The sequence below is a fragment of the Lemur catta genome, chromosome 6 (genome assembly GCF_020740605.2).
Source record: "Lemur catta isolate mLemCat1 chromosome 6, mLemCat1.pri, whole genome shotgun sequence".
Classification (NCBI taxonomy): Eukaryota; Metazoa; Chordata; class Mammalia; order Primates; family Lemuridae; genus Lemur; species Lemur catta.
In genome coordinates this window covers 62,121,513-63,274,945 of record NC_059133.1, presented here as the reverse complement: position 1 = coordinate 63,274,945, position 1,153,433 = coordinate 62,121,513, and the positions used below count along the sequence as shown (strand labels likewise).

General features: G+C 36.2%; 5 protein-coding genes, 1 long non-coding RNA gene and 3 pseudogenes across 21 annotated transcripts; 5 read left to right on the top strand and 4 right to left on the bottom strand.

The window, feature by feature from the left end:
* Positions 1–6,377: 6,377 nt before the first annotated feature.
* Positions 6,378–6,687, bottom strand: LOC123640675 (annotated as a pseudogene).
* Positions 6,688–227,803: 221,116 nt separating this feature from the next.
* LOC123640564 lies at positions 227,804–229,681 on the top strand (annotated as a pseudogene).
* Positions 229,682–279,537: 49,856 nt separating this feature from the next.
* Positions 279,538–434,211, bottom strand: ADAMTS20 (ADAM metallopeptidase with thrombospondin type 1 motif 20). Its single transcript, XM_045555249.1, has 39 exons — positions 434,121–434,211; positions 433,162–433,523; positions 419,672–419,834; positions 399,220–399,479; positions 390,265–390,348; positions 389,577–389,701; positions 387,828–387,868; positions 379,454–379,559; positions 377,535–377,681; positions 375,499–375,640; positions 373,738–373,842; positions 366,573–366,718; positions 365,175–365,356; positions 364,935–365,071; positions 362,140–362,257; positions 358,629–358,724; positions 355,359–355,525; positions 355,078–355,207; positions 349,699–349,825; positions 348,099–348,309; positions 347,822–347,986; positions 347,144–347,308; positions 346,165–346,284; positions 345,472–345,579; positions 344,432–344,596; positions 344,025–344,315; positions 343,139–343,300; positions 341,686–341,862; positions 310,193–310,360; positions 304,597–304,770; positions 304,353–304,523; positions 298,583–298,783; positions 297,748–297,877; positions 297,439–297,533; positions 297,260–297,351; positions 296,257–296,390; positions 290,039–290,130; positions 282,061–282,165; positions 279,538–279,634 (listed from the first exon to the last, which is right to left on the bottom strand). The coding sequence occupies exons 1-39, from the start codon at positions 434,209–434,211 to the stop codon at positions 279,545–279,547; spliced, it is 5,745 nt and encodes a 1,914-aa protein (XP_045411205.1). The 3' UTR covers positions 279,538–279,544.
* Positions 434,212–531,914: 97,703 nt separating this feature from the next.
* PUS7L (pseudouridine synthase 7 like) lies at positions 531,915–570,798 on the bottom strand. Of its 7 annotated transcripts, XR_006735815.1 has the most exons (12): positions 570,733–570,798; positions 566,587–567,512; positions 562,639–562,798; positions 560,583–560,775; positions 560,345–560,443; positions 555,861–555,942; positions 553,999–554,279; positions 549,566–549,619; positions 548,452–548,548; positions 540,544–540,959; positions 533,809–533,942; positions 531,915–531,950 (listed from the first exon to the last, which is right to left on the bottom strand). XR_006735815.1 is itself a non-coding variant. In XM_045553991.1 (10 exons), exons 2-10 carry the CDS (start codon positions 567,494–567,496, stop codon positions 540,937–540,939), a joined length of 1,899 nt encoding a protein of 632 aa, XP_045409947.1. In that variant the 5' UTR covers positions 567,497–567,512; positions 570,733–570,798; the 3' UTR covers positions 540,481–540,936. The 7 variants fall into 7 exon arrangements, 6 of the variants coding, with proteins under 6 accessions (XP_045409947.1, XP_045409948.1, XP_045409949.1 ...); XM_045553991.1 differs by lacking the exons at positions 531,915–531,950; positions 533,809–533,942 and having other exon boundaries at positions 540,481–540,959; XM_045553992.1 differs by lacking the exons at positions 531,915–531,950; positions 533,809–533,942; positions 540,544–540,959 and adding an exon at positions 544,452–546,038.
* LOC123639840 lies at positions 535,794–536,233 on the top strand (annotated as a pseudogene).
* A 127-nt stretch (positions 570,799–570,925) lies between the features above and the next one.
* On the top strand, positions 570,926–607,759 carry IRAK4 (interleukin 1 receptor associated kinase 4). Of its 6 annotated transcripts, none has more exons than XM_045553981.1 (13): positions 570,945–571,082; positions 575,704–575,873; positions 578,363–578,508; positions 579,418–579,600; positions 580,173–580,333; positions 581,277–581,341; positions 584,177–584,291; positions 584,767–584,876; positions 587,966–588,149; positions 590,240–590,302; positions 593,228–593,386; positions 593,510–593,530; positions 606,905–607,759. In XM_045553981.1, the coding sequence occupies exons 2-13, from the start codon at positions 575,713–575,715 to the stop codon at positions 606,935–606,937; spliced, it is 1,401 nt and encodes a 466-aa protein (XP_045409937.1). In that variant the 5' UTR covers positions 570,945–571,082; positions 575,704–575,712; the 3' UTR covers positions 606,938–607,759. The 6 variants fall into 6 exon arrangements, with proteins under 6 accessions (XP_045409942.1, XP_045409937.1, XP_045409940.1 ...); XM_045553982.1 differs by lacking the exon at positions 570,945–571,082 and adding an exon at positions 571,767–571,800; XM_045553984.1 differs by lacking the exon at positions 593,510–593,530 and having other exon boundaries at positions 570,956–571,082.
* On the bottom strand, positions 596,642–608,983 carry TWF1 (twinfilin actin binding protein 1). 2 transcript variants are annotated; one of them, XM_045553987.1, is made up of 9 exons: positions 608,834–608,983; positions 607,098–607,175; positions 604,874–605,052; positions 603,615–603,710; positions 602,561–602,665; positions 600,751–600,876; positions 600,335–600,485; positions 600,048–600,169; positions 596,642–598,776 (listed from the first exon to the last, which is right to left on the bottom strand). In XM_045553987.1, exons 1-9 carry the CDS (start codon positions 608,856–608,858, stop codon positions 598,606–598,608), a joined length of 1,053 nt encoding a protein of 350 aa, XP_045409943.1. In that variant the 5' UTR covers positions 608,859–608,983; the 3' UTR covers positions 596,642–598,605. The 2 variants fall into 2 exon arrangements, with proteins under 2 accessions (XP_045409943.1, XP_045409944.1); XM_045553988.1 differs by lacking the exon at positions 607,098–607,175 and having other exon boundaries at positions 608,834–608,935.
* On the top strand, positions 601,882–603,629 carry LOC123639838. The gene is made up of 2 exons (XR_006735814.1): positions 601,882–602,667; positions 603,514–603,629. It is a non-coding gene; the product is annotated as an uncharacterized LOC123639838 (long non-coding RNA).
* A 4,173-nt stretch (positions 608,984–613,156) lies between the features above and the next one.
* Positions 613,157–1,077,210, top strand: TMEM117 (transmembrane protein 117). Of its 4 annotated transcripts, XM_045553978.1 has the most exons (9): positions 613,157–613,251; positions 613,799–613,852; positions 642,275–642,579; positions 725,731–725,863; positions 874,808–874,907; positions 937,130–937,227; positions 1,004,360–1,004,519; positions 1,062,607–1,062,736; positions 1,075,479–1,077,210. In XM_045553978.1, the coding sequence occupies exons 3-9, from the start codon at positions 642,303–642,305 to the stop codon at positions 1,076,123–1,076,125; spliced, it is 1,545 nt and encodes a 514-aa protein (XP_045409934.1). In that variant the 5' UTR covers positions 613,157–613,251; positions 613,799–613,852; positions 642,275–642,302; the 3' UTR covers positions 1,076,126–1,077,210. The 4 variants fall into 4 exon arrangements, with proteins under 4 accessions (XP_045409934.1, XP_045409933.1, XP_045409935.1 ...); XM_045553977.1 differs by lacking the exons at positions 613,157–613,251; positions 613,799–613,852 and adding an exon at positions 633,974–634,368; XM_045553980.1 differs by lacking the exons at positions 613,157–613,251; positions 613,799–613,852; positions 1,075,479–1,077,210 and adding exons at positions 634,044–634,368; positions 1,070,510–1,070,704.
* Positions 1,077,211–1,153,433: the final 76,223 nt, after the last annotated feature.

Sequence of the window (1,153,433 nt, the reverse complement as noted above, 5' to 3'; positions counted from 1 at the left end):
GCATGCCAGCTGAAAAGGAATGCAGAGGACTCTCTAGCCCATGGGCTAAGCAGCATAGGTACAATAGAGTCTGGACCTGACCTAGAATAACCTAAATCTAATTATCATGTCATTAGCTTAAATCTACATTGTGGTTCACCTCCTCAAATCTGCTTTCAGAGAGGTTCATGGGAGTTCCACATGCTCAGTAAGACTAAGGTCATATAACTCCCAACTGTCCATCAGAGTGGTTCAATGATGACATATGAACCACAAGGAGGGTCCAATCCAGACACTGTAAAACCAGACCCAGACCACAACCAAGGCCTTTTTTGTTATGACGAGAGGCCCATTCACCGTTCTGTGGTGAACATATCTTGCTCTTACTCTGTAAACCTTTCTTGTCCTTCCTCAATAAACTTCATGTCATGCTTGCTTTGCTTTTGGTGTGTCTGGTCATTCTTTGGTGAAGAGCACACCAAGAACCAAGAACAGGCAAGATTACTGACCCCAAACCCTGACAGTTTCTTTTTTCCTATGTAAATCTAATTTAGAAAAAAAAATTTATACCTAAATTGTAGGGTATTGCTCCCCTTGTCCTGCAGAATGTATGCATCTTTTCTGTTTATCATTAAATCATTAGAAGAGTTAGGTTATGCAAATGTCTCATGTTCTCTTGCCATCCATGAGATAGCTAGTGAGATTGAAAAGTCTTCCAACATATTTATGAGCCATTTTTAATTTTATGTGTTGACTTTTCTAAATCTGTTCAGTTTTTTAAAATTTCTATGCTTATTATTCATTATTGATCATCCAGAGCTCTTTATATATATTAAGAGGAAAAAATTAACTTTTCAAAATATTGTCATTAAATGTGACTAAATTCTTTCTAGTGCTTAGAATCCCTGCTAAATTTGCTATTTTGCATTTATATATCTACCATCACCAAGAAAACTGTTTTAAGGACAGACAGCTCATTTGGGATAATGAGGTTTATATTTTGTTCTGGTAATACTAACACTGTATTTTTCTTTTCTTTTTTCTTTTTTTCCTAAAAAAGCCAGAGTATATGCAAATGTAATCATTAGAGCTGAATACTAAAGCCATCAATGTAGTTCTCTTATTACTTGATTCTGCACATTATAATTTATATAAAGGAAAATATCAAGCTCTAAAATGAAATTTTAAACTGTGGAATTCTTACCAATAGCTTTGTTTTTTTAGAATATCAAGGCTTAGAAAATAACATGCAATGAATACTCATAAAAATTGTATTCTAGTTTTTAAACTGCTTCTACTTTTAAAATGATCTCTTGCTGATGGCATACATCCATTTGTTAGAATGATAACCAAGAAAATAATCCCATAAAATGAGCTGGTTAAATCAACATAATGTAGAATAGACTAGACCAGCACCCTTTGTTTTCTACCTCACTCTTTTTTCTTTCTCTCTCTCTCTCACTCTCTTTCATTCTCTACAGTATCTTTTCTTTTAGTGACGTTGAACTTGTGAAATCTCAATGAACAAGATAGAATAACTTACGGGAAGCAGAAAGATCAAGTTAAAAGAATCCAAAGCACAAAGATATATGAAATCTAAGCTTCAGTTGTAAATTTGCTTTAATTGTCCTTTAAAAGGAAACATTAATATGCTCTGTTGCCAATTTCCTATCTGTAGACTTGGTTGCCGCCTTGCAGGTTGGTGCCAGATCAGATGTGTAGACTTCTGGAAAATATTAAAGCCAGCCAAATGTGAACTTTTTAATTATTATTTAAATATTTAATTTATAAGCATACATTTGAAATCTGTACAAAAAATTAAGCACTTTGGGAAAAAGAAATGAGTTGTATAAATTCAAGGCATAGCTATTCCTCAATGATTTCATTTTCCAGGAGGGAATGAGAAGTGAGGTTTTTATGCTGTATGTCAGCCTCAAAGTGCCCCTCTGACTCTTTCTGAAAAGTCTGGGGCAGTGGACCACTTTGAGCTTCTTTAGCAGGTCAGTTTTTCTGCTGTATCCTCCCTTCTTCCCAGCCATGAGAAGAATATATAAGCAATATATAACTGTGTAATTATATTTTAGTTTTCAATTTTTTTTCCCTTCTCCAAAAAGTGTAGGAAAATGACCAGGAAACTTCTGACTCTCCCACAAATTCCTCAGTGGTGAAGCCAAATTCTAGATACATGCAAGAAAGTCCCTGGCTACTTAGTTCAGGCTGGAGTGTTTGGTAGGACCTTGCCATAACTATAAATTAACTTTTGCAATGTCATAGGTGAGAGGATGGACAAAGATAATCTCTCACACTGAGTTAGTCTTTATCATAACTGAAGTCAAAATGTTAGGTCTGGGCCGGGCGTGGTGGCTCACACCTGTAATCCTAGCACTCTGGGAGGCCGAGGCGGGTGGATTGCTCGAGGTCAGGAGTTTGAGACCAGCCTGAGCAAGAGCAAGACCCCATCTCTACTAAAAATAGAAAGAAATTATATGGCCAACTAAAATATATGTATAGAAAAAATTAGCCGGGCATGGTGGCGCATGCCTGTAGTCCCAGCTACTTGGGAGGCTGAGGCAGGAGGATTGCTTAAGCCCAGGAATTTGAGGTTGCTGTGAGCTAGGCTGATGCCACAGCACTCACTCTAGCCTGGGCAACACAGCGACACTCTGTCTCAAAAAAAAAAAAAAAAAAATGTTAGGTCTGAATTTCATCTTGTATGAGATAACTGTTAATGCAGACATAAGGAAAAACAAACATAGCCATCACAGCTTGAGATGCATTTTGCTTAAAAGAAGAAAACCAGATGACATAGGTTGGACATTAGTCCATAGATTTAGATATAGGGCAAATGCCAATAACTCTGATGTTTGTAATAAAGAATGTGATAATCAATAATAAATTGGTATCCTACATTTTCATTTATAAAAGTGACTTTCTCTGTGTTTCAGCCTGGCCTAAAATATTGTAATTATTTTTCTGAAAGCATATACAAAGCAAAAATCTGTTTGAAACAGCAATGAACTTTCCAAGAATGCTTAATTTTTAAATAAAAATTAATTTTTTAACCTATCAAATTAATTAACCTATCAAATTAAAGGATCATTAAGAAATGTTTCCTTAGTTTTTTATTTGTTTGTTTTACAATTTAAGGATAAGTGTGCCAATTTGCCTGAGCAAGAATGAGACCCCATCTCTACAAAAAATAGAAAAATTAGCTGGACATAGTGGCATGAGCCTGTAGCCCCAGCTACTCGGGAGGCTGAGGCAGGAGGATGGCTTGAGCCCAGGAGTTTGAGGTTGCAGTGAGCTATGATGATGCCACTACACTCTACCAGGGGTGACAGAGTGAGACTGTCTCAGAAAAAAAAAAAGAAAAGAAAGAAAATGAAAACAAAGGAAAAGAAAATGCCAATTCAAGAAATAGATCCACTTCAGTGTGAGACATGGCACTAAGCTAGGGAATACGAAGGTGAACATGAAGAATTTATTTACATTGCCTTTGCAGCTTACTGTGCATGTTAATATTTATGATTCATTTTTGATCTTCTCAACCACCCTAGGAAGTATGCCTGACATCATTAGCATCCTTTTTGGACACAGAGGAGGAAACAGATCAGAGAGGATAGTTGCCTTGCCCAAGGTCAAACAGCTAGAGAAGAGTCATGCGTGGCTGCCCAGGCTAGTTTATGTCCGACTAGCCCATGGAGTTTCCATGTCTGGTCCTCAAGAGGTTCACATTAAATCATGAAGGTAAGTGTGTTTGTCAAAACTATGCAACAGGGCAGAGTGTCTTAAAGTGGATTTATAATGTCACGAGGGTTTCTGTGAGGATCTTGACAAAAGAAAGGTCAGCTCTGGCTGAAATGGAGATACTCTAGATGGGCCTTAAAAATGGTTTAAATTGCAAAGATTTAGCATTTTAGACAGTGGAAATGGTGTGAAATAAAAGCATGGGTTTGTGAAAATTAGGGAGCTGGTTGATGGAGGGCCCTGATAGAAATGTTTGGACTGGATTTGTAAGAGAATGGGATGCTACTGAGTATTTTTGTTTTACAAGCCCAACATTTTTATTAGTAAATTTAGCAGACATAAAAGTACTCAGTTAAATTGCTATACAAGTTTGTAAATGCTCTTATTTTTTATTGTGTATATTTAAAGTGTACAACATGATGTTTTGACATACACAGTGAAACAGCTATTGAATGTTTTTAAGACAGCTTCTCATTCAGGCAATGAGACTCAGTGTGCCAGGGAGCAAATCTCAGTTCTACCACTTATAAATTGTTTGTTCTTGGGCTTTACTTCAACCTCAGTTTTCTCAACAGTAAAACGAGTATAATAAGAGCCACTACTTCAAAGAGTTGTGAGGATTTAAATGAGTACAGTGCATATGCCTAGAACATAGCACCCGAAACTAATTCTTTTTGGTAACAGGAATGACATGACCAGAGGTGTACTTTAGGAAGGGTATTATGACATGGGAAAGCGTAAAGGAGGAGAGTCAAGTTGGAGTTCAAACAGCAAGCAGGAGTCCAAGTGAGGTGCCATTAGGGACTAACTTGGGTACCAGCAGTGGGAATGTCAGGTGTCAAATACTTTAAAACCATTTACAGGTGAGAAAAAAAAAGTGTGAACTGTGTGTTTTTTAACTTGTCCCCAAATTAGCGCTTCTCCCTCATTACTGGTTAGCTTTAAAGAGTTTGATGACCAAATTTGTAATGGTTTATTCCAGTCCCAAAATCCTATAAATATACTAACCTTCGCACCTGTTCAAATAGCAACAGAGAGAAAATGAACTGGAGGAAAGACCAACCACTTCCTTTCCTTAATGAGCCTCCACTGATTTTTACAAACAAATGAAAGACAATAAATTGCCCCAAATTTCCCTCCTCTCAAAGCCAGGCTACATTACTGACCAGTGTTCCCAGCAGACTCAAGGTGATAAGGCCCTACAGCTGGACCATAAAATGCCTTTTCAGCTCTGAAGATGCTCCCTAAGTCCCTTTGTTCCCCCAGAGTTTTGGGAATTTGGGAATGTATCCTGTGGGCCCCAAGACTAACGCTTTTTGTTTGTTTGCTTCACAGGTCAATGACCAAAACCTCTAAAAATTCACAAAGAAGCTCATGAGCGGGTCTTTGGTCTCCGGCCCAGGAGCTCAGGACAGACGTACGGCTTAAGTGAGATCTGAGTTGGAGTAACACTTACCTGCAGAGCAGTGAGTTGGCTTCCTTTCAGTGGCTTCTGCTGTGTTTGTTCATCTCTGCCCAGAACCCTGTTATCTAGTGTTACACTGTTCAATGCGGGAGCCACAAAGCAAAAGAGACCGCTGAGGACTTGAAATGTGGCTAACATTGAGATATCCTGTAGATATAAAATACACACCCGATTTCAAAGACTTAGTATGGAAAAAAAAAAAAAAGAAAATATCTCATTAATATTGATTGCATTTTGAAATAATAATATTTTAGATATATTGGGTTAAAATATTGTTATTGAGATTAATTTTACTGGTTTCTTTTTACTATTTTGAATGTGGCTACTAAAAAACTTCAGTCACATATGTGGCTCACATGATATTTCTATTGGAAAGTGCTACCTGAGTGGAAGAATGCTCTTAGTTCACCAGAGTTTCCTAATAAATCCAAAGCATTCAGTAATTCATGAACATTTTGCTAAACATCCTTTGATTAGACATATAACCTCACTGTTCCTAGGACCTGACTGTATTGTCTCTTTTTACATTTGTCCTACAATTTTCAGTTGTCCTACAAATCTAATGGTAGTGCAAGATGACTTCCATTTTGTCTTAATAAAAGCTGAAAGGAATAATTTAGGCATAAAATAGACAAATAAAGGGAGAGGGGGAAAAAAAGGAAGGAAGGAAAAATACACTGTGTTGGGAAATTTCTACTCAAAACTCCTCTGCAGGGTATATGCTATCTTCTCTATTTTCATAGAAGAAGAAACAATGGCTCAGAGAGGTTAAGTAACTTTCCAAAAGTCATATAGTTAATACCTGCTGGAGCATTTGAAAGATCTAGCAAATTCCAAAGTACAAACTCTTTCTCAACATGTCAATGTCTCTCTGCCACTGACAAATTTGAGAAAATTAAACCATAACAATCAATCTTGGAGATAATTCTTTTCTCTTCTTTTTAAGAAAATATATATTTTAATAAGTACAAAGTATATAACAATTAGGTAAACTTGTGAAGAATCTGACAAAGATAAACTAGGAGATATAAGTGCTGTAATCTAAAAAAATCTTAATTTTTTATATTTCATTTTTTATAGAATATTTATTAAAATTGTTTAATGTACAATTTCTTATTTGTCATTTTGGAAGTCCTGTACTATAAAGACAATTCTCTTGTCTTAGGACAAATAGTAGCCACAGTGATTATTCTGGACTTCCACATTGGATAAATTCAGTTTCTTCTTGAGACACAAGTTTTTTTTGTATTTCTGCAGTAGTGTTTTTACTATTTATACAGTGTCTGGTGGACCCTGATGTACCAGTAAATCTGGTGATTTACTATCCTTAGAATCTGTGAAATTGAAAAGGAGTGAGTTGGTAGTCCTGATGATCTCAAAGCTTCTGATACATTGGGTTTAGAATTGTCTCTTCTGTCAGGGGACCTTATTAACGGAGTATGTGACTTAATGATCTGAACCACCTTGCTGGCAGATGCCATTTTGCTGCCCATCATGACCTCTGAGAACCTGGAGACACTTGTTTCTTAATCACAAGTATGCTTATTTAAGGTTTCTGCTTATTTGTTTATATATGTTTATTTGTTACATTACGTCAATATTGCTTAAAATATATAGAAGGAAGTTTATTCATGAGAGCTTTTATTCATGGAGACCATAATAGATTTTATCCTTGAGATATCAATACATATTCCGTGCACCCTATTCTTTCTCTCCCGATTATGTGACCTTATGTAAACACTCATGCGACATGGAGTTAATGGTACTTATAGGGCTGTTAAGCAGCTAAGAGAAGGCTACATGAGAGAAAGTGCTTTGCAAAACATAAACATGTCTACACCTTCCTCCCACACCTAGAATGTGAACAAGATGATGATTTCACCTTGTTCTAGTACATATTTGTATTATATTTCCAGGCATTCATGGCCACATTTACTCTCTGTAAATAAGGTACAATATGAAAAAGTTAGAAATTATAAGTACCTTTTGGGTCACCTAGTTCATCCCTCTCTGAATGAACACAGTCCTGTTGTTTGGGAACCATAAACTGCTTTCATAAAGTTTTCTTTAACAATCCATTCTAGCCCCTTTGATCTTTTTACCTAGGAGGGTTTTTCCTCAGCTAACCTAAATTTCTCTCATTAATAACTATGGGTAAAAATGAGAAAGATATTGAAAGATTTCTGTCACATCATAACTTTCTTTTCTCTAGACGAACTAATCCTATGGCTTTTGCTCTCTTCTGATTCACTGTTCTCCCTGAAACCCATTTACATGAATTTTCACTCAGCTGGTTCTTGGTTATTATGTATGGATAGATTATAATTATAGATAAAGTAATGCATTGCTGCTGTTATTTTAGAAGGATTTCCTCTAAAGTCAGTATTTGTTGCCTTGCTTAGGCTAGACTCTAGAAGAATGATTTAAGGAATCTTGGGATAATAATCAATGTTTATTTTTTCCTTTTTTTTGTTGCTGTTGATTTAGTTTCCCATTTTAATGTTTAAAAGTGGGATAAAGGTTGGTGGAGAAGGAGGGCCAACAGAAGACCGTTTGTTCATTAGGACAGGACGAGGAGCCAATGCAGTGCACAGGTGGTGGGGGGACTAAGCTGAAGCAATCAAAGTGTTACATTGAGTCTCTTAGGCTATGAGGCCCCACCCATACAAATTAACTCCCATTATAGGGGCTGGAGCCATTGCCAAGGTGAAGTGTTAACCAAAGAGGACAAAATGGAAGGAAAAATGAGAAGAACTCCTCTCACTATTTATCTTATTGACCCACTATCAAATCACATTTCCTGTTCTTTCACTTCCATTTAGCTGGAGATTTTAGTTCATAAGGGAGGAATGTTCCCACTGAACTGGAAGTTGAGACTGCCACCTGGTCACTTAGGGCTCCTCATGCCACTGAAACAGTATGCCAAAGAAGTTGTTATGTTTTGGCTGGGGAGTTGATCCAACTTAGCAAGGGGAAAATGAGTTGGTTTGACACACGGCGCCAGGAATGAACATGCTTAGAACTTGGAAGACTCTCTTGATGTGCCTGTCAATTTTCCCATGTCCAGTGGTATAGTGACACAGGCAGAACTGCTAAAGATACAAATCATTCAGGAAGTTCAGGAGTAAATAAGTGGTTTATCATATCAGGCAAAGAGCTAGGACTATCTGAGATATTTGGTGAGGTTAAAGAGAATTTATAATAGCAATGGAAAAATGGATTTTATAAATACCAACTACAGCAATGTGAGTTGTTCTACAGACTGTAAAAGGCATGTATTTCCCCCCTGCTTTGATAAGAATATATTTGTGTACATTAATCATCTTTTTTCTGTTTAATTCCCATATAATATAAGCTAAGGTGTGTGTGTTAATAATCATTAGCCTTGTGTCTCAGTATTCAAATGGGGAGAATGAATTATATAGAAAAGAAATGAGCCTCACCAAGAGAGGCATAAAATGATACAGGCAGGACTTTTTGTTTCGTCTTTTGTGGAGGCCATCAGGTCTTCAACTGAATGAAGGTGAGTTGCCATATATTGGGTGAAAACATGTTATTGTCTCTATTTGAAAATTAAATGTGAGTAAAGGGATAGGATGTTGAGTTAACCCAAATACCTACACTTCTAAGGCTGGTAACTAGGTTTCTGAGTTCTCTTCCTTGTGTAGTGCTGGCACAGAGTTTGCCAATGGGAAAAACTACTAGGAGATTGGAAGTTTGAAATAAAGCAGAAGCCACTATTTGTGGAAGGATGTGGTGGCCAGATGTGGTGGCTCTATACATCTCTCTATGAGCCCAAGACTCAGCTGTGACAGCCAGGCATGGTAACATCACAGATCTGTCCATGAGCTCTTCCTGCACAGTCACAGCAGCCAGATGTGGTGGCTTCTTGACCTTCTCAGGGACTCTGGCTTGGCCACCTCCTTGAATGCTGTGGCTGAAGTCACAAGTAATTGCTTCTCTGATGTTCTGGCTGCAGCCGTTCAGGTGTTGGCTGTCTAGCTCTTTTCAGATTTACAAAATCTCTAATTACTTTACTATTTATACCACTTCATTCTCAACACATTTAATTACTCTGTTTTCCTAACTGAACCTAGACAAAGATGGTCTGTGGTAAAGTGATCATTATTTCCTCATTTTGATTCCTTCTATTTTAATTGCCATAAATCCTGGGGCCTAATATTTTATTATAATCACTATGCTTATGACATATTGATGTCGTATTTATAAATATATAAACACATACAATTTTTGGTTGCTAGAACATTGACCTGAAAATGTTTTGAAACAGACTTGTTAAAATGATGTTAACATTTAACTCCTTATGCCTCTTAATGAGTTATATTTTCCTCCTGTTAAAAAAATGATAATGGGACACATAACAGTATTTTATGCTCCTAGAATTTCTTCCAGGTGAGATGATGTTCAGTAGGTGGCAGTCCTGTTGGTGGTGACACAAACATCTAGATGAATACTGAAGAAACCAGTCATCATCTGAATGTTTGATTACAGCATATTGAACATATTGTGCTTTCAATATTTTAGGAGTTTGACGTTTTGTAGATAAAATGCAAAAATGATTCATTAAACTTTTAACTTTTTATCCAGATATTTGTCATGGTGGTCATAGAATAGAATTAAAAAAACCTAGACTGCCATTTGTTTTAATTCCCACACTAATGTACAAGAGAGCTAATTCGATAGTCTAAATGCTGAGCCCTTGAATTAAATACGAGTCCTATATTTCAGACAATTTCATCAAATGTTCTTGCTGTGTTTCTGGACTCACATCAAAACCATTTGGACTAATGCCAGTTTCATGGATTTTCATGGCAAGAGAATGACTAGTTAAAATGTAATTAAACATAAATTATTTCCCATTGCAATTTTCCAAGCTAAAGCATATTTAGGTGCAAATTGGTAATAAAACATAAACAAATATGTTCTCAAACACAAACCTACCCCAAATCAACGAAGAAAATACTGGCTTTGCTAAATATGCTTACTGCATCAGTTAGGATAGTTTCAATTTCAAGTGACTACATATCTAATTGAAACAATGAAAATAATTTAGTATTTCACAAAATGTGGATTCTGAAATTCCCCTCAACCAAATTATGCTAATTATTTAGACTTGCTTAGAAAACGTATGAGCAAAGCCTCAATGACAAACCTTTTAAACTACCTTGGTTAGGTAAATTGATAATGAATTGATCTATTTGAGGTATCTTGATTTTTTAAAAGTAAATCTTCATAACATTCTGTAGATCACTGTGATTTGTGGAGATACGCTCACATATATTCAATAAAATATACATTTAATAAAAATTGATTTTTACAGAAAAATCTCTCCTGCAATTATTCTGAATATTCTGGTCAAAAATGATTTATCATATCAAAATTATCACAGAATCTTAAGACTGAAGTGGATCTTAATGTTCATCTAATGCATGAATTATGTGTATGTGCAGAAAATCAAAATATAATAAACTATATTTACCATAAATAATACCACACATTATTTAATTTTTGCTATTGACAAGAGAGTAAGAATCTTGCCACAAGTTTTTATTATGATTATCAATTGTTATCATACTCTAAAAATGTAAAAATGTCAGTTACTATAGTGCGTGAATAGTAGAATGCCATAACAACCAACTCCATCCACAAATCTAAAATATCATTATTTCTAAAATGTTTCAAGAAAATTATAATCTTAGACATTTGTACACAATAGCAATTTGCCAAATGCTAAATTGCCAAAGAAATTTGCTGATTTGTAAATTTGGTCCTAATGATGCACTAATATGTATAGTGTTAGGAAAACTTCATTGAAGAGCTAATAAACATCATTAAGAAAAAAGAAAGATCTCAAACAAATAGTCTAACTTTATACCTCAAGCAACTAGAAAAAAAGAACACGCTCCAAAGTTAACAGAAGGAAAGAAATCATAAACATTACAGCAGAATAGAAAAAAATCAATGAAACCAAGAATTGGTTTTTTTAAAACATAAAATTGATAAACCCTTAGGTAAACTAACTGAGAAAAGAAGAGAGAAGCCTCAAATAAATAAAATCAGAAATGGAAGAGGAGACATAACAACTGATAGCACCAAACTAAAAAGGATCATATGAAATTACTAGGAAACAGACTAATAATGAAGAAGAAGATTGAATGAGTAATCAAATATTTCCCAACAAAGAAAATCCCAGGACCAGATGACTTCACTGGTGAATTATACCCAACATTTCAAGAAGAATTTATACCATTTCTTCTCAAACTCTTCCAACAAATTGAAGAAGAGGGAATACTTCTAAGCTTATTTTATGAGGCCAGCATTACCCTGATACCAAAGCTGGACAAAGACACTAATAGGAAGAGAAAACTACAGGCCAATATTCCTAATGAACATAGATTCAAAAATCCTCAACAAAATGCTAACAAACCAAATTCAACAGCACATTAAAAGGATCATATATCATTATCAAGTGGAATTTATTCCTGGGATGCAGAAATGGTTCAACATGTGTAAAACAATAAATGTGATACCTCATATTAATAGAATGAACGATAAAAATGACCTGATCATCTCAATAGATGAAGAAAAGCAAAGCATTTGATAAAGAAAATCACTTCTTTTTTTTTTTTTTTGAGACAGAGTCTCACTTTGTTGCCCGGGCCAGAGGAGTGCCGTGGCGTCAGCCCAGCTCACAGCAACCTCAAACTCCTGGGCTTAAGCGATCCTACTGCCTCAGCCTCCCAAGTAGCTGGGACTACAGGCATGCGCCACCATGCCCGGCTAATTTTTTCTCTATATATATTTTTAGCTGTCCATATAATTTATTTCTATTTTTTTAGTAGAGACGGGGTCTCGCTCAGGCTGGTCTCGAACTCCTGACCTCAAGCGATCCACCCGCCTTGGCCTCCCAGAGGGCTAGGATTACAGGCGTGAGCCACCACTTCTATTCAACATAGAAAATCACTTCTATTCAACATTGTACTGAAAGTCCTAGCCAGAGAAAGTAGGCAAGAAAAAGAAATAAAGGCATTCAGATTGGAATGGAGGAAATAAATTATCAGCTTGCAGATGTTATGATCTTATATGTAAAAAATCCTAAAGATGCCACCAAAAACTGCTAGAACTAATAAATAAATTGAGTAAAGTTGCAGAATACAAAATGAGCTTTCAAAAATGTCAGCTCATTTCATGTACTGGACTAAGGAAATTAAGAAAATAATCCATTTACAATAGCATCAGAAAAAATAAAATACTTAGGAATAAGCTTAACCAAGGAGTTGAAAGACTTGTACATTGAAAACTAGATTGATGAAAAACATGTTCATCTATGGATGAATGGATAAAGTAAATGTGGTATATACAACCCATGGAATATTATTTAGCCTTAAAGAAGAAGGAAATCCTGCCATATGTGATAACATGAACAAACCTGGAGGAGATCATGCTGTATGAAATAAACCAATCATGGAAGGGCAAATACTGCATGATCTCACTTATATGAGTTATCTACAGTAGTCAAACTCATAGAAGCAGAGTACAATGGTGGTTATCAGGGGCTGGGTGGAGGGGGAAACGGGGAGTTGCTGTTCAGCGTAACCGTAGAACAGTTTGTTATATAAGATGAATACATTCTCGAGATCAGCTGGAAAGCATTGTGCCTATAGTTAACAATATTGTATGTGCACTTAAATATTTGTTGGGAACGTAGATCTCATGTTAAGTGTTCAAGAATTCTTAGTACAGTAGGAAAAAAAAAGTGAAGAATGAACTGGATGAGACAATAAAAAGCCTCAGGCAAGTAGACTGGTTAGATTTGAGGGTTGTATAATTGTCTGCTTTAGCCTGTGCTACCCTGAAATGTGGACCAGGTTCTGGTGCTCACCACAAACTGCCTGTTACTAGTCCTCACTGAAATCACTGCAGAAATTGAGAGGAAGCATTTAGATAGTTTTACAGCAATGAGAGTCATTTTTATGTCTGTTGAGGATAATAATAAAAAACTAGGGCATATATTTTGTAAAAAAAAAAAAAAAAAAAAAACCCAAAAAACAAAAAGCATGATCTTTAATTCTCCAATCATTTAAATCAATCATTTGGATGTAGCATAATGAATTTAACCAATTTCATCATATAGCCAGAAAATTAGCTTGTTTACATTTTTGTTACTATAAATAAATTCTTGATGAAAATTTGTGTACATAATTTTTGAGAGTGTAACATTATTTTCTTAGGTTAATATCCCAGATGAGGCATTAAGTCAAATGGTATAAAGCTTTTTTAGACTTTGGGTGTATATTTCTTAATTATCTTTACTCAAATTACTGGAGATTAGCTTCTTTAATCTCTAGTATGATAGGATTTTGTCATGTGTCGCTGTTTCACAGCCTCTTGATCATTTCTGCGAGCTCAGCTTTCAATCTATGTGGGAAAAGTTCTAACAGTACCCTGGATTGATATTCTGGGACTAGCTTCTAGTCATCTGTGAAGCTCTGTTGACTCTGACTATTCATCTCTGCCTCTTCCTCAGTTTGGAGTCCATGCTTTCGAAATCTGTTTCACACCACATTCTTTTCTGGGACTATTGTCTTACTTATGTCTGATGGAAGCTATAACCCAATATGCCCGCTGACCCAAAGAATGGAATCTGGCATTTGGATTCCAAACTAATGGCTAAGGGCCTATTACTGATAACTTCCCAGAAGTAGACAGTCTTAACAGTGATCACTAGGATGATCACAGAATTTATTGCCCAAATAGGAATGTATTTGAGAGTGGAAGGAACATTATTAATAATTATGCCAGGACTACAGGCAAGGTTGGACTGTCCCAGGGAACCCAGGATTCTGGTCACCTCATCGGTCTCCTTATCTTCATGTAATGCCCACCAGTTGGCTCATTTGTTGTTACATCTCTACAGCTGATTGGCTGCCAGCATTTGTGGTTGCACTCAAGATTCCTGCCATAAAATAGAACCTTAAATTCTCTGCTGTATAAACCTTAGTATAATGCTAGTCGAGAAAAATGCTATTTAATAATATTTATGAAGGAATACTCCCAGGGCATGCCACTTTTCCATTCTTCTAAGATATTCTAAATTAGGCCCTCTATCAAACCAGATGTTAGAGTTCTGCATTCTTGGACTCGAGTTAATTGCCATCTGGTATCATTTCCTTCTAGGCTATATTGGGGCACATTTTAGAAACAGGTGTTTGAAATTTGTTGCTTTATCAGTTGTGGACATATTGTAAGCAATGCATTTTTTTCCTCACTGTGTCTTCTTTGTGAGGACAATGAAAAAAAATCCTCTGTGGTCTTGATTCAAGGAGAAGCAGCTATGTCTCCTCTGGGACATGGCTTTGTCTCTATCTTATAGACATCAAACCTTTTGTCATTTTGTGTTTCTCTTTTTGCTTTGGTTGCTAGGCAGCTCAGAGCCAAATTTTAACTCATTTCTAGCAAATATACTAATACAAAGCTTTGTATATATTTATGATGCTTGACTTTACTATTTTTCTGCGCTTATTTCTCTTAGCCCTAATCTCCACATCTAGTTTACAATTTTGTAATATAATTTTAGTTTTTGTTATTGTTTTGTTGTTAGGTTGCTACCTCAAATCCTTTGTGGCAAGAAATATTATTTATTTCTTGAAATAAATTATACAGAAAGTAAATAATTGAACAGAAAGTGATCGTTATACAGAAATATTGTAATACTAGATTTGAGAAAAACTTTTTATTTATTTATAACCAAATCCCCTTCAGGTTATTGCTGGAAGTATTTATTTTTTTAATGTGAGATCGGTGATACTGTACTCTTTCAATGCATTTGTTTCTAACCTCTTCTCTTGCACAGGTTGCCTTCCAAGAGTGGCTAAACAGGCACAAATTTCAGCCTTCTTCCTGGACTAAAATCCTTCCCCTAGTGTTTTAAAACTAAAACTCCAGATCCTCCCCATTCTCTGCCATCTCTTTCTTTCCAGGTTGGAAGACGTGTCTACAGCCGCTGTCTCCTTTATTTTTCTTTCACTTCCCAACCTACTGAACCTGTCCTCCTAAAAGTCAGCCTGATTTCCCTTCATGTTAAATCCAGCAGATGCTTCTCAGTCCTTGACTTCCTTGGCTCTCAACTCCCATTTCTCAGTCTATGTTGTACCTGACAACATACACTGCTGGAATTTTTTCTTACTCTCTTTTTCTGGCCACTCATTCTTAGCTTCTTTTTCAGGTTCCTCTGACTCCACTTAAATGTTAGCATTTCTCAGGTGTTTGTCCCTGCCCTGTCTTTTCATTCTACCCACACATCCCCTGCAGTCTCATTCATCTCCTGAAGTCTTTGTCTAGCCAGACAGCTTTCCTGCTCTCCATTGCCTATTAGATGTGCATGCCTGGATATCTCGCAGGCAGCTCAAACTCAGCAACTTTTCACCCTGGTCCCTTTCCTCTGGACCTGTTCTTTGTTTTGTTTTTCCTAGCTTTGAGAATGGTACCATAGGATGCCTTGTTTTTAACTCCTAAATCTTAGAAGTCCTCTTTGACTTCTCTTTCTCCATGTCCCCATCCAAACAGTCACCACCAAGTCCTGAGGATATATAGCCTAAACATCTCTTAAAGCACCACCATTGTGGCCTGACCCCACCACAGGGACGATATTCTCTTGCTCACGTTAATGTCTCCTGTGCTTTGTGTGGTAATATTTCTTGGATGAATAAATTAATTTTAGAAAATTGGAAAACATTAAGAGATAACAGACGTGAAATATAGATTAGGAAAAAAAAACCCTCGTGTTATTTGGACACAATTTGTTTTAACAAGCCAAATGAGTCCAATATTTTTCACATTGAATTGTTTTATTTTTAATGATTTCCAGGAGGCTGTTTCTCTACACTTTATGTGGGAAAACGCTATACAGCAAGTAATTTAGTCATATATGAGCCTTTGGCTAAGATTTAACATACAAAGATTTAACATAAGAAAACACCAAAATGAAGAAGCAGTATATAAATTGAAGGTTGCTACAATGAGATTTCATGAATTGTTTGTTCTCAGGGCTGCAAGAGCTATGTTTCTGAATATCTTCAAAGCCTACTTATAAAACTCATAGTGAGAGAAGCTCTTTAGTATATTTTAATTATAAAAGTAAGTCCAGCTTTAGTCGAATGATAAAATTCTAATTGTTCAACATACATGTGTTCATAATGAGGTAACAGAGTGTGTATAATTGGATAACTCTTTCGAAAATTGAATCCTGATAATTTCTTTGTCTGGTAATTGGTAACTGGTAACTGGATGCTTTACTTTCCCAAGGCACTACTTTTACAAATTTTACCACAGGCTTCTGAAAAGCAGTATTCACATCTGATATTCAGTCTCGTTGGCCATTGGACACTACTAGCCTTTATTAGGAATGAGGAAAGGGGCCATACGTAGAAGAGTGGAATTGCTTCTTGAATTTGTGTTCACATTACAGTCTGCATAGGTTTTACCTGTTTAGCATGAGAATCTCAGAGGTTCTATTTTGACACTCTCTGTGAGTATTAATATTCTGTTGAGATCCTCAATAATCAGAGGATTGTGGGATGTGTAGGGAGGTGAATCAGAGATTCTTCAGCCTGGACACTGTTTAGAAATTGATTATGCCTGTGTTGATCACACTGGTGGACACCCCCCAGGAGACAGAGCAAAAAGGGAGACATTAGCTAACATCACCACAGTTAATATCTTTAATAAATATGTGATTACTCTTGACCATTAGAATTTTGATGTTGACTTGGTAGCGTGCTGAATGAACTCAGTAACTTTAAACTTAGGGTTGTTTAGACACTGGATGGGCAGGTTTCCAGAACACGACTGGACGTTTGCTTTTTTTTTTTTTTTTTTTTTTTGAGACAGAGTCTCGCTCTGTCACCCTGGCCAGAGTGCCGTGGTGTCAGCCTAGCTCACAGCAACCTCAAACTCCTGGGCTCAAGCAATCCTTCTGCCTCAGCCTCCCGAGTAGCTGGGACTACAGGCATGTGCTACCATGCCTGGCTAATTTTTTTTTCCCTATATATATTTTTAGATGTCCATACAACTTCTTTCTATTTTTAGTAGAGACGGGGTCTCGCACTTGCTCATGCTGGTCTCAAACTCCTGACCTTGAGCAATCCACCCGCCTTGGCTCTCAGAGTGCTAGGATTACAGGCGTGAGCCACCGCGCCCGGCCTGCATTTTTTACTTGCTGGAGATTCCTTTGACCTTGGTGAAAGCCAAAAGAAAGGAAATAGCATTCAAGGAGGCAGAACTTAAAATGAAAAGCACATGAAATAGGAGCTCTCTGTGGAATTAAAGCATGGAACACTGACTAGGAATGTGGTGGTGTTTGCCCTTACACAGTTTGGCCTGATCACTCAGAGGAAAGTCTGACATTGAATTGTCCACATGCAAGAGGCACAGTGAAAAAGAGGTCATGACTTGGGCAGTGAAATCTCTTCTATATTTTTCCAAATTGTAAATATTTTTTGATCACATGTACGTGTCTGAAGTGTTCTGTGAATTTGTTAATGGCTGCTAAGTTCACATATGTCTTTCATTTTGTCCATTTCAAGACATCAAATTAAAAGGCCATTGGTTTCCATGATCCTTCCATATTATATAAGGGCAAGCTTGCATAATAAAAGGCATGTACTTAGAATTTAGATATGGAAGATTTGTTGCAGGTGGCTTTGACTGCCTTGTAGCAGATGCTATTTTGTATTACAATTACTTACATTGTTAGCTAACATTTATTGTCTCATATAATGACAGCATGGCATTTAAAAAGGAAAACAAGTCAATTACCCATAAGAAAATTAATCTGCTGAAATTAGATTTTAAAAATAAATTGAAAGTTGCTACAATGAGGTTTCGTGAATTGTTTGCTCTTGGGGATGCAAGAACCATGTTTCTGAATATGTCCGCAGCCTACTTAATAAAAGCCATGGTGTGAGAGGCTCTTTAATATATTTTAATTATAAAAGTAAGTCTAACTTTAGATTTCTGCCACTCTGCAGGTGGAGTATGAGTTGCAACATACCAAATATATTTTTAAAATTTTATTATGTAACCAGTAAGCTTTTTTCTTTTAGCATAAGCATATTATGACTCTTTCCACTAATATTTTTGCCTTGAGGTTTTTAATCAAGGAATATGATTTTTATAATAAAGTTAATGAGTTATTCATTGCCTCTTATGAAGTGTATATGACTGAACAAATGAACCACTGGGTTCTCATTAAAGGACAAGTCAGTTCTGTCTATTAAAGAAATATGAGTTTTTTTCATCTTTTGCCTCCTCCTCCAGTCAAGAAAGATGAGGATTTTAAAAACTGTCCTTCACATGACCTTACAACCCTGCTTTCAATGTTAATGGTTCATATCCTGTATTCCATGCTTGGTGAAACCCTAACCATCTTCCAAAGGCTGATATAAATGTGATCTTCTTCAGAAAGCCTCCTTATGGAAGAAATCAACCTGCCTTGTCTTGTGTTCCCTTTGCCCTGGGCCATAGGGCCCGGGTAGCCCCCATGACAAAGATACGCTGTCTGCTGTGGTTTTTAATGAAGATGGGCACGGCACTTTACCATGTTTGTGGTCTACTGGGTGGTACAGTATCTGTCACAGAGTAATGTTTATTGACTTAAATAATGAATCTTAAAATACGTTGCTGGTCTTGGATACATATAAAATGAAAATACCGTTATTTTCCTTTTAACTCAAGCAAATAAAAATTTTATTTCAAAGAAATAAACATTTATTATCTACATGTCCTGAGTGATGGGATCCAGGCTTAAAGGCTTATATTTTATTTTATTATTATTATTTGCTGTACTGGCTTTGTGAATAGATAAAAAGATCAAAAGTCTAAATATCAGAAACATTTGTGGAAAAAAATGCCTATTTAATTAGCCTGAAAAGGCTCTGTTGTCTCCAATTTTACTTAAGAATGATCTTCTTATGTGGTTCCAGATACACTACTGTTCAAAGCAAATCTAACAGTCAACACTGAGATATCTGTTACCTGTAACATGATGTAATTTAGCTTTTAAGATCAACTTTACAAAAATTACATGAAAGGCTTTTATTGTACACTTTGTCCTTATTTTTACTTTTGATGCAAAAGATGATGTAAAAACACGAAGAAAATTTTGAAAAAGTAAAAAGTCACTCATAATTATGAATCCTAATATAACTATTAACATTTTCATTTTTATCCATGACTTTCCTTTTTCACATGAATATATATATTTTATATACATGCATCGAAACTACCACTATGCATGTGCTTTTTAACTGAATCTCATATCCTAATATTTCCTCATGTTTCAGTATGGTCTTCATTATAATAACTGTAAGAAGTGTATATTTTTCTATTATACCATTTGACTTTTTTATATGTATATATTGAAATTAAATTTAAAAAAAAATTTTAATTCAGAATATTATGGGGGTGCCCACATTTTGGTTATATAATTTGCTTTTGTACAGTTTTGTCTGATTGCTCTGGCTAGGACTTCCAACACTGTGTTGAATAGAAGTGGTGATGGTGGGCAACCTTGTCTAGTTCCAGTTCTAAATGGTAATGCTTTCAATTTTTCCCTGTTCAGTATGATGCTGGCTGTGGGATTGTTTCATATGGTTTTAATAACTTTGAGGTACATCCCATCTATGTTTATTTTGTTAAGCATTCTTATCATAGAATTTGAATTTTGTCAAATGTTTTTCCTGTGTCTATTGAGAGGATCATATGGTCTTTGTTTTTGTTTCTATTTATTTGGTGGATTACATTTGTAGATTTTTGTATGTTGAAGCATCCTTGCATCTCTAGGATGAAGCCTACTTGATCATGGTGAATTATTTTTTTGATGTGCAGTTCAATTCAGGTTGTTAAGATTTTATTGAGAATTTTTGGATTTATATTTATAAGGGATATTAGTTTGTAGTTTTATTTTGTTGTTATTGTGTACTTTCCTCCACATTTTCAAGTTTAGAAGTATAGAGATTTTTATAGTATTCAGAGATGATGTTTTATATTTCCATAATATTTCCATAATATCAGTTGCGATTTATCCTTTTTCATTTCTGATTGAGCTTATTAGGGCCCTTTCCTTTCTGTTTCTGGTTAATCTAGCAAGAGGCCTGCCAATTTTGTTTATCTTTTTTGTTTCATTAATCTTCTGTATAATTCCTTTATTCTTAATTTCACTAAATTCTGCTCTGATCTTGGTTATTTCTTTTCTTTTGCTAGGTTTGGGATTGGTTTGCTCTTCCTTTTCCAGTTCCTTGAGATTATTCATTCGATTGCTGATTTATGATCTTTCTGTCTTTTAGATTTGGGCATTGAAGGCTATGAGTTTTCCTCTGAGGAATGCTTTTGTTGTCTCCCACAAATTTTGAGAGATTGTCATTTAGTTCAAACACTCTTTTGGTTTCCATCTTTATCTCCTCCTCTACTCAACTATCATTCAGCAAGAGGCTGTTTAGTTTTCATGACTTTGTGTAGAGATGAGTGTTTCTGTTGGAATTGATTTTTAATTTTATTCCATTGTGGTCTGAGAAGATAAATGGTATGATTTTTATTTTTTTTTGATTTGTTAAGACATGTTTTATAGCCTAGGATGTAATCAATCTTAGAGAATGTTCCATGAGCTGATGAAAAGAATGTATATTCAGTAGTTTTGGGGTAAAATATTCTGCAAATGTTTGTTAGGTGCATTTGTTCTAGAGTTCTTAAGTTCATTATTTCTTTGCTTGTTTTCTGTTTGAAGGATCTGTCCAGTTCTGTCAGTGGGGTGTTGACATCCCCAGCTGTTTTGGTGGTGCTATTTATCATTTTGATTAGATAGAGTAGGATTTGCTTTAGGAATCTGGGTGCTCCTGTGTTAGGTGCATAAATATTTAGGATTGTTAAGTCTTGTTGTTGAATTGTTCCCTTCATCATTATATAGTGACCATCTTTGTCTTTCTTTACCTTTGTTGATTTGAAGTCTATATTATCTGATAAGAGAATGGCTATACCAGCTTTCTTTTGGTTTCTGTTTGCATGGAATATTGCTTTCCATCCTTTCACCTTGAGTCTAAATGGGTCCTTGTGGGTTAGATGTGTTTCCTGGAGGCAACAGATACTTGGGATGTATTTTTTTATCCATTCAGCCAGGCTTAATTTTTTTATTATATAAAATCAAATCTATTTATCTGTTCATCTGTCCAAAATCCAAAATAAATCTTTCAGCTCCCTAAATATAACATTCTCTAATTTTCTTCTAAAAATTTTGTTTAATTTTCCCAGAGTTTTGTGGCAAAATTAAAACTTATTTTTTTGTCAGAGAAATGGGCTGTTGGTCTAGTGACATGGAGAATAATAAAAACAAAGATTGGAGCTAAGAATATTTTTTTAGAATGGAAAGAATATTTTATTTCCTTTAAAACATATTTATTGAATACTTACTTGGTTTCAGGTATTGGGATGTTTCTGGGATCACAAAAATGAGCATGATACACATGACCACCAACTACCAGCAGTTATATTCCAGTGGAGGTAAGAAACTAAAAACAGATAAGCAGGCACATAAACAAAATAATTACAAATCATAATATAGCAAGCAAGGAAGTGTTTTAGAAATGGCATCCCAGATAGAAAAAGTGTGATTGGAATGAGAGGTTGGTGAACAACATGTTGACTCTCAGATCAAGTAACAGTCAAGGATTTAAGACATGTGGGGAAACATTTTACCAGCGTGAGATCAAGCTGTGAGATGAGCAAGAGCTTATTTTAAGAGCTGGATGTGGGAATGGGGGAACAGTGTGCCTCAACTTTGCACAGAAGGCAAATGGCATGAATGATAGATAGTCAGGGACCACAGAGTGTCGGGCCTGTTAGCCTGGATTGGTCATGCAGGCTCTATTCTGAGCATAATAGGAAGACATTGAATTGTTAACCAACTTTGTAACACAGTCCAATTTCTAAAATAAGAAATTTTATTTTCACTTAATGTGAGGAATGAACTGTGGGAGCAAGAATGAAAAAGGAGACCATAAAGAAGGCAGTTGCAAGAGTCCAAGTCAGAGAAATTGGCATTGTGGACTAGAATGATAGCAGAAGAAATGGAGAGTAGTGGATGAAACAAGATGTATCTTTCAGATGGGAACAATGGTATGTGGTGATATTCAGATATAAGAGTAAAAGAAAAGAGGAACCAAGGATGACTTAAATATATGACTTATGCAATGAAGTAGCTGGTGGTAATATTTACAGGGATGTGGGAGACAGACAGGTGGGTGGGATGGGTGGCAGCAGTGATGATGAGTAGTTAGTTGAATGCAATGAATCTGAGGCTCAGATTAGACGGCTAGGCAGGAGAGGCTGGTGGACTCCTACAGGGGTAGAGAGGCCCTGTGACTAAGGCCCCCCTGACAGTTCATGTGTCTTCATCTTAACTCTGCCTTTAGATCTAAGGAAATGGATAAAATCATTTAAGGAGTAAAAGTAGAGAAAGATGAAAACTCATCTTAAGACCAAGCTCAGAAACACTGACAGGTAAAAGTTGAATAGAATTGGAGGAGCTGGTAAAGAAGATTTACTAACAGGTGAAACTTTAACTGTATCTGTAATGTATTTCTCTAAAACATATTCAGCAAAACTTACAAAGTATTTCGTGAAAACTGGATGACAGGTACATAGATATCTCTTCCATTATATTCCATAGTTTTAAAATATTAATAAATGTTTAAAATATTTAAACCATTTGAAAATAAATTATAGAAAGCTTTCCAAAAGTCATTCATAACATAACATTAGATAATATAAATCTCACAAACTTACTCATTTATTTCTTCATAAGTCAATAACTCTAATAAACTACCTCTAGAAATTTTGGAATTGATCAGAACACTGAAGTTCTAGCAATGGTAAATGTTATAGATAATAAAACATAATATGCAGTGTCACCTACTAGAGAAGTTTTAAAGTGACTTTAAATGACAAGTCTCTGAAATGAAACTGTCTTCGTGTTTTCTGTGTTATCTGAACTACAGATCCCAAAGCAGGAAGGGATTGTAAAACCATCTGATCCATCACATCATTTTCTGATGAAGAAAATGACTCTCAGAGATGCTGAAGGGCTTTTTCAAGTCTTGGCCAGGTCTTCCAAACTCTAGCCCAAGACTCTTCACGTTTAGGTGACATGTACCAGGGATGACTTTATGCTGTATTAGAAACACACATTTCAGACTACAGGCTTAGATTACATGAGGTTTAGAAAACTTCCCATATACCATTTTTATAATGTAAGCCTTGACGTTAACACATCTCTCTGCTTTTTTATTATTTTTATTAGGCTGTGGGAAACTTTCCTGCTATCCAAATGATAAAGAGCTGTGAGGTATATGTTGATTTAAGTAAGCTGATTATATAAAAATTAAAATGTAAATGATAAAGGTAATTAAACATATTACAAAAAATTTTACTTTGTACAAGTATTCCTTATGCTATTAATATTTCCTTAAATATCAAGATATCCTACTATGGAAATGGCAAATAGATTTCATCGGGTCTGTCATCTGTAACTGATCATCAATGGCTGTCTGGATGGAGTAAGGGTAAAAACCATGCCTGGGCTTACTGGGTGTATTATTCAAAAGTCAGAGTTCTCTAGAACCAGTAGGATATGTATACCCTACACACACACACACACACACACACACACACACACTCACACACACACACTCAGAGAGATTCATTTTAAGGAATCAGCTCATGCAGTCATGAGGATTGGCAAGTCTGAAGTCTGTAGGGCAGTCTGGCTTGCTGGAAATTCAGGTAACAGCTGGTGCTGCAGTCTTGAGTCTGAAATCTGTAGGGCAGGCCAGCAGGTAGAAGACTCAGGCAGGTTTTTTATATTGAAGACTTGAGGCAGAATTGCTTCTTTGTCCGGAAACCTCAATCTTTCTTTGCTGTTAAGGATTTCAACTGATTGGATGATGCCTGCTCACACTATGGAGGGTAACCTGCTTTACTCAAAGTCTACTGATCATAAATGTTAATCACATCTAAATAATATCTTCACAAAGACATCTTAAGTGTTGTTTGACTAAACAACTGGGTATCACAGTTCAGTCAAGTCGATGCATAAAATTAACCATCGCACTGACCAAGAGTACCATTGCCTATTGTGATGACTGCCATCATCTATTGCAATGTTTGCCTGTGGTATATTGACAAGGGACATTATTTCTGACATGTGTTTACCATCCTTGTCCTGGTTGTATTTAAATGCTCATTTAGTGTAAGAAAACCCTTTTATTGGCAAATCTTCAAGAATATTATTGTATAAAACAAAATAAGTTATATTCAGAATTTTTTTAATTTGAAAGGTGGAAAGATAAAGACCTTATATCTGATGAACAGTTTTCAATAAACTTCATTTTATTTGGTTCTTGCATTATTTTCTAAAGAAGGCATTTTAAATCCTTCTCACCCCATTATATAACCCAGTTTCAGCCCACATTCACTATACCTCCCTCACTCACCTATCTATACTGGAGAAACGTTCTCTTTTCCCATACTTTTATATCATTACTTAGAGAAATCAGTGTCTGGATTTTGCAGAAACTAACTGTCATTTATAGTCCCCAAATTAAAATTCAAACTGTCAAAAATATTTAAGAATCATTTGGTGAATCCCCTTCAGACTATCATGTTAGTTTTGATCTTTTAAGTGATGTGGCACATTGTAAACTTCTGTTGACTGCATCAGTGTCTCATCTAATGTGATATGCTGCAACTCAAACAATTGTACGATTGTATCAAAAATTGCCTACAGTTTTAAAAAAATGGAGGTGGAAAGACTCATTTGAGGAGTGGCATCAGCTGTACATTTTAGTTAGAGAAGATTTGAAATAGGACTTACAATAATAACCTTTGCTGTAAAAACATCTTAATATAAAAGCATTCAAAAAATCTCAGAAAAAACAAATCCTTAGAAGCAAAACAATGGTTCCTAAAGGAAGGACACTTGGATAATATTTGAGTAAAACCAAAATCCAACAAGTATTTTCATTAGAGTGTTCCTTTTATTCCCCCAGAAAATGTTTTATATTATTGAATATCACATGTCTCTGTGAATTTCTGTTTTCAGGCACGTTTCCTGCTAGGAACATATGGAAAGGGTAAATGTCTGGAGTAGCACTTGAATGATATTATAAACTATGAGAGAAGATCTTGAAGTATTACTGAAGTTGAAAGACTTAAAACTATGTCTGCAGTTAGATTTAGACAACCATTTTGCTTATGTTATACTCTTTTTATAGAATATGAAAAAGAAAATGTAAAAAGCAGATCTTATAAAATCCTCTTACTTTATATGTTTACATTTTGATGTTGGTATCAATTTACTCTCCTGCAGATGCTTGGTATTATTATGTTTTGAACACAGAGAAATTTCATGTGTGTAAAACTGCAGAGAGTTCTAGTGGTGAACATTTATGAATCAGGAAATGATTTCCATGGAGAACTTTCACTGAGAACCTCAGGACTAATTCCTGAAGTCCCCTAAGCCTGGGGCTTGTGTCTACTGAGCAAACTGAAGCCTTGTGATTCTTAGACGCTAGAGGTAAATTTAAGAGTCATGGCCAAAGTAAGGGTAGATGTGAGCAATTACTTCGGTAAATCAGGCGTAAAATGTGCTGTTAGTATTTGGCTCATTTAGTCTTCAATTCTCTGCTTTGCTGTGACTGTAAAGACATGACCTTTCTTTCCTTTCACAATTGTAAATTTAGACCTCCAGAGAACAAAGTGCACCAATCCATTGCCTTCCTGTGACCACTCTCTTAGAACCAGCGCTGAAGCACAATGAATCAGCCAATACGGGTAGTGTAGCACTCAGGCTAGGGCAGGCTGTCTGCTGGCGTCTGGCTGGTTGACCTAGGGAGATATTGATATCGACTGCACATTTTTATCACATGCCAGACCATAGGATGCACAGACTTCCAGAAAGCCTCCCAACAAGTCTGAAAGTTAGGCTTATTCTTATTTTATAAATAAGACAGCTAGTTTGAATTACTTGCCCAAGACCTCATAACTCCAGACCTAGGATTGGAATCTGGCTTTGTTTCCAAACACTGCTTTATTTTTGTTTTTACTTTGTTGCTATTTTCATCACTGAACCCACTCTTGTACATTTTGAACTTGCTTACACACTTGTTAGTGACTTGCTCCATTAAAAAATGACACATTATATGGATCGGTACTAAGAGACATTTAATATTTTACCAGCTTTCAAAAGCAGGCTATCAAAGCGTTTGAATTTTTGGCATCGGATCAGCTTATAAAGCTGAAATAGATAGGATATACAGATAGTAGAGATGAAAAGTTCTTTGAGTAAGAAACTGGAATGCTCTGAATTGATTTGGTTGTGGTATAGGCTTGAAATTGGTAGTCATTCAAAATTCGGGGCAGATGGTCTTTAGTGCTTTCATGTACTCCTGGGTATTTATCAATTAGAATTCAGCAGCATTTGCCTGTTCTCATTAGGTAATTACATTAAAAATATTCTTTATCACAGGAAAGAAAAACCTAATTACTAGATCTTAATTAAACCCTGTGCTAGAGGCTAACCTCTTGCCCAGTGACATATGACCGTGATAAAAGAAAGGCAACCCAGAAAATTCATTAAGATGGTGGACAGTGACCAGTGAGTACCCAGGAACTGGTCTAAGAAATGTGTTTGCTCTTTCTTTGTTTTACTCCTTCCTAGTATCGACAATTATGAATAATATTAGTAGCATTGAAACAATATGTATTGCTGACAGCTACATCTTTTTCCTACATGTATCTCTTGATTTTGCAATAAATCCAAAGCTCCTCAAAGTATATCCTTGAAGAAAAGCTTTGGTGGCCAACAAATAGGTACCAACACATTTATTTCCTCCTACCTCCATTTCATTGGGAGATAGCATAATATTGCATTGATATATGATTAGAGCATAACTCACATTTCCATTTTTATTGAATCAGTTGTAACAATAAAACCTCTCTGAGACTCTTTTAATCTTTGACACTTTTATATTTTAAAGTCTATTGCCATCACCAGACTAGCTATTTCTCAGTTTTAATAAGTTTATTAGTAGACATTTTAAACTAGTGTGCCACAGTCACACTTACAATAATAACTCAGTAATAACTCTCAGACTTGATGTGGTCAATAGTTTTATGACCTCTACTATTTTTAGAAGGATTTGAGGCCCAGAAAGGCAAAGGGAATTTTCCAGGATTTTAACAAGCCAATGTCTAAAACTATGTCCCTTTTTTGCCTTTTAAAATGTCTACTTTTGGGGTTTGAGTTTGTTAAACCACATCATTTCCCTAATAGTTTCTGTTGTTAGTGCCTATTTAAACAAATTCAGAGACAAGTTGATCACCAGACACTATGATCCCCATACTCCTAAACTGTTCTTCTATAAGAAATTGCAAAGTTTCCCTTCCTGTGCGTCCTTAGGTTCAAAGGTCCTTTGTAGTTTCAGCTCTTCTGAATGTGTGTAGGATTAAGTCTTTCCTCCAGGAGTCTTTTCTTGGCCATCTTATGAAAATTAGCATATCCCCTTCCTGCTATGGCCATTATTTTATTTATTTACTTCGGCTTGTGATCCACCCCACAAGAATGAGCTCAACTAGGACAAGGATCACATCTGTCTTGTTTACTGCTGTTCCTCAGTGATTGTGGTTCAATGCCTGGCACGTCGTGGGTGCTTAAGAAATATCCTAAGATGGAATGAATGCATGAATGAGTAGACGTATAAGTGAAGTAACAACTGAGGAAGAAGTGACCGGCAGTAAATTTCACCTGGGTCACTTGTGATGGGATCACAGCATACAGAATGTGGAAGTCTGTACCCAGAGGTGGCTGCAGGCTGAGTGACAAAAACAAACAGCAACAACAAAATCTGACAGATAGATTTGCAACTGCTACTCTAGCCACTAATATTTATTAAACTTGTACTGTATGCTGGATGCTGTGCTAGATGTTTCACTTTTCGTTTATGTTACGCAGTTCTCTCTATAACATTTGAAAGATCGGGACAGGACACATGAAGGAGGTGATATCTGAACAGGAGAAAAGGCAGAGAAGGAAAAGAAGAGGAGAGGAGCACAGATTTGAGCTGTTATGCAGGGAATTCAGTCATAAATTATATTATTTACATTTGGCAGATTTAGACTTTCATGGTGTTTCTTGGACTGTGGAAAAACAGTCTTCTTTATCGTTTTGCTATTTTGAATTTGGCCGCTCGGAGAATAAAAGGCACAAATTCACTGTTCTATGATGAGTGTCTTTGCACAGAGCTAAACTGGTACCATTGCCCTTGTCGGTGGTATTGGGTGATGACACTCGAGTGCACAGTTTAATCGGCAGAGGGAAGAGGCAGGTCGATGACATCTATGCAAGTCTACCAAGTGGGCCATGCAAATTGCAATTTGTGTCAATCAGCCGGTAGCCCTGCTTGGTGTGTAGTATTAGTCAATGTGATAAGAATCAGAGCTTAGGGCGGCCGTCCAAGAGGGTGAAATGTATACAACTTACAGCCAAAAGCCATTGCAAACAGTCACGTCTCCCTCTCTTCCTCTCAGCAACCACAATGTTTGAGGGCAGGAGAAAATTCAGAGGCACATTGTTTCTGACGAGAAGTGACTGTGCATAGATGGCTTTTGAAATGACAAACAGGATGACTCTATCCCTTTGATGGTATAATGACCTATAAGAACCAACCAAGCCTCAAGTGCAATTCTGACACTTAAAGTACGTTAATACATTTCTTTTTTTCATCAAGCATTTAAAGACCAGAGACATTTCAGTTGTACTTTGCTTTTTGGCTAGTCGCTTTTGTTTGGAAGCAGCAGATTATAGGCACTTTCTATATCCTGAGCTAATTTATTTATAGTTGTCTGTACTTGTTGCTTTGAAGAAAGGCAGTTAATAAAATCAAGGCTAAAGGATATATAACATTTCATCTTGCTGTCAAAACCTATTATTTAAATATTTAAAACTTCTAAAACATTGAAATAAAAGTCATACTCAAGTGAATAGAAAGGATAAAATAATAAGGAGAAAGAGATATAGAAAAGCAACAGGGAAATAAAAGCACAAATATGATAGACAAACAAGACTTGCCTGATTTAGAATTTGTTTGGAATGACCTGATCGATGTCATGGCCTGATGCTCACTTAAGCTCTGGGATTCAGAGAGTAATCATCTGTTATCTTGCACCCTTTAAAATGTTGATTAGCAAATACTTGTTCTTTGTGACCCAGCAAATCCATTTTTGAGAATTTAACTTAAGGCAATTGACTTAGGGATAAAAAAAAAAATGTATGTACAAGACTCTGCAGCCAGACTTCATCAGTAATTTTGAACATTTGAAAATAATCTATTATCATTGGCTTCTCAGCAATTCTGCACATGGTTTCTCATTCCACCCATCTTGAATTGCTCCTTGTTTTCCATACCTTGACCCTCTTTGGTTCTCCATGTCCTATCTAGCTTATTGCCCTTTTTCTGTCTCCTTTGCTCACCAGCAATACCGTATTTGCTCTAAGGCCTCCCCTCTTCTACCCTGTGCTCCCCCTTAGCCCAGCTCCTCAAAACCGTGATGTCAGTTGTCTTATCTGACACCTCTACACACTTTTATAGCCCCAGCTCTGAGTTCCAGACCCACTTATTCAATTGTCTACTTGACATCACATCTTGGAAGTCTCAAAGGCACTTCAAATTTAATACATCCATAGGTAAACTCATGCTCTCCCCAACCCCCAGTGAAATTTTATTCCAGTCTTTCTCCCTCTGTCCCTCTGTTACTGAATGGTACTAACAATATCAAGTTGGGCAAGCCAGAAATCTAGAAGTCACCCTTGATCTCTTCCTCTGCTTCAGCCCCCCATACCTAACCATTCATAAAATTCCCCCCGTTTTACCCACTCTTTATTCATATAGCTATCCACATGCTTCCATCTCCAAGACCTCACACTAGCCTGGACTATTGCAGTAGCCTCCTAACTCAGCCACTGGTATCTGATATAGCCCCATTGTTCTCCAAACCACATCCAGAGAGAGATTTTAAACACAAATCTGATTTTACTTAAAACCCTTCAGTGGCTTCCCATTTAGCATAGGAAACTATCATTCTAAGATTTGTTCTAACCTCAAAGTTAGAAAGTCTCTGCCAACACTTTAGGTTTCAAAAACCTTGATGAAGAAAATGTTGCACTTAATATATTCTTGATTTTAAAGATTTTTTTGTACAGATGCCAATAGCCAATTTTGCTAAAAATTAACATGGTAACCTTAGAATATTCCACATCTATTTGAACTTTCTGAAGGAAATCACAGTAACCCAAAATCAAAATGAATTTCAGCTTGGTGGTTATATTTGAAGCTATAATAAAGCTTGTTATAGCTCATTTTATTTCTCTCACTTTAAAAAAGGAATCAAGTAGAACAATTATATGCAATTGGGGTGGACACTTGGTTCTTCTATTTCTATTCTTTGCATATGGATTATTTTGTTTCAAATGAAAAATTAGATGAAAACTTATAACAGGAATTGATTTATCTTCAATAGGAAAACAAACAAAAACTTTTTGGCTCTTGTTTTTGTTTTCAGCACAAGTTTCACTATGCCTAATGGGATGAGAGTTTCCTTGGATTTTTATCTAATAGGCCAGGGCAGCTTACCACTAGCCCATGGAGCACCTTGGGGAGGAGCAGAGAAGGACATCCCTTCTCCATCAGGTGAAGCTCTTCACAGGTGGATGTGGAACAGCACAAACTAATGAACCAGGTTTGCTATCTTGCTTGCTCTCTGGTCTGGAGTTGAGAGAAGAGTACTCATCATTTGAAATTGATGGCTCTATTCCAGTCAGTTCTTATAACTCTCTATAAAGAAGATCTCACTGTTTGCTGGTGATCTTGTCACCTGCGAACATTGGGATCAATCAGTTACCTCTAGCAGCATAAACACTTTGACATTTCCTGGTCCAGTTGTAAAGAATCAATGTTGTATCACCTTGAATTTGAAGAATTTCTCTCATCTCTCAGAAATCTGACTATTTTAAATGAAATTCATTATGAGTACGCTTCCTCAAACTTGGAGAAAAACTATGTATCAGGGTATTCAGACTGTTTAAGATAGACACATTCAGTGTTTCCTTAAGGGGAAAATAACTTGAACCCTGTCTATAATTTGATTTCTGACACATGAAACATATCTAGTTGGTGGAAGCAGATGATGGGACCATTGAGAGTGAATAATCAAAAGGAGAATAGGCAGATTTGACACCTAGGCTATATGGGGTGAGATAGCAATTCGATTCTGGAAGCTGATAGCACAACCACCTTCGCAGAGTATGGGAAAAAACAAGGTCATATGTGTGAATTGACAATGTTGCTTTACTGAACTCTTCAGAGTTTGGGGCCTAAGCATTCCAACAATGGGACTCCCACTAACTACACATCACATGGAGGAAGTATTCTTGCTTTCTCTCTTTTAGGTGGTATCATAGACAGCTTCTTAGCACTGAGACTATGGAGGTCTCAGTGATGGTGACTGAGACAAATTGGCAAGACTTGGCATGACTTGGCTTGACTTGGAGTAGTGTCTCTGCAAGATGTCAGGCCCAGAATGTTAGCATCCTCAGCTCAGGTAGAAATAATACTGGTGAATCCATAATTCTGTCTCTATGGTAGATGGTGATTTGATACTTAGGAAACCCCTCTTAGGGGGTTGGGATCTGTGTCTAGAGAATCCTGACTTACCTATGACAACAAACTGTGCCCAAGAAAATTTTATGGATTCACATTAAATATTTTGTGGGCCCTCCCCAAAATTGTTATGAGAGACTGGAAAAATCTATGCACAACTCAACAGTAAGAAAATGAACAACCTGATTAAAAAATGAGCCAAAGATCTGAACAGGCACCTTATCCAAGAATATATGCAGATGGTGATTAAGTATATGAAAAGATGTTGAACATTACGTGATATTAAGGAATTGCAAATTAAACCAATCAGATGCCATATATTTCCACTTGTACGATGTATTAAAACTGCCTTGGGAACTGCTTCCTGGACAACAGGAAACATCAGTATCATAATATTATAAAATCCCAACTCTGCCCAAAGGGCACTGATTAATATCAGTTTTTTTCCTTAGCTACTGAATGATTTATCAACTATTTATTGGGTTTTAGAACAAGGTTCATAAAAATGGAAAATAACAATTAAAGCCCCCTGTGGGTTATTAATTGCCAACCATCTCTCTTGGACCCATTATCTTCCATAATGAAAATTATTCCTCCACAGTATGTCTCTCTGTGATCTGTGTGAATGCACACACTTACAAACATAATTATCTTTTCCAAGTAATGGTCTCATGTTATGTTTTTCTTCTGTTATTATTCTCAAAAATAGAGTGGAGAACAGGAAGCTTCCAATTCTGAATCTGTTTTTGCACATAACCATTTATAAGCTTATTTCAGTAGATGTTGTTTGTATTTAATTATTACTAAGTCTTTTATTTCCTGTGGAAAATATCAATAAATATTACAAACATTTCTTCAGGTTAAATTATTTTAATTCCCTTACATTTGGAGTAAGTCTTTGTAAAACATAACCTTTTCAACATAATGTCTGTTGAAATATGCACAATTTCAGGGCAGTGAGATCCATATAAAGTTTTCTTCAAATGTTTCTCCTATGTAATGTTTATCTTTTGGAAAGCCTCTACATTTCTTTCTACTGTCATATTTAAAGCACTTTATTCTCTGTCCTATTTGAAAAATGTTCTGAGAAAGTTTCGCGTTAGTGTAATTCTTTTGTTCAACAGAAATAAAAATGTCTTTATATCTCGTGTTCATGAAATGAGTATAGAAAGCAACATTCTCAATCTTAGAATATTTACTGCTAATGTTTTAGTTGAAATTCCTGTTATTAAAAGAGAAAATACTTAGATATTTGGTTACTTTCAACTACAGTGAGACTACTTATTTAGGCAGAATAATCTATAATAATCTAAATAAATAAGCTATTTAGGAAGATAAATCAAGTCAGTTGCTTTTGTGTTTAGTTTCAAGTTTTTCCCCACTGAGGTTTGGAAAAATAGTTTAAGACAATATTAGTGTCTTAGTGTGATTTAAAGTCATCCTGAATACAAACTACTTGAGGCTCTTGTTAAAAATGCAGATCCTTTCCAGGCATGGTGGCTCACACCTGTAATCTCAGCGTTTTGAGAGGCTGAGGCAGGAGGATCACTTGAGGCCAAGACTTTGAGACCAACCTGAGCAACATAGTAAGACCCTAACCCTACAACAACAACAACAACAAAAAAAAAAAAAAACAAGAAAGAAAGAAAGGAAGGAAGGAAGGAAGGAAGGAAGGAAGGAAGGAAGGAAGGAAAGGAAGGAAAGAAAGAAAGAAAGAAAGAAAGAAAGAAAGAAAGAAAGAAAGAAAGAAAGAAAGAAAGAAAGAAAGAAAGAAAGAAAGAAAGAAAGACAGGAAAAAGAAAGAAAGAAAGAAAGAAAGAAAGAAAGAAAGAAAGAAAGAAAGGAAGGAAGGAAGGAAGGAAGGAAGGAAAGAAAGAAAGAAAGAAAGAAAAGAAAAGAAAAGAAAAGAAAAGAAAAGAAAAGAAAAGAAAAGAAAAGAAAAGAAAAGAAAAGAAAAGAAAAATTAGCCAGGTGTGGTGATGCACACCAGTAGTCCCAGCTACTTGGGAGGCTGAGGCAGGAAGATGGTTTGAGTACAGAAATTTGAGGTTACAGTAAGCTATGATGATGCCACTGCACTCTATCCTGAGCACCAGAGTAAGACTATATATATATATATATATACACACACATATATATATATATATATCTGATAGATCCTGGGATCCAACACTCCACTGAAATAGCTCTCTTCAAGTTCTGCAATGATTCTTGTCTTGTCAAACATAATTATCATTCGACTGCTCACCAGCACTTGCCATAGTTGGCCAATTTGTCCTCTTGACATGCTTTCTTCTTGGGCATTTGTGAAGGGCACTCTCTTCTAAGGGCACAACAGCTTCCTAATTTACTTTTTCCTTTTCTGAGAGTTTGCTTTGTTAACTAGCATCCCACATAATTTCCCCTTATCCAAGATCTGGCACAATAAATCCTCTGATTTCTTTGTTATCTGAATCACTTATTATGAGGACATTTCTCTAGTTGAGTTGATTTATCATCAATACATTTCATTCTTTCATTGAAAATCTATTATGTTCAGACATTCAAAGAAGCATAATATATAGTCACTGATCTTCAAAAGAGAGACTCATATGAAAAGTTAATAAAAGGGATATTGCAAGTAAGAGCTGTAAACTTATAAGAAAAATGGGTCTTTGTAAACTTTGTGGGGAAAGTAGAGATTGAGTTAGGCACTGATAGATGGACTGTTTTAATCAGGGGAGCTATAGATCTAATTTCTATTTTTCAACTAGGGGTCCTAATGTCAAATTAAATTTCAGGTCTTTGATTAAGTCTAGAAGTCAAATGTGTATCATATTTTAATTTATAACTGTTGAGTGAATAGGCAACATTAGACCTAAAGAGTACATTAAACTTAGGAACTTAGATGTGGATGGCTTTTAAGGGGGATTCTTGTTCACAGGTAAAATTTATATGAAGTGATCAATTTAGGAAAGTAAATGAAAAGCCCTAAACAAACCGGGGGAAAAAAAATCATCATGGCAAAAGCAAGTAGCAAACCACTGGGAAAGCTATTAACAATTTAACAAAAGAGAATAGAGATTTCAGCCACCAAAGAGAATAACGTATTATAGATATGATTGATATATTATGCAGCTATCACAGCAAAGAAGGTTGAGTGCCTCCATAGGGTTGTTTCTGAGTTTTTAATATTATTACATTAATCACAAATAATGCTTCTTTATGAAGTAGCTCATGTTGTGTTATATTATAATTATGACAGTTATGTCTATTGTCTAGTAGTAGAGGAAGAAAACTGAGTAAGAATGTGAAAAGAGGAGAAAACTATGGAGGAAGAAGGTTGGTAGGCTTAAAAACCATCACCCATCTTTTCAGGAAAAAAATATTCACATTAGCAAATATACAATCTTGAGATTGGAAGATTTCTTAGAACATTTATACAAAGATATTTCTTGACACCTATTGCACATATAGAAGGTAAGCACTTCAGTATTCCTAATACACTCCCTAGATGCAAACAGACCTAGAGTCCACATCAAAGATCTTAAATCTAGTAGGAGAAATGTTAAGAATATGGTTATTTTGCCACAGTTATGGTTCAGTTAAACATTATGGGAGTTCAGAGGAGAGAAGTTATCTTACTCATAGTTATATACTGGCAGAAAACATGTGTCCTTTTCATTATATACACATGGTTAAGTCTCTTCCATTTCAAAATACAATGATATTTTGCAACAAAAACTTACGGTTTTTTTTTTTTTTTTTGAAAAACATTTGTTTTTGCAACAAAATCAATAATAAACCCCTTCCTTTAACCCTGTGTTCCCTTCTAGGTATTTCTTTTTCAAATTATTTCTCTTCTGCTGATGGAAAGTTCTTGAAAGGAAATGTCTTAGTCTGTTTTGTGCTGCTATTACAGAATACCACAAACTGGGTAATTTATAAAGACAGAGATTTATTTCTTACAGCTCTAGAGGCTGGGAAGTCCAGGATTGATGGACTGGCATCTGCTGGGGACCTTCTTGCTGCATCATCCCATGGTGGGAGGCAGAAAGGTAAGAGAGCATAAGAAAATAAGAGATGGCCAAACTCACTTTTATAGCAAGCCCACTCCCATGATAATGACATTAATCCATTCCTGAGGGCACATCCCTCATGACTTAATCACCTCTTAAAGGTCCCACATCTCAACACTGTTGAATTATGGATTAAGTTTCCCACACATGAACTTTAGGGAACACTTTCAAACCATAGCAGAAAGTCTTTAGGTCCTTTTTCCACATCCTTATCTAAATCTCATCCACTGCACAACCCTCTGCAAACTGGCTACCACATCCGCCATGTTGCTTCATCTTTTATCAATACCAAAGACAACAAAACATTTTGAGTCCCTTTATTACCATGAAACTGTTTCCATCCCTAGCATACTAGATTTTGTATTCTTGCTAATCCATTTCTTCTAAGTCTTCTTTCCATGGTTCTCTTCCTTGGTCAGTTCCTTAAATGTTGGTGTGTTGCAGGGATTCATCCTTGACCCTTTTAATTCTTTCTCTCATCACACTATTTATGGCTCAAATATTTCATTCTTATGGGTTTTTCCCCCAACAAATAACTTATGTCTCCTACAAAATATTTATATTCTCTCTTTCACAATGTAGAAGGATTTCCCAAACAAAGACCATAATTCCAAGTCTCCTGGAACCACCAAGAGGTTCCACAGGACTAATTGATGACAATGGAATAAGAGGAGAAATGACAAGTTACTTCTGCACCAAGGAGCTTTAAAGAAAACTTTTCTGACTTTTCCCATCTGTTGCCCTTGGAGAAAGTGGAACCACATGATGAAGGTAGCCAGGGATCCACAGAAGATTCATGTAGCTTACCACCAACTAGGAACCTTCATAATTGACTCATGTGTGAATCAAAAGTAAATTTCTATTGTATTAAGCTACTGATTTGGGGATTTATTTATTACAGTGCCTAATATTACTCTAATATAGAAATTGGTAACTTGAAGTGAGACACTATAATTTAAAAACTTGAAATTAGTGGAATTGGACTAGTAGTATTATTTGTTGGTTATCACTGACTGAGTTTAATGAGGTATGAGAAGAATGAAATTAATTCAGACTAGAAATAATCATTTCATAAGCAATAAATAAAAGGAGTAGAGAGTTCTGAAATACAAATCCTCTCAAGGTGAGAAAACATTGCTACTTCTAGATCCAAATCAATAAGAAATAACTTAGAAAGGCCTCAAAGACATACAACACAAAAGGCACAATCCATGAAAGTGATAATTAGTAAGTTGAACTTCAAAATTATTTATTTAAAAATTCAGCTTTTTGAAAGATACTCTTAAGAGAGTGAGAAAACAAATCACAGATTAGGAGAAAATATTTGAAAAAGCCATAGCTGAGAAAAGGACTATTATCCAAAATATACAAAGAACTCTCAAAACTCAACAGTACAAAAATAAACAAACTTATTTAAAGATGGGTAAAAGAACATACATCTCACTAAAGAAAATATACAGATGGGAAATAAGCATATGAAAAGATGCTGAACATTATATGATATTAAAGAATTGCAAATGTAATGATATATAGCTATATATAGCTATCAGAATGGAGAAAATACAAAACACTGGCAAGGATGTGGAGCAACAGGAACTCTCATTCAGTGGTGGCAGAAATAAGCACAGACACTTTAGAAGACAATTTGGAAGTTTCTTACAAAACTAAGTATACCCTTACCATATGATCAAGCAATCACACTCCTTGAAATGAGTTGAAAACTTATGTCCATATAAACACCTGCTGCCCATGGATGTTTGTAGCAGCTTTATTCATAAGCCAAAACTTAGAAGCAACCAAGATGTCTGTCTTTCAGTAGGTGAGGGCATAAATAAACTGTGGTGCATCCAGACAATAGGATGTGATTCAGCACTAAGAAGAAATGTGTTATCAAGTCATGAAAAGACATGTAGGAACCTTAAATTCATACTCGTAAGTGGAAGAAGGCAATCTGAGAAGGCTGCATACTGTATGATTCCAACTACATGACATTCTGGAAAAGGCAAAACTATGGAGACAGTGAAAAAAGGATGCTGAGGTTAGGGAGGATGGTGGGATGAATAATTAGGGCATATAGGATTTTTAGGCAGTAAAACTATTCTGTATGGAATGATAATGGTGGATACATGTCATTGTATCTTTGGCAAAACCCATAGAATGTACAACACCAAGAGTAATCCTTCATGTAAACCATGAACTTTGTGTGATAATGATGTGTCAGTGTATGTTTCATCAATTGTAACAAATGTGTACTCTGGTGGCGGCTGTTGTTAGTGGGGGAGGTTGTGCATGTGTAGGGGTAGAGGTATGTGGGAACTCTCTGTACTTTCTTCTCAATGTTGCTGTGGCCCTAAAACTACTCTAAAAATTAAAGGCTATTTTTAAAAAACGATTAAGAGTAAGAAGGTTTAGTCATGATTTTATAAAAAGGCTTTGAGAGATATAATCCCATTAAAACTTCTTAGTAAAATAAAGAAACTCAGCATTGTAGTCATTGCCTTCCCACTGCTTTAGATGACCTCAGAGTACCCGCTTTTAAGTTGAGAGGATTTATTTCTGGGCTCTGTATTCTATTTCATTGATCTATATGGCTGTCATTATGCCACCCACACTGTTTTCATTACTGTACCTTTTAGTATGTTTTGAAATGAGGAAGTGTAAGTCCTCCAGGTTTGTTCTTTTTTTTTCCAAATTTAAGTTGAAGCCAATGCTTATGGACAATTTTAAAAATCCTAGAGCCCTTAAAAATTATGCTGACTCTATTCTGCTTGTGCTCTAGAAATGGAACAACAAAATCTGGACGACAGCAGATCTGTTTACCACATGGTTTAATGAGTATTTTAAGCCCACTGTTGAAACCTACTGCTACTCATAAAAAAGGATTCCTTTCAAAATATTAATATTACTACTCATTGGCAATGCACCTGGTCACCCAAGAGTTCTGATGGAGATGTACAAGGAGGTTAATGTTGCTTTTGTGTCTGCTAATACAGCATCCATTCTGTAGCCCATCAATCAAGGAGTAATTTCCACTTCCAAGTCTTTTTAATAAATACATTTCATAATCCTATAGGTGCCATAGATAGTTTATTCCTCATATGGATCTAGGCAAAGTAATTTGAAAGCCTTCTGGAAAGGATGACCATTCTAGATGCCATGAAGAATATTTGTGATTCATGGGGGGTGGTCAAAATATCGACATTAACAGGAGTTTGGAAGAGTTGAGCCCAACTCTCATGGATGACTTGGAGGAGTTCAACACTTCAATGGAAGAACTAACTACAGATGTGGTAGAAATAGCAAGAGAACTATAACTAGAAGTAGAGCCTAAAGATGTGACCAAATTGCTATAATATCATGACAAAGCTTTAATGGATGAGCAAAGAAAGTGGTTTCTTTAGAGGGAATCTACTCCTGGTGAAGAAGCTATGAACATTGTTGAGATGACATCATAGGATTTAGAAGATTTCATAAATTTAGTTGATAAAACAGTGGCAAGGTTTGAGAAGATTGACTTCAATTTTGAAAGTTGTTCTGTGGGTAAAATGCTATAAAACAGCATCTCATGCTACAGAGAAATCTTTCATGAAAGAATGAGACAATGGTTGCAGAAAACTTTATTACTGTATTATTTTAAGAAATTGCCACAGCCCCCCCAACCTTCAGCTACCACCACCCTGATCAATCAGCAGCCATCAACATCAAGGCAAGACACTCCACCCACAAAATGTTAATGACTTGCTGAAGGCTCAGATGATTTTCAGCATTTTTTAGTATTTTTTAATTGAAGGATGTGCATTTTTTTAGACAAAATGCTATTGCACACATAATGGACTATGGTATAGTGTAAACATTAGCTTGTATATGCCCTGGGAAACCAAAAAAATTTGTGTGACTTGCTCTATTGTGATATTCACTTTATTGCGGTGGTCTGGAACCAAACCTGCAATATCTCTGAGGTATGCCTGTAAAGTGATATAATGTGATAAAAGGCCAAGGAGGGGCTACTTTAGGTTGGGGAAGGCATTTCTGAGGATTGATATTAGAGCTAGGACTAAAGAGTAGGAGAATAGAGCAGGCATGTGAAGAAGTGAGTAACAGTGTTCTAGGCAGAGTGAATGGGCTAGAGCCTCATTAGCAAGAACATTGTTACAAGATGGTTTGAGAGAAGAACCTTTGAACCTTTTTCTACTTGAGGGATTTGAAGTCCCTAATATTGAATTATAAATGACAAATACTCAGTTTAAACTATTAATGATCTTAAGTAAAATTGGAAGAACAAACCATTTTCTCCTCCTTTCTGGTAGGTTATCCCTACCCCTTCAACCTCCCTCCTGACCCCTGCCCCTAACACACACAGGGGACTAGGGAAGGAAGATAGCACTTCTCTGTATCTTTGATCTTTACTAGTGTTAAGGTCAATGGCTGTGTGGTTATTTCTCTAGAGAGGGAGGTAACAGAGTAGACGGGGGAGGGACAGAGTGAAAGAAGACATTGTGGTTGGCTAAGCAGTAGGCTGGAATGGCCAAAGGGATATCTAATGCTCAGTTTTAACTTGATTGCACTTTTGCAATGCAAAGCCCCTCTGATACCCAGATCATCAGTAACTTTCAGTATGCTCTGAAGGAGGCCTCATGGGAGTAAAGGAATGCTACAAGTCATAGAGTAGAAAACAAGAATTCAGTAGAAGCTGGAAGTTACCATGAAACTCCACAGTCCCTGACCAGAATTCACAGAAACCTAGGGAAAAGCTTGTGACAAAATGGGAAAGTTTGGAGTTTGAGCTAATCTTATTTGCATCTTAAGAAACTGAGTGATTCTATCTGATGTCTGAATTACATAAAGCATTTGTATCTTAACATAAAACAAAATGTTAAGAAATAAAGTTCCTTGTCTGAAATTTGAAGCACAACTATTGAGTGGTAGATAATTTGGGGTGCGCCTGAAGGGACTGAGAAAGACAACAAGGAAAAAAGTGAAAGTAAATTCTAGGTTGAGGGTCACTAGAAGGAGGAGAGGAGAGTCAGAAGTCATTTCCATGTGTCTCTCAGGATGCCGTTGGAGACCCTTTCCTTCCTTTGTTCTGTGCTCTCTTTTCTATCTCTCTGTGGCCTTGCCCAGTCTTCTGTGACTCCAGGCCTGGTAGAGACACTATTGTTTACTGGTATCTTGTCCTCTTCTCCTTCCTGGGCATACCACTACATTCCATTTCCCAGTGTCCTTGCATTTGGATCTGCTCTTGGAATTCAGGTTAGTGGAATGTTGGCAGGGTGTTGTAAACCACTTCTAGGCTTGGCCATAAGTTATTTTCTCTCTCTTCTTCCAGCTTCATGGCTAGGAAAGAAGGTTGAGTGGAGAGCTTCTGTCCAGGAGCATCTGTAGACTTCATGATAGGTTTTTCTGCTAAGCCACCTATATTCTGTTTTTGTTTTTACAGTAGGAATCCCTATTCTGAGTCAACATTGACTCTCTCTTTCACTTTCAACCTGTTCCCTCAAGCTCCGTCTCTATTTTTCTTCTGGCAAAAACATCTTTTCTGGTTACTGTATGTCTTCCATTTGGCTCATGTGACATTTGGTGGAGGGGCCTCTTTCTCTCTCCCTTGATAAATTTGGGCTCCATTGCTATATCAATTTCCTTTTAACTATTGGCAAGAAATTGTATTGTCTTCATTTAAAGGATTGAAGAAGATTTGAAAGATTTGATTTTAAACAAATTGAGGACAGGGATTACACATATTTGTAGTTTTATATTTTTTAAATTAAGTAAAAGTTAAAAAAATATAAGATATTACTTGACAGGCTTAATGAAATTAAGGCAAGCACTAGATCTGCCTCCAAGATACTGATTAAAAAAATACTTAAATTGAATCACTGAAGAAAAGCTAATATATTTTTATCCTATTATGAGTACATTATTAAAATGTACTTTTATTTCCCAGGGTCAAAACCGCCCACTTTATGCAAAGGTCTTGATGCCCGCAGTTTCCATCAAGGGCAGATGGGTTGCCTCGAAGAACTTCTCTACTGTCTCTAGTATTAAGCAGTGGGGGCTGCTTATGACATATTTTAGGCTCTGTAGCTACTTTTTAGGGCATCTGTATAGGCAAGATTCATTTTAAATCTTTTAACACATTTTCCTCATACGGATGTTACTGTTACAGTCCCTGGTGAGAACATGTGTTGGTTATGTTAGAATAAGACTTAAAGTAACAAATTGACTTCCTTTCAAATGCTTTAGAAAATTTTAACCCTCAGGAATAAATTCCTAATTAGGTGAATGAAAATTGAGATCTGGTTAAGTCTTGGGGAGTAAGTGAAAATAGACCAGGGGGTTTTCTCACAGAGGTCTCTCTCAGGGGACCCACGGTGAGTGGGGGATGGGGGTTGTTGGGAATGACTACTCTCCCCTCACTGTCTTCCCAGTTACCAGCCACCATGGCTGGCTGCACATGGGTAAGGAGCCTTAGATGGGGAACGAAGGGAAGTGGGCAGTGGGCCAGTAATCCTGGAAGAAGAATAAGAATATGGACACAAATGTATGAGAATTGGCTGTTTGTAGGAAGGAGAGATTTACAGAAGGAGATAAACTCTGCTGCTATTACAAGAAAGGGTAAAGAATTAGCTCATTCAAAATAAATTTCCTTTTTTAGACTCCAAAGAGATCATTAAATCCGCTTCCTCTCTCCTCTTGCTTTTCCCTCTGTTAACTGGATTCTTTTCGACCTACTCCCATCATGCTTCTATAGTCATAATATACTTTATGTGTGTAATTTCTCCTGTATTATCTCATTGTATCCTTACAACAGCCATGTGAAGGAGGTTAAATAGAATTGGTCTCATCAGTTTATGAATCAAGAAGCTAAGGCTTATAGGTATATTTTGAATGTCTTAGAACTAGTAAATCTCAAGTTTGGGTCATTTGTTTCTAAACCTCATCATTGATTCATAAGATACGTTGTTCACTAGCTTGCAAATCCCTTCATGATCTCTCTTCTCTCCTTCTCAAGTCTTGTATCTCATCACTTTCTTATTTTGCAATCTGTGATTCAGTCTCAGTTCCTCAATTTTGCCACAGCCTTTCTCACTTCAGAGTATCTGCTCACACCCTCTGCTTCCGCCTCCAACCTCTCCGCCATGTTGTCTGCTTTGCTTATAGTCAACTTTCACATTCCATCGTGAGCATCATCACTTCCGGGGCACCTTTACTGACCAGTCCCTCACTCCCTTTCCAGGTTACCTGCCATCCGTAGTACCCCCAGAGGGCATTGCTTGCCCTCCGTCTTTGTATTTGTCATGATTAATGTGTTATAATTATATCCCCCACTGGTTTGTAAGCTGTATGAGAACAACAGACCACATCTGTGTTACTCGGAGTAGGTGCTCAATATTTATTCATTTTACTGACTGATTGAAAGGATGAATGAATGAATATTCCTTGTTGAAATGTACCCTTTGTTCCAAACAGCTTCCAAGTCTCTCTTGTTATTTTCTTAAACACTTTAGCAACAGTTAATTTGACTTAAGGGCGTGTCCTATACTTATAAAGCCTCTCTGGTCACTCTGTGGCCTTCTGAGAGCCATGGGAAGACTGGATGTCACTTTCAGTGAGGAGAGAGAATAAATCAAAAATCCCACTTTGCTGCTTCTCTGGTTCTGCTTTTTTCCACCACCTCCTTCTCAGCTTTGGCGTCAGCTCTATTTTTAGCCCATCCATCAAGATTTGCAAAAATTTTCTGTGAACCATTTGTTACCTATAGAAGAGCTAACGCATAGGTCAAAATAACAATAAAAATGCAAATTTATAGGAGCTTCTTATTATGCAGAAAAGTTTATTTGAATTCTTGGTCTGAACATACTGTAATCTTAGACCTTGCTAAAATCAATACCTCCTGAGATTTTTCCATTCATGAATTTAGTAAGGTTTTCTTGCAATTTTTTGTTCAAATTTCTTGGTCCTGACATGCAACTTTGAGAACTTGGGCACACTCTGGTAGGAACTGTTTAATCCAAAGGAAGAAAAGTTTCTTAAAAGTTATCTACCTTGAACTATGTCCAAATTTTCCATGAATGAGCTATATAAAATTTTTCCATATGTTCCTCTTTATATTGGTGCATCTGAATACAGGAAGCTATATATAAAATGATCTAGGTATATTCACTGACTGATGAATTGTTAGTTTTCTGAATATTCGGATAACTCAATATCTGGCATTGTTTAATTTACCTAGACAAGTGAAATGTGGTTAAAACAAACCTATAAGGCCTTATGCCATGGGGCTTTTTTTTTTTTTTTGGTGTGGAAAAGGTCTGGGGAGCAGCTGGCCACCAGCTGGAGCCTCCTGCTGTTTTATTGAAGTGGAATTGGGACTTTAACAAGCTTAATTATAACAAGACTTCACCTGCATCACAGAATTGGTTACAGTCCCCATCCCCCATCCCACCCTCATGCCTACTTTTTTTTTTTTAACACATTGTTGGTTGTTTTAAGGCCTGTTTTAAATATTTCTACCCAGATCATATATGATCTGAAAGCTTTATAGTGATACTCTTGATTTAATTACAATGGCATAAAAGTGTAAATTAAATCTAGCTTCTTTCCTGTAGGTAAGATCAGGAATGGGGTGGAGGAACTTGGAGATAATGGTGAGTAATATATTTAAATTCACAAAAGGTTATCTATAAATTTGATTTAAGTGATAGATCTGGCTAGCTCTTTTGTTTCAATTAGTTGATGAGAGAACCATGTGTTCATATCATTAGTCCTTGTATCCTGAGGTTTTTGCCTTTATTTCACTTTTTGATTCTCTTAAGAATATTATATGACATAAGCCTCACATTTGATTGTAAGCCTGTCTAAGTACTTCTTAACTTAGCTGGTATAGTTCCCAGCATGAAACTGACACTTCAGAAATGTCATTGACAAATTGATTTATTAGAGAAGTCTATATGAATTTGCAGCAAAGATTACTGATCACATAAACATTAAGTTCTAAATCCTTGTATTTTCTTTTAACACGAACTGCTAAATGATGATTAACTGCTGCCATTTCCTTTGTGTTGTGTTTTTGCGTGTGTTTTAGGATGATAGCTTGGGGGAGAGTTTAGACAGAGATTTAAAATCACCTTTGAAATATGAAGAGAAAAAAGTGATGAGATTCTCTGGTTGGTGACAATGGTACTAACACAATGTGAAAACATTGGTAAAAAGTAATAGTCCCTTGTTGATTTTTGTGCTAAAAGATTTCTAGATCCTGGGCAGCTTGGAAAGGTACAAGGCTATATGAATAAATTGAATGTTAGCATGAAATAAGCGGGTTTACTCTTTTGGGCTTATGTTTGCAGTTTTCTTGTCATCAATAAGATAATTACATTTCTATTTGCCTGTAACACTTGGGATTAGAGATATTTATAGGTCTCGGAAAAGGAGTTGGAAACAGTTGGCTCAGTCCAGCAACAATATTGCAGGGTTTTCTAAACTGAAAATAGTGGATGAAAGAATCATTTATGATATTTACTATGCACCCTATTTTAAGAGGTTTAGCTGATGTACAATATTCAATGAGGAACGGGACAATGTCACATTGCTTTGGACAGCCTCATGAGGGAACATGGTCCTGTAATAGAAGAAAAGAAACTTTATTTCTTATTACTATTGTGTGTACTGTATTTCTTTCAGTGTGTTTCAGATATTTTAATGGTTAAATTCAATTTTTCTCAAGCCCTGAGATTCTCTTCTTTGTAGTTTTCTCTGACTTTTCCTCCTACCCACCCCCATCCTCCCACTCCAGCAGGATTACCAACTCCTTCATCTCTACTAATATCTCTGCTAACAGTGCATTCCTCCTCTTTTATAGCACTTCTCAAATTGCATTGTAATTATTTGTTTACATGTCTGTCTCTGTCACCAGACTGTGAGCTCAGACAGCATTTCATTTAATTCACTTGGTATACCCACAGCCTGGCAGTGTCTGGCACGTGATAGGCACACAACAAACACTGAACGGAAAAGAAAAAGAAGAGATTAAAGGAGAAGAGTTTAATGAACAAGTGTAAATTATTATCATCTCTAATTTATTTGGCAGTCATATCACAGCATGCAAAAAAGAAACACCCATCTTATTACTTCTTTAATGTCATGGTATCTTTTCTGGAAAACTTCAGAGTGCTTAGCAGCCTGCTTAACTCATACTGCATAATTCCATAACAGTGATAACAGCACTGTAATTAAAGTGTAAGCACTATCAGCTCATTGTAAATCACAGAGTTGCAATCTTGGAATCTACAGGTGTGGTTTTATATTTCAATTGTAATTCACTCATTTTTTAAAAAGAGAGGATGTCTGGTTGGATATATAAAACTTCATAACTAATGGTTAGAATTTCATAATTTACTTGTGCTTACAAATAGTTTAAATTAGAATTTGTTCTTAAAAACTTATAGAGGGTTTGTTAAGTAGAGTCATTGATGTGATAGGTAAGCTTGTTGCTAAATGGTACACCGCTCAAAAACCAAGATTATCTCTCACTGTTGATGAGTGCATAGGATGGTAGCTGAAAAGCCTGCTGGGTATTAAATTCATCTTTTGAACAAATGTTTTGATTTTATTAAAACTGAAAATGCATTCCACCCAGGATTTCCTGTTATTATGTAAATTTCCATGTATTTAAGAAAAAAATTAATTATTCTATTTCATTCATTTACACTTGTGTCATTAAAGAGATATTTGGTAATAGGTAAGAAGCACCTCTTTGTTGGCTTCAGTTTTTATTATTTTAAACCCCCTAAGACCTTTTTTTGTTCCAATATTCAACAAACTTGACCAATTAGATGGTCTGACAGTAGCATAATTGCCTCCAATACCTATTTTGGCTAAACAAATGGAAAAAATATAATTCACTATGCTTAGTAAATTATGTCCGATAGGTTATATTGTTTTTGTAAACAAACTTATATAAAATTAAACAACACATAAAATTATAGCATGAACACTTAAAGAACTTTAAGAACAAAGACCATAATTACTTATTCATGGTTAGATTATCAGGCCATAGAATGCCTAGAACAAAACAGAAACAGTAAATACTGAATATGAATTGATGAATATATCAACAAATATCATAGGATAATATAAAGTTTTTTGTTTTGTGATTAAATCAGCAGAAAGGAATGCATAGGTCATTTTCATATTTGAGGCATTTAAGGAATTTTAATTATTGTGGACGGTCTGTAGAGCAACATTGATTTATAAGAAATGCATATGTTGTCCCCTGGAGAAAAAATAGGATGATTGGTCTTACTTGGACAGAACAAAGCAGAGATTTAATTAAAATGACAGAGTTTCTCATCAGTTAATATTGGGACTAGAGAAAGTTTGGGATAGGAAGATGAGAAATGTTGATCCTTTTCCTTTTCCCAATATTCCTAAACTAACCAACACAGTTGTGGTGTCTGGGAAGGGACAACAGTTAAACTGTATGGAAATACAGTTTTCATATTCCCTGGGTCAGCATTTATTTTTATTTTGGACTAGAATTTTTAAACTCTCTGGAACTATTGGCTGGGAGGGGATCTGTTCTACTTACCATATTCTCACTCCGAACCAGTTGATTCACCAATTCATCCAGTAGGGCATTAAAAGAAACAATATTGTCATTTATTTTTATTTTTCTCTAAAAAGTTTAGAAAACGAGTGAAGCTTTACTCATTTTTTGATAAATTTAAGTATAACAAACATATAGAAAAGTGTACAAATGAAAGGTGTACAGAAAGGTGTACTGTATACTTATTTTTCTCAAAGTGAACACACATATAACCAACACAGAAACAGGCATTAGCAGCACCACAGACCACCCCTTTTATATCTTCTTTCCCTGACTGCCCCTCAAGGAAAATTACTGTCTTGACTTCTAATACCACACACTTTTTGCTTTTTTATCTTGAATTTTTATACAAATGTCATCTTTAATGTGCATTATTTTATATCTGGCATCTTTCTACTCGTAAGTATATACATAATATTTATTTCTATTGTTGCATGTAGTTGTAGTTCATTCATTTTTAATGTTGTATGTTACTCAATTGTGTGAATGTACCACAATTCATCCATTCTGCTATGATGAACATTTGGATTGTTTTGTTCTCGCCAATTTTTGGCTTTCACAAATAGTGCTGCTAGGAACATTATTGTTTATCAACACTTCTGTTGGATGAATACATAGGAGTGGAATGTGTGGGATTTAGAGTATACATATTTTAGGCTTTAGTAGACAGTGGTAAATAGTTTTCCCAAGTGGTTGTACCAAGTTATATTCCCAAACAGCCATTATATGAAAGTTCTAGTTGTTCCATATCCTTGCAAACATATGATACAGTCAATTTTTTATAACAATTATTTTATGTGTGTAGTGATACTACACTGAAGTTTTAATTTCTACTTCCCTCATGACTAGTGATTATTACCATTTTTTCAAATTTTTAATGGACATTTAGATATTGTTCAAGTCTTTTGCTCATTTTCTTGGCTAGGTTGTTGGTCTCCCTCATGATTGATTTGTACGAATTCTTTATACCAGTCTGCTATAGTTTGGATGTTTGTCTCTTCCAAATCTCATGTTGAAATTGGATCAATAATATCAGAGGTGAGGCCTAATGGGAGGTATTTGGATTATGGAGGTGGATCCCTCATGAATAGAGTAATGCCCTCCTCAGAGGTGAGTGAGTTGTCACTTTTATTAGTTCTCAATACAGCTGGTTGTTACAAAGATCCTGGCACTTTCGACCCCCTGTCTCTCTTTCTCTCTCACCATGTGATCTCTGCACACACTGGCTCCCTTTGCCTTCTGTCATGAGCGGATGCAGCCTGAGGCCCTCATCAGAAGCAGATGTTGGGCCATGTTTCTTGTATAGCCTGCAGAACCACAAGCCAAATAAACCTCCTTTCTTTATCAATTACTGAGTCTCAGGTATTCCTTTATAGCAACACAAAACAGACTAAAGACACAGTCTTTTGCTAATACATGTATTACAGCTATCTTCTCCCTCTCTGTGGCTTGTCTTTTTGCCCTTTTTAGTAAAACACTACTAATTTATTACATGGAATGACATTGACATCCTCACTACATATGTATGTCAGATAGTCACTTACCACATCCAGAAAGTATGTTTGTGCGTGTGGCAGGAGCTGGACGATGTGCTTAATTGTGGTGTACTCATTTGAATTTTTGATTTCAAGATATTACTATGCATTACAGTTACTATGTGCATGACTAAATGGACTGAATGGTTTATTATCAAGTTTTTACTAAACTAATCTTTAGAAAATTGACAAGTGGCTTTAAAATATTTTTGCAAAGCAAACTTCGATTGAAGATAATGTTCATAGGGCAGGTATTTGGGTGCTATAAGAAAATGGTTGACCTGATAGTTCTTCTCTAAATAAAAGCTATTTCTCAGGTAAAGAAAATGGCAACCTAATAATATCTGAGAAGTGAGTAAAATTACTCATTTAACTATTTAAAATTAAGATTTATGTTCACTTTAGTTAACAATGAGTTTTGTCCTAATATATTTCTCCTTGATATATTAGTGAAAGTATGATAAAAGCCACCATGATTATATAAAATATTAAATATGTTTACTTCATTTTTATTTTACTTTAAATTTTCTAGTTTTTGTATATTACACATAATTTATAAATAAATTAATATACATCTATTTGGGTCATAAACAAAATAGTTCAGAGCGCTGCTCCAGAAATTTTAAAACTATTGATGTACTGTTAAGTAGAAGCATTAGCATGCAGACAAACCTCCAGGCAACTTTTGAAATGGAAATTTACAAAGCACCTTTTCCATCTTAGTTTAGACCTGGATATTTGAAAAGCATGGCAGAGAGTCTGCAGCTCATGTGGGAGAGTGGGGGTGCCTGGACCAGAATTCTGACAGGTTTGTAAGAAGCCATTGTTCTGAACTCCCCATTGTTCCGTAAGAACTGTCTGGAATATCCTCATATTCTTAGGTAAGGGCTGATTTCCGAGAATGAAACATACCTATTGAGGATGGCATATTTCACTTTGGAATGTGAGATTTCTTGATGCTTGGGCATTTCTCACTATGTCCTAACTATGGCAGCAAGTCAACTGGTGGAGGCAGGTGCTGTGAGTGGCAGGTGGAGCATCTTGGGGAGAAGCCAGCTTCTCAAAAGCCATCTTAAAGGCTTAATCAAGCTTAGGCAGTCAGATAAGCACTTCTTTTCTGCTGAAGAGCCTAAATAGAAATATAAAAATAAATAATGTAAAAAGAAAAAGATAATGGATACTATTTTTCTTTTATTCATACCCCAGAGATTTTGTAAGATTTGATGGAATTGGACAAATAATTTTGTTTGTGGGTATTCATTACAAATGTCCTCTTTCATCTGATGAATGAAAATAGCCTCAAGAATCACCCAATTCATCCTGTGGATTGTTGGCAGGCTTGAGAGAAGCCACCCCGGGTAGAGGAGTCTTAAGGCTGTCCAGGAGAGAAGTTTCCAGATTGTGTCAACAACCCCTTGCAGTCTTTTTTTGGCTCCACACTTGGTGGACACTTTTCTTTCAGCTGAGCCTCACATCATTTGCTTGGAATGAGACGCCCTCCCCTCACCCACATCACAAATGTTGTGAGCACTTTGGAAGAAAATGGTGTGGAAATGTGAAGCATTATTTTAGGAACAAATTCTCTGTAGTCCTGAAGCTTTTGCAAAGCACTGTCTACAGGGGACATATCTGCCACATCTGTTTTTGTGTGTGGGAGGCACACTATATTTATCATTTGAGATGAGTCACCTCATAAAGGAGCATAATCTACTTCAGCTTTTGTGTTTAAACTGTTCCCTGGTAGAATGAGCTGTAGTATTTAAGCTTTAAGTGGTACATATCTAGGCCTCCTGGTAGCAGCCTGCCAAGAGCAACAATAGCTCCAGAGGAGTAAGATCTCCTTCCTTCTATTTCCTCTCAGTCTGACTTTTTAATGGTGTTACTGGCGAGGCACAGACAGTGAGGATCCTCACGGGTGCTGCCATGAAAGATCAAGCCATCATCCCACACCTGTTCTAGAATTAGAGCAGCTGAATTTGGCAAGGCATGAAGACACAAAAAACAAAGGATAAAAAGAACCAGAAATGTTACAAACAACGCCAGTTAAATATTCTCCCTCACCAACTACCTCATAGTAGTTAATACCAGCGATTCTGAAGTATGGCTCTCAGACAAGATCTCCAGCATGTAACCCTTGGTATGTATTATCTGATCCCCAAAGATTTTTCTTTAGTTTCCCAGAATCTAAACAAAAACAATGACATGAACCTTCTTTCCAATGCTATTTTGGGGGCTGTCAAAAATTATTTTTATTAGAGATGATTCATTGGTACAAATTATTTCGTTTGAATCTAAAATGTTTTTAACATATTTCAGTAGCTATTGATAAATTGCAACCAGGAGGTAAGTGTGTCTTTCAAAGAAAATATATAACCTTGTGTAACTGGCTTTCCCTTCCATAGGGTATGCCTTAGGTTTATTTTCTATATCCGCCTCCTTGGTTAAGAATCCTCACCTATGTCAACATATCTATGTGACAGAAGTCACAAAAAAAAGTCACAGTCCTAGGTCTGTGAGTGGACAGACTCATAACATTGTCAGACATAACTCACTGCTTTACTCCTAGCTCCTACGTTCACATTCTGTTCAGAAAGAGAAAGAGATGTAATCCAAGTGATAATCATGTCTGCTTCCTTGTAGAGAGAGTTGTGTAGTCAGTATATAGCCTCAGGGTTTAGCTGACACCTCCTGCAGGGTTTTTTGTTTTTGTTTTTGTTTTTTTTTTTGGTCATTAAAATTGAGTGTTAGGAGATCTGGGTCATAAGTTCAGTCGCTACCGATGTCCAGCTGTCTTTAACAATGTAGAGATAAATTTTTCCATGGCCTAATTCAAGTTGGCTTTATGATGAGATATACTGCATGCCTCTATCTAGATGGTTTGAGAGGCTTGGGAATGTTCTCTTTCTATTTCTTCCCAAGATACATATAGGCAACATTGTATAATATTTATCCTTGTTCCTGATATTCTCTCTTTATTCTTTCCTTTGGGTTTACATAGTAAATTTCCTCTTAAAATGTAAACAGTTAGGAAATTATCAAATATTAGCACACCATCAACGCTCACATTTGTCTACAGGACTCCCCCCACCCCTTGTCACACAGAAATGCAAGGAAAGGAGACTCTGGAGAGGTAAGTTGTGATAAAGAGGAAAAGGCCACAATCAAAGAAATACAGTACAGTTTCCAAAGAGAGAAACAGTGGTTACCTTATGGGGCCCAGGGAAGCAAGCGGGAATTTGGTCTCTGATGGCAGGAAGGTACTAATAGCGAAAGAAAGGTAGAGCGCAGAAGAGTGCCCAGGATGGAGGGGCCTGCTTCTCAGTTGTGTTCGCCCTGCCTCTTGTCTGCTGTCCTTGCAAAAGGGTGGCACTGCTTGTAAAGGGGACCTGAGAAGAAATGATGGCTAAAAGAAGAATGCCACTGCTAGTGGAAAAGTCCTGCAAGACGTCTTAGCGTAGGTGAAAAAATTCAAGCTAAAAGTGTTCAGAGCAAATCAAAAATATTTTAGATCATAAAACGCACTCAGCCTTTTTCCTAGAGTGTAATAAACACTCGGTCATCATAGGCTCTACTCTTCCTCCTCTTTCTTCCGACCTCCCTTCTACTTTGTCTTCCTCTTCCTTTCCTTCTCCTTTTTCTTCTTATTGGTTTTACTGCTATTGTTCCTTATTCTCATTACTTCTTCCTGTCTTCACTTCTCAATTTGACTGTACAGTTCTTACCCAACCACTAAAGTTATTTCTCTAAAGTTTGCATTCTACCTCCTTCACTAAGCTTCTACCGTCTTCTGACTAATTTTAATCCACATGAAGCTCCCATTTTGGGGATTTATATTTAGTTGCACAGTCTTAAATTGTTCCTTGCTATTTCAATTATTATTTAATCTTGTCAGCTGAATAAAGACAAATACTTTGAACGTTGAAACCATAACCCTATTTGTTTCTCTGTATTCACCATATTTAACTGGAACAATGTTGAGTATATAGTATATCCTAAATAAATGTTTATTGACTAAATTATAGGGATTTAATAAATAATAATTGTTCGTCTTCCCTCTGCATGGTCAGAAAAGCACATATATGTTACTGTACTATAAACAAAAGGGAGAAAAATGATTTGTTGATGTTCACAATTTATTTAGCAAACTCATACTTCTATCTTGCCTTGTTCAAATCTATCCTTTACTCATTGCTCTGGACAAAACAAAGGGAAATAAATGATCAGAACAAAGAAAAGTCCCCAAAAGAAAAACAAATAAGCAAACAACAAAAAAAGAAAACAATGCAAACACTTGTGAAATGAATTAAAGTAAAAACAATACATTTATAAGATCAACACAGATAAGTAGAGTTTAGATTACAGATAAGAAAGAATTACTCAGTTAAAGTTAGCTTTATTTTCCTGGAATTGAAGCAAATATTTGAAATAAATTAATAATGAATAGAGTAGCATCTGATTTTTTTCCACATAATCCATTTTAGATCAAGAGTACTTTGTGGCAAAAACATGAAATCAGTTGAGACCAGCTGACCTTTGCAAAGAACTGTGGCTGGTTAACTTCATAGTTTACATCATATTGTATTTGAAACATGAAAGAAAAATCTTCCAGTCCCCATGTGCTGAATTGTTCCCCTCTTCTTCAAAGTCCTCACAGAAAACCACCTCTGCAACAAAGCCTTGAAATAGAAGATGCATGTTAAAACTATGCTCCATCATATCAGAACAGTGAAATAACCAGTTTAAACTCTTCTGATTAATCCAAACAAACAAGAAGACAATTCAGTTAAATACGATTAAATATACAGCAGGACTCATTTTTTTCATTTTCTTTTTAGAAGATTTTTCCCCGACGACTCTCATAGTTTATCAAATCAACTTGAAATTCAATAAATAATAAGGAATGATTGATTTTTTTGGTCATGTTTAAATTTTCTGGGTTAAGAACGTAACTCCACACAGTGTCCACTGAGATTACAACATGTCCAGTCAGATTTTTTTTTAATCACTCACTTCTCTTTGGCAAAAATGAAAACTTTTTCTAAATGTTTGATAGCAGAATGCTTCCAAGCACTGTTAGAGCCATAACTTTTGTTCAAGTTGAGTGATACAGATCTGCACAAAGCTGAGAAAAGGACTCGTAAGAGAGCCATTTCTTTCTACACCAGATCTTGTTCCTCAGTACTTCCCAGGCAGGCAAAGCTGGACAAATACCAAAACCAGTCTACTCTAAATTCCTGGCTAAATGAGATAGTTTATGGAAACTCCACCACAAGGACATTCCATTGGCCTTGTGAAGTTTGTGCTTGGCATTGTGCAATATGCTTTCGTGTCAACATCTGTGTCTACTTCTTTGCATCTGTGAACTTGGACTATTTTTTCTTTGACAATTCTGCTCCATTGTACCTCTTCCTAGAGGAGGAATACTACCTCCTCTTTATTTAAGACAATATTGTCACCGTTTCTCAAACCCTTTTCTTGTCTTATGTACACACTGCTCTCCCACAAAGAATCTTTGAATGCCCATTATCCTTCCTTACAGATCTCTCACCTCCCTCCGGCCCTGATTAAGTGGGGTTCTAGTGAGAATTGGTTTAATCTTTCTACACTGTTTCTTGATCAGTGAACTAGCTGTGTTAGCAAGTGTGGTGTAAACCAAAGAGAGAGGCATTATTTTATTTTACTTCATTTTATTTTCACATGTTAACAGCTGGGGTAAAGGGACCTTGCCTTCTGAAGCACTCCCACTTTCAGCGCTTGAGGCCATTACCTCCCTCTTTGTGACCTTCCTTAAAACATCGCTGCTATTGTCTACCACACCCTGGAATTTATTTCAGGTTGCATAAAGGACTTGGCAAAGAACCTTCCTTTCCATTGTGTTCCCTGCAATCTTCCTCAATAACTTCAATACTTACACTTTTGACCCTGAAGACTCCTTGATCTGGTTCCTTTTCATTCCTGACCCCACGCACCGGTAACTCATCCCTCCCTGAGCCACACAGCCTGGACTTTGTCGTCATAAGTTAATGTTTTTCTTTCTGAGATCTCTAATTTTGTACTTCCCTGCCTCAATCAAAAGTTTTTACTTGTAGCCTTACCCAATTAACCCAACATTTATTCTCTGTCCTCTTGGGCACTTTCACGTTCTGAAACTATGACTCTTTCTCCTTTCTGATCCTGTCTTCCACAGCCAACTTTTACTGCCCACCTCTCTGATCCTTCTCTCACCAAACTCAACAAATCTCAATCCCAGGTAAACTCCACCAGTGGCCTTCCTTGCCTTTCTTTTTTTGTTTGAAGATCACAGAGTGTTTTTGAAGAAGAAGGAAACAAAATATGAAGACTTACCTGACTATTGAAGACTTGACTTTCACTCTAAATCATCACTAATCTTGAAAATTCAGGCCTTACTTTGGCTTGGAATCCCATGTAGCATTATTATTTCCATTCATCTCCCAACGCCATTGTGATACTCCACTGTTTTAGGGAGAAATGAGCATCAGGTTGGCACACTTTTGCATACCCTTCTCTTTATCTCCCCATGTCCCTTTCTATTCTACTCTTCTCCAGTTTAGACCTTCCTCCTCTCTCAGAACTCCAGACTCCAAACATTAACAGTATTTTCAGAATATTATTACCACAAATAGACATATATATATACTTTTTTCTTTGAAAAACTTCACTCTTTCACAATCTGTAGATACATGCATTCTAAATAAAAATAAAAGCCAAAACCAAAGTTCATGAACTAAACAAATATTTACTGAACACTTATTATGTTTAGGCACTCTCACATGAACTTGGGATGCAAAGAAATAAATCTCAACAAATAGAGATTTTTGTGTACATAACTTTTCTATTTAGTGAATTCTGTACTTTCTTCTTATGTAACACTTTTCAACTGTGATCCTGAATTCACTCTGTCTACTTTCATTCTAACCATGACCTTCAGAAGTCTCTTACAGTCTGGTTTTGCCTTCATTGATAAAATTTTCTGAAGGATTAAGAAAAAAATTGATTTTTTTGGTATTATTAGAAGATCTTTTCTCTGCTCTTATTCTCCTTGTTCACTAGACTTTATCTTATAATCTGTCTTCCATTTTCAGGCTTTCCTCTCATGTCTCAGACTTCTTTATCTCTTCTTGCACCTTAAGTCTCATTGTCCCTTAAATGTTATCATAAAACTGATAGTATTTTCTCATTAGTCACTTTATTAAGGAGCAATTGTGTGTTACAGATTTTTTCACTGTCATCCCTATGTCCAGCCTCCAAAATTATATCTCATCTCTGGCACTGTACTTCTGCTGCAGCTCAAATTTCAAATAGCCTCTCCAGTATTTCTATTTGTATGTCCTTTCATACCTCAAATTGACACAATCATAGCTATGATGTAGTCTGGGACATGCTGAATTGTAGAAGGAAAGGAACTCTTAACTGGGGTGAGAACACATGGGGAATTAAACTCTTCTGTAGAGTCAATTTTAGCAAGATCACGGGAAATGTTCCAGGAGGTGAGTCCAGTGGATATGGCCATTTCGTGCACAGTTCAGGCCAAACCAGTAGGTTTGAAACATTATTAGGCACATGGTGCCACAAGGTTTCAGGGGAAGGTTAGAAATGGTACCGAGATGGAAAAAGCCAATTGTTCCTAAATTTCCTCTGCTATTTCAGTTCCCATCTTGTTGGAAATCTCTTCACCATTGACATTATTGATTAGGCATTAAATCTTTAAAATCTCTACTGTGCTAACATCTAAGGGACTTTTCTGACTCTTCATTTACTTCCCTGAATATTTATTTTTAATTTTCCCTGTGCTCTTTTTTCACTCTCAAATACTGGTTGTTCCCTTGGATTCCGTCTTTGGCCCTCTGCCATCCTCACTTTCCCTGGGCAAAACCATTCACTTGATTTTAACTACCACTAACTATATCCTGCCAATTTGTGTTCCAGGTCTACAGTCTGGTATCTCCTTTGACCTTCAGACTCATATATTTAACTGCCTTCTAGTTAAATCCATTTGGCTGTCTTACTCATCATGTTCAAACACAACATGTTCAAAGTGGATCTGAATTTTCTCTTACTTTCTCCAACCCACTCTTCCTTCCGATGTTTCCTATGTTAATTAATTGTAACATTATTCACTTAGTCACTTGAGCCAAAAATTTGGAGTCATTCTAAACCATTTCCTCTCCCTCATCCTCCACATATGATAAACTAGCCAATGCTACCAATTTTACCTCATGCTTATTTTGCAATCTCTTCTTTTAATCTCCTTGTTCTGTCCATCGTAATTGCACACCTGGAATATTTTACTAACCAAATTTTTGCCTTCCCTGGTTGCCAACTGGCTTCTTTATGTTATATTGCCTGGGTGCTGTATCTGAAATACAAACCTGACCAGGTCACTTTCCTGCTTATAACCTTGCCATAGTTCCTCATTGTCAATCACAGCAACCCAAGTTTCTCAGTACGGCTTAAAGACCCTTCATGATCTGGTCCCTATCTGGGCTTTTAGCATCATCTTCTATCACACTTTACCTTAAATACTTGCCTAAAACTGAACTCATGATTTATTTCTATCAACTTATCACCCAGACTTATATCTCCTCCTATATTCATTACCATTTTATCCAATCTTCTAAACTAGTAAAGAAGTCAATATATACTCCTCTCCCTCCCTTACCATTAACCCTAAACAAATGCTTACCAGATTTGGTACCTTTTATGCCAGAAAACATCTCTCAAATCTTGGCCCTCAACTCTGGTCTCCTTTTAATATTTCTTCCCTGAACTACAAAAGCATCTTGGTATCAAGAGTTTAGCTTTCTCAGCATTGATGACCCTATTCTGTGTCATGGATTTGGGTGCCAGCCTAAAAATATTGCACATTCCTGGAGGAAAAGGACATATCACAGATATATAATATATGTTACCACCAGGTCCAAAGTAGGGACTTGATTAATATGTAATTAGCAGAAGTTCCTCAGACAAATACATAGACAGAAAGATAGATACAGATAGGAATGAAATAGCCAGATAAAGTGATCAGAATCACTCAGCCATTGTTCATGGATAAAGGATGACATTTATTTGCTAGAGGAGGGACTAGTATAAAATAAGGATAAAAAACTTTTTTGCCCTTCCAGCTAAGAACCATGGGGAATTTATCATAAAAAGACATGGCAAAATGTTCATCATCCAAATAACTTCATGTCATCCATACTCACCTTCCTGCCTACACAGTTGTGTGAATATCCAGAAAGCATTTTGAAGTTTTCTAGGCTTTTATGAAAAGTATAAACAGCTGAGTTCACAAAATTTATGAGAAAATGCATTCAAGAGAATCTTTCTTTCTGGAAATTTGGTTGTTCCCTATATTTGACTTGATGAAAAATGCTTTTGAAAAAAAACAACTTTCTGGAAAGTAGTTTCCATAAAAGTCTTCTCACTTTCCTTTTTCTCCTGCCAACTCAACTAAAACAGCTCTAAATTCAAGTCTGAAATTGAGGCTCCATGAAAAGTTACATGCTTATGATAATTCAATAGCTTCACAAACGGTCGCTGTAAGCACGAACCTAAAAGCAGCATATATACTGCTGATGAGAATGAAAGGAAGAGAGTGGAGAAATGAGTCTGTCTAGGAATGGAAGATGGTATAAGGATGCTTTCTGTTTCACAGTTTAAGTATCAGTTACAGAAAGTGACTGCTTAAAATGTCCAGAAGAAAGGTTTCTGCTTTATTTTGTTGAAAGGTACAGATAGTTCATAGTTTTCACCAGTTCACTTTGGGAGTTCTGCTTTTCACCATACTTCTTACTGGACATTTAATAATAAAGACTCATATTTCACTTTTCACCAACCATAGCTACTTATTTGGTGGCTTCCACTCACTTCTGACAGCATGTGCATAATCAGGATGTAATACAAGACCAGCCAGGCTAGGCCTTGCAGTAATCTTCTTTAAGTTGCATATGTATCAAACACACGTTGTATCTAAAAGTGAGAACTGCCTTTAATGTTGGCAAGTTGATGATGGGGAAGAAAAAAATGTCTGAGTTCTCTGAAAGGATAACTTTATCTTGAGTGTAAGTTTGTTTGGAATGTCAGTAGCCAGTCTGAACAAAGAATTCCTTGTATGGTGAAGACCTCTTTTGAATGTATTTTTCCACTGAAGAACTGAATTGAAGAAAATAGTCTCTGGGGAGAAAACAGAGTTTAAAAAATTAACCACACTTTGGATTGCTGGCATTTGCAATTAATAGGATTTTTATTTTTCCCAGAGACCCAAATGGCAGGTATATGCTATTTTGATTCAATTATCTACTTTCAGCATTTTTCTCATACCACCAATTTAGGCAGTCTAGACAGTGTGGTTGCTCTCTAAGAAGTGGGCTTCTTTCTGGGAACTGATTTCTTTTGCATCATGGAGGAAGTCTCAGTAGACCTGGATAACTCTCCCCACATACTGCTTTGTGCCAATATATTTCAATATCTATGATGCCATAATAAATTAATACATCCGAATACATCTGTATCACATTAATACTACATTAGAGCAGTGCAACAGTAACATGATACAACAGAAACATTGCGAACCCTCTAAAACTTTCACATGGCTCTGTTAGATGAAAACCATTACTGTCAATTCCAGCTCACAGACCTATGTCTGTGAAAAGGCAAAATCGACAGTGTGCTGGATGCTTTTGGGTAGTATAAACTGTCTCGTTATCAAACAACGCTGCTGTCCAGAGATAAGGAAAGCAGACAGTCAGACTAGTTACTCTGTGGACTTTGCATTTTTTATAACCCCGAACAGTCTCCTCTTTTGCATTATTGGTTTGTCATCCTCTGGATAATTGTTCATAAATCATTGCTCAGATTGCTCATGACTCTATAATGTTTCTTGCCAAAAAGCATTTTAGCAAATTTTTAATAGATTTTCCAAAATAATTTCTTATAAGATACTTGGATTTTACATTTTCAAAATGATTGGAAAAACACATAAAAAGAAAAAAAATTGAAGTTTTTTCTAAAACCCAAGTTTGCTGGATATGATTTTATTTCCAAAGTGAACAGCACAGATGCATGAATCCTAGCTAGACTCTTTTTTTTCTCACCATATTCTTAAATACCCATCGCCTGTTTCTAATTGGGTCTGGACAGAGTAGATTTCTCTTCTATGGCAATTGACTCATTTCACAAAAGTTTCCAAAGAAAGAAATACCATAATGTGGGGGTTAATTAAGTCTATTATTTTATAAGGACTTTACAAGGACTAACCTAAACTTTTTATGCTGCATTTGAAATTCATTGTCTTATGCTTTTACCATCATAAAAATTAAAAACAGCTGCTTACCTCTGCCTATTTCTTTTCACATCCTTGAAGAATGTTGGTAGATTTGCTCCTTCATATTTCCACACTAAAAAGGCCCAGTTCCCGTGACCTTTTTCTGGAGAGACAAGTTTCCAACTATTTAATCATTTTCATTGCTCTTCCTTGGACTTGTTTCAAATACTCTTTCCTTGGGTGGGCCTCAAGTGGTCACAGTGTTGTGGTGTAGACTCCTAAGCAGTGCTGACTGAATGGGAAGTTACGTCATTGGAGATGCATAGCATGAGCTGCACGTCATTCTTTCCATGGGGCTATACCTCATTTTATGCAACCTCACTATGTGAAAATCCAGATATAACTTAAACATTACCAGAAGATTCACCATAGGCAAACTTCTAGAAAAACTGTCTCATGTATAGAAAATATGGTTTGTCTTCCAAAGTCTGTGTATGTATAGCTTTTCAGAAGCTATCTATCATGTGAGGTGAACTATATAATATTCATCTATTCATTCACTCATTTATTCTTTTATTTATTTAAGAATATTGGTCAGATGCCCAGTATACTGTGATAGGTCCTAAAGATATAAAAACCAAATACCTTATCTTGCTTCCCTTGGTTGTCTCCTTTGAGGAGTGTGAATCACATAGAGACAGTATGTAAACAGTTTGGAATTTGAAATTAATCAGATCCATGTTGAAATTGTGGCCCACCACTTACTGGCTGCAAATAATCCCGCATTCACCTACCTTCTCCAAATCTTAATTTCTTCATCTTTAAAAAGAACATAAGGATAATTTCTATCTCATAGGAGATGATGAAATTTAAATAAGAAATATATGTGAATAGTGCAACAAAGCAACTGTCACACTATTATTATGCGATCTTCCATGTAGCAGAAAATTTTATTTTTTGACTGAATTAGTAAATCAAAGAATGAATAAATAAGTGAAACATACAGGGAAATTGCTTATCACAATATAATATAACAAGTGCTGTAATAAAATTATGAAAAAAAGGCCATAATAAGGAAAGTAATGTCTCCATCATAGGGCTAGGGAAAGACTGAGAGTGTAACACAGAGCCTGGCGCAATGTGCCCATGCATGTCCCCAGAGGTTCTCAATTTATTGAGCTAGGTTGATTTTCTAAAGTAGGGAGTAGTATATGAAAACGTTCTGGTCCAGAAAATAAATAAAAAGTATTTGATAATATAGTTTTGGGCCATGTTCATCTGTATCTTTGTAGTAAAGAAAAGAGTGTTAGATCGAGGAATGAGAAGGACAGGGAAGGATACTGTTATCCCAACAAGCTTTGGATGTATCTGCATTCAAATTCTGACCCTGCCTAATTAATATTTGAGTGACTGCAGGGTTAGTTACTGAGGCTCTCTCAGTTTCAGTTACCTCATCATGCAAGTAGGATAATATGTTAGTCAGTGTTCTCCAGAGAAACAGAACCAATAGGATATGTATATAGATAGAGACTTATTGTGAGGATTGGCTCACACAACTCTGGAGGCTGAGAAGTCCCACAATCTGCTGTCTGCAAGCTGGAGCCCCAGGAAAGCTGGTGGTATAGATCCATTCCCAAAGGCCCAAGACCTAGGAGAGCCGGTGATGTAAGTCCTGGTTTGAGTCTGAAGACCCAGAGAGCCAGGAGTGCTGATGTCTGAGGTCAGAAGGTGGATGGCCCAGCTCAAGCAGAATTGATGGGGATGTGGCGGGAATCACCACCCCTGCATCTTTCAAGTTTTTGACAGAGGCGCTAATCTCTAAAATAACTCCATAGATGTAGTATTGGTTTTCATTTACTATTTTCCTAGGTAGAGGTAGTTCTAATGGCTTTCTTACCAAAATAGCCTTAATCGGGTCAAGAAACCAATGTAGGCATTCTGTCAGCTGCTAAGTATGTCTATTTCAATTATGTATTCTGGAACTGGGAAAATAACCACAGGATGGGTTTGGGGACTCACTGGACCTACTATAAGACAGATTTGAGCTAAAACTCCTGACTTCCATAAGCCCCTATTCTGACGGGAGGGCCACAGTGATGTTTTGATTCTCCTGAAATTAGTGTCAGTTAAGAGCTCTATTCAGTAGCCTCCAAAAGGACTAATTATTTCCTTTTCCCCAGTCACAGTTATCTTGGTAAAAGGCTGTAGGTCTCTTTGGGAAAGGCTGGGAGAAATATTAACAGCATAAATTTTCAATAGTGTACTGGGTTCCTTCCTTGAGGAGACTTGGCCTCCCCTTCATTAAAGCGGCTCTGGATCTGTAAACTGGCTCAAGTCTGGGAATCGATTAAAGGGTCATGACTGTCTGCTTTTATGACTCAAGTTAGAGTTCACTTGACCTTGAACTTTTCTGCTTATACAGATGAAGTAAGAATTTAGTGGGATTCCTATCTATTTCACTTTTGGGTACACTATATCTAGCCAATGCCATAGATGTGCACAAGTCAGACTATTCTGATTGCTGCTTTGCATTCGCTGCCCATAACCATAACTAACTATGTCCACCTTGTTACTGGCAGTTGAGTGCCACCACTTAGCCTCTGCTACCCCAGTGTCCAACTACTCCCATTGCATTTCAGTTTCTCAGTTGAGTAGCTGTAAGTTCCCACTGTAAGTTCTGGCCTATAGAGGGTAGCAATCACTGAGCTCTTTAAGGATGCTAGGGCTCCCCTCACAAACTTATTTCTCAAAGTATTGGTGAAAGGTATGTCTTTTGGACACCCCCTCATCCCCGTGTGGGTGAATAGGTCTTAGATGACCAATTTAGTCTAACACTCCAATCTTTCTAAGCCTTTGAGTCTCTTCTTTTACACTAAACCAATGGAGGTTGGGCATCTCCAATTTGTTCATGGTGGGCCATTTTTTGATCCATGTTTCAGCTAACGAACTAAACAAACAGAATCCTTTCTAACTTCTTAAGCAGCAACACTAAATGTAGAATCTCTGCTTGGTGAGCCCATACCAATAAAGTCAGCCCAATCCAAATTAATGTTCCTTCTGCCATTATCCCACACCTTTAACATCTTTCCCCAAACATGTTCCCTGGAATCGTGCTTGTATAAATTAGAAGGCTCAAGCTGTTCTTTTGGAGTACAGCATCTCTCCTCATGGGTCACACACTGTTCCTCAGCTAAAGGCCCCTACAGAGGTCTGCTAGGACTTGAGTCTAGTTATATGGCTCTATGAGCAAAGGGGCTGGTGGTGGTGGGTCCTGAGGAGAATCAGCTTTGTCTTTCTTGGCAACTGCTTCATGGGAGGCTATATCATTTCCTCTGGCAGTGCAGAGTTAATCCCCTCAGACAGAGGTGGAAAGGCCCATACCACTGTGAGTTGGCAGGCTGCTACCACAGGGGTTGGGGAGGCTACTTTTGCTGGTAGTGAGGAGACTTCTTTCACTGACAAAGAAGACACATCAGAATTTAGGGACTTAATGTCTGCAGCTTCATCAGGATTTTTCTTCATGTTCCCACCCCAATGTACAGGATCCCCTTCTGTAATCGATCACTGCCCTCATTACTTTAATAGTAGACACCTTGTGAGACTGGGAATACAATGTGCATTGTAATTCAGCCAATTGCAGGATGAGACCCTGTGTTTGATTTTCCGCAATTTTATCCTTGTGGTCACAGGGGATAAGACTCTTTGGAGCACACCTAAAAACTCTTGGGTCATTTATGCATGGAATTTAAGTCCCTGAGCTTATCCTTTTCTTTCACTACTTTGTCCAGTGACATTAGGAACAACTGATCAGTGTTATCATATTGTTTAGTTTTCTACAAATGTTCAAAAGTATCACATACAGAGTCACTTAGCCCCTAGCTTCTTATAAGTGGTTGATTAGAAGCATCTAATATAGATATTTTATGTATCTCTGTAAATGGTACACACCTACGACTATCAGTGCTCTCTTTACTGCAGGGTATAAAGTCATTAGCATCTGATTAAATCTAATCAGATCAGAGAGCCAACTCCAGAAATTCTAGAACTAACTCAGAATATTTATTCTTAAAATGTTCCTCTAGAACCACTGTCAGTACCAAAGTCTGTATTAGTTAGGGTTCTCTAGAGGAAGAGAACCAATAGGAGATAGATAGATAGATAGATAGATAGATAGATAGATAGATAGATAGGTTGATAGAGACTTATTACAAGGGTTTGGCTCACACAATTGTGGAGGCTGAGAAGTCCCACAATCTGCCATCTACAAGCTGGAAGCACAGGAAAGCTGGTGGTGTAGTTCCAGTCCAAGTCTGAAGGGCACAGGAGCCAACACTGTAGTTCCTGGTCTGAGTCTACAGGCCCAAGAACTGGAAGCACAGACATCTGAGGGCAGGAGAAGGTAGATGGGCTAGCTGAAGAAAAGAGGGCAAATTCACCCTTCCTCTCACTTTTTATTCTATTTGGGCCCTCAGTGCACTGGATGGTGCATACGCACACTGTTGAAGGCAATCTTTACTCAGTCTACTGATTCAAAGCCCTTCCATAAACACTCTCACAGACATACCCAGAGAAAACATTTTATCAGCTGTCTGGGCATCCTTTAGCCCAGTCAAGTTAGCACATAAAATTAACTATCACAGATAATAATATTGACCTCCTAAATGTGATGACCCTGTAAGGAACCTAGCACTGTAGATAGCAGTAATTATTATTGTTGCTGTTGTTATTTTTATTAATAAGAATCCTTTGGACACTTTACTAAGTTAATCATTTATGCTGCCATCTGGCCTTTTTAATCATGGTTTTCCTGAATTAATAGTGTAATGACAAACAGAGTCAGAGAATTGCAGGGAAATTTGAGCAGTCCATCTCTAATAAAAATATTTTTCAGAAAATTCTTTCTTTTTTTAGAGCAAAGTAACTATTAGGTCAATCCCTGAATGGAACAACTATCTATTTGGATATGCAGACAAAGTCATACATAGACTTCATGTTAGACCTCTAGGTAGAAAAATAATCAACACTTTTCTATTTAGGATTTTATAGGCTTTCTTTGAACAAGTTCATGGCATGTCCTCAGTGATAGAAAATGTTATTTGCTCTTAGTTTAAAAAAAGATACGTTCTTCAATTTTATCTTTGTAATTACTACTCATTCATCTATTCATATTTTAAACTCAGAAAAGGACTATTTATTTTCCAATGTCAGCATTCTGTTCCTTCTTATGAGTGCATTGCTTATTCACAGAAAATGATGGAAAATCCTCTATGTGAAAGGTTTAGTGAAAGTAACAGCATCAACATTCTTTTATCTGTGGTGACAGAAAGATAATCCACATGTGAAAGCACTTGGTGCTTTAGCTTTTTTTGAATGACAGAAGCATAATAGAATCTCCTAAGCATTAACATTCTACAATAACACAGCATTGTCATCCTTTGTCTGATCCTGGCTCATACAGATCTCTCTCAGTGTTTCAAATTCCTAACAAAAACTAGAGAAATACACCTCAAAGCTAGTATGTGGAAATGGATTAGGTACAGCTCTAAATCTTTAAACAAACCCTTAATGATGTAAAAGTCATATTTATATACTTCTTAAGGGATGTTTATGGGCAGATTGAAAATGAAGAATCTAGATCCCACAAGCAATTTGCATGCTTAAATCCTGTATATATTTTGTTTTTCAAAGTATTAGCCTTTTCTGTCTTTTTTCCACATTTGATATTTTGGCTTCTTAATCCTGTTTTGCAAACTGTTTTTAGAATGTTGAGAAGAAAATTCTATATTCACTTGAATTTAGAAGTAAGGACAACTTGTAATGTTCTATTATCTCCTGACTTTTAATTTTAAAAAAACAAAAGCTATTACCTCTTTTGTGATGATTCATGTATGGTGATCCTTCAGAAATTTTTGAAGTAGGATAAATTTTTTGGCCATTTCCTCCTATATTTCTTTCATTATCCATGTTCCAGGAGTTGAAGTCTCCTGTGTTACCCTCTGGTTGTTCTGAGCTGTTTACTGTCTTAGGCACTAAATCTGAACCTTCCTTTCCAAGTAGTGCCCTTGCCACAAAAGTTATCCCTCTTGTTTTGAACCCATCAAACCTCAACTATCTTGGTTCTTATTCTCCTGGCTTTCTACTCCTAACCAGTGCTCAGGGAGGTAGCATGGCAGGCTAGAAAGAGCACAGGAATAGAACTGAAAGACTTGAGTCAAAGGTTTGTTCAATATCTATAGTGTGCTCACCTGTGTCTGGGCATTATTCTAAGTGCCCAGCACGGGATAACTCATTCAGTTCTCAAAAGCAGTCCTATGAAGGCATCATGCAGTTAGATCACTTACCTAAAGTCACAGAGCCAGCAAGAGGAGGAATCAGGCTTCCAGTCCATGTGCTCTGGCTCCAGAGTCTGTATGTTTAGTCACTACATTATAATGCCAATAATTAATACTGTGGCCTTCTCTTGGCCTCAGTTTCTTCTTTTCTCAAATAGGAGAGTTTAGACAACAGTAAAGATGACCTTCCACTTTAAAACTGTATACTTCTAAGAAGATATTCAATTGACTTGCCCAAAATACATATAAGGTTAAACCCACAAGTACTTTTTGACTGGAGATAGAAGGTACCAAATAAAATTTTATTTGCTAACATCAGATACTTGACTGGTGGCAGTCTTCTCTTGGACCATCATTGGAGGGTGTGCAATTAATCGCTGACAGCTAGACAATAAATAATTATCTGTACAGCTATGATCATGCAATGTAATGTAACATGAAGTATCAATTAGAATTTGAGAAAACCCCAATAATAATGGCTTGCATGAAACAGAAACTTATTTCTCCCATGTAAAATAAGTCAAGGGATAGGTATTCCAGAGGCAGTGGTACCTTAATTATCCATGTTCCTTTCATATTTCCACTCTATCATCTTAGCTCATGGCTTCCATCCTCGATGTGGTCAAAGATGGCTGCTTTCCATACAGAAGGAAGGAGAAGGGAGCAAGGACCAAAAACTTTTCTCCCATGTGAGTCAGCTATCTTCAAACAGCCCTCATTGAAGATCCTTCAAGCGCTTCCACTCAATACTTTCACTTATGTATCTTTAGCTAGAACTTGTCAATGTTAACCCCAAAGTAGGCTGGAACATGCTATCTCTTGGATGAATTCTTTAAAGTCCTGAATAAACTCTACTACTAATGCAGAAGGGAAGAGTGGATATTGAGTGACAAAAGGGAGACTTGGTATCCAGTTATGAGATAGCTATAAAAATCCATATAAGAAGTAACACCAGTGATATGGGGAAGTGACATTTGGAAGGTATTTAAGGTACAGTTAATAGGGCTTGGTGATTGATTGGATATGGGCAATGTGGAAGATGGAAGAGTCAAAGTCAATTATTAAATTGAATTGACAAGTTGTATGGTGGTACCATTCTTAGATTAAGAAGAACATGAGGAGAAACTGATTATGTGGAGAAGATAATTCAATAACTTTTACCTTTGTTAAAAATGCAAATATACATAGAGGAACCAAGAGGAAATTATAGGAGGCAATTTATGGATATTCAGGACTGGAGCTCTATAAATTTATGTAGATGTGTGAGCAGCTGGCATTATAGAGAGTAACTGAGATAATTGGAATTGGTAAGTTCATCTGGGAAGAAAGACTAGAACTCTGATGCCAAGAAATAGCTAGACTTAAAGATGAGGAGAAAAAGAAGACTTAATAAAGATACAGAGAGGTAGAAGGAAAGCCAGGAGAGTTTGGGATCATTCAAGGTAAACTAAGAGCTTCACGTAAAGGGAATGGCTAAATGGTGTTAAATGCTACTGAGGGGCCAAGTAGAATAAGGACTGAAAGGTTTAGTTCCCATGAAGTTCTCAGTGGTGTCGAAGAGAGCGGTTTTGTGGACAGTTAGTGAAAAACAAGAAAAGAATGAGATAAGAAACATATAAAAGATGAGGAAATGGAGATAGTATGTGCAGACCACTTCTTCAAAATTTGTTGTCAAAAGGAGAAAGAGCGTATGATAACTGGAGGAAGATATGGAATCAAGGGAGAAGACAGTCAATACAGTGAGATTCTCCAAGGCTGTCTAACAGTTCTGATTGCTTTCCTACAGAAGAAAAGATGACCGATTCATTGCAACAGGAAGGAAGGAGGAAAGGAAGGAAAGATGGAAAGAAAGAAGGAAAGAGGGAAGGAAGCTGTTCTGTTTAATTATAGATGGTAGGAATTTAAGAGAGTTTATTTCCTCCGTGAAGTATCAGTCAAGGTCATCTGCTGAGAGTAAGGGGAGATTTAAGAAGTGTGGAGCAGTTAGCAGTGACTCTGGAGAATGTGTGAGAATAAAGACTCACAGAGCACAAAGGATGCTGAGAACTGTTAAGGGCACAATTGAGATGGCAGACCTCAATCAATCACTGTAATGCTCTCCTTTTCCTCCTTCTGCTTCTTAACACTTATATACTTTCATATTTCTTGGCACCTTATTCCTAGGTATTTTATATTCTAATTTTTTTATTTCAGAATATTATTGGGATATAAACGTTCTGGTTACATAAATTGCCCTTGTGCCATTTGAATCAAAGCCAAAAGTGTGCCCATCCTGCAGATAGCATGCATTGTACCTGCTAGGTGTGAATTTACCCATCCCCTCCTCCCCCTACCACCTGCTTGATTTCCAATGAATGTTATTTCCATATATGCACAAAGTGGTGATCGATGAGTTCCCAATTTAATGGTGAGTACATGTAGTGTTTGTTTGTCCATTCTTGTGATACTTCATTTAGAAGAATGGGCTCCAGTTCCTCTTGTATCCAGGTTAATACAAGAGGTGTTAGTTCACTATTTTTTATGGCTGAGTAGTTCTCCATGGTATACATACACTACATTTTATTAATCCACTCTTGTATTGATGGGTACTTGGATTGTTTCCACATCTTTGAGATTATAAATTGTGCCACTATAAACATTCAAGTGCAGGTGTCTTTTTTATAGAATATCTTTTCTTCCTTCGGGTAGATACCCGGTAGTGGGATTGCTGGATCCAATGGTAGTTCTACTTTTAGTTCTTTGATATATTTCCGTACTACTTTCCATAGAAGTTGTACTAGTTTGCAGTCCCACCAGCAGTGTATGAGTGTTCCTATCTCTCCACATCCACACCAACATTTGTTGTTTTGGGACTTTTTGATAAAAGCCAAACTCAGGAATGAGGAAAGGATGATTTTTGTAACTGTTGTTCATCATTATTTATAATCACTGAATAGAAGATGGAAGGTAATGAGAAATTATGCTTTAGAAAGAAAGGATGAAGTGGTCATTATTAGCAAAGGTATTTTTTATCTGAACAAACAAGATGACAAACTGAAAAATGACTAGAATCAATAATAGATGTCAGCATGGAGCCCAGAAATTAATAGAAAACACTGAAATAGACTCATTTTATATTGACAATAACAAGTTAAAGAATGTTATGAAAAAGAAAACTCCTAATAGAAATAAAAATATAAAATTGGTTATATTTTTATTTCTATTAGGAGTTTTCTTTTTCGTAATAGAAATAAATGGTATTTTATATTTTTGTTTCTATTAGGAGTTTTCTTTTTCATAAAGAAAACTCCTAATAGAAACAAAAATATAAAATTGGTTATATTTTTATTTCTATTAGGAGTTTTCTTTTTCATAATAGAAATAAATGGTATTTTATATTTTTGTTTCTATTAGGAGTTTTCTTTTTCATAATATTGCCAACATAAAATGAATCTGTTTCAATTTTCTCTATTAATTTCTGGACTTCATGCTGAAATCTATTATTGATTCTAGTCATTTTCCAGTTTGTCATCTTGGTTGTTCAGAAAAAAAATACCTTTGCAAATAATGACCATTTTGTCCTTTCTTTCTAAAGCACAATTTCTCATTCTTTCTCTCTTCTATTCAGTGATTATAAATAATGATGAACAACAGTTACAGAAATCATCCTTCCCTTGTTCTTGATTTTAATAAGAAGGCCCTTGGTCTTTCACCATGTATTAGGATATATTAATTACATAAATATTTATTGTGTACCTATCATGTGTAGTTATTGTGTTAGGTACTGGTTATACTGTGATTAAGTAATATGCCACTGTTTCCAACCTCATATAAAGTCTAGTGAAGAGATAAAGATTTTAAAAATTACAAAGATATAACCTCATAATTATAGCTTGTGATAAGAGTTATGAATGGGAAAATAAAAGATGGTATGAGGGGAAAAGATGCAAGCCCTGATTTAGATTAGCAGGACAAATAACTCCTCTCTGAAAAAGCGATATTTAAGTTAACACATAAAGATGAGTCAGAATCAGAAAAATCAGGTAAAACTGTCAGGGTAGGATGAATAAGGGGAGAAAAGGGGTGTTAATCATTGTAAGAACATGAAATGAGATTACAGATTGAGATTACTTTGTACAATGCAAGGCATATAAAATATTTACTAAGTGCTTAATAAATGATAACTCTAAATATAATTTTAGGTAATAATTTATCATCTTTCTTATAAGAAAAGTAAACTTTTATGTTTAGCTTACTAAGACAAGCTTTTATAACTAGTAACAAATCTAGAGTTATATTAAGAAGCCCTACAGTTATGTCTTGAGATGATCATATTTTTTTTCTTTTACCTATGAGTGACAAATTATGTGAACAAATTTTCTAGTATCAAATTATCCTTCCATTCCAATAATGAATATCACTTGGCCATGATATGTGTTTTTAATATAAGTTTTTATTTATTTGGCTATGACTTATTAGGAATTTAATAAATAGGTTTTTAAGAGTTTGGGTTTTTTTAAATTTATTTTTATTTGGAGTAATTGTCAGATATATCGTTACCAAAGTTATGCTAACTTCATAAAATCAACTGGAATTTTTCCATTTTAAAAAAGTTTTGAAATAGCTTCATTGTCATGAAATATTTTCAAATAACATTCCAATGAAACCATTTGAGCTTCGCAAATTTGGCGGCACACATCTTTGACAATTTTAGCACTTATTTCTGGTAATATGTCCATGAAGACTTTGTGCCTATTTTGAGTCAGTTTTGGTAATTCATGTCATCCTCATCTAGGTTACTGTTAGCTTTTAACTGGATTGTTTACAATGGATTTCTAACCCACCCAGTTCCAATTCAGTCTTTTCACTGTATTGTCAGTGTGATCTCTCAGTGCTCTAAAATAATTTATCTCCCACTAAATGTCTGCTGAAAAATTTAACCTTGGCATGCAGGTATCTACTAAGGAACTCTCCTATGCTGGCCAGTTAAAAGGTCTGGTGTGGAAACTTCTTTCAAGCTGGGCTCTTCCTCTCTCCCAGGAATTGGGAGTTAGGATATTGAGTTAGTTTGCTGTGGACTTTGAGTTGGTGCCTGGGCCAATCATAGCCACATTTATGGAAAAGCCAAAAGTAAACAGCTTTTCTAAGAAAACAGGCTAAAAAAACAAGGTAGCCATGCAGAGAGAAGCAGAGATGGGATGTGGCTGCAGAGACAAAGAGGCCAAGTGGCTGTCTCATAACTTTCGGGTCCACTGAAACCCCGGTATACCGCCAGCACTCTTTCCTTGAGATTCCCTAATATCTTTTCAATAAACTAGCTAATTTGCATAGTTTATGTGGGTGTCTATTTCTTGCAACCAAATGAGTCCTGGCTCATTCTTTGTACCATATTGAGAATTTGAAAACAAATAAGTAAACCTTCAAATGGGAAAAATGTGACTCATTGAAGAGACAGAGTGAAGAGCAAGAAAAACATCGCCCCCTCCACCCCCATTCCTGCTTTTGATGTCTTTTTTCTTATAAATTGTAGAGTCCAAGCCCCATACTAGGCAAATATTAAAGTCAAAAGTTTGCCTTGGTTGCTGTCCTTGTCTCCTTTCATGCATTGGCTACCTTGCAGAGGTACCACCTTCTCTTTTTTAGTACCTAGAGACTCATGCTCTCATCTTTCTCCCTCTTATAACCAATTTCAGAAAAAAACATCTGATACTTGTATTTATGCAAAGAGGAAAATGATTTTAAAGCTATCTCTCCCTCTCTCATTATCTATGTATGTATGTCAGAAAATTTTCATTTTAACAGTATTCAAAATGTGAAGACACAAACTGAATCTCAAATTCAGAAATTTCAGCAGGTACAAAGATGCGTATTTTGGGGGCTAGGCCATCGCAGTGTGTTTGAAATCTTGCTGCAGAGATGGTTGTCTCCTCTGTTTCTGTGTCAAGGCTTGCTCTGATGTGAGGTCTGTCTGTGACAGTGTGTGGAATGTGAATATTTAAGAAGAGACCACCCTGCCTGTTTGGATTAGTGTCTGTATCTATTTTAACAAGTACGATGCCTGGGAGTTCAGTTATTATAAGTTCAACTCTAGTTTGGGGTTCTGCATACATTCAAGGGTAAAGGGCAAAGTACTTGTGGTCTTTTCTCTATGCTTCATAAGGCTCTTTGAAATGTAATATTTTCTCTTAAGTGGACATGTCTTCAGTAAAAGCTAGTTGACAGATAACTTGCATATGCTTATGTATAAGTACATCCATAATATACAACTATTCAAAAATGCCAGAATTGTTTTCTCAAAATTCAATTTTGCATAGTTCTGGTAATTAACTCACTGTCAAACTCTGCATAAATTTGAATTGCTTCAGTCTGCAATTTCCAAGCTTCTAAAAAGCTTGAATGGAGATCAAACAAAAACTCTCAACCTCACTAATGCAAATGACAATGTAAGACCAACTCCAAATTTTTTCCATCATGTAATCAATAAAATCCTATGAATTTGTAAATAGTCCTGTCACATCTCTGGGCTTATATATCCCCTGACTGGAGGTAGCCTGCAAGGTCACAGCAAAAGAGTCTAAGGAAGTTTGGTTTTCTGCTAAACTCATCCAGACTCAGCTGAAACCTGGTGTGCTTAGATTCATTTATTTGAGGGTATCATGTCACAATTTCCTGCTACTGAATAATGATGCCAAAAATTTTACTAGCATCTTTATTCAGGAGGAGGGTGCAGAGTAGAGGTGCAGGAACTCAAGAGGGGTAATTAGAGACAGGGACTTTATTTCAAGCCAGATTCTTGACTCATGATAAAATAATCTATTTTATTTCTAAGTTTTCCCATTTGAAAACCAGGATGATACATTATCAGCGTCTAGAATTCTCCAAGGAATGGCAATGCTGGGCTCGGTTGGTGAGTGCAGATTTTAATCCAAAGTCAGGGATCATGTATTTATCCCCAACACTACTATTGAACTGTTCTCTAACATGAGGTTATTAATCCACTCATTTATCCCACTAATCTTTTTTGAGTTTGTATTAGGTGCTAGGCTCTGTGTTGGGAAGAAGAAGTTCCAAAATATATAAGTTTCAGTCTAAAGAGCTTATAGCTGTCATAACTACAGTTATAGGAATATGCAAGGGCATTATGCAAACCCCAAGGAGTAGCACCTCACCCATTTTAGTGGGATGGCCACTGAATGGAAGAGGAGGGGAAGGGAAGATGGATTGAGGAGGTCATGATGCTTGGATTAAGTCTTCAAGGATAACTAAAAGGTAATCAGATGTAGAAGACAGCTTGAGCAAAGGAACCCATAAAAGACATAGCAGGTTGACGCCAAAGAACAACCTTTTGGTGGGCTGTAGTAATGGGTGCGGCAAAAGTGCTGAGGAGTTGGCGAAACTGGAGAGAGAGGCAAGAACCAGATCATGGACAACCACAGGTTCCATCAAGTCCCACAAAATCCCTAATTGCTGTGGTTTGAATATCCCTTCCAAAACCCATGTTGAAACTTAATCCCAATGTGGCAGTATTGTGAGATGAGGTCTTTGCAAGGTGATTGGATCCTGGGAGCTCTGCCTTCATGAGTGAATTAATCCATTTATGGATTACTAGATTAATGGGTTAATGGGTTATCATGGGAGGGGAACTGGTGGCTTTATAAGAAGAGGAAGAGAGACCTGAGATAGCATGTGATGTCCTGTGTTGCCTCAGGACACCAAAAAGAGTCCCCACCAGTAAGAAGGCCCTCACTAGACACATCCCTCAACCTTGTCCTTCCTAGTCTCTGTAACTGTAAGAAGTAGATTTCTTTTATTTATAAATTACCTAGTTTCAGGTATTCTGTTATAAACAGAAAACGAACTAAGACACTAATCTAAATATCTTTTACCAGATTATGGCAAGATCAGCTGTTCTTAATCAACTTTCTAGCACCCAAACACAACACAGACCTGACACTGAGTAAATGTTTAATAAGCATTAACTGTTATGATTCTCCACCTCTGGCTTTTTTATTTTGTTGTTTCTTTTTTAAAGAAGCAATTTTACTTTTTAGATGATATCACAGGTCAATTAATCATATAAAATTGGCCAAAATTTTTGAGTACATAAAATAATGACAAACATAACTGCATCTATTGTTTCATGTCTTATAGAGTAAAAATATTTAGGCAACACAAACTGATTAACAAAAATTAACAACCTGCATTTGACTGAGTGGTATCTAGGTGCTAAGTCCTATGCTGCAGCCACCTCATCAAGTGGATTTTATTATCCTCACTTTGCAGGTGGGAAAGTGTCAGAAATGTGAGATAACTTTTCCATGTTCAATTTTTATGCACGCACAAAGGCAAGGTTTGAACTTCAGTCTGTTGGCTTCAAGCCCCAAGCATTCCATAGCACTTCCAGTGCTAGATATGCAAATAAACAGAAAAGAACCTCTAGTTAGATTAATGCAAAAAGTTTACAGGTAGACTTTCCCCCCCTTCACTTGGTGATATTTGAATTTTGATTACTAGATAGTTTCAGGAAACGTTTGACCAAAAACTTTTGCACTATGTTTTATATTGTTTTAAGACCTTCTGATTTGGGATGGCTGGAAGGAAAAAAAATCTCAGTAAATCACTCCACAATCTCATGGAACTACTTCTTGACTGAAGCTGCTTTAAATTTAGTAGAGAGGGAACCTTGTCTCTCCTCCTGTAGTTCTTGGAAGGCTTCTGCTACCTTTGTGGTTAGACATTTTTTCCTTCTAGGGAGACCATCTGAATAGTAGCATTCAGGTTGTCAGAACTTCCTCCCTGTCTGGGACTATAAAGTGGAAGCTTATACTGCACAGTTTACTATTGGGCTTGAGTGATTATAGCAACACACTCAATGTCCATTCTGAACAGAAATGAATCAAAGAGTAAATGGAAGCTATCTCATCAAGACAGGAAAATAACAGTAGCCAAATGAAATTTTTATTTGAGGAAAAAATATGGAGGGCCATTGTATTCACACCTTGCGTTATTTCTCATTTTCAGATTTTGTTTTTGCTGAAAAGGATAAAAACTACTCTAACCTCTTTGCATGTGGCTCAATATATGGCCAATTTTGAACAATTTGGTTGTTAATGAAAATAAATAAAAGTCTATTTTTAACCTGCCAGTTAAAAATTCTTTTCTCTTCAGTGATATTTGATTTTCCCAATATGTTAGCTAAAGAATGATTTACTCCTACTTGCTTACCCTAAGGTTTTCTATTTTTCCAGAAGTCATTCTTCTCTCTTTGTCTTTGTCACACTTGGACATTCTTGACACTCGTCTGTAGAGAAACAGCCCCAAGGTTCAGAGCCTTGGTAGGAAGCCCACACTCCTCCTGTGACCAATGGCAGGGTAGAGGCCACGTACATCTTTTCAGCCCTCTCAAGAGTATAATTTTTTCACCAATATTCAGTTTTGAGTTTCTAGTGTCCAAACCCAAGACAACACACAGTCTGATAGGCCCCTACCCTCTTGAAGCATTTAGTATTCCTCCTGTCGTCTTCCTCCTTCAAAAGTTCAGACATGACTAGAAAGTAAGGTGACTCTATTTCATGCTCCCTCTTCCTTCACCCTCTCTTTCTCCAATGTGTCCCCACTCTGACAACTCTCTGACAGTTCGGGTTTTTCTTTCCCCATTATCATCATTGATGCATCTCAGCCAGCGATCTCATTTTCTCAAGTTCAAGGAAAGTTCATTTGTAAAATAATTTAAAATACATTATTGATAGCTGATAATCATATAGTCAAATTGCTTACACTTCCTAAAGAAGTTACTGTATGAAATGTTGACACTCTCTCCCAGGTGAAGGAGAAGCACCTTCTGAAAAGAAGTGGCCATTTTGCACCGTAAATGTTCATGGCCTTGCTTCAGGTTATGGCCTTGGACAGACCGTGGTGGGGTTAGTCCTGCTGATCAAACATCTCGGCCTGGAAACGAGTCAGTAAATGCTGTAAAGGGCTGTGCAAATTGACCTCCCTGTCAATAGTTGGCACTTGCAAAAGTTGGCACTTGCAGAATTGCAGTATTATTTTTGGGACCCATGACCAGGTCTAGCCCCTCAGGAGAAGCACTCGAAAGCACCAGGTGGTGGGGTGCCCTGAAACTTCCAGGTGAGTCCTTATTCTCTGTCACAGCAAAGGTGAGTGGGGTAGTGATGGTGGGACTGGGTTGGGTGAGCCTGCCCTCGGCCTCCACAAAAGCAGGTAAGGTAGCTGTTTCAGCAGAGGTCAAAGGTTTGCTCCTAGCTTCTAGGGAAAGCCACCAGGGAAGAACTGAAATGGCCTCACCCAGCCAAAAAGTCTGCCTGTGGAGGCAGGGCTGTCTGAGATTCACAATCTATCTCTCAGGAGCAGGTTTCACTCTTCTCCCCTGTCTCCTGCTCTGTGGTCTCCCTCCCTTGTCTGAAAGCAAGCAGGAACCCAAACTAGCTAAGCTCCCCCATTATGTTGCTGTGGGCTGGGAGCTTCCCTGTCCAGGATCCCACCCTGGACTGAGAGCACTGCCTTCCTGTGGGGGGGAGGAGTGTCTCACGAGTGTGCTGTGACTGGGACCCACACTGCACTCTTTTCCGTTCTGCCCACGCAGGAGCCCTCGCCTCCTGAGATTACTTAACAAATCTCCCCTCTGTGCCTCCATGCGACATGATCTCCTCCTGGGCATACAGGATCTGGCCTGCAGGCCCATCCCAGGGTCTCTGAAGGTCAATCTCTGACCATGCCAGAGAGAAGTGTGCTTGTCCCAAGTTGCCTATGGGATGCTCAAGCAGGTTTGATGTCCCTTTGTTTTGAGGTGTGCCATGCTCTGCTGGAGCAGCCAGGTGAGCAGCACTGGAGAGGGCTGGTGAGCAGGGAGGTCACAGTCCCAGCACCCATTAGTCCTCTGTAGGTCTTTAAGAGGAAAAATTTGAGCCCCTCTCTTTGTGGAAGCCCTATGTGATGTATGCACCAGCAGGGGGCGGGGGGAAGCAGCAGGTCCTGAGATCCCCAGCTCAATTGTCACTCTCAGCAGATATGGGCAGGGGAGGGGAAAGGGAGGAAAAGAGTCTGGATGGAGGAAACCTAGCACTCCAGTCATCTCTGTCCCTTTCTCTGGAAGACAGCTCACCCAGAATGTCCAGGGTCACACAGATTCCCCAGGACCCACCAGCCACCTGTGGCTCTCTCAGTCTGACCTGGAGTTGGGAAATGTTTGTGTGGGAACAAGCAAGACGAAAGCTGACAGGCTGAAGCCCCCTGGGGAGGACAAAGGTGCACGGTGGGTGGAGAAGGAATGTGGTGCCCGCTGTCTTGGCTCAGGTCTGTGATGATGGGAAGCGCCCTAAGGGGGCTCACAGCTTTGTGCTTTGTCCTCAAGAAAACCCTAGTTTACTGGTAGTAGTAGTTTTTGGGCTCATGAAGGGAGAAAGGCTCTCCAGCAGCTCAGGAGTCTGCTGACTGCCAGAGATATGAGGGAGAGAGAAACAAACTGCTCTACCTACCCTTTTTGCTGGACTCCAAGCCTCTCAGGGGTTGTCCTCTGCTGTTATCTTCTTCCGTCTTGTTCTGCCCCACAACTTCTTCCTGTGGAATCTCTTATAGGTTCTATTACAGTAGGGAAGAGAGATTTCAGTATAAAACCAAGTTAAACTCTTAATACAGCAAAAATAGCTGGGATTTATAGCCAATGAACAGAGTGAGGGTGTCAGTGAATAGAAAATTACTAAGAGGACCTTGATTAGACTTCAGGAGCCAGGGGATTCTTTTTTTTTTTCTGAGACAGAGTCTCCCTCTGTGCCCCGCCACCCCACCCGGGGGCATCAGCCTAGCTTACAGCAAACTCAAACTCCTGGGCTCAAGGAATCCTCCTGCCTCAGACTCCTGAGTAGCTGGATCTACAGGGGGCACCACCACATCCAGCTAGTTTTTTCTATTTTTAGTAGAGACAGGGTCTCACTCTTACACAGGCTGGTCTCAAACTCCTGACCTCAAGCCATCCTCCTGCCTCCACCTCCCAGACTGCTAGGATTACAGGCATGAACCACCACACCTGGCCCAGGGGGGATTCTTATAAAGTGGCTCAGCAGGATTCTTGCTAAAAGTAGGCCAAGAACTTAGATATCAAAGGTGGAATGAGGAGCTTGATTAGATATGAAAAGTAGAAAAGCTTCTTGGGAAACTGGCTTATCAGGATTCTTCCTAAAAATGGACTGACACCCAAGGGAAGAGCGCAGGCCAAGCGGGCCCAGGGGAGCCAGACTGAAGTTTGATCAAGGAGAGTCTTTGTCATCATATACTCAAAGAGAAATGAAAACATATATTCACAAAAATCTTATACATAAAAGTTTATAGAAGCAATATTCATAACAGCCACTAGATAAATTCATTCAATTGATGAGTGGATAAATATGGTTCATCTACACAGTAGAATATTATTTTCCAATAAAAAGTAATAAAGTTACAACTTAAGTGAACCTTGAAAACATTATCCTCAGTGAAAAAGCCAGTCACAAAAGACTGCATATTTAATGGTTCCATTTATATAAAATATCCCAAATTTACAAATGTATAAACACAGAAAGTAGATTAATGGTCAGGGGAGGTAGAGTTGGGAGACTGATTGCTGATGGTATAGGAATTTTTATAGGGGAGGCTAATGCAATGTTTGAAATTCATTGTGACAATGGTTGCCCAACTCTGTGTATACACTAAAACCATTGAATTTTATACTTTAAATGAGTGAATTACACAGTATTTGAAGTATATCTCAATTAAGCTGTTTTTAAAATCTTTAGGAAAAGCTGGCTACTAAAGCATATATTACTTTTCAAAAAATTATATAACTTTTTAATCTATTTAATATATATTGATATTTCTTCATCTCATGATTGATAAACTGTAACAGAGTAGAAATGAAAAGAAATGGGGTTCCAAAAACCCCCACATTTATGCATCTTAGCTGGTAGTTCACAATATGATGAATTGTGAAACACTGATAGATTCTTTCTCTCATAGATTATTCAGACATGCTGGAATCCATCTTAAGCAGGGGACCTTACAGATCTGCGCTAGCCCTCCCCCCTTTCTTATAAATATGCAAGGCACAAGGCCTTGCTAGGTGACACGACATACCCAAAGCCCCATGATGTTGGAGCCTGAACTGTAACCCACGTGGGGCTTCTTTATTGGTTCTGATTATTATTATAGTCATGATTCATCACATTCAATTCCTCATTATTTATTTGTTCTTAGATTTATCCAAATTCAAAATATCTGTGCCTAAGAGCCATAACTTCATCCCTAACAACAGGGTTTGGTCCTTTACTTTCTGATCCAAGATTTCGTCTTACTCTGGGCTGAATGTTTGTGTTTCCCAAAAATTCTTATGTTGAAATCCTAACCTCCATTGAGATGGTATTAGAAGGTGGGGCCTTTGAGAACTATTAATAATTAGGTCAGGGGGGTGGAGCCCTCATGAATGGGATTAGTGCCCTTATGAAAAAGACCCCAGGCAGCTCTCTCTCTCACTTTTCACCATGTGAGGATACAACGAGAAGTTGGCAGTCTATATCCTGGAAAGAGGGCCTTCCCTGGAACTTGACAGGCTGGCACCCTGATCTCTGACTCCCAGCCTCTAGAACTGAGAAATGAATTTCCCTTGTTTACAAGCCATTCATTCAGTGATACTTTTTTACAGCAGCCTGAACTGGCTTAGATACCTATATTGTCAATGAAACTACAACGTGCAGTCACACAATCATTTATTTAAAGAGCATTGTTGAGTTCACACTATTTGCCAACTGCAGTGCTCTGCAATTGCTGTTCTCAACATGGGGCCATAAAGATGAATAACACAAGTACTCTACAACCAGGGATGCTAAGGCAGAAACAAAACATCACTCATAACAATCAAAAAACAGATTAATGAGTAAAATGATATGGGAACATAGAATAGAAAGCAACTAATTCTATTTAAAGGCAAGACAGACTGTTCCTAATATAGTTACCAGGTGGAGAAAGCAGAAAAGGTGTTTTAGGGGGAAGGAACAGTATATGCGAAAGGATAGTCGTGTTAGAAAAATAGCCAGAAATGAAGTACAGGGTAAGAGAGTGAGGAAGTACTTGAGGAAGAGCTATCAGTTTTGTTTTAACTTTTTAAAACTGAAACATAACATATAAATAGGAAAAGGCACACATCTAAAGGTAGCTCCTGGTGAATTTTCACAAAGAGAGACAGAATAAGAAACAAAATGGTATTAGCATCCCGGAAATCCTCCTCTGCCACTCCAGATACTATTATACCTGCCTGCAAAATTAACCACAGTTCTATTAAAAGTTTTAAAAAGAGAATGACACAATCAGTGAAAAGGATTGACTGAAATAGAAAGGGATTAATGGAGTAGGAGGAAAAAATTTAAGAAGCTATTGGAATAGTCTAGGTAGCAGATAAGAATTTCAATTATGTAATTCCAGCATGGATGGAGAAGATAAGAGAAATTAGAGAAATATTTAATGGCAATATTTCTCAAAGCTGACTATGCATCAGAATTATCTGGGGAGCTTTAAACAAAATATAGATCCGATATCTGTTCATTTTTCAGGTTTGAGTATCAGGATTAAGCATTTTAAAAGCTTTCCTCCTATGTTTTGTCATGTGCAAACAGGTTTGGAAAGCACTGACTTCAGGGACAGAACACAGGTCATGAAAATGAATTAACTGTAGGCAATGAGGGAAAGGACAGGACAAGGAGACCAGGGAATTTCTGTCTTGGACAGCTGGGAGGATGAAAATAAGCAAGCTATTGAGTTTTGAGTTGACTCTGGAGCATCATAAGTAAATAGACTATAAGCTATTGGAATTATTAGTCTTGAAATAAGAATGGACTATGATGAAGATTTGGGAAAGTTTTAATGTGTGTGGTAGTTGACCTAATTGTATTGAAAATGCTATTTACTTATTTGAACCCTTCCTCAATTTCATTGGTGTGAATGACTCAGAAGTGACTACTACGCTTGTTTAGTTATTTTGAGCTGAGTGTCCACTTCTCTTTTCTACATGGAGTGTTAGGTGACTGAATAGTTTAACAAATGCAGATTTCTGTGTCATCTTTGAATATAATTAATAGCCATTAATCTGAAGTCATTTCCTCCTGCTATAATCTGTCTCTAGTGTTTTGAGATGAAGGGAGAGGTAATTGGAGCAAAATATCAATGTTTTAACATTGTTATACACACAGATACATTTTAACTTGAACTATTGGTGACTTTACATAATTAAGAAGAAGATGATAGACCTGTGCAATGAATGAATATTAACAACTTATTTTACAGGAAAAAGATTTAAAAGAAATTTGCTTTACTCAAAATGGGAAAGACAGGAATTTTTCTCCTTGGATATGTGACCTGGAGGTTTCTTTCAATTTTACAAATATGCTTTGTTTAACTATTTGGAATTAAAGTAACACTGAAATGAATATAATTACAAAGAAAAATATTCCACTTCACTTCCAAACATTTTTGCTTTAAGGATGTGTTAAGACATTTGGATAATATTATAGACCTAGCCCAAGAGATCTGCATTTGTTGGTTTATATTGAAAAGCTAAACACCGGATTGGAGAATTTTTCCATTTCACATTCATTGCTAAGCCAATAAAAAAAGACCCTAGATAAGAAGACCTGCTCTAACAAAGAGCCAGAAATCAGATATAGTAGGTCTGTGGTTTGTCTGGTAAGAGTGGATTCTCCAATTCATAAAGCCTTTAGGTAACAAATGAACATGAAGAACATCTCTCTTTTTACCATCTCTTCCTCCTTCCCCTGATATTTATTGAAATGAATGAGTAATATATGAACTGGGTGGAAACAACAAGGTCCTGACCAAATAGGTATTAATCCAGCTCTCCATTTAGTTAGTGGGTCTATATTTGTCACTAGGAAATGACCTTGATGGAGACCGTGCCTTGCCCATGCCACAGCAGGCACACTCCTAGCCAATGAGACATGCAGGGAGACCTGGCAGGCTTGTGGGAAAGGCTTCTTTGTTCTCAAAAATAAGATGTAGGGAAGAAATGGTGCCTTTCTATTTTTTTAAGTTAAATATTGATGGGGAATATGAAGTCGGGACCTTCAACAGCCATCTTCTGACCATACGGGAATCTAGCCAGAGGCAAAGTTGACACAGAGCTGAAAGATAAAAATAATTTGGGTCATTGGGCCTGCTTACTGTAGCAAACCTGAAAGTGACTTTACCTCTGGATTTCTTATTATGTGAGATAGTAAATTTTCTTTACTGAGTCAGTTAAGTTCTATTATTTTCATCTGCTGGAATTCAAACTGGATGGAATTCAAACTGTCCAAAAAAATTCTTGGAACTCAAACTGAATCAAATTCTTTAACTTTTTAGGGAGTTTTCATCACAATTTAGTGTGGTATAGTATATTACCTGTGGGCAATATATTTTGTACTAAGAATGATCATCTGAAATTACAATACAAACACTGTGAAAGTTATGATCTTATTTTCTTCAAGGTTTATCTTCAAACAAATTTTCAGGTTCATTTTTAATTTACTTCTTGATATAACTTTCCATGTGTGTTAAAGTGGATTTGAAAATGTGTGTTTAGTATTAATTATTTAAGCCTAGCTATATTATACAGATTAGGATAAATGTTATCATTCCTAAACTACATTATCAAAAATAATAACATTCCACTGGGCTCATTAATTTCCTTTGTCTTAATAGTGAAATTTTAAAAGCTCCACATAAAATCCATCTTTTCTCGGTGCTTCTGTTACACTTTGTGCATACGTTCAGCCTAATGTTTATCATCAGGGCCTCTATGCTGCCAAATTTTAAGGGGACATTCACTCTATGGCCTTTTGAATGATGTACATGGTCAGCTTTAATGGGCATCATGCACACAGGCTGCAATGTATCCCTGGAGCTGTGCAACATGGTTACCCTGTATATGTAATAAAATCACAACTATCAATTTAGTTTTCTGCCCACCAGAGAAAGCTACTTGAGGTCAAGAATCACATCACACTCAATTTTGCATACTTGTCACTATCAAACTGCCTGGCATATTAGTAGTGCTGAATACATGTTTATTGCACAAGTGAATAGGCAGATGTGTTTGATTCATGCAATAGTTCTCTGGAAAATAGCTATGTTATAAAATGTAGCATGTGATTCAGAGTTTGTTCCAATTATCTTTCATTGTTACCCCAAAATTTAGCATCTTAAAACAAGAGCCATTTTACTATACCATATGATTTTGGGGGCTAGGAATTCAGGCAGGATTCAGCTGGCTCACTCTTTAGTTTCAGATGGCATCAACTGGGACCACAGGTAGCTGGTCTGGATTGGAAGGTACAAAATGGTTTCATTCACATGCCTGGCCCCTGTGCTGGATTTGGCCAGCATTTCTTCTTCTGTTATAATAATATGGCCTCTCTATACAACTAGCCTCGGTTTCTTCACAGCAGAATGGTATCAGGGTAGTTGGACTTCTTACATGGAAGCTCATGACTTTAGGAACAAGTGTTCCAAAAGGTCAAAGCAGAAGCTGCAAGGCTCACTTCCATTGCATTTTGTTGGTCAAGCAAGTAGCTAGGACTAGCTGAGATTCACAAGGAGTGGAATTAGATTCTACTTCTCAGTGGGAGGAAAGGCAAAGAATTTTCGGCCATCTTTAATCTACCACAGATGTTTGCAAACCACCTCTATTTTTCAAGAAAGAGGTTAAGTAAATGGATAAGTAAATTGATATAAGGAATGTTTACATGTTTCGTGACTTCTACTAAGACCGGCACCTTTTCAGTTAAATATCCCAAATCATCTACATCTGCATCTATAGCTGCATATTTGTAAAATTTAGAGTACAAATAAGGAAAAGAATCTTAGTAATCTTTGAGGTCAATTTCATCACTATAAGTTTTCTGAAAAGTAACCTAAAAGTTTAAAATGTGTATTATGCATTCTGTTAAATAATGTTGGAGACAGGTAGCACATTTCATAAATAGTTTCATTAAAATTCAAGGGGAAATGTCAAAGATAATCTCTCACTGTCTATACATAGGAATTTTAAGATGTACTTTTGAGAATATTTGATTTTTACATATTTCCTGGCTAAAAATATTACAGTAATGTTTTACAGAGTTCAATGTGTACTCTTGTTGGCTCATTTGTTTCTGTTAGAATGGTTCCAATATGACTTTCCGAGGGTATTCTTGCCCTGCCTATGTACTCCTTTAATTTACCTTAAATTAGTCAGGGGGTTTATACTTACTTCTTTTGTCAGTCTTTACGGGAAAATGTTAATCTTACCCACAGCTCAGCTGCTAAAGCCTCAACTCAACTGGCAACGGAGTGCAGCTGTATTCTAGCTACTTGCAAGGAAGTGTAATCCCTCTGCTACTCTGTATCTTTAGAAGATCAGCTGGGAAATAATATTTGTGAAGGACATACTGGAAAACATCCATCCTATCATCTAGAAACTCACAGCTCTCCCCCTTCGTTAGGCCAATCTGGGAATTGTAGGTCTTAGAATGCATCATATTGAACCCTGACAGATCTACCTATCACAAAATAAGGATGCTGATTACCAAAGTTTGCACTATGCATATCAAATGAAGAATTTCTCTTTGGTTTTAATATCAGGGATTAGCTGTGCTCTCTTAAGTGATTGGTTTATTTTTGCATTGTAAACACCCCAAATCACATAACTGGTCAAATTTCTTTCTTCTGCTGGCTTTTGGCAAGTTTCCAGACAGTGGCCCAGCTCTAGCAAGTATAGTATGAGAGACGTCATGGTATTAGATGATCTGCATTGATGTCATTCATGGTCTCACTAAACTTTCTTATCCCTATTTTCATTTTGCTCAATATTTCTTAATTTAAAAAATATAGATTTTCTTGCTGTATTTTAAGTAAATCTGTGACTTGCTTTAAACCATTTTGAGAACAATAATGGGGTACAAATGAATAAAAATTCAAACGAACAGGTGCTGGGGAAAAGGATAAAATTATTGGCCTATTTTTTTACCTATCCTGGGATAAAGTAGCTGCTTCTAGATTTTAACTTAAAACCTCTAGTAGAATAGCTTTATTTTTTTGTGAATAGAAATAGCAATGCCTATGGATGACTCATGGAGAGAGATACCTATTACCCAATTATGCCGCCACAGTGGGTTAGCAAGTTTGGGGAGTAGGGAGGATACTTCATCCCATTCCCAAGTCCCAGACCTTACTGTGCTATTGTTGGGCTTGCAGAGGGAGTGTCTGGTTCTGCTGCCTGGGCCAGAGACAATGAATTCCTGGCACAGGGACTTTAACTCCCAAAGAAACAGTGTTCTAACTTGTGGTCATGTATGGTGAAAATAGTACTACCATATAGTAGTTGTATATATATATATGTGTGTGTGTGTGTGTGTATAATGTTTTATATATATTATGTTATTTTATGTACATATAAACACATATATATTAGACACATATAAAGTAAGTATAGTTTTTGAGCTTATGCAAATATCCAATTATAATTTTTGCAATGCCATTTCTATGAAAAAATATATTCCATGTAGCCTCACTAGTAAACTTCCTGAGCAAAATTTATTCATGAGTTACGGACTTCCTTTGCCTATATTTGCACTTATATTGGATATGGTTTGTGGGATGAGAAAATTAACACAGGCTACATTGTCACTGAACACAATAGAGGAGGGATAATTAACATAAAAAAGGATGCTGTTTGTAGTTACTCAGTTGAGGTATTTTTCTGCTTGATATTTGGCATTTATGTTTTTTTACAAAACTCTAAAATCTAAATCCTTGTTTATAGTTTTCTTTGTACAGCATGCCGAACAAATATATAATAACTGAATTAGAGGAGAATTGAAAAATATTTAAACCATCATTTATTTATCATTTTATTCAAAACTGCTTAATAGTGAAGTTAATACTACATTAAATGATATTTGAAACTACATTTAAACAAATATAAATGAGAAAACAAGAAAGAAATTTTTAAGAATAAAATTTGTGATGAGAATGAAAACTTCCAGAGCAATGACTCTTAGCTATATCTATACTGAGCAGAGAATGGAATCAAGGTAATGCCTCTCCATAAGATAACCCTGTGGGCGTTATGGCAAGTTCTTTGCCACTCAAGGGATGGCTATGTGTGATAAGAAAGGTCCATAATAGCTCCAAAAAAGTAAGGTCCTGGAGAATTGGGGGAGAGAAGGCACAGAAGGGCACTGCTGTGGGTTGTTGGATATATTTGAGGAGGGTGTCTGTGTGTGTTTGTATGGCAGAGGGACACAGGGAAAGAAACAGAGAGACTGAGAGAGAGAGACTAGAACACTCTTAACCCAGGTAAAACCGGAGGCAAAAATTTACATATTAACCCTCTACTAGCAGGACATTATCCCAAGAAATCCAGAGTGAGAGGAAAAAGCAACATGAAATAGAAAAGAAGGAGGGAGAACAGAGACGGGAAGGTCCATTACCAGGCTGACCACCGCTTCACAAGATGCATAGCTGTTTTGTCTGGTGGACCAGCTTCCAGGAGGGAACCCACATACTGCATCTCAGAAGAGTCCATGGTAGGGGGAGAAAAGCAAACCATTTCCACTGATTCCCAGTTTCATGTATCTCTCGGGTCTGCCCATGGCGGAATATTACCCCTGAACCTTTTCCTTGTGTTACTGGGCAGCTCTAGGCAGCCCCTGGTGAAAGCTGTGTGTGAGCAGCTTCTTAGTGGGTGGCAGTGGAGAGAGCGAGGGCTTTCTGACTGCAAGGGGTGATGTGAACCATCTCTAGGGAAGCCATCACTCTGGACGGGAAGTAGGCTGGCCAGAACCAAGCCGACCTAGGATGGTGTATAAACTGAAGTCAGTATCCACATCTCAGATAATCTACTCTTAAATTTTGCATACCCACTACCAACAATATCATTTATTTACTGCTTACTATATTCCAGGTTTCATTCTAAGCATTCTATTACTTACATAATGACTTCTAATGTTCAAGCACACGTAAGAAAAGTGCTAATGTTATTTCTGTTTTATAGATAAGTGAACTGAGGCATAGGAGGTCCAAGGTGGAGTTGGGGGGAGCTGTCTAATAAATCTTGATCACAGAAATTCTAAGCCTTCCTATGCCAAAGTTTTTAGAGCAAATCAAATCCCATGAATGAGGAATACATTTTAGTTGTATTACTTTTCAGTATTGTGCTCAAATTGTTTCAGATTTCATAATAACTTTATGAATAACAATTAATTTAAAAGGACAGCTTCCAGTTGAAGAGCTTTTTAGGTTGTTTTTCAACCAATGTCTTTTAAAATGTCTTCCTTTTGATGACTTCACTGCAATTAAGAGTCTCCAGAAGATAAAAGGATGAGAGAGAAGACATTCAGTAAGCATTCATTCATCATCAGATCCCCAGAATGGCTGAGTGTAAAAAGTGGGTTAAATAAAATTTTTAGGAAATCTAAAATCTTATCCACCGTTATCTTCTATGACTACAAATAATTTATTTTTGAGAGTCCGTGGGTAGGAGCAGCTTAGCAATGCTATACTGAAAATCATTGCATTCTGACCATTTCTTAGCTTTTGAAAGAATGAACCACTGTGGATAACTTTGCAGCCAACTTAAAATCAAATGCCAGGAACAGAGCCAATGATTTTATTGTCATTCAATTGATGAATAAAGTGGGTGGGCTTGGTGTTATGATTACTAATAGGACACTTGGTTATGGATTTTGTGCACAAGGAAAATTGCACATCTTGACCTTGAGAGAAAATAGTCTTATAATTTTGAAGGTAGTCTTAATATAATTATTACCATCTGGATCTTTCATTGGCTCTCCCGCCCCCTTCCCCCATTACTAATACTGTTAGCAGCAACATCCTTGGTTTGGTTTTTGAGGATGCCTTGGAATAATAGTGACCTCACAGGAATGATTAATGACTCTTAATCAGAGAATGGGGGAGAGGCTTCCAAGCACAAAATCTAGCACTGAATTTCATTAGCATATTCACTTTGCAGAAGCCAAATCATCACTTATGATAGCCTGTGCTGTCGTTTCTTGACCGAAACTTGTGAGTAATTATTTCACATCCCTTTATTTATTGCAGTGACCTCTTGACGCTAAGCATGGTTTTAATTTTGGGAGAATATTGCCTGTTGTGTGACTTCTTAGGGTCTGTGCTTTTGATGTTGGATAGTTTGTCCTTAGTAATAGTCTAATTATCCCACTGAAGGAGATGTTTTGCTTTCAAAGGAGATTATTCATGGCCTAAATTGGATACCCCAAAGCTGCCAAGTAATAAAAGAGATGGTTAAAATTCTAAATCATTTAGTATAACTACTAACTAAAAAGCCAGTAGTGTTGGTGTTGTTTTGGTGACCACACTATTGCATTTTTCTTGTAGAACTGCATAATTGAAGGGGTGGGGTCTGGTTTGCATTTCATCTGAAAAGGTTTTTATAGCCCTTAGAAAGCTGGAAATCTGCTTCATGTTTAACATCTCTTTCCACAACAATTTAGGTTCATCTTTTTTTTTTAACTTAAGTCATTGGAAAACTGCAATGTTCAGTTTTCTTCAAACCTCAAAGTCTTGAAGACCCTCAATATCGTTTTATGTTGAAATATATTCCAATACAATCGTCTACTGTTGATCTATTACTTTTACAGTTGATCCTAATGCTCCTAATAATTAAGCAATTTTAACTTTATTTCTTAATAAGGAATAAATAATATTTCACTGGACTTCCAAGCTCTGCTTGGGTGAGTTGGAAATTTCCCACCGTGTGGGAAGCGTTTCTAAGGATTTCTGTTCCCTATTTTGCACTTAGTATGGAAGAAACTTCTTGATGTCAGGCTGTAGTTTCTGTGTCCCTTCCCTCTCCCTCCATTCTCTCCTCCTAGAGGTAAGGCAAGATGGGAACAATAGAGAGAGAATGCATGACGAAGAAGCGCCAGAAGTCTCTAAGCCAAAAATCCAAGGCAGGGAAATCATTGAAATAACAACAGTTATGGAACAATAAAGAATTAAAGAGAAATGGCAAACAGGACTGAGTCCTCCAAACAGGTTGCCATAACACCATGACTGCAAGTCCTGCCAGATTCTCTAATTCTGATCCCTAAGCCATCCCAGGTGGATATCTAACTTCCTCTTGAAGAAGGGAGATTTTCATACTTGCCTTTATTAATGTATTTCTGAGTTTTGCTTATCTCCCTGTCCTCAGCTAACCTCAGAGCCTGCTGCCACCTTTCAAAGTTAGTTATTCTTTTTCTCCTCTAGGCAACAGAAAGAATCATCAATCACATTTGTGTTATAAAAGTTCTTTCAAACCCAGAACAGTGACTAAGTCACCTCTCAAATATTTTCTAATGAGGCTGTTCTTATGGTCAAATGTAATATTCTTCGTCCTTCTGGTCGGGGTCTCTGTACAGCCAACATAGCTGTTATCATGTAGCAAATTATGATATTAATGTGACTTCTAATATTAGTCAAATAGTAAATAAAAGCTCCCCAGGCACTGTGCCATTTTCCCCATTAGCAATGTCTTTTAATATTTTGTTCCTCTATTGTGAAAATGTGGGAAATTCTTTTTCATAGTTGTATTTCAAAATGACCCAAATACTCCTGCCCAAACAAACAACCCTAGGCTTATTTTCATTACAAGTTTCCCTCTCTTTAGTGGCCATTTGCTTCATTTTTAAAACCTTGTTTTGGCTCATTTTTATTACCTTTTCCCTCCTGATAACTGCTTTTAAAATGTGAATTTCTGCCTTTAAATTTTTTATGTTTATTGGGGTCTCAGCTGCCCATCCTTTCTTTCATGTCACTATACAGTGAATACTTCCTGAATTCTATAGTCACTTTCCTCTTTTAAATTGATATTTTATTCAAGTTTTGGAAAATTCTCTTTACCTTCTATGAACAAGCAGGTAATTATCAATTGTTGGCCAAAAAAAAAAAGGCAGGGGGTAAACACAGAGAAAAATTTGCTTACATTTTTTTAAGCAAAACAATGACATTTTTCTTTTAGTTTTCTAAGCTGCAACGAAATCAGCCTTTTCCAATTCAATCAGTTGTTTCATACTGGAAAATGTCACACATCAGGGCTTTTAGGAAGAGACGATTGTCATGGCTTGGCCAAGAGTGAGTATGGCTTTAAGAATTGTTGGCAGAGCCCTGGAGGAACGAACATGGTAGACACCAATGCCTGTCTCCTGGGAGTTAACTCATTTCCGGCTGTCCTATCACCTACCCATAGTGTGACGGCACTTTGTGAGTAATAAAATTTACATATAAATGTAAATTATTCTTCTTTTCCTTTTTGATAATATTTTATCATGATAACAATGAAAATTTCTCTCATTATTGATAACAGTTTGGTATAAATAAGAGACTTAGGTTTGAATTCCAACCCCACTGTTGTATGGCCTTAGACAAATGACTTAACCTCTTTAAGCCTGGTGTTCTTATCTGTAAAGCAGGTGATAAACCTACTTATTGTGAGGATATGATTATATACTTAAAGTATCTATTTTTTTCAGAATTTCACCAGGGTACGTACATTTTGATTACATAATTTGCTTTTGTACAGTTTGAATTGAAGTTATAAGTGTGCCCTTCAGCCAGTCAGTGTGCATTGTACCCATTAGGTGTAGTATCTATTCTACTGCCTGACACATAATATAAGCTCAAAAATACTAGTTTTCCTACTTCAAAATCATTTTTTAAAATTATACCCAGTACCTCAGCTACTTCAAAGATGTTTTAAGATATAAAAGCAGTGAGTTAGCAATATCAAATCAAAGCCTGAGAGCTAGAAGAGCTTTGAGGACCATTTATTTTAAAGGACTTCCTGAGCAACTGGAATTAGCTTTTACATCTTCAGGACCTTGAGCTTCGCAGGAGGACAAGGTGCCCGAGACATTCCTGAAAGCCCAGAAACTGAAGAAGGCAGCTCTCAAGGAAGGCTTTGAGTGCTCTACAGCAGTTATATCAAAATGGTTGAAAAATCCTATTCATCCAACGTCCTTACTTTAGAGATAAGGAATTTGAATCTCAGAGAGTTTATGACTTATCCACTTGGTGGTATTACAAGAACTAAAAACTGGTTTGTTTCCCAGTTGAATGCTCTTTCCATTGTGCCATGGAGAGTTATTTTGAGCCAACCAGAAAAATCTGCAAGAACATCAAAATAATGTTCTTTCTCCCTCTGACCTCAGTAATAATTGGTTAAAGAATTAGAATGCTTTGGAGTAAATCCTCAAAGCAGCTGCAGGTCCTCAGTGTTCCAGAATAGATATTTTAAGATCTCCAAATAAAAAATCCTGATAAAGACCTTCTTTTTGCAGTAACTAAAAAAGCTTTCAGCATTCTTGTCACAAAGTGGCTATTGAGAGTTCAAATAGAAGATGATCTCCTTTGAAGTAGCAGGACAGAAAGGACAGAACTCCAGGATGGATGTCAAAAAACACCTTGATCTTAGTTCTAATTCAAGTTTACCTTTCATATGCCATGAGGTAAGCATTAGATATCTCTGAATTTGAAGTTATTTTTGACTCTTCTTTTTTTCACACATTCTATATCTAGTCCAACAGCAAAACTTGATGCTGCTATCTTCAAAATATATCCAGAATTTGACCACTGCTCACCACTTCCACTGCTACCACCTTCGTCCAAGCCACCATCACCTTTTCTCTGGAAAATTGCAGAAGCTTCCTAGTGGGTTTCTCTACTTCTTTCTGCCTTTTCTTCTCCACACACCAGTAATCCAAGAATTTGTCAGCTGTGCTTCTATAATGGACCTGTCTCTCACTTACCAATCTTAAGTTGTTCCTAAAAACCCTGCCACTAAGTAAAAAGACTTTATATGAAAAAACATTTTCATTAATTTTAATTAAAAAATTAGGATACATTTTGTCTCAACCCAAGATACCCAAATGATTTTTACAGATAGAAAAATATTTTAATTGAATTATAGAAATATTTTTCAGTTGTCATTATATTACATAAGTAATAATTAATATCACATTGAAAATAAAATAGAATTTGTGCACAAACTGTGATGACATGAAGACTTACTTGATTGTGGGTGCTGATTGGTGGAAGAGAGTTGAAGGCAGTTGTTCTTTGTAAGGTATATTCTTCTCTGTGGACAGTTTTCATTATCAATGTTTTTAACCATGTGAACGATCATGGTTGCATTAAAATGCACTTAAAATTAAAAGTCAAAGCAGACAAAGTCAACAAGTCAAAACAATAGCTAAAGATGGAAAGATGTAAAAATTTATTTAGTACACAGAGACTGAAAAGTTACAAAAGAGTTACCTCTTACTAGACATACTTAGGCAAAATAAAATACTTTTAATTTGTCCAAATATCAGTTCAGATTTTTTCTGTCTGATATTTGATAACTAAGAACTATTGACTAAGAACTGTTAAAATAAAAGCAGCATATTTTTCCCAAAACTGCAATGTCAAAATATCATTTCTTATGTTTAGCTGGTTTATGTGTTTTAGGGTATGAAGGTCACTAGATTAAAAAAAAAAAATGTTTGGAAAGTGGAAACTTTCCAAGAGTCTTTATGACAGAGTTGTTAACTAAATAGGCATTGTAGGTGGCAAGTCTGTGTTTACTGGTCTTTTTATAAAGGTTCCTAATTCTTTGTGTGGCAGTGTAGGATATTGCTGACTCGTGTATAAGTCAAGAATCAGAACATAGGGCAGAATGTCCACCTGACATAGTTTATGGTGAGTGAATACAACATGCATTTTTTTAGAAGCAGTTATATACCACATACCCTGATAAAACAGGTAAGTCAAAACAATGTTATTCTCACCTTGAAGGAGTCCTCAGACTAGCTGGGGAGGCAGTAGTGCAGAGGCATGAAATTTATGTGTTATGAGTGCTATAATACCAGCGTTCTGGGGCAGACAGGAGGGAGCCCCTAATTCTGCCTGATGTAGGGTGGAGTTGTCAAGGGGCAACATGGAAGAAAAAGCATCCAAGGTGAACTTTCCTGAAGGTGGAGGCAGGATTGTGGACAGTCTAGGCAGAGGGATAGTATTTATTAATAAAAAGCCATAGAGCCATAAAAAAGAACCTTTTCTTTAAGAAGGAGGACCTCTCCATTTATGAGGTTTCATCGACATTGATTGTGCTTTGTTTCACATTGGGGCAACATCTACTGAGAGGTTTAATAAGGGTAAAAAATATGTATGAGGATGTTGTGAATTTTGTCGCTATTTGGGTTATCTATGGCTGCAAAACAATTCAGCCCAAAGTTGAAGGCATAAAGCAATCACCATTTTATTAATGCTTATGAATTATATGGGTCAGGAATTTTAACAGAGAGCAGCAGGAAGGGCTTCTTTCAGCTTCATGGAATCTGAGTACTCCCTGGGAAGAGTGGAACAGCTGGGGGTGACTTGAACGGATAGAAGTGGCTTGAATAGCTGGGGACTGGAATCATCTGGAGGCGCCCTCACTCGCACTGTGGTATCTAGGCTGAGATGACCTGAGAGCTCTGTTCAATCAGAGTACCTACACATAAATGCTCTAGGTTGTTTGGGCTTCTTCCAGGATAGAGGCTGGGTTCAAATAGGGAGTGCCCTCAGAGGAAACACCCCAAGAACAAGAGTTCCAAGAGAATCAGATGCTGCATAGCCTTTTCTGAAAAAGGAAGAGCCTCAGAAGTCATAGAAAGTTATTTTCCCCATATTCTATTGGCTGGCACCATTCCAGTTGAAGGAGAAGTGTCATTAATTCTCTCTCTCCTTGGCAGGTGTGTTAAAGAATTTGCAGCCATTTACTTAAATTGCTACATTTGCCACATTAGAAAACATTTATTGATTACACCATAGTATTTTCCCTATAGGTTATAATGGGAGAAAATTCTGGTGTAACTGTCAAGCAAAACATTTCTCCATTTGAGAAACTGGTATATTTTTACTTTATAGTCACTTGAATCAGAAAATGAACTATATTTCTCCCTCAAGTTTGGTGAGCTTTGAGTATTTGTATAAGCTACTATTTAAAATATTTTCCAAAGAAGGCAGAGTGTACATAAACAACTAAAATCCCTTTTCAGGTGATTATGGTTTGAATTTCATGTGCAGAGGGAGTAAGGGAGGGAGATGAAGATGCGCAGACCGACAGGGACCAGAAAGGCCATATGTGTCCTGCTAAGGACTGAGGCAGTTTAATTTATATTAACTCAGTCGATCTTTATATACATCCTGTGGCATAAGCATTAGCATTTAAATTTCATAAAGAAAATAATTGAGATAAATTAGTTTTTGCTTTTAAAGTTCAAGAACAGCATGATGGAATTATAACTACATAATTTTTATCTATCTTTCATCATCTTTTTGTCCTTATGTAACATTGTAATCTAAGCACTAGCTTTTACAAAATTGCTTCTTGAAGTAAACTAGGGCAGAACTATCTGTGGTGAAGGATCCATTTTATTTTTTACTTTCAATCTGTCAATGGCTGACATTTTTTGCAAGATATAATAAAAAGGAATTCCAAGAAAAACGAAAGAGAAAAAAGACACACAAACTACAAGCTCAGTTTTTTATTATTAGATTTAATGATTATTAAATTACCTTGTCAAATTGTCGTAAAGTTTCTAAATGCTTCCTATCAATTTCTGTATTTATCTCAGATTGGCAACAAACAATTCATGGACCCACCCATTTACAGACCAGACTTTGGGTAACTCCTCGCTAGAAGATTAAATTTATGCAAAGAAAGTATCATTTTTCATGTTTTGATCCCCCACTCAAAACACAGTTGCTAGTATACCCTAGGCGACCATGTTAGTCACCTTTTTCAGCTTGTTTTTTTATCAAGAGCTGAGCACAACTTTCTCTCAACGATTTATGCAGAAGGATTGAATTGCTCCAAATTGTCTGGGGATTTGTTAGTGCTTTGCCTGTTGTTTCGTCTTAGCTGGTATTCAAGGGCTGGAGCGAGTCTTCCGGTGATTAAGCATTGGCATAGGCACACTATGCTCATAATTTATAGGCAGCCTTGTCCTTCAGCCCTCAGAGTTCCTGCCTGCATTGAAAGATAAAGAGAGAATGGATCCATTTGAATTCTGTATGGGATGGAAAGTAGAAGGTGGCTGTATATTGATGCTATATTCATGTTTGCCAAAAGAAAACTCTAAAAATATCACACGTCTATAGAAAAATGTGTGTAGATTAAGATTTTTTTTTTTTTTTTACATAGAGTGGCTGAATTTTTGCTAGAGTTTTGTGGTAGACTGTATGCTACATGGACACTTCCCAAGCTCCTTTTCCAAGAAAGAGAAAGGAATGCAGTTTCAATTTATATCAGAAGAATGTGCCAATCTTGGATGCCCTGTGAGGTTTGGCAGCATGAGATTAGCATAACATTTTCCAAAGTGCATTTCAAGGGATTAGGGCTTTCTTATCCTGATTCTCATCCTTCAATTGATAGTTTCTCAGAATGAGAAATTGGTGAGAAAACTATGGTACACCAGGCCAGCTAACACACAAATAGATTATCAATTTGATTAATAGGTTAGTTTCTCTAAATGAGATTGTCAGTCCTTATTGTACATTGAAAATGCCTGGAGGAATTTTTTAAAATGTTGATTCCTGGACTTCATCCCTAGATCTGAATTCATTGTTCTGGGGTAGCACCTGGGCATGGATATTTTTTTAAATCTCACCTAAAAATTCTACTATTCATCAAGGTTAAGAATCACTGTCTAAAACTAAAGGATACAATGATGGAAGTGTCAAATTTTTTTCTCATTATGTTACAGGAAAATGTTTCAATAATCAATGAAAGTATTATATCTGCTTAATGCCTTTATTGTTATATGTAAAAATCCAATCAATTTGAGAAAAAATACGACAAATAATTTACTGAGCACTGTTATAGACTAATTACTTCATTCCAGTTTATTTTCACAGTATTAAAGCAGTTAGTTTATTTATTTCAATTTTTAGAATTATAGACACTGAGGTACAAATAGCTTATGAAAATGGCCTATGGTCATTTAAAAAAGGCAGAGCAGGAAGTCATATCTTGGCATTTTTGGTTTGAAATCTGATGCCCTTTTATTTACTGAATACGTAGTATTTTAAGGTCAATATCTTTTTTTCACTAATACTTCTGGCCCAAGTTATGCTCCCATGGTACCACCAGCCACCATCTCCCCCAACACCTATGGGTTCTGAATTAAAATTTAAGATTGGTCCCTTTCCAGCTTTTGAGTTACTCTTAATTTGCTCCTTGTCCACTTTCTAACTTTGAGCGTTTTCTCTCATTGTTTCCCATTTGACCTTGCGGTTATCCTCTGGTTTAGAAACCTGGCTTCAGGCATAAACTTGATTCTTGAACTTAGTTTATGTTTGAACCTGACTGTGCTTTTCACCTTGGGAGAACAAGTCTATAATGCACACACAAGTGTAACACGCTAGTCCCAAGTGAAAACAGATAAGACAGTCAAAATCTTGACACTTAAATGTTCTTACGCTGTCTTCTAAATGAGATTCCGATTTTATACAAGCACAAATTCAAATAAAACAGAATGAGGTAATGATCAAAGACAAAACTGGGGATATAAATTTCCATGTTACGTTTGCTTTACATTTCAAGCCCTGCATACAGCGAATGGAAATAAGAATAAGAGTAATTTTTATCTCCTCCTTCACTTATATGTGGAATCTAAAACAGTCAAACTCTTAGAAGTAGAGAGTAGAATTATGGTTTCCAAAGACAGGGGTGGAATGGGGAAAAGAGAGATGTTGATCAAAGGGTAAAAAATTCCACACTGGCAAGAGGAATTAGGTTTTTTAAAATTAATTAATTTATTTTTTATTTTTAATTATTCTCGGTATGTAATAATTGTGTATATTTAAATATGTATTTATAGGCTAGATGTGATGTTTTGATACAGGCATACCATGCAAATTAATCAAATCAGGACAATTTGGGTAACCATCACCTCAGGCATCTATCATTTCTTTGCGTTGGAATGTTAGGAACATTCCAATTCCACACTTTTAGTTATTTTAAAGTATACCCTAACTTATTCTTGATTATAGTCACTTAGTTGTGCTATCAAATATTGTTCATTCTATCTAACTATCTAACTATATTTTTGCACCCATTAACCAGCCCCACTTTTTCCCTCCTCCCTGCTACCCTTCCCAGCCTCTGGTAACCATCACTCTACTCTCTGTCTCCACGAGACCGATTGTTTTTAATATTTAGCTCCCGCATATGAGTGAGAACATGCAAGATTTGTCTTTATGTGCTTGGCTTATTTCATCTAACATAATGTTCTCCAGTCCCATCCATGTTGTTCCAAAAGGCAAGATTTCGTTCTTTTTCTGTGCTGTATAATATTCTATTGTGTATATGTACTTGAATTTCTTTATCCATTCATCCATTGATGGACACTTAGGTTGGTTGCAAATCTTGGCTATTGCAAATAGTGCTGCAATAAACATGGGAATGCAGATATCTTTTCAATATACTGATTTCCCCACTGTTGGATATATACCCATGAATGGGAATGCCGGGTCATATGATAGTTCTATTTTTAGTTTTTTTGAGGAACTTCCATACTGTTTTCCATAGTGACTGTGCTAATTTACATTCCCACCAACAGGGTACAAGCGTTCCCCTTTCCCCACATCCTTAACAGCATTCATTATTGCCTGGCCTTTTAATACAAGCCATGTTAATTGGGGTGAGATGATATCTCATTATAGTTTTGATTTGTATTTCTCTGATGACTAATGATGTTGAACATTTTTTTAATACAACTATTGGCCATTTGTATGTCTTCTTTTGAGAAATATCTAGTCAGATCCTTTGCCTATTTTTAATCAGATTATTTGATCTTTTTCCTATTGAATTGTTGGAGCTCCTTATATGTTCAAGTTATTAATAGCTTGTGAGATGGGCAGTTTGCAAATGTTTTCTCCCATTCTGTGAGTTGTCTCTTCCATTTGTTGATTTTTTTCTTTGCTGTGCAGAAGGTTTTTAGTTTGATATGATCCCATTTGTTCAATTTTGCTTTGGTTGCCTGTGCTTTGGGGGTATTACTCAAGAAATCATTGCCTAAACCAATGTCTTGAAGGGTTTTGCCAATGTTTTCTTTAGTAGTTTCATACCTTCAGGTCTTAGATTTAAATCTTTAATCCATTTTGATTTGATCTTTATATATGGCAAGAGATAAGGGTCTAGTTTCATTTTTCTGCATATGGATATCCAGTTTTCCCAGCACCATTTATTGAAAAAACTATTCTTTCCCTACTGCATGTTTTTGACACCTTTATTGAAGATAGGTTCACTATAGATGTGTGAATTTATTTCTGGGTTCCCTATTCTTTTCCATTGGTGTATGTGTCTGTTTTTATGTTTGGTACTATGCTGTTATGGTTACTGCAGCTCTGTAGTATAATTTGAAGTTAGATAAGGCTTTTCTTGGTGGGAATACTGCTTTATACTTTAATACTTTAATACTGCTTCTATCCCATTACTTGCTATTGTTTTATTCATGTTTTGGATTTCTTCCTGTTTCTATCTTTGTAGGTTTTATGTGTCTAGGAATTTATACATTTCTTCTAGGTTTTCCAATTTATTGGCATATAATTGCTTATAATAATCTCTAATGATTCTTTGGCTTTCTGCAATATCAGTGGTAATGTGTCCTTTTTCATCTCTGATTTTATTTATTTAGGTCTTCTCTCTTTTTTTCTTAGTGTAGCAAAAGTTGTGTCAATTTTGTTTATCATTTCAAAAAAACCAACATTTTGTTTTATCAATCTTTTATTTTTTATTCAATTTCTTTTATTTCTGCTCTTATCTTTATTATTTCTTTTCTTCTACTAATTTTGGATTTGGTTTGCTCTTGTTTTTCTAGTTCTTTGACATGCATTGTTAGGTTGTTTATTTGAAGCTTTTCTACTTTTTTGATGTAGACACTTATTGTGGTAATCTTTCCTCTTATCACTGCTTTTACTGTACCCCATAGGCTTTGGTATGTTATGTTTTCATTTAATTTGTTTCAAGACTTTTTTTTTTGAGACAGAGTCTCGCTCTGTTGCCCGGGATAGAATGCTGTGGCATCAGCCTAGCTCACAGCAACCTCAAACTCCTGGGCTCAAGGATCCTTCTGCCTCAGCCTCCTGAGTAGCCGGGACTACAGGTGCTCACCACCATGCCCAGCTAATTTTTTCTATTTTTAATAGAGACAGTGTCACACTCTTGCTCAGGCTGGTCTCAAACTCCTGACCTCAAGTGATCCTCTGACCTCGGCCTTCCAGAGTGCTAGGATTACAGGTGTGAGCCACCACACCTGGCCTGTTTCAAGACATTTTTGTTTCCTTCTTAATCTCTTCATTGACTCACTAGTCCTTCAGGAGCATATTTTTTAATTTCCACGTTTGTATAGTTTCCAGTATTCCTCTTGTTATTGATTTCTAGTTTTATTCTATGGTGGTCAGAGAAAATACCTGATACTATTTCAGTATTTTTGAATTTGTTAAGACTTGTTTTGTGGCCTAAGATGTGGTTGTTCTATCTTTGAGAATGATCTATGAGCTGAGGAGAAAAATGTATATTCTTCAGCTGTTGGATGAATAGTTCTGTAAATATTATTAGATCCATTTGGTCTATAGTGCAGATTAAGTCCAATGTTTCTTTGTTGGTTTTCTGTCTGGATGATCTGTCCAATTGTTGTATTGGGGTCTATCTCTCTCTTTAGCTCTGATATTTGCTTTATATATACCTGGGTGCTCTAGTGTTAGGTGCGTATGTATTTAGAATTATTATATCCTCTTGCTGAGTTGACCTTATCATATAATGTCCTTCTTTTCTCTTTTTACAGTTTTTGTCTTGAAATCCATTTTATCTGATAGAAGTATAACTACTCCTGCTTTTGTGTGTGTGTGTGTGTGGTTTCCATTTGCATGGACTACCTTTTTCTATCCCTTTATTTATAGTTGAACTGGGTTTCTTGCAGACAGCACATAGTTGGCTCTTGATTTTTGATCAATTCAGCCACTCTGTCTTTTGATTGCAGAGTTTAGTCCATTCACATTAAATGTTATTATTGATAAGTAAGGGCTTACTCCTGCCATTATATTTGATTTCTGGTTGTTTTGTGGTCTTCCTTCCTTCCTTCCTTCCTTCCTTCCTTCCTTCCTTCCTTCCTTCCTTCCTTCCTTCCTTCCTTCCTTTCTTTCTTTCTTTCTTTCTCCCTTCCTTCCTGTCTTCCTTTGCTGAAAGTTATTTTCTCTGTAGTGTGTTTTAATTTTCTTGCTTTTTATTTTTTGTGTATCTGTCATAGATTGTTTATTTTGAGTTTACAATGAGGTTTGCAAAAAAATATTTTATAACCAATTATTTTAAACATATGACAACTCTGCTTACAAAAAAACAAATAAACAAGCAAAGAGAAATGTAACAGAAATTATAACCTTTAACTCCACCCCCTCTGCTTTTTAGCTTTTTATTGTTTTCATTCATATCTTTTTATACTACCTAACTCTCAAAAAGTTATTATAGTTATTTTTGATAGGTTTGTTTTTTATTCTTTCTACTCAAGATATAAGTGGTTTATAGACTGCAATCACAACAATAGAGTATTCTGTATTTGTATGCTTACTATTACTAGTGAGTTGTATACCTTCAGAAGATTTCTTATTGTTCATTAATATCCTTTTCTTTCAGACTGAAGAATTCCTTTTAGCATTTCTTATAAGGCAGGTCTGGCATTGATGAAATCCCTCAGCTTTTGTTTGTCTGGGAAAGTCTGTATTTCTCCTTCATGTTTATGGGTATAATATTGTAGGGTTAAGGTTTTTTCCCTTCAGCACTTTGATTATGTCTTGCTACTCTATCCTGGCCTGTATGTAAGGTTACCACTGAGAAGTCTGCTGCCAGACATATCAGAGCTCCTTTACATATTATTTTTTTCTTGTTGGTTGCTTCCCTTAGAACTTTTTCTTTATCTGTGACTTTCGGGAGCTTGATTATTAAATGCTGTGAAGTAGTCTTGTTTGGGTTAAATCTGCTTGGTGTTCTATGACCTTCTTGTACCAGAATATTCACCTCTTTATCTAGATTTGGAAAGTTCTCTATTGCTATTTCTTTGAATAAGCTTTCTACCTCAATCTCTCTTTCTATCTCCTCCTTAAGGCCAATAACCCTTAGATTTATCCTTTTGAGGCTATTTTCTAGATCTTCTAGGTGTGCTTCATTCTTATTTATTCTTCTACCTTTTTGTCTCTTCTGTGTATTTTCAAATACCCTGTCTTCAAGCTCACTAATTCATTTTTCTGCTTCATCAATTCTGCTGTTGAGAGGCTCTGATGCATTTCTCAGTTTGTCAATTGAGATCATCAGCTCCAGAATTTCTACTTGATTTTTTAAATTATTTCAATCTCTTTGTTAATGTTCTCTGATAGGCTTCTGAATTCCTTCTCTGTGTTGCCTTGAAGTTCATTGAGCTTCTTCAGGACAGCTGTTTTCAATTCTTTATCTGAAAGGTCACATATCTCTATTGCTCCAGGATGAGTCACTGGAAACTTATTTAGTTTGTTTCATGAGGTCATGTTTTCCTGGATGTTCTTGATGCTTGTGGATGTTTGTCTACGTCCGGGCATTGAAGAGTTAGGTATTTATTTTAATCTTTGCAGTCTAGGCTTGTTTGAACCCATCTTTCTTGAGAAGGCTTTCCAGGTATTCAAAGAGAATTGAGTATTGTGATCTAAGTCTTGGTCATTGCAGCCATGTCAGCACAGAGAGGCGCCCCATGCTCAGTAATGCTATGATTACAGACTCCTTGTGGTAACGCTGTGATGGACTTGGGTAAGATACAAGAGGATTCCCTGGATCACCAGACAAAGTCTCTCACTCTTTTCTCTCACTTTCTGTACTGGGCTGTTAGAATTGGGGGAGGAAAGACGTGGGTACTTCCTCATGGCCACAAGCACCAGGTCACTCCTGAAGCCAGCCCAGTCTTACCTAAAGCTCATAGTGACTGTTGCCTGGCTACACCTGTTTATTCAAAGCCCAGGGCCTCTGTAGTAAGTGGTGAACCCTGCCAGGACTGGGTCCTTCCCTTCAAGGAAGCATGTTTCCTTTTGGCCCAAGGTAGGTCCAGAAATTCCTTCCAGGAACTAAGGCCTGGACTCAGGGGTCTCAGGAGTCTACTTGATGTTTTATTTTACCGTAGCTGAGCTGATAGCCAAGTTGCAACACAACATCCTGTGAACTTTTGCCTTTCTTTCCTCCAAGTGGAAGAAAACTCTTCCTGAGCTGCACCACGTGTAGTGTGTGTTGGGCGGGGCGGGGGTGGTGGTGGTGATACAGGCAATGGCTTGACCACCACTGCTGAAGTCTCACTGGGTCACGTGCACCCCAAGTCCACTGGCTCTGAGCCAACACAGCCACAGGAATTGCCCAAGGACAATTGGAAAAGGAATTGCCTTTGTGGCCTGACTCCCTTATAAATTTAGTCCAGGCCCCAGGCTGCTTTTTATCAGCTAGTGGTGGGGCTAGCCAGAACTCAGGTTTGCCAGAACTCAGGTTTCAGGGTGGAGGATTTCCCTCTGACTGGACTGGTCTAAATGCTCCCTCCATGAGTGTCAGAATTCTGCCCTGTGCTGTGTTCCCCTGTGCCAGGGCAGCCCCGAGTTTCAATGCCAAGTCCCACAATCACTTCACTCTCCCTCCTCCAGGCACACAGATTCTTTCTCCACTCAGTGCTCTAGCACGACACTGCTACAGGATGGGGGAGGGAGTGGCATAGGCAATGTAATATTGTCTTTTCTGCCCTCTTCAATGCCTCCCCTGCTAGAATGTTAAAACCAAGTAGCATGATTGCTTACCTGATTTTTGGTTCTTCTGAAGGTGCTTGCCTTGTGTGGCTAGTTCTTGAATTTGTTGTTCACGTGGAGGGACAATCACTGGATGTTTCTATTTGGCCATCTTGCTCTGCCCCCTCCGGGAATTACTTTCAGTTATCCATTGCACAGCATGGTGACATAGTTAATAATAATGTATTACATATTTCAAAATTGTTAAAAAGGTAGATTTTAAATGTTCTCACCACAAAAAAGCATAAGTATGTGAGGTGATGGATATGTTAATTAGTATATTATTTTTTAATGATACATGTTAATCTGAAGTCTTTATTATATAAAATGTGGATATTTGAAAATATTTTCAGTTATTTGATCAATGCATACAACTAACCTGGAGGAAAGAGATGTCTGTGTAGACTTGAGAACCTCAGAGATCTTCTATACATTCTAAATTCAGAGGATAATTGCAGACTTATGCATTAAATATGCCAGAAATTTGTGGTGGATGTTCAAAACCACTTCTCTAAATCTGTGATACTATGCTTCACCCTTGAACAACACAGGTTTGGGCTGTGTGGGTCTACTTCTATGCAGAAGTTTTTCAACCAAACACAGATCATAAATACGGTATTCACAGGATGTGAAAGATGCCTACATGGAATGTCGACTTTTCCTAGAGGCTGGTTCCACAGGAGTGACTGCAGGACTTGAGTATTCATGAATTTTGAATCCCCCATGTGTACCCAGAGACAACTATATTTAGATAATCAGATCATTACAATGCCAATTGTTACACAAAGAACAACTTCTGTAATCTGTGAAGTTTGAGTAAAAAATATGAAGATTTCATTAAACTCTATTATTACTAATAAAATGAGACCTGAGTCTCAAAGGTAGTTAATACAATGTATTGATCCAGCAAAAGTAGATAGTTCTATGATTGCCAAAATAATTCCTCAATTTGTTAATAAATCAGCTTCATTTATCATTTGGGATATTATAAACAGGAGGGATTGTTTTTCAGTTTTCAATCAGATGTTATTGAGGTGCATCAAACACAGGCAACGAGTGAATCAATTCAGAAAAAAACAAGAAAAACACAGCTAAAAGATATGCCATGATGCTAATGTTCTGTTTAAAGAAAAACTAATTTGATGTTTCTACAGTGTTAAAAGAAATTTTCTGGAAAAAACTTTCTGTCAAATTTTAATTGATTATATGCTGTAATTCCAAAATTATTTCAATAATGTCATTGAAAATATGCATATTTTTCATTTTGCATTTTCCATTTCATATTTCCCATCGTAAAATAATTTTTCTAAAAATTGAATGACTTATGAAAAATTTTTAAAAATATCCTTCACTTTCAGGGTTTGTCCTTTGAATTATCATTCATCATACCAGAAGATATTTAGTTCAAGGAACACATTATTTCCTTATTAATATCCTATAATAAATTTCTTGTACTCATTGTTCTATAAGACGCAGGCAATAATATTTAGTGATTTGTTAAAACAATGAGGTCTAAATACTGCCTTAATTTATCTTCCTACCAGTAGGATTATTCACTTAAAACCAGACGGATTCCAATTTTTTACACACATTCACCAAGAAACTTCATATTTTAGGCTTACCACAAAATAGACAGCAATAATATTTTAAAAGCAGAGATGTACAACTATGAGTCTAGAGGCCTCAAATGTCCCCAGCAGAAGATGCCTGATAGTATGGCAAACTAAGCTAACCAGAAGACCGCAAACCATTAAAAAAAATAAAGGAATAGAAGAAAACATTTAAATTAAAAGATTTTCATTACACAGTTTAGCTCAAAAGAAAAAAATTCAAGTGGAAAATCTAAGCAAGAAAGATGAGTACATTTACATGTGTTAACCACTTCCGGAAGAGTTGGATCCTGCTCTAGGTCGTGGACGCTAGACTTGAAGTATTGCTGAGGATGCAGGAGATGACTTTTCTAGCATGCGAAGGCAGGAGAAGCTGGAACTGAGCCCCTTATGTAAAACCTAGAGCCTTTCAGAACTGCCCTGTCCTTAACAGGAGAATAGGAAAAATGCCACAGAGCAATCTGGGTAAGCAGCAAAGTAGCTGATCTTGGGAAAGAGCTCTTTGTTTATAAAAAGAGAAAATCAGGCTCCTAGGAGAAATCAAAATCCCAGTAAAGATGTGAGCCCAGGGCTGCCTTGTTCCAAAGCTTTTGTTCTTTGCTTTGGTCTATGCTGGCTCTTCTTTCTCTGTCTGAATTGCTTTTATAGTTCTGCAAAGTAAAATAGAGTTTTACTCTTGAATGCAGAACCAAAGCTTAGAATTCTCTCTACACAAGCTATTCTTACCACTTTTGGGGCATTCTTATTAGCCTTCTTATATTCTTTTTGTCATAAGGATATAGCATTTCTTCTATTTTTTTCTGCATTTATTTTCCAGCATAGATCTCAAGGTCAGAAGCCAGTGAACAACAAACTAAGCAGTGAAAACTTTAGACCCTTGCCTCAAAGTTTAATTGTTAGAAATTGAATCCCATTATGCTATGGGATATGCCCCAGAGGAGAATTTCATTGATTTCTCCCCTCAAAATGCACTTGAGCTAAAAGACATCTCTGCAATCATAAAGCATCCCAGCCTGGAGAAAGCTACATTTTGAGAAAGGATGCAGGTGGATAGTCATGTTGGATTTGGGTATTGAAGTCACCTTAAGTACAATCTTGATGTTACAATTGTTTTTTAAAATAAGGGCAATCGGAGATGAACTTGTTGCTTATGAAGCTCTGAATTATTTGCTGTTTGACCAACATTGTACCACACAAGCAGAGTTATCTGTAAAACTATATGTTTAGGCATCAAGCATATATACAAGATAAGGATATTATTTATTCTTTTATTGTGCACATCTAAGCTGCAAAGATGAGAATGTGATGAATGTCATAATGCAGACATCAGATTTGTAGTTATGGAAAGAAAGTTCATTGGAGGTGGACACTGGAAGGCATTCTAGGCCAGGATTTGTAAGCAGATGCAACCCTGTAGAGATCATCTCATTTCATCTCTAGTAAACTGGCAATCCCTTCCCACCAGGGCTAATCGTAAAGTTGTTGATTGAAATGTTTATCCCCAAATGTAACATAAATGCTAAATAAATCCATCCAATAGACTGATTGATGGATAATACCACAGTTTACAGAAATTAATTCTAGAGTAATTTACAAGCTGGGGAAACTTAAATCAGGGTCCTTAATCAGAAAGCAGTATGGAATAGAATAGTGTTTTCTAAATCATGTCATTAGAGTAATACTTTTATGACTTTTCCATATATAAATAATTCCTGAACTATTATTTATTTAATATTTTCTTTTAAATTCACTCACCGTTTTTCTTAGGTACACTTATGTTAAGAAGAAATTTCATACTCCTGCCATATATAAAAGTAGCATCACCTGCTGTTCTATATTTAATGATCCACAAACATCTGAGATACTGTTCACAGCTGCAGCTCTAGGTAAGGATGTCTCAGTACCTGTTAAACCCAGAAGACTGCCAAGGCTGCCCAGTGAAGCCACCCAGCATGCTGCTGGATTGGTTTACATGATGGATAGATAGATAGTGCATTGAATGGTGTCTGGAATGTCAAAGGAGCCAAGATTATTTGCCACCTAAAGACATCTCACATATTATCTCTAGTGTGGGTATCATCAAAAAAAAAGAGACCTCAACTAGGAGGTAAGAGACCTAGGTTGCTGGGTCTGGTCCTAGTTCAATTAATAACTCATAGGCCTTCCGGGAGAAATCACATACCTCTCCGGGTTTTGAAATTTTTCATTTGAAAAATGAGAACAAACTCATTTTTAGGGTTAAATGAGATGCTTTCGCAGAAGCACTTTAGAAGCTCTAAAACACATTCTAAACATACATGAAGCTTATTGTATGTGCTTCTGCAAGCATGAAATGCCTGGTCAATGAGTGGGTATGGGCACACTTGAAAGTAATTTGAAAACCCCATAGAAATGAAGTATTATTACTGTTTTCTGGCAGCATCTCTTTTTGGAGCAAGCACAAAGTTATCCAGCATTCGTGTACTCCGTAGTCTTATATCAGAACAAAGTATATCTGTGTTTTCAAGATTTTAATCTTTGTAGCACAACTCTGTAATAACAAATTAATGGATATTGAACGTCTCTGTCTCACTGCTATGTCTGCCATCTTGCACACGTCCTTGCCATGCTACTCAATCTTCCATCCTGTGTCTTTTTGAAGTTCTCCCTTCTTACCTCTACTTTTCCCAACTCCACTTATCATGATTTCCTTTCATTTGTTCAGATTTTGTTTAGCTATTTCTTTTTTTTTCTTTTATTTTGGTCTGCAATGAGCCCATATTCAATGTTGCACATTCCATCCATTGTTCATCAATATATTTTCCCCCCAAAATTCAGTTGTTTCTAAATACTGTTTACAACTGTCAATATAGGAATATTATATTTAATAAAAATATAATCAATAATTTATAAATACTAAATATATAACTAACAATTATTGAAAAGTTACTATGTGCTAAGCACTTTTCTGATTGCTAAAAGTGCCTTGATCTAGGTGTCATTATTTTACACATTTTATATGTAAGAAATGGAAACCCAGAGTCACTAAATATATTGCCCCAAATTACATAGCTGGAAAGTATTAGAGGCAAGATTCAAACTCTGACATTTTCACTCCTGAATTTATGCTCTTAACATTACAATAGTGTGCACCCACAACATGTGAAAACTGCCCCTATTAAATCTCAGGAACACATGTTTGCATTCTCTCAAAATAAATTCTATGGAGAATTATATTCCATGAAAAATGGCTTCATGTCAGTAACAAGAAAACAAAAAGTACGTAGATGATACTAAGTAGGCAATAAGGCAATGAAATTACAGTAAGAAATATGAATATAATGAATGAAACCCCGTTTTATGTCATTAATGTCTTTTGAATTTAAATGGACGTTTTGAGTTCTTTCAAAAATAAACAATGGCATGGACATTTTCCATTCATCTAAATTAATGAGTTTGGCCATGTTTTTCAATGAATGTTAAAAATAGAAAATATGACACATTGTATATACATTCTTCTTTCCTTAATTACTCATTTGCAAAGGAAAAATGTTTAATAGGTAATTCAAAAATTCAGAGGCTTGAAATTGATCCTAGAAAGTAATTTTGTACAATTATGATTAACTTTTTCAATGGTGCAATGGTGTGGGGGTGTGTATGTGCATGTCTGTGTGTGTGTATCTTCTGCAATCCCTGCGCCAGAGGGATTACCATTTGTCAAGGATGGTCTAAACTCAATGTTGATAAATATTGACAAAAATTATAGTAGTCAAATACAGATAAAATGATTCTATTATATAAGTTCTAATAGTTTTATACACTTCAGCTTGAAATTTGGATAGATGGCTTCCTAGAAGGATATTTTTAAAATGACAAAATCATCTATGCAGACTCTAGAAAAGTGTTAAAAAGCTGAGTTAAGAGAGGGAAAAGGTGAGAACAATTATCTGTCTTTAGAGCATAACAAATAATCATGATGTAAATTAGTTTCTTTAGATAGGAAATAAATTAGCACTCAACTTTACATAATAGCTTAAATGCAAACTACACTCATAACATCAGAAGTAAGACAGGATGAACACATCCCTTTGCTTTGCGGTCTTGAACAGATCTAAGTGTGCAATGATGAGAAAAACTGATAGTGGTTCGATCCTAAGTTTATTTTCCATCTTTTCTCAAATTGCCTTCACTGGAGAGTGACCATATGTATTGATCTTCCTTCACTACTGGGCTTATTTCTTACTACTCTGTTTTGAGATGTCTTAATTATTTGATATGTTATTATAGTCCAATAAAAGAACAACCTAACCAAAGTCTAACGATTCTGCGATATGTGGGAAAGCATGTTTGCTTTAAAGAATTCTTCCTACTCTGCCAGAAAGCCTTTCTCACAAAAGAGAAAGTTGTTTTTACTAGGGTGAGTTTGTGTGTTTTTATCTTATATTTCTAGACAATATGAATTTAAGAAACTTTCCGAGGCTTGAAATTTCCTGAATTATGTGTGATTCAGGCAAATAAACAAGATTTATCTAGTTCAAATGTGAAGGCATGATTAACTTCAGAGAGCCTGGTGACATTTTCAATGTGCACATCAAGGATTAGGAGATATATAAGGTAGGAAGCAAATGTCAAGAAAAGAACAATTGTGGTTTGCTAAACACTGCATAAAACATAGACTTTTATGCTGTTTATGGATCTATAACTGCTAGAATTTGTAGCTCATATAAAATCATAAAATGTCATGAGCTGAATTAATAACAGTTATGCGTGAGTGTAAGGAAGTCATTTGTAAAGTATCATCTTGCAAGAACTTTAGTTTTTATTATAATCAATAACAAAAGAATAGTAACAAAATTGCCTCATTTACCACTAGGTAACCTTTCATTTTAACAAATCTGAAACATTTTCACTTGACATCTACTGCCAGACTAAATGGTGGACATCAATACAGGGAGATTAGACTCAAAGACAGAGACATCTATATTTTCAAGACTGGAACTTAATAGTAGCCTCATTTAAACTGATTTTACAGTATTGAATATATATTACCTGGCAGTGAACACTGCAGTGATTTAATTGTGCCTCTCCATTATAACAGCCTATTACTAGAGAGTTAAATTTCCCACGGAATTCTGTGCAAACACCTTCCTTTAATGTTACTTCTTGTCTTGCCTTAGAGGATTAAAGATATTGTAATACGTAATTTGATTCTGTAAGAATATATGAGCCTGCTCACATTGTTTCAAACTTTGACATAACAGTTTCTTTTTTTAAGCTTTTTTACTATGATTCTCATAATAAAAAAATTCACAGCTGAATTTATATATATAAAAAATTTCCATCGTTATTTGACTATGTTCCTGGTCACTGTTCAAGTTGATACTTCCATAATATTTTTAAAAGGTATAAAAAGGAGAGAACAGAGTAGAAATTAAACCTGAACCCTCCATGTTTGGAACATTTAAGAGTATGTTAGATAGAAATTTAGGTGGTTATAAGTATTTCCATTCTCATTAGGAAATCTCTTTTTCTCATTGCGCATATTACTTATTTTAAGTGGTTCACAGTTAAACTTTCTTCAGAGATGTGGCATGATCTTTAGGATTTCCTACATAATTAGTGGGATGCTTATTAAATGAAATACTAAGTTGAAAAACTTCTTGTGTAGCTTGAACATTTTATAAAAATGCGGATATGAAAGTATGGGCTTTGAGGATAAATGGTATTCTTAGCTATATGGCAATGCTAGAGATATTGCCACCTTGGTTGGAGGATTTACAGCATGTCTTTGGAAGGTGTTTTAGACTATGCCTATTACCTAATTTTACCACCAATTATTTAATTAATCTTGGCTGCTTGTTGTTAGTGGGAGGGAGAGTTAGAAAAAAATGTTGGATGGGAGGAGTGTAGTGGACATAGAAGTTTAGGTAGATTTGGGCCAAAAAAACTGAGAATGCTTAGTACATACATACAACTTCAAATTCAATAATGTATTTTATAAATATGAATAATTATTTGACAGAAGGAGATAAGCTATAGTTAAATCTCTCTCTCTCTCTCTGTTTCTTTCCTTTTTATCTCCATTCCCTACTCTCTGCCTATGATTTTTCCCCATCATAGGCAAAAATTGTAAAATTTGTAATGTCTATCCTTTTGGTTTGGGGCTCTTGTGGTTCTTTTTTTTACACAAAACTATACTTTTTAAAGTATATTAAAGTATAACATACGTACAGAAAAGCACACAAAGTGTTCATCTTGAAGAATTTTAATAAACCAAAAACACCTGTGTTATTAGCACTCAGCTCAAGAAATATAACATTTTCAGCACCCAGCTGCCCCCTCTGGCCCCCTCCCAGTCACTCCCACAAAGGGGACCCAATCATCATGACTTCTGACACTGAAATTAGTTTCAACCCTTATATAGATAAATATGTAATGTATGATATATACTCTCTTGTGACTGCTAAACATTGTCTCTAAGATTCCTTCAGGAGATTAGGTTTAGCAGTATTGTTCCTTAACATTTCTGTGTAGTTTTCTGTAGTGTAAATGCATCATTCTTTATGTATTCATTCTATTCTTGCTGGACAGTGAGATGTTTCCAAGGTGGGCTATTACTAATAATGCTACATGTTCATTTAATTTGGTAAATATATATATATATATATATATATATATATAGATAGATAGATAGATATAGATATTCTCCTGGCTATCTATTGGGTGTATAATTGCTGGTGCATAGTTTATACACATGTTCAGCTTTAGGAGACACTGTCAAAGAATTTTCCAAAGTGGTTTATCCACTTAGGCTGTCATAACTGCATGTGACAATTCCACTTTTGCCAATACCTGGTACTATCTGCTTTTTAATTTTATCCATTTTGATAGCTGTGCAGTAGTATCTCATTGTGAAATTTTTAACAGCTTTATTAAGGTATAACTGACATACAATAAACTGTCTGTATTTAAAATGTACAATTTGATGAATGTTGACAAATGTATACACCTGTGAAACCATTGCCATAATCGAGGTAACAATATACGTATCACCCCTAACAGTTTCCTCATGCCCCTCTGTAATTGCTTCGTCCTCTCCCTCCTTTTCTCCCTTCTCCCTGGGGCAACCACGGATATATCTTTGTTCTCATGTAATTAATTTTTCTTTCTTTCCCTCTAGCTACTTTTAATACTTTTCTAATTGTCACTGACTTTAAGTTATTCTATTATGATGTGTCATGGTGATTTCCTATTTCTTGTATTGGGGTTTGCTGTACTTCTTGGAACTGTAGGCTTATTATTATTATCAAATTGCAACATTTTTGGCCATTATTTCTTTAAATATTTTTTTCTGGCTTCCTTCTTTCTCTTCTTAAGGAACTCCGATTACACATATGTTAAGCTACTTGGAGCTTTCCTACAGCTTGTTGATGCTCTATTGGTTTTCTATATGTTTTCTGTATTTAATTTTGCATAGTTTATCACTATGCCTTCAAGTTTACTAATTTTTTTTCCTGCGACATCTAATCTGGCATTAATGCCATCTGGTTTATTTTTCTTTCTTGAAATTTTACTTTTTATCTCTAGAATTTTAGAATTTCCATATGGGTCGTTTTTATTGTATCTATCATGTCTCTGTTTAATATGTTCACATTTTCTTTACATTCTTAAGATTGTAGAATATAGTTATAATAGCTATTTTAATATTTTCATTTTACTATGATTTATGTAATTTTTGAATATGTCTCTATTGATATTTCTCTTCATTTTGAATCATATTTTTCTGCTTCTTTGCACACAGTAATTTTAATTGAATGATAGTGTGAATTTTAACTTGTCAAGTGCTAAATACTTTGTATTTATGTAATTATTCTTGTGATTTATTCTGCGACTTAGTTATTTACTTGGAAATAAGTTTAGTCTTTTTGAGAATTTCCTGTTAAGCTGTGGTAGGCATGATCAGAGCAGCCTACATTGTAAGTATCTGTTCAAGTTATTTGTCTGTTTGTCTACTGGGATGTCTACATTTTCCTTAATGGTTTTTTTAGGATATGTAGGCATTTATTGAATATATATATGTACATATAAGATATCTTCTCCCATGCTGTGGTATCACTCTTTTTAACTCCCCCTCAATCAAAATGTTGATTCTTGAGAAAGAACATGATACATATTCCCCTCCCAGAACAGAGCTGTCTGCATTGTAACAGGCAGATAAAAGGCTTGTCAAAAGAAAGGGTGAAGGTCTAATGGTGAGATTCCCATAACCAGCTTACCGTGTAGGGAAGTTCACTGGAGCTCTTCTTCGAATCCGTTCAGTCATAGCACAGTCATGCCAGCTACTTTGCTTGCTGCCAGGACTGATTGGTCCTATGTGTAGAAAAGTAGAGACAGACTTTCCCTATCACACATGCTTACCTAGGGTGGGCCCCGTAGGTATCATTAGAAAAACACAACTCTCTGGAGATCATTCGCCAAGAAACATCATACAATAAATGAATCAGTCTTCTTTCTTATTAAAAACATACTTTTGAAGATGAATGTTTATTCAGAGATAAAAATGCCTATAGAAATATTTTCCTAGAAATATGAATCATCCAGTACTTTGGCTTTTCATTTAAAAAAGAAAGTGACTCTTTCTGTATAAATGCATCTGCTATGGCTTGACTGTGTCCTCCAAAATTCATGTGTTGGGAAATTCACCCCCAGGGCAACAGTGTTCAGAGGTAGGGTCTAATGAGAAGTGACTAGGTGATAAACGCTCTGTCTTCAGGAATGGATTAATGTCATCATAGCAGGAGTGGGTTAGTTATTATGAGAGTGGGCTTGTATGAAAGCAAGTTCATCCCCCTCATGCTCGCGAGCTCTTTCATGCTCACTTGCTGACAGAGCAAGAAGGCCCTTACCAGATGCGGGCCCCTCAACCTCAGGCTTTCTAGCCTCCAGAACCATAAGAAATAAATTTCTTCTCTTTATAAGTTACCCAGTTTGTGGTATTTTGTTATAGCAACACAAAGCAGACTAAGAAAACATCAAAATGGGAACACGTTCTATTAACTATCTGTGTTTCAAAGGGAAAAGGATTAATTAAATAGCTTTAATTTAAAAAATTTCTGTTTTATCCTAAATAATTTATAAATATTCATTTGCCCAAATTATAATGATTGGGGAGTTGCTCCCTTACATTTACCTAGCCTGCATCCCAGAGAACATTAATTTATTTATCCATTTGGAAATATTTGCCTACTATGAGCTAGGCATTGAGGCTATATGACATACAAAACTAGATATATCCCTCGCCTAAAGGAGTTTATGGTGCAGAGGAAAGAGACATGAGTAAATGGGCTGTCAGGAAAGTCTTTATACACCAGACACTAATGGTTCGTCTTGTTAAAGACTGATGCCTGGAGGAAGAAATTTTAAATATCATGTCTTAGCATGTAATGCAATCAATGAAGTCTCTCTAAGCCAGGACATGATGACTTTTTCAAGTAAATCAATACTGCAGATATTTAAGTACGAGTGTGTTTAATGTGGATATGAGGGGGAAGAAAGGAAAGAGGTAGGAGGAAAGAAGAAATCTATAGAGAATTAACAAGATTCTTTTGGAAGAAAACTATGTAAAACAGAGGACTACATCACCGATTATCATCATAAAAACTACCATTTATTGAGCCTCAACCCTGTGCTGGGTGACTTACATGCATTGTAACATTGTGTGCATAATGGCTTTAAGATCTTCCTGCTAGTAACTAGCAGAGCAAGGGGAAAATTCAAAATCTTCTGTCCTTAAAGACATGCTCTTTCTACTTCACTGGGGTTTTTTGGAGTTCTAATCCAGTAGGAGGACAGGAAGGGAAACTCTCGCTAGCAGGACTTGCACGGACAGGTCCATGAGAGATATGTGCAAGGCTCAGACGAATGGTATCTTTTCTATTTAGAAACTAAAAAGAGGTACTAAAAATGTTAGAAAATTTAAAGAAGACTAGTGAAGCTATAATGTAGAAACCTCAAGTGACAGGGCCCAGAAGAACAGCCAGAGATTAAAGTGGGGGTGGGAGCTGGTAAATATGCCTGGAGGGTTTGCTTAGTGCTTCACATTCATTAAATAAGCTTATCAGTGTAATGCCATAGTGGCCACATCTTTATTCCCTAAAGTTTGAAGGGGGTCAGGATATAGTACCCTAAAATATGCCTTTTTAGCTTAAGGATTATTTTGAGTTGAAGGCAATTGAGAAACAACAGATTTTAGGAAAATTTCTCTGCCCTCCCCTTATATGCCTAAATTGTCCTTTAAGGAAGGTGCCCCCATCTACCAGAAAGAGGAGACTGACTCTTACCACCAACATGAGCTCGCATAAACAAATCTTATTAAAATAACCTACATCTTCCATTAGTTTTCCCCATATGTTTCCTAGTCATTTTTCCACAATGTATCTTCCTGGAAGCCCAAATCCCCTTTCCTTTGTCTAATCATTTCTCTACAATTTGTCATCCTTTGTTAAAATAGTATGTAAGTTCCAAAGTTTTTATTTCTTTTCTGTGAAGCTCCTGTGCTTAACATCAATAAAAATTGCACCTTTTCTCTTGTTAATCTACCTTTTATAAGTTTAATTCATAGGCTCCAGCCACTGAACCTAAGAGAAAAGAGGAAAAGCTTTTCTCCTTCCCAGTCTTCCCTAGATTTTTCTCACACAGGTGGTAATATAGTGTGGTGGGAAAAACATCTGGCTTAGCCTGGACATTAGCTACTTCTGTGACTGAGTTAAAGGATTCGACAAGTCTTTGGGCTTTAATTTTCTTATCAGCATAATACAGGGATTAAACTAGGATAGGATAGCAAATAGGATTCAATTCATGATTAGAGGGTTTTACCAAAGAAGATTGAGAAACTATGTGTACCATAATCAATTACTACTGTCTACAATAGGCATTGGAGTGGGGTAATTTCAATATATGTGCAGAATATGTGTCACCTCTGGAATAAAAGATGGATAAAATCTCTTCCACTTTTAGCATTCAGTGAATCAGTTTGTACTCTTTAACAAGCTGTTTTGATAAGGAAGATCCTCCGTCTATTACCTGGTGCATAAGCCACCTGAGACCCCACCCCTCGGACCACCCAAACCTAATAAAAGTGGGAAAATCCTGTAGACAGGGCTCAGAATTTGGTGGTGAGACCCCTCTGAGCCTGCGGGTGAATAAACCTTCATTCTCTGACTCTCTGTGTGCCACTCAGTTTGTCCTCGGAACCACCCGCTGTAACACTTGCTGGGAAATTCTGCATGTTCTAAATTCCACCAGAGGAAAAAGTGGGCAAATTCCCGAATCAATGACACAATGTTTAGGGGAGAAATGCAATCCTTTTCGAGTTTTGGGTGTGAAAAGCAGCAGTAATCCAATATCTGCCAAGGGTACAATATTCCATTTAGTCCCATGTTGTTCAAAAATTGTATTTGGGTGCTACAGATGCTTATCCAAATAATATATAGGATATATACACTCCCCTTCCCAATTCTAAAGTTCAGTTTAATTGGTTCTCCTGGAATGAAAATTGACATATTGATGAGGAATCTGTTTGATATTATCAAAGACTTACTTGGTTTCAACAAACTGATAGTGGACATTAAGTTCTTCCAGTGTGAAACAATTTGAATTTATTTAAATATGACCATAACATGTTGCATTCAAAGTTTAGGAAACATGTTTCCACATAATTCGAGTTTACTCCCACTTCTTTCTCCCAGATGCAGAGGTAATTTATGTAGAAGCAGACATTACAATGAGCCACTCAGGGCTGACTTGCTTTCATTTACATAATGTTCTTTGGGGGAAAAGTATTAAATCAATTTTAACCTGTTTGGGCCTGTATCCAAATAATGTACAGGCCTGTTAGAAGAGAATCGGTTTTGAAATTTGTAAAAGAGATCATATGAAATGCATTACTCAATTAAGTAAAGGAACTTATACTTTATTATAGAATACTGTACCATCTGCCGGATGAATATAACTAATTAAATTTGACTTTGTATGTGATTTTAACAAACAGTTGAAAAATGAAAACTCTACAGTGAATTCCTCAGCAGCACCTGAAATGATAGATACCCACTGGGAAAGATTCCATCCAGCCCTGGTCAGGTGGCAAACAGACTTTCCATTGTCTGTCTGCAGTCTGCATAATGTTTGCATTAAAAAACAGATCAGTTTCAGTAACTACTCACAAGCAACACAGAAAACCAAATGCAATGTTTGTCTGCTATTGTCAAAGAGCTAACAAGCTAACATGTTGAAATCAAAATGGTTGCGTAGCTTCGCTGGCCACAGAAAAGAAACTACAACTTTGCTCTGGAGAGCACTGCCAAAACTCCTGTTTTTAAAAAGGCAACTCAACAACTCTGTATATAACACCTATCGTTTGTAATCTTGCAATTAAGTTGGAATGCTACAGTGACAAACCAGGCTAGAGCCTTACTACTCTTTGGTCTTGGATATGAGAAAATCAAACCTAAGCATTTCTACCGGCTTCAGCTGCATCTGTCAAATGGAAATGAGAAACCTTGTCAGGACAGCTGTTAGGGGAACCAAAAAATTTAGAAAGTACTTTAAATACCAAACGCTGTATTAACTTATCTACATGGATGCCAGAATAACAAAATGATTAGTTAAAAGGGAATCATTTCTATCTAAAATGTGACTACAGACGATCCCTGACTTACAATGGTTTGACACAACAATTTTTCGATTTTGTGACGGTGCAAAAGCCATAAATCAGTAGCTCCTTAGTTTGCAATGGGGCTTCGTCCAGATAAACCTATCACTAAGTCAAAATTTCCTAAGTTGAAAATGCCCTTTGGATTTACAGTATTTTCAGTTTACAGTGGGTTTATCTGAAGGTAACCCCCATTGTAAGTTGAGCATTTGTACTCAGTATCAACTACTGAGGCATTATATTTGACTTTTTCAGTTTTCACCCAGGTGTTCTTATTATGTATTGACACAGCCTTGGGTCTTTGTATCCGTGAAACACATGCACCATTCATTGAGAACCATTCATTGAGAACGAGGGTGCTCGCGTTATATCTTTTATGAGAATTAAGTCTTTTGAACATCACTCATTTTTCTAGGGAACTTTGATAAAATTAATACATTTTCATATTTAAATAATGTGCCTTTTTAAAAAATAAAATAACAGTGCATCATTTTTTTTTTTAAAGAAAGGGTATTTTAAAACATTCCCTCATTTGTTCCAATAGTTGAACAGTAGTCCTTAATAAGAGGAAGGCTATGAATAAGTGCAGCTGGCTCTGGAATCCATAAGTATAAAAAAATAGTGTTGAGAAGCTGATCTATATAATTTGGTGATAAAGGCTTCTGAGTAGCATATGCTTCCACTTTGTGCTGATGGTGTTTATGAAGCACTCAGCATCATCACTCTTCAGAAGACAGTTGAATTGAACAAAAAGAAAACAGAAGATTTGTCTGAGAAACAGAAGGAGTTGGTACCATGAGAGCCTATGGGGGGAGAGAAGCTTCTCAAATGTCATTTGTGCAAGAATTAAGAATCCATTAGAAATGAGCATTTTTTTGGAATTAAGTAGCTCATTCCAATACTGAGGTTATTTTTCTATAACCATTTTCCCCCGCATGAAAATCGTGGTTGTCTTGGGGGCCTATACAAGACAGCTGAATTCAAAGTAACCTGTTAACATATGGGAATGATAGGAAAAAATGCCAAATTGAAATAAGCAGAAGGAACACATGAAATAAATTATTGCAAAGCTGAACACATGTAGGTAGAGCTGGCCAAATTAGACTTTGAGAAAACCAAGCAAAAGCAGAATGAGATAAATGCTTGGGGTTGGAGTCAGGGAATACTGTAATTCTCCGGAGGTCAGAAGAAGCTCAACACACACAGATGAGCTATAGGATTTAAAGGTAGTTACAACAAAATTTCATCTAGAAAAGCCATCAAGGCTTATTCTTTAATTGTATATTTATTGAAGACATTTTACAGGCTATCGCTGTTAAGCTGACCTGCCTGTTTACAATATGTGTCTACTTAAGAATGGATTTATAAACATGTATCATTTGCCAAGGTTGAAAATCTTCAACATCTTTTATAAATACATTATTCAAAAACTGGAACTCTTGTCCTAACGAGATGCTTTCTGGCGGGTCTCTGTGGGGTTCCCTGTTCTAGTATCATCTGAGTAGGTGATGGCCAGCCACAAGTCAGTCAGGAGGGAGGGTGATTGCACCTGTACTGGATCGAAAGCATCTTATCAAACTGGGGCACTGGACCTTCCTTTGGGTGGCCTGTCTGAAGTAGGGCCAACCTGAGAAGAATCATGTCTTATTTTTGAAAGTTTCTCCTAAAATTATTTTGAGCCAATCTGTCAACAGGTGTATGCTTTTTCTTCCAGATCGCAGCAATTAAGATATCAACTGCGATTTCCTTGATTGCAGAGGGGGAAAGATGTTCTCAATGAGCGGTTTAGGTTAGAGGCAGCATCTGGGTTTCTGTAAGGAGCTGGTTTTATCCAGTTAGGCAGTTGATTGGATTTAGAAAATGACATCCAGTGACATTTTTCAGGTCACAAAAAGCTAGTGTGGAACACAACCTCAGAAGGGACTGTCACGAAGACCCACTGTCCCCACAGTGACTGGACACAGCCGCGACTCTCTCGACTTAAGAAGAGGTTTATGAATTTAAACAATGGAGACACACTTAAGGTTTTTATTGGATATTTTTAAACTAGTTTCTTGGAGACAGACCATTAGAGTACATGTTTAATTTTAGAGAAATATACTCCTTTTTGGAATTGATATAATTCTTCTTTTCATTTCTTAATTTGATGCGACACCACCATGATTCAGGGAACACTATTAGCTTTCGTACCTCCCTGACTCATACTGCATGGTTCTTTAAAAGCAGGCGCTTAGACAATAATATTATCATTGATAATAATGATTACTATTATTTGTTAAGTGCTTACTAGATGCCTGGCATTGTTCCAAGCACTTTACCCGTATTATCCCATTAATTCCTCACCAAAACTCTCTGAGATAGGTAGTGTTATTTCCCTCGGACAGATCAAGAAACTGAAGCATGGAGAGTCTAACATTAGAGTATGTGTACTCATCTTTCTAACGCCAGATAATCTATTTCCTCGCACAGTCTATCTATGTGGTAGGATTATGTTGTACTCTGCTTCCAGTATCCTGCTTTTCATCCCTGCCTTAAGTCCTTGGGTCCTACCCTACAGATGTCAACCTCTGTTCTTAGTCAATGTGGGCTGCTATAACAAAAATGCCATAGACTGGGTGGCTTAAACAACATAAACTTATTTTTCATAGATCTGGAGACTGGGAAGTCTGAGCTCAGGGTGCCAGCATGGTCAGGTCCTGGTAACAGCCCCTTCCTGGTTTGCAGATGGGTGTCTTCTTGCTGTATCTTCACATGGGAGCGAGAGAGAGAAAGGAAGTGAGCTCTCTGTGTCTCTTCTTCTAAGGGCACTCAACCCATCATGTGGGCCCCATCCTCATGACCTCATCCAAACCTTATCACCTCCCAAAGGCTTCACCTCCAAATGCCATCACATTAGAGATTTAGGCTTCGACATAAGAATTTTCAGAGGGCACTAACATTCAGTCCATAGCATGTTATGAATCAATTAAGAATCAATACTGCCTTTAACCCCTGACAAAATTAACTGCTGTTACTCAAATCTAATAAATGCATATGACATCCATACTGTATTTTTTAACATACACTCCCAAAGTTAATCAAGTATATCTCATTTCAAAAAAAAAAAATCACACTGAATGATTGATTACTTCATTCATTCATTCATTCACTCACCAACTATTCCTTGAGTGGTAGAAACCAAAATGGTGGAGTCAAGACCTCACTTTAAATCAAGGTTCTGCCATTCACCAGTTATATGAACTGAGGCAGGACTCTCCAGCCAAAAGACCCGGGTCTTTGAAATCAAGCAGACCGTAGTTCTTATTAATTGTATAGCCTTGAGTAAATTACTTAACTTCTCTAAGCCTCAATTTTTCCATCGGTAAAAATAGCATTATTATGAGGAGATTCACTATAAACAGACTACCTAGCATTGGGCTGAATGGACAGTGCACACATTAAATTGCACCTGTTCTTAATATATAAATTTTCAGAGAGAAAGTATCTGTTGTGTCAAGGTAAATGTGAGGAGATTCTCTGGGAAAGGCAGGAACAGTGTTATCAGAATTCCATGATCCATACCATATCCCTGTTTGCAGCACACCTCTGTTGCCGGGAGCCACTCCATCTTGAAGGTCCTGAGACAATAGGCATTCCTACATCACTGTATGGCTCGGGTTGGGGTGAGCAAACACTGGGGAAGGATGAATTATAAGGAAATAGCCCTTAACTCCTCCTGGCTGCCTGTCTTCTCATCTCTTTTCAACTTTAAAGAAGATACCACATCTCTTCCCTCTAAGCAGCTTCGTGGGGCATTTATGCATCACGCAATCCGTGCACGGTATACAGTATGCCCTGCAGTCCTCAAAGACCATTCACATGGATTCAACTGATTATGATGATGATTACTCATATGTGCAGATGTCAAAATTATTGATGCTTCCTTCTTGAAAAGAGCCAGGTGTCTGAAAAGCCAGCCACAAATACTCACATGTAGAAAGATAGAATGAAAAGTTTTAAGGGGGAAAAAAAGGAGCTGCTGCTCCTGTTTTCCTTTCTTATTAGTCTCTGCTTTGGAAAACATTTAATTGCTCAAAAAGAAAGTTTAATTTCTCTCCCCCTTTAGAAATATATACTGTATTGTTCTGTATATGTACATTATACAACAACAGGTTCTTCTTAGTATGCAGTATTCCCTGAGAACTCTAGATGCCTTTCATTCAATTGTTTTTTTTTTTTCTGGATCTCAGGTATAGATGCTGGAGGCAACGTATTCCTTGGTTTCTGACTTCCATCATCAGTTGATCATCCACTGTCTCCTTTTCTGACACTAATTTGCCTCCCTCTTCTCATAGGCTCCCATTCTAATATGATTAACATAAATTATTTTATTTAGATGAGTTCTTATAAAACAAGAGGGTGTATTTTTTAATGTAAAGTAATGCAACTTCCTCCATTTTTTACATTATCTTCTATGTTGTGTGATAGAGTTAATGTTACATGATAGAAATTACATGGTAGAGCTTTCTGTATTCTTTATTAGGTTAACTCCTAGGTATTTTATATCATTACATTTTATATCTAGGAATATAGCTTTTGGTTGCTAATGTGGTTAGAGCCTCATTTTTATTATATTTTTAATTTGCTACTGTGGTCTATCTTAATTAGCTATTATGACAATAATGCTAAATAATAATCTCAAGATCAGTGACTCAGTATAATAAACATTTAAGTTTAATTTTTGGTTATATTTCAAATTGCATATCACTGTTTTTATTAGTTACCTGTTGCCACAGTAATGTGGTATACCAAACCAATCCAAAACTCAGTGGCTTACAAAAGTAAGCATGTGTATTTTCTGTCAAGAATCTGCAGGTTGGTTAGGACTCTTGGCTAAGATCAGGTGGGCTTGTCCCTAAATTACAAAGGGATATAGGTTTTCTGTATACATATCTTTATTCTCCTTGGGACACTGGCTGCCCAAGGAATATTCTTCTCTTGATAACTAGCAGGAATGAAGAGAATTAAACCGAACCCTATAAGCAGGTTTAAAGCCTCTGTTCTCACTCAGTCTACTACCACAGTGGTCCCCAGTCTTTTTGGCCCCAGGGGCCAGTTTCATGGAAGACAATTTTTCCACAGACCACAGGGGTCAGCGGGATGGTTTTAGGATGATTTAAGCATATTACATTTATTTTGCACTTTATTTCTATTATTATTACATTGTAATATATAATGAAAAAATTATACAAACCTCTCTGCTAATGATAATCTCTATTTGCAACCCCTCCCCAGTGCTAGCATCACCACCTCCACTCCACCTCAGATCATCAGGCATTAGATTCTCATAAGGAGTGTGCAACCTAGATCCCTCACATGTGCAGTTTACCGCAGGGTTTGTGCTCCTATGAGAATCGAATGCTGCCACTGATCTGACAGAAGCTGGAGCTCAGGTGGTGATGCAAGCTGCCAGCCACTCACCTCCTGCAATGCGGCCCAGTTCCTAACAGGACACGAACCAGTAATGGTCTGAAGCCTGGGGGTTGGGGAGGGCAGCACTAACAAGCCATTGGTCAAAGCAAGTCACATAGCCAAGGCCTATATCACTTTGGAAGAAATTATACTCTGCTCTTAGTAAGCACTGGAGCATAGTATTGTCAACTTATATGATAAAGGGTGTGGCTATATAATCTCTACTGATGTAGATAAATTCTATTGATTTTGTAAATTGAATTTTTTTTTTTTTAATCCTTGCTGAACTCTTACCACTCCAATAGTTGTTGAAACTTTTGGGTTTTCAAGGCAGATGATTATATAGTTCATGTATAATGAAAGTTTAATGCCCTCCCCCTGCAACACTTATTCCTATTATTTCTTTTTTCTTTTCTTATAGCATTGGCCAAGACCTACTGTGTTGAACAATAGCAGTGATAATGGGTGACTGTCTTATTCCAAATCTTGAAGGGAATAAATATGATGTTTCATCAGTAAGCATAATATTTACTATAGGTTTTTTGTATCTTATTAAGGAAGTCCTGTTATATTCTTAGTTTTTAAAGAGTTGTAATCATAAGTAGTTAAATTTTATCAATATTTTCAATGCATTAATTGAGATAATTATATGGTTTTTCTTACTGAGTTGTTAATGTGTTGAGTAATAGTCATGGAATTTCTTATGTTGATACTTAAATTCCTATTGCTTGATTAATTTTTAAATACTGACTGCCTGTCTTCTCATCTCTTTTCAACTTCAATGAAAATATTACATATCTCTTCCTTCTTAGCAGCTCTGTAGGACATTTATGCATCATGCAATCCAATAGTAGGTATAAAGTAGGGCCTGTAATCCTCAAAGACAATTCACATAGATTCAACTGATTATGATGATGATTAATTACATCATCATGTAATCTGTATGGACAGATGTCAAAATTATTGATGCGTAAATTAATTTTTAAGGAATTTTTCATCTATGTTTATTAGTAAAATTAACAATTTTTTGTTATTTTTATTGTTTTCATCTCATTGTAAAAGATTACATTAGTTTGATAAAATGAGGTAGATAGCTTCCACTCTTACTTTTTTTCTGAAATAACTTTTACAAAATAGAGTGACATCTTCTTTAGAAGTTTGGTAGAAATTATCTGCAAAATCATCTGGGACTGAAGCTTTCTAGACATCGAGTTTTTTTTATTGCCATTTCAATGTCTTTAATGTCTTTGGTCTTTTGATATTCACTCTTTCCTCTTCCCCTCTTCTCCTTCTTGTCTTCCTCTTTATCCCTCACTTGCTGTAAAGTCACATTAGCTTTCCTTAGATTGTAAAGAATAGCTCTTCTATTGTTCTAGACACCTAATAAACCTCCTAGAGAAATATCATGCCCCAGGCATGCCTTTGCTAATTTTGATGACCTGTTGGAAAATTTCTTGTGCCAGTTTTGGCACTTTTATATTTTTCTAAAAATTGACTTATTTTATTTAAGCTTTGAAATGTGTCCATTTCATCTGAGTATTCATACCATTAGCATATAGTTATTCATAATACTCTTACTATTTTAAATTTCTATTGTATATATGGTTGTTTCTCCCTTTTCACTTTGTATTTGGTTAATTTATTTTATTTTTTTCTTTATCAGTTTTACCAGAGGTCTGTCTTATTAAACTTTTCAAAGAACCAGAGTTTGGTTGTAGTCATCTTCTCTATTTTTATTTTACTTTTCATTTTATTTTGGCTCATATCTTTATTATTTTCTTTCTTCGTTTATGTTTGTATGGCTACTTTCTTTATAACTTCTTGTTTTGAGTGATTTATTTATTTATAAATAAATAAAGCTCCACGTGTAGGTGGAGCTTTAATTTGAATATAACACATTTAGAAATATGAGTATTTTCACTTAATTTTACACATTTTATAATTTTCCTTATATTTTTCTATTTGAACTGAGGAGTTATTTAGTATTGTTAAATAATTTTATATATTGTATAGTTTTATTTATCCTTTATTCATTTATTTGAGATGTAAGCTTGTTAAGTAGGGAAATGAGGGCACAAGGGGCATACAAGGAAGGTGAAAGGTGGTAGAAAAATGGATTGTAGTTCCCTGTAGGGTTATGAACTATAGGAATTTGGGAATTAGATTGAGCTGGAAAGAGTGAAGCTAATGGTCTTGAAATAGGATGTTTGTCATTGAGATTGTGGAGTTCTTGTAGTTATCAGTAATGACAAGTATCAGGGAAAGTTTCCAGCAGTGAATGTTGAGGAAGGGTGAGAATTTCCTCCCCATTTGAGGAAAAGTGGTCATGGTTCTGAGAGGTAGGTGTCAAAAACAATACTCACATGGATACCGAAATCACCTAAGTCTTATGACATGGGTAGTTCTGAAGGGAATGACAGGAGCCAGGAACTAGATCTTAAAGGAATGACAGGGTTAGATCACTGCAGGAAGAAACAGAGGGTTGACCTGATGACTATGCAAACCTCTATGGACACAAACTAGAAAACCTATAGGAAATAGATAAATTCTTGGAAACACACAACCTCCTAAGCTTGAATCAGAAAGAAAGAGAAATCCTGGACAGACCAATAACAAGTAACAAGATTGAAACAGTAATAAAAAATCTCCCAACAGAAAAAAGCCCTGGCCTAGATGGATTCACAGCCAAATTCCACCATGCCTACAAAGAAAAAATGGCATCTATCGTACTGAAACTGCTCCATAACATCTAGAAGGAGGGAAGCCTCCCTAACGCATTCTACAAAGCCAGGATCATCCTGATATTCAAAACCAGGAAAGGGCACAACAAAAAAGAAAAACTACATACCAATATCCCTTATGAACATAGATGAAAAAAATCCTCAACAAAATACTAGCAAACCAAATTCAACAGCACATAAAAAAGATAATCCACCATGATCAAATGGGTTTCATACAAAGGATGCATGGATGGTTCAGTATAATACCATATGCTCATATCAATAGATGCAGAAATTGCATTCAATAAAATGTAGCACAACTTCATGATAAAAAAAAACCCTCAATAAAGTAGACGTAGAAGGAGCATATCTCAAAGTAATAAAAGCCATATATGACAAACCGACAGCCAACATCATACTGAATGGGGAAAAGTTGAAAGCATTCCCCCTAGTAACTGGACCAAGACAAGAGTGCCTACTGTCACCACTTTTATTCAATATAGTGATGGAATTCCTAGCCAGGGCCCTCAGGCAAGAGAAGGAAATAAAGGCATCCAAATTGGGAAAGAGAAGGTCAAACTCTCCCTGTTTGCCAATAATATAACCTTGTATCTAGAAAACTCTAAAGACTCCAGCAAAAGACACCTAGAATTGATAGATAAATTCAACAAAGTCTTAGGTGATAAAATCAATGTACACAAATCAGTAGCATTTCTATACACAGTAGCAGTCAAGCTGAGAGTCAAATCAAGAATGCAATTCTATTTACAATAGCTGTAAAAAAATTACCTAGGAATATACTTAACCACGGAAGTGAAAGATCTCTACAAGGAGAACTACAAAACACTGAACTGTGAAAGAAATCATAGATGACACAAACAAGTGGGAAAACATCCCAGGCTCATGGATTGGGAAAAAAAATCAACATTGTTAAAATGCCCATATTGCCCAAAGTGATTTACAGATTAATTACAATTCCCATCAAAATATCAACATCATTTTTCACAGATCTAGAATAAATAATGCTAAACTTCATGTAGAACCAAATAAGGGCCTGAATAACCAATGCAATCTTAAGCAAGATAACAAATGTGGAGACATCATATTACTTGATCCCATATTACACTACAAGACTATGGTAACCAAAATAGCATGGTACTGGTATAAAGGTAGAGACATAGACCAATGGAACAGAATAGAGAACCCAGAAATAAAACCATGTAACTACAACCAACTGATTTTTGATAAAGCAGAGAAAAACACACTGGGGAAGGGACACCCTGGGAAAACTGAATACCCACATGCAGAAGAATGAAACAGGATCCCTATTTCTCACCATACACAAAAATTAACTCAAGATGGATTAAAGACTTACATGTAAGACCTGAAACGGCAAAAATTCTATAAGAAAACATAGGAAAAACTCTTCTGGACTTCCTCCTAGGCAAATAATTTATGACTCAGACCCCAAAGGCAGATACAGCAACAACAAAAATAAATAAATGGGACTTAATTAAATTAAAAAGTTTCTGCACAACAAGGGAAATAATCAACAGAGTAAACATACAACATACAGAATGGGAGAAAATATTCACAAAGTGTACATCTGACAAAGGGCTAATATCCAGAATCTACAAAGAAAGCAAACAAATCAACAAGGAAAAAACCAAATAACCCTATTAAAAAGTGGGCAAAAGACATGAACAGATTCTTCTCAAAAGAAGATCTACAAATGGCCAACAAATGAAAAAAAAAAAGCCTAATATCACTAATCATCAGGGAAATGAAAATTCACACCACAATGAGATACTACCTTACCCCATCAGAATGGCCATTATTAAAAAATCAAAAACCAATAGATGTTGGCATGGATGTGGTGAAAAAGGAATACTTATACACAGTTGATAGGACTGTAAATTAGTACAGCCTCTATGGAAAATGGTATGGAGGCTCCTCAAAGAATTAAAACTATACCTACCATTCAATTCAGCAACCTACCACTGGGTATCTACCCAAAGGAAAAGATGTCATTATATCAAAAAGACACCTGAACCCAAATGTTTATCACAGCACAATTCACAATTGCAAAGACACAGAATCAACCTAAGTGCCCATCAATTGATGAGTGGATAAAGAAAATGTGGTATATATTAATACACCATGGAGTACTACTCAGCCATAAAAAGGAATGAAATAATGTCATTTTCAGCAATTTGGATGGAACTGGAGTGCATGATCCTAAGTGAAGTATCTCAGGAATGGGAAAAGAAATACCACATGTTCTCACTAATAAGTGGGAGCTAAACGATGGGTTCACACGGTCATAAAGTGGTGTAAAGGATGTTGGAAACTAAAAAGGGGGGGACAGTGGGATGGAGGTGAGGGATAAAAACTTACCTGTTGGGTACCATGTACACTATTCTGATAATGGGAACATTAAAACATTTGACTTCAGCATTATACAATTCATTCATGTAAAAAAAAAACCACTTGTACTCTCTTAATATTTTGAAATAAAAATTATTTTTAAAGAACCTGGAAATATTTGGGGAAAAGGACAGAGACTAGACTAGAAGCAACAAATTAGTGCCGGGATGACATCTACAGTATATGCAGTTCAGGAGTAAAGGGGCATGAGAGAGAAAAGGGTCACCATTTGAGGAGGCTGTGGGGAACTAGAGTCCTCGGGAGGTCCAGGTTTGAGTTAGAGCCTGCAGGGAGGGATAAGAGGGGTTTGCTGATGGCTGATTGTGACATCTGAAAGGCCCAATGGAAGAATTTCAGGACAGGGAAGGGTGACAGATGGGTTGGAGAAGAGGGTACAAAGAAATGTAAGATATGGGAAATAAAAAGTGATCTAGGAGGCCTAGACTTCTTATAGTGACAAAGATAAACAAAATAAAGGACATATGAGACTAGTCCCTATGTTTTTAAAGTAGAGAGGGTAATACGAATGGTAAGGGAAGACTCCTCCCTCTTAACTACAGCTCAGGGTCACATCGTTAGAGAAACCCTCCCAAACTCCCCAGTCTCAACCTCCTTGGTTTATGCTCTCCAAGAACCTGTTCCTTTCATTCAGAACATTTATCTCAATTTGTAATTACATACTCATTACTATGATTATTTGATTTATGACTGTGTTCCCACAAGCCTGTAAGCTTTATGAGAGTGGAAACGGTGTCTCCTTATATTTATCATAGAATCTCCAGCATTCTGTGCAGTGCCTGACTTGTAGTACTCAATAAATAAATAAACGGATGACTTATTTAAAAGAATAGCAGTTGATGCTGAGGACAGTTTCCGCATAGGACAGTTTCCACTGGGGACAAGCAGTTAATAAGTTTTTGTAAAAGTAGGAAGGTGAACTCGAGTATACCTTATTAGAATTACCACTGTCTATGTCAGGTAGCATTCTAGGACAAAGCACTCATACACTGTTTTCAATTGCCATCTATGTAGTTTTAGTTCTGTATCAAATGTCTAACCTGATACTTGGGGGTAGGAAAGTGCAAACCAATAAAAACTTAAGAGATGTCATATATATATGTACACACACACACACACACATATATAGGCACACACACATATTTTTCTTCATTTTGCAAATTTTCATATGGAAAAATTATGCGGTTTTGTCTCACCAAAAATATTTTGGAAACTGCTGAATTAACTTTATTGGTATGATTGATTGCAGGTGGTGACATGGACAAATGTAAGTCATAGTATTTCAAGGTTAAGTACTACTGTGTTTTAATTAAATTGTGGATCAAGAGAGAACATCCTCTTTTGAATTCTCCAAAGTATCAAGTGTCATCTACCCCAAACAGTTTCCTCTGTGAGACAGCTTTGCTGAAAGAATGCTTGCACAAGCCAAGGTGAATGGTTGATGATTAGATGGCAATAAAAACATGAAATACATTGACTGGTTTGTAATGTTTAATGGCTGATTTTACTAAACTGATTCCTTGGCCGTGTCAGTGGTATAGTTTGCTTGACAGCCCCACTTTGCTCTTACACACACACCCCTACCCCCATCTCCTTCTGCTCTCCTCATCTGCCATTCTGGAATGTCATCTTTATTAGCTTGTTGATAATGTTGCACTGCTAACTAAATGGCACTTTTGCCCATTTCTGTCAGGGTCCCATCAACATGGTTAGGCTGATATTTAGGGATCATAATGATATGTTAGCAGTGAATAATTTTAACATATTAATTGTTTATTCCTCTGGTTGTGAGGCCCTGTAAAAACTGATGACAGTAGACTTTGTTGATTTTACATTTCTTTTAGCTGAGATCATTAGTATCCTGAAGTGTTGAAATGTCACTTCTGACATTTTTCTTTGCAATTAAAGTCAGTGCATCTTACATTTATAATTTTTTTTAAAGAAAATAATTAGAAAGTAAGCACTCCTGTTCATTCAGTTTCCCCATTAGGAAACTTTCATTTTAATGTTAAAAATACTCTTAATTATTGTGGTAGCAGCTTCAGCAAAATTAATTGGGATATTAAATTGATATATATATCATAGTATATATAGTTACATAAATCCTTGATGCTGTTATTCTATCTTAACACTTTCCCTCACAGAGCAATTTTAAATGAAAATCCTAGAGAGTTCAGATTATAGGACATCTAAAATCCTTTCAAAACAGCCTATGGCCTTTGGAAAGAAGTTCAAAGATTTCTTGACATTTTCCAAATCAGTAGTAGATATACACATATATGTGTGTATGTGTGTAGATATACACATATGTAACACATACATACACATATATAATACATACACATATATACACATATATAACACACATATGTACACACATATATAACATATATATGTATACATACATACACATATATATTATACATACTATATAGAGAGAGAGCTAAAATAAAGATTATAGAGTCTTTGGAGATGGAGGATGCAATGCAGGCAAAGCATAAAATCCAAATTAAAAAGTACTAAGTACAATTGAAAACATATAACAAAAAGTGAATACCTGAGGAAAATAATCACCTCAAATGTGATATACAAAGGGTTAATATACTTAATACAAAAATATTTCATATTAATGCATGAGAAAAATACAAGGAAGCTAATCAGCTAATAAAAAATACAGTGGAGGAGGGGACAAAGAACTTGAGCAGACCATGCATAGAAGTGAAGTATAAACGATTGATACACACATGAAAGATAACATTCATCTTCACTAATAATCAAAGAAATGCAAATTACAGTATCGAGAAAACATTTTCTTAGCAAGAATAAAAATACATAATTTTTTTTAAAAGTAAGCTCAGGTCAAAATGGCATACTAGGTTTAAACTTGAAGATACCACCTTTGCTCCAAACACATAGTAGTGTTAGATTAAATCTAAAAGGAGAAAAGCAGAAAGACATATCAGGGTTCAAAAATTAAATAAACTCATGTAACTCTAGAAACAATAAAAAGATTTTAAAGTAGTAACAAACTACTATGAACGTTATGCTAATGTAACTTCAAAGAGATAGATAATTTTCTAATAAAATTAAAGGGTTTAAAATCAATGTAGGAAGAAATAGTAAAAAATCTGGACAGATAATCATTAGACACATTTAGTCATCAATCAAAAGTCTATCTCTGACAAAGGCTCACATATATATGAAAACTTATGACTGAGGGAGGAAATGAACTAGTCAATAAATGGAGTTTGGTAAGTAGTTATCTTTATGGAAAAATAATATCCTTACCTCATATACATAAGTCAGTTCCAGTTAGAATAAAGATCTAAAGAAAGCTTTAATTATCTTTATGAAAAAATATAGAAAAATATATTTATAAACTTGTGATAGAGGATGACTTCTTAAAATCATGAACCAAAAGAAGAAATTATAAAAAATAAAATTTGAATATTAAACTTAAAATGTCCTGTACCAAAATTATTAATGTAAACAAAGCCAAATGACAAGTCACAGATAAAAGTTAAACAAAATACTTATAACCGACCAATATATTACATGTAAAATATGGGAAGTAATTTTCAATTACAGACTTCTATTACTGGCAATATGTAAAACTAGAGACCCTGAAAGCCTCCTGCTCTAAACATATGAAAATACTTGATAACCTGTGAGATAGTAATAAAATGTCCTACTGCCAGAATCAAAACAGTAGCAGAATTTCAGAGAAATAAGGAGGCTCAAATTCTTCTCATATACTGTTCTCCTAGAGCAAAGCATTCTGGGGCAAAGCCTTGGACTTAGCTGTGCCAGGAGCCATAGTGAAAACTTTCCTGCGTTGGTCCAAGAGATATTATATCATTAGCGAAGTGGTGAAGTGGTGAACTAAAACACAAAAACTACAAAGAAAATTGTCCGTCTCATCTTTGGCTCTTGGTAGAGATTAAGAGCATTTTCCTAAGCAATTACAGTGACACTGTCCGGTCTCACATAGGTGTGGTGCCTGAATCAATAAACTTTGCATAATTTTAAATTACACAATTCCAAGAAATACAATTTAAAGCAGATCCAAGTCTATAGTGCCCTTTGGTACATAGTAAAAGAAAATGCAATTTATCTCTGGAGGAAATGTTATTCAATATATGTCTCAAAAATTTCTACAAACAACCAACTTTAGAAACAAATTTTCTAGTATTAAAATTGTCAGTTACAATATATAAAGTTATTATGCTTAACACATTTTTAAAAATAAAGGATAGAAATAAGAATATTAACAAGGACAGATTATAAAAATTAGGAGGAAAATTTGTTAATAAACCTAATAAAATCCTGGAAATAAACAAAAATTAATTAAAATTAGAAACATAGTTGAAAAGTTAAGGATACTGAAGAGAAAATTAGTGAACTATATCATCAAAAAAGTTTGAGACCAGCCTGAGGAAGAGCAAGACCCCATCTCTACTAAAAATAGAAAGAAATGATCTGGACAGCTAAAAATATATATAGAAAAAAATTAGCCGGGCATGGTGGCACATGCCTGTAGTCCCAGCTACTTGGAAGGCTGAGGCAGAAGGATTGCTTAGGCCCAGGAGTTTGAGGTTGCTGTGAGCTAGGCTGACACCACAGCACTCTAGCCAGGGTGACAGAGCGGGACTCTGCCTAAAAAAAAAAAACAAATAAGAGAAGGGAAATGTTAAAGAAAATTTATCATATGGAAGAGCAAGTGACAAGAATTCAAGAAGGAAATAAAAAAGATGAGTGAGAGAAAATATTTAAAAGGAAAATGATGAAAATTTTTTTCAGAATTAATGAAAGACATGAATACTTAGATTCAGGAATCCCTAAGAATTTCAAACAGGGTTTAAAAAGGGTTTATAAATAAAAATTTACATCTGGAAATATCATAGTGAAACTGTAATACATCAGAACCAAATAATATCTATCACTCAAAAGAAGAAAGAAAAGCAATTTCTTAAAAACAATCACCAATTAGATTGGCAGCTGATTTCTCTAGCAAAAATAGAAGCCAGAATGCAATGAAATCATATCTTTAAAGTCTTGAAGTAAAATATAATTGAAAACCCAGAATTCAATGCTTAGAAACTCTATATTTCAATAATGAGTTAAATATATTTTTCAATATACAAAAAAAACCCCATGAAGTATCTTATGAACAAAATATGGACTCAAAAGATTTCTTCTGTCTTGGAAGAAATTTCTGATAAGCAAAGAAAATTTTAAACATATGAATAAATCTAAATAAACAAAAAAAGAATATATAAAGAAATAACAGTACTTCATTGTGGCATTAAAATTAAGCAAAACATATTAGCTAATAATTACATATAAAACAGGAAGAACATGATTGCAATTAAAGTATTCTAAAGACCTTATGTTATTTAGAATAAGGGTAAATAAACTAACTTTAGTCTTTGTGAAATATGCATGTCAATATTTCTACTGTGAGAATTAGGAAAAGTGAAAATAGGGCATACCTTTTAAATGGGTGGAGGCTGGTGGAATGAGAAAAAAACGAAAAAAGTACCCTGAATCTATTTAAATATTATCTAAGAAAATGAGGGAGAGAGAGAGAAGGAAGAGGAGGAGAATAAAAGGAAGGAGTGGGAAGAGGAGGACAAGGACAAATTTAAATACATATCCTCATAGTTAAATACATGCTTGTTCAACACATTTCTCAGTGGTTTATCCATTTTTTATAGCAATCCTAAGAGGCAGTCACCATTATTATTCTCATCTATAATTTACAATTGAGAATCTGAATGATAATATAAATGACACATATCAATTTTTAAAAACTTTGCTAAAGTAAACATAATAGTTTTAAATGCATGGAGTTTTTTGTAGTAAAAAACATAACATAAAATTTATCATATTAACCTTTTAAGGTGTACAGTTCAATATTGTTAAGTATATTTACATTATTGTGAAACATATCTCAAGAACTTTTCACCCTGCAAAACCAAAACTCTAATAACCATTAAACAATAATACTCCTTTTCCCTTGCCTCTTCTCAGTCCCCTGGTAACCACCACTCTACTTTCTATTTCTATGAATTTGACTCCTTTAGATACCTCATATAAGTGAAATCATACAGTACTTGCCTTTTTGTGACTGGCCTATTTCACCAAGCATAATGTCCTGGTTTATTTCACTAAGCATAATATGCTCAAGTTTCATCCATATTGTGAAAGGAATTTCTTATTTTTTTAAGGGTGGATAATATTCTATTAATGTATATATCACATTTTGTTGGTACATTCGTCTGTGGATGGGCATTTGTATTATTTCCATCTCTTGGTTATTGTGAATGTGGGTGTACAACTATCTCTTTGAGGTCCCGCTTTCAATTCTTTTGAGTATGTACTCAGAAGTGAGATTGCTGGATCATGTGATAGTGCTATTTTTAATTTTTTAAAGAAACTTCCATATTGGTTTACACAGAGTTCGCACCATTTTTCAGTTTCCTCAATAGCACACCAAGTTTCCAGTATTTCTCCATATCCTTGCCAACACTTGTTAGTATGTGTTTTTTTAAAAATAGTATCCATTCTAATGGGTATGAAGTAATATCTTATTGTGCTTTTGATTTGCATTACTCTGATGATTAGTGATGTGATGTTGAATATTTTTCCACAGCTTATTAGCATTTGTATATCATTTTTGGAGAAATGTCTACTCGAGTCCCTTGCCTATTTTTTAATCAGGTGATTTAATTTTGTTATTGTTGAGTGGTCACAGTTTTTTGTATATTCTGGATATTAGCCCCTTATCAGATAAAGGGTTTGCGAATATTTCCCCATTCTGTAGCTTGCTTTTTCGTTTTTTTGATGGTGTTTTTTTATAAACAAGTTTTAAGTTTGATGTGGTCCTCTTTGCCTATTTTTGCTTTTGTTGCTTGTGCTTTTGGCATCATATCCAAGAAATAACTGAAGTAGCATGTTTGTTTTTTTCCAAAAGGAAAAGTGTTGGGGAACTAAACATTACAATCAAAAATTAGAAAAAGAAAAACAGAGAAATCCCAGAGGGAATAGGGAAGTAACACAAAGAAATAAAAAAAGATCAGAGAAAAATTAATTAAACAAAACAAAATATACTGCAAATTATTAACAAATACAAAAACTCATTATTTGAAAAGACTAATAAAATTTACTTGCCTCTAACAAGGATAATTAAGAGAAAGAGAGGGAGAAGGATCAGAAATGAACAGTATTAATAGAAAAAGAATATAACAAAAACAACAAAACCTCTATTAGAATGGTTTAAGGAGAAGGGTTTTTCCAATTGTAACTCTTTTTGACATAACTGAGAATCATATCCCCGGGGCACACTTATAGCCCTGATTCAAGCCATGTAACAAAGACATGTATACCCCCTTAATATTTCGAAATAAGAATTAATTACTTAACTAAATTAGTTAACATATTTTACCTGTCCTGCACATAGTACATGCTAAATAAGTATTTTCTGCTACTGCCACCAGAGTAGTAATTCAGAATAATTTTAGAGAAGCAATATTCTTACCACTCTTTCTGCTGTTGCACTTTTCTCAGCTTTTCAATGCTTATTAACATGTTCTGGTAGGTAGAATGAAAGGGAGAGCAGATGAAATAAAAATCGATAGTTGCTTTTCAGCAGTGCCTGTTATAGTTTGGAGGAGAAGGAAGTGAAACTTAATAATTGAAGTATTTTAGAAAATTATACTTCTACATTGCATATCTTATTGAGAGTTAGCTGTACTGAGACCAAATTCTTACAGAACTAAATGTAAGCAATTACTCAGTTTAAATCATTCAGTTTAAGTCAAGTTACAGTTTAAAAACTCACATTAAATCAATAAATCACGTTGAGCTCTTTTGGTGCAACCCAATTTGTATTTTACTTTAATAGCCAGTAGAACAGTTTGTGTTCCTTGCCAGCAAGTATGGTCTTTGAGGGTGTGATTATGTTTTGTTTAATATTACATTGCTATCTTTAGCATAGAGCATGGCACACACTAGTTTATCATAAATATTTGGTCAATAATAAAATAAGTAGCAGCCAATAACAGGTTTCTATGCAACATCTAGCAAGTTCTCAGGAACTTACTTCCTCATACTTACTGGATACACTTATTCTGATCATGTTCTGCTTTGTTTCTAATTTTACTCTGCATCTCTCACTTGCCATTTTATCACAATGGAACTTAGACTGGGAGACAATATATCACAGAGGCTAAAAAGCACTGGATTTGAATTCTGGCTTTTGGCACTTACCTCCTGCATCATTTTGCATAATTCAGTTTACCTTTGAGGTTCTTTTTCTTCCTCCCTATAATTAGTGTGGAACTTTAGGAATAAAGAATAAGATTGAGCTGGATTCCAATCCTGGCTCCAATATCTCCTATCTTGGGTAAAGTCAACCATGTAATCTTGAATTCATGTCCATTTCAAATGTATACTGGAGTTGTCTTTATGTAAGACTTATACAACCCTATGAGACAGATATTATAATTATTCCCATTTTACAGATGAAGAAAAAGCCAAGCGTCTTCATCCTTCTCCCCAGAGATCTCTTGTGCTCTGCCAGATCTTCTTTTTATTTATTTATGTTTATTTTCAATTTTTATAGCTACATAATAGTTGTATATCTTTATAGGGTACATGTGATATTTTGATATAGGCTTACGATGTGGATTAATCAAATCAGTGTAATTGGGGTATCCATCACTTCAAGAGTTTATCATTTCTTTGTGTTAGGAACATTCCAATTCCACTTTTCTAGTTATTTTAAAGCATACCCTAACTTATCATTGATTATAGTCATTTTGCTGTGCTATTAAATATTGTTCCATCCTATCTAACTATATATTTGTACCCATTAACCATTTCCACCATATCTACCCCTCCTCTCTGGTCCCCTTCCCAGCCTCTGGTAACCATCATTCTCCTCTCTGTCTCCTGAGATCAATTGTTTTTAATATTTAGCTTCCACATATGAGTGAGAATATGTAACATTTGTCTTTCTGTGCTTGGTTTATTTCATTTAACATAATGTTCTCCAGTTCCATCCATGTTGTTGCAAATGGCAGGATTTCATCTTTTTGTGTGTGGCTATGTAATATTCCATTGTGCATATGTACCATAATTTCTTTATCCATTCATCTGTTAATGGACACTTAGGTTGATTCCAAATCTTGGCTATTGTGCATTGTGCTGTGATAAATATGGGAGTGCAGATATCTTTTTGACATACTAATTTCCCTTCCTTTGGAAACATACCAAGAAGTGTGGTTAGGATCTAAACTTTTCCCCATAAACCCTTGGCTTGACTCCATGGACACATCTTGCTAGTGCATGGACATATGGATAGCGGTATTTTGGTTCTTATACCTAGAAAATAGGTGGTGGAGAGAAGAGAATTCTGATCCCTATGAATTGGCCCAGTCTTCATGGACATGTCAGCTGCCTGTTTTGAGCGCTAAGTTCTCAGTGAAGTCTTTACTTATAGAATTTCCTAGCTTTCCCATGTAGTTATGAACTTTTATGCAATCAATATGACATGATTAGGGGAGATAATTTGAAATGGTGACATTTTGGGGGGTAGTTCATTTGTTACAGTAGCTGAAACAATATATAGTCTCATGTAAACAACTTGGAAACTTCTCCAGGCAATTGCTTTAGGTTTCCATGTATTTCAAGCCATTTCCATAGATCAGCTGCTAACTTTCAGTTAGGATATGGAAAGTCAGTTAGGATAGGAAAAGGCTTATTCCCACCCTAATAAAAACAAGTCAGATAAGTTATAGTACCATAATTTTGTGAAACTCATCAGAGAGCTGAGAAAGGGATAGGTTCTTTGCAGGAGAGAAGAGATCTCCCAATGGCGTAGCAAGAGGAGGAGAAAACCTGGTACAGCTGGAGGAAAAGAGAAACCAGCAAAATTTTAAACAAACTATTCATAGTCACGTATGTACTGACATGCTGAAGTAGAATCCCAAGAAGCAGTAGTCACAGAGTGAATCTACAACCATCTAGCAAATTTTCCCTATGGTGCCTTCACATGGTGCGCAATGGCAGCATATCAACGGCAAGGGGCAGGGTAAGAGGGCTGAGAAAATACCTCCAAGATGCCTAGGGCCTTTATCAAATGACAGACAGTGGTCTGAAAAAGGCTGAGACCAGAGGAGCAGAGCTTAGAGAAATTCCCCCATATATACAGAGCTTTTACTGATTTCTTGGCAGAAGCCTATCAAAGAATGAGGGCAGAGCAGGAAAGCTAAGACAGGGGAGACCTTCACCAAATGGAACATGGCAAACTGTGGATGGGTGTAGAGAGATCTCCTAAGGTGCAGAAAGAAAGTGGGGCAGGGAAAGGCCGAGGTGCAAAGAAAACTTTCTGGAAACATCAAAGTTGTCTGTTGGATTATAAAGCAGATTATAAGGATCTCTCACAGGTCAGAATGCTGACACGTGGGCTATAAAGTGTAGAGGGGTCTCCGGAATCTTGCTGGTACACAGATCTCAAGAGCTGTGGATCTTATCCTCAAAACTTTTGAACCAAGAGACAAGCTGAATCTAACTAAAGGCATAATAACATCCAGACCAACTTAATGAATGATTAGATTGTCTCAACGCCTGTCATGACAGCCTGATAAAGGAAGGGATGCCATTCTCTGGAAGATAATATTATGTAATTCAGTCTCCAGTGTTCATTTTCACACAAAGTCTGAGATATGATGAAAAACTATGAGACCTGAAGCAGGAAAATGTGACTCAAAAGAAAAAAAGTATTCCATAGAAGCAAACCACAGATGACCCAGATAGATGTTGAAATTAACAGACAGAAGCTTTAGTAAAACTGCAATGAATATGTGAAAAGGTCTAGTGGAAAAGATAGGCAACATGAGGGAATAGACTGGGATGAGAGTGTCAGCAGAGAAATGAAATCTATAAAAAGAAAACCAAATGGAAATTCAGGCACTGAAAAAGTGCAATCCCAAAACTGAGGAATTCATTGGATGTGCTTAAGCAGAGACTGGACAGAGAAAGGAAATAAATTAGTAAACTTAAAAATAGGTCAATGGAACTTATCTAAATTGAATCTAAAAGAGAAAAAAAATAGGGAAAAATAGAAAATTTTACTTAAGTCTTCTGGGGCTATATCAAACAGTCTAATATTGTACAGTTGGAGACCAAGAAGGAAAGGAAAGAAATAAATAGCCCAGAATAAATATTTGAAGAGAAAAAATCTAAGATTTTCTAAAATTGATGAAACATTAACCTAGAGATTCATAAACTTCAGCCCAACTCCAAACAGTATAAATACAAAGACAAGCCTATCTAGACATTCCTCAAACTGCTGATAATGATCTGGAGAAGAAAGGTACATTGCATTTAGGGGAATAACAATAGGAATTGTGGCTAGCTTTTCATTAAAAATAATGAAGGCCAGGGAACAACGAAATGAAATCTTTAAAGTGCTCGACAAAAAGCCGTTAACTTAGAATTCTATATACAGTGAAAATCCTTCAACATAAGACATATTCTGGCATACAAACGCTGAGTCTGTCTCTAGCAGCCCTGCATTAAAAGGCTTTGGGCAGAAGGCAAATTATAGCAGATGGAAGAGTGGATTTGCAGGAAGGAATGAAGAGCCCTGGAAAGTGTAAATATGTGAGTAAATTTAGAAGACCATTTTTAATATCTTTATTATTTGTGAGTATACTCTTAATTATTTTAAAAAATTATTGACTCTTTAAAGAAAAAGTAATATTAGGCTTATAACATGTGTAGATCTAAAATAGATAACAAAATAGAGCAAAGGGCCAGTGGAGGAGGTAAATAGAATTATACCGTTATAAAGTTCTTACATTGTTCAAAAGTAGGATAATTATTAGAGGTACGCTGTGATATATGTATGTATTTAATCTCTAAAATACTGGGAAAAAATACAAAGAGGTAAAACTAGGAAGTCAATAGAGAAGATAAAATGGAATAAATAATATTTAATTGATTAAAAATAAAGCAGAAAATCCGAACTGAAAAATAACAGAAGAGACAAATAGAAAAGAAGTAAATTTGTAGACTTAAACTCAACTGTATCAATGATTGCATTAAACAAAACCACTTCAACCATACATTGAAAAGACAGAGATGGTTAGACTGCATATCAAAAGTCTGACCCAACTGTACTCTGCCTACAGGAAATGCACTTTAATTATGTAGACTCAGACATGATGAAAGTAAAATGGTAGGAAAAGACATACTATGCAAACAGTAAACATTTGAAAGCTGGTTTAGGTATATTAATATCTGACAAAATAAAATTCAAAATGTATTATCAGATTTTATCTTTTATTATTGCTTAAATGGGAACACCTCATGATTATAGAAATTTGATTTAAAAGTATTCTCTAGAATTGTTTTCTAACAATTTTAAATATGTGTACACCTAAAATCAGATTAAATTATTTGATTTTTTAAAAAGTGGCCAAAGTAAAGGAAGACATAGGCAAATTCACATAGTTGGGATTTTCATACTCAGCATGAATAATTGATAGAACAAATGGAATGGACGATGAGTACATCTACAGCATATTTGGACATCATTAACCAACAATTACCTAATTGACTTTTATAGGGCACTACATTCAATAACCACAGAATACACTCTTTTTCAAGTATCCATGAAACATTCACCAAGATAGACCATATGCTAGGCCATTAAACATGTCATAATACATTTCAAAAGATTGAAATCATGCAGAATATGTTTCTCAAAGGAGTTTAACTAGAAACCAAAAAAAAAAAAGATATCTAGAAAATACTCAAATTATGGAAATTAAGCAATACACTTCTAAAGAACCATGGGTTACAAAATAAATTGCAAGGAATTTAGAATGTATTTTGAACTGAATAATATATTAGAATTTATGAATTGCACCTAATCAGTGCTTACAGAAAATTTTTCCCTCTAAGCTTCCATTTTAAGAAACTGTGAGCAATGTAAGACCTTTAAGAAACTAAAAGGGGAAAGCAAGTTAATCTCAAGTATATAGGGGAAAGGAAATAAACATCAGAGTGGAAATCATACAAAATAGAAAACAGACAAAACCAACAAAACTCAAATTCGCTTTTTTTGAAATGTTACAAAATTGAGAACCACTTTAAAGACTGATCAAGGAAAAACAATTGCCAACATCAGGAATGAAAGAGGCGACAGCACTATTGATCCTACAAATATTAAAGATATAATTAGAAGATATTATTAAAAACATTATGGTAATAAACTTAAATGAAATAAACAAATTTCTTGAAAAGTATAATGTAACAAAACAGATATAAAAATAAATAGAAAATCTGAATAGATCTACTTTAAATCACAATAAAAACTTTCCTAAGAAAGTTTCTTAAGAAAACTCTAAGTTCAGAAGCTTCTGGTGAATTCTATCACACTTAAGGAAATATAATATCAATCTTATGCAAACCCTTTTAGAACACATATATCTTCTGTCTTGATTATCATCAAAAGCACCAGGTTAATTCAATAGAGCACAAAAAGTCTTTTCAATAAAAGGTGCTGGAACAACTTGCTATCTTTATGGTGTGGGAGAGAGGAGTGAACATCTATCCATATCTCATTTCATATAAGGAAAGTTGAGAAGGCTCATAGAATTAAAAAATTAAAACCTCAAAGCTTCTAAAAGGAAATAAAAAGTAGAATATCTTTGTTATCTTGGAGTTGGCAAAAATTTATTAGAGAGGCTATATATACATATACAAAGAAAAAATGTAACTATAAAATAATTGACAAGTTGGATTCCATCAGAAGTTAATATTTCTGCTCATGAAAAGACATAGTTAAGAAATAAATTTATAAGCCACAGATTGGGAGAAATATTTGTAAAATATTTAGCAGAAGCTTTTATATAAAATATATAAAGAACTCCTATAAGTCAGTGATAAAAATACAAGACACCTAATTTAAAAAGTGTGCAAAAACCTTGAAAAGATAAAAGAAAAGAAAAGAAGGCCAATAGTCATATTGAAAGGTGCCTAACATCATTAGCTATCAGGTAAATGCAAATGAAATCATAGTGTCACAATGCCACACCTATTATAACTGCTAAAATAAAAAAGATTGATGTATGGACTGAGTGTTTAGGGTTCTTCCTAAATTCATATGTTGGAGCCCTAACTCCCAAGATGAGAGAAATTGGAGGTGGGGGCCATTGGGAGGTAATTAGAGTTAGATGAGTTTATGAGGTTGAGGCCCCCATGATGGGATTTGTTTCCTCACAAAATAATCTCAAGATTAAATAAAAATTTCAATAAAAAATCCCACTAGAATTTTTTGAAGAAATTTAAAAAAAATTTTAAATATTGATATGAAAGTACAAAGGATCTAAATTTACCAAAGTAATCTCAGAAAGAATACATTGGATGATATATACTATTAATTTCAAGACTTGCTATTAATGAAAGTCACTGTAACCAAGTAGCTTTATAAGAAAGAGAAGAGATACCAGAGCTCTCTCTCAGCCATGTGAGAAGGCGGCCATCTGCAAGCCAGGACGAGGGCCCTGATCAAGAATCCCACCATGCTGGAATCCTTACCTTGCACTTCCCAGTCTTCAGAATTATGAGAAATTAAATACTTGTCATTTAAACCACCTAGTCCATTGTATATCATTATAGCCTAAGCTGACTAAGACGAATGACAGTAAGGAATATTGGTGAGGATTTGGAGTACCTGGAACACTCATATTTTGCTGATGGATTATAATCGTACAGTCACTTTGGAATACTCCTCATCATTTTCTTATAAAGTTAAATACTTATCTATCCTATGACCTAGAGATTCTACCATCTAAGTATTTACTCAGTGGGAATCAAGAATGTTTATAGCAGCCTTGTTCACAATAACCCAAAACTAGAAACAACCCAAATGTTGATAAGTAAGAGAATAGAGAAGAAAAATTGTGGTAATAATTAAAAATAAAAGTGAAAACTTCAACTACTTGCCACAACATGAATGAGTCTCAAAACATTAAGAAGCCAGACCAAAAAAGAATATAAACTATGATTCCATTTATGTTATGCCCAAGAACAGGCAAAAGTAATCTATGCTGATAAAAGTCAGAGAATGGTGGTAGTGGTGGCTGTTATGGGGTGAACTGACTGAAAATGAACACACTGGAATTTTCTTGGATGATGTAAAATAGTCTATATTTTTACTGAGTGGTAGTTTTATGGTGCAACATAATTACCAAAACTGATTGACGTATAAATTTAAGATTTGTGCATTTTATATTATATATTACTTATGCTTCAATAATAAATAAATAAATGCACAAATAGATAACTAAAAATTCAGGCTGTTGACTCATCTTGGAACAAGTTCACCTTTAGAGTATAACTCCTAAGCCATATTTCTTCCAATGAGTAATACAGACCACCTGCACAGAAATTACCCAAGGGCTGTGTTAACTATTAGATTCCAGTGTCTTGCCTACAGCTTATCCAGGAAGTAAAATGCACAATGTTAAATATACACAAATGTATAAATACACCCACATAGGTTTATGTATGTATATATAGATCTAAATATTAGAGGAATTTTTAAAAATGTAATAGTAGTTAAATTCTAATAATGATTAGATTTAATTTATATTAAATATTAATCATTGCATTTTGTAATTAAAATGAGAGAAAAACAACCTTATTTGGCTTGGGCATCCAATCTAGTGCTTAGCAACAGCCGGTGAAAGGAATCCAATCAACCTCCTATATTAGGTACAGGAAGAGAATAAATATGGAAAGACAGAATACAATGTAACTGGCCATATTCTTATATGCTCTTTTGTAACTTCGTTTTCATTTTAATATCATGTATATACAAATGTAAATATCAAATGGCTCTTGAAGGCTTAAAAAGAGAAAGAGCAGTCCCCACTCTTTCCCTCTGCCTAGTTTAGCATTTTATTATTATTTAGCAGAGTTTCTCCAGGGACTAAAACAGCTGAATTCAATCTGCCATGCAGATTGAATAAACTAAAAGTCATACTATATTTTCTGGTTTAGGTAGATGGTCACCATTCTTATGCTGCATTATGGGATATAAATTGATAAGAAGAACGTTACCCTGGCATGTTTTTTTTTGCTCATCGTATCATCTAGCATTAGAGGTTTCAGTCCTTCTGTCAGTGCTATATGATTGTCATTCCTGTGTTTGTTTCTTGCTGTAAGCAGTTCTCTAGGCTTTAATACTTTGGTAGAAAGGGTACCTTCTATGTTGAAATCAGTACTCCATTGGTCAGAAATAGCCAATACATGATATTATTAAGTGCCCGATTAGAGTCAGGCTGTCAATGCAGCCCACCAGGACATTTGGGGATGGTGGTTCTACTCTATAATATAAATGACTTCTTCCAGTTTTACTTTATTGCATTCATTGGTTCAATTTAAATCACCAACAAAACTATATTGAACAGGCTTCTCTGTAGATTTGCTAAATCCTTGAGGGCAAGGATTATTTCTTCAATGCCATTGTAATCTCAGGGTCTAATACATGTTAGGTGCTTAGGAAATAATTATTGATTCAATGTGCAAATTAATAGAACTAAAAACTATCCTGTAACATATCCTCATATATTTCCCTCTCCTTACCATTAACCAGCATCTTGGGCAGAGATTTTCCATCAGTTACTAATCTATCCTATATTCTTCACTTATAGCCAATGTCTTTCCATTTTGATTCCAGAATACCGTGAGAGAAGTAAGCCCTTTCCTGCCCTCCAAATCTGTCACACCCTGTGGGAATTGTGCAATCTAAGAACACTAAACTGCTTGTAGTTCATATGCACACACCAGGATGTTTCCCTGCCTTTGGTCACACTCTCCCCACTGGCTGGAATACCCTGTCCCCATCAACATCCATTCTCTGACAACCTCTTACTTTTCTCTAGGCATGCCCTCTACTACAAAGTCTTCCCTGATCTTCTGGCCCCAGAAGTGTAAGCTGTTCCTTTCCTGAGTGCCTGTAGTGCATGTCAATTTTTAACTGTACTTATCATATTAATTCATTTGTGCCATGTTGCACATTATGTAGATGGCTCTTTCATTAGACTATAAACATGAACATGAGCCTATTAAACATGAAGAATGTACAATATTTACCTCTAGATCCCCCCAAACACACAGTAGGTATTTAATTCATGTGATTTGAGGGAATGGATCCTGCCAAATACAGAGTTCACTCACAGAGTACCTACAGCATTTTACATACTGCCAAGCTAGTAATAATAGGAAGCAAATGAGATCGCATCTACTTTTCGGTGGTGACTAACACATTTTTTAATGGTAAATTCTAGAACCATAAGGTGGGGTTAAAATGAAAGTCACCAAACTATTGTTTATAAACCTTTCTATTTCCTTCTTTGGGAAGACACTGGCCTGTTTCTGGTCATCTGGAGTCTCTCCTATTCTCTGTGTGAGGGACTAAGAGCAAGACAACGACTGTCAGAACAGATGGGTTGAAATGGCTATGAACAATACACAAATGAGCAACAGCGTTGCGTATGCGTGAGGACGAAGAAGAGGGAAGAAGGAGTCACAGATGGTTGCAAACTGTTGGGCCTGACATCCTTTCTGGGGAGAAACCTTTCTGAGAAGACTGACCAGCAGTAACCTGCCAATGGCTTTGGCCCATGAAGGCAAAGAGATGTTATTTCAAGCAGAGGCCAGAGCAGCAGCATGAACGTGGAGAGAATGACTTAGCTCTGAAAGAACCAGCCAGAAAACACTGAGACCTGAGAGCTGAGGTTGGTCCCTTCCCTGTCTTTCATGTGCTATGTGGATTCCTCTCTTCTCCTTCTCCAGAGCTTTCATCTAGCTAACTGGTATTCACCCTTCGAGGGTCAACCAAATATTTGTATAGAGCTTCAAAGTTCACAAAGCTGTTTCACATACATTGTCTCATCAGCCCTGTGCAATAGATATGCATTCCTATTTTATGGTCTAAGAACCTGAGAGTACCAAGCAGCAGGATCCGGGATTGAGCATAGGGTATTTCAATTTTGCATTTATCCACTTTCTACTATTCAACCCTGCATCTGGTTCTCTAAGAGTAAGAAGCATGAGACATGGCTTTTTGACCTCAGGGATCTACCATCTTATTGGGAAAATAAACATAAAATACATTCACTGATTAGAGAATAAGAGTGTGCATCAAAAGACTATATGAGTAGGTATATAGCAATATGTTAATACATAAAATTATGTAACAACTTCCACCTTAAATCCCATATTCCATTTGGAGGAGAATCCTTTAAATATTTATTCAGGCTCAGGGGCCAAAGATACAGAACAATACAGAATTGGAGCATTTGTAGAGATTTTATAGGTCCCCTAGACTTCATTTATTTGACTATATAGAATTTGTATCTTGAGAAATTGAATTTTTTCACTTATAAAAATGGAAGTAATATTTTCTTGTCTGGTGCCAAATAGAATAAAGCATACACATAAAAAAGAAAAGAAAAGCTCCATAAAGTCAGCATAGTTGTAAAAAAAAGGGAAAATATGCATTTTTAAAAAATAATATATCTATTTTATGTATTTTAGACTGAAATAGGAAGATGGAGCTCCTGGTGTGCATGGTAGAAATGTAACTTTAATACATGAGTTTCACATTTATTGACTGTTTGTATTAAAAATTCACTCTTTAATAATAGCAGAGGAAAATAAAAATTGCTTGCAAAAGGGAGTAATTTAGTTCTCCAGGAGGAAATCACTTTGACCTTGATTTAAAATAATTTACAGAATATGGGTCCTCTATAAGGATCATGTTTTGCTTTTTAAAGAGCAGTCTTTTTCAAGCAGGAGGTAATCAGAATTTTTAGAGACTAGTGTTTGTGGCCAAAAAGGCAGTTTGGGATTCTCTTCAAATCAGCACTCCACTCCTACCCTGGTACCTCAGTCCTTAACAAGGCTGCATAAAAATAGGTTTCCATCTTCACATTAAAGACATTTTACCAAATTCCATGGTTATTACAAACAAAATAACTTTTTCTCATTCTTCCCTCAATAAAAATGAAAAACAGCTTTGAATTGCTCTTCCTAGGTTATTCATTAAAGATCTTCCTTTAGCTTTTTGCCACCCAGGAGATGAGTTCTCTATTTTAGTTGAATAGCAGACTTTTAATTAGAAGAGCCCCACTACAAACAAGAACAAAGAAGGCAGGGAAGCTTCTATTAAAAAAAAAAAAGTCTTGATTTAGAGAGGGAGCAGACAATTCATCTGATTTTATTTGTTAAATTAGGCTATTCTTTTCTTCTTCCCCAGAGGCTGTACTGTAGAGACTAGGAAATGCACAAATGTCTGGAGGCCTATCTCTAAGAGGAGAGAGGAGTGAGTCATCAAAGACACCCAGTTGCGTGTGGGAGTCATTACTGGGGGTTGAATTATCAGGCCAAAAACAACTGGGCATGGCTCCGTTTCTGGAGCTGTTTCATGTCAGGGTTAACTCCCACTTCAAAGAAACCCAACAGATGGGAAATGAAAGTTCAGGACTTCTTTTGAATCTGTTTTCAAAATGGCTCACACAGTTTGCTATCTGCTATCTTTGAAAGGCATATTTCCAGGTTTATCATTACTATTTGCCTTTTATCGAGAGCTAATAATATGTACTGAAGATATGCATGCACAGATAAATTATTATTCTTTCACTTTTGGTGATGATAACATTGCTATCCTTTGGGGAGATTATGGCTAGAAAACTTGATGAGGGACTCTCACGCAATAAGACGACCATGTCCAAATCAGGCAGTTGCAAAATGATTCCTAAGATAAGAAGACTTTCAAAGAAAGACATAATACCAGAATTTGGATACAAGTTTCATGGAAGGGAGCAAGTAAGAAGGAAAAAAAGGAAAACAAGACTCCCAGCTCCCTTGTTTGGTCAGGTAGAAATAAGTAGATTGATTGTCTTGGTTGAATCATCTGCGGCTTCCTGGTAAACAGATCATTGCACAAAGAAAATTAAGATATCTCTAAGCAGCTTTAGACTCTGATCCGTGGACTTTTTCCTGCTCCATGGTCTGAAGTGAATTAGTTCTCTCCTTTATGCTGTCACAGGTCATGTTAGTACCTGGTAATCCAGATTTAAATAGGCCTTGAGCATGAGAATAGAAACAGGGGCCACCATAGTTGTAAATGAATCAATTTCATCTAGCTCCATCCTAAACTAACTGGTTTAGAAATTACTAGGTGGTATCACAGGGCTTAATAAAACAAAACAAACACATAAAACAGCTCTCCTTGCTATTTCTTGGAGTGGAGACTCTCTCTTCTCGTAGATACCTTGTGTCGCGCCGCACTCGCCTGCAAGGACGACGCAACAAACTGGAGTTCTTCCAACAGCAGTTTAATGAGGCATCTAGTCTAGTTACATGGCGAGAGACCCCGAACAGGAAGGACAGTGGGCTTATATACCATTGCAGGTAGTCGTGGCGGGAAGTGATTGGTAGAGGGCCCTGACAAGGCTCCCAGCAATGATTCTATTGGCTATGTGCTCACCCGTAATCAGAGACCGCTCCCAACAGCTCCCCCTTTTGTTTTGCAACACAAGCTTTGGGGACTCCAACCTCAAGGTCCGGATCCAGGGGGTGGAGTCCCTGAAGCAGGTGCAAAGGCCACCGTCTCCCGTGCAATGAGCAGAGACTCTGGGAGGTGCAACGGCTGGTAAGGGGGTGACACGCCACAATCTGGTGCAATGGGGAAACCCCTCAGAGTGCATGGGCCATGTCACGCTGTGCGAGAGGGGAGGCGGTCTTGACCTTCGGAGCGTAACATTTGTAGCCAGATGCCAGGGGATTGACCACACTCGAGGGCGGCTAGGGCTTGGGTAACCACCACTCGGTCCCTGCGGCGCTGTGCACGAACGCGCAGGAACCCCCAGATCACGAAACCTGCTCCCAGGATCCCCATGAACCCTAGGGACCCCAGGCCAGCCCAGTCCCGAAGTCCTCGGACTATTGACTGAAATGTAGGAAAGAGACCATTGGTCACTGTCAAGTCCAGGCGTGTGGAGTTAATGCGGGTGATCTCCAATTGCAACTGCCGGGTCAAGGCGGTAAATTGACTAGACTAGTGTCCTGTCAACATAGCAGATAATTGACGAGACTTGTTGGCCGCGGCGGAAGCATTATCAAACGGTACCGCGGTAATGCATAGTCCTGTGAAACGCCATTCGCAGCCCAGCTGTGCCAGCTGCCATAAGGCATCTATTTGCTCCTGGACCAAGTCCACACGTTGGTTCAGTATCATGATACCACCCTTCAGGTGCGTGTTGACGGCGGATTGTGTGTCCAGAGCTGTAGCCACAGATGCCGATAGGTTGTTCAGCGTCTGTGCTGTCTGAACAGAGCCTACCGCTGCAGCCGTAGCGGCTGCCAGTGCGGCAGTCACTGCCAATGTGGAAATTACAGCTGCAGTAACGCCAAAATCTCTTCGCTGTCGGAAAAGGGTCAAGAAGCTAGGAGCCTCCACCGGCCAAGGAATACGCCGAGGCATACGGGCAACAATTGCCATGGACTGGCTGGAGGCATTCCAGCAACGGACATAGGAGCAGTTTGCCGTGGAGCAATTGAGAACACCAGGACCAGAGGAAGTAGCAGTGATCCAGATAAAAGGGGGCCAGAGGCAAACAGGTGTGGAGGGGAAAGACAGATTACGCTGCTGAATAGCGTGGACCGACGTCTCAAATGTTGAGGAGGAGTTCCATGTAAGATTGGCAAGGCCCAAAGAGGCATTAGTAGCGAACAGCCGGGGGAAGATCTGGGCATCATGGGTCACCGGCATCGGTCTCGGGAACACCGACAGGATGGCCCAGCGCCGGTCCGTCGTCACCGATGCGGCCAGCAGCAGAAAGGTCAGGAGCAGCAGCATCCCCGGCAGCGGACGCCCCATCATCTGCATCCTCCACATCCGCCAACTGCTGCACTCGCCGCGTTAAGCATGCCGGGACCCACACTGGATCAGGAGTGTCCTGCGGGAAAACACAGACAGCTCCCCTGGACCGGGTCACAACCGGATCCGGGCCTTTCCATTTGTTAAGCAGGACATCCTTCCACAAGACCTGCTCTGATAAAGGGGAACCGGGGTTGGCGTGGCGGTCCGCAGCAGAGCGCCCCTGATCATCCAGCAAAAGAAAATTTAAAGTGAACAAGGTGAGAGAGAGCACAGGCTTAGGGGTACGTAAGCCCAAAGGGCTCGTCCCCGTCTCCCCCTTTTGTTTTTTGAGATAGGCCTTTAAGGTGCCATGGGCACGCTCTATGATACCCTGGGCCTGGGGGTTGTAGGGAAGGCCCGTGCGGTGCTCCACGCCTAGGCGTGTGCAGAATTGATGAAAAGCTTGTGAGGTATAGGCAGGGCCACTGTCAGTTTTGATAACCTGAGGTTTACCCCAGGCAGCCCAAGCCTCTAAGCAGTGGGTGATGACATGACTTACCTTTTCACCTGTCAAGGGAGTGGCATGAATTATGCCAGAGCAGGTATCAACAGAAACATGGACATAAGAAAGAGTGCCAAAGGAGGAGTAATGAGTGACGTCCATTTGCCACAAGTGGAGTGGCCGAAGACCACGAGGATTGACACCTACATGAGGTGCTGGACGAAAAGGTGCACAGGCCGCGCACTGCAGCACAATATCGCGTGCGGCTGCCCGCGAGAGGCCAAATTTGAGACGTAACGTCAGTGAAGGAGTATGGTATAGAGAATGAAACTGGCGAGCTGCCTCCAACGGAGAGCCAACCCAATAAGCGTGAGTGGCATGATCCGCCAGGGCATTGCCGCGCGCCATGGGGCCCGGCAAAAGGGAATGGGCCCGAATGTGCATTATAAAAAATGGGGACCGGCACGAATGGATGGCAGCACGGATAGCACAGAATAAGGAGAACACCGTGCTGCGAGAGTTAAGAGAATGGGCTGTTTCCAAGTGACGGACAGCCTGAACAACATAAGCAGAATCAGAGATTATATTAAGGGGCTCTGGCACGGTTCGGAGAACCAATTAAGCTGATTATTCTGCCAATGACCCTGTCCTAAGAGCATATCGGCATCCCAGGCAGGCTGGCCCTGCTGCGCGTTCTGCCGAGCTTGATTAATACAGGCTTCTTGATATATGGATTTCCAATCTAAATATTGCCCCATGGATAGACAGGCCCGCGCGGTACCAGCCCAATCACTGGGGGTCATGGCATGCGCACTTAGCCGGTCCAGTAGGCCACGGGTGTAAGCGGCATTGCACCCATAAGCCTTGACAGCTTCAACCAAAGCTTTTAGTTGCTTGTAATCTAGGTGTTCGTGAAAGCGATGTTGATTAGCGTCCTCAAAGACGGGGAAAGCAAACTCCCTCTGTATCTTCTTTCTAGCTCGGGGAGGCACAAACGAGGTTCCGCCCTCCATATTTAGAGGGGCGGGTCCCGCAACGGGAAAAGGAGGGGCAGTAGCGTACGGGGGCGGGCGATTACGCTCCGCCTCATATCTAGCCGCCGCCTCCTCCAGCTCCGCCTTCTCCTGCGGAGACAGCCCCTCCTCCGCCTCGCGAGAACGCGAACGGGAAGAAGAGTGAGATGATGAAGAAGAACAGGAAGAAGAAGGACGAGAGGAAGAAGAGGAAGAAGGGGAAGAAGAGGAAGCCGACATGTGGAGGGAGGCCATTTTGAGAGCCACCTCCTCCATGTCCCTTTCAGGCGGTGGGCGTCCCCGCCGCTTACGTTTCCTTTCCGGCCTTTCCCTCGGCCGCCCCGGCCGAGCCGGACCCACTTTGCCTCTCTCAGACATACTATCTTGATAATCACTGAGTACTTGCTGACCTTCCCGGACCGGACCGCTGCAATGGTCGTCCTCTAAACAGGAGCGCACCAGTGCCCACACAGGGAGAACACACTCCCAAAGGGGACCAGACTCTCGGGCACGGCGAAGGTCCTGCTCTAGCTTATCCCAACTCGGAATCGTTAAAGACCCCGAGTGGAGAAACCATGGGGCCACCCGGTCCACGTCCTGCACAAAATGGCGCAGGACACGGTCAGGGATAATTAGGAGAGTTCCCCATGGGGTAGGTCACAAGCACCCGGTGCTGGCGTCAGAAGAGGGCAGGGGTCCAAAATAAAGCCGCCCCTGCTGCTGTGGTTCTGAACTCACCTCCAAAGAGGTCGTCTCCGCCGGTGCGAGAAGTTCCCGGGTTTCGGCACCACTTGTCGCGCCGCACTCGCCTGCAAGGACGACGCAACAAACTGGAGTTCTTCCAACAGCAGTTTAATGAGGCATCTAGTCTAGTTACATGGCGAGAGACCCCGAACAGGAAGGACAGTGGGCTTATATACCATTGCAGGTAGTCGTGGCGGGAAGTGATTGGTAGAGGGCCCTGACAAGGCTCCCAGCAATGATTCTATTGGCTATGTGCTCACCCATAATCAGAGACCGCTCCCAACAACCTTGATCTTGGAATACTTCTTTCTCAACACAGGCTGACCTGACCCCATTCACGCCGCTTCCCAAATGGGGAAACCATGGTCAAGGAGACTGTATACTAACGAAGTCACAGACAAGTATCTTTATAAAACCACTTTGACTCATTCAAAGGGTATTGCTATTATTATTTTGCACGAGTGAGTTAAAATGTTTTTTCCTTATGTTCTCTCCTTTCTATTGCATATTTTATAATGTTAATAAATTTTTCATCTAAGTTTTGAATAGTTAACACATACACATGGTTCAAACATAAAAACATGCTAAAAAGTCTACCGTAAAAATTCTCACTCCTACCCAAGACTCATAGTTCTGCCTAGTTCATACTCTACTACACATCCCCACCATCGCCTCCACCAAAGTAATTACTGTTCTCTGTTCATACAGAGTTTCATTACACAGCAAATATAAATATTTATTACTTTACCCAAAGATAGCATACTTTATGCACTGTCACACTTTGCCTTTTTAAATTTAACAGTATAACAGATAATTTTCATATCAAATTATAGAGAATTCTTCCATTCTTTTTTACAGCTGTATTACACTCTACTACAGTGAATGTGCCATCTTACTTGGCCCATAGATAGGGACACTTAGATGGAGTCTAGTCTTAGCTGTTATAAACATTATTTCAGTAAATAATCCTGAATGTGCATTCTTTTGAAGCTAAGTACATCAATAGTGCAAATTTCCAAAATAGAATTTTGGGGGTAAAGAGTATATGCATTTATAATTTCTAATAATATTGCCAAATGGCCCTTTAAAGGTGTTTATCTAATTTAGAGTATCATCAGAAATGTAAGAGAATGCCTGTTCCCCCACAATCTCACTATCAGAGCATGCCATCAACTTTTGGATTTTTATTATGTGAAAAAAGTTTTTAATTACATTAAAATTTTAATTTTCATGTCTCTTATTTTAATTGAGGTCGTGTCTCTTTTCATAAGTTTAAGAGCCATTCGCTTGCATGTGTGTTTATATTTTTTGCCCTTTTGGGGCAGGAGTTGATATTTTTCCTTGTGGATTTTTAGGAATTCCTTTATGTTATGAAAATCAGCTTTTTTTTCATAATATAGGTTGCAAGTATTATTTCCCAGCTTGTTATTTTCTTCTGGTAATTTTCCTCCATGGATTTTTATTTTTATTTTATTTTTATGTATTTAAATTTGTCAATCTTTTCTCTTCTTTCATCTAGATTTTACTGAGAGGTAGCAAGACCATTTCCATTCCCAGTTTATAATGCAATTCTCAGACATTTCTAATGCTCTTATTATAATTTCATTTGGACTTTTTCCTAGTGTGTAATATGACATATGGGTTCAACTTTATTTTGTTCAATTTATTGACTAGTCCATCATTTCCAAATGCCAAATTCTCTTATGAATGTCAATTTATTTTTGGAGTTTCTATTTTGTCCCATTGTTCTGTCTAGTCATGTTTTGTAACACATTTTAATATCTGGCAGGGCTAACCTCATTCATCACTCTTCTTAAAGGAGTTTTACTATGTGTTTGTTTTTCCAAATGATCTATGGAGTCAGATTTTATCATTCCAAACAAACAAGCAAGTAAAATAATAAATAAATCAATAATTACAGTGATTGCTTAAATTTATATAGTAATATATAGAGAAATAACAGCTATGCTGTATCCAAGGATGTTTTTTCCATTTTTCCAGGTCTTCCATATCCTAAGTATTTTAGTTTTTTTCATATATAGATGCAGTATTTTTCTAAGGTTATCTTTTTAACATTTTCACCACTTTCATAAACAGAATATTAATGTGTCTTTCACTCTATATCTTTAGCTATCTATCTGTCTAGCTACTGATCTACATTTTTATTGTTAAGTATATTCACACTGTTGTGCAACAGACCTCTAGAACTTTTTCATCCTGAAAAACTGGAATGCTGTACCCATTATCTTCCATTACTTTTAAAATGTTTTATTATTTGCATACACGAATAATTACTTTCTGCATTTTATTTTGTTTCACTTTTCTGTTTCACTAGCTTTATAAATTTTCCTCTTATTTTTAATAGTTTTAAAATGTATTGTCTTTCCTTTTCTACATATAACATATCTGCAAATAGTGGGACTTTTATCTCTTCCATTACAATTTGTTTACCTCTGATTTTTTTTTCTCTTGCCTTTGCCTTGGCTATTATCTCCAGTACAATATCAGATAATAGAGGTGATAGCATTCTTCTCTTGTTCCTGATGTTAGTGAAAAGTTCATTAAGTCTAAATATATTTTATCATGTTAACTATATTTAGTTTAGTCTTAGTTTGTTGAGGGCTTTAAATTTTCTAATCAAAACAGATGTTGAAATTTTCAGTCTCACAAGTTATTTCTTCTCAGATCTATTAATAAGATGGATTATATGAATAGATTTCTTAATATTAAACCATCTTTCCTTTCTTAGAATAAAATTCTTATGGTCCCAATGTGTTTATGGATTCTTTATGCAAATAATTTAGTTTGGATATTTTTATCTATAATTCAAAAATAAAACTGACTCATAACTTTCTGTTTTAATCAGTCTTTATCAAACTTGGGAGCATTTTCCTTCTTTTTCTATGTTCTGGTACAGTTAAAATAGCATGGAAATATCTGCTTTTGAAAAGTGTAGTTGAATTACCCTATAAAACCTATGAAGTCACCCAAGCCTGGTAGTTTAGGTGAGTCACTTCATGAAAACGTCTTCTTTATTTCTCCTGTTATAATGAATCTGTTTAGATTTTTCTCTTTCCTGAAGTCAATTTTGATAAATTATTGTCTTAAAAAATTATCCAGTGCACCCATATTTTACTTCCATGTTTCAGATGAAAAAACCAAAGTTAAGTGACATGTCAAGATAGATAACTGATACAGTGAGGACATAGGCCAAATTCTTCCTCCTCCTAGGCATCAGTTATATCATTGATGTTGTTTTTAAAACATACTACACTGTTTCCATTGTAACAGGACATGGGAAGGGTGATGGGATGAGGCTGGTAGAAGGATGGTGGGAAAAGAGGACATTCTTTCTAGGTGAACCATTTAGCATGAGCACACACGATACTGACAGTGAGTGCAAAAGGACACAAAACTAACTTTGGTGCAAATATATTCAATCAATAATAGAAATATGATAGCTGAAAACAGATGCCTGAAGACAAAAAAAAGCATGGGGCAGATTTGAAAATAGTATTACATATTAGGAAAGGAAATATCTAAAATTAATTTTGGTTTAAATATATCTATTAATAATAGGACTATGAACAGCTGGAAACCTTAATGGTCTTTTCCCCCTATATTTTCAATGATTTTTTTCCTCTTCCAAAAAACGCTTGAGAAAATAAAATTCAATTTGTGAGTTTTTTCAGTCATCTTTCTTTCTAATGAAGAGATGTAAAACAAATATGCCCAATAAACAAATGTTTACAGACCTTAGGAAATCTTTACAGGAAAATATCCTTATATCAGATCATATGCTAAGTTATGAACTAGAGATATGTTTTTTAGAGGAAATCTAAAGTTTTGCATAATGTAAACCTCAGAACTGAAGAAAAGTTCTCAAACCCTAAAAAATCACTTAGCAGATACAGGAAGAGACAGAGAGAGTTTCCTTAAAGAAAAAGCTGCTAAACACCAGAATCAAAACAGCCACTAAAGGACAAATGAGCTCCCAGGAGAAACAAGGGATTCTCCAACATAAATCATGAAAAAAATAATAATTCAAAAGAAAGGGAAAAGAGAATCTGTATAAAATCAACATAATTAAAATCTATGAATAAGGCCATCAGAAGGAAGAAATGGTGAGTTATATTTTATATGATTTTGAATTTCTACTCTCACTCTAACATTTTCATACATTTATAAGGAGAGGCCTATTTTCTTTTGCTATTATATCTGCTGCCTCACATTTCTTTCTACAGAACTCATATGATTTTCCTTACCCTATAAGACTTAAGCTGAAAGAGAGCTGGAGAACTCTCTTTTCAGCTATGGTTTAAAATCATTTTAAAGAACAAATTTCTAGAAACACAATGTTTGGAGGAAGCTTCTAGAAAGACACTTAAGCATTGCTCAGCCCATTCAAATATTTAAGCATAAAGAACAATGTCAAATATATAAGAATAATAAGCCAATCTTCTACAAGGGAGGAAATTACAATGTAAAGGATAAAGAATACAACCAAATAAGACAGAAAACCCAAGACAAAGTCAGATTAGAAGTTAATACTTCCTTTTTCTCCATTTGTCATATCAAATCAATTCTGTGTTTGATTCCAGGACGTTAATAAAATTCAGGAGAAATTAGAATAATTTCCTTTGGGAGAAAAAAAATCACCTAGCAAGAACATAGCTAGCAAAGGGCATATTTTCAGTTCCAAGGATTGGCACTTACAGTGTACACAGTCCTAATCACATACATGTTAATATAAGGAAAGGATTCCATCACTCTATTTCTTAATAGTGGCAATATAAGTTATTTATTGATTCCTGGTGCAATAACCTACAATATTTTCCTTTCACCCCATTGGAAAAATTGTAATTACATGGAAATCTGTGATAATGTATTAAAGATCTCATGTCACTACTCTACAAAGTACTTAGAATGGAGTAACATTACTCCATACATAGCAATTAGAGTGCAACTAATTAGTGTCACTTACTGTGAGAAGCAACTGATTAATTATGTTTAGACATTGCTGCTGAGAGAAAACTCAGAGCCTCCAGCTTCTAAATTGCATGCTCTGCCATTCAGCTAATAGAACACCTCTGCTAGCTCCATAGTTACTCAGTATTTAATTCAGCCTCACTCTCTGGCTAATACAGGCACCCCTGAAGTTCTGCACTAATGCTATGTTCATGAAACTACTGTACATCAAAATTACAGTGTACTTTTCCCTCTGTCACATTAGGAGCATAATTAGTGAGACAGCTGTGCAGCTACAAACTTCAGGCTCAAAGCAGTGGGCAATAATGTATTTCATCGTCATAGAAACCATATCCTAGCACCTCCAGCACTTTGGCAACTTTCTTCAATTTGGAAAATGAGAATTGCTCAAGAATTCAAAGGATGAGATGGGAGTACCTTTGTCATCCTCTGCAAGCTATTGTGTCCAGAAGGCATTTTTAAGAGGACCCAGCACCACATACCAAATTTTGCCAAATTCTCATTTACCTTCAGCTCTCCGGTCCTGCTTTCCCAAGTTGAACCTCATGACCGCCCCTCCTCTGTCATCTCCATGTTTATGCCACACCAGGGTGGGAAGTGAGGCCAGATGGTTATTTGAAAGTGCCTCAGCCTGCTTTGCAGCTGTTCTGAAATTTGCTCCTATGGCTGCTAGGGAGAGAAGCCATACTGCATGTCTGCTCCATGCAAGGTCAGCGGAGGGAGGATCCAAGGTGAGCATTTATTCCTTCTTACAAATGCACTGAATTCTGCCTGGGAAGCATGGGGTGAGTCCCAGAGGTGTTCAGAAAAACAACCTATGGTGATGAATAGAGCCTGGCCCACTGGAGTTGGGGTGAGGGCAGGGCCTCCTTGGCCTAAATTTCTAGGGTGACAACTAGTCAATTAGTACATCTTCTGCCCTAATCCTCTCTCTTTTCATTCTTCCTTTTTCTCCCTCTGTCATTGCCCAGTTCCAGGCTTTTATTAGCTTCCATCTGTGCTATCAGTTTTAATAGGGTCAGTCATCTCGTACTTTAATATGTTTGTGAATAACTTGTGAATCTTGTTAAAAGGAAGATTCTGAGTCAGTTTTGCGTTTAGCCAAAGATTTTGTGTTTCTCCTTAGCATCTCCATGCTGCTGTTGGCCAACAACATTTTGAGTAGTAAGCATCTAAGAGATCTCCTTAGATCTGGTTTTTCCTCTTCTAAAACACCCTTTCCTATTGCATTTGGATTAAAGTGGCATTTCATGGAATTTGGCCCTAGAACTTTCTATAACATCAGCTGGAGCCCATATCAGACCTGATTAATCACTACTTCTCAGGATGAGGTCTCCATATCTGAACTTTTAACAATCACCCCTCTGGTTGTCAGGAGAATTATGATTGTAAGGCAAAGTCCAAATCAGGTTGATTTTTTCTTCCTGAAATATTTTTAATCGTCTCTTACTGACTTTTAAGTAAAATTCCAAATGGCTTAGCCTGGCATTGAACGTCCTGCGTTTACTTTTCCTTGTGCCTTCTTCTTGCTGGTTCAGCATACCTAGGAGAGAAAACTGGCATAATAAAAATGGTAATGCTGAGAGCTGTCAGTCCTGAGGACCTATTTGTATCTCACCATTCATGTGTAATAAACGTAACTGGTTTCATTTCACCATCTTTTAACCCTTAGAAGTAAGTGATATTTCTTGCATTTTATAGATGACAAATCTGAACATCAGAGATGGAGCTAGATTTGTAAGTGTGATGGATTCAAAAGCTCATTTTATTTTCAGTCTCCCAGGTTTGCCAAGCTTGGAATGTCACTCAAATTTGCTTTATAAATGTTTCATTTTTAAAAAATTGTTTGAATAGCAAATGATTGTCATGGGGCATCTCTATTTTTCTGTTACCAAAAATAAATGACCATTTTTAGTACCTGAAATGAACACTGGACATACATGCTAGACAAAAGTCACAGTTTTGCTGTGCTGATGAGATAAAAAGTTTTTACTTCCCCCTTTTACTTTTTTAGTTCTATTAAATTGTGCTTATAATAGCCTGTATCTCAAAATAGGTCTCCAGACTAATTGCAACAAATAATTCTAAAAAAAAAAAATATGCAGGCCATATATCCATCGTAAACATTTAAACCCATCTATACATTGTTTGTCTAATATAGAACGCATTTATTTGTACATTTCATGTACATTCTGTTGTCTTAGAATAGCAACTAATCATAAAGAACTGTTGATGAATTTGAAGTAGTATTTAGTGTTGTTTACAAAAGACATTGCTAGAAAAATGGAAAAACTATTTTAAATTGAGACATAAGACTGCATTTGGCCATTTTTTTTACACTAACACCTTGTAAATGGAGTTTATAAATCAATCGTCAAATAACATGTATTAAGGATCCACAGGCATATGGTGTTATCTGAGGCACTGCATAAATAAAGCAGACACATCTCTGTGATCTCCATTCCTAAACTGGAAAGTGTGATATGGCAGAGAGTGCACAAGAATCGTTTTGTATCTCATAATGTAATTTTCCCATTTGTCATATGAAGGATAAGAAAACCACTCATTCCTGTGGGACAGGGGAACTAGGAGATTCAAATATATATTTTTTTCTACTTATGAAATATCTTAGTATTCTTGGAAAATATGAACAACCCAATCTTAAATGGATATCATCTGTATCAAGCTAAAGATTTTGGATGATCTGTGTTCTGTTCTGATTTTCAGAATAAATGAAGCAAAGCAAATCAATCAACAAGAATATCTTAATTGACTTCTTTAACATCATACACGTAAGGCCAAAGCGTGTCTTGTAAGTCAAGAGGACATTATCCTTTCAGATATTACAATGACAAGTCTGATCAAATTAGGCAGAGTCCACATCTAGATGCCTGTACATCAAAAATGATAAGTAAAATGTAACATCATATACCATATGGGGTACAGATGCAAATTAAACGTAACAACAATAGCAAGAAGAATGACAAAAACCAGAGGAGCAGTTATTATACTACTGCTATTTTTCTGGTTTGAATTATTTTCCATCTTCTTGTTAGCCATGTTGCATAGCAAAGGAGTATTGATAGGCAGTATGCTCATTTCTTAAAATATTATGCAGCTCTTTACAGTTCTAATATTCCCTATTTTTCCATAGGATCCTATTTTATAAATCTATCACCTTAGCGGAAAAAAAAGCAAGTGGGTTTATGCTTCTGCTGTAATTGTTGAGATATAGTTCATTATTTTATAACTGCAGAGTAAAGCTTCCAGGTAAAATATTTTTTAGATATTTAACTGATGCCTCAGACTCAGGGTTTTTCTTATTTAGAAATATATGACATAGTTTTGTGTGGCTATTCTCTCTATAATAGAGTTTATTTCCTCTAGAAATTGAGAAATTAATTAGCATCCAAATTTTTAGTTATTAAACTCAGAAGTTCAATAGTACTATTAAATGCACAAGTTGAAATGCACTATTAACAGGTTCAATCATATTAAGATTCTCCATTATCTAAGAATAGGCTATTGGAACAGGTTACTTGAGTACGCATAGTCACCTTCCTTGGAGGATACCCACTCTCTCTCCTTCTGTTCCAAATCTAGCTATTTTTGTAACTCATTCCTGATAATTAGGAATGTGTCTGTCATGTCACTAGCAGAGATGATCCAGCCCTGTCACTCCTTCTTATTCAAAGTGGTTGATTTTCCCTGGACAAAGCTATTAAATTTTATAAGCCAATAAAAATATCTACATATTCAAAACAATATTACTAATTTCTGTTTTTCTAACTGTGTGTACCCTACTGAAGCCAGGTACTCTGTCCCCCAAACCTCCAATTTATAGAAGAACATCCACCAAGTCATCTCTAAATCTTCAATCTTTCTCTTTCCTCCTTCCCCGCCTCATTATCCCTCCCTCCTTCCCTCTCTCCTTCCTTTCTTCCCACCCTGCTTCCTTCCTTCCTTCCTTCCTCCATTGTATCAATTCATATTCCCTTTGGGTTTTAAATACTTTATGACAGCTTTCTGTGGAAACTGTCCACCACTAGTAATTTAATAGCTGGTTGTAATAGTCTCCTTATTGTACATAGACCTTATATCAAAGAGCAGATATTCCTAACAAATTGACTTTTCACCCTGAAGGCAATGGGTCATCAAGATTTATTTTTGGTCTGAGGTATCATTCTTAAGAGGAAGATCATTCAGGGATTTGCCCTTTAAGAAAAAGATAGAATTGGAAAGTCATGTTAACATGTAAAAGGAAACCAGACAACTGTTCACTTTGTAATTCTTTCCACTGAGCAAAAACGTGTGGCCTGCATGACATTAGTCATGAGGTTAATAGTAAACCTGAGACATTGGAACTTGGTGACCAAGTAACAGTGTCTAACTGGAATTACTATGCTATTCACACATTTACTCAGTCCTTGGTCAATGTGGACACTAGTGGAAGTTGGTCTGTCCATACTAAATGAATTGAATATTGTGGCAGCTTGCAAAGCATACAACAGCGGCTGGATGAGAGACAGAGACAACAAAAGCTGCAGGACACAAGGTAGCAAGAGAGGCCATTTCTATTGCATGAGTAACATGCAGAAATCATTTTGTGCTATGAACATCCTTAGGACTGGTATTGAAAAAGTCTGAAAATCTTCACAATTGTAAAAAATAAGAGCCTTGATACAAAGCAGTGACTCCCCTGTCATAGACCAGAGTAGGACACAAATAGATAAGTAATTGGAAAATAGAAGACAAAATAATTTTCACTGGACCAGCATAGAGATTGCAAATTCTTATCAGAACCCTACTGTATATTATTTATAGGTTGTTTCATTCATTTATGCTTCCAATAAAAGCATGGGCTATAGAGTAGGATGGCCTTGATTTAAATCATCCCTTCACCACTTCTAGTTCTGTGACCTTGGGCAAGTTACTTAACTTCTCTGAGCCTCAGTTTCCTGATCTTTAAAATGGAGATAATAATACACAGTAGCCACAAAATTCAGAAGCATAGATGCTATTATCCTATTTTATTTTTTATGTTTTGAACCCCTCTGATTTACTTCTCCTGGGGTCTGCTAAAAACATATGGTTATCTAGTGAAAAAGCAGAAATATAAATCATATGAGGCAGCACATCATAGACACATGTGCAGGGATTGATGGGAAGGCTGAATTAATGCATTACTATGTTCATTGCAATTTTGCACAGCACATTGAACATACCATACACTGTAATGTAAGATCTATAAGTCATTTATAATATATCTGTTGTCTGCATGTCCAGACTTAAAGGCTACCTTCTCTATCTCATAAGTTCAGGTGTCACAAGTACGTAGACAACTATGCCATATCAAGGACTATGTAAGTGCTAATGTTACTATTGTTATTTACATGCGGGATAGATTTAGTTTTCTCTCTTCATTATAGTTTTGATAATTGTTTTGTAATCCTTTTTTCCTCTACATGAGGTTCTATATTGAAAGACCTTTGCAGGACTTGTTACATGAGAATGTTTGGACTGGTGTATCCACCTGAAATTTGCAGTCATCATCTAGGTCCCCATAGGAGAAGAGCCTACAAGCTGTCCATCTTATAGAATGACACCCTGGCCATGTATATTTTTCTCTGCATATCCAACGTGTTGCCATTATATAAAATGCTATTTTCCATTAAGACGATAACAAATCAAAAGCTCTGTTCCTTTCAATAATACCCTTTCCAGGAAGCATTTAGTTGTTTATTCGAGGGAAGCACCTTTTAGGCCCCAAACTAGAAGATTAGATCTATTATCTGCCATTGGTGGGTTCTATACGTTAATGTCATGAAGTGTTATTAAAGAACCCAGTTAGGTATAGCCTAACACATAGTTCTAGGATTGCTTTAAGTCACGCTCTTAGCAGGTTCCTGAGGCAATAAAATGGGTAAAGAATGACCAGGCCTTTTACAAGTGTCCTTTACAGCTGCAAAAACCACCCCTCCCTGAATCAGTGAAGGCAAAGACGACCGACTAGATGACTCAATGGATGAGTGTGATTGAACTTCAGAACTTCACAGCAGTCTGGCATCTAGAAGCCTCCTTAACTAACATGATCTTTATTCACTGGGGTGGGTAGTTTTAGGTGGCTTTTACAGTGACTGGAGAATAATATTTCACTTCCTTTACTTTGTGTTTCCAGAAACCTGTCAGAAAATATAGATGAAAATATTAAGATAAGATAAATCTAGAGAAGCTTTTCTCCTTTCCTTCCAAAGTATGTTCCGTGGACTATCTCATTAGCCCCTCTAAGGAATTATCAGTCTGCATTCAAAGAAGTTTGAAAATCCTACAATCTAAACATTCTTCTCGAAGATTTATAGGCATATTGATTTAGCAAAGGGTCTGAAAAAATCTGTTATGAAGATCTTGTCTTCTTGTGCGTGAATTTTGTTTCATGCAGCAGTTTCCAAACATTTGACAATGGAACCACTTTTTTTTGTTCATTTAACAGAGATTTTTATTCACTCATCACCAAGGAACCTGTTTAGGAAACACTGCTATGGAAGTCAGTTTCCAGAATTTCCTTTAATCACCTGCAGAGCACCAGTGGCAGGAATTGAACTAAATCTGCCTTAACTGCCTGCTCTTCAGTTCAGACAAGATTCCAGAATCACTGGCCACCTCAAATTTTCTCTCCTTTCAGCCACTACCCTTGTGCCTGGACCCCACTACTTTTACTTGGTGCTGTTGGGATTCAGAACTTGACTTGAGACTATTCTTTGAGATACATTTTGGCTGATGGGAAGTCTGTTGGTCTAGTTGTCAACCTGTTACAGGCCATCTGTCTTTTCTCTCTGGTCACACTCAAAATGATCTCTTCATGTCTGATGTTCTGCAATTTCATGATGTATCTGGGTGTAGATCTTAATCATTCTACCCTGCTGTCAATGTACTATTTCAGTCTGAGAAGTGTGTGTGTGTGTGTGTGTGTGTGTGTGTGTGTGTGTGTGTGTGTGCACGCTTGTGTATACTTCCCAATTCTGGAAATTCTCAGCCATTATCTCTTTGACAGTTTCTTCTCCACAATTTCCTTAATTCTCTCTTCTGGAACTTTTATTAGAACTACACTGGAGCATTTCTACCTAATCCTCATTTCTCTAATTTTCTTATTTTTATTCTTGTTATGTCTGTGCTTCATTTTGCTTGAATTTTAAGTACTATCTAATTTTTCCATAATTAAGTCCAGAATTATCCTATCTATTGAATTCTTTAATGCGATGGCTGTATTTTTAATTTCAGGGATTGCTAACTGGTCTTTTTCATATTCATTTGACCTTAATTTATAACTCTCTGCCTGTAATTTATAATTTATTTTTATGGATATTTTCCTTCCCTTATCTGTTTAAGGATTGGTAACAGACTTTCAAGTCATTTTAAGATGCCGTCTTATTTGCATTTTGGCTAGTGAATACAACTCTGTTTTATTGATTTTTATTGCTTTAGATATATACAGCTATATCTTTTGGGTTTGGGATTTAATATTTTATTTATCATTTTTGTGTGTTTAAGATGGTGAGATTTTTAAAACATAAATTTATAGCACCACCATGACCAGAAATCTTTGAAAATTCTTTAAACTCAACTTAAGTAAATAAAAACCTACTTACCAAAAATAACATTATTTGATAATCCAGATGCTATAACCAATTGGTAAGAACCTATGGTTGTTGCTGCTGTCAGGTTTACAATGGATGATGGAAGGTATCTACAATAATGAAACTATTTTCCTTTTGAACAATCTAGGAAAAACAATCAAAGTGGTTGGTCAATATCCCTTTATTCAAGGTCTTCATGTGGCACATGCTACACACATTACTTGTAATACTCGGCTCTGTTCTATGTCACCAGATTAAATTCTTAATATTTTAATGCAAAGCATTTCTAAATATGTTTTCTAAATATTTCCCAGCTAACATAATAACAGTGCAACTTCCCAAGAAATAGAATCAATTATGAGTGTAAAAACCAGGTTGAAAAATTATAATGTGCTTGAATTCCTTGGGTAGTTGCTCTACCAGTCATGCAATCAGCATGAAATAATGTGAAAAGGTGATCTTCTACCATATGATGGGAAAAGGACAACATGATCTGAAGCCAAGAGCTGATAACCTAAAGAAGGATCTTTTGAAACTATAGTCTTCTAAGCTTGGAGGTAGGGGGGAGCAGAAGAATTCAAAGCTGCATCTATGGTTACATAATGAAGGGAGTATGGTTATTCTTACAGAGGAATCCCCAAAGAATACTCAAAGGGGTCTGTAATTCATTAATTGTAAAAGCTTGATAAAAGTGGTTAAGAGAGTTTTTGGCTCCCTTGATAACTGCTGGAGCTTTGTCAGTTTATGTGTAATGTATATGTCATTGTTCTTGCATAGTGAGCAATTGGTTTCTCATTGCCATCTGGCATTTTTTGGCTAAACACAGATGTAACACCATAAGGTGAAATACCAGTGTTAAGAAATAATAGTTTATATTTATCATAATGTACTAGCCCAAACCCGGAAGCCAGTAACTGTTTAATATTCTAAAAATGTGTCTTAATATTGATTTTGTTGTGGTTTTTTTTTTTTATCAGTAGGCAATGAAGTAGTTTAGCAATGACTGGATTTTGATGGGAAAAGGATGGTAGAATTTTAAGGGGCCTTTGTTTTGGGAATTGGCACATCTTTTTGCATAAGATTAATGAATAGATGCAGTAGTCTAAAAAATGTGTTTGGAAACTTTTAATTTACTTTTTGATCATATAGACAAGAACTGATTATTGGCATCAGATATACAATGATGAATAACACAGACATGAAATCCCTCATGTATGGCATTTAGTCAAATACCCTGAAGGCTTTGAGAGGTGACTCTCGTTTAAAAGCATGAACTAGACATTTTAAATATATAGCATCATAATTGCAGTCTTGAGGAAGCAGAAACTCATTTTCATTTTCCAGAGTTAATTAAAATTTCATAAAGAACTTAGGTTATTGCTTTATTGAAGGATATTATGAATATACAGAATTATACATTGAAAAGAGATTTGAATACACTTGGCCATTTGACACTTATTCTTCCCCTGAAATGATGTTAATACATTAATTGATGGTAGACAGCACAGGAGATGAAGGTGTTTGGGTGTCTAATCCAGTGGACACTTGTGTGGTCACAGTCACACCTTTCTATGAGGCTTGTGTGTTGACAGCAGAGGAAAAATCCTCCAGATGTGTGGAAATGCTTAGACTGCATTTTTTAAACAAAACGCTTAAGTTTTTTCATGTTTTTCTTATAGTAAAAGGTGAATTTATAATTTTGAAGTGGTTGGAACTAGATGAAATGACAGTTGTAATCTTTAGTTCCCAAAAGAATAACTTGAAAAATCTATTTTAAAAACTCCCTATATGTAGTCATACTTTTCTGATATAAATATATCCTTTTCATTTTTTTATTGATACATAATTGTACATATTTATTGGGTACATGTGATATTTTGATACATGCATATAATGTGCAATGATTGAATCAGGGTAATTAGGGTATCCACCATCTTAAACATTTATAATTTATTTGCATTGGGAACATCCCAAATCTTCTCTTTCAGCTATTTTGAAATATACAATAAATTATTGTTAATTATAGTCACCCTACTGTGATATCAAACACTAGAACTTACTTTCATTATTTTTTATGGCTGGACTCCACTGTGTATATATACCACATTTTCTTCATCCGTTCATCTGTTGATGGACACTTAAGTTGATTCCATATTTTGGCCATTGTGAATAATGCTGCAATGAGCAAGGGAGTGCAAATATTTCTTTGATAAATATCTTGAAGATAACATACATAGTTATAAACAGGATCCTTTTTCAATATCCTAAAGGACCATGGGACATTACCTCATTGTTCCCTTCCCTTCCTGCAGGTCATCAAATTCTTTGCTATCTTGTTCACACAGTCTTCTTGGGTGATACTTAAGTTCTATAGAGATTCAAGGAGATTTTAGCTACCATGTAGTAAATACATCTCCTCCTCAACTTCACCATCCCTGACCCCTTTAGTTCTAGATTTGCTTTGTCCGGTATGGAAGGCATAAGTCACATATGATATTGAGCATTAGATATACAGCTAGCTCTAATTTAGATGTGGCAAGTGTGAAATATGCACCTAATTGCAAAGACTTAGTATTAAAAATGAATGTAAAATGCCTTGTTATTGTTATATATTACTATTTATTGATTATATGTTGAGAGGATAATATTTTGGATATCTTGAGTTGAATAAAATACATTACTAAATTTCATCTATTCTTACTTTATTAATGTGGCTACTAGAAAATTGAAAATTATGTATGGGGCTCACATTATATTTCTAATGGGTGCTGCTGTTCTAGAGTTTCACTTTCATTGTTGTCTCTAGGTTACCCTCTGGATCTTGTCATGAAGTTTAGGATAGTGCTTTCTCTAGAGAAATCCTGAACTCCTCTGATTTATGTTGTGGCTTAGAAATATTATAGATTAAGAGTGTGTGCATGTGTGTGTGTGTGTGTGTATAATATCACCTAAAATGCAAATTGCAACTGCTGCAAATTCATAGTACCACCATGAACTAGACCCTCATTGCTGCCTGAAAATCATGTAACAGACGTTTCATCAGCAATCTTTTTCATTCCTTTCAATAACAACCAACTCTCCTTAGGCTCATAATAAATCCCTACTCTCTCTGCCCCATCTCTCAGCACATAGGCTTGCCTCATATCTTTCTGTAGAAATTGAGTTCATAAGGTACAAATTCTCCCAACTACCCTATGCCTCATCAATAAAATTGTCTGTGTTCTTACCTGCATCTTTCTCCCTATATCCTGTCCCAGAATAGAAAATTTCCTTTCTGTTTAAGGTCTTTATTTCCACCTGAACCTATGATCCTATTGGCCTTCAATTTTCACTGCAGCCTTACTCATTAATTATCATAGCTGCACCTTCAGTGCCTTCTATAAGCTCTTTTCTACAAGTCTTTAGCAATAACCAAGTTTTTTTGTCCGACACACAATAATGAATAGACACCACACACCAACAACCTTTTAGCTATTGACTACTTTTCCTTTTCCTCATCTTGAAAAAAAATGGTCAATGCTTGTTTTCTCCTAATTATCATTTTTAATTTACTCCTCAGTCCATTAAAATGTGATTTTGCATCCACCCACAAAAACTATTCTCACTAAAATTAGCAATGATCTCCCAACTGACAAATTAGTGGTCAATTTTCAGATCCATGCTCCTTCCTACCTCAAATAACTGACAGTCGATCACTCACTCCAATGACAATACATTTATTTGGTTGTTTCTATCAACCAGGAATTTGGTTTTCAGCCTATCTCGTGGGTATTTTGTCTGTGCCACTGCCATAAACATTGGGGCTCCCCAGATCTGTCTCTTCAGTTTGTATATTTTCTTTTTCCATGTACTCTCATTTTGTGGTCTCGTGACCACAAAAATGGTTCAAAGATTAAGCCAGTGTTTCATAGTCCTGAGTACACAATTAAATTAACTGGGAGAATTTTAAAAATTTTAATGCCCAGGCCCCACCACAGTAACAATTAAATTAGAATTGCTATATCTTTTAAAGCTTCCCAGATGAATCTTTTAAGCAATTGAATTTAGAACCATTGGTTTACGTTACCATCTATATGCTGATGTCAAACAATAATACAGAGACATTTAAGTATTTTGCAAACATTTATTTATTCACATGTAAGAGATTTGGTAGACTGAGTCAGGGAACAGAGATGGATGCAGGATTTATAAGCTTAAAAAGTATAATAAAACTATTTAAAATCTTTACTATATAATTTTCATAAGACAAAAGAAGGGAGATGATTTTCATAAGACTTAGGAAATTTTCTAAAAATGTCCCACTCACAACTTCTCTCTCTCTTTATAAATATGCATATATTGTGTATATTATATAATATATATTACTCTTCTCTCACACTAATCTCTTTTCTCTTAGACACAGCCTCTCCCCCAATACACTATTCCAGACTCTCTAGCTTTGCAAATTTTTCCCATCTCTCATTATTTTCATCTGTATAGTAAAGGCCTAAGAATTAATCAAAGCAAATACAGTGTACTCTCCTTAGATGCTGAGGAAGGAGGAGGATATTCACTTTTTACTGTAATATATGCGTATATCTGTCTCTCCCACAAAAGTCACTCCAATGAAACTCTGGGTTTCTGGAGGGAAAAGATCATTTCAAATATATTTTGTTTTGTTTTGTTTTTCCATGTTGTGTAATATCATGCTTGCCTATGGGAGTGAATTAAATTATTTCTGTATAAATAAATAAGTCATGTTGCCCTTTTACCACCTTAATATAGTTACATTTATTGTGTTCATTTATTGAGTCATTATTTCTTTTTTTTCTTACCAAGCATTTATTGAATGTCCTTCATGTGCTAACAGCAGGGTAAAGAGATGAACAAACATCGCCCCTTGTTCACTGAATATTCATTCTCATACGGTATTTGTAAAGCATTTGGAATAGTGTCAGGCACATAGTAAGAACAATAGAAGTATCTGATAAAGTAATATATACAATGTAACCATTACCATAATTCAGGACAAGGAGAAACTTCAAAATGAGAGAAATAATTACGTTCAGTTTGGGTCTTCTTGGAGTGTGTGGTGCTTGTGAATGTTCCAGGGGGAGGTGGGTCTTTCCAGGTAGTAAGAAAACTGGTTCTGGAGCTCAGAGCTCAGGATAAAGGGTTGGGTCTAAAATAAAAATACAGGAAACCTCAGGGTTTTAGTCATAGCTAAATCTTTGATAAAATCAAAAAATGAAAAGGAGTAAAGGATCAAGGGTAAAGCCCTGGGGATATTAACAAGTCAGTGCAAACAGAGGTCTTCCGAAGGAGATTAAAAAAAGACTGGCTGGAAAGGCGAAGAAGACTGGCTTGGTCTCATCGCTGAAGACTGAGGTCAAATGTCCCCTCCTCAATGAGGTTTTGCCTCATCACATCATCAAAAATAATATACACACCTCCCAAATCATTCTCTGTCCCTTTCCTAGGCTTTATTTTCTTCATAGGAAAGGAGGGAGGGAGGAAAAGGGAGAAGAAAAAGGGATGAAAGGAAACCAAAGGGAGCAGCCACTACTTGACAGGGGCTATTTTTGCCACGTGAGTTCACAGCCCTAGTGTGGCCAAATCTTCTAATTTGCTGAAAGAAGCCAGCTAATGAGATATTTACCATAATAATTGTTTCTAAAGTATACTTTTTCATATTTTAACAACCCTAGTGTATCTTACAAATAGTAACATCTTAGATTAAATAAAATTAGTGATGTGAAATTTTCTGTTTTAAAATCACAAAACACTGTTTGGATCAAGGAAAACACTCTGCTGTCTTGATTAATAGGTTCCCAGCTGAGACCTTTGACCTGAAAGTTTCCTCACATCTTCCTTGCATAACATCCATCCTCCACTGTTTTTATATTTTATTCTACCCAACAATGAAAATGTTAAAACATGAACACTAGGCAGAGTGGCCCAGTCATTATCATAATAGTTTACTTAAGGGTAGTATTAAATAAAAAACAAAACAACATCTCATTATTCTTAACTTCTAGACAGCATGCAGTGTGTGCCAAATGCTATATATTGCACATATATAGATGCTTAGTCTGTGACTTTAGTTCTAACCATAGGAAGAGAAAAAGAAATTAAAAGAAAACAAGAAGAAAGGGGAAATATCACCAAGGTGCCTTTGTCTGGTATTCACATCTTTGGCTGGTGAATACAGTCCTAGTTTATTCTCAGTCTGTTTTCCTTTGAGGATTATATAAACTGTCTCTTTATAGCCTTTACCAGATGTTAAGAAATTACATAAATGAAACTATATATAAATAAATTCCTCCATGCTAAGAAAGTGAGTAATTGGGAGAGAGTTAAAGTATATTTTAGGTATTCCAAGATTTAAGGGGAAGAATGCAAAATCTACATACTCTTCATTCTATTTAGGACAAAGTAGCCCAGGAAATGCAATTTTTTTTAAGAGGAAAGAACTGTTGCTTCCTCCTTGCCTCTTTCCTTTTCATATTGAGGTCTATATTTAGTAGGAAATACTAGTTGAGTTCTAGCTGACACATGGTGCTTAGAAAAGAAATGCAAAATGCCTGCTATTCCCTCCTTAAATAGAGGCAACACGTTTGTATTTCCACTTGATATGAAAGAATAAACTGTTCTAACTACCATTTTGATCTCATGATGTGTTCAATAAAAAGCACATTGCAGTAAATGGTAGGGTTTGGTTCATGTGTTGACATAAATCAATTTATAAACTCTATGTTACATTCAATGAGTATTTTACATTTTGCAAATTGCACACCAAGAACAGTTCAAGCATTACTGCCTATATTTCATCACATTAATGTTAACAATGAACTTTGATGTTTTACGATGGTAAATCACCTCTAAGGCTTTAATTTATCAGCGGACCATCTAGAAATCAATCTACATGTAGAAATTGGGCAAAAACCTGAGAATGATTTATTGACTAGCAACATCTACTTTCTAAATAAAAAAAAATGCAGAAGGGTAAAAAAAAAAGTAAGGATTAAAATGCCCTGTGTAGTATATACATTTTAAACAAATTTTTTTAGAAATCAGAATTTTATGGAATGATATTTTGTGTTTTATGAAAGAGCGAAACTTTTAAAATAATTATATTTTAAGCAATATTTTTAAGGTAAATATTAAAGATGACATAGGATTAAATATTTTTATTGATGAACTTATGTATACTCCTTAAACATGATGTCTATAAACCATGAAAGGAGAGTTACAGGGATAATGGGAACTATATTGTATAATAAAGAGAAAACTAGACCGACTAGCACTTTAGATAAAAGAATTAAAATATAGAATCTGTCTTTAATATAGCATGGAGTTTATATTGTGGAATTTGGACAGTGATACGTCTGAATTCAAAATCTACCTTTGCTATTCCCTTGATATGTGACCTTCAACAAGAATCACCACCTATTTCAGTCTCATTTTTCTTATCTAGAAAAGGAAGATAATAATATTTAATGCACAGGGTTATTGTGAAGATTAAATAAAATAACAGCTATGATCTGTTGGTACCTGGTTAGCACATAGTAACTAATTAATTGTTGTGGCTCAGTTATTCAGTCAACAAATAATTATGTAGTGTTTGCTTTGTGCAAGATGAATAGAACATAAGCTTCTATTTTAAGGGGCTTGGGGTCTAGAAGGGGAAAAGATATAAATAAATAGAGCAAAATGTCCAGAAGTATGGACAAGGGACTGGGGCCAGAGAGGGCTACACTTGGCCTTGAAACATCAAAGCTGCTGGAGGAATTACCATCAACACTGGAGTCCTAAAGGCACCTAAAAGTCTGTCCAGTACCTAACGAAAGATGAAGATACTCTTGGGGATCAGAAAGAGTTAGCAGGAGAAATCTCCAATGGGGCAATATTGAGGAGTCTTAAACTCATGGACCTTACATAAAAGGTAAGTGGTTCACAAAAATTGGAGCCTACAGAAGTCAATCATTCCTAGACCCTATTATTAAGTGGTATATTTCTTGTATACCCTGTTAGTACAGGAATTATTGTTTCATTTGTCAAGTCAGTAGATATTTATTGAGCACCTATTATGTGCCAGGCTAGAATCTCAGAATGGTGAGCAAAATGCATACTTACTGTCCTTGGGACCACTAAAATATAGTGGAAGAGATCAATATTAATTTGATTCAAACCCTTTTAGTATTTTCAAAAGATAAGTACTTGAAGGTAGAAGCATTTGACCTAGTTGGGTTGATTTGACCCAGCTGGAACCCTGCAGAAGAGGCTATAGAACGAGACCTAAAGGATGAGTAGTGCTTAACTAACATGGAGGGGAGGGAAGAGCCTTCCACACAGAGAAACTGAGGTGCAAAAGCTCTATTGAAGAAAGAGCTGATGCCATAAGAACTGGCTTCAGGGGAAATTATAAGAAAATGTGAAGAAATAAACAATGACCAACTCAGTAAGAACAGTCAAAGACTCTTTATTTTGAGCTTACTATAGCAAGGGAGTCAGCCACCATCACTTGCATCTTTGCAGAGACACAAAGGTGGGAAAGCTTTCTGGTGGAAAAAAGGGAAGGCTTCAGGTGTGCCCCTGGTTGGAGGGTGTTGGCCTGGGGAAGCTTTAGGTGGACTCATTAGACACGGAACACTTTATGTGATTGTTAGGGCTTTCTCTGGTTGGTCCTAAGTTGAGAGAGTGGGCCCAAATTAGGAGAGCTGTCAGTTATTAATCGCGTCCTGGCCATTTGGAGCCCATTGTTACAAGGGTTATTATTTGGCTTTCTGGACTTCTGATTGATAGCAATCAGACTTCTTACAAGTCTGACTTATAACTGGCTGGTTACTCTGGATAATGGGTTAGTTTCCTGAGCTGTTGGCTGCAGGTTGTGGGTCAGAGTTTTATTGTTATATACATAATGGTTTGACCATTGTTCATTATATATGCAGTCTCTCACACCTATGCCTTTTCAAAATTATAAACCAAATCAAAATATCAAATCAAAAGGGATCTATGAATCAGCAGAAGCGCATGAGTGTTATGCAATTAAACTAATATGCAACTTTATTGATATTAAACAACTCAAAGACTCAAAACATCAGGAAGCAAGGAAGTCATTTGAGTCCAAGCAGTTCTTTGTTGACAAGGTGGAGCAACAACTTAAGAACATATGGTACTTTGTACTCAGGGAAAGTAAAAATGTTTAGAATAAATCTATTATTTTCCTTCTACCTACTCTGTTTTTCAGAAATTAGTTTATTAATGAAAACTTGAGGGAAAACTTGTTTTAAAATAACAGTAAATAAGGACCTAAGAACAACTTAGAATTGCTACATCTTGACTCACATTTAATTCAATAATGAAATTGTTTTTTCTACATGGGGTATTTTTTTTCTACATAGTGATGATTTCTAAAATATTTCATGCATATTTTAAAGCATACAACTTTGTTCCACACTCATCCTCCAAACCCACCACACACAGATTTTCAAATTATTGCTGGGTTCTGTTTTAACATTTCTAGAATTTAAAAAAATTAAACACAGGGTAATTTTAGACATTTCTTTTGGATGGATTTGTTCTTTGAAGTATCTTTCTCCCTAGGGCTAGACTTTTTTAGACATCTCTTTTTTAGCCTTCTTTCTGCCCTTTTTCCTGGGAGTTTTTCCATGTTTTCTAGGTTGGGACTGGGCTCTCTAATCTCTCAGTTTGGAGCTACATCCATGAGAAATTACCTGTCTCATACATGAATTCTTTCAGTAAGTTCTTTTCTAGGAGAAATTTGAGAGTTTCTATAATCTGAATCATTTGCTTTTTTTATCCTTTCAGAATTGAATAATTATGATCCTAACAAGGACATTAGTTGGATTTTAGCCAGCTAAAATCTAAATTCCATCTAAAAATTCAAAATGATTAGCATGGAAAGATCATTATGATGATAAAATCTTCCAATTTTAAAGATCATTCAAACATATCATTGCAGATAAAAATAGATGTTCTAACATTCATTATGAGTTTTGTCTTGTTGGGTGGTAATTGGAGAAATAGTTTCTTGAGCCTGAACTCAAGTGTACATATTTGAGATACACAATTTATAACTATGTTCTTGCTGCTTCTGTATAGGATATGTCATCACTACCATGGGAAGAATAAATTCCAGACCAGCTCTAGGTTTGTGCCAACATAACTAGGCTTGAGTTCCCCAAGGAACAAATTCTCAGTGGCAGGGAGATGAATTAGTTCACGCACTAGTCTTTCCTTGACTCTAGACAATGATTCTCTATTTTCTCCCTTTGGAAAGACTTGATCCTTAAGGAAAAAATGGTGGTGGTGTTGTTTCTGTAGCAGTTTACAAAATTTACTAAAGGGACACAATTAGGGATCAAATCTAAGCTCCATTATGTAAATATTTTGAGAATATTTTCAGGACACAGTTGGCTTTTCACGAACCAACTTTATTCCTTTCTCTCCCTGTCCTCCATCCTCACACCTGTTGCATCTATAAATGCACACACATCTGTACACTTTTTTTCTTCTCTTAAATCAGAGGAAGATGTCACTTGAAGTACTATAAAATAAAAAAAGGAAAAAAAAGCAGAGGAAGTGTCCCTCTTCTCTGCAAAGGCTAGTTCTTTCCCATGTGAGGGAGATCCTACCCCCTGTGTGTTCTCAGGGACCTGACTCCAAGGCTCATCTCTAACTCATGCTTCTTCGACTTTTTCCTTTCTAAAAAATTCTTCCCATGAGCTTTTAAACAAGAATTAGTGCTGCTCATATTTATTTTTTTAAAAATCAGTCCTGGTCCTACAGCATCCTCTTACTAACCCTACTCTACTTCACAATCAAAATTTTTAAAGGCGCTTTTTCATTCATTCAAAAAAAAAAAAACATTTATGGAGTCTCTGCTATGTACCAGATACTACTATTTAAGGTACTCAGTGGAAAAAAATCTCACAGAAATCCTTGCCTTAGAGAGGAAAAAGAAAAAAAAAATGATAAAAAATGGAACAAGATGAGTAGAGGACAGAGGTTGATAGGGAACTTAAACTGTGATTTAAATGGCTGGCAAGGCCTCAATGAGAAAGAAATTTCTTAAATTCTCATTCCTTTGTATTTTCTTTAAAAATTTTTTTTGTTTCTTAGGTTTTCCTGAATCACAAGGACTGAGGGTTAAATTATACGTATTCCTCACTCTATGGCACAGTATCATTTAGTGGTCTTTCCTTTTCTATTGCTTCTGGTTTATTTCCTTTTGTTTTCTTCTCGTTGTCCCTGATTCTCAGCTCTTGTATGTTTGGGATATATCCTTGGATATGAGTGTATGCGTGTGTGAGTGTGTGTGTGTATGTGTACATGTCTGTGTGGGGGTGTGTATGAGAAAGGTGGGGAGGGAGGGAGGAATGTAAGTTACATATAATAGTTGCTTTGTGTACTTGTTTTAAATTTTCATCCATATTTTCTGCTATGAATTTCTTTCTGTTTATAAAATTTGTTGTAAAATGTAACATACAATATATAAACATGTATATATAGTTGAAAGAATAATAACAATATAATGAATATCCAGGAACCCACCACTTGGTTTAAGAAACAGAGAATTACCAGGAATAAGAAGTCATTTATGTCCCTTCTCAAATTTATCCCTTTTCCTCTTTGACAGAGGGAACCTACTATCCTGAAATTTATGTTAATAACTCCCTTAATTTTCTTTAAAGACCTGAGCAAACCTGTGAATATACACAATACATTGTTTACTCTTGCCTGCTTTTGAAATTTATATAAACAGATACAAAGCATATATATCCCTGTGTCAGTTGCTTCTTTTGCTCAGTGGTTTAGTGTTTAAGGTGGTAAACATTTCTTGTCAATATTTTTACTAATTTTGATACATAAAATTCTTATTTTCATTTAATATTAAATGTATTTTAATTTCCCTTGAGTCATTTGTAACAATATTTTAAAATTTTCCAAATGTATAGAATTTTTCTAATTTTGTTTGGTTTTTGGTTTCTGTGGTCATTCATTTCTAAATTGCATAAAGTTTAGAAAATGAAGCCTGTGGAATATTAATCCTTTAAAATTTGGTGATGCTATCTTAACAGCTGAACACACAATTCATTTTCATAAAGTTCTATGTGTGCTTGAAATGATGTGCCAGCTGCAATTGTCAGCTCCTGTCATCATTTTGTACAGTATTTTTTCTATTTTGTTTATTATCCTCAAATTAAGCATTATTACTACCATGTTATGATTCACCTCCACATTTACCAATATCTTTAGAATCATTTTTCCTTGCATTACAATATTCTATCTGGTATCACTTTTCTTGTGCTTGAAGGGCCTCCTTTAGAATTGCTTTACGGGAAATATTATGGCTTCTATTGAACTGTTAAGAAGTCAGTCATCAATATAATCACCATTCTTTTAAGATCTTTTCTTTTTGTTTCAGTTTTACTATAATTTTTCTAGGTATAAATTTGTTTTTGTTTTTTATTATTTAAGTTTCATTGGCTTCCCGTGTCTAAGGGTGGATGACTTTCAACAATTTTGGAAAACTTCAACCATTATAGAAAAGAAATGAAAGAGATAATGGGGAAATAAAAGACAAAATAAGGAGAAGCCATATTTAAACATCTTCTCTATCTTTAATTTGATGTATGCTAGACTGGTTACTTTATTATCTTCAACTCTTAATGGTCTATATTTTTATATCTTAATTTCTACTTTGTCTTATGTACAATTTCTTCAGACATCTTCTAGTTCTCTATCTCTGGATTTAACTAGCTGTCTAGCCATTGCTAAGTTATTTTATTTGAGTATTGTATTTTCTTAGATTTCTAGAATTTTTTGTTCTTTTTCAAACTTTCTTGGCCTTTTTTTATTTTAGACTCCTTGTTCTTGCTCATATTTGCAAACTTCCCTTTCATTTCTTTCAGCATATTAAAGATTTGTGACTCATAATTTCAATATTTAATGCTTGAGTCAGATACTCTTTTCTCTTGTCTTTCACTCTCAGTGACTTATTTCCTTGTGCGTTTTGTCATTTTGGGGCGTGAAACTTCATTTTCTTAGAACTTCTTAAACTTTAGAAATTGTGCGCCTTTAAATAGAGTTTACTTTTTGCTGTGGCAAATTGGCTTTAAACCAAACCAAAACGACTCTAAAGTGAATTTTAATTCTGAGCTTTCACAGACCACACAGGTAGTATTAATTCAGGTCATAAACTCATTTGAAGGCTGCCTTCTGGCTATGAATTCTAAAGGAGAATTTTTATTATCCTCTTGACAGCAGTTAACTGTAAAATTGTAATTTTCCTCACTATATCTTCTGGATAGTTGGTTTATTTCTGATACTGAATACATTGTTCTTTTGGGCCCCAGCTTCTTGTGGAAGCCTCTAGTTACAATCCTAACCCCGAAGGGTCATTGTCCTTATCTCTTTAGTCTTTTTGCCTTTCCAGCTATCTGTGTAGAAGCTCAACATTTCTGGAGCTCAGCTGAAACCCGTAGGGCAAAAGCAATCTTTGGTATTTAATTATCTTACACAGTGTCTGCTTTTACTTTATTTTTGGCTTCTGAAGTTTTCTCTGCCTGCTAGTTCAGCAATGCATTTAAAGTGAAACATTTTTAAGATATTTTATCCAGCATTTTTTCCCACTGGGAAATTTATTCAGAGAACTTATTCTGTCATATGCTAAGACCTAAAAGTATTATTCTGGTTCTTTCTTGTTTGAGTTAGTCATAAATTTTTAAGGTCAATCCATGTTGCTATATCTCTTCTAAATGTCTTCTAACCGGAACGCTTTCCACAAAGGTGCTTGAACATCTGGATCTCCATATGGGAACACAACGAATGTCCACCTTTATCTTTCACTCTACACAAAACTTAATTGAAGATAGATTATAGGCCTAGAGGTAAAAATCTAATAATATAAAGCTTCAAGAAGACAATGTAGAATATTATCTTTTTTATTTTTTATCTTGGGGTAAATAAAGATTTCTTAGGACACATAAAATATAAACCATAAAATTGAAAAAAAAATTGGATTTAATCAAAATTGAAAACTTCTGTTCAGAAAAATGTACATAAATATTCATGACCTCTTACCTTATTCTTATCCCTCCCCTACGAATGAACTGAGTTACTTGGATTGCTGATGACAACCATGGGTTAACATTTCCTACTTAGGTAGAGCTAATTTACCTAAAATCCTAACAAGAGGAGATTTGGGGTTCTTTTTATGCCCTTTCCAACATTCTCCCCAAACAGTGCAAGTCAGAGACCTGAGTCACCAGGTCTTCTCTACAGACTCAAATTTGCTTTGAGGTAGAACAGAGTTGGCAGGACCACTTGTCCTTCAGATTAGACTCTGTCATGCACCCTAACTTTTATCAGTAATAAAGATGATATTTTGATCTTCCATCTGCCCCATTAATTTGATTTATTTCTTATTTGTTAGATTATTAGAGTGGGACTGAAGGATGCTTTTATTGGACTGCCTTTAAAATATGCATATAATATAGATTCCTAGACTGCAGTGTGAAGGTAATGAACTTGAGATACACACTAAAATAAGTTTTTTTATTCTGAAATATTCTTGCCAGCATGTTTGAAATATTTCAGAATAAAAAAAATAGACAAAAACAAAACATAAATAGGATCATTTAATTCCCCTGCTCAAAACTTTGCCATGCCTTCTCATTCTACTGCAGACAAAAGGTAAAACCTGTGCCATGCCCTAAAGTCTCTGCATGATTTGGTCCCCTGCCTACCTCTCCAGTTGGTTTCAAGTGTTTTATGCACTACATTGAACTTTTTTAATTCCTTAAAACATATCATACTCCGTGCATCAGAGCCTTCACTTATGCTGTCTTCCTGTTTGAAATTTTCTCCTCCACCCTACTCTTTCTTCACATATCATTTTAAACATGATTTCTTGGCAAAGCCTTTCATGACCTTTTTTCCCAATCTAAATTAGTTTCATCAGTTATACTCCCATAAAACACTTTAAATATCATGTCAAATGTTCCCTTTTTTCTTTGTAAGACTTCTCACAATTATATATTTGAGAATATATATAATCCATATTTACATATATAATACATATTTATATAAATCTATGTTGTGCTTCAGACTATAAAGAACTAAAGAAAGACTATAGCATACACCTACCTATCTGATCAAACACTGCAAGACCATCAGAGGCTGCTGGAATGTGATAACAGTAAGACAAGAAGCCCAGACAGCAATCCATTAAATCCCATTTAGATAATGGTGATCCTTGATTAACTTAAATTCTTCTTTTCCTAGGAGCAGAGATAATATCAGAAGATCAGGGGTTAACATTTATCCTAAGCACAGACACAAGAAGTAAGGGGCATATCTTCCTCCCTTCTCTCCCTCCCTCCCTTCCTTTCTGCCTCCCTTCCTTCCTTATGTATGTATCTGTCAGGTCACAGTCTGTTCCTGGTTCTTGGTGTGCTCTTGGCTGAAAAATGACCAGATACACCAAAAATGAGGCAAGTGTAAAAAGAAGTTTATTGAAGAAAGACAAGATAGGTTCACAAAGCAAGAGCAAGATATGTTCGCCACAGACAACGAATGGACCCCCTGTCATAACAAAAAAGGCTTGGTTATGGTCTGGGGTCTTGTTTTCTAGTGTCTGGATTGGGCCCTCCTTGTGGTTCAGACATCACCGTCAAACCACTTTGATGGACAGTTGGGGGTTGTATGACCTGAGTTTTACTGCGCATGCCGATCTCCCATGAGCCTCTCTGAAAGCCCATTTGCGGGATTTAAGCTAATGACATGATAATTAGCCTTAGGTTGTTCCACGTTGCCTTTCAGATCCCATTGTACCTCTGCATTCTTTTGCAGTTGGAGTGCTAGTTCTGCCTGGCAGATTGATAGGGCGTTACCTCCTCTCCCAGCTAAGGCAATTGCTCGGGGTGCTCGCCTTTGTCCCCAGGAGAGCCGGAGTTCTTACCGTCTACCTTACATATTGAGACCTTTTATGAATTAATACTTGGAATTTCGCTAGCAGGAAGAGTCCTACTATACAGGCATCTAATCCAGGCAAGATGGGGGAAATCAGGGAAGGTCCTCTCGCGATGTGCGTTACCACATCTAAGCAACGCTAGGAGCGCCCTTTGGATACTGAGATTAGTAAGTCATTGCTGCACAGAATTTTCAGTTGTTTATAGAGATAATCTTGCTAAGACTGTTTCTTCACTGGTTAATCAAAGCAGACTATTTGCCCAAACTGGAGAATGTGGCATTTCTTACATGAGCACAAGTTTCCTTTGTAGAATTAGTCAATAATTAGGGCACTTTTGCAAATACTCACTGTAACTTTGCATCAGGCACCTGCTTGTTGTAGATTTTGTATAAAAACGTACCTCTTTTGTCTAGGGCGGCATCAATGGCAGGAAGTGTCTATCACAGCTCAATTTGATAATCATTGCTTGAACACCCACTATGTTCCTGGAAATATGAATTTGCTTAGATAGCAATACCAACAACAACAAAAATAAAAGAGTCAATAAAAGTCTTCCTCATTTCAAATATCTAAATATTTTTAAAAATCACTTTGTTGGCACCTAAATTACCTTAAAAATAGTCTCTAGTTCTTATAGTGCTCATAGGTGTAGCCCATATCTAACTCTTAACATTAGAACACACATTACTGATAAAGCATCAAAGGTTATAAATATACACAGTTCTGTTTGTATTTTTCCAATAAAACTATTAATTAAACAATTTTGCTAAGTTATAATGCTATGATTTTCCCAAGGTTTATTACTTTTAGTTAAGAATACTAAACTCTGGGATGTGAGGGGATCTGGCTGCGACATCTGTCACCCCATTGATCACCAGGGTTGATTCAGCTGATCTGGCTGGCTAGGCAGGTGTCCCCTTCCTCCCTCACTGCTTCACGTGTGTCCCTCCCAACACTGTGACCTTGGTAGAAGAAGACAATCTCTCCCAGCAGAGGAGAACTGTTCTTTTGTCAAGGGTATACGAGTAGTTGCACTCCCCTGCTACAGCCTCCAAACAAGCTCTCAAGAATATTAAACTCTGCTAAGGGCTACCTACCTATCAAGTTGAAATATAGAATTTTACCAAAAGTTTAATAGGTGATTCCTAAAATATTCTTACAAATATAGCTTTATGAGAGCTTAGTCCCTTTCTCCTTCAACTTATAACCGTTTTTCTATTGGTGTTTGAGTAGCATATATTGTATATGTTTATAAATAATACATGTAGGGATATCCCTAATCCAATTAGAGATATATAAGTTGGTTATTTATATATACATAGACTTATGTATATATTAATAAAAACATAAGTTGGTTGTTTATATATACAACCAACTTATATGTACCAACAATATTTATACAGCCAACAGTATATGCCAACTACTTTCCAAAGAATTCTTATAATTTACAATGCTCAACCAGGTAGAAGCAATAATTGAAAATGCCAAATAGGATGACAATATGATAAATACATCATAGAATCTTAGAGGTGAATGGGATATTAGAAATAATCAGGGTCAACATTTTCCCCATCTAAATAATCACCAAAATCAGACTCTCCAGTCATGCAGCTTCAGGAAACTGCTTTTATTTTGTTGTTATTTTTAATGTTTTGTTTCGTTTGGTCTTTAATTTCCTCAGAAGTTTCTGATAACTTTCCAGGTGATAATTATTGATTTCTTTCATTTTATAGAAAAGAAAACTGAGGCTAAGAGAGGAGGAAAGAGAAAAGGCAAATTCACACTAACTGAGCACCTAAACTGAACTAAATGCTGTACTGGGGTTGCATAGGTCTTTTAACATATACTTCCCTAACCAAGCACATGAAATAAATTCTTTTTGGTTTTACTTTTTTTTTATTTGGAAAATTAATATACTTAATTTGTAAATATAATGTATGCTGGTTGTAAGATTTTTTAAAATGCAAAAGAGTATACATTAGAATAGTCTTTATTGATTATCTTACATTTCCTACCCTGGATAAATACTTAAAATATTGAGGATCCACATTTTAGACATCTATTCATGTATATAATCACATACAGATAAATCTATAGAATTACTTTTACTCGGGATCAAACTATAAATGAAGTTCTCTAACATGTTTTTTAACTCAAAAGTGTATCAAACCATGTCAACAAACATATATCATTGAATTGAATATATTAATATGTACCATATATAACTTTGCCAGTCCCAGCTGAGTTGAAATTTGAAATTTTTGTGATTTTTTAAAAAATACATATGTTAATTGTCTTTGTGTATATAAGGCAAAGGTCAACAAGGGTCCATTTTCATCTTAAGATCTAGTTGTAATTGATTGAATTTCTATGCCACAAATTGTGGGAAATTCAGTGCCTCTCCAAGATGTCTGTGTGTTGATAGAGAGTACTTATTTTCATCTTTACTGGTGGGTTGAATTCCTGTTTCCAGAGACTTGGTTTTTAATGATCATTTTGTCACTCTGCTTACATGGTCCCTCTTCTGTGCGGAATCAGAACTCAAGTCCTCCTGAATATCCTACAAAAATCACCTAGGTGGAAGACATTTATGTGAAACACTGAAGATTTAAGGATATGATGGGAATTGCATCATAGCAAGGCAAACAAGTCCACTTTTAATACTGTGCATCCATGTTGCTAAAAATGTCTGGGTCATTTCTTAAATTCAGCTTTCAGCTTCCCATCATGCTCCTCCTTCAAGTCTTCCATGCTCTATCTCTCATCCCCAAATTACTGGTTGATTCCTAATGTGGGACAGATGGTTCTCTCATAGTGACCTTGCCAGTCCCCCACCTCGCCACCAACTTGAATAGGTTATTACAGTATTCTCTGTCAGAAAGTTCCCATCCTTTAAAGATAGGAGATTAATTTCAAAATTGTAATGATTATGTCCTCTGGATTAATACACTTTCACACTGATATGCATTTTTTGGCCTTTGTAAGCGTAACTTCTTAGAGAAATTTTTTAGAGTCAGATTGCTGTATAAATGGATATTCATCTTTTACATTTTGATATATATTAATGAAATAACATTCTGAAAATTCGAACGCATTTTTATAATCCTTTTTCAGGTGACCTTCAAAGAAGTAGTCTCTATTTCCCTAGGCCACAAAGCCAATGACCTAGTAGGTGGAACATTCAAATTCACACTTTTTTCTTTCCAGTGTATCTATAAACGTTGTTGATAATAACAACCACCTGAGATGGTTGCAAGGATTAATTTCAATAACGTGAAAGTAGAAGGTCCTCAATAATTTATAAAAATACTAAATTAAAAATTACACATTTTCATTGTCATTGTTGCAAATTGTGTGTCTGCACTAGTGTATTTTTATTTCTCTATTTTGGTCTTAAAATGCTTAACTTTAGCATTCTTATACCGCTTATCACATTGGAACAAAACAGTTCTAGACACATGTACAAAAACATCCATCACATACCCAAGAGCTTTCTTAAGATCTATTCGTTTTCCTTAACATCTTGAAGACATCTTTGTAAGCAAGTTACTTCAGTCCTCGATTCACTGATTCTGTATCAGTTCTGTGAGAAATTATTCTTCCATCTGCTTTTGAAAAATTAATGAAAATGGTACCATTTAGTTGGAAGAGCCCCATCTTTCTAGTTCAAATACACAATTTCAAGTTATGAGTCTCCTACTTATTAGCTATATAATCATGTTCAGGTAACTTAAACTCTCAGTTTCAGCCTCAGTTTTCCCATTTATAATATAAGGTAATGGGTATTTATCTTATGGGTTTGTTTTTTTTTTTTTGGTGACATTTAAATCGGACAGGCAGCAATCTGTCACAACAGATGTGAATGTCCTTACCATTAGATACATACCAATCTCCTCTCTTACTTTTTTATGCTTACCATTAACTGTCCTTGTTTCTTGATTTAATAATGAGTAAGTCCATTAAATGTGGAATAAAAATATTTTTAGGGAAACAATATGATAGAATGATTAGGTATAAATAGCATATGTTTGAAGTTAAATACATGTAAGTTTGAATATTGACCCTGCTACCTCTAGCTCTGTGACTTTGAATAAATTATTTAACCTCTTATAAGTCTGTTTCTGGTGTAGCCAATAATATCACCTTCCTAAGGTTGTTGCCAGAATTTAGTGTAAAAATTGCCCACAAAAAGCTGTACTTAGCTGCCCACTTATTCTCAGTATTGGCAACATCACCTATCTAATTGAATGGATGATATAAATTTCCCTCTGTTGTGTTTAAAGTTAAAGTTTAAAGTCAATTAAAACCTAGAAATATCAAATTCATGTGGTCTATTAAAATATCATCTGTAAAATATCTATTTCCAATCCTTATTTAATTATATATGTATCTCAGGGACAGAAAACTAAAATCCCACAGAGCTTTTATTTCACAGTAAAGATATTCATACACCATTGCAGAAGAATCCATGAATGAGAAACTGCACAGTGACACCAACATTTTATTTCAGGACTCTTACCTATCTGCTTGATATACTAAAGGAGTCAAGGCAACTGATTAACAACCTGACTAAGCACAGGGAAAAAAAGAAGGTAAAATAAAATACATGAAAAACAAAGTAGATGCTATGAAAATGTTCCCCATTACTCTATTTGTTAAAGTAAAACAAAAATGTTCCAGTGGTGCCACATATGGACTTCATCTTCTCACTTAGAAGTCACATTCTTATGGGACCAACAGAACTTTGCTTTTTGCTTTTGTTACGAGAGGCATAATTTATTAAATGAGTAAGACTACAAATTATTATATAGAGAGCATTCATTCATTGTTGAGCTAGTTTAAGAGGATGTGCGTGTGTGCGTGTGTGTGTGTGTGTGTGTGTGTCAGTTTCATCTTTCTCCTGAAACTCCACAATCAAATACCATTCACAGTGAAAAACAATAATGTCTTCATCTCTACCTTAGCCTTTGGGACTCTGTCTTGAATCCCCAAAGAGCCTGTAAAGAGTGCCCGTTGTCTGGATGAATGGAGAGCAGGTGTGCAAGTGTTATTCTCATGGGCACTTTATCCTCCAGCTGAAAAGTGCTCAATCTGTTCTCATGTCACTGGTACAAACTCATAAAATTTGAGAGGGGGAGTCCTACATGTTCATGGAAAATGATTTAAACCAAGCAATTAGGTTTGGAATGACGACAATGGCCTGGATCTCAAAACTGGTATGCTATCAACTCTGAGGTCCTCACAAAGTTGATAGTCATTAATATCAAAGATGGGTTTATGTTGACAACTTCCTCCTTTGCAATGACAACAAATTAGTGAGGGCCTCAGTTAAAACAACAAAGTGACCCTAGAAACAAGAGCATTAGAGCAGATGACAGGAAGAGCTACTGTTTATTTCTAAGCAGTAGTCAAAGAAAAACTGCCAGGAAATTTCAGAAATGAGTAGCTTGTCTTGTTTCATCTCAGACCACCTACTGAAACAATGTGCTTTTTAAATTGTCAAATTGTAGAATTAATTTATTCTTACACATTTTTCTTCCTCTTTGAATGAAGAATCAAGACTTCTAGAAACCAGAAAAAATGATTAGAGATACAGTATTTGCCAAATATAACTTAATAACTGCTATTCCTTTGAGTGGATTTATGTTTTGTCAGATACACTAGATAGATTGTTTGACTTCAAAATTTACAGTTCTTGTTTATGACACAGAGAAGCTAATTTGAACGATATAAATCCCTCCCTCTTTGAAGAATTTTTAGTGTGAAGCAAAACAGAGCTTGAATAAAAATGTTGTATTAAGTATATCAGTATGATGAGGCAGAAAATAAAAATCTATGCTACAAAACTGGAAAACAACCCAAATACACTCTCTTGTGATTTCATTCTTATGACAATAACATTTGGGGGAAAAAACTTTTGAGTAAAGAGTTATTATGCCCAACAGGGTCCTATCAGAAATTGATTCAGGCCTATTTAAGCAAATAAAAACAATTTGTTGAAAAAATTTGAAATACCAGAGTCATGTGGGGGGCTGGTAAATGAGGCTCCCAGTCAAAGGGAAGCTGGGTAGTTAAAGCCTCAGCCAAATCAGGCCACACAACCAGGCCAGAGGGTAACAGAGTTGTGGCTTCTGAGCCCTGGGTGCCCCTCCTGCACCTGTGGTGCAGCTGAGCTGGTCCTTGGACACCACCCTGGTAGCTCTGGACATTCCTGTCACCTCATCCCTAGAAACTGAACGCTGCTTTCACCACCACTTCTACCAAAGGAATTCGTTGTCTCTGCACAAGGGCCCAAGAAAGTGAGTGTGTAGCTCTTTTAGATTTAGTAGTAGCAGACAATTAACTCCGCTCTCCATAATAAGCCAACAAATATCCACTTGAGTCCATCGTAGCACAATTTTAAGGTCATCCTTTTCCTCATACTTCAAAATTTTGAAATTACTCCTGTGGATGAAGATGTAACCATTGCTCAAACCCAAACATTCTCACCCTCTTAACAAATGGAGCACCTCAATTCCTCATCAGGGGATACATTTGATTTCATGTTCAGAATTTGGGAGGTGATATCTGTTCCTCTTCTTGGTAAATTAAGGTACTGATTCAATATTGTACCAACTATGGAAAAAATTATAAAGTTAATAACCATCCTAATACATACCCTACATATCTATATATAATAATGGTATAGAGAAAAAAATTGTGAAGATATATGTGTATGCACACACACACTATACACACACTCTGGATACAATAATATGTTGTGCATAAACTTCTGTATATAAACATATGAGCACATGAGCATATAGATACAACTACATATATCTACATATGTATTATGCACATATACATATATATACACACACATATATACAGACACATAAGAAATGGCTACAATCATCATTTTCACAATTTGTGATGGGTCTTAGCTGCATATTTGACTTCTCTTTTCTACTTTTTATCTCATGTTCCTTTAACCTTGTCATACATTTCAGCTGATTGGAGATCTAACCCTCCTGTAGTATTCTTCAACTTTTAGTACCAGACGTGGCAGTAAAAGGAAGTATCCAGCGATAACCTGCATTTCCACCCACAGTCCTCCCAGCCCTCACTGAATAGCAGCAATCTCATCTCCTCTTGATAGTAAGGATCAATGACCCCAGATGACATCATAAATCTGTTTTTGCCTATTCTTTTAATGGTGTGAAAAATCCCCAAATGATAAGTTGGCAGTTTTCTCTTCCAATTCACTAGAACCATTATTGTGTCACTTGGTGAAATATAAAACAACAGAGCCAACAATCTTGGGAATAGAAAACAAAAACATCTTGTGTGTGGGTTGCTTGGTATAGTAGTGAGAAACTCTGTGTCTCTACCTTTTATGCTCAGATTCTTACATTATGTATGCAGAAGAAATAGTACTATTATATTGGTCACTGGTTCAGAACATATACTGTTTTCTGAAGGACAGCATCCCAACCTCACAAGGCATAGTTTCCAGGTGGTGGGAGAAATGAGTCTTATAAAAAGCACTCAACCGTTTGTTCAGGCCAGTTACTTATGGGAAATGAAGTCTTCACAAGAACAGTGAATTTATGGGCATTAGCTCTAGGCCTTGAATCTTTAATTGTATAGTGAAGAGGAGAAGACATGTGGTATGAGACATGATGACGGCATATAAAGCATCATTAGTTTACTGATAATGATGCCAGAAGTATGGTCAACAGTAAAAGCAAACTCATATTTAGAATAAGTATCTTCCAGTGAGAACGAATTGGAATAGGTACTTTTCATCCACAAAGAAAGCATTTCATTATAATTGACCATCAGGTAACTAACTAGTTGTCCTGAGATGATGGGAACTCGGCGTAGTTTGCTGCTACTTGCAAATTGAGAACTCAGTGATGGCAGTAGCTGAGTCAACCTTTGTGAAAGTAAGTCTGTTTTGTTGGGATCAGGCAAACCATTTATCCTTGAGAATATGACCCTTTTCACCAGGGTCCTTTGCTACCAAGGGACAAAGTAATAGAAGAGCTACTTTGCATTTTGGAGACAATGTATATCATATGGATGTATAAATATAGCTCTTTGCCTTTGACCTAAAAGCCCATTTCTTTTGATTGGGTTAAGAGCAAGAGAAGGAGCTCTATTTAGTCCAGACCACAATGCATGCAGTTCTGCCACTCGGCTGCCACTCTGCCTTGAACCCATCGGGCACACATTGGCAAAGAAATGAAGCTCAAGGACATCTACAGAGCTTGTTAACATGTGTGGGCTTTTTGGTGGGCATTCGCACATGAAACATCCTAACACCATTCTGGGAGTTTTATCTCCATATCTCTTCCCCTAAATTCATTAGTCATTAATATTTTTACATGTCCTTGATTTGTACCATCATCTCTCCTGCCTCTCTAAGAGAAAAATGAGATCTTTCACTTGACTTTTTCTGATGCTGGCCGAATAGCTTTTCATCAGTATCTACTATGGTCACACTTTAATGGGGCTCTAATACATTTACAGACTGTTTCCAGCTGGCGCCAGAATATCATAAAAATATACTTGTCAAAAAAGTAAAATTAATTTTCTGTAATTAATTGATTTTATCTGTCATCTTGACATGGAAAAGGCCCCATGAAATCATACTGTTTGAATAAGGGTGGGCAAAACAGCAGATACAAGAAAGCAAGAAGTATAAGGAACTGGTTCATGCAACTGATTTGTTTCTATAGAATCAGTTAAATCTAGTCCCATTTTTTTTTTCATTTCCACTTGCTCATGATGGCTTGGAATGCCTGAATTTCTGTCTGTGTAGATCAGAGAGCATCTAGCATCTATTTCATATTAGGTGCTTGGGTTCCATAGTCACTTGGTTTTCAATGTTTGCCAGGACAAAGTTTTTCAGAAGTAAATAGTTGCCAAAAAATATAAGGCTGTGTTCTGACATCCTAGGGCCCTCCACTGTCATTCTTCTACTGGTTCATGCCACATGCTTCACGTGGTTTTTTAATCTGCTAAAAACAATGGTTTTGAGAACCACTGAAATCATAGTGTCAGGTGAGTTGCAGAACTGCATTCATTGCAGCCTGAACCAACTGCAGAACTTTCTCTTTCTATGGACCCAGTCAAAACCGGCAGCCTTTCAGCGCAAATATCAAAGTGTTACATTTACACCTCAATGTCATTAACCTCAACTCCAAAATGCAAAGGTTACTATCTCTTTCTTAATAACATAAGGCACAGCGGCAACTTCCTAGCTTGGAAGGGGATGTCCTTGTATACTCCAGGCATATAGACCAGGGCTTAGCAAACTACAGCCTGCAGGTGAAATCTAGCCTGCTATGTATTTTTTAACAGCCTGTGAACACTGCGTGAGGGGCTCACTGTAAGTCATGGGTACCTACATCATATCTTTGATTTTGCCTTTTCACTCTCAAAGCCTAAAATATGTACCATCTGGCCCTGATCTAGACCCCAAGAAACTTCACTGGGGTGAATTATCTATATTTTCATCTTACTTTCTGAAGTGTGTGCATATATCATATATGTCTCTGTGCATGTGTGTGTATGTGCATCCTATTAAGGATTTTAAAATTCCTTTCTCAAAATCCTATCACCATAGGTAGCTGATGATGATACCTTGTAGGATAGTAGAAAAGGATCCTGAAGAGTAAATTATGCCACAGAGCTTATATAACCTTGAGCAGGATGATAAAGTACACTTCTGTCTCTGCCAGATAAAAGCATGCTATTTACGGGGGAAGAAAAAAAAAGGCAAAAAAAAAAGCATTGACCGTCTCAGCTGTATGCCATTTGCCAGAGTTATTTTCGGAGCCATTTGCTCCAAAATCATGACCCGATTAATCTTTTGATAATCCATTGTCACTCTCCTAGTTAAATTTGTCTTTTGTACCATGCAAACTGGAGAGTTAAAAGAGGATATTATAGAGATTGACACCCTTGTATCTTTTCAGTCAATGATGGTGACTTTACACCTGATGATTCCATCAGGGGTGCAATATTGGTTTTAATTTACTCTTTTGATTAGGCAGGGGAGTTCCAAGGACTTCCACTTGGCTCTTCCTTTCATAAAATCTCTTACTACATGTACAGCCAAAGGATGTTACAAATGCTGGAGATATGTATCCCCAAACATACCTTCAAGAGTTGAGTGAATAACCATAGTATTGTTTCAGAGTCACACGGGGAATGATGGACTGTGTGCTATCTGTTGGGCTCAGTTCAAAGCTCTATTTAACTTCCTGACCATCACAAATCCTACTTTGCTGGCAACTCTCTTGCCCTTTTATTTAAGAAATTTTATGTGTTTGAACTAACTCAGGTATAAAAATTGGCCGTGTCCAACATTCTTTATTATGCTGGCCCAGGATAGACCTCCCTTTACCTGAACTAGAAATATTTTGGTTTTATAAATCAAATAAAACTTTAGTGGTTGGGGTAGGCAGAATAATGAATCCCATAATCTTAATCCCTGGGACTTTGAATATGTTAGGTTACATGATAAAGGAGAATTAAGGTTACAAATGGAAGTAAGGTTGACAATCATCTGAATTTAAAATAGGAAGATTATCCTGGAACAGATCCAAGTAGGTCCTGGATATAGCCAGAAGGGCCCTTACACATAGAAGAGGTAGGCAGAAGAGAAGGTCAGAATGATGTGGTGTGATATGGTAACAATTAGCCAACCTACTGTTGCTGGCTTTGAAGACGGTGGAAGAGGCCACGAATCAAAAAATATAATTGTCCTCTTGAAGCTGGGAAGGTTGAAGAAATGGATTCTCCCCTAGAGTCTCCAGAAAGGAATGCTCTCTATCAACACCTAGATTTAATCCAATGAGACTCATTTTGGACTTTGAACTACAGAGCTATGAGATGATGAATGTTGTTTTAGCCATTAAGTGTGTAATTTGTTGTAACCACCATAGAAAACTGATACAGTGGGCTATCCATCTATTTCAGTTCTGTGGACCTTATAATCTATTCATCATGCCCAATATCCCTGCAGGTAAAATCCTTCTGATTTACCATGCCAGCTCTGCTGTTTTCTCTAGGAATTACACCCTCTGCTCTTATCTTTAGATACCTCCAGGCCTCTGCCATCCAGAGATCCTGCCACCTTCATTAAAATCAAGGAGCCCATTTCAAATGCAGCATCTACCAACAGCATCTCTAAAAAAAATACACTAAAGTGCTTTTCAAAAATGATGATGTTTCCCTCATCAGTGAATTTCCCAAAACCTTGAAAAGAGAGTGTCTCCTAGATCTTCAGGGGACAAAGTTGGGAGGGAGTGGATCATTCCTTATCTTTCCATCTTTGGATTTCTTCCTGTACATTTTACCAAGAAATTTCTGTCTTTGCAACCAGCTTTAGCTAGTACCGGTTTTAAATACAGGTTTTAGTTGACCAACTGATTATCATTAAAAGTGTAACTGAGAAAGTCTGATTTCTTTGATTCTTAATGACAAAAATTCAAATGAAGGCATTTTTCTAATATATATCTTGTTATTCCCTCAGCAAACTTCTCTCTTTAGATTCAGTTAGACAGCAGAGAGTTTAAAAATAATCGATTCCACCATAACAATATGCTTTCTTATTATGAGATGTACACATTTAAAACCCATAAGTGCAGGTCACTATTTAAAATAACTGAACAATTAGTCTTTTCTTGAAGCTAAATGTTTCTTAAAAAGTTAACAGTATCCACCTAACTAGTTACTTTTAAAGCTTAGAATTTTGCAATTTATTTTCTTGCAACAATATGAGATACCTACCTAGTGTGTTATTTTACTCACTAAAGGAAAATAATTATGTCCTTGTTACTATTATTCCATCTTCTTGCAAGGTGTTGATTAACATTTTAAGTTAATTACCTTTGCACTTAGACTAACACCCATCATCATCTCTACCTCTCGATTCTCTGTCTTGCAAACTCATAACCCATTTAATATGTTTGTGGATATGTACGAATCAGATGCACAGGTTCCATCCACCTGTTGGACTCCAGTTGCATATTTCAAACTCTGTTTTAAACCAGGCTTAGAGTCTTCGTCTTTTTCATAAAATCTTTTAAATCTTATAAGAAAAAATACATTATTTCGACCCAAAGAATTTTCAAGATTAACTTCTAGTCAAATCTTCCTTAAAAGATTTATTTCCTCAAACAAATAAAAACAGAGTTTAACATAAAAATATGATGTTCTTTGGGTTAAACTTAGTGGTGAGAATGTGTTAATGGATTAATGGTTGCTGCAGGGGAAGCTGTAATTCACTTTCTGAGAGGAGCAGCTGTTCCATGATAAATGTACTGGGAGTTATGCTTCTGGTTTTTGATGCTAGACGGAACACCTGATTGACATCTAGCGAAGAGTTGATCAGATCATGATTTTTATTTTGTTTTGTTTTTGTTATTCTTGTTTGCTTCTTATGATAGCCTAGAATGTGGCTAGTTATGTTAGACTGAAGAGCCTGATCATTATGCCCTTCATATAGCAGTGGTATTTTGGCTGGTATTAATTTTGTTGTCAAAGATACAGCTGTTGTAGGAAATATTTTGAATTTTTAGTACCATCTGGTGCGCTAAATGAAGAAGTAGTGCTCTGAGCATTGGCATCAATCCACTTTCTAAGTGGGTAATACTGATGCTTTGAATAGGGGGTTGTCAAAATGGGAGATGAGAGAGTCATTAATCTGAACCGTTTTCATCCTTGTATCATACTACAAATACTGCAGTACACCAATTAAAACAAACATATTCAGTATGTGTGCATGTTAAAAATTTTTCAGAATAGTTTATTATTTAAATGTAACATTGACATTATTAATAGCTCATGTTCAGAAACTTCTCTCTCATGGTATGTAATAAAACTGAAGTGAGGAGAAGAAGATATATCAAGCATGGTCTACACCTTGTTAAGGGAGATAATAAATTGGCACTTACCAGAGTTAAATTGGTTTTTCCTTCCATCACTCTTTATCATCAGATAGCTTATTCAGATGTTCATTGAACTCACATGTTTTTCCCAGAATAGATATTTACTGAGTTGGCATAAACTAAAAGCATGCAATTACTTATGACATAGTTTGTTTTGCTTCAAATATTTGGGATATATTTTGCAATGATGTTTTCAGCACCTGAAAGTTCTCCAAAGGTCAAAACATAGTAGAAATAAGACAGCCACGTACTTTCCCAGGACACACAGCTATACAGAGTACTAAAATATCATTGGTGTACAATAGCAACACAATAAATGTAATAAAGAAAATGTGTTTAGCAGAATTTTTTTCAGAGAAATATAAGTGGTAGGAGGTAATATTTTGATAGGACAGTTGGGGTATAGAATGATGGGGTTCAGGACCCCAGAAATGACACCTTGGCATTTGAGAAAACAGCAGAAGTAGGAAGGTCTCTCTCACCTTCCCCTCGCTCTTCTCCTGTGAGGTAGGTCATAAAACAATTCTTTGACCTTCCTCTGAAGTAGATAATAAGACCCTCATGTCTGATGAGAGGTGCCCACCCTATACCCTGAGGAAAGGAACATTCTTATCTCTGAAGACACAGGGACACAGAGAAGAATATGAATAAACAGGCCTTGCTAATTTCTTCCCAGTTTATAACCATTAACTCAGACCTCATTCTGTCCAATCATACTTCTCAACAACTATACACTTCTTCATCAAATTTAGCATAAAAATGCACAGTTTCTCTGTTTCTTTGGGTCTTCATTTCCTCATGAAGGTTCCCATGTCACATAAAACTTATTATTAATAAATACATTTGTAATGCTTTTTATCTCATTAACCTCTCTTGTATTATGAATACCTCAGCCATGAGCCTAACAACAAGTGAGAAAAAGAAACTTTTCCTCCTCTACAAGAATGAGAAATACCCCCAATGAAAATGGTTAAATAATGATAGATTCCTATTAAAGTAATTTCTAAGATAAGTGCATTGGCTTTTGTTTACAGAGTGAGATATAATTTGGGTCTGGGCTGAATTTCCAGCAAGCACAAACAGTTTGAATAATAGTGGTTTACTTCCATGCATTCCCCATGCAACGTTTATGCTCTTTTCCAAATAGATGGTGAAAAGGTACCTAAAAGGTAGCTTTTTGAAGAGGGACAAAAGGATTAATTCCTAAGGTACTGACATGTTTTATAAAAATCTTGACTTGGAGAGACATTTTATAAATTATAAAGTTACAGTGCTAGTCCCTCTAGGTTACGGGGTATATGTGAAGCCTAAAGTACTGTGGAGGTTCAGAGGAAGGCAGGATTTTATTCAAAAGGGCTAAATTAAGGAACGTTTATCATAGAAGAACTGGCATTTCAGCTAACCTTAAGTAAGAATTAGATTTCAATCACTGACTGTTTGTGTGTGTGTGTGTGTGTGTGTGTGTGTGTGTGTGTGTGTGTGTGTGTGTGATGAGATGTCCAGGCAGAGAGGAAATAGTAGCTAAGACTCAAGCAGAAAAAAACTCAGGGTGTCATTGAGTAGTCTGGTGTCATTGAGATATGAAGTCCTTACAGGAGAATAATGGGAAACAAGGTTGTAAGAATTGAATGTAAACAGAACATGGAAGGGCTTAAACGGTGAAACCTCCAAAAGTTTTGAGATGGCATACAGAAACCATGGCTATAGGAGGAAGAGCAGAAATTGGCACGGCATAATGAGAGAACAGAGGCTGGGAAATCATTAGGTGTCCAGTGCAATTATTTAAAGTTGCTGATGGTTAAAGAGTTGATGGTGACTTGAATTAAAATAAATGAAAATGGAAATGCAGACACAAATATAAGCAATATTTTGGAGACGGAAACCCTAAGACTTAGCAGCAGAGCAGATTTTGGAATTGTAGTGAGGTGGGGGAAATCAAAGAATGATGCACAGTCTACGGCAGTGATTAAAATAAACCAACCAGAAAATGAAATTGTCATGGAAGAATGTTGAGGTTAGATGATGAGTAACATTTGATACATATTAACTCGATTTTAATAGGATTTAATATCATTCCTTTCTTTGCAGCATATCTTGGTGGAGGAGCATCTTTGTAAAATAATAATAACTACCATTTATTGAGCACCTATAAATGCATTAGTTATAAGATATTTTACACATGCATCTCTCCTAAACACTGAAACAACCCTGCTCATTTATCTCTGTTTTAAAATAATGAAACTAAAGTTCTGATAGATTAAATTATCTGGTCAAAGGGATATAACGAAAAAGGAGAAAATGTGGGATTTGAATCTACTTCTGTCTGCCTTCACTAGCAGAAGAATTGAAATATTATGGGAAGAAGATAAACTTAGACTAATAGAGGAGCATTTGGCTTTAGATAGGGGACTTTATCTTTCTAAGCTAGAAACGGAAATAAGAGAGAAATGGAAAGGCTGAGCAATCTTCCTCAAAGGCATATTTGTTCTACGTAGCTAATATAACATATGCCATAGTCTTCTGATTGATGGACAGTAAATTGAGTTTTCCAGTGACTGTAGGAGACACCTAATTTCAGAAACATTAAATCCTGAAATAATAGGCATTTTAGAATTGAGACTATATAATATGATATGAGGTTGGCTATTGTTTTAAGATTGATATTTTCTATAGCTTCCTTCTATTCCTTGTTTAATAGATTTTTTTCTCTTGTTGTTTTAAATAGGAAGAGATATTAGTTTGGATTAAATAATTTCCTCATAGCACTTACATAATAATGTGTTTATTTTCTTCCTTTACTTTTCCTACTCAGCCACCATTGTAGCTAATTGTTCTTGATGGTTTCTCCAATTTACCTCTTCCTAGAGATCTACTAAACCTCTCTGTGTGTCCTCGTCTCCACTGCTATCACCCTTCCCAATCTACTACTGGTCTTGAACAAGTTCCTGCTGTTTACATACTAACTCTCTATACTGTGGCCCTTGTCACGATTTAAAAGTGTAAATCACTTTGTTGCTTAAAACCCTTTAAGAGATTCTCCATGCACTGTGGATAAAGACCAAACTCCATAACATGGCCCCAGTTCAAGTCTGTATGACTTAGGCTCTGCCGCTCTTTTCAGACCCATTGCCAGTGGGTCCTGCTACCTTCGGGACTATTGTTCCTATTCAGGAACATGAAGGCTGGGAACAATATTGGACTACAAAAAAACTATTCCATTCCTGTCCATTGCACCAGAAGTTTTGACACATTGTTTTTGTTTATATTTATTTCCTAGAGTTGATGCCAATTTTGGCCTTTTATGTGTACATTCCTGGACATTCTAACTTAAAATCAAGGGAAAGAGTTACAGTTGGGAGTTGAAGTGATGAACCAGCATTTCTGATTTGCCATAATAGACTAGAAATCCTCATTGTTGTTTCAGGAGCCTGTAGTAGATTTAAGTCTTTGGTGAGCATGTATTAGATAGCACTCAAAGAAAAGTTGTTAAGGTGATGGTTCCCAGGGAGTTAACTTTTCTTCTCTTACCGTATTTCTCTTTTGGGTTTATTCGAGGGCAGATTCAGGCCCTCAGGTTACACAGGCTGGAGGAGATCATATTCCAGAAACAAACCAACATAAAGGCTTTGCTCAGCTAAAACCCAACTGTTTCTGTATATATCAAACTTTAGAGCTTGGTTGTATAAACAAGGATGTTATACATTCAGGTTATTATATTTTATTACATAGCTTACATCTAACTTGAACTGAAAATATGAAAGCATCTCATTTTTATGTGAAAATATTTACAATCTGTACAATCAAAGACGTTTACTTTGTTCCATGTTCAAACTATTTTCCGGGATTTAAAATCAGCAGAACATTCTTATAAACTATGTTAGAGAAGCATGACCGAGAAACTAGAAGAAAGACAGCAAGAGGAGAAGGGGACTAGGAAAACAACTTCACCAAACTTTAAACTTGCTTTGAGAGAAATACATCCCTGAATTGAATTCACCAATAGGAGGCTAACAAAGCATTGAATTAATTAGTTAGGCACCACTCTTTCAAGAAAGCCATCATTCTCATGCTTTCTGGGCTCAGTGGGGATTCTTGCAATATCTTGTCTAATACTATGCAATTTCCCAAACTCTGTCCTTCTCCTCTTAAACATATTTGTTTTGTGCCCCATTTATTAATATTTTAGATGACTGCCAGCTAATTCTTTAGACTAAATAGTCAAAATATTTCAACTGCTTCTAATAGGTTAATGTAATTTCTCCTGTTAGGATTGAACGTCCGTGCTCAGAGAAGTTACTCTAATGATGCTTACTATAGGCACCGTATTAGCCTGGAGGGGTACTGGATCTTTTAGTCTTCATCAGTGCCCTTTAAGCTATACATACAAGCAATTACTTAAGCAGGCTATGGAAAGTCATCCAGACCTATTTGTTCAAAACCTCTACCCTAGGTACCTACCCCTGGGCAAATGAACCTACTAGAGGTAGAGAGTAGTGTTCTAGAAAATCAGCTAAGCTAAAGTATTTCCCTACTTGGGTCCAGAAGAACTGATTACTACTGATATTGCATGATTTAAGGGAAACTGAAAATTTCCCCTCTGCTGGCACCAAATATACCAATCTCACTCTATTTTCCTGCCCCAACTTGTTTGTGATGGAATGACAAATTCTAGAACTGAAGTTGCATTAAATATGCCTCCTCTGCAATGAAAATTCAAATCTAAATTTTAAATTTGCAAACACCTAGAAAAGACAACAGATTAAATTACTAACAACAGAGTAGTATTGTGAGAAAAATAGAGGCCTGGAAAAGGTTTTGGAATATGCAGATAAAGTACAAATAAAAAAGGAAAAAAGGCAGAATGAGATATATCTCCATTTGTATCTCTGAAGTATTTCTCCCCATCCAAAACCTTGAGCTTAATATAAGGTAAAATGTCCTTAGATGCTCAGAACCATCAGAGATGCCTAGAGAACAAAGAAGGGCTCTGTGTGTGTGTGTGTGTGTGTGTGTGTGTGTGTGTGTGTGTGTGTGTGTTTGGGCATGCACAGGAAAGAAGGGGAGGGATGGCACAGCCTGAATCACATGATACTACACATACTTGGACTTCTGCTATCCACCAAATAACTTGCCTCTTAATGCCACAGAAGTAAGACACACTGCCAGACAGTCCACATAGAAGATCCTTGTAACAATATCTTCAGAAGCCTCAGACAGGGCCCCGGAACAGAAAAATAAATACAGGAGTTTAAGTGCAGTTGGTTTCATCCAGGAACATCAGCTCAGCGGGGACAAGACATGAAACAGACCTGTGGTTCCAACATACCACTGAGTACCTAGACTATTTCCTGAAATGAGCTACTTGAATATAAATACCGTGTAATATAAATATACATACTTTTTACTAATGTCACTTTAACTATTTCTAGACCCCACTTTGCAATAACTCTGGAAACACAATGCATTTGGTTAAGGAGAGTTACTTTTTGAGCCTGAACGAGCATTAAGGCTAATGAAACCTTGCTTTAAAATTCCATTTAGGGGTGAACTAATATTCTTTAAAAGTGTGTTTTTTTATTGATGATCCCCTCTATTTTTATTTGCATTTTACACATAGACAAATCCTACACAAATTAATGTAGTAGGAAAAACAGACAGCAATAGTTAAGTAACAACTCTGTCCCCATCTTGTTTAACAAATGTGTCATTAGTTTAATGATGTTAATGAGTGACTGCAATAGCCTCTTGCATGTTATTAGGAAATTAAAAAAATGTTCAGATGGCATGAAGAGATAATTTTAAAAGCTCTAATTTTACCACACAGAAACAAATAGTTATCATTTTGATGTATTTTTTTCTAGAATTTTTCCTGCAAGTCTGAGTGTATAGTTGGTTTTCTGGTTGTAACTGTTACTTTCTTTTTAATTTGCAATCATCCTGATTTGAACAAATTGGTTTTCTTAAATGTTATGAGTCAATTGAAAAAATGTAATCACTGACAAGATATTTGATCGTATTTAGTAATTATATTTAATTTTAAAACTTAATAGTGTTATTGAAATAATGTTTTAGGTATAAAGAGTGAATGTTAGTAGTTAGAATGATATAATGCATTGGATTTGCTTTAAAATAATCCAGAGCAGGATAAAATGATCTAGGCTATGAGTTAATAGCTATTAAAGATGAGTGATGGATACATGGAGGTTTATTATACTATTCTTTAATCAAAACTTTAGAAATATTTTAAATAAGTTATAGACTATAATTTGTGGTATTATATATATACACATATGTACACACATGTTTATAAACACTTTATTTGACTTCACTAATTTTATAGCAAATTTTCTATACCCTTACTTATTTTTACGTTAGTTTGGCTTATTAAAAGCTGGTGTATATTGTCATTCAAAACAATTGTGTTTTGTTAATTTCTTCCTAAGGATTTTTTTGTTTGTTTTCTCTTGAAACTAAGTTTAATTTCATTAATATATGTCATTGCTCTTTCTTCATTTATGTGTATACATTTTATCAACATGTTTCTCTAAACCCACTAGTAACTTCCACATGTGTTTTTTCTCTTTTATTTGTCTTTGATTGATAATTATTGAGCATCCCTTTGTTGTTCTGGCTGTTGTTGTTTAACATTCTCTGACATATCATATAGTGTGGGTTTAAAAGCATATAGTGTGGGTTTTTTATGTGATTATCCTATCATTTAATGGAGGAGTAAAACTGATTAATTTTTCCGTAACTTCGATGTTTAAAATTATATTTCTCATTTTGAGTTTTATTTTTCTTTTGCTCACTAATATGTATGTATGAGTTGATTCACAAACATACACATTTACATATAACATATGGATCATTTTTATTTTCTTTTATACTCTATGAGAATTTGGTAGCTATATAAACTGCTTTTAGTTCTACCAGCCGTCAAAATTAAGCATTGTAAAAACATTCTTTAACCTTGTTTCTAGCCAGGAATGAAAAGGTTTAGCTTAACTCCACCCTATACAAGACGTGATATTCAATGTATCTTTACTCTCCTGTCCATACTCTGTCCATTTATCACTATATATTAATGTAATATAGGTTTGGTTTCAAAATATTGTTAACAAATTGTTTACAAAAAGAGCTTCTCTTTCAGGCTGTTTTGATTCAGAATTCATTTTGGTAAAATGTACAACAAAAATATCTATATAACATGTTTTATTGATTCTAATGTTCATCTATAATTTTACATTGCGACATGTATATTTTTCATATGAAACATTATGATGTGTATTTTGTAAAGCATTACATCATAAAACGCAGACCTGTAATCTTACTTTATAATGTATGATTACTAAATCTACAGTGCTTATAGAATTTACTTTTTTCAAATGATGCTGTGAGGAACTATAAGAGGAAGGAATACTTTCCTATTTATTCTGTGGGGCCAGAAGTATCCAAATACCAAAAGTACTCACAGTATTACAAGAAAAGAAAGCCATAGATGAATGTATTTTGTGAACTTAAACACAAAATTCTAATGAAAATTTTAGCAAATAGAAACTAGAAATAAACCTTAAAAGATGATAAATTTTTGTTAAGTGGTGTTCATCCCAGTGTTTCCAGGTAGCTTTATCATTTGATAATGAATCATCACAATTTACCATAAGAAAAAAATATTTTTTTTAATTTGATCGGGTATTAACTGATCAACACTTATGTGTGGACATTTAGTAGTAACATTCATCGGTTGTCAGGCAGATGGGAGTGAGGAGGAGGGGACGGGTTTATACACACCTAATGGGTGCGATGTGCACCATATGGGGGATGGACATGCTTGAAGCTCTGACTCGGGTGGGGCAAGGGCAATATACATAACCTAAACATTTGTACCCCCGTAATATGCTGAAATAAAAAAAATTAATAATAAATAAATAAATAAAAATAAAGCAGAATGAAGACAAAATAAAGACATTTTCAGATAAAAAATAATTCTTTAAATCAGTATTGCTCTAAAAAGGGCATGAAGAGTTTGAGTAACTTAACACAAAACCACAGCAATGGAGACACGACTAAGAAATAAGTGCAGTGAACTAATTCATGTATTAATTTTTAATAATTTCACCAAATGTTTATTGAGTAACTGCTATATGTGCATATAGTATTGTGCAAACTAATTGAGACATAATAATTATTTAATCGTAGCATTTATCTTCCTGTGCCTTAAATTATAGTTAAAAGATAGACCCATAAGCAAGTAATTGTTTTACCATGAGGGTAAATGTTGAAAATATTTTGCAAGTGCTATGTGAGTATAGTGGACAGAGTTGGGATTTGACCTTAGCCTAGTCTGCATTTTAGTAGGTAACTCAATAAATATTTAGTGATCTGTTGAGTCCATTCAAGTGCTCTTGACTGAGCATATTCCCTGTACCTACCACTGCTCGTGTATTGCTCTTAGAGGCATATGTCACTATGAAACACAAGTTTTTTTGTAAATATTTCATTTTCTCCGAAATAATTTGGAACTTCTGTTATTAAAACTGTCACCCTTATCTCATTTAAAAGGATAGAATTAACAGGAAGTGAAAATGAGAATAAGATGCAAGATAATTGTTTTGCTCTTGAATATGACTATCTCAGTCTGCACTGGATTTTCATAGCCAGTGGTTGGCCGCTGGGATGACATTCTGTCTGGTTGCCATTGTCACCCAGTTCCCTTCCTTGGAGAGATGGTTAGATGGATTGGCTGCAGCTGTGCTCTGTCAGATTCTTTTCCTTTAGGCTTCTAGGCCGTTTATCCACCGCTCCTAATTCTCCTCCCTCTCCCTTCCTGCTCAAGTGTATTTCATCCACGATGCATTTAATGTAGAGTCTGACAACTTTATTTTTCCCTCAAAAAAGTGTAAGTCCTTTTTACTTTACAGAATATTTTCCATTGATTAATTGCTTCCTCTTTTATTGTGAAATTTCTTGGAATGTCAAATGTATTGAGGAGCCCAAGGTCTTTAACTCCCTTCTGTCCCAGAGAATTAAGATTCTCAGCAGACTGCAGACTCCTTCCCAAAGTGCTCTCTGTCTTGGCAAAAAACGCACTTTTCTCAAGCAGTTGAGTGATGATTCAGCGATTCTCTTAGAAAATATGAATCCAATATTTTTAAAATCCATATTTTAGCCATGACATTTTTTCACCTTCCTCATAAAGATGGTATAGAGAGACACTTTTGAAATTAGCATTCTTTCCTCTCTTTCTTCAAGTAAAATCGTGAGCCATGTGAGTAAAGTTTATTTGTATATTTCTGACACTTGGTAAATAAAGTTAAATACACACACACACACACACACACTCTCTTATGTCCTGTAAGAATAGATTCCTACTTTTAGTTACAAATTAATTTGTTTGGTCCTTACATGCCCTATTAGCAGGAAATCCAGGAACCTACCCATGTCTTAATTGTCAAAAACCTCTAAGGAACGTCGTAATGAGCTCTTGTTCCATTTTGCTCACAGCAGGAGAAGAGAATATCAATTTGGTCAAGCCACCATTTTATTGTTTCTCATATCATCTGCTGTTTTATTCTCCCAAACATCCTGACAGACAATGCTCGTCCACTGCTGGGAGGGATGATTCCATTTCCTTACAGCCTAATTGGTAAAGGAAGCCCCACACATAATCTCCCAAGGGTGCAGCTTTCAACGTTCATCACCTTTAGTTCAAATTTCTAGCAGCTACCTCCTAATAAACCTAGAATCTGCATGTTCCTTTTCTTCCTGGCGACCACATGCATTCCACTGAGGCCACTCCTCAGACTCAGAACTGTCAGAACTCCCCTTCAAAGGGACACTCCCCTCAGCAGTCCCAAAGTGATTTTCTGTCCTCAACTGCACCTTGAGATTGCTGGCAGTTTTTCTCATTAAGAAAGAAACACACACACACACACAAATATAATCTCTGGTTAAATGCCTTTAATGAGCTATCCATTATTTGTAACCATTATGGTATTAGGTATGTATGTATGTATACGTACATATGTACAGTCAGCCCTCCATGTCCTTGGGTTTAACCAACCACAAATTGAAAGTATTCTAAAAAAGAAATAAAAATAACAGTACCACAATAAAAATTAATAAAAATTTTAAAATACAGAATTTATTAAATATATAGCATTTTCATTATATTGGGCATTATAAGTAATCTAGAGATGATTTAAAGTATATGGGAGGATTTACATAGTCTATATGCAAATATTACACTATTTTATATGAAGGATTTGAACATTTGGGGATTTGGGTGTCCAGGGAGTTCCTGAAACAATCCCCTCTGGATACCAAGAGACAACTATATGTGCATGTGTATGTAATATAATATATTGGTATATAATGTGTATTATATATATGTGCATGTGTGTTGGTTTGGCCCATCAATAGACTCAAAAATATCCATTAATTGAGTACCCGTTATGCACCAGCCACTGAATACCAAGGTTAACAAGGTATAATCTCTCTCTTCAAGAAAATAAACAAGATCAATACTTAAGTGCATATATAGTAATAACGTTCACTGGGTGTCAGGCAGATGAGAGGGAGGAGGAGGGATGGGTGTATTCACACCTAATGGGTGCAGTGCACACTATCTGAGGGATGGACATGCTTGAAGCTCTGACTCAGGCAGGGCAAAGGCAATATATGTAACCTAAACATTTGTACCCCCCTAATATGCTGAAATAAAGAAAAACAAAAATTAATTGTGGATTAATTAATAAATAATCAGTTAATTGAATTAATTGTGATTGTGAAAACACACAATCAGGGATAGGCTTGCCTTTGTTTCTCCTGACCGAAGCAGCTTCCCTAGCCTGTGTTTGTCAGAAGCGTTTAAAAGCAACTATGCTAGTTGCAGCCACCTGTGGCAATGGATACAAGTCCGGGCAAGCAGAGATGGGAAACCTGGGAAGGAAGGGGCTGAGGAAGGAGATACATGGGGGAGTAAAGGCTGGGAAAAGCTCCTGTGCATACCAGGGAATTAGAAGGCCATGATGTGCCAAGGGCTGGACACATGCTCAGAGAAGACCTGAGAAGACCCTAAGCTTTTACTTCTGGCTGAGGGTAGGTTCCCTGCAAGCAGGAAGTGAAGGTTAAGGCAGAATTGCAAATGGCCTGGCTAGATGTTGAAGGAGTGCCCCAACACAGAGCCAATATGCAAAGACTTGAAAGACCTGGAAAATGGTTTCATTTTTCTTTCTTTTTTTTCTTTTTTTCTTGGCTCCAGGTGTTTAGGGATGTCTCTGTCAAATCACCAGCTGACCACTAAGCTAACAGAACAGAGACTTTGGTGGCCACACATGACAAAGAATATAATCTTTACATGTACAGCATGCAGTGAACAGAATAGTATAGGAATCTGTCCTCCAGCTGCCACAATGCTCAGCATTTTGCCATTCTTGTTTCCTTCATCCCACTGCCCACTGTCCACCCTCCACTCAATTTTATTATCTTTTTACAGTTTCTTAAAAGGCAATATTTATACATTCATTTTAACTATTCAATTCTGACAAATGAATATGCTTCTGTAACCCACATCCCTATCATGATATAGATCTTTGCCATCTTCCTGGAAAGTTTCCTCATGGCCTTCCCAGGCAATTCTCTGGGATTTTTTTACACATCCCATTCTCTAATCTCTTACCTTACTTTTCCTCCCCACCCCCGAGACTGGCAATCACTGCATTAGGGAGCCCCTGTTATTGGTGAGAACGTGAGAGGCCTCTTATGTATCTGCCTGACCAACCCACTGTTCCATATAACAAGTAGGGTAAATACTCATGAAGGCTTTGGGGTAAAAGGCTAAAGGTAACTAGCGCCCCAACAGATGTGGTTTCCAAATTTTGTCATTGTAGAGTGTGGTTGGTCATAGTGGTGGTAGCAGCAGCAGCAGTAGCAGCAGCATGGGGCTTCTGAATGAGGAACCTTAGAAGGCATGTTTGGCAGGAGATTTTAGAATGGTTTAAGTCCCCCAAGCTTTTGCATATGCCAGTCCCTTGTCCTGTATCGCTGTATCTGATCAGGTTGCTTCTTATACGTTTTTTTAAGACTCAGCTCAGCATTCCCCCAGGCTCCTGATTAGCCCAGATATCCTCCTTTTTGCTCCTAATGTGCTTTTCTATTAGAATGCCACATCGTATTAAAACTGTGAATGTGTTAGTGCCCTGGAATAAATGTAAGCTTTTTGAAGTCAGCATCAGGGCCTTTTTATCTTTGAATTTTTAGCGTCTAACTTGCTTGTATATAGTAAGTACAGAATACGTTTTAAAAAGAGATTCATATTACAAACATGGCCATTCACCTTACACCTCAATCAATGGGCCGTTTTGTAGACTCTCTCTCTCGGACAGTTGTATTGCAAGAGTGGACCATTTGTCATAAGGAAGTGACGTGACTATGGATCTGAATCAGTTTTGACAAGGTTTAGGGTGTGTGAACAAAGGATAGCCAGTTTTTAAGCCTGGTGCAGTCTACCTAAATGTAAGCTCCTTAAAGGCAGGAACGATCTTACTTTTGTATCTTCAGCAAGGTGCCAAACATGTCAGAGGCACCCACTAACTAAGACTGGCACTGCCCCATCAAAGGCTGGCTGGGAAATGGCTCCTTATGATGCTCAAAATTGAAGGAGACTTCATAGACTGTCTTCTCCCCTTACATAAGCCATCATCACTGTAGAATTCAGGATATCAGTGTGGGTGTCTGTGTTTGTGTGTGTGTGTGTGTTACAAGCTAGCTTTCCCAGCTTGGGACATGTATCTGCCAGTCAATGATGAGCACAGCCCCCAAGCTGATAAGGGATCTTATTCCATTTATCAAAGAGTAAACCTTTTTCACCTTTGCTTTATCAAAAAGTCCCAAAACAGTAGATGTTGGCATGGATGCGGAGAGAGAGGAACACTCATACACTGCTGGTGGGACTGCAAACTAGTACAACCTCTGTGAAAGGTAATATGGGGTTACCTCAAAGAGCTACAAGTAGAACTACCATTTGATCCAGCAATCCCATTATTGGGCATCTACCCAAAGGAACAAAAGACATTCTATAAAAAAGAAATCTGCACTTGAATGTTTATAGCAGCACAATTCACAATTACAAAGATGTGGAAACAACCCAAGTGCCCATCAGTACATGAGTGGATTAATAAAATGTGGTGTATGTATACCATGGAGTTCTACTGAGCCACAAAAAACAATGGTGATCTAGCATCTCTTGTATTATCCTGGATAGAGCTGGAGCCCATTCTACTAAGTGAAGTATCACAAGAATGGAAAAACAAGCATGACAGTACTCACCATCAAATTGGTATTAACTGACCAACACTTAAGTGCACATATAGTAATTACATTCAACAGGCGTCGGGCAGGTGGGAGGGGGGTGGAGGGCATGGGTATATACACACCTAATGGGTGTGGTATGCACCATCTGGGGGATGAACACACTTGAAACTCTGACTTGGGCTGGGCAAGGCAATATATGTAACCTAATCATTTGTACCCCTGTAATATGCTGAAATAAAAAAAAAAAGAAACAACAATATAATATTATGTGGAAAAAAATTCTGTATGGTAAGCACTGTTTCAGAGTCTCTATATGCATAGAATATAGATATTTAGGACAATACTCAAGAATTATTTTTGCCCAAGAAGGAACAAATTCAATGGAATCATGTAGCTATCAGCAGATTTTACTCCATAATTAGGTCATGAATATATCACCTGATTTCCTTCTTTTTCATGGATTCCTGACATCCACAGATATGATTAGGGGTTTTTGTTTGTTTCTTTGTTTAAGTTTTATTCATAACAGTACACATTATATTCTAGTTTAGTGTAATGCTTGGCCCTTTATTTCCAGTATGGAGAAAAGCATGTAGTATAATCTGAACAAATATGTGTTTTACAAAGATTGTATAAATGGATAAATTGCATTATTGGCAGTGATGGTATATGGAATCTGTATAATGTTTGTAGAGGTTTTTTGATCCAAGTGTACTCAATTTAACTAAAACTTCTGGCACAATCAATTTGTTACATTCAACAAAATCATATGTCAATGAATGGGCTGACCTCCACTTAAAAATATCAAATGCCATGTGGCTTTGTAATAATAAGCATTGAGAAAGAAGTAAGCTTCTCTTACTCTTTTTTCTTTCATATTAGCATGCACAATCCTTTATATCACACCTCACAGTGGCAACCACAGCAAAAGGGTGAAATGGTGTCAACCTTGTCTATGCATGGACATGAGAATCTCCCAACAAATTTTGCACATGATCTTAGCCAAAAGGCCAAGAAGCAATGCCCAAAAAATTTTGTCCATCATTATTGGGTTATTTTGACACCTGAAATTTTATAAAAATTGGAAACTGTGTATGTTTTAATTAATTTTAGTAACAAAAAATTATTATTGCTTTTAAGTATTTTATTCTATTTTGAATTTTTATTATGGATATTTAAATCAAAAGGGAAGAAGGGCGGTAGTAAAAGAAGTGGTAGAAAAAGCATTTTATAATTTATTAGTACATAAGGATTTTAATCTATTTTTTGTAACCAAAAATTACTAGCCTTGGCTATTAGATAGTTCTAGGGAATTTCACTTCATCAGATGCTAAGCCAAACTAGAAACACTGTGGAAGCTGTTTATCCACACCTCACTTGTGTGTAATTGTTCGTGAGTGACTTTCAACCACCACACAGATAGGTCTTTACATATGAAACTTAAATGACTACCTGTTAATTTAGCAGAACTTGAAGACACTATTGAATAAAATAAATAAGTTAATGAACTTCAGTGACTGTGTGACATCATCTGGATGGGGTTAAGGAAGAGTGTGGGGAGAGATGAGGGTTATTTTGACCTCTGCAATCCTTAACCTAATGTTTTGAGCTTAACAGTTTTCAAAGAAGGGGAATAAGATGTAATTTGCTTCTTGTGGCTCCACTTGAAAACCCTGGTTTAATGGGTACCTATTTTACAAGAAGGAGCATTTCTGGGGAAGCAATAAGTGCTCTAGTCATAAGCACTAAGGAAGCAGTTAGGTCAGAATAGACATGTGTAGGCAATCTTGGGGGCATACGTATAGTCCTACTTAGAAGATTCTTTTCAGCAAGGTGAGCAAATATTGGGCAACATGTTTGTAGGATGTGCAATAGAGCCTCCAGGAAAACACCAACAGCAATATTTGCCCAACATTACTTTTAATCCTTTTAATTTTTCTCCTTCCTTCCAAGAAGAGGTAAATAAAAGATATTTGGCAAAGGTATTTGTTTTGTTGTCTTTTAAAGTAATAACCACCTCATCAAACCTCAGGTTTGACAGTGTGGGCTCATATGTCAGATTATATTAGTTCAGCTTTGCCTTGTTACATGGGAATAATTCATAAAATCTCCCCAAAGTAAAGCTCAAAGTGAAACTGACTTCCCAAAGTTTCAAGAAATATTACTCAGAAAAACTAAATCTGCAATATTTGGTACAATTCCTTTGCCTGTCTTCTTGAACCATATTAGTTTCATTAGCATTAAAAATTATAGTTGTGTCAGTCCTGCAGCTGATAGTGGTTTGGTTCAAACCAGAGTCAGTGGCAGCTGCAAAAATAAGGAAACTTCTTGTCTGTTGCCATGAGAGGATTAGAGTGTAACTCATAGCAAGCCAGCTTTATGCAAACTACCTCGGGTTTATCACGTAAAAATCAAAGTCACATGTCTCCACATGAGCTGTGCTAGTTGAAAAACTTCCAGGCTGCTAAGCAGAGAAATGTAACCACAAAAATCATGAGGCTTTCTACGTGAAAAGGACAAAGAGTGGGGCATTCGCTTCCTATAAGGACAGTTTCAATCACAGAAGCCTATGCCTTTCCTGCAGCTCTTAACTGCCTCCTCACTCATCAAAGACACTCCAGTGAGAAATGGGTTGGAGAGTTACTTCCGACAATACAGGGCTCTCCTCCAAGAACAGTGCAGTCTGCTCTTCCCAGGACTCAACTGCCAATTCATAACCCCTAGACGACAGTTTCTTTAAAGCTATTTTGAACCCATAATCACAGCAAAGAATCCATTTTTATCCAGATCCAGTCTGCGTATATGTGTATAGCCGTATGCATACACTTATGTATTATTATAACTCTAAAGCCTCATGAAAAATATTCACTCTCACTACATGTAATGTACTCTGATAATTTCTATTGTACCCCATTCTGTTTAATTTTTATATGGTTGCTGCGGCCCACAAAATTAACTTCATGACACACACACAAATATATCCTGACTCACAGTTTGTAAGACACTGCCAAAGTTCAGTGCTTCTCATGTCCAGCTATGCATCAAAATCACCTGGGGTGTCTTCTCAAAACAAGATCCAGGGCTGGGGCAAAGGAGACTGGAAGTGACTGCCACCAAAGAAACTTTCTGCCAGTTATGTCCCGTATGTCCTTGGCTAAGTTATTTAACCTTTCTGGGTCTCAGTTTCTCCACCTGTTGAACGATAAAGTTTTCCATGCAGGGTCCTTGTATGCATGAAATGACATCATTGCAGCAAACTACTTTGCTTTAAGTCTGGAACATGGTAAGAAGGCATTAATACTATCCTTAACAAGTCTTAAAACCATCCTATTTCTATAGCTGGATTGCATTACTGATGTCTAATGGGGATTTTTTTCACAACATGTCCTAATCTGCCTTCAACACTGTGCCTTCGCTAGAGCAAAAGTGGATTAGAACTCAGCCACCTCATTAATACCTTGCCTGGCTACTAAATTGGAGGTACCCAAACAAGGTACTAATGAGGTGACCCAGTCCTAACCTGATTTTGGCCCCCACTAAAGACATTAATGAGGTGACCAGGTTTTAACCTGTTCTTGGCCTCACATATATGTTAGTTTACAAAGCAGGTGAGAACCTGTTTTTTAAAAGGCTATTAAAATATGAAATCATAAGCCTAGTTGGGTTTTCTGTTGCCTTTTTTTTTTTTTACAAGAATATAAATGAGAACTATAGAGAGAAGAACTGGGCAGAATTAGTTAGAAATCCCTAATAATAATCTTGTATGTTATCCTATACCAATTTGCCTGAAGAACTGGAGTAGATTGCCATTCACATTCTTTAAGTAAATACTGGGGCTTTTCCAGTGAGTTATTTTCAATTTTACACAATAATACCCTAAATTCATAGGTCCTAAATTGAATCATGGGGCAAGTTTTTATTGGATAACCATCGCCAACCAAACTTAAGTACTACAGGAATACTAAGAAAATTTGAAGTGTGGTCCCTTCCCTCAAAGTGCTTACAGTTTGCTTGGAAAAAAACTATTTTAAAAGATAATATGTTTGTAGAAAATCTGAGGTATAGGAAGGCAACAGATTAGGAAATATTGCCATTGAAAAGACAGTCACTCACAGTTTCCATGAAAGGGGGTGCACAGCACCACGGGGGCCACGTGGAGAAACACCCGGGTCATTCAGGAGGCAGAGGGAGAGGGGAATCTGTGGGCAAGAGCCCTGGTTGTGGTTTGGGCAAGGCAGGGTAAGTAGGCTTAGGATTGGATAGTTTGAATAAGTTCAGCATATTTAGGGCAGGGTGGCTGTCGGTGGTCCCTCATTGTCTGGTCCTGGCCCCAACGTGTTTAGGGCAGATAGACAGTGGCCCTGAGTGAGATAGCTGATAAAGGAGGTGGTGGTTGGGGTGTGGGCTCTGCACTGGTTGGGTTGGATTTGAAAAGCGTGCTCTAGAGGGAGTTGCTCACTAACTCTAGCAACTGACTGACCCTGGTGGGGGGCAGTCCCTCCCCAGAGTGAGCAAGGGCCCAGGTGTCAAAGCATCAGAATCCAGAAAATAAAAGACAGGGTTAACACAGAAACAACCCCAAACCTGGCAAGTATTAATAACACAGTTTACCACTAAGGTATGTATCACTTGCCAAAAGAATTGAAGAATTTAGAGAAATGATTTTCAACTTTGCGTATACATTGGAATCACATGGAGAATTATAAAAGTGCTCATATTGAATTCCCACCCAAGATACTGACTTAATTCATCTAGGCTGAGGCCTGGGCATGAGGATTTTTAAGAGCTCCCCCAGGTGATTTTAATTTGTAACCCAGGTTAAAAAAGCCACTGATGTAGAGCAAGAGTGAACAGGACAAGTGGGGACAGGCATATTTGTCCTAGAGCTGGCCAGTTTATGTCTCATCTTTTGCAGCAGAGAGGAGGGAAGAGAGGAGAGGAAATAACAATACCATATAGAATAGTGTATCTAACATGCGTTGGGTACTTTCTGCATGGCAGGCTTATTTTAGGTACTTCAAGTACATTGTCTAATTTTCTCCCTAGAGCCATAAAGGAAAAACATAATATGGTCTTCATTTTACTCAAACAAAACTGAAACTGAAAAAGGGTAAATGATTTACTTATAGTATGAAGCTAATATGTGGTAAATACATACCTCTTCTCTTTCAAATTAGAATCTAGTTATTTTTTAAAAGAAGAAATACTATTTTCTCCTCCAAGTAACCAGTATTTTTCCTATTTCATAACCCAAAAGTAATTTTTTTCCTTTGTATCCAACTTTAAATGCTTCTTGTGTTGACCCAATACCAATTTAATATTATTGCAGAGAAATCTGTGAACTCAGGCATAATTGACATTGATAATCTTTTTCTGTCCAGCACCTTAATTTCCAGCATATTATGGGGGTACAAAAGATTAGGTTATGTATAGTACCCTTAACCTCCCTTCCCCCTTGAATCAGAGCTTCAAGTGTGTCCATCCCCTAGAAAGTGCACATCGGCACTCATTATGTATATATACACCCATGCCCTCCCCCCCCACATCTGCCCAACACCCAATTAATGTTATGCCTAAATGTGCTCTTAGGTGATGATCAGTGAAACCACTTTGATGGTGAGTACATGTGGTGCTTATTTTTCCATTCCTGGGATACTTCACTTAGTAGAATGGGTTCCAGCTCTATCCAAGAAAATACAAGAGGTGCTATATCACCATTGTTTCTTATAGCTGAGTAGTACTCCATGGTATACATATACCACATTTTATTAATCCACTCATGTATTGATGGGCACTTGAGTTGTTTCCACATCTTTGCAACTGTGAATTGTGCTGCTGTAAAAATTACAGTCCAGATGTCTTTTTTATAGAATGTCTTTTGTTCTTTTGTGTAGATGCCCAGTAATGGGATTGCTGGATCAAATGGTAGGTCTGCTTGTATCTGTTTAAGGTATCTCCATATTGCTTTCCACAGAGGTTGCACTAGTTTGCAATCCCACCAGCAGCAGCACCTTAATTTCTGTTAGGCTTTTACCAACCCCCTCCTTCCCTGCCATCCCATATGGTTATGATTAGCCTGTGAACGACAGTGATGGGCCTAGAACTGGGGGTTATCCCACCCTGGTATTCCAGTATTTTATCTTTAGTGATTGAGCCAAAAGATGATCACATGAACTAGGCTGGGCCAATCAGAGTGCATCCACTGAGATTTCAAGGGTAGATGCTGGAGAGACAACGTGTCTCTGCTTTGTGCAGTATAGGCTGTAAGAACGTATACCTGAGCTTCTTTGAGATCCTCCTGAAGGCGTGAGAGAATGAGGCCAACAGGAAGAGAGAAGCAAGTACAAATAGAACCAAGAGGTGGGTAAGCTGACATCATTGTTTAAGCTTCTGGATTTAGTCAGGCTTAAATGCAAACATCTCCACTCACGGACTTTACAATTGTGTGAAGCAATAAGTTTTCTTTTTCCTTAAGCTGTTTTGAACTGGATTTCTGTCACTTCCAACTATTCCTGATAAATTCAGATATTTCCAAAAAGTACATATTATTTGGGGGCACAGGTCTGTTCCATTTCACCAGGATATGCTGGAAAAGAATGTAAACTAGGCTGTGCTTTTCTTCTGATATGTACAACTATCGCTTTTTGTGTATGCAGATTCTCTAGATCCAAGTTTAAAAGAAGGCTGTACTACAAGTTCAAAATCAATGAAATATTTTGTCACAATCCTTTAGAGAAGAATACGTCTCCATATTCTTCCAGTGATGAAGGAGCCAATTGATCAAAATCAATTACTAATCACCTGCTGTGTGTCAAGAAATGTGAAATGTATAGGGAGGACCCAAAGGTAAAAGGAACACAGTCACCACTGTCAAGAAGCACAGTGCTTGTGGGGAACATATGGACCCAAATAACCAGTGCTACGAGGTAATGAATGCATGGGAAGCTGCCAAATGAGCAGTAGAGAAGTATTCCAGGACTACGTATGTTTAAAGGAATGAGCAATAGCTGTTGGATGGAGGTGGTCAGGAACAGTTTTTTGTTTGTTTTAGAGGAAGTGTAACCTGACCTGTCCCTTGAAGAATGGAAAGATTTAGCAGAGAGATTATCTTTGTCTACACAGATAAAATTCCACACAACATACTTGAGCTATTTCCAAAGTCCAAATCTAGAACGATGGAAGCAGAATTTAATGCAGCAGAAAACTATCTCTTTGCTTCCAACTCCATACCATCGTACCATTATTTTAAAATTTTTATTCTTTAAAATGAAAAAGAATCAGATTTATTAAAAATATAGTATGTGTCACATACTGTTTGAGGTGGTCATGGTTCTTGCCTTTAAGGGGTTTTAAATCATTTAGAAATTTCAGATAAATATGTCATTGTTTTGAGTAATAGCTATAGAACAGAGCACCTAACCCAAATTAAAAAGTCACGGTAAGATTCTTGGAAAAAGTAGCTTCTAAACTAAAACTTTACTAAAAGCTGAATAGAAGTTAGCAACGGTTCTAAAATGAGAAAAAGCTTGATATGCCTGTATATGGTAAATCAAAGAAGGTCCAAGTGGTGATAACAAGGTATTTGTGAAGGTAGAAGAGGCAATAGAAGAGGGTAAACACTGGCAAGAAAAAAACGCCATGGTGATTGATACCAGACAGCAGCTGTTCTCTAACAGCATGGGCCCCTGCAGGTCCCTGAGACACTTTCAGGGAGTTTGTGAAGTCAATTTTTGTAGATGTACATTACTTGCCTATAAAAGCTTATATTCTCATGAGTATACAGTGGAGATTTCCGTTGTGCATTTGAAAGATCTACATAAAAGAGTGAACCAATATGTTCCAAATACAAATCATGATGTTACCAAAATCATTCAAAGTACAAGATAGGCCAATGTTATAGACTATAAAGCATTCATGAACGTGGTTTCAGATACCATACTGCAAATTATCTTTAAGAAATTACCACTTTTCAAATTTTGATGTAGTATAAAAGATGAATATTCACAATTATCTAAGATGGCCGTGAAAATACTCCTCCTTTTTCCAACTATGTATGTGTGTAAGACAAGGTTTTCTTCATATATTAATACTTCAACCAAAATAAGTCACAGCAGATGGAATGCAGGAGGAGGTATGCCAAGGCCAGGTACAGTGGCTCACGCCTGTAATCTTAGCACTTTGGGAGGCCAAGGCAGGAGAATCACTTGAGATCAAGAGTTTGAGACCAGTCTGAGCAAGAACAAGATCCTGTCTTTACTAAAAATAGAAAAAATTAGCCAGGCCTGGTGGCACGCACCTGTAGTCCCATCTACTCGGGAGGCTGAGGCAGGAGAATTGCTGGAGCCCAGGAGTTTATAGCAGCAGTGAGGTATGATGATGCCACTGCACTCCAGCAGGGGCGACAGAGTGAGACTCTGTCTCAAAGAAAAAAAAAAAAAAAAAGAAGGAACTATGCCAATCTAGTTAACTTCTATTAAGGCAGACTTAAAAAAATGTTCAGAAGTGTAAAACAATTCCACTCTTATAACTAATTTTTGGAAAAAGTGTAGTTATTTTTCATTAAAAAAGGTTTATTAGTGTTATTTATTTTTCAGTTTTAATTTATAATATGGTAAATGTAGATAGATACAACCCACATAAACTCTTGGGGGTCCTCAATTTCTGAGAGTGTAAAAGGGTTCTGAGACCAAAAGCTTGAGAACATCTGCCAGAGTGTCGTGAGTATTATTAAATCTCTGAGATCTCTTCTTTTCTTGACCCTGTGTGACTTAGTAAGCACTCCCAATAAATGTTGAGTCACTGCTCAGCTTCCATTCCCTTTCTTTCTCCAACTGCCTACTTTATAAAGCCTGAATGAATAAATGGATCTTGCTTTCACATCACCAGCCAACAATAGGACCAGCTCCTTTTTGTTCTGAATCCTCCTTTGCCATTGATAATGTGTCAGGAGTAATAGCCGTCATTACAACAATTTAAGAAAATAGTGCAAAGATCAATAAACAGCAAGATCAAAATCACAAACATATCTACCTCTCTGCAGAGCACTCTGTTTTGGTAAAAAACTGAAATTGACCAGGGAGACCATTCCGTTCGGCAAGGACTACCCAGTGGGCTTTGAGTGTTTTACATTATCAGATGCAGAGCTTTAAGAACATAAAAACATTAAAACATTTGAAGGCAGCAAAAGTTATTACTTGTTCTCCAACTCTGAAACTATTAATAATGCTTGTGAAAAAGATTATAATGAACTCTCTCTTATCTTTAGGGGAAAAAAAAGTCTGATTTCTTTCTTTGCTTTCAAGCCTCCGATTATTTCTGGCTGTTTGCCCCACATTTTGATCTTTGGATAAAGATGCTGTCCCCTAGGGTTTTTTTCCTTCTGGGGTCCACTGGGAAAATCTCTCTGAAGGCCTTTACTGGGATTTTATATTTAACACACCTGGCTGCTGAAAGATTTCAGGAAAAGTAAGCATCCATTCAGTTGCAAAGTTCTAGGATTCTCTGCAGGAAAATGGTCTGGACATGTGATGAAGTGGCACTGGTGGCAAAAGTGACAGTAGTAGCAAGGCCTCAGGGCAGGCCCTGTCTCTTGGCTCCCTCCTGGCCTGTGGCATCACGGTGTTCCCAGGCTCCAGCCTCCCTACACGCAGACAGCTCGGTGTGCTGGTTCACCGGAGGTCACTAGCTTGCACTCTGGAATAGGAACAGGCCTCTCCTTGAAACTCAGCGGAGACCACCCCGATCTTTTCAGTTATAAATTTTGTCAATTTTGATTACATGTTATAGGTCAGAGGACATCATTCTTTTCAAGTCAAAATCTAGCTTCTGCCAAATTTTGATTTAAAAATGTCTTTCTCCTTCTTTTCTTTTCAAATAGTATTATTTTAAAATGGTGGCTTATTTTAGGTCGAATTCAATCAAGCTTAGTAGCAAAGGATTTTTATGTCTGCTCTCATTTGAATTTGCTTGTCCAAATCCCTTTAAAGCGATTTATATGGTAATCTTCCAAAAATTCTCTTATCCTGCTTGCTTTTACTTATAAAAAATGGTATGTTTGTGTCAATGGTTTCCATTAATTTGACATTTTTTTCAATCCTTTTTAAAAATCATATTTCTCTAGTCAATCCTTTTAACAGCTGAAAAATTTATGCACAACTACATATGAAATACATGAGTGCCCTCTCTTGTCCACTGCAAAGTAAAACAGCTTCGCTAATCAAAGAACTTTTAGTGGTAGGAAATAAAATCTGCCACATCTAATAATATACGCCAAATTATTTGTCTTCCCTTTTGGAAAATTTGATGTATAAATATATCATATACTTAATTAAAAAGAGAGGAATTTATTGGAAAAATAATTGTAAAGTGAATGCAACTTCTTTTATAAGTTAAAATGATAGCCTTTATAACACAACATTAATACCAGTTATAATTTGGGTGGTGGGGGTAGGGAAGATAGATCGCAGAGGGTATATTGAATTCAAGTAAGTCTAGCTTTTAAAAAGTTTTATTTTCATTTTGAAAATGTCACTGAAATGATTGCACTGTCAGAAAGTTCTTAGTTCCCAGAGTTAAATCTATGAATAGCAACATTCTGATTTTCACTTTTTTAAATGACTTGAAGGAAAAGCAACACAAATATGCCTGTTGTTCAGAGCCAGTCATTTTTTATAGTGCTGCTCAGTAATGGAGCTGTACAAAAGGGCATATTATGGTGCTATTAATTTTGAAGAAAATTTATTTTCCATTTCTATAGCCCTATCTGTCTTCCTCTAGAGTTTATTGAACCAGACAAAGTGTACATAGATTTTTGTGTTTGGTATGAAGGGCCAACTTGGGCTGGAAATTTCAGGATAAAAAGATCTTAGATCAGAAGAAATGCAATGAACAGGACTGACATTCATGCTCTACTCAGTGAGGATAATGAGGAATGCTCTGGGATGGTTTTAGGAATCTTATGCCATTTTGGACGAATGTCTTTGAAAGTTTTGAGTAAGTCAGAAAGCATTAGGCCCTGCGTAGATGCCTCCTGGAATCTCCAGTGGGGCAGTTTGCACCATAAATCCTTCACATCCTATGAAAAATGTTTCCTTAAGGCATGAAGGGAAGTTATATTTATTAGAGGGATTTTTTTTGAAGGAGCAGCACAGATTTCCTAAATCCAAGAATATACACTCCCCCCTCAGCTCCCTTCCTTCCACCCCACCAATGTTGCACATTCTTGTCAAGTGCTCTGGTCACCAAATGAAGAATCTTAGTGCTACAACCCCTGCAAATGTTGTGATGACTTCCACCAGGTGATAGAAATACTGCTAAGGATCAGATCTGTCCACACAGGACAGAGAGAGTCCCTCAGCAGGTGGCTGTTACCGTTTGCAGAGTCTAGGGTCACATGTCCAGAGATGGTCTGATGTTCATCTCCTTCTGAGATATGTGGTTGGTGATATTATCTGAATGCTTTCAATATCGTATTTCACTGCAGGAGGTCTGTCAGGTTAAGTAAGAACTAGATCATCAGTTACTAGAGATGCCTCTCACCTGATATTGTGCCTTTGTCATGAAAATTCGCAGAGTAACGAAAGTGATGGTCCCAGCTACCCTGTAAAGTAGAATATATATCATCATCTCCGTTTTACTAGTAACTCACCAGTGATACATGGCTACATTTACTAGATGGAGTTAGAATTTGAGCTCAGGCTTTCCAGCTTCAGAGTCTATCTACACTAACCTTTATTCTAGCCCTTCTTACCTCACAAACTTGTGCCCATTCTTCAAGGCTCTGTTCATTAACTACCTCCTCTCAGAATCTTTCTTGATCCTTTTAGACAGATCTCTTTGTCTTTTGAACCCTCATAACAGTATTGTCAATCTTTCTCTGATGCCATCTTTCCAGTGATGGTTTTATTATTTATTATTTATGTGTCTTTTTTCTCCAACTAAACTGTAGGGTAATCAGGCAGTATCCATATGTAATTCATTTTTGTAGAACAGGGTACTTAAAAATTTGATGGTAAGGTATGAAACAGCATTTTTAAATTAAGTTATTAGACATAAGCTTTCATCAGTGCATTCAATCATTCTACTAATATTTATTAAGCTTCAATGATATGGTAGACCTTTTTTCAGGTGCTGGGGTTACAGCAGTAGGTAAATATGTTAAACTGCAGACATAGTTTTATGATATAACTAATGAGTTAAATGTTATGAGATTTCTAATCATGAGTCTTTAATTAACACATAGTCTTACTATTAATGGTCAGTTATTAGTAGAAAAATAGCTTGCTGATTTACTTTACATCATTATTGACAGAGTAACTCAGAGAATGTGCACTTTATGTGAGGAGTTTTCTGTGAAGCATCACAATATAAAACTGAGAAGCACTATAGATGGAAAAAGAAAACAAATCATTTTTACAATGGCAGTGGACCAATAGTATAAAGAATATAGAAATTTCTGATGTTTGAATATGGATAACTACTTGGGATGAGTTGTAGATGATATTGCAAAATCTTTGGCAGAAAGCATGTGAAGATGTGGAGTTCTTAACAAAGAAAGATGAACGTGATCAAGTTCTGTTTCATTCATGCAGCAGATCAAATATTCTCCTCCACAGGTTCAACTTGACTAGGAAATGTTCAAGTTATTTAACATCATTACATTCTGGATTAAGGTTTTTGTTTTTTTTTCCCCCTGTAGAACTCTCTCTAAGGTGCTGTCCAGACATGACCCTATTTATCAGATAAAATTAAACCAAATAAATTCAGGTTGTTTTGGCTAATGATGGATGAGATTTGGAAAATGACAGTCTGGAGTCTGTCCATGAGGAACTGCAGTCACACTGAGTTGATGGTGATTGTGTGTGGTATACCACTTTGATTTCTTCTATTTGGCCCATCTTTATGGATAATTTCTAGCAAGTTCAAATTTGCAAAATAAATAAAATAATCTGAAAGCTTGTAAGGGTGGGAAAGGATGTTGGTTCATTTCCCTAAAGACTTATCTCATAGAAAGGACATATATTATATGAAAAAGAAATATCGTTCAACATTTGTCTGCCAGAAAAGGCAGCCAAAATTTTTATATTGTTCCAGGAAGAAAATAATCCTTCTGCAATTTCCATTTACTCCTTTCTTACTAAACCTAGGACCTTATTCCTTTGGAGATAGATCTGGGATTGCAACATTTTCATGAAATGAATCTTTGAGTAAATTTCAAAGTTAGTTTTATTGCACAAACCCGCAACTTCCCTTTCTTTTCTCAGTTGAGGCTCATTGTTGTCTTTAGCAGCTCTGCTCTTGGTTTTGGCTTCCTGATTACCTACATCATTTGTTTCTCTGCCTTTTCTGACCCTTCACAACAACACTGTGGTATTCACTGAACTAACATGTAGGCCCAAATGAGCTCACACTGATTAACATACGGTATGTAAGTCCATAGGAATTTTATGATAATTGAGCAATAATTCTTGCATACCTATTTAAAAAATTTATCTGGGAAGGAAATTATAGTAAAGTATTTCCCTAAGGCTCTTAATAGCATTATCTATTTTTAGGAATTCTCTCTTTGTCCTGGGACTCTAAACTTATTAGCTTATTAGTCTTGACAAGAAAAGAATGAAAGGTAGAGCTGTTTAAGTTATTTTTAGTCTAAATCTGGGTTTATTAGTAGCAATATGTGCCTATTGTGCCACCCGAGAGCATCTAAAATAATCAGAGTAGAATAGACAGGTAAGTAAATTGAAAAACAGCAATCTTCTAAATACAGATTTGCCCTACCCGTATCTTCTTTATATATTTATTCAGGCATAGGTAGAGTAAGTATAGTTCTCCTGTTGTAGCTTACTGTGGACTTCTTTTTTCTGGTTTGTTTTGTCTTGAATAGGTTGTAGAAGGGGATGGCTATTCAAGGTAGGTCTCAGGGTGGTGAAAAAAATTAATATTTATTTGTTCCTATATAGATATTAAAACATGCTTTACATGTATCTTCCTTCAGTGCTCATAGCTACACATGAGTTGGTTCATGCTGCTCTTATAAATGAGCAAACTGAGTCTTCAAAAGGATAAGGTATCCCAAACCACAGGCAATAATTTTTACCTCTTTAAATGCTACAATTCCAAGCAATAATTTATGCAATAGCAACTACCTTCAGCTCAAATCACTCATACACACACACACACACTTAGAATATTGTATACCTATACCACAAGGCTCCCGAAAGCATTCCATCCTGAAATGGAAATGCAATTAAGCATCTCAATTGGTAACCCTTAATAGCTTGGTGTAGACATCAATGGGATGAACCAATTAACCGCAACCCCTAAATGGTATTTCTTCACCCCCTAAGGCTAGGTGTTGGCCTATTGTTTCCCACCATCCCTCACCCCTCCCACTCCACAACTCCTTGAATGAGTTGTCTTGGCCACATTTGATTATTTTTCTATGGATTCTAATAATAAATCAATTAGAGAGGCCTGGCAGTTGGAGAAATGCCTTTGGTAACTCCCTTCTGCACAGTATGAGCCCAATTGATGACAGAACAGAACATTTACTTTATTTGTTCTTTTTGTTATTTTTCCTGCAATCCAATGAACCCTTTCTTTCCTAATTAGTTTTCTTCTCAGCAGCTTATCAAGTTTGTCTCTTCCAAACTAAATAGATCAAACAACTCTAGATCGTTGTCAAGAGACAAAGTTAAATCATTTAGGGAGGGGGTAAAAATAGCTCTAATTCAATCTTCACAGGGCTTTGGGGAAAACTAAAATATGTTCATTTTTCCATTCAAATTGGCTAGCTGGCTTTATTCTTTGCTTTTCAGCATGACAGTATAGTGCATTTTTTTTTTTTATCAACAGCATGGCAGTGCTTAGATAAGGCGAGGGCAATCCTATTTTCCTCTCCTGGATGAAGACAAGCGAAACAGTGTGTTTTGTCAGTATGGATATTTCTCTCCCAAGATAGTCCCCAGCACAGTTCTACATAAATGTTATTAAACTTCACATTAAACAGCCTGTGTGTGTGGGTACTGAGCCCAGAAGTGCCTGACAGCTAATGAATAAACATAGACTTTATTTCTAGCAAGGCTCTTTTTTTTAAGAGTATGGTGCCTGAATACTTTTGGCAAAACGACCCATTTATTTTATTTAAAAAACACATATGCTCACATGGAAACACAAGTAAACCAGGGAAAGTGTCACTCTAGTTCTTGAGTTTATAAATAGGTAAAACTTGGATGATCTTGCCTGAAGAAAGTCAAAAGGACACAGCCTCATTCCGTTCAGAGAAAATGCTGCATTGCCTACTCCAACCCCCCACTCAGAGGGGTGTCATTTACCCATCTCGGGCACTCTCCAGAATGCTTATCTCTTTTCCAAAACACATGGACTTGTGAATACAAAGTTCAAAGGGCTTTCTAAAAGCACAGCCTGTTTAGCCCTTATTTGGAAAGAGAAGCATGGTTTTAAAAATATATACATATGTGTGTGTGTATGCATGTGTCAAACAAAGACAGCAGGTATGCCCAATATAGTTTGGAGCTGGAATTTTCTTCCCTGTGTGTATGTGTTTATCTTTATTTTGTATTTGTGGGCTTACATTGTTTTACTGCCTTATAAAACATACATGCCTAGATTAAAGAGTTTACCTTATTTCAGCATAATGGTGAGAGGAAGGCTTTCTTATTACTTCTTCATCTCACTGTTAATGAATTTATTATGCACTTTTCCACAATTTGTCTGTGGATTCTCAGGCCACCAGCAGTGAATGATATTAGCACAGAAGGCTCCTTACTCTAAATGTATAGCATGAAGTTTATACCAGCAAATAGTATATATGGAACTAATAACACTAGAAAGGCAAGTGTGATGTGAATGCATATCTACATGATATTTTCAAGGGCAAAGTCTACTTGTAACCACAGCAGGGTGTCTCTGGTTTATCAAAGTGAGAAGAGCTATTATTAATATGAGTGGCTGAAGCTTACATCACTCACCAAGTACAGCTGGGCTTTTGAGGGCAGAATCCCTGTAACGAAGTGGACATGCTGTCAAGTTCAGGGCAGTCGGGTTTGGTGACTGCTCTGTGGACTATGTCTTGGGCTCATCTTTGTACCATCACCTAGCACTGGAACTGTGATTAGCCACCCCTCAGCCTGGGACCTCGAGCCTCTTGATGAACTCTGCTTCAGAACAAAGCCATCATTCTAAGGAGCAGTTTAGTGTGCTATAATGAACTGGAAGAAGGCAGAACGTAAAGGCAGGGAGATACAGGCACTCTGCAGGAAAGCGGATCATTAAAAATAATGAGCAGCCTTTCACTTCCTTCTTTTTATTAACTTTCTGCAAAGGACAACCCTACACTTTATTTTTTAACACCGTCTCCACTTTTACTAATATCCGTTAGCAGATGGCTAGAAGTTTTCCACAACATGCTCCATAATACTTGGAACCATGCTGCAAAACATTCAGGGTCTTTTCCTTTCCCCTTTTTGTTTTGTACATCTTAGAACTGGCTTCTCTAATAACTGCCTCTAGGCTAAATAAAGATTTGTCATGCATCCCACCGCTAAAATAAACAAAGGTAGCATTTTAGGGGAGAGTTGAAAGCACGGAGCAAGGGCAAAGAAAAAGACTTTAAAAGTCCACCCTAAAATTTCAGTCATTCCAAATTTCTGCCTCAAACTGACCCTGCAGTACTAACTCATGCCCAGGAATCTCCAGCAATCGTTTCGACACTTAAATGCTGGCACAGTTTTGCTTTCAGAATTCTGATAGGAAAGAGAAGGCTGAATGAACCGGATGGTTGGTAAAAGGCCAGAATTTTAGTCTTGAAGAGATTTCTAGAATGAATTATGAAACTAACTGCTCTGAGTTAGTACTTTGTTCCCTTGGAGAACTGCTGCCTTAGTGCCAAATAACAGAGCTGAACTCTGATTTTTTTCCCCTTGTAGTTAATAACTTAAGCCAAGCTTTTGATCAAAGGGAAGGAAGCACAACTGCTAAGACCTAGGGAAGCTGTCAGCTTGACGGTAAGTCTCTGTGGCCTGTGGATCCAAGTGACCTGGGCTTCTATTAATCAGAGGGTGGGAGAGGAAGTAGCACTGGAACACCTTTTACACATCAGGCATGTGTCAAATACTTCATTTACCCTATTGCATTTAATCCTCATGCTAACCCTAAGAAGTTGGCGTTTTTATCCGTGAGTGATATATAGAAAGTTAAAATTCATTCATTCATTCATTCATTCATGCAACAAGTATGTATTGCATAATAACTATATTCTAGACATGGTACGAGATGCTGAGGCTACAATGACTAACCAGATAGATGCAGTGACTGCCTTCACAGGGCTCACAGCTTAGTGGGGAAGATAGATATTGCACAAGTATTTACAAAGCTGATGAGCATTATAGAAGGGGAAGCATAAGGTGCTAAATAGGCTTTAAAAAATATAGAGAGACCAGCTGGGTCAACATAGCAAGACCCTGTCTCTACAAAAAATAAATAAAGTCTGGAGCAATGGCCTGTAATCTAGCACTTTGGGAGGCCGAGACTGGAGGATTGCTTGAGTCCAGGAGTTCGAGACCAGCCTGGGCAACATAGTGAAACCCCGTCTCTGTGAAAAATAGAAAAGTTAATCAGCCATAAAGGCATGCACCTGTAGTCCCAGCTACTTGGGAGGTTCAAGTAGGAGGATTACTTGAGCCCAGGAGTTTGAGGTTGCAGTGAGTTATGATGAGGCCACTGAACTCTAATCTGGGCAACAGAGCAAGACCCTGTCAAGAAAGAAAGAAGAAAAGAAGAAAAGAAAGAAGGAAACAAAGAAAGAAAGAAAGAGGGAGGGACGGAGGGAGGGAGAGAGGAAGGAAGGTAGAAAGAAAGAGAGAGAGGGAAAGGAAGGAAGAAAGAAAAAAAGAAAATAGATTATTTACTCAATCATTGAACACATTATTATTAAAAGCCCTAAGATACTGCTAGCTTTGAAGTCTACTACAAACTTTTGGCTTAGGAAATCAAGCAGTGTTCTCATTAAGAAATAATCTTACCTCTCCTGGATACATCCTTGATTAATGTAATATCACTTAATAATTGCAAAGCACGAGTGGAAGATGCATGATTGTTAATATTGCCACAAATGTGTTTGCTCACTTAGGTACAGCAAAGCTAAAATTCAATGACCAATTGGTATCTATGATTATAAATTAATACTAATAGAACCTTCTGTGTTGAGGGAAATGTTCTATATCTGTGCTATACCTGGACACATGGCTATGGAGCATGTGAAAAGTCGCTCTATGTAACTGAGGGATTGAATTTTTCATTTGATTTGATTTGAATTAATTTAAAATCTAATTTTAATAGCCATATGTGGTTAGTAGCTACCATATTTGACAGCACAGTTATAGATAATTTCCCTGGGGCAGAAAAAACTGTGAAACTTGCTTCCTCCACCATCACCTTTGGAGAAATTTGGGTCTAAGTCAGGCCAGGAAGCCCAAAGGAATTTGTTTCTGCTTGAGTCATATGGAGACTCCTATAACCTACTGGAGCCTTGTATTTGGGGGATGACTGCAAGGAAGGTATAAGGTAGCTATAAGAAACCAAGTCCAATCTAGACTCTAATTAGATTCAACCACAAATATACCTGGATTAGTTCTCAAACCAAATTATCCCACCCATGTTAGTTAATCTGGAGATAAGCCAGCATTGGGCCATTCCAGATAAGAGCAGAATCCCAGATTCCTCTGCAACCCTCAAATACTGTAGCTCCCAAGCCCAATTCGAGCAAGAGACAAAAGGGCAGATTAATCTCTAGACATCTCAGTTACCCATCTAAAAGAAGAATTCCAGTCCCCCCCAGTGAGAGCAGCGGCTGTATACAAACAGTCACACCTGCACACACAAGCCGTGTTGGTGTCTCCATCAGACTCGGTGACCATATGTGCTTGACACAGTTATTTTGTTAAGAGTACGAATCAGGGAATGAAGTAAAATAAAGATGATTTAAACCTAAAAAGAAATGAAACTGAAATTGTTCCAGATCCTTTTGCCAAAGTACCCGACTCATTATCTGAGCTTGTTTTAAATAAGGAAATGTTATCTATTAAGCAATAAATAAAATTAGTCCTGTCAGGTATTCAATTATTCAATGGTAAAATTTACTATACTGTTTCTGGCTTACGCTCCCATATTTGGTGGGTTTCTTGGCCTAAGATACATTTTTTTTTAATAATATACAATCAGATATACTTCAGATTTCCTCTTGGATGACAACGACTTGACTACTTTTCTTTCTCTGTGTTTTGCATCTGCTAGCTGCTAACTCCTTAGCCAGCTACTTGACCTCATACCCCCCACCTGGAAACTGATGCAGGTTTCTAACATAAGTGCAACTTATTACTCACCAGGATTACTGACAGACTACTGCCTCCAGCCCTGCCATGGGATCAGGAAGCAACAGGAATCAGAGTCCCAGTTATCACTTGCTTTATTCTTAATGAAAGGAAAGGAATCAGACTATTAAAAATATGATACATGTATTTTAGTATGTTTGCTACTTGCCAATTACCCTTTTGAAAATTGGTCTTATGCAAGCACTATTCAAAAGAAAATTGGCTTGGGGCATGACTTGGATCATTTCATGAGATAATAGTAATAAAAGCTTCCATTGATTTGAAGCCAATAATATGCTAAGCATATTTATTACACACATTCATTGTTACATCCAGTTTTCAAAACAACCAGTAAAATATAAACAATTGTTCCTATCTTTCAGGAGAAGAAACCCAACATCAATGAGCCTAAACAACTCATCAAAGGACACACGGTTTGGAAGTCACAATCCCATCTAACTCCTATAGCCAGTGCTATTTCCATTTTGCTGTGCCATCTTTTTGTGAGTAAGGTCCCTGGGAATGAAGAAGGGTCGGGGTGGGGGAGAATGCCAAATTGTCTAACTTCATCGGGTTAGTAGAAAGTGATAAAATATCTGTCTCTCAGTATACGTCCGTTAACTCTGCCTAGCATAGTACTAAGCACAAATGAGGTATTTGATGAATTAAATAAGTTTTTAAAAATCTATTCTCAAAATATTCATTGCAAATATATTTTTGAGCAAATATTATGTGCAAATATTGTATTTGGCACTGGAATATGGGAGAGAATACGAAAGAAAAAACTTCTCCCTTTGTGGGTTTATATTCAGGTGGGAAGACAAAAAAAAGGAAGGACAGCAATGAACAAAATAATTCCAAATGGTTCCAGGGCATATAAAGAAAGAAGAGAGAGAGGTGACCCGAGGCTCTGGAGTGACCATGAAGGGGCAGGAGCACTGATTTAGGCTGAGTGGGCAGCTGGAAACCGAATGCCGACAAGGAACCATCCAGACCTGCGAGGAGAGTATGCCAAGGAAAGGGAACCATAGGGTGGGAAACCTGCAGCCTTACAGCCACATGTGGCCTTCTAGGTCCATAAGTGTGGCCTTTTGATGGAATCCAAATCTTATAGAACAAATCCTTTTATTAAAAGGGGTGCAGCAGAGAAAGAGGAAGATTTTCTTGCCTTCTATGGTGCTTAAAAAAGAAAAATCTTGAAATCAGAAGGCCTTACTATTTAAATTCCAAAAGGCATTTCTATAATACTTACTTTTACAAGGTAGACTCAAAGTAAAATGTCTTCCTTCTGGTCATTTTATATGAAGATTTTATGCATTTAGAGAACCCATCAAACATTTCCATTGTGAATAAAAAATTTAAGAAATGTTTATAATTATTCTTTTAAAATTTATTCTATTTTTTAATCTTAGTAAAGGAAAATGGAAATCTTTAGAAATGTCATTTCTATTTTTTCTGACTCTCTAGAGTCTTTTTTTTTAATCTACTAATTGTATTCCTGAACATAATATTTTATTTTTGTTTTAGAGACAGGGTCTTACTGTGTTGTCCAGGCTAGTCTCGAACTCCTGGGCTCAAGCGCTCCTCCTCCCTCAGCCTGCAGAGTAGCTGGGACTACAGGCAGAAGCCACCATGCCTGGCTCATATTTTTAAAAGAAATGTTGTATGCAGTCAAAATTCAGGTTTCTGGTGGAACTATTCAAAAAAGTACATAAAAACTTACAATAAAATTCTCGTTTTTTATGCTCATATATTCCTCAAACTTGCAGAAGATTGTGAATTAGTAAAATCTTCCATTTTAAAATGTAATGACGATTTTATAAAATCAGTTTTGAAGGAAACAATATCAGAGTTAACATTATTACACCTCAATACTTGCTACAAAGGTGGTGAGAAGACAGACAATCCTCTACCCTTTGTGGGGATGGAAGTTAAATCTCTTAGCCCAGTGTTGGAAGAGAAAGTGTTTCCATAGCAGGCAACTATTTAGGCTGTGGGAAGGGCACTTTGGGCCAACCCAGGCACAAATGCATGAACTTATTTGAAAACAATCTGCCACTTGACTGGAAAATTTAACTTTCTCCAGATATATGCAACTTAAAAGAAAACACAATAGGGAGCTGCCATCTTCTAGTAATTGGCCAAAAAGGTGAACACAAAGGGAAAGAGGAGAGGCCCCCCGATACACGTTCTCTAGGCCTTTTAGAAAACATGGAGTTGTTCCTTTGGCCACAAATACATGCTACTCTACAAGAAAGGTGATCTTGTAGCCATCAAGGGAATGGGTGCTGTTCAAAAAGGCATGCCCCACAAATGTCACCATGGCAAAACTGGAAGAGTCTACAATGTTACCCAGCATGCTATGCTGTTGGCATTGTTGTTAACAAACAAGGTAAGGGCAAGATTCTTGCCAAGAGGATTAATGTGCATACTGAGCATATTAAGCGCTCTAAGAGCCGAGATAGCTTCCTGAAACGTGTGAAGGAAAATGATCAGAAAAAGAAGGAAGTCCAAGAGAAAGGTACCTGGGTTCAGCTGACGCGCCAGCCTGCTCCAGCCAGAGAAGCACACTCTGTGAGAACCGGTGGAAAGGAGCCCCGAGCTGCTGGAACCTGTTCTCTATGAATTCATGGCATAGGAGATGAAAATAATAAAAGACCGCTGGACTCTAAAAAAAAATATATATATATTTTTGAAAGCCTTGAGATTTGATCCATCTTGATGTTTTATTGAGTTTTATAAAAGTGCCTTTGCCCTCCCTGTTCTAGGACTCCATCAGAACATCAGAAATGATAGTAGAATATTAAATGCTGATTGACTTTTAAAGTCATTATTTATTACCTTAAAACTATTTCAAAGAAATTATTTGAAAATTATAAACTTAATTAACTATAATTTAGAGAGAGATTCATTTGCTTGTCAGAGTTCTATATTTGTACAGACAGAATAACTGGACAATTGGCTGAAAATTGTATTCTTTAATTAGATATTTTAGTATTATGCAGTACTATGCCCTATAAATATGTCCTTTTAACATAAATGCCTTGTAATTGTAACTTTTCATGGTCTTGGAGAATCTTACAAGGAAAAATTTTGAATATAAAGTATATCCTGACTAGTTCTTTGACCACCTAATGATTTATTCTCTATAAGTTTCTAGGAATACTGATTTCATTGAAAAATAATTATAAAATCTAAGTACTTTAAAGTTGAAACCTATATAACTTGGTCAATTTCTGCTGACTAGTAATTATAATAATTTCTTTTTAAAAAATTGTTAATGATGGTACTCTAGAAAAATTCTAATTTTCCTTCTATACTAGATTTAGCTGGTACCTATTGTTTATAGAGTTTGATGATTTCTCCTCGTTACCCTAATTGCAAAAGCAGTAAAGTATGCAAATTACTTGAAAGATCTCCTACTGATAAACTATGCAAATGAAACACCAAGTGAGTGGATATATTGTTTTGTATCATTAATCAGTTGATTAAACTCTCCTAAAATGCAAGCTGACAGGGCTGACCCCGCCTTTCAAGCCTCCAAAGAATCACTTATGTTGTCAGTAACATAGCCAAGACAGCAAATGCATATTCTCTGCATATGGTTTTTAAAAGCCTGGAGGCTTTCAGTTATCCTTGCAAAGACCCCAGATGACAGTGGATCTATATTACATCTATATTACATCTGCACTATCTATATCATTAGAATCCCAAAGCAAACCCTGGGAAGAGAGGGGTGTTGAACTGCTCAGTATGTAAAACAATAATAGATGAGTTTTCCAGACAACAGATCTAAGGGGGAAAACCTGTTGGAAAAGAAAAGAGGGAAGGATTTCAAGTACTGTTTGCTTTCTTTTTTAACTTGGCTTTTCTACACTCCTTTTCCTAAGATGCCATTTGTACATACAAATCACTTCAGTTTATTTTTAAAACCCACACAGAGAGACATTGTTTTGTTGTGGTTACATCCCAGTCAGTAGAGGCCCAAAGCCTCCCATTGTGACAGGAAATGAAGGCTGGTGGGGGTCTTTGGTGGCCTCTCGGCACAGGTGGCCCCTTTCATCTCATGCCTGTGGTCCCTGAGATTCAGTCCCCCACTATCGCCAAAGGTACCTGGGTGTTGAACCCAAGATACATTAAAGAAGGTTAGTCCCACATATGGAGCAATTTTGAATTTTTACTGACAAGTGAAAGGACAAAGTAACTTTCCTCCCAGATCTGAAGCTCTATCAGTTGCACAATGCCCTGCATGGCGGAAGCCATCCTACAACCGGGAGAGACAAGGCACTTTGATGAGACTTCACAAGACATCAAGATGGATCAGAAGCAAAGGCTTTCATATAAATTTTTTGAAGGTCCATATATCCAGAGAATGTTAAATTATCCAGTCACGTGGCAGAATACATTCTCAAACAATTTCATGTTTTTGTGCCTGTGTTGGCCCAGAATGCCCTTCCTACATCCCTAACACCTGCCTGCTAAGGAAATGCTTATTCTTCCAAGACTGGGCCAAGAATTTCCTCGCTTTGATGCCCTTCTCCCAAAGGGTAGAGGATTGTCTTTCTTCTTGCCACCTCTGTAGGTACGATTACATTATAGTGTTACTGTTTGGCCCCTGGCCACCAGATGAAATTAGACTGTCGCTACGAAGATGGAGACATTCTTGTCATGTTTGCATCTCTTATACATAGTCTATGGAGACCTTAATAGGTATATTCATGAACTGAGAAAACGTGGTCTGACCATGTGTCCAAATGTGGGTTCAGAAACTAGATCGTTCTGATGCTGGTTGGAATCACTTCCTCTGATGACGTATTTTACACCACTTACTACTATCAGGTCAGTAGAAACTTGTCAACTCTGAATGGGGAATTTAACCACTTCAGAACTGGAGATGTTTCTCAGAAACAGAAGAGGAAACTGATAACTAAAGAAAGTGAACTGGGAAAAGAGGTAACAATAGTATCGGACAAAAGACAGTAATGTGAAAAATTATAAGAACTCACTATCTGCCCTTACACAGTCATTTTTGGGATATTTTTCAAGACTAACAGATTTCTCCAAGCTTTTTCATTCCTTTTGAACAGTACATCTGCAAATTGCCTAGGAAATTAAAGTTGTGGGTTATGTGGAAGAGATTATTCCATCCTTTTTAAAAGAAGTATAATTTAAATTTTTAAATATATGGGATATTGCTACCCTTGTACCCTGATTTCTCTAATATCCAGAGTTAGGTATAATTAAAAATATTTAAAAACAGGAAATCAAAATTTAATATAGAAATCAATTGATAAATATTTTTAAAAATATTCCCTCTTACTCGCCAATAAACTAAGATATGAATAACATAGAATTGTTTATCAAGCAATATATTTCAATGCTAATAGTTCATCAAACCATTCGAATAAATTTTAAACCATTTGTTGAATTTAGGAATTATTGGTGTGTTCTCTTGTTTGATGCTATTGCCATTAGTTAAAAAGATGTCCTTATCTGAATATGGTAAGACAGAGGAAACCTGACTTTTCCACATTAAATTGACAGTCATGAGGTTCATGCTGGACACTCATGCATCACATAGCCATGTTTCCATCAATGAGGAAATGCCTATACAACAGCAGTCCCGTAAGACTATAATACTGTATTTTTACTGTACCTTTTCTATGTGTAGATATGTTTAAATACAAAAATACTTAACATTTCATTACAATTACCTACAGTATTCAGTACAGTAACATGTGTACAGGTTGGTAGCCTAGAAGCAATAGGTTATTCCATATAGCCTAGGTGTGTAGTGGGATATACCCTCTAAGTTTGTGTAAGTACATGTTATCATGATCATACGATGACAAAATTGCCCAATGATGCATTTCTCAGAATGTATCCCCATCATTAAGCAACACATGAGTGTATTTTGTTGCTGCCAGGGCATGCTGAGTGTAGATCCACACAACTTACTCCTTGACCCCACCAGCATTAATGTTCTCACTACTCTCTGCTCTGTCTCATGCCTTATCAATTCCGAGCCCCTCTGGATCGGGAGATGGGTGCTGCAGATACCACCTCCTGTCTCAGACATCTTGGCAGCTACCGAGGGCCACCCTCACCTGCAGGCAACACTCCCAGGTTCCATTATGCATCTCATTAGGTGACACATAAGCTCAATGCTTTAAACCACTTACCATATTACAATATTTTAATAAGTGATATGTTTGTAGAAGTGGTACTTACCAGCTAAATATCAGCCTTGTTCTGGTCTTTATAGATAACTAAAGGGTGAAAGTCTAATTCTCTTCAATTAGCCAAGTAACCGTCTAGAGCCTGGACATAATTTCTATTTTTTTTTTTGTTTTTGTTTTTTCTTTGCTGTCCCATCCTTTAAAAGCTCTGTACATAATTTCTAGAAGCTTGGCTTTGACACTTGTGGACATCAAGTCAGAAGGAAAAATAGCCCACTACTTACATTGTCCAACTTTCATGAATCAAATAAACATGAGCATGTGATACAAACCAAGCACTGGGTATATTTTATCTCATTCAATCCTATATCAATTCACTTTTGAGATGTTATCATCATTTTATAGGTGGAAAGCTGAAGCATAGAGAAATTAACTAAATTGCCCAAAGGCCAGTGCTTGAAATAAAAAAGATGGAATTTAATTCCTCAACATGTATCTTCAGAGTCTGTGCTTCCAATCACGATGCTGTCGGTCTTCCTAGTAAGCAAGTGGCTGTTGTACTTTCTCTAAGTCCCTGGCCCGGTGTAGTGCAATGAATAGAACTTTGGTCTGAATTCTGGTTTCATCATTTACCAGTTGAAGAGTGAGTGAAATTATTTTATCACTGTACGCTTCCATTTTCACACCTCCAAATTGAAATAACTAAAACCTTCCTTGACATATTATAGTTATGAGAATTAAATAATATAATAAATATAAAATGATTACTGTTGTACCTGGAACATAAGAAATCTTTTGACGAATGTCAATTCTGCCCTTTAAAATGCCTCTTTTTAGCCCTATGAGGACAGTGACCATATCAGGGTCATCATTATCACTATAATAATCATATTAAACTACTGCATATATAAACCTTATCCTGTAGCAGGTACTGTTCTAACTCTTTTACTTATATTGATTCATTCAATCCTCTCAACTACCTTCAATATACATGAGATTAGTATTTTTATTACACCCATTTTACAGGTGAGGAAAGAGGGGCAAGAAAATCAGGTAACTTGTTTGAGGTCATCCACAGACAGAAAGTGGTAGAGCCTGGATTTTAACCCAGGAACTCTGGCTCCAGCATTTGTGTTTTCAACCACTGTTCACTCTTAGCATACTTGGATTTCAATTTATAGAAGGAATGTATAATTCCTGAAATTCCACAATTATTATTTCTTTTGTTAGCTTTAAGCTTTCTGATCCTTAAGAAATTTGAACTTGAACTTTTATAAATTTGTTTATTGGTCCAACAAGGTTAAAAGGCTTTTTATAGGAGAGAGAAAATTACAAACAAACAAAACTGGCTGGAGAAGAGATTCACTTAAGAAGCTATACTAAACACGAGACTCCAAATTGGGATTCCAGTTCTATTAGCCTTCTGAAAATCTAATATTTATTAAATATTAAAGATGAGATAAAATCTCTTCAATTAAAAAAGCACATTTTTTCCAGGATTAGAAGAAAAAGCGGTATTTCTTTCTATAATATTTATAGAGGTTTTCAGCAAATGGATAAAATAAAACACAAAACAAAATAATTCAATTACAATTTATCTTTTGGTCTGGATTATCTCAAGAATGTATAAAATATAATCAATGATTTCTAAAAATCTTATGTGCACCTTAGAAAAAAATTCTTTTTAATTAAAAAGATTGTCTTTTAACTTACTATCAGTTTAAAATTTGTTCACATATCATTGCGTAAGTAGGCCTTCTAAAAACTGTTAGAGACATGAATACTAATGAATATAGTTCTTCTTAATAATAAAAATATATTGTTTAGTACTAATGGTCAATTTCTATTATTGATTTTCAGGGTTTACACACAAAAAATGTAAGTCCAAAACAAACTTCTAAATGTCTTCAATGATTTTTAAGAGATTGAACTTCCTTAGTTAGATTTATTTTCTCACCTTTATTGATACTATCAGTGAAATAATTCCATGTAATGAATTTGCCATTATATTTTCTCACATTCACTGTTTTGGAAAACGTGAACTTGACAAATGGGAAACAGGCTGGACTATATTGTCCTTTATGGTGGTAAGAGTTCCTTTTACAGAGGTGGCTTAATTGGCCAAAGTCACATACTGGTAATTTCTGAAGCTAAGAGTCCTTCCCAAGGCCATGTCAATTCAATGCCTGCAGTATTTACCACTACACGTACATCCAGGTATCATACTGTCCTAAAGGTGTTTTGTGGAAAAGGGAAGGATCTGAAGACTGTCAAGCCTTGACATACTAATAACCTGGAAGTTGACACACATCTGTTTTGATGCTAAAGTTTTTCAGGAGAGAGTATGAAGTGTTCATTCTTTAAGTCTAATTTTGAAATCTTGGGTGAAAGATAACCACTTTGTACCTGTTTGAGAGTTAACAAATGAGAAACCAGTATACAACCTATTTTGAGCTTTGGAAACATTCTCAAGCAGGAAATTCAGAAGTCATTTAGAAAGACAATAAACTATATACTGGCAAAATTATGATGAACTCTGGAAGCAGATTGGGATGAGGCCTGCCACTATCTTTATTGAATTCCCTCTTAAATTGCTTTATCATTAAAGGGCTACTGTAAAGATTAAATGAAGTAACATATGTAAAGCGTTCAGTGCAGCGCCTGGCAAAAAAATAATCTCCCCCCAAAATCTCCCATTTCCCAACTGTTTGACATTGGGCGATTCACTTACTTCTCTGTGCCTCAATTTTAATTTTTATTTAAAAACATGAAATATAATACAAGTTGTAAAGAGTTGTTAGGAGAATTAGAAAACACATATAAAATTTCTGACATTTAGAAGGTACTTAATAAATGGTAATTGTGATTAATATTAAGTAAGTCTCAATTTTGCAACCTTTCGTTAAGTTAAACTAAATTTGGCTTGAGGCTGCCTCTCTTCCTTGAGTCTCTTTATAATGAGCTACAACCTAACTTTGTATATAAACTGAAAGTATAATTTAGTAGTACAGTATCAACAATATCAACTATCTGAGCCTCAGCCAATTACAGCAGCCAAGCTTCAGCCAATCACAGGCTGATAACAGATCAGACCAGACCCAAGTAAGGCAAATGCCAAACTATAAAGCTGTTTCTGTACTTCACTTCCGTTTCCCATCTATAAATGCAGCCTGCCCAAGTTCCAGAGTGGAGCTCTCTGAATCTCTAGTTCTGAGTGTGCTATGTTTAAATTTTATTCTACAACTTTTAAAACAGCTGTCAGTAAGGCTAAAACATAGCAGGTGTAAATGAACTTGTACCTCTGAGATGTTGATGTGTAGTTAAATAGGAAAATAGTTAAATAATCCATTATTTTAACTTAAGTGTATTCAGATGCAATCAAACTAGAGTCCCAGAGTAGCTGCTGCTTTTTAAGGTCTGTCATACACATGATTCCTTTAAAGTATTTTCAAAAGTTTCACATTTTAGGAGAGGCACAAAGTCCTCTGTTTGAGTCTGAGCTAGTCAAGCGGACCTCATTATGCTTTAAAAAGCAATTTGTGTATTTGTGTACTCTGGATGTTCCCTTTACCTTTTCAAATTTCTTCTCTTGCTTTTTGTCCCTTTGAGCTTTGGTTAATATTACAATGATTCATGTTTTGGTCCCAGTAAAGGAGGATTTCTAGAAGTCCTTCTTATCTTTTGTTGGTTCTCCTTCTACTGACACAATGCCATCTGGCAATGAACATCATTGAGCATGAGAAACTGTTTTTAAAAGCTTGTTATTCTTTTAAAGACTATAGGAAAAGTATTTTAAAATTGACATAAAATAAAAGCCTATGTATATTCCTCCCAAAATTAAACAAACGAAAAATACAATCAGCCCTCCATATCTATGGGTTCTGCATCCACAGATTCAACTAACCAAGGATGGAAAATATTGAAGGGAAAAACAGTAAGAAATTACAATACAGCAATAAAATAATATAAAAAATAAAATAAAAAACAATGTAATAGATAACTATTTGGAAAACATTTACACTGTATTAGGTATTATAAGTAATCTAGAGATGATTTAATTTAAAGTATATGGAAGGATGTGTGCAGGTTGTGTGCAAATACTATGCGATTTCATATAAGGGCTCTGAGAATCCTCAAATTTTGGTATCTGCAGGAGTATGGATGACCAATCCCCTGCAGAAATGGAGAGATGACTGCATATGCAAACAGCAAGCAGGTGTGGTCCATTTTCAGTCCCTGTGTCATTATAAGATGGCCACCGCAGTTCCAGATTCTTCATGTCCATCCCACAAGAGTGTTTCCAATGCAAAAAGTTCTTAGATCCACTTGGGTTGGGGCTTCATTGATTGGTTTGAGACACATGCTCATCCTTGACCTTGTGCTAGAGGGATGGACTTTCTTGTTGGTTTAGGCCCAAGTTACAACTCCATTTCTTAACTGGACGATGGGACTTTTCAAACTACCTGGTCAGAGAGTGTAAAAGAGTTGGATCCTTAAACCAAAATCACGGATGATTGCCAGAAAGAGGAAATAAGGCCCTTACAGTGGCCAATAATCAATGTCTGTCAGTGAACATTCATACTATTTTACAAAATCAGTTCCAAGTTTCTCTTCCACGACCAGATGGTTAGTCCCTTAAGAGCAGGGTTACTATCACAGCCCCCATATGCAACAGGCATTCAAACTGCACTTGCAAGCTTTGTTCTCCCCATGAGCTCCTGTTCCCTGTTCCCTGTGTGATTTTTCCCCATAGAATTTATCATCATCTAAAATATTTATGCTCATTATTATTGTTTCAATTTTTGTTCTTATCACTAGAACATAAGTGCTATGAGGTGAGAGGTTTTAGACTTTTTTTTTCTTTGTGCTATATCCCAGCACCATAATAATGTTGAGCACATATGGGTGCTCAGTCAACAGCCATTGAAAGAATGAATGATGTTCTACTTCTATTATTCGTCCTCCAGGCCTTAGTGTGGGAAACTCTCTCTGACACTCCACGCCCCAGGAAAGGTGAGGCACTCCTATTCTGTATTTTAGTAGCTCTTTCTCCATCACTCTAGACTCCATAACAGAGGTGCTGATAATTTCACTCACTCTTATCTATTTCTCCAGTGCCTAGCTTAGAGGACATACTCAGTAAGTCGATAAAATTGAGTGAATAATGAATGTCTTGAGCGTGGCATTAATAGTGAATGTTCAGAAAGATTTCAGGAAATTATATTGTATTACATTGTCAGTTTTCCCAGAGAGAAAAATAGGTTTCCTTGAAATCAAATTTTGTTATGTCATTTTTTTTCTTTGCTATTCTATCATTTCATGCATGGAAAGTTAGGTGTATGCCCAGATGAGCCTGTTCTAAATCAATCCAAATCCTCAAACTTTCTTCAGTCATTCGTGTTTTCTATTTTTCTTTCAATGTCCTTGCCCTGACACCCCTCACTGCACACCCCCCAACACATTTTGTCACTGAGTACAGCATATTAGAGCAATATATTCGTCCATATGAATTACAAGACTTCTAAGTCTTAGTTATGCTTGCATAGTTTTCTATGGAGTGGAATAAAAGGCAGAACCCTGAGCTAACCCAGGAGTGGGAGGGAGGGAGAGAGGAGGAAAAGACCCAGAGGTGATGCAGCTCCCAGGACTCCTCTCTGGCCCCAGCACACAAGGCCAGCCAGCCAGTGTGAGTCATTTGAAGCCCCCTCAGAAGACTTGGCTGATGTTACTTCCTGCCCCAGTCAGACTTGGCTCAACAACTGGAACAGGCCAAAGCCTGCTAAAGAGCCCATTAGTAAATTCAACAGTAAGGAGCTGGGGGAAGAGAGAGAGGAAATAAGGCAAGAACTGAAACCTTCTGTTAAAACAACATCAATTCTCCATAAATGTCATCCTTTATCTTCATCCTGCAGCTCATATTTTAACCTTGTGCAAGGTTGAAATTCTAAAAAGGATCTTCTGTCCTAGACACACTTCTACACACCATGCACAATCCAAAATAATTTTAAAGTACAAAAAATTATGAACCTAAAGATGTTATAACTTCAAAACTTCCTAAAAAGAGAATTCAAAATAATCTGATATAATTGGTCTAGTCTACCACGATTGTATATGAGTTGTTTGAATATACAATGTTTGGATATCTGACTTAATATTTAGAGGGAAAAAAATGCATTTATAAATGTCAAATGAATTGGAACAAAGGCCAGATACATATGGCATCATACTGAGAAACACAAGTAGGTAGCTCAGGACATCAGACTCTGATACTATTTTTGAGTCCTTCTACCTCAATGTTGATTTTTTAAAATTCCAGTATGACCATCAGTCAAGTACTGTGTGGAATTTTTTGATTTTCATGGATACTAATAAAAATTCAACTAATGTTGAGTACTTACTATACACCAGACAAGACATTCTATGTTGTTGTAGATAACTCATTTAATCCTCATGACAGCTCTGTAATGTAGATATTACCATTATTCCAATTTATACAGCTGAGTGAATGGAGGCACAGGGAATTTAAGTGGCCATGAGGAGTCACACAGCTAAGACCCTGCAGAACCAGGGGTTAGACCTGTGCTGCCTGGCTCCTGAGACCATGACCTCAGCCGTCAGTGAATAAGAGCTTAACAATCACTGAGTTCTAGTCTGCAGACTGAGTAACTTCAGGGTAAGAAGTAGAGTAGGCTGGTTAAACCTTCAAGGCTTATCTTCCACCCTCTAAAAGGAGCTGAATCCTGATAAGTTTCTGCCAGCTGGAAATATGCTGGCCCCTCTACGTTTCCTTTCCAAATGCCCATTTTCTATCAACTTATTATACCTTTAGGTGGTTCTTGGCCTGGGCTCTTGCTCATACTTCTGACTGTAACACTAATTCTCTTTGGCTCTTGGATCCTTCTATCATATCAGAAAAATGACTTTGCTTTGCACTTCTAACATGCCTTATCTCTCTGAATAGGTTTGCTTTTGTGTCATAAATCCAGGATCGGTCCTGATTTTTATTTCACTTGGTTCTACAGCTGGAATACAACAGTCTGGAGGCTTTGAATTGAATTGATATGAATATTGACAATTCCATAAGCAAGTACACGACATACAAGTAGGTAGCTCAGGATATCAGACTGCAATACTATTTTTTAGACCATGTAGGTAAATACTGATTTTTTAAAAAATCCACTACTCCTATATAGTAAGTGTTGTAGAACTTACTTATTTTCATGGTTACTACTAATAATACAATGAATATTGAGTACTTGCCATACACCAAACAAGACAGAGTGTATCATGCCTTGAAGACACATTTCCCCCCCCCTGGGCTGTGCCAAGATTGCTTATCTTTAGGAACATTCCTAGTGAAGACTTGATAATGTTTTCTCAAAATGGTTGACTGCACCCTTAGGCTTTTGTCAGATCTTCTGAAAAAGTTACAATTCTGTGCCAAGTATTTGCAACACATGACTTGGCATGCTGTCCTTTGGCCTTTTAAACTTAGTTGCCTTGTAGGCTGGAGACATATTCGGATCTACGACCACATGGCATCCTAACCCAGTCAGTGGATAGCTGTAAGCCTTCTTTATGTCTCAGCTGTGATTTCATGAGCAGCAGAGCTATGAGTTCCTAAATGGGGAAGGTGGGTCCCACTCATTGGTCTCTATCTAGACCTAGCTGAAAACTTAAAATTAAGAGTTTGCCTTTGGAATTAATTCAACAATATTTCTTCAGTATAAATTATATACTAGGTAGTGTGGTAGGCTGTGAGAATTAAAAACGAATAATAATAAAATGATAGCTAATATTTTTACCTCTTTCTATGCTAAGATCTATGCTAAGCACTAACAATTTATTTTGTTTAATCCTTTCAACAATAATTACAATTTTATTATTATTCCCATTTTCTAGATGTGAAAACTTGAGGCAGGCTCCTGAGTCCTCTTTTTGACTAAATCTACCTTGGGCTCTCATCTTGGACTGCTTAGCATAGTAGTTTTGCCAAGAATCCTTCTGTGTTAGTTTAGGGAAAAACCCCACCCTTGATATCTGATCAAATTCCTCTTCCCCACTCTTGATATCTTATCACCTGGCCCGCCTTTAACAAGAATCTTATCAAGTCAGCTTAGCCAGAATCCCCCCAGCCTCGATGTTTCCACTTAGTAATTTTCCATCCACTGATTCCCACCCTGCTCCTTGGCTATAAATCTCCACTTGTCCTTGTCATATTCCAAGTTGAGCCTGATTTCTCTCCCCTACTGCAAAACTCCCACTGCAGTAGTTCCTCTTGAATGAAGTCTTCCTACGGCCTTTAACAGGTGTTCTGAAAAGTTTTTCTTTAATATTTGTTAATGCCTTTCTTCCGTTTCATTAAAAGTATCTTTGGAATCAGCTGCTTCTGTGAATTTTTGATGAATCACAACAGATGTGCACTATGTTTCTGCAGAAATTTAAACTTTATATCAGTACTTTCTCAAGTGTTCATGAAACTAAAAGACATTAATTTCTTTAAAATATTGAATTATACCTTGTAAAGCTGCTTAGAACACTTTATAAATATATGCACTGAAACCTGGCAAGTTTCTGAGTGAAGCTTGCAAATGAATTCATAATGATTTTCCATTTTCTTTGATAGTGAAGTAATACTCAACAGTATAGAAAAAAAAATCTGTCTATAAGTAAACTCAAAGTAAAGTAAAAGAACTAAGCAGCTTCAATTGTAAAAAGAAACAAGAAACAAGTGATCAGTTAACTATTAGGGCTCCCATCAACTTGTAAATTTACTGCATTTTATTTATTTATTTATTTATTTATTTATTTATTCATTGAAACAGAGTCTCGCTCTTTTGCCCAGGCTAGAGTGCCGTGGTGTCAGTCTAGCTCACAGCAACTTCAAATTCCTGAGCTCAAGCAATCCTCCTACTTCAGTCTCTCGAGTAGCTGGGACTACAGGCATGCGTCACCATGCCCAGCTAATTTTTTCTATATATATTTTTAGTTGTCCATATAATTTCTTTCTATTTTAGTAGAGACGGGGGTCTCACTCTTGCTCAGGCTGGTCTCGAACTCCTGACCTTGAGTGATCCACCCGCCTCGGCCTCCCAGAGTGCTAGGGTTACAGGCATGAGCCACTGCGCCCGGCCTACTCCATTTTTCTTAAACATAATATGCTGTTGAAGGAAAGTGCTTTAAAAATCTTTTCAATTGAAAAAGTTTCACATATTAAAGATGTCATTTTGAAAAGCTGTATTTCACCCCCAGAAAGTGAGATTTATTATAATTATACAAAAGAATGCCATTTCCTGTCACTAGAGTAGATTTCCACGGTTTTTCTAACTTTCTGAAAATATTAATGTTGTATGTTAGTAGATTATAACCAGATGAACTAAATGCAGAATATGGATGAGACCAATTGAATTGTTAACATTCCAATTTGCTGCCTTAATCTGATAGTGCTGATCACTCATACAAGTGTCCTAAACCACATTTAAATTACTACCTGGAGGGGAGGGATTTCCAACCACTAATGAAATAAACAGGATGTGTTAGTTGTAATTCTGAAAGGCTTACATAACTCAACTAGGATTTTTGACAGTTTAGACTTTACTGTCTTCTCCTTCTTCACTTCCCACCCGCCACCCACTTTCCTCCTCTTTCTTCAAGAATTTCAAGGATAGAAACAAACTCCTTCTATTTAACTTCTATCTGAAATCTACCTTTGATGCTCATGTAAGTTGGACAGGCCTCTCTTGGAAGGATATTATTTTTCACTACAGGAAGCTATGTGTAGATTTTCTCCAGGGAAGCAGAGAATAAGGGAGAAAATTACAGAAGATTTTGGAGTGCAAGTTCCTGAATCTATGATTTAATTCTCTATAATTATGAAAAAATCAAGCATCAAATATAAAGAACAATAATATAAATACTCATATACCCACAACCTAATTTTATAAATGTTGGTATTTTTGACATAATTTTTAAAAATCTTTTTTAATGGAGTATTTCAAAGTGTTGAAGCCCATAGTGTACTCCTCAATTCACTTTCTTTCCCCGATATAACCGCTACCTTAAATTTGTACTTATTATATCATAAATATTTTTATAGCTTTATCATAATTAATAATATATTTTGTATAAATATATATGTAAAACATATTTTCATCATCCATTAACAATATATTTCATGTTTTGTATGTTTTTAAAAATTCTATTCTGTATATATAAATTTTGGTACATTTTAAAATATTATATGCTGTATATATAATTTTGATTTTTTTTCTAAGTTCTATGTCATTTTATATCCATTTTCTCCTGCTGATGGACATTTAAGTTGTTTCCAACTTTTTCCTATTATATTATGCCTCAGCGCTCTCAAATTGAACATAAACAATTTCACACCACATCAACATCAAACAAAGCCATCTGTGACTGTGATAGGTGAGGACAAAAAGCAGAGTACTGTATAATCATGTTTGAATATAGACAAAAACATGAACGTTGCTTAAACAGCAAAAATGACCAAACCCGCCTCTATCCTGGCTAATCTGGGTGCTGCTGCTTCTTTACCAAGTACAGCTTTAGATTCATTCTTCCTCCTTTTAGATAACATTTAATAAAATGCTCAATCATACAATTACCCTACTTCCGACAGCATCCAATTCAGAGCAAAGCCAGCCACACTTCCTAAACCCTAACTCCTATCACCTAACACAAGCCCAGCTCCACAGCAAGACTTTCCAGCACCCTCTTACTGAGATGCCTCATGGTGTACCATAGTGAGCGACTCAGCACAACAAGCAATCAACCCAAATTGTTCAACTGTTACTGAAAGTTCTGCCCTTGTCCCCACTTGTCCCCAGGGCTGCATCAGAAGAACAAGGACAAGTGGTTTGAGGAGAATCAAAGAGGAATTTATTAATTTGCTGGCAGATGAGGAGGTTGGCATACTCCTCTCTCAAAGTACCAACGTCCTGCCTCTGAGCAGAAGTACAGAGCTTTTATAGGTTCTGATTAATCTCACAATCCCACTTTTGGCTAAGACAATCTCGTGACCTCTACCAGGGCAATTACCCCTGCCATCTCCTGTGGCACAAAGAATAAAGGACACTCTCCTACCCCTCACAACCACTGGCCTGAGGCGGGGATGTATGTTTTAGTTCTCAAAAAGGGTGAGGGGGTCTTGAAAAGACAGAAAACACTTTTACCCTTTTTCAGGCCATTCTCTCTGTTACACAACCAAGTTATGTCCCCAGTGGCCCCTGGCTGTAGAGCACTGACACTACTGAGGCTGAACATCTTTTCACGCCTATGTTGGTCTGCATAACCATGAGAGGTGCAAGTTGATTTTGTGTCCAAGATAATCAAAGGGTACCTAAGCTCTCTATGGTTTTCTTTTTCTTTTTGTTTTTCCTGAATTGCCTGTTTGTACCCTTTGTTTTTCTTCATTTTGTTATATACCTATAGGGGTTCTTTATATTTTCTGAACATAAAACCTTTATATGTGCTACAAATATTCTTCAAATCTATAGAGTATACTGAAAATACATATTTTATATAGTCATCTTTATTGTTTTCTTATGATTTGTGATCTTTGTGACTTAAAAAATTCTTCCTCATATAAAGGTCACACATATATCCCCTTATAGTTTTATTTTTTACCATTTTTGTCCTTTAATCTCCAACCCTGGGCTGCAGAGCTCTGCCCCCACCCCTCATCCCTGGAAAAATTGTCTTCCATGAAACTTAGGAATGGGCGCACCAGAGGCATATTTACAGCTGCTCCCCATCGCTTGCGGCACCGCCTGAGCTCCACCTCCTTCCTCCAACTCCCCTGCCACATGGAAAAATTGTCTTCCATGAAACTGGTCCCTGATGCCAAAATGGTTGGGGTCCAATGCTTTAGTTGACAAATAATAATTGTATGTGTTACATATTTATGGGACACAATGTGATGTTTTGATGTTTTTTATTTCTATTCTATTTCTAATTTTGAAGTTTTGTTCTTTTTAATACTATAGCCACTAATCTCCTAGAATTTATTTTGTATATGGTAAGAAGTAGTAACAGAAATTAATTTTTTTCCAATCTGGATAATGAGTTATTCTGCATTATTCTGTATTGGACAGTCTTTCCTTTTCCCACTCATTTATGCAGCTATCCCTGACATATATCTAGTTTCCAAAGGTGCATAGATCTGATTCTTGATTTCATTCTATCCCATTGTTTTCTCTATCCCTGCATCAATATACACTGTTTTAATTTGATTATTGTGCCCTATTTTTTCCTTCAAAATCCTTATCCATTGTAATTAAATGTGGTTTTCTATAATATCTTTGTCATGAGACTGTAAGTTCCATGTGGTAGACTCAGTGTTTTGCACAGTGCCTAACAGTAGAGACTTGATATATATTTGTTGAAGGACTGCACAAATGAGTGGAGGAATAAGTTACTATTAGAATACAGCCATGATACTAAGTCAAATGATTCAAACTTTAATTGCGCTGTGGCCTCCCTAAACAACCAGGTCTCAATTCTTCTAATTTGGGGATATTATTAGGGTTCTATAAAACTCTTCTCCATTTACTTCTTTCTGTTTTTGCTATTTCTCAGAAGAAAGAGTTGCAAGTTTGTTCTGATTGTTTTACTTTGATTTCATCCCACTTGTATCAAACAGAATACTTAAATGTTCCCGCAAGTGATCATTTTCCTATTATTTTTTTATTTCATACACTTCGAAATTTCCCCCAATATTTGCATTAACTTCTTCCTTTCTTTCATGATAGTAATCATAATAGTAAATACTTTTATAGTGAGTGCTAGGAGCTTGGCCCTGATCTATAAGTACTTTAAATGTATTAGCTCATCTAATCCTCACAAATATCCCATGGGTGTGTGCTTTTATTACAGCTGTTGAAAACTGAGGAAACCAAGGTACAGGGAGTTTAAGCAGTTTACCTAAGGTCACTAAGTGATTGCATAGTTAAAACAGGATTTGAAACTAGGCAGTCTTGGTCCAGGGTCCATGCTTTTGAGAAAAGAGAGAATTTAAATGCCTGTATTTATAACTAATTTTATATAGACATTGCTGATTCTTCATTTTGAAATGTATTTCTAATAACATTATTTTTATAAAGGTAATTTATTAATAACATAAGGAGGATATTCAGAATATGTCTTGCTTCATTGGTGGAAACTACCAAGATGGTTTCTCTAAGTCTGCAGAGTTACAGCTTGCAATCCTAAAAAAGGAAAAAATCTTCCCTCTTTTAGGATCTATGTATTTAAAAGTATCACACATATACATGCACACGTACATATTACCTTTTCTTCTCTGAATTATTTCCAGAGGTAGATGCTGAGTGTTCACCCAGCTAGCTTCCTTTTGCACTGTGTGTGCTGGGAGGTGGCAGGTGAAATCAGGAAAAAATCAACAATCCCCTCAACCACACGAACTACCTTGCCCTCCCCTAGCATAGTTTTAATTCCTTTTAAGAAGATCTTCGTTTAGCCACTATTAACATCTTTGTAACCATGAGAGAGTTTGGGTTGGAAGTAACAGGCTTTGTTTGTATTCAATCATTCCCTGTTTTCCAGCATGCAGTCCTAATGAAATGATAGCCTCTCTTCTCCTAACTGCTCAAAGCAGAGCTACTAAAGGGTCCAGCAGGAAGAGTAGACTCACACTAGTTTATACTTCAGAAAAATTTAAATTTCATATCTGTCTTTCTGTTGGGATGCCTCACAGTCTCTGAGGCACTGATGACCCTGTACTGTTATGGACTTACTTTTTTTAGTGCAATTTTACTATAATTTAATGGTGTTGAGGACACATGTGTGCCCTGTCTGCCATCTTGAACTGGCAATCAGAATAGAAATAATTATGAATGCTTGAGAAATATTTCAAATTTCCCTAGATATATTGTTTGGCTTTTATAGGTATTGAGAAATTAATATATAAATGAATACCCCAAACAAAACAGAGCCATCTACTATAACGTAAGTCCACCAAAGACTATGAACTACATAGTATTTGCAGGGGCTTTTCTTGGCTTCTTACTTATCAGTATACTTTCTGCCACTTGCTTGTTTCATTTTGAAATCAATTCTTCCAGGCAGGGTGATTATTTTTTTTCCCAGATGAGGAGCAAAGAACAAAACAATTTTCTAAAAATATATATTTTTAAAAACCCACCCATATCCCTTTATATGATTGGTTTGAGCTATCAACCTCAAGGCAAAGTTTGGGAAAATATTTTTAATAACTTCTACTGATTATAAAAGTAGTTCATATTTATTAGAGAAAATTGGGGAACACATATAAGCATAGCGAATGAAATAAAAATAAAAATATCTCCTGATCCTATCACTGAAATGGGGAAATTCTTGAATCTCTGCATGGCCTGTGGCTTCTCAGTGTATTTAATAATGGAACCATGAAATGTGTCAAACATTTCCTTTATCTGATCTCACTCCTCATCAGTAAATTGCTTTCCCAAGATCATACAGAAAGCTGCCCTAATGAAGACTTTAGAATTACTTTTCCTTTTCCAAGGCATAACTTTGGTTCAAAATTGTCAAATTGTGTAATATTTTTTTCGTACATACTCTATTTACTTATTTATTTATTTATTTTTGTCAAAATAGGGACTCTTCAGCCATGCTGTACTGACTCTAAAGTCAGCAATTCCAAACGTGGATCATCTGTGTTTTTCCTCTTTTTGTTTGTGCAAGTAAAATTTGAAAAAAGCATGTGGGTTTCAAAAGTCCTGCTGTGCCAGCCACAATTTCCCATAAAAGGGGGAACATTTATTTGTGTATATGAAGTCCGGGACAGCAGTACTTGATCAGACATGAGACAGATGTATGTGTGCACAGCTGTTTGTGTTTAAGGACAGAATACAGACATAAATAAGGTTAGATATTCTTGGTTTGGTGCTAGAATATTTTCATATACCATATTCAAAGGAATATCTGTCATAACTCAAAACAAGGAGAAATTTATCAGAAACAGAGCACAGAGCCCTTCCCCACAGCCAGGATAAACAAAACCAATATGGGCCTATCAAACTATGGTCTTGTAAAATAAACTTCATTGTTCAAAAGAAAACCACCTATTTATTCATAAAGTTATTGTCAGATATTTTCCCAAAGTCAGATAGTGCTGTCTTCCATGAAATTAAAGGGTGGAAGTATATTTTTCTTGCTTACCTATTGCTATCAGAATTGCTATTATACGTAAAGCTAACAACACTAGAAAACGATGCTGTGTGGATAATACCATTGCTGTCTTTGCCATTCGGCTTCCTTCCCTAACTGAGACACACTAGCAAACTTTTTCATTTGTATGAAAAAAAAGTTTTATCTAAACAATGCTGCTACTTCTCCAGCATATTTCAATGGCAAAATGATTCCTCAGAAAGATGCTTTTATCTGTGTGATACCAAAAGCGCAAAATAAAAAATTACAAATCTGAGACCCAATGGACCAATGATTGCTGCGGAGACTTAGGATTTGTTTTATGGCTATGATGATCCAGAACTTTGAGAAGTAACTCAGGAAAAAGACTAATAAGGAATGTTGCTAATTCCTTTATTTATTTATTGTTACCCTAACTCTTAAGCCCTGTCCAATTAAGAAAAGTCTTTCATATTATGCATTATCTGGATAAAATAATGTATTTGTAAATCAAAATTCATTCAAATATTTTTTTAATGGAAGGTATAGTTAGTACTCATTTTCACACTTTATCTGCCAAGATTTTCACATCTCAATCCTTCCTTTAATTCTCCCCCCAGGTCTTTTCTTCAAGAAAATTCCTTTAAGAATTTAGAGCAGGCCTTCAAAGTAACTGCACACTTTGTTTAGAAGATACTCTTGTTTTGATGAAAATCCTAAAACAACTCCTTTAAAGGGTTTGTTTAAAAGAATTGAAGACATGGAGATATCCATAAGACTGAAATGCTACACTTTATTTACATAAGTTTGGACTTTGAAGAAGTGTTTTGTTTTGTTTTGTTGTCAACCCAATAAATCATATTGAGAATCACGGGTGATTTACAATGTTCAAGACCCAAAGAAGACAACTAAGAGTAGTCTGTCCTTTTAACCTCTACTCTGGTTACTTAGCCATTATTAAAGTCATATGACAAAGCCAGAAGATTAAAAAACAGAATTACCTCTAGAAATAAAGTATTCCACACTATGTCTGAAAGTAGATACAGTGGCTAAAATCTTTGAGGTTTTCAAAAATTTAAAACTTCTTTGATACACATATGTAGCATTTCTTTAGTATAATTTTTAGAATTACATATTTTGCATGATTATGCATGCAGAGAAATCTAATAGGAAAACAATGGGAAGAGAAAAAATTATGGGAGCAATGAAAAGTGCTTTTTATTCTTCTCATAAACTTAAAATTAATGCATGAAGCAGTGTTATAAAGAAGTTCATACTGTAAAATAAAATGTGGTTTTTGTTGCCACAGATATATAGTAACATCACAGTTTAGAGGGTGAAAAAATAGCCTGAAGAGTTACATAAAGTATTTTTAAGACGAAGCCTCTCAAATTAAATTTTGAATAAACTTCTTTAGATTGTCTGTTCATTTTCTGATCTGCTTATTTGATCTTCGATCTCCTTACTCTGAGTATTATGTCAAGAATAAAGAACTAACTGATGAGCAGACTCGTGCACAGAGGGAAGTAAAACTCAAGCATTACAAAAGCAATCCATGTAACCAAAAACATTTGTACCCCCGTGATACTTTGAAATTAAAAAAAAGAATAGAAAACGATTTTTAAACAAATAAAACAGAGTACTCTGAAAAAGAAAAGACTGAAGACGCCGACACCTGCTTAGTGCCATGGCCGCCAGGATAACACCTGCAACACAACAGGAGTTCCATAAGGGAAGACAAGACCATATCTTAAGTCACTCTTTTATGCCACACACACGAGCCATGTTAGTTTTGCAGGAGGTGCCGGTTCTGCCTACATGGAAAATAAGAACAACATGTCATACTTCATCTATTGGTATGTCTTTGTATCTTTACTATACCTGATACATCCATAAATATTGTATAGTATTGACATGCTTATTTTACACATATAAATGGTATGGTATTTTACATTTAGTTCTGGAAGTCTTTTTCTCTCAACATTATATGGTTGAAATTTCTAGATGTTGATTTTGAGTTATCTCTCTGTTTGTACTCAGAAGTATGTAAATATTATAATTTGGAACCTAAAACATGCTATTTACAATGCTAGGCATTCAAGAAATAATGCATATGCTGTAAATAACCAAAAATTTTCTCCCAAATATTGCATAAAATTACAAAAGCCCTCCAAAAGTATGTCATGTTGCAAAACTGTGAAATTAAACTCCACAGTTGCCCATTTTTCCAGTACACAGGTGATTATTTTGCAGAAAATTTCTTCAAGAAGGAATAAGTAGATTGGCATGAGACTGTACGGAGTATGCATTCTTTATAAGAAATCTAGATTCTGAACAACTGCCAATATTTATCAAAATGATTTAGAAAAAACAGTTTTCTTCAACAAAATGTTTATTTTAAGGAAACAGAAACAGGAGAGGCTTAAAATATGTATACTTATTGATACTGTTAATACTGGAATAAAAAAACTTTAACAATATTATTTAATAATTGGAATGCTGAGTCTGACACTCACAAATAAATATAATGAACTTACCTCAATTTTTGTGAAATATGGTGTCTACTATTACTATTTTTAAAAAATAAAGAACAAACTGCTTAGATTTCCTAAATTAGTTATAAAACCTACAAACACAAGAGAGAGCCTTGAATGAAAAAAAATCCATGGACGTTTTGTTTTTTAATTAGTGATAACAGTGATAGTAAAGAACCAAACATAAAAAGGAAGTGGGTGGATTAAAGGTGGAATATTGAATTACTGTTTATATGTTCCATTAATGTGCTGAGTTGAAAAATTTATACATTGTCAATTTTCAACCAAAAACATTATTTTGTAACCAAACTTGGAAGCTCTCTTTGACTTGTTACTTATTATTGGCAAAGGCAATAACAATAAAAGCTATATTACTGAACTTTTAATATGTGCCAGACACTGTGTAGAAAGATTACATTATATAATAAATATGGTACAGTTTTCGTGATAATCCAGTTAAAGTAGGTTTTTGTGGGAGTGTTTGTTTTTATTGTTTTTTTTTTTGTTTTTTTTTTTGTCTCATGGTTTGGGAAATTGAAGTTTAGAGAGGTGAAGAAAATTTCACAAGGTTACCCAACAAATATGGCAGATCCAAACCCAGACCTATTTGATTCTAGGGTAGAGTTGCCAAATTTAGCAAATAAAGATACAGGACATCCAGTTATTTTGAATTTCAAGTAAACAACAAATAATTATTTAGCATAGGTATTTCCTATGCAATATTCGGGACACACATATACTAACTAATTATGTGTTGTTTATCTCAAATTCATGTTCAACTAGGTATCCTGTGCTTTGACTGGGAACCATACTCCAAAGCTTTTCTGGGGATCTTAAATCTCTGCTATTCTGGCTCTCAAAGACTAGGAAGGCCACCTGGAACAGCCACTACATACTTTGCTTTTCTGGACAAGGGAAGGTCAGTAATAACCATCTGGTTTCCCCTTCTGCATCATCCAATAGTTCAGTGGTTCTCAAACTTTAGTGTGTGTAAATATCATCCAGGGTACTTATTGGAAATGCAGATTCCCTACCAGAGTTTTCTGCTAGGCCTAGAAGTGTACATTTTTAACACGCACCCCCGATGTTTCTGATGGTGATAGTTCTTGGCCTATTCCCTGAGAAATCGTGAAACAGCTGGCTTACTCAAGAAAAATATATACATCCTGATCTGGTTTGAACGAAAAAAAAAAAGAAGGAAAAATGTAATGCGATTGCAACTAAACATCATTTTAGAGACTATGTAGACTGCCCTAAGAGGTCTAACTAAAATGAGTAGAAATGCAGTCTGGAAAAACATAAACTGAGGAAAAATTCAATTGAATTTTATGTTGCCATGACCCAGATGGTAATATTTTAATAAGTGGGATAACCAATTAAGTCCAACGCATATGTTATAGTCTGCTACTGTTCTTCTGGACAATGGCCATGGGAATTAAAGGCTGATGTCCTTGAACATGCTATATATGTTAAATTTTAATATTTCATTTTTCCCCCTGCTAAGTTACTCATTTCCAATGCAAAGCCTACTCTTAACCCCTTATTTTTTTGTTCATGCAGGGTATAGATGATTCAATCATTTTGACCTTCTTCGAAATTATATTACTGTACTTATCTTTAGAACCTTCCTGTAGACAACAAACTAAAATAAGATTCAATTTAAGTTAATTAGTGTAACTAACTGTTTTTCTCCTTAATGCTGTAAAACCATTCAAATCCCAAGGAATCTTATAATGATATAGTTCAATTACTTTTTGTGACTTCATCTCTCCACATTCTTTAGAATTTTACCTGTAGCCATTTAACATCCACATTCTTAACTGTTACACTGTACTTCCTCACTTTACATGTTCCCAGTAGTTAAAAATCTTGTTATTTCAGTAAGAAGATGGCCATTTAAAAAATATATATATATTCCCTTTCTGCAACAGTCCCACTGCCCTTAATTGGCTGTTTGATGCCACCTAGGAAGCATTGAGGCCCATCAGTAGATAATAGCTGACCAAGACTTTTAAATAAATCATCTTAATTTTATATATTATCCAAATGATTTTCCCAAAGTTTTAGTTTATATGCTGAAAGCCAACATTGACTAGGTCTGAATCTGCAGTGAGTCTCAGAGCCATGCCTCAAGTAAACAGGCAGAGTGACTCTCCAGAGGGATTATTAGGTAAGACTTACTTCCCAGCCATGTGAGACCCTGAAGCTCCTTTTTTGAGGCATCTGCCATGAGTCTGGATTCCATCAAACACACACGCATGCACACACACAAATATATACACACAACTAGAACTATGTTATTTACATTAAAGTGGTGGGACTAAAGGTGTGAAAGTGGCTCTTCATCTCTCTGATGTAATTTAGCCATGTCCTTCATCCATAAAGAGATTTTCTTACAGGTCATCCACTTTTTCTAGATAGCTGAGTTGCTGAGTAAATGGGATGGTACTACACTGTCCTTGCTGAAAATTATATATTCCCACTAGTAGATAGCAGGCGTAATTTCACTTACCTAAAGAATTCTGGGTCCTTTGCCTTTCCACAGAAATTTTTAAATTGACATCAAATTTCTTTGAAAATGTCCATTAGTATTTTGAGTAGGATTGCTAGAATTTATAGGTCATTTTAGGGAGGATTACCAACAAAATTGAGTCTTCCAATGCATGACAGTAATCTTCCAATTTATGAAAATATCTGTCCATTTGGGTAGGTCATCTTGATTTTATAAAGTTTGTTTTTCACTTCTGGAGTTCCCATTTGGTTATTTTATTATGGCATCTATTTCTTTGTTGAATTTACCATTTATTCACTGAGATTTTCCTTCATTAAAAATATGTTTTTTGCTTATTTTTACTTTACTGAGAATAGGGATAACGTCACTTTAAAATTTTTGTCTGATAGTGTCTGATAGTTCTAACATGCAGTTCATCTTAGACCCAATCTCAATGGATTTCCTTTTCTCTTGAGAATGTATTTTTTTTTTTTGGTTTTTCATATTTCAGGCAATCTTGGATTGTATCCTAGACACTATGAATGTTACGTTGTGAAGATTCTTGATTCTCCTATTTTTCTTTGATGGGTGTTGTTACTTTTGTTTTAGCAAGTAATTTTCTCACTGCACTTGAACTTCAAAACCTTCTTGGTTTCTTGAGTAGCATCTCCAGTCTCAGTTCCGATCTTTTGCCTTTGGGATGCTTTGAGTCTGTTTTATGCGTGCGCGGTTCAAGGGGCAGTCAAAAGTGTGGGCAGACAATTTAAGGATTCCTTTTCTGGCTCTTACCCTTGTAAGATTTACCTGTTCTCTTTAGTGGTTAAGGTTTTGTGACTACATGTTTTTGATTCCCCTGGCCAAAAAGATTGGATTTGTGTGTATGTGTCCATGGTCTGCACCTAGCCCAGGCTAAAAGCCGTATGGAGGGGAACCTACTTAAGGAGCTCAAGTTCCCTCCTCTGAGCAAACAAGGATTTTGCTCCAGATCTGTCATCTCTGTTCACTCTCCAAGAACTTCAGGCATTGGTTTCATGTGCTATGTCCAGGTTTTTTAATTATCTCCTGTAGAGTGGTATATCCCATAGATATTAGTCTACCATAGCTGGAAATAGAACTCCCTACCTGAAAAACTCATCTTCCAAACTGCAAAGATACCATTGAATCTATGAATTACACTTGGGTGTGTTTGAAATACTGTCTTTACCTCACTAGAGGCAACTCTCTTAATAACTGGTGAGTCCAACACAGCTAGATGCTTTCAATTATTCAGTGTTGGTCATTCTTGAGTGTCTAGATTCTAGGAGTTCTTTACCTATTACACCATACTCTTCCTTTTGTCAGTATGGATGAACATCATACATCAACATCAAATGGTAAAGTTGAAAGTGACAGACCCCTGGTCATTGTTTATAAAAGGCTTAAAAAAAAAAAAAGGAGGAGAGAAACTGGACAGTTTTGACTGAGATGAGATTTAGGAACTTCCACAGGATTGGGTTTCCCATGCCACCCTTGACCTCTGTCCCTGTTTTAGGTGTGATTGCTAGTATTGCCTGCTCTTGCACGTTTCCTCTTGAAACAGATTTTAATCTCTTTTAGTTTATGTAGTAGATTCGTTAATTTACTAAGGGCATATTTATTTTCTAACTTTTTCCTACTCCTTCCCAATTGTATTTTTTCTCTAGTACTTATCTCTATTTCCCAGATTTTCTTCTCTTTTAATGGACCACCCACCAAGCCTCCAGCTTAGCTAATATTCTTAATATAACTTCTTCACTGAGCAGATCTTGAATCCCTCTTTCATTCTCAAATCTCTACAGGTTCACGACGGAGACAGATTAGAAAAGCCTAAATTTCTTTCCTTCTTTGACTTCATCCATTTTCTCCCAACAGCTGACTTAGCATTCTTCTTGAAATAGTGTAAATATTTGCTTAGGATTTTGTCCCAATACCCCACTCAGTGAGACATCAGTGCTAATAAAACAGCAGGGAAATGTCACAGAGAATTTTCTACATTCTACAACCTTAATGACTAAAGGGGATCTTTATTTAATTAAATTTTATATCTGCTTTATTTCCACTCTTAAAAAACACTGAATATCTCAGGGCCCTTATTTGCATTTCTCATTTCTTTTACGTTAATGATATCTTGAATTCTTGGCTAGACCAAAGTAGAAAAGTCATTATCCCTTGAATATGAGAAGCAAATGGAGTTTACCTCTTGGACTTACTCCAGATTTCCCAACAATTTCAGAGTGAAGTGGGCACGGACCAGGACCATCATCCAGGGGTCTCCAAAATCCCACAGGCCTAGACATCTCATCAGAGTGGTCAGACCAGGCACAGATAAGCTGACAGTAATGATTGTTTTTAATGTTCTTTACATGGAGATTGAAATAAAGATAATTTGTTGATTTATATGGATCTAAAATAGTTCTGCAGTACTTACTCTGTGTCAGGCACTGTTCACACATATTAACCCAACTGTGGTGGGGTTTGTTATCCTCTTTCTGCTGAAGTTCAGGATCTTGTGTAAGATCATACACCTAGATTGTGGCTTAGCTGGGGTTTGCACTCTGGTACTTGGTTCTAGAGTCTGTGCTTTCACCTAGTGCACAACACTGTGCTATCTTAGTACATGTCACTTATATCATAATAGAGGAGAGGACTTCAAGAAAGGACTCAAATCCAATAATAAATGAAGCAAGAGAGAGATGCCAGGATAAAAGAAGGTGCCCAAATAATCTTAGACTATATAGTTAAATACAAATAGTAATACAGTGAATGGGAACACATCATGTATTCGATTAAACCACATGAAATTGCCATTTTTGTATATCAAAAGTGACTGAATATTGACAACTTCAAATGGTCCAGTCTAATACTATTAATAAGTCAGGATACTTGAAATAGATACTCAAAGGGAAAACTTATTAGCAGTTTGGAATTAAAACCATTAGCTGTGGCTGGGTGAGATGGCAAAATTAAATGTTCTTACAGGTCTCCTCTGTCAGTGAGGGAGCATGGGGATGGAGAAATGTGCTAAAGGTCTTATCTTAAGGAGGCGAGGCACAGCTGAGAGCAAGAATGCCTTCGTGTAGTGGGCAGTGGGTCAGATCTTACTTTTGTAGAATGCTGGAGAAACATGTGTTGGATTACAAGCATCAGAAAAACGAAGGGTGCTCTTGGGAAACTGATCTTCCCTGCAGCCTTTAGCCAGAGTCTGTAGAACAGGCAGGTCAGGAAGGGTGGTGGGTGTTCAGGAGTGTATAAATCCCTTTGCGAATAGCAAAAGAAATTTCTCACACCTGGTGCAAGCCTCATTCTCTGTGGGTGGTATCATGCACAGCTGTACGGGATCTAAGTATGCTAGTGTCTTTTATGAGCCACCTCTGGTGGAACACAACAATGTAAAAATACTGTGACCAAAAGAAATTGCCCTACTTTGAGCTACTTTGGGCAAAGTTGTAAACATTACTGACATTTCATGATGTCAATTTAATTGTACTTTCTAGCATTCTTTCTTAAATGGTTTTGACTAAAATGACATATACTCATAATTACAGGATTCTTAATAATCACATCGACAATTGTCCAAAAGTCTTTAAAAAACTAGAGCAAATAACTAAGACTGCTTGAGAAAAAAAGTTTAAAAATGACTTTAATATTCATGAAAATGGTTAGAAGCAAGTTTTAGGTACAATTTTAAGCACCATATTTGTTTCTTCTTTCCATTTCATTTCCCTCGTCTACTGAACAGGATGCTGTCTGTGTTATCATGCTCTGTGCACATGTAGTATTTAGATTACCCTTGGAGAAGGTTGGTGTTGCCTTTTTACTTTCAATACAGACTTAGCATACTTCCTGGGACACAGCACACTTAGATCCAACTCCAGGGTTTTTGAAAAGGGAAATGAAAAATTCAGAACTGTGGAAAACACTGTAATTTAAGTGCATCGTTTAGTATGTCTTTTTTAGCATGGTGTACCAAATTTAAGGGAAAGTGGAGTAAATGCATTAATAAGCTCTTATATTAAAGTACAAAGAAAGTTATTCATACTTAAACTGGAAATAGTAGCATGACTTATGGTCTCCTGGGAGAAGAGGGTGAAACGGAATCTGCTGAGTCTGTGACAGGCTACATATCTATGAGAATGCTTGAAAAAGACAAAAAAACATCAAGTAGGCTAGAGAAAAATCATACCTACTGATGGGAGTCCAGTGCCCAGTATCTACTGAAAATGGAGGAAGTTAAGAGAAGACAAATCATTTCATTAATAACAATGATCAAATACTTTGATATGTTAATTGATAGATTACATTCTCCTCCCTATAGTCTGGCTGAGAAGTGACAAATACTAAGGAAACAACCAACTGAGGAAGGGAAAAACAAAGAAGGGGGGAGGGAAGAGAAGAAAAGATAAGGCCTGCTGAGACGACACAGATTAAATTTGCAATTCTGGAATGGGTAGCAAGAGCAGACTTCAGACACATCGGAAGCCTGAGTCTGCCGAGGAGTGCTCTGGGTTTTTGGGAAATTGATCTTTGTTTCATTCAATATCTCAGCAAACACTCTGGAATGTGCTGGAATTGTTTATATCAGTAGCTTCTGGTGAGTGGGCCAGTCTTGAGGACATCCAGGTATAAGGGAGATCTAGAAATAAAGCCCTCTGTGAGAATGGAGCTTCTCACACCTGCTGGAATCAGATGGTGGAACCACATCTGGTGGAACCACTGATGTTGTTGATGACATTCACATTCCACATCCTCTGTCATTAAAGTCATGTTGTACCCTCTTCTGTTGAAGTCTTGTCATCAATAACACCATTATCCTAATTGTAACAAACATGATAAAGTTTACTAGTAGAATGGGATAGCAGATTTGACTTCTAAATAGCAAGAGGGAAATTTTTAAAAATATAATAGTAAAGTCAAAGACACAGCTATATAAAAAGGGCAGAAATAAAATCAAATATATAGTTGAAAACTAAAAGTGAACAAGATAAATTCCCCTTTTAAAAGACAGAAACTAAGAGACTGTGTTTTTTTTTTTAAAGCACATACTTTTTAAGTGAAACATATTAAAAGTTAAATAATGATAATAGATGAAAATAGTGGAATGCCAAAATTAATATCAGGCAAATTTTGCACAGACCAGAATTCAGCAAATATGCTGTGAGGGAAAAACTTAAAAGAATTTGAATCATCTCAATTTTCTAATGTGTAACACCAGACCCTTAAACCAATGCAAGCATTTGGCAATCTCTCTTTCCCCTGGCAGGGGCTCTCTCTGCTTGGGTAAGCCCAAAGTTGCCCCACATTTATGCTCAAAATCAGCAAAATCTCCAAGCAGAATAAAAGAAAACAGCTGGAGATCACCAGCTCACCTCAGAAAGGTTCTTCCTCTTTGGGATTTTAGTTGTCCTAATAATCCTTGCTTATATAGCTCTCTGATACCTTTAAAAATAGGTTGTTTCATTTTAATCCAGCTTTTCTAGTTGTTGAAGTGGGAGCATTGGTTTGCTGTGACCTCCTACATCCTACTTGAAGTGGAAATCCCAGTTATCTATTAATCCTCATTTCACGGGTCTCCCTCTTCATCCATTCAGTGCCACGTCCCCCATTGATTCTGTATCCGTAAAGTCCCTTGAATCCTGTTTCCTCTTTTCTTTTCCACAGCCACAATTTTAGTTTAGTTATTTACTTATCTTTCCAGGATGATGACAATGGCACCTCATTCCCCCACCTCTAGTCTCTCTCTTGTACAACCATAAACAGACAGTTCTGTAAACTAATCCTTGGTAAGTGCAGCTCTAATGATGCTGGTCTCCAGCTAAAACATTTCCATGCCTTTCCATCACAGTTTAATGTCAAATTTTTGTCCCAAGATATCTCTCATTTTATGATTCATATTGCTTATGCTTCACCCAAACCAGACTGTTTAGTGTCCGTTTAACACAGTTCATGCATTGGCACTATTTGCCCTTTCTCCATGCTATTCTCTCTACTTGGGAAGTTAATATATAAGTAATTAATCATTTCCCCCTATATGTCTGCTTTTAGAAATCCTAGCCGTGATTCAAGTCACTATTTAAATGCTGCGTCTTCCATGGAATCTTCATTTGTGCTCCAACAGCATCTCATGATTTTGCCTGCTTCTAAATCTTCCCGGTAGGTATTTTTTACCTGCCTTTTGGCACTTACTAAATTCTGTCCTACCTTCTATTGATTTGTGTATCTCCACTACTAAAAGGTAAAATTTTGAGGTCAGGGACCTCTTTGTACTATCTGGTAAAATAGCCATTTATTAAATCCTTTTGCACAACAAAGAACAATAAACATTTGTAAACGAAGAAAAGAATGAGCCATGTAAGTAATCAAAAGCTGATGTCTAATTGTGTAGAGAGATTTTCTGAAGTGTGAACCTACTCTGTCCCTTTTCTGCTTTGTTTCTCATCATATTTCTGTAACACTGGGAGTAGGAGGTATTCAGACCACCGAACGAATGCCTGGAGCAAAGTAAACCTCCTGCTTGGCTTTCTGTTTTAGCTTTGTCACTTTCAAAGAACATTGTGTAGAGAGAGATGATTTGGAGCAAATACAAAATATTGCTCTAAGCAGCATAATCTATTTGTCTTAATTTATAATTCATGTTAAAGTTTAAATATTCAGTATATGTCTGCAAAGTGCTTTCAGCACCTCAAAAGAATAACATAATTCAAACACAATGTGCCATTATGTTGTTATCTTCAGCTTCTCAGTTTATGAGGTCATATTTATTACTCATGTAGTTGGATACTTTACATTTCTACAAATCCTACCCAAAAACACTCCCACCCTAAATAAAACCATTCAAAGTGAAGATCCATAGTTTGAAAGTAAAAATACATGATGAAACTGGGTAAAATGATCTGTTAAACCCCATTTGGAACAAAAAAGCATCAACGAGAAACTCTATAAATGAAGCCGAGAAACATTTATTTGTGCATCAGCTAAACTCCTTTCTCTGTAGCCTGCAAAGTATCAACTGTCATGTTCTATAAAACTCTGTGAGTCATGATGTTCCAACAAGCACTTATCACTGCCTGTCATCAGCCTGTGTGGACTCAGAGCTTGCAGAAAACAAGGTTCTAAAGCCTGAAATGATTAATAACGTAGTTGAAAGAGATTATAAAATGAGGGTTCTTTCCTATTATTGGATAATCTGTTATAAATTATTTTTGGTGTGTCTACATAAGAAAACATAACATTATTTAATTCAGTAAACCTGGTTTAAAAACAGGAAAATTAATAAATGTAAGTCAAGTAAATATAACAGTATATATATATTGTGATGTGCATAATTTTAAACCAAGAGCTCCCTATCTCTCAACTCCAGGAGTAGATGGAAGAGCAGCAGAGGACAAACAGCAGGAAAAAGAGTGTGGACCCTAAAACCAGACTGCCCAGGGTCAGATCAACGGCTCAACAATTAGCTATGTAGCATTGAGCAAGCTAATTAAAATCAAGGTTTCTGAATACTGTTCACCTTGATTGGAGTATTGGTTACGGGGTGTATACATTTGTCAGTACCCACTTAACCGAACACTTAAGATCTGTACATTTTATTTTGTATCAATTGTACCAATATCTCAATAAAAAAAAGAAAAAAATGTTTAAAAATCAGCATTCCCATATGAAGGGAAAAATTACAGGGGTTATTGCATATGTTTGTCATATGGATTAAATAGGATAACGCATATAAAATGCCCCACAAAGCATAACTATTGTTATTTGAATAAGTGACAAAAATTTTGTAAGATAAATATTATCTTTTCTTGTTTTAAAGTAATAAGGAAGCTAAGCCTCAGAAATGTATACACTAGTTCTTCAGTATCTGTGGGGGATTGGTGCCAGGACCTCCCTCAGATACCCAGACCAGCAGATGCTCAAGCCCCTGATATAAAATGCGGTAGTATTTGCATAACCTACTCACATCCTCTCACATACTTTAAATCATCTCTAGATTACCTGTTATACCTAATGCAATGCAAATACTATGTAAATAGTAGTTGTACTGGGGAAATACTTAGGCAAAAATGACAAAAGCCTGTATGTGTTCAGTACAGACGTAATATTTATTTGAGTATTTTCGATCTGTGATTGGTCGACTACGTGCACGCAGAACTGTGGATACAAGGGGCTGCCTGGACTAACTTGCCAAAGATTTGAAGCTGAGCTTTAAATCCTGGCCTGTCGAATGTCAAAGTTTTCTTCACTGTAATAGAAAATTACAGTGTGGACTCTTTTTGGGAACTGCGACTGGATTGAACAAACGGTTTGGTATAGATCCTGTTCTTTTCTTTTAGTTTTACCGTGGGAGAAGAGCTTAAATGATTCAGATGTGTTAGTAAAAATATTCTGAACGCAGAAAATTCAAATTTGAAAGTTCACAATTGAAATACTTATAATTGGATATATCAAGGGAGGGATGAAAACATTTTGGAATATTGGAACTTCATTCTTGCTTTCTGTTAGATGCTACGGGAATATTTTGCTGTTTTGTGTCTGTTTGGAACTGGTACTTTTCAGACTGACAGCCTAATGGATGATACTGCAAAATAGATACAGAAATTTTGTGTCTGTCTTATTTGGACATATGGAAAAATGTGCATAAACATGAAATTGGCTACAAATATATTGGTTTTATAAGTAAAAAGAAAATCACTATGAACTATATGGCTCATCTATATAAACCTACTGCCAAATGACATACTTTGGAGGTTATGAAATATTTACCTAAAATTATCATTTTTATGTCAATGTTCCCAAATTTCTGCTAAATCACAGTTGAATTTAGTTCATTTTTTAGTTCAGCACCATTTGCCTTACAGTGAATGTGATCTTGAGAATTAAGTAACATTTTAAGTAATAAATTCTATTTATTACATAAATGCTCAATTTATTATTATTATTGCTTAATAATATTTATTAAGTATTTATTACTTAAACCAGCAGCTTTGATCCTATATCAGTGTTATAAACTCATTCATATCTTAAGATCGATTCTCTCTAATTTTTGATATTTGGATATTTTAAAGAAATTATGTAAAAGATTTGACTATTCTTTTGGAGACTTCATTTAAAATAGTAGCAGCATCTTCATATAAAAAAATCAATTTTTTTTATTCATTTATTAAAATAGTACTAGACACACATTCAGAAAGAAAAATCCTGTGCTAAGTGTGATTGATATGCACAGGCATCCTCAAAGAACTTTCAATTTAGCAAAGGGAAATAGAATTCATACTGAAATGACTAGCATAGAAATCAATATTTTAAGGATGTCATTTAATCCAAGAGCAGCAGGATCAAAGTAAGAAAGATATTTCTGAAAAGGCAGGAAAGTTCAAATTTGAAAGTTTATAATTGAAAATTTTATATTTGATATAGTAAGAATATAGAAGATTCCACAAAGGGTGATCCGGTGAGAGGAACTAAAATGAGCAGATACACAAAAATATAAGAGCAGAGATCCAAGAATAGGAAAACAACAAGATTAGTAGCAACTAGTATAACTACAAATTTCGGGTTGTAGAGAAATGGGATATAAGTATTAGGATGGCTGGAGCCAGATGATGAAAGTCTGAAAGTACCAGTATGAAGAGTTTGGACTTTTGTTCCCCAACTAATGAAATCCTGGTGCTAAACAGTGGTTTTCAAAGTGTGGTCTAAGGAACCCTGAGGCCTCCGTGAGACTCTTCAGGGAGGCCATGAGGTCAAAACTATTTTCGTACTAATACTAAAACAGTAATAGCAATTGTCATTGTCCTTGTCCCATGAGTTTCCAGTGAAGTGTTCCATGACGTGTGACATCACAACAGACCAAATGCAGAAGCAGATGTAAGAATCCAGGTGTTTTCTCTTAAGCCAGACATTAAGGAGATTTATAAAGACATAAACACATGCCATTCTTCTCTAACCAGGTTTTTGTTTTGAGAAATGTAGTTCTTTTTCATAAAAATATACTATTTATATTAACATGTAATGATCTATTATAGGTATTTGAAAATTAATAAATATTTTTTAGAAGTTCTCAGTATTTATTTCTACAATAAATAAAAAAGATGTAACCCACCTAAACAAAAGTTCTTTTCAGCCTGCACTATTTTTAAGAGCTTAAAGAGATCCTGAGACCAAAATGTTTGAGAACCATTAGTTTGGTCTTGATACAGACTCAATCATGACCCCTAGTGGATACATCCAGCCATTTTGCAAACCTGTGGACATCCAATTCAGTTACCAAAAGAAAAAAAATCCCTTGAAATTCCACTGTCATTTATTTCTTCTTGAGACTTCATTCAAGATTTTCTATCATAAGTGCCAAATCTAGTTTCAGCTATATCGGCTAGGGCCAGGGTTTTCCAAGGTATTCCTAAAGCCCTGCTTCAGAATCACCTGTGAAGTAGGCATACAAGGAACATTCCTGGCTCTTACTCAGCAATTTCAATCAGAGTCTTTTGTGATAGCGCCCATCTCATTCTATCAAGAGTCTCACAGTGCTCTTACGAACACTAACATGAAGATTCTTGTTCTGGTATTTTTGTGCTGCACTTAAGAGTTTACAAAGAATCATCAAAGGTGGTTAAGATTCACATGGAGTCTGACATTTTTACTCAGTTGTAATTTCAGTTCCCACAGACTCTGGTGGTTTTCCAATAGAAGGTATCTTATTATCATGAAGAAATTAAGAACCTTGAAATTTATGGGGCTTGTCTAAGGATAAGAAATACCCATAGGTCCCTAGTGAGACCTTAATTCATCAGAGAAAAACTCTACCCCTATAAAGGAAGAAAGTATGAGTTAAACCTGTGCTCCTAAAACTTTAATGTGCAAAGGAATGACTAGAGATTGCAAAGCCTAAAATATTAATATTTATTATCTGGCCATCTACAGAAAGTTTGCCTACCTCTTGTTCTAGATCAGCGCTTTTTAAACTTTAATGAACAAATCAATCTTCTGGGGATGTTGTTAAAATGTACATTCTGATTCAGTGGATCTGGGCCCAAGATTCTTATTTCTAATTAGCTCCCAGGAGATGTTGCTGGCCGGCTGGCCACCTAAGAGCAGGTTTGCAAGACAGAACCTCTGGCCCCAGGGCAGGCCCACAGACTTGGCAGCTGCCTTTCACCAGTATTCACAGACAATCCTCATGCCTATTACGGATGACACCAGAAACACTGATATAGACTACAAAAAGAAGCATGGCTTTTGACTCCAGATAAAGCTCAATTGGAATCCTACTTTCACTTACTAGGCGTAAGAATGTAGCATGCAATTTGAGCTCTCCAAACTTTGTCTTTTTCATCTCCAAAGTGGGGACAAAAATACTTTGTCCACTCACATCATAACCTTGTCTTGAAAGTCAAATGTGACAATGCAAACAATTTGTGAAAAATAGCTAGCGCGTATTGATGGCTTACCATATGTAAGCCACTGCTGTGAATAATTTACAAAGAAATTGAGGTTCAGAGGGGGAAAATAATTTGCTCAAAGTCACATAGCTAGCCAGAGAAGGGTAGAACTGGTATTCGTTCTTGGCCAGCAGTTGCCTGGTCCTGCACTCTATGACCCCATAGTAGCGCCACCTCAAAGGCCTCTCAAGCCTATTCAAATGTCTATGTTGATGATTTCTACTTTTTCTTTTGTGAACATATTCCAAGACACATCGCCATGCACAATGATAGAAATGTGCAATCTGGACCAATAAGAAAACTGCTGCAAACCTTAGTACACACACTTGACCTTACCAAAAAAAGTCAAAAAGCAGTGGAGTAAATCCAAAGTTCTCCTAACCAATATCCTATGTTAGAGTAATTTTGTTTAATGAAGATTAAACTTCCAGAAAGCTAGGAATGGTTAGCTTATATGGAGACTAAAACAAATACTGGAGGGGAGAGCAGTGTGGAAGTCGAATACCTCAATTAGTTTCCTCGTCTTTAAAATCACCATAGAGTATTGCTCTCAGGACAGTTTTGGCATCAGAGCCTCCATCTGGTTATGATCTTCCTTGGCTTTTCAGGGCGTTTTTAGTCCTTGCTGTTTTGCCCAGCAGGAAGTCCCCATCCCTGCTACTCATTTTCATTTTTCCTTCTTGCCCTTAGTAGAGGTCACAGCCCTTGAAAGCTCTCCTTGGAAGAGCATTTTATAAGAGATGCAACAGCATCCTCTACTGACCGTGATTTATAATGTCAAAGGGGCACCAACTCAGTTTAATATTTAAGCATGATTTGGGTCACTCTTGCTTTTGTACACTTATTAGTGTTTTTTTCTTTCCTTATTTTATGCTGATTTTGGTATTAAAATGAAACATTGATGTTTAAACTCATTTTGAACAGTAAAATAAAATGGCTTTCAGCAGAATAGTACACCAGGTGTTGTTGTGAAAAGCCTATACAGTTGACCCTTGAACAATACAGGGGTTATGGATGCTGACCACCCCATGTGTAGTCGAAAGTCCCCTTTGACACCCCCAAAACTACTAATAGCCTACTGTTGACCAGAATCCTTACCAATAACATAAACAGTCAAATAACTCATATTTTCTATTTTATATGTATTATATACTGTATTCTTACAATAAAGTAAGCTAGAGAAAAGAAAATGGAATTAAGAAATTCATAAGGAAGAGAAAATATATTTATTTAGGTTGGTGCAAAAGTAATTGTGGTTTTAGCATTGTTGAAATTTGCCATTTGATATTAAAATACATTGTTAAATAAATGTGGTTATGTTATACATCATTTTATGTGCATTTCTTGCTTTATGTTTTTTGCTAATGACTTAGTACTTGCTGATAATTTTATATTTATTTTAGACTATGGAAATTATCTTAGACAAAAAGCAAATTTGAGTGATTTTCTTACTGAGTTCAAAATGGGTCATAAAGCAGCAAAGACAACTCGCAACATCAACAACGTGTTTGGCCCAGAAACTGCTAATGAACGTACAGTGCAGTAGTGGTTCAAGAAGTTTTGTAAAGGAGATGAAAGCCTTGAAAATGAGTAACAGAGTGCAGTGGCTGGCCATTGGAAGTTGACAACAACCAATTGAGAGCAGTCATTGAAGCTGATCTGCTTACAACTACACGAGAAGTTGCGGAAGAACTCAACGTTGACTATTCTACAGTCGTTTGGCATTTGAAGCAAATTGGAAAGGTGAAAAAGCTCAATAAGTGGGTGCCTCATGAGCTGATTGAAAATCAAAAAAGTTGTCGTTTTGAAGTGTCATCTTCTCTTCTTGTACACAACAACAATGAATAGTTTCTTGATTGGATTGTGACTTGTGATGAAAAGTGGATTTTATACGACAACTGGCTACAACCAGCTTAGTGGTTGAACTGAGAAGAAGCTCCAAAGTACTTCTGAGAGCCAAACTTGCACCAAAAAAAGGTCATGGTCACTGTTTGGTGGTCTGCTGCTGGTCTGAGCCACTACAGTTTTCTGAATCCCAGCAAAACCATTCCATCTGAGAAGTATGCTCAGCAAATCCATGAGATGCACTGAAAACTGCAATGCCTGGAGCCAGCATTGGTCAACACAAAGGGCCCAATTCTTCTCCACAACCACACGTCACACAACCAACTCTTCAAAAGTTGAACGAATTAGGCTACAAAGTTTTGCCTCATCCTCCATATTCACCTGATCTCTTGCCAACTGACTACCATTTCTTCGAGCATCTCAACAACTTTTTTGCAGGGAAAACACATCCACAACCAGCAGGATGTGTCTCAGAGATGGCAGAAGCAGAAGAAAATCAGGGTGCAAGTGGACCCATGCTGTTCAAATCCATGTTGTTCAAGGGTCAACTGTAATTCTCTGTACATGGCAAGGCCTTGCTACAGAACCTCAGGGGATTTCATGGAGATTCTTCCACTAAGTCTTGTCACAAATTCCACACAGTATCTTTCCCTCTATTTTTTTTTTCCAAGAGGCAAATGTTACTCTTTAATGGAAAACTTTATAATAAGCAGAGCTGCTTGGCAACATAATCACATTCAAAATGTACAGTATACTACTTCTTGAACAGGTGTTACTTTATCCAGTCTTCATAAGACCCCAGGATAGGAGGAAGGCTGGGGAGAGATTATGATGCCTGTTGTAGAAGAAATAGTCCAGACAGAGGAAAAGGACTCACCAAAATTCATACACCTGGCCATACACAGGAGTGCAACTGTGGATGAACGATGGCCCTGGACGAGGCTGGAATGTGATGGAGCTTGATGGGATTTGGGTTTGAAGGACCTCTGCTGCCAGAAAGCATGAGGATCTGGGAAGGGGAGGCTGAGTCAAAGGTTACTAGAACAGAGGCAGCAGCAAAGGAGCGGGAGAGGCAACAAGGCTGACCTCTAAGCTAATTTGGCCCAGGCCTGAGGAGGGCAGCTGAGTTTCCCAGCAGCAGTAGTCTGTGCTTGGGGCTGACTAGTCACTCAAGTCTGTACATAATCTCCAATGTCTGAACTTGACAGGCAACCTTAAGAGACCAGTGAGTCCATCGCTGGTCTTCTGGGTCTGTGAGGACTGTGGAGATCGTTGGGGGCAGCAACCATATTCATGTATTTATCCCCAGCTTCTACAGAGCCTTGACTATAGTAGGAATGCAAATATTTTTGTTCAAGGCATATGTAAAAGAATGAATGTGCTCAAACCAGAAACTGAGGCTGAGAGGGCAGAGACAAGAGGGGCATAAAATCAACCAGCAATTCTGAGGTAGAAGCAGATTAATTTTCTTGGAACTCAGCAGGACAAACAACGCTAGTACTAACACAGGTTGCTGTTAGCTCTTTTTCAGAAGGGGTTAATGAGCAAAAATTGTCTGGGGACTGAGTGGCAGGGCCAGAATGGAAAGGCCGACTGGCTGAGGCTCACGGCAGGGCTGATAGGTACCCACGCTACATTTCCTAGCCCAACAACGTGACTAAGGTGTGTCTAGGGGCACATCCGGTCTGGAGGGCAGGCGTGGGAAACAAAAAGAGATCAAAGCCGCTTGCGTTTGGTGAGTCCCGGATTCTGATGGGTCCTTCCGCTCAGGCTGAGAGAAGCACTTCCGGGTCGCCATCATGGCTGCCGGCTGCTGGTGCGGCAAATACGGAAGTAAAGCTGCGGTGCTCTCCTTGCATTTTCTTTCCTCCTTTCCTGAGCAAAACTCACTTCCTTTGACCGGCCTCCTCAGGAGCTCCATGTTCAGAGTTCTTCACCCTTAAAGAGCTCCAGCGCCTCTTTCCCACCGTTGATACTTCCAACTCCGTGGGATCTGTCAGATCTCATGGGCCAAGTGGCAAGGCGGCTCGCACCCCAGCCTGAAGGGGCTGATAAGCCCTTTCCTGTTCTGGACCCAACTCAGAGACCTCTCAGACTGTCACATAACTCTGTTAAGGGCCAAAGCAGTATTCTTATTTGTAGAATATGCTGTCTCCAGAACTCAAAGAAGCCTTGGAGGTATTGTGCTCTCTTTCCTGTGGTGGGAAGTGTAAGATGCAATACTTTGACTTTTATCAAGCTGGGGTGTCGCAGCATACCCTGATCACTGGGGTATGCATTTTTGGCAAGCTCCTGAAATTTTACAGGGTTTATCTCTCCTCCTCTCCAGTGCATGTGTCTTAACTAGACCTCCGGTGTACTAGCCACTTCTTGTTCATCCGACTCAATCTACATACAGTCATCTATGTGATAGATCAATGTGATGTGTGAGATGACTAGATGATCCATATTTCTTTGGACTAGGTCACAAAAGAAGTTGATAAAGTTAATATAGTCCTGGAGCAAAAATGTAAATGTATTTTTTTTGTCCTATCTATGTGATTGTGAACTGTGATCACCTTTCCTTATTGGGACAGAAAAGAACACATTCAGTAAATCAGTGGCTGCATATCATGTGTCTGAGGCCATATTAATCTGCTCAAGCAAAGATACCATATCTGGCACCAACACTGTTGATAACTACTATTCGGCTGAGCTTGTGGTAGTCTATATTCATCTTCTAGGATCCATTCAGTTTCCTCAGGGGACAGACTGGTGAATTAAATGGAGATAAGATGGGGAACACCATCCCTGGGTTCATTAGCTCCTTAAGGGTGGTATTAATCTCTGCCATCCTCCCACAACACCACCACCACCAGAATGTGCTAGTGCTTCTAGGCTGGGTGAGAGGACTTTGGGAGGTTTCCATCTTCCCCACTATGGCAGATGTTGCTCCACAGACCAAGGACCCAATGTGGAAGCCAAACTAACTGCCAAGTATTTCAATTCCACTTATACATTCAGAGACTGGGAGAATGACCACTAGGTGGACCTGTGCACCTGTGGACCTAGTGGATGCACTACAAATCAGAACTTAGCCAGGACTCCATTTATTATCTGAACCCAATCCTAACAGTTGTAATGACACTTCAGGTCTCCAGGTATTAGTATCAGCTCAGACCCTGTATCCAACAGTCATTGAAATGCATAAACATTCTTTTCTCCCAAGGTTACAATAACTGAGTAAATGTCCATAGGTCTTTTGGGGAAAGGACTGGAGGAATTATTAACACATAAACTCACTGGGGTTTTACAAAGTGTTTCCTCCTGGGGACCTAGCCACTCCTTCAGTGAATGAGTACTGGGTCTGAAAACTAGCTCAAGTCCAAAAAACTTGGCAGGGGATGACTGTGTTTCATCTCTTTTGATGTCTTCTGGCTGGTAGAAACTGAGTAGTATCCCCATTGACTTCCCTCATATTTTGCCACCTGGGATAATCATCTCTATAACTCCCAGCAGGTCAGGCCCACTTGGATGCCACTTGTCTAACTTCCGCCAGTACATGTTGGCTAGGTCTTGCAGCTCCTTCAGTATAAAGTTCTTTTCCTTTGTTACCAGGCCCAGAAAGTCCTTAGCTGGGTTATGCTGTGACTTAATTCTGTTTATAGGTCCAGTGGCTTCATGCCCAGGAGGGGAGGGAAGGGCAGATCCAGAAAGGGCTATCTGAAGCCTTGTGGAAGAGGAGTCTCTGCATCATCTTGCAGAATGGTTGGAGTACTAGTTCTGACTGGGGAGAAGTTGGCCATTTCTGCAGCGTCAGAAACATCAGGACAGTCTTTTGAGTCAAAATCTTCAGGAGTATCAGGCTACATGATTCCATGTATCACAGTCCCAGGGTTGCCAAACAGGGTCCCACCCTTCCTGACATTGCTAACATTGATCTTACATGCTGTGATAGTGTTTCATTTTTATTCAGTTCTAAATATTTTGTAATTTTGAGTCTTTCTCTAACCTAAAGTCATTTGAAGTTTTATTTTTAATGTACAAACTCTTGGGGCTTTTGCTCAGTTTTAAATAATTGATTTCTAATTTTAATTCATTGCAGTCAGAAAACATGATTATATTATAAAATATTGATTCTTCAGTATTTGTTGAGACTTGTGGTATAACATATGGTCAATATTGGTAAATATTCTATGTTTTATGCACATTACAAAGGAATGTGTATTCTCTAATTGTTGGGTACAGAGTCCTTTAGGTTATATAGAATAATGTGAGGTTCAAACTTACTAATACAACTTTTATGACTGCTCAATCAGTTTCTGAAGAAAATATGCTAAATTTTCATGCCACCCTTACATTTTTACATTTCTTCTGGTTGTTCTGTCAATTTTTGCTCTTTATATTTTGAAGCTATGAGGTTGGGTTCCTAGGTTCAGGATTACAGTATCTTCCAGATAAATATTTTCTATGGTTATTTGTAATAACTGTCTTTACCTTTTCCGATGCTTTAGGCATAAAGAATATTTCACTAATTTTGGATGGAACTGGAGACCATTACCCTAAGCGAAGTATCTCAGCAATGGAAAAACAAACATCAGATGTACTCTCTAATAATTGGGAGCTAAATGATGGGTACACATGGGCACAAAGAGAAGTAAAGGATGTTGGAAACCATGAAGGGGGTAGTCAGGAAGGTGTGGAGGGATAAAAAACTTACCTATTGGGCACAGTGAACACTATTCTGGTGATGGCCACACTAAAAGCCCTGACTTAAGCATTATACATGGTATCCATGTAACAAAAACATTTTCACCCTTTAATATTGTGATATAAAAAAAAGAATAACAATTTTATTTGGGTTGAGATTTGGCATATGATTGGAATTAGAAAGCAACCTCTGTCTATCTCTACATCATTGCAAGAACTGCCTCTGGCAACACTGAACACAGGGCCTGCATAGTAAACTTTCTTTTCCCCAGTTCTTTGCTGCAGGAACTGATCCTGGTTAATTTAAGAAAAAATAAATTATTAAAACATATTCAGTTGCAGCCAGAAAAAAAAGATCAGAAGCGCTTCCCTAGTTGGTGCATTGCTGACATAGCATCTGTGCATTGGACTCCTCAGCTTGCTTTACTGATCCATGATGCTGCCGTAAGAGCTCCTGCTGCTGTCTCTGGACCCTGGATGGAGCCATCACCAATGTACCATCTGTCACTAGTGTGGACTGCACTGCCTCTACCTCTTGGAGTCACTACCTTCTGATTATAATCAGCGATGGTGCTTCCAGTTGATGGCATTGAGGTCATATGTCTGTGTCCTAGCAAGGGAGGTCAGGGAAGTCAGTACTGGTGTCTGATATTTTCAGCCTCTACACTGGGAAACATGGTCCAACTGATAAAGTGGGACATTCATGAAATATAGGAAAGGTGGTTTAGATTCTGAACACCAAAATAAATGATGACTTTCCTCCACGGAACGTCTGCAGCAAGATTTTAAGCTATCTTTGCCCTCAATTCCATGGAACTTTCCTTTTCAGTTACTTTTTCTCATACCCCTTCCCGAACCCCAAGTCTGGGATTTGCCCTGCCTATATCTCAATGTCACAATGCCTCTTACTTTTTTCTGGCCAGTCCTAATGTAAAAAAAATAGAAAATAAAAAAAATAAAACTCTACCACTTGTTACTTCAGAAGGTACTAAAAAAACTACATACTTTGTGATGGCTGGGACTGTGTCTACTTGCTCAGTTATTCTTAGCCTAGTGTCTAGGCTAGAATTATTTTCAATAAATATAATAAATGCTGAATTGCTTTGGTAAATTCATCTCTCTCTCTGTCTAATTAGGTTATTAGGCTAGACCCTGGGAAACTTGATTCTTTCTCGCCATCTAGACCTTGTTCAGAGAAAGCAGAGAGGTATCCCATCATGTGCCAAATTTCATATGTTGGTAGTGGTTAGCCAGGAAACTCTACTAAGAGTTTTGAGGATATATCCAGACTGATTAGTAGGGAATGTCTGGAATGATTAATGCCCACTCTATGTGGCAAATGGAAGAGTATTGGCATATTTCTTGGTATCTACTGTTTTTGGCATATAGAGAAATTATTATATTTTAAAAATTCTGTTAAAGCAGAATAGGATTTCTTCAGAAGGCTACTTTTGTGAATTGATGAAAAGACAGAACCAAAGGTAAAAATCAATACTAAGTCATGGACTAGATAAAAGTGTCTTGCTTTAAAGAGAGCCTTGTGCTAATGTAACTGAAGTTGGCTACACTCTGGCTTGGCTGGCACCATAACAGACACCTCATGCTGAGATCATCTTTTTCAACCATCTGGGTTATACATTTGATGAAGCTACTTAGAAAGCACTCAACATTACCATCCAAGATGGTGTTATTATAGATCATCCTGTGGCATTCACTATGTGGCATATAGGAATGGATGAAAATTCAGGCAAGGGAAAAGAGCAGAGATGTAGGAGAAAGGTCAGAGTAAGAAGGGGCAGAAATGTCAAACTCTAAATGAGACCAATGTTGAGAGATCTAATCCACAAACTAGGTTGTGGCTAATTCTTTCCAAGGTGAGAGGTGATTGCTAATTCAGAACGGGTCAGGAGCACAGCAGGGGTGTTACGATGAGGGCATCAGATTTAGGTCAGATGGCCCCAGGTGATCTATACTGTGCCCAGTATATGGAAAAGCAGTAAGCCTCTTCACCATCCCTGGGACTGGGTTTCCAACGTGGCATCGCTCTTTCTACTCCCCACCACACACACATGAAATGCTTGCAAGCTTTAAGGTTAGTTTGCAAAAGTATTATCCATGACCCCTACAGGTCATCATGTTATGTCTAGTGGAGGGTAAACAGGTGGCAAGGAGGTGGTTAGGGGCCAAGAGTGGGAACCGAATTACAGCTGGGAACCGAATTACATCTAGGAACCAAATTGCGGCTAGGAACTGTTCCCTAGTGGGAACATACTTAGTAAAAATTTCCTAGTAACCTTTAACTGACTTAGAGCTCATTACCATCTAATTAGTATAACATGGCTGGAACTTCATGGAGAATTCTGGAAAAGATGCAGGGAAGGTATTATATAACTTACCCTGTTATGCAATCTGTCATGTGATCTGTTATATAACACCATCCTTTCAGTCACCCCCAAGGGCAGGAAATGGCAACCAATCCTACCAGGGAAAAGGAGGACAAACTAGTGGGCTTATCATAGGCAATGTGTGTTCAGCCTGCAGTGTTTCCACTCGTAGGGACTGACCCATTCCATTCTCTCTGGTATGTATTTTCATTTTGTGTAGCTTCCTTATGTACTTTTATTCTTTCTTTTATGTGATAAACTGTTTGTATAAAATTGCTCTGTGTTTGTGATCACTCCATTATCGGCTCAATTCTGTACCAGTACTCATTCTTGACACTGGGAACCGGGGGACCAGAGAACATCCACACAGACAAACCTAACGATCATGACAATAGTAATGACAGTAACGTTTATGAAAACTTATAGCAGGGAAACAGCAGGGGTGTTACGGTGAGGGCATCAGATTTAGGTCAGATGGCCCCAGGTGATCTATACTGTGCCCCGTATATGGAAAAGCAGTAAGCCTCTTCACCATCCCTGGGACTGGGGTTCCAAGGAGGCATCACTCCCTCTACTCCCCATCACACACACATGAAATGCTAGGGCCAAGATTTTCCATTTCAATATTTACAACAAAATAAGACAGATACTATTAACATCTCAAATTTATGGTAGAAATCATGAGGCTCAAAAAGGTTAAGTGATTTCCGCAAGATCACAGAGAACATGTAAGCAACAGAGCTAGATTTTTGACCCCAGAACCTACCTTCCACTTACTATAATGCTTTCAATGCTGTTTTCCATATTTAAAATGAAGGGATGCAGCTAATTTAGCCCTTTCTTATATTCAAAACATATTCATGAACAATAAGTCATTTAATTCCATAATTTTTATGGTGGGAGGGAAAGCAAGGCAATTTTTCTTCTATTCATTCTACATTTGAGAATATTGAGGTTCAAATTGTGCTAAGTGTTCTGCTATGAGACCAAATGGCTGGAAAGTGGGAGGGCACATCAAAAACGCACATTTTCTTAACTATGAAACACTGAGTATGTAACTATGAAAGGAGCTTATCTTTGCTTTGACATATGTAAATTTAACAGTTTTCTGTATAGCAAAAGTTAAAAGAGTAGATTGAAGAACTGTTCTTAACTCATATTAAATACTAAATAGCTTTATTCATTTAACCAATAACTAATACACCAAACACAAATTATACATAAAACCTTGCATAGCTGAAAAGTACCTTAGAAATTATTTTTTTCAAATTTGTGATTTTACAGATGAGGGAAAAAATACAAGTGGTTGACTTATTTTATGTCACCCCATTTGTTACCATTAGATCTTGGTCTAGAAAAGCTCTGTCCTCATTCCAATTTTCCTCTGTTTATAGAATAAAGATTTTTGGAAAAAAATATGTGAAAAACAACTTACTTATTTTCTCCTGGAGGTCAAGGAAGATTTTTTATTTTTAACAATGTTTTCAGATTGAAGTTGTAGAAAGAATACATGTATGTATGTATGATATAATATAACTATAGAAATCAAAGTTAAATTGGGTTACGAATGATTCAAAGATATTTTCCCTAATGCACTGCAAACAGTTGTGTCTCAAGATCTCCAGAAAAGTGCAGAAGAAAATCAGTGGCAATTTTTCTTCATTCTACCGAGGAATAGTTATGAATGGCCAGCAGATGCCACTGTTGTCAGCTGTAAATATTTTTTCAAGTGTCAAATATAGAAAATGAGTCATTATCCTCCCCCAAAAAGTGGGGTAAGTAAAATGTAGCAAAAATAATCATGTTATCTTTAAAAAATTAAGTTACAGAAATACTATATAACTGAAACCTCTCATTTACCTTTTAACAAATTAAATATTTATTAAATAGTTGGCAACTAAAAGACATGTACTAAATTATTAGAAAGAAATTAATAGGTAAAATGGTAAAAATAATCATTTTTAAATATTAGAAGTTTATGCAGTGACCAATGTTGATAGATATATTTAATAGCCAAGATATATTCTATCCTAATGAGTGACATCAATGAAGAGTAAAAAAAAAAAAACAAAACAAAAATTCTGTTCTTTTTTGTTGTTATTGTGGTATCATAAAACAATTTTATATTTATCAAACCTGTACTGAATTGTGAACAAATCATTATTATAAAATTTATGTTACTATCTTCTATTTCCATCATTTTTTGTAGATATTGTCTTTTTTAAATAAAGACATATTAATTAAAGCAGACCTAAGTAATTGATTTCTTGAGAAAAATATGCATGGTGGCTATTTTCTCCTAATTCCAAAGAGAACTGCAAAAGCATAGTTGAACTCTTCAGGGGCACCTGTATCTTTCTGAACATATTCCTGGGATGCCTCTGCATCCTTTCTTTTTCTCTAACAATCAATTCCACCACCCATCTGTAAATTAGAGTTCATATAGATTTTTAAAATATATTTTAATGTGGAATAAAATTCTTGAGTTCTTTAATTTATTCAAAATAAAATATTAAATCTATACTGTGTGGTAGGCACTCTGATAGTTGTTGTGAGGGAAGTAGAATAAATACAGTTTCTGTCCTTAAGTGAAGCTTAGGGTAGAGTAACAAGAAGCTTTACATCTTGGCAGAGCTGCATTTTGCTAAAAAAAATTGCTACCATTACATAGACTGATCTGTAAAATAATAAAGCCTCATAAGGTTGTTGTAAGAATTAAATAAGATAGGAATATAAAGTGTTTCTCAATATCTGGCACAAAATAGTAGCTAAGTAAGTGCTAATTTTTACTCAAATAATCTTGGAGAGCTGGTAAGATGAGTGGTCAAAACCCTATTCACATAGAAAATAGAAAACAAGTGATGTAAAAAAGGAATAAAATACATGTGAAATTAAAAATAAAATATTGCAGACAAAAGGGTCTGGGAAGAATTTATGGAGGAGGTTTCATTTAGCAAATGCTTGAGAGAAGTTTAAGCATTTAAGGGGAAGAATTGTGGGATAATTTTATTTAACATGGTGGAAGAGTAGGATATGAAAGAAGAACCAATAAAGCATGTCACCCACCTTCATCATCATTCTTACCACTAACAGGCCAAACATAAGTTGTATGTTTCAAATACTGTTTAGAAATTATGTGGTAAAATTTCTGAATTTTTCAACATAGTACTGGAAGTCCTAGTCAGAGCAATCAGCCAAGAGAAAGAAATAAATGACATCCAAATTAGAAAATAGGAGGTCAAACTCTCCCTGTTTGCCAATGATATGATCTTACATCTAGAAAACCCTAAAGGCTCCACCAAAGACTTCTAGAATTGCTGAATTAATTCAGTAAACTCTCAGGTTACAAAATTAATGTATGCAAATCAGTAGCATTTCTATACACTAATACAGCCAAGCTGAGAATCAAATCAGGAACTCAATACTGTTTACAATAGCTGCAAAGAAAATAAAATACCTATGAATACACTTAACCAAGGAGGTGAAAGATCGCTACAAGGAGAACTATAAAACACTAATGAAAGTAATCACAGATGACACAAATGGAAAAACATCTCACATGCATGGATCAGAAGAATAAATATCGTTAAAATGTCCAGACTACCCAAAGTGATTTACAGATTCAATGCAATTCCCCATCAAAATACCAATGTCATTTTTCATAGAATAGAAAAAACAATCCTAACTTTCATATGGAATCAAAAAAGAGTTCGCATAGCCAAAGCAATCTGAAACAAAAAGACTAAAACAACAAAATACCATGCTATACTCCATCAGATCAGAAAAAAAAAATTCACGTGTCACTGAAGATGTGTATAAACTGAAATTTTTACCCTCTCAGTGGTCATTTAAATTGAATTAACCACTTTGGAGAGTTCTCTGGCAATTTCTAGGAAGGTTAAAGATGATGGATATATCATAAGGATCTCCTTCCTGCCTTGGGAGAGGATTGTTAAGTTCCCCTGCCCCCATTTCCATGGGTTTGGCCATCCTGTGTATAGAAAGAGTACATTTCCCTGATCCATTGACTAGGACTTGGTCACATGATTTGGCTTGGCCAATTGAGTCTAAGTAGCATAAGTACTCCTTGCTTGAACAGAAGCTTTTAGAGATATCACAAGTTTTTAGCAGACTTCCTGCCTATACTTCCTCTGCATGAGAAGGTGTACACCAGACTGGAATTGCTTCCATTCCAACTGCTACAATTTGAATGAAAATTTTCTTAGAATTTCTGAAGTGATTTTAGTTAGACTTTTGTGGTAAAGGATCCTTTTTTTAAACATAAGGAAAATAAAAACAAAGTGTTAATGCATCATACAAATATGTTTATTATTTAAATGTTTATAAATTATAAGATTTTAATTATGAATGAAGACATTCCTGGAAAATGTTACACATTTTGTATTAATGCTTGTAACTGGTTTAAGGCACATCGTGCAAAATACTTCTTTTCTGATACAGAGATCCCCAAATGTTTATTTAACCACATGGGCACAAAATTGCTTTAGTACCTTATATGGTACAATATATCCTTAATAAATGGGGGAAAAAATACTTTGTGGGTAAAACTAGTACACTATTTTTACTGGAAAAAATCTATTAGTAGATTCCATCTGGTTTTGTTTGTTCTTTGGTTTACAGAGTAGGTTTCTATAGAAAAATATTATTTGTTTATCTGTTTTTTTAAATTACATTATTATATAATACACAATTAAATAAGCCACATGAAGACATCTTTTAATACCTGAGGATTTGCCTATGAATAGTTAATTTTTATACTGTCTTTTATGTTCTGGCTTTGAGAAACCTCTGCTATAAAATAAACATCTCTAATAAAACTGTTGCATATGTAAACATAATTTTATGTTTACTAAAATAAGATTTCAAAATTTCAATAGTTCTCTTTCTATTTGATTAATAAAATACAGTACATAACTTTGAGAAAATAGATTTTTAAAGAATATATATATACATACAAGAGTTACAACGGCAAAATAGAATATAAACATTATAAAAACAATGCACTGCTCTTATAAGTACAAATAAGAGGTAGGTTTTAAAAATGAAATTCTAATGTATATCTTCTGTATTATACCCACAAAAATTTCATATTTACTATTTAACCCAAGCATACATTTTTAATATAAAATTTGTACCACATTTTTAGGACTTTTGTTTTTTCATTTAAACACCATAATCCACAACTTAAATTAAAGGAAAATTAAAACAAGGCATCTAAACTGTATCAGCAGAAAGTATAATGGCTATGTACTTTTTTAATGTAACTATTGATTTGCTATTCACCTGATAGATTCAAGAATGTTTATAGTAATTTCGAATAAGTTTATTTCCTAATGTTTACTTGCTCCATTTCAATAAGTAGAATAAACATTTCACTGTACAGCAGAATACTGAGCAGAGATTTACATGTGTGTTTATAGGTATAATATAACTGTGGTCCAGTCCAAGCTATTAATGGCAACATTGTTTTGGTATAATTCATTCAAACATCCTTCTATTCTCTACCATAAATTATTATGCTCTTTTAAAACGATGTGATTATAGTCACATATCTATTGCTTATTCTGAAGACCCTGAAAACATTAAGTAGCAATTTGAATCCTTGATGAGCACCCTGAAAAAATGACAGAGACATTTTATATATGGAAATCTCAGGGAGGGAGAAGTAAAGAAATGAGCACCAGTTATTTGTATGTTCCAGAGAATATCTCCTCTTTAGGGCATACTTCCCTCTTCTGAATGTTCATATTACTTGAACTGGGAGACCAGTAGTCACGTGAGGAACACACTTCCCACAGAACCCTCCACACCTTCCGTAGACTTTGGTTCCATCCTGAAAATAAGCAGAGGCAGAATATAGAATAATTTTATACAAGCGGATATCTGCATACACAACACACAAAAAGCAAATGCTTTGAATCATGTGGTTTCCTACAACAATTACATTCCAAGACAAGGATCATACCATTTCAGTATTAGTTCAAATCAGTCGTCATAGGAAAGTTAAAAGGAAACCAGATAACCTGAGATTTATATTAGCTACTCGATGATTATAAATCACACTATAACTTAGGTAATTTATCTCAATCCACATATTTTTCATAAAGGAATCTATTTTTTTCAGTGAGTTTATTAAAACCTCTCCCAATTTGCTGTCTAATATTTGCATAATTTTACATAATATTCTCTTAGACTAAATAAAAGAAACATATTATACAAACTTGACCTTAAAGGAATACAATTCATGCTACAGAGAGTTTATCTCAAGTGTCTCATGAAAGCATTAGAAACACACCCTGGAGAAAAGTATGGAAGGTGGTAAAATGGAGCAAAAAATAAATAAAAATTGGGCTGGAAACCATCATTGTAATTATAGAAAGACTAAAAAGGGAGATTCTTCCTTAAGCAAAGCAGTTCACTGAGGAACAGGTGGGCAGACATGGGGTCAAGGTGGGTGGCGAGGACATGATAGATCTACTTTCTAGACTACTTTCCGTCTTTATATCCAAAAGTTAGAAGACTAAAGGCATTTTCATAGGATGAGACAAAAATAGGTTGAATTTTAATTTCTGGAGAAGGTAAGATTTTTTGTTTTAATCTAAGGAGGAAGAGTAGAGAAGGAAACTTTGGGTTCTTGGGACCTTTTGAGATGATGGAAGAATGTTTTGAGACCCAGAGTTTCCAAAGTTGCCTTCTCTTTCCATAGCCCTTTTAACTTGGGAGAATCTTAGTACATAGAGCAGGGAATGACAGTAAAAACTCAATTTTGTATATGTCTCTATTCCCAATCTGTTGAAGTAAAAACTTAACCTGGATTAAATTTATTGACAAACAAAAATATGTTGAAAAATGTTTGCATTTTTAAATTGGGTTTCATAAGTCTCATTTTCACACCAGGCATCATATTTCAAGAAATACTGTCAAGTGCAACATTTTTGATTGAGGTAAAAAGTTCCCAATCTTCTAATTAATCTTTAGAAGAGAAGTTAAATGGAAACAAAATGAATGCTTTTATTAAATATCCATATCCACTGGTGACCTCGGCCAGAATTCAGTCTTTACATTTAACCAAAAGATACGTAAAAACTGAATACATAAGGTCAGAATGTCTTATTGAGATCTCTACATTTATACCTGCTCAGAATGTACTTTAAATAAGTAATTAATTTATTCCCATTCTTTTTCCAAAAGGAACTAGATCGAAATATGTGAAATAAATATTTAAAAACAGTCACTCCTTTTGAAAGCCTACTAGTTTACCCATATAAGGGAAATAATAAAAACTAAAATTCTTTAATTGCTATTTAAAGCACAATTTCATCATCTTCACAAACAGAACGTTTTAAAGGCTATGAGTATCAGAATACTGAATTTCATTTATGAATAATGTTCATATAAATGAGAGTATGACAGAAGTCACTTTTATCAAAAGGAAGAAAAATCACAAAACATTAGAGTGGGCAGGGGTTGTTGCTGGTGCCCATTTATGTGCAATGTAGGTGAGAACACATAACCTAGATCCAGATTTACTACGGATAAAGACATGCTATCTAAGACACAATAACTGCAAGTAATAGAAGGCATTTGATGAAGTGTACATATTAGTACATCATACCAGCAACAAAATTAAATAGGTTCTACTTCGAATAAATACATGTGCTATATTTAAAATAACTATAGAGTAATTCATATTTATATATATAAAATAATGTTATCCAGATGAATATGGACAAGAAAATATGAAAATAACATAAATCATAATCCTAATTCTTGAAAAAACTGTGAAGGATATTCATTAAGTGACACCACCCCCATCACTAAAGCAAGGCAGTTAGGTAAATAAACCAAAAATTTAACCCTCACTTCAAAATATTAGAACCTATAAACCTTTAATAATTAAAGAAGAGTAAAAAAGCACTATCTCTTTCTAAAATACCTGCATTTCAAGTCATTAGCCCCAAACCTGAGATGGACAAAATCTATACATCCTAGCATTTGACAGTTCATTTTCAGGTATCTGTAGCTTGTATGTGGATTTGTATGTATATAAAACCTATGTATATAAAACATTAATAAAAATGAACTCTGTTTCATTTCATAAATTGATGTTGTATCCCATTATATATAATGTACCCATGATATGCAATAACTCTTTAGTCACCAACTTCGTATAACTTTAAATTTAAAGTAGAGGACCTTTAATGCTAGTTCATAGCACAGAAGTTTTTCAAAACGGCTTTTCGGTCCAGTAGGACTTACCTGTGATCTATGTATGATGACAGAGGCATAACTCCCCTGCGCAAGCCACTTGGCTGTGCTGGATATCTTCATCCCAGTACCTGCCAAATTAATGCTGAATTGTCCCTGGATTGTAAATAAGACAAAACAAAAATAGATGGAATTCATAATATATTTAATAATGCTCTTGCCTGGAAACAGTTGAATGAGAATTATATGAGGAAGGACTCAAATTACTTTTGAAGGGTCTTCCTTTAAAAAATAAAAGACTAATTGATACCACCTTACTGTAAAGAAAATAAACAAGGATTTTAAAAATTGATTACCAATAAGTCATCTTAATTACAAGCAATCATTGAATTAATACCACATAATGTTATTTTTGGAAAAGTAATTCTGCCCAACCCTAGCACTCTGTGACTTGACAACTAGAGCTAATGGTCCTGTAGCAACTGGCAAATCCTGAAAGAAGGGGTGTTCATAGGGACAGACACTTGTTACACTTTAGCATTTGTCCAGTTGCAATGTGTGACCCCTTATTGCTAACTTCTATGACGTTATACCTGTTTAAGATATTTTCGAGAATCTTCTGTTATTGTGCCCTACCCTTTTGTGGTAAGAATATCATTTCTTAACCTACTGTACAAGTGACCCTGCAGTCCCACTCCTTGGAATTTATCCTAGAGAAATGAAAACTTATGTTCACACAAAAACCTGTACACAAATGTGTATATCATAAACTCCAAAAACCAGAAACAACCTATTGTGTTCCAATAGGTAAATGGACACACTGTAGACCAGCTACAGGACATCCAAAGGATGGAATACTCAGCCACAGAAAGGGGCAATTACTGATCCATGCAACAACACGATGGATCTCAAAGGTATTATGTTGAATAAAAGGAGCCAGTCTCAAAGGGTTGTATACTGTATGATTACATTCAGATGACATTTATATGACATTCCAGAAAAGGCAAAACTATAGCAACAGAAAAGATCAGTGTTTGTCAGGAGTTAGGTGGGAGGAGGGGACCAACTCAAACAAGGGAGTGTGAGGAAGATGTTGTGGGTAAGAGAACTGTTCTGTATTCTGACTATAATGATGATAACAAGAATTTGTACATATGTTAAAACTCATAGAGCTATTCACCAAAAGAGACAATTTTACCATATGCTAGATCAAAAAATAAAATTTTAAATGTGAATGGATATAAGACCTATTTTGTAAAAAATTTCCAATTGGCTTACAAAACAAAATCCAACTACATGCTGTGTGTATGAGAACAAGGTGATTCATAAAGGTTAAAAATAAAAGGATGGGTAAAAATTATACCAGGCACATGGGCATAAAAAGAGAGCAGAAGTAGTGATCCTGAGAAGGACAAAGGAGAATTCAAGTCCCAAATCATGAAACCATGACAAGGCAGTGCTAAAAATCATGAGCCACCACAAAGATATTGCACATTAGTAGTATGTATTAAATAATGTGACAATTTTTATAAAACAAAAGCTATAAGAGATGCAAGGAGACATGGACAGACACCCCCTAAGGAAAGAAAAATTTAATATGCCTCTTTCAGTAACAAGACAAATCAAGTGGACAAAAATAAGGTGAAATCTAAATAATATAATCAAAAGGATAGATTTTACAGATATATATTAAGCTCTACATCAGATAATAAAGAACACTCACTCCAAACATTTAATTACTGATTCTGAACACTCTAAATGGAGGCTGGCCGTGCTCTACTGGCATTGGCTGAAGGTGAATATTTCTCTTTCTCTTCTATAATCAAATATCAATTACAAACTAGCTAAAGAGATGCATAGTTGTTTTTTTTTTATTTTTGTGGCTTTGCAAAAAGTAAAGGACATTTACTTTATTTCATTTTTGCCATATGTATTCTAAAATCACATCACACTCCTTAACGTCATCTCATATTGCAATGTGGCAAAGTTTATTTTCCCTAAGGAGCACCATGTGTGTCCATTCTCTTTTCAGCGTTCATGTCCCAGGGTACCCTGTCATATGCAAACACAGAGGATGTGGTTTTGATGAATCCCAAACAACAGAATAAGTTCTTTCTGTGACATCAAACATCTGGAGAGTATTCATGCAAATATTGTGTAACTTAACACACAATCTGGTTTATATATTTGACAGAACATCCCCCAAAATACTGAGCAGTTTGTATTTTTGGTAACAGTAGCCTCGAGCAGATAAATACAGACTGAATATAGATGGGCATGGCTCCTTTTGACAAGCATGTCTCTATGTCCAATAACATCTAACTTTTTAAATAAAGCTTTGTATTCCAAAAATGCCTAGAAAACCATCTGAGGGAGGCATCTCACCCTGATGCACAGAGAGGAGAATTTTATCACTGGTTCTGCCTATAACTTTCTCAAGGATCTTAGAAAGATTGTTAAAATGAAATGTCCATTTCTTCAACTATAAACTAGGATTACGCAGTTTATAGCTACATACCTTTCTCAAAATATTATAGGGGAAAATAGGATTACACAGAAATTGGAGAAACGGAGTTAGAAAGAAATGGAAATAGCTATCTTAGTTAAAAACCTGATTGTGTAAGTACCTCTATTCAGATTCCATAGACATCAAAGAATTTTGTCTATAATTATTGGCTTCCTGTTAAGATATTTCCTATGAGGAGAGTTCATAAAGTAAAAGCATTCTTATTCCATTTGACACTTACATGATTTACCTGTATCAGTCCCTTATGAATTTTGTTGATGTCTCATTGACCAGAACTTATTCAATTCAACACACATAATGACAAGGACCAGATTTCCAGAATTTGGTGACTTTCCCAAAGTAACAGCTTCTGTGAGGTCTTGTATTAGCAGACTGTTCATATAGCTAGGTTGCATTGTCAATTTATTTCTCTCTAATTACATCAAATGTATGACCAGAAGGCCTATCTTAAAAGGAGGATGGGTTGTTGGACAAAGCTGATCAGTTCTGAAATGTGTTTGCCATTGGAGAATGAATAATTTCCATCTGAAAGGGTCAAAATGGAAGTGTAACCAATAAAAATATCCATATATCAGGGAAAATTTGTTTAGAATGTTAAAATTCTAGATTATACATCCTTGCCTTTAGAACAAGTGTCTGAAGAGACAATGCAAGGCTTCAGAAGAAGAGGGGCCTCAGCAGGGGAAGGACAGTCCTGGAAAGGGAACTGAAAGGAAAATAGTAGGTCAATAACCACCTGCAAGGTAGTTACTGATCACCAATATGAGTGAAGTAGGGAATTGGGAAGAAGAATGGACATGACTGGAGCTAACCAGCCTCAAGGATTGAATGAGAACACAGGATTCCTCCGCAAAGTTAGCTGCCTTAAAAACTATAGCCAAGAGAGGAAGCACTTCTAGAATTGCAATGTGAAGAGCCCATGGACATTCTTTCCAGTGAAACAGGCATAACTAGGGAAAATTATAACAACCATTGAAAGTTGTGAAAATTGTCATAAGGTTACACAACAAAAGGAGAAACATTTATTAAAGAAAATCTATTAAATCTAGGTAAGAACAGTGACAGCCTGTGGCATTTGAACCATAGCCCACCCTCTGTTTCTCACACCTCAGTGAGATGATAGTTCTATTCATGGCGGGTGCAGTTAAGAACCTAGGACTCCATTTTCCCCTCATCCCTGTTATGGCTATGGTTTCTCCTTGGGAGGGACAGGCCATCAGCGTTTTGTATCCCATCTAGTTCTGTATTGCAAAAGTTTTATTATAAGCAAGAGTAGCTGAGAGTCTGATCCCTTCTTCCACCCAGTTCCTACTAATAGAGCAGACAATCTATCCCAGGTATGGCAGACCAGAAACACTAAACCTGAATCATCCTTATGCAAAATCATTGGTAGGGCAGAGCCTCCTAGCTGAGAAGGGCAATCCAAGAAGCCCGAGGGCTATGACTATGATCCAGGATCCTGTTTATAGAGCTGGGGTGTTATTCTGAGGAATAGGTCACTATCCCTGCCCTCTCTGATAGGTGCAGAGATTCTTCCCAGGGAGAGAATCAAGTTGTAAAACCAGAAAATTCCATAGCTTTTCCTAATGGAACTGAGCTTATTTGGAATAGAACATAGGGAGGTTCACGATTAAGGGTGCTACTGAAAATAAGATTTTAGTGGTGTGCAGTAAAGAGGAGGGCGGTAGCTCAAGGATAGCAATTAGAAATATAGTAGATAATATTTAAGATTAGCAGAAAGAACCAGGGAAAGAGCTAAGCACTCCTCTTGGGTTCTTTCCTAACCTCAAAAACTGACCTATAAGACTAATTGAGGTCAAGGAGGGGGCCTCAATTTAATTGAATCAGACTGTGGAGTAATTTATGCTCCCAGCATGTTGTTGAAAGAATAGAACAATCATGTAGCAATTAGTGGAGACTAAGAGCTGAGCATTATATCATTAGAGGCAAACCAGCCAGAAACCTAACAGGGGGTCAGGGAGAAAGAATTGAAGGGAGCCCAGCTAAGACCACTGTCATATCTAGGGAAGAGGAGCATCAGGGTGACTGTGTATGCCCAGTGCTGCATCCTCTGAAGAGCAAGAGGAAAGGCTGCACACTGCAGGGGAGATAGGATCCACTGAAACACTTCAGCCAAGCAACTAAACAAACACATAAACAAACAAGCAAACAACAACTATAACAACAAGAAGTTCCAGAGGAGAGGGAAAGATTAGGATCCAAAGTTGCTAAAATATATTACCTCAAGTGTCCAGTTTTCAACAAAAAATTATGAGACATAATTTGAAACTTGAAAGAAACTTGAAAGGACGACTTGTGGGAAAAAAGGCAACAAACACTGCCTTTGAGAGGGATCAGATGTTAGACTAAGCAGACAAAAACTTTAAGGCAGCTAATATAAACATGCTCGAACTAAAGAAACCATGTTTAAAAAAGTAAAAGAATGTATGATAAAAACGTCTCATCGAATAGAGAATATCAATAAAGAGATAGATATTATATTTTGCAAAAAGAGTTAAAAAACAATTCTGGATTTGCAAAGTATAATAAACAAGATAAAAAATGCACTGGGGGACTCAAACAGTACACTGGAGCTAGCAGAAGAATTGGCAGACTGGAAGAGGTTGATGCATTGTTGCAATCTGAAGAACAGAGAGAAAAAATGAAGAAAAAGGAACAGAGCCTCAGGGAAATAAAGGGACGCCATTAAGTCTCCACGCAAGTATGCACAAGGGGAGTACCAAAAGGAGAGAAGAAAAAGAAAGGAGCAGAGAATATATTTGAAAGAAATGGCTGAAAACTTTATAAATATGGTGAAACGTATTGATCTACACATCTAAGAAGCTCAGTAGACTCCAAGGCAAGTAGACACAAAGAGATCCACACCAAATATGTCACAGTAAAGATGTTGAAAGACAAAGAGAAAATCCAAAAGCACCAAGAGGAAAATGGCTGCATATGTGTCAAACCCAAGAAGATAAGGAGCTGACAACTATTATCTAGCTAGAAGCCAGAAGGCAGTGGGATAACATGTTCAAAGTGCTGAAAACTAAAAACTGTAAGTCAAGTATTTTTTAACAGCCAAATTTATCTTTCAAAAATGAAGACAAAATAAAGGGATTCCCAGATAAACCTGAGAGGATTTCTTACTAGCGGACCTGTCTTACAAAGCATACTCAAGGAAGTTTGTTGGGCTGAAAACAAATGTCACCAGGTATTAATACAAATCAACACAAATCAAAGAGTACTGGTAAAGGTAATTATGCAGGTAATTATAAAAGACACTATAATTTCATATTTCTTCACCTTTCTTCTTAACTGATTTAAAAGCAATTATAGGCCGGGCACGGTGGCTCATGCGTGTAATCCTAGCACTCTGAGAGGCCAAGGCGGGTGGATCCTTTGAACTCAGGAATTAGAGACCAGCCTGAGCAAGAGCGAGACCCCTGTCTCTACTAAAAATAGAAAGAAATTAGCTGGACAACTAAAATATATAGAAAAAATTAGCCGGGCATGGTGGCGCATGCCTGTAGTCCCAGCTACTTGGGAGGCTGAGGCAGAAGGATAGCTTGACCCCAGGAGTTTGAGGTTGCTGTGAGCTAGGCTGATGCCATGGCACTCACTCTAGCGAGGGTGACAGAGCAAGACGCTGTCTCAAAAATAAATAAATAAATACATAAAATAAAAAATAAAAGCAATTATATAAACAAAGATGTAGATAATTATATTATTGGCCTGTAATACAGAGAAATGTAATATATTTGACAATAATGGAACACATAAGGCAGGTGAGTAAAGCTGTTTTGGAGTAAGGAAATGATACCTGATAATAAATCAAATCCATAAGAAGAAATAAAGACAACTGGAAATACTTAACAAGAAGGTTTATATAACAAACTCAATTAATATATAATTGCTCTAATTTCTTCTCTCATATTCTCTAAAACTGCAGTCACCAGCCCCTGGGGCCACGGCCCTGTACCAGTCCAGCACTTGTTAAGAAACTGGCACTCATCACCACCTGAGCTCCATACCCCACCACACACCCACCCCACCCCAATCCCGGTCTGTGGAAAAATTGCCTTCCATGAAATCAGTCCCTGGTGCCAAAAAGGTTGGAGACCAGTGCTCTAAAAGACATAAAATTATATAAGATAATACCATAACAATATATTGTGGGTTTGTTGCATTTATAGATGGTTTATGTATCATGAACATAGTACCAAAAAAGGAGAAGGAAATAGGGCATATATAAGAGTATTATTTCTATATTTCACTGGAAATATAAAAATATTTAATAGTATAAATCTGAAGTAGATTCCAATGTGTGTGTGTGTGTGTGTGCATGTGTGTGTGCGTTGAACCCTTGAATAACTACTATGGACGTAATTCAAAAAATGTAGTGAAAATATTAAGGAAATTAAAATGTTGCAATAGAAAACATTCACTGAATAAAAAGGAAGCAATAAGGAGGAACAGTGAAACAAAGACAACATAAGCCATATAGAAAACAAAAAGTAAAATGGTGGATGTAAATACATAGTAATTCTAACCATTAAACAATCCAATCAAAAGGCAACAATCCAACAAATTGCTCTATGGGACATACTCTTAAGATCCAAAGATATAAATAAGTTGAAAGTAAAGAGATGAAAATATATATAATAACTCTCAGAGAGTTGGAGTGGTCACACTAATATCAGATAAATTAGACTTTAAAACAAAAAAAATTACTACAAATAAACACTTCATGATAGAAAGATCAATCTACTAGGAAGTTATAACACTTATAAACATATAATCATGTACAACAAAACTCCAAAGTAAATGAAATAAAATAACTTACATGAAGCAAGACTGAAGTAAGAAATAGACAATTCAAAAATAATACTTGCAGACTTTCAGCAGATAGAACAACTAAGCAGAAGATCAACAAGAAAAAAAAGAGTTGAACAGCACCATAAACCAACAAGTAGTCTATAAAACGTTTCATCCAACAAGAACAGAATGCCCATTCCTCCTAAGAATATATTAAATATTTCCCAGGATAAACTATATGCTAGACCATAAAACAAGCTTCAATAAATTTAAAAAGACTGAAATAATATAAAGTGTGTTTTCTAACCACAATGGAATAAAAACAGAAATAAAAACTAGAAAGAAATTTGGGAAATTCACAAATAGGTAGAAATTAAACACCATACTTTTAAATAACCAAGTCCATTCATTGCCATGGACTAAATGGAAAAATTAAAAATGATAAAGTGTTATGGAAGGGGAAATAGAATCTAAACAATTTAAAATTCTCATTATTATACCTTTCAAACAAACTCAGTATTGGCAAAGTTTATTCATAACTTTTGAAATAAAGTACATATAGGAAGTTTCGCATTTCTATTTACCATGTTTCTTGCAATATTCTGGTCAAAAAAATGAAGGAAGAGAAACACTGTTAGTTTTTTTTTTCAATAGTGAAGGGAAAACTAATCAAATATGAAATACCTGTGGGCATCTGGCAGCACTATAGCAGTCTCCAGCTGTGGCAAATGGAACTGCCTTTCCAAATATTGTCTGGGAGAAAAGAAGGTCTGTAGCTAGAAAATAATAAATGAAATGCGTTATCATTGAGACAGTAATACAATCTTCATTGTTAAACATAGTTTTCTTATTTTCTTTAACATATTTGTATAATTAATTTTAAAAATTTAAGCAAAAATGTCAATTCTAGTACATAACATAGAACATGTTCTAAATAAATAATTTTTTAATACAAAAATGTTCATCTCACAAATAGCCCTACAAATTGCAGGTAGATCTGTAATTAAAATAGAAGATTTAAAAACTAAATAAATGCTTTATTATATTTTATATCATAGTGAATACATAAAATAGGTGAAGTAGGGTTAGGAGCAAAGTCACTGAAGGAAAAAAAAGATTATTTAAAGGTAAATGGATATGACAAAGCAATATCTAATCTATATATGCTTACAGACAGCATATACAGCAATTCATTAGGCAATTCAAAAACACCAAGCTAAAAAAGGTGCTATTTCCTTTGATTTCTTATGTTATTGCATTATATTATTGCTTCTATTCTTTTCAGTCTTACTTTTGCTAACATTGTTAGTAAAATATGCTGATTAGCAAATAGCAGTAGAGATTTTGATAAAGTAGCAAAAATAGAATCATTTGATCTAAAACAGGTTGGAAGAAACCCTAAAAGTCAGCTGCTTCAGTCACTTAATCATGTTTGAATCACTTAAATAATATCCTAACCAAATTATCCAGCCAGTGGCTGTCATCTCCACTGGCATTATCTCAAGTCCCTTCACTTTTCAAGACTGTAAGATCACTACATTCCCTGTGATGACACCAGTCCCCTAGAGGCAATTCCCAAAGGTAGCATTTCTGGAAATATCTATCACTTTTCCAAGAACAGTTGCTAAAACTAGTAGGCCTATCATGGTGTGCCAGAACAAGCTTGTGAAAAATAGTGAGAGCCAACCATGTGCATCTCTTCCCAACTCCATGTACAAGGTGGTCATGTTGGTGGCATATAATCAGCCATGGTGGGAATATATACACCATGGATATTGCCTAATACTAAAAATCTGACTTTTTTCTCTCCTTGGATATATGGTTGTTAAATGTTTATATATACACCATTGATTATTTGTGATACTTATGGGTTAGGCTGGGTCAGAGCAGGGATACAACTTTGAAAGCATCATTTGATACTAATTTCTCCAAAAGCATGATGACCAGCCAATGGCCTTGGTTTTATCAACCAATTACTCAATGATGGCTCCAGTCCACCTAACTCTGATGGGTTACAGAACATATTTCAACCTCCTACTGGGCATCATTGCTTGGATGATCCACAGATATCTCTGACTTAACGTGTCCAAAGCTAACTGAATTATTTTTCCTCCAAATTTATTCCCCTACTGTATTTCCCATATCACTGAACTATACCACTACCCACCTGGTTATTTTGGAAATCTTTCCAAGTATTTCATGTCAGTAATTCCCACATCTCTTCAGTCAGAAAACCCTACAGAGTCAACCTCTTTAATATTTCTCAAATAGCTCCCTATCCTGACCCATGTCCCTAATTTAGGCTACCATCACTTTCTATCTGAATTATTACATTAGCTTCCTAGTTGTTTTCATGAATACAGTGTGTTCTCCCTCCAACCACGTATGTTCCTTCCCCTGGTTCTCCCTTTACTCAAATGGCTCCTATGATTTACAAGATAAAATTTACCTGTATAGCTTAGTATGATCTGATTCTTGGGAACTTCTCTAACTAGCTACCATCCCCTAACCTCCATTTGACTTATGTTTAGACAAAACTATAATACTTTTCATTCTCTGACATCACCAAGATACTCTCCCATACTTTTGTTCATGCTTCTCCCTCCTCCTGAAACTCCTTTCCCCACCTTGGTTAACTTATATTTGTCTTCAAGATTGTTCAGGATAGGTGTTCCTATAAGCTTCTTGAGGAAAGTGAAGATTTTAATTCAACAGATATTTATTTGCAACTTATTGTGCAGAGGGCACTATTATAGATACTGTGAACACAACAGTGGATGAAACAGAGGCTGGTGGGACCTGAGTCTTCCCAGGGAGAGATAAGTAATAAAGTAAATTGTATAGTATATGTTAGGGGTGATACTTGCCGTGAAAAGAAAACAGATCAGGGAAGAGGATGGGGAGGAAGAGAATTTAGGAACAGAGAGTGGTTTTGGATGGCCTTATTGAGAAGATGAATTTGAGCAGAGACCCAAAAGAAATGAAGGGGTAAACTATGCAGTTAACTGTCCAACCCACGGGTGATCCAGGCAGATAGAACAGTAAGTGCAAAGGGCTTAAGGTGGGATGCCTGGTGTGTTCAAGGAACAGCAAAGACACCAGTGTGTCTGGAGTAGAGATACAGTGGAGGGAGTCAGAGGGGATGGGAAGCAGAGAGGTAATGGAGATGTGGAAATCATGTTAGTTTTGTTGACTGGCAAAGAATTCTTGATTTTACTCTGAGCTAGATGGAAATGTTAGGAGTGGTTTGAGCAGACTTTGAGTTTGTTAAAAAGATCAGATGGGATAATGTACAAGACATGATATAGCTTATGTTCTAGGGCAGCAGTCCCAAACCTCTTGGCACCAGGGACCAGTTTCATGCAAGACAATTTTTCCACGGACATGGGGCGGGAGGAGGCAGAGCTCAGGTGGTGATGCGAGCTATGGGGGAGCAGCTGTAAATACGGACTAAGCTCCGCTCACCACTGAGCTCACCTCCCGCTGTGCACGACCCCCTTCCTAAGTTTCATGGAAGACAATTTTTCCATGGGGGCGGGGTGGGGGTGGAGGAGGGAGGATCACGGAGCTCTGCAGCCTGGTCCCTAACAGGCCACCAACCTGTAGCAGTCCGCGCCCAGGGGCTGGTTACCGCAGTTCTAGGGGATCACTCTGGCTTATCCATTGAAAAGAGAATCTCTGCCAGAAAGGGGAAGAGTGGTGCAATACTGAAGAAGGAATACCAGTCAGTAGGTATAATAATCCCAATGAAAAAATGGTGTGGGCTTGGACCAAGGTGGTAGCAAATGAGGTAGTGAAAAAGTGAAATTCGGTATATGTCTTAGACAGCCCGGGCTGCCATAACAAAATACCATGGACTGGGTGGGTTAACTGAAGGAAATTTATTTCTCCCAGTCTGGAAGCTGGAAGTCTGATATCAGGGTGCCAGCATGGTCCGGTTCTGGTGAGAGTTCTCATCTCGCTGTGTCTTCACGTGGCAGAGAGAAAGCTCCGGTGTCTCTTCCTTTCCTTATAAGGGCACTCCTCTCATTATGAGGGCCTCACCTTTATAAGACTTCATATGAACCCAATAATATCCCAAAGCCTCATTTCCAAATATATCACATTAAGAGTTACGGCTTCCACATGTGAATTTGGGGTTGGGGGACACAATTCAGTCTGTAGCAGTGTGCACACTGAATACTCACCTGACAAAATTTGATGATGGATTGCATGTGGGTATGGATGAAAGGTAGGAGTTAAAGATGCTGCTAGGTGTTAGCTAAACTAACTAGAAGATTATAGTTGCCATTTACTGTAATGGTAAAAATTTGGGGCGGAGGGAGCAGGTTTGGCAGAAAATATTGCAAGTTCACTTTTGGATACATTGAGGTTGGCTTACCTATTAGACATTCACATGGATATGCTGAGTAGACAGTTGGATTTTGCAGTTTGGGGTAGAAGTCCAAGTTGTAAATATGCACTTAGGACTGTCATTTAATAGATGGCATTTGAAATCTATAAATTGAATGAGATTCTCCAGGGAATGACTGAGAACTTAAGCTCTTCAGCATTCAGTGTTGTGGAAGATGAATAGTAACTAGCCAAGCTGAAGAACAATGGGATGAACAGGAGAAAGGGTGGCCGAGAAAGCCACAAAACCATGAGAATGTGTTGTCCTGAAAGCCAAATGTTGCTGATGAATCATGTAAGATGAAAACCAAGAATTTATCATTAGATTTAGTGAAACAGAAGTCATTGATAACTTTGATAAGGACTGTTTCTTGGGGGTGATATTAATAAGAGACTGATTAGAGAGAGTTCAGGTTAGCATAGGGGAAGAAAAATTAGAGAGTGAGAATAATAACTCATTTGAGAAATTTTACTATAAAGAAACACAGAAAAGTTAGACAGTGGCTGGAGGGGAAGAAGGTCAAGAAGATTTGTTCTTAATTATGATGAAAGAAAAAAGAGCATGTTTTTCTATGCAGAATGTAAATGATCCAGCAGAGAGGAAGAATTGAGGAGGTAAGAGAGAAAGGGAAATCTGCTAAAATAATGTTCTTGAGTAGGTACAAGGCAATGAGCTCATGGCACAAGTGGAGGGATTTGCCTTGGGTGGGAGCCTGAATAGTTCATCCCTAGTAAAGAGGAGAGAAGGGATGTAGGTAAAGATTTAGGCAGGTTGGTAGATATGGCAAGTGGGAACTTACAGAAATTCCCTTCTGGTTGTTCTATTTTTTTTCAGCGAAATAGGAAGATCATCAGCAATGAGTGAGTAGAGTGGAGGTGTTAAAATTTTGAAATTTGGAGCTAAAGGAGAAGGTATGAGCTAGACATTTAGGAAAGTGGGAGAGGGAGTAGACAAGAGAAATACAATAGGTTACTTGGCAGCACTGCGGGTACATGTAAGCTTAATAGTCATTCATTTACAGTGATAATAGCAGCCAGAAGGGCTGCGTGTTATTTGCCACATTCAGTTCTATGGTGCAGGTGCAGAATGAGTGGACAGCTTCATTTAATCAAGACTGTTTTTTTACCATGTGAATTTGAGAAAGAAAAAGAGAGGACTTGAAAATGTATAGATTTGACATTGTATGCTCAGGGTCCAGCCCAATACCTGGCAAAATGGCAGCTTTGTTTGACAAATTAATTTTTTTAAAAGACTAATTAATAGTAAATAAGCTACTGAATGACTATTATATGCTTTGCAATGCTAATTAACTGACACATATACATTGGTAAATAATAATGAGTATTTATAAAGCTTTTATTACATGTAAGACAATGACTAGATATATTACAAGTATCATCTCTTAATTCTCACCAAAAAAACAACAAGGACAAAAAAGAAGGAAAGGAAGATGAGAAAAAAAAGAAAAAAAAAAACCTCAGAGGCAGCTTCTTATTTTACAGATGAGGGAACCTAGGCTTAATGAGATATGCCCAAGGTCACATAGCTAGTAAATGGAGACAAAGAATTTATGCCCAGACAGACTGACTCCAGAGTTTATGATCTTAACTATAGCAATAGTGAAGCCATAACTCTACTTTAGTAAACACCACTGTAGTAAATGGTAGATATACAGTAACTCATAGACATCATTACTAAAAATAATAATTCATCATTATATGAGTATAATTTAGATATTATATATTTATGTATATATTGTCTCAATTTTTTTTGTTTCTTTTCTATGATTTATGCACTGTGCCAGGCACGGTGACCCAATGGCAATTGAGATGGAGTCTCTGCTCTTGATATGAACTTGTTTGGCTCTTTATGGAGATATGTAACTTTTAGGATGGCGGACTTCATTATGTCCAGTGTATATTAGGTTCCATAAATATGTTCAGACTTGACTGTATTATAAATTTCTTCCTGGTTAGGAAGGATGATCTATAATCTGGGGTTTCCTCTCAAGGTCGGTTACTAACTGTATGTATGAATTGGGACAAGTCACTTCAATTCTACTTAATTTCATCACTTGTAACCTTGTGACATATCTGCCTCAACTAATACAGGGTTGTTAAAAAGATCAAGTGAGATAATGTTGAGAAAATACTTGATAAATTGTAATAGAAACTAATGTTAATTATGACCTTAAACCCTGTAAAAAGCTTTACAAGTACATTGAGGATATTAACTTCCTTACCTTTAATGTAGTTGGGGATTTTAAGGTAAAGAATTTTATCTTGGAAGGGCAATATCTCATCTCTGTCACTACTACATTTTCATTAAGGATCTCCATGGCACATGTCATTGCAGAGAAAGTATGTAATTAATAACTTTAAAAAATTTTGACTAGTTTTTGTACAAGGCCTTTCTCTATACCCTGGATATCACATATACTAGCATATTATTAGACTTTCATTAGCAAATGGAGCGTTTTTGTTTTAAAAAATAGAGATTTGGCACTTACTTTTAATTTGCATCAAAGTGAGATCAATTCTTATTTTGCTGAAAACAGTGTATCCAGCAGCTAGGTAGTCATTTTTACATTCACAGTCTTGCCTTCTACTTCCATTAAAAGGACATTCATATGGATTTTGTAGTCTGTAACAACATTGGAATACTTTTTAGTATTAGATACAGTTATCTACATAACATAGATAAATGGTAAACTTTGAAAGTAGAAAGATAAAAAACATACTCCTGCTCTTCAAACTTATACTTAAACGGGAAACAAGTTAAACGGGAAACAAGTAAAAATCACTCCAGGTTAACATACAAAATTCTCAATGGGAAATTCAATAACAGTTTGTGGAAAAATAATTTAGCTGTAATTCTCCTAGCTTTTGTTGCTGGAATTAGTATGATTTCTATGAAAATCCATGTAGGTCTTAAATTCTTGCCTTTTCTGTGTCCTACTGCTCACCCACAGTATTCTTAGTCAAGCTCTACATGAGTACATGCTAATGTTCAAGTATTTATTGATTGTTTGATTGATTGATTGACAGAGTTGCACTTGTCATCCAGGCTAGAGTGCAGTGGCACCATCACAGCTCACTGTAACCTCAAACTCCTGGGCTTAAGTCATTTTCCTGCCACAGCTTCCTGAGTAGCTAGGACTACAGGCATGTGCTACCATCCTTGACTGATTTATTTATTTTATTATTTATTTATTTTAGAGATGGATGTCTCCTTAAATTGCCCAGGCGAGTCTCAAACTCCTGGCCTTAAACAATTCTCCAGCCTTGGCTCCCAAAGTTCTAGGATTACAGGCATGAGCTACCATGCCCTGCCTTAAGTCTTTATTATTGAACAGGTGTGGACAACATCTAGCTTAGGTCCTAATGTATCCACCTGCTCCTAAATTAGTCATCCCATGTGCAAACTATTCCAGTATCACTCTGAAGGCTAAAATTTCTAATTCTCTTGAAGGAACATGAAAATGCACAGACAGACCAAAACACAGCTCGTACCTAAAGCCATACACTTCAGAAAAGTTGTCTTCGCCTTTGACCAGTGATAAATATTCTTTGGGATTCTCCAAGTGCATGCCTGAACAATGGATCTAAAGGAAGAATGCAAATGTCTAGAAAAGCTTTCTCTAAAGTTAATGGTCAATGTTAAAACCAAATAGGAACTGTCTTCATAATACCTTTATTGTTCTTCCTTTAATGTTAAGGTAATAATCACCATCCTTGGTGATGTTGTTTTTCATTTGAATTTCTTTGCAGGTGGTAAATGATTTACCTTCAAAGACAAGTTAAGAGAACTTATCAACACAGAAGAAATTACAAACACAGCATGATCTTAATCATACAAACATTGCTACACTCTGAAAATCTGACACTTTCTTTTGTGGAGTGTGTGACTACTATTAATACAAATATTTATTGTCACATTTTAACTAAAACTTCTCAGGAAAACTTAGGAGCTAGGTATATTTTTGAAGTCTGTTACTTACAGTCATTGATATAACATTTCTTTTCAGCTTCTGGTTTTAAACGCTTTAAACATAAGTCACTGGATTGACCATTTTCAGCCACACATTCCACTTGTCTCTCCATTATCCCAATTCCGCAAGTCACTGAGCACTATGAACAGAGTAAAATTTGAAGGTAAACTATATAATAAATAATAAACCAGTAAATCTAAGCCTCCTTCTCTCAGACTAGGTCATTTTGGAGCAAATTGAGAATTACTAGTGGCTAATACCACGGAAGATGCAAAAATATGCCAGAGGCTAGACCATCACAGGTGAGAAAAATCCTTAGTCATGAGCCTGCATCTATTATTGCTCAATTATTGGCTTCCTTTAATTTATTTTGTGCAGTTATAGGAACAGTACATTGTAAATACTTAATAAACATTAATCAATGATAGCTATTAAGACTACTGTGAGGTTTTTTTCTCATTAAGTTATATGCCAGGCTTGCAAAGTAACATCTACTTGCTTTCCATCAGTGAAATTGGGAACAGAATATAGTGTAAATAACTTTTATTACTCATCTGTTAGATTTGTTTACTTCTTCACTTAACCAATAAACATTTCTTAAGCAGCTGCTCAAAGTGCAAGCCACTATGCAAGATTCTCTGAGGAATAGAAATAAATATTAGTTCTGGTCTCTGCTTTAAGCAAGTTATAGAAAGAGAGGTAAGATATTTATACAAATAACTGTTAAAGTGGTTTTTAGACAATAGGGATATGAGATACCTCTGAGGATTTAGTTAGATCAACAGGCATCCGACACCTAGAAGGTCTTATTCATAAGGTTTTAAATTCATAATTATACACTGACCTTGCTCCATTTTCCAACTTTCCAAGTGGCCACATGCAAACAGCTCCTAACATTGCATTTGTAAACCTGAGAGGAAGGCATCACAGGGCATTCTCGATAGTCTATAGGCCAGAGCTGATGGTGCTTATGTTTCTTAGTAGACTGGATCCCAATACAATATGTAATCCTTTGTTGGTAACTAAATCCACAGTTACCTGAACACTGAAAAATACACAATTACAAGGAGAGAAGATGATGTTCTTATATTTAGCCAGGACTTAATATTTGTCAGACGCTTAATTTGTCATCTGCACAATCCTATTTTATTAGCCTTATTTACAGATGAATAAACAAAGTTTCAAAGACATTAGGCATCTTTCCCAGAGTTGTATCAATAAATGGAAATGACTCAGATTCAGGCTAGATTTTCAACCTGTAGTGCCTGTGCATATATTTTCCATTATACTACTAAGAATGTCTTAATTGAATGAAACTGTGTATTCTAATACACATAGCTTTGGAGAAATGAAACATATTAGGGGTTCTTACTGGAAATAAAGGACACTATTTGGCCTCAGCTTACTAGTTATGTATAAGTTAGCATATGTTTATCTTAATACATATAATGTAAAGTCTAATGCCATTTGATTAAAATAGGTAAGTGATTTAGATATAAATTAAAGCCTTAGGACAAAAATGAACAAATTGACTTCTGCTTCTAGCAAAAGTGGAATAACAATGAATAGATACAAATAGATTTATCTTCTAACTTGAAATAACCAAAACATCTGGACAAAATAGATAAAACAATGGTTTTTAAGACACTCAACATTAGACAATAAAGGATAGTGATCCATGAGGGATAGGAAACAAAGTGACCCTGTAATTGTTCTAGCCTATTGCTTTGAAAGACTTTCCAGTTCTTGCCATAGTGAAAGGGAGACAGCAGAGACCAGTGCATAGATACCTGTGAGGATACCAACTGAAGCTAGGCAAAGAACCAACCAAAAAGTTTAGAAGTTACTGTATCCAGTGCTCACACAGGACCGAGTACAGTGCCTGTTTTCTCCAGCCAGACTGGAAAACCTTTTATAATGGGGCAATAGGTAGAGTACTCAAAAGAGCCTTACCACAGTAGAGAGGAATAAATAACTCCAGACTGAACAATATACTGATTTCACCTAACAAATTCTTAAGAACAAGGCAAGCGAGAGCCAAACTGCTTCCAAATAAAGTAAATGGATGGAACCCAGAACAATGTTCAAAATATATGTATTGGAATAAAAAGTATCCAGTAACCAAAAAGAAAAAATTCATAATGTCTGACAGACAATAAAAATTTAACAGGTGTACAAAGAAGCTGGAAAATAAGACCCATACTGAAGAGAAAAACCCATCCATCAAAACATACCCTCAGAGATGACATCAGTAAAAATGGCAGAGTAAAGGCATCTAGAAATTCTCTCTTCCATGACAGCAAAGAGAAAATGGGCAAAATTTGTCAGATCAACTTTTTTAGAACTCTGGAAATTAATCAAAGATTTGCAGCAATCTAAGAGGCATTTATTGGAGAAATATAGCTAAATCTTGGTAAGAACAATCTTTGTGGTGCTTTCACGAGCCCTATTCCCATTCTTTCCTTTCTAGCTCCATGGTAGCCTTGAAAATCAATAGCCCTGTGATCATGGTGAAAACCTGCAGCCTGGCAGCCACCAGAAGAAGTACCGGCCTAGGCATCATTCAAAGCCTCCTTTCCAGAGAATTGTCATTATTTGAAAAGTTTAGTGGTTTTCTGGAAGATCCCACTTGCAAGGTGGTCTTTATATGACCTGACTTGCCCAGTGCTAAAAGTCTGAGGGCATTTGTTGTATTCAATTAGAAGCCACTGTTTTACTTTACAGCTTCTAGGGTAGTGAGTAATGGTTGATTGTGTCAATTATCGGCTAGTCAAAAAGCCTAAAAGGAAGAGACAGGGAATAAGATGTCCCTCAGGGCCTTGAAAAAGCTCCAATATATTCATAGGAATGTAGAAGGCCATGGACATGCTTCAGGTTGAATACATGTCCAGGGCTGTCTGCATGCCCAGAAGCACCTGCGGAGGGCCTCCAATCTCACCTCTGGCTGACCTCAAGGCTCTATATAAGCAGGAAGTTAAAATTAAGGAAGAATTGTCAACTGCCTGGCTCAGTGTTGAAATTCCACCACACCCCCCACAACACACCCTGCCCAGCACACACATAGAGGCCCTTGGTGAAGGCTGGGAGATTATTGGTTCCAGGAAATTAAGGAAATCACTTTCCAGTCATTATCTGACAGCTAAACTAAGTGAGCAGAGACTTCAGTGACCACATGTAACAAAGAATATAGACTTTATAGTTAGTTCAGAAAAGTCACTAAACAAACAAATAGTAACAACAACAAACAGCAACAACAGCCAACTCTGAAGAGGAGAGAGAATCTAAATAGACTTATCATGAGTAAAGAGATTGAATTTGTAATAAAAAAGAACTTCACACAGGAAAAGCCCAGGAGCAAATGATTAAAGAATTAGCACCAACCCTACCAAAACTCTTCCAAGATAGAAGAGAAAGGAACATTGCTTAACTCATCTTACTAAGCCAGTATTTCCCAAATCCAGGCAAAGATACCACACAAAAAAGAAAACTAAAGACCAGGTTTTCTTATGAATGTATACGTAAAGATCTTCAACAAAACACTAGCCAAACAATTCCAGCGGCACATAAAAAGGATTATATACCATGACCTAGTAAGATTTATGTCAGGAATGCAAGGTTGTTTTAACATATGAAAATCAATCTATGTAATATACCATACCAGTGGTCCCCAACCTTTTTGGAACCAAGGACCAGCTTCATGGAAGACAATTTTTCCATGGACTGTGGTGGAAGGGGAGGTAGATGATGTCAGCAATGGGTAGTGGCTGTAAATACGCTTACTCACCGGCCACTCACCTCCCACTGCACCTCCCCTCACTCTGCACCTGAACCCCCCAACCCCTGGTTTCTAAGTTTCATGGAAGACAATTTTTCCATGAATGGGGGGTGAGAAGGTGAGGAGAGGCAGTGGAGTTCTGTGGCCCGGTCCCTAACAGGCCACAGACCGGTACCTGTCTGTGGCTCAGGGGTTGGGGACCACAGACCTAGATTTAAAGAAAGAAGTAAAACTACTTCTATTTGCAGATGGCATGATGTTGTATGAAGAAAACCCCAAGTTATCCACACACAAAAAATACTTAGAAATAAATTTAACAAAGAAATGCAAGATTTGTGCACTTGAAACTAACTGAAATATACTTGAAAGAAATTAAATAAGACCTAAATGAATGAAAAGACAACACACATTCGTAGATTGGAAGGCAGTATTATTCAGATGGCAATATTCCCCCAATTGGTCAAGATTCATTGCTGTAACAGAATCCTAGCTGGTCTTTAAAAGAACTTGACAAGCCAGTCCTAAAATTCATATGGAAATGTCAGAGACTCAGAATAGCCAAACAATATATATACTTTTTTTTTTTTTTTGAGACAGAGTCTCACTTTGTTACCCGGGCTAGAGTGAGTGCCGTGGCATCAGCCTAGCTCACAGCAACCTCAAACTCCTGGGCTTAAGCGATCCTACTGCCTCAGCCTCCCGAGTAGCTGGGACTACAGGCATGTGCCACCATGCCCGGCTAATTTTTTCTATATATATTTTTAGTTGTCCAGATAATTTTTATTTCTATTTTTAGTAGAGACGGGGTCTTGCTCAGGCAGGTCTCGAACTCCTGACCTCCAGTGATCCACCCGCCTCGGCCTCCCAGAGGGCTAGGATTACAGGTGTGAGCCACCGCACCCAGCCTAGCCAAACAATCTTGAGAGAGAGGAACAAAGTTGGTTCATCTATACTGCCTAACTTCAAAACTTACTATTAAATTACAGTAAACAAGACCATGTGGTAATGACATAAGGATAGGCATGGAGATCAAGGGAATAGAATTGAGAGTTCAGAAATAAATCAATACATTTATGGTCAATTGGTTTTCAACAAGGATGCCAAGATAATTTAATGAGAAAAGAATAGTCTTTTCCACAAATTGTGCTAGGACAACTGGGTAGCCACATGTAAAGGGATGAAGTTAGACTCTTACCTTACATCATATACAAATATTAACTCAAAATGTATCTAAGACCTAAATGTATGAGCTAAAATTATAAAAGTCTCAGAAGAAAACATAGTTGTAAGTTTTTGTGATCATGGAATGGGCAATAGTTTCTTAGATATGATACCTAAAGCACAAAAAAAAAAAACAAAATGAAAAACAAAATACATTTGACTTCATCAAAATTAAAAACATTTGTGCATCACAGGATACTATCAAGAAAGGGAAGGCTGGGCATAGTGGCTCACACCTGTCATCCTAGTGCTCTGAGGGGCCGAGGCAAGAGGACTTGAGCTTAGGAGTTCAAGACCAGACTGAGCAAGAGCACGACCCCATCTCTACTAAAAATAGAAAAAATTAGGCAGGTGTTGTGGTGCACACCTGTATTCCCAGCTACTCGGGAGGCTGAGGCAGGAGGATCACTTGAGCCCAGGAGTTGGAGGTTGCAGTGAGCTATGACAACACCACAACACTCTAGCCAGGGTGACAGAGTTACTCTGTATCCACAAAAAAAAAAAAAAAAAGGAAAGAAAGAAAGAGAAAGAAAAGGGAAAAGACAACCCACAGAATGGGAGAAAATATTTGCATGTAATGTAACTGACAAAAGTTGGTACCCAGAATATATAAGGAACTTTACAATTCAACAATAAAAAGACAAATGACCCTATAAAATTGGGCAAATGCAAATGGGCAAAGAATTTGAAGACATTTCTCTAAAGAAGATATACAAATAGCTAAAAAGCATATACAAAGATATTTAACATCATGAGTCATTAGAGAAATGCAATTCCAACATATGAGATACCATTTCATATACACTAGGATGATTATATTTCATAAAAGATGAACTATAACAAATGCTGGTGACAATATGAAGAAATAGGAATCATTATACATTGCCGATGGGAATGAAAAATGGTGTCACAACTCTGGAAAACAGTTTGGCAGTTCTTCGAAAATTTAAATAGAGCAATAATACCCAACAATTCCATTCCTAGGATTTTGCCCAAGAGAATTGAAAGCATATGTCCACCCAGGAACTTGTGTACAAATGTTCCTAGTAGCATAATAGTCAAAAAGTGGAATCAACCCAAATGTCCATCAACTGATAAATATAGTATAGAAAACAGATTAGGTAACCTGTGAAGTGGGAAGGAAAAGAGGGGAGGGGAAGGGATTATAAAATAGCACAAAGAAATTTTGGGGGGTGATGGAGATGCTCTTTATTTTGAATATGATGCTGGTTTTATGGGTGTGTACATATGTTAAAACTTATTAAGCTGTGCACTTTAAATATGTTAAGTTTATGGCTTGTCAATTACACCTCAAAAAAATTGTTTATAAAAAGTGGGCAACTATGCAGGGCCAGTTTGCTAAACGTTCCTGGTGGTTGGTTTCACAGTTGGAACCAACTGACACTTCAAAATTGCACTAGAGTTTGACATACATTTTACTGTTACTCTATTTGCACCATTCAACTGTTAGTGGTCTCATTCCTTAGATTGATATGCATACTTATCATCCATCCTCAGAGTCAAATTTTAGACATAGTTTCAGCTGCATCAATTTTTAGATCCAGTGTTTTTTTTTTTTCCAGAAGCAAAAATTCTCAGCTTCCTTTCTTTGCCTTACCTGGGATGAGTCTCCTGTTACCACCATATACTTGCAGGGAGGATTCTTGCATTTTTTGATTGAAAGAGGTCTGGTTGAAGGATCACAGAAACTTTCATTCACTTGGATGTTTTGTGCATCAATGCACTTCACTAGCCGATGGGTCTCTTTTTTCTTACATGATGTTGAACACTGGAATGCAATGACAAAATGAATGAAACATTTTTATATTGGGTGTCTTTAAAGTTCACTTGTTAATACTCACATCCAGCCACTCTCCCGCCATCCACTGGTACTGCACGCAGTCCTGATGCCAACATTGCCTCTGAAAATAAGGCCGGGTGGACTGATCACACATTTTTTCAGCGACCCGACCAACACCTCTCAGTCTGCAGTACACATCCCTTTGCTGAATTCCAGAGCCACAGGTCACAGAACACTACAAAGGAGACCAGATGATTTGAACAATTAGCAAGTAAGTATCGAGTTATATAAAAATAGACAAGTAGAGCCAGTTCCTCCTGTGCTTGTGTATGCAGTAAAGACACTATTACCCACTCTTAAGTGGCTTCCTAGAATGGCTTCCCAAGGTACACTGTAACTCCAAAATACATATCCCTTATTTTAACAGCTTTATGGAACTACATATCTTTAAACATGTTTAATTTTGTCTGTTTTAGAAAATCTATATTATGAATGTGAAGGCATTGTACAGCTATAGATGCGAGCATAACACAAGTAATTGGTTGGAATGCACTAACTTGAACTCAATTCAGACAGAAAAATCAGCCAAATATCCTATATATGCATAAACAAAACACTGTATACAGTGGTGCTTCAAAGACTTGACAGTGGAAGTGGATAGGTAAATTTTAGCAAATCCACAGGTACTTTAGCCATTGTAGCTGTTATAGAGCAGAGATAAAAAAAGTTAAGAGTGTGCATTGCAGAAATAGGTTCATCAAGGCTGACTCACTCTATTATTTAATAAATAATTATTTAAAATGTAAATAGTGAGGTCTTCTCTCTTGATACATTGCTTATAATTTCTTATGGATAAGGTTTTGGTTTCATTATAGTTAGTTATTCACAACAATAGAATCAATAATGCAGTAGTAGTATTAGCAGTAGTATAATATTTTGAGTGAAAAGAGACACCACAAACAACTAATCCTAATTTCTCTTCAATTCTGAAATCCCATCTATAGCAATAGTGAAAGAGTGACCATAAAATTTACCCAGAGTTTGTTTACATAGCTTCATTCTGGGCATGTCCACTATATCTTGAAAGCAGTCGTCCCATTTTTGGAATATCTCCAATGTTAGCAAATACTCTTATATAAAACTGAAATATTCTTTCAACTTTTACCCATTGTCGAGAATCTGTCCTCCTTATAAATTTAGAACAAATATATATCTCTTTTCATGTAAGAAAATATGAAGATGTGAAGACTGGAACTGTGGGAGCCATTTTATGACCGTTAGGGGTTGACTAACAAAATCTCCAAAATGCTAATCCAGCACTCTAATACTGTGGAGCTGCTGAATCAAAATTAAATAAACACTTTGCTTTTATTATGTAAACAATAAAGGTTTTTGTGGTTTAGACTGCTAATAACATCAGGGCCTTTGTTACTCACAACAGAACACTATAGGACTGATACACCATAATTGCTACCATTTGATTGTTCTTCTGTGGGGATTTGGAAAAATATCAAGACTTTTCTTATAGTGTGTATTCCTGAACAGGCATTGCTCCAAATAACTGACCAGGATATATTAATGCCTCAAAAGGTAAACTATCCTTCTGTTAATGGGGCCTAATTTGTTGCTAGTGGTTTAAGCAACTCCATCATATTTAATATGTGACCAACTAAACCCTCAGTTGTTTACTCATTACCAGTGAAATCCATATATATCTTATACTTATGCAACAGACTTCTTTTTTACATAAATAAGCTTGTAGTGCATTCAGTACAACATAGAAATTATATTTGTACTGACTACATTATAATATGTAATGCAATGACAGCCTGGATGGGTTGATTTCATGTGTCCTTCTTGGCCAGAGGGAGCAATATGTTACTAAGGAAATACAATGATGAGTTAACATATAATGATAATAATGAAATAATCGTGATAACTAGCACAGTGGAAAAAGCTCAAATGGAGCTGTGTTTAAACTCCTGCCCCCAGCACTTCCTGCCCTGTGATCTGCACAAGCTCCTTACCCTCTCTAAGCTGCTGTTTCTGCATTTACATAATGAATATAGCAATACCAACAGTTGTGAGGAATAAAGAAGTCTTTCATATGGTGTCAGGAAGTGACTGTCCCTTTCTGTTCTCTTCCCCTTCCCATTTTTTCACCTTTCTTACAGAGATACAATTATTTTTGCCTTGAAAAATTTGACACTTGCCTCAAATCACAGTGGTAGTCACCTCAGCCTTTCCAAAGAAAGGCCATTGTAAATGTCAAGAAAGATGATAAAGGAAAACGGTTAACAGGCAGCACTGCAATGCAAAAACAGAATTTCACTAGCTAGCAAAGATTGAGAGTCATGTTTTACCGGACCTAGAGCAGGAAGTCACCCTCGCTGTCCCTGAGTCCCAGTCTACACTCACCAGTAGAAACATCACTGAATACCCTGTGATAGAGATGAAGAGATTCTAGGTTCTTGGCTGAGGGCTTTAGGGACTTAAAAAAATTAAGATTTACTATTTTTTAAATTATAAAATATATATGTATATGTCAGAAATTTTTGAAAACATAGAAATATAATTAAGCTAAGTTATTTAGCAGGTTTGCCATGATCAAGGGGAGGTGAGAATTCAGAATTTTGTTTGTTACTGAACATAGAGACTGTGTGTTTGGATGGCACTTAACTAAGTAGATGGGGCCTGAGACAATGAGGAATCTAGCACCATGCTAGCCTTAAAAACTCTAACTTACAAGAGAAGCTGGTATTCTCAAATAGATAAAATTAAATGAAAAAAAAAAAATCCTTGCTTCCAGGAAGTGGGGATGGGGGATGGAGGTGATTTTTTTCTTTTTAAATGATTCAAGTATCTAATTTGCATCTAAGGATATACATATGGACACAGAGGACAAATGGCCCTGTATAGCAATGTTTGTTCCTGTTTAGCAGCAGTCATTAAAATGCATTACTAAATCCTTTCATTTAAAAAAAAAAAGATATACAATACCAAAGGAAGAGTGTTCCTTCAAAACTCATTTGAGCACCTCTGTGGTCACAATTTACCAAATGAGTCTTTACATTTGAGGCATCATGTAAAATAGTAATAAAATGGAATTATTTTTAAGAGTGAGTGATTATAGTAAAGCAATGTTACAATTTTTACAATCAGAATAAAGCTGCAACCAGTGATTATCTTGTAACTACCTCTGAAATTACACTTCTGTTGAATACATTATTATATGTAGTGCAGTAACAGCCTGCAATTGTTAACTTCATGTGGGTCCTTTTTATAGAATAAATCAAAAGCCAATGACTTCACAAGTGGTCATTTGTTTCTGCCAGAAATTAGGGGACTGTGTGGGTGAATGCAGCTAATTTCTATGACAAGGAAAACCAACTGAAAGAGAAGAAAGCAGACTCTGTACAAAAGCGTCTATTTTTTATAGTTCTTGAATATTCCTATCTGTATCTTTGAAACCCCTGAAATACGTTTCTTTAGTGGATCTTATATAAGTTCACATTTGGTGGTAAGCCAAGGCTGATTGGTTAGCACTGATGATAGATTCACTATTGTGGGGCTGGAGGTCAAGGGTCAGAACATGTCCTCATGAATACCAGCCACAGCAGCTGCAGCAGCTGCACGGCAGCAAAAGAATCTTTGGGATCAACAGGAATGTTGGGGGCAAGGAAGCAAAAAGTCTCTCCCACTCCCACTCCCACCCCTCGTGGCTCCTGCCTCGGAGCTATCTGCTGCACACTGGGCGGATCTGTGACTTTCCTGCTCAGTGCCATTACGGTGTTTCACCCTCTTGGGGAAAGCTACTTCGCAGTTATTCTGCCGCACCTCTGTCCAGATAACGTAAGGCAAACCTCACTTTGCAAAAAACCACAATATGATAGATATAATAAATTAAGAGATGGTGAGTCCTGTTGCAATGAAATCACGGTATTCAAAGTGAGATGTGTTTAGCTAGATACAAAGCCAGGTGCCTAGTGATCAACACATCCATTGTCTCTAAGAGAAAAAAAGAAATCAGCCTGAGATAAAGCTGAAGAAGCACGATTAGGTTTCAGTCTTACCCCCTAAGAACAAAGGTTAGTCAACCACGACTAAGATATTAAGTGACACAAACATATCCAAGTCCTTCTAGAGTCCACACTGTATGAAAGTAAATAGTGGCCAAAATATGTGTTGCAAGGCTGTCGCAGGCCTGGGAACACATGGCGATGGACAATTGAACTAGACCACAGTGGTTGCAAGGAGATTCAAGAGCTGCTTTGATAGGAGAATTGAGAGAGCCTGTTGAGTGACTAACTGTGGAAGCAAAAGAGAAGAAGACAGGATGGAGCCAGTCTTTCTTTCTGGAACAACTTAGGTAACAGTGACATTTACTAAATAAAACAAGTTAATGGAGAGATCTTTTACATCATGGTACTTGGCTAAAGCATGAACAATAATTTATTTACTTGACTGAAGTTTAATGTAGAAGCAAATGCTCAAGAATACATCTTTGTGTGTGTGTGTGTGTGTGTGTGTGTGTGTGTGTGATGAAAAACAGATATGCATTAACTAGTTTTCAGTCAAACATTAACCACAATTCCCAGTACATTAACACTTGACAGAGGCTGCCTCTTCTACAAGAAATTTGAGATTTTCCCTCAATTTGGGAACCTTTTATTCAGTACCAATAATGCACTGCTATTAATGCCACTCAAAAGCTGAGAGCCCTGCATTGAGGTGCTGAGCTCAAAGAGATAATGACTTAGGAGCCCAGGGGAACCCGTTTCCTCCAGCTCCCTAACAGACATACCTCAAACACCTGACAGAGATAAGAAAGTTCCCTGAGCAGATGATAGGCTTCTATTCCCTTTGCAGGACCAGGCCCTTTAAGAAATGGTTAAACCCCCTGAGGAACTACTGAGAGCAGCCAGGTGGCTGTGTTGAGAGCTAGGTCCCGCTGAAAGTGGTCCTTAGGAAATCACTGCAGTTAACATCTCTGACTTCATTTATGGCCTTTGGCTTGTCAATATTTCCCAAGCTGGTGTTGCTTGACAACCACTTTCAAATGCATGCCTACCCCAATTTCTATTTTGAGCTGTCTTCCCTGAGCATGCCAGGCTAGTATTAATCACCTTTCTTTCACAAACTGAATTCTCAGCCTGGATTTTTTCCACTCTAGGCCAACCTAGGTTACCTCGCTCTGACACCTCCCTAACTCTCAAACTCCTATTACAACCTAATCTGGACTAGTTCTCTCTCTAGGGTGCAAGCTTAGCTCAAATCCAAGACTTGGGGGTGGAAACAAGGCAGTTATTAAATGCATCATCATTTATATTTTACATTAGATTACCAGGAATAGTGTTATAACTGTCAGTAATCCCCCCTCACCCGCCAAATACTGCTAATGTTCAGTAACAAAACTTCTTACAAAGTCTATAGCCACAAAAATCAAATGAGTAATTTGTTATTTAACTATAGACTTTGCAAGTGTGCTAACACTCTACAGTATTTATTTAGGACATAGTGGCAGAAAGTGTATAACAGAATAAAGTACATTTTAGAGGAGTAAAACATTCAAGGCTATTGAAAACATAAAGAATGATTTAAGATTTACTATGTAAACATAAAAATGTATACATATAATTATAAAATGCATCACATACCTCCTTCCATCTGTTGGCTTTCCATGAAGGGCATCTGACAGATCTACAAGCTTTGTGAGTTCGAGGTTTCTGTAGATGGCTGCAATATTTTTCTTCTAATTTCCCTTGGAATTGGTCAATGCAAAGCACCTCACGGTACTTTATACCTTTACCACAAGAAGCTGAGCACTAGAAAAGAAATATGAATGCATTTGATTCACTTTTTTCTTGATTAATTTAGTCTTATCTTCAAGAAGTATAAAATGATACAATCAAAACCTCATTGCTTTGATATTTTTATTAAGATACACTCCAGTATTTCTAATTAGAGAAAAGTTGAAATTTCCCAGTCTGCTTTGTACCATCAATTGATGTTATCATAAGGTAATATGATTACTTTTTTGTAATTTATGCTACAAAAAAGTATTGATTGTCTATTATATACCAGGCACTCTTCTGGCACATAAATGCTTTAGATCTTCTAAGGTTAAAGACTGTCTTCAACTAACTCCTTTTATCATGCATCATCCAATAAAACTTGTTTTCAATTTTGTAAAGAGAGTCAACATCTATTCTATTTTTATCGCCATATGCTTTTCCACATTGCAAAGTATGTTGCCTGTGTTTAAAAAATATTGAGTAGTCTCTCAGTGCAGGAAACTGTGATTGAGAAAGCAGCAATTGTATTCCCTAAAGTGTAATTCAGTTCACGTTTGTCTTTTGCATCAGATTGGAAGATGTCTCTCACTGTTATCAACCCTCTAATACACTTAGTCAAACAAACAAACAAAAAACCCTAAAGTCTTTTATAAATATAGATTAAACAATGGTTTGGCTTCATTTTTCAGCCAGTTGCCATTTTTGAGTGAGGCCAGTGCAGTGTGGTGGAAAGAACGTGGGCGCAGGCATTGGGCAGCCGTTCTGCCACTTACCATTGGGTGACGTAAGGCACCTTTCATCACTTGTCCAAGCCTCAGTTTCTTTATTTATAAAATGAAGATAATCACACTAATCTGCCAAACTTGTTAGGAAAAGTAACATAAGAAATATGAAATGTCTAATCCAGCCCTATTACACATGGTAGATGCTCAGTAAATATTAGCCTCCTTTTCCACCATTGTCCTTCATACAGTCTCAGAGAGAATACTGACAATTTCAGCATGATATACGCACGAGGGCAAAGTTAAGCAAAAAAGAAATGGAGTCCAGACAACTCTTCTCATTCCTCTGAGACTGCTGTTGACATATGGTTTCATTTAGAAACATATACTGAGTTCTGAGAACATTAGATAATATATTATGCATTTTATGTATATTGTGAGCTCACAGACTATTAGACTATCTACACAGATCACTAGATGCTTAAAATACTTTAAACTTTTAAAAATGAATCGTTTGGGGGTAATTTGCCTTTTTCTGTTATCTGCAATGCTATATCCCATTTGTGTAGGCAATTAATGTAACTCAGTACTTCGATTATTAAGACTTAATGTTATATCCCACATATTCTCTCTCTCCTCCCCTCATTAATACTTAAAGCCTCTCTGTGCCACTTAGAACAAATTTGGTTCTGTGAAAATCTCTAATGGATCTGCATTAAAACAACATTCTTTCCTCCTGGTGATTTAGACCTTCCTATATGCTCTACTCTTCTCTGGCCACTTATCTGGGGCATTTTACTGCCTATTTCTTACCTTCATTGCTTATTTTTCAAAGAGTATAACATATTGTACACTAAAAAATCAAATATTATAAAGTATCAAACACATATTATAAGGGAGTGTGCTAATTACTTTGAGTACATAGATGTTCACACATGGAAGAATGTTTTTTTTTGCCCCTCAGATGTATATTATTTTTCTTACTTTTGAATTGTGACCTTTCGAACAAAGGAAGTAATTATTACTCTTCCTGTTAGCCCCTTTGAGTAATAACTATTGTCAGTATTCGTGTGCAGATTCATTAAATGTCATCTCTTGCCTTTGCCCTTGATATATTTATACTCAAAGTCCTTATAATCTAAATGACACACACCGTCTATGAAATGGCTTATGCCAGAGTAGGTCTTAAGTAATATTAAATCCAGTGAAGATCAGAAAAACAAAAACACTGAAAGATACTAAATAATATTAAAATTATACAATTAAAAATATAATGGAATTAAGAAATTCATGGAAAGTAGCCATTTCTTTCTGGGATATTTGGTAAGTACCCAAGGAGAAGATGATATTTAAACTCAGTCTTGAAGGAGAAGTATGTTTTTTGGTGGACAAAGATGGATGATCTTATGTATTTGTTTGATATACCTTATCTAGACATTGCCCATGTGTGTCTGCTTTGTAAAATTCCCACAGTTCTTTTTACAGTGCCAAGAATCCAAGAATAACTGTAAATATACAGTAAATTGTTGATATTTCTGATAAGAATGGTCAATTCACTTAGAAAACTATGCACTGTAAGAAGAGACAGATTAAATGCAAGATTCTACTTTAGAATTCAACAATATATTTCTTCTCTAAGCAATATATATGAATGAAATTTAAATGTGGATGTGTACTACATTGTCAAAATTAAGATTATTCTTTGTCAAATGGGATATTCTCCTACACTAATTATAACTCTAGGTCATCTTTAATTCTTTCTCTTTTTTATTATTTTAATCTATTAGACTAATACAGTCTTGTTCATCTATTTTAGACTATTTTTAAACGTGAAACTATTTTTATCAATATATTTTCATGTCATATTTTTGTATTTCATGTTTTATAAGCATATTTTATAAACATAAAAACTATTATTAAACATAATTTTTTAAATGTTGCTCTTTTTTGCTCAAGAACTGACAATGGCTCTCTATTGTCTTTAATAGCAAACTCAAACTTACACTCTTCCTTGCATTCTTGGTCCACCAAATTTTAGTCAACATACTTTTCCAAGTTTATATTTTGCCACTTTTCATCATGCAACCTTTGCTCTATTTAGGCATACTACAATTGCTATAATGTGACATATTCACTCAACAACAGGGCCTAACTATTATTTCCATTACCTAGACTAATCACTTCTCCTGGTACTTTCTAAATATTACTTATACTTACAGCCCTAAGCCAGTCCCATGTCTAGGGTAAGTACATAACAATATTTCATTTCTCTGAACTCTTGTGAGTTCCACCCTGTTTTTAGCACTTCATCATTTTCTCCTTTTGTCACATGCTTTACCTACCCAGCCTCCTGAAGGTCAAGTCCTTTCAGATCACCCATATCACCTACAAAGTGGAGTGTGCAATAAATATCAGCCTGTTAACTGATGTTGATTTCTGGTATATGCAACTTGTTATTATTAATGCCTTTATTAAACTCTGAAATTATTTAAACAATTTAAATACCACAAAATATATTCATTGGTTAATAAACTCAAAGTCCTTTAGTAATGACAGAAAAAAATACAAAATCAAAGAATTATACAATAAATTATGTTTGGGATACATTTTTAAAGTAGAGCTGTCTTCCTTCAAGATCTAAAGAGGAATAAGCACAATATTTTATCATGTCTGATGAATTCCATGTGGGAATTTCTCTAAAGTAAAAGAGAACGTGTTATTCAAAGAATTATGTTTTAGTTGGAATGAGGCAGCCACAGAGTAAACAAGTAGTGAAATGCTACCCTCCTCTCACACCGCAGCACTTTCTGAGTTGTAAAGATTCCACAAAATAGCCCATTTGGTAGGAACATCCAAACATGGCAGTTCTTTCTTCTAGTACCCTGGCAACTTTTTCTTTTTTTCCCCCCCTCTGTTTTATATCCCTGACACTATCCTATACCCTGAAGTTTTATTAATGCTGTATAATTCATTTATAGCATTCCTATTTAAATAATTTTTCTTGAAAATCACCTCTATGTCCCTTAATTGACATAGTCTTAAACTCAGGTTTTTTCCATGATTGCAATGAACAAGTAGATACAGAACATAACTCACTTCAGAAGTGGTGATAATAAATAAACATACAAGTACTCTGAAATGACAATTCTTATAAATTAGGCGAACACAAATGTCTATTTAGGAAAAAAACAGGGCATTTGAAACAAATGTACAATTTGCAAGCCCTAACACTATAACAGAATCTCCAGAGTTGTTGAGTTTGGCTGGTACTTTCCATTCCAAGATGGAGAGTTGGAATTAATTAGTCCCCTCTGATATGATTAACTTTGGAACAAGTATATTCTTGTTTTTAGAGAAAAGTTGTATATAATTAAAGAGTAAGATTACTTCTGATATTTGAGGTGTGGATTATTTTGTTTGTTTATATATAAGGATACCACAGAACAATTAATGAATGGACTTTATTTGTGGGAGTCTTGTTGCTTAATTTAATTCAGGACAGTTAAATTACTAAACAAAATAAAATAAGGAAATGAAACTTATTTAGCTCCAGTTCTAGGAAATGGAAGGCTTGAGTCTTTTAAGGCTTCCATAACTTTTTATATTGATCTGGCGCTGAATCCTTTCTGACTGTAGCAGGAAACATATGGGTACTAGGAAAATTAGTATGTACCCTGACTAGTAATGAAATAGCCCTGAAAAGTAACTATACCACTACACAGTAGTCATGCATAAATTGTGCCCTTTATAGACTTTACAAGTTGGGTAACTATAGGTAAGTTCTTTAACCCCACTGGACCCTCATTTTTCATATGTAATACTGGTAAAATATTACCTATTTTATATAAATGTCTAGGTCAAGGTAAGGAGAAAGGGATTTTTTAAAAAAGAGAGAACTAGCCAAACTAAGAAATTCTAAAGACATTTGTAATGATATAGAAAAATGTAAAAACATATATATTAGAATCAATAAGCAAAAGCATCACATTGATAAACATCACATTGATTATATGCAAGACAAGGTCGAAAATGTCTCCCATAATGCAAATGGAATGGGGAAGATGACACAGAGAAGAGTGAATGGAAAGTCAATATACGAATGTCGTTTCCTGGAAAATACTCATTCCCAGCTCAAGACCTTTGCACATGTCATTTCCTCCCCCCCAAATGCCTTCCCCCATTTCATCCCTACATATTTTTCAATGTTAACTTTACATCTCATTTCCTCTGCAAACCCCCCTTCTCTGATGGGGGATGTCTGATGTCCAACTCAGACCAGATTAGGTATGGTTCTTATTGACTTCAGTGCCCTGAGTTTCTCCTTTGCTATATGCTGTATACCCATAATTATCTGTTCTATGTCTGTTTTCTCTTCCAAACTATAAAATCTACTGAGAAAAGACATATTGTAGGAAATTATAAAAAATGGAAAGAACCCAAAATCATTTGTTTCTAATTTAATGTATCATGAACCATTCTACATTCCTTCTAAAAAAAGGAAATAATTCCAATGCACCATGAACCACAGAATTTTGTATTATTTTACTGACCAATGTTTCTCTAAAATGGTAGAGATTCCACTGGTAGCACATGAGCTGATTTTAGACAATACATTTTGAATTTAATGGTTATTTTACATAGTAATGATCATCCTCAATTTTAGCTATAAATATTCCTTAGTTGGCTATTTGAAAAAAAAATCTGAAGTTTGGTCTATAAAATATCAAGTGAAATAGAAATTGAGAGTAAGAATTAATTATATACATGGTCCATTTTAATTAAGCTTGGCTAGAAAAATAGTAATATCCATTTCACTTGCTACTGCACAGTGTCATCTATAGATAAAGATATATATTCTTGTTTCTATGTTAATCATGTAAACTTTAACCAAACATCCCTGAGAGTATTAAAACTGATATTTAATACTTAGTATTAGAAACACAATATTATAAAAGGGCTCTAACATCAACTGTAAGTTTTACATTAAATATTTTAGTGACTATCAAGATAAACGATCAATTATTAAGAAGAATTTTAAAGAAAAGCCTAGTTTTCCTTCATAGAAATTCTTGTTTTTAATTTATAATATTCTAAATTAATTCTGTACATAGCCTAAATTATTGCCAGTTCTCCAAATAGACTTTCAGCAAGTCAATTTAGCAATTATCCCATTGTTTAAAATAAGCAGAAGTTATTTAGTTATTATAGGTCAATTGGTAAGGACTAGAAGTATCTTATAACAACTAAAGTACTACTCCTTTAACATACTTATTCATTTGCTGATAGAAAAAAAGTATTTAAAATTAAATAGAATATTTCAGAATCTGATAATATAATTCCAAACATTTTATTTGTTATGCTTTTTCAAAAACCATTTTGGGGATGGTTAAAAATGAGAGCATTCAGTTTTTCAGTGACCATAAATAAATAATCTAACTAGACATAAACTTAATAGTCATAATTTTTCTCCCTCAGCCATTTGATTTAATTTTAGTTTTCCAGTGCTGTTATTAAACAAAAAAACGACAATAAGAAAATACAAAACTGAACAAAAATAACTGAGGTGCCATTATTCAATTTCATTTTGCCTTTCAAAATTTTTGAAATGTTCTTATTATTTTTTCAAAACATAATCCTGAAGAAGTCATCAAATGATCAGATGAAGAAACCAATATTTACTTTAATACTAGATATCACGTTAATTCTCTTTGTTTTCTGAAAGCAAGGTCCATAAGTCACCTGTTGAAAATATAAACACTTATTACCATATAGCTATGTGTCAGGTCTATCTATTGTTCATTGTATGCCAGGTATTAGCTAATTTAGACAGTCAAAGAAAACCTAACAGAGTGGCAAGAGGGTTCACACAATCTTTTTGTTTAAGGAGAGCTAAACTCACAGAAATACACTTATTATGCATTACAAATCTAAGTCCACCTTATCGTTATAAACCAGAAATCATTTCCATCAAGACAAATGTAACTGCATAAGAAGCATTAACGTACAATGTATAACACAGAGTGGCTTTGATTTAAACACCAACATATTGTAATAGTTAAAAGATAATCAGGTTTTGGAGCATCTCTCTTGGAATAATTTGAGAGGATTAGCTGTGTTTTCCTTAGTCTTAAGTGGCAATTCCAAAATACTTTTCAATACTGTAACATGTACTATTTATGTTGTTTTGATTTTTTTTAAACTATACTATCTTATGTTTCTGTATAAAACTTAACATTTTTTAATGAAAAAATCTTGATCATAGTTATTTTGCTAGAGAATTTTTTAAACAATGTTTTAGTGAATAAGTGTCTTTAGAACACTATTATGAAATAAAAGATTACTGTATGAAACAACATATTAAGTAAGGAAATGATAGAATTTCAGGAATAAATAGACTAGACATGAGATATTCAGAGAAATAAACCATTATTATTTGTGTTCATCCATGCATATGTGTTTCGTTTTTTAAAGAAGCCTGCTAAAACATTCTTTAAAGATAAAGAAGCTGCATCTTTACTCCAGAATCAGCACTTTTTTAAATATTCAGGAAGCCAATGGTATTTGTATATCTAAGAGAAAATACAAGGTTTCACTACAGTAAAATCTTAGATATAAGTTTTACACAACTTTATAATATCATTCCCTATAACGGAATATTTTAAATCGAGCTTCTCAATTATTAGAGAAGTAAGACATTAAAGTAGCTATAGTAGAGTAGGATATCCCTTTGTTTAAAATAAAAAATAAATGACAAAATATGCATATTAAGAGTAGAATGTCAACTATATAAAATACTACTGCTACTATTCCTTTAATTCAATGCACATGTGCACCAGGGAGTATGATACTAAATCCATCAACAGGGACCCCATTCATAGTGCTTCCTGAAAGATTATACTTACAGTTTTAAAGTTTAACAGAGTTTGAAAATTTCCTTTCTAACCTGTTACAGACATCCTTTGACTATACAACTCTAATAAGTCAAGACAGTGTTTGGTTTTAAAAATCTTTATCACTGAAATATTTCATTCTATTGCATTGCATCTAATCATATTTAAAATTGTAACCCCAGACATTTAAAAATGTAAAACTCAGATTAATTTGCAATCATGTTTGACTTTCACCTTAAAGGACAAAAATCAAATGATTAATAACAGACATAGCCAGCAAACTTTCATCACATTAATATCATTGTAATAATTATATATATTTTTGAGTGTGCATATACATATGTATGTACATTCGTAATGGATTTACAGTTCTTGGCTAATCAATGCAATAGGAGTGATCTCAAATGTAATTCATCTGGTTAATTCAATTGGAAGTAATATTTAAAGATAATTTACTATAAAATAATTGATAATATTTTCTCAATTTTAACTTTGGAAAAGTTTTGTGATTACTTTCACTTTCAAATATAAAACCTGAAGAAAAGCTTCAGTAACTTATGCGAGTATCTTATACAGAAATATTCACTTATCATATATTATTATTTTCTACATATAAATATTAGAAAATCAGAATTAATTATTAATTATTGTAGTTGGGTTTATTTTGCTAGAAGCAATAGTAAATATAAGTCTAATTAAAAGTGTAAGCACTATTTATAGCAAAAAATACTCAGGAAAATCTGCCATTACTTTAAAGCTTATAATTTCTCTTAATGTCTAATAGTGTGGTTTCTGTGTACTACAAAGGGAAGTGAACATTTCAGACTCCTCTATAAAATCTGTTTAGCAAGTGGAACTCATCCAAAGAGGCCCTATTTAGAGTTTTTGATTCATCCAGTAACATGAATCTTTACAATTACATGGTGTCATGGAAAAATGGGTATGGTTATTACGAGAATAACATAAACCTTGTCTAATTTTAACAATTCTTTAGGGGCTATTATTGTGAATTTACTTTTTCTCGATGTTTTTGTACAAATCACAACAATCTGAAATCCTGCTTTTGCAAGAATGTATGGCACATTCCATCATAAAAAACCTACTCCTATCTTACCCCTGGGAGCCTACATCTAGAATCATGAGCATCTGACTTCCTGGATGGAACAAAGCAGGAAACTATTCAGTGTGGGTAGACCATAAAAAAAAAAGGTAAAGAGATCAGAAAAATAACTAAAGCATACCTTTTAAAAAATATTGACTTTTAAGGCATTACTTACCTACTATGGTAACATTTACAAAATTCTTAAAATCAAGTGCCAGCAAAATAGCAGGATTTACCATTTCAAGTTTCTACAAATGTTTTATGTGCTAGCTGTGGGAGTTAACAGAAATAAAGCCAAGAAATTTGCTTTTAAGTAGGGTTATAAAGGTCTAAACAGGAATATGCACAGAGAACTCTCAGATGAGAAATAAATGAGCTCTATGAATGCTTTGAAAAGGCAAAAGTCAGAGTTGAGATTAAAAGACCACCACCTATTCATTGCCCATTGCATATATTAATGTCTACTTACCATATGCAATACAACTTGAGGGAAGAATATTTTAGGAATTAATTTCATATTTCAGTGAACTTAATTTTTAAATTCTTACCCTAATCAGATAAAATGAATTATTTATGTTAAAATTTAAAATAGGGTTTCATAATTTTCACTACTGGGTAATAGGAGATGGTATAATAAAAAGATCATGGGATTTGGAAGCAGGGATATACATTTGAATCTCAGACTGCCAGTAGCTGTGGCAATAATAACACCTACACCTCAGGACGGTTGTGAGATTAAATGAGATAATGTATGAATAAACCTAAAACAGTGCTTGGCACAATAGTCTAAAGGCATATTAAACCTCAATTTCTTTTTCTTTTTCTTCCTTTCTCAAATCCTGAAATTGTCTTTATAAAGAGACAATTAAGAGAAAACCTCAGGAAAAAAAAAACCTCTGTAATTAATAGGAGAGAGCTAGTAGATGCAATGTGGACAAAACAAGAATAGAATACTATGATATAAAAACAACCAGAATGCAAGAAAAATCTTTTTATAATTAAAAATATGGTAATTAAAATAAATAATTCAATAGTTGGTTTGGATATTGAGAAAACTGAGCATCAAGTAAAACCAAAAGACACATATAGAAAACAAGAAGAATAAAAACAGGAAAATTAGAAGACCAATTCAAGAATCCCAATATTTAATTAGAAAGAGTATAAGAAAAAAGAAATTTAAAAATGGCTTCATAGAAATTATCGAAGACATAATACAACACATTTTTTCACTACAAGTCCTTAATGAAAGGGCTTACAGAATGCCTAACAAATTATAAACACACACACACACACACACACACACACACACGAACACTGTCACTTCATTATGAAATATCTATCAGAATGACAGGGCTAAAAAGAAGATGTCAAAAGCTTCAGTGGAACAGACACAGAACCAGGGGCACATAACAGAGGTCAGGAATCAGAATTACATCAGACTTCTCAATAATAGCTCAGAATGCTAGAGGAAAAGAGGTAATGCTTAAAAATTTTGAGGAAATTATTTTCAAGCTAGAATTTTATAGCAAGTCAAAACAAGGATTGACCAAAGACATTTCCAGAATTGCACAGATGGAAAAATGTACCTCTTATTTTATGTTTTTAAGGAAGGTCCAGGAAGAAGTGTTTTAGTATGAGAAAGTGAAACAAAAAGAAATATATGTGTAGGCTTCAGCACTACAAAGGAAATAATCAGTAGAGCAAATAGACAACCTACAGAATGGAAGAAAATATTCACAGGCTATGCATCAGATAAAGGACTAAGAAGCAGAATCTACAAAGAACTTAAGGTAATCAGCAAGAAAAACAAAGAACCCCATTAAAAGTGGGCAAAAGACATGAACAGAAGTTTTCCTAAGAAGATACACAAATGCCCAATAAACATATGAAAAAATGCTCAATATCACTAATTATCAGAGAAATGCAAATTAAAACCACCATGAGATATCACCTTACCCCAGTTAGAATGGCTTTTATTAAAAAGTCCAAAAATAATAGATGCTGGCATGGATGTGGAGAGAAAGGAACACTTACACATTGTTGGTTGGACTACATACTAGTACAACCTCTATGGAAAACAGTATGGAGATTCCTCAAGGAACTAAAAGCAGACCTACTATTGATCCAGCAATCCCACTATCAGGTATTTACCCAAAGGAAAAGAGGTCATTTTATCAAAAAGACACTTGTACTCCAATGTTTATTACAGCACAATTCACAAAGATGTGGAATCAACCCAAGTCCCCATCAATTCATGAGTGGATTAACAAAATATAGCATATGTATAGCATGGAATACTACTCAGCCATGAACAAGGATGAATTAAGGCCTTTTGCAATAATTTGGATGGCACTGGAGACCATTATCCTAAGTGAAGTATCACAAGAATGGAAAAACAAACACAACATGTACTCGCTATTAAACTGGAACTAACTGATGAGCAATATGTGCATAGAGGGAAGTAAAACTCAGTGGAAATCAAACAGCAGGGAGGGGAGAAGAGGGTATGGGCTAAAACCTACCTAATGGGTAAAATGAACACTATCTTGCTGATGGGCACACTTATAACCCTGACTCAAGCACAACAAAAGTGATCCATGTAACCAAAAACATTTGTATCACTGTAATACTTTGAAATTAAAAAAAAGAATCACAATAATTTATTTAGATATATGGGCTTATGAAAACATTACATTATTATTGTTTACTCAAATGAGAAAATGCAATTTCTGCATACCTGAATTATGTATGGGGCATCATTTTTCAGAAAGGGAATTTGCCATCCTTTAGTTTTAAAAATTATCAAATAAGTGTCACATTTTATATTGCCTCTTTTACTACAACATCAGGTGTCTGAATGAAATCCTAAGTCATTCTCAGACCTTTAAATTTTAGTTTCTGATAAAATAGGTTTCCAAACAACGAAACTGTTTGTTATTACCATGAGATAAATATCTTTCGAACAGTCTCTTTTAAAACTTTTCTAGAATTTTCCTAAGAATCAACAAATATATAAAAAATATAAGGAAACATCTTCACAATCTATAAGAAACTGAGTTTTATTCATCACAGTTTTCTTCACATTTTGACTTAAAAAATAACTATAAAATTCTTAGTTTGATAGGGACACAGAAACCTTTGGAGAGAATATTTAATAAAATACAAAAAAATCACTAAACCATCCCCCAATGTAGATTATAATCTTAATTGGTCTACTTTACCATATCTAAATAAATGGAATACCTTATTAACACAATATATATTTGAATATTAGGATGGTTTTCAGATATAAGTTTATGTATCAGCAAAAATAGCTAGACTTGCTATTAAAATATGCCCACACGTTAAAGTAATTGAAATGAAGAAATTATAAATGAAGATTCTAAACTTAATAAGGGCACAAACCACTTCTACAAATAATTCCTGAATGAAATAAGGAATGAATAAATGCTATGTAGGAATAAACAAACCATAAGAGGAAATTCGTTGATATACAGATCACCAGGCTTACAGATACTTTCTGTATTTCTATTTAAATTATTTTATACTTTTTTTTACATTATGAAGCTTCAAATTGTTTAATATTTTTGCTCCAGAAATTTAAGAACTGAAATACTATTCTATACTCACTACTCAGCAGAGAGAAAATTCAGTTGCTTTAGCATTTTTACTTAAAAGGTGCATTTTTACAAAGTTGAAATGTATACATACAACAAAGATGTTTTAAATATGCAATCTACTTTATCTGAATGGAGCAAAGTTGAATGATATTTAGTCCCACAAAAATAACACAGAAAGGAAAGCTGCACATAATAATGTCTTTCTTCCAGATTTCTGTTGTTTTGTTCTGACTCTACGGGGTACCCTGTGGATCAGCAAAGATAAGAAGGGCCTCTTCCTGGTTTCATCTGAGATTGAGACCTTGCCAATTCTAGCAGAGAAATGCTGACAAGGAGACAGGATTCCATCTGAGCAGCTCCCTGACACCAAAGAAATGTCCAAGAGTGAGGGAGCTGTCTTGCCTGATTATCATCCTTATTTCTAGATGTGAAAATTCTCCTAAGGCCTACGAATAAACAATAATGAGGATTCTCTTAGATGGAACAGTGAGAATTCTCTCTGTTTGGTAGTAGGGAATGATTTTTTGTTAGTGTAGTAGTATATATTGGTTTCCTACAGTGTCCTGGAAAGAACATAGTCACACAGTTTACACATTATCATTTACACATATAATTTATACATTTTACTTATCACACTGTAGTTTGTGACATCCTAAAAAGAATAATCATTAATGACATGAAATGCCTTCTGATTCTATCTATTGGATATTTTTATATTTGGGTTTATGATGGGAAAATTTGCTGTAATACAAGATGTGAACTTACCTATATACACATTTATATCCTGAAAAAAAATAGGCTACAAGTAGAAATGGTTCTATTGTAGGCAAGCCTTTTTCTGACAATTTTAATGATTGTACCAAAGTGGAAATCTGACTGCTTGTTACAGTAATTTTAAATATGTTTTTATTTATATTTTACAGCTAGTTTTGTTTAGAGTATTTCTTACTCTTAATAAATATCCCATTAAAAGAAATATTTGTCTTAAAAATAATTTGACAATCATCTATTTAAATATATTTCAATATATAGTTGATATTTTATGATTAATATCGCAAACTGATTTTATAAAACCTTTTTTCTATAAATTTAATTTCATTTCTAATTTGTACTGAATTTGATTGAGTTCTCACTTCCAGAAGTAGATTTCTTTACCAAATATCAAATTGATATTTAAACCATCTGGAAAAGCTAACAATGATGAAACTTAACTCAGGCATAAGAAAATTCATTTCTTCTCTTTTCAGTTATTGAGGAATCTTTGCCATCCCATACCCCATCACATGCCTAAATTCTTTCCTCTGCACTAACAGGATTGTGTGTGCAGAGATAATATGTGTATTCTTGTTTTAATTATTTTTACCTGCTGTGATACAAACTCTCATATGTCCTGACTATTCACATTTTTATCTTCCACATCTAGTGGTGTCTAATTGCTATGTAAATATGTACTGAATAAATAAACTTAACAGAAATTGATAAAGATTATAAATTAGGGATTTATTATCTTGTTAAAAAAGAACTGGGGTAGTTCTTTGCTAATCTTTCTTCTCTTAATTAAACCAGCAGAGTGAAGTAGCAAATTTCCTCTTCTCAAAATTTCTTCTTTTAAATCATTTTAAAATAAATCTTTCCCATACACACAAGCCACCTATTCTTTAAACATAATAGTTTGCTGGTCTCTCCGTATTTGTCCACTTTAATCCTCTCAGAATCACCCATCTTTCTACTTGATGAGCAGTAGAAACTCCTTTACTGTTACTACTTCTCAGTAGCTCTGGCTGAGACCAATAGCAAAAGACTGAAATGAAGAGGTGATGTCTTTCAATACACATATCTGACAAGGTACTTCTATCCAGAAAAAAAAATAAAGCAGAAAATCCAACAGAAAGATGGGCAAAGGACTTCAATAGGTACTTCACAAAATAGGATGTCCCATGGGAATAACATATGTAAAGGCACTCAACTTAGCTATCAGAGAAATGCAAATTAAAATCACAAAGAAATACCACTACACACTCACTGGAATTACTAAAATTTAAAAGTTTGATAATATCAGGTGTTGGCAAGGATGTGGGGCAACTGGAATTCCCATACAACCACTTTAGAAAATTGTCTGATAGTATTTACCAACAATGAATGTATGCATACACTAAGATCCTGCAATTCAACTCCTGGCTACATAGCCAATGGATATGTATACATATATTCACCAAAAGACATGTATGAGAAATGTTCATCACACATGAACATTTGTTTGTAAGTCCCAAACTAAAAAATATCCCAAATATATGTCAACTGGAGGATAAATATTTGTACCAATCATATTCATTCATACAAGTCACAGAATTATATGTTCATACAAGTAATACATTACTAAATTGTAATGAGAAACTATAATTACATGTGACATGAATGAATCTCAAACATAGTATTGTGACTTTCACAAATTACCCAAGTCCCATCTTTGTAAAGTTCAAAAGCAGGCAAACTAATCTATATTTGATGTCAGAAAATGGTTTAACTTTTGGGGCAATAGTAACTGCAAGAGGGCATGAGGGAGAATTTCTACAGTGCTGGTGTTCTTGGTTTGGGTGGCATCTACATACGTGTGTTAATTTTGGAAAATTCATTGAACTGTACCATTACGATTTAAAGTTTTGCTGGATGTCTTCTTCCCACAAAAGTTTATTGAAGAAGAAAACTGAACTTCAGTCCCATTAATTTCTCCCTTATACTAGAGTATAACTTATTTAAGTAGATCTTGTTTCAAATTGTTCAATATATTATTAGCCTTTCCTACTATATTTGGATTTTTAGCTCCTTGAGGAAAGGGACTATGTACTTATTGGATAAGTGATAATAATAAGCAAAATATACTGAGCATTTATGTGACAGGCCCTATGCCAACCACTTTTCCTAATGTACAATTTTATCCTTAAAAAAATGCCCTCTTTAGGTAGCTAGTATTTTCATTCTAAGAAAATGAAATCTTAGAAATGCTAAATAACTTACCAAAGGTCACTCAGTAAAACAGGAGTGTTGACTCTCGGCTCAAACTCAGGTATTCCAATACTATATTGCTCTTATTCTTACCTACAAGATCTAGGATAGACTGGATATTTAATATTTCAGCAGGCTTAAGAATAATGATATCTCTTCAAGCTTTTTTGGTAAATTAAAGTTTACATTTCTCTAGGTAAAGTCAAGACTATATTCTCCCATGTGAATACCTAACTCAAAATCTTGTTCTGCACCATCAAGTGGGCCCCTGACACTGCAGTTTGTAATCCCAGTGCTCTCCAACTGACTTCTTCACTTCTGCCCACTTTTTACTCTCTTCAAGGCCAAACTTCACTGATCTCAAAATTACCCATCATGACTTCTTTTCTCAACTTTATTTTCTTGACAATAGAGTTCTTGATGGTATGTTCCATTCTTCAGGTGCCATCCACCTTTGGATTAAGAACAGCCCCATCAATCACTTTTCCTCTGGCTTCTTCCACTCTGTATGCAGACATGTGAGTGTCATGGGTGAATAATCCACAAATATCTGATGAATGATTGAACAAATGGTCCCTAAATCATCACCCTCAGCTTTTAGAAAACTCCTCTCTTGGCTTCTCATTTCCATTTTCACATTTTCAATTTGCAAATATTCAATGATGAGAATTGTCCATTAGTCTTCCCAAAACATAGTTCTGATCCCTACTCCAAAAAAATCAATAGTTTTTCTATATCTCTAGAATTTTTAAACATTTTAAAATTTCTTAAGCATGTTCCTCCTTGGTCCTCTCTGATACAGCCCTAACTCATATTTCTAAATTTATGCCCACCCCTTGTCTCTCACAAACCAGTCTCAGAAATTGGTTTCTCATCACAAACAAATCAGATTGAAATACTTTTTTCTGGTGTCTGTGGTTTTGCTCCAGATGGTTTCCTATGTGGTACCACCTTTCCCGCCCAAGTCCTACCTACCTATGGTCTGAGACCTATGCCTTCTCCTCCATAAATCTTTTCACATTTCTCCAACTGAATGCATATTTTCTGGCTTTCCATACCCCTTTCTGCCTTGTTATAGTTATTTGCATATATATTTAATTTCCCCTGGACTGTGAGTCTTTTGAGGACATTATGCCATTCCTGCTCATCTTGAGTTTTCCACAGTTCTTAACCCACTGCCTGATACACATGGGACCTCAATAACGAGTGGATTGATGGATAGATTTTTGGCAACTCAGTGGCTACCATTCCCCTCACAATTACTTCCAAAGCCTCTAAGTTTCCCTGGGTCATAACTGCAAAATATCAAAACCCTAGGAAGATCAAAAATAGTTCAGAGCTGTCTTAGAGGATCACTCTCAAACTCAGTTAACAACTGGCACAGAAGAATTTTCTATGTGATCTACTAAGTGAACTACCAAAAACTTTGCAGTATTTCATTTAATTCTTACAAATCTATGTTTGTCTTATGATGTATAAGAGTTTTCATACATGAAAGGCCATAGTGCTGGCCGGGCGTGGTGGCTCACGCCTGTAATCCTAGCACTCTGGGAGGCCGAGGCGGGTGGATCGCTCGAGGTCAGGAGTTCGAGGCCAGCCTGAGCAAGACCCCGTCTCTACTAAAAATAGAAATAAATTATTGGACAACTAAAAATATATATAGAAAAAATTAGCCGGGCATTGTGGCACATGCCTGTAGTCCCAGCTACTCGGGAGGCTGAGGCAGTAGGATCGCTTAAGCCCAGGAGTTTGAGGTTGCTGTGAGCTAGGCTGACGCCACGGCACTCACTCTAGCCCGGGCAACAGAGTGAGACTCTGTCTCAAAAAAAAAAAAAAAAAAAAATTAAAAAAAAAAAAAAAAAAAAGAAAGGCCATAGTGCAACATAATGTGATTCCTAGATCTCTACTAGTAGACTTTGAAAATAGGTAAATTAGTGTGTGAGTTTAAGTATAATCTTGGTGGTGAGGGAGCATGGCCATGATAACAAATTATGTAATTCCAATCTTGCCTCAGTAGTTTATGAGGTTTAAGAGATGTTAATGAACAGGTATTCCTCATAGGTATCTAAATACCTAAGTCACAGAGTTTCAAAAGAATACATAGCTCAGAGGTGGCAAGGTGATTCACTGCAGTGCTAAAAATATTTTCTTTAGAACATCTATTTATTTTTATTTTCTATCTAAAATTACAGGAAAGTAAGCAAGATTTACTAGATGGGGCTACATGTCTAACATACAACATATATAATGCATTAGGCTTCCCAGCAGGAGAAGGAGATCATCACTCTCATCTGCTTTCAGTGTACCCATTGCAGTTGACACATGCCTATCTGGGAAGATATCTGGATTATATGTATAAACTCATAACCCTATGTAGCAAGAGGAGGAATGCCATGAGAGGCTGCTGCTGCTGGTGGTGACTGTTGGGTTTTGTTTTACTTTTAAGTACTCAGAATTTTGCTGATTATGCTCAAACTCATGGAGATGAATGGGCTCTGAAAGCTGAATTATTAATTTTTCTATTACAAAGAATAGATTTGTTTTCAAGTTGCTGATTCTTTTCTATGATAAAAATGTGATACCCAATATCTACCTATCCTTTAAGGTAAAGGAAACATTTAACAGTGGATGAGAAGGCAACTAACTTTTCTAAACTACTTCTACTAAGGAAAACACGTTTGAAAATGTTTAGAAACGTTTCTTGTGTTATGAGATTTTGCCCAGTGCATATTTTTAAAACTTTGAAGTAAAATTTTCAGAAACAATGTGCCAAATGTGTATTTTCAAAAAATCTAGAGGGACTCCAGCAAAATGGCCAACTAGAGGCATCGCTTGTCATACCGCCTAGTGGGAAGGCAGGACATCAGATACAGGAGAGGAGAGAAGACCCACAGCTCAGGTGTGGGTCACGGAAAGAGATGTCAGAGACGGCTGGGGACCCTACAGTGAAAACTAAGCTGAGAAGGAAGAAGATAAAAAGGAGAAGATACCGACAAGGATCAAACACAGAGAGGCTTAGGTAAGGGTAAGGGGGGATTCCCCTCCCCCTCACATGTGCCTTCAGTGAACAGTGGGACACCAAGTTTACTGAAGGTTTTTCCACCCTCCATGAGCCCAGGCATGGTGGCAAATACGGAGGCGGCAGTGAAGTAGTGGGCCCCAGGAGTTTGGGCATTCTGCAAGGGCCAACCCCCAGGAGAGTGCCGCGAGAAGCCGGAGTGCTGGCTTTATCACACCCAGACACTTCCTCCCCTGCACCTCCCCATCCCCTGCCACTGACAAAGCAGACTGAGCCCAGGCTGAGTGGGAGCCCCTCCCCTCCCCATCATAACCACAGGCATGGTGTGAGCTGAGAAGTTCGCAAAGAGCTGCTTCTCTCAGGCAGGTGCGCATTCCTGGCCGAGGTCTCCAGAGTGAGACCCACACCTCTTCCCCTTGGGGAATTGTGGTGGAACGGGGATGTACAATTTGGGAACTTCCTGCCCACTGGCATGTCATGAGTTCGCACGCTGGCGACTCAGATAAGCAAGCTGGTCCCGGTGCACCTTGGCTTTCAGAGGGGTGCAAGGGGATGCAGGGGAGAAGTCCGGGAGCTGAACACGGGTGGAAAGGAAGTCCACGTGGACATATCAAATGGGAGAGCGTAGTGGTGCTGAGGAACGGAGATCTGGGAGTGTGCAATTCCCCTTACTGGAGAAGCACCACGTTAGATAAGGGCATGGCGTTGGGAGAATAGCCTAGCTTCTGGTTCCGTACAACCAAATGCCTCCTACTCAGGGGAGCCCACCGACTGGACGCTGCGGTCCCTCCCCCTACTCATTACAATAGGGACTGCAGTTTGAGTAGAGAAGTTCGCCAGTGGCCATTTCTCTCTGGTGGGCGTGTGCTACAGGCTGAGGTCCCCACAGATAATGGGACCCCCTCCTCTGAGGACTTGTAGTGGAGCAGGAGTGCACAATTTTGGAACTTCCTACCTGCTGGTGTTTCACAGAGACACACACACTAGTGGGTCAGATGCATAGATGGTGGGTGGGTAGAAAGCTGGACTTGGGTGATGGTGGACCACATGTGGACTGAACTGGTGGGAATGTGCTGGGGGGATCCAAGTAGTGGTGATTTGGTGGAATGCCCACGCCTCCCCACAGAAAAACTCCACTGCTGGATAAAGGCGGAAAGATTCCAGCCCAGGACCTTAGCACTCAAGTATTTAGGTCCCTCTCCCATGAACAGCCCTCCCAGTTTGGAGAGCACATTCTGACCCTCAATCCAGAGGCTCCCCCTACTGGCCAGAAAAACAACTTCTGAGCCCCACTGAGGCTTTGCAAAGCCTCTAAGGCTCCTGCAACTTGCCATGAACAGCCTTGCTACTCCCCCCACCTCAGTCGTGGTGGAGATCAAACAACACCTTGGGAGTTACAGGGTCTCTCCTAAAGCTTAGGGCACTCAAGTACTCCACCAAGGGGACCAGACTCTACCACAAGCACAAAAGAACCAACTCAGTAGCTGACTTTTTCATACAAACATCAAACAATTACAGGGAGAACAACTCTATAGCTCAACATAGCATCATGCAACTCAAGCAAACAGGGCATGGCTGATTTGTACTCACAAGTACCACTCCCCACAATGGAGATTAAGCTGGGGGACCTGACACAATTCACACTGCTGGGGAGATGTGAAGATAATAGGGCAGAGGCAACCCCAGAAGATCATGAAACCTGCTTGAACACCCCATAGGCAACTTGGTACCAGCATTCTTCTCCCTGGCATGGCCAGGGATTGATATTTGGGGACCTGGGGACAGGCCTGCAAGCCAGACCCAGTACTCCCAGGACTTGATCGAGAGGCCAGATGGGAAGAAATCAGCAAAAGAACTCTGGAAGTATGAAAAATAGAGCAGAAGGTAACCCCCAACAGGAAACAACAAATCCCTCTCAATGGATACTAACCAAAATGAAAATATCAAAATAACAGATAAAGAATTAAACAATACAGGAAAGGAATTAAGAATTCACTATAGATATCAAATCATTAAAAAAATTAAGTAGAACTTCTGGAAATGAAAAATTCATTAAAGGAAATCCAAAACACAGTGGAAAGTATTAAGGATAGACTAGACCAGGCAGAAGAAACAATCTCAGAGCTGGAAGATAATAACTTCGAATTAAATGAGTCAGTCAAAGATAAAGAACAGAGAAATGAAAGGAATAAACAAAGCCTACGAGAAATATGAAATTATGTGAGGAGGGCAAACAAGAATCATAGGCATCCCTGAGGGTGAAGAAGAAAACACACAAGGGTTGGAAAACCTATTTGAGAGAATAATTAATGAAAACTTCCCTGGTGGTCTTGCTAGAAATTTAGATACCCAGGTACAAAAAGCTCAACAAATACCTGGTAGATTCAGAGGCAATCACCAAGACACACAGTCATCAGATTGGCCAAAGTTAACATGAACGACTAACTCCTATGAGCTGTAAGGTGAAAACATCAGGTAACTTACAAAGGAAAACCCATCAGGCTAACTGCAGACTTCTCAATTGAGACCTTATAAGCCAGAAGGGATTAGAGCCCATCCTCAGTATTCTTAAACAAAATAGTGGCCAGCCTAGAATTTTGTATCCTGCAAAACTAAGTTTCTTATATGAAGGAGAAATAAAGACTTTTCTGGACAAACAAATACTGAGGTCACTCTCTTGACCAGACCAGCCCGGTAGGAAGTATTCAGATCTGCATTATACATTGATCAGCACAATAGGCACACACTGGTGTAAAAGCACCCCAAAGCTACACCTCAGAGCTCATATATAATAATAGCTCAAGAGGCAAAACAAAACAATAAGGTTCTACCCAACAGGGTGAACAGAAACACATCCTATTTATAAACTATTTTAATAAACCTGAACAGCTTGAATTCCCCACTCAAGAAACACAGGCTGAGTGAATGGTTAAAAAAATACAAGCCAACATTTAACCCACAAAGAAGCATTCAGACTCAAGTTAAAGGGATGGAAAAAACATTCTATGCAAATAGCAATCAAAAGAAAGCATTCTCATATCAGATAACAGAGTTCAAATCAACAATAGTAAAAAAAGACAAAGATGGTCATTATATAATGGTAAAGGCAACAATTCAGAAGATGACATAATTATCCTAAATATCTACGCACCTAACACAGGAATGCCTAGATTCATAAAGCAAACCCTACTAGATCTAAACAAAGTGAAAAAAACAGCATTGTAATAGCCAGGGACTTAAACACCCATTGACAGAACTGGACAGATCCTCCAAGCAGAAAATAAACAAAGAAACACTGGATTTAAATGGGACTCTAGAGCATATGGGCCTCACAGACATTTACAGAACATTCTACCCCAAAATTACTGAATATACATTCTCATGAGCACATAGAACATTTTCTAAGATCAATCACATCTTAGGCCACAAAACATGTTTCACCAAATTACAAAAAAAAACTATACCATGTATCTTCTCAGACAAAAGTGTAATAAAATTAGAAATCAACTCCAATGTAAACATTCAATTCTACACAAAATCATGGAAATTAGACAACCTACTGCTCAATGATTACTGGGTCAAGGAGAAAATTAAGACGGAAATCAAAAGATTCCTTGATCTAAATGACAAAGGGGACACAAGTTATCAAAATCTATCGGATTCTGCAAAAGTAGTTCTAAGGTGAAAATTCATAGCCTTAAATGTCTACATCAAAAAGACAGAAAGATCATAAATGAACATTTAATGAATTGTATTGAGGAAATAGAAAAGGAAGAGCAAAGGAAACCTGAACCCAGCAGAAGAAAAGAAATAACTAAGGTCAGAGCAGAACTAAATAAAATCAGAAAAAAATACAAAAAATTAATGAAATAAAAATTTGGTTCTTTGAAAAGATAAACAAAATTTACAGACCTCTCACTAGATTAACCAGAAATATAAAAGGACCCAAATAAGCTCAATCATAAATTAAAAAGAATATACTACGACTGACAGCACAGAAATACAAAACATCATCTGTGAATATACACACGTACACTTGAAAATGTTGAGGAACTGGACAAATTCTTGGAAACACACAACCTCCCAAGGCTCAATCAGGAAGAAACAGAACTCCTGAATACACCAATAGTGAGCAATGAAATTGAAAAAGCATTAAAAAATCTTCCAACAAAAAAAAATCCTGGACCAGATGGTTTCATAGCTGAATTTTATTAGACCTACAAAGAATAATATGTACCCATATTGTAGAAATTATTTCATAACATTCAAGAAGGAAGGAATCCTCTCCAACTCGTTCTATGAAGCCAGTATCTCCTTCATACCAAAACCAGGAAAAGACACAACAAAAAGAGAAAACTATCGACCAACATCCATTACAAATATAGACACAAAAATTCTCAACAAAATTCTAGCAAACCGAATTCAGTAGCACATCAAAAAAATAATCCACCATGACCAAGTGGGCTTTATCCCAGGGATGCAAGGAGAGTTCAACATATGCAAATCCATAAATGTGATCTGCCACATAAATAGAAGCAAAAACAAAGATTATATGATCATTTCAATAGATACAGAAAAAGCACTATTTTATGATAAAAACTCTTAACAAAATAGACATACATGGAAATTATCCCAAATTTATAAAAGCCATATATGACAAACCCACAACCAACATGATGCTGAATGGGGAAAAGTTGAAAGCATTTATACTTAGAAGTGGAACAAGACAAGGACGCATACTGTCGCCACTTCTATCTAACATAGTGCTGGAAGTCCTAGTCAGAGCAATCAGGTAAGAGAAGGAAGTTAAGAGTATCCAAATGGAGAGAGGAGGCCAAACTATCACTCTGCTGATGATATCACACATCTAGAAAACCCCACAGATTCTGCCAAGAGACTTCTGGAACTGATAAATAAATTTAGCAAAGTCTCAGGTTACAAAATTAATGTGCGCAATCAGTAGCATTCATATACACCAACAACAGTCAAGCTGAGAATCAAATCAAAGACTCAATACCTTTCACAATAGCCACAAAGAAAATAAAATACCTAGGAATATATTTAACCAAAGAGGTGAAAGTTCTTTATAAAGAGAGCTATGAAGCACCGAAGAAGGAAATTGCAGATGATGTACACAAATGTAAAAACATATCATGCTCATGGATTGGCAGAATCAACACTGTTAAAATGTCCATACTACTCAAAGTTATTTACAGATTCAATGTAATCCCCATCACAATACCAATGTCACTTTTCACAGATATAAAAAAAATAATTCTATGCTGCTTCATTTGGAACCTGAAAAGAGCCAGAATAGCCAAAGCAACCTTAAACAAATGGAACAAATCTGGAGGCATCACGTTACCAGACTTTCAGCTATGCTACAAGGCTATAGTAACCAAAACAGCATGGCACTGGCACAAAAGGAGACATAGACCAATGGAACAGAACAGAGAACCCAGATATAAAACCATCCACATACAGCCAGCTAATCTTTGGCAAAGCAGACAAAAATACATACTGAGGAAAAGAAAGCCTATTCAATAAATGGTGCTGGGAAAATTGGATAGCAACATGTAGAAGACTGAAACAGGATCCATATCTCTTACCACTCACTAAAATTAATTCAAGATGGATAACACTGACTTAAACCTAAGACATGAAATCATAAGAATTCTAGAAGAAAATGTTAGAAAAACTCTTCTAGATGTTGGCCTAGGAAAAGAATTTATGAAGAAGACCCTAAGGACAATCACAGCAACAAAAAAATAAATAAATCAGACTTGATTAAACTACAAAGCTTCAGCATAGCCAAGGAAACAATCAACAGAATGAATGACAACCTACAGAATGGTAGAAAATATTCACAAGCTATATATCTGATAAAGGACTAATAACCAGAATCTACAAAGAACTCAAGAAAATCAGCAAGAAAAAAAATCAAACAACTCCACCAAAAAGTGGGCAAAAACATGAATAAAACCTTTTCAAAAGAAGATAGACTAATGGCCAATAAATATATGAAAAAATGGTTAATGTCACTAATCATCAGGGAAATGCAAATCAAAACCACAATGAGATATCATCTAACTCCATTGAGAATGGCTTTTTTTCAAGAGGTCCCAAATCAACATATGCTGGTGGGGATGTGGAGAGAAAGGGACACTTACACACTGTTGGTGGGACTAGTTTGTAAACTAGTAAAACCTGTATGGAAAACAGTATGGAGATTCCTCAAAGAACTAAAAGTAGACCTACCATTTGGTCCAGCAATCCCACTATTGGGTATTTACCCAAAGGGAAAAAAAAAGTAGTTTTATCAAAAAGACACTTGCACTCGAATGTTTATTGAAGTACAATTTACAATTGCAAACATGTGGAATCAACCCAAGTGCCCATCAATTCATGAGTGCGTTAAAAAGATATGGTATATGTATACCATGGAATTCTACTCAGCCCTAAAAAAAAATTAATTAATACCTTTTGTAACAACCTGGATGGAACTGAAGACCATTCTCCTTAGTGAAGTATTGCAAGAATGGAAAAACAAACACCACACTACTAAATTGGAACTAACTGAACAGTACTCATGTGCATAGATGGAAGTAAAACACAACCAAAATCAAGCAGGTGGAACCAGGGAGGAGATCGGTGAAATCAAACCTAACATGTATAATGTACACTATCTGGGTGATGGGCACATTTTTAACTTCATCTCAAGCAATATGAAAGCGATCCAAATAACCAAAACATTTGTACCACCATAATATTCGGAAATAAAAAGATAAAATAAAAATCTGAAGCAAAATTTTCTAAGCCTGTTTAAATGGCTTCCAAGTATTTCAGTTGCATTGAGTTTTAAAGCCATTTGTTAAAATATAAAAATATATTAATAGGTCCTTTTAGTACTTTTAAAGAACCAAATGACATCATGGAAACTGGAAATTTGTGAGGTAAACTTTAGTTTCTTTGAATAATTGATATATTGGATTTAAAATCAATTACCAGTATATACAAGAGCATCCAGTCATAAACTTTGCTATTTGGAGTATTTTTGCAAGGTAATTATTTCAGCTGTGAAAGCTATTGAAACCACATATTGAAATAAGTTCTATTTTTGAGTTGCTATAAGACATTGTTGAATCAAGACTTTAAAACTAATGAAACATATTCTACCACTTTTTACAAATGAGATAGTTATGGCAATAGTTCAATGAGAGAAAAGTTTGTTACCATTCACAAAATAGTTATATTTAGTAATATTCAACTTATCCTTTTAAATTCACATTTGTATATGTTCTATAAATCACATAATTACATACTAGCTTATATAATGTATAAATATATAATAATTTATCAGGGCACATTCTCAAACATTTTTAAGAGAAAGATATATATAATCAAAAAATTAGAAATCAATTGTCTTGAAAAATATTGTCTAAGTGTTGTGATTATGTAGAAACTAAAATATGATTTTCTCAAGCTAATGAAAGTTGACACATAAAACCTATCAAAAATTTAGGATATCCAAATATACTAATAGTAACAATGTTTATATATCAATATAAAGTCTCAATATACAGCACATAGATACTATAGAACAGTGAGAACAATTTCTTCTAAAAACATCTAAATCTATTTCTAGAGATCCTTAAACATTCTGAACCATTATGCCTGGGAAAAAAGAATTACCATAGAAACAGGAACATTTTTCACTTTCTTTAACATGGAAATATATAGAAAAATATGGCCTATCATCATTTCATGTTGAGATATATTTAGCAGTTATTTTATACTCTAAATTCTAACTTCACTCAACATTGTAACACATGTCCACACACACACATACACAAAGTCTCTTTCATGATCTCATCATTAATTATCTACTTAAATTTTTCCTAGACCCTATATTTCAAATCTGCAGGGCCCAACTTAGTCTTCAAGATTATTTCAGAGTATCGTATCTAGAGAAAACTATAAATCCATCTACATTCTCCCTTTTGGTGAGGTATGAAATCCACATGTGCAGAGAAGGTAGATGCTGCAATTATACAAAAACTAAATTATTCTTCTAGGGTAGGAACTTAGGACACTGCCCATCTCTTGCCAGGTTATGATGGAATATCCTACTAGTTTAGGCTTTCTAGAAGGAATTAGTGGTAGAATTATTTTGTTGTCAAGTACAATCCTCATTACTAATTCTTGGATTATTCCGACCTATTAAGCCCCAAATACTAAGGGTCTTCAATATTATAAATCACCTGGTTGTTAATGAAATGGATTGTGCCTGGTTTATTTCTAGTGACTAGCACAATGCCTAATATGTAGTAGATATTCATAATTTGGAGGAGAATCAATAAATGTACCCTAGAAAGATATAATAATAAACATAATAAATAGAAACACCCTATTTCAATGCTTAATATTTCTATGATAATTTTAAAATTTACTTAAAAGTAGATTTTCAAACTATTTGCTATGCTTATGTGTCTTTTCTGAATTTAAGAAATAACTTATTATTATAAATGTTTTTACTAAACACTCCACTTTACAAAGTCAAAATAAAGAACTGATAGTTTCTTGAAACTATTTCTCCACACATTACCTTGTTCCCCTGGCTGCTGCTGGCCTTAGGAGAAATGGAGTAGTAACAAGTTTCTTCCTGAGTGCATTTCACCTGAGTGGAAGCTACTGTGGAAGGAGTAGCCCAAGCCCTCTGGCTCAGACCCTCAGTGTTCTTTTGACAAATGGACAAACTTCAGATTTACTGGGTGTATGCTGCTAACCACATGCTAATTTCTGAAGGTGCTTCTATTTGTTGCATTCCATCATATCATACCAAGATTTAGTACAGAATATATATTTTTCTACATAATGCTATGGAAGGGCATTTTTAACATTAACTTCCATGTGAGTTGTATTTAACTCATGCTAGTTTTGAGCCCAGGGCCTTGTGAAGCATGTGTAACTCATGTTTCTTCACCTTGAGAGCCTCAAGAACTATTTTTCCAGTTGCATACAACTCATGCACAGAAAACAATAAAAAATAACAAATTTGTCATTAAGTTAGAAAGGAACATTTTGTTTTTGATGTTTTTATTCTATTTTTGTAATAAAACACCATGGCCCCAAGGAAAAAAAATTTTTTTCTAATGTATCAGTGTGTTAGAAATACTGGGTGAAAGCACCAGAATTAAGAGAGCTCAAATAGCAAGCTTTCATTTTTAAAAAACAACCTTCTCATTTGTTGTGAGAAAAAAACAATCTTTAAGGGAAAATGAAAAAATATATTCTCTTTACTTCTGTTGGATAGTCACCACCCCCAGAACACACTGGAATACACATTATTCCTTTACCAAATATGATTTCACTCTGTGTAGGGAATAAAAACATTATAGAAAAATAAGTCACTTCTTAAATAAGACTTAGCGAGAAAATATAAATCAATTAATATAAATTTACTTAAAGAGCATTTGCTAGTTCAATTATGTTACATGCAATATCCCTGACTATATAGAAATGGAGAGAACAGTAAAACTTTTACTCACCTTTTAAAGATTATCTTGATCATAAGCATATCTATTTAAACTTACTAAATAAATTTGTTTATATTATTTTTATTCATTTTTTATAATATATGAAAAGAAAAATATAAAAATCTCTAACATTTAAAAATTGATAGCTAAAGAATACATCTTATACTTTTATATCCCAGTGTTAGTTTCTAACAGGAATACTATCTAAAAAATAGCAGTAGTTTTTACATATACTAAGTAAAATTATGAAAACATACACTATTCAACAATTAAATGTTTAATAAAGGAAATAAGCAGTATGTTATTTTAGAAAAATATCACCAAAGAAAGGAGGCATTCATTACAATACAAGGTCTGTTCAGTGGCTTAAAACATTTTAGGTACTGATCTAAGGAGTAAATATACAACATACATATGAATTATGCAAAGCACAAAGCCACAACACATGTCATTAATAAACAAGGGTTAAAATACAATCATTTCACATTGGACCAGTCACAAAAATGCAATCATTAAATTAACAGACATAGGTTAAGATTTATTTATTCCTTTTGTTATTACAGCATAAGATTTTCTACAACACAAAGAAAATTTAAATGTATTCTTACAACTTTCTATAATATTTTAAGTGACTTTGCACTTCATATTTTTATTTTGCTTTAAAATGAAAAATGCTTCTGAGATTTCATGTCATTAATTCATACATATGCACACAATACTCTCTTAATTTTCTAACTTAGTGAACAAGATCTGTTGAAATTAAAGTTATCCATGAGAGAATATTAACCTTGTATGTTGATAAGAGGTATTCCAAAGTTTGGCTAACATGTACCAACACTGAAAGAGGTAAAAGGTTATATTTTGTTTTTGACAACAAAACTTCAGATCCCCTAGGCCCTTTTAATATAAAAGGCTAATTTAATGATAAATATTCTTCATATAAAAAAAGAAATCCAGGCACACTAATGATATATATGTACTTAATACATATGAAAAAGTAAATAAATAAGTTTGTAAAAATTCTGATATAAACATTTATTGTTATTTTTAAAACTTCATTTTCAATTTATCAAAAAATAAAAAATTACAGTTCTTCACTAGTGCAAAGACTGAATTACTCAATAAACTCCTTTTGGAATAGATGCAGTAAACAGTGAAGAATTCTGTACTTCTCTCTATTTTGTAATTTGTGGTTATTATCATTTTCTTGGTTATGTGTTTTTGTGAGTTTGAAAAAGTCATCTATGCACAGGACTTTAATGAACATTCAGATTTTTCACTTGTGACATCATTTATATACAAAATAGCATAACACAAATATATTGGAATATTGTATTAGATACATTCCAACACAACATATAAACATTGCATGAATACCACAGTGGATATGTAGAGAAGGTAGATAAACCTTAATATGTTGTAAAATATCAAACAAAGGATCGAAAACACCTAAAATTGACCCAAAAGGAATTATTTGTAACTTTAATATTCTATAACTTTAAGTACATTTTAATGTTAAACTTAAAAAGCATTATAATACTTATTAGAGAGAACGGGGGTCAGCAAACTTTTCTCAGAAAGGGCCAAATAGCAAATATTCCAGGCTTTGTGAGGCATGCAGTCTCTATTGCAACTAATCAATTCTGCTGTTGTAGTGCAAAACCAGCCATAGATAATACATAAACAAATGAGTATAATTGTGTTCCAATAAAGGTTATTTACAAAAATAGGCAATGGTCCACATTTGGTCTATGGACCACAGTTTGCTGACCCCTGAAATAGAATATCTGACTCAAAAGCAATTTTAATTGCTTCAATACTTAGTATAAAGCCAAAGACATTAGTAAATGTTTAATGCTTTGTGAATTAAAGTCATGAATGGGTAGGGAAAATAAAGCATTTGTGTTCAGAAACAAATGCCATTACAAGTCAATCTCTAATTAATGATTAGGATTCTGCTTTCCTAATTGGGGCAAAACTCCAGGAAGGCAATCCATAGCCTTATTAAGGTCTAGGCTTATAAACTAAAACCAATAAAATGAAAAATGAAAAAAATCCTGCAACAGAGATATAGTAAGGAGAAAGTGAATTTCCAATCTAAGATGGCTAATAAAAAATAATATCTTTTTATGGTGAGTTCTTACAATATTTCAAATCTCCCCAAGTGGACTGTTAAATGCATAGGGATAAGAAATATGATTTAATTATCTCTGTAGCACAGTGTCCATGATATAGTAGATGGTCAGCAAACATTTATTAAAGAAATATAAGAATGCTTTCCATGGCAAAATATGTTTTTGTTAGTTTTCACAAAGTAATGGTCCTCTGAAGTAACAATTTTACTTTAAGATCCTCCTATAAAGTTAAAATGTTCTGTTGCTTTATATCATGTCAGACTTTGATACGATGATGAATTCCAGCCTGAATCAGAATGTGAAACTTTAAACTTGAGTTTACATCCCATTGTAATGGTTTGACTTGGGCAAAACAAAACAAGTGCAGGCTTCAAGGGTTGTTTATAAAACTGAAGTTGTAATTATTTTTCAAATAAAGAACTGTTTAACTTTACAAATTTAATAAATAGATTATAAACTCAAATCAGTTTTTCACCTAACAGAAATGAACTTGGTTGTTCATGATTTGGAAGGTCAATGGTGATTAAAATGGTAATTTCAATATAGTTATATATTTATTGTTTCCCAAACACTGGATATTTGAAGAATACTAGAGAACAATTAATAAACAAAACTTTGAGTTTTATCTATGGCTCTGAACAAAACCCAGAAAATTAAAATATTCCCATCCTGCAGTAACTCCACACAGTGGAAGAAATGCATACTCATATAAATTATTATATAAATCATACTTTTCCATGATGTATGTAACAAACTATAAACAATTAATTTACCTTATGTAAGTAAATTTCTCTATCTTTTCTTTAATATAATATTTTCACATTTACAAACAAAATAAGTTTAACAATGACAAAAAACAAGTTTTAAAGAATGTTATTTGGTTTTTGGATCAGTTATTGGACACCGACAGACAAAAGCCACATATAATTATATGCTCAAACAAGACACAGCCCTAATTTGCCATTGTTATAGCACAATGTTAATAATATGTACAAATGGAAATAGTAAAACATATCTGATTAATTGAGGGAAGGCTAAGGATGTAATGGAGAAAAATATTTCCATTAGAATAGTGCTGTGGTTCAAAATTCACATATAAAAAATAAATACATATAAAATTATATATTTTACAGTACTTGAAATTGAATGGATTCCTCTTCCAAACTATCAAATTTGATAACACAAGCCAGGATGGCTAATGATCTTATTTTACAAAAAGTCAGAGAAGATAAAGTATGTGCATTCCACAATTTATAAAGAGAGAAAATTAAAATAAAAGGCACAAAGTAAAACAAAACAAAATAAAAAAGATAAGAATACTATCGTACCGATTTCCATGGTCCCCGATGCCATGATACATCATCAGGGCAAGCATGCACATGGCACTGTACTACACTAGGTGGCTTGTTTAAGACTTCACAGTTGTGCTCTAGTGACATTTGACCATTGGGAAATTGACATATTACAAATCTTGATTTTATTCCTCCTCCACATGTTTGTGTACACTAAAAACAAAAACAGGAGAATTTGAGACTATGTGGCTTTAAAAAGAATATTGCACAGCTTTATTCAATGCTTAAATATAATTAGTAATGTCAGAGTTTAAAGTTTATCACTTCTTCATAATTCTCAGCGTTTCTGCCTGGGTAAAAAATAAAAGTTATAATTCTACAATTTAATAAATTTACGAGATTTTGAGAATTAGTACCATGAGATTTTTGAATAAGATATCAAGTGTCTGTAAGATACTATTGGCAGGTTAACCCAGAAACAAAAGTGATTTACCTAGGTAATAAGTATTAATTACATAAAGCACGGTATCCAATCAATAGATTACTATGTAGCTATGAAAGTTAATAAGGTAGGTTTAATTTTAGAAACATGAAAATATGTTCAGTATATATTATATAAAAACAGCAGGTAGCAAAGCAATATATATAATATAAATTTATTTCTAAAACCCACACAGAAAAGTCAGACAGAAAATATACCAAAATGCTAAAAGTTCTTATCTCTTTCTATTTTTTCATATGATTTGAATTTTCAAAACGAGCATGCATAAACTCAAAAATAAAAAAGTTATTTGAATTTTAGAAAATAGTAAAAGTATATTTTAGAAAAGTATTTGATATTTATTAGCACCTGGTCAGAATGTACCTTTAAATAATGATTTCCAAACTCCCTATGAAGAGAAATTATGTGCTAAAAATCATTAAGGAAAAATATTTGACTAATTATATTAGGTGATTTACTTCATTCATCCAAAGATAATATAAATCTTATTCTTTCCCATTCCAAATTATGGGGGAGATCAGTATTCAAAATGACTGTTTTAAAAATCAGCTTTATATTTCCAATGCCTGGAAAGGGCTAGTACATGAAAAAATTCCTCAACAATTGACAACTCTCTGGCTCAAAGAAAAAGATTCACCAAGTGAATGATGTAGTAATAGGAGAAAACATGCTTTATATTTTAACCTAGTTTTCTATTTTTATATCAGCCTAATTTTCTAAGTAGTTAAAATAATAATAAACTAATTTTAGAAAGATAGTAGTAGTTAACAGAAATATTGACTAGCATTGTTCAAAAATCTGGAGTTAATACATACATTTTTTTTATCATGAATGAGTGACTTAAACTATGACAGAACATCTGTTAAAAGAACGTGCTTTTAATCACTCAATTAAAAAAATTTTTTATATATAGTATAGTGAAGTGCTTTACTTTTTGGTCTTCAGAGATGTAATAATCTCACAAGTTTAGGACATATTTTGACTTACTTCTCCCCAGCTTCCGTAGTTCCACCGTGGACAAGGTCCTGAATCACAGTGCTTTGACTCCGGGGGCTTGGAGGCCACATCACAGTAACTGGCACTTTGTCCATTTTCATCCTGGCAGACTACAACCCTGCGCTGAAGACCTCCAGCACAACTGCTAGAGCACTGACGAGGATAAAACAAAAAGATACAAACTGCACATTCCACATCAAGAATTTTCATGGTGAAAAGTCAAACTTCACATTAAAAATCTCCTCATTGGAATCATAATTTAAATTGAGAAAATCTGTCAAACACTTGGATTTTTACCGGGGGCTTCATTAAAATTTGTTGATGAAAAAGTGAGGCATTTAAACTTGCATTAGAAAGTAACTTTCTCCTTAAGTAAAAAGAAATCAAAGCTTTAAGGTCTTAACTAGGAAGGAACAAAAAACAAAATTCAGTGTTAAATTACTTAATTTTGACATTGGTATTTCTTTGTTTTGTGTCATTAATCTCACGTAAAATACAAACTACAATTGTACCTTTTGTAATTTATCATGATTTTATATCAACTTATTGCATTGCCGTCATAATAATTTTTTTTGTCTTGGGATGTTTTTAATAAACATTTATAGTCTTACCTCTTGAAGGATTTTCTTTTGTTTTTATTATAATGACCTCTAACTAGATTGTTTTAAAGTGAATTCCTCTGTAATCATAACATCACATTAGTGTATAATTTAATAAGAACTCTGAGGATTTGTAATCTGCATCAAAAATGCTTAATCGTTTTAAGATTTAAACTATTTAGCATTTAAAGTATTTGACATCACCATATACAGATCTGTTAAAACGATGTAATATAACAAAATTATTGAATTAATGTAACTCAATAAAGATGGCTTACTGATCCCCATGGTCCTGTTCTCCATTGGTTTCCTCTGACTGAAGGATGGACCTCCTGATTTTGATTATCTTCAGGTTTGTGAGTTAATGGAAAATTCCTGCCTGGAAAATGGCTTGGCTGCTCAGAGGAACTCGGAAAGTGGCTGTACGTGGGCGGGCACGCTGCCAGGTTACATTCTTCTTCTATCGAAGGGCGAACTCCGGGGTCACAATAATTCTCATCAATTGGCTGATGGTAGTTGATGCATAAAACTTGTCGAGTGGTTTTTCCATGTCCACAGGAAGCTGAACACTGATCAAAAATTTAGCCAACAGATACAATGTAATATACTACATTAATAGTATATTACAGGTCAAATACTATATTTAAATTTTTTATTCCTCTTTTTTTCTCATAAGAATACTTACAGGTGACCAATTCCCTGCTTGCCACTCTCCACAAGGGCTAAAGCAGGCAGATATTTCAGCAGGTCGAGGTAAGTGGGCACAATATGATTCATCTGCTATTCCATCATGAGCATCACGACAGCTTACATAGCGGGCTTGACTACCTCTTCCACAAGACACAGAGCACTTAAAAAAATCAAATTATACTGAGATGTCATATAGTGCCTATCCCATATCCCTTACACATAGCTGTTATATTTCTAAAACATCCAAGTTTCTTGAGAATATTAAATTATAACAGTATCACCTGGCATCACTTTTGAATAGACTAAAGATCAGGTAGTAAAGATCCCAATCAGTTCAGATCATAAATTTCACATATACTGTATAATAATTTGAATTATATATGAATATAATGATTTAAAATAATGCTTAGTTATTTGCTAAAATTAAAGATACTGAAAACATTTTAGGTAAGAGAATCTTAAGATGTCATTAAAAATAACTGATTCAACAAAGGAGGTACCATAAAAAAATAAAAAAAAAACCCGTTTGATAGACCTAAGTTTTAGATAGAATGGATATGATTCCATAATTAAAATACTCAGAGAATATGTGGAGCTTAAAGATACATATTCCAAATAAGACTAAAGCAAAGCATATACTCCGCATACATTAAAGCTTTCAGTTTAGAATAAAGCTTTCAGTTTAGAATTTTTGAACATGAAAATGTTGGTAGTTTAAATAAAAGCTGATAAAGGCCTAACATCACATCTACTTCTCAAAACAACCTGTGACATAAGTATTATTATTATTCCCATTTTGTGGATTAGAAAATAGACTCAGAAAACTTAAATTTCTTGTCCAGAGAAAGGCAGCTCTTGAAAGGCAGAGAAGGATGTAGCCATTAATTCCTAATTCCTAATTTTGATGCTTATTCCATAACATCAAAATACCTGAGAATGAATGCATAACTAATGTGACAAATCTTTAGCAACTGTTTTGTTGATGTCAAACCCTCCATAACAGAAACACCATCTCTCGTAAAGAAATTCACTTACGGGGGTCCAAGAACCATGTCGCCATTGTGCTATCTTTCCTGTGGGAACAGCTGGTAATGAAGTGGCCCCAATTTTAGAAATAATTGGGCAAGGTGTGACTACACAGTCCTGTTCAAAAGAAAAATAAATCTCATAAAATGTCAATTAATCACTCTGATTTATATTTAACCCAAAACTTCATTTCTTCTCCCATATGTCTAATTCAAGAACAGTGGCACACTAAATTACAAACAGGTGATCTAAATGTTTCTAGTTTTCAGAAACACAAAGTACAGTATTGTCAAGTGCTAGCAGTGGATAACAACTCTGAATCCTGAAGTTTGGGTCATCTTGTCTAATGATTGAAAAGGAAAAGAGCAGTAGTCTTTTAAAAATACTGCTCAGCTGAAACATTCTGAATGAGCACAGACCTCTACCTTAAAAACTACAACATACTTTAGAAGTTCATGACATTCATAATAATAGATATTATCCATCTTCTTAAATTCAAAGAATGGAAATACAGATGAAGAATAAAAAAATTTCATTTATAAAGCTGCCAAAACCGAGAATGATAAATCCCCCATCCTCACATTTTTAAAGGCATATAAGTTTAAGTGGGAAAAAATGCAGAAAGAAATAACTTTAGCACATCAAAAGTCTTCCTGTTTCATAAACCCTTTTGTTTATAACCCAAGAAGAAGTTTCCCGTACCTGCCTGTCCCTTGGGCGACTGGCTCCATGGCACTCGGTGTCATCTAACACCGCACCAAATAGCTCACTGACACACTTAACAGCACGCATCTGATACCCATGTCCACATGTGGCTGAGCACTGAAAGAATATAAATAGATATTAAAAAAACATTGTTTTTTCAAAAATTACATAAAATCCCATTTTCTTAAATGAATGCAATTAATAATATACTTTTAGTAGATCTTTTTACTAGTCCTTTTTACAAGATTCAAGACTTAAAATGAACAAATTCAATCAATATGCATATTTATTCAAATTTATCATGTAGATTATCAATAAAATATTGAAGTTAACCAAACTTTACAATTATTATTGTATCCTAAAAAGTTATCAGGTAAAAATATCAACAGAAGCCTGATATTTTAGAGGCAGAGTCAATACAATTTAAGAAAACTAAATACTTTTCTCTACCTGGTGTATACATGTCATTTAGTATCCCAGGTAAATTTCAAAGAGAGAAAGAAGGAAGAGCGTATATGGTAAAGTTAAAGGGAAGTTGAAGGGAGGTTTCCTATCAACTGTGGCAACCTCCACAGATTAATCACACTTACCCAGCCTGACCATTGCTCATCCTGCATATTCCTAGCTGCCTGTTTGGTAAAACTTGTAAACAATGCCTACTCTATATACAGTGAAGATACCAAGTTAGACACAGGACATGAAAATATTTATAGTTTAAACAAACCTGATAAGAGCATAAATCTGTAGCACCTTGGTTAACAAAAATAAGTTCAAAAGAAGAGCTGAAATATGTACTACAGCAAAATTAGCAGTACTGTTAACATTTGGCAGATAAAAGCTCACATTTCAGGGGTATTTTTCTAATAAACCAACCCAAATTTCATCGCATCCACTAAGAGAAGAGTAAATATATCACAACTTTTGTGCCATTCTGTAAATATGGGTCAAGTTAGAAAAACTCCTATCATATACTTACAGAACCCCATGGTCCTACTTGCCAGGAAGCACAGGTATAAAGCTCACATGGCCTCAGGGATTCAGGTTTAGTACTTGGATTACAGAAGCCATCACTCAAGTGATCCTCATTCAGCTGACACCATACCTGCCGCTGCTTTGTTCCTTTTCCACATGTAACAAGACACTGTAAGAATACAACTGATCATTATTTATTTGCAGTAGTCAACATAAATGCCTTAAAAATGATGCAATTATCAATTTGTATATTAAAATACAGTTGAAAGATCATTCCTAAGTGCATTTTCCCTCATTCCTCCAGAGATGTTCACTGAGTAAAATCAGCGCCACACCCCTACCCCAATTTCTGCTGCTAAAGTCCCACTGAAGCATCTATTTGTCCTAGAAACAAAGGTGCAAAACTAGCCTTAGAATAAGTATATATCCCAGGCTGCTGTGGACCCTGGCACTTTTTTATGAAAATGGTTATAGATTAAACATCAGTTATTATTATTGCTAACCAGATACTATAAATAGTTTAAGGACGAACCATTTTGTGAATTTTTGATTGCCTTGATAATAAAGTTATTTACAAAATGATAAAATAAACTTAAATATTTTTGAACCTTACAAAGTCTGATGGCAAAGCTTACCTAACACAGTATTGTAACAGTTCTAAGCCTCAAGTGTTTAATGTTACCTCACTCCACTCACTAGTAGCCCAACTTGGACAGGAAAACTCATTGCAATTCTCTATCGTCACTTGGGAAAGTTCTTGGCATTCTGTGTCAGCAAGACGGTGGCCAAAATTATTTATACAATAAGATTCTCGAGACCGTTCTCCTCCTCCACAACTCCTGGAACACTGATTGAAAAAAAAGAAAAAGTGGTAACTAATGGGGAAAAATTAGATTTTTAATAAAAACATACTTCAGAGTGACAAATGTGTAATTAGAAAAAAGGGGACTTTTCTTAACCTGAGACCATTCTGAATAATGCCATTTTGTTAAGACACAGTCACCATGGCATGGTTCTCGGGTAGGAGGTTTAAGCTGGTCGGCACAGTAGTGGTCGTCTACTGGAACAGTATGTCCTTTGTGAATGGAATACTTCATGCACTGGACGTCCAAGGACCTATATCCTTGACCACACTGGGATGAGCACTCACTTTTGCCAATGACATGCCACCTAGGAAAAAAACTGTTATTACACTTAGAAGATATATTAATACAATTTAAAGATATTTAGAGAAACGCATGCATATGATTAAATTTTACAAATTCTAAGAGTTGACGGACAAGCCACCATAAAAATGGGACCAGTCTGATTAAAGTTGGAGGCAGGGAAGCAGCACTGTATCTATTGACCCTGGCATTTGGAGGCAGCTTCGCAGGTATGTCCAAGGAACTTCAAAACCTTTGAAAACAGCTAGTGTAGACCAAGATTACCCAATTACTTAGTGGCAGATTTAAAACTATAACTGAATATATCTGATTACCAATCAGGTAGTCTCCCCCTATGCAACCCTTCTACAGAATTCTGATTTATGAATAGGAAATATGTGGGAATTTGACTACATCAAGAAAGGTAAAGGCTTTAAAAGTTGGCAAACTAGTTTTTGTAAACCATATCACACTTTCTCATTTATTCTTGTAATCTATATTTAGACAAGTGTCCAGGGAAAACGTGTTTTCCACAAGTAAACATACTAGTTTTAGCCAAATTATCCCAATTGTAGTCTAGCAATCTATCAGACAATGTGAGTATACCAGGATAACAAAGCATAGAATTCACAGAACTTATTTCCATCCCCAATAGCATCTCAAGGATTTCACTGTGCTTCATTCCACTGCAATGCAGTGGGCCCAACTTACTCAGGCAGTTCTACCACTACGCTTTTGCTATATGTTTTCAAACAACATCATAAATATATAGTAATTCTTGTCCTTGCTGAATGAAAGAGGTTCTGGCCATCCCTGAATGTTAAATGTCACCTGCTACAATGCAAAAAAAAATCTGAAATATGGGGTTATTGTGCCTTGTGTCACTCCAAGACCAATCCCCAAAAAACTCCAAATGAAAAGAAATTTAGGTTAGAAGTGAAAATACCCTTGCCATGATCTAGATCAATTTCCTTAAAGTTTAATGGAAAAAATACTGATAAAATATCAGGGAAATAAATCTATTTATTCTCCAATCTTCAAGCTTCATGAGTTTATTGGTTCATGAATTCAGTGAGAATTACAGAATCATCCTACACCATCTATTGTTTTGGATCTTTACACCATTGATTTTCAGATTAGAGTTCACCTGTATTTATTTTATAGACAACATTGCTTCCATTTTCTACAAAATATTTTAAGTCTAGGGATTCAGGAAACATTACAAATAACAATTCATACCAATTATGTACTGAGTTTCACACTAAATTAGTGAGCCTGAAATTTTATAATGGCAGGGGCAGACAAGGGGTATTAGTTACATGTCCACTCTGTGTCGGGTACTGTGCTGGATGTTTTTATCTGAGCTCACTTATTAGTTTTAATCTGGTTACATTATACATTATTTCTCTTTTACCTTAGTTCACAGTCTGTATTGCACCTTTCAGAAACAAACAATGGAAGTGGCAAGTGGTCACATCTTTGATCAGACACAACCATACGATCACTCTTACGTATGCAGGCAATTTTTCTTCTATGAAGACCTTGGCCAAAGTCAAATGAAAATTAAAAATGAAAGGAAAATTCACATAAGTAGATGTTCCATAATTATTTTAATTCTGCTAATAGCCTAAAGGAGTCAACTAAGCAAGCAAAAATCTCCAACACAACATATAGGATTTACCAGTATATTAATTACTTTTTATAATATGTAAGCTACATCCTAAATGATTGAGGAGTTTGCTTAGCAAAGAGACACAAGGAAGATGGGACAGGTATGCAGGAGAAAGAAATTCATTATAGCTGAGAGAGTGATGGTGGAGAACCGAGTAGCTAGGGACAGCACTGATGCTATATAATACACTATATTGTTACCCATTATTTTTCTGCCCTTTCCCTGTAAGAGAATTGTACATATCTATTTGTTATAATGTTATAGTAACTTCCTGTGGGAGAAGAACTCTTCCCTGTTCATTGGCATCAGGCTTATATCAACTGTAAGGGGATGTAACCTATTCCAAACCCAACCAACTCTCCTTCCCTTTTCCCTGTGCCTCCAGAACAGTATTTTCCAGATAGGGCTGATCTTTCATCCTGGAATCATGAATGAAAAGGACATAGACAATAGAAAGATCAGTGATTGTCATGGGTTGTGGAGGAAGGAGGGCAAGATGAATAGGCGAAGCATAAGGGATTTTTAGGCCAATGGATATATGTCATTACACATTTGTCAAAACTCATAGAAGTTATAGAACAAAGAGTACCCTAATGTAAACCATACATTTTAGTTAATGTATCAAAATTGGCACATAAATTGTATGTACGTATGTGCCACACTAATGCAAGATGTTAATAATAGGGAAATTGGGGGAGACTGGGTGAAGGATGAAGGAAACTTTCCATACTTTCTGCTTAATTTTTCAATAAACTTAAAACCACTCTAAAAAATAAAGTCTATACATTAAAAAAAAAAAAACTAACATGGATGTAGATACCAAGTCAGAGCCAATTAGCAGCCAAAACACGGTATAAGCCAGAAATAAACCTTTTTTGTCCTAAGCCACTGAGATTTGGCCATTGTTTGCATGCAGCATAACCACAGCAAAAGCAAACTAAGAGAAGTGGTCATAATGGGCCAGAGTAGCTTGAACTTTACACTTTCTGCAATAGGGAGATAGTGAAACATTTAAGCAGTCAGTGACATGATCAAATTTCTGTTTTATCAAAGTTCAACTCTGTATTTCCAGTTAACTAAACATGAACATATATGTTTATCCCCACTCCTTCCTAAATATCCTTTGAAATAACTATAAGGAATTTTGAAAAGGTATAAACCTAAAAGAACAAAAAAAGAAAAAAGATAAAAGAAAAGAAACACAGAAGGGAAGAAAAGGAAATTGTGAATATGAAAAGGAGATGGAAATAACTGTTTAACAGAGCCAAGGAAGATGAAACCTAAGCCTGCAAAGTGGGAAAGTAAATAATAGACCATTCATGCCACAGAATCCAAGAAAAGCCCAGGAATGAAAAACACCAGGTTGCTCTGAAGTGGTAAATGTGTGAGGGGTAGGCCTGAAAAAATGAAGAATTGAGTGAAAAGTATACATAAAGAATGGTTAGACCACTACCATTCTAGCTGAGAGAGGCACCGTCCAATAAAAACAGAATGTGACCCAAATATGTATTTTTACATTTCTAGTAGTCACATTAAACAGTAAAAGGAAAGGTAAAATTAATTCTAATAATATTTATATTTAACCCCAAATATCAAAAAATGTGGTCATTACAACATATCATTATACAAATTATTAACATATTTTAATTCTCTTTTCATACTAAGTCTTGAAAATCCAGTGTGTATTTCACACTTACAGCATGTTTCAGTGGACTAGCCATATGTGGCTAGTGGCTACCCTACAGGACACCGGAGCTCTAGAAAAGGTGAACTTGAGGACACAAGACACAGCTGAGGGCAGCTGGGGTGACATTGTGTCAAAATGAGGTGATTAAGTCAAGGTCTCTACACTGAATGATGAGGTCCCCGCCCACTGGGCTCTCTATCTCCCTCTGGCTCCAAGCCATCCTTTGCTGTCCTGCAGCCTCCTCAAGACCATCAGAAGATAAGAGAATTCCTCTCTTGGGGGACTGGTTAGCCCAAGAAGAAAGATCAACTGACAATGACATTTGGGGCTTCTCCCCAATGACATATGAAAAGGCTACTTTATGACCCAATTACTCCATAATGAAGCGGCTAGTTGACTTGCCTGACTCACACAGGACTTTCATCAGCATTTTAATACTTCTTAAATATGAACAAACAGCAAAGGATCAGCAGACATTTTAGGAAAGCCTCTAACACATAGAGGTAAAATAAACACAAACAAAATAGAATTAGGTTGACACACATATAAGTCAGGGAGCAGAAGAAAACTTAAAGACCACAATTAAGGGCCTCAGAGATATAATAGAAAGTACTGTATTCATGAAACAAAAGCAAGATGTTATAAGATAAAACATTAAGAACACAGTGAAATTGAGAGAAGAAATTAGAAAATAAATTATCAGTTTGGGAGGTTGAACATCGAAATAATACAAGTTTCAAAAAGATAGAGGAGTTCCAATACTATGTTGAAAAGTAATGGGGACAGTGGGCAGCCTTGTCTGGTTCCAGTTCTGAGTGGGAATGCTTTCAGTTTTTCCCCGGGGGTGAGTGTATGCCTACATGATGAGTGCGTTGCACACCCTCTGGGGAATGGTCATGCTTGAAGGTGCAGACCCGGGGAGGTGGGGGGGGGAGGGGATGGAGGTATGACTACATGATGAGTGCCAGGCGCACTGTCTGGAGAATGAGAATGGACGCGCTTGGGACTCTGACTCGGGGGGATGGGTGGGACATGGAAAATGTATATAACCTAAACTTATGTACCCCCATGATGAGCTGAAATAAAAAAAAATAAAAAAATAAAAAAATAAAAAAAAATAAAAATAAAAATAAAAAAATAAAAAAAAAATAAAAATAAAAATAAAAAAAAAAGATAGAGGAGAAAAACTAATGTGAGGAAATTTCCAAAGAAATAATGCAATAAAATTTCTCAAGACAAAGAATCTGTGTTTCCAAATTGGAATGGCATCCTAATTACTTAGAAAAATGGTTTTAAAAAGTCCAAATTAAGGCATATTGTTCTGACATTTCACACCACTAGAATTAAAGAGAGGATCCACAAAACTTCCAGAACAGAAAGTGTTACAAACAAGCACAGGAAATTGGAAAACAAACCTTTTGAAATTCTAAAGAAAAATAATCTATTTTAGAATTTATGCCAGCTATACTATCAATCAAGCAAGTGAACATAATAATGCCATTTTCAGATATGAAAGGTCTCAAAAAACTACTTTCTTTCTCAGGAAAGTACTGAGGGATATGTTCCACCCAATGAGGGAAGAAAACCAAACAGTGGAATTTATAGCATTTAGAAAACAGTGAAATCAACAAAGATCAAAGAGATTTCCCATGATAATAATGAAGGGAAATCTCAAGATGACAGTCATATAACAGACCTAAAAAGTAACACAAACAAATTAACATCAAGAGAAAAGAGGGTCACAGTACCAAAAGATACAGTGAACAAAATTGAAAACTGATATATTAAATAATATGCTCGAAAAATATTAAGACAAAATGTATAGTTCTGACAACAAGTTTGGGGACTGATAACTTCCAGTACACAGAAACAAACAAACCTGAGAGAATCATAAAGTTACATCAAAAAGGGAATAAAATCATAGTACACTATGAATTAATAGTTTCTTTTCCCCTGCTCATGATTGTTTAAGGGACCTCTCCTGATTTCGACTCTCAAGCCATCTCTCACCATGTTTGTCCAAACTTCCACTTTGAATCTTGTTATTCTTTACTTGGTGTGTTCACCGCATTTTAGAATGTTCTTTCATTCTCCTGTTGCTTGAATTTGTCCTCCTAGCTCCCCATATCCACGGCCACAGACGAGCTTACCCACTCAACGCTGGAATGCTGGTTCCAGCTCCCAAAACTCCAATTCTCTTCTGTAAAGTATATCCAGGGCCTTTCTGTCAAATGAATTCTTCCTTCTTCTATGTTACCAAGGCTCTTTGTTTTTTCCCCTCTTTAGCGTTTATCCCAGTCGACCTCACATCATCTCCTAATGTACCCCTCCACTCAGATGCTGCCCAGACAGTAACAGGAACACCTGTTCCCACACACCCATGCTGGGCAGCGCTGTCCCAACACCACAGGACCACAGCTGTGTCTCTTGCTGGCACCTTGTCAGGTCAGTCTGTTCAACCGTCCTTTCCATTCTCACCAGGTGTGCTCACTGCCTCTGGCCACCCACTTTCTATCACAAGCTCATCTGCAAAGTGTCCTGAGCTTCCTCTCCTCTGACCCACTGCTCCCCTAACTCCCACATCTTTTCTCTATTCCCCTTGAAAACTCTTTTTCCATTCTTTACAGACTTCTTCATCTTCAGCTGCGATCTCCTCACAAACTGCTCCCTCCAACTTTTTTGTGACCTTCTCTGTCCCTATCTATAGCCTTGCATTTACCATTTTAAATTAAGAGACCTACTCATGTATCTGTTTCATCCACTACAGACTTTAAAACTTGAATGCAGAATTGGGGGCTTATTATTAACAATAATATGACACAAAGTATTCCCTCAACAAACGTGTACTGCATTGAAGAAACACAGTATTACACAATTAAGTATCCACAATTATAGCTTGCATAGACTCCAGTCTTTACACTTTCTTTCTCCACTGTAAATTTCCCTGCTTTTCCATTCCCCACTCTACTCCCTCAGTTATTCACGCCATCAGCACAAATATATTTTCTTGTGGTCAGGAAAGAGAAATAAAAGAATGAAAGAATATTTGATATCTCAACACTAAAAGAGGGAGACAGGTTGTTGAAAAAGAGCATGGAGATGAGTGAACAAAAGCGCAGGTATTTCACTAGAACGCAGGCTACTAGCTAGAGAAACCTGATGTGGCTATGAACAAGAGAATGACAATGGGGAAGGAAAGTAGCAAAAATGGGGAATAGGGAAAAGGGTAGCGTTAAATGGGGCTGTTAAGTATAGGAAACAAAGATTCAGTAAGAAGAAAAGTAGAAAGGGAAAAGAGACGGGAAACCTTTGTTATGACTGTGTGGATGTGTGTGGACAGTGGGGAGGACATAGGCATCCAGACTTAAAAGTCCCCAAAAGGACACCACCATGCAGTCAAACTTTTTGCTCTTATTTAATTAAGACCAGTGTACCTTGACACATTTTGGTACAGTCTTGCCATGGTCCATACAGATCCCACATAAACAGCTCGCTCCTCTCTTCCATAGGGATACTGAAGGAGTAACGTACATCAGGATTGTATAAATTACCCACACACAACACCTAAATAAAAATACAAAGGAACATACAATTAATTCATAAAAGATAAATTCTTAAGAGATCATTTTTTATATTTAGTAAATGTTAAACACTTAACCAGGGGTTTACTAAAATGATTGAAGCTAAGTCTTATTAATGACTACTGAGAATTCACCTGCAAAATAAGTTCTTCTTCTAGTCGATCAGTACTATTAATTCTTTCAATTGAGTTGTTTGATCCACTGTATTCAAAAATAGCTCCTTGCACATTGATTTCCTTTTTTGACATACTCACAACAAAATTCCCATTCAAAAGAAAATTCCCTTGAGTGTCAGATAATGCTGTAAAAGAATAAAATAGTACTCATGAAATAGTAAAATCAGTCAACAGAACAGAAAATATTTTATCTTTTTTTTTTTTAAAGAGACATGGTCTCACTCTGTTGCCTAGGCTGCTGGGATACAGTGGTATGATCACAGCTCACTGCAGCCTCGAATTCTTGGGCTCAAGCAATCCTCCTGCCTCAGCCTCCTGAGTAGATGGGACTACAGGTACACACCAATATGCCTAGTTAATTTTTTTATTTTTGTAGAGATGGCATCTCATCATGTTACCCTGGCTGGTCTTGAATTTCTGGGCTCAAGTGATCCTTCTGTCTCGGCCTCCTAAATTACTGGGTTACAGGCGTAAGCCATTGCACCTGGCCTACTTTAAGTTTTTACATTCGAACTTCTTTGAAATTAAAGAATGTAAAAATAAATTAAGAAGATAAATTATATTTTACAGTAATGTGGGATCTCACCTATAAGTAGGGACATTTCAGCATATCAGCCAAAGATATTAAAATAAATTTATTCTATACATTTCTATGTAAGAAGGTCATCTTCCATGATGCATGCAACTTCAGAAGGGACACACGGAAAGTGCAAAAGCAGAAAGAGGTCACAGCCCCAGGAGACAGATCACTTTAGTTAATCCTGGTCATCAATGGTAGGGAAAGAAAGAGCAGCCAGTCTGCTACAACATTCCATTTATACTTATCTTAGAAAAAGTACAAAGCTTTAAAAATCTAGGGTCAATATTCTAAAAGGCCACATAACGACTATACTATATTCTATACAAAAGTCTAGATCTTTCATAGAGAGACACTCTATCATGTTGATACATATGCGAATATCTGCTTCTCAGAATAATACTCTTACCTCCCCCTCTCTGTTCATGCCCTCTTGTTGTTCTTTCTCATTGACAGTTATTTAATATGACTGTCAAATATGTCTATATATGTATATTCATTTATATACTATACATATATAATAATATAGTATGTATTCGTAATTTGTTACTTTTTAAATACAAAGTTACATGGTGTCCATAGGAGTTTTGTAGTAAAAAGACAAATTTGCGTGTTAAAACAATGGGCTTTAGTTCAAGTTGTTTCAATTGACAACTATGTAATAATCTTGGACAAACCTCTTGCTCGGTTTCCTAAACTGCATAATAGAAATAATAAAAATTTCTATGTCACAGGTTTTTAATCAGGATCAAATTTGGAAACTACTTGTAAAAGTGTGTAAATTATAAAGTACTGTGTTATACATTTTTAGTTTTCAGGAGGATGTGTAATATTTAACATTTTGCACTAAGAAATGGGAGAAAACTTCCATATTAACCAAATAATTTTTTGCTTGCTTTTCAGTGGACAATAACCTTTTTGGAAAACATTTGTTTGGCATTCCAGGAAATCTCACCAAAGGCACACAAATCACCTATGGCTAAACTTCCTAATAAATACAATACCCATCTGAAAAAGCAATCTTGAAGGAATTATTATAACATAAATTTTGTGTTTCTGTGTATATGTGGGCTAGCATAACTGCCTTTATATGTTACATTGAATTCAATGAAGAACAAATAAAGTTCTATGTTTATCCTATGAAATAGAAATTCCTTTATGTAATAATCTGTACTTTATCAAAAGTGGATAGGCCTATTTGAAGGATTACTGGTTACATTCAATCTAAGAGAAATAAAACTTTGCTGAGAAAAAACCTCCATATATTCACTACTTTTAGTTACCAAATTTTATAAATATGTTTTAAAAACCCATTCTATTGATGTCACATGTTTATTTTGCTCACTTCAAATTAGACTTTGATATTTCCATTTGTAGTTCTCTACAAAGTATATTGATACTTTATTGGTGAAAATAAATTTCTAACTTTTAAATTTGAGTAAAACTTGTGGTCTAGTCCTAGAAATATACATATATATACAGTTGGAAACTGAGAGAACTATTTAATTATTTATCTACATTATAGAGGCATATGTCTGTATATATATGTACCTAGGTAATATTTTTAGCATAAGAAAAAGAATTCTAACTAAATGTAAAAGGATAATCAAAATATATACATTTGATTTTCTTTGGGAAATTTTTTGCATTTTTTATTGAGGTGATATTGATATAACATAAAATTAACCATTTATAAATGAACAATTCAGTGGTATTTGGTACATTCACAATGTTGTACAACCACCACCTCTATCTAGTTCCAAAACATTTCATCACCCCAAAAGGAAACCTTGTACCCATTAAGCACTTGTTCCCTTTACATTTGACTTTATAGTGCCAAATGTGATTCCTGAGATAAGCTGTTCATTATAGATTAAGACTGCCAGATATACACATTAGGTATTTATGTCTCATATTGATACTTTCTCAGTATCAGCTCTGCACCATCAGCTACCTACTTCAGCTTGCTGAATTACACATAAGTCGACATTAAGTTATTTCTTATACAGAAGGAAAAGATTTGTGAAACATTCTTTTCACGTTTGTGCCTTAATGAAATTCTTTAAGTCTGAAAGCTAATTTCTAAAAATAAATAACATGAATTAAATCTATACTCTAGAAATAGCTAAAAGACAATATACTGTGACTATATTCATTAATATATAACAATGTAAAAACCACAGTTCTTTTTCTATCTTTTTTTTAAATACAAGAGCTTTTTAAAAACTGTATTTAAACACTTTTTCTACATAGTATAAACATTTAACAAAACCATTTAAAACATTTAACTTCAAACAGTTCTATAATTAACATTATACAAAAAGATTGAAGAGAATTTTATTCTAAATACACATGCAACTAATAGAATATAACCTTTGGTTATCTAAAATTCTTTTATGTGAAAACACTAAAAACAAATTTATTTTTCAGAATTTCATTCAACGTTTTTTTAAAAAGATGTATTTTGTTAAGACTATATTTTGCTTAAGAACATGTGTATAAGGAGTCAGATGACCTAAGCTTAGTATGAACTGAAATTGCATGTTTGCTCAAGGGACTCTTGTTGCCTTCTAGGAATTTACATCAACCACAGACCTCCATGAAATTGCACATGAACCACATACTGGCTGCTGTTTACTAGGAATGTTTACCAAGGTAATTGTCATCTTCTGGTTTTCCAGAATAGCTGTGCTGAAGAATGTCAATGTTTGTTGCTCCTCTGGGAATCTTTACAACAACATTATAACCTGCAATATAATTTTACACATGTTAAATTTTACAAAAAGTAGATGGCCTAGAGCTTATTACTGCTGAATGACTGAAAAATATGAATAGCACAGTCAGACTTAATTTCATTTTATCTTTAAAAATGATATAGTGGTTATTCCTTTTGAATCAATGCCTTACACAAATTACTGAGGATTGAGAAAAAGTGGCTGTTGTCTATAAACATACAGAGCCTGGGATTCTTAATTTTTCCTATTTTTTTCTTACTTCTAAAATTCTTAATATTAAAATGGTATAAAGCTAATATTTTAGCTCCTAAGATATTTAATACACATATTCATTTTTAAATCTAACACTCTTATATGAAAAAATACAGGATTTCAAATGCTATTCACAAATCCAGGAGAGAGCAAAATAATTGGTCATTGCTATATGTTCACAGAGATTCAGTGAACAGCAAAATAATGAAATTTAAAATTTCATTATTGAAAATATAATAAAAAACAAAACAGAAAAAGTTTTTTCTCAAGCTTTTAGTTCATTGTATGACCAGGAATCTCTTTTTCTACCCCCAAAATTTGACATTATTTTTTAAAAGTATGCTAATAAGCTTCTTTTGAAAAAAGAAAAAAGTTTACTCAACTGAACAAAGTAATACTTCTATTTTATGAGACCAAATTCAGCAACATTGGCACTGCTCAAAATAGGAAACACTATATCAAATATATATCAAACAAGAAAAAATGTTTTCCCAACATTAAAAATACTCATATTACATAGCTGTCCCAATACACTCAGGTTTTTAAGTATATAGTTCATTGTGCTTTAGTAATATTCTTCTAAGGTTTCCCCCTGTTTGATACATGAATAAAGGGAGTTGTAATTTTTCTCATATACTAACTTTGATAAATATGGAATGAACTTAAGAAGTTTTAAAAGTGCTTAAATTTACAACTCTGATATCAGGTTACCTTGAATATTTCTACACCAGCCTTATTTATATTTCTTCAAGGCATCGCATTTAAATACAAGGTGATAAATGGTTTGATGGTTCTGGAAATACTATATGCATACTGGTTATAGGTTATCAATCTACAAGAATAATTTTAATTTTCTTCTTTTTCATTATAAAACATTCTCACTTACTACTTCCACTATTTATGTCTTTGCTAGTATATTTTTTCAAGAAAGCAAGCCATCAATATATGAGTGAATTAATAAAATGTGGTATATGTATACCACAGAGTATTACTCAGCCATAAAAAAATGGTGAACTGATACCCTTTGTAACAACCTGGATGGAACTGCAGAACATCCTTTTAAGTGAAGTATCGCAAGAATGGAAAAACAAACATCACATGTACTCACTATTAAATTGGAACTAATTGATCAACACTCGTGTGTACATATGGTAGTAAAATTCAATGGAATTCAAGCAGGTGGGAGAGGGAAGAGGGGCTGGGTAAATTCACTCCTAACAGGTACAATGCACACTATATGGGTGATGAATACATTTATAACTTTGACTCAAACTGTGCAAAAGCAATTCATGTAGCCAAAACGTTTGTACCCTGTAATATTTTGAAATAGAAAAAAAAAAGAAAGCAAGTAAGCCTAAGGCATTGCAAAGATGACAAGATGAAGGCTACCACCAGGGGGCAGAAATGTGACAAATGCTATTCTGATCCTGTAAATGAGTTTAATACCTTTTCTCATTTGCAAATTGATTAATTCATAGTACAATTTTCATATAATTTTGGACGTGGTTTTACCATGGAAAAAAATTTTTTCAGTGAATACAGTCCTGTTGGTTATAGAGGGGAATCAAACATGTGTGGCTCTCATAAACTAATGAATAACAACAACTAGGAAAATAATATATCAAGTCATCTAGTAACTAAGATTCATATGTATCACTAGAGTATAAAATGTACAATACTTTTAATATAGATAAAAAATAAACTTTTTGGGCATATACCCAGAAGAACAAAAGTCATTTTTTAACAAAGACACCTGTACCCGAATGTTTATAGCAGCACAATTCACAATCGCAAAGATGTGGAAACAACCCAAGTGCCCATTGATCCACGAATGGATTAGTAAACTGTGGTATATGTATACCATGGAGTACTACTCAGCTATAAGAAATAACGATGATACGACATCTCTTTGGTTCTCCTGGAGAGAGCTGGAACCCATTATACTAAGTGAAGTATCCAAAGAATGGAAAAACAAGCATCACATGTACTCACCAGAAAACTGGTTTCCCTGATCATCACCTAAATGTACATCAGGGAAGGATACCAATTGGATATCAGACTGGGATGGGGGGGTGGGGGGAGGGGATGGGTGTATGCCTACATGACGAGTGCATTGCGCACCCTCTGGGGAATGGTCATGCTTGAGGGTGCAGACCCGGGGAGGTGGGGGGGGAGGGGATCGAGGTATGAATACATGGCGAGTGCCAGGCGCACTGTCTGGAGAGTGGGAGCGGACGCGCTTGGGACTCTGACTCGGGGGGATGGGCGGGACAGGGACAATGTATATGATCTGAACTTATGTACCCCCATGATGAGCTGAAATAAAAAAAAATATTAAAAAAAAAAAAATAAAATAAACTTTGAGTTTTAAATTATACTGCTTGAATTGAAACTGCTAATACTAACTTAACTGTTCAAAAATATATGAACACAACTTAAAGCTGAACAGTAAGACTGTAAAAAATAAATTTTAATTTTCAAGGAAAGTTTTAAAGGTCTGCTTTTACTTTCTTTTATTAAAAACTGTTTCTGTAAAAAATTTTAGAATGGAAAATATCTGATATAGTCCCATAACATTTTGAAGAAAAATAAATTTATGGCCACCAAATATCAATTATATCTGTGATCCAAACACTGCCTGGAAAATCAAATGTGATAATAATTATGAATTAACATTTAAGTTAATGGTTTTATCCTTCACCTTCAATCAGTATTTTCAATATACCATTAATAAGAAATACAACAGATAGGCCAGGTCAAACCAGAAAAAAAAAAAGTAGTTCAAATAATGAAAATATCTGAAAGCAAGTTTCCTGGAAAGAATCATAAATGGATACATTTTAAATTACAGAAATATCTGTAAAAGCACTTTATTAATTGAGGGACTATTCAGACATCACAGTCAAATAACACTGGATTTACTCTAACAAATGCATCTAATACATTTTTAAGAATCAGATTTGCCTTGGACGGGTAAATTCATTGATTCAAGGATAAATCTAGCACGGTACAAAATCAAATATTTTCTATTCAGAAAATTTTTCTTTAGTAATCATTTTGGACTAAGGGTACAGAGTAGACAAAACAATAAAAAGGCATTACTATCATCACTTCATTACTTACTCCCTTATTATATCAAATGAAAGGGAAAACTAGAAACAAAGGCACAGCTTACCATAATGAGCACTGTTGAAGACACCTGCCATTGTCCTACATGATGAGTTATCCCCGCCACACACTCCACATTTGTCTCTCTTGGCCTTGGAGTTTAGCACGTGATCACAGCCAGCTTGCTTCAAAACACAATTATTACAATTGGTATTATAAAAATGACTATTTATAAGTATGGTGCTATAAAAGTTACAAAGTTCTTTTCACAAATATTCTTTCAGTTAACAGGAGATTTGGTACAACAGGATTTTTTCCAGATATCTACTGATTTGTTGTACATCATTATTTTCATATATCTTTTCACGTGTTCTAACAAGCAGTGTTTTTAGAAGGGTCATCCCCATCCTCCTACATCAGAATCACATGGGGCAGTATTTAAAAAGGCAAGATTCCCAGATTTTCTGAATGTACATGGAGATAAAACCTAGAAATCCATATTGTAACACTAACATTATTCCTATACCCATTATCATTTGAAAACCATTCTTCAAAGAAATGTAATTCAAAGAGACAAATGTATGATTACGTAAGTAACACATTAGAATACTCTAAAAAGATGTCTTTCGTGATTAATTTTAACTCATGACCTTAGAACTCCAGGAATAATCCCAATTTCAAATAAATACTTGAAAGCAACAATTTCTCTAAAGCTAATACCCAGCATAATAAACAGTGTTTATTAAAAGAATAAATAAGTAAATATGAAAATAAATGGTTTGCTTCAGAAGTTTCAAAAAACAAATGTAGCTCTTCTCCATGCAGAAGCTATCCTCTTTATATATTGCAATAACTTTCAGTTCTGTGGAATAGTCCTCTTTAGTGATCAGAAAAGAAAATTTCATAAGCCTCGTGAATTCTTTTATACACAAGGAAAATGTTTCCAAATTGAAAATTTTAACCATGTATTTTCTAAAAGTAATCTACATGTCATGATAATTTTCATCATTTTTTTAATTTTCTTATGACTTCGCGCTGCTAATTTAGATAAAATATAAGTTTTTCAGGTCACTGAGTAATCATTTTCTAGTATTTAAGCAATTTCTAATGTGTAAGTTATTTTAAGTCTCTTTAAACATCTCATTAGCTCTTTGGGTGCAAGGCCTTTACCACCTAGGTAACTGATAATAGATATTTTACTACAGAGAGATGAAATTGACCCTATTAAGTTCCATCTTAACAAAATGAATGAGTTTATAAGATTACACTTATATTCTTTTTATTTTTTATTTTTAAATCGACAAATAACATTGTACGTTATGATGTACAACATGATGTCTTTGAAGTATATATACACTGTGGAATAGCTAAATCTAGCTAATAAACAAATGCATTAACTCCCATACTCATCATTTCTGTTGTGAGAGCACATCCACTAACACTGAACATTCACTAAAATATCCACTAAAAAATAGGACTACCATATAATCCACCAATCCCACTTCTGGGTATGTGTCCAAAGGAAATGAAATCAGTATGTCAAAGAGATAGCTACACTCCAATGTTTATCACAGCACTATTCACAGTAGCCAAGGTATAGAATCAACCTAAGGTCCATCCACAAGTGCATGGATAAAGAAAACATGGTTTCTATACACAATGGAATACTATTCAACCATAAAAAATGAGGTCCTGCCACTTGAGGCAACATGAAGGAACCTGGAGGACATTATGTTAAATGAAATAAGCCAGGCACAGAAAGACAAATACTACATGATCTCACTCACACGTGGAATCTAAAAAAGATGATCTCACAGAAGTATACTCATAATATTCTTTAGACCACATTCACTATCTTCACTATGCTCGTTCTCAAACTCACCATCCATTCTCAAGATTGCCATCTGCAATGTTTGTGCTTTAATTCAAGGTCTCATATACTCTCACCTAGAATCCTGCTAAATGGCCCACCTACCTCCAATCTTCTCCTAACCCTAACAACTTAAAAGAGTCTAAGATTCTAATATGCAAATCAAATCACCTCTCTCCCTAAACTTCAAATCCTTCTATGCATCTCCAAGGAGTTAAGGAAAAAAGTTCTTATGCCAACCATCTGCTAGTCCCTAACTCCAACTCTCCTCCCTTACCTTCCTCACCTTTCTAAAACCTACTCATCTTCAATGCTTAGTAGAAGCCTCACGCCCTCCATGAAGGGTTCTCTGAATCCTTTATCCACCTCCCCATGAAATGACACTGCCTCCTCTATATCTCCATGTTACCTTGCAGATGACCCATAGTGCTGCATTCTAATTGTTTACATGCCTATCTCCCCATATGAATCTGTGACCATTTTGGAAGTCGGGGCTCTGCTCCATCCTTTTAACCTGGTGATTTGAACAGTATCTGACATCTAGTAGCTACTCAATGTTTGTTGAATGTACATAAGAAGTAAGAGACAGAGAGCTAGAGAGAGGGAGGAAGGATATCTATGGGTTTAATGTAGAGAGAAAAAATTACCAAGAAAGGTCACATTTGAAGTAGCAAAGGCATTTTACAACTCTTTTATTCTATTATTTTCTACCATTTTTGGAAGCTGACTTCATTCCCAACTTGATTATGAGTACAATAGGCAAAATGAAATCAGCAAACTCATCTTAACGCTTTATGAGTTATTCTTTTTTTTTTCAATTTCAAAATTTTATGAGTCATTCTTGATGACAGAGAATTGCCTAGTATCATGTCTAGCCATACTCCTATAGATAGCATGATATCAAAGTTTGCCTTGTGGAATTCATAAGAACATATACTGAAGTAATAAAAATAATATTTTATTAGAGAAATAGAAAAAAATTCTTTACTTACCCGACACAGGCCTTGAACACAAATGTCATTAGTTTCAGTTCCACAGGGAGTACCATCAGCAACCCTGTCCTTCAACTGGTAGAAGTTAGTGGTTCCAGCAACCCGACAATAGAGTTTACAACGATCTTTTATGGCAACTGTAAAAAATAAAAAAGTCAAAATTTTAATGTATAATAATAAAGCTATGTGTTCCTATGTCCCCCAAAAAATTTACATCAAAGAAATGGTATAATTACTTACTTCCACTGTACTTTGGAAGCCACCTCACATTAGGGGAAAGACCATTGATGTTGAAATGTTTACCATCAAAATCAGAGCACTGCTTCTCTCGAAAGTCTTGCTTGCCTTTTGGACATGAATCAGTATTACATGATCGAAATTTCATCCTGCGGCCCACACAGTACTTTCCTCCGTTTCTTGGCCTAGTCAAATTCATTACATTTTAAAGCATATCAGTACAACATTAATTCTGCCATTTACTTCTAAAACTGTTCCATTCTTTCCAGGATCTGGAAAACCACTAATGTCCCACTAACACTTCTTGTTTTTAACAGAAGTATAGAACGGGGGTTTTAAGTAATTCTATGGCTAATGAACAATAAAAATATTCATCTTAGGGTGGATACTGAGACCTGGAGGGCAGAAATATCTTAACTTTGACTACATTAACTAACAAGAAAGTAATGATGGGAATTTTATTTTAAAACTTCAAAAAAGTATTTGTTCGTTTTCTAAAAAAAAAAAAAGACATGAAATAAAGACAGCAACAAAGACATCATGTTAAATAAAAAGGAAATATATACATGTCTTTGTCATGTATATCCTACTTATCACCCAATTCAAGGAGTTTCATGGCATTAATCTATGTCCATCTATATTTAAAATTATGCAGGAAAATAAAAGGTCTTTTTTTCAGAATTTTTGGAATATAAAAACTTCTAGTATAATTTAGCTATTCTAAAATTTAAATGAAATAAGTTAGATTTTATCCAGAGTATGTCACATTACCGTATTAAAAATGTTTATTAATAAGACTTTAAGTAAAGAGTGTCATGTTGCTTACCAACTTATATATGATACATATAACAGAAACATTATTTAAAAATCTTTATGGAATCTCTAAGCTCTTTTAAATAATTTGATGAGGGGGAGATATGCTTCAGTACTTATTCAGCTAAAGACAACGATGCATCTATAATATGAGAAGCAGAGAAAGAAAATATGACATGTCAAATTACACAAAACAGTAAAAACTGGTAACCAAACTACATATTTTTCCCAGAAGAGCCAAAGTGAAAGGAGCCAGGATCTTTCATTAGGAATACACTAAATGTGAAAATGCCATTATATTACCATCATTCATATTTACAAGTATGTCTCAAATTTATACCAAATCAGAAACAAAAAAAAGTAAGAAAATGGTTCTCAGTTTAGATTATAAAATTAAATCTATTTAGTTTTTTTTTTAAGGTCTGAATCTAGCAAGATATAAAGCAATATGGCTTAAAGTATTCCAGAAGTTTTCTGAATCTCAGAAACTTACAAACTGACCTCCAGTTTTAGAAGTGAATGAAACTGATGTTTACTTTCTGGTGCCTTGAGATAATCTTAATTTACAGTGACATAAAAAAGACATACTCAGGACGATTACAGAGCCTGGTTGTGCTTTTGATTCCACCTCCACATGTTCTTGAACAAGAATTGTAAGGTCCCCATGGTCCCCATTCACCATCTACAGCACGTGTTTCCATTTCTTTGTTTACACATAGCCCATGGTGGCAATGCTATAAAAATAATAAACACAAAAAGAAGCAATTCATGTACATCTAATTAGAACATTATAATAATTATAATAGCAGCATAAAGATCAATAGAAGAACAAATTATAAACAATTTAAAGAAAACTGATATTAATTCAGAAATGTGATTACATTTGACACCACTTTACAATATTTCCTATCCACTGAGTTAGATCTGTGGAATGCAAAAAGAGTATAATATTTCTCTTGCCCTTGAGATTTAGTATCACTGGGGAAGAAAGAAAAATTAAACAGCAAAATGGAATATGACATTTTTTAAAAAGAAGCAAATAAATATTAGGTTAATTCCATATATTTACATGCTTCCATTTTTTTTACTCAAAGATATCTATTCACTCTCCCATTGTTTTAAATTTTTTTAAGAGATGGGTTCTCACTGTGTCACCCACTGTGTCACCCAGGCTGGGCTACAGTGACATGATCATAGCTCACTGAAACCTTGAACTGCTGGTCTCAAGTAATCCTCCTTCCTCAGCCTCCTGAGTAGCTAGGATTACAGGAGCTCACCACCACACCAGGCTGGCTGGCTTGCTTATTTATATATACATACACACACACACACACACACACACACACACACACACACAGACAAGGTCTCCCTATATTGCCCAGGCTGATCTTGAACTCCTGGCCTCAAGTGATTCTCTCGCTTCAGCCTCCCAAAGTGTTGGGATTATAGACATGAGCCACCACGTCCACTCTCCAACTCTTTTAGATAATGTTCTACTTTACCCTATCCAAAGTAAAGTCTCAAATGATGATCTTGTTTTTTACTTTCATCAAACTTCCTACAATCTCCCACCACCCATTCTACCCACCTAACAGCATCTGTACCCAGACAGACACTGCTTCCTATTAGTATATATGAAAAATCCACACAATCATAGACAAAGTCAATCCCTCCACGTGTGCCCTTAATCTGATCCCTTCTCACCACTCAAAACATCTCTCCAGCAATTCTCTAATCTCTCCTATATCATCACCATTTCAGTGATAGCTCATCAAGCTGTGGCCATGCATTGATGCTAGTCTATGAATTATTTAATAATTATCAGTCTGTGAGGAAATAGGCACAGAAATTGAGAGTGTGCATTTAGAAACTTATACAGGAGTTTTACAGAGTAATTTCATGTTTATGAAAGTAAATAATTTAAAAATTGTTTTGCATTTATTTTTAATTGTGGTAAAACACACATAACAGAAAATTTACCATCTTAACCATTTTTAAGTATACAATTCAGTATTGTTAAGTATATTCACATTGTTGTGCAACCAATCTCCAGAACTTTTTCATCTCGTAAAACTGAAACCCATTAAACAATAACTCCCATTTACCCTGTACCCCCACCTCCTGGTAACCATCATTCTACTTCCTGTTTTTATAAATTTGACTACTGCAGATACCTCATATAATTGGAATCATATAATATGTGTATTTTTGTGACTGACTTATTTCACTTATCATAATGTCCCCAAAGTTCATCCACGTTGCAGCATGTGTTAGAACTTCCTTCGTTTTTCAGGATGAAAGATATTCCATTATATGTTTATCTTAGTCCTGTTTGTGCTGCTACAACAGCAGAATACTCAAGACTGGGTAATTTATAAAGAACATAAATTTATTTCTTACAGGTCTGGGGGCTGAAAAGTTTAAGGTCAAAGTGCCAGCAGGCCCAGTATCAGATGAGGCCATTCTCTTCATCCAAGATAGCGCCTTGCACACTGCATCCTCTGGAGGGCAGGAATGCCCTATCCTCACAGGGCAGAAGGCAGAAGGGCCCAGAGAGAGCCCACTTCTGTAAGCCCTTTACTAAAGACATTAAACCCACCCATGAGGGCAGAACCCTCATGGCCTAGTCACCTCTTAAAAGCCCTATTTCCCAATACTATTACAATGGCAATTAAATTTCAACATGAGTTTTGGAGGAGACAAATATTCCAGACATAGCATATAGATATATCACATTTTGTTTATCCATTCATTCAGGGATGGACACTGGGTTGCTTCTGCCTTTTGGCTATTGTGAATAATGCTGCTATGAATATGGGTATACAAATATCTCTTCAAGATCCTGCTTTCAGTATACTCAGAAGTAGAACTGTTGGATCATATGATAATTCTATTTTTAATTTTTTTGAGGAATGGCCATAGTATTTTACACAGAAAAATTTGGCTCATATTTTGAATGCCTTTTTTCCATTTCATTTTCCTAGTGACAATCATTTTTATTATTTTTTACAAAAGTATCAGTATATAAATAATCAGAAGTTAAAAAAAAAACTGATCCTTTACTACAGATGATTTGAGAACTACTTCCCTAGATCATTTCCATTATTATACAAACAAACTCTTATTTCTCCCACTTTAAGAACAAGGGCAACAACCAAAGCTTTCTTACATCGCACTTCCCTCAGGAACTACTGCCCTGTTTCTCCTTGAAAGAGTTGTCTGTGTTCATTGTTTGACTCCCTGTCTATTCTTTCACAACCCCACCCCAGCCTGGCTTTTATAGCCCATTCCTCCATGAATCTGCTCATGGGTAGTTTCCCAGTGGCCGGTTCTCACTTTCTGTCTTCCTTGACTTAACAGCAGTATGTGACACAGTTAATCACTCTTCCTCTTTGATCCTTTTTTTACTCCTGGTTTCTAGGGTTCCATACACTCTTGGCTTTCTTCCTTCCTTATGATTAATCTTTCTGAGTTTCTTCTGTTGTTTCTTCTTCCTCTTCTTAATGTTGGAATGTTTCCAGGCTCATATCTTGGTCCTTTATTGTTTTCTGTGCACAGTCACCCCTAGTCCTCTCTCTCCTGGACTCTGGACTTGTATATACAGCTGCTTACTCATGTTTACTTGAATGTCTAATAAGCATTTCAAATATAGCATACCCCAAACCGAAGTCCTGTCCTTCTCCCTCAAAACCTGGTTCTCTTGTGTTGATCTAAGCTGTGCAGCCAAAAACCAAGTCATCCTATCCTGTCTCTTCTTCTTCCTTAAACATCCCACATCTAATACCTTTGTAAATATTCTAGTTTCTTCTAAAACATATAAAAAAATTAACCTTTCACCATCCCATTGCTACCACTCTAGTTTGAGCAACCAGCATCTCTCACCTTTATCACTGTAGTAGCTCCCTAAGTAAATGTCCTGTTTCCACTCTTGCCTGTACGGTTTAGACTCAATGCAGTTGCCAGCTGAGTTTTTTTAAATTTAGTTTTAAAACTAAGTCAAATCAGGTGACAATTCCACTGAAATCTTCATTATTTTATTTTGAGTAAATGCAAAGTTCTCACAATGGTTCTGCAAGACCCCACATAATATTCCTCCAGTTACTTCTTACAAGTTTCTCTCTTCACTCCACTCTGGCTACAATGTTCTCCTTGATCTTTCTTGAACACTCCAGGCATACTCCAAACTTAGGAGAGCAGCTTTCACCTTTGTCTGGCACTCTCTCACCTCCTTTAAGATAGCTAACTTAGTAACTTCATAGATAGTCTAACCTGACCACCATATTTTAAATTACAATCTTCCCTCTCCTACCATAAAACTTGCAATCTTTTTCCTGTTCTATTTTTCTTGTCCATGACACCGATCAGGTTGATAGTACTACTATATTAATTATTTGTAATATTCTAGTCTGTCCCTAGAATGTAAGCTTCATGAGGGCAGGGATCTTTTCTGCTTTTGTTCACCCATGGATGTAAGCACCAAGAATAGTGCCTGACATAGTTGGCCCTTAATAAATATTTTCTGAAAGAATGAATCCTATAAACCAAGCTTATTAGCAGTAAAAATGGTTTGTGCTCTCCCTTAGAACAAGTAATTCAATATGAAAAAGCCATATTAGAAGTAAACAAAAACAAAATCTCAGAATAGAATGTGTGCCTGTGTATTTTGTAGGCATCTTCCATAAAAAAATCCAAGTGATCCTTGATCTTTTTTTTAAATATAATTTGAGAGATCAGAGAATGAAAAAGTTAGACTATTATACCATTCACAATGTAGTAAAATTAACTCATTGTCAGATGGGTTCACCATGGCTTCACACAAACTGATTTACTACCAAAAGCATTGAACATGTAGACTCACTTATAAAACAGTCACAAGATAAAAGGATTGGAGGAGGATATTAAAGCAAAATTACAGAATATTTGTTTAAAATGTTTCTTCAATAAAAGGTCCATTAATATTGAATATGGCTAAATATATAGGGTTTCACTGGCTTAACTGACAAAAAAGGGAATTTATATCTACCATGATCCACATTGCTATCCCAAATACCACCTCTGCTTTTCATCAACGCAGGCTCTAAGGGATGTCTCAGTATCTCATCACATTTACCATGAATCCTAATGAATTGATGTCTACCATACCATCTTATTGGGGAAATATTCAAATGGCAAATAAACACATGAAAAGATGTTCAAGGCTGATGATAATTAGGGAAATGCAAATTAAAACCACAATGAGATTCCATTTTATAGCTATTAAAATGGCTAGATTTTTTTTAAAGACTAAAAATATCAAAAGTTGGCAAGGAATACACAGAGCAACTGGAACTTTCCTACATTGCTGGAGGGAGTCTAAAATGATGCATATACTTTGAAAAATTATTTGGCACTTTCTTATGAAGTTAAACATGCACTTACCCTATAACCCAGCAATTCTACTCCAAGAGAAACACAAACCTATGTCTACAAGAAGACCTGCACAAGGATGTTCACAGCAGCTTTATTCATAACAGCCAAACACCAGAAATGATTCAAATGTCTACTGACAGGAGAAAAGGTAAACAAATTATAGGACATTTGTATGGCTTAATTACACTGCAATATAAAGAAATGAACTGCTGATGCACATGATAATATGGATGAAGCTCAAAAACATTATGCTGAACAAAAGAAGCCTGATTCATCCTGCCCCTTCAAAAAAGGATACACTGTATGGTTTTATTTACATTAAGATCAACAACAAACTTATCTGTGGCAATAAAAATCAGAATAGGAGTTTTCTCTGGAGGGAAGGGAAATTATCCAGAAAGAGGCAAGACTGAACTTTTTAGACTGATATAAATGTTTTACCTTTGATTGGGATGTTGGCTAATATGCTCCTACATTTGTTAAAATCTATCAGACTATACACCTAAGATCTGTGCATTGTACTTATATACCTTAATTTCAAAAAATCATGTTTATGCCCAAACTGTATTTAGATTACTGAATAAATTAGCTATAAATAGTATATCTCTCGATATTTGTAAATATATCAATCATTGATTGATTGCTAAGAAACAGAATAAGGCCCAATCCTAAATTTGAATCAAGTGAACATCATGGAGCATGTCTTCTATCTAATCAGCCAATATCAGCAGCCCAGCATTCATGCTTCAAAGAGGTTTTATTCTCTGCTTATCCTCAAATTGTCAGTTATTCTCATAAATGCCACCCTTCTCTTCAAAAAGCTATTAGCTAATACTGGTCACAGGAAGTAGGAAAAAAAGTAAAGTCCTTTTAGTAATTCTTATCCCCCAAATAAAAATTTTTATATAATTTAAATTTTATAATTCAGCATTAGCTGAACTGAAAAAGTTCACTAAAACTTTGATCTTGAAATTATAAAAAGGTAACTAGAGTGTTAGATGATTTCAATGAGTACTTCAGCTACTACAAAAATTGCTGAAGTACCAAATAAAACTTTAATAACCAATTTATTTGTGTTGTGATCAATATTTGTAGGAAACACATGCCTTTGGATGGAAAAAAATTCAAGAGAAAGGCAAAAGCTAGTACAAATATTTCAATGAAGCAGCAAGTGATAAAGGCACAAGTTCAGCTACTGAATTGACTTTAGTTTTAAGAAGTTTTTACATTTGGCTAATGTGATGGTAACAAAGAGGCAGCATTGGCCAACCCATTTTCAAGGATGTGTTCCTTTTGGTCCAAGGGAGCACAGAGAAGGCTGACAGGCTAAAAATAGACAATGCTGGCCCCCAAGGCCATCCTAGAGCACAAAGCACAATCTGACTTCGTCTTCACATGTAACACATTTCATTATCATGGTGAGCTTATCATGCAACGTCATATTGACAGATTTAGTCAACGTGATGCTGAATGATAAGATTTAGTAAATGACTAATGTTAGAACAGTGAAGATGTAGTATATAGGCAGTTTATTTTAGGAGTACAACGTATTTTAATATATTTATTTATTTATTTGTTTATTTTTTGAGACAGAGTCTCGTTCTGTTGCCCAGGCTAGAGTGCCATGGCATCAGCCTAGCTCACACCAACCTCAAACTCCTAGGCTCAAGCAATCCTTCTGCCTCAGCCTCCTGAGTAGCTGGTACTACAGGTATGTGCCACCATGCCTGGCTAATTTCTTTTATATATATATATTTTTAGCTGTCCAGATCATTTTCTTTCTATTTTTAGTAGAGATGGGGTCTCGCTCTTGCTCAGGCTGGTCTTGAACTCCTGACCTCGAGCGATCCTCCCGCCTCGGCCTCCCAGAGTGCTAGGATTACAGGCGTGAGCCACCACTCCCGGCCGATATTTAGAGACAACAAAGATCCAAAGAAGCCCCTAAATCTTATAATTATACTTAACTGAATTGTATGGGAGAAAATATATGCAATGGAAACATCCTTGAAATTGGGGAATTTGCCTAAATATTAGAATCTTTATGTCTGTAATCAATTTTAATAACAAGGCTACGATATGCTTAGATAACTATATATCCATGTATTATTTACATGATAACTATATGCAACTTTAATATTCATCTGCTATATCCACTGAAAAAAAGGATAAAATTAAAATTTTAATTCAGTTGGCAATGTACTATATGAAACAAACATGGCAATAACATTAACTCAACTAGCTGAACAACAGTTGACAGGAAATAATGAACAGAGTGCTGAAATGAAGAGCAGTTACAGCCTTAGATAATCTTTTGATACAAGACTCACCCTTCGAGAAAACCTACCATCCCAGGACCACAGTTCGTTCCATCTGCCAGTGGCATGTGTTGAGTGCGACAGCCTTTGTGAACTCCTTCTGCACTTGTGCACCAGAGACGCCTGCATTGTTTCTGCGGGAAAAACAGACAGGCAAGCAAGAGTAAGGATGACACCACAACACTGGGTCAACCCAGCATAGTACCCTGGTTTATAAGTTGCTCCAATACATTTCCTGGTTTATGGCAAGAGCTGGAAATAATCAGTAAAAATCTTTACTAAGTAAGTTCTAGTCACAGATTTTTTTTTTTCTCTAAACACATAAAATGGTGGCATTCACTTTTTGAAATTTTTTGACTTTTATTTATACATTGAAAATGGGAGATAGGAACTGGAGTGGAAAAATTCAAAATTATGTGAGACATTTTTCTCTCTTTATAAGATATTTTTCTAAAGGACTTTTTGTTGTTAAATGTTATTCACAAGGAGTTCCCAAAAGCCCCTTTGAGGCAATGGTGGAATGTATGAATAATGTGCATAGAAATACTGTATAATGTATACTGAAGTTTCCTACTTTGTGAATATAATGCATACTTTCAACTTTTGAACAAAGGGTTCTGAAGTTTTCAAAGGAAACGAAAGTCCACGGAGGGTCACAGGAGTTATACCCAAGATAATTCCTTTCTTTATCTGAATTTAAATTCAAAGTTTATTTAGTGTCTAAATCAGGTTGGAAAGAAATGTATCTTTTATAATGATATATTAAGGTAAATCATCCCCCTTCACAGTGGATATTGAAAGGCTTATTAAAATTTGTGAGTATAAGTTTTAGGAAGAATAATCACTATGTGAAACACACTTTACACGTCCCTTCACTCACAGTTAAGTGACTTTCATTCATTCATTCATTCAACATTTAATAAACATTTATTTTGAAGAATCTATTGTGTGGCAGGATCCTGAAGTGGACGCTGGGGGTATATATTTATTTAAATGAATGAATAAGGTTAGTTATTCTTGGTCCAATGATTCTCACAATCTAGTAAGGCAGTAAGCAATTTGGCAAAGGTATGCAAAGGAATGAAGAAAATGGAATGACTATTCTGCATAGAAAAGTAAAGCATGGATTCACCGAGCAGTCAATCCTAGATTTAAAAATCTAGGATTTTTAAACTAAATCCTAGATTTACTCCCAAATAAAAGAAAATCATGATTATGATTTAGAGTCACTAAAAGTGTTAAGATCAACTACCTCAGTGGAAATTAAAAGTACTTAATCTATGAAAAATCCTCAAAATAAATTATAAAGTAATAGCTTAATGAAAACTAAACAATATACCCCAAATTTAATTCCTCTGGATTTAAATCTTTGTAAAGGAAAATATAGACTTTTAGATTCCTGAGGCCTTTAATTCAGGAATCAACAATTCAATATCAAAGTATCTATGTTTTCTCCTTTCATCCCCAATATCATTTGAAAATAAATATTTGAATACTTTTAATTTTCAAATTATATAACTTCTCTGTGGCTCTATTTGCTAAAGGAGAATATTTCATGGGAATTTGTGAGAGTTAACAAAGATAATTTTAAGTATCCAACACAGTATCTAGCATATAATAAGAACTCAATAAATTTTTTAACCCCTCTTTAACCCCAGACACCAAAGTTTCAAAGACATAGAAAGTATATCTAGTTTACATACGTTCCAGAGAATAAATGTATATTTTGAAATATATTCTAAGTACAACTTTATGGCAGTTTTCAAACAAAAGGAGAGAATTTTTCTTACCAAATAGGGACACACTTGTGATCCAGGACCAAACATAAGTTCACACTGCTTGTTTACATCATACATTAATCCAGGAAGTTGTGAAGACAGATCATACATTCTTCCATTTGGTTTGTCAAGAAGACATTCCCCATGACCAGTACTGTACCAATGACAGAAAATAAAATATTGTGAATACACATGGATGCATTTCACTATAAGATTCTTTATTGCATCTTCTGTAATCCTTTACTTTCAAAGAGAATAACAGTATTTTTTCGTAATTTAAAAATCAACTCACAGCAATATCAGTATAGCAATGTTCCTGTACATAATGACAACCTCACACTTTACAAAGGATCTTTAATGTGTTTGTTTGCAATTGATCCCCACAACCACCTAGAAGTTGGAAATTTAAAAAATATATAAGTAATAAACATAAATTCATCAAAACATAATTTATGAAACATACATTCACATCACACTTTTGGTCTACTTTGCTATCCAATGGTAATGCCTCAAATGTAATGTTCAACCTGTCAAAATGTTGTAAAAATAAAAACAGGTTTTTCAAATCATTTGAAAAAGTATGTTTCAAGTTCTAAACAAGGACAACAAAAAAGGAATTTCAAAAAGTTTTATGCCGTCTCTACCTTAAGAGGTTTCTTGAGGAGGGAGTATAGAAAAGTCAAGAGCACTGGCTTTGGGGGCTTATACTTTGGTTCCACAATGCCCAGGATGCATGGCTGTGGGAAAACTATTGAATCTCCTTGAGCCTAAGTTTCCTCATCTGTAAATTGAGAGTGGTAATATCTATCTTATAACTTGCAATCAGAAAATAAATTTAAATAACAGAAAAGAGCATAGGAAATGTAATATATGTTAATCCTAGTTTGTCGTGCAATGTTCAGTCTATAGAAAACTCTGTGAAAATGTTCAGCTATTCCAACTGGGTTAAAAGCAACAATTTGTTTCACTGCTATAATTAAAAGAAATATTTTGGGGGAAATTTTTACTGGTTAAAAGGACATATTAATTTTTCAATGTAATGAACATATCTTTTAAAATTTCCATTGAAGAGAATCAAAATATTACCCCATCCCCCCCAAAAAAAAGCACACTACTGGTATTTGTAATCAAAATATCAGTTAACTATTGAAAAAGCTATATGTAATCATGCATAAATTAGCAACTATGTGTTTTTAAATCAAGTTCCCATACAAAGATAAATTATCACTGTTGGTTATAATTTTGGGATATAATTTTGAACATATATTCCAAAGCATGGTTTTATTTATTCCCATAGTTCTCATAAAGAGAGAGGTAAGTACAAAATACTAATGCTGTTAAATGTAAATTGATGATTAGAAGATACAGTAAAAGAAATGTAGTATTGCATTTATACAAAAAGGCACGTAGAAAGAGCTTTAGTTTGCCTTTTGGACAAGTTCAGTGACTAAGATAGAAACTCCATTTGGAAAAAAGAAATTGAGATGCAGAGAAACCTAGTGGAAGGTGCAAAGATGAATCGAGAAAAACCTAGATCTACCACCTCTCTTCAGAGCTAGAAAGAGCCTCCAAAAGAGTATGTACAGTTAGAGACTCTGCATCTCTATGGTTTTAGAGAGCAATTTCGATAACTCACAGTTTGACTTTAATCTCTGTCTTTTAGGGGCACCTAAAACTTGAGCCACTCAAACTCCTCTCAAAATATTATCTAGTAATTGATGAAAAAATTCAAAAACACATAAGAAAGCTGGGATTCTCATTAAGTCTCCTCCCAAACAGAGTGTTCATCACAAGAAAGAATTGAAATAAAAAAATAATAGCTAGCTCTGAACTGCAATAAAAGTACTTTTTTTTAAAGAAGTGAAATAATATGTACATACAACTCTTTCCTTGTTTTTACACATCCATTTCCATAGAGAAAATAAACTTAAATCTAAATAAAGAAAAACTAAACAGAAATTGAACCAACTTAAAAAGTACAAATTTCAAATCTTATAATCTAATAAATGTTCAATTATTTAACTAAAGTAACATAAGTTCAGACTTACTCTAGGAATTCAGTGATATATTTCTGACTACATTTTGACCAGGTCCAAGGACTCGTGTGGTAATTTAAAGTTGGGGCCATTACATGATACTGATGTTTAATTCCAGCTTCTTTACATTTAAAACTATCATCGTGTGGAACATTAAATCTAAAAATAAAAATAAACACTCAAAAACAATATCAAAAGATGTATACATTAGTAACAGATCTCTTACATTTATAATAGAAAACACAGATAAATATAATTACATTAGAATTGTACTCTATCTCTCCATAATGTCCTGTAACACTCATGTTTAGAAGCACATGATTGCTAAGAAATATTAGATTATACCTTTGACAGTTACACAGTCTGTTGATTTGGCATCTGAGTATAAACAATCAAAATACTTGGATTCTGGCTCACCTCATCACAATATGGACATAGCATTCATATTAAGATGCCTGCAGTTTTCAACAAGGATATCCTTGGAGATACATGCAGACAGATTAGGTCAAGGCAATATCACACTAAATTCCAGATTTGACTATTGCTACAGTATCAAAAGAACTTTAATTTCTAACTCCCTATTCTTCTATAGTATCTATCTATTTTATATGTTAACAGCCTAAGTACTGTTTTGGGGGTATCCTTAATAAATGATGATTGGTAGAACTGGAATAATAAAAACATTCCCAAAGGGCAGCTTCACAATGAGAGCAAAAATAGTAAATAATTAGCAGGTCAGAAATAGATCCTTTGCAATCATTTGGCTACTCAAATATGAACTCAAATTTAGAAGGAACACTGAAACCACCCAATCCACGTCCTTGCCTGCTAAATGTGTATTTAAATCAGTCTTTTAACTAAACGATTAGTACTTACCCATATTCTAGAGACAACTAAAGAGTTTCTCAAGAAGAAAATAAATGTGTAATATGGTACTCTGCAAGAATAGTCATCTACTAGTTAGCAGCCTTGAAAATCAGCAGCTAGTGCCTCCCGGATGTTGCTGCAATACTTCTACAGTGCCTGGGTATGGTCTTCATCCTATTCCCTCAATTCATAAACAACTTACAAAATGCAGCTTATAATCAGGCTAAAAGGAAATTGAAGAGGTGCTAGTTTGCCAAAATCTATCTCCATTTGAAATTATTCCACCTGAATGCTCTAATGACATCTGAAGGCACAACCAGAAAAAGAAATGTGGTCAAACTAAGAGAGGCAACTCTAACCTTGATTCTTGATTAGCAGATAACAAAGAAATACCCGGAATTCTGGGAGTACGTTTGAAATCATTTTTCAGAGGATAAGCCTATAGGAGGTTTCTGACTTCACGGGAGCTCCAATGCTATCATGAGAAATCACAGCCTCCTTTCTTACAGCATGGAATCCCAGCAGAATTTTTAGTAATGCAAGAACAGATAAGAGAATCCCAAATTTTTATGGAAAACTATGGAACAGGTGCAAACTTAAAAAAAAAAATCTTTTAAGGAATAAGAAATTCCATGGGCCACATCCTCTACTGAGGCTCTGAGGTTGAAGACAAAGAAAGAAGTTGGTATCAAAAACATTTTGGGGCATTCCCCACAACTAGCAGCCCCTGTAGGCCCTCCCAAAAAAGGGAGAAGGACAGTACCTGGACTATATAGGATAACAAGAGATAGAGGCCAGAAGTGCTTGCCATGTAATCCAATACAGTAAATGAAATAAAAGAATTGCCAAGTTCTAGTTCTTTGCTTAGTGTGTTGATCTGTGAAGCCTGTCTGACCTAACATGGATCACAAAAGAGCCAGAGTTAGCATTTCAGGGATGAAAGTTACACTGATAATAGTTTATGAAGAAACAAAGGTGCTAATTACTCAACTAAAGATGGAATTTCAGGGATTCTGTGCAATGATAAATAGAAGGCACATCACTGAGGTGACAGAGGTACTTACACGTGCCCAAGCTCATGGGCTATAGTAAAGGCAGCACTGAGTCCATTTTCTTCACTAATAGAGCAGCTCCGTAAAGGATCACACAGGGTACCTAATTCTGCTAAGCCTGAAAAATTTCACATTTGTATTACATCAAAATGGGAAATACAACCAAAATCATAAAGTGAGAACTAAATTTCAAAACATATAATCATTGGCATTACTACTTAGAAATGAATACAGAATTGGCTGTAAACATTGAATAAATGTTTTAGAAGGTGAAAAGGAAAAAATAAATTTATCTGTTCTCCTAGAACAATTCCTTTCACGAAACAAAAGAATTTTTCATATATAAGATAATCACTTTCTTACTGTAAAGTTCTTGCACTTAGAAATTTCTTAATGCAAAATAAACAGACTAGCTATTGTTTTAGTGCTTTTCTCCTACGTATTCTTTTATTCATAAATGTTAAAAACACGGATATCTTCCTAGTATTTAAGGTAGATTTCCGAACAACTAGAAAATCTTTATTGTGCTTTAAAACAAATGGAATCTAAAAAACCTGGGAAAAAGTCAAAGATGAAGTTTATTAGCCAATACTTCTTTAATAAAAAGGAAAGATTTGCTCTCTTTCTGACCCCACTGCCAAAGGGTCTTGCTTAGACAATACCCTCCTAAAAAGAGCTTTTTCCTAGTTAGAATCAAGACCAAAAAGAAGCAAGGAAAAAAAAGAAAGAAATTCGTTTAACAGTCCTCTAGAGAGTATGAGAGAATTACTATTTTCCTTAAGATTCTAAAATTCATGTTTCCATGTGTAATTTTTTAGTCAGTTCTTTTTATTATATATTTCTCCTTTGTCAGAATAAGCTAAAGGCGAGAACATTTCTTTTATGAATATCCTGCTCCTTCCATGCTTTTATTTGTATTTTCAATCTGCCAAGGGGCTGAATTCCAATATTTTCATTTTTAGGGCTGTGTAGATATTTGGAACACAATATTGACTACACCACCACCCAAACTTTATGTTTCATGCTTAAAGGTACATACATTCTGAACTAAACATTTTAGCCACATAACAAATTTGTGAAAATATGTATTGTATATGATTAGAGACCAAGGTCAAATATTCCCATAAGCTGGCAACACCAAGAAAAACTGAAATAAATGGTTAGCATTATGGTACCAAGCGGCTGGTTGATGGTTTGTATCTAGATTCACTCAAGCTGATTCTGAATTCTCTAAAAGTCCAAGATAGAATAAAGCTGCACAGGCCCAAATTTGATATAGGTTCCCTGTTTTGAGAAATACAAGAATCTGTATAGAATCACTTAATTTAGCCATCTTGAAGAATGATAAACATTTTTCAACATATGTTGCAAAACATGCTCAGGGACTGAGGCAACAATACATGCAAAAGAAGATATAGCAGAAAACCTGGTAATTCTTACCAACATTTTGTGTTTGTCATTAATTAACTCTCTTTTGTTATTTTTCCACATATTTTAGATGAGAAAATAAAATACTAATATTAATATAGGCTGCATAGCCTTGACCAAATTATTTCCTCATCTATAAAACTGGAATAATAGTTGTTCTAATATAGTAAATGATATATACACATAGGAAGCACTCAGATATCTATGCTATCATTATCATCATTAACTCTTAACTTGATAGATAATAATGATGATTTCATTGTCATAGTCTATGTTTCTAAATATCACTATTATTTATGTACATAGGTGCCTAAAAGTTATAAAACCATAAGTGGGGACTAGGAGACTCCCTTCTATAGGAACAGTCCAGAATCTCTAGCATTGAATCATTTTAAAAACAGAAAGAAATGACAGATGTTCAGTAAAAGTTTGTACTACTTAGCTTTAAGTATAAAGATGTGAAAACAGGGCATAGATAAGAAATTTGATAGATTCTTATTAAATGATTGATTCATAAAATATACCTAACAAAGCCAGAGAATAGTTTGTAGAGAGGAAGAAATTCAGTCTGTTGTAAAAATGAGTGCAACAGGCAACTATTTCCATAAGCGTGGAAGATTAGAGTTTCTAAAGGGTTCTCCTAACATAAAGAAACTAGGTATTTAATAAAAACTACTTTTTAATGAATTCTGAGCTTATACGATTTACAGGGACTATCAAGTCCAAACCTCACAGAACTAACAAACATATTCTCTCTCTCTCTCAAATGCACAAACATACAGGCACATGCACACACATACATATACATTCATACTCTGAGCTAAATCCTAAGTGGTAAGTAATGAACAATAAGGATAAAAGCTACTCTGAGGACAAATGCTGATAAAAGCACTATGATCCAAAGATTAAGAGCTTACTAGAAGAAGCTTCAAGGTAGATCTGGATCCTGAGTTTTCTGCAGCAAGCCAGGGACCACAGTTATGAACACCCTTTGGATTCCAAGAAAAAGTAAAAGGCTTCTCTGGAGAAAAGCACACACTTTTTGAGATGGCCAGTCCCCAATTCCATGGGTTAATATTAAGTATATATGAGTTCATAATCAATGACCATCAAACATAAAACATAATAAGAAAACATAAGGGAAAGCAGAAACATGTTTGACTATCAAATATTTCAGATGTGGGAATTTTCAGGGACAGAATATAAAATTACTCCATATAAAATAAGGAAATATGAAATTCAACTACAAATATGATCCAATATAAAAAGAATGTAAACAAAATGGATAGGTAGGTTTTCCATAAGAACTAAATAGTATCATTTACATTGAAAAAAGCATATATGTTAAAATGTAAAATATGAAGGATGTACAATGTAAATGTAAAATATAAAATATGAGGGATATTAAATTAGACATAGCCAGAGAGATAGTAAAATGGAAGTTAGAGCTGCGTGAATGAAGCATGAAGAGAAAATGAAATGAAAGCATGGAGAACAGAATAAGAAGATCTATTAATAATACAGATGTAATAGGGTCCCATGGTAAGAATGGTGAGAACTGGTAGAATTAAAGGATAAAATGTGAAAGAAAATAAGAAATCCTGGATGTTAATCAGTTAAACAGTCAATTTACATTACCAGTAGAACAGCAAGATTAAATTTATTTAAAAAAGCTACAAGAAAAATAATAAAGAGCAGAAATTAATGAAGTAAAAACAAAAGAGAAAAAAAAAAGCCAATAGTCAGTTATTTAAAAGGACAAATGCAATAAACAACATTCCAGTGAAATTGATCTATTAAAAAGAAGAGGGGCACAAATAATAATCAGAAATAAAATGAGACACAACTATAGAGAGAGAGAGCTCAGAAAGATGAGAAAATACTACGCAAACCATTTAAGCTAATAAATGTTATTTCTAAATTTTACTACTAAAAGAAATGGTCAAATATCTAGAAAAAAAGAACTTTTTAAATACATTCAAGAAGACATGAAAATAATCTGATTAACATTAGGGAAATTCAACAAATGGTTAACCTTCCACAAAGAAAGCCTGAAACCCAGATAGCTCTCCAAGTGGGATCTAGGAGGTGTTCAAGAGATAAGTCATTCCAGCATTACATAAAATCTTCCACAAAATGGCAAAAGAATAATACATCCCAACTCATTCTATAAGGTGAATAAAACCTTCATATCAAAATTAGAAAAAGATGATGAAAGAAAGGAAAATGAAAAGCCACTTTACTCCTGAAAATGTATGCATGAAAATAGTGAATGGAATCTAGCAGCATGTGGGAGTAGGGGAAGGAAAAATCTTGATTCAGGTTGGTTTAGTATTAGAAAATCTACACTACGATAAACATGGAAATGCAAATATCTCTTCAACACATTGATTTCAATTCCTTTGGATCTATACCCAGGAGTGGGATTGCTGGATCATATGATAGTTCTATTTCCAGGTTTTTGAGAAACCTCCTCACCATTTTCCACAATGGCTGTATTAATTTACATTCCCAGCAACAATATACAACCTAAGTGTCCATCAATGCATAAATGGATAAAGAAAATATGGTCTATATATATATATATACATACACATACAATGGAATACTATATTCAGCCTTAGAAAAGAAGGAAATTCTGTCATTTGCAACAATACGGATGAACCTGGAGGACATTACCCTAAATGAAATAAACCAGGCACAGAAAGACAAATACCATAGGATCTCACTTACATGTAGAATCTAAAAACATCAATCTCAGAGAAGTAGAGAGAAGAATGGTGGTTACCAGAGGCTGGGGGTAGGGAGTGTGGGTGGTGGAGGTAGGCAATGGGGAGATATTAGTCAAAGGGTACAAAGTTTCAGTTAGACAGGAGGAATAAGTTTTTGAGAGCTATTGCACAGCAGTGTGACTAAATTTAATGATAATGTATACTTCAAAATAGCTAAGAAAGTAAACTTCAAATGTCTCACCATAAAAAATAATAAGCAATGTGATGGATATGCTAATTATCTTGATTTAATCATTCTACACTGTATTCATATATCAAAACATCACATTATACCCCACAAATGTAAATATTTGTACTTTGTCAATTAAAAATAGCATTAATAAATCTATGGAATTCACTAGATTACGATAAAATAATCATATGATCATTTCAATATCTTCAGGAAAAAATATTTAAGAAAATAAGATGTAAGAGGGGGGAAAAACGGCCAATTAGAAGCAGCCCACACACCCACTGCTCCCAAGGAAAGAAGAGTAAATAGGAAGCAGGTGCCTAACTATGGATAGCTTTTCTTGGAAGAAACATTGTGACACCACAAAGCAGCAGCACAGTGTCGGGGGGAAAGGTGATGGGGTGATACATTTGACAATATCAAAGCATGCACAGGGACGATTAGCAGGATAGAGTACTGGGGCATAGTGCTCACCCTGCAGGTTCTGTGGCCAAGTTGTGAGATCAGGGACCTGTCTAGAGTCTGTGCAGAGTCATTGCACCAGACAACAGGTGTGGTGGGGATAGGGCAACAGCTAAAGCCATCCTGAGCTCTCAGGTGCACGGCCCCAAGTTGGCGCGGGACTCAGCTTTGCAGCTGCAGCCTTCACATTGCCCCCACTGGGCTGGGAAGGGAGCAGACCAACCGGAGGCTCCTCTAAGCTGTCCCCGGTGACTGAAAGCCAAGTGCCCCCTTCCTGACAGCACAACAGAACTGCTTCGGAGGGTCCTGGGGGTGCGGGGAGAAATCCACGGTCCCTGGGCTGCTGGAGTTGACCTTTGCCCATGTGACTTGGCATCCAGTCCCTAAGCCTGCTTAATGCCTGCCACATGCTTGGCCATGACTCCACCCTCCAGGTGCCAATTGCCTGCTCAGCCCTGGCCCTGCCCTCCAGGTTGGATCAGCCCCTCTGACCCCACAGCACTGTTTCTGACTCTGAGGCCCTGCTCAGAAGCCCTACTTTTGGCTTCCTCCCAGTCGTGGCTCTGAGGCTGATAAGCCAGAGCCCAAGGCTCTGCCTCTGTGTCGCCACAGTTTCTGCCAGGCCCAGGATACCACCCTGAGATTCCAGCACTACACCTAGGCCCCAAGGCCCCACTGTGGATCCTCCACCACTGTTGCAGGAACTGCTCCAAAGTCCAACACCCTGCCAGGGACACCCTGCTCCCCGTCCACCCCCCACAACCACTGGCCTTGAGCTGCCCATACACTGGGACCTTGTTTGAGCAAATGCCCACAGCCCAAGAACTCATGATCATTGACTGGATAGCCTCACCCAGCTGCCACTGTCACCTCTGTGGGGGGACCCCAGGCAGAGCAATCCCTACAACACCAGCCTCAGCGACGAGGATCTTGCCTAGCTCCCAATTTGAACATCCTGTAACTACCTGGTAAATGGCCCAATATCCAGCACAAACAGCATCTAGCACAGGCTTGAACAGAAGCAATCACAGGTGAACAGATCAAATCAGAACAGCTGCATGACAGGCTTCTACTGCACACACCCCTCCCGTCACACCAACACTCCGGAGTAAGGGAAAAAAGGCATCATGTAAGGACCTTCGCCTTCTTCTAACTAAGCAGGGGAGTTCCCAGCAAAGAACAGGTGGTAATTTTATTTGTCTTTTTGATTAATTTTGACAATTCCAAAATGTTTTAAAATGAGCATGTATTTTATTATTTAAAATAAACATTATTTTGAAATAATTTTTTAGATAAGTATAAAAAAAAAAACAGGTGCCCTGCAAACTTATTAGCACTGAGTCAAGAAAAGACGCTTCAGATGAGAGGAAACCATAAAAAGAACCCTGGCAACATGAAAAATCAAAACAGATCAACACCCCCAATGGAGCCATGGTAGCAAACCCAAACTTCGAGGAAATTATCGAAATGATGGAAGTGGAATTCAGAATATGGATGGCAAACAAGATGAATGCAATTGAAGAGAAAGTTGAAAACCAACAAAAAGAAGCCAAAAAAAAATTCAGGAAATTAATGAAAAAGTCACTAAAGAGCTAGACAACATAGCAAGGCTATAATAGAACTCAAAGAAATGAAAAAGTCATTTAGGGAATTTCAAAACACAGCAGAAAGCATCTGCAACAGACTAAACCAAAGAAGAAAGAATCTCAGAGCTTGAAGACAGGCTCTTGAGCTAACCCAGTCATATAAAGAGGCAGAGAAGAGAGCAAAAAAGGTGGAACAATCACTCAGAGAGAGATGAGACTATGCAAAGCAAACTAACACATGAATTATAGGTAGCCCTGAGGGAGAAGAAGAAAGACCTAAAAACCTGGAAAATCTATTCAAGAGAATTATTGAGAAAAACTTCCCCAGTACTGCCAGAAATACAGACATCCAGATACACGATGGTCATCGAACTCAGGGAAAATTCATTCCAAATAGGACATCTCCAAGACACAAAATAAACCTGGCCAAAATCAAAATGAAGATGTTGCTTACATCTGTAAGAAGCTAGATGTAAGCAACAACAGATCTAGAAAGGAAAACCCACCTAATGGGTACAATGAACACTATCTGGGTGATGGGCACATTGTAACCCTGATTCAAGCATATCAAAATTGATACACATAACTGAAAACATTTGTAGCTTGTAATATTTTGAAATAATAAAAAAAGGAAAAAAAGAAAAAAAAAGACATATCATTTTTTTAAAAAGTCACAAAACTATGATTTAAGTTTATCTGCCAAGAATTTACAGTAAATATTTTTCTTAATGGTGAAGCTTTAAAGCATTCCTTTTAAAATCTAGGGGAAAAAAGGCAAGAATGGCCACCATCACCACTTGTGTTCAACATTCCACAGGAGGTTATTATCTTGTAGTAACATAAGAAAAAATATATAAATATTAAAGAAAATATAATTGCCATAATTCATGCATAATATACTTATCCACATAAAATCCAAAAGATTTTATAGGTAAATTATGAGAATAATTATAATGATGAATCAAATGGCCGCATTTAAAATCAATGGGGGTATTGGACAATGTTTCCTTCATTTATCTCATTCCCTACAGAAATGGAAATATAAATATGTGAAATATATATATATGAAAACTCATTGTTAATCAGGGAAATAAAAATTATTACTGTAATGTAAAATATTACATTTAGATTGGCAAAAATGAGAAATCTAAAGATACTCTGTATTGACACACTCAAAAGGAATGTTTGTAGTCTATTGATAAATGTGTAAGTTGGTATAAACACTTTAGAGAATAGTTTGGTACATCTTATAAAGTTGAATATTAGCATGCTAAATGAACTAGCAATTCTAATCCTAGGAATATGCCTTAGCTGTTACAGCAAAATTCACAATAGAAAAAAGCTGGAATCAGCCCAAATATCCACTGATAGGATTTAGGTATATAAGTTGTAGATGAAATACTATACAGCAGTGAAAGTGTATGAACTACGAAGTTCAAAAAGAAGAAAAACAAAATAACTTCTTGTTTAGCAACACATACGTATATAATGAAACTATTGAAAATATGGAAGGAATTAAAAAATATGAAATTCATGTTATTGGCTACTTCTTGTGGAAAAGCAGAGAGATGGAATAATGACTGAGCATAGAACATACCAAGTAATGACAGAGTTCTAACTCTTAAACCTGGAGGTGAATTCATGGCTATTTATTTTATTATTTTGTTTTAAACTGGCATATAGGTTTTTATATATTATTTCTCATAGATCAACTATGACATCATAAAACACTTTAAAATTAAGTATATCAAGCTTTGCATAGCACTTGATATTTAGAAATTGGCAAATAAATATTAGTTCCTATTAGTTTGTAAAATCAAATAGTGACAAGTATAATTTATTAATACAATCAAATTATTAAAATGTCAAACAAAAGGAAAATTACCTACTTTAAATAATTCAATAAACAATTATATAAACTAAATTTAATTGACAAAATAACTTACCTAATGTGTCACATTTCTCTCTAGCTCCACAAATGTCTTCCCTTAGAATAAAAGATTTTGAAGGATTTTTTAGAAAATATTTTTTCAGCAAGCCAAAACAAAAACAAAGAAGTTTTACCTATGACATGACTAATACTACAAACTTCTAAAATCTGGTTTTCACTAAGGTCTCAAAAAGTTTAAACATAGTAATGTACCATTTCTGCACATCAATAAACAACAGGTGCTATATAAAAGAGAGTGTTGTAAACAATTGAATCATTAACCATTGAAAAACTTTGTAAGTATATTTTCCACCTCACAGCCTTTACCTACATACTATGTGTAATATAGTTTACCCTCTTCTTGATGATTTGGTGTCACCATGAGCTTTGATTATCATTCTCTGATGGAAAATAATGATGTTTTCAGATGTTACCAACTTGACTGGTTGGTTGGTTGATTTGTTTGTTTATTGATTGATTGATTGATGGCTTCTGCATTACTTAGTCCCTAACCATTCAATTAGACAGTTCTGTTGTCTCTTTCCCTATGGTCTCTTCCCATAATCCATTGTTCCCCCCATGTTTAATTGGCTATCTCTACTCTTTTTTGCTGCATGGCTTCTACAATCCAGGGCAGAACCATGGAATATGATGCAGTACTGTGTATAAAATTAGGTCAATTCTGTTCTAGTTTTGAAAAGAGATAACATACAGCCACGTGCCCCATAACATTTCAGTCAACGACAGACTGCATATATTATGTTGGTCCCATCAGATTATGAAACCATGTTTTTACAGTACCTTTTCTATGTTTAGATACATAAATATTTACCATTATGTTACAATTGCTTACAGTACAGTAACATGCTGTACAGGTTTGTAGCCTAGGAGCATAGCCAGCTAAACTATCTAGGTTTGTGTAAGTACACTCTATGATGTTCACATAATAATGAAATCACCTAATGATGCATTTCTCAGAACGTGTCCCCAAATCGTTAAGCAAAACATGACAACATGAACTACACGTTAGTTATTTTGTATTGGCTAATGGTTTTCATTTCAAGATTCTGGAAAGTTAAGATTTCTTTGAGTTTGACCCCCAAATGAAGAGTTTCTTTGGTCAACCAATCCACCAAGCAAATAACAAACCTAGTACCTCTATATTCTGGTAATGACAGTGTTGCTGAAACAAAGATGTGAATTAACAACGTATAGAGGGGCTTCTAAAATAAAAAAAAAAATAAATAAGTAGGTTTGAGAACAACCCTAGAAAAGGCAGCCTGGTAACTGAAACAAGCATTGTGCATCAAAACAAGAAATGGAGAAATAGGGGGAAAAAGAAAAAGCACAGGGAGTCCCAGAAGTGGACAACCAAATACATTGAAATGCTCTTATTTCTGAGCAATTGAAACATCAAGAGGAGAATGAACAAAACCTGCTCTCATTTCCATAACTATGTTAATTTCCAGATATTATTACTAATTTTCTCATTCTGCCAACAATGAGATAAGGCAATTATTTTGTTTAGATCAAACCATGACTGAGCAACCTAACATGGCTAATTTCCTAAGGAACTAATTAGTATTCTGGTTTGAAATTATAGAAGAATGCTGTCATTCAATAGCTTCTCTCATAATATAAGGTCTCATAGCATACTTTCATCCATATTCTTGATAAAGAATTAAGGTAGCAAGAAGTATCAGTCATCACGCAGGAGAGAAACAGTAAACAATTGCAGTTGGAAGAGTTATTTCTAAAATCATACCTAGTGATAAGAATAGCAGTGTCATGGTGAGAAGGATGAGTATCCTCAGGAACATTCTGAGTTTGTTGCCATAAACAAAAGTTGCGTAATGTGGTAGCTGCATTAAAATTGATGACTGGTCCTTCCTACACAAAATAATAAGCAATCCAATACCATGTCAAAACATTTATGTCCCCTTTACCTTCCAAGCTTATCAGCATCCATACGATTTATCCAACAGCATTTTCACAAGCAAATGAAAGAGTGGCATCATCCCTTCTTCATATATTTTACTCTAACATATTTTAGCAATACCTGAAGCATTGTAATCAAAACTGAATCTAAGTATATCTTCTCAATATATCCATGCAATATTTAAAATAAAAAAACTAACTTTTAAAAATTATTACATTTTAAATCCTTCCACATTAGGATTATAAAAGTGAATACTTGGATTTTTTTTTAATCTTAGATTTTTAAATTGTTTATTCATTTGTGTTACTTCCTTGTCTCAGTTAAACACTTGTTGACATTCTATTTTCTTTCCATCACAACAGAAAAGGAAGGGTTATCTCATTCCTTTTAAAATCAAGTTTTTTCAAGTAAATTGTTAAAGGATCTCATTTATAATAAGAGTTTCACGATCTCTATATATTTTCACTACAAGACCACAACAACTAATATTACTAATTTTAGGCCTGTTTCTTACCTGTTCATTGTGAATTATAATTAATTTTACAATTACAATGTTTATAAGATTTCCAATACTCGAGTCCTTGTAGATTGCTGCAACCTGCAAGTAAAACATGTAGTATTAGATACCTAAAATGAATATTTCTTCTCAAAAGTAAATTCAAACCAGTCCCAGAACATCAATTCTCCAATTTAGCTGCACATTGGAATCTCTTAGAGAGCTTTTGCAAATCCTCACATTCAGGCAACATCCCTTACCAATTAAGTCAGAATCTCCAGGACTGAGACCCAGGCATCAGTATCTTTTTAAAATTCTCTATTATTTTAATGATTCTAATGTGAAACAAAATTTGAGAGCCAGTGTCCTAAACCACGCTACTGAGGTTGGTCCATGGGTCAGCAGCAGCCACATAACCTAGAGCTGAACAGAAATGCAGAATCTCAGGCCCCACCCTGGATTAGTGTGCCAGAATCTGCATTTTAATGAGATCTCCAAGTGATCTGAACACCTTAGAATTTGGAAACGACTGTTCTGGATGATTCAGCAAGAAATTCACTTTATTCTGTGTCATGATCCACAATTTACATAGCCACAATAATCCATAAAAATATGTAAGCAACTTATTTTATTCTCGTAGCTTCACTTAATCTTTTCTTCCATAGTTGCATATTCCTAATTCTGAATATGGTTTTTATTATAGTTTTATTACTGGAATCCATGAAGACAGATTCATCTAGAATCATACAAACAGCCATGGAAGAGGTCATGAGTCACAACCTGGCCCTCAATTTACCAAGATTGGAGAATGCAAGTCTATGAGGCACTCTTGATTGGCTCTGCCTGTGCTCAGTTTATGATTCATGATTAAGGTGCTATCCCATTCACTAATCCATATCCTCTTCTTGCAGCCATCATAGAGTTTGCTACTGTAGTAGGAATATATCCCACGGCCAATGCCTCTGCCTCACACTACATAACCCCCTCTGGACCTGAGCCACCTGTGCAACGAAAACTGCTTCTGATGCCTAGATCACCATCTTGTGGGCCACTGTCCAAGCCAAGAGAGCAATTGCTTGGCGGTGCTACTTCCTTCATTTGTTTAGTAAATAAATGTTTAGCAACTGCTCCTTGCTTTGCTGGCTGGAGGCACAGATATAGGAAAGAGGGTATGGTTCCTGACCTTGTGAAGCTTACAGTTTGCCAGACGTATCAGTACTGAAGCCCTCACTCCATCAGCCAAAGCTGCTTCAACACAATGTAGTTGCCAGTGCCTCTTATACCAAACAGATTACTACCAGAACCAGAGCCAAAAGCATCTCTGGAATAGCTGGCACTGCAGGGCCAGTATGAGCAAAAATACACATTCTAGTATCTTTACTATTGTTTTAGCTGTGCAGCCACAAATACTTACAGGTTTGTCATCTTTACCTGCAGTGATGCCTTTGGCTCTGGTGGTGGCATGTTTTGGCAAGAGTAGAGGTAGCCCCAGTGGGGTTGACAGTAAGCTAAGACTGGGAGAGTCAGATGATTGGCGATTTCAAGCAGGTCTGTTAGCACTGTAGTATTGCTCACTTTAAAATGGGAGCTGTGGAAATTTACAGTTGAATTTATAAATATTCATTTTACATGCAAATTTTAAAAATATATCCACCCTAGAAAATAAAGTATACCAATATTTGTGACTTCAGAGTTACCCCTTGATCCTGTGAGTTTAAAAGTGGATGCTTTCCTAAATCAAACTACAAGGTAAAACACACAACTCAAAGGTATTTACAAAGTCTTTTTTCTCTAAAAGTGAAAAACAGTTGTGAAGATTCCTGTGTCCCAGAAGAATATGCATTCCCATACTCCAGAGAAACAAGCTTAAACACTGTGAGGTGTCTAAATGGCTAACTACTATACTCTTTGTCCTAAAGATATTGGCTACAAATGACAACCTGGATGTTATAATATCAGCTATAAAATATATAACCAAAAATTATTTTTCCAGTTTTGGAAGGAGCCAGATGCTGCACCTTTATAGAAAAGTGACCAACTCAGGTAGAATTTGGAAATATATTCCCAGTGTTCTGACAGTATAACTTAAAATGTATTACTACAGCAAAATAACCTTAAAATGTAATGTTAGGGAAAAGATAATGCAAATAATTGTTATGCAAGGTGAGTAGTGGCTATAAAACATAGTTCTTTAAGTTAAACAGACATAAGTTCAAATTGTAACCGCCACTTAATAATACCTACTTATCAGGCTATTATAAGGATTAAGTGAGATGGTATAAAAGTAGTATTTGGATCAGGGCCAGGGTCATAGGAATCAATCATGGTAGCTGTTATTATTATTACCGCTATTTATTAAACTTTTCTAGAAGGCATATTTTATATGTAACACTAGTTCTAGTACATGTATTTCAAGTTAGTTATCATAGTGTACCCAAATTGAAGACAAAAGATTCAAAAGCATCACTTTTTCATTATCTATTTCAATATTTATTGAATATTTACTTCCTATCAAACACTATGCTACTTACTAGACATACAGAGATGAATAGAATAAGGCATGATCTGTGCTCTTAACACACAGTCTTCTGGGGGTAAAAGATATAAAAACAGAGGGTTCAATTTAAATAATTCTTCAATGCCCCCAAAAAACTCTCAGATTTATATTTTGCTTTTATATTAAAATGGTATATTTCATTAAGTAATTAAGACTGTCTTACTCATTTTTCTAATTGTATGCACCTATTATTTTAATTATTTACATTAATAATCTATGTGCTCATATACTATGTATGTACACATATATATCTTTTACTACATTTACATACTTAAAGGTGCTGTTATTGAATAACTCTATTCAATAAAGCTGAATTGTGATTCAAGCAATGAACAGCCACAAGGGCCATCTGGCACTCAGAGAATTTTAGAATTAGCATGTACAATGCATTTCTCTCATCCCTAAAACTACTTCCCCATATTAGATTGCCTTGATGGTAAGGTACCATGTTAGTTACAAATAATAAATAATAAATGATAAATAAAATGTTTATTGTGTGCCAGATGTGTTCTGTTTAAATGTATTAATTCATTTAATTCTCACAACAAATCTTATGAGATATGAACTACTATATTGTCTGTTTTACAGATAAGAAAACTAAGATACAGAAAGATTAAGTAACATACTGAAGTTTAGGTGGCTAGTAAGCAACAGAACCCAATTTCCATCCCAAGCAGTCTGGCTTTGGAGCTCTAACTACTTTCCATGATTTTACTCAGCATTCTACCCTACGTCACTCCCAATGAGCTCTTAGTACAAAAATGTTTCAAAACCCTGCTGCAACCCATCCCCTAGCTGTGGTCACTTGATCATAGCCTCAGAGAAGTTCTATGTAGTCAGGAGACATGGCTATAAGGCTGGTGGCGGACACCCCTCCCCTCCCTAATGGAAAAAAGAAAAAGCCCATGAGATCTGCCAAGAACAATCCCTGCTAGGCCCAGCTGAGTTAAAAGAATAACCACAACTGATGGTTACCATGACAAGAGTCTCGGCTCCTGGAGTCCATCACGGTTCCTGGAGTCCACCCATACCACCAGCCCCTCCTATTTCTCCACACCTGCCCTAAAACTGCAATGGAAAATTCCTTGCTCTCCCCACCATAAATCTTTCCGCCAAGGAAACTCTCACCCCCCAGCCCTAAAAAACATATATAAACCCACTCAAAACTTCTGGAGGTGCGACTTCTCAGGTCTCTCCCTCCCTCCCTCCCTCTCTCTCTCTCTCCCTCTCTCTCTCTCTCTCTCTCTCTCTCTCTCTCTCTCTGTCCCCCGGGGCCTGGGAACCTCACCTGGGTCCCTCTCTTGGGACTCATTACCCCCACCCAGGAGCGCTCCAATAAAGCCTTTTTACTTATCCCTTTCAACTCTGCTCGTCTTTCTTTCTCTGGCACCGGCCACTCCAAAAAAACCTTACAATGGCTTTTAGTTATAGGTCTATTACTAGTTACATGCCAGTTGTTTAAGCCTGAAAAATTGATTTGTCTTTTTTTATCTTAATATCCTCAACCATGTTGAGGTACTGAGTACCCTTGGTCACTATGCCCTTGTGTATTGGATTAGTATTAAGCAGGTGGTGTTGGGAGGAGTGTGGAAAACATTTGTTTTAAAGAATAAAATCAATCCACAGTTTGAGAAATGTTGAGTTAAAAGAGTTAAACAGGTATCTTCATGGAGTCTTGAATAGGCTAAAATATATATATATATATATATGTGCATATATATAAAATCTATGAGACAGAGATATTATATGTAGCATTTCAAGCAACCATTGGGCCATAGTCCTTACCCTCTTCCCCAGAGCACATCACAGGACTAATACTCCATTTCACAGACTATGCTTTAAGAAATATGAGACCAGATTTCTAAGGTATTATCCTGATTTATAAAGCCATGTAATATTTTAATATATTACTGTAATCACTATATTTTAGAGTGGCATGTATTAGAACTTTTATTGATATAATTAAAATATATTTCATCTTTTATTTTTTTTTTATTTTTTTTTAAGACAGAGTCTCACTCTGTTGCCCTGAGTAGAGGGCCATGGCATCAGCCCAGCTCACAGCAACCTCAAACTTCTGGGCTCAAGCGATCCTCTGCCTCAGTCTCCCAAGTAGCTGGGACTACAGGCACAGGCCACGACACTCGGCTAATTTTTCTATTTTTTCTTTTTTTTTAAGTAGAGATGGGGGTCTTGCTCTTGCTGAGGCTGGTCTCAAACTCCTGAGCTCAAGCTATTCTCTTGCTCAGCCTCCCAGAGTGCCAGGATTACAGGCAAGAGCCACCACACCCAGTCTAATCTTTTATTCTTTAAATGTTTGTTTTCCTAATATAAATAGTTCTTACTTCTTTACAGGTTTCACAAAACAGTAAATATTGCTCCGTGGATATTTAGCAAAAGGTAAAGAAGAAATGGTATGAATTATACTGTTTAAATCTTTAAGAAAAATTCTAGGCAAAACATACTTCATGCAAAGCAAAACATACTTCATGCAAAGCATGAAACAAATTGCTATGACCATTAACCTGCAAATCATTTTGAAAAGAATTTCTAGACAGAACTTCAGCAAGTGTTCACAGATAGTATGTTTATAGGCCACTTTCATTAAGAAGTGCAAAGTCACCTACAAAACACTGATTTTAACAAAGTAAAGAGATTTTGTCTATAAAGATCACTATTCCTTACTTGTTTAAAAAGAACATTTTATTTTTAAATTGAAAATGATCCAATTCCACATATGTACAAAGTAAATATGTACAAAGAATTAAGAATATGTAGAGTACTGAGTTGAGAAGAGGAGAAAGTAACCTAAATGTTTATACCTTAAGTATGAAAATATATCATTAATTTTTATTTTTGTGTAGTTGAAAAATTTGCCCTAAATAACATCAGTAAAAGCAACCCAAGGAATTGAAAGCAATGGTATAAAGTCAATGAATGCAAGTGAGAATTTTTAGTTGATAAATACCTCTAATAATGGTAATTATGTTTTAATAAAAGGACTAATTCTTGAGGATCACATGATACTCCTTAAATTGACATTATTAAATCTGAAATAGAGCAAATATTATAAAGTCAAACCTTTGTAAACACAATGAAGTGTGGAGGTCTCCAACACATAATAAATATTTAAGATTTATTAAACAATAAGTTGTTGAATATCAAAAATAAACATAATGAGGAAAATAACTGCTATAGTTTACATATATTTTGGTAGCTTAATAATGCATATGTAAATGTAATTTTAACCTGATGCTATTACCCAAATTCCCTAAGGTTAAAAGCTTTAGAATAGCAGATAATTAAATCTCTCTTCTACTAGAACACAAACATTTAATTAGATATACTATACACAATTATGTTCTTCCCCACTAATTTTAATGTTAATTCCAGAAAACCCCTTGAATAAGAGATCTCAATAAGCTATTTTGACAACATAAGGACAACACTAAAAAATGAATTAAATCACAGTTATATCATTGCACTCAGATATTGTGATAAATTGTTAAAAACAAAGAAAAAGTTTAAGAAGACAGTACAATAGTTTACTTTGTGCAGGATGGGTAAGGGTAGATAATCCTCTCTCTAAACTATGTATATAATCCATTTGCTCAATGCTGAAGGGCATTCAACTATTTACCCCATAATATCTGGAGCTCAACACAAAAAAAACGCTTTTCTATCACTTTGAACTTTTCTTTAAATGGCTTATTATCATAGTTCACATCTAAATCACATTTTCTTGTCTTTTTCCTAAATTACTATGATCAGAACATTACCAATAATCTAACTGTGTGTGTTTGAATAAAATGCAGTTAGTGCCTTCTAAAAATTAGGAAAAAATATGCAAAACTTGAATGGCTCCTTCCTCAACTGGAAACATCTGTGGACACTTATGTGGAGACAGCATTCTTCTTGCCTCTTTAGAGCAATTTTGGAAATGGACTTCACAAGCAGCGATAAAACAACTTGGACTAGATCTGATGATCCCTACATAGTGTGATCAACTGTCCCAGTTTGTCCAGGACTGAAGGGTTTCCAAGGGTGTGAGACTTTTAATACCAAAACTAAGAAAGTGCCAAGAAAAACAGGAACAGTTTATCACTCTTTCCCTAAGTTTCCTTTCACTTTTAATGTTGTTTATATCCACGAATATAGCTGTGATCACTGTTTTTTTTTTTACCAATAAAACAATATATGTACAGAATCATAAAGTCAACTGACTTTCTTATAATCCTCATTTGAACATTCTTTCAATGAGAGAGAAGAAAAGAATGCAGAAAGCACTAAACCCAGGTGGTTTAGAAGTCATCTGAAATTTGGTCACTGAGGAAGAAAGAAAAAAATATAATAAAACCCAAAGTACCTCCAAAGAAAGACTTAGCCTCCTAAATTTTTCTTCTACCCCACTTCTATTTGAAATGTTTTCTTCTTCCTCAACTCTGCTCCATCTATTAATATCTCCTGTGAACAAAAGCTTAATGAAAACCAGCTGACTACATCTAAAAATGTCCCGTCTTCACCTGAAATCTCTCCTCTGAAAATCCAGGAAATGATATGTACATGCATTGGTCTGTTGTTTCAAGCAATCTCAGATGCAGATTTACTTTCCATGAAGTCAAAAAGTCTGCTCAATAAACTCTGGCATTAAAATTCCCATAGACAACTTCAGTTATCTCAAAGTATGCCACAATATCTTCTAAATGGTGATGCTATTAATTGATTTTTATGTAACATATGGAAAATAAAACTTCTCTGAGGGTGCTGATGTCACAAAAAATGCATATAACTATTCCAGAATTACTCTCTTGTGTTCCTTTACTCCTTTTAGTCAGTATCTCCAAAGCACCAACATTAGTTATCTGTCATTTACCATGCTTCAAAACCTGTTGCATTTATAAAATCTAATATTTTCCTTCAATACTTCCCCCACTCAATTTTCTTAATAAATGCCATCTCCTTTAACCCTTTTCAATTGCAAATTTTATCCCAGTGTTCCATATAATTGATAGAATTTTCCTACATACTATCTGACATCTTCTACATCATAGTTCTCATTATAATCCCTTCATAATTTAGAGTATGCCACACCCACATCTAGATTATTACACATCTAGGTAATTACTTTGAATTCAGAAGTAAACAGTCATTAGGATAAATTTCTATCCATAGCTCTGTTGTCATTTTAAAAATTAAACTCAAGTAAACTAAATGAGTGTCTACATTATACAATTTCAGAAAATCATTTTAGATCACCTGTTTTTTGTTTATCATAATGCATGGCATTCTGAAAAAAAAGTATTACTTTTACTTTAATCACTTATTCATTCATTCTTTCAACAACTATTTACTGAGCACCCACTTTGTACCAGATACCGTGTTTAGGCAACATAGACATTGTATAATCATAGGAATTTAAGTTAAAAATGTCATACACAAGGAAAATGACTGGATCTTAGGACCTTCATGTCCCAATGAACTTAAATGAGGATGTCTAGCTAAGGAAAATTTACAATGCCCTATAGTGTGTCCTGACCAAGTCTTTTCAACCAAGTGGACCTGAATTCCCTATATGTGACTTCCAGTCATGAGATAAGTTCCAAATAACCTGAATCTATATAAATAGGTGATCATATAATTCATCAACTAAACCAAGATACTTCTGAGCATGAAAGGGGGTACTTTCAGTAATTACTCCAAAACAATAGTCCTAAATTCAGGAATGTCCCAGGAATTATGAGATATACATATGTGCACACACACGTATATGTATATGTACAGATACATATGATAAAGGGTGCTGCTACTAACACAGAATTGGTGCCCTTCACTAGCTCTAGAACTCTGTTCAATGGATTGGGACCACCACTGCCTAACACAGACATCAACATCAGATCAAGAACTTTTATAACTACTGTGATTTTATATTCCAAATATGCTATGACAGCTCTATTATTAATATCTTTTATCCCCATAAATAGATTTATAATTTAAAATATCATGTGTCCAAATTTCTGATTTGGAAAATCTAGCAGTAATCAAAATACTATACCCTCCTCTCTATACAGAAGAAATAGGGTGAGGTTTTAAAAAATTCAGATTCAAAGAGCAAAAGATCAATGTTACTAGGATACTCCCTGTCACTAGAGGGCAGAAGCCATTCATGTGATGAAGTAAAGAATAACTCAAGCATTTTCTATAAGTGGTTTCAGAGATTATAAATGTTTATAAAAAGAAAGTTGCCAAGTAACAGAATGGGATACTTGTTATATCTCTATCCAAACTAAATTTCAATGAAATATTATTTTTGGCTTAACCCTAGATACAAGTTGCTTACATCTAGAGTTTAGAAAAACAATTTTATAAATTAAATGTGAAAAAAATAATAAGCCAAACGTCATGTTAAGCTTACTTACAATTGACATTAAAGTTAGTACGTAGTGTTGCAAATTCTGTCCATGATGATGAACCATTTTAGCATCAGCTGTAACCATAACTTCCACGTATCTTGGATATGATAAAAAACGTTTTTTCCTGGAATGTAATTGACTTCTTTCATGTTCCAATGATATATTTTTTGATGAGTATCCTAAAATTATTTCCTTCTTTCTATTAAGATCTTCATTCACGTTGCTATAGTTATGAAAGGGTAAAGTGGTTGACTTTATTTGACTTTCTAGAAGGAAAAAAGAATATAATGCAGAACCATTAAATTGAATGTGACTAAAAATATTGCAAAAAACAGAATAGCCAAAAAGATTTATTACTTACACATCTGGTTCCAATGTGAAACAATAAAAGGACAAAGAAAAATTATTATTTTTAAAAGTATTGTACAGCATTATCAGGAACATTGCTATTCATAGTAATAAAAAGCTTGCAGAATGTTCACATTTTCATAGATTTCACTAACAAAAATGTACCTAAGGCTTATTTTAAAATGTATTACTATTTTAAAACATTTTTTTAAAGGTATGACTATTCAAAATCATTTATTTACCACTGGGTAGAAAATAAAAATATCAAGGAATCCCTGTGTTTTTCTCAGTAGGTAAATTGGGTTCTCAAGTCACCAATGGCATCTAATCTCATTACAGAATAACATTTGTAGGCAAAACTTCATAAAATATAGAACAAACTTTTTATACAACATGTGAAAAGCATCAAGAATAAAAGAAAATTAAGCCATGTAACAACAGGTGGCTGTTGGAACCCAGAAAATCAAATGTTGATATAAACTTTATAATGTTTGATTAAATATGTGATGTATTATTCTTACTTATATATAAATACTACATGAAAAATTATTGAACATTACAGATTATTATAGTTACTACTTTTAAGTCATAGAAACCTACGTATTTATGCCTGTGCATTTAAATCTTGAGTATTTGTGCTAATGGAAAAAAATAGGCAGTACAGGTTCTTGCTCTATTTCCCTCTCCATTTTTTTCCTCTCCCCTCCTCTTTACTTCTTCCCTCTTTTTCTCTGCTAATTTTTCTGCCAAGTGCTTGGTGGTAGTATTTTCAACAGAAGAATAGACCAAAGAAATCAAGTAAAAAGAAAAAAAAAAGGTCCAGGATACTTCAGAAATCAAATATTCGAATGAACCCAAGTACCCATCAATTCCTGAGTGGATTAACAAAATATGGTACATGTATACCATGGAGTACTACTCAGCCATAAAAAGGATGAATTAATGCCTTTTGCAGCAATTTGGAAGGAACTTGAGACCACTCTTCTAAGAGAATTACCTCATGAATAGAAAAACAAACACCACATGTACTCTCTAATTGGAATTAACTGGTGGGCACACAAGTACACAGAGGAAAGAATTAATAAAAGTCACTGGAAATCAAGCAGGGGGAAGAGGAGAGGAGAGGAAGTGCACAAACCTACCTAACAGGTACAATGAACACTATTTCAGGTGATGGGCACATTTATAGCCCTGACTCAAGCCATGTATCAAAAACATCTGTATCTCCTTAATATTTTGAAAATAAAAAAATATAAAGGAAACCAAATAATCAATACAAAAATAAGCAATAAGCAATTAGCTGTACTGTAAGGATTAGACATAAATATAAAACTATATTTCATTATTATTAAAACAATTCATTTTCAATATAGATGCAATTCTTGGTTGTAATATAGAAATTGAAGTTCTTAGACATTAAGTTTCAACAGATAAATTTCTTTTTCTAATACCTAAAACCATCTAGCCTTTAAAAGTACTATGCTCTTAGGTTTTAAAATTTATCTCAGTGGGAAACTCTGGAAATTTGACAAACTTAGTGGGCAGTACTAAAACTTTCTCCTACCATCTTTTTCCTGAAGTGACTCAACCACTAAAACATCCATGACAAATTATTAGACCCTAGAGGAGATCCCAAATATATCTAATATTAACATATACAAATCTCAGAGTTATCAGGGAAAAGGTAAATACTCACACTTTAACTTATTTGTTTGTCTATTTCATTTATTCAAAATAAACATTTATTGAGTACCGAATCTATGTCAGGAAGAAATTAGAAATTGAGAAGCAAATAGCACCTCATAAAGCTTGTGCTCTAGTGGGAAGATACCGAAAATAAATGAATGACATATTTAAAGATAAAATTTCAGGTAACTTTAAGTACTTCAATAATAATTCAACCAAGAAACAAACAAACAAACAAAAAGGCAATTGTACCTACCAGAATGACTAAAATTAAAAAGAGTGATAATGCTAAGTGTTGGTAAAATCACTTTGAAAAACTATGGCAATTTCTAAGTTAGACCCATAAAGAATTAGAAAGCCTAAATATCCCCATAATTTTTTATAAATTGAATTCTAATTAATCCCTCCCCAAAAACAATCTCAAAGGGGTTCACCAGTGAATACCACTAAATATTTAAAGAAAAAAATAGCATCACACTTTCAAATATTCACCGAAGAACTGGAAAAAAAAAAAAACAAAAAACGAAACAACCTGAAACTTGTTTTATGAGATTTTTGGAACATGATATAGCAGAATATCTTCATGATCTTGGATTTAAAAAAAAGGATTCCTTAAGAACCAAAAATACTAATTATAAAGACTATATCATTTGACTAAATTAAGACTTGGAACTTGTGTTCACCAAAAGACGCCATTTAGAAAGTAGGAGAAGAAGGTGTTTGCAATTTATATAAACAGAGGGCTTATATACAGATTATATAATCATTACAAAATCAGTAAGAAAAAAATAAAATTGAGAGAAAATTGAATAAACCACAAAAGACAAAATCCAAAGGCAATACATATATGAAAAGGTGACAAAAAAATGTGTGGTAATCAGGAAAACAGGAATTAAAAAACAATGAAACATCATTATATACCTGCCCAACTTGCTAAAACGAAAAAGACTGACAATAATAAGGTATGGTGATACAATGTGGGGCCCTTGAACCTCTCTTAAATTGCAAGTAGCAGTGAAAATGGGCATATTCACCTTGGAAAATTTCAGTGGGAGAGGAGGGAACTGAGATATGTCACATATCTTAGTGAGAAGGGGATATAGTCACTGTTTACTTTTAAATATCAATAATATAATAAATAAAGGTGTATATATAATTTAAAAACAGGCACATTACAAAAGAAAAACAGAGATACCCAGTAAAACTTCCAACTTAATGGAGGAGAAGGGGAAATGATTGAAAAAAAGTCAGCAAAACTAAGAAAATGGGGGAAAAAGAAACAATGTCAGAGTATATTAACATGAAATACAAATAACACCTAACATACGTATTGCTTACTATAAACCAAATACAGTTCTGATAACTTTACTTGTATTAACTCATTTAATAGTACTATTAATATATAAGATAGGTACTATTGTTAACCCCATTTTACAGATAAGGAATCTACAACATACAGAAGTTAAGGAACTCACACAGTTGGTAAGTGATGTAGCTAGAAATGAAAACAAACAAAAGGAACAAAACTTTTATAGATCATTTATCATAGTAAAGGTAAATGGGTTAAATTTGTCTATCAAAACACAAAAGCTGTATAGAAGTGAGTAAATAAACAAAATCCACCCATATATATGTTAACTAATAAGTAGCACATCTGGGATTCAAATCCTGGGGACCTGGCTCCAGAGTGTTTGTAATCACTAAAAATGATATTGCTTGACAATGAAGCTTACAAAAAGTAAAGAGAACCATAATTTAACAAAAAATATTAATGCAATGTTGCTAACACAGATCTCAAGAATTTAATTTCAATAGCAATAGAAATAATTATAAGAGAATATTCTACAAAACTCTTTGGTGAAATCATTTAACAATTCAGAATAAATCTATAATTTCATACTTCATCAGCACACAATAGTATGAATAGATCTTGACACTGTAAGTTTAAAAAGTGAGAAAATTAAATATACCATAGGTTTATATAGTTAAAAACATATACTTTTACAAATACATATGAGTACAATGGCACTACATAAAAAGGAAAGCAAGAAGATGATAAACATGGGATTTAGAACAATGGCTGCTTGAGGTAAGGAGAGGCAAGTGAAGAAAATGGGGAGGGGAGTAGAATTATGTGGTTGCATCTGGGTTGTTTTGCTGGTCCTATATTTTATATTGGTTAATACATTAATGAATACGTGATACAATATAAACAAGTTCTTAGTAAATAGTAATATACCAAACTAATTTGCTATTAAAGCAATATGCCAGCTCTAACCACTATCACATAAAATCATTTTGGTAATGCTAGCTAAAGCAGTAAGACAGTAAAATGAAATATACAGTATGAATATTAGGGAGAAAGTTTTTTCATTTTTATTTTGATTTGATTTTGCAGATGAAAGGCTTGTATAACTAAAATAAAAAACCCAGAAGACTAAATGTAAAACTATTTAACTTAATAATCCTCAATAGAAGAATAGTTAAACAATAAAATGTTATGTAACTGTTAAAAGAATGAATTAGGTCTGTATGTTTTGATATGGAAGGATGTCCATGATGCATTTTTAAGTAAATGGTATATATAGTTTGATCCCATTTTTGTAAAACCAACTTTTTCAAAATATACAAATATTCACAAAATTTATATAATGAGCCAAAAAAGTATAGAAGTATATACTCCAAACTTTTAACATTTGGGCATATTAGACAGGTGTGACAGAAGAGGAGCATAGTAAAACTACTAAATGCTATAACATCTCAATGCCCTTTAAATTATTAATATTACAATGAGCTTATTTTATTTTGTAATTTTAAAAACTAAAATATTTTTATAAACAGTATCTATTACTATTTTATAAGCTAAACATTTAATCTTGTTACCTTTCTTTCGTATTTATACCTAAGTGGTATAACAAATGATGATAAAGTGACCTTTCCAAATACCCTACATAAATGGCCATTATGCAAAGCACATTTTCCAGTTCAATTGCATCATTTCTATGCAATGCTTCCCTTTCTATTTATGTCCCATAGAGTCAAATGTTAAAATGATGTCTTGTCCTTTATTAATAACAAGTATATTATGTCACAAAACTAATTTAGACCAAACCAAAATACAAAATCACGCACATCATGCAACAATGATAATCTGCCAGAGCACAAAATACTTAAAAATTACATAAGTGAATATAATTCTCACAATATCATGGTATATTCTAGAATTCAAGGAGAAGGTTAAAAATTAATAATTCATAAGAATATAAACTACTAAAAATTACTATTAAACAGTAATGTAATTAGAAGGCCATAATTCCACTTGAATGTCCTACTGGAATCTCATATTTGAAATATATAAAACTGAATTCATCATTTTATTCTCCCATCCTGTTTCCCTATTTCTGTTAATATGAGGAATAGCCTCCAAATATCTACAACTCACACTCAAACTGTACAACACCATTGGGCTCTTCCTATCCTTCCTTCACGCTCTATATCTAGTCACCAAGTTTTCCCATTTCCCTTTCAAAATGACTCTTGTATTGCTCCTTTTACAAACAATATCCTTGCCTCTAAACTCATTCAGGTCCTTCTCACCTAAGAACAACATTATTAGAATCATGAATGCAAAGTTGGACACAAAGAGTCTCCCAAATGGTCCTGCCATCTTCAATCTCTCACCCTTCCTATTCATCTTACATTTATGTCCAAAAAGATTCATTTTTAGAAACATCCTTTTTATCTCATACTTATACAGTATAAGACAAAATGGGTGCTCACTGCTCATAAAATATAATAAAAATCTGAGCCTCTTCCCACCAGCCCACCCAAAAATACAGTGACCACCACCAAGTTAAGAATGCCCTCAAGACTGAGAACACTGTCAGGCAATTACATCCTGCCTTTTATAAGTGCTCAATATACATTCATTGAAAAAAAAAAAAAACAGGGTTAGAATGAGGGAAGGAAGGATAATGGAGGAGGGAGAGAGAAAGAAGAGAAGGAGGCAGATGAAAGAAAGAAATACTACAAGACGAAAGAGTTTATCAGGCCACAACTTCAGGATAAGGAGAATATTAATTGTGACATACAACAGGAGCAATTCAAAGACAGATAAGTTGGCTTTGACTTTCCTAATATCAAGTACAACATTCATTCTGGTGTCTGTATACAGGCTAGAATTGATACTAATGCTCTGTATTTAACCAGATGAGGAAACACATTTTACACATTTTCACTAGCATATAAACATCCATTTTTAAAATGAGGGCATAAAATCAAATGATGCTTATTCTAGACTCAACATTTCAAACCATTTGTTGAATGCCAGACAGATCAAAGAACTCAGTGGCCCTTGAGATAAGGTGTGATTATATTCAGATATATTGTGAAATCTAACTTATATTTTCTCATGATTTATATTGTTTTCTGGATCTATTGCATGCCCTCTGTTGCCACACTACTGAATTTTCTTATTAATACTACTATTAACAATAATAATAAACATAATACCAAGTGCTTATTATGTATCTGGTACTGGTACATTTCCTAAATGTTATCTCCTTTGTTATTAACAAAAACTCTATGAGGCAGGTACTATTATTATCCTCATTTCATATACAGGGAAAAGTGAAGAACAAGAAGGTTAAGCAAACTGTCCATAGTAACATAACTAATATAAATCTAGAACATACTTCTTTTTAAAATCAGTAGTATTCCATAACATAAAAAGATATGAAAATCTATAGTCCTCTATGATTTCTCAATACTATTAGAAATCTCAACCACTACTTTAGAACTATGGCTCATAAAATATTTTATAGTGCTTTATTTCAAAGAGTTTCAAAAGTTAATAATTAGGGTCCCACCTACTGGTAATAAATTTGCAGAAGATTATGGACTTGCCTGTGGCCAGCTGAAACTTGAAACATAAAAAAATCATTATGTCATTAGTCTTCCCTGCATCCCTGAATCAGTTACTATTACTGTGCACATTTTAAAACAGAGACGTGTGACACCAGTTAGGCAAAATTTCAACAGCCACCAACTGAATAAGTGGCATAACAAAGAAATGAATTCAGGTTTCCTCAATATCAATTATTACAGTTGAACTCCACATCATGTGACTCTTCTAAAGGTCAGATGTGGTAATACATGCAGAATGTTGAGAATTTAGTAACCAGAGTCATAATGATAAATGTTGCTTCCTAGAAGACTAAAAGAGAGAACTAACTAATCACATTCATGAAAATGTGGGGTCTAAGGCTCCTTGCATTACGGAACATACAGCTGACCCAAGATTTTGATATAAAGGCTTTTAGCTTTACTTAGGATAAAGACTTGAGACAGATCTGGTACTGTCCTTTCATTTAATGGCCCTGAAAGAAAAAAGAAGGCATTAGAAACCCTCAAATTACCTCCATTAATCCTGCATACACCAGGAAGTTCTAGTTGCTTCCACCATGTGTGCTGACAGGAAAAAAGAGCACATTGGTTAAGTGTCACAGAGTAAATACTCTTTCTTCTTCTACATTCTCAAGAAGCCAACTCACAGGGCTTGCTCTAAAAAAGTACAAGACAGATTTCCCTAACAAGCTGAATCCAAGATTCCTGCATAGATCAGGAATTGAAAACAAATACACATACATTCATAAATTCAAAGCCCTTAAGATTATTTTAATGGAAAGTAGCATGCACCTGCAGTCTTGTTCCAGCCTTTGGCATCCCAACCGCTACCTGGAAGAGCATAGAAGAACACTTGTTTGTCTTCTTTGCATTTTACATAGAGCTTTTCCACATCTTCAAATCCCCTCCCTTACCAGAAATTCTAAGCAAAGAAGTGAAACTAAGACAAACCAACTGACACGAATGTCAGAAGAATTTGGATGGATAATTATAGATATAGTAATGGGGTATTCTAAACTACTCTATTATGTCTGAAAAGATATGTTTGAAAATACTTTATCAGTGAATTAAATATATACCGTAACATTTAAACATGTAAATAAAATGTTAACAGTTCATTCTTCAAAACAAATATCGTCTATTCAGAATAAACAAATAAATTCACTGATATCCAGTGAGCGAATCTTGCAAATATGTATGGCTGCTGAAATTAGAATATAGCATAACAATATTAAAATTGACAATAATATATGATTCTACCTCATGAATCTTATCTTCCTATTTTCAGATGAGTCGTCATGGCAATCCACTTCCAAGCCACGTCCACTTACTATGATTTAACAGTAGATAAAACATAACTCCCCCTTGTTTTTCTAACTTTTACATGGTGTGTTCCTGAGCTAGATCTCCTACATTATCTAACAATCTGTCCCATGTATGTGGAATCATTCCAGAAATACCTGAGGGTACTTCAGAGGAGGCATTTACAAGTATTATAACTTCTCTATTTGCCCCAATTCAAGTATTGATGTAATTCTATTTTTCAACACCATTATTAAATAACTTGATGAATTATTAGTATTGGCTTTTCCTATTATGTTATTAAGTCTAATTTCTGACTTGAATATTTTAAAAAAATAACTCATAGATATCTAAAATGTAATATAAGCTTATACTTTACTCTTTAAGCTAATGCTACTCTGGCCATTACAATTTATTTATTAAACTACATCTACTCCTCCTGGCTCTATAATTTCTGAAACAGCTTTTGACTGCAAATAGAATTCTCATGTGAAATGTCTATCTAATCTTTTATATTTTCTTAAAAGATTTTGTAAAATAAGAAATATTAAAGATATTTTTCTAATGTACATTTAACATTGAAAAACTCAGGTCATTAAAAGACAATCACTAAATGAATATCAAATGTTAGAAATCAAAATTCCATGCAATGTATTAATAGTACTTAACATCTTTATTATGAAATGTTTTATTCACATTGGTTTTGTCAGCTATTACTAAGTTCATTATTTTTAGATTTTGACAAAAGTGGAAAAAAAAACAAACTTTAAAATTATTTATAGATTGAACATTTTTAAACAAATATTTAATTTTATTTTGTGCTACATCCCAGAATTTAATAAATCACTATTTTAAAATCAGTGGTTTTGTCAATCTTATTTAACACCAAGATGTTAATCTAGCATCTGGATACAACAGAATTTATGCAAAAGAAGACAGGTTAGAATGGAGAGGGAGTTTTTTTCATTCAGTTTTCTGGCTCTCTTCCAAGGGAGAAAACCCAAAGCAGCAGCTGGGATGCTCTCCATGTGAAATAGTATATCTGCAGCCTGACCTGGGAATGGGTTCAACCCTCACTCCAGCAGTAATGATCTTCACAAAGTATGAAATGCAGGCTGGGGCCAGCCAAGAACTTGGATCATTCCCTCCTTTGCAGTTCTACCCTGCATTTGTATTCTGCGAGAGCAGCCCAGTCTTATGTCTCAATCTGTTTAAATAGGGTTGCTTCTGAACAGTACAATTCTGAAACAGATTCTAATTGCAAACTATTAGAACCTTTACTTCCTTTTCATGAGGAAAGCATCATGTGGCTAAGCAGTAGACACCCAGTAATAAAACTAACAAAAGATAGGCAAGACCTCTACATAAAAATCTATAAAATATTATTTGAGAAATTAAAGAATAAATTAAGGATATAACATATTGATAGGCTAGAAGACACAGAATTATAAAGATGTCATTTGTCCAGCACACTGATCTATTGACTCAATGAAATATAATCAAAACACCTTTTTTTTCTTTTTGTGGAAATCAACAAGCTGATTCTAAAATTTATATTAATATGTAAATTTAAAGGGTCAAGAATAATAAAAACAATCCTGAAGAATAAAGTCAAAGGCTTCCTCCTACATGATATCTGTAAGACAATATGGTATTGACACAAATATGGACAAATAGACCAATGGGAGAGAATACAATGTCCAAAACAGATCCACATATATGGATATTTTTCTGAATACATTATGTATGCTAAATTTTTTAAAATTCCTATGAAATATCTCAACTAACTTTTACAACAAAATAAGGGTTTATTCACATTGCTTTTGATAATTTTACTGTCCACTATTTTGGGATTTTGGCATAGGAATAAATCAAAATTTGAAATTATTGATAAACTGAGCTCTTATTTTTAAACAAGTATTTTATGTCATTTTGTTTAATGCTATATCCCAAAGTGTAACATATCACCTTATTTTAATTTCAAAATATTATGGGGGTACGAACGTTGAGGTTACATATATTGCCTTTGCACCACCCAAGTCAGAGCTACAAGTGTGCCTATCCCCAGACAGAGCACACCACACCCATTAGGTATGAATTTATCCATCCCCTTCTCCTCCTCCCTCCTGCCTGACATGCAGTGAATGTTACTTGCATATGTATTTATAAATGCTGACCAATTATTACCAAGTTAATGGTGAGTACATGTGGTGCTTATTTTTCCATTCTTGTGATACTTCACTTAGAAGAATGGGCTCCTTAAATGAAGGTTTTCACCACAACACGATTAGTTCCCACCAATGAAAACCTGAAGATAGTTCATCTAACCCTCCTTTATGATACCTAAGGTTTATAAGTTTTATTCATGCAAATATTCTCAAACACATTCCAATTATCACAATACTTCTTAGAGTCATCAATCACCTCCACTTTGCAAAATCCAGTAATCCATTCTAAATCTTCGTGTTCTTTGAATTCTCAACATTATTTAACCAACTGATCGATCCTATCTTTTTGAAAATCTTTTTTCACTTAGTTTTGGGGCATACGTTTTTTGGTTCTCTTGCTATCTTCCTGGCCTCTACTTTTCAATCTTCCTAGCTGATTTCTCCCCGTCTCTCCAACTGCTAAATGTTGCCATGCCCCATAGTTCAGTCTTTGGATTTTTTTCTCTCTGAATCTAGTCTATTCCCTAGGCAATCTCATTCAGCCTTATATCTTTAAATATCATCTGTATTCTGACTCTCAAATTATCATCCCAAGCGCGGACCCCTCTACTGACCTTTCAACTCATTTATTATAGTGCCTACTTGACTTTTCACTCTTCTTATATCTAACAGGCACCTCAAATTTTAAATGTCTAAAACCTAACTCCCCATATTCCTTCCTAAACCTGTGGTTCCCACAGACTTCCCCATCTCAGTAAATGACAACTCCATTCCTTCCATTTACTTAGGCAACAAAAAAGGGGAAAAAAAAATGGAAAACCAAACAGACAAACAAAAAACCTTAGAATAATCTGTGACAACTCTCTCACTCTCAACTTTCACCTGCAACCTATCTATCAGCTTGACCATCAAAATATAAACAGAATCTGGACACTTCTCACTATCTTCATGGCTACTGCCCTAATTCAAGATCTCATCATTTCTCAACACAACTATTGCAGTCTCCTCCAAACTGGTCTCCCTGCTTCTGACCTTGTTCTGCTAGTCCTTTCTCCACCTAACAATCTGAATGATCCCTTTAAAACATAAACTGATCATGTCACTCCTCTGTTCCAAATCCTCCAGGGGGTTAGAGTTATAGCCAAATTCCATATTGTAACTAACAATGTCCTAAGTGTAGTGGTTGATTCACCAGGAACCTAAAGCAGCTTAAACTTCAGGTCTCTCATGTGCAAAGCTCCTTCTTAAGGCCTTGGAAAAAACTCTAGTAATTACGCATTTATAATTTTATAGTATTTTTCTTAAAGAGGATCACCCCAAATAGTTTAATCTTCAGGACCCCACAACCTGGATCCACCCATAAGTATATGACCTAGCCTCCCGCTACCACTCTAGCTTCATTTCCTACCACCCTCTTTCCCCCTCACTGCACTTGTACTTCTACAGGCTTGTCCTGGAACATGTCAGGCAGGTCCCAGCACATTTGTGGCTTCAGTGAAGAAGGTACTCAAATACTTTATAAATAAATGAATGAATTAAGAAAACAAACCCACATTGGGGCAAGATTGACATCTCATTTTCAGAGCTGTTAATGTGGAACAAGGTAAGAGTCTCCTCTTAAGCAGTCAGATTTTTTCTTCACTTACTCAATGTCCAAATCCACTCTAGAACGTGGAGCAGGAAAAGCCTGTACACCTGTCTTCCACTGCACTCTTTTGGCTTGCCTTCTCATTTCTTCTTCTGGCCCAACCCAACCTCATGGTGAGAAACTGGTCATTTACTCTATGCCATAAATGTTCTCTTTCCAGATGAATGCCATGAACTGAGTCCTCCACAGAGTTAGCAGTGAATATACTAAAGAGATAGATAAAGACTTCAAAAATTTCTTCCATTTTCCTGTTACACATATTTTGAAAGTCAAAATCTAAATATCACCTTGGTCTTTTTATTTGCAGTCTCCCCGCCCACCAAATAAAAAACATGAAGGACTGGTCAGCAGATGATCCCAATATGCTAGAATATATACACAATTATTGAATACCATGGCAATGAAGAAATGAGTTAACTGAAAACTCTGGGCAGTTTTACACTGAGAATAATATCACTATTTCTCTTTCTTTTATCACGGTCTGTATTTTATTTACTAATATCTCAGTCCTGTACACATTATATCTCTCTGTAAACACAAAGTTTAGTTATTGATCTATTTATGTCAAAAATATCTTGTTCTGTATTTCCTATCAATTGCTGATATCTCCATTTGCAGTGCTCAAAGGAATCCCAAACACAGTTTTTCCAATACCAATATCATAACCATTCACTTTGTGTTTGTGCATGTTTTGGTTTTACCTACACAGCATCCATTGATCTAACTTCTCATAGTGGTCTCCAATTTATCTTTGGGTGCCTATCCCCATCACAATTAGTCCATAGTTCTAGTTATACTCTTCTGACCCCACCGGCAGGGTAGTTCTGCCTGATTAAAGCACTGCCTCCAATAACACGGGTTCGTAAAGGCCAAGTTAGGCCAAACAGAATTATCAGACTCTATACCAGGACCTTTTTTTGAATTACTGGGGGAAAGGACTCTCCAATTCCAATGGATTGATACTGAAATAAAGCCCAAATCCCTTAGTAAGGCTTACACAGACCTTCATGGGCTTGCTGCTGCGTACCTCTCCAGTGTCACATCATCTTACCATCTCCTGGCATCCCACACTGTTTTGTAATTAACTACCTTTAGAGTCCCTAAAATGGTCCAAGCATGGTCTCATCGCCAGGTTTTTTCACATGCTATTGCTTCCACCTGGAATATTTTCTGCCCCCTCCCTTTCCCTGGTTAACTCTTACTCATCTTTTGTGCCTCAGATAATGACTTATTTTCCCGAATAAGCCTTCTCTGTCCTCCATATTTGAGCTAGGTGCTCCTTCTGTAAGTCGTCAAAGCATCTTATGAATAAACCTCATTTTACATACCTGCTGTAAGCAGAAAAGTTATTTTGGTACTAACAATTCCTCAGCTACTTACACAGAAGTTATGCATAACATAGTGCTAGTTGCAATTAAGAATGTGAAAAATAAAGGAACATGAAAACAAAACATTAAAACTCATAGGTGGGATGACAGAGGCATATAACAGGTTTAAAAACAATGCAAGATAATGTTAGTCATGTGCAGAGTGAATAGTACAGACCCTAAATCATGAGATAGTCTATGCTCAGAGATTCCAAAACCCACAATCTTAATCTTGTAAAATCACAGCAGGTACACTAGCCATAGAAGAATAAATAAGATGCAAATTGTAAAACAACTGAATAGCAATTTTCACTGAAGAAAGAATCTATAATAAGGCACAATTAGTAAAAGAACAAAAAAATTAATGATTCCATTTTTATGTCTATAAATGAAGGGCACTCTAGTATTTAAATAATTCATATTTAGACCAATGGGAATTTAAAAAAAACTGAGGAGACAGAATATCTCACTGTGGAAGGAAAATATTTGAAGGAAAAATTTCTTACAGGTTAAGTGACTGAGACTATGAAACAAGATAAAGAAAATGCAAGATGGCAGACATCACTGAAAAGTAAGCACTGTTATAACGAGAGATAAATGGAGATGTATTCAATTCTAGCAGCAAAGGCTTACATTGTCATCAATTAAAAACTCATAGAAACTTTACCAAGTTGCAAAGTGACTGAAAATCTCATACACCAATTTCAAAATAGGAAGTGGACTAATCTAAAACAAAGACAAAATGTATTCTTAATGGAGTTAGAACAGAAAAATACACAGTATATTTCAAAGAAGGTTCAATAGTCTCTGTCCCTCCTCAACAGATTTGATGAACATGTGAACCAGACCAAGTTGACATAGGCCAGAAAAAAACCATCTGAATTCCTAACAGCAAACAAGAAGCTTTAACTTTACAGACAGTGAGAGGCAATCAAGTCAAATCAGAAATACAAAAAGTGGTTTGACTCCATTATATTCAAGACACTGGCATAGCTGACTCTTCAGTTATGGCTTATAACTATGATTGCTTCTTATATTTCAAGATTCATAATCTTCTTCCATTCATTTCCAGGCTAGCAGAGAAAAAAACATTAAGAGAAAAACCTTGCTTTAAAAACTAGAAAAGAATGAATCATTATTTCTACCTGCAAAACTTTCTCCAGTTTAACGATATAGTATGAAACACATAATCCTAGTATAAAGAAGGAAAGATAAAAAAACCTATTAAACTAATTCTTCAGAGTAGCAAAATACTTCTTCCTGGAAAGCACTATTATTACCACAGCTAAAATGTGAAGAAGTTTATGATTACCTGCCAAAATGCACCTGACAACTGCATAAGCATGCCCTCTGGTTTCTAGCATATTTTTTCTCTTTTTCGCTTGTCTATTTCACATAATTCATCCTCTATGGGAATCTAGCATATTTTTTCTCTTTTTCGCTTGTCTATTTCACATAATTCATCCTCTATGGGAATCATCAACCTCATTAGAAATAAAACTAGATAATCCAGGACTTCAGGGACAAAAAAGAAATAGAACTTCAAAGATCTGGGACACTGCCACAGATAAAATGATGACAACACAAAATAAGAATGATATATGGCATATTGATTCTTTTCTTTGGAATGCATTGTTAAATACATGAACATTTCACTGTTATGGCAAGCAGAGCACACAACTGGCAAAGCAGGTCAGTTAATAAGATAACTCTATACGTACGTAACCAACAGTCACACCACCACTAGGTTCTTCCCAGACAGAAAATATGTGTAACTTGAGGGTGATTATACCTCACAGAGTCACTCTAAAGATCAATGAGATATAACTATGAATAGAGAGAGAAAGAAAAAACGTGTATGTGTGTGTGTGTGTGTGTGTGTGTGTGTGTGTGTATGCATGAAGTAGTTCTATTCCATAGGATTCGTAATCTTAAAAACTTACTAGGTCCAATTTCACAATTTAGGATTCTTTGTTTGTTTGGGACAATATCTAACTTAAGAACATGACTATTGCAATAAGACTGAATAGCTACTTAGGAAAATAAACTACTTCCATGCACTACAGAATACTGGTTAACAAACAAAGCAAAAGGGGAGACTTGAATGGTCGAGGCAATAGTTTGTTATTCCAATATAAATTGACCTTTTCTAATTAGTAGACTAGAACTTTTTTAAAAAGTAATACCTGTTCCTTTTCCACTATAGCATGTACTTGATTTAAACAGAAATTTGAGCACCAAAAGAAAAAAGGCTTCTTTTGGGGGGTGCAGGTGAAGAGAGAGGTAGAAGAGAGAGAACGGTTTCAGATTGAGCTGTGCTGAATCTAAGATGCCACTGGGACATCCCAGAAAACATGTGTCAGGCAGTTTGTAGACTTGAGATTTAATCTTAAAACAAGAGCTGAAGTTAAAACATTTTTTAAAATTTATATATCATTTAAAATAGTAATTAAAATTAGGAAAGTAGAAAATTTTTTATGTGGACTACATAAAAAAATGGTCTAAAGTGGTAGCCAAGAAGAGCACTTTAAACAATCTTTAACTTAGAAGATGAGAAAACAATAACAACCAGGAAGTGAAATGAGAGGAATAGTAAGAAAGAAAAGAAGCAAAGTTGAAAGCAAAGGGTGTCAGAGAAGCCAAAGAAGAAAAATTCAATTAAGATAAATTAATCAATAGTGTGAAATAGTCCCCCAAAACAGTAAGAATAAGACAGATTATTGTTTCAGGCAAGTAGGAGGTTTTTAGTAATCTTCTAGACAGTAGTTTCAGTAAAAGGGTGGGACAGGTGAGTGAGATCTCTTTAGTTATCTCTAGATAGATTAAGAAGCTTGACCTGAATCTTGAAAACACCATTAACAAGTTATTAGTTCAAAATATTAGTCATGGTCATAGCCATATTTATGATCCTCTGTCCCTAGATTAATTAGTAGCACCTTCTTTCTCTGCTCATAAATTTATAAAATGTTATAAATGGCAGGGACTTCAGAAATCACCAAGTTAGAGATTACAAACTGGCAGCTAACAAACCAAATTCAGCTCTTACATTCCTTTTAATGTTTTTTCACTTTAAAAATATATATATTTTCAACTTCCCTGTAAAATACTAAAGATCTGGCAATTGGTCCCATGTTCCCAAAGTGCCTTTTGAAAGAAGAATGTATATTCCAGTGCCCTATAGATAGTTCAATGTCCCAATGACACCTGACTTCACGTATTTTGGTGTCTGATTCCTATAGCTGTAAGTTATCTAAGTTAAAGACCCCTAAATTTGACATTCAGTTAAAATGGAAACAGGTTAAATTTATTAACTATTCATTACCTAATCTAGTTGAGTCCTAAAGAGGTTTAGGTCTCAAAGCTGGTTAGTAATGGAGCCAGAATTAGAACTCTTTTCCCTGACGCCCAGTTTACTAAGTGAACTGTGACCTCTGCTGAAATTAACAACATCTGGATTTCCTCCAGACAGATGCTGATTAAATTATCTCTAAAGGAAGGGTTATCGTCATACAATTTTATTGAAAAGGCAGTTCCTATGCATTCACAGAAATATTATCCAAATACGTTACTCACTAAAAAACCTTTAACATCTCATTAAAGTTCAGAAAAATGCTTTAAAGAAATTATCTTCAATTTACTTCTTCATGTGCACTTTACTTAACACTCAAATCATTTAATAATTTAGCTTTTTTCTTTAATGCAGTCTCCTTGTGTTCAGTCTGTTCCCATTCAAATCCAAAATTATATATATTTTAAAAAGCTTCCATGCCAACTGAGGAATACAACATTTTTAAAAAAGCAGATCATATGTCTTCACTTTAAAATATCTTTGTTTCCCCAATAAGATATAGCCAGAAAAGTCCTTAAAATCCTTTCAGATCTGGCCTCCGTGTGCCTTGCCAGCCTCCCCAGATATCCCACACCCCTGCACCTTATTCTGCTGGAATAGTAAATGAGTTACTCTTCTCCACACACATCAGGACCTAAAGACTCAAATGCTACATTCCCTCTTGTCTATAACCTTGTTTTAACAAATTTCTATACATTTTGTACATTAGGGATGCAAAGACTATAAGAATAAATAAATTTTTAAAAACTTAGGGAAAGTACAGAAATTTAAAGCTGGTTGACGTCATCTTAACACCCATTTAAAGACATTTCATTTCACTTACATGCAGCCATCTGTTTTATTGCTCTACAACTGCTCTGTGTCCCACCCCATGGCACTGAGATGAGAGAGACAAGAGGGGGTGATGGAAGGAACAGAGAAAGTCTCATGAGGCCTCCTGAGGAATGAAAACCAATTTTATCAGCTGTTGGAGGATAAGCAATAGCAGAACTACACTGAACAGAATTCAGAGACTCTTTTTCATTCCTGTCAATCTTTTCAGGGTCCCACCACCACCACCTTGGGTTTTATTTAGTTTTGTCTTGGTGGTGGTGTTTGTGTGTTTGTTCATTTTGAAGGGTTTTTGTTGTGTTTGCTTGCTTTGCCATTTCCTCTAGATTTTACTTAGAATATATCTGATATCTATCTGAAGGCCTGGCCATCCACAATGGCTAGGTTTGGCTGCCAAATGTAATTTGTATAATCTCAAGACACACAGTGAACTCTGACCTTGGAAACAATTTAATCTAGTTCATCAAGGCTGAAGCCACGATGAATTGTAACATGTTAGGATCGTAATGAATTAAGACCATCAATAGAAATACTGTATGAAAAAAGGTATCACTTTTCCTTTTCCATTTAATAATTTTGGTTCATGTGTAAATCTGTAGGTCCAACCTATCTGAAGGATTCTGCTGACGGTTCACCTATTAGAATACATAAGACCTTCAAGTATTTCTGGACAACAATGTGTGAATTGGGGAGGAAAAAAAAGCCTTGGATAACATTTCATTAATTACATTCGCAACTCTCCTCTTTCACTAATAAAATGATGATTAGTAGCTAATTTTTTTGGCCATTAATTGATTGCCCTTATTAGTGATTAAGAACATGTATGTTAATTGTACCTAAAATTGGAAGTAAATTAAGAATTGAAAAGAATGGATACTACCTTTTACATTTTAGCAGATAAAAGTTATAGAAAAAAGTATATTGTGATTAAAAGAGAACTAAATCCCATAAGCTTTCTATTAGGTTTTTATTTGTAGTTTTTATAATAAATCTTTAGTATAAAAATTTTTTTAAACAAAAAGGCCAGGCTTTCCTTGGACCATTTTCTTGCTGATAATGAACACTAATTGTGAATGCAAAACCCTGCATATCATTATGTGAAACATTTATGCATTCAGAATGTCTACTTGATGGTTTTCTTAAGAAGCTAAACAATTCATTAAACAAGCTGCTCCTGAATGGTAGATCAGAACAAGCATAAGCTGCCTTCTGTAGAATTCTATTATGAAGCTGTACCCGTTTGTGTTTTCTTTGAAGCCATAAAAATGAAACCCTTATGCTCATATTAAAAGCATAAGAAAGGCATCTATTATGTCAATAGATTTAAAACACGGCCTTAGACACAGTGAGAACCACTCCAAAGGTTAAGAAGTGCATTCCCAGGGAAAACCTTCAAAGGCCTACATATCATTATATCCCAAAACAGATGGCATCACAGTGTTTGGAACTATAGTTTATGGACACCTACAATCTCAAATAAATCCTTTCTAATCCCACTCTTTTGTATAGATTTTGTACTTTGATGATAACTGCAGGTGCCTTTTCTCCACCACATCATTGTATGTCATTCTATGAATAGTGAAGATACATGTACTTATATGGATATAACTCTTAATAAATACAACTGTTATGCTATATACAAGTATTTTACCAGCAACAGATTTACACTTTAGAAATCTATGCTTCCTACATTCTAATCTATTATATACACCTTCAGTAGTCTGAATTTTATAGGAAAAAATGATGAAAACATACCTCTCTCATATGTTGCTGGAACTATAAAATTGATAAAAATCACTTTGTAAACCAATATACAATTATCTAATATCTATGTGTATATCCTGAAGAAATTCTCAAACACAGGAGATGGGGACAAGAATATTCACAGTGGCATTGTTTATAAAAGCGAAAAACTGCAAACCCGAAAGTTCAACAGGAAGATGGATATATTAACTGTGATATATTCAGACAATGAAATAGTGTACAGCAATGAAAATGAATTAACTGCTACTACATATACCGAAATAGATGAATCCTAGAAACAATGCTGAGCAAAAAGGATAAGTCACAGAAAACCATACATTTCCGTTTACATAAAGTTAAAACCATGCAAAATTGAGTAATGTGTTATTGTTACTTAGGTTCAGGGTTTTTTCATCTAAAATCCTGCTGAAAAAATTAAATAATACTACTGTGACTAACAGATTAAAAGAAAATTTTTCTATTATTATTTTCTGTAAATCTCATACACTAAATAACTTTTTGGATTTAAATTTAGTTTACTACATACAATAAAGTTATATGTAGACAGATAATCTCTAATGGATACTTACAGGTAAAAAATTTAAATATCAAATAATTCAATATTTTAAAATACTAAATGATCTCTTTTATATGTGGAAGCTAAAGAATTTGAACTTATAGAAGCAAAGACTAGAATGGTGGTTATTAGGGTCTAGGGTTGGGAAGAAGTTGGGAAGATGTTCCAAAGTGTACAAAATTTCAATTAGACTGGAAAAATAAATTCAAGAGGCAACACCATGACTACAGTTAATAACAATGTATTGTACTCTTGAAAACTGCTAAGAGTAAATTTTAAATGTTTTTACCGTTAATAAAAAAAGATAAGTATGTGAGACAATGCACATGTTAGCTTGATTTAGCCATTCCACAATGTATGTTTCAAAACAACATGTTGTACATGATAAATATATACAATTTTTGTCAATTTTTAAAAAATCAATTAAAGATAAATACATAAAAATATTTAAGAAAAATATTTAAATTATAATTTATAAAAATATTTAAACAGCATCATAATTTAACTGAAAAAAAGTTTAATTTCATAGTTTACCTGAAACTTCACAGGGCTTGTGAGACTGTAGAAAAGAGTTCCTCTTTAATTCTTGTCTGTATATAAGATGTGGCTTGTTGTGATCATCTTCATGTTCACTCCCATCTGCCTTCATTATAGGTTCTAAGAAATATTCACCATCATGTGCTTTAAATGTACCCATCTGAAAATAAAGAAAATAAAAATGAATTTTTCCCAAGAGTCACTAAGAAGAGAAAGCACATTGTAACATAGGTTAAAATGAGCACGCAGAAGCAAAACAGCGAGGAGTCTATTCACTAACTGTCTTCAACTGAACATAAAAAGTTTCTTTTCCATGGTTCACTTTTCTCTCAACACTCTTATGTACAAAGTCATGAAGACTGGATAGTATTCCAATGAGCAGAGTTAAGATGACAGGCATTCCAGGTATAAAGAATAGCATAGACAAATGCATCAAAATGGAAAAAAAGAAAAGTCTAGAACAGTCTATAAATAATAAAGCTTGTTCGGTTTGATCTATGTAAGATAATAGTGTGAGACAGAAACCTTAAAAGGTAGGCTGGTGTCAGATGTAAGAGATCTCGAATGTGGTACTAGGAGTTTAGAATTTATCTTTAAGCAATGGGAAGCCATTAAAAAGTTTTCACAAAAGAAACACCTGTCTTCTGAATTCCAGAATCCAATATCAAACTTGCTATTCAACATCTCCACTTAAATAGCATTCTCAACCTTAACATATCTAAAGCCAAACTTGATTTCCAATCCAAACCTGCTGTTTCTGCAATGCTCCCTATTTCAGTAAATGGCAGTGTATTTTCTATATTGTTCAGACCAAAAAGCCTTCCAGAGAAATCAAGAATTGCTGTTCACTCAGATCCCATATTCAGTCCATCTGCAAATCCTGGTAACTCAAAGTATAACCAAAATTGAACCAACCACTTCTCCAAAATTTTACCACTACATCCATGATTAATCTAACATTCTCTCTTTCCTTAACTAAATCAATAGCCCTCTATTAGCCTAGTCTCCACAGAGAAGTCACAGTAATTGTGACACAGAAAGTCTGGACGATGTCACTCTCCTCAAAAAAAAAAAAAAAAAAAAAAAAAAGCAAGTCTAATGGCTTTCCACATCACTCAATAAAATCAAAAGTCCTTACAGTGATCTTCGATGTCCTGTGTGATCTTGTGATCTGCCCCACCACCACCCTCCCTGACCCTTTGCCTGAAAGCAAAGGGTGTCAGAGAAGCCAAAGAAGAAAAATTCAATTAAGATAAATTAATCAATAGTGTGAAATAGTCCCCCAAAACAGTAAGAATAAGACAGATTATTGTTTCAGGCAAGTAAGAGGTTTTTAGTAATCTTCTAGAGAGTAGTTTCAGTAAAAGGGTGGGACAGGTGAGTGAGATCTCTTTAGTTATCTCTAGATAGATTAAGAAGCTTGAGCTGAATCTCGAAAACACCATTAACAAGTTATTAGTTCAAAATATTAGTCATGGTCATAGCCATATTTATGATCCTCTGTCCCTAGATTAATTAGTAGCACCTTCTTTCTCCGCTCATTTTTGTAACAAACATAGTGAAGTACCTGATTTTTTCCTCATATAATCTTTAGTAATCCTTTAATTTTTTTCTGAACATTCTTAAATTATGGCAGTCTGGAGACTTGTCTGATATATGTTTACAGGATGGTTTTCTTTCAGTGCTGAAAAGTAAAGTGTTTAGGCACTCTTAGTGTGCTAATGTCACTCTTAGTGTGCTCATGTGTTAAGATTACACAATAAATGATTTGAAAATTAATTAAATTCCATCAGATATACTGACTCTAAAGCACTGGAATTATAGTCTATAAAATCCAAAGCAATGCCATAAATTAAGAATTCTTATCTATTTCTTGGATACTTTTCTAATGGCCTAACATACTTCACTAATTCTACCAGCATCTATTTTCCAAAGATAAGTACAAATCACTTATTTTCAACATATACCAAAACTCCAGCATTCTATGTCCTCCCAGAAAACTAATTTCAACTATACTTATAAGAAGTAACAAAGACACTTTTCTTGAAACCTGAGAACGTAGATCCATGGAAAATCCCTTTCTGTCTTTTTTAAAAAGCATGCTGAAGAAGGGAAATGTGATAGTATCTTGATAAAAGATACAAATAGACATGAGAGAGCTTGTTTACTTAACTAAATGCACCTACAAAACCAGTCTGAATAGCATCGCACTACTCTCAAGCAATACTGAAAACATTTTTATTATACCACAGAATTTTCTTACACTCCTTTTGGATCAAAATCTAGGAGCTACTTCTATTTTAATGTTCCAATAAAACTGCACATGGGTCCAACCTGTGTTCCCATATGAGAGGAAGTGAATATAGTTCTATCCAGAGGCCATCAGCACCTCCTTTTAAGCAGTGCTGGAATACTCCAGCCTGCTAAGAATATTGCCTTTATAACTTAAAGGCCTTTTCTTAAATAAAACCTTGTATGTTTGAAAACACTAAGTTCAATAAAAAATGGCAAATATTTGTTCTCAAAGTGATTTCTCTTTTTATTTATCAATGAAGGACTTAAAAGTATTTTACTTCCATCAATTTTTCTATAATCCACCCCATTGCAGTAGACTTCCTGTTCAAATAATAAAAATATTAGGGCTTTGCCTAAAGGCTCCTAAGGAAGCACTTAATTTTTTTTTAAACTTGGAAAGAACCTAGTAAGGTATTGGAGGACTTAACAAAACAGGTGGTTCGTAAAATTATATTTAGATCATGCCATATTTTTAGCAACCAACCTATCTGCAGATGGGTACTGCAATTTGATTCATGATAAATGCCAATCAAATTCCAAACACTTTCTTTCAATGACTGTTAAATGCAGCAAAAGTAGTTTTCACTTGGGCAAGGGTTTCCCAGTTACTTAGAGTAATGATCTATTTGCCAAGCTGTTTTGAAAGGTAGTGATTATACAACTGGTTCCAATTTATTCCCATAGGTCAAAATTTTTATGTTTGGAGGATTTTATACAATTGAATTGTTTTTCCAAAATATTCTTATTTCAGTAGTGTGGCATTCATCCATATATTTTTTCACAATACATGGGAAACACATGTACTGTTGCTATAACCAATAACATACTCTCAGATTTTATTAAAGGGTAAAAACAACAAGTACAAAATATAAACCCCTTGGACTCTTTTCCCAAATCATTTACAATTATCACATTAGGCACTGGCAACTGAAGAACAACATTTGAAAATAAGGTGCTGTTGAATTGTTGACTAAAATATTTAATTTTTCAATATTTAATCATAAATCATATCATGAGAATCGGTATGATGATATTTATAAGAAGAATGCCCAGATATGAGTTCTGGGTTTGTACTCATGAAATCTTGGGAAAATTACTTTATGTCTCTGACCTTCAGTTCCATTATATGTGAAACAAAAGTGAAACAATTTTACCCTATTTCCTAAGAAAGGTAATGTGTGTTAAAAAGATGCTCATAATAGGAGCTGATAACTATTTTGAAATTGAACACATTTTGAAACAGGATGAAAAATTCTCCACTAAAAACACAGATGTTACAGCCACTCTTTTTACCATAGGCAGAGTATAAATGTTATATAATAAAACATCACAAAGATGAACTCAGGATTCATTGTGTTTTGGGATACTCTGTTCAATGCAAAAAGGTTTCTCTTCCTGACAGTTCCTTATTATAACACTAATGATCATGCCTAAGGAAATAGTGTATTATACACAAACATACATTGAAAAAAGGAATAAATGGATGATATGAAGAAACATAAGAACTGGTTCCAGATACATAAAGCAGAAAATTCATTGTAAGTTTTTTTTTTTTAAACGATGAGTTTTTCTTCCTTCCTCTGGCAGCATTCTTTACCTTTCCCACTCCATGGGACACTTCCAGATCACCAGTATAAAAGTGAGACAGGTCAGGCACAGTGGCACATGCCTATGATCCTAGCACTTTGGGAGGCCAAGGCAGGAGGATCACTTGAGGCCAGGAGTTTAACACCAGCCTGAGCAAGAGTGAGATCCTGTCACTGTAAAAAACAGAAAAATTAGCTGGGCCTGGTGGCCAGAACCTGTAGTCCCAGCTACTCGGGAGGCTGAAACAAGAGGATGGCTTAAGCCCAGGAGTATGAGGTTGCAGTGAGCTAGGCTGACGCCACTGCACTCTGGTCCTGGCAACAGAGAGTCAGGCTCTGTCTTGAAAATAAATAAATAAATAAATAAATAAATAAATAAATAAATAAAAGTGAGACAATAACAAGGAAATACATTGCTGATACCTACCTCACTTAAAAAAGAGACTAATCTGACCCATTTGAATCAAGAAAATAAAATAAAGATTCTGGATTCATCTACCCAAGATTTATGTACCCCAAACACTCAAAATCAAATACTGTGTCCCAGCAACATCAATAACAAGGAATAAGTTCTGTAATACTTCTCTTTCTTATAGGCACTGAGCTGTTTCTGACATCATATTAATTCACTAAAAGTGGAGAGGATTATGGAAGAAATGGCTACATTCTTGTGGGGTTTGGGTAGTGGTCCTCAGGACAGCCTCTCCCAGACTCTCACTAAAATTATCCTTGTAGACATAAAACCAAAAATCATAACCGGGAGAAATTTAACACAAGAAATCGTTACAAACTATTTCATAGGTATATATGGATATATAACATATTGCCAAAGTGTTATAAAGCAATGGTACTTAAAAACAAAGACAAAAATACATACAATATCTAGAGGGAGACACGCCATACATACACCAGTCATCTGTCATATTTGTAGCATATATTTTCCTTTTTATCTTTTTATTATAATTATTTTGATATATGGTACTCAATTACTATTTAGCAAATCTATCAATTTTCTTTTCATTTATTATATCGTCCTTTGTATTTTTCCCTGTCTGAAGATTACAATATGCTGTAATTTTCTTCTCCTTGAATATAGTTGGAGTTTTATTTGGTTTACCAGTAAAATGAGAATCCAACATTTTATTTTTCCCTATAATAGATTCTTGGCACTCACAGATTTAACATAAATGCCTTTTAGGCTTTGGCAACTATCACAGGAAACTAACTTGAAGCAATTATCAACACTTAATCTGCTGTCAGAAACCAACTAAGGTTTTGAGGGATTATATTGTCAAAACATCCATGAACCTGGACTAAAAAAGCCTCTGACTGCTTTCACAGTAAAATAACCTACAGGGCCTCAGAAATACCCCAGCATTCCTGAAGCTCTCCCAGCACAGCATCCTCCCCAGAACCCATTTTAGATGTAGCCAAGGAGTAGGATAATGGACAAGACCCTTCCAGAAGGCAGAACCAAGGTAAATGCCTTGTCAATTGATAGACTTTCTAGAAAGATGAATCAAGAAAAGTAATCAAGGAACTCCCCTCCTGCCAGTGGTGTAGTGGGTGGTCTCCATAATTCCTCACCAGAAAGAGTAAAAAATTGCTAAAAATCAGTGACTACTAGGTATCTCCCCTTCTTTCTGTAGGAGATTAAAGTTAGGGTTGCAGTCATGCTGATCATGTTGTATACTGGGTTGGTGGAGGTACAAATAACATTTTTTTTAATTTCTTTTTTTTGGGGGTGATGGTAATAATTTGTCTTTTTAATTCACATTTTGCCAAGCCACAAAATGCCACATCTGGACTTTATGAAGATACACTGTGCATTACCCAGAGATCCTGGACTCTGAGCCAGAGACAGTGGCTTTGTGGGAACCTGGGGTTGTCTCCTTGTAGACAAGATGAGTAGGTATGATGTGTAGGAAGAGATGAACAAAGGAATATTTGGTGATCAGAAGGGCAGCCTGTGGTAAAGGCTACTGATCACCAATATCTATGTTTCTCTCTTCCTTCTGGGAAATCCCTCATTTTCTAGCCCTTTTGCATCGAGGTAGAGCCAGGCAACTAGTTCTCCTCAATAGAAAGTACATAGAAATGGTTTGTGTCATCTTTGGACTGAGACAGTCAGGAGCCTGCCTTTTCCATGCTCTTACTATAGTCATAAATCATTTACCTAGCTCATGAATATATTTTAATAAAAACAATACTATTCCAATAGGAAAAACATTGCTACACCATCAATGCCTAACAGCAGCTGCTAGATAATAAATGACTGATAAGTATTTGTGGGAAAAAATGAACAATTTGTTTCTTCCTCTGAATATTAACATGAATCAGACAGCCTAAATATGTTTTGTAGAAAACAGTAGTTATGATAAGCAAAACAGAAATAAAGCCACAAGTAACAGAGGTCTGATTTAAGCCCAAATGAAAGAAGTTATAAATAGAACACAATTAACTTAGGTATCATCTGAAAAGATTTAATACAAAAACTTTCTATAATAAAACATACCAAGTACTATAACTAAAATGGCAAAAATAATTTTTCTGCATTGAATGACTGATGTAAAGAAGAGCTAGCTAAATATTGGCAGATATTAACAAAGCCACTTTAGCTTATTCATTCAATCATTCATACATGTATTGAGCATTTTCATATGGGAGTTAGGTGCTGAAATGAATATGACTACCATCTCTACCTTCAAATTCTATGAACAAAATAGAAACATAGACAAATAATTTTAATTCAACATGTAATGAGAGTACACATGCATAAAAGTCAAATGATAGAGAACAAAGGAAGACCTGGTCAATTCCCACAGAAGATCAGGGAGAAGGAAGGCTCAAAATGCATCAGGAAGGATGGATAGGAGGAGTTTGGGGGAAAGGACATTCTAAACAGAGAGAGGGGCAAATAAAGTCAAACTATTGTGAAGATTAAAGTAAGTCTCTGATAGAATCAAACAAACATTTCCAGAATAATTACCTCTTTCTTGTCACCTGTTCTTCTGTCATTGTCTTTCTTGGCTAATGACCACAAGATCATTCAGTCATTTAAACCACTGACAACTATTTTGGTGGTCTTCTCTTATAGTCCAGAATTCTTATGGGTCTCCTGCAAGGTTGCTCCACTTCAGCACTATTGACGTTTTTATAATTCTTTGTTGTAGGGGGCTGTTCTGTGCATTGTGGGATGTTTGGCGGCATTGCCTCTACTCACTAGATGCCACATTCCCAATTGTGACTATCAAAAATGTCTCCAGACATTACAAATGTCCCCTGGGAGACAAAACTGCTCCCAGTTGAGAACCACTGGTCTTCAGTAGTGCCCACTCCATAGGCACCCACTCTTCTCCTTCCCCACTGTAATCACGTTATTTCAGGTGGCCTGTCTTCTTTACCCACTGTAGACTACAACAGCCTTCCTCTCTGTGACTCACTGCCTCCCCATACCCTGTACAATGTTGCCTCCTGACACAATGAACTAACCTACCATATACAGTTTAAGCCCTCACTCCTTAGCAATGCATTCTGGGCCCTTAATTTGATTCTAACCCTACCTTAAATCCTCACCACCCAACCTACCCTGTTTCTCAGTTCCATAGACCCACAATAAGCCCCTGAATTTTCACATCCACATATGTTTATACATCCTTCAAAGTCTAGTTGAGAAGCCTTCCCCTGCACAGTCCTCACAACTCTCTTAATCACTCCTTCCTTAATCATTCTTTTTTTTTTATTTCAGCTTATTATGGGGGTACAAAATTTAGGTTGTGTATATCGCTCATGCCCCCCCACCCCCGCCCAGTCAGAGCTTCAAGCGTGTCCATTCCCCAGACAGTGCGCTTAATCATTCCTTATTCAAAGTTTACATAAAAGTTTTTATGCTATGCACTTTGGCCAAGGACACTTTGAAATCCATCACAGTGTTTGCACCCTGGCCACGTCTCCCAAGGGCTATTCCCAGTTAGTAATTGAGTTGCGACAGTGATACCAAGGCCGACTCATTCCTGGGTGGCAGGGAACTCATCTGGCCATGTATGGCTCAAGGAGGGCTTTGCTAAACCTTGGTTGGACTGCCCAGTAGCCTAGGATGCTTCTACCCAACATTCTCATCCTTTCTTTTCACCTGTTTCAGACTTATATCACTCTCTCAGCTCTCCTTAGTTTCCCTAACACAGACATTTCTCCCTAAATAAAATCACATCTTGGCATCTGCTTCTTATAGGACCTGGACTAACACACACTAGAATGTTCAAAGTAGAGGCACAGGAAATTCTCTCTACTCTTGTTGGACTAGTATTTGAGTGAGCACATCAATAACTAAAAGAGGTTATTATAAGTTTTCCCAATAACAAAAAATATGAATACAGATGGCATGAGTAATAATCCAGGGCTATGTTATTTCTGGGAAAATAAGTTTAGAAAATAATAAAACTAAAATTTTGCCAGAATAGACAAAAAGCAGTAAAGACACTATTGATAGTTTCCATGCTTTTATTTCCTGTCTGAACAAGAAGTTACTAGATCAACTCAATAATCAGTCATCAGAGAGCACTAGTCCCTGACACTTTGCAGAATGGCTCATATAAGAAATTTCACAAAAGTACACAGGGCCACTACAAGATACTCCATGAGAATACTGTATAAGCTAGATGTAATGTCTGGTTTTATGACATCTGGAAACTGTTTCCTTCAACCAAAGGCTGCATTGCCTCAAATCCCAACAAGAAATAGTGAAGTTAACTGTCTAGGTGGTCAAGTTAGTCCCTGAGGGCCTTTAAAAGAAGTGAACCTACTACATAATATGAGAAGGAGGCTACCAGAGGCACAGGGGATTGTCAGGAATAGTCTGTGTAAAATTCATACACCCCATCCCGACAACTACACGCTAACTTATTAAATATTGCTCTCTACTTTGGCAAGATTATTTATTAACATTATGAGAAGATAGATTATACAGTCATAAAAAAGTTCATATTGACCTCAAATTTGGCAAGAGTATTTATCAACATTAAAAGAAGATAGATAATATGACATAAAAAGGTTAGAGTTTAATATAGGAATATTAAAGCCTAATAACTATATATTATGTGACAGTCTATCAATGGATTAAAAACATTGAGTTTGATTAGCCATTACATTACTTATAGAAAATTTTATGATTCAGTTCATTATACCTACTATACATTTTGGAAATACATAAATAAATCTCTGTTAAGAGATGTTTGAATCATGGGATAAATAAATGCTTATGGGAAGGAAAAATTATAGAGAAGGAAAGATTAGAGAAGCAAGAGTTATACACATGTTAAACAAAGAAAATTTCTGGCAGACTCTTAGCCCCTTCTAGTTCTTGGGCTCAAAACACTTAGGAAGAAAATCAAACAATACTAGTTATGCTTCAGTGACTTAGTAAAAGAGAAAAACATGTAAATATCAAAATTTCTAAATGTGGGAAAAGATTAACCATATAGAAATTAAAACATAAGTTCACATGTTTTGGGTTAATTCAACACTAACAACTAAATGGAATCAATAAATATGTTGGCTTGTCAATTTTAACAAATGGCTGTATGGGGATAATACTTTGAAAATATCAATTTGACTTGTTTTTCATGCCTTTCCTCTGTAAGTCACATTCTCCAGCAGCCACCAGAGAAGGGAAGGGTAAACGCTACCTCAAATGGGAAGACAGAAAGGTAATGGGTCAACCAAATGAGATGTAAAAGGGGAACTCAGTAGATACTGGGGGTGGGAGGGAAGGGAAACACATGGTAAGATGCATGTGCATTAACTTCTTTAGTAGGGGTTAAAATCCCGGAAATAGAAGGCATATTAGATTGTTTAAAGGCACTGCCAAGAGAAGTGCTTTAGCATGCTATGTGGGACTCAGAGAATGGACCCTTTGAAAGAGTTCTCCACACACACCAAATTTAGAGGTGTAGAATGGTTTGACAAAGGGAGGAACTGAGTTCTTCTTGACTCTCAAATGCCATAGAGGGTTTGAGGCCCTTAGAGGGGTCTGCAAGACTACCAATAGCATCACCAAACTGGCTGACCTGGAGAGTACTGCTGCAGGACCGTGTCTCTTAGGGCTGCACAATGCATCAGCCAGACAAGAAATCAAACAAATATTACAGCCAGAACTCAAAGGGATCTACAGCACTAGTGAGGGCCCAGAAGGGGAAGAGTCAGCAAGCAAGACCAGTGAGCTCTAACTTCGCGAGGAGAAGAAAGGCCATAATTCTCAGGACCAGAATTCAGCTGCTGGTACCAGAGGGGTACAAAGAGACTCTGGCACAAAGAACATCACCAGACACTTGAGGAACTGGAGAACACTACAATTCCTTCACCCTTCTCCCTAACAATACAAAGACCTCAGAACACTTTATGACCCTGTATATGGTCGGTTTTCATAATTGGTCAATGTATGCTTGAATCCAGCAATGTATAAAACAATACACTTTAGCAGAAAAAATAAGATTACGTGCTTATTTCAATATATTCATGAAAAGCATTTAATAAAATATGACATCCATTCATGATTTAAAGCAAAGCAAAAAATAACTAGAAAAAGAAGAAAACTTCTCTAAATTAATAAGAATGATTCCAAAAATCTCAACCTTAGCATTTAATGAATTGATAAAGGTTAAACTGACTGTCACACTAGAAAAAAACTTTTCTTTTTCCTTGGGGCCATGGTGTTTTATTACAAAAACAGACTAAAAACTTTGAAAACAAAATGATGCTTTCTAATGTAATGAAAAATTTGTTATTTTATTGTTTTCTGTGCATGAGTTATATGCAACCAGAAAAATAGTTCAAGTGGCTCTAGAGGTAAAGAGATGTGTGAGTTACATATGCTTCATGAGGCCCCGGGCTCAAAACTAGCATGAGTTAAATAAAACTCACATGGCAGTTAATGTGTTAAAGCCAGATCATCACATTCAAGTAAACAAGGTAACAAAGATAAGTTAGGAAGCAAGTAAGAGCAAGGTCATAAGGTTAGCATTATTGAGTTCCCAGGCTTTGTATCAACATTGATCTGTAAACAACCCAGCTGGTCCAGGCTTTGGGTACCACAATTTATCCAGCTATAAAGACTAAAGACTACTGAGACTAAAAAGAGGAACCTGATATAATGGCAAATGGATTCTAAAACCTACCAGAGGTTCTACAATATGATGAAACCATTAATCTAAAGAAATTTATTTAATGTCAGAGTTTGGGTAGAAAAAATATATACAATCATAAATAGGTAGCTAATATCTTAGTGATAATATCAAAAATGAAAAAATCAAAGAAATGTCACTTATCTCATTACTAAGTTAGACTTATAATTGGTTATGATCTCACTACTGAAATAAAATTTAGATCCTGGTACTATATCACTGGGAAATTTCTGTCTCTGCAATGACTGATGTGCTCAACTTAGCCTTATACAAATGCAAAGAAATCCAGCAAGGTAATTATGTGTTATATATGAAAATAAATTTTTAAATGTTAAATAAACCAATTCTGATAATAAGTTCCTCAAAAGAAAAGTACATAAATAAATCAGATTAATAATGCATGATGACGACTTAGGCGACTGTATCCAAATTGACACAGTGACAAGAAAAGATAAACTCCCATTATGACTCAAAAACATCTTCAACTTCTTTCTGAATTCAAAAAGGGGATATTCAATAATCATCCGAACTTAACATTATGAATCAAAATAAGCAGAAACATCACTCCTAATAATGTTTCCCTTCTGGAATGTTTTCCATTCCATAAAATACTAAATCAAGCAAACATATTGACCATGACAAATTTGTGGTAGAAAATCTAGGATTTTCCTGACAAACTAAATATTATTTCAAAAAGGTTTTAGAAAAGAGAATATTATTCTTTCCTTTGAAGTACATATGGCTGTGTAAATATTGGAGTGTGTTTCTGCCATTCTGATGCTGCAAATATTTTACGTTTATCCATAGCAGAAAGGAAGGAAATTGTGGGAGGCATTTCATGTAAATACAACTCCAGATAATCACTTGAAAAACAGCAAAGAGACTTTCTGAATTTTCTTAGTGACCAAAGCTCACGCCCAGGAAGACATCTGAAATCAATTAACCTGAAAAGAAGTATTATATTTGGCCTACAGAGAACTGTGATCAATTTTTATTTAATCAAAGAATAAACAGTGATAACGTTCTGAAACTATCTCTGAATACCTTTCTAAAGGTGTCGTGTGTGTGTGTGTGTGTGTATATGCTAAACAAAAGCTAGAGTACTTGGGAATGGTAGAACCCTGTAAAACAATTCCTAGTTCTTGTTTCTTCTTGAACATGTATTTCTCAGGTGAGTTACTGAAGAAATGTGATAATATCTGTTTTAAAAAAAGTATCCTTAACCTGGGGTTCCATGAACTTGGATGGGAAAAAGTTTCATCTTTATTTTCATCAACCTCTGATAGTGAACATTTCCTTCAATTATGATTATAAGTGAAATCACAGATATTGTGGCTTTGTTACCAATAAAATAATACTTTCATGTTCATTAGAGTTGATGTAACTAGCTGGATTGTTTACACACACCACCACCACAGTAGTAGCAAATAGACATCACCAAAGGAACTTATTATTTAATGGATTAATAAAGAAGTATATGTTACTACTTCACGATTTGACTGTATAATATTTTGATTCCTGTTTTTATTTAATTGGCTTCCTTTTTAAGATTATGCATGTTATTTTATGCATTTAAGTTATCATACTGAATAGAGGTCCTGGGTTTCATCAGACTGCTGAAGAAAGTTCATGGCAAAAAAATAAATAAAGTTAAGAACCTCTGTTTTAGAGAGAGAGAAACAAATGAAACACATAGAGCCAGATATTTTATTTCATTTTCTTTCTTCTCAGTCAAGTTTTTACAAAATTTCTTTGACTCTTGTCACTCTAATGATCATTTCTCACTTGCTGGCACCAGGTCTTTATAGATAGACTCTATGTTTCAAGTGCAATGCATCTTAAACAGATTCAAACTCTCCCCTATTCTGTACTTCACAGATCAATGACCATCCCCATACTATCAACAAAACAAACTTTCCCTGTTCAAACTTTACCAATGACAGCCTTTTCATTTTATGTATACTCATTCTCTTTTCCTGCTAGCATTCTAAATTCCAGGACCAAACTTAAGTAAATTCAGAAGATTCCGCCTCAATAGGTCACCAGGAATGGGTACATCCGAGTTAAACAGCCTGCCCTACCATTGGAAACCACACCCCACTTGTATCAGAGGCCCCGCAGGCCACTTTCTGATCACTGCTCCACCATCTGACACTTTCAAGAAAGATGCTCTTAGCTATGTATAGAGGATCGATTTAGCCCAGCAGGCAGAGACATGCTTATCCAGGCTTTAGAGCCTTCCAAACTCCTCTCCCTAGGCAGGAGGGAGTGGCCTCTGGCTTGGGTTCACCTAGGTGTCAGTCCTTCTGGTGGCCCACCCTGAACTCTTGGGTCATCAACCACCAACTCGAAAATGCGAGACCCGGCTCCCTAAACGCAGCCCTTAACTGGATCCCAAGAGAATGCCAAGGAACCCGAGGACGCTTACCAGGCCTCCACACAGGCTGAAGACGGCCGTGTGATCCTCCCGCGCGTTGACCTGGCCGCGGTAGAAGCAGTGGCGCAGGTCTGGGGGCCCCGCGCCGCGCCGCTGGGCCTCGCGCGCGGGGGCCCCCAAGTGCACCTCGGTGTAGCCGGCGGCCAGGAAGGCTGCGTCGGCGCTCAGGTTCAGCCGGAAGAGCTGCCCGTAGGCGCTGATGCGATAGTGGGTCCTGAACGGCGTGGGTTCCAGCGCCTCGGAGCTGCGTTTCTTCCTGCTGAAGTGACGGCTCTGAGGGAACACTTCTCCGAACTCATTGACCCGCGCGGGGGTCACCACTTCGTAGGAGGCCAGTGTCCTCACCAGGGCTTCTGCAACCACAGCGATATGGCCACTGAGCCCCCAAACGTTCCTAATTTCCCAATCCCAAACGTCTTTAACCAAAAGTGCCCGCTAAAGGTCCCAGATCCCAATACACCCGGGGACACTACAAATGCACATATGCTGGGAGCGCGCACACGCGCACACACACACACACACACACACACACACACGTGCGCGCTGTGACTGTCCGTGCCCTGCTTTCCCACATCCGCGACTTGCTCCACCCTCCCCAAGCAAGTACCCTACCACTAATGGCCCTGAGCAGCCCACCTCCTTCCCCAGTCCTTCCTCGCTTCCCTGCCGCCGCCAACTCGTGCCCGCCGGGTGCACGCGCCACCCTGCCCCACGCGCCCCCGCCGCGTGGTCCCGGGAGTGAGAAGTGTCCCCGGCGCCCGTGATTCCTCGAAACCCCTCGCAGCCGCGACCTCTCGGATGCTTCGGGCCGGCTGACCCGGGAGCCCCGGGAGCCCCTCAGGGCCAGCGTCCACCCGTGGGCTGAGCCGCTCGCCCCCTCTGTCCGCACGTCCCGCTCGGGCCCCCGGCGCCCCCGCCTCACCGCCCAAGGCGTCGCGCGGTGACCTTACCTTGCCTGGGGTGGAAGTGAACTTCCCAAGACCTGGCGATGAAGAGCGAGAGCTGGTAAAGCAGCCCCGTCAGCCACTTGGCCACCCGCATGGTTCCACCCGGGGGATCCCGACCGGGGAGGCCGACTGGAGCCGCCGGCCGCCCGGCCGGCTTCCCCCGCGCTCCGCTGCCTCTCCGCCCTCTCGCCGCCGCGCTCCGCCGGCCGCCGCGGCGCCTCAGCAGCCTCCGGAGCAGCAGCCCGGGCCCCGGGCCGGCCCGTCTCGCCCCACCGCCAGCCTCCGCTCGCTGAGCCACTGCTTCATCGCACTTCAGCCCCGCAGCCCCCGGCGCGCCCTCGGCAGCCTCGCTCCTCTTCCTGCGCCCGCGCCACGCTCAGAAACCTCCGCTCAGGTCCAGCTCAGCGCGGGGAAGCGGCTCGACCCAGCAGGAACGGTGCCAATATAGCCACCCCGAGCCGGGCGAGCGCCGGGGAGAGCCCGCCCCTAGGGGCCGGGCCCGGCCAATCAGCGGGAGGCGCGGCCCCGGCTCGCCCGCCCGCGCGCGGCACCCCCCAGCCGCAAGCGGAGTGGGGTCCCCGCGGGCTGCAGCGGTGGTCGCGCAACGTGGTGTGCAGCCCCGAGCCCCGACTGGATGCCACCCCGTTACCTATATAACCCAGCGTGGTACAAGCATCCACACAGGTGAAAGATGCATGAGGTTGCTAGTTTTTACAATGAAATGACGAGCCATCAGATAGAAAATTTTTGCTATTTATGTTGCACGGTAACTTTGGGCTTCCCCAACAAAATAAGATCAGCTACAGTGGGAAGTTCTCATAGGCAGTGGATACTACCAATGAAGTTTAGTGGCCACATGTCATTTACAAGGGCCCCTGGGTGTGGTGGGAACTGCTGGTAGTCTAAGAGTTATATAGGTGGGGAGAGGAAGATGAGTTTGTAATCAACAAACACTTCTGGATGAGCATTTCTGGCAATTGCCTAAAGAGATTCAAGAACGGGATCTGAGTCTCCAAAGTTCCAGTAACTTATTTTTTCCTTCTAAATATTCATTTTTGTACTTAATTTTGCATCGAGGGCCACCCAAAATTATATAAATGTCAAGACCCACCAAACTTGGATCTGCCTTTGCCTATGGGTTATTGTTTTAATGAGAGTTTCTGCTGGCAGTTCCACAGTATTCATATATCCTTTGCTTATAATATCTAGATGACCCCAGGTATCCACAATTATCCTCCTCAACAATTATTATGGCTCTGAATCCAGTTGTAGCCCAGTGTCGGTTGAATTGGATAAACCCTCAGTGGCAGCTGAAAGCCATCATTACAGTACTACTTTCCCATTTCCCAAATCCACCTGTTTGATTTGCAGGTTCCATAATTACTTCTGAATACCCAGTATGAAAGCAAAAGGGGAGGGAGGGATCAGACTGTCTTGAAATCCAACCAGGGGAGAGAAAGAATATAAAATAAAAAGTAAAGGAATATGTGGGTAAATCTTCACAAACACAAAGGAAAACACTTTGAATTTAGTTCCTGCCTGCCTTACCTCCTCTGAGCTCTCAACAACGGAAATTCAGCTGTCTTTGAATTGACCTCTGATGGATGCCTCTTCACTTTTATATCCTATGCTTGTGCCATCTCTTGTTCACCATAATCTTGAACAATCTTGTTCAAGAAAAGAGAGTTTAATCATACATCTCCCAAAGAAATCATCCAGCTTGGTGATGGTTATTCTTCCACAATTACTCCCCTTTTTTGTACCCTTCTCACAAGTGTCATTTCATTCATCAGAGAATTACAGATTTCTGGTAGGTTTTTTTTTTTTTTTCATTTCTAAGTTAAGCATACTGTTACTCTAAACAAAATGAAAGTGTACTTTACTCACACCTGTCTGTTTAGTGGTTACCTTCAGTACATTATAAAGTAATTTTAATTACATTCAGCTCTCAATGCATCTTTACATTAGGAGCCATGCCTTCCCTCCTGCAAATAACAGAAAACAAAACTGCACCTGTTTAATTGGGTGACTGCTGACTGCAGGCAAAATAGGTATTTCATTTCCATCATTGAGTGTTTGTCACTCAGAGCAGTACTTACAATGGAACATTCGATTTTCAGTCTGCTTTAACTTTTTGGAAATACTGTGTTAAGAGTGGGCTGGTTTTCTTTTCCATTTTTTAAAAAATGGGGAGGTGTATGGGATGTGTATTGTATGTTATAAGCTTTACAATGTTCAGTAAAGAGTATTATTTCTCTCATAGAAGGTAAGTGTTAAATTTTCATGCAGTATCTAAGTAACTAAGCTGAATTTCTACCAATCCTTTCTGACTCCAAATGCTTTTTCATTATCCTAGGCTATACATGTTATGATATTCAAATGGCTTGTCTTTCTTCCTCCTACTCTACTAATGAAAATGTCATGAATAAGCTAATCTATGCCATTTAAATCAAGTTATTTCCTCACATTGATAATTAGAGCTCCCACTTATAGAATTCCTCTGACATACCAGGCACTATACAAGGGACTTTAGACAGGTTACCTATTTAATTTACCCGTTACACCCACGGGCTCAGAGAAATTAAGTAATTCACTCTGGATCAAATATCAAGCTAGACTCAAATCTCTGTGGTTTCAAATTCCATACTTTTAAAAAGAAAATTGTACTCTTCAAACCAGCTCAAATCTGACACACAGTTGTAGCCAAAAACTCAGAAAATGAAAGTCATAGTTATATCAAATAAAATTTTGTTTGATTTGTAACTCAAACAATCATCATTATAAATAAAAGCCCATTATAAATACAAGCCATGCAAGCAGCTTGGCACAGTGTGGAGAAAATATTTTCTATCTTTCAAAGCAGGAATGTGCTCACTAAACTCAGGGGTTGATAGACCTTGTTTTATAATCCTAATTCTACCCTAATCAGCTGTGTAATCTTGAACAATTTACCTAATGTAAGCCTACTTTTTCTCAGTTGTAAGATCGAGATAACAATAGTAATCTTGTACAGTTGTTAAGATGATGAAAAGATATAATACAGGTAATATACTTGGCATAATACTGAAAAAAATGTTCTCAATGCATGTTCATGCTGATTATGATTTTTATTACATGACAATAGGAGAATGAATGTTCATGCCAAAAGGAGCAACTATTTGAACACTGACTGCTTTTCTAATATTAATAGGTAGGATTTAGGGTGGTCAAACTTTATGGTTTACCTAGGACTGAGGAGTTTCCTGAGATAGAAGACTTTCAGGCTGGGCACGGTGGCTCACACCTGTAATCCTAGCACTCTGGGAGGCCGAGGCGGGAGCATAGCTCGAGATCAGGAGTTCGAGACCAGCCTGAGCAAGAGCGAGACCGAGACCCCATCTCTACTAAAAATAGAAAGAAATTATCCGGCCAACTAAAAATATATATAGAAAAAATTAGCTGGGCATGGTGGCACATGCCTGTAGTCCCAGCTACTCGGGAGGCTGAGGCAGGAGGATCACTTAAGCCCAGGAGTTTGAGGTTGCTGTGAGCGAGGCTGACGCCACTGCACTCACTCTAGCCTGGGCAACAAAGCGAAACTCTGTCTCAAAAAAAAATAATAATAATAATTCTTTTGATGTCCATTTTAACATATGGGTCAGAGCTGGGTTAGTTTTGTTTAATCAATTTTTTCCCCTCATTATGGTCATATTTTCCTGCTTCTTTCAATGCCTGATAATTTTTTACTGGCTGTCATACATTGTTAATTTTACATTTTTGGGTGCTAGATATTTTTGTATTCCCATAATTCTTCTTGAGCTTTGTTTAGAATGCAGTTAGGTTACTTTGAAATAAGTTGTTTCTGGTCTTGCTTTTAAGATTTGTTAAGCAAGAGTATGTCAGTGCTCAGTCTAGTTAAGTATCCTCCACTACTGAGGCAAGACCCTTCTGTGTCCACTACCCAGTGCCCATGAATCAAAAGGCTTTCCAATCTAGTTAGCAAGAATAGGCTATTCCTGGCTCTGTAAAAGCCAGGGGCACTATTACCTATAATCCTTTTGGTTGTTTCTTTCCCTGTGCTTGCATAGATAGTTTCTTTTCATGCATGTGCACTATTTTTAAAGACTGAAATACTTCATATTCTTTAAATATGAAAAAGTTAATTTAAAATATGAATATTGCTGTATACATCAGGATAGTTCACCTTCACCTCCTGGAAATTGTAGTTTTATCTTTTTTTAAAGAAAAATGATAACTCCCAGATCATATAACAGTCATCATAAACCAATGAGGTAGAAACCATGTGGGGGAAGTAAAGACATTATTCAAAGTGGAGCAAGAAGGCTCAGGGGAACATATCAGGTAACACCAGAAAAAAATAAGATTTCTGAAGATGAGTCCTGACCTTGTTTTGTGAAAGCTATATTCCTTTTGTGGAACATCAGAGATTAAGTGAGCAGGCTGTCAGCAGAAGTCCTCCTGGACCCAATTTTGTCTACAGAAGCAAAGGAAGTGGGCTGTGCAAATAACAACAAAGAGGAGCCAGAGCTGTAGGATGCAGTCTGCTTCTCTGACAGCAGAGAAGGAAAGAGGCTAGAAGGCTATTCTGCACCTCTCATCCCAATAAATAGCTGGTCCAAGAAAAAAAATCCATTTAATCCAAGCATGAATTTTATTTCTTAAGATGGCACATAATAAATGCAAATGTACTATAAGAAACAAATCTGAGAAAGAGCATCAAGATTTACCTACAGATGAAGAAAACACACTGGAAAAATATTGCCATGGAGCAGATAAAAGTTGTCACCAAACATTTATCATGGACTTTTAAAAAATTAATGAAATGACTACTTTTGAAGTAATGCATCACAAAAGAAATATAGGAACTCTGGGAAGATATACAAAGACAACAGGAAGAAATAAAATATGCTCTGGCAGAACTCAGAAAAGAAGTGGAGGAGTGGGGAAGTATCTTAAAATAAAACTGAAAATAGCACAAAGGAGGATAGAAAATATATAATAAGGAATATAGATAAAATGGGAAAATGACTACATTGTAATAACAATAAAGAGAAGAAGGAAGGAAGGAAGGAAGGGAGGGAGGGAAGGAAGAAAGAAAAAATTAGGGAGAAAACTACAAAGAAAAGATGTGCATTGGAGACTCACATACAAAGACACGTTTGGAATAGTTCTTGAAGTAAAAAATTAATGAAATGAACAGAACAAATTTTAAAGTTATAATTCAAGGTGCTTTTGTTGAAATAAAAGACTTAAATCTTCTTATTGGACAAACACACTGGGTAGAAAGGAATTGACCAGAATGGTCAACATGAAGACATTTCCCAGTAAAGCTATTGAGCTTTAAAATAAAGAATGCTCTTTTTGCCTATCCAGGAAAAATAAATATTATTTATGAAGGAAAAAAAGTAGGCCAAATCCATATTTCTCCACAGCAACATTCAACAGCAGAAGCCATCAGAAGACATTCAACACATGAGTGATATCTTAGTATGTATATGTATGTGTGTGTGTGTGTGTATATTCAAGAAAAGAAACATGAGTCAAGGATTCTATATAGCTGAGCTGTCTTTCAAGTAGAAACTATATACAAACAGTTTTGAATATACAAGAACTCAGAGAACATTTTTCTGGAAGCCAAAATGCAGCCAACCAAGCAATGGGTAAATTATGGCAAAAGGAATGATGGTGAGCATTGAAAAATTTTAACTTAGAACTAAAACTGAAACCAATGTTAGGTAATAGAACTAAGGCAAATGTTATAGTGCGAAATGATAAACAAAGACATAAATATGTGGCAGTTAGGAATATGTACATAGCTGCATAGCATATCAATCACCTCTATGTAGCAGAAATTACAAGTGTCATAAGGAGATATAGGAAAGAACAGATTAGTAGTAGGAGTTTTTAATTCACATCTATCAGTTAATGACAAAATAGAAGGGCAAGAACATAAGTGAGGATATGAATGACCTAAATAGCATAATTAATAAAATAGTTATATTTTGAAAATATACCTTTTATTATTATTGTGTTTGTGTAACATTCATACAGTCCAAAAAGTAGGACTAATTCAGACAACATTCTCTGATCACAATGTAATAAAACTAAAAAATAACAAAGTAGTAAAATTAAAGGTTTTTCCAGAGGGAGTTTCTAAACAACTCTTGGGTCAAATAGACAATGCAAACATATATTGAAAATCATTTTAGAAAATCAGCAATAATGAAAAGCTACACATCAGAACAAATGGGATAGAGATATGATAGGACTCAGAAGAAAATTTATAACTTTACATTTTTAGATCATTTTTAAAAGGAACGAAAAAATAAATTCAGCCAGTAACTAATATATTGGTAAAAAAAATTAATGGAAAGCAGAATTCAGGAATTAATAAAGATAGAAGAAGAAATAAAAGAGTTAGAAAACAAAATCTAGGCCCTCATTATACTAAAGATAATGTGTTTAACTGACTTTGACGGGAAAGTTTGACGGAGAAGGAAAACTCAAAAGTCTACTTGAGAAGTTAGCCTGATTATGTGAAGCTTAGAATAAGAAGACACTCACATTATCCTTGGGACAATATTTTTATTTGTTTTGTTTTTTGTCATGGGTGATGAGCATGAGGTTTCAAGAAAAAGAACTTATTCTTGGTTTATATAACTGAGAGGAAGAAAAATTAAAGAATGCATTTTACATCAATACCATTAAGTAATAAAACTAAAAAGTAACAACACAGTTATGAAGAAAGATACACATCACAATGTCAGAATGATGGTCTTGGTAGGTAGATCATAAGTAACCTCTATTTTCTGCTTTTTGCTACAATGAGCATGTATTCTTTAAATAATAATAATTAAAATGTGACTCTCTACTTCACAGTATATTCAAAAATCAATTCCCTATGGATTGCAGAACTAAATGTGAAACATAGAGTAATAGAACTTTTAAAGAAAATATATTGGCCTCTCAATAAGTAAAACTTTCTTTAAAAGGAATCAAAAGTGAGCATCAACCAAAAAGTATGAACTTGATTACAGTAAAATTAAGAACTTCTGTTTGTCAAAAGACACCATTTGGAGACATATAAACAAGTCCTTTGTTTTTGAATGTATAAAAATAAAAATAAAATTAACATAAGAGATTACAGTAAACTTAAGAACTGCTCAAGACACTGTCAAAAGAGTGAAAAGTGTGGGAGAAATGATTTGTAATACATTTACCCAACAAAGATTTATATTCAGAATATATTAGAAAAAAGCTCCTTTAAATTAAAAAAAGAAAACCAAATCTCTTTTTCATATTACGATCTATAACCTGTTTGTTGCACAAATATTATAGGATTATTTAAGAGAAGTATTTTTTCTAACACAATGGATTCACACTGAAGATATCAATTGATTTTCTATACATAGTGATGTCCATAGTCCAATAAAAATAAAATGTAATTGGAAGAGTCAACTGCTTTAAAGGAAAATATTTTTTTAAACAAAATAGTTGTTTTTGTTTAAATAGTCCTTATATTGGAATTATACAAAGCATAATGAACTGATGTGTCTTGCTCCTGAAAATTGGTCTCTTGGCCAAATGTTCTTGAAAACAAGTTCTTGATAGTTTATGGTCTAAGATCCATGTAAATAAAATACTTTCTTCCAGACAAAGTATTTAATAAGTAGTACCAAAATTCTAGCAATCTATTAGGGATAGAAAAGGTTAAAAGAATTATTACCACTAACATTTTTTTAATTCTACACTAATGCAAAGATACACTGTATTTAGAAAAAGCAAACATAACTTTAAGTAGGTGTTAAATCAAAAATAGACACTATGTGGCATTTATCCAGTACAGGTTTTGGGGAGGAAGGCAGAAAAAAATGGCAGAAGATCAGAACACATAGAAGCCAGTCTTGGAGTTTACCCCAGGGACATGATTGAATGCCAAATAAGGTGGAATACCACCAGCATGGGGTGAAAATAAGGCAATGAGCCTTAGGAAGCCAGTGAAGGAAAGGATGGCATCATTCCAAAGACAGAAGAATAAGGAACTGTTCTCTCCCTATCCAGCTTGAGTTATAAAACTTTGGAAGCAATGGTAGGAGCTAAAATTATAACTCTATTCTAGCTGTGGAGGTGCCTGGAAATCCATCAGGCTAATGTGATGATGATTGAATGGTTTAAATATAAGACTCTAGAGATATGTTTGCAAAGAGCCAAGTAAATGCCTGCACTCAGGAGAATATGACACCGAGCGAAAATTCATGCAGTCTTTTTCATTCCAGTATACATCACCACATTTTTCAAAACTTACAGCCATTTATTTCACAAAAATATGGACTAATTAGAGTGATGCTCAAGATTTTGTCACACCAGGAAGTATATCAAACTTCTTCATCTTTTAACATCTTAATTTGTTTTCTTACCTATGAAATGAGAAGATTGGACTGTATAACTTCTGTGACCATTTACATACCTAATATTTTATTTCTCTGTAATTGTATGATTTGTAATAAAGTATAAAATGTACAAGATCATCAGGGAATGGGAGAGGTAATAGGCTGAAGAAGTACAATGTGAATACGAATCCTCCTTATCAAAGTGGGGCAGCAAAAAAGTGGATGTTGTACTTTGGGATATAATATAGGAGCTCGAAGAAATACCTTGTTCTTTGATGAAACAAAATAAGTTGGAAACCAAAAGCTGAAGTCAATTTTTTGGCATTCAAAGTAGGTCTATGAAGCTCAGATGAATTAGATGTAGTCAATCAAGTTTTACAAACAGGTTAGAAGAAAATTGTGCATTACATAATTAATTTTGAGAAATTCTGTAGAAATAGAATTTATGTACACTGGCTTCTTTGTTCCATCCTTCTACACTATATACAGATATAGAAACTTAAGTATTAGTTTCTATATTTGAAATAGACTCTTAGAAATGTAATCTCCATTACTGTATATTCTCACCTACACAAATTGAAACCAATAATATATTCTATGGAAAAGTGTGTAGTTTTACAAAATAAGAAAGATATTGTATGAAATAAGTATAATGCTATATTGTTTCCCAATTGTTTTCTATTTACCTAATTTTATTTGCAAGCGCAAGAAAAATGGTTGGAAAAGTTTATGTTTCAGAGCCCAGTTATGAGCCATATAAGTAAGTCACTTTTTGTTAACCCATTGCCCAACTTGCATGCTTATTTACCAAACTTGCTTTTCAGTTGTGCATTCAAAACTCAGATATGCCTTTCACTGAGGACATTAAAATTTTTTTGCTAGTGACTCAAAGCAATTTGAAAAGAAAATTTCTATCTGCTTTAAGAAAAAGTGATGTTTTTGGTATAACTGTTTTAAGGTGAGGATGTTCGTTTGGATTTATTTGGCCTGTTTGCTAAATTATTAATTCATGCCTTGTAAAATTTCTCTATTATGAAGGCTCTCCAGACTCCCCCAGGTAAAGGCAGTTGTGCTTTTTATACTCTAATATAATTTAGCACTTTAGATTATAATTATGTATTTATAGGGCAGGGGCAAGAGCATGATCCCTGTCACATAGTATAGTAAAAATAAAATGTGCTGTTTTGAATTAGTATTAAATATGGAAATATTCTTGCATTTTGGAACTATAAGCATAATTTATCTATCTATATATACACATATATGATACAATCTACTTGAGAAAAATTATTCAATATATATAATTAAAGATAAAGTCATCTTCAGTCTGTCATAGCAAAATTAAATGAATGCACAGGAATTACTTTGAAAATATAATACAGCAGCCTAAGGGATGCCTTACATAGTATTTCTTCATTTACATGGTTTTATATAAAGAAGTGCTGTTCTAACTTACCCTGCCCTTTGAGATGATGCTGAGAATACACAAAGATTGCTTGTATTCAAAATAAAAATGTTGCTCCAATATAGACCAGATATTATCAAGATTTCATCATCTTTTCTTCATTCTTCCAGAAGGAAACAAAAATTCTAACATGAACGTTAAGCTTGTGCCATGTGAATGTATAAACTATGAAAATACCTAGATCTCCATTTCCTTGAACAAATACAAAATAAGGAGTGGCAGGCTAAGTCATCTATTCTTTTTTTTTTTTTTCCTAAGACAGAATCTCATAATACACCAGGCTGGAGTGCAGCAGTGTTATCACAGCTCACTGTAACCTCCAACTCCTGGGCTCAAGTGATCCTCCTGCTGCAGCCACCTGAGTAGCTGGGACTACAGACACACACCACCATGCCCAGCCTAAGTCATCTATTTTTGACAGTGGTTTTCCATGATTCTGGATCAGACCTCACTAGATTGAAATATTTATTAATTATTCTTGTTTGTGCATTGTCTCACCCAATGTAAGCTATAATGAAGGTAGGAGGAGTGAGGTGGGGAGCCAGAACTGTGTGTGAAATCACCACAGGAACCATATCTGTCAGTGAGAAATTTGAGGCAGGATTCTGCAATTATTGTTACAAAATCCCACATGTGAATTTATTTAAATTCCCTATCTCTCACTGTGTCTCTATTTTGATTTGGTATAGTACTCAGGGTCTAGCTCTTCCAGATTGGTCCTAAGTAAAGCACATTGAGGATATTTGTTTGTGGGGTCTCTCTCACTCTCTCTCTCTTCCCCACCCCCTTTCCCTCTTTCTTTTTGTTTCTGCCTCCCATTTTTAATTTTAATATAACAAGAATAAAGGGATATACCCACTTCTGTGGACTGGTTCATCCCATTGAAATTTGGAAACAATTCTTCCAGTTTGTTGTTTCATTAGAACTATTAGATGGTTCATTTCAAGATGCTATGTTTAAAAAATGGGGGAGCAATATTGAAATATGAGCTAAAATTAGATTATTTTAACAGCAAAAGTATTTCCAGAAGGACAGGAGCAGTCAACTAAGAACAGGAGAAAGATAAAATAAAATGAGGTGGAATATCTATTCGACTTTGCAAAAAGAAAATCATCGCTGACCTTGGTGGAGCCATTAGCGTGAAACTGAAGTAGAAAGTAGACCAGGAGGTGAGACAGTGAGCACGGACAGATGACTGAGTTATGGAGAGAGAGAGTGAACTCTGAGAGACACAGGGTTGGAGAAGTGCTTATGTTTTCTAAACATTTTAAAGATAAAAGGATCTTGAGAATATTTAAAAGCTGATGGGATGGCGCTAGTAGAGAGGGAGCAGTTGAAGCTTCAGGGAAGAAATAGGAGCAAGAAGAGGTATCCTGGGAAGTGTTGAGTGCATTGGGTTTGGGCAGAAAAAGAGACATCCAGCTGGTATAGAGCTTGTTTGTTAACACAATTCAAATAAATATGTCGGTGTGGTGGTGGGAAATTGAGGGAATTCCTGTGTCGGACTTCAATTTTCTCTGTGATGTAGGCAACTAAGTTACCTTCTGAGAAGGAAGGTGAAGTCATGGAGTAAGACATTTCAGGTCAATTGGGAAGATTTGAAACTCTTTTGGTCCTGACGAGGCCACCAAGGAAGATCACTGGGAAAACATCAAAGGACAGCCAGACAATGTTGAGAAGCTACCTAAGGTGGAAGAAGTTTGTCATGTTTAGGCCACTTTCTCCAGCAGGACCCAGCCCTCTCATAGAAAAGGTATTAAGGAAACATAAAATGGTCTTCTTTGTCTGGCTTATTTCACTTAGCATAATGTCTTCCAAGTTTATTCATGTTGTCTAATATGGCAGGATTTCCTTCTTAAGGCTCAATAATATTCCATTGTATGTGTGCACCACACTTTCTTTATCTATTGTTCAATAGATGGATATTTAGGTTGTTTCCATATCTTGGCTATTGTGAATAATACTTTGATGAACATAGGAGTGATAATATCTCTTCAAGATCCTGATTTCAATTCCTTTGAGTACATATCCAGAAGTGAGATTGCTGGATCATGTGGTAGTTCTGCTTTTAATTTTTGAGAAAGCTCCATACTGTTTTTCATAGAGGCTACATTTTATATGGCCATCAACAGTATACAGAAGTTCCAATTTCTTCACATCCTTGCGAGCACTTATCTTTTGGTTTTTTTGATAATAGCCATTCTAACAGGTGTGAGGTGGTATCTCATTGAGGTTTGGATTTGTATTTCCTTGATGATTAGTAAGGTTGAAGATCTTGTCATATACTTGTTGTCCATTCATATGTCTTCTTTGGAAATATGTCTATTCAAGTCCTTTGCCCATTTTAATTGGATTATTTGGGGTTTTCTTGTTTTGTTTGGGGGTTTTTGTTTGTTTTTACTATTGAGATGTGGAAACACCTTATGTATTTTGGATATTAACCCCTTATCAGATTTATGGGTTAAAAATATTTTCTCTTATTTAGTAGGTTGCCTTTTCATTCTTTATTGTTTCCATTGCTGTTCAGAGATGTTTAGTTCGATGTAGTCCCACTTATCAATTTTGCTTTTGTTACTTGTGCTTTTGATATCATATCTAAGACATCATTGCCATAATTCCACTTGTATGAAATATCTAAAATAGTCAAACTTAGAGAAACAACGAGTATAGTGATGGATGTCAAAGACTAAGGGGAGAGAGAAATGGGGAGTTGCTGTTCAAGGGGTATAAAGTTTCATTTAGACAAAAAGAAGTTCTAGGGATCCACTGAACAACATGGTGCCCATAGTTTACGACACTGTATTTTACACTGAAAGTTTTGTTTAGATGGTAGAGCTCATGTTAAATGTTCTTACCACAAGAAAAGAAAAAAGAAATAAATCAGACCAAAAAAATTAAACACTAGATGATTCTAGAAGAGGCAAACTATTAAAGAGTGAGAGAAAGTAATCAGTAGTTTCCTGGGGATATGAGATCGGAGAGCACAAGGGTAAGGTGATCATCAAAAAGCACAAGGTGACTTTGGGGGTGATGGAAATGTTCATTAGCGTGATTATGGTGATGGTTTCACCTGTGTATATGTACTTCAAAACTTATAGTATACATCAGATATGTGCAGTTTATTGTACGTGAATTATACCCCCAATAAAACATAAAATAAAAGTTTAAAAATAAAATGAGGATTACTAAGATTAAACCACTTAATGGAAATTGCACAGTTTTTGCCAGCCTTTTTATACCAATTTAAATACATAAATACTGAAGTTTCCAAAGGACATCCAAGATTTCTCATATTTCTGGATAATATCATTGTAAGCTTATTGGAGGTAGAGGTCACATCTTTCTGACATTGTATCCCAAGGACCTAACAAAGCCAAGCACACAGAAGACTTAATAAATGTTGATAAGCTTTTATTGAAATCAATGCTAAATGGATGGATTTCTTCAATCCTCTGTGAAAATAAAATACTGGCTGCTTGTGTTCAGGAACAAAAGAAATCTGTATAAAGAAAAAAGAAAAGTAGATTATGTACTGGCAAATTGCATATGGAAAGACAAAAACGTGCTTTAAATTTATTACTTTTTTACAAGAATATACACTTAAAGAGACCCAGATATACTTATGGAAAAGTGATGATTGCACTTAATTGATGTATCAGGTGAGCAGTCAAAGAAGCAGCAGCCAAATGATAGAGGGCTGACCTCTGGAAATGAAGTCAGTACAAATAAAATTTCACAGCCTTAATTGATGGTGCATGGACTTAATCATAAAACCAGAACTAGTATTAGTAATAATAATAATGATAATAAACCTTCGGCAGTGCTCATTATGTGCCATGTTCTGGGATCAGCACTTAAATGAATTCTGTAATTTTATCTTCCCAGAACCCTATGAGACAGGTACCATTAGCATCCTCTTTTTGCAGATGAGGGAACTGTTAACTAAGAGAGGTTAAATAACTTACTCATGATTAGAGATCTAGTAAGTGGCAGAGCTAATATGGACCCAGTTTTCTGTCGCCAGAATCCACACTCTTCACCACACTGTCTTTCCATCCAGTGTAACTCCTTCATTTATCAAATGCAGAAACTGAGGCTCAAGGAATAAAGTAACTTATCTGTTTTTGTACACTTTGTTAATCTTTGGATAGGTTGATTGGGGTGGCATTCCCATAGAGAAAGTCAGATGACATCTCACTCTTCACATAGATACTTCCTAGGCTGCATGAACTATTAGGATCACCCAGGGATAATTCAAGAATGAAGTATGATAGTCTTTGAGAGAACCTAATAAATCTCTGGGATTTGGAAGGCAGAGAGTCTAGGTATGTGACTCACCTGGAGTAGTCCGGGGGTGGTATATGGCTGCACTTGCCCTTGGTTGCTGAGTGAGTAGAGAGGAAAAGACAGTAGTGGGAGTGGCCAGCTTGCATCGCCAGAATTTGCCAGGCTAGCGTGCACCAACAGTTCTGGTGGACCAACAGAATGTCACGGAAGTAAGCCAAACCCTGGGTGGAGAGAGTTGTCTGATGGAGAAGGGAATCCAGGGGAGAAAGACCATGTGGGGGTCTACCTCCAGGAAAGAAGCCTGAAAAACTGAAGGTTTCCCTGAAAGTAAGCTGGAGAGAGTATCACTCATGACAGAGAATGGTAATGTAGAAGTTCTCCAATCTTTGGGTACGTGTCTCAGAGGTCGCCACAAAAGAGCCTACATCAGAGGAAGAGTAGCACTTGGGCATCTGCCCCACAGGAGGCACCAGCAGCCAGATGACAACAGCAGCATCAGTCAAACAGCAGTCCTTTTCCTCCTCCTGACCTTCAAAATTATTTCCTAATCAACTCTCTTTGAAGTTAATCTATTTAACAAACTGCTTTCCTCTTAATGTGTAGCAGCTTCTTAGCTGGTCTCCTTATCCCCAATCTAGCAGTTCTTTATCCAATATTTTTAATGCTGTCAATAATATTTTTCCAAAAAATACTACTTCCTTGCCCAGGCCCTTTCATGATACCTGCTCCCTCCCAATTAAGACTGAACTCTTCAGTATTCATGGATAAGATTCAAGAATCCTTTCTCTGTATTCAATTTCCAACATACACGTATTTTGAATAGTATTTGGAGCCGCTATGAAAGGGAAAATTTTACAGAATCTTTAAGAATACATTTTGGTCCCCCAAAGTTGACCGTGTACTTTTACATGACTACCCAAACTTGTCATGGGTGTCACAACTCTCTGTCTTAAGCCAGTCTCTCAATCTGAAGTGCTTCCTTACCCCCAATCAAAATCCAACTCACCCTTCTAAGCTCAGCTCAAATATCACCTCTTCTTAAAACTGACACCTGATTCCCGCAGTTGGAATCAGTTAGTCCTTTGTCTGTATTTCCTTTGCCTTTTCTGTATTCTTTTGGTTTTGACTTTATTTCTTTCTGTTTTATATTATAGTCATGTAAGAAAGACAAAGGCCAAAATGTATATCCACTGTAAATTTCCAACATGTTAAGGAATAAAAGAAAAGAATTTGGAAGATTCTAGTTGCATGCAAACTCAAAGAACCTGCTTGGAAGTGACTGAGACCCTTAGACAAGTACAGGATCAAACAAACCTCCTGACCTGTGAGGAGGGAGGGCTTGAGATGGACCTGAGTGAGCAGTATGGAGGGACAAGGACACCAACCCGAGGCACTAGCGGAAATGTTTCAGGGACTGAACTCGAGGGATCAATCAATAGTGAGCTACCAGCTCACAACAATGGGTTTAGAAGCCTCAGGTGAAGAATTTTCAAAAATTGAGACTAATAAAGGGTTTTTATCTCAAGGGCATTGCAAGGAATGTTATTTGGGAGTTGGTTAAGAGTTATTTCATTAGAGGGAAGAAGGCTGTTTCTTACCTCAGCTGAAGATGAAAGTGATAGAAAAAGATAAAGTATTGACAAGCATGAGAATACGGTCATGACACCAAAGGGAAGATGACAAATCCCCTGTCATGGCAGTCAGCCCATATGGGAGTGGCAAGGGGCCAGGCAATGGAGGGTGTGGGGTCAGTGTGTGCACAGGCACAGAGGAAATGGAACCTACAGGGCAGCCATGACTGCGATGCTGTGAAGTGTCAGTTGCAGGGCCCTTGGATAAATCGCAGAATTCAGAATTACACAAACAACCACACATGGCTACATTGGGACACTCTAAAAGTCACAAGAAGTATGCATACACTGCTTCACCAGCGTAAGGGGTTTGGATTTGCGTTTTAGTTACTTCTCGCTGCTATGTCCCAGCACCGGAGAAACTGCAGTAAAGGGTTAAAATTTTAGGCACTTAATAAATGTCTATTGAATAAATAATGAACATGTTACCATTTTCCATTGGAGATTCCATTACCAGTTCTTGGGAAACAGCAAATCTGGCAATTCTTACTTTCTTACTAGATCCTTCATTTTCCATGTGTTAGGCATGTATATTTTTGACTGCTGAGCATGCCCCTTTCCCTTCCTCTAGTAAATGCAACTCCTTGCTTTTGGGGAACTTCCCTGCTCCAACTATTTGACACTAGTGAGGCTGCCAGTCACAGGTACATGAACCAGCCTCACCATTCTGTGTCCTGTTGTTTTAGCAACAGGGATTGGTGTCAAAGATTGGTACAAGATTCAGACATGGTTAATCAGGATTATTCCACAGAAATGTTATATACGAGATAAGGAGAGAGAAACCATGTCTTTTTTGGCAGCCAGGAAGCTATCATGTTTACAACCTTGGAGCTGCTACTATCGGCCATTTCCCTACCATGTGGAGAAAGCCTGTTTGAAGGAAGGGAGAAAGAAGGCCAGCAAAGGCGAGCTTAGCATGGTGTGTGTGTGTGTGTGTGTGTGTGTGTGTGTGTGAGTGAGAGGGGGAGAGAGAGAGAGAGAGAAGGAGAGACAGGAGACAGAGAAAGAAAATACATAAAAGTTTTATTAGGAAAGTAGTAATTTAAAATTTGAATATTTGTTTACATTTTCTTTATTAACATTTTCATGCTATTTAACCAAAAATTATTTTCTTAAATTAAAAGAAAACACAAAGAAAATAGAAACATTTATATAATAAAGCACATATTGGGAAGAGACATGTGAATGTTTATCGTCACTTAGCGGATCCAGCCTCGCCAGGCTTGCCTGTTTTAGACTGTTTGTTTCTACTCTATCACTACGTCTGACACTAATGAAGATTCTAGCTTCATAATCCATATGCTAGAAGCTGCATTGTTTTTTGTAACACTCTGGAGTCCCACTATAAATATTTAAAGTATGTCAAGCTCGTTATCTACAAGAGTTTCTAGGCAAGACATGAGCTCTAAAACTCTCTTAGAACATTAGGAAAGAGAGTCTTTATAAAATCATAAAGTTTTGTAAAATTCAGGCTGACTTTATTTTAGAAGTTGTTTTTGATTTTTCTCATATATCTTTCTTTGTGTATCTTGTTTCTGACTACATAGTCTTGCTTAACATTTCTAAAGCAGATCACCACATCCATTCTTAAAAATCAAAGAACTTAAAGAAAAAGAAAGCCCCAGACCTTGGGATGAAAACTAGAGAAAGAATAAAATCACAATTGTCTTGAACCACCAACAGATTTGAAAGTTGAATTATTCAAGGAGGCAAATTTTCTGGATTCCAGCTCTATGCTGCAAGAATTGGAAACAGATAACAGAGGCATTGTTATATATTTTTCACTGCCAGCCTTCTGCTGCCACCACAAAGCACCCAGTCTCTGTCCCTATTGCCAGTCGGCAAGAACCTTGCATGGGAAATAACAAGCAGAGTCCCTGCATTTGTTTTTAAGTGCTAAGGACACACCTTTAGACTTCTACAAAGATGCTTCTCCATCCCAAACTTTTCCCAGTTAATTTGTGTAAGAATGTACCCGGTAAGATTTGCTTTCATCATTGTTTTTTCAGTTAGCCACACAATGGCAAATATAAAGATTGGATATAATGTCAGATAGTTTTTGAAAATGCATGCAATTTCCATAATTTCTCTCCAATTTGTCATTTTTAAATTGACATTTTACCCTAAGCTCACATAAACCATAGACTCTCTCCAATTTTATTAACATTATTAACAAAGTTTGATGCCTCCTAATTCCATTTTTTAAATAGTTGAGGCTTCAACAAAACACTGAATGAACTTCTTTTTTCTTTCTTTTCTTTATTTTTTTCTTTTTCAAATTTTCTGCCCCTCACTTCAATAGGATGATCCACAGGTTTTTTCTTACATGAAGCCTAGTCTCTGTGTGATTTGCGGAGCCCTGAGCATGATGTGAATTTATTCTTTCCCTCCGCAGACAACTTTGTATTAAGTCCTACGTCTCTAGAAAGCCCCGGTCATACTTTGGGGAAGTACCTGAAAGGAAAGAGAGGAGGAAGAGGAGAAGGTGGAGAGGGTTAGTTGCTGCCCAGGAAGGGCAGGCCCAAAAAGGGGCATCTCAGCAACACCAAGCAAAGAAAACACTGACAAGACGACAAGACGTAGCATCAAAAATCAGGTGAGTTTTTCTTCAGACTTAAGGGATGCCGCGCGTGGGAAAGAGCTGCTGCACAGCCTAGCGTGACAAGCTTCACTGCAAGTGTTTCTGCCCTTTCTTCCCTCCTTTCCAGTTCTCCACAGACCAGAGAACAAGAATGATGTGGAATGCCACTAAGACCCCAAAAGGTACATAAATGTCCACATTTCCAACACTAATTTGGATGTAAGCTCACTCAGTACTAAGCTTGCAGCACACTTGTTCTAGACAATGCATGTCTAATAAAATAAGTTTGGAAGGACTAAAAGTTCCTACTATATCTCTCAGCTAAAATTACATACAGATGCTGCTCAGTGCTTGTATTAACTTGTAACTGTGAACAAATTATAAGGTTTTAAGATCACAGAAAAGTTTTTGAAGTTGAAAATAACCACCATTACAGACAAAATAACCTGTCACTTCTTTTTGAGTTCAGGGAAATGAAATGTTGGTAAGAAAACAAAACATTCTGGCTCGTTGCCAGAACATAACATTACATTCTCTCATATGCTTCTAAAGTGCTTATCTTAAGTGTCCGCAAGTGGCTGTTTGTTTAAATCCACCTCCGTTAAAAATATTTAAGATCTTTTTAATTGACAATACAGAGTGTCTGGTATATATAAGATTGCACATGTTAACTTTGTTCTAAAGGCAATAGCATCCAAACCTTTATTTCAACTGAATCAAACATATCAATTGCAAAACTCATCCACAAATCCAGTAAAGAAAAATATTTGATGTGTTAAATGAAAGAAGTGACAGCTACACGAATGTTAATTCTGCAATTTTCTATTTTTCTGGTTTTCATTATTTGAAACGAACAATACACAGAGTTTAGAATTTATATATAACTTAAAATTTCTGTCTGCAGACACTCCATCTTATAATAATGAGATCTAAATTCAGAAAACCTACATTGCATTATTATTATTATAATGTTAGTTGCAGGAAAATGAGGTCTACTTATACTCTTATTCTATACTTTTGAGAATATTACCTTAATCATAAAGAATAAATCACTGATTTGAAATTTAAAGAGAAGCTGCTTTTGCCAACATTCAGATTACTCAGGAAATATGCAATGTTAGCTCTCAAAAGGGAGAAATCCAATTCTCTTGAGATTTCTCATCTGCAGCACTATTCTACAGAGATTGAAAAACCATTTAAAGGAATTGCTCCAAAGTTCAACCCAAGCTTTTTCTTTGCAGGGCACACTGAGGGTAAATTTTTGAGCCTAATTATTATGTCTCTTCAAATACACTCCTTCAGCATATGGGTGGAACACAGCCATCCACGCACAGGTTCAGCATCTTAAATGTGTGCCCTTCTGACCCTTCTCGGTTCCTCTTCCTGAATGCCAAGCCTTGCTGGCTTTTATTTTCCTTATCCCATCTGTCCTAGTGTCAAAGAAGAAAAACTAACGCAAAAGAAACTGAATCAAGGTACCAAGTGCTTGGCCATGTAGATAAGGAGGTAGAATCTATTATAGATAGATACTGAATCCTAAGTATTGTTTGTTTCGAATAATGAAAATCAGAAAAAAAGATTTTTAAATTCCACTGGCAATTAGGGACCAATATCATATGTCAAATATGCTAGAAAATCTAAAGTCTGACTCTGCCTTCTGAAGAGTAGTACTGATGCATCGCACCATTTAGCACAAGCATTATGATGTGGTTTTGCCTTTGTGTTAGTAAGTATTCATGCTTTTTGGCTATTTGGGGATTGTATTAATTGATCTGAAAGCCAGGAGTTCTAGGTTCTACTCTGCCCTTAAAACTCTATGTAACCTTGAGTAACTCATGCAAATGTCTTGTTCCCAATAATTTATTTCCTTATCTGTAAAGTAAGGAAGTTGAACCAAATCAGTTTCTCATCCACGGGTCAAAAACCCATTTCAGGGCCATGGAGTTATTGAAAAGAGTCAGGTAAATCAAACTTACAACTGAATAAATACGATTATCACACGGGTTCATGTAATACTAGCATCTTCAAATATGTGCAGATGCTATTACTGTGAATAAAATATAAATTCATGTAAAAGGTATACTGAGCTCAGAATAGCATTTTGTTACTTTGCATTTCCATTAACCATCCAATACTAAAGTTACTACTGTTATTTTAGAGATCTGGGAAAAATTTTGGCATTAAAAAGAAAATCCTACTAAAATATTTGGTGGAATCTGAGATTACTACTAGCTGTAATATTCTAGAAATCCTTGGAAAACAAATTCCATGCAAAATTCTTAGGCTGCTCTACAGAAGGACTATGGAAACCTTGAAATAGAGCTAATGGCATCTTTTTGTTCTGTGGCCTGTTTTCTATCCCACTAGCTAATGGTGACTGTTACTGTGCATAGGAGTATGGATTCCAATCAGAACACCTCAGACTCCAACTTAAAGTAAGAACACCAAAGATTTTGAAACATGTCTATTTCTCTTTCTCAAAGTTGCCATGAAAATAGTCAAAACTGTGATGACTGCAACATTTTTCTTTGAACATAAAATTTAAGTTATGCTAGTCCAGGTTAGAAAACAGTTTTGAGGCTTGACATTAAAAAATTTTGGTGATTCTTTTAGAATAAAAATCTAGTACTGGGGAGATAATATGCTTCTATAGAGTTAGTCCTAGGGAGACAGGCAAAACTGTTTTCTGTAACCATTTTGATGTTTTATTCATGATAGGTTTTCTCTCTCTCTCTCTCTCTTTTTTAACTTTCAATAGTCTTATGCTAAAATGTAAGTACTAAAACAAAAAGTGGAAGAAAGTCCTTACTGGGGATACTAACTGATCAATTATCAAGACAATTAGAGCTAATCCTTTTTTTACTGGATGATGTTTTTATCTGTCTTTATCTGTATTGTCTACACATCCTCACAGTCCTTTTGATGGCATCTTCTGTGTCTCCCAAACCCCAATTATCAGCACTCTGGGATTCCTCTCATCAGCTTTCAGAATGCTGATGCTCATCCTCCATCTATGCTCTGATTTCCTCCAGTTAATCTTCACGCTGTCCCAGTGGAATTTTCCATTCCTCATCTATGACTGATTCCAGGTCACTCCCTACTCAAATCCATCCATCTGATCCTGCCATCAAAGTTATTTTTCTAGAACAGTTTTACTTCAATTAAGAACTGCACCTAAGATGTTTTTTTAATCTTCAACTGCTCCCCATTAACTTAAAGAGAATGTCCACCCAACCTAACAAAGCCAACAAAGTTTCACAACTTGGTTGTGAGCCTACTCTTTTGGCCTCGTCTCTGACCCACTGGGTCTTATTATTACTTGAATACATCATAAATTTTAGCAATTCTTTGTCTTCAGTTCTGCTATTTATTGTGTCTATGTTATTGTCTCTCCAAAGCCTCCCCACCCCCACACCCCTTCCTGTCAAATTTTACTTGTTCTTCAAGATCCAGATTAAATATTTCCTCCTATACTTAGCTTTACCTTACTCCCTTCTCCATGTAGAATTAATGAAATCATTCACGTAACAGTAACTAAACATCTACTGTGTGTGATATCATATTGGATATTGAGGGTATAAATCCAACAAGACTAGTTCTTATGCTTCAAGAACTTTCAGACTAGTAAAGGAGACAATCCTGTATAGAGATAAGTGCCACTGAGTTATGTCTGCTCTAAAACAGAAGTCTGTACCCAGTGTAGTTGAGCAAAGACAGGGATGGTCAGTTCTACCAGAGAAGAGGGATAATGGATCAAAAAAGCCATCATAGAGGAGATAATGATGGAGCTGAATCTTGAAAGAGCAATAGATATCCAAAAGTAGATAAATCATCATCAAAAGAGAAGGCACAGTCTATTCCGTCATTCAGTTATTCATTTAACCAACGTTTATTGGGTGTCAATGATATGCCAAATACTGCACTTGGTGCCGAGAACATACAGATAAATTACATTCTTCATCCTATAAAGACAAAAAGGTAAGTAAATAGTGATATTACAATGGATATGTTAGACAGCCTCTAAAATAGCCCCCTGTAATAAGGAGTCTGACTCCAATTTCATTACTGATGCTTAGTCTCTGATAGCTTTCGTGCCCTCCCCTCCCCCTTCCCCTTTAGCGCCACATCAGAGCCAGATGGTAGTGGAGCTTTGGGGCTCCATCCCTTGGTTCTGGTGAAGAAGTTCAAACCATGCAAACCCTGTTCCCATGGGAACCTTCACCACAGTCCCACTTTCTCACCACAATAGAAACCAAAGCCACTGGCTTCTCTTTTCATTCAAGACATTCCAGGCTAGCTTTTGTGCCTGCCCTGCTTTTCTCAGAAAGTTCCATTATGTAAGTAATAAATCTTTTTGTACCATTTGTGTGTGTGTGTGTGTGTGTGTGTGTTTGTGGTGTCATCAGTCTCAACATCCAAACCATTATGTTCCCGTGCTTATTGCCCTCCACAGGGCAACCACAACACACCCCAGTGATCCCTTTCTCCTTGTATTCATGTCCTTTTATAATCCTTTTCACTTGAATGTGGGCTCAGCCTAGTAACTTGCCTCAAATAAAATACAGCAAAAGTGATGGGATGCCTTCTCCAAACTTAGATGGCAGACAGATTCTTGGTTTCTCTCTTGCTCACTCTCTACTTCTCCCTTGCTTGCTCTGATGGAGACCGGTTACCACATTGTGAGGTACCCCATGAAGAGGTCCACATAATAAGGAACTGAGGGAGGCCTGTGGTCAATAGCTAGCAAGGAACTGAGGCCCTCAGCCCATCAGCCTGTGTAGAGCTGAATCCTGCTAACAACAATGTCAGCGAGATTTGAATTGGATCCTCCCAGGTGAGCTTTCATATGAAACCATTGCTCCAATCAACACCTTCAAAGAGACCCTGGGAAGGAGGACCCAGGTAAGCTGTGCCCCAATTTGTGACCCACAGAAACTGTGATACAATAAGTGTTCAGTTTTTTAAGCCACTAAGTTTTGTGATAATTTGTTAAACATCAATAGATAACTAATATGGTAGAGTAGTGCAGTGGTGAAAATACACAAAGATATTATGATACTTTGGGGTGGTGGTGAGGGCAGGGTGGCTAACCCAATCTGGGCATCATGGGTAAAGCATGGAGACCTGAGAAGCCCTTTGAATCAAGAAATGTGGGTGCTTACAATAATTCAACGTGGCTGGATGAGAGAGTCTGAGGAGAGTTTGTGGAGGGAGGAGACTGGAGAGGCATACTGACGCAGAATGTGAGAGTGCCTTGTAAGGCCATGCTAAGTGAGGAGTCAGTAAAGAATTTTAAACAGCACAACAGCATGATCATATTTGTGTAATGTGAGCCTGTGCTGTTGTATCTCTGAGAATCAGACATGTCTAGACAGGCTTTGAGGGCTAGTGGCCCAGACCCTCAGTAATCTGTTTGCATGAATAGTCGAGAAACTTCTTGGGAAATAGTCAATCTATGAGAAGTAAGAGTTCTGAGAGCTCCTGGAGTCAGTGACAGAATAGCAGTGGTTCTAAGCTGAGCAGTGCAGTGTCCCCCTCCTGATTGTCCTTCCGGTCCCCGTGGACTGACGCTTGAGCCCTGATAAGAAAGAACTGCAATAACAAGCACAGAACCCCAAAGGACTATTTCACAAGATCCCCAACAGAATCTCAGATCCCAAGACGGTATCATCAAATCAGCAGCTGTGGAGTTAGCAGATTTGGCAGGAAGCAAGGCACTGGCTGCTTTGCAAGGACATTGGCGCCTTAAACATTGGACACCAGCATTGGCATCAGTGCCCTAGTGAGGACTCCAGATCTTTCAGCAGAAGTCATTATTCTCTTTTTTTCTTGGAAAGGCAGAGCAAGAGAGAAGAAAGATAGTGGACAACAAGACTATTTCAGAGCACACATGAAATATCTCCAGCCACCCAGGCTCTCGTGTTTGGAGAATTTGAGAGATCTAGAGCTTCCTCCACAGACGGTAAGGGGAGTGGGTTTAAAAGAAAAGAGAGAGAGAAATGCTATTTTTTATTAATGGATTTTACTTTTTAGGACAGTTTTAGATTTATAGAAAAATTCAGCAGATAGGACAGAGTTTCCACATGCCCATTCCCTGCATACTTTCCCCTATTATTAACATCCTATAATAGTACGGTGTGTATATTACAATTAGTGAATCAATATTGATATATGATTATTAACCAAAGTTCATGGTTTATGTATATTTCCTTAGTATTTAACTAATGTCGTTTTTCTACTCCAGGAGCCCATCCAGGATACCACGTGACAATTAGTTGTCATATCTCCTTAGGCTCCCTTTGGCTTTGTTGTTTTCTCACACTTTCTTTGTTTTTGATGACTTTAATGGTTTTGAGGAGCATTGGCAGGGTATATTGTAGGATTCCCCTCTCTTTGAATTTGTCTGATATTTTCTTCACGATGAGAGTAGGGTTATGAGTTGTGGGAAGGAGAAATACTATTTTGACATTGATATTGTACCCTGTTATTACCTCCACTCTGCGGTGGCCTGGGAAATACAGTGTTTTGCATTTGTATTTTGGAAAGATCACTATTGTAGAGGAAATATGGAGTGGAGACAGGAAACCAAGCTGTATGACCAACTTGAAAACTATCACAATGATTCAAATAAGTTATAATGAAGAGGATCTGGGCTAAAGGCAACTGTGATGTGAAAAGAATAGAAGAGAAAGCCAAAAGGCACATTAAGAACTTAGAATGGACAGAACACTACAACCAATTGTATGTGAATGGGAGGAATCTGCAAAAGTGACTGAGAAGAAATGGTTGAAGATGTAAAAGAAGAAGCAGAAAGAGCAGTGTGCCAAAGCCAAACGAAGAAAAAGTCTCAGGAATGCTGTAATAATTCAAATAAATGATGACCAAATGACCTTTGGACTTGGAAATCAATAGGACTATTAGTCAGGGGCAGCAGCATTTTTGGAAAGGGTTGGGAAGTGAATTGGATGTAAGGAAATAAAAATAGTGAGCATCAATACTTATAAAAGAAAGGATAATAATCAAAGAGTAGCTAGAGCGATATACAGAATTGAGAACTTTTAATGAGACATGAGCATATAAAGAAGGATTGGAAATATGGCAAAATGAAAAACTAGTCTCAGAGTAGATGAAAATATGGAATCATTAATGATAATAATAGTTATGCCCACTAAGTATTTACCTAACTGCTCCAGGTATTGGCTAGGGCTTCAACACATTATTTGCATTAACCTGAACACTCCTAGAAGGTAGGTGTTATGATTATTCCCATTTTACGGATGAAGAATCTAAGACATAAAGAAGTGTGAGTCAAGATTTGAACCCAGGCAGCTTAACTCCATATTCTTAATCACTGCTTTATATTGTTTCTCCAAAGCCTGGGTGGCAGCATAAAACAGCAGAATAGATATCTGTGAGACAGAGGAAAAGCAATGAGTGTGGGTGGCACATGGGCGGTTGCATAATAAATATTTGTAGGATGAATGGAAGACTAACAGAGTACAGATACAGATATGTAGCTATAGGGCAGGAAGTTGATGGAGGTCATGCTTTACAGTGCTGATTACATCACCATGGATGAATGTGCACCGCAGTATACATGAACAGTATAGCACTTGTTTTATTATATTACAATTCTGTATTTCACCTCTGTCTTTTCACTTATCTGAATCCCACTCCCTTGGCTAGGAGACTGATTGGGGCTAAGCTATTCCTTGGATTCCTTAAGCCATAAATGGAAAAGACTTCAAGAAGTGTCAGAGGCAAAGAGAAAGCACAGTTCAGTGAAAAGTTGAAATCCAATAAACTGAATAATCAAAGATCCCCAAATAGACAGGAAGAGAAGAATCAGGTTTGGAATCCAAGAGTGTAGAGCCAATATCCAATTAAAATATCACCTCCATGATACCATATTTAATAAATTTACCTTTGTCTCCCATAGAATATTTACTCATTTCTTTCATACCACATAGTATTCTGTACTTATCTCTAATCACATTGTGTAGCAATTCATAAAATGTATGTCTACCCTGACAGTAAACTTAATAAATCTATTAAAGCCAGAAACTGAGACCTGTTTCTGCTTCTCCAGGGTTTAGAACAATATCTGGCACACAGGATAATCCAATGTCAATAATTATTCAGTGAGTATTGGACACATGAAAGAATTCATTACCAATATGAATCAAATGATTTATTATTTGTATTATTTTGTTAAATAAGAAAAGCATGGTAAATGCAGAGATTCTCCCATACAATTTAAATAGCCCTATTTTGGAAAACAATAAAAAACATTTGAAGAATATGAAATGCCAGGAAAAAATTAACATTGTTCCAACTTTGCACATTTAAGTGATATTTTAATTGTATATTGAAAGATAAGTAGGAGTATCTTAGAAATAGTAGAAGAGGATTTTAAGCAGAGAACACAGCCTGAGCAGTGGCAGGCAGAGCTGAAAGACCATGAGGCATCCTGGGTTAAGGCTTGTGATGCTCAGGACAGGAGCGTTTAGGATCGGAGGGAAACAAACAGAGCAAGGACATTTGGAAAAGCAGCCTGGGATGCATGTGGAAGAATTTGGACTTTGTCCTATCAGCACTGGACCCTTTACAGATTTATTTTCTGACTTGGAATATTTGAGCTATTACTGACTTAGCTCAAATATTCAAAAAGTGAAAATGAAATAAGATGGTGTAGAACTGATATTTTTCCTGTGTATTTCTTATTTTAACCTGGGCACCATAATATTTTACTAGGTTTCCAAACAATTTGGAATATATTTAAAAGGTCTGCTAATGGAACAAAATTCAAAGTAAAGTAATTTTAACTCTTGAAAGTCTGGGAGAAAACTCTGAATAGAATATCACTTTCAGTTTTCATTTCAAGGTTGTTTTGTCATTACATTGTACAAAGATTTAGTGGAGGACCTAAAAGATTGAGTCTTTTCCTTCTAGCTTACCTATCAGTAGTGACTGTAAACTATTTATAAATACATACAATGTTTTTAATGATACATTAACGTATGAAAACAATATATTTTGGGGTTGGGGGGCATCTACATAAGAAGTGTGGGAATAACAATCTAGGAATTTCAAAGATGCCTGGGCCTCATTTATTAGAAGATAGTAGGAGCAAATTTGTACATAGAAGTTTATATTATAATACAAAATCTCTGGAAAAATCACAAATATTTCTGAGCAATATTTAAAACAATCCCAGAAGTTAACATTCTTTCTCTGAAAAGAAGCTAAAACATTGCTAGAAAGAATGCAAAACTCATATACACTGATTTTCAGAATGTCACCAAGCCAGGGAGGAAGAGAAGACAGAGGAGATAATTAATTTTTATAACTCCAGTGTCAGAATTTCCTAAGAGTGAAAGTAAAAATCATTTTTTATTAACTTTAATTTTATAGAAAATATCAAATATATGTCAAATTATAATTATTTACACCCATTGGCTCCTATTAACTGACATAAGTATATTTTATATAGTTATTAGGCTGCACATTTAAATTTTTATTTTTATCCATGATTTCTTCATATACATATATTCATGCACAATAATTTCTAATTACTACAATGTATCCTAATTAGAATTTCTAGTTGGCCCAACAGTGTAAATGAGAAGGAATTTCTACCATCTCCAAATCAAAAATCACTACTGTTCACAACTAAATTGCATCTGAAAACAGAGACAATATTTTATTCCCAGCTGTACATGTCATTAATATCCCGAATAGTTTTACTGCAAACTTAGATTGCTTTCTTCAGACTCCATTTTCCCAACTGTACAATGAAATGGTTGAAAGGAAGATATAGGTCTTCTAGCTGAGGTCCTGAAGAGTAGCATTCATTCATTCACACATTTATTTATCCATTCAACTGGTATTTACTAGATATCACATCTGTATCAGGTGCTAGGATGCAGTTTCTGGGGATATAGCAGTAGACAAGACCATCCCTGCTTTCTGGAATTGACATATTCATGATGAGAAACAAATAATAAACTAACAAGTACATGAGATAATTTCAGATAGTTATAAATGCTGGTGATATTATTAAAAATATCTGGTAAGCAGCAAAGATTTGGTTGGGTACATGTGTACAAATTGATGTACAATGCAAAATGTACTTTGCGTTATAGTGCTTCATATTTGGGTAATGTTTCCTGCAATTAAATTACCCACTGGTACAGGTAGTAAATAAGATGCTTATAAACATTTGATATATTGTTCTTTATAGATCAGCTGCCCAACATTGGCAAAATCCCTTTAAAAATATAATTATAATCTGGAGCATGTAAGAGCATATTAACATGGAAGCAAAATATATTTAAGTAAGAAGGAGATGAAAACAAGGCCACTCACTTTTTCCTTTTTAGGGCACTATGATGGATCAGAAGGTGGCTAATATTTGCCATGTCCAGAAAGGCAAGATAAAATCACAAAGACTATGAATCCCAGGTTTGCTTTTATGATTTACCGTAGACTATAAACATCTACATTTCAATGTTTGTCTTTTATTAAATGACAAAACTATTCATCCTTTTCTCTTTCATATAGAGGACATAAAGACAAATTTATAATCTCCCTAAATATGAGATGCTATTTGCTGCCATGTGCACACTGGGTTTACAGAATGTATATTTACCACTAAAACAGAAAAAAAAGGTCACTGCATAATGTCACTAAAAGTGATTATAATTTTAAAAAATAAAAAGCAGACCTATGTTTTAGGTCATAAGGTCCAGAAATCCCTAAAGTATTTTTTTCTTAGCTGATTAGGTAAACAAGTTGTATACCTTCCAAACATGTATAAGATACTTCAAATGGTACTATGCAAAATGGAGCAAAATTATAGAATAATAGAAAAGTAGTTCAAAATCTGGATGACAGAGAATGTCTGCTTTATTGATAAGTTTGTTTACATAGAAGTTTTGGAAAATGATGTTAAATATTCCCCATCCTCATATAATTCTAGAGAGGAGAGGATTTTCCCTTTATATGGGTAACACACCAAATGTAAAATATTTTGTTAAAAAGGCTAAATTATACCTTCCCCAAAACATGGATGGCTTGGCACCCTGAATGCTGATCACACCAGTTTACAGAACAGCTGCTACCTAATCAAGGAGCTCTGGTCAAATGCAGCAAGACCTAGAAGAGTAAGTTGATCTCAGCCAAAGAGCTTGTAACAGTGTAACAGCAGAAAATAATCTACCCAATTTCCAAAAGTAATGAAACTACCCTGAGAAACTGCCTCAAAGTCAGAGCTAAAGATGTCACCACTAATTATTTAGGTCCAAAATTTATCTTTCACAGTATGGAAATAAAGTATGCATATTTAAACCATTTTAAATAAGGTTGACATATTTCTGCAGAAAATTGTGATTTCAAGGCACTAATTCAATTTTCAATCTGTTTGAAAATAGTAATTAATGACCCACTTTGCACTAAAGAACTATTAAGTAATTTTTAAAATAATTTTTTGGTAACTATAAATACTGTGAAATTAAAAGATTATTTTAAGATAAAAGCTTGTAGTACTAGGTACACAGATATAAAATGAAAATTCATTCTACCTTCTTAAAAAGCATGACAGTGAGAAGTGTCACACTGGCTATGTCATAAAGAACACAAAACATTGTTCCTTATGCCATTGTCCACATGGGTCCCATGACAGGTTTTGATGCAATTGTGTCTGTTGTGACCTCCACATTTTAAAACAGGAGATTTGGAAGCAAGTGTTTCTCTCTTCTTTCAGTCCTTTGCTCTTTGCTCAAGGTACATAGACACAGCAAACTGTCATATCATGGACAAAACTAAAGACAGGTGAAAATGGCCCACATAACGTTCACACTGACTAGTCAAAGATGGTGAAGAGCATTCCAATCACAGAATTTTTGTGGATTGACTATGATCCTTTTCCCTTTGGATGCAGAATTAATTTGCACCTCATTTTTTAGGTTAAATATAGACTTGGAGATATTCAATGGACACTATTCACTTTTGCTTCTAATTCAAGAGAGTGCATATTGTTCTCGTCCTAAGATCGCCACAGATTGATGTGGCTATAATTCTGTGCACGGCACTGATTCTCAACATGTGAAAGCAGGTAAGAGATTACAGTGGTTTTTTTTTTCCTCCAAACTGTGAAAGTAAAACACAAAAATATGTCTTCTCATATTAAAACAATATCCTGTTTTGCTGGCATGCTTCCATGACAATGGCAGAGACCTGCCCTCTAATACTGCATTAACTCTGTGGGGCAAACATTATAGTTAAAATAGTTTAAAATATATGAAAAATAATTTTTAACCTTTAGAGTATAAATAAATAATAGTTGACAGTTGACATAGTTCACTGTTACTTCCTCTTATCTCTTTTAATTTGTTTTCACTTCTCTTCTGTTCTATTCTCCATTATCTTCTTCTTATTTGGAATTAAGTTCTAAGTACTCATGTGAACTAGCTTAGTTAATACCAGTCATTAACACTTTCTAAAACCAGCATAAGTGCTTTTAACTCATAGGTATACTCATTACTTTTAACTTCAGCTACTAGCATTGGTCAAAAATATGGGCTGGTAACATCTTAAAAATGCTATATGTCCTTGAAATATTTTTGTTACACTTTTGAAGACACAGAAGCATCAGTGGGAATGCAAGAAGAGAAAATAAATAAATGTGCTTTGGTGAAGAATGTCAGGTATGTGGATGCCCATATCCAGCTTCTCTGACTGCCACTTTGACACCTGCTGCAGAGATATTATGAAGGCCAACAAGATAGCAGCCCCCACATGACACCAACCAGAGGTGGGAGACAAATCAGACCCACAGTGTCTAGCACTTAACTTAAAATTTTGATTTTGCTGTTTCTAATGACACTGATGTATATACCTAACAGGAATGGAGTCATTTGATGCTAATTTAATAGCATATTAATTTTAAAAGAATCAAAGTATGGGGGAGCAGGCAGTATGAATGTATAACACGGTTACCATTTTGTTATTCAACAGGTACAAATTTTCACCATAGACATCAAATGTGCATTTTTCTATGAGCATCCCATTCATGTAGGTATTCCGCAGATTTCAGTCTTCAATCCTCTTTAGTCCTAAACCTCACGCTCTCCATGGGGGATAGCTTCTCCTTTCATGACTCCAGTTACAACAATAGATTTATAATCTCCGAATCTGTATCTTCAAACTAACTAGTCCTCTCATTTGAACTCCAGACCCATATATGCAACTGCCTGGTAAATCTGCATCTGTTCTACTTCACATCTCCAAATCTGAATGAATTCTACCCCCACTATCCACAGTGCGCTTTATCTTTGGCATACTCTGCCCAGTGAACACAGTCACCATTCACCTAGTTATCAAGAGCAACACTGGAGAACCTGGTTTCCTCCTCCTCCTTCATCACCCTTAATACCACCAATTCTGGACATCTGAATTCTCTTCATATCTAGATGTCAAAGCCACCTATCTTACTAGACAACTCCTTAAATAGATGCACTATTGTAGCCCTAGATCCTAGAATAGTACTAGGTATAGACTCATAGTTATGCTTTCAATAAGCATTTGTTAGCTGCTTGATCACCCAATTCACAAATACAATATACTTACTAGGTCTAATATGGATTTTGCCATTGTATGTATCGCTTATTTGGCAAACTTTTTCTTATACCCATGAGTCCAGATTTTTGATAAGACACTTGCTGTGTCATAAAATGCCACTGACTGAATCCCTAGGAAACATTTCTGTCCTATTTACAATAAGCCACAGATTTATTTTACCAGAGAGTTGCTTTGGCCCATGGATTTCAGCTTCTTTTGAGTACTCAGGCTGAGGAAAAATTACTAGAGAGTACAAGGAAATAAAGGACAATGGCAGAAGGAGAGGGTTTAGTTTTCTTTAACCTTATTTTTCTGTCCTTCTAAAGTCAGATTTGTCTATCTTCAGTATAGTTTTAAACCTACCAAATGGCATGCAGTCTTGACAGAAACAAAGACAATGTAGCTCAAGAAACTTGTTTCTATCTCTACTGAACTTTACCTTGTTAGAATGATCTCTTTGTGCATGTTCTATTTCTTTAATTCTCTAAATGTAGGAGGTGTGTTCCTCATGTGAGCAGTGATGTAATCTAAGAATTATTAATTCTACATTTTTAACCAATTTTTGTTATCCACAATAGACATGTCCAAATCCAAATCCACCCCAGATATTGAGCCTATCCCCAGCCATAACTGATGATCTCTTTCTTTGTACTATCATTAGTCCTAGCCCTTGATGGTGATGAGTGTCAGGGGAAAATTATTAATACGTGGGAGAAAGAACGTCAGCCTCATATTTAGGCCCAAAAGAAAGTAAGATTTATACATACTCTAAAGGGGCAGACTGGCTCCCAGACATAGAAGAGGTGAGGATACACTGATTAAATTTATTAACTTATTGATACTCAAAGTGTGGTTTGTGGACCAGCTGTACTGACATGACTGTTACCTTGTTAGAAACGAAGTATCTTGGGCTCTATCCCAGACATACTGTATTAAAGTCTTTTTTTTTTTACAAGATCCCAGGTGATTCCAATGCATATTAAAGTTTGAGAAGAGCTATATTAAATTATCTCAAGCAAAAATGTATCATACCGAAGGAAAGTTGATTAATCATGAAAAGTATTTTTAAAAATGGATAGTCCAAGAAGAAAATGAGCAGAGTCTATCTCACTATAGTTTAGGGGGAAAGAAGTCAGTCAAAGTATCTTCACTGGCAAATCCATTTCTACTATTAGTTCATCCTACGCAAGCATTTCTTCAACAGGAATATATGCCTATTATTATACCTGTCCTAAAGAGGTGCAGTAATGAGGAATTATAAACCCATTTATGACCAGAACACACTCAAGGACCAGATATGGGTACCTTTTAGCAATGGTTAAATCTGATGAGCTCCCTAGTCACTCTACATAGTTATTCTCATTTTAGCAAAATCCTTATTCCAGTTCATTTATTCTTCATATGGATTCAGCAGAGAGCCTTATCTGATAATCTAGTGAAATTCTGTTCTAATTCTGAGCTGTTTATTAGTTTGAACAAATTTTATATGGCTCTGTCTGCCCATAAAACTTGTCATCACGGTTATATCTAGGTTAGGAAAAACTCAAGCCTATAACAACTTATGCCAATTAGACTTTCTGGGGCTTGGCTTCTCACTCTCTCTTTCTTCCTCTTTGTATAGTCTTCCTTCTTTCCTGTTAGTCTTTTCATCCTTGCTTCCTAGTACTTCTAAACCATTAATATAGTAACCCATAAATATCTCTTTGTTTAAACCATTGTGCAATCTACATACTTAGGAAATATAGTATAAGAATTTCCCTTGTACATTCTTCCGGCTTGGCAACCAGTATCCTCTGAAAGCATGACTGCAATTTTCCTTGTATCTGATGAGATGAGGGATTAAGGAATGCCAAAGGGTTAGGATCAAGGAGTAGAATATCCATTTGCCAAAATCATTGTAGGAGTTTTAAATAGGGCAAATCTTTGTGTCAAACCCAGTGTCCATTCATAAGAAACAGTAGACCTTCTCTTTTGATAATTTAATGATGGAAATTCCCTGCATCCTGGCCAGCAGTGAAGAAATGTTGCTTCAAGCAGAATTACTGATGCTTTTAAATGATTCCATTGCAAGGGCTGCCTATGTAAAGAACTAGCTCAAATTTAAAAAAGGAAAGGTCATGTGTCTTGAGAGTAAGTGGAGTATGACAAAAAGAGCATTACATTGCAATCTGAGGACTCAGATAGCTGATTCTGGACCCTGCCACTCTCTAGCAATAACTGGTAAGTTACTTCATGTCTCAGCCCCTCATGCCTTCAGCTGTAAAACGGGAAATTGGATCTTTCCAGTCCCTTCCCACTCCACCATCCTTTTTCCAATGGTTCATCATGAAAATGATTTCAAAGACAAAAACAACAGTGGGGCTTATGTGAAATAAATTAATAGAAAAAGGAGGAATATGAAAGCATGTGGGGTGAAGTGTGGGATGAAATCGATCCATACTGCTTGATTGAATACATGAGCAGATCTCATTTCTTTATGAACAAATTCAGATCAATTTAACTGACAAATTTCTGCCATACTTGTGGTCTATGGGTGCTCCGAGTGAGGCAGTCTTTTCTCGCTACCACGTCAGAACCTTGTCTGGTAACTGTGAGCTTGAAATCCCTCAGAATATAAAGGGTGTGTTTTCCGGAAATGAGGTAGATTCCTAGGAGTCATGACTATACAGGCAAGGGTTCTCTGTTCTATTTCATAGAAGCCGCTTGACAGCAAATCCTCAAGCATTAAGCATATTTACTTGTTTTTTTCTCATACTTTCTATGTGAATGAGAAGAGTTGGGAAAATAGAAAGTTTCAGCAAGGGCTCTGTTAATAACTCCAACACAGAGTCTTACAGTTTGATAGAAAGGAAGTTTTTAATTTCATATTCTCATTTTTGAGTCTCAGAAGACTGGAAATTGAACAAGAAGGGTGCCCCTCCCTTTTTATTCCAATGTAATTATTTTAGTAAAATTATTTTGAAATGCTGATTTTAAAACTTTCCCACTTAACTGCTCTTTGATTTCTGCAGAGCCTAAGCAACTTCCAAAGTTCAAAGATCACAGTTCTTTACAAGGCAGCTCAGTATAACATGATTGTGTTCACACAGAGCAATGAACTGTAGTATTTCATGCTCTTTCAGAGTGGTAACTGTTGGCAGGGCAAAACTGTTGGTAATCCTTTCCACAGCTGCAAAATAGCCTCTGTGTATCATATCACTAGATCTAATTGCAACAAAAATACACAATACCTCAACGTATCTACATCTAATTGAATTAATAAGACTCAAAAATTCAAGATAATCAAAGTTTCACATGCTGACATCAAATAATCTTATTGATAAAAGTTGTATATTAAATTTGTTTGTAATATTGCATGAAATATGCATTAAGTTTAACTAATTTCATCTGACAGTGGTTTCTTTGGCTGGGACGCAGAGTACTATATATGTGCCAGGAAGATTGCTGTTTAATAAGCAGAAAAAAATGGAGCTCATAAATGTTTGTGGAGGACTGGAATGTACTACACTAAGACTAAATTTCAGTGATGTGTTATTTTTTAATTATAACAACACTTTGGAATTTCAAGTGTCTGATGTACTGTGTACCATGAAACTATACAAATACCCTCTGTTTTGAGACAAATCCAGTAGTTTCAGCTTTTCCACTGCCACCCAGAGGAGTTAAAAATCAATGAACAAAAGGGAAGAAACTTCTCCACAGTTAGCTAGTGTAAATCAGCATTAGGAAAAAATTATTCTGCTATAGGGTTTCAGGAGTTTTTAATTGGAGGCCATCAGCCAATGCATAACAACAAAAAATTTAGAAAAATATTCTAAGTGACGAAGAGATCCTCAACTGGAATTCATACTTAACAAATGTGCTAGGGATGGGATGTCAGGTAGTAGCATACGCCTGCTTTCTTGGTGTAGGGCAGGAAATAGAGCATCTCTAAGCATGTCTCATTACTTAAATGCATGAAAGTACTGACTGGAACAGCTGGGTTTTTTCAAAGCTTTTACCCTTCAGTTAGTTTGGATAAAGTAACTCATTTTAAAGTTAATTGTAGGTTGCTTTTAAATACAGTGTGAGGGGTTTCCAATTTATGATTCTCCTTTTCTTTATTGCAAAGATAAAAGTAGTGTGTGTGCATGCATATATGTGTGCATGAGTGTGTGTGTGTGTGTGTGTTTCAGTTGAAAGGCTTTTATAAGTCTATGTCCCAAGAGTATACTGATGGTCTTCTTAGCAGAGACGTATTTTTGTTCTATTGGTATGTTTCTGGGTAATTCTTTACTATTTCTTCATTTTAATGTGTGCGAGATGCATTTCACTCTTTTAAACAATCCTCAGCAGTGCTTGATCAGAAAAGTGGGATAGCCTGTTCCCACCTTTGTCATAGTCTAATAAAAGATATTTTCAGAAAGTAGAAATTACAAATTCATTAATGTCACCGTACAATGCTAGTGAGTAATAGAGATGAGATGCAAAAGCTATGGCCCTTATTTTCTGGGAGGATTACAATTTAATGTATAAGATAAACATTATATACACATATACACAGGCATCATCTGATATGATGTGGGTGATGGCAGTAACAGTGGTGGACCAACCCACTGGAACTCAAGTGGTTTCTGCTGGTGTTGGCAATGGTTGTGAGAGGATGGGCAGGCCAGTCCCCTGGCCCACTGGTAGCATGTGCATGTGGTTCCAGCTGTGGTGGTATTGGTAGATTGAGTTGTCCCAATCTCAGACCCTTGGAGGGGTGGTGTTCAGGTGCCAACAGTGGGAGACTGGGCTGGATGATTTCCAGGTCCCTGGATGGAATTCTTGAGAACTAGGAGGCAGGAACTAGTCTGGTAGACTCGCCTTTAGGCCTCCTACAAGTGCATTCAGGCACTGGCTGTGATAGGCAGGGGCAGGGTGGTCCTCAGGCAGCAGCAGAATGCTGAGGTGTGGACAACAGAGGCTGGGCTGCAGGCTTGCCACTGGGGAGGACAGGGACCCTCTCAGCTACGCAACCCACAGCAGCAGTAGCGGGATTTGTTCTAGGGGTGTATAGGAGTGGCCTCCCTCCCCTCTCCCTTCTTGGCCCAGTGGCAACAGTGATGGCATTAGCCCCAGAGCAGGAAGCATTCTTTGGGGGGCTTGGCTCTCAGAATGGCACCAAGCTGCAGATGCTCAGGCTCAGATGCCTGTAGGATTTTGTGTGAGTTCCTCTGTGGAGCGATGCCTCTGTGTAATCTCTAGCCAGCTCCCCATGTTAGTCTTGAGCCTGTGAGGGTCAAAAAGTAGCTAAGATGGTAAAAGTCTATGGCGGGAATGTGGAGCCCTGGGGGTTTCTTTTATTCCTTCCCCATGTTCAGGAGCTGTTTCTGGCCCAGTTGCTCCTGGCCAAGGAAGCTGCTTTGCTTCCCTCTCCTTGCTTGCTTTTGGTGCTTCCCATCACTTCTCTCTTGAATCTCAGTGTTCTCCCTTAAATGCTCTATTCAAAGCTTGAATCTCTTCTTGCTATTTTGGTTCCTCTCTGTGGAGGTGGCATGTACTAGCTGCATCTAGCCAGCCACCTTGAACCAGCATCTGGTTTTTCTTTAAATAGATGGGGAAGCAATCTATTTGCAGAGTAAAGTAAAAGAATTCAAAAGAAAAAGAAGTGAAGTTCTGAGATAGAGATTGAGAGAGGGGATAATTGGAGAAGCAGGTGGAAGGGTCCTCCATGGAAAGGAGGAGAGAACTATGACCTGGCATTTTAATAATTATGAAATGTTTATCTTTAGCTCTGGCAATACCATTTGTCTTAAAATCTATTTTATCTGACATTAAAGTTGCCACTTCAGCTTTTCTATGCTTACTGCTTGCATTGCATATCTTTTTCCCAAACACTGAAATTTTCAATTTCAGCCTGTTTGTGTTTGTATATTTAAAGTATATTTCAAAACATAGTATAGTCTTGCTTTTTATGGGCTCTGTCAATCTCTGCCTTTAAGTGGCATGTTTAGACCATGAACATTTAATATAATTATTGATGTGGTTAGATTTAGTTCTACCATTTTATTATTTGTTTTTAGTTTTTATATGTTCCCACATTTTTTTCCCTCTGTTCTCCCTTTGCTTTATTCTTTTAGATTTTTTTTTAATATTTTAGTGTTCCGTTTTAACTTACATACTGACATTCTGTCTATATACTTTGTAATATATATAATAGATCTACAGTCATTGAAAACTACAGCAGACAATGTTGTAGTATTTGCTTTAAACAGTCATACATATTTTAAAGAATTTAATGATAAAAAATAATCTTTTTGATTTAGTCAGATATATTCACCACTTATGTTGTTCTTTCTTTATTCCTGATATACAAGTTTCCCTTTGATAGTATTCCTCTTTACCCTGAAAAACTTCTTTAAAAATATCTTATAGACTATGTCTACTGTCAATAAATTATCTTAACTTACCTTTATTTGAGAATATTTTTATTTTATCAGTTTTTTAAATTGTAATCACTTCTTTTTATTTGTAGTTTTTTCACATAAGCCTTATCTCTAAATATCGTAGTTTTAACTTGTTTCAAACTAATTTAAATAAATAGAATTATATATTTAAAAATTTTGGTGTCTGACACTCAACATTGTTGTTATATTTATCCATGTTGTTTATTTTTTTATCATCCAGCATTCCATCACATAAATGTACAGCATTTATTTACCCATTTTACTGTTAATAGATATTAGAGTTCTTTCCCATTTGAGGCTATCATAAATAATGCTGCTCTCAACATTCTTGTGCACATTTACTGCCCTCATATGTATGTTTTTCTGTTGGATACAACCCATGGATGGAATTTCTGACTCATAAAGTATGCATATTTGAACACGAAGAGATAATATTTATACTAGTAAAATAGTGCTAGTTATTTATACTAATTATAATTTATACTAATTATAAGATATTATAATTATATACTAATTATAATTTATACTAATTATAAAATAATACTAGTTATTTATACTAATTACATTCCCACCAGCAATGTAGAAGAATTTGGATTGACCCTATTCTCATCAACACTTGGTATTGTCAGTCTATATCTCAGCCTACTCCAGAGGGATAAAGTGTTATTTCATTTATTTTTATTAATACAATTTAGTTTTAGAGTAGTTTTAGTTTCACAACATAATTGGACTGAAAGTACAGGGAGATTTCCCATATACCTTCTGTTTCCACAATGCACAACCTCCCCCACTATCAATACATAGCATTAAATGCATATAGTAGAAAAGAAATTTCTTCTTTTGTATATAATGCTACTAATTTCCCTGTAAGCACTGTTCTTATAGCATCCCACAAGATTTCATAAATTATATTTTCATTTTCATTTGGTTCAAAATATCTTAAAATTTCTTTTAAGATTTCTTCTTTGGCCCCTGTGTTATTTAGAAGTCTGTCGTTTAATCTTCAAGTATTTGGGGAGTTTTCTGCTACCTTTCTGTTATTTATTTCTATTTTAATTCCATTATGTCCTGAGAACAGACATTGCATTACTTCCATTCTTTTTAGTTTGTTGAGATGTGTTTTATGGCCAAGAATGTGATCTATCTTGGTGAAGCTTCCATGTGGACTTGAGCAGAATACATAGTCTTCTGTAGTAGCATGAAATAGTCTATAGATGTCAATTATAAATAATTGACTGATGATACTATTGAGTTCAACTATGGTTTTACTGATCTTCTTCTTGCTAGACCTTTCCATTTCTATTAGACAGGTGTTAAAATCTCCAACTGTAATAGTTTTATTGATTTCTCTTTATATTTCTATGAGCTTTTGCCTAATGTATTTAGATACTCAGTTGTTAGGCACATGCCCATTAAGGATTATTATGTCTTCTTGGAGTGTTGACCCTTTATTATCATCTAATCCCTCTCTTTATCGCTGATAACTTTTCTGCTTTAATCTGCTCTGTCTGAAATTAAGATAGCTACCTCCCACTTTTTTGATTAGTGTTAGTATGGAATATATTTCTACATCCCTTTTCTTCTTTTGTTTGTTTGTTTGTTTTTGTTTTTTGAGACAGGGTCTTGCTCTATAGTCCAGGTTGGAGTGCACTTGTGACATCATAGCTCACTGCAGCCTCAAACTTCTGAGTTCAAGTGATCCTCCTGCTGCAGCCTCCCAGTAGCTAGGACTACAGGCATGTGCCACGACACTTGGCTAATTTTTTTTTTTTTTTTTTTTTGTAGATATGAGGTCTGGCAATGTTGCCAAGGCTAGTCTGAAACTCCTGGCCTTAAGCAATCCTTCCTCTTCAGCTTCACAAAGTTATGGGATTACAGGCATGAGCCACCAACCTGGCACCACCTTTACTTTTAATGTATATGTGTCTTTATATTTAAAGTGAGCTTCTTGTGGACAACATATAGTTGGATCCTGTTTTTGTCTATGACAATCTATGTCTTTAATTGGTATATTTATAACATTTACATTTAAAGTGATTATTGATGTATTTGGATTAAAATCTATTATATTTAATTCTACATTTTTTATTGGTAGTCAATGATTTCATTTTCTGGCCTTTTTTAGTATGTCAGTTATACTTATACTTATTTCTAAACTTTTTTTTCATGGTTTCCCTAGACTTTGAACTAATGCAAGTCCACTTGTAAATAACACTACACCACTTCACAGGTAGTACAAATATCTTATATTAACAAAATATTTCTAATTCCTCCCTCTCATCTCTTGCATCATTGCTATCATTCATTTTACTTTTATATACACATGTATTTATGTATATGCAGACACATATATATAATTGAATACACATTTTTATTATTTTGAACAAACTTATATATGTTAGATCAATTAAAAATAAGAAAGATAAAAGTTTTTCTTTTTCCTTCTCCAAGGCTCTTCTTTTCTGTATGTAGATCCAAATTTCTGATCTATATTATTTTCCATCTCTATGAATAACTTTTTTTTTTAACATTTCTTGCAAAGTAGGACTACAGGAAAAAAATTTCCTCAAATTTTTTTTTTTTTCTTTTTTTTGGTCTGAGAAAGTCTTTATTTGTCCTCAATTTAAAGAAGAGTTTCACAGGGTATAAAATTCTAGACTTCCTCTCAATACTTTAAATGTTCCACTCCACTCTCTTCTTGCTTGTGTGACTTCTGAGAAGTTGGATATATTGATAATTCTTATATTTGCTCTGCTAAAGGTAAATTGTTTTCCCCCATCTGGCTTTTTTCAGGATTCTTTATCTTTGATTTTTCTGTAGTTTGAATATGATATACCAAAGCATACTTGCTTATCCTGCTTGATGCTCTCTGAGCTTCCTAGAACTCTTCCTAGATGGTTTGGTGTCTGACATTAATTTGGGAAAGATTCTCAGTCATTATTATTTTAAATTTTGTCTGTGTTCCTTTTTCTCTTTCTTATCCTTCTAGTATACACATTATGTGTATATTATACCTTTTTTTAGTTGTCCTACAGTTTTTGGGTATCCAGGGGGAGGGGAAGGTTCAAATCTATTTTCCCCCATCTTTTTTCTCTTTGATTTTCTTCTGCTTACCTTTTCCCCACAACAGAAAGTCCCTCCTGACTCTGGGCAGATCTGATCCAGGCAAGAAAGATGAAGACGGGCTGCAGAGGCTGGGTGCCTCCATTCTGCCCTCCTGGTCTTCCAGTCACCACAGGTATGTCTCTACTACCCTGCCATACTCCAACACTCGGCCACTTATTTCTAATATGCCATTAGTATCGGAATGGAAGCTACACAGCCTCCTATTTCATGCATATAGCAGAGATCATTAACAGAAAATCTCCCTGGGACCCACTTCCGCCACCCTCAAAATCTTTCTCAACACAGACCTAAGGGAGCCTTTGCCAATCAATGAGTATTGAAACGAGACAGAAATTGGGTGTGCCCTCTCTACTTTTGGTTAATAGCAAAAACCCAGAAAGTTGTGTTTTTGTCAATTTTATGAATCAATTTACATCCCTATAATAGCTGATGAAGAAAGAATTAAAACATTGAGACACTTGTCTATAGCAATGTCCATTCTAACTCTTTAAAGGTTTTCTAGGCACCATTTTTAACCATAGAGAAAATTAACTGAACATATGTAGCTAAAGAAATGTACATTTGGGCAAAAACAAAGATCCTTTTTAAAGAGCAAATATTTCTTTCTAGTCTGCTTATTTTTTGTTTAAAAGTGCAGCTCTGGAAGCAATTTAGTAAATCTACTGCAGGTTCAAATCTTAATCCCAGAGTTAAGTGAGACAGAAACAGACCCTGTATGGGATGCCAACTATAAATATGTGCTGTTTGAATTGCTAGGCTGTTTAAATTGCTGTTACTGTCTACAACCCAACATTGCTATTTTACAGTAACAAAATCCTACACATTTATGGCTTTGACTACACAGAATATTTCTGAGTATGACTATTCTGCCAACTATATAAAATTGAGGTGAATTAAAATTTATATACCGCAAGCACCAAGTCTGCAAATGCAACATCGAATTCAATCAAAATTTGTTAATATAGGTGTTAGTGAAATTTCTTAAATAAAAATAACATTATTCATGGAGTGAAATGGATGGATTGAAGCAGTAATAGAAATTCTGCTTGAAAAACAAGTGGTGGTGTTTGGAATGCCTACCCTACTCATACCCTCTCTTGAGGAGATCTTCTCTTGGTCACAGCTTTGGCCAAGTGAACAATGGACCCTAGGCCTCCAACTGTCCAGCCTAGAGATGGCTAAAGGGGGCTCATTTTGAACCATGACTAAGATAAGTAACCAAAGGAAAATTCTGAGAGAAGGAAGGAGGGAGAACAGAAGCAAAGAGAAAATCAAAGATGACTGAGAAGTATCTGAAATAGAGTAGTCACATCTCTCTGCCCATCTAGGGATCTGAGATCATTGACTTTTCCTGGGGATATCTCTCAACGATAGGGTTCTGAAAATTATACCTGTGCAAAAGCAGACCTCTGCTGGCCAGAAGACCAGGTTCAAGTCATCGGAGACTACAAGGGCCATACCAGACTGGGTGTTAAGCGCTATTAATATAGGAAAGTAGCTATAGCCATCCATGATACCATCATCCTGGCCAAGTTTTCCAATATCCTTTCTTCTCTCATGTTTTTATAATTTTCCATTTCAAATATAGAACTTGGTCAGGAGGAGGGACATATGCTCAAAGTTACTCTTTTCTTCAGTTCTGGATCCCAATCCCCTCATGTCCCCTTAGACATTGACTCATCAGGTGTGCATCTCCCCACTTACTGTTTTCATTCAGCCTAAATATCAATATATCATTACATTTCTCCCATCCTAATTCCCTCAGCTCTGTATCTTCCTGTGTAGCTAAGACATTGTTTTTTCTTTCCCTTCTAAGTTGAGGATTTTGAAAGCCTGCAGATCCATATTTTCCTTATATACAGGTATATAAGCCTACTGCAAGCCGGCTTCTACCCTCATTCCATCATGCTCCTCTCAATATATCCTTGATCACTAAATTGCCAAGTAGAACAAGGTCTGTTAAAACCTGCACAGAATATTCTCTATTTACCCAACCGGGATTACCCTCCACCCTTTTCCACTCTGCTCCTTGCTTAGAGAACCTGACCTATATGAACTACATTAATGACTCTTTTTTCTTTGTATTACAGTTGGGTTTTGTCAGTGGAAGGTACTATATGAGGCCAAAGTATGGAAAGTATTCACACAGCTTCCTTCCTGCCATGTCATGGTTTGATGCAACTATATTTTTCTACTCATGACCTCAACTTGTGCCAGGAGGCTCTAAGTTCTCTTCTACAGCTCTCTCTCTCTCTCTTTCTCCCTCTTTCATTGTCCCCTTAATTACTCCATTTGGAGGGGCCAGCTATGTCCTGGCAGAACCCTAATTCCTGTCTTTATCATAATTTTCTTACAATAGAATTCAATACAGTTAAACATATTCTCTAATTTCTTGGATTCTGAACTTTCTGACTGACCATTCTCAGTCTACTTCATCAGTTCCTCTTCCTCTGTCATTTTTCTATATTGGTGTTTCCCAGAGCCTAGGTCATATTTTCTTCATGTTTTCACTAATGTATCTCAATCTAGTCCACCAGCTTTAATGCTCACCACAAGCACAATGCTTGGTATCTAGTAGGTACTCAATAAATGATTGCTGTACAAGTGGGTGAATATGTATGCCAATGACTACAAAATCTTACTCTCCACTCCATGTCTCTACCCTGGTCTACCTATATGTATTTCATACTCTCTAGAAGAAAGCTCCACTTGGTGCCTCACAGGAACCTCAAACTCAATATGTTCAAAACTGTATGAATTATTAACATCTTTATCCCCAAATCTTGGTTTTTGTATCCCTTATATTATTTAATTCCAACCCTGTCTACCCAGTCACACGATATAGAAATCTAGGAGTCATCTTAAACAGCCACATAATTCCACACATTTCTCACTAAATTTTATCACCTCCACCATATTAACATCTCCTTTTTCCACATATTGTTCTCCACCTGCTACTGTCTCCATTAAGGCCCTCCTGGTCTCTCATCTCACCAGTGCAATCAATGTCTTCTTACCTAGATCTTCTTGGCTCCAGCTTTATTCCTCTCCAAGCTATACTTAAAACAGCCTTCAGGGTGATCCTTATATGTCATTTCTCTACTTAAAATGATTTAATGGTTCTCATTTTCATGACCTTCTTGATAGGCTCCCTACCTTACTTCCAAGCTTTTTATCTTTCACCTCCAACATGCACTTCACACTACAAACCTTGACATTGCTCAAAATAAACCTTGCATGGTCCCTCTGTTAGAAGTTGCTTTCCAGATTTCTCTCTCAAGCTTCTTCACATCATGCTAGACTTAACCTAAAGGTGATTCCCTCACTGATGCCTTTTCTTATTCTTTTCACCTTCTGCTCCTTTCTTTTCTTAGATGGTACTTTTGTAAATATTTAAATTACAATTGTAAAATCATTGTCTTCTAACTGGTAACTTGTATATCTGCCTCACCCATAATACTTAAGATCCTTACTTACTTAGCTTGGTATTTTCAATGCCTAGCACCATGTCTGGTGTGTAAGTGGAATTCAACAAATAATTATTAGATGAATTGATTTTTCAATTTCTGCTATTCTTATCCAGGGTTACCATAGACATTGTGTCATGGGTTAAATTCCATCCCTCCTCCAAAGTCATACATTCAAGTTCTATTCCCCAATACCTCAAAATGTGACCATATTTGGAGATTGAGTTTTTACACACATAACCAAGTTAAAATGAGGTTATTAGGGTAGGTCCTAATCCAATATGACTGGTGTCCTCATAAAAAGGGGAAATTTGGACACAGAGACATGCATAGTGGGAAGATGATATGAAGAAACATAGAAATAAGATAGTCGTCAACAAGCCAAAGAGAGAGGTTTGGGACAAATTCTTCCCTCATAGCCCTCAGAAGAAACCAATCCTGCCAACATCTTGATTTTAGACTTTTAGTCTCCAGAACTACAAGGCAATAAATTTCCTGTTGTTTAAGCCACCTGGTCTGTGGTACTTTCTTATGGCCGCCCTAGCAAACTAAAACACATTGTAATTTTGCAATCACTTTTTAAATTTTTTAAAATTTGCCAATTTCCATTAAATCTTTACTTAAATCTCTCACCTGGACTCTGGGAAATTTGCAACAGGTGTTGTTCATCACTAAATTTCTTTCTGCTACTATCTTTCCAATTTAGTGAGTCACAATTACCAATGTTCTCTTTTTACACTTCTCCTTTAATACTTCCAGTGGATCAGAACTTTTAATATGCTAATGTGAATTGTGAATCCTTAAGAAGGGCTGTAGTGTTGTAGCATTTTCCCAATTAATATGATGGCAAAGACCACTTTTCACAGAAGGCCACTGATAAGACACTACTGCTCATAGAACTCAGCCTGGGGAATTCTGGCTAAAACACTTTGCTAAATTTAAATCCACATTTATTCTCCTTAAGATTTATTTTATATTTTTCTCTGGCTTTACTAATTTTTTTTTACCATATATTACTTTCCTCTTAGATATTTCCTTTGCAGCTAAGTTAACAAATCAATGTACCTTATAAGCTTCTTCTCTCTGAATTTTTAAAACTTATCATTCATTCATTTCTCAGAGATTGATTGAGAACCTATAGGGGTCAACAAATTGTCCCAAGTATTGAGGGTGGTAAAGGATGGGGCTGTCAAATACAGTCCCTGATTACAAGAAGATTATGTTATTTGGCATAAGGAACAAAATGAATGTAATAGATCTTGAAATTATGACACACATGTCCAGAGATGTTGTAATCCCCAAATGTCAGCACATATTAATAATTCCATCAGTGACTTCACAGCTAGAATGGATATAACAACACAAACATCGTGGAATATTTTGAAAATTAAATGAAATAATGTATCACAGAGAGTAGCACTGAAGTTATAGACTCTGGATGTTTGTCTAGACTTTCTTCCTGCTCTATGATGCATGCCCACACACCAGTCTTGAAACACTCCCAATTCAAAATGATACCTCAGCAAAAAATCACATGCCACAGACTTTTAAGTCTCCTTCAGTATCTTCAGATATTGACATTTACCCTATACAAATGGACACCATTTAAGCAGGAAGGAGGGATTCAGAGAAAGGGGAAACCATATCTGCTTGAGTTAGAAGACACTGGGTTAAAGAAAATGAAATAGCTTATTTACACAGGAATTTCAGAACTTTTAATATGCTAATGTGAATTGTGAATCCGTAAGAAGGGTTGTAGTGTTGTAGCATTTTCCCAATTTATATGATGGCAAAGACCTCTTTTCACAGGGGATCATTGATGGGATACCACTGCTCATAGAACTCAGCCTGGGAAATTCTGGCTTAAAAAATAAATTCTAAACTACTGAGTACAAAAGTCTTTACAAATTTGCTCAATTTTATGTTGCAATTATTGTCTATTATCACCCTCCCTTATAATCATCGTCATCCTGGGTTGTAACTTGCTAGCATTTCCATAACTTCAAACTCCTGTTCATGATGTTCAACCTGCCTGGCATTCCCCTTCCTCATCTCTACATCCCCTCAACCCTTCCCAGCATGAAACAAACTATATCTCATCACTTGAGACTTTGAAAAAAATTATACTTCATTTTTTCTCTGAAGACTTCCTCTATTCTCCAGGCAGACTTATTTCTTGTTCTTTCCTCTGTACTCTAATTGAACTTTGAACTTATCTACACTCTAGCACATTTCACATGTAGAAAATTATTTGTGGCTATGTTCCTTAGTAGATTGTGACCTCCTCAGAGGCAAGAACAGAATCTTGCTCCTCTTTGAATAGCTAGCACTTAGCACGGTTGCTGGTACACACAGCGTCTTCTCAATCCATGCTCATTGAATGAAAGAATAGCATAACTTCACAAATAGCATATTTGTGAAGTTAAACAACACAAATATAGAGAATTAATATCAGGTTTTGACTACCTATGATTGATATCCGGAGAGTGGAAACAAGAGAAGGAAAATGTCTCTGACAATCAAGTGGGCAAAGGATTTTAGAGAAGTTGTAAGCATCTCACCAATGAAGCTAGCCATGAGAAGCAGGCTGAAAAGAAATAAGCAGTTAAAAAGATGATGAAATGAAAGAATTAAGGGAGGTGAAAGGATCAGTGGATCAATACATATTCAAAGGAGATTCAGTAAGCCCCCAAATCAACAAGATAAGATACTTTGGATCAGAAACATTATTTTTAGAGTTTAAGATTTAGAAGTGAAGGCAGGAATGCAAGAGACCTGCGTAAAGATTTGGAGAAGCCACAGAAGTTAGGACTCATCAGTGAGAATTATAGGAGATGCAAATTTCAGCTCAATCCAAATAAGTATTATTCAGGCTGTGTATGCAACTGGATGGGAAACAGGGGTGGACATTTAAGTCCTTGGAGTTAGTAAGACTCCAGTGTAAGAAAAGACACACATATGTTGATGTCTGTGAGCATGAGAAAGAAGTGGGGAAGAGAGGTAGACCTAAACATTTAAGTCACTAAGGAAGGAAAGACATGGTCCTAGAAATCAATAGATGGTGCTGCTGCTGACACTAGGGAGACAATGATAAAAGAGGAAAAGTTGCATAAACACCGAAAGAGAAGTTGTTTATGAATGGTAGCAAGGAGAATGCTGCTTTCTTCTTCAGACCTGATGAATTAAATGGAAGGGGGAAATAATTCAATTTGAGGATTTCCTTAGTTAAGGGGGAAAGGAGCTTAATTAGTGAAGCCTCTTTGAGGAGGTGAGAAGAGAAGCAAGAGAAAAAAACATGTGCAAAGACACACAGTAAAACACTAGCTGGTTTGTGTGAGGAACAATGGCAGATTTACTTAGATGAAGCTGAGAATACTTTATTATTCTGTATGAGAAAAAAGAACTCATAGGTTAATATTTTTTCCTATAAGAGTAAAGTGCAGAGTATCTAGGACTTTCATAGCTAGAGAAGAGAAGTCAATGCCTGGCTGTAAAGCTTCAAAGGACAGGCTGACTCTCTTGTTAGGGCTGATGCAGCTGGTGACTTTAAGTTGAAGGCAATGCTCATTTATCATTTTGAAAATCCTAGGGCCCTTAAGAGCTAAATCTACTTTGCCTGTGCTCTATAAATGGAACAACAAAGCCTAGATGACAGGACATCTGTTTACATCATGGCTTACTAATATTTTAAGCCCAATGTTGAGACCTAGTGCTCAGAAAAAAAGATACCTTTCAAAATAGTACTGCTCATTGACATGTAGCTAATCATCTAAGAGCTCTGACGGAGATGTGCAAAACAATAGTAATGTTTTCATGCTTGCTAACATGGCATCCATTTTTCAGTCCATGGATCAAAGAGTAATTTTGACTTTCAAGTCTTATTTAAGAAATACATGTCATAATGCTATAGCTGCCGTACATAGCGATTCTACTGATTGATCAAGGCAAAGTAAATTCACAACTGGACAATGACTCTGGAAAGGATTCACCATTCCAGATGCCATTAAAAACATTAATGATTTATGGGAAGAGGTAAAAATAGCAACATTAATAGGAGTTTAGAAGAAGTTGATTCCAACCCTCATGAGTGACTTTGAGGGGCTTCAAGACTTCAGTGGAGGAAGTAACTGCAGATGTGATGCAAACTGCAAGAGAACTAGAATTAGAAGTGGGACTTGAAGATGTGACTGACTCGCTGCAATCTCATGACAAAACTTTAACAGATAAGGAGTTACTTCTTACAGATGAGCAAAGAAAGTAGTTCCTTGAGATGGGAACTACTCCTGATGAAGATGCTGTGAACATTGTTTAAACAATAACAAAGGATTTAGAATATTACATAAACTTAGTTGATAAAACAGCAGCAAGATTTGAGAAGATTGACTCAAAATTTGAAAATTCTGCTATGGGTAAAAAGCTATCAAACATCATTGCATACTACAGAGAAATCTTTCATGAAAGACAGTGTCCATCAATGTGGGAAACTTCACTGTTGTCTTGGTTTAAGAAACTGCCACAGCCATCTCAACCTTCAGCAACCACCACCCTAATCAGTCAGCAGCCACCAACATTTAGGAAAAATCCTCCATCAGCAAAAAGATTACAACTCTCTGAATGCTCAGGTGATCATTAGCATTTTTTAGCAATAAAGTATTTTTAAATTAAGGTATATATACTGCTTGTTTAGACATGATATTGCACATTTAATAGACTATAGTATAGTGTAAAAATAACTTTTATATGCACTGGGAAACCAAAACAGTCATGTGACTGTTTTATTGCAATATTTGCTTTATTGTGGTGGTCTGGAACTAAGTCCAAAGTATCTCCAGGGTATGTCTGTATGTATCTTCACATATTTAAAGGACTTTTCTGGGAGAGAGATTAGACTTCTGCAGGTCCCCAGAGGTCTAACAAGAGTTGATCTGTGGTAGCATAATTCCTGTAGGCAGATTGTGGCTTGATATGAAGAAAGACTTTTGACAAGTAGCACTGGATAACAAGTTGGTTGTCTTATGAGGTATCTGGCTTCCTGAAAAGACAGTTTTCTAAAAAATAATGCCAAAAGGTGAAGCTTATATTATTATATATGATTCTTGCATTAGAAGATGGTTAGATTAGACAACTGCTAAAGTCTTTCCAAGTTCCAGGTTCAATAGTACTGCACTTTTAGAAATATGTTTTACATTTTAGACAAAATTAATAAATTAAGTCAAGAACTTTAAGAGGTAAAGTATATATTTCATAAGCTCCATTGTATTTTAGTGATATGGTTAATCAGGATGAAGCATAAGTAAGTTTTTAAAAAATATATCTTGTTTTTAAAAGAATCAGTTTATTTTTTTACCATTCCTGATTCCTAAAAAAATGAAAAATGTTAGTAACTGAGGTTTATTAAATGTATTTGCAGGAAATCAACTCATGATTCATTTAAATGAATTTGGAGAAGGTTGACTAATGTTTTCATACCTCTGTCTAGACTAGAGGCTTAAAAAGCACACCTGTGACTCCCCAAGCCTCTGATAAATCATGTCTGGTCAGACAGTCTTGTATGAAGAATAAAAAACTCATCACCCACAGCACCCACAAGTATGAATCTGGGGATTGGGGATGCTGGGGGTGGTCACTGTGTTAGGAGCCCAAGTGCTATTTACACGTGACTCCAGCAGACCTTCCAAAGAGCTTTTTGCCTTTGTACTAGTACAGAATGTATATTCCAAGAGTAAGCTCAAGGAGGGGTAATTTAGAGAATGAAAAAAGTGTGGACCATCTGTTAGTTTCCACTCCATAAAAATCTCACCACCCTTCTTCATAAATCAATTCCAGGGGCCCTGATTCTTTTTCTTCTTCCTTGCCACTCCCACTGACATTTGAGGTTCTGTCACTCTCCTAGTTTAACATTTGAGAAAGACTGGTGTTCAGGCAGTAATACTGAGTTTATTCTCTGTGTTAAGCTAAAATGCCATACAGCTCTTTTAAATTATGTCATTGGATAGACGTATCTGTTTATTGGGAAATTCTTTATTCCAAGTTTGCCACAGTATAGAAATTATTTATGTAATTCTTCAAGTAACTAAAAATATTGGTAGTCATCTTTAAACTTTAGTTTTTAGCGATTAAAAGATTTCATCAAATAAATTGTATTGGCTTTTCCCAATATATAATGCAAATCTGAGTGTCTCTGGTTAAAATAGCAATAAGAAGACTGAATCCTACTCACTCCCCCTCCCCACATCCCTGCCTTTGAATCACCCATTAGTTCCAGAGGCAAATCTGTGACTTAATGGGTGAGACACACATGTAAATAACTAATACAATACAAGGCAGAAATAAGAAATATAGACAAAGTAAAGATTAAATTCAATTTACAGTATTTGGACAGACATCACAGGTGAATTGGCATTTGCATTGTACATGGAAAAACAAGCAGAGTTTTGACAGAAAATATGGAAGGAAAAAGGGGGAAGAATGTAAGTGAAGGAAAAGTTGGAGGAAAATTTACAGAAGTTTGGAAGTAGAATTGTGTTTTCAGAACAAGTCACAAAATGTGAACTCGGTCTTTGTTTCCTAAAAAGTCACTATTTCTCCCTCACTCTAGGATTGTTTGGCAGGGAATGACATAGCCCTGCACAGAGCAGGTTAACAGGTTGTACATGAGGCTGTATCTCTGCTCCAAATAAGCTTTCCATCCAAAAAGGAAGATGAGGCAAATATACTAGATATAGGCAATCTTAGTATAAATATACAAGCCTTTCTTACTGAGTTGCAAGTTTCTCAGAGGTAAAAGTCATACTAGCCCCCCTATTCGCTTTGATCATTTCTTATTTTACCATTTCTACTCTCCTAGTTACTAAAATTTTCCTAACTTGATAAATCAAACAGAGTAAAAGATATAACCATATCACAAAACATTCTGGAGCTTTTTGCCTCTATTAGAAAATAAAGGAGTTGGGGAAGAAGGCCATGAATCCCCTTTTGAGTTATATCACTGCTTGATTCTATATGTATAAATGTAGTCAGAACATAACATCTCTCTGTCTCTCTTTCTCTCTCGCTCTTGTTCTCTGTCATTCTCTCACCCACACTCATGCATATGTAATATAATAAAAATAACTTATACATTATTTCACAACAATAAAAAGTTACTTAAAATTTAGGCTAGCCTGACATATTCATAAGGCTAGGGCATTTTGCCCCTGAGTAGAATATTGTAAGAATTACAATATATTTACATATACAATGTATTAATGAATATAAAATATGTGTCATGTGCTTATGTATGTGTATCATTGTAACATACATGATGTGGTTGTTGAGAGTTTATAATATAAAATGGTTAATGTCAAATGTGAGTCAGCATCACTATTCAACCTGAGTATCAGAGACTTCCTAGAGAGAGTAAGGTCTGATAGGTTATTTATTTAAGTAGCATTCCTAAGGCTGGTCAGAACTCTCCCTGCCTCTAGGGTTCGAAGTCAAAGCAGCAGTTAGGTCAATTCTAGAGACTTTATTCTAATGGACACTGATCACCTTATAGTACTTCCTCAGTCCTCACAGAAAAATGAGATAATTCTTACCTCCCTTGAAAAAGTTCATCTGTGGTGATCCAGAACCTAGAGTCCTTGGGGACTCTGTGGGACTCTTAGGACTGGTTTCAGGGGAGTTGGGGACTTCGGGGACTACTATTGACCCAGGCTCCTGACATACTCTAAAAAAAAACCTTCTACTTAGAACTGTATCAGTCCTAATACCCACTCTCCTAGTAGACTGGATGCCATACACTCACCAAAAGTTCTGTTACATATTGTTTCTTATGCTGCTTGTTTGAAATGAAGGTGAGAGTTGAACTATGCAGAAGTATGCAGGAATGCTGATATAACTCATGAAACAGGCTATGGAAAGTCCTGGAAGATTAGCAAACCACAGGGAATAATCATCTGAATAATCTGTACAAACTGAATCTCAAATAATTTTGTACTTGATAGACATAAGGGTATTTATCTTTCAAACATGTTGAATGCTATTAATTTATTAAAACTATTTGGGTAATAATAATGGCAATAAGAAATAAATAACTTGGTTTAAATTAGTAGCAGTTGACTATTATACAATGAAGCCTTACAAAAAGAGGACAATCTATTTATAGAAAATTTCATGAACTTCAGAAAATCCTTATTCTAACATCTGTAACACTTTAGAATAGAAGAAATCACATGAAAATCTTTACTCAGTAAATCTCAGTAGTCAAAATACTGGTAGATATCTTAAATATTCTGACTTTCAGGGGGTTTTAAATAATAAACTTTGCCTTATGTTCTGACATCTTGTACATTGGTAATAATATATATTCCTGGAGAAATATTTAAATTGCACTAGAGCAAAACAAAGAGAGCCTTTCTAATCAAACAAACCACACTATAAACATACTCTTAAAATTAAGCTAAGTAAATTTTATAGAATTGTTGGATTAAACTAGCCTTTAATTATACCAGAACTATTAGTTCTGCAATGATTAAATTATGGGTTGCCAACATTTCCTTTTAACTCCTTACATTTAGTGATTAATAACTTGATCAGGAAATTTTACTTTCAGCTAAAGTTTGATATGGAATGGCTATAATTTAATTACGAAAGTAGCAATAACAACCTCAACTAAGACACAGAGAGCCAAATAGAATTTTGTAGGAATTCAGCTTTTATACTTTGTCCAGTGGCATCTATTTCAGATTTGTATAGGTTAATTTTATGTTGTTAGTACTTAATATAGATTGTGCTCATGTGTCATTCCTATAAAATCAAATTTAAAATAACTTCAGAAATAAAATTTTATGTTTCCTTTAACAGTTGGTACACAGAACTTATAAGTTAAATAGGAATAATGTATTACATATATAATGATTATAGAGAAAAACATATTATCAGTTTGTTATTTCAAAGTCATAAGTGGTGAACTGTTTGACGAAGACATTGGTTTTGGAGTTTTTCTTTAAAAACATAACACTATCATTTTTAAGAGTCAGCATGATATTTGGAACAGATTACTATAATTTTTAAAGCAGACCAATTTTAAACTTTAAATTACAGAATACTAAACTGTGGCTTTCCATGAAATATGTATTTTAATTGCTTGTGAATATATGAATAAATTGTGTATTCTCTTAGGGAACAATTACAGTGAAGTATTAACCACATGTTTTAAACTGGCTTTAATAAAGATTTAGATTAAATATCAAATAACAGAAGAATGGAACTATGCCCAAAGGCAAGGAAAATTATTTTTTCAACTTCTCTCCTTTTAATGCCACCACGATAGAGAATGTCTTATAGTGTTATTGAGTACTGTCTTATAGGAATATTAACTATCTTACAGTAATATTTTCATTGTCCTATAGTATTATTAAGATAGTAATTTAAATATCTAAATCTTCTAAAATGTGTGCTTAAATTTAATATATGGTCACTCTAAGTTATGAAACTATAAAGGTCATTAGGATGATTGAATGAATTGCCCCAGATTATTCATGGAATATTCCCTATATATGGAAATGAGATATAGATGGAGTTTGTACCTTTTTCCCAAAGTTTTCCCAATGTTTCTTGATCATGTAGTTCAATTACTTAGCAATTTGGGGAATTAATTAAAGATGGTAAAGAGAAAGCCCCAGGAAGATATTGTAAAATATCCCATGCTAAAAAGATTATGTGGTTTAGGCTTGACAAATGTGAAGTGACATCTCTAGGCCCTTTTGTAGAAAAGGATAAAGGAATTGGTTCATCAAGATAAAAAAAGAATCCTTACCAGGAACCAATGAGAAGAACAACACATCTTCTAAAAAGGAGCAGGGCTCAGCAAATGATTCACAGGGCTAAGCTCACAGAAGATGAAAGGGAATGATTTTTAATTCATTTTATGTAGACCACAGATAAGGAATCCTCTAGATCAAAGCCTAGCAACATAATGGGAACTAGCTGAATACAAATGATCTAAAAATTGTCTGTCAAGGGTTTACTGTGCAAAAATGAAATACTTTGGCTGGACTAGATGATCTTTAAAGACTCCTTCAGCTCTATTGTTGTATAACATTATACTGTGAAATATGAACCAAAAGGACCTGTTTACCTTCAAGTTGGTACTTTCTAATGTGGGAGGGAGAAAAATAGTCCTTCACCTAACAACGAAAAACTGGGATATGGCAAATGGCTGGAGCATAAGTTCTTTAAGTTATGTGAAAATTTACAATGCTATATCATTTTCAGGTAAGATTATTCCATATGTTTTAATGTTTAAAGGTGGTAACTATTGGAGAAAATGTTCATTATTTTAATATTAATTGGGTCTATGAGCTTATTAAATTTTGTTAACTTAATTTCAAATATGAGGTTCATATCTTTGTAATATTTTTCTCATTGTGTTCTAACTATTTTCTTACATGTATAGCAAAAAAATCAGTAGGGTTACCCAGGAGACAGTAGATTCGTAAGTTTATTTTGGGAAGAATCATTTAAGTGGTCTCCCATAGTGATGAAATAAAAGGATAAATAATCTTAAAGAGAGAGATCTTCCTTATTCTATGAAGAATTGCTTAGGTATATAAATGTTTAACTAGCAATGCCATTGTCCTGTCAGAAACCTTTATTGTTTTAAAGAATTTTTTGAAAAGCTGCCTCACTCAAGTGTAGAACAAGTTGGTCACCTGGGAATATCTGGCCAGCAAGGAGGCCCCCAGGACACTTTTACAACTAGAGGATTCCTGGATGATATTAGGGAGGAACTGGAGCCTTGGAGAGGGATAAACGGTATCTTTGGACTTCCTACAATAAAGGCCTGAAACACTGCAGCCTGGGGACCCACTAGAGAATGGTATTTATAGTGCATGAGGGACAGAATGGGAGTTACAAACTCATAAGCCTACAGATGCTAGACAGGTATATTGTCTCGCTTGCCTCATCTAAAAGGGACAGTTGCTTCATAACTCCCACTAATGACACTGAGTTTTGCCATGAATAAGTGTTTTGTCCAGAATTGCCAAACTTTCTGATTTTTAAGAGAATCCAGAAATCCAAGTTTTCTTGTAAAAAGTGTTTTTAAATGAAGCCAATAAATTTAAGATTTTATTAAAGCACTATGAAGTCATACAGAACAAATTAGGTATCTTTTGTTTTCTGGCTCCGTAGAAATAAACTTCACCTTTTAATAAATATGACTATTGATCAAATTCTCAAACACATTTCCTATTAAATAAGAAAGAAGAATGCCTGTAAAGGCTACTGCTCATTATAAAAAACAATCTGGCTGCACTGAGAGTTTTCTGTTAGAATAGGATATATTAAAATACTAGGAAGAAATCCATTAACTCAAGGTATGATGATGTCTCTTACCATCTCAGAAGTCTGTCCTTGGCCTTTTTGTGCACTCTTTCTAAGTAATATTCTTCACTCCTATGGCTTCAATTATTATCAATATGCTGACTACTAAATATCACAGCCTCTGTCCCACAGACCAAATCAACAATTAGAGCATTCTTGACCCCCCACTTGTTACATGGGTCACTTGGCGTTAATTCTTCAGATTGTAGTTGAGTAGCCCTTTCTCTGAGGAACCTTTGCTGACCTTCTAAGACCACTTATGTTTTGCCCTTTATTTGTTCCTATCACAGTACTTACCCTATCCTGTATCCATTCACTTGATCAATAATTATTGAATGCTAGGTGCTTGGAATTTAAAGGTAAGTAAATACAGGCAAATTCTGTGCTAAGAAGTCATCTAGTACAGAAGAAAGATGATTGAATAAGCACCCAGAATGTAAAATTATGACAATGATAACCAGTACAAAAGAGAGATACATGGTGCTATGAAAGAATAACCTATTTGAACTAGTCCGGGAGGTCAGGGAAGAGAATGTGATGATTATGAGTATGAGCTAACTGGGCAAAAGAGGAAGAAGTAGAACTCTTAGAAGATGAAACAGTACGCTGTATTCTTTTATAAGTGCTCATTTATTTGCTAGTCTCTGTCATTATACTGGAAATTACTCGGAAGCAATGATATTATCTTACCTATAATTATATCACCAATGCTTATAAAAGTGCCTGACATGTAGTAGATGCTCAATAAATATTTGTTAATTCCAGGCCAACATCAATATCCAAGTGGATGCTGGTTGATGAGTCCCAGCAGAAGTCTACAATATACTTTAGGCCAGTGTTCATGAAGCATGATCTACAGACAACCTTCTGTGCTCAACCCCAGATCTACCGATCAGAATTTCTGTGAGTGAAGTGTAAAGACATGTGTTTTTAGAAGCCCTTCCAAATGGTGTTTAAGTACTCTGATGTTTGAAAATTGTTGTTCTAAAACAAAAAAAGGGAAATGCCTGGGATTTGATTTGAATCAGGATCTTAGCCAATGGCAGGGAATACAGACAGACACCAGGTTCAATTACTGCACGAAGGTTGCAAAGGATTTGACCAGAGTCCCAACTATGTGGGCTACAGACTTATGGCAGAGTTCAATATCAAACAATGAAATGACAAGCTGTAACCACACTCATTAATAGTGACATCTATTGAGGACATACAATATCCCAGGCTCTAGGCTGAATGATTTGTGTGAACTACATGCACTTAAACCTCACAACAACCCTATAACATAGCATTTTTATTATCCCCACATAACAGATAAGGAAACTGGGGTACAGAATTACTCACTAAGCTGTCCAAGATTACACCATGAGTAAGGCAGAGTTTATATAAGGCCAGGCAATCTGCCTCCAGCTGCAATCCAGGAGAACCTTCCACCTGTAGATTCAGCTCTGCTGGCAATGTAGGAACCAACAAAATAGGAGGCTGCCCTGGGTCAGTAGCATCTCCTGGCAATACCTGCATTACTAGACAGGGACACATCCTAGCTCAGCTTTCAGAACCCAGAAGGGTGTAGAGGAGTGTGAGAAGTGCTTGGCTTATCTAAACCTTGCCCATAGTGGTCCTTCTTGGAGATGTTGCTCCTTTGCTGCCCAGCACCAACTGTCAATGACCTCAGTGTGACAGTATCCAAATGCTGGCTCCTCCAGGGTCCTTACCACTAAACAGTTCTCTGAAATCAGAAATCAACTCCGTCTTATCCTCCTCCTTCAGTTTCCCAGCCTCCACCAAAGGAAGACTGCAGCCTCTTGCTGTTGAGTTTCTTTAGGAGAGATATCAGCAACATAGGCCAAGGCCAGCTCTTTTCTGTGAGAAAGTCACATATGCTTGCCAGGACAAAAAGTGAGAATGAGGGTCTCACACCTTTGTAAGCTTCACAGCTCTCTCCAATTGTCCCTTTTGCTGCTCCGGTAGTCTGGAGTCAAAGCAGCAAACTGCTTCCAACTGGGGAACAAGATTCCAGTCTCCCTTTCTTGGGGCATCCTCAGTCTTTTTTAAGTGGTTGTCTTAAAACAATCCTCCTGGGTACCAAGGACTGGAAATAGCTCCCCCCTCCAGCCTCTCTTCATGGACACCATCATCCGCAAAAGACTGATGACTCTTGTCCTCTCTTGGGCCTATTTTCACTCTGGCTTAGGGAAGCAGAAGTGAAGGTGGTTGTTGGTGACAGGGTTAGCTATATAATTAATTAAGACCCATAGGAAAGTGGCTTAAATTGACTTCTGGAAGCTCCTTCAATGTAGAATATAAGGATTTGGGAAACTTTTCTTCTCAGTTTTTGGCCCTTAGCAGAAATTTGAAGAAAACAGGAAAAATATCAAAAATTGAAATTCTGTTACAAGGGTTTATTTTGTGGAAAATGCTTCTCCATCTTATTCCATTCTTCCCCAATCCATAGGAGCCTGGAATTTTATGGTGATAACGTAAACTGTATAAATCGATATTTTATTCCCATCTTTACTTTCCTTTTATTTCCTAAGTTATCAACCCAACTATGATGATAGATGTGTGTTACTGGAGAAAAGTTGCACCAAATCTGTTATCATCAGGAAACAGCCCCAATTCAAAGCTTCCAGAAGTTTAAATAATAGGCCACTTGCTTGGATTATCTTCACTCATGTTGAACATTGCGGGGACAAAAAAGCTCAAGTGAAATAATAAAATCAAGTCAGAATAAATGAGATCAAAGATGGGTTGTGGTGGACATTTAGATCCCTCTTCAAGGAGGAAGGGCTAATTTCCTCAGCCACTGGGAATATGACCTGAAAACAGTCCTCAATCCTCAGTCTTCTTTAGGTGAAATTCCTGGGCTCAAGAAAATCGCCTCCCCCAAAGTCATGTCTCCTTCCAAGATCAGTCCATATCTAGTGATTAATTTATGTGGGGTATAAAGTCCAGCCCTCTAGCTACAACGTAGGATAATCTGAAGGACCAGTCCAGACCCAGAGCTTCTGAGGGGTGGCTGACTGGGGTCATATCACAGCTCAGCTTCTCTCTCTGCCCAATTCTGCTTCCATCACATCCCTTCCTCTGTGTTGACCCCAAAGTTACTCCCAGTAAACATCCCACGTGGGTTCCTGGGGTACCTGAGATATGGGTAGTGGTAAAAATTATAACATTTCACAGATTTCATAGGTTTTTTGGTTTAGATTCCTGAGAATATATTGTTTAAGGAAATATTTTAAATATGAATTAATATGATGATTTTAGAAGCTGATTTTAAGGCCTGAAGAATATTTTTTTTTATTTCAGCATATTACGGGGGTTCAAATGTTTAGGTTGCATATATTGCCTTTGCCCCACCCAAGTCAGAGCTTTAAGCGTGTCCATCCCCCAGACGGTGCACACTGTACCCAGTAGGTGTGAATATAGAATATTTGGTTTAGATTTAACATTCTCAAAAGGAATTATGGAAAAATGGAACAATTAGATTATTTTTAATGATAGCATTCTGGATGATTTCTGTAATCTGCTGTTTTTATGATATTATATATGTGGTTTTTAAAAAGAAGATATTACATAGATATATCCTATCACATAAGTTAGAGGATTATTTATGGACACAGAAACCAGATGAACGTCTACTGCTGGCTCAGAAGGGAAAGCAGACATGGCAAAGGGAGTTGCAGAATTATGCTGAGGCCAAGATCCGTACACAAAACCACAGGATGATCACTCTCTGTCTACTCAATGTCCCTTTAATGAATGTTTTCCCACAGCACAGCCCTTTGCTACAGGGGAGCCGTTAGGAGAAGAGTCTGGAGTAAAGAAATTCTATGTTTTTTCCAAAGTTCACTTTACAACCTTTCTCCTCCAGGGATGGGTACCACTTTCCTCCTGTTCTGAGTGCAGTCATGAAACTTAACCTCTATTTTGCTGCAGGCAAAACCAAGCGTTTCACTTAGTAGCTCTCTGAATATGGGTAACTCACCCAAATTCTAAACCTCAGCTTCTTTAAATAGGGATAGCAATTCACAATGTGATTGTGAAAATAATCAATATAAGTAAGGTGCTTAGTATATATAAAATCTTTGGCACATAGGTAGGATTCAAAAACTTCTAACTGTCATTAGTATCTGCAATCAAACTTCTGGATTCCTGTTTCTATCATTGGCTATGAGTCTTGGGCAAGTCACTGAGAGCCTCTGACTTACATTTTCCTCGTGAATAATACAGGGCATTACTAATACCAAAATGGTCTTCCGTAGAGAGTTGTTTTAAGGATTAAATGAGATAGTATACATGAAAGTTAAAATTTAATCATCAAAGCCTAACTTTTCAGATGAGGAAACTAAAGGCTAATGGTTGCAAACAAACTGTTCAAGGCCTCATTACTAGCAAAGCAACAGTCAGGATTTTAAACCAAACCTTCAGTTCCTGAACCCAGGATTCATTTCATTGTATCACACAGCTGCCTCTCATAAAGTTTTCAAGAACTTCCTTTACATAGGCCAGGATTAGTCCCAGAGCCTGGGATAGGATTAAGTTAAAAAAAGAAGTGAAAGAACCTCAGCTGCTGGGGTGAAAGGTCACGGGAGTGGAGCATTAGGACAACTAATATACCAACCATTCTGCTTCTAATAATAGGCTTCTCTGTCTACCGAATTCAATGTCCCAAATTGAATTCAATCTTTGACTTTTCCTTTATCATTCATAATTGTTTTTCAAAATCCTTCTATTTCTTCCTTTAAAATGTTTCCATGATCTATACTTTTCTTCCCATTTCTACTGCTAACACTGCAGCATAGCCTTCATGGCTCTATGCTTGGTTATAGCAAACAATCTCAGACCATCTCCTTCCTCTGCCAAGATACTCTCAATAACTTTGGAAGAGATGACTCTTCCAAAGAGATCACTTCCAAGATTTACCAGGGCTGGGATTATCCAGCAGTGTGCTGTAGCCAGCCCACACCAGCTGGAGAACGTGAAGTGTGGACTGTGTGCATCTCTTCTCAAACACTGCACCCAGCGATGTCACGTTGGTAGCTTGAAATTGTCCACTGAGAGTATATTTGTGCCACAGAAATCAGAAAATACTGTGAATCAGGGCTTATTTTTCCCTAGGGAGCCAGTTGTTAAACATTTTGCAGCACTGATGATATCTGACATAGTCACTCCTTATAGATACTATGCACAGCGTCTGACACATAGTATTAATAATATGCAATATACATTTGCTTAATAAATTAAAGTCACTTTCCTCCTCAAAAATCTATACATCTTGTTCACCACAATCCATAGTCCAGCTCTGCTGTCTGGCTTTCTAGACCTTCCTAATTTGATCCTTCCCTATGAAGTCAACGTTTTTACTCTTCTGTATGATCAAGTTCCACTTAAGCTGGTAGAGCAACCACTGGTGCCAGCATGACCTGATTAGTCCACTCCTCTGTGCATTGGCTCCTGCTCTTCCTCCCACCTGCAAAGCTTCTCTCTCCTACTTGTCTAAATCCTGCTAATTCTTTATGGGCCAGGTCAAATTTCACATCTTTTTGAAGCTTCCCATCATTCTAGACCTGATCTCTATGATCTGTATGTAGTTAGTCCATTTATTTAGCATTTGATTACTTAGTATTGTTTCATTTCTGTTAGTTTTATTTCTGTACCTATATCACAAACTCATTAAAATCAATATCTACATTTTTTTTCTTATTTGTATTTCCATAAATCAAGTAACATATATTAGGTCTAAAGAAGTTCATCCATCCCAGTGGTTTCCAAACGCTTCTATGGTCTGGTCCGAAACATTCTTCTCAGATAAATTCTAGATTGCTCTTTTTGAGGCAGTTGGCACCTCCCCTTGCCACCTCCAAGGTCAGTGTGAGGAGAACTCTTGAGTCCCCTTCCTACAGCCCTCACTGGCCAGTCACTCAAACTAAAGCCAAAGACCTGGGGCAATTATCTTTGAACTTTCCAGTTTTCCCAAAATATTCCAAATGAAATAAAATAGGCTTTAAAATTTTTTTTCAATACTTCTAAGTAAAATAGTATTTTCTATGTAAAACTGTGAAATAATAATATAGTATAGGAAAAAGTTGGATGAGTAAGTTCTACTTTGTGGTATATAATCAAATATAGATTTCCAAAATGACAATTGTTCAAGAAATTATTTTTATAGGAATGCTTTAAAATAAACCTTTATATTATAAATTTAGGCATTTTAATAACGTGCTTTGTGTATGCATATAATAATATGTCCGTATGAGTGTCTTTTCTTGGTAAGAACATCCTATTTCTGCAATTGAGTTTTTCTACCCTTTTTGCTGGTAAAATGACCTTTGTTTTATGAAATAATGGTAATAGTTGAAAATGGTTGTTAATTTAATAAGCTTTATTTGAAAAACAAAAACATTGGTAATTCACTGATTTTTCGCCTACACACATCCTCACCAAAATCTTAAATGTGTGTGTGTGTGTGTGTGTGTGTGTGTGTGTGTGTCTGTGTGTGTCTGTCTGTCTGTCTTAGTCCATTCATACTGCTATAATGAAATTACCATAGACTGGCTAATTACAGACAACAGAAATTTATTGCTTATACTTTTAGAGGCTGGGAAGTCCAAGATCAAGGCACCAGCAGATTCAATGTTTGGTGAGGGTTTGCTCTTTGCCTCAAAGATGGCATCTCTTGGTACATCCTCACTTGGCAAAAGAGAAGAATGTGGTGATCTCACATGGCAGAAGGGGCTGTGGAGCTCCCTTCAACCTCTTTTATATGGCACTAATTCCATTCATGAAGATGAAACCATCATTACTTAATCACTTCCCAAGAGGCCCCACCTCTTAATACTACCACAATAAAAATTAATTTTTAATATAAATTTTGGAGGTACACATTCAGATGATAGCAATATGTGTATGTATATATGTATGAGCTCTAAAGGGTTAACTAAGGCCTAGGCTACACAAAGTATGTACATTCCAGAGGTCTTCAAGACTGGCCCTTGACTGGCTCCTGAGAGATAACCCTTTAGTCCTTGGATTACCCTGCCTGATAAAAGTGTCTTTGTATACCCTAGCCTTGGGCCATGCCAGAAAGTTTCTGCTAACAGTGTGATTTATGGTGAATGCCTGTTTTTGTTCATCTGAGACCCTGGGCCATGCTGTATCCATTTGCTTCTAAGAGAGACTGGAGACTCAGTAGCTAAGATCAGTCCCAGGGGCACTCTATGCCTACATGAATGACCCCCAGTACTAACCCCGGACCCCAGGGTTCAAGCGAACTTTCCTGGTTGGTCACACGTGCTGTCACACATTGTTGCTGGGAGAATTAAGCCCTATTGACTATCTGTGAAACTCTACTGGAAGAGGATACATAAAGCTTGCACCTTATCTCGCCTAGATTCCGCTCTATGTGGCTTTTTCCTTTGCTGATTTTAATTTGTATCCTTTTGCTGTAATAATTTGCAAGTGTGGGTATAAAAGTTCTTCTGAGTTCTGTGAGTCCTCATAGGGCATCATCAAATCTAAGGATGGTCTTGAGGACCCTCAATACAACATATATGTGTATATGTGATTCACTGATTGTGAAATTCAAAACCTTGATAACCACTAACCTTGGTTCACCCTCCTCCATCCCCACCTCCCAACCCCCTCAACTCTACCCTTTGTCTCCACTTATAAATGAGGGAACATAGGCCCTGGGATGCTAAGTAATTTTCAAAAAATATTTAACATTATGTAATACAAGTATTATATTTATAAAAATCACAATCATTTTATATATAGTTAACATTTGTTGTATCCATACAAAAAGCCAAACGCCACTCTAAACAGTTTTCTTATTTTAACTTACGTGTCATCACAAAAGTCCTAGGAGGTAGAAACCAAAATCCTCATTTGTAAGTGAGGACTCTGAAGGCTTGAATAAGATACTTGTCAGAGATCATCAGCTAGTAAGGGATAGAATTAGGATTTGAGTCCAGGTATTCTGACTCTAGATGCCAGCTCCTAGCCACTGTGTTCTAGTGTCTCAGTGAATGAATGGATTACTCACTGCAGTCAACCCTGTCAAATCTTCTGTTCACTTTTTAGGGACACTAGCATACATTGTTTATAACAAGGCAGTAAGTTGTCATTAATGACTTAGACCAAAGAATATTGGCTTACACAGCAGGGCCAATGCACTTGGCCATACAGGCTGTGCCATTTGCCATGTGTGCTATGTAGGTGGCACCTTCTAAAGGTGTTCAATGCAGGGGCCTTACCCTGAATCTAATTGATGAGCAATTAGACAATCTGAGACATTAAAGGCCTAATTCAGGGGCAATACAAGGTTTGTAACTGGGCCTATTTATCTATCTGCAAATAAGAGTCCCTGTGAAGTACAAATGATTATGTTTATAGTTTGCTAAGAAATTCAGAGTCTACAAGGATGGATCAAATAATGTTTCTGCCCGCATATTTCTTACCATCTAATGAGGGAGGCAGGCCAGTGGGCTACACACTACTTGTAATTTAAATAACTCACTCTAAAGTCTGAAATCCCCCAGGTCATCATTTTTTACTTACAGCAATGCAGTAAACTCATCATCATTTACTGAGAGGCAAAACAATCAGGCAGTTAAGAACACACATTGGATAGTTTGAATCCCGGCTTTGTTGCCAGAAGTTTTGTGAATTTGGCCATGTTACTCATCCTCCCAATGCCTAAATTTGTTTGTATGCAAAATGTGGGTGATGATAATAGTATCTACCTCCTAGGTGTGTTAGGAGGCCCCAAATGAGTTAGCATTTGGAAATGGTTAGAACAAGTTCTGGCACATGGTAACTGCAAGATAAGTATCTATATTAAGTACTGTGATGCTTAAAGATAACTTCAAATATCTGTTCTTCTACTCTCACTGATTTACCATTCTTAACATGTCTCACACATTTAGAAGATTTTGGTTAATTTGTGTTGTTTGGTCTCATTCGAGGATGGGAAGAAAGGAAAACAGAGGAGAGGAAATAATTTATATTGGTACCATTACTTTTCCTCACCATCAGTAGTATGAAAACCTCCTTAGGATGCAGAGTTTCTGGTTCCAGGGAGACTATAAAACACAGTGGAGTTACTTCACAGAAACTACCAAATACAAACATTTTATGAACTCTTAACCAACAGGTGAGGAAACTAAAGCCAAGTTTAAAATCCATGTGGGAAAAGGCTTGAATTACAATCCAGATTTGCCTCAGCTGAATTGGATGACATCAACAAAAGCTAGAAATTTCAGGGGCTCCCAAGCAAAATAAATTCAAAGTTTCAGTTTACCTCATAATCGTCTTCTGCAGTCCAAGGAGACAGACAGAATGAATCAAAATTCTAATATGCAGTGAAGTTTAGTTACCCTGCTTTGTTAGGCACAGATATTTTTAGAAATTTGCCTAGAGTCCAGTAGGATAAAGCATTGGAACAAAATAAAACTTCTATATTTGTTGCATTGTCCTTATAGTAACTTAATAGAGAAAATAACAATCAAGATACACAACAATTATGTATCCACCTCTGAAGTATTTAAAGGACTAAGTGACCCTGTACATGTTGAGGTAGTTATATGCATATTATGCCATGGTTATTTACTTTGGAAATAATATAGTAGCTATTTAACTTCATTTTTCTTACATTTTACTCTATTTATTTGAGGCAGACTTTTCCTGTAAAAGGAAGTAGGACCTTAATGATTCATTGGCAACATCAAACTTAATCATAATCACCTCTCACCTACAAGAGGGATCAAAAGTTAAATCTGCATATTGTCCTTCTGTTATGGCTCTCTACCTCTTTTGAAATGATCCTTTGAAATGTATCCAAATAACAACCTTTACTAATTTCACTTGAAGATACTAAAAATGCTCTGACAAACTGTCCAAAAGAATGTCTCAGAAACTCTGAGCAAATTGGACAGCCTTATTTTTATGATATCTATTCAAAATATAAAGATGGGAAAACATGATCCCATGAAAGTACAAAGTCACTACGTAGAAGTTGAGTACAATTTATCATCCTTTTGCTTCTTAACTACTAAGATTTAAAATATGGAATGATAAAAATGACTTGATTAAGAAAAGGAGGAAAACAGAAAAGAGAGGACAATACAGAAGAAAATAAATAAATAATAGATTTAAGCTAAATATATTAATAATTATCTTAACATAAAAGAACCAAATACCTCAGTTAAAATTTAAAAGATTATTAGAATGGATTAAATAACAACTATATGCTTACATGTTACACACCAAGTAGATAAAGAGACATCCACAAAGATTAAGTAGGCAAGCATAGCTACACCTATATAGCTGTATCAGAGTAAGCTTTAAGGTAGAAATACTAGAGATAAAGAGAGACATTTCATTATGGTAGATGTGTCAATGCACCAGGAAAATGTGAAATTCAAATTTATATGCACACAGTAATGTAACTTCAGAGTATATAAAGTAACATTTGATAAAAACTAAAGGAGAAACAGACAAATATATAATCAGAGCAGAAGATTTTTAAAACACTTCTCTCAATAATTGACAGAACAAGGACACACACACACACACACACACACACACACAAAGGAGGACATCAACAATTTAAATAACACAATCATCAAAAGTGACCTAATTGACATATATAGAACACTATACCCCAAACTTCAGAATATACATTAAGTGTACATAAAACATTTACCAAAATTGACAATAAGCTAATAAAGCAAATCTCAACAAATTGAAAAATACTGAAATCGTACACAGAAGTTATGTTTCCACAGTAGGATTCAGCTGGAAATCAGTACCAAAAATATCATTTAAAAAGCCTCAAACATTTTGAAACTTAGCAATATACAGCTAAATAACCCATGTATAAAGGGATAAATATATAAATTTAAAAATATTTTGGCCGGGCGCGGTGGCTCACGCCTGTAATCCTAGCCCTCTGGGAGGCCGAGGTGGGTGGATCGCTCGAGGTCAGGAGTTCGAGATCAGCCTGAGCAAGAGCGAGACCCCGTCTCTACTAAAAATAGAAAGAAATTATCTAGCCAACTAAAAATATATACAGAAAAAATTAGCCGGGCATGGTGGCGCATGCCTGTAGTCCCAGCTACTTGGGAGGCTGAGGCAGGAGGATTGCTTGAGCCCAGGAGTTTGAGGTTGTTGTGAGCTAGGCTGATGCCACGGCACTCACTCTAGCCCGGGCAACAAAATGAGACCCTGTCTCAAAAAAAAAAAAAAAAAAAATTTTAAGCTGAATCATAATGAAAATATAACATGTCAAAATTTGTAGGATAATGGGTATATACGTACATACATAATGAGTGCGATGCACACCATCTAGGGGATGGACACACTTGAAGCTCTGATTCAGGGGGGGAGGGTGGGGCAAGGGCAATATACGTAACCTAAACTTTTATACCCCCATAATGTGCTGAAATAAAAAAAAGCTTGTAGGATACAAGTATAGTTGTGCTTAAAGGAAAATTTATGTCTTTAAATGCTTATATTAGAAAAGAAGAAAGGTTGAAATAGATTATGTATCCAACCCAGGAAGTTAGGAAATGAATAGCAAATTAAATCGAAAGAAAGTAGAAGAAAAGAAATAATAAAGAGCAGAAGTCAACGAACTATTTAATATAAAACAAACTTAGAAAAAAAATCAACAAAGCCAAAAATTTATTCTTAGAAAAGACTAATAAAATTGATAAATCTCTGAAAAGATTGACCTAGAATAAAAGAGAGAGAAAATACAAATTACCAATGTCAGGAATGATTTTATAGTTCCTAACAGTATTTAAGGATAATAAAAATTATTGAAATATTTTATGCCAGTTAATTTGAAATTTTGGATGAATAGATACATTTCTAGAAAAACACAACTTACCAACACTGAGAAGATAAAAACTTCAAATAGTCCTATGTTTGTTAAATATATTTTCTATATCATAAATGAATTGAATACTAATAAAAATCTTCTCACAAAGAAAAATCTAATCACAGATGGCTATTGGTGAATTCTCTCAAATATTTGAGACATAGTAACTCTCCCAAAGAATAGGAAGTAGTAAACGCTTCCCAACTGGATGAAATTTGATGAGAAAGAACGATGTGAGTGGATTTTTCAAATAGTTTGGGGGAAGTATGCATCATAAACTTTAGAAACAAATACAATTTTGTAACTTTTAGGAATTCTTTTTACCTTGTTGATTTTGAACTTTAATCAGAGTTCAAAGAACAAGTTGCTTCTTAGTGTAACTAAATTTTTACTAATAGAATAAAGGAAGTATTTATTGATTACCTCTCTTCTCTCTCCTTTTTAACTTCTCCCCTGACCATGGCATCCCCTCTGTGTATAAACATGTTCAATTGCCCTCCTTCCTCAGAACTCTCCGTTAGCCATGTAATTTCCTCGGCCACCCTTCTTCCTCCCTATACCATCAGGACTTGAAAAATGAACCGGATCTTTTGTCTCTAAGTTTTCACTTCCCATTTTGTCCTTCAGCCTTGGCAATCTGATTTCCAACTGTACCATTCTATTCAAACTGCTTTCAGAAAGGTCACCAATGAACCTCAAATTGACAAATATAATGTGAGCTTCTTAGTCTTTGTTTTACTGGACCTTTCTGCTGCATTTAACACTTACCGTGAACTGCTTCTTAAAACTTTACTCCTTTGAGAACTTTGACAATAATCTCTTCTAGCTTTCTAATCATTATGTTTCTGCCTCTTTGGACCCCTCCTTCTCTGATTATTTCATATCTTTTCTTCATGGGCCCAAAAGGTATGCAGACTATATGAGTACAGCTTCAAAAAGTAAACAGCCTTTCAGAAAAATTTAAAGGAATGCAAATCTACTGCTTATATACATGAAACAGAAGTGTTTGAATATATTTCTAAAGAGATGCTCTGTTCAACTTCTTAACATATGCAATATTTTTATTCAGTGAAATAATTTGCATATTCATAATGGCTACGCTAAAGCTTTAAAATAATTTTATTATTTAAGTTGGTTAAATTTTGCCTTCCTCTTAACTGTGAATTTATTACCCAAAATTTAAATAGTCTAGAAATAAAATTTAACATGTGCTAGTATGTTATCAGAAATTCTGATTTAATGAATTTGTCTGGATCTGAATTAATTAGAATTGCTGCCAACTCTGCCTTGCATTGATTGAAACATTTAAAATAATTTTAAGTGCATCATGTGTTACTATCCTTAAACCCTTAAAAATAAATAACAGTATTCGGAAGAGAAAATAGCGCAAGTTTAACCTTCTGTCTTGCTCATCTTCTGAAAATTTAAGGAACACCTTTTTTTGCTTTCAAGACAAATCAGAATTTTCAGAGTTCAGAAGTTAAGTGACAAGGTTAATAAGATATATATTACTTTCTATGGAACCCTTTAAAGGCAAACCAGCTAATCACCAGCAATTCAACCTCATACACAACACAGAGACTGGGATAGATTCTTCCTAGAAGCACTTCACAATTGGCCCTTTCTACAAGGGAAATAAGAACATAATTGTAATCTCTACCTAATAGCCTGGAGCCTTTCCCTGGTAGTCACTTTGAACTGGATTAAATTACACATGAATATACAAGTCAACAATTAAAGGGAGACGACAGAATACAGGTCAAGAGAGTCCTGAATGAGATGCTAGAAAATTATGACTTTTCTAAGTACCAGAAAGTATTTAAATTAACTTGCCCTTTGGTTTTAAAAAGAAAAAGGCTGAGAAGTAGTTTTTGCATTTGTCAAACGCTTGTCTTGGATCAGAAAAACAGAAGTGCTATTCACCTCAACATAAACTGCTAGTATAGTTTAAAGTCTAAATGTGTCCTCAAATTAAGGAGCAAATGTCATATGCAAATAATCATCTATAAACTTAAGATGTATGATTTTGGTAAATTCTCTGAAAGCAGTATTTACAATCAACCTGGGCAAATTTGCAAAATGGTAAAACATGTTGAATTCATCCAAACAAATCATTCCAGCTATTTGCCTACAGATTACAATCCCACATTGGCAGTTGTTGACTCATCTCATAAATTATGGCCTACTTATTAATACTCTAGTCCACCACAAGATAAGAGAAAACCATATTCCAAAATTTAGAATGTTTATTTTAAATTTATAAATCTTTCTAAAAATAGATTTTAAGCATTGTGTCACAAAAATTAATGTTCTTTATTCTATAGTTTGACTTTATCTCCAATTCTCATATAATCTTTCATTGAGTGAATATAAATCAGTAAGGAATGGGAATTTTCTAAGTAGGAAAAAACCTCAATGAATGATGAAGAGCTTGTGTGGAAAGGTTATTCTACTTGGAAAGGTACAGCTCAGGGTTTTAAATAAATTTTCATGTTTTAAAGGACATGAAGTTATTAAATTGAAATAGAATCTGTAATTCCATTGTATTTCAGTTTTAGGTAAAATTTCTTCACCAAACATGAGGCCATTCTCATAAAAGAATTCTCTTTTTCTACATAAAATGCCCAGCTGCCCTGTGTTTGGGTCATGGTGAAGAACAAGGGGTCCATGAAATGCAAATATGTGCATTTGGCACGTAACTTGATCCTAAGAAGGAGCTCACTAATTTCGATTTGGATGAGTCTTCACAGGGTGAAGCTGTCTTCATAGAATGTAGTATGTTGTGAAAATGCTGGTGCCTTCTTTGAAAGAGTCTGCATACTCACTGTATAAAGACAGAATAAAGGATACCATCATAATGCCTAGCATATCTGATTGAGGTAAATTCAAGCATTTACAAGAGGTGTTTGGATGTCTGTTTCCCATTAATGATAGAACAAAGCACTAGAGGCGGCTACTGCCTAGACCTCCCCACCCACCTCAGTTCACCCCTGTCAATCTTAACCGCAACAGATTTTTCTCTTAACTGACATGAACAGAAGTGTCCCACCATATATGTAACCCTAGCTTTTGACAATGACTTTCTGAAAGTCTAGCAGAACCAGAAGAAGATGAATGAGGCAGGAAGGAAAATTGAATCAGAGTATTATTTTGCTAACCCGAGCCTTGACTTACTTCCATCCCAGGTCTCTTGTCTGGTCCTTATCATGGTAGAGAGGGGTCTAAATTTGTCTAGGGATCCTTTTCATACCCTTTTAATTCTCACACTCTCCTCTCGCCCCATCTTCCCAGTCATAGCACCACAGCCCCCTTCAAGGCAAATTCCTGTTTCCTATTAAAATTGACTTTCTCAGTTCTCAACCTCCAGCAATCTCTAGTTAGTCCCTCTAAAATGGCTAAATTGAAGCAAAAACTGCAATAAATTAATCCACTCTAATGCAGATGGATAGAAAAGCCTGAAACCACCTTCAATCCCCTAATAAAATAAATACATTTTAGCAAAAATTTGTGAAAGATAATATTTCTAGCAAAAATATAAAAGGAAGACATTTTGAGATTAGGTGAAACCTGAATATCTTCTCCTCCCTTTTTCTCCACTTATAATATCACATATCTTTTTTGTTTATTCCTCTGATGGGTGTGCTGCCATAGAGAATGTCAAGTGTCAGAGTTTGAGACCCTCTCTGCAACTCACTAGGTATATTTCCTAAGACAAGTCTTATATGCGCCAATGATAAATAGGGTTTATAAAAATATCTAGTTCATAGGGTTGTTGTATGAATCACATTGGCTTTTCCTAAATGCTGTAAAAATGAAAAGTTCTCCTTTGTTATTTAGTGAGTCTTATCACTAACGCCATCATTTCCATTATCTGCCTCTGACTTACCAGTCATGATGATATTTTTTTCTAGTTTTAATCAGTGAACAGATTCTTCACTGCCACATTTTAAAATTTATCACAGCTTTAACTCTATACAGTTGATAACTTTTTCCTAATAAGCCACATGTGGTACATTCTTTATACTAAGTAACCAGGCAAGAATAACTAAAAGCAAGACCTTGGCACGTGGCCAAGATGCCATCATCGAAGCTGGGTTTGGCTTGTGTGAAGAGAACAAGGTTCAATCTCCAGACAGTTCAAGAGCAAAAATATTTTGTCCATATGCCAACCAGGCAGCAAAGAAATGAAAGGGTAGTAATATAACTGCAACCTTTTGGCATAGCCATGGGAAACAAGGAGGAAGGGGAACAGATCCAACAACTTCCTGAAAAGCTATCACAAAAAAGAGGGTAACATTGAAGAAAGGGTCAAAAAGTCGCAAAGTAGAAAGGTAGAATCAGTAACAGTGACCAGATCTCTAAATAGTCATAACAGTGGCCCATGGTTAACGTTGACATTTAGCTATTATGAAAAATATAATCACACAGTTTATTTTAAAGCCTCCCAAGGATCTTCTTATCACTGATTTTTAATCCAAATGATAAACTTATTTGGCAACCAGAAAGCAAAATGACTGGCCAACTCAAGGGCATACAGTCCTAGGAAAACCTAAAATACATTTCTTACAACCATTGTTGATGTTGCTGAAAAAGATAAAGATAACTCTGTCTCTTCCAAATGACTCCCTTCTTTGGAACACACTCTTTACATTAACTTAAACATTGCTAATCATGCTATATGATGGCTTCTTTTTTAAAAAAATCTATTGTTAGAAAACTGTTATTCCACTCAAATGTAAAAACAGATGAAAATTTAGTTTTGAAACAAAATCTGCTTCACTATTCCTTATTTTGGTGATAAAATCACCTACCTTGAAGGGTCATGAACTCCTATTTTTAAATTTTTAAACAACAGAAAATTATTGCTTCCAGTTCTGGAAGCCATGACGATAAGATCTTCATAGTCCAAGATCAAGGCACCAGCAGATTTGATCTCTGGTGAGGGCCCATCCTCATAGATGGTACCTTCTGTGTGTCCTCACTTGGCAGAAGGGGCAAACAAGCTCCCCCAAGCTTCTATTACAAAGGCACTAATCCCATTCATGAGAACGGGGCTCTCATGACCTAAGAACTTCCTAAATGTCCCACCTTTTAATGCCATTACTTAGGGGGTTAGGTTTCAACATATAAATTTGAGGGGGGACAAAAACATTCAGACCATAGTGGGCCTCATTATCTGTGATTAGTTGGTTTTTTAAATTTTATTTTTAATTAACAAACAATAATTGCATATATTTATGGGGTACAATATGATGTTTCAACACATGTATACATTGTAGAATGATCAAATCAAGCCACTAGTATATTCATCACCCCAAATATTTATCATTTCTTTGTGATGAGAACATTTAAAATCCTCTCCTTTCCATGAACTCTTTTTATTAAAAAAAGGAGTTCATATTGACTCATGTTGTCATCTGTGCACCTCATCTTTCTCAAAACATTCTGTAAGTGGAATAATATACTGATAGTGTTTTACTATGAGGGATCATTTGAACTATTTTTAAAAGGATATAAAGTATAGGTATGTGTTTAATTAATGAAAAAGTGTATGTGTGTGGGGTGTGTGTGTGTATGGAATGCTTAGGGACTTTTTAAAAATATGAATCCATTATTTAAATAATATAAATTTTATTTTTGTGACATATTTTATTCAATGACTTCAATGTGAAAAAGTATTGGTTTTATTTTCTTTTTATTTCAGACTCCTTAACTACAGAATTTCAGATTAATGGTTCAGGATTACATTAACAAACTAATGATTTACCAAAAATAGTGATTTTTCTCCCAATAAGTAAGAAATACATCTCTTCATATCTTGGCAATGTACAATGAATTTAAAGATGTTTCAAAGAGAGAATGGAGCTGATCAAGGGAATAGGAAAAATAGAACATCTGTGAGGTTTTGGATATGGTGACAGAGTTTGAAAAAAATTAAGATTAAGAACCATGAAAATCAATAATGATATTAATAGAGTGAACATGTATTATTCATGAATTCCTAGAATTTCAGAACAATGAAAATGTGACCAGATTAAAAAAAAAAAATCTGTTAGTAGACTTTTGTCCTTTTAGAAGGTACAGATTAAAAATATATCTCAGGCCAAAAAAAAGATAAAAATAGCAGATTACAGATATACTATGCATTGTTAAAGAAAATCTAGCATATTTGAGGTATGTCTTTGCCTTTGCAATCTTGATATAAAACACAACTACCACTCTCCCCAACAAAGGCCATAGTTTCACTGTCAAAACAATGTTGTAAGATGAATCAGATGCCGAAATTCCAAAGCTAGATTCAAGTGGAAGACATTTTAACCGTAGTTGTTATTTCACAATGATGATATTATGGGTAACTTATTTCTCTCCTTATTTTTCCAACTTTTCTCTGTAAAGTTTCTATATGATCTTTTCATTATGTGCGTCTGTGTGTGTATTTATGTTAAAGAGTATAGAGTTGCCTGGGGAAACATGTTGTTAGTATACGATTTAGTTCCCTCTTTAAATTTGTTCTAAAATCTAACTTTGAGGGCTCACATAACATTTTTCTGTAGTCATTAGATATGCTAGTTTCAAATTTGGAAATAAAAGTCTGGTAGATACATGGTCAAGAACTGCAAAATGTTAGAGAATTTGCCCTGCTTATAGGCCAACAAATTAGCCCACCACAGTTTACTGGGTGCTTGTAGAATACATGAGTCTCCTGAATCAGAGACAAAGCACAGTTTATTTGTCACAGCAATAGCAGCTGCAGACAGAGGATCAGCACTTGTGCTGTATCTCTGAGTCCCAATTCCAGCAAGGTGATATACTGAGAGCTAGTGACGTCTGTATGCATAGTGGGTTGCATTACAGGAGTGGAATTCTGAGTTTAGGGAACTCAAATCTTTTCATAATAGGCAGTAAGCCTACCTGACCTTGCACTGTAGAGAGATATCTATCGTACTGGACAATAAACAAACCTGCTTTTTGCTCTGGAGGTACACACACACACACACACACACGTATATATGTGTGTGTATCTACATTTGTTTATATACACAAACACAGAGAGAGAGAGAGAGAGACAGACAGACAGACAGAGATCGTTAAAGGTACTAGAAAGATAGCAACTAAACATGGTGATGACCTCTGGAAAATGTGGAGAGGTCCAAAATTGGGAGCAGAAGTCAAATGGGATTTTAGTTTTATCTGTAATGTTCTAAATTTTAATTTAAATAGACCATATATTTACATGTGCGGTAAGCTGAAAATGCCCCCACTCTCAAGGATACCAGGTTCTAATCCCAGGATCTAAAAATGTTACTGTATATGGCAAAGACTGTGCATATGTGATTAATTTAAGGATTCTGAGATGAAGAGATTATCCTGAATTATCTCGATGGGTCCTAAAGGTAATTGCAAGTGTACTTGGAACACAGAGGTAGAAGGAAATTTCCCATGGACACACAGAGGAGAAGGCAAAGTGAAGATAGAACAGAGAATGATTTGAAGATGCTGACCCTGAAGATTGGAGTGATACAGCCACAAGCCAAGGAATGGCAGTGGCCGCAAGAAACTGGAAGAAGCAGTGACCAGAATCTTCCCTAGAATCTCTGGAGGCAGCACAGCCCTGCCAACACCTTGATTTCTGCCCAGTGAGACTGACTGCAGACTAGGAGCCTCCAGAACTGTGAGAGAATATACTTCTGTTGTTTTAAGTCACCCAATTTGTGGTAATTTTGTAAAGCAGCCACAGGAAACCAATATAAAATAATATGTATGCAATCTTTTAAAAAATACACATAGAGAAAAGACAAAAGCAAAAAAGCCAAAATATTAATAGCTATTAATTCTGGAGCACAGGATGTGGCTCATTATTAATTTCTTCCTTTTCTGAATTTTTCAAATAAAAAAAGGAAAATGACAATAATAAATACGAGAACAAGGAGGATGCAAAGGAGATCCACTCTGAGAAATTGTCAGAAAATTAGATAATTTATACAGATAGTTTTACTTTGAAGCTAAATTGCTCAGATTGAGTATTAGAAAACTGATTTAAATATTACATACTTCTCTAAAGTGGATTAACATCGCCAAAGCAAATGATCATTATCTTTAGATTAATTTGGTCAATACACAATTCTAAAACCTCTGATATACCTCAAGGAAAATTTGTGTTCTCTAGAATACTCTTGGGGTTTCTTGGTTGTTTCTAGATACCTTGGAATTATCATTTCACAGACAGTGAGCTCAGTTTAGCCCAGGGACTTTTAGATCAAAGAAGGTCGTTGATCTCCAATGAAAACATGAGGTTTGGGCTAGGCTAGTAGCCACAAAGAAGTACCCATAATTGTCCATATTAGCAGTCTTCAAACTGGCTTATACTTATTCCTGAATATACACTCAAGTCACACAAAAATAAGGATATTGTTCAATTAATCAATTTTTATAAGGACCCTAAAATGTCCCAAGACTCTGAGAAGGTGTCTTTGATACAGAGGTAGGTTTTTCTTTCCCATATTCCCTTTCGTGATAGTCATTTTGCCCTTACAAGGAAAGACATCATTCTCTCTGTGATATTGCAAAATACATATTTGGTCTTATCTCTGTTTCCTGGCATACAACTCCTAAAATCCTTAGAATCTCCAAAGTGCTGTCTTTTTGTACTAATGTTGTCTGACAGCTTCAGGATGGTGTTGATCACAGGAAGTACCAAGGCATGATTAAATAGTTGGGACTTTCAGCCCTACCCCACCAACCTCAGGGGAGGGCAGAGGGGCTGAAGGTCAAGTTGATTACCAATGGCCAGTGGTTTAATCAATCATGCCTATGTACTGAGGCCTCCATAAAAACCCAAGAGGACAAGGTTTGCAGAGCTTCCAGAGAGCTGAACACATGGAGGTTCCTGGAGGGCAGCACGCCCTAGGGAGGGAATGGGAGCTCCAAGCTCCTTCCCCATACATCACCCTATGCATCTCTTCATTTGTATTCTTTGTAATACCCTTTCGAATAAACCGGTAAACGTGTTTTCCTGAGTTCTGTGAGCTATTTCAGCAAATTAATCACACCTAAAGGGGAGGTTGTGGGAACCACAACTTGAAGCCGGTCAGTCAGAAGTCCTGGAGGACTGGATTTGTGACTGGTGTCTGAAGGGGATGGGTAGTCTTTGCAACTGAACCTTTGACTGTGAGTTCTGACGCTGTCTCCAGGTATAATAGATAGTGTCAGAATTAAACTGGAGGATATCCAGCTGGTGTCTGCTGCTTGTTGGTGGGGTAAACCCCCACACACATTTACTCACAGGTCTTCTATGTTGGTTATTGTTGTATTGGTGTGAGAATAGAGTTTTTCCTGAGCACTCACCCATCCTGAATCTTAGCATGGTATCCTGCCTCCGGACATACATTAACTAATCTTCATCTATGGTTACAAACTAATTAGAGGAAATTGTTCTATATCCACCTATCTAAGCACCACATTACCAATAAGTTTATTTTTATATTTCCCACTCATTTATCAAAATGTGTAGTATGTTCATGCTTTTATCATTTGTATAATATATTCATAATAATTATAATAACTTAATTTAGACTCTTTATACTTAGAGCTTTATGATCACAGGACATAAAAAGTTAAATATTAATTTATATAGATATATTTTCATGGCATATGAGTATGAAAGGATTCTTATCTTAGTTTAGTCTAAGGTGATAGTCTAAAGCTATCACTGTAATGAGGGATGTAATCCCAGGGCATTAGGAAAAAGGGAGAAGGAAAAAGAGGCAGAGAAAGAGAGTGAGCTAAAATAAAGGAGGGCTAGATTTGTGTCTAATACTAAGGAGACACAAAGTGGGGAAGGGAAATTATTCCAACAACTTTGACATATCAAAGCAAAAGTATATGTGTACTGGCAAAGGGCATGAGTTCTCCCATTAACAAGGGGTCTTAGACCTGGGAGATTTTTAGCCATCCACCTCAATTTTCTGTTACTTAAAAGACAAAACTCTCTGATTTATCTGTGTTATTTGATGTGCTTGCTATTCTAACAAAAAAAAAATCTAGGAAAGGAAATACAGATCCAGTTTTAGTGTTACTCTTGCAAACCAGTCATCTTCCTCCTGATTTTACATTTTGATACTACAATCAAACTTCTCTGTCTTTAAAAGAACAAAAAAGAAATCAAACTTATGGCCTTATGGATGTTTAATTTAAGGATTTTGGAATACAATCTATTTTGTTAATCTTAAACACTCCATTTAAGTGTCTAAACATCTTGAATTATGAAGGGCATTTTCAACAGGAAGACAAATAATTACATTACCTTTAGTCTGGACATTTGATCAAAGAGTTTCCTGTCACCTTTGGACAGGAATTTCTATTTAGATTACCAGTCAGATAGATGCCCTATCATTGTTTTAATCAAGCTAGCAACTCTTCAGCCAAGGTTACAGTGCAATGAAAAGAAATATAGGAACATACATTTTATAGGCAGGAAAGATGTAGTTTATAGCAGAGTACAGTTAACTCTTTGCTCCTAGTTAAAAGGCTCTTCACTGCTTCTTTAACAAAATTCAAAAGTAAATTAAGTAATCACACTAAAATTTATTTTAGATATATCTTTCAGGCCTATAGCAGTGTGGTACCAGTCTATAATTTAATTCACTGCCTGTTTTAGATTATAAGACTCCTTAAATACTTTTGTGTGCTTATTAAACAATATCCCCCTACACACCTTCTTTAGCCATGCTGATTTTTTCCCCAAAGTGCTACATCTAGGAAATTTTACCTTTGAAATCAAATTACATGAGTTGTGTCTCTCTAGCACTTCCTAGTTGGAATACAATTATTCTTTTGGCTCTTGCATTACTAGATCAGGGCAGTAACTTTAAGAAAGGCCCTTTCCACTCTTGGAGAGTGTCCCCAGCCCCACAGAAGCTAGAGAAAGAATTTGAGGCAGGAGAGTCATGGAGATGGAGAGGAAAATGCTATGAGGCTGATTTTGGTATTTCTCTAAATATTTCAAAATTGTAGTGTCAAGAGATAAGCCAAAGGTCTCTGTTTCCCTACCACTTAACCCTCAACTAATTTTTCTTGCTAAGGATCCTGTGGCCTTATTTTTGTTGAAAAATTGTTTAAAAATACAGGCAAGAACTGCTTTCTTTTCTAGATGAAATTCTTTAAATTGTTATTTAAATAAATATTGTTATTTTCTAAATAAAATAAACATTCAGGTAATTCTTAGCTTTGAAAGAAATTTAATTATCAAGGACAAAAGCTCCCTCCTTTTGTTGAAAAGCTGAACAATTTTCTACTGTGTTTCCTTTTAAGTGGAGGCCTCTCAATAATGTTCAACCCTCAACAAAAAAAACTCTGGGGTGGACCCATCAGCTGTGGGTACATCATTATTTTTCAGGATGATTGGTGATTAACAAATGCATTATATCATCCACTTGCATTTATTAAGCGCCCAAATGAACATAATGTTATGCTGCATGCTGTATGAGGCAAGTTAAATTGACACAGTCCCTACGCTCTAGAAGGAAATTATTCATATTTATCAGATAGCAGCATGATGTAATCCATGTAGCATTGCATGAGAGCAGATTTTATTCATAGGAGTATCACTAACTCATACATATCCCTTAGATATTTTCTAGAAGACACAATCCAGAACTGAAGGAAGGATTCTTGTCTTTTACATAGGTGTTCTGACAGTGAGTGTAATTCTGTGCTGCACATCACTAAGGGATAGTCTGGTCACTATTAAATAAATTTTAGGGAAATTTCCATTTATCCAGTTAATTAAGCTGGTTATAGCAGAGTTTTCCAAAGGGTAATAAACTTATGATTACCTAAAAATAATTTTAGGTAGTACATGAATACATTTAGGTGGTACATTTTTAACTTTAATAGTTATATATTTATTGTAATGCATAGTTGAAGATATTACTGTATTAGCTTCTTAAATCTATGATATAACATTTCTTTTTAGATAAACTTATTTAAGTTTAAAAGTGATTAGATTTTTAAAAAGATATTAAAGGGCATGTGTATATGACAAGAATCATAAAGGTAAAAAGGAATATTAGGAAGTGTGGAAAACATTCAGTTAGAGTATGAACTTGGCATGTAAGTAGCAAGAGAGTAATGCCAAAATCGACTAGTTGGCTTTTCACATAAAATTGTCTTGTTTCAAGTTGTGGTGACATCTTTTTGAGCAGAATAATGATAGTTGAAATATTAGGTAAGAGGCAGAATAAATGAACAAAACCTACTAAAACTGTTCATTAAAAAATTCAAAATGTATATACTAAATATTCAATTACAGTAGTATACAAACACAACAGTATAAAAAAATAAAGAAATACTCTGGAATAAACTTTTTTAAAAGTGCAAGACTTGTATACTGAAAACACCATTGAGATACTTTAGAGACCTAAATAAGTGGCAGACATTCTTTGTTTATGGATTGGAAAACTTTACGTTCTTAAGATGCAATACTCCTCAAATTGATCTACAGATTCAACACAATCCTTAGTAAAATCTCAACTCGTTCTTTTGAAGAAACGGACAAGCTGATTCTAAAATTTATACAGAAATGCAAGGGACTCAGGATATCCAAAACAATCTGAGAAAAGAACAAAGTTAGAGAATTCTTACTTCTTTATTTTAAAACTTACTGCAAATCTACTGTAATCAAAACAATGTGATATTGGCATAAGCATAGACATACATATCCAGGGAATAGAAATGAGGGTCCAGAAATAAACCATTGACTGATTTTTGGCAAGGATCCCAAGAAAACTCAATGAGGAAAGAATAAGCTTTGCAAAAAATCATGCTGCAACAGCTGGATATCCACATGTAAAAGTATAAAGTTAGGCCTCTACTCCATACCATATTTAAAAATTAACTCAAAATGCTTCAAAGAACTGAATGTAAACACTATAAAATTCTTAAAAGAAAACCTAAGTGTAAATCTTTGTGACCTTCGACTAGGCCTTGGATTCTTAGATATGACAACAAAAGCACAAGCAACAAAATAAAAAAATAGATAAATTGAACTTTATCAAAATTTTATACTTTTGTGCCTCAAAGGACACTATCAAAAAGGTAAAAAGAGAATCCATAAAATGAGACAAAATAGTTGTAAATCACGTATCTGATAAGAGATTTGTACCTAGAACATAAAGAACTCTTATAACTCAACAATAAAAAGACAAATCATCTTCCAAAATGGGCAAAGGATTTGAATAAACATTTGACCAAAGAAGATGTACAAATGGCCAATAAGTGCACAAAAACTTGAGTTAATCATGAGTGAAATGCAAATCAAAATCATGAGATGCCACTGCACACTTGCTAGGATGGCTATCACCAAAAAGACAGACAATAATAAGTGTTAAGGAGCATGTGAAGAAATTAAACCTCATACATTGATGGTGGGAATATAAAATAGTGCAACCACTTGGAAAAACACTTTGGTGTTTCCTCAGAAAGTTAAATATAGTTACTATATGACCAAGCAATTCCACTCCTAGGTATATACTCAAGGAAGTTGAAAGCACATGTCCAAACAAAAACTTGTAGATGAATGTTTATAGCAGCATTAGTCATAATAATCAAATAGTGAAAACAATCCAAATGTCCATCAACTGATGAATGGATAAACAAAATATGGTATATTCATATAATGGAATATTATACATCCATAAAAAAGAATAAAGTACTGAAACATGATACAACATGGACAAATCTTGAAAACATCATACTAAGTGAAAGAAGCTAGACACAATAGGCCACATGTTGTAAGATTCTATTTATATTAAATTCAAAGAAAAGACAAATCCATAGAGACAGAAAGTAGATTAGCTGCCAGGGGCTGGAACAAGGTGAGAATGGAGAGTTAACAAATAATGGGTACAGGGATTTAGAGAATGATGATGAAAATGTTCTGGAATTAGATAGCGATGATGGTTGTACAATTTTGCAAATAAACTTAAAACCTCTGAATTGTACATTTTAAATGGGTAGATTTTATGGTATATAAAAATTATATCTCAATTTTAAAAAGTATATGCTAATGAACTAGTAGTATACTAGTTAGTATACTTTTTAAAAAACATGCATTAGCTTTGTTTCTTGTTTCACTGAAATACTCAAAAGTACAAAAATAAACCAGACTCCAATGATCATGAATATCTAACTTGTACTCTATTAGTTTCTTGTGGCTACTTTAACTAACTACCATAAACTTTGCAGTTTAATACAACTAAAATTTATTCTTTTACAGTTCTGGAAGCCAGAAATCTGACATCAAGACTTTTTGCCAGGCCATATTCCCTGTGGAGGCTCCTTTCTTTTCCAGCTTCTAGTGGCTGTTTGCATTCTTTGACTTGTGGCCCCATCACTACAATCTTCGCCTCCATGTTCACGCTGCCTTCTTGTCTTCTGTGTCAAACCTCTCTCTGCCTCTCCCTTATAATGATACTCATTATTGTATTTAGGGCCCACCAAGGTAATCCAGGTTGATCTTTCCATTTCAGGAGCCTTGATTTAATCACATCTGCAAAGATTCTTTTTCCATGTTAGGCAGTATTTACAAGTTCCAGAGGTTAGGACCTGATATATTTGGGAGCCATCATTCATCCTGCCTCATGTCCTTTGCACCCTGGATAAATTTTAGGGTATCAGTATAATACAGAACACCTATTGCTACATATATAAAGACATTACTTAGAAAATGAATTTTTTTAAGAGACAGGGTAGAGTGCAGTGGTGTGATCATAGCTCACTATAACCACCAACTCCTGAGCTCAAGCAAACTCCCACCTCAGCCTCCTGAGTATCTGGGACTATACGTGCACACTACCACACCTGGCTAATTTTTTTTTATTATTTTTTGTAGAGATGCGATCTTTCTACGGTGCGCCGGCTGGTCTCAAATTCCTGAACTCAAGTGATCCTCTCGACTCGGCCTCCCAAATTGCTGGGATTACAGATATGAGCCACTGTGCCCGGCCAAAAAATGAATCTTTTTTAGCAAACATAGCAAAATGTATTTACTCAAGTAAATGGTGTCTTCTAAAGTAGTCCTCTAGGGAAGAATATACTCATTACAACTATACAGCTCTTGTTCAATATATTTTTGGAACTCCACTCTTGGACATGTCTTCAGAACCTCTTTATAAGTCACCAAGAAAGTCAATCTTACTGTTGTATTAATATAATTACACCAATGTAGCCCCCAGAGAATTTCCAGCTCTTTTAAAAAATTAAATCCATCTAGTATTATACAAACCATGTTAATTACACATACTTTAGGAAGTAAATGAGCAAAAAAGAAAATTATCCATTATACTAGTCAAAAATTATTTACTTGGAATAATTTAGTGCACCTCTTTCCAGGCATTTTTTGATGTAGGTATATGGTTATAAACATATTATTAAGCCACATATACTCTTTTGTAACAAAAAGTAAATGTTATTTAAGTATAAGTAGTTATTGTTGTGACTATTATAATTGATTTTTTCATTTGAAAATATGTTATGAATTTTTTACATATTAATATGTATATATTTATAAATTAATTTTAATGACTGCATAAAATTCCACTGTTGGTTTCACCATAACTTATTTAATCAATTTCTTCTTGTAGAAATTCGTGTGGTTCACATTTTCTTTTACTATTATCACTATGATGCAATAAGCCACTTCATACATAAATCTTTGTACACTTGTCCAATTACTTCTTTTTAAAATATTTGTGAAACTGAAATTGCTGAGTTAAAGGTTGAGCTTTTGATGCATTTTGCCAAATGGCTATCTATATTATTCCCCTATTATTGAGTGTCTAATGCTGCCTTAGTCCTAGAGCTATATGGAATAGACAAGATGCTTATACTTAGACAATATATCTTCTATTAGGATAGAAGATTTTGGACTAATATATATAGGTATCACTAGTGTTTGCGAGAGGGGAAATACAGGATGTTTTATTTGTCTAGAAGAGTGGGATCTAAGTCCAGGGGGTTCAGGCAGTGCTTTCCTGAGAGATGTTTAACCTGAGATCTGGAAGAGTAGAGGTTACACAGGAAAAAAGGGTTTTAGGAAGAGAGAAAACAGTATGATAGATGAACCAGGGGTAAGATAGAATATGTCATTTTGGGGAAATAAGTGAAGTCCAGTTTGGCTGAAGCCATATATATGATAGGTAAAGAATTAATATCCTTACTCTATGAAGAATTCTTACAAATCAATAAGAAAAGTTTGAACATATCAGTGGGAACAGACAATTCATCCAAAAAGAAATATGAAATATATATTTTAAAAGTTCAATCTCAGTAATTAAAGAATGCAATTTTAAAGATAAAAAACACTTTTTAAAAATTGTGCCTATTATACTAGCAATGTTTCAAAATAATCAGCATCCTAACTTGGCAAGGGGCATTGTAAACAATAATACATCGTGGTGACGAGCTTGACTTGAGAGCCAGACTGCCTGGGTTCAAAACTTGTCTGTTTCACCTACCACCTATATGATCGTTGGCAACTTATTTAATCTCTGTATGTCTTAGTTTCTACATCTATAAAAGAAGATGAATACAACCTCATAAGGTTATTGTGAGGCTTAAATAATATGTCAAGTGATTACAGCAGCACCTGGCATATAATGAGGACACAGTAAATGCTGTTATTATATGTTACCTTGCCCAATGACTTTATGTGCCACCATATCCATATCCTAATTATTATAGATATTTTGGCTTATTTGCCATTGTGCCAGCCTGATACAAGTGTACTACTAACTTAATTACATAATATATGATAATATAATGCATGCTAATTGCTGGTTTTATTATGTATGAAAATATATGTTAATGATAGGATAAACCCTTGGTTTTTGAAAAATTTCTGAGTTATTTCTCATGATTTTTTTCTAAAAATGCACTATAAAATCCCTCTTTATATTTTCAAACTCTGAAGTAAAATGGTCCAAAAACAAGTCTTGGAATTACATTTAATTATAGGTTGACATAGAGAGAAACGACATCCTTACAATACTGAGAATATCCAATATCCATGTATATGTTATTTCCCTTTATTTGTTTATTTATTTTACCATTTTATTCTCACATATATATAAATAAAAACACAATAGTGGGTTTTGTAATTATGTGCATATAGGTCATGCATGGTACCAAACTTTATACATGAGTGTGTGTGTAGGTGTGTATATGCATATTCATATAGGCCATGCAAGGTACAAAACCTACATATATACATATACATGTTTGTATGTATGTGTGCATATGTACGTATGTATGTATAAAAAAATTCTGCAGGAAATTCCAAAACATGTATTTCAATACTAGGATAAATGAATAAGCATATCACTTCTAAAAATGACCCCATTTTAAAGGGGAAACATATATTTCAAAATACAACCATGAGTGTGTTTAGCTAAAAATGAATCTAATTACTTTATCATTATGCTCTGAATAATAATAAGCTAAAAATCAAAGTGTCAAGAATTTATTTTTGAAGTAATAATAGTTGCCTGCTAAACTGATGAAATTTTCATTTCCATTCACATACACAAACACACCCAATTTTCTATTTCCTGACTTAGCTCATGAGGAGTTCACAGAAGTTATCGGGTTATAGTCATTAGATTTCATGGCATTTGTATTTCTACAATCAATACGTATAAGGTGAATAGCCACCATCTAACACGGTTCTTTACAAAAGGAAAGTTCTTAATTAATCATTCCTCTTTCAGAAAAAGACCTCTCTCTTGTTAGAGAGAAAACAAAAGGACAGCCTCTAGGTTGGTTCCTGCACATAGGCCAAAATAGGCTCTACAGGAATAGCCAGAAGCTGGAATGCACTGCCCAACTGTCAGGTAAAAAATCCAATGCCTAGTCTGAGTCTAGTAAGTTGAAAGGGGGAACCAAGTGAAGTATAACACAAATCAAAGGCAACCCCCCGCCCCCAGAATACCTCTGAACACTGGACCAAAGGGAGACTTTCTGTGATGCTAAAAGCTCAGGGCCCTCATTTGCACAGGCCACCTCCAAGACCCCAGAAAGTTACATGGTTATTTTTTTAAGCTTGTATAGATATTTTGTATTCTTATTCTTAAAGAAGAACCTCCTTTCTCCTATGTTACATAAATTTCAGGCCTCACAAAACCTGAATCCACCCCTGCTTTTGACTCTTCTAAAAATTCCCCCATTTTATTAATATTTTTGGAGACGTCTTCCCACTAAAATATAAAGGGAATACATTTTCTTGGCATTGTCAGCATCCCCAAGGCTCTTGGATCTCTGCATCCCATCACTCTGGTAAGTGAAAGGAAAGAAGGAGAAGGATGAATAACTTCCAACTCATTTAAACTTATAACTAGAAAGAGCAAAGGATAGTTTGGGGGGAAGTCTAATTTTATTGCACAGAATGTTAATGGCCAACAGATAATACTTGTGTGCTACAAGATATATATCGACATTATTTTAAGTTCCTGGCTATGGTTGAGGAAGAGACTAAAAAAGACCTCTTTGTATTATATTATCATCCCCCCTTATTCTGAAACACAGCTGCTTTCAGAAGCAAAGAAAGGAAGGGAGTGGGCAGTAGATGCCTCAAACTGTCCCTAAAGTTTTATTTTGGTTACAATTTCATAGCAGGACAGATGAGAAAAATGTTAAGATTAATAAGGAAATATAACTCTTTAACAAATAACATCTGTTCAAAAGTAACCTTAGAGAATTCAACTTTTTTCAAGTGTAAAAGCACTAAAACACTAAAACTTCTTTTCACAAAGTATAAATTGAATGAAGTGTTTCTGGGGGACAGAAAGAATAGTATATTTTTCATATCTTGCAAATACAGGTGCAAAAAAAAAGAAGAAAATCGTAGGAAAAAAGTGATACGAATAATGAATTAAGAGATCACAAAAGTTGGAACATTTTTGAATTAATATTTTCTTTAAACTTATATGAAATATATTTCTAGACAATTCCTCCTTATTTTTAAAATTTATTCATTCATATATTCAATAGGAAAATACCAAAGAAATGCCAAAGCTAACATTGTTACATTCAGTATTTATAACAAAGTTTTTGTGCTGCAACACATGTATGTCTTCCTGATTCTCTTTGATGCTAGCCCAACCAGCCCCCACCTTCTGTTAAATGATGCTTGTCAGGATTTCTAGTTCATCTCATTTGTTTCAACTAAGTGCCCTGTTCTTTTCTTCACACTCAAAGCAATGATATAAGAATATAAAATTATTGAAATCCTATGTTACTGAGGAGCTTTAATTTCAGATAATCTGAAATAATTTGTGTTCTTTATACCTGATGTGGTTTGGTAAATAAACAATTAGAACATATGATTAATGTTTTATTTTTACTATTTTCTTATTTTTCTGTGTCTTATTTCAAGTAGTTTTAATTTGTTAAGTTGACAAGATACAAGATGTAAACACACTGTGATTTTTATATAAAAAATTTTAATGACTACCTTGAGATATTCTCCAATGACTAATTAAAGTATTTCATATTTTATTTTCAGAGCATCTTTAACCTAAAATAACTCACATATGATGGTACAGACTGCTCATTGCCCCAATGGTCCTTTTCTTCCATGATTAAAAAACTTCTGAGTTTTTAGTTAGACTCATGGATTCCCAGAGTAAGAACTACCTTTTCTAGCCTCCATTGTATCTTTATGTGGCACAGCAAGAACTTGTAAGCAAAACCTTTATTTAAAAATAGCTGGCCCACATTTTTTTTGCTTCTTTCTTTGTCCATTTTCCCTTCCTGCCTAGTAGAATGTGGGTGGAGCAGCAAACTTGGACCATGAGAAGACCCTGGAAATGGAAATCCATGCATTGCATTCAGAACAATAAGAGAGGATGAATCTGGCTCCCGAGGACTTTATGGAACAGATCCCCCCTACTGGCATTGCACTTCCCATTTTGGAATTTTACTCAAAATACAAATAAACTACACCCTCATTTAAATCATTATTATTTTGGGTTTCTGTTACTGGCAACTGGACATTGCCACATCTGATCCATGGTATTGTACCAGCTAATTTCCTTGGACATGAGCGCCAAATACTAAGATCCCTTTCTAGTAAGTATAATATGTCCTATTAGAAGTTTCAATGTAGATATAAACATTTTTGCACACTATTTTTAAGGTTTATAATGGCAATGACAATAAGGTAACATTTATATCTGATATTGAATTGACTACTACTAACTACAGAAAAAGCAGCAAATGCATTTATTGAAAAAATTTCCTTTGACCTGTTCAGGGAAGTTAAACTTTGCATATGACATTCCAATCAGATGTTAGTTTTAAAATCAATTGGTTATCAACTGGCTGATAATTTAGCTCCATCATAATCTTTGAGAAAAGAAACAAGATATATATGAGTAAATAAAATAATCAGGTCCAAAAACATGTTATGAAAAACAAATAGTATGGTTAGTTGAACCATTTATGTATTTAATGAACATTTATTAAACTTTTTTTTTCCTTTGCTGATTTATTCATACCCACATAAATAAGACAGGTCCCTGCCACAGTATTGTATTTTTATATTTAAAGAGGAACAATTGCTTCATTATTTTACTGTAAATTATTATAGCTTGCCCTTAATAACTTATAACTAAAAATAAATCAGCTACATCAAGATCTGCTGAAAGCTTGATATAATAATAAGTTACCATTTAAGCTATTCAGGTTCATTGATTGAATGAAAACGTTAATACTTATGCTACCCTTTCATAACTGTAGATAATTTAATGTACAAATGCATTTAACAAGTGTGTTGAGGTATAGACATGCATCATTCTCTTGAACCCAGTGTTACAGGTGATTAAATTACAAAGGCTATGCATTAAGAAAGACAATATTCCCTCCCTTACACATAATGTTCAGATTATATAATGACTGACCAGGATGTTTCACCAGAATTTAGATTGAAACAAAAAAAGATGGAGGCTAGGGGGTAGAATGAGGAATTTGGCTATGAGAGAGTAAATGTTAAGGCTGTAACTAAAGAAGACCTAAGCAAACAAAGATCCAAGTCAAGAAATTAACAAAGGCAGGATAGATCTGGCAATTACCTTGGACTCTGCTTAGAAATCAGGTAGATCAGTCATCTGGGAGGAATTGAAGCTATGCTAGAAGACAGAGACCAAAGATGAGAGAGATTGTGGGCAATGCAAGGTCAGAAACTCAAGCCAACAAACGTAGCAGCAAGGGCTCAGATTCCAAGTAGAAGGCTTTGGGTATAGGTATGGGAAATCAATAGTAAAAGTGGGGTTCATGATTGAGCTAAAGATTCAGTGAGCCTGGGGCTCTCTGTATGTTTAACTGAGGGCCAGAATTTGTCTCATAGCAAGAACTGTCATGAAATTTCAGATACCTTTGGCTGGGAAGAAGGAGTAAGAGAATAAAGAATAAGGCATTTCTTAATATAGGGACCCAAATTCTAGGTATGTTAGAATTTTTTTGAGCTAATTTATGTGCATTAGAGAGACATTTGGTTTCAAATGTGAGAATATCGAGTTTTGCTCTTTAGGCTCTAGATCTGAAAGGAAAATCCTTCAACCCAAGAGGTGTAATCACTTCAGGTCATAACAGCCACTATGAATGCTGCTATGAGAAAAAAGCAATCAGGGTGCAAGAATAAGCAGTATTGTATGAGCAGTACGATAAGCTTGTCACATCAGCACACAGAGATCCTCAAATCTTTTACAGACACTGAACTACTCGTTTACACCAAAATCTGTTTATTTGTCTTGATGTAGGATTGACATCTACCAGAGTTTCCGTAGAAATTTCTTTCTCACTCAATTTTACCTATTCTTACAATTTCATCATTATTAAAACATAAAAAGGTCCCAGTTTCTAAATTTAGATTGATTAAAAAGGCAGAACAATGTTTTTTCTATCCACATGTAGTTAAATTATAGAGAGAAGTCTAATTAATGAATATATATGTGGTTATTAATAGATAAACATCAACTCATTCTGCAATATTTAACATAGAAAAATGGCCAAGTTTGGATAAGCAATATAGAAAAGAGATAATACTACGAGAAAGTCAACATAAAAGATTCCTAAAATAAAAGAGAAGGAATCTAAAGTAAAGGGGTAAAATTACAAATGGGCTTTGGACAAGCTGTAAGTACTCCAGGCAACGAAGGATGATTGAAGACTTGAATTGAAAACAGATTCAACCAACAAGAAACATATTTTGTGAAGAAGGACAGATGTAATGGCTTGAGGGGAAGAAAGAAAGTAAGCAATGGAGCAGTGAACAGGAAAGAGTGACTCAGCTACACAGTCACAGAGAGATGATCAAGAGAAGACGAGGTTGGAAAGCACAAAATGAATGAACAGAGACTTACTTCGCAAGTCAAGCAGGAAATTTCAAATTAGTTTCAGAGTTTCATTAGACACAGTGAAATAGTAGCTGATACATAATTCACCTCTCCTATTCATAAAATTCTTGAGGAAGAGGGAAGTTTGCAGGGAAATAAACTAAGGAGAAACCCAAAGAAATTAACACCTGTCTACACATAAGAAACCCCAAGTAGGAAAAGATTTCAAGCAAGGACAACACATCAATAACTTAATTTAATATCTGCAGTAGGCAAAGTACTGTGGTATGGGTGAATGGCTTTAGGCACATGCTTTGGCTCCACCTCTTACAAGATCATCTCATGTAAGCTTTTGGCTTCTTTGAGCAAAAAGATCTTCATCTATAAAGTGTGGATACAACATATATTTAATAAAATGTCATCAAGATCAAATCCAATAAATTGTGCTAATGTACTATGTAAAATGATGCCCATCATTATTGAAAAATAAAAGCAGGTATTTATTTTAGTTTATTTTTAAGCAGAAGAAACTACTTGGAGAAGTTGAGTTCTAAGCCCACAAGGAAATAGAGATAGAGCAGACATTCACCCAAGGCAATCCCGCTATAGAATCCATGATTCTAAAACAGTTGGTTATACTGCCCAAGTGTTTGATTCCAGGGAATTTAAAAAAATCTAGTTGAGGGGAAAATATGTGGAACCCAGAATAATAAGACAACAAAAAACATCACAAAGGAACTCATGATCCCATGTTAGATGAGTGCTAGAGATAGGGAGGGTTATGCCCACTGCTCAGACGTAACAACCACCTGATTTTCATCATGTCAAGACTACACACAACAAAGGAGAGTTAATATGAATAGAGCAAAACGAGGTGCCATTAGGGAAGGAGAATAGGGTCTGGGCAGAAAAAATTCAACGCTAAAATAGAGAGTCTTTATGGAGGGTTCTCAAGTGAAGCAGCCCTAGACACTGAAAGGCAGTGGCGCAGAAAGAAATAACGGCTGCAAATGTTTATTCATTCAACATATAGAATGTAAGCAATTATATTAAAACAACTCATCAGTCACTATTTGAGCATTGGTGAAAATGACTGAAATAAAACATACTAATCAGAAACCAAAATTCAATAAAAACCATATGCCAAATAAAGAAAACAATCTTTTTAAAAAAATTAATGGATAGACAAAAGAAAACTACTGCTAGGTAAGAGCAGAGATTCTGGTGCCAGCTTGATTTTGCAACCATGAATGAGCTGCTGAATCTCCATTCATGTAAATTTGTGTGCCACAAATATAGTTTTCATCCCACAGACAAGCCAATATTCCTAAGACTAGTGGCATAGGCAGTACTTACAAACTGCTTCACAAACTTGGGGTACACATAAGGTCACTTCTTTTTTATTTTCCCAATTAATTGCTTAAGCCCATACCTGCCATTTTAGAAATAAGATCAAAATCTCCCTTTGAGCTCCACCTTTCCCTTTATTCTCCCAGTAGAAAAGAGTTCTGCCTTCTGAACTTAAACAGAGAAAGAGAGCTGGTTCCACCATGACTTCTTTCTGCTACATGGTGTTGCTGTTGAAAGTTGGTCCTATGGTCTATCAGACAGTGCATGTCCACTGGTGACATGTACACCCCTGGTTAGGCCACGCAGGTCATGAAGGAAGTATGAACTCACTTACCAGGGGATAAACCCTATTGAAGTTGCCCTACAATTAGTTCCCAAGGTTACATAGGTCTGTTTTTATTCTTTACCACATTAAAGACTAAAGACCCATAATAAGTGCCTTTTTTTCCCCTCCCTAAAGATCTGGGAATGTTTTGCTTTGAAACCCCTCAAACCCAAAAGTTCTGATTACATTATTTTCCCCCTGACAAGGGGCCTTCTCAAAAATTTTCCTCAGGAATAATACCCTCAATGTCTCGGGGTCATTACCACCTTCCACCCGCCTATACACACACTTCTAAAGGACCAACTTCAGTCTCCCCAAGGTGATTCATTGGCCTAAAGAAACTTCCTAAGTGATTGCAAGATAATCACTTGCTATTTCTCTATTGAGTCTATGTTGTTTTTGAAGTTAAGTGTAAGCACAATTAGTTTATCTTATACTTAATGCCAAATAATCCTCATCTTTGTGTACCCATGCTAAGTCAGTTGTGGGATTTGTCCATTCAGTTCTTGTTGCATGCAGAATAGCATCCACGGCTTCTGAAGCCCCACATAATCTGGCTTTCTGAATCTTATCTCACACCACGTAACCCATTGCCCCAGTAACATCAGCTTTCTTTTCCTTCCTTGAACATATCAAGCTCCCCCTACTCATCCTTGGACCTGATGCTCCCTCTGAAGACTTTCCCATAACTCTTCAAATGCCTGGTTCTGTCCAACTCTTCACTTCTCAGTTTCAATGTCACCACCTCAAGAGAGTCCTTCCCTGAATTCCCTCTCTATGGCTACTCTTTAATTGCATCACTCTATTTATTTCTTCTGTAATACTTAGCACTATTAAAATTTATCTTTTTGTGTCTGTTTACTTGTTTATATGTGCCCACCCCTACTAGAAGAGTCCTTCCTGTTTGATTCATTTCTGTGTATCCAACTCCTAGAATAATTCCTGACACACAGAAGGCACTCAACAAATATTTCAAAATGAAATGTAATGCAAAGTATAACATTTTTATGTTTCTTTATCTGTAAGTTGGACACAACATCTGTGCTGTAAGAATCAAATAAGAAAATAGTCTATCAGAGCCCTCTACATGGCACCATTACAAATGTGTAATTAGTTGTACATAAAATATTAGAAATAGAGAATTGGTAAGTTCTTAAATGGTTATCTACCAGACTGTGAACTCTTTGAGGGCAGAAACCATGTCTATTCCCCTTATCACTGTTTATCCCATGCTTAGCTTAGTGTCTGCCATGTAAATAAGTATTCGTTGAATGAACAAGTCAATCAATCAATGATCACAGTATCTCTCTGCCACCAGAGACATCTATCTACAAGGAGTAAATTCAATTGTAGTCCTTCACTAGGAGTTACATCAACATTACATCTTCCATTCTTCATTTGTTCATTCATATGAATTATTGAGTACCTACTATGTGCCATGCACTGTGCTAGATGCTGAGGATACAATAATAAAAACCAACCAACAAACAATGTCCTTGCTCTCATGGGATCTCAGAGTAGGAAGAGAAAGGCATTAATCATATAATTACGGGAATAAATTTATATAGTTACAACTGAGATGAGTGCGAGAGAATGGACTTGAATTACTTTGGAAATTATAATGTTTTACTATTTAAACCAGATGTTATAAAGTTTCTCAGAGAGAACATAGATTTTGGTCATTAAAGAAAATAATTTTCTAAAGAGATAGCTTTAGAAATAAACTAAATAAATTAGTATTTTTGCTTATCCACATAGGTTTACAAAATTAAATTAACTACAGAACAATTCATATGTTCAAATATTTGTTTTCAGGGGAAATTTCCTCTCTCTTTATCCTTACATGGGTCAGTTGCCTTTAAAGTCACCTATATTTGGAATGTCTCTTCATGCTGCCAAAATGAATATTTCCTCTCCTGAATTACGTTTGTCTCACTAATTCCTTTGACATGAGAAGGATTGGGTAACAACTTATTTATTTATTATTTATTTAAACCATCAGCCTACAAGAGATAAAAAGGTACTATTTTACAGTACCTTGTATAGTTAGAAATATTCTCCTTACATGGTACATTAGAAATGATCTCAAAAGTATCCCAGGAGATTCGAATGTTATTTTGGATATATTGCTAGTTTTTCTGTGTTGATTTTCATTCCCATGTCTTGAATCTACATTTAATAATGTCAGCCAATTCTATAATATTTCTAAGAAATTCTTAAATCATATTGGACTTTGAGAAAAAAAAATCCATTGTGGATATCCTTACGTGATAAACTTTTTGGTTGTATCCTTTGTGGTTACATGAGAGCTTTAGTTTGTGTCTTTTTTCCACTTGGAAATTTCTTATTATATATAAAGGCTAATACGAGTAGAAATTCAAAATTTATACTCAGGAATTAAAAGAAGAGATAATATTAAAAATTCAAAATTTAAACTATTCAAACATTATAGGTTCATTGAATAAATTTTTGGGAATTAAAACAAAAGAAAACTTGAATTTTACCTGGTTTACAAGTAATTACTAGAATATTTTACACAGTTTATAGCTTGCTACTACCATCAGAGTATCTTATATTTTTAGGCAAGGAATATAAATATACTCCTCCACTTGTGAGCACACTGTGTGTTCATGTGTGTATAAACTAGCATCTACACTTTTATTAGATAGTACTTTCAATTCAATTTTTAATATATTTACTAAGTCTGTAAATACTGTAGAGGCATTGCTCATTTGCTCTCAATCTTTTTCTCCTTTTCCTTTTATTTGTCTGCTTTCACTTTTCTTTCTTCCCTCCTTCTCCTCCTTCCTTTTCTCCACCCCTTGCCTCTCTCCTTTTCTTCCTTCTTCTTTCCTTCATACCTTCCTGATTTCCTTCCTTCCACCCTTCAGCCCTACTTTCCATTGGTCCTTCCTTAAGATTTTTTCTATTGGCAGTACATTCACATACGTCTACTTATACATAATATTTTTACTCCTCCATAGGGCTTTTCCCTAATTTTTTGCTATTTCTAACATTTTTGCAATTATTATATTTATACATCATTTCTCATCATGCAAATATTTCTGTAAGATAAATTTCTAGAAGTGGAATATCTAGTTCAGAGAGTAAATACATTTGTGATTTTATAGATTTTGTTTTCCATAGTTGTAGTGATTTATCATCTCATAGGCAATGCATGAGGGTGCCTGACCCTCACAGACCCACCAGCAGAGTATAATCAAGCTTGTGGATTTTTGTCAATCTAATGGATGAAAATGGTACCTTAGCAGAGTTTAATTTAACTTTTTTCTTAGTGTAAATGATATTGAACATCTTTTCTTAAGCTTTTAAACCACTCATATGTCCTTTTCTGTAAAACCATCCATTAACATCCTTAAACACACTGTTCATATTTTATGCCCACTTTTCTATTGGGTTGTTAATCTCCTACTCATTGATTTCTAGTATCACTTTATATATTAGGAAAATTATACCTTTTTTGTCTATAATATGATTTGCAAATATTCTTTCCCAGTTTGTTATTTACATTTTGACTTATCCATCCAGAAGTTTTTATTTTTGCTGTACTTTAATTTACAAATCTTTTCTTTTGAGCTCCTACAGGGAGCTCCAGAACAAAGACTCTGCATTAGAGAAGACTCACATCAGTCAGATAGGGCCAGGCTTTCATCCCCTGCCACGCTAAGTAACCGGCTGGAGTTGCAGGAGAGAACTCATCCTTGCTGCCAATGCTGTGGCCCATTCTGAAGGCACAACAGCTGGAGGCTGTAGCTAACTGCACAACTCCTGGCAGGTTTGCTCTTGAAGTGGTATCTGAGTGAAAGATCTCCATGGCTGCCACACACATTTTATAACTTATATACAAAAATTCACAGATCTTAAGTGTACGCAGTATAACAAGTTTGGCAAATTTATAAATCCATTTAGCCCATCCTAAACAAGGTTTAGAATATTTCCTTCACAAAAAAAGTTCCCTCTGGCCGTTGTATCCAATCAATCCCCCTTCCCTCTGCCCATCTCTCTTTCCCCAAGCCCCCGCCCCATATACACATCCACACTGAGGCAACCACTGTTCTGATTTTTATTACCATAGTTTATTTTGCTTGCTTTGAACTTCATATCTGCACATGTTCTGTTTTGTTTCTGGCTTCTCTCATGTAATACAATGTTTTTTTATATTCATACATGTTACTGAATATATCAGTGGTTTTAAATTTCTTTATTCCATTGTATGAATATAACACCATTTCTTTATCCATTTTCCTTTTATGGACATTTGGGTTGTTTCCAGTTATTGACTATTATAACGTTACTCTGAATATATTTTGTACAAGGTTTTTTGTTTGCTTTTTTTTTTTTTTTGTGTGTGTGTGTGTGTGTGTGTGTGTGTGTGTATGTATGGACATGTGTTTTCATTAACCTTTGGTAAATACCTAGGAATGGAATTACTGAGTCATACAGTAAGTGCATGTTAAATTTACGAAAAACTGACAGTTTCCCAAATCATTTGTACCATTTTTCACACAAACACCTAGCTCTGTTTGGGTTGGTATTTAACTGAATCTATATACCAGTTTGGGGCAAACTGACATCTTAACACATTGAGTCCTCCAGTCAATGAACATGATGTATCTCCCATTTTTTTTAGGTCTTTTTGATTTTCTATCAGAAATGTTTTGTTAACAGTGTAAGAACATGTAATTACTTGTTAAATATATTCTTAAATATTTCATGTTTTTGTGCTCTTGTAAATAATATTGTTTTTAATTTCTCATTGTTTACTCATTGCTCTCATGTAGAAATAAAGTAAACTTTTGTACACTGACCTTGTAGTCTGTGAACTGCCTAAAATCATTTATTAGTTCTAGCTATTTGTTTTGTTTGTAGAATCATTTGTATTTTCTATGTACTCCATCATGTTGTCTTCCAAAAATAAAAATGTAATTTCTTCCTTTCCAACATTATTTACATGTAATTTCTTTTCCTTGCTTTATCTCACTGGTGAGGACCTCTAGTACCACAGAAGTGATGAGAGCAGACATTATTACCTTGTTTCTGGTCTTTAGGAGAAGCTATTCAGTATTTCACCATTAAGTTTCCTCTTCATTATGGATCACACTTTCTTGCTTCATTGAATGCCTTATTTTTAAAAATTTCATTCCCAATGGTATGGGTAAAATACCAGTGTTGTTTTATTTATTTCTCAAACGAAACAAGCCCTTTTCTTATTTGGCTATTGGAGGAAAGGCTCTTTATTCTGACTCCTGGGGTTTGAGTCAAGCTGAGCCTGGGCCACCGATTTTGTTAGGTTGAGTTCACCTACCTTTAGAATGTGAGTTACTATGGCTCTCTTCTTGACTACAGAGAATCCATTTCAAACCAGAGCAGTGGCATGTGCCTGTAGTCTCAGCTACTCAGGAGGCTGAGGTGGGAGGATCACTTGAGGCCAGGAGTTTGAAGCTGCACTGAGCTGTGACTGTGCAACCGCACTCCAGCCTGGGCAAGAGAGTGGGACCGTCTATGGAAAAAAAAAAGGAAATTCATTTTACCTGAGTACTCAGTCCATCAAGCCTTCCTTACATCTAAGACTCATTGTTAATTCCATAGAAAAGTATAATTTTTACTTTGTCCCAGATATTCTTGTTAGTATAAACATGAAAATCTTTCATATTCTTTATATCCTAAACCACTAAAATGTCATTTTATTGTTTTTTTGCTGTGTGTGTGTGTGCACACGTGCGTATGTGTGTATAATTCTTCAGATATTCAGGAGAGTTCCATTTTGTTCTAGTGGTAATCTTTGTTGTCACTTATTGTATTTTCTTCATTGTCTATTGTTACTTGTGCTTCTTTCAATTTATCTTCATTTCTCTGATGATTTTTCTTTTGTTTTTAGCATCTTCCCTAAGATCTGCTATGTCAGGTTTCATCTCCTCCTCCTTTTGTCTTGTTATATCTTTCCTATATTCTTTTCTTCCTTAATCCATTTATTTTTTGTATTTCTCCTTCAAAGAAATTATTGTTTTACAAAAAAAATTTTAAAGTGTTTCTCACAATTTTTGTCTTCTTTATGGCCACCTTTTGGTAGCCTATAGACAAATTTTGCTGCTGTCTTCCACATGTTCATCTTATAGTATCTTTGTAAGGAGGCTAAGCCAGTATCTTTTATTACCCATTATTGAATGAGTTGAATTTCCTGGACTAGCTATTTGCAAGAAGTTCTTGGTTAGGAGGTAGAGGCCAAGATAATCTTTCAAGCTCTATAACTCAAGATTCTCTCTTCTGCTTCCTACAAATACAGCATGTCATTGCTCATGATGGTTTATTTAGCCCCTAACTAGGTTCAGAAGTGTTTCTGCTGGCATCTTTGTTTACTTAATCTCTTACACTCTTGAAAATAAGCAACATAACTTTTTCTCTTTAGAAAAAGCATTTTTTTTGGCTGTTTTTGAGATCTGCTTTATTGAACACTTTTGCCACTTTTTTTCACTTCCTACCATGAAACTTTGTTTAGGTCTCAGCTACTCTTGGTAGCTCACAGATGTACTTAAAAATTGCTTACTATGTTGTTTGTAAGCTTTTTAAAATTATCATTTTCCTTACTGCTTTTGTATGGTTTCCAAGAGAAGGGGGAAAATGCTCACTTGCACAACCAGGTTCATGTCACAAGTCAACTAAAGGTGTTTCGTCAGAGACCTAAGTTCTAACTCATTTCTTATAAGACATAATGTTTTATCTACACTCCTGAATAATATGAATCACAATTATAAACACAGTAGTCAAGGACTGAAAATGTTGTTGCTAATTTGTCTTATCAAAGAACACATGTGGAATATCCCCCAATAGCTCCTACTAAGAGAAATTCTATTCAGCTGCAATTACTAGAGCAATTCAGCTCTCAAAATACTTGATTTGTCATCTGGAAAGAGATTTTGTGCTAAAATAAGCATTCTAAAACTCCAGAAACCATCAGAGAAAACTGTAGGGTAGCCTTCATGCCTAGAGCACTAAGGCATGAAGAAGAATGCCTGGTAGAGTTACATGAGCTGTGAGGGGGTTATAAGTGCAAGGATATATTGCACTGTGAAATTAGAGCAGGCATTGAAGCTGAAGGATGGCTCCTAGTGAGTTTTCTTTTGGGAACAGTAAGAAATCATCAGAACAAAGGTCACAGAAGTATTTTATGAAGCCAACCACTTGTGACTTTTTGTGGCTATGGAACTGATCAAGTCATTTGTCCAATGAAGACTGAGAGCATAAGGGCATGGACCAAAAAGAAAGAGAAAATTAAAGCAGAAACACACAAGGAAATAAATATGTATAGTCATTTTTATATAGACATAGTATTTTATAAAATTTTTTATTTTTTAATATACCTTGAAAATGCAGAATGATGAAGGGTAGTGAGGAGTCTTGCCTTCATTCTCTTCCCTTATTTTATCTGGCTCCATATAATGTATTTCTCCCCAACTTTTTTCCCTCACATGTAGAAAATGATGTTTGTGTCACACTAAAGTAGATTGGAGAGGATTAGGTGCATTAGTTAGTGAAAAAAATGACAAACTTTCATTAAATAATTATGATAAGAAAAACAAAATACAACAACTACTAGGAAAGATATTAAATATTGAATTTCCATAATGTTTCAAAATAAAGTATTGTCAAAATTTTAATGATAAAACTGAGCTTGCTTTTCTGGACATAATACTTTAATAGTGGGTTTTGTGTGTGTAATGCCTACACACACTTCCTGGATAAGCTTATGATTAAAGGAATAATAGGTAAAGTGTTTGTGACAGTGTCTAGCAAATAGTAAATGCTATTTAACTGCACACAGAATTTTGTGGGAAAATTTTAAATCTTTTTTATAGTCACTCAAAGTAATAGCAGTTGAAATTATGTTTGAAGAAGCTGACAGTTCTTTCTAGTTTTCTTGAAAAATTCCATGTTAAAACTTTTTCATGATAATGGAAATCATTCTTGTATTTGGTAAATTTTTAAAATCAGGTAAGTAAAAATAATCATGAAGCTCTAATTTACAAACCATACATTGTTAGAGCAATCATCTTGCACCTCACTTGAACACCAAAAGCCAAATCAATCACTCAGAAAAATCTCACAGAAGCAAAGACAGAGATCTGGAGCTTCCATCTGAAGCTATACCCACTCCAACCCTTTACTAGCCACACTATGGGCACCTGGAATATAAGCTTTTTCTGTAGGTACATAGGTTCCTGGTCCAGTGGCACATCCTGCAATTTCCTGCTAAAGTAGATATCCAGGTGGTAGAGCAAATCTTTGGCAGTGCTCAGCACATTGAGGAAAAGCAACTAGTGACAGATGTCACTCATCATACTTGCCACCCTTGGTGATTTCAATACATATCATGAGACTCTACCACGGTGTGACTATAAGGAGTCCTACATGAGGCTGCTGATGACAACAGTGACTGTTCCGGAGGTTCTGGCTGCTTGGTAGGTTGAGGGGATCAATATCTTGCTGCTTGCCAGTGTATTCTAGCATACTGGTTGGGAAACTCTGAAACGATGTATTACCTCTCAGGTAATATGTTTTCAGTTGAACTGAGACCTTTAAGTCCTTAACAACAAGAAATGAGTAATTATAGCAGCTACTGATACAAGCCATATAGAGGAATACTTTTAGGGATATTGGGAAGAAATTGGGAGTCGTTTTAGAGAATGCAGGCAACTGGAAGAAGTTATAGTTCAAGTTTCAAAAGGAGTCAAGTTCGATTCTAGATCCGAGTGGTATAATGACCAAATGTTTTCATTTTTGTGCCTCAATTCCCTACCAATATTAATATTTAATATACACTACACACTAAGAAATCCATTTTATTCTGTACCAGTAGTTCTCAAACTTTCCATCTCAGGACCCCTTTATACCCTTAAAAACTATTTAAGACTTCAAAGAGCTTTTGTTGTGGGGTTATGTCTATCAATGTTTACATCATTAGAAATTGAAACAGAGATATTTTAAAATATTGACTAATCCATTTAAAATAACAATAAACCTATTACATGTTAAAATACATTATATATTTAGCATATACAAATTTTTCCAATCAAAAATTTTAGTAAGGAGAGTGGCTTTATTTTACATTTTTATAACTCTTTAATATCTAGAATATATATATAATATTTTATTATATATATTATATATATTCAGCCCTAATATATATGTTAGGATTAATAAACGACAGCTGGATTTCTATATCTGCTTCTGCACTGAATCTGTTGTGGCAGCATACATCATGTAGCCTTTGGGAAACTCATGAAAGAATGAAAATTAAAAAGGCAATTAGACTTTTGTGGCTTTTGCCTAAGTGGCAGTGGCCAAAATGAAGTTCAATCCCTTTGTGACTTTTGACCAAAGCAAGAATCACAAAAGGCATTTCAATGCACCTTCCCATATTTGCAGAAAGATTATGTCTTCCCCTCTTTCCAAAAAGAGCTGAGACAGAAGTACAATGTTCCATCTGTGCCCATCCGAAAGGATGATGAAGTTCAGGTTGTTCAGGGACACTAGAAACATCAGCAAATTGGCAAAGCAGTCTGGGTTTACAGGAAGAAATAGGTCATCAACATCGAATGGGTGCAGCAGGAAAAGGCTAATGGTACAATTGTCCATGTGGGCATTCCCCCCAGCCAGGTGGTTGTCACCAGCCTTAAACTGGACAAAGACTACAAAAAGATCTTTGAACAGAAAGTCAAATCTCACCATGTAGGAAAAGAAAGGGGCAAATACAAGGAAGGAATAATTGAGAAGATGCAGGAATAAAGTAATCTTATATACAACTTTCATTAACAGCTGCTAAAATGAAGAGGGGGAAAGGCAATTAACAACTTAGTAGGAAAATAGTTTAATCTCACAGACTCCCTGAAAGGGTCTGGGGGAGAACAAGGGATCACTTGACCACAAATTGAGAATCAGTACACTATCCTGATTATTATATGGGTGCTGTGGCAAGAGTCATGACAAAGTTCCTAAACACTACTGATTTGTATCTGAAAACTGAGGTACAAAATATGGCTTCTGGAAAGGTCTCTTTGGTGTGTTCTTGAAAAGAATAAGGAAGTGTTTCAGCTAAAGCTGTTTACTCCTTCTGGTGTACACTTTTGGTTTGCAGTAAGAAACTCTTGCTTAACAGCAAACATGCAAGATAATAGATCTAAACAAAATTAGTCACTTCCCAAAAGCATTAATTAATGAATTAAATTAAATAGAATAACTTTATTCAGTGAAATCAGATAAAAATCATTCTATTAAGAATTATACTAATAATGCTCCCTTGAAGACAACACAGTATAACAAAATAGAAAGTTAATTAAGTGTTGAAAAAATACTATTCCATTTATAAAACATGTTTCACAGGTTTTTACCTCTTATTTTTTAAATTGACAAGTAAATATTGTACATATTTGTGGTATACATGATGTTTTGAAATATGTACACATTGTGGAATGGCTAAACCAAGCTAATTAACATATGCATTACCTCACATACTTTTTTGTGGTGAGAACACTTAAGTAGATACTAAGCAGATACTTAATTGCTAAGTAGATACTGTCTTAGCAATTTTCAAGCATACAATACATTGTTATCAACTATAGTCAGTATGTTTTACTATAGATCTCCTGAACTTATTCCTCCTGTTTCACTGAAATTTTGTGTCCTTTGAACCAATTCCTAATCCCCCTGCCCCTGGTAACCACCATTCTACTCTCTACTTCTAGGGGTTCAACCTTTTTAGATTCCACATATAAGTGAGATCATGTGGTATTTGTCTTTCTGTGCCTGGATTATTTCATTTAATGTAATGTCCTCCAGGTTCTTCCATGCTGTAGTAAATGACAGGATTTCTTTCTTTTATTAAGGCTGAATAGTGTTCCGTCATGTATAAAAAGCACATTTTCTTTATCCATTTATCTATTGATGGACATTTGGGTTGTTCCCACCTCTTGGCTATTGTGAATAATGCTGCAATGAACACAGGAGTGCAAATACCTTTTCAACATACTGCTTTCATTTCCTCTGGGTATATATCCAGTAGTGGGATTGCCAGATCATATAGTAACTCTATTTTTAAATTTTTGAGGCACCTTCACATTATTTTCCATGATGGCTGTACCAATTTACATTCCCAACAGTGTACAAAGGTTTCTTTTTCTCCACATAGTTACCAATACTTATTGTCTTTTGTCTTTTTTTATGACAGTCATTCTAATAGGTGTGAAGGGATATCTCATTGTGGTTTTGATTTGCTTTTCCCTAAAGATTAGTGATGTTAAGCATTTTTTCATATACCTATTGGCCTTTTTATGTTTTCCTTTAAGAAATGTCTATTCAGGTCCTTTGTCCATCTAGAAATTGAGTTTTTGTTGTTGTTGTTGTTATTGAGTTATTTAAGTTCCTTACCATTTCCTTTGCTGTGTTCATGGGTTTTCTCATAGACTACTCCTCTAGTATATTTAAAACGTAAGTCCAATATGTGTGTGTATGTGTATGTTCATGTGTGCGTATGTGTGTGTATTCTCCTAAACCCCAAAATACAGCAAAAACAAAGAAACAACAAGCCAGCTTTTTAAAATAAATTATTTCTTTCAACAGAGCTGAAGGGATTACTAATAGATTTAGCAGTTTCCCTAAACCAAAGGATGTTTTATAATATCTATTGTTGCTTATTTTTTAAAAAACATTATGCTATATAACAATACAAAAGTCCCCAAAATTTATGGAATGTTTGGAGAGTATTTTAAAATATATATATATACATATATACTCAAGTAACAAAATCCAGACCACAAGACAGTCTGAGGATGGAAATTTATACTCCAAACTCACACTGAAATGCAGATGCAAAAATCCTAACCAAAATGTTAACAAATAGTATGGATAATCTCAGAAACAATATTGAATGAAAGAAGCAAGACACAAATACAGACATGTACAATTCCATGTACATAAAATTCAAAATCAGACCATATTACCATATTATTTGGGAATGAATACATGTATGATAAAGTTATAAAGAAAATGAAGAAAATTATTATAAAATTTGAAATAAAGGTAATCTCAGGAGCAGGGATTTGTGATTAGGGAGGGGTTCATGGAGGAATTTTTTTTTTTTTGGATGCAGGCTATGTTCTATCTTTTTAGATCTGTGGCCTCATAAAATAAATTGGGGACTGATCCCCACTTTTCTAACCTCTGGAAGAGTTTGTGTAGACTTGAATTATTATTTTTTAAGTGTCTAGTAGAACCAGCTATCAAAGCTATTCAGGCCTGAACTTTCCTATATGAAAAAATTTTAGCGTACTGGTTCAATTAATTTAATGGTTACAGGATTATGCATGTATAGTACTCAGGTGACATAATAATGTTAACTTATGTTTAAATGAATTTTCCATTTTATCTAAAGTTTCAATAATATTGGCACAAAACTGCTCAAAATACTGTCATTTTTTAAATTTTTATAGCACCTGTAGTGATTCTCTTTCCAATTTTGATGTTAGTTATTTGTGACTGCATTATTTTCATCAGTCTCACCAAAGGTATGCCAGGTCTATTAGTATTTTCAGCAAAACAACTTCTGCATTTGTAGATCCTCTCTATTCTATTTTGGTTTTATTTCATTAATTTTTGTTTTAAGTTATTCTTTTCTTCATTCTTTTGATGTCCTATTTGACGTTATTTCTATGTTCTTTTCCTAACTTCTTTAGATGGATGCGTAGCTACTTAATATACAGCCTTAGTTCTTTTCTACCATAAGCATTTGAGTATAACCTCCCTCTACATGCTGCTCCAAGTGCATCCCACAAGTTTTAATGTGTAGTATTGCTTAATATCATTCAAAATATTTTCAAAATATTCTAACCTTTTATTAAAAATATTTTGAATAAAAATAGTTCAAAATATTTCCCAATTTTATATTTTATTTATTTGACCCAGGGCTTATTTAGAAGTATATCTCTTAATTTCCAATGATAGAGATTTTCTGGTTATCTTTCTGTTGTTCATTCCTAGCAAAATTGTACTGTGGCAAAAGAATGTACTTCATATTGTTCAGTCATTTGAAAATATATTGCATATGTTTATCATCCAGTGTATAGTCAATTTCTGTAAATGTTCCATGGATGCCTTAAAAAAATCTAGGTTCTGCAGTTGTTGAGTATACTGTTCTACGTATGTCTATTAGGTGAATTTATTAATTCTCTTGTCTAAATCTTGTGGAATCCCAGTGACTTTTGTCTTCTCTCCTATAGTTATTAAGCAATCTATGTTTTAAAAAAATCTCTACCTCCTCTATTTCTTTCAATTTCTACTTTGTATATTTTGAAGCCATGTTATGAGGTATATTAAAACATAAAGTTTGTGTTATAACTCTTTTAGGATTTGTCTAGATTTTGTTTTTTTTTTAACTGGAATACCTCAACAACAACAACAAAACAAAGTTGTTGTATTTTCCTGGTGAATGGAAACTTAAATCATTATAAAATGCCTTTCTTAATTCCCAGTAATGTTTCCTGTCTTAATTTTTTTTCTGACTTTCATATGCCATATCAGCATTTTTTTCATTAGTATTTGCATTATGTACTTCTATCTTTTACTTTCAACCTTTATGCTGTTTTATGTTTGAGATATGTCTGTTGTTAACAATATACAGTGAAAATGTTTAAAAATTGTCTTACAACTTTTTAACTGGATCATTTAATTCATTAATAATTAATGTTATTATATATCTGGATTTAAATCTATATATTTTCTTTGTGCTCCTTTGTCTTATAACTTTCTCTCTTGTCAGTTTCATTTCATCTTCCACTGGATTTCTTTTTCATTATTCTATTATTTTCTTCTACTAATTTGGATGTTATACCTGTTTTATTCCTTCAGTGATTATAGATATTACAACACACATATCTAATCAATATATTTATCTTTTACAGATAATAGAACCTTAGGCCATTCATTCCATTTAGTCCACACCCAGCCCCTATATTTTAATTTCATATCCTTTTTAACCCAGAAGACGTTATAAGCATTATCATTTTATAAAGTCAATGTTTGCTTATATTTAACCATGTACTTACCACTTTTCCTGCCCATCATTCATCCTTCAACCTTGGACTTTCATCTAGGACCCTTTATCTTCTCCTGTAGTAGTTTTTGTTTGTTTGTTTTAATATCCTCTAGTGAGACTCAGCAGTTAGCTGCAAACGTTCTGTTATTTTAATATACTCCATTGTTGCTCTGGAGAGTTAGCTACTTAGCTTATCACTCTGGTCTTTCCTTGGAGAATGATCTTTCTCTGGCTGCCTTTAAAATTTTTCTTTTCATTATTGATGTTTTACATATTCACTATGATATATCTCAGTGTGGCTTTTTAATTTACATTGCTTGAGATTCACTGGACTTCTTAAATTTGTATTATAGTGTCTTATTAGTTCCAGATAATTCTCCATGTTTTATCTTTCTCATGTTTCTTAATTGCTATCTGTGTCCTCATCTATAAAATGAAAATAATAACAGTAATCATCATAAATGTAAGTACTTGTTAGGATACAAACTGCTTAGCACACAGTGCTCAATGATTGATAGCTACGCTCATTATAGCACTTACAGTGAGTCTTTCCCCAATTTGCCTTAATGTCATACAGTATTAGAAATATGCAGATAAATTCAGAGATAGGCAGAAATTAAATAATCACTAGTTAAACAAAGTAGAAAATTAAAGTACTTTCCATGGCCTTGAAACCAAAAACAGTTAGGTTAAACACTCTTTATAACCTGGAGTAAGCTATTTAAACTCTTCAAGCCCTACAATCCTTATTTGTAAAATGAGGATCAAGAAAGAAAAGAACACAGGAAAGGCATGACAGCTTGTTCTAAGTTTTAAATGGAATTCTACAATGCTTTTAATATTTAAATAAAAGGCAAAGATGAAACTATTAAAATTATTTTGGCAACTTATGTAAAGTCAAAGAGCATTATAATAATTCCTAATTTTAATATTCTAAACTTTTTTTGAGTGGAAAAGAGTATTTCAGAACTTTCATGAGATTATATTTACCAAATAAATTTGCTAAAGTATGTCTGTTGTATTCACTCAATATTTTTAAACCTATTACATGTCAGGCACTGATGGTGCCCAAGGTATAAAGATGAATGCCCTTGAAGGGCTCATAGTAGATGATCCAGATATCTAATCAAATAAGTATAATAAAATGTGAGCAATGAGAGAATAGTGATACATGCAATAGGCTACGAGAACATAGATTTCACAGAAAACATTTAATGTAAGCAGAGGAGATGGTCCAGCCAATGAAAATAGAGGTTGAAGTGCATAATGTGAAAATTTGCCATACATGTTGAGCATCCCTAATCTGAAAATCTGAAGTCCAAAATCCAAAATATTCCCAAATTGAAACCTTTTTGAGCAGTGACATGACATCATAAGTGGAAAATTCTACACTTGACCTCATGTGACAGGTCTCAGTCAGAACGCAGGTATAGAACACACAAGTTTATTCAGTGATCTCAAGGGAAAAATAAAATTGCCTTCAGGCTATGTGTACAAGGTGTATATGGAACATAAATGAATTTTGTTTTTAGACTTGGGTCCCATCCCAAGGTATCTCATTATGCATATGCAAATATTCCAAAATCCAAAAATATCTGAAATCTGAAAGACTTTTGGTCCCAAGCACTTTGGATAAAGAATATTCAACCTGTATTTGGAAAAGAGCAAACAGAGCTAGAACAAAGGATATGTTCTGTGGAGTAGCATCAGATGCCACATGAAAGATAATTTGGGGCCAGACTGTGCAGGTCTCCATGTGCTATGTCGAGGGGTTCGGACTTTTATCCCACAGATACTGAGAAGCTACTGAAATGTTCAAGCACCTAAAAATAGTGACGGAATAAGATTTCTACTTTTTGGAGAATAATGGACACTAGTATACAAGATCGACTGGCTAGAGTGAAAAATCGGAGGCCACCCAGTTAGAAAATTATCACAATAATCAAAATGAGATATAAAGATATAGACATAAAAACATAGTCATAAAATGCTTTTCAATGCATTGGGAGAATGCCCTTTGAACTTAGAATAACTGCTTCCCAGATTTGCTATTGGCTTCAAAATTTACAAATTGTGTTCGTATTTGCATAGCATAAAAATTTATTAGATTCCTTTATGATATTTCATAGAAAAATGCAATTGAAATTAGTTTCTTTTTGAAAATTATATGCAAAAAAATCCATTTTATTATAACCTAAGGGAATTGTAAAGGTTACTTACAGAAAGGATCTTCATTTCCCCTTTTTTAGAAAAGAACACTGGCTAGTGAAGAAGGTGGAAACAACGATCAACTAAGATTAAAACACTATTGCAGTAAAAAATTCAGAATCATGACTTAACCAGTCTAAGAAAATACCAGTAAGGCTTATTGGAAATGATGGCTTGGCATAAAAGCATAAAGAATTGAGTTCCTACTCCCCTCCTCTCTGTACCCCATTCTACTGCCTGAACACCCTCAGTTAAGCAGTGACCAGCTCTTTGATCTCTACCCTTTTTAAACAACCAAATAGCTCTTGTTTTGACCCCATGGCTAAATTTCCTCCTTGTAACAAGGCTTTTATTTCTACATTGGTAGTTGAGTTGGGTTTTTATAAAGGAAACTGATAACAAAAAAGACAATTTAATATATCTTGTATCTTGTAATATTTCCAGTATCTAAATTTAATTTTGTGGCTATCCTTGACTTTTTCCCCATACATAAAAAATTTTTCTTTAGTAAGAGAGGGCCTATGTACACAGGCAGAGTAAATTAACTCCTGCCTCCAAGTTGCTGAGAAAATGAATTGCTTAAGAAGATTAGAGTCATTTTCTTTACTTAGAGGTATTCTTGACAACCCACACTGAAATTACATAAGATTAACTCCATTAACACCATTTCCCATTCTTTAAACTAGTAGCTTTTTAGAAAGCAGCATTTAGACTGAATAGTTCAAAGCATATTTTAAGAGGAGGTCTCAAAATGCTTAGAAATGCTAATATAAGTATCATTTAAGGATTTAGAATGGGGTGCTGGGAGGTCAAGTAACATATTTTTGGTCATAGAATGAGCCATAAGTGAAATGGAAAGATGCTGCTTGTTTTTCTCATTGCCATTTAGTCTGCATATTCTATTTACTGGTGCCATTTCAAATCAAATGAAAACTTAAAGGACATAACATTGTGTAATCCCTCAGTGACAGAGATATTATTTCATTTTATTTTTGTCTTTCCCATAGCATCTCATAGAGTGCCTTTAACTTAGGGTCATTCAAATATTTGTTGCTTAATATGTCACATACTTAACATTGCTTTGTGGCCTATCAAAAAAATATATAAAGCAGAGGGCTTAGAAAAACAAATTAAAACAGTAACATATGACATCAAAGTTATCTCTAAAACAGAAGCTTTCTGAAATTTGAAAGCAAAATTCATAACTCAAGCACTAAACTTTAAACTAGTTTTATTAGCTGCACAGATCAGTGCTATTAAAAGGTATAATGCATAAATTCCTTTCTCTGGCAATATGTAGGCAAGAGCCACCAGAACAATTATGAACAAATGCAATCATAATCCATTAATTTCCTTACCTTTCCCTCTCTGAACTTTAGATAGTCTTCAATATTTTTAAGTGCAAAATTAACAGACAAATATATTCTTGTTTTAAAAGTTCAAACATCTCAGAAAAAAAAAAAGTCCTATTTTTCTACTTGCTAGCACATGCCTCCAACCTCTTTTTCTACCCTTACATCAATGTAAGAAAACTTTGCATTAAGTTATATGGAACTTCATTTTCTTTTTGGTCTCTTAAGGGTTATTCCTAGGTGGAAAATGTGGAGAAACACTGACCTAGATAGTTCTTAAAGATCCTAATTTGAACAAACTGCTAAATCCCCAGATTTAGAAATAGTTATTTCCATTTACAAAAAAAAGAAAAAAAATCTGTAAGTTTGAATTATAATTACTTTATGCAAAGACAGAGTCAGATCAGATCTCAATAGAAAGACATTAACCATTTTATTGTAAAAATTTCATCAGAAAGTAAAGTAATATTAACTATAATAACACTAGCTGAAATTTACTGAGAATTTATATGCACCAGACAGTGTTCTCAGTGTTTCACAAGATTTTCTGAAATCAAGTCCCTATCAGTAAAATTTTAAGACATGGCATGTAATCACCAGTACCTCTGTTCATAATAATATCTTGAATTTATATATATTTCATAATTTTATTTGATATAATACTCCCCTGGACTGAAAAATAAACACTAACTTCAAATTCTTCAAATCTGAGAATACCACAACAGAGGAAATCGGTGGGTTACTAACGTCCCATACTAAAGCAGTGGTAGAGCCCATCTTTGAGTTGAGGGATTTTCAACTGTACCAGTATTCCCTAAAGTTTAATGATTCATGTATCGCTGTCATAATTATTGCTATATCTATAGCATTATTTATTTAATACCTTAAAATTGATTCTTTTTAAAGTTCAATTTAGTTTTAAAGGAAAGATAATAACATCACATAAATGGGGAACCAGAATTGTTTGCTATAAATAAAAGGTAAAATAAATTCAATCAAACACAGCAATCATATTAAATTCTAGTTACAGATTGTTGCCTGCTGATATTTGTGAGCCTGAGGCCTGCACAGTCTGTGAAAAAGGTAAACCAGCAAGTATCAGTGACATATTTGAAATAGTGTCAGTCAGGTTTCTCCTTTCTTAAACAGAACAATTGATAAGAAGACTGAAAGAGAAATGAAAAAGGAGCAACTTTCTCACTATGCTTTTTCAGTGATGTTTAATATTGTACCAAGTACCATCTAAAATAACCTACTATGACCTGCAGTGATTTTGCATATTATTGTGATACAAATCTGAAAAGATTTTGGGAAATACCCCAAAATGATTTGGGAATTTGCTGAAGGATATCTTTTATTTCTGTTTTGGTCTCAGAATCTCAAAAGGAAAGTTGTTTCTCTTCAGACATGCCCCAATATGTGTATTAAAATCAATGGCAAGTAATATCAAGTTGGTGGAAATGAAAGTTATTACTAAAAAAAATTGTTTTCAGAAAGCAAACATTGGTAGTTTGCTTTCTTCCTAGTACTGAACTAGGAAGAATAATCAAGTTCAACCATACACTATCTTGTTTGACCTTGAATAGGTCAATAAACCACTCAGATATGTTTCTAATATGCAAAATAAAGGAAAATACTACCTCCACATAGAGTAGGTTTATGGGTTAAGGTGAGAGATACCGGCATATCAGATAATCAATAAAATGTTAGTTAAGTCAAAAGTTGTGACTTTCACTTTTTTACAACTCACAAAAAATCCAGAAGATCTCAGTTTGTTTCACCTTACTGATCCTCAGGCACTATTGCTCAGTTTCAAATGCAGCCTTGATAATTAAAACTAATCCAAAGGTCATGCTTAGGAAGGCCTGAAATGCTTCAGAAAAACTGGGAAAACCTAGGTAACTGGTCATCAGTTGGTCCAAAGTGTATTAATAAAGTCCTTAAACTGAAAAAAAAATTAACATGGAAAATATTATTGGTATATAAAATAATATTCCACAAGAATAATATCTGAATACATTTTATGGTAACTTGAAATAAATCAGTGATCCTTTTTATACATAGCCAAAGTACCTACTAAATAAATAAAGATGTCTAACGTTATAGTGCCATCTACAGGCAAAGAAAATAATATCAATGACGACACATTTAAATAGTTTCACATTTTCTAATTACTACTCAACATTTAAGAGAAAACTAGGATTTAATAATTTATATAATTCATCTTATAGTTATATTTACAGAATATAATATATCACGTAAAAGAAAGTTAAAGCAGTTTTTCCAAATTTTTTTTACTACCCAATAGAGTATCATGTCATTCCCAATAAACATTACAACCATGAAGGTAATTTTTTAAAAAATCAATAATACTACAATATACAACTTTTGCATGTTGAGTATTACTTATTGCTAAAATATGTAATGACAAAACAAGGACATTTTTAGTATTAACAAAATCTAAAACCCCATTATCTTAATAGAATGGCATTTTCATTTTTTTTCTTTTCTCTTCCAAATTTGCATTCACAGACATTTAACAATAACTATGTGCCAAGCACTTTTTAAAGCTGCTTTACATATATTAACTCAGAAAATCCTCACAATTACCCCATGAGGTAGGTAATATTAACATCACTATTTCATAGATGTTGAAACTGAAGTAAGTACATGAGCTTAAATAATTTGCCCAAGGCCGCACTGCTATAAGTGGCAGAGCCAGGGTTCAAACTGGGTGAGTTTATCTCTGATATCTATACTAACATGTCTCTCATTTGTAAAAGCTGTTTCAGTGTATCATTGCATTTGTAATACATGTGTTCTACTTTTGGGGGACATTTCTCATTTAACTAAAAAGTTCATCACTATTTTTAATAACTACATATTTTGCCATTATGTTGGTACATCTCATCTTATTTACATTAGTTATTTAATGATGGACTTTGAAACTATTTTTAATTTCTTTCATTACATATAAAAAGGCTGCAATAGGCAAATTTTGTATTGCATATAGCTTCTTTTCCTTCTTTTGAATTTTATTTACTTATGCTAATATTTCCCCAAACAGTTTGATTCACTTAAGTACATAAAGTGCCATATCACTGATAAACAATGCTCTATACTTTTTAAATTTCATCCCTATATAGTATTACCAACAATGAAAAAATGCTCAGATATTCCCAAAGCATAATAGTCATTTCCTCCTCCCCACCACCAAAATTTAACTAATATAAAATGGTTAAGGATGATTTACGATGTGGGATAGTTAAACTAACAAACATTAAAATTTTCAAACGGGCTATGTGTTTTATTCCTCTAGCAACATAAAAAGTGGAGATAATCCTATTTGTCACTTATGAAGTTAGCATTGCCTTGATTCTATAAGAGACGCACAATGAATAATGTACCCAAAGTCACTAGTGTCAGAGTTGGAGTCTGAGCACAGATCTGTCTGACTCTAAAATCTATATTTTAGATAATAGATTAAAAATATTGAAAAGGCAAGATGGTCAATGCATGTCAAGATATAGAAATTATATTAAAAAAACTGTATTTCAATCTTCATCAAAGATTATGTATCTCATAAAAGGATAATAACTACCCTGGGGTAGCCACCATAAATAGAGGGTTGGTATTTCCCTTGTATGTTGTTCTGATCAATAATTTCAAAAATAGTTAAAGATAATAATTAGCAAAATGCTTCATTTATCTTTTTCTCCAACCATATGCTTTCACTGCAACCTAGTTTCACTTCTGTTCTAAGCAAGGAGATAGAGAATATGAACATTACCATACAAGTTTTTTTCCCTAAATGTTATCTTGCAGTGTTATGTTCCTATTGGTTTAAAAAGACTGTAACTTTTGTGACACAGAATAAAGGTCACGGAAACATTATATAATAGAAAAAACATAGACTTTGGAGTCAGATCTTAAATTCAGACCCTGAGACTTTCTAGCTATATGTCCTTCTGGAACATTACAGCATCAAATTCCAACTTCTCAGGTTGCTGTGAAAATTAAAGGAGGTAACAATTAGGAAGCTCCTAGCATATGGTAGATGCTCAAGAAATTTTAGCTTCCCTTCCTTCAAAGAGTGACATATATATGATTATATCAAAGGTATCAGTTTTAAACATCATGCTTCATTATTTCCCTCAGACAAACTGTGGCATAACACGAACTGTCAAGATCAAAAGAGATCAAAAGAGATAAAGTTGCTTCATCTATGTGGGAACCTTCCGTTTTGACATCAATGTCATGATTTTCCTTCAGTTGGTATGAGAGATTATAGGGATGTTTCAAAATCTGTCTATAGCATCCTGGTACGTTCAGTTTCAGAGCAGGTACTTTAAACCTACATGTTTGTAGTCCGTCTCTGCTAAGTATTTCATGATACCATTGCCCTACTTTGTTCTTTGGGTACTGAATATTGTATCCAAGTACTGGAAGAACCACCTGTCAAAAAACAAGGGGGAAAAATACATGGAATAGCCTTCAGAAAGATACATGGTCATAGTTTAAATTTACTTTTATGACTGGAATCTGGATTTATAAAAACAGTCTCAGGGTATAAACATTACAGTCAGCCTAACACACGCTTTGAGTATTACACTATGATTAATGTTGCCAGGCAAAGAAAACAGCTAATGAAAATCAAGGACTCACAATAATGAAGGTAACCAATTCAAGTCAAATACTATTAGACCAACCACTGTTCAAGAAATTTGGGTACATTAATTAGCCAATAAAGACTTAATCTCTACAAAGTCACGCATATACTTTCTATAACACAAAGAGTAACCTTTAGTGCTCAATCACATAACTGGTATTTTGGATGGGAATTTTCATTTCTTCTTACTTGTTTAAAAACAAGAAAGCAAACAAATAGCTGCAAATTTGATGGCTATTTTCTCAGCTGCTTGTGGGTAAATTGCATTTTGTGGGGTTTTCCTCCTTTGCTAGTGACTTCTATAGTTTTCTTGAAGAGTACCAAAAGGTAGTCAGAAAAAAGAACACGGTAAAAAACTCAAATATACACAACATGAATGAATCTCAAATTCATTATGCTAAGTGAAAGATGCCAGACACAAAAGGCCACATACTGTATGATTCCATTTACATGACATTCTTTGAAAGGCAAAACTATAGTGACAATAAACAGATCAGGGGTTGCCAGGGACTGGGAATGGCAGTAGGGGTGAACTACAAAAGGACACAGGGAAATTTGCAGAAGAGATCAAATTGTTTTTTATATTGATTTTTGTGGTGGTCATATAGCAATATGTTTATCAAAACTTGTACATTTACCAAAACTTATACAACTGTAAACTAAGAAGAGTGAATTTAACATAAATTATACCTGAATTTAAAAGATTTGATAAAAAAGGAGGAGGTGGCCTGAGAAACATTTTGTCTTTTGGGGACAATGTCTATACTTAGATCTAAGTGACAGTAATTTTTAAGCAAATTTACCTGATGTATTGCATATGTATTAGCTGATTCCTCTTTTTTGGTTACAAGATGAACCTATTTGTAAAAAACATAATGAAAACATGTATGATTCACAAATGTTCCATAACTCTGGTATGTATAATTTGATTACTATGCTGAATAAACATACATCCAAACAAAATGTTTTCATAATTTGTTTCCGAAGGAGTAGACTACATAAAAATTAGGATGAATCTTCCTGCTTTAATTGCTAAAAAACAAAGTTGGAAAAAGGTGAGGCAATACTTTCACCTTAGTGACCAACTATCTTTTTCTAAATCACAAAGTTTTATTATGCTGAATCAAAAATCTGTTTCAGTAATATTAATACCAACCCCGCCCCACCCCTACCAACCTCTGTCCCCAACAAATACCATAATCCTCTTTGTAGAATTGGTGTTTTTCAACATTTGTTTCGTAGAATAGTAATAAGTGTCACAAGTAGGAGGGAAAAAAAGAGGTATGGGATAGATTTGAGAAATGTTGCTCCAGGATATCATAGCATAATTCTATTTTCTCTTGCACATGAAAGCTCAAGTAGAAAGGCAGCTATCATCTCTCCATAAGGATAACAGTATTCTAATATTCTTAAAGCATTCACCATACAATATAGTACTTAGATACCCTCTAAATCTGTTTGCTTTTGCCTCAGTTCTCCCTAGTCTTATCAATAATGTCTCTCCTTTTTTTGTTTTAAATCTGAGTTTGTTTGTTTATTGGTAAATAACCTCTTTTGACTACTGCACTCAGAAATCTGGAGCTATAAAGCTCCAGATGTGACCTGACCAAAATACAAGGGACAGACAAACTACATGGGACTATGATTTCTCTTGCATCACTTCTAGCTTTTTGTCTTTCACAGATTCATAAGCATACCCCCAATACTGTGATTTAAGTGATTTATGAAAATACTGAACAAACATAGTCAAATACAGTATACCGTGCTTTGTCTTTAGAGAACTTGCTCCAGGTTGATATCAAGCAAATATTAATTAACAAACATGTTTTTGCTATATGGCTGCTCCCCTAACTTCTTTTTTTTTTTTTTTTGAGACAGGGTCTAACTCTGTTGCCCAGGCTAGAGTGCCGTGGTGTCAGCCTAGCTCACAGCAACCTCAAACTCCTGGGCTCAAGCAATCCTCCTGCCTCAGCCTCCCGAGTAGCTGGGACCACAGGCCTGGCTAATTTTTCTATTTTTAGTAGAAAAGGGGTCTCACTTTTGCTTCTGCCTCAGCTTCCCAGTGTGCTAGGATTACAAGCATAAGCCACTGACCCAGCCTTCCCCTAACTTCTTAATTGTCTAACTCACGTTTCTCCGTTTTTTCATCTGGCTCACAGAAAAATTATAAGAAAATTACAAGCGACTTGAAATAAAGATACACCTGTTAGTCCAGTAATCCTATCAAAAGAGGGAATCAGATTAGTTTCCTACAATTTTTAACTGTAGATGCACAACATTATATACCCCATATACCATTTATTAGGAACCTTTATCTTTTCTCTTTTCATCTTTTACATTTTAAGCCTCTAAGTCCTGCCTTTTCCTTTCTCAGTGCTAATAAATGTTCTCTCTTCTTCTGTGGCTCCAAAAAGAAAAGCAGATACAATTCTTATCATAAAACTATCCTTGCATATGTTATTTTGAACAAAGAAATCTTATAAAATATATGCATTTCAGAAATTGTTGCTGTATATTGTGAAAGTAATCTTTAACTTCTAAAATTCTGAGTTAGAAATGTCTGATTTACAAAATAACGTGTTGCCCAAGTAATATTTAAATGGACATGTTTTCTGGAAGGTGTTTAAAAAACCCTATGATTTTTCATTATTTATCAAAAGATCACTGACATATCTTTTCTCCCCCACATGAGGTAAAATAAGACCTAGAGTGCTGCTAGATTTCTTTTTACAGAGTTTGAAAGCCTGTGTTGCAATTAAATGACCATTCTTAGTAATACATACTGCCTCCTACTGATCACTTACTTATGTAAATATTCCTAAACCACCCATTTAATGAAACAGTAAAGCAGACATCTATTTTTCTGATTTGCACAACTTTTATTCTCTCTTTTCTGTTAGTAGCACCCTAATTTTGCAGGGGGCATCCCCAGTTCTCAGATGTGGGTTAGGTGGGATGGTCCCAGGAAGGGAGCCCTGGAATGTAGGCTTAGCCAATCACATACTCCAGCCATACTTACTGATTCAGTTCTGTACACGTGACCGAAGCCAGGCCATTCCTAGCCACTAATACTTGATTTTACAGTTTTTGTTGACACTTTTAGGAAAGAAAAGCTTTCTTTCTTGCAGAGAAATAAGTCTAGAGTTGTAAGAAATAAGCCTAGAGTCACTAATAACCATCTTGCCACCAAAGGTATAAGCCAGACTGGGAATGAATCTAACACAGAGAAAAGCAGAGCTGAAAGATGAAAAAAATGAGACTGATTACTTAGGACACTTAAGCCCCTAAATACAGCTGTCCCTGAAGCAATCATGGACTTTCAGTTACGAGGACTAATGAATTCCTGTCAATTTTTCCTTAAATTACCGTAGTTGAGGTGGGTTTCTATTACTTGAAACCAAAAAATCTTAATGCATATACCTAGAACTATGCCGTCAATTTAGATAAAGCTTCTTTTTTATAGAGTTAAGTCTATTTTTTGTTTTTGAAAAACTGGCCCATGCTTTAGCTCTCAATGCTGACACCTTTTCTATACCCCATGATTTCTCTAGTGGAGACCAGTTGGAGCTAGGAGTCAGGCAACTGGGTCTTTTTAGTTCTGCTACCTGTGTGACTATGAATCTGGCTCCTCTGCAATCTGAATCTCGATTTTCATTTCTATATAATGGGAGTTAGAAAAGAGGGTGTCTAAAATCCTTTCTCCTACAAAATTCATTGATTATATGATGTTACATATATAAGTATTACTCAAAATTCTTTCACTAATTTTTAAACCTTATTTGGGAGACTAAATATTAGAGAATAATATTTTTTTTGCATTACAATATTATAAGATGAATTTCATTGCATGATTTATAGAATCCAATTTCATTAGATGAAACCCACATAGGTAAAAATACTCAGGGAGGAAATTGAAAGATCAAGTTTTATAATATAAATTACATTAAAATTTGATTACTCTAAATGTCTCTAAGACGTTGTTAAAAGGAAAAAAGCAAGTTATGAAATCACATTTACATAAAAGAAACGTATAACATTACATGTCCCATATACCATTATTATAAAAATCTTATATTTCCTTTTCATATTTTAAGTTTTGAGCCTCTAAATCCTATCTTTTCTTTTTTTTTTATTCTATCTTAATAGAATAAAAATCTATTTTCTGTGGACATTTATGTAAAAGCATAGAGAAAGGTCTAGAAATACACATGCCAAACAACAGAGGTTAATTCTCTGGAGGAAGGGAAGGAATCGTATTCGGGGGGTGGCAGTGATGGCAGCCTCATCTGTAATGATTCAAATTTTATTTTTAAGGGGTCTGTTTTGTGCATTATTTGTATAATTTTTTTTTTTTTTTTTTTTTTGAGACAGAGTCTCGCTCTGTTGCCCAGGCTAGAGTGAGTGCTGTGGCGTCAGCCTAGCTCACAGCAACCTCAAACTCCTGGGCTTAAGCAATCCTACTGCCTCAGCCTCCCAAGTAGCTGGGACTACAGGCATGCGCCACCATGCCCAGCTAATTTTTTTTTTCTATATATATTTTTAGTTGGCCAGATAATGTCTTTCTATTTTTAGTAGAGACAGGGTCTCACTCTTGCTCAGGGGCTGGTCTCGAACTCCTGACCTTGAGCAATCCACCCACCTCAGTCTCCCAGAGTGCTAGGATTACAGGCGTGAGCCACCACGCCCGGCCTATTTGTATAATTTTTTAAATGTATTTTTGTTTGTTTGTTTTTTAAGAGACATGCTTGCTCTGTCATCCAAGCTAAAGTACAATGACATAATCACAGTCCACTACAGCCTTCAACTCCTGGGCTCAAGCAATCCTCTTGCCTCAGCCTCCCAAGTAGCTAGGACTACAGACATGCACCACCATGCCCGGCTAATTTTTAAAAGTTTTTTGTAGAGATAGGTCTAACAGGTCTAACTATATTGCCCAGGCTGGTCTTGAACTCCTGGACTTAAGGGATCCTCTCACTTCAGCCTCCCCGAAAAAATGTGTTCTTCAAAACAATCTTTACTACCTTTGTACCTTTCACTTAATACCACTATTTTTATTTTTCTATTTACTGACATGTATAAAGCCTCAACTGACAGCAGAGTAGATGCAGTAGCTGAATAAATATAAGTAAAAAAAAATTAAATGTATGTTTATTTTTAAAGTGTTTCTAGAATCGGGGCTTCTGAAAACTAATGTTCCTGGTGTGGTTACTTGGAAAACTGATGAAATGATACTTACTTTACTATTTGGGAGATGCTCATCATCAATATCTTCCTCCAAACAGATCAAATCACCCTCCACTACTCTTGATCCATAGGTTGCAAGTCTGTAAGACACTGCCTCATTCCAAATTTTGCTGCTATATGCATGAACATAGAATATGCGCATGGAATGGGGAAAAGAGAACCATGCCTGGACACAACCCTCCTCCGTCATGCCAAAGCGATGCAATGATTCCAACAATGCTCTCTCTCGAACTTTGAACTCAGGCATCAATGAAAGGGTGCCTTTAGCATCCTCTGAAATAAAGAATAAATCAGATAATCAGTCTCTTTTATTTAAAGGCCAGTTATAAAGGCCTTTGCTGTGCTCTCTGAATGAGAGGCAATGAACAAAAATAGGAAGATAATGCTCAGAACTATCAGTTAAACTAGCTACACTCAAAAAAAAAAAGTCATTCATTATATGGCCCTCCTTTCACTTTCTCTGCTTTAGAAAAAAAAAAAAAAGGTCAACATTAGTAATGATTTGCCAGAGTTCCTTACTTCAGAATAGAGACAAACTTGAAGTTATTCAGAGGACTGTCAAAACAAACAAACAAAATCCCACCAGTTTATTAAATAAACCGCTGAGCTAGTAGAGACTGGAGATTTTTAAAGAGCTTTTATGGACATATACACAGAATTTTTTCACTAAAAAATGGTGAGATCTGGATCCCTCAAGGATACTATTAGGCCTTGCAAATGAGATACACTGTAAAATGTTGATGACTGGACTCCACCACGAAGACGCTTATTCAGGCAGAGCCTTGGAATCAGCATTGTAATAAATATACCAGGTGTTTCTTATGCACACTAAAGTGTAAGAACCATCAGGACTCTATAATGGATACAAACAATAAGTCATTTTGAATTTTCTTTAGTATTACTTAAATTACTCATAACAGCTGGAAATGCCTACACTGTGTATACACTGTGGTGTGGTACAAAAATATTACTCTCCTGTGAATAATTATATATATGTAATATGAATATAATTAAAAATAATGAATAAATATTTGAAAACTGATATTCTTTATTTCAACGTGTAAGTGAAAATTTAGTATACACATGCATGTTGATCAGATATTTGAATGAACCTGAAGTGGTATGGTTGCTGTCGTTATTATTTAAATACAAGTTATATTTATCCAGTATGTGGTATGTGCCAAGTATGTGCCAAGTACTATTTTAAGAGTATTACATCTACTATCTTATTTAAATCTCATAACATCATTATCTTCATTATTAGCTTCATTTTACAGGTAAGGAAACTAAAACAATGGTCTTAAATCACTTGCACAGACTGTAGAGTTGGGAAGCATTCAAGTTGAGAGTTAACCCCATGCAGTCATAACCACTTTTCTTTAGCAGTTGCCATCAAGCATTCTACATATATACCATCATATTGACATAAAGTTTTAAAAATTGACAGACAGGGTTAAATGGCAACTAGATCAAAAACATTGCATAAAGTTTGGACTATCATAAATAAACTTTTATTTAGTTTATGTTCGAATCTCCTCCAGTTGTAATAGATTATACTGCCATCAGCACAAGTGTAGAATTTGGAACTTCTATCTCCTCAGAGGATTTTGGTCAAGAAAAACCAAGAGACTCTTTCTCCCCTCACCCTTAGCCCCAAACAAGAGTTAGAATAGTCAAGAATCTCAAATCTGGGCAAAAATGAAATACCTTGGTCATGTAATAAAATGATTTCATAAGTAATATATTACAATCTATTTCTCATCACATTCATGTTGCAGTGAATACCCTCCTGCTAATATAACGTTTATGTTGTGCATCTGCAAGGCTACATATGGGATAAACAAACTTAAATACCAGTTTGAAGAAAATACTTCTTTGCTCTATTTATGGGATCGTCCAAGTCTTCTGGTGTAAGAAATAATTTTATGGCCTTCACCTTGAAAAATCAAGCAAGCAAATATGTCAAGGAAAATATCAAATTACTTTTTTAAAAAAGATACAAATTATCTGGCATTGTAAAAGAATAGGCATTTAATAAATGATATTTGATACTGCAATTTTCTCTTCAGGTTTTCAAAAATTAAACAATGTTAAATGTAGAAATAAACCTTCAGTACAAAGTAACTTTATGTGTAGTTTTAAAATATTATGGACTGGAAAAAGTGTATCCCCATGATCACTTCCACAGTTCTATTTTTGTCACTCTTTTTTTTTTAATATTAAAGTTAAAATTTATTGAGATTCTGAGTCAGGTGTAGGAATTGTGAAAAGCTAGGCTATAGTTATTAAATCCTTATTTTTAATACAGTTTCTAATTTGTCAAAGGAGTTACTTCCCAAAAGTGTTAATCATGGATGGGTTGAAAGAGTATGCAGGAAATGTGGCAATGTTGTTTACATATACCACATTATAAGTCTACTGGAGATCCAAAGGCATTTGTGCCTTTGTGGAATTTGAAACAAAAGAACAGGCAGCAAAAGCTATTAACGTATGCCCAAATCCTAAAAAGAAAAAAGGAAAAAAAATTTAGCAAGTATTATAAATAGAAATTTTCTTTTGCAATCATTTCAGGTTCTTAACAATCTACCAGAAGAAGCAACAAGAAAACCTTAGCAAATTTCCTAAGACAGGGAAAAATAAGCCCATTCTGGCCCAAAGAATAGCTGGCATTTATTTAATATTTAAATATATATATTTTAAGTTATTTAATATTTACATAGATGTAGCTGAAATAAAATGAAACTAAATGATAGCATTGTTACGGAAGAAAATAAAAAGGAAGATAACGTCCAGGCCAAAGCATTAAATGTGGATACAAGCAACATGAGTGTCTGTAAAATGAAAAGATCAAGAACCTCATCTGAGGACTCTGAAGTAGAAACTACTGAACCTCAAAAAGCAAACTTCAAAGAAAAAGACAATATGGGAAAGAGTTGAACTATCCAGTTTATCTGAAGTCAGGAGAGAGGAAAAGAAGTAGCTCCGAAGATGCAGAATGCCTCACTCCCACATCGAAAATAAAGAAAATGGCTCAGAAAGACAACATTAGCACTTTGGTAGGCCAAGGCAGGAGGATTGTTTGAGCTCAGGAGCTCAAGACCAACTTGAGCAACACAGTGAGACCTGTTCTCTACAGAAAATAGAAAACCTAGCAGGGCATGGTGGTGCACACCTAGTAGTCCCAGCTACTCAGGAGGCTGAGGCAGGAGGATAACTTGAGCCCAGAAGCTTGAGGTTGCAGTGAGCTATGGTGATGCCACTGCAGTCTACCTGGGGTGACAGAGTGAGACTGTCTCAAAAAAAAAATTTCTTTATATACTTGAAAGTAATAAAACTAAAGATACCTGTATTATAAGAAAACTGCAGACATCTGTGGTACAGCAGAAAGACAACAGGACTCAGGATTCAAAGTCCTAAGTTTAAAGTCCAGCTCTGCCACCTCCTGAATATAGGACCTATGGGAAGTCAACGACCTCAATTAGCCGAGTGCTGTGGTGTGCACTTATAGTGCCCACTACTTGGGAGGCTGAGGCAGGAAGATCGCTTGAGCCCAGGAGTTTGAGGTTGCTGTGAGCTATGCTGGTACTACTGTACTCCAGCTGGGCAACAGAGTGAGACCTTATTTAAAAGAAAAAAAAAGTACTGTCAAAGTATATGGTATAAATTCTATTGTCATTGACCATTGACAGAACAATTTATACTTCTGCCATTTCTTTACTTCTATTATTGAGCTAAGAATATAAGTGTAAAGTAATGACAAATACTCAGATTTGACCAACACACACAACGAAAAGGGAGGTAGCAAGCATAGGGGAACAGCAAGCAATTAATTTCATTTGTGTTCTCAATTCCCTGAATTCTTTGGTTTTAAAAATAATTGCAAAAATCTTAATAAAAAAGTTGTCAACTTTAATGTTTTATTTTAAATCCTAAATAGATTTAAAATGTTCCTTTTTTTAAAAAAAAAAAAAAGTGGTATCTACTAGTTCCTGTATTTTATCACTCTCTCCAGCACTGGGATTTCTTTCTAAATATGAGTCTTAGAGTAGGAAAGGATCTTAAAATAGGTCATTCAACCCAATCTTCCACTAAATCTTCTTTTACAGTATTTATTCATTCAAACAAATATTATTAGGCATCTGCCATGCCCTATGTACTACTTAGGGTATTAGGCATAGAGCACTGAGCAAAAAAACACATGGTCTCTGTCCCACTAAAGCTTACTTTCTACTAGAAAAGATTAAATAAATGATAATAATAAAATATGATAAAACTTAAGATGGGAAGTCCAGGAAGCTCTGGGATTACAAAATAAGAGGAATTCACTTTTTCTTGGGGAGTACAAAGAGAATATTTAAATTGAGACCTAACAAATGTAAACATTGAGGAGGGCATGCTCTGAGCAAAGGAAAGAAGTTACAGCTTTCTAACTACAGGAACCAGCTTCTAATACGGCTCCCATGGATCTCCATTACCTGGTACTCATGCCTGGTGCAGTCCACGTCCACACTCATCAGGGCAGAAGAATATAGCAGAAGTGAAGGTATGTCACTTCCAAGATTAGGTTATAAAAGACACTGAGGTTTCTGTTGTCTCTCATTCTTATCCCTTTGCACCCTTGAACTCATCTGTCTGGGGACAGCCATGCCACAAGTAGTCCTACAGCAAGAAATTAAAGCCTCCTGCCAATAACCATGAGGGTGAGCTTGGAAGCACATCCTGCCACCCTAGTCAAGTCTTCAGAGACTGCAACCCCATGAGAGACCCTGACCCAGAACCACCAGCTCAGCTTCCCCATGTTCCCAACTCTCATGAATTATGAGATAATAAATGCTTGTTGTCTTAAGCCACTAAGTTTTGGAGTAATATGTTACACAGCAATAATTGAGTTCTAATAGTCTAGCAAAATTTTTAAAAATTTGAGATCATGTAATATGAAGTTTGAAATAAGTAGGAGAGTAGCCATCCAGCCTTTGATTAAATGCAAAATGAGAAACAAGACATTCCAGTTCTTTGGGAGAAGAATCCTATTCCTTTGAATAATTGTTAAAAAAAAAAAAGAAAGAAAGAAAGAAAGAAAGAAAGGTCTTTCTTCCACTAGACTACCACTTGGGCCCTTAAATTTCTCCTTGTAAAACCAGAGCATTACTAGTCCAATCATATTTGTGAACACTTGTCTAATACAGGTCTGGCACTGCACTAGGTGCTTTCACAAAGGGTTTTTCATTTACTTCTCACAAAAATCTTGTGACATATATCTTATTTCCATTTTACAGATAAGGAAACTGAGGCCTGGAAAAGTTAAGTAACTTGCCTATGGTAACACATCTGACAAATGGCAGAACTCAACTAGAACGTACACAGACCCCAAACTAGGAAATTCTTCTTCCATCTGACAAAATTTCAAATATTTTATCATTTCCTCTTCAGAGTTTTCTAGACTGAAGAACCACTGTACAGTTAAACATTTCTCATCAACATGGTTTCTAGATCCTATATCATATCATTTATATTCTAGTTGCTCAACTCCCTCTTGAAATGTGAAGCCCAGAACTGACTACAGATTTGCAGATGTGAGATGTGATCCAAAGCATCAGCTCTCCACCTTATTTCCATGTGTAAGATGATGTTCAATGCATAATGCTTCTCACAAGTTCCTTACTGTTCCTTTCTCTTCCACTCAAGAAAACATATTAGAAGACGAGTGAGCATGATACAATCATATGAATAATCTTGCATTTGTTCAAATATATAATTTTTTGTAGTTTTCCTCCATTATGTGTACTCCATTCCAGTGTAAAAATATTTGTGTACATATAATATGTAATTATATATACATGTCTATATAAAAATATATATTAAAAGTATATATACACACAGACTTTTAATATTTCTGCAAATCCAACTTCTTATTTGTGATATACATTTTTAGTTTCATTCGAGACTAGACAGATTTTGCTTTCAAATTTGCTGCTCCCCTTTTGGTCTCTGGACTTGTGTGAATTCATATCTTTTACATGATCTGATATCTGATTTCTGGAATTGTAGGGTATAAGTTTTCTCTAAATCTTCCATATAGTTCACTAAGAATTTATAAAGTGATAGCCAATACTCTATCAACTCTCAAATAAGTCTTAAACACCAGTGCATACAGTTGGCTTTCTTGTAATATGATACCAAGAACATAGTAGCTGCTTAATAAATGTTCAATGATATAATATATATGTATGTATGTATACACATGCATTTATATATTAGAGTTAAGAAAGAAAGAGATTGGCTTATAAAATAAGTATACCTGACAAAACAGATAAGATTATATTTTTTTAAATCCATACCATTTCACTCTTCAGCAAAGCCAGTCCAATTTGATCTGTGTGAACTTTTCTTCCTTTCCCAAATCTCTGTGGTCCATAGTAATTCACAAAGCCTTTATTCTACATATACAAAATAATCAACAAATTAAAAGTATATAAATATTATTATGTGTCAAAATATAAAATCAAATCTTTCTCTTCGTATTTGTTTTAATAAAAGAATCTTATAATACTCTATTTTAAAATTGAGTTTTCTTACCTTAACATTTTCTATTGCCTCCAAAATTCTCTCTTGCAAGTTTACAGAATCATTTATTTGGTTTTTTACATTTCTGATGACAATATCAAAGTGATTTCCTTTGAGCTGACCAAGTCTAAGGGAATTATCTACAGACCGAATATTAAACACATTCATTCTTTTCTTTTCAATTTCTTTTTCAATATTTTTCAACCTGTTAAGTGATAAATCGTACAGACTCAGTTAAATCTTACATTTAAAAATTACTTTAAAATAAGGTTTTAAATGACAACTGCCAAGCAACCCCTTATATCCAAGATTAATACAATTTTTTTGAATATTCTAAAGTTAATGTTATCTCAACAAATGTACACTAAATACCCATTATTATAAGATTATATTAACAGAGTTACTTTAAGGATTATATTAACAGAGTTATTTTAAGAACTTGAACATGTATTACTAATGCTATCACTCTATCTACACAGGCCTTCTGACTTCTTAGTTCAAGTGACAGAACCTCCTAGCAGTTCTCCTGATCTTCTTGTCCCCAGATTCTGCTCCTTCTCAGTTTCTCTTCCCCTCAACATAACCAAGAAAAACCACGCGCACCAGAGGATTTTCTGAAATTCTGCTCTGAACACTTTCTTACTCAAACTTTCAATTATTCCCAACCTCTGAAGAATAGATTCCAGTTTTCTTAGCATAACTTTCAAGATCCAGTAACAGCTGATAGAAATTTTCCTTTATATCCCTATTTTCTATAGTCCTTATAGAAACTATATATTAGGCAAACTGTAGTTTACTGCCCCTCCAAACATATCTCCAGATTTTTTGCTTCTGCTAAAATCCTACTGTTACTTGAAGGGTAATTAAAATCCCATACCCATAAGCCAAATCAAAGTAATCTCTCTTACTAAGAACTAACACATTTATTGTCTTTGGGAATTAAAAACTAGCTTTTGTCTTAAACACTTTCTAACGTCTAAAGTTCTTTCCCTTACTGCCCTCCTTGACCACAAAGACAAAATGATACACATTTTGGTCTCCTATGTAAGTGCTTAGAAGCACTCAGAAGAGTCTACTTGCAAATAGTGGATACTTAAATATCTGAGGAATAAGGATTAATGTATCAGTATTCTATCAAATTAGGCTAAATTTTGACTAAATGATTCAACTTTTTGAAGTTTATCTTAAGGTAAAAGTATCGACAGGTGCAGATTTAAGTATAAGAAAATTAATCATGGTATTATTTATAGTAAAAAACTGGAAAGAATTCTACTTTTCAAAAATAGGAGAACATTAAACAAATTAGTCTAAATGATGAACATAATTTTGAAATATTTCATGACATAAATTTTCACATAACAATATTATTTTATTTTAAAAAGTAAAATTTAAACTACATGCAAGTATGATTTTCATGTATATAATAAATGTCTGTATGATATATGTGTGATATAGCCTATAAAAAATCTGGAAATATATCAAAATATTATTATAGTTATTTCTGAGTAGTGGAATTATTAGTAACTTTTAATTTCTTTTTTATGCTTTTTTCTATTATCCAAATTTTTTATAATAAATACCTATTTCTTTTACAATTACAAAAATATTTTAAACATTTGATTAGCTAAGGGAGGCTAAATTTAGGTACTTTACATTCTATTTAACAAAGGTTTATTTTAAATGTAAAGATATAAGATAATAAGGGTATAAGTTATAATAATTAGAAAAAAATTATTTATAAGATACTTTCCCAAATGTAAATACATATTTGAATATATTAATAGTACAGGATGTTTAGAGATGACTTAGACAGTTTAAAATTGCCACTTCTCAAAGTTTCTATTCTAAAACTTCCTCTATTTTCAATGTAAATTTAAGACATAACTCTATTTAGAAGATAATTATATTATTAATGTCAATGTTCTGCTAATTTTGTAATCAATTAATCAATATTGATAGTGGGGTTAATGCGCTCCCAGTATTATTCTGAGTTTTTGATCATATAATTATTTATTCATTCAATAAATATGAAAGTAAAGTTCTATCTTAAAAAGCAGTATCTTATTACCTCTCTGGAGTCACTTTTCTAACAACCATTGCTTGATAGGTGACGGCTTTCTTGTCTTTAAGGCCTGCATAACTAAAATCTGAAGGAATCACACCAAGTTTGATAGCTAAAAAACCAATTGCTTCAAACATTTCCAGATTTTCCTTTCGTAGGGTAAAAGCTGAAACAAAAATAACAAAAATAATCTTAGATCACAAAAAAAGAAGTTACCACATATCAATTATATTCTTAGCAGACTGATTAGTGTAACAAATCATTAATTTAAATAAACAGTATTTTTTAGTCAAAATACAGAATCAGCATCATAGATTTCAGCTATTATTCTTAAATGCTGCTTGGCTCATTAAAGGCTTACAGAAAAAAAAATCCAAATTCCTTCATGTGTTATTCATATCTGGCCCAAATCTACCTTTCCAGTCTCCACATGCACCACTTTCATTCATATATCCTATAACCCTGACACAGAGAACTTCTTGGAATACCTGGATGGACTATATATTGCCTTCCACAGTTTTACACTTTTACACACTTGAATCCCTGTCTAAAATATGTGTTCCCTCCATTTATTATTTGCCATACTTCTATTCATTCTTGAAGATCCAACAGCAGCAGCACTTTTCTCTACAATCTTGCATATGTCATTAGGGAAGCTCAGGAACATAAGAAGGAATCTACAAATTGTCTGACATATCAGTTTGGTGATGATAGTAGCCTAGGTACATAAGTATTTTTTTTATCCATGAAGATTTAGAATTTAGTATAGAAATATTTAAGAGAATCGAATCCATATTATTGTGTTAACCTATATCTACATAAAAGTTTATGAACTTGAATGTTTAAGAGAATGAGATGTGTAGTTCCAATCAAAAATATTTAATTGATTTAAATTTGTCATTTTACAATGATTCCTATTTAAGTTAGTAAGCAATTTGGAAACGTTTACAAAACTTAAAGGCCACTAAATTTATAAGTTTAATTTATAAGTTTTATAACATTTTCTTAAATACTTAGAAAAACTGAAGTATTAAAAAAGGAATCAACTATACTAAATTTTAAAATTCAATTTTAGAGACTTCTGCTTTGAGCCATGTTGTAATAATTGATACCAGATGACCTCCCACTACAAACAAATATAAAACTGGGCAAAATGTATGAAACAGCTGCTTTTAGAGCCTGGAGAACAGGTACCACAGAACTGTGATCCAAAAGAAAAACAAATGAGGTGAATCCTAAAATGCCCTAGTTTTTTGCCTAGAAGTATGTTCTGGACCATACATAGCACAGAGAGGAGGAATTCAGGTTCAGGAGCACCTGGGTTTGGTGGTTTTAGCTCAGGCTTTCTCAAGAGGTTGCAGTTGGATGTGGCTCAGTGGGAATGCAGTTATTTAAAAGCCTGAAAGGAACTGCCTTCAGTTGCAAAGGGGGTCAATCACATGCCTGGAAAGTTGGTATTGGCTGCTGGTGAGAAGCTTCAGTTCTTCTCCAATGGGCTGCTTGAGCATCCTCATAGTAAAGCAGCTGGCTTTCCCCAGATTGAGCAATCCAAGACAAATGGACAAAAAGTATAATACTTTTTATGACCTAGCCTCAGAAATCACATCACACATGCAGTTCTCCCTTAAATTCTTGTTAGGTTTCAAGGCTGAATGCTTCCAAAACAAGGATCATGCTTGCATTATTGACCATTATATCCTGTCCATTGGCAGATAAATGGAAAACTAAAATGTGTTATATCCCTACAATGGGATATTATTCATCCTTAAAGAGAAAGGAAATTGTAACACATGCTACAATATGGATGGACCTTGAAAATATTATGCTAAGTGAAATAAGATTATCATAAAAGGACACATACTGTATGATTCCACTTATATGAGGAAACTAGAGTTGTCAAATTCATAGACAGAATGCAAAATTGTGGTTCCTGGGGTGGGGGGAAGGAGAGGGAGAGGCGGAGGAGGGATTGTTCAATGGGTATAGAGTTTCTGTTTGGGAAGAAGAAAAATTCTGGAATAAATGTTTTTTTCCCAAAGTGTTCTATTTTTTACATAAGTCTACTTGTTAAATATTTTCATATGAGTTATTCTGATTCCTATAAAAGGTTGCCTACACAAAATCTAAGCTAGGCAAAATTTATCTTTGTCTGTTTTTGTTGTTCTTAGACTTGAAGGTATCGCAGTATCTTCATACTGCCTCTGGTGAACCATCAAATCCTCCTTTTAACATATCCTTCGAAATGTTCACAGCTTTAGAAAAACTAATTTAAACTAATATATAAAGTTTCAACAATTTTTTGACTCATTAAGCCAAATTAATACTGTTAGAATTTCAAGTAGCACAAATAAGAATTCCTAGAATTGGAATGTCTCCAACACAAAGAAATGATAAACGCTTGAGGTAATGGATACCCCAATTACCCTGATTTGATTACTATACATTGTATGCCTATATCAAAACATCACATGTACCCTATAAATATATATAACTATTATATACCAATAATTAAAAATAAAAATTTTTTTAAAAATCAAGAATTCCTGGAGCTGCTGAAATCACTCATCAGTAATTCCTTACACTACATGTAAAGCTAGTATTGTTTCCTTGAAAATAGATTTACCTGTTAACATTATTACATGCCTAATGTGTCAAGTCCTATACTTCATACATACGTGCATGTGTGTGTGTGTGTGTGTGTGTGTGTGTGTGTGTAGATATATATACAACCAGACAGAAATTACCAGGAGGAAAAAAGATGCTAATATTTAAGTAACTATTACATACTAAACAATTTCATTAAATTATTTCATTTAATCCTTAGAATACAATTATGAGTTAGGCTTTTCTATTACCCCATTTTTCAAGTACAACCAAAAGTTATGAATTGTTAAGTAACTTGCTCATGGTATTATTCTTTCCAGTTTTACATCTGTAGAATCAAATCTTAATGATATTAAAAATTTCATAAATCTTTTTGTGAACTAAAGTCATAATGTGAAATCAAACCCACATAGCTCCAAGGTCTAAACTCTTTTCATTTATACCTGTGGTCCCTTCATAGTAGAATCCTATATGTACACGGCATACATATCTGTACCATACGTATCTGTGTAAATTTGGGTTTTTCTCTTAAAATTTTTATAAATAAATTTATAAATAAATAAATTTATAAAAGATCATCTGAAACATTTCCCATCTATCAAGTAGGGAACAGACCAATTAAACCTGGTCAGCTGGACTTGTACAGTGAGAGTTCATCCCTGGAATTAAATATATCCCCTAAAACAGTGATTCTCAAAATGTAAGCCCCAGACCAGCAGAAAAGCATCACCTGGGAATTTGTGAAAGCCCCACACCAAACCTTCTGAATCAGAAACTAGGAATGAGGCTCAGTAACCTGTTTTAATAAGACCTTTCGCTGACTATAATACATGCTAAAATTTGAGCGTATCTTCCCTAGAGGACTGACAGAACCGTTTTCAGGTTCCCTACCTTGTGTACACAAAGTATTCTCTTCACTCTCCTAGATACAGCAAATATATTCTTATCTCCAAATACTTGATTTTAATTAAAGTGACTTTCAAAACATGAAATCAAGATTTGCCTTCAATAAAAATTTACTAAACACAATATAACTGCTTCAACTTTACATATTTGTGATTATGTTAACTGTAAATGCCTGTGTTAACCATACTTTCATCAATAAGGCTAATTTTTACATTTAGTGTAATTTGAAAGGCATTATCTTCCACTAAGTAACAGAATAAATAAGAATTCCTAGAGCTGCTTAAATCACTTGTCAGCAATCCCTCTCCCTACATGTAAAGCACATATTCTTTCTAATACTTCTCTAGCCAAGTCTGTTTAATTCATTTGAAATTATTCGGCTTTTACACAATTTTAAATTTAACTAAGCTTATCCAAGAAAATGACGATGATTAATTAAATTACCTGTATATATATCTTTTCTTTCCTGGCATTCAAGAAGAGACCTTTTCCCATGCTTGTGTGCCTTTTCCCGAAATCTTACTGTTATCACCACATTTAGATTATTAGCATTGTAATTCAGTTCAGGAAAAGATTTGGTTTCCACGAGATTTCCAAATTTCTTGTTGACAAAATGGTGGACGGCTTTTCTGTGGTCTTTGTTTGCATCAGGTTTAAAGGTAAATTTGGAATTTTCTTTCTTTGCATCCAAATATTTAAAAAATTCAAATGCTTCTTCTTCAGATACTAAGTGACAGAGTTCTTTATAATCAAGATTTGGTTTTACAACAATTTCACTGTTTTTTCCTACAGTCATTAAAAAAGGAAATTTCTGCCTAATAGCACTATGTAAACTAGCCCTCTGGTTTTTATCAAGGATTCTGCCTATTGAAAATTCAGGAGATGGTCCAGTTAGCTCAGTTTTAGAAAGCCACTTCTCTTTTATATCACAGGCAAAACAATTCAGTAACTCATTAGTTTTTTCATCTAAAAAGGGGCTTACTACATCAGCTTTTTCTTCACATTTGGAAATCCCATTATTGATAGTATCTTCCTTTTTTGAACCAGACTGATGATTTTGGTCACTATCAGAGCACCTAGCCAAATTATTAACTTCTTGGCTACTTCTATCTTCAGAGGATAGATTTTGAAGATCTAGTTTTGGTTTTTTGGGAAAATTATTTGGCTCAGGTGGTATTTCACTAATCTCACAAACAGGCTCATCAATGGTCTTATTAACTAACTCTCCCTGTTCATCAATTTCAATAACAATAAAGTCACTTGGTGAGCTTTTTACCGTGCCATGAAATCCAACATGATCATTAATAAAACACAGAGAACTAAATCTGATTCTATAATCTGTATCTTCTTCCATTCTTAAATAGTAATGCCTACAAAAGAAACAAAAAGGCAGTCAGTTACCAGAAAGAGAAGCTGTGGATAACAAAACAGAAATAAGTTTACAGGATTTATTTAATTCTGTCTCCTTTTTACTTCTGAGTCCTCTTAAATGACATTAATAACTTAACTTATGATAATGTATCATGTGTACTTTGATTCTCCTATACCAAGATGAATTAATAGGCAAACTATTTCTGGTATAACTAGTGATTTATAAATTGAATCTTTACTCACTCCAGGTTTCCATCTAGTATTCAGGATTAAAATGGTCAATTTTAAGTTTACCTTAAAAAAAAACATTTGTAGGCCCACAAAGAAGAGATGAAAACATAGGACTATTTACAATGACTTGTCCAAACGCCATCCCTGGAGCCGAAAATTTCCAGCTAATTTCAGAGAATTTGTGGCTAGATTTTTATATATTAGAGGTTAGAGACAGAAGAGAGGAAGACATTGGAATGGTCTAAATTGATAGGTGAATGAAGTTCTTAAATACCAACTTGCAATTTGGTTACATTTCAAGGTATGCTTAAGTTAGTCCTGGACTTTTAGCCTTCTCTAAAGCCCCCTTTGGGACAGATAGAAACTTCTGAGATTGACCCAGAGGAAAATTCCAACTGTATCATTGGCATCAGAGAGAAGAAACCCTTACAGAGCTTTCTTGAAGCAGTATACAAAAGAATGGTACTCTGAGAAAGCCTTCACTATATTTTTCACACAACCCATAGCTACCACACCACATGGAGGTGCAGGAAAGACAAACTGCCCAGGGGCTCCATACTACTCAGTTCTTTGTGTTCCACACACTCTCCAGGTAATTTACCATTATCTGGACCTTCAGCCCATTTTTGCAATGTATCCTACTAATCTGAACCAATTTAGCAAACCATCCTCCTTCTCAATCCTTTCCACTGTACGATGTAGAAATCACAGAAAATTCTCTATACCCAAATTTTCTAGGGGATATACAAGGATATATTTATTTTCCTTAATTTTTTAATTTCCTTCACAGTTCCCTCAATTTCTTACCTTAACTGAAACCTGGCTATTTCCCCAAGTTGCTGCTTTTTTAGTCTTCTCAAATGAAAGCTATTTTTAGTTCCACACCCATCTGCCTTATGACCTGGAGGCCGTAAATATTTTCTACATTTGCCACTGATCCTTCCAAGATCTTTCTTCCTCTGCTACCTCCAAAAATCCCAATTCCTTTGAAGATCATGCCATCAGGCTTTACCATCTGCTGCCATCCTGTCTTGGATCCCCTGAGAACTCTTCGTTCACTGATGACCTCTGGCTCACTATCTTCTTATCCAGCATGACTTTCGTGATCATCCATATGGACCATCCATGTCACATCTTGCTCCCTCAGTTCCTCAATCTCAACCTCAACCTCCCATCTCCACTTCTTCTTTGTCATCCACTCTCATGGTCATCACTTTGACTTTCTCATCTCCAAAAACTGTATCAACTTTATGCATCTGATTCTCTGATCACTCCCACTGTCCTTCCTCAACTCTACTTTAAAACTTTCATTCCAAAAATATTTAGATATCGTGAAGGTTTCTAATTCCTGCTTCTACTACTAGCCCACTGTAGTCCAAACTCCACATAGCAGCCAGAATGGTGTTCTAAAAGGTAAATTAAACATCACAACCCGGTTTGAACTCTCTAATAACATTTATAATAAAATCCAAATTACTTACCTTGGTTTCCAAAAACATCTAAGATTCTGGACTCTGACTTCTCTTGCATATTTTATCACTCACTATACTCCAGCTATATTTGCCTTCTTCTGTACTTTTATGCTAACTTTCCTGCTGCCTAAATTGTTCCTCCCCAATCATATTGCTTCATCTTTTAGGATTCATACCTTCAGAGGTTTTTCTTGACCAATAATCTATAGGAACCTGCAACCTCTTTCACAAAACCCTATTTAATTTTCTGCTTTGCATTTCTAGTGTATGTTTTTATCATTTATTGTCTATCTCCTCCAACTAGAAAGTTAGCTTTATGTGTGCAGAAACTTTGTCTGCCTTACTCACTAATGGTAATCCCACATTTAGAATAGTGTTGAGCACATAGTAGGTCTGCGATCAATACTGACTGTTGAATAAATGAAACTGGTGCAAAATAAGAGCTATAGGAGTGAAGTGGAAGAAAGAAGGCATCACTTTGGCCCATGATGATCAGGAGAGGCATAAAGCAAGAAGTGGTTATCTAAGTCCTTGAAATGGTTCAAAAGATAGGAATGAGTTAGAGACATCATAACTAATGTACAAAGAAAATACATAATGTGTGAGAGAAAAATAAGCAGCCTAGCCTAGATACAGAACAGTAGGGGGTGGTGGTGGGGTTAGTACAGTTCTGGAAAATACAGCTCGATGGATGCCAGGCTATGGAAGAGACTGAATGCCCCGTCAAGAACTTAGAATCTATTGGGTGGTCAATGGATAGCCACTGGAGGCGTTTGAGTAAAAGTGTGACATAATCCAAAAAGGTGCTTTAGTAAGATGTCACTGATGAACCTAAGCAGGATGCATCTGCTGGAGTGAGAGTTGGAGGAGTTGAAAAACAATGTGATCATGAGCACAACTATGGGGACTTGCCTTGAAAGAATAATTATCTTTTCTTTCCCCAGAACAAGGAGGAAGATACGAAGACGTTCTACGCTAGTGAAAAAGGTAGGGAAACTTGAGGAGAAAGTAATAATGAGGGAATTCCAGCCAAACATTGTAGTAAGAGTGGAACCGAACTGGAGGGCAGCCAAGGAGCCCACGTGCCGTTAAGCACGAAGGTGCAGTGTTTCCCTGCAAGAGTTTGCTGAGGGGAGTGCCGGGTGGACGGTAGATTGGCTGGCCCATGGTTGAGGAATTAGGAATGCTGGGAAGGCGTCAGAAATGGAGAAAAGTAGTTCCTTTTCCTTGACGCTCTTCCTTCACCAATCCCTCAAGCCCTGTCGAACCCACTCCGGCAGAAGCTGCCACGCCGCAGAACTAAAGCAGCGTTGCCTTCCGGCACGTCCGAAGGTATCCTCTACACGGCCACAGCTCTATTTGTTTCCTCTCCCTTCCCCAACCCCTCCCGCCCCAAGGCTGGACACTGGCCCACTTCGCCCTTCTTTGGGGGCAAATGGTTGGGATCCTCAATGCCGACCTTGTCAACAACCCATACACAATCCTCACACCGCGCTGGAAGCTCGACCCGGTCTACCTCGGTCCAGATGAAGGGAGTCCTCAACGCTGTACGCATGCCCGGAAGCCTTGCGTTTTTTTTTTTTTTTTGTCTTTTTTTTTTTATCCTCCGACAGTGGCGTATTTAAAGGAGCAGGCTCCCTCGTAAAGAAGCGCCCTACGGCAGACCAGGAATTGCTCACTTCGTGGAGCCACTGGGAGGGGCCAAAATAAATGGGGACCCTGACGAGAATGACGGGGCGGGGCCTGCCGGTTTGGTCCCGCCCCGTCCCGGTCTTCCGAGTGCGCTCGTTCTTTGCCGGCTCGCTCCGCCGGGCGGCGCTCCGCCCGCACTCCGCGCCTCACGCCCCGAGCCCCGCGCCCGGGCAGGTAAGGGATTCGCCTCCTTCATGGAAGGTTTTCCGAGGTTTTCCGAGGTCCGTGTCCAGGCCTCGGTGCCTCTGCTCCCAGGGTGTAAGAGACCGTTGCGGAACGGAAATCTTTTCATCAGTGAGAAACAGTTAAAGAGGAAGTAGGTTGCGTGGGCAGAGCTTGCTCCAGGCGACGGAGTGGGGTGGGTCCCCGGGAAGCTAGAAGTTCGTGGGACCCGAGGATGAACCTAAGGCTGAACGTGAGGCGCGGAGGGGCGTCACCCAGCCATTCTGGGGCGTAGTCGGACCGCGCCTCAGGTTTCTCACCTCCGAGGCTGTGTGTTCCGTGAGCCCATTTACGAAATGAATTCTCTTTTCCTGAGAACCAGGAAGTAAGGCCAGCACCTGGCAGAGATGCTTGTCGCATGGACGGCTTTCGGAACCTCCACTCGATTCTAGTAGCGTGTTTCTCCGGCTTCCAAGTTTCCCGGGAATTAGAAAGTGGGGAGGGGTTGCAGGGTCATATAAGTACATTAACAGATGGGGGTGGGGGGGATGTCCCTGACAGCCTAGAAGTGAGAGAGGAGACAAAAGGATAAAAGCAAACCCTGAGAAAGCACTTTCAGCCATTTCGAATGGGAACTATTAGTGCCTCAAAATCCTATCTGTCCAAGGCGCCTATAAGAAGAGGATATTAAAATCTGCCTTTTCCCCTTCAGGGAGCAATCCTTGAAGAGGTCTGTCCGAAAGTTCAGATTTCTTCTGTCCTGTTTTCGTGTGAAGCATTCATTTGAAGTTTGCTTTTTACCTGTCCAAACTGAGCTTCTGGCCAAACTTGCTCCTTCCACAGTCTTCATCTCAGTAAATGTCAGGAAACTTGTTCAAATCAAAAGCCTTGTTGCCATCTTCTCCCTCTCCACATCAGCACATAGGATTCTGTTGGCTCTACCTGAGAATCTATCCAGCATGCCCTGGACTTCTGCCCATGCTCTGCTGCCGCCCTAGTCCAAGCCTCCAGCCCGCCCCACCTGGATTATTGGGACACTCTCCTAACTGCTCTTTTCCTGCTTGTCTGTCCTTACTCCGACGTCTTTTATTCTCAGCAGCCCCAGTAGCCTTTTAAGACATGAATATAGCGCTTGTCTCTTCTCTTCTGAAAACTTCACTCAGAGGGTAAACGAAATCAGTACAAAGGCTATAAGGCGCTGGGAGACGTGGTTCCTTTACCTCTCGGACCTCATCTGCTACTTGCCTGCTCCCCCTTCTGCCGTCCCATCTCCTTGCTGTTTCTCAATGGGCCCACTTCCAACCTTTGGGTTTACTATTCCTTTTGCCCAGAAACTTCTCCCACAGATATCTCAGTGGCTGGCTTTCTCATTCTTTCAGACATTTAATCAAATGGCACCTTCTTATTGAGGCTTGCTCTGACTACCATATTTAAAATTACAGCCCCTCTGTTTTTTTTTGGGGGGGGAGAGTTCTATTCCATCCGGCACCATCTAACATACCACAGAGTTTATTTATTTGCTTGTTGTCTGTCTTTCTCCATATAAGCTCCATGAGTTCAGGTCTTTTTTTCTTTTCTAATTTTCCTAATGCTCTCCAGAGGCCTGGAATAATAATATCTAGCACAAAATAGACATTCAGTAGATATTTGATGAATGAATGATATTATATTTTTCTAAAATATATTCAAAGCATTTAAAATTACTTACTATTGAGTTAAATCAGTGTTTGAAAAAGATATTTTATGTTTAATTTATGGCACACCAGCACAAATCCCAATTTGAGAAAGGCAGCCCTGTATACTTTAATAGGTCTGGAAGGTATCACCAGCTTTTGTTCATAAGGATATTGAAGTATCCAAAAATAAAGATTAAGGGTTATATAGCATATTTTGATAGGAACACATGGAAGTGAATAATATGTTTTAGAAATGTTTGAAATATATGAAGAGTACTGTGGTTGGTAAAATAAGACTGCCACCACCTAAAAAACTTAGATATATTCTCAGATCTCTCATTTGTACCCCTCAACAATCGTAGCCCCTCACCACAATTCTGAAAATTAAGCTTAAAATACAACTCTGCACATTTCTTTTTTTTAAAAAAATACATGATACAAGAATAACTTCTGCCAGAAAATAATAATTGCTACTTTTTTTGGCCACTTATTATGTTACAAGATTAGGCCCTTAGTGTTTGTTGATTTTAATTCTTACATCAATTCTTAGGTATTACTATCTCTGTTTTTCACATGAAGAAGCCAAGATAAAGAGAAATTGGTTTACTAGCCCTGGTCACAGTTGGGTATGATTAGAACCCAAGCCCATGCACCCTCCAAGTCCATCTTCCCTTCACCACTGTACAATCTCTTCTGCTGATCAGAGTGCTAATGAAACACAGTCTTAAAACTTTATTCATTTGACAAGAATTTTTTACACTCCTAAGTCAGGTATAGTACTTTGAGAACATGCACGTGTGTGGGAAGGCATTGGGTTCCACAAGCACTGATTTTAGTATACTTCTCAATTGCCACACCACCTTGTGTACTTGTCTGACTTGCCTTATTGGAAAATATGAATGGGTTTGCTTTGCTATGAGATTTAATGGTGTGAGAAAACAGCCATGAAGATATTTATTTATTTATTTGTAAGCAATATATTCTGTTCCACTTCTGTGTATCCTAAGTTTACTAAAGTAAAATCTTGAACAGTTTGAAAATGATGACAGTTTTTAAGTTTTTCTACATGGTCTATTTTCATCATTGAAAAACAAAATGAAAACAAAACCACAATAAAAATCATCACCAAGGGATAATGACTGTTAGCATTTTGGCTTATGTTCATCCAAGTGTGTGGTTGGGAGTGGTTTATGAATTTATGTTTAAATTAAAACTTTAATTCCTGGTATTTTGGATTTTGGGGCACATATGTATAGAGGAGTTGTCAAAAGGCCTTCCTTTTCCTGGCATCCCTACACCATTACTTCTGCAAGAAATCTGGGTGCAGAAGAGCTACCAAAATTTATCCCTGGCCTTAAGATAGTCTGTTTTTATTCTTAATTCCCGGTATTTTAGCTGTAGTTTTTAGGATTACTAAGCAGTTCTGTCTTTTCTAGCTTTGACAATTACATTGTACTTTTTACAGTAAAGAGGAATCTTAATAGATAAGAAAAAATAACTTGAAGAGAGCAGTGGCTCTTAGGTAGATACGATTTCTTAATTAAAAAAAAAATCATACTTTCATTCAGCACCAATGTTTTAAGTAGCTGCTAAAGTGAATTTGGTTGAGTCCCTGCCCAGGAGAGCATACTGTCTAACAGAGAAGGCAAGTGCATAAACAATAAAATATAATAATAGAAGAAAGACTGAGTGACATTTTGGACCAAAAGAGATGACTATCAGGGAAAGCCAATAGTGCCTTTTGAGTTGGGCTTAGACGAACAGCAGGCATTTACTGGGTGGCCCTTAAGTTTCTTGGGCAATTATTTTACCTAGCCCTAGATGACCTCACTTCCTCTTTCACAGAGAAAATAACATTATGAGGGAATTCTCCCTCTCTCTTCAAATATATCTGTATTCAAACCTCTGCTTCCCTCTTTCTAGATTAAGAAGAAGTTTCCTTCTATTTAAGGCTGATTTCTTAATCTATATTCACTATCCCATTTGTATTGCCAATCAGTTACATCTTAAACCTTTATTCTAGCAGTTTTCGAAGTGTAGTTGGTGTCTCCAAGATTCTTTCAGGAGGTTTATACAGTCAAAATCACGGATGAGTAAGTGAATCATTCAGAATGCGTTAGATTTTAATGTGCAAGTTCATTGATACAACTTCAGATTCTACATGGCAGCTTATGTTTGTGTGAAGCTGGATTTTTTTTCATTTACATCAACCAAAACAACATACTGCAGCAGAATAAATATAGAAGCAGATATGAGAATTCAGTTGTCTTCTATTAAGTTAAACTTTAAAGAGATTTGTAAAACTGTAAAACAATGTCATTCTGATTTGGGGGAAAATATAGTTATCTTTATTAAAATATATTATGCATGCTAACATGTAATGCATTTATTGTTATTTTAAATGAATTAGGAATAAGTAATTTAAAAATTTCTCAGTGTCAATTTCTAATATGGTAAATATTATTAGATATAACCAACATAAACAAGAGCCTTTTGGGATCCACAATTTTATTTACTTCTACCAAAGATTACGTAAATTTTTAATAGCAAATAAGTATTAATACTTACTGAGAAAAAGTTTAAATTAAAAGATAAATTTCTTTTATTAATAGATTTGATTTCTGAATATGCTCACAAGAATTTTTCTGATAAGGTAAATAAAATTTTGCTTTTTTTTGTAAATTTCACTTGGAAAATATGAGTGTCAGAAAAAAGTCCTCCAATCTTTATTGACATTTAGAGGTGGGAAAAAAAGTAAACCCATAGGACAATTAGAAAAAAATAAATTATAATTTTAACATCTCAGGATATCAATGACTTAGCTTTGGAATGCTCCTTTATTACGGTATAATCAGTTGCCAATATTTCATATGATATAGCAAAGTCTGATATATAAGCTTACAGATGTCATCTCTAAAACTACTGTAAAATTTTGATGAAATTTTTCCATATTTTAGGAATAGAAGATGAGCAAACCCATAACATCATCAACATATGTGCGCTGCCTCAATGTTGGACTAATTAGGAAGCTGTCAGACTTTATTGATCCCCAAGAAGGGTGGAAGAAGTTAGCCATATCTATTAAAAAACCATCTGGTGATGATAGATACAATCAGTTTCATATAAGGTAACATAAAAATTTTTTCTTTTTAAATTCTTATATCACAATCCAGAATGATTAATATATGTAAATACTGTTTAATATTGCAGTTTAGAAAGTGAACTTCTCTACTATGGAAAAGATAATGGTAATAAATAACTTCTTTTTTCTTTTTGCAATTTTTGTTTCATTTCGCAATATGTCATCTGGGCTAATATTGTGATGTTGCAAATAAGTTTTTGGGTTAGAAGCAAGATTCTCACTTGCTCTGGTTCTGTTTGGCAAATCAAGTACAGTTCACTCTGCTTCATACTTCTCATTTCCAGATTGAAGGAACATAGGAATATTGTAAGACTCTCCAATAAAATTCTGGAGCCTAAACTTTGAAGTGTATGAATCTCTAATGTACTCTATCAGTGTATTTTGGGAATTTTTCAAATTGATATTTTGAAGTTATTGCTTATAAGTGTACACACATCTATGAATAGAATTCTTAGATCTTAGCCAAGATTCTTCAATGCTATCTTCAGATAATTTCCATTTTCCCTTTTTACTCATCTCTGCTTGCTTTAATCTAAAATATAAATGCCAATTTTAGTTTCATCAGTCATTGGAGTTAAAAGCTGCCCATAAAAAAAAAAACAAAAAACCTATGTCAAAATTTGGTTTTGGTGACAAAAGGAAAAGAAATTTATCTGTGGTTTTCAGCATTGACCTGGTAAAGAACCTAAAGCCTTGGCTCCCATAGTAGTCCTTCCAGGAAGTGTTTCCTCATATGAAGGGTGAATATCTTAAATTACTTGAAAGAACTTCAGTTGAAATCTTGAAGCCAATTTTTAAAGTTAGTTGATATTACTGTTAAAAACTTATGAAGGATAGTTAGGGCAGTGGCAGTAGGAAGAAAAAGCTCTTCTTTACAGAGTAATGCCAGCAAATAATTATTAAAAGAATGATAGAATTAGAAAATTACAAATTTGCGACCACCAGTGAATAATTGATTCATGCAAGGCTCATTGGTGAGCCTAAAAACATAAGGTGAAATATTGTTGGTGAACAGGATGTGCACATGATTTCAAAATATTATCCACAAATTACTTATGAATTATGAAGGGGGATGGTACTTTTATAATGAAGAAATCTTAACCAAGTGATCAAAGTTCAGCATCACCAGTAATGGTACAAAATGCCATTATATATCTCTGGATGTGATATAGTGGGAAGAGCACATTATCACCTATGTAGTTTTCTTAGCAAAAATTTTAATCTGAATTTAATCATGAGAAAGTAGTTTAATAAATCTAGACTGTGAGACATTCTCCAAGACATCTAGCCTATACTCTAAAATATGCACCCCCTCCCAGAGGCACAGATTGAAAGAGAGCATGAACAAGAGCACAAATGTGGCAAAATTTTATCCATTGTTCCCTTAGTGAATCTAATTGAAGAGTAAATGGTTGTGCATCATTCTTTCAACTTTTCTGTAAGGTTGAAGTTTTTCAAAATAAAGACTTTAGAGGAAAAGCAGAAAAACTATATTGTTTAAGTTTTTAAATGTACTTTTGAAAACTACTTTTCAATTTTAAAGCAATGGAATGAAAATGAATCTGTGTTTTTCCTTCAATTTAATTGAAATATTGTTAAGATTAAGAAATAATTCCCTAATGTTATACATATTCTATTTCTTTAATTAAGCAGACTGATTTATTAACATTATATAGCTAGCAGAGTTAATAAGTCATATAGGACGTAATATAGATAAGTAGGTTGAGAGCACACCCTTAGGTCAAGTGAGATCTGAATTTGGATCTCTACTTGGATTCATCTTACTGGCTGTGTGGCTAGACGCTGATTACCTCTCCAAGCCTGGCTTTCTCATTAGTAGATTAGTATGATAATTATAGTCTCTTTAAACAAGTTCATGTGTGTGCATCCTATAGCACACTAAGTAAATACTTAGTAAATGTTAACTTTTATTATCGTCTTTGGCATCTTTTTTTTCATTCTGTCTGTCTTTCCTGTCTCTTTGTAATTCTTGCTTGTTCACTTGTTCTTCATTTCCCTTAATATTATAGAAGGTGCTGTGAGTGAGATGGGGCAGGGGGATCAATTCCTATTTTCATATAAACTCAATTTATAGATGCTATGGTTTGAATGTGTCCCGTATATGGCCAGAGTAGGTTAGCTGTTATCTCAAGAGTGGGTTACTGATAAAAAGATGAGTTCAGCCCCCTTTCTCTCTCTCTCTCTCTCCCCCCACCTCCCCCTGCCCCTGCTTTCTCTTTTGCTTTCATATGTGCATGTTCTTTTGCCCTTCCATCCTTCTACCATGGAATGGTACAGCAAGAAGGCCCTAACCAGATGCAGCCCCTCAATCTTGGAATTCCCAGCCTCCAGAACTGTGAGCCAAATAAACTTCTATTGTTTATAAATTACCCAGTCTGTGATATTCTGTTAGAGCAGCACAAAATGAACTAAGACAACAGACTAATTTTATTTCTTTGTTACTTGCTTTTAAGGAGATTTGAAGCATTACTGCAAACTGGAAAAAGTCCCACTTGTGAATTACTCTTTGACTGGGGTACCACAAATTGCACAGTTGGTGATCTTGTGGATCTTCTGGTCCAAAATGAATTTTTTGCTCCTGCAAGTCTTTTGCTCCCAGGTAAACTGTGACCAGGGCATCAACAATTAGAGTGGAAAGAAAAATGGCAGATATAGAAACATTTCTTCTTATGCTTACTTTTTTGTCATAGTAGACAAACATTACACTTGAGAGTCCCTTTCATTCTTTCAGCTCTCCCCAACTCTTTTTTTTTAATTTCAAAATATTAAGGGGGTACAAGTGTTTTAGGTTACATGGACCATTTTTGTAATGCTTGAGTCCTGGCTATAACAAGCCCCCTAGACAGGACACTGTGGACTCTGCTGTTAAGGTGATAAAAGCTTCATGAATGAGTCTGATCCTACCATTAAAGTTAGGTCATTTTGTGTCAGTAGGAAGTTTAGAAGGATACAGACTTTAGGCATCTAGCTTAGGCTGTAAGAAAGTAATTATTCTTTTGAGCTCTTGATTTTTTTTACCTTCAACTTCTATCCTGACGGGACTCTATGATCATGATTCCCATAGATTGTATTCTAGTGTGTTAGTGTCTAGTTGCTTTCCTCATAACCTTACTTTTCCCCATTGATTCCATTTATACCAGTGGTTCTCAACCTTTATTGTGAATGAGAATCATTTGGGTTCTTTTTATACATGCTGATTCCGGGGCTCTATTGCAGACCTGCTCAGTCAGAATTCTGGAATTGGGTTCAAGGTTCTTTAAAAAGTGCTTCAGTGCCTCTAGTACAGGTGGCTCATGGACCACTTTTTGAAAACACTGCCTTACCCTCCCTATCCATCTTTATCACAACTTACAGATTCTGCCTAGGGTAGCTTCTTGTGTATGCTTTGAAAATATGGGCCACCCTGTAGAAACTGGAATGATGTTAAATGAACCAAGTTTCTAGTTTAACTTTTTCACACACGCTTTTTCTTATGGAAGAACAACTTATATCTTACTTCATTTGACAGATGCTGTCCCCAAAACTGTTAACATGCTGCCTTCTAAAGAAGCTGTAACGGTTCAGCAGACGCAGATGCCTTTCTATGGTAAAGACAAGACATCTGTGAGACCTGTGCAGAATCCTAAACAAAACTTTATGCCCCCTGACTCCTCAAGTCCAGAAAATAAAAGTTTAGAAGTTAGTGATACACGTAAGTAACGTTTTCAGTGCTTTCCATTAGTTGATTTGTCATTAAAACTATCACTGCTTTAAAATAAAACTCTCCTTTTTATGCAGCAGTCAGAGGCACACTGGCAGTAGCTCTTTTGTAGATTTTTCCTCTTCTGATTTATTAAGTACCATCTTCATTGTATTAATTAATAGATTATCAGTGATTAGAGGCAATAGGGCTTGCAAACAACCACAGAAGCTATGAAAAAAAAATAAGTAAATATTTATATAACTTGAAAGAGTCACTTTTAAAAAAATAAAATATATGACTAGAGTTTTGGGTGGATAGACTAGACCCACCCAAATATTTTACTAGAATTTTGGGTGTGTGACTACAGTGTTTGGAGGGTAGGATCAACAAACAGAATTCTCAATATCAAACTTACAATTTATATTTTCAAAATGGTTTTGTCCTCTCCCACATTGCCTAATCTAAAATTATAAACATTTACATATATATGAAATCTTCCCATGAGAAAATACTGAAATTATTAAAAGAAATTTCTTTTTTGTTTAAGCAATTTTTTTCTTATTTTATTAACCTTATTATAGGTTTTCACAACTTTTCATTTTATGAATTGAAGAATGTCACAAATAACTTCGATGAACGACCTATATCTGTCGGTGGTAATAAAATGGGAGAGGGAGGATTTGGAGTTGTGTATAAAGGCTACATGGACAACACAACTGTGGCAGTGAAGAAACTTGCAACAGTAAGTTATATTTTCAAGAATAAAAAGAATGAAAGGAAGAGTTGTTTTCTAGTGCTATTAGTAGGTTTTAAGTTAATCTTTAGGAAATATATTATTTCAGTAGGTATTGTCTTTAAACAAACATCTTTCTAAGCTGGTAGTTCTTAACATTTAAAAATCCATTGAAAACTATGGGCCCTATCCCTAGAAAAATGTAGCTGTGTACACAAATACATGATCATACATGTAATGGTGGGAAATTCACAAAATGAAGTTGAAAAGCCCTGCTCTACAGAGTGCTTCATGCATGATCAGTATTAAAGTGGTAAGATACTCAGAAAATTTTTTAAAAACAACTTTGTTTGCATTACTTTTCCCATTTAAAAATAAAGTTTAGAAATTATACATTAAAAAAAAGGAGATTAAAAATTTTCTTGTCTGAGTTCTTTGTTACCATTTCTATTGAGGTTTTCACCTTTTATTTATTTATTTGTTTGTTGTATTCTGAACCTGCTGTTATATCCTAAAAATATCCATAGAACAATAACAAAAAAGAAATCAATAGAATACATGTGTATATAATGAGAGTCACTCTATGCAGTATAGGTTACAAATGCTTTTGCAGGTTTTGTTTTCCTTTTTGATTTCAAATTTACTTGTGTTTTCTGTTTTCCAGATTTTTTTTCAAAGTTTAGATGCAGTAAAGTCTCATATTATTTCATTTTGTTCTTATAACAACTCAGTGAGATTTATATATATTTTTTATTTCACTAACCAGCCGTGGACCTTGAGCAAATCATTATTATGTCTAGACCTCAATTGTTCTATGAAATGGGAAGAATAAAACCTTATTATTTTAAAGAAAGGGAGATCAGGTGACTGACCTCTTGAGCCACCTTCCAGCTTTAGGATCTTTGGAGTTATTGTATTGTATTACATATTGTATGCTATTTTATTTTTTCAGATGGTTGACATTAGTATTGAAGAACTAAAACAACAGTTTGATCAAGAAATAAAAGTAATGGCAAAGTAAGTGTTAATTTGGCAGTGTCATATAATGGAAAAGAAAAGGACCAAGAGTAAGGAATCTGTTTCACTCTAGTGTATGCTGTGAATTAGTGATATTTGCAAATATATAAAATTAAAATAAAGGATTTAGATTAGAGGAATTGAAAGTACTTTTGGCTCTATAATTCTATGACTACGTATACTCATGTACCTGTAGATTAAACAGCAATTTAAGTCAGTATTTTAAATCACAGCAAAGTTATATGGAATGTCAACTATCTTCCCTTATCATGCTTTCTGCTCCCAGAATTCATAAGAGATCAATTATAGAGATACCTTAAAAAAAAAAATCTTTTATAGAATAATAGACCTTTCATTGTAAGTTAATACCTGCAAAGCAACTAGGGAAGTGTTCCATGCAAAGATGCTTTGAAGGCATTGACCCAGTATGCTGAAAAATGTTTGCCATCATCAGGAACAAATAAGTTATAGATAATTTATTTCAATAATTATAGTGATTGATATTTGAGTGTGTACAATATGCCAGACACTGTGCTGTGTACTTCCTGTACATTATCTCATTTAACCCTCACAACTGTTACAACCTCCCTTCTTTTTCTTAATTGAGATTTAGAAATATTAAATAATGTGGCCAAAGTCATAGCCAGTAAGTTTTAGAGAAATTATTTAAATCCAGATGTCTGATTGCAACAGCCTAAGCTTTTGGTTGTAATCCTGGTGGGATTTACCAAATTATAGCATTAGACCCACTACTGTAAAATCACCAGTTCCAATTACTTAACCATAAGAAGGAAAGAATAGACTGAAATTGATTCATGCACAATAAAAGTAATACACACTGAAAAACGATCAAATTTCTTTTCTTCTGAGGATTTGTTTTCCCCACCCTTACCCCCCACTCTCCAATCCTAAAAGTAATTTGTTCAAAGTAGGTAATGTGGGAAATACAGGAAATTTTTTTTAAAGTAATAAACCATCTCTCAAATATACCACTCAGAGATAACCATTGCTAGTATTTGATATACTTGCTTCATGTATATATAGCATTTTTGCCATGTCATTAAGAATAATTTGAAAGCATTTTAAATTATTGTACAACATTCTAGCATATGTGAGGATCATATTTTATTTAAGTATAAGTCTGCTAGGTTTATCTCTAATTTTCAATATTACAAATGAAAGCTTCTTTAAAGCTCTTTGTACATGAATTTTTAAATGCTATACTATAAATTTTATAGTAATTTGTATTCCTACCGGCTATGTATTACAATTTCAAACTTCACTGCTTTCTCACCACCACTGAACATTTTTACTACTTTTAAATAAGTGCCAATCTCTGGATCTTCCTAGAAGAATGACCTTGACCGTTCTATTTATTAGTTTTCTCATCTATAAAATGAGATGAATGAGATGATAATGATAGTACTTCATTAAGTTATTGTGGGGGTTAAATTTTAAAAAGGAGGTAAATTACTTTTCACAGTGCCTTGTCTATAGTATAAACCCAGCAAATGTGAGCTATTCGTGTCTAAAATGTGCCAATTTGGTGGAAAATGGAGCACATATTGCTTTAATTTACACTTCTTAAAACATTTATGAGGGTAGAGGAAATCTGATTTAATATAACAAGATGCCAGAACTGTAGATCATTTTGAATGAACAAAATGCATAAACTGGAATGGAACACTTACATGTACCAGGTATGTTTCTAGGCTCTTTTATATATATATATATGCTCATTTAATTCTCACAGCATCCATATTATATAATAGGCACTATTTTCTGCATTTAGCACCGTAAATAAATTGTCTTCCCTGAAACTTAGGAAGTGTGGGGCTCACAGCAGGAGGTGAGTGGCTGGCAAGGGAGGGAAACTTCCCATCTAGGGAAACTTCCCATGGTTCGCATCACCGCCTGAGCTCCGCCTCCCCATCCATGGAAAATTATCTTCCTTGAAACTGGCCCCTGGTGCCAAAAAATTGGGGACTGCTGTTGGTAGAAGCTGAGGCTCAGTGAGGTTGTTAACTTTCGTGTTGTTTTTTTTTTTTTTTTTTTTGAGATGGAGTCTTGCTTTGTCTCCTCAGGTAGAGTACAGTGGCTTCATTGTAGCTTACTGTAACCTCCAACTCCTGGGCTCAAGCGATCCTCCTGCCTCAGCCTCCCAAGTAGCTGCCACAGCGCCCAGCTAATTGAGGTTGTTAACTTGGCATAGGTTATATGTCCAGGAGGTGGCAGAGCTGGACTTTAAACTTAGGACTTTGAACTCTGAGCTCTGTTTTCTTTCTGCCGTACCACACGTCTGCAGTTTTGTTATAATACTCTTTAGTTTTATTACTTTCAAGTATATAGAGAAATTCAAATTAGGTTATAAATAATTAAATGTGATTAAAGATCAGAATTGTCTAAATTGGGTGTAATTAAAGATCATGTCTATAAATCAGTGCTTTGAGTATGTTAGAGAATTTGTGAAAGTGTTATCATAAAAGTTTCAACAGACTTCTTGAAATCTTGTTTGTGGTGTCATCGAATATTGTGCTAAACAAAAGTAAACATCAGTCCAGTCCTTAACCCTACTACCACAAGTTCCAATGATCTGAATTATTTGTCTTTCACCATAAAATAGAAAGTTTTGCTTCTAATGTTGCTCAATATGGGCTGAAAACTATTTATAGAAAATTATAAATAGTTAATAAACATGTATAATAAATGATACATAGCATATTATTTTCTTGCTCTTTTTTTCTGTTAAAACTCTAAATTGAATAACTTCTAACCTAAAGCTGAATGTATAAGTGTTTACTAAAATAGTCTTGCATGGAAAATTATTTGTCACAGGTGTCAACATGAAAACTTAGTAGAACTACTTGGTTTCTCAAGTGATGGAGATGACCTCTGCTTAGTATATGTTTATATGCCCAATGGTTCGCTGCTAGACAGATTGTCTTGCCTGGTAAGATGTTTGTTCATCAAATTGTTTGGCTTTGTGTTGATATGTTGAAATACTAATATTCACTTTGTGACAGAATCATTTAAACCACATTAAACTTAATATTTTTCCTGCTTTATGAAAAGTAAACAACTTTATGATATATAAACAACTTTATGATTTATAAACAACTGAGATTGCTATTCTCTATGTAAACAACTGGGATTGGTATTCTCTTAGGTGATCATCTAAAATGTAAAATTATAAGTCAAGGTTAGATTGTGAAGATGCTTTTATATATTTTTATCTTCAAGTAAGAAATGCTAACTCCCATTTCATCTTATTTGAAGATTATTTTTTAACAACTTAAATAATTGTAGTCCTAAATTCTTAGTGCTATAATATCATCTCCAGTTGTTGCCTAGAAAAATATTCTGTGTTAGATATTTTCTACAGATTTTTATCATCCTTTTTTTTAATTGGTTTGTTTCTTCATAAGGATGGTACTCCACCTCTTTCTTGGCACATGAGATGCAAGATTGCTCAGGGTGCAGCTAATGGCATCAGTTTTCTACACGAAAACCATCATATACATAGAGATATTAAAAGGTAAATGCTACTGTTAAAAAGTGTTTGGAAAGCCATCTTTAAAGAATAATTTGTTCTCACGCTTCTATTCACTATTCACATGTATGTCTTAGTGTACAGCATCTGGACTTTTTCCCCCGTCACTCCATAAAAGTTCTTCTCACTAAAAACATCTATAATCTCCTTTATTCCAAACCCAGTGACCTATTTTCAGTACTCATCCTACTTGACCTTTTTTTTTTTTTTAATATCATGTTATTCTGTTCTTCTTGCCACTTTTGCCTTGTGGAAATTAGGTTTTTTCTTAGTTTCTGGATCACCCTCTTTTCTGGATCACCTTCATCCTCCCTGAGTACTTTTTGATTCTCTTCCTTCATATGTGTTTATCTAGTTAAACATTTACCTACTATATGCTAGGTAATGTAGATAATATAGTTAGTAAAAGTAGCATATATAGTTTGACATCAATCAAATAATCACAAAATAATAATAGAATGTTAGTGTATAGTATAGTATATAGGATTAGTATAAAGACAGGTTCCCAAGAACATGATATTTAAGCTGAGATCCAAAGAATGAGTAGGAAATTAGTAAGCGTAATTTGAGAGTAGCTATAGAAGATGGGGAGAAGAACATTCTAGGCAGAAGGAACTACACTTGTAACTTGAGTAGTGAGAGGGTATATGAGAACATGAATGAAAAATGAAATAAATGCAATATGACTGACATACAGAAAGCGAAGTAGTGGATGGGAGATAAACTGTAAAGATAGGCAGGGAGATAAGTGCTTTAGGACCTACTGGACCAAGATAAAGATCTTAGTTTTATCATAAGTATAATGAGATACAGTTGAAAATTATAAGTAGGGATGTGGCATCAGATTAAGTTTTGCAAAGATCACTTTGACTGCAGTGTAGAGAACAGTTTGTAAGATAAAGTAGTTAGTAGGATATCACAGAAGTCTTGGTGGTGACAATTCATATGAAGAGAGGTGAGAGAGAATAAGATGGCAGGACTTACTGATATCTTGGCTGTGGAGGGGAAAGTATCAGGAATGACTGCTGAAATTATGGCATCCAGAATTGCATTCTGGAATGATTGTGGCATGATTCACTTATGTAGAAAGGACTTAAAGAAGACCAGGTTGGGCTGGGGTTAGAAGGGTGGTTGGAAAATGTGAGTTTTCTTTTGTATATGTTGTGTTTGAGGTTCTTTTAAGATACAGAAGTGGAGATGTTAGATTGTGTGATATATAGATTTGGAGCCAAACGAAGTCTAAGCTGAAATATAAATGTGTGTATTATTTGCATAAGATGATAATTGAAGAGTTATCATAGGATTGTATTCACTTAAGGAGAGACATAGACTAAGAAAAGGTCCTAAGATTAAGTCCTGAGGAACCCTAAGACTTAATGTAAAAGAGAATGATCTTTTAGAGGAATCTAAAAAAGTATATACACACAGAAAGGTAGGATGAAAACCAGGAAAGTGTGATGACCTTGAAAACATGGGAAGTGTTTCCCAAGAGGGAGTAGTAAAACGAGTCAAGTGCTTTAACCATTGGATTAGAATCATGCAGGTCATTAGTGACTTTATGGAGACCCATTTCCAGGTAGTAATTGGGTCAGAAATCAGATGGTAGTTGAGGAGAGAGTGGGAGATAGAGAACTTCAATGTGAGTGTAGATAAGTATTTTAAGACATTTTACTAGTGAAGTGATGGCTGGAAATAGATGTGTCATTTGAGAAATGTTTTTTAAGATAGCAGAGACTAAAGCATGTTTATATGCCTGTGGGAAAGATCCAGATAAGAGGGAAAAGCTACAACAGAAAAGAAAGTGAGATGACTCATAGAGAATGTTCCTGAGAATGCAGGAAACAGCCCAGGCAGAGGGCCTGACCTTGGGTAAGAAGAGAGATACCATCTCCCTTCCCTCATGTATTGATGTTCTTACTTCATTATCTATCGCTTCTCTTCTCCCTGCATGTTCTTGATGAGTGGTATTATGTTGACTTTAACTGCTGTCTCTACGTGGGTGACTCTCAAATCTGTGTCATCAGCTTCCAATCCTGTATTTTCAGTATTCCATACCAAAAACACTTCACCTAGATGTCCCACAGAAGCCTCTAAGTCAACTTATCAGAAATCAAACTCATCGTCTCTTCCATCCCAAAGTCTTCTTTCTGTATTTCATTTCTGATCAAATGAAGTCACTATTCATTCTGTCTCCCAAGCTAAAGACTTTCTCATTCCCTATATCATAGTAATTACAAAGTTCTGTCGAGTGTGCCTCAAAATTTGCATTTTTCATTTATCTAAACAGAGGCTATGCCTCTGTTCAGACCCTCATTATTTCTCATTTGCTTTATTATAAACCTTTCTGCTTAACCTAAAACCAGTCTGTACCAGTTTTCATCTATTCAATACAACACTGCCAGGTTATGGTCCTAAAGTCAAGTCTGGTAACATCAGTTCCCTACTATGGAAAGTTTAGCTGGTATCCTGTTGCTCACAGGATAAAGTTAAAATTCTTCCCATGTTCCATGGACACTAGTTCCTTGAAATTGATCATATATATACCATGTGCTTTTATGTTTTCATCACTTTGTACATGTTACTCCATTTGCCTGAAATGCCTTTCTTTCACTTTCCTTGTTTTCAAGGTCATCACACTTTCCTGGAATAGTTTAAAGAAATGAATAATTGAGATACTTTGGTTAAAAATTTGAGTTAAATTAGAAATGTTAGGGAAAAAAATAGGAAAGGTGTTTTGGAAGACTTTGTGGAAAATTATCCTGTAATAAGTTATTTGTAGAATAATGAAAATATCTCTTAAAAACATGGAGTTTATTTTTTTTATTCTTCTAAAATTTTCCTTAAGAAACAAAGAAGAAAAGAAGACAGTCATTTCTTTTTAGCTGTAATCCAAATTCTACATTTATTTCCACAAATTTCAGGGTTTTATGATACATACTATAAAATGGTATACTCTGTATATATGTGTGTTCATATATGTATGCATATATACATACACACATCTATCTAAGGAACCATTTGACTTCCTTGGGAAAAAAAACCATTTCTTTCCTCCAAACTTTAAATTTTTTCAGTGCAAATATCTTACTAGATGAAGCCTTTACTGCCAAAATATCTGACTTTGGGCTTGCACGGGCTTCTGAGAAGTTTGCCCAGACGGTCATGACTAGCAGAATTGTGGGAACAACAGCATATATGGCACCTGAAGCTTTGCGAGGAGAAATCACACCCAAATCTGACATTTACAGCTTTGGTGTGGTAAGTTCCATGTACATAATTAGTAAAAATAATCATTCTGCTGTAATTGTGAAATTGAAGTAGAATATTATTTAATATACCTGTCACAATTAGCTCTCTAATGTAACATTATAAATTGCTCACATTAACCTCTAGCTACACTAGAAAGTTTATAAAAATTCTCCCAATGTGTAAAACTTTTGAGTTGGTTTTTGAAATTACTGCAAGAAATGACTTTCTTGTCACCTATCCTGTATGAATTAGCGTGACACTTAAATCAATGCATTAAATGAATCATGTCACACAGTATATACTTTAGTATCATTTTTTTTTGGCATTTTCTAATCTACCCATCTGTTCCTAATAACTTTTAAGATAGAATAAGTGTGTAAATGTATCCTTTTCTCTGTATCCATCCCAGTATCTGTTGTATTTTGACTTTCTTATAATGGCCATTCTGATAGGGGTAAAGTCTCATTGTGACTTTAACTTTCATTTCCTTGATGATTAGTGATATTGAACATTTTTTCACATGTCTATTGACCATTTGTCTATCTTCTTTTGAAAAAAAAATCTGTTCATGTCTTTTGTCCACTTTTTGATGGCGTTATTTGTTTTCTTCTTGTTGCTTTAAGTTCTTTGTAGATTCTGGAAATTAGTCCTTTGTCAGATGTATGGTTTTTGAATATTTTCTTCTATTCTGTAGGTTGCCTGTTGACTCTGTTAATTATTTTCTTTTCTATGTAGAAGCTTTTTAATTTAAGTCCCATTCCCATTTATTTACTTTTGTGGTTGTTGTATTTGCCTTTGGGATCTTAGTCATAAATTCTTTGTTCAGGCCTATGTCTAGAAGAGTTTTTCCTACCTTTACTTCTAGAATGTTTATGGTTTCATGCCTTATGTTTAAGTCTTTCATCAATCTTGAATTAATTTTTTTATATGGCAAGAGATATGGGTCCTATTTCATTATTCTGCATGTGGCTATCCAATTTTCCCAGCACCATTTAAAAACAATATGAATATTACTCAAAGACCTAAAAGTAGTCCTACCATTCGATCCAACAATCCCACTACTGGGTAGCTACCCAAAGGAAAAGAACTCATTTTATCAAAAAGACACCTGCATGTGAATGTTTATCTCAGCATAATTCGCAATTGCAAAAATATGGAATCAACCTAAATGCTCATCAGTACATGAATGGATAAAGAAAATGTGGCATACACACACACACACACACACACACACACACACACACACGCACACGCACCATGGAGTCCTACTCAGCCATAAAAATGAATGATATAATGTCATTCACAGCAACTTGGATGGAACTGGAGATCAACATCCTATGTGAAGCATCTCTGGAATGGAAAAATGAACACCAAATGTTCTCACTAATAAGTGGGAGCTAAACAATGGTGCACATGGGTACAAAAAGACATAAAGGACACAGGAAACTAAGAAGGGGGAGGGTGGGACATAAACTTACCTATAGTGTGCAATGAACATTGTCCTCGTGGTGGGCACACTGAAAGTCCTGACTTCAGCATTGTAGAGTGTATCCATGTAACGAAAACTTTCATACCCCGCTAGTATTTTGAAATTAAAACTTAAGATAGAATAAGTGGTAAGGATGGGTGGTTGGAGAAATGGGGAGGGTGTCTTCATCTTATTTTTTCAGATGTGTTGCATATGTGGAAATTTAACTTCATAGCACAGTAAAGTTAAGGTACAGGGTTATAGAATATGCCTAATGTTTAGAAAATAATATTCTCCTGAGAGCCATAGAAAATTATTCTTGTGAAGAATCCCCTGAAGGGCAGGAAAAGGATTGGGAGTTCCCAGAACACATGTTATATAAAGCTGATTGTTTAGTAAGTTGCCAATAAAAAAAGAACTGCTTATGGGTGTGGTGATACCCAAAGGTGTCCACAGAGGAGCAGTGGTGAGAAATGCCCATAGCTCATGTTCTTTCCACTTTGATACGTAAAAGACATATGCTTTGAATGGAAATGACTAATCAGATTTTATAATCAAGCTCCATATTCCTTCTATTTTCTATATATTGTCTTGAGTGTTATATTAATAGATTTTTTTTTTGTCTTCATAGGTTTTACTAGAAATAATAACTGGACTTCCAGCTGTGGATGAACACCGTGAACCTCAGTTATTGGTAATTGAAAGATTAATTTTTTCCAATCATTTTCTCTTTGCGTTTATAGTCTAAATTTGGCATCTAGAAATGACATTTTCTATTGACAGTCTTTCCATTGGCAGTTACATGGTAGCATGTGGAAAAAGCATTAAATATTTCTGATCTCAGCTCTGCCATGAAGTATTTGTGAAGCCTAGAAAAGTCACTTATGTATTCTTTGTTCTGGTTTCTTTGTAGGTAAAGTGAGAATAGAACTAAATGCTTTCCAAGGTCCTCTTCAGTTTATTTTTATTTTCCTACTTTCAGGGTGGTTACTGATAGCGTTTTCAGTGTTTTCAGGGAGGAAAAACATGGCTTCCATGCAAATTTGTATCAGAATAGAATTGTTAGTAAAATTTCTCTATTAATTTCTATCAGGGAGCATTTGATTTATAAAGTGGTAATAGAAAACACACCAAAAAAAGAAAAAAGAAAACATACCTAATTTGTTCTATTAGACACTCTTTGGCAATTATATAAAGTAGATGAAATGAATGCTAAATAGAACTATAAGAAAATTATTCCATGCCCTTTTTTTTTCTAGTATAGTAAATTTTAAGAACTTGGAGGATCTTTTTATAAAATTAAAGATTTATGGAAATACCTACTATTGTATATAAGTTTTTCTTAAAATTAAATAACTACACTGACTTTATTATAATTTGTGTATTCTAATGGGACAAACCAGGGTAGCAGATTCAGACAATGTAAATGTACCAGATTATATCCCTAGGATGGGGATTAGAAAGTCAAAAGGTATAATTATTTGCTCAGGGGCCTGTTGCCATATTTTATTGAGAGAAGTTATAAGTATAATGTCTATTTGTTATAATATTGTTACAGGTATCAGTTATAAAACTGTACATTTTAAAGCTTTTCATGGTATACTGGAAGTTCAATAATTCAATAATACATGTAATATTTCACATTAGAGTACATTAATAGAAGATAATATTATGAAAAGTTATTTTAATAATATTTAGCTTTTTGCAGTGGTACATAAAAAGTAAAATCTTAATCAGAGAAATAAAATTCTCAGTCCCATTGGTAGTTGGAGGTCAGGAGGTATACAGGCATAGATAAAGCTTTGGATGTGGATTGAATTACTACAGAGAAAGTGTATAGATTAAAATACAGGAGGACAAGGAAAAAAGGTATTGGAGGGCTAAAGATGGAACCCAGTGTTTCAGTAACTTACAGCTTATACTTTTTAGGCAAGGTCTACCTGTCTAAGGCCTAAATTTTTCATCCTTTTGCCTAAAACTGTTTCTCTTCAGAATATGTAAAAACCTCAAAACTTTGGTATGAGTAACAATAAAATGCAGAAAAACACATGATCTATGTCAGTCACAAGTTTTGCACTTTATCGTGTAATAGCGAAAGTCATAAAACTTCAGGGAAGGTTATACTATTTCACCATTAAGGATTGACTGTAGTATGACTATAAAGTAATAAGATTTTAATATAAGTCCAGTTAAAAGGGAGTGGTCCTTTAAAGAACCTTTAATTCACTATTAATAGATTCTGCCATTGCCAAACACTTTCAAAATTTATCTTTTGAAAAGGTTTTTAGAGAATTTACATTCTACCTCTCATAGTCTTTTCCATCTGTATTGGTTTCCTAGGCCTGCCATAAAAATTTACCACAAACTGGGTGGCTTAAAACAACAGAAATTCATTTTCTCATAATTCTGATTGCCAGAAGTCTGAAATCAAGGTGTTAGCAAGGCCATGCTTCCTCTGAAGCCTCCAGGGTGAATGCTTCCTTGCCTCTTTTAGCTTCTGGTGGCATTCCTTGACTTATAGCCTCATCAATTCAATCTCTGCCTCCATGGTGACTTTCTTTTCTCTTATGTGTCTGATTTCTTCCTTTTTTTGTCTCTTATACAGACAGTTGCCGGTATTGGATTTAGGGCCTACCTGGATTATCCAGGATGACCTCATCTCAAGATACTTAATTACATTTACAAAGGCCCTTTTTTTCAGATAAGGTTACTTTCACAGGTTCTGGGAATTAAGACATAGACATATGGTTTAGGGGGGCACCATTCAGCCCACTATACCATTCTAGTCCTATACCTCTCTCCTCACTCATTCTGTTTTCATCATGGCCCTCTCCCCCTTTTCTCCCTCCCTTTTTCTCTTTGATTCAACAATCTGATTGCCCATAGGGAAGTTTGTCAGGTGCAGGGAGCGGGTGTCTGGGTCCAGAAGTTGGAATTGCACTATTAGAACTAGCACATCAAGAAGCAGCCCACCCTGTGCTGCAGGCCTAGTAAAAGCTGCAGTGGGAACATAAGAGCAATTAGCTCACAACATAAATGTAAAAATTAGAAGGCAAATGGGTGGAAGTATCTAGGAGGTATAAATGAATGAATGAATGAATGAAAGAATGTAGTCAGATTGCTTAATGACAGGATACATTCTGAGAAATTCATCATTAGGCAATTTTGTCATTGTGCTAACATCCTAGAGTGTATTTACACAAATGGAAATGGTATAGCCTGCTATACACCTAGGCTATATGCTATGACCTATTGCTTCTAGGCTATAGACTTCTACCATGTTACTGTATTGAATACTGTAGGCAATTGTAATATAGTGGTAAGTATATATATAAATATATCTAAACATAAAAAGGTACTATAAATAGAAGGTATTATAATCAACGGGACCACGATCATATATGTAGTCTGTCATTGACCAGAAACATCACTTTGCAGTGCATGACTCTATTTTTTTAGGGTTTGTCCTGTATGCCTTCAGTTCTTATAAGGTTATAAAAGAAGATAAGTAAAATGAGAATACATGTAATTATAAAGTAGCTTAATTTAAATAAATTTCTATTCTAATTTCTTTCACTTCTTTGAAGCTTTTAATAAAATTTTAACCCTCATTTTAAAGCTAGATATTAAAGAAGAAATTGAAGATGAAGAAAAGACAATTGAAGATTATATTGATACAAAGATGAATGACGCTGATTCTACTTCAGTTGAAGCTGTATACTCTGTTTCTAGTCAATGTCTGCATGAAAAGAAAAATAAGAGACCAGATATTAAGAAGGTATTCATTTTTTACACTTATTCAAAAAGTGAAAGGGATGGGGTTCATCATTTTTTCCTAAGTGTATATTTCAAACCAACTGTGTAATGTGGTTTTGTTTTTTTCTATCTTTCTTTTTAAAAGGTTCAACAGCTGCTGCAAGAGGTGACAGCTTCTTAGAACTTTATTGGAATAGACTTTTGACTTTTTATATTCATCTGTCTAAACCATTTTTAAACTAATTTTTGTAAACATTCTTCTTTAACAAGGTAGCCTGGTACAGTGCAGTCATTGTTAAAGCATGGGTTGAACTTCCAACATATAGAACAAATAAAAGTAGAGCCACCATATATATGAACACTTAGCAATACCCACTTAGTATCACCCTCACTTCTTGAAGTAATCCCTGAGACATCGCCTTTAAACATCATCAAACACTGAAAAATATAGGATTAACAAAAAGAAAACAGGCTATAGCATGAAAAGACCCTGGTCTGAAGCCTAACTGACTCCACTACTAATTTTCTATAAAGCTTTGGTCAAACTCTCAGCAGCTGTGAGCCTTGGTTTTTTCACTTACAATATTGGACTAATATCTGCTGTACATCTCTAATAGGTAGTCATAAAAATCAAATGATGCAGAATATATACAAGCACTTTGCAAATTATAAATTGATATAAAATTTAAAGTTTATAGAGACAATTATAAAGTGCTATTATAACAGTATGTTTATAGACTCATGTTCATAGTGTTATTTTAAGCAATCATTCACCACAAACCAAATATCCCCTAATGCTACTGCCATAATGATATGTCTATTATTATCTTACATTACATGGCAAATTTGAAGGAATCTTATAGATGTAATTAAGGTTCCTAATCAACTACTTTTGAGCATCAAAAGGGAGACTGTGTTGAATGGGCCTGACTTAATCAGGTGAACCCTTACAAGAAGTCAGAGATTCTCCTCTGGGCCTTGAAGAAGTACCATGATGCAATAGGGCCACATTGGCTAAAACTTAACAGATGGCCTCTGGGAGATGAGAACCTCCCTCCAGCTGTCAGCAAGCAGGAAAAAAAAAATGGACCTCATTTGTACAACCGCAAGAAACTGAATTCTGCCAGCAACCTGAATGAACTTAGACAAGTACTCCAAGCTTCAGGTAATACCACAGCCTGGGCTGATACCTAGATTTCAACTTTGCCAGACCCTTGGTGTGAGTATATATCTGAGCTTGCCTGGACTTCTGACTTATAAAACTGTGAGATGATAATAAATGGGGTTGCATTAAGCCAAGTTTATGGTAATTTATTATCCAGCAATAGAGAATGAATACAGATTACTCCCATGATGATTCTCCCATGATTTCTCATCATATTTACAGGTTCTGCCCCACCCAAGGGGTATATAGAAATTACAGAGGATGTACAGCAGGAGATTGTAGTGTATATACTGATTTTCACTGGATTTCTCTTTTCATCAGTCCCTAGTCTTTTGTAGTGAGAGCCTACAGAGAGTGAGATCCCATTGGATAGTAGTGGCAAATTAATTTTTAATGATTTTTAACTATTTAAGTTTAAAACTCTTAATTGGTTTATATGATTTGAAAATGTATTTTACAGCTTTTAGTGAGAAGGAATTTACTTAAACATAAAAATTGACTGATGATAGAAAAACTGCTATGCATAGAAGGAATACCTAGTGTCTGCAATTATTCATTCATTCAATAATCTTTTTGTCATTAGTTGTTTAACACACCCAGAACAAGAGTATGTTGAGTGAGCTGTAGCAGATGAGGATCATCCTCTATTGTGTACTGTTTAGACCTTCCTAAGTGCCTTCCTGGGAAACAAACATAGTACACCTTTCAAATCACCTTTATAAATTAAGTATTTAAGCAGAAAGAAACATTTGCTAGTTGAGGAGGAAAAAGCAAAATAAAATGACTTAGCCCAAATTAATCTAAACAGGAACCCACATAATTTGAGATACAGTATGGTTTACAACACTGATGATAATTATATTTTAAAATGTAATAATAATTTAACTATTTCTTGAAATAAATATATATGTGTAAAACAGTGGAAATGCAGCTTATTATGGATTGCGAGCAAACCATATTAAAACTTTTTAAAAATGTAAACCACTTCATTGATTTTGAAAATTTTACAATATAATTTGATAGATATTTCCATTTCATCAAATGGACTTGATACCGAATTTACGAAAATTAGGCCTAGCTTCCTTCTTAGGTAAGAATATACCTTAACTCTTTTGAAGGCAATAACAGAGTAAATTCAGGGTAACAAATCAGATGTTTACTACACTGTTTTGTCTCTTTGCCTGATGATATCTGATCCATCGTGGACTCTGGTTGTTTACGCAAAGAAAATGTGAAAGAATATACACTAATTTAAAATGCAAGGCCGGGCGTGGTGGCTCACGCCTGCAATCCTAGCACCCTGGGAGGCCAAGGGGGAGGATTGCTCAAGGTCAGGAGTTAGAGACCAGCCTGAGCAAGAGTGAGACCCCGTCTCTACTAAAAATAGAAAGAAATTATTTGGACAACTAAAAATATACATAGAAAAAATTAGCTGGGCATGGTGGCACATGCCTGTAGTCCCAGCTACTCGGGAGGCTGAGGCAGTAGGATTGCTTAAGCCCAGGAGTTTCAGGTTGCTGTGAGCTAGGCTGACGCCATGGCACTCTAGTCCGGGCAAGAGTGAGACTCTGTCTCAAAAAAAAATAAAATAAAATAAAAATAAAATGCACACCTCAGGACATTGAGTTCTGAGTAGAAATGCCTTAGACAGTTTATATTTTTAAAAGTTTTTAAAATGAGCCCTGTTAAAGCTATTAATATTTCTGCACCTTTTGTAAAACTGCTACCAAAGACACTCACTGTGTAACATATCCCTAATAAAAAGGATCTATGATACTGAATTGCACCAGAAGTGCATTCAACATTTTAAGAGCTTAGTGTCAAGTAAATTGGTCACCATATTATACTGGGATGCTTCTATCACGGTAGGAACTGCATAACTCATAGCATTTTCATATTGCTGTAACAGTGGCAAAGTTCTAATCTAAACTGAGCATTCTATAGTCACAACTATTCTTGCCTAAATTTCAAGCTAATTAAAATCCTCTTTGGACTTAGGCAGGCTAATTAACAAATGAATAACAATAACCTACCACCAGGTATTAAATTATGCAAAATAACTCAAACATTAAAAAAATTATGGAAAATCAACTTAGAACAAACATACACAACTTAAAGAGAAAAAATTTTATTGTGATATAAAATGCACTTATAAAATGTCCACAGAAGGCATGGAATTCTTCACTGCTATATAAATTTACTGGGAATATGTTATTCACCATCTAGTTATGATAATGCCACCTAAAACATAGTGTAAACGATGAGTTATACTCTATAACAAATGCATCACTGATTTTCAGCAATCATTGGTTTATTAATAATTAATTTAAGACTACTTAATCACATCTATATTCTGGAATGTCCATTTACTTTCATGTAGTGTAGTGGAATTTAGAGTATAATTGCACATGGATGGTAGAAAAAAACATTCACTACTAAATTATTGTATATCTTCATGACAGGTAACATTCTTCTGACTGAAACTAACAGCTTCAGCTATGGTCTGCAACATAGCTCCAGGATTCTTAATGTAATAATTTGTGTGTACGCGTGTCTATGTGTGCACCCATAGAACAACTTAAAGTATATCTTTAGTAAATAAGTGCAGCATTATTGTTGATTACTTTGCATGTTTAAATATTACAGTCTGATTATTTGTAAACAAAACCCCACACAAATACTCTAAATTCTATTTTTAAAATTCTGTCAACCCATAATTATTCTTATACTTTACTTACTTGAACACACATTGAATTTCTGAAAGGTGCATATATTACATTAGATAATAAGGTTTAGAAATGAGTGCTTTATACTATGAAATGTGCATTTCTCATTTTTTTTATGCAGCACAAGGTTTAGATCAAGAAATAACAAATCCTGGATCCCCACAGTTCATTTAGAAAATGCCTCAAAGTTATGGCTCTTGCAGCAGGTTTAACAAAGTGTTCTAGCTCTCTCTATTTCAAGTATTAAAGAAATATGAGGCTCAAAAATCTCTCTAGGTTGCAACTGAAAATGCAAAGCTTTAGAAAACAAACAGTTAAATGTGTTTAGAAATACAACATTAACTGAAACAAGATTCTTAAGGTGTTTATCTGTGTTAGGCCAATTACTAGGACTTTAAAACAATTTTAAATCTGAATATTTGCTCAGAAGTGATAAAGAACACAATTTGCCTATATATATATGGTTTTGGGGGTAAAAGTCAACCTTGATGTTTAAAATTTTTCCACATTTTTTACTTTAGTTTTGTTCCCTTTTGAATGATATTAATTTAAATTTCAATCTGAACATAAATATTTGGCCCCATAGTTCTTATAATGAAATGACTTACTTTGGAAATGCAAATTTTTTAAAGCACTAGAGAGAATTTACTAAGGCTGTTCAAAGTCTTTCAATGTCATCAGAAATCCTGCAGTATAGAAAATATCTAGTACCCTTGAAGTTTCAGAGTAAGCTGATCTTCTGAAATTTCAATGCCATTAAAAAAAACAAAAAGTCAAATAGAAAAGACTGCTGCAATAAAGCACTGTTTCTAAAAGTTGCAGACATGATCCTACAGTCTGACAGTTAGCAAAGCTCCTCAAAGTAAGCCAACTTCCCACCTTTTCCTAGGCACACTGAATTTTCAGCTTAAAAAATAATCTAACCTGGTTCTTCATATTCATTAAGTAATATGAATATCTTAAGGTCTTTCTGTCTCTTAAAAAAGAATTCAGATATTTCACTAAAATGTAATAAGAAGTATATCCTACTTTGAGACATCAGACTTTCTGGAACTGGCCCAACTGTATAAAATTTTAAGAATTATGTGAAAGTGTGGAATCAACACTCTATGAAAACAGTGTGACAAAATTAAACATTATTACGTTGAATCCTTTTCTAGCTTTAACTCAAAAATAGAAATAATGAGTCTTATATAACATTATTTTAAAAACACACAGAGGTGAAAAGTGCTATTTTTCAAAAAGTACAATTTTTTCCCTACTATATATCAATATGGAATGATTTCAGTTCTCCTGTACTAAAAGCTGGACTTTTAAAAAACTAGTATTGCAATGTTTAATGTGTAGATTTTAATCAGTAGTGGCTTCAGTTTCAGCTGGACCCCTAATTAGTCTCCGAATTCCTCTTTTTCCTGCAGGACCTTTTGGTTTTGCAAAACTTTGCTTATGCGCATGTTGCTTGGGATGTACTTCTTCATAAAGGAAGTCTGCAGTCAATTCATCTCCATTGTCTATCTCAATCTGTAAAAGATGAAATTAGTAGTGCAATACAATATAAAGAAAGCACAACATTTAAAATCTAATACAATCAACAAGCCAGTTTTTAGGTATGATTCTCACAAATAAGTACATAACACCTGTTCCGGCAAGAGAGAATCAAGGACCATATGTAATAGTCCTTTCATTTTCTTCTTTTGGGGTAAGGGTGAAATGAGTTGCTTGAATATATAATCAGCTATAATCACTTGTATTTGGTTCCCTCTTACTGCTCCAATTTAAATAATGTTTAAAAGTAGAAGCCACCACTATATTCTCAAGTTGGCACACTATATATTCAAGACACATTACTCATGGCCCCTTCATCACTTGGGCCGCTCAAAATCACTCTAGAACAGCAGTCGGCAAACTATGGCCTACATGCCAAATCTTCCCCAAGCTTAAGATTGTTTTACAGTCTTACAGGTTGTTAAAAACAAAGAAACAAACAAAAAGAATATGTAACAGAGACCATATGTGGCCTAGCAAAGCTTAAGGATATTTATTATCAAGTCCTTTATAGAAAAAGTCAGCTGATGCTTGCTGTAAAAGGTGCTACCCATGCTAAAGTGATTCTTAGAATCTTAAAAAGCTTGAAAGGTCTAGTACCTAAAATATTGGTACTTTGTAAGGACCTGTATTTTAAGAGTTAAAGGGCTCAAGAATTAACTTTCCCCCATGCCTTATCTATATTTAAGAATATAAATTTAAGAAAACTGGTAGCTTAGTTCTCCAAATTTAAATGTTTATGCTTGTTCTCTCTTTCCCCAAGAACTGGAAAGATTCCCCACCATCCCATGATTCACAGTAATAAGTGGAGACTGTAGCTCCTTATTAGGAAGGAGGCTAGAAGCAATCCCAAGTATGTAGCTCTAGCAGCACTGTCCAATAGAACTTTCTGCACTGATGGAAATGTTCTATAAATTCTTCACTATCCAGTACAATAGCCACTAGCCACATATGGCTAATGAGCACTTGAAATGTGGCTAGTGCAATTAAGAAACTGAATTTTAAATTTTATTTAAATTTATATTTAAAGTTAACTGGCCACATGTGGCTTATGAGAGAGCATAGATCTATAGAGAGATGGGGATCATCATAGGTCACCCCTAGGCACTTAGAGGAGAGCCTAAGGATTTAGGATGAGAAAAGGAAAATAAACATTTTCATTTATAAATCACAGTACATCATGAGCTACATAGAAATGACAAGAAAAATCTAGCCAAAACTGAGGACTTTAAAAGAAGTAGGTCTACCTTTCTAATTACATCCATTTGTAGTTGTCTTTCTACAATTTCTAGTAGAGGACTCTTGCAGCTAGAATATAGCATCCGTTCTCTTATACTGCATGTGTATCCAGGCATTGAATAAATAAAAACTGTAAGTTAAAATAATAACACAATTAGCAGCATACTAGTTAAAGCAAGTACATAAACCTCATAAAACTACAGTTAAAGCTTCTGGGCAATAAATAAGTAAGACTAAGGCTGAAATATCAATAAGAAAACTAAATGTAAAGTGTTAAAAACAATGTATAATATACCTATGGACTCTAAATAGTCTCCTTCATGGGAATGTTTATACAGAAAGAAATGGTAACGTGCTGAATCCTTGGGAATCCTCTTTGGCAAATCTTTTAGTTCTGTATTTGTTGTGTTGGCCAAAATTATAATTTCATTTTTTATATCTATTTCCTGTCAATAAGAAACAAAATATATTCATTAAAACAAATACACAGATATTAAGTTAAAATCTTACAATAAAAAAACTAAGAGGGAACTTATATAGTTCTGGATTGACTCTTTAACAATGAACATCTATTACTTTTGTAATTTAAAAAATGAATAAAAAATCAGGACGCAAATTAAAAAATTTAAAATCCATTAAAAATAAACCTTATACAAGCTGTAAGCTACCAAAAGAGCAGCCATTTCATAATAATCATTATATATCTCTTACCAATTGCACATAGTTAAGCTGTCTGTTATTCAGTTTTTCCAAAGCCTGAAAAGCTTCTCGAGAAATAGGGAATGCTACTCCTTGTAGTGTCTGATGCTTAGTGTCCACACCCACATCAGTTTGTACCTAAGTATGACAGATTTAATTTACTGGTAAAGTTTTAGCATTTAGCAATGTCATATGGCAAAAATAAGAAGACCCAACCTCTATAAAATAGTGAACATCATTCAATCCTTGCCCAAACTATAATTAAAATTAATACTTAAAACATTATGAACTTTAAAAGCAAATTATTTTACACATTTGTTCATGGTCCTGCTAACGTTTTGCTGACATGCAGAGTGCATGACACATCTTTATGAAAATGTTGGGTGTGAATGTTTGAATGAATGTGCAGTGTTAGTGGGGTTTTGGGGGTTTTGTTTGCTTTTATGTTTGGTTCAGCACAATTTCAGTGAGCTACATAAGCTCTTTAAAGTGTCATCAGATTATACCTTTAATCACAAAATTTTACTTGATAGAATTTATAAACAGTAATGTACATACAATATGTATAGAACTTTACTTTGTTCTGTTGGACATAAAATGCAAAACGAACACCATGCATTGAATTGAGAAGTAGTACAAACACTATACAAAGACACAACACAGCTCAACAAGTTATACTACTGCAGAAGTTCCAGACTTAGAGCTTTCTTTACTAAGAACATAGGTGGTGCATGTATTGGAAGGGGAAAAGGATAGTTCAAGAAAGCTTTCAATGCACATGTTTAAGATTTTTATACTTGATAAATGATAGCTAGTATAGGGTCTCATTTGCAGTGTAGCAAAAGAAAGTCCAATAGAAATTTTACTTTTAAAAAAATGAATGGAGATTCTACAGCATAAATGATATTGGATAATGAAAACATCATAGAACATATGCAAATGCATACCCCAATACGATCCTCTGGGTTCTGATTGCAAGGAATAAAACAAACTATCAAACTTGTCAAAAAAAATCACATAAAAAGTCCTACTCAAATAACTTCAGTTAAAATAATATAATGATAGATCCTTGCTACCGATTTAATACTAAATGATATTCAACCATTTTCCAGACTGATTCCTATTAGCCTGTTACTCAGGCTAGTGAATAGTGGTTTCAGCTACTTGTTCTTTTCTATAAAATGCCAGTAGAAATACAGTAGCTGTTCCAGCATATAATTAGAATGGCTGCAGAAAACACATTAAAAATATGATAAACTCTAATATGGCTGAAATTTATTGACTCTAATATGCTCAACAAGTACTCAAATAACAATCTTTCATATATATCTCCATCCAAGTAGTGTTCATAGAAGTTAATTTGTAGACCTTCTAGAAAACTTAAACATCCTACAGCATTTATATTTTATTCTATTTAGTCATCACTATTCTCTGAGTAACATAACAAAATAGAAAAATAACATGCTTCAGGCAACCTTATTAGTTGTAACAGTCTTTGTACTAAAGGGGTAATACACACGTTTCCCATTTACATAGTATTCAAAGCACAAAGTTAACAAGTTGTACTTCTAACAGGTGGATTTACTATTTTTGACATGTATATCACAGGAGAAAGCTATTTATCAAATTGATATGAAGTTTAATATTCATTTTTAACTTTTTTTCTGAAAACACATTAAACACAGTCTTATCTCTAAACTAAACAGAATAAACCTAAGTTACCTAACTTCTCTATTTTCTAGTTACCTCCGTATCTACTAATTAAAAATATGATATTTTCAAACACTTCAAATCTTGCAAGGGATTCAAATCTATAATTTACCTCATTAATTTTAATCTGTCGTAATTCTTCCTCAGCTGCAGTCAATGGGGCAGGGGAAGACTGTGACAGCAAATATTTTTTATATCCATGTAATGATACATCTTCCTGTAAGTACAGAAATGGACTATTATTATCAGTTATTCGCTAGAAGTAAAACCAGAGTGAAGTTACTTTAGGAAAAACAAAATCATTAATTTCACAAAAAAGATTTTAAATGAAAATAAACAGCATAAAGAGTTTTACTATCTCTTTTCACTTTAATCCTCTATTTTAAAAGTTTCAAAACTTTTTAACTTTTTTAACTTCATTTCCTGAAGTTTTATAATTACTAAATCTTTAGTCTGAGTTTGGTGGTGGTGATGCCACCAAAATAATGAAGCTGGTCAACCCTCAAGTCTGCAGGATAATTACAACAAACCTTCTGGAGAAAACTGCCTTATAATTATTCAGTAATCAGCATATTCTGATTCTATTTTATAATGATATATAATTTCTCTATAGTTATTCATAGAAAATTATAATAGTTTTTACATTAAAAGAAAAAATACTCCACAGAGGTCTACTTATCCAAATTTTGTGGTTTAGAAGACTGCCACTCACACAATTGAAACTAGCCTGTCTCACAATTTATGGTGAACAAGCAACATACTCTCATCTAGTCTTGTGCTCTATCCACTAGATTATATTACTTTCTGTCTGAGTCAGAAAAGCTCTAAACAAATAAAAAAAAACCCTGTTGAAAAATATATTTAAATTTTCTTAATTTGTGTGTATATGTATAAATACATGTATTTACCATATAAATATTTTTAAAGAATGTGCATGTTTTAATATCACTTGTTCTCAATATCAAATAGACACAAATGAATGAATTCAAAGTTATAGATCCACTAGTGTTAACTTGTATATCATATGAAATATAACAATATTTTCTCTTATTCTTATGTTTACAGATTCATCCATCTGAATTCATATCAGTTACCTATTACCTAGGAGTTCTTTAATCATTTTAATTGCAACATATAGAATCCACATAAAAATATAAGTTTTATACCTTTACTGTTCCAAATACTTCATCTTTAATGTGGCCACCTCCAAACTCCTTTTTCAGAGTTGCTCTTGTTGCTGCATACAACATTTTTTGACGAACCTATTCAGTTGTGAAAGTTTACTTAGAAGTTTACAGACGAAGAGATATTATTACAAAACAAAGCACATTCTGAATGTATTAAAATCTTCAAGCACATTAAAAATGAAATAAACTGTGATAAAGCTGAAGCCACTGACTATAATATCTTAAAGTATGTGTGTACAAATAACCATCCTAACACGAACAACTAAATGATCAATAGCTATTAAGGTAGATTTCAATTTACAATGTAAGTCACATTTTTTGTAAAAGCTGAGAATATATAAATTTTTAAAAATTCCTCAAAGTATAAAATGAGTTCAAGGATTAATAACTACTTTAAAATAGTAGGAAAAAAATGAAATGAAGTAACCTTGATAGCAACATTTTACTCAAAGCTAGATCAGATATTACTAATTAAATTAAGAATCAAATACTCATGGCTTCCCTATGTCATAAACCATTCTGTGAGGGACACAGGATGACAAGAAATATAATATACTATTATTAAAATTTTACTAGTATCCATGGAATGCAACAGAAGATAACTACCAACTAATAATTTCATAATCTTGCACAGTCAAATCCAGTATTCAGACAGGATTTATGAAATTAAAGAGGATGGGATAATCTTTTCAGAATGATTATCTAGATAACTTTAAAAATTGTTAATTTTTTTACAACAAACATGAGAATCTTTAACAAATTTGGCATATTCATATATCAGTTTTGTCTTTTGTTCTATTTAGTCTGTCCGCTACCAACTCTGCTAAGAGAGATACTTATTTATTTGCATGCCTACCACCTGAATGGTAGTGATTAATAATAAATATATGGTGAATACTAACAAAATTTAATATAATGTTCAGTTAATTCTTAGAATTATTAAAATTATTACTCTCCAGGCCAAGCAGTTAGCTTCACTCTTCAGAGGCCCATGGAGTCATTTATAATTGCCACAGATTTTAAATTTTTAAATTGATAATTATTTTTATTTCAAAGACAAAGCTTCTGAATCTAAGAGCTTGTCTGAATCCACATTATTAATCCAAAGATTATTTTCCCCTATGATCATTCCCTTCTATGGGAAATGACTGCTGCCTTTTAAACTTCAATCAGCCTAGAAATAGTTTTTTAAAAATTCTTTCTGGCATTTATTGTTAAACTACTAAAAAATTACTTACATGAGAATGATCTGGAGACCACGCAATGAATATCCATTCATAACCCTGGGCATTCTGAGAATCTAACCTGAATAATATATAGCATGGTTGTTTGTCCTCCAACAGAGGTAAAACAAAGGAATCATAATCCTTATCCCAGGAATCTGAAGGCTGACTACATGATCCAATCACAAGTTGCTCTATAAAAAATAATTTTTAAAAAGATAGGTAAATGATTTGAAAGACCAAGTGGTAGTTCCATGAAGACTAGAAAAATAAATAAACCTAAAGTCATTTCCCAATTACGATAATATTATGCACATCAAAAAGTTAAAACGAAAAAAGTGGCACAGAATATAATTATGACATAAAGTATTACTAAAAACAGGAAGACTTTATGGATAGCATGGTTAAAATTTTTTATACATACACATCACAAAAATGTATAAAATGATCATAATAGTTGAGCTGAACAGTCAAATAATTGGTGATTACAGTTCTATTTTCCAAAATGCCTATGCTGTAAATTATCAATAAAATACATTTAAATAACTGTACTACCACTCAGAATAATTTCTGAAATTAACACTGAATTGTAGAGTAAGAAATACTAAATAAAATAAGGTTTAACTCCTGTTTAGCTGATGCTACAGATTAAAAATTTGCCTAGAAGCATAAATTGGTTCAGCCACTTTGAAGCACTATTTGGCAAAATATGGTAAAATTTTGAATGTTCTCTACACAGAGAATCTCTTGCACATATGTACAAAGGTGTTCACTGCAGCACTATACAGTAAGAGTGAAAACTGGAAATAACCTCAATGTTCATCAGTAAGAGAATGGACAAAAAATATGTGGCATAGTCATTTGATAACCTTCTATTCATATTTTAAAAGAATTAATGACCTCTCTATGAAAACTCCTTACAAAAATAACATTTACAGAAAAAGGAAAGATGCTGAATAATACGGTATGATGCAGTTTATGTGAACTTAAAAACCCAAACAGCATTATCTGCTATTTAGGGATACATGTAAAAAAGAGATTGCACAAATACAAAAACTCCTAATTGTAGATGATTCAGGGGAAAGAGGTCAGAAAGCAAAATTGTTTAAACGGGATACTTTTATATCAGAACAATATCACATTTTAAAAAAATGCTTGAAGCAAATATGATAAAATGTTAGCAGTTACTAATTTAAGGGGAGACATAGGCATTTATGATACTATTTTATTCTTTGGGATTTCCTTTGTTAAAAAATTTTCTCAAAACAAAAAATAAAACCAGAAAATAATGATTTAGGAAATAATACCATTTTATTTCTGTAAAGATGCTAGTTAGATTAACTTTTCTATTTTGGTTACTTAACTAGTCACTCAGGAAGTGATGGCATTTAAAATTTTAACTCATTATTTCTAAAACATGCTAGTTTATAGTACACATTTATTCCTGTTGAATGTGTAATATATATAGAACAAAAGCATATTTTACAAACTATTCTGGTATTTTTAATATAAAAGCAGAAAATGGAAAACAAATTAGATTTACTTCCAGTTTATGAAAGAATAAGTTATTTTTCCAAAGCAAAATATTTCAAGGTATTTAAGGAATTAAGCCAACTGAATAGTTTAACACATTCATTTGTGATCAGGTAGTTTTAACAGTAATTACTCAAATTTAAATCTGCCTTATTTAAAAGATTCTCACACCCAACCAGTTTCCCTGCTTATTTTTAAAGAATCAATTGATAGTTTGTTAAAGTCTCAGAATTTCCCAAAAACAACAAGAAAGGGTAATAATCATTCCTGTAGCATAGGCTGCAATCAGGTGGAGAAAATGGGAGAGTTTGAAATCCTTTGTTTCTACTTTAAAACAAACTTTGCTGAATAATTCACCAGTAACTATTTTTTTGGATAATCACCTGTTAACTTATTTCCATTCCAGAGATGGAAGCACTGACATTAGAAACAGATTGTGGTGCAGAAACTGAGACACAAGAAGTAAAAGAGGAATACGTCACATTAAAAAACATCTTTCTGTTTCCCTTATAGCTAGAGAATTCAGAAGGAAAACAGGGACCATAGGGACCTGCACAAAATGTGAGGAATCCAAGTTACCTTACTTAAGGTAAGCTGTGAACATACTGCACATTAACAAAAAGTTCAAATCACTAACATTACTTAGTTTAAAAATATAATACCCAATAATCCAGGGACAAACAATATTTTAAAATATTTAACTAACCATTTTCAATAGATATTTTCAGAAGTCTGTACTTTCCATTTCTGGCTCTGGCAAAGATATCTTTAACATCTTCACTTGCTGTGGAAAAAGATAAAGAAAAGCAAACCTATTTTTTTATACTTATGTATGAGTACTTTCTTTTGCTACCTATATGGGAAAAAATGAATTACAATACAAACAAATCTGAAGTATTTAGCATCCTCTTATCAGTATTATAAAACTTAAAGGCATAAGATAGCAGACATTGTATAAAGTTAAGAAATATTAATATATTTTAAAAGCATGTTAACATTAATTCTAATCTGTTTTAGCTAGATAATTCTGTAGCAAAAATAACACTGGAGTGAACACCCTGAAGTTACTCAAACCCAATAATGGGCAAATACAATTCTGAAAAACACCTTTATTGCTTGTTTAAAAAATGTTGAAAACTTGCTTTCATTCTCTTCTAGTTTAGTTTCAAGATTATGATAAAGACACCTCCTTCATCAATTCATTTTCTGTATTTTCCCACTAAAAATAACAGTAACTATCAGTTATCCCATCCTGATTTTTTAAAAAGCCAGTAAAATGCATTCAATCTTATACTTCTGGTTATATTTTTGTAACTTGCATTTCTCAAAAAGCTAAACTCATTGAGCAAATATGTATTTAATAATCTGACCCCTGTCTTCCTGTTAAAACTTCCATTTTGTTCTTGTGTTGTCCATTAACAGCAAGAAACACTAATAAGTAGTGCTTGCTGTAAGGCTCAAGCATGAAAGTCAATAATTACATACTTAAATGTCAAAATTAATGCGGGCAAATAAAACAGTGCTTTTAAATATGAGAATATTTTGCTTGTGTGCGTGTGCAGGAGTAAGTGAGGGGTGGTGTAAAAGACCCTTAAGAACAGAACACACAATTAAAATAAGTGTTCATTTGGGAAAAAGATTCGTTGCCTATTCACAGGAAGAGCTTGGGTTTATATTGGAATTCATTAAGTGATCACAAGTAACCCCGGGATATATTATTTGACTCTGATGAGGTGAGCGCTTCCAGGCTGTCCATTTTCAAACCAGGAAATAATGGAGGTCAGATAAAATTGCCCTTTCAACTATCTGCACGGGCCGACTACACTTAATCCACACAGATCAGACTTTTCAGTTCTCCTGGAGAGTATCTAAATACAAGACCAAAACACACCCTACACTCAGGATTTCTCAGAACATAATTCATATTCCCATTTGGGGAGAAAATATGTAAGAGTTTGGGAAGTACCCCTGCTGATAGGAGAAAGATTCTGGCACGTTTCGTTTTATGATCAGAGTCCTGTAATACTTCTTTGGACGGTGAAAAGGAAAACTCGCCCGGCTCCCTATAGCGAAGGGAGCCCCAGTCGCCTCCACTGTTGCAGCTCTTCCCCGCCTGGTAAAAAAGGGGAAAGTTGGCCTAACGTCGGGGGCTCTGCAGGGCACGCCCCCTTCACTCGGGCCGCCTCGGAAACCAATTTCCTTCGCTCCTCCGAACTTCGGGTCTGCCTGCAACGTGGCGGCGGCCGGGCCCAGCTGGAGGCGGCGCGAGCCGGGAGCGCCCGGCAAACCGGAGCGCGGAGAGACGCCGAGGCCCCCGGGCCCCGCGGGACCGACTCCCTGCACTCCCGGCCCGACTCTGGCCCTGCCCGCCCCGCAGCCCGCCCGGCTCGCCTGGGGCCTCCCGGGAGCCCCTTCCCCGCGGGCCGCGCGGGGCGCCGTTACCTTGGATGCCGGTCTGGTGGGACATGGCGGCGGCCGCGGGCTCCCGGCTCCGGCGCTGAGTGCAGCGAGCGGCCCCGGCCGGCGGCTCCAGGAAGTGGCGGCTCCTCCGCCGGCCCAGCGCGTCATCCGCCCGCGACCCGCCGCCGCCGCCGCCGCCGCCGCCGCCCCGCCCCGCTAGGCCCGCGGCGTCCCCGGGCGCCCTCGCCGCCCCACCGCCCCTCCCGGCCACCCGCGGTAGGCCCGGCCCCCGGCCCGGCCCGGCTCTCCGCCGGGGCTCACGGCCGCTGCACCCGCCGCCGCCTCTCCCGCTCCACCAGGGGGAAAGTGCCACCGAGCCGGCGGGAGAGCTTTACACTCCCAAGTCTGCCCTCCAGCGACTCCGCCATTCGCTGGGTCAGCAAAGGGATGCTCAAAAACGGAAATGACCATTTTACTGACTGTGTATTTATCAGCTTTAAAAAAAGCTATGCACAACACCCTTCTTTGTTTACTCTTACTGGAATCCACACAATTTGTTTTAAAGAAAGGGCCTATCGCCCATTTTTTAAAATGAGAATTAATATACTATAGACGTCTCCATCAGTTTTTCCCACAATTTTAAATTGAGTTAATCTCTGACTGTTAGCTTTTTTCATCCCAGTTGGGCACATTTAGAGACCAAGTGTTCCTTTTTCTTCATTGCAAAAAGAGACAGCCACTGAGAGTAATAAGATTAGCTGACTTCAGTATTCCTCTGTGGTCAATTGTATCATTGCAAACTAATACTGCTCTGCCTTTAGGTTGGCCGTTTATTTTTTAATCCAGTAACTGTTCAGAATTCTCTCAGATAAATTTGTCAGATAACAGCAGGTATTATTAAAAATTATTTTCCATTTCTGCTTTTGTGAACAAGTATTTCCCTTCTGAAAGGTAACGTGAGAAGTTTTTGTAGTGCTTTTCTACCACTTCTAGGTAGAAAGCTAGATTTTGTTTTTAGGGCCTTGAACTGATAATTATACAAAATTGCCATCTGCTGATGAACAAATACTTTGTTCATGCCAATAATACAAGTGCATGTTAACAAAATTACTTTTCAAATACTGTACAAAGTATTTTTAATTGGTTATTAACTAGCAGGCCTGCAATTGTTTCTATTACAGAAATCACAGCAATCAAGATTGCCGTGCTCTGTTCCCTGTTCTCTAAGCTCTGTTTCTCAAACAGATCCTCAGATTCAGGAATAAGTGAAATTTAGGCTGAGTTTTATGACATGTTTGAATTTAAGAAATGTAGGGAGAAGTTCTATTTTAACCAAATTCTTCCTGACACAATGGTTCACCCTGATTTACCAGTTTTTGACTGCATCATTGAGCAGAGAGAAAATTGCAGAGTTCACCTGCAATTTTTTGACTAATTCATGTCCTAGTGACTTGGGGAAATTCTGAAAGAAGTCAGTCAGCATTGCTCAAAAGTACTAATAAAAAAAAATAAGCTCTCCCGTATTCTTGCTTAATAAGGACCACTGCATGCTCAGTCCTAAAGAGGAAAGTTCGTTTAGGTTGGGACTGCCCTGGCATCCACCTGAAAGTGCCCATTTTTTGTTAGTACAGTAGTTTGACTTAAGAGCTGCAAGGGTCTTGGGTACATTGCTCTGTTCTAGCCACAAATGTTTTACCACCTTTCTTCATCTATTGTGTCTCCAGTTATTAAACATTTGCCAGAACTGTCATAATAATAATACCTTAGATTTGTATAATGGTTTACAGTTTTCAAAGAATATATAGAGACTTATTTGAGTACCAACATAATCGTGACAGGCTAAATGAAACATTATCAGGTTTTATTTTTTAAATTTAAGAGATTTGGAAATTGAGACATAGAGAGGGAAGTCAGCAAGTGTCATGGCTGACAAGTGTTTGCAAGAGACAGAAACTATTTTAAGACAATGTATGTAAATAAGGAAGTTTATTATAAGGGTACATGAGAATCTCATAGGTCCTGATGGCCTGGCTTCATCTCTTCTTTTCTTTTCATTTCTTTTTCTTTTCTCTTTTCTCTTCTCTTCTCTTTTCTTTTTCTCTCTCTCCCCAAATGGGATCTTTCTGCTTATCCATTCAAAATGGCAGAATATGACATTTCCCAAATTGACAGTCACAGTTCTAGCTGTATGCAGGAGTTACAATAGCTTTTCTAAGTCCAAGTTCAAAATTCCTAGGAGAAGACATGTGAATAACCCTGCTTGGCTCATGTATCAAATGGTCCTTGGCCAAGCTGCCTGGTTTATCCAGTATATACTGACCAACGAATGAAAGGCAATTACCACACGAGGGGAGATGGATCTTGGGCTTGGAAAACAGTCTTATAATTCCTACTTTTTGCAATTTAGTAGAGCTGATGTTTAGAACCCAAGTTAGCAGAAACAAACACAAATGCATGAATGGGACAATTAAATACATAAATGAGTGAAGCTAACAAAGGAAGATTGTGGTACACAGATGAAGCACAGACTCCACCTAAAAGGAGTTACTACTACTCAACTCCAGTTGACTAATGCTTTTGTGGGAATTCAAGCCCAGAGTAACTAATCTTCTGATTTTCAAGTGATGTCAGAAATCGGGGTTTTATGGGAAATATCTATTTCAATTTCTTGGGAAAACAAAAACAAACAAAAAAAGACCATATCTATAGGTCAGATTTGACCTATGGACTGCTGGTTTAGGACTTCTGACCTAGTTCTTTCTTCTGTCTGGTCAATTGTCAAATAATGATATGTAAAAATCACATCCTCCATGAAGATTTTATACAACAGAAAAGAATATCACGTGCACAGCCTTAATGTGAGCAGCATACATATTTGTGTATAGTGCATGTGCACATAAAACTATAAGGTGCCATGCATTCATCTTATCTCTCCACTGAATTGGAACCTTTTGACAGAAGAGAATCACTTCTTTACTTTGTGAGATAACGTTAAAGAGGTACACTATTTGCTTTAGGTTTTCCTAGAGAAAAAACCCTGCTATAGGATGAAAATTCACATAGAAGTTGTATGACCATGAACAAAATTATTTAACCTCTCTGGGCTTCCACTTTCTCTTTTGTCATATGCCAATACACATGGCTCATGGTTGTCATAGAAATCAAGTGAGATATGACCTTATGAAGGTCTGACATGTTAGATGTTTGACATGTGTTAGGCTTTGTATCTGTTAGAATTAAGTCTAAAGTAATACGTTATAATACAGTATGTTTCATAATAAGTCAATAAACCACAGTAAATAAAGTTAGGCTAAATTTCCAATCAAAAACAATGATCCAAAGTTGATTTCTTCCATAAGTTCATAAAACCACAATATCACTATAACTGCTGTGTTTTAAATACTACTAATATATCCTTAGACTTGTAAGGCATCAAATTAGAGAAATAATTCTTTGGGTTATAAAAATGAAAATCAAGTATTAAGCAACATACTTTGACTGAAACTAGCTTTTATTGTATGTATGTAGTTATAACCCCCAACAACCTACAATAAACACCTGGCAAGACTGCTAGAACTTTCAACAAAATGGAATATGTAACAGAAGATTCTTTTATTCTAGTCAGGCTCTGTGGTGCTGGAATGAGTCACTGAGAAAACAGAACAAAGAGTCTGGGTTAAAGATTAGTTCAAGCAAATGATATTTCTTTATTACTCTCCCAAGTGAAATCTGGACTGAAGTAATCTTAATAAATGATACATACTTTCTAATGAAAGAAACAGGGAACACTTTGGTTCAAAAGAGTTGTTGATAATGATAAGGATGCATATTGGAATCAAAGTGCAGGAAGGCACAAACAAAGCAACCAGCTTTTAATGTATTATTTATAGTGAGATTTTCACCCTGGGTTGGAGAAGTGCCTTAGCAACAGCATCTTGAATCTCTTCCTCATTATCTCTAACATCTCATGTGGGGTAGGATGGTTTAAATGGCTAATGGGAATATTTGCAAATCACTTTGAACACATAATACTGTCTTTGTCTTTCCCTGTTTCCCTCTCTTTGCTAGTGATGCTAATCAACACCCAAAAATCTCCTCTCACATTTAAATAGCATATACAGAAAATATTCTTTCATACTGAGTCTACAAAGGGGGACAAAGTATTTTTATAGTCACCACAGAGGCAACTCCAGCCTTTTCATATTAAAAAAGACAGTGCTGGAATGTGCAATTTGGTTGGAAAATGGTGCAAGGGGACTGTGAAGTGGAGCTTGCACAGCAGGGTTTTGTCTGTTTGTTTGTTTTAGAGACAGGGTCTCCCTCTGTCGCCCTGGGTAGAGTGCAGTGATGTCATCATAGCTCATTGGAACCTCAAGCTCCTGGGCTCATGCAATCCTACTGCCTCAGCCTCCTGAGTAGCTGAAACTACAGGCTCACGCCATCCATGCCTGGACCCTCTGGTATGTTTTTAAAAATAAATTTGAGAAAATGATTCATAGAAAATAATTGGCATGTGGGAGGAGGGAAGGGGATGCTCAGTGAGATTATGGGAGAGTTAAAACCCCTTTACCTCCATCCAAAACTACTCTTTGGAGCTGCTTGAAAACCATAGCCTAACAGTTGGGATTCAAAACGGATTAGTAACCTTTTACTAAGTGCTGCTTCATAACAAAGACTTTATAATAAAGCGTCAATGTATCCTGTTTTTTTAGAAATAGGCTAGATCAGTGTGGTGACCTTTCTTTAGTAATGTGGCAATAAAGAAGTTGACTATTACATTTTATGTTAATAATGGAAACAGTAGTACAATGAATCCCAGAAAAAAGGATTGTTCAAAAGTCATAAAATAATTATATAAGAACACATATATTTTTTAATGTTTTAATAACAGCTTTTGGTGAGATAGATAGTTATACAATAATTCTTATTTCTTAACAACAAAATTCAGATTCTATTTGATGTAGCAAAGTGCCCAGTTGAAAGTTTGCATTTCTACTTACTTTGCAGCTAGACGAGGCCATGTGATCTGAGTTTCGACCAATGGTATGGAAAAGTCATTGGGTGAGTCTTCTCGAAAGGCTTCTTAAAAAGCTGATGAGGATTCCTTTTAATTTTTCTTTCCCACTTCCTCCTGTTCCCTATTGAAATGAAGATGTGATTCCAGCTGCTGTCTTGGACCTGAGATGAACTTGATGGTAAAAACCACAAATTAGGATAATGGAAAAGCAAGACAACAAGGAACCTCCTAGGTCCCTATTGACTGTGACTCTCCTTTACCAGAGCTGGCATGCTACCTCCAGACTTATTTTATATTCAAGAAACATAACTTCCATTCTATTTAAGCCACTATGCTCTCCAGTCTCTGTTACTAGCAGCCAAGTATATTTTGTAAGTGAGGCATTTTGCTTTACCAAAACTGTTATTTAAAAATATCCCTCATTATACAGATCTTTAGTTTATAGAGTGAAAATTTGGATAGCAGGTTTGTAAAGCGAGGGATGCTGTGCTATCCAAATCCATTTGGTTCCTGAATTTTAGATTGCAGTTAGTGATAATTTGGATAGCAAAGGACACATATAGTTTTAAAGGTGAAATTATAGCTAGTTGATCTTCTACATTTCCTGCATGTAACTGGATTTCCTATAACTTTGCTAAATAGAGAAGCAAATCAGCCAAGACCCGAAAATATTCCTTTGTACAAAAGCAGCTAAATATGCATTGGTTATCAGATTTGGAAATATTGTGTATCTTTCAAAATATGTAAGTATTTCTCTATTCTTTACAAAAATTAAACTTTCATGAGGTTCACTACTATAGTAATTGAAAACATTGTAAGAGATACATATATTTTCTGAATTTCAACATTTTTTAAATACTGACTCATCCCAAGATTATATAAAAACTCAATAAGTATTCACCATCTTTGCAAAACTGTTTAGGATTCTATTTGTTGACCAGCTTTGCTAAACAGCTGAATAGTATTGTGAACAGACATCAGTATTCTCTGTCTGAACTTATAATGTTACAATCTTGGTTTGTACTTCATTCTTTGTTACCTACAACCTTAGACTTGACATTGTTTTATCTGTTATTTCTTAAATGATTTCTCAGAGACAGCTTCTAAAAGAGAAAGCCCTTGGGAACAATATCTCTCTGGTCTTTCATTTCAGTTTTGTTTGGCATGTCATCAATGGAGAATCAAGCTTGTTAGAGGATTGGGTGGGCTGGGACCAAGGAATCCACAGAAGCACGGACTTGTTCCATCTTTTCTATCTCTTCTTTCTTTTTACTCACTGAAGTGCAGCACATTTTTACACCTTGGAGTTACTACAGTGAAAGGAAAGTGAAGGATATACTTATATACTAATGAGAGAAATGTCAAATTCTTTCTTTTATGATATTCAATTATTAGGTCGGCAAAGGATTCATAAATTAACCTGATTCTTGCAAGTTCTTCTTGTTTCTATCTCCCAGGCCATCACTAGCCCTTGAACTTGACAACTCTGGTCAATCTTATTAAACCAGTTGACTTTGATCCTAGGACCAGGCTGGGTTCTCATTAAGAGAAAGCTGAGTCTGCTGCTCTGGTGGACAGGTTCAGTTTTCCAGTTGGCCTCACTATAGAACTATTCTGCTATTCTGCATGGAGTCCTGATTCACTGACTCAATGGGTCCATCTCAGTTGCCTTCACAGTAATGTTCTTACCAGTCTTCTCCATGATCCTGGGTGCTACTTTCATTCAGGTTTTCTGCACTGGTTTTCTCTCTCATGCTTCACATCCTGAATTCTTTTTCTTTTCTTTTTTCTTTCTCTGAGATAACATTACATTTTATATGTTTACACTCTGATCCTTTGGTGTGGCCAGCCCACGTGGGTCTCATCAGTCCATTTCTCTTGTCAGTGTTCATTACACTCCCTCTCAAAGAAGCTCTTGTCAAGGCTCTTACTCATTGACTGTTGTTTCTTCCTGAACTGTTCTTTCACAGAATAATAGCACAGGTCCAATTAAATCACAGTTCACTTTCCCTGCCTCTAGCCAGATAACCTCCGATCCCCATTAACCTTGGTTTTGTTTGTTGTTAAGGACTGTTTTTCTTTCTCCCTTTCTCTCTTCCTCCTTCCCTCCTTTCCCTTCTTTCCCAACCATTATCGGTGCCCTAATAGTTTCCATTTAACTGTTCTAGCTCATTAACAGCTAAGTGGAATAGAAGGCAAAGATCTCTTGTGGATTTTCAGGAATATTCTTATTCTTGTGGCACATCTTGGATGTTTATAATAGAGATGGAATAAAATGTTCAAAAGTGCACAGATCTTTCTGGTCTACAGCTCAGGTCTGGAATAGAAATACATTTGAAATTGTGGGTAATTTTCACAAAAACATACAGCTATAAGTGAGTTGAATTGAATGTTTAGGAATTTAAAGTTGGAGTGTGCATACGGGAGGCAGTGTTTCCCCATGGGAAAAGCTCTGGGTTCTGATCTCACTTCCATGACTGCCTAGCCGTATGATGTGGAATGAGAGATGGTAAAAGGGAGAAAGAAGGGACCACAGCGGCAGGGTCATCCCTGAGCAACAATATTATCCCAGAATTGTTTTTGGTACGTCTTCATTTTTGCTGGGTTGTTTCTTATTCTCTTCACTGTCATCCTTCTAATATTACAGTATTTTTGTGATTTTCTCCCCTGGGTTCTCTGGATGTTATCTCAGCCAAGCCTGCTGGTGCTGTGCCCTCTGCTCTGAACTACACCTTTCCTCCCTCCTACCACAGCTAACTTGTCCTGACTTGTTCAGAGTACTTGCCAGGTAACTGGAAGCCAATCTGGTAAACTAATTCACAGCAAGCTGCTCATCCACTAATTCATCAAACATTTATTGAGCACCCCAGCTCCTGTGCTAGGTGTGAATGACTGACCAAGGTTGCTCTGCTGCAGTAGCAACATATAGTGTAGCAACCTTGGGCTTGGAGGTCAGATAGTGCTGGGTTGGATTCTCACCCTGTCACTTGCTAGATGTGACATCCAGGAAAAATTGCTTAACTCTTCCAGGATTCTCAGTTTCCTCGTCTGTATAATGGGGGCAATAATCACTTCTTAAAGGAGATTTTGGGTTTTAAGGACAATTATACACAGTGGCTAGTAGTCAATGTTACATAGCTCATAGTCAATGTTAAATAAATAGGGCCTGTTATTATATTATTGATTATCCTTCCCATATATCATTTCTGGAGACCTTTAACGCTTTAACTTTGGATGTAAATTGTCAGTGCCTTAACAATTAAGAGTAAGTCTTGTGGCAAGTTGGTGAGAGACATTTAGGGAGTCCCGGAAGTCTTGCCCCCCCTCTCACCAACACCAGTTGTCTGGGTTCTGACGATAGAATACCCCAGTATCAGCTATCTGAGGAACTGATGCAGAGCGAATTGCTGAAGACACAGGAGAGGTGTTATAAGAATACACACAGGTACATTTTCAAAGGAGGCAGCCTAGCTATAAAATGCCAGGAAACAGCAACAGCAGATCATGAAGTGAAAAGTAGGTCATTTGTTTGGAGTCAGGGTGTCAGGTAGCATACAAGGTGAAGAGCCCAAAGCCATAAACAGTAACATGCTATAAAAATTACTACCACAACTATAAAACAAAGGGCTGCCTTTCCATATATGCCGGAGGGAGAAAACTGCTGGTCGTGCAGCCGTGGTTTTCCCACACTTGCACACATGCAAAACAACACCGTCAGCCATCAGCAGCATCATTTTGAACAATGATAAATAGAGAGACCAGATAGCTGGCTAGGCACAAGGGCAGGCAGGCAGCACAAAAGAAAGCGGGGATAAAGAGCTCCATTTCTTTGATTTGCCACATAAATTTGTGTTATACTTTTCAAATGTTTATGGCTTCATATTTTAGTGTTAAATTTTGGAATACCTAAATGAAACATCTGCTCGTTTGCATGTTCTTGTACATTGAGTAGGCCTTCCTTCTACTATTGTAGGTTGTTTCTGTGTTGGGAGGATTTTTAAAATACTTATTTTGTGTGCAAGTTATAAGGATTCTAAGCTCAAAGCCTTTGGCTCTCACTTCCAATGGCATTTGAGCAATCATCTGGGGTTGTCAGCTCTGGGGGAAGGGAGGAGGTAGACAAAATGCCATTTGGCTTGTGGGGGCTGACAGTGGGCAGGGTGTTCTGTTCTGCTCCATTGCTCTCAATGCTACTGCATTTCTTTCCACACCATGGTTATCTCTCCTGACTTTACTCACCTCCTATCCCCTACCCATGATGGTCTAAAACTCTGGAGACATGGTCGAGATAAAAAAGTAGCTGACCAAACAGGGATTTTGATAAACCCTGAATTAGGAAGCTAGTTGCAAAGACAGAAAAGACTTGGCCATCATATGCCAATGTTTCACTTTGGTGATTTGATTCAGGCAGAATCCTCCAAATTTCTTAGACTTCTAAAATTACTTGCATTATGATTATTATCCTTTTAATAAATGACTTATCTTTCAGGTAGTTTATCAAAATAAACTACCTGAGACCCAAACCATGATGTGATTCCAGCATTAAATTCTCTAACATCTAATACACATTAACTTTCTTTAAAGTGGTATAATTAAATTTCACACAACCTGAATCTATTAAGAGTTTAGAATAAATTAGAGTTATCTGGAAACTGTGAGTTGTGAAAGAATACAGAAATATCCTAGCTGCGCATCCCTTTCAGCCATTAGAAAGCACAGTGGATTTTCCAGCAATTCTGAGCAAATAAAGAGTCTTCGAAAGGACCACATTTAAATGAATATATATACGGATTCTATTATTCTCTTCTTAAATAAGTGATGGAATTGAATAACAATTCATAGTGTTTTAAATTGTTAGGAAATGCAGTTTGGGTACAAACTGTACCTGTTAACCTACACTCAGAAAAATAATCTCTACAGACCTCTGTCAAACACACTGGCCTTACCTGAAGGGATAACGAGCTGGTTAGGGAAATTGTTTCTGCTAGTAAGAGTAATGTTTTCAAAATATAATGATTGAATAAAAGCTCCTTGTGGGAGAAGAATGAGGATGAGTTAGGAGATACTCCCCTTATTATATTATTGAAAATAATGTGTACATTTGTTTATTTCCGTTTGGAGTCCTGAATTGAATTTATAAAGTCCATAAACTTGAATTTATGGCCTTAAATAACTGGAATGACGTAAGGATTTTTAATATTTAGATAGCAACTCAGAAACTCTTTCATTACCAAAGGCAGTGGAAACTACATGTTTTAGATTCAACTGACAAGGAACTACATTATTCCTTTAAGTTAAAAAATTAAATCATGTTTTATTTTTCAGATTATAAATTATGTTGATATGTGAACACAATTGTCCTGGAGATTTTTTTCTTTTTTTTTTTAAGACAGGATCTCACTCTGTCACCCAGGCTAGAGTCCAGTGGCATCATCATAGCTCATTACAACCTCAAACTCCTGGGCTCAAGCGATCCTCCTGCCTCAGCCTCCCGATTAGCTGGGATGACAGGCTTTCAGCACCATACCAGGCTAACTTTTCTACTTTTTGTAGAGATGGGGTCTCACTGTGTTGCTCAGGCTGGTTTTGAACTCCTGGCCTCAAGCGAGCCTCCTGTCTTGGCCTTCCAAAGTGCTAGGATTACAGGTGTGAGTCGCCATGGCCGACCAGTATTTTTGAAGGGACACCATATTAGATTGATTCCACTTAGCATCAGTGCAGAAAAAATAAAAGTGTACTTCTTTTCTAAGCTCAGGATTACACTGTGAATTATTTCATTATTCCCCACTTGCATAAAATTTACTTATATCAGCTATTTTAATGCAAGCATAAGAGCTTTAGTCTTCAGAAAGTTTATTTCTGTGAACTAAATTTAGAGCCACTTCTCAGTTTATCTCATGAGTGATGATGCTGTTTTAAAAAACGTACAGAAGCATGTTTTAACTTCTCTTACTTGCAAATGTGTACTATGGCACAGGTATATGCTTGCACTTACTTAGCAGCTCTGAAATATGGGGGAGGCGGTTTCCCTTTTCAAAGATGCCTCTCTCATGAGTTTGTAGAATCTTAAGTGCACCTTCATAATGTGATTCAAGAAAAGGACTGTGATTTTTTTTTTCCTTCATGCACTTTAAAACTTGCAGATAAAGTTATACAAATAGATTCTCATTTCTACCCATTTATGTATGATTAGTTCTAAGTATTTGAGTGAATCAAATCTCCTGTGAGAATACAAAGTACATAAAAGTAAGTGCTGACATTTTCTTCATTGCATTTACTAAAAAACAAAATGAACTTTTAAACCCATTTTTTTCTGATTTAAAAGCAATCTGCACCCCTACCCCCACACTCCATCCACCTTAGCCTTCTTTTCTTACTTTTAAATTTTATATCTGTTCTCTTAATCTTAATATTTTAATATTACTGGTATAGTCTCCGTTCAGATTTTTATATAATTTTAATGGAGTCAGAAATAGAGGCTAAAGGAGTATACATATTCATAATATTTTAAAGGAACCACATACCTTTCTTTATAATACATCTCTCCACTTTTTATTTCTTCCTATAATTTTTCTTTCCCTTCCTTGTCATTTGCTCTTTCAATTGGAAATACATCAGCACCACATCACCATAGCACCCTGGCAAAACCAATGGGGTTTCCATAATTCTCCATAATGTGCTGTATAAATTAAGGACAAAGGGTTAATAAAAAAGTAAAGACACAGAACTGTAGGGGGAGAGGTAAAATACCACAGCTGTTGACTAAGTCACAAAATACATTGGGAGAGGAGAATTTGTTGAACCAGTTGTTTGATTATGGACCTAATAATTCACTTTCTCTGGAGTATGGTAGACACAGTCTAGGCCAAGCTTTTCTAATACTTGCTTTCTTGCTTCTTAGTTTTGCTAAAGGAAAAAAAGAGTACAGGTCTTCACCTGTTTTGGAGCCCATGTACAATAGGTTTTTCTGATTTTTCATTCCAAAGCTTGTTTCGTGGCAGACTCCACTGTAAAATGAACTTCCCTATATTGTTTCTCAGAGTAGTATTGCATTTCTCCTTATGATATTTCAGAAGGGATGTTTGACCCAACAGCATTGATTTTCTCTATTTTCATACCTATGACTGTGTGGTTAAATTGCAATATGCATCATTACAGCATGGAACTCTACAGGCTGATGCTGAATTCTGGAAAAGAATTGTATTTGGCATCCCAATCATTTTGTGGTCCTTTTCTATATGAAATGACCTAAGCCTCTATTTCCCAGATAAATGCAGTTGAATAAATATGGTAAAATTAAATTAGAAAAAAAAAAGAAAAACTATGATTATCCATTGCATGTATTTTCAGATATTCCTGCTCTGTAATTCTTACCAGAATGTAATTACAGGTGTATTTTTCCAAACAGAATTGATACACTGCTGTAGAAAAATATGCAGCAAGCATTCTTTATTCTGCAGATGTGCAATTTTATGCACTTTGCCCACTTTATTGTCTTCATAATCAAAAGACAGCAGGAAGGGCACTGCTCACTCACAAATATAAGAGGAATTAGTCTCAAGCACACACTGACAACTAGTTGGTTAAATCTTTACCAAACCATTCTACCTTTCTACAAGATGTATTAATGCAAAATGAACAAAATTTGCATTGCCACTTGAGATAAACTATTTAGAACTACAGAATTTTTAGGGATTAAGTAAAATTAATTTTTTTGTCCAGTACCTTTATTTTTCACGTGAAGAAATCTTGTACCTTAGTAATAATACACATAAGCACAAGGGGTGAACCTTGGGTCCCTATAGAGAAGTCTTAAGATCTTGAATACTAATTCCATACCCACAAACACCTGGCTGTACTAACGTTTACAAAAATGCATTGAGGCCCTGAGGCACAGGGGTTAAATACTATAGGTCAACTAGGTGATACAGATCGTCAGTGGCAGAGCTGACTAAATCCACCTTTCGTGATTCCCATTTCAGTTCTCTTTGTATTATACTTCATATGTGATTATTTGCAAGGCTACCAAATATTAAATCATTGGGGGGTTTTGTTTGTTTTTTAGTGGGGAAGGGCAGGAATTTGTATCCTCTCAAGAAAGATAGATTTTTAAAGTATTTTATATCAGCAGTCCTCAACTTTTTTAGCCCCAGGGACCATTTTCATGGAAGACAATTCCCATGGACTGGGAACGGGGGAGTTGGTTTTGGGATGATTCAAGCACATTACATGCATTGTGCACTTTATTTCTGTTATTATTACATTGTAATATATAATGAAATAATAACAGCTCACCACAGGTTGGGGACCCCTGTTTTGTGTCATTTTATGCATTTCTAAGGTATCAGCCATGAGGGCACAGAGCACCAGATTGAGTGAGCTAGCTGTGGGTGTGACCATGTGGGTGTGGATGTGGGATTTTGCCTGTCATGTTTAAGGGGATGACTACACAGAAGTGAAAGATGGGCCTCAAAGCATTTTCATGAATGTTAAGAGATGCAGACATTTGTAGGCATAAAATTGGGTAGTCAAAAATTTCAAGACTTCTTTATGAGTACTCGAGAGTCATGAGAGTCATTCCATGTGGTTATGTGTATATTTACTATGGTACAAATGTGATTTGGCTTCTACGAGAGACTGGCTTTGGGAAGACAGTGACTTACCTCTGTGTGTGATCCCAGGTAACCACTTAGCAACGACGCTAAAACAAAATTTTTCTTTTCTTGTTAAATCCTGCGTAGAACTCTCAGGAAATATTAAAAACACTGGTTGTGCAGGTTCAAGTATATTTATGATTAATCCTTTTGCAGTAATGATATATTGTTTAGTGATAAAATTAATTTTTATAATTTTACAGATGCCCATAGTTTTTATAAAATTCTTAAAGATATTAAGGAACACTTTAACTTTTTCCATTATATAAAAAATATTTTATCAAACATGACATGTTTGATAAAATATCAAAATATTAATAACATTTTGGAATTAAAGAGGTTTTTTTTTTTGAGACAGGGTCTCAAAAAAAAATGATGCAGTGGCATCATCATAGCTCACAGCAACCTCCAACTCCTGGGCTCAAGCAATCCTCCCTCCTCTGCCTCCCAAAGTGCTAGGATCTCAGGTATAAGCTACCATGCCTGGCCTTGGAGAGATCTTTTCAAGTTCCCTGGATCTCTCTTAAATGCAGTAAATCTATTTTGGGGCAAGACATTCATGCACAAAGCAACCCATGGATGTATAGAGCAGAACACAAATTAATGCAAAGTAGTATACAAGAAAAATGCCATTAAATCAAGCTCCATTTGTGATAGCACAAATTATTTTCATAGTAATTTTATAATATCTGTTACTTCTGTGATTCCTTCCATATCTCTAAGTGAAGCTATGGTTCAATACTTTGTGTTCTCATGGGACACTTATTCCTCAGTTTCTATATTTTAGTGTAACAATCATATATTTACCTGTCTCTACTTTTTTCTGTAAGATAAGCAGGGGTGATGTTCTCTTAGCTGTTCCTACAGTAGACAGTAAATGTTTGCTAAAAGGAATTAAATATTTCTTGAAATAAGTGGCAATCCACTGAAATTTTAAAATAATTTATTACATAGTGGTAATTATAACAATATTAGACCTATTGTATGAATTGAACCCACATTACATGTTTAAAAAATACTGAATAGAAGTCATGGACCCAGAGGGTATGATGATATTTTTCCATTACAATTTTGGTGAAGTACTCATATAGAAATTGTATTATAAAAATTTGAAAACTTTTATTATACCTGTTATCCACTGGAATTAAACTTGATTTATTAACAAGGTAGTAGACCAGGGGTTAACTTGTACTATCTCCTTTAATCCTTACTGCAGTCTATAAATTATATATTATTTGCTACAAATTTTAGACAAAGATGTGTATCTCAGAGAGGTGAAACAACATGGCCAAGTTCACAGAGTAGGTAGCAAAGTAGGATTTGAACCCAGGCCTGTCTAACCCCCCATATCTGCCTCCTTTCCATTATACTATACATTTATTCGAGGTAAAAGATGAGATGCTCAAGAAAAGGATAACCACATTCTTTTGGGTAAGGCTGAAAACCATCTCACAGTATAGAGGACAAAATGGTGTGAGTGAGGTTATAAAAAAAATTTACATGCTGATAGTGAATTAATTTAAGTACTTTCCACATCACTTCAAATGCTATCTTGTATTGTTTTCCTGTTATTGTAGATAAGAAATATTTTATGCCAGCTTAACAGTTTTAATGATAGTTTGACAAATTACTTACATTAACATATATATTCTCGCAGCGCTAAAATAATAAAGAATTCCTGTAAATGTCTAGCATACATATTTTCAAAAATAATGATTAATCCATTAGCTAATATTTGTGATGTAAGGTAAACAAAAGAGACATGAGGAAGTTCTTTACTTGAAGGAAGGGCAAGCTTCTCGAATTCCTCTCACCAAATAAGTCCATCTAATTTACGTATAGACTCCAGCCTTCCGGAGACCTAGGGAGGCTCTCTGGCCAAACAGGCTGGCACTGCTTCCTCCTGAAGAAGAGAGATTTCACTAAGGCTGGAGGGGCTGGCCAGGGTTCATTCTGGGGGACCCAGGTGTCCAGCTGATTTGTGATTATCAGGGAATCAGCCTTGTTGGTAGAATGCAAAAGTATCAGTATCAGCGTCAGACTTCACCTTGGCCTGAGGTGAGTGCTGCTTCCAGGGCAGTGGCTCTAGTTCTCTCCAGGGGACCTGAGACTTTGGAAACTACAGCGCCAAGAAATGGGCTCTAGAAACAGAGGCCAAAGCCAGCAGATAAAGTGGGGCCTGTTTCATGGGATTTTCCCAAATCATGTGTGATGCTCAGGAGGACTTTGGGATCTGTGACAAGAGAGGCTGGCTTGGGACCTGGGATGCAGGATGGGGGAAGCAGAGGTGAGAAGGCCCTTTGATACTGTGCCTTATTGCCCCCAAATGCCTTCAGGGGCCAGGAGACCAGGTGGGGAACTTAAATGACCCAGAGAAGACCTTGTTGGGCAGCTGTTTGCCGTTCAAGAATGTAGACCCAGCAAGCCCAATTCTTTTGGTTTGCATGAGAAGCTAGACATTCAGTTTTTTTCATGTGAAATCTACTGTTTTTAAAAAAATATTTTCGACTCAGTTAAAGTTTTAAAGTAGTATGAGAGTCAAAGGAAATAATCCACAGGCCTAATTGCCACCAGTTTACAAGTGTTGATGTAGAAGTAACAATTTGGGACTCTGGAGGGAAGGGAACTACCCCACCCCTTCTAAGGGATACTGATTCCATTAGTGTGGGGGTGGGTCCTAAGCATAGGGTTATCCCAACATGCAGTCCAGGTTGAGCCCTGCTCACTGAATAGGTGGTGTGAAGTGACTAAATTTTAGGCACGACAATGCTGTAGCAACAATGCTTCCCTGCCCACCTTCTCTCCTCGTTCTCCACATTCCCCTTGGCAACTTTATCTATAGAGTAACATCAATGGTTCCCTCTCTCTCTGTCTCTCCCCAAATTAAATGTGCATAAGAATCACTTAGGAGCTTGTTAAAATGGAGATTAGTAAACTCCACCTCAAGAGATTCTGTTTCAATGGATTGGGTTCTAGAATTTATTTGTTAACACCCACCTTAGTTTACTGTAACACAGATGGTTTGGAGGCCACACTTTGCGAAACACTGACTCATAATGGATCTGTTGGCTGGCACATCTGTTAGTTCAGCCTTCGTTTCTTACCAGAGTTATAGATCTGTATAAATTACTGCCTAATAGAAATCGCCACTATTTCCACCTGGATAACTTAAACTTCTCATTGTCTGACTTCAAGTTTATTATTTTCCTTTAAAGCCTGCACACAGAGTTTTAGATTTTATTTTATTGAAATGCACTATCACTGGCTCAGTTGCCTAAGCCAGAAATCTGCATTTGTACCTTTAATGGCTGGGTACTAGCATTCAGTGTGCACAGAGCATGTGGCAGGTGGCACCAGCATGCCCAGTGAGTGGCTGGTCTCCTATCTAAGCCTTGCCGTGTCTGCTTAGTTATTCTACCTTGGCTTTCTAAGTGTAATCCAGTTCTTCTGGGACAAGCCTATAACAACAACAGCTTTATTTATTGAGGTTTACTCTGTGCCAGGCAGTCTTCTAAGTGTTTCACGTGCATTAATTGAATCTTTTCTTAAAGCCACTCAATTCCCTGTCTAGTTTTTGGCAACTCAGTACCCCCTCAGGCTAGATCTGTCCCCCATATTTCTAATTGCCACCTGGGACCTCTGCTTCAAAATAGATTATGCCATCTTCTTCCCACAGTGAGACTGCCCAACTAACTACAGAAGCCAGTGTTGAGTATCCCTGCTACTGTTTTCTGATCAGGATTTTAGGGATGTTGGTGGGTGCCTGAACTGAAATCACATTAACATGTCTCCTCACCTATTGTAAATCCAGTTGCTGCCTACCTACCTTAAAACTGTAGAATGCAGGAGTCAGAAGGGAATTCAGAGATTGTCTAGTCCAATTTCCTTACTTTATAGACTTGGAAATTGAGGCCTACAACTATAAAGTGATTTACTAAGGGTAAGAGCGGAGAGGAGCAAGAGCGAGAGCTGAGGATCAAACCTTGGTTTTCTGTCTTCAAGTCTCATTCTGGAATGCAAGCCCCATTCTAGTGGAGTTACAGGGTCTGGTGTATTTCCCTGCAGCTTGAATTGTGCCTGGAATGTAGTGATTGTGGATGGATATATCACAGAGGCTTTGGTCTGTGGTTGGCTGGCTATGCAGTGAACCAGATACCACTTTGATGTAAAGAACCGTGATTTTATTATCAAATATTACATGAGTCATATTCAAATATAGGAAAAATATGCTTAACCTAATGTGTGGACTGCTTACCACCTCTAGTAAGACTGCAATGGAGGAAATAGACATAAAATTGTAGCAGCAAGGAGCTGGCTTAATTATTCTACATAAATGTCACCTCAGAGAAATCTGCCCTCACCACTGTTTCTAAAATTGTGACCCACATCCTTATTGATGTTCTGATTCTGCCCACTTTTCTTAAAGCCGTTTCTCACAGTCAAACATTAGATTGTTATGTACTTTGTGATTACTGTCTGTACTTTCACTAGAATAAGCTGTGTGAGAGCTTGGGCTTTATCTTTTCCACCACCAAATTGCCAGAACATAGAAGTAGCTGACAGAAGAGCTGAAAATGATGGTTTTATATTGTGGAATGGAAGCATAAATAATATGCAATACTTTGGCATTTAGAGGCCTAACATATCTCTGCAAATAGAAGCAAAATAAAAACCCAGTGCTGTACAATGCTGGAGTAAATGTGAGAGCTTTGCATGATATTGTTTGGAGGGATATTTACAATAACCAAATTATCTTTATCATTAAGTAAATGATTTCTCCCATGTATTTTCCCTATTTTGGAGAAATAACCTGTTACTGGAAGTAAAATTATGACATTTATATGGGGGAATACCTACTTATTTATAAATGTGAATGTAGTGGTTGAATAGTGTTCCCCAAAAATTCATGTCCACCTGGAACTCAGAATGTGATCTTATGTAGAAATAGGGTCTTTGCAGAAGTAATTAGCTAAGATCTCGAGATAAAATCATCCTGAATTTGGAGTGAGTCCTCAACCCAGTGATGTGTCTTTCTAAGAGAAGCATATAGAGATTTGGACACACAAAGACACAAAACAGAGGACACTGTGAAGATGAAAGCAGAGAGTGCAGTGATGCATCTACAAGCCATGGAACACCAGGAATTACCAGAAGCTGGGAGAGATGAGGAAAGATTCCTTCCTAAAGCCTTCAGAGGGAGTGTGGTCCTGTTAGTACCTTAATCGTGGACTCTCAGACCCCAGAACAGTGCAAAAATAAATTTTGTTGTTTTAGACCACCAAAATTTATGGTAATTTGTTACAGCATCCAGGAAAACTAATACAGTGAGGACAGGAGATATTTGCTAACTTGTCAATAGGAAGATATGTGGGTTGTGCCATAGATAAATTAGTCTACAACATTTTGAAGTTAAGTGTTATTATAATACCTGATGCATGAGTGCTCACTATGAGCAAATAATGCTCTCTGCAAAACTCATCTTTTTAATGACATCCTAAAACTCGGAAGAATGGGCCATCCAGGCCTCAGAGGTCAGCAGCTATGATGGTGGAGGGTCGCCAGGGTAGCTCTCTGGAAGAAGGCTTTCCAAGCCCCTCCCTTATTCCTTCATATGAAATGATGGGGTGTGGGGGTTGCTCCCCTTAACCCTTGGGGGAAGCAGGGAGACCAGACATTCCAGTCTATAGGTAGAGAGTGAGGCCTACTGTTTGTCATTTCATGGCTACAGGTAAACATGACCATTGTCTTTAAATCTAGAAACAGATAATTTTCATTTCTTATTATTTAAAATTCCTGGCACCAGTTGTTTCTGTTGACTTCCATTTTACCCTTCCCTATCCTGGCTCCCTGCTCCCATTCCCTTCCTGCTCAGATGGCTGCAACTCAGATTCTCAGCGCTATTTGGCTTTCCCTACTTGCCCAGAGTAGGGATATATTTCACTATTCCCCAGGAGTCCTTGTTTCTGTGAGTGGACCACAATATTCTGGCTCTTTCTGTCTTCTTTTCTTCAGCCCTCCCTCCTCTCTCCTCTCTTTCTTACCGTCTTCCTTGTCTCTCTCTCTCTCTCTCTCTCTTTTTTTTTCCCCAAAGGATGGGCTCTTACTCCATTGCTCAGGCTGGAGTGCAGTGGTGTGATCATAGCTCACTGCAGCCTAGAACCCCTGGGCTAAAGGCATCCTCCTGCCTCAGCCTCCCCAGTAGCTGGGGCTACAGGCATGAGCCACTGCGCTCGGCTAAAGTGTGTATATTTGTTGAGAGCCTTCTGGTAATGGGTACTGTTTCTGTGCTGCTCTCCTTTGTCTGGAGTTTCTTCCTCTCCACTTTTCTGTGTATTTAAATCCTCTTTTTTCCTTCAGTCTTTGCCTCAAGCTTCTTCCGTCTGGCCTTCTGCAGTAATTTATAAGGATAGGTTTATTTCTCCATTTCAAATTTCTTTAGCCTTTATGGTCAGCAAAATGCATTTGGCCCTGAGCACCTGTCTCCTTATATAACTATTTGTGGTGATTAGAAGCCGTCCATTGTTTGCTCATTTAGATCATGAGTTCCCTCAGGAAACAGACATACTCTATTTATCTTTTAAACCTCAACATATTGCAGTGCCTTGATAGACTAGTTGCTTTGGATATGTTTATTGATTGGGTGGTATATTTGGTACTTTACATGAAGTCAAGAGCTCTCAAAAGCCAGTGTATTTTTGTGTTCCCCCAAATCAAGCCTCCCTGCCTTGGGCTAGGTCTAGCAAACTTGTCTAGGTGAGGCCTGTTGAAACAGTTTTGAAGAAGAAACAAAACAAAACATTTGTTTTAGGACCAGGAAGAAAGAGCACGTCAGCTCAAAACTACTCATAGGCAAATATTTTCCATTTAAACCCAGCAGTCACATTTCTGTAAATGAGGTCATCACTAATCCCAAGCAATGACTGCACTCTGGAAGTGAGGCTCTGGCCAGTTCATAGGGCCTCTGTATGTGTGGGAGTGAGCGTGGGATGGAGGAGAAGGCAAGAAGAGACGGAGGAAGGAACCGACAAGAGTGGGCAGTGCAACAATTGTCCTTCTCTGTCATTGCAAGAGCAATGGTGCTTTGAAGGGACTGCTGCATTTCTGCAGATTCTGCAGGGCAGCCCAGTGTATGAGTCAGGGTGACGCTGACCGCCAAGCAGGTGACCGCTCTACTTCTGGTGTGACTGCTAGTTCACCCTCTGTTTGCATGACTCCTTTGTTTTAAAAACTGTTCAGAAAAGTACTTTGCCAAGACATTTATAGGGTTGAGTGAAGGATAAGTGAATCAGTTCTTTAGCAAAAGAAACTCTGTGGGACAGGTAGAATATGAGCAGGGCAGGGGTGATGAATCATAATGATAATAAAAAGAGCCAACGTTTATGGAGAATTTAATATGTACCAGATAAAATGTTCAATGTGTAAAGTACATTTTTAAAACCCTCTAACAAGTAGTAGTGAAGCAGATACTACTAATTCTCAGACAGGTTAATTAATTTGCTTAATATCACATTCTCGTTATTTGGCAGCACCAGGGTATCAGAACATAGGTTCTAGAATTCCAAGCAGCCACATATGATGACCATTTCCCCAAAATTTAGGACAGAATTTAGCAAAATTTAGGACATGTGGCGTAAAATATATCAGTGTACCTTGGATTCAGTGGGAATGGACATTTGATATTAGGATTGTTAGGGAAAATCTTGGCAGTAGAGTCACTGCCCTTTATATACACCAGAAGAAAATTATGGATCGTGTTCAAATTTTTATTCTTGCCTCTTTGGCAATAAGGAAATTATGCTGTTTATATTTAGAATGTGCAATTAGCATCATCCCAATTGACCTATTGGAAATTAAAAATAGTTTTGCTTAGAGTCCATCAAGTCACTGATAAAGATATTTCCTCATTGACTTGGTAAAAGTTACTGATACTTACAGATATAGTTTCCTCTTGCTTTAAAAGGGCAATTTAAAGAGGATAGAGTTTGGTTATCATGAAAGTTTTTACCAGTTCTTGAAATGGTCATTGAACTTGTCTTTTTATTTTTTTTTAAATATAGAGTAAACTGTATTATTGATGTACTGGGATATGTGAGATGAACAGAAAAACATCATGTCTCATGTGGTTACTTCTGATTTTTGAACTCTTGGATCAGATTTTATAAAAGAATTGTATGTCAACAAGACATATTTTAAGCCTGTCTGCAGGGTTGACTTCATATATGAAGGTGGAGTTGACAGATGATTGTCTAGTGTAATTTGAGTTTCCTACTTAAATTATTTCTATCATTATTCTGACACTCTGAAACTGTGGCAAATTTGCTGAACTCCTATATATAATATAAAAGAAATGGAGTTGTTTGGACTCGAATATCAGTGAGGGAGTGGGAGATCTGGAGCCTTGCTATCTTCGTTTCTTTTTGGAACTTCTATCTATACCTTTTGAAAATCACTGCTGGCCAACCCTGAAGAATAGTTAATCTCTGTAAGTAAGCAATTGCCACTTTTGTACTGGACCAATAGATTCTGACCCTGAACAAAGTTTTCATGGAACACTAAGGTTTGATGGGAAGGAAGAATAGGTACTTTATTGAGCACCTGTTATGCACCTGACACTATAGGTGTGTTATACCCATCAGGTCATTTAAAACCCCTAAGAGGTCTGTGTGGTAGTGAGTAGGATGAGACAAAACTGGAGAATCAGGAGAAGTGCAGCCTAAATCTTGGAAGGATCTGTCCGTGAACAGAATGGCCTACTTTGGATCCCTAAATCCAGATCCAGATCTAACATCTCACCTTTCAATGGAGAAGAAAGGCAGATGTAGGGATTCCTATTGTAATTTTATAGTAGCAATTTACCTAAAGTTATAGCTAGTAAGTTGTGGAACCAGAATTTATACCAATATTCATTATTTCAGGTGTCCTTATGGTAAAACCCATATTCCTTTCCTGGTACATCGGGAGGAAGTATAAGATGATAGGTTGAAATAGGGGGCTTGTGAGCCACATTGCCTGGCTCTGGTTCTTACTCCAGCACTGTGGCTACCTGTGAGATCCCGAATGAACTATTTGGTCTCTGTATAGCTCTTTCCTCAAACATAAACATGCAGGTGATACTCCATGTTTAGCAGCTATCTCACAGGTCTGTCATAGATATGCCTGGTACACAAATAAGCCTTCAATGTGTTGAGCTTTTATCACTACATGTTATTGTGACAAAGATCAAAGTATATAGGCTATTCCTCTGCCTGGTCCTGAAATAGGGCTGAACTGGAGATCATAGGTGGCTGCCAAAGCAAAAGGTACAAGCTTCTTTGTCAGTGGTAAAAAGGGAACATTGATATTGAAAGCAAACCTTGCTCATTTTAATATTTCATATTGACGTACTCCTAGAGAACTATATTCTCTAAACCCTGAGACTTCTCAGAACAAATAGTAAGCATTGGTAGAGCTTATTCTTAAAATTATTCTTACATGAAGAGATATGTAAAGGTATACTAATAAGCTCCATGTAACTGATGCCAGACATTTCAGTTCTGATTTACTGAACTTCATTTTAGTAGACACCCATGTCAATTCAACTGATTGTGGAGTAGGATGAATTATCTCTTTCAAGTAGACCAAAGACAAGCTACCAATTGATTTTTAGCCCACTATCCATTGAAATACAATGTGTTTTTCGGTCTATCGCTCAATGAAAGGAAAAATGTCTTCTGTTTTCTTTTGTTTTATTTTGTTTTGCTTTGTGGTGAAGGGGGATATAAGTTACAGACTTCAACAATCTATTGCATAATTTGTGAAGCTTTAATATTTTCCAGTTTCAACTGACTGAAGAGTCCTTGTTTTAAATGGCGATCCAAGGAAAATATAGCTCATGGAATCCATGTTAAACAGTTACATAGTTTAAAAATTCTTTGGAGAGTAATACTAATTATAATAGCACAGTAGAATCGAATGATTAATCTGTGAAATTAATCCACTATTTATTTATTTATTGGAGATAGAGTCTCTCTCTATTGCCTGGGCCAGAGGGCAGTAACGTCATCAGAGCTCACTGCAACCTCAAACTCCCAGTCTTAAGTGATCCTCCTGCTTCAGCCTCCAGAATAGCTGGGACTATAGGTGTGTGCCATCATATCCAGCTAATACTTTTTTGTAGAGACAGAGTCTCCCTATGTTGTTAAGGCTTGTCTCAAACTCCTTGCCTCAAGAGATCCTCCTGCCTTGGTTTTCCAAAGTGCTGGGATTACAGGCGTGAGCCACCATGCCCAGCCAATCCACTGTTTATTGAGCTGTTATTATAACTTACTATGTTAGGTGCCAAAAATGCGATGATGAGATGATGAGTAAGATTTAGTCTCTGCCCTTCAAGAGTTCATAGCTTAGTGGGGGAGAAAAAGAAGTAGTAAAAAAGTACAACAAAAGTGTTATAGTAAAATCTACAAAGTGCCAGCATAGGCAACAACTCTTTCTGGGAAAACTTGTTAAAAGCACTACAAAAGAGAATATTATTAAACAGTTCTATAAAATGATCACAAACTATGACTACAATATAGATATATGTGATCATTCTTAGAAGCTAGAAAAATGTCAAATTAATGGGAAGAATGGCTGTGAACTCCCAACTGTCCCTGTGCAGAATAGCTCCCCTTTGGGACTTGGGAATGGCTCTCTGTATCCCATTTCACAATCTGCTGACACCTCAGCTCTCTCTCTTGCTATCCAACCCATTCCTGAATCAAGCTGCTAGTCCAGGAGAGGGACTAGCTCTCCATAAGTTTGCTACCATAGGCATGTATGAATTATCCTATTTTCTATTTGACTATACAAACTAATGATCATTTCCATTATCACCATGCTGGACACAAATTATGAGCAACTGGTAAACTGAGGTAGCAGTTGCTATTAGGTGTGGAAAGAAACAGAGGCCACACATATATATGGTGGAATAAAAATTGTGCATGATTATGTGTGTGCTTGTATATATGTTTGTATGATTCTATGTTTGTAAAAATGTGTGTATTCATGAATGTATATGTGTGCTTAAATGTGTGTATACATAGGTATGCATATGTGTATATATTTGTGCATCTCTATGTGCATATGGAAATGTGTGTGCTTATGAATGTGTGCGTAAGTGTATATGTGTATATATGTGCATGTGTCAGACCAGACAGGCTGGAAAGTAAGTATGAGACTTCTCATACTCCTCATGGGCTGTGCCTCTCCCCACCCCCACATCCACACACCACCCACAGGCAAAAGCAGAAAGGATGCTCTGTGACCTGAGACTGACTGCATTAGAAAGTTTGCAGCTCTTTGAGGACATTCCACTGGGAACCCCATGGGTTCCTTGCGGGATGGTGGATTTTATGTCTGCCCTGCCGATTTCCCCAGGAGGAAGGGACTGCTGCTGACACGCGAGGGAGGCTGAAGCCGGGCTCCCTCCACCCCGCACCCCGCCTGCAGCTGCCGCTCTGCAGAGGCGGGCCGGGCCCGGGCTGGCTCAGCGACGGCGCACGCGGCCCGCGGGCTGGAGTCGGCCCGCGGCGCGGGCGGGGGGCGGGGGTGGCGGGAGGCCATGCCTCCAGCTGCGGAGGCGGCTCACAGCTGGAGCGGTCGCCGTCACCTGCGCGGTGCCATTGCCCTTGCGCTCCCGGTGCCCGGCCCGCGGCGCCGGACTTTACGGTGGGAGCGCGGCGCGGAGAGGCACCGGCGCGGAGGGCGCCCGGCGTAGGCGGCGGCGGAGTGGGCCGAGCCGGTATTTATAGCTTGGTGACAGCAGCGGCTGCAGCGACGCCGCTGGCCCGTCTCGCCGCGCTTCCCAGCGAGGCCGCCGGCGCGACGGAGGACGGTGCTTGGCCGTTTCTCCCGTGAGCAGACGCCCCGCGCCCCGCGCGACCCTTGAGGTGAGTACGCGGGCCCGGCCGCTCGGTCCCGCCGCGGCGGAGCTTCCCGGCCCGGCCGTGCGCAGCCCCGCGGCCACCTCGCCCCTGCCCGCGAACGCGGCGGCAGCCCTGGAGCCCCGGCCGGCCCCCGGGTCCCCTGGCGCCTCTCTGCTCCCCTTCCCCATCGTGGCATCCTGGAGGCAGGGGGAAGTGTCACAGAGGGAGCCCGACGCACCAGCCCTTCTGGTCAGGGCAGCGGACGCTCGCAGGGAAGGGCTTTTGGTGGGAACCCTCAAACTCCCGGGCTCGGGAGGCTGAGGGACGGCGGGAGAACAGACCTTGAACTTTCCTCGCTTCAGTGATTCCTAGGATGGGAACTGAAGAAAAGCCTTATTTTTGTTAATTAAATTAACAGGTTGCAGTTCATACGTGTTCTCCTTAAAAAGAAGAAGAAGAAAAAAAAAAGACTTGGGTGTCTGGTAACTTCATCGTGACTAAATACAACTATTTTTTTGATTCCTATTCTAGAAAATGCCACAGGCCCACAAGTGTGTTTGACCTATGTGGTAACATTTTGGCTGCCATTATTCATTTTCCCGTGTGTGGAGCAGTGAAGTGTGTGTGTGTGTGTGTGTGTGTGTGTGTGTGTGTGAGAGAGAGAGAGAGAGAGAGGGAGAGAGAGAGAGATGGGAGTAAACATCACATGTTCATTTTAGTATTTATGTATGACTGTATCTCAGAAACCAAAAAGGAAAAAAAAATGAGTAAAAGTATGTTGAATGTAATGACATATATTTTCCCCCTGATTATAAATGATGGACTGTCTAAAATGCAAGGAAGGACTTCTAGGAAGCCTTCAGTGTTTTGTTTTGTCTTCCCGAACAAGTTTTTCCAATTTATTGAGTATGAAAAGTCGTAGAATCCCTGTAAAAGGAAGTCTAAAGTGTTGACTTTTTACCATGGGTATACTTTCTAACTTTTATTCTCCCAGTCTTTGTAGTTAAAACGTACTTACAGATTTTGACATTGACTGAAGTATTTGTCCCTCCCATCCCACCCTACATCTGATGCTTGTGATCGGAAACCAGTCAGTACTTGTCAGTTTTACTTAATTTGTTTCTTTAGGCTTGAGACATGAATAATATGAAATAACTTCAGATATGAATTAATTTCATTTAATTCATTAATTGTTAATTTCTTTGGCCTTGTGTTTACAATATGGTCATGGAAATTCATTCTTTATCATAAACAAATGTCACTTTAAAGGTCTCAGTATTTTAAAAGGATACATGGTGATTATTTTTTAACTTTTCATAGCATGCTAGGGTCCATAAATATTTTGCCATTTCAATGGAAAGTTGTCTTTGTTCACAAGACTACCAGACCTACTTTGCTCTTGGATTCTCTGTTTTAAAAACTTGCATTGATTAAGCACTTTCTTGTCCCAAGGACTACAGGATAAGAAGAAAGGAAGAAAATCACTTAAAGGTTTGAAACTATGTGAAGAGAAAGTCTAGGAAGTGATTTATGGATGTGATCCTCTAAATTAGCTAGGGTACCACAGATACCATCCTGGAATCTATGCAAAGCCATTTATGGTGGTTTCATTGATTGACTTAAAAGGTTGCTTTTTATTTAAAAGGCTGTGTGGTCTTTTGTATTGAACTAAAAGTAAGAAGTTCCAATTTTACTTCTGTTTTATTGCTATTTATTTTTTAAAATCTATATTAAGAACTTGCGTTATGTAAAATGTTATATATCATCCCCTCTTGCCTGTCTTTTTATCTAACAATTTAAGATAATATACTAAGACCTGTCCTCACCTCAGGACTGGTCCAGGCAAACACGCATTTTGGGTTTTCCACCTTTCTACCATTTCTCCTTTTACAGTCTTTGTTGTCACATTATCCACAGTCTACTCTTTTTGGGATGGAATCCTCAATGTTTTTTCTCACCCAAGGCTGATCTGTTATCCATTCATCATTCATGCATCTATTTGTTCATTTGTTAATCCATCAGTTAATATTTATTGAGTGGCTACTAGGTGCAAGTCATCACCTAGTACTTACTCTTACTTCCTTTCCATTGAAACTTTATTATGTATTTTGTACTTCACACAGTGGTAATTAAGAATATTAACTTTGGGGTTATATAAAGGTAGCTATTCTTGTTTCTGCCAGTTGGTAGCTGTATGACCTTGGGCAGATCATAACCTCTCTGAATCTCTATTTCTTAACTGTAAATCCAAATGGTTGGTATCAGGACTAATTGAGATAATACAATAAAAGTGTTTCCCAAGAGCCCAACATATAAAAATCTCTAATAAAATGTTAATTATTAGTATGTTGTCTACATTTACTGCAACCCTGTTCCTCTCGGGAAATGCGTTCCTCATCTCAAAAAATGGCAATGCCATTCTGGATTTTGCCTAGGCTACATCTACATCCAATTCATCAGTAAATCTGATCAGCTCTTCCTTTTAAATGTGTCCAGAAGCAGAGCTGTTTAAACTGCCTGCACCTCTCCCTCCCTGGTCCAAGTTACTGCATCTCTTACCAGGCAAGAGCTTCCTCAGTAGCTTTCCTGCTTCTGTTCCTTACCCTTCTATTAATACAAAGTATTTTTAACCAGCAGACAGAATGGCCCTTGTGACATGTAAGTCCGATTGTGTCACTCTGCTTCCTCTCTCTACTCAGGGCAAAAGCCCATGTACATAATGACCTCAAGGCCTAATCATGATCAAATGCTACCTCCTGCACCTCATCTCTTTTATAGTCCCTTTTACCCGTGCCCCATCCAGGCACATTAGCCTCCTTGCCATTCCTTACATGGACTAAGCATGCACCCAACAATGGCCTGTGCAACTTTTGTTTCCTCTGTCTAGATCACTCTTTCCCCAGGTATCTGCTTGTCTTCCTCCCTTCTTTCATGTCTGTCTTTTAATATCACCTTATAGTGACTCCTTCTTCAACTTCCCTCACACCTGACACTCCTTATTAACTTTTCCTTGCTTTAATTTTCTCTATAAACTTTCTAAAATACTCTATTTAATTTTTTATCTTTTTAATGTCTGCTTCCCTCAAAGAAGCTATCAGATGCATGACAACAGGAGTTTTGTCTGTTAGTAACCCTGGCACATAGGCCAGTGCTTGGCACAAAACAGGCAATTGTTAAATATTGAGCGAATGAATGAATAAATATTATTATAGAATTAACAAACCTGGACTTCACCACTTGCTATGTATGATTGTATCTCTCTTCTGCTCTGAAATCTTTGATAATTCTCTTTTCCCTACCCAGCAAAATACAGACCAACACTTTTGTGTAATCTTTCTTGAACTGGCCCCAAATTATCCTTAACTCTCATAAAACATCTCCAAGCACTCTGTGTTACAGCCACACAGAACTACTGATATGTCTGTACATCAGTCCCGGACAGTTTCCTCTGGGGCTTTGCACAAAATATCCTCCCAATTTGAGTGGCCTTACATCTCTCCCATTTTCTTTTGTATTCTTCTACATTCTTAGCCTTTAGTTCTAAGTTAAATACTGGCTTTTAGTAAAATGCGTGACATTCCTAATATATAGTATAAATGCTAGCTCCTCTAGAGTTGGAAACCATGACTGAAGATTTATGGCTTACCAGTTTCAGCCTGTGATTACTGACATCTTCATCGCTGCTATTATATGAAGAAGCAGAGGCTTCCAAGATATTGATAGTGGAATCTACCTAATAATGTCATTACTTATGAGAGGGAATTAAACTGTGTAGATTAGTGTAATTCTGAGATGCAGATGGAAAATCATAGAATAGACATCCATAATGCATTGCAAAAGCACAAAAAGATAAACTCACCTACTTATTGATGCTCAAAGAAGAAGAAAACAATTCAAGCAATCCTGTAGTCACATGATCCCCAGTTCTTTCTGATCATGCTACCAGGGCTAATTTGAATAGTAATAGTTAGATCATTCATCCTAGAAGACTGCAAATTTTTAATATTAGATGGCTTTATTATCAGAAACTTTCTAACCAACATGCAAAGGGCAAGATTTTGGAATTTATGTCTTTGTTTGGGGAAGGCATGATATAAAGTGTTGAAGCCTGGTGACTTGGATTTGAATCCTGTCGCAGACATAGACTACTTTTGTTACTCTGTGCAAGTTACTAAACTCTAAGTCTCGGTTTCAACGTTTGTAAAATAGGGAAAATAAGAGTATTTTATTCATTGGGCTGCTATGAAATGTAAAGGAGATGCTTGTAAAGCTCATTAGCATAGTGTCTGATATATATTATAGTAAATAATAAATGACAGGCTTAGTAATGATGATGCAGACTCTGGTGCTAAAATGAGATGGGTTGGGTGGGGGTGCATTAGTATTGTTACTGGCTGAGTCATCACAGCAGTTTCAGGCTCCCTGCTCTCTTCTCTTCTCTTCTCTTAGTGGAAGTTGAATAGCAAGTTGCTCTGCCACCTTATCATGTCACCTAAACAATGAGGGGGCTTCTTTTTCAGAGTATACCACTCAACTCATTAAGATGTCTATTGATAGCCCACAATGAGTCCAGTGCTATGCCTGGAAGTAAAGAGCCCTTTCTCTGAGGAGCTTATGATTAAGTGAGGGAGACAAACACATAAACAGTTGATTTCACTGTGATGAACTAAGAACTAAGATAAACGATCATTCTCATCTACGGTTGCAGAAATGAATTTTAAAAAATGAAGAGGTTTTACAGACTAAAATTTGCCCTGTGTAACATAGTCAATTTGAACAACCTCACTCCTGGATTAGTAACAGTAGAGTCACCAAATGATTGTATTGATCATAAAGATGCTTTATGTGAACTACAGAGGTGAAAACAATTTTGGTACTCTGACAAAAAGCAGGGTACCTAAGGAACTAAAAGACAGGGCTAAGATGACTAGGCAAACTTTTAGCAACCTTGTGTATGAACACTTCCAGCTTTTGTGCTATATTAGAAAGATTAAGGGCTAGGTATAGGTTTGGATTCAAATCCTGACTTCTCCACTAACTGGGGCTGTGGCAGCAACTGCTCTGAGTCTTCATTTTCTTACCTGTAACATGAGAGTGATAGTGGCATTCATAGCATTACTAGGGGAATTAAATATTGCTCAGTGCTGTAGTTTTCTCTCCTGAAATAATATAAATGCTGGAGAGGAACAGCTGTTTCAAAAAAATTTTGAATGTTCTAATTTAACTGGGGTATATGAACATTACCTAGCCTACAAAGCAAGATTATGAAGTTAAAAACAATAAAGTAAGTATATGCCAGCCCTCACAAAGCGTTCATTAAAAAAAGAGTCAAGGTCATATGTATTCAGTGTTCTAAATCCTGCTGCCTTGATTGTGTGTGCACATGATGGGAGGGGAGGTAGTGGCAGCAACCATACCAGAGTTCTTCACTGATAAGAGAAGCAACATAGTAACCTGTTATAACAACTTCTTAAATGGTGTCCCTGTCTAGTTCTGATGGGTATGTTGGAACTATTCCTTTTTCAAGACTCACTGGTACTTGAGATGATTTTTGAGAATTTCTCTTGTGGTGGTCTTTGGACACTTCCAAAGGTGTTGTATGAAATTCAGTGGACAATGGATCCATTCTGGCATTCCTTCACTCTGAATATCATGAAAATGCATAACGTTCACTTTTGTTCTTCACTGCCTGCTCTGCTCTCTTCGGTGTGAGAACCACACATGTAGGTTGCTGCTGCTATAATGGATAATGAGCCTCATGTTAAAAAAAAAAAAAAAGAGAGAATCTTGCGATAGTCACCATTCGTAGGTAATCTGAACGAGAGCCTCTGGGAACAGATATTTAGAGTGTTCACAAAGATCACAAGGGACTTGAAATTGCTTAGAGGGCTTATGAATCCAAGGCACAATGGACTGTTTGCTTGGCTGAATTCTGTTGCCAATCCTTTTCCGTGTTTATATTGCTTTTGTAAAATAGTTACAAGTCTTCGTTAACTTAGATTGTGGGTTTAATTGACACTCATCAGCCCAGAATATTGGATTGGGATTTGGGAGCCTTGGAGACTATTCTCAGATCTTCCATTGTTTTAGAATTACTTCAGGCATGATCTTGGTACTTTCAGTCATGTGTAAAATGAGACTATTTATCAATGGTAAATTTTTTTCCCCCAGTGTTCAGGATTTGTAAAGGATTTTATATATGTATATATTCCCCCCAACCTCCACCCCTGGGTGGTAGCAGTATACATTACAGAGTTACTATAGTTGTGTCTAGAGAAGAATATGTCTCCAGAAGACATTCAAGGGATGGCATCCCTGGGCCTGCCCTGGATCTACTCTCTAGGCAGGGAAAGTGCCTGGAGCTGATATGGCTGCTGGCAAAGAATGGTGATCAGGCCCTGGGGTCAGACTTTAGAGGCTCAGATCAGAGCTCTCCTGCTAGGTGACTTTAGGCAAGTTGCATAATCTGTGTGAGCCTCAATTTCCTCCCTGTGAAATGAAGTAGTGGTAATCATGATAACAGCATTTCAGGGAGTTAAGACAAAAATGGCATAATGATGCATGCAGACATCTAGCACAGAGCCTGGCATGTAAAGTACTGTAGACTTCGTAAGGGTCCCTCTTCCCTCTCTTCCTTTTCTGAACTCTAAATAAAATGAGAAAGAAGAAAAATTAATTGGCAGATGGCAGCCAAATTATTGCCTTTATTATTTTTCTTATCTCAGAAAACAAAAATATCAGCTTTATTGCTGAAAAAAACAGATGTAGCTTACTCTGAGAGCCAAATGGGCTCACCAAAGCCAAACCCTAGAATTGGATAGACTTAATCACCCACTCACAAGTCCTCGTGTACCTACACAGCCCTCCCCATGTGGAAGTTACAGCTTGCTTTCTTTATGACGGGCTGGCTCCCACAGAGGAAAGAGGCAGGAGCTGAGCAAGACTTTGGAGCTGGGGCCTGGACAGTTGCATTTTAAGACAGCTGTATTTCCAGTGCGTATTCAGGTTAGGACCCACTGCTGTAGTCAGATTACATATTCTGCAATGCCCCTGTCTCTTTGCATATGCCTTTACCACCACCTAGATTTAGCATCCTTGCCTTCTTTTCCTGGTAAAAAAAAAAATCCTATTACTTTTCCAATCTCAAATGTGGGCATGTCCTCTTTGAAATCTTGCCTTTTCTTCTCACTCCCCAAAAGCAGAGTTGTCCAATCCTTCCTGTGAGCAACTGCTCTAATCATAGACTTAGCTATTTCATAAAACTTATTCTGTATTGAAGTTATTTAATAACTACTCTGTGAATGTTTTTATAAAAGTTCATACACATATATGCATGTGTCAATGTATAGAAGAAGATCTGAATGTATATCCACCAAATTATTAAGCAATTGCAACTCTGAGGAGAGGGTTTTGGGCAGAGGAGAATGGTATGATAATGGTATTGTTCATTTTTTGTTAATATGTGCTCAGTTTACTTCTATATCATTTCAATTTTTAAATGACTCTATATTATGATGGTAAGATAAAGGTAATAATCAAAAAGAAGAAAAGTATTGCATTGGTTTTATGCTTTTTGTTTCCTCTTGGGAGAACCTCTGCATATTGTCTTAGCCACCATCACAATTTTGGACAGTGTTCTGCACTCTCATGTCCCTTTTGCTCCCCCTACTCTTTTATTGTGCTTTTTTTCCTAAATCCCCAAATGATCAGAGGTATGATTAGATGATGGGGAAGGGACGATATTAACTTTCCACAATCTAAACTTGTCTTGGTGCCAAAAGTAGGAACAGGTATCATCTTTTCCAAATACCTTTTTATTGAACTGTTGAATAAAAGTTCATGTAAGTTCAAATATAAAGCTGAATAGATAGCAGGAAGACAGAGACTACTTGTTTTCCTGCTCTAATCCTTTCTATCTTTTCTTACACAGGGAAACTACGGAATTGAAGGTTTGAAGGATGGGTAAAGACTTTCGTTATTATTTCCAGCATCCTTGGTCTCGCATGATTGTGGCTTACTTGGTGATCTTCTTTAACTTCTTAATATTTGCGGAGGACCCAGTTTCTCATAGCCAAACGGAAGCCAATGTTATTGTTGTTGGAAACTGTTTTTCATTTGTAACAAATAAATACCCTAGAGGAGTTGGCTGGAGGATTTTGAAGGTGCTTCTATGGCTACTTGCCATCCTCATAGGACTAATAGCTGGCAAATTTCTGTTCCATCAGCGTTTGTTTGGTAAGTACCATAACCCATGAAATGTAATTTTGCTAATTATTTAATTTCTATTCTACAAGATAGAGCTTTGTTATTTCTAAATGCCAATTTAGGATGCATTTTAGTTTGTCCCCCAGCTTTAATTTGTTATGCATTGTTGTAACTACGTTCTTTATTCTCTGTTTAATAGTGTACTTTTTCTATTGCCTAAGGAAAATTAGCATGAGGTAAAATTGGTACCAAACTTCATTTAAAAAATGGCTTTAGAGATAAAATAAATGTGTGTATAATCTTATTTAGAGAAGACATGAAAATAGCTCTTTTCCCACAAATAGTACCTTAGTATGCTATACTCGAGAGTTTGCAAATCATAAAGAAAATGCCTCCATATCACAGTACGTTCTCATTAAAGTAAGTTAACCATTGCTCATATATTTACACATATTGCTCATTCAGGGAGTTGGAATTGGAACTCTAACTTTTTACCCTCATTTTTTTTTTTTGAACATTAGCTTTAGGATGTTTATTTTGAGCCTCCTCACCCACAGAATAGTATATTAGTAAGGAATTTCTGAGCAGCAGGAAAAGAGACTCAATTAATTTAAGTTAAAAAGGTAACATACTATAGAGATACTGGGATATTTCATAGAGACCAAGGATATAATTCATTTTTGACATTGGGATAAATGGAACCAAGGGCTTGGATTGTGTCAGGAGTCAGGATGCTCTTTATCTCAACTTCCCTATTATATCTGCTTTATTCTCCTTCCCACCTGAAGTTCAGTTTATATCCACCCAGAGAGGCTGGCCTGACTCTCTTGGCCTCAAGTTTAAACTTTCAGAGAAGAGACTGCAGTTGGCTCAGAGGTTCCCACCTCTGGACTTAACAGTTTTGGCCTAGAGGGTGGGTGATACTAATTCAACAAATATTCATTGATCACTCATTCCATGCCAGACACTATTCTAGCAACAAATCAACAGGTAAAGTCTCTGTCCTCTTATAAACTTACTTCCTACAGGTGAGTAAAAGATTACACAAATCAATGTATAATACATGAAGAGTTGATATGGGCTATGGGGTAAAGAAAGTAGTTTTAAATACTGCAGCTGGATCAATTAGGAAGAGAATTTACACATAATATTACATACATTTTTCTCAATCTCTAGTCCTCAAACTATTGTCATCTGTTTCTGTCATATAAATATATAAAATGTGCATATTTTATATTTATTATCTATGTGTTTTTATGGATAATATACATGTATATGCATATTTGTACAATACATACTTATATGTATATATTTACCTGTTATAGTTTCTAGAAGTATGGTGAGGCAATAGAAGAAAGAAATTGAGAAGTAGCTATAAATGGAAGAAGGACCAAGGGAAGTTTTTGTTGTTGGTGGTGGTGGTGATGGTTTTACTTGGGTGATGAGATTAATTGACCTGCCTGTATTTGTGAGGGAAGGAGATAAGTTGAAGTGCAGATACAGATATAGATGGAAGACAGCATCTCTGAAGGTTTATTTGGCCTGGGACTTAGGACACAGGTAGAATAGCCTTAGAGAGGACAGGAGGAGAGACCCTGGTTCCTCAGATATGGGCATGGGTGAGATAAAGCTTGATTCTCTAATGGGTCCATGTGAGGCGGAAGAGCAGGAAGGTGAATGTCCTCCCACCTGATAACCTCTGTTTTACTATGAAGAAGAAAAGCTGAAGATAAAGATGAAGGGGTTTTATGATACAAGGGGTTTAGGAAAGTGGTGAAGGTTTGGACTGTGACCCTAGGGGGTGTGGAAGTGAACCGACTAGGGACAATTGAAAAAGGTGCTGATCTTTGCTGAGGTCAGTGTATGTCAGCCACGGTAAATTTGACAGACACCAATGTGGGTTGTTGAGCAGCTTTCTCTTTGAGAGCTTAGTCACCTGGAACAGAATTTGAGAGTGATTCATCTGGGTGGGGACTGCTCAGGCTTGCTGTATTAGAAACAAAGGATGGAAAGTAAGCAGATAGTTCTAGTAAAAGGGTTATTGATTTGGTTAACAGGGGGTGTTCTGGCTGGACATGGAAAAGAGGTGAGGGAGATGATGATCTGGGAGGAGTGGGCAGGGGCCTGAAGATTTGGATGAAACTCAACAGGTGAAATGGGACTAAGAAAAGGGAAAAGACTGGTAGGTGTGGTCAGATGACATGTTGTAACAGCTGTTCTTTAGTGGTGACTCCCAAATATGGTGTGGTCTTTAGAGAGTGGATGTGAAAGTGGAGAGGAGAGAGACAGGTCATTGACAGGGAGGATATGTAGAAACTTGGTGTTAGATCATCTGCACAGGCACAGTGCCCTGCATAGTAATCATATGGCTAGAAGAGTGATAAGCGTGGGTGGTGAGTGGGAAAGGGTCAGTTTCCAAAAATAGGTAGAGAGTGCTGGGCAGAAAAAACTATACATATCTGTTACAAGGAATGGCTGGATGTATTTGGAACTCAGTCAAGAGATTTCATTAGGGTAGAAAACTAAAGCAAATTTGGACCAAAATATTCAGTTTAAAGAAAAGCTATTTGCCCATTTTAAAGATTGATTGAGAAACATACAGTTAAGGTAAATAATAAGGGCAGGTCATTTGGTTTTGTAACTGCTACATTTTGTTAAATCATTCTATTGCAAACCCTTATTTCTTGTACTAAAATCACATTTCAATCATAGTTTACATTTTAATTCTCCTGTTGCTATGTGTAATTCAGCCCTGAAAAAGCAATCTAGATTTCAAGCGGTTTATTGAGTAAAAATTATTTTAAAATAATATAAAAATGTATCCTATTTTTTTTTTGCTTGTAATAGAAAAGATTCTATGATGTAGTCAGATTTATCACTTCTATTTGGCAATTTTCTTCTTTCTTTTTCCTACTAAAAATCTATGAAATTATATGGGATATTAGAGAAGGAATCATAACTGTCTGCAAATCTTGGTGAAGACTCCTGATTCAACTTTCTAAAGAACTCCCAACTCATTCCCTCTCATTTAGTTTCCTAATGAACTTTGAACTTGTCTTCTCCTTCTGTCTTCCTTCATCTCCCTTCATGGCAATTGATTCTTCATTGCTTCATGAACTATTAATAATTTCCTCCTAGTAGTTTTCTTCTCCTCCAGTTCATTATGGACTTCGCTACTGGAATAATTTTTCTATATTACTAGATGGTTTCTACCGCCTACAGAATAAAATCTAAACTTCTTTAGTTGATATCCACAACTCTTTATGATCTATTTTTGTCTCACTTCAAACCTGCTCCCTTGATATTTCACACTGTACAGAATTACTTGCTGGTTATCAAACCCACCATGTTCTCTCATGCCTCAGTGCCTTTGCATATGTGCTCCCTCTTGCCCATCATGCTTGTCCCCTCCTTGTCAACTTGGCTAATTTCTCTTTTTCCTTCAAATCCTAGTTTGAACATTATTTCCTCTGTGACACTTTCTCTGACTCTCTCCTGTCATACTAAAGTTGTCTTTTCTCCAGCTCCCACTTATAACCACTTGCACCAAGGAGAGTATAGCAGTGTGCTCTGGAACTGACATCTGGGCAACACTATAGAAAGGAATTTAAAATTTACTGCAAACATGAAAATTCTTATTGGTCTGATATGTGATAAATGTTTCTATCCCTATTCCCAAATAACTAGCATTCATACATAATTCATTTTTAAAAGGCCATATTTAAACTTTTAACTATTTGAGCATGCAAACTTATGGTAGGTGGGTGGTAATGATTATGATGGTGTAGGTAGGAAGGAATGGGATTGTTAATTACAAGCACAGAACTTTTTGTTACAGACATATTGGAATTGTTTACCAAATGATCGGAATAATTTTGTGAGATCAATTAAACTGTTTCATTTTTTGTAATTCTCTAATAAAACGCCAAACATAAATATTAAATAGACTGCCACTACCTCTTTCATTTCATCAACTTGTCTTTCCTCATTTATTTTATTATGGGAAGTCTATTTTAGTAGATTACAAAAGAGTAACACAGTATTGCCAACTTAAAGCACATGTAAGGAAGAGTGAATGATTCTGTGAGCACATGATTTAATGTAGTTCCATTGGTTATCACGTTTATTTTTCTATGAGACATAAATATTACAATGGGGCTCTTTAGTTATCAACATAATTTAGGAGCAATTCTGAAATCAGAATTGATACATTTGGAATAATTTCTTTAGTTTTAAAACTGAATCTTGTTGAGGTGAGTATTATATTAAGATTTATGAAAATGAGATTTTGTTGGAAGGTCAGTTTATACTGTTCCAGTGCCTCTCTTTTCCATTTGCTTGGATGATTCTAGTCATTTTTTTTTTTTTAAATGTGTGTTTAAATGATGCATCCTAGCTTTGGGGGGGATTATACTTTAGAGATATTCATGAATAGAGAAATTAAAAATAATTATGCTGATGATAAGGACTTACATGCAAAGGGGAATTTAATTTCCCTTGAGCCTCTTCAAGAAATAATTTTTATTCCAAAAAGGAATTGAAATTATTTACAACAATATATATGCATAATACAGTATAAATGGACTATCAGGACCACCAAGAAAAAGAGAATCAAATATGTTTTGATTTCACGAATTTTTTTGTTTTGTTTTGTTCTGTTTTTTTTAGAGACAGGGTCTCACTCTGCACTCTGTTGCTCAGTCTGGAGTGCAGTGGCACGATCACAGCTCACTGTAGCCTTGAACTCCTGGGCTCAAGTGAACCTCCTGCCTCAGCTGAGTTTTGTTACTTTGCTTGGTTTTGAGCTTCCTTGGAGCTGGGCAAAAGGGAAATATAATACATTACATCACTCTGGTCATCATCAATAATGAAAATTGGAAGTTCCATGGGGGAATTTTACTTTACACTGTAGGATTTCCTTGTCCTAAATTTTGGTAAAGAATTCTTTTTTCTTCTGCGTTGTAGAGGAGGTGCTAACTGATGAAGTGGCAAATGTAGAAATGGAGTTCATATTTTTGTTTCTTAAAGCAAACTTTCATAAAAAGTATAGAGTATTACATTTGAGCATAAATGCAAGTCTATGATATTTTACTTTATGAAAGCAATTCTATGAAGGGCAAAGTGATCAGGATCCAAGTAATGCTTTCTGATTGAATAACTTTTTCCAAGGATAGATGTTAGAACATCTTGAGAGCCTCTATTAGTTGCAATTCTTTTTAACACTGCCCTTTTAACACATTGTCAAATCACCTCCACCCCCGTCAGTCTCGCAACAAGAAAGATGTTCTACATATTCACTGAAGTTAAGACTTACCTGAAACTGCAGTAGTTGGAAAGCAGGCAGACTCAGAATGTAGCATCTGAAATGATTTTAAGCCTGTTAATATTGCATAGTTCCTTTTCCAAATATATATTTGTGTATATAGTTATTTGTGTAATTATCTTATTAATGTCTGATTTCCCAGCTATATCATAAACTCTGTAAGGGCAAGGATTAGTTGATATTGCTTACCATTTAATCCTCAGTGCCTAAAACAATGCCTGGAAAGTAGTATTCAATACATTTGATTGAATAAATAAGTCATGTTTCTTTTACATGTATCTTTGCCAATGTTGCCATCTTATTGTAAGCTATAGAAGGATACTCATTTGTCCATTCATAAAATGTGAGACATGGTCTCTGATCTCGAAGAATTTAAAATCTGGTTAAAGAGACAAGATACATATACATGAAAAATTAAATACTCTGATTATTACAAGAAAGTGCATATCAGGTATCAAATGAGTAGTATAGACTGTGAGTATTATGGGAATTCAAGAGTGGAGTTCTCGGTGGGCCAGGAAGGGGGAAGAAATCTTTAGAGCCAATATGTGATCCAAACTGGAGTCTAAAGTGAGAGTGGGATTAAAATATTCAGAAATAATACAAAGAATTTATTACAAATTTCAGGTCACGGAGTAGATAGTGTGAGCAAAGATGAGGAAAACTCAGCTTCCTTTGGAATGGGGGAAAAAGCTAAGGAAGTCATACTCATCTTGACGGCAGAAAGGTTTATGTTTACAAAGAGAAGGAGATACGATGGAAAGGTAGGTTGGGTCTCAATTCTTTGTTCTTTAAATGCCAGTCTCCTAACTCTGGACTTCATCTCTTTCATTATGGTCTTTGAAGCAAGGACAGTATTTGAACAACGTGTGAGACGATGACAAGATTAATCTTGAAGCACAGTCTAAGGGGGATCGGAAAGGGAGAGAGGAGGGGAGTAGAAAGTAAGTAGGAAGGTATTTTAGAAGCCTCCTGCAATAATTCAGGCTTGAGTTTGTCCAGGGCTGTCTGGAATAGGGGCGGAGCAACTGGAAGGCAAGCAGGATGGGAGGATGTGAGACCTTGTGAAACTTCCACAGCTGTTGGGATCTGAGGAGGTGAGACGGAGGATGAAGTCAAAGGTAACCAGGAAGATTAGGCTGGGTGACTGGAGGAGTGATTATCTTACTTGGGGGTGGGGAGGGAGGAAGGGAAAGTCATTGGAGAATCTGGTTAGAGAAGGAGATAATGAGTTAAGTAGGTGATGGCTCCAAGGAATGAGCACATAGGTGATGGCACATTTACTTTGAATAGTGCTCAAAACAGTAAAAGGTGTCTGTTTGCTAAGCTTATTCCAGGCCCACCATTTCTTATCCAAAACCCTGGGGCTAGATGTGTTTCAGAATTTGATGCATGTGTCTGCATTTAGTAAGTCAACCTGCTAAATGCCCCATCACCAAACATGTTATTATTTCTTTTACGTATATGTGTATGTATATATAGTCACATGCAATGGGATAAACAGACTGCAAACAGGCTCAGGTAAGATGGGGTTAGGTTTTGCTGCTAAATGGATTCATGTTTGGCCAGGTCTTGCCAATAAATTAATTACAGATCAGCCTTTTGGATTTCAGAATTGTAGAAACTGGTTTGTGGACCTGCACTTGACTATAATGAACATTTCATATACATCTTTCCTTACCCCAAGATATCCAGCTGCATAAAAATCATGATTCTTTTTTAAAGGCCATCATTAAAAAAGAATAGTGTGATAGCTAGATGGCTACAATAAATACATGCGAAGGTGTATTTTTCTAATGTTTATATTATGCACGCTATTAAGGGGTTTGCTATTTTCTGTGTACCTATGTTTGTTTTAGTGTTAAACAGGAAGTTTGGGGAGGGAAACGTATTCCCAATATATCCAGAGCTTTGAGAAGACAAATTCTGGTTTGCTTCTTTCATTTTATTGTAACAATAGGACATCTCCCATAAAATACCAACTAATTCAAAAATATTTTGTCACTTAATGAATGTAATAAAGCTAGATGCCCATTTGTTTTCTGTTGTCTTAGGCTTAAGTGTCAGGTGAAATTATCTTTTGGTATTTTGAGCTATATGTATGATTTTATCATTTTAAAATAGAAAGGATTCAGACGTTCCAGAAAGCATGGGAAGATAGTCATGATGATACAGAAATATCAAAACAAAAGGAATCAAATATTTAGGAATGAAAAACCATTACTTTAGTATAATGATATGAGTATGGTTTGACTTCCTTTGTGTTAATTTGAGATCTGAATAGCTGAATAATAAAAATGACCCTCATGTTTATCATGGTAGTTGATGGTGCATTTTTAAAAAGTATATATGTGGCTACTCAGGGCGAATGTCAACAATTGATTATTTTAAGTATTGTGTTATCTGGATGATAAGGGCTTCGTTTGGGGGGAATTATTTGAACAAATGTTATAAATGTAGCTAAATGTTACTTAGAATATCTATGGTGTTAAGCTTTGTTGTCTCTAAATGTTATATTTGATACTCATGACACATATTTAAATGTTGTGCCACTACCTTCATTTTTAACCAATCTATACTGAGTGCTAGAATCTTAATTTTTACTAGGTGCTTGAATTGTCAACACCCAGTCCTTTTCATAGAATAAATAATTTTAGAGCCAGAAATAACTATAGAAGTCATTAGAGAAAAATGTTATTTCAAAGCTTGGAGTGGCTTTCTGCCATAAGAAATAAAAAACAAAAAACAAACAAAAAAACCCCCAAACCAAAATGAAAACAAACAAACAAACAAACAAAAAAATAAAAAACCCCAACCAACCAAACAAAAAAACCCAAGTATTTTAAAGTAAGGTAGATTAGGAAAGGTAAGCTGGAAAATTATTGATATTCAGTATTTTAAAACTCCCCAGGAAACACCTTTCTTCATACTGAAATTTGGTGTGTATGAATTACTTAACTTTGTAGTGCTTAGCAAAAAAATTAGCCTATTACCTAAATGTTCTTTTCTCTCACAGAACAGGAAAGGAAGGTGAGGGTGGAAATCCCAAGTTTAGGGCCATTTCCTCCCACACTTGCTTATTAGGTCCCTTTATTAGTTTGCAGTGCAGTCAGTCGCACATCCATTAGCGCTAAAGGGCAATCGGCTGCAGCTTTCAGTGTGATAGAATCGTCTGGCTGCTCTAGTTCCCGTAGGACAGAGTATACAAACACTGTAAAAGGATACCTCAAGGACTTAATAAACGAACTCAGGTTAGAGCATTATAGTTAAGCACTTATTAACCAGGGTGTTCCTTTCTAGGTGCTTTTTCACTGTACTTGGTACAGATGAGTCATTCAGGGGCCAAGGGATGTTTTCCTCACCAGGTCCAATCATTGCTCGCACCTCCTCTTCTCATTTCCCACCTAGGGGAGGCAGTGGTAGAAGTTTCTTGTGGTGGCAACTGTCTATCAGATGGAATTGCAGCAGGCAGTTAGACCCACACCCATGGCACGAGGGAAACCACTTCATTATTGGCAAAATATAACCAGCCAGAGTGGGACTTGACAGCTGATTAAATAATATACAGTAAGATTGGAGATGAAGAGTGCTTGACTACTTGATTCGTTTAAAACCACATCAATAGAGGTGTTTGTTTGTTGTTTAAATAATAAGGTAAATAGTCCTGGCTGGGAGAGGAGTATGATTTGAGAGGATACAGACAAAATTTTTCTCTAGTTTGTTTTCTTCTCTCTTTCTTGCTCTCTCTCTCTGTCTCCCCCCACCCCTTTTTATAAGAGGCAGGGTCTTGTTATGTTGCCCAGGGTGGCTTCAAACTCCTGGTCTCAAGCCATAGTTAAAATACTATGGCTACTTGGAAGGTGTAATGGACTAACAAGGATGTTAACAGTCCACCTCCTTGGGAGATCTATGTCCAAAGGGTCAGTAAGTGTTGGTAGGTAGGAGGAAGTAGGAGAATGCTCTGTAATGGTAGCTGTGTTGCTGTGCAGGGTTTTAATAAAAGGGGTCAAAAGGAAGGCCATTACAAGACTTATGGGTACACAGGGGAGCAGACTTGAACAAGGGGCTTCTCCAAAGTCAAAGATTAGCTGCTTTACAGCAGTGGCCCTGACACTGTGTATCTGATTCAAAATATCAGTGGTGGTCAAAGCAGTTCTGTTGTTTCTGATTTGTATTCTTATCATGGCTGTGACCCAGAGTGATTGTTGATGGATAAATTGAAATGTACAGGGTTGATTTTCCTGGCTCCAAGGTCACAACAACAGTCAGCAGTAAAATTGGAACATAAACTGAAGCCTTCTGCTTCCCAGACAGGCGCCTTTTCAGGCATCCCAGATGGTGAACTGGCAGCTGGGAGCCTCGTCTGCCTCAGGACTGGATTGTGCGAGGCCACTCCCCACAGCTTTGCTCCACATTGTGTTCTGGGATCTTTTCTGGCACTGCCTCCTGCCTGACCAGCCGTCTCTTTGGTTAAAGAATGTCATTTAGTTGACCCAGCAAGAAGTTGTACAATTTCAGGACAAAGTCAGTTATTGCTGCTGAGCCCAGAGAAACTCAGCACAATGCTTCTGCCCTTGTGGCCATCGGTAGCCTAATGTTCTTGGCTTCTTCCCTTTACTTCACGAGGAATGTGATTACACATCAGGATTTTCCTAGGCTAGTCTGTGCTTGTTATGATACTTTGTGTGTCCTTGAGGATGTGGCCACTGAAATGGACAGACCAGCTAAGAGTAGACCAGCAAATGCACACACAAACCTGAGAGCATGAGTCTGAACCTACTCCTCAGCAGCCCAGGGGAGTTAGTGTTTCCTGCTGCTTCATGACCTATCCCTTCTTTCTTTTATGTCTTTCCCAATTTCTTCCTGTTTGAACTGCACCATTTTTCAGCATCACCACTGACAAATATATTGAGTGCCTATCATTGCAAGGGACAGTGCTAGGTGCTATGAGCCTCTGCTTTTCAGCAGGTAGCAGTCTAGCAAAGGAGATTAGACACAGATGTATGAAAATACAGCTGCAATATCACTGCAATGTCGGCCTATGGTAATTGCCACATATGTGTATGAACAGTATATTCTGAGGTCATTCCCAACGGAAGTGATCAAATAAAGCTTCATAGTGAAATAGGAGTTCATGGGAATCATGGAATCTCAGGGTGAATGGATTTGGCAAGAGCTTCCTCGTTACATTTTCAGCCAGTATCTGAGCACCTCTAATAATGGTGAGCTCACCATCTTCCAAGAAGTCTCTGCGTCTGATCACTGTTTCTTTAACATTTCTTGGGTCTGAATCTGAGTTTTGCCTTGCAGCTCCAGTGGAATTCTGTTGGAGAGAGAAGGAAGACCTTCCAAGCTGGAGAAACATCAAACACACAGTTGTGGGGAAGAAAGGGCAAAATGGTTTTGGTGTAGAGTTGGAACAGGGCAGTTTGCCTGGGTCAGTAGATTTGGATAAACTGGCAGCAAGAAAAGAGAAACTTCAAGGCAAATTGTGGAGGGCCTTGAATTCCAGGTTCAGGAGCTTAAAATTCACTCTGAAAACAATAGGAAGCCTTGGAGCATATCTTTCCCTTCTTAATTTTAAACTTAAAAAGTTATATAAGCTTATTGTGGGGGAAAACACCCAAAATATATGAAGTCAAAGAAGAAAACTCAGAGTTTTTGATAACAAAGTTGGTAAGATCAAAATAGTATTGTAGGAAGATGAATACAGGATCAATTGGCTTAGAAAGGCAGGGAGGATGGAGTGGAGGAGCAGGCAGACAGTGTGTGAGGAAGACTGATAGTGCAAGTGTATGTTGCTGCTTCTTTTAAAAAATAATATCTTCATTTTAAGGACTCCTGTTCCCTGAGTCCCTGCTCATCATATACTGAACATAAGGCATGAAAATCTATTTCTAAAATTGTAAACTTAAGTTATCATTAGATCATCTTACTTTATCCTCTGAGTTTACCGAAAGAAACAAATGTATGGTTCTGGTTATTTGTAACACTAGAAGAGACTTTAAGAAAAAGCAGATTTGTTTGTGTTCACAAATGTATGTATTAAGCTGTGAAGGTATTAATGGCATTGAGTTTCTTTTTGAAGCTTAGCGTTTGCATGAACTTGTTCACTCGTTTGGATCATGCTCATTGATTTGTCTCAACTTACTTGCAAAGCATAGGAGGCTCAATAATATAGAACTTGATTGTGTTCATTCAATAAATACTTATTGAGCATTTTCTAGGCTCTGAGTATCCAGCATTGAACCAAACAAAGTCCCTACCCTGATTGAGCTTACATTCGAGTAGGAAAAGATAAACAAATAAATAAGCCATTATATATTAGGTGAGGGGGCAATAAATGCTGTTATGACTAATAAAACAGCGTGGGGGTCTAGGGCAGGGTCCAGGGCTTTGCTAGAACTTCCTAGGAAGATGACATTTGAATGAAGACCTGAAGAAGGTGAAGAAACAACTTTTGTAGTTTTCTGGGGGAAAACATCCCAAGAAGAGGGCAGGGAAAGCACAGAAGCCCCAAGGCAGGGGTGTATTTAGAGTGTTTGGTGAAAGGCAAAGGTCCAGCATTTGGAGCAGAGGGAGTGGAAAAGAGTCAGAGGAGAGCTGCAGGTGAGGTGGGCAGCAAGATCTTAGGGCCTCTTTATAACAAGCCCTTTCCTCTCAAGTAAAAGGGAAATGCTAATAAACAAATACATCTGTATAACTTTATTTAGTTTCTGGTTTAAATACGGTGTGTTTAAAATTGATGTTTAGTGAAACCCCTGAGCCCTTCTTCTTAGTTTACTCTGAGATATGCACTGTCAGTGGTTTCCATTTTGGCAGTTCCTTTATTCTTCTAATCTCCTCATTATGGCTCCTTTATGGGGGCGTCCACCTCACCTCCCTCCCTCCCGTGTGGAGTAGAAGTGAAGAAAGCTGCTTTTTAAGGTGGGTGAGTTACTGAGTAATTTTAAAGAGTGACTCTTCTCTGGGCCTGTCCCCCATCCCTGCCAGCAGTGGAGGCCACGCTGACTCTGTGGTGGTGTTTTCAGCAGTGGAGGTGGGGGGCGTGGTCCTGGAGGCAGCCATTGTGGGGACAGTCACAATGGATTGTCTTTAAAGTTCTGACTCTCAGATCCGCCCATAGAATAAGAAAAGCATCTTTCTTTCTCTAGGGATAAATAGATGTTCTGTCCTTATGGCGGGGGGCAGGGCGGAGTGTAGAGATGGAGGTTCACAGCCCTCCCCAAGTTCTTTCCCCAGTATAACCCCAGGCCTGAGTCTGCTGTTAGGCACATGAAAAAGACTCTATCCGTTTATTTCTAGGTTGCTCTTCTGCTTCTATTTAGAGCCTAAACAGATTACTGAACTCCATCCCCACTGCTGAATTTTGTAAACACAAGGGATTAACAATCCATGTTTGAAAGAGGACAAAAAATTTGCTTAACAGCTGAATTCTAGATGACAGATCAAACTGAATATGAAAGAAGAATATTTTTACTCTTCAGAAAACTGTCAGCAGTGGGTGGAGGAAGATCTTTAGATTCAATACTTTGAGCAGGTCTAGACATAATTTAGCTTTAGGTATGCAAGAGATGTTAATAAAAGAGATATTAAGCATTCATTCCAGAGGTATTTCTATAGTGCTTATTATGTGGGAGGCTCAGTTCTATGCACTGGGGAAAGAGCAGTGAATAACAAAAATAATAATAGTAACAACAACAACAAAACACTCAAGGTTCTCTTGTTCTCATAGGTTGCACATTTTGGTGGGAAAAGTATATACAATTGTGGTCATTCATCCAATTCATCAGATATTTTTATCTCACTATCTCTGACATATGATGGAATTATACTTTCTGGTCCTGTGATAAGTTCTGGCTGGTTAGGTCAGAGCAGGGATAATGTGTGGCATTTCTGAGCTAGAGCATTTGATTGCATATTCAAGACCTCCAGCTTCTTTCTCTCTTCCTTGGCTACCAGATAGTTGCATCTCTGTCTGCCTAAGTTGCAGAGGGAAGGCTATGTGGAGTACAGCCCTTAACTGGTTCTTAGTGGACATGTAGTATGAGATAGAAGTAAACTTTCATTGTTTTAAGCCACTGAGATTTTGGAGTTGGCATAACCCCAAGCATGGTATAACCTAGTCTGTCCTGACTGATACAGAAATTAAAAAGTAACATTTTTTTAAAAAAAGATATACTTCCAGGTAGTGATTTATTCTATAAACAAAACAAGACAGGGAGCTGTGACAGTAAATGCCTGGGGTGGAGTGCAGAGGCTACTCTAAATAGGGTGGTCAGGGTAGCTTCTTTGGAGGAGGTTATATTGGAACTAAGGCCTCAATGATGAGAAAGACCTAACCAAGTGAAAATCTGGAGGAAGTTCACTGCAGACTGAAGGATTAGCAAATGAAAAATCCATGAGTGGTAAAAACATTTGGTACATTTAAGAAACATCAAGGAAGTCAGTGGAGCCTAAAGAGTAAGGAGGAATGAGATAGGTAGGAGTTAATGATGTAGGACTTGATAGATCATGGTAAAGAAATTTTATTTCATGTTATGAATAAGCCAGAAGAATGACATAACCTAATTTTGATTTTTATGGTGACTAATTCAGGTTGCTTTGAAAAGAATGGTTGTATGGGGAGAAGAGTAAAAGCAGGGTGCTCTAATTAGTAGTTAGGAGATTGCTGCATTAGTCATTGTGAAAGACTGTGGTGATTTGATTCAGCAGGGTAGCAGTGGTGATGGAGAGAAGTAGATGAAATTAGGATGCACTTTGGAGGTTGAACCCACAGGATTTAATAATGGATTGGAGGTGGGGGATAAACAAAAGATTTAAGGATGGGTCTTACGTGTTTTTGTCTGAGCCACTGGGTGCATTATGTTGCCATTCAATAAGGGAGGGAGATTGTTGGGGACAGATTTTGGGATGAAAAATTAAGATTTCTGTTTTGACACATGGAGTATGAAGTGCTTATGTGCATGTTCATACTTATTCATACAAGTTGAATATGTGTGGGGATTCCAGTTCTAGTTATGTGAAATAGTTTATATCAGACTAACGTTCCTGAAGACAAAAATTATACTCTCTGGCCCAAATATTAAAAGAACAATAGTAGCAGCAACAATTTTAAGGCATTGGAGAATGACCAAAAGATGGCAGAAACAGGAGGGGACTAGACCTTGATAAAAGGAGCTGTGCTGGTGAGATCCAAATATATATAGCTTTAATCCTGAGGGTACTTCCCAGCCTGTTACTCATGGGAGCAGCTCTAACTCTAGTAGAAAACTATAATTCTCTTGATTTGGGAATCTAGAGTATGGCATTCAGGGCTGACAAAACAGTTAGAAAGCAATAGGGGAAATCCTGGAAAGGGCAGATGCACAGAGTGGAAAGCCCCTAATTGTATTAATATATATAAACTTTCCTTGGATTCTTAACTGGCCCTGAACTATATACTTTTGGGGGAGTCTTCAAGAAGCGCAGCAAAAGCACTGGCTGGGAGCAGAAAGAGTTGAATAGAAATTTCAGGTACTGTCTACAGCTGGGAAGACAGAGTTTGGAGTTTGAGTCATACCAAGTTAGAAGGATTGGTAAATGTCCTGGCCTTTCCATTGAAACTCCAGAGGGATGCCCCTTAGAAATACAGAATACACCGTAGGCCTTTGGGAGTTGCCTCAGGACTGTAGACACAACTAACATAGACTCACAGCAACCAAACGTCAAATCAAGCCTACACAAGTTCAAGTTGATTAGCCTATAATTTCAGTGCCTGGCAGAACAAAGAATTAATACTCTTTAGAGGAAGATAAAAAAACAAAAAACCAATATATCATTCATAATGTTAAGTTTAAAATGAAAGTTTATTATATATACAGAAAACCAGGACAATGTGACCCATAGTCTAGAGAAAAAGTGGTTAGTAGAAATAAACACTTAGATGATTTTTGCTGGAATTAGCAGACAAGGACTTCAGAGCCATATTTATACTTCATTCATGGGCAGGTAGGGTAATAAAAAGACAACCACCACAGTTTCGTAGCCCAACTGCTGAAATCAAAGACAAAGAGAAAATCTTGAAACAGCCAGAGAATAAAGTCCCATTTCATACAGGGGAACAATGATATGAATGGTGGCTAGTTTCTTATCACAAACAGTGGAGGCCAGAAGAGATCTCTAAGGTACTGAAAGAAATAACTATTTCAACCTAGAATTCTATATCCAGCCAACATATACTTTCAAGATGAAGGCAACGTAAAGAAATTTTTCAGGCAAATTAACAAGACAATTACCTGTAACAGACCAACCTGTATTGCAAGAAATGCTAAAGAAAGTTCTTCAGGCGGCTGATCAGTGAAACCAGATAGAAACTCAGATGTACAGGAAAGAATGAAGAGCACTAGAATTCATAAATGTGGGGATAAACTAAAAAGGCTATTTTTTCCTTCTCTTTATTTCTTTAAAAGACAATGTTTAAAAGAAAAATGATAGTATTTTATTGTGGGGTTTTATAACATGGTGATATAAAATATATAACAATAATGACACAAAGGGTAGAGGCAAATGGAATTATACTGTTGCAAGAGTCCCATATTTTATATGAAGTGGCACAAGGTTAACCCTAATTAAACTGTGACAAGTTGAGGAGGCAGATTATAATCTTTAGAACAATCACTGAAAAATAATAAAAAGAAAATAGATAATAAAGCTAAATAGGATGTAAATTAGAATACTAAAAAAGGTTCAGTATGCCAAAAGAAGGCAGGGAAAGAAGAGTGGAGGAAGAATATACAGATGGGATAAGGATAAAACAAATATCAAAGTGGTAGACTTAAATCCAACTATGTCCATAATTAGATTATATGCAGAAAAACTAAACATTCCAGTTAAAAGGCAGAGAGTGTCAGACTGAATTTAAAAAGCTTGATCCAAGTATATCCTGTTTATAAATGATATATTTTAAATATACCAACACAGAACAGTTGAAATCAATAGGATGGGAAATTAATACATCCTATAAATGGCAAAAGAAAACTGATGTGAATATGTTAATATCAGACAAAGTAACCAAGGAAGGACATTTTAAAATGATAAAAGGTCAGTTCATCTGAAAGATATAACAATTGTAAATATATATGTGCCTAATTATAGAGATTCAAAATATCCAAACTAAAACTAGCAGAATTAAAGAGAGAAAAAAGCATGAACATGGTTAGGTAATTTATTGTCCTTCTCTTAGTAATTGATAGAATTAAGTTAGATATACAGAAAAATCAATAAGAATATAGGCAATTTAACACTACCAACCACGTTGATCTGACATTTGCAGAAAATTACACCAAAAAAATCAGAATACACATTTTTTTCAAGTGCAATGGAACATTAACCAAGGTAGACCATATATTGAACCATAAAATAATTCTAAAAAATTTGAAAAGATCAGATCACACAGTGTGTTCTCTGAGGACAAAAGAATTAAATTAGAAATAAAAAACAAATACACAAAATTTCCAAATATTTGAGAATTAAAAAACACATTTGTAAATACCTATGGGTCAAAGAAGAATTTACAAGAGAAGTTAGAAAATATTTTTAACTAAAGAATGATGAAAATATATCAAAATTCAGGGCATATAGGCTGGGCACGGTGATTCACACCTGTAATCCCAACACTATGGGAAGCCAAGGTGGGAGGATTGCTTGAGGCCCAGAGTTTGTGACCAGCCTGGGCAACATAGTGAGGCCCCACACCTGCAAAAAAATAAAAGAATTAGCCAGGCTGGGTGGCATGTACCCATAGTCTCAGCTACTTAAGAGGCTGGGGTGGGAGGATAACTTGAGCCCAGGAGTCCAAAGTCTAAGGTTACAGTGAGTTATGACTGCAGCACTGCTCCAGCCTGGGTGACAGAGTGAGACTGAATCTCTTTAAAAAAAAAAAAAAATAAGGATATAACAAAGCTGTGGTTAGATGGTTATATTTTAAATACTTCTATTAGACAAGAAAGAAAAAAGATTTTAAATCATTGGTCTGTTTCTATCTTAAGGGATTGGAAAAAGAAGAGCAAATTGAACCAAAAGTAAGTAGGAAGAAGGAAATAATGAAGAGCAGAAAGAAAAAAGAAGACAAACAATAGAGAAAATTAACAAATCAAAATGTTAATTTTTTGTAAAGATTAATAAGATTAGAAATCTCTAGTAAGACTGATCAAGAAGGAAGGAAAGACAAATTACCAATATCAAGAATTAAAGACAGAGTATCACTAGAGATCTAAAAAGGTAAAAGGTATAGGGAATGCCAATTTATGCCAGTTAATTCCCCCTGCCCCCATCCCCCAGAAAAACTCCACTAAAGAAATAGACAGATTTCTTGATAGGCATAGTTTAACAAAACTGACACAAGAAGAAATAATTTGAATAGCTGTATATTTCTATCAGAAAGTGAATTCATTATAAAAAATGTCTTCACAAAGAAATTTCCTGGCATAAATGGTTTCATTTTTTTTTGTGTGTGTGGTCTGGAGAGACTGGTAGCTGCCCTTCTTCACTAAGCAAAAGGGAGAATCAAGGCTTCACTGTGTATTTAATTCCAGGGTAGTACTTCTGCGCCAGGTACTGTTCTAAGTGCTTTACAAGTAATAACTTACTTGTCTAGAGATGTGATTTGTAGTAAGGACATGAAGAGATAAAGGAAAATTTCAGGAATGATTCTTTCCTACAACATATGCAAAATAGTATATATGTAACAGAACTATTTTCTGCCCAGGGGGGAGAGAAATTTGTGGGCACACTGGGACGTGCTTTTGAATGTTTCAAATGTGTATGCTCATGGCATGATCAATCGATCAGTGCCTTGCTCTTATTTTCTGTCTGTATGCAGAGAAGAAAATAATTGTTAAAACCTGGAACAGGAGGCCAAGCTATAATGTTTTCTGTTTGTTGTTCTTGTCTCCTCATTTTCTGCCTTTCGGGCTCCTGCTGCCTGCTTCCCTGTTATCTCTACGTTTCAAATCTTACTCATCTTTCAAAATTTATTTCAAATGTTACTTTCTGATTTGTCTTTGTATAAACCCTCATCATCCTGCATATTTCAGGAGCTTGAGTAAATTCCATGAATAGATGAGTGGATGAAACCAGGTGTCAATTGTTAGATGATGCAAAGAAGCAACCTCCTCTTTGCAGCTTTATCCTCCCTAGTATCATGGTTTTGTGCCTGGAAATTAACTCTGAATAAAATATCTTTAGCTGTCTGCACAATAACTAGTGTTTAATACAACTAGGTTGGCCAGTACAGAGCAATTCTGCAACATCTGAGAAATAGATTGACTTGTTATTGATCCTATTTGACAATTTTTGATAATTACTGTATGCCAATAATAAGCTAATATTTCATAAAAGATTAATTGGAGATATTTTTAAAACATTTATTGAGGAATTTTTTTACTTTGTCCATAGCATAGTACTAGGCCCTGTTGGGTCTTTAGCAATTTTTCCAGGTGTTGTTCTGATAGGAAAAAACTATGCATATACACACATGCACACACACTCATACACACATATATCAGTTGATGAGTTTTCTAGGTCCTATCTTAATTTCTTCTTGGCCAACATATTTGTTAATTATTAAACATATAATTGTGCTTTATCTTAAATGGTAGCTGCTCAAAGGTTATTGATGTGAGTGTGGTAATCCTTGATTTTTTTTATGGAGCGAGTTGTGACTAAGGTATTTTAAAGCACTCTATCTTCAGAACTACCTGCCACCTATCTTAACCCCAGGTCCATCATTTTCCATTTTTGGCTCATATCCCATAGTAATTAAGAATTGGCTTGAAGACAATACTGGCATAGACCACCATTAGGGGCATTAGTACCATTCTAAAAATAAATGAGAAAAGTGTGCTTCTAACTATTAGAAAACCCATGACTAAGGCATTGTGACTATTGGACCAATGTGGACCTCAGTGATACAACAGGTGAGATAGGAAAGTTTTTATGCAAAATTCTTTTAGGTATCTAATTTGCTAACTTTTGTTGAGAATTCCAAATACTTCCTTTTTTGGAGCTTTTATGTGTGTTTTAATATTATTAGAGAATTAGCTTACTCAAGAGTGGAAAAACAATAGATCTTTACATAACATACTGTACAGGAAAAGCTTGAGCATAATTTGTTGCTAATTCCCCAGTTGCAAAGGTAATTTTGAATCTGCCCATCTTCCAGTTATGACAATTATGGTAATAATGAGCTTCCCCACCCTACCATCAAGTAGTATGTCTTGCCTCGTGGTACAAAGAATTTGTGTCATTAAATAAAATTTAGCCAGTCTTTGAATTAATACCCTTAATAGCATTATGAAATTTCTGTAATATCCACAGATTATAGCTTTCTTTTTTTCCTTTGATTCTTTATTGAAAAAGAAAGTTAAAAAATGATGATGCAAATAAGGTATTTTATGACACTGTAAAATATCTTGAAATAAAAGATTATAAGTCAGACTCTAAATGTAGGGGTGATAAGAAGATGTGGGAAGACCAGTAGAGAATTTCATCAAAGATTCCATGGGAAATAAAATTTTATAATAAAAAGGAGATACTCAATAGTGATGGATGCTTTAGGAAAGACAGCATGATTTTGCACACACAGTGGTTAAATGTGATAGTGATAATAAAGAAAACAGTTTCTAATCAAAACAGCTTCCATTTTATCATTTTGATGGAATGATAATACATTAAGGATTTGAATTCTCAGATTACTATCCCATAGTTAAAATATGAATGAAAATCCCATTTGTCTTCTTTTTAATAGGCTTAGTACAGTATGAGCAGACACAAATAACAAGTGCTTTGCAACATAGGGATTATTTTAAAAGCTAATTGTTTGATAATGTACTTTAATCAAAATCTTTTAGTATATCAGAGTATATTTACATTTTACCACTATATCTGAAATTCTGTTAACTCTAATGGATGATATAAAGGAATCAATCTCATCCAACATTCAGAGTTTCAGTCCTCTAATGAAGTTTTTATTTAATAATTTTCATACAAAATGTAATAAAACACACTTAGCTATCTTTTGCTTGTTGTGGATATTAACCAAAATCTGAGACTTATGCTGAAGCAGGAAAACATGTTTTTTAATTTTATGTCAATGAAAAAGAAAAAAAACCTTACTTCCATTTTAATCTTCTAAAAATGTTGTTTTTCTATACTGTTTCTACCTATTTTTACTGTATCCTTATTTCCAGGTAGTTTTCATTTTTCCATTTATTTTCATTTTCTCTATTTCATCCTGAGAGCTCATTTCTTGTCTTTTAACAACATCAATACTGAAGCTTTTGCTACTTTATTATTTTGCATTCTTTTTTTCTACCTTAAAGCTATCTGCATATGCTTGTTTTTTATTCTTTCAACCATCTTTTGATCATTTACCATTAGAGCAGTGAGTTATAGTTGTTTTTGTTGTAGCTTGCTTTTAATCGGAGCTGAAAAATCCATGTATGTTTTTACTTGTTATATTCTAGTCTTCTCCTATTTTGACTTCATTTTTTTCATTTCTCTGTTTTGTTCTTGTTTCTTATCCAAGTTTTTCCCACTTTGGTGATTGTTGATATTTTTCCCTTTGGATTAGTAAAACTAAACTTTGTTACTTTAATAACATTGTGGGAGGGAATGGAAATGGTGAAGACAAGAGGACGTTTTGCCTTTGCATTGCAATAAATAGTCAGGAATTATGGAAATTTCATTTGTCTCCTCTTTTCAGTAAGACATCAAAAGGGCTTTTAAACCATATTAAATCCTGGAAGATAGCCTCACATAGTCTGTTTTCCCCAATGTTTACTTCCTCTTTTTGTTTTTATACAAGAACACAGGTTCTTAGATAGTTGATCCTGCACTTTTAATGTTCTTTTTAGTTTCACTTGTTCTTCAGTTTAACCTCTTTTGTTAGTACGGCATGCAATAAGCACTTTATACATATCAGTTGAGTTATTTTGAGCTATTAACTGACCTCTTCAACATCTAAATATGCACCCAAATCTCTCATTCTGGAAGGGTAATGGTGATATCAAATTGGACTCACTGGGATGGAGTAAGGCCAGGGTCACTGAAATTTCTCTGGGGATGCAGGAAGGAATTACTAATTTTCTCACTAGTAAATAACATTTGATATTTGATAAGTTTTCTCAAGTAATGGGAGATCCTCGGGGGAACTGAACTCATTAATACAAACAGTATTAATTCTCTTCTGTAAAAAACAAGTTAGCCTGAATCATTTTGAGCTGCAAATAATAGATACAAGTTGCCCCAAATTATTTTGTAAATGAAATATTTTTTAAAAGTGAAATGCAAATGCGTGCAGTTTCTTTGCAACATTAAGATTTGCTTAAAGCCAAGACAGGGAGTTGAATGGTGGGGAAGTGTGTGTGTGTGTGTGTGTATGTGAGAGAGAGAGGGGTGGGGGTGGAGAGACAGTGAGAGAGGAGAGTCAGAATCTGGTAGGGCAAGAGGCTAAGTATTAACAGAAAGTTTGAGCCTAAAGCGTACTGGGAACCATCTGAGTTGTACAGGAGATCCAGTAGCTGAATGTCTCCCCACTGTTGACAATTCTGGGTGCTCGGAACCCTGGACCAGATTTACCTGAGTTTGTTTTCTGAGATACCTGGAAATCTACATCTGAGCTTTTAGGATATGTTACTGTTTTATGCTTTCAGTAGCTCAAGCAATTCAACTTGGCTTATATGTTTCTCATTTGCATTCTAAAAGTCATGCGGGATCATGTCCAACAGAGTTTCTTTCATACGTTTATTTCTCAATCTCTTGATTATTTTCTTTGCCCTTTCCCCTGACTGTGACTTTGATTGCATTGATCATCTAGCTGCATAAGATTCAAACAATTCAATTTGGGCCAGGGCCTGGAACAAAAGCATGTTTGGCTGCTTTATTTATTGTTGAAAGGAAGAATGACAAATAATCAACCATTACTGGGTTTAGCTAACAACGAACAAGGGAAAAAAATCTGAGGCCCTTTTACCTTGCCTTCATGTCCTGCTCTTCTCTCTTTTCCATTGTACATTACTGCCCCTCCACCCCCGCCTCCCCTCCCACCCAGGAATGATATAGGTCCACAAACCTCATTCACTGTGTAGCTGGAAAACCCTGCAATTAGTTTCACCTGGTAAATTTATTCATATGGAATAATTTGAATGGCTTAAACTTTTAGTCTTCAAAAATTGAAAACCGTGTTGGGATAGTTTGATTGACTTAGTCCCTTTGGGTAAAATATTCATTATCTCAGGTTCCTTCTCCCTCTCCTCCAAGATGTTGTCTGTAGGTACAGGAGAAGAGTGTGCCCTTCGTGATCTGCATGGTATCCAGTGACTCATCCGGTACCCATGACTTTGTCCTTTCCCTTCTGGTATTATTCATTTTGCTGGCATTTATGGTGAAGATCAGCAGCTGCTATAACTCATGATTTGTTTTCTCTAGGATTGTTCCGGTGTGGTGGTATCCTCTTGCTGATTTTGCTCGTGGAGTCTCTGACAGATTCATCTATTGGCCCCTAACCAGGTGTCTCATCTTTTCTATGCTGTGCAGGCCCCATCCAGGCTATGGGCTCCCCACGCAGTTTCCTGTGGTGGTGTCCTGTCATCTCTAGGGTCATCTAGGAACTTAGGTTGATCTTCCAGGTGTGGTTTTCAAGGGCACCCAGCTCATATCCAGCTGCTAGATGGAGGATGAGAGGATGGAGAAGACATACTTTGTTTTCACTACCTCCACTTAGAAGTGGAATAAATTATTTCCACTTATATTCTATTGGTGAGAACATGGGAATCTTAAGATCTGACTCTTAATCTTCTATCACTTAGCTCAGTAACCTTAGGCAATTCATAGAACTTTTACAGTACACTGGGCATGGTAGTATCTCAAAGCCTTGTTAGAATGTTTAAATTATACAATTTGAAATGTTTTTGGAACCTTTGACCTTCCCGCTCCACCTTCTAAAACCCCCTGTCACCTTTTCTGGGCTCCCACTTTTTTCCTGCCTCATAGGCACACGGAATAATTTTCATTAAGGTAATGCTTTATTCATCACTGTGCTTAGCATAGTGCCTGGTAGGTACATAATATTCAGCAAATATGTGTTGAATAAATGTCAGATAAACAAAAATAGGAAATGAAAAATCATACTTAGTCTTATTAGACTGAAATAATTATTATTAGCATTTTTGTATATCCTTTCCTTCAATATCCCTCTCTTTTAAATTATTTTATGACAGTGATGCTCAATTAGATATTTTCTTTCTTATTTAGGAATGTTTTTAAACATTTTACCTTGTCAATAAATATATATTTTTATAATTTTTTATGCAAAGTATAAACCCAATTTTAGTGTGTGTTTATTGTCCCATTGGGTATGTCTAACATTATTTAATAGTTTTCTTGAATTTTTGGGTGTTCTATTTTCCTATTTTATAAACAGGGCTTCAAAGAATATCCATGTATACACATTAAAAAAATCTATGCCCATTTGCTCAATTATTTATTTAGGAAAAAATTCTTAGCATTGGAATTTCTGAATCAAAGTGTTACCAGCCTCTGAGTGGAGGTCTTTTCAAGTTCTCGGGAAAAGAATTCCAAGGATGCACCACATAAGCCAAGCAAGCAAAAGCTTAATTGAAAGCAAAAATACACTCTCAGGGAGGAGGGCAGGCAGGCTCAAAAAGAGCAGCTGCCCTGAGAGGAAGTGGTTTTAGATCTTTTGTAGTCTTTCTACTTGGGAGGAATATTCAAGGCTGAAGGGTTGGATTTTACTAAGACTTTGGGTAGTAATTTCTAGAATTGGGTTCCCTGCCATTTTCATACTTTATATGGTTGTCTCAAAATTGTCATGGTGATTTCAAGGGTGGAGAAATTTTGAAACCACAACGTGAATGTTATTGTGATTAACCAAAGTTGAAGTAAGGTGGCAGAGACAGCTGACAAGCTGGTGGAAGCTGGTTCTTGCCTGTGGGTATCAACCCCTTTTGTTTAAGGGTTGTTTATCTTAACACCTGCATCTGATCCTCAAGCCCCTGCATCCGGTCTTAGCCCTGTCTCCTAGTCTCCTGCTGTAACAAAAGGATATGCAAATTTTTGACTTACTATATATTTCCAGGTTGTCCTATAAACTTTGATCTTCAATTTGAAGAAATATTGATTTATTGAAAGGAAGCTGGCTGGGTGCAGTGGCTCATGCCTGTAATCCTAGCACTCTGGAAGGCCAAGGCAGGATGATCACTTGAACTCAGGAGTAAGAGACCAGCCTAAGCAAGAACGAGACCCTGTCTCTAATAAAAAAAAAAAGAAAGAAAGAAAGAAAAAAAAGAAAAGAAAGGAATCTATAATCTTTGACTCCTTAATAGAAAGAATCTATCCTATAGAAATAAAAGTAGTTTTGTATTAACATATATGTAAATATTTTGGGGGCTTGTAGAAGCAAATAGCTGGAATCAATATGAATGACCACAAATAAGAAAAAGTTTGAATAAAATGTGGAGCATTCATGTTACATAATATTATGTATCGTGGATCTATATCTAATAACCCATGGTAATCTCCATGAGGCTAAGTGAGAAATACAAATTTCAGAGTAATGCACATAGTGTATTTCTATCTTTGTAAAAACAAAAAGCAAAAACAAAATACACACATACATATATATACATATAATCACACTTTCCATAGGGATATGTTTTGTTTGTTTGAAAATAGAAAAAGTTTTGAGAGGACATGATCAGGTTCTTAAAACTGTATTTGAGACTGTGTATGAATATATCTTAGTATTGTTTCATGTGTTACAATGAAAAAATTTCACTTTTATAATAAAAAGTTAACAAGAAAGACAAAAAACAAAACAAAACAAAACAAAAACCATAGCTCTAATACACCACTCTAACTTTTCTGCAAATTGTGCTTTCTAAACTAGACAGCTTCCTGTAGTCCTCAAAGGAATTTCAGTTCTTTGAAGAGTGTGCCCTGAACTCAGGAAGACTTTTATGGTTAGCTTAATTGGTATATTATTTTATACAAGATAATAGATAAAATATTGAGATTTCTCCAGTTATTGGTGTTCCCAGAAGTATTCATGCTCAGAAAGGCTGCTGAAAATATGGTCAGCTTACATCCTGGCCTGGTTCATGTCAAACAATTTTTTTCAGAAGAGGACATAGAAGATGGAATAGCTACAGTGTATCAGTTTAGGAAATTGTTTTCAGAAACAATCTGTACTTTTGTATTGATAAGAGGAAAGGAAATTTTTGTAGCGGCTAAAAATATAGAATCAGATAAGATAGAAACAATAGGGTATAGATAAATGTATGTTTTTGCTAACTCACTATATCTATGGTGATTTTGGTTAAAATTTTGTCTTTCTGAGAGAGAGCAGTAACTATTAAAAGGAAAAAAGACTTTTGTACGTCTTAGAAAGTTTAAAGCCTGTGGAACTATGCAAAAGTCATGTTAAATGAGAAAGTTTAGAAATTTGGAAGACAAAAGTAAAATAAGCACTTTATTTAGAAAAGTAAAATTGGTTATTGTGCATGGAAAAAGTCTTGATCATTGAAAGCCCCTGAACAGAGATGGAGAGATGGTGATACAGTGACTTAAATATGATAGGTGATCAGTTTATAAATGTGTACTAATGATATATTGAAAATATCTAGTGAAAGTAGTTCTTGGGTATTCATACTTATACTTGATTAGCCAATAATATTTGAGTTAAATTATAAAGGCTAATAAAAAATGTTAATCATAAATGCTTACAAGTGAATAAGTTTGTCAAGCATTATTAGATCAGGAACCTGAGAACTCTATGTTAATATTATTTTGGTATTGGTATATTTTGGAGCACATATGAACAGTTTTATCCAAAGCATGTGCTGAACTTATTCTATTCCGGTAAGAGTTTTGGAATTTAAACTCAACTGTCATTTTGATATAGGTCATAAATAAGTAACAATAGGTTAATGAATAAGGCAGATTTTATCATCAAAAATTTTAAATCATTTTATTCAATGTCAATGAAATTATTGAAATAGAAACCAAAATTTCCATGGTAGTCATTTGTGATCACCATATGTATCAGTGTATAATTCTGTGTATCGTCTCTTTGCTCCCTATTGGTGAGAGTCATTGTGAATGCCATATCACTCTGAAGCAAACTTTTACAAGTTTTCCTGGTATAGTCCCCAAAGTAGTAAGCAAATATAGTTTTGCTAGTGAGACAAATGTATAGCTAACATGCAGAGAGGTGCAGTTCATCCTAATTCTCTGTCTAATGTGGGCTGTGGCTTCTTTATGGAGAGTTTGGATTCAAAGTTATCCTCCTGTACCCACTTAGTGTATTTTATGGAGAGCTTTGGATTCTTTTTGCAGATTTCATCAGTGTACATTATATCAGCATGCACAGTTTAAAACATTCATTTATGCAAGTTTATCTAACTCAGCTAACTGTTAATTTGTTTCTGCTGCGTTTGAAGTAATCTATCTCCAGGCCTTTCTGTGTTATCCTTAATAATTCAGAACGTGCTGGTAGACAGAGCCACAGGGCTGCAGAAGCTACTGCTAAGCCTCCAAGAGGCTCCCTTGACTTGAGTGAGATTGAAAGTGATTCCAACTGGCTAGAGAAAATTACATAAAGGCTATAATAGACCCTTAGGAAGGAAACCTGTTCCATCAAGACAAAATGATTCATTTGTAAGGAATATATATTAAAGCTTCCTTCAAGTCATTAGAGTGTCTCTAATGTTTTTCAGATAACATTTTTCACACTCCCTTATTTCATCAGCTTTTAGTAGGAAATTTTCTGAGCTTTAGTTTTCTCATTTATGAAATGAAGTAATAATACCTCTCCTCAATTCTACAAATTTGTGAAGATCAAATAGGGGGACGTAAAGGCTCCTATAAATTATAAACTAGCACACTACTCTAAGGCATTGTTTTCTTTATCAGTATGGCTTTGCCATTTTATTGCTTTTCATAACTACTTCAACTATGTACTATTACTTGAATACATCAAGATAAAACCAACCATGTCACATGGTTAGAGAACTTTTTGTTTTGAATTTTGTTTCTAACTAACTTGAATTTTTATTTATCCCTTTTATTTTTCTTATGCAGAAAGAAAATCAGCCTGTTAGTTACTCATGTCTAATTTCAAAATTATCTTGCAGAATTAAGTAGTTGAGACTTTGCAGAAATTGAGGAGTGTAAGGAATTGCAGATGAATGCCAGCTTCTTCTGGGTGTGCAATTCCTAAAGAAAAAGTTATATTCTGCTCAGCTCCAGTTAGTGGTGCCTGGGAACTGCGTGCAGGGGGACCTAAAGAATCTCCTGCAGACCAAGAACCAGTGTCTCCCTTTAGCCATTTTTCCACAGAGCCAGAGTGGTGTGACCTCTTCCTGCTGCAGTTTCTCAAAGTGATTGTATTTCACTGCTCTCATGAACACATCTTGTAAAAGAAACAAGGTTGTCTTTTAAACTTGTGTTCCCATTTGACAAGAAAAATAAAACCCAGTCTACTTCCAGGACTTTATGGCCTAATAAGAAGTCAACCTTTTTCATTTTTGTTAAGAAAGCTTTTGTATCAACTTGCCATTCTTCATGAGAGGTTTTTGAAAGAAGAGAATTAGGATTGATAAATAGGCCATTTATGTTTTTGTTATCTATGATTCACAAAATTCTAACTCATGGATCCAGTTAAATAGAAAACTCTAAAGCCCACTAGGAGATGCTTTTTAAATCCACTTTTTAATGCTTATTTACTTTATTATACACATGACATTTACTATTCATCTTATGTATGTGAGAGCTTGCAACTTTTGGTGTATCGTACATTACTATATGTTTTGTGCTTATATACTTCAGAAACACAGATATTAAACAGAGCCAGGACTTAATTTTGTTTTATATTTATAGCTTATTATTCAGTCCAAAGATTATAGAGATGAAGGGAAATTATAGCAATTATTTTCATATGATATATAACATAAAACATTTGTGCGTTCCTTTGTGTCCATTGTAAGCATAAGAAAGAATCTATTTGCATTTTTGTGTATACATATTATGTGACCTAAGAAATATAAACTAAATTTTGGATTTTTAGTCAGAAATTAAGTTTGGTGCTCAGTAGACTAGGTTAGATTTTCTAGACTTGAGCTGTTCAATATAATAGCCATTAGCTACATGTGGCTACTGAGCACTTGAAATGTGCTTTCATTGTAAAATGTACACTGGAAAGAGTACCAAGACAATGTAAAATGTTTTACCAATAATTTTGATATTGATTACATGTTAGAATGATAATATTTTAGATAAATTGGGTTAAGTAAAATATTATTAAAATCAATTTTACTTTAAAAAAATTTTTTTATATGGTTACTAGAAAACTTAAAATTACATGCAAAGCTTGTATTGTATTTCTGTAGCACAGTACTTCTCTAAACAGTCTTGGCACAGACATATTATTTTTAGATCCTTCATCCTTCTTTATCACATTACCACACTTTACCCCGGATTTTGAGGGCAATTTAAAGGGGTCCACACTTTCTAGAAGCATTAATTTTTTATTGTCTCATGTTAAAAATTTTATTACAAGTACTTCAAGAGTTTGCTTATCTCTAAGAGGTTTCATTTATAAAAAGTCGATTTTAAATTTACTTTAGGTCTGTGAGCATAAACGTTTCGCATTTTAGCTGCGTATGTAAAGGCGGCTCTCTTCCTAGGGAGAGGGCACCTTCTTGTGGAATGTACTGAATATAGCAGCTTATTCAATGATCAGCTGTAGATTTTAAGATCCTGGAATTGGCAAATAATTTAAAGGAAAAAAACTAAGACTAACAATAAAGATGTTCACTTTTCTGCAGTGTCTTCTTTCATAACTGGAGCTCATCTTAGTTCTAGGACTTATTTTCCTTAGTTAAGCAATGCTGAGGTTGAGGCAATGTTATAAGAGCATTCTGATTTGCAGTGCTTTTTATAAATGCAAAGCTCTCATTCAACTTTTAGGTTTTCTTTCAAAAGCTTCCATATGAGGATTTTTTTATCCATTATAAAAAAGTGAAGAGTTCTATATTTTTGTCCTTTTTCTATGTAAAACTCAAGGGTGTTTAAATTATTTAATACATATGTGCAAGCGTCATTAGGAAGAAAAGTTATACAAATAAGTCATATTACATTTTCTCAAGAACTAATGTTAGTAATTTTGGAGACATGCATTTTAAAAAGGAAAATACTGTTGAAAGGTCTGGATCATGTATTTCTTTTTCTTATATTTCTTCTTGACATATGTACATATGAAGATTAATTATTCAATTCATATCTCTTCACCACTACATTTCATATTCAAAGCCTGCCAAAAATAACTACTAAATTGCTGAGATCTTAAATACTGAGAACAAAATATATTTCTCATGATTTGGAATTACATTAACCAAATCCAGCAAGACAGTTAAAATATGAGCCAACATCCAGCTGATCAGCTAAACAACATTCTCCAAAGCATTTATTGTATTCTCAGTCTGATATAAGAAGAATAGTTATGAGTGTTTATAAGAGAATGGATCAGTTGGATTTCCTTTTAATGTGGAGACCCTGACAGCCCATTTCTAAAATTGTGCTTGATTTATACATATTGCCTTCTTTGGAGCCCCAAAATAATGTGAAACAATGTTCTGATTATGAAAACATAGCACAAATATCAGTCTTTCTTTGTATGAAAGACAAAACCAAGGAGCTAGCGAACTAAATCTATCCTAAGACAGAAAACATAATGAGTGGCCTACTCCATTAGTGAAAGGGGCCAAAATTTACTCTTCTTGACAGCAAAGAGCTGAAATAGCTGTTTTATTTTTATGAAAATATTATCTACTGCTTATTAATTAAATGCTTTAATGAGTTTCTATGTGGTAGTAGACTTTAAGATTACTGGATTTAATATTACATGTTATGACTTTTTATTATTTATTAGATAAATAAGTTCTTGATGGAAGAAAATAATTCATTCAAACCCACTTTCCCCAAAAGTAAATTTTTAGATTTATAGTTTTTGTTTTAATGGTGACTGTTGTTCAGGTCTCTCTACCATTTCCAGAAACCTATGTGTGTTCATGGCCTCTAATAAAGTCTTCAGTTGATGAGGGAGTCTTGATCAAATATCGTGTCCAAACAAGACAACTTTTTTTTTTTTTTTTTTGTGGTAGGGAAGTATCTATTCAAGTGGAATCTTCCAGGCACCTATTTCTACCGTCTCTCATATTCTTGCTCCATTCTTACTGTTTTCGTTTCCCCATCCCATCTCATTTGTGAAAGTGAGGCAGGGAGCCAACAAATACCTCATGGGTTAGTAGCAATCACAGTCTCTTGAGAGCAGGTGTCCACCTGGCCTCTTTTGGTATGAACAATTCAGCTTTGTGTGTGTTGGTCCTAGTCAAGGTGGGCTCTGTAAGGACACTGAGATCAAGGTGGCCCGTGCCTGTGTAAGGCTTGTTGTCAACACACGTGAGTGCTTCAAAGAGAACAGGGTGCAGCTTTCTCCTTACTGTTCTCTTGCTCTTGATAAGATTTAAAAGCCTCACCTATTTTCAGTGAGGAGTTGGATGTCTGCACCTGCTGTCATTCTTACCCAAAGCAGGAAGCAGCACTACTGCTTGGGACAAAGCTAGAATTTAGTATTCAGGAGGTTTCCTAGGAGAAAATGTTATTTAGTATCTTGTAAATAACTATTCCCTAGGGAAAGTAATGATTAATACAGGTTAAGCATAAGCAATGTACTTTTCTTTCTGCTGTTTCCTGAAATGTACACAAAATGGAATAAAACAAATTATTGTAGGTTATTGAAACAGCATCATGAAAAATTAAACAGTTGGAAGGCAGCCTTTATGGAAAATATAGGGCTTTTACAAGAAACTAAACTAAGGGTGCTCTTTAAAAAGGTACAAGCAGAGTATCCTTAGGGTCCAGTCTGCTTTGTGACCATGCCTTTCATCTAGTGCAAACATGGGATATCGAGACAGAGCCCTTTTGTAGGAGAGGCAAATAGTCTGACTCCAACAGCTGTGATGTGCTGCTTCTCACTCCCAGGTCCTGGAAGGCAGAAAGGTCAGCAGAAGTTACATTTATTTAGGAGCAGGTTGAGGGCTGGGATAGCTTCAACAACTAGAAAAAGACCAATTTACTCGAGGGCAACAATGATAAGAAGACAGATTCCATGAACTGGGTGTGGAAGCAAAGAGAATGTAGTCTTAAAAGATTAATTTATATTGCCGGAGGTGAGACCATTTGCTTTTTTTTTTATAATAGTGAAGATCAAACTGGGTGTTTCAGATCTCTTCTTTCTTCTACGCTTTGAAAGCTATGGTCTCTAATATAGCTCTGTGTGTTTCTGTATAGCTGGTATGCCAGAGGTAGCCTCTATTTGGGGCAAATTTGTAGAAAAAGGATAGAGCAAAAGAGATCTTATAGTATTATTAAAAAAGCCTAGATGCAGAAAAACTAAGCTCAAATACTGGTTCTGCCACTTACTAGATGTGTAACCTTAAACAATATACTTTCTCTAAGCATTACCAGTTTCGTATCTGCAAAAGAGACATAGTATCTACTTTACAGTATTGTTTTGAGGATTATATAAAATGTAAAATGGTCCACATTGTACTTGGAAGATTGTAAATGCTCACTAAAGAGGAAGTTACTATTCTGCTTATGAAGCTATGTAGTATGAATAATACTTTCTCATACCTTATTGATCAGATATGCCATCCATTAACCATATAATTGTTTCATAATTGCATGCTATTTGTTATTAGTGGTTTGCATCATCAGTGCAAATGCATGGGTGTTATGGGAAAGCAACTCTAAGCTCACGCCTTATTAATAATGAATGGAGAGACGGGAATTATAGTTCTTGAGCCCCTCCTGTGTACTTTTGTGTACATCACCTTAGTTAATTGTCACGACTACTTAATGAGATAGGTGCTGTATCTTTTCTTTAATAATGAAGAAACTGAGGATCAAAGAGATTAAGTTGCCCAAGGCCATTAGATAATTAATGGTGGCACTGGAATAGTTTTGTTTGAAAGTAAGTTTTATACTCATTCACCTTCTAACATAATCTCACATTATTTTTTTAAAATAAGAAAACTTTTGAAGGATAGCCTATAGTAACCACTTTGCTGAAATTATACAGAAAAGTAATGCGTAGCTTCCATTTACATTTAATTCTTAGAAAAATGGGTGATTCTTTCATCTTCCTTGCAGGTTGGGTTCCATGAATAGCAGACTCTGAGAAAGAGGTGCAGGAAATTCAATGGGGAGTATTGTTGGGAAGGGAAGAAAGCAAAGCAGGATAAGACAGACGGAGAAGTGGGTTGTGCTACAATCATAACAGCATCCCAGCCAACCCCACACAGGGAGCTTTGAAGATGGAATTGTCCTTCACAGTGGTCCTGACTTGGGATGAGGGCTTGGGTGTTTATATAACCACACAAACCAACCACTGGATGAGGGCTGCTCTGGGAAGGAAGCATGACCTTGGGTGAGACAGCTCTCTTTAGACAAGTGCCATTCTTGTAGAGGGCTGAGGGCTGAGAGTTGAGAGCAGTCAGCTGACAACCTTCCTAGCAGCTTGGGAAATACGTCATTTGGTCTTGAAGCGGGTATCTGGGAAGTGCAGCCCAGCATCCATAACATGTTCTATAACATGTAGTTCATAAACAGGAAGAAAGTAAGAATTAATGTAGGAATATAGATTTGTTTTTGATGTTCTGTTTTGGAAGCAGTTATAAAATAAACTGTTTGAATTTTAATTTTCAGTGTTTTCCTTTCAAATGTTAACAGTTCCTTTTGCATCTTCTATACTAGGTTGACTGTTTCCATACTTTGGTCTGGACCCTAAGACCATTAATGAAAATCTGTCAATAAATCTCACTCAACCATGGTGTAAAAGTACATTTTTTCTCCTAGTTCAAATGAATATCATGTGTATGTCCTGTCATTCTACATAGGTTGAAGATAAAAGTGGTGTCTTTTTTTTAAATCCGGTTTTAGGACTAGAGATAACGAATTCATCTAAGTGATATTTTCCTATGAATACTATTAAAGAAGACATTGATTCATCTCAGATCACTTAGGTGTCTGTTATATCTGTTCTAAAAGTATTTTAAAAATTTGCCTTTTTTTTTCCTCTAAGGAGGACATCTGGGCAGAAAGACTGTGCTTTATTTTTGTTACTTTCTTATTGATTCCTAATGATTTCCGCAGAGAGGTAGTCATGGATGTTTCATATTCTCTTCAAGGACCATCTCTCCACACCCACTAGTTTCTTATTAATACTTTACTGGTAGGTATGAGAGAATCATATTTGACATCTCTCAATTTCATTCTTCCACACTTCAAGATTTGTCTATTTTTGTTAATATGACCCTTCTTTCCCCCTTACCATTTGAAGAGTATTTGTTGAGTGCATACCATGTGCTGGGTACTCTTCTAGGTGCTTGGAATAGGCTAGTGAACAAAACACACAGAAGTCCCTGTCCTGATTGAGTTTACAGTCTAACTTGTATCTTTGATCCCAAGTTCTGTTCTTAAGCCCATCTCCTAATGTTTACTTTGAGAAATACCTCTTTCATCTTCAAATTTCTAACAGTTTCTAAAATATGCTCATTTCTACTTACTCTAATATAATTTTTTCATAACTATGCTACCCTAAAACCACTGTACTCTCATATTTTTTTCCTCCGTTTTTTAAAAGTAGTCTACACCTACTGTCTCAGCTTCCACAGTGCTCCTTCATTCCGTAACCTCTTGCAATCCAGTGTCTTTTATCAGAGGTTTGCAAAACTGCCCCCTGGAAAATATACTTGCAAAAAACATCTTTTTGCCTCCAGTGCTACTGTTATTACCTCTGTCTTGGATCACTGCAACAGGCTTTTCCCCACCTGGCCTCTTTACCAATAATTATTCCAGACTTCAAATCTACCTTATAAGCTGCTGCCAAAGTTTTCCTGGTATCAGAAGGTCAAGACCACCCCCAGTTTTGATAATATTCTTGAGGAGGACTGACAGGCCTCAGCATATATTATGACTCATGGCTGTGACTTCTTATGGCAAAAAAATCCAAAGTAAAGTCAGCAAAGGGAAAAAGTGCAGGGGGCAAAATCCTGGGGAAATCAAGCATAAATTTCCACAATTCTTTCCCACTAAAGGCATGCAAGACACACCTAATTCCCCCAGCAAGGCATCGTGACAACACATGAAATTGTCAACCAGGGAACCTCTGCAGAGACTCACTGCTCAAGGTTTTTATTGGGGGCTGGTCATGTAGGCACCCTCTACCTGGCACATAGCCAAATTCTACATTCCCAGAAGGAAAGCAGGTGTTCAGCATAAGCCATATTGTTTACATAAACAGTTTAGGTCAGCTTTATCAGTTATGGACTGGTGGGAAATCCAAGTTCCCAGATGCCAGCCAAGGGCCAACTTTGCAAGCAGGCGTTTCCTAGGATAGCAGCTCAGGTCTGCAATGTTAACTCTTTTCTGCATACTCCTAAAATGTAGCTTTGACCTTCCTTCCTTCCTTTCTTCCTTTTTCTTTTCTTTTTTTTTTTTTTTTTTTTGAGACAGTCTCACTCTGTTGCCCAGTCTACTAGAGTGCTGTGACATCAAGCTAGGTTACAGCAACCTCCTCTTGGGCTCAAGCAATCTTCCTGCCTCAGCCTCCCAAGTAGCTGGGACTATAGGCATGCACCACCACACCCGGCTAATTTTTTTTTTCCTATTTTTTAGTTGCCTAACTATTTTTTTTCTATTTTTAGTAGAGGTGGGTTCTCGCTCTTGCTCAGGCTGCTAACTTGCTCAGTCTGGTCTAGAACTTCTGACCTCAGGTGATCCTCCTGCCTCGGAAGTATCTACTGAAAATCCACAATGCATTAGGCACTGTTTTAAGTATCGGAGATACAGTGATGAACAACATAGATAAAATCCATGTCTTGCATTTTGATCTATAAGAGAAGACAGACTACAAAGAGATAAATAAAAATGTGTAATAAATATCAGGTAGTAATCAAGACTATAAAATAACATAAAGCAGTTTAATGGGAAAAAGAGCAGTGGGAGGGGGTGGACACTATTTTAGATGGCGTCACCAGAGAAGGCTTGTCTGAAAAGGTGAGATTTTATTAGAAACTTAAAAAAGCATCTAGGCAGAAGAAATAGCAAGTGAAAAACTGAGAGGTGAAATGAAATTGGTGTGTTCCAGAAGCAGCAAGAAGGCCAGCATAGCTGGAAAGGAATGTGGAAAGTAGAGTGTGGAAGGAGACGAGTTTGGAGAAACAGGCAGGAATCAGATTATGTTGGCTCTTTTAGGAGGCCATGGTGAGGAGTTTGGATTTTATTCTAAGTATGATAGACATTTCTCCAAGTGTTTTGAACAGGGATTGACATGATTTGATTGATATTTTTAAATGATCTTATTAATTGCTGTGTCAAAAACTAACTGTAAGAGGGCAAGAGTGGAAGCACAAAGACAAATGTTTTTGTAGAAGTCTTAAGACATTGTGGAGGCTTGGACTAGGGTGGGAGAGATGAGAAGATTATGACACTTTACTGCTTAAAAACTTTGATCACCCAGTTGGTTTCAGTATGTAGTTCAGATACCTTACTCTGACCTTAAAGGCATTTTTTGATCTTGAACTAAGTTTCAATCTTGAACTTTTCCCATTAAAAATTTCTCAAAATTCCTAGTCCATATTTAAATCAACCTAAATCTCTGGCCATTACTTAAATATTCTAGACTTTCTTACCTCCATGTTTCATTTTATACTAGAATCTCTTTGTGAAAAATTATAATCCCCTTTTTCATTGTTTTGGTATCCAAATGTTACCCATTCTACAAAACTATCTTTTCATGAATCCTTCCCTATTTTCTACCTGGAAATTAATTTCTCTTCTGTGGTCCCATATATTTCATTTATTTATATCTGCCTAAAAACTAACACAAACTTAGTGGCTTAAAATATCAATTTTACTTTGCTTGTGATTTTGTGGATCAGAAATACATGAAGGGTTCAGCTGCATGGTTCATCTGATGAGTCATCAGCTGAAGTAGATGGGACTAGAGGATCCATTTGCAAGATGGCTTCTTTCCTCACAAGGTCAGTGACTCTTGACCTTTCTCCATCTCCATATGGTGCATCATCCTTCAGGGATTTGGTTTTTCTTTGGTCACTGAAGTCACCAGCCAGCTCAGATTCAAGGGAGTAGGGGGAAAGAATTTGCTCCTTGCCCAGAGCTTGGCATGGGCATACACAGAGGAAAAGAATTAATGGCAGCCATCTTAGAGACAGCTATCACACCGTACTACTTTACTCAAATTTCTGTTTTCATAGTGTTGCTTGGTATTATATGTATCCGCACAGATGTCTCATCTCCCTTATTAAATTGTAAATTGTTTGAGGGAGAGTGGTGGCTCGTTCATCTTTGCATCCCTAGTCTCTCATCATAGATTTTTAATGCCCACTTCTTGAATAGAATTTATATGGCTGTATTCTTAGAAAATAGACACTGAAGTGAAAAACTAACTCAGTTCAACAAATAATTATTGAATATGTACTAAGTGCAATGGGTAGATTAATTGTAGGGATTGAACATTTCTTACATTTGAATAGTTTTACAGTTCACAAATAAAGTCATTAAACTTTTACTGGGCAAAGTTCTGTGATGAATGCTGTAGAGGATACAGAAATGAATGACACCATCTTCAACGTTCATTATTTAATTTCAGTCTTACAACAATTGTCTGAAGTGGTAGAGAAAATTTGCCAGGTTCATGTCACACATGAGGATAGTCAAGGGGATTTTGCCAGATCTGGTCCTATAATTTAGTTTCTTTATTTCCAGGGCAGTGATATTTCCTACACCATGCTGAAGGTCTAACACTTGGTTTACATTCAAGACCCTTAATAATATGGCCTTAAACTTACCCTTCCATTATCTCTCACTAGGCTTCAAGTACTGAATATTCTTACTATTTTTTGAATAAGTCCAAAGTTTCTCATAATTTTTCTGATGCTTTCCTCTCCTTTCCTCTTATTTACACTTATTAATGTTTAATATTAAAATGTTAATATTAATTGAGGTCCTACTTTGTGGCAGATATTACACTAGGCACTAAAGATAAAGAGTGAGAAATATTCCCTACCCATAAGGAACTCTCAGCCTAACAGTGGACACAGTGTGTCCTAGATTAGGCCTCTTCCCTCTCCCACTCTCTTTTTTCATATCTTGTTGAAATCTTATTCATTTTTCAAAGGTCAGCAAAAATGTCACCTCCTCTATGAAGTTATTTCTATTTCCTTTGATCATTTATCACTTTCATATGGAAGTTATCATATTGCTAATGTTTATAATTATGTCATTGAGTCTCCTACTCTGTTGACATTTGAGAAGAAGCAAAATCTGACTTCAGTTTATAGCGTCTAGCACAGTGTAAGCACCTCTATGTTTTTGAACACTAAATAAATTATAACAGTCATTCTAGGTTGCCTGAAATAAACACATTTTTCCTGCTCCACCCTTCCCATATACTCTTTTTGAATTTTGCCTTAGTCCATGGCTTTTCCTGGATGGAGGCCTTGGTGGCCATGATTATACCATGTGACTTCCTCCTTACTGCAGTTGATTGGATAGGAATGTGCACATGACCCAAGGCTGTGAACTCATTGGCTGACCTACAGCTTATCAGTTTATCAGATTTTCTAATGAGTTTGCATTAAGACAAGGAAGTTTCAGTTTGTGGTGAGTATTTGCCCTATAATTTAATATATTTTTGAGTCAGGCAAACATACTGGTCTATGCACAAGGAGAGAAAGCTACTCAAGAGAAAAAATAGAGATGAGATTCCTCTGAGAGAGTGACTTTGGTCCTAGTTGCTCCCCAGTTCAAGTGCCTACTAGATTGAACTTTAGTTTCTTTCTGTATGAGATTGACTCTCAGATTATTAAATAAATCCTCCCTCACTTGAATTATATTGAGCATTCATTGAAAACCAAAATGCTTTGACCAAAATGTTGTCAGAGTCAATCTTCTCAGTTCACCTCTTCCTCAATCTCTCACCATATTCTTAAACTCCTCCCCAGAGCTGCTTTCTCCAAATGGTTTTCTTTGGCTTTTGTGGTACTGAATTATTTCAATTTCTTTCTCACCCAACAGCTTTTTCTGTGCTTTCCTTTTGTAACCCATTCATTTTATACTACTTAACATAGGCATTCCTCGAGGTTTTGTTCTTGGTCTTCGTTTTCTTTGTCTACACTTTCTCTCTCATTGCTCTTGTTTATTCCCATGGCATTAGCTTTCAACTCTGTGGAGGTGACTATTAAATATACCACAAACACACACACATTCTCACACTCATACTTCCTTCATAGCTTTGACTTCTCTCCTAGCTTCCACCATTTACTTACTGACATCTGAAATTTAGCAGGTCAAAACACAGTTTCTTTCCCTTCTCTCCAGATGAGTTTGTATAGATTTTGGATAATTTTTGAAGTACTTCTTTACTCTTAGTCCCATGTATCTGAGTTCTTATGACTTTTCATTTTTTGTTAATGGTGTAATTTTTCTTTTAGTAATCTAACAATATTTTTTTATGCCCTTCTAGGTGTTTTCAGTGTACAGCTATACTTTCAGGATATATTATGATTTATAATGATTAATAATAGATCCTATCTAAATAATGATAATAATAATAAACCCTACTTGAGCCTCACATTTCTAGACCTACCCTAGATCTGGCTGTGGGATGGGAGGCTGTTTTCATCTCCTCTATAATCCATTTTAGATATCTAGGATGCAGAAAAAAAGTGCCTCCAGAGTCTCAGGAGTGAGTTGATCTCACTGCCCTATTATATGTCCCCTGCACAGTTTTCCATGGGTGAGAGCACCATGTGATGTCGGTGTTAAATAACTTACTTCACAATGTCTGGTACAGTAGTTAGTTGTACTCTAAGAGGCTGCTTCTCTCTTACATAACACTTTCCCTGAAATTCAACTCCTGAACTGATTTGTTAACATTTGTAATAGAACCGGAGAGACTAAGGAGGTCTACAGAAAGTAGGATTGGCTCTAAGACAAAAGTGGCCTTACAAGTAGTTGGAAAGTAACCTAACTGACTGATTTGAGCACTTCCACATTCTTACTCCAGCCAAGAAAGCAATCATTTTCCAATTGGGATGGAGTGGCTGTCAGTCAATGGGTATCTATCAAGCAGCGTGTTATATGCAGACAACCAAGCATTATGGCAAGATCAAAAAGATCTTGAAAATACAGTCCCTGCCCTCACAGAAGAACCTTTTCATACTGTTGAGAATTCAATACAAGTCCTACTCTAACCACATGAAAATAGCTGTTGATCATGCTGTTTTATTTAGACTCATATTGCTTGAAGTCTGGTCCTGAATTAGGAAACCCAAAATATTTCCCTTAGCTCCATTTGAAGCCATTCTATCAGTAATGAGCTTTGTTAAGTAGTAGAAGTTGGATTATCTAGAGATCATTTTACTGAATATCTTTACTGATGGGTATTTCTCTAGACCACAGTGGCAATTTATATTCACAATGTGTAAATGATTCTGAACTGTCTTCTGCATCATTAAAAGATAAACTTCCTTTCAGTAGACATTAGGGGATTTTATTGTATGTGCAATGTAAGACATTGGTAGTCTGTCTGTGCATTTCAATAACCAGCCTCCTATCATGATTATTCTGAATAAACAGGAATTTGTTGCATTGTGGATTCTGAATTTTGGAATCATGTGGGAAATTGTGCTTTCTTTTTTAAATAAGCCAATTCAACTAACAGAAGCTCTTTGAAATTCATTTTAGGTTGTGTTTTTCCTCACATTTTAATTCCTTTTGAAGCGAAAATATACAAAAGTCACTCACTTTTAGCAGTTACAACAATGACTACCATTTCTTGAGCACCTGCTCAATGCCCAGCATAGTGCAAGGTACTTTACATACATTCTCTTTGAGTATCCTCTTCTTAATTGGAAAAATTGTTAGTGCTAAGTGATATATTAGAAACAAAATGAGCTTTGGAGGCAGGCAGAGCTGGATTTGCCACTACCTAGATATGTGACCTTGTGCAAAGTGCTTTTCTGAAAAATCTCCGTTTAAAAAAGGATTCATATATACTCATTTTTGTCCTCGTTACACATATCACCATAAAGCTGATCAAAGTTGGTAAGCACTCAGTAAGTATTTATACTAGCCATAATTCTTTCCTGTTGAACTAGTTGGTTTAGAATTGAAGGTAAGTTTTTATTTTTAAATTTGAAGTCTACCCACAACTGTCTTATCAGTCTGTCATCAAAGTGTCTGATTCTCCAAGCTACAGTAAAAATCTACTGGTGGGATCAGACAGCTGCAGTTTGCTACAGCATACTGTATTTAAATAGGGTTCTTAGATACAGTGTTTTGGGTTTGTTTGCTTGCTTGCTTTTTCTTTAAGATCCACCTTAGAGATCTGCTGGGGCAGTGTTCTAAGGATGGGCGCAGTCACCATAGAGAAATAGATTAGGAAGTCACAGCAACCACAGCTCTTTTGGAAAACTACTCCTGTTAATTTATTAAGGAATTAAAAAGAGAAATGAATTAGATCCTTATTTTAATGTACTCTCATGCCCTTAAATTGTTTTACATTCTCTATAATACTTTATTTTTATTTTTTTTTAAATAAACAATGTGTACTTAGTGTAGAACATTGGAAACTACAGAATAAAAAGAGCGAGAGAGGAAGAGTGAGAGAGAGAGTGAGAAGAAGGAAGGAAGTCAGAAAAGAAGAAAAAAGGAAGAGGAAGAAGAACAATGAAAAAGAAAAAGAAATTAAAATTACCTGCCATTATCTTTTTACCACTCTTAACAAGCCAGAACACAATTTTATTTCTGGATAAAAATATTATCTTGACCCCATCACGTTAAGTATTATAAGTTTTGAAGACTGTATGGTTTCTCATCATATAGATGTACTGTAACTTATTGAATCAAACTTCATTGCTTACTTAGGTTGTTTCTTTTTTCTTTTGTTGTAAATGAAACATCTTTGTATATAAATCTTTGATTAAATGTCTAATTTTTTTCTCCCCTTTTTGGGGGGGAAAGACTCCTAGACAGAGAATTATTGGGTCAAAATAAATTTTATTTTTAAAAAAGCTCTGGAAACAAATTATGCAATGGCTTTCTGAAAAGAATGAAACAACTTACATTCCTGCCAGTAGCATATGAGAGTTCTTTTTCTCTAAATGCTGTCTTTTTCAACAATAGATTATTCATTTGGCCCTATTTAACTTATTTGCATTTGCCATTTTCCTTACCAAGAAAATCATAATATAAAGTGAAACTACTAGTGTACAAAATAAGAAAGCAGAGCATTGTAGAGGTACTGACTTTTTAAGAATGATTTATGAGGAATAGATGAAGCATCTGAAGACATTTTTAAGTTCTATGTTTCAAAAAGAAAAGAAATAAAATATACATATTTCATGAAATTATGAATCTTTTTGCCTAATCATTTTTTTCAAGAGCTTAAGAAGAAATTCAATATATATTGTACCATTTCTTATGACATTCTATGAAATGTGTACTTTTTTGGCCTATTATGTGGTGATAATGGTGGCATATTATATAGAGAAAATGATAATGTTAGCATTTTATGGCTGTGGTAAGATTTTTGATTAGTCAACATACATAAGTTTATAAATCTATCGAAAGTCCTATTTGACCAATTATTCATTCTGTTGATGAATTTACAAGTGGTCGTTTTCTATTTTAAGATGGAGTCAGACGTGTTAACTTCACTGGAACAGAAGAGATTTGGGCTTTGAAAGTTGGAACTAGACATGGCTTGAGTGAGAGAGGCTGGAGATGGGATGGGATATGGGACCAGAATATAACTATAGACACTGGGGAAAAATTCCATTCTTTAGGGAATGGAGGGTACTTTATGGTATCCAGAGAACAGACAGGCACAGTGCTTTTATCAGGACAATGACCCGGCACAGGGGGAAATGAGCAAGGGGCCCAGTTACAACATCTAGAGGATCAGTTGGGGCTTGGTTTCAGGAACAAGGCAGAGAAGCCTGCTGTTAGAACTTTGCCAAAGAGTCAGTTATCAGAGTTGGATGAATAGCAAGGTTGACTCAATATCTAGTGCTCTATATTGAGCTAAAGTTCCCTTCTCATGAGGATGCTATTGGTCCAAAGCCTGAGATAAGACTGAACATCCAGGAAAGCTTACATGGCTTCCACTGTGGGGAGAGAAAGCATAAAGGCAGGAGGATATTGGAACCAGACAAACCAAGGTAGTGTCACCCAAAGGTGACTATTAATGTTTTAGAAGTAAGAGGGATACTTGGTGACCCAGAGGAGCCAGTCCTAGATTCGGTGCTATTTAACACTTCCATTAAATGGATAAATTAGAGCAGCAGTCCCCAATCTTTTTGGCACCAGGGACTGCTTTCATGGAAGACAATTTTTCCACGGACTAGGGGGTGGGGAGATGGTTTCAGGATGATTCAAACACACTAAATTTATTGTGCACTTTGTTTCTATTATTGTTACATTGTAATATATAATGAAAATATTATATAACTCACCATAATGCAGAATCAGTGGGAGCCCTGAGCTTGTCTTCCTGCAACTAGACGGTCCCATCTGGGGGCAATGGGAGACAGTGACACCCGAAGTGTGTTGCTTACGTCCAGTCTACTCTGTAATCTCGTTTTGGTTGCTGTCACTGCAGAAAACCCTGTTTCACAAAGATAGAATGTTGGAAATGGAAGCAGGCTTTTCAGTGCTTTTGTGCCAATCTCAGGATATTCCTCCTTGACTTTAATCCAGAACGTATGGAGATTTGTAGTTGTCTCAAACATACTTTTAAGGCTACCGTCATTTGCAATCTTAAGCAGTTGATCCTCTTCTAGCACAGACAAAGTCAATTCATCTGGCTTATTCACAAATGGGTCTTGGATCCATTACTTCCCAGTTCAGGGGTCTTTTGTGGGTGATAGTAATGCCACCTACAAAACTCTTTTGAAAGCTGAGATAGGTGATCGTGCACCAGCTGGGAGAAAGCAGGTCCTGGCTCAGTCTCTTTCAAAATCTCTGCTAATGTTTGCCACATGTCAAAATCCCAGTGTTCATTTTTCGCCCCCATAATTCCAGTTTGGCTTTGAATGCAGCCACTTTACCTGCCAACTTGAACACAGTTGTTCTCCCTGAAGTGACAGAATGAGTTTGTTGAGCAGGTTAAATATTTCACACAAGTAAGCAAGTTTTGTGACCCATTCTGTGTCACTGAAATGTGCTGCCAGTGGTGACTGTTTTTCTAAAAGAAATCTCTGGAGCGGCCCTCATAACTCAAAAACATTGGCCAGTGATCTACCTTTAGAAAGTCACCTCACTTCTGTGTATTATGAGAGAAGACGTGTGTGCTCTGCCTCCATCTCCTCACAGAGCTGCGTGAACACACTTGAGTTAAGGGCACGTACTTCAATGTGGTTGATAATTTTAATCACATGCTACAAAATGTTTATTTAGTTCAGGTGACATTTTTCAGTTAGCCAGTATTTCTCTGTGGATGACATAGTGCATAGACTCACATTCAGAAGTGACTTCCTTGACCCAAGTAGCAAAACCAGAAGAAAGCTGTCTAGTCACGGCAGCCATGCCATCCGTTCATACACTGACACAAAATGACCCATTCAGTTTTCCTGATACGTAATCATTCAAAGACTTAAATAGGTCTGCAGCTGTGGTGTTGGTTGGCAACAAAAGTGCACATAACATATCCTCCTGAAAAATATACTGCACAGAAACAAGCATCCTTGCCTTGATGTCAACATCAGTAGACTTGTCAACCTGGATTTCATACCACGGCGACTCAATAATCCTCTCTAAAAATTATGCCTCAGTATCCTCTGCTATTTCATCAATTTGTCTAGTTATGGTGCTAGCTGAAAGAGGAACACATGCCACCTTTTGAACTGCAGCCTCTCCTAAAACTTCATGGCAAATGTCTTTAGCAGCAGGCAGGATCAACTCTTTACCAATAGTAAAAGGCTTCTTAGTTCTAGCAATGTGGTTAGCCACTAAGAATGATGCTCTCAGTGCAGACACATTGGATGAAGCGATGGCCTTCAGTAAGTGCTTCTGTTCCTTGTGTTCACATTTTTTTTCTTTTGAAAAACTCCAAAGGCTTGTCTTTTAATGCAGGGTGCTTGGTTTCCATGTAGCGAAGCAGTTTTGAAGGTTTCATGGCTTTGTTGGATAGTTGGTTGCCACACATTATACAAAGTGGCTTGGAGAATGTGACTCACCTGTTGCAATGTACCCGTAATTGAAGTAGGACTCTTGGTATTTTCTTTTAAATACAGCTTTAATTTTGTTGGCAGTCTTAGAGTCTTCTGCTCTCTCATCATTGGGTCTTTCTACTTTTCAAAGAAGCTCCTCAGTGATGTTTAGTTTTTACTTATTTTTGCTAGGGTTAGCTTGTGGGTTTACCAAAACTGTGATTGAGATAAGTGCACAGTGTGGGAAAGAGGTGCGGATGGAAGTGGTAAATAAAATAATGGGTGGGCCACATGTGAACTAAAATAAGTGTCAGATTCTGACTTAAAGACTGCCAACAAATGCAGCTGTACAATTGAAGTAAGATGCTCACTTGCCACCATAAAAACTGCCACCAGATGCAGCTTAATTGTCACTTGCCACTCACTGATAGGGTTTTGATATGAGTCTGCAACCAGTTGATTTACCATGGTCTCTGCACAGCCAAACCTGTCTGCTAATGATAATCTGTATTTGCAGCTGCTCCCCAGTGCTAGCATCACCACCTCAGCTCCACCTCAGGTCATCAGGCTTTAAATTCTCATAAGGAATGTGCAACCTAGATCCCTTGCGTGCACATTTACAGTATGGTTCGTACTCCTATGAGAATCTGATGCTGTGGCTGATCTGACAGGAGGCGGAGCTCAGGCAGTGATGCTGATGCGAGCAATGGGGAGTGGCTGCAAATACAGATGAAGCTTCTCTTGTTTGCCCTTGGCTCACCTCCTGCTTTGTGACCCAGTTCCTAACAGGCCAGGGACTGGGACCAGACTGTCTGTGGCCCGGTGTTGAAGACTGCGGGATTAGAGAACAAGCCATTGATTACTCAAATGACATTAAGTAAAAATAGTTGCTTGCATATTGGCAGTAAGGTAAGGTTGCAATATAATCTTGAAAAACTGGAGAAGTGATTAAAACCTAAGAATAACTTACAAGGACAAAAGCACAACAGGACATTTAAATAGAAAAACAAATGCTACAAGTAAATTATTTCTTCTAAATTACAGACCAGAAGATTGGAGATCTTTATTTTTTGGTTGACCTTTTCTGGAAAACTCATGAGGTATTGATGGAATTTTTAAAATGTGACACTAGTAACTTTATTCTTGCCAGTTTTAAAGTCTTCTGAAATTTACTTGATTTTGTAGAGTCCAGTTACATTTAGAAAAAGAATAAAATATTTATCAGACCTCTCTTGGTGCTACTTGGCAGGCACTTTTCAGCATAAGTATTGTATATATATTTTTTGGCTACAAGTCAAGAAAAGTGGATACCGTGAAGTTATGAAAAGGAAAATCTGGGTTTTTTTCAGTGCTGGGTGGGAAAAGGTCAGCAAGTACTACTAATTACTGCATCTGCTGGTGTTTAATAAGAACTTTTTCTAAGAAATTGAGTGTCAGGACATAAGGTCAATTGAGTAGAAGAGGGAGTCATTGAATATAGAATAAAGAAAAGTACAAATCAGCTGAAAGGACATCAGAATGAGTCATCTCACTTTTCTTAAATAGGATATCAATGCAGCAGAAAATTTTGTTAGAATGATTTTTATGTGTTACATTAATAATCTGCATTTAATTTCATTTAAAATTGGTTATAATATTTGAAAATTATAATCTGATGTTGGCTACTTTCTTTTTAGATAAGGACAAGATGAAGAAGCAGGTGATAGCCTGAGATGGGGGCTTTGGGGAAGCCCTGACATTAGAGAAAATGTTAAAATGTTTGTTATGTCTGCACTTTTTTAAAAAGTTTCTGCAAGTGGGCTCTTTTCTTGGAGATTATTGAATGCAAGGAACATTCTTTATCTTGCAGCTCAGCTTAACCTGGGCCATTTATATGCCTAGCCATGGTTATCTGGTTATCTGACCTCTTGGAACAGGAATCCTGTCCTTTCTAACTTTCCTACCACCAGGAGCAGTTGAGCAAGTGTTTAACCGTGCCTCAATGACTCCTTTATGTACTCAAATACCATCGTTTGATGGCTTAACTTTTTCTTCCACAAAACAAAACAAAGCCCAATTCTTTAACTTTCGTCACTATCATATTTAATGATCACGTAGTCACAGAGTATTGTGTTATAAGTGAATGCGTGGTCATTTTGCCAGATAGTATCATTGAAGAAAAGTATTTTGATTTTTCTAAGATCAACTTGCATGAGCTACTTGGCATCTTCACAGACTAAAAACAATGATATTTTTATATCCTCAAAATCATACAATAAAACTGATTCATTAAATAGTTTACTAAAAGAAATTTTATTTCCTTAGAAATAACCTTTTAGTTTTACAATTACTTTTAAGTGTTTTAAATTATATTTTTGTCTTTTCAATGGGAATTTCTTAGTGTGCCCTACATTATTTGCAACCATTTCATGATGTAAATAGTCAATTTTTAAAAGATTGAGAAACTGTTCCTTTAAGATACAAGTGAAACAAGCATTGACATTAGTGGAAAAATTTATTATTAGACAGATCAGATATTATTCTGTTTCTAAATCCAAATGGTAGAGCAGTCAACTGTGTTTACCTCGGAGAAGTCTGTTGATGTACATCTGATGTTTGAGTTGACACTGAGTCTCAGTGACCTGAAGAAAAATCTTTACCCATTCCAGGAAAATGCTTACATTTCAGTTCAATCTGCACATCTTAAACTACCTTTAACTTCAGGCCTGAAGATAACATGAGGATGTTAGATAGGCCGACAACATAAATGTTAAAACTGATTTTAATATCCCCAATTCTAGACTCCTCACCAGGCTCTTTCACAAAGCAGTCATTCTCTCTAGGTCTCAGCCAGCTCTTTTGTATCTGTTGATAATTTACCACCCCCAGGTTGGTGCCTGGACTTCCATCTCCCTGGCCCTAAACCCATCTGAAGAAGAAAAATCAGTTTTACAACTAATATTCTCTATACCCAAGAAAACTTTCCATCATTATATCAAGTTGTTTAGTCTTTTATTGTTTCTGTTTCTTCATTCGAAAGTAGAATTTGTATTTCAAAAGGTCTGTTTTTGAGAGTGTGTGTGTGTGTGCGTGTGCATGTATGTGTCTCTCCTCTCATCAAGATTTCTGGTTTCCCTTAAGTTTTGCAGAGAAAGTTTTGAAATGGCAGCCACAGTTGCAAGGCTCAGATGAGTTTCTTAGTACCCAGGCTAGAATAGTTGAAGATTCCTTATTCATTCCCTTATCCCCAGTATACACCCATCTGAGTTTTCTAGGCACATGATAGGAGGTGTAGTGGACAATCCTGGGGATGAGTAGGGAGCAGAAGATAATCTCCTGATTCTCTTCCCTGTAAACCCCATGGCTCAAGGTATTATCCCATTACATTACATTGGCTGTTAATCAATTCACACAGACTTGTATTTTAATTTCTTTATTTATTTTGCATTTGTGTGGTATGTGTGTAAAGGATAATGTCAGAAAATTGCATTTCTGGGCTCTTTAATCCACAGCTTAAGTGTTAGAAATAACCTAAGTGTTCAGATTAGAGAAGAATGAAGACTCATTTGCTCATTTAATTTAGGAGAGTGACTTAGACCTGGAGTAAGAATGTACTTTTCCATGAATTTTTGGATCTGGCATGTCCTTATGCTTTACACAGAAGGGAGCAAACTCAGTCCTCAGCCTGATACTAACCTTATTTTCATTGCCTTCATGTTGCCTTATGATCTTGTGCTCCCAAATCCCCCAAATCATTCTGTTGCTTTTGCTTAGATTAGGTGAGTATAGTTAAAAAATATATTGTACCTATTTTCTGAGAATTGTAAAGCATATAATATCATTGTTCTTTACTTCTTTGTTTCTATGTTTCGGTTATAATAATGCTGTTCATCTTTATCAAATATTTATATCTGCATGCTAAACATTACATTGTATTAATTTTTTTGTCATTAATAGATTTCTTCCCAAACACCATTTTTTCTATAACATACCTTTTTTAACTTGTATTTTATTTTTTTCTATTTTATTTCTATTAACACTTATCCTTAGCTGAGCAATACATGTTAGATGAATTAAATTGTTAAAGAAGATGAGAGGATGAAAGCTTCATAAGAGGAAGAATTTTTTATCTGTTTTGTTAACTACTGTACTTTCAGCACTTACAAGAGTGCTTGGTACATGGTAGATATGCAAATATTTGTTCAATGAATGAAAAAAATGAAATGTGATTTTTTTCCACTTTGGTTAGAATTATCATTATAGTACCGGTGTTTTTACTGGTGTTTTTCCATGTGATTTTCAATTAATGTATGGGCTTTAATCCACTTTACATCCCCCAAGAAAATTAGTATTATTATATTATATTTATATTCATTTTGTTTAAAAATAAACTACACAGTTTAAGCATTGCCTATCATATTTTCCTGCCATATTTTTAACTGGCTTTAAAAATCAGAGCCTTCCTTTAAGGAATACTTGTCATTATTGAGATTATTCACAAAAGTACCCTAGGCTTTGAAACATTGCAAAGGAAAAGTTCAAAAAATGTTTTGATTAACTGGAACTGTTTCAACAAATGGAATACATTATAAGCTTCAAGGCAGTGGTGGTTCTTAACCTCATTGGGGCCACCAATCCTTTTGAGAATTTGATATCTCTCAAACACATGGCACTGCCAAATGCACATGCCAACATCTAAACACATGCATTTACTTTAAGGGATTCCTCAGCCTCTGGAAGCTCATTTATGGACTGTCTCTGTGTCCTTAGACTCCAGTTAGGAAGCCTGACTTTAAAGGCATACCCACCAAACCATAAATCCTTGAATATGATTACTGATCTGCTTCATCCTCTACCATAGGATGTTGGTGTTTAATAAATATTGACTGTGTGAAACAATATTTAGTAACAAAAGGCCATATTTTTGATAATGATATTTTAAACTTCTTATTGTCTACATATTCATATAGGTTAACAAAATTTGTGCTGGGTAGCTGTCCTGTCACACCGTGGTATAAAAGACCTTATTTACCTGAAGGGAAGGGAACTAACAGAGATGGACTTTTTTGCCTGATATGGGTCTGAGCCTATCTGAGTGGCATTCCCAGAGGAGCAGTAGTTGTTACAGGTAAATCTGACCATGCCCAGCTGGCACTCTGATTAAATCTAGCATGCAGTTGTTCTCTAGGTTTAGGAGTCAGTCCCATTTTTTGCCTCTGTGTGACAAGCTGCCTTTATAGCCTGCATTATATTATCTCTAGAAGATCGATACAAATTGGGTTTGTGCAAGGCACCAAATTACCCAATACACTTTAATAAAAGAATAAAGGAAAATTTTGACATCTTTTAATTATGTAATTGGTTCACTTCCATCATGGCAAAAGGTAAAAATAATATGTTTTATTATTATTTAATTATTTTTATTTATGTGTGCAGAAATGCAATTGAAAGCAGCAATATTACAAGTGACCCAGTATTAAATAGATCTTGTCATATAGGACAGAAGATCTCATGGGCTCTTCCATTTCTATTGATGCATTTCAATGAATTCTCCTATATGTTTTGGGGATATTAGATATAAATATTCAGATGTGAAAGGTAGAAGTGCTCTACCTTTCCATATTTCCTCTGGTGCATGCAAGTGTAGACAAAAGATTCAGGAGAAGGCTTTCGCTGAATTCAGTTCATTATGTACAAACCAAGATCCTTTCGCCTGATATATACCAATGTTTGGGAAAGTGGGGGCATGAATGGGATTGGGCAGGGGATGGGCTTGGAAGGCTTGGTGCTGGGAACATTTATGGAGAAAAAAGTTGAGTTACTAAACTTGTTCGGCTTCTGCTTTGGTTTTGCTTCTCTTCCTCTCTATTACTACTTATTTCCCTTCTCAGACCTCCTAAGAACCTTAGTGCTAATGAACACACTCTTCAGTCTTCCTCTAGATTGTGATCACATGTTATTCTTTCTCACCCCTGCTCCAAGTATGACCTGGTGACTGAATCAACTAATTCATTCATTTCATAAATATGTGTGGTGCTCCTTCTAAGTGCCAAGCACTGTGCTAGGTACTCGGTGAACAGCAGACTCAGGTCCTGCCACTGGAGCTCTCAGCTTGGTTGGATGCATGATAGAGTGGGTGGGGGAGAAAGAGGGCGGGGAGCAGTGGGCTACTTGTACTGTCCCTGACTTACACATCTGCTTTTGGAGGAGTGGTCGGCTTGATGAGATTGTGCAGTAACAGTGGCTCCTCTTTATTCTCCTCTTTCTCATTCATGAAATCCATTCAGTTTGGGAGTGAGGAGCTTGCCAAAAATCATTTGGTATGTGGAAACTTTGGAATCAAAGGGAGAAGAAGCTGAAAGCTTCAGGGGGTAGGGACTTGATCATATTTGACTTTGCTCATAGTGTAATAGTTTTGAATTACTCTGTAGTACTCAGTGGTATACATTCTGATACCATCCTTCAGCAAATTTAAATTAAAACTAACTGTAAATATGCATGTCAGAAAGCCTTCTGCTTGGGATTTCCTTCTCCTCTTGACTTACCTGAGAACCCCAGAAGCTTATATTCTAAAGGGACAGTCTGGCTGTTTCCCACCCCAAAGGGTGAAGCACGGATGTTTACAGTGTTACAGCCATTTCTTCTGTGCTTCTGCACGGTGTCCTTTCCAGGCTGATGGTCCTTTCCAGGCCTGCACATACTCGTGTTCTGCATTGCCTTCAAGGTCTAGGTCCCACCCATAGTCCTCAGAGGGAGGTTTGCCAACCCTCAATGCCAGCTACCAAAGAGACTCCACACTTAAGTTCCCCCTCAGTCAATATTCCCATGATGAGCCGTTGCCCCCTAGGATCCAAGCATTGCACCAGGTAGCTGGGAAAGGAGGGCAGACCAAAATTAACCTTCTTCCATGGGCCCTGGACTTTTTGTTTTGATTCTAGTTCATCAGCCATAGTTCTCCTTGCCTCAGGATAATTTTATTTCTAGAACTTCATTACTTTTTCTTGCCACTAGATCTTGTCCATTCCACCCCATAACGTTCCCTAATTTCAAATATCAGTCTTCATATACAAACTGATCTATATCCCCCTTCAGTGACCAACTTTGTATGGCTAAGCACTATTTCTTCATCACAAAAGGGATTGTTACATCTTTGTTTCAGGATTATAGCTGTCTGCTAGCCCTAGAATTGCCTGATTTAAAGGCCTGCTCAGGTGAGGGCTAGGAGAAGAGAGAAAGTTTGCTTCTATTAGTAAAAAAGAAAAAGGGAGGAGAGAAGGAAGAAAGATAAAAATAGAAAGGAAGGAGGGAAAGAAAGAAAGAAAGAGAAAAGAAAGAGAGAGAAAGAGAGAGAGAGAGAAAGAAGAAAGAAAGAAAAAGAAAAAAAATCTAGTAGTCTTTTACTGAGGATATAGTGTCCTCAAACTAGAGAAGGAGGCAAGGGTCAGGCGAAATTTTTTTTCAGATGTGAGAATAAGACTACATTTCACTGTCCACTGATGCAGGCATTGCCACTGCCCCTCACCAACACCACTCTGACAACTCTCTTGCCTGATTGAGTAAAAGGACTGCTGGGGCCATTATGATAACTAGTGGCAGGCAGACGGTGAGGGTTGGGGATACATTCACAGTCACTACTAACTCATTCCTCTCCCCAGCCATATTTTGAGCCATCCTCAAACCCAACAGAGGAGGAGAGGCATGAAGGGAGGAAGTTAGAAAGGGGAATGGAATGGAGAGAGCTAAGGATTCCCTGCTCCACCTCTTTGCTTTTTGCTGCCAAATGTTTTTCAGTGATTTAATATCACCCTCTTTGTTTTCTTAAAAATGTTGCTTAGATTATTTTGCTAAAACAAGAACATTGTGTAGAATTTAGAAAATGTAGCAAAGTTAAAAGAGCAAAAATTCTCTTGTAATCCCCCATCTAAAGACCACAACTGTTAACATTTTGATATATTTTCTTATGGATATGTATTTATAAAACATGAACTTGCAATGTGTGGTCAATATTTACCATGATTTTACCTCATCTTGGTCATTTAATATCATTTATAAATATATCTTAATAGCTGCATGATTTTATCACTCATTTGGTAGAACATGTTGGGTGTTCATAGGATGCTGCCTTTATTTTACTACTTATATCACTCTGATGTGAACATCTTAGTCCATAAATCTTTGTACATTGTCAGGACAAATGAAGTGTTGTTGTATTACTGCTGCTGAAATGCACAACTGCTGGGTCTTGGTGGTGTTATCCCTTCAGCTCCTGAGAATAAAAAATCAGGGTATCCCCTGCAACTCTCCTACTTTGTCCTAGGAATTGGAGGGGCTGAACATCAGCCAGGTGGCTGTATTTGATGGAGCCTTTGGCTCTTTCTGATTTTTTCTTGGCCTGAAGTAGATCTAGGCTTCTACTCTGCTGTTCCAATCTCACTTTGAGAGCCTACAGTCCCCTCTGCCACTCCTCCCAGTGGTCCAGCCTTCTTCCCTGCTACAGTCAGATCCAGGTTAAGGTTGCAGCCACCTAGAGCATATTCAGATTACCTGAAGCTATTAGTTACCTTGAGCATTTAGTTAAGACCATCCTATGCCCAGTTTTAGATGTGATGAGTTGCAGGCAGAGATCAGGTCTAATTTATTGATATAGTGATAAAATAATAACACTAATCACCTTGAGTACATGCCATGTGTCAGGCACTTCAGTAAATGATTTATATCAATCACAACGTAATCCTAACAACAATCCAATGAAATGGTTAATGTTATTACCCTCCTTTAGCATATGAGGAACCACAGGTAGGAAGAAGTTATGGCTCTAGGTCACTCTAGTGGGCAGTGGCAAAACCAAGAATCAAGCCTCGATTGTCTGTCTCCTGAGCCTCATCCTGACCCATCATGCATATCATAAACATACACATATCATTTTTAGTTTTTAGCATCTTATTTAGATGGAAACTTTTGGGCTTAAATAAAACCAGGACAGTTCATAATACTTAGCTAAATTTTCAAACCAATTATTTTATTTGTATCTAATTTTACGTTTCTTCTAGATTTTTATCAGGCAAAAAGCAAAAATTTTTATGAGGACTTACAAACTCAAAGAATGTTGGAGCTGGAATGGATGATCTCAGCAATCCCTTCATCCTGTCACCTAGTTGCACAGACTTAGATTATACTTTTATACATGGGCTGGTTGAGGTTGATTTAGATTTCTCTAGAAAGACTTGATCTCTAATCCAGCCACTTGGTCTGTGGCATTGAGTCGTCCTCACTAGTTTGTTAAATTGATATCCTAGTGTTATTCTCTAGTAGATAGGGAAATCCTTCAGCTTCTATTTCTGCCCCACCAGAACATCCTTATCTTCAAGGACAGCCTGTGATAGAACACAACTGTCAGACACTCTCAACATTCTGTGACAAAAATACTGCCTACATGGTGCCGTAAGACTGCCTGCAGAGTGCTGCGATTCTGGCTGTTAGAAGGGGATGTCATTCCATCCTCACTCGGAACATTTATTTTTCTTTGTTTTTTTCTATACTGGGTGACAGTGCCTTTTTTGTGTATGCAGGCTCCATCTGGTCTAGTCTGATTACAGTTGATGGCTATTTTTATGTCGTCAGCAATCATAATTTTTTCTTTCATTTTTAGAACATCTCTTGCAGGGATTTTGAATGACTTTTCTTTTTAAACTTGTCACAAAGTTCTTGCCAAGGTTAACAGCAAAGTTTTTCAGTGCCAACCTCACTTGAGAATTAACCACTGCCTAAACAAAAGGTTATTTCACCACACTAACTCTTTTGGATAGCTTCATCTAGCTGGGCAGTTAATTAGCTAATTTGAAGCTACTTCTGATTTTATTTTTTAAGATAAATGCTTGCTTGGCTCTAAAACTTTTGTTTAAATTTCTTTTCTTTTTTTTTTTTAGATTAATTTGATGATTGTTTGGTACAGATGCTTCTATTGGGTCCTGTTAGCCCTTAGCTCTATGTCTGCCTTCCGAACACCAAGATTATCCTGCATAATCCTGAGTTCCACAGCTGTCTGCCATACCGACACTCAAAATTACTTTAGCCTTCTCACCATGCTGCTGAAAATGCTTTCTTCAGTCTCAGTTGAACATCTACCCACCAAACCCTTTTTTCTTTCTTCATTCTCTTTAATCTCTGTGCAATTTGATACTGTAAACTATTTCCTTCTTGGAGTTTTCTTATTTGAATACAAATTTTGATTATGGGTACAATGTTGCACAGCAGATCTCTAGGGCTTATTCATCTTGCTTAACTGAAACTTTGTGCCCATTGATAAGTAACTTCCCATGTCTCCCTCCTGTCAGGCTCTGGCAACCACCATTGTACTCTCTGCTTCTGTGTATTAGACTACTTTAGATCCCCAAGTCATGCTTTGTTTGTCCTTCTGTGACTGGCTTATTTCACTGAGCATAATGTCCTCAAGGTATATCTGTGTTGTCCCATATGGCAGGATTTCCATCTTTCCTAAGGCTGAATGATATTCCAGTGCATGTGTGTGTGTATGCGTGTGTGTGTGTATCCCCATATTTTATTTATCCATTCATTTGCCAATGGGCATTTAGGTGTTTCTACATCTTGGCTATTGTGAGTAATGCTGCAATGATCATGGGAGTGCAGATATCTTTTTGAGATCCTAGTTTCAATTCTTTTGGATAAATAGACAGAAGTGGGATTGCTAGGTCATATGGTATCTATTTTTAATTTTTCAAGAAACCTCCATGCCATTTTCCACAGTGGCTGCATAATTTTGCATTCCTACCAATAGTGTGTGCAAGGATTTGAATTTCTCCATGTCCTTGCCAGCACTTGTTTCTTGTTTTTTTAATAATAGCTATCCTGACAGGTATGAAGTGATATCTCATTGTGGTTTTTTTTTAATCTTTTTTTAATTCTTATTTCAGCATATTGTGGGGCTACAAAAGTTTAGGTTACATATATTGCCCGTGCCCCCCGCCCCCCGAGTCAGAGCTTCAAGCGTGTCCATCCCCTAGACAGTGCACATCACACTCATTATGTATGTATACACCCATTCTCTCCCCCCCCACATCTGCCTGACACCCGATCAGTGTTATTCCTAAATGTGCTCTTAGGTGATGATCAGTGAAATCAATTTGATGGTGAGTACATGTGGTGCTTATTTTTCCATTCTTGGGATACTTACTAGAATGGGTTCCAACTCTTTCCAGGAAAATACAAGAGGTGCTATTTGATTTGCATGTTCTCTCTTTTGGTGACTTTACTTATTCTGAAGAATTCACTGATGAGCTCTAAATTGATGCAGTTCAAATTTGTATCTCTAGGTCCACCATCACTCATGATATTTGTCTGTCTGTAAAATCTCTCCATTCTGATATTTTATTAGAACTCAGGACTCAATCTATTATTCCTTCTTTCCATAGCACACCCCACTCCAGCAGTTAATCTGTGCAAATTTCCCTCCTGTTACTGCCATTACCATTTCCAAAGTTTCCTGAGTTTGAAACACTGAAGGCATTCTCTGACCTCTCTCTCTCTTAGCTCAACAGGCTAACAGCTACCAAATTTTATAGATTTTATCCCTGAAAGGTCTTTGCACTTCTTCCTCTCTTTTTATATTGCTTTTTGTCATCATGCCAGTTCAAATCTATGGTGGTTTTCATTGTGCTATTTTGGCAGCATTTTAAAGGCCATTTAAAAAAATACAGACTGCTTTCTATAAATGTATCTTCTAAAGCATAATTCAGAGAGTACCTCTTCTCTGCTTGACAAGCTAGTTATTTATTGTGTTCAAAATTAAGTGTAATATCTTAGCCAGATACTTGAAGTCTTTCTCCAGCTGACTACAGTCACCTTTCTGCTCTTTGTGCCTGTAGTCCCTCCCTGGACCTCGCACTTCAGTCACACTATTGCTTTTTGTTGGGCCTGGACTGGTAGTGTGCTTTCCACTGCCACACTTTCACCCACGTGGTCTCTAGAACTGGGGTCTCCAGCTTCACTCCTTATAAACCTGCTTACCTTTCTGTTTTTTATCCTGCCCATTAAAATAAGGTGATCTTTCCTCCTTTGGACCCCATCACACTTCCTCAGTTTCTATGTCACTTTTCTTACTGAGTTCTGCATTATTTGTGTTTGTTGGTTTGTGTTTCTCTGTCTATCTACCCATCTCTAGCCTAGAAGATTCAAAAATGCAGAAAACTGTTTTTCTTTCTGGTTATTTTTCCCCAACGTGTGCATGTTCTCAAACAGAGAAAGTATCTGATAAATATTTGCTGGGTGAATGGATGAAGGAATGTGTTCTGCTCATTTTCCAGTGCTCAGTTTCTTTTACATGTAGTTTCTTCATTATTGCCTGGGAGAAAGAGAAGAAGATTTAGAATCTGGTAGATCTAGATTTAAATCCTAGATATCCCACTTACTGAGTGTGACCTTAGAAAAATCAAATAATCTCTCTGAGCCTCTACTCTCTCATCTATAAAATGGGGCAATCATATCTAGTGCTTATTGTGAGATTTGAATGAGATATTATGTGAAAGACCTTGGCAAAGAGGAAGAAGTCAGTAAAAGCTTTATTGTTTCCACCTTCTCTTCCATCCTTTCTTTCTTTTTTCTTTCTTCCTTTTTTGTCTATTGTTATGTATTAAATGTCCTAACTTGATTTTTATTTAATCACATTTTGTTTTAATGTTATTTACCTCTTTTGTTTCTGTATATCGTATCTTCCCAACTGAATGTCAAGTTTCTTGAGGAAAGGGATAGTTTTTATATTCACAACAGCAGTTAAGTTTGGGCTCTTCATAGAGAGTCACTCAATACATATTCATTGAATAAATGAGTTCCTCCTGTTTGCTCAGCTGACTGACTATCCATTTTGGCTACTTCTCCATTTCTACCTCTGTTGGGCTGCTTTCCTCTTGTTGATACCAGACCTCCCAAATGCCCACTCTCATGCTCCTAAGGGGGCCTTTCTTCCTGAACTCTACTGCATATTGTCCTGATTTTTCTCCAAACTAAATCTCCATGCAATTGCCTACACTGGAGTGAGTACCTGCTTATCAGCAGAACCAGGAAAGCACAAGAAGGAATCATGCCCTTATTGATTCTCTTAACAGAAGGTAATCTTTCCTCATTTGGAACCTCATTTGGAAATTGCATTTCCTCATTTCTGCATGCTGTTGGGTTTAACCAGTAAGTCAAATATATCTCACAAACTTTTGTTTCTCTCAACACTTGCCCAGTCTCTCTTTTATTTATTTACTTATTTGTTTGTTTTTGGTATTAGAAGGCACTTCTCAACACTTGCCCAGTCTCTCTTTTATTTATTTACTTATTTGTTTGTTTTTGGTATTAGAAGGCACTATGTATGCAGTGGGTTCTCTTAGAAGATAGGGGTATAAAATTAGAGTTTGAAGCAATAACTTAACAGTCTGTAAAGGTTGATTATGAATTCTAGTTATTTCTAGTTTTTTAAATTGCATTTGAGGACAAATAAGAAAATAAGACATCCCTAATTATTTCTGGATAGTGAAAAAAAAACCCAGAATGCTATATGAAATTAACATATAGGCACATCTAGCCCTTACTTGTGTTTTTGGATTAATTATACTTAAAGTTTTAAATATCTGTATACTTTTATAAGGCAAAGGCATTACAATAAGGGGATAAATTTGTTGAATTTGGATCTTATGTTAGCATGATGTTGCCTAATTATTACATTCCAGTTGGCCTCTTAGGTTTCTTGGTACCTAAAATTACATTTGCTTTGAGGTTTTCTTGGTCAAGCCATGTTGGTTTGTTAACTTTACCTTTGCTTAATTTCTCTGAAACTCTTCATTGTAACTCCAAACAATGTGCAGAGTTTTTAAGAGTATAAATGTCAGAAATCATGAAAATGCTGCTTAGTGTCTGGGTGGTTGCATTTTGGCATTTTGTAGAGTATTTGGTTGTTCTCACCATTGATGTTTTTAAGTCCTATAGGAGGCCCAATAAGAAACACCCCTCTTCTTTGCCCAATTTATAAATAAATAAAGAAATAAGACAGATACAAAGCTTATGGTGACCAAAATATCACTTTGATTTCTAGAAGACTGTGTACTGGAGAATGTGCTGGCAAGGGGACTTCCTGATACTAACTAAACTCCAAAATTAAATAGGTTTCTCTGGTCCCAGGCAATACTGGGCTAGACACACCTCTCCTGGAAGAGCAGAGCAGAATTTGAAGTGCTCTCCAGGAAAGACTTGGTCTCCAGAGAAAAGGTGTTGACTTATATGTGTCAATTTTATTTTTCCCAAATGGTCTATCAGATATGTTGCTTCTCCCCTGGAAGTGGAGAGAGGTTGGGAGTGTTATGGCTCCTGGACCAGTCTTTATCTGGAAGAAAACAACCAGGCTAGGGGAGAGACATTCCCCATAACAGTATTAACCCTCTTTTGATAATATGGTGGTTAGAACAAATGATGTGGCCAGTTATAATGGACGTATCCCAACATATTTGTCCAAGCAAATAGTTAACATTTCAAGAAATCTTTTGCATTTAATATCTGCCTAAAAATGATTTTGCATGTTTTAAACGTACAAACTTGGGTAGCACTTGGTCAGACACTGGCAATTTCACAAATGTGACAGTGATCCTAATTTGCTCTTGTAGGAGGTATTACTGTTTTATCTTATGTGTTGATGATAAACCACAGTTGCATATAGCCTACTACAATGTCAATATTCTTCACCACAGACTCATCATAAGTTATTACTTCCCACAGGCACTGATAAATAATTATTTCTAAAACTGTACAAAAGGCTAATTCAAATATTACACTTGGAAAGATTTTTTTTCCTACTAATTTCTCTGAAGTTGCAGGTTTGCATACTTGATTAAATAAGAACTTATAAGATAAGATAATTTATATGTCATAATTTCAAGTTAGTGTACAATGAGAATAATCAATTCCATTATATATAGTCATGGAACAGCACTAAGGAGAGATAGCTCTGGGAATTGAAAGTATTGAGAAATACACCAACATTCTAACTACAGATTTTTCATACTTTCATATGCAGAAAAATAAATGTCAGTAATATTCAACAGTATTTAGTTCATGGAGAGATGAATTTGTGAAGTTAAGAATGGGAAGACAATTTACACTATATAAATATGAAATACTAAGTTATAGCCATCAAATGTTAGAATAGTGGCTAAATAAATTACTCTTTAATAAAACACTTATAACAAAGCCTGGGGACACAGTAGCACTATATAAAGTGTCTGTTAAACAATAACTAAATAAAATAATACACTTGGTGTAGGATTTCAACAAAAATGGTACTGTGGGTCTTAATGGGTTTTATATCTTTACCTTTTTCCTGAAAATACGATTTATTGGCTATCCAGAGTATGGTGTGGCTCCTTGTTTGTTTCCCTTGTTTATTCTTTCTATATCTGAGACAAGTCACATATCTCAGTAGATTAAAACTTAGAAACAATATTGCCTGACTGCTTTAAAGATGAAAGAACCCTAAATATCTAAATTATAATACTTTATTATTCATTGTTTGCATACACACTGATCATGTAAAATAACTCCTATGTCTACTATTTTATTGGGAATATAGGTATCAACATTCTGACTAAAAGGATAGAAAATATGGTAAGGAAATGTGATATTTTATGTGAATTGCAGTAGATACAAAAATATCATTAGTGACATTTAATACAGGAAAGTTGCCCTTTGAAATTATTTAATTATTTCAACTCTTTTATGCTGTGAAGGTTATTTTCACAAAAGTTCTTTTTCTCTGTCTTAATAAAATGTCAAACATTTTATTAAGGTAAAATAAGCATTTATGCTATAAATATTACACTTTTATTTATTACTTGTAGTCTCAGATCTCTCCTCATAAAAATGATATCATCATGTTAGACTTTCACCATGTTATTTCCATGCTTTAAGTTCTCAAGTAGCTCATATTAGTTTTCAGAATAATTATAAAGCATAAAGTTATCTATTGCTGTGTAACTTTCAAAACCTAACCTTGGAAGTCACCCGTTATCACTTCAGCCATAGTATTTTGGTCACGAAGGCCAGTCCTAAGTCAGGGTGGGAGGGTACTATACAAGGGGTGACTAGCAAGAGGTGAGATTCACTGGGGGCCATCTTGGAGGCTGGCTACCACACTTTACAAATTTTTCTTTTTTGATTTAAAGTATCAAATTGAGTGAGGTGGTCACATTTAATGTGCAGCCAATTTCACTGATTCTTTGTGACCTCTAATTGCTGGCCTTATTTAAAATCTCAATAACTTATTTCTTGTCCCAGGAGTGTATGATATGGGCTAGTAAAGTTGTCTGTCTTGTTCTGTTCCAATGCCTTCTATTGGTGTTCCCTGGGGGCGGGGCTGATGGAGGATGCTGCCTCACCGCTGCTACAGCTTCAGGAATGCACCTAGTCAGTGAACCATGCCAATGGGATGGTTTCCTAGGGTTTCCACATTGACAAGGCCTCAAGCTGTAAAATAAAGATGAAGTCCATGAAATCCTTCCTGTTTCAAAACCTGTATTGATTTCCACCCCAGAAGTGGAAAAATGTTCCCTTTGCCATCACTGAATTAAATATTTATTCCCAAGTACCAAAAGAGTATGCTTCTGTGTCCCACAGGGCTCAGACCTGGACCCATGAGCTGAACTTGACCATCCTGTGTGCCATCATGTGCTTCAGATGCAATGTTGTCTTGCCCATTTCATTTTACACTCAGCCAGATTCCTTCAAGCAAGTAAATTATTGAAATTATTGGAGTTCTTCCCTTTCAATTCATCAGGCCAGTCTGAATCGCAACGTTAGGCTCAAACCGGCCACCTGCCACATATGTATAACACAGAACATGTTCAGCACATATATCCCCAGCACCTTTAGTAGCTGCATAAATAATATTTAATGTTAACCTGTATACTAATTAAATATATGTTTAGAAAAATTCAGTCTAAGTTTTGGCTTTATATATCTTGAAGTTATTCATTGCATTTATCTGTCAGCAACACTTTGTCACTTTAGTGGAATAATTCAGTTCAAAATTGGCAGTGTGAAATTCTTTTTTTCATTATTTATATAATTTTAAGGGGTACAATTGCAGTTTCATTATATGGATATATTGCATGGTGGTGAATTCTGGGCCCTTAGTGTAACCATCACCCGAATAGTGTACATTGTACCCATTAAATAATTTCTCATACCTCAACCCCCTCCCACTGTCACCCCTTCCAAGTCTCCAATGTCTGTTATTACACTCTCCATGTTCATGTAAACATATCATTTGGCTACCACTTATAAGTGAGACCATTTGGTATTTGACTTTCTCTTTCTGAGTTATATCACTTAAGATAATGGCCTCCAATTCCATCCACGTTGCTGCAAAAGACATGATTTTATTATTTTTTAGGGCAGAGTAGTATTTCATGGTGTGTGTGTGTGTGTGTGTGTATCCATATATATCTATCCATATATATATATGTGTATATATATATATTTATATATACACCCCACATTTTGTTTATCCAGTAATCTATTGATGGACATTTAGGTTGATTCCATATCCTTGCTGTTTTGAGTAGTGCTGTGATAAACACAGAAGTGCAGGTATCCTTTTGACATGATGATTTCTTTTCCTTTGGGTAGACACTCAGTAGTGGGATTGCTGGATCAAAGGGTAGTTCTGTATTTAGTTCATTGAAAAATATCCATACTATTTTCCACAGAGATTGTATTAATTTTTACCTAAAATTAGTAGAAGCATCTTGGAGCGTCAGTCCTCAAACACTGGCTGGCATTTACTTCCCATTTATGGATAATTGATTTGTTCTCCATTTTTTGTAAAGTGCTATGTAACTAGATTCAACACTCTTCTCCCCTCTTGCAATCAGATTGCTGCTCCTAAGCTCCTCTCATAGAGACATTACAGTGCTTAAATTCTTCTGAGAAAGACTTTCATAAGCTATAGAAAGAATGTAGCCTGAGAAAAAAAATAAATGGTAACATCTGAATTTCAGATTTAAATTAATGTTAGCTACCCTTATAAATATCTACTTTTTAAAATAGATTTTTAAAATAAATAATAAAATCTTAGGGAAAAGAGTTTGTGAAAGATTGGAATTAATTATTATTTGAATGTTTGAACTCTATTAAATCCTAAAGAGAAATGATATTCTCTTTATGAAAAGGTGCTTGAACTACTGAATAATTTTTTTAGTAATAGAATAATTCAGCTTTTATACTTTAATTATTTTAGCAAGTTAAATCTTTTTCAAGATTTCATCCATTTTTTAATCTCTGCTGTGTTTGCAGTTTTTTTATTTCTAATATTTTTAGTACTGTCTCTTTTTTTCTTCATCAGTCTACTAAGAGATTTTATGGTTTTACAAAATTTAAATTTTTTTGACTTTGTTGATCATCAGTATCTTATTTGGGCCTTTAATTTAATTAATTTTTGCTATTATCTTTAATATTCATTTTCTTTTGCTTTCTACAAGTTTATTTTCTTATTCTTTTTCTTCTGAAGTTGGATATTTAGCTTATAGGTATGCAGCCTTTCTTTTGTAATATTAACAATTGAAGACCAAGTTTCTTACTTCATACTATTTTTATTGCATTCCAAATATTTGATATGTAATATTTTGATAATCATTGAATTCTACATGTTTATCAATTTCCATTAGGATTTCTGTTTTATTTATGAGTTATTTTGAAATGTATTTTTAAATTTCTGAATTGTGAGGTGTAGAATTATTTGATTTATTTGAGTTTTGTTATTAATTTCTAAGTATTTACATTGTGTTTGGAAATGTGGTTTGTGCATTATTTAATCTTTGAACTTTAGTGAGATTTGTTTTGTATTAATATAACAGCATAGTACATGGTCATTTTTTAAGCTTTCATTGTGTGTTAGAAGAGAATATATATTCTCTAATTGTTGTTTATAGGGTACAATGTGAAGTCCATTAAATTAAGTTTTAATTGTATTATTTGAACATACTATTCCTTTGTTAATCTTTTTGGGGTTTTTTTGTTTGCATGACATCAATAAATGAGACAGGAGTGTTAAAATCTCACAGTATGATTGTGGGTTTCTTAATTTCTCCTTATAGTTCTAGCATATTTTGTTTTACATACAGTATTTTTAGTCAATCTTATTTATATATTTAATCTATCTTATCTGTCATTTTAAAAATCATTGTAAGCACAGCCTTGTAGTATAGTTTGAAGTCTGGCAAAATAATACCTCCCATTTTGTTTTTATTGCTTAAAATTGCTTTTGCTACACGGGGTCTTCTCTCGTTCCATACAAAGTGTAAAATTATTTTTTCTGCTTGGTATTGGCACAAGTGCAGGGACACAGACCAGTGGAACAGAACAGAAAATCCAAATATAAAACCATCCTCATATAGCCATCTAATCTTTGACAAAGCAGACAAAAACATACTCTGGGGACAAGAATCCTTATTCAATAAATGGTGCTGGGAAAATTGGATAGCCACATGTAGAAGACTGAAACAGGACCCACAGCTTTCACCTCTCACAGAAATCAAATCATGGTGGATAACAGACTTAAACCTTAGGTGTGAAACTATTAGAATTCTAGAAGAAAATGTAGGAAAGACTCTTACAGACATTGGCCTAGGCAAAGAATTTATGAGGAAGACCCCTAAGGCAATCACAGCAACAACAAAAATAAATAAATGGGACCTGATTAAATTAAAAAGCTTCTGCACAGCCAAAAAAAACAGTCACAAGAATAAACAGACAACCTACAGAATGGGGAAAAAATATTCGCATACTACACATCAGATAAAGGACTGATACCAAGAATCTATTCAGAACTCAGGAAAATCAGTAAGAAAAAATCGAACAACCCTATCAAAAAGTGGGCAAAGGACATGAATGGAAATTTTTCAAAAGAAGATATAAGAATGGCTAACAAACATATGAAAAAATGCTCAACATCCCTAATCATCAGGGAAATGCAAATCAAAACCACAATCAGATATCACTTAACACCAGTGAGAATGGCCTTTATCAAAAAGTCCCAAAACAATACATGTTGGCGTGGATGCGGAGAGACAGGAACACTCATACACTGCTGGTGGGACTGCAAACTAGTGCAACCGCTGTGGAAAGCATTATGGAGATACCTTAAACAGATTCAAGTAGACCTACCATTCAATCCAGCAATCCCATTATTGGGCATCTACCCAAAAGAACAAAAGTCATTCTATAAAAGAGACACCTGTACCCAAATGTTTATAGCAGCACAATTCACAATTGCAAAAATGTGGAAACAACCCAAATGCCCATCAATTCATGAGTGTATTAGTAAAATGTGGTATATGTATACCATGGAGTATTACTCAGCTATAAGAAATAACGGTGATATAGAATCCCTTTTTTTCTCCTGGATAGAGTTGGAACCCATTCTATTAAGTGAGGTATCCCAAGAATGAAAAAATAAGCACCACATGTACTCACCAGCAAATTGTTTTCCCTGATCATAACCTAAGTGCACATTTGGGAATAACACCAATTGGGTATTGGACAGAGGTGGGGGGTGGGGGGAGGGGATGGGTGTATGCCTACATGATGAGTGCGTTGCACACTGAGGAATGAAGATCACGCTTGAATGTTCTGACTCAGGGGGATGGGGGTGGGGAGAGGGGATGGGGGTATAACTACATGATGAGTGCAGTGCACACTGTCTGGGGAATGGACACGCTTGAAGCTCTGACTCGGGGGGATGGGTGGGACATGGGCAATATATATAACCTGAACTTTTGTACCCCCAAAATAAGCTGAAATTTAAAAAAATAAATAAAAAAAAACAAAAACAAAAACGAAAAAAATCATTGTATTTACCTGAAGAATTTAATATTCATCATTAAGTAATGATCCTCTTTATTCCTAACATTGCTTGTTAACTTAAAATCTAAGTTGTCTGAAATTAACACCTATCCTAGCTTTCTTTTGGGTAGTTTTGTCTGGTGTATAATTTTACAGTCTATTACTTCCAACACTTCTGTATTCTTACACGTTTCTCTTGCAAACGCACATCTTTGGATTTTGTTTTTCTATCAGTTTTCTAACAATTCATGTCTTGTAGCTGGCAAGATCAATATATTACTTTTATATTAGGACTAGATTCTATTATACCAAGTTTTTTTGTGTTTTCTATTAGCACAGCTTTCTCTTCTTCTTCTCCATTTATATCCTCTTTTTTTGTTGTTGTTGTTTTGGACTGATTTAATTTTGTTCATCTGTTTGTTCCTTTCTCTTTCTATCCCTCCTGCCCCCTCCACTGGGCTTGGAAATTATGCATTCAATACCTACTATTTTATTGGACAATTTACTATGCATATTTAAAAACCTAGCAATTTTACAGCTAATCAATCACCTCCCAAATAATAAAAGTTCCTTTGAACATTTTAGCAATGATCAACCTCTTCTCACTTCCATGGGATTGTTGTTTAATATTATAGTTCTTTTTTTTTAACCCCACAAAGTAGACATCATCATTATTATTATTATTTTATACAAAAATGTTTAGATTTGATACATGCTTATCGGTTTCTTTTCTCACCATTCCTTCTTTCCTCAGATATTTCTTTTGCGATCACATCTGGAGTTAAAGTCATTCTCTTTACAGTACAAATTTCATGAAGTTTTTAAGTGAAAGCATATGGGAGTATACTCTCTCAGTTTTAGTTTTTGTTTATTTTTTCATTTTAAGTCCTAATGACAATTGCCTTTTTTTTGGAATATTTAGTCCATTTGCACTCATGGAATTGCCAATGTATTTTGGTTTACGTCTATCATTTAGTATACTAGTTTTTGATTTACCTTATCTTTCCTTAGTTCTTATTTCCCTCCTTCAGATAAATGAAATATGTTTTATAGTTTATTTTTCCTACTCTATTACTTCATTAATTATACATGCTTTTATTCTTTTAGTGATAAGTGACATTAGAGTCTACCCTTAACTAATATTGCCAACACTTTCCACGAACGTTACAGCATTACCTCCATTTACTTCCTTCTGCCCTGGGACCTATTTTGTCATAAACTCAAATTCCACGTTTTAATTCCTAAAAGATATTATTACTGTTAATAATTTAATAATTATTAATGTTAATGGTTATTAATTTTAATAATAATTAATGTTAATTAATAATTATTAATGTTAATAATAAAACAGTAATAGTAATTACTATTTTAAACAGCATTATTAAGGTTTAATTAACATACAATATGCTGTAAGTTTTTAAGTGTACAGTTTTGTAGTTTTGAGACATGTATATAGCTGTAAAACCATCATCACAAGCTTTTGTAATCCTTTTCTCCTATACTTCCACACATTTAGGTAATCATTGTTCTGTTTAGTTTGCATTTTCTAGAAATTTATATAAATGGAATTATATAGCATGTACATATGTAACTGCTGTTAAATCTACCTATTAGTTATTTATTTGAATTATTATTGTCCAGTTCTAGATTTTCCAGTTGATTTTTAAAAACCAGTTGATTTTTAAAAACCAGTTCCTTGGTAAAATTCCTGATCTTCTCATATATTTTCTTGAACATACTAATTGTAGTTATTTGACTTCTATGTCTTACGACTCCAATATCTGCATCAACAATGAGTCTGCTTGTTACATATTTTTTTCTTTTGGTTTTCAGAAATTTTTTATGTCTTGTTTTCTTACATGCCTAATTTTTTAAATTAAATATTAGAGATAAATGTGAAGAATTGTAGAGTTTCATGATGATACAATTTTCCCTAGAAAAAAAATTAATTTTCTTCTGGCATGCATATAGAGACTGGGTTTCAGGCTTTCTTTGGTTTGCTCTGTTTCTCCTTTGTCCTTACTCCTATGATATAGCCCTCCATGTATCACAACTTAAAGCCTGGACATGCCCAAAGTTCTTCTACTTTGATGTACCCTGAACTCTAATTTTTATTTTGTAAGCATTGTCAGTCTGTTAAAATTTATGTTTAGCTTTTTTCTCTTATCAGCAATTCTCTTTTTGATCTTACCTACATAGTTTTAGTAGGTGTCAGCAAAAGCTTCATGGGAAATTGTGTTAGAATTTTGGGTTGCTTTCTGAGTTTCCTTTTTCTGGTATTGTGGTCCCTCATGTCCTGATTGCATTTGTAACCTTGAATTTCAATTTTTGTCTCTGGCCCAGTGACACTGCCTCAAACTTAAGGCCCCATTTTTCCATGTGGTCCCTATGTGACACTGAAAATCAGCAAATCTCTCAAGGGGAAAAAGAAGCAATAAATTTGGCTCATCTAATGCATTTTCTTTTCTCAGTGATCTTGGCCCTTTAAGTCTTGGCTGCCTTGCTTGCTTTTTGATGCCTTCAAACAGGAGACTTCAGTATGGTAGATAAACTTGCTAGGTACACAGTTATAGGTTGATAGTTATTTCCTCTGAGCACTTTAAAGCACTGTCTTATGACATCCTTTTGTTGCTATGGTTAGTCTTTCATCAGTATAATTATTATTCCTTTAAAATAATCTATCTTTGCTGTCTGATTTTAAGCTCTTCTCTTTGCCTTTTGAGATAAGTGAGCCCTACACTCACTCCAGCTTACTTCCTGGAGAGTTTCCTGGCTTCAATGCAGGAAAGGGGGAAAATCAGGCAGAGGCTGGGGTCTTCCTGAATTGAGGCAAGTTGGATATGTGGGGAGGCCAGGACAGCTAGACTTTGTAGGGCAGAGTACCAGAATGGAGGGAGGAGCACAGAGAAATGATTCTAGAGATCTGCAAACTTGTCTTGCATCTTCACTTGAGTAATGATCAGCACAGACATGTGAAAGACCATCCAACACTGGAAAAGAACCACTCAAAGGAAACACAGGAAAAATTCACAGAGCTCACACAAACCTGAGAATAATTTGTGTTCCTACAAGGCAGAGAGATAAAACCTTGTTGTTTATGGCTGATCAGGTAGAATACTCAGAAGGATGGAAGTGCGGCAAAATTAACCCTAGACTAAAAACTTCTCTGATCTTGCCTAACAAAGCTTAAGAAAAAGGTGCAATAGGATCAACCATTTCCAAGTAATTTAAATGCATCCCAGAAGAAAACTCAAGAGCACTTATGGGAATACAAAAATATCCAACATTCAAGAAGGTGAAAATTCACAATATCTGGCATCTAATCAAAAATTAACAGGCACACAAAGATGCAGGAAAACATAATCCAGAATGAGAAGAAAAATAAATTAATGGAAGGACCCAGAAATGACACTGTTGATATAATTAGGAGCAAAGATATCAAAAGTTATAACTATGTTTCATATGTTTAAGGTGGGTAAAGGAATGCCTTAGCGTGTTGAGACATAGCAAATTGAAAATATTAGACAATTTCAATGGAGGATCCTGATTTACTGCAGGAGACCCAGGTTCAGTTCGTCTACCTTGCAGTGTCCTCAGGCTTAGGTTTTTTATTTATTTTTTCAATAATAAAATTTCACTATATGATAATTTTTATAAAAACCTGTTTCATTATCTGTAAAATGAAGTTAATAATAGATTTTTATGAGAAGTAAATTAATATATGTAAATCACTGGAAACACTGCCTCAGTTACAAAATATATTCTATAAATGTTGTCATTTCTAATAATTTGTTTCTTAGGAAATTTTTTTATATCATCACAATATAACCAATAATTGCTCATCAACTCTTCAATACTCTGAAGTTGTTGGTGGATTCTATAACCTACCAATATTAAGTGAGATTAAGAAATATCTCCATGGATTATTTCTTTCTGTTTTGAAACCTAATTCTAATTTAGGAATTCTTCATTGTGAGCCCTTGATGCTAGCTATTTGTTGAGTAGCTACTTTAACCATAAACTGTTTACCAACCTTATACTACATGCTGAGCTCACAGAGAAAAATATGACATGGGGCCAGCAATAGAACTTTCAGTGTATGCTAAGAGAGAAATGAAAAACAAAGAGCTATAAGACATAGGCAAGTCAAGCTCTATATTGGAAAACTAAATTCATTACTATCCCTCTCCAAAGTGTAACTCTCATGTGTCCTCTAGCTTTCTTAAGTAAGTACCATGCTATAAGCTGCAAAGAATGAAGACCTTAGAGTAGCTTCTAGCATCTCCTTTTCTTGATCTTGGATATAAACAATTTATGATAATGGTTGACAATGTTGACAATCAGTAAATATTATACTAATTCAATGTTGGAAATTTGCTTTAAAATATTGAAAGAAAAAATTGGAGGGGGTGTTGATATAAGACAGGCAAATGTTAACAAGGGTTAAAAACTGGGTGATGCAAAGGAACAAAAGACATTCTATAAAAAAGACATCTGCACTAGAATGTTTATAGAAGCACAATTCATAATTGCAAAGATGTGGAAACAACCCAAGTGCCCATAAATACATGAGTGGATTAAGAAAATGTGGTATATGTATACCATGGAGTCCTACTGAGCCACAAAAAACTATGGTGATCTAGAAACTCTTGTATTATCCTGGATAGAGCTGGAGCCCATTCTACTAAGTGAAGTATCCTAAGAATGGAAAAACAAACAGCACATATACTCACCATCAAATTGGTATTAACTGATCAGCATTTAAGTGTACACATAGTAATAACATTCATCAGGTGTCTGGCAGATGGGAGGGGGAGGAAGGGATGGATATATTCACACTTAATGGCTGCGGTGTGCACCGTCTGGGGGATGGAGACACTTGAAGCTCTGACTCAGGTGGCCCAAAGGCAATATATATAACCTAAATATTTGTACCCCTGTAATATGCTGATATAAAAAAAAGTTGGGTAATGGTTCCACAAAATTATTTTAGTTATATTACATTTGACTATGCTTATAAATTTCCATAATAAAAACTTAAGGGAAAAATAAATGCTGTGAAGCCTATTTTGTAAAACTTAGGCAAAAATCCAAAAATAAATCTATTGAAGAGGAAAACATTAATATTGTTATTACTATATCCTGTGGTTATGGGTAATTAAATGTTTTAATATTTAATATACTTTCTTAGTCCTCTACAATATGCAATCATTTCTATAATCAGAATATGGACCCTAAATATTGGCAAATAAAATACAATTAAATGGCAGATGACTAAAAAAACTTATCAAAAAGTCAAAGCTCATTAACATAGCTTTCATGGATTTCTACAAAAATCCAAATATGCCTTCTCAACCTGATACTAAACACATTAAAAACTAAGGCAATGGATTGAAACTATCTAAATTCAAACCCCAGCTCAGCCTCTTACTAGCTGTGTGACCTAAGATAAAATATGCTTTGTCAGTCAGCTTCCTTGTCTTTAAAATGGGAATGACAGTACCCCCCAACAGGGCTCTTGTGAAGATTAAATATGTTAATTCATATAAGACTCTTAGAATAATTAGCACTAAATGTTTAAATACTATCTTTATTACTCATGTCCAAGTACTCCCCCATCCCTTCCTGCCTTTATTCAACAAATATAAGGACATCTTTGTAGCAGAATTTTCCAGTGACTAAAGGAAATATCTTCTCCCCTGAGAAGGAAGGACACAGGAGAAAGAAGGATGCTAAGGTGAAACTCTGCTGCAGGAGTCAAAAGGTCATTTCACTTCTCCCTGCATCCTTTTTCAAAGTCAAGGCTGGGGAAGGAAAGGAGACTGGGAGAAATCAGAATTTAATCAGAACTCCTGCATATATTACAGTGGACTCCTCAGACAACAGCCAGGTGTGACCCTCTCTTAAAAAAAAAAAATCTTCTGGGATCAGAGAAGGGCCAGGGGCAGTGCAGCTGGAGCTCTGACTTCATCCTGGGCTCACAGAAGCTTTCAGGGAACTGAGTACTTCTCAGAAAATGAAAAAGCACTAATAGTAAGAGACCTGTTGTCTTCCACATGTCAGGTTCTGTCCTAAGTCTGTTCTAAGTCTTTTTATTTAACTCTCAAGATAACTCTATTAAGTAGATACTAATACCGTTTTAATGAAGAGGAAACAGAAGCAGAGAGATTAAGATACACGCCTAACGTACTGCTAGGAAGTGGCAGAGCTGGCTGATGGTCAGAAAAAGGGTTGGGGGAGTACAGAACCCAGGAGACCCTCAATCTCTGCAATGTACAGCCCTGGCTCTGGCCCTAAGACCAGGACACCCCAACAGTCCCACACCTGAGAAGGCTCATTCAAAGGGAACACAAACCTCGCCCTTCCATAGGCGCATTCTCTTCCTCTGGTTACTGCTGGCCACAAGGAAAGGAAGAAAGACAGGTTCCAGGAAGGGAGGGCTCACCTTTCTGGGAGAAACAAGGGCCTAGGCCTAGAGGCCTCGCCCAGGCTTAGTTTTATTTTATTTTCTTAGTGTTTTTCTTGGCCTTTGGCCCTGAAGCAACCCTAGATTTTAAAATTTCCTGCTGGTGCTGTTTTAAATTTTGGCTTACTATTCTTCTTGCCTTCTCACCCTTTTGTTATGCCTGAAAATGTATTTTTGTTGTGTTTTCCCCACTAACCATTAATATTTACAATACATAGCACTGGCCAGGCACATAAGTAGGCACTCAACAAATATGCAGTTAATAAATATTCTCATTATAAGAATATTAGCAAGCAAATTAAGAATTTACCATTTGAGCTACTGTCATTAACATAAAAACTTAGTGTTTAAAATTATATCATTTATTTCTGGGTTTTTTTAAGCATAGAAATCTAGATAAAATAGAGAAAACAACTACCTCATAAAAGAATTTATGTAAAATAACATTAAATTTTTAATAAAAATACTTTGGTAGTCTGTTACTTTGTTCTAATTTCATGAAATTAGATTGATTTTTTTTTTTCAGGATACTTTTTATTTCAACTGAAGTAAAAAGATCCTTTTTGGTAATGATCACCTAAATGACTGCTGCATCCTGCTCTTTTGTTTCTACTTGAATTTGGGCTCAAACAATTATTGGAGAATGGTCCAAAGAGTCCTTACTCTTGGCTTGAAAGAAATGATAATTGATAGATTTGTCCTAACTCACCTTAAAGTATCTCAAAAGAGCCCTAGACTCTGCCTTAAAATTTGTTGTGTGACCATTGATGGGTCATTACACCTTGATTTAAGAATTTCAATTTTAAGGAATTTCAATTTTTAAGAAAAGGAATTGAAGTACATTATCCTGGGATATTACGGGGGAATAAAAAGCATAGCAACTATAATGAACACCTCTCTGTGTTTGATACTACTAATCTATCATTTAAACTTGTATATTATGAATTTTTAATGTATTTTGTAAATCTATACATTGAATGGACAGAGATTAGCAAGTTTGCATGTACAAGACACCAGCCTGAAAGAGTTAAAGGACTTGTGGAAAGTTACGAATGAAAAGCAAATTCAATATAAAAGGAAGAGTCAAAGAGACCTGAATACATACATAACAATAATAGGAATACTGGAAATGTGGGTGACATGGCAGAATCTTGGCCTCTGGCCAGGTTCCGCTTTCCCATTGTTTATGTTTGTGGGAGGGAGACCCTCCACTCCCTTCCACCCTGTGTATAGCCAGGGAGCTGGCGTCCAACCTAGTGATTGATCAGGATTGCTCAGCACCACGGAAATCAGCTGGCAAGAGATTAGTCTTGACAATTTAACTTTTCCTTTTTAATTGGATTAATATAATGCCTGAAATTAAATGAAAACTTCTTTCAAAAGTGTATTATTGTTTTTCAACATTGGTTTCACTAAAATGATGATGTAAGAATTTAATAGTAGTGATATTAATTTTTAAGAATAAGGAACTATACTTTCCCATTGCCCATTTTAAAATACAAAATTTTTATAATAACTTCTAACGGTTCAGAAAATATTTTATTTATTATATTTTACTCAAATTGGAAAAATAGATTTAAAAAATTTTGATTATTAAATTTTGAAATAATTACATTTTTTAAATAATTTTTCTAAACCTATGAAAGCTTGTTATGTTTTACTAGGTTGAATGATATAAAGTTGCCAATATTTGATGAATTTGACCTTAAAAATGGTATTTAAGATGCTTTCACTTAATACATATCTATAAAATATAGAGCAAATTGATTCCACCAAAATTATAGAGCATAATATTACATGAATACATAAATTAGATTACTGATCAATCTTATCTTGAACTATAAGCTAAGACATAATTTAATTTAGTATTCTTTTTTATTTTCTGGCTAGTTTTCTCTTAAAAGGAAAAGTAATAGATGATAATAAATAAATACCCTTTATTTCCTTTTGGAGTCATGTTTTTTCCTGTTGAGAAATAAGCAATTTAAGTTAGTTAAAACTGAGGATGGCTTAGTGGAAAGAGCCACATTATAATGGTAAAATTTAATATTTTTACTCTCCCAATGAAATGGAAGTTTTATTACTGTGTTACTGAGGGTGATTTATGTCAACGTGTGTTTATTTAGACTTGTATTTTACTAAAAATTTATTTTAATACCCACACTTTTGAAATCGACATTAAATTTTATATCTGAAAACACTATCATTTTTGCTTGGATTCTAACCATGCTCTTATTTTCTTTCTTTCTAGAACTTTTGAATTTCACATTGTAATAATATTTTTAGTATTATATATGATTATATTTCAATTCTCAATGTTTGATTTTCTGTCAAATTTAGTGTATAACAAACATTTTATGAGTAAGCTCCTATTCTTATAAGGAATGATAACCATCTGCTCAATGGTTTTTATTTCTCTTTGTACACTAAAATAACAGATTTAATCTGAATACTAATGGAATGGCCTTAGAGTACAAAAGTTTTATGATCTCATATTTATTATATAAAACTACATTTATATAACTAGAATATCCTAACCCCCATAATGGTATCCTGTGGTGTGGTTTGTTAGAAAAAAATTTTTTTTGGTTGATCCCCCATTCATGGAATAATTCTCTTATTTCAGTTATTTTTATTCTGCTGCCATTTTAAAATTAGTAAACCTTCAACAAATAAATTATATCATGTTTTTATAAGTTATAAATTCATATAAATCTGTGATGAATACTTCATATACTTGTTTTAGTCTGATTGGAAATGAATTTCCATTAATTTTCAAGTGCTATGATCTAATTTCATTTTATCTTTTATTCTCTTATTTCAGCCATAAGAAATAAGGCTTACATTTATTGTCAAGTATTCTAATATTTAAAATGTTAAGTATTAACTTGGCCTTTAAAGAATTTTATCCGTGTGTCACTGTAGGTTCATTTTATATATTACAGAGGCATACAATGACAGATTAAACATAAGGAGGAATACTTTTTCTTTTAATGGGTAAGGATAATACGTTTTTTTTTTTTTTTGAACTAACAGTCTTTTGAGTTAACAGATTTTGAGCTAATCTCTCACTGACAAAACAAATCATATAATCCCAGAATTCGATTGGATCTTAAAAGTCATGTAATCCAGCCCTTTAAACCATATCTGGCAAGTGGCCATTTCTCCTTGTCAGCCCTGAAAGGAATTTACTACCTCCCAAGAAAGTCCATCCTATCTGCTCTTTCTATTACTCCAATATATGAACTATTTAATAAGGAAGATTAGTTCCTAGAGGAGATCATCTCTGACCTGTATTTTAAGGCTTACAGGAGGTATAGGAGTTAGTTGAGTGATGAGAAGGAAGGAAGATTATGCCAGGCCAGGGGTCAGCATGAGCAACTGCAACCTGCTTACTGTTGATGGAAACAGAGTGAAAGGTGGGGAGTGGGGAGAGAGGAGAGGTAAGTGTGGGTCGAATCAAGTGATGCCTTGTATACCATGTTAAGGAGCTTAGATTTAAATTATGGGGGAGTGGTGATCTTGCAAGATTTTTTTAAGTGAAGAGGTGTTGTGACCAAATTTGTATTGGAGACATGGTGGGTGGATTTGAGATGGAGAAGGCTGGAATAAGGCAGGCCAGTTAGAAGGCTGTTGCAATAGTCTCATCAAGAAACAATGGGAACCTAAATTATAAGAGAAGAGTTTGGATATAAGGACCTAAAATGATAGGATTGTTCATTGAAATGGAAGGTATGCAGAAAGAAAAAAAATCAAGAATGAATTCTACCTGGAGTGATTTGGAAAATGATAAGATAGTAAAGTCATAAGTAGAAGTGGACTCAGGGATGGAAGGGTCAGGTTGAAAGTGGGGGAATATTGTGTGTGGGAGATTTTGGACTTGTTTTTGTATATCGAGTTTGATTTGCCAGGAGCACATCCAGGAGGACAGTGGGCAGCTGACTATTCTAGTCTGAAGCTCAGGAGGAAACGTTTCTGCTGGAGATACTGGATGTTAAAACCATGAGAATGGATGAGATGATGTAGCCATATGTGAAAGACAAGGACTGAGTACAAACCACAGGGACAACATCATTTATGGGACAAATGGAAGAAGAGATGCCTAAAATGGTGACTGAGAATAAGCAGGAAAATAGAAAAAAAGAAAAAAGGCACATTTAGTGTTAGAGAAGCCAGGGAAGTGGAGTATCAAAAGAGACAGTGAAGAACTGCTATGTCAGACACAGCCAAGGCGTCTTGTAAATTAAAGGCCAATCTATTCCTCCTAGATTTGGCAGTGGTGGAGGTTATTAACATTTGCTAGAACAATTTCAGTGGAGTATTTTCACGGCAAGCAAGATCTCAGTGTGTGTGATAAAGATTACTCTTTCTTGAAGTCTGAATGAGAAGACAAGTAGAATGGATGGAAGTTCAAGGACATGGGGTCAAGTAAGCATTGTTTTTAGGGCCAGTTTAAGAGTTAATCCTTAAGAGGCAGAGGAAATATAATGAGGATAGAGGGAGAGACTGGATATACAAAGGAGAGAAAGGATGGCTGAAGCCAGGCCCCAAGAGAGGGCAGGCTGTAGTTTTAAAGGCCCCAAGAAAGGGCAGGCTGTAGTTTTAAAAAGGCACAAGTGGGGTCTTTTTTGGGAGGAGTACTTCAGCCTCTGAGGAACAAGGGACAGCCAGGAAAGTAGGTAAGTGGATGAATATGAGTGGGCAGGAAGTTGAGGGAAATTATGTTGGGTGGAAACAATATGACCTTGAGGTTGGGACCAAGGTCAAATTCTGAAAATGAAAGGGGCTTAATGGGAGCTTTGGGGTGAAATTTGAAAACAGTATTAAGGAGAATGGGAAATAGAATTGACAAGGACCAGGAAAAGCGTTAAAGTGTTAATAGGCAGTGCTGTGACAGCAGCTAAAGGTGGGAATCATGATTATGCAGTGGCTTATCAACGGAGTGGTTTAACTTTTATTCTGCAACAGTTTACTAAAATCAGAGAAAACAAATTGTAGCTCTACGTCAGAGTTGGGGTTTTGCAGAAGTGTAAGACAAATATAGGGTGCACAGGAAACTAGGGTGTTGGTGAAAAGAAAAGTCTGATAAGGAAACAGGAATTTCATGCTAAATAGGAGGGAACAGAGTTCAGGAGGTGGCTAACAGATGGGGAGAAAATGGGGGAGGGCGCAGCTTAAAGAACTGAAGGGCTAAGGCTCAGAGGGCAGGTATAATAGGAGCGAGCTCTAGAAAGATAAAATTCCACACAGTGGAATATTGTTTGTTCCTTTGTTTTTGTATCCCTTCATTTTTTATCCACTGGACAAATATTTAAGACACGCTATGTGCTAGGTCCCCTGCCATGGGGCACCGCGGTAAAGAAGACAAATGTGGTCCCTGCTGTGTTGCAGTTTATAGGCAGGTATAGAACACACACAGCAGACAATAAGTTATACAAAGTGTTGGGCCTGAGGTCTTCTAAGGTTGAGCAGTCTGAACGATGACAGTGCATCATTGCCAGAAAGGTGTTTTTTCTCCATATTTTACTTATAGAGTTTTTCTTCTGAAGGACTTGAGGGCAGGTCCTAATTTTCCTTCTAGAATCTGGCCATCAGTATTTCATTCAATAAAAATATTTTATTACATATTCTGCTGCTAACCAGGGATATAAAAAAAGATAAAGGAAATAAAGGCTTCATGTGGGCCATTTAAACCCTATTCTTTCTTGCCTTCTCTGGGCCTTTGTTCTATCAATCATCTTTTATCTGGTAAGATAATGCCAGTTGCAGTAATAAAAATCTCCAAAATATATAATGACTACAGACCAATTGAATTTCTCACTCACATAAAGCCCAAAACATGGCAGGCACCTTTCTTCCAAGCAGTGATTCAGGGACCCAGGGGCCTCTCATCTATGGCTCTACCCTCTTCAGCACCATGCCAAACTTAACTTGCCTTTGGGGATCAAGGTGGTGCCAGGGGACTAATTGCAACTTGCTCTAGGAGTGCAGCATGTGACATAGGTTTAGCTAATCATTGATTTTCATAACTGTGGCTGTGGTGATTGGTTCAGGACCCAAACAAACCCAAATAGAGTGACGCTCATTACTTCTCTAGAAATACTAGGGCAAAAGCATTATCTTTTCCTCCATGAACAGAAATGAAGAAGCATTCCTCAGGATTGCTACAGTCATCCTAGGACAATAAAGCTTGTGTATGAATGTGCTAGGGGAGAAAGTAGAGGGAGCCAGCTAAGATGAGACCCGCCTCTGAGGAAATGGAAGCTTGGAAATAGAGATAAATCAAACCTCTATAATATTGTTTGAGTGCTGGATCAAGCCTTGCTTGAAGTCATTCCTTTCCTTTAGTTAAACTACATCTACATCACGTTCTGAACACTTATTGGATGCATAAAATTAATTTTGTTTGGTTTAGGGAACAAATATGAGAAAAAAAAAACAGAAAATATGAGAAGGAAGCCTATGAAGAAAGATTCCTTATAATTAAGCCCGTCTTAGATATTTTTTGTTTTTGTTATTTGCAATGGAGAATATTCTTACTGGTATGTGGGATGCCTGCTATGCTGACGCTGACTGTATTTTGATTCCAACAAAATGAATATACTATTTTAAATAACTGCAGATTCCATTTGTTTCTTATGTATATGGGCGGTAAAATCATATATAGGAGATTTTGGAGCAGAAGACTTAATGGATAACGGTGTTAATTTTGGTTTGGATTCTCCTTGAGGAAAGTACCCCTTTATTTGTCCTCTTAACAATTCCTGGTCAAGGTCTATGTGTAATGCCACACCTTTTCCTCTAAACTAATTTTGCTCTGAGTTTCTGCTTACCAATGTAAGAATAGAGTACAATATTAATAATATTTCAGATCACCTTTTCTATCATTAAAGTTTTACAGAAGTCTTAAGGCTTATGGATCCTGAAAATAAATCCCTCAGCTTGTAATTACCTCTCCATCCCTTCTCTTAATGCTGCCTGGGTAATGGTCTTCTATCACTTCTTTGGCTCCATGAGTCTGTCTAAGGTGGCTGGGATCTACTCAGGTCATTGTGCTCCTCATGGAGGTGGGTGGCTGCCCTGCTGGCCCCGTTCCCTTGGGGCTAGCTCAGTCTGACAACCTAGACTTCCACAGCCGTGACTCTGGATACCTTGGCCTTCACCAGCATCCATGTAATCACCCCCAAATGAGGCTCTGTCACCTTGGAGACATACAAATCCTTATATCCTTTATGAAACTAGAAGCCCTTGCACTGTCTGATCTGCTTTAAGAACCTTCTAGGTGTAGGGCTACCCCCATCTGTTACCTGAAAGCACACACATATATTCCTTCTCCTTTGAAATGCTTTAGTTTATTTATTTCCTCAGGCCTCCTTGTGAAACCACTCCTGAAGAAAAGGGATCTAGAACTAGTGATTTAAAAAAAGTCTGGCAGGTAGAAAGGTAATGTTTCTTTTTTATTCTTTTACTCATGAGACACAGCAGTAAAAAAAGCCAAGAAACCAAATAGTTTGTCCATAATTCTCCCTCTTATACTTATCTACCTCTACCTCTATTTGCCACAATATATATGGGCTTCGTGTATGTGTATGTATATGTATATGTATACGTATATATGTATGTATGTATATCTATCTATCTATCTATCTTTTTCTTTGTTGCCTGGGCTAGAGTGCAGTGGTATCATCGTAGCTCACTGCAACCTCAAACTCCTGGGCTCAAGCGATCCCCCTGCCTCAGCCTTCTAAGTGGCTAGGATTATAAGTGTGTGCCATCACGCCTAATTTTTCTATTTTTTGTGGAGACGGGGTCTCCATATGTTGCTCAGGCTGGTCTTGAACTCTTGACCTCAAGCGATCCTCCCTCATTGGCCTCCCAAAGTGCTGGGATTACAGTCATGAGCCACCGCACCTGGCCTATTTTTTAATATGCTTTTAGATCATTAATCTTATTTGAATTTTATGACATCTTATTGGTTCTAAACCTACTCTATTTTCAGGAAAAATTCTGAAGTTCTAGGCCATTTCAGTTGACTTTAGCCAACATTCATAATCATCAATCCCTGTGCCCTCTAACCTTCACCTCCATCACATATATAGGGACCACCTGAATGCTTCTGCTGGTTCTAAACTATATTTTCCAATCACCTTGAACATATTGAAGGTGATGGTCTATAAAGTCCAGGTGGATTTTATTAATTACATAAGTATACCCTCAGATTTATAAATATGTCTATGATTAAAATAAAAATTATTTTTGACCATGTCAGAAATGTACCCCTGTTAGTGATTTTTTTTTTAACTTCTGTTGACCTATAAGGATTGTTTTCTGTTGGTTGTCTCCTGAAACTCCTCTAAAGGAAAGTATTATAAAATTCTGGGAATTCTGTGACTCATAGGAAAGATAGCATATAATTTATTTTCCAAACTGGTACACTTAAGAAAGGAAGAGGTCACTATTATTAATTATTCCAGGACAACAATTATAACCACTGCTGTCCCAGGCAAACCACACATATGGTCACCACACAGGACAGACAGTATATTTTCATATGACATCCTCAGTAGTGCCAACGTTCTTGGTTTGATTAGACTGTATGAAAAAGTCATTCCTGAGAACAGTGAACTGATGGCAGTCTACGTGTACATGTTTTTAGCATTTGAGTGTCACTCATTGAGTTAACCTTGAAATAGCTTATGTGAAATTTTTATAATGCGATTTGACTCAACACTTGGGTGACACCATTTCTGGACTTAATATATTGCAGCACTTTTATTGTGCTCTTCCAGTGAATTTCAAGCTATATTAACCTGCCATTTTGTTTTTAATAACTCTAATGGCTGAAATTAGTGCCAGACAATGAGCCTGACAATGACAGCATAAATGGTACTGTCACATTTCTTTTTACTAACTTTGTATTATTTTAGCCCCTGTACAGTTAATGCACAATGTTTTATTTGCAAAGCACTGTTAAATCACCAGCATTATTATGTGATTTTTAAAGTACATCTGTTAGTGAATTTTTTGACATATGCGTATGTTAAAGAAATTCACATTTAAATCTTAAAGGAACTCTAATTGCTGGTCTTTGAAGTTCTTCAAGATCAGCTATTGAATTAAATACATAGGTCTTGGTTTGAAGCTGAAAGGACCCGCAGCAAAGGGACCCCTGAACAAAGAGAGCCCATGAGTCTAAACTAAGGTCACATTTCCATTAAATACTCAAATGATGAATGACTTTGAGCACTGCCTTGCTCACAGCTGAATCTCCAGCACCTACAACCATGTCTGGCACGGAATAGGCACACATTAAATGTTTGTTCAATAAATGAATACACATTCTTTACAGTTTACTGTAAAATATTTATGGCATGTGTTTTTACTCTCAAGCATTATGTGCTTAATATCTATTTATAATATTCCTGTCGATGTGCTGGGTGGAGGCTTAAAAATCCCTGGATTTCCATTATTATTGATTCAGTTAATCAACAAGTTCTGTAATCTTATAATTTACAGTGCTAGTATCAGTTGTGTCAGTATAGGGTTTTCTACATTCTTCTTTTAGTTTTATAGTCACAGACACCCTCACTTTCAGATTTGCCCTTTGCTTTTCTTGTACAGGCCAAGAAACCAGATGACGGAACTAAATCTCTCTTTTTTGTTCCATCTAAAACTTTAGCTAGGGTAATTTTTCTTTTTGCCTTGTTTCCAAATAAAATCTAAAGTGCTATAAAGATATGCAACCATTATACACCCATAATAATTAAAAAAATTATATAAAAAAGAAGCACTTGAAGAGAGAGGTCAGAATTACCAGGGTACAGGGATTAGGGTAATCTGTGTGGTCAGGGTCAAAGTGAAGTTTGCAAGCCATGAAGAATTATTTTGCATAGCTACATTTGAAGTCTATTAAAAAAATAAAATGCTATTTTAATAAATGTGAGATATAAGGGAAAGTTTAGTATTTAAATCTTAAAAGATTATGCCTTTATGTGCTCAGTAAGCTATATGAGAGATACTGTCTGTCCCTAGAGAGAATTTCCAGATAGAAATATATATATTTCATAACTTTGGCATATCATTTAAAAAAGGGAATATTTTCTCATAGGAAATTCTATTGTAAGTTTTCAGGTCTACCTTATTTTAATTGTAGTTCCTACATGCATATCATCTCCCTTATCATTATTTAGATATATTAATACTTTCTCAGCAATGAAGATAAATATAATAGACTAAATTTATCTTGGGAGCAGCCAAGGTGAACTATGTTCACTTTTTCCTTACTTCCACGGTTTTTCAAATTCCTTACCTTTCAGGGTACTGGTGCCCTCATTTCTCTTCTTTACCATAAATCACAACATTTCTCTGGACTAATTCTGATATTAGTAATTTTTACTTAAGAGTTTATCTTATATATTATTTTTCCTCCTTAAAGTATTTGCATTTTAATATTCTCTCTAATTTTAGCATTTGTCTTTGTAAATGGAATTTTAGGCATCAGGGTGGAAATTATATTCTACCAGAAGCCACACCCAGCATAACACCACCCACACATACTGGACTGCCTCTCCCACGCACTTGTGCATGTATTATACTTGTACAGGGGTATGGACACTATTTTAGCTAAGAGGGAGGCTAAGCCTTCTGAGTCTTATGACTGAGAATTTATTTTTCACTTTCAAGTTTTCAGGTACCTTAAACAATTGGATCTTCTTATAAGTGAAGTTGGCCTTGGTTTTGTCATCTGGCCAGTATTGGGAACAGATCTATGAAAGCAAAAGGAAATGATATAGAACTTATGCAACTTCTTTACCATTTGCCTTAAGTACTTTCAGTATGAAACAAGAACATATTTGTGAAATAAAAAATAGCAGGTAGTAGTGCTCTAATTCATCTGTTTTCATGCCAGAATAATGAACTATCTCTACACACTAGATTCTCACCTTAGTACTGTTTATTCTAGGATGAAATGTGATATGAGGATTATCTTGGGCTTCATTCATGATCATTTATTTGCAAAAGAGCAAAAAGGACATTATATAGTGGTTTTGCCCATAAGGCAAAGACTTCAAAACACAGTGAGAAATAGAGATTCATTGAAATGAAGCAAAGATGTATGCATTTTGAGTTATAATGTACACTGATTTTGAATAATATTTGTATTTCAGGTCAGTTGCTCCGATTAAAAATGTTTCGAGAGGATCATGGGTCATGGATGACAATGTTCTTCAGCACAATTCTTTTTCTCTTCATATTTTCTCACATATACAACACGATTCTTCTAATGGATGGGAACATGGGGTAGGTTATCTTTCCCCTTTCTACTGTGGTGAGTGTTATGTTTGAAACTCGTAAGAATTCAAGACTTTTTAAGTTCATAGTAGTCTAAATCTCCTTTACAAATATTCTAACCTAAATAGGGATAGTTTGTGCATTTTTCTTACTTAAAACATTAGAATCTTTTTTCCCAAAAGCGTATAACATCTATGTAGATTCCTTATTCTTTAGGTCTTGTCTATGGGGTAGTTGGAGGGCAGGTATTAATTTCGTTATAGTGACAGAGAATGAGGAAATCTTATTGATTTGTTATATTCACATGATTAATAGAGTGGGGCTAAGATGAAAGTCTCTAGGTTTGTGATTCCATTGCTCTACAGTGCCTGGTTAAATAAAAGTGTTTGATACTGGAGGCATTTATTTTTCTCTCTTGACAGCCCCAACAGAGAGACCTTTGTTATAAATGGGTCGTTTTAAAAGTGGGCCACCCTGTATTAAATCCAAGGTTGTGATCCATACTTATCAGATCACCATGGCATGAAGATGTGCTATCAAGTGGATTGCAGATTTTTTTCTAACCTTCTCCAGTTCTTTCATTATATAATGAAACACAAGAATTGGTCTTTCAGTATAATTTCCTCTTGATTTGCTCTCAGTAAGTTTTAAGGGCAGAATATAAGGATATTGGCTTAGCCTACAGCACTGAGAATTAAATTAATGACTATAATAAACCACCTTAAATATTTGTTGTACACTGAACTAGTTACCAAGGAAGGTTTTGATCTATTCTCCCCAGCAGGTCAGAGAGCTAAGTAATACCCTTTTCTTCTAAACGTAGGCTAGGCAAGATTGTCATCTAGTTCTATAGTGTGCAATTGTTTAAATGTTATGTGTAGATTTTGGCCACCACTGTTCAATACTGAAATGGAAGCTCATTCAAAATTTTATTGTTTTTTCCCCTGCCGTTAAGGGAGATACATGGTAAAGGGAAAAAGATAATTCACAAGATTTATACTTTAGTACATATTAGCAAGTGGTACATTCAAGGATGTGATTTTGAATGTTCAAGCTTCAGAAAGTTATTAAAATACTTTGTAATTAATTTTTGGACTTAGAATGATGGCTTTATTTATTTCAAAGTGATGTAGTCACAGATCTAAACTGTGGCTAGTCAGCATATGCCTCACCCTTGGAGCAGTGCCCGTGATAGCAGAATGGGTAATAATTAGAATTACCCAACACCACCAAAGGGCTCTCTATGAAGTTTTGTGTAGTAAAAGCACTGGGACCAGAAGAAGGGACCTATGTAAACATTACACTTTTTAAGTTGTTGCTGGAAATAATGAGTTATATAGTATATAAAATATATATTTTGCTCAGAAGCTGATTTTTATCTAATTCTGTTTGTTTTTTTATATAGAGTTAATGAGGTCTGTGCTAACCAGAAATGCTTATTCTGAGGAAGGAAGCAAATTTGAAGGCAGTAAATTAAATGCAGTAATAAATAATTCCTTGCATACTGTAAAGCACTCAATAGCTAATAATAAAATGAGAGCTAACAGTTATTGAGCATTTAGTAACAGACAGGAATTGTCTCAATTAAACCTCACAATGTCTTTATGCAATAGGTATTTTATCTCCATTTTACAGATCAAGAAACTGAGAACTAGAGAGGTTTTGCCACTTGTTTCAAGTCATATTCTAATTAAATCTCCATTTTAAACAACAATAGAGGAGATGAACTATGAAGAAGTGAATTTTAGTAATACAGCCAGATCTGAAAGGTGGTTGACACTGTTAACCATTCTTCATATGCCGGTTAGCTATTCTCTGTATTTTATCATTCAAGCTGATTTTGAAAATTGAAAGAAAGAGGAGATATGCACAGGAAATAAGGGAATTGTTAGTGTAGAATTTATGTGTGTCTTAACTGAAATTGAAAGTGGTTGTCTTTTATTCTCAGGCTAAATACCATATCACAGATTCTTACATAACTGTTGAACTCTTCACCAATACGGCTTATCTTTGTTGGAAAAAGATCTTTTACTGAGAGGATGTTTTAAATTTGCTACATTAAAAAATCCAAAGCAAGGGACAAATGCTTTAGTTCTACAGATAAAAAAAACTAAATCACCATTTATAAAAGACATATTACTAACTTTTATGAAATACATCATTTGAGCTAGTGAACACTTTGAAGTAGGAATGTCATCTTGAAGGAAAATCAGTTCTTAGAACAAATGGATGTGACTGAGAGCACATTTGGGGTCCTCTCAGAGACACTGTGTTATCTGAGGCATTACTTCATCCTCTGCAGGGCAGGGAATGATGGAGCCACGGGGTGGGAGCATACAGACATCACGATTGGCTGGTTTTATATCAAAGGACTGTTGGTGGTAGGAGGGAATTCAGGACTCTTTACACTGAATCTGACTTGCATTGGGGATTTCAACGTGTGCTTGTTTATGGATCTCTCTAGGAATATCGGCCTAGAACATTCCCAAAAGGGTTTCTGGGATTTCCTATGATGGAAGTATTTTATTCATGTATGTTAGGACTCCTTTTCAAACTGGAAGAGGTCAGGACTAAATTGACTGTTGGGTGGCTGTAGGGTTTCAGAGAGGAAGAAAAGAGTTTTCCTGGACTGGGGAAAGTTTTGTGTGTTTTGTGTGTGTGTGTGTGTGTGTGTGTGTGCATGCGTGTGTGCCTGTGTGTGTGTGTATGTGCTCTTGCCAATTTTAGGAATGAGTGCAAATTTAGGCTAAACTCTGGGGTCCCCTAATCCCTTTTTACAGAGAACAGAATCCCTAGGTTTATCTAGATGAGAACCTCAAGAGTTTTTAGCCATGATTGACTTGATAAAGAGTCAAGTTGCTTGGCCCGTGCTCTGTCATTACAGTGAATTCCCTGAGTGTGCACTAACTGCTGTGGTTTTAGACATCTCTGGGGAGCCAAGCTGAGAGGCAGTCAGAAGAGAGGGAAAGAGGGAAGTTAGCTGGTTGAGCCAAAAGGGACTAAGGCTCAGATAATCCACATCTCCTCTCACTTTTGACTCTCTTTCTGTCCCTCTATGCTTTTTACCACAAAATGCTGCTTATAGTAACTTTTTTTATTCTTTAATTCACCAAGATGAAACCAAATTCATCTTTATATAAATGTGGGAGGTTGTAGGTAAGGGTACGACTTCAGAGAAGTTGCTGAATCTGGGCAGAGTTTCCCATCCAGCCATTTTATGAGCAACTTCTTTTTCTACTAGGTCGCAGACTAAGAAACCTGAAGCTTCTCTTACTACAAAATCCTTAGAACTGCTGGAAAATATATTACAGCCTAATAAACTCTTTTGAAGTGCATAGCTGAGCTTACCCAAAAGTCAGGAAAAACCCTAGAAGACAAAAATGGAGAAGGATCTAAAAACCAGGGCAGTAAACCTATGAACTGATGCTCAGAGGCAGTAACTTAGGGACTTGAATTTTAACTTCCAAGTACAGACCAGACACAAGGATTTGGGCTCACATTAAGTGAGAGATTGAAACAGAAGTCCCCACACTAGGTGGTCCTGCAAAGGGCTGCAGAGGAAGGGTAGAATAGAAAGCACATAATCACTAGCACAGGCTTAAACCGGACCCTGCTGGGGAAATTCTCCCAGGGAATTCATGTCATATCCATAGGCGCAGTATTGTGGTTTTAATATACAGTTTCCTTTGGATTTTGGAACCCCCTAAACGTCCCTGACTATTCTTTTCTCTGGGGCCCTCTCCCCAACAAATAACTTGCAGAATTCCTCTGTTTTATTATTTAGAGCAATTTAGTTCTCTTTTGACTCAACTTGTGCCCACTTTGATTTATCTGAGGCTTTTCTTTTCATAGCAAAAATCACATAAATGCATTTTCCAATCAAGAGAACCCCTCCTCTGAGTTGCCGCCTTCTCAGAACATGAAGGGGCTGCTGCCACAGCGTTTTGTCTTTGTTTTGCTATTAAAGTAGGAATTTTCCTTTTTCCTTCGATTATGTTACCAGTTTAATTAACCATCTCTTGGGAGAAAAAAAGGCAAGACACTCAAAATTAAAAAAGAGGAAGAGGAATTTACTAAATTAGAATGGGGTTTATGTAGTAATCACAGTTGAACTTTTGCAGTGACTATAAAATATGCTGCACTGTTTACACACAGGAATAAGTCTTGAGAAAATGAGACACTAGTAGAAAGGAAACACGAAACCATTTTCCCCCACAGTAATGGGATTTGACTTGATTAAAAATTATTCTGAATAAATTTTCTGATTTCCTCTGTGTTCAACTAATGTCTTAAAGCCAGTCTATTTAGAAATTCTTTGTATGGTATTAATGAGAGAGGTGTGCTCCAAAGTCCAGGTCTTTACTGACTGACTGGAGACTGAGCAGGTCACATAGGGCCGGGAAGGATTTTTAGCTTTTGGACACTTCAAACACTTTTTGAAGTTGTCTTTCTGAAGAATTTTTTAGTAATGTAATTTTTATAGCGTCCATAGTAGAAAGTCCTAATTTAGGAAAAGCTTGCTTGGTCTTTTCAAATATTCCTGTTCCCCAAAGGGTGGTCCATGTATAATGCACGAGGAATGAAGTGGTGGGGAAGCAAAGCTGGCACATCAGGGTTGAGGTTCATAAGAATGTTCCAAAAAGAGCCACTTGATGGCAGCAAAAGGCATGTTTTCAGCACTGATCGTCTCAGTGAATCACGGGGTTTTCTCAGAAAAGAAGGAAATCTTCCCTCTTCTGAATTTCTGAAACTTAGTGCTGAAATATTTGCCTGCCTTGTTGCCAATGGGCTTTTGAAGAAATCCACATCGTGAACTCGATAATAAGCACGTACTTTTTTGTGATGCGTTTGGCCCCTTTAAAAAGTAAACTTTGTGTTCCAAAACAGGTTGAATAACGGTATATGTAAACACTTATATGCATACGTATACATCTATATGTTTGTAGACTTATTCCAGTATTACTATGGTAAGTATTGTGTTTAGCACCTGAGGCTGTTAGACATTTGACTCACTGATAAAAATTCCTTCGCGAACTGAACAGTGCCCCTATTTAGGGCAGGACATGAAAAAGCTGTTGTTTTTCTAGTGTTAATCTATTTTTTCCTGATAGCCTTTTCTAAAGAATTATTATAAATATTAATTAATGTATCTATTTGTTAAGTATTGCAGAGAGAAATTGAGAAATAAGACAAAGTAATACAGGCAATTTTGAAAATAAGTATTAGTGTTCATATTTAGGACCTGAACAGAATGAAGGTATGAATTAGGTGGTGGATATAATGGAAATGGAATAGACTGTCTGTTCTGTTTGCTTTCTGATGAGTTTAGTGAGAAATCTTATGGAGGACTCCTCTGAGTATACTGAGTACCCTTAGTAAGTATGGCGATTGGACGGAGGGAGGTTGGCAGGACAGAATATTTGAAACGGACACTTTCCTAAAATCTAAAATGCATAGTTTCTATGTATTGAGGGAGCAGCAAAACCCAGCAAGGATTAATAGGAAAAATAAACAAGTGGGAGACTAGTATAGACTTGGCATTCTGGGTGAAATTGTTGAAGATCTAAAGTCCATGCACATAGCTGATTCAAGCCTTAGCCTCTGGAACTCTTATATTTATCCTTATTTTTTAAAGAATGACCAATGCTCTGGTCCATGAGTGTAGTGTGTCCACACATTGTATCAGAAAAGAATCTCTGATTTATAGCTTCAGTTTCTATTGTCAGAGGTGTAGGTTTTAGCATATTATTTTTCCCAAGGCTGAATTACTCTTTAATGGGAAAAATTCAAGGCAAACTTTCACTCCAGGCAGTCGTTTTTTTCCAAACACTTATTGCTAAGTTCACTATTTTCAACATCTTCAATAATGCTTTCAGATTGCTTACACAAACTTTTTCTTCTCTTTGTAGTCACCACTCATCTACAAGTAGGAGCCCAGGTACATGTTTTTACTGTCAAGAACTGTGATTTTCACTTGTTCTTGCTCTTCAAGTAGAAAATTGGTTGCCCTGTGGCCATTGTTTACACTGATAACTTCTTTCTAAGGAATGAATGTTTTGTGTATTTGTGCCTTTGATTTTAAAGGTGCTAAACTGATTTTGGGAAATGGTAAGAAAAAAATTAAATGGTCTTTAATAATGTTAAACTATAAACGACCTAAACTCACAAAACAACTGAAGTACAAAGCTATCAATTTGGATTGTAGTAAATTAACAAAAGAGATACACTATTATTTCCGGTGCCTATAATTAAGCACTGCATTTAGGGATGGGTAAAGGACTGAGGACTGAGGCAGGGTTCAGGAGCCGGAGTAAGAACACAGATGATCTGTAAGTTTTAATGAAGCCCAGAAGTACTTGAGTCAATAGCTGAGAAGCTTGATTGGCTGCTCATACAAGGCTGGATGCAAATTCTGCTGGAGTGGTGCTTTAGATAATTTGTTGGCTTCACTCTTAATTAGGCTAAACATTGACTTGCTCGTATGATTAATTCACAATAATAGCACAATTAATTACTATGGGTGGGAGTAAGGGGCAGATATTGTTTCCCAGAATGGGCTGGTGAGAAGAAAAGCTGGAAATGAATGGCTTAGTCTGGTCAAGAAGGTTGGCCCAATGAGGCCTCAGAGAGAGGGAGGGAGGGAGAAAGAAGGAAGAAGGGGGAGCAGAGAGGGGGAAAGACAGAGAGAGAGAATAAGACTGAGACTTGTTTAGCCAGAGGAAGCAGCAATATGACACAAAGCAGCTTTTAATATTATTGGTTTCACATTACTTGGTTTTGATAGTACAAAGGTAACACAGCATATCCAAATTATCACAAGTTCAGTTAGTGTTGTCTGAATTGATGAAGTTTTAAAATATTAATGAAAAACATAATCAATGTTGCATCCTTTTTATTCTGTGGGAGTGCATTATTATCTGTCCAGAATCAACACTGATTTGACACATTTAAGAGGTGTACTATGATCATTGTTCGTAATTGCTTACTCCAGATATCTCATTAAATATTTTATTAGCTTGTTAAAAATCCTGACCCATGAATCAGAATACCTGGATGTTGGCCCCATCTTAGCTGCATACTGGCAAAAATAATGCAGAAAAGTTAAGACGGTTTCCTAATTTTCTAGAAATCAGTTGTTACAGGGTTGTTATTAGTATCACTAGTCTTGACATCATCATCATTAATCTGGGGAAATGCATGCTTCTAAAGTGGAGAAACAAACTAAACGTGAGGTTGCTATAAACCTTGATTGTCTTTAGCTTCGTTTTGTATGGGAGGTGGTGTGGTGTCGTAGAAAGACATGGACTTTTGTCCTGACATACTTTAGCCACATGACTCTGGGCAAACTTCACTTTCTGAGCTTCAGTTTTCTCAAGTGTAAAATGGGGTTATTAGTACTCACTTTAGGGTTGTTGTGATAATCAAAGAAGATAATGAATGCAAAGCAATTGATGTGATGGCCACCATATAATGAACTCCTGATAAATGTTTGTAGCTGTTATAATAACAGAAAATATATATTTTAGTTTCTCAAGTACTTTTGCTCTCAGTAACCATCAATTGCTATAATAATAACTTTGACCAATATAATACAGTGATCTAATTTGTGGCAATAATATTATATTATTATCATGCAATTATAATAGTTGTTAATTTCATGCAAAATGCCCAAAGGAATACTTGGCACCAGTAGGTTTTCAATAAACATGAATTTCCTATGCTATAGCATATACGTATGTAATCTTAAATATACTTAAGGAGTGAAATTAGTACACAAAATATATGGCAGCTGGCTTGACTGCTTTCAGAATGCATCTTTATGAATATACATAAGCAGTTTCTTAATTTATTTTCATCAGTGAAAAGTAGTACAAAAATCTAATATAATATTTCATTAGAGTTTAGAAGAGGAAATGAGGCATGTAAGTTACTAAAATTAGTAAATAATTATTTGCTAATTTTGACCTTTTTAAAAAGAGGGAAAATTCGATGAAATTATGGATATGGGAATTAATGACATAGTAGTCCATATTTGTGCATGCTTGTGTGTATGCATGTGTGTGTGTGTGTGAGTGTGTGTGTATTTATCATCTAGGGCCCACATAATAATGAGTATCTCTAAGTTCTATTTCAATTCCTTCTTTTCAGTGGTGGACACACAGGAAATAATTACCTTCCAGACATGGGAATTTGATGTATATGAGGCTTCCACTTTATCATAAGTTATATAGTCTATTTAATAAATTAATAAGAGATGGCCCTAACACTTTCTCAAATAGTGACATTTCTGTGACAAGTTATCCCATTTGTTATCTAAAATCCCATAGTTGTTCTTGAGGAACTGGTGAAAAATGGCAAAGAATATTCTAGTAACAAAACATTTCATTATTCAAATATTTCCCTGTTAAGGTAATATCAGTCGCAGCACAGTTGTATACACTATCCTTGCTGCTGAGTTAGGAATGTCTACAACCTCTTTTACCCTTTTGGTACCAGGTCAGGAGGATAATGGCTTTTTCCTGGTGGGCTCAAGTGAGCACTTGGAAGAGCATAATATGTGCAATATTAAAGTTCTTTAGAAATGGAACATTCAGGAACTGGGCATGGTGAATCATGCCTATGATCCCAGATACTTGGGAGGCCGAGGTAGGAGCATTGCTTGAGCCCAGGAGTTTGAGATCAGCCTGGGCAACATAATGAGACCTCTATCTCTAAAAAACATCAAAAAAATTAGCCAGTCCTTGTGGCTCACCCCTGTAATCCTAGCTATTAACATTTGGGAGGCTGAGGCAGGAGGATCACTTGAGCTCAGGAGTTGGCAGTTAGAGTGAGCAATAATCGCAAAAGAAGTGGGTCACTGGAAGGCTGGTCCTGATTTAAGTGACATATTAAATGCATAGCCTTACCTAATGAAAAAAAAACACTGTGTCTTTTGTGATAAAAGATATGTAAAATAAAAACAAAATATGAAGAAAGAAAAGGGAGTATTGGATTTTAATGTATATTTTTTAGCCTACATAGTTTAATTCTCTCTCCCTAAAATACATATTTTAAAAGATTAGGAAGATAGTTCCTAAGTGTGTTGCAAAGCATAAATTGTTCAGCATCATACACATCACATATCAAATGCTTATATTCTTTTAGCAAAAAAATTAGTAAATTTGATTGCTTCAATATGGTTCATATATGATCTATATAGGCATAGGCATATTCTGTTATTTTTAATAAGTTATAAATATATATTATATAATAATACATATTATTCAAAATACCATTATGCATATGTATGTATACATATATAATATCCATTTTTAGGAAATAAAATCTCTTTATTAATTGAAGCATTTACTTTTATTATGGAATTTGATGTGCAAACTTAAAGCTTAAGTATCACAAATAAATCATTGATAATGAAAACGTTATGAGTAACAACACAGAGATAGGTTCTGAACCTTACAGAGGCATCATAATGGAATATGTGAATGTATAGTTCACAGAACTGAGAAGTGAACAGGATTTCATAGGACAAGTTAAAGGAGCAACAGATGTGATATTTCTGTTGAGATCATGTCAAGTAAATATAAAGCTTAACAGAAAAGAGACGAGCTCCTAAGAAATTTCAGCTCCTTAAATGATTTTAAGAGGAGAGAATGGCTTTGATTATCATTTTACTACATCATCTAAAGGAGAATCAGTTTAGGATAAGTTTATGAAAATTTAATGACCTAAATTAGTAGAGAAACTAGATTTGTGCACCCATTTGGTGAATTGCTTCCAGAGAATTCACTTAATACCTAGACCCTTCAGGCTTTGGGAGGATTCTTAATTAAAATTTATAATAGCCATTTCTCCTTATGTTTCTTAGGAACAAGGTTTCACACAGAGCCAGAGCCATTGACTCTTGTTTCTTTCTCTGATTTCATCCTCATTGATTAAAAGCACAGTTTCTGAGCACCTACATTGGGCACCAATCAGCAGTTATAATTTAAAGACAGATCTCTTGGATATTAAACAAGTATCGAGAACTGATTCAGGAAGTAGGTCGTGGCCACATTTTGTCATAGCAAGACAATGAGTGTTGATGGGTTAAAAAGACAAGGTAAGAATTTAGAACTAAGAGATCTAAGTCAAGGTTGTTGTAGTTATAGACTAAACTCATGGATTACTTAGGAATTAGCAATAATGTGGACCTAAAGTCAGGAGTTTTGCAAAACTTAATGAACACTGTGGACCCTCTTCCCCTCAGCCTCCCAAATTTTGTATACAATATGAGAGAGTTTATGGACTCCATGTTAAGAACCATTGAAGTAGGTATCTCAGAATTGGGATTCTAAACAGGAGACCCCAATGAGAAGATCTTAAAACTAAGATACATCAGTCAGGTTAGGTTAGATTATACCTCAGGAAAAAATCCAAAAATCTTGGTGACTTAAAACAACAAAGTTTATTTCTTGCTCTCACTACGTTTTCATTATGAGTTAGCTAGAGGGGACTCTGTTGCTAGTCACCCTCCCCCTGGGATCAAGGCTGAAATAGCAGCTGTAATGTGAATGGTTGCTGTTCGCTCTCAGGAAAACTTAAAGCAGTAATTGAACATTCGTCTGCCTGGAAGTGACATACATCACTTCTGCTCACAGCTCTGATTAGAACTAATTATTTGGCCCTACCCAAGCACAAGGGGGTGATAAGTGTAATCATACCATGTGCCTGGAAGGGGGAGAACCAGAAACATTTCAAGAGCAACAGTACTGACTACCAATGGGACCACTCCTACCTCAACTAGTAAGCAATTATCTACTTTCTGATATCCTACGTCTTCCTACATACCATGCCTTTGATACCCTTCTCCACCTTCTAACACACAGTCTCTTTCTTCCTATGAAGGGAAATATAGAGAATGATTTTTGAAAAAATCACCATACCTGTGGTTTGACATAAAAGGCATGGATGCATTTCACATTAAAATCTAATTCTTATCCAATTATATGTGGTGATAATATCAAATGGCCAATCCAGATGTTAAGTGTGCAATAACTGAACAGAAAAGAAATCCATTTCATGCGAGGGAGGCAAGGTATCCAGATTAGTTAGACGCTGGACTGATGGGTGACTGATTGTTATGCTCTGGTTCAGTTCTTATCTAAAGCCAGTACCATATACTTTCTGATTTGATGAATACATCCGTTGCGATTGGCATGTCTCATGCTACTTTGGCTCTTTGAGTATTATCCCCAGTTAATAGAAATAAATGAGTTAAGTTAGTGAAGTCAGTACAAAAGGTACAGGTTAGTGGGACCCTATGGAGATATGGAAAAAATATATATGATAAATTGAAGGAATTATAAAATGTTTTACCTTCTTATTTCTATCAAATTGAAATGAGTCAAGAATACAGTCAGAATTTGATCAATTATAGAATAGAGGCTCCAACTGTGGCTGAACTTTTGTACTCCTCTTGGTTGCCCTGACAACAGGGCTCATTCCCATGCTAGTAATAGTACAGTGTGAGTGAGGTATAATTGGAGGTAGACAGAAGTGTTCAAGTCAATTCCTACTTCAGGGGAAGTTAGGAGAGGAGTTTGCTGAAGACAAAGGATGAGGTCATGAAGGGAAGAATTTGAGTGAACAATAAAGAAGAAGAAAAATTAAATTCAGCCCAATCTTGAAAGCTTCTGGGCATAGCACTGCACATAGCATGTATTTCTCTGATGTTGGATGAAGTCAGGGTGTATGGTAAGTCATATGGTTGTGTATTATATGATGTCTCCCATCACAGCCCAGAAAAAGCGGTGGACTGGAAAATTGTGACCTGTGTAAATTGGCTTGGATTGGAGCCACTTGCTGTGTGGATTACTCTGCCAACTCTTACAGTGACCCGGGAAGTTCTCATCTGCCCAGGAGGATCGAGAGGGAGTCAAAACAGCCTTGCCCATATTTTTCTGTGGCTTTTGTTTTCTTTGTTTTTGTTGTTATCCTTAGGCATCTTTTATCCTTGCCAAATATATCTGTTCAAATTCTGCTCAATAGTTTGAGCCTTTTATTAAATACATGGCAAATGAACACCACTGTTAGAACTAAGAGATTAAGAAGAGTCAGCAATGAGCACTTAACTCTTTCAATATCTATTTTCTCTTTCTCTGAACCTTGCCCACCAGAAAAAGAAGAGGATAAGAGGTACTTCCTCTATTCCGCTCTCCAGAGCTCCTAAAACAAATCCTAATAAAAACTAGGGCACAAATAAAGAAAACAACACAAAACATTACCTAAAAATAGGATGACTTTGTAACTTATTATTAAAATAAGGATAGTTTTGAAACTGAAAGGAAGTGTTGCTAGTAATAATGCACAAGAAAAAGCATAAACTGCAATGCCCAGAGCTAATTTAAATATATGGTCACCCTACCTAAAATCATTAGGAAAGAACAGTGAGATGAGGAGGGAAAGAGGATTACTTTGGCCATGCTCTAGAAGGAAATCTTGGCCTTGATGTACATTGAGTATTTCTAGCCAGTTGTAACTAATCTGCAGCCAAGTTCAGTACTAATTAAGATTATTTTAAGATATTAATAAAAACTCTTTTCCAGGCATAACTTGTGTCAGGCTAAATATGTAGTGTGAATGAGTTACTAGGCAAAAATACAGTCATAGGAGTCCATATTCATAGTGAAGCCTCAGAAAAGGTCTTATTGTTTGACAAAAGAATTGTCAAAGTTAAGGACTAATTGACCAATTTGATTGCATTTTCTGCACCCATGAGGATGGTTTAATAAAATTATGATCAGTTCCATTTTGGTTAAGGCAAACCTATCATGCCCTATTTTTTTCACCTCAGATTTCAACAGGAGTAAAGAAGAGTCCCTGTAACATGAGAAAATGACTGTAACTGTGTCCTGGGCAGCCTCTGAGATGGTACCAATGATCCCCACCAACCCTTGTGTGTTCCTTTCCCTTTAAGTATAGGATGAACCCAGTGGCTCCCTTCTAATGAATAGAATTTGATCAAAGTGATGGCATGCCCCTTCTGAGGTTAGGCTGGCTTCCCTCTTGCTTGCCCTCTCTTGCTGTCTCTCTCAGAGACCTCCCTCTGGAGGAAGCATGCTGCCACACTGGGAGTACATAGTCCTATGGAGAGGCTCACATGGCGAGCAACTGTCTCCAGACAAAGCCAGCAAGGCCCTGAGGGCTGCCCTCAACCATGTGAAGAGCTTGGAAGCAGATCCCCTCCCCACCCCCAGATCAAGCCATGAGTTGATTGTATCTTCTGCCTATGTGGTGGCTGTACCCTCATGAGAGAGGCTGAGCCAGAGGACCCAACTAAGTTGTGCTCAGATTCCTGAGTCACAGGAACTGGGGGATAATAAATACTTTCTGTTTCAAACCGATACATTTTGTGATAATTTATTCCCCAGCAATAGATAATTAATACATTGTATTTAAAATAGTGTGTTCTTGTGATGAACATGTTCAGAGAGAAAAGTACACAGGCGCGCGCACACACACACACACACACACACACACACACACACATATCCGGAATGGCCACAAAATCCCTATGTATGAAGAGTAGGAGTTTTTCCTATATTGTCCTTCATTTTCTGCACTAATTTTATTTTCTGCCCCATGTTCTGGATATCTTCTTCCATGCTGATGGTAGAGAGACTTTAAAGCAGCCCCATAGAATACTAGCAAATAATAAACAGAGGACTCAATCTCAGGCATTGAGACCATGTATTTATTATATAGCATATATTTGGGAGGAGCACTGCTGATCTTTCTTATTGAAACCAGAGAATTTTTCCTGTGAGTTTTCATAAAGAAGACCCTATAAAATGTAGAGAACATCCTCAGTGACATTTCTAACAACATCCTTACAGTAAGCAGAACAATGAATTTTAGCCAGCTATTTCTTTTCAAGTCTGTCAATATGGTCTTGATTTCCAGTTTAAAGGACTAGCCTAACTGTAGGTATAGCACCCAAGTGGAACTTATTAGTCTCCAAGGAGAACATCTGGCATATTTGGCTTTTTCAACAACATCAAGCAAGCATCATGACAAAAGAAGTTTGTCGAATTTTCTTCTGCAGATGGATGGTTATCTTTTGGGGATGGTTTAAAGTTCTACTTGTGAAGAATGAAAAAGTAATTGGCAGGGAACATCTTAATTTTTTTCCAACTATGTAATTCTCTGCTTTGTTACCTGAAACTTATTTTTTTTTAAATATTTGTTCTAAGAAAGGAAAATGGTCAGCTTGAAAAAAACTGCTGAAAGAAGGTTAAATCTAGGCTACTTCTCATAGTATTCTGTCTATAGGGTAGCTAAAAGCCTTTGTAGAATTTTAAAAATTCCTTTCTTTAGCACAATACAAATTCTTAGAGTCATCATATTATACGTGCATATACCACATTAATTTAGGAATAATGGCATAATGCTGTTTCAGTAAGGCATGAGAAAGTACCTGTATTTAAAACTCTTTCCAGACTTGGCAGTTTTTACTGCAGCCTGCACATCAGCAAATAATTCTTACTAAAATCACTTAACACTTCCTTGTGAGCTTTGTGTGACACATAGATTTATATGTATATCCTTTTAGTAGGAAATGAGCTTGAATTTTACATTGGGAAGTAAGAATTATATTGCAAGCGGAAATATAAAAAGATACAATAAAACTGTTTCAGCTGTTAATGTCACAGCACCACTAATCAAAGAAAGCACAACAGAGCCATAGGAATATCTTTTTACTTTACAGAATGAAGTAAAAAATGCACTTTAATTGCTTTCAAGAAAAGATAGAAGCAAAATATTCTTTGTGATAGATAACTGTTAGTGTGCAGTACAGATTTAACATGACTTTAAAAGTTAATTTACAAGTACATTCCCATTCTTATATAAAACACTTGTACTTCTTCCATTCTGTCATTTAGCAACAACTTCTGATTATTCCTTCTCAATCACTAAAAGCTTTTAGCACCTTTCTCAGTCTTGCTCTTTGCCATGAGTCTTGCTATCATCTTAGATGTGTCCAGAATCCACATGGTCACCTGTGGCCTCTTTGTCAAACCATTCAGTGGATATTTTTCAGTCTTTATTCTACTTGACCTGTCTCTTCCAACACTTGGCACTTATCACCATTCCTGCCTTCTGGAGATGCTCTATTTCCTTGGTTCCTAACTTCCTTCACTCTGCTCCCCTCTTTAATCTATTCTCTCAAGCTACAGTAGTTCCCCTCTATACCCAGTTTCTCTTTCCATGGTTTCAGTTACCTGCAGTCAACTTCAATCTGAAAATATTAAATGGAAAATTCCAGAAATAAATAATTCATAAATTTTAAGTTGAGAGGCATTATGAGTAGCTTGATGAAATCTCGCACTGTCCTGCCCGGGATGTGAATCATCCCTTTATCTGATGTATCCATGGTGTCTGTGTATACTACCTGCCTGTTAGTCACTCGGTTTTAGTTATCAGGTCAACTGTTGTGCTATTGCAGCTGTGTTCAGGGAACCCTTATTTTACTTAATAATGGCCCCAAAATGGGAGAGCAGTGATGCTGGCATGATGTTATAATTCTTCTATTTTGTCATTAATTATTGTTGTTAATCTCTTACTGTGCCTAATTTATAAATTAAACTTTATTATCAGTAGGTATGTATAGGGAAAAAAGATAGTATATGTAGGGTTCGGTACTATCCATGGCTTGAGGCATCCATGGGAATAAGAGAAAACCACTATACTGTTTTTCAGTTTTCTTTAGTCTCTCATCACTAAGGTTTTAATCTTCTTTGCTTACTCTATCCAGGTTCCCTGTATGAACCCACCTTCCTGGCTTGATTTACTATCTTTATGTTGGTGATTCTAAAATATAGAGGTCTATCCTTGATTTTTCTCTTCAGCTGAATATCATACTAGCTACTGGAAATATCCATTTGAATATCTCAACACTATTCAACCTCAATAATCCAAAAGTGAACTCATCTCGCTCCCCATTCCCTACCTTGCCAACTTTCTCTGTTCCATATCAGCGAATAGCACTGTCTGCCTAGTGGCTAAGGCCACTTAGGTATTATTGTTCATTCTTTCTTGCCTTCCCTTATCTCATGCATGCAGTAAATCACAAAGGCTCATTGATTCTACCTGCTAAGTATCTCTTAAATCCACCTAATTAGGTCTATCCTTACTGCTACTGCCCTTATTACTTCTTTCTTGGATTACTGCAACAGCTGCTCTTTCTCATTCATTATCTCCATATGGTGGTAATTCCTCTAAAACACATATACACATTTATCCTTGCTTCCAACTCTTTAGTGGATTTTCATTGTCTTCATAATAAAGTCTAAGTCCTTCCCATGGTTTATAAGGCTCTAAATAATATGGCACCAGCTTATCTCATTATTCTGCTCTGTTGTTATTTTTGCCCAAAGACTAAGTTCCATCCAAAGTGAACTTCCTATAGTTCTATGACTAGAACATTCTCTTTCTCACCTCTGGGTCTTAAAATAAGTCCCCCTAATTCCCCCTTCCCACTCTCTTCTCCACCCTTTCACTACTTATGCCCTGGCAAACTCAGACTCATTATTCAGGTCTCTGGACATCACTTCCCCTGGGAAAACATTCCTAATACTTTAAGGTCAGGTAAAATGTTCCTTCTTTCCATATATTACCTTAGCACCATGCTTAATCCACATCATAACATTTACCACGTTATATTTCCCCTCCAGTATGCTGTGGATAAAAATTATTTATTTTTTTTATTGTGGTAAGAACACTTAACATGAGATCTATCCTCTTAAATTTTTAAATATACAATACAATATTGTTAACTATAGGCACAGTGTTTTTTCAGCAGATCTCTAGTAATTAATCATCTTGCATAACTGAAACTTTATATCCATTGATAGTAACTTCCCATTTCCCCATCCCTCTAGCACCTGGCAACCACCATTGTTCTCTCTGTTTCTATGTGTTTGATTATTTTAGATACCTCACATAAGTGGAATCATGCTGTATTTGTCCTTTTGTGACTGGCTTATTTCACTTAGCATAATGTCTGCAAATGTTCATCCTTGTTGTCCCATATGGTGGGATCTCCTTCTTTTTTAAAGTCTGAATGATAATAGTCCATTGTGTGTCTGGGCTATTATATGCTGTTATTTTATTGTTAACTATTGTTAACTATAGGCACAGTGTTGTTCAACAGATCTCTAGAACTTAATCATCTTGCATAACTGAAACTTTATGCCCATTGATTTGTAACTTCCCAATTCCCCATCCCTCCAGCCCCTGGCAACCATATACAGTGTGTATATGTAAACATATATACACAACCATATACACATTGTATATGTATGTATATGTGTATATACACGCACACATACACACCACTTTTTCTTTATCCATTCATCTTTTGATAGACATTTAGGTTGTTTCCATATCTTTTCTATTGTGAATAATGCTTCAATGAACATAAGAGTGCAGATATATTCTCTTCAAAATACTGATTTTGTTTCCTTCAGATATATACATAGAAGCGGAATTGCTGGGTCATATGGTAGTTCTATTTTTAATTTTTTGAGAAATCTTTGCACTGTTTTCCACAGTGGCTGTACCATTTTACATTCCCACCAACAGCATACAAGGGTTCCAATTTCTCCACATCCTCACCAACACTTGTTATCTTTTTGTTTTTGATAATAGCCACCCTAACAGGTGTGAGGTAATATCTCATTGTGGTTTAGATTTGCATTTCCCTGATGATTAGTGATGTTGAGCATCTTTTTATATATCTGTTGGTCATTTGTATGTCTTCTTGGAGAAATATCTATTCAAGTCCTTTACCCATTTTTAATTGGGTTGTTTTTTGCTATTGAGTTGAAGGAATGAATTCCTTTTATATTTTGGATATTAACCCCTTATCTGATATATGGGTTGCAAAAATTTCCACCCACTCCATAGGCTGCTATTTCATTCTGTTAATTGTTTCTTTTGCTGTGCAGAATTTTTTAGGTTGATATAGTTCTCCTTGTCTGTTTTGTTGCTCATGCTTTTAGGGTCATATCCAAGGAATCATGTAGCTTTCCCTCTATGTTTTCTTCTGGAAGTTTTATAATTTCAGGTCTTATGTTTAAGTCCTTTAATCCATGTTGAGTTGATTTTTATGTATGGTGTAAGATAAGGTTCCAATTTCATTCTATTGCATGTGGATATCCAGTTTTCCTACACCATTTGTTGAAGAGACTGTTCTTTCCCATTGTGCATTCTTGGCACCCTTGTTGAAGATCAGTTAACCAAATGTGCATTTTTTTTTACTTCCTAGACTCTCTATGATGTTCCATTGGTCTATATGTCTGTTTTTATGCAAGTAGTACACTGCTTTAATTACTATATCTTTGTACTATATTTTGAAATCAGGAATTTGATACCTCTAGTTTTATTCTTCTTTCTCAAGATTGTTTTGGCTAGAGTCCTTTGTGGTTCTGTATGAATTTCAGGATTTTTTTTTTTCTATGTCTGTAAAGATACCATTGAGATTTTGATAGGGAGAGCATTGGCTCTGCAGATTGCTTTGGGTAGTATGGGTGTTTTAACAATAGTAAGAAAAGATGCTTGGAATGATTTCAATCTTCTTAAATTTGTTAAGACTTGTTTTATGACCTAACATGTGATCCATCCTGGAGAAAGAGTCATGTGTACTTTTGAATAATGTGTATTCTGCTCCTGTTGAGTGGAATGTTCTGTATATGTTTGTTAGGTCCATTTAGTCTATAGTATTATTCTAGCTCGCCTTTTCCTTATTAATTTTTTTTCTGACTGTTCCATTATTGAAAGTGGCATATTGAAGTCTCTCACTATTATAGTATTGCTATCTGTTTCTCCCTTCAGTTCTGTCAATGTTTGCTTTATGTATTTGAGTGCTGTGATGTTAGGTGTATATATATGTTTATAATTGTTATGTCTTCCTGGTGAACTAATCCTTTTATCATGATATAATGTCCTTCTTAGTCTCTCTTGAAAATTTTTGACTTAAAGTCTATTTTATTTGATGCAATTATAGCCATCCCTGCTCTCGTTTTGCTGCCATTTTTATAGAATATTTTTTCCATCCCTTCACTGTCAGCCTATGTGTATCCTTAAATTTAAGGTGAATCTTATAGACAGCCTATAGTTGGATCTCATTTTTTATTTTTTATCCTTTCAATCACTCTTTATTTTTTGATTGGGAAGTATAACTGACAAACCAATGACATACATTGGGGAAAGGAATCCCTATTCAATAAATAGTGTTAGGAAAATTGGATAGTCACATGCAGAAGAATGAAACAGGACCCCCATCTCTTGCCATATATAAAAATTAATTTAAGATGGATAAAAAAATTAAAAATTAAATGTAAGGCATGAAACCATAAAAATTCTAGAAGAAAATGTAGGAAAAGCTCTTCTAGACATAGGCCTAGGCAAATAATTTATGACTAAGACCCCAAAGGCAAATACAGCAACAATAAAAACAAATTAATTAAATTAAAAAGCTTCTGTACAGCAAAGCAAATAATCAACAGGGTAAAGAGACAACCTAAAAGAATGAGAGAAAATATTTGCAAACTATACATCTGATAAAGGGCTAGTATCCACAATCTACAAAGAACTCAAACAAATCAGCAAGAAAAAAACAAACCACCCCTTTAAAAACAGGCCAAAAGACATGAACAGAAGCTTTTCAAAAGAAGACAGACAAATGGCCAACAAACATATGAAGGAATGCTCATTTGTAATTTTTGATAGGGAAGGACTTATTGCCATTTTGTTAATTGCTTTCTGTCTTCCTATAATTCTTTTGTCCCTCTTATTCTGTCTATGTTTTATTGATTTTTTTGTATTGATGTGCTCTGATTCCTTTATCTTTTTCTTTTGTGTATCTTCCACAGGTATTTTATTTGTAGTTACCATGTGCTTATATAAAACAACTCATAATCATAACAGTCTATTTTAAGCTGATTAAAACCTAACTTCAATCATATATGAAAACTCTATACCTTTCCTTGTCCCCTACCACTTTATATTATTGATGTCACAATTTACATCTTTTCATATTGTGTGATCATTACAATATTTTAAGTTATGGTTATTTTTAATGCTTTTGTCTTTTAGCTTTTATACTAGAATTAAAAGTGATTTGCCCACCAGTATTACAGTATTCTGTATTTGTCTGTATATTTGCCTTTATCAAAGAGTTTTGTACTTTCATTTGCTTTTGCATTGCTATTTAGTGTCCTTTCATTTTGACTTGAAGAACTACCTTTAGCATTTCTTGCAAGACAGGTCTAGTGATGATAAACTCTCTCGGCTTTTGTTTGGGAAAGTCTTTATTGCTCCTTAATTTTTGAATGACAGCTTTGCCAGGTATAGCTTTCTTTGCTGAATTATTTTTTCTTTCAGCACTTAGAATATATCATTTCCCTACCTTCTAGCTTGCAATGTTTCTGCTGAAAAATCCACTGATAGTCTTATGAGGGTTCTCTTGTACATGACAAGTTGCTTTTCTCTTGCTTCTTGTGAAATTCTCGTTGTCTGTGACTTTTGACAATTTCATTTTAATGTGAGGTATGAATTTCTTTGAGTTCTCTTGTTTGGGATCTGTTGAGCTTCCTGGATCAGAATGTCTAGTTTCTTCCCCAGATTTGGGGAGTTTTTGGCATTATTTCTTTGAAAAAACTTTCTTTTCCTTTCTCTCTCTCATCTCCTTCTGGAATTCCCATAGTGCATATGTTGGTGCACTTGATGATATCTCATAAGTCCTCTAGGTTTTCTTTACTCTTTTTCATTCTTCTTTCATTTTGCTACTTTGACTTCACAATTTTTAATGATTTATCTTTGAGTTTGTCATTCTCTTCTTCTGCTTGACCTAGTCTGGTGTTGAATTCCTTTAAATGAATTTTTCTGTTCAGTTATTATATTCTTCAGTTCCGTGATTTCTGTTTGGTACTTTTTAATATTTTCTATTCCTTGTTAAAATTTTCACTTTGTTTATGCATTGTTCTTTGGACTTCATTGAGCATCTTTATGAGAGTTATGTTTAATTCTCTGTCAGGTAAATTATTATAAATATTTCCTTAGGGTCAGTTTTGGAGATTTATCTTGTACTTTTGTTTGGAACATATTTCTCTTTTTCTTCATTTCCCTTGACTCTTTTTGTTTGTATCTGCACATTAAACAAAATCTCTCTCTCTCTCCCAGTCTTCACAGACTGCTTAGAAGATCCTCCTCAGTCAGCCAAGCCAGAGATTTTGGTGTCTTCTCAAAACTTCATGCTAGTCCAAACCACCATCTTTCTTCTTAACAACCTCCAGGTATCTAGAGTATGCTAGTTCCCATTAGTGTTCTAAGACAGGCTATACAGAAGCTAGTTCTCTGGGCAGCTACTGGAAAGTTGGAATGTTGGGTACACAGTCCAGCTCTTTTGATTTCCTGGGAGAAGCTGGGACCTGAAGTTTTTCACCTGCTTTCTCTGTGCTGGTCCAAAGGAGAGACTGTGGTGAGTGTTAATGTGCTAGTTCAAACCATTGTCTTTGTTCTCAGTGGCCTTCAGGCATTTAAAGTATGCCAGGTCCTGTCAGTGCTCCAAAATAGGCAAGACAAAAGCTGGTGCCTCGGGCAGCCTTCAGAAAAATTAGTATGTTAGATATATGGTCCAGTCCTTTCTTTTCCTTACCAGGGAGATGTTGAGACCTGAGGGTTTTCTCCTAATTGTAAAGTCCTGTGTTGGAGGCAGGGATTATGGCAAGAGAGTGTCTCTAATATTCCTACCGGCTTTGATTTAGCTTGTTTTGTGCTGTCCTAGGGTGTAGGAGCCTCTCAGCTAGTTTCTGGGTTTTTCACAAAGGGACTTGGTCTGTGTATTATTGTTGAACTGGTATGTCCATGGGGCAAAGTAGAGTCCAGGGTTTCCTATTCTGCCATCTTGTTGATATTACTCACATTGTATTTTAATTGCTTTTTTACTTGTATATATTTCCCATCAACTTATGAGTTTTATGCAGGCAGTTTTGTTAAAGCTCACCAACATTTGATTCTTCTGTCCTTCCTGAATACAAAGAAGATTTTATTTCTATAATTTTGAAATCCCTTGTAGCTAGGTAGAGCTTGTGACTGTAACCAGAGGTGATATGTGCCATTTATTGTCCCACGTTCTTTGTTCCTGGCATGGTTCTTTATGTTCAAAAGAACATAAAGACATAAAAAGGGCCGGTTATTGTGACTGAGAAGACCACTTGTTTCAGATGGTATAGTGTCGGTGTGATGAGCTTCCATCAGCTCAGGTCCTTGAAAGAGCAGAGCCCCTGCAGACCTGTATGGAACATATAGCAGGAGTGAGAAACAAATATTTATTGTGTTAAACCACTAAGATTTTGGGTTGGTTGTTATCATGGTATTATTTAGCCTCTTATGACCAATGCAGGCAGGGCTTATGATGCCTGTTTTGTTTTCTTGTTTTTTATTTTTGCTTCAATATTGACATTATCTTGTGCAGTGTCTCCTTGGTACATAAGTGCTCAATAAATATTTGTTGATCAAATGGACTTACTGGATTTTATTTCCAGCAGATGTATTACTTAGCACCACATAAAGATGTCATTTTAAATGGTACTGAAATGAATTGAAAGAACATAATTCTAAATTGTTTACAGATAATGAATGACCAACACATATAGGAAAATCTTATAAATGCTTCAGTGGTCTACCGTATCCATCAAAAGGTAACACTACTGACCACACATTAATTACATATGTATTTTGAAAGATTTTTCTAGGATGTATCTATAGAACTGTTTACTAGTGATATATTACTTTTTTTCCCTCTAGCTTCAGTCAGCCTTTCAAAACTTTTCAGCTCACACATCATATTTCACCAGCATTTCTACATGAATAGGAAAAAAAATATAAAGCTGCTTTACAACCAGAAGTTGTTACTCTGAGTTAAGGGATAGATGCATACTTTTAAAAATAACATTAAAGGATTTTTTTATTTCACATAAATACCTTGATATCTGTAGTCTGAGGGTGCCAATTTCAGAGTTGGCTGAGTGGAATAAATTTTCTATTTTGGTTTCACTGTTGCTTTAGCTCACTTGGTCAGGGATGGCGCTAATGTGGACCTAGCAAAAAGTTCAAACCCTGTATACATCAAATAGCTGAACCTGGCATTCCTCCCCTCAGCAGTGCAAAGAAATGGTCGTCTACTCTCATTCTGACTATAGTGAGCATGAATGGAACGTATACCCTGAGATGTTTTCCTGTAGTTGTTCTAGATTTGTTATTATTTTCCTATGCTTTCTTGCATTTTATTCTCATGGGGAAATATTTTTATTATAAATAAAAGTTTCAGGGAAGTGCTACATTTTTCCCATGTTTGTTGCTCTTCTTAAAAAATGGCAAGCACACATAGAAGAACTGAGAAAGTGAAACTTTGGAGTTGGAACAATGAAGAGCCCTTGAAGGTTTAGGGGATTTGGATAGACAATGGCAGTAATTGCATGAATGTACGTTTTTCAATATGGTGGCCCAGGTTTGAATTTTTTATTAGCTGCCTTGTATTAGGCAAGTTATTTAGATCTTTGAGTCTCAATTTCTATTTTCAAATTGAAAAATATACCTTTTTGACTTGTTTTGAAGAACACATGAGATGATAGATGGGAAAGTAGCTTCATGCAATGTAAAGTGATGTAGCTCTTTCACCTATAGTATTATTGTTGTTGTTACTGTTATTAATTTGTTGCTGGAGAGAGTTGGTGCTTACCATATTAAAAAGTGGTTACTAATTTGGAATGTATTTGGATGAAAAATCTGAGATCAAGAGCTCTTTGCAATGGTGTGTACTTTGACTATCATATAGTTACTGCTGCAGGGCCTGGTATCAAAGCTGCTACATCAATTTTGGGATCTTGGTTTTGGATTAGTTTCCAAGATGGTATAATTATTACTGGGATATTTCTTTAGGTGCTTGCTATTTAAAGGAAGCTGCAGGTGAACTTTGACTATTTCTAAATCAGGATTATAACCCATTTTCACATGCTAAATTTTAGTGACTTTTTAATTTTTAAAGTAGCAATGTTTACTTGAGTAGTGAGACTTTTCAGAAGCAAAAATAAATCATTTTGCAAATTTTTGTTAGTTTAGGTATATTAAGCAAGAGTTCTAATGGACTGTAATTGTGCATGACTTAGTCTTTTTCATAGAACCATTCTAGTGATCCGATGAAAGAAAGACAAACTTGATTAAATTGAATGAAGTAACTTTTTCTATACCATTCAGTGATTTGACTTTAAGCAACAAGTGGAGGAGAACAGTTTCCTGCCTTTGTCAGGCTCTGGAAAGATCTATTTGTGTCATGCTCTCTGTTTGTTTCACCTGACACAGAGCTATGGCACTTCAGTGTCTTTTCTTGTGGGCTTCAGTGTCTAGAGAAACTCTGATTATATTTCTCTAGTTGAATACCAAAATTAGAGACTTTTAAGTGAACTTTAGTATTTTAAAATCTGATTTTATTCAGAAAACTTTATATTTTGTAGGAGAATATTAATATTTTTATATAAAATTAAGGAATATATGGCTGAGAATTCTTCAGAAAATACGTTTCGTGAAGGACTTGCTCTGTTTCTGAGTTCTTGTTTCTCTAACATATTTTAAAGAAGTATTTAAGGATTAAATAGACTTTAGGTTGATTTGTAGCTAATAGTAAGAAGAATGCTCCTTGAAATTTCTGTTCTGATTTTTCTTTATTCTCAGATTTATGATCTGTCCTTCTATCTTACCGTACCTTGTTCCAGATGTACATTTTGTTGTGTTTTATTCCACTTATGATGTATTTCACATAACTTCCTCAACTTTACTACAATATAGAAATAGATATTTTTACTAAAAAAATCATAAAGTAGACAATTATGTCTTCTCCTATGTTTATGTTTATATCCTTAATATTATTAATGTATCTGTTCATAATGTGTAATGCTAATAGATAGTTTAGTTTCTTGGGTGTTAGTCTTGTGAAAATGTAGGGGGCAGTTTAAAGCCCAGGATTGTCAGGGAGGTATATAGAACTAGGACAGTGTGTTTAACCTATCAAAATCAAAATACCGTTCAGCATTTGCCCTCAATACTTGACAGCAAATGAATTTGTTGCTGCCTCACAAATGTCCTGCCTTGAGCTACCACTTGTTTGTCTTGTTACTCACCTTTTCTGTGACCTAGTTCTTACCCTGGTTTTTGTCTTTAAGTTGTCACTATAAAATCTCTAACTGGGCTATGTCTTTGGTTGCATTGTTCCTTTTATTAGTCTCAAAATATTATTGTTATTTTTTATTGTATCAAAGGGTATGGTCAGGAAGACAAATTGTGTTTGCTAGAGGAAAAATAAAATTAGTTCTATGCGTCCTTGACTGTACATATTTGTAGCACTTTTGGGGTCAGACAAACGTTGCTTCAAATCCTGCCTCTGCCACTTTTCTAACTCACTTGTCTTGGGCTATAATAATTATAGATAACACTTATCAAGACCTTACTATTTGCCAGGTGCTGTGTTACATGATTTATATGTATCATTTTATTTGATGCTCATGACAATCTTGGGAGGAGATACCGAGCACTAACAGAGATTAAGTAGTTTGCTGACAGTCATGTAACTGATACCCTATCAGGCACAGTCAGAATCCAAATGCAGGCTTTCTGGCTCCAGAGAACTTACAGTTTTAGCCACATGGAATTTTTTTAGCTATAAAGTAAAAATGATAATACTGTACTTCATTATAGGAGTAGTTTGGTAATTAAGTCATATGATTATGAAAAATACATTCTTTTCTGTTTAAAAAATCAACCCTTGTGTACCAAGGATTAGCAGACTCTCAGGGTACATTGCTTTCTCCATTACACAAAGATGATCTTTGCTGGAAACCTAATGTCTTTGTGATGCAATTCATTATTTTATGCTAAAAAAAAAAGCAGAAAGCATTATGGATCCGGGATGACATGGAAAAGCATACATTGAAAAGACCAACAACCAGATGACCCTCAGCTGTATGTGATGGTGTGCCACTGGGCGCTGGGTGTACCCCTGACTTACTCAGCCTGTCAGTAGTTTGCAGGATGGTGAGATCATGTTGAGGGAAGTAGTTAAAGGAATTAGCATTACAAAAAATCTCTAGGATAGTAATGGGTTGAAAGTACCGAGATTAAAATTAGAGATAATTTTAAATTCTTTACTTGGATTAAAAGTCTGCCAGAAAAATATAGGTTGTACTCTTAAAGGAAGTTTGCTTTTGTAAAGCTTTTAAAATTTTAGCTGACTGGATGCTGAATGCGAATCGCAAGTATGACATGATTGTTAAAAGAGCTAATGCAATCACAGGTGGCACTGTTTTCCAAAATAAGAAAGTTAATAGTACTGTGCAGTATCAGACCATATCAAGCACATTATGACCATATCTCAGTCCATATTCTTGAAGGTTCATTGCTCATCTGCTTGCATTTGGAAGGCAGACCACACGAATAAAGGCTTTCCTGACAATTTTATTTGAAGAACTGTTAAATCTGGGTTTTAGCCTGGGGAGTATTATCACTATCTTCAAATACTTGAAGAGCTGTTATGTACAATTGGGAGTAGACTTAGTCTGTGTAGTGCCAGAGGACAGAAAGAGAAAGGATGAATGGATCACAGTTATAGAGAATCAGTTTAGGCTTAATATAAACAAGAACTTTTTAACTCTTAGGGCCATCTGAAACTAAATTGCCTGTTTTGCTGGTATAGCAATGAGTTCCCTGCCAGTAGAAGGGTTCAAGCAGCTAATAGATAAACCACCTGTCTGGGAGAATATATTAATAGATAAGACTTCTGCTTTGAGTGATCGGTTAAACCTGATGACTTCTAATATCTCTACCAAGTCCAAAATCCTTTAATATTATGAAAAGAAAAGAAGACATACATGTTTGAAATAGAGCAATATATTGCCTCATAAAATTAAATCTCAATAAAGAAGAAAATGGGTTCTACTACAAAAATTACCTTTTCACTCATATATGGAATCTAAAAGAAAAAAATATTGATGTCATAGAAGCAGAAAGTAGAGCAATGATTATCAGAGACCAAGGAGGGGAGGAAGGAGGGAAAGATGGGGAGAGTTTCATCATTGGGTACAAAGTTACAATTAGATAGCAGGAATAAATTCTGGTGTTCTATTGCACAGTAGGGTGATGATGGTTAGCAATAAGGTTTCATATATTACAAAATAGCTAGAAGAGAGGTTTTGAATGTTCTCATCACAAAGAAATGGTAAATGCATGAAATGACCCTTATATAAATTATTTGTATATTTGGTTATACAAAACACCAAATTGTATCCCATAAATTTCTTTTAATCTATAAGTAGGAAGGTGAGTTTATTATTTTAAGATGAGCCTACAAATGTGAGGAAAACCAGATGTTTTGGTCAGCTTAAATAGTTCTCCAAGTCACAAAAAACGATCAGAGGGGTTCAGGGTGAGTGTAGATCTGAAAAAGGGAAATGAGTGCCCTACTGAATGGTTAATGACATCAAGTTCTAATGTATCCATCTCCACAAAAGGGAAATGTCTGCTAGGAAAACTCAATCTACACATTGGCTTGACATCAGGTACCCGAAAAGATGGATGCTGCCAGGAAACCCATATACACTCTTGTTTTCGAACCATGTTTCCCTCTAATTAAACACATAAAAGAGAATACCTTGGATAAAGTTATAGTCAAATCTTGGGGACTTGAAGCTCTTTTATTTATTTAAAGGTACATTTATTTTTGCTTGGATACCATATGTGTGTTTTATTGCCCAAATTTCTCATGAGGTACCCATATTTTAAAAATTGCTAATTTTACAAGAATATGCATTGGGAAAAGGACAGTCTCTTCAATAAATGGTGCTGGGAAAACTGGATATCCATATGCCGAATAATGGCACTATATGCCTATCTCTTGCATATACAAAAATCAAATCAAAATGGTTTATTAAAGACTTAAACCTAGTTTACAGTCCCACCGGCAGTGTATGAGTGTTCCTGTCTCTCTGCATCCATGCCAACATGTATTGTTTTGGGACTTTTTGATAAAGGCCATTCTCACTGGAGTTAAGTGATATCTCATTGTGGTTTTGATTTACATTCCCCTGATGATTAGAGATGTTGAACATTTTTTCATATGTTTGTTAGCCATTTTTATATCTTCTTTTGAAAAATTTCTATTCATGTCCTTTGCCTACTTTTTGATAGGTTTGTTCAATTTTTTCTTACTGATTTTCCTGAGTTCTAAATAGATTCTTGTTATCAGTCCTTTATCTGATGTGTAGTATGCGAAAATTTTTTTCCCATTCTGTAGGTTGTCTGTTTACTCTCATGACTGTTTCTTTGGCTGTGCAGAAGCTTTTTAATTTAATCAGGTCCCATTTATTTATTTTTGTTGTTGCTGTGATTGCCTTAGGGGTCTTCATAAATTCTTTGCCTAGGCTAATGTCTGTAAGAGTCTTTCCTACATTTTCTTCTAGAATTCTAATAGTTTCACACCTAAGGTTTAAGTCTGTTATGGAAAGCAATATGGAGACACCTTAAACAGATTCAAGTAGACCTACCATTTGATCCAGCAATCCTATTATTGGGCATCTACCCAGAAGAACAAAAGTCATTCTATAAAAAAGACACCTGCACCCGAATGTTTATAGCAGCACAATTCACAATTGCAAAGATGTGGAAACAACCAAATGCCCATCAATTCATGAATGGATTAGCAAAATGTGGTATATGTATACCATGGAGTATTACTCAGCTATAAGAAATAACGGTAATATGGCATCTCTTTGGTTCTCCTGGAGAGAGTTGGAACCCATTCTATTAAGTGAAGTATCTCAAGAATGGAAAAATAAGCACCACATGTACTCACCAGCAAACTGGTTTCCCTGATCATCACCTAAGTGCACATTTGGGAATAACACTAATTGGGTATTGGACAGAGGTGGGGGCTGGAGGGAGGGGATGGGTGTATACCTACTTGATGAGTGCGATGCGCACTGTCTGGGGAATGGACATGCTTGAAGTTCTGACTGGGGGGGATGGGGTGGGGGGAAGGGATGGATGCATACCTATGTGATGAGTGCAATGTGCACTGTCTAGGGAATGGACATGCTTGAAGCTCAGACTCAGGGGGATAGAGGGGCATGGGCAATATATATAACCTGAACTTTTGTACCCCCATAATAAGCTGAAATAAAAAACAAACAAACAAACAAAAAAAGACTTAAACCTAAGACTGAAACTACCAAAAGAAAACATCCCACTGCTCCAGGACATTGGTCTGGGAAATAACTTCTTGACTAATATCCCCAAAGCACAGGCAATCAAAGTAAAATTGGACAAATGGGATCATATCAAGCTAAAAATCTTAACAGCAAAGGAAACAATCAACAAAATGATGAGACAGCCCACAGAGTGGGGTAAACATATTTTAAAACTACTTATATGACAATGGATTAATACCTAGAATATAAAAGGAGCTGAAACAACTCAATGGGGACAAATCAAATAATCTGATTAAAAATGGGCAAACGATCTGAATATACGTTTCTTAAAACAAGGCATACACATGGCCACCAGGTATATGTAAAAATGCTCAACATCATTATTCATCAGAGAAATGCAAATCAAAACTACAACGAGATATCATCTCACCCCAGTTAAAATGGCTTTTATCAAAAAGACAGGCAATAAATGCTGGAGAGGATGTGAAGGAAGGGGAACCCTCGTATACTGTTGGTGGGAATAAATTAGTGCAGCCACTATGGAGAACAGTATGGAGGTTCCTCAAAAACCAAAAATACAACTACCATATGACCCAGCAATCCCACTGCTAGATATATATCCAAAAGAAGAGAAATCAGTATATTGAAAAGATATCTGCACCCACATGTTTATTGCAGCACCATTCATAATAGCCAAGATTTGGAATTAACCTAAGTGTTCATCATCAATAGATGAAGAAAAAAAGAAATTGTAGTACATACACATAATGGAATATTATTCATCCATAAAAGAATGAAATCCTGTCATTTGCAACAACATGATTGGAACTGGAGGACATTGTGTTAAGTGAAATAAGCCAAGCACAGAAACACAAATCTCACATGTTATCACTCATATGTGGTAGCTAAAAATGAAAACAATTGGTCATATGGAGAAAGAGTAGAATGATGGTTATCAGAGGCTTGGGAGGGTCAAGGGGAGGAGGGATTAAAGTGGGGATGGTTAATGGATGCAAAAATATAGTTAGATAGTTAGATGGAATAAATAATATTTGATAGCACAACAAAGTGACTATAGTCAACAATAAGTTATAGTATACTTTACAATAACTAAAAGAGTGGAATTGGAATATTCCTAACACAAAGAAATGCTGAATAACCCAATTACCCTGATTTGATTGTTACACATTGTATGCCTGTATCAAAACATCACATGTACCCTATAAATATATACTATTATATACCCACAATAGTTAAAAATTTTAAAAAATTGCTAATTTTGATCAGGTTTCTATAAAGTATTTGGGAAGACCAGTGATGAAGTCTTTTTTAAAAAAATTGATAGTGAACTTGTTTTTATTTACTTTTTTACATTATATAATTATTTATTTTATTTACTTCCCTGTGTATGCTTGACAAGTTTTTGCGATGGCATCTTAATATTTTCCCCTTAGCTCATTCTGGGAAAACACCTCCTTTTCCTTTTTAAAATCATCTCATCTGCTTCTCTCCTGCAGGAAAAATCACACCCCAAATTTCTCAGTCACAATCTCTCCTGGGAGATAAACTGTGATGAGAATGTCTACATGTTTTGTGATATTGCCAAGCAGAAAATAGTGTTCATGCATTATATATTTTGTTTAGGAGCTTAGCCATCAAAGACTTGAGCTACTAATATGTAAGTTTCCTGGAAAAAGTCCTTTGACTCCTTCCTTATGCTACCCTATTTTCCCTGGCCATGGATTTTCTTAATTTGTATCTTCTAAAGGAGATTGACAGATCTAAGTTTTAAATTCTTACTACAAATTTGAATATATACCGTGCAGTTGAAGGAGCTGCATAATAATCCACTGCAAAATTTAGTAACTTGAAGCAACAGCCATTTTATTTGCTCACATGTTTGTGGGTCAGCAATTCAGGCTGGGCTTGGCTGGGTATTCTTTTGCCCATCTCAAGCAGCTCTTATTTGACATGCATTAAGATGGCCTTACTCACATGTTTGCTGGTTCTGGCCGTTGGCTGGACTACAAATCTCCAGCAGGCTTGTGCAGACTGTTCACATGGGGGCAGCATTCCAGAAGTAGCCAGAGACAGTTCTCAGCACCAAGAGGGCAAGCCCCAATACACAAGCCATTTTTAAGCCTCTGCTTGTGTCATGTTTGCTAACATCCCTTGGTCAAACAAGTCACGTGGCCAAGCCCACAGTTGATGAGGAAGAGGACCGTTCGGGGTCATGGGTGCAGGGAGGTATAATACACTCTAGCCATCTATCACAGTTTGTGCATAAATTTATTTTTATTTTTTTGATGTATTTAATTTTTTTCTTGGTCACCATAATATGAGGACTGACTTTATATAAAGTAAAAAGAGTACTGGACAGGAGGGAATTAACATACTTTGAGAGCTCATGTTGTGCCAAGAGCTTTACATATGTTAATTAATAATTTTGTAAACTCGAAGTGAAAAAACTGAGATGCAATGAAGGTAAATAACTTGTCCACAGTCGCTGTTAGCAATTCACACTCCAGTCTGTGGGACTCAACAAGCACTAAAGAAAAAAGAGCAGAATACAAAATATCAGTAATGGTACATATTAAGGATAGGTATATTTCATATACTGTGTTTGTTTTTGTGTATTGGATCACAATGCATAATAGAATTCTTGAAAGCCACTCTGTTACCTCGCATAGCCTCTCAGAAGCATGTGAAGCCAGAATGATCAGAACCAGGGGGTACTAAACGTATACCACTGCTTTCCCACTCCTGATTTATCTGAAAGGTGTACCATAACACTATACTACATTGACATAGTGTTTTAATCAGGTAATGAACTCCTGGCTCTTTCCACTGCAGTTAATTTCTTTTTATCAGCATTTACTTTACATTTCTTTGTGACTTAAAGAAAATCATGACCTTAGGGGAAAGATTTGAATTCTGGGGTGAAAGAAATTAGAACATAAATTTTCCCTATTGATAGACCCTTTTAGGAACCAATAACAAGCACAAAAGGCACTGAAATAGTTTGGATGCAGTGCCATGAGTTAGAAACGAATCATTTGTTACTCAGATGATTTGTCTGAAGAGGTAAGGGAAAAGTACTCTGTCATAATCTATTAATATTTCTTTGTTAATCTCATTTTTCTTCAATCATGCAAAATGGAATGTTCATCTTCAAATCAACCCACATACTGAAATGTCTTCTTTTATTTGCAAAATGAAACTATTCCATTACATATTAGAGGAGAAAAAGACTTTTAAAGAAATATCAACAAAATAGGAGCATTTCCAATGGAAATTTCTTTGAGCTGAAATAAGTTCCTATGTGTGGTGGCTTTATTTGAAGCTTCTCCCTTTGAGATCATTTTTTTTCATACTTACCCAACATGAATAAAGATTGCAAATTAATAAACTGGGAATAATTTGATAGAAAACAATGAGAGGAAAATGTCCATAAATCCTTGCAAATCTCTGCATGCAAAGAATTCAAACGATTACTTGAAATTCTCAAGAGTGCTTTATAGATTGATTAGAGAATTTTTAAAGCCGTCATCTTCTGTGCTCACCAAGTAAAGTGTGGCCTGGAAAGTTATTTTAAAGTCATTTTATTGCAAGGAAAACAGCAGGATTCTGCCAAAGCCCAAATGCTAGTAAAATCGCAATGAAACATTGACAATTACAAGGTCAAAGCTTTATATTTATATGAAAGTAATATTTGGACAAAAAAGGTGATATACTTTCAAAAAAATATGGCCTATTCCAAAGAAATACTAAAAGACCAAATGGCTGGGTTATTCGTCATGACATATTCTGATAATTATCCCAAATTTAAGAAATTATAATATAACGAAGACCATAACTTTTTGGATGTTAACTGTGATAGCTATGCATTTAAAAAGTGCTTGTAAAATATAATTGTGGCTTGATTATTTCTTACTGATTTTATTTTCAAATGTTGTTTTGTGTATGGAGTATTGTTTTGGAAGGAAAGATTTAGCAATGACACTCAGCTTATAATTAGTGCCAGACATGTTAATAAAAAGTAATTAAGATGTTGGTAAGCAAATGCTGGAAATTGAAAATTAAGGTGATTAAAGAAGGTAATTTCTAAATCAACCTAAGATTAACTGAGTATGAAATCCCAACAGGATTCCTGCTTTGGCCGATTGGCCACACTTGTGGCTGCTGACACGCTAGGCCCATGCTGGAGGGGCAGACCTCCAGTGAGAGCCAGACAGACACTTCAAATCAGAAGTGTCATGTGGGTTGGTTCAATAATAGTTTGTTCATAAAATTTTATAATTCTGCTACGCATGAATTTTAAGTTGTTGTCCCACTTCTCGTCTTAAATTGTCATTGTTTAGTCACACATTTTATTGGAAAGGAGTGAGAGTGTTTGGATGAATGGTATTTACATTAATGGGCTCTAAGATGCAATACAGCAAGAAAAGTGGAGAAAATGGTTATAGCGGAGAGAATGACTATAAAGTTATTCTTTATTCAGTTGTCTCAACAAGTATGCATATGTCTTATTTAAAATTTTTTTGTTTAAATGTTCATTGTTAATGTTAAAATGATAGAGGTTAAAAGCAACATTGATTCATTATAGACATTTTTTAAAATACAGAGAAATATGAAGAAGAAATGAAGGTCATCTGTAATTAATGTACTTAAAAGTAACCATGATAAACTTTCTGGTATAAATACATCTAAGTTTTATTTTTCTTTTGCCTTCTCCTTTGAATGATAGCATAACTGGGTCCACAATTAGAAACTGACTATTATTTTTCCTCAGCACTTTGAAGATATTATGTATTGTCCTATGCATCTATTATTGTTGAGTCTTTATAATTTTTATTCCAGTGTAGACAATTATTTTCTTTTCCCTGACATCCATTACTGGTTTTAAGATCTGTTTGTGTTTGAAGTTCTGCATTTCACAGCAATATATCTAGATGTGGATTTCTTTTAATTTACCTTACTTAGAATTTATTGGGATTCCCAAATTTTAGAATTAATATCTTTCATGAATTTTGGAAAATTCCCAACCATTATCTCTTTATATATTACCTCTCATGCACTTTTATAACATTCTTTCTGCAATTTCAGGGAGACATAAATTGAACCATCTCATCCTGTTCTTATTCCCTCTTAATTGTTCTTTCTTATTTTCCATCTTTCTATTTCTCCGTGCATATAACATATTATCTTCAGATGTTCTCCAGTTTACTAATTCTCTTTTCAGTACCCTGAACTGAACTTCTGCTTTTTATTTATTTAGAGACAGAATCTCATTCTGTTGCCCACGGTAGAGTGCAGTGGCATCATTATAGCTCACTGTAACCTGGAACTCCTTGGCTTAAGGGATCCTCCTGCCTCAGCTTCCTGGCTCAGTTTTTTAAAAATTTTTTGTAGATATGGGGTCTTGCCATGTTGCCTATAACTGGTTTTGAACTCCTGGGCTCAAGCAGTCCTCCTGCCTCAGCCTCTGAAAATGCTGGGATTACTGGTATGAGCCATTGTGCCCAGCCAACTTCTGCCATTTAACCTACCAATTAGATTTTAAATTTCAGACTATTTTTTTCATTTCTATAAGTTCTATTTCATTCCTTTCTAAGTCATCATCTTTCCCCTTTCTGTACTGTTAGGGGTTAAATCGTGTCCTCTTCTCCCCAATTCATATATTGAAGTCCCAACTCCCAGTATCTCAGAATATGACTGCATTTGGAGACAGGACCTATAAAGAGAAGATTAAGGTAAAATGAGGTAATACTAGTGGGCCTTAATCCAATATGACTGTGTCCTTGTAAGAAAAGGTTAGGACACCACGCATGAACACGTGCAGAGACAACCATGAGAACACACAGCAAAAAGGTAGTCATTGCCACCCAAGGAGAAGAAAGCAAACCTGTCAACTTTGATCCCAGACTTCTAGCCTCCAGAACTGTGAGAAAATAAATTTTTTTTGGTTAAGCCACCCAGTCTGTGGTATTTGTTATGCCAGACCTAACAAACTCATGCAGATACTACGATATATTTTTCAATGTGGTTTCTATTCATTTATTGAACTTTTTAAATGTACATTGTTAACATATTTTGATTTATTATTTAGTTTTTTGTTTCTGTTATCTTGTCCCTATGATATTTGCATTGCCTTGTGTAGCCTGTACATTTTATTGTGAATTAATCTCTCAATGAAGCTTTTAGTTAGTTTCTTGGGAGTCTTGTGTACCCTGGGTCAGTTTAAAAACCAGTAATTAATCTAATGGACAAAAAATAGAACATGACTTCAATTTCTACTGTTTTAGGTATTAATGAGTTAGAACTTTTTCATGTGCTCATTAGCTATATGCATTTCTTCTTTTGTAAAGTTAGGGTCCATGTTCATATTCATCTCTTTAAAACAAACCAAGTACTTCAATCAGCCTACATTTTGTTTGTTTTTTTAATTAATACATGTTTATTTATTTGTTTTTGTGTTTTGTTTTGTTTTCTTTATTTTTTTTTGTTTCAGCATATTACAGGGGTACAAATGTTTAGGTTATGTATATTGCCCTTGCCCTACCAGAATCAAAGCTTCAAGCATATCTATCCCCCAGACAGTGCCCACCGCACCCATTACGTGTGCATATACCCATTCTCTCCTCCCCACCACCCGCCCGACACCCGATGAATATTACTACCGTATGTGCACTTAAGTGTTGAGCAGTTAAAACCAATTTGATGGTGAGTACGTGTGGTGCTTGTTTTTCCATTCTTGTGATACTTCACTTAGTAGAATGGGCTCCAGCTCTATCCAGGATAATACAACCTACATTTTGTTCTGATGATTCAATGTTATCAATTTCTGAGTTCTGTGATGTTTGTAAGTTATAGGTCTTTCTTGGCATCCTCCAGGAAATTGAAAATTAATATTCATTTCTATATTTGTCAGGAAAACACATGAGTGTTTGGAGATGGGGTGGAATCTTGTTTTCAACTCTATTTAATACCTGCAGCTAATCATAGTAAACCACCAATTTCAATTTGTCAGGGTATTGTTATCATATTATAATTTTGTATTAACTGAAATAATGTATTCCTGCTTGGTTAGAACACCTTTAGAATCTTAGAGCAAGCCTTAGGAAAGGCATTAATGCTTATGGAAAATATGAAAACTTGATATATCCTAATAGAAAGGTTTCAGTTGAATGCCTTCTTATAAAAAAATAAAATAAGATGCTGTGTGGCAATAAGTCTCCGAAGGGACACATTGAATTCACTTATGTATTTAAAAAAGATATACATGTGTATTAGAAGCATGGCAGTATCTAAAAAAATGGGGCCTAAGTATGTGTACTTGTGTTATTTAGTCCTGGGTTTAAAAGTGCCACTCACAGGGGTAGAAGAGTATCACTTATAATGTTTAGCTTATGTAAATGTATATGACACACATTTTTCAAATTTTAATGACTCTGAAACTTGGCAATGTCACCGTAAATGGTTACATTCACATGGTAGTGTTCCATTTATTTTTCCTTTAGGAAAGTTGTTATTAAATTGCTGTAAATTAGAATGAAAGCATTTAGACTTGAGAAAATATGCACTGCAGTGCATTGGAAAAGTCTAGAAAGAATTGCATCAAACATTTAACAACAGTTACCAAGGGGAGTTGCATGGGGATAGGTTGGGGGAGTCAATAAGAAGTTGCTCTGAATGATAGTTGGTATTTTTCTTTCTTTTTTTTTTTTATTTCAGCTCATCATGGGGGTACATAAGTTCAGGTCATATACATTGTCCATGTCCCACCCATCCCCCTGAGTCAGAGTCCCAAGCGCGTCCATTCTCATTCTCCAGACAGTGCACCTGGCACTCATCATGTAGTCATACCTCCATCCCCTCCCCCCCCCACCTCCCCGGGTCTGCACCTTCAAGCATGACCATTCCCCAGAGGGTGGGCAACGCAGTCGTCATGTAGGCATACACCCATCCCCTCCCCCCACCCCCCATCCCAGTCTGATATCCAATTGGTTGGTATTTTTCAAAACTTTTACAAGTATGTGTTTAAGTGTTTGCTAAGTGTAATACATAAATGAAAACCCACCGCTTTTTAATTATAAGCAACTTTTCTATATGAGTTTCTAAGTCACGGATAGGAAATAGCTGACACCTCAGAACCAGCTCCCGTGGATAGGTAGCGACTAAGTGGGGCAGTGTTTTAAAAAGGATTCAAAAGCTCTCTCCATGCACAGAGGGAAACAGTATCATTTTTCAATATGTGATGTTTACTGTGAGCAAGGGAGAAGGGAGGGGTGGTACCAGTGTGAGGCATTGACTGACTTTTCTCCAAGTGCTAATAAGATAGCACATGCCATGTCCAATGTTTTATTATTTGGTCCTGATGAAATATTTAATAAGTAGGTTTACAACTAGGTACAACTTATTCCTTCCAACTTTATATTCATGTTTCTGGGACAGGTTTTCAGACTCTGTTACTCCTGGGCATGTGTTTATATTATTCATTGCTTTCTAGTCACTGCTTGATTCAGACCTCAACGGAATGGGAATTAGGCTGACAAGCAGTTTTGCAGTTATGCTTTCCTGATGACTCATTTGTATTTGAAATTTAGTTTTGGTTTCACAAATATAAGGCCTAGAAATCCCTCTACTGCTGCATTTTTTAAAAACTGCAATGTTATTCTATATTCTACAGTTTATTCTACCCATGGTTGGTTTCTCTATCTTTTTTCAAAGACTAGTTGATATCTGTGAAAGCGGATTAACATTTGGGTGTTGGTGATTTCAGCGCTGACTTACAAGTTTCCAATCAGATTGATGATGTTTGTTCTTAATTTGAATGTATTTATTTTTCTGGACAATTCCCCTCTCTGTTAGAGGATTCTGTACTTAGCTGTTTAAGACTTCAAGAATGTCAAAGTCCTTGTTAGGAATCCCAGCTCCACAGAACCTATTCTTCTATTTTCCCAAATAATTATCATTAACTCTTGTTATTATTTTTATTTCTGCCTAAAATTTCATTCCCAAACAATAATCTGGAGCAATTAACCTTTACTTAGGAGCTTAGTTTTTAAAATCTCTCTTATCTTCAGGAACAGTGACATTTTCTGACACTGAAGGAAATAGATTTTTATTTCTGAGTTATTTCTGCATACCTTAAATGCAATGTGTTTGAATAAGACAATAACTATATTATATACTAGCTCTCAGATAGCATTTTAGGCCTTATTTCCAAAATGGGAAACATGCCCTTTGGTTAAGATTTAAAACTAGTACATAAATCAAGATTAGCATTTCCAAATGTGGAAGTTGATCTGCCTCAGGAAATATTAATTATAAGAAAATTGATTAAAAAAAAAACTTTTAAAGGCAGTTCTTGGAGTGGAGGATATTAGAGCAATGGATCATCATCCCTCACTCTAGATCTCTGTCATTCCCGGCAGTTCTTAGCTATCTGCTTGCTTTAAACCCATGTGGGACACATGGACAAGCACTGCAATAATTGAGGGTCAAATGAATCCGAGGTCTTTTCTCTTGCAGTTTCAGACATTAGACTTTACACCATTTTATTATCCAGAAATGACTGGAAGGTAACTCTAGATTTCCTTTTAAAATGCCATCATGGGACATTTCACTATCCTCTGAAGTTCTAAAAAAAGATGAAATTGAGCACTACTACTAGCTTTTAACCTAAAAGGAGAGAACATTTAGAAAATGATCTTGTATTTAAATGTTTTCATACTTCACACTGTAAAAATTTTTATATAGCTTATGCTATCACAGTCCATTCCTCTGAAATGCATACATTTAATAGGATTTGTGTGCCTATTTAATTCATGAAAATTAATTAGGATTTAATGTGCTGAATCTTTCATCCAAAGATCTCAAAGCATCTTGCCTGTCTATATTAGCTCATTATTTTTTCAGTATGTCCCTGTGAGGTAGTTGTTAAGTATTATTCCTTATTTTACAAATGAGGTACAAATGAAGCTGAGAGAGGCTTAAGAGACTTGGTAAAAGTCCCAGAGCACGTTAATAGCAGAAAAGCAATAAAGCCATATTCCCCTGATTTGAGAGATTTTCAACCTTTCTTCACAATATATCCCGTTTCCATGCTAAAGAGCTGCATTGTCCATGAAAATTAGCATATTATTACCTGCCAATGCTTTAGGAAATTAAAGTGGACCTGAGAGGGATTTAATAAAATATCCCTTTCTCTCTATTACACTTTGACTAGGTTTCTGGGGAAATCTGTGTGATCAGTGTTCTTACCACACATAATGAGGTATTTCCTTTTGTCCAGTCGTGGGGGACACTGAAAGAGGACCTCAGAGACAGTGGCCAGCTAATACGGTGACTGCAAGTTTGGCTGAGACTACTGTTGACTTTCTTGCTGATGGAGAATCTTGCAAGCTCATAGGTTTGTCTATGAATTATCGAATTGTGCATCCTTTAAATTCACTGAATCATAAAGTCATGGGAATATTAGTGTTACTAGGGGCCTCAGGATTTTCTGGGTATAACTTCCACAAAATATAGAATTTTCTTCCAAAGCATCCTTGACAAGTCATCACACTGTCTCATCTTGAGCTCCCTGTGAGATGGGAAGTTGTTTGTTTCCAAGTGATTTTTGTTGCACTGGTGAATAATTGTAATAACCAATCTACAAATATTTACTGATCCATCTATCTATCTGAAATAAAAGATAATGTCTCTGACCTCAAGAACCTTGGCCAAGTGACTTCATTGCTAAACCTCCATTTCCTCATCCATGTAACCAGAAATTGGCTTGTTTGGGGGCTTAAATAAGTCAAATATGAAACACTTAGGAAAGAGACTGCTACATAATATATGCCCAATAAATGTTAGTTCTTATTATCGATGGTCAAGATGAGAAAGAGAGCTAGTGCAAAAGCGAGAGCGAGAGAGAGAAATAGAGAAAGAGGTAGATTACTTATTGTATCTCCTTATTTTGTTTGTCCATCCTATTACCTTAAATCAAACCATCATCATTTGCCATTTGAATTACTGCAGCAGCCTCCAAACTTGTCTCACTGTTCCTAGTCTCAGCCTTTGCAATCCATTTTTCCACACTGAAACCGAAGAGAACTTAATAAAATGCAAGCTTGAGCATGCTAATCACCATTTTAAAATCCATCGCTCTTCATGTACTTTAATATGAATTAGTTTATATGATTGACAACGCCCTTCATGATCCAGCCCCTGACTTCCTTCTTCAGGCTTATTTATACTGCACGAGTCCTCTGAATTTCTACTCTAAATTCTGAAATGTAGACAGTGTGCCAGCTCTGCATGCTCTCTTAGGTCTTCAGGTCTGGCCCAAGCTCCCATTCCACTTCCTGCCTGAGCTGTGGCACACATTGCATCATCTGACCCTGTTTCATTTCCTTTCCTCAGGCTATGTTCCACTCATCTGTCAAGGTTCAGTTTATCTGCCTCCTTCAAGAAGTCTTCCCTGACCTCTTAGGTGCTCTCAAAGGCTTTTATTCCTACCTTCCTACTTAGCTACCACATTCAATTACAATAACCTTTTCGTCCCTCTTCACCATTAAACTGAAGAGTCTTGAGGTCAAGGACTGTGTCTTGTTCACTGGTCTTTCCCCAAGGGTCTAATTCTTGGCAAATGGAAGACACTCGATAAATATATGTTGAATGAATAACAATACACAGCAGTGTGGAACAAATGTTAAATAATTGGTTCAGACAAAACATGCAAGACAAGTTTCAGAAAGCAGAGACCAACCCTGGCTATGTAGGCAGAGACTAGGTCACATAAATGATGATACTTGAACTAGAGTGTTTTTCTTGGTCTTTCTGAAATAAAGGTATTCAAATAAACATCTCGGATATCAGTTAGTCAACTGTAGCCTTTGTGCCAGAATGTAATCCCAACTCAGTTACTTCCTAGCTATATGATATTATACATCTCTAAATGGATATTATAATAACACCTACTTTGCAGGTGTGTTGAGAGGATTTTATATTATGAATGTAAAGCTTCCTGGCATAGTGCCTGGCACATAAAGGATGCTCAACAACCAGTGTTTGTTACACTTATCATTATAACTTGTGCTATATACCCCAGCTCAATTCAACAAATTCTTAACTCAGGGACAGATTAAGTAGATGTAAGCTATCTTCATAAGCCTGATGATTGGGAACACATGTATCTCTGGTGTGTACACTAGACTCTTAGGCTAGGGTTTGGGATTGAGAAGAGAGCCCTTGAGAAGATGGAGAAGGTGAAAGGTGTGAGGAGAAAATGGGAGAGAAATGAAAAAAAAAAATCACTATGTATCTGTCTCAGGCAGCAGATATAGAATTATTTTTATTAAATTTAAAAAATACATATAATTCAGATTTTTTTCAAAACTCTAGTTTTATCATAAGAATAAAGATATTAATGTAGGGTATTTAGATATTATGAATCCTGCTAAACAAGGGACCAACCTGAGACCTTGGAAGGCCTATAAATGTCTTCTGGATGGGGTCATCTCCTTGAGCTAAGAAATGCAAAATTTCATATATGCACTTGTTTTTTCCAAGGAAAGGGAACATTGTAGTCTCAAAAGGTTCCATGGTCAGAAACACTGGCATTTTTGTACTTTCTCCAATCAGAACTAAGGTAATGAGCTGCATCTCTCAGGAATGAAAGCATGTTTATTAGTAATAGCTCCCTCAAAATATTTAGTTACTGTAGAATATTGGGATTCACCAAGACTTGATAAGTCTTCATCTCTTTATATTCCTATTCTTCATTATACCAAAAGAGAGTTACCTAGATCAATTTAAACTTAGCATTTAATGATCTGCAAAATTTTTTTTTCTGTAGGATAACTTTTGTATAATGTTAAACTTTGCTATTTTGGAGGAGCCGAGATTGGAAAGCAAAACAAACAAACATACGAATGAACAACAACAGCAAAATAGTAGTAAAGTCCAGGATTTTGGACAGTAGCATTAGTTACATAGTCCAAACATTTTATTTTATTTTTATTATTTATTTATTTATTTTAGTCCAAACATTTTATAGTTTTTTTTTAAAAAAATCGAATAGTGCATTTCACAGCTACTATTCTTTTTCATTGAGTTGAAACTCTTATAATTATACTTTTCTCTTAGTGAATATATGAACATATATGTTCAAGGGAAATCATGTTTTGCATTTACTTATTCAATGTATTATGTTTGATATAAAATGGTCTTTGTTGGGATGGGATGGGATGAGGAGGGAAGAAGAGACCCAATTTAAGTATGTCACATGTTTAACTCATTTTATCCATACATCACTCTCGTTGCATGTTAGAAGCGTTATCTTTATTATAGATGAGAAAATTGAAGCTTCAGAAATTAAGGAATTTGCTGAAGGTCACAGAGCTTGCAAAACTGGCCTGTAAACTCTGACGCCTATGGGTTTTTCCCCTTGCTAGATACCTTTTGCAAAACCTGGTACCTTTTAAAGGCTATATTATTAGATGACTTACTGTTTACACAGAGATTGACATTACTGTTCCCAGATGAATTGGAACTACTTACCTATACTCTTTGAAAAGTGGGAATAACCTGCAAAAAATGAAGGCATTACCGATAGTTGTCTTCTCCTTCGTTAATATTAGCTAGTGATATGGATGGACCTTATATGATTTGTGGAATATTGAATGATCTGAAGTCACAGGCTATAAGAAAATAGACTAATAACCCGTACATTACTGAAGCAATAATAGTAATACGATTAATAGCCAGATTATAAAATCAACAACCTATGTGTTTTTAATGAGTCATCTCTGAAAACTCTCTCCTGTAGTTCTATCTCTTAATAAGCACATATATTCTTCAGACAACTTTCATAACTTCTATAGAAGTCACAACTTTTGTCTCAGTCCTTTGGTTTGTTACTAGGTTTATGTATGAATCTGAGTCTTAGATATTACAGAATTTAATCTGAAACAAATACAGGTGATATTAAAACAACAGTGACAACAGAAATGTTTTGTTGTTTCCTCCTGATTATAAAAGAAATAGAACCCTATTTTAGAAAAAGATAGACAGCAGTAAAACATTTAGAAAAAAATGAAAATTATCCATGATTCTCTTATCCAAGATAAACCCTATTAATGTTTTAGTGCATTTTTACAGTGATTTTAGTATGTATTATGCTTTTTAGAGTTAAGGTCATATTCTAGATACAGTTTTATATCCTTTTTCACTCAAAATTAATATGCCCACTTTTCACTGAAACATATCATTAAAATTTTTATAAACATTATTGTAAGCAGTTTAAAAATAATCTAGTGATTATCTATGGAATTTTCTACCCAGCGTCATCCTTCCTTCTTCCTTCAACCATGGTTCCTGCAGGAGCAGCCACGTTCCTGTATAACCTCATCCCATTAGCAATCCTTGGTTGGCTCAGAGGTGGGCACTTGTCTCAAAATTAGCTTATTGGAGTGCTTCCTCAAGAAGAAATTTTAACTTGGGACCTGCCTGGTACTGAAGCCCCGTGAGCATTCACTGGCCATGTTTGTGGGTCTTGGTGAGAGAAAATTAAATTCACAATGCAGAGAGAAGATACAAGAGTCAGAAAAATTCCCCAGCCAGTGTCTGTGGTTCCACTTATTCTTGAGGCTCAGCTCCATATCCGGCCTTCACTGATTTGTTCTACCTTTCTTTGGATGCCATGAGCCAGTAAATTCTCTTTCTGTTGAAGCTAGTTTAAATTGAATTTCAATGGCTTTCTACAAAATCGTCTGACTAATGCATTAATGTTAGGCAGGTAGAGATGAACAAACTGGAACCCTGAGAGATTATGTAAGATGGAAGATGGTAGAACTGGAGTAGAACCCAGACATATTTTACTCAAAAGCCTACATATTCAACCATTAACATTCAGACTCCCAGAGCAGAGCATTTCTGGGAATTCTGTCTTCCATGTGGTTCTCACCAACAAAATAGCAGCCAGAACAGGTGAAAGGATGCATAGGTTTGTTTTAGCTATGTTTATTTTGTTAGGGACAGGGGACTGAATAAGAAACAGAGTGAGAAGATCCTCTTTCTGCCTTTCAGTTTCTGATTTTTCCACTTGATGATCTCCACTTCCTGTGCTCAATGCATACCCTGCCCATAAAGTTCAGACTACTCCTCATTTAACTGGGACTAGTTTATCCACTTCTTTGATAAAGATGGCTGGTTTCTTCCTGCTTCTTCCTTTGCATTCCCCATTTCTCCCATTTCCCTTAAGTTCTGAAAATAAGAACACCTGTAGGGAATCTGTAATTTCTCATTGTCATCATTGCTGTCATCATCACTGACGTTAATATTTACTGAGTGCTTGCATGGGCCTAGCATGACTTAGGTTTGTGACAAGTATTATATCATCTGATTTTTACTATGATGCCCTCTACAAACTTGTCTTCTTCCTCTCCCTCCTCCTCCTCCTTTATTAGTAATACTATTTTTCTTACTGATGTGCCATTGTTGTTACCATTCTCTCCATGTTACGTATGCAGAAACCAAGCCTCAGAGAGGTTAACAACATTTTCCAAGGTCACATACTTAGTAAGTGGTGGATCCCAAATTTGAATCCAATTCTGTCTCCTAAAGGCCATGCGTGCACTCACTCTGATATTACTACTTACAACCAATTCTGTGTTATGGATGGTTCTCACTGCTGCCATAGCTAGAGAGGGAGATAAGAAGACTGTCTTCCTACTAGTGGAGGGCTGGCTGCTGGGCTAAAAGTCCAGATCATTATTCAAAAGGCTGTAGAATCAACAGGGAAGGTAAGATCTACCGCAAAAATCCATCTCAGCTGGTGCAATGCCTAGGTCATTTTGCAGATGCTTGCCTCCAAGCATTGGACTTAAATTATTGCTCAGGAATTACAGAGACAAGATTATTCAGACATTGGCAGAGGAAAATGCAAGGCAAGGACTGGAAATGTTGTTGAGACTCCAGCCAAGAATGCGCGTTTCTTTTGATTAGTGTTTTCCATCCATTTTCTTTTAATCTATGTGTGTCTTTATGTTTAAAGTGGGTTTCTTTGGTAGTCAACATATAGTTGAGGCTTGATTTTGGATCACACTGATAATCTTTATCTTTTAATTGGTGTTTTTTGACCATTGATAGTTTTTGACCATTGAAGTGACTATTGACATAGATTAATAATATCTACCATATTTGTTACTGTTGTCTATTTCTTGCTCTTTTTCTTTGTTCCTATTTTTGTTTTTCACACTTTTCTTGTCTTTTGTGGTTTAAGTTGAGCATTTTATATGATTTCTGTTTTCTCCTTTCTTAGAATATCAATTGTACTTCTTTTTTTACTGCTTAAAGTGGTTGTCCTTGAGTTTGCAATAGACTTTTACAAGTAATCAAAGTCCACTTTCAATAAACACTATATACCACATAACACATAGTACAAGTACCTTATAATAATAAAATATTTCCTAATTTCTCCCTCCTCTCCCTTGTATAATTGCTGTCATTCATTTCACTTATACAAAAGCATACATAAGCATATATATACACATAAGCATACATAATCTAATACATTGTTGCTATTGTTGTTTTGAACAAACTGTGATTGCCAGATTAATGAAGAATAGGAAAAGCAAAAGTTTTCATTTTACCTTTATTCATTCCTTTACCAGTGCTCTCCCTTTCTTTATGTAAATTAGAGTTTCTGACCTATATAATTTTTCTTCTCTCTGAAGAACTTCTTTCTAACATTCTTTGTGAGACAGGTCTACTGGAAACACATTTTCTCAATTTTTGTTTCTCTAAGAAAGTCTTTATTTCTCCTTCACTTTTGAAGAATAATTTCACATGGTACAGAATTCCAGGTTAATGAGTTTTTTTCTCTCAACATTGCACAGTAGTTTCCCCTTATCCATGGGGAATATATTCTAAGACTCCCAGTGGATGCCTGACACTGAGGATGGTACAAAACCCTGTATATACTATATTTTTTCCAATGCATTGATACCTGTGATAAAGTTTGATTTATAAATTAGGCAGAGAAAGAGATTAAGGACAGTAATTAAGAATGAAATAAAGCAATTCTAACAATATACTATAATGAAAGTTATGTGAATGTAGTCTCTCTCTCATGTTATTGTACTTTATTCACCCTTCTCCCTGTGATCTGTCAATCTGATAACCAAGAAGGCTACTAAGTGACTAATAGGCGGGTAGCATATCTAGCATGGATATGTTGGACAGAGAGAGATGATTCACTTCCAGGGAGGAAGGGGGAAGGTATGAGATTTCATCACACTATTCAGAGCGGTGCCCAATTTAAAACTTACGAATTTCTTATGTCTAGAAGTTTACACTTAATATTTTCAGACCACAGTTGACCTCTGGTAACTGAAACCGCAGAAAGCAAAACTGTGGATGGCTGGGATGAGTTGGGGGGGACCATGGTACTTCACTCTACTCTCTTATTTGCATGGTTTTCTGAGAAGCCCAATACATTTCTTTTTTTTTTTTTTTTTATTTCAGCTCATCATGGGGGTACATAAGTTCAGGTCATATACATTGTCCCTGTCCCGCCCATCCCCCCGAGTCAGAGTCCCAAGCGCGTCCGCTCCCACTCTCCAGACAGTGCGCCTGGCACTCGCCATGTATTCATACCTCGATCCCCTCCCCCCCCACCTCCCCGGGTCTGCACCCTCAAGCATGACCATTCCCCAGAGGGTGCGCAATGCACTCGTCATGTAGGCATACACCCATCCCCTCCCCCCACCCCCCCCCATCCCAGTCTGATATCCAATTGGTATCCTTCCCTGATGTACATTTAGGTGATGATCAGGGAAACCAGTTTTCTGGTGAGTACATGTGATGCTTGTTTTTCCATTCTTTGGATACTTCACTTAGTATAATGGGTTCCAGCTCTCTCCAGGAGAACCAAAGAGATGTCGTATCATCGTTATTTCTTATAGCTGAGTAGTACTCCATGGTATACATATACCACAGTTTACTAATCCATTCGTGGATTGATGGGCACTTGGGTTGTTTCCACATCTTTGCGATTGTGAATTGTGCTGCTATAAACATTCGGGTACAGGTGTCTTTGTTAAAGAATGACTTTTGTTCTTCTGGGTATATGCCCAATACATTTCTTATCTTTGTTCCTTCATACGTAAGGTGGCTTTTTCCTCTGGTTTCTTTCAAGATTCTTTTCTTTATCTTTGATTTTCTGCAGTTTGAATATGATGTGCCTAGGTGTACTTTTTTTAGCATTTATCCTGCCTGGTGTTCTATGAGCTTCCTGAATCTGTGGTTTGTTGTCAATGTTAATTTGGAGGCAATTCTCAGTCATTGTTGCTTCAAATAGTGTTTCTCTTCTTTTCTCTGTTTCTTCTCCTTCTGGTATTCACATTACACATGGTTATACCTTTTTAAATTGTCCCATGGTTTTTGGATAGTCTGTGTTTGTTTGTTTTTTTCCAATCATTTTTCTCTTTGCTTTTTAGCTTTGGAGATTTCTACTGACATATTCTCAGAAACAAACCTCAGAAATTTTTTCTTCAGTCATGTCCAGTCTATGAATGTGCCCATCAAAGGCATTCTTCATTTTTGTTACAGTGTTTTTAATCTGTAGCATTTAAAAAATTCTTTCTTAGAATTTCTATCTTTCTGCTTATGTTATCTATCTGTTCTTGCAAGTTGTTTATTTTTTCCATTAAAGCCCTTTGCGTATTGATTATAGTTTTTTTAAATTTCTGGTGTCATATTTCTAACTTTCCTGCCATGTGTGATTCTGGTTCTGATGCTTGTTCAGTCTCTTCAAACTGTGTTTTTTGCCTTGTAATTTTTTTTGGAAAGGAGGGCATGATGTACAGGGCAGAAGCACCCACAATAAATAAGCCTTTAGTGGTATAGTGCAGAGGTGTGGGGAGAGGAGGGACCCATTTTTTCTATGATTAGGTCGCAGTCTTCTGATGAGCCTGTGCCCCTGGACTGTGAACTTCATTAGCGCTCCACAGGTTTTCTCCCCCATTAGGTGGAACACGATGGCTAGAGCAGGCTGGACTTGGGTATTTCCCTACCCCCAGGTAGCTTAGGCTCTAATAAAACCCCAGGAGGTTAGGCTCTCATAAAATAGTTTCTCTGGAGGGCAGACCTTTTGAAGAAAAGAACACTCTTTCAGCTGGTTTATTTTTCCTTCCCTGTTCTGGAAGCATCAGGGGATTTTTCTCTGAGAATCACTGTGAGGACCTGGAGGTAGAACTCATACAAGTACAGGAGTTCTCCATGACTGGGTCTTCCTGGAGTTGTTTTTGTTTCTGTTTTTTGAGATAGAGTCTTGCTCTGTCACCTCAGCCAGAGTGCAGTGGTGTCATCATAGCTCACAGCAACCTCAAACTTCTGGGCTCAAGTGATCCTCCTGTCTCAGCCTCCTGAGTAGCTGGGACTACAGGTACTCGCCACCATGCCCAGCTAAGCTTTCTATTTTTTGTAGAGATATCATCTTGCTCTTGCTCAGGCTGATCTCAAACTCCTGACCTAAAGCAATCCCCCTGTCTTGGCCTCCCAGAGTGCTAGGATTACACATGTGAGCCACCGTGCCCAGCCAGCCATGCAGTTTTTAACTCTCAGATTTGCCCACCCTGAGCCTCTAATAATTACAGCTCAGGTTTCTGTGCCCCAAGAGCACTGATTCCTGTGAATGTTTCTGTTCGTCAATTTCTGCTTGGGTAAATTGTCATTCTCTGTATTCACCTGTCTCTCCAATTTTTGGTGTAGCAGTTTGCCCTGTGACCTCACATCACTGACAGATGTAAGAAGAGTGGTTGATTTTTCAGATTGTTCAGCTTTTTACTGGCTGTTAGGATGAAATGACAACTTTTAAGCCCCTTACATGTTGGACTGGAAATTGGAAGGTGAGAAAGGGTTTTAAACCCAACATACGTTCAGGGGAGTGGTATAGGGAGAACAGTAGACCCCTCAGATACAGTCGTGGACCTTAGAGAAAAGAAGACCTGTGTCCTCCTGACTGTGAAGGCTGGGAGGTGGCAAGCCATGTTCAGAAGTCCCCTATCCGCCACAGCACAGAAGCAATAGAGCAGAAATGGCTGTAGGTACATAGGCCAAGGCAAGTTAGATGGTCTAAGACCACCTCACAGAGTTCCAGTGTACCCCCTTATAGTGCAGAGAGTAACAGCATCATCCTGCCCTGGCCACTGAGAGTGGTATGGACATGCTTCCTCAGCAGATCTGAGGAGGTCTTGAGGTTGAGATGAGCAGGATGAAAGGATGAGATGAGAAAGATGAGGCAGCCAGTGGGTAGATGGCTGTAGACCTGGGACCCACTAAGGAACTGAGCTGATCATGACTAGCATGAGCTTTCTGCTTCCAGGCAGGATATGAGCTAGAGGTAGAAAGATCTGGGATGGGGCTGAGGATTTCTAACAAGTTTCCAGGTGATGCTGATGCTTCTGGTTCTGGAATAACACTTTATAAACCACTATTCTGTATGATACTAAACTTCCTGACCTTATAATATTTGGTAAGTACAAGTAGATCTATGCATGATCAAAAGAGATGTTACTCTACCCAATTTCACAGGCTCTGTACTTTTCTCTAGTTTATGGTTAATCACCTAGATGTAGCGAGGAAAATGGATATTTGTTTTTTCATCTTTACATTACTATTATTTTTTTCTCCTTGATGTTGTGCTTTTATGTCAGCACTTTTCTTTCTTTGTTTTCTTTGTTCTCCTTACTCTGATCTTTCCTTACAACTTCTATTTGTTGTGTTGTGGGTTTTTTTTCATGTTCTTTGAAATACTGTGATAACTATGTGAAAATAATATAATTTAATTAAGCTTAAGGTAAATTACTTTGCATCTAGCCTGAGAACAGCTCAAAGCCTGCCATAATTCCTATTATTACCCTCACTTTGGAGGTTTTATTTGTTGAGGGACATCTGAAAAACCTTAGCGACTCAGTTCAGAAAAAAAAATGGTAACTACAGTAATAATGTATAAATCAGAGACTTGAGATTTCAGACACACATGATGATGTTTCCATGAAAATTTTTTTCTTTTTTGCCGTTATTATGCCTACTACCCACAAGATCTGTCCAGGAACAATGCATCACCTGGAACAGGGGAAGCTGGACTTAAAAAAATTAAATGAAAAAGAAAATTCAAATTAGAAAAAAAAGACTCTCTTAAAACAGTCAGTGTTTTATCCATTCTGATGTCCTTATCAAAAAGAACAAGACACAGAAAGGCTTCCATTTATTGATTCCTCAAAAAACATATTTCTTTTGTGTCATGATCCAGCAAACAGTGACTAATTTTTGACTGTATAATAAACTCAAATAATATTTCTTACTATTTTCTATATTTAAATTATTAGATATTATGATTCTGACACTCTTAAATACATACATTATCGCATAATATGAAAAAGCTTAGCTCAGAGGATTTTTTGTGTCTGTGTTAAAATGCTAATTAAAACCGCTAGAGGGCAGTGTGGATAAACACTTGTACCAAAGCTGTCTTTATAGGTGATAGAACTTGCCAGAATTTAGTTGTACAGGAAGTCCTCAATTACCCATATGTACAGATTCAAAAATTTGTTTATAAATTACTTCTTCAGAGTGCATTTTTGTTATAGAAACAATAAAATAAGTAGTAGCATGTTCCTAAGTTAACCCCTAAGAGTCTATTAAATAATACATTATAACTCAGGTTTGTTTGCTATATGAAAACAAATTACAATAATAAAAACAACAAATAAAAAGTATAAACTCATTTAGATATAGTGGAATTTTAACAATCTGAATGTAGAGAAGGTTTTTGTTTTTTTTTTGGTACGGGCAGATTTACTGCTAGCTTGGAAATACCACAAAGTTGTACTCTCCATCTCTCAAAAACCAGATAAAACAAAAGTACCCAGGAATGAACTGTTAATCTGTGGGTCACTCCCACTGACTGGATTGATGGCACTAGGCCCCTCCCCCTACCCCCTTCTGTTTTTGGCAGGGTGGGCTTCATAGGGTTCTGCCTCCCCTAGGACCCCTTGGCAGCTTTTTTTTTTTTTTCTCTTAGATCTCCTTTACATGTCATGGCGCCTTTGCTTTCTGATGACTACTACCTCTCACCACCTCTGCTTCTCCACTTGGTGCTGTTCAGTAGCACGTCATGCTTCTTTCCTTTTTGTTAAAAGGCAGCCAGATATCCAGCCTCTGGGTGAAGCCATTCCTCCTAGTCACAAGCTAGCTAGGGCAATTTCCTTTAGCACTGTTCTCCCCCAGACCCAGCTTTGGGAATTCTCTCAGCTCACTTCCCAGGTGGGAATGGGACCGCTGTCCTGGCCATAGCAGAGTCTCCGTTTCTACCTTTGTCCCCCTGCCCTAGAAATGGTTCCCCTTTTCTCCTCCCCTCTTCAGTTTCCTTCCCCCTAACTTAATCACTGTTTTTGGATTATTCAATTTCTCTAGAGCTTTCACTACATTAATCTACATTTCAATCAATGAGTGTTTTAAACTAGACAGGAAACAAAACACGACTTGACAGTTAATTTCTTACCCTGATTTATTGCAACCCTCCCCTTTCCTCTCTAGTGGAAGTAGACAATCACAGTTTTCTTTCATCTGCTGAGAGCTTGTGGAGATGAAGGCGGTGGAGGTGAATGGTGAACAAAGTGCCTGAAGGTGTCTGGGTGATGAAAAGTAGTGGGCGAGCACCCTAAATGCCACAAACTACCTTCATAATTTGGGTCACATCAATATCACCTGCGGGTGCTTTTAAAAAATTCCCAGAGGGGTGGGGTGGGATGCAGGAAAGTGCATTTTAAATAAGCATCCTCAATGATTCTGGTGAGGGTGTTATTCCGGCCACACATTGATAAATTATGCAATAGGTCTTCCATCCTCAAGCCTCCTTTTAGGTGGATGTGTCATGATTTTAGAGTGTTATATTTTGTTTATGGGTTTTTGTTTTAAAGCAGCAAATGTGTCATTATCACCAAGGAGATAGGAAAGGTATTATTAATTGGTTTGTTTGGTGAGGTTATAAAAAGTAATGTTTAGTAAAGATGGGCATCGATCTGATCCGCTCATTTAGGAGTGTATATGTAGTGTTTCCACCTACTGTTTTCACAAAAGGAGAAAGCAGTTATTTATGAAGACTTCTCTCTCTCTCTCTTTCTCACTCTCTCTCTGTTTTAGATGATAAATACTTGAAAGTAAAGGTTGGCATCATTATGCCATATCAAGCTTTTCTTTTTCTCTCTCTCTTTTTTTTTAGGGGTAATGAGGAGACAGATGGTATTTCTTTCTATAGATGCCAAAAAAAAAAAAAAAAGCAACCACTCAGAAATCCAAGTCTCACATTTGTGGAAGTAAATTTTACATAATTTCCAAAAGCAGGGCTCAGATTCTAATGCCCCCCCCCCATATCTCCCTACCCCAAGGACCAAGGATCATGAATCACATGGAGAGTAGATTTGCATATTGCATATTGTGAATCTTTGTCACTGGATTGGCTACCTAGAGGGGTTTTTAGTTGAAACCAGAGCTTTCTAAGTATACAGTTAATAAACATGTAAGAAGTGAGAGCCAATCCACTAGTCCAGTTGATTAGTGGTGGATACATTTCAAATATGCTGATGTTTAAATGGATGACAGAAACTAACCCATCTCCCTTCCCCTCACACACTTCAAAATATTATACCATTTTAGGATTTATAGCTTTTCATGACATCAAAGGTAATGTTATTACTTAAATAGAGTGAGGACATCAGTTTTAGAAAGATAAAACAATTTCTTCATGTGTGTTTTCACTAGACAAATGATAGCAAAAAAAAAAAAACCACCTCTCTGATGCATCATTTTTAAATAGATCATTGAAATGACAGAGCTTTGATTTTTTTCAATGTTCTTTTTAACATCTGACAAGTCTAAGTGCTTCTATCTACATAAGTCACATACTAATTAGTAATTAACCACTGTTATTTAATTAGACTATCTAGTTGGTGCATCCTGCATTAATCACTCCCAATTTGGTGTGTGCCGGCTGCTCTTGGTGACTAGGCCACTCTGCTGGGGTTCTTTTCATGCTGTGTGTTGCAGCTGTGCCCAGACACAACCTTTTTCTGCCTTTGTCTTGAAATTAGATAAGAAACATCAAAATGTAAGAAATTGCCTTAGCCCTAGTTAGTCAACTAGATTTCTGAAATGGTCCCAAAAGACAAAAATGAATTTTTGCTGACTGAATAAAGAAAGGACTCTTGTCCAAAAGACTCATTATCTTTTCTTCTTCTTTTCTAAGCTTTAGATTTTCTCTCAGATTATTTGACAACGATATGTATGCTTTACAGAAAGGTCAAAATTGTATCTTATACCTACTGAATTTGCAAGAGTTCTAAGCATGCAATAAAAACCCATAAACTCTCAACACTTTGTTAAGCTTTTGGTTAACAGGGTGTATTAGGTGAAACATATTTGAAAGAATTCTAATTAGAAATGGCCACAGTAATTTAGAGATAGTTATTTTAATAGAAATGTTACATTTCTTGGATTATGAAACTAACCCTTTGTACTGTTTATTCCATTAGTTGTTATATAAATGGAGACTTCTGCTATTATGAATTCCTTAAACCATATAATGTGCCTTTTTTTTTTTTCTGGAGACAGAGTCTCACTCTGTTGCCCAGGCTAGAGTGCCGTGGTGTCAGCCTAGCTCACAGCAACCTCAAACTCCTGGGCTCAAGCAATCCTTCTGCCTCAGCCTCCCAAGAAGCTGGAACTACAAGCATGTGCCACCATCCCCGGCTAATTTTTTCTATATATTTTTAGTTGTCCAGCTAATTTCTTTCTATTTTTAGTAGAGACGGGGTCTCATTCTTGCTCAGGCTGATCTCGAACTCCTGACTTCGAGCGATCCTCCTGCCTTGGCCTCCCAGAGTGCTAGGATTACAGGTGCGAGCCACCGTGCCCGGCCCATATAAAGTATCTTGAACAACTCCTAGGACCTTATCAATTATTTTATCCAGAAAGTACTTGATACTTAACTATACTCTTTTAGCTATGGTTAACCATAAGTAGACGTCATCAAAGTCAGTGATTCTCAGCTCTGGGCAGAGGTTGGAGAAGGAGATTTCATGTATTCAAATTGCCTATAGAGTGTTTTGCATGTTTCCTTGTGTTTTTGTATGAAAGACTATTGTTTGGGCTGGGGCTTTATCATGAACAGCAGCCATTTTTTGAACACACTTGGGGTAAGCTCATCTGGTATGACCAGACTCATGATTTCCCCAGAACGTGGTGTATGCAAAAACCTGAGACAAAGCTCATCTCAGGCAAGTCCTATACAGCAGTCGCACTTCCCTGAACGACTGGACACAGGCGGTTCCTGCTGCCTGGAAGGCCCATTGTAGTTTCCCAGGCACACTCACCTATAGCAGCCCGGCCCTGAGAGAGTGGCACAGGGAGAAAGAAGCAGAGGCTTTGAGAGGGTGTTGTCTCATTCAAATCTGCACCTTTAATAAGCACTGGAATTAGGACTAGGACTGAGATGTTTTGCTACCTGGTCTAGAGCTCTCTTCACTGTATATTTCTCCTTCTTTTCTTCCTCCTCATTTTCCTCTTCCTTCTTCTTCTAGATAAAGGTATTTAGACAAAGAAATTTAATTGCTCATTATTTCAAATTTTATTTAATGTTTTATTTCATAAATATAATTTCTAATTAATTTTCATTTGTTTAAGTTGGCAGGTTCAGTAATCAGCATAGATATGTATAGATGCCTTTTATACTACATGCATGTATGGAAGTCTTTCCTTCACATTCCTAATTATCAAAAGGTGAAATTCTATCTCTAGAAAGTTTTGGAAGTCTTCTAATGAAGGCTCTGTGAACGTGACTAATGAATATCCCAAATTTCTTTGATTTTTCCTTATTCCACATTTGATAATTCCCAACTTCAGAAAAAAAGCTCCTTCAAACAGAATGAAAGTCCTGATTGTTGACACTTTCTAATAGAATCTGGTTGGTGAAAATACTCAGCAAATAGAAATTCTTCTTCCCACTCCTATTCTGTAGCACAGGGAAAGGTTTAGTCAGTAAGGGCATTTTCTTAGAAATTTCCAATAATTAACTGGGCACATTAAAATAAATTTAAAATTCAGAACAAAGTGAGATTGAAAATTTCCAGGTCTTTTGGTCAAATCCCAAGATCAGGTCTATGGTAACTTTGACAACAGAAATAGCTTAACTCTTTCAATGAAAATAATAAGTTCTATGTTAGCCACATTCAGATATCATTATTAGTGAATCATTCACTGAGTTATTTTATGTCTTTTATATCCTATGGAGCCAATCTGACAAGAATCAACACTCTAAAAGTACTACATGGTGTGGTGGGGTATGCCTCACACTACCTACCTTCTATATATTCTTCTCGTGGTCAAAGACTGACCGTGAAGGATTTATAAAGTGGTCGTATGGCAGAGTAGAACTCAAGAACTCACTCTGAACTCAAGACTCCTAACTTCTAGTCTATTGTTGCTGTCATATACCTTTGTGACCTTGGGACATCATTTACTGTGATCTATAAGGGAACTGGCCTAACATTACCACTTATGTCTTTCAGCTCTAAAGTTTTATGTGAATATTTGAGCAAATACCTTTAACACTCTGGGCGTAGACCGAAGCTGTGAATGCTGGTTTAAACCTGAGGCTGGGAGTTTTTATGTAAACTTCAGTGATTCTATAAGCATTCTTGAGTTTTCAATAGTCAGGTTATTTTATGAATATTTTAAGGAGTCAACAGTTTGCCAAAAATAGCTATAGCAGCCAGAATTCAGCTCACAATCTCTGCTTCATTTGGGGAAAAGGCTGAAGACAGGATGAAGGCTACAATACATAGAAATGTTGAAATCTGAGATTGTTTTTCAGTTTACACATCAGTTTGTTAAGCAAGTGATGTATGCTGTGATTTCTGGTGCTAGCTGAGTTTGGTGATAAAAACTGCAGAGCTTATGAAAACCAGGTATTTATTTCTTTCTGCTTATAGTGTGAAATCAAGGCAGAACTTATGAGCTTGTTTGTTAAAAATATGAACAGGAGAAAAAGTCATGGATTTTAGCTATTATTATTCTCCATGTCACTGATTGACATGTAGTCTTTAGATGAGAGATCTAGGTATTGTTATAGAAATGGGCTAAAGATGGCCCTGGTGTATTAGGCTAACATGGCCTTTATATTGTTTCCTTCTTCATAGCAGGCTAGGATGGTTAGCTAGCATCAAACTCACATTCTTACATGCTCAGTTGCTTTAAGTATAGCCCAAACAATCATTTAGAGCTTGCTTGCTTTATCATAGCCTGTGAAACTGCACCCACCATCTGTTAACCACAGGTAAGACAAACTCTAGCTATGAAGACACCAAACCCTGTTGGCTTTTTATCCCTCTAACCAGAGACTGCATCTTGCTGCTGAATGATGTCACCTAGACAGGAAAGCCCCCTGTCCAGTTTCTCCTTCGCCACCACCGCACCGCCCCCCCAGGTCCCTTGCATATCCCCCTCCTGGCGACCACCTGCTGCTGTCTCTGGAAGTGCTCTTTCTGGGGGGAACTTCCTTTCTCATGCAACCCTAAGTGCCACCCAATAAAGTATATTCTGTAGTCTGCCTCTCATGGTCCTGCCTTTTCCTTGATCAACTTCCAACTCCCTGAACTTACCACATATGTCTAATATATATCTATGAATATATCATTTAAAAATAATAAACCAAGTAGGTTTGCTTCAGACTGGGCATGAAGAAAATGAATCTATATAAATGAGGTATTAAAAATTGTTGTTCCTTCATGCTGTGAAATTGTAATTTGGTTGCTCTTTTTTATGTGAACATTAAAGGCAGCATGATATAGTGAAACAGCAAAGGAGTTAAAGTCAGAAGTCTTGAGTTTGAGCCTTGACTATGAGCTGTGCAATCTTGGATAAATCACTTAGACTCTCTGGGGGTTAGTTTCAGAGCTATAAAATAGTGATGATACTACTTATAATTTTTTTTGACCTAACTACAATACAGAGATGACAGAAAAGGGATAAAAGCAGTTGGTGAACTCTAAAACACAGTGAAATTAAGAGAGTCAGCTCTACTTTAAAATTCTGGCTTTACCACTTAGGTGACCGAGGGGAACCTCTTTGAATTTTGTGTTGTTTTTTTTTTAATCATCAAATGAGGATAACAACACTATCGTGTTCATATGGTTATTCTTAGGATCAAAAGAAGTCTCCCTTAAATGTTTCTAATGCACATACATGCATCTATGTATGTGCTTCAGTGGTGAAATGAGGTACGAATATTGTCTAGCATTTATAGGTGCCATGAGGAATGTGAACATATTAAAAGAAGCATGATGTTGAAAAGTAGGTGATATTCAGTTCTAAAAAGCCATTAGGTGTTTATGCAATAATTCTACATCTATGTGGAAAACAACTTTGAAATGTGAAAAGTGTGAAATATTAGGAAGGAATAAGGTTCAAGAATAAAAGTGCCCTCAAATGATCGAAATAGTTCTCGTATGCTCCTGTCTCACAGTTCACACAGATATAGTCTCCACATGTATTATACTCAAACCACAAAAATACTACTCAAGTACAGAGATGGATTTAAAAAAAAAAAAAAAAACAAGGAGTCTTTGTTTTAATTTAATTTCCAGACACTGGATTATATCAATGAAGTCTGGCATCTAATCAAAAACTACAAATAAAGGAAGCAGATTAATCATCAGACTACAGTTCAGTGGCTTCAACATGATGCTGAATGCTTTTACTCATAATAGACTGATGAACCCAGTCCTCCTAACAGAAAAAAGCTAAGACTGTCCTTGAATGAAAACAGTAAGTGACTTAGTCTTCCTAAAACTGTTCTCAAGGGGAACTTCATTTCACAAGACTAACAATGAATTGTTAACATTTGCTCCTTGTGAGCCAGTGCATCATATTGCTAAGTGCAGCCATAAGTAGATGCACGTAGTTGGTCTGGTGCCTGGTATGAGGATGTTATGGCAAAGACAATGCAGCTAAAATGAAGAGGAGTCACTTGATACATCTACTTAGAGTCTATGCTGAACCACAGAAATGCCTTTGATGGAAAATGAAGTCATATAAAAATAAGGTGACCTGGACAATGTATAGGATAAAAATATTATTGCCGTATGGGCAGATGTGAGAGGGGGCACTCCTCAACCTTCCTGTGTTTGTTTCTGTGATGAGTGGTCTAGAGAGCATGGGTTGGTCACATGTACTGATGAGAACAAGTTATTAAGAAACAAGAGCAAGAGGATTATTTAATGTCTCATTGTATGACATAAATAACTATGTTACAAACTTTTGGAGAAGAAAGCAGGATATAGCCAAATAAATGAAAGAAAGGAAGGAAGAATGGAAGAAAGGCAGGAAGGGAAAAGAGAAAGGATGAAAATAAATAACAAATGAAAAGTCAAGGGATTGTGGTGATTGAGAAGCAAATCAACCCAAACGTTTTGTATTAGATTTTCTTAACATAAAGAAAAATTATTTTTTAACCATTAGTATAGGTATAAAAATATTATACCTTTGAATATATTATTCAAGGTATAATATTTGAATATTTGTCTTCATCCCTTCATAAAAATAGGCTGGATTGCTTGGATTAGGAGCTAGATTTCCAATTACAACTAAAAGGTGACTAAGTTGCTCTACCACATACATAATAGGACTCATTACATAGTAACTGAGTGATCTTAAGCAAATAATTTGACTTTGCTAGGTTTTAGTTTCCTCTTGTATAGAAAGAAGATTATAATGCTCAAATGGTTATTGTGAATAGTCAATGAAGCAGTGCCTGCAAAATGTTTACAATTTTACATAAGAATAATAATAATAAAACAATAAGAAAGATGACAAGTTGAACAGATAACAGTCTAGGAGTGCCTAACCATCTTAAGCAAGGAGTATGCAACTGATTGGATTCATAATGATATTTATTTAAGAAGGAATTAGATGAACAAGATTTGCTTCACTTTTAAGAAATGTTTATGGTAGTCAGGCTTCTCCTTCTGGTAATGTGGAAATAGTCAGAGTTTAAACTTTAATTCACATGGAATTTTAGGAAAATGAACTATATGGGTAAATAAGAGATATGGAGGTAAATGTTAAAATTGAATTCACCCCATCAAAGGTAGAAAACAAGAATGTATTAATAGAAAGATATTCCTCTTTTTTCATTGCTGTATTGATTGGCATTGAAAGGACTTTTCATGAGTTTAGGAACATGTAGTAATGAAATCAGATGTTGTATTTTAGGAAAAAAAATGTTGCTGGCAGCCTGTTGGAACGTCTCATTTTTTATCCTACTAAACTTGTATTAAGGAATCTTCTTTCCTTGAGAAAAGGAACATTTCTAGAAAAAATTTCTGAAGTTTAAATATGATAACAGATGGCAGTTCAAGTCTTCTGTCAATTACATATGTGACAGAACTCCAGATTTAGATGTATTACATAGCTATAATTCTTGACAAAGAGTTTATGAAATTCTGGTATAATCAAAGGATTATTCATCCCCTCATAGAGGCATTTGTATATCCCCTTGGAGGAAATTGCAGGTGGCCCAGGTCACGGTCCTTCTCCTTCAAAGATGACTTTAGTCGTGAATACAAATTAACATGGACCAACAATCTTTTCCACACTCTGCATGGCAAAGCATATTGGCTAACAAATGACTGTGTTATTATATGGATTGTTACCTCTTGGTCTTGTGATTATTCTCACTCTCTCACTCAAATGAGAAAGTTCATTTTGAAATCTTGGCTTGCTCCGTGCTATGGTTGCTCTTTACCCGTCTAGAGTGGTATTATCTTGTTTGAACCATGTCCATATGTCCAGAATAATTCCATAGGCTGTTCTGATATTATACTCCTGCTGCCCTGGTACCCTGATGCCATATTTTTTCCTATCTTCCCTTGTAAATTTAGACTGTGATTAAAAACCTGAGGGCGCACTTCATGACCTTAGCATGTGCTGTCCCAGATGCCGTGACACTTTCACCTGGTTTCCATACACCTGCTCACATGTCGCCTCCTCCGAGAGATGTTCCTTGACTTTTGCATCAGCGGTTCCCACTGAAACCTTTCCACTCACTTCCTTTATTTCTTAATTAAATACTGTGTTTTTATATAGCATTTGTGACAATTTATAATTATTTATTGTACATTTTACTTATATCTCTGTATCTCTACTATACTTAACGAAGGTAGGTACCATGTCTGCCTGGAACTCTTTTACGTTCCCAGATCTCTGTCTGACAAATATACATTTAATTATTTTAACTTCTTATTTCAAATAATTTAAAACTTATGGGAAAGTTTAGCAATTATTAACATTTTTACCATATTTACATTATTATGTTCCATTTGTATATACATATTATTATGTATACATCCCTAAATACTTTAGGTTTCTAAAACCAAAAACATTCTCGTTCATAAACACAAGACATTTATAAAGATCAAGACAGTTAACATTGATACAATATTAATGGTTAATCTGTAGATCACATACAAATTTTGACAACTGTTCCATCAATCATTGTCCTAGCAACTGTTTTGCCAGTCCAAGATGCAATGCATGATTACACATTGCATTTGTCTCATCTCTGTAGTCTCTTTTAACCTCAACCATTTTTTAGCCTTTTATAACCTGGACACTTTTTTTTTTTTTATTTCAAAAAATTTCAAGGGCACATGTGTTTTTTGTTACATGGATAAATGCTGAAGTCAGGGCTTTCAGTGTACCTGTCACCAGAATGGTGTGCATTGTACTCGATAGGTAGATTTTCATCCCTTACCCCTCCCAACCTCCTCCTTCTTAGTTTCCAGTGTCCATTACTGATCTTTATGACCACATATATCTCTCATTTAGCTTCCACTCATAAATAAGAACATGTGGTATATGACTTTCTGTTTGAGTTGTTTCACCTAGGATAATGGTCTCCAGTTCTATCCAAGTTTCTGCAAAACACATTATTTCATGCCTTTTTATATGCCATGGTATATGTATACCACATTTTCTTATTCACTCATCAATTGATGGGCACTTAGGTTGATTCCATATCTTTGCAATTGTGAATTGTGTTGGGATAAACATTCGGGTACAGGTGTCTTTTTTATAAAACAACTTCTTTTCCTTTGGATAGATACCCAGTAGTGGGATTGCTGGATCAAATGGTAGGTCTACTTTAAGTTCTTTGAGAAATCTCCATACCGCTTTCCATAGCAGTTATGCAAGATTACATTCCCACCAACAGTGTATAAGCATTCCCTTTTCACTGCAACCCTATCAACATCTGTTATTGTTTGACTTTTTAATAATGGTGATTCTGACAGGGGTAAGGTGGTATCTCATTGTGGTTTTAATTTGTATTTCCCTGATAATTAGTAATGTTGAGCATTTTTCATATGTTCATTAGCCATTTGTCTATATTCTTTTTTTATTTTTTTATTTCAGCATATTATGGGGGTACTGTCTATCTTCTTTTGAAAAGGTTGTGTTCCTGTCTTTTGCCCACTTTTTGATGGGGTTATTTGTTTTTTTTCTTTCCTTGCTGATTTATTTGACTTTTTTGTAGATTCTGGATATTAGCTCTTTGTTGGATGTATAGTTTGCAAATATTTTCTCCCATTCTGTAGGTTGTCTGTTTACTCTTGATTATTTCCTTTGCTATGCAGAAACTTTTTAGTTTAATTAGTCCCATTTATTCATTTTTGTGGTTGCTGTATTTGCTTTTGGGGTCTTAGTCTTAAGTTCTTTGCCTAGGCCAATGTCTAGAAGAGTTTTTCCTACATTTGCTTCTAGAATTTTTATGCTTTCAGGTCTCACATTTAAGTCTTTAATCCATCTTGAGTTAATTTTTGTATATGGTGAGAGATAGGGATCCAGTTTCATTCTTCTGCATGTGGTTATCCAGTTTTTCCAGCACCATTTATTGAGTAGGGTATCCTTTCCCCAGTGTATGTTTTTGTTTGCTTTGTCAACAATCATTTGATCTTAGCTATATGGTTTTATTTCTGAGTTATGTATTCTGTTCCATTGGTCTATGTGGCAGCCTTTATACCAGTAACATGCTGTTTTGGTTACTACAGCCTTGTAGTATTAATGTAATTTAAAGTCAGGTAATGTGATGCCTCCAGATTTGTTCTTTTTGTGTAGGATTATTTTGGCTATTTGGAGTCGTTTTTTGTTCCACATAAAATTTAAGATGATTTTTTCTAGATCCATGAGAATTAACATTGGAATTCTGATGGGAATTGTGTTGAATCTGTAAGTCACTTTGGGCAGTATGCATATTTTAACAACATTGCGTCTTCCAATCCATGATCATGGAATGTTTTTCCTTTTGTTTGTGCCGTCTCTGATTTTTTTCCATCAGTGTTTTGTTGTTCTCTTTGTAATTTTTCATTTCCTCTTGGAGTTGATTTCTAGTTTTATTCCACCATGGTCTGAGAAGATACATGGGATTATTTTGATTTGCTGAGACTTGTTTTGTGGACTAAGATATCTGTTTTGGAAAATGTCTCATGTGCTGATAAGAAGAATGTATATGTTGCAGTTTTGGGGTAGAATGTTCTGTAGATATCTGTTAGGTCCATTTGTTCTAAAGTCCTGTTTAAATCAGTGTTTCTTTTTTGATCTTTTATCTCGATAATATATCCAGTTCTGTCAGTGGATTGTTGAAGTCGCCAGCAATTATGATGTTGCTTCATGTGCACTTTTGGTTTCCATTCATGTGGAATATTCTTTTCCATCCCTTTACCTTGAGTCTATGAGTATCCTTGCAAGTTAGATGGGATTCCTGAGGACAGTGGATACCTGGGGTGTGTTTTTTCATCCATTCAGCCAGTCTAAATGTAGCATTAAGACCATTAATGTTCAATGTTAGTATTGGATATGTGATATACTATTCTGTTTGTCACATTGAATGATAACTAGTTGCTTTGTTTTCTCCCTTGTATTACTGTTTTATAAGATCTCTGACTTTTAACTTTTGGGTATTTTTAAATTGGTGGGTATTGCTTGCTTTTTTCATGTATAGACCACTTTTAAGCATTTCCTTTAGAATAGGTCTAGTGGTAACAAATTTTCTTAATGTTTGCTTGTCTGAGAAAGACTATTTCTTCTTTGTTTTTGAAAAACTTAGTTTTGCAGCATACAAAATTCTTGGCTAGCAGTATTCTATTTAAGAAGACTAAAAAAGGTACCCCAATCCTTTCTGGTTTGAAAGGTCTCTGGCAGTAGGACTTCTATTAGTCTGAAGGATTTTCCTTTGTAAGTTAACTTGTTACTTTTGTCTCACAGCCTGTAGCATTTTCTTCTTCACTTTGACTTTGGTCAGGCAGATAACTAAATGTCATCGTAATGTCCTATTTGCTATGCCCCTCTTCCAGGCATTTTATAACCGTCCTGTATCTGGATTTCTACATTTCTAGTGATACCAGGGAAGTTTTCCTCTATTGTTCTCTCAAATAGGTTTTCCATGCTTATTGCTTTTTCTTTTTTTTCCCAATAAATATTTGTTTATTTTTATCATGTTAAAAGTACAGCATCAAAAAACTGAAAAGACAACTCAGAGGATGAAGAAAAGTTTTACAACACATATGTCTGATTGTTAAATCATATGTAATAGAATATATAAAGAACTCTTAAAACTAAATAATCAAACTTCTTCTCCCTCAGGGATACCAGTAATTCTCATAATAGCTTGTTTTGTATAATCTCTTATTTCTCACAGTGATTGTTTATTCTTCTTTGTTTTTTTCCTATGTTTATTACTGACTGGGTTACTTCAAAATTATTGTCTTCTAGCTCTGAAATTCTTTCTTCTGCTTGGTGTAGTGTGTTCTGATGTATTTTGAAATTCTGTAAATGACTCTTTCATTTCTTTAAGTTCTGTTATCTCTTTTCTAATGTTATCTATCTGTTTAATGAATTTTTCATTCATGCCCTGAATTATTTTTCTGTTTTCTTTGAGATGGTTTTCTGCTGTCTCCTCAATTTCATTCATCTTACTTACCTCTAAATCTGAATTCTCTATCTGTCATTTCAACAATTTTCTTCTGGTTGGAATTCATTACTTGAGAGCGATTGTGATCTTTGGGGGTGTCAAGACTGACTGTTTTTTTTCATGTTACTAAAGTTTTTATGCTGGTTCCTTTTCATCTGGGTCCACTTCTCTCGGTTCAAGACAGATAACAGATATTGTACTCCTGTTTTCCTCTGGTAGAACCTCTGTTGCTTGGTGAAGATATGAATGAGTCCCTGGATGGCATGCTTGGGTCCTACTCTGGAAGCTTGACCAGGCAGGAGAGGGGAAGATGTGAGCCTTTAATACCACTGCCCTGCTGAGTCTCCCCTGTTCTCCTGTGGTTGTCACTGGGCTACTGTGGCAGGGCCAGTCCCTGGTGCCAGGTGTGCACATGAGGTGTGGTTGACTGGCAGGATGGGGCATGTATGGGGTTGGACGAGGTGCGCTGGGCATGGCATACAAGCATGTGTGCCTGGGCGGGCAAGGTACCAGGTCTGTGAGCAGGATGAGGTCCACACAGGGTGTGGCTCAGGACGCAGAAGGTACACAGGGTGTAGCAGTCCTGCAGGCCTATAGGGCATGAGATGGAGTGGGCCCCAGGTGTGGAGCATGCTAGCAGGTCACAGCTCCTGTGTGAGGCAGAGTGGGTTCCCTGAAAAGAGTGGACACGTGGGGAGGGGCACCTACAAGGAATGGAGCAGGTCCACGGGATATGGCACTCGTGTGGGTTCACTGAGGTGGCCACACGGTGGGGCTCATGAATGGGGCAGGGTACACACAGGGCCATGGCACCCAGGGCACCTGTGCAGCACGGCACAGGTCTGTGGCATTCAGTCTGCCCAGATCCAAAGGCCATGGCTGCAATGGCTTTTGTCTTGCTCAGGACTTTTCAGGCATTGGCAGTGGCACAGCTGCTCCGGCCATGGGCAGTGGGCACCAAGGGCTATGGGAGTGTGCTTTGCCCTGGTCCTGTGGGAAGCGAGGTTGAGCAGGATCACCCAGGCCACAGCAGCTGGCATTGGACCTGTGGTTTTCTGCTTTGCCCAGGGCCCCTGGCAGAGGTGAAGCGCACATGAGTGCTGGGATTATCCACTCCCTTCCCAGCTGGCATGGGCAAGAGGGAGGCAGCAGTCACAGATCTGACCCTGGGCAAAAGTAGTGTTCGGGTTTGGGATGTTACAATGGCACAAGCTACAGTGCCCAGAGCTCACAAGTCAGCCATTTCTTCTCTCCGGAGCAACACAGCTGCACAGCCTCCAGTCAGGTCTCTGTTTCAGTCTCGAGGCCGGCTGTGGTGGAGGGACATTCCCGCTGCTCCAGTTACTGCATCCTCAGGGGAAGTGGGGAGCCTGGTATCCTCTCCTCTGTCCCTTTCCCATGTGTGGGTGCCTTTCTCATGTGTAAGTGCCTTCCCTAATTACATCCAGTGCTGCTGAGCAGCTCCTCCCACATCTGTCTTCTTCATTTCATCCCTGCCTCCTGTCCATGGATTCTCAGTGCTCTTGGTCAGATGATTGATCCAATGGTGGATATCTATTTGTCCCTTTCCATCCTCTCCGTGGGAGCGGCATTGTGCAGGCTGCTTCTAGTCTGACATCTGGCCCCTCACCCGGGGCCTAATCTGGACATTTTAAAAGAGACTAGGTCAGCAATATTGTAGAATGTCCTTCAAGTTGGGGTTACCTGGTGTTTCCTCATGATGGATTCAGATGCTGCATTTTTGTCATGAATACTACATGAGAGATGTTTCCTTCTCCCTGCATCACGTGGGAAGGCTCATAATGTCAACTTGTCACGTTGGAATCATATTTCTTAACAGTGACTAAATGAATGGTACAGGGTTATGTTCTAGGACTACAGGCCTATTTCTTGACTGTCAGTATGCCTTGCAAGTGGTATTGATGAAACCATTTAAATAGAGAAAGTAGAGGTGAGTGTGAGTCCAGGCCTCTAGAGCTCTTCTGTTGGGTCTAGAATTAGATGTTACACACTCTTAGGTTTTCTATATGTGAAGTATATAGTTTTTATTTACTGTCAATAAGCAGTTTGACTGGGTATAGGCGGTTTTTTCTAAAGATATTGTAATGCTTGCATTATTCCAGTATCTGGAACAAAAGTATGAGGTGGATACATAAATGAATGAGTGAATCACTCAATGGTTCAAGGTTAGCATTATTCCATCATAATGTGCTAGTTTTGAAAACTGATCCTCTGAATATCTCCATAATATGTCCTTGATAAAGGCATAATACTTCATAGCTGTAAAGCCAGTTCCCTCAGCCTACAGATGAAATAACTGAGGCCCAGGGTTATGGAGCGATGCGCCAAAGGTCACATGCATGGTGTGATTTGGATCTAAACATTTCCTCAGTGATGGTCCCGGATTTTGGATAATTAATCTTAATCTCTTCAGTAGAAAAAATTTTCTAAGTGTAGAAGCATATTTTGGCATCAACTTCTAAGTTTCTTCTTTATCCTTCAAGGATGACTGAGTAGAACCTAATAAAAATGCTTTTAATGTAATGCTCCTTGATTGGTGATGGGTAATGGACTAGACAGGGCTCTGCCAACTGGACATTACTTATCTTGCTTTCAGTGTGAAGATGCTGGTGATTTTTCAGGGCAGAATCAAAGACCATTAACAGAGTTTGATGTTTTCTTCAGTTCAGTGGAGGTAGAGATGAACTGACGCCATTTCTTGTGATTCTTGTCTCTACCTGGTCAACAGCAAAGTTCATATATGTCATTCTTATAGTATCCATTCATTCTCTGATGCTGTTAATTTCTTAGAGTACCATATACATTTCTAAATCCCTCAACAAAAGAAGGCTGAGAAAAATGTGGAGGTGGAAAACTATTTATTTCTTAGGAAACAAACAGGTTAAACTTCCTCTAATTACACTATGACGGACTTTAATCTGAAAAAGTCCTCCTGCTACAAACATCTAAAACTGCTGGATTAGCTACAACAAACATCCTGTTACATTAATAGCTGAGAAAATAAAGGAAATTCACAGAGATCAAACTCTGAAAAAAGAGAGTTGAAAACAGAGCTCTATCCTTGGTTTGAATGGCCTCACAGGGAAATCAATAACATTTAGCCTTGCATGGTATAGCTTTGGTATTAGACACAAATAATTGATATAAACAGTTTAAATAATAGTTGTTAAATTTTTTTCAGATAGATTAAAATGTATGTGTGATGTTTGATGCAATCGAGTCCATGGTGATTACTCCTAAAGTCATGTTAGATTTCTGTAAATGCAGAATTTTTATTTTATTTTATTTTTTTATTTCAGCTCATCATGGGGGTACATAAGTTCAGGTTATATACAATGTCCATGTCCTGCCCATCCCCCCGAGTCAGAGCCTCAAGCGTGTCCATTCACCAGACAGTTCGCCTGGCACTCACCATGTAGTCATACCTCCATCCCCTCCCCCCACCCCCCCACCTCCCCAAGTCTGCACCCTCAGGCATGACCATTCCCCAGACGGTGCACAACGCACTCATCATGAAGGCATACACCCAACCCCTCCCCCCACCCCCATCTCAATCTGATATCTAATTGGTACCCTTCCCCGATGTGCATTTAGGTGATGGTCAGGGAAACCAATTTTCTGGTGAGTACATGTGATGCTTGTTTATCCATTCTTTGGATACATCACTTAATATAATGGGTTCCAACTCTCTCCAGGAGAACCAAAGAGATGTCGTATCACCATTATTTCTTATAGCTGAGTAATACTCCATGGTATACATATACCACAGTTTACTAATCCATTCGTGGATTGATGGGCATTTGGGTTGTTTCCACATCTTAGATTTCTGTAAATGCAGAATTTGTAATTTTTGTTAGCTATTTTTAGACTATGGTCTTGGACTCAGTATTATTAGAAGAGTGGACTCACAAGCTATCCACTCAATAAATCAAACTCAATAAATCAAATTTAATTTAACTAATGAAATTAAAATCCACTCAATAAATCAAACTCAGTAAATCAAATTTCATTTAACTAGTGAAATTAAAATTCATAAAAAATGAAAATTCAATGATTATGTTACATTTTGAAAACCTGTGCTCTGTAGGAAGGTAATATTATATGTCATGCCTTTTAATAAATATACTTTTGATAAGTAAGTGTGATAAGTATACTTTTAATAAGGAAGTGTGATAGTTAATTTTATATGTCAGCTCAAAAGGCTCCGGGATTCAACACTGTTTCTGGGTGTGTCTGTGCGGGTGTTTCTAGATGGGGTTAGCATGTGAATCAGTGCGCTCAGTAAAGCAGATTGCCTTCCCCAGTGTGAGCAGGCACCATCCAATCTGTTGAGGGCCTGCCTAGAATATAATGGAGAGAAAGGAGGAGTTTGCCCCTGTTGCTTCTTGCCTTGGGCTGGTACATCTCACCTCTTCTTCTCTGGTCCTTGAATGGGGATTTGCACCATCAGCTCCCTGGTTCTCAGGCCTTTGGACTTGGACTGAATTACACCGCTGGCTTCCCTGCATCGCCAGCTTGCAGATGGTAGATTGTGGGACTTCCCAGCCTTCGTAATCACATGAGCTAATTCCTCCATAATAAATCTTTCTACATGTGTGTGTTTATCTCCTACTGGTTCTATTTTGCTGAATTCCCTGACCAGTACAGTAAGGATGCAAACAAAACAACTCTAGGCATTGTGAGAAGTCTGGATGGTCTCATTTTTCTCATCCGTAAAACACAGGCGTTATGGCCAGGTGTGGTGGCTAAGGTCTGTAATCCTAACACTTTAGGAAGCCAAGGCAGGAGGATCACTTCAGGCCAGGAGTTCAAGACCAGCCTAGGCAACATGGTGAGACCCTGTCTCTATTTAAAAAAAAAAATAGCCGAGTGTGGTGGCGCACGCCTGTAGTCTTAGCTGCTCAGAAGGCTGAGGCAGAAGCATCCCTTGAGCCCAGAAGTTAGAGGCTGAAGTGAGCTGTGATTATGCCACTGCACTCCAGACTGGGTGACAGAGCAAGACCATGTCTCTTAAAAACAAAACAAAACAAAACAAAACAAAACAAAAAATCCCCCCAAAACAAAGGAGTTTAGTAGTAGATGAATGCTTATGTATTCTGTGATTATGTCTTCATTTGTTTATTTCTTTAATATTTATTGAGTGTTTACTGTATGTCCAATGCTGGGTATTTGAAGAAAAATAAAATATATTTTCTTTGCATGGAAAACTTATGATCTAGTGAGAGAAACAATAATAAGCAAATAATAGAAACATGATATGTTAACTAGATATATACATAGAATGACTAAAGGAATTTGAAGCAGGGGGGCATTAATCTAGGGTTGACATTGAATATTGGTTCTTCCCATTCATTGCTGTGTACCTTAATCTAGTGTGCAAAATTGAGTGTACTCTTTTCTTAAAGTCTATAAGCTTTATTATTGTACTCAGTCTGGCTTGGATTTTTAGACGCTGCTGATAGTACTGAAGTGTTGGGGCCTTACAATTAGCTAAACAAGCTATGCTTGATGACAAATTGCTGCTAGGTTACACCAGGGAGAGCGTGGGACCATGCATTCCTTATGTCTCATTGTCATTTGGATCCAAGTGAAAATGACTAGAATAACACCTGAAGAGAACTGAAGGCAACTGGGGGACTGTTGAGGGCCCCTGAGTTTTCTGAACGTCTTTTACCAAATGAAAGACATGGCAGGTGTTTTATGCCAGGGCAGGAGGACATGTCCCATTCTCTCCCACTGTTTTCTAGCTGTTTGTTCTCTTAGATTTAGCCCTGAGCTGTTCTATACAGATTTTGCAGCACTAATAATATACTAGAAAGTTTCTACCTCGTAGGGATCATAACAGATCTTGTAGGTTGTCCTTTCACATTGCAGTAAAAAAAAAAAACTCTTCCACCGAAGTTGTTATATACATCATCCTTTTTAAAAACAATATATGTATTGTGAAATATATCAAATATAGAAAGGAGCATATAAAATATTTTTAAGTTTAAAGAATAATAATGAAAGGAACTATCCTGTACCTGCCCAGCTCAAGTAGTAGAACCTTACCGATATCCTGAAGCCTTCTGTGAGCATCTCTCTGATCTTCTTTGCCTCCCTCCAGTGGAAATCCTGTAATGAATTTTGTGTTTACAATCTTTTGATTTCTTTGCATTTTTATCACACATAAATACATTTTAATTAATGTGTTATTTTTCCATGTTTGGAACTTCACATAAATAGAATCATATCTCATAATGTATTCTTCCAAGACTTGCTTTTTTCATTCAATTGTATTTTTCTGAGATATATTAATATTAATGTTACTGCTTATGGTTAAGGTTGATTTATTTTTCTTGCTGTATTATACTGAAAGAAAATACCAGGAAAAAAAATTGTTTTCTCTGTTCTTATTGTAAATTCTGGCTGCTTGTAATTTTTTACCATTTCAAACATTGTTGCTAAGAACATTCTTGTAATATGTCTCTTTGTGTACATATGTGCAGATAACAAACAATATAACTAGGAGTCACACTGTACGGTTATATGTTATGTATATCTTCAACTTTGTTAGATAATGCCAAATTATTCCACAGATTGGTTGTACCAATTTATATTCCTATCAGCTGCAGATGAGTTCTTATTTATTCACATACTTTAGAAACTTTTAAATTTTCACCAATCTATGTAATATAGATATTTCTTTGTGGTTTTAATTTTAATTTCCCTGATTACAAAGGAGGTAGGACATCTTTTCTTATTTATTGACCCTTCACTTTCCTCTTCTATAGAGAACATATTCATGCCTGTTGGCCATTTTATTTTCTATTGGATCTTTGTTTTTCTTATTAAAATTTTAGGAGTTCTTTTAATGTTTTCGGTATTAATTTTTTTCAAAATATGTGTTGTGAATATTTTCTTCAAATTTGTGGCCATGTGGTAGAAAGAATAGTGCAGTGAACCCCAGGTACCCATTGCTCAGCTACAACAGTGCCAATTGCATCAATTCACGGTTACTCTCATTTCATCTATACTTCTACACACCAGTCACACCCGCTATACTCCAAGCAACTGCCAGATAGCATGTGATTTTACTGTGGCTTGTTTTTCACTGTATTGGTGTTTATTCTGATGAACAAAAGTTTGTAATTTTAAGGTAGTTGAATTCCTAAGTTTCTCTCCTCTATGGATTTGTTTCTTATTTAAGATATCCTTCTGTAAACTGTGATCATGAGGATATTCTCCTGTATTTTCATCTAAATGTTTTCAAGCTTTCTATAGGCACTAGTTATAATACTTTCCCTTTCTCCCTCACTGATCTCTTATGTTATCTCTGCCTTATCAATTTTCCAAATCGGTGAGGGTCTGTTTCTGGGCTCTGTATTCTAGCCCCATGCTAATGCCATATTATTATCATCACTATAACATCACAGTAAATTGATATTAACAAGGCAAGACTTCCCCACTTTGCTTTTCTGCAGAAACATTCACTATTGTTGGACCTTTTTCTTTCATGTAAATTTTAGAACTAATGATCAAGTTATACCAAAAACTTTGGGGATTTTGATTGGCAATCCATGTATAGATAAATTTGTGGTAAAGTTATGTCTTTCAAATGTTGAGGTTGTAATCTGTGAATGTTTTTCATTTCTTTAGTTTTGTCCCTGTTTTTATTCAAGTGTTTAATCAAGTTTTTCCTTCTCAATGAAGTCTTTCCCATCCAGCCTACTAAAAAAAATCCTATCTTCTGAAATACTTTTAATACCACAGTACTTAACCCTATATTATATATTGTTTCTCTTTGATAGAATATAAATGATAAAAAGAGTTTTGTCTATCTGGTTACTTCCTGGAATAGTGCTTGGTACATAGTAGGTGGTCAGTAAATTAATTTTTTATAATTTTCTTCATAAAGGCTTTTTACATCTTATGGTAGATTTATTCCTTGATTCAGTACCATACCAATAAATGTTTAACAATAGGCTCTCTGGGGAATAGGAGAAGGGGAACAATTTGTAGAATTTGCTGATTTCCGTGCTGTAAATTCTCCTACCATGGCCAATATCAAGTTATTAATGGGACATCACTGAATGTGGAGTTGGGAAGAGATGTGGAGTAGCACCCCGTTATATAATATTCCCACCAACAGAAATGACAGATGCCAATAACCTAAAAAATATAAATAAGTACAAAATGTAATAACATAATTAGGTATTTAACTGTATATATGTGTGTGTATGTGTGTGTGTGAGACAGAGTCTCACTCTGTTGCCCAGGCTGGAGTGCAGTGGCATAATCATAGCTCACTGCAGCCTCCAACTCCTGGGCTCAAACAATCCTCCTGCCTCAGCTTCCCAACAATTAAATTTTATATATGTTCTTACATCTGGGAAAGTGGGTAAAATATCTTCATAATTTGAATAATTTATATGTATATTCTTCCAAGTTTCTTTGCAGACAATCCTATCTTGTAGACATTACAGTTTTATTTCTTCATTTCCAATCCTGTATATTTTATATCTTATTGCTGTGTTGTTGGATTGGACATGAACCTCCAGTATAATGTTGAACTTTATTGGTAAAGAAAGGCATTCTTGTCTTCCTTCTGATTTTAAATGAGTGCTTTAAGATTTTATGTTATGTTTCTTTTGGATATCTTCTTTGTTGGATAAAAGGAGTTTTATTCATAGATAAGAATTTGGTTCTAATATTCATGAGTGGGTACTAGATTTTATGACATTATTATTCTATATCCATTGAGATGATCATATACTATAAAACAAAAATGTTCAACTTGCCAGGAATGTTTTTTGGCATACTTAATAACATAGTGTCAAAATGCAGAAAGCGATGATTGACAGAAGTAAATGGAGAAATGGAAAAATAAGCACATGGAGAAATAAATACATGTGAACATGCTTAGCTACTTGCTCTACTTCAAAAATAGAGAACATTGCAGTAATGCAAGAATACATAATATTCTTGAGATACGTGGAATATTTACAAAAATTGGCCATTTAGTAGATTAGCTATAAAGCAAGTATGGGCACAGGGAGGCAGAGGTCTGTGGCCTGGTTCCTAACAGGGCATGGACTGGTACTGGCCTTCAGCCTGGGGATTGAGGACCACAGTACTATCGTATACAAATCTTTTTTTGGCTATTATGGATCAAATCTGTTTTCGGGGCACAAAATAAAGGGCAGAAGTGAAGCTACAGCTAAATAAATAGTATGTGTTTCAGAAACACGTTCAACTCCTAGTAAGGTACTAGATTCATTGGCTGAGTGTATTTTTAGCATTGTAGAGTAATGCTATTGGCTAAGACATTGTCACACTAGCTGTCATTGACTGCAAATATATGTGAAGGTCCAGAACATGGGAAATACAAACACATGCTATACAGAATATTTCTTTTGGAAAAAAGAAAGCTTTCAGAAATATATTATTGTAACAAGTCGGTACTTCATGAGAATGGCATTTAATGCTGTAATCATTTTTATCATTATATACTGTATAGCTCTTAGTACATTTTTGATATTTACATGGCTGGTATTAGGAAATATATATTAAACAGTAGATAACTCTATCATAGATTTAATGGTGGTTGAGAAATGCCTGGGTTAGTCCCTATCCTTGTGTTTATTTCCTTGCATGTGGGCTGTTATGTGAGAGCACCAGTAGACAAGTTTGTGTATATTTATATGTAGGATAATAAGTTTTCATTATATTGCAAAATCATTCATCTAAATTACAAGTGTCTGTAAAAACTATTTTTATCCACAAGATATATTCAGAGACTAATTTGAAAAATTAAACAAAAATACATGATTATAGTTTTACAAATTGTTATGGGGCATTTGGAGTTAGAAAAAAATATAAACACCTCATATTTTTTACATTTTAAAGGATTCATCAAAACACTATAAAAACATATAATATATAATAAAATATTATTAAGACTATGGAAAAACATAAAGAAAACTGAAAAAAATTTACTTTATGTATAGTCAAACTATTTTAAAAAAGTGATATCAAACATACCAAACATAATTGTTTGTGCCCTTAAAATAAAGGGCTGGGTTAATAATGGCTTTTGAACTGGAGGGAAGGGTTTGAGGAATTAACTTTAGATTTCATCACCTTGCAAATAACAGCTTTCCCAGAGCAAATTAATGATCGGTGCTCAGTAATAAAGTTTTATTTTATTTGACAAATTTTACAGAAAATTTAAGTTCAGCCAATATTTGATCAGCCCAGGAGGTGGAGGGACAGATAAAGAGAAACAATCAATAATTTGTAGTTCTATTGCAGAATGAAGGGAAGGGAAGTGTGGGTTGGGAGGGAAGAGTGGCAGGGCCCCTGGAAGGCCAGAAGCTCAGCAGGTGAGCAAAGCTATTTGGTAGGGGGGAATCCACACTGTGGTCTTTATTTGCTGGGTTGGACTTCAGAATAGCAGAGCTTCTTACGCAGGTCAGAACTTTAAGGGTGACGGGCAACTCCTAAGCACTGAGAAGTTGATATGTAGATAAATCTCTTCCCTGATCATCTCTCTCAACTCTGTTTCAGTCTGTCTCTGCTTCTGCTTCTCCTTTTTTTTTTAAAATAAAATATTGATGAAACAAGCATATTTTGTGACATTGTACTTGTTAGGTACATGGTAATAAGGAACTTTCAATCTGGTAGAAGAACCCTTAGGAGATCTATTGCTCATATAGTTCTAAAGAGTGATTTCTTAAACCATTTTTGTCTGTCACCTTTTGTTTCACAAAGAACGTCTTATATTCCCTTGAGTTAAGAATTTACATCAGTAAAGACTGAAGATTTAATCTTACTGACAGCCCTGAGGACATTCAAGGGCAATATCGCCTGTGTCCTAGGAAGTTTAGGAATGAGACTGATGGCATGTATTAAGAATATTCAGATTGCAACTCCTTCTAAATGAAAATTTATTATTTCATTATTCCTAAGACTTCATTTATTACGATCCTTGGGATTTGAGATAATTGAAGACAACAATAATAATCCCTTTATGTGTTGTGTGGTATGGAGTCATTCATTTTGAAGGATTCCCAAGTGTGTCTCAGACTGCATGTAACGTTCAGGGTGGGGAGCTTAGGAATGGTGAAGGAACTGTGTATAGATGTACACGTGGATGCCCTTGAAGCCCTGAGGGGACATTTTGGCTTCAAAATGTGGCGAATCCCGTAGAATGTTTGACATGTTGTGTACACTCCCCCACTCACAGTAGCCATGGCGATTTGATATAAGGAGGATAATAATAATAATGATAATAATGACAACAGTAATAATAGATATTATCTGTATCTGTTCAAATAAACAACGGTAGGAAAAACCATGCTATGTATATATGCAAGAAATGCCAGACTTCCTTTCATTTCTCAAGAATAAATGAATAATAAAATGTACTTGAAGCCTAAAGATACATAATTAAAAATTACTGTAAAACTGGGCTCTGACATGACTAACATTATTAGAGGAAAATTGTACATTATGTATTCTTTCACTAAATATTTCCCCTCCTGTCAAGTGGTAAATTAGGTAACCATTTAGAGACAACTATTTAAGTTTGTCATGGTCAAGTTGTAAGACAATGTAAATCATACCACCCTGATAAAAAAGATGAGATGCATAAATTGATCATCTAAAGACTATACGAATGGGGACAGTGGTGAGATAGAGCTAGGAAAACGTGGGGGCATTTGTCCTCTGAATGGCTGTGTCCTGCATGTACCCACTTATTATTCAAATTTACCGGAGATGCTAATGAATTTGAGCATATAGTAGCAACCTCAAAAGGAATCATATGCGTTTAATCAGCATTGCGCAAATTGTCAGTATGATTTTCAAAACCTATGTGTAGTGGGCAAATCAACACGATGCATTCATTAAAGGCACTGTCTCTGCTGTCAATGAGATCTGGGTGCAGATACTAGCTCTGTCTCTCAGTCATGTGCAGTATTAGTAAGTTATTGCATTTCTTTAAGTTTCAGTTTCCTTATCAAATACAGAGGCGATAATAATAGTAGTACCTAGGGTTCTCATGTAAATTAGATGTGTGCAGCACATAATAAAACTCAATAAATATTAGCAATGCTTGTAAGTTTGAGGAAGATATTTATCTTATTGAATAATTAGATTTCTTCAAAGTATTCTAGCTATTTTTAGCAGCAGTTCTATAGGACTTATACATACCCTCCCACCCTTGATGAAAAAGAGGCCCTATCTCATGACTTTTCTGGCATCTTTTAGGCAAAAATACATTCATTTGGTTACCTCTAGTTTTTCCAAAAAAATCTTAATCCAGCCCAGACCAGGAATCAAACTTCCGAACGCACTTAGTTAAAGCAGCTTGCTTCCCGATTCAGGCTGCTTCAGGCTGGCAGTGGCAAAAGACCATGATTGGCTTCCTTACTTCACTATCTAGCACTTGGACTTCTCCCTCACCCCCCACCCTCAATTTTCTAGGCTATGTCCAGCTCCTCCAGCAAAGGAAGGGCAAGGAGATAAAGAGCAGGAAAAGTCATAATTGCCTATAACTGCCATGGTCAGCTCTGCTGGGATTCCCCAGGCAGTTGTGGGTGCTTCCATGGGTTTTTGGAGACCCTTCTGTGGTGTTGCTGGGAATCTCTTCTCTTGCAGGTCCCTTGATGTGAGCGAATAAATCTCTTCTGGCTGGTTAGTTATGGTTCCACCCTCATTCTCCAGACACTGCTGGTGTCTCCACGGTGTCTCCAGGGCCCTCTTGGGCAGAATCTAAGCACACCCTTTGCCCCGCACATTCTGTGACTGCGTCTGTCCCAGTGCAGAGACCACTCTTGGCCGTGTTGTCAGAGCAGGTTGCCAGCCTGAGTCTCTTCCTCTTTAGATTTCTCAGGTGTAGACCAATTTAGTTCTAGGAAACACATATTAATCTCTCTGACATCCCTTTCCTTGGCTCGCAGTGCAAAAAAGTCCCTGTCCCCAAATACCAAGAGCCTTTATAATTTCCAGCCTCCTCTCTTGGTCTCTCCAACCTCAGAGGTGGGTGTTCAGGTCAGGGTTACAAAAGAAGTTCTTGATAACCTCCCTTGGAGGGTCTGTTTAGTGGTTTCTGACGTCAACTGGGTGTCCTACAATTCAGTTCAATTCTGACACTACCCTGAGTTTGTGCTGACACCACAGGTTAAGGAACTCAGTCTCACATGACTGCCCTCACTTCCGATGCCAGCTGGAAGTCTTGTGTCCTCATGCTGTCTACTTTCCTGTTCAATTTGGCTATAAATTTGGGGGTTTGAAATACAGTCCCCTCAGGCTTGAAAATGTGCTAGATTGACACAGAATTTGGGAAAGCACTACACTTACAATTACTGGTTTATTATAAAGGACATAATGAACAGATAGATGAAGGGATACCTAAGGCAGCAAAGTCTAGCAGGGTCCTAGGTGTAGAGTTTCCATGCCTTCTACAAGTGGTCTATTTTCCCAGCACATCAGCATGTTCATCAGCCAGGGAGTTCCTCAAACCTCATTGCTGAGAGTTTTTATCTAGATTTCATTTTATAGGTATGATTGATTGCATCATTGGCCATGTGATTGAACTTAATCTTTAGCTCCTTTTCTCTCCCCAGAGATTGAAAGGGTGAGAGTTCTAACCCCCTAATCATATGATTGGTTTTTCTGGCAACCAGCCCCCATCCAGCCAATTTCCCCACCCCACACCCAAGAATCACCTTGGTAGCATAAATTCAGGTATGGTCCAAAGGGGCTTGTATGAATAACAAAAGACACTGCTAGCACTCAGGAGATTTTTGAAGGGTTTTTGAAGCTCTGTGGGAGGAAATGGGGACAAAAACCAAATGTGTGTTTTGTTTTTTTTTTAATATCCTGGCACCTTGGAACTTGGGAGTAGTTGGTACCTATTTTCTAAGGGCCTCAGCAAAAAGTGAGACAGGAAGAATCCAATTTTAACATCCTATTACAGAGTGAAAACACAACAGAACTATTTCAACATAAATGTTAGTTCAGATAGGACAAGTATGGCCTTTAAATTTGAGTGTGATAGCTGTAAATGTTCTTGGATTTTTTTTTTTTTACCAAATTAGGTAATTATAAGTGAAAGAAAATGATGCAGATCAAAGAACTTGTTGAAAAATTGCATCCCTGATAACTAGTGACATGTTTTTAATGTTTGTTATAAACACCCTGGAGGTCTTGCCTTTGGTGAACTGATTTAGATGGGAGATCTCCTGGGTACCAGAACCTTGAGAGCAATGACATATATTGAGAAAGATATTTTCCTATTTTGAAAGGTCTGTACTTAGAAAGAATCTATGTGCCTATAAATCTTAATCAAGAATTGGAAAGGAATAACTTATCTGGTAATCTGTAAATTTTCAGAGATATTTGAGGGAACTAAAGTGCTTTGAATTTAAAGAACACCTTGGGGTCATATCGAGACTTCTTGAAAGACTGCTCTTTTTCATCATCTGAAAATCAATTTTAATGCAAATCTCCTTGAATATATGAACGATTGTTTTGAAATTTAGCTGAACTGTGTCAAAGTGTTGGTTATGATCATTGTGAAAGCTGCATGGAGAGGTTATCTTAAAAACCCCTTAGCACATTTCAAAACAGATGTCTATAAATAAAATTTAAAAACTTTGGAATTTTTTGCAAAATATGTTTTAAATGTCAGAAGCACAGTTTTCCTTTGACTTTTGGCGTATTGGTCAGGTTATAAGATAGTGATATTTTTCTTATGGCTACTAATAGGATGATTGATGAAGACCAGTCCTATTCTCAAAAAATGTCCATGCCCCCAGATACAAGAACAGTATGCTGAGTAGCCACAGCCATAAACTCACCTTAGTATTAATCCTGCTCAGGGTCTTTAGGAGAGAGCTACATGTTTATTACTTTATTAGTAATAGGTAGACAGTTGAATGATTCCAATTCAAACTCTTAACCCAGAAAACAACCTTGGTAAGCTAAGTATAAATCTGTGATGCAGACTCTTATTTTATGAAAAAAAACCCCACAAAAATTATAGAGTTAACAGACAGCTTTTTATTCTGTTAAAGTTCAGGAGAGACATGCGAATTTAGACACAACTTGTATTAAATAAAATTTTTGCATATCTCTACTGCTTATTTATGTTTAGGACATTTTTCAAGAAAATAAATACATACTCTGGCAAAGAATAAACAGCTGTTGGGAGCAGTTACCCAGCCTAGGAAGTGCTGTTATACTTTATATCTTCTAGCACACGCCGTAAATCACTTTGATGATAACAAAAATAATACAAATTCATGGTAGAATATTTAAAAAATATGGATAGGCAAAAAGCAACCTTAGGAAAAAAATCCATGAGTAAAAGCATAGACTCTGGAGCCAGAATACTTGAGTTCCAGTTCTGACATGTCCATTTACTACCTGTGTGACATGGGGTAGGTTTGATTTCCTTTTTGTGCCTTGATTTTCCTCATTTGTAAAGTGGTAATAGTAATATCATTTCCTTATAGGGTTAATGTGAAGATTAAATAGGTAATATTTGTAAAGTGCTTAGAACAGCATCTTAAACATATTGATTGCTATACAAATATATTATTTAAATAAGACATACACACATCAACTTTAAGCAAAGATTTTGTCCTTTATATATCTTGCACCTGTTTTTTCACCTTACATGTTATGATCATTTTCCATGTCTTTAATATTTTATACAGTTTAATTATTAAAAGCTTTTATTGTATATACATACCAAAAATTATATAAAATGTTATTTTACTTTTCACTCGTTTCCAGCTTTTTATTCTTTTAAAGAAAGCTGTAGTACAATTCTTATATCTTAAATTTGTAGTAGTCATAATTTTAGAATTTTGAAAGCATTTTTTTAATATTAACAAATTGCTTTTCATAGTATCCCACTGGTTTTCCTCCCAGCATCAGAGAATGGGGGCTATTGCCTTTTTCAAACCTCTTTTCTCAAACTACTTGTTTATATCATGTTGGGAAAGGTGTTCCCAATAAAAACTTTCTCATTTGTGGAGTTAATATTTTAGCTTTGATTTTAATCTCTTCTGTAGAGTTTAAGTGTTTTAAAGCCTTAGTTGTACTTACTTGAACAGAGTGCGGGAAAGAATTTTGTAAAGTTAATAGCAGTTATGAGTATTAGAGGACAGCTTTGAAAAAGTGTGTGACAACTTTATCAGGTAGCAAGGACTTACTCTTGATTTATCTTTTGTATTTTAATGTAAATTATACTTAAAGAACATCTGTGGGAAAGTAGGTGACATTGGAGGAAAAATCAATGACAAGCTGCCCATTCAACCTGACAACAACTACTGCTTCTACTACTAAGCCTACGTGCTGGCCACTGTGATATACTTATGTGTATATATGTATGCATATAGGTGTGTATATATGTATAACATGTATATCTTATGGTATATGTTCATAATAACCTTATGAGACAGGCTATATTATTATTCCAGTTTTACAGATGAAGAAACTGAGGCATAGAGAGGTTTTATAACTCGTTCAAGTTTCCGTAGCTATAAGTGGGGGAGTCTCTGTTTAAATCCAGGCCGTCTGGCTTTGGCATCTGTGCTTAGTACCTACTGCCTTTCCAGATTTCTTAATCCAGAGATCACAGAAGAGAAGGAAGACACATATTTTGGGTTTGGAGAGAATTTTCTTTAGAAAGAGGAAGTATAAGTGTAGCCCACATCATTTCAAGGATTGAGAAACAGCAGCCTCATTTAGATCATCTGAAGGCTTCATGAGCCAAATGTGAGGTGGAACTTTGGCTCCGCTTCAGGCAAGTGCAAGCCTTTATGCAGAGCAGACGGAGCAGGCACCGATGGGCAGCGTGGAGAACGGGACACAGCAAGGCTCCTGCCTGTGAGTTATCATCGGCTCTCTGGGAGAAAGCCAGAGATCTCAACCCTGTTTGCGCCTGGGACCTTTTGAAAGAAATCACTTCCAGTGATGATTATCTTCCATTTATGTAGCTAAAAAAGTTATGTTTTACACTGAAGTGTTAAATCTAAGGTGGTGGTTGTGTTTTGTGAACTCCTGCCCCCATTAGAAAACCAAGCTGCATATCTAATTTGCCAAGTCGGTAAGAGTGTCTTCTGAATGAATCATTTATTCAAGAAAAATGTCCTGAACACCTACTATGTGCCAGGCATGGTCATGCTAGGCTCTGGGGATACATAACTAAATAAGACAGCCAGGAGCCCTACCCTTAAGGAACTTTTATTGGGAGGCAAATATATTATACAAACACACAAAAGAATGACAGACTAGGTGTAAGTATGATATGGTATGATAGAGTAACTGTTTCATGAACACTCCAAAATTGCGAACACGTATCACTTCTATCTCTGAAAGGGAGTGGGAAGTTTGCCCCTCTGAGTTTGTATATAGTGGCAGATAACATCATAGAGGTCCTGAGACAAAATTTGAAATAGAAAGTCCATGCTGTAATTAAGTCTTCTGAATAAAAAGATAGGAAGTATATGGCTAGCTGATAAATTAGAAAACTGAATACTTGTAAAACAAAAATAATGGAATTTGTTAATTGTTATTTAAATTATTAAGGGGTAACTCAAAGAATGCTGTTCAAAACATCTAGAGATCTAAATTCTAGCCCTAATTCTGCCACTGATGAGCTGTGTGACTGTGGGGGAAACCATATACTTCTCTGTTCCTTGATTTATTTATCCAGAAATAGAAATGAATAATATATGTCAGGATAAAACATAATAACAAACCTTGGGTGAAGCTGATTTTTTCACATCAAATGGTGTCCTGTATTAAGCTCTGGTGATTAGATCTGGTTTACCTAATATCTACATCAGCTTCAATTCACAAAGTCAGGATTTCTCTGGTTTTTCCAGTTTTATTTAACTGAGATTATTCTATGTGAGTAAATTATTGCTGAAATTTTTTTTTTATTCCAGTTATGTTGATAAAAAGCCATTTGAGAGCAGCTGTGTTTTGTTATTTATTTTTATTCAATATTTAATTTGGAGAAAATCAACAATGTAGAGAGGTAAGAAATAGAGATGCTCTTTTCTGGAACAATCATCATACATATTATTGACATCAGATACTGGGCAATTTAACCTGCTCAAAATAATATATTCACTAAGAATCTCAGCAGCCTCTAGTCAAAAATGAAAGCTCACTTATACCACAAGAGATAGTCAAATCAGTATGACAAAATCTGAAACCTATATTTTCTTGCTGAACATGATCTTCTATAATCACAATAGAAAGCTATTCCACTAAGTGTTACCCGGGAAGGCACTGGTAGGTCATATTACCTAGATCAGTTTTTCTATGCTGTGAATACTAATGTAATCGTTTTCTCAGGTTTTTGTATTTTTCTGCAATATCAATTTAAAGATGAACCAAACATTGCCCCTTGTTTCATGACGCTTCTTCCTGAACATTGTTTCAAGCAGTTAACAATTTCACATACGGAAGAAGTAAAAGTTGTCATGGTGATTTGAAAAAAATACCCACACAGACACATTCATTTCAAAAAGGATTTCTTCTTTGGGAGGGAAGTGGTTTCAATACCATACATATAATTATTACAGTAAATTATGTTGTGGGTATGAAGCAAATGAAATCTGAGCCCTATAGATTCATGGATTTTGCTGTTAAACTTTCTCTTCAGCTTTTTTTGTTCACTTTGTTGTCAAAGTAGTTTGTATATTCTTTTATGTAAACTTTGCAGATCAAAGAAATCAACTGAAAGAGGGAAAGAATATATTTTAGTTTATGCAAAGGATCTATAGTTTAGACATATATTAGCATAACATAGATTTATAAAAAATGGCTTATAGATACCCATTTTCTTATCACTTTATCAAAATACCTTTAAGATAAAAAGAAAATGTGTAAATAAATAACTGTGAAAGAATTATATATCACTATTTTTTCTGAAGTCCCCATTGTTATAAGGAGAGAAGCTCAGTTTTTGAGAGAATTCTGTCAACATTCCTGCTAGCAAATGTAATTCAATAGTTTAAGAACATGTGAGAACCTCACTCTTTCATTTTGGGGTGGTCCTTACTTAAAAAAAGTGTAAATGGGTTATGGCATCCATATTGTAAGTCATTTTACAAAAGTTTGCACCATTTTACCTCTTGTCACATTAAAGAAATAAAGCATAATTTTCATTTTGTCAGCAAATCGCTCTATGACAGGCAAGTGCCTACACAGTGTATACAGCAACATTCTCTAATGGATTGCAGGTCCCACATGAGAATGTGCAGTGTGCTCATTAAAATTACAGCAGCAGAAAAAGCAGAATAAATTGCCACCAAGTATTTAACTATGACACTTATATGTATTTCTTTTTGACATGCCTGTGGGCATGTCACTGTAAATTGTCCATGATGATTGTAGTGACAGCTTTATGGACTAAAGTTAGAGACCCAGCCTCTCCCTTGGCTAAATGATGACAGCCTAAATAAGAAGAACATAGTGAAAATAGCTTATGAATAGCTGTATAATTCTGTTATGACAGAGTTTAGGTACAAACTATCCCAAGTATCTTGGGAATTTGGAACAAAAAAATGAGAAAGTGTGTATCATTAAATGATTTCCAAATATGAGAAACATGAAGGCTCTAACCCTTGGGCAATTGAACATGCAACAATAGTATCTATGTTTCAGGAATATTGGGAGGATTAATGAAAGCACCTAGCCCAGTGCCTGGGAAACCTGGGAGACTTCAGAGATTTAATTTTTCCATCTCTTCTAGCGTTGTCCTTTTCCTTTACCAAACCATCTAAGGAAATGATTGTGAAGGGGAAAATGGAGATTACAACAACCACCATTGTAAATGTTCAGGGGAAAAGGTTGGGGCAACTGAAGAATAATTCAGGAAGTTGTAGACTTTGTCTAGTCTTTGAAGGGACTTAGAACTTAAGTTAAATTTGGGGGAAACAGGGAGAGTATTCTCAGCAAGACACCTGCAAGAACAAAGGCTCCACAGCAGAGTTTCATCTGGTGTTTCTGAGTACAATGCTGGGAACAGCTAAGGTTGGAGGCTGATTGCAGGGGCTGCAACACGACATGCGCAGGAGCCTGGAGACTTCATCTTCTAGACATTGGGGGAAGTTGTGGAATAATTTTACTTGCTAGAATATTGGCAGCATTTATAGAGAAAAGTTAAGTCTGGAGAGGAGCAGGTTTCAGAGGTAAGATTTATTTCTAGACATACGGAGATGTTAAAAGATGAGGAAAGCACAGAAGCACCAGAGAAAGGTTAGAGCTGTATATGTTGAAGCCACAAAGTTGGTGAGTTTCTGAGAGACAAAGAGGAGGAGGAAGAAGAGAAGGAGGAGGAGGAAGTACGAGGTCTGAGCTAACTTTGGCATATGCTCACATTTAGTAGGTAGGAGGAGGTGCAAAACAGTAAGAAACAGAATAAAGGAAGGGTCACTGAGAAAAAAGGAGAGACCAACAGAGAGATGGGGGAGAGGTGACTTTTCTTCATCTCCTACCAGATTAAGTCATCATATGGTGGCTTTATATGTTTTAACTCACTTTATTCTTAACAACCCAATGAAGTAGATAATATTTTCACCAAATTATAAAACAGAAAAGTAGTCTTTGGTCATTAAATAGGACTGTGCAAATTGTAAGTGGCAAAGTTGGATTCGAATCAAGGATTATCTGTTTTCAAACTCTGCTCTTGTGATTATATCCCCAAGGCAAGAGAAAAGATTTAAAACAGTTCAAAAAAATTAAAATTAAACTAATCCATTAGCTTTGGTAGTTAAGATATCTTTGGTGAAGTTCGAGAAAGTAGTTTCGATTGAGAGTTGAAAAGATTCATGACGGGATTAAGGAGGAGTTGGTGGTTAGGAAACAGGCAGAGTAAATGTGTTTTCTGGAGAAATTGTGCAGTGTGGAAAAAAGTATGATGAGAGATCTTTGGTGTCTGGGGTCAGAGGAGGTTTTTGGGTGATGATACAGAGAGCGCTTTATCTTCTTAGCAACTCACATGAGTCTTTCTTTGTAGGAAGGAAAGAACTTTTCTGAGACGATAGTGAGAGGGAGCTGCTGAAGCTTGGCTGAGCTTTGTTTTATATGGAAGCAAAAAAAATTACTCTACAAGATAAATGGGGGAGAAAGGACTGGTCTCAGGACTTGCTAGTGAAAGGGTTGTGAGGTGAGATAAAGTGCCTGGGGGTTAAGGAGGGAGATTGGAAAAGAGATGTATTTAATGGAGATTTTTCTGAATGAAAATCTATGCTTCATGTCACATGACATCCACTGTTATCCTCACACATTTCAGTAAAACTATAAAATCTGGGATGTACTTGGTATGGTTAGTTTTTTTTTTTTTCTTTTTCCATGACTGCCTATAAGGGAGATGAGATTTATATCAATAAGGTTAGTGAAATACTGAAACAGTCACTCTGTAAGGAGGCAGACCCATGTTCATGGGCATTTACTTTGTCATTGTTGTTTTATATCTCTTTAAGATTAGAGTAGTTGAGTTAGTAAATTCATGAGGTGGGGGGAAGAAAGCAGCAGAGAGTGAGAGATTGAAGATATGAAAATGAGATTAGGTGGACTCAGAAAATAGCTTTAGAGGTTGTAAATAGAGAGGTAGCCATCTGTTCCTCAGAGGCAGAGGGAAAAAAAGAGAAACTTGGGGAGGGTAGAGAGATGTTTTAAAGGGAGTTGGTGGTTGTGCCTGTGAGCATTTTGGGAGAGGCACTCAAGATGAGGGGTTATGCCAGGATGACCTTCAGCATATCCTCTCTCAAGCAGGATTTTCTGGAAGCAGAGTTAATGTTGGGCTTAAGGAAGGCAGATGTTTTGGGCCATCTGATTGAACAAATGAAAAAAAAAATGATTGCCAAACAGCAGAGAAAGAGTTTTGAATGCCATTAGATTCTCTTTATAAATTTTTCTAGCAATGCTGCCAATTGCAATAGAAGTGAATAAAGTTTAAGGATATATTTAGATAAGAAAGACTATATACTATATCTGAAATTATGTCAGAAGGGAATTTATGTCTCAGGGTATCTAATTAAGGTACCTATACAGGTGTCCATACCATCTATGAAATATCACCATTTTTTGCCTCCTGGACTCTAACTTTGGTAGAATAATCCAAATATAATTAATGCTTCTCTTTATCAGTGTTTTGCTTATAATGGGCTGTATCAGATATGTTTCCTGGCTTTTCTCTATCCTCTGTTCCTTGTAAGAAGGACTTTTCTGATTAAAGTTCCCACTGGAGGGATACCTGGGAGCTACGGTTTAACCAAATGATCCTCGTCTGCTCTAGACCACAGCTGATGAATATGGGAATCCCCTGACATAGAACAGCTAAGCAGTAGTTAGTGACTTATGATCCATGGCCTGGCAAGGAAAGGTGAGCTAGGCCAATACAATTCTCCGTCTAGGGAATCTGATGTGATAAATTCTAAGACCAGAAGCTTCAAGTACTTACTGAAATGGAAAGGATGTTCTGAAATGCAATTGTGGCCATCATGGTGGGTTAGACATGACTCCAGGTACAGTTGCTAAAATTGCCTTAAGAAACCTAAAAATATAATTTTAAAAGTTTGTTTTTAAAGAGCATTAACTCTCTGGCTTGTGGGTAAAATGATGCAGTGCACCAGCTATAGGAGCGATGCACTGTCTTCTCAGTTGCAGTTAGAACACAGCTAAAATCGAAAGAGCGCCATCCCTCATCCTGCGGAAAGTGACTGCTCAGAGAACTCATAAAGAGACACTGAGACTGAAAATCCTATCTCCTAAGAATCTCTTATCTTCTTCTTTACTAAAACATGATGAATGTATCAGTATTTCTTCAATATAGAATTATCTCTATTTTGAAGCCAGAAGAAATTTTTAAGGAATGTAAAGGAATGGTGTGGAGCCCTTAAATCCCTCGCTGACAGTTTATATTCTCAGCGTAACCTTGAATATTTTATTAACAATGTCAGTTTGCTTTTCAGAATGCAATCTTACTGCTCAAAGTAACTGCCAACATACTTGCTAGTTGAAAAAATAAGGTTCCAATGTGGTTAAATAGAACCCAAATTTGTCAATCTGGTTTTGTTTCTTTACTCTGTACATTGTTCTTATTTCATTTCATAGTTAGAAGATGTAATAAAGCCAATTAGAACTATATGCAATTCTCTGATGTTATAAAGGATGTATGGCTCTGAGGGACAAACGTGGTTAAAGGTGGTTGCTATGGGCAACCAACAAAGAGGCTGTAAATTAATAGGCCTGCTCCTTTCAAATATGGCATTAATCAGAAGGAAGGAGGGAAATTTAAAATCATTTCTTAGATGAAAAACTGTTTTAGTATTAGGGAGATTCCAAATATGTTTTTATGCCAAGATGAATTCATGGGCCTCCTGGGAGGTCTCCTGGAAGGGATTACTGAGAATCAATTCTGGAGAGAGACCTGCGTCTGGATGGATCAAAAAAGACAACCACAGAGAACTGAGATGATTCCCTAAAAAGAGAGGTGATGACAAAATTCTGGAATCAAACCAAAATTAAGTAGGTCGAGGTGGAGAAGGTTTCTCCTTGGAGCCATCAGAACAGTGTGAATCAGTTGGCATTATTTCTATTTGTTCTCAAAAAAAGTTTAAAGAGTATCTGCTTAGATATTGACATTTAAGTTAGTTTAAAATTAGCTATTTGCAATATATATGTATACACGCATATAAAACTAGGCCCGGCGCGGTGGCTCACGCCTGTAATCCTAGCACTCTGGGAGGCCGAGGCGGGAGGATCACTCAAGGTCAGGAGTTCGAGACCAGCCTGAGCAAGAGCGAGACCCCATCTCTACTAAAAATAGAAAGAAATGATCTGGACAGCTAAAAATATATATAAAAAATTAGCTGGGCATGGTGGCACATGCCTGTAGTCCCAGCTACTCGGGAGGCTGAGGCAGTAGGATGGCTTGAGCCCAGGAGTTTGAGGTTGCTGTGAGCTAGGCTGACACCACGGCCCTCTAGCCCAGGCAACAGAGTGAGACTCTGTCTCAAAAAATAAAATAAAATAAAATAAAATAAAAAACATAAAAACCCTATATATATATTTTTTTTTAATTGGAAAAAGGTTTGGAAGCTCACACTAATTTACTATTTCAATAAAGTGCCTGCAATTTAGACCAAAAAAAAAATCCATGATTCTACCACTAACTGGTGCTAAAGTTGTTTAAATTGAAGGGATATTTTATCAAGTGGCTTTCTGAAGGAGTGTGTATGTTCTGTCAGTCTTCTGGTGAAGACTTCCGTAAAATGTTTGGCAGTGTCATTCGTGTAATGAATCAGGTGATTAATTTCTTTAAGATCTATTTTTTAATAAAAGATATTCTCTCTTGAATGATTACCAATGTGATATGATAAATTACTGTTTCTATCTTTGGTTTTAAACACTAGGAGGTTTATGCTTAATTTAGTGCTCAATAACAATAGCCTCTTTCTGGGGAGATATAAGTCAAAGGACACAAAGTTGCATATATATGGGATAAATAAGTCTAGAGCTCTAATGTATAGTATGAGGACTACAGTTAATAATATTGTATTTGGGATAATTGCTAAGAGAGTAGATTTTGGTGGGTAACTATGGGAGATGATGGATATGTTAACTTGCTTGATTAGTGTAACCATTTCACTATGTATAAGTATATCAAAACATCATGTGGTGCGCCTTAAATATATACACAATAAAAAGCAATAGTCCTTTTAGTTTAATTTTAGTAATATAATATGATAAAATAAAGATTAATATGTAAGAATAATAGTAAACTATAAACTCCCTGAAAGAGAGGCTTTGGTCATATTCACCACTAACCTAGTACAGTTTCTGGAACATATGTAGAGGTCAATAAATAGTTCTTTAAAAATTAGATAAATAGTTCAAAGAGAAAAGTGTATGTAATTATGAGATTATATTTTTTATTTGGTGAAAACAAAAACTCCAACAAATTACAGATATTGCTTGGTAAAACTCCATGTAAAGCACTCATGTTTAAGAACTGTCTAAAAAGTGCTGAACTGAAATTGTCCTGATAGTCAAGAAATGGAGAATGAGTTCATGTGGTGAGCAGCAGAAATGAGATAAAGAAAGATCCCACTTGTGTGTGCAGATAAACAAATGCAGCTAAAATTCAGCAATGCGAGGCGCAGGTCTACATCACAGTTACCCTTGTAATGTTGTCCCTTTCTCCCTGTTAATGATATTACAAGGAGAACACCACATGCAAATGAAGTAATCAGTAAGTAAGTTGAGATACAATTAGGATCTTTGAGGAAGATCAGGAGAGGCGTCTGGCAAGGGTTTGAGGGATAACTGTAAATGAGATCCTGGGGAGGGGGGTTGGCTTTAGAAGCAAAAGACAACATTAAGCATTCTCTGGAATGGTTTGTATAGTTGTTGGATTTCCTGTTGACTTTGGGAGGCAGAGTAAACAAGCTAAATGCTATGGGTCACCTACGCTGCCTGTTCTGTTCTGAGGCCATTGCCTGATTGGAAGAACCTAGAGGCCACAGAGAATGTAGACTTCACAGACAAGCCTCAGCGATACTGCAGGCTCAGTTCCAGACCACCACAATAAAGTGAATGTCACAATAAAGTGAGTCACATGAATTTTTTGGTTTTCTAGTAAATATAAGTTATGTTTGTACTGTACTGTAGTCTATTAAGTGTGCAATAACAGTATATCTATAAAAACAATGTACACACCTTAATTTAAAAATACTTTCTTACTAAAAAATGCTAATGAAGATCTGAGCCTTCAGCATATTATAAATTTTTTGCTGGTGGAAGGTCTTGCCTCAATGTTGACGGCTGCTGAGTGATCAGGATGGTGGTTGCTGAAGGTTGGGGTGGCTGTGGCAATTTCCTAAAATAAGAAAACAATGAAGTTTGCTGCATCAGTGGACTCTTCCTTTCATGAAAGACTTCTCTGTAGCATGCAGTGCTATTTGATAGCATTTTACCCACAGTAGAACTGCTTTCAACATTAGAATCAGTTCTCTCAAACCCTGCCACTGCTTTATGAACTAAGTTTATGTAATAGTCTAAATCCTATGTTGTCATTTTGACAATGTTTACAGTATCTTCACCAGGAGTAGTTTCTATCTCAAGAAACCACTTCCTTTGCTCACGCCTAAGAAGCAACTCCTCATCGGTTCAAGTTTGATCATGAGATTCCAGCAGGTCAGTCACATCTTCAGGCTCCACTTCTGATTCTAGTTCTCGTATTTCCATGACATCTGCAGTTACTTCCTCCACAGAAGTCTTGAACCCCTCAAAGTCATCCATGAGGGCTAGAATCAACTTCTTCCAAACTTCTGTTAACACTGATATTTTGACCTTTTCCCGTGAATCACGAATGTTCTTAATGGCACAGAGAATGGTGAATTTTTTTCAGAAGGTTGTCAATTGACTTAGCCCGGATCTGTCAGAGGAATCACTATCTGTGGCAGCTATATCGCCTTATGAAATGTATTTCTTAAATAATAAGACTAAACATCAAAATTGCTCCTTGATCCATGGGCTGCAGAATCAATGTTATGTTAGCATGAGAACAATATTAATCTCCTTGTACATCATCAGCGCTCTTGGGTTACTAGGTGTGTTGTCAGTGAGCAGTAATATTTTGAAAGGAATCTTTTTATCTGAGCATTATTTCTCAGCAATGCACTTAAAATATTCAGTAAATCATGCTGTATGCCATCCAGCCTTTGTTGTTCCATTTATAGAGCACTGAAAGAGTAGATTCTGCATAATACTTAAGGGCCTTAGGATTTTCAGAATGGTCAAGGAACATTGGCTTCAACTTAAAGTCACCAACTGCATTAGCCCCTAACAAGAGAGTCAGCCTGTCCTTTGAAGCTTTGAAGGCAGGCATTGACTTTTCTTCTCTAGCTATGAAAGTCCTACATGACATCTTCTTCCAATAGAAGGCTGTTTTATCTACATTGAAAGTCTGTTGTTCAGTGTAGCCACCTTCATCTATTACCTTACGTAGATTTTCTGGATAACTTGCTGCAGCTTCTCCATCAGAACTTGCTACTTCACATTGCACTTTTATGTTATAGAGAAGGCTTCTTTCCTTAAACTTCATGAACCAACCTCTGCTAACTTCAGACATTTCTTCTGCAGCTTTCTCACTTCTCTCAACCTTCACAGAATTGAAGAGAGTTAGGGCCTTGCCCTAGATTAGGCTTTAGTTTAAGGAAATGTGGCTGATTTGATCTTCTATTCAGATCACTAAAACTTTCTCCATATCAACAGTAAAGGCTGTTTTGTGTTCTTACCATTTGTGTGTTCACTGGAGTAGCACTTTTAATTTCTTTCAAGAACTTTTCCTTTGCATTCACAACTTAACTGTTTAGTACAAGAGGCCTAGGTTTTGACCTATCTTGGTTTTTGACATAACTTCCTCACTAAGCTTAATCGTTTCTAGCTTTTGATTTAAAGTGAGAGATGTGCAACTCTTCCTTTCAGTTAAACACTTAGATGTCATTGCAGGGTTATTAATTGGCCTAATTTCAACATTGTTGTGTCTCAGGGAATAAGGAGGCCCAAGGAGAGGGAGAGAAATGGGGGAACAGCTGGTTGGAGGAGCAGCCAGAACACGTACATTTGTTAAGTTCGCCACCTTATATGGGCATGATTTGTGGAGTCACAAAACAATTAGAGTAATAACATCAAGGATCACTGATTACAGATCACCATAACAGGTATAATAAGGAAAAACTTTGAAATACTGGGAGAATTACCAAAATGTGACAGAGAGATGAAGTGACCTCATGCTGTTGGAAAAATGGCACTGATAGTGTTGCTTGATGTCAGGTTGCCACAAACCTTTCTTTCATTTGTGAAAAACACACGATTTTCGAAGCACAATAAAGTGATGTGCAGTAAAATGAAATGTGCCTATATTTACTCGGTACTTCTGTAAATTGGAATGGGTCTCTGGCAAGGAAGACAGTTGTCACAGTGGATTATTTTTCCTGGCTCTTACCAAGGTGTTTGAGCCCAATCAAAGAGCTTAGAGTAGGTAGAAGGGGGAATTACCATTAAAATCTTTATTCTTTTATGGCTTTTAATTATGTTTCTTTAGGTAATGGTTTACTATGCATGTGGCTTGTTTGATAAGGTGCCTCAAATCTCTTTTGGAAGTTGTCATGGCATAAATAATAAAATGTTTTTTAAACATTGATCTTTTTATTGTTCAAAAAAAATAAACCCTCAAGTGTTAAATCAACTTTTTATATGAAACCTATGGTTTACAGGAGATATAGGGGGTCTATGTTAATTTAAAAATTATAGACAAGTAAAGCAATGCCGAGGTGTGGAGGGTTGTTGCCATTTGATATAGAATGGAACCAAGGCCTCACTGAGAGCTGACATTTCATCAAAGTCCTGGCAGTGAAGAGGGAGAGCCTGGGAGAAAGGGGAGGAATGTTCCAAGTTGAAGGAACAGTAAAGGTAAAAAAGGCTTAGGGCAGGAGTGTGTCTGGTGTGTTGAGTCACTGAAGACCACGCAGCTTAGTGTGCCTGGAGTGGGCCAAGTGTGGGGAAGACAGCTGGAGATGAGGTCAGCAAGTTCCCAAGGCGGCCTGAGTGAGGAGGGCTTTGGGGCCTTGGGAAGGCCACTTTTACCCTGAGTGAGGTGGGAAGTCGCTGGGGTGTTTTGAAGCAGAGAAGTGACATGATCTGGCATGTTTTAAAAAAGATCATTTTAAAAGGATTTTTCTGTCCCAGGAATACATTTGGCTAATAGTAGTTTAAACAAATAGGAGGTTGCTTTTCTCATTTTTCTCTTTGATGCAGGTTTCTGGAATTGATTCAGCCTTTCCATGAGGCTGTCAGGGACCCAGCCACTTTTTATCTTTCTTCTCCACCACCCTCCACATGTTGGCTTTCCTCCCTGTACTTTTGGCCTCATGGTTATAGGATGGCTGCTGCAGCTCCAGAGACCACATCCTTGTTCGAGGCAGAGAGGAGGGAAAGGCCACACTAGCCACATCCACTGGGAGAACTTTACCTCTGTTCCAGGTTATCTGTAGCTGTAAGGAAAGATGAGAGAGTTAAAATATTTGCATTCTCAGCTCCTACAGAAGAGGCAGGGAAGGGGGTAAGGAAGTTGGGGATAGATGCCGTGTCAGTCAATCTACAGTGTCTGATGGTCATGATTCACTATATCTGTTTTGATTTATCAGTTTACCAAGCTCTTTCATGTACATTTTCTTATTTAGATTCTGTAATCATCCCCTTGGGGAGAACAAAGAAGAAATGGTGAGCTCCATTTTAGAGATGAGAAAGTCAAGGCCCAGATGGACTCCCTCGCAGGTCTTTTAGTGACAGGGCAGGAAGTACAACAGATGTTGCTGACTCTCATTCATTATATCTGGGGACCTAACTTTAGAGTCATACGAATGGCTCACATGAGGCATTATCATTTGCATGCAGCCTCCTCTGGCCCGTGACAGGCGGCTGGAAGACACCTGCTCTCTCTGAGGGCACAGAGACTATGAGCACTCCGTGGCTTTTCTCTGGTTGCCCCAGAGCTGAGCTTCCAGAGGCAATGCAGAAAGCCAGGGGATAAGGAAAAGCATCACTCTCTGGAGGGAAGAGGCAGAGTCATCCTTCTGGCCTGTGACACAGTGGAAGAGTTCCTGAGAATTCATGGATAGAATCTGTGTTTCTTACAGAAACATGTAAGATGCACCAGAATAGCTCTCTCTGTAAAGAAAATATATTTTCATTAGTTTTGTAAACTGCATAATTCTTTTATCAAGGTAACAATTGCCCTTTGTCTTTGGACTAAACCTGTGGTTTCTTCATAAGATTTGCTTAAAGCTGGGTTTCTAAGTGGCTCAGAGAAGCAGAACAGCTGTGCTCCGTGCCAGGCGGGCGTTTTTTCTCCTGTCTGAGTGGATGCAGCTGGGAGAGGCCGCACTTCGGATCCGTCTTCTGTCCAGGTGTGCGTTCACCCTTCCCTCGCACATGACTGATGTTGTTTTATCCCAGAGACTTTGGGAGTGAAATAATGAATGACCTAAGGCACCAGCTTGGCTCTGAAAGAATACAGCAAGCCCCTAGGTTTAGGCATAAAGAATAAAAGTGTATAAAAATTGAGAAGCATGGGAATTTTAACTTATTTATGATGCTGAAAATGTAAACTACACTTAATCCTTACAACAGGGTGCATAAGATGTTGCTATTTTGTTACTATTCCTATTCTACAGATAAAGAAACTGAGATTTATAGAGATCATTAAACCACTAACAGTTGCAACGAGTATTCAGCCCCAAACTGGGATTTGGATCCAGGTGTGTTCACTTATCTGGATATGAACAGCTTTCTGTGTAGTGTTGTGGACACTCTAGAAAAACTCTAGGGAAAAATTAGGAATGGTGGTGAAATTCTGAGGCGTCTCAGGGACTGAATTCACAAGTAGGTGATAGTAGATGTATCCTATAAATGGCATTTGTGATGGCCTGGTTCAAGGCCAGCAATTGGTTCTCAAATTTCGGTGTGCTTAAAACTCATCTAGGGCATTTATTTTAAAATGCCGTTTCCTGGGCTCCAACCCAGAGATTCTAGTTAAGCAGAGGTGGGGAAGAGTCTTTAGTAAGCAGCCAGACTACTTTGATGCAAGTTTTCTGCAAAAGACATTTGGAGAAATAATTGCTCAAAATTGAAATTCGGTAGCCAGAACCACACCAGGTATTCAGGAGGCTTCCAGCTCACATCCAGGAGTTGATGGAAAATGGATTGATGTACTCTTCACCAATGACCATAATCAGGTTATCTCCAATGGAGACTTTTCCCCATTTATTCCAATTTGGCATTAAGAACTTAGAGAAGATTTTGAAGAAGCAAAGTAGCCCCTTTTCTAGGTAATAATACAGTAATAAAAAAATTCAAAAGGGAAATGTACAGCATGCTTTACTTTTCCCCCCTTATTTTGGATCTATAATTTTTTATTTCCCTCACCCAGCCAGACACACTAGAAGATAATTCTCAGAGGATGCTAAAAATATTGCTGTTGTCACTACAGACTTCACATTCCTGTTGCTCTCTTTCTTCCTGAATTCTCAGTAGAGAAGACGTCTTTTGTCTTTTGCCTCTTTCTGACAAGATTTAGGTTCCTGGCTTCTGCGTTACTGTTGTGACAGGTCCTGGCTCTCTGGCTAGTTCCACCAAGTCCACATTGAGGTCAAGAGTTCAGAGGCCATTCGACCCTATGTGGACCTCAGGCTACCCAGGGGTTTCGTTTTAAATAGGGAGCTCAACCTGGCAATGAAAAGAACAAAATAAAGCAACAACAACAAAACCCTCAATGTAGCTTCAATATTTAAAAAATAGCCTGAACACAAGTTTGCTCCTTCATTCCACAAATGTTTATTGGGTGGCTAGTGGCTATTTGTTAGATATGTGCCAGGTGCTGAGCAGATGAATAATTTATGATTAAAAGAATTGATTTACAAAACCATGTTGTCTTTTGTTTCCTGTTGAAAACCTATAACATTTACTTGCTTATATTCTACTTATAAGCTCTTAAAACATAGTAATAAATAAATCATTTCTGAACATTTATTATGCCTGGTGCCTGGAGAACTCTACATATTTTCAGACAATGTAAAGAAGAGTATCAGAGCACTGAAAGCGTGAACCTAAGAGTCAAACCAACAGTGGGTCACATCTTGCTTCTGCTTCCCTTCGTATTAGCTAGGTGTTTTACTCAGGCAAGTTACTTCTACCCTCTCAGCTTCTCTCTCTCTCTTTTTTTTTTTTTTCAGACCTGTAAAGTATACCTTAAAGGATGTTTCTAAAGATTAAATAAAAAATGTAAAGCATTTGGCCTACATGTAACAAATTTCACTTAATGTTATTATTGAGGTTTTTCAACTGCTCTCAAGGAGCCTTTGATACAGCTGGGAACACAGCTATGTGCTTATTTAAAAGTGTAATGAAAAGCAGTGTGACAAGTTCCTGATCAGTCAGAGCAACAAGAAGTGCTGCTGGAGGTTGGAGCAAGGAGAGGTGTTGTTGGAAGGAGCTTCTTAGAAGAGCCAGTCTTGAAGATTTGGTATAGGCAAAGCAGGACGGTGCGCTCTTACTATATTTGCAAATTGATCTCCAGTGTTCTATTTTCCATTTTGAGCAACCTAAATTGAGAAATGTAAAATATGTAGGTGGCAGAAGAAAAAGGGTAGACAATTATGTCTGTAGGGAAAAGTTAAAGGTTGTGTGATTATTTTAATCTAGGAACATGGTTGTTAATGTTTCTAGCCCACGAACCATTCCAGAAAGGGAAAAAAAGATACAACAACAAAAAAAAACTAGGGATAGGGACTTTGTGTTTTCAATTTTTGTTGACCTCACATGCCTAACAGAGGGATTATAAAAGTGTTTAATCAACCTTTGTTAATGAATCAATAAAATTTCTCTTTTTTCTGTTTGATTTTGCAAAGCCACAAATAAAAATAATTTTTGGAAAAAAAACAACCTATGTGGAATGGAGGGACTGGTAATGTTTGAGGTTATACCAGTTGCATCATAGCTAAGATAATCAAAAAATTTATCATACAAATTGGATACTTTTGAGAATCAAAAGGGACTCTCTTAATAATTAAGCTGAGAGAACAAATGTCACCCTGGATTGCCCTGGGTAAATGGGGATATGTGGGCATCCTGATTATAGTTTTTTATTTATAAATACCTTGTCATTAGCCATTTATTAGTTAACACAAAAAGTAAAGTCATAGCGCCTGTAAAAAATAAGTTTACAAAGTATCAGTCACACAAATACTATAAGAAAAGTTAAGGGATTAAAATAAAATTGATAAATAAAAAATCAATATTTATTGAATGTTTATTTGCTAGACATTATATCTCTCAATCATAGATATAAAGCTCAGGGAGCTATATAAATTCCTTAAGTTTCCATCGCTAGTAAGTAATAGAGATAAATGAGGTTTTATTTCCAGATCTGTCTGACGTGTGATTTTATCAGAATATACATTGACAGTTCTGGTCTAAAGCAGAAAAATGTTTAAGAACTGTGTTTAAGTAAAACTTGCAATTCTTGGAAAAAGTTAATGGTGTCTCAGAAATAGCAAGAGAATTTCAGAGGAAAAGGTAGATTGGGCCTTTCCACGAGGGCTGGGATTTCTCTTACTGGAATACTTAAGAACATGGGAGCATCTCTTGCTTTGATATAATTTAGACAAAATTTAGAAAGGGTTACTGAACTGCTCCCATGCACACTAATGCATGATTTTTCCTAGTAGTTTTCTTCTTTATTCCAGAGGCCCATTCAGTTTTCTAATGTTTTCAATTTATGACAAAGCCTTGTTCTTTTTTTAAAAAATTAAATTTTTTTTTAAATTTCAAAGTATAACAGGGGCACAGATGTTTTTGGTTACATGGATCACTTTTGTAATGCTTGAGACAAGGTTAAAAGTGTGCCAGTCACCCAGATAGTGTTCATTGTACCCGTTAGGTAAGTTTTTGCCCATGCCCTCCTCCCACTTCTCCCCTGCTTGATTTCCATTGGATTTTATTTCCCTCTATGTACGTGTGTGCTCATCAGTTAGTTCCAATTTAATAGCAAGTACATGTAGTGTCTGTTTTTCTATTCTTTAGATACCTCACTTAGAATAATGGTCTGCAGTTCTATTCAAATTGTTGCGAAAGGCATTAAGTCATCCTTCGTCATGGCTGAGTAGTACTCCATGGGGTGTGTGTGTGTGTGTGTGTGTGTGTGTGTGTGTGTGTGCGTGCCACATTTTGTTCATCCACTCATGAATTGATGGGCATTTGGGTTGATCCCACATCTTTGCAATTGTGAATTGTGGTGCAATAAACATTCGAGTGCAGCTGTCTTTTGATCCAGCAATCCCACTACTGGGTATTTATTTACCCAAATGAAAAGAAAACATTTTATCAAAAAGCCTTGTTCTTTTCCATGTTTATTGGTTATAAATGCTGATTTCTTAGAATGGTTCAGAAGTAATTTTGTCTCCCTGTAAGAGTCTAGACCAGGGTTATTGTGTGATTTCCAACTTGAACTTGGGCTATGTTCTTCTCTTAGGTTTTGGCCAAGACAGGGCATATCTGAAAGATGATGCAGATGTTGTGTGAGGAACAGAGCAGCTGGTGGCTTCAAATCTAGGAGCTAAAGTCAGCCTTCTCTGTTTAAATCCTTATTCAGGCATGCAGTAGTATGTAGTCCTGGGCAAGTTACTTCACTTCTCTGTTCAGGGCTAGCTTCATAGGTGTGTGACCTACACTGCTGCACAAGTACCCTGTGCTTGGGAGGGCCTTGCACTGGGTTTAATGTTCTGCTGTTGCTATCTTGAAATATGTAATAGTTTTTGAGTAAGGAGCCCCATGTTTTCCTTTTGCACTTGGTCTCCAAAATTGAGTAGCTGGTCCTGTTTCAGGCTTCAGTTTTTTTATTTGTAAAACAGGGATAGTAAAGTTTTCTTCATCTTAGGGTACATAGGATCCTCCGAGGAAAGGATATGTCAGTGGGAAGATAGCCAGTGAGCTTAATCCAAATGATTTAATTTATTAAAAAGGAAGATTGAACTAGGCTAGCATGATGTCCACCTCTCCTATTGTTTTTTGGCTTAGCTTAGCATGTGCTCTGGGGTCTAGGGGGCAAGTAAAGTGTTCTTTTAAATGAGAATATCTAGGAGGCATGAGGAGCACAGGCAACCTTGTTTTGGAACTGTGCCCAGGTGTATGGTATGAAGATTAGGGAGAGGGTTTCTCTTTTCTTCAGCAAAGCTAGGCTTTTATACTGCAGTGTTGAGGTAGCGTCGGCACCATAGCTTGGTAGATTGGCATTGGCTGGGTACCAACAGCAGTGAAACCAGTGGGGGAAAGTTCCCTTGTAGGTTCTGAAGTACCTCAGAGAGCCAATCAGCAGATATATCCACTGTCATTACTACCACCAAGTGAACCGACATCATTATAGGACGAAGAGGAGAAAAATGGAAGATGCCAGGTGGTTCCTTAGATGCTGTATTAAAAACACAGGTGAGAAATTTCCTGTATTCTCTGAGAAATAATTGGAATAGATTTTCTAAGGGGCTGGAGGTACTTTAAAAGCTAGTGAGGAAATGACATTAGAGAAATGTGGGTTGTTGATAAAATTAAGAACCCTCTTGCCTTCTGAGTTTGTATGTCCTGTGACCGAAAAGTCACCTTGATATATCAGCCTCTTTTTTTCTATTAATTAATGATGGGAAGAATCAGATTTCAATTGTATATAAAGCAACATAACATCAAGCAAATTACAAGTTGAACACAAAAGGCAGGGATCAAACAATCCTTAATAATAATGTTACTAATTCATCCTTTCTTTATAAAAAATAATGGATTATTACTGTGATATTAGAAAGATTTTCATTTCTTGCTCACACCTCAGCTCATTAAGTTGGAAGCTATTTAGTATGTTTGTGAGATATTCTATTCATGATCCTACATTTATACCTAGACTTAAATATGGATAGCAAATCAGCACATGTCTCCAATTAGCCAATACTGTTATATACTTGAGTAACCAGCGTCCACAACAATATGTAAATTTCTGATTATTCATGGAGTAAAAATAGTTGTCCCCTTAGTACTTGAACTTTGGCATAATAAATTCAGCCCTTTGAGTGCAGTGATGGATAATGAACTGGTGGGTTTATTGTGGCAGGTTGTATTAATAAAATAGTTAACACAATTTGAGATGTGAAAGAAAACCCAGCCATTTCTGGGAGCAGTGGAAGTAAAGACAGGCCTTAAACTATTGATTTGACAGTTTGGGCAATTAAAAAAAAAAAAAGGCCAAACTAAGAAGCAGATTTCTCAGTCTGTGGAGCCTGCCATGGAGAAGAAATATGCCATTTCACAAGTACCTTGCCCAGGTGTTTTTGCTTCTACCAGCTGGCAACTACAGAATGTGGTACCGTCTCATACTCACCAGGAGACATTACAAGCAGCTCCTGGGGAGTTAACAAATAGGAAGTATCCAGGCAGCTTCAGCAGGAACAAAGCTTTAATATTCTTAACCTGCTGAAGGCAGTGAAAAGTGTTCATTAGAACCGTTGCTCAAATGAGCCACACCTATATCGCCTTCCGAATCAGTGTTTCTTTACTAGATTCTACTTTGGAGCCAGCATTTCCACAGGTACAACTTTCTGCAGACAGGTCAGGAACTCTGCTCTTAAGTTTTACAGAATTTAGAGGCTTTATTTTCATTTAGTATTCCACCCTTTTAGTTTATAGCCTGTGTGAAAATATGTGAGAATATTTGCCAAAGAGAACTTTTTTTTTTTGCTTATTTTTAAATGGTCTGAGCTAAATTTATTACTTGGAAATATTGAGCTAAATTTTCTTAGAAACATAAACAATGGCTCAAAATAATACATTTTGCAGGCTTTTAAGTGAACAAACAATATAATGTAATATTTTAGCCCTGAGGTTGGTTAATTCACTACACCTTTATGTTGGTCTGAAGGGAATGAATCCTAGAAGATTTTGCTCTCATTTAGAAATGCCATCTTCTCGATTGTTAAATTATGTTCTAAGATTTTTTTTTTTAATGAAGGGGTTATTTTCAAAAAACAACTTAGAAACATTAAGGTAATTTCACTTGCAGTTGTGATCTTGCAAAAAATGCAAAATGTTACTGCTTCAAGCTTCTGGCAGAGTCCTTCAAACTAAACAAATGATTTCAACAGCATAATTTTATTATTCCTTTTGCTGACAGTTCAGGTTGTTGGTTCATATTTTGTATTTTCTTATTCATAGAAAACCTTTTCCTCTCAAAGACATAGCCTTGGAAATCTCCTGATATTAAAATATGTTGTTGTACTTATATTACACAAACTCAAAGGTGAGGGAGAAAAAAAAAAAAAAGAAACCAATATTTCCTTGACATTACAAGCAGGTAACTCAAAAGAAGTACAAAAACCAAAAGACAGAATTTAGAAAGGAAAATTACAGGAATTAAATAATCATAACTTCTGTGTTGATGATAAAACCTCAGAAAAAGAAAATGGTGTAATTATCCAAAATGTTTAATTTTGAGAAATAGAACACCCTTTGTTTAAAAGACATTTTCATATTATTGGCACTTTTTTCTTTTGTGTTTTGCAAGATCATACCTTCAGAGCAGAGAGATATGCCAACTATCCAGAAATATTTAAGATTCCACAGAATTATTTGATTTTCTGTGAGCTGATAATAAAACCATATCAAATAAATTAACTGGACGAATTGACTGAGGATAGCTATCAAGCAACACACATGACGTCATGACATGGTCTTTAGCATTCAGGACAAGCAGCTCTCCACACTGCCTGTACCATTTCCTCGGCACTTGTGCATACCTAGGTGGTTCATCCATGATGGGGCATTTGCAGCAGACAGTATACTCTGCAGGCAACTCCAGAGCCAGTGCATGACTGGATGAACCACAGTGAAAGCACTTTGGGGCTCAACTTTGAATACATTTTGCTTTTGAATGTTTTAATTTCAATGTTTAAAGATAAATCAAGATATGTTGGATATGGCAGATCTGATGAACTCAACATAAGATTTTATGAGACTGAAGGGAAACAAACAACAAAGTTTTTCATCTTCAGAGAGATACTATTTAAAATGAATTCAAATTACATACATAAAGGGAGTCTTTCTCTAAGTATATTGAGGTTTGGTAGTTCTGTCCAAAGTACCATCTTAGAACCCTTAAAACTGCATGAGAAATACAAAATTCTTTTTAATGTCATGCATAAAAACGAGGTTTTGTAGAAAGGGACTTTTCTAAATGAGAATAATTTTATGTTCTAAGTCATGGGCCAAATCTTGCCTCCCACCTGTTTTAGTATGGTCTGTGAGCTGAGAATGATTTTCACGTATTTAAATGGTTGAAAAAAAATTAAAAGAAGAATAATTTTTGTGACCCATAAAGATTATATAAAATTTAAATTTTACTGTCTGCAAATAAAGTTTTATTGGAACTTAGCCACACTTATTCATTTCTGTATTGTCTGATATATTGTCTTATGTATGGCTGCTTTTGTGCTACAATGGCACGGTAAAATTGTTGCAATGGAAACCATCTAGCCTACAAAGCTTAAAATATTTACTATTTGTCCCTGCTCTAAATTATTTAATTTTTGATTTTAATATAAAATTGTGTAACAAAAAAGTGTTTTTTATAGTTAAACTGGAATTTATGTTATAATTACTTATGAACTAACATTATAAACACATAATCATAAGAGGTTTGATTGGACCATAGTATTATTTTCCGTTGGAATTTGCATGGCATGAAGTAAGTCCCCAATAAATATTTTTGAAGGAATAGATAAATAAATTGACACATGAAGCTGAAAAATATTGGCTAAAAGAAGAATCCATTTTAGCCATGTACCTTTTCTTCTGATTTAATTTAAGCTGTAGTTTTGAAGACTTGCTTAATTTAGTAATATTTGTCATGTCTCTGACATAAATTTGAAAATAATACATTTGTGGAATCACAAACTATATTTGTACCTGATTTAACTCAGCTAAATGAAATCCTAATTAGATGCATGGTGTTCTAGCTTTTTGTGTTCCCAATTCATTTTTTGTGGTTCCTCTGTGCCATGTGGTATTAAACATATATGCAAATCTCTATGATTATTCACACTGAGAGACAGAAGCTTCTGTGATCTGTGATTATCCACTTATACATAAAAAATCCTGATTTGTAGAGAATCAATAATTAGATGGCCTTGGAACATAAATCTGAGATTTCTGCTGTAGAATGACTTTTTTTCTGGTAGACTTTTGGTTCTGAGTTTGATGCTTCCATGATTATTGATTATAATTATTTTTCAAGTTAATGACTCCCTGGGGCTTCATTTGAGACTGGAGTAAGTCCAACATGCAAAACTTCTAAGTTGGTAAATAAATAAATCTCTGATCTCATCAAGCAGGTTCTTTACTGGAAGCCTTGTAAATTAGAAACACGATGTCCCACAATTCCATTAATAAAATCACATCAGCATAATTTAATGTCACATATACAATATTAGGTTTTTTCAGCCAGTGCCAGAATCACTGTGAGAGGGAGCTAGTTGGATAAATCTTAATATGCAAATTTTTCAAGACAATTTGGAGCAGACAGGTATGCCAGAAAAACTTTCATAGATAAAGAACATTAAAATTACTATTTAATTTCTTTTTATAAAATTATATGCTGAATAATTGAGATGTAAGATCATTTCAACAAAAGGGACTATAACCACTACTCATCTGTAAAAATAAATAGAATAATTCTATTTGAAAAATTGATACCATATTAATCTTTGTTTACACTGATATAAAATCAAAATTATACCTGTGTTATTTATAAGCATGGGGTCTATAATAGTGCAGAAAATTTGAATGAGAGTTAGAAAAGGATTTAACAATTAACATTTTTAAGGGTCTCTAACTTAGTTCAAATTCAACATCTTTTTCTCCAGGAATGCATGAAACTTAATTGACACCACTGAGCATTTTAAGTGACCTCTAATTGTGTTTGAAGAAAGTTTTACCTATATAGTTTCTATACCTAATGTTTTCTATAGGTTTTCTTTTCCAAATCAATCTATCTACAGAGACATGGACACAGATATATTCTTACATTTTTTTCTTATGAACAAAATAATAAATATCATGTTACCATTTCTTCTTATGGTTTTTAAAACACATATAAATGATTGGTCAACAAAATAGAGTTGAGGAAAATATGTTACATAAGCATACTTTCTAGGAAGTAAAGGAGAAAAATTAGAGATAATTACAACTATGAAATAATAATGTAACTTAATTTTACATATAAATTTTTAAAGACATTGAAATATACCAATTTGTAAATATAATTCATGCAACATGAACGTATATTATACAGCACAATATAATGAGCACTACCACCCAAATCAAGAATCAGAACATTGCTGGTAGTATCACCCTAGATCCCTTCAGAGATAGCAATTATTTTGAATTTCATTTTTATTTTTTATGCCTTTATTTTAAAATAGTTTTATGTCATACATATATTTTATATATATGTATAACCAAAAGTATGTTGCTTAGTTTGGCATATTTATCTATTATTCTATCATTGGACAGTTGGGCTTTTTCCAGTTTTTCCCCCACCTTATACTGTGCTGCTATTAATATTGGTAGGAACATCTTCTGATACACATTTTTATAGGCGTAAAATAAAGAGTAGAATTGCAAGATTATAATTTATCCAAATATTCAACTTGGATATGTTCAATATCATCTAATAACATAGGTAATTACCATATAATGACAAGTTTTTTTAAAAATGCTTGTACCAATTTACAACATCCCTGGCAATATTCCACTTGATCCACATCTTCACTCACATTTGCTATTGTCAGACTTCTTAATTTGTGCCAATCTGTTGGGTGTTAAATGATATCATTGTGGTCTTAGTTTTCATTTTCCTGATTACCAATGAGAATGGACATCTTTTTATATTTTTATTACTATCACATATTTTTCTTTTATGAAATAAAAATTTTGTCTTGTCATGTGTTTTGCTCATTTTTTCCTTTCTATTTTGTTATTTATCTTTTTCCTATTGATTTGTATTGAATCCATTTTCCTAAATAAAATTATCCTTAAATACAATAAAAAACACTAGCATAATGTTTTGAACCCAACAGAATTCCAAAACATTATGTGAATGCTCCAAAGCAATATATTTATTTAAAATGGTCTCCATTTTAAATGTCCAAATCAGGTTAAATATTGTGATAAGAGGTAGATGACAGACTATCATATATATAGGTAGCTAGAAATATGTTTATGTTTTTTAAACCCAGAACTAAGAGTGATCCTTTATCTTAAAGCTTTTAGATTCTAATGTATTTATTAGCAGGGCAAGGTGAGTACTAAACTTAGGTCTGACACTTTTATTTTATATTATTTAATCATTTATATTATACTTGCACTTTGAAAGGTATTCCAGCATCTGTGGAATTAAAAAGTTCAGCATCATAACTATACTTAAGCAATTGCTATTGTATCTGAAGTTTTTTTTTAAGCCCTTGCCAGTAGTATATCATTATGCCATTGTCGATGTAACATAGTATCAATATAAAAGGTACTTAAACATCATTATACTAATTATAATAATCATTTAAAATCTAATTGTGTCCTAAAGTGATATTTCACTGTAAGAGGATAGTGTACCATGTGAAGCATGAGCCTTCCCTGCTAGATGTCTTTCATTCTTTCCTTCGTCTGTACCAGAAAAGGTCACTATCTGGGGAAAATTATTCACTTCACCTTTTCTACCTGGTGAGATGGCTTGAATTCCCAAGACCTGCCCTTTTCAGTGTTCCACACTGGATCTCAGGCTCCCATGCTAAGCCTAATTTACTCATTGACTTCCTGTGTTCATAGTGGCATAACAATGACCATGTTGGATTCCATTCGGTGCTAAATATATTCTCATGCTGCTGCTTTATATATAAAAGAGCAGGCTATCCTGCTGATATCATCAGACATTTAAACCAGTGCTCCCCAGGTTAGGTGAAAGTTCATCTTAAATCCAGTTTCTAAAGAGTAAGGAAACTTTCCATGGGAGGACTTCCCTGGGGCACTTCCTTCTCTGTGTTATCTAACACAAGCAGAATTCCTGAAAATTACATTCAGCTGAGGTTGCTGTGAGGCTGAAATGATAACAGTGCCTGATATGTAGTAAGTGTTCATTAAATGTTACCAATGAAGAAAATGATGTTAATTTTATATCGTTAGGAATCTTTACAAATTTGGCATAATCCATGTTTTGCCATTAATTCGTAAGTCTGTCTTATTAAGCCTTTATTTTCAAGATGAGATCTCTCATTGATAGTTTTTTTGAGGACGACTTTTTTACTTGTTTTATTTCCTATAATTAGATAAAGCTAATTTGATAGTTTGTCTCATGTATCTACCATAGTGCCTAAAGAAGTGCTTTACATGGTGCTCAGTAAGTGTTGTTTGGATCAAATTAGTAAATGATTATCAGGGCATCCATGTGTCATAACCACAGATTTCAGAAATGTAGTTGGCCAGCAGAAAAATGATGTATTCATTTGAATTTTTAAGTAAGAATCATAATTATAAAGCCATCATCTTTTCAAGGTGGCGAGTGGTTCTGGGGCCTCTGGTATAACCACTCTGTCTGATTTGCTGTCACCATAATATCAGTGAGGAACTTGATCTGAGCACACACTCAAGAGCTGATCACCCTCTGTGCTCTCCTATGTAAGTTTGAGAGTCCATTTTCTCCAGTGCAGAAAATAGATTGAGAAATATTTAAGGGAAAGCAAGATTGTGTTTTCTCACCTGTGAAAGGTAGTCACTAGTCATAAATTTTAGCCTTGTACGTTATCTCACTAAATCTGTACTACTTTGAAATTATTTAACACCTTTTCTTTCTGGAAGAGAGAAATGATCTTCTTTATCCCCATGCCTAATCGCTCCTGAGCATAACAATTGTAAAATGTATTAAAATACTGTCCCTTTGGCCCCCTCGTTAGCTACCTTTTCCAGAGAGGAGAAAGAGAAGAAATAAAGATAGAGCTTCTTTTAAAATTGTAGTTTCTTCTGGAGTCACAATATCTGAAAATAGAGAACAAAAAAGGAGGAGGAAGAGGAGTAAAGAAGAGGAGAGAGAGAATAATATGGGATTTTAAATTGATTTAATTATTCTCCTTTACCAAGGTGCCCTGCTAAAAGTTCTCTAAGGACAATTTATTCCTAATGATCAGTTTTAACAAAGAGAAGTGATCCATAAAGCTAACAACACTGGAAAATGATGCTAGTCTCTGCCATAGCTTCTATTTCAGTAGGATATTGAATGTTTGAAATACTTTGGCTAGGGAGTCTCGGATGCTGCTTCCAACTCTTGATTCCTGCCTATATCGTACTTTGGTCCTGCTTTCCATTCCAGAGCTAGGTTTGTTCTGCATGCTGGCTTTAAACTCCCTGTTTCTATTCAGATCCAGACCTGCTCGATTTTCTCTACTTCTGGCTCAAATCACAAACAAAAATCCGTCTGGATAGATGAGAGATGTGAGTGGTTGGGGGCTATTTGCAAGCAGCTGTGCTGTGTATTTGAGGTTTGGGTGTGTTCTTTCACTATCAAACAAAAGATAGAAGCCCCATTTTTAGAAATAGTTTTCACCTTTAGCAATGTAATGCACAAACATAGTATATGAGGCCAAACAATACTTATGGCTTATGTTACAGCAGCCAGGGCTACCTTCCTGTGTCTTATTTTCTGTGGGCAACAACTTTTATCTCATTTAAATTGAATTAATACTCATTATTTATATTATTATGATTTTATAAATAGTGTTTATTGCAGAACCAAGCAGAGGACTATGATGCCTTTTTTCTTATACACACTTTCATAGATATAGTCCTGTCCTGATTCTTTTTACTTTTTGTCTGTACCATACAATTAGAACAATTTAGTTCCATATTATGTCCAATTATATTATCAATGTTACAAAATGAAATAGCTCAGTCAGAATTTTAATCAACATCCATATTGTCCTATAAAATACTTTTATTCACTAATTTATTTTGAAGTATTTGGAGTTGGAAGTATATTGGACTTTTCTATGCCTTAGAGCAACGTGATAAACATATAAAAAATACTCACTAAGCAACTTAGTTGATATAACTGAACTGCAATGTTTTCCCTTACCATGCTTATTATTTTTAAATTGCTAAGTTCACAATGTATAGCATTCAAAGATATTTCTGTGTGCCTCTCTAATCTTTACTTATATTTACCAAAAGAACAAACAATGTGTGCATTATTTGCTTACAAAGTACATTTCAGGAATTCTAAACTGATATTATAAAATAGTAGTTCTCAGACTTTTTGATATCAGAAATTCTTTACAGTCTTAGAATTTATTGAGGACCCCAGAGATTTATTTAGAAAATTCTGGAAAACATGTATGTACACAAGCACACCATTTCATCTTCTGACAGTGTGATGATGTCATCATATGTCAGTTAGCCTCTGGAAAATTCCCATGTAACTTGAGATAATCAGAATGAAAAAGTCAAATAACAGCTTAGTTTTGTCATAAAAATAGTTTTGTTGTTGCAGAACTAAAGGGATCTTGGTGTCTCCAGGGCCTCCCAGATAACACTTTAGGAATTGCTGTATGAACATGAAGTGGTAATAATAAGAAATATTGGTAGAGGAGCTTAAAGTTTACAATGTGGTCTCACAAATGTTTTCTCTTCAATTTTTCCCATAACACTATAAGATTATGACTATGTCATTTTACAGGTAAGAAAAAATTATGTTCAGGAAAATTAAGTGATTGGCTGAAAGGGACTCAACTAGTAAAATTAAACTCAGATCTTTTAATTCCAGAGCTTGTGATTTTTCAATATATAATAATATATCAATACATAATGATAATATATTTCCCCTCATACTTGTCAACCTAAAAATTCTCCATAAAACTAGGTTAGTTGAGTTAAAGGAAGTTCCATCATGGCCTCTGGAGCATGAGGTTGATTTGAATCAGAACTGATGTCTCTACGTATATTCTGAGTGATCTTGTGATATCTAATCCAGGCCTGGGTGACACCTGAAAGTTGAATTTGGTTCAAGGGTAATCTGAAGATTTGGAGAGTCTTTCATAGAAGGATCCTAGGTAGTTCTGGGAATACATCTATCATGAACCTATAATTCTGCTGCAGAATTTGCGTGAACTCTTAGGCACAGATGATTTGCAACTGAGCTACACCATTCAAGGTCACTGGATACCTGAACAGACTTGCCAAGTCTTTCCCAGGCTGAGCTGTTGCCTCTAGCACTAGACTGAAATGGCCAACAGCCAGGAGCAAAAGTATCAAATACGATTTGCCTGGGAGCTGGCCCTAGCGTATTTATTTCTTTGGAGGACTGCACTTTCTATACTGCCTTTAAGCTTTAACCTTTGGGCAAATCAAAATGACAGCACCTGTACACCCTGTAAATCAAAAGGGACAGGGTCAAAGGTCATTCTTTTCCTCTTTTGCTGCTCAGGGCTTTGATTCTTCAAGTATTAAACATGAAGAAAATATGGATCACAGGTATAAGGGACACAAATATGTGCTGGGTGAGAAACTATAAATAACCCTGTTGAATGTTCTTTGAAATGAATGAAAAGGAAGGATGAATTTATATAGGCAGTATAAAAAACTCTTTGACAATCTTCTTTGCTCTGTAGTAAACTGATATAGTTAGATGGTATAAAATGAGTGCTTTATTGAAATAAAAAATGTGTTTCTAAACTATATCTTTCATTGTTTTACCTATCTGCTAAAAATAAAGCAAAACAAATACCCACACCTCCTCCCCCAAAGCTCTCCTGTGTTGACTGGGAAGAGGAAGTCCTTATTCCTTCACTTGGCATTTAGGGACTTTGTCAGTCTTGTGCCAAACTCAAAACCACCTTTTCTACTTGATCTCCCCTTCCCACAATCACTCCCAGCACCTCAAACCAGGTTGGCTTTTGAATCCGCCCCCCACAGATTCCCACCTCTGCACTTTTGCTCAGGTGACTCCAGAATACTCTTCCCTCATTCCTTTCCTCACTGATTTCTACCCATTCTTCACCAGTCCTGTGCATAGCAATCTCTTCTTCCTCTAACCTGCAGTAAGGGTTGGCAAACTTTTTCTGTCAGGAGAGTATTTTAAGCTTGGGGAACCACAAGTCGTTCTTACAACTACTCAATTCTGCTGCTGTAGAACAAAAGCAGCCATAGACAATTCTTTACGTGAAATAATTTGTAATAATTATTTACAAAGGAGCTGTAGTTTGCCAACCTTTGTTCTAGAGCACCTATTGTTATTAGTAATATTTATTCTATAATGTCTTCTTTTCTTGTTGTTTTATGTGGACAAACTTATCATTTTTTGTATTCCACACATAAATTCAGGTATATTACATATAGTATGTATTTAGACATTTAGATATTTGTGAGTGAGTTAAACACCTTTTAGAGATAAGAAAAACATCTGATCCCTCTTTACTTTCATTCTGTTTCCTTTTTGTTTATGTACCTATTCTTGACCTTGTCTTTATGTGCTGGCTTTTTTTTTCAAAGTGCAGGCATCAGTGCATGCTGATATAATGTATTACTGTTAATGCATTAATGTTAAGATATAAAAAGATGTATTTTAAAACAGATCAGGATAAATGCTTTAAATTGTATCCTAAGAAAAAGATTTTACAACTTATTTGCTGACAGATTGGTTATGATGAGGCCTCTTGCTTAACCTGCCAACATTACACTCATTTCTTAGGAAAACAAAGTACCATAAGTTGGCCTCCTGATAGGAAGGCTGTTGAGTTTTACCATTTAATAAAATAGAGTACACAGTGTGATTTGTACAATGTCAGACTTCAGAGAACAATTTATAACAATGATGTTTCTATTTACAGCATGCCACTAAGGAAGGAACAATAAAATGTCAAGTTTGACAATGTCCACTGATTGATATTAAGATTAGAAGGGGAAATGTTTCTATTGTCAGCAGTGTACAGTCAGTCAGCACAATAGAGAGCAGAATACAATCAACTTTGCATTCTTTTCAAAATTCAAGGCTTTGGAAAGGACATTAGTCTGGATATTTACCCAAGAGAAGCTGGGGGATAAAAACAGAAACCACTGAAAAATGCATGTTTCCAGGTTGGCTTTTTTATTTTTTTTAATGTTAGCGTGGAAAAAATTCTGATAAATGTCGTGCAGTCATCAGTTTTTATTCATCAGGTATTGTAACCATCTATTTAGATATGTTAGCGTTCCACTGCAAATACTACACCCCCATTTTCTCGTGACATAGATGGAGTCGGAGAAGATTAATTATAAGCCATGAGATTTGTAGAACTGATGGGAGGGGGAAGCCATCCCTGGTGACACAAGAAGATGCTCAGCTCTGATGCCTCATCTTAGAATATGAATTAGCGTGGTTCATCAGCAGCAAAGAATGGTTATGCTGATCATAGTGAAGAGTCTGATATGTGTCAGCTGCTTCTCTTTATAAATAAAATAACACAGAGCTAAGTATAGATATAAGTCATTCTCTTACCAGTGTGTGGGTTAAATGCTCAACTTTGTGTAGGCATTTATTATATTCTGCATTCTTCACACATCAATAAAGTCATAGAATTTCTGAAAGTATATTTCTTACTCACGCACCCTGACAGGGTGTTGCTTTCAGAAGCAAAGCAGTGAGTGGAAAAACTCAGCACAGTGGGCCAGGTACCAAGCAGAGCTTGAAACTTAGAACTAGGAGCTTTTCTGAGGGATGTCAATGAGATCATCTTGCTGATGAAGGGGGAAGATGAAGTGGTTTAAGGCTGGCTCATGTAGATGACATAACCTTTATTGCCATAGTCTAGGGAACATCCAGAGACCTTGAAATAGCATCATCACTTCTCACCCCACACGTGGGAGTGACACTGCCAATGGAATTGCTGTGATTGAAGCCAACTCACAGGAACAAAAATACTGAAATCAGTCAAAAGCAGCCACACACTATAGAAAACCAGACACCTACCCAGAGAACTCAAGCTGCATGGAAGAGCTTCAGCAGTCTCCATGTAGAGACTATAGGGCTGACAACTAGCTATTCATTTTTCCACTAATGGCTGTTGGGCCCCAGCTCTATGCCAGGGGATAGAACATACAAGACAGACATTACCCCTGTGCACATGGAGCATAGATTACGGCCAAGTGATTTTGTGATTATGATTGTCTTAAGTGCTACAAAGGAGGAGTACAAGGTATTTTGAAAGTATACCCATAAGGGAAAGTGACCTGACCTAGTTTGGAGTGGGGTTTGGGGCAGGATAATTCCTTTGAAGCAGTGACATTTAGAAACAGAAGGATGACTAGAAATTAGTCAGAGTTGGGGGTGGGAGGAGGGGGCAAGTGCTTCAAAGATAGGGAAACATTGTGAAAGTTCCAGGTGACCACAGTAAAATTGTGGATCTACAAAAACACCGGTTTGGTTTGGAGTTGGATGAGGCTAAATCTTATTTTGTCTGAAGAAAGAATAACACACCTGAATTTCTTATATTATTAAAATTAAATTATATATTCCCAGCTCTCCACAGTATAAAGCCAAAGACTCTTTTCTCTCTAACTTTGGTATTTATAATTACTGCTGCTTCTGGCAATCTCAGTTTTACAATTATAATTATATGATGTTTTTAAGTTTCTCAAATATTTTTACCTATTTTACATTTATTATATCATTTAGTTCTCACATTTAATATGAGCAAGAATCATAGTGTCCGGGATTCTTCTCAAGGGATGTGAAGGGCATTGGCATGGATTTTACAGTTTTATATTAGACCAATTCTAATATTTACAATGAAAATCAGATATTGACAAAAATCATGTTTGATTTCTCAATCCAAGCATGGGTTTCTTTTTTTTAAATATTTCTAGTCAGTTATAAATCAACCAAATCAATGAGAACTATCTCTTTTTCACTGAATAACATTACATAGATCTTTTAAGAAATGTCATTGACTCATTACTTAATCTTGGATGCTACTAAGAGACAGAACTGTCTAAGGGACAAAGAGGTGGAACGTGAGAAAATTGGTTTTTCTTGGAGGAAAACTGGATCACTACTTCAGATTCCTTTAGCTGTGGGTTTCTATGGTATAAGAATACTTCTGTTTGAAGAAATATGAACTGGTTTGCATATCATTGCACATGATTTAGCAATACTGTGGCTTATATAGGGATAATTTAGTATTGTTAATTACTAACAGAATATATTAATCTGCTAACAGTGATATTTAAAGAGTTTGTGAATGAAAAATCAAGAAAAATGAAAAGCAGAGCTTGTGTCACTTATGATGTATTATGGTCCTTGTATGATACATGACTATAATAAAGCGTTGCCATTCAATTAGAGTAAGTTAACTTTAAAATTAATATTGTGCCTATGCTTGATTCCATTTAAAGGGCTGGAGAAAGGGAAGAGAATTTTGAACCATTCACTATGCATTAGCTCCAATGACAGAATATAAATCATAGTAAGTCATGGGCTTCTGCCCAGTTCTGATCTCTGTGTGGTGCATGTCAATGTCAAACTTAAAAAATGTGCACCTTGGTTAGAGTGGCATGCATTTAGTAATTGGACAGAAGTGAGTGGAACGAATTGGAGGTTAAAATCTGGCCCTTTGGAAATGTTTTGACACTTTACCCAGGAGCCTGCATTTAGTAATAGTAAATGTTCCTAAATTTTTATTTTGACTGGCTTTCTGATGTTATATTAATAGAAAGCTTTCTAAGGAGTGATGAAGGAAATGCATTAGTGAAAAGTATTAAAAATTATCTTTGACATCTTTATCACAAGGAGCAAGTCCAGATGGTTGATAAAAGAGCATAAATGAATCAATAAGAATATCCTCTTTAATCTTTTCTTTCATGTCCAATATTTAATTCTTCCCATTCTTATTAATAGTATAAAGATATATCAGAAATTCTATTGTTACTAAGAAAATGTATCCTATGGGCTTCTGTGTCACTGTTTCTCAAAATGCACTCATTATTAATTAATAAATAGCAAATTAGGGAAGTAAAATAGGCACATATGTGAGTGTATGTGTAGAGAGAGTACTAAACTTAAGAGAAAAGGAGCAAAAGGAATTAAAATTTTTTAAGTTCCTACTGTGTGCCAGGGACTCTGTTAGACACCTTACCTCATTTATAAATAACTGGTAAGTAGTGTTGTCTGAAAGTATTGGACATTGTTTTATATATGTATACCATCATATTTTTATATTAGTAGTGAGGTCTTACAAGACTAGTTAATTAATTAGTTAAGATATTATTGTACTGGTCAACTTTTTTGCGAAGGGTGTGATCGTGGCAAAAAAATATATTGTTTGGGCATGGCAGGGGTTCACTGTGTCACGACACCTTGTTCTGCTGCTTCTGCAGTGTGACAAGCTGTGTGAAGGAAGGAGCATCGTCTGTGCTAAACATGCAATGACCTGTGTACAATGAATATTGCACAAACATAACCAGCATTTCAGTGAGAGTCTGATCCCTAAGCATTAACACTTGATAACATTTTTAGTTGCTTTATTCACTTTAATAGTCTTAATTCTTTTTGGCTTTTTGTGTGCAGAATCCTCAAAACAGACAATTCTTTGGCCACAAACATTGAGAAAAAGAAGTAAACTCGTTCATCGTCTAGGATTAGGAAGTCATATTGCATGAAGTTCATGTCGATAATGGATTTGAATGAGGGGGTAGGTGGTCTGCAAATAGAAAGTTGATGGGACCACTAGGAAATAAGAAACAAAGTGGGGGAAAGAAATGGAAATTATTAATTAGAAGTTGAATGGAATGGAAGCTGGACAATGAGTGCACATCAGTACAGAAGTGGAAAGGAAAAATAAAAGTGGGCCTTTAAAGTCAAAGGAAAGCTGTAGAAAAAAAAAACACTGGAGAGGAAGAGGAGGGAAGAAGAAAAGGCTCAGTTCAAAGTTGGTACTTATTTCCAGGTTGGGTATTAATTTTCATGACTCAAAGATCTTCACCAGTGGGCGAGTCAGAATTATACCAATTAGAAATAAAATAATCTGGAAAAGGTCAAAATGAGTCTTGCTGGTGGTTGGGAACAGTTCAGATTCACATCTATAATACATTTTTAAATAATGAATATAGGATGACTCTCCTAAGAGTCCAATTTAATAAGTTAGAGCAGAGATGGATAAAGTCAGCTTTTATATAAAATGGCCCCTGGGTCAGCAGGTTCTATAGTAACTGGGTTGAATATTAACATATTTGAAAATAGAATATGCATTGGTCAGCATTACAAACATAAAAAAGGTGAATTGAGGTCATTCAGACAAGAAATGTATATTGAATGCCTTCCAGGTGCCAGACATGGGATATATTGATGAACGAGACAATGTTCCTGACCCCTTAGAGGTCTTGCAATCATAGAGATCAGTGATGGCATGAGCATTGTCCAGGAGAGAGGTTGTTAGTGACACTCTTCTCCATTGCCCAGAACATCTCTCCTTTGAAGGTAGAGGCAGCAGGCATTTTTGTCTATTATTAAAGAATTGAAGCATCTAACTAATGCCCCTTTTTTTTTCTGAGTCCATGCTAACCCTGCAAGTTTCTGATCATAATTTGGATTCTCAGATGTGTCTGCCTATTGGGAAAGAATACCCGAGTCAAGCAAATATGAGGGCTTTGGTCCCTGTGATGTTTATATATCTCTTTTTAAATATGGCCATTACCATTCTGTGATTTATGTCAGTCTACTACGAGTCCATCCCTAGGGGATGAATCCCTTCTCAGCCTGCTAAAGTGAGATTTTTAGCTTTGAAGGCTGAGGGCCAGATCCTAAAACTATCATCGCTCTCTGAGTCCTGAGAAACAGCCAGCTGGTCTTGTTGGTGACACCCAATACCTCTGTTAGCTGTCCTTGTTTTGTCTTAAACTTTATCAAAGGTACAGGTCTTATTAGATTCCTCCAAATAATATCGAACATGGATCTGTGAAATAATTGCTTTCAAAGCACTGATAGAATAGATAAGTTCGTATTTTCTTGTTTTCTTACCATGGTTCCCTTGTGTCATTCCTTGATCTCAACGCAGACATCTCCTGCCTCAGGTATGGCTGGCAAAGAGCCAGCCCATCATCTTATGGGATGTCTTTCGACTGTTCAGGGGATGGAGCAGTCTCATGATGTGCTAATTTGCTTTTGACATCTGGTTCTTATCCATCTGCTTAGAAGTCTGCTCTTATTTGATTACTGGCAAAGTCAACCTCAGGCTATCTTAAAAAAAGAAAGTCAACCTGAAGTTATTTCCACTTTTCTCAAGACATCTTAAGTTGAGCAGCAGCTAATTATACTTTAACAAAATAATTTTTTGCTTGGTATCAGCATTTTTCTTTTCTTATTTTTTTTAATCCTTCAGCACGAAATACTTAAATGGATTTCTGGCTGTTGACTAATAATCTATTTTTACCATTGTCCTTTGCAGATCTCAGTGATATTTTGCTTTTCATGCCCCAAATGGTATACCACCGTGGACTTGGTTAAAGAGATTAGTATTAACACGATAATTTTTCCATCTAAAACCAGAATGGAAAAGTAAATACTTTTCCATAAGATGGCAAAAGTACTTGGGTATATATGGTGTTTAATTATTTGGGTTTTTTAAAAAAATAGTGACACAGTAGGGGGTCTAAACCTTTAAAACTCAATTTATTTTGTTTTTCAAACTTTTGGTTTAGCAGTACAACCCTGTTTTCAGATAAAACATGGAGAGTTTGATATAGTAAACTGGTAAAATTAGAGATACTCTAGATGAAGCCTGGATGGGGAGGTGAGTTGAGTGGAGTCCTGGGTTAGAACTCCCTAAAATACAATTTCAAAATCTAGAGGTTAGAATTCAAGTGTTAAATGGTATTGATAAAGTAGAGAACGAGAAAGAAACAGAGTAGTTTTTCCATTTGTAGATGGAAAAAGCACTTCGGAAAGTCCACCTATTTTACAAATAGGATATTAGTAAAGAGGCTAGAATAGGCCTAGAAGCCATAGCAAATTGGTAGCTGAGTAAGCCATGTGGTAGGAGGGACATTAAGAATGATGATCTGATACTGCATTAATGGGAATGCTATTTATAGATTGCAGAGGAGCAGCAAAATTAGACTAAAATAGCTTTTGTGGGGTATTTAAAATTCTATTAAAATTTGAATGATTCTTTTTGAGCACAGGGATCAGGAATATCAGAACTCCGAAGATATTGATAAAGTTTAATTCAATTTATTTATACTTTTTGATGGGTCAGATACAATGCTAGGTACTTGTATATTATGTAGCGTAATGAAAATAATGCTGAAGCTAAAAACTAAAAACATAGGTTATTTTATGCTTCATAAACATCTTAGGTGGAAATCACTATCATTCTATTGCCTACTATTATGTGGGACCGTGATACATAGTGACTGATTTTATTTATATATATATATATATATTATACATATATAAATCATTCTGATTTATATATATATATAAAAATTTGAAATTTTTCTTTTCATTTGGACTGGTCATTTTCTTTGTGGGCAGTATTAGTAGAGAGTTTGGAAAATACATAAATATCTATCACACAGAGACCAATAAATTCCATTTAAACATCCTAATTATCTCTTAGATTTACTATATACATTAATGCTTAATACATCATACCATGGGAATATGTAATGCCAGGATCATTCTATTTTTAGCTAAGGCTTACTCATCGCCAAGTGAGATGTGCTTTCACCCATAAAAATGTAATGCTTGATGATACTTTGCTCATATTCTGCGTATTCTCTTCTGTCTATAACATCCTCCAAAGCAAAACTCCTTCTCTGCCTCTTAAATTTCCCTAAGTGACTGCCTTACCTCATTTCTCAACATCATTATAAAAATTCTAGGAAGAATAATTTTTGTCTTTTAGTATTTACTTCTTAACTCACAGTTTTTGTTCCACCCTCTCTGCTTACTTAAAGTGCCCACACTAGGGCCGTTCTTGGGGACGTGCCACGTACCAACTCTGGGGATTCCTTGCAGCCTCTGTGCAGCCACTTGCCTAATCTTGGCTTGTTTTAGTCCATTACAATATTTTGCTATAATAAAATATCACAGACGGGGTAGATTATAAATAACAGAAATTTATTTCTCGCAGTTCTGGAGGCCGGGAAGTTCAAAGGCTGCAGATTTGATGTCTGGTGAAAACCATCTTCTGGTTCACAGAGGGCATGTTCTTGCTGTGTCCTCACACAGCAAAAGGGCAGCAACTCTCCTGGGGCTTCTTTATAAGGGCATTAACCCCATCCAGGAGAACTCTGAGTCAGCTTCCAAAGGCCCCACCTCCCGATCCCATCACTTTTGGAGATTCAACATAGGAATGCTCAGAGGACACAAACATTCATACCACACCAGTGCTATTTGCCTTGGGTGCCACTCTCCCCAGCCACTCTTCCTGCTGCTTTGGCTACTTTCAGTCTCCTTCATGGACTGTCCTCCTTCTGTCCATTAATATCCTATAAATGTGGGTCCAACTGAGCCATTTCTATAGCTTTTGCCTTAGTTTGGGACTCCTCACCTCTGACCTGGTTTCTTACAAGAGACTCCCAGTATCCTCATCGGTTATTGGGCATAAGCCTTTCCCACCTGCTCCACATCACACTACATACCATGGGCAGAGTAGCTGTCCATTAAAACAATCCTGGTCCCACACGGGATTGCTTAAAATGTCCATTGCCTGGTGGATGCAATGAAAAATCCTTGCCATGGCACATAAGCCCCCTCAGAGTCTGGCTCCCATTTTCTGTCCCTGCCTCCTGTCCTTCCACTCTCCTCCCTACACCAGCTGGACTGGCTGCCTTTGAACTCATGTTCCTGCCCACATGTCTGCCCTCCTCTCTCTGCCTAGCAATATCTAAGGTGTTTAATCCCTTTGTGCCTTTTTCTTATTGATACAATAAGGGTAACTGTAATGTCTGCATTAAAGGAAGGTTGTGATGGTCAAAGCAAGTAAGGCCTGTGTAACTGCTTTATTTCCTACAAGCATCATAAGATGACCTCTACATATTCATGTGGTTCTTGTTATTAGATCACCGTGAGGAGAGCTTAGGGGGATTTGTAGAAGATGCTCAGGAAACCAATAAAGATAATTAAAAGTTTAGACAATTAGAATCATGAAGAATAGGAAAAGGAGCAATTATTCAGCCAAGAAAAGAAAAAGCCTGAGGGGAGATATAAGAAAGAAAAATTATTTCCTAGAGGATAGACTCAGACCATCCTCCACTAATATTGAGAAGAAAACACAGCAAGCATGTAGGATTTATATTTGCTACAAGAAACATTTCCCACATAGGAGAATTGGCTATCTAGAATAGTTTATTCATGAAATCCCCCAAATTTGTTCGTCTATACATCTAAAAAGATATATTTTCTTCTAACTAATGGTGGTATGAAGAGGCCTGAATGCAGAGAAGTGAAGTAAGTGATTTCTTACAATCCTTTTCCCCTGCAGTAAGTCATTCTCTCTATCTTTCTCTGTCTCTCTTTGCCTCTATTCATCTCTCTGAATGTCTTTCTGTGGCTTTCTGTCTCCTTGTCTCTGCAATTCTGTTTGTCCCTCAATTTTTCTTTCTCTTTGTTCTCTTCCCTTTCTCCTACCGTTCCTCAAAACTTCTTCACTTGAGCCCCTGTCTTCCCAGCCCTATATGCAGTATAAGTAATAGGTTTTCAGAAATGGTCCAAATAATGCTCTGCTACTTTTTTGGGGTCTCAAGTTCCTTGTATTTTTTGATTGACATTGCCATATTTTGGATTAGAGGAAATTTTCTATTTCTGTAATGAGTTAAGGAGAGAGATATTTTTGTGATCACTTACTTTATATTATGAGATCTTCCTCCAGCAATACACTTTCCTGAGCACAATTCCATATCTTTTCCTCTATAGAAGAATTTTTCCTCTAACTTGTGGACAGCACATTTTACCAATTAACTGTAAAGTTCCTTTATTACAGAATATTAGAAGTCCCAGGGAAGAGGACATTAATCAGAACCACTGTTCTGAGGAGCAAGGAGCACCACGGAATGTCCTCCTCAACTTTGAGCTGCATCTTTTTAGGTTCCGTTTTTAACCGTTGCATTTAGGAGGTTATAGTTGTTTCTTATCTTCCTTTTGTTGATTTTGGTGGGAGTCTTCTTTGTCTTTCACTAACTTTTCCTCATATTTCTCCTCTATGATTTTTTTCTCTTCTTCTCATTCATTTTTAATTTTCAGCCTTTTGGGGGTGGATTTAATCTTTTCTTTTTCTGAGATGGGCTCCTCATGGATGCAGCCTACTCAAGCGCCCTGTAACTTGACATGCTGGGATCCCAGCACTTGCTACTGGAAGCCACACAGCAATGAGGTGACAAATGTTAAAGTCGTATTATTTGCAGAAAAGTCATATGGCTGCAATCATTTCTTTTCTCCTGAGCAGTTACAATATCTCATCTTTGACTTTTTTATCTAATTAGTTCACTAGATTTTTTTCCCCCCTCAAGCACGTCAGAAGATACAGGTAATTGAATTTTGTCTCTGTTTTTTTTTTTTTTTCCCACTAATTCTCATGTCATAGTTGAAGAGAAGTATCGAATGTCCTTTATCACAATTTTATTGTGACCCAACGAACTAAAACTTTATAGTATAAACTCTAGTAAGAAGAGTGAAATTGGCACCTCCCGGAAGTAAAAGGGAGAGAGAGGAGCGGTGGTCACTGTAGCGAGAGATGGGGTTAACAGTCTGTGCATGACCAATTCTTTACCACCATTCCAACAGGTGCTGTTCAGTGGAAGCTATCCTGGAAAACTTACTGGAACTAAGCATAAATATTGCTGCTGTAAAGTAGGGTGATCAGTTAGTGTATTACCTGTAACAGCAGTATAAGGTCACTTAAATTACAGCTTTGGGTTCCCTCCCTCCCTGTTTCTCCATCCATCCCTCCCTCTTTTTATCTCTCCTCTCCTCTTCCCCTCCTTTTTTTAAACAAATATTTTGAGAACACACAATTTGCTCAGTCAAAATTATATCAGGTTTAAATGTTTTCAATTAATTACTACTTAGTTTTTCTTTTCTGTCATAAACATATATTGAGCGCCCACCATTTGCTTGCTTGGTGAGTTACTAATTACCTTATTTATTAACTCATTTAAGCCCCACAAAGGCCCTAGGACTGTTGTTATTATCTCCATTTTACCTTTACTTATTCCTTCTCCAATGTTTTTCCTTTATGTAGAGCTGAGTTTCTGACCTTTATAATTTTCCTTCCCTCTGAAGAAGTTATTTTACATTTCTTGCAAGGCAGGTTTACTAGCAAAAAGTTCCTTCAATTTTTGTTTGTCTAAGAATGTCTTTATTATTTCTCCTTTGCTTTTGAAGGATAATTTCACAGGGTACAGAATTCTAGATCAATATTTTTTCCCCTCAACATTTTAAATATTTTACTCCACTCTCTTTTTACCTGTATGGTTTCTAAGGAGAAGTTAGATGTAATTCTTATCTTTATTCCTCTATAGGTAAGGTGTTTTAACCTCTGGCTTCTTTCAAGATTTTATTTTCTGCAGTTTGAATTGATATGCCTAGGTGTAGCTTTGTGGCATTTATTCTGCTTAGTGTTTTCTGAGCTCTCTGGATCTGTGTTCTGACATCTAACATTAATTTGGGGGAAATGCTCAGTTGTTAATATTTCTTCCATTCCTTTCTTTCTCCTTCTGGTATTACCATTAGGTTTATATTACACCTTTTGTATTTGTTCCACAGTTCTTGGGTATTCTGTTTCATTTTTTTCCAGTCTTTTTTCTCTTTGCTTTTCAATATTGGAAGTTTCTGTTGACATGTCCTCAAACATAGAGATTCTTTCCTTAGGTGTTTCTGGTCTACTAATGAGCTCATCAAAGACATTCTTCATTTCTGTTATAGTGGTTTTGATCTCTAGCGTTTTTTTTTCCTTAGAATTTCCATCTCTTTGCTTGTATTACCCGTGTATTCTTGTATGTTGTTTACTTTCACCGTTACCATTCTTAGCATAGTAATCCTAGTTTTTTAAAAATAGTCCTGGTCTGATGATTTCAACATTCCTATCATATCTGACTCTGATTGTGATGCTTGCTCAGGCTCTTCAGATCGTGTTATTTTGCCTTTTAGTATGACTCATAATCATGTGCTAGATAAAAGAAACCATAGTGAATAGGCCTTTACTAATGTGGTGGTCATGTGTGGGGAGCGGGGAAGTGCTGTATAGTTCTATGATTAGGTCTCAGTTTTGTAGTGAGCCTGTGCCCCTGGACTGTGAACTTCACAAGTGCTTCTTAGTTCCCTCCCCCCAGCCCCCTGTCCCCAGGTAGGACAGGATGGCTAGAAGGGTCTAGAACTGGGTATTTCCCTCCCCCCAGCTCAATTAGGCTCTGACAAAACCCCAATACGATTGGGCTCTATAAAGTAGCTTCTCTTGAGGTCAAGCCTTGTGAAGAACATTGCTCTGGCATATTCCAAAATGAGTACTTTTCCTTCTCCCCTGCTGAAAGCACAGGGGAATTTTTAAATAATCCTCACTTTGGAAAAATGACAGAGTTCCAGGAAGTAAAACTTCAAAAGCTTCAGGGCCTCCCTGTGACTTGGTCCCCCTGGAGATTTTAGTTCTCAGACTTGCCCACACCAAGCCTCTAGCAATTTATCAATTACAGTTCAGGTTTTCCTGTCCAGGTGCTGGTGCCCTCAGAAGTTTCTACTCATTAATTTCTACTCCATTAAGTTGTGATTCTCAGTATCCATCTGTCTATCTTTCCAATTTGGTGGGCAGTGGTTTGCCCTATGACCTTACTTCTCTGACAAATCTAAGAAGAGTTGTTGATTTTTTGGTTTGTTCAGCTTTTTACTTGCTGTTAGGATGGGGTGATGACTTCCAAGCTCCTGACATGCCAGACTGAAAACCTTAAGTCTAAGTCTACTTCCTCCATATGAAATATATGAAAGCAGGCACAGTTTTCAAAGAGGCTGAATAACTTGCCTGAGGTCAAACACAGCTATAAGTGACAGAGCCTAAGATTCAAAAAAAAATTGAACTCCAATTTTCTTTCTATTATACCTTAGCTGTTTCAACTGGTCTTTTGCTTTGAATGATAGTTATATGTTATTATTACTTTGAATAACAATTTTATATATATATATATGTATATATATATATATATATATATATATATATATATATATATATATATATAGGTGCCTATTGGTCAAAGTGTACAAAGTTTCAATTAGACAGGAGAAATAAATATTTTGAGATCTATTGCACAGCATGGTGACTACATTATATATATATATCATAACATCACTTTGTACCCCCCAAAGTAAATAATTATAATTTGTCAATTTATAATAAAAAATAATAAAAAAATTAAAGAAACAAAAATTATATATCTTATCATAGAAAATACATTTGAATAATGGAAAATTTCTTCTATAGATTACATAATTCAAATTAGTAGTTGATACGACAAAGTTATAGATATTGAGTATTTCACATGTGGAATAAAAGGTGAATTCCAATTATAGTGAATAGTAGATTGAATATTTGCTATCTCATTTCTGAGCTTAGTCCCGTTCATGGAAATACAGACTTTACTAAGTAAAACAGAGTTTATAGAATACTTTATTATTCTTAAATCTCTTTTTGAGCTATTTTACTACTAATATGGCACTCATAATCTAAGGATCTTCCTTCAGATGGTGATCAGAATGAATGACTATTTGGCAACCTGTCAGTAAAGTTGATGATGGTATAATAATAACACTTATTGAGTATTTACTAGGGATCAAGCACAATTTTAAGTGCTTTACAGGAAATCATCTCACTTAGTTCTCAAAATAACCCATGTATAAACTGTCACCAATTTCTATTGCTAAAAGAAGAAAATTGAAGTTAAGAAAAGTTGCCTTGCTCCTGTTCCCCAGGGCTGGTAAGCTGTGTGGGGTGAGGATTTGAACCTGGGCCTCCTTGGCTGCAGGGCTCATAGTGTTAAAAAACTCTCTATATATTTGTCCTATTAACATATTATGTTTTAAGAAACATTGATTTGTGGCCAGCATCAAAAGGAAGGGAAGAATTATCCACAGACTTACATTATCTACTTTTATAGAGAAATAAAAATTCACTTAGAACCTTTTACTCTATTGCGCAGTGGTTTGAGAGCATTGTCACATTTAATTAAAGACTCATGTCCTGACTGCATCCCTATATTTTAATGTGAATTGACATGGAGATAATTTTATTATTAAAAATTAACATACAGTAGTGAAAGGTAAACAGGAACACAGACGATTTGATTTTTTATTTTTCATAATATTGCTAATGAAGAATATTTAAAATATTTCAATGGTATTTAATCACCCTCCAATTACAAATTTACATAGTATTTCCTTCATAACATATGTTTATACTTTTTCCTCTTCCTTGATCTTTTTAACACTTAATTCCCAAATCAACTTTTCAAAAAGCAATCTTGTTTTATTTGTTAACAGATGGCTAGAATTATATCCACAAAACATTATTTTTCCATATTCTGGAAAAGCAGCATGTGATCATTATAGAATAGTCGCACATGTCCTTCACTGAACCAACTGAATAACATGGCAAAAGAGCCATCCAGTCTGGCCTGGCTTCTACAGGCCAAATAGACCCTTTTAGTATTTGTTTATTTGGATCTATCACTTTGTGTGATTGTTTGGTTATTTTTCATTCTGACACTTGACAGTAAAATGAATAAAATCTTCTCAACACTTTGGAGTAGACTGTACTTTCACAGATCTGTTGAACTATGATCAATGCAGCCACTAAATTGAATTTAAAAGGAATAGTTTATTTTATCTTTTCCTTTACTTGTTCCACTAATCACTTGTGCCAAACTTAAATAAGTTTAAGTTTTTGTTTTAAAGAAAAATGGCAACTTTTCACTCCTGTATCTCCTTCTTAGGTCTATTCATAATGGCAGCCAGGAATGAGATAGTTGCTGGTACCACAAGTGTGTGGCTATAGAAATAAAACTACTGTATGGCTGATATACACTAAAATTAAGGGGTTCACCTTTGCATTTAGAGCTATATTTTAGTTTAGTATTGGATGAATGGTAAAACTCAGGGGTACTTAACCCAGATAGCAAGAGGACCTTTCTCTGTACAGCTCTGGAACCACTGAGCAAATGGCTAAATCAACCCTTGCATCTGCTTGGCCAAAGAAATCATTTCCACATCCATTTCTGGTTTTCTAGTACCCTCAGGAAAGTAATTTATTCTTTCTGTGCTTTGTTTTCCTCATCTGGCCAGTAAGGCTAATCATACTCACCACCACCACCATCAAGGCAGTCTTCTGATATTAGCAAAAGAATGATCATTGCACATCATAGATGCAGAAAAGTCACTACCTAAGTATTAGTAGAAGCGTAAGGGGTGGGAGAACACATTATTTTTTCTGTGTATTTAGCTAATAAAACAAACGCTAAAGTTTCCTGTAAAAATGCTACTGATTCTAAATTTTCTGCCATAGCAGTTCTGATTTCAGATAACTTAGTCTTCAAATCAATAGAAGTAATGAAAGACAAAAATGGTCACTATATAATGGTGAAGGGTACAACTCAACAAGAAGACATAACAAGTCTAAATATTTATGCACTTAACTCAGGTGCACCCAGATTCATAAAGCAAATCCTACTTGATCTAGACAAAATGATAAACAGCAGCACTGTAATAGCCGGGGACTTCAGCAGCCCTCTGACAGCACAGGACAGATCCTCCAAACAGAAAATAAACAAAGGAACAATGGACTTGAACAGAACTCTAGAACAAATGGGCCTGACTGACATTTACAGAACACTCTACCTAAATTTTCTATATGGGGACTCTATATTCCAGACATGCTAGTTTAGTTTTTATAAAAAAAATAGGATATAAGCCATGAATAAAACATCTCTCTGGTCTTAAATCCAAATTACTGTAGAATTTTTAAAAAAACGTTTATTCTGAATGAATTTTCAGAAAAAGACCATAAATTTCATACGTATATATATATATATATATATATATATACACACACACATACATACACACACATAAATATATATACACACACATACACACACACACACACACACACACATATATATAAAATCTTTGAGGGCTGTGTACACTATCTATTTCAGGATTAACAAACATGTAGCGTACGTGTCACCTGTTCCTCCTTCTGCGTACATGGCGGACACTGCTGATCCATTAAAATCCTCTATTCCCTTAAATAAAGACAGAGTCTCAGAATTCTCTGCAGCACAGTGTTTTAGGCAGGTATGACCAATCCATCAGAGTTGGGGATGAGTTGAAACCCTCTTTGTCATTCCTGATCAACTCTGACTTTCTTGTTTACAGAGGAGGAATCGAAAGCTTAAATATTATAAGATTTTTTTACTGATGTCATATAACTTGTTAGCTTTGATGTCATTTGAATTAAGACCTGGATGTACATGTTCTCACTGTAGTTTTATTGTGTGTCACCAGGCTGTTTCTATAATTTTCAAGTGTGTTTGTGTTTATTATATTCTTTATATTCTTTCTGATTAATTGACTCATTCATTCACTCATTGATTAAGTAACATTTATGGAGCAGCTACTATGTGCACTGCGTTAATGTCTCTGTACTCAAGCAACTTAGAGTTAAATAGAAAAAGCAAATCATGTATAAAAATAGCCCCAAAACATGATAAAGTGCCTTCTGGTTTAATTCCGTCTGTTAGAAACACAATTCTCTATCATTGCTTAAGCCTATGTTGCCTAATTATTGGCGTGTCTTTCCCTTTCCAGCCAGGCTTTGCATTAAAATAAATGCCTACACTCATGGTCTTCAATTCCTTTCTTCCTATATATGACCCAGCTCAAAACAGTCTAATATTTGCCTCTTCTCAACCACAAAAACTGTTCTTGATGAAGTCAACAATGAGCTAAATGTTAAATTTAACAGATGCATTTCAACTTCTAATTTTTTCACTTCATTGAAGCATTTAACATTGTCAATCATTTCCTTTCTTGAATTTCTTATTATATTCCATTTTCTTGCATTTTTGTTATATCTCTTTACAATATTCTCTAATTTTTTCTCCTGTCTCTGGAGCTGCCCTCTCTTTAAACAGTGTGGGTTCTTTTTCCTCTTCCAATTTCTTTGAGGTTTGTTTGCTTCGGATTCTGACCTCAATTCCCCTTTCTTCTCCCTGTGGGATTTCACCCACTTTTTAAACTACAAACTGCACCTCTAGCCTGAGTGTTCTTGTATCTTTCTCTTGATCCCAGTGCAGACTAGTATATTCACCTACTTACAGGGCACATCCTAGTGTTCCACAGGCATATAAAGCTCAAACACTTTTCCAAAACTGACTGTATCTCCCCTCCTCAAATCTACCCTTCTTTCTCTATGTCCTAATTTGGTGAATAGCATAACCACTGGTGCTTCGCCAGTTACTGAAGAAGAAATACAGACATTCTCTTAACTCTATCCTTTTTCTTACCACCCTCATCTTATTAATAATGAAATTCTATTGCTTCTTATCCATTAATAAATTTTAACTGTGCCCCCACCTCTGCATTTCTGCTGCTAGTTCCTTAGCCAGGCCCTTGTCTTTCCCGGCCTCACTGCAATAGCCTCCTAACTGGTCTAATTTCGTAACATGGTAACCCTGTGGGTCTCAATGCTGTTGTCAACTTAGTGTTAGGAAAAAACAAACTGTATCATGTGACATGCATGCTTAGTCATTGGGAGCACTTCTTTACATTCAGGAATGAATGTAAACTCTCTCTTCTATTGTTCTTGGCCTGTGAGCATCTGGTCCCAGCCTGCATTTCCAGCTTTGTCCTTCATCACCCTGTTTCCTCTTCATCAACTCACCCCTTAGTTTTGGCTTTAGTTTCAGAGTGCTTTAAGTGCCTTCATTGCATCATCATCTCCCTTGCCTCATTATTTTTGTATATATTGTTTCTTCTACCTCAAATTCCCCCACTGCTCTTGCCTCAGGTAAATTGACTCATTCTTTAAATTCCAATTCTGATGCCATTTGCACATGGAAGCTTTCCCTGCTCCATTGCATACTGTTTTTTAATTGCAACATTTTCTACATGGCATTGCAATTGTCCTCTTTGACATTCAGCTCTCTATCCCAATGCCTTTCACTATTCACAGTACATATTGGTTGAATCAGTTGCATCATGATTGGTCTTGTTGCAGGCCCATTCTGTCCTAGGGCCCTGGATTTGCCCTTGGCACAGCTCCTCTGCTAGGATTTGTCCATGCATTGGCTAGTGGTGAACAATATGCAACAGCTTGATCCTGAAGTCATGGGGGGGGGAGTTGAGAATGAAGCTAGGGTATATCTTGTTTTTGACTATTGAATGAGGGAGAAAAGAGAATTTTGGAATAGCCTCCTACTTGTTTTAGAGCTTCATTTTTATATCGTCCATTTTGGACTTGAAAAATGTCTGTGTTTTTATCTTTGTGGTCAGCAATAAGTGTCCATTTTTCCATGATGTATGTCAGAATGATACTATTTGACTCTTCTTTAAGTACATCCCACTTTTTTAAGTCAAGAGATCTTTTTGGAGGGGGTGGTGCTATAATTTTTAATGTACTCATGTATTATTTATTTATGATCTATTCCCTGCCAATTTACAAACAGGAATGAGGTGACTGAATCAAAACTGACCATTTCTTAAGCAATTATATGTGGACCACCCAGAAGTTTCCTCGATACTTGGGGAATTAATTTTTTTTTAATTTTAGAATATTACAGGGGTACAAATGCTTTGGTCACATAAATTGCCTTTGCACCGCCCGAGTCAAAGCTAGAAGCGTGCCCATCCCCCAGACAGCACACACCACACCCATTAGGTGTGGATATACCCATCCCCTCTGCCCTCCTCCCACCTACCCAATCCCTAGTGAATGTTACTTCCATAGGTGTATATAAGTGTTGATCAATTAGTACCAGTTTAATGGTGAGTACATATGGTGTTTGTTTTTCCATTCTTGTGATACTTCACTTAGAAGAATGGGCTCCTATTCCATCCAGTATAATACAAGAGGTATTAGTGCACCATTTTTTTAATAACTGAGTAGTACTCCATGGTATACATATATCACATTTTATTAATCCACTCATGTATTAATGGGCACTTGGGTTGTTTCCACATCTTTGTAATCGTGGATTGTGCAGCTATACACATTCAAGTACAAGTGTCTTTTTTATAAAATGTCTTTTTATCCTTTGAGTAAATACCCAGTAGTGGGATTGATGGATCAAATGGTAGTTCTACTATTAATTCTTTAAGGTATCTCCATACAACTTTCCGTAGAGGTTGTACTAGTTTGGAGTCCCACCAGCAGTGTATGAGTGTTCCTATCTCTCTGCATCCATGCCAACATTTATTGTTTTGGGACTTTTTGATAAAGGCCATTCGCCCTGGAGTTAAGTGATATCTCATTGTGGTTTTGATTTGCATTTCCCCAATGATTAGAGATGTTGAGCATTTTTTCATATATTTTTTGGCCATTATTCTGTCTTCTTTTGAAAAGTTTCTGTTCATGTCCTTTTCCCACTTTTTAATGAGGTTGTTTGATTTTTCTTGCTGATTTGCCTGAGTTCTTTATAGATTCTAGTTATTAGCCCTTTATCGGATGTGTAGCATGCAAATATTTTCTCCCATTATGTAGGTTGTCTATTCACTCTAATGATTATTTCTTTGGCTGTGCAGAAGCTTTTAAATTTGACCTGGTCCCATTTATTTATTTTTGCTGTTGCTGTGATTGCTTTGGGGGGTCTTGTTCATAAATTCTTTGCCTAGACCACATAACATGCTCATAGATCGGCATAATCAACATTGTTAAAATGTCTATACTACCCAAAGTGATCTACAGATTCAATGTAATCCCTATTAAAATACCAACATCATTTTTCACATGTCTAGAAAAAATAATTCTATGCATACATAACATGAATTATGAGTAAAAATGAGGCTAAAATGCATGTTATTTTATTGATAAACTGTATTTTAGCTTCATTTTTACTCATAATTCATGTTATGTCGGTTTGTAGGGTTTTTTTTTTTTTTTTGGTGTGGAAAACTGACTCCAAAATGAACAAAAGTAGTTGGTGTGGGGTTATTTTTGCTCATCACATGCTACTTTGAATACAGCGTGTGCCAGGCACATCACCTTATGATGGCAGCTTGTTTCAACCAGAAGGTCCCTAATTTAAATAAATTCTGGTTGTGTTAATCACCAAAGATATAATTATGTCATCGTATGCTGTGTGCTTTTTAAATCAATGATTCTGAAACAGACTGTTCTTTGATATTTCCATCATTTTTTCATGAGCTTGCAGACGGAATTTGAGTAGTTAAAAGCTGAGCACCCTTTGCAGACTCTAGATGCATCCTGATGGCAAGATGTTCATTGTTTCCCTGAATGAGATTGACTATTAATCTGGTGAACACCCGGTCTAATGAATAAAAGAGGGCCCTTTGTCGGAAATCAGGAAATCGTAAATGTTTTCATGGGCCCTGCTTCGATCAGTTCTGATCTATCCAAATGTACTTAATTGTGTCATTTTGATGCTTGTAATTCTTACAGTGCTTATGATTCTTATAGCATATTCTGCTTTTCAGTAGTCCTTTGTAGTGACTACTGAGACCCTTTGTGGCTATGTGGTGACTCTTGCCCCAAATTTTCTTCCAGACCACATGGGGCAGTGTGCAGAAGCTTTGCCACACCACTGATTCCTAAGTCTGGCTGTGTGTGTTCAGTTTTAAAAAAACTACTGAAACCTGCACCCTACATCAGCTTAATTAAGTCAGAACCTTTTGGGGAGGGGCCTCAGCAATTGTGTCTTAAAAGTCCCCCAGGTGAATCTAATGTATAACCAGGCTTGAGAATGAGTAGAACATGGATCAGGACTGAAGTGTGCTAGGCTGTGTTCACCTTGGGCAGTTGTTAAGAGAGCTGAGGAGTCTGGGAAGTAGTGTCTTGGGGAAGTGACAAACGAATATCCTGGTAGGCTTTTTAAGGAAGTATCTTAGAGTCAACAGAATGGGGCTGGATAGCTTGAAGGGAGAGAGAAAACTCAGAGCAGAGGATGGAGATGGGGCCTGGGCCATTATCTGGTGCCCACAAAGGTGTGTTCCCAGAGCAGGTGAAGTCAAATTGTGACAAGAAAAGGGCAGAAGAAAAAGGATGGTTTAGTTAAATAGACAAAAAATACTTCAAATTAGTGGGAATTATAGTTTTCCTGTTTGCTGTCTTCTGTTGTCAGTTTTGAGTTCATGTGGACTGGTAGGCAAACTAAGTCTACTAAAAATCTTATCAAAGCTATGTTAAGTAAAAGTTGCTATCTACCAGTGTTTCCCTGCATTGTGCACTCATACCTTGACTCTAATAATCAGATAAAGTTCACCAGGTACAGACACAAATATTTAACCGGAGGCCTCCCTTAGGCCTGTTCTTCGGCCTATTTTAAGTACTTCCAGCATGCCCTTGCTCACAGCTCCGGGAGCTGGATAAAAAGCTAACCATGTACATAACCAGCAGGCCTGCTTTTTAGCTCAGGAGTTGCTACCAGCTTCCCTTGTGCCTGCCTGTGGACATAGTCTAACTTTATACCCTGGTGTCCACGTCTGTCAAGTCACCTCCCTAGATTTGGTGATTTGACTTTTTCTGTCAGCTGAGCAGCTCTAGTTTGGCCTCAGTCACATGCTGGCCCTTAGATGCCAGGACTGCAGTGCTGGCTCTGGTGGCTCAGGACCCCCTCCTGGCTTTTGGCTGTAGGGACACAGACGGCAGCCATGGTTAAGAGGTCCAGCCGTGTGTCCCCATCACCTTCATCCCTGGAGGCTATCTGCTCACAAGTAATGAGTCACTTCAATTAAGGACTTCACAAAGATGTCTAAAAGCATATTTTTGAGTATGAGTAAACATAAAATCTGTAACAAATACAGTTGACCCTTGAACCACATGAGTCTGAGCTGCATGGTCCACTTATACTCAAATTTTCTTCCGCCTCTGCCAACCCTGAGACAGTAAGACCAAACCCCGCTCTTCCTCTTCCTCCTCCTCCTCAGCCTACCCACCATGACAATGAAAAGGATGAAGACCTTTATGATGATCTACTTCCACTTAATGAACAGTAAATATATTTCCCTTGTGATTTTCTTAATTTTGTTTTCTCTAGCTTACTTTATTGTAAGAATACAAGGGTCAATGGTATATGCTTTTCTGTCCATAAACTGAGCATAAATAGATACAATACTTGGTTTGACATCAACTTCTAGTTTTTCCTCACCCATTTAACTCCAGAAGGTGGAATTTCTCTCCCTTTCTCTTTAGATTTAGCAAATATACCCTAGACATCTACAGCATCAGGCACTGTATGAGATACCTCTACCTGTGTTCATATGATGCTTTGAAACCGTCAGGATTCCAGAAATGGTTTCTGGTCTTCAAAGTTCTGGCTGTTGCTGATTTCATATGGTATTAAACATTTCACAGTCTTTCTCACAGGCTGATCACTTAGTACACAGTGTGTTAGTTGCAGTATATGGCTCTGTTCAAGGAATAGTCTATTTTTTAGTGAGAAAAAAATATGTGTCATTTGATAACAATTCTCAACCTAAACATGACCTCTATGCTCAAGAGGAATTGAAAGTGAATATCTTTGGGTTTCAGGGGAACACTTTTGAGGTTAAACATGAATGTGAGTCATCTACCTGTTAACAGCAGCCGTTAACATGTGTGTAGGAAGTTGACGCTTGACAGCACAAATGATTCTGGTGTAAGGGAGAATTTCAGAAAGCAGCCAGAAAAAAAAGAGAGCTATGTAGTCTTGTGTTGAAACAAAACTCATTATGGATTAAGGGACAGGTATTAACTTATGGAAATTGAATTAAAATTTCAGAAACATGAAATCCCACAGTTCAAATTTTAAAATATTCAGGTATGACTCAATCTGTTGACTTCTCAATGAGAGTATTGATGAGAACCACCATTTCTGTCTGATGAGCTACCATTTTGTGTGGGATTTTTTTTGTGTATGTGTGTTTTATGGAAAATGGAGGCAATGTTACAGGGTTTCTGCATTAAATTCTCAAATTAGGATCATAGGAACTTTTAAATATTGTATCAGATGTTGATAGGAGCTGTGTTTTTCAATGTAAAAACAAATATATCTTTAAATGTAAATTGGCGATATGACTTTGATGACAGTTTTGTGTGTCAACCTGGCTAGGCTTTAGTATCCAGTTATTTGATCAAACATGAATCTAGGCATTGCTGTGATGGTATTTTGTAGATGTGGCTGACATCTACTGTCAGATGTCGGATGACTTTAAAGAAAGGAGCTTATTCTCGATAGTGTGGGTGGGCTTCATCCAATGGGTTGAAAGGCTGCAGAAGCAAAAATAGGTTCCCAGAGAAAGAAGAAATTCTTCCTGAAGGCTGCAACATCAGCTTCTGTCCAAGAAATTCTAGCCTGCTGGCCTGCCCTACAAACTGTGGACTTGCCAGCCCCACAGTTGCCTAAGCCAGTTCTTTGAAATAAATCTCTTCATCTATGTGTCTGTGTCTTTCTGTCTGTCTATCTATCTATCATCTGTCTATCTATCTATCCATCTATCATGACCTGCTGGTTCTGTTTCTCTGGAGAACCCTCACTGATACAATTTCCTAAATGGAAAGCACTTTAAAGATATAATATAGATAATATCCAGGTAGATGTTGGGATAGGAGTTTGTCCTTCTAATGCTCCCATTTCTGTGAGTGTTTTAGAAACAAAAGGCTTGTTAAGGTCGTGCTGGGCCTGCGGGATGCAGCCTCTGCCTCCCAAGCCCTGCTGCATGCAACATGGGGCATCTGGCAGCTGCCCTGAGCTGCCCAAGCTGCCCCCTTTGGCACGCCCTGCTGCTTTCGGCCTCTTTGCCTCTGTCTGTTTCCTTCTGCTTCAAACACTTTTGCCCTCCTCTGTCCTCTGTGAAGCCTTCTCTCCTCCCTGCCCCCGCCCCTTCACACTAGAAGAATTAGGCTCCATTCCTCCCTGCCTGCCCTCGCACATACAGCATTTTCCACAGAGGGCTCCGTTGATTTGTTTGTGAGTCTTTTTTCATTTGCAAAATGGTAATGACCATGTCTTATTCATCTTGGTGTTCCCAGCACCTAGCACAGTTCCTGGCATCTAGGAAGTGTTCAGTGGATACTGTCAGAAGAGTGAATAAATAGCTGACCTCCTTCAGGGGTAAACAGCTGCCTTTAAGTTCAGTTGCAGATGGCTGGGAGGCATCCTAAGAGGTTATTCTTTCAGGGCCGGGTATGTTACTAAGCTTTCTGTACCTGAGTTGGCTGAAGAGAAATTCCCAGGCAAACAGACCTTTAATTATCACCAAAGGCCTATGCTTTCAGTGTTCACGGGGGATTATATGTACACCATACACATCTAAGCTGATTATATAGAAATCTCTGACATCATGTGCTGGTGGCATAGATGCTTCACAAAATCAGAATATGAGCTAATTTATTTTAACCTTTCTGATTTGTGACTTGAAACTCTCCCTATATTCATTAGCAGGGTGTCCAGTATCTCTTTTGAAGTTATACTCACCCAATCAACCTCAAACTCGATGCCTTACCTAGCCCCATGTAGGGTCACTGGGATTTGCATTTTTCCAATACTAGCCATAGAAAAAGCTGTGCCATCTGATTATTCTTCTACTGCACGTGTGTCTTGCTGCTGCTGCTACATGGTGTTGCTGTTGAAGCTTGTCCCCGCATAGTTGCATGGACATCTATCCACTCAGCATGAGTGCCCTCCCTGGCCCAGACCCTGCATAGACCAAGAAATGTCCTTAACCCCAGACGGTTGAGTTCAGAAGAGCTTCCATCAATCATACTAGATGCCGAAAATAGCTCTCCCACCTGTGTCCCTTAGTGAGTAGCCCAAATCAGCAGCTTGGTCGCCCACTTTCCCCACAGTTTTTTTTTTTTTTTTTTGAGACAGAGTCTCACTCTGCTGCCTGGGCTAGAGTGAGTGCCGTGACGTCAGCCTAGCTCACAGCAACCTCAAACTCCTGGGCTTAAGCGATCCTCCTGCCTCAGCCTCCCGAGCAGCTGGGACTACAGGCATGCGCCACCATGCCTGGCTAATTTTTTTTCTATATATATTTTTAGTTGTCCAGATAATTTTATTTCTATTTTTAGTAGAGACAGGGTCTCGCTTAGGCTGGTCTCGAACTCCTGACCTCGAGCGATCCACCCGCCGTGGCCTCCCAGAGGGCTAGGATTACAGGCGTGAGCCACCGCGCCCAGCCTCCCCACAGTTTTTATTTGGAGAGGTCTCACCAGTCTTTTGTACCACTGAGCATGACTCAGGTCCTCCCCAGCAAGCCTGTGTGGTTCCCATCTTGGGAGGCAGATTTCCCCTTTTCCTCCCTGGTGATCAGCTCTGCATGTCAGGGGTCTTAGAGAGCTTTGCTAGAGCCATAGAAGTTCATTACACCCTTCCCTGTTCCCCTTCCTTGGTAACTTTCTTATCTTAACCCAGGCAGCTCCTGGGAAATTACCCAAGTGATTCTTCATGGAACCAAGGGAACATTTGCTTCGAGGTGACTTTCTCCTTCACCCCTTGAAAAAAGTTAAGCAGATATAAATTTTTATGGGTCTTTCAAATGGCACTTGATTTCATTTCTACCTTATCAGGCATTATATATGTAAGGGTGGTAGCCCTTGCATGTAGCTATAGCATCACTTTTCCATTAAGAGATGCCAAGACGCATGGTCAGTTAAAATGCAGGAAGATGTTTAAAATACAGCACCTTGTGGAAGAAACTCAAACAATTTAATTTCCAAATGTGAGTTGTCCCCAGGCTTTAAAATAGGGCTAAATTACTTTGTAGGCATTCAGTGCCCTTCACTACATTATTAATTTTCAGCTTCATCTTTTATTATTCCTTTACCTTGCCCTGGTTCTAGCTGGGATATTTCACTAATTGCACAGCTCCAACAGGCACAGCCTTGATCACACGTCAGGAATCTTCTGTTGTTCCTCTGCCTCCCTTTGTGGCGCTCTCCAATCCAACATAAAGATAATTTTCTCTCAAAGCCGTGTTCTTTTACTATCCCAGCGTTTCTCCCACAAAATGATAATAATTGCTACCATTTCTTGAGCCTTTACTATACTAATAGATTCTTTATATTCGTAATTTTTAAAAATGTACCAATAACGTACCTACATAAAAGTATATATATAACACGTATGTACAGCTTAATTATTGCAGAGTAAGCCAGGCATGGTGGTGTGCACCTCTTGGTCCCATCTACTTGAAAGCAGGAGGATCCCTTGGGCCCAGGAGTTCGAGGCTGCAGTGAGATATGAATGTACCACTGCACCTCAGCTTGGCTGGGCAACAGAGTGAGATCTCATCTCTAAAAAAGGAATAAATAGACTGCAAAGTAAATTATTGTAAAATATTAAGTGAACACTCATGTTACCCATGTTATCACCATTCATGTTAAACAAAAGAATTGCCAGCATCCCAGAAGCACTCTCACTGTCTTTTCTAATAGTAAACCTCTACCTCCCTCCACAGTAACCACTATCTCATTTTTTAGGCTCTTTACTTTCTCGTTTTGTTATATAGTTTTACTACTTCCCTAATACTATAGTTAGGTTTTGCCTATTTCTGAGATATGTATTTGTAATTATAAAATATGTTCTCCTTTTTATCTGACTTCTTTTATATAACAGTTTCTGAGATCCATCCATAGTGTCAATTGTATGACTATGCTGTAATACATTCATCCATTCTTTTATTGGTAGACATTTGGGTGGTTTCCAGTTTCAGGTTATTATAAATAATGGTGCTATAAATATTCCTTTACATTTCTCTGGGTGCACATCTGGGGCTGGATTTTTCTTGTGGGAAAATTTCTAATAGTAGATTGAATTTTGTGATTAGTTACAAACCTGTATTTTATTCGTTTTAATTCCTGTGTATAGAGTTTGGTAATTTGTAAATATTTTTTCTAGAAATTTATTGATTTCTCTTAAATTTTAATTTTTATTGGCATAAAAAATTTTAATGCACTCTTATTATCTGTTTAATCTCTGCAGGATTTATAGCAATGCCCCATTTTCATTTCTGATATTGAATATTTGTGCTTTCTTTTTGTATTTTGATGAGGGAGTGATCAATTTTACATCTTTTTGTAGACTATGTTGGTCTATTGTGTGTGTTTACCTTTTACCTTACTAGTTATTTAATTAAATTCTAGTTTTAAAAATTTTATTATTTCTTTTTTGAGTTAATTTTGGTATTCTCTAATTTCTTGAGAAAGATTCTTAATTAATTTTTATTATTTCTTCTTTTCTAATTTATTTATTTGAAATTAAATGTTTAAACATGGTTTTAGCTGTATCTCACAATACTTTCATTATTAGCCAGTTCAAAATATTGTTTTGTGACACATTGAGATTTCTCTTTTGACTTATATGTTATTTGGAAGTGTATCGCTTAGTTTCCAATGATCTAAGAGATTGTAAAGTTATATATTTTTGATTTATAATTTAGTTTCATTATGGATGAAGAATATCCTCTGTATGATTTAATTATTTTAAATGTTTTGAGGTTTATTTATGGCCCTGTTTATGATCAATATTTCTAAATGTTATCCGTTGCATTAAAAGAATGTGTATTCTATAGTTGTAGGGTGAGTTAGTCTCTCTCTCTCTCTCTGTGTATATATATATATATATGTGTGTGTGTGTGTGTATGTGTGTGTGTGTGTGTGTGTGTGTGTGTGTGTAAACCTTGTATTTTTAAAGCTTCTTCTCATTAAGGCATCTCATTCCCTGCTTGAATTTTTTCAGGCAGCAAACATCCCATTAAAGCTGGGTGGGGTGAAAATCATTTCCTAGTTCATTGGGTCAAAGAGGGTATCTTGTGACATAACAACTCGTTATGCTAGATTTCTACTGATGCTCCTGTTTTAAGTTCCATTCTTCCTCTCTCACCTTCAGAAATACTAAGCCTCCCATCCCTGAGCATCGTTGGGATCCAGAGGTAGATTTTTAGCTTCTTTCTTAATACATACCCCAGAAGGAGTTAAATCAGAATAGAAAGCTGAAACTATGCCCATCTCCATTCCCCAATATGCTTTCTAAAATTGCATTAAAATTTTCTCATGTTCTGTCATCTCTTCTTTTATACTGCAGGTTTATTCTTACATTTAGTTTGTATTTGTACGCTGTCATTTGGTAGATTTGGAGGAAGGAAACACAATTTCTCACTCCACCAAGTTTACATGTAATCCTGCCTCTAAACTGCTGTTTACATGTGGCACCAAAAAGCCTCCTGGGAAATAACATCTAAGGGATGGTTGATGCAAGGACATGTGGTTCAAGGACAATGGGCAGGTTGAAAGGAAGTGGTTATTTTGAATAATCACAACATATTTTATTCCTAGTCCCATTGACTCACATTTAAATCAGAAGGTAAGATGCTATTGTACAAGAGCAAGTAAAAGTTAAAAGAGGCATTTCTCCATAATCTCTGTGGGAGTTTAAGACTCCGAGGTATCAGCAACACTGTTGATACTGGCTGGTGGTGGCCCAAGCATGGTGTAGTACCGTGGGTGGATTGGTGACTGGGCCCAGAATTTGTGAGGGAGACGTCTGTTACCATAATAGAAATTACAAATATGTCTCCCCCGTCCGTGGCACAGACATGAGTACCTTGGCCTTGGCACACATATTGACAATATGAGTAGCAGGAGCAGGATCTTTGGTCGAAATCAGTTGAATACAGGGTAGCTTTGGAACCGCTTTTGGCATCGGTATCAACTGGCCTTCATTAAAGTGAGTGGAAGAAGAGGAAAAGAGTATTGTGGTAGCTAAAAGTACTAGTTATAACAGCACAAAAATAATTTTCAGAAAAGTCATCGAGAGGAGCTTGATGGATTTGTTGTGTTAACGAGGTGGGTGGCAATGTGGCTTTGTTTCCTTTATCTCTTTTTTTCAACAGTGGGCTGATGGCTGGTGTGGTGCTGCTTGTGAAGCACACACACTGCAAAAACAGAGCATGAAATCCTTTATGGTGAAACCAAAGGAAGCCCTATAATTAGTAAAATTACAGAGCAAACTTAGGGAGCAATGAGAACCATTCCACTTCTAATTTGAAGGGCATTTGATGGTAAGAAGGCATTTTCAGGCTAAGGAGATGTTCAAGGGCTTTGGCATTCTTATATGGAGGGTCCAAGTTCAGGGGTCACCAAGTGCAAAAGGGGAAGGCGTGCCAGAGTGCTCTATCTGCTGCCCCACGTCACTCATATCATTGGCAAACTTAATTCTAGGGACCCTCTCCCAAGCGCCTGCGTTGCTCTCTCTGGCTCTATTCTACACTACTAAGTGATGTCTGCTTCATCTGATTTTCTTGTTACCTTCTCCTGACACTTTGTAAGAGACCTATAAAAATCTTTAATCTGTCAGAAATGCAGCCTCCACTCTCTCCAAGCTACTCATTATCTACCTTTATTTTATCTCTTTCAATACTTTTTATTTCAATATCAGGCTCCCTTTAGATTAGGTAGCTGAGAGATGTAATATCTAGCTTTTTATCTCTTCAGTGCACAGATATTCCCTTACTTGTTGTCACTCATTTGACACACTCTTGTAGTTTACCCAATTCGTCTCAAAATGGAGATGCATTCTAATAGATTGGTTTTAACTACTTAATAGAACATGTACCACATTTTTTTTAAACTGGAGAGGGGAGTGATATTCTAAATTTAGCACACTTGTGAAATTTGTGTATGTAAACAGTACATTAAGATTTAAACATAAATTTCCCCCATTGCCTTGGCCAATGTTGTAAAGAGTGGGCACATGCACATTTACCCTTGTTCTTACTGGGAATGATTTGAAAACCAACCTGGTTTATCAGCTACACTGGTGACTCCTTTCTTGCAGCCAATTTAGTGTCATTCCTTTCTAAAAGGTGAAAGAATTTTTGTATTATTAAAATTGAACAAAATATTCATAACCTCACTTTTAGACTCTACCATCATCTTTCCCTGGTGAATGTTTATAGCATTTTTCATTGCAATTAATAGAAGCTCAGTCAAGTTAGCTTAAGAACAAAGATGGGATGGGAGGTGAATGTTAGGAAGAAACGGGTTGTCCCATGGAATCCAAAGTGCAGAAATACAGGTCCCAGGAAGGGATTGGAATTAGACTCCCACACCACCCATGTTCTCCCTGTCTTGCTTCTTTCTTTCTTTTCTTTTTATTTTATTTTTTGCATGAATCTGCCTTCCTCCATCCTCTCCCTGTTCCTCCAACCCCCTGCCTCTCTCTTTCTCTTTCCTTCTCTCTTGCTGCAGACTTTATCTCTAGTTCACAGGGGACAAAAATGTGGTCACCAAAAATCCCTGGGTTGTTTTTTGCATAACCACCTGGAAAGAGATTTCCTTCTTTCTCTCTTTTTTTGTATTGGTTATAAATTACCAGGAAAGGAAATAATAGGATAGAAGCAGGGTTGGGCATCATTACACACATCTCTATAAGCTTACCCCTTTGGCAGGAGGAAATTACCAGACAAGAAGTGCAGAGTGTTAATCTAGGAAGTGACCACTAGCTCTGGGGTGCTATTTCTTTTCCTTTGGAAATTTATAAGTTCGCGTGCATCAGGCTCACGGTTTAGCATATAGTGATTGTTTAATAAATAAATGAATATAACATAAGATAAATGCTTATCTACCATAAATTCACATGCTACAAGAAGGGTTCTGGGTGAAAACACAGTCTCCTTCTCCCTTCCCCAGATCACTGGAACCTAAAATTTCTTCAATAAGCATAGGAAGCAAATAATTAGGAACTGCTGTTGAGTAGCCATGAGGAAGAATTGAAGTTGAATTCATATCCAGAAGATGATGGACAAGGAGGAGGAGGAAAAGAAGAAGAGGGAAGGGAGGGAAGGGAAGGAGTAGAGAAAGAAAAGAATAATTATCACAAGTGTTTTGTATCTGAAAATTTTGTAGGAAGTAGAAAATCAGTCTCATTTTTTAGGTTTCTTCATTTCATTATACATAGTGGACAAACTTTACTTTTTGGAAAATGTTAGTTATTATATTTATGTCCCATTATTTTCATTTCATTATTTTTTGTTTATTTTGACCCTTTACAACCTGAACACTTACCTTCACTGATGCACACCCATTACAGTTGAACTTGCTTTCTGTTTTACTTTAAAGAGCATCAAAGTCTTTGCAAAATATTATGCTCTTCCATTTAGTTTGAAAGGAAGCATGATTATGTAGGGTAAATTAATTAATACCATTTGGCTTAGCTTGCACTTTACTTTTATGATAATAAAAATTGATGGCAATGCATTATATACATTTCATTTGAATAGTTCTGAACACATTGAATGTCATTTAACATTAAAATGTGATTAAGTTAGATAAGAAATTACTTTTAGGTAATTTATGACTGGATTCCTTTGAGGACTTATTGGTGTTCTTTTAGCAATGAGCTCAGGATTTTAAAATTTTTTTCTTTTTATAATTTTTCTAATGATGTTATTAAAGATACATGAAGTGTCTTTGCTGTGTTTGTTTGATTGATTAGATGTAGAAGACAGAACTATTTTGAGCATCAAATTAGATTGTATATTCCTGTAGTGTTTGTGAAGTTGACCAAAAAAATTGAATTAAGGAAGAAACTTGAGATATAACCACAAAAATTCTATAAGTTCAAAATTAGTTTTGAGGATGTATTGTTTTTTAAACTTAAATTTTGACTTTAAAGGATAAACAACAAATGTAGTTTAACAGTACCTATTTGAAGGACAGTGAAATCATTTTCTCTATTTTTTAATATGTATAAAATAAATGTACTTACTATATAGCTCTAGTATTGTTTGTGCCAGAAAATTGGTACACTAAATTATGTATTGATGTCTAGTCTCATTTAAAGGATTTTTAAATAATAATATGACTCAGTAGACTTTTAATATTTTACTTTGTAAATTATTAGTCAAATAATATATTCAAAGTAAGTAAATTTACAACATGTGATTGCAGAAAGTCAAGGACATGTTCTTTATTTTGTTTTGATTATATTCTGGCCTCTAGCTCTTTACTGTAGAAGAGGTAATAAAAATGATACAATGATACTCTATTCTAACTTTGTTAGGACATCCTAATTACATAGACCACAATTTGTCTTCAGTGTTTCTTTTTATTTTATCTTATATTGCAAATCCTTGTTTTTACCTTTATTCTTTCATGCTCTTCCTAGTTTGGCCCTGATGTCAGATGATTTAAGTAATCTTCTTATATTAATCAATTGACTATTTAATTCATTTAAATATTTAGTTGCATTCCTAAAACATACTATACACTGGGCAAGGAATTTCATTTACCTAGGAGAATAAAATATGCTCTTTAGCCTTGATAAACTAAATCTTGTGGCAGAGAGGGGCAATATAACAAAATCACTAAAATACTCTGGGAAAATTATTTAGCATAGAGGTATAATAAAACTATTATGGCAACAACTGGGAAGGGATGACTTTCAAAAGCAATGGCAGGAGATTTCTCAGTCGACAGGTTGAGTTAGTAATCTCAGGTCAGAAGATAGGGGATGACATTCCAGACAAAGAGAGAATTGTGGGCAGTGATGATAAGGTATGTCATGGAATGGTTGTATGTTGGTGAGATTGATTTCCTGGTCGGGCAGACGGCCTGAAAGGAGTCTGTAAAATGAAAGGAGATGAGTCTTAAAAAAAATAAGATGTCTTGCAGAGAGTGTAATGTCTTCTTATCCATGCTTTACCTCGTGACAATGGGAGCCATTGTTATTTTACAAAAGGGAAGCCAGTGGACCAGACGTTTACTATTTTTTTGCATGCCTATTATGAAATAGTTGTGCTAGAAGCTTTACACACTTTATTTCATGGAATTCTCAATAAATCCCTATAAAGGAAAGGTATTTTTATTCCTACTTTATAAAGAAATGGATGATTATCAAGGTTGGTCATTTGTCCCAGGTCATAGGGATGTGGGTGGGTGCAACCTCAGTACTTTCTGGTTCCAAGATTCGTACTCCTCCAGTAAGCCATATTACTTCTCCAGAAGCCACCATAATGGCAATAAAGAATCTATAGTAAGGGGGAAACAGTCACAGGAGCCTAGGAGGCTATTATTTTAATTTCAGATTAGAAATGATTATGGACACAATTTAGGCATTGGTCATGGTGATGATAGAAAAACAACATAGATTTGAGAGCTTTTTAGAAGTAACCTTAGTAATTGATCAAATATTGGAATTAAAGGAGAGGGAGAAATTAATGTAATACTAAAGTTTCTGTATCCAGCACAAATAAATTTCACTGAATGGCCTGAAGCAAGGCAAGGAGTGGAAGGAAGCATTGATGTATGGGTGATGTATTCATAGTCAGGGTGAGTGTGGTCAATGAAAACTCCATCTGTAGTCTTCCTACATATGTCTTCCTTATAGAAGTTAGAAGAAATGAATGTCTAAAGTTGGGAAATTTAAATTGGTATTTTATCAGTTAGCATTATTGGGTCCAGATGCAATTTTAATCATTCTGGGCCACATCTGCAGCATTTTCTGCAGCATTTTTGACATTCCAGCGGATCTTGCCCCATAGCTTCAAATGCTAGGTCTGGCCTTGATGGTCCTTACACATGTATTGAACTGCATCAAAATCTTTTGATAGTTAAGAACTAGAAATTTTGAGAAAAAATACTAAAGTGTGGTTATTTGGGTAATGGTTGATAAGAAATTAAAGTCATTAATCTAGTTAACCATTTTATTACAGACACAAATGATTGAGAAAAAGTTAATATAATAAATCTAGGTATAATTTCTGGCATTTTAAAGTGACATATTTTCACCTCAATGTCTTAACAATACTTAGAGCTTTTGCTTTAGTTTTATTATGTTTAATGTAGGTATGTACTCATGTAAGTCAACTACTTACCTGTGATTTACTTGTGTATGAAGCCCGCAATCTTGTTTATGTTGCCCAAATATGGCTAGGAGAGACAGCTGTGACATTATGAATCCAGCTGGCCACAGATGGATCTTCAGTGAAGCATGAATCTATATTGGTTTGGTGATCTGTGTTTACTGCATCCTGTTAAACATTCAGAGACTCAACCTCTAAATCACCTGGCATTGACTACACCCACTTATGTATAAATAATAGACTGAAGTAAACTGGAACTTTTTGCTGCTAGTGATCAAGATTCTCACCTATAAGAACAATTCATTATATTACAATTTTATTGACTATTTAGCTCATGTTGGAGTCTGTTTAGTGTAGTCATTTGGCACATAGGTGCAACAGCCATGATAGCTTGTGTTGTCAAGCTGTTACGGTAATTATTAACTTTTTCTAGATCTTGTATATTGAAGTGTCCTCATGTTTGTTATGGATTTGACAGTTAAGCTTGAGATCTCAAGAAAAAAAATAAAAACTGATGTTAGAGTCTGAGAAGAAATTCATTTAGGATCTTTGAAGACTGTACTAATGATTGATACTTACCTGGAAGGCTGGTAGAACTGCAAGATTTTCTAGATTATGCATAGTGGAAATAACCAGTTAGAGCAGAAAAGAAAACAAATAAATGATGTATAAATAGTTGAAATAATCAGCTAAAGCACCAAACCAAAATCTTTAATGGTGCCTCCTAGCAAATAAAATTTAATTCCGAATAACTCCTCAAAACCGTTGGGCATATGAAGCTCTACAAGTTCACTTTTTTGGAGTCCCATGTGATGTTCAAACTGGCTAAAATTGCTGATATAAATATAGGCATACCCTGTCCTTGACAACCCAACCAGGAAATATTATTAAATGTTAATGGATATGCAAACCAATAAAGTAGTAGTTGAAATTTTTTATGGCAGATCTGCATATTTGTAACTCTTCCTCATATTTGTCCAAATAAGCAAAAATAAAAATATATAATGAATACTAGTCTTTATATATCACTCTTCATTTTAAATATATTAGTTATTTCATAAATGATGCTATCTCATCTGCTATGTTGTAGCATCTAGTACTTACATGTGCCCACAACCACAGGTGAGGACAAATTCTTTATTGTGTGCTGATATATAATTTTAGGTGAATACAGAACAGCTATCCTGTAGTCAAGGAGCTACAGATGTAGCTGGAGAAATAAAGTGAAATACAAAACAACTTAAAAACACTTTTAATGTCTTTGTGGACAAGTTCTTCATGATTTAATTTCATTTTATTGCTGTTTCTAGGGCTTATATACAGAAATCTACCCATGCCATATGGAAATAAAGATGAATAATTTGGGTCACTTCATTAATTCATAGTTCAATATTTAATGATCACTTACTATATGCAGATAGTGCTCTAGGTCCTGGGGATCCATCGTGAACAAAATAGCAAAAATAGCTCCCTGTCCTCCTAAAGCTTATCATCTCGTTTTAGTTAATTTTTTTCTTGCTTTTCAGTGATATGATCCTGTTTCTTCACATCCTAGTAATTTTTGGATGACTGGCAGATGTTATGTATAAAAATATATAGAGGATCTAGATGATATTTTATTTTTCCAGATAAAGTTTACTCTTTCCTCCATTAGGTGGAAAGAGTGGAAGCTGATCACCATAATCCAGTCACGGAATGGACTGAGTAAGAGCTGATTTACACTTTTATCAAGGATTGATCCATCTCTGGTTTTCTGTAGCCCTTCGTAGCCCTATGTTCTCTTGGACTACAGTAGCTGGCTGATTCTGAACTATAATAGTCTCCTCAGTACGGTGAAGTTGTCAAACCTCCATAATGCTTTTTAGAGATTCTACTTAGTCTTTTAGCCTCCCCCTCAAACAAGTTCAGAATTTGGCAAATGCTTTGAAAGGCAACCAGCTGTGTTTCCTATTCTCTTCTGGGCACTTCCTTCCTCATTAAGATTTTGGCTGCTTAAGTTTCTAATGTTGCCTCTCCAGCCCACTGAGACTGCCCTCTGCTCAAATGAAGCCCAAGATTCTCATCCTCTTGCCTTGCATGCAGAGTCAGCAAATGCCCAGAGAAAATATAGCTAACCCTTCCACAATTTTAACCTTTTCACAATTCTCTCCATTCTGGTATTTTGTTTTTTCTAGTCTTCATTGTTTCATCAACTCTCTGATGCCTTTAAGAAGATTTCTTGGGTAATTGTTGTATTTTCTTTAGATTTTTCAAATTTCTCTTAGCTGGATCATTGATGTGTTGCAAGTGTATCAGCCCATCCCTATTTTTAGACAATGAAATGAAAAAAAAAATGATGCCTTCTCTTATACACATCTGTACAATCACAAGGAATGTACCCTGAAATTTCCACTTAGCCTGAATATATTCTAGAACTAATTGGCAAAGTGGACAGATGGGGCATTGAGCAAGTGCTTTAACACAGGTGTCACTGAAAGAACTGGACAATTATCTGAGCTAATCCTCTGTAGTAACATTGACTTAACTGCCCCAGAGCTGTTCAGTGGTGGTGGTCCTAAGTAGAGAAACAGCAACCTTGGAGCCTTTCAAGTAGAAGCTACTTAGATTGGTGAACTCAGTATGAGTGGGAGTCCAAGACTTGATGGTAGCTCTGGAAGCTAAAGCTTCTGCATGCTACTGTTGACTTACTATGACTTATCTTCAAAGGAAATAAGTCCTGATTTTCATTGTCTACTAAAGTACTGGAGGACAGAGTAGACATACTTTGTGCTTTTTATATCTCCACTAATACTTGTAGGAAGAAGGTATAGCACAGTGGATAAGTCCCTAGATTTCCAAGTCAATCAAGTTTAGATTCAATTCCTGTCAATTTATCAGGTGTTTGATCTTGAACAAGTTGCAAAAACTCTCTAAATCTCAATTCCATAATACCCACATTCCAAACTGGAGGTAACTGGAGAGACACAATTCAATGCAACATGCATTCCTGGATGGGATTCAGGGCCAGAAAGAAAAGCTTGAGAGATATGAATGGGATTTGTTAGAAGGTAGTATTTTTTCAATTATTTCCTGATTTTGAGGGTTTCCTAGCGGTTAGATAAAAGAGTGTCCTTGTTTAGGGAAGTGACACACCATAGTATTTAGGGGAAATGGACATGATGTCCATAACTTTCTTTCAAATAGTTCAAAGAAAGATGAAAAGTCATACATATATATAATATATATATTATATGTATAATATATAATATATGATATATATAATATATAAGATATCTTGATATACAAGATATATTTAGAAAAAGTGATGATAGAGCAAATATGGTAAATGTTAAAAGTTGGGAATCTCAATGAGGGATATGGAGGAGGTCTTTGTACTATACTTTTAACTTTTATAGAAGTTTGAAATTATTTCAAAATAAATTCTTGAACTTAAAAAAATCTCAATTCTATATCTATAAATTAAGAATAATAATACATTTCATTGTACTGATGAAAGTTAATAGAGATACTGTATCTAAAGTGCTGATAACTATCCCTGGAACGTTGCAAGTTTATAGTCCTTATAAAATTTTGGCCGTTATGGAAATCCATGGAATTAGAGATCCAAAATTTTAGGGTTGAGACCTTAAGACATTTACACAGACCCTCCAAGGTAGGTGAATGAAGCTTGTGGAAAAAGAGTTGTTTTAAGAGTTTATAAGTTTGCTTTTGTTATTAAATAATAAAGCTATTTAAATGTATGTTTATTTTATAAATAATCAAACCATCTGAAGTAACTCTAGAAAAGAAAAAACTGGAGGTATTTTACCTCTCAGTGACTTCAAAAATGTGCTTCTTCATAATTTCAGTAGATAAATAACAAACATATCATTTTCTAGTGTATGTTGTTTTAAAATTAAGAAGAATCAAGTTTTACTAATACTTTAAATTGTACAGATATCATTATGAATAAGAAAAGGAGCAAAATTTAAAGTAAAAATAAATCTCCGTGAAAGGAACTTAGAGTAAAAAAATTATAAGAGAGAGAAATTTGATTGCTACTGTACATTAGTTATGTGATATTGATTGGGGAAGTTAGGTGATCTGAGTCTCAGTTTTCTCAGAGAAATTTCAAAATGGGAAAAATAATACTTAGAGTTTTCTTGAATATCCAGTGAGAAAATGGAAATGGAAATGCTTTATAAACAATAAGCATGGTCTTATTAGTATCTAAGGATCAGTGGAAACAAGGATTAGCTATACAAAAAGCAAGTGATAAACTTAAATCTTCTGGTTATTGTTATTTTAGTAATAATTTAAACCACACATATTTGAATAAATTTTACATTGCTTCATTGTGTGGAAATTTTTCTTAAATCTTGACACTGTTCTGAACATTATTCAGGTACAATATATCTGAAGCCTAGTCCCAGCTTTTCAATGGTTCTTACTTGACAGAACTGAAGGAAAATTAGTTCTTCTCTCCCAAGTTACTCTAATTCATGAATTGTTTCTGCTCTGCTCATACCTGAGTGATCATGAGATGGTATCTTTGCTGAGTATTTCTGTTTGATTTTTCAAAAGCTGTCATCAGTCTTACAGCTCAAATATGAAATGCATATGGTAATTAGTAGTGCCACGTTCAGTCTTCAAGTCTAATTGAAAGTGACCAGACACCGTCAAAGCTCTCAATAGTCTTCCAGATTTGTAAGCATATGTGATGGGACAAGAGAAAGACAGCTTGTTGGAAGTGGGAAAAATCCCTTTGCCTGTTGCTGAACCAGAAAGCTTTGACTGTATGGCTCTCTGAGTCCGGACAATGTCTTGTGTGTTTGTTTCCACAGAGCATATATCATTACAGACTATATGGGCATCCGAAATGAAAGTTTCATGAAATTAGCTGCAGTAGGGACCTGGATGGGGGACTTTGTCACAGCTTGGATGGTAAGAAAATTTTAACTTCACCCATTTAAAACAAACATCAGATGGAAGACATGTTTGTAATGTTGGACAGACCCTGCTTTTGATGGTTTGGAGTAAAATAATTATCTCTCTTTCAAATGGAATACATTTATGAGTATAGATAAAGTCAGAGATTATATATAGTACCTCTGGACCTAAGAAAAAAAATCAATGCAAATTAGAATATTAATGTTGACTCTCCGCCAGAATCTACCTTCCTATCTATCTGTCTATCCATCCACCCATCCAGCCACACACAGTATGTTTGAGCATACAAACATATAAACATCATAAAATTAATAAAAATTTATCCCCATGAAATTCTAAATAATCTTGTTTGTCTAAATACATTTGGGTTTTTTTGACATGTACGATTTTCAGTTAAGGAATGTGGTCTGGCCTATTTGAGAAGACCATATGAAACATTTTTTAAGGACTTTAAAATAGTTTTCTGTATTTGTTCTTCTCATTGAAGCTACTAAATGGTGACTAAGAGTTCTGAGAATTGTCTGTTTTATTCTCATTTGTATATTATTAATCCTTATTACTATAAGCCCGCAACAAATAGACAAACCATATCTCATGCTGAGCTCATCTGTCAAGAGACTACCTTCTGTTTTTAACCATTGAGTTAAAAATTTAAATTTAGCATGTTGCTAAAAAGCCTCTAGGTCCTATAAATTTAGAAGAGAATCACAGAGTGCAAAGAGCATAATTCTTGTAAAAATGAAACACTTTCTTGACACCTTTCATAAGTGAAGCTAGTCCTAATTATCTTTGTCAGTCCATTCACTTGATAATGAGGAGATCTACCAAAGGGAAGATAATGCCCGACTCAAACAAGACTTGCTGTGGACAGGCCCCTACAGAGATGTGCCAGATATAGTAGGTAAATTGTCACAACAGAGTTCCTGCTTTGCTTCTTACCTAGAACAGGTATTTTCAGGAAACAGGACGCAGTTCTAACTTCACTGTGCCTACTGTGATCATCCTGGAAGAGTGTCAGCCAACCACAAAAGGGTTTGCACAGACTGCTTTTGAGCCTTGTGCCACCTCTGTTGATTTTTAGAATGTTAACAGATTATCAGATGTGTCCAATTCCATTAACATTAAAATGTAAACTTGAAAAATTATTTATTTTATTTGTGATCTCTAGCAATAACAATTAGAATAGGCCAGGCATTGAAACCAGGCTGGTTCATGTCAAAAATTTCCATTTCCCGGGGAAAAGCTGTTTAGAAGGACATATATGACCTTTGAAAAATATAATTTCCTGGAAACTTGAGGGAAGGAATGTCTTTTAAAAAATTTCTACATTAATTGTGGATTGTGATTTTGACTTCACTTTACGGGGAATCTGCTTAATATAATGGAAAAGAGAACTAGAACAAGAGTTCAGAAATTTGGATTCCCTGACGTTGCCACCTCTGGTTTGGCCTTCCACAAATAATATACAGTCCTCTGAGGCTCAGTCTGCACATTTCTCAAATGGGATTAATAGTTCCTACCTGGGTTACATATTTTCTGTAAAGATTAAATGTTTGGCTTTGTGATAGGACTTAAAATGCTAAAGTGTAAGGTAGATATAAGTGCTTTATTGTTATTGTTCTCATTTTTGGACCCTCATCCTCTTAGTTGGGCCCAGTCCCTTGAAGGGATGGCAAGGGCAGGACATTGATCCAAGCCTTGGAATGCCCACACTTCCTGAGTGCCAGGACTGTGAGCATCCCACCTTAACCCAAGCCCGGGGTCCAAAGTGCCTGGAGTTTCCTTCCAGTCGCCAACGCTGGAGTAGACTGAATTGATATGGTGCATTGCTTCCTGACTTTTGTCTAACACTGAGCCTGACAAAAGTCAGGGGAGAAGCAACAAACTGATATGACCTAGGAGCTCACTCTGGAGTTTGCAGGCTCATGCCAGCCATTTGATACATAAATCATTTTCCTTCCCATTATGCCGTCATTATTTGTTTGTGACCCAATTCCATCCAGTTCCTTCTCAGACATTTCCTCAAGGTGGTGCTTTCCTATACCATATACAGCTCTTCCCTTACCTCCCCATTTATTGGTTCATATTATTTTTTTAATTAGGATTTTTTTTCCTTTGTAATTATAAGATGGGGTCCAATTACTAGGGCAGCTTTAAGAGGAAAGTGCATGGTCCAGCTTTGACCAAAGACCTGTAACCACTCCTGGCTGGATTTCTGCCGGGCATTTGTCTGTCCCCTCATGTGGTTAAAGGGAAGACAGATACTTCCACAGTTCACCCTGTGGTCTGTCTCTCTCCAAGGTCTGGCCGACCTTCATAGTTTCTTCTCAATTTACTGTTTTAATGTCTTCTATTTCTACTAGCTAACCTGATAACTTTACTTTTTTCTATACGATAGATTACTGCTGTACCACAGAACTAGGACTGCACTGAGAGTTGAGAAAACTGTGTTCTAGGTTTAATCCTGCGATGTGATCTTAAGTCATCTAACCTTCTGGGGCCTCTCATTCTTTCCTTTCTGTAACCTGGGGGAGAATCCAAAGTCTCTTTATGCTTATGTTTTACGAAACATTGACCTTTCCCCATTAGACGTGAGGATAGAAATAACAAAAGAATTACCGAGCTTTCCTGATTTGAAAATACGGTCACACAGAGAGGATTCCCAGAGCACATCATATCTATTCCCATTTCCACTGACTGGGCAGTGAGTTTCCATATAAATATTTATATGTCTACATATGTGTGCATTGATAACATTTTAAAAATAATATTTTTCCTCATGAGAGAAGTCTATGGTAGCTTTGACCTTCATCTGTCTATAGAATTCTCATCGTGAAATGAATATCAATGATGAAGGTAACTGTCATGGAAAAGCAAGTGACTATTTACATTAATAATTAAAGTGTACCTTTTATTGTATTACTGAAATGGAGAATTTTCTTTTATGGAAATAATTCAAAACTTTCCCAGGGTTTTGTGATCCAAAGACAAGGCTCATGTCAACCAATCTGAGAAGTACCTTTGGCCCTCACACTACGGAGCATCACGGTCTACTAGGTCCAATTTCCTAGGCAGTTCTGACTTTTCCTGGATCTGTGGCACTCCCCATGCAGAGGATAAAAGATATATGAAGCAGACTTAAGGTTACTGATTTTTTTGGTCAAATAGGTTTTTAAAAAATTTGTAAAAGAAATACATAAAGTCATGAGCTGGCCCTTTACTACTGGCAAACAGAAAAGAGCTCTGTCATGAAGATGTGCATAAAACAACAAGACTGGAGTCTCATGCAACACCACTGCCGTGTAGCCACCTATGTGCCCACACACTGTGCCATTAAGCCAGGAGCTGGAGGAAAGTCGACCAATCCCACATCACATTGCCCCAGTTTTGCCATAGATGTTTCAGCTTCTGCTGAGGTCTAAGGTGGCAGGTGATTCTGAGGACATCATGATGGCACTTACTTCTACCTCTCATTTAATTACCAGAAGGGGAAAGCACTTCCTGTTTATCTATATATAACCATACCCTTTCCCAAGCCCCTGCTGCATACAGTTTTAGTTGCCTTTCTCTTACAGCATTAAATGGTATGACCAACCATATGGTGGGGACATCAGACTCCAGGTTTCAGGTTCTTGTTGGGGTGAGGGGCATACAAACAAGGTGGAGTTGAGCCATGACCCAAGAAGACAATTCTGATGGTAAATACTGAAGTCATCATAAATCCGTAATCCTAATCCTGAAAATTAAGTGCTGTGTATATCAACTCCCAGTAGTCACAGGACATTGCTTGGCTTTGACACATTATTCCCAGGATTATCTGTGGGTGTTTATACATATATTTGCCACTATTAGCAAAGGTTCTACCATGAAGCAATGTTGTAAACACAGAAAACAATTTAGTTGTTTACCTTTATTTCAAATGTTTATAGTAAACATTCATTTATAAAATTGTATATGATTTTAACAGCTTTTTTTTTTTTTGCTTAGAACTTGGAGTTTCATTACAGCCAGCCAAACTTAGCCAATACTTTCATGCAGAAATGCCTTTGGATTAATAAAACATAGCCTTTGTAGTGGGAGTATAACAAAAAATAAAAACATAGCCCTTGTAGTTGGAGTATAACAAAAAATAAAAATTTTAAATTTGTTTTTCATTGAAGCTGTATCAAGAATATGATTTTAGAAAAAAATGCTTTTTAAAAATATATTTCACCCTTCAATTTTAACTGTGCCTGTTTTACATATAATTATTACATTATCTAAATATTTGGATGACAAATGTTGCCTTCTTATTTTTCACACATATTCTATTTCTTCAAAGAGATCTTACAATTAATATTTATGTTGCTATTATCTTTGTTTCAAAAGACTGTTTAAGTAAGAGGCAAAGCTGAAAATTCTTTCTTCCTTACTTGACTAGAAGCTTCTAGAAGGGAGTTACAATGTCAATCATCTTTACAAATGTATTCCTAGCACCCAGCACAGAACCAGGCATAAAATAGGTGCTCAAGAAATATCTGTTGAAAGAATAAATAGATCATAAGGACACCTAACCACTAGGTTTTATTTCCTTTCTCCTAGTTCAATTTTGTGGCTTCTTGTAAAATGGGTAGTCTAAAATATTTGAAAGGTGGCAAGAGGAGAGAGCTCTATTGTTCAGGGTACACAAGTATCACCTCTGCTTCTCTCCTCTTCCAACCCCACCTGAACCATACTAAATCTGTTTCCATAACCATGAGGACACATGCTTGTGAACATGTGCTTGCATGAAAGTAATGAATTATCAATGTGATTCTCACAGAATGGTGATGTGACCCTTGAATGTAAATGGCAAAGAATATAAAATAAAGATTGAGCTTTTCACAAGTCCTACTGGAGCACTCCTTAAATGGTCATTGCTGCTGTCAGTGACATAATGTCACTCTCAGCTCTGGGGTAGCAGGAAACTGGGTTGAGATGTGTCCCTTCGGTCACTTGGGCAAGGAGAGATTACTACTGAAGACAGAAAATTGATTAAATGTCAGTGGAAAGGCAGAGAGAATTAAAGAATGGTGGATACTTTAATATTTATTTATAAATCTAGAAGAGTTAGAAGAGAATAGAGGCAGGAAATACTTTTGCAGTGTTTGAGAGTAAAGTATTCCTTCAGCTTAAATATAGAAAATATGAAATAAAATTTATAATTATGTATACAAGGAGGGCTGTCCAGAAAGTATCCAGCCATTGTTAATATAATGAGAACAGTTCACATGGCTGGATACTTTCTGGACAGACCTTGTACATACAAACCTCAAATATAGATTTTTGTTGTCATTCCATGCTTATTACATACTTATCAAGGAACGAATTTTACTATCTGTGTTATTTTCATTGAAACAAATTAAAAATAGTTCATTTAGTTCAGAATTTTGTAGTAAGTACATGCCACTGTTTTGTGGACTGTTCTGCAAATTCTAAGTTTGCCAATGAACAATAGTCTGGAATGTAACCAGCATCACATCTATCTTGTGATTCTGTCTGGAATTGAGCTTGACAATTCATATTATGATCAATGCCAGTTTTCTAATTATTTCTCTTCCACTGATGTTCCAAAATGACAGAATGAAAAGTACAATTGAATTTGATTTAGTACGTGAAATAAAGTAGCAATAATAGCTTTACTGAACTTCATAATAGAAAAAAATTTAAACTGCGAAACCTGGAATAGGACAGGGTTAGTAAACTCATTGAACTAGTGTCTATGACAAATGGAAGGGTGCAAACCAGATCTTTAACCGGGGGGCTGGACCCAAGCACCAAACATTACTCTGGTTTTTTTCTTTTGCCTGTTAATTGGCGCTACTTCATGACTTCAACCTACTTCCCGATTAGTTAACTTCATGCTTGGTATATTTGTATGTTGGATTTCATTACTTTATACAGTGAAAATGAAAACTAGATCAAGCATTTAATTAATATACTATCTTTCTATAAAAATTCCATCTTATGTGAGATTCCCTAAGAAAAAAGCAAGCATCAGGGATTTGTGGCACGTGACTTATTGAGGAAGTGCTCTTGGGAATTCTGTAAGGAGATGAGAGAAACAGGAGAGAGGAAGGGAAGGAGGCCAGCAAAGATGTGGTTATATGGTGTCATATAAAGTCTGGCCTTGGCCTCATTCACTGGGCATGTGATATGCTCTTGGGGAATGGAGTGCTCAGCAGATGAAGAGAACCTGAGTGGAGCATCACCATTGATGACCACACAAACAAAACCCAAGGACAGTAGATTTCATGGCTCCCATAATTGCCAAAAAAAAAACCTTAACAGTTTCTTTGATCATTTGATTGAAGCAAAGAGTATAAAAGAGGAATTATTTTTTAAATTTCCTTTTTATTCATTAGGAAATTTAGAGGGAACTAAATATGGTCATTTTGCTTTTGCATGTATAAATATTTTAATGTCTCTATAAATATTTTAGCTTTGTGTTTCATGTTCTTTCAAAATAATAAGTTCTTGCTAAAAAATTAATAAGGCAGGAGAGTCTAATTTCCTATGTTCAGATAGCATCATAAATGGTGATCAAGAGTCTTTTAATTTTCAGGAATCTTGGACTTTAAAAAGTACAAATAGAATATGACATGTATTAGAAAAGGATTTCTGAGTGAAAAAGATCACAGTATTATATAACATATAGATATTTAAGAACAGAAGTGCAAATTCTGGCTTTTGCTATAAGTCTCCTCATGTCAGTGCTCATTAAAAATTTCAAATAATTTTATTGTATGTGATAGGTATATTGTAAGCAATTTATATTCATTCATTAAAAATTTATGGAATATAAATTCCATAATTCATATTCACTAAGGGTATGAAAGGCACCTAGGAAAAGGTATTGAATTGAACTACATTAAGATATGAAAGACACTAAGGACATCTCTTATAGAAAGACAGAGCCACTAGAGTCAAGGGATGCTCACTTTTCACCTTTTTCATCCCCAACTCAGCGTTAGCTTCTTTCAATTCCATTACACTTTATTTCTGTTATTTGGTTTATACTTTCTCATGGCAGGTATCTCCTTTGTCCACGCATTGTTTATGATTTTTTTTAACATAATGTTCCACACCTTTTAAAGGACAAGTTATCCATCATTTACCTGGAGAAATTTAAGTAAAAACCAAGAGGCATTGATATTTGATTTTTTTTCTTTGAAAGTCAGTAATATAATGAAATCAGTGCTGGTTATTAATACAGGCTTAGATTAGAACTCACAAAAGAAGCTATGTGCTTCTTTAGTAGTATTTTTAGAAGTAGTTGGATTACTCCCCTTATCATTTCTTTTAGTTTTTATTTAGCACCTCCTTTAGGCCAAGAACTATTTTAAATATATATATTTAGAATAATGTTTATATATAAATATATACTATATTTATATGAATACAATTATATATTATATATATTTAGAATAGTGCTTATACTCACACACACAAATGTGCACACACATATGTACGTATTTACAATAGCAATGGGGTCACAGGAGGTGCTAAATAAAAGGTAAAAGAAATGATCAGCGGGGTAATCCAAATACTCCTAAACGTACTACAAAAGAAGCTCAGGCCAGGCACGAGGCTGGAGGATCGCTTGGGGCCAGGAGTTCGAGACCAGCCTGGCAACATAATGAAACTCCATCTCTCCAAAAAATAAAAAAAATTAGCCAGGTGTGGTGGTGCACACTTCTATTCTCAGCTACTTCGAAGGCTGAGGCAGGAGGATCACTTGAGCCCAGGACTTGGGGATTGCAGTGAGCTGTGATGACACAGCTATTGCACTGTTGCCCAGGCAACAGAGCAAGACCCAGTCTCCAAAAAAAAAAAAAAAAGCACTTCTTTTTTCAAGTTCTAATCTCAGCTACTAGCAGCTGGTATTTATTTCATTATATTATTAACTTTATATCAGATATATACTCATTTCCCACTCGTAACAACCTGAAAACAGGCAAAGACACTGAAGCTTAGAGGTGTTAAATGTCTTGCCCTTGCCCAAGGTTACACAGCTAGTCAATGGCAAAACTCAGATTTAAGCCCAGGTAATCTGGTTCCAAAATTTTCAGTATTTTCAAATACTATACTGTCCTGCCAAACTAAATAATTTTCTTGAGAATATTTAATTGTATATCTTAATACAACATGGTATATAGACATATATTTTGTTTTAATTTTTTTTTTTGCCATGTCAGTTAAATTTGTTGGATTTTGTCATAAGCTGGGGAGGAAAGTGCATATCTTACCAGGCACCAAGTGGTACTACCATTACATCCCAGCCAAACTATTGCTTTTCAAATTCAGCTGTTTATTCCCATTCCCTTTTGACAAAGATTTTGGAAAATATCTTATTCCTGGGACTGGAAGAAAGTAAAAGGATAAGTTTTATATTATAATATCATTGTTTAAGATAGAGATTGCAATTCCTGGTTATTTCAATGCTAAGTGTTTTGTTTATATTAAATTGCTATCCATTAGCAGTTGTTTGCCATAAGAATTTTTAGAGCACTAAAGATTTTTATATTCATGGAGTATGTTGCATTTGTAGTTAAATGTTCTATAAACATCAAGAAGCAATTTATAGGAATGAAGTACCTTGTACTTGTTTTGTTGTTGCTTTATAGAAGCTATTACATCATATTTCAAGAGACAAGTAATTTGAGTGAACAGAGGGAATACAGTACTTTGATAAGAAATGGTTAAGTAAGAGTTTTCTAAAAACAATGTTTGGCATATATCCTTCTCTGTTCTTATATATTGGAGGGCTTATTAGGAATAAAAGACTTCCTTTTGCCCTGGCTGACAAAATATGTTAAGGTTTATCCCAGCCCTGGGCCTGACTCCAACTATCCCTCACTAGTCTACAAATTTGCTCAGTGAAACATCTTAAGTAGCTTTTTGAACATGATATTGCACAAGGAGTCAATTAAGCATGCAATAGTAACTGAATTTATTGGTCAAGTATAAGATCAAATAAATACCTTTCATATTTCCAAATGTATCAATTTAAATGGAAGATAAAGTCCACATCAATAGGTTTTTGTTCATTTTAAATTTCAGGATATTACAGGGGTATAAATGCTTTGGTCACAGAAAGTGCCTTTGTGGCATCGCCCAAGTCAAAGCTACAGGTGCGCCCCGCCCCCAGACAGCAAGCACCGCCCCCATTAGGTGTGAATTTACCCATCTCCTTCTCCCCCTTTCCACCTGCCAGACACCCTATGAATGTTACTTCCATATGTACACGTAAGTGTTGTTCAGTTAGTATCAGTGTAATGGTGAGTACATATGGTGCTTGTTTTTCCATTCCTGTGATACTTCACTTAGAAGAGTGACTCTATCCTGCTCCACCCAGGATAATACAAGAAGTATTAGCCCCATTTTTTTTATGTCTGAGTAGTACTCCTTGGTATACATATATCTCATTTTATTAATCCACACATCAATAGTTTTTTTAGTGCTATAGACCAGGGCTCACAAAAAGAAAGCAGGACACCACATGTGCCAATTTAAAAATTTCAAATTGTTCTCAACTTGACTACTAACCAGAGGATATATGAGAAGTAACACCTAAATGAGTCAAATGCTTGAGATGAAAGAGAAAACCTGGAGAAAAGCCATCTGTTTTCATTGGAAAGAATAGTACCTCTCATAAAGGTTTTAAAATACATCATAAAAAAATACTGTGGACCTGTAGCTATTGAAGAAAAATGAAATCTAATAATTTTCAAGCTCTGAGTCCTTTTTTTCTTGTGTTTCAGTTATACTAATTGCTATTTGGCATTTCCAATTTCAGCTAGAGATGATAGAATCAATGGAAGATTTTTGGCAAATATATTTTTTTAAAAAAACAATGTATTTTATGTTACTTAAATAAAAAATTAGCAAAATGAACCAATTTTCTTCCCAACCAGATGCTAGATATCTAAAAATAATCCTTTATTTTGATTATATTTACACTGAAAAAGAGAAGCAGAAAAAAAACAATCAGAATAATTATTGTTGGTACTTATTTTCATACTTTACCTTCTTAGCCTTAGGACATCTTGAGTAGCTTTTTGATACAATACCTCTGTTGTAGTGCCATTACCACCATTCTCAAACTGTTGATGCCTTCAAGTGACTATCTTTCTATTACATATCTTTGAGAAAATGCTTTTTCTGGTGTCAAGGGACTTGTGAAGCTCAGAGCCTATTCAACTAAATAGAGAATAGTTCAAATTTATTTTTAGTAATATTTTTGCCCAACTATTTCCTAAGATAATCATCTTTTTGCCTCCATTCAAACTACCTTTTTCCCCCCACAAATATTTTTACATGACAAAACTTATCAAATGAGTTGTCTCTATACGTAATTTTAAAATACTTTTCAAATTTTGACACTGCAGAATTACAGGCCTTTAGTATTTCAGAACTCTGTTGAGGGCACTTCTTCATTAATCTATTCACTTGGCAAATATGTACTAAGCACAGGTAAAATAATAACAAATGAGTGAGGGAGTAAACATTAGATTTTATTAAATGTAGTAGAAATTGAATCATAATACCTTTGCATTTAAAGTTAACATTCTCTTATTAAAGGAATTTCCACAAGGGCCTTGTCCCTGCCAACCTCTCCCTAGATTGCTGGCTTGGTGAATGCTTGTGGTTTGTAGAAGTTGTCCTACAACTCCTTTTGGTCTATTCAAATCTTACCAACCACTTTTCAGTGTCTTAAGTCATCAATTTATGGTGAGATTTTAATGAATGACAGTGGCTTTCTGTGTTAAACTTGCATAAATAATAAATATCAGAGTTGCAAATTCGAATGCCCTCAAGACCTGGCTGATCTAGTAAAAGTGTGAAACATCTGGTATGAGATGAAAAGATGTGTATTGGGGGTTGGGCGGGCTGTGCTGAACCAGAGAGTATATTCCCTGCAAAGAGGCATTAAAATTCAGTTTAATACAAAAATACCAGTGATGCAAAGTAGGATACAACTTCAGCACAAATTCTGCTCACTGGTCGCCTGATAGAAACTCCTGTTTTATGCTTTTTAAACAGGGCACATTAACTTGGAAACTGACACATGACATAAATGTTGCAAGAACAGCCCAGGGAATGAATTTTGGGCAGGTGCCATTTTGTAACATCTCTTTCACGCCATGTAAACTTATCCATTCCCTAAAGGGTTGGTCCTCCCTGTTTTGTTATGACCACTAAAATTCAGGGGAGACAAGAACTCCCTGCACACTAATCATAGCTGGTAAGAACAATCAGAAACCTTGTACCACTTAGCACTTATTCCACCCAAACATTTAAGGCTCAAGTGGGTAAAAATCATTTTCATAATAACACTTACTGAAGTGTTAATGAAATGCTTGTTATTGCAGTCAGGTTAGCCCTTACCAGCATGGGTGCAGAGAGACTTCAAGCTCATGCTGTATTTGTTGACTGACTAGCTTTGGTTTATCATCAGGAAATGGTGTGCAGATGGGTACTTAATGAATATGTATTGTGGAAATCTTGAATGAATACAAATATCATTACAATGCCAGTATTTATGAAGCTCTTAAGCAGTTTCTATATAGGTTTAGTGAATCAAGCTTATTTAGTTTATCACCCCAATCAATTTTTACCTGAATCCCGTAAGGCAACGGTTTCCAAACTTGTCTGCACACTGGAATCACCTGGGGAGTTTCAAAGACTACTGACGCCTGTGTCCCACTCCCAGAGATAGTGGTTTAATTTGTCTGCATGAAGCCTGGGTGTTGGAACTTTTAAAAGATCCTAGAGATTCTAAAACACAGAAAAGTTTGGGGACCATGTTTCAGTTTGACATATGCTATGTCAAATAATCAGATATTATAGGATTGTAACCATCAAATATTAAGGCTGAAGGGAAACCAAGGGGAGGAATCTTTTGGTGCTGGGAGACTCGTACAGCAGAGAAGCAGGCAGGAAAGGAAAGATGGATGGGAAGAGGGCTGGCTTCCTCTTTGGGTTGCAGCACCCCAAGGGCCACACATTACCACAAGGCAATATAAATGCTCAGAAAGTGTCACCTAGCCTCCAGTGCTCAGTCTAGAACTTATTTTGAGATTCTTACAGAAGAACTTGATTGTGGATTCCTTCTGATGCTCACAGTGAATTCCCCTAAAAGTATACCAGCATTGATAGAAAAGCTGAGAAATATCACTATCCCAGGTTTTGGCTCAAATTATTCAATAAATTTTCCTCTCTGTAGTCATCAGGGAAGTACCATCCCCCACTTTCGAGTTCATAATATGAAAAACAGTCCTTTTATAATTTTGCCTATGGTAATACAGTGTAATCTACATAAACTTCCTTCCGATTTACCCTCCCGCCAGCAGATGATCTGCTCCCCCAATTCTCCATGTGCTTTAATTTGATTCTTCACCTCTTATTAAACATTAGTAAGTATTGCTGCCATGTGCCCAGGGATGGCTTACGTTTAGTAATTATTACTCACCGAATATGGCTGTGAACTGCTGTGAGATAAAAGATAAAGCATGTGGAATTATGACTGTTAATATTGTTAGTGTTACTTAATTTAACAAATTATAGTGTTTTATAAATGAGAACATCTTAAAATGTAGTTCACAATTTGCATTTTCTGAATGAAGACTTTTTATACTAATTTTAACGTCTTTTTATTGTTGCTATACTTGTCATTTCCATAGCTCAGCTGAACAGGAACTGATACCTAGATTATATAATCACTATTTTACATAGGAAGCTTTTTTTAAAAAAATGAGGTTGGCTTTAAGTAGGTCATTCTAAATTATAAATATACCTGATGTTAGTGTTATGTCATTTGCCAGAATTTTCTCTGCTTATAAGAATTAAGATATAAATTATATGAAATATGTACAGTGATGAAAACATATGATGAAAAGTTTAGATTCTTTAAGGAGTACTTAGGTATACTTTTCAAAAGATGGCAAGACAGTCTTGAGTGGGTAAGTCATAGTCACTATTTGTTAAAATAAATGACTAAAAAGTAGTGTTGAAAAAAATGCAAAATTTTAAAATATAATCTTGACACAAACTAATTTGAACTTTTAACTGCCATAAAACTTTTTCTCATAATTTTCCATGTTCATGAGCTCTGAATTCTAAAGTCTATAAGTATTTGAGGCAAAAATGAGACACTCATTGAAATAGCATCCTTGTGTGTGCTTTTACAATACCAGTGCTCTAAACCCTGAGCCTTGCCTGTACTTTTAGTCCTGCTTATTTTAGTAGAGTCGAAGTTGTAGAATTTATGAAAATACTAATTTTATATTTTCTAAAATGGATTATATGTAGAAAAACATAAAGAAAAAGGAGCCTGGGCCAGATATGTCATTCAGGAAGCAAATTTGGGAAGCAGGTGTATAAAGGTGGGATTTTCCTAGTCAATGACAATTAACAGGAGCCTCTCGTTTGCACTGTGTGTCCACACACTTCATTGTCTTGTCTATAAAAGTAATGCTTGGAGTCAATTAAGGTGTGGCAACAAAGGAATATAGCAAACCCAGGGGAATCATAAGGTAAGTGTAGATTTTAATTCAGAAGTTTTCAGAAAACAGCTGCTCAAGAACAACAACTTTTGATGTGGAGTGGATCCTGACAGAAGCTCAGAGCCCTGATATTTCAGTCCTGTTCATTTGTCAACATAAAGGCAAGACAGAGTCTTATGGGATTAAGCAAACTCCATGGCTAAAAATATAGTTTGACATTTCTTGAACGCACTTCACAAAACTCCACATAAAATTATATTAGTATTCTTTTCAGCTAAGAGAAGATTTTTAAGGGAGACTGAGTTCTTTTATTCAAATTCATATTTAATCTTTGGTTGCCATGGCACCTCAAAAATATTACTCATATATTGTTGGGTTTTCTTTTTTTTTTCTTTTTATTTTTTAGAACAATATACATTTATTATCTCACAGCTTTTGTGAGTCCTTAGCTGGGTCCTTTGCAATCAAGGTAGTTGTGTCTAGGATGTTTTAGTGCAGGTGGAAAATAATAAACTTTAGAAATATCATTGCAAAAATTAACTTGTATTTGGGAACTTTTTTAAAAAGTTAGCAAGCCCTGAAAAAGTCAATCGCAAAGATTCTACACAATAGGAATTCTACACAATAGGAAAGTGATTCCAGCCATATTGTCAGTAGCTGTCAGGGTCTGCCCTGCTCTTTGGCATCCTTGTTGTGGTACAGCTGGCTGGCAGAGTGTAGCTAATGTGCAAGTCGAGAAGAAAGGTGGTGAGAAGGAGCAAGGGTTGCACAATACAAGATACCAACAGCCTGAGAGAATGGAGTGATGCATGTTTGATGTCTGGTGCTGATGGGAGGAAGAAATCTGCAGGGAAATTCTGTGGTAATTAGGATGACTGGGAATTGGGAGTGGCAAATGGAAAATGCTTAATGGGGAGAAAATTGGAGGGAATAGTACAGACCCTGGAATATCATTTCAGCAGGAGGAATAATGAGTGGCAATCCGTAATCACCAAATGTTGTGGCTATGAGAGATGGAAGGCTGGTACCTGCAGAGCTTCAAATTGTTAAATCCTTCTCTTCAGATGTAATGTATGTTACTGCCTTAAAATCCTTGCATTCTTAGATTTTCCTTTCCTTTAAAAAACATTATTTGCCAGCTTGTTGGACTCTGATACTCATTCTGTTTACCTGCAGGAAAAACAAACTGCAGTGTCCAATAGCATTATTTACTCTTTAAAGATTTAAAAAAAAACTGCAGATGGTTTAGTTTTCTAAAACAAATGCAAAGGTGTGAATGGTTAATCAGGCTGAAACAATTGCAGAGCTGTGCTTTTGAAGGCTTACCAAATGCCAGCCTCACTTTTGATGTTAGCATTTTTTTTCCTAAACAGTGGGTCCATAATTTCTAATGAAGGTTTTACCCATTCATGCTTGAAATTCATGATGATAATGTGCAGCCAGAGATAATCACAAGATTTGGTGTCAAACTGTGGGGCATATAATTTCTGCATGCTTATGAATTAGCACTGATACTCTAAACATAAGTATATTTACTGTTCTCCCTAAACATGCCATTAAAAGTAAAAATGCTGATAAAACTAGTAATTACTTTGCAACTTTTTTGAAAACATCAACAGAATGAACTTAATTGAGATGGTTCTTGAGGATACTAAAAAGTAACTTTAAAAAAGAATGCAAGCTACCAGATGCCTGGTGAGAAACAAAGTGCTGGTGTGGAAATGACAGAGAAGGCACAGGAACAAATGTAGGCAATTTAGGATAATGCTCATCTCCACCCAGGTTCCTAGTTTCAAATCAAAGAGCAGATGAAAGCACAAAAACCCTGGCCAAAGGAAGGCTGAGAGAGAAGTGGCAGATTGTAAATTAGCAGGACCCTTCTACTAACCTGGAAAGCAACATGACATTTCCTGAAGGTGTTCCAAGGATAAAAATAAATACTGAGAATGTGATGTCCAAGCCACTCCCTAGAGTAAGGCTCATACTTTTGTAAGCAGCATTAACTATTTCAGAGCATCAAGTCAATTCAGTGGTATTTTTAATACATTGAGCATCTAAATTACTTTGTTCAAGTATTAAGTAATTGTACACACACGCACACACACAGATACACATGTACCTATTTATATAATTCACATACAGAAAAGTTAATATATAAATATCCAGGTTACTCCACTTTTCCCTTTCCTTTTTGAAAACTTATTTTAAAAAACACATGATAAAAGGAAATTACTAGTTACAGTGCAGAATAATCCATCAGTGAAACTTATTTTAAGAAAAATGCCATTTAATTTATTAAAATTTTGATTTGTACATAAATTTTCAGAAATATTTCTGAATAATGTTGGGTTTCGTTGTACTGTTTAAGAAATTACCCTACCAGTGCCTTGCTTCACATTGGTAATTGGAAATGAATTATTGTAGCTGCCATGATAGTAACAATAGCAGAGAAAATTCATTGAGTCCATGTGCTAGAGTCTCTTCCAAATACTTTAAATGTGTTGATTTATTTAGACCCACTCTATCAGTATATCTATTATTACTCCCATTTTACAGTTGAGGAAATGGAGGTACCATGTGACAAAGGTTACACAGTCATTTAGTGACTATAATCATGAGGTTTCATGAGCATTGGGTAGTGGGGTTATTATGGATATTGAGTAACACTTCATTTATTTGACACCAAAAATAGATATTCTTTTTATTCAATACATAACATAAATGCAACTTAATCTCTGGAAGTTTGTATCTATAATTATGTTTTGATGAAATGTGCCTGAAGATTGTCGCATATGTCCCTACCTTAATAAATAGAAAATAATAAAGATAACCTTTCTATCAATAGTACAAAGAATGCTGAATTTGCCTAGACTTGGGTTCAAATTTCAATCCTGTTACTGATTAATTATATGACCTGGGCATTAGTTTCCTTATTGGTAAAGTGAACTGGTACCTATATCCGTGTAAGTCACTTAGCCTGGAACTTGTATCGTGGCAGGGTCTCATAAATGCTCGCTATTGATACTAATTTTATTGCTCCCATTTCCTTAAAAGGAAAGAGAGACTAATGCCCACCTTATAGTGGTTTTGCTAATTAAATCAGTGGAATTAAACATAACATTTGTAAATGCATATGTATGTATATGACACACCCTAGCACAGTTCTTAGTAATTAATATTCAATAAGCATGTAGATTAAGTGAGTTAATGCAGGCAGAGCACTTAGAAAATTGCCTGGCATGTGGGAAGCACTAATTACATGTTAGCTTTTTCTATTACCATATTATTATTTTGTTTCTATCCTTCAGTTTGTTGTCCTATTGTACTTATTCCCTATTCTGTTGATTTATGGTAATGGTAGATTAATTCATTCTTTACTTTTATTGCATGACTAGGTATGGCAGATGATGTGTTGTCCCTGATCACCAAAACCCATAATTCAGGAAGGTGAGAATTATGTAGTAAAAGATGTGATGAGATCAGATACATATATATATTAATTTGAAGTATCTATGGAACATCAGGGTAGAGGAGTATAGTCACCAATTAGATATAGAAAGTAAATTAGGCTTTAGGCTCTATGCAGTCATTTGGGAATCATCAGAATATATCTGTTATTTGAAACTGCTAAGGTGAGTTCAAAGAATAAGATGCTGTATGGAATTCCAGAGAACATGGACATTTTAGAGAACTCCTGAAAATGAGAGTGAATAGTTGGCGACATAAGACGAGAACCACAGCAACTCTAGGCACTGTCTGCGGTCAGAGAATGTGTGGTGCACCCTGGCTTTTAAATGCCTGTTCACTTCTACAGCAGTTAACATAATGTCCCTGCTTTAGGCCCTCATACAAACTTCAGAGTGGGTGCTGCTTCTTGGTCCCACTCTCCCAGCTTCCTCAGTATTTCTCTGAAAAACATATTCGGGGTTTTCTCCAGGAGGGGCAGGTAGTGCCCTGTCTTCAAGGTGCATTTTCTCCCCCTTCCCAGAGCTTAATGGTGTTGGGCAAAATAACCCATCTATGACCTTTTTCATGAGAACTACTCCCTCATCTGTCACTCAGCCTGTCTCAGCTCTTCATGCTCTGACCTAATGCATACCCATTAACTGGCTGCTTGGGCTTCCTTGGCCCAGAAGCTAATCTTGCCAAAACCATACTGCTCTTAGAAGGAGCTATTGTATCCTTTTCTTTTTCTCTCTTTTTTCCAGAAAGTAAATAGTATCTGTTTACTGTAGCATTAAGGTTGAATGAATGAATACATGAATGAGGTTATAATAGTTCTGAGACTGAATGAATACTGATCGTGCAGTGGTGGCCCTTACAATTCTTCAATTGAAAACATCTCTGGTGCTACCTTGCCTCCATTTTATAGAGGTAGACTAATAGTTGCATGACCTTCAGAGTAGGTATCGCACAATGGCCTTTCTCAAAATCAATTACTGAATCAAATATTTTGAAAACAGACTTTCCAAGTGATTTTTGCTACTTAGAAAAATCCTCACTGATGTGATCAGTGTATTTTGGCTGGTCAGCAGCTTTGGGCAATTGTATATGCATAATTCCTACAACACCAACTAGTGGACCAGAAATACCTCCTGGTAAGTCTGAGTCCTCTGTTATGCCTCTCTTACCTGTCTGTTGAGTCTTAAAGAAGGGATTTGCTATTGGATGAAATAATGATAGAAAACTTTAGATATGGCTTGCTGCAAAGCTTACATTCTTCTGTGGAAGAAAGAATGATTTAGTGAGTCCACAATGTTTGCATTTTAACAAAAGTCTAGGCACTAGCCACATTTAAGAAATTAATTAGAGTTCCTTGGTAGTGAGTGCATTAATTTTATGCTCACTAAGGCTTTTCATACCTTCTTAATACCATCTGTTTACAAGATGATTTCATGTAGACATAACATCTAACAATATGGAGAGCTTAAAAATGCTCTAAAACATTTTTTTTCCAGAACAAACTCTTTATTTATCCAGCAATAGCATAGAATTTCTATCGTTAGCTAAGTCTGCATTTCTGAAATGATCTTTCACTGAAGGTACAAAAAGATAAAAGAATCAGTCAGTAAATAAATTCTTATCTATGCATGCTTTGCCTTAGAAGCAACAGGTAAATATGTAACACTTTGAAGGCACTATAATAAAGATTTTTGATCATCTTTACTTTTACATATGGGCATTTATAGCATTAGAACATGAAAAAAGAGAACCTGGCCTTGTTTTGTTTAAGCTAGAATGATGTTTGGAAAAATTATTTCATGACCTCTCACAGAACAAATGAGTGAGCATCACCAAAATGTACTAATTTCAATGGCATCATTGGATTGCCATTGATTAGCCAGTGTTCAGAAATATGATCTCTAAAATGTAATATTCTAGGTAAAATCCTGGGTACCTTTTACATTTTAAAACAAACATATCTAATTTTCTAATGACAGAGATTACTGAAGCCACTCATCATGATATGCCAAGCCAACTGAATTTTTCTAAAATGTTTTCTGTTTTCATTCAGTACGGAGCCCTGTGTTGCCACAACCTCTGTTTCTCCCTTACCAGATGATAGGGATCCTAAGATAATTGACCAGCTCCCAGTGGATACTGGGGTCCTGAGGCAGGAACTAGGGTGGGATTGGACAAGGCCTTTTCCATCCCCAGCAGTCCTGAAATGAATACAATATACAATGGAATAAGAGAAACCCATGAGAGGCAGCACCCAGGGAGTTCTGAAATGAAAAGAATAGTCTAGGAAGATTTCTTAAACTCTGGAGCATAAAAAGAAGATTTCTGAATTGGGGTACTAGTGATCTTTGTCTTGGTAAGGTGGGCAGTTGAGGCAGAAGGCATGAACACAGTGAGTCTCAGTGACTCTGAGAATCACTGAAACCATTATCTGGATGCTATAATTTTTTTAAATTGATATATTTGTACATATTTATGGAGTAAATGTGATATTTTGATACCTGCAAACAATCTGTAATGATCAAATCAGGGTATTTAGGATATCCATCACCTTGAACATTTGTCATTTCTTTGTGTTGGAGACATTTCATATATTTTCTTCTAGCTATTTTGAAATATACACTACATTATTGTTAACTATAGTCACCTTACTGTGCTGTTGAACATTACAACTTATTTCTTTTATCTAAATGTGTGTTTGTACCCATTAACCAACCTCTCTTTCCATACCTTTCCTAGTCTCTGGTAACTATTATTCTCCTCTCTACTTTTATGAGATCAACATTTTTAACTCCCATATATGAGTGAGAATATGCACGAGCACCCAAAAGTATAAAATTCACTGGTAGAGCAGACTTACAAATGACAAAGAGAAAGGACTCAAATGTTACTACTACATAAAACAACCAAGCCACAATAATAAACTATAAGAGAGAAAGAAAGGAACAAAGGATATACAAAACAACCAGAAAACAATTAACTAAATGACAGGAATAAGTCCTTACCTATCAATAATAACCTTGAATGTAAATGGATTAAATTCCCCGCTTAATAGACATAGGCTGGTGGAATTGATTAAAAAACATGGCCAAACTATATGCTGTCTGCAAGAAACTCACTTCACCTGTAAAGAAACATATACACTGAAATTAAAGGAATGGAAAAAAAATATTCCATGCAAATGGAAACCAAAAACAAACAGGAATAGCTAGGCTTATATCAGATAAAACAGATTTTAGATCAAAAACAGTAAAAAGAGACAAACAAGGCCATATAATGATAAAGGGGTCAATTTTACAAGAAGATATAACAATTCTAAATATAAATACACCCAATACCATAGCATCCATATACATAAAGCAAATATTATTCAATCTAAAGCAATATATAAACTCCAACACAATAATAGGTGGGGACTTTAACACCTCACTTTCAGCACTGGACAGCTCACCTAGAAAATCAACAAAGAAAAATTGAATTTAAACTGCATGTTGGAAAAAATGGACCTAACAGACATTTACAGAATATTTCATCCAAAGCCTACAAGTTACACATTCTTCTCATCAGTACATGGAACATTATCTAGGATAGATTACATGTTAGGCAACAAAACAAATTTCAACAAATTTTAAAAAATCAAAATCATATTAAGTATCTTCTCAGATCACAATGGGCTAAAACTAGAAGTCAATAACAAGAAGAATTTGGAAACTGTACAAATACATGGAAATTAAACAACATGCTCCTGAATAACCATTAGGTCAATGAAGAAATTAAGAAGGAAATTTAAAAAAATCTTAAAACAAATGAAAATGGAAACACAATATACTGAAACCTCTGGGATACAGAAAAAGCAGTACTAAGAGGGAAGTTTATAGCAATAAACACCTATATCAAAAAAATAGAGAGATTTTAAATAATGATGTGATGTACCTCAAGAAACTAGATGGTATAATTTAATCACACTCCTAGTTAGTAGCACTAACATCTTCAGTTGAGTTTAAAAAAAAGAGTAAATCTCTAAAAAGGAATTTTGTTGGGGGACATTAACAATCATTTTTGTGGAAGAAATGAAGTTTCACATTGTGTTTAGACTGACCATGTGAAAGAGCAACTTGAATTTCCTTAATACAAGCATCCTGGGGGAGAGCCAGTTGAAAAACTAAAAATACTTGCAGTTTGGAAACAAGTTCAGTCTTTTTAGAGTGAATTACACAAGACTGATCTGTTTCTAAGTGGACAAATAAAATTTTCTAAAATAAGCATGTTTTACTACCTAAATGGTCATGCTGTTACAAGCCTTGCAGTAAAAAGATTATTAGTCCTCTAGTCAAACTCTTACATTTACACAAATTTAAGCATTCTGCAAAATCTTCCTTATTGAACAGATAAGAGCAATTTCAGCACAGAATTTAAAATTCTCCAAGTATTTCTGTCTCTTAAATTAGCTTCCCTACTGAAATTTACAAGACTTCTTATCAAATATGAAAATAAAATATATCAGAGTCTGTGAAAATTGAAAACCTATAATTTTTGGTTTCATACTAGTATTGTATGTAGCCCATTGTCATTGCTTAATAAGTGTTTGCTGAATGAACAAACCAATTTGGCAAAATGTGCTCTTGTAAGGATTGCCACAATCTCTTCTAGGATTATTGCATCTTTTTTTTCTACTTGAATTTCCCAAAAGTGTGGGATTCATGAACTAGGATGGCTCCTAGACTATGTATTTTTCCCTGAAATTACATGCAATAAAATGTACTTAATTTTACTTGAGATTAATTTGTTATATACAGTATTGAATGTCCCCACAGATGGTTCTGCTGTCAAATCCTTGAGCATTGACTATATTGAATGTATTGTTGCCCTGTTGGACATACAGTGTTTGCCTTGTATTAAATACCCCTCAGAGACCAATGCAATTTTTCTGATGCCCGGTACACTCCTCTTGCCCCAAGCAGAATAGCACTGGAGACTTGTGGTATAGAAAAATCATAAGCTATGGAATCAGATGATGGTGCTCTGGTTTCAGCTCTGCCACTTCAGTTTGTAAGTCAGCCACTTACCCTTGTGAAGTTTTAGTTTCTTCTCCAGAAAAGTAGATGAAATAATTTATATAGGCACACCGTTCTGAGGTTTGCACTACGTAGTACAGACTAGTGTGTAATTCAGTGTTCAGCACTGTCAGAACTGCAAGAGATTATTTACCCTCCTCTTGAAAACTCCAAACTGTCCTTTTATTTCTGAAGTGCCTATATTCAGGTATCCAGGTAGAAAAATCTTAGATCTGCAAAATTAATGGCTACTTTGGAGAGCCAACAGCTGTGACTATTTTTCCTCCCAAAACATTTTGTTTTATTGAAACAATGAAAACAATGGAAAATAAGAAGGAAGAAAAACTGTACTTACAGTCCTACCACCCTGAATGTAGGAAACAATGGAAAATAAAAAAGAGCAACTTCACTTATATTCCTACCACCCTGTGAAAACCATGATTAACATTCGATTTATTTTCTTTTTAAATTTTTATGCATTTGTACATTGTTTTATCATGTGGCATAACATAAGCATTTACTCATTGTTATTAAAATATTTTAATGACTGCATCATAACTCTGTGTGATCATAACCTAGTTCAATTAACCATTCTTTTATCATTGGACATTAGGTTCTCTGCAGTGTTGTGCTATTTCAAAGAACAATACATGTCATACATAAAACTTTTTAAATTTTTTCATTTTATTTTCTTGATAAAAATTCTCAAAATTAGAACTTTTGAACCAAAACATATGTACTTATATTTTTTATTGTGGTAAAATATACATTTCATACAAGTTACTGTTTCAACCATTTTTAAATGTTCAGTTTGGTGGCACTAACCATTCACGTTGTTTTGGAACCATCCATCACCACCATTGGTCTCCAGAACTTTTTTCTCTTTCCAAACTGAAACTCTGTATCCATAAACAGTAACTCCTCATTTCTCCTCCCTTCAACCCCTCAAAACCACCATTCTACTTTCTGTCTTTATGAATTTGACTACTCTAGGTACCTCATATAATTGGAATCAGACAATGTCCTTTTGTGTTTGACTCATTTCACTTAGCATAATGTCTTCAAGTTTCAACTATGTTGTGGCATGCGTCAGAATTTCCCTCCTTTTTAAGGTTGAATAATATTACATTGTAAATATACAGTACATTTATTATTGAGGGATATTTGGATTATGTCCACCTTTTGGCTATTGTTGTAAATAAATCTGCTATGAATGTTGGTGTACAATTATTTCTTTGCGTCTCTCTTTTCAGTTCCTTTGCATATGTACACAGAAGTGGAGTTGCTGGATCATATGATGATTTTGTGTTTAATTTTTTGAGTAACCACATTGTTTTCCACAGCTGTTGTGTAATTGTACATCCCACCAGTAACACACAAGGATTCCAGTTCCTCCACGTTCTCACCAAGTTATTTTCTTACCTTGTTTCCTTTTTAAAAAATAATAATCATCCTATCAGGTGGGAAAGTGACATTTCATTGTGGGTTTGATTTGCATTTCTCTAATAATTAGTGATGTCGAGCATCTTTTCATGTTTTTATTGGCCGTCTGTATACCTTTTTTGGATAAATAACTATCGAAGTTCTTTGCCCATTTTTTAATGGGTTTATTTGTTTTCTGTTGTTGAGTTTTAGAAGTTCTTTATATATTCTGGATATAAATCTCTTTTCAGATATAAGATTTGTAAATATTTTCTTTCATTCCATGGGTTGCCTTTTCACTATGTTGATTGTGTTGATACACAACAGTTTTTAAATTTGAAGTCCAATTTATTTTTTGTTTTGCTGCTTATGCTTTTGGTATCATATCAAGAAATCATTGCCAAATCCAATGTCATGAAGCTTTTCCCTGTTTTGTAGTAAGTTTTGAAATCAGGAAATGTGAGACCTCCAACTTTATTTTTCTTTTCAAAATGAACTTTTTAAAGCCTGCATTTTCAATGCATATACATGCACATTGCTTTTAGGCCAAGCAAGGCATAAAGAACCAAGCAAGTTTCTTTCAACATTCTAGAGAGAGAACCAGTGAATTTTTCATCCTAATACATCAATGCTCCCTTTGCCCTGTGACTTTTTAAAATTAATTTTTTATTTTTAACTTCTTATTTTGGAATAATTTTAGACTGACAAAACAGTTGCAGAAATAATACAGAGAGTTCCTTGTACCCTTCAATTAGTTTCCTCTAATGTTAATGCCTTATGTAATCATAATTCAATTATATAACCAGGAAATTGGCATTGGTACTAACATTGGTTGTACCATCGTTATTAATTGGTGTTAACAAAACTACAGACCTTACTTGAATTTTGTGTTTGTTTTTTTTTTAACAAATGTCTTTTTCTGTCCCAAGATCAGATACAGGATCCCAAGTTTTCTTTTTGTAATTAATAAATATCTTGGAGGAGATAACTTTGAGACTTTATAAATATTCTATTTCTCCTCAAACTTTTGCCCACTAATTTTAGCATCCATTAGTAGATTTTGCCTGCAACAATAATTACTGTGGTGTTTGTCTGATGGTGATATTGTATTTCCCTCTTTCCCTCATTCTTTCTACATTCAGTGACTGGAATTGTTTTGAAAGAAAAAATGACCCTTTTCTCCCATTTATTTACTTAGAGCATATTTTTAAAGCTTCTTAATATACTTAGCCAAATTTATTTCTAAAAGATTTCTTCCAAGTTATACTTCTTAGCAATAGTATCTAATATCATAATAAAAATGTTTTTACTCATTCAGCGGGCCAACATGTCACCTTCCAGAGGCTGTTTCTGACTATCCTATTCAAGTTAGACTCCTCTCAACTCTGCTATTTTCTATTGTAGAAACCAAGCACCAAAATAGAGAATATCAAGGTTGGGAGAGGGCATGGTAACTTAGAGGGGATGGTTAAGGAAAGCCTCTTGAGAAGGTAGCATTTTTGCTGAGGCCAGAACTATGAGAAGGAGCCAGAAAGACACAAAATGGAGGGAAGAGTGTTCCAGGAAAGGAACAGCATGTGCAAAGCCCTGAGATAGCTAAGACATTGGTCTTAGCTCAAGAGAACAGATGTCTTTGAGGGAAATCAAGGATGGCCAGAGTAAAGCATAATGAATGAGGCAGAGATGCTTGGGGAATGAAGTTCTGTGGTAGGCAGTTGGCACATCAGGCAGAGTCTTGAATGCTTTGTTAAGATGAATGAATTTTACACTAGAGACAGTGGAAAGCCAATAGAGTGCAATTTTTTGGAGGTTATTTTAGCATTGTGCCTTTTATTATTTACCACCTGTATTAGTTTCCTATGGCTGTCATACAAAGTAGGCACAGAATAGGAGGCCTAAAACAACAGGAATTTATTCTACCTCAGTTCTGGAAGCTAGAAGTCTGAAACCAAGGTTTTGGTAAGGCTGTGTTCCCTCCATAACCTCTAGGGGAGGATCCTTCCTTGCCTCCTCCTAGCTTCTGGTGGTTCTAGGCATTCTTTGGCTTGTGGCAGCATAATTCACATCTCTGCTTCCATCTTCACATGGCCGTCTTCTCTGTGTGTCTTTGTGTCTTTACATGGTAGTTCTCCTTCCTGTGTCTCCCCTCTTTTTGTAAGGACACCAGATATATTGGATTAAGAGCTCACCTTATTCCTGTATAACGTCTTACCTAATTATATCTACAATGGCCTTATGTCCAAATAAGGTCACATTCTGAGGTTCTGAGTGTTAGGATTTCAACATATACTGTAGGGGGGCACAATTAAACCCATAACACTGACTCTACTATATGAGTGTGTGTGTGTGTGTGTGTGTGTGTGTGTGTTGACTTCAGCGCACCTGTCTATATGGTAGTTTTCTTTGCAATTTTCAAAATCTTTCCTGTTCTCAGGTTGTACTCTTTTTACAAATTATAGGTATACTTTTAGTTCTTATTTTATCAATGTAATAATTTCATTTATTTTACTGAAGATATACATTAGAATTGTTTTTACAATGGATTTTTATAGGTGGGGACCATTTGCCCTGGTGTTCAGCTTGGTTGCCTTCCTTTGACTTAGAATGTGCATTTTTCCATACATTTGTGAGATGTGTATAATTTCATGAATTGTCTGTTTGATGTTTATTCTTTGATTGCTTAAAACCCTAGAATTTGTCTTACCTACAAATTTTTAACATAGAAAATATATCAATGTTTCATCTGTCAGATTTCCTGCACAAAACAACCCAGTTTGTTTTGCATACTTTGAATATTTATTTTCATAAAATGTTTGATTTGGATGTTGTTATGTATTTCAGTATTTTTCTTTCAAATTTCTTTTGTAAGTTAAATGCTTATTTCCCCAAATTATTAAAATGGTGGATTCTTTATTTCCAAATGTAAAATAAATGGTTAATATTTAAGAAAATTCAGAAAAGCTCAAAGAGAAATCAATTCCCCATATATCTATGACCTACTGGTAACTTTTCTTTTCTGGCTTTTTCCCAAGTAAATATTTTAATATTTTTAACTTAGCTTTCTGTGTATAATTTGAAGAGCCTCATTTTTCTTGACATTACAATAAAAGTGATTATAGATCATACTTTGTAAATATAATTTTTAAAATTGATTTGTTTTTTATTTCAGAATATTACAGGGGCAAACATTTTGGTTACATGAATTGCTTTTATAAAGTTTGAGTCAAAGTTATAAGTGTGTCCACCACCCAGATAGTGTGCATTGTACCTATTAGGTATGAAGTTACACATCCCCTCCCCCCTACTTCATTTCCATTGAGTTTTACTAGTGTTTGTGCACGTGAGGGTTGAGCAATCAGTTCCAATTTATTCACTTATTTATTTTGAATTTCAGAATATTACAGGGGTATAAATGTTTAGGTACAATATATTGCCTTTGCCCCACCTGAGTCAGATCTACAAGCATGCCTATCCCCCAGACAGTGCAAACCACACCCATTAGGTATGAATATACCCATCCACTCCTTCCCTCCGGCCTTCCTGATACCCAGTGAATATTACTACCATATGTGCATATAAGTGTTGATCAATTAGCACCAATTTGATGGTGAGTACATGTGGTATTTGTTTTTCCATTCTTGCAATACTTCACTTAGAATAATGGTCTCCAGTTTCATCCAGGTAGTTACAAAAAAGTATTAGTTCACCTTTTTATGGCTGAGTAGTACTCCATGAAATACATATACCACATTTTATTAATCCACTCATATATTGATGGGCACTTGGATTGCATTGACATCTTTGCAATTGTGAATGGCACTTCAATAAACATTCTAGTGCAAGTGTATTTGTGATAAAATTACTTTTTTTTCCTTTGGGTAAATGCCCAATAATAAGATTGCTGGACCAAATGGTAGGTCTGCATTTGGTTCTTTGAGGTATCTCCTTACTACTTTCCATAGAGTTGTACTACTTTGCAGTCCCACCAACAGTGTATAAGTGTTCCCTTCTCTCCACATTCACATCAGCAGCTGTTGTTTTGGGACTTTTTGATAAAAGGTATTTTTACTGGAGTTAAGTAATATCTCATTGTGGTTTTGATTTGCATTTTCCTCATGATGAGAGACATTGAGCATTTTTTCATATGTTTGTTGGTCATTATTTAGTCCATCTTCTTTTGAAAAGGTTCTGTTCATGTCTTTTGCCCACTTTTTAATGGGCTTGTTTGATTTCTTCTTGCTGATTTGCTTAAGTTCTTTGTATATTCTGATTCTTAGCCCTTTATCAGATGTATAGTATGCAAAAAATTTTCTCCCATTCTGTGGGTTGTCAATTCTATTCACTCTAGTGATAGTTTCTTTGGCTGTGCAGAAACTTTTTAATTTAATCAGGTCCCATTTATTTATTTTTGTTGTTTCTGTAATTGCCTTTGGAATCCTCTTCAGAAATTCTTTGGCTAGGCCAATATCTCTGAGAGTTTTTCCAATATTTTCTTCTAGAATTCTTATAGTTTCATGCCTTAGGTTTAAGTCTGTTATCCATTGTGAATTAATTTTTGTGAGTGGTGAGAGGTACGGATCTTCTTTCAGTCTTCTACATGTCACTATCGAATTTTCCCAACATCATGTAGTGAATAGGGGTTCTTTCCCCAATGTATGTTTTTGTCTGCTTTGCCAAAGATCAGATGGTAATATGAGGATGGTTTTACATCTTGGCTCTCTGTTCTTATCCATTGCTCTATGTCTCTGTCCCCCTGCCAGTACTACGCTGTTTTGGTTATTATAGCCTTATAGTGTAGATTGAAGTCTGGTAAAGTGAGGCCTCCCAATTTGTTCTTTTTGCTTAAGATGGTTTGGCTATTCGGGGTCTTTTCTGGTTCCATACAAAGCATAGAATTATTTTTTTCTAAATGTGTGAAAAATGGCATTATTTTAATGGGGATTGCATTGAATCTGTAAATCACTTTGGGTAGTTTAGACTTTTAATAATGTTGATTCTGCCAACCCATGAGCATAATATGTTTTTCCATTTGTTTACATTCTCTGTGATTTCCTTAATGTTTCATAATTCTCCCTCTAGAGGTCTTTCACCTCCTTGGTTAAATATATCGTTAGGTATTTTATTTTCTCTGTTGCTATTATGAAAAGTATTGAGTATTTGATTTGATTCTCAGCTTGACTGTTGGTGTATAGAAATGCTACTGATGTGTGTACATTGATTTTGTAACATGAGATATTGCTGAATTTATTTATCTATTCCAGAAATCTCTTGGCAGAATCTTTGGGGTTTTCTGGATATAATATCATATCGTCAGCAAAGAGCAATAATTTTCCCTCCTCTTTCCCCATTCAGATACACTTAATTTCCTTCTCTTGCCTGATCGCTCTGGCTAGGACTTCCAGCATTATGTTGAACAGAAGTGGTGAGAGTGGACAACCTTGTCTGGCTCTAGTTCTAAGGAGAAATGCTTTCAATTTTTCCTCATCCATGATGATGTTGGCTGTGGATTTGTCATGTATGACTTTTATAGCTTTGAGGTATGTTCCATTTATGCCTATTTTGTTAAGAGTTCTTATCATAAAAAGGTGCTGAATTTTGTCAAATACTTTTTCTGCATCTATTGAGAGGCTCACATGGTCTTTGTTTTTGCTTCTATTTGTGTGGTGAATCACATTTATAGATTTGCATAATTTGAATCATCCTTGTATCTCTGGGATGAAGCCCACCTGGTTGTGGTGGATTATTTCTTTGATGTGTGGCTGAATATGGTTTGCTAGGATTTTATTGAGAATTTTTTCATCTATATTCATAAGGGATATTGGTCTGTAGTTTTCTTTTTTTGTTGCACCCTTTCCTGGTTTTGGTATTAGGGTGATGTCGGCTTCATAAAACGTGTTGGGGAAGATTCCTTCCTTCTCAATGTTATGGAATAATTTCTGCAGGGTAGGCACCAGTTCTTCTTTGTAGGTCTGGTAAAATTCTGGTGTGAAACCATCTGTTCTGGAACTAACCCCATCAAAAGTGGGGAAAGGACATGAACAGAAACTTTCAAAAGAAGATAGACTAATGGCCAACAAACATGTGAAAAAATGCTCAGCATCTCTAATCATCAGAGAAATGCAAATCAAAATCACAGTGAGATATCACTTATCTCCAATGAGAATGCCCTGGACCCCTGTAATATGCTGAAATAATAAAATAAAATAAAATAAATGTGTTGAGCACTTTGATGAGCATTTTGTACAGAGTTCATCTAATGAGATTATGACATAGCAGAAAATCCTGGCTTAGAAGAAGGAGGTCAGGGGAGGCATCTTTGAAAAAGTCATGGCACCCGAAGGATGAAAATCAGTCAGCAGGTTGAAGAGAGTCATGGAGTCTTAGGGAAAAGGAACAGAATGTTTGGAATCCAAAGAGAAAGAAGTATAAGAGCCTTGAAATTGCATAAGTCTAGCTGAAGTTGCATGAGTGAGGGAAAGGTAGAGCCGAAGAGGTATTAAAGATGTTTTTTAAACTACGATAACTATTTTGAACTCTAAGGGTGTACGAAATTACTAAGACAGATTTTCTAACTGAAAAATGGAGAAACTATTTGAGAGAACGAGGAGTTGATACAGAGAGTTCAGGCCAGAAAAGATGGAGTTTGTTTTAAGGTGTTGATGTTGGAGGCAGAGAGAATAGGACTTATTTGACAGATATTTTAGAGGTCGAACTGGAAAGATTTTGTGATACTAGTGGTGGAAGTTGAAAATGGGGAGGAACCAAAGTTGACCCTGACTTTCACACTGGCTTGTGAAACTGGGTAGACTTTATTGTTATTCACTGAATAGGAGATGTTTGGAGGTCGAGATAGGGATTCTGATGTTCAATTTGAGATGACTGAAAGATATACAAATGGAAACATCAAATTAGAAGTGAGATAGACCAACTCAAGGCTGAAGGCACATAATTCAGGAAAGAGAACAATGGAATATATGTATTCAAACATCTTTGGCCAACATGATTATAGACATCATTGGAGTTAGTGGGCCTACCTGTATATAGGGTGATGGCCCCTGGGATAAAGGCCCAAAGAATGCCACCATTTTTTTTTTTTTGGTCAGATCAAGGAGGTAGAGCTGGAAAATGTAGATTGCTAAAGACTGACAACACAGATGGGAGAGGTGCAGTGGATAAGAAGAATGATATCACGAATCAGAGGAGTGAGAGCTTTAAAAAGGCTGGAGTGGCCATGAGTAGCAAGTGGTGCTGGGGAGTCATGCAAGCAAAACACTGTAAAGATGATTATTGCTTTTGTTGAAATGGATGGTCTGTGTTGATGTGGGTGAAATCAGTTTAGTGGATGATATGGGATAGAAATGATCTGGAGATAGTTGGTTTAAATGAGAGGTGAAGATAAAGAACAGCAAGTGTAGATGATTTCCTCAAGAAATTTGTGAAGAAAGAAAACAGATAAGATAGAAGTTCAAGGGGGAGACAGGGCTAAGGAAGTTTTTTATTAGTTTGATTTTTAAGAAAGAAGAAGCTTAACCTTATACATACTTAAAAATTTCTTCTCAAACATGATTACTAATGTACACTTTGACCATCCACATATGAAAGTGATTGCCTCATTTAGGGCTGACTAGACTAGATTATTACCATTTTTAATAGAATTTAATCTCTGCTAGGGCAGGGACTTTTTTTTTTCTTTTGTTTTTTGCTGTATACTCAGCACCTAGAACAGTGCTTGGAACACATTAGATGCTTAATAAATATCTGTGGTTTAAATGAGTAAATGAGTAATACATCTTTGTTAATTTGAGGTGTATAAATGCTACCTCATTATTGTTTTAGTATACAAGCCTTTATTAACTGGTTATCTTATGTATAGAGATCCCCATTAAACTGTGAACTCAATGGCAAGAGCTATGATTTGTTAATCCATGGATTCCCATCATCTTATACAGAGTTTAGCACTGAATGGGTTCTCAAATATAGTTGTGCCAGAAAACTAATTTTTGCCTTACATATGGGGGAAAGAAAGGAAGAGAGTTCAGGTAACAACCTAAAAGCCAAGGGAATTTGGACAGAGAGCTTTCTTTCAGCTCTTAATTAATCTCTGGTTTACTTAAACTGAAAAGGAGTATTTTTTCCTTTAAAATAATCCTATATGGAGATTAAAATCTGGTGATCTTCACTTGACTATGGCCATTTCCTTTTATTTCTTGTACCATGGAATTGCTACTGGTGATAGAGAGAATGCTATATAATGGTCTCAAGATAATTAAAATGGTGTCATCAAAGAATTTTATAAATCAACACAAGAAGAGAGTAACAAAGCTAAGAATATAAAAAGTAGTAATTGAGGATTGGTAAAGTATAATGAAGGAACAGCTCAGAAAGGAAAGGGGAAAACTTCTGTGTGACTTATAAAATACCCCAGCCATTCATGTTACTTATGTTGATTAACTATTGTCCCAGCTGCATTTCTGAGATTAACAAAAATTGAGCTACAAACCATAAAAGAAATATAAGTAGTATTTCCAGAAAAAAGGACCAGTTCTTATTGGTTTCTTATAGGGGCACCAAATTTACAATGCAGTACCTATTATTTCAGGAAAGAAACAAACATTGCTTTAGAAAAGAAATTTACACAACTATTTTGGACTGAATGGTCAAGTCTCTAAATCTGTAAACTTTTCTAGATAAAAATATATATGCTCAGCAAAGTATTTGATGTTATTGAGCATCCATCTTTGTTTTCTTCTTTACACAAAAGATTTACTGTTATAGGTCATTTAAGGCTCAATGCAAAATGAACAATCTCTTTGCTGTCCTACCACCTACATCTTTTAAACAATCTATTCTTTCTACACACATAATCACAAGACTGAACTGTAATTGAAATATTTATTTATTTATAGCTTCTTTGTTTTCTGTGTTTACCTGTGGCTATGCCTCTGCAGGTAGAGTTAAGTGGATTTTTGCACATTTAATTAATGGTGGTGAGCTGGGTATATTCAGGCTGAAGCTCTTCACATTATCTTCTTTTTATTAGATCTTTGTCTCACTCTATTCACCATGCTGCAGGAAAGTATTACTAATTGAATCTTCACAATTTATAAAGTGGGGAATGACTGGGGTATGAATTGATTAAAATTTACAGTTACAAATCACCAATTTAATTACAGTTTCTAAGTTTCGGAGGAGAATGTAATGATTATCTTGTTAATTTCAATGATCATTGGATTTTTCTTGCCAATGAATTGTCTTGGCTAGGCTTGGATGCCTCCAGTGATGGAGATCTCATTACTGCACAGGAAAGCCCATTCCAGGTCTTGGTAAGTATGACTATTGGAAAGTTTCTCCTTATAATGACCCAAAATCACTTATCTTGAGCTTATATTCTGTGATTTTTGCTCCAATTGTTGAGGTTATACAAATACTTGCTCTTCCATATGGCAACCTATTATATACTTAAAAATAACATAACATAATTCACCAAAGTATTTTCTCTCAGGGCAAGTATCTACCACATCTTAAGTTATTTCTCAATTGACTTGACTTCAAGATTCTTCAATATCCTGATCACTTATCAATATTTCTCTTAAAATGTGGATTCCACAATAGAATTTATTAGTCCATCTATGGCCTGACCAACCCAGAAAAGAGTTATGCTATTACCTCTCATGGTTAAGGTATGCTGTTAATGTAGCCCAAGATTACATTTATTTCTGATAATTACATTGATTTATTGATCCATGTTGAATATACTGACAACTAAACTTTGTCACACAACTTTCGTTACTGCAAAGCCATGCCTCTCCCATTCTAATTTGTTTATTGGCTATCATGATGGAAATTTGCATTTGAACTTATTTAATTTTAACTTGTAAGGTCTCAGTCATTTCTGCATTCTTTTAATAGATACTTTGAAAAAAAAATTGATACTTTGATCTTTTTCTCTTGTTTAGTCTGCTTATCTCTGCCAGCTCCCTGTCACCTGCAGATTTGATACACAGAACAGTATATCTTCACTCAATACATTGATTGATATATTAAACCTTAGCGTTCCTTCTAGGTGGGCATTTCATTAATCAAACTATTTGGATAAGGTCATTCAACCAATTTCAAACCTATAAATATCACATTGTAGAAAGATATCGCACGGGTTGAAAATAGATCCTAGACGTGATTCCCACATCTACTATATATAAGATATATTATTTTAACTACCCTTGATGTAATCTCCTATATTATGGTTTTCTTACCTTTGAAAGGAGATAACATATTTACTTCTCAGAGTCTGGAATACACTTTAAATGGGATAGTGTATATAAATTGCTTAGCATAATGCCTGGCACATAGTAAGTAGTCAGTTAATAGTGGCTATCTTCATCACTGCAGTATTTTGGGAAATACTAGCTATAATAACAAGTAACCCAAAGGCTTCAGTGCTATATAGCAATCCGTTGTGGGCTGTCCTGGATGGCAGATGGCTTTCTTCCATTTTGTGATTGAGGGACCCAAGTTTGTTTTGTTTGGTATTTCAACCATCCCTTAAAGTTTTAGTATCTTCTTTATCTAGGTAGAAGAAAATTAAAAAGGAGGTGAAGAAGGTACACTCACTTTATAACTCCCAGTCATCTGAAAGTGAAATAAGTTACTTCAACTCACATTCTGTTGGGGGAAACTAGTCACATGGCCTCACCCAGCTTCAAGGAGGGTACAAAAAATGTGGCCCCTGACTGGGCAGCCACTTCCCAGTGTTAACTCTACACTTGGTAAATGAGAGCACACTTTTATTGTGTGCAGTTTGCCATCTCTGCCACAGTCACCACCATCATGATCATCAATAGTCCTTCTTCACTAAACCACGTGTGGATCATGTTCCTCTATCCCATCCAGTAAAATTTTGCAAGCAACTATGCAAAAAAAAACAAAACTACTTGACATTTCATCATTTCCTCTCTACATATGCAAAGGTTTTGAGGCATCATAGAATTATTACACAAGCCCAGAAGAAAAGCCTGATAAATAATTCAGGCATTTACCCCCTGACACTCCTGGAGTTGTCCTGAATTTCAGCAAGTGGCTGTAAGTACCTCATAGCCTGGTTGTACTGACTGACAAAAGCATGATGGGTTGGTCAGTGGTACCTGCATCTTACATACAGAAAGAACTTCATGGGATGTATAATTAAACGAAAAAGATTTTCATCCAAATTGTTAATTTAAAATTACTTTCTAGATCTATTAGTTGCCTTCTTTATCTTAGTACATGCATTTACTTGATATTTTCATGTTTTAGATTAATAAAATACTCCCATGAACATCATTACAATCATTTATAACCATCAATCGTATCATTGTTTTTCTCTATACACATACATATATGTATACATAGGTATATATGTAAAATCATGTAGTATTTAGAAAATTCAGAAATGTGTAAAGAAAAAAGGAAAAAAATGGCCAATAATCCCTAGCTAGAGATGATTACAGTTAAAATTTTGGTGTATTTCTGATATTTTTTCATTAAAATGGGATCATTATTATTCATGGATACATTTGTAAGTATATAAATAAGTCATTGTTTATTTAAACATTCCCTATCATTGAATGCATGTCAATACAATTGTTGCTGCATATGCCAGAGTACACTGTGGTGTGATCTTAGTAAGCTCATTCATTGCTGTCTTAATTTTGGATATTTATTTACTTTGTGTAGTTGCTAATTGAGGGTACTTACATTTTTTGGTGATGTGATACTTCAATTATAAAGTATTAATTATAAAGTACTATAGCTATATTAAAGGCATGTGCTCAGTATGTTTTTGCTTAGTGCCTGCAACATTATCACTATATTGTTTTGGTGTAAATATTAACCAGACAATCTTAGAGGGTGCTATTCTGTGGCCTTCCCTAAGGGGGTTGGGAGAACTCATTTAGAGAGCTAGAGTAAGTTCTCCAAGTGTAAAGAACACACAGAATGGTTTTGTGCAAGTGAAAATTAGTTTAAAAAAATAGAGTCAGAGGCAAACTGGATAAGGAGTAAGGTCACAAAGGGTTAACATACAATTGAGTAACGTAGCACGCTGAGAAGAGGTGGGAAAGAGGGCAGGTTCATAAGTTTGGCCTGGGTGTTGGCATATAGGAAGTGAGGGAGCTGACAGCTAATAGCCCCAATGAACAGCAGCGCCTCTTTTCCACCTCTTCATTGACTGCCTACTTCCTTCACACTCAGCAAGACCTTCCCAACCCCAAGGCCTACAACATATACACCTGCACTAGACAGAATTCTAAAGAGGCTTCTCAAGATTCCTGTCCCCTGGCTATTCAATCAAACACCAACTTAGGCACTGTTGGTAAGGGACTTTGCAGATGAAATTAATGTTACTAATCCGCTGACCTTAAAATAGGGAAGTTAGCTTGGATTGAGTGGGCCCAATGTGCTCACAAAGCAAAAGAAAAAGCCGGAAGAGTCAGGTAGATGCAGCAGGAGAGATGAGGCAGAAGGAGAGCTCAAAGAGATTCAGAGCATGCACAGGAGTTGTCCCCCCATTACTTGCCTCGAAGATGGAGGAAGGGTCCAAGCAGGTGGCCTCTGGAAGCTGAGAATAACCTCAGCCTACAACCTGCAAGGAAATGGGGACCTCAGTCCTGCAACTGCATGGAACTGAATTCTCCCAACAACCAGAATGGGCTTGGAAGCAGATCCTTTCCTAGAGCCTCCAGAAAGGAACACAGCTCTGCTCGTATACCTTGCTTTCACTTTGTGAAACCTGGAACAGAAAATGAAGAAAGCCATACTGAACCTCATTTTCTGACTATACAACTGTGTGTTAGTAAATGGGTGTTGTTTTAAGCCACACAATTTGGAGTAATTTTTCCAGGAACAATAGAAAGCCAATACAATCCCAATCATTTATAAGCATAACTTCCTATGCCAAGTACTCATACCTTTGCTTGTATACCTCCCTCTGCCTAAATTGCTCTTTTCTTTATTCTTTGAGGTAGCCCCTACTCATCCTTCAAAATGACTGTGTCATCTCTTTCAGGGAGTTCTCTTAATATAATTCAGTGTAATTTAGATGCTCTTGCTCTGTGCTTCAATGGTAACCTATGCATACCTCTATCCTTGAAATTATATACTGGTAATCACTGATTTATTGTCTGTATTCCTCTTTAGCCTTAAATGCCTTTTGATAAGAGTTGATATCTTGTTCGAATTTGAATCTTCAGTGACCATTATGGTACCTGGCACTGATATTCGTACGTGATTACATGTATTCATACACGATCCATACATGATTGCTAAAACAGTGATTGAGGGAACAGTGGTTTCAGGCTAAGATAAGTGAGCAGGACCAAAATATTCAATCATAGAAATTGGATAATGATTATTATTTTTTGCCTATTTGTAGAAAAAATACAGTGATGAAAAATTCCCACTTTTAAACTTTATCCTATAAATTATACTTCAGGCTTCTGCCACCTACTATTGCTTATCTTCTAGAAAGAGCCAGTCCACATAAGCAGAAGAGACAAGCAAATTATTATATTAACAATAACAAAAAAATAAAAAAGCCTCAGGAAAAAAATCACTGGGGCTAAATAAGTCTTTTTTTCATAAATTCATATTTATGGTTGTGAATTTATATTGTACACATATAATTTACTAATGTTTTACTAGTTGATAAAATTATTCCTAGTTTATATGATACAAATATCCCAGTATTTCATCATGTACTATGAATAGCACTTACTGTGGCTCTAGTCCCTAAATCAGGTAGATGGTCTCTGCTCTATGAAATTATGGATTTGGGGTCATTTGTTTAGTGGTTTGTCCACTTCATTTTAAGATGATACACAACAAAAATAATCCAGTTAATGCTTGAGATAAAGCAGTTTGTATGGTTCTCCTGCTCATTGTCAGACCTACCTAAAAGAATATGTATAGTGTTATTATTAGTGCCTTTTTTCACTGCCACCTGCCACCGGTTCTGACACAAAGCAGCATTTTTAAAACAGGTCATCAGAATGTTCTTCGGCAGTCTGAGACAGAAAGTAATACATAAGCAATAGCAATCCTAAGGGCATTTCAGCAGGTGGAATGCAGAGTGATCAGCAGATGATTTGGCTAGAACCTCTGCCAAAACCTCTGCTTTTGTGAAAACGGCCTTTGGGAGTCCTGATAATGAGGTATAGTTAGGATTTTAACATCTGCTCTTAAAGGTATCATGGGAAGCCCTTCCAGTACCAACACTGCCCGCTGAGTCAAGGAACCCCTGCTGACTTGCTTTGCCAGAGAAACTTATGCCTCAATGAAAAGTGATCAGAACACTTTTTCCTCCGCAGACCAAGGGTTGGCAAACTAAGGTTAGTCTAGTGAGAACAGTATCCTTCATTCTATTAATACAACTTGTTTGTTGAATTGATACCCAACTTTGCAGATTCTCTCTGAGCTGTTAAACGCACATGGAAAGACACACAGAGGGAGGCACGCATGTGAGACTTACTGCCAGACATCTCCATATGTTGTGGCACACTTAACCCGTTTTCCTATGGAAAGCGGTAGGTGAAAATGAGAATGATTTACCCTCACAATAGCCTATTTTGGTATGGAGCATATGTTTGAAAAATCTAGTAATATTCAGCTCTGCTCAGTTTCACATAATTTTGAGTTGCCACATTGTATGTCCTGGAAGACTAATTTTGCTGTGCCTAATAGAAGGGCTACTTTAGCATTCTTCACTGCATAACAATTCTGTGGAAGAAAACAAAAAGGAACAAAAGTTATGAAATTGTAAAAAAAAAAAAAAAAGTTAGTAATGGCACTAGAAAAGCAAAATGAGTTTCACTTCACTCTCCCAAAGCATCCTTAATCTGTGATGTGTACTTGGCACTTTGGAAGCACATTAACATTTCAATTCATGAGAGTACTGTTTGGTAGTGGTTCCCTGGTGGACGAAAGCAGTTACTCTATCTTTAAGCAGACCTAACTTACCCCTTGGGAGTGATTTGAACAGTGGGAGAACCTAGGAGTATGTATAAAATAATCTTCTACTAAACTAGCAGTGCTTTTATACTTAGGCATCCTTGTTTAATTCTCAAGGCAGACAAGTTTTCTAGTACATAGTAGTTTCTTGCACAGATGGGCTCTCACTAGGGAAGCTTCTTAAAACTATTTAATGTATATGTTCTTTTTAATTGTATCCAAACTTATATTTGCATATTTATTTCCCCCATATCAGTCTAATCCAGATGGACAAATATAAATGGGGAAAAAAATCAAAGTCATTATGATGTTTAATATTGTCATCTGTTCCTTTGATCTATAGATTTGTCAAAACAAAATTCTCATTTTTCTATATTTAAAAAGTATATCTTATATTATACCCTGCAAGAGTAGTTCTGAGTATGTGTAATTCTTCATATTATGCCCTTTAGAACTAATGCTGTCAGCCTGATATTCATCTGTCAATTTAATGATTTATCAATTATTTGGAAGCCCCTAGAGGGTAACAGCTGTATATTTTTGATGGTTGGCACTTAGTAATCTTTTGAATTAACACTATGTGTTAAGGAAAGTGTGGGGTAATTTAGATTGAATAAGATAATATCTCTAACCTGGAGGAAGCAGTGTAATGGAGACAACTGAGTACTTTGCATTTGTGCTGAGTCTTGACTCCTAAATAGAATTAAATCAAAGAATCAAGCACTTATCAGGCAAAGCACAATGTCCTAATCTTTGAGGATCAATCATCTGCAGAAATAACCCCATTTGAACATCAGTATTTGTTTCTTTAGAAGACTGCTTCATGTAAGGGGTACAGTGTGCAAATATTGAGCAGAGAGACCCTCAGTAATATCCTAACTCATTCATATGGAGCTCTCACCAATAATTTATTTACCATTGATCTATCTATCCACTACCTCTAAGGAAGAATCAATAAAGCTAACTTTCTATTTCCAGAGGAAGTTGGTGAAATTAAATCCTCTTTCAGGTAGATCTGAAGAATGGATTAAGAGAATCCAAGCTGGTCTTTATAAGGAAAAGATATACATAGAGCCTCTTCTAGGACATTTTTAAAAGGGGACTATAAAATACTGTAAAATAGTTGGGGGCACCTTAACAAGGCAGGAAGGCACAAATACAGGCCTCAAATTCACATTTAATTAACTGGCCAATGTGAGCCACTTACATTGCCATATCTGAATTTACTTATTTTCCCTTGTTATTTTTCTGGTACTGGTTCCAGTTTTGCTACATCTTGTTGCTCAGCTAATTCAAGGGCCCTATAACTTGCTAAAGAGACAGAAGCTGAGAGTATTGGCAGATTATCATAGTTTCTAGAGCAAGTCAGCCCTAACTGTGCCATTCCTGGGGCCTGGACGGCCAAAGATCTCCTCATAAGGCACCAGTTGCTTCTGGACTCTTGTCTTCAGAGGTCAGTGGATAAATAGAGGGGACACCAATAGACTTTAGTAACAAGCTTCTTTGCTCCTGCTGCTCTGTGTTTTGTATGTAGCATTTCCCACCTGCTGTCCATTTTGCTCAAATCTCATCCTTTCAATGAATCCTACCCTTACCACCCCTAGTACAATTGCAACCATCCCCCTTCTCTGTGACCACCTGCCCCAGCTGTCCTATCTGTCTTACCAGGCTCAATGCTTTGTTTTTTACATGTCACTTACTGCGTTGTAACATATTATATAACTCATTTATTATGTTTATCGTTTGTTTTGTTTCTCCTACTAGAATGTAAACTCCATAATTTTTGTTTGTTTTCATTGATGTAGCCCAAGAATCTAGAAAAGTGCTTTAGCACATAGCAAATTCTTTTTTCTTAAATTGATACATAATAGATGTACATATTTTTTGGGTACATGTGATAATTTGATATATTCATATAATGGGTAAAGAGCAAATCAGGGTAATAGGAATATTGGATATACATCACCTTAAATATTCATTTTTTTCTTTATGCTAGGAACATTTGAATTATTCTGTTCTAGCTATTTTGAATTGTATAATAGATTATTGTTAACTATAGTCACTCTACTGGTCTCTCAAACACTAGGTCTTATTTCTTCTGACTATATATTTAATTCTTAATAAATGCTCATTGAATAAATGAATGAATGACTCCTATGTCCATATCATCTCCATAATTAGGAATAAATTTATTTTGTATTCTTAATAGTTGTTTGAAAAATATATATGCTAGGAATCTTTCTTTCAATCAAGTATTATTGCAGAAGATGGTATTTCTCTGCTCAGTGTGAAAGGATTAGCTATCACAGTGAAAAAATATATAAAGATATGTGAGAATGGCTTTGATAAACTAGAGATGCTAAATGAATGTTAGATTTGCTTTTATACCATAGTATACTCCAGGAAATAAAGGTATGTACATAAGGCTCATGTTATCATGAGCATAATTTATTAACTTGCTCTTAGTGTATGAATGGAGATGACAGCATGCTATACCTGAAAGAAAAAATAAAATATTGCCTTACAACTCCTCTAGAACAAAACAAAGATCTCAGTAACCTGCAATACTTAAAGATCTTCTGTGTAAAAGGGAAAGAAAAAAGGTTCCAAAAGCTTTACCAGACAAAGTAAAGTGGTAATGTATTGCTATTCTTTAATACTTTTTTTTAATTCTTTTTTTATTTTATTTTTTTTTATTTCAGCTCTTCATGGGGGTACAAAAGCTCAGGTTATATACATTGTCCATGTCCTGCCCATCCCCCCGAGTCAGAGCCTCAAGCATGTCCATTCTCCAGGCAGTGCGCCTGGCACTCACCATGTAGTCATACCTCCATCCCCTCCCCCCCCACCTCCCCGAGTCAGCACCTTCAAGCATGACCATTCCCCAGATGGTGCGCAATGCACTCATCATGTAGGCATACACCCATCCCCTCCCCCACCCCCCATCTCAGTCTGATATCCAATTGGTATCCTTCCCCGATGTGCATTTAGGTGATGATCAGGGAGACCAATTTTCTGGTGAGTACATGTGATGCTTGTTTTTCCATTCTTTGGATACTTCACTTAATATAATGGGTTCCGACTCTCTCCAGGAGAACCAAAGAGATGTCGTATCATCGTTATTTCTTATAGCTGAGTAGTACTCCATGGTATACATATACCACAGTTTACTAATCCATTCGTGGATTGATGGGCACTTGGGTTGTTTCCACATCTTTGCGATTGTGAATTGTGCTGCTATAAACATTCGGGTACAGGTGTCTTTGTTATGGAATGACTTTTGTTCTTCTGGGTATATGCCCAATAATGGGATTGCTGGATCGAATGGTAGGTCTACTTGAATCTGTTTAAGGTATCTCCATAATGCTTTCCACAGGGGTTGCACTAGTTTGCATTCCCACCAGCAGTGTATGAGTGTTCTTGTCTCTCCGCATCCACACCAACATGTGTTGTTTGGGGATTTTTTGATAAAGGCCATTCTCATTGGAGTTAAGTGGTATCTCATTGTGGTTTTGATTTGCATTTCCCTGATGATTAGGGATGTTGAGCATTTTTTCATACTTTTTTTAGCCATTCTTATATCTTCTTTTGAAAAATTTCTATTCATGTCATTTGCCCACTTTTTGATAGGATTGTTTGACTTTTTCTTGCTGATTTTCCTGAGTTCTAAATAGATTCTTATTATCAGTCTTTTATCTGATGTGTAGTATGCGAAAATGTTTTCCCATTCTGTAGGCTGTCTGTTTATTTTCGTGACTGTTTCTTTGGCTGTGCAGAAGCTTTTTAATTTAATCAGGTCCCATTCATTTATTTTTGTTGTTGCTGTGATTGCCTTAGGGGTTTTCTTCATAAATTCTTTGCCTAGACCAATGTCTGTAAGAGTCTTTCCTACATTTTCTTCTAGAATTCTAATCGTTTCCCATTTAAGGTTTAAATCTGTTATCCACCGTGATTTGATTTTTGTGAGAGGTGAAATCTGTGGGTCCTGTTTCAGTCTTCTACATGTGGCTATCCAGTTTTCCCAGCACCACTTATTGAATAGGGATTCTTGTCCCCAGAGTATGTTTTTGTCTATTTTGTCAAAGATTAGATGGCTATATGAGGATGGTTTTATATTTGGGTTTTCTGTTCTGTTCCACTGGTCTGTGTCCCTGCCCTTGTGCCAATACCAGGCAGTTTTAAGAACCACAGCTTTGTAGTATAGTTTGAAGTCTGGCAAATCAATACCTCCCATTTTGTTTTTATTGCTTAAAATTGCTTTTGCTATACGGGGTCTTCTAGAAGCCCTATCAAAATCAACTTGTCTGCATCACAATAAGGGGATATAGCAGTGATTGTAGAAAAATTAGATTTATTTTATAGATAAAAATCATTTCTTCTAAATTCTTGGAAATTATGTGCTAGATGAGGTGGCTGAAAATAGTATGAAATTCTGGAGTTACCTGTTTTGAATTGACTAGCAATGAAACATGGTTTTTTGACAGAAGGTTCAGAAGCCTATGCCAAAGTCTGATGCCGAAGTCTGATTAAATTGCTCAGTTAAGTGAGCGGAGATGACACACAAGACCAGCAATAGACTGCTGGTCCACATGAGCTGTGCACACAGTGCGGGTTCAGCGTGCAGAAGTGTCTGTCTAGGGAAAGTCATAATAAAAATGGCCACTCAGGATAAAGAATTTAACAGAATGAACAATCTACTTTCATGATAGCCTAATACTTTTTAGTAGCATCTAAAATGCTAAGGTTTTGGAGAAAACAATCTTGGGTTTGGAGAGTAGTTAATTTTACATGAAATATTCTTGTTTGTTGAATTTCTTATCCTATTAAGCCACATAAATACAAAGCAAAAATATATTTTAGTATATTTGCTAATGAACCCATAAGGGGGGGTTCACTGTTGCTCACCGCACAGAAAGTCAATTACGGAGACAACGAGGATTGTCAAAGAAGAAAGGATTTATTGCAGGAGATGTGTCCACTGGAATGTGGGAAGTAGGGACTGCCTCAAATCCGCCTGCCTGACCAACAGGGTCAGGGTTTTTTTCTGGCAATGAAATGAATACATGAGGGGAATAAGTATCATTACGTGTTTGGGGTAGAGTGCAGAGCATGCAAGTACAGTGAAAAATCATGTTAGTACATATATCCCATGATCAAAAATGGTGGATATATCCCTCTCAGAGTGGGGATTTTAGTATTATAATGAACTAGGGGATATTATTGGTCATTCTTGCAGGTGGTATGTGGGGAATAGACTGCTCAGCAGGTCCTTCGGCATGATCTGTGGTGGGGTGTTGCTTATCTTGTATTCTCCGGACAAACAGGTGGTGTAAGGCTTGTATAAGAGTTATCTTGTGGCTGCAAGGACAGTCCACTGTTTCAGAAAAAAAAAAAAAAGACTCAAAAGGAATGCATCAGTACACCAGAAAGTTACAAAGTTTGGTTACCAAATCTTACTGAGTCTGCTAACAAACTGCAGTTGCTAAGTTACTGGTGCTGAAATAAAACTCATTGTCCATGGTATCACCATTCAAAGCCATCTAGAACAGCTAGCTCTAGCCACAATGTGAACACTGAAAACTCATTTGATACAAAACGGAGCTAAAAACACTCTTAAAAATTTTTTCTTGCTTGTGGAGCTGGTTACATATTGTCTCTTCAAACTATGATTCTCACTGAAAGATGCATAGCAAATCATTTGTAGGATTCTGAAAAAAATACAGAGTCCTGGTTTCTACTGCAGATGAGTGGGATCTGAGTGCTCTGGGGGGAGGCTCAGCACCTGCGTGTTAGGGATGTTGCTCAGCTGATTCTGATGCCGGTTGCTGACTTCTAATTACTACAGGAAGAGAACCCACTTAACTTCCTATCTAGATAAATGAAATATGTGAAGTAGGAAAGAGAAGGTAAGTAATTGTATTGGTTAAACACTCCTGAGATTTACAACTCCATATTCACACAATTCTGAAGTCTCAAAAGCTTTGAAAGCAATAAATAAAAAATAAGACAAAGACTTCATAAAATCTGCCCTGCCCTTATCCGGTGTTTGCAACACCAGATCTGAACTGACATGAGGCTCTTCATGTTCTTTTTTTAATCCTAAATGTGAAGAGTCATGGGATTTGTTACAGAAACATGAATGTGTTTTACTGTGGAGGTTTTACCTCAAAGACTATACATATACCATATATATATATATATATATATATATATAACTGTATACATATAACTATATATGTACTGTCTTCCTCTTCTAGAATCTGAAGAATTCTAAATCTTCAAATGTATCTAGCCATAGTAAGTTTTGGATAAGAGATGGTAGAGTTGTAATGGCTTCAGTTGACATTTTGTTTTGTCCTACTCAAATGATGTGAGCACATCCTACACCTGACCGTAAACTCCTCTAGGGCAGTGACTCTGTGTGCTCCCCTTGAACAATAACCTTACATACTGGATCCCTTAAAATAGCACCTTGTCCAGGCCCACAACAATCTCGTCAGGATCTCAGGGCTTACCATCCCCAGTATCAGCATGAACAATCTGAGGCGAGTCAATGAGCTATCACAGTGCTTCGTGGAGGGCCACAGAGTTAGTAATCCGTGAGTGTTTGGTAAATTGAACCTTGCTTTAAATTGAGTTGAACTAGGGAATTAATTTTTTCCCCCTCTAAGTAAAGGAATACATCAATGTGTGGTGGTCAAGAAAACTTGAAAAAAGAAAATATTTGATAAACACATTTAGAAGATTTATATAAAACATTTTCCAAATCCCATGAACAGATGAGTTGCAAATTTTATTGCTGTATTTATGATCAGAGCCAGTTTTAAGCATTGAGATTAATATATAAGGGTAGGATTTACATAAAATTATGATGCCAAAATTTTCTTCATAATTTTTTCACATTCATTACAGATATTACACTCATTTTTATGAACTTTCCTCTAGTCACATATACTCAACCTTAGTGGTGTGTACTAGTAATGTGAGAAATGGGTTTAGGATAAAGGTGCAGCATGGTCTCTTGTAACCCTCATTCCCTCTCCGTCAGTGGGGTCTGTAGCAGCAGAGCCAGGGGCCACTTACAGCACCCGCGTCCTCTGCATGGGAGGCTAACAGCCTGCTTCCCGCTCTGACTGCACTGTTGCTCAGGACCTACTGGATGCCCACTGTTTTCAGTCTTTGCATAAGGGAATTGCCATTTTCCAAATACAAGTGTAAGTGAGGGAAAAGGATTAAGAATATCATGGTTTAGTTTGGCTGCAGTGCTAAATCGCTCTGTGCAAATCACAAAACTTGTCTGGGTCTGCTTCTCCATTTATGAAATGAAGATTGTCACACTTGTATGACACCGAATGGTTGGGAGTACAAATGAACTAACGTTCCAAGTGTGCTTTGAAAATTATTGTGTATATAATGTAGGTCAAGTATGGGTTGAATGTATTGAGTGAATAAAATATCTTTTCACAAGATATTGCTGAAAATAGAAAATAAATGATTACTTTACAAATAGTTACTTCATTAAAAATTGTTAATATTAATGAAGTAGACACATACATATTTAACAGTGCATTGGCTAAGAGCTTGGACATTGGAGTCAGGCATGACCACATTTAATCTGCATACTGGCTCTGCCCCACTGTGACCTTGGACCAGCTATCAATCCTCTCCAAGCTGCATGGTTGCATGTTCCTGTTCTATAAAACCGGAAGCATAATAATGCCTAGATCATGAAGAAAATACATGTTAATTGGTTTTCAATAAACATGTGTTAAGTGCCCAAAGGTACAAAGTGAAAACTTGATTAGCCTTCCCTGCTTCAGAGAAATAAAGGTAGAAGTGAGACATGTGTAGGGAGGGGAGGCATTGCTCAAGTGTAACCAGACTTCAAAACAAAACAGAATCTATGGGATTTATTTGACTGTGCACCTTTCAAAATTATTACATATGTTTATTCTCTTTAGAATTAATTCTTTCTAGACATTAGTTATGTCTTTCTAGGATTAATGGTAAAAACTGAAATTCTTCGTTAAAATACCTCATTCTATACAATGCTACCATGAGGATGAGAGGAAGAGTGTGGAAGAATTGAACTGTTTCTGGGAACATGGTGGCCTAGGTAACTAGGAAAAAGTAACAGCAACAACCTCCCAGCACTAAACACCCTGGCTATATAATTTTTTAAAAATCAAACAAATGGATAATAAAACCAGCAATCTTTTAAAAACCGTGGTCTTTTTTAGGCATGTAAAGGATCTCTTTGGAGACCAAAACTAAAGTGTGACTCAAACTCAGATGGATAAGGAGTAGAACAGTGACTGGCCTATAGGCATCTGCCAATCACTAGTGACTGAGAGCTCTTGTTTTTATACTCATGTGAGGGAAAGGCAACAAAACCTGAGGGCCCAGACAAAGTATGTTGTCAAATCAGAAATGGCCAATATAAGGCCAGGAACATTGAAATGCTGCACTTTCAGTGAAAATGTTGACTGGAAAAAATTGTCCTACATAGGAAGGCACCTTGGAAACTGAGTTGTCTTGTCATAGGTACTACAGAGAGGAAAAAATGACATCTCCCCTGAAAATGGATAAGCATAAGCTGTCCCTCAAGTGGGAAGATAGCCCAAGGTCTCACTACATACAGGTTTAAAGAACTCCATGTTAAGAATTTACTTTAAAGTGATCCCATGTTGTTTTCTTAGGCCCTTCACAGAGCCAACCATAAATTATCTCTGGGGGAGCATGTTAACAAATCAGTCCTTAAATAAATTAATATCTCCACAAACAAGGTGCTGGTAAACATGACTGTGTAACCAAAAGTTACAAAATATGCAAGGAAACAGGTGTCATGATTAACAGCAGTGAATATAATCAGCAGACTCAGACCCACAAAGATTTCAGTTATTAAAGTTATCTATGTAGGACATAAAAGAATATATTAAAATACTATATGCCAATAAATGAAGAGGGAATTGAAAATATTAATAAAGAATAAAAGACTGAGCCATTTGAAATGACTCCAAGAACTTGTAGGAATAAAAATCTGAATTGATTGAAATGAAAATTTCATTTGTTGAGTTAAAAAGCATATTAGACAAAGAGAATTAGTGAAGCATAAAATATATCTGAATATATCTAAAATATATTTTTCCAGAATGATATAAAGAGAAATGGAAAATATCTAAAAGAAGGTAAGAGACAGGAAGTGAGAAGTTCTAGTGTGCATCTAATCAAAGTTCCAGAAGCTGAAAATAGAGAAAATGGGGAAGAAGAATTATTTGAAGGGGAAAAAAAGACAGAATTTTTCCTAATTGTTGAAATGCATGAATCTTTAGATTTGGGAATCACAACAAATTCAAAACAGGGAAAAAATTCCATGCCCAGACATATGAGAATAAAACTACATATCATCAAAGGAAAAGTAACAATAGAAGTATGAAGAGAACAAAACATTACCAGTAAAGAGATGACACTTGATTTCTAACTAGCAACAGTGGAGACCAGGAGAATAACATCTTCCATGTGCTAAAAGAAATATATCTTAGAATAGTATACCCCATAAACACTCTTTTGCTAGGACAAGAGCCAAGTAGACACTTTCAGGAAAAATAGAAGGAAACTTTGTCTCTAAAGTTTCTTTAGACTCTCACTAAGGAAACTTTTCAAGGCAACATTATGATTAAGATAAAAGAAAAATAATCTTAAAATGGCAATCTGAGATGCAAGAAGGAATTTGTGAATAAAATGTATTTAATGTTTTTAAATATAAGCAAACTTACTTTATTAAACAGTTACCATAATGACTTATTTTTAAAAAATATGCAAATGTTAATGAAAGCCAGATGAAACTGAAATTCTGGGAAAAGTTGCAAATAAGTTGGGAAGGGGTTGAGTTCAATCATTATAAGATTTTTGAATTTGGGGAAGTAGAGTGGTGATATTGATTAACTAGATTTTGCTAAATGAAGTACACATAGTGACATTCCTAGGGAAACTTCTGAATGAATAGAAATAAAAAATATATATAACATTCAAACCGATATGGGAGAAAAAAAGAAATGAAATGCAAATAAAAACTCAACCTGAAGGAAGACAAAATTTAAGGAAAAAAAAAAAATTTTTAGCAATAGAGGATATAAGATTAAGTGGTAAAAATAAACTATTAGTAAACACAGTTAATGTAACTTTTCTCTTAAAAAACAAAGATTGTCAGATTAGCTTAAGACATTTTTATCTATTATTGTGTATTCTTCTATTGTTGCGTAACAAGTTACGACAAACTTAATGACGTAAAACAAGATGCATTTGTTAGCTCACACTTTGGTAGGTCAGAAGTCTGTGTAGGCTCCACCGTGTTGGCTGAATTCAGTTCCTTTTGCTTGTAGAGCTGAGGTCCCCATTTCCTTGCTGACTGTTAGCCCTTGCAACCCAGGTCCTTTCAAATGGTTTCTTCTATGTCAGCAAAGAATATCCCTTGCACTGAATCCCTCTGAAGCATCAAATATCTGACTTCTACTGCTTTTGAAGGCTCATGTGATTGATTAAATGAGGCATACCTGATAATCATTGGAGGTCACACTCAGAATTCTGCCTAGCACATGCTATTCTCACAGTCATGCCTAAAACAATAGAAAATTTAAAAGTAAAAGATCAGAAAACATATATTAGGAAAATACTATGTAAAACAAAGTTGATGTAGTTATGTTGATACCTAGCAAAGTAGATTTTTGGGGAGACACAAAGCATTTTTTTTTTTTTTTTTTTTTTTTGAGACAGAGTCTCACTTTGTTGCCCGGGCTAGAGTGAGTGCCGTGGCGTCAGCCTAGCTCACAGCAACCTCAAACTCCTGGGCTTAAGCGATCCTACTGCCTCAGCCTCCCGAGTAGCTGGGACTACAGGCATGCGCCACCATACCCGGCTACTTTTTTCTTTGTATATTTTTAGTTGTCCAGATAATTTATTTCTATTTTTAGTAGAGACGGGGTCTCGCTCAGGCTGGTCTCGAACTCCTGAGCTTGAGCGATCCACCCGCCTCGGCCTCCCAGAGTGCTAGGATAACAGGCGTGAGCCACCGCGCCCGGCCCAAAGCATTTTTTAAGATTAAAGAGGGCTACCACATAATGAAGGTATGCAAATTTAAACTTGTATGTACCCTCTAACATACTTTCAAAATTTATAAAGAATAAATTGACAGAATTTGATAATTGACAAATCTACTATCATAGTCCTTATAGTAGAAAAGAGAAAAGACTGAAAATCAGTAGGTAAGCATTTAGCATTAAGAAGTTAGAAAAAAACAAACAGGAGAATCAGTCAAAAAACATAGTAGGAAGGAAATAAAGATATGAGCAGAAATTAATATAATAAAAATAAAGGTACCCTAGATAAGATTAAAATATCCAAAAATTGCTTTTTGAAAGGCTAAAAAACTGACCAATATCTATAAGATTAAGATTAAAAGAAAAAAGGTACAAATAAACCATGTGAAAAATGAAAAATAAATTATTGATAGAGATGCAGCAGAGATCAAAGATATAACTATATGCTTCAATGTAGATAAATCTCAAAAAAAATGAAAACATTCTGGATATGTGGCTACAACTGATATATTAACAAAACCACAGAAAAGGAACAGGTTTAATTAAAGCACTTTTACTAAGAGTAATTTTAAAAATATGCCCTAAAGCTAGTATTTCATTTTTATTTGAAATGAAAATATTTGGCTTTATTTTTAGACGCTGAATGCTAAGTAGGATTTCTTTTCACAAAGATACACATTTAGGTTACTGCCTTCGAATTGCTAATCTTGCTATTATGAATGTCACTCAAACACTCAGTCTATAGTGTTATATCGGTTTTCAGGCAACAATAGAACATAGAGACAGTGTTTGCTTAAACTCACAAGGCTTGTTACTTGATAATTGCCTTTATTTACAGTCTCTCAGATTCTGAAAATGGTTATGGTTATGTCAGATGGTTGATTTATTAGTCTTTTCTTGGACTTGCCATTTACTAATATTAAGAGCATTGAGTCAATTGAACTTCTTTTCCCCACACTGGTCTACAGCTTTGGATTTGTTTAAAGGGCCTATAGCCCTATAGAGTTGGCCGAACCATTTTGGTACATGACATTATACGAGCAGTATGGCAGGCTACCTACTGGTGCTGGGCCTGGGAGACTGAGCCAACTTGCTTGGCTGCGTTATTCAGGCTAGCATATAGTAGGCATTTTGTTTAGAAAACTGTAATGCTGGAAATCCTTAAAATGAGATTGATTTTCCCTTTGAGAAGATGTTTCCTCTGTTTGTGTTCCAAGGGCTCATTAGTGAATAATGGTTCTTATGATCACATTTCTGAAAACATCCTTTATTTTTCTTCCTATTAGCCCTCCATTCATATGTACAGTTACAAAGCCATCATTTTATGTTATATTTTGTATAATTAATTTCTCTAGTAACAAACAATTATCTATGTTAACAAAACACCATAGGCATGCGAAAAGTTATTCTTTCAAGCAATAAACAAAAATAATCAACCATGTAATATTGGGCTAATGTTGTTTGATAATTTAGCCACCCATAAAGAATAGCATGTCAGAAGATGGGGTAAATATTTTTTTTCTTCTGGCTTCTTGCTCAGCAAAACCATTAGTCATTCTCATTGTTTCCATTCATTCTAAATTATAATTCAATGTGTAGGAAAGCACATTGTACTGGGGCACATCATGTTTATTTTGTATTTGTTAACATACTTTTTGAAAATCTTCAGACCTTGCCTGGGAAGGTACTTTTTGATTGTGTATATTTCTGTATTCAGGTGATTCAGGTGTCTTTCTCTAAATGCTTCTATATTCTGAGCCATGCCCAATTTCCTTACTTAATAATAAAACAGTTCATGACTCATTTTAAATCAGTAGGGATCCAGCAATAAGGTGCAATACATCACAAAAGTAGTATAGTCTATTATTGGAGATAATAAGCAGGTGCATTAATATTCATGCATTATGAAATCCTGGTTGTGCTTCTAAAAAGCTGTAGAATATATTCTAGGTTTAACGTTCACGAGTAGATGTTCGCCAGTGATTTTCAGATACTTTTTATAGCAATTTATTCAAGGCTTTGCTAGGTGATTTAGGAGACTTTCATCCATGGTTTCCATTTACTTAATTGTATGCTCAGCTAATGTTCCTCAATGAGGAATCCTTTCCGGTTAGACCTTGGTCAGTCTTTATCTCAGCTGGAATTACGGTTGTGTAAGACTGGTCATATATGTGTATCTGTATATGTGCTGTGATGTGCATGGTGGGTGTGGGAAGGACAGCAAAAAGGGGGAAAAAACTACATGCATTGACATGTACAGTACGATATTTCCCTAGGGTCAATGCAATTTAGACTTTGTGTCTATCTTAGAGTGATCTAAGAGGGTGCGTAAGAAAATAATGTTATGTTACAGTGGATGCAAAGTTACCTACAAAGCAGGGCCACCACATGAGGATGCTTGTACAGCCTGATTCCCTAAGAAAAGTTAGGATTTCAAATAAGAAATGATAAAAAAATTCATAAGAAACTTTCCACTTGTAATGATGATATTGAGTTTGTTATCGTTTCTACTGCTTCATACAGATTGGATAGACCCACACTCAAAAGTCATTCAGATGTTGAGACCGATGATGTCAGACTGACACTAAAAGAGAGTATACACATATTTGTTTCTCACGTAGTGAGGCTTTCTGGGGAGAAAAGAGCATGGTGGCTCCCAAGCAGGTCTGAAAATGGCTTGAGAGAGCCACAAAAGGAAACTGGCTAGGAGTGTTTATGGGGTGAAGCCAGGGTGAGAGTTCCCATAGATGGTTTGAACTTCCTGCTGGTGCCAAAGGAAGGAGCAACAGAGTTTTCTTAACAGTTTTCCTAAGTGTGGGGCAGAGGGGAAGAAGGAGGGGTGAGGCTTAAAAGTTGTAAGTAGTCAGTATAAAAAACAAAATGGATTCAGTCCTCATGCTACAGTTACAATGATGTTGGGAGGAATTTTGGAATATAGGACTGCAGTGTAAAGCAGGACTTCGTATCAATATGCTTAGAAGCAGGGAGTAAAATGAATAATTTGGAGAAATACTGGAGCCCTGCTGCCCACCTCTCTTCCTCTGCAGTTAAGTTCTGACATCTCCTGATTTATGAACAATGACTCATAACTCATCATCAGTGCTCGTGTTATTCCTAATGATAAGCAGCCTTTCCTCTTGGCCTGAGTATGTGAAGGTGCTCTCATTTGCATGTTGGCTTGGCTAATGCTAAGTCAGTATATCTTGAACTATATTCCCTGAGCAGCAAAAGTTCTCAAACATTGTCTGCTTTTACAAATTAAAGGAAATTCAGTAACTTCTAATCCTGTCTCTGAATAAACCACCATTCAGGGAGCATGAAAGCACATGCCAAAATATAAATTCCCTTGATATTGAAAGCTTGGCATTGATTGCCTATGCATGCTTAGTAAGTGCCAAATACTTGCTTATAATTCCAGCTAAAGAATTTTTCTGCGGTTGATATGTGCCTGTGTATGACCACAGCCTCAATTAAATCTGAATAAAAGTGACATCAACCAAAACAGGAAAAGAATATTTCAGTGATGGGGCAACACTCTCCTAATTGTCTCAACTAAGTTTCTTAGGTGGACAAGAAACTAAAAAATATATTGGCTGTGATAAAAATTATACCAGGTCCTTTATCCAAGCATTTAAAAGATAATTACAGAAATCTATGAAAATCATGTTACTGGTAGCATATGTTGCTGCAGTTTTCATGAGATGGGAGATGCCACCAAATTGGGCCAGCATTATTACTATTATCTTTAAGAGAAGAGATGAAAACTCTGCCTACTAAGTGCTATTACAGAATACTCAGCATTCCATTTGCTAAATATTTTTCATGTTTCGTTTATGTCATAAATTGAGGTAGTCAGATAAACTAACTAAATGTTTAAGATTACCCCATATGCTGAATATAAAATAAAGTCTTTCTTCACAATCATCTCTCAAGCTGAAACTGTCTTATGTTGAAATTCTTATGAAATCTCATATTACCCTAAATTATTTTATTTTGAACAAAATTGGATTTGGGAAAGGCATTAATCAAAAACATTGTTAATTAAAAATTGGCTTTGAATGTTACTTAGATCATATGATGCTACTGTTAAAAAAAGGAAACAAGCCTGTCACAGGTGTAGTAATTATTTTTGGTGGTGTAACCCCAAATTGCCAAAAATATGTGTCATTGTAAATAAATCTCTTAGTGATTAGCTTAAATAGCAATACAGAATTTTTGTTTTACAATATGGAAGCTTTGGCAATCAGCCAAAAGAATGCAGAGAACAAGAATCAAAGATGCTAACTTTATCTTAAGTTAGACTAAGTAACTTCTCTAACTCTAAAGCACAATTTGTACTGGAAGATTGCCAAATGCAGGGACAATCAATTAAGTTTCAAAACAATGCAAAGAGGAGACATGCTGATTACTGATGAAAGGCAAAGTTGGCAAAGGACAGTTCGCCAAATAGTGGCACACACTAAAAGGCCTGGAGCAATGGGGATGGGGTGTGCTGCCTGAGAGTGGGTCCTGCCACCTGTCAACATGAGCCTCTTGCAGAGAATATATCCATGAAAAACTCACATCATTCAGATCAATCCCAAAGGAACTAGCATAAGAACAGGAAGAAAATAACAAGAAAATCTAATAGCAATTGAAGAACCATCTACCAGAAAAATGTTACCATAGATCAGAGGAAAATGGTTATCAAAAATATTCTAATGAATTAAAAAATATTCATGAAGTTACTGTTTTTATAAAATAAGATTTGAAAGTAATGGTACAAGAATTCAGAGAATGGTATGAGACAAAAGAAGATGAAACAAGAGATGGTAGACTCAGGAAAGAAATGTGGGAGAGAGAGAAAATTAGAAAAATAAAGGTCAAATTGGAATTTCCACAAACATTAATCAACACACCTCAAAATCCTTAGTATGGGTCCTAAATAAGTGAGCAAAATTGAAAGTTGAAAAGGAGTGTAGACATACAAGATAGAGAAAACCAGCATGTGCATAATTGTCCCTTAAAATAATGGAAAAGTAGTAAATAAGGATAAGGTTCCAAAAAGACTTAATAGAATAAAGGAAAACTTGAATCTTCAGATTGACAGGGCAAGCTATGCCTAGAAATATGACAGACAGCAATCAATAAACTTAGCAAAGTTATTACACTCAAAATATAGCAAGAATACTTTGGGCATCCATCCAAGCAATAAAACCAATTTGCCTGGAAAGATGGAAAAACAATAATTGCAGGTTCAGTTTTCTCAGATTTTTTTTGGCATCAACAGTGTTAAGACAGTAAAGCAATGCCTTCAATTTCTTAAGAAAAAAAATGTGAGCCAATAATTTTACACTCAGACTAATTATTGGCTAAGTATTAATATAAAGAAAATAAACAATTTTGCTGTGGACTACATTGTTCTCATGCTCCTTCCAGAAGAATTTACAATAGAACAAAGTTTAGGGATTGGAAGTAGTGGACAAAATCTCAAGAAGTACTGAGAAAAATCATTGAGCCCAGCGGAAGAAAAGAAATAACAAAGATCAGAGAAGAACTAAGTGAAATCAATAACAAAAAAAAACTATAAAGGAAGATTAGTAAAACAAAAAGTTGGTTCTTTGAAAAAATAATCAAAATTGACATGCCTCTTGCTAGATTAACCAGAAACAGAAAAGAAAGGATTCTAATAATCTCAATCTGAAATGAAAAAGGAGAAATTACAAATGATACCACGGAAATACAAAATATCACCTATGAAGACTATAAAAACCTCTACAATATAAACTTGAAAATGTGGAGGCAACGGACAAATCTTTAGAAACACAAAGCCTCCCTAGGATCAATCAGGGAGAAATAGAATTCCTGAACAGACCAATATCAAGTACTGTAATTGAAGCAGCAATAAAAAATCTTCCTAAAAAGAAAAGTCCTGGACTAGATGGGTTCACACTCGAATTTTACCAGACCTAAAAAGAAGAACTGGTATGTATCCTGCAGAAATTATTCCACAACATTGAGAAGGAATGTTGTTTTATGAAGCCAACATCATCCTGATACCAAAACCAGGAAAGGACACAACAACAACAACAAAGAAAACTATAGACCAATATCCCTCATGAATATAGATGCAAAAATTCTCAACAAAATCCTAGCAAACTGAATTCAGGTGCTTATCCAAAAAAAAAAGCCATCATGACCAAGTGGGCTTCATCTCAGAGATGCAGGGATGGTTCAACATACACAAGTCTATAAATGTAATTCACCACATAAATAGAAGCAAAAACAAAGACCATATGATCCTTTCAATAGATGTAGAAAAAGCATTCGACAAAATTCTGCACCCTTTTATGATAAAAATGCTTAACAAAATAGGCATAGATGGGACTTATCTAAAAATGATAAAAGCCGTATATGACAAACCCACAGCCAACATCATACTGAATGGGGAAAAATTGAAAGCATTCCAATTTACGATCAATGTTAGTATTTGTATGTGAGATACTCTTCTGGTCATAATGTTGATTGTTATCTAGTTGCTTTATTTTCTCCCTTTTTTACTGTTTTAAAAGAGCTGTGAGTTTTAACTTTGAGTATTTTTCCACTGGTGGGTATTGACTGTTCTGCTCCATGTCTACAGCCCTTTTAAGCATTTCTCAGAGGGCTGGTCTAGTGGCAACAGATTTCTTTAGTGTTTGCTTCTCTAGGAAAGACTTTATTCCTCTTTCATTTGTGAAACTTTGTTTTTCAGGATACAAAGTTATTGGCTGGCAGTTGTTCTGTTTAAGAAGACTGAAAATGGGACCCCAAACCCTTCTGGCTTGTCAGGTTTCTGCTGAGAAGTCTGCCATCAGTCTTACGTGTTTTCCTTTGTAAATTACTTGACTCTTTCATCTCACAGCTTGTGGGATAATCTCCTTCACTTTAACTTTGGCCAAACTCAATACTATGTGCCTTTGCAATGTCTTATTTGTCTTGACTATTTCAGGTGTTCTATGACCTTCTTGTATCTGAATGTTTAAATCTCTAGCAATACCATGGAAGTTTTCTTCTATTATTACCTCAAATAGTTTTTCTGTGCTTTTTCTTTTTTCTTCTTCTCTCTTAGGGATACCTATGATTCTTATATTTGTTCACTTCACGTAGCCCCATATTTCTCAGAGAGATTGTTCATTCTTCTTGATTCTTTTTTATTCATTTTTGACTGAATGGGTTAATTTGAAAGTTTTGTCTCCTAGCTCTGAAATTCTTTCTTCTGCCTTGTCTAATTGTGTTTTGAAATTCCCTGAATTGCTCTTTCATTTCCAGAATTTCTACTATATTTTTTCTTATATTATCTTTCAGTGAATTTTTCATTCATGTTCTGAGTTAAGTTTTTGGCTTCTTTGTGTTGGTTTTCAAGTTTCTCATCAATCCTATTGATCTTACTTATGATCCATACTCTGAATTCCATATCTGACATTTCAACAATTTCCTTTTGGTTGGAGTCCATTACTAGAGAGCTAGTGCAATCCTTTGAGAGTGTCAAACAGCATGTTTTTTCCTGTTATCAGAGATCTTATGTTGGTTCCTTCTCAGCTGGTATCTCTTCTCTCAGCTCAAAACAGATAGCTTTGTGATACACCTGTTCTCCTCTGCTGGAACTCTGTTGCTTGGTGAAGATAGGGATCGGTCCCTGGATGGTGAGCTTGGGTCCTACTTTGGAAGATTGACCAGGCAGAAGAGGGGCAGATGAACCATGGGCCTTTAACACCGGTGCTCTCCTTCATCCCCACGTTCCCTGTAGTTGTCACTGCTGGCAGGCAGCAGTCATATGGCAGTCAGCAGGTGCATAGTGGGTGGTTGGCGCATGGCAGTATGGACGTTTGCCCACCCAGGTTCATTGCTGGTGGTGCTACCCAGGCAGCAGCAATGGGTGCCATGGGCTACAGTCTCATGCTCCACCCAGGTCCCACGGCAGCTGTGGCAGGGCAGGACCCACCAAGTAGTAGCCATGATGCTGAGGCCATGGGACCCTACTCTGCCCAGGTCCCCCGGTGGTGGTAGAGATGCACAACACCTAGCCTCCCTGGTCCCTCCTCAGCCCAGCAAAGGTGATGACAAGATGGCAGCAGGGGATATGACCTCCAGGTAGATTCAGCACTCTGGGGCTGGGACCTCCAAATGGCAAGAGTTGCAGCACCCAGTACTGGAAAGCCAGAAGGACATCACTGTGACTTCTCTCTGGAGCAATGCTACTCTACGGTCTCCAGTCATCTCCTTGTATCAGACCAGAGGCCTGTTGTGGTGGAGGGGCTCTGCTGCAGCTCCACTGCAGTGTCTGTGGGGGAAATGTAGAGCTCTAAGCATCTCTCCTCTGTTCCTTCCCCATGTATGGGCACCTTCCCCAAGTACCTCTGGTCCTGCCAAGTGCGTCACTTCCCTCTCCTTCACTTTGGGTGCCTCCCATTACCTCTCTGTTTATTCCCAATGCTCTCTCCCAGATGATCGATGCAAAGATGACTATCCACTCTCCACTTTCAGTCCTTTCTGTGAGAGCAGCACGTGTAGGGTGCTTCTAGTCTGCCATCTCGGCCTCTCCCCTAAAGCTGTCTTGGCTATTGTTATTATATTTTGGCCTTGTATCCCTAATCAATCAATATTTTACATTAATGTCATGTACTTAGTATAAGACTACATCAAAAACAACTGTAGATATAGTATATGCAGTATCTGCATGTGAATAGCTCAGAATCAGGCTAAGAAGTTAAGAGTGGCAAAATTAGAGAATGATACAAGATGCAATTTAATGTTCAGTTATGTAACACATATCTTCTATGAAGCCTTCTTAGATTATTGCAGCCTTCAGTGATCTCTCTTCCTTTCCATTTTTATCAGCAATTTTAGACTGCACTGTATTTTAATAGTACATTATATCTTTATCATTTTCTAATATTTTAGTAGATGATAGTCTTGTCTTTACAGAAGAGGTGAGGCTATCAAGCCTTTTAACTGTAAGTCCAGTTATGTGATGCATTACTGATATGAAGCAAAATGATTGGATGGAAGACCCAGATATGATCAATGACACATCAGTAATTAATACCTGTAAATATGTATTGTGTTCTCATAGATGATTCATACGAAACTGAGGCAGGGAGAGCTTACTTACCTTGTCCTAAATCAAAAACTAGGAAGAGACAAAGCTAGGATTAGGACCGAGGCAGGCTGGTTCCAGAACTGATGAACATAAGGGTACATTAGGTATGTCACCTTGCTCTGTTATTTAACCTAGTTGACTTCTCTTTCTCCATTGGCTAAAGGTGGAAAATAATGACTTATTTTATAAAGTTACTGTGACAATTAGTAAGAAAAGTGTCTCTAAGAGCTTTGCATTCCATGAAGCTCTATGGCAAATGTAAAGTACAACTGTCACCACTGCTATTTCCATGCTGTCATTGTTGCCACAGCATCATATAGGCTCAACTCAGAGGAGCAAAGATTTTGCTTAGATTCCTGTAGAGATAAATGGCTTTTACAATCATTTACTGACTTTTAAACTCAAAATGCATGTTCTTGCTCAGATTGCACAGCACCCATGCCCTGGAACAGTTTGTATTCTACTGAGAAAGACTATCCAACAAGACATGATGTGATAAATGACATAATGGGGTCTGAATTTTGTGCAGAGACCTAGTAGACAGGAAAGGGGAAGAATTGTGAGACTCAAAGAGTTAAACAAATTTTTCACACCTTAGAAAGAAAGACCTGCAGTTTCAAATTCTAATGTCTTCCTGTTGGAGAAGCATCAACAGGTTTAGATTGTATGTATGCTGCATGGCAATCTTTTTGCATTGTCTTCTGTCTCTCTTTCCCGCATCTTTTCCCACAAAGACTGTCCTTGACCAACACCAGGAATGAATTTTTCTCTAATGCAGAAAGTAATTGGATTTTTCTTTATTGAATGCATCCCTTTAATGACGGTCCCTGCTTCTGCCAATTTAGCTGCAAGTGACCTGACATTGATCTCATGATAGGACATAAAATAAAGAGTTGGAGCTGGAGGTGACAAAGATCAGCTGCCTGGCATCAGAAAGAATGCTTTCTGCCTCATCTTGCCATTTTCCTGAGAAAATCTTTTATCCTTGAATGTCATTTTTAAAAAACATGCTGCTGTAATAATTGGTCATACAGCAGCAGATTGCCTCCTTCTAGAAAATATAATAAGTATTTCGCAGAAAGTGCCCTGGAGAAAACAATGAAAATTGAATAAAACCCACCCAGTAATCATTCTGTTCCCTAGAAATATTTATTACCATGCAGACTCTTTCTGCAACAGGATAAATATTGCTGAAGAGAATTAATTAACTCTTTTAAAAATCTGGTGAAACATGAAATATTTATTTACATAACCTTGAGGTTTTGTTAAAATATTTGACATGAGAATTGTTATTCAAGGAGGTTATGAAGGAACAGTGGCTGAAATTGTTGTATTTAGAAAAAGTACAATTCTTTCCTCCAGGGAAGTTATGATATAAAACTCTTTTTAAGCCCAAGAATATATAGGATTTAAATTTATCTACTTTCACCTTTATTCACAATGTAATTCGCTTGATTCATGGTTAATTTTTATCCTATTGTGTTCCCTTTGCTCATTTTGATAAGTATCATGAATCATTTTTGATGGAAAATACAATCCATGGGCATTAGTCTGAGTGAGAAAATAAAATCCTGTAATTTTAAAGGATCAGAAAGAAAACAAACAGATAAGAAAATCATCAATGAACTAGTTTCCTTTTAAAAATAAGTAAAACAAGTGCTTTTCCTTTTTGAATTCTTAGTGTTAGTTGCATTCACATTTTTAAAGTGATTGACAGTTTAAAGAAATTAACTGAAGGTTTGTATTAAAATGATTTATGATTTTTGGATCTTTTTAGATTGAGCAGTGAAGCCACATCACGTAAAATTATTGTAGGCCCTAAATTAGAGCTGACATAAATCTGCAGTGTTACTCAATGAAGGGAAGTGGAGTAACTTTGGTTCTCATCAACCAGGAGAATCTTGGGAACTCTACTCCTAGAAAATGACATTGAAAAAATATAAACAAGGTATAAACAAGAATTAAGATCATATCTTTCCTGGAGACTGAGATCTTTACCCACCATTCGAATCGCATAACTTAGGTGAGCGTGTGAAGCATTGCCACACCAGTGAATGTCTCTAAAGAACATTTCTTGGGTCCTGTGTGGCACCACAAACAGGCTTACTTGAGAATTAATGTGCCTTCCACAGACAGTCCAGTACTATTGAAGGGGTCCCTGAGACAGAAGGACTCCCTACTGAGGGGGGCATCTTTCATCATAAAAGATTAAATCTCACCCACTTCAAGGTCATTATTGGAAGGCACACTTAAATGCAACTTCTCTTGCTTTAAGGGCAAAAGAAAAATACATTTTAAAAGGCAATGAAGATTCTTTCTTATTCAATATTATAAACCACAGTCCATATAAGTTTTCTTAATTTTGAGTCTATGTAGTTTATTTGTACTTGAACATTATTAATTAAAATCATAATTAATGGAATAGAGTTCTCTTCCCTTTAAGGGAAGGTAAATTTTCTGGAAAAAGGAAAAAAGTGTGTGCATGTGTGTACACGTCTACACAAATACATTTTCCTTTTTTTAGAAAAAGAAGGAAATTAATTCCCCACCTTTACCAGATTTTGTAAATGCTTTTATTATCATTAAGTTACCTGTTTATAAAGCTTTGGACATTTGCTGAAACCACTAAATGTGATATAGCTAATGAGCAATTTACTTTGTTAATGGGTCTTTAAAAACAAGCATTTATATCCTAATTAATTTTGTCATTTCTTCTTTGAACAAATATTTTGGTCTATTATGTAAAAGATTCATGATTATTAGAAGGGATACAAAGGTAAATCTTCACCTTCAAGAATTTTAAAGCTTAGTGGAGAGAGAAAAACGTGCACGTGAGTAAGTAAAATAGAAAGTAGAAAGTGACACATGACATGAGAAGGATGGATGAAGAACCACAGGTTCTCTATAAGTTGGGAAGAAAAGTGAAATCACCTAATAGTAACATGACTTTACTTAGGCCTCCAAAGATGGGCAGAATCTGTGCATGTGAATAAAAAAGGAAGAACATTTTTGGAAGGAGGCATAGAATTGTAGGCAGGAGAATGCTAGCTAATTGGAATAAATATGCCATAAAACTGGATATAAGTACTGCATCATATATACAGTTGAAGTCAAAAACAAAGGGAAAAAGAGAAGATAATATTTTGACTAATGATATAGCTAAAAATCTAGACACATCAGGAAATATTTGGATTTTGGAGTTTTCAATTGAGATAAAAGAATATGGTATTTTATTTACTATATATGTTTTGTTTCCATAGACATGTTAATATTCAAAGGTACCTTCTTATATAAGGTAATCTTAATTGATATTTTAAAAAGTAGTCTCAATATTTAACATGTTGAATGACCTTAAATGTGCTCATTCAGTATAAAGTCAAGTAAATCATTAAAGTTTTTAATTGCATGAAATATATCCTAATTTTTGTCTCTGCATATATTATAATGTTAAAATATGTACATATTCTGTTCTCAGTAGAATGTAAATTATAGGTTTATATTACATCTGAATTTAAGATTTCTGAAAGTGTTAAATAAATTTCTTTTATTGTTTCAGGTCACTGATATGATGCTTCAGGACAAGCCCTATCCTGATTGGGGAAAATCTGCAAGAGCTTTCTGGAAGAAAGGAAATGTTAGGATCATTTTATTCTGGTAGGGAGTTGTTTCATATATTTATTTCTGCCTTGCTTCATTCACTAAAGGACTTGAGTTGGATATAATTTTTCCTATATATTTAGAATTCTATCTAGAGAGATATTTTAATGGCTACTATGCTCCATTAAAACCATTATCCTAATAATTTTATGAATTAATTTCTGCTTACATATTGTTGCATATTCACATTTATAAAAGAGACGTTTTGCTAATATAGTGATACACTTAAGATTTGATCAGAGGTAAGTAGGTTTTTGACTCAGCAAAAATAAGTTGTAATTTTCATCATAAAATCTGACATACAAAACTGTCTCCTGCAAATATGCAATTGTCTAATATATGGGACAGGGTATGAGTTTGCTCTGAAGAAGTGATACAGAGAAGGAACCTCTTTAGAAATTATATCTGGCTTACTGGAGTTTCTTCTTTATGTAGTTTCCTTTAGCTTTCCACTCAAGAATTGCAATTAAAAACAATCCACATCTTATAGAACTTTGTTTTTTATGGAGTCACCACTATTTATGTATATTTAAACAAGTTCAAACAGAAAGATAGGAATTGAGAGACAGAAAGAAGGGTGCTTTCACCCAGCTGTGGGCACTCCCCAAGCACAGTTATTCATCCTGACATGTGAAAAGTTATGTACACCAACACTCAAAAATGTTGTGCAGTCATTCCCCCTTATCCACGGTTTTGCTTTCCATGCTTTCAGTTACCCTTGGGTCAACTGGAGTCCAAAAATAGTAAATAGAAAATTCCAGAAATAAACAATGTATAGGTTTTAAATTGTGCACAGTTCTGAGTAGTGTGATGAAATCTTGTGCCCTCCTGGATACAAACCTTCCCTTTGTCTGGCGTATCCATGTTGTCCACACTATGTGCCCCTTAGTCACTTAGTAGCTATCTCAGTTATCAGATCAACTGTCAGGGTACCCCGGTGCTTATGTTCAAGTAACCCTTATTTTATTTAATAATGGCCCCAAAGTGCAACAGCAGCGATGCTGGCAATTCAGATATGCCAAAGAGAGGCAGCGGTGCTTCCTTTAAGTGAAAAGGTGAAAGTTCTCAACTTGATAAGGAAAGAAAAAAAAGTGTATTCTGAGGTTGCTAAGATCTACAGTAAGAACAAATCTTTCCGTGAAATGGCAAAGAAGGAAAAAGAAATGCATGCAGAGTATATATAGGGTTCGGTACTATGCATGTTATCAGACATCCACTAGGGATCTTGGAACACGACTCCCACACATCAGGGTAGAATATGCTAATTGATGGCACCTTGTGCTGGTAAATTCCACCCAATATACCTTCCTTTTGAAGTGAAAAAAAAATGTTTATTCTTAGATTTAATAGTGGATGTTGATTTTTTTAATTCAAAAACTACAAAAATCATAGTAACTAAATATTTGGGGAAAATAACATTCCATGTTATCTTTCATGTTTTGGCACTGTCATTAAATGCTGTTAGAGATATATGACATTTTGAACCCAAATCTTAGAAGGTAAACAAAAGTGAAATTTTCAATAATGTTGTGAAAATTAATTTGATTTTTTAGATGTTTATTCACACCTTGAGTCCATGAGTCTAGTGTGGCCTAAAGGTGCTGTTTAGCCTTCACATGTTTGCCTGTTTATAAGCTCCCCATATATTAATAGATTGTTTGAGTAATATACAATTTAATAATTATAGCAAATATTTATTGAGGATATGTTTTGCTCCAGGCTAAGGACTTTTATGTTTTATATATTTCCTCATTTAATCATGACAACCCTATAAGGTAGGTGCCATTATTATAGGCATAGGTCTCTGATCTCGGAGAGATCATTACACTGGATTGCCTCTAGAAGAATAAAGGGTACATCAATGTGAAAAATTCTAAACGATTGTCCTTAATTCTTCTTTAGGTAGTGGTGCTAAATAAGAACATAAAATTCTGGGGAGCCCCATGTCCTACAAAATTCTCTACAGGTGTTTTAAGAATTATAATTTGAAAGGAGATAGACTCTTAGATCAAAAGTATTTATGGACCATCTCTCTTAAAACAATTTCTATTTACTATGTTTACACATATTTTGTGTTAGTGCCTCTTCAAAGGCAGCCCAGTGATGACTGTTCCCTGCCAGTTATCCAGGTCACACATATATTGTAAGGTGGGCCATACATACAGTAATCTGAAGGCCCAGTGATTGTTGTGCTTATTACTCTCAATCACAATTGCTTCAAAGGAGATGAATCCATGCTAGATTTTTCCTGAAGCATCTTAGTAAATTTTTCCTTGAACATTATTGCTCAGTTCTATATATTACCACTCTGTTTTCTACAAATGGGTTTATTTTTAGCATACATGATAACATAGCCCCAGTGGGTAATCTAAAGCGTAGTTTAAATATTATAAAAATAATAATTTAGTTAGACACTGACAAATGGATAATATTCTGAAATGGAGAGCAAACTAAAGTTCACACTTACAGTCATTGTTTCTGTAAAATTATTAATAATTAGATAAGACATTTAAGAGATGGTTTTTGACTGTTATATACTGAGAGTAGTATTTCACACACAGAAGGCATAAAGTAACTGACAAAAAATCTAAATGCTACTTTAAAAATATTTTTTTCTAGTTTATCCATTTCTATTTAGCTAGATTATCTTGACAACAGTATTCACAGTTTTAAAAAAGGAAAACCTGATATAAAAAGTTGAATATGGAAATTATGTGGGAAGCAAAGAAATCTTCCTTTTTGCTCATACTTTTCTTTTTTTTCCCCACATAAAAAGAATTTAGCAAGTATTAAAGACATTTTGTGATTTTTTTTGTATTATTTTTAGCCCTAGGAGATAAAATACAGAAATCTTTGTCAAGGTTTTACATTAAATAAAAGACAGTATTTACATATTATGTGTCACCCACCCAATAAGGGGTGTTTTCTTTTGATTTTGCTCTAGTTAAGGAAAGATTAGTGTGAAAAATGCATGGTGGGGAAGAACTTTTGCAAAGGAAATCTTTCATAAGTCTCAGTGTGATTATATGCTGCAGTTTGAACAGTACAACATGCAATTTTGTTCTAGTAAACGTACCTCTTATCTATTTGTAGTTGCTTTAGCTCACAAACGCTTGTCGGAAACTGTATTGTTTGCCAGCTGTGTGGCTGAGTTCTTCCCTGACTCTTAGTGATGGGTGTCTCTACATCGAAGAAAATGGTTCCTATTTCTTTCCATAATTGAGCAAAGATGAGGCTTCTGTAGCAACTGGGCTTTCATATTGAGGAAGAGACAAAATTATGGCTGTATTTGAAAATACTAAATGGGAAAGGGAGGAATATTCATAGATCTCTTCCAAATCCCTTTTCCTAGCCTTTTTGATTATTACAAAGAATAAGGATATAAGAATCTAAATCCTATGTGAATGCTTTATGCTCTTCACAGGGGCTACCAACAACTATTTTTATGGATTTGTATCTGAAGTAAAAGAACAGGTAGAGAAAAAACAAGAGCTATGATATTCATGTAATGTGATGTTTGTGTTAGCTCCTATCTCCCTGTTTTGTTTACGCCCTAGAAACATAATTTCTATGCTTTTGATGGGAAGCATCTTGGGATGATATTTCCCAAAAACTTAGCTTCCTTCCTTCCTTCCTTCCTTCCTTCCTTCCTTCCTTCCTTCCTTCCGTCCTTCCTTGGTCTTCCTTGATTAGCAGAGGAGCAGCCAGGGGAAGGGATTGGGAGATCTGGTGGTCATTAAGATCTCACAAATACTCCAGTTCTTCACCTTCCAGCTGCATAAGAGGATTCCACTTTTCTGCCCCCTCTGATTACATGACTTGCTGTGAATACAAGTGATGTGCCCCGTCTAGGTGGAAGTATTTAATACTCAATGAGAAGCACCGAAAGGAGCTCTTTCCTCCATAGCAATTATGGGAGCTTGTGTCTAGCTAGAGCCCTCGTCATTCAGGTTCCCTGAAAGACCAGCATAAACCAAGCATCCTTAACACAGCAGACATGTAGTATTAGTGAAAAATAATCCTTATAATCCTTTGCAGTGCTGAGCCACTGAGATTTAGGGATTGTTTGCTACTGCAGAATAAACTAGCCTGTTGTGATGTATACAGAAAGTCATCTCTAGAAATGGGGTGCTGCCATAGCAGAAAGCTGAAATTTGTTTATTGAGGTCTGGGCACCAAATGGCAAGGAAAACTGGAAAGATGATAATCTGAGTATCATAGTGGTGAAACTGTTGGTAATAATGTGGCCTGTGATTACTGGGAAGCTCCAAGAGAAGTTGGTAGTGTGTTGCTTGCTGTCTGTACCTATGCAGCCATGCACTTCTGTTCCATTCTGGTACATAGAGAGGAGTATATTATATATTTTTTCTTTTTTGAATGAGCGTGTGGAGTATTTTAAAAAATACTTTCTCTAGCACTTTCATAGTTTGGGTTAGGCATCTCTTGATCATAATTATCTTAATTCTTAACTAGGAAACAGATGTAGCTGCTGCTGTTTTTCCTGCTTTTAATATCATAGTTATTAAAGTCTAACAAAAGGAACTTAGTTATTTAACTTTTGACCAGACAGGAATTAATCAATATACAATTATTATTTTAGTTTACATTAAATATGATGTGGGACAATAATATGATAATAAAAATATAACAAAGTAATAAGAAGAGAACTAAGAATCAGGGAAATGTCAGGCAGAAGAATTTTGGTATGGGTATTAGTAACTAATACTCTGATGTCCTCTACAGTAGGGGTCTCCAACCTATGGTCAGTTGTATAATTATTTGATTATAGATTAGAATGTAATAATAACAGAAATAAAGTGCACAATAAATGTTATGCTCTTGAATCATCCTAAAACCATCCCCTCAATCCCTGGCTTGTGGAAAAATTATCTCCCATGAAAACAGTCCCTGGTGCCAAAAAGTTTGAGGACCATTGCTCTACAAGGCAACCCAGTTACCATTATTAAGTGAAAGGGAATCATTATGTGTTTCATGGCACATCAATCAAAACTAAGAAAGGTGCAGAGGTGTAGGGAAGGGTTCACCCAAGACAAGTTGAGGACTGTGACAGTCCCCATCAAGGAGCAGTCTCTTTCTGGGATCAGATTGCTACTCTCACCCAGATCCAGCGTGAATTCCTTTCTGCAGTTCTGGTTAAATAATGTCAGTTCTTGTTTCCAGAATGTCTTTGTCCTACATTTCTCCTGCTGGCCAGAGTTCCCTTTGTGAATGCCTTCTTTCTATAGAATAAGGGATGGATGCATTAACTGTATTGAAGGCTGAAATGCACTGTTGCTTGTTTTTGCACCTAGGAAGTTTTCTGACAAACTAGAGATAGAATCTATAAGGCAGGCATCACAGGTCAGACGAGCTCATCTCTGAGTTTGTTCTCACAAAGGTTAAATAAAACCTGACTGTAATTGCTGGGCATATGAGTGATTCACATTCCGGAAACCCAACATTTCTGTGTCTAAGTTGGACAACACTTTGCTATTAAGTCAGAGAAAAATGCAAGCTTGCCTCATTTATTCTTTCATTCATATTTGTATCTGTTTACTGTGTTAGTCATTCTACTAGTAATGCAGCAATGAACCATGAACGTACGCCTTGATGAACAAAGATGCAAAAATTCTTAAGAAATACTACAAACTAAATTCAACAGCACATTGAAAGAACATACACCATGACCAAGTGAGATTTATTTCTGGGATGCAAGGATGGTTCAACATATGCAAATCAATCACTGTGATTACACCACATTACAATGACAGAATGAAGGATTAAAACCATATGATTATTTCAATAGATGCAGAAGAAACATTTGACAAAATTCAACACCTTTTCATGATAAAACTCTCTGCAAACTAGGTATTGGAGGAATGTACCTCAATGTGATAAAGGTCATATATGAAAAGCCCATAGCTAATGTCATACTCGATGGTGAAAAATGGAAAGATTTTCCTCTACACAAGGTGAGGATGCCCACTCTCCCTTCTTCTATGCCACCTAGTATTTAATACTTGAAATCCTAGCCAGAGCAATTAGGCAAGTGAAAGAGAAACAAATAACCAAAAATTCAGAACTGTTGTACCCAGACATAGAAAGACATTTAACATATCAGTCTTACCAGACATATTACCTATCAGTCATTACTTCTCTATTGAAATATCCCTATAATCCTATTCCAGAGCAACTGTCATTTATTGAGTGTTTCCTTTGTCCGTGGTACTGGGGTTTTCATGGTCATTCTTGGTTATTGTTTCATTTAATTCACGCTGCCACTCTGCAAGGTAATTATCATTATTGGCTGTATTTTAAAGAAGAGAACCTGCTGGTTAGGTTGCATAGCTAGTGAACAACAAAGCTGGGACTCAAGTGCAGGCTGGCTGATTTCAGAACCTTCACAATACTGCACTGAATGGCTTCACTTATTATAAGATTTTAAGACATTTGACTTATTTAACAGTGATTAATCACACTTTTAATATATATATTTGCTATAACCCTTTCTTTCTCCTTGAAAATAGATTTGGGTTATATAAAGAAAAACAAAATGCAAGAGCCTTGGAGTTTATCTAATGTTCTATTACCCTCATATTACTGACAAAAGAAATTGAAACAAGAGTAAGTGACTTGTCCAAGGTCACACATGTATTATAATCAATGTCTCCCTGGCAATTAATGCTCAGGGCTACTTATTTCTGACCTATTAGTCTTTTTCACTATATCACACTGCCTGTCTAGATACTTTGTTTGTTTGTTTGTTTAAAAAATCAAGAAAATTTAAATAAAAAGAATTTGCTGATGATTAGGTATTATATATTGAAATAACTGCTCTTGTAAGTCAGTGGCAATCATCAGAACATTGTGTGTAATGTAACTTGATGTAATTGTACACAATTTTCTCTCAATTATGGGAATTAGACAAGAAAAAGATGTACAATATATAATTTAATATGCCAATAAAACATGATGTATTAACAGAAGCTTCACTTAAGTTCACATATAAAAAGTGAATTACTGTTTTTTTTTTCCCCTCTGGCATACCATCAGGGTTTTCAAGGACTTAATTTCTTTAAAACATATTTACAATATTGAAAATAAAGATTACAGTTGGAGTCCTAAATGTTGGCAATAACAGCCACAATGAATTTCAGCATTTTATTAGGAGACACTAGAAGTGAAAAAATATTAAACAATATAGCTAATCACAGAAGAACTATACTCCTTGGGAAATAATGAGTTCAGTGTTCCTGGTGAAAGTATCTTCCAGGGAGATAATATTCCAGCATTGATTGCAGGAATAGATACTATCAAAAGTTCTGTGCATTCTAAAATGCTGTGGTTCTAGGTAGACTATTTCCTTGTCTGAGCTTACCTTTGTGTTTGGATAGGCATGAAGTGCTTAGAGTAATGATTAATGCAACTGAAAGTAACATCCTAAGGAAATGTTAAATTAGTTTTAGTATGCTTATTCCATGGAACACTATCCAGCCATTAGAAGATATACTTTGGAAGGATATTTAATGACATGGGAGGTGGAGGGAAAGAAACATGTTGATGTAGATAACTTTAAAAAACAGTGTTTTGACTGGGAACTATAAAAATTAAGACAAATGGAACTAGATGTACACAAGTGTATTCTAGTTGGTAGAGTTATTTCTCATGGGGATATCAATTCTGAGCTTGCTTTATGTGTATACTGGAATTGATCAACAAGTAAACAAACAGTGGATGGTGGAAGCCACATTTCCCACTGTCTGAGGTTACAAATCAACAAGGGGTGGGAATGTAAGCTACAGTGAACAATGTAGTACTGGATTAGAGTCAAAAACATCAGTATGAACTCATGTTTAGCTTAATACAGAGATAGATGGATAGTTACAGAAATAATTTTAGGTATTTCTGTATGTATGGGTTAGAATACATACATTTGTTCCCTCGTTATATTGCTGAGAGAGCTTAAACAGAATGACACCCCAGTAACAATGAGCACACCAAGTGCCCAGACCTTGGTTTTTAATATTATTCTCCAATAAAAGGAACCAGGGTTCCTGGGAATAACTGACTGATTCTAGGTCTAGGACAGAGAATATGGAAGATGATCCTGGAACATCGGGTCATGCCAGAAAGTAAGGACGTGTTCAAAAACAAATTGGGCCAGGCACTCTGGGAGGCTGAGGCAGGAGGATTGCGTGAGCTCAGGACTTTGAGACCAGCCTGAGCAAAAGACCCCACCTCTACTAAAAATAGAAAAAATTAGACAGGCATGATGGTGCATGCTTGTAGTCCCAGCTACTCAGAAGGTTGAGGCAGGATGATTGCCTGAGCCCAGGAATTTGAGGTTGTAGTGAGGTAGGCTGATGCCATAGCACTCTACGTAGGTGACAGAGTGAGGCTCTATCCTCTGTTTAAAAAAGCAACAAACAAACAAATTGATGGGGGCATGTCAAAAGGACACAAGAATCAACCTGAAAGAACTCCCAATGGCCAAAGCTACAAAAATTTGATCACAAAACAAACAAACAAATATATATATATAGTGTTAGATTATAACCCAAACTATCAAATAAATATTTGAGTCTATACTTATATAAAAATGATGGAATAAATAAATAAATAGGGAAGAAGAGACAAATCTATAGAAAAATTCTAAATGATTTATTTACACATTTCTTCCCTCAATATGATTAAGCTTAACTCCCCACACCTTAAGTATGGGATGAACTTTATGACTTTCTTCCAAAAAATAGGGTATGTAGACGGGGGGAAAGGTAGCCTTGTAATGGAGAAATCTGGCAAACATTACCCTGACCTTGTGATCAAGCTTAACACTGTCAGTAATAAGTCATGTTAATAGCATGTAGATTAAAACTCATACATCTCTAAAATGATGTGCTATTATAAATATTTTGCATCTCTTTGGACACAATTTTTAAAATACTGTAACCTAGTTAGAACAGAAAAAGAAAAGAGAAGCCCACCTATTTCCTTCTCTAATAACCTGAGGGGGCCTTCTCCCAAATTATTAAATTATTAATTAACCCTCAGTTGTTTACAGCAGCTGTTGCCTATATCTGTATAGACTGCAAGGCTGCAGCAGCCACAACTTTTGTGTTAGCTTCAGAATAAACTTCTAACTATGGACTATATTTTCACTGATATTATTCCCATCTCAATACAATGATATCTCAAATATCAGATGTGCAAAAAGGTTAGAATATATTTGCACTCTATAGCTGATTGCGGCCTCCTCATGAATGTACACCTCATTGCTGGGATGTGGGGTACACGGGATCATCACAAAATTTTTAATTACTAGTTAATGACACCTATGAGGCTTTTGGTCTAAATGGTGTCTTTCAGAGGTCTCAGTCTTATTTGGTTAAGCCTGTTTATTTTGAATAAATGTTTGGTTTTTCAGACTTCCCTCCTCCACCTCATCCTCTTGACTTTCTTGCCTTTACTTTATGATGATGGACGAGGGGGAAGTCTCTGTTTCTTTGCTGATCTCAACTGTTGGTTTAGCCTTATGTGTACACAGTGGTGGTTGAAGTGCAATTTCCTGTCTGATCTTTGAAGTCCCAGCCTTATGTCTCTGGTCATGAATTCCATTCACCCCACCGCCCCCACCTTAGGTCCAAATTGTCCTTTTATCTTGATTCCAGGCCTCTGCTGTCCTCTCAGCACCTTTACATCCACTTGGTGAATGCAGGCATTTCTGGGTCATCTGCAGGACTTCGTGGCTGTGGGAGAGGGAAAAGGAGGGCATCTGGAGCTTGTTCAGTCAGTTGTACTTACCCACTTCATTGTTTTATAGGAAAGACCTGCCACCTCCCTTGGGCTATAGCAAGAGAAGCCCTGATGCGCTAGGGTGTCTTCATGTTTATCTGGTCATTTCTACATGTCACCACCCCCTCCTTAAAGTGGACCCTGGCAGTGTAGGGGAGTAAGATCTTTGGTGTCTGGACTCCTCTTCCTTTTTCTATCCCTCTTTTACTTCTAGTACTCTGTGGCTGGAAGGGAACATTTTCTCCACTTCCTTGGGTGGGAGTTTCTCTTATATTATGCCCATCCTGTGTTCTCTCCATCTCTGTGGTTAGGTCGGCCAGGCCTCTTGAAAAAGGAGTCCTGAGATATTAGAAACTAAGAATTACTAAGGATTAAATATGTTAGCTAAATCTTTCCAAAAATGAATCCCATTTTTCTCTCTGCTCTGGTCTTGTAGGCAAGTAGTGCTATAATGCTACAAACTAGGCTATATAGGCTTTCTAAGAATATAAATCTTTCCAGAATTCTGCATTCTGGAAGTCACATATTTAGTGGTTGTAGATCCAGGGAGGTGTTGAAACTATGAAGGGTGCACCTTGATAAAAATTGTCACTCCCATCGCTCCTAAGAATAGGCTGCTCACTTTTAAATCCAAACCATTATCTTCTTTATAAACTGTGAGTTTTCCAAGTTTTAGTGTCCTGTCTCCTACTATCTAGACCAGAGTTTCACCTCGATTAACAAACTCTGCAAACTACAGCTTGTGCAGTCTTTGCGAGGTCCTAGAACAAAGCAATGGAAAAACAGAAATCCAGGTCAATGCTAAGCAAAAACACCAAAGCTGCCAAGAGAAGCTTCTGAAAAAGTATGATTGTTTGCCTCACTCTGCCAGTTGGGTTGGCCTTTCCAGAAGATGGGGACTTTCTGGGATGTGATCCATCATCTTGGCTGTCAATCCACTGCTCTCCCATATTTTACTAACTCTGTGCTATGCTTTTACTGTAATTTCCTCCTTTTTGGTAAATATTCTTTCCCCATGCCCTGACTCTTATGGCTTCCCTTCTTACATAAGGAAAAGACCTTTAACTTTCCCATTCCATGTTTACCTATCTGTGTCTTGATTCTCTTACACACATATGCATATACACACAAGCCCACACATATATACACTCACACAAGCATGCATATACAAACATATATTGGATTGATCATAGTCTTTGGTTCGTGACATTTTTATTATTAGCTCATGCAAGACCATCTTTTATTTTAGACTTAACAGACATTTGTTGTCAGTCTACCTAAGAACCCACAAAGAACAAATACTTTAAATTAGGCTCTTGTCTCATCTACCTCAAATCTACATATTCATTGATAACCCTTCTCTACCCACTTCATCTGTGCCAAGTTCAACATAAAGACAAGCCAGAAATAGTAAGAATTTTTTAAAGCATTTTTTAACAAAGTGTTTATCTAAAAGAAATTATTGTGGGCAAAACGCCAAGTGCTAGGAAGCCTCGGAAGCAGGATTTGGAAGTCACTGGGGCTTCATTTTTGTCTCTGAAACTCTCCCACCACATTAGTGTGGTCCTCCAAACCCTTTGTGTGTGAAGCAAGTCTTGCCTCTGAATACTTTTCTTTTAGCAACTAAACTACCCCAGAAGCAATGAGATCTGCTCTGATAAATCAATGAGTGCAACTGTTGGGTAGGGTATGTTCTCCCCAGGCCTACTTTGTTTCAGTCTTCCTCAGCTGTCCTTGCAACATCCCCAATGCTATGTCCTGAAAGCTTGGGGTAGGGCAACCACCAATAACACCAGAATTCCATGCAGCACCTGCCCTCTTCTCCTTCCATAAGGAATGGGAACGCTGAGCTCAGTGTCCCTAGATATGCCTGACTTTTTCATACTTGCAGTCTTGGTAAGGCATAGTCAATGAATGCTGCATTTTCTTAGTACTGTATTTTCATGTGTCTTCATGTAGAGTAGCAATTTGGGGTAGGAAAGGGAACAAAGACTGTATGTCAAAGGAAAATACTTTGTATATTTTATCCAGTTGAGAAAGAACACAATACCACTGTTAGGTTTCCCTTCACACTTCTAAAATATAGCTGGCTCAGGTTCTCTTGTAATATACCATGAAGTAACATAGTACTTAATGAAATGAAATCTGAATGTCACGAGAGGAAATGACAGGCCAAAAAACTGCCGTGAAACTACATTAAAATGTACTTGGCATACATTTGAATTACCCTGGTTGCATTGCAAAAATAGTGCCATTATAGAGTTTCTGGAATTAAAAGAACAGAATGTTGCCAAGGTTGAAACTATCAAAGGCAATTTGGTATGTTTTCTTCTCTGTGAATAAATGAACTGATTTTTTTTCTTTCAACATAAGATGGTTATATATAACATGTATTTTGTATATAATCATATAATCTTCAACTGAATTCTAATTTTACATTATGTTATATGAAGATAATTCATTATTTTTTATTAAAGCAATTTTAGTATTAAATATCTTCGCCAGTGACTTTAACACACTATAATTTTTTAATGCAAAATATAGTAGTGCCAACTGCAGGTCTCTGAGGTTAATGAATTGGACACTTAACACCATTGCTTCTTATAAATCTGTCCTAGCTGTAGAAGACTCCAGTTAAGCTACCCATGATTTTCTGCACTACAGAAACATTCTTTTACAAATTTGTACCCACAGTGGGTTAAAGTTACTGGCTAGATTGGGGGAAGCAGGAAGAGGACTAATCTCTATTAAGGTTGAAGCTTTTAATATTAATATATTATCACACCTACCTGGTAACAGCCCTATAAGGTAGCTGTTTTTATCACTATTATATACAGGAAGAAACTCGGGTTTATTTAACTAATATCATGGAAACAACACCCCTCCACATGTTCCTTTCACCTCGTCATGCTGCATAGACTCTGCATTTACATGGCACTCTAAATGTTAAATGAAATAAATAGGAAAAAATAAAGTAACCCCTGAGGGAAGCATCTTTCCCCTTTGGGGGAACCACCATGATTACCTAGAATCAGGTAGAATTACTATCACTGTTTATTTAGAAGTTTTCCTTATTGCACCTATTTCACAGTCTCTTCAGGTCTCATAGCCATCTTCTCCATGTAAGTGGGCATCAAATTGAGGAGTAGTCTCTCTGGATAAGAATGGCATAACTGGGGCAGAGATTAAGGTCACTAGAAATGCCCTTAAAATATTAATAGTATGGTGATTTCTAAATAAGGTGTAATATCAACCAGCAGACACTCTGGGTTCAGTATCATAGATTCTCCTCTATTTTGGAGTAGGGAGTGTTTACCTCACTTATACCCCAATGAACTATAAATATATATATGTATATATAAGTACATATATAATATATAATGTATGTCTATATATAATACATATATAATATACATGTTGTTATGAACTGAATGCGTTAACTGAAGAAAATGATGAGGTTCATAAATTTGGAAAGGGGAGCTTTATTTCTCATAAAGAGTTGCAGCCTGTGGGTGGCCATTCCAGCAGGCTGGGAAGCAGAGCCCAAGCCAGAAGCCAGAACATGTACTTTGATGCAGGGACAACGGGGACAGGAATTTATACTGAACTGGATGGCCAAATATGCATATTTAACAAGCTATAGGAGGAGTCATGAATATTTATGAAAGGAGAAACATGCACATGCGCAATTGAGCTTTCTGCCCTTTGATGGGATCCATGTTCAGAAAATGGCAGCCTTCATGTCAAAGGTGAAACATGGACACAAAATTCCTCTCTGTGCATGCTCTGTAGACTGGTTAAAACCACTCCATGGTGGTGGTCTCTTCCCAGGAAAGAATGCTGGTCTAGATCATGAGATTGGTTTCTGTTTGGGCCTTAGGAAAAAAGCCTGATGGACATTAGCAAGGGAGGGGGTATAATGAGGCATGTCTGATCTTCCATCCTGTCATGGCTGGAAATTCAGCTTAAGGTTTCTCTGGGGTCCCTTTGGCCAAAAGGGATTCTGTTCAGTTAGCAAGGGGCTTAGGATTTTATTTTAGTTGACAAATGTGACCCCCCCAAAAAAATTCATATATTGCGGTCCTAACACCAATACCTCAGAATGTAACTGTATTTGGAGATGAGGACTTCAAAGAGGTAATTACATTACAGTGAGGTTATTGGGGTGGGCCCTAATCTAATATGACTGGTGTTCACATAAGAAGAGATAATTAGGATAAGGACACGTACAGGGTATAGATCACATAAAAACCCAGGGAAAAGACAGCCATCTACAAGCCAAAGGAAGAGACCTCAGGAGAAACCAACCCTGCCAACACCTTGAACTGGGACGTCTAGCCTCTACAATTGAGAGAAAATAAATTTCTTTTTTTTAGGCCATCTGTGGTACTTTGTTATAACAGCCCTAGAAAACTGATGCACATATATAATATAAATATAATAAAAATCAGCCCAACTAATCCCAATCCCCAAGCAATTAATTTTTTAATAAAGAATCAAATAATACAATAGAATCTGGATGCCTTTGGCTCAGGGCATGGCTCAGAACTGGACATGTTACACTCAATCTCCCACATATTCAGTATTTGCACAAGGTCACAGCAGCCAAGTTGGTTGGCAAAAACATGACCCTGGGGCACTCTATTATTTGCAGTTATGAATGAAAAGATTCAATCATGTTTAGTCTATTGCACATACAAAATCAAGAAATGGATTATTATATTTTAGAAATATTTGCAAGTTGAAATAAAATGGGTTTTGGGATTGCATAGAAATTTAGTTTACTCAGACAGTTCTTTCTACCTAATCATGTGTTAAGGCAGAGCAGACTTTACTGAAAACAAATCTCATACTTCTGTATTTGACCAATAACGCTATTTTACATATTTTGCATTTCCATAGTGCTTTACAATATAGAAAGACCTTTTTGAGCATTGTCTCCACTTCTGTGAAGCCTCCCCAGCCTCCACCAGTAGATTCAGCACCATTTGATTACAAGTCACTGAACTTTTCCTCTCTTACAGCTTTCACTGCACTGTAATTGTTTACATGGCGATCTCCTCAAAGGCAGCAACTAAATCCATTCAGATTTCTGTTCCTAAGGCCTGGCATACATTGTGCTGCAGTGTAGGTGTCTAGTAAATGTTTATGGAGCATCTTATGCCTTCCCAGAAATACTGGTTGTTTTTACAGCAGGAGAACCTGAGATCCAGAAAGTGTGATTGATAAGAAGTATTAGGGAGAGACACAAAACCCAGAAGTTAAGGGTGGTGCAGGGCAGGGAGGGAGTGATACAGCAGCATTGGCCGCAGTCAGGGGTGAGATCTTCTTAGTTGTAGAGATCTTGTTCTAAGAGAGATAGAATGCCATGGACAGTTTTAAATAGAAGCATGATATGATTTCATTTACATTTTTAAGGATTGCTCTGGCTGCTGAGGGAAGGAAGGAGACCACTTAAGAGGACACTGTTGTCAGCCCTGAGAAAGATCATGCACTTGTACTAGAGAGGAAACAACTAAGATGAAAAGAAGTAGATAGATTCTAGAAGTATTTTGGAAAGAAAACTAACAGGATTTGCAGACATTTTGTATATGAGAGGCTTATTTATTAATTTGACAAATATTTCTTACCTGTTATGTGTTAATCACTATTTTAAGCACTGAATATATATGAGAAAACCAGACAAGGTACCTGCTGTGGGAACCTGCAGTTTACATTCTGCTGGGGTTTATACAGACCTGTGTGAATGAATGAAAATCAATAAAATATCAGTCAATGAATCCCATAAGGGCTTATGCCACAGAAAAGATAAAGCAGGATGGTGATCCAAAACAGCTACTTCAAGTTGTGGCCCAGGGAAATTCCTGTGGATACCTAATCAGAGAACTGAATGAAGGAAGGAACCAGCCATGTGAAGGTCTAGGACAAAGCAACCCATGTAGAGGGAAATGGTTAATGCAAAGGCCCTGGGGTGGGAACATACTTGGCATGTTCCAGGAATAGAAAAGAGGCCAGTGTGTCTGGTAGGAAGTGAAAAAGTATAGGGTCATTTGAGATAAAGTTGGTCCAAGGAGTAGTAAGGGGAAAGAGGTATGAAGCCTGTGGGCCACCCTACAGAGTGTAGCAGGAAGGCATTGTGAAAGTTTAGGCAAGTTTATAGAATGGTTGCTCTGGTTGTTATGTGGAGAATAGATTCTAGGCAGGCAGTACTAAAAACAGTGATCTGGGCAAGACATGATGTTGGCTTGGACCAAAGTGGTATCGGTGGAGATGGAGACATGTACATAAATTCAGCATATGTCTTGGAGGGAGAATAGACATGAGTAATAACAGAAAGAGACTGTGCAAAGATGACTTGAAACTTGTGGCCTTGAGCACCTGGTGATGGTGCCATTTAGAAATGCAAAGATTGGTGAAGGAGCAGGTACGGAGAGGAGAATTAAGATTTCTCTTTGGACAGGTGCCTATGAGGCACCCAAGTTATGATGTCAGATAGGCTGATTATCAGAGAAAGAAAGGGGGAACGTGTGTGAGCTTCAAGGTTTCTGGTTTAAGCAGTGAAATATTAAATGAAATTTAAAATGAAATGAAAAGTTGAGATGCCTATTAAACATCATATTGGAGATACTAATGGAGCATCCTAGCTTAGTTAAGACCATTTTACCTTAGAGTCTCACCACTATGACCTCCCATTGGTTCAGATGGGATCACAGGTCCTAGTATGTAGCTACCAGAGAGGGATGTGTGCTCTTGAAGTCCAGATGAATGTGCCATGCTAGAGGAAAGGGCACATAGTGGCATCACATAGGGATTTTGGAGCAACTCACTTCTAGATTCTCTTTCCCTCACTTCTCACTTTTCTAGAAGCCATCTCTTGACTTCCCCTAATCCCCGGGAGTCTTTCACTCACATTTCCTTTATAAAACTGGCGGAGACAATAGATATGCTTGTGTTTCCACCAATTCCACTGTTTAATATATCCTTTGGGAGCCATAATTAAGCTGTAACATTTAACAAGTGTTAGTTTTAACTCCATTGAAAGAAAATATATTGTAGATCACATGTGTAGGCTTTAGGGAAAATGTTTCTCCTAATTTTGATACTTTTAATATAGAGCCACATTCAACAGATAATCAATGGAAATATGTACTTATAAAAATAACATAAACCATTTTCACATTTTTAAAAATCCTCCTTTGTTCAGTTTTGTGAGATACTTAACTCTGCAGTCATGTTCCTGATGTATATGCTAATGGTGTGCTTCCCCACACGTTATCTAAAAGCACCCTATTATCTTCATTTCAGATTCAGATTCCTGTGTTGATCCCCTATTATGGCCAGAGCAAGTTGTTTCTTTTTACTACTTCATTTAATCAGCACATCAAATCTGTGAAGTAGTACTGTTTCCCCAGTTTTCCACATGAGGAAATAGTCTGAGAATGGTCCGTGATTTGCTGGGTGTCATGTAGTCAGTAAGGGAGGGGCTGAGCCCCAATAGTTTCCATTCTCTGCTTTTGAATGATGATTGAGTTAGCTTGTTTTAAAAATCAATTATGCCCTCCCACCCTACTATAATGTCTGTTCTTTTAATTTGCTATTTATACAAGTTACTGAGTCATATACTGTGATTTTTATAGAAAAATTAACTTTTAGTTGCTAATAATTTTTGTATTCCAAGAATATGAACTGTGAAGCAAATGATGGCTCATGATTCCTGTCTCCACACTGGCTTTGACCTGAGCTTCAGATATATGCAATGTTCATAAGAGCAGCGCCTCTGTTGTTTCTCCCCCATATTCTCAGCGCCTAGACAAGGAGACACAATCCAACGGATGAGAAGCCTGTGTTGTCCACTGGATATCTCATCTTGAATGTCCTGGAGATTCCAAAAACTTAGGAAGTCCCAAAGAATTCTCATTATTTTCCCCTCATTTCTACTTTTCTTTCTTCTCTCTCTCTGTCTCTGTCTCTCTCTCTCTGAAATGACACTGTCATCCATTTAGTTTCATTTTCTATTCATCATCTCTACATCCAATAACTCATTAAGTACTAAATTTTTTTCATTTTCATTGCTATGGAATCTATTATTTTCTATCCTCCCTGCCATTCCCCTAGTTCAGGTTATCACCCTCTTCTCCTAAAACACCTCAACAGCCACCTAACTTATCTTCCTGCCTGCATCCTTACTTACTCTTACATAATCCATTCTTCTCTAAAAGCCAGAATAAAATGTCTCAAACACAAATCTTATTCTGGCACTACTCTGTTCAATGGCTCCTTCTTGCTCCTGTAACTTCCAAACACTTTAATAGAATTTCAAAGAGGATACTATGACACTTCTTGGGTCCTTAGCTTCATCCCTTGTCACTTCCCACCTGAAATTCCCCTTGACACTCTTTCCTCTGACCATAATGAATGTCTTTAATGTCTAGATGGCTGGACACTGTCACTTGCCTTTGGATCATTGGATATTTTATCCACTCTGCCTGAAGCACTTAAAACATGTTTTTTTTTAATTATGAAATAAAGCGCACATACAGAAAAAGACACAATGTACATATTGACTTAAACACAATGCGCTATATAATGAATAATTATAAAGTGAACCTCTATATACCCTCTACTAAGTAAAGAAAGAAAACCTCACCAACATTCCAATGTCCCTTTTATATTATAACCTCCTCATTCCCTTTCCCCTATCCCCCGAGTTAATCACTATCCAGACTTTGCAGTGATCATGCCTTTGCTTTTCTTTATTGTTTCACCAATTGTACATGCATTCCCAAACACTAGGGTTTAGTTCTTCCTCTTTTTGAAATTTTATAACCATTCTCTACGTTTTCCTTCTTTTACTGTATATTATGTTTGTAAGGTTTATGCATGTTTTAGTGTGTATCTCTAGTTGTTTCATTTTGATTATTGTATTGCGTTACATTGTATGAGTGTAACTTTTTAAAAATTCATTCTGCTCCTGATGGGCTGTTTCCCATTTTTAGCTATTAGAAATAATGCCTCTAGGATCATTCTTGTATACATGTCTCTTGGATATATGTATATACATAGTTCTAGAATATGTGTACTGGGGAATAAAGGAGAGAAATGATATGTATATTTTCCCCTTCACTAGATAAACTCTCCAGCTTTCTGAAATGACACCAGTTTATATCCCCAGAGGCAGTGTATGGAAGTTATCTTTGTTCCACCCTTTTACTTCACTTAATGTTTACAGATTTTGTAATTTTAGCAAAGCTGATGGTTGTTTAGTGACATGTCAGTATGGCATTAATCTTTATTCCCCTGATTATTTTACTGACCATTGGACGTCTTTGTTTGTGAAATGGCTTTTCAGATCTCTTGCCCATTTTTCTATTGGTTTATCTGTCATCCATAATCCAAGAGTTTCTTATATATTCTGCTTTCTAACTTCTGGACAGTTGTATGTGTTGCCTAAGCTGCGCCTTGTCTTTTCATCCTTCTTATGGGTAAAAGCATGAACTTTGGTGCCAAACTGTTGGATTCAAATAATGACTGTATCTCATAAGAACAGTTTGACCTTTGATAAGTCATTTAACTTCTCTGTGCCTCCTCTGTACAAACAGGAATAATAATGGTTCTACCTCATGTGGCTGTTGATTAACATATATGAAACACTAAAGAGTGCCTGGCACCTAGGAAATATTATATAAATAGCTGTTCCTATTATTTATTTTTATCTTTTTCATTGTGATTTCTTAATTATAATGTAGTCCACTTTATCTTTTAAGTTTAGTACCTTTAGTGTTTTGTTAAGTAAAAAAGTGCTGAAATTATCAAGATATCTTTTGTGCTTTTTAATTTCAAAATATTAAGGGGTTATACAAGTTTTTATTATATACATACCTTGCATAATGCTTAAGTTGGGGCTTTTAGTGTGCCTGTCACCCCAATAGTGTTCTTTGTACCTGATAGCTAGGTCTATTAGTGACAAAATTCTGCTTCTTGAAAATGTCTTTATTTCTCCTTAATCTTGAAGGACATTTTGCTGACTGTGGAATTCTAAGTGGAAATTCTTTTTTTTTTAAATTTAACATTTGGAATATTTCATTTCAGATATATCATTTCACTGCCTTCTGGTTTCCATTGTTTCTGTTAAGAAGGTAGCTGTCAATCTAAATACTTTCTTTAAAGATAGTCTGTCTTCTCTCTATAGCTGCTTTTGAGATTTCCTCTTTGTTTTTGGTCTTTCTCTTTTCTAATGGCATGTCTAGATGAGGAGTTTTAGAAAAATTTATTTGTCATGCTTGGAGTTTCTTGGGATCATTGAAACAACGTATTGGTTTCATTCCTCATGTCTTACTTTCTATTTTTTTCACATATCGCCATCGTGCCATTGTCTTCCACTTTTTTCTATCTCGGGTGCCAATTCAGTATGTATTAAAACCTCTTCAAGTATCCTCTATCTCCTCTGTTTCCCCTCACCATTTTGTCTCTTCATGCTATGTTCTTAATAGGATCTTCTAACCAATTTCTAGTTAATTAATTCTGTTTCAATCATCTCTTAATCCTGCTCTTAATTTAGGTCATTGTTTTTTACTTATAAAATTTCTATGTGTTTTTTATTTAAACTTTCTACATGATATTAAAAGTTTTAGTCCCTTCTTGAAATTTTGAGGCTCACATTTTACTTGTTGTCTTTTATTTCTTAGAACATAGTAAGCATGGTTGTTTGATAGTTTATGTCTGGTTATTCTAATATATGAGTGTTTTTAGTGAATATTTCTGTTGTTCCTACTGGTTCTTGGTGTTGACATCTTGTTTTCTTGCACACCCAGTCATCACTGTCTCTATAATAGGAAATTTGTATTTGAAAAACACTTTATAGGCATAATTTGAGGCATAAGATGCTGGTTTCTTTTTCAGAATAGGTTTTTGTTTCTTCTGCTAAGTATTTCAGAAGTTCCACGATACAAGTTCAAGGCTTGAAGTGTTATGAACTACCCAGAATGAAGTAATAAAGCTGGGATGAGAGTTCATGCAAGGGTTATTTTATTCACAGTTCATCCTGTCTTAAGAGTGTATCCTTTCATGCTCCCCACTTAAAGTTAGGAATGATTTATCAGAGTTCCCATCCTGTGGTTAACTAGGCTTTCATTTTGAATCATGAGCTGCTCAAGATTGCCAAAGTCAGGATTAGCATACCTCTTCCAAGCAAAACCAGCTTTGATTACAAGACCTGTAATACTTCACTACCTTGTTAGCAAAGAGATGCATTTAAGGAATGTCATTTGTATATGTTATGCAGCCTTTTTAGTTTTTCAGTAAGAGGTTTGATCTGAATTTCTTAGTTCCCCATTACCCGAAGCTGAAGTCTCAATTTAATCTCCCTAAAACACTCACTCTTCATCTGCTTAATTTTTTTTTAATCTTTAGGACATGACTTAAACATCATTTCTTCATTAAAGGCTTCCCAAGCCCCCAGATATTGTTCAAACAGCTTTTTTGCTTTCTTAAATTATCATCCTTTTCTATTATAGTACATTATCTACATTGTAATTTATGCTTGTTTACCTCATATTACTCTGCAAGTTCCTTTAAGACAGGGACTATAGCTATTTTTTATCATTTAATCATCATTATCCAGTACAACTCATGACATATAATAGACATTAAATACCTATCTGTTGAATAAATGCCCTATAACCTCAGGACACAGATGAAATAGTAATAGTACAAGTTGAAAATAAGTTAATGCATTTTCATTATACATGTATAGAAATACTATTTCTGTGTGCATTGAAAACATACTAAATAAAACAGTGATATCTACAGATATCTGTTGTGTACTGCTGTGTGAAGAGTTTTAGAACACTTAAACTCATTTATATAATAAAATCATGACAAAAACCAGGCATGAAAGTAATTCTTTCTCTGGGTATCATCATGGCTCTGATTCTACCAGTGAAACATGCTTAAATTCTCACATCACTTAAAAGTAAATGCAAAGAAATTACAGATAAGAAGAATGTGTGTGTCTGTGTGTGTGTGTGTGTGTGTGTGTCTCTGTGTGTGTGTGTGTTTTGTAACAAAGCATTTATGAGAAAAGTTGAAAGAAGTTGAGCATAGGCAAGAGGATGAAACATTACTTAATGAACCGGTTCCATGTGAAGTATGTTTGCAGAGGTTGTAAGTACGTGCGTAAGGAGAGGGGCTTTTAAATTGAATTTTGTATCTCAAATATAGTTGTATGTAATAGCAAACACTCAGTAAAAATTTATGGAAGGAAAAAAGGGAAGGAAGGAAGGAGGGGAGAACCAAGTAACCAGTGTGTTTCATTTTTACTAGATCTGGGCACTTTATACATGTACAGCTGTGAAAATTCAACCCAAGCCCAGTATGCTGGTGCACAAGCCTATAGTCCCAATTACTTGGGAGGCTGAGGCAGGAGGATCATATGAGACCTGGAGTTTGGGGCTATGATTGTGCTTGTGAATAGCCACTGCACTTCAGGCTGGGCAATATAGTAAGACCCCATCTCTAAAAAACAACAAAAAAAACTCAACCCAATTGCAACTCTATTCTCAATACTAATTCTCATAGTATCTCAAGACAAGAGTGTGTTTTCTTAATCATCCAAGGAGTCAAAGGACTAGTTCAATGCTGGATCCTACTAACAAATTCAACTAGTTTCAAATAGCTGATTAGAAAGTTTTATCAATTTATTTTTTAAGACAGGTGCACTCAGTTGATCATGGTACATCACATGTGATCTTATAATCTAGATCATTATTTTTGTCCTAGATGCTGTACTTCTTTGAATTCTGCCTGAAGCTGCTTTTAGATTATTTTGATAATCATATACACTGTGCATTCAAATTGAGCTTATTGTCAAAATATCTATATTAATATAGGTCTCCCCATTTTTCAATTCTAGTGCAGGGTTTTTAATTTGCCTCTTCTAAATATATTTCTTTATTCATTCCTAGTTTTAGACTATTATCTCTAGCAGATTTTCTTGAATTGTGATGTTTGTCTTTCAAGGTATTATATCCCTGAACTTTTTATTAGTCACCAATTTTATAGGCATACTTTCTTAGTGTTCATCCACATAGTTGGTGAAAATGTGGCACAGAGCAAGGCCGAATGCAGACCTGGCAACTTGATACTCATGCTGCCCCCAGCTAGGCATCATAGCTCTTGCTGTTTATCATTTTGTGGGGAATGGTAATTCAACAAGCTACAACTGTACCTGTGGCATTAAGGATTGTCCTGTCAGAAAATTTTATCAAATACAGTGAAATTAAAATGCCCTTGTCACAATATTACTCCTATTTATTAAGATTAAACCCTTCATCAGCACAGAAATTGCTTCCTTGAACCCATGTTGGCTCTTTGTGATCTCCATATTTATCCAAAATAGTCCTAATCTGTGCAATAATCAATTATAGAAATTTTCCAATCAGAGGTATCAAATTTACCAGAATATGTTTTCAAAGATATAAAATATGACTTTGGAAATTGGGACATTTTATGCCCTTCATGCCTTTAGCCCATTTGTATTCTCCCTAAGTCTGTAAAAGCTAGTCAGTGGTACCAGTATGATAATGTATACGCCAGAATCCTATTGTCATGGGATACAGTCATGCACACACACATACACATGCACACACATGTGCAATAAAGACTGGTATGAAAAAGATAGTTGCTATTTTATCTCTCTAAATGGCTGAGCTGTTATCTCATGTGTCTGTCAGAATTTCAGTTTTAAAGATCATTATTGATACGCAAAAGACATAAACCATATATACCCTGATAATTTCTGCCTTCCCTCTAATAACATAACACATTCTTTTTATTATTTTACTTAAAATAATAATTTACAGAAATTATTTTTGAATGGGAAATGCTTTCATACGAAACCAAATTCAGATGAAATTAAAGATATTTCGGCAAAAGGGACTTTCCTACTACACTAGTTAGGCTTATGTTCAGCTGAGACTGACAGCAACCCAACAGCAACAGTGGCTAAAAGAGTCTAGAAGTAGGCCATGTAGGGCCAGTATCATGGCTGTATGATATGCAGATTCCCAACCTCAATATGTTTTATTGCATATTTTTTTTGAAAATTTTATTTTTAATTATTATGGGTATGTATTATTAATAGTTCCAACACAGTATATTATCAAAATTTGAATCCTTGCCTTTGATAGATAAAAAAAGTAATAGCAATTCTTTGTTGTTTTAATTTCTATTTTTCTTATTTTGAATGAGATTGATAATTTTCTTTTTATTTGATAATAGTGAGTTTTTGTTTTGCCATGCAGAAGCATTTTATTTTATATAAATAAATTTATATTTAATTTATGGTCTAATTTATCAATCTTTCTGTTTATGGATTCTACAATTTGTGCTCTTATTAGAAGCTCTCTCCTACTCTGAGATTATGAAAAACATTTTCTTTGTCTTCTTTTAGTAGTTTATGACTTCATTTCTTTGTATTTAAGCCTTTGCTCTATCTGGAATTTCTTTTGTTTTAGGGCATGAAATAAGAAAACGTCCACGATTTTTTAAAGCTAGTTATTCATTAGTCCCACAATCATTTGTTGAATGATCAGTTTTTCCTCACAGATTTGAAGTATCACTGTCATTATATACTAATCTCTGGACTTTCTAGTCTTTTCTATTGGTCCATGTTTTCCATCCTTCTATCAGTACTGAACTGTTTTAATTAGTGGAGCTTTATAATTTATATCTGGAGGACTGGTCCCCATTGATTTTTTTTTTTACTTTTTCAGAATTTGCTTTGCCATTATTTTCTTAATTATGTAAATTTTACAGTGAGCTTATGTTACATATACAACACTTGACATTTTTGTTAGGAACCTATTCTTCTTTCACCAGTGGCCCTGTCCCTTCCTTGCTTTTCTTGCCCTGCATGGTGTACAGAAATACCTTTTTTTGAAATCTTTAACGTTCTCCTCAAGTCTCATCTTATCATGTGTTCGAATCAATGCCCAGATAATTTTAAACATCTAAATTCCTTGAAATTCTTGTGTTGATCCTTGATTTTAAATCTGTCTTGTATCTTTGTATGTTAACTTTTCAATGATGGCATTATCAGATTTAGGTCACAGCAGAGCTGATATCTTCATAGAGTATACAGAAATGGGCTAATAGGTCATTATCTTGTATAATTTAAGGACAGACTCAATCAGAAAGCTATCCCTGAGAAACTCTGGAAGGTTCTTTGTTCATTATTGTAATTTAAGAGTTTACATATTTCTGAGGTTTTAAAAAATAGATTAAACACTAAGTATGAATGAATTCAAGCAACTTACTCTTTTTTAAAATTTATTTTTCATTAAAAAATAATTGTATATATCTATAGGGTACAATGTGATGTTACAATACATGTATACATTGTGGAATGATTAAATCAGGCTAATTAACATACTATCACCTCATATAATGATCATTTCTTTGCAGTAAGAAAATTTTAAATCTACTCTTTTAGCAATTTTGAAATATATGTTGTTATTGACTATAGTTGCCATGCTGTGCAATAGATCACTAAAACTTATTCCTCCTGTCTAACTGAAACTTTATATGCTTTGACTAACATCTCCCCTTCCCTTCCCTGCCACCTCTGGTAACAACCCTTCTACTCTCTGTGTCTACGAGTTCCAACTTTTTTCAATTCCACACATAAGTGAGATCATACAGTGTTTGTTTTTCTATGCCTAAATTACTTAGCATAATGTTCTCCAGGTTCATCCATGTTGTCACAAATGATAGTATTTCTTTCTTTTTAAGGCTGAATAGTGTTTCATTGTGTATATGCCACATTATCTTTATCCATTCATCCATATGGGCACTTAAGTTGATTTCATATCTTTGCTATTGTGAGTAATGTTGCAATGAATATGGGAGTGCAGATATCTCTTCCACATACTGATTGCAATCCCTTTGGATATATGCCCAGAAGTGGGATTTCTGGAGCATGTGGTAATTCTATATTTTAGTTTTTTGAGGAAAATCCATACCAATCCTGTTTTTCAAAAGGGTTGTACTAATTTATATTTCCACCAACGGTTTACAAGGGTTCCCTTTTCTTCACATTTTTATCAACACTTTTTATCTTTTGTCTTTTTGATAATAGCCATTGCAGCAGGTGTGGGCTCATGTCTCATTGTAGTTTTAATTTGCATTTCTCTGGTGATTAGTGATTTTGAGCATTTTTTTCATATATCTGGTCATTTGTATGTATTTTTTTGAAAAATGTCTATTCAAGTACTTTGCCCATTTTCAGTCAGGTTAGTTTTTTTTTTTTCTTACTATTGAGTAGTTTGAGTACCTTGTATATTTTGGATATTAACCTCTTATCAAATATATTATTTGCAAATATATTCTTTATTTCTATAGGTTGTCTCTTCACTCTGTTGATTGTTTCCTTTGCTGTGTAAAAGCTTTTTAGTTTGATGTAATTACATTTACCTATTTTTGTTTTTGTTGTCTATGCTTTTGGCATCACATGCAAGAAATCATTTCCCACACCAATGTCGTGTGTCTTTCTCCCATGTTTTCTTCTGGTAGTTTTTCAACTTCAGATCTTAGGTTTAAGTCTTAAATTCATTTTGAGTTGATTTTTGTATATAGGGTAAGATAAGGGTCCAATTTCATTCTTCCACATGTGGATATCCAGTTTTCGTAGCACCACTTATTGAAGAAACTGTTGTTTCCCCATTGTGTGTTTTTAGCACATTTGTCAAAAATCAATTGCCTTAAATGTATTGGTTTATTCCTAGACTCCCTATTCTGTCCCATTGGTTGATATGTCTTCTTATGCCAGTATCATGCTGTTTTTATTACTATAACTTTGTAGTATATTTTGAAATCAGGTAGTATGATGTCTTCAACTTTGTTCTTTTTGATCAAGATTGCTTTGGCTATTCAGAGTATTTTGTGATTCCATAAAATTTTAGGATTGTTTTTTCTCTTTCTGTGAAGAATGCCTTGAATCTATAGATCACTTTGGATAGTATGGAAATTTTAATGATATTAATTATTCCAATCCATGAACACAGGATATATTTTCATTTATTTATGTCATCTTTAATTTCATTCATCAATACTTTATAGTTTCCAGTATACAGATTTTTCACTCTCTTGCTTAAATGTACTCATCTGTAAATGGGATTGTTTTCTTAATTCTTTTTCAGATTGTTTGTTGTTATTGTGTAGAAATTATACTGATTTTTATATGTTAATTTTGAATCCCATAACCTTACTAAATTCATTTATTAGTTTTTAACAGTTTTTTTATTGGAGTCTTTGGAGTTTTCTATATATAAGATAATGTCATCAGCAAAGCGATACAATTGCAGTTCTTCCTTTCCTGTTTAGATGCTTTTTATTTCTTTAAATGTACCTATTTAAGGAAAATACTTTAAGGGGCAGCTAAGAAAGCACTGCTGAGAACTCTGGATGGTACAGTAAGAGGACTAAAGAAAATGATTTTCGTGAACATTAAAATGATTGTTAGGAAAAAAATGTAGTAGGGTCAGGAAAACAGAACTCTCTATAATCCAAAATTAGCTTACATTTTTAGATGAAAAATGACCATTTGAGAGAAATGCATTACATACATAATGTACATAGCATCCAATAACCCCATATGTGCAGAGTCAAACTAATTGTGCTATGCATCATTTTTTAGAAACTACTTTCACTTGTTCTAAATTAGGGTAGAAGTTTAAGAATTTTAATTTGATCACCATCTCTAAGGTAACAAAAAGGTGAATAAATGTGAGAATTATAAACTTAGTTTCTCAAGCTGAGTCATTCATGTTACATTAGCATTACTTAGGTATATTGTATCTTTGTGAACTATGTATGAATACAGAAGTGTTACTTTGCAAGTAGGGTAGTATACACTTTACTATTTTTAGATCTGTTTGTAAAAGGTCTTAAGAAACGTTTAGCTTTCCCACCCTAGTATTTAACAGAACTAAATAATAAGATATTCTGGGTTTTATTTTTCTATAATAGAATATGAGAAGTTTATATGTCTTGTTACAATAAACACATTTACCCCAAGAAGTAGAACTAGAAGCTGCCAGAATAAGGTATTAATATGTCCACAGATGTTTATTCTCCTTTTAAAGAAGACTGTTTTTGCATTGAAATATCTATTTTAGCTGGCTTTTTTTTCCAGTTTTGTAACTTAATTTGCAACACATCATGTTTTAAAAAGCCAATTCAGATAAGACGTTTAGTATCATCATTTAGACGTGCCATCTTCTCCTGCTACAAGGAATTTAAGTGACAGCAATATATGTTGAACATTTTCTGAAAACACACTTTTTCTTTTAATCTATACGCAAACTCAATTAGCGTTCAGGTCAGTAAGTGGAAAGGCATTTATAGAATCAATCATTTTGGGTTAAGGAGTAGACACCCTGCAAGCTTACTAATGGAATGGAAATAATGCTTGGAACCTCTCCAAACAGTAACAGTCTCAATGGAGCAATTAAATATGTATGAAGAATGTTTGCTGAGAAGTTCAAACACATCAACGTGGGGTTTATATTTGTGGTTTAATTTATTCAGCGCCTTCCAGTGAGCTGATGCTTGATGGTCTAAAAACATTTCTGGGCTCTGCATCTACTGCATCCTGCACAGAGCTTTGACTGACAGTCACTCAGAAGCAGTGGTTATTTTTAATCATCTCAAGAAGTACAGGCAGAGGAGGGAGAATGGGGGTTTGGGATTAGCATTCAGGTACCTGACACTGCCTCATTAATAAATTTGGCACTCTTACGAGTATGTCAGACTATCTTCAGCCCATTTAATGGAAAGTATTAGCATAGGCAAAATTCCCATTTCTGCTCACAGCAGTGGTATTTAGGTCTTCAAATTACAATTTACTTATACTATTGCTGCAATCTGTATCTTCAGAGCATTACTTTTCTCTCTCACTAAGCACAGTCTGTATGGTAGTGACTAGCTGCACTTTATACCATTAGTGAATAATGGAGCTACTAAATTATAATTCTACTGATTGAATCCACTATGAAAAAGTTTTGGGGGAAAAGAAGCACCAGAATGAGAAGGCAACATTTTATTTTATACTCAAAGTTTTTTTTTTTTAATGTCAAAAAATAAAGATACTTAACACAAGGATAGATTGGAGTTGTTTTGTTTTTTTGTTTTTCTGGGAGTTTGTATTCAAAGGTATGTGGTACACCACTAATAATATCTTATTGGACAAATTTGCTCTTTTATTATTTTAGACTGAAGTCTGCAGAAAGTGGAATTAGCAGACAACTAGAATCCATACAATGTACAAAAAGTCCAAAGAGGATCAAGTTTTTGAGAGTTCTCAGTGAGGTGATTGTTCTGCTACATGTGGCGTTGTGGGGGCGAGGCCCGGTGCTCCAGAGCGAATGACACCCCTGATGGACGCACTACAAATCCCAGGCCTTCAGCTTTGCAATAGATTTACAACATTATTGAAGGAAAAAGCTGAAGCATCACCATAATTTAACTGGATATAAAATGAAAACAGGTCTTCTAAAATCGAAACTTGAAATCCCAGGGAGGCATTTGAAAGGTGGTTACTGACAGATCTGTCACGGCCAATTTATGAGCTGTGAAAGCTCAGTGCTTTCGAAGCCTCTTTCAGGACACTAGCATTTAAGGCCTCTAAGGCCATCGGTTGGATGCTTTTCTTATACTGAGGAAATCCTAAGAGGTGGTTACAAGAGGATAGATTCAGCTTCACTGAGAATCGGCATTTAATGGTCTGTGATAGCATCATGAGGCCAGGTGTAGTTTGAGCACTATCCTAGATCACTGAGGACTCATTTTGCAGCTCATTACTTTATATGTAAGGTGGATTTTTAAAAACTATATATTGAGTTAATTTATAACCCAAGCCGTAGAATAATTGGAAACACCAAAAATTCTTCTTAGCTGATACTGAATCTATCAGCAGTCCTCATTAGTCTTTTAGTTAGTGATTTTGTACCCTGGGTGGTCAAAGAAAACATTTAAAGTTATTCACCTTTACGTAAGACAAGGACAGTGAGGTCATAAACAAATAGGTAACAAGCTAAAACATTCGGTATTAGCTTCTTAAAATGCAGATTGTATCAGATCACTCTCAGAAACCTTCGCTCTCCTAGTGCTAATTTCCTATCCAGAGATCACCCACTCTCATTGCTCCCTGCCTCCAGCCTCATTACTTAAGGGCAAAAAAAATTACAGACTTCTTAACATATCGTTCAAGACTTTACAGCATCTGGTTTATCCCTCATGTCTAGTCTTTTTCATCTCTTGACATATCTAGGCTCCAGTTTATCCACAGTCTACTTACAGTTTCATAAACTCACCATGTGCTTCCTCTCTGGTGGCTCTGATCATGTTCAATGCTTGCTTACAAAACCATTCCTCCTTTTTCCACCTATTAAATTTTATCCATATCCAAAGATTCAGCTTAAATGCCATTTTTATGAAGTCCTCTCCCCATCCCTATGATATATTCAGGGCTCCTTCCTCTTCAGTTTTGTATCCCTTGATTTATCCTTATATTATAGAATAGTTTCCTAGTATTAGAATTTGATGTTTACATGGGTTTGTTTTAGAGTGGGATGGGATCACATCTTGTTAAGCACCTTATTTAACCCTCTGAGCCTCAGTTTTTTCCCACAGGGTTGTGAAAAGACCTAAAAGGGTGTTTGATACAAAGGCAGCACTAAAGGCATTAAGGATATATCAGTCCCATTCCTGTCCAGGAAAAAGCTTCACTATTCCTAGCAAAATGAGAGCAATAAAGCTTATAAAGTGAGATTTTTATGGTTGCTGTTGGTGATAGTAATTATCAACAAAAGAAAAGAGAGGAGGAGGAGGAGGAGAAGGAATAGGAGGAGGAGGAGGAGGGGGAGGAAGAGAAGGAACAGGGGTAGGAGAAGAAAAAAGAGGAAGGAAGGAAGGAAGGAAGGAAGGAAGGAAGGAAGGAAGGAAGGAAGGAAGGAAGGAAGGAAGGAAGGAAGGAAGGAAGGAAGGAAGGAAGGGAGGAAGGAAGGGAGGGAGGAAATAAATCACTCTATATTGAACCTCTAGTTTAAAAAAATTACTGCTGTGTGAAATATAAGTGTCTATGAACCAGTAAATTTTTTGGACTATGGTTTTAAAATGGTATGTGTCTGAAATTACCTTTCTATTTCATATGTAATCACCTGTCAAAATGCAGGAAAGGAATAAACAAGTGAGAATTTTTTAAATTGCTTATTAAACATTAATGAATAGGGTGAGAATGTGTGTGTGGGATGGAGCACATATTTGACTTATTTTTTTAATTATACAATCAAAAATTGAAATATTGTGATATTGGCCTGAGAATCAAGAGGCAGGATAAATAGTGCTAAAATTTTCACCATATTTGGAAAGGGTATTCAGGCTGCTCGACTTAAAATGTGGTCTCCATATGATTTATGCAAAGTTCTCTCTGCCCTGAGAGGACACCTTAAGGGGAGATCAGTCATCCACACAAAATATTGAAGCTGACGTGAGCCTCCCCACATTGAAAGCCACAAGGGCAGAGATGCTAAGTTTCAGGTGTTGGTTGTAAAGAGCTCCCTTTCCCACAGCCAAATCTAAGGAATAGAATCCTGGAGATTAGAAACTGTGATTGCTTGATTGGGGTGAATGACTCAGTGGGTGAGCTCGTGCTCTGTAGATGCTTTTTGTGCTTAGTCCATGCCATTCTCACAACATCTCTGTGAAACTGACCTTATTGTTATCCACGTTTACGCTTAGAAAATTTGGGCATAGAGAGATTAAATGATTTGTTCAAGGTCAGGCACTAGCGAGTGGTAGAGCCAGTTATAAATCCAGTGTGACTTCAGAACTTGCATAAAAGTTGCTATGCTATATTGACACCTCCATACACACACACACACACACACACACACAAAGAAACATTACAAACCTGTGAAGAAGGTTCATGTCTTTGATAAGGAAGCTTGGAAAATTTCTTATTTGGGAAAAAATCAAGTTTGATTCTCATTTCTTTCCCTTCATTCCATTTGAGCAAGAAAAAAAAAATAGAGGCAGGTAAACCACCTCAATTAAAACAATAATAACCACTGTGAAACAAAAAATAAGAAATATAAATTAGAATGGTATTTGTGTGAATAGTTAAGTAAGCTCAAAATTGTAATGGATTTCTAAGCATAAAAAAACACAAGTATATTGGTTACATAAAATACATACACTCTTGACGGAAAATAGTTATAAACAAAATTAAAAATAATTGGCACACTAGGAAAATAATTTCCAATTAGTATGAAAAGGAGAGGATTAATAGTCTCACTAAATAAGAAGTAATCAGTTAGAAAAACACCATGAAGTAGACAGTTTACAGAAAATGCATAGAAATGAGTACTAAATATATAAAATGGAAAACTTCATTATGGGCCACAAAAATTCAAATGAAAACTATTTGAATATACCATTTTCATCTATCAAATTAGCCCAGATTTTAAAAAGTTTTTACTAGGTAATATAAAAATAGACACTTTCACACTATGCTGGTAGAGTGTAATTTGAGTCAATGTTTAAAAAAATAAATTTTATAACATGGAAAGTACCTATGAAATAGTCATACCGTATATTTAGTAATTATTTTGCTTCTAGGAGCATGTCTTAAGAAAGTCCTAGATGTTCACTAGGATTTATAATATTGAAGTATTAGAAACAACTAATTGTCTAATAACAAGTCCATGTTGGTTAGATAAATTTGTATTATGGAATATTACACAGCTATTTGAGACAGTGTTTTTGAATGATATTAAAATTTTCCTGTAAATATCAACAATTTAAGAAGTTTATTGTAAAAGCAGGCTACAAACCTGGACATGATAGGATCACAATTTTGTAACACAACACATACACATTCACAGCTATGGAGAAAACCCTGGAATGAAATATAGCCAAAGAATAACAAAACACTGGCAGGAAAATCAGCCATTGAATTACTGTAGGGATAATTTTATTTTCTGTGGTATACTTTTCTGTATTTTCTATGAGCATTTTAAAAATAATTTTTTTAAATGGAATATGTTTCGAGAAACAATCCTCTCATATTTCAGAATGAGGATGGCACTACTGGAAATTGATAATTGCTATGGGATTGTTGTTCAGGGAAGCAAATTGTTAATAACATGACTTAGAAATCTAATCCAAATCATGCCTCAGATACCCAAAAGGATTTTATATTAAATTATTTATGTAAGTCATATATAACTCTAATTACATTAGTGAAAACACTAGTTAGAGATATCATTTGTGGTCAGCAGTTTTGTAAAACCTTACAAAGAAACACACACACACACACACCCATATGCATACACATACTATATGGACACACATATATACATATATACACACAGATAAAGATGTATATGTAATGTATGTATAGTTTAATTTATATATAATTTTATATTTACATGTAAATATATGTAAAGCAAACTACATGTATATTTTGAAAGGAACAGGACTTTTTTCTACTTTTTTTTATTGCATTTCTGCATTTTTTTTAATTGCAGCCTCATCCAGCCTACAGTATTTAAAGCCCTGTTGGTCAGATATATGGAATCTCATTATTATATTTAAACTACTTACTATTAAATGTGGGCCCAAAATGTCATGTTTTAACCTTTTAAATATGAAGAAAGGAAGAAATATGCAATCGCATATTTCAATAAAACTAAATTCCATTTTGAGCTTCATCTCATTATTTATGATTTGATCAGAATCACACGATGAAATTACTTTATAAATAATACATGGATATTTCATGGAGTTTCAGTACCTTAGATTACTGTACATTCTTGGATTTTATACCAAAAGTTATGATCAGTAGTAATATAATGCCTTAGAATTTAGTATGATGTCACAAACTCCACAAAATATTTTTAGATACTATTAAAATGTATACAATAACAAGGCTTTTAATCTTACTTGATTTCTGTTTCTGAGAATAGCATTATTTTGGATAATCAAAGAAATTCTTCTATTTAAAAAACTGCCTTTAAAGCATCATAATTATCTTTGAAAATGCACAATTTTTTTTCTACAGGTTATTGATTTTCCCACTTTCAGTACATGATGATAATTTCATTTTAAGTCTCTTAAAAAAGGGTTTGTAACTTGGACGTTATTTATACATGTAGCCTAGTTCTATGCTTAGTGCCTTCCCTATTCCAGGTCTGTAACTGAGCCCCTGCTGCCCCTGACAAATGACTTTCATCCCTCCTAGTTAACCCTTTCTCACATATAAAAAAAAAGGATTTATGAAATACCAACTATATACTAGATGTTTATACATATGCTACTTCATTGCATCCTCAAAAAGCACATGTATTGGGTCATTGGAGCATCCACATCATTCAGGCAAAGAAGACACAGGGAGAAGAAGCATTTGCACACCCATAGGAAGAGTTTTCCTTTTATGGTGGTTTACAAGCAGTCCTGCCGCCCTGGACACAATATTATGTGCTTGTGCAGAGCCCTAGGCATCTGTGCACCTATTCCTCTGTTGATTCTTCTTACCCTCATGCCACATTGACTCAGACTCCATGTATAGGTGTCCTCTCCATTTTCTATTTGTCTTTCTCACTCTATTTTTAACTTGGAGTTTTGTCTTTGACTCCAACTTGAATCAAGATCTTGACACACTGTCTATTCCTTTTACCCATTTCCAATAGAGGGAGGACCCTGCCTGTCATATCCTCAACTTCTGGCTGGGGTTGTGTCCCCAAAGGACTGATAGCTTGGAATATTTGCTACTAACTTCTGATTTAGAGTTTCTCCTCAACATAAAACCTTCTCTCCTGAATAGAATTTCCATTGATATTGGGGCAAATAACCTTATAGATTTCATTGTAAACTACTGTCTTGGGCATCCAAATCAACCAACCTAGATCCCACTTGACACCCAGGTCTCTAGCTCTCCAACCTAATATAAAATACATCATGTGGGAGAAACTTCTTATATTACATTTTCTTCTCAGAACAACAAAAATATATCATATGCAATAAGGAGGAAATTTATGAGAAAATATGGTGTTTCTATTTTTAAATGAAGTATATATTATGCACATATGTTTTTGGATTGCACCAGAATTATTTCTGCGATAATCTTTCTGAACTCATTACTGTTAAGTCATAACTTTGGTAATTTTCATAGTCTTCTTTAGAATAATTTGAATCCAGTATCTTTAAAATAAACAGATTAGGAAAACTTAGAAATTATTAATATTTATAACCTTTATGGAAAGAATATAGTTTGAAAATTGCCTTTTTTATGATATAAATTCAATTACCTTTTTCTAAGGAATTTCTTAATCTTGGCTTAGCTTTGATTTCAGCTCAGTAGCTACCAAAGCATTAGGTAGGCGTTTATGAACAAAATGCATCTGTGATATAATGTTTGATGCTAGACAGTACAAAACCTTCTAAAATATAGAGTAACCCTTCCTATTCATTCTGTTACATTTTTTAAAATATGTGTTTATATTTTTGCTTTAACGTTTTTTCTTGTTACCTTAGGCAATTACTGTCTATAATATATGAGCAGACATGGCTTCATTGAATAATGCCTGTTCTATTTCTGTCAAGAGTTTAAAAGACTTGTAGCTCATCTGACTGATTATAAAGTTTCATTCAGTTATGAAAAACATTTTTTTCTTCTTCCCTCATGACATATGGTGTGTGTTCTAGGGAAATATTTTTAACATTAAAGCATCACCAGGAAGAAAAAAAGATTAGAGTATTTTGACATTTCTTTTATTTAAACTCTTACAGCAGAAAAATCAACCTTGTTAAATGAAAGAATCTATATTTATTCAAACTCTTCTGAAGAAACATTAAAGATGGGTTCAAAACATTTGTAATTACATTTTACCTTGGAAAGCTTTTTACAATTCAATAGTCAATGTTTCTCTTAAAGCATCTCAATGGAGAAGATAGATTTCCTTGAGAATCACATATAAAATTTACAGAATTAGCAAATATGTAGTTGTGGTTATGTCCAGAGACTGCTGGAATGTTGAGATGAATAGTAATAAATTCAGCCCACTCAGCCAGATGTTTCATTGATCTACACTTCTTAATACGGGAGCCACTAGCTACATTCAGCTACTGAGCACTTGAAATATGTCTGAACTGAGATGAGCAGGAAGTGTAAAGTACACAGTGGATGTCAAGGATTCAGTAAGAAAAATTAATATCAAATATCAAATTAATAATTTTATATTGATTTTATGTCATAATGATAATATTTTGGATATATGGGGTTAAAATATTATTAGAATTAATGTCAACTTTTTTTTTACTTTTTTCAATGTGGCCACTAGAAAATTAAATTTTACATATGGGCTCACATTTGTGGCTTGTGTTATATTTCTGTCTTTGGGTACAAAACATTTGAAAAAAATATTCTTTACTTTTCATATTAGTGTTCCATTATTCCTTTAGCACTTCCAAAGTCATTGGTTTTTATTAAACTATGTGGGAGTTTGGTCAGCTTCTCTGATAGACTGAGCTACGTCTTACTCTGGAGGTGACAAGCCTCATCCTAAGTTTTCTAGTTATGTAGCAACCTACAATATACGTTTTTACATTGTAGGTGAAGTACATAAATTATCTCACATACTCTTCACCACACTCTGTGGTGTAGTTATTATAACCCCAGTTTTAAGATGAAGAAACTGAATCTCAGATGGTTCAAAAACTTGTATAATATTAACATGACAATGCTGCGAAGGGGCTGAGTCAGGATTTAAAATTCGTGAGCCTTTATAGCCCATACCTGTCTTACTGTGCAACTACCTTTCTTTCTTTATCTTGAGACATCCCGGGAAATCTATTAAGATATGGACTTCTTTCAAGGAGTGATGTTAAAGTGTCTTGATAACATCATTGGGGGTGATAATGGTGATTACGATGACTGTGAGTAAAAGTTACACAAGACTTCATCCTTAGGTGGTCTACAATGAATATGCAATTAACTATGTTCCGTAAGGCATGATACATCATGGCATTCACTGAAATGGGTACTTGATCTAAATATTTTCTGTCCACACATTATAATGATTAAATAACAGAGGCAATATTAAAAATAGCTTTACTGTTTTTTAATTAAAATTATTTCTTTGAATTGGAGAAAAAAAAGCATTTGAAACTCGTTCTTCAAAAAAAAAAAAAGCAGTAAAAACTCATTACTAAGTCGTTTGCAACCTGGCCCCCATTTAGCATTACTGATACTTGCTGAGTTGAAGAATGAAGCATATCCTGCAGGTTATGTAATAATTTTTAGTTGGGAACCAGTAAAAAATCTTTGAAAACTACCATGAAAATTATTAAAGAGGTATCTGACATCTGAGAACATTAGAACACTGGTCAAAACCTACCTTGACGAGGTTCTGCTGATTTGTTTCACCGGCCAGAGTTGGCTGTGCACATCTCCCTCACGTCTCCCAGCCCAAGCAGGGACTAGTGGGAGCAGTCGTGTCCTATGGCACAAAGCTCTCCTGTCCAGCAGACCTGCCTTGGCCACTGAAGTAGCTGTTCCCAGGTATCTACAGGTGAGGGAAAGGTAAGAAAAGGTGCTCTGAAGTAATTTGTCATTACTACTGCATTTACAATGGGAATTCCTATGAGATTGTGCCTTCCAGTTTTACTTGTGATTTTCTGATTTATCTTCTGATTAGATGGAGTCTAGACCTTTCCTCATCTCCTGCCTCAGCCATCAGGTGCACAAGTATAAAAACTTCTTTCATGTTAGATAAGAAGTTCTTTGATTTCAAATGAAATTGTACCTAACGGCTGCTATAATTCATACTTATCAAAAAAGAAATTCTTGGTAGTAAATAACTTTCCATTTTCTAGGCATCTCCTAATATCATCTATTTTTATTTTATTTTTTTTATTTTTTTTTTTATTTTTATTTTTTTTTATTTCAGCTCATCATGGGGGTACATAAGTTCAGGTCATATACATTGTCCCTGTCCCGCCCATCCCCCCGAGTCAGAGTCCCAAGCGCATCCGCTCCCACTCTCCAGACAGTGCGCCTGGCACTCGCCATGTATTCATACCTCGATCCCCTCCCCCCCCCACCTCCCCGGGTCTGCACCCTCAAGCATGACCATTCCCCAGAGGGTGCGCAATGCACTCGTCATGTAGGCATACACCCATCCCCTCCCCCCACCCCCCCATCCCAGTCTGATATCCAATTGGTATCCTTCCCTGATGTACATTTAGGTGATGATCAGGGAAACCAGTTTTCTGGTGAGTACATGTGATGCTTGTTTTTCCATTCTTTGGATACTTCACTTAGTATAATGGGTTCCAGCTCTCTCCAGGAGAACCAAAGAGATGTCGTATCATCGTTATTTCTTATAGCTGAGTAGTACTCCATGGTATACATATACCACAGTTTACTAATCCATTCGTGGATTGATGGGCACTTGGGTTGTTTCCACATCTTTGCGATTGTGAATTGTGCTGCTATAAACATTCGGGTACAGGTGTCTTTGTTAAAGAATGACTTTTGTTCTTCTGGGTATATGCCCAATAATGGAATTGCTGGATCAAATGGTAGGTCTACTTGAATCTGTTTAAGGTATCTCCATATTGCTTTCCATAGGGGTTGCACTAGTTTGCATTCCCACCAGCAGTGTATGAGTGTTCCTGTCTCTCCGCATCCACGCCAACACGTGTTGTTTTGGGATTTTTTGATAAAGGCCATTCTCACCGGAGTTAAGTGGTATCTCATTGTGGTTTTGATTTGCATTTCCCTGATGATTAGGGATGTTGAGCATTTTTTGATACGTTTTTTGGCCATTCTTATGTCTTCTTTTGAAAAATTTCTATTCATGTCCTTTGCCCATTTTTTGATAGGATTGTTTGATTTTTTCTTGCTGATTTTCCTGAGTTCTAAATAGATTCTTGTTATCAGTCTTTTATCTGATGTGTAGTATGCGAAAATTTTTTCCCATTCTGTAGGCTGTCTGTTTATTTTCGTGACTGTTTCTTTGGCTGTGCAGAAGCTTTTTAATTTAATCAGGTCCCATTCGTTTATTTTTGTTGTGGCTGCAATTGCCTTAGGGGTTTTCTTCATAAATTCTTTGCCTAGACCAACGACTGTGAGAGTCTTTCCTACATTTTCTTCTAGAATTCTAATCATTTCCCATTTAAGGTTTAAATCTGTTATCCACCGTGATTTGATTTTTGTGAGAGGTGAAATCTGTGGGTCCTGTTTCAGTCTTCTACATGTGGCTATCCAGTTTTCCCAGCACCATTTATTGAATAGGGATTCTTGTCCCCAGAGTATGTTTTTGTTTATTTTGTCAAAGATTAGATGATTATATGAGGATGGTTTTATATTTGGGTTTTCTGTTCTGTTCCACTGGTCTGTGTCCCTGCCCTTGTGCCAATACCAAGCAGTTTTAAGCACCACAGCTTTGTAGTATAGTTTGAAGTCTGGCAAATCAATACCTCCCATTTTGTTTTTATTGCTTAAGATTGCTTTTGCTATACGGGGTCTTCTCTGTTTCCATACAAAGTGTATAATTATTTTTTCTAAATCTGTGAAAAATGATGTTGGTAATTTAATAGGAATTGCATTGAATCTATAGATTACTTTGGGTAGTATAGACATTTTAACGATGTTAATTCTTCCAATCCATGAGCATGGTATGGATTTCCACTTATTTACGTGTTCTGCAATTTCCTTCCTTAGCGTTTCATAGTTCTCTTTATAGAGGTCCTTTACTTCTTTAGTTAAATATATTCCTAGATATTTTATTTTCTTTGTTGCTATTTTGAAAGGTATTGAGTCCTTAATTTGGTTCTCCAATTGAATGGTATTGGCATATATGAATGCCTCTGATTTGTGTGTATTGACTTTGTAACCTGAGACATTACTGAATTCGTTAATTAATTCCAGGAGTCTCTTGGTTGAGTCCTTGGGGTTTTCCAGATACAACATCATATCATCAGCGAAGAGTGAGAGTTTGATCTCTTCTGTCCCTATTTGGACACCTTTGTTTCTGCTCTCTTGTCTGATAGCTCTCGCAAGGACTTCCAATACAATGTTGAAAAGTAATGGGGACAGTGGGCAGCCTTGTCTGGTTCCAGTTCTGAGTGGGAATGCTTTCAATTTTTCCCCATTCAGTATGATGTTGGCTGTGGGTTTGTCATATATGGCTTGTATTATTTTTAGGTAGGTCCCATTTATGCCTATGTTGTTAAGTGTTTTTATCATAAAAGGGTGTTGAATTTTGTCAAATGCTTTTTCTGCATCTATTGAGAGGATCATATGGTCTTTATTTTTGCTTCTATTTATGTGATTAATTACATTTATAGATTTTCGTATGTTGAACCACCCCTGCATCTCTGGGATGAAGCCTACTTGGTCGTGATGAATTATTTTTTTAATCAGCACTTGGATACGATTTGCTAGGATTTTATTGAGAATTTTTGCATCTACGTTCATGAGAGAAATTGGTCTGTAGTTTTCTTTTTTTGTTGCATCCTTTCCTGGTTTTGGTATCAATGTTATATTGGCTTGGTAGAATGTGTTGGGGAGAATTCCATCCTTCTCAATATTGAAGAATAGTTTATGTAGGATGGGCACCAGCTCATCTTTGTATGTATGGTAAAATTCAGGTGTGAACCCATCTGGACCAGGGCTTTTCTTTTTGGGAAGGTTTTTTATTGCTGTTTCAATTTCAGTTCTTGATATTGGTCTATTCAGGAATTCTATTTCTTCCTGATTGAGCTTGGGAAGGCTGTGTGTTTCTAAAAATTTGTCCATTTCCTCCTCATTTTCCAATTTGTGTGCATAAAGATTTTTGTAATATTCATAGATAATGTCATGTATCTCTGTGGCTTCGGTTGTGATTTCTCCTTTCATGTTCCTGATGGAAGTTATTAAAGATTTTTCTTTTCTGCCCTTGGTTAGTCTAGCCAGTGGTGTGTCTATTTTATTTATCTTTTCAAAGAACCAACTTTTTGTTTTATTAATTTCCCTTATAGTGTTTTTGTTGTCTTTTTCATTTAATTCTGATTTGATCTTAACAATTTCTCGCCTTCTGCTGGGTTTGGGGTCAGTCTGTTCTTCTTTCTCCAGCTCTTTGAGTCTATTCATTAAGTTGTCTATTTGTAAGTTGTCTGTCTTTTTGAAATAGGCATTTATGGAAATGAATTTTCCTCTCAGGACTGCTTTAGCTGCATCCCATAGATTTTGATAAGTTGTGTCACCTTTGTCGTTTAATTCAAAGAATGTTTTGATTTCTGACTTAATTTCTTCCTTTACAAAATTGTTATTCAGAAGAAGGTTGTTTAGCTTCCATGACCTTGAGTAGGAATGAGAGTTCCTGTTAGGGTTCATTATTACTTTTATTCCATTGTGATCTGAGAAGATGCAGGGTATGATTTCTATTTTTTTAATTTTTTTAAGACTTGCTTTATGGCCTAGGATATGGTCAATCTTAGAGAATGTTCCGTGAGCCGATGAGAAGAATGTATATTCAGTGGATTTAGGGTAGAATGTCCTGTAGATGTCAGTCAGGCCCATTTGTTCTAGCCTTCTGTTTAAGTCTACTATGTCTTTGCTTATTTTCTGCTTGGAGGATCTGTCCTGTGCCGTCAGTGGGGTGTTAAAGTCTCCAACTATTAAAGTGTTGTTGTCTATCATTTGGTTTAGATCGAGTAGGATTTGCTTTATGAATCTGGGTGCACCTAGATTGGGTGTATATATATTAAGTATGGTTATGTCTTCTTGTTGAATTGTGCCTTTCACCAGTATGTAGTAACCGTCTTTGTCTTTTATTACTTTTGTTGGTTTAAAGACTAAGTTATTGGAAATTAAAACTGCCACACCAGCTTTCTTTTGGCTACCATTTGCTTGAAATATCAAGTTCCATCCTTTTATTTTCAGTCTAAATGCATCTTTGCCAGTTAAGTGTGTTTCCTGAAGGCAGCAGATACTTGGTTTGTGTTTTTTTATCCATTGGCCCAGTCTATGTCTCTTGAGTGGGGAATTCAGGCCATTGACATTTAGTGAGAGAACTGATAATTGGGACAGATTTCTGTTTATCTTATTGGGTAGAACTTCTTTTCTATGTTTTCTCTCTTGAGCCATTGTGGTGGCTAGAATTTGATCTTTAGTTCTTGGGTGGCTTTACATTCGTGGGCCTTTGTTGTGATGATCCGTGTGTAACTCTCTTTTGAGTACTTCTTGGAGGGGTGGTCTTGTCTTGGTGAATTCCCTCAGTCCTTGTTTATCTGAGAATGTCTTAATTTCTCCTTCATATAGAAAGCTTAGCTTAGCTGGGTACAAGATTCTAGGCTGGGCATTATTCTGTTTCAGAAGAGTGAGAACGGGGCCCCAACTTCTTCTTGCTTGTAAAGTTTCATTTGAGAAATCTGGCGTAATTCTAATGGGTCTCCCTTTGTATGTTACTTGTTTCTTTCTCCTTACAGCTCGAAGAAGGGTCTCTTTAGTGGATATTTTGGTCAGTCTGACGACTACGTGGCGTGGTGTTTTCCTATTTGCTATGAATCTACCAGGGGTTCTTTGAGCTTCTTGAACCTGTATATCTAAAGTTTTAGCAAGGCCTGGGAAATTTTCTTCTATTATGTCTTCAAATAGTTTATCCAGCCCTTGCTTATTATCTTCTTCACCTTCAGGGATGCCTATAACTCTCACGTTAGGTTTCTTCACATAATCCCACATTTCTTGAAGACTCTGATCTTTTTTCTTATTTCTTTGCTCTAGCTCTGTGACTGTCTTATTTAATTGGAAAGAGTTATCTTCGATTTCTGAGATTCTGTCTTCTATTTGATCTACCCTGTTCTTGAGACTTTCCACTGTGTTTTGTAGCTCCCTGAATAAATCCCTCATTTCTAGGAGTTCAGTTTGGTTTTTTTTCAATACGTCTATTTCTTTAGTGAATTTTTCTTCCAAATCCTGGAATTTTTTTGCGGTTTCTTTGCGGTGGATATCAATTTTTTCTTGTATATCATTCAGCTTATTTATAACCCAAGACTGAAATTCTTCTGGTAACATGTTGGTATTCTGAAACTGGCTTGTGCCAATTGGAGGAGAGTTGGTATTTCTCTTTGGGGGCGAGGTTTCCGTTTGGTTTTTTGTGCTCCCCATATTTTTCCGCTGAGCCCTTCCCATCTGGCTCTATCGTTAGATCTTTTCTCACAGCTTTAGTCTAGTTAACAGCACGTCTTGTACTCTGTTCTTAGGCTGTGGAACAGTCTAGGAATGTTGCTTCCTTTATCTATAGGGGGAGACTGTTGTGTGCTGTTTAGAGTTTCTTTTTTCTATCTCAGTTGGGGGACTGCTTCTGATGGGTCCACCCCCAGAGGGTTGGCTTGACCTAAGACCAGTTTGGCAAGTTAAATCACTGTGTTGTGGACTTTCAGTTAGTAGGCAGGATTCACACTATTTGCAAGCAGAAAGCCTCTTCTCCCTCTCTTTTTCTTTCCCTTCCTTCTTCCTTTTCCTTTTTTTCCTCTCCCTCTTTCCTCTTTCTTCCCTTCCTCTCTCTTCCTCTTCCTTCTTCTTCCCCCCCTGACTTTTGGTTCTTCCTCTGGATGTGTGGTTTCTGTCTCTTTCTGCAGGAAAGACACTGGCTAGGCAGAGGAGGCAGTGCCCTCACTCCCTCAGTGCCCCAGCTGCTGCAGCTCCCACGGGCAAGGGTCTACACTGTCCCAGTGTTCCCAAGGTCCAGGCTCCACACTCTTGCGTCTGGGGAAGCACTCAGTGTTCACACCTGGGAAGGGGACCTGGAGAGGGTCTATGGATCAGGGGATGGAGCCTCCTGGGGAGCCGCCTGGCACCCTATGGCTCTGCAGCAGTTAGACCTTGGCCCTCACAATTGCTGCTGCCCACCCGCAGTTCACTGGTACTGGGGGGCAATATTCAGGGACCAATAGGAATCAGACCTGGGGGTCTGGAGCACTCAGGAGTATACAGTAGCTCTTGGGCTGGAGGGCCACCGGAAAGGAAAAAAGAAAAAAAAGAAAAAGAAAAAAAAAAAAAAAGAGAGAGAGAGAGAAACAATATGAATAACAAGGAGAATAAAGAGAAAACAAGAAAGAAAAGAGAAAGAAAGAAAGAAAGAGAGAAATAAAATAAAAAAAAAAAGAAAGAAAAAATCTCGCTTTAATATTTCACGCTCGCAGCCCCTCGCTTCGGCGCAGGCCCGCGTCTGTCCCTTTAAGAGATAGGGCGCCGGAGAGCCGCCAGAGGCTTAGCTGTGGGAACCAAGATGGCGACCGCGCATGCGCCAGTTGCAGGCGCCCGGGGAGAGCGTTCAGAGCTCGGCAGGCGCCAGGGCCCACAGCAGCTCCCCAGCCGGAGAGCTGCCGTGGGGGCAGAAAAAAGCAAAAAAAAGTCCCGCTTTAATATTTCACGCTCGCGGCCCCTCGCTTCGGCGCAGGCCCGCGTCTGTCCCTTTAAGAGATAGGGCTCCAGAGACCCATCAGAGGCTTAGCTGTGGGAACCAAGATGGCGACCGCGCATGCGCCGGTTGCAGGCGCCCGGGGAGAGCGTTCAGAGCTCGGCAGGCGCCAGGGCCCACAGCAGCTCCCCAGCCGGAGAGCTGCCGTAGGGGCAAAAAAAAGCAAAAAAGTCCCGCTTTAATATTTCACGCTCGCGGCCCCTGGCCTCGGCGCAGGCCCGCGTCTGTCCCTTTAAGAGATAGGGCGCCGGAGAGCCGCCAGAGTCCAAGCTCTCGCCCGCCTATGTCACCTGTCCTCGGAGCTCCAGGTCTCCCGCGGTGATTCTGCACCGATTTCAGTCAGATCCCTGACCGAGTGGATGTGGGGGTCAGTGGGGAGATCAAGCCGCTTTGCTGTGGGGCTGAACCCACCCCACTGTCCGGTGAGGCAGGTACGGCCGTCCCGCACTCCGCTGTCTGTTTTCCGTCCCGCACTCTCCAGATTATCTCGGTCTGATTTCCCACTCGCCTCTGTTTTTTCCTGTTCCCTGTGTCCGACGGTGATTCTCCCTGGGTTCACCTCACCCTTCCTGTGGAGGAGCAATCCTCCAGTGTTGTGGCAGGTGGAGATCCACGCCTTCCTCTCCGGGAGCACAAATCCAGGAGGTCACCTCCACTCCGCCATCTTCTCTCTCCCCCTCAATATCATCTATTTTTAATCCATTAGTAATATCATCTATTATTAACTTCTACAGTAAATACAAAAAAAATAAATGTTTGCAGTATTTATTACTTGGTATGGTGGGGAAAATTGCTATTCAAAGGTGAAATTATTTTAAATTTGTTTACTTTGGTGATCATTATTTGCTATATCAACACGTACTTTAGGCTACATGAGTTTAGAAGGAAAAACCAAATATCTGTTCATGGGTGGAGATCAGTTTTGTTTTGTTTTAAACCATCTTCCACCCTTTACCACCCCCCACTAGTTCTATAGCAGGAAACCATGTGTAAATCATGGATCCTGGCAGCAAGAAGAGAGGCAGATGGGCGTAAATTTTGAGGTTTAAGCATCTTAATTGGATCCTGCAAGTAACGAGAGAGAGACAAAATTTTGTTAAACAAGCTTCTTTTAAAATATTCTAGCTTGTAATTATGAGTGGCACAATAAACTTTACATAGCATATTTTTTCTATTATGTGCTTTATAGTTTCTCTTGGATTTTTAAATATACTTTTTATTAGTAAGTATATACAGGTTACAAAAAAACATACTGTATGTTTGGTCCATCTTAAAATATAATTTTTAAAAATCTATAAAAAAGCAATGTCAATAAAACAAAAATCATTTATAGAGCAACTCTTATAGGTACTGTGCATGATTTACTCAGAAAACAACTGAGGGAGAAAGTATTACCTCTATCTCAGATGAGGAAGTTAAGGCTCAAAGAGGATAAATAACTTGCTTATTTTCACATAATTAATAAATAGTGGACTTGAGATTCAAACATGAGGGTGCCTACCTAAAAACTAATATTACACGCTATTTGATCCAAAATAGCAAACTATAATGTGGAAAAGGCAAAAAAAAAAAAATCTGCAATTTTAATATTTATGGGAGCAACAGTCTAGATTTTGGGCATAATAAATTAATTTTTTTTATATTATTGAGGATTTGGTCTGTTTTGGTACTGCATTGACTCAATGGTTTATATTTTATTTCATATGTTCAAAGAATGTTTAATGATATTTGAAAGGACTCAATACATAATATAACGTGAGAAAATATAGGATACAAAACTTTTTAAGTTGCATTTTATATTATTTTATTTTTTAAAAGTTTTAATAGATTTAGGGGGTACAAATGTTTTTTGTTGCATGGATGAATTGTACAGTGGAGAAGCCTAGGCCTTTAGTATACCTGCCACCTAAATAATGTACATTGTACCCAGTAGGTAACCTTTCATCCTGCACCCCTCTACCACCCTCCCCCTTTTGTGGATGCTTAGGAGTAGTATTGCTATGTGGAGAAGTCACATTTTTAAAACAATAAAGCTTAAGAACGCAGTCCAATTTAAATAATAGGAACACAGATGGAAGGTACTGTGGTGTTCAATAATCCTGCTATTGCTATTAATATTATGACATTTAACTTGTAAAGAAAACCACTGTAATTTTCCCAGTTTAGTGGTAAATTGAGAAGTAGGATTCTCTGTAAAACCTTTACATGTGCCAGCATTTTGAATGCTGTTTGGAACAAAGCATTGGCGTGAAACTCAATTAAAAGCAAGTCAGGAAGCCACTCTGAATGAAATTCTGAACTAGCTTTTCCTTTACATCCTGTGAGATTCATTTTATTATAATTCTCTGTTGATTTGAGTATGCATTACAAGTTAATGACCTTGGTTCAAAGCTGGAGAATTACCTTGTTTAATGAAATGGAATGTAAACAGCCAATGTTTTTGCTATTAAAAGGAAATCCATGTGGGCTTTTTATAGAAGAAAAATCTGTAAGGATTAATATAGGTGTGAACCAACTTTTACAGAGTTTTTCCTGAATAATTTTATGCAAAAGATAAACTCTGCCTTAACAATAAGGAGAGAAAAGGGTAAAAGGGTCATACTGACTACATTTAACACATGACATATATGTACATATGTGTATTCCAGTGACTATGAATTCACATACATAATATATTTATACTCACACACATGATTTATTTGTTTATTTCAAGAAACTGTGTAATATAAAGATAGAAAATAAAAAACTCTTTCTTTTCCTTTGGTATGAGGTATAAAACTGAAGCAAAGATTTATGGCATAACCAAGGATCCTTTGCTCATTCAGTGGTATCACCAGCAAAACAGAGAAGTCTGTACATTCCTGTTGCTTCCACAAACTCACATGTTTAGGGAAATGAAGGAGGTATCTTGTCCAAGGTACAAAAGTAATTGTTAGTTACAAATACTTTCATACTAAGTTGGCCACCAGAGTGAAATTTTCACATTTAAAAAATTTTTACATCATATAATTTTATACCAGTTAAATTAATACGATCTGCCACCATTTTCATTGTATAAGGTTCATTTTTAATATTACTGTCTTACTGCATGAAAGTTATTTTAAGAATGGAAACTAGATTTACAAAAGTCTCATGACCAGAATTTGTTTTAATCTCTGCTCTATTTTTATGTAATGATTCTTTATTGAAAATGTGCTTGCTAGAAAGCTATGACTTTTGTTATATCACAGAGAGGCAATGGCATTTAGAACTTAACACTTAAATTTAATTTAAATGAGCCAGTGTTTGAAATAGCACTTTCATTTTGGAAAGTTAATGATATGGTAAAATAAATCTGTTGGTTTTACCTATAACATAAAGGGTTTTTTTTTTTTAGAAATCTAATGTTTCTCTGAGTTTATTTAATCTGATTCTTGTGTCATTTAGAAAAATATAAAATAACTTCTCCATTTATTATTTTAATCACTCTTAAGGCAAGATAATGCCATCTAAATAAGGGGGCTGTCCCTGTAGATAATTAGCCATTTGATTGACCTGCCATTAATACTGCTATACTTTCTTTGGAATTATTTGTCTTTATGCCTCTCATTAGGAAAAATTATGGAAATACATATTACTGTACATGAAAAGTACTATATACAGAAAGTATAAATATAAAATGTACATATTTCTTTACCTGCTAAGATAAAATAGAATAATCAAACTATATTCTTTCAGTTCATAATTTATTTCAGTGAAGGTATATTTATATCCTGGAGGATCATATTAATATTTTCAGAGTATTAGAATTTTTGAATGTTTTACAACAATTCCACCCAATAATTAGAGTCCCTATTGTAGACTCTAAAATGTTGCTAAGTCAGTTTCATGGCTTTCTAAAGAATTTAGAGTTGTCAGTATACTTACAAATAGCATTAACTGTCTACATATACAAGAGATTCGGTTAATATGGCAAAACTCTCAGTTTAATGGGTATTTAGGAGAAAATCTCATTTTTTCTGAAGAGTTTGTTTTCTTATCGCTTTCTTTGATGATTGTTTTTCATCTCTGTTGTCTACTCAGAAGATCTCTCAGTAGCTGAAAAGCCATTCTCATTGTGCTCTCTCTCACCTCTTTGATTTTATAACTATTAATTAAGCTTCATTCTAAAGACGTTTATTTTTCCCTCACCAGGCAAAAATGTGAATGTTGTGTGGTACATTCAGAATGACCGATCAGCAGTGCAGTTCTCCACATAGCTGCTCTATTAACTCCTTGACTCTCAGGACACTGGAACTGGTGTTTCTGAGAGGAGGATACATGTGAGGGGACATATGGGATGGAGAAGGCTACTCACAGATCCCTCAGGCACGGATGGTGCTGACGGGGAAATGTCAGCAGAGATGTCCCACCTAATTAATTGCTGCAGGGGAAGTAAATGATGGCATGGGGAAATTTTGTTACAATATTTAGATAGCGTATGTGTGTCAGAAGGACCAAACGGCTCACAGAACTGCAGAAATCCGACAAAACAGATGCTTTCTCTAGATACCAGAAAATCAACAGAAAAAGAGGAAAATAGAAAGATGTGGTTTGACTATATAAAAATAACACCAAATGTCATCATTTATATGGATAATCACTAAAAGAGCTGAAATAAATAATAATTAGCATGTTCTGCAGGTTTTAAGCATATACTAAAGTTTTTAAACATTCTATAAGCATTCTTTTAAGCTTCACAACTCTAAGAATTATGTACAGATAATATAAATTGTGCCAAAAGTCACGGATCTGGGATTAGAAACTAAGCAGAATAATTCCAAAATATGTGCTCTGGGGATAGTAGATGGTAAACAAGCCGAGGAAAAATATCAGCTTCTGAAGATTGCTTATAGAAAAGTAAAATACGATGATATAAGAAAGAGTGCTTAGGTGGCTACTTTTGCCTGGTAGTTCCAAGAACTCTTTTCTGAGGTTTAAACTGAACAATGTAGAATGAGATTTCAGCAAAGGAAAGAGGAGAACTGCAAATCCAAAGACTGAACAGTAGGATGATGGAGCTTGGCGTGATCCAGAAACGAAGGGTGGGCCAGCATGAAAATGTTGCCAGATGACATTGGAGAGGGGAACAAGGTGCAGATCACGTAGGGCTAAGGTAGGTGCTTGGATTTCATTCTAAGTGCAGTGAGACACCATTGGAGGAAGTGAGTAATATGACCTGCTTTAAGTTTAAAAGGTCATTGTGGCTGCCCTATGGAGCATGTTTTATAGGGAGGCAAAACTATTAATATAAGCAGTAATTCCAGTGATGAGAATATGTCAGTGGTCCAGGTGAGAGAGGACAGTGGCGTAGACTTGAGTGTGAGTAGTGGAGATGGAGACAGTGAACAAATTCAGGGTATGTTTTTCCTGGCCTTTTTTTTATTAAGGGTGAAATTGATAGAACATGTAATTAACCATTTTAAAGTATCCAATTCAGTAGCATTTAGGGCATTCATAATGTTGTACAACTACCACCTCTATCTAATTCCAAAACATTTTCATCTTCCCAAAAGCAAACCCCTTACCCATTATGCAGTTGTTTCCCATTCTCTCCCCCAGGCCCTGGCACCACCATCTGTGTTCTGTCATTATGTATTTATTAATACTAATTTTGGATATTTTATATGAATAGAATAATATACCATATAGTGTTTTGTGACTGGGTTTTCACTCAGCATAATGCTCTCAAGGTTTGTCCATGGTGTAGCATTTATCGATAATTCTTTCTTTTTTATTCACAAATAACATTTGTTGTATGGATAAAACACATACTATTTACCCATTCGTCTGTTGATGGATATTTGGGTTGTTTCCACTTATTTGCTATTAGCAATAATGCTGCCATGAACATTTAAGTACAAGTTTTTCTATCAATATATGTTTTTTATTTTTCATGAGCATACAGTTAGTAGTGAAATTGTTGGGTAATGTAAATCTGTAACATTCTGAGGGACAGGGTAATGTGGTAACACTCACCATTTTAAAGAACTACCAAAGTGGCTAAACTATTTTATAATCCTGCTTATCCTCATATAAGTGGTATCATGTAGTATTTGTCCTTCTGTGTCTCGCTTATTTTACTTAGCATAAAGGTGAATGCCACTAAAAAGAAGGAAATCCTGACATTTGTGACAATATGGATAAACCTTGAGGGCACAATATATATATATACCACTTTTTTTCAAGTTGAAAAATAATGTAACCAGTACAAAGGTCAGATAGATTCTTTGTTTTCATACTCAACTAATTGTCCACTGTCATGAATGGTGAGTAAGGGAAGAGAATGAACAGATGTCTGCCAATCTTATTTCTACCACAGTTTCCTTTGTGCTTTTCACATAGGCAATCTCCTTTCCTTGGTCCTCTCTAGAATGTCACTGGAGTGAAGCCCTCGCTGCTGAGCCTTTGTGCCTGTGTTCCTGCTTCCTTCATTAGGTGTTGCACATGGCTGAGTTTAGTATCTTCTTCTGAACATTCATCAAAATCTCTGTCTCACCTAACATTCTCATTGCCATTATGGATTTATTTCCTTTTTACATCTCCATTATAAATCAATGGTATTTGGAGTAGTTAACAGAAGCATTCAGTTTGTTGTGTTGAAGTAAAAGATTTTTGGTTTTGAATATCCAGGGAACTGCCTAAAAGCTTTATTTGGTTTCTTTTCTTTCCAGCAAACTGGGATTTAACTTTAGGTAGGAGTCAAATACTGCACCCCAACAAACAAGGCTATCAGTAGAAAAGGTAAAAAATTGTATGCTTTGCTAATAAGTATATATTTTTAAGAATTTGTGATTGGGACAAGCATACATAGGGCTCTAGTCACAGCTTGTTTAGAAAAGCAAAGCATGGAATAAGGTTATTGGACAAGATAGATTCAGAAACCTCTCATAGGATCAAGAGTCATACTGTATGTACTAGAAAGAAGGGAGAAAAACTAATTTCCTTTTTTCTTTTTTATTGTTTCTCTATCCTTCTATCATAAGGTTCTGCAGTTAAGCTCCATTTGTTACATCATCCTCCACTCCTCTTGCACCCTCTGCCACATACAAACATATTGCATTTAGTAGTGGCCCTTCTGGGTTTCTAGCAGAAATACATTCAGGAAGAAAGAGTGTCCCCACCATCCAGTACCAACATTGTAGTATCCCATATCTCATAATGAGCAGTTAGAACTCGTATCACAAGTGTAAAAAGCATGGAGATTCATATGTCCCTTTTGGGGAATTCCCATCCACTGTCTAATTGGACTCATTTAGTTTCAATATCTTTCTACCAAATATGCACTTAAATTCATATGGCATCACCAATGTCCAAGTATCCATGTATAAGAATAAGGTCATGTAAATCTTACACTGAAAATGGGAAAAAAATTAAAGAAATTAGCTTTAACCTTCTAAAATCCCTAAGGTGAAAAGGAAGGTAGAATGTCACCAGATGACACAATATTTTTCCATATAAAATGTTTATTTTTGGAGAACTATGCAGTCTGGTGTTTGGGAGGGCACTTCACCCCCACCAGTCCAACCACAGAGCTGGAAAGAGAGACAGCAGCAGGGGAGAAGCTGGCCACTGCCTGCTCCACCCCTGCACAGCCCAGAGCAGACCAGGGCCTGCTCTGCTTTCAAGGTGCATGACAGAGAACCGGTACTCTTTCTGTTCGTGGCATACCCTGAGAGCCCACATGATTTCTGCGATGCCCAGGCCCTCTGCTCTTCCTGGGCCTGATCTGTGTGTATCAATACACATAGTCTCTGGAAAGCACAGCAGAGCCATTGATATCTCATTTTGCTTTTGATTGGCATTTCCCTGATGACTAGAGATGTTTATTTTCTGCATATACCTTCTTGGCCATTTGCCTGTATTCTTTGGAGAAATGTCTAATTCATGTTCTTTGCCCCTTTTAAATCAAGCAATTTGCTGTTCTGCTATTGAAAACAACAACAAAAAAATGTGATATCTCCAACTTTGTTATTCTTGCTTAAGATTGCTTTAGCTATCCCTCTTTTTTGTTCCATAAGAATTTAAGGATTGCTTTTTCTGTTTCTGTGCAAAATGCTATTGGAATTTTGATGAGGATTGCATTGAAACTGTAGATCACTTTAGGTAGTGTGGACATTTTGACAATAAGATTTTTCTGATCCATGATCATGGGATACCTTTTCATTAATTTGTGACTTCTTCAAATTTTTTGTCTTTTAATTTTTATACTGGAAATATAAGTGATTTACATACCACCTTTAAACTATTAGAGTAATCTGATTTTGACTCTATATTTACATTTACCACTGAGTTTTATACTTTCATGTGTTTTCATGTTGTAAATTACCATCCTTACTTTTCAGCTTGAACAACTCTTTTTAGCATTTCTTTAAAGTAGGTCTAGCGATGATGAACTGCCTCAGCTTTTGTTGGTCTGGGAAAGTCTTTGTCCCTCTATTTCTGAAGGGTAGTTTTGTTGGGTGAAGTATTCTTGGTTGACAGTTTTTCTTTTTCTTTCTTTCAGCGCTTGGAATACATCACCTCACTTTCTCTGCTGGTCTGAAAAGTTTCTGCTAAGAAGTTCTGATCATAGCTTTATAGAGGTTTTTTCTTTGTGGAGTAGATCCTGACTACTAGTATTCTAGGACTGTGGTAGTTAAATTTAAGAGAAATTGCATTTAGACATTAGGTTGCATTTTAATATGCCTTTCTTGTTAAATTTAAGGAAAGGAGGTAGATGCAGCCTTCTCTGAACAATTATTTATGCATTTGAAGACAAGTAGCTGGAACAGATTTTCTTTCAAGGCTAATTTTGGTTTTCTAATTCAATGAGCATGTTCCTGTGAATAAATGTTCCACTGAAGCCTAGGCTTATTTTCCAGTTTGTATAGCTAATCCTGTCAAGTTGATCTTAATTACCTTAGATGTCAAGAGCTAACCATTTTAGGACTGAAGTCCTCATTTTCTTGCTCTCTGTCTTCCAGGGCTGCTCTCAGCTCCTAGAGGCACTATCATATTCTGGCTCCATGATTCCCTCCATCTCAGCAACTGAGAACCCCTTTCTCATGTTTTGAATCTCTTCAACTGCCTCTACTTCTACCTCTATTGCTACCAGCTAGACAAAACTCTCAGCATTTAAATGTCTCATGTAATTAGGCTAGGCCCACCCAGATAATCCCCCTTTTGATTAACCCAGGGTCACTTTACAAGTAATCTTAATTAAATTTATGAATATCCCTCTTCTATAAAAAATAACATAATCACAGGAGGAATATCTCATCATATTCATAGATCCTACTCAGACTCAAAGAGAGAAGATTGTACATGGGCAAGGATCATTAGAGGTCCTCTTAGAATTTTGTCTACTACAAAGGACTAGGAAATGTAGACAAGTAGTGGAGGTTTCTGAAGCTATCTGACTGTCTTATCTTCTGTTCTCAAACAGGCTTTCTTCCCAACTTCCGTATTTCCAGAAGTGTCATCCAAGTTTAGCAAAAAGCTCCATTAACTAATCTTTCAAGTATACTTTATATTTGTTCTTTGTACCATTATAATTTAGTTATAATTATGTCATTCATATACTATTGCAGCAGTTTATTTTCTACTCTTCTTCAATCTGAACTCTTTCTTCCCTCCAGGACTGAATTCATCCTGAAAAACAATGATTTTGAAGAATATTTTTCTACTTAAAATACAATCAGTAGGATCTATTTTCTAGCATCAGAATAAGCCATCATTGGAGACTTTGAAGGCCATGAGAAATACAGTCTTAGCCATAAATATCCTATGTTATTTTGCTTTTCTGTCCAACCCATACTCATTATCTTTTGTTCCATCTAGGCAGATTTATCCACTTCCTCCCAATACAGTGTTGTAATTCCTACCAATTGTATCCCTTTATTTGAGATGATCCTATGTCTTGATTTTTTTCCCTCTTTCATCAAGGTAATGGATAATTTTAGTGCCTCCTTGAGACTTTCCTTTATTCCTGATTACATATGGTAGTCTTCTCTCCCTAATTGGATTATAGCCCATTTCCCTAATTACATTATAAAGTATTTAAGAGTAGATATATTTATATTTTATAATTTCATGCTGATATATTTGTCCCTCAAAATATAGATGACAATTACTTTCTCTTAATAAGGAAATGATCAAGTCAAAGCAAAAAGCTGTTAGTGAGAAATACGCTTCTACAGAATGGAAGTACTTGAAGTGTCTGCTCTCCATTCATGAACATAATGGAAAATTGAAGTATTAATATTAAATACCTTTGCCTCGGATATTTGGGTAAACTCTAACAAAATTGTCAATTACTTGGCCAGTTGCAGCCAAATTGTTTTGAAATTAATTATTCAAATAGTCCCCTCAATTTCCTCTTCCTTTTTACCAAGAGAGATCCTGGAAGCCGTCCACAAATTAAGCCCATATCTGAATTTACAGGGAAAATATATGAAACTATATTTACACCCAAGTTTGTAGTTTTTGAAGTAGTCTTGTGTTGAAGAAAGAAGTGTCCTCAGCCACAGCTCATCTTCAATGTTTCTCCCATAAAACCTCTGTGTAGTTTTTGGCGTTGTTGGTCACCAGTTCTTGAAATTCTCTTCTTCTCTGGCTTCTATAATACTGTTTTCTTCTGGATTTCTTCATATAACTCTGGCCACACCTTATTAGCCTCTATCCTTCTCCAGATATACCATTAAAGGAAGTAATCTTCAAGATTCTGTCCTTGATTTTACCTGTATATACTTTTTCATTTTTATTTTTGCCTAAAAATTTTTATTCATCACTGTGACTTTAACACTTACTCATATTTGAATGATTCCAAATTTAGGAACTGACCTTTTCTTGGCCCGTATTTCTATCTCCAGTTGACTATTGTTAATTCCTGTATAAATGTCCTGCCAGCCCCTTAAACTCAATAGTAAGTCCCAAACTAAATCCATAATATTTCATTTCTACTTTCTTTCATATTTCTCACTTTAGTTAATGGCTTCACAATTCTTTTAATCACACAATCTAGAAACTTTGAAAACATCTGCCACTCTTCCCCCATGTTTCACTACCCACTAACTAAAATTTTTATATTTTCTTTCAAACTTGTCATTCTGCCTGCAATATCCTTTCCACTGTAGAAATTGATCCATCTTTTAGGTCTAACTTTATTAAAACTTTCAGCCACCCTTCATACCCTCCATATTCATTTATGAATAAAAATTAGTCAGATATTTCTGGAAACTTCCATAGCATCATTTTTTTTTAACTTAACTTTCAGTATGATGATTTGTATATACATTGGCATCCTTCCACTGGTGACAAGTTCCTGAAGGGAGAAAATCATGTCTGTGTCTCTATACTTTAGCTCTGTGTCTTTAGCATGCTACATGCTCAATAAATGTTTCTTGAATTTCTGTGCCCTTGCTTATGTGACAATATGACTTTCTCAAAAAGCAACCTTATTTTCTAATCTTTTATGTTACCTGAAGTAACATTTTCTGTCAACATTTATGCTTTTTATGTAGCTTTAAAATTCTCCACTGGGTTTACCAGACAAGGTTGATGATTTGCCTTTAAAATACAAAAATCAATTCTTAATTAGATCAAACTTACGAGGCAGTCTCCTGATCATAAGTACTAGTGTGCTCTTCCCTTATTTTTGAAGTGAAGTAGTGTTTTATTTTTCAGTTTGTCTTGAATTAGTCTTAAATAAATCAGAGTCTTCACAAGTTCCCAAGAGAAACTAAATATATTTCAACAGTGATAAAGCTTCAGATGCTTTTAAAAATATTTTCTCTTACAATTTAAGAATGAAGTGTATCTTATATGTATCCTAATACTAATTTTTTGATCTACCATTGTGACATGATATTACTTCTGTTAAATATCTACATATAACTTTAAGGAATTTTTATGTTCCTTTTGTGTATTTTATAGTCTTCTTTCATAAAAGTATTTTATGTTTATAATATCTACTTTCCTAGCTATTATATCTAGTGTCCATGATCAGGGAATAGATTATCTCTGCCTGTGGTACATAGGGGGAGTTACGAAAATATTTTTCTTGGTAGAAAGTCTCCTGATGATATATTCCCTTTAAGATATGTTTGAGATGAAGCTCAAACATATTATTGTCCTTGGCCTTGGTTTATGTAAATGTGTTGGCTTCATCAGTCACAAAATTTTATCAAAACCTTCATTTATTTATTTTTTTATTTTTTTAAAGATGAGTTCTTGCTCTGTTGCCCAGGCTGGAGTGCTGTAGTGTGATCATAGCTCACTGCAACCTCAAACTCCTGGCCTCAAGATATCCTCTCGCCTTGGCCTCTCAAAGTGCTGGGATTACAGGCATGGGTCACTACGCCCAGCCAGAACCTTTATTTTTAATCCAGTATATTAATTCATCCTATTTTAAAAAGAAAATAAAATGGATTTTTGTCCGGCTCATCCCACTTGATAATACCATAATTTTTTTTCTTTTTTCAAAGCAACTTTAACAATAGGAAAAAGATACAACTTGATATGTTTAGTTATAAAATTCCACTTTGCATTTTTTAAAGTCAAGACTATGTTTTGAGTATCATAGCTATCATTTTCTTTTTATTAAATAAATAATAATAGGTATAGTTCTTGCTGGCATTATCTGTACTTAATGGGCATTTATCTATAGCCATATCTTTATTATCACTTTCATTACTGAATTTGTGGTAATATTTTATAACTGCAGTAAAGATTAGTAGAGTATATCTCATATATTTCACTCTGTTGAATTGGTATGTACAAGGTAATTGACTAGGAATAAATATTGGGCTGGTGAGTTTGATAAGAGACACACAGGGTTAACATGTACATTGGGTCCATTTAGCCTAATTCTGTACTGCACAGGCCTCTTCTTTGCTCTGTAAACACTGGAAGAAGTGACACAGGAAAGTGACTCCCAGTACTGGGAGCCACTTGAAGACCATTTGTGTCCTTGGCTTTGTGCAGGAAAGAATTCAGGAGCTAGCTGACAGTATAAAGTGAAAGCAAGATTTATTAGAAACTATAGAAAGTCTGCTCCACAGAGTAGAGGCTAATTCTCCCTGCAGAAGAGAACCGGCCCCCTGCTTCCTGTTGCCCTTGTATTTAAGCAACAGCTTAATTATAGGCTAAACAAGGGGAAGGATATTAATGGAAGGGGTGATGTTTTATAGAATCAGGGTGACACCCTCTATTTCTCCACCATCTTGGTTCTAGCCCATTGGAACTTCCCCTGCCTCCATTTTGTTTTGATCGAGGTAATTTGGTCTACAGTCCTCCTCTCTACCAGTTGAGCTATCGAAGGGTGTGCATGATTGGGGCTATTTGAAACTTTGTTTTGAGAATTCCTGACGCAGGTGGTGCTCCAGCAATACCCAAAGCAATACCTAAGGCAATGCCTGCAACAATGTCCAAAGCCATGCCCAAAGCAGTACCTAAAGCCATACCTGCCAGTTCCCTGTCTCAGAAGTACCATCAGTTGCAGTAGCATCTGATCCTGGTGGAGGGGTAAGAAGAGATGAGCATTTTCTACCCTACATTAAATAGATGAATTTATTCATCCAAATATTTACTAAACAGCAATAATATGCCAGTCATTGGTAATCACTAATGAACGATATTGCCCATATCCTAAGGGCTGTGCAGTCTTTTATGTGTAATTTTTTTTCTAACACATATGTTTTAAAACTGTGCAACACAAAAAAACTAAAATGGTTCCTCCTGACCAGAATTAACTGTGCTTTATACCAATCAGCTACTTTTCTTTTTTTTTTTTTTTTTTTGAGACAGAGTCTCACTCTGTTGCCCAGGCTAGAGTGCCATGGCATCAGCCTCGCTCACAGCAACCCCAAACTCCTGGGCTTGAACAATCCTCCTGCCTCAGTCTCCCGAGTAGCTGCGACTACAGGCATGGGCCACCATGCCCAGCTAATTTTTTCTATATATATTTTTAGCTGTCCATATAAATTCTTTCTATTTTTAGTAGAGACAGGGTCTCTCTCTTGCTCAGGCTGGTCTCGAACTCCTGAGCTCAAACAATCCACCTGCCTTGGCCTCCCAGAGTGCTAGGATTACAGGCGTGAACCACCACACCCGGCCCAGCTACATTTTTTTTAGTACACTTTTTTTATTTCAAAGTATTATGGGGGCACAACTGTTTTTGGTTACATGGATTGCTTTTGTAATGCTTGAGTCAGGGTTAAAAGTGTGCCAATCACCCAAGAGTGTTCATTGTACCTGTTAGGTAGGTTTTCACCCATTCCCTCCTCCCCCCTCCCCCTGCTTCATTTCCACTGAGTTTTTCTTCCCTCTATGCACATGTGTGCTTATCAGTTAGTTCCAATTTAATAGCAAGTACATGTGATATTTGTTTTTCCATTCTTGAGATACTTCACATAGGATAACAATCTCTAGTTCCATCCAAATTCTTGCAAAAGACATTAGTTCATCCTGTTATATGGCTGAGTAGTATTCTATGGTACACATATACCACATTTTGTTAGTCCATTCATCATTCATGAATTGATGGGCATTTGGGTTGATTCCACATAATTTGCAATTATGCTGCAATAAATATTTGAGTGCAGATGATTTTTTGATAAAATGCCTTCTTTTCCTTTGGGTAGATACCCAGTAGTAGGATTGCTGGATCAAATGGTAGGTCTACTTTTAGTTCTTTGAGGAATCTCCATACTGTTTTCCATAGAGGTTGCATTAATTTGCAGTCCCACCAACAGTATATAAGCGTTCCTTTCTGTCTGCATCCATGCCAGCATCTGTTGGTTTTGGACTTTTTAATAAAAGCCATTCTAACTGGAATAAGGTGATAGCCTATCACCAATAAGCTACTTTTAACTACCTCTGAGTAAACTAGCATTACTCAGACATAGGGGAATTCAAGTTGCTAAAAGAGTTATCATGTGGTCATTTCAGTTGTCATTTCTTGTATCAAGATGCCTGGGGATTGGGCACCGTAGAACTCAAGGGAACCTTGTTTACATAGATTAGGATGCCAGGGCAGTGTTCACATACTTTATAATCTGAGTGGCCAAATGCTACTGAGGGTACCTTTTTCAGCCACCTCTTTTATGGCCTTTCAGGAACAAGAGTTACAAAGTTGTTTCTTCTTTTCCATTTGTTCAGTGCTTTTTGAGCTGCTGGGATGCTCAGGACACTTTTCTTGGTGAATTAATAGAGATATACAAAGATAAATAAAACATAAACATTGAGTTTAATAGACATTAAAGTCTAATAATTTCCTTTATGGACTCTAGATACCAATGGAAGCACAAAGAAGATAAGTTAATAACTGCATCTCCTTTCTCAGGGATCCTACCTTAACAAATGTCTTCAGGTTGGCCAAGAACTGGCAGTGGCATTTATTTACTGAGAGCCATATGGGGAAGCTGTGCTCTTTCACTAGGTCACTTGGCAAACATTGCCTTTGTGCTCCTTTGGTGTGTCCTGATTTCAAGAGTAGCAGACCAGAAGGAACCCAAATTGCTTCCTTCCCCACTTCCTAAGGAGCAAGCTTGACTTTATCAGCTAGGCTACAGGGTTGAGTGAATTCACAGATTTCAGGATGAACTGGCTGGAAAACACAAATGGTGATTGCTTTTCTTACAGAGTTGCAGTGGCAACATTGATAATTAAAACAAGCAAAATGAAAAGTGTTGGCATTCTCTCATGGCCATCTGTGACTTCAGTGTGCTGGTACTTAGTGTTCAGAAGGGAACTGAGTGTTTGAACTGGCTCTCAGTTTTACAGTGAAAAGTGAAAGAAAGCCTTTTTCTGCTTTTGCCTGTTTGTTTTATTTTTTCCTTATAAACAACATCATTAGAAATTATGGTATTAAATCATTTTAAATTCCATTGTCATGTCACATTTTATTTGATATATTTAGAACTCTGAAATATGAGACCGTATCATAATTTAATTGTAAAATTAAATTTGCTATCTCAGTTCATGTGTTCTTTTATTATAGTGGTAACCTTAAATATTTCAATTTTAATAGGATTCACAGATTTTTATTTTTCTGTGAGAAGGTATGAAACATGATCTGACTTATTTTGGTTGAGTTCCAACATTTTAACATGAGTATTATAGAAAGAAATAAAAGTGATTTTTATTTCCTTTAAGATTTTATAATAATTGTGCAACATGAGCATAAAGGAATATGATATTCATGACTGGAATCAAAGATTATAAACATTTTAGAACATGAATGATAGTAACATATAAACACATGAAAGCATATTTATTATGTTGAATTATAAGAAATTTCTATTTTTGATAAGATAAAAATGGTCAAATTTTGGAAATTTTTGTTATCAAAATTGGCAATCAACTTATATTAGTTAGGGGATTCTGCACATTCCTGTTACCTAGTTTAATTAAAATTAAATTACATGGTAGTTAACCCTAAATGAGTCAACATTTTATTCTTCTCTCTTTTGATTTAATGCCTGCTTTGAGGCTTCCTACTCAGTAAGTCTATCTTAAGTGGTTATGAACAAAATAAAACAATATCAACAAATTCAGATGCTTAAAGTAAAAGTACTTAAAAAAATCCAGAAGTTAGGATGAAGGAGTGGTTATGACTGAATTAAACCATGTCTTGAGGATTATCTGAATTTATTTACATGTGCTACTCTGTGTCTAATTACCATATATTATAGAGTTTTGAATAGGGTCTAAAATGAGTATATTTCCAACAGATGAGATCAAGATGATATTATATTTTTGAGAATTTCTGCAGATTTTTACCTTAAGAGAAAAAGTGGTCTACTACAGGGCGAGTCCTTATTCAGTGTCGGTAGATCTAAATTCTGATCGGTTCCATCACTGGCAGCCTGTGTGACACAAGCAGGTGCCCTCATCTCTGTGGAAGCATCACCTTAAAGCCAACATCTTAGTGCACATGTGAATGCACACTTTTTAAGCAACAAATCTATTATTCCCAGGAGCCCATCCCAGAGGTTAGGAGCCATTGGATTAGAAAAGCTCTTTTAACCCTTCTTGGTCTCACGTTCTAATTCCTGTTAATCTAAGAGGTATTAGTAACAATGGAGGAAAAGGAAACAACTAAGTGGGAATTTGAAAACGTGATAGTGAAGAGACTAACCACTCAAGCCAATAATTATGTATGAATTCTTTCCATTTGACTGGTGGCCAGAAACCAGACAGAGTGGAATTGATGAGGCAGTGTGTCATGCTGGTGCTGGCTGCAGCCTGGAAGGAAAATAATCCAGATAATTGTTTAATTGAATGCCACTTAAAAAGAGAAGCTGGAACTCCCCAAGAAGCATGGTCCAGTGTAAACATCTTTTCCACCATATTGATTAAATAAAAGCCCAAGGATGGTGCATTGATGGCCAGCATCCATGAGGTTCCATCTTCACTGCCACCCAACTTCCTTTCAGTTGTACCCTGTCAGCCCTTGTCAGTCTCTGTCAGCTTTCCTTTTCAGTGTTACGTACTTCTGGATGATAATTTTCCAATATTATAGTGAAAAATGAAAATAAATTAAATCCTAGCTAAAAGAATATTCAAGTGATATTCAAGTGCTTGCTACAAGAGGCAGTGTAGTGCAATGGCTATGACAAAGACTGTCATGAGTCAGCCTAGGTTTGAACCATTTTATATCACTTCTACCTTATATTTCATATAACTTGCAAAGCCTGAATTATAAGTTAGGTTAGGTTATTTAAACGTTCCATGACTCAGTTTCTGCACCTGCAAATTGAGTGGTGGTATTGAGATCATAGTAAACACTACATGAGTTAATTTTTGTAAAGTGCTTATACCAGTGCCTGGCATATTATGAGTGCCATATGGCTGTAATGGTAATTGGCTATTATCACTATTTCCTTCTCATTTTCACATAAAAGTGACTGTTTTTTAAATAACCGAACTGAGTCGTGGCTATTTCAAACTGCTGGTTTTGACTGAGTTATAGCATGGTAAAGTCTGTCAATTTGACAAGAAGTGACTCAGAAAAACAAACTGCATGTAATGCATTTGCTTTCGCAGCTATATCTATATAAGACACTGAGCATAATTTTAGAGATGGTATGACCAATTAATGTATTTCAGTCCCCCTTTTCTTTTCTTTTTTCCATTCTCTTGAGATTTTATTTTTAGAGCTTTTTCTCTGAGCTGTATGCATTCATATTTAATGATTGCCATTTTTATTCCTTTTGTAGAATTAAATATTAATATATCAGGCAGAATACCTCCTTTAATTTCCCTTTGGAGTCATAAAATATTACTAGTAACTTTTTCCTGAAATCTGTAGCAATACCCTTCCTCAAAACAGAAGTACAAAATAAAGCCAGGAAAACACTTATGAAGAACTCTTAGAAAGAATGTTATATATTGGTTAAATTAAATGTGTAAAATAAATTAATTCCAAGAGGTGAATCAGTGCTGATATGGTCTCAGGACACTCTCACATAAAAAGTGTTATGATAAATTCTAATTACCAAGTTACTTACCAAATTATAAAAGTTTCAATGATTAATTTTAATTACTTTATTCAAAATGAGATTATTAGCATAAATAAGAGTGACTCCTTTTTTTCCAGCTTTATTGAGACATTGTTGACAAATAAAAACTGTATATGTTTAAGATGTACAACATGATTGCTGTTTATTTGAGATCTTTCTTTTTTCTTACGGTATGCCATTATTGTTACAGAATGCCCTCTTAGAGCTGCACTTGCTGCATCAATTCAGTTTTTGTATATTGTATTTCCATTTTTGTTTGTCTCGAGATATTTTCTGATTTCCATTTTGATTTCTTCTTTGATCTATTAGTTGTTTAGGAGTATGTTGTTTATTTTTCATATGGTGGTGAATTTTCCAAAATTTCTCCTATTATTGATTTCTAGTTTCATATCATTGTGGTTAGAAAAGATCCTTGGAATGATTTCAGTCTTCTTAAATACTCAGCTAATTTTTCTAACTTTTTATAGAGTTGGGGTTTTGCCCTTGCTCATGCTAGTCTTGAATTCCTGGCCTTAAGCGATCCTCCTGCCTTGGCCTCCCAAAGTACTGGGATTACAGGTATGTGCCACCATGCCTGGCCTGATTTTCTTTTCATATTAAGAACTTTCATCTTTTTACTTTGAAAGATAGCACTTTATGGCTTCTATTTGGCATATCCAAATTGCCAGCATCACTACTCTTGTGTTTGGGGACATTATTAAGTAAAATAAGAGTCACTTAAACACAACCTGCAATACTGTGACAACCAATCTGATAATGGAGATGGCTACTAAGTGACTAACTAGTAGGTAACATATACAGTGTGGAAATGCCAGACAAAGGGATAATTCACATAATTCACATCCTGGGCAGCGTGGAGTAGGATAGCATGGGATTTTATTATTCTACTCAGAATAGAACACAATTTAAAACATAAATTGTTTATTTCTGGAATTTTCCATTTAATATTTTTGAACCACAGTTGACTGTAGGTAACTGAAGCCCTGGAAAGTGAAACCACAGATAAAGGAGTACTACTGTAATGCATCTTGGAAAAATCTTCTTTGGATTGATCCTGCTTTAGATTCTTTAAGCTTCATGAATCTGAATGTCCATATCTATCCCAATATTTGAGAGGTTTTCAGCCATTATTTCTTTTAATAAGCTTTCTGTTCCTTTCTTTCTCTCTACTCCTATGTCTTCCATAATTTGTACATTAGTTATCTTGATGGTGTCCATAGGTTATTATGCTTTCTTCACTCATTTTTATTCCTTTTTGTTGTTCTTCTGATTGGCTAATTTCAAGTGACCTGTGTTTGAGTTGGCTAATTCTTTCTTTGGTATGATCAGGTACCCTACTGAAGCTCTCCCTTGAATTTTTCAATTCTATTATTATATTCAATCCAGGATTTCTGTTTGGTTCTCTTTATGGTTTCTATTTCTCTATTAAACTTCTAATTTTATTCATGCATTGTTTTTCTGATTGCATTTAGTTGTCTGTTTCCTCTTTTTTCTCATTGATCTTCTTTAAGATTATCGTTTAGAATTCTTTATCAGGCAATTCATAGACTTCCATTTCTTTGAGGTTATTACTGGAGCTTATTCCTTTCTTTTTTTGGTGTCATGTTTGCCTGATTATTTGTTATGTGTGTAGCTTTGTGTTTGTGTCTTTGTGTTTGAAGGAATAAACACCTTTACATATTGATTTGGCAGATAATAGACCTTCTATTGGGTTCCCAAACTGATAGGATTGCTTCTGGAATCATAACCAACTGGGGTTTTAAATGGGTCATGTAGCTGCTGCTACAGTGAGGTCTGCAATTGAAGGTCCTCTTACCAGGAGCAGAGTGCATATGTATCCTGTCTGGTCCTAGGATGGACTGAACTGCATTCAGGGTAGAGCTGGCACTGGGACAAGGGTCTGCTTCAGAGTCCACAGTTGGGTCCTCTCAAAACAGCCTTGCTCAGTCTTCAGATCCTCCTGGGTTTTGCATCCTCCTACCTGAATCCCAAAGCTCCCACAAAGGCACTCTTGTCCATGGATGGCTGCCAAATTCTTATTGCTATCTGAGGATATAGGTGGAGGACCTCCTATTCTGCTATCTTGTTGGTGTTACTCCCTACAATAGCTCCTTTATAAATGTTGTTACAGAGGAGATTCCTAATTGATCAGCAGACATCCATTCCAAACTCCTAGACTTTTACACCTAAAAATGTGCCCCTGAATGAGTATTTAATTTTATGGTATAAGTTTATATATTTAGACCAGTGAAATAACATTAGAGTATTAATTCCTATGCAATCAACTAGCCTCACTGAAGGCATTTCCAGGTGAAAATGCAGTAATGATATTAAAAATATTAACCTGTAGACCACAGGCTCCGACCAGTAGAATGGACAATGCCACAGAACTGGAGCGAGGTGCTAGAGAACCCTCACTTCACCAGAGGTTAACGGTGCAGTGCTGCATAGCAGGAAGGTTCTGTGAAGGAGGCTAGGGAGGCAAATACAGGTGAACTTGAGGGAACTGGGACCCCAACTATTTACTAACCTATTGAGCCACGTGAGTATGACTGTGGAAGTGTACATATCCATAGCATCCTGGCAGGAAACACATTTGAAAAGCCAAACATGATTAGAAAATGCCCTTATTACCAAAAGTAACTTTGAAGAAGAGTTAATATTTATCTATTTTTCATGAAGATTGTTATATTCCTTGTTGAAAAAATAAATCGTGATGATTTCTTTCAGATTTGATTAACGTTTCTCAAACTGAAAAAACAAAAACAAATTGACTTAATCTGGAGAAAATTTTGTTTAAATTCCACTATGCTTGTGTTTGATTGTATAATATTTGCAATTTCTATCTGTTGAACTGTAATAATTGGATAGAATTTATCCTAGTTATTTAATTCACTTTAATTTATATGTTCAAAGGTATTCTAAACAATAGCAGGAGGCAATGTGTACTTTATGTAATATTTTGGAGTTAATGAGTCAATTCCTTTGAAAGTTTTTAATTTTAACAAAATAAATGAGTTTTAATAGAAATGTTTATTTTCCAAAATTTAAAAAAAAAATGTATCTTTTTTATTCATGGGGAGAAAAAAATATGAGGAGAATTTCATTCTGTTCATTATATCAAAGTATAACTTGCTCCAAATAAGTTGTAAATAGGAAACTCAAAATTTTGGTTTAGAAATTTATACTTTGTACAACTGAAAAGAGACATCTAGGAAGATTCATATTATTCTTTTATGGGTGCCAATTATTATAAGACAATAGAGGCCAAAAACAGTTTGTTAATTGCCAAAATGTATAAGTATCCTTCTATGATGTTATTTCATCTCCATATTTTTTCTTCTGTTTTCCTTTCTTTTCTTTTTCTTTTTTTCTTATGTTTCTTTTTTTCTGATTAAATTTATTTCAAAATAATTGTGCATTTTTTTCTTTTTAAAATTCAAAACAATATCCAGATACCAATATAGCCCTGAAAGCAGAGGCTGAACTACATTATGGACAATTCTCTGACAGATTAAATTTCTACAACCCACATTTCCAATCTGCTTTAAATGTCAATAGTAAAGCTAATTTAAGCATTTTTTATTTTTATAAAAAAACCTTAATTTCAACAAACTCTTATTGAACTCCATTTGCATGTAAATATGCAAGATTTTATGGGAGCTATAAAGATTTATAAGGGAAAACCTCAGCCTCCTTGTCTCTTATAACAGGTAATGGATAAACTGACATGGAGAGAGGTCAGTAGGCAACAATCATCTATGACATGTGTGCTGTGAGAACAGGATTGCTGGCATTTAGAGGTGCTTCCTTTATGGAACTTGTAGGCCATGAGGATGGTGATGAGACTGGTCTAACTATTCCGCTCTGGAATCCAAAGACTTGCTTACCTATTCACCATCCACCTTCTGCTCTTCTATATGCATGCCCACTGCCTTCAGTAAATAATGTACATGTAATTAGAGCTACACACCAATGTTTTCTTTGGGACACTTATTGCACTAGCCAAAGTCATTTGTAATATTTTTATTGTTAAATATTTGTTCCATAATCATTATCTTAATGTTCTTTAGGGAAAATCTTGGAAGAGATGCTATCATAACTTTTTCTAATTGCTTTTGAAAGAAAAGCACTTAATTTATTTCTTTTTTCATCTTCCTTTTGGTGAATATACCTTAGGGTGGGTACTTGGCAAAGGGCAGACATTTAATATAGCACAGATAACATGCACTGTCTAGTGTGTTTATTATTATGTCCAGTGTTCTTCAGTGAGTGTCTTATTCCTTGCAGGACGGTTCTTTTTACTCTGACTTCTGTGGTTGTACTTGTCATTACAACTGACTGGATCAGCTGGGACAAGCTGAACCGGGGATTTTTGCCCAGTGATGAAGTTTCCAGAGCATTCCTTGCTTCTTTCATCTTGGTCTTTGACCTCCTTATTGTGATGCAGGTAAGCGTCTTTGTATTTCCCTCCTCTCACTGAAGCTGCTGCGTGTTCGTTCTCAGTATAACAAACACCATACAGCAGCGGTCTCCATAAAGCTAGAAAAGTGCATAGTTTACAGTTGCTATTATTGGGGCCTTTTCTGTTTATACTTATAGCAATTATACCAGGAGGAAAAGCCAAATGGACTTTTATGCCAAGGCTTGGGGTGGGGGGGAACACAAAAAACAAAACCAAAAAAAACCCTGTCATTTAGTAAATGGAAAGCTGCAGACATGAGGATGATATAAAGCCAGCAAGGCAGGGAAAAGCAATTGTCAAAGCAACTCAGGGTTTTATAGCAGTTGAAATGGAGTGATGTAAAAATGCTCTTTCTGGTTATGGAAATTATCACTTTCTTTCAGTATTCACCAGAGATCAATCCATTTTCATGTAAACAATATTTCTGCCCTGCTTAGCAACGGATTTTTTGCACAGTAGCATCATGCTAACCAGTGTTATTCATGTAATCTTCTGGTGTGAACGTTTGGGATTTTAGGAATACGCCTTTGAATGGGGCAGAAAGAGACATTAGCTATTTCTTGGCACTTTATCTTGCTCATTAAATGTCCATCCATTTGCTAGACATTTTCTTATTGCTTTTGGAAGGCAATTTTGGTTTTTCTCCTCCTGAGATATTATAAGTCACAAGAACAAAGGCTACCATTGCTGAAGGGAAAGGAAACTCTATTGTATTTTGAATTTATGTGAGATTTCACAGGATAGCAGATTGCTTTTCTCATTTCTGGAGGCAAAGAGAGGCCTTTATGATAGATATTCTATGTTTTCTCAAAAGAGAATAGTAGTTTATTCATTGTTTTTTTTTAATTTGTTAAATAATATATCCTGGGCATTAGGTTTAAGATGGTTCTTAGAATATATTATCGTTTTAATGGATGATATTTTAAAATACATTATAGTTTTTAAAAATTATGTGAAGACATAAGATTGAATATTTAATCTCATCTAAAAATTGATGCATTTCTTTTTTACTTCCTGGAAGATAGTTTTGCACAATGAGGAAAGCCTTGGATTTTGAGCCCAGGTTGAGTCCTATGGGCCAGTTTCAGATCTGCCTCTCACTAGACATAGGGCCTCCTCTGAATATCTACAAAATTGAATTCTTAGCACTTATGCAATAATGTGTCATGAATTACTTGTATAAAGGCCATTTTTATCTTCTTCCATCTCCTAACTAATACAGTTTCTAATGTAAAATGTCCACTTTGGCCAAGTAGCCTATTGGTACCTCTCTGAACCCATCATAAAGTCAAAGGTGACAGTAGCCAAGCAGACTATTGTCTCTTTAAATTTGCTTAGATTTATATATGTCAGACCATAAATCCCCAGGTTGCCCATTACCATCCTCTGCCTTCTACCCTATTTATGTAAGTTTTAAGTATTCTTCCAATAAGTTCACAAGAATCAGGGACTTCAAGTGGGAAAATATAACATTGTAATTTAGAGATATTATGGATTCACTCAAAAAGTACTTAATAAAGACAGATGGAGGAAAGAAAGGGAGAGTCATGATTTATATGGGCAGAGTCAGCAGAACTGGAAAGGGAAAGACGTTCTAGATGAAAAAATGGCATAAAAATGTAAAGTGTCAGTAAAGTGGTGAAATGCTCAGAGAGTAGCTACACCACCAATTGACTAAAGATGGAAAGTTTATGCTGGGGAATATATCAGTCTGGATCAATTTGGCTACAAGTCACAATAACTCTGCCAAGCTAATTTAATCAAAGTGGGGGATGTATTACTGCATTGTAGCAATGTCCTACCCAACTGAAGAGGGATACAGTTGCACCTAGGGACACATGAGGACAGGGACCAAAGTGTAACAAGGAATTCAGACCTTCAGAGTCTTCATTCTCCATCTCGCATCTTTTTCTTTTCACATCTGCTTTCTTTCTTTCTTCCTTTTTTTCTTATTGCAAAGCAGACTTTTCAGTTTTCTAGCCAATATGGAAGAAAATGGCCACTGCCAAAACCTCAAAGGGCGACCACCTGTCAGGCCTGATTCCACATTCCCTGGGAAGGAATGGCAAGGACTGGATTGACCTGTGCCCATCACTGAACTGACCAGCTCAGTGTGGGAGGCTGTGGGGATGGGGCAGTCCCAAAGAAAAGTGGGGAGACATTGGGCCTCAAAAGCCAAATTAAGAGGTGTCTAATATAAAGAGAAGTCAAAAATGAGCCCCAAAATGTAGGTTTCATAACTCCTTCTTTTCTCTCTCCCCTAACACTAAGTCAACCAGCCAGGCCTATGGATTCATCTTTCTCTGTGGCTCTTGTATCCTAATCCTTCCTTCTCATTCCTTTGCCACCATTCCAGTCCTGACTCTCTTCTGTGCTATTATAAAGTAATCTCCTATGGAACCTTCTGCCTCTAGACATCCTTGTACCATATGCCCTAGGCAGCTCGCCCTTATAACCTTCCAATCGGAAGTGCCATGTTGTACACATCACTTCTCAGCCCCAAGTATTGTCAGTGACTCCTCATTGTCCAGGAGGAAAGCCCAGCCTCCAGGAGTTCTCCGAGCGCCCTCCATGGTCTGGCCCTGGCCCTGTCTTCTCCCAGATCAAAGGGCTTTCTGCTTGGCCCTTGCCCACAGCACACATATGCCCAGGATGTCGGAGATCCTCTTGTCCCTCTTCAAATTGGGACTTTCCTGCTCTACTCATCTAGATCCTACAAGATTGAAGACCATTTCAATTACCCCTTCATTAAAACCATGTGACGATTTCCTCCTCGAAATTCCTGTTGCATTCTTTACCTGAACTGCAAATTAGCACGTCAGTTTTTCCTGAGGACTCTCCATAGCCCTGGAGCTTCCCTAGTGAACTGCCTTACATGGGCAGGGCCAAGCCCAGAGTAATAACTGCTTGCTGAGGATAAAGAAGTGCCAGTTCAGCACTGAGTCTCAGGCCAACTGTGTCCCACTTTGTGAGCATGATGTAGATGTTCTGAATTAGCGCATGCAGTAAGAGTTAATTTAGGGAAACAGAGCCTCAGAAATCACGTGTAGTCAAGACATTTGAAGTCATATAATAAACGTTCTAACAAGTCCATAACCAACTAAACTGTGGTCTAATCTGTCCCATATTCACATAGTTCAGATGAAAGAAAATTAAAGAAATAGTAAAATTAATAGAAATGGAAGGAATAGTTTCATTAAAAAGTCTGTCCTCATTAGAATTATTTAAGTGATTTAAAAGCAGTTGACCCTAGGCTTTTCTAGTGATAGGAAAATTCCAGTTACACTTTAGAAAGGTATTGTAATGTTTGGTTAAAAAAAAATCAGAATTTGGTACTGTTTCTATAAAGATTTTATTTTTAACAAAATTGGTAGGCTAATTCTGAATACATTTAGAGAAAGCATAATTCTTCATTTTTATGAATATTCATGAGATAGGATTTTTCAACACTTATTGTTTAAAATATTTGTCATATCACATTTTTCTGTGGTTTTAGTAGTCACTAGGACTAAGACATATACAGATGCCAGCAAAGTGTACCGAGGCTCACACAAATCACACATACTACAGGACACGAGAAGCAAATTGAAAAGAAAACTTCCTTCTGAGGAAAATCTTATCTCAGATTCATTTTATATTTGTGATTATGTCATTTGATTTATGTATATATATCCCTTTATTTCATTGAATAAGTATTGATCTGCAGTATGTCCCACCCACCTACCTTCTCTGTTATGTTAAAGAAAAGACATATCTAAAACATATAGAAGTTAAAAATATGTGTTGTACAGTAAGCAAAGAAAAAAAGAGAATCATAGGAGTTCACAGAAGAAAGAGATCAACGTAGAGGAGAGTAGAAGGGGAAAGCTTCAAGGAACAGATGAGACTAGATGGGCTGCTAAACTTTGAAAACATGGAACAATGAACAAGCACATCTTTCTAGCTGGGAATAGAATTATAATCATCAAGGTAAAAACTCAGGTTTGGTCCCTTAAGTTCAGGAAACATATATGTGTTCATTCCTTGCACACATCAGGTGCACTGGGGACAGAGCACGGTGGAAAAGGAGTTCAAAATCAATAAGACACAGTGCACAGGAGTTTGTAGTTGCATAGAGGAATTTATAATTTAATAAGAGAAAAAGGAGTAGAAAAGTGGAGAAATTTTAGAAAGACTGCCTTTATTTAGAAGAATTCTTCAGGTGGAAAGTGGACATCCTTAACGCTGTCACTTTCTAAATTCATCTCCCCCACCCTCCCAGAGTCTGGAGACATTAGAAGAGAGGAAGTTTGTCTTCATAACAGAAAGAACATTCTGTGCTTCTTTTTTAAGAAATGGGAAGGGAGAAAATAAGGAAGAGAGAAAAAGAAGGAGGAGGAGGAAGAAGAAGAGGGGGAAAATGAAAGAGGTATGAGGAGCCAGAAAGGTGGATACAGGTGAGGATGAGCTGAGAGGCCAGCAAAATTCTCCAGTGTGTTTGGGGCGTGGGGCTGGGGTGAAGGGCGGGTGAAGGGTGGTCTGATGACCACAGACTGATGGAGTTATGTCCATTGTGAAGCTGCAGCTATTCTTCATCTCTTGTGGATGCTTTACATAACTGGATTCTAGAGGACTGGTGTTGAAGATTAAAAAAACTGTTGAATTTTATAGCTGGATCAATGAAGTCTAGCACCATGGCAGCATCAGTTAAACAAGTGCCCAGAAGGCAAAGGAAGCTATAAGAAGGTATCTTTCTATTTCTATGAATTTATAGGTATCTGTGAAAAGACTGTGTACTTCCACAAGGTTTGCAATTAGCAAAGCCCCAAACCAACTGTGCTTAGTTATCTAGCTATCATCTGGATTTTAAAGCAAGGTGGTTAAGTGTATTGACTCTGGAGTCAGGCTTTCAACATTCAGATTCTGGCTCTGGCTCTTACTAACTGTGTGACTTTGAAATTAGTTACTTAATTAACCTGGGCTAATAATAGTATCTACTTCATGGGGTTGGTTATGGTTTACATTTACATAAAACTGTGCCTGACACATAGTAAATACTACCAAAACGTTAACTATACTCAACCGTAAGTGAGAATGCTAACATGGTTGCCTGTGAGTTTTAATACCATCAGAGGTTACAGAAGTAGATGAAAGCCACATTATAGAAGAGCTTGGAAAGCTCTCTGAAGTCTTTGGACTTTATCCTAAGGGTAATGATGAGCCAATTAGAGTACTAAGCCACAAGTGCTAGAAACTAATGGTTATTTTAGAAATTTTACTTCAAAGGTTGAAAAATTATGTAGAAGGAGAGATGCTAGGAGGGAGTCGCATTTGCATGGTAAGTGTGGCATTTTAGGACCTGACTAGGGTTGTGACAGTAGAAATAAACACAAGAAATGTATTATTTGAAAATGGAAATAACAGGACATGTTTATACATTTGTTGGAGTGAAGGGAGAGTTCCTCAAGATGACTATTATAGCATCATTAGCGGTGATTGTTTTCCTTGCCATTTTGTGAGCTCCTTGAAAGGAGAGTCTTGTCTCACTTTTTATATATTCATCGCCTTGTACAGCACCATACAGGATCCCTGCAATATAATACATAGCTTTAAATGTTTGTTAACCAAAGGATCTGCTACAAGATTTCAAGCAATAAATTGAAATAATGGTGGAGGTGTTGACCAAAGTCAAGAAGTGGGAGAAAATTTGTAGTTTGAGAAAGAAGTGTGAGGAGTCTGGATTTAGGCAAATGGAGCTGCCGTAATGGCAGGACATCCACGTGTGGAAATGGGGATGGGGAGAGAGGAGAAGTTAGCCAAAGGGTACAGAGTTCAGTGAGGCAGATGGAATACATTTTAGGATCTATTGCACAGCATGGCTACTATGGTTCATAATAATTTATTGTATATTTCAGAATTACTTAAAGAGTAGAGTTTCAATGTCTAACCACAAAGGAATAAGTATGTGACGTGATGCATATGGTAATTAGCTTGATTTAATCATTGTGTAATGTACACATATCATAACATCACATCATACTCTATAAATATATATAATTATTATCAATACAAAATAAAATTTAAAAAACAAGGAAAAAGAATTGGAAAGTAGGTGATAGACCCAGCAGAAATATACCTGTGTTTCTCCCAAGATATATATAAATATATGTGTCCATATGTGCACATATATATACACACGTGTATATATATGTAATCTTAGATTTATGTGAGGCAAATACTCATTACTATAAGATCATGCTTCAGTGAAAATGATCTAATGCAATAGTATGGGTGGTTCGTTCTCCTGCTGTTGATAAAAATTTGCCTCTTAAAAAAATCATATGTTGATTGAGAGAAGACATCTAGAGGAGAAGCTTCTAAAAGGAAGAAGAAAGGTACAAGGATCAAGTTTTGGTGCAACCTCATACTATTGACACATCTTTCCAAACCTTCTCTTTCCTGTGATTTATCTACATACCTGCCTATTACCTGCGTTCATACACACCTCCTGTAATGTGTAAGCTCCTCAAGGACAGGAAATGTTTTATCAGTTTTTTCATTCCCACAGCATGTGTAGTGCGTTACAGTTTTGCCATAAATATTTTGCTGAATGAAAGAATAAATAAAGGAAATAACATAGCATTATTTCACAAAAGCCAAAGAACAGATGATTTTCCAAGAGGTAAAATGTTTATCAACAGCAGGAGAATGAAACATCGATAATAGTACATTAGGTCATTTTCACTGAAGTATGATCTTATAGTAATTAAATATCTAAATAAAAATCTGAATAAACTACACCATTAAGTGTTAAAAAGCACTCTTTGGTATAGTCAAAAGGCACTTGGAGAGAAGTGATATTTCCTGAAAAGCAATTCTTAATACACTGTAAAAATAATTATGAAAATTGCATTCTACAAACATTTCACTGTGTAACAGTTTTAAAGTGTGTTTGTTTTCTGTTTCTTACATGTTTCTCAGAAGTAGGTTGACTAGTTAAAAAATAGACATTATGACTCTTGGTAGGCTTTATTTTAAAACCCCCTTGAGTTGACTTTTTAGTAGGGCACTTCTTTTGAGTTCACAGTTGGGGAAAGTGGATTCAATCATTTTAGAACATAGGGCAGAGTAACAAGCACTAAAATAGTTTTCTATTTTAATTAAATGGTCGTGTGTTTTGACAAGTTGAAGTATATTTTCAGGGTAAGTTATTCCAACTGGTTTTGCTTACAAGCTACTTAGAAAGAAAAGTTTGTTTAAATGTCTGTCAACTAGACTTAACATGTTCTTGAGCTTTGGAAATATTTTATATAACTTCTTCAAAGTATTTTAAACTCCTTTTTTGCACTTGTTTTTACGTCTTCGTTTTTCTTACCCAAGGGTTACACTCCTATTTCAAAACACATTAACGGTGACTTCTGTTATAAATACCTAGTAGTGACATGGAGTAAAGGCCTTATGATGTAAGTGATACCGGGATTAACCATAAATCCCTCCTTCCTTCATGGCATGTGCCTACAGGGTTAAATTTCAACTTTATTTATTGTCACCATTTTGCCCTTCCCTTATCACTGCTGGTCCAGTAAGGAGGCAGACTGTTCAAGGAGAATCATAGAAGGGAAGCCCATTCTACTGTTAGCAGTCCCGCAACTGGTCTCCAAACAGTAGAAAGACTTAGCCACAGTGAGTCGCGTCCGTGCAGCATGGAGTCCAGCCGAAGGGGCAGTCTGCACGAGGGCCTGGGAGGTGGCCCGTGGTATCAGGGAAATTTGGCAGAAGGTAACAAGTGAGCTGGAAGCATTGGGGTTATCAGGCAAAAACTTTTAGGATTCAGTCGTGGGTACTCAAGTGACAAACACATTCACTTGAAAATGGAACTAATAGTCCGGTTAGCATACGATATAGATCACAATTTTGAAACAGGCAGTAAGTTCTGTGAAGGATTACTGTGAGCAGAAGAGATCATTTGAGTCTTTATGTATAGTGTGGGAAGAATGTAGAGCTTGAAGGAATTATAAGATTTGGTTAAGTAAGTGGAAAATAGAGACATTCACGTTTTACCCCAATTTAAAGTAAAATGTTTCAGTCCCTGAGGTATTTTTTTAAAAGAGCTTGAACATGATTAAAAAACTGGAAAGATATAAATTCTATACTATTGCACATGGGCAGTAATTTTTCAAAGCCGTCCTGAGGTGGCCAGATATAACTGCTTTGAATTTGTATTTTTCTGATGGGTGTGTTTTTTCCTATGATTAGTGTCTGATTATAACTTTCAAAATATATTCCAGCCATATCTCTCACTCTCCTTTCTGTATGTGTATCATGGTTGGCCATGAAAGTCCTGTGTAACCATTGCTACTTGTCATTGTCCCACTTGCATGTGATAAAAACGTGCAATGTTGAAGGCTGACCCATTCAGCCATGTCATTAGGCCCCCAGACACAGAGTATGGCTACACTTCAGATCAGAATCATACAGGTGTTGCTAAATGCAAGCTCTAGTGACAGACATTCATCTCAAATATCCTTTACCCTAATTGGATGGACCAATCCTTTGTAACTACTTTTAATGGGTAATGTCATGGATATGAAGTATTCGTATGAGCATTTGGGAATTTCTATGAACTTTTTAAAATACAGTGATAAAGCTAAGGAACAAGTTACAAAAAAAAATGTAGGCAATGAGAAATCATGGAAACTAGTACAACAGTCCTCTGTAATTCAGGATTCATTTTAAACTTATGCCTAAAATAAGAAATGAAGAAGAGTTATTTTTAAACAGACTAAGTTCATTTATATCATAAAATCAAGGAATTTTAGAGAAAGAGGAACATTTAGGATCATTTTTTCACATCTTGAATTTTACAGCTGAAGCCAAAGAAGGTTCTATAACTTGCCTGAGGTCATAAAATCAGTCGGTGGCAGGGCTCAGAGTACAACCTGGGTCTTCGGAGCCCCAACCCACTACCCTAACAGGTAGTTTCTAAGTCAAGGTTTGTTAATTCTGGAATTGGACATGAAAAGGAGCCTTGGAGAATGTTGTCCAACAAGTGGCTCAGTGCCTAGTGCAGTTAGATTAAAGGTGGGGTCCAATACCAGGAGACCAGAGTGAGAACCCTTCACATTGAAAATGAGGAACATGCTACTAAGAAGGGCAGAATGGTGCAATGAAAACATGACTGGACTAAAAATAAGACAGAGATAGAGGGAGAGAAGTAGGCAGAAAGAATAAGAGGCTAGCATTCATTGAGCACGTACTATAATATGTGCTGGGCACCGTCCCAGATACTTAGATATATTTTATTTCATTTAATCTTATAAAAGCTTCCTATAATGATAACATTATTATATATAATTTTACAAATGAGTAAAAATGAGAATTTCCCAAGGCACACAGATAGGGTCTGGATTCATCAGAATGAGGATTAAAAAACCGGATCTTTCTGACTCCAAAGCCCATACATTTTTCATACTATGTTGTATTGTGCATATCAAATGAAATAATATACTGTGTGCAGTGTCAACAACAGAGCTTTTGACAGGTGACAGGAAGCTTAGTAAATGATGGGGACACTCCTGCAACAGACTAATGACAGGGCTGTACTTCTCAGTGGAACTGTGCCCTTGGTTAAGTTAATCCATTACTAGGAATCCATTTTCCCATTTATAGCAAGACACTTTTTTTCTGACCCACATTATGGTATTTTTGTGATGATCAAATAAAAAAAGTACTTGAAGTATGATATTTTTGCATATCAAAATTCCATTATCTGGATAGAAAAAAATAAACTTAGTTGGAAAAAGTTTTAGAATTATTCTTTGCATTACAGTTGATCATTCAGATTTCCTTTGGTTTTCTCTAAGGAAAGCTTTAATAAAGTGATTATAGGTATAGACTTTAGAGTGTAAGAAACAATGCATGCAGTCATACTCTGCAGATGGAAGTGTACACGAAGGGAGTGATTCTCACTGTTACTTGATTGTAAGAATCGCCAGAACCTTCACAAAAATGTGGGTTCTCTGGATACAGAAGATCTCCAGGAGTAGCCTGTGTAGTAAGTGTGCAGTGGGGCCTGGAAATGTGTTCATTTACAGCATTACAGATGATTCTTGTGACCATAGTTCCTTGCATTAAGAATCACCTGGGCACCACTTAAAAATGCAGACTCCTGGGTCTTCTTCTTACATCTAGTAGTGTAAGAATCACTAGGGGATTTGGCCTGGAAATATGAGCTTTTCATTAGCCCAAAATGATTTCTCTTAAACCCACTGCTCTCAGGTAACACTGGTAGTAAGTGAATGTTTGCTGTTGCATTGATTCAGGTGGCTGTATGGAATAGAACCCCAAGAAAATTCTAAGCTGCCAGACGGTACTCTGAATTTATTGCATTTGGTTAAGTTTGGGGAATTGTTCAGAATTTTGCATTTCTCCTATAAAACTACATTGTTCCTGTGGCACATATGGTGAAAAGCTGAAAAAATAAAACTAAATATGTACCTGATACACTTTTTTCCAATTTTTGATGAAAATATGTTACACACACACACACACACACACACACACACACACACACACATCTCCCTTTGCTGAACAGTATTTATGCCTTAGATGATAGCCATTTATTCAATCTGTGTTTGATTTCAATAGCTGCATACATTTATTTGGCAACATGAATATGATCTAAAGTATAGGAATAGCTTGAAACCAAAAAGATATATATTTTTCAGTTTTATAACTAAATAACTTTATACACAAAAATACACATCTAGGAAAAAAGAAAGAAAAGCAGTTATTTATAATCTCTTTCATCCCTTCCTACGCCTTCTAAAGAGGGTGGATGCCAAGGAAGATCCTTTGTTCTACTGAAGAGGGTGGTGGGTATGGATGCAAAGTGGAGGCGCTCAGGGACCTAGCTGGCTGCTCCTGCCCATGCAGTAAATAGTAGGATCCAGAAGGTTGAAAGGAGTTGTGGGGAAAGAAAGAGAGAAGACATAGAGGTGAGACCTGCCACAGCTAATAGAACTTGGGGCAGAGAGATTTTCGGAGAAGTTTTGCGCTATCATACACAATCTTACATCTTACATCCAGCTTCCCAAGAAAATTTCAGTTAAAAAAGTCTCCAATTGTTTTGGCATTATTTCCCCCCAAATCCCATCCTTGCCTTTAGATTCAAGATGGGCTTCTGGGCAAGAGTCAGGGGAAGGACACGGTCATGGAGGTCAAGGCACATCCTGATGACACAGATACAAAAAGGAGTGGGTCCTTACATGGAATGAGTGCAGAGAGAAGGTCTGGTAGGTGCATTCACTTTATCTTATGACTGCTGCTTAACCCAGTATTTAAAATTGTTAGTGGTGGGGATGGAAGACAAAAAAATGAAATTGTTTTCTGTGGTTTTCATGAAATTGCCTCTTTTTTCTTGGCTCAAAGCTAAACCACGTGTCTCTTTTTTCAACACAGTCTGTCAAATCCCCTTCTCTAACTGCCCCCTAAACATCCTCTGTAGTTCTGCCCTGGGTTCCCTTATCTTCTCATCCTAGTTTCCCACCCCCCCCCCCCAGGCCGTTCCATCCACTGCCATGGCTTCAAGTCCTCCCAATAGACTGGTCTTTCTCAAATCTTCCTCAAGTCCTAATGCCTCTGCCAAATTTTATACCTAGATATCCACCTGCCAACCAGCTCTATTTACCTAGATGTTTCATGTGCATCTCTGGATCATCAGTCCCTCAAACTGGTATCCATCAAGTCTCTCAAGCCAAACACCAAACAACCTGGAAATCCAAGATTTCTCCTTCTCACTTATCTTCCAGTCAATCACCATGCCAGTACATTCTTCTTGCTAAATATCTCTTGAATCTGTCCCTCCTTTAGACCTTCATAACCTATATACCTTAGTTTGGGTTACCATCAACTTTCACTTATATTATTATAATATCCTTTCTATTCTTTTGATCTTCCTCTATTTCTCCAAAGTATTCTTCTTAACATAAAAATCCAATTCTTCCAATAAAAATTCCTTTGCATGCCATGCAAGGCATGTTTTCATCTAGCCTATGCCTGGCTGCTGGCCTTCACTTCCTGGCCATCACCGTCACCTTCCCTCTCCTACCCACCCCTGACATTTTATGATATGTTAATTCTGAAATACGCATTGGCTACCTAGTCATGCCTTTTTTTTATGGTGCAGGCTTTGGCACAAATAATAAAAGGGCCTCTTCCCAATGTGCACGCTTGGCTGCCCTCAGCCATCCTTCAACCCTCAGCTTCACTGCTGTCCTCTCTGTGAAGGCTCACCTGCCTCTCACAGGTAAACCTCAGTGCTTCATTTCTTATACGTCTATGGCAATTTCTAGATATTTCAATTATAGTTATTTCACTGTTGCATTGAATTTGTTTATATGTATATAACTGTCTTACTAAAAAGTTGTGAGAATTGCATGGAATATTCACATGAAACAGAGAGAATATTCAACAGATGTTGGTTAAACTTAGACCGGCCACCTACCTACCTACCTGGCAGGTCACTGGGACTCAATAAGCACCTTTTATATGAAAGACTTTAGAATATTGTCAAGAGGGAGCAATTTTAGTTTTTCATTTTTTTGGTGTTTAGGATCATGTACTTTTTATGAGCTACTTTTTATAAATTTTCTATGTGAAAATCATATTTGAATTGATCAGAAACTGAAAAGTTTGTTCTCATAGGACTTATATAGGTCCTATCAATATTAGACAATGTCTACATTAAATTTAGTGTAGGCTCTAGAAGCGTTTATGATCTAATTCAATTTTCTTCATATTTGGAAAAACATAACCATCATAGACCCAGAGCAGATGCTTTGCTCTGACTCTTCCATGCATCCCTGAGTCAGCTTCTGTTCAGATAAATTCTTTTAATTGAAATTGGTATCCTCCACAATTCCACTGGTGTACCTCTTAGAGACAGCTGTTAAAGAGGCTACAAGAGTGGCAAAACGTGGGTATATGATTGCTCCTCCCTGTATTCTGAAGCAAGCTAGGAAAATTCAGGATTCAAAGTCATCAGGAAAAGATCCTAAGCATGGCAGACCCTGAGCACAGTGTGTTCAACATGTAATTGTTTTCAATTTACCTTAAATCTAGCAATCTTTTTCTTTGTGATTTCTGCTTTTTATGTTATGCTGTGGTCACTGTGTTTCAAAAGAGACACTGAAAAACTAGGAAGCACAGCCAAAGGCCAAGAACCAGGATGTTAAAAGATCCAGAGAGAATGACAGAGGAAATAGGGGTGTTTAGCTTGAAGTGTGCACTTGGGGGAGGAACAAGCTAGCTATGATCATGTATTTCAGGGACTGTCTAATGGAAGAGAGAATTTTGCTATTCTGCATCAAAAAGTCATATTAAGAGCAGTGCGGTGCATCAAATTCATCTTTCACTGTGAGTTTTTCTTTATAAAACAACTCTGATCATGTCACTTCCCTATTTGGAATACTTCTGTGGCTTTTTGTTGTCATTAGGAGACTATTCAGTGTCCTATGAGGTCCTTCACAATTCAAGCCTCATTTGGCAACCTCACCCAGTGTGCTGCCCAAGCAAATGATTTGATGTTTCTTAAAACTCGACAGGTTCAGGCATCTTCCCCTCTTCTCAACTTTCAGTTTCCCGAGCTATCTGATCTACTAAAGTTGTCTTTTCTCTAGCCAGAGCCATTTGTCAAGCTCCAGTCAAAGCAGAGGCCCTGGGATCTCATGACTCTGTCTTTAACATGTAGCCAATGTTACCTTATCCAGAAAATACATCACTGAAAAACCCGGCAATGTATTTATATTTGTACGTACTTATATATGTTTATATGTATTTAATATTTGTTAGCTGTGCTCAAGGTACTGGGGTTACAAAGATAAATAAAATACATATCCTCTCTTCTAATACCCTCAATATCTCAAAAAATAGTGAAAATATAATGGGAAAGATTAGTGAATATTTAAAAATTGAAGAGGGGATCACTACTGTATGTCACACTTCAGCTGTTATTGAATTCTGAGTGAATTTATATACATTCAGACATAAAACTATCCTCAGTAACATAGTGTTTATGAGGATAAATAAAAGGAAAAAAATTAAAGTTGTTCAAGATGTATAGTGGGATTATGTTTAGAATCCAAATGCATAATTTTTTTCAGGATGATTAAGTGGAAGATGTTTATGCTTCTGTTGAAAATTTGATTGGTGTTATACAGTATGTTAACTAGAAGACACGCTCATTTTTACTTGCTTAGGAATCCTGATAATGTTCAATAAAGCACCTGCATGTTTTTGCATAACAAAAGAGAAGGTGCATAGTTAATCACCGAATGTCTTGGGATAATGAGCATGTTATATATTTTAACATCTGTTATGTTTATATTTCAACGTGGCCATTAATGGGTAATTTTCCCTTCAACTGTATAGAAGAAGACTTTTTTTTTGTTCTTGTTACATAGCAATTTGAAAAGGGAGCTATAGTTTTTCCAGCAGCCAATTACTCAAGTGTATTGCATTTGCACTCAGTCCTTTCGGTTATCAGTGTGGCTGTGCAGCTCAAGTTCTGGGTCAGAATTGCCAGAATTGCCAAGGTCAGAAGCCCGCAATATTTTAATTCCATATCTCCACACTTCCAGAACTGGCTAGTGAGCTGTCATGGAAAGCCCATTAAAGAAAATGCATCCCGCCACATTACACACAGCAAGTTTAACGTCCAGACCCAGGCTTGAACTTCTGTGACAGATTACAAATGTGTTTTTCTCTGTGGAGCAGTGAGCCAGTTAAGTAATTCCTAAATAGTGGACTTGTCAACCAAATGCAGTTTGATGTTATCTCTAGTTGATCAAAAACCCTAGCTTTTCCTCAAGTTGATTAATGACCCTTTTATTCTTTCACTATAGAACATCTTGAGAGTAGATACTAATTATATTAGTGATGGCTGATTTCCTCTGGAAGTTCCAAAACAGTGTATAACCCACTAGACTATGAACTCCCTGAAGGCATAGCCATCGTATTTATCTTAGTATCTCCACCATTTGGCCAGTGTGTTACATTAAGCGTATCCAAATGTGCACTGAGTTGATTTAACTTTATTTGCCATGGATGATAAAAACTACCAAGAATTTCACCACTATTAACACTCTCAGTTCTATTTAGGGTATGAAGCTTTACAGAGACAGTGAGTGCATTTTATTCTGCCAGTGAGTAAATAACTCTACAAGAAAACTATTAGCTCTTACAGTTTCTTCATACAGCTACTTCTGGAAAATGAGTGTCACAGACCAGCCACAGCAGCAAATTCTAGCCAGACAAAGCAAATGTTACATCCAGTGTCATAATGTATAACTAACGGATATATTTGGCTGGAATTCAGACTTATTTTTCTCAAATTTAAAATTTCTCACACTTTAAATTTTTTCTGCCATTTGTTTGCTTCTACAGAATTCTAGAATCTTCCTGTAGCAGAAAGATCTTCTCATTACCAGGGAAGTCAGAGGCCATTAAAAAACCCAATGTAATGAGGAAAAGGGAATGTTCAGAATAGTTGTTAAAGGATAGATTATATAAATAAAGTCTCCTGGTATATCAGTGACTCTTGAAATCAGAATGAGATGCTTCATAAATGTAGGGACCTGATATAATGCCAGAAATAAGAAAACATATCTTAATAGCTCAAGACACAAGCTATATTTTTCAGAACCCTAACTTTCACAGAGATGCCGCAGAGACCACGGGAGGGACAGGCAGAGACCACAAAAGGGACAGTGGGTGGGAGAAGGACTACCCGCCTAAGTCGAACACCTTTAATTTTATTGCAGATTCCTATAAAATATCTCTCAGGGTTTCACTGCGACAAATATTTTGACTACCACAGCTCTCAAACAGTGGCACAAATATAATACGTAATTACATAGGAGGAAATGTGAGGGCTCTGAATAATCAGACTGTAAACACACAGAATAGAGGCTTAAATTTTTCTTAAGGACAAGATCCTTAACCTTGTCTGGAAATGGAAATCAAGTTTTCAGAGTTTAGACCATGAGAAAAAGAGGAGAGAAATTCATGATAGGTAGGAGCCATAACTTTTTTTTAATTGTGGCAAAAGATACATAACATAAATTTACCATTTTAATCATTTTCAGGTACACAGCGCAGGGCCAGTAAGTACATTCCCATTATTGTACATCTGACAAAGACTCTCTGCTTGACCAAACTTCAGTCAGCCTCCTCTGGGCCCTCTTCTCCACTAGGCCTTATCCTTGGGCCTTGCTCTCAAGCCTGCCTAGCCCAGTTGCAGCCAAAGTCCTGCCAAATCAGTGTATAGAGAGTACCTACCCCTGAAATCTAATCACTCTGGCCTGCCTTCAGTAAGAATCCTGATAAGTTGGTTTAGCAAGAATTCCCTGACCCTTCATGTCTCCTCTTAGTAATTTTCTATCCACCAAACCCTACTCCCACCCTCACTGTGCTCCTTGGTTATAAATCTCCAGCTGACTCTACTATATTTGGGGTTGAACCCGATCTCTCTCCCCTGTTGTGATAGTCTTGACACCTGTGGCAATCGTGCTGAATAAAGTCTTCCGTACCATTCTAACAAGCATCAGAAAATTTTTTTTCTTTAACACAACTGTCACCTCACCATTCATCTCCAGAACTTTTTCATCTTGCAACACTGAATCTCTGTATCCATGAAACAATAACTCCCCATTCCCTCTTCCCCCCAGCACCTAGCAACCACCATCCCACTTTTTGTCTTAATGAATTTGACCACTCTGGTTACCTCATTACAAGTGGAATAATATAGTATTTATCCTTTTGTGACTAGCTTATTTCACTTAGCATAATGGTTTTAAGGTTCATTCATGTTGTAGTGTGTGTCAGAATTTTCTTTTATTTAAAGCTCACTAATATTCCATTGTACGTGTATACCATATTTTGTTTATCCATTGATCTGCCCCTGGACACTTTGGGCTGCTTCCACCTTTTGGCTGTTGTGAATAATGCTGCCATGAACACAGATGTACAAATGTCTGTTCAAGTTCCTGCTTTCAATTATTTTGGGTATATACTCAGAGTGGAATTGCTGAATCATATGGTAATTCTATTTTTAATTTTTGAGGAGTTGCCAGACTGTTTTTTGTAGCATCTGCTCCATTTTACATCCCCACTATCAATGCACAGCGTTCCAGTTTCTTCACATCCTTGCCAACACGGTTATTTTCTGGTATCTTTGGATAACAGCCATCTTAACGGGTGTGAAGTGGTATCTCATCGTGGTTTTGATTTGCATTCCCTAAGGGTGAACCATACACTTTTTTCTTTAAAATTATGAACTTTTTATATCAGTTAAAAGAAAACCTTTGTTTCTAACTAAGTGATTTGGAGCTGTGCCTCCTAATAATCCTAGGAACCTTATAACCTCCTAAATTCCTGTGCTCTAAGGCAGTTCTGTCCAATGTTAATACATTTTGAGTCACATATGTAATGTGTGTAATGTGTGTGAATTTAAGTTTTTTAGTAGCTACATTGAAAAAAAGAAACATGTAATATTAATTTTAATAATATATTTTGTTTAAGTCAATGTGTTCAAAACAGCATTATTTTGACCTGTCATCAATATAAAAATTACTAATGAGATAATTTACATACTTTTTTCATACTAAGTTGTTAATGTACATTTTATACTTATAGCACATCTCATTTCTGACTATCCAAATTTCAGGTGCTCAGTAGCCACAAGTGGCTAGTGATTACGTTATCAGTGGTCCCCAGCCTTTTTGGCACGAGGGATCAGTTTCATGGAAGATAATTTTTCCATGGATGGAGGGATGGGGTGGGGGTGGGGGAGGAGGTGGAGCTCAGGCAGTGATGCCAGGGATGGGGAGTGGCTGTAAATACATAAATACACTCACCACCACCCCCACCAACCTCCTGCTGTGCAGCCCAGTTTCCTAAGTTCCATGGAAGACCATTTTTCAACTGCCAGGGGTGGGGGAGTGGAGAGTAGAGGTGAAGCAGGAGCTCTGCAACTCAATCCCTAACAGGTCACTGACTGATACAGGTCCACGGCTCAGGGGTTGGGCACCACAGGAGTAGGTGTACGATCTTGGTTTTAATTACTCACTGGTGCCATGACAAATTCTAAAGCAAAAACAATGAATTTTCATATGTGATTTGCAGAAATACTATGTAAATGGGCAGCTTGTGCATCGATGAGGACGTTTCTACCTCACCACGATCCACACACTGACCATATGTGTACACACTCACCATGGCAGGAAGCCTCCTGGACAGCAGCAGCAACCGGGCCTCACTGTTTTGTTACATTACTGGAAAGTAATGGTATTGTTTTATACTACTTTCTATTTTGTAAAAAAAAAAAAACTTATAGCATTTCCACTAAACTACGAGGTGAAAAACATTGTTCAGTAGTCTGGAAACCTAACCGTAGATGCTTTGATTCCCCAGTAACCAATATAGAAATAAAGCTTAGAATCACAACATTTATGAATTGGTCAATTTCTGTGGAGATGACCACTTGAATATTTTATTTAGGGCCCAAATAAAGGCTTTTAATTCAGCTCTAATATTTCTCCTAGTGGGACACTTTAAAAAAAAATTCTTTTTTTCTCTTTTTTTCATCATAGGTGAGCCACGTGAGTGGTACCATTCAAATTCTTTGATCTTCCAAGTAATTTTTAAGTTAAGACACTATAAAGTATATAAAGCACCATGAGTGCCAAATCAGAAATTGTCACATGGCAGATTAGATCCTCTGAGATCTTTTTCAGCTTTAATGACAATGGCATTTCATAAGCCAAGAGTCATCTGTGGGGCCAGACTGTTGCTGATAACCATTAAGTTCAAGCACGTGCCAGGGCTTCTCGGGGTTGTATATTTGTTTCCTCTGTGTACAACATTCATGCCAAAGAGTTAAAGAGCTTTTAAACAATTAAGAAGGAACTGCTTGTCAGCTTAAGCTTCAATGTTGACAGTTTAGATCTCAGGGTAATTGTTCATGAATTAATGATGCAATGAAGTTCATTGAAATTTAATGGACAATATTGACTATCTTTCCAAGCTTCCTGTAGAATTTAACAATTTTTTTTTTTTTTTTTTACTGTTCAAAGTGTCAGATACCCTTTCTTTTTCACTGTATTTTTCCCTTGCATCTAGAGAGTAGCTCCCTGGGGACTGGATCTGTGCCTACTGTCACTCTTGAGTACCCAGAGCACCCAACTCCACAGCAGTACTCAGGGACACTTGCTGATCCACTCGCTGATGAAGAAAACTTTTATTCTTGTCACCTGAGGCACATAGGTTTTACCAATGCTGCCAATTAAGTTCATTAAGATAAGATTTATTAATAATTATGTGTGAGTGCCTACCAACCATCGACTCTGTGCTAGAGGCATCATACTTATTAATCAATTTGTCACATAAATCAGGGACATTTAGATGGGGCAGCCACTTTCCTCTTATAGGTATATAAACTGAGTCCAGAGAAGACATCCTGACTGCACCATTTACCAGCCCTGGCACACTGACTATGTTATTTAACCTCTCTGAGCTTCAGTTTCCCCTATCTATAAAATGGGAGCTCTAAAGCTAAGTGTTGCTGTAAGAATTACATTGTTTTATTTTAATAGCTTTTCTTCACTTTGCAGCAATGGAACTAAGTTTGTGCAAAGCATTTCACTTCTTTCTAGAAGGTGGAAAAATATCTCCACACTTAGAATAATGAAGCTGGTCTTTCCCTGGGTTATGCCAGATTGCTCTGTAACAGACAAAGAATCAGGCCAAAAGAAAAGACAACCAAATGGGCTTATTTGATACTACCTTTGAATATTTTATAATAATGTGACCATTGATAAAGTTGGTCTAGGTCCCTGTTGTAATCTAAGTTAAAAGTTATAACCCTGGCATAAATAATGTTTAAGTTCTCAAGCACCATGAGCATAATCTTATGAAATTTTTTAGGCAAAGCCAGCTTCCAGCTCAGGGCTTATAGAAACAAAATTAAACAAACAGACTACTGTACACACACACACACACACACACACACACACACACACACACGCACGCACACAGAGAGAGAGAAATGCTTGACTAGAAATAAAATATCCTAAATTCAATATTAGTATTTCTATAGCAAGTACAATTTTATATTTGTATGTATGTGTAGTTTTAACTAATACTAGAGGATTGACAATATCTGTAACTTTAAAACACCTTGCATGTTAAAATAATTTTGTATAAAAGCTATACCTAATCAGTTGTAACTGATACCAAAAGATTTAAAGTGTCTTTGTCCATTGATAGTTCCTTAACACATTATATATTTTATTACAATTTGATAAGAAGTAAATGATTGTTGAAGAGTGTTTCTTAACATTTCAAAACTGATAAATGACAATTGTGTTGTCAAAACTGCCCAGAAACTGTACACATCTCTTACCAATTTGAGACTGCATTATTCTTACATGAAGTGGCGTTGATCAAACGCTCCCAAGTTTCTTGCTTCAGACTGCATGGTGTAAGTGTCATTTATTTGACAAGTGCCTATGAAAAGCCAACAACATGCCAGGTTTTGAGCATAAAATGTGGTGGATAAAAATGGCACTTCTCTTTCAGAGCCTGAAGTCTTATGGCAGAATTGGGTATTAATCAATGAATCATAGAAATAAATACATAAGTACAAGCTGTGGTGATTTCTGTTATGGAGAGGTACAGAGAGATATAAAAACACTACAAAGGGGAGACCTGGCATGATCTGGGGAACCTGGTTAGAGATCACATCTTGGACTAGTCAACCCAGTGAAGACAGTCATGCAGGGAAAGAACATGGGCTTTTAATGGGTATGAGCGTGAGTTTCAGATCTATTTATGGTATCCCGAGATAAGCTGCTCAACCTCTCTGATAACTCTGTTCTCTCATTTATAAAATGACTTATTGTAGTTATGTCAATAGAATTCTTGAAGACTGTAAAACTGATTGATTGGTGGCTGGCACTTGGTGTGCATTTAGTAAACAATAATGTCCCTTCTCTCCATTGCTCCTTTGATGACAAACTTTTGCCTAATGCCTAATAAGATTGTATTCTTCTTCTTGAGTATTATTTCAATATCTATGCAGGTCAAAGACTGTCAAGACAAATAATTATAAAATTGTATTTGCTGTGGAAATACTGATAATCAATTTAGGGCATTTTATTTCAAATCAAATGTTTGACTGGAAATGTAATTAAGGGAGTGGATTCATTGACTTTAGGAAAATACCATGCATCATGCATGTCATTGGCTTAGCCAAGTAAAGTCATATGACTTAGTGGAAAAGCTACTGAACCAAGAGTTAGAAGTACATGATTGTCACTGAGGCTAATGAAAAGGCATGGTGCAGCTCCAGGCCTCAGGAGAACTCTGCAATCCCCTTAACTCAATCATCTGGGAAGCTGAACATTGAGGTTGGAGCCCATCTCACCTAGTTGATGCCTATTCTTTCTGATATTCTTAGCTTAGGAGCCACCTCCTCTGAGAAACCTGTCTTGGCTGCCTAAGGTTTGGGTTATGTGTCACTCCTCTGGGCTCCCCTAAGGAGGAATTTTGCAACTCTTTACTGAATTTCTGCATAGGACTGAATTCTCTACTGCACTGTGCTATCCAGGACAGGTGGAATAGTGCCCACCTCGCTCCTCAGCTCTTAGCATAGTGCCTGACATTTAAAAGGGACTGTATTTGATGCATAATTGAAGACAGAAAAAAATTCATCAGTTGTAAGCTCAGCACTTTAAAAATCTTCTGGAAAAGTATATAAAATAGCCTTTCACTGTAAGGAGATTATAATTTAACAATTTAAAACACAAACACACAAAAAAAATTGGACAACATAAGTGGGGCATCGTAACATGAGGTATACTCGATAAGTTCTTCACTGGCTCCAGGGATTGTCATGGAAAATTTTGGATTTTGAAGACTGGAAGAAAATTCACTAAGTGAAAAAGGGAACAGATTTGACTCATTGGGAGCATGAAGAGTGACATATGGAATAATATGGTAATGGGCTAGAAAAGAGCAGCAGAGTCCAAGGTGAAACTAACGCTGGACAGGTGGCCTGAAGTCAGGTTACGGAGGACTTGAAAATCCACAGGAGTGTAAAACTGTAGGGTTAGAAATGTGGAGACATTGGTGGCTTTGAGCATGAAACTGACATGCTCAGAATAAAGTTTCTAGATATTTAGATTTTAGCAAGTGAAACAAATCTAATTCTATGAATAGAATCATTTCAAAATAATACTTTAAATAGTGCTTCAAAATTTCTAACTCACTCCCATTTCTTGTATTTCATTGATCATCATAGCAGTTCAACCAGGTAAGGTAGTATTTGTATCTATTTTACATAGGAAGAAGTACATGCTCAGAGAGGATAAGTAGTAACTAGGACCATCTAGTTAATTAATGGCAAAGCCACGATTAGAAGAAAAACATCGTGAATTTTGAATCTCTATCATTAAAGTTAAAATTAAAATTTATGTAATGGTAATTACTATATAGTTCAGATTTTCATGTATGTTGTCTGAAAATATTTTATAAAAATAAAAATTAAAACATAAAAGCATTATTATATAATCTTGGGGAAAAAGTGTGGAGATTTTTGCTGGTGAGGTTTTTTTCCTTTAGGTTAATAATATATGAATGTTTGTAAATCCATACAACAGCATTGAAGAGAATCGGGCAAATTTTGCTGGATTAACCTAAATTAATAATATTCAAGTGTCATAATACTCAATTATATGCATTAATTAGTCAATATATCAGCAATCAGAAACAATTCTTGCCACAAAAACTACATACATCACAGTCTAAAGGGGGAAATGTTTTAAGTATAAAAAACAAAATAAGAAATTGGGATTTATTGCAAAGGCTGTTATTTTTTTATAAAGGACACATGATACATATTCTATAAATAGAGCCAATTTAGGACATGGCAAGCAACATGTTTAACTTTTAATTTCCTGAGTGCTGTTAGTTGATTCATACTCGTTGGCCACATAATAATAAATCAGATCATTTATTGCAGAATGCTTTGAGGGTAGGCTGTGTTGTGTTTAAGAGGACTGGGTAAGAGGATTGTGTTTAAGAGGACAGATTTTAGAGTTAGATTTGCTGGACGCAAACCCTGGTCCCTGCATTTACTAACCCTGTGATCTTATACAAGTTTCTTAGCCCTTGTAAGTCTTATTGTCCTTATCTGTAAAGTGAAGATCATAATTCAGTAAATTTTATCTATGATTGTTTTTAAAATAGGGAAAGAATAAAGAAAAGGACTGACGGTAAGGAATAAAAACTTATCATGCCAGCAAAACTACCATTTTGCACCTATTTCATGCATAGATACATATACACATATATTTCCTATTTGCCATGAATTACTAATTTGTATTCTAGAGCATGTCTAACCCATTCATTTTTCTAACCCTTCACTGTGGAAGTGTCAGCCTTAGATTTGCAGGAAAATGGAAAGCAAGCTTTTATGACATTTTACTGATTTTTAGTGATCTGTGGTGATTAATGAAGCTTTATGGGAATCCAGAAACAAATAATTCCTGGATTCCTGGTTTTATGTTTTAAAGCAATCCATTAGGCATCGGAGCAATGCCTGAAGATTGCATTTAAAGGCTTTTTTATGGGTTTTTTTTTCTGAAGTAAGGTATATACGTAAAACATAGTATCAGTCACAGAGTAAGTACTTTATAAATGAGTCCCTCTAGATATTTCTTCCTTACCCTTCTCCCTACTCATGCTGCACTCGTCTGTTACAAAATTATTCATTTAACATGATGTGAGTAAACTTTATCAACCAGACCCACTGTGGGCTAGAGCGATTCCTAAAATAATAATAATAATAATAATTGAAGCTGCTGACAAGGGTAGTATTATGGTGCCAAACTCGTAAGAAATAAGACTGATCTTCTAAAATATTGTTTAAACTCAATATCTTCAGTACGTTCTATCCCTTTCTGCTGTGTGCAATATTCCTTTGCAGCTGTAAAAACTTATACAAAGTACCTATCTTAGTCCGTTTGTGGTGATATAATAAAATACCTGAGACTAGGTAATTTTTAAGAAGATGAAGTTATTAATATTTCTCACAGTTCTGAAGGGTGGGAAGTTCAAGATCAAGGTACTAGCAGTTTCCGTGTCTGCTGAGGGCTGCTCTCTGCTTCCAAGGTGTTGCCTCGCTGCGTCCCCCAGAAGGGATGAAGGCTGTGTTCTCATATGGCAGAAGGAACAGAAGAGGTGAACCGGCCCTAATCCATTTCTGAGAGCTTTGCCTTTATGACTTAATCACCTCCTAAAGACCCCGTCTCTTAATACTATCATATTGGCAATTAAGGTTTCAACATAAGGGCAGGACTCTGTGGTTCATGCCTGTAATCCTAGCACTCTGGGAGGCCGAGGCAGGAGGATTGCTTGAGCTCAGCTAGTTTGACACTAGCCTGAGCAAGAGTGAGACCCACCTCTACCAAAAAGAAAGGAGGGGGGGGAAAAAAAAAACAGCCTGGCATTGTGCATGTGTCTATAGTCCCAGCTACCTGGGAGGCTAAGGCAGGCGGATCACTTAGAGCCCAGAAGTTGGAGATTGCAGTGAGCTACAGTAATGACGCCACTGTACTCTACCCAGGGGGACTGAGTGAGACTCCCTCAACAAAAACAAACAAGACAACTGAGCACCCTTCCTCAGAACCCCCCACCCCTTCATAAAAAATTTAAAAAACATTATAAAGTTTTCAACATAAGAATTGTGGAAGGCACATGCAGACCATAGTGGCACCTGGTGGCACTGGTCGGGTAAGAATGTCACACAGCTGCTCTGAGGGGAGAAAGATATCCAAGGAGATGAATGGGTAATCCTTCAGGGACAACCTCTGCTATAGACGGACAACCTGACTCCATATTTCCAAAGGACTAAATCATATAGCTGTCTGAAAAGAAAAATAAATGAATGTTGTACCTTCTGATTGAGATGAGGATGACCAACCTGGCAAGAGATCTTTGGGAGTTACTGTGACAGCAGGCAGGCCATTTTCACACACACACGTTTTCACATCAAAATCCATCTCATGCAATAGTTCAAAGTATCTTGGCATTAACTGAATTAGGACTGTAGAATACTTTGGACAAAAACATAGAAATCAAGTGCTCATGAAGAAAAGCGTAACCTGACAGTGTTTCTTTCCTTTGCAAACCACAGGACAGAGGGAGCAGCAGTGAATGATTAAGAACCACTGACCTATGGTGGGGAAATGCTGAGCAATGGTTAAAGTAAAAGGAAAAGCACAATTCATTTCTGATTTCAAGGGATTGTACAGGCTTTATATTAGAACTAAAGCATGCAGAATCTTGTTTTACAATATTTTTATAAGAAGTATTTTCAAAAGTTCATTAAAACAGGATTATTTTTAAAAACAAATGTTGACCTAGGCAACTGATGAATTATTTTAGAAGTTTAGCACAATATACAGATTTAAATTCGGGTAAAGAAATGTGGCATAAATTTGAGTATAATTTGGATGATTTGGAACTGATTGAAGATTGATTATACCTTTAAAATTCTAATTAATAAATGCATGTCAGTCTATAAAGTGTTTTCTAAAGGTTTACAGCAGGCCCTTATTTTTAGTCCTATCTTGTTTAAATTTTTATTTTTAAATAAATTATATAAATTTGTATTCTGGTCAAATTTACAGATAAAACATAGCTGGAAGGTATAGGCAACATATTGGATTACAAAATTCCAGGCCAAATCTAAGAAGATACAGTTCAACAGAAGTGAATTGTGGGTTGTATCTTTAAAACACATACACACACACACACACACACACACACACACACACACACACAAAGGATGGTGGAAAATAGGCTTAAAAGTAATATGTGCAAAACATTTTATAAATAGTGAATTTCCATTATAAGGTTGCCATCACAGTGGGAAATCAAGGTAAACAAGGCGGGGGGCGGGGAGGGAGGGTACTCATAAACTTAGAAATGAGAAGGGTAAATATCCATGGATATGGAAGAAAGTAGAAGAATAATTTCAAAAGTATTTAAAAAGTGTCATGCAAATATATCTGTACTCACATGGTGAAATGTTACAATTTTCAATATATTTTGTTTAAAATTATGAACCAGATAAGGATGTCCTATCAGTTTGCTTGAAGGTGCTGACTCGGGGAGGTGGGGCATTGGAGGAGGGGAAGGAGATATAACTACATGGTGAGCACCAGGCACACTGTCTGGGGAATGGACACACTTGAAGCTCTGACTCAGGGGCATGGGCGGGACATGGGCAATATATATAACCTGAATTTTTGTACCCCCATAATAAGCTGAAATTAAAAAAAAAAAGAATTGGTTGCAGAGAACAAAACCAATCTAGCTAGTTTAAGTAGAAAGGGTCGTGTGGCAGAATCGATTATGAAATTATTGGAAAAGTTAGTGGAGCAAGTTCTGGCCTTAGCTTCCAGGTTTGCCTCCTAGAACACTAGCCTAGAACTGATCTGGAGAGAGAGCTGCTGCCTCTGCTGTGATTATGGAACCAGGGAATCTGGCAGTCATTGCCCAGCTGTTGGCTCCATGACCACACCATCTCAGGTAAGACCTTTGGTAGCAAAATGAATACCCTACCCACTGCTTCTCAACACAGTAAAACTAGGCAGTGGAGAGCCCCTATCTCTGCTATGGCTAAGAAAGGTCCAAAACCTCTCTGGCCATGATCCTGGTTTGCATAATCAGTAAACTACAAACACAGCCCAATTTACCTCACTTCTGCCCTCTAAATCTCATGAGTAGGCATCTGCTTGCTATAAACTAGATTACAGGTAGAATCTAAGTTCAAAGAAATCCTGAGAAATGTAGTCTTTAGTTTTCCAGCTTCTAGCAGTCATTCTAAAAGAAAAATGAAATGTCCATGATTGAAATGATCTACAACATCTGCCGTATCATCATCCTTAAATCTGACATTGCTCTGGAAGTAGTACCCAATATAATTAACCAAGAAGTATAAAGCAGGGAGCAAAATTGCAGCTGCCGTGGTCCCATACACAGAAAAACAAAAGAATCACCACAAACACTACTAGAAACAATTAGACTTCAGAAAGATAGTGGTTATAACGTTAATATATAGTATGCAAATCAAATAGCTTTTCTATAAATAGTAACTAATTAGAAAATACAGTGAAAGAAGTTATCCCATTTGAAAGCAACAACAAAAAAAGATATAGTAGCTGGCATAAAGTTAACAAAAATATGTAGGTTTTATGTGAAAAAGCCCTTTAAAAATTTTGCTGAAGTTGCACACTTGAAGCTCTGACTCAGGTGGGGCAAAGGCAATATATGGAAGCTAAATATTTGTACTACCATAATATAGTGAAATAAAAATAAATAAATAAGACAAAAAGACAAAATATAAAACTTTGCTTTGAATTGGTAGAGTCAATATTATCAATATTTTAATTTTCTCTAAATTAATCATCTATATGATTTTTATATATATTATATACCAAATATACATATATTAATATATCTAAATCAGGAGGACTTTTTTGAACCTTACAGGTCTACATTTAAAATGAAAAAAATACACATGCAAAATTAGCTATGAAAAGTCTGAGATCACTGCAAGATATTAAAATATATTGTGAAGCCACAATTAAAATAGTTTTTGTATTAAGAAGAAATAGAAGTTCACTAGATTAGGGAAGAGATTTAGAACCCATCTACAAATACATATAGAAATAATGTAAAATAAAGGTGGTATTTCACATCATTCAGAGAAAGAGAGACTATTCAATAACTATTGAAACATTGACTAAGTATTTGGGAAAAAAATAAAGTTGTGTCACAACCTAACTCCTCACAGGAAAAGAATAAGCAAATGTATTAAGGTAAAAAGTGAGTAAAGAATATGAAAGGAAAATTGATAACTATAAATGATTAATAAACTTCTCAAAGGAGGTTCAACCTCCTTTATAATGTAAGGAAGAACCAATCAAACTAAGATGTATTTCTTTTTACCTATCAGATCTGAAGTCCGCAGGACCATGTTTATAAACTCTGCAATTTGTCTGTGCTGTCTACGTTTCTGGGAAGGTTAGCTAGCACTGCCACAGCTCAGTCCTCAGTCACGCCTGGGGAGCCTGCCTGCTCTCTTTTCTGGCCAATATCCGTCTATAGAGTTCCTTTCCTTTTAAAAATATATGAATCTTGGGGAAGAAACAGCTCAGTCCCTCATGCCAAGCCATCTAACTACTTAGCGACATACATCAAGAATTTGATTTCTTCAGAAATCCAAAATCTTGTTAAGGAAACGAAAGAAAGAAAGAGAGAAAAAGAGAGAGAGAGAGGGAGAAAGGAAGGAAGGAAGGAAGGAAGGAAGGAAGGAAGGAAGGAAGGAAGGAAGGGAGGGAGGGAGGGAGGGAGGGAAAGAAGGATTGATTTGATTTCTGAAAGGATACCTAGTAGTTAACTTTGGAAGAAGCCGGGTGGGGCTGGAGGTTATGGAGGAAGAAAGAGAACTGATTTTGGATTATAAGCGTCTATCTGCCTATGTTTGAATATCTGACCACATGAACATTGTTATATTTTAAAAGAGACATAGTTGCTAGAACAGGGTTGGTGTCTGTCTCCTGAGGTGGTCAGCCTGGCCTGGGATTGTTTTCAGAGGTCACTTTAGGAGAAACGTAGCCATAGCATGAGAGAATTTGCAGTCACGCCAGAGAACAAAAGGATCCATGCATCAGAATGGGCTATATAGCTGGGAAAGGAGTAATTGGGATACGAATTATAGCAGTGTTCACAGAAAGAAAGTCTAAAGGAGGCAGTAAACATGCTGGCTATGGGCTCAAGGGATATGTTAAAGGAAACAAGTTTGGATTGATGAAGGAAGAGCGCACTAAGCAGGGAGGAGGCTGCAATGGCCAGTCGTGAGTTCTCTCGTGGTGTGAGCTGTTCAGAACTAAGCCTATTGTCGGGTTGAATAAGAGGAACGAAAGGGTTAGAGATCAAACTCTGGGATTCTTAGAGGCTATCATATCCTTGCTTGTGCTCACTGTTAGTAGGAGTTCCCAGACCAAAAAAAGAATAGTTCTGTATAATAAAACAAACTTAAAGTATGTTGTAAGACTACAAGTTCACCACCTAGTTTCTCAAGAACAATTCCAGCATACTGGTTGTTTAAAGCAGAGCCACAGCAGGTCATTTGTCATGTCTAAAGGCCATAGGAGCACTTTTATTACCTTTCGATTTGGCTTTGCTCTGCTTTTTTCTAAAGGTTAGCCTGAGTTACCATGTCTCAGCTTCCTGGAAAATCTAGGGAATCCGGCCCCCCTCTTGTCAGCCACCTTCTGGCTGATGGATTCCGGGCACCTGCTTACAGACAGCGAAGAAAGGCATGACGCTGGGGCGAAGGTGGTAAAGCAGCATTGGCCTGACCTCTCCTTCCTCACAGACCACCAAGTCCTGAGAGGGAATGTTTAATGCCCCTGGGGAGAATTCTGGCCTCTGTTCCAAGCAATTACTGAACCAATCTAAATTACACAAACACAGACCGTTTATCAAGGTCAGCCTGCAATGATTTGCATATCTAGGCAAAGTGTTCCCAGTACAAAGGATGAACTGAGGATAAGTAAAACAGAATGAGTTGCTGATTAGTTAAAAAAAAAAAAAAGACTCATTAAATAGCTAACAGTGGGAGAGTTTGCAGGCTGGGTTACATGAATGATTATTTTATTAGCCTGGGACAAAAATGCATTTTTCCTTCTTTTGTGATACCCTAAAAAAAAAGACCACCTTGCACATTTAGATGAAGGCATTTGACTTCAAAGGATTTTAACATTCTTCTTGACAAATAAGGAGGACACAAAGGAAAAGAGATTTAGCATAGGGAAAATGGTGAGGGAGAGAATATTTCCAACCCAGGAACGAGATACAACTCTCCCTTTCAGGCTTTATTTCCTACAGAAATAAGCAAATTCTCTAAAATCTACTGGCTGTCTATTGACGACCATAAAGGAACTCTAGTTCTCCACTCTTACCTAAAAAGTTTACATCAGAGGTTAAAATTAAATAAGCCAGTTACAAAAAACCAAATACTGTGTGATTTCACTTACATGAGGTCAAATTATATGCGTAGTTGCATTCACAGAGACAGACAGTAGAATGGTTGTTGTCAGGGGCTTGGGGAAGGGGGAATGGGGAGTTGGTGTTTGATGGATATGGACTTTCAGTTTGGGAAGGTGAAAAAAGTTTTGGAGGTAGTTGGTGATGAGGTTGACCAGAATGTAAATGTACTTAAAACTATTACACTGTACACTTAAAAATAATTAAGGTGGTAATTTTTATGTGTATTTTGCCACAATTTAAAATAAAATCAGTTAAAATCAATAAATTATAATCATAGACAAAGGAATGTTAGTGACTGGACTTTAAAAATCCAGTTTTACATCCTTAGTGTCAGTCTACTGTGGAATGATATTTTGTGTTGGGGGAGTTTGGCAGTAAGCTGATCGTCTTTGAGTGCGTTTGGTTGGCACTGAAGTGGACCGTGAAGCAGGGTCTATGCCTATGCTCATGGCAGGGTGCTGGGAGTCTGGGTGGGGTCAGGCAAGTGAGGCAGCTCATACTGGTAGACTGCCTGCCTTGTTCAAGCTGGGGACAAAGGTGATGGGGAACAAATGTCCAAGTTGGTGTTATGTGGTTGAGAAGTAGGGAGAAGCAGGCTTGGGTTAAAAATCACACCTACGATGTCAGGGAAACATAGGCAACTTATTTTCATCACCTGAGAACTGTAAGGTACAACAAAAAGCAAATGTCTACTGTTTTACATATTTTTGATAATAGAGACTTCTATGTTTTTCACATCTCCTAGAGGAAAGTCAACTAGGACTATGGTTTTCATCAAGTAAAGACTGAATAAGCATCCAGAGCCAGCTTCATAGGTGTGCAACTTGGAGAGTCACACAAGGCCCCATGCTCAGAAGGGCCTTATACTTGATTTAATGCTCTGCTGTTGCCTTCTTGAAATTGTTAATACTATTTAAACAAAGGGCTCCACATTTTACTTACTGCTAGGCCCCTCAAATTATGTACCCAGTGCTGCTGGCACCCACAAGAACATTCAAACTACTGCCCAGGTGAAAATATCAAGGTAATGTAAGGAGTTAGATGCATAAGCCTACCTTGGGAAGATACGGAGTACTAAGGAAAGGACTTGGGGTTGGTACAGACCACCCAGAGGGAGATGTTAATTGGGAATTTGGGTGGATTCAAAGAAGGAACACAGAGAAATAGGTAGTACTTTTATAAATATGTGCCTGTCAGTAAACTGCTGGGGATGGAGCCCTGTGGTCCATCAGCATGATTTTACAGTTACATAGTTACATATCCAAATTGCTCTCTTTTTCTACTCATGCCACCATTGCTACATGGTGGAGATCCTGGATGGGAAAAGGCCAAGGGTCTGTCTCCTGTTGTCCCCAGTAAGTTGACCTGGGATTGTAGAATCTCCTATTCCTCCTACTGGGATATCTCATTGCTGGTGTTGCCTTTATTGCCCTTGCTATCGTCGTTCATCTTTGTCCTCGCAGCAGAGTGGACCTGCCTAGAGAAGGATACCTTAAACCAGTCATCAAGAATTAGAGCCTAGATTTCAGCTAACTGGGGTCTGGAAAGAGGAATGGAATTTCCAAGCTGCAGTCTGAGACTTAGGGGGTGGGGTGATGGGCCAGAGCTCAGCCCAGAAGGGAGAGTTGGGCTCCTTTGGTGGAACATAAGGACTGTTGTTTAGGCAGAGTCATTGGATCCGAGTTTTCTGGAGGGAATGTTGAGGGAATTGTGTTAGCTCTGAATTTATGTTCATTTCACTGGCTCCCATTTCTTTGGTGAATATTCTCCTCAGTTCTTTCTTCACATGGAGTAGTGGAAAAAGCAGCACCTTGATTTAAGGCTGCTGCAAACTCAATTCCTGGAATTGTCACTGAGCAGATAGGAGACCTTGAGTAGGTTACTTTGCCTCTCTGAGTTTACATTTTCTTATTTATAAAACAGATAAAACACACACTCATAATACTACTGTGAAGATTAAATAGGCTAAAACATGTCACGTGTGGGGCACAACATAGATCCCAAATGACTTATATCTATTATTAATATAATCAGCATTGTAATTATTATCCAAACAGTGAAGTACTAAAGATACACCAAACAGACTAGTACAAAAATCTGAAGGGATTAAGGTTAATAGAAAGTTAATTGCTATTCATTTACATAAGCAACATATCACCATTATTTATTTATTTTCTGATTGTTATTATTATTTTATATGTATAGATATAATTAATTCCATATTTTAAAATTGGAAAATATATAACTGAATAGTGAGGCTGGTGCTGTTCGATTCTCTTTTATGGTTCTGCAAATGAGATTGTAATTAGGGGCAGTGCCATCTCTTATCCACCATTAAGGTTGTTTATTTTACTTCTATAGAAAGAGAATATTCTAGAGCTTCAAGAGATCTTGCAAGCCATCTACTAAAGTTTCCTCTTTTAAGAAATGAAGAAATTGAGGTCTGCTAATATATGTCTTTTAAAGTATGGGATTATTTCCCCCTGAAGTTCTATCAGTACAATAAAAATAAAATCATTTTATTTGTTTAATTTGGTAAACTTTAAGTAAGTTAATTTAATCATTTCAATGTAAGTCTTAGCTGGGAAACAAGACTTCCGTTATTTATATCCACTGCTCTTCTTTTATTAAGCTCTTAAAATGATAATTTTGGACAAAATGCTTCGTAGTATATTTAATTTATAAATGGCATGTTGCTTTGGTAATGGTGTGTACCACTTGCGATATTCTACAAAAGTGGATCTAAATTAATTTATCTGTACAGCTCTCCATTCCTGCACACTGATGCCTATTCTATGTCAGTTGTTAATAAAACAGATAAATGTGGCTATCTTTCATCCTGCTTCAAAATACACAGTATGGTTGTCCATAATCTCTTCCTCAAAACCGCACAGGCAACACATAGCACACACAATACCCAACAAAGAGTCTTTCTCTCTCTCTTACTCTTGCTCTTGCTTTCGTTCTCACTCTCTTTTTTTTTCCCCCAATAGGAAACGTACTCAGTGAATCCGTTTGTCTTTTAGACTCTTGCACAGCCTGTGCGATCCCGCCGTATAAGGCAGCAGGGCACGCTTTGTTCCTTGTTTCCCAGACTGTGTCACTTCAGCATATGTTGCCAAGTTGTTCCTCGTTGTGTCAAATGCAGCTTGACCAATTCCCTTCAGAACACAATTTGAATCAGCAGAGTGATTTCAGCGTTGAGTGCTTACTCTGTGTGTGGATTCTAACTGATGAGTTTTCCAACACAGGGGAAAAGATGCCATGGGCCAAAATACCAGTAAAATCTTCAGCTCACTCAAGTGGCATAATGGTTGTCCCTTTGCAAACAGTTATATTAAATAAGCATATTATTGAAAATAATGCTCCTCTGAGGGATGCCATGTGAGAAGAGATGATTTTCCAGGCCAGTGAATTAGGTTTAATCACTTTTTTTTTTTCCTGATAAGGACACTGGTTTTCTATTTGTTTAGACAATTGAATATAATTCATTTATAAATCTCCTCCATCGTAATTTCTGTTCCATCTATCTTTATACACACACACACACACACACACACACACACACACACACAGAAAATTAGTTAAAAGGGATCTTTTTTCCATTGTCTAATCTTCCAATTAAATCAATACTACCTATCCTGTACCTTTTATTTCCTGGGGAATAGTTTTCTAGATTAAGAGTTTGGAGTTTTTCCCACAGATAAAGATTCTGGAAGGACTTCAAACGTCATGCACTTTAAACTTCTACTTAGGCTGCAAAGATGTAGAAATAAAAGTGAGTTCTAGAAAATTCACAGCCTGTAATAGAATCAAAAAAATCTCAAACGTGTTCCCAAGAATACCCAAGGGATCAAGGACAGTTAAGTTGTAAAAATTCACAGAGGACCAAGGTATTAGTTTCTCTGAATCATTTCTGTTTTTCAATATAACCTCACAGTTTCAATGGTATATATGTGTTTTGTTATGTAGGAAACTCTCACGTTATAAACGCGAAGCCCTCCATATATGAGCATAGGCAATCTCTATGAGATATCATCAGTATAATTAATTTTCTTATATCTGACACTGTTCCCCACAAAATTTAAAATGTTGATAATCTTTAGGTGAGATGTTCCTTTTCTCTTGGAAAGTTTTGTGTTTTGCTTGATAACAGAGGTGATTTTCTTAGCAATTGCCAGATCAAAGTGAGAAGACAGCATTTTTAAAAAATCAGAAAAAGATTCAAAGACCACTAACTAGGCCGGGCGCGGTGGCTCACGCCTGTAATCCTAGCTCTGGGAGGCCGAGGCGGGTGGATCGCTCGAGGTCAGGAGTTCGAGACCAGCCTGAGCAAGAGTGAGACCCCGTCTCTACTAAAAATAGAAAGAAATTATCTGGCCAACTAAAAATATATATACAAAAAAAATTAGCCGGGCATGGTGGCTCATGCCTGTAGTCCCAGCTACTCGGGAGGCTGAGGCAGTAGGATCGCTTAAGCCCAGGAGTCTGAGGTTGCTGTGAGCTAGGCTGATGCCACGGCACTCACTCTAGCCTGGGCAACAAAGTGAGACTCTGTCTCAAAAAAAAAAAAAAACAAAGACCACTAACTGTATGCTATGGTTAGTGGCCTCTGAGTGGAGGTTTTTCCAAGTTCCTGGTGACCTTTGGGAAAAGAATTTCAGGACACACCACGTAAGCCAGGCAAGCAGCTTTTCGTTGAAAAACTGAAGGCAAAAGTACACTCTGAAGAGAGAGAGAGACAGTGGGCAGCCTTGAAAAGAGCAGCTGCAATCAGAGGAAGTGGGCTGTTTTATTTTATTTTATTTTATTTTATTTTATTTTTGTCTTTTGAAGTCTTACTAATGGGGGGGGGAGCATATTCAAGGCTAAGGGGTTGGCTTTTACTAAGAATTTGGGTAGTGATTCCTAGAATTGTGTTCCTTCCCATTTTTTATATTTTAAATGGTCTGCTCAGAACTGTCATGGTGATTTCAAGGGCAGAGAATTTTTAAAACCATAATGTAAATGATATTATAATTAGCCAGAGTTCATGTAAGGTGAGAGAGAGAGCTGACAAGGCAGTCAAAACCGGTTCTTGCCTGTGGTTATCAGCCCCTCTAGTTAGCTTCTGCTTGAAGGTTGTTTAACACTGGCACCCAATCTGCAAGCCCCTGCATCTGGTTGCAGAATTGTCTCCTAGTCTCCTGCTCTAATGCTGTCATCAGAATTGTTCCTGTCTCTCAGCTTTTTCTTACTCAGCTTGTAGAGCAATTGTTTCAAGTCTGGGTGCACATAATTTGGGGGCTTTTGAAAAATGTCTATACCCAGGCCTTGCTGTTAAGCAATTGAGGTAACTCTGTGAGGATAGAACCCAGTGATTCAGTACAATGGCCTTAGAGGATTTTCTTTATGTGTAAGAGAGTTCATCAAAACAAGTAGTGACCAATGGAGTAATTGAAACTAGTCAGCTCCTAGTTAGAGCCCTACCTGGACATTGTCATAAAAATGCTGAGGGACCTTGGGGGTAGATTATGTTTAATTTTAGGAGGATGTAAAAACTGCTATCACAGAGATCATCTTAAAATAGCGACATCATTTAACATCAAGAATATCTCAGAAATTAACCAAGTTTGACTTTAAAACAGAACGCACGAGGTAATAAGTTCTTAGTGCCTCGCAGGTGATGGTGTTAATTATTGTAGGCTCAGATACATCCATTTAAACATTTTTTTAAATATTTTTCTGTGGTTATATCTCTTAACATTTTTCTTAAATTTTCTTTAGAAAGTTACTGCTAAGCCTAGTTAAATTAAGAAGACTAAGGGGTAAGGGATCTTGTTTCATTTGTGATTTTTGTCTTTGGACTAAGACAAGGGGTATTCTACCTTTGGGGTAAAGGGTGGTGATGGCAGGAAGGATGAAACTAATAAAACCCTAAGACATAGATGGAAGCTTGAGGGTAAAGAGTTGAGACTATTAGTATGGGCCTTTTTTCCCCCAGCAGAGTTTATTTTTCTCCATAGGGTCCATTTTCTCATTTTTATAGAGTATTTATTTTACCAGAGAAATGATTCCTTTGTATCTTAGCCTGTATCCCCAGGCTTAAAGTTCTGTACCAGTGAGATAACTAAAACAACAATCTTTACTTAAAAGCCTTTCCCAACCACAGCGAGTACTGAAATTATATTATTATTAATCAAGCATAAATTTTTAACAGAGATCCACTGATACCTGAGTTCAGACAAACTGCATTTTTTGCCTTTCTTGAAATACTAGAGATTGATATCAATTATGTATTTCTTTATCATTTTCAGAGGCTTAGATTACAAAGTATGATGGAGTGTGTATCTTCAGACTTTTCAAGTGTATGTTTGATTTTCTTCTGTGAAAGCTAATAGCCAATAGACCCATTTAACTCATTCTCCAGGGCCTCTGTTACACGAATTACTTTCTATTTTTTAAATAAACAATACATCAGATTTTTTTTATTATAACCACATGTTAAAAGAAAGCCACCCATTCAGTAAAATATGAATGAGGTAGTTATTTTAACAGCTATGAAAACTTGAAACAAGTGCACTAGGTACTTTAGCAGAATTCATAATGGAGGAAATGAGGCCTGTTTGGAATGTGCGCTGGGAAACAGAGCAAGCTGCTCCTTCCTGAGTGTTCGTACTATGCCTCCATTATTAACCACAACGTGGCCATTGACAGTCCTGTCAGATCCACTTCAAAGTGCTGATTGCCGGTCTGTCACTCCATGTGAGTATACATTCTGGAATCTGCATTTTGTGTTCCCAGAGAAGTGCTGAGTATTCTGTTGAAAGTAGCATCCTTCTCACCCTGAGGGCTTAATCTGTCAACTCTTCCTAATTTCAGAAAATGCAATTGCCTTACAGAATAGAGAGTCATGTACTTACTCCTCACCTATTCATTCTTTCAACAATTTCTTACACACATGCTATATTCCCAGCACTGTACCAGGTACTGAGAACATAAGAGATGAGTAAGACACAGTCGTTGCCTTCAGGTTACTCACAGTCTAACGAAGGAGAAAGACAAAAGTCAGCCAACTTGCCATATGTGAAGTACACCTAATTCAGCCAGGAAAGGCACAGATGGCATCCCAAGAATATCATGTTGCACTCAGCTTCAAAATGTCAATTCGAGGAAATTAAATAAAGAGGGATAGTCAGAGAAGTGGCCAGTCAATGGATTGTATTTTCAATTGACCTAGTTCTTATGCAAAGAATAAACCCATCTCATTGACATTTTCTTAAATATCCTGAAAATTATTTTCTCTCTGCTAGAAATAGTTCATTGCTAGGAATAGCCTGTCTTCGTTAGGAAAGACTTGCATTACATACTTTTTATTCATTCAAGGCCTACAAATAAATTCTGATTCTTATATAGACATCTGCTTTGAGTTGCACAGAGCAAATTCAATTTTGCTTATGGGTTTTTAATAAAAATATATAGAAAACTCAAACCAAACTATTGCATTTGCCAAAATCCAAATGAATTAGAGCAATTAGAATATAGATCAGAATATTTTTGACAATACATCCTGAGCCATTTCTGAAAACTGAACTGCTTTTAGGATGAAGCTCCTGTTCTCTGCACAGCGCTGGCATTGGTAGATACATCACCATGACATAAAAAAGCTGAAATTGCCTTTCCCAGCAATTGCCTTCAGTACAGCCCTTTCTGCATTGCGTTCAGACAGGATGCTGCTGAACAAATTCATCTTCCTTTCATTTTATTCACTTTTCTTGCCTTTTTCCCCTTTGTTTCTTAAGACAGACATATGTGCAGAGTAGCTAAAAGTTGTAAAATGAACATTTCACCAAACAAGAAGTAAAGTGCTTTTATTTGGGAAACGACTTTTAGTAGTATTAAGCTGTAAAAATTAGTCACAGGAAGAAATTTTGCCTGCTATATTCTTTTGAAAATTGTATGGAGAACCATAATCACTGGGAAAAGCATGCAGTTAGAATGAATCTAACCGGCATATTCATAATATATGGCTTTTTATTAGTATTAAAAATAATAAAGTCAGCAGACCCAAAGTAAATGGATATACAGTACTGTGTTTTTATTATTATTTCCAAAGGCTGAGGTAACTAAACTTTCATGCATGAGGTTGTAAAAATTAAATGATGCACAGTAATTTGAGAAATGACTTTTTCTTGTACAAGTTGGCCTTTTCAACTCTATGTATTTGTTTAGAAATCTATCCAACTTCTGGTTGATATTGCTTAAGACTAATCAGATTTCTGGTTTGAATTTAATGACGAGTTAGTGTTTTGAGTTTCTCAAAATAAAAGTCTCAGACATAGATTTATTCCTTTTGATTTGACACTTCCTTTCCATTAGCTACTTAGAGGTGACATAGACCTTATCCTGGTTATTCCTCTTCAGATACGCAGCATTACACTTGATCAACCAAATCAGTATTTGCTCATATCCAACCACAGATAAGAGCAGATACATCTGGAGAGCCCTAGAGGATTGGCCTGCCAAGAGTCCATTTGCATGATGAACTGAGGAGTATTTTGGGAAATAATCCATCTTACAGGAATAGAGAGTTAACATAGAGAAGCTTGATATAAATTCAAGTCTTTGAGAGTAGAAGGAACCAAACTACAGATGACACATGGCTCATTCTGCCACCCTCAGAAATCTGTGTTGGGTCCCAGGGAGAGTGTGTTGATGATAAACTCTTAAAGCATCCTTTCCAAAAATGTTTATAGAAATTTTGGAAACATTGAGGAGTTCTGCTTTGTACCCTATATCTAGCACCAGGGGAAGAGGGTGCATAGAACTGAGATAGTGACTGCAGCAGGAGGCTGGATCAGTCTGATACCTGACCCAGAGAAAAAGCAGGACAGGAAACATCGTTGGCAGTAGTTAGCTAGAGGCAAAACCAGCAATGCTAGCCCCGGAGGGAGGCGATTTCATAAAAGCTGATGGCTAACTCGGTGGCTTTCCAGCATTTTCCCCACAGGTTCGTGAACATTGTCTTCATTGGTGGATACCTGTTTAGAATCAGAAAAGAAAATAGAAAAGGCAGATGCTGTTTGGTAAAAGAGAGAACTGGGTTCTGCTTATTTTATTTGCAATTTTTTTCAGCTTATTTCCAGGTCTGACTTATTTCTGCAAATCCACATTTCCAATCATCTTCTGGACATTCCCCCATGAATATCCTATAGCAGCCTGATATTTAATAAGTCAAAATGCATTTTATTATCTTACCATTCTCCCCACAATTGCTCTGCCTCCTGTATTTTGTTGTTGTTGTTGTTTTAGTTGTTAATGATGTCACCAACCATTCAGTCTCTCAAGTAAGGAAAATAGATTCACCTTTTGCTTCTCCCATTCCTTTGGTTCCCATATCCAATACATTGGCATCAGTGCCATTCCTACATTTTCAAATCTCACTCCTGCCTTTCTACCACTGGACTATAGGACCTCGTTATGTCTTGCCTAGCCTTTTGCGATAGCTTCTTAACACAAGACTCTCCTCACTCTAGTCAATACTCTACCTATGTCATTATAGTCATCTTCCTAAGGACAAATCCAATCATGCCATCCACCAGCTTTGTAATCCTTGTTGGCTGCATTGCCTGGGGCATAAGGCCCAATCTTGCAAGCATTGAAAATAAAAGCTTTCACACACTGGCCCCTTCAGTCATCCCTATCACTGAGATTCAGCCACATAGAACATTGAACCTGGCCCATTCATGCCTAGTTTTATGCTCTTCCACAGTTTCTTCAGTTGGCAAAATTTTAGTCATCTTTTCAAAAGAGGACAAAATCACTTCCTCTGGGAAGCCTTCTTGAATGCTGTCAGGATTAGTGTCTTCCTATTTTCTGTCCCTTGGTACTTTCCTTCCTACCTATAGAGTGGCACTTACTGCAATTATGATCATTTCTCCACTTTGGTGTCTGTGTCCCATTAGACTGTGAGATCCTCTGCACAGAGAAGTACCATCATCCTTTTTGTGTCCCCAGAGCCTCATGCAGGACCTATACTGTGGCTGTAGGATAAGTGCTGACTGAATGGATGGATGAAGAAGTGACTAAGTCAGAGGGGGGATGCTTAGTTTGGAAAGAACTACGGGTGGATAGAGTCTGGCTAAATTTAGAGTAGAATATTCTAAGTGTCAGAGCTTTTTAAAGAAGTAACAAGTGTCCCTTCATAAGAAATGCTCAGAGTGGTGACCACTTGTAAGCAGCTGGATAGGTGATTTGTGCATTAGGTAGCAGTTTTGAAGTGCTCAATGACCTCTAATCCAACTCAGAAATGATACTATTCTTCATTAGTACACAATCCCCTGGGTCATCTGATGACTTTCAGTAGTCGGTGATCTCTGCCATGTAACCCTGGATCTGTGAGTTTATCTCCCATAAATAGACTGGGAATGCAGTCAGTCGGAACTAAGCAGGGGGTGGGAGGTGAGTAAGAAAGAAAATGAGAATATACAATAAACATAAATGACATACTATGATTTTTAAAAGATTGTGCATGAAAACCAAAATATTCTATTTTTAACGTTGAGAAGAACTGGGGCTTTACATTTTGGCATTTTAAGTGAAGGGAGGGAGAAGAAGCAACCTTTTCCCACTCCTGAGAATTTGGCATGAGGGAGATTGCTCAGCCTGCACTTGGAGTTAGTCCAGGCCTGTCTACTAGTGCTAAATTGTAACTCTAATATGTCTCTGGGTTTTGTAATAACATATAATTATAATGCATTGTTTTTATAGAGCACCTTTCTCTAAAGAGCAGAAAGTGCCATGTGGACATTATCCTATTAAATTTCACAGCACTCTGGAGACATTGAAAGAAGGCACTTTATACGAGATTATAAATATAAGAAGGTATTATATCCCCTTTGAACTCAGAGCTGAAAAAGAATTCCTTCAACCAAAAGTAAATACAGGCAAGATAGAATAAAAGTAAGATTTATAAGAGGATAAAAGGTTCGAGTTTAAAAGAAGATATTGAATTAAAGGGAAATTAATAGCCAAAAGAAAAAAAAAGAATTGCTTTGAAAATTGGGAAAGTGGAGTGTGTATATAAATATGTATGTGCACAAAATTAAAATAATATACAAACGCTTTAGAAATTTGTAAAGAAAGATTATTTTGAAACATGTGTGATTTTCCTACAATAGCAAAACTAATTTGATATATTACCTTATATCTTTTGCTAGTTTTTTGTTTTGTTTTCACTGTGCATCTGCAAGTTTCCACTTAAAATTAGAGCATATATTCAATTTTATATTATGTATTTTTCACTTAACTATATATATAAAGTTTGCATAATTATAATTCTGAGTAGGTATATAATTTTCCATGAATGATATACCATAATTTGTGTCACTCTTTTCTGCCATAAAGTTGTTTTCATGCTTTTACCATAATAAATAACAACAGCTTGAAAAATCTATCTTTATACATCTATATATCTTTATTTTTCATTTTTAAAATTATTTCCTCAGCAGAGATGATTTCTAGGAGTAGAATTACCTGATTAATATGGATGTATAAGTACATAACTGTATATACATACTCCCAAATTAACATAAATGAGAAAAAGAAATAAGAAAATTATCAAAAAACCAATTGTGTTTACAAGTTGTCAAAATAGCTATTTTAAAAGTAAAAATGTTAGCAATTTTTTGTCTATGCACAAACAAGTGGTTTGATTTTATTTTCTATCACATCTTCATTTAATTCAATTACTTTGGTAGTATGAAACCAGATAAAAAAGAAAACATTGAGGCTCAAAGAAAACATAAATTTGTATCTGATTTTAAAAAGTATATTTGCCTAGAACAGGCAATTTTTCTGTCCTCTTACTTTTAATTTACATGGTCAAATGTTTTATGAAAATAATTAGGAAAGAGTGTGTTTGTATATACCAGTACCTGAAGTCCTGTTTTAAGAAAGTAAATGTGATTGTAAAATTTTCCTATTAATTATAGAAGCACTGAAGAAAAGGACATGTGCATTACTGTTTTCAGTGATAGGTTGTTTTATAGTTTTTGATTTATGCCATAGTCATGTACCGAAGTAATTACCTTAAGAGTCAAATATAAAAAATATTGGCTTTGGTTAAAAGGAACATTAAAAACATATTGAGGTGTGATGTAAGTACTGACCAAGGAAACTCCCAGGCCACTGTTATGCCAACTGGCAATCAATCTAAATGATGACAAGAATATGTACTCAGTACTAGCTTATATATGAATAAAGCATACAGCCTTAACCGTGGACTTAGAAATCTTGAAGTTTTAATCACTTTTCTCAGTATTATTCTTGCTGATATTAAGTCATATGCACATTTTTATCTATTTTGTGGTTAGAAGCAATGTTGCAAATTGACTCAGGTTAATATGGGATGCCAAAACATTTCTACTAGTTTACAGAAATTTTGCAAATCTTTCTGATTTTTATTGCTTTAGCGTTCAAATTATATGCATTGAGCATTGTAGCAGTTCTATAGATCGCGTTTTCTGTTTTACTGCATAGTTTAATAAGCAGGGCCTATCTTGGGAAAAATAGGACTTAAGACAAAGTGTTATAAGAGGGTCTGTGAAAAGGTGATCTTTAGCTAACTTAAATTTAGGTAAAACAAAGTTACCCATTGGGAAAAGTTCGTTTAGTCTGTGTTTAAAACCAACAACTCTATGAGTTATAGTGAAGATGAGCAATCTGTATGGCTACATCCTACTCCTATAGCATAGAGATGACCTACATATTCTCAACAGCCTGTGGTAACCATGAAATGGAAGATGGGGAACGATTGGTTAATTTACTCATTCTCTCACAGCTTGAATGAGGGATTCCTTCCCCAACAGGTCTGTGGGGAGCCTCTTTCAAACTTCTATTACAATGCTTCCACATTATCCTATAAGTATTGTTTAATTTGTCTGCCTCTTTGACTAGAAAAAGAGCTTTCTTCTACTAGAAGAAGGCAGGAATTTTGATTTATATCTTTAGTATCCCAGGACCTTGAACAATTTCTGGCACATAGTAAGCACTTAGCAAGTATTGGTGAATAATCAAACAGTTGAATGATTTCTACATCCTACTATGCATTTACCATTGTACCAAGGACTGAGAGAGATAAGAAGAAGTGTACCTTCAAGGAGCATATAATTAATACATAAATGTGAAAAGTTAATGAACACCAGGCAGTAATCTATCATGGAGCTGTAACAGAAGATCTTTGGTGCTGGTACTGAGGAAAATAGCCATGAAGAGTTAAACGTAGGAAAAAATTATGACATTGTGATTTATATAATAGTTAGGTAAGTAATGAATGGGCATGGCCATACCAGTTAACCCAGAAGTACTAAGGTCTATTTCCATCATTATTCGATTAATGTTCAACTCCCCTACTAGACTGTCCACTCTAAGAAATCAGGGTGTGCCTGGGGTTCTGTTCACCATTGTATTCCTAGGACCTAGCAGAGTACCTGGCCTAAAACCAGGTAACCGAGTACTTGCTTTGCTCAATATTCTCTACTTCTTCTATGGGCTGGATCATGCTCATCCTCAGTTCTCAGCTCAGGTGTTCGCCTCTTCCAAGATTCCTCCCAGAGTGCCCTCTTTGTTATTTCCTTTCTCAGTCTCTAGTCTGTTTCATTTGTAGCACACATTACCACTTATTTCATTTATTTGGCTCTTTACTAGTTCTTCTATCTGTAGCTCCCACTAGGCTTGATGGTGGGGACTGTGTCAGTCTGTTTTGGTCTCTGTGGCATCCGTAGCACATAACACGGCACCTGGTACCTTTAACTGCAGAGGTTCTAATTTCATAGAGATCTTTTCTAACCCTGTCTAAAGTACCTTTTGCCAATCCTTTATCCTGGTTTATTTTCTATCACTAATCATTTTCTGAAATTATTCTGTTTGTGTGCTTATGCTATATTTTCTATTCAAACTGTAAACCCCGTGAAGGCAGAGCCTAAAACTATATCTACCTGGTTCACTGCTATGTTGCCAATGCTTAGTGAAGACACTGACACAGACAATTGTTGAGTGTACACATAATTAGCAAATAAAAGATGATGGCACAAATAAAAAAACAACAGAATTTTTTTGAAAAAAAAAGCAAAGAGAAGAGATTAACTGTTAGCCAGGATAGTAAAACAAGTTTTAGCTTAGAAAGCAAGATCTACTTTCAACGAGAAATTATGACTGGAAAACAAAGATAGTTGGGAGTAGGGAGAAGAAACAAGCAATAAAACAGAAGAGGAGTCTGAAGGCTTTATCTCCACACAGTTGTGGGCAAACGTCTCTACTCAATTCAATAGCTTCTTTTGGAGCTCAATGAGAGAGACAAAAGAAGCAATGGTTAGACCAAGACAGTCATCTAAGGTCATTGAGAGCAAGGACAAGCTGAATTACTTGCTTCCATATAATATAAAAAACGCTTGTTATGGGACCGGGACAGACTTAAGTTTGGTTCCTGCTCTTCTCTTCATTAGCTGTGTTGTAGTGGGTAAGTCAGGCACTTTGAGCCTCAGTGTCCACAATTGCAAAATGGAAAAAATGAAATCTACCCTGTAGAATTGTTTTAAATACAAAACAAGGAAATGTATGTGAAAAGCTGTGTTTGGTGCAGAACGTATTTCCTATAGGAGCTCATTGAATAGTGGCTGTTGTCAGAACAGTGCATCAGTTACAATGCCTGGCTGGAAGTGTAAGAAGCAGAACATTTAATAATATTATAATAGTAAAGGAAAATTCATTTCCTTTCACTTAAATAACGTTGGAGAACATCTCTTTATTTTGGATCATAGCATGAGTAATCCATTGATCATAGTATATAATTGTCAGTAAAGGCATGCTAAATCATAAAGTATTGACTTAAAAAAGGAAAGGAGAAAAAGCATTATGATAATAATATTTATTCTCTCACATCATATATAGTTGAGGCTCAGGAAGTAAAATTGAAAAAATCTTTCACTGATTCTGAGTTCATTAACATACTTTACAGGTGCTTACATTAAAACACCCAAATGTTCTTCCTATGTATCGTTCAGAAAGAAGAGATTTGAAGAAGTCTCCATTTCTGGCAAAGGCTAATTGAAAGGCAGATGATACATGATTAGTTGATGTCTTTGATCTGTGTATGTAGCTGTTAGAGTGGATTTGTCATTTAAAGACAAATACAGTATTAAAAGTCCAGGAATCTCTGAGTTGGGAATTAGAGGTGGGAACCAGTCAACAAATCATATATTTATAAAATAATTTGGAACCTTTTTCAGAGAGCTGATTTCTGAATAGTCTATCACCTGAACAGTTTCATAATGATGTTGGTTTTCCAACTTCTCCTCTAGTGAGAGGCAATGAATCAAGTGTACCTGGGTTTATATAAGAAAAATAACATGTTAATTGATTTATGTATATAACATTGCAGATATCCATAAAGCAAGGCCTTTGGCAATTGGCAAATGTAATAATTTCACATTTACCTGTGGCTCACCAAGTACAATCCAATGCTTGAAGGCAAAATTTTATGTTTTATGTTTAGCTTTTATGATTGCTTCCATATAGCTTTTCTGTGCATTAAAAGTCAATTTTCAGAACCATAGGCTTACCAATTTTTATGAGTGAAAATTTTATGAGATATTATCCTGAGGTAGCATAAAATTATTTTCTGATAATTTTTACTACCTTGCAAAAGTCCCCTATTACTTTGTTTGCACATATGCCTGAGGATATTATTTGTAATATTTCCAAATATGACACATTTCATTAGAAATGTGATATATTACACAGAGATATTATATGAAGCTTGCAACCTCATAATAACATTACAGACGTAGTTTTTAATGTTGGTTACACTGATAATTTTTTTTAAAAATCAAATATAAAGACATTGAAAAAATTATTAATAATTTTATATTTACAGACATTGTGTCATCTTCTCTTAATCATAATTATGAACAAGAAGAATTAATCCTTGAAGTGAGAAACTCCTTGTAACACAATAACCTAAACGCTCCATTGACATACAGAACAAGGAGCACTTAAGATAAAACAGTTTGTTAGATTTCTATGTAAAAAAAGAAAAAAAATATTGTAACCCTTAGAGATCTCTTTCTTGTGTTTTTGCCCTTTGCTCTGCCTAAAGTCATGTACATAAAATAAAAGTTTTTCCATTTAATGATATGTGCAGCTGTAGGAGCGCAAGTCTTACCATCATACAAATTTGGTGTTGGATAAAAGTTGTGTCTACTGAGCAAGTTGCAAAGTTTGATAGTCATCACTAGTGGGCACTAAATTATCTCAAAAGCCATCCTGTTTTCCCATGCAATGATATAGGGATCTGCCATCAGAGTGCCTAAGCATGATGAAAAATATCCTCAGGTGAGAAAACCAAAGTGCAAAGAAGTTAGGGAGATAGTATTCATTGCTAGAAATATTCTAAGTTTAGAGCCAAATCTATGCGTTGGCAGTAAAAATTCTAAGATGGCCATAAACCATCTAGAGTTAAATGCATATTTCAGCCTGCATATTTTGTAGGTTTTATCAATGACTTGCAGGATAAACATAGAGCCACTGCTATTTCTTCACTTTGCAATGAAGGTTAGACAGGATTCCCTCCCCATGTGCTCCCGGTAGCAAAATAATCCTTAGAAAATTTTATTTGAAGATGAGCTGCAACATAACACCAAAAGGAAACTTTTCGTAACAGATATAATTTAGCATCAAACAGAAAGGCATATTGGCATGACAATTGGCTTTAAGGTGGGTAGATAATTACAACATTAAAGCCTGATGGAAAAAAAAGTCATGAAAAAGTTTGATATGGTGAACAAAAAAGACTTTGCAGTCAGACTGACCTGGGTACAAATCCTTTTGGTACCAATTGCATAGCATTGGACAAACTATTTGACTGCTTTCTGAGCCTCAGTTTATACCCATATAAAACGAGGAAAATACTACCTACCATATATATTTGCATGTGGTTTATATAGATTAAGCATATCAAATGTCTGGCACCAAGCAAGTTCATGATGAATGTTTGTTTGCTTAGTCTGAACAGAATATGAATATATAGTGTAGGGGTGAGGGGCAACTTGGCCTTTCCCCTGAAAGTTCACTGGAAGATCAACTCACAATTAAGGCAGATTAATAAGAAAAAGGTTTATTTATGATGTGCATGGGGAGAATCACAGAGTGATTACCCAATATCCCAGTGAAGTTCAGATATTTTTATACATGTCTTTTAGAGGGGAGGGAGGATAATGAATATAGGTAATTCTGTTTAGGGGTGATAAATGATTGCTAGGGAGGATAAAAGGATGATGGAAACAGATTAACCTGTAAATTAACCTGAGAGACAGGTATTGTGTTTAAAATAATTTGGGCCAAGTCTGGTTGCATTCTGCAATATATTGAGATAACAGGGAGAAGAAGGGAAGTCAGTTGCCCCCTTTGATCTTTTGACTGGTAAGTCCAGTTTATGCAGATAGAGGGAAAACCCCCTCCAATGCTTTGTTGATCTGAAGGGGCCTGCAATTCAAAATACTCTTTATATCAAGGAGTCATATTTTGGGGTGAAATTTCTTGAGCTCCTTCAATAGTCGGTCTCCTAAATATAATAGTATTTTCTTGAAGAGTCCCCAGTAACGTGAAGGGAAATGTAGTGGAATATAATTCATGCTACTGATTGAACATCATCTGACCTCTTCTCTACCAGTAATCTGTTGGGTGACGTGGGAGGACTCCTGTAACCTCATTGACTGTCACTGTCTATAGCTGTAAAAAGAAGAGCTTAATTTATTTCTTTACTCATTAATATTATTTAATATTCTTTAAGAATAGATGCTTTGCATCTAGTGGTCATTGAATAACTGTTGAATTAGTTCAATGATAGTGTGATGCCATCCTATGGGGAACTTGAGTGTATCATTGGGAACTTCTGCAAGAAATACAGACTTCAGATTCACTCTGTTCGCACTGTGTGGAATCTATAAATCTAGCTCGCTGTAGCCACCTCAGGCTTTTCTGATTGGATTGCGCCAGTATAAAGACAGTCAACTGCTAACATGCATGTAAGGTTGTTTACCCCAGCACGTAGACTTGTTTTCCAAAAGGACCCTGAGGGTGATAGAATATCCCTCCCGTAGGTGTCCAACAGGAAAACAATGTATTTCAGATTTTTCTTGGCCATTGACCTCTGGACTAACAATAGTTTCAGAAAATTTTTCAATTCAATAAGGGTATAATTCTCAAACAACAAAATGTATTTTATTCTTTCCATCTCTCTAACCTGCTCCAATATATCTTGTTTTCCTCGTCTTTGCTCTCTTACATGAGGGTGGATAATTTTTCTCTAGAGTTCAGAGGATGAACACTCTTGACCTAAAATTCACTGAAGAAAGGCATGGGGAGTCTGGCAGTTCAAATCCATTGCTCTAACGGTTTTCCTTTCTGTTATATGTTATCACTGAGTGTCCGTAGAGGTCAGAGACTGAGGCTCTGTGGTTGCTCCTGAGCCTGAAGTCTTTGCTAGAAAAGATGAAAACAGGAGGAAACCACACTGAGTGCAGAGCAGTGAGGATCCAGCCTGTTGTTTCTAAAAGCCTGCTGCATTCCAGACACAGTGAACTTAGCCTGGTTTTGTTTTGTTCTGTTTTGTTCAGAAAAGTAAAAAGAGAATCTTATGTCTCAGACTTCCCTATTCTACCAAAATTCAATTTATTTTATGCTAACAAAATTATTTGAAAGTATTTAATAACATTATAGTCTCTCCCCAATTACTGCCTCTTTGCCCTAACCAGCAAAGCTCCTCCTAAGAGTTCTATATTTATTGCCTGTATTTCTCACCTCCGGTTTTCTCCTGAACCAACTCTAATCAGGCTTTTGCCCCCAATATCAACTTCCTTGGGAGCCCAAAGATCTTATCAAGATCAACAACCCCTGTATTGCCAAATCCTATGGTTAATATTCAGCCCTCTTCTTACTTGAACCTTCAGCTGCATTTGACACAGTTGATCACTCCTTCTTCTTGAAACACTTTGTTTACCTGACTTCTGGGACACCACTTTCTCCTGTTCGTCTTTTAATGCATGCCATTCCTTTTCAGTTTTCTTTACTGGCTTCTCCAGAAGGGCATCAGTACTCAGTCCCTGGACCCCTTCTCCTGCCTTTCTATACTCCCTTTTTGGGTGATTTTATCCCATTCTATGGCCTTAGATCAACTGAGACACCAGTGACTCCCTGTTTCGATCTCCTACCGTGGCCTCTCCCCTAAGCTTCCCAACTGCCTACACAATACCTCCCCTTGGATGTCTAATAAGCTTTTCCATATTAGCATGTTCTGAACAGCTCTCTGATTTCTTACCCACTTCCCTACTTTCTACAAGTGTATTGGTTCTGCTATCTACCCTTTCTCAGTAAATGCTATTACCACTTACAGTTGCTCCAGCCATTCAGAAATTCAGTTGGTGACACCTTCGGAATACACTGTGATCTGACCACGTGGCCACCCATGTTTAAACCACCATCATTTCACACCTAAACTACTCCAACAGTCTCCTAACAGGTCTTTATTCCTCCTGCAGCCAGCTTACCACTCTCCACGTCACTCCCACTCCCACAACCACTGCAACTTTGATGTTCTTGAACACGATCATCTCATTTCTTCCTCAGGGCCTTTGCACTTGCTGCTCCCTCTAGCTGATGTGACCCTCCTCCAGAGCTCTGCATGGCTTGCTCTTTCATATCAGTCAGTACTCCATACAAAGGTCCACCGTCAGAGAAGTTTTCTTTCGACTAATTAAAATTGCACCCATATCCTACTCACTACCCTCCATCTCCTTTCCCTGCTTTATGTCCTTCAGAGCAGTATTTGACATTGGGCTATATTGCTACTTGCTGATTTAAAGGTCTGCTTCCCCAACTAAAACATATGCTCCATGAGACATTCCTGAAAAAAAATTGTAAATATAGAAATGAAACCATTGTGAGGAACCCCTAGAGGCCATTCACTTCTACCACCCATCTGGTATTTGTATCAATTTTATACTCTCCCAATTATTTTTGAAGTGAATATTTTTATATTGAATCACATTTTCCCACTTATCCACCAGCATTTTTTTCATGGAGAAAAATAACCTCAATATTAAATAAAAATTTTACCAAGGACAATAATATCTACTCTCGACAGCATGCAATTAATTTTCCTATGTAGCCCATAGAAGAAATTAGTCATTCAGACAAATGACTGTGACCATTGCTGGCAGCATGTGTAGAGACAGAACAGATATTGAAACAGTGACATTTTGTACCAAATGTGCAAATACAATAAAGCGCAGAATAAGCAGTGACTATGTGGTATTGAACCGCAGCCAGAGCCTGAAAACTAACACAAAAGTATGTTGTCTAATAACTTTCTTCCACTAGATTTCACTTTTTCCTTATTAGAGGAGTTCTCATTTGAGTAAAAAAAAAATGTCCATTTATATAATTAGCATTCATTCTTCTTAAGAAGTGCTAAGTAGGTAAAGTTGTTTGATGACTGATGGAAGACCATCCAAAAAGACTTATCATTGAGTGTGTTCCCTTAGATTTTGCACTAACTTTAGTTATCAGCAACTCTTCATAGCCAATGGTTTGTACACCCTCCTTCCTTTCATAGGTGTTTTTAAGATGTTTAGCACTCTTTCCTTGTGCACTGGTGACCTGTATTGCCCTAGTGAAGGGTATTGATTTTCCATTATTCCTAGGTGCCACATGATACATTTCTATTAGTTGTAAACACTTATAAGACTGACTTCTATTTTGTCCTTCATCACATCAGCCTGCCAGGGCAGGACATCTTTAAATGAGGCCCCATGCATTTCATCAGACACGTTTCCATCTTGGCACTTAAAGAAATGATGCTCTCAAGGGGTCTAGATGTAATGAAGCTTGTTTTTTAAAACCTGCTGCTATCTTGCCAGAGCCTCAAGGCAAGGCCTCTTAAAAGTAACAGACTGTACTTACTTTTCAGACCTATTCTGGGCTTGACTTATTTGCTTTTTCTATAGGCACTAAACTATTACTTGTATCTTGTTGATATATGTTGGCTTCAGAATTATCCAGGAAAATTCATACTGGCCTCTGCAAGTAAGGAAAATTATCGAAGAAAAAAATGCAACTTTATAAAATTGACCCTCCAGGTAAATTAGATTGTTTGGACAACAACAATTAGGAGAGTTCATTGATATTTTAGGATACATAAAAAACACATGAAAGAATCAAGTTTTTAAAAACATTTCAAGTAAGGGTTTACAGTTTGTCTTGGATTTGGTTTAGTGATAAATGTGGTCTGCCATCTCTACTACTTGTTGACAAAAGCCTACTTCAACCAGAAAGCCAAGATTTTTCCCCAAAGGTTTTAAATTTTTTAAATAGCCTATGTGCCTGTGAGAGAAAGCTCCAAAAGGTTATAAAATCCATTTGCCCTTAAAGGGAAAAAACAACAGTGAATATTAAGAGAAAATGAGAATATAACACATGAGAAAAGGGTAGTTGTCAAAGGACACCTAAGAAGTAAATGCTATCTTTGTTTTGTATACCCCTCACATTGTTTGTAGGGCATCTCTTACATTCAGCCTTGCCTTAACATTCCTCCTGCTGTCATCCATGGTGGCAAATGGTCCCCCCCCCCTTTTTTTTCTCACATGTTGATTTATATCCTCTTTCCTTGTTCTCTGTCTTGGTTGGACATGTCTCATCAGCTTCTTTTCATTTACATGGTAACTAAAAGGGTAACTTGGATCACCCCAACAAGAATTTTTAACACTTCCCAAACATTTACTGCCTCATCTCACAATATTTACACTTGACCTCCACTCTCTTTAATTATCTGCTCCTTTCCTCTGAGGACTCTGGCAAATGGCTCACTCTATGTGTTACTCTCTGCATGATTCCAGTTTACCTAGTTTACAGGGAAAAAGCAAAACAACCATTTTTTCATAATAATTAATCTTAGGTTGATGGGTAATATATATTTAAAAAACAAGTATTTAATGTGTTATTTCTGTTTACCTAAATCCCTCCTGTTTTTGCATTTATATGAAACCAAAAAGGAATTGTTGTATATCTTTAACTTTCAGAGAGCTTCATTCATCAATTCAACAAATATTTGAGTTCTTACAATATACTGAGCATTATTTCAGCTATGGAGAGTACAGCAGTGAACAAAACAGAAAAAAATTCCTCTAAGCTCCCTGGAGCTTACATTCCAGTGGGGCAGACAGGCAATAAACAAAGAAATAAGCAAAGTCTACTGTATGTCAAGGTTTCCAAGGATTTATTCAGCCAAGTGATACTATGGCAACTTTGCCAATTAGAAACACAGGGTTGCTGAAAGAAATCAGGCACTTGAGTTTCTTAATAAGAAACAAAAATATCACCCAAAACATGAGTACAATTCTTCAGGCCACCACTGCTCACTGTCATCTAAAATCCGGTTGCTAGGACACTGCTAAGCATAGCAAAGCTAAGGACACTTTACAAGCTGGGGAAATTTTGGGTAGAATGATGTTCTGACATTCATGGATCTAAATTCAATTATGAAATAGGGAGCAATAGAGATTAACAGTGAAAGAAAGAAATACATATAAAGTTGACTTTTTAAATCATTTGAAACTGAATAATCTAATGCCTATAAAGAGGAGATATTCAAATAATTACATTGAAAAAGTATTGGTATTTTATAATAACATTCAAGAATCTATCGTTAATTCTGTTCTAAATGGTTACTAACTTTTCAGGAGAATCTAATAAATCTTTCAATTTCCTCAAAAACCAGGTGGCTAATCTTTAGCCCAGAAAATACAACTTTTGTTCTGATACTATGACTTTAGTTTTGCAGGGTAATCAGTGTCATTATATTTTTATCCTCCAATGCTTCTCTAAATAGAAATGAGTTCTTTTCATTTGATTTGGGAAATTGAATGCCAGTCAGGGAATTCAAAACAGTGTTGGTTTCAAGCTTGAGCTCCTCTGAATAGCACCAAGTTCTTTTTCTTGACCCTGAGGCATGGGTCTCAATGAAAAAAAGAGTTGGGAAATGATGAATCCAGGATGTCCTGAGACCATCTTGCCTATATACTTAACATTGTCCTGAAATTCTGTCCTAATGTGGGCCATGAATAGTAGGGATCAGTAACTTATTTTTATTGCTATAGGCAGAAGTAAACCATATATGTAAGAAATAAGATGAGCTATATATTATGACACGGTTCATTTATTTGCACATAGGAAATATACTCATGTAAATGAAAGTTAACTGTTTATCATATAGGAAGCAAAATGTAAAGTTGGACGTCTGTTCACACTGAGCCCATCACCACGAACTGATGTGAACTGGAATAGTGTAACACCATGTGCCTAAATAATTCTCACATCACTGAGCCACAAATCTGATTGAGCTCTGCAGTTATTGTTAGATTTAATAGCAGAGAACAGTCAGAAAGCTTTGAATTACCAAACACTGATAACATTTCTTGAAGAACAAAATAAATGAACATTTCATAATATGCAATGCCAGGATCAGCCTGTCTACATGGGCTTTGTAGCTGAACACATCTTGCCTCATCGTTCCCTTAATTCAACATTTTTATCTTGTGTTCAAAATATATATTTTACATTTATGCAGAAGGAAAGAGAGCTATGACTCTCATAACACTTATGTACAATCTGTGTATAAAACTGGGCACACGTCCGTAGTTAGGATGCCAGGAGAATGTCCGTGTTTGCCATCAATCTCCTTACTCAGCAGAGTCTGATTAGAAGCTAACTATCCTCTGGGACAGTTGTTTGTGCAGAAAGTGTTAAAGCTGGTCTTCTTGTTCACATTAGGGTTGGATGAATCAAATGATATAGCCCTATAGGGGGAAAAAAGTAGGTTGAAGCCTCTCAAGGGAACTGGCTTTTGGTGATGATTGTCATCAGTGATTCTCAGTGAGAACAGACAGAGCTGTAAAAATAGTTCCAGCTCTGAATTAAAAACAGGAAGTGGCATCACTTTTCATGGTTAAAGACAGCACGGCCTAACAGAAAAGGTGTATTCTTTGGAGCCAGACCAAACCTGGGCTCTGCTGTGTGGCGCCTATGCCACTTTGGACAAGTGACTTCTCTAAAGCAATTTTTCTCATCTGTATAGATGGATATGTTAATTACCTTGGTTGTGGTAATCATTTCATAATGCATACATATATCAACACATCATGTTGTGGGATTATATACCATTTTTATTTGTCAGTTACACCTTAGTAAAGCTGGGGGGGAAAGCATTCAGGATTGTTCTGTGTGTGTGTGTGTATATATATATATATATATATATATATATATATATAATGAAAGTACAGCTGCGGATGATACTAGAACATTGCAAGAGCTCAATAATTTATAACCCAAATGTCCACAGATTTCCTCATCCTTTGGTTGCACATGTTGCTGGCTCACCCTCCTATCTGCATAGTAGCAGTGTCCCCCTGGCACTGTTAAAGTCCCCCATAGTTATTTCTGAAGGTCACCAGAGTGTGTCCCGCATTGCATGAGAAACTAGTAAGCTTCTGTCCTTCTGTCTTCCACATGAGGACACTGCTCCATGCCTCTGAGGGAGGCGCCCGTCCCTACAGCCCTGCTCCAGGAGCCCTCCGGGATAGCTCTGCTCTACCCTAGCCCCAGTCAGAGGCCTCAGGGCCAAGTGCTGTGAAATGGATGAAGGCAGAAAGGAAAGGATGGTCTTCATTTTTCACCTGGACCTTGAAGCAGCTGATGTGTGACCCTCTTAAAAATAGACTTATCTTTCTTCTACTTCACCCTCAGGAAAAAACGTGACCTTAGAGTCACGCTGGGAAATAAACTGATCTTGTCTATTTACCTATCTCTTCCCTCTGTCTCCAGAAGTGTGCTAATTGCTCTCCAGGTATTAGCTCATCTTCCCAAGAAGCCAGTGAGGTTGGTATGTTTAATGTTAATTCCCAGATGAAGAGACCAAAACCTAGAGGGATTCAGAATAACATCCTCCTTCCTCTTTCTACCTCCTTTCGATAACTACCTGAGGTCTTGCCAGCCTCAGATGTTCATTTTCCATTAGATGAGTCCCAAATGTCCCAAAATGGTAACAATTATTATTATTGCTGTTCCACACAAGTCCAAATTCACACTGACCCAAGAATAATGAGTCTGAAGAGATATGTGCAGTGGGAAATGAAGTGCAAAAATTAGAGTAGTAGAGACAGAGAACCGAGGCAGGAAGTTGGGAGCTAAAGTAAAAGAATCTTTGTGCGTGTGTGTGTGTGTGTGTGTGTGTGTGTGTGTGTGTGTGTGTGTGTGAGAGAGAGAGAGACCTGCTTTATTGTGCCAGTCTGGAATCAAACCCACTAGATCTCTGAGGAGTGCTTCCACATTCAAAATTTGAAAAATCAAAATAGTAGAAACAGGAGTATATCGTCTTGCTCTTCTCCCTACCTCGCCTGTGGGGGTGCCCGCTTCTTCCCCCACCTTGGGCATCTGCTTTTATTTGTGTATCTTTCTAGGGTCTCCTTATATACCATGGAGTACTGCTCAGACATTAAAAAGGAATGAAACAATGTCTTTTTTGCAGCAACTTGGATGGAACTGGAGGCCATTATCCTAAGTAACTCAAGAACAGGAAGCCAAATACTGCGTGTTCTCGCTTATAAGTGGGAGCTAAGCCATAGTATGCATGGTCATCCAGAGTGACATAAAAGAGTTTTGAAAAACCAAACATCAAAGTAATAAAAATAAAATAGAAGGCATGGTTCTGAGGGACTTTATGAATAAAACATCATCTTTTATTTATCTTCTTTTAAAAATTTTCTTACATGGCACTAGCTACTTCTGTCACACTTCACCACCTCACCAGCCCCAATTTTCTTCCCTGATCCCTTTCTTTAAAAAGGAAAACGTAAAATAAAGTCATATTCCAGATAAAGACCAAGACTTTCCTCTCTCCTTTTCTTTACTCCTTATTTCCTTAACTCATCTTTCTCTCTCCAAGTACAGGTGGGAAATAATTGAGGAACTATTTTTTGGTGAATGAGATTTTGATCATAGTCCACAAGAAATCTCTAGAGATTGCTTTCAAACTAAAACCAATTTCATACCCAGTGGCAAACTTAGTTTCATGGAAGAAAAAGCTAAAAAGGAGCATTCAAAAATGTCTAAAAAGAAGCCAATTCTAAACATACTTGCTCAATTACTACCAAGAAGTATTCTCTTCTTTAAACCAAAAAAATACAAAGAGAATTGCTCTATTGATAAGGCTTGTGTCATTTAACCAGGGCAGGGGAAAGATATCCTGGTCATCATTCCTTTTCTTTGCTAACCATAATTTTTCTTCAGTTACAGTTTAGCAAAAGACTAAATTCAATGTTAATTCTCTTTGCAAGAGTCTTCCAAATAACATAGAAAGAACAAAGATGGCATTAGCGAAAATAAAAAGCAAATTCATGTTAATCGCAGTAATAGTTTACAGATATTATTACCAAGCCATTTTCTACTAATAATTTGGACAAAGATGTTCCAAATTCATTCAGCTTGAGTGCTCTGGGTTTTATGAACTTCCCAAATTATAAGTCTATTTGCTACTGATATCTGAAAGACACGGGGAAATGAGACCAACAAGAGTTTATACACAAAGAAAAGGATGATATTACATCATTCCACTTTTCTTCTTGTATATTTATTTCTTATTAGCGGCTTGAAGTGATCCATAGATTAGGAAGCTGATACACATTGAAGGCTTTCCTGGTTACTGCCACTCCCATATTCTCCTTTCCTCAGTGCCCATTCTCCCTTAGCCAGAATTCTCTGCAGAGAGAGGAGTGGAATGGACATAGAAACCCCCAAAATGTTCAGGCACTATATTACTAGCACACCTCTGTCAGCTGCATATATAAAAGTCTGAATAACTTTAACTTTCTTACATTGAGATAATGGATTAAAAATTAATATTTTTTTCATATCCATGTTTTTAAAAAATATTAACTAAACATAGCACTGATCAGTTTGTGATTATTTAATAATTAAAAGTAAAAATGTATATATTAATGCCTATAGATCTATTTAGGATGTTTCTTCAAATTTGGTGTAGTCTTTCTTTACATACTAATTTATGAACCTTAATTGGTGCCTCTATCTAAAAACCAAGAGCAAGTGAGAGACCTAAGCAAATCTCATTTGTGTCTGTTCCCCTTCCTTCTGAGAGGGTTGTCCCTCCCAATTTTTCCTTGACAATAAGGAAATAACTAATGACAATTTGAGAACTAATTCACCTTTGATCTCTTATGGTCTTCCATCGTTTGGCTCAAATTAATGCTGAGTTACAGGAGAACAGGACAGCAGTTTGGGATTTTTACATTCAGGACAGTTGCTAGCAGAGATGATTAATAAACGTCCCTTGATATGAATCAAAGAACTTGGTTAAGCGAATTCTATCCTCTTTACTTTGTCTTCTTACACAAAATGTGCTACTATAAGGTTCCTATTTTTTTTTAGTAGTGAAACAAAATATAACAAATTTACTCTATATTTATTAAATATGGATCACTTCCTTCCTATAAAAAATTTAAAAGTTCAGTTCTCCAAAATGAAAGAGATAAACGTGTAGACGCAAATCAATTCTGTATTGGTTTCTTATTACCACATTAAAAAGGAAATCTGAGGATGTAAGTTATGGCTTAATTTTGATTTTGAACGCATTCTGCTACCTAATGCACATAAAATAACCATCACAGAATGAAACTGATACATCTAACAGCTGGCTGCATTTAAATGATTTTAAAATAAGTGCTTTATAAAAAGTCAATTTTGGGTGTTTTGCTGCTTAGGAACAAAACAAATCACAAATGTGTTTTTATTTGATTTTCTCTGACAGGACTGGGAATTCCCACATTTCATGGGAGATGTCGATGTAAATCTCCCTGGGTTGCACACTCCTCACATGCAGTTCAAGATTCCTTTCTTCCAGAAGATCTTCAAGGAAGAATATCATATTCATATAACAGGTACATTATAACGTTGAACACAATTTGATTGTCTCCATATATTAAGGTAATGCTAGCCATTGTAAGGGGAGAAAAAGCAAACCATAATATTTGAGAGGCATAAGCATAATTTTATTTCTCATTACCTTAACAGTACAAGGTGGTTCCAGGTTGGCTGGGAGCTCTGTACCAACATTTTGGAAGCTAGGCTCCTGGTAGCTTTGACAATTTCAGCGTTTACATCCAGCAGGCAGATGGGAATAAAGAGAATGGGGAAAATGATTAAGAAGGCTCCCCTGTTCCTTAACCTCCTTGGCCTGGAAAAGAAACTTGTCACCTCCCCTCATAGTCCATTGGTGATGGCTAGTAGACAGTAGATAGAGTCAAGGATAGCAGGGAAATGTAGTCCCCAGCTGGGCAGCCCCTCCAGGCGTTAGGTCTCATGTTCTGGTGTAGGATTATCAAAGGCGGAAGGCAACTCTTTGGTGTGGGTAGTTATCCTGCCATACCACTCTACCTTGATCTTGCTCACTGGGTGGGTCTCTTCTTCACAACATACAGCTCAGTATATATTTTCAACATTAATACTCTTTATGCTTTTGTTCTTCATTTGTTGCTGAGATCAAAACAATGGTATCCTAGAGCTCCAATCAGAACATACGCCTTTAGGGAGTTAGGCCACTTCTCATCTGATTTCCTAAAACCTTCTTCTGTGGCAAAGCTCAGGTTTCTCTCAAGTGGTTCTCTTGTGGATCCCCAGATTATTTTACTTTCAGATATTTCCTGCTTTTGAAATGGCTAAAATACTATTTATTATAATAGTCTTTCATGACATCTCAGTCATTTTCATCTAAAAAACGCTTCCTAGGGTTATGTTTTATCCTTTTTTTTTTTTTAAATAACAAGTAGCAGACAGCTGAGTGATCACAGAGAAAGGGTAGCATTAGTTCCAAAGCTGTTCAAATGCAGGTAATGAATGTGTGTCTGTTTTAAGGACAATGGCCTGGGATCCCACACCTGCTATAATAAAAACTGCTGAAGAAATCTCTGCTTACACTACCGTCTGTGCTGCCAAACAAAAATAGCCTGAGCGCAGAAAACATTAACATCTGAGTACTGCAGAAAACCTTTACTTCCCAGCTAGGAGGCTGTTTTCTGCTTTGAGCATGAGGCAACCTTCCTAAATTGGAGAATGAACTCATGAATAGGGAAGATGCAGCAGGTTTCTTTCCTTATTCAAAATGAATGAGGCCCATCTATTAAATTCACTGGATAAATCAATCAATTTGAGTTCAGGTCACATAGTGTGGTTTCAGAGTCCCCACTTAATCTCAGCAGCATGCTACCCTTTTGGACTTCTAAAACAGCTATCACACACATGGCATCATCTTATCCCTTTGGGTGGGCTTTTGCTTAGACCATCTGTTCTTGCTACCAGCTCTTGTCCCAGGCCATCACTGCACTAATATTGTCTCTGACTATCAGAATACCTGTCAAAAATATACTGCTTAAATGTAGAACATCAGATTTTTTTAAAAAGGAGGGAAGAATTGGAGAACCTGTTGGTAAGAAAAAAAAAATTGAGCCGTTAAAAAAATTTTAATTTAGGGCTATTTTGCATGGCTTTGTTATATACACTGTCATTTATAGATGGTACAGATTCAGAGTTTGTAGCGCCCAAAGTTTACACAATCTGGAATGCTCTATTTAAGAAGTCGAATATAAAATTACATCTAAAAATTATATTCAGTGCCTTGGAAGGGAGCCATGCATCCAGAGTCCCTGAAGCTTCAGTGTCATTAACACGGAGGAAAAGCCTACTGTGCATTGAGAGAGAAGCAGATATCTGACTTCCATCTGAACTAAAACCCTTGTCCCACCGAATATTATTTTCCAAAAACTTAAAAGGAAGTAAGACTAGTTACGTTTTTGTAATGGAGACTGCACATTAATAAGGTTTGCCAGAAGGTGGGACTATATTGTAATTAAGGCTTTGATGCCGTGTTTGCCAAATTACACTGATTGCCAAATCGTCAGGGAACTTTATAAACATAGAGATCGCTGGGCTCCGTCGCTAATGGTTCTGACCCAGCAGGTCTGGGCAAGGGCCAGGGAATGGGACTTTGGGAAAGTTCCCCCAGGTGATGTTGGTAATTGGGTACGGCTCCTTTCTAATTGGGAAGCCACAGATAAGGTCAGAATGTCTCCCTGAAATAGTCCATGCAAACAGCTGGATGCCTGGACCTGTGGAAAAGGCCTTTGAGGATTCTGGAGATTAAATTCAAAACAAAGTAGGGTAGGTGGGGGTTTTGGGGTGAAGAGCTCCACCATAAACAAATTAAATCTCATTTGTGGTAAATCCAGTTTGTTCACCTGCATCCACAGGTCCATGATAGAATTCCTGGGAAAATGACTACAGGTTCGGAGGCTGAGGAAGTCTGAATGTTTCCCCCTCTCATTTGTGTTCTGTTTCTTTTACTCTCTCTGTTCTGCTAATTGGCCGAAGAGTTTGCCGAGGCCACTCTGGAATAGTATCTAGTCTCCTGTGAAGGGCTTTTTACTTTATCTGTCACATTTGTTAGACAGTTGTTTCTGGGGAAACCTAGGTAAAATTTACAAACTACTGTGCTTCCTGTTGCACTTTAATATTCTCAGTAGTTAGTAGCCTACAAATTTCCATGAGAATGCTAAATACTAACTTGTTGATCAGCTCTTCCAAATTCTGCTTCTTTTTTTATGAAGACTTCAGTGCTTTCCTTGCTAAGCAGATACAGTATCACCACTGGGGTTATTAAGCATAAAACCCTCTAGATCCTCCAGTGGATCTCGAACATTAGTATGTATTAGAATCACTTGGAGAGCTTTTTAAAATGGTATCTCCAGCAGCCACACACTCAGAATCTGATGCCTGAGGTATGGGACAGGGCCAGGAACCTGCCCTCTCTCAAACACGGCAAGGGATCCCTGGCAGGCAGCCAGAGGACCACGCTTTGAAAAACACTGCTGCTGAGAAATATTCTCTATAGTGAGAATTCCTCTCATCTCAGCTTTCATTTATTTTCATATGCAACTGTTAAAATCAAAAGCCAAGGGGCAGAATGCAAATTCAGTAGAAATGGGGTGCCCAGTGAGAACGGCAATGGTACAGTCCTTTCCAGCTGGAAAGTCAGGAACTGGGGCCAGCAGAGGAAGTACCAGAGTAGACTGTGAGGCTGAGCTGTGCCAACGAATAGGCTATGGTTGGGAAAAGGTGCTGGCCTAAGTGACAGCAGAGGAAGCTGAAGCCAGGAATAAGAAGGGGCCCTGCAGAACCCCAGACAGCTCCCTCTGTTGCTTTATTTGCCTTGTTTGTCCTTCAGTAGAAGAATCTGCACAAGGACAGCTAAGGGTCTCTAGAGTCAGAGAAGTCCCCAAACCAGCACATCCCTGTGATCTAAAAAAGATATTCAGTGCATGCTGAAGCAATGGAACATAAAGGTTTGGTGCACAGGCTCTAGCTCTGCTGCTTACTGATGGTGTGGCCCTCATCGAGTTCCTTAACCGCTCAAAGGCTCCGTTTCTCATCTGTTAAATGGGGACAGTAATGCTACTTATCCCACAGGGTTGTTAAGAGAATTAAATTAGTTAATATGTACAAGGCACTTAAAACATTGCCTGCTATGTAGTAAGCATTCGGTAAGATTTCACTCTTTTTCACTTAAAGCTTTTCCTTTTATTGGTCCAGAGTTTGTGTTTCCTATTTAATTCAAAGACATTGGGAAACCAGAGAGAGAGTTCTCTTGCCATTTATCTGCTGTTCTGAGTTCTCTGCTGTTAGCTACTGTTCTGAGTCCTCAAGAAGGAGAAAGCTAAAAATGAAAAGTTCTCTCTCCCAATGAAATAAATACTCTGTGTGTGGAGGGTTATCTGACACTGATGAGCTCCCATTGACATTTTAAAGGCATTTAGAATTTGAGTATTTTTTAATCCTGATTCCAAGCTAGTTTTATTTACGCATGTCAGAAATAACTTGAATTGTTGCATCTGTTTAGCTCATCTGGATCCCCCTTGACAGATGGTTTGCTGCAGTATGTATGAGCTTTTCATTTTATCAGCTGGGCTACAGCTTATAAAAATAAATCATCTCTATCCAAGGGTGTTTTCAAATATATTTTTTTCCTTGGAATTTTCACTTCAGTAACAAAGGGGATACACGGTTAGGGATTAAGTCACATTGGTACTTTTAGCTCAAGTCCATTGTTTCTGTCCTAAAAGTAGATGCTAAAAGCAACTGTATAATTATCTCCTCTGCTCTCTTCCCTTTTACCTATAAGGTGAGTGCATAAATGGATTCAAAGTGTGATGTACTGAGTCTCTGGAGGCGAGAGAGGAATGGTCTCTCAATTCAGTATCAGAAGCTCCTCTGAGTTCTATTAATGCCAATCCCAATGGAAGCTCTGCCATCTGTCATCCCAGCCAGACAAAGGCAGGGTCCCATTGGTGGCCATCATCTGAGTAAATTAGAAGGGGGTTGGGCGAGAGGCCAGAAGGAAGGCCTGTGCAGCCTCGAGAAGAGAATTCACACTGTTGGCACTATGATGCCCAGGGGAACCCTTTCGGCAAAAATGGAAAATGTAGAAGTAAACAAGCCTCTGTAGTGTCTGTGTTCTGTTTCAGGTTCCCGAGTGGTGCAAGGGCACAGGTGCTTTATAATGGTGAGAATTTGGAAAACAATGAATAAAAACTCTTCATTTTATTTTCATAGGTGCATGGTTTCCAGCAAATGAGCTCCCAGAGATTTTTTTTTTTTTTTAAAGAGCTCTCCTGTGTCAATCAGACCATGAGGAGCGCTGGGGGTGGCAAGCCAGTGGTCCACCCAGCAGAATATGCTGTCTGACAAAATTTGCAAGGGACTTGTTATAGGGAAATATGATGCATCCTGTACAAAGTGACAGTCCCCAAAGACCATGAATTTATCCAAAGTACACAAAGACCTCCTGCTATCCTCTCAGTTGTGAATGTTTTCAAGCCTCTCCTGAAGTAATTTCCATTTCCAATGCATTTGTGTAGTTCTAAGAGTTAACTATGTTTGCTTATGTAAAAAGCAGCAGTTTTCTTTGTCTAAAACTCATAGTTTTCAAGGCCACGGTTGCTTTGCCCATAGCATGTCAGTTTTTGCTGACCCTGAGCTAGTCTGCTCTACCCACACTGAGGTGTTCTTCATTTATACATATATGAGCATGTTTATAACAGAACTCACATGCCCTTCAGGAATTGTTTTCACAGCTGGAGGAAAAACCTGAAATATATAATTAATTGTAAACTTTGAGACATGAATATTTTGCTTTTCCCCATTTTTCAGATTATACCCAATTTTAACTGTCTCCTGGAATTCACCAGATAATTGTGACACAGGCATTTGATTTGAAACACTAAAACTTCACTTTAAATTTTTCTGGGTACATTGGCTCAGAGTTTACCAAATGGTTTACAGACATTTTCTGAGTGAATATGTGTTGAAAACTAAGCTAGGATCTGGGGAACACAGAAATGAATATGACACAGTTCCCAATCTTGAGAAAGTCATAGTCTAACGGTCTTCTAATTCAGTACAGCTACAGGTTCTCTTCTTTCTATTTTTATGATCTCAAAGTTTCTACCTGTACTCATCAAACTGGATTGCTTCCTGAAGGAATAGTCTCCCAGTTAGGAAGTAACAATGACAAGAGAGGCACTTTGAGAAGTTACATTCATTTGCTTTTAAGTCTCAAGAAGGTACTTTGCTAACTTAAATAATTATTGTTCATTCATAAATTAGTTAGTAAATATTTTCAATTTACTAAATGATCTCCTAACGACCCAAGCACTTAATGTGGTTTCTAGATGTCCCTAAATTACCTAGGGAGGGAGATGAAGAGATGCTATCTCAGTGAACTGGGTTTTCACTACTCGTGTCTGGAATGAGAGGACATTGAATATGGCCAATGAACTCTCCCCTAAACCAGAGTTCTGGCCAGTCCCACCTGGCTGTGAAATAAAGAGAGGACCAGAAAACAACCAGAAATCAAATAATAACATGGCAGGAGTAAGTCCTTACCTATCAATAACAACATTGAATGTGAATGGACTAAACTCCGTAATCAAAAGATATAGAGAGGCTGAATGGATGAAAACACAAGTCAACCATATGTTGTCTGCAAGAGATGCACTTGACCTATAAAGACACACATAGACTGAAAATAAAGAGATGGAAAAAGATATTCCATGCAAATGGAAACCAAAAAAAGAACAGGAGTAGCTATACTTCACTCAGATGAAATAGATTTCAAGACAAAAACTGTAGGAAGAGAGAAAGAAGGTCATTATGTAATGATAAAGGAGTCAATTTAGCAAGAAAATATAACAATTCTAAATATATATATACACCCAACACTGGAGCACTCAGGTATATAAAGCAAATATTATCAGAGATAAAGAGAGAGGTAGACCCCAATACAATAATTGTTGGAAAACTCAGCAGTCCACTTTCAGCATTGGACAGATCATCCAGACAGAAACTCAACAAAGAAACATTAGACTTAATCTGCATTATAGACCAAATGGACCTAATAGATACTTACAGAACATTTCATCCATTAGCTACAGAATGCATGTTCTTCTCCTCTGCTCATGGTTCATTCCCAACTATAGACCTTATGTTAGGCCACAAAACAAGTCTTAAAATATTCAAAAAATTGAAATCATACTACCTATTTTCTCTCACCACAATGAAATAAAACTAGAAATCAATAGTAAGAGGAACATTGGAAAATACAGAAACACATGGAAATTAAACAATATGCTCCTGAATGATCAGTGAGTAAATGAAGAGATTGAGAAGGAAATTAAAAATGTTTTTGAAATAAGTGAAAATGAGAACACAACATATCAATATCTGTGCAACACAGCAAAAACAGTAATAAGAGGAATGTTTGTAGCAATAAGTGCCTACATCAAAAAAGTACAATAGAAGTGCTTCGTACAACCTAACAATGCATCTCAAAGAACTAGACAAACAAGAGCAAACCATACCCAAAATTAGTAGAAGAAAAGAAATAATAAAGATCAGAGCAAAAATAAATGAAATTGAAACACAAAAAATACAAAAGATCAACAAAATGAAAAGTTGGTTTTTTGAAAAGGTTTATAAACAACAGATATACAGATAAAGAAATTGTGGTATATGTACAGAATGCAATATTATATAGCCATAAAAACAATGGAATCCTGCCATTTGCAACAACATGTATGGAACTGGATAGCATTATGTTAAGTGAGATAAGCCAAACACAGAATCTCACACATTCTCACTCATATGTGGGAGCTAAATATTGACAACAATTGAGCTCATGGAGACAGAGTAGAATGATGGTTACCAGAGTCTGGGAAGGGTATCTGGGAGTGGGGATAAAGCGGGGATGGTTAATGAGTGTAAAAATACAGTTAAATGGTTAGATAGAATAAATGATATTTGTATATTGTAGCACACCAAAGTGACTACAATCAACAGTAAGTTAGAGTATACTTTAAATAACTAAAAGAGTAGAATTGGAATGTTTTTAACACAAAGAAATGATAAATACCTGAGGTGATGGATACCCCAATTACTTTGATTTGATTAATTCACATTATGTACCTGTATCAAAACATCACATATTCCTTATGAATATATATTATGTATTCATAATTAAAAATAAACATATGTGTATAACAATAAAAAAAAAAAAAAGAAAATTGTGTATTTATTTTACTTTTCCAAAATTTGTCTTCTTCTAGGCCATGGCTTCGTGCTGTCCTAAGAGGGATGTAAATGACTTTGTGGAGCATGACTGTTTCGTGCACCTACACCAAACGTCAAAGTCTGGCCAAGGAAAGGCGCCCACTTGGTACAGAGGTGCCTGCAGCACAGCTCAGACAGTGCTAACTGGCAACTCTGTTGAGTAAAAGATTAAAAATATTATAATTGCATATTTGGATCATGAAAGTTTTGGTTTATAGTAGAACTACCAGCACTTTGTAGTTTTTTTTTTTCTAAGTTGAAAAAAATAACACTTTTCCCCAAATTGTTGTCATTTGCTTGCTACGTTAAGTGAAGGTAATATTTAATGAAGAATCCTTTTAAAATTAACTGTCTCAGGATTCTGTAAACTCCCACAAAGAAAAAAGATAAAATTTCCATTATGATATCATTTTTGACAATCAATAAGATTCATTAAAAGCACAAAAAATAAGAAAGAGGTAATCCCACCAACACCATGCAGTGATGTCTCATTAAGGAGACAGTGAGCTGTTTCAACAAGGAGATTAATAGAAACAATGTATGGATTCTCACCCTACCTTCTTGCTGATTTACATTATGCTATGTAGGTGAAACAACAGGGGAAAAAGCAAAGGCTCTCATATGATTAATGACGAAATACCAAACCTCTTGTTACTGTTGATTGTATATTCACAACAACACACTTGGGAAAATGACTAAAGAAGCACTTTCTATTCTTTTCTTTTTTGTGTCTTATATCCTTTCCATGTGGGTCATTTCAGGGACTCAAATTTATTTTTTATGGTAAACACTGTTTCTCAGAATATGCAGTTTTTTTAAGGAAACCTTTTTCTTGCTGAAAATTGTGTATTCCATCTTCTTCACTCTAATGGGGAGATTTCCTGGCCTATCATAAAACGTTAAGGTTTGGCAATGTTTATTTCACAGACTCATCAAAGGGAATTTTAGGGCTGGGAAGAAATCTTAAGGATTACACAGTTCAACTCCCTCACTTTATAGACAAGAACTCAGAGGTTGAGTTGCCCTGCCTGACATTGCCTTCTGGTTCACCACATCTCACAGGGCAAAAGAAATTCTTTAAAGAGGAGAAAGCATTGCCAAGGTAACAAAACCACTGTGTGGGAAAATGGAAGGATGGATGATAGAGAAAGATGAACATCCTTCCTCTGCAAATAGATAAATGAAACAGAGGCCATGTCAGGTGGCCAGAAACAAATAAACAAAAGCAATAAGAAGGGCCAGTTTTTCTACCTTTTTAGCAGCTTAATATTTTGGCTGAGTGAGGAAAGGACACTGCTACATCCACAGGAATAAAAAAAAGAATTATGATACCAGTAAGCAGCCTGCCTCATTCCGTTCTCTCCTCTCTGCTCTTCCTCACCCTCCCATGGCCTCTCTCTATGGGGGACACTTATCCCATATTCTTTAGCCTCAAAATTCATGTATATAAAATATCTTTTCTCAAGGCCAATACTACTGCAAGCTGTAGACAAACTACCAATTGCTAAGGATTTTTAACATGTTAAATATGCTGATTTACAAGACATATTTACAGGTAGATAAACACTGGGTCCTCTTGGACAACTGGTCCCATTATATCTGCCTATTGATGTCAGTGTTCAGTAACTTATGCTGTTTTATCCAAACTGAAAAAATTAATCACCTTTAGAATATATCTTTGTTACAACCCTTGCATGCCCTTTTCTCTGTCTATTCTACCACCAAGAGCCTATATTATCTGGATTGAAGAAGTAAAGAAAAGAAATTGGAGAAATAATGCCATCTAACATTTTTGGCAAACTTAATATATTTCAGAGAACTTTCAAATATAACCTTTCATTTTATCCTCACAAATAATCCTTTGAGATAGTATTATTCTCCATTTCACAGAATAAAAGATTGGATTCTACACACAGCTAAGTAGAAGGATTTGGGGGAGGAGAGCAGAATCATAGACCTGGAAGGCATCTAGTTCAGTCTCCTAAATTTGAAAATAAAATACTTGTGGTCTGGAGAGGTTCAGTAGGTTCCCCAAGGTTATGTGATTTAGGTTTACTGCTAGGATGTAATCTCTCATCTGCTGATTTCCAACCTGCAGCTTTTGTCGCCATGGTACCCCCTAGCACACTGGCAAAGATGTGTTAGAGCGGGGTGATGACATTCATTAACGGATGCTAGGCAACACAGTTTCGATTTGCTCCCCCTCCACCCCATCTAAATATTTAGACTTCAGGTCATGTGAGAAATAACATGAAATGATTCTTGGGTGTGAACGTTTAGTGGTCAAACTGAGCCAGCACTATTCAACTGGTAGAAAAATACTTTCACAGTATAGGAAAAAGTTCCTCCTATTCTCAGTGTTCTCTCTCAGTTTGGTCAGCATCCATTGACATCCACTCTTACTCTGTGATTTTATTGGATTGTTTCCTTTGTCTGTTAACACTCATTGAGTACCTTCTCCTAACCAGAAAAACTACTCTTCTCCAAGCTCCGTGAGTATTCCTCTGTCTCCCTCAGGGTTCTATAATGTTTCTGATATCCTGTCACCCTAGAAACAGGGGACCCTTTGTGAAGGACTGCCCCATTCATGAATTTATATTAACAAAAAGACCTAAAGAGAGGTACACATTTCTACAAGGGATCCTTGTGAGTCAAGAAAGGGGTGGTCAGTCATACGAGCTCCAGAACCTCTTCCCACATCACCTAGTCTGGCTTTGTAACACATGGAGTTTACAGCAAGAGAATAAGTATGAAGCTCCTACAACAGAGAAGAACCCAGATCCCCTCTTTCAACTTGCCCTCTGTCATGGAACAAATTGGTGCCTAATTCTGGATGAGAATCTCCAAGCTTTTTCATTTCACCTTTCTCTCATCCCTCTCCTGCCTTTATTTTTCTACAATATTCTCCATTCTTTTCCTTCTCTCTTCCTTCAGCCCCTCTCTTCCACCTCATCTCATCTTTTTCTGTGTGCTGTTCTATCTGCAGCATGATAAAAGCATAACCTAAAAGAAACACAAACTTTCCAGATTGTTTTCTGTACTGCTTTTCCTTCAAGGGCCACGTGAATTGCTGCTTCTTTCAAAATCTTTCCTGCAGAAATTATCTCGGTTTTTATTCCATTTTCTCAACATTTATGGTTTGTATCACTCCCTTGGCACCTCTCAGATGTGGGCTCTCATTAATTATTATTTGTCTGTTGATGTCTCTGTCCTGTTTTCCTAACAAGACGATGAATTCCTTTCTGGAAGACAGAAACATAATGTCTTCAGCATCTAGCAAGGTATCCTACCCAGAGTCTCATATAGCTTATTCTTAGTACAAACCTGTTTTAGTTTTGAAGACCTAAGGAGTGGTTTGAATTGAACTGTGCCAGATATTATAAATAAGTTGTATCTGAAAACCACACTCCCAATGTTCCAAGTTAGTTTCTAGTTTATGTATGCAAAAAACAAAAATCATTCAGGCAAGAGTTTCCATTACAAATATTATAAACTCTGTATAGTTGAATGATTTCAGGAGAGGCAGAGTTATAATTTCCCTTCATATGGTTTATGTAAATTATTTTCATAGAGAGCAAGTTGCACCTTCTCATGCAAATGAAGAAATTATCATGGCTTAGGCAGGCTTTGATGATAATAATAACTGCTAATACCCTACTATATGTACCAGTTACTATGCTTAGTATCTAATAATCTCATGAAATGCTAAGAACTTTAATAAACACTATTGTTTTCTGCACATAAAGAAACTGGACTTTAGAAAATTTAAACAATTGGCCCAAGATCACACAGCTAGTAAATTTTGCAGCCAGAATTAAAACACTTTAACCTTACATTTAGTAGGAACTTAGAAATATGTAATGGTGATGATAAAATACTTTCCTAAACTCCTTACAATTATATTTTTTATGTAGCTATATATTGTTAGAATATATGTTGCAAAATACATAATCATATGAAGTTGTAATGCTATAGTGTTGAATGTTGTTATCTTCAAGTACAAAATAATTTTGGCATTATACATAAAATCATTATAACTAGGCTTCTAGAACTTGTTACATAAGTCACCTAGCTTGTTAGATCAAACTTATGAGTTTGGTGTTACTATATTATTCTAATCTACATGATATTGTAAAACTTGCAATAGATTATAATAAAAATTATAATGCAATCTAGTATTCCTTGAAAGTTTTTCCACATCCTTTCCATTTGCAGATGAAAAGATATCACTTGATAATATATCACTAAATAATGTGTTATTTATATAAGATTTTTAAATACTACAAAGACATCATAGTGGTTACAGTCTCTCCAAATCATGTCTTTTCATGCAGTTCATTAGCATTGGTTATATTTGTATGTCTGATATATTCTGTTCAATGAGAATTTGATGCAATTATTTTTGAAGTCTTGAAATGAATGCTCAAGGATTATTGATCTGAATCACATCAACTAATGGTTTAATCAACAGGTCACCTACAAACAGCAATGTGAATTCAATTGATATACTGCTGTGCTTGCATTGCAAAATGATTTATTTCTTGCCCAGACATAATTATAAAACTGTAAGAGATGTTCAGTCATATATTGGACTTTTCTAAGAATTTCATTAGAGTTTGTTTTTTAACATTAATTGAAATGTTCTAGAGAATAACCTACATGGAACCAAATTTGAGTATAGCTATAGTGCATATAAAACAAGGAGATTTAATCTTGTTAGTATAAATACCATAAATTACTGGCTTGGGGACCTACAGTTGTGTTTTCATATGCCTAGAATCCATTTAGTAAATTCCCTTTTCCAATTCACTTAATGGATGCATAGCACTCTCAAAAAATTAATTGTTAACAGGTCTAAAACATTAACAATTTATACTATTATACCATTATCTTCATTTTATTGAAGAAAACCCTATTGAAATTTTATGGCCCTTTGATTAATGCAGTATTTCTTTTTTAATGCAGGCAAATGGTTTAACTATGGAATTATCTTTCTTGTCTTGATTTTGGATCTTAATATGTGGAAGAACCAAATATTTTATAAACCTCATGAATATGGGCAGTATATTGGCCCAGGACAGAAGATATATACAGTGAAAGACTCGGAAAGTTTAAAGGATTTGAACAGAACCAAGCTTTCCTGGGAATGGAGGTCCAATCACACTAACCCTCGGACTAATAAAACATATGCTGAGGGAGACTTGTTCTTACACAGCAGGTTTATAGGGGCTAGCCTTGATGTCAAGTGCCTGGCTTTTGTTCCAAGTCTGATAGCCTTTGTGTGGTTTGGATTCTTCATTTGGTTCTTTGGACGGTTTTTGAAAAATGAGCAAGGCATGGAGAATCAAGACAAAACTTACACTCGCATGAAAAGAAAATCCCCATCAGAACACAGCAAAGACATGGGAATCACTCGAGAAAACACCCAGGCCTCAGTGGAAGACCCCTTGAATGACCCTCCCTTGGTCTGCATCAGGTCTGACTTCAACGAGATCATCTACAAGTCTTCCCACCTAACCTCAGAAAATTTGAGCTCGCACTTGAATGAATCTACCAGTACAACAGAAGCTGATCAAGACTCAACGATTTCTAAAAGTGCACCTACGAACTAGACTCACTTACTTGGAGAGAGCACAAAAAGCAACTTTGAGTGTAACTTTAGTCTTTCCTTTTGTAAATGTAAGGTTTACGTAGTGTTAGGTAAAGAAATACAAACAATGCCACAACGGTGCTCAACATGCTTTTTCTAGGACTCATTGTTTTCTATTTGTATTATAATACACGTGCCTATCGTATATTTAACAGTCCTCTAGAGATTGCTTTCCACAACTGCACAAGCTATTTACTGATTTTACAGCATAGTAGATAAGCTGATAACTCATGTATCTGATGTTCAACCATAGTGGTGCCTTGAGACATTAAACTTTTTAACTGTACCAGAAATGAAGTGTGGAACAGTTCTCTAACCCATTTCCCATGGGTTTTGTTTGTTTGTTTGTTTGTTTTTTGGTATACAATTATTTTGATCTACACTTGATGTCTAAGCAGGAAACAGATATAGCTAAGACGTGACCCAGGATATCTTGGTTTCTTATTCAGCAGCAAGTTGGTGACTTTGACAGCTGGACTGCAGAAAAACATGGTGATTACCTTTTAATATTTACTGGCTGTCTTCCAAATACAGATACAGATGCAAAATTCAGTGATACGAGAACTATAACCCAACATGGGTCACTACTTGTGAAATGTGACTTTCTCCAACCAGTAATTGCAATTAGGTGATAATACCTAATTATGTTTTCCTAATTAAGGATAAATTGCTGCTTGATTAAAAATCCTGCCCTTCACCTTTGGGAACAAAGGTTAAGAGGCACAGTTCGGTGAACTCTCAAATTTATTGGCATTTACACAAAGCCCTAGACAACCAAGGAACTGAAGTTTAATCATGTGAGAGTTGCACAGCCCACCATCTACAATATTTGTACATCTTTCTGCAAATACGGCTCTGGAAAGTGAAAATTGAAAAACATATGCCAAGCCTGAGCAAAGGAACTCCTCTAAAAATCATGCAGCAGAACCTTGTCAGGTAGAAAAAGCTGTGCATGAAAGAATCTGTTTAGTATCTTGTTTTGTGTGTGTGTGTGTGTTTTTGTTTTTTTAAGAACTAAATATTGCACATAAATAAATAAGAATTCTATATCAGTAATTATGTGATGTAGTTTTTGTTTAGGGGATTCAATTGCATCTTAGCTTAATAAGAGTCCATTAAAATGGGGTTTTTAAAGCTTGATGCCAGGCAAGTTAAAAAATGGAACACTACCAACTTGCTGTTAACTTTGTTCCATAAATTATGGTTATGTTTCTTGAGGGGATGAGGGGAGATCACTTTTAAGGCAAAATTATTTTCCTGTCACATACTGACATAGCTGCATTTTGTCTTTATAATTTTTTAAATCTCTCTTGTTTTGATCTATCTGCTTTTAAGCTTGCAGCATAGCATGCATAATAGAACTATGCGTTTATCTGTCACTTGAGAGCCTGCTTTAATAAACATCTTTCTACAATTGTTTACTAAGCAGCTGGAACCATGCCCCTGCTGCTTCTTTTACCTTTAATAGCCATGCTACTAGAATCATAAACATCTCTGACACTAAAATGCAGAGATCAAGCTGACTGCAGTAACCATTGACCATACTATCTGAAGAAACTTACCATGTCATCCCTGATCCATGGCAATGTTGGTCATTACTAAATTTTCAAACCCTAGGACATTCAACTTTCAGCTCCAGGACAAGGAAGTAATACGACCTGGCACCATATTTTTATTTATTCTGAAACTTATTGTCTTGTAGAATGAAAAAAGAAGCTGATTTAGGAAGTAGGTGTTTATTATTAGTATGAATTCCTTATAAAATATTATTTCAGAATTTTTGTGTGGGTATTAAGTGAAAAATATTTTAATGAGAGAATCTAAGTAGCAGAAGTAAGGAAAAAATAACAACCCTAGGGCACCATGCTTATGTGTTTTTAAGGATTAACTGAGAAACTGACTTCAACTAGTATGTATTTAACTTCCATAAATTTAGTACCAAATGGAATAATTTCCAGAGATTACATTTTAATAGTCAAATAAGATTTCAGCCTTCTATGGCTTCTACTATTCAATTTTATATTGACTTTTTTACTCTACCCTTGGATCTTGTTTCTTCTTTTGCTCCCTCTTTTGGATATTGCATTCATACCAAGTAAAGATACTGAAATAAAATAAAATCAAAGTCAAAATCAAATCCATTCATGTTTAGTCTTGGATCCGGAGCCATATACCAATAGACTATGACTCTACAGAGCTTTTGAATACCAAATCTTTTGGAGTATTAAAAGCAGAAAAAAAAAAAAAAAAACTTGTGTAGGAAAAATTGAAGCATTAGAAAAAGGATTAAAAATCACTAACCACATATTCTAAAGAAAGCTTAACAAATGTGATGTCTTAATTGCAGTGATGCTTAAAGACTATAAATAATTATATTTCTACTGTTCAGTAATTACAGTATTTTCTTCCATGCAGTGAAGACTTTGTAGTAATTTGACACACTTTTAGTATCCTACATTTACAGAGTACTTCATTAGTAGTTTAAATACAAAATTAAATAAATACTATGAATTTATGCCTGATAATATACACATAGACATAAATCTCATCACCACATGCCCATTTGTATTATATAATCATAAATACCCAATTTTCTTCCCATGGTAACTACTTATCATGTTACCTTATCTTTTAGCACATCTAAGATCAACATTTAAAAATGTTAAGAATTATTTCTTCTCTATTTGCCCTAAGAGTCAATCAGGCACAAAAATCTCCTTTTATTTTTACAGCATCAGATTTTGAAACAAGTAGTATACAAAAGCAGGCGTTTTGACTGACATATTGATTGACAGTACAGTGCAAAAGAGTCCAGTAGACACTGAGATTTGAAGGTGGGGGTCAATATATCCCATCTTACCACTGTGTTCCATAAGCAATTCTATTACATTATTTCATCACCAACAAAATGCAATATGAAACATGAGAAATACGTTGTTAGTAAATCACTTTTAGCTGTCCCTATAACTGAAAGTTCATGATGCCCACTGGATTTTCTGACATTCATCCAAGACCTTGGTACCTTACCATTGCTTATCATCTATCTGTCCTCTCTCTGAACTGATCCCTATTTTAAATTTAAACTCTTGGTTATGCAACCACAACCTGAGTATTGTTCTTCTACTGGCTTTTCCCTCTGAGCCTGTGACTTGGCTCACTACTCTATGTGGCCCGATTTCCTCTAGCTTTGTCTCTCAGAACCCGACTCTGACCTATTAGCCAGCCCTACATTTAAGATGGCAAGAACAATTCAACTAGTTCTGCAGCAGATAAACTGGCACTTTTCTCATTTATCTCTATGCAGCAGACTTTTAAACATGTTTGTGTGCTTAGGGTTATAATTAATGAGAACCAATGTATATATAAGAGAATCAAGTTCATAAATGTTTGGCTTACTACCATTTAGACTGGACTAGAGCCATATTATCATTTGAACAACTAGAGAAGTTCAGATGTAGTATTTGTAATTCACAAGCCACTGTTGTTGAAGATAACTAGAAAAAGAAGTGGATATTTATAATGAAAAGAGAAAGCCAGATGGTGGTGAACAAGTGGAGTTACTCTGATGAGATCTTAGAGATAAAAATGGCAGTTTTGCTATAAATGGGCTATAAAACTGCAGAGAGGGGATCAAGGCCCCTGTAAAGGGAACTTCAACATAAAGTTCTCAAGAGTCCAGTACTCTTGTATGTTAGTTTGGGGACTCAAAAGTATGTTCACCATAGTGGAGGGTATGACATAAAAGGCTGGTTGGTTGGTTGGTTGGTTTCTTAAACATTCCAAGGTTAAAGTTACTCTCTGTCTGCCCCAAGGAGTAGAGTGAGATATGGGAGAGGAGAAATGGTACCTATGAAACCAACTACAAGGGTAGGGGTGGGAGAAGTGGGCAACATGAGAAGAGAAAGACAAAAATCAACACAATTCAGAGCGATTTGGTGGAAGAACAGACATGGGGCTTGCAAGCACAGTATCAGCTTACAAAAGCTGACATCTTGTAAATGAAAATATCTCGTGAGTCCTTTGTGACAGAGATTCTGAAAAATTTTAGTGAGAAACAAAATTGAAAACTATTATTACTAATTTGGTATGTGTAATATGCCCCTGATGATATTTTAATTTAATATGAGGTATCAATTATTTTACTTGGGTGAGTATAAATATTTCTAATATATTTCATAGGTTTATTTCTTACCTCTGTCCTCCAACATGATTTTTCATAAGTCTTAAGTTCCTTACCACCAAATACTACTACTGGGCTGTTCAAGGACTTACCTACATAATTGAGAAGAACTGCTATAATTTATAATTGAGAATTACAGTAACAAAACCAATTTATAGATGCTCCTTTCTCTCATAAATTTTTTCACTCTATCCAGATCTTTGCTCAATCCTCATATTAATAATACTACCTTTTTGAGTATTTCCTATGTAGAAATAAATCATCCCATTTAATACTCACATTAACTATTGAAGATAAGCATAGTTAACACATTAGCTGCCATGTGAGTTGTATGTAACGCATGCTAGTTTTGAGCCCGGGGCCTTGTGACGCACATGTAACACATGTTTCTTCACCTTGGGAGCCACAAGAACTATTTTTCAAGTTGCATGTAACTCACACACAGAAAACAATAAAAAATAAGCTTTTCATTAAATTAGAAAGGATCATTTTGTTTTCAAAATTTTTATTCTATTTTCCTAATAAAACACTGTGGCCCCAAGGAAAAAAATTTTTTTTCTAATGTGGCAGTCAATGTGTTAATTTAACTATACTCTGTATTCACTGTACATGACCCAAACACCTCCCATTAGGCCCCACCTCCAACACTGGGTATCAAATTTCAACATACAGTTTGGAGGGGTCAAATATCCAAACCATAGCACTAAACAAAGAAGAGTTAATATTTGAATCCAGGTTTGTCTGACACCCAAATCTTCTAATTTTCCAATTCAATCATTCATAAACATCCACCAAAACTAGAATATCTATGTCAACCAAGATCTTTGGTAAGGATAACCCGGGAAACAGTTGTAAAACCATAAAGTGCTTGACTTCTAGCAAGTCTTACTCTCAAAAACCTAAGTTAAATATTAATTTCTAACAGCTGCCTGGATGCAATTTACAAGTTAAAGCATATGATTGAAACAGATAAGGTCGAATTAAATGCCAGATGCAGTCAGTTCATTGCCAGGTGTTTTGATTTAAGCTATATTTACAAAACCACAACACAGATTTGTCCCAATACAATATCTAGCATTAGAATTGGTTTCTTTTATGATTTTGCTTTCCTTGGCTGGAACGCTGCATGTTTTGAACACACCCCTAGGAAAATGTCAGAGGAAGAGTAACTAGTTATGAATATTCAAACAAAAACAGAAATGATTAGCTGATGGCCAGTTCTAGGAAGCATAATTTGAATATGGGCTCTAGAAACAATACTTTGAAGTGACAGTCAAAAATTTATTATTTTAAAAAATCCTTATCAAGGTGTCAAGCCCTGGCCACGATGATGTGCCCCTTGAACACCATGAGTTTTATTCTCAACCCCAGAATGGGAATACATCACAGGGTTTTGAAGAGGACCAAATAAGACTGAGTATGTGGAGGCGTTCGGTGAGCTGCAGCCAGCCACGCAGCTGTGAATGTCACAGGTACAGGCTTCAGTCCCCTCCAGCGCCCAGCTTTCAACAGAGCCCCCTTGCCTTGCTCCAAGTTGATGCTACCATTGAAACATGGTTAGGCTGTTCGCTCCCAATTTTCTGTCTCTGTTGTTGTGAACTCTACGAGCTGCAATGTAATCCCTTTTCACTGTTAACAGACGTTCAGATCCCCTAGTTTAGAGTAAGTGGCTATATTGTCTGAAATCAATGGTTATAATCCCTTGGAGTTGCTGGGCCAAACTTATTCCTCAAGGATTCCTAGGCTCTAGAGTGCTAAATTATTTCCTTCCTTTTATGATTGCTTTACTAGCTTCTCTTATCAGGATGTTCTCATCTTGTCAGTAATCCCCCACCTTTCATAAGTCCTGAAGAGAAAGTGCCTGTGTCTTCAGCGTTTAAAGAGAGTTGACACGTACACCTGAGCCCTTGCATTTTAGAATCTTCCTGGCTGTATTTGGATGCAGTCACAGTAGCCACTTGAGAATCAGAGTGTCGCTCCAGCCTCGCCTTTTAGAAAGAGCTCACCTTAATATCCCATGGAATCAAGGCAACACTTCAGCCAAGCCACAGTGCATTACAGAATAACACCTTAAAGCAGTATCATGGTTTTCCCTTCCCCTTATAAACTTATTTTCTTTGAATACATTTTTTAACCTAAATAGTCCAGTTGATTTCAACCTAACCAGGCTAGAAAAGATCTGCATTTAAAGCCAGTTACTCTTTACTGAAATAAAATATGTAAGATGAGAGGAAGACCACATCAGGCCACATCAGGAAAGACAACTCTGACAATTACTATTCAGATTTGATAACCATGAAATTACTATAAAGTTACCTTTGAACAAATTATAACGTTCTTGAATTTGAGGTGCAACATTTACAGCATCAAATATGCTAGACAACTGAGAGGGTCCATCATTTAGATATCCAGGTGATCTCCAAAATGAATAGATTTTATTAACTTTGTAATAGTAATTAGTAATGAGTCCAGTATCCTATTCTCTACCGTTATAACCACTGTCACGAAGAGATCTCATCGTCTCTTCCTAGAATAACTGCAGTTGATCTTCATTGGTCTTCCTGACTCTCACCTTTTCTAGGGGTATCTGTTCTCCACTTCAGAACAATCTGAAGTGTAAATTTGATCATATCACTTCACTCCTCCAGTGGCCAGTTATTGCCCAGCAGTGGTTTTTAACAGTATCATGTACAACTCCAAAACTCTGCTGGCTTAACACAATGAAAATCCATTTCTTGCTCATAATTCAGTTGAACTGGGTGTTTACTAGGTGGCCTGCCATACAATGACTCAGGGATTCAAACATATTCCAAGAAGTGATTCCTTGACTGCGTAGGGTCTTAGAGTCTTCTGTATGTCCAGCTGGCTGGTGAGGAAAGAGCAGAAGATCCTGTAGGAAGTTTCAGGGACAGACCTGGAGGAGATGGCATGTATCACTTCTTGCTTTCCATTGGCCAGAAGTCAGTTACAGGCTCTTCCTAACTGCAAGAGATGGTAGGAAATGCTGTTCAGCTCTGCGCTCACAAAGTACGGGGAGAAAATTGGAGAATTTCTGGTCAGAGGAGCATTTTACAAAATATATCCAGCCATATCTCACATCTGGAAGTTTCAATTCAGTGAGTTTGGGATGAAGCTGAAGATGAGCTGAGTTTTAAAGGTCCATAGGTGCTTCTCTTATAAATGTCAATTTGAGAATCACTGATAAAAGGCAGATTCCTGTGTGGCACGGAAGACTGTGTCCACTTCTCTGGTTTTATCTCCCCTGTTCTAATCATCCAGGCAGGTTGAACTACTGACAGGTGTCCTGTCGGGCCACTGGGCCACTGCTTTTGTAGAGTTTCGCTTTTCCCAATATGACCTACAGGATCACGTCAAGTGTCTTGTCTTATTAAGTCTTTCTACACCTTCCAAAGTAAAAAGACTGCCCCTTCCTTGTGTTCCTACATGACCTATCTTTCAGCTATTATAGTATGTCTAGCACTTTCTTCTACTATATGTTTACATGTCTGTATCTCCAATTAGATTATAAACTCTCTGATCCTGCCTATAATGATGGCCTGGGGTGTGCAAGAGGAATTATACATTAATTATCTTTTATCATAGTTTCTGACTCAATAAAATTTGGATGGACAACTAGATAGTAAGTGAAGTAATGTAGTTAGAATTGACTCATTTGCGTAGCATAATATTGTCAAATTCTCTGATCCTCTCCATGATAGATGCTGTGAGGAAATGGGCTCTGCCAGTCAAATCCTTTCAGTTAGGAGGGAGGCAGGATGATTTCTTATATTTGATATGAGGAAATGAGGGGTAAGGATAGTGAATTCTAAAAATACAATGAAAATGGAGTACCACAGATGAGCCAGAAAAATGTGTAAAAACCTCTTTATCGAGTAAAGGAGGTTTATGGCATGTGCTGAGAGCCAAACCAGAACAAAGCACGAGAGACAGTTGGAACAAAGAGCAGCCAGTCCGAGGGGCAGCTGGAAGTCCACTGGTCCAATTTCTGAGACAAGGTGCTATATCCTCACCTGACTATCCAGTTACTTCTACAACAGGTTTACATGGGAGAGTTGACTGTGACTGATTGGGTAGAAAGTTATGATGACTGACTGTGTGTCCTGAGATGCCAGTCTTTTAGAAGAAAGAAAAGATACTGTCTCCATTCTACCTAACTTTGTCAATAGTTCATAGCTCTGACTGCAGACCAAAAACACTTAGGGAGTCCACAGGCAAGATTGAACAGAGTGAAGTGGAGATGACGGAACAGGTTTGCAGGCTTTTACACATTAGTCTCTGAAAGCCAAAACTGGAAAATAAACACAAGTCAGAAGCTTTAAAACTCAAATAAACTGTGATTATAGCTGTACTCTTATAACTGATCTCTCAGAATTCCTTAGAAGCTTATTTACATGTTGAAAACATCAATTATTCCTCCCATTTGAAATACGTGGTTCTTGTAATCAATTGCATTGAGTCAATGTTTAGAATTATTCATGAAAGAGTTATATTTTAATGGCATTTAATGAGAACCAGCAGCAGCATCCATTAATTTGATTAGTTTTGTATGGGCTGGAAGAAAAACCTGGCACACAGCCCTAAGTGAATCAATAGTGTGGGTCTAAGTGTGAGTATCCATCCAAGCTGGCCTTGCCAGCCTGGGTCCCAGGCAGAGTGACAACAGTGGGGGAGAGCAAAACATTAGGGAAGACGTGTCTCGTGTCCTCTTCCTGCCTCCTTGGCATTTTATCATCAGTCACCTCTCACCTCGAGGCAGTGAATGTAAGCTGTTTTTTCAATCCACCCCAACCCAGCTCCACTCCCTGTTGTCCTTTCTAAAGGACACAACAGAGTTTTTTTGTTTTTTTTGTTTTTCTTTTTGAAACCTAAGGACCTAAATATATGTCAAAACCCAAGCCCAGAAAACAAAGTAATAAATCTGAACATTAAGGGAAACAGGAGCCAGGGCCAAGGGCCGAATTTCCCCGCAGGCTTCATCCATTTGAAAGGGTCAAGGAGTGGCTGCCCAAGAAGGCAGGAAAAGCTCTTTATCCAAGGAATCCAATGTCGGGGGAGGGAGGGCAGCTGATACTGCGGAAGCTGTCAAGGCCTGTCATGGGTCCAGAGAAATCTGTCCAGTTTGGAGCAGGAAGCATTCATGGGAGAGGCCAAAGGAGAGGTGCAAGGACGGCCTGAGCTGGGGGACTGACCAGTTTGCATCTTGTGACTCACCAGTCACTTGGCTTCCAATCAAATGTCACCTTCTGGGCAGGATACCAGTGGAACTGGACTGCAGACAAGAGGCCAGGCTGCATTTTAGTCCTACCCACCAGACACACCATATGGGAGAAAGTAACACCACAGTGCCCACCCCAGCCACAAACAGGAGGAGCTGGCTCCTGAGAACAGACCTCGCTGTGGGGGGTGGGGCTCCTGGGACACTGCAGGACTCTGGTCGGAGTCACTCAGTGACAGAACAAAGCTAAATCCACGGACATAAGGATGTTGCTGTGCAAAAAAATAACTGAAATCATGTCCAAGAAGAATGCTTTGCTAAGGCAGGGAAGCATTTATAACAGGCTACCTTCATAAAAGGAAAGAGTAATAGGTAGTACTTCTTATAATTAAATGGCTATTTGTATAATCGTGCTTAAAGTATATCTTTCCCTCCAGTTCTCTGTTGGGCTCGCTCCTATATACCTAGTGCCTCTCTCAGAATATACAATAAATATTTGAGGTGATAGATATGTTAATTAGCTTGATTTAATTATTCCACCTTGTATTTATAATTCTCAGCATCACTTTGTACCTCATAAATATATACAACTCTAATTTTTCAATTTACAATAAAAATGTTAAAAAAATAAATAAAAGGATCTGTTGAGATGGCAGAAGTGAGCAGGGATCGGATCATACTTGGGCCTCTTTGCCCCTGTTGAGGATTTTGTATTTTCTCCTGAAGGTGACGGGAAACCACTACAGAAGTTTAAGCAGAAAGTGGTATCAGATACAGCATATTTTACAAATCGCTCTGACAAAGAAAGGATAGCAAGACCCCCATCAGTACAATTAAATAATTAAATCAATTTTGGCTTGACCGTGGGGTCTTCAGGTCCCCTCTCTGCAATTGGACCAAATTACTCCCCACCTGCTCCATGAGGGTGGCACAGCAAACTGGCTCCAGGGATCCTTATTTGCTGTGTTCATTGTAGGCAGCAGGGAAATGGTGACAGATGGGGGTTGGACAACGCAAATGCAGGACCCCAGAAGAGGTTTTTATAATTCAGGTCTTTATAAGGATGAAAAGGATGACCTGCAAAGATGTCCAGTTGTACAATTAAGTGAAATATATATTGTTCTAACCATAGCCTAGAGATAGAGAAATAAAGAGGCAGTTATGTCCGGGTTTATACATACAGATAATATACAAAAGTAGAAAGGCAATCATAGTGATCATAGCGTCTCAGTTCTAGCTATGGTTTGCTCCTCTTTTTTCTTTTTTTTTTTTTTTAACCTCAGTTCTGCAAATAGTTCTCACCAAACTGCAACAATACCAATAAAAAGCCCTTTAATGACTTGTGGTAGACACGGAGATGTGCTGCTCAGATCTCCTACAAAGCACTTGCTGCCCAGCTGCAGGGGTTGTTGCCGCTGGACAGCTTCCAGCTGTCAGCTCCTTCGGGGTCTGCCCCAGTGGCAGAGAGCCACCTTGCTCAGGGGCATAGCTTTCTCGGAGCAACACACATTCTGTTGCTATGTCATAAGGCCAGAAGAGCCACCGGATGACCAAGCTCCACGGGAAGGCCCAGAGGATGCAATGTTTACCAAGGACAAAGGAATGCACTGGTTAAAGGGGCCACAGCACCACTTAAAAGTAGCCAATCACACACTCAACCTAACAATGGCTCCAATCACAGTTGCTGTGCCAGATGCAGTATCTTTGCTAGAGCAGTGGTGGTTCTCCTCTGTAGGCCACAACTGATGGTAAAAAAGGTCCTTATAGACTTGACTTGTAACAATGGGATTGATAAGACCCAAAATAATTGAGGACAAACAGTGGTGTTTAAACAACAGAACAAGGAATCACAATTATTGTAATTCACAGCAAGGTCAGAGTGACTCCCAGTGGGCTAATCTATAGAAAATAAAGGAGATGCGTCTTTAGGGGCAAAATGAATGGGTGGCTGACTACAGACTACTCAGCCTATCCCAGCAAAAGTACAGAGGATCAGGAGGCTGAACACAGTCACCCTAGTAAGTCATAACCCTTATGCAGTTTCTAGACCTCAGCCAATTTAAGACATGAAGTCCATTAGCTAAAGAGAGAACTGGGTCCCCAGGAAGAAAGATCCTAAAACACTACAGCACATATCACGGTAATGATTCTACAAGTCTTTTCCCCAAAGGTATCTATAGCCATTTACTCAGGTAAATGTGTAATGGGGAAAGAAGAATACGGAAATATTTTGAGGACTGTTGGACACAGGGTCTGAAATGACAGTGATATTTGAAGGCTTAAAAAGTGCTTGTCTTAGTCTGTCAGAATACCTGAGACTGGATAACTTGCTAAAAATGAGAAAGGAAAGAAATGTATTTCTTATAGTTGTGGATGTATTTCTTATAATTGTGGATGCTATGAAGTCTAAGAGCACGGCACTGGCATCTGGTGGGGGCCTTCTAGGGGCATCACAACATGGCAGGGGGCATCCCACGGCGAGGGGACAAAAGCATACATGTCAGCTCAGGTTTCTCTTCCTCTTCTTATGAAGCCATCAGTCAATCTAATCCTAATTATTTCCTAAAGGCCACACCTCCAATCAATATATGAATTTAGAGATTAAGTTTCCAACACAAGACATTTGGGCACACATTCAAACCATAGCAATGCCGTAACAGCCTATTCTTAGATTGGGGAACACTCAGAGGCCGAGTTATACATGCAGCCTCAGCCAAAGTCTGGCCTGCAGTAAGTCCACTGGATCCATGGACCTGCCCTGTAGTTATCTCTCCCATTCCTGAAAGTATATGAATAGTTGGGACTGACATACTTAACAGGTGAAGTAACCTCCACATTGTATCCGTGTCTGTGGCCTATTGACTCCGAGCTATCACAGTGAAGAAGGCCAAGTGGAAGTCTCTGAAACTGACAATCTATGCCCAGCCAAGATAGTAAATTTAAAAAATATTGCATCACAGGGGGAAGAGTGGAAATTAATGCCACTCTTGAAGATATTTAGATGCCGGGTGTTCGTCCTTATCATATCTCTGTTTAATTCAGCAGCCTGACATCTGAAGAAGCTGGACTGATCCTGGAGGGGGTAAACTACCACAAATTCAACCATATAGTATTTCTAATTGCAGCAACTGTGCCAAATTCAGTGTTTTTGCTAGAGCAGATTAATATGTCCTCATCCATATGTCCTCATAGTAGGCAGCCATTGATTTGTCAAACATATTCCTTTCTATCTTAATCAGAAAAGAGTATCAGAAACCATGGATCAGAAAAAATATATACATTTATAGTTTTACTCAGTGATAACTCTTCTGCTTTAGCCATGACATAGTTCAAAGAAATCTGGACCATCTGGATACCCTACGGAATTTCACACTGATCCATTTCATCAATGATATTATGGTTATGGGGGCAAATCTTCAAGAGGTGGCTAGAATACAGGTCTTGGTAATAGTTATGTGTCCAATAGGGTGTGATAGGGACCCTGAGAAAATTCTGGGGCCTGACACATTCATAAAATTTTTAGGAATCCAGCAGTCAGGAACATGCTGACATCCCTTCCAAATTAGTATATCTTGCACGTCCTACCACAAAGAAAAAAAAGAAGCACAATGCCTAGTGGCTATGTTCCATATATAGATACACTGCTCCAGTCCATATACCAGGCAATGGGAAAAGTTTCCAGGTTTAAGAGGGGTCAACCTAGAGCAGAAGAGGACTCTGCAGCATGTCTAAGATGCAGGGCAAGCAACTCTACTGTTACTTGGGCCATATATCAGTAGACCCAATGGTGTTGGAGATATCAGTGGTAAGAAAAGAGGCTAAGTGGTGTATGTGCCATGTCCCACTGGGAGATCCCAAGTCAGGCTCCTGGGTGTCTGGAGCAAAGCCATACTATCTTCAGCAGATAATTATATGCTTTTTGAAAAACAACTCCTGACGTGGTACTGGTCCCTGGTAGAGATGGGGCACCTCATAACGGCACACCACATGACCGTACAGTTCAATTGCTCACCATGGGCTGGGTCCTGTCAGTCCCAGTTATGATGTTGGACACTATGAGCAACAGTTCATTGTAAGATGGAAGTGGTACATCCAGGACCAAGCACAAGCAGGACCAAAGAACACAATTAAACTGCATGAGCAGGTAGTCCAGACCCCCAAGGCATCCACCTCTATTATAACAGCATACGTTTCTCATCTCACAGCTATGGACATATGCTGGATCCTAAATTACCAACTACAGGAAACGAAAAACATCCAAGCTTATTTTATGGATGGCTTGGCTTGGAATGTGGATGTCAACTGCAAATGGGCAGCAGCTCTACCATAGCTCACTCAGGGATGGCTTTGAAAGGCCTTGGAAAGATGTATTCTTACCAGTACTTTGGTTGGTTTACCTGGTCACATACTTTGCATGGAAATAGTTAGAATACATATGAATTTATGGATTATTGCAAGTGGCCTAACTGGCTGATTAGGGACCATGGAAGAATATGAGTAGACTTAAGTGAGTGGTCACAACATGGGATGAACTTTGTATCATGTTAACGCCCACACAAAAGCATTCACTACGAAAGAGGAGCTAAACAACCAATATAGAAAATGGCTCAGCAGTGGATGTCAGCCTCTGTCATCAGACACCCTAGGTGAAAAATATATATGACATATTTTGCCTTTGTTGTCTCAGCTCTTGTGTTTGCATTTGCAGGAAAATGCTGAGGCTGAGTCGCTACAGCAAAACATTAACTTAGGAAAAGAGTAGAACAGGCAAGCTGACTATTAGCCTCTCCATAAAGAAACCAGAGCAGTCCACCAAAAATATATCATATTGTGAAAGATGTTTTGTCTGTCATAATCCAGAGAGATTTTTCAGCAAAATCAGTTAATTTGTGCTCGTTAGGACAGCAAAAACAATCTGTCAACCTGACCCTCTCCACCATCTTTCTGTGAGCCTTGGGGCTTTCCAGAAGCTATGGGGAGACCCGCCTGCTTGACAGCTGGTTAGAATACTTCAGCGAGATGCTGCTATGAATAGGAATTTTTAAATAAGTGCAGTGAGCTTTTTTCCTATTCTGCCTAGGTATTCAAAGACCTTCAAAGGATATTGGGATGCTTTTGAAAAGATTACATTAATTAAGGAATATTGGATCAGATGTCTTCTCGCATCCAAAGAACATGTTTATTCTAGTATCTTGAGACCAAAAAGCAAAATATAGAAGATTAGCAAAGGAACAAAGACAGCAGATCCACAGATGCAGTCAGCCCTGGCTTCACTGCACTATTAATAATATTACCTTTGTTGAACAGATGCAGAAGTATCTGATAATCCATCATGGATGGGAATTCACTTATTATGGAATCATAATGGCTGAAGCAGCAGTGGGTATTCATTACCTGGTGATAACAAAAGCTGTCTTCATCAGTACCTCCTCGGGTGTGGTCAGTTTGTGTCAGTCATCAGAGAAAAGGCACCAGGGCTTCCAGAGGAGCCCAATCTGACATTGAATTGTCTGTCAGTACATGAGAGAGAACCCACCAGGGCTTGCTTTCTGAGGTTTCCTTTTCCAAGTACTAGGGAGTTTTGGAAATTTTATTTTGTTTTATGAAACAAACAGCCACACCAAATAGCAGTCACCACACTAAAACTTAGCAAAGATTTGCATAAGTGTTTTGTCATTCCAAAAAGCTGTAAATGCTTGTGCACACACACAGAGCAAAAGGTTTCAGTACATGTGGTAAGGATGGTTAGAGTACCTACAATGTTTATATTGTATATATATATGTATACTGAAGATACAATGTTTCATTGGCAATATAGTAACAAATTAAATGTAATGATTTTTTTTAATGCACTGTCCCATGAAACATCTAGTTAGCAGAATTATTGGCCCCTTGGCAGCAAAAACCACGACTTATAAATTTCTCTTTTAAACAGCACCTGCAAAAATACATGTTGAATGGGTGAATAATGAGGGAATAAAGGAATGAATGAATGGGTGGGTGGATGCATGAATACAATGTAAGTAGTATGACAGCTGTGCATAATACATGGCTTTATCACTTTTATTTTCTTAACTATTCACTTGAAACATCCATGTCCAAATTATTCAGAATCCAGTAACACCTCCCTGAAGTGTTTTCATTTCGACTGTTGTTAACCCTGGGGACCACTCAGCTCCACCTGCATTTAAGAGAAATTCTGCATCTTATCAGTCCATTAACGTTATTGATTCCTTCATTGCCATACATGGTTCTTGTTGGAAATTGGTCCTTTTTAGTCACATGGGTTGTTTCTTGCTGAGGCGACACCCTTGAGAACTTAAAAACCATCAGGAAGAATGACCTACTTATAACCTTCAAAAGAATCATCCCAAGGGAAATACCTCACCCTTTTGTTCCCAAAGTGATGTTCTTTTAGTTTATACTCACATGCAGGGCACTTCTTGATACAAAGCGTAACGTATAATGCCATCGTCAGGGCCTGGGTCCTGAGAGCCTTCTGGCCTTGTTTTCATTATGGACTGAAACCATCCCTGTCCCCAAAACATTTTTAATCTCAATTTTGAGCTTTTGAGTCTAGCCACTCCCTTTTTATATGGTGAATGTCCCTTTGGAGCCCTTGTTGTCCCTTCCTGCCAAGTGACTCACCTCAAATCATGGGAGTCCACCATGAAATTTCTGATAATATTGAAACTCAAGAGGTGAAAGAGGTCTCTCTTCCTCCCAGGATGTTTCTTGGCCCCATATGCCAATTTATTCTCCTTTACATACCAAGGGATGGTGAGGGAGATTTCCCTTATTAGGCTACCAAATGTTCTCCTTCTTCCTGAAGAGAAATCAGCTTCACCTTTACATAATCAACAAGTGCTGTACTACTCAACTGTCTCTTACCTGAATGCAGAAGACCTGGTGCAAGGTAAAATGATGGGGATACCCAACAAAGAAAATACAGAAGCTAGTTGTCTTGAAAAAATAATTCTGAGTTCTGGCTGGCCCAGTATTGCACTGCAATGATAACAGTTAATGTATATTGAGTACTTTACTGTGTGCCGGTCCTTTGTTAAGCACTTCACATGCATTAGCTCATTTAATCCCCACATAATTTCTCTGACAAGCACAATTTTTATCCCCTTTTTACAAATTAGAAAACTGAGGCCAAGTGAAGTTCAAGAACTTGAACAGCATTGCAGAACCAGTAAAGGGTAAAACCAGATTAAGAAGAAGAACATCTAGCGTGTGTCACAGCCCAGTCTGTGCTGTACTTCATGCAAACAGCAGAGTGGGGAGACAGTAGGAGGCATAGAAGGTAGAGATCAGAGACAAGTGCCTGGTGCAGGGCAGCTCATTCTGTCTTTTTGCTATTGTGGTCCTTTGCCTTGGCTCTATAAACAGAATTTATTTTTCATGACCCCTCTACAGCTTCTCGAGCATACCTTCAATAATTTAAAGTGAAGAAGTCTCAGTTTCACTGAATCAAATTTGATTTAAAACATACTGCATGCTTCCATTTTCGGCAGCATTTTGTGAGAATTAGCACACTTAAAATCCATACATGTTGCAATATGTTTGGCTGATTTTTTGCTCTGATATATTCTTGCCTTTTTACTCCTTTGGAAAATGAATTTTCTCAAATTCAGACCCCAGAAAGAAAATGCTGGTGCAAAGCTGCATTTGGCTTTTGCTATGTGCTTTTATTGGCAGAGGATTTTACATGGTACCAAAGATAAGCAAAGAACAAGTAGATTTGAAAAGGGATTTTTTAATGGTCAAACAACCTCCTATTATGTACAGCTGTATATTTTTGTAGAATGTCAGGATTTACATAACCAAAATTTTTTTCTTTCCTTGAAACCATTACTCCTCTTGAATTCCAGACCTTGGAATTCAAATAAATGAAAGTTATTTGAAAATACTTCACTGTAGATGGAGTGATATAAATGTGTGTATGTTTGTTTAAAGTACATTCTAGGGTTGCCAGTTGTCTTAATAGGAAATCTCATTACTTGGATGGTCAGCTAGCAAGCTAACATTACAGCAGAAAGACCACACTCTAAAATACCTTCTGTAATAGTTCAGCTTTGATTTCTGATATGATGTTGCTACATAGTATAATGAATGTCAGAAACAAGCTCTCTTTGGTGAAATTAGTGACATTCAAGATTTGAGGATACATTCATGATACTTTCCTCTTTATATAAACCTAGAATAAGAATTCTAGCAAGCTCTGTGGCCTCTACACTTAGAGAAGACACTCAAGACTTGATGCCTAGAGGGCCTTCTGGGTCCAGCCACTAAATCAAGGGATCTGTGATTCCTGATGGTTATTAAAAAGGTGACTGAATCCTGCCTCTAAAATATTGTTCATTCAGCCTCAAGTGAACCTTTTGGTCTGCTTAAGTAAGCTTCAATCAGTTACTTAAAAGAGCAGAGAGATGGCATGTCAACAAGGTTACAAGATAGGTTGCATGCAGTATTTCCTGCTCACTTAGAAATATTTAATAAATGTCCAAATATGTGGCAGAATTTGGTCTGAGAACTGCTTGCATTATAAATTCTACCCTTATTGCTTAACAGCTAAGCTTCAAGATCTCAAGCTTTTGGAGACTACATTTATCTCTAAAAGCACCTAAGGTGTTAGACTACTGCCATAGCCCCCAACTGTCTTTCATCCTAGTCTTTTCTTTCATATAACATGTCACAAGGGTAATCATGTCACCCACTATTCAGAAAACTCTAATCCTCCTAAATAATAGAATAAAGCAGAATTCCTCAAATTTTAATTCAAGGACTGTCACAGTCCAGCACTAGTTTACTTTCTGACTTCATCTCTTCTTCCCAGTTCTCCCACACACGTGCCAGTGATTGCCAAGGTCCTTGCTACTGCTCCCAGGCTCCCTCTGCCTAGAATGCACACTTTTCTTTCTCCATACCTTGAAGCTTAATGCAAACGTCACCACTTCTACTAATCTTTCCTGATCGCCTTAAGCAGAAGTAATCCTTCCTGCTTCTATTACTACATGTCTCTAAATTTGATGAGTATCATAATTAGGTGTTTTATCTTGTCTCCCCTAATAGATTGCGAGTGTTTTGAAGGCATGAATCACATCTTCATTTTATGTTCCTTACGGCACAATGACAGTATGTACTCAGTTGATACCTTCAATTGTACACTATACATTCATACTCAGTTTAATTTCGTAGTTTCTTGAATGCCTAATCTAAGATCAGAGGCATTCAAATTTAAGTAAATATAAGAACCATAGTGGTGGTGGTGGTGGTGGCGGTGCAGGAGGAAGAGGAATTTATATTCACAGATTCTCACACCCCAAGTATTAATATCTTGACTCAGGATCTAGGACATGAACTTTTAAACATAAAGCCCAGGTAATCCTGAAGCAGATGGTCCTAGTATCACATTCTGATCTATGAGTCGGTGGCAGAGCTTGAACAAGGAAATGCTAACATGAATCCAGGTAGAAGGACCCACCAGCACTGGGAAAGGAAGCCTGGAGTGCTAACAGTCAGAGAAGAATGGGTATCTCTTAGGGTTTTCTGTCCTCAAATCATGCCAGTCAATCAATCCAAATTAATGGTCTAGGGTTTTACTAATGTGCAAACTGATCCACAGCATTATTCATTTTTTTAACTAAGCTTAAAGAGCACCTGCAGGAATTCATAAATGTTGATGATTGTTTTCTTATTTTGAACACAACATGCTTGAAGTTGTCTAACAGAATTTAATATTTGGGCTGGGAAGTGGGATATGGTGAGGAAGGGTAGAAGGAAAGCCTAATAGAATCCCATCTCTGCATGCTAAAACAATTCGCAACCAATCAGTGATAGTCCTGCTGCTATCACTAATTCAAGTGATTAAATTCAATGGCATTACAATAAACAAATGGGAAGTTGATTATCTAAATATATAAGTAAAATACCTTTCATTTTAGCTACAACATGTCAAGAGCTTGGAAGTCATTATTCCCATCTTTACAGTAAGAAAAAGATGAACCCAAACTAGCAACTTTTCTTGGATTCAATCAGAAAATTGAGTTCAGGGGGCAAACTACCACTCTGAAATTTGGACAAATAGATGAATACAGAGAATCACAGCCAAATGTAGATACTCACAGCCAAATACAGAGAATCACAGCTAAGATCAGTTTATCTGGAACAGAGGCTGTAAGAGCCATAAACTGGTAGAAACATATAAATGATAATTTTGATGAATTGCTGGAGACTGAGTATGAGCTAGCTTGAGAGTAAGAACTCTTGGGTATACTCTTATGGGGCCTTCCACACTTTCCTGGGTTTTACCTCTGGAATTACCTAAGATCTCCCAGTGAACAGCAAATAGGGAAAAACACCTCTCTTGTTTTTGGCAGGAGGAAGGGGAAAGAAATCATTTTGAGAGAAACCCTCATGCTAATCTGGCTGAGCATTGGACTGTGTTTAATGTTTATTTCAGCTGTCATTGCCAGAGGCTTCAGTTTCCTCATTTATGTTTCCTCCCTTATCTTTGGTTTCCCAAAGAACTGCTTCTTAAATAGAGTCTGTGTGTTGCAGCTCTTTCAGCTACAATCCACTGTTATTGCACTGAAGCCCTGTTGTTGATAAGGTGTGGAGGAGAAGTATTCTATAATTTTATGATGAAGTCTCAGTCTTTTAGTGCATCTGTCTCTCTAGACTGTGACATTCACAGTGTTTCAAAACTTACTTTTTCTCTCCTTAGGTAAGACAGGAAGGCTAGAGGGAACTGGGATTGGTTAATCACCCTTCTCACTGATGGGATAAGGATCTGGCAAAGCTCTTCTCTTTGAGATTAGGCTTTTGTTATGGAGAATGTTCTGAGTTTCTCTCAAAATGATTTCTTTCCCCCTCATCCTGCCAAAAATGACATGTCCAGATTTCAACAATGTATCACAAGTCATGCTACAATGCAAAAAGAAAACACAGCCTAATGAGACAAAGCAAGCATAATAACCAGACTTGGATATGACATAGATTTTGGAATTATTAAATAGGGAATTTAAGCACTATGATTAATTTGTTAGATCTTTAGTGGAAAAAGTAGACAACATGTAAGAATAGATGGGTTTCATAAGCAGAGAGATGGAAACTCTAATAAAGAATAAACAGGAAATGTTAGAAGTCAGAAACACTGTAACAGAAATGAAGAATGCCTTTGTTAGGCTCATCAGTAGACTAGACATGGACAAGGAGAGAAGCAGCGGACTTGAAGATACAGTAACAGAAACTTCCAGAGATGCAAACAGAAAACAAAATTGAAAATAAAATTTAATAAAAGAATAATGCATCCAGAAATATACTTCAAGTACCAAAAGAAGAAAGAGAGAACAGAACAAAAGGTATATTAAACACAATAATGTCTCAGATTTTCAAAAGTTAGTGACAGATACCAAATCCCAAACGAAGAAAGCTTAGAGAACACCAACCATTATAAATACCAAATAATCAACACTCAGTCATATCACATTCAAACTGCAGAAAACCAAAGAAAATGAGAAGATTTTAAAAAGAACCCAGGGATTAAAAAGTACCTGAACACTTACCTTGCCTATAGAGGAATAAGGGTAGAAATTACACTGGACTCCTTTTTCAGAAGCCATGTGAGCAAGAAAAGAGTGGAGTGAAATATTTGAAAGAAAAAACCCTACCAACCTAGAATTTTATATCCAGTAAAATTATTTTCAAAGGAAAAAAAAAAAAAGAAAAGAAAAGAAATGAAGCCTCTCTCAGACAAACAAAAACTGAAGGAATTTATTGTCAGTAAACTTCCCCTGCAAAAAATGTTAGAAGACACTCTTCAGAGAGAAGAAGACTCATATGTCAGAATTTTGATCTACATAAAAAAAGAAGTGGCTGGCGCAGTGACTCATGCCTGTAATCCTAGCACTCTGGGAGGCCAAGGCAGAAGGATCATTTGAGCTCAGGAGTTTAAGAGCAGCCTGAGCAAGAACAAGACCCCATCTCTACTAAAAAAAAATAGAAACAAATTAGCTGGACAACTAAAAACATATAGAAAAAAAGTTAGCTGGGCATGGTGGTGCATGCCTGTAGTCCCAGCCACTCAGGAGGCTGAGGCAGGAGGATTGCTTGAGCCCAGGAGTTTGAGGTTGCTGTGAGCTAGGCTGATGCCACAGCACTCTAGCCAGGGCAACAGAGGGAGACTCTGTCTCAAAAAAAAAAAAAAAAAAAAAAAAAAGAAGAGTGTCAGAGAAGGAATAAAGGAAATAAAATCTTTAAGAAACTATAACAAGAAATATAATTGATATACTAAGAACGGAGAGAAAATGAAATTATATGAAATGCTCAATCTAAATCAGCCAAAAAAAGGGCAGAAAAAGAAGGCAAGATTTCAAAACAAGTGCAAAAAATAGTAAATACTTATAAACATGGTACACATTAAGCAAATTATATCACTGTATTATATTAGTCTGCTTGTGCTATCATAACAAAATAGCATAGACTAGTAGCTTGATAAGGAGAAATTTATTTTCTTGCAGTTCTGGAGACTATAACTATACATTGTCGACAAAAAAACCCACTTTAAATATAAAGACACATATATAGTAAAAGTAAAAGAATGGAAAGATAATACCATACTAATGCTAATCAAATGAAATGTGAATACTTATACTAAATTCAGATAAACCTGACTTTAGAGTAAGGAAAATTATCGAGGATAAAGAGGGATATTACATAATAATAAAGGGATCATGTGGATTAAGTTGGAGATACCAGTATAAACTCAGGTTCGATTAACATAGTTACAGATAGTTGCATATAGAAATATTTATACATAAATTTATATACACAGATTAGTATACACATGTACTTTTTTTGTATTGTCAACTGACAGGACCTAAAAGAAAGATACCCTAGTAGCAATGAGCACACCTAGCATCCAGCTGTTGATTTTTTTATACCATCCTCCAATCGAGGCTTCTTAGAGAAATGGCTAACTCTAAGACTAGGGAAAAAAATACACAAAATGAACCTGGAGCATCTTGTAGTGTCAGCAAATAAGGAAGTGAAAAAAAAAATATTGATGGGGTATGTCAAAGGGACACAGGAGCCTACTGAAAGACCTCCCAATGGCTAAAGCTGGAATGATCCAAGTAGCATAATAATAAATTAGTATTGCATTATAACCCAAAGTATAAAATAAATATCCATTAGTCCATGCTGATATAAATAAATCATTGACTAGCTTAATAAATGAGGGGGAGAGAAAAATTTCCCTTGGAGAAGAATTCCAAATAATTTTTGTATATATTCCACCTTGAAGGAGGGAAGAGCATAACTCTCCACTTCTTCAGTGTGGGATGCACATAGTGGCTTCCTTCCAAATAATACAGTATGGAAAGGAGGAAAAAAAGAGTAATGGTACAGTGGAGAAACCTGACAAACCCTACTCAGCCAGGTGACCAAGGTCAACATAAACACTCTAAGTCAAGTTGCTAGTATGTACCATTGACATGATGTGATGAAAATGGCACTGAACCTTTGTAGTTGTCCAAAATCTGTAACCCTAGCCTAATCACAAGAAAACATCAGACAAATTACAATAAAGAGGCATTCTACCTGACCAGAACACCTTAAAACTGTCAGGGTCATCAACAACAAGGAAAAGTCTGAGAAAATGTCACAGCCAAGAGAAGCCTAAGTAGACAAGATAACTATATAATGTGATATCCTGGATGTGATCCTGGAACAGAAAATGGGTATTGGGTGAAAACTAAGGAAGTCTGAATAAACTATGGACTTTAGTTAATAATAATGTATCAACATGAATTCATTAATTTTAACAAATATACCATAGTAATGTAAAATATTAATAATAGGGGAAACTGTGTGGGGGAGGATATGGGAAGCCTATGCACTTTCTGCATATTTTGCTATAAATTAAGATTAATTTAAAAAATAGTCTATTAAAAAACAAAAGTAAAAAATAAATATACTCAATTCACACCATGTGTAATACAAAATGGAGCCCACTCTAATGACAACCACCATGATGACCACAAAGCCTTTCAGAAACAGTAAATGACCCCAACCACTTCCATTTCCTAAGACTTCTGGATATATTATAAAAAATAAGGATGGACCAAAGCAGTACAACAAATTGTGTGATCCATGCCCATGGTATGATTTTCCACCTGTTTACATCCTCTGCTATTTCCTTCCTCAGTGTTTCCTGGTTCTCCCTGTAGAGGTCTTTAACCTCCTTAGTTAAATATATTCCTAGGTATTTTATTTTCTTTGTTGCTGTTTTGAAGGGTATTGAGTCTTTGATTTTGTTCTCAGTTTGACTGTTGGTGGCATATAGGAATGCTGCTGATTTCTGTACATTGATTTTGTAACCTGAGATTTTGCTAAATTTGTTTATCAATTCCAGTAATCTCATGGCAGAATCTTTGGTATTTTCTAGATATAAGATCATATCATCAGCAAAGAATGATAGTTTGACCTCTCCTGTCCCCATTAGATGCACTTGATTTCTCTCTTGTCTGATTGCTCTGGCTAGGACTTCCAGCACTATGTTGAATGGCAGTGATGACAGAGGGCAACCTTGTCTGGTTCCAGTTCTAAGCAGGAGTGCTTTCAATTTTTCCCTGTTCAGTATGAGAGCCACGCTACCAGCTCAGGCCATGATCCTTGAGAGGGAACCTGGCTCGCATCACAGTCGGGGGAAATCTGCTGGTTTGAGGTCCTGCCTGCTGGCAGAGGCCCGAGAGAAACTGTGGAATAGGGGAGGGTGGCAAGGAGCAAAGTCTCAGACAGCCCCACCCCCACAAGCAGAGTTTTCAGCTGAGCGGGGCCATTTCGGCCCCTTCCTCACAGCTTTTCCCAGAATCAGAGAACAGACCTTTGATCCCTGCTAACAGCATTTGTGGAGCTTGAGTGCAGCCTCACCCAACCCAGCTCCGCCCAGCCTCACTCTCCTACCTGCCCTGCTAAAGTGGAGAATAAGGACACACCTGGAAGTCCCAGGGCCCCACCCACCACTTGAGGCACTAGAGTGCGTCTCCACAGGAAGGAGAGAGCTGGTTACAGGACCCCAAAACAACATTGCACTTGTTTCTTCCAGCAAGCACCACCTACTGACAGGGAGGTCAATTTGCACTGCATTTACTGACTCATCACACAGGGTGTAGTCAACTCTCACCCACAAGCAGCACCTACTGGCTCAAAGAGTAAACTGGGCATGTCATCATCTAAACAAAAATCCAAAGGTAAGAAGCAATAGCTGCTCCAGATGGAGAGGAATCAGCAAAGAGTCTCTGGAAGTATGAAGAATCAGACAGCCATTGTTAATATAACGAGAACGGTTTGCGTCACCTTGATGTAACCTGGCAACCAAAGAGAGTGGACAGGAATGCACATGCGTGAACAATGACCATGTCACTGTGCTAGTCAGTGGGGGACTAGACACTGTTAAGTGAGCACGTACACTGTGTGGCTGTCGTGTTCAAAATGACTGAGCGAGTAGAGCAACAAATCTTCATCAAATTTTGCATGAAGCTTGAACATTCCTCCACGGAAACTATTTGGAAGATTCAGAAGGCTTTTGGGGACAATGCAATTGAGTACAGCACAAATAAAAGTGTGGCACAAACACTTCAAAGACGGTTGAGATCTGTTGAAAGCGATCCATGTTCTAGAAGGCCTGCAACAGCAGAACACCTGAGAATGTGGAATGTGTACGGGTTAGGTTAAGAGACGGTGGGAAAACTGTGTGAGGTCCCAACATGCCTACTTTGAAGGGGACTGAGGGGTCATTGTCTTCCATACAATGTTTCTTGTATCTTGTATCATCTTCAATAAATGTCTCTTTTTCCTATTACATGGTTGGATACTTTTCAGACAGACCTCGAATATTAATTTATGGTGTATTACAGGCGGGTGAGTCAGTTACAAATACAAAGTTATATGATGAATGCCTCATCCCAGTCTTCTCAGTTTTGTTCTCTGACTGTATTTAATAACAATAATAATAATAACAGAAGTAATAATAATGGCAGCAAACACTTACTGAATAGTTAATATGTTCTACCTAGGGGCTATTAAAATCTTCTCAATAGCTATGAGAGATATTAGTATAACCCTCGTTTGACAGGTGCGGCAGTTAAGGCATGATGGGGTGACATGATGGGCCCAAGGTGTCACAGCTTGCAAGGGCGGACCTGGGATCCGAACCGGGGCAGTCTGTGTGATATCAATGCACATTCCACAGTCTCTGCCTCTATTACAGTGGAGGATAAAATCATCTGGAAAAAATGTGAAAAGGCCTAAAATTGAGTCTCTGTGTATATGTAAAATGGCCAGTCCTCCGCCCCCAGGCAACATACAGTCCCTGAAGGAGTGGTCCCTTTCTGCAGAACGACCTTAAGCAGGAAACGCACCTGCAGCCTGTGTCTGTCTCCAGGGAAAACGCCATTTGAATTAGCTCTCTGTGGCATGAATAATTCACAACTGTGACCCAGGGCTGCTGCTGGCACAGGCTATTCTTCCATACCTGGCAGCCCCAAGAGATCCCTAAATTCAGTTCAGGACCTCGCATGGTAGTGAGAAAAGGATGCACAGCCCTCCAGAGAGGTGCGATCAGTAAGGACATTTGCCCTGCAGCCCAGGGGACAGAGTTATGCAAATGTTGTTCCTCACAGGTGCCTGACCTGGCTGATGAGCTAAGCCTCTAATTCCCCTCATGGAAGAGAGAGAGCGGAGCATCCCATTTCCGGAGATTCCCACCTCTGGTTACTGGCACAGGTTGCCCTTCCCTTCAACCTGCTGGGTGGAAATGCTGCTTCCCAAAGGCCACATTGTTTAATTAAGAAGCTTCATTAAACCCTAAGGCAGAAGTGGGCTTTACAGGAAGAAACAGAATATTTTAATAGTTTTTATTTAGAGACAATAACCTGATTTTCTATTTTAAAAATAAAAGAAAATCCCTGCATTTCACTCACCTACTAAAACCACATATTAACAGGATTTTTATATTCATTTTTGTGATTAAAGTCACAGGCATCATATTACTTTTTTGTGATCTTGGACAAGTTACTTAACCTATTTGTGCCTTGGTTTCCTCTTCTGTATAAATGGAATAATAATAATACCTACCTCACAGGGTTACTGTGAGGATTAAATAACTTAATACACACAATTACTGGGGCTAGTATGATTATCACCCATGAAGAAAAGAAACCCAGCAATCTACCCAAGGTAATTATGCAAACAAATTTCTAACTGTAGGAATACTGCCCAGGTCAGTTCATTCTGTCCCTCTTTTTGATCTATGCTCTTTGTATTCATGAAGCATAATTCTAGATTTCTAAGTCCTCTCTCCTAAACTTTAGATTTAAATATGCAAATAGTTGCTGAACATATACACTGGGACCCCATAGGCATTTTATATTTAAAGTGTCTACAACTCTCTGACAGACTTTCCTATTATATTGGTAATTTGCTTTAAAAATATTTCTTCATAAACAGCTTGAAATATGTTTACATTTCAAACAGCTGTACAAGTTAGTTATAACATATGCCTGGGGGGAAGAGGGGGGTTCGGAAGTATTTGAAATACTCCATCAGCAATCAATGCTCCAAGGATGGTTACTAAACATTTGAATTCTCGCCATCAGAATCTAAGACCCCAGAGTTTGTAATCAGCTTAAAGAATATTAGAAATTTTCTTTTAATTATTTAAAGAAATGAATGTGCTCAGGAAAGGTGATTGGCTAAGAATGTTCTACAGGCTCCACTACCCTTGCACACACATAGACTAAGGACCCAGCAAGCCTATCAGACCGCGGGTACGGAGCCTGAGGCTAACACTGCAAAGATTCAGCATCCATCTCACTCCACAAAGGACATTATAACCTAACCCGACTAGAAGGTTGGCTGCCCCTTCACTCAGAAAGTCCTGGAATCAATTCTCATAAGCTTTTTCTACAGGGTGCTGGTCAGGTGCCTGGTGCAGAGTGTGGCACTGTTTTTGTACCTTTTTGCTAATCACATGTGGGCTTTTGGGAAAATGAGGTCTAAGACTTGCTTTGAGGGTAACACCTCATCTTGTCCCAAAGTTGTGGGCAAAAGGAGACATAGGCCAGACATACCTCTGCTCCATCAGAGGCCACCATATTCACCAAATAATGTGGCACCTTCTGATCTTCTAAATTGGCTTTAGAACAATTTAGAACAAACCTACATGATGGTTGGCCCTACAGTTCACCCAGATGCCTCCACCTGAAATGCAGGAGTTATCCTAGATTATTTGCTTACCTCACCGATCACATCAGTCACACACTTAAAGTCTCTCCAGTGCATTTCTTCAGCTACATCCTTGTTAAGTACACCCTAGTTCAGACCCTCTGTCTTCTTCCTGGAACTCTATAAATGATTTCCTCCTCATCTTGCCATGCCTTTGACCACCCTCCACATTGCAGTCACCAGGAATATATTCATGAATATAGCCATTGCTACTTCATTGCCTAAAAGCTTTCAAACATTTGCATTATCTACATAGAGAAGTTTAAACACCTTGTATACATCCATCATTTTATCTCGTACCTTTGGCAATATATGTCCCTGGTCATATCTTGCTCCTACCTTCTAGACTTATAGACCCTCGTGGTAGTTTGCTCTCATCCATCTCTTTATCATCAACACCCAGAAGGTAGCTCAGTTCATATTTCCTAGAAGAGGAAGAATCATAGTAGTTGCTTGAGTAACTACTTAGAATAGAATTGAGTATAATATAATAGCTAACAATTTTTGAGTACAGTAGTTACCATGTGCCAAACACTATTCATAAGTACTCCATGCGAATCAATTCATCCAATTCTCATAAGAACAATATAAGGTAGTATTGTAACCATTCCGTTTTTCCAAATGTGTCAACTGAACACAGAGAGGTTAAGTAACTAGTACAATGCCACACAGCTTGTAATTATCAGAACCAGGATTCAAACTATGGCTGTCAGGCCTTAGAGGTGATGTTTCTAACCATTATACTCTACAGTCTTTCGCAGCCTTTGGGATGGATGGAATTTGTGGTGAATAGAATTTTGAATCAGGTACTTTACAACTCTGAACTTCATTCTTATCTGTAAAATGGAGGTAATTATGCATGTCCCATAGAGTTATCGTGAGGATTAAATCAGATAATTCTATAAAGCATTTGCTCTGTGCTCTGTTATGTTATTACCTCCTACTTCCTCTGCCCTCGCTGACTCTAGTCTCCGGCCTCCTTGCTTTTCCTCAACACATCTCACATGGACGTAAGTGCCTTAGGACGCTTGCACAGGTCACTCCCTCTGGAATATTCTTCCAGATGCCCACACAGCCAGCCCTCTCACCACCTGTGAGCCTTTGCTCAGATGCCACATTTTCAGGGAGGCCAAACCTGAGTATCTTATTTCAAGTGGTAACACTCCCTTCACTTCCTATACTCCTGAGGCGTCTTACCTTGCTCTATTTGGTTCATCTTTCCATACCACCTGCCATCTTCTAGCAACTACACAACTGATTTATTTATAATGTGTTTAGAGTCTGTTGTCCCTTGCTGGACTGTAAGTTCCATGAGGGCAGCAGGGATTTTCATCCAGTTTGTTCAGAGTTTTAGCCCAACTGCCTAAGTCAGTGCCTCACGTGGAGAGGCACTCAGCAAATACTTGTTTAATAAGTGAAAGTTCTTTTCTTTTGCCTCTCTTCAGATATTTTAGCCCCTTCTCATCCTGCATCCTCAGTTTTATGCTTCACTTTCTCAAGGAAACCTTTTCTGACAACCCCCCTCCACCCCTAGCTAAGACCAGTTCCCCTTGTCCTTCTTCCTCCTCAGCACCAAGTCCGATGTGTCATGTTTATGTTTGTGAGAACTTGGCCAATGTGTGTCTCTCCAGCCGGTGATAATGTCCATGAGAATGGGAATTGTTTTGCTCCCCATTTTATGCCCGGGCCAAGCGCAGTGGCTGGTCTGTGATAAGCCTAGAATACAGATGGATAACGAATGACTGGATAAAGGAAGGAGGACCCCCTTTTATTCAGCATGCAGTAGGTGGGTAAGGGCCACGAAAACGCCTCACATGACCCTCTTATAGTCATCTGTCTCTTTAACTTACTTAGCAAGTTTGCCTACTGTGATGGTTAATTTTATGTGTCAGCTTACTGGGCCACAGGGTCCCCAGATATTTGGTCAAACATTATTCTGGGTGTTTCTGTGAGGGCGTGTTTGGATGAGATTAACATGTGCATTGGGAGACCAGGTAAAGCAGATTGACCCTCTAATGTGGGTGGGCCTCACCCAGTCAGCTGAAGGCCTGAGTAGAATAAAAAGGCTGACCCCCTTATGAGTGAGAGGGAAGGAATTCCTCCTGCCTGACTGTTTTTAAGCTTGAGAATTGGGTCTTTTCCCTGCCTTGAAGCTCAAACCGAAACACTGGCTTTTCCTGGATTCCAAGCCTGTGGCCTTTCAGACTAGAACTACAGCATCATCTCTACTGCGCCTGCAGCTTGCTGACTGGGAGCTCGAGACTTGTCACTTCTGTCATTGCATGAACCAATTCCTTATTCATCTCTCTCTCTCCCTCCTATGTTTCTGTTCCTCTGGAGGACCGTGACTAATGCACCTACGTTATCTGGCTTGATCTTTGCCACAACCTTGGAGTGCATACGAAGACAGTTTTACATGAAATCATACATCTTCCATGTGGCCAAACCAGAACTGGAACCCAAATTTTCTGACTCTACAAAGTCCTGTTTTAGTGCTTTCCCACTAGCCACTTTGGACGTTTGCTGGGATCTGGTCTAATACTTGCTTTCAGAGTAACATACCACCTGGTAGAAAGATTCCTGGACAGCCCTTGTGAAGGCCTGTGCTCATCATATTTGCCTTTGCTAAAGATTTCCTTAGGCTAAGACTCCGAAGACAGCTCCCAAACCAGCCCCTCCAGCCCTGCCGCAGTCCTGCCTCCACTTGTCTCTTCGCCCCAAAACTGCAGGGAGAAGGACACAACTCAACCAACAGCTTCCTCATTGCTGCCTATTGCTTGGTGCTGTCTACTCAAAATATAAATACATATAATTGAATTTGGTGAAACACAAAAATACAAAATATATTTTGAGAGCTATTGAAGGCACAAGCAAGAAAAATAATGTATGTGCGACTGCATCATTCAAATTTAATACAGAAAATGTAAAATATGTAACTGATTTTAAAACCAAATCTGTTGAACTCTCACTTGCCTGTGAGACCAACAAAAATCTCACCTCCTATATTAAGCCTTATCCACCTGCTTCCCAAAAGAAGCTATTTCTTTTGATTCTGTATCCTTTCCTCTGCACAAAAATGTAATTCTCTTATATCAACTATCATACATTACGGGTCCTTCTCTCCCCTAGACTTAAGGTTTGCTTTTTGTGTTTTTGAAGGAATGACAACATTATCCTAGTAGCTCAAGCCCTGAGCACGGTGCCTACCACATTCTACTTGCTCTATAAAGTCTCATGAGCATCTCCAAGTCCCTCCACCCCCACCAAACCAGATGCCCTTCCTTTCCAAGGGACATTCAGAGAAAAGATAAAGATATCCATTACCCAGAACATTTTCTGACATCAAACTGACACCACCGTAACCAAAAACAACTAGACATTTGTTACTGCTTCTGATTGCCTTGATGACGCTGAGGTGAAGGGGTCACAGCTCTTTAGACCTTTCCTTGGATAAATTAGAGGAGAAAATAGCTTACCAAGGCACAATGACCCAAGCTTATGCTAAAAACTTCAGCTAATGCCGTTCAGGAAGAGAAGGTTTCTGATGAATTTCTGCTGCCCAGTTCAGGCACAGAGAAATAAAGAACAGCAGCCAGTATAATTAGCAAGCAGTTCTTCCAGCAACAGGATTTACACCTGGACATAATCGTGTTCACTGAGGATGGGGTGAACATTTGCTAAGTCAAAGCTTTTTGAAAAATTGTAAAGCTAATGATCTTGCACTGACAGCATAACCTTGAGCTGATTGCCAAATAGAATGCCAAGTGTAAACACTTAATGGAAGAAAACAAGCAACAATAATGGTCCTTCTTGTGACCCCCAGATCAGCGACTCTGAGTGCTTTTGAAAAGTTCAGCGAAACACTTTTCTACTTGCTAGTAATTTGTTATGCAGCTTTACGTATTTTATGATCTGACTTAATATGGATGAGAAGCATTTCATCAGTCAGAGCAAGATGTAATAATTGCTTCTCTTCCTCCAATTTCTTATCCCCAGAAGTGGAAATAATCAGCCCTGAACTATAGTAGGGGCCAGTTATTATTTTGAAATATTGGTAAGGGCCATAGGTAAAATCATTAAGGCTTATTCTATGAATTAAAGGCATTCATGTAATCTATCACGTATGAAGGTGGGGAACTGAAGCCATGCAATGGTAGATGAACACACAATAAACTTCCCATCATTTGGGATTCCTGTAATTAAACCTCTCTATTAGCTGGAGAACGGCCTTGTGAAAAAAACATTAGACATAGAATGAAAGTACATGGGGATGAATCCTATTCTCCAACCTCAAACCAGCTAAATAACCATTCTTAACTTCCAATTGCTTTTTATCAATAAAAGGTGGGTAGTAATTTAGGGCTTATAAGATTGTTGTGAGGATAAAATGAGATAATATATCTGGGACTGACTTGTACAATGCCTGGAACAAAGTAGTCAATAAGTATTATTGGGTAAATATGAAATAATAAGAAGCATTCATCTATGCTTTAAATTAAATAATATCTATATTATACTATTTTTCTTTCTTTCTTTTTGCCTCCCTGAAATACAATTCCTTCCACACATCACTACTCCCCATGGCATATATGTGACAAAGTGCCCATTTTGATTATTATAGAAGCCAAAATGGGGAGATACGCACTCTACTTACTTCAGGGAAACCAGGACCAGGTATATCATCATATTACACATTCCACTGATGATACTTATTGTTATCATGTCTTTTCCCCAATACCACAAGCTTCATAAAGGCAGGTATTTTTATCTATTTTGTATTAGATAAAATCCTGGGAATCATTAATGTATTCCCAGGATCTAGAACACTGCCTGACACTTAAAAAGGTGATCAATAAATATATGCTGAGAAAATTTCATACTTCTCTCCAAAATATAGAGTTATGAACAAATAATGCAAGAATTAAGGGATAGTTCAAATCACTCCAGCTGGTGGACAACAGTAGTCAAGATGCCTGGTGGAGGTACAGGACAGAGATGCCCGCTGGCAGAGCCATCGAGCACTACCAGAAGAAGCCAGAATCTTCCTGCGTTTTACCCTCCTGAGCTCTTTTGGTTCCTGCCTGGTTTCCAAAACTGCTTTTGCAGATTCCCCCAAATCTTGTGAGCGACCTGATACCCTTCCTACAGATCCATTTATTGCTTAAAAGGTCTGGTTTATGTTGCTTGCAACTATGTGGCTAATGCTGAATTTATGCTTGTTTGGTGTCTATAAAAGAGAGTAACTGCTAAAATTAGAGCTAATGGGAACATTATGACATATGCAACCTCATTTTGATGGAGTCACATATGGCTTCAGCTAACCACCTACATACTTAATCACTGACTAAACAATGGGGATGACAATTAGCTGCATTAAAATTATGCTTTTTCAGCTCTAATAATCATAAGTTCAACAATCTTATAAACATCACTATTGATACCTGTGAGCAATCCCTTGAACGGGAGATAATTCTTGCCTTTAAAATGTGACACTAGGGAAGGCAAAGATTTTTTTAGGCTATAAAAAATACTAACTAAAGAAAAAATTATTTAAATGTCTTCTCTTTAAAATATAATTTTAAGAAAATGAAAAGGCAAGTAACAATGGGAAAAATACTTGCAATTTCTAACAAAGGTCTTATATATAGAATACATAAAGGATAGATAAATATATATAAATATAAATTTATATCACATAAAGAATACATAAAAGATTCTTACAACTCAGTAATAAGAAGACAAACAAGCTAATTGTAAAAAATGGGCAAAAGACTTGAATAGTTACTTTACAAAAGAAGATACAGGAATGCCAATAAACACATGAAGACATGTTCAACATCATTAGTCATCAGGGAAATGCAAAATAAACTCTCATACATTACTGGTGGTAGTATAAATTATACAACTACTTTCATAAACATGTTATCAATTTTATAAAGATATTGTTATAAAACCCACTGCTTCTACTCTTAGTTATCTACACCAAATAAATAAAAGCATATCTCTACAAAAGGCATACACAAAAAAGTTAATTGCAGCTGTATTCAAAATAGCCAAACTGGAAACAACCAAATGGTTTACTCACAGGTGAATGAATAAACAATTTGTAATATAATCTACATGACAGAATACTACTAAGCAATAAAAAGGGAACTACTGATATACAGAACAACATGGATGAATTTCAAAACATTATGCTTAGTGAAATAAACTAAACTTGAAAGAGTTTGTACTATACAATTCATTCTAGTCCTAGAATTGGCAAAACTAATCTCTAGTGATGGAAATTGAATTTGTGGTTGCCTGATGCAGGGATCAGTGGGGCAAGAGGAAACTGACTACAAAGGACATTGCAGAAATCTCTGTAATGGAAATAGTGTATATCTTTTTTTTTTTTCTTTTTGAGACAGAGTCTCACTCTGTTGCCCAGGCTAGAGTGCCATGGCATCAGCCTAGGTCACAGCAACCTCAAACTCCTGGGCTTAAGCGATCCTCCTGCCTCAGGCCCCCAAGTAGCTGGGACTACAGGCATGCGCCACCATGCCTGGCTAATTTTTTCTATATATACATATTTTAGTTGGCCAGATAATTTCTTTCTATTTTTAGTAGAGACAGGGTCTGGCTGGTCTCGAACTCCTGACCTTGAGCCATCCTCCCGCCTCCGCCTCCCAGAGTGCTAGGATTACAGGCATGAGCCACCGCGCCCGGCTGAAATAGGGTATATCTTGATTTGTCAAGCTTCGCAAACTGTAAACTTACAATATTATAGGTAAATGACACCCATCTCAAATAAAATGAAAAAAAGAAGATAGATCATTTGAATACACAGAGCATGAGGCAGAAGGTGGTAGATGCTATGAAAAAAGTGATAGAAAGCTAAATGGAAATGAAGGAAAGAGAAAGTACCTGGGGAAGTTAGCAGTGGCCTCATGGAAGACTTGGTGCTTGAGCAGGGGCTTCAGGTCTGGATGTCATTTCAACAGAAGATGACGGAGGAAGGAGTATAGGTAGAGAGCATACAGGGGTGGCATATATGGCTGCGTGCATGCTGCATTCGTTTATTGGTTCAACAGATATTTTACTGATGGCCTGCTAGAGACAGGCACTCCCTTAGGAGACAAAATAAAGGCCCTGCTTTCATGTTCTTATATTCTAAGGTGGAGAGACATATGAGAAACAAATAGATTTACAACGTATTAGCTGGTGCAACTTAAAGCTGGGTAAATACAGAGATGGAGTGGGATTGCTCCACTAGATCAGGTAGTCAGTAAAGGTCTCCCTAGAGGGTGACATTTGAGCTGAATCATGAATAAAGAGAGATCAAGCACTGCAGATATCTAGAAAGTGAAAACAGTGAGTTTCTACAGCTCTGTATTGGAGCTTTGGCATAATGGAGAACAGAAAAAATGAGATAGGATGAGAATAGGCAGAGAGTGGGAGTTAAACAGGGTTTTGCCAGACAAATATGATGCAGGGAGAGAAAGGCCCAGAAGATGAGAGTATACAAAAAGAATAAAGAGATGAGCTATGCAAACTAAGTAGGAAAGAAAGGAAGGAAGGAAGGAAGGAAGGAAGGAAGGAAGGAAGGAAGGAAGGAAGGAAGGAAGGGAGGGAGGGAGGGAGGGAGGGAGGGAGGGAGGGAGGGAAGAAAGATGGGAAATAGCGTAAAAGTGATCATTTGATTTTATGCCTCTGTGAATAGGCAAAAAAGAATTTCAAAGTTTTGAAATTTAGCTAACAGAGAGAGCAAACTGATTAGTAGGATGTTGTAACCCGAGAAGAGGGGGATTAAAATTCGTATCATGGAGGCTGTACAGTTATCAATACCAACATGTCCCGAGGTTTGCCGTGAGAGGAGGTGTGCTTTCGGTACTGATGAAGATGAGACATTGTAGAAGAAGTTAAGGACCCAAGAGGCAAAGACATTGGAGGGATCATCTACATAGACACTAAAATTACGAAATTTAGGGCTAGATGAAGGAAAATCTTCCTAGTTTGTTTGGAAATTTCCTGTTTTTAACATTGAAGTCTTGTGTTCCAGAAAACTTCTCAGCCCTAGACAAATGGAGATGATTTTCCTGGGACTGTCCCTCAGGCTTGGGAAAATCATAACCGTTGGTCATCATATTATAGCAAAGTATTACAGTGATCCAGATGCTGAAACCTTCAAGAAAAGAGGAAAATGGGATATAGAGGACTCCAAAACAGGAATGTTTCCATGTGTCACCTGGGGTTTTTATAGAGGTACAAAATAGGAGGGGAAAATGTTCTGGAACCAGCAATAAAGAGCGAGAAGGACACTTAGCCTTTCTGTAGTTCGAGAGGGATTTCTGGGAAGAGGTGACGTAAGGAGATACCTAAATTCAATCAGAACGTGAAGGCCAAGAGAACATTCAAAACAGAGGATGAACATGGAAGGGGTGGGCAATTTGCTGATGCTTGACCATGAGCATGAGGCAGGGTAATGCAAGATGGAGCTGCAAATGTGGAAATGTAAATGAAGTCCAAGCAAGGAGAACCAAAAATAAAAGAGTGTTTAAAAGAACTATAAAGGAATACTACATAAAATTCAGAGACAATAATTATAGAAAACTGCCCAATTAAGATACAGATTACCAAAGTCAGTTTAATCAAATCCCATTGATTTATTTTGTTGTTGCTATAATTGCCACTGGAGTCTTAGTCATAAATTCTTTGCCTAGGCTGATATCTAGAAGAGTTTTTCCTACATTTTCTTCTAGAATTCTTATGGTTTCATGTCTTACATTTAAGTCTTTTATCCATCTTGAATTAATTTTTGTGAGTGGTGAGAGACAGGGATCCTGTTTCATTCTTCTGCATGTGGCTATCCAATTTTCCCAGAACCATTTACTGAATAGGACTTCTTTTCCCCGTTGTGCATTGTTGCCTTGCAAAAAAAGAAATTGCAAATGACCAATTACTAAGAAAGAGTTTGGAAAATAATTAAATACGAACCATTAAAAAATGACCAAAGATAATAGATTTTTTAAAGTGGAGTTCCTCTCTAACTTTAAAGAAAAGATATTATTTTCCAAACTCTTACAATCTTTAGGGGAAAAAAATGGAAAGCTCTCTAATTTCCTTTACTGCTAAATCTGATTTAAATATAGTCAAGAAGAATAAACTAATATTATTATGACTACAGATGGAAAACATCTAAATAAAATGTTAGTAAACAGAATCCATCAGTGTGTCCCCAAAACAATTCAATATATTAATAAATATGATTCATTCCAGGAATGCAAGAATTGTTCCACATTAGGAAATGTCTTTAAACAGTAGCTCTTTAATTATTTTCCAAAGTTCCTTCTAGTAATTGACCAATTTAAAAAATTTCTTTTAACTTCTTTAAGAGGGTTAACTTTGGTACTTTTTATTTTACTAGGGAAATTTTCTATAAGTGTTATCTCTGAATTTTATTTAGTATCACCTTATAGTTCTCTTAACCTTCTCTTACTTTTAGTTTTATCTTCTTCCCAATTTCTTATTATTTTGCTATGTCTTCTTCCTAATTCTTAAACTTGCCCATTTTTTCCTTTCTCCTTTTTTTCTTTAATCAAGTTCACAAGGGGTTCTCATCTTCATTTATTGGTTTTTTCAAAGACCCACGTTTAGACCTCTTTATTCTTTCTACTTTTTTTATTTCCTTTAGTAATTCATACCTCTTCCACTAGCTCCCCCTTACCCACTTTTTTGTTTATCTTTCCTTTCTATTTTTTAAGGTAAATGTTAAGTTCTTCTATGTTAGATTGTTCAGTGGCATTCAAGACCATGCATTCTCTAAATATAAGTCAATACCTGTAATTTTTTTGTGATGCCTTCTCCTAATTCTTGCTTTCTAGAAAGTATGCGTGTAAATAGCCTTTATTTTTTCCAAGGGTAATTTAGGAGGATATTTCTTAATATTCATAGAGATGAGATTTATTCAGATACCTTTTCTTTTATTCTGAGTAAAACATATGACCTAAAAATGTATTAGCCTTTTGAAATTTTTAAGACATGTGTGTGTAGGGAGGGTGGTTGGCACATGACTGATTTTGTAAATATTTCCTGTACATAACAAAATGAAAATATGCTCTCCGTTTCAAAGGCAGTATCTCTCATTGATTGAATTATCCCACATACCATTCTTGCTTATTTTTGGTTTATGATATTCATCTAGTTCTGAAAGAAATATATTAAAATCTCCCATTAGGGTTATATTTTTAAGTCATATTTTCCTTGCATTTATAATAAGGATTTTTTATGTTTGGCTGCAATACTGTGTGTTGTATATGATATACTGTTTTATTGTCTACATAAATTGTGCTTTATTATTTTGCAATATTTTTACTGTTTAGGGCTTTTAGCCTTAAATTCTCTCTTACCTGATATTGATATTGCCAGTATTATTTTCTTTGTAGTCTTTTATTTTTTATATTTTATCATTTTGTTTTAAGAGTTATTACCTATAAGCAATATATACCTAGGTGTATTTTTTAACCTAGGTGACCATTCCCGTCTTTAAGTAGAATATATTAGGCTAGTCACATACAGCGTTATCAATAACAGTGTAGTTTCCTTTCATGTGTTACTATCTTGAGTAGATAATGCTGGGTATTAATTTCCTACGACTACTGTAACAAATCACAAACTTAAGACTTAAAACAACACATATTTATTATTTCATAGCTCTGTTGGCTAGACGTTCAACACAGATTTCACTGGGCTAAAATCAAAGTGTCAGTAGATCTGCATTTCTTTCCACAGGCTCTAGGGCAGAATTTGTTTCCTTGCTTTTTCCACATTCCAGAGGCAACCGGCATCCACTGGCCCACGCTTCTTGCTGCTTTTACAAAGCCATCAAAGTCGCACTTTTCTCACCACTCTTCTTTAGAACTACCCACTGATCAGACTCCAGAAAGTTTTTATGCCTGTGAATTTTTATGCCTGATTAGATTGTGCCCACCCAGATAATGGAGGATAATCTCTCCATCTCAGGGTTCGTAACTTAGTCACATCTGCAAAGTCCTTTTGCCACCAACATAACATATTCACAGATTAGGATGTGGACATCTTTAGCGGGATGGGGTAGGGGGGATTATTCTCTCTGCCACACATTGGCTGAGGTGCCCTGAGACACCCAGTTTTTTATGGATTACCTGATTGCAGTGTGTCTTTCTTTTTAATTCTCATTATTTAGTCTTCTTTTTGCATATTCCCAACCATCTATCATGGTATTCTCCAGTTAAATTTAACTACACAAGGTGCAGAATTACTTGCATATAACCAATCCCTCTCTTCTTACTCTTTTCACTCAAGTAAATTTTCTTCTTCTTTTTTTTTTTTAATTATAGCTTCTCTCCCACATATTCCTGTTCCATCATCTGGAATTCCCACTATTTGTAAGTTATGTCTATTTGATCTGCCTTCCAAGTGTTTTGTACATTCCTGATTATTTTCATCTGTTTATGTTTTTTCTGTATATTTTGAAACATTTCTTCCATTGAATCTTTCAGGCTTTAATTTTGAATCTCAATAGTGATCATTCTTTTTACAAATTCAGTTATTAAATGTTTTAATTTGAAAATCATTCCTTTAAGGATCTATAATTGAATGTCCTTAGAGACACTTAGGTTCCCTTAGAAGAGTTGCTCTATTTTGCTGCCCACACATAGACATATTTACCAGTGGGGCTCAAAATGAGCATCTCACACTCCTGGAACAGTGGCAGTCCCTTGTGTGCTGGTGAGAAGACAGCAGTTTTTGGTCCTGGGGGCTAATTTGGAAAGTTGTCAGTTCCCTGTTGGGCTTCTGGGAAAAACACTTTGCTTCGCTGCCTTTCAAGCTGTGAAGCCTACTGGTCTCCCACTTCAGAGACAGGCAGCGCTCGGCCCACTATGGAACACTCCCAAAATGCCTCAGAAGGCAAGGATGCCAGCAGGTCCTCAAAAGAGCAGTCCAGCAGAATGGTACCAGTGCTGTTTTATTCTGTGTTGTTTTGTTTTGTTTAGAGAGCCTCTGGATCTCTGCAGACCAAGCCCAATGCAGGATCCAAGAGCTTCGTTTTCTCTCTCTAAAGTAGGAATAAGATTTCTGAACGAAGGAAAATTACATATGGAAAATGCAAAATAAAGCTAAATGCTATGAGAAAAAAATATTTGTAGTTATATCTTTCTTTCTCAGATTAAAATTTAATAATCTTCTAGTTTGAGCCAGGCGAATTTATGCACTTTTATGTACATTAATTTATTTTATTTCCATAATAAAAAGACCAATGAGCAGGTATTATTCTTTGTAGATAAGAAAAATGTTGCTCAGAAAACTCAATAAACTTTTACCAAGTCCCCCAAAGTTGTAGGACCAGGATTCAAACCCATGTCTTTTGAATCCAGTTCCAGTGCACTTTCTACCACTCTACAGGATTGTCCTTACAAGATAATATTATGCCCTCAGGCTTTCTAGAGTGTCAGTTCAAGAGCTGTCCCTGCTAACAACATGTGCTTGAATTTAGTTTATGAAAAAAGTTTCTCTACCGACAAATTTGAATGTTTTCTTCTGCCAGAAAGTCAATGCTTCCTAACACTCATGTCTTTTTTTCTTTCTTTTTTCTTATGCCAGGAAATTTAATTCAGCCAAATTTAAGACCTAATTATGGTAATCAAAGTGTCTTAGCTAAGTGATAAAACTGGATCCCTTTACTTCCGAAATGTAAGGAAGTGTCTTCTCTTGATAATATTTTTTCTTGAAAGCATCATCAAATAATTTTGAATATATAAAGAAAATTGATAATAATTAAAAGTGAATTGTGACTTTCTGCACATTTTGACAGATATTAAGATGTTCTAAATATAGAAACAACTTATTGGGCATAGATGAGAAATAAAACAGATAACTAAAATGCTCTCCTTAAGCAATTAAGGAGAATTTGGAAGGTTTGAAAGGAATTCATTGGGGAGGAGAGACAAAGGGGAGAGCTTGAAAGAGAGAGAATGGGGTGTACAAACACTGCGCATAGAGAGCTCAAATAGAAGAGAGGACAGAGGAAGATGTCCGAGGAGACCCAGGTGCAAAACCCAGGAACTGACATGCACTGTGTACTCTGCCGCTGACTCCTGTGACTCTCCCTCAGCTCCTGTCCCTAGACTTGTATCTCTTGGCCTCTACTGGGGTCACATCAAGGCAGCTCCAGTGCAGGTACCTCCCACAGCATTCATCTGGAACGTGGAAACTCATGCCTACTTGCTTCTTCTGTAGCCCTCTTTTTAATCCCTGCTCATACAGGTTGTTTGAGCCTCCTGCCTACCTTTAAACTTCTCCATACGTAAAGCAAGCAACATATTAACATACGCCTTTCATCGTAGATGGTGGTTGTCCAGCTCTCCCAAGAACTCTCCCATGGTGCTCTGCTGGTCCACCAGGGAAGCCTCAAAACCCATAGTTCTGCAGTTCTGGTAATTTCCAGCTGGGGAATAAAATGTCTCTCAGTGTGGGCAGCCCCAACCTCAATTGAAAGCTTTTCTAGGCTCCCTTTCTTGGCTTGGAATAGAGGACAGGGTTGGTCCACAGGGAAGAAAGGACAAAATCCAATCATTCTGCCCCTTGGTCTATAACTCATTCTTCAATTCTTGCCTCCAATAGGCTGGAATGTTTGATGTGGACTCACTGTCACAGACTAGTTGTGCTCGCTTGATGTACAATTGGCATGGATGTCTCAGCACTTCTCATTAGACGCTGGGGGAATCAACACCCATTGTCCTCAAAGGCCCAGTTGTAGGACTGGTTCTCTGGGAACCAACTGGCTGTGAGGTTTGCATACAGTAGGTGTGTTGGAAAGTATGCTCTGGATCTACAACTGTGAGGGGCGAGTGAGGCAGGATGGGGCAGAGGAGAACGTTGAACTTGGATGGAGTTGCAACAACACTCTGCCCCGACCCTACAGGGAGCTCTGGAGCTGGGAGGGTCCTTCAGAGTTGCCCCAGACTGGAACAAGGACTCAGACCCTAAAGGAAGGGAACAGAACCTTGGAAGCTAAGGGAAAGGGAAGTGATGGAGTCTATTCAATAAATAACTTCCATGTTATTTTTACTCCTTTATCCTTGTCCTTGACTCACCCTTTTCAGTGGCAGTTTGCCATGTCATTCCACCCAACTTTTTACTGCTGAAAATAAGAAATACCATTCGAGGTGAATGCCAACTTTCCTTAAACCTCAGTGACTCAAATGGAAAAGTTCTCAAAGGTGATACTAAAATCAAAGGAGATCATTAGTCAGTGACATACCTTCCATATTAGTAGGAACATTATTCAATCTAACAGTTGCAACCAAAAAGCACATTCCCTTCAACCCATCACAGAGGCTTTGAGTTTATTACCTCTGCTTTCTCTAATTGGACCTTTGGAGACCTAAACAAATAACACGATCAATTGGAACTGAAGTAGAAACTAGCTCTCTAAGGGTGGTATTGTATTTTTCTGTCAAAATTTGCTCATTACTCCTAATGAAAAAGATCTACACTCCATTTGCAATGTCTGCATTGGCACAGCATACACCATGGAAATGAACATTACTGAAACATAAGTAGATTTTCCTGCAGAAAATCCATTAGAAAGAGCTGATTTACTTGAATAAATTCTGGTAGTGGCACTTTATGTTTAAAATACAAAATACTTTCAAATCTTGGATTTACTGTTTTGTTTGACTTTGGGCAAATCCCTTTCCCTCTCCTACTCTCAGTTTCTCCTTCTTGGGGAAGAAGAAGCTCTGGGGGAAGAAGAAGAATTCCTGTTTTGTGCAACTATCAGGGTTTGTTCTGAGGAAGACATATATTAAACAAACAAATATAAAATAATCCAAAAGTCGAACGTACACTAAAATGAAAACTACTATAGGATTTATCTCAAAGACAGCATAGTATGACACAAGGATTCTCAAATTGAACATGCAATGAAATTACTTGTAGCATTTATTTAAATTGAGATTATTTGGCACTGTTTCAAAAGATTCTAATTCAGTCATTCTGGGATGGAGCGTACAAATGTGTATTTTTAGCAAGTACCCTGGCAGTTGAGATCCAAGTAGTTCAGACCCACATGTGCAGAAACACTGAGAGCGGCATAATTATGGCAACCACGTTTCCTTCCCCACTGGCTGCTCACTAGCATATGGCCATGGACAATGAATGGCATCCAGTGGTCCCAAGCCTCAGTTTTATTACATGTACATATGGGATTAAAAGGAGCTTACTTCAAAGGATTGCATTAAGAAGTGAAAAAAGATGTTCCTCATAAGATGCAAACCATTCTGTGCAAATGATTATTAGTAGAATTTTATGCCTCTGCTCGCAAAGAAAATGAGTTTGGTGGGAATGAGTAGAGACATGGTTAAGATGAAGCAGCTCTAGAAATTTCGGATGAGAAAAAGGCAATAAGAACTGGATAGCATTTTTCTTGGAAAGGAGAGAGTGGGCAACGAAACAAAGAACTAAAGTCTGGTTCTTCTCAAATTTGCTTATTCCAGCCATGTTCATTTGAATGACATTCCAGATCATGATAATTCTTACTATCTCTTTGTAGGAGTCATGATTTTTGAGAAAGATGTGTCCTACCATGATAAGCATTATAAAAAAAATACAGAGTGTTTGTTCCCAGATACTTTTCCACTAGTATGTTCTAAAAAGTAGTAATAGCCATATACCCACCAGAATATGTGTATGAATTAATTATGCTCAAGTGCACAAAATGGCTTCCAGCTCTGATTAAATCAACTTCCCACTATTCCTTTTTCTAACATCAGCAAAATTAAGTAGGTTACAGTTTGCTGTGGTTTGCAAGTGGTTTGTCCCTGCCAAAAATCATATTGAAATTTGATTCTTAGTGTGGCAGTGTTGGGAGGTGGGGTCTGGTGGGAGGTGTTTGAGTCTTGGGGGAAGATCCCTCATGAACAGATTAATGCCACCAATCAGGAGAGAGTTCTCACTCTCATGGAAAGGGATGAGTTCCCTTGAGAACCAGTTGTTATAAAGTGAAGTTCCTCCTCCTGTTTGGTTCCTTTTCACACATTCCTGCTTCCACTTTGACCTTTCACCGTGTTAGGACACAGCACGGAAGCCCTCACCAGAAGCCGAGCAGATGCTGATGCCTTGCTCTTGGACTTTCCAGCCACCACAATGGTGAGACAAATAAACCTCTTTTCTTAATAAATTACCTAGTCTCAGGTATTCTGTTCTAGCAACACAGACTGAGATATAGTTCATGCCACCTTTGACAGGTATTTAAAATGAAAAACACAATCACACTAACCTTGCACCTTTAAGCATATAGAAAGTGTTCAGACTTCTCATTGTTCAATCACCACCGTCTGGCTTTGCAGGTGATTAACAGCTTTCTTCCAGTTATTAAATCAGCCTTAACATTTACTGAGCATGTTCAAGGATAGAAAGTTCTTATGGAATTAAACTTGGCGGAAAGGGGTGGTTATAGATATGCTCACAGAACACTCAGTAAGACTTTAAAGAGCCACTGTGATAGCTCTAACCTTGGGAAATTCTGCAAAACTGTCAATTGCTGCTTGTAAACTGTGCAGCTTGGAACAGGAAAAACATGCATTTCCCTGTCAGGAGGATGCAAAGCTTGGCTGAAACTCTTCTGGGCTTATCCATTTCACTGATGTTAAAAATGAGCTATTGATTTCCCTCACACCATACAATCTGTTGAGGAAAACTAGCTGAGGTGCACTGCTAGTAAGAAGTAGGCCAAGGTTATTATGCTATAAAAATGAGATGTTGGAAAAGTTTTGACAACATGTACAACTAATTAGAAAGCACCACTCAAAACACAAAGCAAGTTACCATGATATGAAACATTTAAAAGTTTGTGTCCCAAATCTCATGTCAGGTTATTCTGTCATTAAATGCAATGCTGGACCAGCATGCTAACTATTAATAGTATCTCTTTCTCTGCAAATAGATGACATCTTTGAAAACATACTCTGTCAGAAAATCACTGAAGACAATTGGATCATTTCAGAGGTACTGCAATTACTCATTAGAAGAAAACAGTATCATGATGCAGAAAAAAATAGGAAGTAACTTTTGGGTCTAAAAATGTCACATTAAAAATCTAGTCATTACCTTTCTCTGTACCCAAATTAGGAAACTAAGCCTTGTGTTCATGAAGGAGCAATTAAACCTTTGAAAGGTCCCATTGCCTAAGACAGTGGCTGGTACATGGTGGGAAATCAATAAATAGTTCTATACCAAAGAAATAAATATCTTTTTCACTTTTGATCTGTCACATCACAATATTTATAGCAATACATCTATTGACAGCTCACAAGCCAGTAATTATTAATTGACATGAATTTAACAGTGAAATTTATAGTGAAATGAATCAAACAACTTCTAGAAGACAATGATGACCAATATTCAAATTCCGAAAGAAAATCGCAATACAGATTAGGTTTCTCTTGTAGCTAGCTCATTGGATTGATTTGAAAATGTTCTTATGTTATAAAGACCTTAAAACACTCGGGAGTTATATTTATTTGGGTCTATCTGGTACATAAATGTGTCTTTACAAATGCTTTTTTCCAAAATCATTCGTTTTATAAGCAAGTGTATTAGGTTAAAAAACCTATTAATTTAGCATTGCCCAAGCCTCTTGGGCTTCCTTAATCGTGAGTGACAGACATTGTAGTGAGGAGGGTGAAAGCATGAGCCCTAGTTTCAAATTTCTGGGTTTGAATCCTGGCTTTGCCCACTTAATAGCTGTGACTCTTCTTGAACATTATTTCAGCTAATTGTGCCTCAGTTTTACCATCTGTAAAGTGGGCCTAATAATAGTACCCTGGTAAGGAACACATTCGTTAATTTAATCAGTTAATTGACTTAGTTGATTCACGTGAAGCATCTAGAAAATAGAACAGAGTAAACATTACGTAAACATGTTGTTATAATTATTCATAGTTTATTTTAATGCAGAAATCAATTTGTTTCTGAGATACACAAATAATCACAAAAGCGAAATATATAATAGGGAGATAAATCCAAATGTAATATGTTAAATCATGATCCATTACTTGATTTTGATCACTTCTATCTTTTGGTTCTGTTTTATCAGCCTTAAAGTCTCTGAAACTTATTCTGGGTAAGACTTATTTTGAGGATAACTTTATTATATTCCAGAATGATCAACCCGTAGCTATGTGACTGTCTTTATGAGGTCATTTGTGTCAATAGTTGACCAATTTTCTGAGTTTATAGAGAGTTGATTTTGCAGTCCTGGATTATAAATTCAGAATCCCCTCCTGTGTAAACAGTAGATCCAATTGCCTGAGAGGATTCCTCCTCCTCATCTTCCACATCGAATCCATAAGTTCTTACGGATCTGTGTTTCTGATTTGTCTCCTTCCCTGTATCTCCACAGCCACTATCCTAGTCCAAGCTGACACCATCTCTTCCTCCTTTACCTTCAGCCACACCTGCCTTCTGTGCTCTTTAGGTATTCAGGGCTTTTGTATTTGCTGTTCCTGTGTCAGGAATGATTTCTATGTGAGCTTCTTACAAGGTTGCTACTTTCTCAGCTCTCAGCTCAAATGCCACCTCCCCAGAGAGTTCTTCCCTTCCATCCTAGTTTCTCTTCTACCCCATTGCTTTCCATCACATCACCCTATTTATTTCTGCTATAGACTGAATTGTGTTGGCCCAAAATGCATACGTTGAAGCCCCAACTTCCAGTGTGATGACATTTGGAGATGGGGCCCGTGGGAGGTAATTAGTTTTAGATGAGGTCACGAGGGTAGGGCCCTCATGTTGGAATCAGTGTCCTTGTAAGAAGTTACTGCAGAGCTTGCTCTCCCTCTCGCAACCATGTGAGGACACAGAGAGAAGGCGTCATCTGCAAGCCAGGGAGACAGCCCTCCCCAGAAACTGAATTCTGCCAGAAACTTGATCTTGGATCTTCCAGCCTCCCAGAACTGGAAGGAACAAATTTCCGTTGTTTAAGCCACCCAATCTGTGGTATTTTGTTATGGCAGCCCAAGCTGGCAAACACAATTTCCTTTACAGCATGTATCATAATCTGGATTTATCTTGTTTCTTTATTTGTTTAACTTCTTAAGGGCCAGGACTTTTTTCACTGGTCTTGTTTACTGCTCTAGCCCAGCACCTGGAACACTGACTGACACATGCATAGTAGATACTCTCTAGCAGTTTTTTAATGAATGAGCAATGATGCACAGATGAGATACTTTTTCCAGATGAGATACTTTTCCTCTAAGAAATCTTACTGCTGAAGTTTTAGTGGAAATTTAGTTCATAGTCCACTGATTGAGTCACAGATTCCACTCCATTCTATTTCTAAGCAGAAAGAAATATACCTTTTCAGACAACTAGTTGCATACTCTCCTTTTAAAAATGTTCTGTAGTGTAGAATCTGCGTGTGACTCCCAATACTTTATGGCACTATCTGGGTGACAGGCACTTTTAACCCTGACTGGAGCATTATAAAAGAGATCCATGCAACCAAAAGCATTTTCACCCCCATAATACTTTGAATTAAAAATAAAGAAAAAGATATATCAAATAAAAAAATGGCTAAGATAGTATTAATATTTATACCAGGGAGACTCAATTTGATAACACATGTCTTTTTTTATTTCACTCTGGAATTCATACTTGGCTAAACACTTCTGGAAGACTATTGAGAATGGGTATGCCATCAGCTTATTTGCTTTAGGAACTGAGCATGCAGTCCTGGGGGATGGGGTGTGAGTTAACCTAAGGGAATAGATTACTGAGTTTCATGAGGCAAAGGGAAATTATAGAAAGCAAAAGATGATGACAAAAGAGAGAACAATTTGGGTGGAACATGAAGTGTCTCACCCCCTCTCTGAAAGGAGAGGGGACTATCTCAAAAATCCAAAGGTACCTTTAAAAAGCTGTGTTTTGGAGACAGTTGGGACACCAGGAAGCTCTTCTCTAGAGCCTGGGAGGAGAGCAGACACAGGTCAGCAAATGTGGATTTTCTGTTTGTAGTTCATGTTGAAGCACAGCAGCAAACCTGAACATTGACATCTAGAATGGACACTCCACAGGGAGGAGGTGCTGCGTTGGCAGCTTTGCTCATCTCTGGCCTGTACGGTAGCAATCCTCATGTCAATGGAGAACAGGACATGGTAGCCAAGAGATATTCCCCCAAAGACTCCTGGAATGCTATAGGTTTCATTATGGTGATCTGTTAAGAATGGAGAATTAATTCTGTTGTTGGAATTTTAATTTTTAGTTCCAGGCTTGTATACTAGATCACAGGCATTGCATTCCCAGTAGATAACTTCAGTCATCATTCATTCGGTCTTTTGTCCTCAGTGTTAGCAGTAAGTGCCGCTTAATGAATCAGCTCTGATGTTCTGTCCCATGTGATGACCACTCTAACAGTATACATACAGTGCTTTATAGTGTACACAACTAAACCATCTCAGCAACTCAATGATGAGAGCTAAGTTTAGGTCTTAGGGAAAGAACTCAGTGAACTCTGAGGGAGGATTCATGCATTTCTACGTTAATACTTAAACAGTCTGAGAAATTCAGTGCTCAAAAGCAAAGCTTCTCACAGTGCTCAGCATATGCAAATAACTTCACTCTTAGTCCCCTTACCCCACTGTCCTAAGAGTATACATCAGGGCCCCAAGAGAAAGGAGAGAAGAATTCAATATGATACAGCCAGCAGCATTGATAGGACCTTTCTTCTCCCACTCTATTGAGGCCTGGCCCCTGAGCAGACTTGAACAGGTCATTCTGAAGAATCAGCAGAGATGAAACTGCAACTAGGTTAAGAGGACTCGTGTCAAAGGATCCTTTATCCCAGCTGTCTTATCCTGATTTGTAAATGTTACATAACTGTGAAATATTAAAATAACCTACCCGTGGGGTTCATGTGTTACAAAGAGTATTCTACAAAAGATTTAAAAATTCTAACATTAAGAAGAAAATAAAACACACATACACACACCCTACTTTTTCTTTACTAATTAAAAGGAAGGAGTAAAAAACTATTGCATGGCTTCTTATCCAAGAAGGAGGATTGTAATAGCACCTAAGTCCATAATTTTCTCCATATTCTATTAGGACCTACCATTTTACAGGTGAGAAAATTAAAGATCTAAGAGATTTGATGACAATTAAGTGGTAAAACCAGGTCTCCATCTCCAAAATTGTTTTCTTTATTTTTTTTTAGTCAGTTTTGGAACACCAAGCTGACTCCCAATTCTATAGTATTCACTCAAGTTCTCTTTCCCAGTTAATTTTTTTTCATTTTTTTTTAATGAAACAGCAGAATATCAACTGACCTTTCAGTTCTACTAGTCTGTAAATGTGTTCTTATTTCTGCAGCAAGGATTTCATCTTTAGCCCAACCTATGTCTTCTGCTGACATTCTGATATGTCTGGAACACTTTGGTATGGCCCTGACTCAAGGCTCTTTTCACAGGATCTGAGAAGCCTCCTGGAAAAGAGTTCATCTAAAGGGAAGAGGGAACCAAGCATGACATATTTATAACAAAGTCTTTGTCCTTGAAAGAGAATAAGAAATTTGAGGACAACATAGTGGCTGTCACTCAAATCCATCTCTAGCCTGGATGCATGTCTAGAAAGAGAGAAAAATCTAACTTAAAACTGAAAGAGCAGCTGCTCACAAAAGCTCTGAAAATGTTGGTGTAAAGGCAGTGCTGTTTGGGAACCTCTTTGACAAATGATAACACAAGGGGCAGAGGGGCATTCTACTCCCTGCCCATTTATACGCTATGAGACCTGAGCTCACTGGCGGTGATGCCCGGGAGAGCAGCTGTAGAGCTGCTGGAAGATTATGGTGCCCAGAGGGATCTTTGAAAGCTAATGGAGCAAGAGCAGAGTCCCCACGGGGCATAATTGTTCATGAGAACACTGTTAGAAACCCCTTTGGGTTTCCTAGAAATACTTGGTGGTGAACACTGCAGAAGCTGGGGGACTTGAATGTGCAAGTAAGTGCAAGAGCCAATGAAATTTACTGATTAATAATACTGAGTTTTATTATGATAAATAATAAATTATAAAGTTATGATTAAACAATAACCTCATCTTTACTCACACCTGAGATTAGATTGTACCCTGCCTTAGCTTCTGTTCATTGAGTGTGTAGTACTATGGAGGGTGGAACGTGGATGAGGAATTCGAAGTGGGCAACACATTCCCATGCTCTGATATAGTAAGGTTACTTAATGACAAGGTAATCGCAATTGTTGTAACTGCAATATAACAAGCTGCCTACCTCCACGGACTGTCCATGTGATTCCAGGGTTCACATTTTCCAGTTCTGTGCCCATTCCTTCTGCGAGGGTGTTGGTCAACTGGAGAAGCAAGAACAAAATGTAAATGTAACAGTAAAGCAATAGGTAGGACCCTCACTCAAAACATTCCATTTTGTGCTAATCTATGATCAAGTAATCAGTCAACACATTATTTTTTATTGCTTACCTAAGGAGAAAGGAGATAATTTTAGAGTATTTCTGGCATATATATATATATATATATATATATATGTGTGTGTGTGTGTGTGTGTGTATAATACATATATATAAATATACATACATATAAAAAATTATATATTTTAGCTGCATGTACATGTTTAAATATATTTTTACTTATATGTACTTGCATATGTATTTTTAATAAATAATTTTGGTACATATGCCCAAATGGTTCCTTATTAGTTATTCAATAGTGCCTATACTTGAATCTTCAGAAATATTTCCAGTGTTGGGTTTTTGGTTTTTCTTGTTTTTTTTTTTTTTTTAATGGATGAGCCACTTTTGATCTAGGTTAATGGGGGACATTTTGTCCTACTGATCACTTTTTAAAATTCATAAATCTATCTAGTTAGGAAATGTTAACGTTTTTGGAAAGGTTACAAGAAGAAATATAGAGATCATGTGCGTGTTAGAGAAAATTGCTTTAGACATTTTAAAAACAGCAATGCTTATTTCTGGACATTTACACACGTACAAATGTAAAATTATAATGGGTAAGGTGGCTCTGGTTCAACACAGGCACATTAACCAAAATCACAAGTCAAAGTTACATACAGATTGTGTGACCCTTTTGTCTAATTTCACGGAAAAAACGTTATATAAGGACCCAGGTCTTCTTTTATAGCACATATAAAAAGTAGTCTTGACCTAGTGCTAAAAATGAACATTTGCAGGCAAAACCAGAGAGTGTGAGAAGACCATTAAAATATTCTAAGTTTTTTAGGTTGTGTTTCAGAAAACTGTGTTTGGAAGGCAGAATTGGTGGGGGTCTAAGTTTACCTAACATGGACAGAGGCTGGTGTTGTTCTCTTAGCCTCTGAAGATAAAAGAAAGAGCAACAAATGGACAGGCAAACAATATTTGCAGGCAGATCAGGTTCTGCCATATGCCCATATGGTATCATTGTAAAACATTTCATAGATGTTTTACTCTGAAATTTAATGCACATGAAATTTGTCAATATCAGTGAGTGTGTTATAATAATAGCAATTCCATTACTTAGTAATTGTTGCTCTTGAGTCTGATACCTTGCTTTTCTAAGACTTAGCTTCCTATCTGGAAAACGGGGAAAACACACAAACAAACAAGAAAGAAAAAAAAAAACAAAAACCAGTCGCCTCTAAATATCTTAAGAGAATTGTGAGGATTAATGATGAATATGTCCTCGCAAGTTCTATATGAATGTAAACTATGTTTGATGAAAACTACATTTAACACTCGATCAGTGTGTCCTCACACACAAAAAAACACAAAGTCCAGGACCATCTTGCAAAGTAACAGTGAAGAAAGGAGGGATGGCTAGGGGAGGAAAGGAAAATAGAAGGGAAGGGAAAGAATAAATCAGCCAACCTAGTTTATGACATGTGTTCTCTGACAAAGAAATAAAACAAAACCAACTTGATTTTGTTGGTTGAAAATAAAACCAAGCTGAATTTAGTCAAACTGCTTCTTGTGAATAGATACAGTGCTCTCCACTGATGATCTCCTATTAAAAGGACTAAACTATCATGTGATTATAGAGGCTTAGGAAAAACAAAAGGACTAAACCAAATAAAACATAAGAAAACTCTACTAATTCACTTGCTACAAGATGAGAATTTGTCAAAGCAAACAGGGGAAACATTGTTTTACAGTCCTGTTTTTCTCTCTGTGAATTTCTATCTTGCTAAGACAATTAATAATGCATATAAATAAGGTTATAGGTAAGAAGAAAGTTTAAACCTCTTGAGAATAAACTTTTCAAGACACCCTCCGGCCCTTTAGCAATATCATTTACATATAAATAATTGACACCTAATTATAAATCATTTTGATCTGTTCATCAAAGCAGGTCCCAAAGGGCTACTGGTAAGCAATGCTTCGTTTGACTAGTTCCAATTATTGTATTAATTAAAATTTAATTGAATAACCAAGCTTAATTAATTAATTAACTAACTAACATAATGGAACACCATCAGTAAAAAACAGTGAAAAATTTTTTTTTCATACTGAATGTTTTTTATTCAATAGGAAGTTTAACTTCATTGGACCATTCAGGGTAACCATTCCATTGCTTAAAAACAGTGAAATTTTGCAATAAAGACTGCCAGTACCAGATTAGTTTCCCCCAGGAAATATGAATTATTGGGGTGTTCATGTGGTTGCATTTATTTTCATATTTTGGCCCTTTAATTCTCAAATATTCCACATTTGTAAACTCCATTTGTAAACTTCCTGACTCTATCAAATCATAATATTGACATGTTTGTCTCTGGCTTCCACATCAAGCTCCAAGGTGAGTTTGTTCAGCCAGCTTATTCATAAATATTTGAACTTCACCAAGGTGTGTAGTGTTGGTTGAATGATTTATGCTGGAGAGAGAGAAGACAGTGAGACATATGACTTCCTAGACATAGCCCTGCTTTTAAGACACAAGAGAAACTAATGTGAGGAGCTTGAATAATTTCCACAGCATTTTGTTAGTCTATTTAATTTTATAAGTCTCTTTCCTGCTTAGAAAATGTGCTTGGCCTAGCAGTTGCTTTCTTTAGGAGTGTTAGGAATCCCTGGAAAGATTCTAGGGAGGAAATAAGGTTACTGAGTTTAAAATTTTTCTGTTTTCTCTCAGCCTTTAAATAAAACTTCTAATCTATTAAAATGTCAAGAGCAGTGCTGTGTCTTGTCTGTAGCTCCACCATACAGAGCTACTAATTCATCTGAATTATTTTGCTTGGTCATAGTTAGAAGAGAGGTGTGGTAGGAGAAGGGGATTCTCACACGGAGACTGGACACCCAACACAAAGATTTGTCTACCAAATATAGATTTGTCTACCAAAACCATTTTCGATTTCAAGCTGAAGAATCAAATGATTCTTAAAGTAATGGTGAAAAGTGCAATATTTCCAAGAAGTAGCAGAACTTTTGAAATAACCATTATTTTAAGAATTATTTCACCATTATTTCATCATTTTAAAGTACTGTAGTACTTTTCAACATCATTTTAAGATGATTTGTTTCATCAGCTCAGAGCCTAAAATGGTTTTGGCAGACAAATTTATGTTGAGGCACAGCTAACTGGAAATTAAAACACAAAGATTTGTCTACCAAATATAGATTTGTCTACCAAAACCATTTTCGATTTCAAGCTGAAGAATCAAATGATCTTAAAGTAATGGTGAAAAGTGCGATATTTCCAAGAAGTAAGTAGTAGAACTTTTGAAATAACCATTATTTTAAGAATTATTTCACCATTTTTTAAAGGACTGTAGTACTTTTCACTATCATTTTAAGATGATTTGTTTCATCAGCTCAGAGCCTAAAATGGTTTTGGCAGACATATTTATGTTGAGGCGCAGCTAACTGGAAATTTCCAAGAAATTGGTACTAGAGCCCTTAAAATAACCATGATTTTAAGAAGCATTTCACCATTATTTTAAGAACGGTAGCACTTTTCACCATTATTTTAAGAATCGTTTGTTGGAGTTGATTTTTGTGAGAGGTGGAAAGTGCAGGTCCTGTGTCAGTCTTTTGTTTGAGGTGATTATTGTCAGAGATGAGAGGTGCGCATTTTTGCAAGAGGTGAAAAGTGTGGATCCTGTTTCAGTCTTTAGGGAAAGTATTGAAGGACAAGCTAGACTCAAGGTGACAGTGCCCATCAGTTTCCTTGTGCACCTCTATCCCATTATGCCAACTCTTGCTCACGCTCTACCCCTCTTCACTATGCTCTTAGCAAACGGGTTGCCATGAAGCTCCAGTGTCTGAACCCACTGCAAATGCATTTGGGCAGTAGAACAAATAAAACTCATTCTTACTGTGTTTGGAAACTTTTTGGAATAGTAGTATATTAAGTGGTTGCTAGGAGTGGGCATTACACTGGAAGGACAGGAACCATGACTTTCTTTTTAAATTTCTGCTTCCCACCTCTGGCATCCATTACTATACTTGGCACATCTCAGGGTTCTAATAAACTTTTTGATAAATAGTAATGGATAAATAATCTTAAAATCACTTCAGAAAGAAGTCTTGTCCTTGGGGTCTGATTTTACAGGCTTCATTGTTCTCTTTCTCTGTTTTTGTTTTTTTACAAGTTCTGCCGTTTTAATAAGTGGACTGTTTGTGGAAATAATTTAAGTTACCACGATGTTAATTCTTACTTTCTATTATATCATAACCAAGATGAAAACAGATTCACAGGGAATTAAGACTGACTGGCAGGAACGTTTAAGTGTATTCTGTAGCAGACTGAAACTGAGGAGTAGAATCTTGATATTTCGGGAACGTTTCCTGGTAGCTTTCAAAATGGTCTCCAGTGTTCAGGCAACAATACAGTATTTCTGCTATGGTTAATTTAAAATCCGCCAAAGTCAATGGTCATTTTTTTAAAGTTAGGAAAAAAAGCATTGTCAGTTCAACATTGTGGTTTTCAAGACTTAGGCATCAGGTAATGATGAATGAAGGTGATTTGGAGCAACCCAGTGACTGAGCACAACTAGAAAATACGGACAAGAGAGAAAAATCATCTGCTGGAAGGCATCAGAGAGATAACAGAGCAATGAGGACTATGAAGAGAAGGTTGGACAGAGAAAGGGGCTCCTACCCTCCTCATGAGGTCGGCCCAGCAACCGGGGCTGCCTTTGTGATCCTGATGAGGCAGCTGAAGAGTACACAGAATTGTCACAACCTTAAAAAGGGGAGGGGGTTGAACATGGAGCTTGGTAAACTGCCTTTATCTTGGATTGGGACCCCCAAAGCCTATGGTTCAGGAGTAAAGGTGACCCACAAGTAAACTAGCCTTCTCCCTAACTGTAACCTGGCTTTAGACTATCTAGATCTCACTCTGAAACTGGTTTAAAATAATCCCTGTTTACTAATGCCCCCAGATGCCTACAGAAACAAACAAATATTCTCCTAGAGGAGAGACCCGGAAACACGGCTGCTCATCCAATTTCCGTGTCGCGTTGCAGCATGGCCACCAGCCCCCAGATCTGAGTTGGGAGAGAAGGCGGGTGTGTGGTGGGGTTCCGGGGAGTGCTGCGGGGAGGGGTGTACGGCACTCTCCCGGAGCTATTTGTCTTAAGAACTTTTTTTAAAAGTATAATTCCTCCTTCCCACCCCCCCAAAAAAATTCTCCTCAAGGAATATAATATTCTATGCCTGAAATTATTTCTAGGAATGTTTTTTTTTTTTTCAAAGTCCTGCACACAGTCAATGATAGAACAGAGCCTATGAGAAGATAAGACAACATGAATGAAAACCAGCAGAAAAGAATAGACAATAGAACATCCAGAGTCCAGATGTCATATGAGAATTGTTAGATTTCAAAGTCACTAAAAATAATTAATTTTATTTCAACAAAGAGGTATTGGTACTATGCTAGATAAATTCAGGGATGTCAATACAAATAGGTCATAGTCTCTACGTTCAGGGAACTCACAGTGTAGTCATAGAAAATATGTATGTGTTTTTCTTCTTTTATTTACTAAGTGCTCCTATGGAGGAACTACTAGAATAAAATAGCAAAAAATAAAATAAAAAAAGGATAAAGGCAATTTCTACCCCATTAAGCTTCCATGCAAGGTGGGAAAGAGGCATTTATCAAAGAATATCAACGAGTGTAAAATCAGCCTGTACTTCTTGGTAAGAGAGACAAATCCCAGTATAAGGGTAAATATTAGAAACAGGGAGAGTTAATCAAAGTGAGGGAAGGAGAGGCTCACCTGAGAAAGTAATGATTGGGCTGTGAATGAAGTGTAGGATTTTACTGGTGTTATCTTCCAAAATGACAACTTCAGTACATGACTCCTTGACCTAAAACCTTTAGTGACTCTGCACCCACTCTAAGATAATGTCTGTGTAACAGGCTTATTAAATGGACTGAATCACAAGGTACAACCAATTTGCAGCTAGATTTAGAAATAAATCCAGCCTGGTCTGAATTAAGACTTTAGTTTAGTATCCAATTCAAAGCTGCAATGCCCTGCAGCAAGGAAGGGATGCAGGAGCATAATTTGTTATTTTTATTTTTATTGGATTCCCCTCTCATTCTGTTGCTTCTAGCTCTAGGATTTGGGCTAGTGAAAAGAGACTAAGCAAAAAAGGAGGAAGAGTCACTTAATCAGATGGGGCTCCACCTAATTCTCTTTTAATCATCAGTGCCCTCCTAATGGCAGCGTTCAAATGCTGGCTTCCTTGTGGAGCACATTCGTGGGCTCTTTCGAGGGATCTGCACACCATACAATTCATGCCTTGGGTGAAGTATTCTCTGGTGAGCCTGTCCTGGACCCTCACCCAGCCCCCGGCCCCCACCCCACAGCTCCTGCCCCAGGAACACAGCACACTGTGTCTTGTCACTGAGGCACCCTTGCCCTGGAGGCAGGTCTTCCTTGGTGACCATCAATGAGGCACACTTGGCCAGGCAACTGCCCCACTTCTACCCTCGTTTCCAGCCTTGCTGCCAAGTGCAGCTCTACTCAGCTTCTCACCTTCAGGTTCCTCTGGTCAGGAAACACATACAGCCTCCAGGTCCATGGACGTGTCCCAGGGATTCTCTCACTACCTTCTAGTCTGACACCTCCCCTGGGAGTGGCCTTAGAGTTTCTGTATTTGAACAAGCATCCACTCAGGCATGAAATGCTGGTCTCTCCTCTTACCAGGTGTCCTCCGTCTCTCTTGCTCTCTTTCAGTCTCCGCCCCTCCCCTCATTCTGACCCCTCCCTTCCCTGATTAGGGAGAGGAGAAGAAGTGCAAAGTACTTTTCTCCTAAGCTTAAGAGTCAGTGCCTCTACTGATCCCCTCTCCAACAACTGAATTCTTATATAAGCTGGAAGGAGGGGTGGAGAGAAGAGAAAGACTGCTTTGGACTGTTCTTCATAAGACCTAATGAAGTATCTGCTGTAATTCTTAGCCTCTGCACTCAACTTTGGGGCTTTAGATAAAGTTGGAGAGAACAAGAACTGTGTTCAATATCCAGTCACGTTTGATTTCTTTTTTTGTTGTTGTTATTTATTTATTTATTTTTATTTCAGCATATTGTGGGAGTACAAATGTTTCAATTACATATATTGCCTTTGCCCCGCCAGAGTCAGAGCTTCAAGCGTGTCTGTCCCCCAGACGGTGTACACTGAACCCATGTGTAAATATACCCAGTCCCTCCTCCCCCCGCCACCTGCCTGGCCCCGATGAATGTTACTACTATATGTGCACTTAAGTGTTGATCATTTAATACCAATTTGATGGCCAGTATAAAAAAGACATCTGCACTCGAAATGTTTACAGCAGCACATTTGATTTCTTAATGCTAACTCAAAAGAGATCCATGACATATATAATGATTACCTCTCACACCTTTCCCCATACTTCTACATTCCAGGTGTTCTCAATTACCAGCAACAGCCCAAACCTGACTTGTTTTTCATGCCTCTCCCAAATTATTGCCACCTATGCTTGAAATCTTTGTTATTCCCCACTTGATCTGCCAAATGCCCATCCATTTTTCCAGACAAAAGCAAGAGTCACTTCTGTGAAAACGTTCTTCCTTCTTTATGTAGGAGAGCCAAGGGAGACTTCCCCTCGGCCCTTTGCAGGTTTGCTGAAAAATCAACTCACAAAAAGTAGATTAGTTGGAGGAAAAGCATACAAATTTATTTAACCTGTGTGCCCAGGGAGACTCACAGAGTTATTATCCACCCCTCAACAGAGTTCAGAAGCTTATTGAACAATATACACCATCCTCAAAAAACTGGTTAATGGGGGTGGGGGTGGGGAGAAGAATTCTACTGAGAGGCAGTAAAGGATTACTACAGAGAATGAATCTGGGAACAGAGATTAAGTTGTAAATGGTTTTCTTTGCTAGTAGAAGGGTCTGTTCAGATGTGGTTACATTTTTGGTCTTACAGGAAGGGGAATTAAAAAATAATTGTTCTCCTTGGTGGGTCTGGGTCTCAGGCAGATAAAGAAACTTCAACTTTAGGAAAGACTGCGGGTGAGGGGGAAGGTCAGAGAGACCTTGAGGCTTCTTTGGTATATGGTATGTCAAAGTGCCATATTTTGGAGTATCAGAGTCTGAGCCCCAACATTTATCTCATTGCTTCTTCATATGTGCCTATCACAAAAAATATTAAATTGATGGGTAATCATTGAGCTCAACGAAAATTTGTTGTGTCTACCAAGAGATAAAAATCATTCTCATTAGTCTAAGAGCTCATTGAAGCCAGAGGGTATATATTATTTCCTTTATGTTCCCAGACACAAAGTAAACACCTGTAGGAGATCAGAATAAGCTACCCCAAAATATGAAGGATTACTCAGCTAAAAGCAATTAAGAAGAAGCAGATACAGGAAAGCTCTCTGCCCTTCCTCTATTTGCCTAAAAGTAGGACATAGATTTATAAAGACAAAAGGTACCCTGGCCCTTCTTCTACTAGGGAGAACAAACTTTACCCAGGGAAGATAAATTTAGACTCTTATCATCTAGAGATGATAACCAAGGAATCTACTTTAACAAGCTATAGTAACCAGTTTTTATCTGCCATTTATTTGCCTTCCCACAAGTTGATACCTCTAGAGACTCAAAAAGTCCTTTTCTTTTGTCTTATCACGTCTCCTAAAATTTACTGTTCTTTGTTGAAGATGCCATATAAGCTGCAATTCAAATCTACCTCCTGGCAAACTATTCATTCCTTGAATGTCTCTAATATGTGAAATATACATGTTAATAAACTTCTGTTTGCTTTTCTCTTGTTCATCTGTCTTTTGTCACAGGGGTCCATTCCAACTAAGAGCTTCTTGTTGAAAAAAAATTAATTTTTTCAAGAGAAAAAGTTATTTATTTACTTTGATAACATTATTTCGCTTTATCTCATTATTCTCCCCTATACACCCATAAGTATTGAATGGTAAATGAATGATTTACTGAAATAAGGATTGTAAAAGGAAGAAGACAGATATAAATCCAGCATCATGAGAAAACAGAAGAAAGAAGGACTTCAACTAAAAGCAACAAGGAAAGCATGTTGGAGAACATGATATCTGGTCTAGGACTTGAAAGAAGGTACTATGAGGTGAACTGTGACCTCCCCCCTCAAAATCCATATGTTGAAGTTCTAATGCCCAGTACTTCAGAATGTGACCATATTTAGAAATAGGGTCATTGCAGATGTAATTAGTTAAGATGAGAGGCTGGGCACGGTGGCTCACGCCTGTAATCCTAGCATTCTGAGAGGCCAAGGCGGGAGGATCACTTGAGGTTAGGAGTTCAAGACCAGCCTGAACAAAAGCGAGACCCCATCTCTACTAAAAAATAGAAAGAAATTATTTGGACAGCTAAAAATATATATAGAAAAAAAAATTAGCCGGGCATGGTGGCGCATGCCTGTAGTCCCAGCGACTCAGGAGGCTGAGGCAGAAGGATCGCTTGAGCCCAGGAGTCTGAGGTTGCTGTGAGCTAGGCTGACACCGTGGCACTCTAGCCAGGGCAAAAGAGTAAGACTCTGTCTCAAAAAAAAAAAAAAAAGATGAGGTTATACTGAGTAGAATGGGTTCCTAATCCATATGACTGGTGTCTTTAGAAAAAGGGGAAATTTGGACAGAAACACACAGGGAGAAAGCATGTGAAGACGAAGGTAGAGATCAAGGCCATAAGGCAGAGGCCAAGGAATGCCAAAGATTGACAGCAAAACACCAGAAACTAGGAGGAAGAGGCATGGAATAGATTCTTCCCCAAGGCTCTCAGACAGAACCCACCCTTTTGTTAATACTATGGAATACTACTCTGCCACGAAGAAGGATGAATTAAGGCCTTTTGCAACAATTTGTCTGGAACTGGAGACCATTATCCCACATGAAGTATCTCGAATGGGAAAACAAATACCCTGTGTACTTACTATTAAATTGGAACTAACTGATGAGCACACATGTGCACAGAGGGAAGCAAAACTCATTGGAAATCAAGCAGTGGGAAGGGGGGTGGAGGGAATGGGTGAAATCCTACCTAATGGGTACAATGGACACTGTCTGGGTAATGGGCACACTTATAACGCTGACTCAAGCAGAACAGAATTGATGCACGTAACCAAAAACATTTGTACTCCCATAGTATTTTGAAATAACAAATAAATAAAAGAAAAGAAAGAAAGAACCCACCATGCTGACACCTGATTCCAGACATACAGCCTGCAGAACCGTGAGACAAAAACATTTCAGTGTCAGCCACCCAGCATGTGGTGCTTTGTTATGGCAGCTCTAGCAAGCTAATACAGAAGGGCAAGATTTTATCAGGTGAACGCAGGGAAGCACAATACAGCTTGAAGAAAGACAGAGAGTGGGAGGGATGGTGAGTGTACCCTGGGGACAGCTGAGACTCCTCAGGAGTGAAACAGACAGACACCGCACTGGCCAGGGGCAAGTATATGACAGAAGTTAAAAGTATAAGAGAAGTTCGGAGGAGCCTGACCAGAAGTGGCCTTGAACGTCATGCTTAAAAGCTAGGACTTTTTTTTTTTTTTTTTAAGTCATAGGGATATTTCACCACCTCCTTAAGCTGTGGAGAATATTACCAGTCACGATTCAATCATTCATTTAATCAACAAGTACTGTATGGCTACTGTCTGTTCTAGGCATTGAGGATAAGGTAGGGGGAGAGAGACAATAAACACAGAAAGCAAACAAATAAATGCCATGTTGAGATACTTGTGGAGGGAAAAAGTCAGGGCAGTAAGTGGGGGAAGAGAGATAAGCAAAGAAATATATGCTATATAGTGGTATCAATGGAAGGAAAACAAGCTGGTGTAGGGGAAGGGGGCAGAGAGGGGTGCAGAATTGGAAGAGGGCTGTCAGGGAAAGTGGCATTTGAGGAAGCAGGGAGCAGGGAGCAGGGAGCAAGCCATGCAGTATTTGGAGGATTAGCAGTTCTGGCACCAGGGGTGGGGGTGGGGAGAAGGAAGCCACTGTAGCTGCTATGTAGTGAGCGGAGGGGAGAGTTTGAGACGACAGAAAGTGTGCAGGCAGGTGAGAGATAACAGGATATATTGACGAGAAATAATTAGAGTTGCTAATGTTGGGTTCTGTTTTCTTGGGACTGCACACAAAAAAGCTACAGCCACCCCAAGCTGACTGCTGTGAAGTCAGTCAAGACCCAGGTGTACACTTCTTGTCCTGAAATGGCCAAGGAGATGCCCCGCTACCTCGAATGCCAGCACACAGCTGTCCGCACACCCAAAGACGTGCAGGGTCTGATGACCCATCCCGCTCTTCCAGTGAACAAAAGCAATTGCGATAATGTTGGGTGCATGAAGAGCATGAATGGTGCTTCTAAATGTAAGTGCCGGATTTCTTACCTTGGAAAAATGATGAATTATTGAAAAGCACTCAGCTTGATTCTCCTTTCCCTGCAACACATATTTTCTCATAACATTTAATGCAAAGAAGCCAGGAAACTTCACCAAATATTATGTATAGAAAATGTTCTCAGCATCTTAAGAGTCAAGTCAGCAAGAGAAGTGATTGAAATATTTACATAATTAGAAAGCATGATCAGAATCTAAATAAATCATTATAGGCACTATCTTCACAAAAAAAAAGCCATAAAGCTCCTACCTAGCTCCAAATTAATGCAAAGCGAAGAATGGCACCAAATTACATACCAAACTTGAGCTGTGATAATTACTCAGACCTCAGTCAATTACCTGGCCAAGTTTAAATTAGAGAGAAGCCATACTTTACAGGTATCCATGCCCATCATTTGATTAATGTTTACAAACAAAAATGAGTTCTCACAGCTCTCTGGTGAGGCATGAAATATTTTATTTTTTTCTCTATTTGGAGGCAGAGAAATTTGCAAGAGTCATTTTAGAGATTTTTTTTTTAATGATTGCACAAAAAATATTAGGGATAAAGTAGAAAATTTAACTTGGTCCTGTGCTCTGGTTGAGAGGACAATATTCATTTCCAATTTCTCAGAGGTTTGAATTCTAGCCATTGTGGGAAGACTGACAAATCTTATCTAAATTGCCATTTTTCAAAAGCTTGCTGAAAATGTGGTAGGGAAATCATGCCCCCCGCAACTCTCACCCTTATATAAATAAAACATACCTCATTAAGATTTTGTTTTAGATTCATTGGAAAGGACTGGGGTTTCGCTTCTGAAGTTTCTATCTAACTAAGCAAAAAGAATACCCAAGGAGAATTAGAAAACATTTTTGAAAAAAAAAAAAGAAACTAAATACTGCTTCAATCTAGGTGACATTCAAATATGCTTCTCTTTTTCTTTTTTAAATGTATTCCCCAGAATAGTGAAAGTAAATGATTGTAAACACTTTATGACCACCACCCTCTTCTATGTAGAAGAGAGGATTCATCGGTTTGAATTCCAAAGGTGGCACCGCAACAAAAGGACTTAGAGTTCATCTAGTTTACACCTCTTCACTTTAAGAACCAATGCCCAGGGGCTAAGTAACTTGCCCTAGGTACCCTAGTAAAAAGCATTGCCCTGAAATTAAATATGACTTTGAGATCCTGATTTGAAGTCTTCTGTTCAAAATGAAATGCATAATCTCTTAGGGAATGAACTAAATTTCAAAACTCCCAGGCCTGGCTTGCTACAGCATCACGGTCTCTGTGAAGTAGGATAATAAGGCCTCTCTTAGATCATGTATGAAATGTGTTTAGGATGTAAGTGCTGAATAAGAATTAGCTATTAGTATCATGAAATAGTTTTCAGCTGTCTGCAAACATTAGACAGCTCTCACATGCCTGTGCTTTTATGATATAAAGAGTTTCCATAGCTCAGTGCCTCGACAAGAACAATTGCTTAGCTAGGAAACAGCACGGAGATTTAAGGATGCAGGCAGGGAATGTGAGGTAACTATGCAATGCCATCATCCTTTACTGACATTAAAACAAGAGCATGTGCCATCTCAGAAGTCCTTTGCTGGTCTATTTTAAGGATACCTGAGATTCTGGCTGAGAGCATGTTGCCAGGAGCTTCCCTGGGGAATGAGGCGATCTCAGAGTGGCTGGAAACATGAACGCTCGGCAGGAGCACTGGATCGAATTCCTCACAACCTTTTCTAGAGGCTTTGGTCTGCATCTGAGCTGGAGTCAAAGTGCAACCTGGTTTGTGCAAACACTGACAACACCACATCCTATGCTTCAAATCTTGCCCAATTATGTCAGGGAATGGGTTCAATCTTCAAGCGGGTTCAAGTTCAATTTTCTACTTTATTCCTGTTGGTTTTTTTTTTTTCTTTCTGTGTGTGTAATCATTAAAAAAAATCTTTAAAATGACTCGTGAAAATTTCTCTGCCTCCAAATACAGAAAAATAAAATATTTCATGCCTCACCAGAGAGCTGTGAGAACTCATTTTTGTTTGTAAATGTTAATCAAATAACAGGAACGGATACTTGCAAAGTATGGTTTCTCTCTAATCTGAACAGGTAACTTGACTGAGGTCTGAGTAATTATCACAGCTCAAGTTTGGTATGTAATTTGGTGCCATTCTTCCCTTTGCATTTCCTTTCATTAGAATCTGCATGGCTGCCCTTTTATTTCATAGTATATATCATGAAGATTGTTAAGGAGTCATTTATTTAAAGGCTATTCCTATGCAAGATAGTGTGTTTAATAAGCGCAGGGAGCACGTCTGTTTGGTTTATTGCTGTTTCTCAGTGCCTAGCATGGTGCCTGACATATAGCAGAAACCTGGGAAATGCTGTTGAATAAATGAATGCACACAGGCATTCTGCATTCTTTCTGATCACAAATGGCATAGCCTCAGGTCCTCCCTTTGCAGACAGGGAATGGAGGTCTGCAATGAGTGTTCCCTTTGTTCTCTGCATTTTTACGTGTTATTTCAGGAAAGTACTACAGCAAGAAGGGTGGGCAGAAAAACAGGCCAGCTGCTTGTCTGACTAACAACCACATGCATTTTACTTCAAGGCATTAAATTTGTTTCCTGCTTGCTTTTCCTACTGTTCATCTGTGAACGCTCAAATTTGGAGTCATTTTAGTTAAGCACTAATTAACCAATTAGCAATTGTCAACTTTTTTTCTTTTTTTTTTTTAAGCTCTCAAGGATTCATCTTCTTTTCTATGTTAAATTTCTATCTAGGAATTGGCTTATGTATGTAGAAGTCCTATCTTTATAAATAAAATATAAGTGGAAAATTCTATTTCCTCCTACTCCCTAAAATCATACATTCTGACCACGTCCCAAAGTCTCTGTCTCTCTTGTAAGTGATAATATTTGCTCCCTTCCAAATCCTCTCTAACTTTACCAAGAGAAAACAAACGGTCTGGATAAACCATTTATGTCAATAGCTGTAGATGGAGGGGGAAGAAACACAACTTCCAGTTTCTGTTCTATTTCTATTCTATATTTAGATTGATGGCAAAACTTAGCTCAAAGGTGATTGAACTGAAATAAAAGTGGCAGCAACCCTTTCCTGGGAGCACAGAGTAGGGTACATGTTTGAGGAAGGATCTGTTTCCTGGCTTACCCCTGTAGGCCAGGGTTCTGGTGACTTCACAACTATTAGCTCTATGACACTGAACAAGTTACTTAACCTCATTACATCTGTTACCTCATTTGTAGAATAAAAATAATAATAGTGACATTTAAGTTATATAATGCATACAAATTGCTTTTGACAATGCCTGGTACATTGCTACATATCAAATAAAAAGTAGCTCTCATTGGTATTCACTCAACAAACATTTATTGAGCACTGCTATGTAGCAGGCATAAACACTATTTTTTCTCTAAATTCAAAGACCATTTGGGCATAGAATTATTTTAAGAATGGAAGACTCTAAGTATTGAGACTATTTCCCATATATGTATTTCCAATAGAAAGGATATTCCCCCTCACTTTAACCAGGACTCATAGACAAATCAGAGTATCATCACTTATCGCATTAATTTAGGAGTGTAGAAAATCTGAATGGATTCATCAGGTAATGCAAAATTAGAACAGAATAATTCTCTAAATGAGCTGGAAAATTGTTGACTGTTCACAGTGAATTCTTTGACTAACTGATGTTTGAACACCCTTCAGATTATAAGGACTCCCTCTCACGTAAGAATGAAGGATCTCTCACTAGAAAGTTGGAAGGAGTCAGAGACTATCTCTTCTCACCCTCCAGCAGCAGGCATGTGACTTGGGCTGGCACAATCAGATGCTTACGCCTTAAACTTTGAATCTTGAGAGAACTGGGCAAAAAGGTAGAGACGGTTGTAACCATATGTTGCTGTCCCCCCAACATTCACATGTTGGAACCTAATTCCCAATGTGATAATATTAAGAGTTGGGGTCTTTAGGAGGTGATTAGATTATGAGGTCTTCATCCCCTTGAATGGCATTAGTGTTCTTATAAAAGGAGCTTGAGGGAACCTGTTTGCCCCTTGGGCCATGTGAGGACATAACAACAAGGCACCACCTATGAAGCAGACAGTTTTTGCCAGACACCAAATCTGCTGGTGATCTTGGACTTCCCAGCCTCCAGAGCTGTGAGAAATAAATTTGTTTGCAAATTATCCCATCTATGGTATTTTTAAATTTTTTTAAATTTATTTCAGAGTATTATAGGGGTACAAATGTTTTGGTTACATAAATTGCTTTTGAACAGTTTGAGTCAAAGTTATAACTGTGCCCTTCACCCAGATAGTGTGCATTGTACCCGTGGGTATGAATTTACTCATCCTCTCCTTCCCTCTCCCACCTGCTTGATTTCAGATGAGTTTTATTTCCATATGTGCACATAAGTGTTGATTGATTAGTTCCAATTTGATGGTGAGTACATGTGGTATTTGTTCTACTATGCTTGTGATACTTCACTTAGAATGGTCTCCAGTTCCATCCAGGTTAATATAAAAGTTATTAGTTCACCACTTTTTTTATGGCTGAGTAGTCTATGATATTTCTGTTATAGCAGCCTGAATAGACTAAAACATATTTCCGGAGGCAAGGTTGTGAGTCTAACAATGGCTATCTGTGGAGTGTCCATTCATGACGGGGCCACATAGATGCTCTAATTGGACCTGGCTGTGGCAGGACCAGGCTGTGTTTCTTTCCACCAAGCCTTCTTGATTATGGCTTGCTTTCCAACCTTGGTTCTCCATCTCTGCCAAGGATTCTGTGAGTTTCCAAAATCCTTCAAATAATATTTTGGGTTAAGTTAATTAAAGTTAATTTCTGTTACTTGCAACCAAAAATTCTAACAGAAATACTATTGCTCTTTCCTTTGACTAGGTACACAAAACTGACAGTTCATGGTGCCTTTGCTCTAATCTGAAAGAGAAGAAAGTTACCTTTTCTCCTCCCTCAGGAAAATTGCAGGCCTGTAGAAGAAACCTTTGGCTGGCTGCTAAAAACATTCAACTGGTTACCAAAGACACTTCTGAGGAATACAGGAAAAAAAGAAACAAGAAAAAATATACACTAGGGATAGTAAATGTGTCCTAGGACCTACCCTAATATTTTTAAGCCTTGAGTCCAAAGCAGTGATTTTATTTTCATGTCAGCTCCGATGACTGTGGGGCATAAACATGACTGCTATACAGAAACACACACACACACACACACACACTCTCTCTCTCTCTCTCTCTCACACACACACACTCACATACCAGGAAAGACCTCTAGGAAATAGTCTATTTAGTTCTTAATATATTTAAATTATAAAGCACAAATGAATAGTTAATGATGAAAATATAATTACATAAATTGATAGCCAGTAACAGCCATTTGTAGGCATGCAGATACGACGTCTAATTTTTGCAGCCTCAATCTTTACTCTGTCTATTCTACTATTCGGAATGGAGGAATGCCAGAATATAAATTTTATTTCCTCAAGGTCAAGGTTAGCCTTTTTTAAAGGTAGTGGGGTGAAGGAGGTGAGGGACCCTTAGGCAGCCTTCTCAGCCAGTTGTTCGTGAGGCATTACATCTTCAAGAATTATCTTTAAGTGCCCTTGAGAGAGATCATACCTGAAACCGTAAGAGCTGCCCATCTAATCTCACAGGGACACCATGTAGCATGTTTCAGGGGGTGGGGGGAACAGAGCTGTGAGTCAGGTCCTCGCCTCCAGTGAGCCACAGAGCCTCTTAGGCCTCAGATACTGCCTCAGCTTCTGTCAGATAAGAGGGATTTCTCACCTTATCTCTAAGGTCTCTTGTAGCTTTAGTATTGCTAGTAATCATTTGTTCACAGGACTCAGCCGAAATTAAGAATAGAGCTCAGAATAGGAGTTAGGAAACGGGAAAAAGATGAGGCTATTGGCAAGGAGGGAAAGAGCTTTAGCACAGCACCTGGCACAGCATAGAGATACAGAAGTGTTGGAAGAACAGAACTAAGCCAAACCGAGGAGGTGGGACGGTCATCTTCAATTACAACCCTCACCTACTTCCCATCTTCACTGTGAGATCTCCCTGGGCTTCCTGGCTCAGATGGAAGCACGGCTGGGGCTGGAACTACACCACTTCAAGCCTTCCCTGGCCTAAGGAGGCTCCAAGGAAGACCTAGGGTTTCTCTGAGTCCAGCTTGATCATTTGAAATGCAATGGAAGGGAAGGATGAGAAGATCAAGGTGGTCTGTACCCAGATCCTCGAAAAAGCTGAATGGATTTGAGTTAATTAAATTCTCTAAAGCTGAGTTTTCTTGTTGGTAGTAAAAGGCTAATTACACTGGCCTGTAAAGGTGTGAAGATTAACAATATTTTCTTTACACTGCCTGGTGATGCAAAGTAACCAATCAATAATTGGTAACCAACATTATTGTAGTTTTTGCTGTTTCTATACTATTATTTTCATATCAGTCTTGAGGATCATAGGATGCCTTAGGCAGCTCTCTAGAACTGATTTGTGGATGTGGACCCAGGTTGTATGGAGAGATTCCACAGAAAAGAGTTCCAACTACTCTCTCTCAGTATTTTATGGAGTGAAGACAGTTCCAGAAGAGATGAATAGACTTCAGATTATACCCTGGGAGAAATCAGCTCTTCAGCTCAACTCCAAAGACAGGTGTGTGCTGCTATGTGGTGTTACACAGGTTACCTTTCCTAAATGCAGACCTAGGGGAAATGAATACATTCTTTGAAAATGTTTTGTAGGAGGATTAAATAAGATAGCATATGAGAGATACTTGGGAGAGGATTCTGGAAATATGGCTACCTGAATGCAGCCTCCTTTCTCTTCTGAGCAACTCCAAGGTGCTTAGCTCTCTGGAGGCAAGCAGGTACTGTGAGATAAAATAACCAATAAAGTTAAAAAGAAGAAATAAAATCAGGTATACTAGTTATTCTGCTATGTGTAAGAGAAATATTTGGAGGCAGAAACTCAGATGGTGTTAAAAACTGAACAAAAAGAGTTTTATATTTTTATAAGCAACCTGCACAAAATAAAGTAATAAATATATTTTTTATTAAAAAGGGGACTGATAGATAGGGAAACACTAGGCAAATGCAAACAAAAAGAGAGCAGGAGCAGCAGTATTAAAATCAGTCAAAATGAAATTTAAGGTTAAAAGCACTAAACAGGTTAAAGAAGAGTATTATATTACAGAGGGAGTTTCAGTAGAAAAGGAACAAGGAAATGGAGTAGAAGCACTACTTGAATAGATAATAAAGAATTCTCCAAAATTGATGAAAGACATCAAACTACTTATTCAAGAATTTCTATGAACCCCAATCAAAATAAACAGCAAACCATATACAGAAACATAAAAACATCATAGTAAAACTTCTTTAAAATGATGAAAGAAAAGCATTAAGACAGCCAGAAGAAGTATGGCTATTTTAATACAGCAGAGAAATGACAGAAGGCAGAGGACAATGAAATGATAACTTTCACAAAATACAATAACACAAAAAATGGGAGGGGAGGTGGAATGGAGCTTAAAAGTTGTAAGGTTCTCTTTTAGTTTCAATTAGCCATGCCCATTAAGTAAATGAATGTGAGGATATGGGTCTTCCCACCTTCAAATTAGCAGGTATGTCAAGCAAGTTTGGGTGGTAAATCATTTAATAATTCATAAGAAAATAAACATAAGAGTTAAAAAAAGTTTTAAGGTTCTAACATTGGTAGAGAAGTGGGAAAAGTAATCATTTTTATTATACTGTAATAAGCCAAGTTATTACACTGGATATAAAGGGAAAAAACAAGTACATGCTGCTTACCAGAAACATGCATTAAACATAAAATTGAAAACAAAATGTAGGAAAAAGGTCTGTAATACAAACACTTTAAAAAAAATTATGGCATCACCACGAGATAACTTATAAGACTATAAAGAAAGGAACATTATTTGAAATAGACATTGCATAAGGACAAAATCTTAATCCACTAAAAATATATAACAATTCTACATTACATGAATCCAATAATATAGTAAGAAAAGGCAGCTGCCTCTTCTGATAGAGAACTGGGCTGGAAACCCCCGCTAAGAACTGCTGCTGGAACCAGGGTCAAGTACAGGGTATGGCAATCTTATCACTGGTGGTCCCTGATCCTCTCTGCCCCTTTAATATGAGTTGCCTTTGACACCTGGGGAGTGGCTAAAGATTACTGTTATTATTTATTTATTTTTTTACACTATTTCTCACTAGCCAGAAACCTGGGGTCTAGGTTAGAAACCCCAGGTGCTGACTTACACTAGGTAGCAAGATTTTAAATTGTTAACCAGACCCACTGATTCCTGGTGAAGGATATGGCCCAAGGTTATGGGCTTACACAAAAAATATTTTCCTTGCCTTTAAGCAACTTTAGCTCCGGGGAAAACCAAACTTTAAAAGAAACTAAAATACAAGGTATAGTATAAAATATATACAAATAAGAATGGTAGAAACAAAAATATACAAGGCATAAGATGCTAAGTGTCCTAAAGAAAGTTAAAAATAAAGGCAAAACTGAAGTATAAAAAATGAATTCAAAGTCACTAATTCCAATGCAGGGTGGGAGGAACTCAGGGTTTTACTTCACATCTGGAGCCAGAATTGCCACAAGGCTAAAATGCAACAAGGTGAGATCGCCATTGGTCCTATTAGGTAGGGCATCACACACCCACAATCCTTGTGTTGAAGGTAGTTTAGATCTTTTTTAAATTATGATTTAACAACAAAAAAAAAGATGTAGAATATAGAATGTAAAAAACATGAAGGTTCCTGTGAGACCCTTGCCCCATGCAGCTTTCCGTAGGAACTGGCTTGCTCAGGTGAGGAGTCTGATTTCTACGTTCTCTACGGTAAGTGTGCATCTCTTTGGAGAGAATGCAAACACAGAGCTCTCACTGACTTCAAAGGACTGACATGCCGAATCAACTTGATAGGACAAAAAGAACACAGTGAGACAAGCTGCAGCTTTCCAAATAGCATCCTGCAAGCCCCTCCACCTGAAAGTTGCCGGGCAGAAATAAGAAAACAAACAAACAAACAAACAAAAAAAGAGTTCAGAAAATGGCTTGCAAAATCATCAGTCTATTTAATTACCACCATGTATGATGTAAATGATCTAAAGTGGCCACACAGGTCGAGCTCCAGTGACTCCAGCTTCCCCCTCTCTCCATCCATCTGAACATAAACCAAACCCGCAGCTCTTACCTCAAGACATAGCTTTGTATTCCCTGCAGAAATGGAAAGCCAGTTGGAGCTATTTCATAGCAAACATCATGTCCAGAATAAGATCAGGAAGCAAAACTAAGTTACTTTTAGTGTTATTCTTTTATTCTGCATGCCCCAGGGAAACTAGAGGTTTGGAATAAGAATCAGAAAATATTCTCCATGTTGTTCATTTGTATATCTGAGTGTTTACAGTGAGAGGGTAGGATTAATTAATTAGCTTAGCTACCCAAGCAAGGTATTTTTAAGGCTATGGATTCTGGGGTGTGTGTGAGTGTGTGTGTGTGTGTGTGTGTGTGTGTGTGTGTGTGTGTGTCCGTCCACACATACACACACTTTGACAAGTATTAATCGAAGGCATTCTCTATGCCAGGCACTGATAAGTATTGAGGATGCAGCAATGAACAGAACAAAGTCCCTGACCTCAGGGAGCTTAATTTCTAGTTTAAAATAGAAAATAAACAGAGAAGTTGATAATATATAATATGTTGGGGGTGATCAATGCTATAAAGAAAGAATAAAGAATAGCATTAATAATAGAAATTGGGAGTGTCTGAGAGTGAGGGAATTACTGTTTTTATGTAGGTGGTCAGGGAAGGTGCCATTGATGAAGTGATATTTGAGAAGAGTCATGAAGAAAATGAAGGAACCAACCAATCAGGACATCTGGAGGAACAGCAAAGGAACAGAAGTCCAGCAGGGGCACAGTGAGTGCTTAGCCTGTTTCAGAAACGAGGGGCCACTGGGACGAGCAGGGTGGAGCGATAAGGGGAGAAGGGTAAGAGGGTAAGGGGGTGATGTCATCAGAGTGGTAATAGAGGCGAGATCTCAGATCACAAAGAGTTTGGAATCCTTGGTAAGGACTTGGGCTCTTATTCCAAAAGAGTCCACTGGAAGATGTTGAATGGAGGAGTGACACAATATGACTTATATTTTTAAATTATCATCCTGTTTGCCCGATGGAAAACAGACAAAAATGGGACAAGAGCTAAAGCTGGCAGACAAAAATGTATAAGGTTATTGCAATAATCCAGGCAAATGGGGATGGTAGCTTATATCAGTGTGATAACATGTTGTGGCCACTCCAGAGAAACGGGATGTTCTCCCACCCAAAATGTGGTTCTGATCTGGAGACTAAAGATGACATACACCAAGAGGGCATAAAAAGGTTTATTACCCACACAATGAAGCTTGGGGGAGAATAAGGTAGGCATCCGGAGCTGGTCCAAAAAGAGCCATATCTGCCCTTGAGTGAGTGCAGGGAAAGTACACTGACTTGGGGTTTTGATGGCGTTAGCGTTATGGGATTAGGGATGGATTGAACGTTCACACACAGGGTTTGAACCTCCCACTGCTGCCAAAGGGGGCAGCACCTGGGCCTTTCTCAACAGCTTTCCCTGAAGTGGGGCTGAGGGGAAGAGGTTGGGGGAGGCTTGAAAACAGTAAACAAACATCAAAAAATGAAGCCAGACTCTTTTTATCATAGCAATTTAAGAGGTGATCCGACTCTTGAATGCTTTTTAAGAGGAAGGTATAATATTTACACCTGGAATGGGAATTGCGGGGTAAGAGAGAGAGGTTAAAGATGATTAACTCTCTCAATATATCTTAACAAATAAAAAATTTAAAAGGACTAAAAAAATCAATAAGAAAGTTGTTTTATTTGTTCTGGGATTTTTTTCCCCACTTTTAGATTGAAGGTTTTATGGAAATGTAAAAACCATGTCCTTTACCTCTGTTTAATCCTCTGTAGCCTCCCCAATCATTTTCCCTGGAAACTAGGACTGTGTTCTGCAAATATGAATGTGCAAAAAGTGCTTATTGATCGAAAGGATTTACAATAGTACAGTCATGTATCATTTAACGACAGGGACATGTTCTGAGAAATGCATCGTTAGGTGATTTAGTCATGGTGTGAACATCATAGAGTGCACTTACACACACCTAGATGGTATAAGCCTACTACACACCTAGGCTGCATGGTATAGCCTGTTGCTCCTAGGTTACAGCATGTTACCATACTAAACACTGTGGACAATTGTATTAACAACGCCATGGTATTTGTGCATCTAAACATAGAAAAGGTACAGTAAAAATACAGTATTATAATCTTGTGGGACTACTGTAGTACATGTGGTCTATTATTGACTGAAATGTCATTATGCACACATGGCTGTATATGTTAGAGTATGTGTTGACTTACAGCTACATGCTACCTTGATTATCCACCAAGTCTAGCACTGACTTTAAGTGAAATTTTCTGATGTGTCCTAAATTATAAAACTGGTATTTCATACCAATATTTATCACAGATACAATTAAATATCTGAGGTATACTAAAGAATCTTTTACTTATAACTCTTATTTCAAAGGTGAACTTCTATTATTTTATAGCTAATTAGGGAGGAAGCTGTTATGATAAACGTGTTCTAAAATAGGAATCTAGAATTCTTGTTTTCCCATTTTTACCATTCCCACTTTTACCATTAACTAAGACAGTGTGTGATCCTGGGTACATTGGTTTTCTTTTCTGAGTCTCATCAGTAAAATGAGGGAACTGGATTCAATAATTCCCTGGATTCTTCTTTCAGTGACACTATGTAAGTGCTGACTGACAGCAAACTCGAAAGTTTCAAGAACACTGGAAAAATTGTGTGGATTCACACAATTACTTATAATAAGGCCATTTACTTTTCTCTGTCTTGTCAAATACGAGTGAAAAAGTTTTATGGTAAGTGCTATCCAGACGAAACATGTAGTCCCAAAGTTAGGAAATTTTATGAGAATTATTTTAAAATAAGTCTTTTTTAAATGAAGCCACATATGTCTATTGTAGAAAATAAGAAAAATTATACACAGTATATGAGAATATTTAATGGAAAATAATAGAATTGGCTTTGTTGTGCAATTCCTGATTTCTTGAGATTTAGAAAAAAGAAAATCAATAGAATCTATAAATTATTAAATTTAACTTTCAAATACTTTATATACTTATAGTCAAGTGTTGTGTAGGTTACTTTTTTGAAATCAAATGGATTTTAAAAGCTTAAAACAAATATAAACTATTTAAAAGTACTCTGACCCTGGATTATTCATGCTAAATATAAAAGTATTATTCAATACAAAACTGTCAAAGTTATGACTCTATCTTAGTTATTCCTTGTCAAAAGAAAACAAAATGTTGTGTAATTTTTATGTCAGTAAAAATAAAGGCTAAAAATAACATAAAACTATAACCTAATCATATTTTTTTGTTTGTTTGGCAACCAAGGATGCACTTTCAGAAATGACATAATCTGATTTAGAAAAAAGTTATATCTTACAGACAATACAGCCCAGTCTCACTGAAATTAGTCTCTTAAATGACTCTAGTGGCTATTTGCTGTATCCAATGAATCTCAACCTTCATTTTCCTCAATACTTGCAAAATCGGGTGCTTACTTTGATCAGTTTGATAGTTCAGTTTAAGTCATATCATGCCTTGCTTTCTAGTTGGTTTTTATGGATCTGTCCATAGTACCGCAGACAGCTTTTTGAAAGGAAAGGCCATAGCTGTTCACCTTTGCCTACGACCTAGCACAGTGCTTGGTACATGAGAAGGTTTCAATACATGTTTGCTATATTAAATCAATAAATTTTGTACAAAGTTCAAACAGTTATTGGAAAATGAATCATCAAAATAAAATTTTGTCTTTTGCTCTAATGTGAGCTAACTGATTTTGATTTGGTGGTTTAGAAACACTGAGTTGTGGGAGAGCAATTTCAATATACGCCAGAATGGAAGATATTTTTGTCTAAGAGAAAAGATTGGTAAATTCATTGACAAATTTAACATGGAAATATTAATAACATGGTGCCCATCTCATGGAAATAGGAAAGAATCAAAAAGGGCTGGACACTTGACTAGAGACAGGAGAAACTGGATCAGTCCTTTGTGGAGACTAGAAGGAAGTTTCCATAAGAGCATAACTATTCTTGGAAAAGAGTTTTCAAAGTGTTTATATTTTACTCTTGTGTAGTGTTATCTGCTTTAGAACCATCGGCTATTTTTTAAAATGCTCACATAGCTCAGTTGTGCCAAAGGTTAATAATGTTAAGATTTTTTTTTCCATCATTGGATCATAGTTTTAAAGAGTGAATAGTGGCAGTGATAATGAAAGTGAGGCAACCCTGCAGAAAGACACAAGTCATGAGTCAGACAAAATAACAAATGGCTATTGTTGTCCCAGAGCTCCCGTCTGTTCAGACCTCGGGAATTCCATGTTTGCTTACAAGGATCAGCAAGTGATGCAAATGAATAAAATAAAATTTCCCTCAGCAGAGATTATCTCAACTCATTTAGTTGATTTCTCATAGCTTTCACACCTTAATATTCACCACCAGTCATCGGCTCTTCCAAAATTTCTGGGACCAGTGTTGACTATAGGCAGAAGGGATGTACTTAATATTAGCCCATTGCCCAGGGGCTCAGCTTTTAGTCAGCTATGGTAACTTGACTTTAAATGTGGGTGCTGATTTTGATAATCTATATTTTGTTCTTATTACTAAGACATAGCTTCTACCCCAGGTCCCCTTAGTTGTTAAGGGCCTTAGAAAACCAAGGCAGTGCAAGGCCAGGCTTGGCATCCCGATGGAAGGTAGCAAGAGGCATTTCTATGACATAACTTGAGGGACTGACTATAGACAAATATTAGCTCAGAACAATATCTGAGAGCACAACATGGGGTCACAGTGCGCAACCCTGTCGGCAAAGCATAAAGGTAAGAATCATGGTATTCAGAAATTTAGGTGTTGGTAGGCGAAGTCTCAGACTACTTAGATACTGTGCTTATTCCTATACTCTGGAAACTCTTTTTTTTTTTTTTAAGTCCTAATAGTCCATTCTAGCCCTGATGCAGCACATGGCTCTGGAAGCCTTACCTCAATAAGAAGCAGTAATTCTTTACATTGTCCTAGGCTAATGTATCATTAAACACATTTTTATTATTTATTGAATGCCTTGTATAATTATAATTAATTACCAGGCACTGTTCTAGATGTCATAATTGCAGCATTGAAAAAAAACAAAACAAGCAAAAGTATCCACTTTCATGAAGTTTATAGTGTAGTGAATCTCTTCTCTCATCTACACATGATTCCAGCCTTCCCAAGAAGAGTCTGTGGTCCTAGCCTAAGGCTGGTCACCCCCTAGAGAAGCAGTGGTTAAACACTCACTGTGATCCTTGGCCCCTTGACGAGTGTGTGGCATAGGGGAGGAGATGGGGTAGGATAGAAGTGGGCAAGTGTACTTGCTGTCCAGGTATCAATTAAGGGAATTCAAAGGTATCTTGGTATCATTAAAGAATTCACACAAATGCATTCCTATGTGACAAGAAAGGAATAGGCTTCTAAGAGGTACAAATGATGGTGCTATTCTGGAGCCCACTGCTGAATAATGTTAACAGTGATGTCATAGTCTATATTAGACACAGTTTAGTTCAAAATCAGAAACCACTCTAGATATTTTAAGCAGGAACTGATACGTTTCAGGGAGTTAGGTGCTTACAAAATAGTTGGAAATTATTTTAAAAGGTAATTTCCTATCTGCGCCTGTAGGAATAATGCTAGAACAGTGGCTTATCTCTGGAACTATGACAGAAAAAAAAAAATTACCACTGTTATCTCTAAAACTGCCACTGTTCAACAGACAGAAAATTGTATAATGGATACTGAAATATTACTTGAGAAAAATCCGTGACCTCAACTATGCTCAGGATCAGAAATAGACAAAAGGGGGGCAGAAAGCTGGTTTCCACCTTGCTTCGCCCCCCAAATTTTCTGCAAGTGCAACTAATTAGTGGAATTAGTTTACAGATAGAGACTTAAGTGCAAAGGGAGTCTAAGAAGGCAGGAAAGAGGCTGAGTGAGCCAGTACCCAGCATACATTTTAGCCTCCAAGGTGAATTTGTGAAAGTGCAGATTCTTGGCCCCACACCACAGCTAATGACTCATATTCTGGGATATGAGAACTGGCATGTTAACAAATACCTCCTCACCCTAAGTAATTCCCGTGCTTAGAAACATTTGGAAAACATTGCTTAGGATGATCAGAGGAAGACCTGGGATACATAGTCATATTATAGATATCCAGAAAATATTTTTAATGTGATTTAAAAATATTAAAACTGAGCCACACTTATATCATTTAATTTTATGAACCTGATTCTGCTCTGAATTAGAAAGTGAAATGCTTTTCACCTCAGGTGATTGTTCACTCCACAATGCCAAATGAAGGAAAATCTCTTTCCTCAGTGTTTTGCTTTCTCTACTTCCTCATGCAGTTGCAACAAATATTGGCAATTTGATGACTGTATTTTATTATGGGAGTTTGCCTAGTGCTCTCTCTGGGGATATTTCAAAGTAATGTCCCATTCAGACCTT

Excerpts from the sequence above, each read along its gene's own strand:
- ADAMTS20 (XM_045555249.1), bottom strand. The coding sequence starts at position 434,211 with ATGCGGGTGGCCAAGTGGCTGACGGGGCTGCTTTACCAGCTCTCGCTC. Across the intron at positions 387,869-389,576 it reads ACTGCTATTCTTATCACTAG|GGAAGACATTTGTGGAGCTA; the intron begins GTATGATTTTAG and ends TTTTATTCTAAG. Across the intron at positions 310,361-341,685 it reads ATCGGGGACCATGGAAATCG|TGCTCAGCTTCTTGTGGTAA; the intron begins GTACGATAGTAT and ends TTTCTTTTCTAG.
- PUS7L (XM_045553989.1), bottom strand. The coding sequence starts at position 567,496 with ATGGAAGAAGATACAGATTATAGAATCAGATTTAGTTCTCTGTGTTTT. Across the intron at positions 562,799-566,586 it reads AAGAAAAGATATATATACAG|CTTTTACCCTACGAAAGGAA; the intron begins GTAATTTAATTA and ends TTTTTGTTTCAG. Across the intron at positions 554,280-555,860 it reads GAAGTATTTTCTTCAAACTG|AGGATGCTAAAGGCACCCTT; the intron begins GTATTTAAGTTT and ends TCTTTATTTCAG.
- IRAK4 (XM_045553981.1), top strand. The coding sequence starts at position 575,713 with ATGAGCAAACCCATAACATCATCAACATATGTGCGCTGCCTCAATGTT. Across the intron at positions 575,874-578,362 it reads TACAATCAGTTTCATATAAG|GAGATTTGAAGCATTACTGC; the intron begins GTAACATAAAAA and ends CTTGCTTTTAAG. Across the intron at positions 593,531-606,904 it reads TTCAACAGCTGCTGCAAGAG|CTAGAGAATTCAGAAGGAAA; the intron begins GTGACAGCTTCT and ends TTTCCCTTATAG.
- TWF1 (XM_045553987.1), bottom strand. The coding sequence starts at position 608,858 with ATGTCCCACCAGACCGGCATCCAAG. Across the intron at positions 603,711-604,873 it reads GGTCTCCAGATCATTCTCAT|GTTCGTCAAAAAATGTTGTA; the intron begins GTAAGTAATTTT and ends ACAACTGAATAG. Across the intron at positions 600,170-600,334 it reads AGACTATTTAGAGTCCATAG|TTTTTATTTATTCAATGCCT; the intron begins GTATATTATACA and ends TTTAACTTACAG.
- TMEM117 (XM_045553978.1), top strand. The coding sequence starts at position 642,303 with ATGGGTAAAGACTTTCGTTATTATTTCCAGCATCCTTGGTCTCGCATG. Across the intron at positions 874,908-937,129 it reads ACTTTGTCACAGCTTGGATG|GTCACTGATATGATGCTTCA; the intron begins GTAAGAAAATTT and ends TTATTGTTTCAG. Across the intron at positions 1,004,520-1,062,606 it reads ACCTCCTTATTGTGATGCAG|GACTGGGAATTCCCACATTT; the intron begins GTAAGCGTCTTT and ends TTTCTCTGACAG.